Source organism: Schistocerca piceifrons, chromosome 6, assembly GCF_021461385.2.
Source record: "Schistocerca piceifrons isolate TAMUIC-IGC-003096 chromosome 6, iqSchPice1.1, whole genome shotgun sequence".
In the NCBI taxonomy this organism is placed as follows: Eukaryota; Metazoa; Arthropoda; class Insecta; order Orthoptera; family Acrididae; genus Schistocerca; species Schistocerca piceifrons.
The window spans coordinates 239,535,347-240,688,779 of NC_060143.1; the positions used below are offsets into that span (position 1 = coordinate 239,535,347).

Sequence of the window (1,153,433 nt, forward strand, 5' to 3'; positions counted from 1 at the left end):
TTTGCTTTTGTTGATGTTCATCTTATATCCTCCTTTCAAGACACTGTCCATTCCATTCAACTGCTCTTCCAAGTCCTTTGCTGTCTCTGACAGAATTACAATGTCATCAGCGAACCTCAAAGTTTTTATTTCTTCTCCATGGATTTTAATACCTACTCCGAATTTTTCTTTTGTTTCCTTTACTGCTTGCTCAATATACAGATTGAACAACATCGGGGAGAGGCTACAACCCTGTCTTACTCCCTTCCCAACCACTGCTTCCCTTTCATGTCCCTCGACTCTTATAACTGCCATCTGGTTTCTGTACAAATTGTAAATAGCCTTTCGCTCCCTGTATTTTACCCCTGCCACCTTTAGAATTTGAAAGAGAGTATTCCAGTCAACATTGTCAAAAGCTTTCTCTAAGTCTACAAATGCTAGAAACGTAAGTTTGCCTTTCCTTAATCTTTCTTCTAAGATAAGTCGTAAGGTCAGTATTGCCTCACGTGTTCCAGTGTTTCTACGGAATCCAAACTGAGCCAAACAAATAAAAAAAATTAATTAAATTGGCGTATGTGACAGGACGCATTGTTATATGTACTATATTGTCTTCCTTTTGTTACATGTTTATTGCAAACGACATACGGGATACGAGACCGGAATACATTGAAGTAAGACTAATTACTGGAATTTATGTCGACGCTTGAAATTACGCTGCAGTCGCGGATACAAGGTAAGGCAACGCGTCTTTATATCAGCAATCTTGTCCAAGCGCTTTGTATCATCATAACTTGCTTGGTAGATCTATCGCAATTTTCCATTACCGTAGCAGTGATTTTAAGCTACATCGCGGTTTCCAAAATTATTTTCGTTATTCATACAGTGCAACAATAGAGTTTTTATCAGTTCACAATATAGCCGACTTAAGTTCTGTGAGGCGTAACATGGCGTGCAGCCATTAGTATTCAAAATTCCACCATTACTTTCAACAATTAATTTTCTTGTTCAGACATTGACGCACAGCGAGCTTAATTTTTAAATTTATTCTGATTACACATACGAGTTTAAATTTTTATTGTGTCATACATTACGTGTGGCATGGTAGTGACCAAAAATCAATTAGCAAATATGAAAAACCAGAGACTGCAAACGCAGACGCAATCCGACTCTGACATGCCATTAAATAATGAAAGTTACGTTACGGTTGACTCGAATACTAACGAGCGACATATTATTGACTATTCTAGTGACGTAAATTTAGAAAATAGACCGTCCACCAGTAATATGCCTAAGTTTAGTTCCGAGCCAGTTTTGGTGTCTTACATCATGTCTAAGGACGTGGCGGGGGCGGAACAGTTGCATATCACTAGTATTGCCAGTATGTTCGATGCTGTTATAAACAGATGAACGAACAAAAACACATGACGACTGAAAAAAAAAATCAGTAGACACAATATAAACTGGACATTGCGCACATACCGACCAACAGATGACGTCTATAAGCGCCGCTTTGAAAACAGCTCATGACGAGATAAAAACACGACATGATAAAATTAAATGAGATTTACCCGCACGTGAAAAGTCAAACGACACTTTGTGTAGACGTGTTGAGGAGATAAAAAACAGACTGTCTGGACAAGTGTCCGACCTCAACGCGAAATTTTCAGAGCTTTCATTACAACAAGAAAACACAAATAAAGATGTGACAGATATCCAAGCACAATTAAACAATCTCAGTAAAACATGCGAGTTTGTAGTTACGCGGATTAAATCGCATCCGGCAGTGCACGATGGTATAAAAACGCGTATTGCCGATGTCGAAAACAAGGTTGACACAATTGACAAACATTTTTCTGATACAGTAAGACTACGCGCTGACAACCATTTCTCATGCATCAATAGAGAATTTCACAGTTGGATAGAGCAAAAAGACAAATATTTTGACTAGTTCTTACAAGAAAAGTTGCCTGCTGTTGTCCACGACACTGTCGCGGAATTTACAAATAACAACAAACACGTAATCAGTCAAGCAGCACAATCTGCCCCTGCGCAATCGAAACAGTTTGACAATTACGTACAACCAGTGTGCACTGACGGTAATAGCAACCGAAACACACAGTTTGGCAAGTGAGCATATATCATTTAGCTTTACCTAAACACAGATAAATACATGGAAACATATTACATATAGGTTTTTTACATAGGTAAAAATACATACAAACATATTACATATTGGCTCTACATAAACATATAGACATATTCCTCTTGTCTTTCGACAAGTATGATTGGTCACATAGAAATATTTTTCATATAGATTTACATAAGTTTACAATATTTACAGTATTTACAATAATTGCAAGTTTAGATCTATGTTTTGCTTCTGCAAATGATGTCGCCTGAAATAGAGGAGGATTACACACGACACCACACACCAACAATAAGACCAATGCACAACTACAAATAACCAAATAACAAAAGCGATGAACTAACATCAAACACAAAAATACTCGCGACACGAGTGTAAGTGTGCAGTCTAAGCATGGCCTTAGCTACTCGTAACTGTGTGTTCAATGGTGAGATCCGTATCCAATCAGTTTCAAGGTGAAAGTATAAGGGTGTACAATGATAAAGTATTCACGTCAATCAGTCGTTAGTAGTCGAAGACTGATGGTGCAGATAGTCGATCTCACAGGCTGAAAATATATTTTCTTCACACCTGTATAAAATTGAATATAGAATTAGCTTTAATATTTTAAGGGACTGCTGTAAGTATTCGGCGAAGACGAATCTCTTCTTTCTCCTTCTGTTGTTGACAAGAATAGCTGAAATAAAACTTTTATACTACGTAGCTTCTCTGTAGAAGTACTGTGAGGTACGTGTATTTGATAGTCGTGTGTAACTTAAGTATGATCCATAGATGTGTTTACTGTTGAGCATGTTATACTCTAAGATCACGGCGAGCATATAATCCAATAATTCTGTTTGTTTTAGGATGCTGCAACAGATATGCAACAGGATGTGGAATGCTGACAGTAACATACGGACAGTCGTACAGCAGGCGTCACTTCGCGTTGCGCCACTGAAGAGCAGACGACTTATGGTGCGTACACAAAAGCACTAACTTTGCAGCTTTGAATTCCTGCTTCCTCTTGACAGTGCGCGCATAAGTTTTGTTCCTAATGTTAGCTTCCGCAGACAGCTTCTTGCTGAAAAGAAAGTTTTGGTAACGGCGTTGTACAATCGTTGTCTTCTTTGCGATCGAACATGAGCTCATTAGGAGTGTATGGAGTTTCATAAACATTGAGGATGTTGTGTACCTCTTCAAATAAAGACAAATATGTTATTTAATTGGTATGTTTGGTAGAAATGTTAGGTCTCATATATCTGTTAATCTCACAGAACACACGTGCAGTGGGATTACACTGGGGACTATATCCTGAGATAAAAATACTCTTATTACTATTGTCCTTGAGAAATTTACGCCACTTGTACCCAGTATAGTATGCAGCATTGTCGTATAAAATAGCTTTTGGCTTTCCCACGTGAGGAATGTAGTCACATAAGAAACGACGAATGATGCCAGTGACAGCAGCAGATCTTATAGCATACAGTTTAACATGCTTGGAGAATAAATCGTAAAATGCAAGAATAAATTTCAAACCACCACTGCTTGTGGGATGTAGACAACTTATGTCAGAACGTACAGTTTCTAGAGATTTACTGGGTAGAACAGAATGCAAATCAGTCTTTGTAGACAAGTTCAGCGATCTAGATTTTTGACAGATCGCACATGTTTTGAGTATACTGTGGATCTTACGTCTCATATTGCTAAAGTAACAATAGGTGCTAAGCTTTGCTAGGCACTTCTTGGTAGCATAATAACCCCAAACAAAATGTGTGTGCCAAATTAGGTTGCGTTCAGTATCCTTAGGAATACAAACACACCAAGTAATGGCTTCAGGATGACGGCGATTAAATAACGCATCATTATGTATCAAATATCGGTTGGACAGAGGATGGTCCGGTTGATTTGTGAATCAAACTCTTACCTTATTGCTGTGAGGGTCAGATTTGTGCAACATTGACATACTTCTACATAAGTCGGTGTAATACTGGTGGAGGTGGAGGAGATTAGTGTTTAACGTCCCGTCGACAACGAGGTCATTAGAGACGGAGCGCAAGCTCGGGTGAGGGAAGGATGGGGAAGGAAGTCGGCTGCGCCCTTTGAAAGGAACGATCCCGGCATTTGCCTGAAGCGATTTAGGGAAATCACGGAAAACCTAAATCAGGATGGCCGGAGACGGGATTGAACCGTCGTCCTCCCGAATGCGAGTCCAGTGTGCTAACCACTGCGCCACCTCACTCGGTGTGTAATACTGGTGATATAGCTTACACTGCGTAAGAAGAATTCGGTAATCATTCACATTCTGCAGGTCAGAGTTACACTCATTCAAGCTTTGAGGTAGACGAGACAGAGCGTCGGCAATGATGTTGTATTTACCCTTAATATATACAATTTCAAAGGAACAGTTTTTCAAAGATAGAGCCCAACGTGATAATCTGGGATGTACTAGCTTACAAGTTAACAGAAATATGAGAACTTAGCGGTCAGTATAAATTTTATTGTGCTTACCAAACAAATAATAATTGAATTTCTTAAAGGCCCACACTATAGACAGTGCTTAAAGTTCTGTGGTAGAGTATGTGCGTTCACATTCACTAAATGTGTGGCTCGTAAAATTAATAATTTTCACATGTTCTTGTTCTCCATTCTTTACAACTTGAAACAAACAACAGCCTAAACCATATGATGGACCGTCACATGTCATACAAAATTCTAAATTAATATCAGGGTGATGCAAAATATTTGCGCTAGCCAAAGCATGCTTAATACTATCAAAGTCTTTCTGACACTGGTCAGACCATATCCATATCTGATTCTTTTTGAGTAAGTCCCGTAGATGCTTGCTGTTTAAAAGTTGGTGTGGTAAAAATCGTCGAAAGAAAAAACGGATTCTAAGGAATGATTTCTATTGCTTTCTAGTCGGTGGACTAGGAAAATTCCTGATTGCATCTAACTTACTTTTGTCAGGTCGTATACCTTGAGCATTAATAATATGTCTAAGATACTTAATTTCACTGCAAGCAAATTTTGACTTTTTGAGATTAGCGGTAACTCCAGCTTGTGCGAATTTGTGTAGAATATTTTGCAAAGTATCAATGTGTTCGGACCAGGTCTTACGAGCTATGACCAGGTTATCAGTGCAGTGAGTAATTGATTCAACCAAGTACAGTATCCAATGTGGTGATAAACACGCCTGAACTGACGTTCAGACCGAAGGGAAGGCCACAAAATTGATAGGTTCGCTCCCCGAATATAAATGAAGAATACTTTCTAGAATATGGCGTGATTGGGACTTGCCAGAACGAATCAGTCAGATCTGTCATAGAAAAATACTTAGAATCTAAAAATTTCTGCAGCTGATCCTCTAAATTCTCAGGTTTCGTACGAACAGGTAAAATAATCTCATTAATTGCACGAGCATCCAAAACAACTCTGATATTCCAGTTGGGTTTCTTTACAACAAGTAAAGGGCTGCAGTAAGGTGACGTGGAAGGTTACATGTCTCCATATGGAAAAGTTATGAGACTTCCATAACCTGAAACTGTTTGTGGACGTTTACTATACGTCGCTGAACTTGTGACTACGAGGAAACTGGTCTGTAAAACCGCACAATTGAAAAAGACTATTCAAGGTACTTTGCTATGTATGCAGGCGTGATGAAGTATTTATGTTTGAAATTTGTTTTTTACAAACTGTTAATGTAGAATCGTGTTACGAATTGTCTGCGTGAAGACTTGACGATGGACATTCGTTTTACGTCACAACTACTTGCGTACGAATATTTGTATATCGCTTGACAAACTGTGCACGTGAAAAACTGTCATATCTAAGTGCACCAGCACTTTTGTATGCATCGCAAATTGACATTTATTGCGCAGCATCTCTGTTTCTCTGGAAATCTGAATAGCAAGAACTGGATCCTTACTGCACCTACGGCCGCATTGTTCCAAAACGATGAAGACCACTTGACGGGCGGAGGAATTTTGGACGCGTCCTCAGTGAGCAGTATGTTCTCGGAAATGACGGACACTCTCAACTGTTCTAAACAAGGATCGACACTAGCATCGTGGCGTCCGAGGTCCTGCTTCCATGCCTTCACAAACTTATGCTGTGGAATGGAAATCCACCAGTCTTCCATCAGGCGATGTACGACCTAGGACAAAAACAGTGACATCTAAATAAACAGTGGAACCAGTGCAAAAATATAAACTGTGCTACAAGTCTTCACTTAAAACTTCCGGGCTGATAGGCCGCGGTCGAAGTATAAAACTGTATCCTGACGTTTTGTCTCCGACTGCGGGAGACATCCTCGGAGGTAAAGCGGCCTATCAGCCAGGAAGTTTTAAATGAAGACAATACCGGCCTTGAAAGCTTACATTGTATGTGCTACAAGTGATCGCGCACACGCATCTGTATTAGAACTGCGAACTATGACATTTAACTGCCATAACCAATGCTCACCTTTACAAAGTTATCGTGTTTTTTCGGTCCATACAAGTTTGAACGACGATACGTCGTAAAAAAGACTTTATATCTGAAACAAAAAGACATTTAAAGCACAAGATTGTGCGAAAGAGACTATCAGTAATAAGGATCTGTAATTTCAGGTTAACGGGTGTTGCAACTTTAGGAATTTGTAACTGTTTTAAATGTTAATCCACATTTGTGAAATCCATGATGATAAATGTTGTCTCTGCTACGTACTGTGCACATGAACACACGGACCGAGTATGAAATATGTGTCATGTGATGAACTCGCTTCGCGACGGCCGAGCTAGGCGCAATGCCAACAAACACTTTTACGGTTTTACACTTGAAAACATTGAAAATCTGTTTTGTATAAATATAACGTAATGATATGTATGTTGTACATGATATGCATCTGAATTTGTAGACTTTATATATGCAATGTGCTTTAGAGTGAGTTGCTCGCCTGCAGGTGTGTCCTTTCGCCTCGCAACTCATGGGGCAGTTTAAAGGCACATTTGCATGCTGAGCTTTCCTTAGCCGAAAACGTAATTATAAGCAATGAAATAAATAATTTGAGCCATAGATATAGTCCACGGCTGTATAAATATTGTACGCAGCTGCTGGAAACATTTCAAGGCTTTTGATCGTCATATTACTGGCGAAAGAGGAAGAGTCACCTTTTGTTTTCTAGATCTTGTCCAGAACGGACGTATTTAGACTTATCGCCATTAATACTATATTATTTAATTATTTTATTCACGAATTGCAACCAAACGACACTCGTATTCACATAATGTAAGTGCACTTTTACACTGTCTTTTTATTTCAGAATATATTTATTACTAACCTATGTATGTTTTATTTTGTGTCTTTAGTTATTCTAAGATGGTTGGGTGACTTGGCATGGCCAGAGGTTCCGTACTTTTGAACAAAAAGTCGTCCAGCTCGAACCACCGTCGTCTTCTTGTGCTCGCCTTCTTGTGCTGTTTTTTCACAAAGTCCGATATTAGAAAAATCACATAGAGAAGAAAACGGTTAAAAATACATGTACAGACCTTTAACGAAAATGCCATGCACTAGCGCCGAGAGTTTTATAAATTTACTTGAATTGAATTACTTTAATTCATTGTATAGTCGCGAAAAATTTACGTATGAGCTAAACAAATAAAAAAATTAATTAAGACCTTTGTCTGTGAAACAAAAGTTTTCCTTGCATTTTCTCAGGAAACACATATTAAAACATGCTCATACAAAAACTACCACTCACAATACACTGATTGGCAGTTCCAATTCTTACCCTTTCTTTGAAGCTAATTACAGATTGACTACTTCTTGCAAAGCCTTGATTTATTGTAACTTTTTTTTAGCAAAACCTACTTCTTTTAATCGTGTGAATTGAATTTTAACTATGCCCTAATCCTACTTTAATGATAACAGAAACTTGCGCCAGTGCATCATCTGCAGCAATTTCCCCGAGTCTGACGGAGTAGTGCTAAAGAAAAGTTACACAGCATTTTCTCCTGCTCAGTACCTGTATTACTGCAAGTATCACTATCTTTATAGGCCGCTTGACGCGCTGGTATACATTCCTCAAAGGAATCATCCTTGTTGGCACTATCATTAGCCTTACAAAAAATTTCTTGTTTCGCTTTTCTTCCGCCCTCCCCCATTTTGAGTAGGTGTAACCATAACAGATGGTATCCAATCTGCATCTTTAGAAATAAACGCGTCTGTACTACTCCACCAACCACAAAGTAACGCAGTTAACATCACCAATAGCTTCTCGTGTATCCCTTGCAGTATCTACAACAAAATTACCATATGCAGGGCACTCTGCACGTCAAAAAAATCACTGACAAATTTACTTCGCCTTACATTTGGCTAAGCTCTATTGTCTCTAAATAAAACTATTATCGCCCATTGTAGTAAGTGCAGCCGGCCGTGGTGGCCGTGCGGTTCTAGGCGCTGCAGTCCGGAACCGCCGGACTGCTACGGTCGCAGGTTCGAATCCTGCCTCGGGCATGGATGTGTGTGATGTCCTTAGGTTAGTTAGTTTTAAGGAGTTCTAAGTTCTAGGGGACTGATGACCTAAGATGTTAAGTCCCATAGTGCTCAGAGCCATTTGAACCATTTGTAGTAAGTGCTACTGCACCTAAATCATTATCACCCATGTTGCTACTCTCACACTCATTTACTTCAGTACATCACACATTCACTTCGTGTGGCACACCATCTAATTCAGAATTTGTATTATTAGAAGATATTGGTGCTAACAATTTTACATTATTTCCTTGACTTCTACAACAATAGCGCTCTACACATCAATTAAACTCACACTATTAACGTATTTCCCGTTATTTCTCCTTCCACGCAGATGGTAGTTTTGTTTTACATCTCAAGTCCCGAGTAAAGCCTAATATTCTTCACCACTGGAGAAACATACTGGGCATTTTGAACCCACCAGTTGTCCCATTCCTGCTCCTTCTTCCTCGCCTCTTCTGGAATAATTGTACTGCACCAATCTTAGTTCCTCCTCTTCTCAGTCAGTACTTTTAGTGCTATGGCTGCCTTGTCTGCTTCCGCAGCTTTTATTTGGTTGGATATCTTTGCACTGATTTCTTGCAGCATAGATACTTAGGCTGCTACAATTTGCAACGTTTTGTCTGAGGTAGGCCTATATGGTATCGAAAACGCTCTAGGAATCACACAAATACTATAAGCATCAATACTATAAGCATCAATACTATAAGCATATCACTAACGTAACGCCTCATCATAACACAATCTTCCACCTGAATGTTACTCGTGACATACATATTTAAACACAATGAGCCATAGCCTTTCCAAATCAATAGATTGCCTGCTTCAAACGATACAAACTAACTCACATATTCTGCGATTCCCAGAACACAGTCTGAGCTCACTTTCCTCACAAGCACACACGATTACAATTGAACAATTGAACACTTGACGATAGCCCCGTTCAGCTGCAATTATCCCTGAAGTGAAAACAAAACGACAACAACAAAATTATTCGCCATATTGTACATTGACGAAACTGCAATCATGTAGTAGTCATGCTGTCTCCTCCAGTGATGGTGGCAAGCGAGGTTCCTCTCCCACCTAAATTCAGGGGTGGCTCATCCTTCTGACACAACTTATAAAGGCCAGAGTGGCAAGCCTCTGTGGTGAGTGATTGAACCGAGTCGTCAGAGGTCAGGAGGTTAGCAACTCACCGCCCTGCTTGAATTGGCAGCGAAGCGCTAAGTGGATGACTGATGGTCGACCACCGTATCGTCATGGAAACATCATTCATTTATTTCTCAGCTGTTTACAACAGTCGATACTCGAGAAAGCCAACCCTCCCAGGACATAATCTGGAGGCCGCTGTCAAAAGCGTCTTGTGGCTGATGGGGTAATGACGCAGCTACTCAGCAAGAAAGCTGATGGCAGCCCACAATGCAGAGTAGAGGGAAATTGGTTGCACGGATCAGGGCGTGCTGAGGCGTACAGACCCAAGACGAGGATGGTGGCTGAGTAACTGCTTGATCCTGAACTCGAACCGTATACCACCAGGGCAGCAGCTGAGGAAGGCCCACCATTGGACTCAGCAAGAACTACGGTGCTGCAGCAACCAGCGGCACTACAGAGCTGCAGCTACCAGCGGCAGAGTCCGGAAGTGGTGACAGGTAGACTCGCAGACAGACATAGCTGCGCTCTCGGAGCTGGTGGTTGGGAGACTGAAATACTTCTGTACAGACATAAGGAGTGCTTGTATGTGGTTGACCCATTTTTGTTTCGCTAAAGCATCGGTGTCTATTACGTAAGTCACAGTAGAGCCATGGCTTCGACATGAAGCAGTCAGGACACTCATATCCAGTGGCTCTGCCTTTCTCATGCTTCAACCTAATACACCTGTGGTTCTCTGTTTGGCCATAATGTGTTGTAACAGCACAGATGCCTCGAAGACTATACTTGCCTTATCAGCAGGTGGGCTCTGATGTAATTTCGCCTTGCCAACACCAACTTACCTGTTTCCATGGCCCCTTGTGTTAGCCATGGGTGGTGTCTCAATTTTATCCAGCCGTGCCAACAGTGCAGAAGAATCCTATCCTGTAATTAATTACTCGGTGAGATATGTGTACTGCTTGCGGTCTTGCGGTAGCGTTCTTGCTTCCGTGGAAGTGGCCCGGGGTTCGATTCCCGGTGGGGTCAGGGATTTTTCCTGCCTCTAGATGACTGGGTGTTGTGTCGTTTTCATCATCATCATTTATCCCCACTGTGGTCGGCGGAAGGTGATGGCAAACCACCTCCACTAGGACATTGACTAGTACGTCGGTGCGGGTCTCTCGCATCGTCCCCTATGCTCCTCGGAGTATGGGACCTCATCATCATCATAATATGTGTACTGAACTGATTTTGAGATTGGATATAGATGTAGTACATGAAGCCATAGTAGCTCGCTTCTGGTTGCTGAGAACAGAGAAATGTGGTGAGACCTTGAGCTAAGAAATTTAATGTTGTGTGCCTGGGAGACTTGTACTTTGTTAGCAGGCAATAATTTGAGTACAAGAGTTAAGAGACGTTTATTTTTCCGCAGGCCATCATGTAATCAGTGGTTCCACGTAGACTTTTCCCTTCATAACGAGAAAAATGTTAACATTTTTCTCACAATGATTGTCACCTGATGGCTGTCTTCGGTCGTGGTGATAAACCAGTGCAATGGTTTCCATTGGTGATTTCCGTAACGGAAAAAATGTGTTGCTATTAGCTCAATTTTTGCTGTCAAAATCGCTAAACACGTGAAACAGCATTTGCTAAAAGAAGCAACCCTACTTATCTGACGCTTCTGCTGAGGTGCCGTTTATCAATTATTGAAAGTGTTGCAGCAGTACAGCACTATTGATTATCCTGTTCACACAAGAAGCATTGACATGACATAAGCGAAATCTGTCCAGAGGCGCTGAACCTATCACGGAATGAATACATCGTCAGAAATCAAATTTTTGCATCCATGGATTTGAACCTGTATCTGCTGCTTACTGCCAGCAGTCGCCTTAACCATTTTCTTCTATTTTTCAGATCCTTAGGCCTCTAGACTTCACAAGTAGCTTTTTCATTCTCTCTTCAGCGATTGGCCTCGTTGAATCGGCTCACCCACCATTCAATTTTTTTCTACCAATTCTTTCTTAAAACTTTCTTCGACGTTTCGGCTAACAACTATACTGTACAAACGAGCGGTTTGTTAAACTGAGTAACTTAAAATGTATTTATCTTTGAGGAGCCCTCCTAGCCGACTCATTTTACTATTCATTAAACCACGATTTTGATTTAGAAATGTAAAGCATGCACTTTAGCTCCATGAGTTGTCGTCTCGATCTGGTCTTGTCATAATACACGGTTTACGAAACAAGGCTCTTGAAGTCTTCTTATAGAAAAAAAAGATGAGGAAACGTACTGCTAAAAGAAAACTTTTCCGATGATAAATTTAAAGTAGCTTTATTTCACAAATTAGTTAAAGTCTTTCTTTATCCCTTTTTTATATGTAGCATGTGAAACGATCTTGTTGAGTTCAGTTTTCATCAACTGCACAAAATTTAACAAGGAACACTTATTATTGGTCATTGTAGAATAGAACTGTTCTTCCGATAACTTCCTCGCTCGTCATGTAGAATCAAGCACATTAGGTGACAGTTTTACTTGAATCTCCGAAATCTTTATTTTTATGTAGCTTTTCTCCTATGGGTACGGTATCGTTAATCATATCATCATGTTGCTCTTACGAGAGACTGTTGGCGACAACCAACAGACCAATGAAAGTGATACAAAAAAAATGGTAAAACAGCGATACTCACTTCTTCACTATACAAAAACGAGTTGCAAGAAGAAGTAAAAAAGAAATAAGAGCGGGAAAAAAAATTTGAAAAGAACACTTTTCAAACCTAGTAGGCCTACATACATTAGTAGACCAAAACATCTACATCTACATCTACATGGATACTCTGCGAATCACATTTAAGTGCCTGGCAGAGGGTTCATCGAACCCCCTTCACAGTTCTCTATTATTCCAATCTCGTATAGAGCGCGGAAAGAATGAGCACCTACATCTTTCCGTACGAACTCTGATTTCCTTTATTTTACTGTGGTGATCGTTCCCCCCCCCCCCCCCCCCAATGTAGGTCGGTGTCAACATAATATTTTCGCATTCGGAGGAGAAAGCTGGTGATTGGAATTTCGTGAGAAGATTCCGTCGCAACGAAAAACGCCTTTCTTTTAATGATTTCCAGCCCAAATCCTGTATCATTTCTGTGAAACTCTGTCCCATATTTCGCGATAATACAAAACGTGCTGCCATTCTTTGAACTTTTATGATGTACTCCGTCAGTCCTATCTGGTAAGGATCCCACACCACGCTGCAGTATTGTAAATGAGGACGGACAAGCGTAGTGTAGGCAGTCACCTTAGTAGGTCTGTTACATTTTCTAAGTGTCCTGCCAATACAACGCAGTCTTTGGTTAGCCTTCCCAGCAACATTTTCTATGTGTTCCTTCCAATTTAAGTTGTTCGTAATTGTAATACCCAGGTATTTAGTTGAATTTACAGCTTTTAGATTAGACTGATTTGTCGTGTAACCGAAGTTTAACGAGGTCATTTTATCACTCATGTGGATGACCTTCCACTTTCCGTACCATTCAGATACTTTTTCTAAATCGTTTTGCAGTTCGTTTTGATCTTCTGATGACTTTATTAATCTATAAACGACAGCGTCATCTACAAGCAACCGAACTGCTACTCAAATGGTCTCCCAAATCATTTATATAGTAAGGAACAGCAAAGGGCCTATAACACGACCTTGAGTAACGCCAGAAATCACTTCTGTTTTACTCGATGACTTTCCGTCAACTACTACGAACTGTGACCTCTCTGACAGGAAATCACAAATCCACTCACATAACTGAGACGATATTCCATAGGCACGCAATTTCACTACGAGCCGCTTGTGTGGTATAGTGTCAAACCCTTTCGGAAATTCACAAATACTGAATCGATCTGAAATCCCTTGTCAATAGCACTCAACGCTTCATGTGAATAAAGAGCTAGTTGTGTTTCACAGGAACGATGTTTTCTAAACCCGTTTTGACTGTGTGTCACTAGACCGTTTACTCCGAGGTAATTCATGATGTTCAACTACAATATATGTTCTAAAACACTGCTGCATATCGACGTTAACGATACGGGCCTGTAATTTAGTGGATTACTACTACAGCCTTTCTTGAATATTGGTGTCATCTGTGCAACTTTCCAGTCATTGGGTACGAATCTTTCGTCAAGCGAACGGTTGTATATGATTTTTAAGTGTGGAGTTAATACATCAGCATACTCCGAAAGGGACCTAATTGGTATACAGTCTGGACCAGAAGACTTTTATTAAGTGACATAAGTTGCTTCACTACTCCGAGGATATTTACTTCTACGTCACTCACGTTGGCAGCTGTTCTCGATTCGAATTCTGCAATATTTACTTCGTCTTCTTTTGTGAAGGCATTTCGGAAGGATGTGTTTAGTAACTCTGCTTTGGCAGCACTGTCTTCGATAGTAGCCGGCCGGAGTGGCCGAGCGGTTCTGGGCGCTACGGTCGCAGGTTCGAATCCTGCCTCGGGCATGGATGTGTGTGTGATGTCCTTAAGTTGGTTAGGTTTAAGTAGTTCTAAGTTCTAGGGGACTGATGACCTTAGAAGTTAAGTCCCATAGTGCTCAGAGCCATTTGAACCATTTTTTCTTCGATAGCATCTCCATTGCTATCGCGCAATGAAGGCACTGATTGTTTCTTGCCGCTAACATACTTCACATACGACCAGACTCTCTTTGGATTTTCTGCCAGGTTTCGAGACAAAGTTTCGTTGTGGAAACGGTTATAAGCATCTCGCATTGAAGCCCACGCTAAATTTCGAGCTTCTGTAAAAGATGGACAGTCTTAGGGATTTTGCGTCCGTTTAAATTTGGCATGTTTGTTTCGTTGTTTCTGCAACAGTGTTCTAACGGGTTTTGTGTACCAAGGAGGATCAGCTCCGTCGTTTGTTAATTTATTTGGTATAAATCTGTCAATTTCTGCCGATACAATTTCTTTCAATCTAAGCCACATATGGTCTCCCCTTATAATATTAATTTGGAGATTACCGTATAGAGTAAAATTGGCCTAATATCACTGATTTTCAAGTATTTTAGGTCGAAATATTTAGTAAAGGAACTTGTGGGAGTCTAAACTATTACATTTATTGACAATTTCGAAGTCTGCATTGAGTTAAAAGGTTTTCAATAAAAGCTTTACAGTAGTATACGTTGTTTTGTATTGATTTAAATGGGTACTCAATTTTACCAAATCAAGGAGGTAAAATCGGGTTTTTCCACCTGCTGAACAAAAAAATTGTATAAAATTGTTTGTTAATTTTAAATCAAAAACATAATAATATGTTGATAACAAATAAGTCAGAAACCTAAAAAAATATGGTTTGTTGATCTATTGCTAATAGATATGTTTTTATAACAATTTTAAGTTATGGTACCCGGTTTTGTCCGACTCTCCCATACACCTCATGGCTAGGACTAACACGCTCCACGGCACAGGCGATTTAGACAAAGATCTTTAAGATCGTATCTATTCGCTTGTTGCCGTGGGAAGCGACGCGACTCTTGACAAAAACATCTTCTGCCTCCGCAAATACTTGAAAAAACTAGTAATTGGCGGTTTATTTATTTATTTATTTATTTTTCAGAGACGCAGGTTTCTTAGCTCTTGCGCTAGTTCGACATGAGTTTGTGCTGTCGTGTAGGAGGGGAGATTTAGCGCCTCTAAAGCCATGTGACTGGCTCAAGACGGAGAGAAGGCGTTGTCGTTAGCGCATTTTGTGGAAAAACGGAATTTTTTTTATTGGGAGAGGTGCGAGGCACTCGGGTTCTGGATTTTGGTCTGAAAGGATCTTTTGGTCGAAGCTCTGTTATGTGTGGTTGGTGCTTGGGATCTGTCCTAAGACCGACTTCACTTGCAAGTAATTAGACTGGAGAGCCTGCGGTTCTTACTGTACCGACAGTGTGACTTCAAACGTCTCGGGCTACTCGTTTGGAGAGGGCACACTTACTGATTTTTGGTTTACCAGTCTTGACGTTTGGTATCCTTGTGCGCTCTGTCGTACGAGTGAGCCAGATTGGTCCTTGGTACTACCAGTGAACGGGTGTGTCACACAATGAAATCTACTGCGATTTCAGGGCTCTGGTAGAGAGTAAATTGCGATCCGTCTGCGTGATCGCTACACATTGAGATTTTGCATTTCTTTCGTGGCCGCGATCGAACCACAGGTGCCGCCTTACGCCTCGCCTCCATCGCACACATATCGCCAGCTGCAAGTTACGTAGCTGTACGAGGCAAACTGGGTAACGTACTGTTGCTCCGGCCTTGTCAGGGCGTACAGATCTCAATCGCCACTGGCTCTCAGCTGCACCTTTATAGACAACTGCAGATCATCAATCAAAGTCTGCTCACCGTCAGGTCAGTTCATATTGCATTATCCACATTTTTAGGGTCAGACTATTTGACTCACGTCTGCCACCCAGGATCACTGTCCATTGTTCTCTTAACACAACTGTTGATTGTTTACTATATTTAGTGAATAACTATAATTTATGTCTGTTTTTACTTAAAAAATAAATGTTGATAGTAAATTTTACTACATTCTCAATCATTTTATATAGTCAGCACCACTGATTAACAAACTTCCTGGCAGGTTAAAACTGTGTGCCGGACCGAGACTCGAACTCAGGACTTTTGCCTTTCGCGGGCAAGTGCTGTACCATCTGAGCTTCCCAAACACGAATCGCGCCCCATCCTCACAGCTCTACTTCCGCCAGTATCTCGTCTCCTACCTTCCAAACTTTACAGAAGTTTTCCTGCGAACCTTGCAGGACTAGCGCTCCTGACAGAAAGGATATAGCGGAGTCCTGGTAGGTTCGCAGGAGAACTTCTGTAAAGTTTGGAAGGTAGGAGACGAGATACTGGCGGAAGTAAAGCTGTGAGGAACGGGCGTGAGTGGTGCGTGGGTAACCCAGTTTGTAGAGCACTTGCCCACGAAAGGCAAAGGTCCAGAGTTGGAGTCTCGGTCCGCCACGCAGTTTTAATCTGCCGGGAAGTTTCAAATCAGCGCACACTCCGCTGCAGAGTGAAAATCTCATTCTGGAAACCACTGGTTAACTTTCATTGAGGAGTCCCATGAAACGGCAACTTTCAAATCTACAGTTTTGCAGAGTCTTCGATACTTCGTCTGAGGGTATTAACGGCAAAACTCCATCCACGAAGTTAGTAAACACACTCCTTGAACGTATTTGTTATCTCGTCGCCAAAAGTTTTGAAGAAAAGAGTTAAAATGCGAGAGGGAGACAGTCTATGGCTGCCGTATCATTTATCTGGGATTGTTTTATTGTCTGCTAAACAAGTTATACTTTCCAAGCATGTGAGTGTCTTCATTATTAAATTTCTTAATTATTCAGCTTTTGAATACGACCCGCCTTGTTGTCCACACGCCTAGACATGCTGGGATTCTGGCCGGTCCCGGGTCGAATGCACCAGTTGGTTAACGACGAAGATTGATGTGGTGATCAGGATGACTGTGGTTTCTAGGCCGTTTCTCTCATCCGATTAGGTGAATAGCCTCGTTCTGCTTCCATTATGCAATTTCCAAACAAGGGGTGAGGCACAGGAAGGGCACCCTGCCAGAAACTGTCACAAACACTGCGAAATACAAGTTAACATGCCGACCCCTTGAAGATACGGAATAAGGGCAAGAAGAAGAAGATTTATGTTTTGCATGTAGTTGTTACAGAGAGATGAAAAGATTAGCAAAATATAGGAAAACATGAAGGACGCTAGCGCACCAGTGGGAAGACAGGTGACACAAAAGTAGAGTAGCTGTTCATATCTGAACATCTCTCTTCGTTCTTTAAAAATTTCAGATATTGTGCGTTAAACAAGCGAAACGTCACAGAAGATTGTCTCAAGAGTACAAGGACAAGTTAGGTAACTGAACGTTGAGATCTGAAAATGCTCAGAAACCTTTTCCCATATATTCTGTGTTCAAAACTCTACTCTCCAAAAGCCCTCCATGAAATTCTAAAAAGTTCTCGAGAAAATCGGATATGAAGTTTTCCGACTGTGTGTAATACTTTAATGTTAGTCGATTTTAAACCAGGCGCTGTGGCTACGTGGTATTAGGGTCGTTGCAAATTTTGGCGATATACATCTGAGTAAATTAGCTTACCACGCCTATTTTCATTCTCTGCTTTCGTATGGCATCATATTCTGTGGTAACTCATCATTGAGTAAAAGAGTGTTCATTGCAAAAAAGCGTGTAATCAGAATAATTGCTGGACCTCATCCAAGATCATCCTGCAGACACTTATTTAAAGAGCTATAAATCTTCCCTGTAGCCTCACAATATATATATATTACTTATGAAATTTGTTATTAACAATCCGAACGAATTCAAAAGTAATAGCAGTGTCCATGACTACAACACTAGGAGAAAGGATGATCTTCACTACTCAAGGTTAAATCTAACTTTGGCTCAGAAGGGGGTAAATTATGCTGCCACAAAACTCTTTGGTCACTTACCTAATAGCATCAAAAGTCTGACAGATAGCCATATAGCATTTAAAAGGAAATTAAAAGAATTTCTTAATGGCAACTCCTTCTACTCATTAGATGTATTTTTGGATATAGTAAGTGGGTAATTTCCCAACCTCCACAAAAAAAAAAAAAAAAAAAAATTAGTGTCATGTAATATTTCGTCTAATGTAATATCTTGTATAGACACCTTTTATTAACCTGACACGTTCCACATCACTACGAAGTGTCGTATTCATGATCTATGGAACAAGTACTAATCTAATCTAATCTAAAACGGTCGCCAGCCGGCAGAAGACCTAGGTTCGACTCATAGCTGACACAAATTATTAAACTAAGCTGCATGTCCAGATTGAAAAAATTATTTGTAATGCTATTTTAATTTAAACGATCTTTGTTAATAATCTTTTATCAAGCAGTGGTAATTAAAAATTTATATATGCAATTAAAACTGAATTTTTATTTGTGATACAGAATTCGAAATAAGAAGATATGCTTTTCTTACTACAATGACAATAAAATTTATTACTCAGCATATAGGTGATGAATCGTATATGTAAATGACATAGATATTCAAACATAATTGAAAAATAAAGGAAAAGGTAATAATGAACGGCCGGCCGTGGTGGCCGAGCGGTTCTAGGCGCTCAGTCCGGAACCGCGCGACTGCTACGGTCGCAGTTTCGAATCCTGCCTCGGGCATGGATGTATGTGATGTCCTTAGGTTAGTTAGGTTTAACTAGTTCTAAGTTCTTTGGGACTGATGTCCACAGATGTTAAGTCTCATAGTTCTCAGAGCCATTTTTAATAATGTACGCAACAAGACTCGAATCATCTATTTCCAGTCCCGAGCACTTCTGGTTTCTTCGTCTTTACCTATTTTATGCTTCACTGAAATGCTCGTGGAACATACACCTTTGTCTAAAAACAGTGACTGGTTCAAAAATGGTTCAAATGGCTCTGAGCATTATGGGACTTAACATCGGAGGTCATCAGTCCCCTAGAACATAGAACTACTTAAAGCTAACTAACCTAAGGACATCACACAGCCGGCCGGAGTGTCCGTGCGGTTCAAGGCGCTACAGTCTGCAGCCGAGCGACCGCTACGGTCGCAGGTTCGAATCCTGCCTCGGGCATGGATGTGTGTGATGCCCTTAGGTTAGTTAGGTTTAATTAGTTCTAAGTTCTAGGCGACTGAGGACCTCAGAAGTTAAGTCGCGTAGTGCTCAGAGCCATATGAACCTTTGACATCACACACATTCATGCCCGAGGCAGGATTCGAACCTGCGACCGTAGCGATCGCGCGGTTCCAGACTGAAGGGCCTAGATCCGCTCGGCCACTCTGGCCGGCCGTGTTTGTTTGTTTTTTTTTTTTTCATCTAAATGAAACAGTGACTGGGAATCGAAATCAGGGCAAGGCAGACAAATATTCAACACAAAGCCACAATGCCAGGCAAAATTGTTCTCACGTCAGGGTATCAAAGGCTGTCGATTTTCTAGAGAATTTTTGCGAGTTGCATCGAACTGCTTTCGCTGATTGACATTTCAGTTCTGAACTTCACGGACCATGAATACATAATAAAGTACCAGGGTCAATTCTAGTGTCCGATTCCACTCTTCGGCTTTGAGCAATGACATCATACATATGTCAGAGACGCTACACAGAGGCAATCTTTGAAAGAAGCTGATGATATTCGTAAACAAACTAATGTAACATATGATAAAATTACAAACACATTTCACGTGATTAGTTACTTAGTGACAAATTATACCGGCAACAATTAAAGGTAAAAAAATAAATAAGTACAGAAAAGAAACAAGTGTACATGTCTGACACAAATTATTAATGTAAATTATGCGACTAAGAAAAGCACGGAGTACCTTTAAATGCAGTAGAGTATAGTGCATGGTGAAGTAATAATATTATGAATCAGGGTTAACCTTTAATGCCAACTGTTCAATCTAATGGGACGAGTACACAAGTAACTAAAATTGACGAAAAGTAGCATCTAACAAATACTGAAATCGGTAACTGGAACTGACCTACATAGGTTAATTCTACTTACGGATTCCAACCATTTCACGGTTCGTTATTTAGATCGTTTTAAAACAAGTTTGTGCACTAAAGTGTTACAGGATTTCTGCATATGGTATTACTCTCTTAACTGTTATGAAAAGGAAAAAAAATTGGAAGCTTGTAAGTAGGCTGTTTAGGTTTTCTTATTGGTAACACCACGTAGCGCTCCCTATGAAAATCACTGGCTGTGCTGTGTGCAGTCTGTGGCTAGTTTGAATTGTTGTCTGCCATTGTAGTGTTGGGTAGCTGGATGTTAACAGCGCGTAGCGTTGCGCAGTTGGAGGTGAGCCGCCAGCAGTGGTGGATGTGGGGAAGTGAGATGGCGGATTTTTGAGACCAGATGATCTGGACCTGTGCCCATCAGTAACAGTACATTTGTGGAAATGGATGTCATGAACTGCTATATATATTAGGACTTTTGAACACTTTGAAGGTAAATACATTGTTTGTTCTCTATCAAAATCTTTCATTTGCTAACTATGCCTGTCAGTAGTTAGTGCCTTCAGTAGTTTGAATCTTTTATTTAGCTGGCAGTAGTGGCGCTCGCTGTATTGCAGTAGTTCGAGTAACGAAGATTTTTTGTGAGGTAAGTGATTTGTGAAACGTATAGGTTAATGTTAGTCAGAGCCATTCTTTTGTAGGGATTTTTGAAAGTCAGATTGCGTTGCGCCAAAAATATTGTGTGTCAGTTTAAGGACAGTCATGTATAATTTTTCTAAGGGGACGTTTCATATGTCGACCCTTAGCCGAGGATACCTCACTGAAATCTTCTGATTTTTTCTTGTAATTTGTGTAATTGGTGTAGCTTTTGTTTATTGCTAGCGCGTAATTGTAGAGATAATCTCCTTTGTAGTTGCAGTCTTTCTCTGTTGTACAGTAAAACAGTTGTGGCATGCATGTAGATTTGCACCAAGTATTTCGCAGCTGCGCTTGCAATTAACTAGATATTATTTTCAGTGCTATATTAATGTGTTCTCTTATTTTTGCTCTTCAAATTGTGCTTTTCTGTGTTATCGTGTGAAATATTGTGACAATAATGGCGTGTGAAAAACGTAACACTAGGTTCCAAAGTAAACTGAGAAATAATAGTGACGACGAGCATAGCTTATCAGCACCACTGTGTAATGAATTAACAGATATTCGGAGTAGTAATTTCGTAACTGTGCATAGGGAAAGGGAGCGGTCGGCAAATAATGGTGAAGACAGTGAAACAAGTAGTGAACAGGGAAGCATTATCGATCGATCGGTCGGCCACAGCTCGCCTCAGGAATCCAAATTGACAGAACACTATATTGCAAGTACTGTAGACTCAGGATTTGGGTCCTCACCGTATTCTCAAATGAGTCAAGACACATTCTCTGCTTGTCAAAATGCGAATGTTGCCGGTGAAAATGCACTGCCAAAAAGCATAGAGAAACAGAATCCAGACACGAATACATTATTATTGCAATTAATGCAACAAATGGAACAAAATCAGAGAAAAACACAGCAAAAGCTTCAAAAGTTAGACACAATGGAACAAAATCAGAGACAAACACAGCAAAAGCTTCAAAAATTAGACACAATGGAACAAAATCTTCGGAAGTTAGACACCACGCTTGAACAAACACGTGAAGATTTAACTACTGAGTTACATAAAATCGAATCGAAATGTCAAAAAGTCTGTAATGACGTAAAAACACAAATTTGTGAGCATTTTCAACCTATTTTTTCGCGGCGTGAAAATGCATTACGGAATTTCGAAGCAGCCATAAAACAACTGCAAACTACTGTTCATGAAAATCATGAGACCTTGCAAGCTAAAATTGACTCAGTTGCACCTACCGATTCCGTTACGCAACTTGCAAAAACTCAGGAAAACTTAAAGGACACAGTAGATACTCTGAAAATTGGTTCAGAAAGACATATGGAGGAAATTAGTTCATTATCAGAGAAAGTAGTTGAACTTTCGGATCAGCTAAATAATTTATCTATGAAGGTAGATGATAATCTGAATGACACAAAACCGGTAGTCTTTAATGACACAGAAGAGTGCGAACAAATTAGGAAACTCAAACAAAATCAGAATCAAATTAATACGCAACACCAAAGAGAAATCCGGGAAGTACAAGATCAGCTGACGCAGGTAATACAAGAATTACGTATTTGAGGGGACACTCGTGCTCCAATACGGGAAGAGGGACATAGAAATACGGAACAGCCACAAAATAATAACACAGGGCACTTCGCAAATTATGAAAGAAATTGGCAAGGTACACCGAATTTTGAGATGGAACCGCCGAAACGACGTAACAATAACCGACATGCGACTCGCCAACATGATGATTTTGACTATAAGCTGTTTATTACTACACGTAAATTCAAAACATTTAAGAATTCCGGCAACGACATTCATCCACAAGCGTGGCTCCATCAATTCTCTCATTGTTTTCCTCCCAACTGGTCATTAGAGCAGAATTTATGTGTGGCTATTTAGAGAATGAACCAGCAATAAGAATGCAATCGGTCATTCACGATTGCCACAGTGAAGGAGAATTTTATCATGCCTTCCTCTCAGCATATTGGTCTCAAGCTACACAAGACCGAGTAAAACATAGCATCATAATGATGAAACATTTCGAACAATCTGAATTTTTCAGTCTTGTGAAATATTTTGAAGACATGTTGCACAAGAATCAGTACCTGTCAAACCCATACAGCCCCTCAGAACTCATCCTCATTTGCTTAATGAAATTGCCTGAACATTTAAGAAATATTATTTTGGCAGGACGTTGCAAAGAGGACATTGAAGCTTTTCAGGGACTGTTACAAGAATTGGAAATTGACACTGACAATCAGGGAATGCGAAAACAGGAGCACAACAATTACATGTCACATCCGTCGCAATTCCGCGATGAAAGAAATAATAACTGGACACGACAAGGCTATTCTCACAACACAAATCGTGACGAAAACAGACACCACCTGTATGACAACCGTTGGCAGAGTAGTAATAATTACAGGGAAAGATCACCTCTCCGTGGTAGTGACTATCACAGAGACAATCAGAGAAACAGACAATATGGGAACCAAAATAATTATTATCAAGGGAGACAGTAGAACTTTAGACGCAACGGTCCAGCGCGCAGTTACGATTCAGGGAGAAATTTTCCACCACGTGACTGACAAGAAAGAAACTATGGAATCTACCGACATGACGACAGACGATATAATCATAACGACAGACCTGAATTTCATCAGAACTGGTGGGATTCAAACAGGGAGGGCCCTCTCGACAAGGTGAATTTGTAGAAGTTAGGTCTAATCCCAATAACGACGCTCGCCAACAAAGAAACAGACAATGACTCACACCGCAGGCAGTCACGTGCGCTGGCTGGCTCAGAGGAAAATAACATAGACGCTAACGTTGAGAAAAATTCCAGTATTCCTTACCGATGCATACCTCATGATAATTGCGTTGAAGTTGAAACTCTGCGTACTAGGAAGAGTAAAGGTTTACACCACATTTCACATGTAAAACCGTTTATTGAAAGATATCTACTTTTTAACTTTGTCTTTGCCATAAAACTTTTCACTTCACATTTCTAGTATGCTTTGTCAGACTTAAGTAACTGCTACCATGCAACAATGTTTGAAGTTAAATATCCAGTCAAGAACCAAGAGAACTTATTTAAACACAAATTACGAACGCATTGTTATAGTGAACAGACGACACAGTGTTGTTATTTGTACATTCTTGCTTGTTAGTTGCACGATTACGTAACGACTATCAGGCTTACATACTTAGAACATATACTACTAATGAGATTTTAATGCAACGTTTTGGTACTTGAAAACATACTGTTTATTGGAAGTACATTTGGTGAGATTAAATATGACTTAGCATTTGGTTTCTTTGATAGCTACACGATTATATCACGACACTACTAATATGTGGCACAATTTACATTGTTACTTTTGCGGTGTATCTGTTTTATATCTGCACAGTTTTTCTGTATTATTCTGGAAAGTAAAACATGTTTTAGTAGTAACTTTAGTGGTATAGCTACAACGGGACAGCCTTTTTCGTAGCACAACAATACATTACATTATAGTACTTTCTTGATCACGGTAAGGTACATAATAACTATGATATCTATACGCAAAGCGTTTCACTTTCGTTTATGATGAGGTAAGTACACTGACTTCAGCAGAACTTTGCTTACAGAGGACGATAACTACGACACTTCCACAGGATTATCTTACAGCAAGACGCACATTTAGCGCCACAGGACACACATTTGAGTGATTAATTTTGTACTTAAACCATTTATTTTTCAAGATTTTTGAATTACAAAGAAAGTTTTCCGTGATACATGTCATTCCATTGCTGTAATCTGTAACACCTGAGGGCATAATTACATTAATCCTCAGGGGGTACACGCTTACTTTGTGTACCATGTGTGTGGCAAACACAAGGAGCCCTAGCTAATATGGTATTTGCTTATACAACTTTACACATCGGTACCATATTCCTCTAAAACAGAATTACACAGCTATCTGATTATTTGACAGAGGAACAAACATCTTTTTACTACATCAGTGACACATGTTTACACAATTACACAGTTTGATAACTTCACACTTATGAAACTGTATTTTGTCTGTACTTTGTGAACTGTTCATATTTTTTCGGAACCATTGTGATACTATGAGAGTTCTGAATGATGTATTTCGTATGGGATCATGATTTTAAAGTACGTTTGAGGTAAATGACACTATTGAAATGAGCAGAGGATTTTATTTTAGGTTTTGAAATTATTGGAGGAAGCTACGACGATTTTGAGAATTGATTGAGATGTTATGATATTATTACGACGACGATGTGTATTATGCTGTTGAGGTATGTTTATGATAAATAAGCTGATGCTATATGAGGAATTTGAAAATGCTATGTATTTATTATGATGAAATATTGAAGAAGTGTCGATGAATATATATATGTGTAATAAGGAACAATGAGTAGTGGTTAGGGACTCTGACTTGTGAAAAAGGATGTTGGAAACCATGAATCGTACTTGAAGAGTTATGAAATGTGTCTAAATGCGTGAATGTATCACAATGCCAATGAATATTTTTTGGACACTGTTATATTTGTAGGATTTTGTTGCTACAGAATTGCAATGCAAATTCTCGACCTGTGAAAACTTTTTATATGAGACTGTCACTACTATCGTAAATATTTCAGTAAGAAAGTTAAGTGACCTTCACGTAATGCGTCGTGGATGGCGAGCTGTGCCACTTGCCTGGAGGAAAAGCCATTAGGCGAAAAGAAAAAAAAGAGACCATTAACTTTGTTATTGACATTCCTTTCTAGAAAGCATCGCAAATACGAAACGCTCATTACTTGGAAAGATACTTACATCTGCACACCTGATTATGACAAGCATCTTTCTACGAGAGTTGAGAGAATTTCCACTAACTTATGAAATGCCACATGACTATTGAATGATATTTTTATGTTTTACTTTGTACATAGTTACTTATTTCATTTGATATCTTGTTTCCAGCTATGTTGCAACATTGGTTTTATAAAATACAATTAAATGCATTTGCTAATGTGAACACTTTCTGTCAACAAATCTAATTTTATGATCCACATTCTTCGAAAATGGAGCACTTGGAAAGGAAAGAACAATAAGAAGGGATTAATAACAGTTACTGCATACATAATTTTCTTTTCAACTACTTGGTAATTTTTTTTGTTAGAATAACTTCTTGTGGTGCACCACTTCAATGACATAGATATTAAGATGTGAATAGACATTTCCCTTATCTGCATTGTTGTCTTTAGTGTACTATTTTTTCTGCTTGAGCTTTGTCATGTTTAGATATAAGTTATTGCATTTGCTGCTGCTGCTGTTTGCCAGGCATAGCGCTACTGAATTTCACTTTGTGTTACTCTGTTAAGCCAGTTTTACTACTGATTTATTTTTCTTCTTGCTGCACATTGCCTTATATTAGTTGTAGTATTGCAATTGCTTTGCTAATTTATATATACGGCAGCTTGCTTTGCCAATTTCCATTTTTTTGTCATTGCTGTTTGTGTTAATTGTTTTGTGCTGCTGCATTGCGTCGTCCCTTAGTTTAGGATCTGAGCTCAGTAGATTTAAGTTACCTTAAGATTGGGTAAGCTATATAAGAGAACGAGTTGTGATGAATTGGAAGAAATGCATTGAGAAGCTATAAGAAAATGGTTTGGCCAAAAAAGTAGTGTATGGTGGAGAAAAACTATTTTTGAAAGAGGATGTAAACAGAATACAGAAAGTATGCTTGGATAGGATTTTTTTGGTGGAAACAAATGTTGAACTAAGAGGAAAGATCTATGGAATGAAGTTTTGGGTTGGACTGCAGTACCAAATGTCATACTGAAAACAAACCCTGTCATGTACTTCTGTGTTATTATGATATGTGAATTTGTGTTTTTCCTTTCTTTACGTGTTTAGCTAATTAGATTTATGTTGTAGAATTTCTCTAGTACTCTGTTACATTCACTATGATGAGGAATACTGGTATCCTCAAATATAATTTGCAGTAATAATATGTTATTTTCTTTGTAAAGATGTGTATAGACGTTATTAATTCTGTTCTGTTTCAATGGACATGTGTGAAATTAATGTTTCAAAAACTATTCTCATTATTTTACATATTTACTTATGTCATAATTCCTGTAACACTGATGTATATGTTTATTTCTATTGTTTTGTAAAGCCTGTATTACTACAAATGTTATCTGTACTATTATGTTCCTTAATTATGTATTTTGTACCTTTGTTATTGTATTCTTACGTTACAAAATTGTAATTGACACCAGTTCATCGAATTATTAACTTGTAAGTTACATTTCACTGCACACGTTTTTGTTGGTCATAGTATATGGACAATATGTGAGAAGTAGGGACTGATAGTGTTTGCACGTGTGTTAATAATACAGTAAGGGACTGGTTAACAGCATTGCTGGTTCAAAGGACATTGCAAAAAAAATTTTTTTGAGTGCAAAAGTGGTGGTTCATGGATTTGCTGTATTGTCCGCAAAACTCTTCGATGGTGATTGTGCACCTGCACAGTGGCAACAAATGGCTGCTGGTCATCTCTACAAGGACTGTGGTGGGTCTGCATCTTTCATGGCCCACCAATACCATTGTTTCTGCAAGTACTACAGTGGGTCTGCATCTTTCATGGCCCACTAATACCATTACTTCTACAAGGACTACAGTGGGTTTGCATCTTTGATGGCCCACCAATAACATTATTTCTACAAGGACTGTAGTGGGTCTTCATCTCTGGTGGCCCACAATACCATACTCTCTACCAAGACTATAGTGTGTCTGCTCTGTGATGACCTACCTACTAATATTCTTCAAAACATCGAATGACTCTGCTGTGGGTTTGCTCTGTTGTGGATCATTACCTCTCTGCATGTCAAGGGTCAGCACTGTCTTTCCTTTGGAAGGACAACACTACTTTTTCAAGACTGCATGGAAATCCAGTACTTATGCGTGCATTTTCTTTTACTGCGCAGACTTTGAGAAAAAAAAGAGACACGGCAATTTCACTGTGATAAATGATCAGGACTGTCTTTATGGACTGTGAGGAAATTTTAGCTTTTGACCAACACTGTATCAACAACTGTGTGCATTTGTTTTCTTTGTTATTGTAATTGTGAAATTTTTTTAACAAATATGTATTGGCCAGTGCCCAAAACAATTTGTAAAATTTTTTGTGCGGAGCATGGGGGTAAGTAGGCTGTTTAGGTTTTCTTATTGGTAACACCACGTGGCGCTCTGTATGAAAATCACTGGCTGTGCTGTGTGCAGTCTGTGGCTAGTTTGAATTGTTGTCTGCCATTGTACTGTTGGGCAGCTGGATGTTAACAGCGCGTAGCGTTGCGCAGTTGGAGGTGAGCCGCCAGCAGTGGTGGATGTGGGGAAGTGAGATGGTAGGTTTTTGAGAGCAGATGATTTGGACGTGTGCCCATCAGAAACAGTACATTTGTAAGAATGGATGTGACGAACTGCTATATATATTAGGACTTTTGAACACTTTGAAGGTAAAAACATTGTTTGTTCTCTATCAAAATCTTTCATTTGCTAACAATGCCTATCAGTAGTTAGTGCCTTCAGTAGTTTGAATCTTTTATTTAGCTGGCAGTAGTGGCGCTCGCTGTATTGCAGTAGTTCGAGTAACGAAGATTTTTTGTGAGGTAAGTGATTTGTGAAGCGTATAGCTTAATGTTAGTCAGGGCCATTCTTTTGTAGGGATTTTTGAAAGTCAGATTGCGTTGCGCCAAAAATATTGTGTGTCAGTTTAAGCACAGTCATGTATAATTTTTCTAAGGGGACGTTTCAAGCTGTAGTTTGTAGTTTTACGTAGTAGTTCTGAGGTCAATAAGAATTCTAGAAATCCTACAAAAATATAGACCACAAATTTACTGAAAATATGTCCAAAATTATGAACCATTGAGAAGTTGGAACTGGTAACTAGAACTGACCTCCTATACAGGTCAATTCTAGTTACCGATTCTAGCCATTCAATGATTCATTAATTACATCGTTTTTTCAGCATGTGTGTGCACTAAATTTAGGCTAATCTGATTTCTGCATTTATGATTGCTCTCTTAACTACGGCAAAAAATTTTTAAGTTGGAATTGGTAGGTTCTAGTTAATGATTCCAATTTTTGTTATACGCCGCCATAGTTTTAGAGAGCAATTACAAATGTAAAAATGGTATTACGTGTCAATGCACGCAACTGCAAAAATAATTTACATATCATGGAGCTGTTGGAATCTGTAACTGAAATTTGCGTACATAGGTTAATTCTAGTTATCGATTCCTATATTCTGCGTTTTCTGGAGATGTTCGTTTGTCATGTACTGGCTTTTCTTTTAGAATTTAGTGTGTCGGTTTCTGCACATTTATGCTACTTTTTCGTATTTGTTGTCATTCATTTCATTTTCCCGTTTCTCTGATACATTTTATTTTCCGCCCACTCAAAACCCCCAAGTTTTTGCCCTTCTCCTGTTAGATTCAATAATTAATACGAAGTTAACGCTATTTTATAGCTGTGTGACTTCACCATGAGATTCACTGCTACGCAATTTAAAGGTTCTCAGTGCTTTTCTAGCCGCATAAATTACAAGTGTATTTCTTACCAAACACGATTTTTTAAAATTCTTGTTCTTAATTATTTTCGTTATCTTTAGTTGGTTTCGTGAGGCAATACTGACCCTACGACTTATCTTAGAAAGTAGATTAAGGAAAGGCAAACCTACGTTTCTAGCATTTGTAAACTTTTGACAATGTTGACTGAAATACTCTCCTTCAAAATCTGAAGGTGGCATGAGTAAAATACAGGGAGCGAAAGGCTATTTACAATTTGTACAGAAACCAGATGGCAGTTATAAGCGTCAAAGGGCATGAAAGGGAAGCAGTGGTTGAGAAGGGAGTGAGACAGGGTTGTAGCCTCTCCCCGATGTTATTCAATCAGTATATTGAGCAAGCAGTGAAGGAAACAAAAGAAAAATTCGGAGTAGGTATTAAATTCCATGGAGAAGAAATAATAACTTTGAGGTTCGCCGATGACCTTGTAATTCTGTCGGAGACAGCAAAGGCCTTGGAAAAGCAGTTGAACGGAATGGACAATTGCTTGAAAGGACGATATAAGATTAACATCAACAAAAGCAAAACGAGGATAATGGAATGTAGTCGAATTAAGTCAGGTGATGCAGAGGGAATTAGATTAGGAAATGAGACACTTAAAGTAGTAAAGTAGTTTTGCTATTTGGGGAACAAAATAACTGATGATGGTCGAAGTAGAGAGGATATAAAATGTAGACAGGCAATGGCAAGGAAAGCGTTTCTGAAGAAGAGAAATTTGTTAACATCGAGTATAGATTTAAGTGTCAGGAAGTCGTTTCTGAACGTATTTGTGTGGAGTGTAGCCAAGTATGGAAGTGAAACATGGACGATAAATAGTTTGGACAACAAGAGAATAGAAACTTTCGAAATGTGGTGATACAGAAGAATGCTGAAGATTAGATGGGTAGACCACATATATAATGAGGAGGTATTGAACACAATTGGGGAGGTGAGGAGTTTGTGGCACAACTAGACTAAAAGAAGGGATCGGTTGGTAGGACATGTTCTGAGGCATCAAGGGATCATCAATTTAGTATTGGAGGGCAGCGTGGAGGGTAAAAATGGTAGAGGGAGACCAAGAGATGAATACACTAATCAGATTCAGAAGGATATAGGTTGCAGTAGGTATCGGGAGACGAAGAAGTTTGCACAGGATAGAGTATCATGGAGAGCTGCATCAAACCAGCCTCAGGACTGAAGACCACAACAACAACAAACAGTTCGTTCCGATATAACTCATGACTAAGTAAATAAGTGCGTAAACGTGATTGTAACTTTATCGTATACTACATTCGTTTGTTTATGAATATGCTCCGTTGCTTTCATAGATTGCCTATAACTAGCGTCTTAGCCTTACGTATGTGGTCGTTGCTCAAAGCCGGTGAGTGGAATCGGACAGTACAATTTATGCTAATCCTATAATCCAATTTCGGTGTGGTGTTCTTGTGAGTGAGTCATTAAACTTGATGCTCTGTTACATAGTGTAATGAGCGAAACATTTGGCGTGGTGTGAATACGGGGTGACCCTCCATGACTGACGCGGCGGACCCGGCGTGTGGTACGAGCAGCAGCGCCATTATGGCGTGTATTCCGCTCACGGCGGCAGTAACTCACCCTCCGCCGAGCGCCCTTACCGATTCCAGCCCCCCCCCCGGCTGCACTACCGCTAACCCATTCTGCCCTGAACGGCGCATTCATCAAACGCGAGCCATTACCCTGTCTCAGACCGCAGATGCGGGCTGTTCTAATTAAAAGTACTCTTTCACTCCGAGTCAAATTGACGTTTTTAACGACACTTGGCTTTCTTTTTAACTGGCAAGAGTTCGCTAAGTATCTTTGACTAGCGGTTATCAATTGCTAACGACCAAAGACTTGTTCCCAAACTGGAATTTTTCCGTGAGGAGTGCCGAAACTGCACATACACTACTGGCCATTAAAATTGCTACACCACGAAGATGACGTGCTACAGACGCGAAATTTAACCGACAGGAAGAAGATGCTGTGATATGCAAATGATTAGCTTTTCAGAGCATTCACACAAGGTTGGTGGCGGTGGTGACACCTACAACGTGCTGACATGAGGAAAGATTCCAAACGATTTCTCACACACACAAACAGTAGCTGACCGGCGTTGCCTGGTGGAACGTAGTTGTGATGCCTCATGTAAGGAGGAGAAATGTGTACCATCACGTTTCCGAATTTGATAAAGGTCTGACTGTAGCCTATCGCGATTGTGGTTTATCGTATCGCGACATTGCTGCTCGCGTTGGTCGAGATCCAATGACTGTTAGCAGAATGTGAAATCGGTGGGTTCAGGAGGAACGGAACGCCGTGCTGCATCCCAACGGCCTCGTATCACTAGCAGTCGAGATGATAGGCATCTTATCCGCATGGCTGTAATGGATCGTGCAGCCACGTCTCGATCCCTGAGTCATCAGATGTGGACGTTTGCAAGACAACAACCATCTGCACGAACAGTTCGACGTCGTTAGCAGCAGCATGGACTATCAGCCCGGAGGCCATGGCTGCGGTTACCCTTGAAGCTGCATCTCAGACAGGAGCTCTTACGGTGGTGTACTCAATAACGAACATGGGTGCACGATTGGCAAAACGTCATTTCTTCGGATGAATCCAGGTTCTGTTTACAGCATCATGATGGTCGCATCCGTGTTTGGCGACATCGCGCTGAACGCACATTGGAAGCGTGTATTCGTCATCGCCATACTGGCGTATCACCCGGCGTGATGGTATGGGGTGCCATTGGGGTTACACATCTCGGTCACCTCTTGTTCGCATTGACGGCACTTTGAACAGTGGACGTTACATTTCCGATGTGTTACGACGCGTGTCTCTACCCTTCATTCGATCCCTGCGAAACTCTACGTTTCAGTAGGATAACGCACGACCGCATGTTGCAGGTCCTGTACGGGCATTTCTGGATACAGAAAATGTTCGACTGCTGCCCTGGCCAGCACATTCTCCAGATCTCTCACCAATTGGAAACGTCTGGACAGTGTTGGCCGAGCAACTGGCTCGTCACAATACGCCAGCCACTATTCTTGATTAACTGTGGTATCGTGTTGAAGCTGCATGGGCAGCTGTACCTGTACACGCCATCCAAACTCTGTTTGATTCAATACCCAGGCACACCACACACACCCATGCCCGAGGCAGGATTCGAACCTGCGACCCTAGCGGTCGCGCGTTTCCAGACTGTAACGCCTAGAACCGCTCGGCCACCACGACCGGCTGGATTCACTGTCATCGACCATCCTCCATGCAGTCCCGCCTTAGCCGCATCTGATTTCATCTGTTTCCAAAACGTAAGGACACCGAAGACTTCAATTTGGCACTGTTGAAGTGGTGTAAGCAGAGACGAAACTGTGCCTCTGGCAACGAACTCATACATTCTACCGTGACAGTATCAACAAAGCGTTTCTCATTGGGGGGAATACGATTTTCACTAGTGTCACTAAGCTGAGACGTAAATACCTAGACATATAGAATAAAGATGTAGGATGTTAATAACGTTTGTTTTATTTTAAAATCTTTGAGAGTTTTCACCAAAAAATTCGGAGGCATTACTTTCAGCTCGTCCTTGTTTTTCCTCTCTGTATGTGAAGTCTAATCACAGGAACTACTGGAGGAACTTTCATACAATTTTGTCTGCCAGATAAACTGATTCACGAGGATGGTTTGCTTACATAATTTGTCATCGCCATGTCAGGCAAGTCGTCCAGCAGTGGACACTTAGTGCTAGCTGTGAAAAGCTGGGACGGATCACTAACATCTCATATTTCACTTTGAAAACGCTTATTTCCTCATTAAAAATACTAACATAGATTTATAGATTGTAAAATTGTCAGTATAGGCACTTTTATAAGCAATTCTTACTAAATTCCTCTCTGTCACCTGTTGATGTTTGAAGTTACGTCGTTTTTCTTGGAATGTATTCTAAAACATTATTGTTATTTTAAGGTGAAAATTAAGCAGAAAACCTTCCCTGTACTTTTAGAGGCAGCATTAAGCAGGGTGGCGGGTCATTATCATCACGTCTTCTCAGTTAGAAACAAGGAAATCAATCAAGTATTCTCATACATGTTTTTGATCAAATGTGACAACGGAAATTTCTCACACGAACAGAGGTTGGACAATCTACCTCTGGAGCCATGATGACATCAGGACTATGCCTACGTAGTATAGCATTGGTGTTTCGAGACGCTACTGTAAGCATTTTTGTTTTTAACAAAGCCTTTGGTACTACTGACTGAAATTTTACTTGTGAAACTTAAACGGCCTACAATTTCTCTCCAAGTGCAGTACAATAGTTTCACTCGTACCTAATGTGCGATAGTTCTCTCATTGTCTGTCGATGACACGCCACAGCCCTAGCCAATTGTCAGTACCTCATTTGTGCTGAAGACTTCCTGTTGTAATCAACTACAAAACCAACCAAATTAAGGGCAACTTTCGAGAATGTCAATACTGATCCATGTCTATTACGAAAATGGGGATATGGGCATAGAATATTGCGTTAAAGTCCAATTCATCGAAAACTCAAGTTAGTCTGGCTTGTAACCGTAGGCCCATTAATTAGACACTGTGTGAGCCCCTATCATCCTTATTCCTAAAAGGAACAAGTATTAATTCATCTACGTGAGTAAAGAGATTTGGAGTAATAACGGATGAGAACTTAATGCTGTCTCAGCAGATAGATACAATTTGCTAGAAGATATCACCTAAGTTCAGGGTAAACCGACTGAGGTAACTGAACGATCCGAGCAATAGACGTAATTCCCATTTCCTTTAATCCACTGAAGGATGAAAGCAATGGTACACTTACTTCCTTTGAAACAAGGTTTTGCTCAAAGTGGCAGCATAATGTCAGTTTGCAGACACAGATACAACACAACATAATGTTTTTATTGTGGTCTTCAGTACGAAGACAGACGTAATGAATCTCTTAATTCTAGTCTGTCCTGTGCAAGCCTCTTCGTCTCAGTATAACTACTGCACTCTACATCCACTTTAATCTACTAACTGTGGTCAAGCTTTTTTCTATCTTCTTCTACAATAAATAATATCACACACACACACTCAACACACACACACACACACACACACACACACACACACACACACACACAAAACACCCAAACTTATTGCTAACTCAACACAGCACACAACGATAGCGAAATACATTACTTGCCATTAAAATTGCTAAACCACGAAGATGACGTGCTACAGACGCGAAATTTAACCGTCAGGAGGAAGATGCTGTAATATGCAAATGATTAGCTCTTCAGAGCATTCACACAACGTTGGCGCCGGTGGCGACACCTACAACGTGCTGACATGAGGAAAGTTTCCAACAGATTTCTCATACACAAACAGCAGTTGACCGGCGTTGCCTGATGAAACGTCGTGTGATGCCTCGTGTAATGAGGAGATATGCGTACCATCAGGTTTCCGTCTTTGATAAAGGTCGTATTGTAGCCTATCGCGATTGCGGTTTATCGTATCGCGACACTGCTGCTCGCGTTGGTCGAGATCCAATGACTGTTAGCAGAATATGGAATCGGTGGGTTCAGGAGGGTAATACGAAACGCCGTGCTGGGTCCCAACGGCGTCGTAACACTAGCAATCGAGATGACAGGCATCTTATCCGAATGGCTGTAACGGATCGTGCAGCCACGTCTCGATCCCTGAGTCAACAGAAGGGGACGTTCGCAAGACAACAACCATCTGCACGAACAGTTCGACGTTTGCAGCAGCATGGACTATCAGCTCGGAGACCATGGCTACTTTTACCCTTGACGCTGCATCACATACAGAAGCGCTTGCGATGGTGTACTCAACGACGAACCTGGGTGCACGGATGGCAAAACGTCATTTCTTCGGATGAATCCAGGTTCTGTTTACAGCATCATGATGGTCGCATCCGTGTTTGGTGACATCGCGGTGAACGCACATTGGAAGCGTGTATTCGTCATCGCCATACTGGCGTATCACCCTGCGTGATGGTGTGGAGTGCCATTAGTTACACGTCTCGGTCACGTCTTATTCGCATTGACGTCTCTTTGAACAGTGGACGTTACATTTCAGATGTGTTACGACCTGCGGCTCTACCCTTCATTCGATCCCTGCGAAACCCTACATTTCAGCAGGATAATGCACGACCGCATGTTGCAGGTCCAGTACGGGCCTTTCTGGATACAGAAAATGTTCGACTGCTGCCCTGGCCAGTACATTCTCCAAATCTCTCACCAATTGGAAACGTCTGGTCAATGATGGCCGAGCAACTGGCTCGTCACAATACACCAGTCACTACTCTTGATGAACTATGGTATCGTGTTGAAGCTGCTTGGGCAGTTGTACCTGTACAAGCGATCCAAGCTCTGTTTGACTCAATCCCCTGGCGTATCAAGGCCGTTATTACGGCCAAAGGTGGTTGTTCTGGGTAGTGATATCTCAGGATCTATGCACCCAAATTGTGTGAAAATTTAATGACATGTCAGTTCTAGTATAGTATATTTGTCCAATGAATACCCTTTTCTTATCTGCATTTCCCCTTGGTGTAGCAATTTTAATGGACAGTAGTGTATATGAGGGCGTGATGGGAGGTAATGTGTCAAACTTGTGATTTTTTCCTTGATATCAGTTGAGGTATTACATATTCTGCATATTGCATGGTCAAATTTCCCGTTTTGCTGACGAAAGGAAAAAAAACCACTGTGGTAAGTTGGTATAGGGGCAAACTGCTGAGGTCATCGGTCCCTAGGCTTATACCCTACTTAATCTAACTTAAACTGACTTATGCTAAGGACAACACAGACACCCGTGCTCGAGGGAGGCCTCGAAGGTTCGATCGGGTGGGGGTGGGGGGTGGCGTCGGAAGAGGGGCGGGGGGGGAGCCGCGCGTACAGTTTCAGAGCGCCCCAGTCCGCGCGGCACTGACTAAAGTTGCTTCCCTTCTACCACTAGGGGGCTCCGAATTGTAGCGTGTAACGGTGTGGTATGTAATGCAACTATGTCGGTAGGTGAGAAAGATCGTGCTGTAATAAAGTTATAACGGCAGAAAACGTGAAGTCTATAGATGACTGAAAACGTGTATGGTGATGCTTACATCGACATCAGTGATGTGCGGCGTTGGAATGTTCGTACTCGTAATAAGCGAGACAGTGGTGCTAACCTCATCATGTGTGTCACATCTCAGAGTGGACGACTGAGTACAGCAGCCGACGAGACTCACCGGAATCGGCATCATAAACTCATCAGAGAAAATCTTCAGACAACACAGACACAGCTCTCAGGTAAGTGTGCACATCACGAGAGATGCTACAGGCCATTAGTGTCAAAGGCTGATGTACGAAAAACTGTGTACACAGTGGGTGCCTCGAATGCTCTCTACTGACAAGGAACAGAGGACAGTGGAGATCCGTCAACTATTACTTTTGAGATCTGAGCGCGAGGTTGATGAGATCCTTAAAAATACTGTCACAGGTGATGAAAGAAGGGTTCATCATCTGGTCGCAGAAAAGGAAGGACAACATAGTGGAGCTAAGCCACAAACGATCGCCGATACCAAAAACGTTCAAGACCATACCATCAGTAGGCAAAATCATGCTCATAGTGTTCTTGCATGATTGAGGTGTAGAGCATCTTGAATTCATGTCTAAAGGCACCACCGTGAACTGTGCAAGCTACTGCGAGACCCTCAGGAAACTGAGAGCACCAATTCAAAAAGTTCGTCCACTTATGCAGCACTCTCTCTTTCAGCATGGCAGTTTCAAATCATACGTGAGGGCTGCAACATTCTGCGATAACCCGGCGTCTTGGGTTCACTGTCATCGACTATCCTCCATGCAGACGCATCTTAGTTGCATCTGATTTTCATCTGTTTACAAAACGGAAGGACACCGAAGACTTCAATTTGACGTTGTTGAAAAGGTTTAAGCAGAGACGAGGCTGTGGCTCTGTCAACAAAGGCATACATTCTCCAGTGACAGTATCAACAAAGCATTCTCGTTGGATGGAATACAATCTTCACTAGTGTCACTAAGTTGAGAAGTAAATACCCAGACATATAGAATAAAGACGTAGGATGTTAATAACGTTTGTTTTATTTAAAAATCTTTGAGAGTTTTCACCAAAAAAATTCGGAGACATTACTTTCAGCTCGTCCTCGTTTTTCCTCTCTGCATAAGAAGTCTAATCACAGGAACTACTACAGGAATTGTGATACAATTTTGTCTGACAGATAAACTCATTCACTAGGATGGTTTGCTCACATAATTTGTCATCGCCATGGCAGGCAAGTCGTCCAGTAGTGGATACATAGTGCTAGCTGTGAAAAGCCGGGACGGGTCACTTACAACTCATATTTCACTATGAAAATGCTCATTTCGTCATTAAAAGAACTAACATAGGTTGAGGGGTTGTAAAGTTGTCAGTATTGGCAGTTGTATAAACAATCGTTACTCCGTTCCCCCCTCTCTCTCTCTCTCTCTCTCTCTCTCTCTCTCTCTCTGCTGTTGATGTTTGAAGCTACGTCTTTCCTCTAGGAATATATTCTAAAACATTACTGTTATTTTAAGATGAAAACTAAACAGAAAATCTTCCCTGTACTCTTACAGGCAGAGTTAAGCAGTGTGACGGGTCATTATTATCACGTCCTCTCATTGAGAAGCAAGGAAATCACTAAAGTATTCTCATTCATCTTTCTGATCAAATGTGACGATGGAAATTTCTTACACCAACAGACGTTGGACAATCTACCTCTGGAGTGATGGTGGCCTCAGGCACTGTGCCCACGTAGTATAGCATGGGGGTTCGAGAAGCTATTGTAAGCTATTTTGATTTTAACAAAGCCTTTGGCACTACTGACTGATATTTCACTTGTGAAACTTAAAGGGCCTTACATTTCTCTCCAAGTGCAGTACAATGGTTTCACTCGTACCTAATGTGCGATAGTCTTCTCATAGTCTGTCGATGACACGCCACAGCTCTAGCCAATGAAAATCACTGACTGTGCTGTGTGCAGTCTGTGGCTGGTTTGCATTGTTGGAATTTGCTATTGTAGTGTTGGGCAGTTGGCTGTTAACAGCGCGTAGCGTTGCGCAGTTGGAGGTGAGACGCCAGCAGAAGTTGATGTGGGGAGAGAGATGGAGTTTTGAGAGCGGATGATCTGGACGTGTGTCCATCAGAGAGAGTAAATTTGTAATACTGGATATCATGAACTGATATATATGACTTTTGAACATTATTAAGCTAAATACATTGTTTGTTCTGCATCAAAATCTTTCATTTGCTAAGTATGCCTATCAGTAGTTAGTGCCTTCAGTAGTTAGAATCTTTTATTTAGCTGGCAGTATTGGCGCTCGCTGTATTGCAGTAGTTCGAGTAACGAAGATTTTTGTGAGGTAAGTGATTCATGAAAGGTATAGGTTATTGTTAGTCAGGGCCATTCTTTTGTAGGGATTTTTGAAAGTCAGATTGCGTTGCGCTAAAAATATTGTGTGTCAGTTTAGTGATGATCAGAATAAGTAAAGTGAGAAATGTCTGAGTACGTTCAGTTTTGCTCAGCTGTTTGAAAATCAAATAACCTAAGGGGTTTACCAGCACAGTAATTCATAAATTTTCCAAGGGAACGTTTCGCTAGCCAATTGTCAGTACCACATTTGTGCTGAAGACTTCCTGTTATAGTCAACAACAAAAGCAACCAAATTCAGGGCAACTTTCGAGAATGTTAATATTGATCCATGTCTATTGCGAAAATCGGGATACAGGCATAGAATATAGCGTTAAAGTTCAATACATCGAAAACACAAGTGAGTCTGGTTTGTGATTATAGGCCAATCAACTAGACACTGTGTGAGCCCCTATCATCCTTATTCCTAAAAGGGACAAGTGAGTAAAGAGATTTGGAGTAATAACGGATGAAAAATTAATGTGACCTCAGCAGATAGATACAATTTGCAAGAAGATATCACAATCCTTCATGACCTACAAACATAAAACGTTAACCACTTTCGACTCGAGAAAGAAATTTTTGCTAACACTTGAACCTCCAATCGTTGACGAAAGCGATGTTATCCCGTAACGCTTTTCTCGGAAAATTTCAAAGCACTTGTAGCTGTCAATGAACGCCCATGAACGATATACCTGCGACCTTCGACGTTTTGGTCACATTTCACTATCTTAGGTTTAGCTACCCTGACTACATGGACACAAGGGCAGGTATTTCCTCATTCCCTCTTCTACCAACTTATCGACTTATACAGACTCTCGTATCTCTCCTAGAGTACACAGTCTTGTCTGAACAACACAATAAATGCACCCGTTACCATCAGAGAAAAGTTCTTTTTGTCACACTCCATCATGCAGCTGTTTTTCTTCTAAATCGTTTCCAGTAACAGGAGCCCGACTCTGAAATGATCTTCCACAGCATGTCAGAAAACAGATTAACATATCCAGCTTCATAAAAGAGATAATAATCTATCAACAGAAACAATAATAATGCCTGTCTTTGTACTATACACATCCTTTATTCCATTAAAAGTTAGTATACTCCCCATCAGGCGGTCCTTATTTTCCAAAGCCCGTTCTTTACTGGTGCAATCTGTAAAATTGCCAAATAGTGTTTCTTGTCTAGTGCTGGACTTGTAGGTGGTACATGCTCATTATCAGTGGAATCATATGTATTGCAATGGAACTGAAGCATACCTAATCAGATGACTAGATAACAATTGTTAGGTTTTGTGGGTACGGTGTGACCCCTAGTGCAGATGTGGAAAGTATCAGGCAAGCAGGAGCACACCGACAAAAGATTTGAAGAGCCAGAATAACTATTGTACATAGGCCACTGGCTTGCTACCCAGAGAAAGGAGTAGATGCCACGCAAAACTGTTGACTTACCTAATACCTGTCCATGTGCGTCTAAACAACATGACAGTAAGCCCAAAACGAACACAGTTCTGCATTTAAATTCTGTATGTCAGATTTAAATAAAATAAGATGCTTCTCAAATTTAAGAAAAATAGGCGAAAAGAGTCAGTCAAAAACAAATCATCATAAATTTTTTTTCCAACGCCACACATATTATAAATTGAATTAAAAGCAAAAGTAACATGGAAGAGGTACTGGTCTGTGGACATCTGGCGCAAACATTGGTTGTGTGAGCTACTCAGGAGACAACTCACAAGATACTTCTTCTCTAGCATACACAGTGGGCAGATGAAGGCTATGTTTGACTCCAATATTTTACATCATTGGTAAAATGTTTTGTAATGATTACCTTGATCCATTGTTTTTGCTTTCCCAAATTAAGGAACAATTAGTGATTTAGTTTTAGGGTATATAATACTAAATTAAGTTAGGGATAGTGTTTCCGCAATGCAATAGCATTAATAAAAAAAATTGTATTGACGTAGCTTTGTTCATTCTGAATTGATAGTCCAGTGTCCATCTCAGCATTTTATTAGTTAGTTGTTTGGTTTGTACGGTAAAGGGACTAAACTGCATGTTCATCTGTCGTTTTATTATTTCCAGCCACTGTTTCACATGCTGTATGTGGTGTGGCAGGTGCATCTGTTATGCAACTGGTACAGAGGTGAAGGTGCAAGTGGTGTTCAGATGTGTTCGAGCAGTATAAACCAGTCCACATTCCGCTGACCTCTGTGGGTCAAAGAATGCACAACTGCAAGCACAGTACAACCAAGGCTGCTGAAATTAGACTGTAACATATGGCGACCGAGCCAGGACATCTACACAATAATAGAAACGAACCGTAGTTAGATGCAGCACTCAGTGCATTGAGCAGAGTAGATAACACGACATCAATAGGCCTAAATCGATTGTACTGGCAGTTGTCTTTCAGTGGCAGAAACAATAATAATAGGGAAGACTCATCTGCGAGCCATATAAGCTACCTTAGCTAGTGATTTTCTGTGTGCTATTATCAAATGTATTTCGTATTTAGTGTGTTTTTATTTAGTGAGGTTACTTTGGAGGGGTATTTATTGATGTACATATTGCAATTCTCGCTTCTCAAGAGTGATATTTGAGTTGTATGTTGCAGTTCTGTGTAAATTTGTTTTCTTTGTGCACAAATAATGTCGAAGTATTTTGGACGTGCAGTTTTTTGTGTATGTATTACGTAGTAGAGATGTAAAAGTGCATTTTAGCTGTGAAATCATTCAAATAAAACTGAAACGGAGAACAAACTAACATTCACTTGTGAGACTTCCTGGCAGATTAAAATCGTGTGCCAGACCGAGACTCGAAATCGGGACCTTTGCCTTTAACAAACAAGTGCTCTACCATTATGTTACCCTAGCACGCCTCACGCATCGACCTCACAGCTTTATTTCTGCCAGTACCTCGTCTCCTACCTTCCCAACTTCACAGAAGCTCTCCTGCGAAACTTGCAGCGCACACTCCGCTGCAGGGTGAATATTTGATTCTGGATTCACTTGTGGGGTTTAAAATCTGCTGCTTATCTGTAATTTGAAACGCAGTCGCAATGAAGAACTGCAGGAGTGACACCTCTCTATACAGAGAACTTATTCTCCAAAAGAGGAATTTTGATGTTTGCGTAGGAAAATAGTCTATTATAGGCGACGTGGGGAAGGTATAACACAAACTGGCAACAGGAATAAAAGTATTACTTGAAAAAATTAACATTGATTACAAATTTACGTGTTAGGATGTCTCTTATAAAGGTACTGGTTGGGTGTGTAGCTTTGTATGCATGTGAAAAGTAACGATGGACAGTTTGGATATAATGAGGAGGACCGAATCTAATTGGGAGGAAAAAAATTATGGGATGATTTTAATATCCAATGGTGATACTGATACTCCGTGTAGCCCGAGTATCTATAATAAGGGGTAAACGTCAGAGACACTCGGGCTCCAGACAGCAGCTCGAGGCGGAGCAGCCGAAGTCTTTAGCTACGTGACATTTAACAGTCTTAGGCATGGAGAATCGTCCTATTGTGCAAGAAGCACATCTTAACCCCTCCACGTTTGCGACTGCAATGCGAGAAGAAATGTTGACCTCGTTGCAACATTTTATGTTATCTCGCACTATTAGTAATGGACTAGCAGCAGCTGTATTACGGAATAACCGTCCCATGCGCCACCAAAACTCAAACGACGGCTTTTGGATTAGTGCCGTGATGGGGAGCATGGACGGCTGATTAAAGGCGTGGACTTGTGATCAACGATGAATCTCAGTTCTGCAGTACCCAAGACGGTAATCGTCGGCAAGTATGGCAGCAACCTCCGAAGAAGTTGCATTCTTCTAATGTTTTCGAGTAGCACAACGATGTTACTACTGGCGCTGTCGTGTGGGGAGCCAACGGGTATGCCTTACGTCACGAATGGTAGTGAGAGAGGGAATGTGACAATATAATGGCATGTAATGATCTTCGTATGTCCTTATGCATTACCTGCTGTTTGCCAGTATCGACTTGTCACGTTTCAACAGGACAGTGCTACCAAGGCAACAGGATCACCAGGTCTGTACCTGAGTATGACACCTTTTCAAAACGTCAGTTATTTTGTCAGGCAAGAAACTGTACCTTATGTCATTTTATTCATGAATTTTGGAACTGTTTATATTTATTTTACGATTATTCAGATCTCTTGACAATTTTCTAACGCTTCGGATGCAAAATATAATAACTGTTTCGTAAATTAAGTAGGAAAATAATTGAAGAAAATTTCTGATTTTTTGCCCACGATGAAGTTAAGTGAGGAATGGTTTTCTTTCCTCTAGGGGCGCTAGTGTCTCTCCAGTTGTCAGGTGACAATTCTGCGTCGGTCTGAGATTATGCGTAATGAGCATCTTCCGCGTACCTTCTGGTCCTCTTATGAACTCTGACGATGCAGGAACGTGGTGGCAGGGAAAGCGAGCCCTAATACTTGGCCATGGTAACTTTATCCGCCTCAAAATCTGTTTCAGACCGCTTTAAGACGTTACGACCAGAAGATATCGCGAAGTGGAAAAAAATACAATGCAGCAAATGTTATTGTCACAGGTCCTGTAGTAAGTGAAAGTAATGAAAACGACAAATGCCATGTGTATGGTGTCCTATTTGGACCGTCCTCTGCTGGACAGCATTTCCGTGCCAGCAGATAATTACGAACCGGCGTGCACAGCATCCTATTGCCGCAGCTAAGCCTACCGAATCTGAGAATCCGTCGCTATTGACGGATCTGGTGTTGACAGAAATGTAATTTCCACGTTTCATTTTCGCGTGGAGATATTTTCCCGATGCCCTTCGAGTGTGACCGCGCTAGTTGCGCCCGTGTGTCGACACGGATTTAGAACTGTGGGCGGCCTGTCCCAGGCGGGAGTTATTTGCTTTGCAAATTGCTCATGCGACGCAGCATAAACAAAATTATATTACTGCCCTGGAGAGGATTTCTCTATAAACTCTGTTACATCAACGTAATTGAATTAATTATTCAAATACGTCTGACGAATACAACTGTGCCTCTGGCGAGTTCAAACGCGGAAAATTTTGGCTGGGCACAAAGACCTAATTACTGTGTGCTCCTTGCAGTTTGCTACTCTAAAAGTGTTCACAGTTGAAACGACTCTCTTTTTATTGCAGACAACTAAGCTAAAAAAGGATTATGACATACGTTTTGACGAGTGTGCAGTACGTCCATTGCTCCAGGGGTGTATTAAAATACCAGCCATTGCATACATAATGCAAGTTTTGCTTGTGAAACAGATCATACCATTCTTTGGATAGAAACTAATTTTTATAAATCAAACGAGACGTTATCGCTTAATATAGCCTGCTCATAAAAAGGTAGGAAGTTATTTATGTCTATATCATAGGTCAGAAATGAACAGTTTCTATTTGAATAACGAGAAATTCCAGACTACATTGAAGATTAAAACCGTTAACAGGACGGGTTCCAGTTTCGAGTCCTGGTAAGATGTTGTTGTTGTGGTCTTTAGTCCAGATACTGGTTTGATGCAGCTCTTCATTCTACTCTATCCTGTGCAAGCTTCTTCATCGCCCAGTACCTACTGCAACGTACATCCTTCTGACTCTCTTGGTCTCCCTCTACCATTTTTACCCTCTACGCTGCCCTCCAATATTAAATTGGTGATCCCTTGATGCCTCAGAACATGTCCTACCAACCGGTCATTTCTTCTAGTCAAGTTGTGCCACAAATTTCTCTTCTCCCCAATTCTATTCAATACCTCCTCATTATATATGTGGTCTACCCATCTAATCTTCACCATCCTTCTGTACCACCACATTTCGAAAGCTTCTATTCTCTTTTTGTATAAACTATTTATCGTCCACATTTCACTTCCATACATGGCTACAATCCATACAAATACTTTCAGAAACGATTTCCTTACACTTAAATCTATACTCGATGTTAACAAATTTCTCTTCTTCAGAAACGCTTTCCTTGCCATTGCCAGTCTACATTTTATATCCTCTCTACTTCGACCATCATCAGTTATTTTGCTTCCCAAATAGCAAAACTCATTTACTACTTTAAGCTTCTCATTTCCTAATCTAATTCCCGCAGCATCACCCGATTTAATTCGACTACACTGGTAAGATACACAGTTTTAATATCCCAGGAAGTTTCAAATCGGCCCACACCCTTCAGAGTAAAAATTCATTCTGGAATTAGAAATTCCTTCTTATAAATGGTACAATTTCTTAATGGAACGAAATGGAAAGCACACTGAAAATGAAAAAATATTTTACTTACAACAGTTACCTACACCTTCCGCCTACTACTCTACATTGTCACCACTCCAACTTAGATATTAGTCGTAGCGTTGCATCAATTTTTCTGCCCTGGTCTGCAGTGCGTTGTCTGCGCCAAAATGTTGTCGTCATAGCCAGCAATTCATGTGAACAGATACGAAACTCACACTTCCCATCGAAAACGCTGCTAGAGCGCGTCCATAGCCCCTGTAGTGTGCGGCTGGGAACTGTTGTGAAAGGAAATGCATGACATTACGTTTGTTGAGATGCATGATACAGGTGAAATGTCTCAGAGGGCACTCATGCTTTTCGGGAGACACTATTTTCTAGGCGTCTTTCCTTGCCGACTATGCGCTCAGACCTGCGAAGAACGAGATGACACGATTGATAGCCATACTAGAGAATCTGCCCAACACATCTGTGCAAAGCTTCACAGGTTCTTTTGCTGTGATTTTGACGGATTGAATCTTAATAAACGAAGAGCTCTTGTACTATTGCGAGTGTGCTTAGCTTCATCTGTTGTGTCTGTCCACACTAGGAGCAAATGAGGCACTCTAGTTTTTCTCAACTTACCTTCCAAATTAGTTTCAACACCCCATGGCGTAAAAAAACTAATGTCTTATTTCCACACACTGCTGGTCCCAGCAGGAAGGACAACGAATTACGAACTTAGCTTACTCTTTGAGTACGACCCTTGAAAGGTACATTGTTAAATTAGTAAGTAATTTGAGGGTACTTGTAAATTAAACTCTACCCGAACAGGACTTCCAAGACCCAATGGTACCGACCGACCACTGTCACTCTCAGCCGATATGCGTTAATGGATGCAGATATGGCGTGTCATGTGGTCAGCACACCTCTCCTTTGTTTGTTGCCAATTCTCATTCAATTAGCTTCTCAGTTGTTGCAAGTATTACACAGAATGCCACAAAATACAACTATCAATAAAGGTAAATCCTCCAGATCAGAAATATGGCAGATAAAATGCAATCAGTGTTCTGTACAATATGTAGGTCAGACACAAATGAGATTGCATTTAATGAATAAAATTAAGTTTACTACAGACAGGTCTTAATTACAACTTAAGAAATCCACTTAGCAACACACATTTTAGGGACATAACGGTAGCCTCAAAGAATACATTAAATGCTGCCAAAGTTGGCAATAACACAAAAATTGCAATAGCACACAAGGAAAAGTGTATATTAGGACGAGAACTCAACAGCAAAAAATGCAGTGATTTAAATCCAACAAGGACAGTAAAACACTCAAAACCATAAACAAGACATTAACGGAACATTAGGCAATAGCAACGAAAGCAGGAAAGGGCAATATATTCATGATTGTACATGAACAGACTTACATTGAGAAAACATTAGAACTACGTAAGAAAAATAATATTGAAGCCATAAAGAAGGCATTACCAGACAAATTTCAAACTGAGATCAAGACGTTCTTAAAGAAAACTGACTTCTTACTTACTGACAAGGAGAAATACAGATGCATATCCATGAACGAAGAGTCCGCAGCTCGTGGTCGTGCGGTAGCGTTCTCGCTTCCAACGCCCGGGTTCCCGGGTTCGATTCCCGGCGGAGTCAGGGATTTTCTCTGCCTCGTGATGACTGGGTGTTGTGTGACGTCCTTAGGTTAGTTAGGTTTAAGTAGTTCTAAGTTCTAGGGGACTGATGACCACAGATGTTACGTCCCATAGTGCTCAGAGCCATTTGAACCATGAACGAAGATGTACCATAACTGAAGTCACAGTTAAAGATTCACTAGGAGGATTGCCCTGTTAACTCTAGAAATAGCCCAGGCTATAAGCTGACACATTAACTAAGTGAGATTCTGAAGGATAACTACATTTTTGAAACAAACTGCTGTGTCGAAAACAGTATACCTTAGCACATTAGCTACGAAACATTCCTGTTCCTGATGAATGCCAGTTGATATCAATCATCAATTTATGAACAAACATCCACATAGTTGAAGCAGCAGAAGTTATTAAATACAGTCTCATAAAACACAAAAGACTGTCACTGCTTGAAATAGTTGAATTCACTGATTTCCTTGAACTTCATTACAACTATTTCACTTTTAACAGTAAAGTATATAAACAACCGAATGGATTAGTAATGGGTTCCAGCATATTGGGAAACATAGCTGACACATTAATTAACCAACTTGAGCAAAAATTGCAATATAAGAACAACTGCTGTATACAAGACATTAAGTTTTACAGAAATTATGTTTATGACATATTCATAATAACAGAGAGGGAAAGCGTACAAAATGTTGAGGCAATAACTGAGGCATTCAACATAAAGCAGAAGAACGTCCAGTTCACTTGTGAATCTGAAAGCCAGAACTCAATAAACTTTCTGGACCTCACCATCACTAGAAAAATCATTCAACATGTGCTTAGAATTTATAGAGAAACCTCAGCTACAGATGTAAATATCCGTGCTTCTTCATGCCACCTTGACACACAGAAAGTGGCAGCCTATAGGTCCGTGTTGCACAGCAAAAAAATGCCATTAAGTAAGAAAACTCTCCAAAGTGAAACTCATGTTATCAGACAGACAGCAGTCGCAGATGGTTTCAAACCGACTCTTATAGATAAAATATCTATAAAAGTTAAGAACGGAATCGACAGAAACATAAATATGAACAAGAAACCGATAGACACCCGTACGCCATCCCTACGTTCGTACCATTCCACAAAAAGATGTTAATGAATTGAGACAATACAATATGAGAGTTCTTTTCTCTGCAAACAGTAAATTAGGTAATAGACCTCCACACAATACAAAAACCAATAAATATAAATTCCCCAACTCAGGTGTACACAAGATAAAATGTAATCAGCGCTCTGCACAATATGTGGGTCAGACCTGAAGAAAAATTTGAACTAGATTCAAAGAACACATCAATACATTTAGATACAACACATCCTATAAATTTGCCATAGCTACAGTAATGCAGGTCACAGGACGTTCCTCTGATAACGTAGAGGACAATCTAACAATACTTCACAAAATGAACAAAGACCATAAACTCAATTTTTATGAAAAGCTGGAAATTTTCATTCACAACAGAAAACATGGACACAGCACACAAAGTGGAAAAGTTGAGACAATAGTAATGAGCTTCTTTAACAGCTGTGCAGGTGTACTAGATGATGTGTTATAACTCTTTCTACCTTCTGCTTCCTTAGTCAGTTATAAGATAACATTCCATTGGAACTACTGATATCCTTGGGAGAGCCAGCCCTTACAAAATTCTACCATCTGGTGAGTAAGATGTATGAGACACGCGAAATACCTTCAGACTCCAAGAAGAATATAATAATTCCAATTCCAAATAAAGCATGTGTTGATAGGTGAGAAAACTGCCAAACTATCAGTTTAATAAGTCATGGCTGCAAAATACTGACACGAATTCTTTACAGACGAATGGAAAAACTGGTGGAAACTGACCTTCGAGAAGATCGGTTTGGATTCTGTAGAAATGTTGGAACACGTGAGGCAAAACTGACCCTATTACTTATCTTAGAAGATAGATTAAGGAAAGGCATACCTACGATTCTAGCACTGGTTGACTTAGAAACATTTTTGTCGGTGTTGACTGGAATAACCTCTTTTAAATTATGAAGGTGGCAGGGGTCAAATAGAGGGAGCAACATGCTGTTTATAATTTGTGCGGAAACGAGATGGCAGTTACGAGAGTCGAGGGGCATGAAAGGGAAACAATGGTTGGGAAAGGAGCGAGACAGGGTTGTAGCCTATCACCAAAGTTATTCCATTTATATACTAAGCAGGCAGAAAACGAAACAAAAGAAAAATGTTTAGTAGAAACTAAAATCAGTCGAGAAGAAATAAAATATTTGATTTTTGCCGATAAGACTGTAATTCTGTCAGAAACAGCTAAGGACCTGGAAGAGCATTTGAATGTAATGGACAATGCCTTCAAAAGAGGACATAAGATGAATATCAACCAAAGTAAAACGGGGATAATGGAATGTAGTCTAATTAAATCAGTTGATGCTGAGGGAATTAGATTAGGAAATACGACACTCAAAGTGGTAGATAAGTTTTGCTATTTAGGGAGAAAAATAACTGATGATTGGAGAAGTAGAGAGGATGTAAAATATAGACTGCAGTGGCAAGAAAAGTGTTTCTGAAGAAGAGAAAGTTGTTAACATTGACTACAGATTTAAGTGCCGGGAACCATTTTCTAAAAATAATTGTACTGTGTGTAACCATGTATGGATGTCAAACATGGACGATATACAGTTTAGACAAGAAGAAAATAGAAGCTTTCGAAATGTGGTGGTATGGAAGAATGCTGAAGATTAGATGGGTAGATCACATAAGTAATGAGGAGGAACTGAACAGAATAGGGGAGAAGATGAATTTCAGGCACAACTTGACCAGAAGTAGGGTCCGGTTTTTAGGAAATGTTCTGAGGCATCAAGGGATCACCAGGTTAGTACTAGAGGGCAGTGTCATCATCATCATCATCATCATCATTTAAGACTGATTATGCCTTTCAGCGTTCAGTCTGGAGCATAGCCCCCCTTATAAAATTCGTCCATGATCCCCTATTCAGTGCTAACATTTGTGCCTCTTCTGATGTTAAACCTATTACTTCAAAATCATTCTTAACCGAATCCAGGTACCTTCTCCTTGGTCTGCCCCGACTCCTCCTACCCTCTACTGCTGAACCCATGAGTCTCTTGGGTAACCTTGCTTCTCCCATGCGTGTAACATGACCCCACCATCTAAGCCTGTTCGCCCTGACTGCTATATCTACAGAGTTCATTCCCAGTTTTTCTTTGATTTCCTCATTGTGGACACCCTCCTGCCATTGTTCCCATCTACTAGTACCTGCAATCATCCTAGCTACTTTCATATCCGTAACCTCAACCTTACTGATAAGGTAACCTGAATCCACCCAGCTTTCGCTCCCATACAACAAAGTTGGTCGAAAGATTGAACGGTGCACAGATAGCTTAGTCTTGGTACTGACTTCCTTCTTGCAGAAGAGAGCAGATCGTAGCTGACCGCTCACTGCATTAGCCTTGCTACACCTCGCTTCCAGTTCTTTCACTATGTTGCCATCCTGTGAGAATACGCATCCTAAGTACTTGAAACTGTCCACCTGTTCTAACTTTGTTCCTCCTATTTGGCACTCAATCCGTTTATATTTCTTTCCCACTGACATTACTTTCGTTTTGGAGATGCTAATCTTCATACCATAGTCCTTACATTTCTGATCTAGCTCTGAAATATTACTCTGCAAACTTTCAATCGAATCTGCCATCACAACTAAGTCATCCGCATATGCAAGACTGTTTATTTTGTGTTCACATATCTTAATCTCACCCAGCCAGTCTATTGTTTTCAACATATGATCCATAAATAATATGAACAACAGTGGAGACAGGTTGCAGCCTTGTCTTACCCCTGAAACTACTCTGAACCATGAACTCAGTTTACCGTCAACTCTAACTGCTGCCTGACTATCCTTGTAAAGACCTTTAATTGCTTGCAAAAGTTTGCCTCCTATTCCATAATCTCGTAGAACAGACAATAACTTCCTCCTAGGAACCCGGTCATATGCCTTTTCTAGATCTATAAAGCATAGATACAATTCCCTGTTCCACTCATAACACTTCTCCATTATTTGTCGTAAGCTAAAGATCTGGTCCTGACAACCTCTAAGAGGCTTAAACCCACACTGATTTTCGTCCAATTGCTCCTCAACTAATACTCGCACTTTCCTTTCAACAATACCTGAGAAGATTTTACCCACAACGCTGATTAAAGAGATACCTCTGTAGTTGTTACAATCTTTTCTGTTTCCATGTTTAAAGATTGGTGTGATTACTGCTTTTGTCCAGTATGATGGAACCATTCCCGACTCCCACGCCATTTCAATTATCCTGTGTAGCCATTTAAGACCTGACATTCCACTGTACTTGATGAGTTCCGACTTAATTTCATCCACCCCAGCTGCTTTATTGCACTGCAATCTATTGACCATTTTCTCCACTTCCTCAAACGTGATCCTATTTCCATCATCATTCCTATCCCATTCTACCTCGAAATCTGAAACATTACTGATCGTATTTTCACCTACATTGAGCAACTCTTCAAAATATTCCCTCCATCTGCCCAAGGCATCCACAGGATTCACCAGCAGTTTTCCTGACCTGTCCAAAATACTTGTCATTTCCTTCTTACCTCCCTTTCGAAGACTGCTAATTACACTCCAGAATGGTTTACCAGCAGCTTGACCCAATGTCTCCAACCTGTTTCCAAAGTCTTCCCAAGATTTCTTCTTGGATGCTGCAATTATCTGTTTGGCTTTGTTTCTTTCTTCAACATAACTTTCTCTGTCTACCTGAGTTCTAGTATGTAGCCATTTTTTATACGCCTTCTTTTTCCTTTTACAGGCTGCCTTGACTGTGTCATTCCACCAAGCTGTTTGCTTTCTCCTACTTTTACACACTACTGTTCCAAGACATTCTTTAGCCACTTCTAGTACTGTGTCCCTGTACCTTGTCCATTCCTTTTCCAATGACTGTAATTGACTACATTCAACTAACTGGTACCTTTCTGAGATCGCTGCTATGTACTTGTGCCTGATTTCCTTATCCTGAAGTTTCTCCACTCTTATCCTCTTACATATGGACCTGACCTCCTGCACTTTCGGCCTCGCAATCCCAATTTCACTGCAGATTAAATAATGATCAGTGTCATCAAAGAATCCCCTGAATACACGTGTGTCCCTCACAGCCTTCCTGAATTCCTGATCTGTTATTATATAGTCAATGACAGATCTGGTTCCCCTGCTTTCCCAAGTATACCGGTGAATGTTCTTATGTTTAAAAAAGGAGTTTGTGATTACTAAGCCCATACTGGCACAGAAATCCAAGAGTTGCTGCCCGTTCCTGTTGGCCTCCATATCCTCTCCAAATTTACCCATAACCTTTTCGTACCCTTCTGTTCGATTTCCAATCCTGGCATTAAAATCACCCATGAGCAGAACGCTGTCCTTGTCCTTTACTCTAACAACTACATCACTGAGTGCCTCATAAAAACTATCCATCTTATCTTGATCAGTCCCTTCACAATGCGAATATACTGACACAATCCTAATTTTCTTGCTAGACACTGTCAAATCTATCCACATCAGTCGTTCGTTTACATACCTTATTGCAACTACGCTGGGTTCCATTTCTTTCCTGATGTAAAGCCTTACACCCCATTGTGCTATTCCTGCTTTGACTCCTGACAAGTAGACCTTGTATTCTCCCACTTCTTCTTCTTTCTCACCCCTTACCCGAATGTCACTAACAGCTAAAACGTCCAGCCCCATCTTACTTGCAGCCTCTGCCAGCTCTACCTTCTTCCAAGAGTAGCCCCCATTGATATTAAAGCTCCCATCCCATTACCATTTGTTTGCCAAGTCGTATCTTAGGAGTCCCTGGTTTGTCAGTTAGAGGTGGGACTCCGTCACCTCCAAAGGTCCGAGGCCTTTTGCTCTGATTGTTGCCAGCATCATATTTAAAGTACCAGGGAAGCAGGTTGCTAGCCTTACTTGCCCCGAGTCCCATTGGGTTTTACCCCTAACGGCTGAGGGACTAACCGGTGGATTTGGTAGTCTTTGCCGTATGAGCACAAAGGTGACCACGACTCAGAATATGTCCGAGATGCCCAGCCTTATTCCAAAGTAACTGGTATCCCGACTGCCGGGACCACTTACTTGGCCACTCATACGTTGTCCGTGGTTCATTAACTAGGACATGACTAAAGGAACCCACACCATGAACCACCAGAGGGCAGTGTGGATGGTAAAAATCGTAGAGGGAGATTCAGAAGAACGTAGGGTGCGGTAATTAGTTGGAGATGAAATATATATATTTAAAAAGGGAAATGTATAGGTTAAAGTTAGATATAGTGGGAATTAGTGAAATTCGGTGGCAGGAGGAACAAGACTTTTGGTCAGGCGAAAACAGGGTTATAAATACAAAATCAAATAGGGGTAATGCAGGAGTAGGTTTAATAATGAATAAAAATAGGAATGCGGGTAAGCTGCTACAAACAGCATAGTGAACGCATTGTTGTGGCCAAGATAAACGCGAAGCCCGTGCCTACTACAGTAGTACAATTTTATATGCCAACTAGCTCCGCAGATAACAAAGAGATTGATGAAATGTATGATGAGATAAAAGAAATTATCCAGGTAGTGAAAGGAGACGAAAATCAAATAGTCATGGGTGACTGGAATTCGAGAGTAGGAAAAGGGAGAGAAGGAAACATAGTAGGTGAATATGGGTTGAGGGTATGAAATGAAAGAGGGAGCCGTCTGGCAGAATTTTGCACAGAGCACAACTTAATCATAGCTAACACTTGGTTCAAGAAAAACAAAAGAAGCTTGTATACATGAAAGAATCCTGGAGATACTAGAAGGTATCAGATAGATTATATAATGGTAAGACAGAGATTCAGGAACCAGGTTTTAAATTGTAAAACATTTCCAGGGGCAAATGTGGACTCTGACCACAATCTGTTGGTTATGAACTGTAGATTAAAACTGAAGAAACAGCAAAAAGGTGGGAATTTAAGGAGATGGGACCTGTATAAACTAACTAAACCAGAGGTTGTACGGAGTCTCAGCGACAGCATAAGGGAACAATTGACAGGAATGGGGGAAAGAAATACAGTAGAAGAAAAATGGGTCTCTCTGAGGGATGAAGTAGTGAAGGCAGCAGAGGATCAAGTAGGTAAAAAGACGAGGGCTAGTGGAAATCCTTGGGTAACAGAATAAATACTGAATTTAATTGATGAATGGAGAAAATATAAAAATGTAGTAAGTGATGTAGGCAGAAAGGAACACAAACGTCACAAAATTGAGATCGACAGGAAGTGCCAAATGGCTAAGCAGGGATGGCTAGAGGACAAAAGTAAGGATGTAGAGGATTATCTCACTAGGGGTAAGATAGATACTGCCTACAGGAAAATTAAAGAGATCTTTGGAGAAACGAAGCATATCAAGAGCTCAGATGGAATCCCAGTTGTAAGCAAAGAAGGGAAATCAGAAAGGTGGAAGGAGTATATAGAGGGTCTATACAGGGGCGATGTACTTGAGGACAATATTATGGAAATGGAAGAGGATGTAGATGAAGATGAAATGGGAGACACGATACTGCGTCAAGAGTTTGAAAGAGCACTGAAAGACCTGAGTCGAAACAAGGCCTCGGGAATAGACAACATTCCATTAGAACTACTGACGGCCTTGGGAGAGCCAGTCCTGACAAAACTCTACCCTCTGGTGAGCAATATGTATGAGACAGGCGAACTTCCCTCAGACTTCGAGAAGAAAATAATAATTCCAATCCCAAAGAAAGCAGGTGTTGACAGATGTGAAAATTACCGAACTATTTGTTTAATAAGTCACAGCTGCAAAATACTAACGCGAATTCTTTACAGACGAATGGAAAAACTGGTAGAAGCCGACCTCGGGGAAGATCAGTTTGGATTCCGTAGAAATGTTGGAACACGGGAAGCAATACTGACCTTACGACTTATCTTAGAAGAAAGAGTAAGGAAAGGCAAACCTACGTTTCTAGCATTTGTAGACTTAGAGAAAGCTTTTGACAATGTTGACTGGAATACTCTCTTTCAAATTCTGAAGGTGGCATGGGTAAAATACAGGGAGCGAAAGGCTATTTACCATTTGTAGAGAAACCGGATGGCAGTTATAAGAGTGGAGGGGCATGAAAGGGAAGCAGTGGTTGAGAAGGGAGTGAGACAGGGTTGTAGCCTCTCCCCGATGTTATTCAATTTGAATATTGAGCAAGCAGTGAAGAAAACAAAAGAAAAATTCGGAGTAGGTATTAAAATCCATGGAGAAGAAATAAAAACTTTGAAGTTCGCCGATGACACTGTAGTTCTGTCAGAGACAGCAAAGGACTTGCAAGAGCAGTTGAACGGAATGGACAGTGTCTTGAAAGGACGATATAAGATGAACATCAGCAAAGCAAAACGAGGCTAATGGAATGTAGTCGAATGAAGTCGGGTGATGCTGAGGGAATTGGATTAGGAAATGAGATACTTAAAGTAGTAAAGGAGTTTTGCTATTTGGGGAGCCAAATAAATGATGATGATCGAAGTAGAGAGGATATAGAATACAGACTGGCAATGGCAAGGAAAGCGTTTCTGAAGAAGAGAAATTTGTGAACACCGAGTATAGATTTAAGTGTCAGGAAGTCATTTCTGAAAGTATTTGTATGTAGTGTAGCCATGTATGGAAGTGAAACATGGGCGATAAATAGTTTAGAGAAGAAGAGAATAGAACTTTCGAAATGTGGTGCTACAGAAGATTGCCAAATATTAGATGGGTGGATCACATAACTACTGAGGAGGTATTGAATAGAATTGGGGAGAAGAGGAGTTTGTGGCACAACTTGAAAAGAAGATGGGATCGATTGGTAGGACATATTCTGAGGCATCAAGGGATCCCAAATTTAGCATTGGAGGGCAACGTGGAGGGTAAAAATCGTAGAGGGAGACCAAGAGATGAATACACTATGCATGGATGGAGTAGCATAGAGGGCTGCATCAAACTAGTTTATGTTACTGTAATATTTTTGCAGTGTAACGTTTTTAACAACATGTTGTAAGGAAAGAATTCATTTTACAAGTGCGTATGTGTCTTTGATCCACAATGTAAAGTATCTGTCATCTCTGAGGCATCGTAATCTGTCTTTAAATCGCTACACTCTTTGCTGTGTTTATATTAGTGGTTCGTGTGTACGTGTGAAAAGGGAAGTCGAAATTGTTTATTCATGATGATCTGTAGGGTTCTGTACTCTAGAACAGATTGTAAGTAACTTCATCACTATTTCAAACATATGAATTTTGTGACATACGACGAAAGCAAGTGCTTGTTATACTCTTTGTACCAAAATGAAACCAAAACGAACAACTATCTGCATCGAGCTGGTTAACATGTAACAACGTATCGCAGTATTCCACCTGAAGGTTTGAATAGAAACTCTCGAAACGCGTCGTGGGAGAAAATAATAAGTGACTGATACAGATAATTTGTTTTACTTGAACTTCTAGGACAATTTTCTACCTGATGCCACGTGAAAAGTCTGTATGTCACCACGGCCTAGCGAACAACACGTCTGCCCTCTTGGGCGCCAGTCGTGTACGTGAGTGTTGAAGTGCTATATGGCAGGGCTGGCCATGTCGTGTCAAACTTCACGTGGGTCGAGTGTGTGGGCCACGTGCGGATCATCAGATCTTGGTGTGTCATGGGTTTACTCATTCCTTCCCAGTTACATTCTGCACCGTGACATTTCATTTAATCAGGACACACAGTAATTAAAGACAATCACTGCAGGTAGCCATTAATTTAAAGCAATATTGAAAGTTAAAAATTAGTGCCGGATCGGAATTCAAATCCCTTTCTCCTGCTTACTACATAGATGGGCTAATCACTGTGTCACGCAGACACAGAGATCATTGCAACTGTACAGACTACCGTGGTAAAGACCCAAATGTTCATATTATCCGCACACTAGTAGAGAGAATAAGGTGGCAGGAGGAGTTTCCATATACACTCCTGGAAATTGAAATAAGAACACCGTGAATTCATTGTCCCAGGAAGGGGAAACTTTATTGACACATTCCTGGGATCAGATATATCACATGATTACACTGACAGAACCACAGACACATAGACACAGGCAACAGAGCATGCACAATGTCGGCACTAGTACAGTGTATATCCACCTTTCGCAGCAATGCAGGCTGCTATTCTCCCATGGAGACGATCGTAGAGATGCTGGATGTAGTCCTGTGGAACGGCTTGCCATGTCATTTCCACCTGGCATCTCAGTTGGACCAGCGTTCGTGCTGGACGTGCAGACCGCGTGAGACGACGCTTCATCCAGTCCCAAACATGCTCAATGGGGGACAGATCCGGAGATCTTGCTGGCCAGGGTAGCTGACTTACACCTTCTAGAGCACGTTGGGTGGCACGGGATACATGCGGACGTGCATTGTCCTGTTGGAACAGCAAGTTCCCTTGCCGGTCTAGGAATGGTAGAACGATGGGTTCGATGACGGTTTGGATGTACCGTGCACTATTCAGTGTCCCCTCGACGATCACCAGTGGTGTACGGCCAGTGTAGGAGATCGCTGCCCACACCATGATGCCGGGTGTTGGCCCTGTGTGCCTCGGTCGTATGCAGTCCTGATTGTGGCGCTCACCTGCACGGCGCCAAACACGCATACGACCATCATTGGCACCAAGGCAGAAGCGACTCTCATCGCTGAAGACGACACGTCTCCATTCGTCCCTCCATTCACGCCCCACGTGTTGAGCAATTCGGCGGTACGTCCACCCGGCCTCCCGCATGTTCACTATACGCCCTCGCTCAAAGTCCGTCAACTGCACATACGGTTCACGTCCACGCTGTCGCGGCATGCTACCAGTGTTAAAGACTGCGATGGAGCTCCGTATGCCACGGCAAACTGGCTGACACTGACGGCAGCGGTGCACAAATGCTGCGCAGCTAGCGCCATTCGACGGCCAACACCGTGGTTCCTGGTGTGTCCGCTGTGCCGTGCGTGTGATCATTGCTTGTACAGCCCTCTCGCAGTGTCCGGAGCAAGTATGGTGGGTCTGACACACCGGTGTCAATGTGTTCTTTTTTCCATTTCCAGGAGTGTATGTCAAAAGTTATCACTGTGTAGAAAGCTTAGATAGAAAAAGTTTTGTCTAGAGCAACATAAAGAAGCATGTACCTGTCAACTTAAACTGAAGGAGGGCTCTTTTATAATTGCAACAGTATATAGGCCCCCTTCAGGAAACTTTCATTTATTCCTGGAAAATTTTGATGCATTGTTGTGCTATCTGTCAGATAGGGGAAAGCAAATTATTATTTGTGGGGACTTCAATGTTGATTCACTGAAAGAGTGTAATAGGAAGAATGACCTGGAAGTCTTGCTTAGTTCTTTCAATTTGACATCTGTCATTAATTTTCCTACTCAGGTAGTAAAGGACAGCAGCACATTGATAGACAACACTTTTATAGACCAAGATAGGTTTAAAAACATAAATTCTTGTTCTGTTGAGAATGGGCTTTCTGATCATGATGCTCAGCTATCAAAGGCTTTTGATTGTGCAAATCATGGAATACTTCTAGATAAGCTCAAGTACTGTGGTATGAATGGGACTGTGCTCAAATGGTTTAAATCATGCATAACTGGCAGAGTGCAGAAAGTTGAAGTAAACAGTTCACATAATATGCAAAAAACTGGTGATTGCTCAAACTGGGGAACAATCAAGAATGGGGTGCCCCAAGGTTCAGTCTTGGGTCCTCTGCTGTTCTTAGTATATATTAATGACTTGCCATTCTATATTCACGAAGATGCAAAGCTGGTACTTTTTGCCGATGATACAAGTATAGCTATCACACCCAACAGACAAGAATTAACTGGTGAAATTGTAAATGATATTTTTCAGAAAATCATTAAGTGGTTCTCTGCAAATGGGCTCTCATTAAACTTTGACAAAGCACAGTATTTACAGTTCCACACAGTAAATGGAATTACCCCATTAATAAATATAGACTTTGATCAGAAATCGGTAGCTAAGGTACAATATTCAAAATTTCTAGATGTATGCATTAATGAGGGGTTGAACTGGAAAAAAACACACTGAGGATCTGCTAAAACGTTTGAGTTCAGCTACTTATGCTATTAGGGTCATTGCAAATTTTGGCGATATACTTCTAAGCAAATTAGCTTACCATGCCTATTTTCATTCTCTGCTTTCGTATGGCATCATATTCTGCGGTAACTCATCAATAAGTAAAAGAGTGTTCATTGCACAAGAGCGTGTAATCAGAATAATTGCTGGAGCTCATTCAAGATCATCCTGCAGACGCTTATTTAAAGAGATAGAGATTTTCACTGTAGCCTCACAATATATGTATATATATATATATATATTCCCCTATGAAATTTGTTATTAACAGTCCGAACGAATTCAAAAGTAATAGCGGTGTACATGGCTACAACACTAGGAGAAAGGATGATCTTCACTACTCAAGGTTAAATCTAACTTTGGATCAGAAGGGGGTAAATTATGCTGCCACGAAAGTCTTTGGTCACTTACCTAATAGCATCAAAAGTCTGACAGATAGCCATATAGCATTTAAAAGGAAATTAAAGGAATTTTTAATGGCAACTCCTTCTACTCATTAGATGAATTTTTGGGTAGAGGAAGTGGGTAATGCCCCAACCCCCACAAAAAAAGAGAATAAAATAAAATAAAAATTATAAATATTGAGTGTCATGTAATACTTTGCCTAGTGTGGTATCTTGTATAGACACCTTTTATTAACCTGACACGTTCCACATCATTACGAAGTGTCGTATTCATGATCTATGGAACAAGTACTAATCTAATCTAATCTAAACTACTGGTGTAGCGCTCCCTGCCCGTTACTCATTACTTCGCTGATTCCCACAAGAGTTTGAGCTTGGTGTCTATTTGCACCATAGGGATCATTGGCCATCCCCGAATGTCCGAAAGAACGGGTACCGCATATGTAATTACAGAGAGGACGGCCAACGATCCCTTCTCTGGAGATACACACAAAGCTCTAACTTTAAAAGGAACGCGGCAAGTAATGAGGATAATCGGCAAGGTGCACTGTATCAGTAGTGTGATGATAAGTCGAGAATTTGAACCTGGCGGGAGGCGTGCTAGCGTGGTCTTTGCAGTTGCGATGACCACTGTGTCTGAATGGCTCAGAGATCAGCACGTCTGGCGAGAAGGAGAAGACTTTGGTTCGAATAATTTCCGGCATACATTTTCAACTTTCTCCACTGATTTAAACAGCTAATATCTTTTATTCCTCTGTTTCATGTATAATGGCTGCAGGATCCAAATGGCGTCTGTTCTTTCGGGCATACGAAGAGACGGATACCGCACATTTGCTATCAAACGATACCACACTACCGTGCAGAAACAATTTAAAGATTTACTTGGCAACGAAAGAGGAAAACTTACAATGAACGACAGAGGTAATTCATTGTCCAGTACTCCAACCAGCACTATGTGCTAGATTTGCAGGCATACATCACCTGAAGAAATTGATGGTTAGAACAGTAAAATTTCTCGAGTAGCACAGATTATTCCATTGCTATTTGCAACAGTTTTCGATGAAACTGAACGAAGAGTATGAAAACTTTATATTTTATTGCAAAGCACGTTGGTTCAGCTACGAGGCTTGCCTAGAACGATTTTTCTATTTAAAACTCACTATTGTTGAATTTACAATGAAAAAAGTCATGTGGAAACGAAAATTAGAAAATCCAGAATTGATTGGAGAGCAGGCATTGTAGGAAGACTTTATTGCATACTGCCACAGTAAAACATTGCAAGGTGAGAAACAGATTCTTTCTCTATTGACGACGATATATTTAAAAAGTAAATCGCGTTATAGAGTGGAAGTACTCTGAGAAATACAGTTCAGTTCCATACACTCACTGCTATTACAGGAAGACTTCATTGTGGCCTTGAGATAATTCCAAGAAGAGTTTCCTAAACGCTTTGAGGGCACTGTTATTATTACATCTGTTTTAGAGACTGTCTGCTGTTTCAGCTGAAAGCGTCCCTGTGCATGTTCAGATGTAACATACTAGCCTGCTAAGTAATTTCCATTTTAATGACAATTCCTTTTACATTACAACCAGTCAGAACATCTTATGTGGTTTCGTCAGATAGTGTTTTCATGTCACCATTTTGAGGTTGCATAACTGCTGCAATATTTCGATCGATATATTTCTCTGAAAGAACTTTCTTCGATTATGAAAGTAAATAAGGTGCGATTAGATGCCAAACTTACTGAGAAGACCTGTGAAATTTTACGTTGTCTGTATACTGACACGTAATGGTTCAAATGTCTCTGAGCACTATGGGACTTAACATCTGAAGTCATCAGTCCCCTAGAAATTAGAACTACTTAAACCTAACTAACCTAAGGACATCACACACATCCATGCCCGAGGCAGGATTCGAACCTGCGACCGTAGCAGTCTCACGGTTCCGGACTGTAGCGCCCAGAGCCGCAGACACTTTATACCAGACTGTAATTACGTTGTGTCTTCAGTATGCCGAAGCAAATTATGCCAAAAAATTTGTTTTTTGTGATCTATGGTCATGATAAATGTGAGATGTAAAAAGTTATACGCAGTGAAGAGCGACAGCACTGCCATTTAAATTCGACGCGTTCGCAGTTTCCCCCTCTCTCCGCTCCAGGTGCTCAGACAGTGTGATGTGGCGGTGGGAGGAACGTGCAGCAAGACTGACCGCTATGGCACTTGTGCCAGGGCACGGCCTGCTAACCTGATTGTTGGCCGTTCCTGCTCTATGGAACTCTATAATGCATCGCTTCTATATTTACAATCACAACTGTGGTATCCTCACCAATGTAAGTAGCAATAACACGAAAACTGCAACTGTGTAATACACTTGATGAAAACTTGATGTTTGTTGCACATCATCTTTGTACATGGCAGTAGATGGTGTAAAGCCTATGACAAATCAGAATGTGTGTCAGGGGTCTTGAATGATTCAAGTGCTTCATTCCCAGTCTCTGATTTTATATTTGTCAAAAAACAATAGGTGTGCGTCGCTGTTTGGGCATCATTTCATAGTTTCTGCCATTTGTGGAGAATGTGATTTTGAATTTACTGTTTGCTTGTGGCCTGTATTCCTATTAATTCATCAGTTCATGACATTGTTCTTTCTTCAGTCAATAAATACTCGGTTATTTCGTATCAGAAGACCGATAGGATCTTCAACCCCTAAACTGATATAGCATTGAAAGCTCCTGTCAACCGAAGAAGTGTTCCACATTGCTCCCTGTTAACTACCTACACTGATACGTGGCCAAAGCACTCACACACTGTTCAATGATCGTAGTTAACATAGCGTTAGGATACGTTCATATTCCATTCTTGAAGTTTTCTAGGCGTACTGGATATTCTATGAGGTTTTGGGATTACAGCCATATCATGTTGACTTTTTGCCACAATATCTCGGCTGTAAACCGTTCACTCATCTTCAGGTGAGTGCCCGCCACTGAAGACTGCTAGTTTGCGGTGTCGGATTTATAGTTAAAGTTGGCGAGTAGACGCATGCGCATTGTCGCGCGACACAAGAGTGTCCTCTACCGAAATCCGCACGCCGTCGAGTTACTGTACCATCTGTAGCGCGCAGGCCCATACGTAAAGGTGAAACTACATGTACGCCCTCTGTCGGAACGCGTGCTTGCGGCTCTAAAAACAAACGCATTCGACGCCAGACGTGCCTTTATGAAAAAAAACATGTTTTCCCTCAAATGAAATTAAAGAGATCACCGGGTCCCAAACCCTGTACAATTGAAAAGCGCCGTCACCCCAAAACGATCGCGCCGGACCAAGATTTTTGCTGTAGAACAATCCGTATAGTGTTGTGTGCTAATACAGTGCTCACGCACTCAGTTTTTCGATTGTTTTTCGAAGTGTTCTTACCGAAGCATACGTCTTAAGCCAGTTATCGCGTTTTCTTGTGCTCGTGGACTTGTGCGCCGAAGTGCCTACGAAATTGTTATGTTTTTCACGGACGCGTTCGCAGATGTGTGAGGACGAATACAGGCTTGTAGGTTCCCGATCTGATGCCGACATGGCCCGAGCCCGAACGCTGAGAAGGATGTAACATGGGTGGCAATGTGGCAATATACAATAGTTACTGAATGACAACAACAGACAAAGCCTAAAGACGATGTCCACATCAGACACCAAAGTGAAATACCGTAAGTAGAAACGTGCACAGCAGAGACATCAACTACGGAAAGTACTGGAGGAAATACGGAGTATTCAATGAGAAATATTTGAAGTCACCAATTCAGACTCTTGAAGTTTCAACTTCGTCAGATACCTCTGGCACCAATGTAGTCACACGTCGCCAAGGCACCAAGAAGACAGCAGCTCAACTTCTGGGATTATAAGATAATGAGGGTTTCCAAACTGTGCGAAATAAGGAGACGATCCGACGGGAGGCAGTGCAAATCTTGAAGCAAACCACCCAGCAACAATTGGAAATTAACAACAGCTGTGGTACTTTGACAGAAGATCCACCGCAGGAGCCTGCAACTGCCGAAATACCACCCCTACTGACGGCCAATCACGTAAAACTGTACAGGGAGCTGAAGGTACTAATCACTGGAAGCTTAAGAGCAGCTCATACAGGAAAAATAATGAAATTTTACGTCGATACATTTGAGGACTCTCCCTCGGGCATGGATGTGTGTGATGTCCTTAGGTTAGTTAGGTTTAATTAGTTCTAAGTTCTAGGCGACTGATGACCTCTGAAGTTAAGTCGCATAGTGCTCAGAGACATTTGAGGACTATCAGATGTTTTCTTTCTTCCGGAACAGAAATTACCGTTCCATACGTATCAAAGTATCAAACAAATGGATCTACAGGTGGTAGTTAAGAATTTAACACAATCACAGAAAAAGCAGTTCAACAAGACTTGCAAGAACAGGGTATCACTATTAGCGACGTGTACCACTTCAGACGCAAGAAGCAGGGTGAACTCCGCACACTACAGGTATAGGCTGTGACACTATCGCAAGGAGAAATGTCCGATACCATTTAGTGAGTACCCTACGTACTTTCAACAAAAGTGCGAATGGAAGAGTGTCGATCACGAAATGAACCTCCACAGTGTAAACGCTGTGAACGCTAAAACTAGACCACCAGTTACTGCTGACTACTTCCAAAATGTGTTAAATGTGGAGACAAGCACGCAAGCACCGTCTGAAACCAACCACCAGACACCACTCCTATATTTGCTGGCTGCAAGGGCCAACATATTGCTTCTTGGTAAGGAAGTAGCACGTTGCAAAAAGATCTGAAAGATTTCCGAAAACCTGTGTTTAATATTGAATAAACATACAGCGAATTTCAACCCTCAGGTGCCAACGTCAAACTGGTGATAGGCGACAAGACAAGGTCCGGAGCTCAACTAACCCCCACTACATGAATGATTTGAGATAAAGAATGAGATGCAGCACTTAACTAAGTTACTACCATCTTAAAATTTCCAAGCAGTCAGCATTTTCTACACAAACTGATCCTCGCTGGAAACGAATGATGGCAGCAAAAGAGAAGCTGTGAAAGATACTATTAGAAACTCTTGAGCAATTCGAAGGGTCAGACTTACATCATGGACACACGAGTACAGTACCTTCGAATTTGTATATGGAACGCTATAAGTGTTCACCACAAAAATAATGAATTGCAGGACTTCATTGCTCGATTTAAAATTGACATCGTCCTTCGTCAGAGACCAACCTCCGACCGACTGAAGCTTAAAACTTCAAAATATCGTGGGATGTCGTAGACAACAACGACGAGATGGCGGCACAGCTATTTACCTCCGCCGCACAGTAACACATCACGAAGTAGACATACCGCAATCGCAAGAGCCAGAGGCAACAGTAGTTACCATTTGGACTGACAGAGGACAAATCACTGTAGTTGCAACATACCTTTGCCCAGCAGCCCAAGTAATCGAACAGGGCTTAAGGAACCTCATTTCGTCACAATGACGTTCATTGGAGGTGTCTGGAATGCCAAGCACCTCACTTGTCACTGAAGAGTAACCAACCCGAGGGCCTTGAAACTTCGTTACCCAGAACAGGAATGAGACCCGATGATTTGGGACCGACTCGAACCAACTCATACTCCACCTCCTAGACACCAACACCCAGATGAATTACACACCGTTATCACCAAAGAAATCAGAATCGACCCTCAACTTGTCACGACCCTGTTCTGACGACACTTCCGAAGACGAACCACTCACACAATCACAGTCCCAAAAACTACATGAGGAAAATAATTGGGCATAATTTAAAAGGTACCTTAGTAACAACATCGACCCCAAGTTGGAAGTCCAGGTACCGACTCAAATCGAATATGCGGTAGACTATATAATATCAAAAATACGTGAGGCGCATAAATTGTCCTCTATGATGTATGCTGAGGAACTTCCGACTAACGAACCACTGTTACCACTCATAAAAGAACTGCGAACACAGAAGAACCGCTGCTAGAAACTGTGGCAACAAACCAGAAACCCAGCCTATTGCCGACAGATGCACGGGCTCGAACAGCAACTAAGGCGAAGATTACTGGAATGGCGTATGGAAAGGTGGGATGATGAGATCTTCACCCTCCTACTCCAGACGAAAGATAAATGGAAACTAGTTAAAACCAATATAACAGACCCAACTTAAGTAAAAACAATCCAAACCCCACAGGGACCAGTCACAGAGTCACTCACCAAAGCGGAAACATTCGCAACAACTTTCGAACAGCAGACAATGTTACTGAGGGAACTAGTAAACCTCGCCCAGAGAGAGTACGAATACACCACAATCAGTTTGTGACCTGGATTACGACGACCGACGCAGATCGCAACCAAGACTCACTACATCAAGTGCAGTAAGAACGGTAATCAAGAAACTATAGGTGAGTAAGGCGTCACGCATTGACAAAATAAGCAACCTCCACGTGAAGAACTAGGAAATAAAACTGTTCGTAGTGTTAAACAGAATTTACAACGTTTGCCTCCTGAACAAACATTTTTCCGCATCCTGAAAAATCGCTAAAATAGTGAATATCACAACAATAAACACATATTACAGACCTATTAGCCTCCTCAGTGGAATTACAAAACTTTCGAAAGGTTTATCTACTCCTTCATCCCTGAACCTCTAGTGGCTGATGATACAATTCGGGCAGAACAATACGGCTTACAACGGAAACTGCGGCGGAGCTGCAGTTATTACAACTAGCAGAACATGTTACAAAGGACCTAAACATAACCAGTGCCACCGCTGTTGTTTTCCCCGTATTAGAAAAAGCATGGGACAAGATTTAGAGAGAACTACTAATACGGATACTGGAAGAAAAAACGCCAATATTAACTCGTTACATCAGGCTCCTTGTTAATTACATGATAGGAGAAAATGACAGTAACTGTTCAACGACAATCATTCAACGCCCGTCCAGCAAGAGTGGGTTTGTACCAAAGATCGATTCTCTCACACCTAATATTCAATATTTACGTCAAAATTATGCCAACTGTTGCTGGAGTGCAAATAGCGCAGTTTATTGGTGACACGGCCTATTTTATCAGCAGAAGACACTTCCAGGACAATATCAGAAGACTGCAAGAACAGCCCGACGCTACAGCCACATGGTACCATATTAACGAAGTACAGTCAAACTTGGATCAGGCGAATTGCCATTTACTTCAGGGAGAAAACGTCCACAGGTTCCGGTTACACTGCGACTCAGTGGACAACACATTCCATGGAGTATGCAAGCTAACATCCCAAACATGTTTGGGTTCACATGCGGTTCTTCTTCGTCGAAATGTCTTCGCTCAAACTCGTCTAGGGGTTTAACCACACGTGTCGAATTACACGCCCTAAATTAGACACTTATGACCCTTTGGTTAAATTGTCTGGCTGATTGCAAGTTTGCTAAATACAAAGTTAATCTAACATATAAAACAGTAGTAATAATATTGAGAACTAAATTAACGACCCATAAATGATGCAGGCCACTCAGTAGCGACTTTGTTAGAATAACGTTTATTCAGAAAGCAAACTAATAGCGAAAGTGGTCGTATTTAGAGTTACGGTTAAACTAGAGTGCGTATCCATTTGACACAGTTCGATCATTCACAATCTCATCGCGAAATACAAGTTACCTACACGAAAAGTTAGAGATCACACCAGGCGCGTGGCTGCTCACTGCTCAGAGACTAAGTACCGCGATACCAAACAAAGCGATATTTTCTAAGTTGTTTCACTTCCTACCTCCATATAGACCGACTGTCCGCTTTCGCGTCTCAGTCCGAACTGTACCCTTTCGTGTCTCCAGCCGAACTGTCGCTTTCGTGTCTGCGCCAGCACTGTCCTATGTCCGTCCCCGGCCGCGTTTCCCGCACGCCGAATATCCTCGGTCAACTGACTAAGGCAGTTCCCTTTCCTGAAGCCGTCCATCTGCCTAGCTACAGCTTATTCCACATTATGTTACATTTTAACATATTTGAGTAATCAAAGCTTGGCCACTTTCACGTTCTAAATAAAGTAACAATAATATCCATTACCTAATAAACGTTGAATTCTTTTACATAAAACTAATACGATTTCCTTCTTAACGTTGAATGTCACGGCAAGTAGCCTACACCAATGTGCTTTCTGATAAATAAATAAAGAACAAAAGTAACTGTTATGCACTAAACTTTACAACATATATTCTATTACCTAATGATTCAATAAGGTGTCTTGCTGTCATCATTCAATGTGTTTTGTATGGAGGAAATCATGATCTGATGCTTAACTGAAAATACTGATAGTTTAAGTTTACTATATCTTTTAAACAAATAAAGTTACAGAGTTGATTTTTATAATGTTTGTCATTTTAACGATACGCTTCGATATGAAATGTTGATCATTAAGATTGACCAAAGCGTTCAGATTTTAGCATTCGGGTCTTTGTTAAGAAACTTATTAATTTCACTTTAACAGTAAATCCTAAACTATTACAGATATGATCAATATTCAAGTTTTATGGGGACCACCGTGCAAATTTATGGAGGATGGCAGATTAAAAATACTGTGGCTTCATTCCCTGCATTACTACAGAATTAAATAGTTTCCATAAATATTTACCTTTATAGACGATCTTAGGACGGCCTTATTTAACACTGCTACATCTCCTCGGCCACAAACAGCTTCTACTGGGTTTCCCTATGATGTAGGTTCTCGTCTGCGCACACTACAGCGCTTAGGCCTCAACAGACAATAGACACCTGTGAATTTCCCCATCTCGTGGTGAATCTGCGCCCTTTGTGGCACACAGTCCTCGACGACAGGGTTCGTTTCGCAATTCCTGTAGGCTGACTCGGCCATATATTGAAATGAGAGCGCAATGCTCGTCAACTCACAAGTACTAAGGCGACTTACTAAGCAGTTACCATGGACAAACAATTCTTCCTCCACAAACATACAGAAGATGTCAGAAACAAAGCCATTGGACTGGCTTAGAAACTTTTCCACTGTTTTAAAAGCTCAGACCTGAGCACCAAAAATACTGCATGCAGCACTGTTTGGGGTATGGCTAGCCAAACACAGATAAATCCCTCCAATTAGTATAAAATATGATACTTCGATGGATACTTGGTGCCAGCCGTTACACCAGAGTAATTGATCTGTATAAAGAATTCCGTATGGACACAATAAATGAAGCAATGAGGAAGAGCTCGACGAAATTACATAATACAGTAGACAATTTGATAAGTTCTGTGGATCATATACGAACGTTTGGTACTTTCATGGCATCATTATAAAGTACCACAATCATCAGTACAATAAAAATATGAACTGCTACATTAAGTGCAGGTATCTTACGGACCAACAAAAAGGCCTGATAAGTTAATCCCGGAAGATTAACGAATATATTGAACACACATCTCTACTTGACTAGAGATCGTCGTTAAAGATGCGACTTCATTCTACGGGGCCATCTGTGTAAGCTTTGTCACACTGGAAAGCAATTTTATAAATTCCGGCCTTCCGCAGTCCCAGATCACCCTTTACCGAATCGACAAGAGCACCAGTCTTCGCTGCTGACCGAAAGATTACTTTACCTTGATGTTTCTTTATGATCCTGCTTGCTTTAGCCGAAAGGTTGCCGAAATACAGACGAAACGGCCTGGACTTGACAACTCCTCATCTTCTTCATGTTGTGGGAGGTCACCTTTCTTCCTCCTTATCGCTGTGCTAATCTGATATGTAGAGTAACTATTATCTTTGAACATCGACTGTGGCTGTTCTGGCTCCTTGGGTAGTCTTTGAAGAGTGATATCATCTCGACACTTGCAGAAAGAGGTGGGCTTATGGTAGACGGAATGTCCTAATGAAGCATACACTTTCCTAGTAACCAAGATGTCCAGACGTCCAAAAACGGTAAGCAACCGTCCTTCATTATTTCCATCGTAAACTGCATGTTCTTATGGCTTGAATGCAGATGTTGCAAGAAATGTGACAGTTCTTCTACACAAACTACCAGCGTCCTTATAAAGTTGGTGCACTGGGCACATGCCGTTTACGACGGGGACAGCCTTACAAAGGAGCTAGAATATGAAAGGTGCGCTGAACATGAGCGAACACTCACCTTTCGCAGCCTTAGCGGAGCATCGTACTGCCATGGGATATTGTATGGATTATTCTACCAGAAAAATCTTGACCCCAGAGAGATCCTTTTGGGATTCAGTAATTAAAGAACCTGTGGAAATGCGTCTAGAATAAGATCTTATAAATCATGACAGCAGTTTTCAACTGGACAGGGTTTGGGATCAAGCGATCTCTTTAATTTATTCCGAGGAAAAAACATTTCTTCATAATGTCACATCTGGCGAAGTCTTGCGTTTGGTTTTAGCACCGCAAGCACACGTTCCGACGTTGCCCGCTACTGGTTAAACAGTATTTGCAGAGCGCGCTGTTTTTGATAGAGGACGCTCCTGTGTTGGTCGCCAATACGCATGCATCTCCACGCCAATTTTTGGTATAAAGCCTGCGCCATGAACCAGCAGCCTCCTCCACTGCCTTAATTGTAGCCATCCTGCCCTGCATTACCCTCTTCTCCACGACAACCGCCCCTTCCCTGATAACCTCAACAAGGCTAACAATTTTGCTTCGCATCTCTCCGAGATCTTCTCAGTTTCTGACGATCCCCATTTTGATTACTCCCTCTTCACCACCATCCTTAAACACACTGATACCTCTGTCCCACCACGCACTCCTCGTTTTCAGTACTTGGATCAGTTACCCTCCTCAGATATAAACACTACCATCATGGAATGCAACATCAAACTAGTCCTCTGCTCGAAACGCAACACCGCCCCTGGTCACGACGATGTGACCTACCACTATCTTAAGGAATCTCCCACCCTCGCTCTTCTTTCCTGGCTGTCATTGCTAGGCTTTACAAAGTCCTCCTCTCCACCGGCTTTCACCATGACCTGTGGAAGACTTCCCACGTCCTGATGTTCCCTAAACCCAACAAACCCACTTCTGACATCTCTTCCTATCGCCCCATCTGCATCACCTCCATGTTCAGTAAGGTCTTCGAGTCCATCGTCTCCCATCATATTCATCACCACCTTAACCAGCACCCCCTCCTTCCTCTTACCAGTGTGGCTTTCAGCCCCCCTTCTCAGCTGACGACCATCTCCTTAATCTTACCAATCTTCTTTCCGTCCAACTTAACTCCAGTCGCTTCACTATCTTTGTTTCCCTCGACCTCCAGAACGCCTACGACCGTGTCTGTCATCCCAGGCTCCTCTTTAAGCTCCAGACCTATACTCTACCCATCAATTTCGTCCATCCTGTTGCTTCTTTCATCTTCTGTCGTCCTTCCTATGTCACTATCCACAATACCAGTTCCTGTACTTTCTATCCCACCTTCAGCATGCTCCAAGGCTTTGTCCTTTCTCCTCTCCTATATCTCCTGTATACTGCAGAGAGGCCCAAACCTCCCCCTCCTGTTCACCTCCTCCAATTTGCTAATGACACAGCCTTTCTGGCCCTTTATCTTACCCTTTAATGGTACCCATGTACCCTTCAAACCCACCTTGACCAGTTCACTACCTGGTGCAACCAGTAGCTCCTTTGCATCAACCCTTCCAAGATCCAGAATCCAAGCAATCGTCATGGGTCATACCATTCGCTCCCTCCAGCTCCTCGGTTTTTACCTCACCATTTATGGTTGTCCTATGTGCCTTACTCCTACCCTGAAATACCTTGGCCTCGCCTTCGACCGGCACCTTACCTGGACTCCCCATCTCCTTACAGTCCAACACAACGCCCACAATACACTCTGTCCAGCCAGACATGGGGATTGCATCCTCCCACCATCCTTCACACCTACAAATCATTGATACAGCCCATACTTTATTATGCCAGCACCACTAGGATTTCTGCACCAGATTCTATAAAGCCCTCAGAATCCTAGAACACCATGCATTCCACAACACCTCCCATATCCACCTTCAGTCTCCCACACAAGTCTTCTATGACCTCATCCCCTTCCCACAGCTTCTGTTCCTCAAACACGTCTGCACCCCATACTTCACCCATTGTCTCGATCCCCCACGATATCTTCTATCCTCTCTACCTTCAGCCCATTGCTGCGTCTTTACCATTGTGTCCCGCCCTCCTCAGGGCGCCCTCTTCCATCCTCCTCCCTTCCCCTGAGCGGTCTTCCTCCCTCCTACACCCCCTTCTTTCCCATGCTCCCTTCTCTGGACCCTTCTGATTTGCTTTCCTCTCCATCTCTGGCCCCACCTGTCTACTGCCTCTTGGTGCTCCCCCTGACCCCCCTTTTTTCTTTTCCTCCCACCCCCTCCAGCCCCACTCCCACTCTGCACTTTCCCCTCTTTATCCCTCCTCTCAGGCCCCTTCTCCCTCAGAAACTCCATCCCCATAGGTTTTATTCTTTGTGTGCACTCCACACTTCCAGTGGTTTTTTATGTGTCTCTAGTTCTCTGTGTTTTTACTGTGGCCAACTTTTAACTTGTGTGTGTGACTCCAGTGTCTTTTAAGAGCTCCACATCTTGTTTACTGTGTTCTTTAAACTTCGTGTCGACTTATTTTTTCAACTGTCCCACATTGAACGTCCCCATGTCCATATACATATTTTAACCCCCATTGTCACCATTTATTATGTTTTTATGTCCCCCATTTTTCCGCCTTTTTATATATAGTTTCTTTTTTTTATTTCAATGTAATTTCACGCTACTGAAGAGCGGCAGATTGTGCCACTACCAGCCCTCTGCTGTCCTTATGGGCAGGAGAATGAAATCAAAATACGGAAAAAAAAGAAAACTAGCAGTCTCCAGTGGCGGACACTCACCTGAAGATGCTGAACGGTTGCCAGCCGAAACATTGTTGCAAGAAGTCAAGTCATGATCCGGTAGCAATTCTGAAACCTCATAGAATACATTCTCATTATTTGCATTTACAGCTTATAAGCGTCACTAGCGGGACTAATAATTTTGTTCATCGAATTCCTGCCTCTCTTGTTAATTTCTTCAACATGTGCACCATCATTTTGTCGTTTGTCCAAGGAGATGCCTAAGAATTGGGTGACAGACCTCCCCTTCTTGGACCCACCTCTTAATTTCATGATCCTATCTTTTAACAGATTGACATATAACGACATGTACGTGGTCTTTTCCGTCGCAACAGACAATTTGATTCCTTGGTGCTACTGCTGTAGTTGTTAAAGTACTATGTTCTGTCCATTTTCCAAGTTGCATCTGGAGCTCTCTTCACAAGGATCATCAGGTGTTCAGCATATGCCACTACGCCTAATACCTCTCAATTGTGGTGTAGCTTTCCTAATGCTATAGCTTTCCTAATACCACGTTGAGAACTTGACCCCAGAAAATGGGGCCACTTACAAATCCCTGTGGCCACCCTTTTGAAACTTCCTTTATTATGGTCTCTCCTGATCACTACAGGGTTACTTTTCTGTTTTCACAGTACTTCTTAAAGCAGTTGTGTAACGCTTGTCTGTAGTCCAAGCTCCTTGGGCGGCCAAAAAGTGCTCGCCACTATAAATGATCGAACGACCCAGCGATGCCCACCATTACGAATACGACATATTTATGCTGATCGTTTTTCATAAGTCTTATCACCTCATTTCCGACTCCTGAAACCATACTGTTGCGATTTCGTCCCATGACGAAATCTCTTTTCCTCCAGTCTAGCGCATAGCAGCTTCTCCAGAACCTTCCTTAAGGTATCGTGAAGACAAATCGGGCTATAGGACTTTAAGAGATCCTTGTCCTCACCCTCTTTAGAGATAACCATATTTGCTTCTTTCCATGCATCTGGTATTATTCTCTGCAATAAACCCGCGTTGTAGAGTCAGCATAAATGTAAAGTACAGGGTGAACATTAATAAAACTGGCAAACTGCAGGGACTGACTGCTGACTCGAAATGGTCTTGTGAACATGTGTCCAGAAATGGGCGGTGTTTGTGCATCGTCACGGAACACTTCACAGAGCTGGATCTCGTCTACGTCACAACAGATGTTGAAAGCGGCTTTCATGGGATTGCAGGTGATATGGATAGTAGCGATTGTAATGCAGGATAGACACAATCGTAATTACACCATGTTGGTAGGCCACCTGCCTGGAGCCTCTACATGGTTATTCTCAATATCCTGTCGAACCCGGTCCTTCAAATCTGGTGTACTCACAGTCCACTGCCTCCCTACATCCACTGCCTCCCTACACGTTAATCTGTCTGAGGGAACCCCCGATCAGAAAAACGTCCAGAAAGTGCTTCAAATATTGTGCGATGTGCTTGGTGTCTGCAAGGTTACTTGTTTTGGTATAGCCGTGCTGACCATCGACCGTTTCTATCCGTTTGACCGAACACAAGCACCATCTCGACTTGTTTGCGACTTGAATACCTGACTAATAAGCTGCTTACAGTATTCTGCATCAATCACACAGCCTGAAACACACTTAGAACACACGCCACGTGGTCACAGGAAATGTCATTCGTTAGCGCCATCAACTGTGGTAACGATTAATTTCCTGACACATGTTCATGGGACATTTTTCCCTCCATTTTCAGTCAACTATCCGTGCCGGCAGCTTGTCGGTTTTTTAATGTTCATTCTGTATGAAGAAGTCAATATAAAGCAGTAACAACTACACTATTTGGCCCGCCCGGTTGGTCTTGCGGTCTAACGCACAGCTTTCCTGGCGGGAAGGAGTGCCTGGTCCCCGGCACGAATCCGCCAGGCGGATTTGTGTCGAGGTCCGGTGAACCGGCCAGTCTGTGGATGGTTTTTAGGCGGTTTTCCATCTGCCTCGGCGAATGGGGGCTGGTTCCACTTCTTCCGCCTCAGTTACAATATGTCGGCGATTGCTGCGCAAACAAGTTCTACACGCACGCGTACACCACCCTTACTCCACCACGCAAACATGGGGGTTACACTCGTTTGGTGTGAGACGTTCCCTGGGGAGGGGGGGGGGGGGGGTCCACCGGGGGCCAAACCGCACAATAACCCTGGGTTTGGTGTGGGGCGGCGGAGTGGTGAAGTGGACTGCGGTAGTCGTCGTGGGGTTGTGGACTACTGCGGCTGTTGCGGGAACGGAGCCTCTCCGTCGTTTCTAGGTCCCCGGTTAACATACAATACATACAATACTACACCATTTGCGCTCAGTATGTGGCTTCCAAAAGTTTCATGACAGGACTCATCCAATGGCATCGACGCTAGAGACGCCTAACTTCATTCCACCTCGGTAGCCACAAAAGGGCTCCCGCAAGATGGGGCTGCAGTGGTTATGAGAGACGTTCTGAAATCTGAGGTAGTAACAAGTGGTCCGAAGCAGCAGCGGCTGTAGCCGTCGCCGCCGGCCCCAACTGGCAGCCAGATAATTGCAGCCCGGCGTTGCCGCTGTCGGCCAGACGCGCGTCCGCCAAGTTCCGCCTGTGATTACTCGCCTTCCTGATCTGATGGCACCGTTTCGCCACCTGCGGCTTCACGCCGGACGGCCCCGCCCTTGTTCCTGAGGCCGGCAGCCGCTACCAACTTCTGCGCAGCTGGGTTCAGCCTCGTAGCCACGTGTCGCGTTCACAGACCCAAAGTGTTGCTTACAACTGCTGCCGAAGCTCAGGAGTTGAAGAATCCGGTTTGTTTATTTACGCTGGCTGGCCGAAAGTCCTGGAAAGTCTGGATGTGATGACGGTCGCTGACTGCTGAATTCAATATGGAGGATTTGTCTCCTTGTAGAAATAGTTTCGTGCGGCGCCACATTGAAATCGGTGGCGATCTGACTCGAAGCCTGTAGTATACCAGATTAGATTAGATTTAGATTATATTAGATTAGTTATTCATTCTATAGATCCGTAATGAGGAGATCCTCGTGGGTGTGGAACATGTCATTTTTTAAAGCTGAAATAACAATACTAATCGTATGAATATATGCAATACGTCATTTGTTTCTATTACAAAATTCGTCAATGGAGTAGAAGGAGTTGGCCGCTAGTAAGTCTTTCAGGCTCCTTTTAAACTGATCTTTATTTGTAATTAAATTTTTTATGTTTGCTGACAAATTATTGAAGATGAGTGTTCCTGAGTAGTGGACCCCATTTTGAACTAAAGTAAGTCCTTTTAAGTCCTTGTGCAGATCATTTTTGTTCCTGGTATTGTATGTATGAACTTAGCTGTTTGTTGGAAAAAGAGATATATTATTTGGGACGAATTTCATTAAGGAGTAAATATACTGAGGGGCAGTAGTTAGTAGACCCAGTTCTTTGAAGCGGTTTCTACAGGACGTCCGTGAATTTACTCCACAAATAATATGTATTACACCCTTTTGGACTCTGAAAACTTTTGTCTGACTTGAAGAGTTACCCCAAAATATTATACCATATGACATTATGGAATGAAAGTAGGCAAAGTATGCAAGCTTTTTCATTTTTATGTTGCCTATGTATGCTAGCACTCGAATTGCAAATACAGGTTTGTTAAGGTGTTTCTGAAGTTCTGTGGTATGCTCCTTCCAACTAAATTTACTATCAAGTTGTAATCCCAGGAATTTAAGACTGTCAACCTCTTCTATCTGCTCTTCTTCATACTTTATGCATATGCTGTGTGGAAACCTCTCACAGGTTCCGAATTGCATATAGCGAGTCTTTTCGAAGTTCAATGTCAGTAAGTTGGATTTAAACCATTTATTAATATTCATGACAATATCATTAGCAGATCATTCTAGAACTACACTCGACATACTATTTATTGCAATACTTGTGTCATCTGCAAACAAAACGAACTATGCTTCTGGCAGTGTACCTGATGAGAGATCATTGATGTACACAAGAAAAAGCAATGGCCCTAGGATGGATCCTTCTGGGTCACCACATGTAATTTCTTCCCATTCTGATGATGACTGATGACTTAATTCACTAGTCCCTTGCACTGAAACCCTTTGTTTCCTGTTAGCGAGGTATGACTTGAACAATTTTGCAGCACTGCCCATGACACCATAGAATTCTAATTTATTTAAAAGGATGTTGTGGTTCACACAATCAAATGCCTTTGACAAATCACAGAAAGTACCTGCTGCTTTTAATTATGTATCTTAATACAACAATGTGCCAAAAGTCATAGGATACCAATATGCACATGTACAGATGGTGGCATTATCGCTTACACAAGACGTAAAAGGGCAGTGTCTTGGTGGAGATGTCATTTTTGCTCAGGTGGTTCGTGTGGAACTGTTCCGGACGTGATTATGGCCGCAAGAGGGAAGTTAACTGATTTTGTACTCGCAATGGTAGTGGATAAGACACGTGGGACATACCATTTCACAAATCGTTAGGGAACTCAATATTTCGAGATCCCCAGCGTCAAGACTTTACCGAGAGTATCAAATTTCACGCATTACCTCTCACCACGGACAACCCAGTGGCCGACGGCCTGGACTTAACGACTGAGAGCAGCGGTGTTTTCGTAGAGATGCCAGTGCTAACAGGCAAGTAACACTGAAATAACGGCAGAAATAAATGTGAGACGTACAAAGAACGTATCCATTAAGATATTGTGGCGAGATTTGGCGTTAATGAGCTACGACAGAAGTCGACCGACGCTAACACCACGACATCGCCTTCAGCGACTCTCCAGGGATCTTTATCATATCGCTTAGGCCATAGACGACTGAAAAACGTGGCTTGGTCATATGAGTCCCGATGTAAGTTAGTAAGACCTGATGGTAGCCTTCGAGTGGTGTGCAGATACCACGAAGCTATAGACCCATGCCGTCAAGAAGGCATTGTGGAAGCTGATGGTGGCTTCATAATGGTGTGAGCTGTGTTTACGTGGATCATGACTAGAAATAGTTACGTTCGGCTACTTTGAGACCATTTGCAGCCATTCATGGACCTCGTATCACCAAACAGTGTTATCGTGTCACCGGACCACAGTTGTAAGCGGCTGGTTTGAAGAATATTCTGGACAGTTCGAGAGAATTATTAGGATACCCAAAGGGACGTAACCGAGAGATCAGTTCGTGTACAAAATCCTGCACCGGCAACACCTTCGCAGTTACGGACGGATATAAAGGCAGAGTGGCTTAACATTTCTTCAGTGGTCTTCCGACGACTTATTGAGTCCATATCACATCGAGTTGCTGCAAAGGAGATCCTACACGATATTAGAAGGCGTTCCATACATTGTAGTTTCTCTGTATCCGGAGGGTGATGTTTCTGCAACTGTCGGAGCATTCAGCAACACCTCGGTAGAGGCAATGTGTGTAGTGTTATGCGTCGTTCCAAAAGCCAGAACCATCAATTACCGAGCTCTATCGTAGTGGCTAAAGAAGGAAAGAACCGATACGCTCGTAGACTATACAGTAGAAAAGATCGAGCAGAAATGACAACAACATTCCTGGTGGATGGACGTCTGGCAACGAGAGTGGGGCCAAAGTGGTAAAGGTTGTAGGCTGTATACCAGTGAGCGGTTACAAATGAAACAGCAGACACGCTACATGGTTCACTTCCTAAATGGGCACAGCCCGTATCCAGCGCAATTACAGTGCGTTTCGCTTGATGACAGCAACGATTGCCACTGTTGGGAATACTGTTCTCCAGAACATTTAGCTATGTGTTGTGAGTAATTGAGCCACTTACATAGAAATATACTAGTAGTTGCCACAGAGACACTGCTGGAAACACTCAGACGAGTGGGAACTATTAAACAAACACACAGATAATGTCTCCAGAATTGAACACACGATCTACAAAGAAATGAGACACCGAATTAGGCGACAGCAACACGAATGGGTTAGCCAGATGAAGAATCCAGCACTACCGGATCCCTCTGACATTAACGCAAACGACGAGATAAATAACAACAACATGTACATTACACATAAACGACAATGAATCATGAGATAGTAATACACAGACAAATTAGAATACAAACCTAAGAGTCTACTAAGTAGGATAGTTAGTGGGTGGCTATTGAACCAGGCACCACATAAAACATGTAAGTGATTACATTAACATAGAAAAACTGTAACACCAGTAACCTAGCTACATGGTGTAACGGATATCAAAGCAAATGTGGTGCCTTAATACGGACATCAACAAAAGTTTTGCATTACTCCGGTTTCCAGAACTCATGAAGGCAGACGTTGACTGTGGATATTGATTCAGAGACACAGTACCTTTGACTGTTCAGAGATGTCACTAAACTCGACCAAAGATGTAAACAACGATGCATGAGCAATGCCTATTAGACGGAGGGGGATCCGACAGCTGACCAGTTGCAGTCATTCCACCAGGAAGGAGGTACACGGCTCGTGTTGACTTTAGTTCAACCATGCCTAGACGGTCAATACCGCGGTTCGATCGCGTCCGCATTCTTACTTTCTGCCAGGAAGGGCTCTCAATAAGGGAAGTGTCCAGGCGTCTCGGAGTGAACCAAAGCGATGTTGTTCGGACATGGAGGAGATACAGAGAGACAGGAACTGTCGATGACATGCCCCGCTCAGTCGCTCAGACAGCCCAAGGTCTACTACTGCAGTGGATGACCGCTGCCTACGGATTATGGCTCGGAGGAACCCTGTCAGGAACGCCACCATGTTGAATAATGCTTTTCGTGCAGCCACAGGACGTCGTCTTACAACTCAAACTGTGCACAATAGGCTGCACGATGCGCAACTTCACTCCCGACGTCCAAGGCGAGGTCCATCTTTGCAATCATGACACCACTAAGAAAGGTGCAGATGGTCCCAACAACATGCCGAACTGGCCGCTCAAGATTGGCATCACGTTCTCTTCACTGATAAGCGACGCATATGCCTTCAACCGTACAATCGTCGGAGATGTGCTTGGAGGCAACACGGTCATGCTGAACGCGTTCGGCACACTGTCCAGCGAGTGCAGCAAGGTGGAGGTTCCCTGCTGTTTTGGGTTGGCATTATGTGGGACCGATCTAAGCCGCTGATGCTCACGGAAGGCACCGTAACGACTGTACGATACGTGAATGCCATCCTCCGACATATAGTGCAACCAAAACGGCAGCATATAGGTGAGGCACTCGCCTTCATTGACGAGGATTCGCGCTCCCATCATGCACATCACGTGAATGAGTTCTTCAGGATAACGACATCGCTCGACTATAGTGGTCAGCATGTTTCCAGACGTGAATCCTATCGAACATGCCTGGGATGGATTGAAAAGGGCTGTTTATGGACGACGTAACCAACCAACCACTGTGAGGGATCTACGCCGAATCGCCTAAGAGGAGTGGGACAATCTGGACCAACAATGCCTTGATGAACTTGTGGATTGTATGCCATCACGAATACAGGCATGCATCAATGCAAGAGGACGTGCTACTGGGCATTAGAGGTACGGGTGTGTACAGAAATCTGGACCACCACCTCTGAAGGTATAGCTGTATGGTGGTACAATAAGCAATGTGTGGTTTTCATGAGCAATAGGAAGGGCGGACATGGTGCTTTTGTTGATCTCTATTTCAATTTTCTGTACAGGTTCCGGAACTCTCGGAACCGAGGTGATGCAAAACGTTTTTTGATGTGTGTGTGTTCACACTTTAGTGTGTTGGATGTTGTTTTTTCTTTGTGTCGAATATTCTTCTCACAAACATCTTACATAATTTATTGCTTCATGTTTACTGCACGGTCGTAACTGCACCACTATGTGGGCATTCAATATACTCTGTTTTGCGGCCTCGTATACGCCCTTCAACATCTGATGTGAAGCCCAGGGGAAAATAAGCATTAATGACATGCTCCTTCACAAACAATTGGAGGTACTAACCGACCCATAAACATACTATTCCTAATAAGTGTAACTGTAAGTGTGTAAATGACGTAAATACTGAAGTAATATTTTTCAGGAAACTGCCACCAGTAGAAGAATCTGCACTTTTACCTATTACAGCCTGTATGAGAACGAGACCAAAAATAACACTCAACATACACAATAAATGATACTAAGAGAGGAAATAGTATACCACAAAAAGGGTAGAGTAGTAACCTGTCAATATATTAAGTAGGATATATCACAGGCCGATTATTGTTCTAGGCGCCACACTATAAATGTAATTAGTGTAAATCAACATAGAAGATCTATAACACAAGTAATGTAGATAATCAACACACAAACAGTGTAAAAACACTACCAAAACATAGATGTAACAGTTATGCGAGATATGAAGCGACTCGTGACATCTGAGAAGTGAATTAACTCATGTAATAAAGTAATAGTGGGACGGCCAGCCCAGAGACGTCGTGCTTGAGGACACATTGTCAGACCAGCAATGGTGAGGAGAGAACTATCTGAAACACTAACCTTTCCTATCATCATTTTCTTCTCTTCTTAAAAATTTAAATTTTATAATTTTCCTTTTCGCAATTTAGTGTATTATAAATTCAAGAAATAATCATACCTGTATCTCATCCAGAGAGGACAAAAGATCTACACACAGCCACACCTTCACGTGGTGTTGTATGGGCAGTGGTGTCTACAGCCTCAGCTATGTAGTCCAATTTCGTCGCTCGCCGGGGCTCGTGGGTACTAAGTAGACTGAGTGGAGCACAACCGCCGCACAAGATGTATGACTTGCCAGGCCCTAGTTGTCTACACGCAGCTGTTTTTAACAAAAAAGAAAAAGAAAGAAAATAGAAAGAAAAAATGCAGCGTCGACTATTTAACACAAAAAATTCTGCTCTAGTGTCTGGTAAAATGTTTATTAAGTCCACCACTGGTTTCGGCCTTGATATTAGGCCAATTCCAAGTGTAAATAGAACTGCCATTGTTAACGAATAATGCTTGTGCACTTACGAGACAAAAGTAGTGGTATAGCTTCTACTATCTTGCAACAACTCGAGGCCACACAAGTTCAACAAGTCGTTGGTAGTCCCCTGCAGAGTTATTGAGACATGCTACCTCTGTAGCAGCCCGTAACTTCAAAAGAGCTGCCGGTGCGAGATTTTGAGCTCGAACTAACCTCTCGTTTACGTTCCATAAATGTTCGATGGTATTCATGTCGGGCTATGTGGGAGGCCAAATCATTCGCTTGAGCTGTCCAAAATGTTCTCCAAACCAGTAGCGAACAATTGTGACCCGGTGACATGGTGGATTGTCACCCATAAAAATTCCTTCGTTATTTAGGAACGTGATGTCCAAAAGTGGCTAGAAGCCAAGTAGCCGAACATAGCCATTTTCAGTTAATGATCGGTTCAGTTGAACCGAAGTAAACACAACCCACACCGTTAACGAGCCGATACCAGCTTGCATCGTGTCTTGTTGACAACTTGTGACCATGGTTTCGTGGCGTCTGCGCTACACTTGAACCCTACCATCAGCTGTTACCAATTGAAATCTGGACCCATCTGACCAAGCCACTGTTTTGCAGTAGTCGGGTCCAACCTATATGGTCACGAACTCAGTAGAGGCGCTGCAGGCGATGTCCTGCCGTAGCCCATGAACGTCAAATTCCGCCTCACTGCTCTAAAGGATACGGTTTTCGTAAGCCCTACATTGATTTTTGCAGCTATTTCACACAGTGTTGTTTGTCAATCAGCACTGACAACTCTACCCAAACGCCGCTGCTCTCGGTCGTTAAGTTCAGACCGTCGGCCAGTACGTTGTTCGAGGTGAGAGGTAATGTGTGAAATTAGATATTATCGGCTCATTATTGACACCGTGGCTCTCGGAATATTAAATAGTCTGACGATTTCTGAAATGGAGTGTCCCATTCGTATAGCTCCAACTATCATTTCGCCTTCAAAGTCAGTTAACTCCCGTCGTGCGGCTATAATCATGTTGGACACACGAATTACCTGAGTACACACGACAGCTTCGCCAACGCACTGCTCTTTTATGCCTTGTGTATACAACACTACCGCCGTCTGTATATGTGCACATCGCTATCCCGAGACTTTGCCAACTCAGTGTAAGACTGGTATATAAATATGTCATATCACAGGACACGAAAAACACAGCTCAGATATGTACAGTATAAGTACAGAGAAATATAGTACGTGAAGTGAATTTTATCCATAGTGGATGCTGTTGAATTCCGTTTCTGTCTCTTTATAGGGTGTAGTCACAGTAGAAGATTATTTATTCGTCAGACGACCGGCTTCGGGCTTGTGCCCATCCTCAGGTGTTTATACATTCATGTACATGCTTATATTGCTGGAGACCACTGTATAAATACAAAGAAAACTATATTCTGATGACTAAACAGATACACGTGAAACAATTGTAAGTGGCAAGGCAGCATTTGTCGAAAATATATGTGTACTTACATAAAGGTGAGGCATCATTATTACAATTACGCTCTGGTGACTGTCACCACAGCGTAATTATAGTAATGATGATTCCTGTTGTCTGAATATTTTCGTGACTTGCGGCATTTCCACTTACAATTGTTCCTCTTATATCTTGTAAGTATGCTGTTTAGGTTTTTATATTGGTACGCCACGTAGCGCTCTGTATGAAAATCACTGGCTGTGCTGTGTGCAGTCTGTGGCTGGGTGGCATTGTTGTAATATTCGCTATTGTAGTGTTGGGCTGTTGGCTGTTAACAGCGCGTAGCGTTGCGCAGTTGGAGGTGAGCCGCCAGCAGTGGTGGATGTGGGGAGAGAGAAGGCGGAATTTTGAGAGCGGATGATCTGGACGTGTGTCCATCAGAGACAGTAAATTTGTAAGACTGGATGTCATGAACTGCTATATATATTATGATTTTGGAACACTGTTAAGGTAAATACATTGTTTGTTTTCTATCCAAATGTTTCATTTGCTAACTATGCCTATCAGTAGTTAGTGCCTTCAGTAGTTTGAATCTTTTATTTAGCTGGCAGTAGTGGCGCTCGCTGTATTGCAGTATTCCGAGTAAAGAAGTTTTTTGTGAGGTAAGTGATTTGTGAAAGGTATAGGTTAATGTTAGCCAGGGCCATTCTTTTGTAGGGATTTTTGAAAGTCAGATTGCGTTGCGCCAAAAATATTGTGTGTCAGTTTAAGGACAGTCATGTATAATTTTTCTAAGGGGACGTTTCATATGTCGACCCTTAGCCGAGGATACCTCACTGAAATCTTCTGATTTTTTCTTGTAATTTGTGTAATTGGTGTAGCTTTTGTTTATTGCTAGCGCGTAATTGTAGAGATAATCTCCTTTGTAGTTGTAGTCTTTCTCTGTTGCACAGTAAAACAGTTGTGGCATGCATGTAGATTTGCACCAAGTATTTCGCAGCTGCGCTTGCAATTAACTAGATATTATTTTCAGTGCTATATTAATGTGTTCTCTTATTTTTGCTCTTCAAATTGTGCTTTTCTGTGTTATCGTGTGAAATATTGTGACAATAATGGCGTGTGAAAAACGTAACACTAGGTTCCAAAGTAAACTGAGAAATAATAGTGACGACGAGCATAGCTTATCAGCACCACTGTGTAATGAATTAACAGATATTCGGAGTAGTAATTTCGTAACTGTGCATAGGGAAAGGGAGCGGTCGGCAAATAATGGTGAAGACAGTGAAACAAGTAGTGAACAGGGAAGCATTATCGATCGATCGGTCGGCCACAGTCAGATTGCGTTGCGCTATAAATATTGTGTGTCAGTTTAAGCACAGTCATTTGTAATTTTTCTAAGGGGATGTTACAATCTGTTTAGTCAGCAGCAAATAATTTTCTTTGTATTTATACAGTGGTCTCCAGCAATATAAACATGTACATGAATGTATAAACACCTGAGGGTGGGCACAAGCCCGAAACCGGTGGTATGACGAATAGATAATCTTTTATTGTGACTGGTAGATGATTTTTTCTACACCCTATAAACATATTACATCTTGCAAAATGGTGTAAGGACGTAACGTCAAGAAAAGTAACATTGAGTTGATCTGCCGTCCTTCCAAATGTGAGTCCACAGCCTCACATCGATCGTTCTTATGAACAATATACAATAGCCTGTGATAAGTTCACAGTTTCTACCGTTTGCAGTGAACGTCCATTTTCGCCTTCTACGAAGCACCCGTAGACTCTCGAGAAATCAACCTCTCGACCGTCGCTAGAATACACACATCTTGGGCGAGGTGCGGCCCTCGAAACAAATGACACAACCTACTGCTCCGCAGATGTAATCAGAAACAATATGGAATCAGTTTAAATAAAGACTGACACTCACGCTTTGACCAGCGACGGAGTTCAACTTTACAATCCGATAGTCAATAACTTAAAGCTCTCTTGCAGCCTGACTACTTTCATCTAAGATTCCTATATCCAACCAGTCAATTGGAAAGATTCACCTTCAACTGACTATTCGCAACTTCTGCTGATAATTACCCTATGAACGATATGGGAACACAGGTCATTAGCAACAATGTTACTCAAGCAACATCACTCTCATATCTACACAGAAAACCGTGAAATGTTGTTCATATCACGTAATAAATAATCCAGTCGCTCTCTCGTTGTCTTACGGCAGTCTGACCATATTGTCAGGGTTAATTTGCCATAAGACAACGACTTTATCGTTTGTTACGTTATATGGAAATTTTAGAGATGTTAAGAATCAATGAAAAAATTTTAACCTCCCAGACTAACATGTCACAGCATATTGTCGCTATGCCTCATCTGTCGCATCGTAGTTTTACAAACTGTTACCTTGATTTTGTGTTTTGAAAGTTTTATCATAAGTAGAACATTATTCCACAAAACTGCTAGATTTAGATTAGTACGCTCACAGCGTACTATAGCTCACGACCTTTGACTAGGAGTATGTACATCGTGCACGATCACAAGCTTTAACAGATGGTAATTTTTCACTCTTTATCTTGAGCTGTATTTAAATACATATTCACCTCTTATAGTCCTGTCCTTATATAAATAGCGTTTTGTATTTTATTTTACACACTCACGCTTGTCTCTGAAAAACTGTTACACACTAAATACGCTTTCTGCCGTTTTGCGTCTTCCTGTCATTTTGCATCTGTCTTTGTAATTTTTGATTTATCTTATGCCTGGCATACCAGTTCACTGATTTTAGTGTTTATATATACATTTCTGGATACTAATTATTTTACGTTATTTTAATAAACAACTAGACGTTCACTTATTTTAATTACATTTTTATAAATTGACGCCATCTTGGGGTAGTAATTTACGCCCGTCTCCTTGCACCGGAGTGATATTTCTCAGGTAATAGATTGGGTGATGTAACAGACATAATAGAATATTATTTTTCATTTAAAATTACGTTGTAGTCAATTGTGTCAGTACTTCCATATTAAAAAAATATTTAATTTTCATAAAAGCCCTATAGTACTGCCGTTTGGCAGTCTTCTTAACCTAGTACTTCCATGGGTACAGTGACTCACTTTTCACTCAAATGTCATGAATTTATGTTCACCAGGTATACTTTCTATACATATTTGACAAATACAGTTTCGTTTTACTTAAGAATGTGTTATGGATATTTTGGTGAGTTCTAACTTTCTAAGTCTCTTTACAACATGCATTTTATATATTTTATCAATGTTTTTTCACTGAGTGCTTGCTGCTTCCGCTTTTACGATGTACGTTTTACGTTATTGTACCAATGTTTTTTATTGTTACCCTTTCATGCTTTTCTCTTGTAGAGTGTTTGAGAATGGTGTATGCTCTAAACACGTAAGGCAGTATAAAAATAATAAGTACAGCGATTAAGACTAATACCAGTTACTGAATATATTAACAAACAAACCAAGTTCATCAGTTTAATGTTCCAATACAGTAATCAGATACATAGCAATAATTATTTATAAAACGGAATAAAAGATTGCAATTCATGCAATAGTTTTAATTTTGGCTTTGAATAAAACTTTTTGTAACTCAATAAATTTTGTTTCTTGTTCTCCTAGACCCAGAACAGAGTACGAAATGTCTCCATTTATTGCAAAACAATTACAAGTTTAACACTGCTCTTTCTATTCACCTCTCTCTGCAGGGCGAACAGAAATGTTTCGTTGGGCGTCGTACTTTCAGTCGGCGTACTGTCAACATTCAAGGTGCATCTGCTACCAGTGAGACCGCTACTTACTATAGGTTTAGGGAACACTTGATTTTACAATATGCAGCACTCACTTGGGACGAGCTAATTGTAATTTCCGATTTCTTAGCTATGAACCCTATTTCCCTTCACGTTTATTTTGCATTTTAATGTAAACTAGAGCTTAAATTTTATGAACGGATTTGAGTCCTGTTCCCACATGGACCAGGCAATCCACTTATCAATCGGCGTTCGTGGCCATACTATACGCTAAACCCCCTCTCCATCAAGCCATTTTGGCTCGTGAAAATCATTATATCAAATCTTTCTCTCCACGTGAGCTTTTTGGATTCGTTCTGGACTTCATTTAATGGGATATTATGGTACTGATTATTGGCCTTTAGTGTGCACTTGTCAGTCTTGTAAAAGATATTTTCTTGAACAGATCGAATTTCTAACACTCTGCTTCCATTCTCTGTTTGACTGTGTCAATCTCTAAACATGTTTTGCACATCACATTCTGCAGGGCTGCTGGTATCTTTCTACATTATGTGATTTTCAGCAATTAAAGGTAAGCCGTCGAACAGGAAAACTGGTCTTGACAGAAGCAGCACAGTCTCTACAGCTTCTTTCTTACTAATTAGTCAACTATTACACTTTTATTTGTGTCCAGAAAAAATTTTCTACCTGCAGCGTAAGAAGTGCTCATAAATGTAGCAAATTAAAAAAAATCTGTGGCAGAAAATCATTCTTGCGGGTATGTTTGATAGACTGTGTTCCATTGTACTTCATGTTGCGAATGTTAATTGTTGTCAGTTTCTTAAATAAATGGACCTGCCAGGAAAACCGCTTCAAGCACATTCCAAATATGGAAATACTAGACAACAGTTAGATTTTAACATCAGCATTACGTATTCCAATCAAAGAACTCAGTTTACAATGCTCCAACATGTCTGTGATTTTGACCCTCAAGCTTAGGAAATCCCTTTATACTATCCCTACTGCGAGTCACAAAATTCATTCCTGGCGGTGTTAGCGAGTATGATGAACATATTAAGAGTGTTGCAGATAAAGTAAATGTCTCAGTTAATGCAAAATACATAAAAGAACTTGGAAAATGCATATAATATTTTAAGAGCATGTCCACGCATGTCTACGCCTTGCTAATGGTACTTACCTGCATTTTCATAGCTTGAGGGTATGGTTGCAGTCTCGTGCTCCACTACAGCGACTGCACTGCTACAGAACCTGTCACCTCATGTGGTGGTTGCAGCGTCTGTGACGTACTCCGTGTCTTTCAGAATTTCGTCAGTAAGGCGTCAAAGACTCTGAGATCAGTTATCTGAGAGGTCACAAATTGCTACCATTACATCTATACAGTATAACCAGTGAAAGTAATCCACTGTCAGTTTAGGTATATGTCTTCCATGGCATCATTGCTCTTGTCTCATGCTTTTTTGATTTGATACTGACACCTTACTCATAAACACCGTGGGATTCTCCAACACCAACTGTAATAACAAAGAGAGATGAAGGTAGGATCTTAGAAATGTATCATCATCATCAACATCATCATCATCATCATCATCATTTAAGACTGATTATGCCTTTCAGTGTTCAGTCTGGAGCATAGTCCCCCTTATAAAATTCCTCCATGATCCCCTATTCAGTGCTAACATTGGTGCCTCTTCTGATGTAAGCCTATTACTACAAAATCATTCTTTACCGATTCCAGGTACCTTCTCCTTGGTCTACCACGACTCCTCCTACCCTCTACTGCTGAACCCATGAGTCTCTTGGGTAACCTTGCTTCTCCCATGCGTGTAACATGACCCCACCATCCAAGCCTGTTCGCCCTGACTGCTACATCTATAGAGTTCATTCCCAGTTTTTCTTTGATTTTCTCATTGTGGACACCCTCCTGCCATTGTTCCCATCTACTAGTACCTGCAATTATCCTAACTACTTTCATATCCGTAACCTCAACCTTATTCATAAGGTAACCTGAATCCACTCAGCTTTCGCTCCCATACAACAAAGTTGGTCGAAAGATTGAACGGTGCACAGATAACTTAGTCTTGGTACTGACTTCCTACATGCAGAAGAGAGTAGATCGTAGCTGAGCGTCCACTGCATTAGCTTTGCTACACCTTGCTTCCAGTTCTTTCACTATGTTGCCATCCTGTGAGAATATGCATCCTAAGTATTTGAAACCGTCCACCTGTTGTAACTTTGTTCCTCCTACTTTGCACTCAATCCATTTATATCTCTTTCCCACAGACATTACTTTCGTTTTGGTGATGCTATTCTTCATACCATAGTCCTTACATTTCTGATCTAGCTCTGAAATATTATTTAGAAATGTAAAAATAAGTGTAACCTACGAAGAGAGAATGAAAGTGTAAAAAATTACAGACCATAGTTAAATATATGTTTTAAAATACAAGATTGCCGTTAAGTCTTTGTACAATTATCAATATTTATTTTACAAGACATTTAGAGCCTATAGATTTGTGGTTTGTGACAAATGAAAGAATAAACCATTAATAGTTGTTACAATGTCAATAAACATAAACCTGGGCGCCCTTTGTTAGTGAAAGAATGTCTTTGATAATCGATTTCACGTCAAACGTTTGACAACATTCCTTGTGTAACACCACCAACAGCATCTGTTATCCTTCTTAGTGCATATAGAAAAGGTACCTGTGAAGATCTTGTATTTACGTAGCCCCAGAAAATTATACCTGAAGGCGTTATGTTTGGTGATCTTGCATGTCAGGCAGTGGGACCAGCAAACCCACTCCACCTGTCACGGAATGTTTCATTACGAAAATTTCTGACATGCAATCTCCGACGCGATGATGCACCATCTTGCTGGAAAATCACTTCAGATTACAAGTCTCAGAGTTGTGGCTCTGCAAACTTTTCTAACATATCCACATAGATGTAAGCCGTGACTTATTTTGCAACGAAAAAGGAAGGGCCAGTGACTTTGCTGTACAGGGAATAGCAGCACGCATTCATTTTATTGTAATCCCTATCGTGACCTAAGGTCACAAGTACACTTTCAGAACTCTATATCCACACATGGCGCTTCTTAACTTCACATGGTATGTGGAAGGTAGCCTCATCCTAAAAACAAATCCGCTGAAGATACTCATTGCTGATGTCGATCCGTGTCAGTAACTCAGTCGCGAAAGCTGCCCAACGCGTCTTGTATCTGGTTCTTAAATGTGTGCATTTGCAGTGTGATGTGCAGAATTCTTCGCACTGTGGTCGTAGGTATCCCTAAATAATGGGACCCGTTCGAGTAGATTTGGAAGGGTTTGGTGAGGATACCTGCTGCACAGCTCTGACGCTTTATTCACCTACCGAAGACTGCCCTGTTTGCAAAAATATCAAGATGTAACACCGTCCCGAACGAGAAGCAATAAAAGCATTGTAGCTATTGACACGATATGCATCAGTTTATATCAGTTCAAATGGCTCTGAGCACTATGGGACTCAACTGCTGAGGTCATAAGTCCCCTAGAACTTAGAACTACTTAAACCTAACTAACCTAAGGACAACACACACATCCATGCCCGAGGCAGGATTCGAACCTGCGACCGTAGCGGTCGCGCGGTTCCAGACTGTAGCGCCAGAACCGCTCGGCCACCAGCGGCCGGCTTATATCAGTATTCAATGTAATTCAAAATACAGAAACAGAAATAGAAATTTGATAATACATTCCCTTCAAATAGTGTAATGTCGTGCATTCCCACGTACCAGGTTCTGCATACAGAACGAAAAATGTAGCCCATATTTGTTTGTATTATAGTCATCTTACCACCACACTGCAGTAACTTACATTAAAATAGGGCAACTTAAATTTGAAATAAAAGGACGCTTGAGATGATAACGTATTCAAAGGAAGATTTACGTACGTATACGAGCTCAGAAACAAAATCATTTTGTCAAAGATAATAGAAAAACGTCACTTTTGAGATACACATGCAAAATTGATCAACGATGTTATTGTTGTATAATGTGCTCAAACTGATTGTTCTAATTTTAGGGACATTGTATGGATTAGGGCACGTATTCGACAAATGAAAGCTTGTAACCTTTTTCTGTAGCTGCTATGGCAAGTATTCTGTACTTCTTAATTGTTTGTTTGTGAGACAATGCTTTCGAAGCAGATGTATTAAGATGCTGCCTTATCTTTTGTTACTGTTGTCACTGCTTATACCAGGAGGCTGCGAAGATAATACCCAAACGAGTGAAAGTAAATATCTTACAACGGCATAAAGTGTTTGTTTCTAATGAAACTACCGTCTGGCAGTGAAAACGACTTTATGTCAGATGTGTAATTGACGAAAGGACGCGAGAACACAAAAGAGTAAAGATAATCTGTTGTAGCCTAGTCCTGTGATACCGTGTGTTTTCGATGTCAACATGTAATCGGTCTTGTAACCTCTTGGCAGATTATGTTTCAAATTCGTCATCAAGTTAATACCACGACACCTAGACAAGCCACTGTACGCAGTGCTGTCGTTTGAGTGGTATTCTTTAGCAAACAAGCAGTCACGAGCACAATGAACTGCTTACCGGTAACTTCAGACAAAAGGCCCCGGATGACGTACGCAGCTGCCTTGAGTATCGACTGGTACCTGTCACCAAGCGCTCACTTGTCTCCTCACGTCATCTGGTGCGGCTGATCTCAAGATTTTCGTGTGGATCGAAACTGCTACCGTAATAAGAAATAAGTAATTCATTTGGATCTTTACTGTTTCTTGGTAAAATATTAAGTAAATGGTTCATCGATTACGTTAAACATGTAATGGTATGTCATAAAATATTCAGTCTGATACCACTTCTAATTGATAAATTGTAATAAATAATGTTTATTAACACTATATGATATTTCATGTAATCGGAACTTGTACTTTCTGCGTTTCATGCGGAGCGCACGAACGACATGGGAGCAGTAATTTGTACGCTTGCGACGACGAAAGCAGAACTAGCTCTTTCTTGGATATCTACGGTAGCCAACGGCCGTGTGAAGGACGAAACTGATGTCACATATTAATTATTATCTACTGGCACGAACATATAGCTGTCAAAAGAAGTAGTTCCTATTAGCCACGGGTGGTGTAAGGTTTTTGGTATAGAGCAGTGTGGTTCATCTGTAGAGGAGACCTCATATAGGACTCCAGTGCGACGTATTTTTGAGTACTCCTCGAGTGTTTGGGATCCTCAACAGTTCGGATTAAAGGAAAACATCGAAGCAATTCAGAAGAGGGCTGCTAGATTTCATACCGGTGGGTTCGGATAACACGTAAGTGTTCCGAAAATGCTTTTTTTTTTCGAGGAACCGTATTGAGAAATATCGTCAATCAAACAAACTGGTCACGCTAGCAAACTCGTGACTATTGAGAAAATGTAGAGAACCGACATTTGGTACTGACTCCAGAACGATCCGGCTGCCGCCAAGGTCCATTTCGCGTAAGGACCAAGAAAATAAGGTACGAGAAATTCGGGCTCATACGGAAGCATAAAGACAGACTATTTTCCCTCGCTCTGTCTGCAAGCGGAACACGAAGCGAAGCGACTAGTAGTAATGCAGGGGGCCTTTCTCGGCGCAACGTACGGTTAACTGTAGAGTATGTACGTACATGTAAATGAAGATGTGCTGTGTAAGCTTAATGTATGAATGGTAGTGGTAGTATTAATCTTCGCTATCCTAATAGTTAAAGTTTGTTGTGGTTACAGTTTCTTTTAAATGTATGAGGAAAATCACTTCCTTCATCGAACTTTTTAGGGTACATATACGGTGAAAAAATCCCAACTTCTGCAGATACCGATGCGGAACCTTGATCTTCATTGCAGTCTTTAAATTTTATTGTATATTTACGCATCTTTAACGCTGTCGGCAATGATTAAGCAATTCAGACAACAGGAAAGAATGGAGAATGTTGTACCTGAAGAATAGTGTACCCAGGAACACATAATGTTTCCTGTTGGTGTTTTAAGCTAGTGACTGATCGTTAAACCACGCGAAAAAAAGCGCACTAGAAACCACAAGAAGCGGTTTCCGTCATTTTCGACTGCTTTTGTTGTTGTGAGATATGTGGCTGTCTTTGGTGCAGTGTTTGTATTTATTGCGAGTTGTAAAAATTTAAGGGCTGTATAATATATATCGAAGCTGTCTTATTTCTTCAGTTACACTTTTATGGTGAGAAGAGGTCACATTGTTTTTAAAAGTAGTTACACAACTCGTTGACTGTGAAGCCAAACGGTCGTGTACTATCTTGTAACTTGCCTTAAAACTAAAGGGTTCTTTTTCGTTTTTTTAATATAGCAGAGTACTTAACGTCATCTGCTTTGTGATCACCAATCCTGTTACGTTTGGCAATGTACTCATTTCTGCTACTTCTTATTACTTTCGTCTTACTTCCATTTCTTCTCAGTGCATGTTCCGTAGTTATTACACTGTTCATTCCATTCTTCTACTTCTTCTTCACTGTCACTGTGGATAGCAATTTCATCATCGGATATTATAATTCATATCCTTTCACCTAGAATTCTATTACACTCTTTAATCTTTCTATTATTTACGTCTTTTCTTCTTCGATCTATGGATTGAGCAGTAGAGGCGAAAGACCACGTCCAGGCCTGACACCCTTATTAATCGAAGCACTTAGTGCTAGGTAGCCCACTCTTACTATTCCCTCTTGGCTCTTCTACATACTGTACGTTACACGTCTTAACCTACAGCTTACAACTATTTTTCTCAGAATTTCGAACATCTCGCTCCATTTGACGTGGTCGAACGTTTCTTCCAGGTCGACAAATTCTATGAATGAGTCTTGATGTTTCTTTAGCCTTGCTTCCATTATCAACCGCGACGTCAGAATTGCCTTTCTGGTGCCTTTACCTTTCCTAAAGCTAGACTGATGGTCATCTAACATATCCTCAATTTTCTTTTCCATTCTTGTGTATATTATCCTCGTCAGCAACCGGAATGTATGAGCTGTTAAGCTGATTGTGCGGTACTTCTCGCCCTTGTCGGTTATTAGTTGCCTGCAGCTTATGTTTCAAAATATATTTAACTTGTAATTCGTTTACGATAATGCGTCATAATAGTTTTGTTTCATTTACTGGTTATTGGTGTGTAGTAGCTTGATGGTGTGACACATAGACTGTTAAATACAGTACTGTCTAGATTATCTGAATTGCAACAATTTAAAATTGACACTACGCAAGAACGCAGAGGTGACCATGTTGTACCTTGGAACAGGTTTTCACCATAGCAAAAATCTGTCTTTTACAGGGTCAGTACAGTCATTTCACAAAAATTCTGCAGCACGCGTAAAATGGAACTCTTCATTTCATAGTGGAAAAAGAAAATATATTAAACTTCTATTACGGGGGTAAAGAGCCTGAGAAGCGTTCCAACGAACTGGGCTCTCTCTTTCAGTATGAAATTCCTTGTATAAAAGCAGTGCAGTTAAAGAGAATACTCTTAAATTAGAGATGACGCAAAACATAACCCTGAGTCCAAGTGCATTTCTCCATGTAATAACGCGCTATATATCCCACTAACGTCGTCCCATTCGTGTACGACTAGTTTGATGCTAAGCCGTAAGTCAACAGGAAAAAAATCATTTAACTCAGACTGACAGTAATGTAAACAGTAACGAGCATATGAGTCAACAATCTGTAAACAGTATGCTGACGATGATTTCGTTTTGGCAGTAAGGAACATCATTTTCGCTGGCGTAGCTGTGAACTGAAGGAGCACGTAATCTGACAACCATATGTCGCCAATTCTTCGATTTTCTTAAGATTGTTCTATATTTTACTTCTGATATTTAACAAAGACACTGGTTGCTCGCATTAATTAAGGCACCCTGAGGCGGCTTGTGAAACATGGAGCTGGTCCACATCTGGATGCAAAGCACGTACCGGGTTAACGACTTTTGCTCTTGCATCGCTTTCAGCAAAGTAAATATTGCAGGTCGTTTACCACAGCCTGTAAACAAGTGGCCCAGAATCATGACAAAGAAACATTTAAAACAAAACAAACGCACACAGAGCAGGAGGCACAAGAATAGTATACAAAGCGGAATACGCAACATTTCTGATCTTCTTAATTAATACTGATGCGTCGGCTGGTGTGGTACTAAACCACAGGATGTTATTATAAAAGTAAAATCATGGCTGGGTGGTTGCTCAGTTTGTGCCGACTTATTAAAATCTCAGGAAAGAGATATCAGCGAGAGAACTGAAGGACAAAAGGAGGAATGAAATATATTCCTCCCTTTTACTTCCTTGTCACAGCCACCTACTCGATGTCAAGAACTGGACATAGGCCTCTTCTGGACACTTCAGTTGTACGCATCCGCTTGGTTCCCATGTGTTACCCAATGTCTCTGACCCACACTTCATCAGGTTGTCGCCTCAGTATTTTCCTATCTTTTGGAATCCAGCAAGTCGGTTAACCATTTCTCAAGCACTAGGCTACGTACACGTTCTGCCTATCACTGTTTCATCTTCATTACGTTCGCAATTACATCTTCCAGTGGTGTCTGTTCTCTGATCTATTTTTATGCCTCGTCTCTCTTCTAACATGGGAGAGTTTAGTAACTGAGCGCACTAGGATTGGAAACTCTGTGAAAATATGACGGTTTCCAACTACTGTGGCACTCTTCTGATTCCCGTAAGTAACGAACAGGAACAAGAAAGCACCATTAGAGCTGTGAACTGAGTGGGTGTGAGGCAAATAAGACAGACAAGTTTCTTGTTATTTGCAGCGGGAAATAAGACGGCAAGGATACAGTTATTGGAGATGTCGAATAGTCCACAGGTTCTGATGATGTCGATGAAGTTGATAAAAATAACCATTATGATGTCGAATTTAAATGACTACCAACAGGCAGTTGCATCTGCTGCGACCACGATGTTGTTGTTGTTGTGGTCTTCAGTCCTGAGACTGATTTGATGCAGATCTCAATGCTACTCTATCCTGTGCAAGCTGCTTCATCTCCCAGTACCTACTGCAACCTACATCCATCTGAATCTGCCTGGTGTATTCATCTCTTGGTCTCCCTCTAAGATTTTTACCCTCCACGCTGCCCTCCAATACTGAATTGGTGATCAATTGATGCCTCAGAACATGTCCTACCAACCGATCCCTTCTTCTAATCAAGTTGTGCCACAAACGTCTCTACTCCCCAATCCTCTTCAACACCTCCTCATTAGTTATGTGATCTACCCATCTAATCTTCAGCATTCTTCTGTAGCACCACATTTCGAAAGCTTCTATTCTCTTCTTGTCTAAACTATTTATCGTCCACGTTTCACTTCCATACATGGCTACACTACATACAAATACTTTCAGAAACGACTTCCTGACACTAACACATTTCTCTTCTTCAGAAACGCTTTCCTTCCCATTGCCAGTCTACATTTTATATTCTCTCCACTTCGACCATCATCAGTTATTTTGCTCCCCAAATAGCCAAACTCCTTTACTACTTTAAGTGTCTCATTTCCTAATGTAATACCCTCAGCATCACCCGACTTAATTCGATTACATTCCATTATCCTCGTTTTGCTTTTGTTGATGTTCATCTTATATTCTCCTTTTAAGATACTGTCCATTCTGTTCAACTGCTCTTCGAAGTCCTCTGCTGTCTCTGACAGAATCACAATGTCATCGGCGACCCTCAAAGTTTTTATTTCTTCTCCATGGATTTTAATACCTCCTCCGAATTTTTCTATTGTTTCCTTCACTGCTTGCTCAATATACAGATTGAATAATATCGGGGAGAGGCTACAACCCTGTCTCACTGCCTTCCCCACCACTGCTTCCCTTTCATGCCCCTCAACTCTTATAACTGCCATTTGGTTTCTATACAAAATTGTAAATAGCCATTCGCGCCCTATATTTTACTCCTGTCACCTTCAGAATTTGAAAGAGTGTACTCCAGTCAACATTGTCAAAAGCTTTCTCTAAGTCTACAAATGCTAGAAACGTTGGTTTGCCTTTCTTTAATGTAGCTTCTAAGATAAGTCGTAGGGCCAGTATTGCCCCACGTGGTCCAATATTTCTACGGAATCCAAACTGATCTTCCTCTAGGTCGGCTTCTACTAGTTTTTCCATCCGTCTGTAAAGAATTCGCGTTAGTATTTTGCAGCTGTGACTTATTAAACTGGTAGTTCGGTAATTTTCACATCTGTCAACACCTGCTTTCTTTGGGATTGGAATTATTATATTCTTCTTGAAGTCTGAGGGTATTTTGCCTGTCTCATACATCTTGCTCACCAGATGGTAGAGTTTTGTGAGGACTGGCTCTCCCAAGGCCGTCAGTAGTTCTAATGGAATGTTGTCTACTCCCGGGGCCTTGTTTCGACGCAGGTCTTTCAGTGATCTGTCAAACTCTTCACGCAGTATCATATCTCCCATTTCATCTTCATCTACATCCTCTTCGATTTCCATAAAATTGTCCTCACGTACATCGCCCTTGTATAGACCCTCTATATACTCCTTCCACCTTTCTGCTTTCCATTCTTTGCTTAGAACTGGGTTTCCATCTGAGCTCTTAATATTCATACAGGTGGTTCTCTTTTCTCCAAAGGTCTCTTTAATTTTCCTGTAGGCAGTATGTATCTTACCCCTAGTGAGATAAGCCTCCACATCCTTACATTTATCCTCTAGCCATCCCTGCTTAGCCATTTTGCACTTCTTGTCGATCTCATTTTTGAGACATTTGTATTCCTTTTTGCCTGCTTCATTTGCTGCATTTTTATACTTTCTCCTTGCATCAATTAAATTCAATATTTCTTCTGTTACCCAAGGACTTCTACTAGCCCTCGTCTTTTTACCTACTAGATCCTCTGCTGCCTTCACTACTTCATCGCTCAAAGCTACCCATTCTTCTTCTACTGTATTTCTTTCCCCCATTCCTGTCATTTGTTCCCTTTCGCTCTCCCTGAAACTCTGTACAACCTCTGGTTTAGTCAGTTTATCCAGATCCCATCTCCTTAAATTCCCACGTTTCTGCAGTTTCTTCAGTTTTACTCTACCGTTCATAACCAATATATTGTGGTCAGATTCCACATCTGCCCCTGGAAATGTCTTACAATTTAAAACGTGGTTCCTAAATCTCTGTCTTACCATTATATAATCCATCTGAAACCTGGCAGTGAGGACGAATATCTGGGGTACAGCTGTGCTGGATGCTCCGGTTGGACTCATGTTGCAGGTACCATGTTTGTGGTGACTGCTCAATCAAGGAATGAACTTTGTAATAATTGATGAAACGTGAAAACAGAAGTGGTTACACTTTCCTTCTCACTGCTTGGATACATTTCTGTGTCTAATTTTGTCACAGAAATTATCAGGTAAGTTAATTGGCGATTATTTTCGCTCTTGTGTATTTAACATATGCTTCCGTTATTTATCACGTTGTCTCAACCACCGTGGAGGATTACCCCATGGGATGGGAAATCGTGTTCCATCACATCTTACTTATATTTACAGTTCTGCTTCATTGTACTGTTTCCTACATTAAGATTGACTTAGTACAGCAAAAGTAGAGAAACTACAGCAATCTTCTGCGCATTGATTTTAGACTACTTATTACGAATTTGTCAAAATCATAACTTCCCTTGTGTAGACACTCTTCCCCCACTTTTCCTTAATTTTCAGATTGTATCTCTTCATTCCTAGGTGAGCAACCCTCAGTTTTTGATTTGCTTTTTTATCAACCGTCTATGTCTGATGCAAAAGAAAGAACAGTTTACACATAATGGTTCAGATTTTTCGTTTAGAGACACATCGAAAGTTTTGTTTTAAAAACTCTGTATGGTTTAGCAACAGACCTTCACATAGCTTTAACTCTTCTGTTGATGCTTTTTTCCGACACAAGAAGACGTTGTTTTCGACTACGCTGTGGACTCAGCAACGCATTATATGGATTAACTGGTAAGTTGTACGATTTCCTCTTCGATATGTTCCTCATAAGTTATTTTCATCTCATTGTAATTGATTTTCGACTCTCCTTTTCAAACTGAGCTGTCAAGTTCTTCTATTCACCGTTGAAATTTTTCGGCCCTAGAGACAAACAAAGAAATGTCATTCACAAAACAGAAGAAGCATCAGATAGAATTTTGTGAACAGGTATTCCTTCCGGATTTTCCAGTTAAACTTCCTCTGTGACCGTAAACATAATTTTGGTGACACTCAATCTCCTTGCCTCCTCCTTGAATACTAATTTCTCACTTTGTTGATGAAGTTTATGGGAAGTGTAACTCTGAAGTGAAGTAGGTAGCCATAAAACTGTCTGAAAAGCCTGTAAGGCTTTTGCAGGGGAGATTGTTCAAATGATTCAAATGGCTCTGAGCACTATGCGACTTAACTTCTGAGGTCATCAGTCGCCTAGAACTTAGAACTAATTAAACCTAACTAACCTAAGGACATCACACACATCCATGCCCGAGGCAGGATTCGAACCTGCTACCGTAACGGTCGCTCAGTTCCAAACTGCAGCGCCTAGAACCGCACGGCCACTCCGGCCGGCGGGGAGGTTGTGCTCAGAGATGATTCTAAAGATAGAAAGTTGATACGTTGCGCTGTTTCCGAGTTACTTAGCATTTTAGTTAACCAATCAGGTCATTGCACGTGCAAATTGAAGCACCTGCACGTGCGAAAATGCGGTAATGCACAGACATCTGTGAATCTGTGAGTTATCATTTAGTGAAATACTCATTATCAGTTAAAATGTGTCGTTTTCGGAAGTGATAAATTTAAGCTAGGTGTGAAAAAGATACGTTTGTTTGGTTTATGGAAGCCAAACGAGGAACGCTTTTGGTGACACAGCCTCCGGGACGCTGCTTGATTTTGCGCGTGACTACCTGATTGGCTATCTTTAATAATAAATAACTCGGAAATGGCGCAAAGTATTGAATTTCTTTTTTAACAGTTCGTTCTCAGCACAATCTCCCATGTTACAGTCTTGAAATCTTTTCAGACTGTTTCTGACCACCCTGTATAGCCTCCAGAAAAGTAGCTTACGTTGGATCAGTACTTCGTGCTCAAAGGTTGTTAACAACTTCTCCTTTAGTGGTCATAATATATCACTACTACATTTTTTATTCTTGTTTTTATATACATAAAACCCAAATTTTTAATCACTATCAGACAAGTACGATGCCGTAACTGCGAAATAGAATACATCGAAATATATGTAAGCCAACGGCCTTGCCGCAGTGGTAACATCGGTTCCCGTCAGATCGCCGAAGTTAAGCACTCTCGGGCTGGGCTACCACTTCGACGGGTGACCATCCGGTCTGCCGTGCACTGTTGGCAAGCGGGGTGCACTCAGCCCTTGTGAGGCAAACTGAGGAGCTACTTGATTGAGAAGTAGCGGCTCCGGTCTCGGAAACTGCCATACGGCCGGGAGAGCGGTGTGCTGACCACATGCCCGTCCATATCCGCATCCAGTGACACCTGTGGGCTGAGGATGACACGGCGGTCGGTCGGTACCGTTGCGCCTTCATGGCCTCTTTGGGAGGGAGGAGAAATATATGTAAAGTGCAATATCTATAAATTATCTTTGTGTCCCGGGGGAATCCTGGTCATCTTACTTGATCTCAATATTTCGGAAGTAGAACACTTGGGGTCCCGTGTGTAGAAGTTACGACTGACAGGAAAATGGGAGGCTCCAGTTTAATGCTCTGGAGGAAACAAGGTTACGTAAGGTGCCTGGTATAAATCGATTACGCAATATGTATTTCTCGTGCGTTGCAGGACTAGTGCCGCTTTTTCACATTGTTTCTTACAATACAAGGCACTGATACTACTATATGTTGACTCTCGGGAGCTCCGAGAAAGCTTGTGATGCACAATTAAGATAAATTCAAAATAAGTACGTACGATCTAGCTACAACTATCCTGACAAACCAGAATAAGATTAGGGTACAGCGTTCTCTCGATGTCACTATCAGTCGGGGAGTAGCCTCAGTTAGGTGAATTTTAGGACAGTACTCAGATTTGTCCTGTTTGGTTAAGGAATCATCGCTGTGTTCTCCGCGGTTGGTCAAAATAAGTCCTGTAAAATATAAAACTTTGTTACTAACTAATACTTCTAGCATTATATCGCTTCGTGTTAGAAGGAGCAAAAATAAGTGGTCATTAGTCATTAGCAACTGTAAAAAAAGTAACTGGTAAAATCTCAGCTAATGAAATGCCATGTAATCGAATAAATGAAGTGCAGATTATGTTTCACTCTTGAGGAGTGTACACACAGGAGTGATATTTCTTATTCACATACCCTAGCGTTCGTGAAGACTGATTTCTTTATTACCAGGCATCATAGAGTGTTTTGTTAGAAGTCGCTCACGCCTAAGAAGAGGTACTGAGAACATATTATCTCATTCTCGTTTGGTCTTGCTTTGTCGTTGGCTCGTGCGAACAGCCAACAACCTAAGACGACGTATACATTGTTTCATTAATAATTGTTATTCCTGTTGAATTGTTTTGTAATATTGGTTATGTCATGAGCTGAAACCAGGATAAGCTGTTTTAGCTACTCTATTGTAGATTGGTTATTATCTCATTCCATATGTTAACGAATTCCGGGTATCATTACCGAGGTAAGCTGCAATATATATAATTAGAGGAAGGCCTGTGTCTAAGAGGATTCTCGTCGTGATAATTTAGCGAAGTGTATGTGAGAGGATTTATATGTCGCACAACTCTTCTCGGAAAGAAACAATCTCGGAAATTAACCGGTCAAACTCACAGTGTCGTACATCGCCTTCCTTGTAGGGTCTGTGACTGGAGATAGATGAACTTCTCAGTGGGACACTCGGGGCTACTAAGCGTACGGAGGGAAAAACTCGCCGCTGTTGTTTCTATTTTCTCTACCTGCTCCATTAACAACACCTAATAAGGGCCCCACATCGAAGAGGTATCCTGAAGACTGCGTCGAACAAGTATTTTCTAAGGATCTCCGTTACGAGTGCATAATTACGAACATACTCTTTGCAGTCTCAAGGTATAAAGACTAAACCACAATGAGCCGAAGGTTATCTACATCTTGGAACAGAAACCAGGCTGCCATTATAAAAATCGAAGGTCGCGAAAAGGAAGCAACAGTTGAAAAATGAGTGAGACAAGGTTATAGTTTACCGCTTACGTTACTAAATCCGTACGATTAGCAAGAAGTGGGGGAAACGAAGGAGGATTTTGGAAATTGGTTTGAAGTTTAGGGAGAAAAAATAAAAATCTTTGGTAGTTGTCGACGATACTGCAATTATGTCAGAGACAGCAAAGGACAGTGAAGATCAGATGTACAGAATGGATATTGTCTTGTAAATACGTTATAAGATGAATGTTAACAAATGCAGAACTAGGATAACGGAATGCAGTCGAACGAAACCAGGTGATACTGAGGGAATTAGATTACGAAATCAGATACTAAACGCAATATATGAGTTTTGCTATTTAGAATAATCGAAGTAGAGATGACATAAAATGCAGACACGCAATAGCAAGGTGAATATCTCTAAAAAAAGAGGAATTTGTTAACATCGAGTGTAAATTTGAGTGCTGGGAAGTCTTTTCTGAAAGTATTTCTCTGGAGTGTAACCTTGTACGGAAATTAATCGTGAATGATAAATATTTCAGACAAGAAGGTAATGCAAGGGGCCCTCAAATGAATATGAGGCAGATGGCAAAATATAAGTAAACGATTTATTATTTGCAATTTCTCATTGTCAGAGACTGCAAGGAGCTATCTGCAGTTCCTGTGAAAAATCTTTTAATAGCAAATATCACATTCAGTATTATATAGCAACGAGTTTGTAGAAGCTCAGAAGATGACAGTCTTAAGGTTTGATCCCAGTCTCATGTAATAAACAGTACTAAATGTGATCTGGGCTATTAAATCCTTCTGTAATGCTTACTACTTCAAAAGTAATAGCCGTAACCGTAACAACATATATCATATTGTGAGACAAGACGAAAAATATCTCCAGGGGAAAATGTTTCCCGTGGCCCACGGCACAACAGGTGTGCTCAGACCTGATCGCCCAGTCGTTAGCAAGGCTGTTTCGACTACCGTGCAGACGTGTTGCGGGAAAGCCATTACACATTTTCCACACAGTCCCTATACCTGTCAATGTGATTTCCATGTTTTTGGAGCTCTCATGAAAGACATTCGTGGCTGTATATTTTCTTCGGACGAAGAGATACATTCCTCGGTACAACCATAGTTCCGTAAGCAACCGCTAACATGAAGCTGTGCATCATCTTGTCTCGCAATGTAGTGAATGTGGTAGCAGTCATGGCGATTAATTTTTAAATAATGAACAGCTTACTTATGTTTTCCACCTGTCTCGTTTACATTTGACTTCTCCTTGTAGAGGCTCTGGAAGTGTCGCCCTAGATAAATAGAGAGAATGCTAATGAAAAAGGTATTGATTCAAGGAAAAAAGAAACTAGTAGTACGAAGTTAAAGGGTGACTCAGTAGATACTTAACATCCCGAGGCGTCAAGGAATACTTAATTTGCGATTTTAGTTAAGTGTTTGGGGGAACAACTGCAGAAAGATACCTAGGCTTGAATAAAATGAGAGGAGTCTAAATACAGTAGTTTGCAATAATGGAGCAGACATGACAATATTTGTACACGACAGACTAGATTGAGAAGTTGCATCAAACCTGTCTTCGGGCCGAATACCACAACACAAACCGGAAAAGAGAACAAGGAATACAAGTTGATTAAACATAGCTCATCTACCTTCGTTTTATTGTTGACATTAGATTACATCAACATCTGGCATGCCTTGCTTTCAATTACGCCTCTACCCATCAAGATTTAAGTTTTCAGTGGTTCCCCGCAACAGGTTAAGCTAAATGGCTCCTGTAAAAAGGACACGGCCTCAGAAAGCCGGAGCTCGTACCCAGTCATTAAATGATCGAGCTGTCGGAGAGACGTTATGCATAAGCTACTTTCATTCGGAAGTCAAGAAATACGACCGCAAATGGTGGCCCGACATTCTGCCACCTGGATCTCATTGAAGAACAGAGCTTCAGAGGATCTCTGTTGGTACAATCCAATCAGATACCTACAAAGGCGGTTCTCTTCAGAAAGGTCATAATACCTGACCGTAAACCATGTTTCATAATTCTGTAAAGGATTAACGTCGGCAGTGTCCGACTGCAGTTATTTACGTCTGTCCGACGACCTTTCCTTTCCTATTCTCAGTCAGTCTGAATGCTCGCTATAGAAGCGATTTACTGCTGCTACAAGGGAACTTCTTTCGCAGAATCTGTATTGAATCACAAAATAATCCTGTCAGATAAAACACCTCTCCTCTTCCAACAAATTTTTGTTTCCTATTCAGCGATTACTTTTCTGAAAACGCATTAACAGTTACGCCAATTACTTTGGAAATAATAAACAGTTTATTTTATCCATCTGTCTCATTTTCATTTGACTACCCCTTATAAATAAGGTGAAACCTTTATAAAAGATCTTAATTTCATATTAATACGAGTAGAACGCTTTTTACGTAACTTTCGTCATGCCTTGTTTGTTAACAAGTATTTGACGTCGTTTAAAGGAGGATGTTTGTAAAACTGGTTAAAATTGTTGAATTTCCTTTCCACCAGATAGTTCTGTAGCACGTTAGAAATATTATCTCCGATTTTCAGAGTTTCATTCGTCCTACAAGTAATGTAAAAGCCACCTTGTTTCAGCCAGTGGACAGTGCCGCGCTCCAATTTTTACACGACTATGTCCTTGTTTGCGATACTTTATAATTTCCTGCCATCAGAAAAGACGTATGAAACGCTGTGAGCCCATTTACGATGCACTTGATGATGATTTTGTAAAGAAATGCACTCATGGTGGAACACAAAACTCAAACGACCGTCTTAATAATATAATTTAAAATAGACGCCCCAAGACAACCTTTAATTCAGCTACTGTTATTAAAGTTTCCTCATATGATGTTTGTCTGCAGTTCAATGATGGTAACACTGGAAGAATCAGGACCATTATGAGACTAGGATTTAATGCAGGTTGCTTAACTAAAAACCCACTGAAGAAGATTGACGATGTGCGTATTACTAGCTCTGAGATGTAAGTGAAGGATATTGCTAAAAGGACACGCCAGAAGGATCAGACTATAAGAAAAGAGGTGCATGAAGACAAACAGACCAAGTGTATGGTTACGGCCAACATTAAGGTACTTATTTCTGGCATAAATGCTAAGAAAACCTTTTTTCTGCATATCCTGCAACATTGATTTTTCAGTGTATTAGGAAAATTTTCTGCTGAACCATTGGAGACAAGAAAGTGAAATTTGCTACAGATTTTGTACATGCTATAAAACAAGTTCTTGCGGTACAAAATTTTTGCATTACTGTCAAAGTATTGGAATTAACGTGAAATAAAAATTGCTGTGCATCAAGCACAATTTTTTTTAAAAAATGTAACAAGACTTCTAAAATGGTATTAAAAAATTGGTGCACAGATCTGTTTATCTAATTACTAAGAGCAACCTACCACATTTTGGAGTTGCTAAGTGAAGTAACCTTTGAGAAAAGGGAGCTGCATGCAATGGACATTTAGACCTGGATATCTTGCAAGACCCGATTGTTCACAAAGCCAAATAAAGGGGAGACAGTGAGCTAAGCAATACATAAAACTTACAGTAATTGAGTGGTGTCGTGTAGTCACGTAGTCCGAGGAGTCGCTGAGTTGCCTCTTTACAGAAGAGTCGCAAAATGCGCCAAAGAGGCGTTTAAGCTGCAGTGTATGGAGTGTGGTGTTCACATCAGAGGTTGTTCTGCGATGTTTTGGGGACGTTTTTCGTGCCATTGCTTGGAACCACTCATTAGCGCTGCCTTGAACGTTAACCTGGCAATTTATTTCAACACTCTCTTTGACCACGTGTTGGTCCTTTCTTCCACATCTTCATGGTGAGTGTGCTGTGGCCTCTTCCGTCTTCCACGAAGGCAATAAACAATATTATTCCCATAGAAAGTGTCTGGTACTATACGGAAGAGAGCATGGAACTTAGCAGTCTACATCTCCTAATTCTGGTAGCTCTGTGAGATATAATCAGCAATGAATAACTTCAGATGGATAGGCCTTACCTTAAGAAACTTGAGGACTCTCTTCCTCGTCAAATTGATGCCACTGTCAAGGATATCGGCTGCAAACCATGGATGAAGGGCAACAGGCTCACTCCATATTCCTAGATTTCCGGGAATCGTTTGACATGGTGTCTTCTGCAGATTGTCAATGAAGAACCGAGCTACAGAATAAGTTCCCAGATCTGTGACTGGCTCGGTGACTTGATGTAAAGGAACCCAGTACGTTGTATCCTCTGCGAGTGTTCATCAGATACAAGGCCATTGTCAGGACTGCCCCGGGAAGGTGTAACAGGACTGTTCTCATTCTCTCTATAGCGGGTGATTATTGTTAATGTGTTACGGAGATTTTTATGCGTTGTAATCACCGTATGGCAGCGGAACTTGTTAGATATGCTAATGCGTTAATGTGGAACCGATTTACGCTGGAAAACAAACTAGTTCCCGTTATTGCCGTCGGGTGCTAATTTCTCGCTGTAAACTGTTTGTATGACGATATGACATCCACGCCGTTATTGAGAAGCCATAACGTCAGTGAACAGTATGGCTATTGAGAAGAGAGACCGTGCGCTGTTTGTGAAACTGGTTTATGTAAACAGCAGCAGCGACAGTGCTCCATTAGGTGGGGCTTGAGGAAAGGCCGGATATGATTAAATGGTTTATAGGAGATGAGAATGAAATTCAAAAACATTGGTGAGCTTCTTGAGGCACATGGAGGAGTAAGACATCCTATCTGGGTGATAGCTACTGGCAAGGTTGCTGTTGCTGTAACTGACCATGCAGCACATGGCATGTGTGATGCTGGTGCTCGTGCATTGTCACGAGAACGGTCAATAATATGGAGAGTTCTGTGGTCTATTTGACACTGGTACCCACACAAGATCCAGACGGTGCAGCAACTGAAGCCTCATGATACGTAGCCACGTTTTGAATTTGTTCTTTCTCTTTACGGCACGGATAAAAGTTGGTGATATGTGGCCGGGCAATATTCTGTGGAGTGACGAGGGGCATTCTGTATAACAGGTTGCAGCGAATACACAGAGCCGCCGAGATTTGGGTGCTGTTGAATCTCATGTTGTGCACGAAGAGCCATTGCTCTCGCCATATGTGACTGTGTGGTGTGGGTTCACAGGCACTTTTCTTCGCAGTCCGTTCGTCTTTGAAAGGAATACACCCAGATGACCTGTCAGGTGACCCGTGACTACTGCATGTTATCGATGTACCTCCTGCTTTGGAATGGCACAATTGTGACGAAACCACTCTTTTTGTGCAGGACTGTGCGACACATCATGTCACCCGCCCAGTGGAAGTTCTGCCTAATGTGACCATCTACGAACTTGTTGGCACCAGAGGTGCAAGGCCTGCAACACCGCTTGACCTGAATCCATGTGACCAGAGACACGTTTGGTCTCTACCTCATCTGAAGTACAATATACGGGAACACGTCGCTCAGATTTCACCAGAACTGCTGCGAGCCACTGTTGATGACTTCGGTTTAGGGATGCAGCATCATCTAGACGTTCTGGCGTTCACCGAGTCAATTGTGTAAGCGGCACTTAACAATAAAATCAACATTGTCCCTTTTTCACTTGTTTGCCTTTTCCTGCCCGCGTTCGTTCCGAATCCATAACATGTTGTCTTTGTGGTCTTCAGTCCGGAGACTGGCTTGATGCAGCTCTCCATGCTACTTTATCCTGTGCAAGCTTCTTCATCTCCCTGTACCTACTGCAACCTACATCCTACTGATTCTGCTTAGTGTATTAATCTCTTGGTCTCCCTCTATGATTTTTACGCTCTACGCTGCCCTCCAATACTAAATTGGTGATCTCTTGATGCCTCAGAACATGTCCTACCAACCGATCCCTTCTTCTAGTCAAGGTGTCCCACAAAATTCTCTTCTCTCCAATTCTATTCAGTACGTCCTCATTAGTTATGTGATCGACCCATCTAATCTTCAGCATTCTTCTGTAGTACCTCATTTCGAAAGCTTCTATTCTCTTCTCGTCCAGACTATTTATCGTCCACGTTTCACTTCCATACATGGCCACACTCGATACAAATACTTTCAGAAACGACTTACTGACACTTAAATCTATACTCGATGTTAACAAATTTATCTTCTTCAGAAACGGTTTCCTTGCCATTGCCAGTCTACATTTTATATACTCTCTACTTCGACCATAATCAGTTATTTTGCTCCCCAAAAAGCAAAACTCATTTAGTACTTTAAGCGTCTCATTTACTATTCTAATACCCTCAGCATTACCCGATTTATTTTGACCACATTCCATTATCCTCGTTTTGCTTTTGTTGATGTTCTATCCATCTTTCATGACACTGTCCATACCGTTCAGCTGCCCTTCCAGGTCCTTTGCTGTCTCTGACAGAATTACAATGTCATCGGCGAACCTCAAAGTTTTTATTTCTTCTCCATGGATTTTAATACCTACTCCGAATTTTTCTTTTCTTTCCTTTACCCCTTGCTCAATATACAGATTGAATAACATCGGGGATAGGATACAACCTGTCTCACTCCCTTCTCAACCACTGCTTCCCTTTCATTACGCTCGACTCTTATGACTGCCATCTGGTTTCTGTACAAATTGTAAATAGCCTTTCGCTCCCTGTATTTTACCCCTGCCACCTTCAGAATTTGAAAGAGAGTATTCCAGTCAACATTGTCAAAAGCTTTCTCTAAGTCTACAAATGCTAGAAACGTAGGTTTGCCTTTCCTTAATCTATTTTCTAAGATAAGTCGTAGGGTCAGTATTGCCTCATGTGTTCCAACATTTCTATAGAATCCAAACTGATCTTTCCCGAGGTCGACTTCTACTAGTTTTTTCATTCGTCTGTAAAGAATTCGTGGTAGTATACTGCAGCCGTGACTGCAAACATTTCTATAGTCCCTCTTGCATTCAGAGTGCCAGAAATACACCTAATGTCCAAAATTGGAAATCTATTTCTATTCTGAAGTAAATCGGTTCCGCAGTAGCGCACAGAATATGTGCGAAGTACCGCTACGATACGGTAATTACAGCGCACTGGACGTCTGTGAGTAACTGCACTTTAATGGTTCAAATGGCTATGAGCACTATGGGACTTAACTTCTCAGGTCATCAGTCCCCTAGAACTTACAACTACTTAAACCTAACCAACCTAAGGACATTACACACATCAATGCCCGAGGCAGGATTCGAAGCTGCGACAGTATCAGTCGCACGGTTCCGGACTGAAGCGCCTAGAACCGCTCGGCCACCGCGGTCAGCGCACTTTAATGATTACCACCCAGTACATAAATGACCTGACGGACAAGGTGAGCAATCAGCGGCTGTTTGCAGATGACTCTGTGTTATACGGGAAAGTATTGTCGTCGAGTGACTGTAGGACAGTAGAAGGTAACAAAGAAAATTTCCAATTGATCTGATGACTGGCAGCTTGTCCTAAATTTAGAGAAACATAAGTTAATTTAGATGAGTAGGAAAAGCAAACCAGTAACGTTTGTCTACAGAATTGGTAGTGTGAGTCTGGCAAACAGTCACGTCGATTAAACATCTAGGCTTACCGTTGCAAGGTGATATGAAATGGAACGAACACATAGGATTGGTAGTATGGATGACGCATGGTAGACTTCGGTTTGTTGGGAGAATTTTAGGAAAAATGCGGTTCATCTCTAGAGAAGATTGCGTGTACAACACTAGTGCTGCCCATTTTTGAGTACTGCTCTAGTGTTTTGGACACCCACCAGTCGGATAGAACGTCGAATCAGTTTGGAACTGGGCTGCTAGATTTGTTACCGTTACGTTCGATCAACACGTATTACGGCAATGCTTGGGGAACTCAAATATGAATCCCTGGAGGGAAGATGATGATCTTTCCGCGGAACGCTATAGCGAAAATTTAGAGAACCGTCATTTAAAGCTGACCAAAGAACTATTCTACTGCTACCAGCGTACTTTTCGTGTAAGGACTACGAAGATAAGAGCAATTAGGGCCCCTACGGAGTCATACAGACAGTTATTCTTCCGTCGTTCTACTTGCGGGTAGAATGGGAAAGTTACCCTCTGTCAAGCACCATAGATGATTGGTGGTGTATATATGTAGATCTTGATGTATATGTTACAAGGAATACGTGTAATTTGACATGGGGGTAAATTATTGTTTATCCTACGTGCTTGTCTTTGCTCTCGTGGCAAATTTCTCACACTGCTGTTAAGGATTAAAAGTCACAAGACTTTTAAATGCCGATAGCAGTTACCCAATATTGTGTCAGTACAATGCTTCTATACAAACGTTCAGTGTTGATAAATCATATGTTTCGACTTATACAATTATGAGATTGACTTAGACAGTGCATAAACCTTGTTTTTGTTTACCCGTCAAGATATAGAAAAAAACATTTTTGACCACTGAAATAATCCCATTTTATTTCTTTATTGGGATATTGGGGCACTTCCGGTCCATTGAAATTCAAAGATGTGTTTAAGCGACATTCATTAGCGTTTGAAAAGGGGAGAAAGATACAACCATACGGTGCTTTACATCCATTTCTGCCCGAGGATTATAGTGAGCGCCTCAAATTTGAGTTCACTTCACGATTATCTTTCTAAATCATTAATTAGGTTTATGTTTCTGGCAACTGCTTTCCAACAGATACTAAAAGATTTTAAACGAAATACATGCATTTCTTAATAAAACTGAGTTGAATCACTATTTCAAATGCTAAAAAATACTTACGGACACAATTTACTATGCCTAATACATGCACTCACCCCTCTGGGCACTATGACTTTATGCAAACACATTATGTTTGATTTCCTGCACTAACTAGCAACCGGAATGCTTCTAATTACTAGAAAATTGCATTTTTACATCTGTTAAATATATAAAATTGTATATAATTGTAAGCACATGGAGCTGTAAAAAAGTAACTAGTACATTAATTTGTGGTATCCTTCGTTGGATAAGGTTTTAGCATTATCTGGTATTATATGAAACATACATCGTCTACGTCCATGTAACGATTAGAAGAAAGGTTGGGATGCATAACTCGATTTCTATGGTACAAGATAACGCATTAATTTAGACAGTAGCATTGTAATATTTACAAATAATATAATATGTACAAGTGTATACAGAAGTGACTCCATAAAAAAGCAACATACAATAAAGGTACATGAAGTACAAGTTACTTACAGGACCCATCTGGTTCACAGTTTTATCATATCTGACTGTGAAATTAACAAAAAATATAGCATCGTTCGGACAGATAAGGAAGTTCATAGTTTACCAAAATAACGAGAAACGACAAGTGACCAGCAAGTCCATGACTGAACTAAGACAATACCGCATTACTATTTCTGCAAGAAAGTTTTATTACAAATGACGTCTGTAGTTTCGAGTTCAATACATTAATTGATGTAAAGTCTCACAGATGAGACCTTTCTCTCGTGATGATGTGATTAATTGTAGACTATCGTCGTGTCGAACGTATCTGTTGTTTTTGTAGATTGCATACGATCTTCACAAAAGTGTTGTCTGCCCTTTCAGAGACACAACTGTCTCTCAGGCTGTTGTTGCGTAGTTGTTTATCTAAAACCACGGACTGCAGTAGGATAGTACAATGACTGTGTCGTCTACAAAAAAGCCGATAGTAACAGTCGGTTGTAGGTGCACAGTAATGGCGGGAGAGGGGAGGGGAGGAACGGTTCGGGATTGAGGAGGATCGAGACTCGATTGCGTTTCACGGAGGATGCCGTCCGTCGTGCAGCAGAACGCGCACACGCACACCTGTGAGTTCAAACAGTCAACCCGAGCTCGGCTCGGTAAACATTACGCAGTGTTTACGGCCGCTGGGCGCCGCCGGGAGACCGCGACGCGCATGCGCGGGTGCTACCTGCGGGCGGCAGCACTGGCCGCTCGCGACACGGCGGCGGTGGCGGGCAGGGGGGCGTCGCAGCGGACGGCCCACAGAAAGGTGGCGGCGGCGGCGGCGGCGGCGGCCAGCAGCGTGTGTGCGAGGCCCAGGGAGCGCGGCCCGGCGGCGGCGCCGCTGGAGCCTGGGGCTGCAACAGGGCGCGGGCAGACACTGCTGTCAGTCGTGCTGAGCTGATACCCACCAAACTGAGAAAGTCACCACGTTCGCAGAATGTCAGGTTTTGTGTAATTACACTACTGGCCATTAAAATTGCTACACCACGAATATGATGTGCTACAGACGCGAAATTTAACAGGCAGGAAGAAGATGCTGTGATATGAAAATGATCAGCTTTTCAGAGCATTCACACAAGGTTGGCGCCGGTGGTGACACCTACAACGTGCTGACATGAGGAAAGTTTCCAAACGATTTCTCGTACACAAACTGCAGTTGACCGGCGTTGCCTGGTCGAACGTTGTTGTGATGCCTCGTGTAAGGAGGAGAAATGCGTACCATCACGTTTCTGACTTTGATAAAGGTCGGATCGTACCCTATCGCGATTGCGGTTTATCGTATCGCGACATTGCTGCTCGCGTTGGTCGAGATACAATGACTGTTAGCAGAAAATGGAAACGGTGGGTTCAGGAGGGTAATGCGGAACGCCGTACTGGATCCCGACGGCTTCGTATCACTAGCAGTCGAGATGACAGGCATCTCATCCGCATGGCTGTAACGGATCGTGCAGCCACTTCTCGATCCCTGAGTCAACAGATGGGGACGTTTGCAAGGCAACAACCATCTGCACGAACAGTTCGACGATGTTTGCAGCAGCATGGACTACCAGCTCGGAGTCCATGACTGCGGTTACCCCTGACGCTGCATCACCAACACGAGTGCCTGCGATGGTGTATTCAACGAGGAACCTGGGTTCACGAATGGCAAAACGTCATTTTTTCGGATGAATCAAGGTTCTCTTTACAGCATCATGATGGTCGCATCCGTGTTTGGCGACATCGCGGTGAACGCACATTGGAAGCGTGTATTCGTCATCGCCATACTGGCGTATCACCCGGCTTGATGGTATGGGGTGCCACTGGTTACACGTCTCAGTCACCCCTTGTTCGCATTGACGGCACTTTGAACAGTGGACGTTACATTTCAGATGTGTTACGAGCCGTGGCTCTACCCTTCAATCGATCCCTGCGAAACCGTACATTTTAGCAGGATCATGCACGACCGCACGTTGCAGGTCCTGTACGGGCCTTTCCGGATACAGAAAATGATCGACTACTGTCCGGGCCAGCACCAATTGAAAACGTCTGGTCACCGGTGGCCGAGCAACTGGCTCGTTAAAATTCGCCAGTCACTACTCTTGATGAACTGTGGTATCGTGTTGAAGCTGCATATGCAGCTGTACGTGTACACGCTATCCAAGCTCTCTTTGACTCAAAGCCCAGGCGTATCAAGGCCGTTATTACGGCCAGAGGTGGTTGTTCTGGGTACTGATTTCTCAGGCTCTGTGCACCCAAATTGCGTGAAAATGTAATCACATGTCAGTTCTAGTATAATATATTTGTCCAATGAATACCCGCTTATCATCTGCATTTATTCTTGGTGTAGCAATTTTAATGGCCAGTAGTGTAATAGAACACGTAAATCTACGCTCATTAGATAATTTTAGAAAATCAAAAAGATTTACTTCGCAATTCATCAAATGTAGACATAGGTGGTGGGGTGGGAAATTAAAAGTAGTGTTCCACAAGGTTCAATGTTCAGACCTCTACTGTTACACGTACTGAGTAGAATGGCAAGTACTACGTCAGGGTTTTTCTAAACGTTTGTAAATCTGCAGAGGTAGTAATCTCGTAGAAAAGAATAATGAAGTTACTACCCAGCGAACTGCGAATATCACACCATCACAACACTTCGTTACAAAATCTGAGGTTTGATGGAATTAAAAGTGCAGCGTATTACTTAGCAGTATGGCTCAGGACTTAACAAAACGAAGAAAGAAGGTTGTACTTCATAATTACTCATGTGTCGCAGGGGATATCTTTTATGGCTGAAAAGAATCATTAGTGCGGTTTCACTACGTTCAGTGTTGGATCTTCTGTTGTTTCTCAGGCGTGACTGCAATGGAGCAGAAAAAATAGACTTTGAGATTAGCCGATGACTACATAATTCTCTCAGAGGCAGCAAAGGACTTGAAAGAAGAATGGAATGGACAGTGTCTTCAAAAGTGATCACGAGTCGAGCACATTCAGAAGTAACACATAGGTAATGGAATGCAGATGAATTAATTCAAGCTTAAGGAATTAGATTGGGAAATGAGACACTGAAATCAGTATATAACTTTAGCTACTTGGGCAGCAACGTAACTGATGATGGCCAAATTACGAGTAGAAACGATATGAAATCCAGACCAATAACACTAAGAAAACCATTTCTGCAAAACAAGATTTTGCTAAAATCTCGTATGGATTCAAATGTTAGGAAGTCTTTTCTTCAGGTATTTGTTTGGAGGGTAGTCTCGTACGAAAGTGAGACGTGGACGATGAACAGTTCATACAGGAAGAGAACATAACCTTTCGCAAGGTACTGCTACAGAAGAAAGTTGAAGATTAGATGAGTACATCAAAGAACTGTTGTGGAAATACTGAATCAAAATAGGGAGCAAAAGAATATAAGGACCAATTTGGGTAAAAGAAGGGTTTTGTTGACAGAACACACCCCGAGGCATCAAGGTATAATCAAACTGGCAATAGTGGTAAGCGTGGGAATTATAAATTGTAATGGGAGATCTATGCATGAATGCAAAAAGCAGCTTCAAATGGATTTACGTTGTAGTAGTTCTGCAAAGATGAAGAGGCTTGCACAGGGTAGACTTGCGTGGAGAGCTCCATTGATTCAGACGTCAGACTGAAGACCGTGAAAGCAACATTAACAACTGCAAGAACACTTGCGAGTGACAACAAATTAATACATCTTGCGTATCTAGGGAAACTTCGAAACATTTGAAAATCTGCAGACATAAGAATCTCGGGATATGGGGAGGATAAACAAGCTAGTCAACCTGCTTCGCAAGTTACACGAGTTTCATGCAAAAAATTAAGATGTAGATAACCTATGGTGCAACTAAGTCCGTGTCCTACGTAAGCGTCAGAAGCGACCGACAGCGAGCGACGTCTGGATACGCGATGCTCCAGCGACAGGCAGCAAGGCAGCAGCATCGCGCGAAAAGATGCCCTGCATGCGAATGACCATCTAGCGCTGAAAGATGGCTACTTAGAGCTGGCCAGCTGTTTCTATAAAGCGGCGCCCCTAAACTGTTGAATACCGTGGCTGGACAGTAAGGCTGCAAGATTACCTTCACTTAGGGAAATAAAGCGAAAAGTAATGCTGTGCATGAAGTTTACAAAGTGACGAATCTTCAAGGAGAATTTCGTAATTTATGTCATCAGTATGAAGATCACCAGAGAAATTCGTCGAATATAGGTGAATGAGCAGAGTAGTACTCGCCTATCTCGTCAATAAATTAAACACGAATGTTCTTTTTTTTTACATGATCAAGGATTCTTAACAACCTATGAATACGGAAGAATGACTGTGCCGGCACGGTAGCTCAGCGTGTTCGGCTAGAGGACTGCTTGACCTCTGTAATGAAAAACTGAGCAAAGCAATCAACGATCAACTTGGACGGATGTCTCGTGATGTCCAGCCAGACCAAACATAACGAACAATACCCAACAAAATGAAAAAGAAAAGAAAAGTATTTAGTTTCGAACCCAGCTACATTTTAACTGACTCAGCTACAATTCTGTATACTAAGTTTCATCTACACTATATACATTACATCGCTAAGTACATTTTAAGGCCTTGCCAAAGTACTTGATATTTAAGTGTATACACACTTATCCCAGTATATCACACACATTAAATGCCTAGTAAATTACAATGAACAAGCATGAAATCTTACAGAAATTTGACGCTGCGAACGTAAATCATGAGCAGTCAGTATTAAGGCCAAGCGTTTCAGTTAATCTAAACACTCTGCGAAAGTAAAGCATACAAAATTTTTGAAAGGAAAGTCAAACATTTTGTGAAATGGAAACGTTTGATGCACTTCATTTTCTGTTCATGATTTTGAGCATCATTCAAAGGCACGTAGAGCGTTTCTCTGGTCTGTTCATTTCTTTTACACAAATCATTTCATAAAATATTCGACCGACTTCTTTCATTTTTTATTTTCAAGTTTTATTCAGAAAGCATGATCTTACTGACTCCCCGTTTGCCTTCCTAAAGTCTTCTGTTCTCGAAAATCCTAACTTCGGCACTTGATTCGAAGGAAGCCTTTTTGACATTTAAATATCACCCCAATATATTTTTTATGTGCAAAATTACTAGGCCTTGAACAGATGAACTTTTTGCAAATCGATTTGCACAGTTTACTAACAGCTGTTCGTGATATTTTTCTATTTTTCCTCAACTAATTAATTAAGTTTTCCTTAATTACTCTGATTACTTTCAAGCAGTTAAATATTTTCATGCAAAACTAGACCTCACGCTGGTCACTTTGATACCAGTTTACTTGTTTTTCTCTGTTTGTTTGGCTACGAAAAAAATTCAAATGGCTCTAAGCACTATGGGACTTAACATCTGAGGTCATCAGGCCCTATTGACTTAGAACTACTTAAACGTAACTAACCAAAGGATAGCACACACATTCATGCCCGAGGCAGGATTCGAAATTGCGACCGTAGCAGCAGCGCGGTTCCGGACTGAAGCGCCCAGAACCGCTGGGCCACTGCGGCCTGCAGGATATGAAAATTCGGACAAATCCTCATGTCGTAATTTATAGCGAGTCTTACAGAAACATATCGAGTACTAGTCATACGATGAAATAGTCCTTTCTGCGTGCTGGCATTTCCCAAAAAAAAAAAAAAAAAAAAAGTCGATTCGATACCTTGAACCGTTTATGAGATACGACGGTTTTTGCTAGCACTTGATTCCCGAAGTGCAGGAAAGGATTCCGACGCGCTGCGAGTGACCCGTCCACGGATATAACAACCAATATCTTCAAGAATGAAAAGAGATATCATTCCGGTCTCAACTTTAAATAAAATTTATATATATTGGTTGCATTTCATGCCCAATAATGTATGGCCTTAAATGAACTATACGGAATGTCTACGCAATGTGATTTTACCTCTGCAAAACCTTAAAAATTGCATGCAGCCATGTACTCAGTTTCGTGCACCACAGTTACAATGACGAAATGAAAATAGATTCAGATCTTTATCGAGCAAATATATCAAACGGTATGATGGGGAAGAATCAACTTTTTTCACCAAATGCTGTTGTTTTGGTCTTCAGTCCAGAGATTGGTCTGCTGCAGCTTTCCATGCTACTCTGTCCTGTGCAAGCCTCTTTGTCTCAGAATAACTACTACAACCTATATCCTTCTGAATCTGCTTAGTGTATTCATCTCTTGGTCTCTCTCTACGATTTTTAAACTCCACGTTTCCCTCCAGTATTAAGTTAGTGATACCTTGATGCCTCAGAACGTGTCCTACCAACCGATCCGTTCCTCTAATAAAGTTGTACCACAAATTCCTCTCCCTCCAGTTCTATTCAGTACCTCCTCATTAGTTTCGTAATCTACCCACCTAATCTTCAGCATTCTTCTGTAGCACATCATTTCGAAAGCTTCTATTCTCTTCAAAACTGTTTATCGTTTATGTTTCAACCCATACATGGCTCCATAAAAATACTATCAGAAAAGAAATCCTGACATTTAAATCTATACTCGATGTGCAGAATTTTCTCTTCGTCAGAAACGCTTTCCTTGCCAGAGCCAGTCTACATTTTATATCATCTGTACTTCGACCATCATCACTTATTTTGCTTCCAAAAAGGAATACTCATTTGCTACTTTCAGTGTCTCATTTGCCGGCCGAAGTGGCCGTGCGGTTCTAGGCGCAGCAGTCTGGAACCGCGGGACCACTACGGTCGCAGGTTCGAATCCTGCCTCGGGCATGGATGTGTGTGATGTCCTTAGGTTAGTTAGGTTTAAGTAGTTCTAAGTCCTAGGGGACTAATGACCTCAGAAGTTGAGTCCCATAGTGCTCAGAGCCATTTGAACCATTTGAATTTTGTCTCATTTCCTAATCTAATTCCCTCAGCATCGCCTGATTTATTTCGGCTTTTTTCCAATATCTTCGTTTTGCTTTTGTTGATGTTCATCTTATACCCTCCTATCAACACACTGTCCATTCCGTTCAGCTGCTCTTCCAGGTCCTTTTTCTGTCTCTGACAGAATTAAAACGTCATCGGCAAATCTCAAAATTTATATTTCTTCTCCATGGACTTTAATTCCTCCTCCAAATTTTTCTTTTGTTTCCTTTACTGCTAGCTCTACATATGGATTGAATAACATCGGGCATAGGCTACAACCCCGTCTCGTTCCCTTAAGAACCACCGCTTCTCTTTCGTGGTCCTCGACTTCTATAACTGATATCTCGTTTCTGTACAAATTGTGAAAAGCCTTTCGCACGTTGTATTTGACCCCTGCCACCTTCAGAATTTGAAAGACAGTGTTGCAGTCAACACTGTCATGAGCTGCTTCTATGCCTACAAATGCTAGAAATGTAGGTTTGCCTTTCCTTATTCTATCTTCTGAGATAAGCCGTCTTGTCAGTATTCCTTCGCTTGTTCCAACATTTCTACGAAATCCAAGCAGATCTTCCCCAAGGTCGGCTTCTACCAGCTTTTCCGTTCGTCTGTAAAGAATTCGTGTTAGTATTTTGCAGCCGTGACTTATTAAACTGATAGTTCAATAATTTTCACACCTGTCTACACCTTGGTTCTTTGGGATCGGAGTTATTATATTTTTCTTGAAGACTGAAGGTAGTTCCCCTGTGTCATACATCTTACTCACCAGATCTAAGGGTTTTCTCATGGCTGTCTCTCCCAAAGCTGTTAGCAGTTCTAATGGAATGTTGTTTACTCCCGAGCCTGGTTTCGACTTAGATCTTTCAGTATTGTGTCAAATTTGGCAGGCAGTATCAAATCATTTATTTCATCTTCTTCCTCGCCCACTTTCATTTCCATAATGTTGTCCTCAGGCACTTCGCCCTTGTAAAGACCCTCTGTATACTCCTTCCACATTTCCGCTTTCTCTTCTTCGTTTAGGAGTGGTTTTCCGTCTGAGCTCTTGGTATTCATACAGGTGGTTCTCTTTTATCCAAAGGTCTCTCTAATTTTCTGTTGGCAGTTTGTACCTTACCTTTAGTGATACATGCTTCTACATCTTACGATATGTCCTCTAGCCATCCCTGCTTAGCCATTTTGCACTTCCTGTCGATATCATTTTTGAGACGTTTGTATTCCTTTTGCCTGCTTCACTTATTGCATTTTTATATTTTCTCCTTTCATCAATGAAATTCAATATCTCTTCTGATACCCAAGAATTTCTACTAACCCTCATCTTTTTACCTACTTGGTCCTCTCCTCCCTTCACTGTTTCATCTCTCAAAGCTACCCATTCTTCTTCTAGTCTATTTCATTCGCCTGTTCTTGTCAAGCATTCCCTAATGCTCTGTCTGAATTCTCCATAACCTCTGGTTCTTTCAGTTTATCCATGCCCCATCTCCTTAGATCCCTATCTTTTAGTAGCTTTTTCAGTTTTAAACTATAATTCATAACCATTCAATTTTGGTCGAGTTCACATCAGCCCCTGAAAATCTTACAATTTAAAACCTGGTTCCTAAATCTCTGTCTTACCATTATATAATCTATCTGAAATCTTCCAATGTCTCCAGGCCTCTTCCACGTATAGAACTTTCTTTCATGATTCTTAAAGCAAGTATTAGCCATGATAAACTTATACTCTGTGCCAAATTCTACCAGGCGGCTTCCTCTTTCATTCTTTACCCCCAGTCCATATTGACCTAATACGTTTTCTTCCCTTCCCTTTCCTCCAGTACAATTCCAGTCCCCCATGACTATTAAATCTTCGTCTCCTTTAATTATCTGAATAATTTCTTTCATCACATCATACATTTCTACAATCTCTTCATCATCATCTTAGGTGTACTATGTGATCAAAAGTATCCGGACACATGGCTCAAAAAGACGTGTAAGTTCGTGGCGCCCTCCATCGGTAATGCTGGAATTCAGTATGGTGTTGGCCCACCCTCAGTCTTGATGACAGCTTCCACTGTCGCAGTCATACGTTCAGTCAGGTGCTGGAAGGTTTCGTGCGGAATGGCAGCCCATCAGCCCATTCTTCATGGCGTGCTCCACTGAGGAGAGGTATCGATGTCGGTCCGTGAGGACTGGCACGAAATCGGCGTTCCAAAACATCGCAAAGATGTTCTTTAGATTTCAGGTCAGGACACTGTGCAGGCCAGTCCATTACAGTGAAGTTATTGGCGTGTAGCCACTACGCCACAGGCCGTGAATTATGAACAGGTTCAAATGGTTCAAATGGCTCTGAGCACTATGGGACTTAACATCTGAGGTCATCAGTCCCATAGAAGTTAGAACTATTTAAACCTAACTAACTTAAGGACATCACACACATCCATACCCGAGGCAGTATTCGAACCTGCGATCGTAGTGGTCGCGCGGTTCCAGTCTGAAGCGCCTAGACCCGCTCGGTCACTCTGGCCGGCTATGAACAAGTGCTCGATCGTGTTGAAAGATGCAATCGCCATCCCCTAATTGCTCTTCAACAGTGGGAAGCAAGAAGGTGCTTCAAACATCAATGTAGGCCTGTGCGGTGATAGCGCCACTCAAAACAATAAGGGGTGCAAGCCCCCTCCATGAAAAATACGACCACACCATAACACCACCACCTGCCATTGGATCGCCATATTGTGTACCGTGATTCGTCACTCCACAAAACGCTTTTCCACTGTTAAATCGTCCAATGTTTAAGCTCCTTACACCAAGCGAGGTATCGTTTGGCATTTGCTGCGTGACGTGTGGCTTACGAGCAGCCACTCGATCATGAAATCCAAGTCTTCTCACCTCCCACCTAACTGTCATAGTACTTGCAGTGGACCCTGATGCAGTTTGGAATTCCTGTGTGACAGTCTGGATAGACACCTGCCTATTACACATTACGACCCTCTTCAACTGTCGGCGGTCTCTGTCAGTCAACAGATGAGGTCGGCCTCTACGCTTTTGTGCGGTACGTGTGGCTTCGCGATTCGCCTTCACTGTCACATCGGAAACAGTGGACCTGGGGATGTTTAGGAGTGTGGAAATCTCGCCTACAGACGTATGAGACAGTTAACACCCAATCACTTGACCACGCTAGAAGCCCGCGAGTTCCGCGGCGCGCCCCATTTTGCTCTGTCATTGTGTCTTTTAATACTGAGCTCGCTGATATGGAGAACCTGGCAGTAGGCGGCAGCACAATGCATCTAATATGAGAAACGCATATAGTGTAGTTACCATATAAACGTGTACTACTGAGGTAGCAGTGGGTCTCGTGTCTCTGTTGGCAGCAATACGGCGTTTACTATGCTGTTTTTTAGTAGCTTCTCTGCGTACCTATTTTTTTATTCATTTTTAAACCTGCTCCTGCATTACCGTATTTGATTTAGTTTTTGTTGTATTCACATGACTAGAAGTCTTGTTCCTCATGACACCGAACTTCACTAATTCCCACTATATCTAACTTTAACTTATCCATTTCCGTCATTAAATTTTCTATCCTACTGCCCGATTAAGGGATCTGGAGTTCCACGCTCCTATCCATAGAATGCCAGTTTTGTTTCTCCTGATAACAACGTCCTTCTGAGTAGTCCCCGGCCGGGGGGACTAATTTTACCTCCGAAATATTTTACCCAAGAGGACGCCATCATCATTTAACCATACGGTAAAGCAGCATGCCCTCGGGAAAATTTACCGCTGTAGTTTACCCTTGCTTCCAGCCGTTCGCAGTACCAGCACAGCAAGGCCGTTTTGGTTGATGTTACAAGGCAAGATCAGTCAGTCATTAAGATTGTTGCCCATGCAACTACTGAAAAAGCTGCTATCCCTCTTCGGGAACCACACGTTTGTCTGGCCTCTCAACAGATACCTCTCCGTTGTGGTTGCACATACTGTACGGCTATCTGTATAGCTGAGGCACGCAAGACTTCCCACCAACGGCAAGTCCCATGGCTCATGCAGGGTTCACGGAATAGTTTTCTTAAAATTGGATGATAAATGTTTCAAAGCTGCGCCCGCTCCACTGCTTTGCCGAGAAAACAGGTGGCTGTCGCTCTCACTGTCGTGCGCTCTGCAGCGACAAGATTCTAACTCGTTTAAATTCAAACGTCGTTAATTTTAGCAGACAAGAGGCAGCGCCACGGAATTCGCCCACGTAGGACACTTCCGTAACCATACCTGCGGTGGTGTTCCTTCGTCTGAATTTGTCGCGCGCTGTCGGTCTCTTCTGTCGCTTACGTAGGACGCGGCCTAACAGATGTCTAATGTTACATTTAACATAAAGGAACAGAGAAAGTTTGTTTTGTTACTAATAACATTCTACGAAGTACATATTCCTCGCGCTTCAGTTAAACCCGAAAATGTGTACAAAGTGATGATCAATATTAAGGGGTATGACACGAACATGTGCTCTACAACGCTTACTTTAAAAGTTATGATCACTTGTTCATTAGAAGAGCTATATTTAACGGTGCCGATAATGAACAAGTACTCATAGCTCTCAACGTATGCTTTAAGACCCATGTTTACTTGACTACTTTGTTTCGAATGATCATTCTAAACACAGGAAGTCGCGTTTAAAATACACTTTAGAACCAAAGCAACAGGTAAAAGTGCTCAATATCGTGTAGCGGCGAACACGCAGAAGTGCCCCAACACAACATGCCATGGACTCGACTAATGTCTGAAGTAGTGCTGGAGGAAAATGACGCCATGAATCCTGCAGCGCTGTCCATAAATCCGTATGAGTACGAAGGGGTGGAAATCTCCTCTGAATAGCATGTTGCAAGGCATCTCAGATATGCTCAATAATGTTCATGTCTGGGGAGTTTTGTGGCCAGCGGAAGTGTTTAAAGTAAGAAGTGTGTTGTTGCTGCAGCCTCTCTGTAGCAATTCTGGGCGTGCGGGGTGTCGAATTGTCTTACTGGAATTTCCAAAGTCCGTCGGAATGCACAATGGACATGAATGGAAGCAGGTGATCAGAGAGGATGCTTACGTACGTGTCACCTGTCAGAGTCGTGTGTAGACTTGTCAGGGGCTCCATTCTTTCCAACAGCGAATGCCGCACACCAGTATAGAGACGTCACCAGTTTGAACATTCAGCGTCCATGGATTCATGAGGTTGTCTCCATACGCATACACGTCCATCCTCTCGATACAATTTGAAACGAGGCTCGTCCAGCTAGGCAACATGTTTCCAGTCATCAACAGTCCAATGCCGGTGTTGACGGGCCCAGGCGAGGCGTAAAACTTTCTGTCGTGCAACCATCAAGGGTACACAAATGGATCTTCGGCTCTGAAAGCCCATATCGATGATGTTTCGTTGAATGGTTCACAATCTGACACTTGTTGATGGCCAAGCATTGAAGTCTGCAGCAATTAGCGGAAGGATTGCTTTTCTATCACGCTGAACGATTCTCTTCAGTCGTCGTTCGTCCCGTTCTTGCAGGATACTTTTTCAGGCAGCAGTGATGTCAGAGATTTCATGTCTTGTTGGATTCCTAATATTCACCGTACAATCGTGAAATGGTCGTACGGGAAAATCCCTACTTCATCGCTACCTCGGAGATGCTGTGTCCCATTGTTATTGCGCCGACTGTAGCACCACGTTCAAACTCACTTAAATCTTGATAACCTGCCATTACAGCAGCAGTAAGCGATCTAACAACTGTGCCAGACGCTTGTTGTCTTATACAGGCGTTGCCGACCGCAGCGCTGTATTCTACCTGTTTAGATATCACGGTAATTGAATACGTATGCCTATACCAGTTTCTTTGGCGCTTCAGTGTACATGAAAGACTTCAGTATGTAGTTGGCCTTGCCAAGTTGTAAGAGACTTGGTGCAGCGCCCTGCTAGAACATAGAGCGTAGTCCAAACAACAATGAAAACGCGAATAGACCTACAGAAATGCATTAAAAAATGTAAACAAGTAAGAAATAACGTTGTACATTACTTGCGCCGTGAAGACATGTACAACGGTTTGTTTAGCGGCCAAGACTTTTTATCTCTTCAAGGCTAGTAAACATGGCTTCTAACATGCATACCGAAAGAGCTGTGAGCACATGTCTGATGGGAGAGATATGTCTCATAGAAGCGAAGATGCTCAAGGGTTCAGATAAGAACCACGCACAAAAATTCTTTTTATGTTTATGGAAGATACAAGGAAACACATTTTGTATGTGAAAAAAACGTTACAGGGACCCGTTCCCCGGTAGGGGTCCAAGAAGGGGTTTGACACTAATTATGTTCACAGAGAGAGTTCAAGCTCCCGGCTGATGTATATTATTTCAGAGAGTTAGAAGAGATAAAAGACGCTTTTGCTGTGTGATATACACGACGGGTCGACTGCCACCTCGCCAGGGCTACCTCAGCGGTTTGACGCTGGGCTCTACAGGTAACAACGTTCACAGCTATTTTGTTGCTTCTGTGTACATAAATGTTGCCCCGATCAGGCTCCTATGGATTTCCTTCTGTGGTGGGAGAGGAAGCCTGCGGTGTGCGAACAACGCTAGACACTCCACAAGAGCTGGCTGCCCGCTCAGCGGAAGCCGCAGACGTTTTTCGTGAAGTAACTGATTGTTCTGAGCGTGTTAGATAATCATTAATGCGGAGACACCAGTTGCGCATCAATATGGACTAATGTCATTTTCCATTTTCAGCAATACCTCTCAGTTATTAGTTTGAACACCGTCTCTGAATATCAGTAGCGTCAAACCCATCAGGGTTCCATAGCGGAGTACGGTGATCATGTGACCTCTCAGTTAATAGTTTGAACACAGTCTCTGAATATCAGTAGCGTCAAATCCATGAGGATTCTATAGCGGAGTATGGTGCTCATGTGACTCTTTTTGGCACATTAAACAAGTGTTTTCATTTTTTAAAATTTTGTATATGTAGTTCTTTACAGAGAATCAGAAGGTGGCGAGCCCATCGTCCTGGGTGGATTTTACCCCCAGGGATCTCCGGTACTTCCCTGAACTGGGAGCTGGTGCCGTCCTGGAGGGACCAGAACGAGAAAAATTTCTCTGCTCCTGCTTGGGATTGAACACGCCACCTGCTGGGCCGGAGTCTCCCTTGGACGTTCTAGAACTACACTAGATGTAATTCTTATAATTGAGTTGTGCATTCTGAAATTACTGAATTGTAATATCTCTTTATATTCGATGAATTATTCTGATACAACTCTACCCTTCAATGACGTTTATTAATTATTTATCTTCATACTCGCTGAATCCATGCGCAAAGTAGTTTCATTCAATAGCTGTGCCATGAGCGCATAATTATTCTTTGTAGTACTCTCTCTGGTGGTTGTTAGAAAAAAGCTTCCGAGATGGTCTTCGTGCCGATTAGCCTGAGCATTGTTTGAAGAAATGTAATCTGAATATTGCGATTTATGACAAAAGATAACTGATACGAAATTGTACAATTAAAAAGGAAATATATATATATTGCTCCTTCATACAAAAGGTGTGTAACAATTTACATTATCTGACATTTGAGAATATTCATCGATATATTGCGTAGTTGTTAATCACAAGGGAACTTCCGAAAGACTGGATACGAACCTGCATTTAGTAATCCAAGAGCTCCAATACTTCTTCGGAAGGTTAAACTTCATCAAAGCCAAATATCCGCTTGATCTGAGGTTTCCCGACTGATTATACAACGCTCCCAGAAATATGAGGCATTCTATTTGTACAGATTAGCAGACTGCCGCAAAGCACGAGCCTGCAGAGAAGAAGAATCATCGCCTGATTTCATTCTAACAAGTAAAATTTCTGAATCATTTTGAGTGACTGAGTTATGACTGTGTTTCCTATTATGAATGATTGATTGCTCGAGCGAATTGAGAACTACAGTACCTAGATGTTAAGTTTCTCAGACAATGATTCTGTAACTAATTAATGATAATCAAATGAAACTATATGGTTCCAGAGACCTTTTCACGTCTCAAACATGTTTAATATATGTATTCAGAGTGAAGTGACGAATGAAAATTGGTACCACGGCCGGGATTCGAACGCGCAGTGGCTTTGCACAACTGCACGAACTATCCTAGCATGCCTTCCTACTGAGTCCAAATTCCGATTCACACTCACCCCACCTAGTATTTTCCCTAAACTCGAACAGCATTGCAGAAGCTTTCAAAGTCTGTTGGAACAGCACCTCAGTATAGAACAAAACTGGGGATGCTTCCTGAAACCCAAGCGTAAGTGCTTTATTCACCTACTAGATAGACGACGCGTGAGTCGGAATTTCGATGGAGAAGGGTGGTATGCCAGTAGGATTGTCCGTGCAGTTGTGTAAAACCACTGCGCCACGGTGGCGTAGTGATTAGCGCACATCTCCCTAGAGAGCCGGAAGCCGCGTTCGAGTCCCAGCCTTCGTATATGTTTATGTTTGTAACGTCAGTCTGCATATATACCTCAATTGATGAAAACGATATCGTGAGAGGGTAGCTCAATAAGCATGTTTCCCTATTTTATTTCTCTGCAAAATATACTGTGCCTGTGTTATGTGAGGGCTGACGAGTGCGACTGTAATGTGTTAACAACGTATAAGCTAGTTTCTCCTTGGAGATTATATGGGTTAATTAATGATTATTATGTTACAATCCTCTTGTTGTGGTTGACCGTTTATATCAAGACTTCGTTCATTGTTAAATGCAATGGTGTAGTACTAACTGTTGGAGAGGTAGCAAAATTTAATTATTTCCTTTATCACACTGCCCAAACATAAACACATTATTATTCAAACTGTGTGCCACTACTATTAAACATAGAGATAAATCCTTCTCTACGCAACCGCCTTTGGCTCACACAGCCTACACCTTCCACGGCTTCTCAACAACTGCCTCTACTTGCGACTCTCTGCGCCACTGGGCATTGTCGCCCTCCAAAGAACAACCACTGGCAGATACTACACACCAGTACCCTCACAAACGCTCTCACCGGCTTACGAAGCATACCTTAGTATCTCGCTAATATGCTGCCATTTACCATGAAGTTTTCCCTACAGTTTGTGAGCTGCCCTCTGTCATTCATTTTTCTGCAGCAAAACAACTGATCGCTGTCGATATCAGTCGGGAATTAACCGCTGCCTGTGGGGAAGGCCGTATGAGCAGTCAAACAGGGTTGAAACCTGAGTCCATCATTCGATCCCCGAGACGAAGTGCCAAAGCATGATGTGGAAGTCCCTCAAAAGGCAAGGGTAACGAATGCGGCAGGGAAAGTTATGGTAACCATCTTTCTGGGCTGTTGGAGGCGGGAGGGATGGTTGTTACACGTTCATGCCTGCCTTGCAACACCACAATGAACACAGAGAGGTAATGTCTTGAGGAATTTGTGTGCTGCCATCAAAGGGAGACGTCCTGGACTTTTTCCCGCAGACAATGTTTGGCCTCATACAGCTCGAATCATCCAGATCCAGCTCGGAAGGTTCAACTGGGAAGCGCTCCCGAATCCTCCATCGACACCAGACCTTGCCCCAAATGTTTTTCACCTGTGCCCACTACTCAAAGGTCCCCTTGGAGGTAACACTTCAGCATCGATTCTGAAGTCACATCAACAGCGAACAGCTGGCTGCGAACACACGTTCGTACCGGGTAAAATACTGGTTTTGGAAAAACTTGTGTTACGTTACGAAAAATGTTTGGTAAAACATTGCGAGTAGAAAAGTAACAGAAGCAATATACGTACAATATCAATAAAATTATTTCAAAATTATAATCTGTGTGTACATTTTTTTCGGTAAAATGATGAAAATTACTTATTGGAAGGCTCCCACAGGTACACACTCATACTTTGTTTATTCATACATGTATTTCAGCGTATAATGCACATAAGAACACACGGTAACTCTGCCCACCTCAAATAGCTGGTATTTACTTACAAAGCTATTCTCACATTGGTTGCATAACTTAAATGCCGATTTTGGCTTCCTTTTTAAAAGCAAACTTTCTAAGAATGTTTATGTTTGATGTAATGTTAAGGACGCGCGCAAGCGCGCCACCTAGAGGAAAGTTACCTAGTCGACTGGCTGCGCGAACGTTGTGTGTTTTGTAAGCAAACTTGTAAGCCTGATTGGAACGAGTTACTGCGTAATCTACAGACTGTGCTACGTGGTTTCGTAACATGTACGTGTGGCCTTATAGCAGCACTGCTTTTGAAAGAGTGTAGCGGTGGGAACATACATGAAAAGATGCAGCAAATCCACAATTTTGGAGATACGTCAATGAAATTTTGTACCGTACTTGACACGAAATTAACACATTTACTGTTAAGTTCTTCGGATTATACATATTTAACTTCTTTGTTGTTGTTGTGGTCTTCAGTCCTGAGACTGGTTTGATGCAGCTCTCCATGCTACTCTATCCTGTGCAAGCTTCTTCATCTCCGCAGTACTTACCGCAACCTACATCCTTGTGAATCTGCTTAGTGCGTTCATCTCTTGGTCTCCCTCTAAGATTTTTACCCTCCACGCTGCCCTCCAATACTAAATTAGTGATCCCTTGATGCCTCATAACATGTCCTACCAACCGATCCCTTCTTCCAGTCAAGTTGAGCCACAAACTCCTCTTCTCCCCAATTCTGTTCAATACCTCTTCATTATTTATGTGATCTACCGATCTAATTTTGAGCATTCCTTTGTAGCACCACATTTCGAAAGCTTCTACTCTCTTCTTGTCCAAACTATTTATCGTCCATGTTTCACTTCCATACATGGCCACACTCCATACAAATACTTTCACAAACGACTTCCTGACCGGGCGAGGTGGCGCAGTGGTTAGACACTGGACTCGCATTCGGGAGGACGACGGTTCAATCCCGCGCCCGGCCATCCTGATTTCGGTTTTCCGTGATTTCCCTACGATTTCCTGACACTTAAATCTATACTCAATGTTAACAAATTTCCCTTCCTCAGAAACGCTTTCCTTGCCATTGCCCGTCTACATTTTATATCCTGTCTACTTCGACCATCATCAATTATTTTGCACCCCAAATAGCAAAATTCTTTTACTACTTTAAGTGTCTCATTTTCTAATCTAATTCCCTCAGCATCACCCAACTTAAATCGACTACATTCCATTATCCTCGTTTTGCTTTTGTTAATGTTCATCTTATATCCTCCTTTCTTTATAAGATTTAAATTTTCATTTTCAAAAAGTATTATATGGATCTTTTTGTCAACAATTATTCACGACATTTCAAGAAAATTTTCTCTGTTTAATCAGCTTGCATACAGTAAGCTTCTCTCCTGAGTTTTTTTTAATATGTCAAATAGAAGAATTTTAATGACTTTTGGTTGTAAGCCGGTAAGTATAATGTAAAATTAATGCAAAAGTGCAAGCCCTTTTCCGGACATCTCAGTTTACACTCGGTATTTCAATATTACTCTTGCTCCAACATTTATTGGGTATATAGAAATAAGTGCACAAATTTTCGTTATTCTAGCCTTCATAGATACTGAGAAAAATGTACATAAACTTTAAAAAAGACTATTTTCAGGAATCGCAGTTTAGAGTTCAACCCAACTTTATTCTTCTTATGTTACTTCTTCAGGGGGCCCCTGATTGGTACTCAGGGTCCTCATTACCTTCATGGCTTCCATTCTAGTCTCTTGTTTGCTACCTTATTTCCTCTACCAGTACTTCAGCTGACTTTTCAGCTGCAGAGACGCAATGTGGATCTATTTTTCACAAGGTGTCTTGAGCGAAATTTCCTGTCTTGAAACCCATTCTCTAATATGTCCATCCTCCCTATGTCCCAACATTAAATACAAGAACTGCGTCATAAATTGCAATTCTGACAGCTGTAACAGATGAATTTCTGGTTTTAGAGCATTGTTTCAAAATGGTTCAAATGGCTCTAAGCACTATGGGACTTAACAGCTGAGGTCATCAGTCACCTAAACTTATAACTACTTAAACCTAACTAACCTAAGGACATAACACACACCCATGCCCGAGGCAGGATTCGAACCTGCGACCGTAGCAGCAGCGCGGCTCCGGACTGGAGCGCCTAGAACCGCACGACCATCGTGGCCGGCAGCATCGTTTCCATGTGAGCGAATATAGAGGTACATTTGGATTATGTGTTTTGCCATAAACACACTTTTTTAAGAAGCTAAAGTAATCTTGACAACATGCAGGATGTAATTTGAAAGCCACTCATTGTGAATACAATTCAGGTAATCGTTGTCTACTGAGCTAGTATTGAAGTGTTGCTTCAAAAAGTGGGAGTGACAGGGAAGTCGCGTCAATTATTTTTCAGGCAGTTCGGATGCGATTTCACCTTTGAACCTTTGGGAACATACTGTCCATGAGTTCAACTAATAAATAAAAGTAAATTCAAAAATTAACATTTTCGGTGAATTTCATGAACGTCCCACCTTAAGGTTTCCCCCAAATCGTGGCTCTCAGTAGCTGAATAGTTGCATTGTTTGCTCGTAGGTACCCACAAAGTTCCCCACAGATTTCACGTTCGCTGATTTCAGTGTATTAAAGTAAGTTCTGCAGTAAATCTCGTAATATCCAGGATAGGTCTGCTGGATAGGACCATACCCTGACTAACATAATGTTCTTTTTCTTATAGATTCACTGATGATACACCGGAAGACCGAATAGCACCAATAAAAGTAGTGTTTCCTCTGCAACCATGGCTGTTTTTATTTTGAAATTAGGAATATAAATAACCAGTATAAATTAACATCACTTTAAATCCCTTATAGCAGCAACCATGAACACTGCTGATGTAACTGAACTAAAAAAACACTCCGTCATCAGGCCACATGTGGCCCACCGGGACCATCCGACCGCCGTTCCATCCTCACTGAGGATGTGGATAGGAGGGGCATGTGGTCAGCACACCGCTCTCCCGGTCGTTATGATGGTTTTCTTTGACCGGAGCCGCTACTATTCGGTCATATAGCTCCTCAATTGGCATCACGAGGCTGAGTGCACCCCGAAAAATGGCAACAGCGCATGGCGTCCAGGATGGTCACTCATCCAAGTGCCGGCCTCGCCCGACAGCGCTTAACTTCGGTGATCTGACGAGAACCAGTGTATCCACTGCGACAAGGCCGTTGCCAACTGAACTAAGGAGCTTTATTATTTCTAGTATGAGAATTATATAGTTCAGCTCGTGATCTATCTGCAGCCAAACCAATTAAGATATTTTCTTGTTAGTGTAGACCATTTTTATAGATCGTAGGACTCTGCAAAGAATTTTAGAAACTAGTTTACTGATAAAATTTGTGAAACGAAATGTGTTTTTCTTTGTGAGGCATTATCAACACTAATTTAACTATTGGAATTTTAATCTGTCATTAATACTATTCAGTCAAAATAATATTTCAGAAAGTGAGAATCAAAAAGAGAAACAGTCACATACTGCAGATAGTCGTCTTCGAATTTAAAAACACATAGGTTAAAGAGAACATTTATTCGTTACATACATAAAAGCAAGAAATATGTTCTCTCTGCTGCCTTTCTTATGAAGTACCAGTCCAGTCTTACAATTGTGCAGGTACTGAAGACTGGGATATATAGTTCTTTGTGATAGTTAAGTAGGACACCCCCTCATACGTTACAGCCACGGCCAAGCTTTCTGCCTGCCTCTGCCTACATCTCCCTCTCCGTCACATCATCGTCCTCTTATTTGCACCTCAAAGTGGGAGCACAGACGAAGAGGGGCATGCACTTGGTCCCTGGGGGCAGGGCGCTTTGGGTGTGGCGGCTGGGCCCAGCGCCCGCACCTGCTCGGACGCCTTTGAGGATCGACTTCAGAAGGGAGTCCTGGCAGGGTCGCCAATTACCTTGCTACAGGCCAGGTACGAGCGACCAATTTTGTACTGTGGGCGCACGGCTCCCTCAGTGTGCAGAACACATCACACACGGGTTCCCAAGCCCTTGTGATGGCTACCAGGAACGTTACTGCTCCTTAAAGTAGCACCACGTTAAAAGCTGACTCTTCATACATAAACTCCTCGCAGCTATCAGTAGTGTATTGGGTGAAGTACGAGCTTAATACGAGAAAGTCACAGTAACTACAAACTGAGCCAAATTTACCGTTATGAATCAACAGTCACCGTTAAAAGGCTGTTGAAAACTCATGGTTGTAAACAACCACATAAATCGATTTATTACACATCCATTTATGCCTTGCCACAGATTTACTGTACGCTATACCTGAAGATGGGTTACTACTGAAAATGCATGTATAAATGATCCCCTCCTCAAAATAATGTAACCATTAAAAGAGACATTATACTTCTCTCGACAGATTTCGTAATGTTCATCTTCACTACACAAGCACCTAACTATTTACAGGATTTTCTTCAGAAAATAACATTATGGAAGAGCCAACATGCGTCTGCCAAAATGCTTAAGTAACAGACGACTTCTATCACTGATGTAATTGAAAGATTCACATTCATACCAATATAAAAAAAAATCCAATCTGAAGCTGCTGAGTATGAAACACTGTTAGAACTCGAAATGAATCGAACAACCAACACAACTTCTACATAATGCGCCTTCTATAACCTACGATTCTGTCAATACTTCTTCTTGTACATCAGATTCTCTGGCGTAAGCATCACTTTAATATAACTTCTGATCTGTTAGATACACAGGCTGCAGCATGCTGCAAAAACCTTCTGAAATTGCATATGCATATGCATATGCACTACTGGAAGCAACCTCTTCGTAGTTTATATATGACGAAGGGTGATAATGATTTAAGAAGCTGAAATGTTTCTCCTGCCAAAAAACTAAGAATGTCAAAATTAAGCGAAAAAACTATTTACTCAAAGGAGTAATGAACAGAGTCTTCATGATTTCTTCCATTAATTTTATCATTCCTTACTTCCGCCCTTATCTCTTAGTAATTCTCAGCATTTCACTTAATGTCTTTTTTCTGTTGTCGACAGAGATCTTTTGGCTGTCTGACTAGCTTCTTTCTTCTGATTCCATCGCATCCACTGAAAATATAACATTATACATCCACATTACTTATCCAAATGTTATTATTATTATTACTGCATACTGTTGTTACTATCAATCTAATTACGGACGTTTCTTCTATCAAGAGTTTGCTATTTGATTATTATATTTCCGTCTTATTGCCGGTTTTATCATTTACTAGTGACGGACCTTGAATTTGAACGGGTAGCACTAAGCGTCTACCTCCGGAAGATTTGTTTATAATACGTAGTGATACAAAACATCCTTTCTTGGCTCTGAGCACTATGCGACTTAACTTCTGAGGTCATCAGTCGCCTAGAACTTAGAACTAATTAAACCTAACTAACCTATGGACATCACACACATCCATGCCCAAGGCAGGATTCGAACCTGCGACCGTAGCGGTCGTTCGGTTCCAGACTGTAGCGCCTAGAACCGCACTGCCACTTCGGCCGGCCCATCCTTTCTTGTGAATCAGTCTATCTATTAGTCAAACCCGTATCCAAGACCATACAGTACTGACTGATATTAATCTTCACATGCAGAAAAACGCGACATAATACTTTTAGTCAAAACCGTATCTACGTCTCGACAATACTGACTGAGATCAGCCTTCATACACAGAAAAACAAAATACTTTATTTTATAATATGTATAGGTATCCACGCACCTTCGTCATGAATCAACGTATTTATCAGTGAAGACCGTATCAAAATTCCTACAGTAGTTGCTAAGATTAATCTCCACATACAGACAAAGGTGGTAAGGGTCTTTCACTTATAACGTGTTTAGATGTTCAGAATTATGACGTATTGTTTACGGTATAAGTGCATTGTTGTGCCTCCAGCCAAACTGATATTTCATACTTACAAAAATAATTTTCACGAAGTATATAAATATTTTCGTAACGCGACATGACTAACCGCATGTAGTTACTAGGTAACCTGAACCTCAAAGTACTTGGAAACTCGAGAATGTATCTTTTATCCACCGCCTGGTAAAACCTTGGATGTTACATTTATAAGCATGTTCCAAGATAACCAAATCTGTGCAAGATACCTAATAAGGCGCAAGAGATGGTGTGTTGATAATCCTCATAATTACCGTAAATTCGAAAAATGTGATCTATTCACTAGTGAAAATATAGTTGCCCACGTCGCAATAAATACCTATATAGACTACTAGTTTCCACAGCTTCAATTGAATTCTACAGGTATCAGCCGTTGTGTCAGTCCATATAGTGCAGTGTCATCTAGTCAAAAAATATTTCGTGTAGTGTGCATCAACGAGATGCTTCCAGATACAAGTATGTTCATTACTAGATAACAGTACACTACACGGAGTGGAACAATCGTTGCTGTATGTCAATAATCTGAAAATGGCAATTTAAACTGCCGGAACTAGTTGTCTATATATGTATTTCCTGCGATATGGCCGGCCGGAGTGACTGAGCGGTTCTAGGCGCTTCAGTTTGGAACCTCGTGACTGCTACGGTCGCAGGATCGAATCCTGCCTCGGACATGGATGTATGTGATGTCTCTACGTTAGGTTTAAGTAGTTCTAAGTTCTAGGGGACTGATGACCTCAGATGTTAAGTCCCATAGTGCTTAGAGCCATTTGAACCAACCAGCGATATGGGCAAATAAAATATCTCTAGCAAGAAGATTACATAGTTCAGTTCAGAGATGACTCTCCCGCTGACAGTGTCACGTAACCATAATATAAATGCATTAATAAATAATATGTGTTTCTCTTATTTGTGCTTATGACTATTTCAGTGTTTTTCCTGTTCCAAAACGTTTTCCGTTCTGTAAATTCCTCCGACGGTTCTGATAATGAAAAGAGAACCTCTAGCGGTTTGTTCGGAAAAAATATGTTGACAGGGGCTTGTGAAATGCATCTCACTTCTTTCATGACTTCAAGAAAACTGGGACAATCATCCAGTAGGCTTCTCTCAGGTGTACTTCAAAAACTGCAGTTGGAAATACTCTCACAAATATTCCCAATTCCGATGGCCTCTGTCCTATTACTAGCTCCGTCGATATTTGGCTGAAAATTCCCTGACTACGATCATTAATTGTTCGAACAACCTGCTCTACTTAGATAAAAATGGCTCTGAGCACTATGGGACTTAAACCTAACCAACCTAAGGACATCACACACATCCGTGCCCGAAGCAGGATTTGAACCTGCGACTGTAGCAGTCACGCGGTTCCGGACTGAAGCTACCGCGGCCAGCTCTACTTAGAGAGATGTAAAAAGTATTTCCGTTTCGTATTCTCTTCGCTCTATTCCCACACTACGGATATTTGGATTTAAAGAACCACCATTCTGTTCTGACAAGGATTTCAAATAGCCTGTTCACACCTTTGAGTTGAGAACTGAAAATAAAACTGAAATATGGGAAAAGAGCTTCTGCACTACCCCAACGGTATGTTAGAGAATCTCTGTTGTTAACGAGCTACAATTTATTATATCAGATGATCTGCGAGGATCTTCTCTGAACCTGTTGATTTACTTAGGAAAACAACGAAGAAAGCAAACTGCAAAGAAAAGCTGGAAGCCTATTAGAGGATTGATGGTTGGTGCAGAGACAGAACGTTGACAACATAAACATATATGAAGTACCGTGCATAAATGAGCTGAAATGCCGAGTGTTATTTATTTACACGACTGAAGTTTAGTCACTTGAAACAGTAGCAAGTATTAAACGCCGAAATAGAGAGATCGCATTAAATTTGCTTTATAAAAAGTAACTAATGGAAGTCGCCAGACATCATATTTGTTTAGAAGTGTGACAGTCTATATGTGATGGAGCCTGTGACCATTCGAGTCAATGCACAGGTTGCCACATATCGGATTAATACATATAAACCCACTCGATGATGCAGGTTTGAGCCTATGAAAAGCATTATGGATACAAATAAACAGTGGCTATAATAGTAATCTTGTCGTATAGTTCTAAGGAAGAGCAACTCTTTCTTCTTGGCTTTATATCGTTAGGACAAGAGCGTCACGGTGATTGTTAACTAACAATGGAGCGAGTAACAGAGCAAGATGGCGGCTCAGGTAGTAAGCATAATTTATGCGTTATGCAGATCTTGGTTCCACTTGCGTCCATCTATAAAAGGTAAAGATTTTACTATTTTGCATTTCTTGTTTTTACTGAGTTTAACGAAGGCGATGTTGGCCTGATATATTTGACGATGACCTTTGGCTACACTGACTAAAGGATTCTTCTAAGAAATACCAAATTAAGGAATTTGCTCTTTAAAAAGGTTATCTGTTTATACATGCTTATAGGTTATCAAGTCTGCACAACGCGATCCCGATTCTTAAATAGATGTATTTGTTCTCTGTTTTGTATGTGGATAACCTAAAGATGCCTAAATAAGGCGAAATGCGTCGTTGAAAAATATAAAACTAAAATTGCAACCAAGACAGTTTCTAACCAATACTAAATTCTTACAGTGAAAGTTTTTATGAAATACAGTAATCTTTCTTGGAGACATTTACGTTGCAATAAATGTAACTGGCTACAACTTAGTGAATCCATAAGAGATTCAGGGTCCCCATGTTTTACTTATGTCCTGCATATTGCAAATACTTATATCTTCTACACTTGAAAAGATTTGGTACTGCTACTTGTTAGCATAACAGTTTGATGAGCATTAAACTATTACTCTACTGCAGCGGTCCATTTTAACACGGGTAATGTATCACGAAGCAAATACCGTCCGCACTAGTGGTATGTTACGTGATACCACGTACTTACACGTTGGTGACTATTACAGCGCCATCTATCACAAAGCGAAAAAAGTGGTCCAACTAAAACACTCATATTTTTTTACGTACTACACGAATATGAAATAAAAATGGGGGTTACTATTTAAAGAAAAACGCAGATGATATCAGTTTGACCTATGACAGCGCCATCTAGAGGGCCAACCATAGCGCCATCTGGTTTCCCCCTTCAAGCTAGAGGAGTTTTGTTCTTTGTAGTTTTTTCGTTTGATGCTTATTTCGTGAGATATTTGGCCCGGTCACTATCAATGGACCATATTGTATAGCCCAATTCTATCCCATTACTACAGACAGACGGCCAAGTTCCTATCACAGGAGCAACACTATCGAGGATTTACTCACGTGGTAATAAGCAGTATCGTTATATAGTGACTATACACCGCGGCATTTCGCCCCATCCTTACAGTGGTACCGACAGTGGAGATGCTGGTGACATCTGGCAGTGTCCGGAGGAAGACTAGGAGAGGTTCACGTAGCCAGCCCCACTAATTTCAGCAGGAAGCGACCCTTTGACTTCCTGATTGCCTCCGCCGAGGATTGTCCGCTGTTTGGAGCCGAGACATGTGGAGTGGTCTCCCAGGGCTTACTTGCCCTTCGCTGTACACCACGCGTCCTAATAAAGGCCCGCCCTGCGACCTCGTTGCTCTGTCGGCTGCTTCTGTTGGCCGCGAATTGTGGTCCGCGTAATTGCATGCTGGTCTGGCACCGAGAACGCGGCAGAAAACATGGGACCCACGCGGCTGCCCCAGCTGCAGGCGCTGCCACACAGGAGGCGCGCCGCAGGGTTAATTCGAAAACTCGGCTGCGTGTTGATTTGATACTCTGCTGGCCGCAACATTCTCGTGCTTTGCAGTGGAACACTTCTATTCTGCTAGAGAAAACTAACTGAGGTCAGCGTATCAGTAGTTATTTCTGGAACCAATTCGGCGCTGTTTCTGCAGTCTCAAATCCACACTATTCTACAAGGTACATATCTAATGAGTACAGCAATCTGCATCCATTAATGCCGACTTACTGTATTCAAGCCTTTGATACCTCTAATACTTCATAAACACACTGTACAAAAATTTAGAAATTTAGTCACCCCCTGGAGATAATGCGTTAATGCCGTGTAACCTGACCTATAACCTTTTATCCTGTAGTGCTACCAAATTGCTGGTATGCTGACTCCTGCGGTTCACCCGCTGCGGTCTAGTTCCTCCACAAGTTGTAAATAACCTTCGAACCTGTATTTTATGCTTGTTAACTACTAAATTTCAAAGAGCTTGTAACACCTATTTTCAAACTATTTTGTAGTTGTATAGTTGTTGTAAGACGTATATATTTCTATTGTCTATTGTCAAATCACAATTTATTTTATTAATAGCATTAAGTAGGAATAATTAATATTTGCCATGTTGGAAATAACTGTGGTAGCATGGAATGTTTGCACCAAAGTATTGTTGACAAGAGAGACCGCAAATTGACATAATTTTAAAAAGGGCGGGAGAGACCACGTAAGGATGCATTTTAAGAAAAGAGCGGGAAAGACCGAGCATTGATACATTTTGTAATGATAGCAGGGATTGTCTGCATCAGAAAGCGTTGTTGGCAGGAGGAACCGCACTTTAACGTTCGTAGGAAGTCAGTAGTAAGCGAGATGTGAAGCGAGTCGGTAGCAGGTCTGAAGCGAGAGGTTGAAAGGAGCGGTGTGCCTGCCAGCCACTAGCTATGATTTACAAGAGATTATAAACGGATGTACAGAGACATCAGCTAACTATTGTAATAAGAGGAACTAATATTATTTAATTAATTTTTTGAGAAACTCAAGACTACTGAAGGTATGTTTGCGCAATTCTAGTTGTAAGATTATTGTAAAAAGTACGTCCCATTTGAACGTTTGTAAAATCATTTCATCCAGAATATAATAAATTTTTGCCAGCCATATTGCATTACTGATTATAATCCATCCCAAAAACCATCAACGTAAAACTTTGCAAAATTTTATTGTTGTCAAGAAAGAGTTTAACTATGAATGACGTAACTTCAGTCAAATTGATTAAAGAGTAACGTCAGCTTTGCTATTAAAGAATGACGTCAGCTTTGGTAACAAATACAGGCACTTATTATGACAGCCCACCAGCAACTAATAGAGTATAGTAAAACAGAGTAAGTATATTCATGTCGCAGTTCGATGTAGCAGTCAGATGGCGATCCAGTAACAGTAAAAAAGGTAAGGAACAGTTCTGGGTTATTGCAGGTAACGACTGAGGACCACGACGACGACACATTCTATGTTGATTGAGAAAGAGAATTAATTTCAAAGGGAAGATTTCATTTGTTATTATTAAGCAAGAGATAGAAATCCTAAGTGAAGGTTTCATAGGTTATTGTAGGAGGGAAGGTTGCGTAACAAAAGAGATATAGAGGAGACGGGAAGGTTTCATTGTTTCTAAGTCAATTGGTAGTGATGCTTATGTAGAGTGTTATATCTATCATGGAAATTCTTTGACTGCGTATACATACTTCAGTTTCTTTTTGAACGGTGTTATTTAAACTGTGATCGTGGATTTAAATAACTACTGGAATGATCGTTATATAATGTACTGTAAATGACTTGGTGTATAATTAGGGAACATAGGCTTGAACATAAAAGATGTGGGGAAGCGGCGCGGCTACGGAAGTAGCTTGGCGGAGTGGAAAATGTATGGTTGCTGCGCAACTGGCAACTCGTCGTTTCTGATGGGTTAAGAGTCTCGGTTGATCAGTGGTGTGGTTAATATTTCGCTAGCAGTAGCGTATCATTGTGGCTCATATTCTTGGAGTTTTAAGGCCAGAGGAGCTTAGGAGTAGTATACTTGGGCCTCAGATACTGCATTTAGTGTCATTTTCATGGGATGGTTTTTGGCCCTGTAAAATTATAATTTCGACGCCAAGAATATCTTAGCGAAATCCATAAGGGGGGCACTAATAGTCATGTATGTACCTCTTCTTTAGACTAATATTAGTGTCCAATGAGAAGTTCAGGCAGGCAGGTGCTAAAGAGGTCCAAAACTCACAAGATTCTGACAACAGTAAAGTAAATAATAATGTTACTATATGTAACGAAAAAATTGGTGGATTATAGAGAAAAGTACAATCTCACAAAAGTAAAGTAAAAAATAATGTTACAATTATTCACCAAAATATTCCAGGGTTGAAGAATAAAGCAGATAAGCTTCTGGTCTGTTTAGATGACATTGAATCTGATAATGTAATAGATATACTGTGCCTGCCTGAGCATCACATTGCGTCTGATATGGAAAAGGATAATATCAGTGGTTATAAACAATCTGCACATATCAGTAGACAGTATAAGGTGAGAGGAGGAGATGCCATATATGTCAAAAGTTATCACTGTGTAAAAAGCTTAGATACAAAAACGTTTTGTCTAGAGCGACATATAGAAGCATGTGCCTGTCAACTTATACTGAAGGAGGGCTCTTTTATAACTATAACTTTCATTTATTCCTGGAAAACTTGGATGCCTTGTTGTGCTATCTGTCAGACAGGGGAAAGCAAATTATTATTCGTGGGAACTTCAGTGTTGATTCACTGAAAGAGTGTAATAGGAAGAATGACCTGGAAGTCTTGCTCGGTTCTTTCAATTTGACATCAGTCATTGATTTTCCTACTCGCGTAGTAGAGGACAGCAGCACATTCATAGATAATACTTTCATAAACCAAGATAAGTTTAAAAACATAAATTCTTGTTCTGTTGAGAAAGGCCTATCTGATCATGGTGCTCAGCTAGTTACAGTATATAACATAGCTCCATTCAGTAATTCAAAACTACCCTCCAAAGTTGTGCATTCAATTAATGACTCAAGAATTAGAAATTTCAGGGAAAATATTCAGCAGTGACACTGGGATGAGGTGTACAAGGAACCCAACGATAACTTAAAATATAACTTATTTCATGATACACTTGTAAGAGAATATGGAAACTGCTTCCCCAAGAAAGCTGTTAAATCTAATTATATGAAACCATGCAAAAAACATTGGCTTACTAAAGGAATAAAAATATCTTGTAACCACAAAAGGGAACTGTATCTAACAACAAGAAAGGGTTATGACCCAGAAACAGCCAAATATTATAAAATCTACTGTGCTACATTAAGAAAAGTTATTAAAAAGTCCAGAAGCATGTGCATCATGCCTCAGATTAATACCTCTGATAACAAAATCAAAACAATTTGGAATATTATCACAAGGGTGACAGGGCAACCAAGAGTACAGGATGACGGCATTACCATCAGAGCGAATGGAAACTTGACAAACAACAAGCCAGAAGTCGAAAACGTTTTGAATAATCATTTCTTAAATGTTGTAGAGAAAATTGGATCTAAATGTTCATTAGAAGAAGCAAGGCAGTTAATGGAAGAGGCTGTACCCACACAATTTGATACAACTGAAATTCAACCCACCTCTCCTTCTGAAATTAGGAACATAATAAACTCTCTCAAGAATAAAAGCTCACATGGAATTGATGGGATTTCCAGCAGGATAATAAAAGCTTGTTCCCAAGAGATAAGTGGGATTCTTAGCCACATGAGTAATAGCTCTCTGAAGCAGGGTATTTTCCCAGATAGACAGAAGTATGCCATTGTTAAACCAGTGCATAAAAAAGGGGATACGGCTGATGTCAACAATTACCGCCAGATCTCTCTTCTAACTGCCTTATCCAAAATTCTTGAAAAAGTAATGTATTGTAGAGTAGCTTCACACCTTTGTAAAAATAAAGTTCTAACAAAATGTCAGTTTGGTTTCCAGTAGAGTTTATCAACGGAAAATGCTATATATACTTTCACTAATGAAATATTAAATGCTCAGAGTAACCGAAAGTCACCCGTTGAGATTTTTTGTGATCTCTCAAAGGATTTTGATTGTGTAAATCATGGAATACTTAGAGGTAAGCTTAAGTATTGTGGTATAAATGGGACAGCGCTCAAATGGTTTAAATCATACATAACTGGCAGAGTGCAGAAAGTTGAAGTAGGCAGTTCACATAATATGCAAAGAACTGGTGATCTCTCAAACTGGGGAACAATCAAGGATAGGGGGGCGCAAGGTTCGGTATTTGGTCGTCTGCTGTTCTTAATATATATTAACGACTTGACACTCCATATTCACGAAGATGCAAAGCTGGTACTTTTTGCCGATGATACAAGTATAGCTATTACACCCAACAGACAAGAATTAACTAATGAAATTGTAAACGATTTTTCAGAAAATCATTAAATGGTCCTCTGCAAATGAGCTCTCATTGAACTTTGACTAATCACAGTGTATACAGTTCCACACAGTAAATGGAATGTCACCATTAATAAATATAGAGTTCGGTCAGAAATCGGTAGCTAAGGTATAATATTCAAAACTTCTAGGCGTATGCATTGATGAGAAGTTGAACTGGAAAAAACGCACTGAAGGTCTGCTGAAACGTTTGAGTTCAGCTACATCGCTATTAGGGTCATTGCAAATTTTGGCGATATACATCTCAGTAAATTAGCTTACCATGCCCATTTTCATTCTCTGCTTTCGTATGGCATCATATTCTGGGATAACTCGTCATTGTGTAAAAGAGTGTTCATTGCAGAAAAGCGTGTAACAAGAATAATTGGTGGAGCTCTCGCAAGATCGTCCTGCAGACACTTATTTAAGGAGTTAGCGATATTCACTGTAGCCTTACAATATATATATATATATATTCACTTATGAAATTTGTTATTAACAGTCCGAACGAATTCAAAATTAATGGCAGGGTACATGGCTACAATACTAGGAGAAAGGATGATCTTCACTACTCTAGGTTAAATCTAACTTTGGCTGAGAAGGGGGTAAATTATGCGCACATAAAAGTCTTTCGTCACTTAGCTTATAGCATCAAAATTCTGACAGATAGCCATATAGCAATAAAAAAGGAAATTAAAAGAGTTTCTGAATGGCAAATCCTTCTACTCATTAAATGAATTTTTGGATATAGTAAGTGGGTAATTTCCCCACCCGCACAAAAAAATTTAAAATATTAAGTGTGATGCAATATTTTGTGTAATGTAATATCTTGGAAACACTTTTTATTAACCTGGCACGTTCCACATCATTTCGAAGTGTCGTATTCATGGTCTAAGCAACAAGTAATAATCTAATCCAATCTAATCAGTAACAGGGCGAGGCCAACAGCACTGCCATGACTGCATCGCCGCAATGTTAATAGCTACTGAAAATTACGCCACTAGTGCCACCATCCTTCCAGTAATTGTTTATATTTGGTACTCTGTAAATGGACCAGGTATTTGTGAAATTTGGTTGATTTTAACAATAATGGTGGTGTTGCTAAGACCTATAGCTCACACCCATGATTACCCAAATCACAAACTTGGACCTGAATACTACCCTAGCGATTTTGATTCAGTGTGTCGTAATTTATTATGGAAAAGCTTATTCAGTAGGTGTGAAAATAGTTGTGACTGCTTCCTAATGTGTGGAGTTATAGTTTTTAAAGCTGAGTTTTATAGTTCGAGAAATACTCCACTTCCAGTACATTTTTAAATCTATCTGCAGTCATTTTATTAAATAATTTGTCTTAGTTGAAAATCTGTCAAGAAGTAGTGAAGTAGCTAGTTAAAAGAACAATAGTATTGATGTGAAGTGAAAAAATTACCTGTTGAATTCAATGCACTTTGATCAGAAGTACAAACTTCCATCAGTGATCATTTCATGAGAAAGTGTTTGAACTTGAAGTTAATGTTCTGTGGTCATTTTCACAGCCAACTATATTTTGAGGAGATTAAAAGACAGCTTATCAAATCACATTTGTTAATTAAAAAGTTGTAGTTGTTTTGCTTTACTTCATTAATAATTAGTGATGAGAATACTTACCATTTCTCATACATACCTTTGTAGTTTTGTTAATGAGTATGGTTCTTCAAATCATGAAAGTTTAAGGGCGCCCATTTCCTAGGCTAGTTCGTTAATGAAGCAAAGCAAAGCCTCCTTCACAGCCAGCAGGATAGATTTTCATTCTGTTTATTTGTTTCAAAGGGAACTTAAGACAGTAATATTGATTTTGTTAGCTATTCTGCTGGAAGCTGGTTAATGCAAAGGCATGATCATTAATAGACCACCTGATTTAAGCCATAATCGTTTCGTGCTCTTCCCTGTTTAGTATTGCTATTAGTTTCATGTGTGATTAGTTCTATTAACTGCTGCATCTAACTCACGTGTTAGTGAGAGGCATATGTTACTGTTTGCTATCTCATTGGCCATTTGTTTGTCTGATCTATCTGCAGAGAGAGAGAGAGAGAGAGAGAGAGAGAGAGAGAGAGAGTGTGTGTGTGTGTGTGTGTGTGTGTGTGTGTGTATCAAGGAAGATTAGGTTAGCCTTAGCACTGCCTTCTGCTTTGTTATATTGCTTGACACAAGAATGCTTAATTAGGCTGGCGATCGATATTAATTACAGCTTGCTTTACGCTGTCAGAACGTCTGTTCCTGACCCACTTGTTTACTGTTGTTTATGCTCTGCTGGAGTGTTTCGGAAATGAATCCCAGTCTGACTGTTCTGTTTCTATTAGATTATCTCACAGGCAAAACTTCCTAAAACTTTCTCGCAGAGGTTTAACGTTTGCATCGATTGTCATTTAACGTGGTCGGTGCTACTGTTACAGGCTTAATCCAGTAAACATTCTCAAAAGTTTTTTCTAAATCCACAACTGCCATAAATGTAGGTTTGCCTGTCTTCGTCCTATCTTTTAGGATTAGCAGTTGGGTCAGTATTGCATTGTCTACTCCTACATTTCTGTAGAGCCCAAACTGTGACTCCTCAAGGTCGACTTCCATCATACTCTCCATTCGTCAGTAAATAATTTGTATTAGTTTCCTTCAACCATGTTTTACTGAACTCAGCGTTTGGTAATACTACTGTGTGTCCGCTGCTGTTATTTTTTGGAAATGGAATTAGCACATTATTCTCAAAGTCTGTGGGTACTTTACCTCTGTCATACAGTGGAGCCCTCTTATCAAGGATGTGCTTTCCCATTGAGACTTACGATTCTGAAGGGATGTCGTCTACTCCAGGTGCCAAACTTCAGAGTAAGTCTTTCAGTGGATTGTCAAATTATTGTCGCAGTATCATGTCTCCCACATCATGTCCATCCATTTTCTCTTCTCTTTCTAAAATGTTGTCATAAAGTTCGTTCCCACGCTAACTGTTCTGTATTTTTTTTCCCATCTCTGAACCATCCCATCGCCATTTCGCAATGACATAATTACCTGTATTCTTAATATTATCTTTTCTTCAAAGTTCACTCAAATTTTTCCTTAGGCGTCATTTGTCTAATTCCTCTGGTGATGCCTGTGTTGGAATTTTGCACTTTCTGTCAATCTCATTTTTTATACGTCTGTATTTGCTTATTCCTTATTCATTTCGTGCATTTTTCTAATAGACCCTTCCTTCAACTGAATTCGATACTTCGTGTGTTTTTTGAGAACTTTTATTGGATTTTGTCTTGTGGCGTATTTGCTGCCTTCACTATTTCATCTCTCAAAGCTACCCATTCTTCTTCTATTGTCACACTCAATCGCCACCTAACGATCCCTCTGAGTTTCTCGACAACCTCTGGTTCACTTAAGATGCGACATAAAGTCGCGCAGGAGGCCCGAGGTAATGATGCAAAATTGGAAGCACATATTATGACAACGCTAAAGGCGACTCTAGAGATGAACTGACCTCGTTGTTCAAAAATTTCATACTGTTGCGTGTCGGTCGCTCCGTACCTTCAGAATGTCTGCCAAACAAAATACAAACTCATAAATAAAAGCGTAAATTACAGAAGTCATTGAGAGTACATATACAGAAGCTATTACAAACAGTATTAAAAAAATAATCATACCAAACCTTAATACAAAGTTGTGAGTAGCTAGAGGGTATATATAAACTTGTACGTGTGGTATATGGATTATAATTTTAGCAGAAATCGGTCATAAGCATGGCTTAAATAATTATTTAACTCAGACAAATACCGCATACGGATTTTTACAGATTTTTAGAGATTTCCTTTCTTTCAAGCTGAGGCGTCGTTTTGTATACGTTACTAGTGAGATGCTGAGAGAAACAGAAAGTTTTCCGTTCATAATACGTTAAATATACGAGAGATGTTTCATTCTGACTTTCGCAGAACTATTCATGAAATACTTTTTAATAGAACAGGAAATGAGGTGGCACGTTCTGGGTTGGATGTTTCTGAGTGATGAATTTGTGCTATGTTTGTGTTTGGCGCCATATAACGGCTGTTTAGTTCTATGTAAATTGTTATAGCATACATAGTATCATATTTTATGGTAATCACATGATCAACATTGGAAAAACGTGGTCCAGCTCTCCTACGTTCACCATCTTACTAACGAAGAAACTTTTCTTCATCTCTGCCCACCACTCCAGTAACGAAAACAAAACGACGCCCCAGGAGGAAATAAAGGAAAGCTGTAATAAGCCATATGAAGACGGTTTTATAAAAATTCGAAACCGGTAACTTATTGAGGTAAACAATTCTTTTTAGAATCATATCCGTGACTGACTGCTACTTAAATTATAAACCTTCTAAATACAGCCACGTCTCTCAACATGTTAACTTTTGACAATAGAGCGTTGTACATGAGCGGTAGGTGTTGGTTTCATGTCTGTCGTGGCTACGATATTGCTTTCAGTATTCCGTTGATAGTAAATTATCCATATTCCCATTTTCATATTCACCGACGGACCTACTCCTACAGTGCCCCTATTTCCTTTTGTGTTGATTAATTCTTTACTCACCTGACCTGAAGTCCACTTCTTCCTGCCACTGCACATCACTTATTCGCACTCTGTCTAACTCCAAGCAATGCATTTGTCTTTTTAAATTCTCTAACATACCTACTTGTTCAATTGATATGAAATTCGATGCTCCAACCCGCAGAATGCAAGTTCTGTTTTTTTCTGATCACAGGAACCTCCGAAATAGTTCTCGCCGGATATTCAAATATAATGACCATTTACCTCTGGATTATTTTACTCAAGAGCAATAACTCACACAGAAGAGCTGCATGCCCTCACAAAATATAAAAGTTGTGGTTTCCCCTTGTTGTCAGCTGTTCGCAGAGCCACAATGGGAAGGACACGTTGGCTGATGTTATAAAGGCCACATCAGTCAGTCATCCAGAGCAGTGGTTCTCGAACTGCAGCCCGCGGACCACATGCGGCCTGAATCAAGCGTTCGTGCGGTCCGCAGTTCTCAGCCTATTTAATAATCAGAAATGTGCTTGTAGCATCAAACAGCTGTTAATAGAACACTTGCCTGAGGAAGGCAAAGGTCAAAAGTTCGAGTCTCTGTCCGCCACACATTTTAATCTGCCAAAAAGTACGTTAGCGCCAAGAAAAAATCAATGCCTTCTCTACGCGATAGCAATGGAGGTACTATCGTAGACAGGGCTGCCAAGGCAGATTTACTAAACACAGCCTTCAGAAATGCCTTCACAAAAGAAGACGAAGTAAATATTCCAGAATTCGAATCGAGAACAGCTGCCAACATGAGTAACGTAGAAGTAAATACCCTCGGAGTAGTGAAGCAACTTAAACCACTTAATAAAAGCAAGTCTTCAGGTCCAGACTGTACACCAATTAGGTTCCTTTCGGAGTATGCTGATGCATAAGCCCGATACTTAACAATGGTATACAACCGTTCGCTCGACGACAGATCTTTACCCAAAGACTGGAAAGTTGCACAGGTCACACCAATATTCAAGAATGGTAGTAAGAGTATTCCACTAAATTACAAGCCCATGACGTTAACGTCGATATGCAGTAGCATTTTGGAACATATATTGCGTTCGAACATTATGAATTACCTCGAAGAAAACGGTCTATTGACACACAGTCAACATGGGTTTAGAAAACATCGTTCCTGTGAAACACACCTAGCTCTTTAGTCACATGGTGTGTTGAGTGCTATTGACAAGGGATTTCAGATCGATTCCGTATTTCTGGATTTCCGGAAGGCTTTTGACACTACCACACAAGCGGCTCGTAGTGAAATTGCGTGCTTATAAAATATCGGCTCAGTTATGTGACTGGATTTGTGATTTCCTGTCAGAGAGGTCACAGTTCGTAGTAACTGACGGAAAGTCATCGAGTAAAACAGAAATGATTTCTGGCGTTCCCCAAGGTAGTGTTACAGGCCCTTTGCTGTTCTTTATCTATATTCACGATTTTAACACATAATCTGAGCAGCCGTATTCGGTTGTTTGCAGATAACGCTGTCGTTTATCGACTAATAAAGTCATCAGATGACCAAAACAAACTGCAAAACGATTTAGAAAAAATATCGGAATGGTGCGAAAAATGGCAGTTGACCCTAAATAACGAAAAGTGTGAGTTCATCCACATGTGTGCTAAAAGGAACTTGTTAAACTTCGGTTACACGATAAATGAGTCTAATCTAAAAGCCGTAAATTCAACTAAATACCTAGGTATTACAATTACGAACAACTTAAATTGGAAGGAACACATAGAAAATGTTATGGGGAAGCCTAACCACAGACTGCGTTTTATTGGCAGGACAATTCGAAAATTTAACAGACCTATTAAGGAGACTGCCTACTTTAGGCTTGTCCGTCCCCTTTTACAATACTGCTGCACGTTGTGGGATCCTTGCCAGGTGGGACTGACGGAGTACATCGAAAAAGTTCAAAGAAAGGCAGAACGTTTTGTAGTATCGTGAAATATGGGAGAGAGTGTACAGAAATGATCCAGGATTTGGGCTGCACATCATTAAAAGAAAGGCGACAGAATCTTGTCACGAAATTCCAATCACCCACTTTCTCCTCGGAATGCGAAAATATTTTGTTGACATTGACCTAAATAGGGAGGAACGATCACCAAGATAAAATAAGGGAAATCAGAGCTCGTACGGAAAGATATAGGTGTTCATTCTTCCCGCGCGCTATACGAGATTGGAATAATAGAGAATTGTGAAGGTGGTTCGATGAACCCTCTGCCAGGCACTTAAATGTGAGTTGCAGAGTATCCATGTAGATGCAGATGTATAAGTTTCATATCAGCGCACTCCGATGCAGAGCGAATATCTCAATCTGGTTACGTTAAGAGCTTCTTAAGAGTGTATATTTCTCGCTCACTACTTGATATTGGAGAATTCGGCGGTGAACTAAGTAGGGTTGCCCACAGTCGAACTGAAGTAGCAAGGACTGATGAATACATATTGTACACGTGGTCATTTTGAAATGTGGTGAGCAAAATGATATCAAACTGTAACACAACGCAATACTTTGAAGGAAAGTGACATTGTAAACGTTAAGTAAACATTTGAGCTAGAGCCTCATATTACAATTCCTTTTATTATTAATACAACACTCTTATTTATGTAGGATACCAATTATCAGTAAAATCGGTAGAAGATGTGATAAAGTGGGCAGGACAGAAAAAGTGGCCATTGTGTATTTTCTACCATGAACAGTATCTTCTAATGCAGGGAGAAGTGGACTTTCTGTAAGCCTTGAGAAAAATTCATATAGCTGCCTGCCGAGAAGTGGTCACATGCATCGCTATTGTAGTCAGCAAGACTGAGAAGTGAAGACTGCTCCGTTATTTTTTAATGAAATTATTTTGTTTCAGTCATTTGATGTAAGACAAGTCATTTATGTTACTTGTGTTACCACATTTTACTTTTTAAAAATGTAAATTTCTGAACAACATTTTGGGTTTACAAATGTAGTTACTTTCTGTTTATTTCCGTTTGATAACTTCCTCGGTGTACCACCAATACTGGCATGACGTCCAGCCACGAAGAGCGGCCACACTACTGGTCGGGAAAAGTGGCCGAAGTGTTCACTCAGATAATAGATGGTTACTTCAAAAAGTCAAGCGTAATGCAAGAGATAAAACACTCATAAACACTTTCATGTACAAAGATATCACCCGCCATTCTATCCCTTTGTCACGATTTTGAACTGATTAAACGACATTATTTAAAACCGTCTCTATTGTGTTATATCTGGCATAAAACAGATGTCTGATTGAGATTGGTCTGCTGCAGTCGATTGTTATTCTTTCACATCCTAGGGCGTGAAAATCCACAGAAAACGTGCCAGGAAATCAGAAAAACAGAGACGGGGTCCTGCCGCGATCCCACAGGCCACAGAAACCCATACTGCACGCCCAAATTGCTGTCTTTGTAAACCTTGAGGAAAATGCACATATCTCCTATGTATACTTTTATTTTTCACTTGAAAGTACATGGCATATATAAAAGAATTTCGCGGTTTTAACGCTTTATAATATTAATTATATTAAACTTACAGTTATAATTGGTATGTAAAATGAAAGAGAAACTTAGTTTTACCAAGTAATGTTCAATGTGAGCACCATTTGTCCCGGCACACATCAAGTCTATAGCTGAGTTCTTCTCAAACGTTGATAAGTGTGTCTTCAGTGATTGTAGCAACAGCTGCTTCAATCCGGTTTCTTAATTCAGGGAGGTTTGCTGGTAGCGGAGGCACGTACACACGATCCGTGATGAAGCCCCAGAGGAAAACATCGCATGGCGTTAGGTCGGGTGAACGTAACGGCCATGCAAAGCAAGCCCTGTGACTGCGACCTTTGCGGCCTATCCAGCGCTTGGGTACAGTGAAGTTCAACCAATCGCGTGCTTCGCTATGCCAGTGAGATGGCGCACCATCTTGCTGGTGCCAAACACAACTGTTTGATTTGCTCTTTCATTTGACATATCATTTACAAATGTAAGTTTAATGTAATAAATATTATAAAGCGTTAAAACCCCGACATTCATTTACAAACACCCCGTATTTGGTGGTGTACCTCATAACAATTACATTCAAAATGTTTTAAAGGTACACTACTGGCCATTTAAATTCCTACACCAAGAGGAAATGCAGATGATAAACGGGTATTCATTGGAAAAATATATTATACTAGAACTGACATGTGATTACATTTTCACGCTATTTGGCTGCATAGATCCTGAGAAATCAGTACCCAGAACAACCACCTCTGGCTGTAACAACGGCCTTGATTCGCCTGGGCATTGAGTCAAACAGAGCATGGATGGCGTGCACAGGTACAGAAGCCCATGGAGTTTCAACACGATACCGCAGTTCATCAAGAGTAGTGACTGGCGTATTGTGACAAACCAGTTGATCGGCCACCATTGACTAGATGTTTTCAATTATGAGAGATCTGGAGAATATGCTGGCAACGGCAGCAGTCGAACATTTTCTATATCCAGAAAGGCCCGTGAAGGACCTGCAACATGTAGTCGTGCTTTATCCTGCTGAAATGTAGGGTTTCGCTGGGATCGAATGAAGGGTAGAGCCACGGGTCGTAACACATCTGAAATGTAACTTCCACTGTTTAATGTGAACAAGAGGTGACCGAGACGTGTAACCAATAGCACCCCGTACCATCAGGCCGGGTGATACGCCAGTATGGCCATGACGAACACACACACACTTCCAATATGCGTTCACCGCGTTGTCGATAGATACGGATGCGACCGTCATGATGCTGTAAACAGAACCTGGATTCATCCGAAAAAATTACGTTTTGCCATTCGTGCATCCAGGTTCGTAGTTGAGTACAAACAACATCGCAGGCGCTCCTGTCTGTGATGCAGTGTCAAGGGTCATCGCAGCCGTGGTACCCGAGCTGATAGTCGATGCTGCTGCAAACGTCGTCGAACTGTTCGTGCAGATGGTTGTTGTCTTGCAAACGTCCCCATCTGTTGACTCAGGGATCGAGACGTGGCTGCACGATCCGTTACAGCCATGCGGATAAGGTGCCTGTCATCTCGACTGCTAGTGATACGAGGCCGTTGGGATCCAGCACGGCGTTCCGTATTACCCTCCTGAATCCACCGATTCAATATTCTGCTGTCATTGGATCTCGACCAACGCGAGCAGCAATGCCGCGATACGATAAACCGCAATCGCGATAGGCTACAATCCGACCTCTATCAAAGTCGGAAACATGGATGGTACGCATTTCTCCTCCTTTCACCAGGTATCACAACAACGTTTCACCAGGCAACACCGGTCAACTGCTGTTTGTGTATGAGAAATCGGTTGGAAACTTTCCTCATCTCAGCACGTTGTAAGTGTCGGGACGGGCGCCAACCTTGTGTGAATGCTCTGAAAATTGCATATCACAGCATCATCTTCCTGTCGGTTAAATTTCGCGTCTGTAGCACGTCAATTTTAATGGCCAGTAGTGAACCATTCTACAATAACCGTGGTTTGGTGAAAACTGATTTTGATTTGAGTGCCACTGTACTTTACACCCCCCCCCTCCCCCCCCCCCCCCCCACACACACACAGCCCCCTTCCTTCCTTATGCGGCCTGGTGTGTCACCCTACCACATCAAAATTGGTTCTTAAGCAAAGATGTTTGACGGCCGCTAAGCCGGAGTCTTCTCCCCGTATCTACTGAAGAGGCTGCTGCTATTCCAGCAGGAGCCATATGTTAATCCGGACTCTCTGAGTATCACAGCGTTGTGGTTGCACCTGTGGAACGGCTGTCTGTATCGTAGAAGCATGCTAGCTACCCTACCGGGTCAAGGTCCGTGATTCGTAGAGGTTACTTCTGGGTACGATAGTGAGCCGTGTATCGACTCGTGCTACACCTTGTGTTTAGACTGCATTGGTTTTCCTTTTCTTCCCCTGACATGTTTGTTTGATACGTTGTCTGTCATTAAGTGGCTGCTCGGTTGTCTTTTCCCTCTGCTATCGATATCTGCGTTTTTGATTCCGGGAAACTGCTATGGAGAAAGTGAGATCTTTGACCGGTTGTAACCTCGTGAGGTGGCACGGAAGTAGGGGCGTCACGCGCAGAGAGAGTGTGGTGCACACGGGAGGGCAGTGTGGCTCTCCAGCGCGAAGCAGGCGTGGTCGGTTGTACCGAGTCGCTACGTGATGTATGTCGGTTGTGTGTAACGAGCGGGTCGAGTTGACGGAAGAACTCCCCGCGTGTTGGTTGTATACAGAATCGCCCCACGAGTAGTTGCTGTTCATTTCGCCTTGGGGGGACGTTAACAAGCTTTTTTAAATCATCCGTATGGAGTTTAAAAGGGGACACCTAACATGAAGGAGCGGTCACTACCCGTCAACGTTGCAGAGAAGACGTGAACTCCGGTGACAGAGCGTGTTGTCGCGTGACCGTAGCGTGTTGGGTACGCTGGCGACGCGTGCGCGGTCAGATGTGTGGATCCTTGCCATCGGAGGTCGTGTACTGCCTTTTCGAGCATAATTGCAAGTTAAGTTCGTGGAAGGTTTAATCATTAAGTAATAATTTTGTGTAACCAGCGTCTCTTCTCCCTTGTGGCCTCCGGCGACCGGGTTTCCTGTCCCTGGCACAGGTGTAATTGAAGACAGTGATCTTTCCTCCTCCTCTCGTTACTGTCCGATGGGAGGTGTAGTTTTGGCAGTTTAATTGTTTCGCTATTCTGTCGTGGGTTATGAGTAAATTCATGCTTCTTGTTGGTTGATCATGTGGTCGCTCACTCAGGACTGGGTGGTGTAATGTTTCCTTGCACGAGGTTAGCTCTAATTCTGTCAGCAAGTTAAGCCATCTTATAACAAGTTTTCGCTGGCTAAAAGTCGGTGCAGTGACCACCCTGGGAGTGGCAATTGTGTTTACCGTCTTCCCCTCCGCCCCAAAAGCAATGATAAGGCGTCTATGGTTGTGGGGTAAGGACAACAACACCAATGATCGGAGCAGAAGGACCACAAAGGGAACTTGCTCGGTCCCGGTGGGCGTGCCGGCGTTGGCAATATCATTGCAAATTTATCACCGGCCCAGGTGCCGGGCGGTGCGTGGTGGTTGGGCCCTGTCCCGGCGCCGTCGGCCACCTTTTATCGCTCGGCCACGCCGTCGGCCCGGGGCACGCGCCCCCCCGCGATATTTATGTGTTTCTTCCCTGACAGCCGCCGCCAGCGCCGCTGCGCCTTTTCCCTTCTGCCGTGCGCTCGGGGAAGCGCTGAATTTAAAATTTCGGCAGACCGAATGGGCGTCCGCATAAAACAGTGACTGTAATAAATTCAGGAAAGGCCACTCTTGCCCCTCCCTCCCCCCCCCCCCCCCCCCCGCCCACGCGCCCCTCGGTAAGCCAGCAGCGGGCTGCGCGACCGTCTCCCTCCAGGGCGCGTGCGCAGTTGCGTTTAGATGCCGCGTCGCGCCGTCGGAAAATTTATCTCCGTTCGTATCGTTTGTCATCAAAGGGATTAAATCGCTGCCCCACTGCGGGCAATAAATACCGAAATTCCGCGGTTTTTACTCGAGGTGCTATTTGGGGTCTTTCGTAGAGAACTGGCTTAGTTCGCCAAGTTACAATAGTATCATTCTCTATTGCCGTTTGTTCTTGTTTTGGAGATAGCTGCCTACGGAAAAAAATTGATCCATAAGTCTTCAGAATGAGATTTACACTCTGCAGCAGAGTGTGCTCTCATATGAAACTTCCTGGCAGATTAAAACTGTGTGCCGGGCCGAGACTCGAAGTCGGAACCTTTGCCTTTCGCGGGCAAGTGCTCTAACTGTTGTGACTTGGCAAGACAGCCAAGCCACTATGAGGTAGCCGAAACGCACGCGTTTAAGCTCACGCAGGCTGGTGTGAGGTCTGGAACAGTTAAAGGAGTTGAGTCTAGTAAAAAAAGTACGTAGCTTCTGGAATACTTAACTTTATTCCATAATTGGTGAACATCGGTCTGACGGTGCATGCATCACAAGATAAATAGCAATTGATAATGGCGCCTTGCTAGGTCGTAGCAAATGACGTAGCTGAAGGATATGCTAACTATCGTCTCGGCAAATAAGAGCGTAATTTGTCAGTGAACCATCGCTAACAAAGTCGGCTGTACAACTTGGGCGAGTGCTAGGAAGTCTCTCTAGACCTGCCGTGTGGCGGCGCTCGGTCTGCAATCACTGATAGTGGCGAGACGCGGGTCCGACGTATACTAACGGACCGCGGCCGATTTAAAGGATACCACCTAGCAAGTGTGGTGTCTGGCGGTGACACCACACTACCATCTGAGGTACACAAGCACGACTCACGCCCCGTCCTCACAGCTTTACTTCTGCCAGTACCTCGTCTCCCACCTTTCGAACATTACAGAAGCTCTCCTGCGAACTTGCAGAACCAGCACTCCTGAAAGAAAGTCTGTGAGGACGGGGCGTCAGTTGTGCTTGGGTAGCTCATATGGTAGAGCACTTGCTCGCGAAAGGCAAAGGTCCCGAGTTCGAGTCTCGGTCCGGCACACAGTATTAATCTGCCAGGAAGTTTCGTAAGACACATATTCAACACGTTTAAAAAATAAGTATTGAGTACAAGATGCCGAGTGGCCTTTCGGGCACGGTAGAATCGGTGACTGCGTCAAACAATTGAGAGATATGTATGGCGGTAATATACTAAAGGTGTAACAGTCCCAACAGCAACAAATAACCTTCGCGATATGGCGTTGGGCTGCAAACCGCTCTCCTGGCCACTGTCGGCTTTTCTGATCTAGTAGCCATCAATTCTCACTCAATCAGCTGCCGATCTCAGGGATGAGTTCACAACATCGTGGTCCACCCACCAAGGAAAAACCCACATAGCAGCCAGACACAATGACCACTGAGACACGGAGGCAGATAAACAGCAATGGTGGTGATGCAAATGAGTGATAAAAATTTTACTGCGTTCGAAGGAAACTATGCTCTCTTTATGGCGCAGACAAAATAATAGTGAGAGCGAAGGGGCACAGATTAACGAGTCTTTCTGGAACATAATCGCATTAGAATAGCCGGAAAAGGGAATCTCCTCTGCAGCACATCAGAAGCTCAAGAGGGAAAGACTGGAAGCGTTTCTGTGCAGGCAGGCGTGGAAGTCAATCACACGCCCTCGCTCTCAGCCTCGTAACTTGTAACCAGTAGGATAGTAGGCCATGCAGCATCTTGTAGCCTGCTTTATCGTGAACTTACACTCTGTCGATGTGTCATCTACAGACGTACCCTAAGTAAAACGTAAAGTAAGACCAACGTTAATGCATCATAATAACCACATATTTAAAAATTCATATGTGATAACGGAATTCACGTGCAGGTATAAAATGTTCCGTTTACTGTCAGACAAATAAATCAGATTGTGCACAGCGTTATTTTCCATTAGGAATTATTAAAATGAAGACTTTCATGTGCCTAGACTAATACATTATAAATACTTTCATTTGTATTACCACAGTGACGAACATTTGAGGGATGATTATGTTTTACCGTCCAGTCGACAACTGCTAAATATTCATGATAATTGGATATACATCGTCATCTCCAACCCCCACCCCCCTCTCTCGGTGTAAATTATCTCCTCCCACCCTCCATCTCTCGGCCGTCCACAGCTCGTGTTCTAGTGGCTATCGTTGCTGCCTCTGGATCACGGGGTCCCGGGATCGATTCCCGACCGGGTTGGGGATTTTCTATGCCCGGGGACTGGGTGTATGTGTTGTCCTTATCATTTCGTCATCATCATGCGTGACAATGACCAGATTGGAGTATGTAAAACTTGGACTGTGTAAAACTGGGGCGCAGATGACCACGCAGTTGAGCGCCCCACAAACCAATCATAATCATCACCTCTCTGCCCATCTTCTCCTCCCACCCTCCATCGCTCTGCCCATCTCCTTCTTCCGTCGGAGGTTCGAGTCCTGCCTCGTGCTTCGGTGTGTGTGTTGTCCATAGCGTATGTTAGTTTGTTAGATTAAGTAGTGTGTAGGCTAAGGGACCGATGACCTAAGTAGTTTGGTCACATAAGACCTTACCACTCACTCCGTCTTCAGGCCACGAGGGGCTTACCGGGACCATCCGCCCACCGTGTCATCCTCAGTGGAGGATGAGGATAGGAGGGGCGTGGGGTCAGCACACCGCTCTCCCGGTCGTTATGGTGGTATTCTTGACCGAAGCCGCTTCTATTCGGTCGAGTAGCTCCTCAAATGGCATCACGAGGCTGAGTGCACCCCGAAAAAGGGCAACAGCCCATGGAGGCCTGGATGGTCACCCATCCAAGTGCCGACCACGCCCGACAGTCCATAACTTCGGAGATCTCACGGGAACCAGTGTATCCACTGCGGCAAGGCCGTTGACATAAGACCTTACCACAGATTTCCAAATTTATCACTCTCCACATCTCCAACTCCTGTTCTCTCCTCTATCTGTCCATTTCCTCCTTGCCTCTGTCTATCCGCTATTTTCCCCCCCTTCCCCCCCTCCACCGTTCTCAGTCAGTATCCTCTTTCCGCATCTCACTGAGCTTGAGCCATGTTTATCGTTACAACCAACGAAAACTTCATTGAGAATACAAGTCGCTTGTATGCTTTTGAGATATATATAATATCGCATATAAACTACTGGCCATTAAAATTGCTACATCATGAAAAAATGCAGATGATAGACGGGAATTCATTGGACAAATATATTATACTAGAACTGACATGTGATTACATTTTGAAGCAATTTGCGTGTATAGATCCTGAGAATTCAGTACCCAGAAAAACCGCCTCTGACTGTAATAACGGCCTTGATACGCCTGGGCATTGAGTGAAACAGAGCTTGGATGGCGTGTACAGGTACAGCTGCCCATGCAGCTTCTACCTGATACCACAGTTCATAAAGAGTAGTGACAGGCGTATTGTGACGAGCCAGTTGCTCGGCCACCATTGCTCAGACGTTTTCAATTGGTGAGAGTTCTGGAGAATGTTCTGGCCAGCGGAGCAGTCGAACATTTTCTGTATCCAGAAAGGCCCGTACAGGACCTGCAACATGCGGTCGTGCATTATCCTGCTGAAATGTAGGGTTTCGCAGGGATCGAATGAAGGGTAGAGCCACGGCTCGTAACAAATCTGAAATGTAACGTCCACTGTTCAAAGTGCCGTCAACGCGAACAAGAGGTGACCGAGACGTGTAACCAATGGCACCCCATACCATCACGCTGGGTGATACGCCAGTATGGCGATGACGAAGACACGCTTCCAATGTGCGTTCACAGCGATGTCGCCAAACACGGATGCGACCATCATGATGCTGTAGGCAGAACCTGGATTCATCCGAAAAAATGGTTTGGCCATTCGTGCACCCAGGTTCGTCGTTGAGTTCACCATGCAGGCCCTCCTGTCTCTGATGCAGCGTCAAGGGTAACTGCAGCCATGGTCTCCGAGTTGATAGTCCATGCTGCTGCAAATGTACGAGATTGTTGTCTTGAAAACGTCCCCATCTGTTTACTAAGGGATAAGACGTGGCTGCACGATCCGCTACAGCCATGTGGATAAGATGCCTGTCATCTCGACTGCTAGCGATACGAGGACGTTGGGATCCAGCACGGCGTTCCGTATTACCCTCCTGAATTCACCGATTCCATATTCTGCTAACAGTCATTGGATCTCGACCAACACGAGCAGCAATGTCGCGATACGATAAACAGCAATCTCGATAGGCTACAATCCGACCTTTATCAAAGTCGAAAACGTGATGGTACACATTTCTCCTCCTTACACGAAGCATCACAACAACGTTTCACAAGGCAACGCCGGTCAACTGCTGTTTGTGTATGAGAAATTGGTTGGAAACTTTCCTCATGTCAGCACATTTTAGGTGTCGCCACCGGCGCCAACCTTGTGTGAATGCTCTGAAAAGCTAATCATTTGCATATCACGGCATGATGTTCCTGTCGGTTAAATTTCGTGTCTATAGCACATCATCGTCGTGGTGTAGCAATTTTAATGGCCAGTAGTGTAGGAGATATGGTGATCGGTTCCATCACTGCCGACAGATCAACGTTCATCTAGTTTCAGAACGTTATTTTCAGTTTAAAGCTGAATTTGTAGTATAGTATTTCTTTACGTCAAAAAGCAGTTAACGGCATATTGATCAGTTACAATTATATGTTTGCATTTATAGGTTTTATTATTGAATACCGTATCTATTCCATCCGCAAAGTGACAGTTTCCTGTCTGTGAGATTAGCAAATTAGTGCCTTTTGGGTATGATACGGTTTTTCCAAGTAAAATAAAAGTAGCTGCGTTGAACTCAGTTGTACTACTACCCTCTGAACAACGTTTTCTAGAAATGATGATAGGAACTCAGTTGCTATTCCTTTTGTTCCCAATCATCCTACCTTCATTAAATGATATTACGGTGCACGTATCAAAATTCTGGTAGAGATATAAGAATGTGTTTGTGTTGCAGGCGTCATTGCTTGGTGTATAACGTCAACACTATAGCAGTCGCGCTCTGACTGACTCTCTGCTTGTCTAATTTATACAGCCAACTGTGCTTTTCTGAGTAGATTGCGTAACATAATTCATTTGTCTATGTTCCATAAACACTGCTATTACTTATGAGAATGATTACTGAAGAGATACAGCAACATAATTATTAATAACGTCATAGTTACCTTTCCTTGAATAAGGTGCACCTCTCGCTTGTCTTAGATACTCTCTAAAAGTTAACTGAACTGAAAGATATGTTTACTCTGCTTAAGAAGTTTGTATGTCATGTTTACTCGTCCCAGTATAAAAACATTACTCTCTCTGTTAACGTTTTCTTTTTCTGTTTAGTACTCTCTTCCCAGTAACATTGTAACATGGCTATCACATATCACTAGCGATTTTGTTTCAGCTCCATTTGGATCACGCCATAATTAATTGTGTGAGCGTGATAGTGTTGGGAGTCAAAACTATTTCATTCCTCGCCAGGAGACAGTGGATCTTTAGGGCTAGAAGTCCCATAAGGTTGATAGGACTTTAATGGTGTCTAAAAACCAGAGAACCAGCACCTCTTCATTGGCAGACAACGGCAATGGTTCTGTATTCCAAAATGATTATTGTGTACACTACCTTACGGTTCCAGACTGCAGCGACTTTAACCGCACGGCCACTTCGGCCGGCTCCAATTGAGGGTATTTGTCATAGTAATCCCAAAATATTTAGTTGAATTTACAGGCTTCAGATTTGTATGATTTATCGTATAACTTGTCATTATTTCGAGTCAGCTGCCACTTTTCGCCCCATAGAGATATCTTCTTTACAACACGAGGCATGTAACTTTAAACATCGTCCTGTACTTGCTGCGAATTTTTTTTACAATTTGTGTCCGACTTTTGGACTTGTTTTGAAACCCCTTTGCACAAACGCCATTTACAAAGTTCATTTGTTCATGGGATTTGTGGTGTCACCGCCAGACACCACACTTGCTAGGTGGTAGCCTTTAAATCGGTCGCGGTCCATTAGTATACGCCGGACCCACGTGTCGCCACTGTCAGTGATTGCAGACCGAGCGCCACCACACGGCAGGTCTACAGAGACTTCCTAGCACTCGCCCCAGTTGTACAGCCGACTTTGCTAGCGATGCTACACTGACAACTACGCTCTCATTTGCCGAGACGATAGTTAGCATAGCCTTCAGCTACGTCATTTGCTACGACCTAGCAAGGCGCCATAGCATTTGATATTTATCTTGAAGCATATACAGTCCAGAGAGATGTTATACAATTATGGATTAAAGTTAAGTATTACAGTAACTGCGTCCGTTTTTCTAAGTTCTCATTTCCTTGTAATGTTCCAGACCTCACGTCAATCTACGTGAGCTTAAAAGCGTGCATTTCGGCCTCCTCTAGCAACACGGTGTTGGCTCTTCTGCCAACACTTGAGGATTAATTTAATTAGCTATCCCACTTCTTTGTTTATAATCGCAACTATTTATTGTCAGCATTACGCATTCAATCATTTCTTGACTGTTTTCAAGCAAGTAGTATACTAACGTAAATTTTATGACAGATTATATAAATAAATAACACATTACAGAGAAACGTTCTCAACTATTATGAGGACCTCCTGCACAAAATACAAAGAACGTTCTACAAGAAAAGATTTCAGTTTGGACCTGAATATTTGGGGTTTATAAGATATTATTTCCAGTTTTGCTGGAAGCCTATTGAAAATAAAGTATGCTAAATAGTGATTCCTTTCTGCACAATATCCAAGGAAGTGTTATACAAGCATACATCGTTCTCCTTCCTAGTGTTCACTGAATAAATGTAGCAGTTTATTTTGAACGAGGCAGTACTGTGAACAACAAACCCCATTGTGGAATATATGTACAGGGATGGCAGAACAGGAATTCAGAGGCGTTGGAATAACAGCCTGCACGAAGTCCGCGAACTACCACTGCAGATAGGTCTGACGTCCACATCTTGGGTTAAGAATGTGCTAGGTGAGTGAGCAGATCTTCCTCGGATTATGCCACACCAAATAACAGCGTGAAATTAAGGAAACGAGCGTCCTTATTTTAGTATTACTAACAATGAAGGTAATTCCTACATCAGATGGCAGCATTCACTTCGTATAAAGGATCTTGAAGCTGATACTGCCAAGATCGTCTTCCATCTACTCTCAGTCCTGAGAATTTTCAACGGTCACGTCACTGAGTGTTTGAACACCTTCAGACAACAGAACATCGCTTTTACAAGAGTTCCGTGTCGGATACATACGCGCTGCGTGTTGTTACAGTAATGTATTAATCTCTTCCCTGTAAGTCATGTAATAATGTTAGTGACTATTGCCTGAGCTAAATCATTTCTATTACGTTCCACGTCTTCCACAGTAACGGCTGTTATCTCTAGAAAGATAAATACGAGGGTGAGTCAAATGAAAACCTTAAATTTGTAATAACAAATTGAAATTTTGCGCCATTAACCTGTAAGTTGGTAAGCGTGCTACAAACAGCGTGCAGAATGACCTGTAGGAGGCAGCACAGTGCATATGCATACATACCGTCACAGTATCAGTATAAAGATGGCCGCCCCACTTGTTACTTGGACCAGGGAAGAACAGCTTTCTGTTATTCGGTTTTTGCGTCGTGAAGGTGTGAAACTTATTGAAATTCATTGACAAATGAAGGTTCAGTACGGTGATGCATGTTTGTCACAGCAGCAAGTCTACGAATGGAGTAGGAAGTTCGCAAATGTGACTTCAGTGGAAGATGCTCGTCGGCCAGGTCAGGCACAACGAGTTGTGACTCCACGGAACATTGCCGCAGTTGAAGCCATAGTGAAGGAAAACCGCCGAGTGACACTGATTGACATTGCAGCATGAGCCGGCCGGAGTGGCCGTGCGTTCTAGGCGCTACAGTCTGGAGCCGAGCGACCGCTACGGTCGCAGGTTCAAATCCTGCCTCGGGCATGAATGTGTGTGATGTCCTTAGGTTAGGTAGGTTTAATTATTTCTAAGTTCTAGGCGACTGATGACCTCAGCAGTTATGTCGCATAGTGCTCAGAGCCATTTGAACCATTGCAGCATGTTTACAAATTAGTCAAAGGGTCAGCACACCACACTGTGCATGATGTGCTCCAGTTTCACAAAGTGTCTGCAGGATGGGTGTCACGGCAGCTGACTCCTGAAATGAGAGAACGACGTGATGATGCTTGTGAAGAACTTCTTCGGCGCTTTGAACGAGAAGGTGACGGCTTCCTTGCAAGAATCGTTACTGGGGACGAAACCTGGGTTCACTTCCACCAACGGAAACGAAGAGAGCGAGCGATGAATGAAGCCATTCCTCATCACCAAAACCAAAGAAGTTTCGAACAGAACCATCAGCAGGGAAGGTTATGCTTACTCTCTTTTGGGACAAAAAAGGCCTCATTTTGGAGCATTACATGCCTAGAGGAACCACCGTCACCAGTGCATCTTACACATATCCCTAAAAAATCATCTGCGGCCTGTAATCAAATCAAAGCGACGTGGATCGCTGTCAGCGGGCATTTTATTTTTTATTTATCGTGTCAGAAGCAAACTAAAAACAATATTAGATACATTACTACATACATACATACATTATGGTTTATAAATTAAACTAGTCAAGAATGAAATAAATGATTAGACACAGGTTGTGTTGTCAAACATAAGGTAATTTTAATCTATACAGTGGATGCCCAAAAATTTGCAACGTCCAGTGCACTTTGTGTAGCGTTTACGAGGTCCTCCATGGTGCACACAGTTGGAGGTAATGTGCATTGTAGTAGATGTGTTGATGTCTGCACGGCAGCTCCGCAGTCCAGGTGGACTCTCTCCAGTGTGACTGCGAAGCTGCCGTGCAGACATCAACACATCTACTACAATGCACATTACCTCCAACTGTGTGCACCATGGAGGACCTCGTAAACGCTACACAAAGTGCACTGGACGTTGCAAATTTTTGGGCATCCACTGTATAGATTAAAATTACCTTATGTTTGACAAAACAATCTGTGTCTAATCATTTATTTCATTCTTGACTAGTTTAATTTATAAACTATAATGTATTTATGTAGTAATGTATCTAATATTGTTTTTAGTTTGCTTCTGACACGACAAGTAAAAAAAACCTGCTGACAGCGATCCACTTCAGCAGGTGTGCTTTTGCAACATGAAAATGCAGGGCCCCACACTGCACCTACAACAGTTGCAACAATCAGAGACCTGAATTTTGAGTGTCTTCCTCATCCACCATACTCACCATACCTTACCCCAAGTGATTTCCGTATGTTTGGACCACTCAAAGACGCAATGGGAAGGAAGAAGTTCCGTTCTGATAAAGAGGTACGCCACGCGGTGCGTGAGTGGTTGCGCGGACTACCAAAAGAATTTTTTTCTAAAGGAATTTATGCACTTAGTAAGCGCTGGAGGACTTGCATTGAGCGTGAGGGAGATTATGTTGAAAAGTGATACAGCTTTGTACCACTTCAGCACAATAAATAATATTTTAAAAAATATTTAAGGTTTTCATTTGACTCACCCTCACCTAACACTGCCAATGCGTCACACACAAAAGAATATTTAACATATACTGCCGATATTCTTATCCTGAAGCCAAACTGAGAGTCTGGCAGCAAATTGTATGTACTGAGAAGGTCAGTTAGTCTAATATACGGCTATATAGCTTACTCAGATGAATCGAATGACTAGTCGATATTCGAAGTACCGAGCAATCGTCACCGGCTAATTCTGCTGTTAGGGCTTCTCTATTCACACCCCAGTACACCCGTCCTCATTTTATACCGGCGGGTCCCCTACTCGTGACATCTAGTGCTCAGTTCAGCCTTACATGTAACGTCATGTGATGTATTTGCCTCGGAACACCAGCTTTCAAGAGTGCTACGTATTTACCGATACCAAAAACTTTTCGTTTAGCTTGCTGACTGCTGACAAGAAGTCATTGCTAAATATATTGCATAACTCTGATGGACCACTCCCAGTTTCATTTTCTCTCAAGGAAACTGCAATAATAAAATGGTTCAAACGGCTCTGAGCACTATGGGACTCAACTTCTGAGGTCATTAGTCCCCCTAGAACTTAGAACTAGTTAAACCTAACTAACCTAAGGACATCACACACATCCACGCCCGAGGCAGGATTCGAACCTGCGACCGTAGCGGTCTCGCGATTCCAGACTGCAGCGCCTAGAACCGCACGGCCACTTCGGCCGGCAAACTGCAATAATATAACGCTCAAACTAAAACTTTTCCATCTTGAGTTAGCTCGTAGAGATTAGCTTTAATTTCCGTGAAAAAGCCTAGCGTGATTATTAGTAGCTCTAACGCAGACTGATGACCGCCGTTCTTAGGATAAATTGCACATCACAAGTTTAAATTCAGGGCTATAAAATGCGTTATATGCCGCAGTTCAGTCGCTTGTCACTTAAAATAAGCTCTCGACAGAGCATCTTGGGTTTCCGTGAGACATTACGGCGGCCGCTTCCCACGCTGTTCCACTTTACACCTGAAGTAACATCACTTGTGAAGTGATTCCTCATGTCTAGGTGTCGTCTATAATCGAACGGTAGCCAGCAGCCAATGTATCAATGAGACATCGACTAACCTATAATTTTAATCGGACTGCAGTTTAACACTGCAACTGCATGCGCATAAATGCTGATAATGACTTTGTAATTGTATCAGAGACAGAAAAGGACCTGTGAGAGCAGTTGAACGGAATGGACACGGTCTTCAAAGGAGGGTACAAGATGAACATCCGCAAAATGAGAATAATGGAATGTAGTCGAATGAAATCAGTGATGAGGGAACTAGATTAGGAAATGAGACACTTAAAGTAGTAAAAGAGTCTTTCTATTCAAGATTCAAGGAGCAAAGTAACTGATGATGGTCGAAGTAGGGGGGGGGGGGGGGGGGGTAAAATGTATACTAAGTATATGGAAAGGAAAAAAATTTCTGAAGAAGAGAAATTCGTTAACATCGAGTATAGATTTAAGTGTCACGAAGTCTTTTCTGTAAGTATTTGTATGGAGTGCAGCCATTTATGGAATTGAAACATGGACAACAAACAGTGTAAACAAAAAGAAAATAGAAGCTTTCGAATGTGTTACAGAAGAATACTGAGGCTTGGATTGGTATATCACGTAACTAATGAGGAGGTACTGTGTAGAATTTAGGAGAAGAGGAATATGTGGCACGACTTGACTAGCAGAAGGGATCGGTTCGTAGGACACGTTCTGAGGCATCAATGGATAATGAATTTAGTATTGGAGGGAAGCTTAGTGAGTAAAAATCATACAGGGAGTCCAAGAGATGAATACACTAAGCAGATTCAGAAGGTTGTAGTAGTTATTCGGAGATGAGGAGGCTTGCACAGGATAGAATACCATGGAAAGCTGCCTCAAACCAGTCTCTGGACTGAAGACTACAAGAACAACAACAACAACAATGGCATTATTTTCGGAAGACTGCATGTGATGTGAATACATATTATGTATTTGTAAATTATTCATGATCATGTCGTTGATAATTGCTGACTCTTACGTACCTAGGAGCTGTATTCATCCTGAAGGCCGAGGGCATGCCCTGAACCTCTGTCTGCTCATCCGCTCTGTTTGACACGGTTGGTAGGATGAGGGTGACTCTCCGTGCTGGAAGTTTTCGGCCTCCATAGCTGATGATTTTCATTCACAATGTAAGCAGGGGCTTTGATCAAACTCGGGACACAGAATCTCTGGATTGGCAGTCAGAGATACTACCCTTTATACTGTGACAATAAGGACACCAACCCGATCCTCAGCAACTCCTGTAGGTGATGAGAACTCATGTTGAAATAGTGTTGAAAAGAATGGATTCATCGACTTCGCTGAAGCACAGAAAGTATTTCGTACAACGGTGGTGTTCATGCAGACCACTAATAGAGTATACTCCAAGCAAAAAAACGGATGCATCGCATGGATTAAATGACATTTTTCTGAAAGTCACGGACACAGTCCTGATTACCAATTTCATTAGGAATCTACATGTTGTTTTCGTTGGTGATACCTCGATGCCTCACAACATGTCCTGCCAACCCATCCCTTCTTCTAGTCAAGTTGTGCCACAAATTCCTCTTCTCCCCAATTCTAATCAATACCTCATCATTAGTTATGTGATATACGCATCAAATCTTCAGCATTCTTGTGTAGCACCACATTTAGAAAGCCTCTATTCGCTTGTTGACCAAACTATTTATCGTCTATGTTTCACTTCCATACATGGCTGTACTCCATGCAATTACTTACAGAAACGACTTCCTGACACTTAAATCTATACTCGATGTTAACAAAGTTCTCTTCTTCAGAAACGCTTTCCTTGAAATTGCCAGTCTACATTTTATATCCTCTCTACTTCGATCATCATCAGTTATTTTGCTCCCCGAATAGCAAAACTCCTTTACTACTTTAGGCGTCTCATTTTGATTCTAATTCCCTCAGCATCACCCGAATTAATTCGACTAAATTACATTACCCTCATTAGCTTTTGTTGATGTTCATCTTATATCCTCCTTTCAAGACACTGTCCATTCCGTTCAACTGCTTTTCGAAGTCCTTTGCTGTCTCTGACAGAATTACAATGTCATCGGCGAACCTCAAAGTTTTTATTTCTTATCCATGGATTTTAATTCCTAGTCCGAATTTTTTTTTTTTTTTTGTTTCCTTTGCTGCTTGCTCAATATACAGATTGAATATCATCGGGGATAGGTTACAACCCTGTCTCACTCCCTTCCCAACCACTGCTTCCCTTTCATGTCACTCGACTTTTATAACTGCAATCTGGTTTCTGTACAAATTGTAAATAGCCTTTCTTTCCCTGTACTTTACCCCTGCCACCTTCAGAATTTGTAAGAGAGTATTCCAGTCAACATTGTAAAAGATTTCTCTAAGTCTACAAATGCTAGAAATGTAGGTTTGCCTTTCCTTGATCTATTTTCTAAGATAAGTCGTAGGGTCAGAATTGCCTCACGTGTTCCAACATTTCTACGGAATCCAAACTGATCTTCCCCGAGGTCGGCTGCTACCAGTTTTTCCATTCGTCTGTAAAGAATTCGCATTAGTGTTTTGCCGCCGTGACTTATTAAACTGATAGTTCTGTAATTTTCACATCCGTCAACACTTGCTTTCTTTGGGATTGGAATTATTATATTCTTCTTGAAGTCTGAGGGTATTTCGCCTGTTTCATACATCTTGCCCACCAGATGGTAGAGTTTTGTCAGGACTGGCTCTCCCAAGGTTGTCAGTAGTTCTAATGGAATGTTGTCTACTCCCGGGGGCTTGTTTCGAGTCAGGTCTTTCAGTGCTCTGTCAAACTCTTCACGCAGTATCGTATCTCCTATTTCATCTTCATCTACATCCTCTTCCATTTCCATAATATTGTCCTCACGTACATTGTCCTTGTATAGACCCTCTATATACTAATTCCACCTTTCTGGTATCCCTTCTTTGCTTAGAACTGGGTTTTCATATGAGCTCTTAATATTCATACAAGTGGTTTTCTTTTCTCCAAAGGTCTCTTAAATTTTCCTGTAGGCAGTATCTATCTTACCCCTAGTAAGATAAGCCTCTACATCCTTACATTTGTCCTCTCGCCATCCCTGCTTAGCCATTTTGCACTTCCTATCGATCTCATTTTTGAGACGTTTGTATTCCTTTTTGCCTGCTTCATTTACTGTATTTTTATATTTTCTCCTTTCATCAATGAAATTAAATATCTCTTCTATTACCCAAGGATTTCTACTAGCCCTCGTCTTTTTACTTATTGAATTTTTATATTTTCTCCTTTCATCAATGAAATTAAATATCTCTTCTATTACCCAAGGATTTCTACTAGCCCTCGTCTTTTTACTTACTGAATTTTTATATTTTCTCCTTTCATCAATGAAATTAAATATCTCTTCTGTTACCCAAGGATTTCTGCTAGCCCTTGTCTTTTTACCTACTTGCTGCCTTCACTACTTCCTTCCTCAAAGCTACCCATTCTTCTTCTTCTGTATTTCTTTCCCCCATGCCTGTCAATTGTTCCCTTATGCTCTCCCTGAAACTCTGTACAACCTTCAGTCCGGAACCACGCGGCTGCTACGGTCACAGGCTGGAATCGTGCCTCGGGCGTGGATGTGTGTGATGTCCTTAGATTTAAGTAGTTCTATGTCTAGGGGACTGATGACGTCCGCTGTTAAGTCCCATTGTGCCTAGAGCCATTTGAACCATTTTTCTGTACAACCTCTGGTTTAGTCAGTTTATCCTGGTCCCATCTCCTTAAATTCCCACCCTTTTGCAGTTTTTCAGTTTTAATGTACAGTTCATAACCAAAAGATTGTGGTCAGAGGAATCTACATAAACAACCATATTTATACTCTGAAAACCATTTCAAACAATGTCGAAAGATTTTTCAGCACCATTATGTTTTTCTTCTTTTCCTTTCCAGGAAGCGAATGGTGCTCGGAAAAATACTCTCTGCCAGACTCTACGGGAGCTCGAATTTCTGTGATTTTATCGTCATGGCCGTATCCAGCGATGTGCCTGTGAGAAAGTAATATAACGCCAGCCTTTTCTTGGAAAGTAAAAGAAAATGTTTCAGTGATATTCAACGCCTCTCTTTGTAGCATCGGCCACGGGAATTTCAGGAGAATTGTGTGACGCTGGCGCGCTTTGCAAACGGGGCCGTGATGAAATACGTCAATCCCCTTCATCTCTGGTATTGATGCTAGGTAAGGTTTCCAAACTTAATAGCAGTACCAGAGAATACTTCGAACGAGTGTACACCATGGTACTTTCGTATTCCTGAAGAAAGACATTCGTGACCGTGGATTTGCTTTGGACGAAGAGATGCAAAACTGGGTACAATCATGTTTCAGCAGGCAACGGCAAACCTTTTACGGTGAGGGCATTAACCGTCTTATCTCACACTAGAATAAGTGTATTAACAGCTAGGGCAGATATTTTTGCAATAGTAACAGTTCACTTTTTTCCATATGTCTGGTTGTAATCTGAGTGCCCCTTTTACTTCTCATTAAATTTCTTCTTACGAATCTGTCTGGCACCTGATTTTCCTGTACGTATAGTTGTTACTATTTCCAATTATTTATCTCTCACAGCGTAAGGCATAAAAGTGTACGGTATGTGACTGGAATTGCGATTTCCTGTCAGAGAGGTCAGAGCTCGTAGTAATTGACGGAATGTCATCGAGTAAAACAGAAGTGATTTCAGGCGTTCCCCAAGGTAGTGTTATAGGCCCTTTGCTGTTCCTTACCTATATAAACGATTTGGGAGACAATATGAGCAGCCGTCTTCGGTTGTTTGCGGATGACGCTGTCGTTTATCGACTAATAAAGTCATCAGAAGATGAAAACAAACTGCATAACGATTTATAAAAGTAATCTGAATGGTGCGAAAAGTGGCAGTTGACCTTAAATAACGAACAGTGTGGTGTCATCCACATGAGTGCTAAAAGGAATTCGTCAAACTTTGGTTACACGATAAATCTGTCTAATCTAAAAGCCGTAAATTCAACTAAATATCTAGGTATTACTATTACGAAAAATACAATTTGGAAGGAACACACAGAAAATGTTGTGAGGAAGGCCAACGAAAGACTGCGTTTTATTGGCAGGACACTTAGAAAATGTAACAGACCTACTAAGCAGACTGCGTACACTACGCCTGTCCGTCTTCTTTTAGAATACTGATGCGCGGTGTACGATCCTTACCATGTAGGACTGACGCAGCACATCGAAAAAGTTCAAAGAAAGGCAGCACGTTTTGTATTATCATTAAAAGAAAGGCGTCTTTCGTTGCGACGGAATCTTCTCACGAAATTCCAATCACCAACTTTCTCATTCGAATGCGAAAATATTTTGTTGACACCGACCTACACCGGGCGGAACGATCAGCACGATAAAATAGGGGAAATCAGAGCTCGTACGGAAATATATAGGTGTTCATTCTTTTCGCACACTATACGAGATTGGAATAATAGAGAATTGTGAAGGTGGTTCCATAGACCCTCTGCCAGGCACTTAAATGTGATTTGCCGAGTATCCATGTAGATGTAGATGTAGAATGCAGCACGCTGCATTTATTTATGTCGAAGACGATCTTCCAGTACTAGCACTTGGCGTCGATCCTATGAAGATCTTCTTGCATTTAGTTAGTTTTATGAAGTTGCAGCTTTCATATATACGACAGCACCATCCGTGAAGTCTCGTGAAGCTATCATAGAGGTGTTCCACATCGCGAATGTCAAAGTCACTGTAGCACTCCCCTTGGGACAATCCCGAAATTACATTTAAATTTACGATTTCGGTCCAGTAAGAACGACTTGTTGATTCCACCTACTGTGTAGTCCTGAATGCTTTTACAGTGTTGGTGCTACGTTATTCCGTAAGATCTTATTCTGCTCACAAGACAACAATCTAAAACTGAATCCTACTCCCTCCAGAAGCAAATGGCGTCAACCTGGCGCCTGTAGCTACGGCTGTCTCTATCTCATGGAAGCAAAGAGCGAACTGAGTTTCGAAAGATCGCTGTTTGTGGAATGTATGTTGATCCCTGTAGAACAGCTACCTATTCTTGAAATTGGTCACAAGCCGTGAGCATAAATTTCTGTAATGCTACAGCAGAAATCGTATATAAAATTATCAGGTCAAGTGCAACTCGTTAATAGATATTCTTGAGAACGGATGTGAGCTGTGGGGCTTCGTTGATCCGCAGACGTACAGGAAATTGCTGCTAGAACGCTTTTGTTTGTTGATAGAAGTAAACATGGTCCGTAGTAGACTGTAACACGATGTTTAATTAATCGGGCGATTGGCTAATTTCGACTAGGAGTCACTGTCGAGCACATCCGTAACATATTTATTTGATGTCATATTCAAAACACTCTTAATTAAAAGTAAAAAGTAGTCATATTTCGTCATTTTACGAAAGGAGCCACACTACAGAGACAGCTCCTTAGTTCGTATTTCATGTGTTTTTCAAATCACTCGTAATTACAAAAGGTGTCACTGTAGTGATGATCCTTTCGTAAAATGACGGAATATGGCTACTTTTTACTTGTAATTAAGTGATTTGAAAATGACTTGAAATGCATGTGCTTGACAATAACGCTCAATCAAAATTAGCTAATCGAGCGATAAATAAACATCACATTACAGCCTACTGCGAACCATGTTCGCGATTATTGCTTAATGCTCTGGAGACGGTGAATCACCAGAAAATACAAAAATTTAACTCCTCTGTGTGAAACATGCAACATGCAGAAGGAATGGTCGAAAGCACTCCAAAATCGGAGAATGTGTCGGTGATGAGCACATGTAATGTCACGTCCTTAGAGTTTCTCGTGTTGATTACAAGTACCTTCAATGTAACCTAGATTAGGCGCCAGTTACAGCATTCTACAGTCCAGTGGTTCCCAACGAAATTTTATGGGGGGCGGTGATTAAAAACACAAAGGTTTAGATTACGGTTCAGACACGAAACTTAATTGCTCCAAAAATATCAGTTTCACTACCTCATTAAACTAATAAGTTTGAGATAGTTTGCCAGTTCAAGAAGTATAAAAAATTACATTAACGCATGACGGAGCGTGGTGGAGGTCACAGCGAGTAGATTAACAACAGACATTATTGGAACTACGCGTGCAGTATGTGACAACTAACTGCGTTGGCTACTTGCCTGTAGTGTTGCGGCAGTTTATCATTTACTCCACCGAGTTATCTGCTCGGTAATTGTTCTTCTTTCGTCTATCGGTTGTTAACTCACCAATCAAATCGATGGACATGAAATGAGTGCCTCCGACTTCACTAACTTCCCAACGTATTTCGGATGAGACGAAAGAGAGAAACAAGGTGAGTGAAGATTTTCCTATTCAAGCGCTAAGTGTTGGGTAAGAGATTCCTAATCAACAGCACTGCATTTTGTTTACTATTGGACAGAAATAGTTGAGTCGATAAGGTATAAGTAGGTGTGTAAGATTTTTTATCTGTAGTTGTGTAGCCACTGAACAGTAATCCTAAAAAGATCACTATAAATAACGTACACAGCTACAATATAAAAATTATTTCACTGTAAGGACAAACATGGATTCACCACATGCCTGAAACTGATCTTTTCGCTGTAAAATAAACGCTGGAGACCAAGGTGTATGATTTCAGACATTGGCATAATAGTGATTACAGGGTTGCGAATCAAGAAAATGGAGGGCGAGAAAAATCCTTATAGAAGTCTATGAGACGTATTTTGTTATAGTATTCCCATTAACATAAAAAGAGAAACTACTCACTATCACGACAGTGTGGTGAACGGCTTCAATTGTGATGAAGGCTACAACAGATTTATCATCTGGTCATGCTTCGGAAGAAACGCTCACATTGCGCTAAACACCACTGTCTGTTCCCCCCCCCCCCCCCCCCCCCCCCATTTTTCACAACTCTTACGTACGCCAAACTGCCACCTGAAAACGCCTGATCTAGGCAAGCATAATAAAGGTGGCAGCAATCGCAGTACGCAGTGACACAATGTTCAAACGCATTGTCACAATTGTTTGTGGAAGACATTTTCGCCCTGCCACGCAAAGAATCTGGATTTGAGGAAAGCATAAATCTGAAAATTGAGTCATATTCTGCATCGCTAAAAAAATTCTTTGTGTAAAAGAACAAAAGATCCATTACTCGGTGAAGTAGATTTCCTTCGGAAAATGATTTACTTTTTGCATAAAAAATTATAAACGACAGATTTTGGATTCGTGTGTTTCTCCGCTATGTAGTCAACAAACTAATGCTGTGAAACCATTCGTTTTGATTCTTTAGCGTCTTATTCTCATACCGTAATCTGATGATGAAGTATCTATGTTTTCATTATTGGTCATATTTATTACGATTTTTTCGAAGTTAAGTAGCTCAGTTGTTTTTCTGTTCGAAGAATGCGCAGTGTATTATGAGTGCAAAGTGCGACTGCTGATCTGAGGAAGGCAGAAATTGGAAATCTGAAAATGTCTTTTTTTCCACAGGCGTCCCCCAACCATCTCTACAAGGCTTTCGAATACTTCTGTATCCGCCCGCAAGTAATATGTGAATCCCATCCCATCCACTATATTTTAGAAGATTGTACCCATATGTGTCAAGTACTTTTAGAGCCTCATGAATCCACTCAGGTTTATAAACAATGCTGTTACCTTTCGGTTGCTGCATTTTAGGTCATACATTTGTGCAAATGAAAGTAGCTCACATATCGAAATGATTTTTTATGTTGATAATAGACCAATGGCCATTCCTCGTCACTGGAGATTCGTTCACCAGTCTTATGTATAGTTTCAAAATTTACTATAAAAATAATCAGAATACATTTAGGCGCGTCCACAAAGAGCGCTCTGGGTTGAACATTTTCTGCATGTTGCAACAAAATCTTCTCGGTTTTCAAGCCGCATCAATTCGAATAAAGTTTTCAATGTATCAATGACCATTTCATCCATCGTCGTCAGGAGTAAAGGGGTGGTCTGACAGCGGCACAATTTGCGGCCCATCAGCCAAGAGATTACATAGAATACCACAGGGGAATATTACATGTATAAATATGGGGATAAAAGGTGAAATGTCCACATGAGAATGTGGGTGCAATTGGAGTCAAAAATACAAAAAAGGGGTAGCACGTTTACGTAAATGCCACATAGTTCGAATGGCACTCCATGAAGACATAGCACAGAGATACAGGCGTCATGAATAGCACAATTAAAAACGGCGTTACAGTATAGGACTATTACACTGAATATACACTACACTGATGTTATATATATGGCGACCACCAGAACACGACGAAGTAACTGCAGTAAAAACTTTAAGCCCCTGCCAAGAGAAGGGAGGCCAGAGAGGAAGGAGAGAGGATTTAGAGATTGCGGATGACAGAGGACAGAGGATAGGGTACAAGGGGGGGGGGGGGGGAGGAATCACACCAAGAGGCAAGAGATGGGGAGGGAGTGCAAGGACTGGGTGGGCCACGATTAGTGCGTCTCAGATGTAGACCCACCAGCGCCTGCAGAAAGAGATGCTTCGGTGGAGTCCGCATACCCATCCAGTCACGAGGATTGTTACTCTACACGAGGAGACCAACATGATTCCTCTGAAGATGTCCAGTCGAGAGATGGCAAGGCGTCGCCACAACGAAGTGGACACCCTACGTGACATGGTCCATGGATTGAAACACATCGGCACCACGACTCCCCAGCGCTGGCATAGCCACCCTCTTCCTCTTACCATCCTTGATGACTCAGATTCGGGCCATGGATAATGATAGCCCTGGTATGGCTACATGCACACTATTGGCTATTAAAATTGCTACACCAAGAAGAAATACAGATGATAAACGGGTATTCAATGGACAAATATATTTTACTAGAACTGACATGTGATTACATTATCCGCAGTTTGGGTGCATAGATCCTGAGAAATCAGTAGCCAGAATAACCATCTCTGACCGTAATAACGGCCTTGATACCCCTTGGCATTGAGTCAAACAGAGCTCGGATGGCGTGTACAGGAAACAGCTACCCATGCAGCTTCATCACGATACCACAGTTCATCAAGGAGTAGTGACTGGAGTATTGTGACGAGCCAGTTGCTCGGCTACCACTGACCAGACGTTTCCAATTCGTGCGAGATCTGGAGAATGTGCTGGCCAGGCCAGCAGACCAACATATTCTGTATCCAGAAAGGCCCGTGCAGGACCTGAAACATGCGGTCGTGCGTGATCCTGCTGAAATGTTGGGTTTCGCAGGGATCGAATGAAGGGTAGAGCCACGGGTCGTAAAACATCTGAATTGTAACGTCCACTGTTCAAAGTGCCGTCAATGCGAACAAGAGGTGACCGAGACGTGTAACCAATGGCACCCCATACCATCACGCCGGGTGGTGCGCCAGTATGGCGATGACGAATACACGCTTCCAATGTGCGTTCACCGCGATGCCGCCACAGACGGATGCGACCATCATGATGTTATAACTGAGCCTGGATTCATGTGAAAAATTTACGTTTTGCCATTCGTGCACCCAGGTTCGTCGTTGAGTACACCATCGAAGAAGCTCCTGTCTGTGATGCAGCGTCAAGGGTAACCGCAGCCATGGTCTCCGAGCTGGTAGTCCACGCTACTAAAAACGTCGTAGAACTGTTCGTGCAGATGGTCGTTGTCTTGCAAACGTCCCCATCTGTTGACTCAGGGATCGAAACGTGGCTGCACGATCCGTTACAGCCATGCAGATAAGATGCCTGCCATCTCGACTGCTAGTGATACGAGACCGTTGGGTTCCTGCATGGCGTTCTGTATTACCCTCCTGATCCCACGGATTTCATATTCTGCTAACAGTCATTGAATCTCGACCAACGCGAGCAGCAATGTCGCGATACGATATAACGCAATCGCGATAGGCTGCAATCCGACATTTATAAAAGTCGGAAAAGTGATGGTACGTATTTCTCCTCCTTACACGAAGCATCAGAACAACGTTTCACCAGGCAACGCCGGTCAACTGCTGCTGGTGTCAAAGAAAACGGTTGTAAACTTCCCTCATGTAAGCACGTTGTAGGTGTCGCCACCGGCGCCAACCTTGTGTGAATACTGTGAAAAGCTAATCATTTGCATATCACAGCATCTTTTTCCTGTCGGTTAAATTTCGAGTCTGTAGCAGGTCATCTTCGTGGATTTGCACATTGTAGGCGTCGCCACCGGCGCCAACCTTGTGTGAATACTCTGAAAAGCTAATCATTTGCATATCACAGCATCTTTTTCCTGTCGGTTAAATTTCGAGTCTGTAGCAGGTCATCTTCGTGGATAGCAATTTTAATGGCCAGTATTTTTTAATACGGACACTCATTTTATGCAATCATTGTGTGACCACCTCGTTACTTCCTTAGTTGTACCACATTTTATCAGCCACCTTGAATTCACACCGTTGGAGGATGGTATGTGACATCAAGTCCGAATGCACACCTTCAACGTGAAGTACAATGATGTCACTGAGATGCCATCATTCTATGACAGAAAACAGAAAATCATTACTCTGCCACCAAGACAGCTATACTCCATACGTCGATGGAAGAGCCCTAAAAGCTGGCGCGGCAACACTCGGCTCCCTCAGAACCTAATAATGCCACGTCATTGACTGCAGCTTTCCTGTAGGGGCGGCACTCTGCTGACTGATGTGTTTTTTCACATGCGCTACCAGTGTTTGTCATCTTACACAAACACACACATAAATATTTTCTTTAATGATGTTGCAGCCATTTGAGGAAATAAGATCGAGTAATTTTTTTGCACTGCAGTTAGATGAATCGACTGACATTGCGTATTGTTCCTAGGTGCTTGTCTATGTTCGATACATAAAAGACGGTGACCTGAAAGAAGAATACTTGTACTCGGAATCATTGGACACTAATACAAGCGGCGAGGATGTTTTCCGATCAGTAAAGAATTTTGGTGCAGATAATAAGTTGCAGTGGTCGAAATTGATGGGTATATGTACAGACGAAGCACCCTCCATGTTGGATGCCCACTCTTGGTTCCACAGATTGGTGAAAGAAGTTGCAGTTGCCAGTTTTCTTCTGAGCGTGAAGCGTTACCAACGCAGGACTGGAGTTCAAGCCATTTCGATGTTCCGAGAATTGAAAGTAATGCTCGATGCTAACAGTGAAAAGTGCTCATTCACAAATGAGAGAAGTCACCACTTATGATCAGTAACTAATTCTGTCAGTAACTGTTTTCCTGAACTGGGCAATCGACAAGCAAATTCCGGGGTTTTATGTCCGTCTTCAGTGCACGAAAGAATATTTTCAGATAGTGAAATTGAAGCCAAAGCATTACTTCATGGACTACGTTAAGAACACAAGCAGAAACTAGGAGTATATTTCTCCAAAACAGAGCTGGCAACATTTTGGAGAAAGCTGGGTGACAAGTACGCATTATTATAAGAAAAAGCATCAACAATGCTGATTCCATGCGGCACAACTTACAGGTGAGAAAATTGATTTGTCACTATTGTGGCAGTGGAAACAAAAGCAAGGAATCGACTGAACTCGGATCACGATTTACGATGTGCACCACACAATATCGAAGCCAATATAAAAGAAATATTGTTAAAAATAAGCCCTGCCAAACATCTTATCGACGTTCATTATTTCTTGATTTAGTACAACGCTTTAAAAAGATGTGAGTTTTATTTCTTGAATGTTAATAAAATGTCCTGTGTTCTCCTGTAATTTTAAAAATTGTAGTGATCAAACTTTTCTTTCAAATAATAATGAATTAAGGGTGAATGACCCTTTTTGCAAGCATACAGCTATTCTGTTTTAGTACCCAGACATGTTCCACCACAACTGCAGCAGCCTCAGTGGGTTGTTTCTTTTATTTTGTCTTGCAGTTTACGCTGTGTGAGCGCTGTGTCTGCCAGTGGAAATCGTCCGGAAGTGTAGATTTGTAAACTACATCATCTTTGCCGGATTTGGATTGCCCTGAGCTGTAGCTGGATTGTATTTTGTACCGTTTTTCATTTCTTTATGTTTTTGGAGTGACTTTTCCCCTGCTCGTTCGTGACTGCGTCTTTTTTTGTCCACTCTCAAATTTAGTTACACACTAAACTCTATTGAGGATATAGGTTTCTATACGATTTCGTTCAGTGCTAATTTTCTCAAAGAGGTTGGGAACCACTATCCAACACCCTGCCTCTCCTCTCACCTCTTCGTCACCGTTCAGCAACCAGCAGCACCATCAATGCCGGGTCTTTGCTGCTAGGATTAGAAACGACTGCCTCCTTTGATGTGTCGCATTGATTTTAATATAATTTTCTATGCATATCTGTCTTTCTTTTACGTTACTCTGTCCACATCATCATCCTATCTTCTTTTCCTCCACTCCTCTTTGCTTTCCAGTCATGTAGTGATTTCCCTAAAACGCTTTAGGCAAATGCCGGCATGGTTCCTGTGAAAGGGCACGGCCGATTTCCTTCCCCATCATTCCCTAATCCGAGCTTTTGACGTTACACACCAATCTCCTTCTCCCTCCTCCTCTTGCCGTGTCTACCACCTCTTCAACTTCTCAGCATTCCCATCACTATTTCTATTGCTTCTTCCTCATCTCGTTCGCTCCTTCGTTTTCGTCATTCATTTCAGTCCCCTTATCTAATCACTCTCCTCATCACACTTCGTCTCTGCTTCTCGCTCATTAATCCCTCTATCTCCCTTTGGTATTTTACACTCCCCCAGCTTTTCGTTCCTCTCCTCCCCCTACTCTCTCTCTCTCTCTCTCTCTCTCTCTCTCTCTCTCTCTCTCTCTCTGATACACATCACTCCCCTCAGCACACTTTGTCTCTGCTTCTCCCTCATTAATCCCTCTATCTCCCTTTGGTATTTTACACTCCCCCTGCTTTTCGTTCCTCTCCTCCCCCTACTCTCTCTCTCTCTCTCTCTCTCTCTCTCTATCTCTCTCTCTCTCTCTCTCTCATACACATCACTCTCCTCAGTGCACTTCGTCTATGCTTCTCCCTCATTAATCCCTCTATCTCCCTTGGTATTTCACACTCCTCTTGCTTTCCGTTCCTCTCCTTCCCCTACTCTCTCTCTCTCTCTCTAGCATATACATCACGCGCGCCACTCGCCCTCACCCTACTAGGGATGCTGGCTGGAGACGCACCTTGCACCATGTCCGCGCGCGACACGCTGGGCGGCCGCGTGGCTCTGCTCTCGAGCACGGGCGCCTTCTGCAGGCGGTCGCTCTCGACGCTCTCCTCATTGGTGCGCCAGTAGACGGTCGCCACCGTCGCCAGGCACTTGAGCTTCATGTCGCCGCGCCGGAAGTGCCGCGGCCTCACTTTGAACTCCAGACCCAGCACCGACGTCTCCAGGCCCGTGTCTTCACCGTCCAGAACAGAGTTGTCGCTCGACACCAGAATGTACGGCCCTCGTAGCAGCGTCGAGTTCGCCTGCGGATGAAAAGACAATTTCATCAATGCGTGATGGCAGTCATCTATCAGTATTAATGATGGTACTTCGCGGCAGAATAAAACTGTGCGCCAGACTGGGACTCGAAGCTGATATTTGTTTTTAGTGGATAATGCTCTTCCGGCTGAGCTATGCAAGCATTACTCAGGACCATAACCTCTGTCCTACTTTCCAAATTTCACAGGTGGTCTGTTTGACACACTCATGCATCAGCACACTGGCAAGGAATGTGACCACCGAAAAAAAGACTTACCCTTAGCCTACAGTTGTTTCCAGAGAGACAAGGCTGCCCCCTGTTCCTCACACTTTTCAGTGGTTATATTGACCGAGCCCTTCATGAATGGTTGATTTTATTGAATGGCCCCTTAACATATTGTGATTTTAATTTTATGAAGATGCTATATGCTGATGATCAGATTTAGGTGAATCCAAAGAAGTGGTTGAAATTGAAGTAAATAAATTGAGTCAAATTACCGCCATATAAGGAACGAGAATTTCGATAAATAAAGCAAAAGTGATGACGTGTAAAGGATTGAAACCGATACGAACCATAACAAGGGAGAAATTTTAAAATCGGTTGATGTAGAGTTAAAATTAGGCACGTTCATACATTTCTGTAAAACTAAAACATACACTAAAACATAACGTACGGAAGGAAACACTAATTAATCTCTACAAAATAATATCGTGGTCTTCACTATTGTATGGTAGCGAATTTTGGACCCTAACATCTGATCAATTATTACGAATCGAATCATCAATGTTCCTCCGGTTTTAGTCATAGTTGGGCCGCTAAAGAAAAACTGATATTAGACTAGAACTAAATGTTGTACCCTTTACAAATATAACATACAAGAACCGACTGATGTGGAAAGACGATGCCTAGCATATGTCTCATGATAACTAAAGCTACAATGCAATATCACCCAACAGACAAGAGGAACAATCGGCAAGAGGAATGTTGGACGTCCCTTAAAGAGATGGCGTGAACAATACTGAGCAGGAACAGGCCAAAAGGCTTAATCCTTCAAGACGATGACAATGATGACGGTGGTGGTGCTAGTTGTGGTGGTCATGGTGATGATGAATCTTTCATTCAGCAGCGGTCACTGCGCTGTTCTGAAATTTCGCGACAGATTATCGTTCAGACCGAGATTCAAACCGGAGTTTTGTGTCCGTTGAAGCGTGAATAATCAATTTTCGAAACAACCTCGAAATGTCCTCCCAGCATAACTGCGCGAAATGTTCTCTATTTTGAAGTTGAGTCAGTTCCGAATTAGGCTTGTGTCCCTCACGCCTACTAAAGTCATCGCACCCCTGCTGGGCTGCTTTAACTGACATTTCTGTGCATGCGATAGTTACCGACTGAAGCTATTGAGTGCATCGTAAGGTTTGTCTTTAGTCCAGATGGAAGAACCATTGCTTGCAAGGGCAGGGTTCCAAGTTCGAACCGCAATGTTAATTTTCCCAAAAATTTCAAAACTGTTCACATTTTGCTTCAAAGTGAAAGATCGAACCCAGTGTGAATAACAATGAGTGCAAGACGACACAAACGCTGCTGTCGGCTTAGAAGGGAGTTGAAACATTTGAATATGATTGAACCTAGTGTGAGAACGTCTGAAATCCCGCAAGACTTTCAAATGAGCGAGGTGGTGTAGTAATTCAGAAAGTGAAACTATGGATAGGGTAACCGAGATACGATCCCACGCCCTCTGCCATCTTCCTGCATCTTCCTCACTCATTCCTCTAATACACCGTCTCTCACATTCGTCCATCTCTTCGTCCCTTTCCTTCCTGTACCCCTTCACTCCCACACTTATATAGGCAACCTGATTTCTTTACACAATTTTCGTAGACCACTACCGGTCGATATAACTAGATTCTTTCACAGTACCCTTCCACAGCTTGGCCTTACGGAACTTAGCTGGTGCATAGTTCCCACAGAAACGTCTACTGAATGGTTGTTGGTTGGTTGGTTGTTTTGGGGAAGGAGACCAGACAGCGAGGTCATCGGTCTCAACGGATTAGGGAAGGACGGGGAAGGAAGTCGGCCGTGCCCTTTGAACGGAACCATCCCGGAATTTGCCTGGAGCGATTTAGGGAAATCACGGAAAACCTAAATCAGGATGGCCGTACGCGGGATTGAACCGTCGTCCTTCCGAATGCGAGTCTACTGAATGGTGCCCTGGCCTCGTACACCGATAGCGACGTACGAGGATAGCACCCTAAGGGAGTACACAAGTTTTCTGACTTCTGATTCGGAATCACTGAAGAGGGTATGACTACAGCTCCTCCTCACGATGTTAGGTAGCACACGAAATTGACAAATATCGTTATATGATTACCATATTGAAAGCAACTGTCACTCCATAGATGCAAGTTCATTCCTTCAACCTGAGATACCTAATACGTGTTTCTGCCATACCTGCCTTATTGTATCTGTCGTTCCACTCTAAATGCTGTTTCTAAAAATCATTATCTGAACAAAAAACCATTCCAACGTGCAGCTCAGTGATGGGATGGCGAGGCGCGGGTGACTCGAGTGCACCGAGAATTCCTCGAGCCTCTAGTTCTCAAGCAATTCTCGAGAAGCTCACGAGAAACGGCTCGGCGGCGTGTGCCGCTGCGCGCCAGTTGGCTGCGAGAACATACGCCGCGCCGCTGTTGTTTTAGAAATTGAATGCCGCCGCTAGACAAACACGCTCGCTGCTCGCTGTGCTCCTAACTAGTATGTCTCAGGTTTCATTCGAGTAAAGTTGTTATTCAAATCAATATAGACATTCGAAAACGAACATCATGGTGCTGGAAATACTTTACGGAGGATGGAGATAACGTTACTTGCAACATTTGTAGTAAAAATTTCCGTAATGTATCAAAAAATACAACGGACATGATTACACATCTTAAACTGCACAATTTATCGAGGAATAAAACAGCGACGTCCGTGGATACAGATGCTCATTCTTCCAATATTGCGAGGCAGACAAAATATCCAGGTATGTATGGTACAAAAGGTGAATTCCGTGCAAAAGTTCGGACGTGTCCAAATCGTTCCGCCACGCTTAAGAAAATTTTTATTTTTTAATCGTACTCCGTTTCTCTTGATAGAGGGAAGTAAACGACAACAACAGCTAGATGAAGCACTAGTGGCCATAATAACAGACGATTTTCAACCGCTTTCAATCGTCGAGGACACTGGTTTTCGACGTTTTGTTTCAATGTTGGACCCACAATACTCGATACAAAATCGAAAAAAGTGGCACCTCATGACAGGATGATTACCATAAACAGAAAGGGGCTGTAAACTTGGCCGATATCTGGACCTCACTCAATAGTGAGGCATATATTGCTGTAACTGGTCATTTCATTAAGGGGCTCCGGAAAGGCTCAAAATCATGAAAAGTTCAATTTTTACTTTTTTGCGTTTTCTGAATCTGCAGACTATTACCTTTTAATAGATATATAATTTATTCAATTCCGAAGACTACAACTATTTTTAAATTTTTTTTGAAATGTGTTCTACATGGGCGTGACCCACTGTGGCGCTGTTAAACTGCTGTCAAATGGTGTTATTATTAACGTCCGTGTTCATCAGGTACATTTTAGTGATGTGAGACAAAGTATGTGTTGTGGCTAACCTGTGATGGTTCAATATATATCGCTGGTGTGATTGTCGATTGTTTCATGTTTATTTACTCTGTCGTTATCTCGAAAATATTCGTAATTAATTCTGTTTCTTGAGTCTCTGTTTTGTTGAAGTATAATAATGAGAAAAAGTAAAGTTATTATAAATCCTCTGAAGGCTTTTAAGAAAAGGAGAAATGTTGGAAAGACAAAGGTATGTGTTATTACTGTAAACAATAAAGACGATAACCAAGTGAGTGAACCTAACCTCTCAAGTACACCTGCCCATAGCAGTCAAAGTGGGAAAGAAAATACTTCACAGAAGAAGCATGGTTCAATGAGTGAAAACTATGAATGTTTTATGGGCGAATCGGATGTGAATGAAATATTTGATATGTCGGTTCTCAAAGGAATTTTTTCAAACTGTGTAAGATGTATTCATTGTAGTGAAGTTGGTCTGGAACTCTCCATAATAAAGCACGTAGGACTTGCTAGTGAAATACAACTGAAATGTGATAAGTGTTCATATATGACCACCTTTTGGAACAGTGTTGCAGTAACTGCAACTGAAGAAAATGGTAGCAAAATCTACGAACACAACAACGAGCGATGCTTGCTTTAGACAAGGAACGCCTTCGGGCTGCAGACAGGGCTGTAAAGAGTCTAGAAATACAAGCAAGAGTAAACAGGAGGAGGAACAAGAGGAAGCTGGAGGAGGAGTTTGCAGAGGATGAAGATAATCCATCCTATGGACCTGGAATGCACTAAAAAGTTAATCCAATCTTTGTCGCTCGATTCCTAAACTTTTATTTTGTCATACTAATTACATGTTTTCTAAGGATCTTCCAAACATATTTGTTTCAAACTTTCAGTAAATGTTACACAGTACCTTCTGCATAATTTAACACAGCCTTTTTCCAAAAAACTGTATATTTTTGAATATATAAATAAAAAATTGCAAAAAAATGTTCTGAATTTTCATTACAATTGAAAAAAAATCATCTTTAATAACTGAACTAAAATTTTGTAAAATCCCTGTGTTAAGTTGTAGCCCATATTCCAATAAATAATCTGTAAAAAGTTCAACTTCCTACCCCAAATACTTTGTGAGGAAAGATGTTATTTATAAGCGTTATTTTAACATTGCAAGTATAGGGCGTTCCGGAGCCCCTTAACACTAATTGGTGCCTTAAAGCTTTAGCTCTCGAGACATTCCGTTTCCCGGGAAAGCTTACAGCGCTAAATATTAGTGAGGCGTAAGATAACGTGATTTCAAAATGGAACATTGAAAACAAAATTGTAAGCATCACAACTGACAATGCCAGTAACATGACGGCAGCCGTACAACTTATTCACAGTAGCAACATAGATATGCAACATGTGCCTTTTTTAGCACACACCATCAATTTAGGTGTGAAAAGTTCTGTGAACAGCAACAGTGAGCTCTGCATAACACGGAAAAAGGCCAGAAAAACTGTTAGCTATTTTAAAACAAGTTGCAATGCTAATGAAAAACTCCATGAGATCCCGGATCTAATGAAAAAACCTGTTCATAAATTGAATCGGGAAACCAACACCCGATGGAACAGTACGTTTTATATGCTACAATGTCCAGTGGAGCAAAAGGAATGCATTGCAACCTGTTTATCATCTTTGTATTCAGGTGTAGAGAGCCTCACAGCTGACGTGTGGAGAATTTTGAGCGAATGTTATGTGTACTGGAGCCTTGAAGTGGTAAAAAGTGGAATCTCAACTGAAAACTATACCTCTCTTTCGGAAGCTATTCCAATAATCAGACAGCTAATCCTAACCGTATGCAATGGGAAGTGGGCTGCCACGACAGCGCAAGAGCTACAGCAACATCTGCACGACTCACTAATAGCCCGGCTAGGATTAATAGAAACAAAGTACATGCCGTTGCCACAGTTCTCGACCGAAGATTCAAAACGTTACCATTTACGAATCACATTCATTCAAAACATGCCGTTGCAAGCCTAAGTGCAGAGTGCACAAACGTGGTTGAGACCGTACGATCTACTCATTCGGCTGCTAACGACACTATAGCATAGACCTGGAGATACAACGATATTTAGAAGAACCGTACCTACAACGATCGGATAATCCTTTACATTACTGGAAAAAAAATGGAATCCGTTACCCAGGTCTAGCTGTCGTGGCAAAAAAATATCTTGCAATACCTGCAACTTCTGTTCCTAGTGAAAGACAACTTTCGAAAACAGGACTACTTATAAACAAACAAAGAAGCAGACTAAAAGGCCAATTGGTTAATAAAATCATATTTCTAAACAAAAATCGACGGCAGTGCAGCAATTGGATGTAAAAATGCCTTCTGCTGAACAACTTTTGTTTCCTTTCTTTCTTCAGTAAGTAAACGCATGTACGCAATTTCTTGTCTTTTACGTTTAAGCATGCATGCATACATGCCGAATGTATAAGGTAGTTTATTTTGTAAGATTAAAGCTTCTGTTTCATGCGAATTCTGTGCTTTGCTTTAAACAACAATTCTATGATTTTTGTCTTATGAGACATAAACTAATACTTTAGTGCACATTAATAACGGTAGCACAGTTGATATCAATCATATAATTTCAAAGTTTTCCGTGCACGTACGTACGACGAGTACTTAGTACGACCGCTGCGGCTCAGTGCTTCGTGTACTGAAAGTTTGCGCAATTTCTCAGAGAGCGCAGCACTGTCAACTTCTCGAACGTACCCGAGACATTCTCGAGAAATTGCCTTCGCGTCGCGCGTTTCTCGAGCGCGATCATAGCCCATCCCTAGTGCACTTGTGTGAGATGTGAGAGAATCACCAGACATTCTACTTTTAAAACAAGTGACCCAATGGCCTCTGTTTCGGTTCTTCGGCCGACGTTTGTTTTATGATGTTTCTGACGTTTCGTCAGCACCAGTGGCAGCCATTGTGAAACCTTCACCCTCCATTATTGGTGGTGGTCTGGAATCGAGCTCGCGTTCGCAGATTATACGTATCAGGTGCGTCAACGTTCGATGCTTTCCCGTGGCCATTTCTGCTGTGGTTCCCTAGTAACCTGCAACTGTCGTTCGACGCCGCACGACAATCCAGGACCGGTTCACCTTGAGGCTTTGCTCTTTCTTTGTCATTTTAATGGATTTCTATAGCTTTTCTGAACAAGCGGGTGTGGCAGCTCTTCTTCGCAGTGAGCACTTCCGTGTCGGCGAATCTCACTCTGTGGTGAGGCCCACACAGCGGGTGCTGCAGCACGGCCGGTATCTCCACGTGCCCAAACATGCAGTGTCGCTTTTGTTCGGTGATCCTGGTACTGACTGATTGTCCAGTAAATCCAACAGTGGCCTCTCCACGTCTGCTTCATGTGCGGTATATTCCCGACATTGCTCAGTGTCTCTGTTATATCCTTTGTCGATCTGGGACACTCATCGACTTCCTTCGTCGGTTTATAGTCTTTGCGCCATGTGGAATATACGGCAATTTCTATCCGTCACTCTGGGAATGCCTGTCAGGAAGCCCATACCCAACATTTCTTCTCCCGATGTGACCCTTCGCCGAGTTCTTATGTAACTGGTGGAGCACCCATTGTTCCTCAGAACACTTTCCAGATGTTGGATCTTCCGTCCTCAGTTGCTTCGGCTCACTTATTCCTCTTGCGTGAGTTGTGAGCGTATTAATCGTGCCTTTTTTTTTTTTTTTTGGCTGGTGAATTAACACTACGTGAAGATGTCGGTCAGTGTGCGTCGGTTTTCAATATGGGCTGTGTCGTACGTTTTCAAAATCACTCGTAACCAGCACGTCTAGGAAAGGTAGCAGTTGGTCCTTTCCTGACCCCATAATAACTTTTATGTTGGCGTCTTAGGAAGTCACCCAGCTATCTCCCACGGTGCAGGTAACCACAACGAACGTCGGCATCTACATCTACATCTACATGATTACTCCGCAATACACATTTAAGTGCTTGGCAGAGCGTTCATCGAACCACAATCATACTATCTCTCTACCATTCCACTCCCGAACAGCGCGTGGGGAAAACGAACACCTAAACCTTTCTGTTCGAGCTCTGATTTCTCTTATTTAATTTTGATGATCATTCCTAACTATGTAGGTTGGGCTCAACAAAATATTTTCTCATTCGGAAGAGAAAGTTGGTGACTGAAATTTCGTAAATAGATCTCACCGCGACGAAAAACATCTTTGCTTTAATGACTTCCATCCCAATTCGCGTATCATATCTGCCACACTCTCTCACCTCTTACGTGATAATACAAAACGAGCTGCCCCATTTGCACCCTTTCGATGTCCTCCGTCAATCCCACCTGGTAAGGATCCCACACCGCGCAGCAATATTCTAACAGAGGACGAACGAGCGTAGTGTAAGCTGTCTCTTTAGTGGACTTGTTGCATCTTCTAAGTGTCCTGCCGATGAAACGCAACCTTTGGCTCGCCTTCCCCACAATATTATCTATGTGGTATTTCCAACTGAAGTTGTTCGTAATTTTTACACCCAGGTACTTAGTTGAATTGACAGCCTTGAGAATTGTACTATTTATCGAGTAATCGGATTCCAACGGATTTCTTTTGGAACTCATGTGGATCACCTCACACTTTTCGTTATTTAGCCTCAACTGCCACCTGCCACACCATATAGCAATCATTTCTAAATTGCTTTGCAACTGATACTGGTCTTCGGATGACCTTTCTAGGCGGTAAATTACAGCATAATCTGCGAACAACCTAAGAGAACTGCTCAGATTGTCACCCAGGTCATTTATATAGATCAGGAGCAGCAGAGGTCCCAGGACGCTTCCCTGGGGAACACCTGATATCACTTCAGTTTTACTCGATGATTTGCCGTATATTACTACGAACTGCGACCTTCCTAACAGGAAATCACGAATCCAGTCGCACAACTGAGACGATACCCCATAGGCCCGCAGCTTGATTAGAAGTCGCTTGTGAGGAACGGTGTCAAAAGCTTTCCCGAAATCTAGGTTCATGTAATCTGCGGCCGCGAGTTCGACTTCAGTCCGCCACTGAAGCTTTGACAATGCCAGACATTCTTAGTGACGAAATATCAGAAAAAGTTGTCGAATAAACGTCGCTCAAAGTTCGCGAAACAAAAGCGTAGAAGCGATTTGTCAACAAGTGGCCACGAAAGTCTCAACAGTTTTGTACTATTTGTAAAAGATGGCACAACCGGGCAAACGGTTCTGATAAAAGTGTAATATTGTCTTAGTTCTAAACTAACAAGAGTTACACTTTGTACACTTCATTCAGCATTAGAGTAATTATTCCGCCACGGGCAGGACAACCAAGGGTAATCAAGTGCTGCAACAATTCTAGCACTTGTTTAACTAACTACGCACTCACGATGTACGACCAGAGCAGATTAGCAGCAGGTAGCTGAGATGTCAGATAATACGCAGGAGTAAACACCCAGGCCGTAATGAACGGTGTACACGGAGGGCTCTGAACGAGAACGCTGCTGTAGGAGCCCGCTTCATGTCAATCCGCTAACGATTAGGGGGAGAGTTAATCTAAGTTTTAATGGCCTTCCTAAGTGGCAGCCGGCCCCGTCCCGGCCGGTGAGCGGGCGTTAACCTCTGGCAGTGTGTGTGAACTCGCTGACCCTTCGCCACTAGCTCCTCCCCCTCTTTCGAGTGGGCGCGCAGCTTCTGCACTACCGTATACTCCAGGCAACTGTCTTTCAAAAGTCTTAAGATACTCAGTGAGTACCAAGTGTCTCTAGTTTTGGCGTGAAAGTCCTAGTTACGCATTTGCTACAGAACATCACCATTCAAGACAACATTACTTGCTGAAAAGATACTCCACGTCCTGACCAAACGTTCGTGGAGACTGTCATCAGTTTCCTCAATCACTAATTAATAATTAATTTAAAACTGAAAAATCAATACAGTTTTAAATATGCCTGGTTCTGAACAATCGTATATAATCTTGAAACACAGGAATTGTACAGGCAACAGGTTGCAAATAACTGTTTGGTACAATGACCTAGGTTTCGACACCTACTACGGGTGTATTCATCAGAATGAAATTCTGAGAAACCGTGAAATTATGTTGTGAGAAAGCAATGGTCCGAATTTAGAGTAGCTATGCTCAAGTCAAAAACAAAATAAAACAAGTTCCAGTCTTGTCACGTATGCCTAGCTAGGCACAACATTGTAGACAAGGCTGGAACATGTTTTATTTGAATTTTGACTGCACAGCTGATCCAAATTCTGATCACTGCTTTCTCACAATGTAATTTTACGATTTTTCAGAATTTCATTCTGATAAAGACACCCATTATAGGAGGTGAAGCCTAGGTCTATGTACAAAACAGATACTTGCAACTAATTCGCTGTATAATTCCTATGTTTGAAAATCTAATAATTAAATGTAATGATCTGTAAAATACGGCCAGGAGCGTGATGCTGCTTTGGAAAGACAATTGGACTCGTCAGTTTCTTGAAATTTAAAATAAAAAAGTGTAATAGCAGACTTTCTTTATAGGGTGCGTAGTTGTACACAGGACGCGTGATTCACGAAGAAGCTTTATCCATGAGTAATTATCTCATTTAGGTAACAATGGTAACACTCCTTGCAGATTAAAACTAGACTAAACCTTGTGAGCACGACCGACCCTTTTTTGACACACTTAATCAGGCAACAGTCTCCACCCGCCCTCGCAGCCTACATCTACATCTACATGGATACTCTGCAAATCACACTGAAGTGCCTGGCAGAGGGTTGATCGAACCACCTTCACCTTTCTCTACTGTTCCAATCTCGTACAGCACGCGGAAAGAACGAACACCTGTATCTTGTCGTACGAGCTCTGATTTCCCTTATTTTATTTTGATGATCGTTTCTCCCTATGTAGGTTGGTGTCAACAAAATATTTTCGCATTCGCAGGAGAAAGTTGGTGATTGGAATTTTTTGAGAAGATTCCGTCGCAACGAAAAACGCCTTTCCTTTAATGATATCCAGTCCAAATCATGTATCATTTTTGTGACACTCTCTCACATATTTCGCGATAATACAAAACGTGCTGCCTTTCATTGAATTTTTTCGATGTACTCTGTCAGTCCTATCTGCCAAGGATCCCACACCGCGCAACATTATTCTAAAAGAAGACGGACAATCGTAGTGTAGGCAGTCTCATTAGTAGATCTGTTACATTTTAGAAGTGTCCTGCCAATAAAATGCAGTCTTTGGTTAACCTTCGCCACAACATCTTCTATGTGTTCTTCCCAATTTAAGTTGTTCGTAATTGTAATACCTACGTATTTAGTTGAACTTACGGCTTTCAGATTAGACTGATTTATCGTGTAACCAAAGTTCACTTAATACTAACAGGACCTCGCCCCTATCCACCAGGCTTCAAACGGCCTTTTCCGCATACCATGCTAGTCCGATTTTTCACGTCGTGCATTGCATGCAAAGCTTGCAAGAAGACTGTCTGTTTAAGTGTCAGCTACAGTGCTCGTCTCCAACGTAGGCACTTCGTGATCATAGTGTACCTACTAAACGACGTCGTCAAGCGCGATGCACTCTGATTTGTCCGATTAACAACTTTGTTCTTCGTCTACTCCGCTTACTTGGTTTGCGATTCAGTATGGTGGACTTAATCTTTAATGGAACGCAGAGGCATTGTAACAGCAAGATCGAAGCATCTGTAATTTTTATTTCTATATATTTGATTATTCATTTCTTTTTTTTACACTGTGCTTATTGTGTGCTGAGGACGATAGTATTGTAGTGTTGTTTTGGTCTTCAGTCCTGAGACTGGTTTGATGCAGCCCTCCATGCTACTCTATCCTGTGCAAGCTTCTTCATCTCCCAGTACCTACTGCAGCCTACATCCTTCTGAATCTGGTTAGTGTATTCATCTCTTGGTCTCATTCTACGGGTTTTACCCTCCGCGCTGCCCTCCAATACTAAATTGGTGTATCCTTGATGCCTCAGAATAGGTCCTACCAAACGATCCCTTCTTCTAGTCAAGTTGTGCCACAAATTTCTCTTCTCTCCAATTCTATTCAGTACCACCTCATTAGTTATGAGATCTACCCATCTAATCTTCAGCATTCTTCTGTAGCACCACATTTCGAAAGCTTCTAGTCTCTTCTTGTCTAAACTATTTATCGTTCACGTTTCACTTCCATACATGGCTACAATCCATACAAATACTTTAAGAAACGACTTCCTGACACTTAAATCTTTACTCAATGTTAACAAATTTCTCTTCTTCAGAAGCGCTGTCCTTGCCATTGCCAGTCGACATTTTATATGCTCTCTACTTCGATCATCATCAGTTATTTTGCTCCCCAAATAGCAAAACTCATCTACTACTTTAAGTGTCTCATTTGCTAATCTAATTCCCTCAGCATCACCTGACTTAATTCGACTACATTCCATTATCCTCGTTTTGCTTTTGTTGATGTTCATCTTATATCCTCCTTTCAAGACACTGTCCATTCCGTTCAGCTGCTCTTCCAGGTCCTTTGCTGTCTCTGACAGAATCACAATGTCATCGGCGAACCTGAAAATTTTAATTTATTCTCCATGGATTTTAATTCCTACTCCAAATTTTTTCTTTTGTTTCCTTTACTGCTTGCTCAGTATACAGATTGAATAACATCTTGGATAGGCTACAACCCTGGCTCACTCCCTTCCCAACCGCTGCTTCCCTTTCATGCCCCACGACTCTTGTAACTGCCATCTGGTTTCTGTACAAACTGTAAATAGCCTTTCGCTCCCTGTATTTTACCCCTGCCACCTTCAGAATTTGCAACAGAGTATTCCAGTCAACATTGTCAAAAACTTTCTCTAAGTCATACATAGTATTGTAGTATAGTTTTATAAAACTAGTATTTCACAAAACCATATGAACAAATATATTTTGCTCGACTTCAATGGAAATAGTGGTCTTAAAGTACCTGCAGTTACTTTTGCATCACGTATATTGGCGTTTTGGACAATAGTTACTGTTATGTCCTAGCCAGTAATGCCAACCGAGCCCGCTGCCAAAAGGTTGGCAGCATCAAAGTCCGGACGCCGTCCGTATAATCAGCGCCAGCGATACAGGAAATCGCCGCAAGTCTGCGCGCGCCACCGCTGGCTTCTGGCTTCTTAAGCGCTGGAGTCGCGAGCGCTAGGACAGTTCTGTATTCGCCGCTCAGTTGTATACTCGCCACCGAATTGTGTACTTGCTAGTCAGTTGTGTGTTCATCGCAGCAGAGTTGTTGTTTGTCGTCAGCCGACGCAGACCTAGCCGCTCCGACTCGAACTAGACAGATTTCTGTAGACACCGAGTTCCCTACTGTGTTTCTGTATCTTCATGAATAAAGATAAGTACCGACTTATTTAATCCGAGTGTTTGGGGTTTCATCTTTCTGTTTACTGTTCCAGCGGACCGGTCGGCCGCTATTAAAAGTGTGGCGGTGACTTCGTAAGCCATTTCTACAGCCAAGTGTTTGTCGCTACGAACACCGCCACAAAAGTTACGGTGCTGAAGGTTCTACAACAGCCGCAAATAAAAACAGAATCGAGAGGTAGGAAATATTCTCGGTCCTATTAAGGCAATCCGATGCAGCAAAACTCCTGGTAGTGGCAGTCAAGTTCTCATACGCAGTCACGCGCAGAGTCCCTCGTAAATAAATTTCATTCATAGGCGATCCGAAACAATAATGATGTCTCAGGTATTACCAGAATTAATTTCATGTTTTTCTTAACAATTTTCTAGCGGTGAGTTTGTACGATGTCCAACAGAACGCAAAGGCATCAGCGACTACCTTTTCTTTTACACAAACGAAACAGATTCAAACCTCTTACGGGATTCTATTTTTATCTTGGAATACTTTTATTTTATTCACGATAAAACATGTATCACATTTGAGAATGTCCACATTTTTTCAGTCCAGATGTGTTAGTGTTTCTATGTTATTTCGCAGTTCGAAGTAAATAAAAATATTTTTGTTGGAAATTTATCGTAACGGTTTTTTTTTTTTTTTAAGTAACGGCTGCCAAAATTTTCTTTGGAAAGTACGCCATCACATTCTAGACTAAAATCACTGATTACGGCATCCACGCCTAATTACGTATGCTACAAGATTATTCTCATTCAGATTCTTATTGCTTCCAAATACAACCTTTGTTTTGATAGTGTGCCAAGTATCTCAGATGTTTTTCTGTCTTGATAGTTTAGTTCACTTCAGTTTTAAAATGAAATCTTCTGAAAAATTCAGTTTGCAACATGACTCATGAAACAGAAACACTGAGCTGTGTTTTCAGCTGCTCTTTTCCAAAAGAAAACAAGTCAGCACCTATTCATCTGCTCAAATGTGTGTGAGTTCTTAAGGGACCAAGCTGCAGACGCCATCGGTCCCTAGACACACTACATTAACTTAAATTAGCCTATGCTAAGAACAGCACACACACCCATGCCCGGCGCGAGGATATTCATCTGTCTTCCCTTCGCAGAAACCAGTGATATCGGAATATCTAAGCCTGAGGAAGAATCAGGAGCTTGAGTGAAATTTTATCAGGTTGTTAACGAAAATTGAAAACGGTGTGGCTAGGCCTTCATCAAAAATTCATTTGAAAAAATATAATTCCTCAGCAAAAATAATTGCAACTACTACTAAAAAATTATCTCCAAAATTGCTCAAATCTGCTTTTAACATAAGTTTACTCTTAAGTTATAATATCTAAATTAAATTTTAATTTGATTCAGTTTCAAAATATTCGCATTTTGCACATCTGGCTATGATTTATTATTTTTATTTTATTAGGTTAGAGTGCGGGAGGTATCCATCTGCAGACATAATGCCCACGACCTGGTCATGATGAAAAGTTCATTCAGATGCAGACGTCTGAAGAAAGAGATAGTAAAACAGATATGGGCAGTAGACAACTGAAGGACTGGTAACGTATTGTGCACAGTGCACAGACAACCTAGCTAAAAATTTCGGACATGACGGAGCATAAGAAGACTGAGGTGAAATTAAATTTGCTATATATGTAACGCATCAGAAAAGGCAGTTGAGAAAACGAAACCCAACAACAAGAGGAAATGAATTACACCAGATGACATTCAGCTTATCGGAAAGAGAACGCTACGTGAAAACGCAACTGATGAACAAGGAAAAGCTGAATACAACAGTCTAAGGGATTTAGTTAATAGAGAAACAGAGATAGAAAAAAGTCTTCCTTGAGGAAGTGTGCGGGGAAATGGAGTGCAGTATGTGAAATGAAACAACTAATTATAGCTCGCAGAACAGCAAATAAAAAAAAAAGTTTTAACAAGCGCAAAACAACACTCTCGGGTACAGCAGAAAACGAAGAAAAATGCTGTATGGTGAAGACGTAATGAAGAGATAGAAAGATTACATGGAGGAATTATATGACGAAGGATGTAACAGACGGATGTAATAGGAAAAAGTCGAAACAGATCAAGATGACAAAGGAAACAACATTCTACAGGAAGGATTTGAGAAAGTTCTCAAATAGCTGAGGGATAACAAAGTCACGAGTATTGTTGACGTTCCTTCAGAACTAACCAAGAATCTAGGTAACAGCATGAATATGACGCTGCTATAACTGGCTATGCCCACTTACAACGCGGGAAAGACTCTAAGCGACTTCCAGAAAAATCATCACGGTTTCTATACCGAAGAAGATGGCAGCTACAAAATGTGGTCAGTACCGAATCTTAAGCACAATATTACATACGTCAAAAATTGTCCTAAGGATAATTCTGAGGAAAACTGAAGAAAAGGTGAAGGATATGGTGCGTGAAGATCCGTTTGGACTGGGGAGGCAATTAGGAATCAGAGAGGCGATTCTGGCACTGGGGCTTCTTAGTGAAAAGCAAATCCAAGAAATAAATCGACTTATATATCTTTCGTAGACCTAGAAAAGGCACTTGGTAATATTAACAGGCAAGAGATATACAGAGTGATGAAGAAAACGGGTCTAAAATACAAAGAAATGCATGCGACGCTAGGCCTCTGTAAGAAAGAAATTGCTTCTTATATTCCATGCTTACCTATAAACCAAGTTCGCAAAACTACTGAGGTGAGGATTGAAATTGATGGGGAGAAGATTGACATGCTGCGTTAAGATGATGATATTTCTATGGTCATGAAAAAGGGTCTCGAGGAGGTCGCGAGCACAATGGAAAGGATTTTCTGGAGTCAGTACTGCATGAGAATAAAAATCGAAAATCTAATATATGCAGTATTCAAAAAGAGTATGAACATTGAAGAATATGAATTGGTAGAGAGGAGCTAGAAGTGATACGGAAATGTAGCTATTTGGGAAGCGTGGTCACAAGGGATGGTAGACGCTGAAAAAAAACTGCGGGCATAATAGATGAGGCGAAATTGCATTTAATATGGAAAATAACTTACCCACCTGCAGGAACATCACTCTGTGAATGAGGAAATGGACCATGAAAGCATTTGTTTGGATCGTGGTCCTGCATGTGCTTGGAACTAGGACAGTAGGAAAACAAGAGGATAGATGCTGTAACACTGGAGATTTTACGCTACAGAAATATGATGACCAGCAGGAGAGACAGAGCCACCAATGAAGAGATGCTGAGAAGGGTACAGGAAACCAATCTTTATGGAGGCAGGTCCAAACAACACGAGACAGACTTGTAGTCTGTCACATTTGAAGACACAACAACATCGTTATAACAATAGCAGAAGGAGCTGTTGAGGAAAGAGTTGCTGGGGACGACCAAGGATGTCATTCACGCAACACATTATATATATGAGAGAGAGAGAGAGAGAGAGAGAGAGAGAGAGAGAGAAAGAGAATTTTATTTAGTTATTTATTCATAGTAATGCATACATCTCAGAAATTTATTCTTTGACCAGCGATATACTTTTGCACAGCTTTTCCGTGACGTAAGTCCTTCAAACAGCCACAAACAGTGTAATACGCAAATGCCGTTAACAGCGCCACATTGTGAGACTTCGCAGCCAGGCTCATGCCTGTGGCCCTTTGTTCTGGCTGCTTAACTATTTTTCCGTTGTTCACTTTTTCACTAATGTGCTCCGTTTTGCAATCATGATGTCTAGCGATTTTTGTGAAGGTAAACACTCAAAAATGGCTTTAAGACGAAACTATTACAGCTATGAATCGGTCTTACTGTTTATTCAACTTTAGTGGAAAAATCTCTCTTTCATCCAATAGATTTATTACTATGTTACCCACTATAAAGAAGAGGTTTCCAATACCTCGTCACACCGGAAAATATTTGCTCCAAGTAAAAATAGTTTACTCTTCAGATACCATTGCCAAACGCTTAGGAGATTGATAAACTACTTAGATTCACTTGTTTTGTAAATAAAGCCGCCTTTCCCTGCTTCCACTTAAGTGCAGCATGAAAAAGTGGTTTTATTTAGCAAACAAGTATTTCTATGCTTGCTGCGGAAGATGGCCACGCAAACAAACTTGTCACTTAGATTCATTTTGCTGCCGTACGGACAACTGGTGCATCGCAAACTGCGATTGATATGGTCCGGCAACTGCAAACGCATTCCAAAGCTCCAGTACGCGGGACAATATGATTCATGCGGGCAAAGCGTCTGAACTGCACAGGTGCACCATGAAATTATGGCGATATACGGGCCAAATGGAATGTCGCTTCTAGCCATAGTGAAATGGTGCCAAAATTAGACCAACGCCGCACCGACGTAGGTGATACAGATCCACCATACGTTCCATATCTTACACAATGCGATTTCCATCTTCAGGGAAAGCTGAAAGAGTAAGGGAGAGGTTTCCAACGATGAGAAAGTTCACGCATCGGTTCTCGAAATGCCCCGTTGCATAGGAGCAGAGTTCTACCGTCGAGGAACTGACAGATTGTTAGAGCGTTCGGACCATTATATAGAGAGACATGGTGACCATGCTGATAATTAGTGTTATATATGTGAGTCACTTGGTAGTGGAAAAATGTTTCTTTGCCTTATCATAATAATACGTTACTTACTTACTTCACTCTATAATACGTAAGGACTTCAGAAACTAGGTTACGCATGACGCCACTCGTAAAGTGTTGGATTACTCGTAGAGTTAAAATTTAAAAATTTCAGATATGTACAGGTCACTGTTTCTTAATCTGTCTTCTGTGGTAGTGTACTTTAGCAGCCTTGATCTAACTTTCTTGTAGTTTCTAAAACTGCATCAGTTTCTTCATTCGTAATTTGTTTCTAAGGTACGTCCGTAATATCCCACATATTTTCCAATTTTGATATTTTCTTGTTTATCACTTTGTCATACACGTACGTGATATAACATAACATAAAATTCAAATGAGTGACCAGTTCGACTACAGTATTGTTCATGCTATCTTTATTCTTATGGGGCCCCTTCCTACAAAAACCAATGTTTAGTTTTATTTATGAAACATATTGCAGTCTTTTGCTAATAAATCCATATAACGCACATTCCTTTTCAAGTCAGTCCCTTACTTTGTTAAGAATGCGACATCGTCTGTATATAAAACAATTGAAGGTTTCCTATTTGTTCTAACATCAGCATGAAACTTTCATTTACATTCACGCTGTTACTATGAAGTAATATTAATCATTAATTCGTTGTTGACTATGATACAGTCCAACAATCTTGGGTCCATTCGAGAAATTCGTTGGGAAATTTGCCATTCTCTCAAATGTTAGTGTATTTCGTAACTATGAGCACAGACATCATGTTCAATATTGAAATGGCTGAAGTTTTTGCACTAATCGTATGAATTAAAGTTTTTGATGTTCAATAGATTTGTAAAATAAACATATTTAATGGATATACAGAGTGTTACAAAAAGGTACGGCCAAACTTTCAGGAAACATTCCTCACACACAAAGAAAGAAAATATGTTATGTGGACATGTGTCCGGAAACGCTTACTTTCCATGTTAGAGCTCATTTTATTACTTCTCTTCAAATCACATTAATCATGGAATGGAAACACACAGCAACAGAACGTACCAGCGTGACTTCAAACACTTTGTTACAGGAAATGTTCAAAATGTCCTCCGTTAGCGAGGATACATGCATCCACTCTCCGTCGCATGGAATCCCCGATGCGCTGATGCAGCCCTGGAGAATGGCGTATTGTATCACAGCCGTCCACAATGCGAGCACGAACAGTCTCTACATTTGGTACTGGGGTTGCGTAGACAAGAGCTTTCAAATGCCCCCATAAATGAAAGTCAAGAGGAATGAGGTCAGGAGAGCGTAGAGGCCATGGAATTGGTCCGCCTCTACCACTCCATCGGTCACCGAATCTGTTGATGAAAAGCGTACGAACACTTCGACTGAAATGTGCAGGAGCTCCATCGTGCATGAACCACATGTTGTGTCTTACTTCTAAAGGCACAATTTCTAGCAACATAGGTAGAGTATCCCCTATAAAATTATGATAACGTTCTCCATTGAGCGTAGGTGGAAGAACTAAAATGAGCTCTAACATGGAAATTAAGCGTTTCCGGACACATCTCCACATAACATCTTTTCTTTATTTGTGTGTGAGGCATGTTTCCTGAAAGTTTCGCCGTACCTTTTTGTAACACCCTGTATAATTTAAAAAGTATATATGTCAAGACTTTTGGGTATACAATCTTATATTTACGAGTTAGAACGGACTTTCGTTGAAATTTTTAAACGATCAAAACTATTCATACTTCGCAAATGATATTTTTATGAACTCTTAAGAACTGCTTGATGATTTAAACGTAAAGGAAGATACAAAGAAAAGATGTATGGCACGTAAATTCTATATGACGTTCAGCAGGTGGACGAAGAATATTGTCAAGATATGAATAAGTAACTGCAAGACCTAGATAAGGATGCTGCAAAGCTGTCCTATGAATTAGAATCAGTCAAGCTCCGTGTGCATGAAACACTTATTTACGCCTTTTTAACGAAATATGTTGTGTACAGTCAGAGCTTTCTGGAGGCGAAAGTTACAAATGAAACCGAAAACCTAGCACAGCTTTCGAAAAAAAGTCGTATTTATTTCAGAATACCACAAACGTAAGCGATAAATTTATGTATTGAGCGAAAAAATAAGGGAAATGAATATCTCTTTGTCAAATTTTTACTAATTGCTTGCAGGCTATCCTGAAGCCTGTTAAATCAAGAAGGCACTGAAACTGAGGATGATGCAGGATCCTCATTATCAGGTTTTTAGTGTATACGTATCTGTTGTATTTATTCACGCTTGTTTTATGACAAGTGTCGGCTGGAACATTACACAAGCCTTTATTTTAAACAATCTTTATCATATTATTGTAGGCGATTATTCAGCCAATAATGAACTTTGTAAGAATAAGAGATATTATATCAGGGCTATCGAAATGAAAGAATTTATCTGTCCATTGGTAAATATCGAGAACCCACGAACATATTTCAGGCTTTCTTGCAGAACAATGGGTGTATATATTTTCCTATTATTGCTTTTATGACAAAATGCTGTTGCATTGTCTTTGAACGTCTGTTTAGATTGATAATTTTCTTTTCCCAGTTTGGGGAAAATGAGAAATAGTCGACCGATACCTACCCTGTTATAAGCTCTGTTAATTTAAACAAAAATACTGGCATGTATGTTTTTAGAGATGGTCTGAAAACTACAGTAAATGGCGCTGAAACACAGGGCAGAAACATCGCCCAGCAGAAAACATAAAAACCGAAACGCTGGGAGAAGCTTAATTATCGGGCTTCGCCCTATTCGCTTACTCTTTTTTTCCGCTTTTCCTTGAGTTTCAGAGAGACCTGGTTCTCTGATAACAACACGCAAAATATCCTCGTCCTATGCGCGCTTATCCAAGTTTCCAGCGAGCCGTCGGCTTAAACAGCGTCCTCTTTCCCCGAAATTGCCAGCGAGTAAAACTCGTTACCACCTAGTAGCGACAGAAATGTAATACAGTACTACAAAAAGAGATATCAAAATATGCATCTAAATACGGCCGTATAACAGCTCTTGGGTGCACATTGTTACAGCAAACAGAAACTTGGGTAATACATGAACAAACCCTAATATGCATTTACTACCGCCGAAATTATAGTTATTACTTCAGTCGTACGTCGTAATAAACAGCCTGACAAGAAACTTAAACCATCATTAAGGGAACGAGAAAATGAAATAAGGCTTATAGGCTGAGAGGGTATATGGTATTATCCCAGTCATCTAAAAATCAAGTGAAGTATACGAAGAAGTGGCAGTATGTGCCCTACCTATAGTATGACGGTATGCCCCCTGCGTCCTGCATGCATGCACTGACTCTGTTTGGAGGGATGTCATACAGCTTTTGTATTCTCTCCTGACGCTAGTTGACCCACGAATATTGAAACAAGTCTTTGATATCCTGGTACTGAGATGGCACTGACAGCAGGGCTGGTCCATCACATACTCTGTCGAGGACATATCTGGGCATCCCACGATACTTTCGCACGGGAAGATAACACAACAGGCCCCAGGATCTACCGTCCGAGTTCTATCGATCAACACCAACCGTGAACCGAGTAGCAGCTGTAGCCCGACGTTACACCCAATGGCCCCTCATACCATGACGTGAGAGTTAACACCGCTGTTCTTCTTCAAGATATTGAGAGAATGGCTTCTCTCCCCGTGTCGCGCCATACTAATCGTTGATGGTCATCCGTGGCTGTTCTGATCCGCCATTCATCGCTTAACACACTGCGAATACATAAATTCTGGCACTATGCATGTCAGTGCTGAAATACACATTTACTGTTATTCAAGAACAACACCATGATATAGGGATTCTCCCGTTTGTTTATATGTTACAGACATGGGTGAACATTTTACAGGAAATCATATCTTTCATAGTGATGCTGAGATTAAAAACTTGATTCCAAAACCAGTATCGAAATATGCCAGTCTCAGTTCGCAATACTGGTAACGTAGGAAGCGACTTTGTTTCATGGGGCAATGTGGGTAGGAATAAGAAAAAATTCTACCGCTCTGTCCATGTGTGCAGCTCGGGCGCCATTACGTTCCAGGAACGTTATTAGGCAAGTCGTACACAAGCGACAGAAAGATTTCTTCCAAATATATTTAATCTATACAGTAATCACCCAGAAGGAATAACAATCCACCATCCAATATTAAGCCTGTTTAAAATAAGGTCTGCTGTTAAAATACAAGATACAAACATGTCCGCTACTATTTGTATAGTATCCACCAGTCTGGTCGACAGAACAATTAGCGACATCCGTTATAGTTTCGAGCAACTGCTAACACAAAAGAAATCTTGGGGCTATACGAATCAGTCTTCGTGGGTCTTTCTGAATCGCAACATAGTATGCATTATTACTTCTTTACTAAAATATGTATGTAGCTTAATCACTCAACCTCGATTAGAGAATTTATTTCTAGCAAAATTTTCGACGTCGCCTGGAGACGTGAAATTAATGTAGGAGAAGCTGTGGAGGCACCTGAATGCACGAAAATTTTTCCCTTCAATGCAAACAAAGTACCATCACACAAATTCCTCCCTTCGTCGCGTTCCTGAACCATGGACCCGCTCTGTTACCACAGAAACAGAAAAAAATCCAGGCCCTGCAACTGCTTCTAGTCCTCCAAGAAATTCGGAAAGTCAGAACTAAGCAACATTGTCACAATTTTCTTCTGTTTTGTCAGTCCTACCGAAAACTACCCGTACCACACGTTGGATATTCAAGATAAACCTTCCAGTCCATCAGCAACTGAAGCTGAGTCGCAGGGATGAGACATACCTTGTGGTTTCTGCAGCATCAAATAACACGGCCCTAGACCTATGAAGAACGTGGAATAGATCAATGTTGATAAGCGCAAGGTGTTTTTTCACAAAATATGTAAGGGGGCTGCTAGTCGCAACCAATTCCGCTGAGGGAAATACATGTAATAACTACTAGCACACACTGTGTAGAATTTATAACTGTTTACTTTTTCACTATTTTCGTTCAGATAGTCCCACAAATGTTAAACTTTTCTGTTGCTTCAATGTTTTAAATTTTGCTGTTTGTAATGAAAAAGAATACATCTTGAACCAATGTGCCTTTATCATGAAAATCTTACAACTATAATTTTTTCATTTATTGTGGTAAAGTCTTATGGGACCTAACCACTTAGGTCATCGGTCCCTAAGCTTAAGCGCTACTTAATCTAACTTAACTAACTTACGCTATGGACAACACACACACCCATGCCCGATGGAGGGCTCGAACCTCTGACAAGGGGAGCTGCACGGACTGTGACAAGGAGCCTCAGACCGCTCGACTACACCGCGCGGCTCTATTCAGTCTTACAATTTAAAATGTGTAATAAAATATTTACTATCCCTTTGCGACCCAAAGTGATTCATTTAGCATACCTTACCCTAAACGAGGAACATAAGATACAACACTCCCATTGACAAGTTTTAAATAAGTAAAGTGCAATATGAATGCCGTCAAAAATAACAATAGAAACACGAAACCAGTAATTCCATACACAGTTATTAATATGAATAATTTATTTATTGCAATCACTGTACGCTACGCACTGCCCTTTTAAGCATGTATTACACTGTGTGACAAAAAACGTGAAGCATTATCCTCGCGGGATTAGCCGAGCGGTCTCAGGAGCTGCAGTCATGGACTGTGTGGCTGGTCCCGGTGGAGGTTCGAGTCCTCGCTCGGGCATGAGGGTGTGTGTTTTTCCTTAGGATAATTTAGGTGAAGTAGTGTGTAAGCTTAGGGACTGATGACCTTAGCGGTTAAGTCCCATAAGATTTCACACACATTTGAAATTTTTTTTGTGAAGGATTACGAAGGCATGGTTGGATGACAATGTAAGTAACAACATACACGTACACACCATCGCTGGCTGCATAAATGATTAGAGTTGTAATTCTCGGGTCAAGCGGAACAGCCACCAGAGTGCATTAGTGTCATTGGTATTCAGTGTTGTTTCCACTTCCAGTTGCGAATATAAGGGATGCGAAAATCATCGGAGGTTGAGTGATCACTGTGGAGGGCAAAGAGAAGCCACCTATTCGTGTGAGACAGCTTTATAGACACCCGACAATTTGAAAGAGGCCTGATTAAGAGTCAATTTGGCTAGCTTATTGAGTCGTGCAATATCCACAAATATGGGGCATTCGGATGTGACAGTGGACTGTATGGGAACATGAGAGCAGGCGGACATCCTCGTCACCAACACTCCAACCGATTATCACCAAATGGGAGGCTCGCCATATTCTGCACCAATCACATCGTGCCCATTCACGCCTGCACGTACCATTCGAGAATGTCAGTGGACTCTTTGCAACATTTTCTGTTACCTTGCACCATTATTCGGTGATTAGTAGCAGCTGGAGTAGGGAATTACCATCCTATGCGTAGGCTGCCATTACCACCAAAACACAAACGGTTGCGTTTGAAGTCCTGCTGGCCGGCCGGAGTAACCGAGCGGTTCTATACGCTTCAGTCTGGAGCCGCGCGACCGCTACGGTCGCAGGTTCGAATCCTGCCTCGAGCATGGATGTGTGTGATGTCCTTAGGTTAGTTAGGTTTAAGTAGTTCTAAGTTCTAGGGGACTGATGACCTTAGCAGTTAAGTCCCATAGTGCTCAGAGCCATTTGAACCATTTGAAGTGGTACTATGACCGAGGTGCTTAGGTTCGGTTAAAACGTCGCATTGTGTTCAACGATGAAACGTGTTTTAGCATCGTCGGAAAGTAAGACGCCGACTTGGTGAGTGGTCCGGTTCAGTGTTTTGGAGAGGGACAGCGGTGGTAATCCCGGAGTCATGGTGAGGGGAGCCATCAGATTTGACTTCGCATCGCGACTGATAGTGACTGCTAGAACTTTTACGGTGGTGACATTTATCAACAAGACAATGCTCGACCACTCATGGCACGTGTCTACATCTACATCTACATCTACATCTACATCCATACTCCGCCAGCCACCTGACGGTGTGTGGCGGAGGGATGTGTCTCTACGAACTTCGTGCGTGTTGCTGCTGTACCCCCATGGCCATCAAGATTCCTAGATGTGTCCCGGATAGAACACATGGGGGACCCGCTCGGATGTCAGAACAGTCCCAGCGCCAGAGTCCAGATGTGGGCCAGGAGAGGATACAAAAGCTTGTGAAACCTTTCTCAACCGAATCAGTGCATACATCCAGGCCAGACTGATAAGTGGTTTCGTTCCAGTAAGATCTTTGTAAATTTTATTGGATTTTATTATCACTGAAATAACATCACGTACCCTTGAAAATCTACCCCTTGTTTGTTAACCTGATTAATTTTCATGTAAGAAGTATCTTCCTTTTATATAAGCGGACCCAGTACTCCATGGTTCCCATTTCTACCGATATGTATCTAATTCTTTCAATTAGGCCCGATAAATTGAGATATGGGTAATCAAACCCGCTAGAAAAGATAGTATTCTAATTTAAAAATGAAGTAACGGATAATGTAACATCGGTGAATGGCCATGGAACAATACGTCCACATTAGGGACGGTAAAACTTCCTTTTTCTGATACTATGAATTCAGTTAGTCGCATGAAGTGCATAATGTATACAATGGACATGCCTGGATTTAAAATTCATAGAACATAGTCATTATCTCAGTGGTATGGATGTGGGATACTAAATAACGCTAAGAGAGAATTTCAGTTATCATTCTTATTTATTTAGATAATATTTAAGAAAACTATTACTCTCTGTGACAAAACATTTAAGAAAATTATTAATCTCTGTGACAAGACATATAAAGAAATTATTACTCTCTGTGACAAAACATTTAAGGAAACTATTACTCCTTGTGAAAAAACATACATGAAATCTATTATATTTAAGAAAACTACCACTCTCAGTGACAAAACCTACATGAAGCACTCACTATATCTTGCATCTCGTTATACCGAAAACACAGACAACACCTCGTCGCCAGTTACATCTACTAATGATTAAAATGGGTAAAAATTAATGTTACTGAATGGTGGTGTCTTAACACCCTTTACTTGTTGTCACACCTATTTAGCGCGCCGAGTAGGGAAGGATATTACCTTTCACTCTCTCAAACATTACTTGTGTTACTACAAATGCAGTACCATGCGCATAAGTTCATGTTGAAACCGCGTATTATGTAACCGCAATGCAACGTGAGCAAACCAGCCCAGGCTTCTTGACTCCACATTATTCATGCTATAATTAACGAAAGGCAAATCCAATGACTACCCTTATGAATGCTGGCAACTCGTAGCTAAGTTCTACAACAAAGAAACGAGTAAAATAAGCCGTCGAATCATGAAAAATTTATATTGCTTATTTCCAGAACGAAACTATGCAACAAATGAAATATTAATGAACCTATCCGCTATTGGCTTAAGAACAAGAACCGTTGGTTCATGCCCTCAGTCACCACGCACCCAAGTCCGCTAGTTGAAACACATTAATCTGAAAAATTTCTACAAATAAAATATCGCTGAACGTTTCCCGGTATTAATTCACACCCGAAAATGTTTCATAATCAATGTTACCCCTAAAAACCTACAATATGAATAACTTTTCTCACCATTCATGACGAGCGCCACACCCCTGCGTCTGTCTCGTTCAATCGGCGGCCCCAGAGTGTCCTAACATGGTGCGTTCCAGGACCAACCGCCAACCGTTCAAAAAAAGAAAAAAACTGGTGGTGGGGGTAGGACCTCAGTGAGAACCAACCTCACAAACTCTGCCCTGCTCATCCACACTATCTTTGGAATCACGAACTCTCTGCCGAATCTACTCACGTTGTTATGTTGGTGCTTGAATACCCTACTGCTACCACCTTTGACTAACTCAGATCATTATACATCCCATGCATAGTTAAGTTTATCCATCCACATTCATCATGGGATCGAAGGATGAGAGAGGAGGTGTGACACCAACAGAAGAAAAAATATACACGGTAGCATTCTTGAATCCAGAGGTTAATCAGCTAGACGAAATATTGAAAGGACGCTCTCGGGGTAAAATGAATTATCAAACATGTCGAAATTAATCAGTCAGCTATATGAAGCGTATACCTGTGACGTTTCACCCTCTCAAACTGAGAAGTTTCATTTTTCTGTCAGGCAATGTTGGTGAATGTGAATAACGAAACACGACAATGAAGTCGACGAACAGGGCAACATTTTTCAGCCAGCCAACTTTGATGCCCTTTGGCAGCCGCGAAACGGTAGGGAAGGCGGAGAGGCGCTGTATGTCGCTCTCCGCCGCAACCCTCCTGGGTGCCTTCCGCGACTGCCAAATGCACCTGACGCTCTACTTGATGTTGTTGTTGTCTTCAGTCCGGAGACTGACTTCATGCATCTCTCCATGCTACTCTATCCTGTCCAAGCTGCTTCATCTCCCAGTACCTACTGCAACCTACATCCTTCTGAATCTGCGTAGTTTATTCATCTCTTCGTCTCTCTATACGATTTTTACCCTCCACGCTGCCCTCCAATACTAAATTGGAGATCTCTTGATGCCTCAGAACATGTCCTACCAACCGATCCCTTCTCCTAGTGAAGTTGTGCCACAAACTCCTCTTCTCCCCAGTTGTATTCAGTACCTCCCCATTAGTCATGTGATCTACCCATTTGATGTTCAGCATTCTTCTGTAGCACCACATTTCGAAAGCTTCTATTCTCTTCTTGTCCAAACTATTTATCGTCCGTGTTTCACTTCCATACATGGCTACACTCCATACAAATACTTTCAGAACTGACTTCTGACCCATAAACCTGAGCTCGATGTTAACAAATTCCTCTTCTTAAGAAAGGTTTTCTTTGCCATTGCCAGTCTACATTTTACATCCTCTCTACTTCCACCATCAACAGTTATTTTGCTCCCAAAATAGCAAAACTCATTTACTACTTTAAGCACCTCATTTCGTAATCTAATTCCCTCAGCATCACCTGATGTAATTCCACTACATTCCATTATCCTCGTTTTGCTTATGTTGATGTTCATCGTATATCCTCCTTTCAAGACACTGTCCAATTCGTTCAACTGCTCTTCCAAGTCCTTTGCTGTCTCTGAAAGAATTGCAATGCCATCGGCGAACCTCAAAGTTTTTATTTCTTCTCCATGGATTTTAATACCTACTCCGAATTTTTCTTTTGTTTCCTTTACTGCTTGCTCAATATACAGATTGAATAACATCGGGGAGAGGCTACAACCCTGTCTCACTCCCTTCCAAACCGCTGTTTCGCTTTCATGTCATTCGACTCTTATAACTGCCATCTGGTTTCTGTACAAATTGTAAATAGCCTTTCGCTCCCTGTATTTTACCCCTGACACCTCCACTTTCCCCAACTCACTGTGAAAATCGCATGCGAGATGAGTGTGAGGACGACTCACCTGCTCCCCGTTGATGAACCAGGCGAGCTGCGCCGCCGGCTTGGACCTGCCCGAGGTGCAGTTGACCCTGACGGTGTCGCCCACCTGGTAGCGGGGTCGGCCGCCCGTGATCCGAGGACCTTCGTCCGGCAGGGCTGAAACACAGGAGGCAACGCTGTCTTGTAGTTTCCGCACATGATGGAACATAAGCTCACCGTGTGCCAGATATTGGTGGCTCCCTTAAAAAAACGTTACACTGATGAGCCGAAACAGTAACGACCACTGCCCATCGCGAAACGTAATGCTTTCTGGTGGTGTTTCGGGTACATGACGCAGTAAGGAAGAATGTAAGTTGAGGAGAGACGAATGGGTAGTCACTATGGGGAAGAAACTGGCCGAAAATACGGTAACCACATTTATGGATGGTTTTGACAAAGTGGACATTGAAACTTCCTGGCAGATTAAAACTGTGTGCCGGACCGAGACTCGAACTCGGGTCCCGAGTTCGAGTCTCGGTCCTGCACACAGTTTTAATGTGCCAGAAAGTTTCGTATCAGCGCACACTCCGCTGCAGAGTGAAAATCTCATTCTGGAAACATCCCCCAGGCTGTGGCTAAGCCATGTCTCCGCAATATCCTTTCTTTCAGGAGTGCTAGTTCTGCAAGTTTCGCAGGAGAGCTTCTGTAAAGTTTGGAAGGTAGGAGACGAGGTACTGGCAGAAGTGAAGCTGTGAGGACGGGACGTGAGTCGTGCTTGGATAGCTCAATTGGTAGAGCACTTTCCCGCGAAAGGTAAAGCTCCCGAGTTCGAGTCTCAGTCCGGCACACACTTTTGATCTACCAGGAAGTTTCATATCAGCGCACACTCCGCTGCAGAGTGAAAATCTCATTCTGGAAACATCCCCAAGGCTGTGGGTAAGCCATGTCTCCGCAATGTCCTTTCTTTCAGGAGTGCTAGATATGCAAGGTTCGCAGGAGAGCTTCTGTAAAGTTTGGAAGGTAGGAGACGAGGTACTGGCAGAAGTAAAGCTGTGAGAACGGGACGTGAATCGTGCTTGGGTTGCTCAGAGCAGTTGCCCGCGAAAGGCAAGGTCCCGAGTTCGAGTCTTGGTCCGACACACAGTTTTAATCTGCCAGGAAGTTTCATAACAGTACACACTCCGCTGCAGGGTGAAAATCTCATTCTGAAAGTGGACATTGTTATGGTCCTGCAGCTGGAAACGAGAATCTCTGAAACGGCGAAGCTGATCGTCTGTTTGCGTACTGCTGTCGTGAACACCTAATGAAAGCAGTTGATGGATGGTGAAATAACGAGTAAGCCGTATGGTATTGGACTACCAAGTCTCATCACAAAACGTGGAGATCGGAGGATAGCTCGCTGTGTAATCCACGATAGGCAGCGATCTGTGGTAGATCTGACGACAGTGTACAATTCTGGTGCAGACACAAGTGTCTCGGAGCACACCGTCCAAAGGCCATTTTGAAGATGGAGGTCCATATCGCATGACCTCCTGCTTGATCCTGTGGTGACTCAACTACATCTTCAGTTACGATTGCAGTGGTCACAGCATTACTGATTTTTCACCGTGGGTCAAGAGAAACGATTCTCCTATCGAATTAATCACATGTCCTCTTACACCACGTCAATGGCTGGTTTCTTACATGCTGTCATCCAGGCGAATGTGGCACGAAACATGCACTGCGCCATAGATGCATGTCACTGGGTGCAGGATATTGCTATGAGGTACACTCAATTGGGCTTCCATGGAATCTGTGGTGAGAATCGAAGGTATCGGACATCAATGAACATTATTATTGCGGACCACCTGCGTCACTACATGCTTGAAGTCTCTCCCTAGGGCGATGACATCTTCCAACAGCATAACTGTCCTTGTTGAAAGGTCAGAATCGTTTCACAGTGGATTGAGGGGCATTGCAGCGAACTCAGATATACGTCTTTGCTAGGCAAGTGCCTGATCTGTCCCCACTGGAACACACATCGTGCGCCAGCTGCGTGCCTTTCAAACACCATCCCGTAACTTGACGGAATTGTTTGGGCTGTGCCTTGACATCTGGTGCCACATACGTCTAGAATCCTTCCCAGGACTTGTAGAATTCATGCCAAGCAAAATATCCGTCGTACTGTGTTTAGAAAGAGAAATATCAAGCTATTAAACAGGTGGTCATAATATTTTGGCTCTTCGGCGCATATACGCCATAGAAATGGTGCCACATAGTCAGCTGACCCTCCAGGTTGTATATGCCGGAATACATGCCCATGACCATAAGATGAATGAACTCGCTCCTCTCCTCAGAGGGGCCAATATGGACTGACCGACCGCCGTGTTGTCCTCAGGCAACAGCGTCATTTGGACGTGATATGGTGGAATATTGGGTTATCACTTCCTTATCAAAGTCTTTTTCCGTTCTGTAGACCTTAGAGCATCGCCTTCTCATTCAGGTGGATCCTCAAACTGCGTCACGAGGCTGAGTGCACCCCATTACATTCCTTCCAATGAGGAACAATCCCTGGTAGTATAGAAAAACGAACCCGGGGCCTTCACACGGCAGTCAGTCTTTGACTACTCATCTACGAACACAGACATAACATGAAGATAACCAGTTTTTCGGCATCTCAAAGCGGACTGTCCTACACGTTTCTAAGGACTGACTTACCACACGCACCTATGCAACACAGTAGTCGTAAAAGGATACCAACTGCCGTGGAGCAGAGACGTGTCCCTCTCCCGTCATTAACAATCAGTGTCAAACCTGCCCGTTAGGGACTGCTGCTGTCAGTGAACACAGGTCCACGTGAATCAGTTTTCGGGAGAACATTGTCAAGCGAACTGCATGGAAGTGATACTTGGCGTCAGGTACCTTGAAAGAGAGCACTGTTCGAAGTGGAATATAAGACTGCACGACTTCTGTGGGCCAAAATACACAGAAACTAAAGAGAAGCTGACTGGAGGCGTATACTGGTCTGACTTGTTGGGTTTCCCTGTCCTTTCAAATTATGCACGGCGTTTAACCCATAGTGTGTTGAGAGCGTAGTTCAGGCTGGAGGTGGGTCGAGTGACTTTCACATCACGACTTTGGGGCACTCATGCAAATTATCCTAAACATGAACCATTTAGAAATGACCATCCTGGTTATGACGGAGACCAAGCGACATCCTTTCTACTACAACATCATGAAGAGTATGCTGTGGACACGCTTCTTCCATGATAAATACAGCTATGTCATCATTATCCTCAAGGAAAGTGACTTCAATGTATGTCGGAACTCCCGTCGTACATCGGTACTGACAGTTGCACATAAAATTCCTGCAAGAATTCTTTTAAATCGGGTTAAGCTTATTCCAGAGAGCATTTTGCCTGAATCTCAGTGTGGTTTCCGAACCTCCAGAAGCACAACAGGTATGAATTTTGTGCCAGAGAACTCCAGGAAAATTCTAGAGGGCAACAGAAGCCTCTATATTTAATCAGCTACAACCAGGAAAAAGTCATTGATTCACTAATCTGCCATATGGAAGGAACTAAAACACTTTGAATGTCGAAAACACTATGTGGAACTCAAGTTTTAGTTGTCTATCCTTTTGACAGGAGGTCTTTGGGACAGCGGCTGTTAACTGTTATGAGAAAATCAAGCGCTTGTAGCCGTCCTTATGATTTTATTTATTTTGTTGCAACCAGTTTCGGCGCTTCATTGTACCATCCTCAGGCTGTAGTTCATGCGGAGGGGGTTGACAAGATCTCTATACACACCGCATCAGTGGCCTGCTTAACGGGTTACACAGACTATCTGAAAATTTTGGTGTCAGCACTCTAACCATCGTCAGTTGGCAGTTGATGGTTAGAGTGCTGACACCATAGTTTTCAGATAGTCTGCGTAACCGGTTATGCTGGCCACTGATGCGATATATATGGCTGTCGTGTGAACCCCTTCCGCATCAACTACAGCCTGTAGATGGCGCATTGAAGCACCGAAACTGGTTGCAACAAAATAAAATCATAAGGACGGCTAGAGGCGTTTCTTTTTCTCACTATATGGCACTGGTTCGAGCTCTGCATGATGGCATGTCTGGGCTGATTCTTCACAGTGACTCTGCATCAGATTCGTTTCCAATCACTCAAGGTTTAAAACAAATCTGTGTGTTCGCTCAAACACTCTCGCTACTGTACCTGGCTGCCATGCTGTATGAATCATCTGCAAAGAACGAAGTAATGGAGGTTAAATTTCATTTTGGTGGAGCTCCTTTCAATCTGAGAACACTTAATTCGTATGGAAATTTCGATTTGACGGAGGTCTTTTCCATTTGGGAAGACTTTGTTCACAAAGACGTACCGAGGTTACCAGTGCGACAGAGCTACAGGGCGCAAATGACACTGCATCACCTGGTTTAACACTGGCAGAGCTACAAGAGTCAGTCAACTGCTTTAAAACCGCTTGTGACCAAGGAAGAAACGAAGGTACTCGCAGAACCTGCTCCAGGATTAACTCTCCCTGAGTTCAATATCTCCACCCCTGACACAGCACTGGAGCAGGTTGAGCACTTTTCATATCTTGGAAGCATCTTTGTCTAAACGGTGTAGTTGATAAAAGACTTGAGGGTGTCCATACAGTATATGGACGGTTAACGCACAGAGTCTTCATGAATAAAGAACTAAAACTGCATACGAAACTCATGGCGTACAGAGGTGTTGTCATCTCTGCATTCCAGTAACGATGTGAAACTTTGATACCCTATCACCGTGATATCAAAAAACTTGTGTGCTTGCACTAACAAAAAATGAGATATATCTTCAACAGTAAGTGGGAGGACGATGTGACTAGCATTGCGTTCTAGAGAAACCAGATATAATCAGCACTGAGGTAACCATCATCGCTCATCAACTGAGATGGTAAGGCCTTGTTACTCGCATGACTGATACAAGGCTTCCCCGTCAAGTTTTTTACGGTGAAATCTGCTCTGGCAGTAGATCTGATGGTGCCCCTCTCGAACGCTCTAAGCAAAAGCTAAAACACGTCATGAAGACGTCTGGCATAAACATACAAACGTGGGAAGAACGTACTGTTGGCCGGTTACTGTGAAGGAACACTACATTCGCGGCTGTCAGCTAGTATGAAGGAGGACGCATCAGACACGAAGAGTCGAGGCGACCATCAAGAAAGCTCCGTCAGTCACAACCCCACCCTCCTCCAACATCTGAGGTCATCAGTCCCCTAGACTTAGAACTACTTAAACCTAACTAACCTAAGGACATCAAACACATCCATGCCCGAGGCAGGATTCGAACCTGCGACCGTAGCAGCAGCGCGGTTCTGGACTGAAGTGGCTAGAACCGCTCGGCCACAGCGGCCGGCAAGAAACTCTGCATACTCGGCATCTACGTAAATCTAACAAAATGTTAAAAATTGAAGAGGAGGGTTATACTTGCCTGTTATCTAAAGAACATGGAAAGGCTATACAATATGAAGTATGTTCCAATTTACTGTTTTGTAGTACAAATGCACAGCACTTTAGAGACATGTCTTGATGGTAAGATTGTCACATTTGGAAAAGTTTTCTTGTGAAGTATGAGCTAGTGCTACGAAGCCCGAGAATATGGCCTGTAGCCGTCTGTAAACATTCAGATTAGTAAATGGCCACTTAAATGGTCGAAATCGGTAATCGATGTAGCCTCGAAACTTTCTGGCAGATTAAAACTGTGTGCCGGACGGAGATTCGAACTCTGGACCTTTGCCTTTCACGCGCAACTACTCTACCAACTGAGCTACCAAAGCACGACTCACGTCGTCCTCACAGTTTTACTTCTGCCAGTATCTCGTCTCCTACCTTCCAAAATTTACAGAAGCTCTCCAGCGAACCTTGCAGAACTAGCATTCCTGAAAGAAAGGATATTGCGGAGACATGGCTTAGCCACAGCCTAGGGTATAATTCCAGAATGAGATTTTCACTCTGCAGCGGAGTGTGCGCTGATAAGAAACTTCCAGGCGGATTAAAACTGTGTGCCGGACCGAGACTCGAACTCGGAACTTTTGCCTTTCGCGGGCAAGTGCTCTACCAACTGAGATACCCAACCAAGACTCACGTCGTCGTCACAGTTTTACTTCTGCCAGTACCTCGTCTCCTACCTTCCAAACTTTACAGAAGCTCTCCTGCGAACCTTGCAGAACTAGCACTACTGAAAGAAATGATATTACTACAACACTGAAAAAGTTATGTAATTATGATTCAAAATTCATTACATAGGAGGACCAAAGTTCTTGACCCTATTACACATGTGTCCGGTGGGCGTGTACAAAACATTACCATTGACGATTTTTACTAATTTAACTGAGATCCTATGATAAACTGCTACATGAAAACGCGATGAGATTCCAAAACCATCAGGGTATTAAAAAGAACTGTATGATACGACTGTTCTCATGAAGATGATGATTCTCCGTTATTTTCATATACCAGTCATGACTGCTCCTGCGCAACGGAAACTTGCTTGTGGATAGGAAATATGTCACTGACAGAAATATTAACTACTGGCCATTAAAGCTGCTACACCAAGAAGAAATGCAGATGATAAACGGGTATTCATTGGAGAAATATATTATACTACAACTGACATGTGATTACATTTTCACGCAATTTGGGTGCATAGATCCTAAGAAATCAGTACGCAGAACAACCACCTCTGGCCGTAATAACGGCCTTGATACGCCTGGGCATTGAGTCAAACAAAGCTTGGATGGCTTGTACAAGTACAGCTGCGCATGCAGCTTCAACACGATACCACAGTTCATCAAGAGTAGTGACTGGCGTATTGTGACGAGCCAGTTGCTCGGCCACCATTGAACAGACGTTTTCAATTGGTGAGAGATCTGGAGAATGTGCTGGCCAGGGCAGCAGTCTAACATTTTCTGTATCCAGAACGGCCCGTATAGGACCTGCAACATGCGGTCGTGCATTATCCTGCTGAAACGTAGGGTTTCGCACATCTGAAATGTAACGTCCACTATTCAAAGTGCCATCAATGCGAACAAGAGGTGATGGAGACGTGTAACCAATGGCACCACATACCATGACGCCGGGTGATACGCCAGTATGGCGATGACGAATACACGCTTCCAATCTACGTTCACTTCGATGTCGTCAAACACGGATGCGACCATCATTATGCTGTAAACAGAACCTGGATTCATGCCAAAAAGTGAGGTTTCGCCATTCGTGCACCCAGGTTCGTCGTTGAGTACACCATCGCAAGTGCTCCTGTCTGTGATGGAGCTTCAAGGGTAACAGCAGCCACGGTCTCGGAGCTGATAGTCCATGCTGCTGCAAGTCTCGTCGAACTGTTCGTGCAGATGGTTGTTGTCTTGCAAACGTGTCCATCATTTGTCTCAGGTATCGAGACATGGCTGCACGATCCGTTACAGCCATGCGGATAAGATGCCTGTTATCTCGACTGATAGAGACACGAGGCCGTTGGGATCCAGCACGGGTTTCCGTATTACCCTCCTGAACCCATCGATTCCATACTCTGCTAACAGTCATTGGATCTCGAGCAACGCGAGCAGCAATGTCGCGATACGATAAACCGCAATTGCGATAGCCTACAATCCGACGTTTGTCGAAGTCGGAAACGTGGCGGTACGTATTTCGCCTCCTTACACGAGGCATCAGAACAACGTGTCACGAGGCAAGGCCGGACAACTGCTGTTTGTATATGAGAAATTGGTTGGAAACTTTCCTCATGTCAGCACGTTGTAGGTGTCGCCAAAGGCGCCAACCTTGTGTGAATTCTCTGAAAGGCTAATCATTTGCATATCACAGCATCTTCTTCCTGTTGGATAAATTTCGCGTCTGTAGCACGTCATCTTCTTGGTGTAGCAATTTTAATGGCCAATAGTGTAATTTTTTCTGTAATTGTTGGAAAATACAGTAATGTTTGGCGCAACCACAAGGAGTAGATTTTTCCAGCAATGGTTCAAAGTTACAATCCTTACTACATATAATTTTAATTGGTAGCGACAAATCATTCTGAAATTACCTTGATTGCGTCAATTACTACTTCTGTGTTATAATTTAGTTGTTAGGTACAGAATGCCAGTGTAACCAGCAGTGACGGATTTGTTTACGTGCGTATGGTGTGCTTACGACGACGATATCCTGTAAATAGCATTTTCGTGTGATACCGAGCTACTGATCAGCAATATTCCGTCGAGCAGGTGGCGGCAAAAGGAATTCCATCCAGCACGTGCCACTGCGTGTTTCGGGGAGCAACTACCGCAGTCGTAAATCATTTCACTCTCCTGCGGGTCACGGAAGTGTCACTGACACGTGGAGTGATTAATGAGTCCTCGAGATCGAAACGAGAGGATTTAGAAGCATTACGGATTCCTCGGAGGTCTCTATTTACCTTCAATTACACAAACTCCAATTCCTGTTTGACTCGCTCTCTGCTTCCAGCAGAAGCAGCAGTAACCGGTGGGGCTGTTAGGCAATCGGTATGAAACAGGCAATTGCTCGGCTCTCCCCTGGATATCCGATTATACCATCTGTCTGATCAGAACTGTTAAATTCGTCGAAACACGGAGCTCAGGTTCAATAGAGCAAAGCAAACACTCTAAAGTGGTCAGTTTCGACAATTTGCTGACGACCTAAATCAGCCAACAAGAACAAAATAATCTTTGTAACTTGAACACTCTTTTGTTGGTCCACGGTTGCGTAGAACAATATGGGGTCTTGGGTCCTCCTCGACACGAAAAACACTTTGTTTATTACTTCCCCAAAGTAGTTCCAGCGAAAATTTCGCCAACATCAGTGATTTCTTTTTTATTCCGAAATATTCAAAGTTAGCATAGTTACAGAACACTACAACAACAATATTACATGTATAACGTTTGGTGCCAGATATTGTATTTTGTGAATAGCTTTATAATACCTTTTTACATTTGAGTTACTGCATGTTTCTTAAACTCGCCACTTTCTGGCATATTTCCTGTGTTCATTGCCACTTTTGGATTACAATACGTCATCTGCAACGGTGTGAGCGGCTGTTATTGAGGAGAATATATGGAACTATGAACTTACATACGTCAGCGTTATACTGTTGGGAACTGCGTTAGTGTTTTGGATAGAATTTTGGTAGGCAGTAGGTTATAACGTAACCTGTCATATGCTCACTTTCGTCGATCGTCTTGCAGTTCCATTACAACACAGAAAAGCGTAACTTAACACCTTGGCAGTAATTCAGAACGTTACGCCACTTTGCTGCGTGTGTCGCGAGAGGTATCATGTATCGCGAGAATGTTTCAAAGCTTTAGCGAGATTATTGCGGGGTGGCTATTTCGATTTATTATGCATAATGCGAAAATCGAGTGTGTGCCGTCACTCTTCAGAGCTCTCATGTGCTCTGTTTAGCTCTTTGAAAAGTTTGTGCACGTTTATCTCATGTACTGCGATTAACAGGAGTTGCATATGAGACGGTATATTCCTACATTTCTGAATTTTTGTGAAGTTCTTTATTCTGATCTCAGTTTTGGTTGTACTATCTTGTTTATTCCGAGGGTTATTACGATACCTTGTTTCTTCAATATATTTCCAATTAAATGTACTCTTTTACTACTGTATGTTGGTGCGTACGCCGTCAGCTGTGGCCGAGCTGTTCTGGGCGCTTCAGTACGGCACCGAGCTGCTGCTACGGTCGCAGGTTCGAATCCTGCCGGGGCATGAATGTGTGTGATGTCTTTAGGTTAGTTAGGTTTAAGTAGTTGTAAGTCTAGGGGACTGATGACCTCAGATGTTAAATCCCATAGTTTTTAGAGCCATTTTTGTGTGTACATTTGTTTCATTTTTCTGATTGGTGTGGTATGCTGTGTTATCAGTTTGTTTTACGTCTGTGGTTTCAGACGCTTCAGTTGTCCACTTGAGTAGGTGGAGACTGTCATTATCTTTCATTTTATCCTGTTGTTCAGCTTGTTTATGGTGTCCGCTTAGTACTGATTTTCAGTAGCAGTTGTTTCGATTACATTTAGTTCGTGTGTGTACTTCTGAGGTTTAAAAGGTGTTCTATTTCTGCTGCGGAACATGGGTGTAAAAGTGGCAAACTTATGATCTGTCGGGTGTCTGGATGAAGAACGAATAACATTGCTTGATGTGGGTTTTCTGTAGACGGTGAGTTATTGATACTGAGTAAAATGAGAGACTTAGCTTCACATTTGATAGGATGACAAAGCTACTGGTCCAGAAAACATTACAAAATCTGTGCTCTTAGATACTTGTACTTACGAAGATACTTTACGGCTCAGAGGAACGAGAGGGTAAGGCTACCTAAAAGAGGGCATAAGCAATGATTTTGCTGGAATACATATTTTTAAAGGTATTTCAACCGAGCATTTACTCAGACCATGCTCCGACATCCGTAAGTTCGCATATGACGTGGTGTATTAATTTAAACTTTTGGCTGGTTTTCGTTGGCAGCCAGAGGACGCGAACAATAAAAACTGAATGTAAAGTACGTTAGTAATATAAACATCAGCAAAATCCGATGTAACGTAATTCCTAACTTAAGTAAAAGCTTAGGCACGTTTTTCATACACAAAAATAAAAAAAATAAAAAAGGAGCTGTTGGTACACAGCTGTGGTGAAACGTATTCGGATATTAAAGGGAAACCACAATTGGTAAATCTAAGTAAAATAACAAATTACAGTGTGCTACAAAAGAATATAATTATTGCAAAGTATTATGTTGTCAGAACTTCCGATCGCTGCGCCACGGCTTGGAGGAAAGAATACATTGTCTAATTTATATTCGTTGCCGCCAGATGTCGTTTGCCTCCCGTTTCCTTGTTTACCATCACTTGTTGCATAGTGACTATTCCGCAGCAAAAATCTTTTTGTGCTCTCGAGTTTGCGAAGTATAATTCGGCGATTAAAGCGCAAAGACGTTTTAGGTTGAGTTACCAAACCCATACTCCGAAAGGATGAAACACACGCAGAAGGTAGCGAAGTTTTATAGTCATGGGAGGTGTATGAAAAGAAAAGAGTACTAGTCGCCCTTGTGTTTCTGGCGAAAATGTGACGCATTCCGACTGTTTTCCAACGTAGTCCTACAAAATTAACTCGTCGAGCCAGCTGGGATTTACAACTGCCTACAACAAGAATTTGGCGTGTTTTGAGACGTCTGTCGGTTATGAAGGCGTACAAGTTACAGCTGTTACAAGCTCTACGTCATGACGACAAATGCAGACGTGTGGCGTTTTCAGACCAGCTTCAGAAAGCTGTTGACAAAAATAAGAATTTCAAACAACGCATCATGTTCAGTGAAGAAGCGACTTCCCACCTTAGTAGGAAAGTAAACGAACACAATGTTCGTATTTGGGGCTACAGAACACATCTACACAGACTGAACATGTAAGAGCTGCACGAAAAAAGTGTGTTTTGTGCGATACCCCATACATCTGTTCAAGACCCATTCTTCTTTGATGGAATCAGGGTTCACAGTCAGCAGTGTCTTGCTATGTTACAAAAATGGTTCGTTCCGGGTACACCCCCTCACTGCCGTCAGTATCTCTACCGAACCGTTTGATTGGTCATCAGACGGCAGGTAACTTAGCACTTTTGAACTGGCCTCCACGGTTACTGGATTTGCCGCCCTATGACTTCTCCCTGTGAGGTATCATTGAAGTCAATGTTTATGCACCAACACTATCACAGAACCAAGACGAGTTGAAGTACTGCCTTTACGTAAGTGACGATGAACATGCTTAACCGTGTATTGGAGGAATTCGAGTATCGATTTGACATTGTTCGTCTCGCTGGTGGAAGACCTACTCAGCATCTGTATTCTAAAACTGAGAGGTTCGTAAATATGTGTATCAAGTTTCATAGTTTGTCTTACAATACAAATCAATATATGCTTTTGAAAGACGTATATTCTTTTAAGAAACCCTGTTTGTGTACAGTAATATCGCACGCTAATGTTCGCGTGGGTATTTCGCCTGCACAACAGCTGCCATTTTAGCACGTTTGTCATTTGGAACAGAACAGGCTTTCTCACTTGTATTTTACATACCGAAATGAACCTATATAGTTCTCAAGTTTCTATTTTTGCAGTTTGTTAACCATAGATTATAAAGGACAGTCAAATGAAAATCGAACACCCACCAAGATACGGATCGGCGCGACAGGTGGCCCCACTGACATTACGTTTCGACGCTGTTAGGGGACGGCAGTTGTTTGGTTATGACTTTCATTGCTGGCGAATTGGGCTAATGTGCTCGTCCATCTGTTATACAATCACAGCTAGCGCCTATGGTTTGACTACCCTTCATACAGTCGTGTAGCAGATGCAACCTGCATTCCTCGCCCGCTCGCTACACAGACTTAGGCGATAGCTTAGAGACAAGTTCCTGGAGCTGTGGAACTACAACTGTACGAAAGCTACGCTTCAGCAGTTTGGTTGGGAAACACTGTAACGTACTTTGCACAGCCCGAATTTTTCACTGAATGATTTTCCCATTTTTAACGACCTGAAGGAAGACATGCTGTAACACGCCGGGAGCTACAAATTGGGGTGAAGGACCCTTAAACTGTTTTCTCTGGTTCTGACCGTGGGCACTATCCACACCACGTACCTGATACTCCCGCGGCGGTCGTATTGTTGTGTTCGACGCTGCTGCTGGCTTGCCTGAAATTATGTATCGAAATATGCAAGCGAGTCTAGGGAGCCACTCAACGTTAAAACACAACACTGTTCTACGTCTGGTATGAACAACTATATTCTGAGACGATAAAAGAAAATCGCAGGTTTCACTGTTTATATTCTAATTAATGTTTATTCCAATTAATGGATGATTAACAGTCCACAATATCATTCAGACGAGCGTACGCGTTCAAAAATGGCTCTGAGCACTATGGGACTCAACTGCTGTGGTCATCAGTCCCCTAGAATTTAGAACTACTTAAACCTAACTAACCTAAGGACATCACACACATCCATGCCCGAGGCAGGATTCGAACCTGCGACCGTAGCAGTCGCACGGTTTCGGACTGCGCGCCTAGAACCGCGAGACCACCGCGGCCGGCGAGCGTACGCGTAACCAAACATGGCGCGGATGATTGTTGATGATGCGAAAGCCGAATAATCGAACGAAAGTCGCTCGCCACGCATACACAGATTTCTTTGTTACCAGTCCTCCTTGACACTAGTAATGATATAACACTGATTATAGAGTTAATTATTCAGTTCTCAGTTCTCACTTGTACGAGCGTGCGCGTAAACGTCGTGACGCGGCTGATTGTTGATGATGCGGAAACTCGATGACCGAACGCACTTTCTCACGCTCGCTACAAGACACTGGCACATGGTTGCACTCCTTTTGTGGTAACTAATTTTTACTGATTACATTAGTTCATTCTGGGAGACCGAACACGGCGTGATGATTGATACTGTACGGTAAGACACGCAACGACAGGATACACAAATACGTTATCGGCGGCACTGCTCATTTTTTAACTACTTCTTGACGCACTTTCGTCTGAATCATTTGCATATTTTATCACTTTACTGTAATAGCACTTGTAGCAACACTTCAACTTCCTTACTAACAATGCCTCTCACATGCAGAGCTACACACTACACAACATAACAGTTCAGTGTCCCGTGCTTAGCTCTGCAAAACACACTGCTCGCAAAGATGCTCCGCAACCAAGCCAGCAATACGACAGTACGCTTACAGTGCGTGCTCGTCCGTTTCCTGCGAACGAGGGAGTGCAAGGGCTAGTGCGGTTGTAAATCTGTCAACGGCCCATCGCGTTCTACGAACCTGGAATTGATCGTCTCGTGTTCCAGTGGGATAAATGACTTAACGCATCTGGTGATTTAATTTGAATGGACCATTTCATGGTATCTTTGTCGTGGGTGTTAGGTTTTCATATGATTGTCCCTTATGTATTCCCATAACTAATTCTGTTATTCTGTTACATTCTTCTGATGTAAACACCGATTTGTTGATAATCTGTTAACAACTGTGTGCTAGGTTAACATATTACCTTCTGTAAATGTTGCGACAACATGGTACTTGTGTTGGTCTTTACAAATTGTGGTTTGTGCGCGTGCACATACTAAAGATTTGGGTGGCGGGGGTGCATGTAATTTGTGTGTACTTATATTTAGTTGTTTCAGCGTGGTTATGACCCTATGCAAAATGTATCTGTTAACACTGTGTCACTGTTTAAGAGAATATTCACCTTTTCCTCTATTGTTGCATGTTTTCTGGACTACAGCTTTTAAATTTCCAATATGATAGTGTAAGCCGTCGCGGTCTCCTGACCCTCATTGCTTACATGTTCCGCCCTCACAATCATGTTCGCACATCAAGACGCTTCATTCGAACCCAAACTCGATAAGATAAAGTCAATGTTGTATGAATTCATGTAAACGATATGCAATTGACAAGTGAGCGCACCGTGGTTGAAATAGTCGAGGCTAGCATGCACACATACATTCCAGACATGACGGTCACAAAAGCTTTTACTTCGGGAGAGAGGCCGCACAACGGGACGCCAGCTCCTTCAGAGGACGACCTAGCCCATCTCGGCTGGTGACCGCCAGTAGCGGACAGCGTGGGCCCGAGTGGAAAGGGGGGAACAACCCAGTGTTCGGCTTACAAGCAAATTCCGCTACATTGTGTGGGGGCGGCCAGCCTACACATTCTTTACACATAACACGCAGCTTCAGAGATTTTCACAGGGAGACAGCAAACGCCAAACGCCAAGGCTACAAGTTTCCGGATTGGTCGCCTTAAACGAAACGTCATTCTCCCGTTTTAGAAGAGCAATGCTGATTGACAGACGATATTTCTGACGGCTTGAGCTGAAGGAATAATGGAATAGACTGAAAGACATACCCCTTCACGTCTCGCGTAGAGAGGCGCCGTTCCATTGTCGCTCTTGGAGCGAGAACACGTAACGAAAGCATGCGCGCTCGTACGTGTACTCGAAAGAGCGGGGAACAAGTCTCTCCTCAGTACTTCACTGGGAGAGCACCTCTGTCGAGAGCGAAGCAAAGGGCGAGTCTGTATTGAGTCCTTGTGATTAAGCGTTGTTCACTGTGTTGGCCGACACACTTATTGTTCAGTGTGAATGGACAGAGTTATTGTTAAATGCATGCGAGCGAGTTTTAAGTGGCATCACAGTGGACTGGTTATCTGACCAGTGTACCATGCCAATAGTTAGACTAGGGGCGAATAGGAATCCTTGACGTCATCAAGGCATAGGGAGAGTTTGATTGGCGAAGGTCAATCCAGATAGAACGGGAGTTATCTTATTTGTTAGCAGCGAGCAGCACAGACAGCAGTCATCGCAGCTTACAGTATTGTGCACTACAGCTATTGCGAGCCCCATATTTCCTACACAACAGAACACTTCACTGCATTTCACACACGACTGCCTCGACGGTACCTAACAACATTCTAAAGGATAATTATTCAAGTTGAGTAGGCGCGCCTCTCAGCCATTCTGCCAAGGCAACAAGCATCTTAAACTTTGTATAGAAATTTCATTAGCAAATCCTATCCTTGAAAGGTATCTTCACATTCCGAAAAGAACCAGGATATAACTTGTTCAATTCATAACTAAAAGTGTCATTGTAATTTCTCAGAATTTTTGCAAGATAAATAATAGCTTTCGTTAGTTTCATGTTTTTCTTACACTAACTAGCACTACTCCAGTACCCAAGTATCCCACTAGTTACGGAAGAAATTTTGTGAATTTTTGTGTCATTTTCTTACAGCGGAAGACTCCAAAAGATATTTATTGCTGAAAGTTTTTCAGGCATTTCTCTTTAGAACGTTAGGAGCGTCTGTCTGACTTCTGTAGCAGTGTGGGGGTGGAAATTGCATCTTGCAGGAGCCACAGGGTAAAGGGTACATCTCAGATTAATCCGTTGCGCAGAATAACAGAATAATTCATAGTCGCCGCTCGAACCAACTTCGAGTTTTGTCGTGGTGTTGTATCAATTTTTCAATATCCTTGTCATAGAAAGCAGCCGCCTGTGATTTCGGCCAGTTATCAGCACTAGTCAGCAGATCGTTGTCTGTGGTAAAATATTGTCTTCATAGCTAGCGGTTCTTGTGAGCAGAGATGAGGCTCAGGGTGACCCAATTAAGGTTTGTATTGTGGGTAATGAAACACGTCTCTTCGCAAACGCTGCAGGAGGGTCTACACTGCCCCTGCAGTGTGCGGCCGAGAATTGGTACGAAGAAGGAACTGCTCGATACTTGAGTTATGTGGGCTGCATGACACAGGCAAAATATGTAACCAGGTTCTCATACTTGGAGGGAGTGCTATTCCTTACGCATCTTTATGTGCTCTCTGTTCACTCATAACTAAAATGAGCGATTAAAAACGATCGACGGACACTGCCCAACACATCTGTGCAAAGCTACGCATCTTTATGTGCTCACTGTTCACTCAAAACTAAAATGAGCGATTAAAAACGATCGACGGACACTGCCCAACACATCTGTGCAAAGCTTTACCGGATTTTCCCAGTGTTTTCATTTCGCGACCGATCGAAACTTACTTTCTGGATAACCCTCGTATATGCCGAATAAGTTGGTTAACGACGGAATATAACAACCGTAGTTTAAAAAGAAAATTCAAACAACGATGAGAAACAGAGACTGTGCGTTTCAAAAAAGAACGCCGAGAGACAAAGCAAGTTGGAATTCGTGTCTCTATGAAAATATCGATAAGTGAAGCATACAACTCCTACGGTCAGACGTTAGTGAAAGATCTTGCCTAGAATCCTAGAAAATTCTGCTCCCATTTAAAATTGCAGGTCGAACACTACTAGTCGTCATCCGTAGACTGGTCTGATATAGCAATAAAAGCCAAAATAAAGCTGAAGTTTTTAATTTCGCGTTTCTAATATCATTCAGGCAAGAGGATCATACAGAAAGTACCCTTCGCATTGATACCACAGTTAGCTTACAATTATTGCGAAAAAGCAGGTGTGAAAAACTGCCGGTGATTGTTGTACATAAGAAGAGCAAAACAGCGGACACGCAAAGCAATAACGTCGGTTTGCTGCAGAACTGTTTACCATATCTTGGTTCTAATATAAGAAATTTCTTTCGGAGAGAAAATCTTCTATCCACAAATCAACAGGGGTCTAAAAAGCATCGCTCATACGATATTCAGTTTTCTTTTTTCTAGCAAAATATCTTACGAAATATGGATTGTGGGCAACAGGCGGTACCCATGTTCCTAGATTTCCGGAAAGCGTTTGACATAGTACCTAAGAGCAGACTGATAGTGAAGGTACAAGCAGACGGAATCGGTTCTCAGATATGTGAGTGTATCGAGGAAGTCTTAAATAAGATGTCTCAAAAACGTACAGAATTGCCAAGAAGCTCAAGATATGGTACAGGTTTCGCACTGTTTAAGATTATGATAAAACCATAAATTGACCTTCGAGTTGGACAAATCTGCTGCGGCTGAGGATACGATTTCTACAAAACCTTTGGGAACACATATTAAATAATTTAAACGAGGGAACTTTATTCAGGAGCAACTATTCGTGTGCTGCGGTTATCATATGGTGCTTAGCAAAATGTCGATATCCAAAACCGGAGCCGAAGCAACTGTGGTGCACCATATGGATGACAGGGCTAAACGATGGCCGCGGAGATGAGCACGGCGGAAAAGATATGCAACTGATACAATGTAGGCTTTCACGGCCGGAGTTGTCCTCAGTTGAAACTTCCGGGCTGAGAGGCCGTGGTCGATGTATAAAATTTCCCCCTAACTTTTCGTCTCCATCTGCGGGAGACATCTTCTGAGGTAGTAGCCAGCAGTAGCCGGACGACCTCAGAAGATGTCTCCCGCAGATGGAGACGAAACGTTAGGTGGAAATTTTGTACATCGACCATGGCCTCTCAGCCCGGAAGTTTCAACTGAAGATATGCAACTGTTGAGCAACTGACCTCCCGGATGAACCGAGTTGCTACCAACAGCGTCTCCTCAAATACTTTCAGCTAACGTTGCTGCGTATGGGCGTCCGCAGCAGGCACCTGGTATATACGCCCACGCTGACTGCTGTTCATCGGTGATGGAGGCTGGAATGTGCACTCCAGTATCGCAACTGGACGTCCTTGAGTGGCGACAGGTGGACTTTACGGATAAAACACGTTTTACGCTCCATCGGTGAGAAACGTCTGGAAGCAAATACCCTGCAACACAGGAAGGTTCCAGGCTGGACAAGGGAGCATTATTACATTACCAAATATGTAGCAACCAGTCGCAAAATCATGTTTTTTTATTCACTTTTGCGAATCGATTTCAACTGATTAACAGCCATCATCGGAGCTACAAATACAAGAATAAAAATGATTAATAACAGTGACCAAATGAACAAATGTACATAAAGCAACGTAAACCAATTAAATGTATATACACGCATTAAACCATTTGAAATGAACATACAAATTTTCCTTTCAACCAATATGTGCACTGAGTAGTAATACTGTCTTAAGTATAAGTCAAACATAAGGTGATACATCGAGAATTAACTATGGTAACAAGAAGCCATAAATGGCCGCTGCAAAGCAAACCCGTCCTCTATGCGAATAGATACAGCTAAAAAGCACCAGCAAACATATGGTGCTTTTTTTTGGGTGGTGGTGCTGAAGTCTGATCAACTTCGTTGATTTTTACTTCTGTAGGGAATCGAAAGGGTAAAAATTTTCTCTTTATTTATTTATTCTTCTTTCAGCTTCAGTTTGGGCACACAGAAGGGTCCTTTAACTCGCTGCTTTTGGTGTGTGTTTGAAAACATGTGTGTAGAAGTGCTAAAGGACTTTATGTCCTTAAATTGTGGAGAATTACGTAGGGATATCATTTACGGAGGCTCAAATGCTATCGCCTTCGGTACTTTATATTTATGGTTGCGTAAGGGTTCTACCGTACCTACTGTGGTGAGGTGTGATGTACAGTCACGTATCATGTCCAATTTCCGAAATAAGGTTCGTGCCTTCTCCTTGACCTTGTCTGAGAGGTGAGATTCGCTTAAGGCTCGATGAATATCATGAGTCCGGATCCACCATTGGGCTCCAGTGATCCATCGTAGGCATCTGCTTTGTACAACCTGTAACTTCGTGTAGATAATGGCACACGTAGTACCCCAAGAGGTCGATCCATACAAAATAGATGGTTCGACTGTGGCATGGTACAGCTGGAGTTTCGTGTGTTGGCTGAGGTATGAGCTCTTCAGAAATGGGAGGAGAGCTCCCAGCATTTTGAGGCCAGACGTCTTCTTCTCCATAATGTGATGACTATACAACAGTTTGGCGTCCAGATGCACTTCAATATATAAATGAAACAGCAGTGGAGATATGACCGATCCTTGTGGAAGTCCTTCAAGGACAGACCGTGTTGTTGAATTCTTGTCATCAATGCGAACATATAATCTGCGATCCTGAAGAAAATTGTCGAGAAGTTTTCAATAGCAGTCTGGTAGGGGAGTGGTACGTCGGAGCTTGACGATCTAGTTGCATCGCCATACTTTATCGTAAGCCTTCTCTATATCGAGAAAGACTCCAGTGGTATGTTTTTTCTTGTTGAAATTGTCTTAGATAGATTCCGTGATGCGCAGTAGTTGTAACTCAGCCGATAGCTTCGCCTGGAAGCCAAACTGCTCCGTTCTGATGATGCTGTGTGCCACAAGGATGTCCAGCATGCGTTTCAGTAGGACACGTTCCAGTACCTTTCCCAGCGCCGGCAGTAAACTTATGGGTCTGTAGCTGTCAGGGTGTGAGAGATCCTTGCCCGGTTTTGGTATTGGCACTATTCTGGCAATCTTCCATGTCTCTGGGAAGTATCCAGTCCTGAGGCAGCTGTTCACTATCCGGGTGAGAAGCACAATAGGCTTTCTCGGTAGGTGTTTCAGTTCCGTATTGCAGATTCTATCTGTTCCAGGTGAGATGTGTTTGCTATACTTGATAATCCTCCGAATTTCCTCCGGCGTTGTCAGCCGGGGCATAGTGTTAGTCGGGGCGTCCCGAATAGCTTCCCATTCCGCCGCTGTGTCCTCTTCTGTACGGTGGAGTGCATCATCTCCAACCTCCGTGGGGGGCGTAGTCATCTGTTGTTGGTATGTATCCGCATACAGCTCCGCTTGCGCCAGTTAGTCGTACAAGAGGCAATGGGGTCCTCGAATTGCCCTTTTGGGGGGCTGTTAGTGTCTGAGACTTTTAACTATTCGCCATTCATCTTTGGTGCGTAATAGAAAGTTGTCCATTCGGAGTTCCCACGTGTGTTGCTTCCAGTCCTGAACCTTCCGCCGGAGTTCTCGGTTTAGTCTGTGAGTCTCCCGTCTATCATCCGGATGGCGGTAACGTACCCATCGTTTCCGAAATCGATTGCGCCTTGTCTTAAGTTCCTGCAGTGGTGGTGGAATCTCGTCATAATTGACTTCTGGTTGCAGGTGCTCCGTGAGTGCTCGTTGTTTCGCACTGTTAATCTTCTTCGTGAGTACTGCGACTGCCACATCAATCGCTTCTCTGGTAGTAACATCCTGGGTTGGTCGCACATTGTTGTTGAGGTGCGTTTGGAACTGTTCAAATGTGTGTGAAATTTTATGGGACTTCACTGCTAAGGTCATCAGTCCCTAAGCGTACACACTACTTAACCTACATTATTCTAAGGACAAACACACACACCCATGCCCGAGGGAGGACTCGAAACTCCGCCGGGACCAGCCGCACAGTCCATGAGCGCAGCGCCTTTAGACCGCTCGGCTAATCCCGCGCGGCACGTTTGGAACTGCTGCCAGTCGTAAGTTCTTGTCGTCGGCAGTGGAAGTTGCAAAGTAGCCCTCTCTATGAGTCCTAACACCGGTCTGTGGTACGACGAAAGATCATCCAGCGTCCGCAGATGGAGATTCGGGTTGATGTTCTTGATTATGGCGATGTCTAGAACATCAGGGTCTTGTGTCTGGACGTAAGGTATCCTCGTCGGTTCCCGTGGTCCATGGACGGAAACATGTAAATTCTCAGCCAGTGCAAACAACATATGTCCTTTTGGGTTAGTCTTACGGAAATTCCAGGCAACATGTTTACTATTAAGATCCCCTCCAAGGAGGATCTTTTCGTAACCCTCTGTAACGGCGTAAAGATCTTCTGGGTGGAGAGGCTTCTTTGGGCTAAGGTAAGCCGCAATACAGGTAATGTTTCAGAGCGTCGTGTGGATTGTTACTGCCGTGGCCTCTGAAGTCTGGAGTTGGGGTAAACGTTCTTGGTGGTGACGAATGCATTTTTTGATCAGAACTGCGGTCCCTCCACCTCGTTGGTCCCGTCTGTGCGTCCGGTAGATGTGCATGTTCGTCAAGCGGAGGTCGGTTGGCTCGCGGAGATGTGTTTCACAGACAAATGCTACGTCTATCTTGTGGCGATGTAAGAAGTCCGTGAATTCTATTTTCTTCAGTTTCAGGCCATTGGCATTCCAAATCCAGAAGTGAAGATTCCTCGTGTGATGCCGTCTATCCATTTAGGGTGTTTGAAAAGCTGTCAGTACGCTTTCTACAAGCGAGAGGATACACGTCAGCTTCTGCTGGAGGGCGGTGAGTAGTTGATGAATATCTGTTAACGCTGGTGTAAAGGTGGTCGACCAGGCAGTTAATGTCTCCGCTGGTGTTGGCGTCGGTAGATGGGCATGTATTGCTTCGGAGTAAGAGCGCGGTTGTCTTGTCTGTCGTAGAGTCACTCTGGGTGCCGGTTGTGGTCGAGAGGCGATTATTTCCACAGGGAGAGGTGCCGCATGTTGTTGGGTGGCCGGAATCGCTGCCATGGCCGAGTTCTTAACAATTATAGGCCGTTGTGGCGTCGACTTCTTTGGTGTCCTTCTAGTATATTTCCGTAGGAGTTCTTGAAATTTGGGGCAGCCACGGAAGGTAGCTGGATGTTCTTGCTCACAATTGGCGCACTTTGGGGGCGCCGTCCTAGGATGGGTACAATTCGATGATTTATGTGATCCACCGCAGCGGACGCAGCGTGCTGGCATGCTGCAGTAGTTCGCTGTATGCTCGAAACGTTGGCAATGTCGGCACTGGACTGGTCCTTCTTTACTATTATAGGTTTCTATTATCACTCGTGTGTAGAGCAAGTATTTGACATCATATATCTTGTCACTGTCTTTTCCGGATGGGAGGGTGACTCGGTACACAGGTTGCGCTATCAATTGTTTCGTCTTCTCGTCGCGTTCCTTAAATTGGTAGACTTGTAGCACTTTGAAGCCTTTTTCCTTGAGGGCATAGTAAAGTTGTTCTTGGGTAACCTCCGCCGGAAGGCGTTTGACAACTACTTTCAGTTCCCTGTCGTCTGGTGCTTGATGCGTAAAATAGGAGAAGCTGTGGTTCGTGAAGAATTTTATTGCACGTCTTTGGTCTTCGAAGGACTCAAAGTGGTATTTGATGCGGTCCTTTTGGTATATAGCTTTAAGGTTGCCCTCTAGAAGTTCGTTGAGCGTTTCATTGAGGTGAACGTAATCGTTTGTGTAATAAATAGTGACTAGGGGCACTTTGCGAAGCACATTCTTGCCTCTGTCCACGGCTTCTGCGGCATTAGAAGTTTGTGCCTGTGGCTTGTTGGTAGTTGATGGAGGCTCAGCTTGACGTGTCAGTGGGGCGAACCGATTCGTTGTGGGGATGGTCTCCGTTCGTCTCTTAGCCGGGTTGGCTAAGTCCTTGGCTAATGCGTTGCTTCTGCGCCGTTCGTTGTGTACGAGCGTAAAGTCCCCCACTGCGTGTGGGGAGTCGTTGTCGTTTTCTGCTGGAAAGGCCGCTGCCATCTCCGCGTCGTCGACCGTTTGGTGGGAGTGCTGTGATTCGACATCTGAGTCCATAGATGGAGATGCCAGACAGGTGTCGTTACCCTGCTCTTGCGTTTCCCGTGAATAGCGGATAAGGCGTTGTGTGTCCTTCAGCGTTTCTTTGTCCTCCTCCCGACATATATCGAGTCTTCTGGCGTAGTCCTGGCAGTCGTCTTCATTGCTGCGTCCGTCGTGATGTGATGTATGGCCGACGTCCGAATACGGTTTCGTCGTGTGGTGTGTAGTCTTCTGCGGTCGAATAGCGCCTGTCGATCGTCTTTCTTGACGTTCTATCCTGTCATGAACCGGTGCCGTAGCCTGGGGTCGTCAACCTGGGATTAGTCCTGTGTGGAGCGTCCGGGGGGCCAGGGCCAGGGCCAGGGCCAGGGCCAGGGCCAGGGCCACGGCCAGGGCCAGGGCCAGGGCCAGGGCCAGGGCCAGGGCCAGGGCCAGGGCCAGGGCCAGGGCCAGGGCCAGGGCCAAGGCCAGGGCCAGGGCCAGGGCCAGGGCCAGGGCCAGGGCCAGGGCCAGGGCCAAGGCCAGGGCCAGGGCCAGGGCCAGGGCCAGGGCCAGGGCCAGGGCCAGGGCCACGGCCAGGGCCAGGGCCAGGGCCAGGGCCAGGGCCAGGGCCAGGGCCAAGGCCAGGGCCAGGGCCAGGGCCACGGCCAGGGCCAGGGCCACGGCCAGGGCCAGGGCCAGGGCCAGGGCCAGGGCCAGGGCCAGGGCCAGGGCCAAGGCCAGGGCCAGGGCCAGGGCCAGGGCCAGGGCCAGGGCTAGGGCCAGGGCCAGGGCCAGGGCCAGGGCCAGGGCCAGGGCCAGGGCCAGGGCCAAGGCCAGGGCCAGGGCCAGGGCCAGGGCCAGGGCCAGGGCCAGGGCCAGGGCCAGGGCCAAGGCCAGGGCCAGGGCCAGGGCCACGGCCAGGGCCAGGGCCAGGGCCAGGGCCAGGGCCAGGGCCAGGGCCACGGCCAGGGCCAGGGCCAGGGCCAGGGCCAGGGCCAAGGCCAGGGCCAGGGCCAGGGCCAGGGCCAGGGCCAGGGCCAGGGCCAGGGCCAGGGCCAGGGCCAGGGCCAGGGCCAGGGCCAGGGCCAGGGCCAGGGCCAAGGCCAGGGCCAGGGCCAGGGCCAGGGCCAGGGCCAGGGCTAGGGCCAGGGCCACGGCCAGGGCCAGGGCCAGGGCCAGGGCCAGGGCCAGGGCCAGGGCCAAGGCCAGGGCCAGGGCCAGGGCCACGGCCAGGGCCAGGGCAAGGGCCAGGGCCAGGGCCAGGGCCAGGGCCACGGCCAGGGCCAGGGCCAGGGCCAGGGCCAGGGCCAGGGCCAGGGCCAGGGCCAGGGCCAGGGCCAAGGCCAGGGCCAGGGCCAGGGCCACGGCCAGGGCCAGGGCCACGGCCACGGCCAGGGCCAGGGCCAGGGCCACGGCCACGGCCAGGGCCAGGGCCAGGGCCAGGGCCAGGGCCAGGGCCAGGGCCAGGGCCAGGGCCAGGGCGAGGGCCAGGGCCACGGCCAGGGCCAGGGCCAGGGCCAGGGCCAGGGCCAGGGCCAGGGCCAGGGCCACGGCCACGGCCATGGCCACGGCCAGGGCCAGGGCCACGGCCACGGCCACGGCCAGGGCCAGGGCCAGGGCCGACCGGCCGGGGCGGGCTGGCAGAAGCTTAGTATGCCGCTCTTCAGCCTACAGACTTTGTTAGAAAGATGAAGAGAATAAATAATAAAAACAGGCGATAAAATCGGAGACTTAAAGAGTAACATAGCGAAAAGAAATCGTGGAACTTAAAACACTGAACAGAGGGATGATGACGCTAAGAAAATACATACAAAGCAGACAGGTAATACAATAGACAGACAATTAAAAAAAACACGGCGACAGTCTGGTTTCTGTTCGCAAGACATAAAATTCACACCCAGCGACAGCATGGTTTCTGTTTGCAACACAAGAAAGACGAACAACACTGAACAGTCACTGGAACACTGCACTAAAAAGTTGGCAAATGTGACATGCCACAGCCGAGAGCAGGTGGGGGGAAACTGGACAGATGATGGGAAGCCGGGGGAAGGGGGGGAGCCGGGAAAGGAGCTGATGGAGGGTGAGGACCCATAAGAGGGGTGAGGGGCGCTGGGCAGACGCTACAGGGAGTGGGGTAGGCAGAGGAGGGGAATACAAAAGGACTTGGGGGTGGGGGGAGAAGGGAGGTAGGGAGAGGTTTAGTGGAGAGAAAACAGGACGGAAGGAGGGAAGAGGGAGCCCAGGGAAAGGACAGAGGGAAGGAGGGGGAGTGAGGATCAGAGCTGATAGGAGGGATAAATGGAGGGAGAGAGGGCATCATTCGGGAGGGGGAGTTGATGGAAGCCACCTTGGGAAAGGAGATGTAGGGTGTAGAGATGGTGGGTAGGGGGGACACAACGGTGAAGGCGTGGCAGGGGGCGGGGATGGGAGAGGAGAGGAGCAACCAGGGGGTGAGGAGGTTCAAGATGGCGGGAGTTGTAGAGGATGCGGATATGTTTGAGGAATAGGAGCAGATGGGGGAAAGGAATGAGATCATAGAGGATCCGCGTGGGGGACGGGAGGCGTATACGGAAGGCGAGGCGGAGTGCATGACGCTTAAGGATCTGGAGGGACTTATAGAATTTGGTGGGGGGGGGGTAAATATCCAGGCAGGACTGGCGTAACAGAGGATGGGACGGATTAAGGATTTGTAGGTGTGGAGGATGGTAGAGGGGTGCAACCCCCATGTCCAGCCATAGAGGAGTTTGAGGAGATGAGGGATCCAGGTGAGATGACGGTCAATGGTGAGGCGAAGGTAGGTGAGGGTGGGGGTGATATGGTGCAGATTTACGTCTCATGATATACGGACACACTGTAAGAGCCCCTATGAGTTCTCAGTTCATCCTATCGAGCCATCGTCAATTTTCGCATGTATGAAGTGTGCTAGCATTTTATTTTTGCATTTCGCCTTGTTTCGTTAATACTTTTGTTTTGTTCATGTCCGTAATTTTCTTATCTCAACTTAGTTTACATTACATATGCATTCAGCAATGTGGCACCATCTGCCGGAGAAAAAGTCCGATCTTCCTGAATGTCATCAACTGTAAGCTAGATGGATGCGAGCACCGTTTTACGTTTTGGAATTATAATTAACTTTTGCTCTTGGATAAAAATATGATAGATAATTTACAACAATTAAATTTTTTAAAAATTCTTTCGATGTTGTGCTTCTCAGCTATGTTTGCTCCTTTCTACTGATTTCTAGATTCGCTTTTAGGCGTATGTAACTGTACTACGTGACTAACAAAATCTTTGTCGATACATCCATTTCATGTGAATATTTTAGTATTATATCATTATGTTTTACCTCACTTTGTATGTCATACCTCTTTCTTCTTCTTCTTCTTCTTCTTCTTCCTCTCATTTTTATTTTAGCTGTATCTTTTCGCATAGAGGGCGGGACTGCTTTGCAGCGCGCCCTTATGGTTTCTCGTTATCATAGTCAATTCTTGATGTATCACTTTATGTTTGAACTCTGCTTAAGACAGTATTAATAATCAGGGCACATATTGGTTGAAAGGTAAATTTGTATGTTCATTTCAAATGGTTTAATGCGTCTATATGCATTTAATTGGTTTCCGTTGCTTCATGAACATTTATTCATTTGTTCACAGTTATTAATTACTTTTATTCTTGAATTTGTGGCACCGATGATGGATGTTAATCAATTGAAATCTATTTGCAGAAGTGAATAAATAAAACATGATTTTGCGACTGGTTTCTACATATTTGGTAATTTAATGGTTTACGCTCGCTGCACGACTTGGGAACCACATGGAGCCCGCCATTCATAAGGGAGCATTATGTTATGGTGAGTATTTTCGTGACACTCCCTGGGTTGATTGTCATTCTGGAAGGCACAATGGATCAAAGGAAGTATGTATCTGTGTTCCAGTACGATGTCAACACCTACATGCGGTTCGGTTTCCGTTGGCACGATGGCATCTATCAGCAGGATAATGCAATGTGTCACAAAGCTCTCAGCGTACGTACATTGTTGGAAAAGCACCAGGATGCATTTACAGCACTTCCTTTGCAACTAAACTCCCCGGACTTAAACCCAATGTAGAATCTATGGGATGGTGTCATCGATCCTCAACCGACAGTTCTAGCGCAGTTTGCCACAGCTCTGGAGTCGGCATGGCTCCACCATCCCTTTCAGTCCCTTCTAGAATCTCATTCAGTCTCTACCTGCACGTCTCGTAGCAGTCCGCGGTACGAGATCTACATCTACACTTATACGCCGCAAGCCACCCAACGGTGTGTGGCGGAGGGCACTTTACGTGCCACTGGCATTATCTCCCTTTCCTGTTCCAGTCGCGTATGGTTGGCGGGAAGAACGACTGCCGGAAAGCCTCCGTGCGGGCTCTAATCTCTCTAATTTTACATTCGTGATCTCCTCGGGAGGTGTAAGTAGGGGGAAGCAATATATTCGAGACCTCATCTAGAAACGCACCCTCTCGAAACCTGGCGAGCAAGCTACACCGCGATGCAAAGTGCCTCTCTTGCAGAGTCTGCCACTTGAGTTTGCAAAACATCTCCGTAACGCTATCACGCTTACCAAATAACCGTGCACGAAACGCGCCGCTCTTCTTTGGATCTTCTCTATCTCCTCTGTCAACGCGATCTGGTATGGATCCCACAGTGACGAGCAATACTCAAGTATATGTCGAACGAGTGATTTGTAAGCCACCTCCTTTGCTGATGGACTACGTTTTCTAAGGACTTTCGCAATGAATCTCAACCTGGCACCCGCCTTACCAACAACTAATTTCATATGATCATTCCACTTCAGATCGTTCCGCACGCCTACTCCCAGATATTTTACAGAAGTAACTGCTACCAGTGTTTGTTCCGCTATCGTATAATCATACAATAAATGGTCTTCTTTCCATGTATTCGCAATTCATTACATTTGTCTATGTTAAGAGTCAGTTGCCACTCCCTGCACCAAGTGCCTATGCGCTGCAGATTTTCCTGCATTTCGCTGCAGTTTTCTAATGCTGCAGCTTCTCTGTATACTACAGCATCATCCTCGAAAAGCCGCATGGAAGTTCCGACACTACTAGGTCATTTATATATATTGTGAAAAGCAATAGTCGCATAACACTCCCCTGTGGCACGCCAGAGGTTACTTTAACGTCCGTAGACGTCTCTCCACTGAGAACAACATGCTGTGTTCTGTTTGCTAAAAACTCTTCAACCCAGCCACACAGCTCATCTGATATTCCGTAGGCTCTTACTTTGTTTAACAGGCGACAGTGCGGAACTGTATCGAACGCCTTCCGGAAGTCAAGGAAAATCTCATCTACCTGGGAGCCTGTATCTAATATTTTCTGGGTCTCATGAACAAATAAAGCGAGTTGGGTGTCACACGATCCCTGTTTTCGGAATCCATGTTGATTCCTACAGAGTAGATTCTGGATTTCCAGCAACGACATGTTACGCGAGCAAAAAACATGTTCAAAAATTATAGGACATATCGTTGTGAGAGATATGGGCCTATAGTTTTGCGCATCTGCTCGACGACCAGCCGGCCGCTGTGGCCGAGCGGTTCTAGGCGCTTCAGTCCGGAACCGTGCTGCTGCTTCGGTCGCAGGTTCGAATCCTGCCTCGGGCATGGATGTGTGAGATGTCGTTAGGTTAGTTAGGTTTAAGTAGTTGTAAGTTCTAGGGGAGTGATGACCTCAGATGTTAAGTCCCATAGTGCTTAGAGCCATTTGAACCATTTTTTTGCTCGACGACCCTTCTTGAAAACTGGGACTACCTGTGCTCTTTTCCAATGATTTGGAACCCTCCGTTCCTCTGGAGACTTGCGGTACACGGATGTTAGAAAGGGGGCAAGTTCTTTCGCGTACTCTGTGAAGAATCGAATTGGTATCCCGTCAGGTCCAGTGGACTTTCCTCTGTTGAGTGATTTCGGTTCCTTTTCTATTCGTTGGACACTTATTTCGATGTCAGCCATTTTTTTGTTCGTGCGAGGACGTGGTTATTCAGGCTTTCAACAAATGAGCACTTTAACGTGACTGGACGTGTACTGGCATCGGCGCACTGTGCCGCTACGTCCATCGGTCGCCACGTAACTTTATCGTACCTTCAGCTGCACCGAGCCACCTGCTGGTGCACCTGCTCGCTCCATCAGCGGACGGGACGGAGTGCAGCGTCCTCGGTGTCGGCGTCGCGGCGGCCTATCGACCCGGCGCCGGCGCCCTGGCCGCCCGACGCTCTCTGGCGTTCGCCGGACCGGAACGAGAAGAGTGCTGCTGCGTAATCAGCCGGCGGCGATCCCCGCTAATACGGCCGCCACGCCGCGCCGCGCCACGCCACGCACGTCAGCCGCCAGCCGGCAGCAGCAGCAGCAGCAGCAGCAGCAGAGCGCACAAAAGGCCCGCGTCACTCCGCCGCCTGTTGTCTGGCGAGACAGTCGCAGCCGCATCGCCGGACCACGCGTCGGGCCGCGGCGGCAGTGACCACAGCTGGGCTTCCCGCTCGTCCACGTCTCTACTGTTCTACTGCAGCGTACCGGCTCTTGGAGCCATGACCAGTTTCACGTCATCCAAAGCATCTTACGTATTGCAGCATGCTATGTCTCAAATAATAATGGTCTCTCTTAGGCACCAAGGAATTTGTAGGTTTGCATGCGGCACTGGAGTTCCAACAGGACTGGATTTTAGGTCACTTGGAACCTGTGGACGATGTCACAACCCGTTTGGCTGCAGATATACATTTCTGGCTATTAAAATTGCTACACAACGAAGATGACGTGCTACAGGCTCGAAATTCAGCCGACAGGAAGAAGATGCTGTGATATGCAATTGATTAACTTTTCAGAGCATTCACACAAGGTTGGCGCCGGTGGCGACACCTACAACCTGCTGACGTGAGGATAGTTTCCAACCGATTTCTCATACTCAAACAGCAGTTGACGGCGTTGCCTGGTGAAACGTGTAAGGAAGAGAAATGCGTACCATCCCGTTTCCGACTTTGATAAAGGTCGGATTGTAGCCTATCGCGATTGCGGTTTATCGTATCACGACATTGCTGCTCGCTTTGTTCGATATCCAATGACTGTTAGTAGAATATGGAATCATTGGGTTCAGGAGGGTAATACGGAACGTCGTGCTGGATCCCAACGGCCTCGTATCACTAGCAGTCGAGATGACAGGCATCTTATCCGCATGACTGTAACGGATGGTGCTACGACGTCTCGATCCCTGAGTCAACAGATGCGGACGTTTGATAGCCAAGAACCATCTGCACGAACAGTTCGACGACGTTTGCAGCACCATGCACTATCAGCTCGGACACCATGGCTGCGGTTACCCTTGACGCTGCATCACAGACAGGAGCGCCTGCGATGGTGTACTCAACGGCGAACCTGGGTGCACGAATGGCAAAACGTCATTTTTTCGGATGAATCTAGGTTCTGTTTACAGCATCATGATGGTCGCACCCGTGTTTGGCGATATCGCGGTGAACGCACATTGGGAGCGTGTATTCGCCATCGCCATACTGGCGTATCACCTGGCGTGATGGTATGGGGTGCTATTGGTTACACGTCTCGGTCACCTCTTGTTCGCATTGACGGCACTCTGAACAGTGGACGTTACATTTCAGATGTGATACGATCCGTGGGTCTACCCTTCATTCGATCCCTGCGAAACCTTATATTTCAGCAGGATAATGCACGTCCGCATGTTGCGGATCCTGTACGGACCTTTCTGGATACAGAAAATGTTCGACTGCTGCCCTGGCCAGAACATTCTCCAGATCTCTCACCAATTGAAAACGTCTGGTCGATGGTGGCCGAGCAACTGGCTCATCACAATACGCCAGTCACTACTCTTGATGAACTGTGGTATCGTGTTGAAGCTGCATGGGCAGCTATACCTGTACACGCCATCCAAGCTCTGTTTGACTCAATGCTCTGGCGTATCAAGGCCGTTATTACGGCCCGAGGTGGTTGTTCGGAGTACTGATTTCTCAGGATCTATGCACCCAAATTGCATGAAAATGTAATCACATGTCTGTTCTAGTATAATATATTTGTCCAATGGACAGCCGTTTATCATCTGCATTTCTTCTTGGTGTAGCATTTTTAATGGGCAGTAGTGTACATCAAGCGCTCCGAGATGAACTACAATATTTTTCTTCTTCCAACAATCTAGGTTTGGCCTGTTTCGGCCTTTCCACCTCTTCCTCGGCCTTCCCACACCCCTTCATCCAATAGGACTGTATTCGATATTCCATTAGAGGTGACATACGTAATATATCCTCTTTCCAATCTTGTCTTCGTTGGACTACCTTCTCAGTTAATGGCTGTAGTCCCCCTCCCCCCCTCCCCCCGCCTCACTGGTTCCTATTATTTATCTTTATTTAGTATTTGAATTTTCTTGTTAAGCCTTTCACAGAGTCAAGGAACATTATTTCTGATATTCTTACTGTGGCACGCGCAAGCCGACGGAAAAAATAGCAATACCAAACAGAGTAATACAATTTCGGAATACAATCGTCTAGGTAATGTATTTAAGTGACTAGCGCTGCGAGATCTCAGGTGAATATAAAAACTAAATGAGCCATTGTGAGTGTGAATTGCTGGTACGTTAATAACCGGTGTAACCGGCTAAATGTTGAATGCAACTGTGTGTACATTGTGTTATTGTACAGGTGCCAATGTTAGTTTTGTGTAATGGAATTCCATGCCTGTTCCACTTGTTCGGTCAATACAGGGACTGTCACTTGTGGTTGTGAGTGACGCTGGAGTTTTCGTCTGATGGAAATGGAAACGCTGTGTGGCTAGGGCCTCCCGTCGGGTAGACTGTTCGCCTGTTGCAAGTGTTTCGAGTTGACACCACTTAGGTGACTTGCGTGGGGATGAAATGATGATGGTTAGGACAAGACCCAGTCCCTCAGAGGAGAAAATCTCCGACCCAGCTGGGAATCGAGCCCGGGGCGTTAGGTATGACATTTCCGGAAGGCTTTTGACACTGTACCACACAAGCGGCTTGTTGTGAAATTGCGTGCTTATGGAATATCGTCTCAGTTATGTGACTGGATTTGCGATTTCCTGTCGGAGAGGTCGGAGTTCGTAGTAATTGACGGAAAGTCATCGAGTAAAACAGAAGTGATTTCTGGCGTTCCCCAAGGTAGTGTTACAGGCCCTTTGCTGTTCCTAATTTATATAAACGATTTGGGAGACATTCTGAGCAGCCGTCTTCGGTTGTTTGCAGATGACGCTGTCGTTTATCGACTAATTAAGTCGTCAGAAGATCAAAACAAACTGCAAAATGATTTAGAAAAAATATCTGAATGGTGCGGAAAGTGGCAGTTGACCCTAAATAGCGAAAAGTGTGAGGTCATCCACATGAGTGCTAAAAGGAACTCGTTAAACTTCGGTTACACGATAAATCAGTCTAATATAAAAGCCGTAAATTCAACTAAATACCTAGGTATTACAATTACGAACAACTTAAACTGGAAGTAACACACAGAAAATGTTGTGGGGAAGGCTAACCGAAGGCTGCGTTTTATTGGCAAGACACTTACAAAATGGAACAGACAACTAAGGAGACTGCCTTACACTATGCTTGTCCGTCCTCTTTTAGAATACTGGTGCTCGGTGTGGGATCCTTATCAGACAGAAGTAACGGAGTACATCGAAAAAGTTCAAAGAAAGGCAGCACGTTTTGTATTATCGCGAAATATGGGAGAGAGTGTCACAGAAATGATACAAAATTTGGGCTGGAAATCATTAAAAGAAAGGCGTTTTTCGTTGCGACGGAATCTTCTCACGAAATTCCAATCAGCAACTTTCTCCTCCGAATGCGAAAATATTTTGTTGACACCGACGTACATAGGGAGGAACGATCACCACGATAAAATAAGGGAAATCAGAAGTCGTACGGAAAGATATAGGTTTTCATTCTTTCGACGCGCTATACGAGATTGGAATAATAGAGAACTGTGAACGTGGTTCGATGAGCACTCTGCCGCGCACTTGAATGTGGTTTGCAGAGTATCCACGTAGATATGGATGTAGATCCCGTCGCGCTGGCCACTCAGCAACCAGGGTCGGACGTCGCCTGATGGTGGCCTATATGTGCTCGATCGGAGGCAGATCCGGTGATCGAGAAGACCAAAGCAACATGTCGACACTGTATGGAGCATGTTGCGTTACCAAAGCACTGTGCGGGCGAGTATTTCCCTTTTACAAACACCTCTTGGGATGCTGTTCAGAAATTGCTCTTGCTGTCTTATACAATCGCACACCTGACCATAACTCCAGGTGAAGGTTGAGTGTGTCTAGCTTGTAGACATAATGTTTGCAGGCCTTCAACTGGCCTCCTTGTAACCAACACACCGCCATAACTGGCACTGAGTGATAACCAGCTTTCATCAGAAAACACAACACCCCTCCACTCCGCTCTCCAGTGAACTCTCGCTTGACACTACTGAAATCACAAATGACGGTGGTCTGGGCTCAGTAGACTTCATCCTGAAAGGCATCTGGCTCGGAGCTGCCCTTGAACCAATTTGCAGCAGTTTGTTGTGTCACCGTGGTGCCAACTGCTGCTCAGATTGCGGCTGCAGCTACCAGCAAATCATGTACAGTGCGCAAATTCCTGCCACGTCTTTATGCAGTATCGCATAAAGAACATCCAGCCCGATTACACGACCTATGAGATGTTAACAATGTCGTCTTTGTCGCCTTAAAGGTGTTCTGGACTAACATCAGCGAACCATTTCGAAAGTAAGTAACGCTTCCAACCGCTACAGCGTGTATTTAAAAGAAACCTGATCCTCATCCTTATAATGGCACTACTGGCGCCACACTTACGCGATTGGCGCGTAATCTCAATAGAGATCATCTTTCATATGTAGAAACATGTCTACCAACTTTCGTGTATGTCCCAAGGCGCCTTCTTCGTGATGGAATCTTTTTTCCTGTGAATGTATGTTCCTAGGTATTAATTTTCTTACACAAGTATTTCTTTGCATCAAAAGTTATCCTTTACTTTACATACTGGAAATGAGACTCCTGTTTTGCAATTATTTTACCAATGTTTGTTTATCGTTGTTCTTGCGGGCTATTTTCCTAAAAACGTCCATCCTAATGTTGTTGTTAACATCGTCAGGCTATAATTTAAGATTGCATTCTTTAACCTACACATCACTGTTTTGAATTTGTATAACTGCAATACGTTTTAGTAATTATTATACGAAATCTTGTCTAGTTAATAACTATTACACTGCACAACGTAACACAAATAAAGGACCTCTTTTTCGAAACCCCGTACGCATAAATTTGAAATTTGATGCCTACAACCCTCCACTATGTAGGTGACAACGACATCACCCTTGGGCTCGACGATGCTTTAAACCACTAGCTGTCGACACGTGCGAGAAAAAGGCCTCAGCTCAGAAGTCCATGTGCGCTGTAAGGTTGGTTAATGACGTCATATTGGCACCAAATATCACCACACTTCCTCCCTACGAAGCCGTGAACGTGTCACACGTTGGGAAGGTTGTCACATTCCCTTTTACCCACATTTCGCCCTTTTTGTAACGCGTCTGCTATGGAGATCAGAACGGTGACACCTAGCATTGAAATCACGAGACTTTGTTACGGGTGGCCGAGGAAAAGATATCAGACACACCGAGGTTCAGAAACGACGCGAAAAGGCCTCAAGGGGTGGCGTACAGGGTGTCAATCGAAGCACCGCTTCCCTCAGAGCGTACATTGCCCACATTTTGAAGTCTAAAATGACCGTTCTCAGTGCAGTGAGGAGCATGACGATGTTTGACACTGTTGGCATCCCATTGTTGGAACCAGTAGGTACTGTTCAAAACCATTCGACGACATCTGAAAGTGATTCGAAGCAGAAAATGGTGATTACCCCATTCCAACCCTCCTGCGTGGCGTAATCACAGATGGGCGTCACATTGGCACATGCGTGAATACATGGTAAAGGGTCCTTCAAAGACCTCCCAGTTGAACAATACCTTCCAAGGTACACACCCCCATTTACTGTAAAGCTTAAAAATGTGCCTTCACAGAGACAATCTGCGCAGTAGCCCTGAAGGCTAACCACTTGGCACCTTCCGTCGTTTTCGACCGTGAAATGAGCCGGAATCAATGCCCCAAGGAAGTGGGCTGGTTTCATTGATACTCTTTATGACACCCCCTGAGATCTTCTCGTGTCGATTCTGAGCGGCGGTGTCTGAAATCTTTTCCTCAGGTACCAATAAGGAAACCTCGTGATTTCAACACTGGTCGTCACCGTTCTAACCTCAATCTTAGAGGCGCCACAAAAAGAGGTGAAATACTGGTTAGAGAGGGTATGATGACCTCACTATGTGACACGTTAATTGACATCATTATCCCATCTTTACAGCTCGTATGACCTTGTGAGCTGTAACCTTTTTTCGCATGTGTCAAGATCTATCTGTTTGATGCACCATCAAGTGTAAGGTCTCATGGTGCCATGCTTTTGTACCTTTGCAGAGGAAAGTTGTATGCACATTGGAACTAAATATTAAATTTTTATGTCGCAATATAAGTCAATTACCGGTTTTCGAAAAAGTTGGCTCTGATGGCTCTGAGCACTATGGGACTTAACATCTGTGGTCATCAGTCCCCTAGAACTTAGAACTACTTAAACCTAACTAACCTAAGGACATCACACACATCCATGCCCGAGGCAGGCTTCGAACCTGCGACCGTAGCAGTCCCGCGGTTCCGGACTGAGCGCCTAGAACCGCTAGACCACCGCGGCCGGCTCGAAAAAGTCTTTCCTTACTTGTTTTCCGCTTTGTATCTTGTAGCCTAGTGGTCATCCAAGTCGCAAGCAACCAGACAGATACGGAGTGTCGACTGCCGCATCTACAGTCCGCAGGCAGCACTACCATATGAGTTACTTACAAAGAGCCCAAAAAGCATATGAACAGCCCAGGTAATTTTAAGCCAACCTTAATGGTTTCGCCACAATATCAGGTGGCCCTAGCAGTGGTGCTGCCGTCGTACTGGTACAAAACACAGCGGTGCGATCATGGGCACCTCTTCCCATCCACGAGATCACAAACTAAAGTGCGCGTCATTTATGACGGCGGCCGAGTTTAGGTTCGTTCTGCGCATCTGACCTCACAAAACACAGTCAGCCAATGAACAGACAACAACGTTGCCAAAGCTGGATTGCAGTGCAGAGCACGGACGAGTGCCTTCAGTTTTAGAAACCTTCAGTCATAAATAAAGTAACTGAGCAAAAGCAGTGTCTTGATAGCAGACTTTCTTTTATAGAAAGTTTGGAAAAAGCATTCTTTATACCAATTGCTTCATATTCTATTAATTAATTGAACCAAACAAGCAATAAGCCTCCAAATTCAGACGATAGCAAGGAAAGGTGTTTGTATCATTCTCACAAACCACTTTTTCGCAATAAAGAACAACGGTGATTGTTTATTTCCTATTGTACTTCGACGAAACGTGAATAATTCATAGTCATACCAACAGTGTTTGTCGGTATTTTGCGTGATATGTTGGGAGATATATTGAATGACGAGCTGCGTTAGCGTAATGGTTAAAGTGTAGGGCTGCTAAGCCAAAGGTTCTGTGTTCAAGCCTTGTTCAGTAATATATATTTTCTTTATTTAAAAAGAATATCGAAGTATCTTACTTCATGAATTTTATTCGTTTGAATGTAATTTTGTGAAATTTCTAGTGACAACTAAAATCGACTATACGGATAGTATATGTTATGGACTTTTACCTCTGCAAACTCTTCAAAATTTCGTGCAATGGTTTACTACATATAATGCTGCACAATAACTGCGTTGAACTTCGGAACAAAATTAAGTCATTTATGGGGGGGAAGGTATCAGTCAAGAAGATGTGGAAAAATCAAATTTTTGGGCCAAATATTTTTTGTGAAATCGAATGATAAAGTGTGTCAAAGCAGTCGAAACAGCATGTGTCTGCACAGGCGAGCAGTGCAGTGATGACAAAATCGCGCACATCGCGGAATGCGGGGAGCACGTCTCTGTAGCAGCGGCCGTGGTGGCTTTACTTCATAAACTGCGCGTTCTCCCCTGAACTTAAGTTTGCGAACTATACTATGGCGCTGCTTCTCTTGGCGCGTACAACTGGCAACGCAGCAATCAGCCGCGTCTGGGCGGGCATGCGTGAACTGCCAAGATAAATGAATTGAACTATAGCTGTATGTACGCCTTTATTCTTCCGCCAGGCGGGTATTTCTGGCCCCAACCGACCGCTGCTCGGCAGTGTACTTATCATGTGCTCAGCATGTAGATCAGTGAGGTGGTCGAGGAACGATAACTGCTGCGTGGAAGTCGTCAGAGCATCATAATATGCCTCCTCTATTATACATTACTCGACTTCACATTCGAACCATCTTTCAGCTCGCCACCGACCGTACAGGTCTGTGTCCTCACAGGACGTCATCTACAATGATCCAGCGCTCCATCCTCATCAGACACCATCGACAATCGTTCAGAGTTCTTGCCTCTACCATCTGGCGGTCCAGGACCGCCTCCAAATTGGACGTATCTCTGACCATCTATCACTTCTGTGTCTCTGGACTCAACTCCAACCTTCAACGATTCCCATCTCCCTGTACACATCTCCAACCTGGAGACTAGCATCTCACTGGATTTATCTCTGACATTTGAGTACTGCTATCCCGCTGGACACACCTCTTGCCATCCAGGACTTCCATTTCCCGGACACAGCTCTGGCTGTCCAGGACTCCCATCCTGCTTGGCACATCTCTAACCATCCAAGGCTGCTGTCTTGGTGGACACTTCTCTTATCATCCAAGACTGCCATCTTGCTGTTCGAATCTCTGGCCATCCTGGACTGCTGCCTTATTGGATTCACTTCTGACTGTCCTAGACTGTTGTCGCACTGGACGCATTTCTGACCATCCAGGACTGCCATCCCACTGGATTCATCTCTTACCATCTATAACTGCCATATCGCTGGACGCATTTCACACTGCACAGGACTTCCATCCCACTTGACGCATCTCTCATCATCCAGGACTGCCAACTTGTTGAATACATCTCTGGCTCCCCAGGACTTATGTCTCACTGAACGGATCTGTAGCATCCAGGACTTCTGACTTGCTGGATGCATCTGTGACCATCAAGTACTGCGATTTTTCTGGACATATTTCTTACTGTCCAGGCCTGCAGACTCATTGGAAACATTTCTGATGTTCCAGTATTGCTATCTCACTGGATGAAACTCCCATCATCCACGACTGCTGCCTTCTTGGACACATCTTAGCCGGTCTAGGACTACCATCTCGCTGCACACACTCTGACCACCCTGGACAGCTATCCCAAAGGATTTACCTAGTCATCTGCCATCTTGTCAGACCCATCTGTGACTCCCTAGGACTACCATCCCATAGGGCGCATCTGTGGCCATCTAGGACATCCGACTTGTTGGATGCATCTCTTACCATCCAGTACTGCCATTTTGCTGAATATATCTCTGAGCATCTAGGACTACCATCAAACTGGACACATCTCTTACCACCTAGGACTGCTATTTCCTAGACACATCTCTGACCATCCAGGATTGCTGTCCTGTTTGGCACATCACTCATCATCCAAGACTGCTGACTCACTGGACACATCCCTGAAATTCCAGTACTGTCATCCCACTCTACGCCACTGCCATCTTTCTGGACACATCTCTGGCCATCCTGGACTTCGATCCCACAGGGTTCACCTGTAACTGTCAAGACCATCTCATTATACTGAGCATCTCTGACTATCCATATCTGCTGTCTTGCTGGACACTTCTCTGATTGCACAGGACTTCCATCCCACGGGAAGTATCTCTGATCATCCAGATCTGCCACCTCACTGGACTTGTCATTGACCATCCAGGAATGCCTTCTTGCTGGATGTATCTCTGACCATACAGGACTGCCTTCTTGCTGGAAACAGCTGACTGTCCAGGACTACCATTTCACTGGACACAACTTCTCTGAAATTCCAGGACTGTCATCTCACTGGACACCTCTCTGGCTGTTGTTGGACGCTTCTCTTGCCATCCAGGACTGCCATCATCAGACGCTTCTCCAACTGCCCAGGACTACCAACTCATTAGTCACATCTCCAACTGTCCAGGACTGCTGTCTCACTGAGAGCATCTCCGACCATCCTGGATGGCTATTGCACTGGACTGCTGTCTAGATGAACACATCCCTGAATATACAAGCTACCATCTCGGTGTACACATCTCTGAACTACCAACTCACATCGCTATTGAAGAAGGGCTACCACCACGCTGGACGCCATTTCCGATCGTCCAGGACGTTCGCTTCGCTGGAATTCGACTGCTTTTCGTGCTCAATCTTTCTTCCTCTTGTCTCAAAATTAACAAATAGCGATCCTGTACGATTTTCAAGGAAATCTCATAGTATTCTTTCTCAAAAGTAGTGCCAAATTCAGGTAACGATGATGGAAGTCGATAATCATCACTCGCAGTTCTCCCATAAGTAGACACTTAGAACTTAATACCACTAATGTATGATGAAACGTGACAATTCATCTTTGTGCTCACAGAACCAGTCCTGCTGCATGATGTGAGCTTTCTGAACAGGATTCCAATCGTCTTATAACACAGCACCACCTTTGGGGAACAAACATTGTATCATGGGGTGGACTTGATCAGCCAAAATCGTCACACAGTCCTTGTAAGAAATACTGCCTTCAACAGTAACCACGAGGACCATACCACTATATGGCAGCCCATATCCTCAGCAAATCCCTCCATGTTTCACTTTTGTGATTAAACTGGACCAGAATTTGGTAAGTGTGAAACAAGACTCATCCCGTCAAATAATTTTCTTGCATTGCACCACAGGTTTTATGGCATCGGCATCACGTTTTTCTGTTATGGGCATTTCCATCATTTGTGAGTGGTTTTCGAAATCCAGCTCGCCCTGCAATTCCAAGCTTATGAAGCTCCCTTCGAGTCGTTTTGGCGCTGACAGGGATCACAAGAACGATTCAGTTTTTCAGTGACTTTTGGAGCTGTCGTGCTCATTGATTTCGTCACAATTCTCTTCAGCAACCATCTATTACGATCACTCAACACACACCACAGTCTGCATTTTGATTTATCAGATGATGTTTTTTCACTTTCTTTGTATGTAGTGCGTCTTGAAACTTTGGCTCCCTTGGGTATGGAAGCACCCATCGTACGATCACCAACAATTTGCCCACGATTGAATTTACTTACCTCCGACATAATGGCCTGAGAACTACACAGAACTCCCTTCTGACCACGACTGGCACTTGAAACGTACTGATGACGTGGCACACAGGTGTCGTCCGTGGTCAAATACAACAGCGCAATCTGCAGGCTTTACTACCAACTGCATTTGAGTTCAAGGATGGATTCCTCGCTGTGTGTCCAAAATTTTTGTCCATTTCATGTACTCCGCAGTGTATTGTACCTTGTAAGAAAGGTAACGAGGAATTCACGGCAGTTCCTACCGAGAGAGATTTAATTCGTTTTCAACGTATTTCCACAAAGAAATGACAAAAGTAAATGGCACAATATCAGGAAGTGGGATGGAAGATAAATATGAAAGCATCATGCATTACTTAGAGAAATCAAACTCGTGATTGATCAGGAGACGCCATATACCTCGTGCACAGCATCAGAGGAAACTGGAGATTGTGATGTCACGATAGTAAGCAGAATTATTTACACATTTCACGTGTAGCAGTTAACTGAATTAACCAGTAAGATCAGTTCGCTGTCCAGTGAACATAAACGTTGATTCTTGTCACAACAGTTGACAGGGCAGAGACATGAGATCATGTAATATTTCAATCACTAATCAGTAAATGATTGTTTTATTTCAGTTTGCAACAGCTGTCACAGTAGAAAAACGCACAGATGACACCTTATCCACGCTATAACTTAGATAGTAATTTTTTTAAGTTTGTAATTGGTTATTGTGGTTTATGGGTCTATGCTGCCGTGAATGAGCTTATGACCAATGAAACGTTGACCAGAAGTCACTCTGCTTAACTTCTATTTTTGTTTTCAAGGAAGCAACGCAGCCGTAGTAAATGCGATTTCCACGTTGTCGATCTCGAACATGTTCGCTATTATGATGCCAACGTTTTTGCTGACGCTTCTCCAAATAAATATTGCGAAATATTGTGCCGTTCGTGGCCTCGCGCTTCCGTGCGATAGTATCACTTCTTTTCAGCCAAAATTATCTGGTGGAAGATGTAACGCCTCACATATCGCTGCGATGGGACAGACTACTTGGAATGAAGACACGAGGTCAGTACAACTTGCAGAACCCAGCATTCTCCTCGAATGGGTTAAGATCTAACTTCCACATGGACTGTCGTCTCAGTACATATGAGGTCACAATGGACAAAATGGTAACATTTGTGGTATTTCTTAGCATGTAGAGACACTTTGAAACGTGGGACAAATTGCATTTCCTAGTCGTCACTGACGGCGTTTGAACGGCTGAAGAGAAACAAAGTTCAAATACAGCAAGGGCGTCGTAAGCATACAAAATCAGTGAGTGACTACCGAAAGAGAAAAGCCATATTGGTATGGCTCTGTAGGAACAGCACTGCTAACAACCGAGTAGCTTTTCATTTCTGGAGCATTTCGTTTAATCTTTAACCTCCTTCAGTCTTAAAGTCGTATGTTATAAGTGAAGACGATGACTTAGAGCTCATCCGTAACTCGATGTGTAACCTCGAGGAAGATAAAAGTGCCAAATGAAGATAGTATCCACTGCTTTTCTCAACACTCTTCCATAGTAACATGCAGAGAAATGCGTTACTATTGCTACGCTGTGAACAGTAGTAACGTTTTTAAGTAATACTCGTGGATGTTGTCTGATTAAACAGCTGGCTGTGTACAGCAAGACACTGTAAATAACAATTTAAACTGTGGCAAAAGTCACTTCGCGTAATGATATGTCAAATAAGGCAAATGAAACGGTATTAGCATGAATGCATGGACGTAATTGTTGCTGACTTCTTTTGCTTGTCTATTTTCATGCATAAAACTGAATACAAGACAGTTAAAGCAGAAATAAGCTTGTGAGGTCTATCACACGTTGTACTGCAATATGCAATATGACATGCGATTTTAAACCCATATTGACTGTTAATCTACAGTGTCTGTTTTAAAAATATCAAATGGTGTACAAACACCATTGCCGATCACAGTGTTTGTTGAGTACTCAAACTATTTAATTAACAGCATGTCTATAGGTTAGGCCTCAATAGCAGGTTATAGTGGCAATACAACAAGCATTTAACATAAACAGATATTAAATTTTCTTTGCGTAGTATCGGTATGTGCTGAGGTCATATTGTGAAGAAAGAGAAGGATAAACGAGTAAGAATGGATGTCACTTTGTACATTGATCTTCTGTCCGTACGAAACATTTTTGAATAATCTCTCACTTTAATCTTGTTGTGTGTCAATCTTCTTATGATGTGTTGCAGTGTGTCTGTTTCTATCGCTCTTTGGAACTAGTTAGCCACTGTTCACAAATTTCTAAATGTATTAGTCGCACACAGTATTATTGCATCTGGGAATGAAAGTGCCTCGGTCAGCTTATCGTCAGATTTTATCGTGATATTTCATGAGGATATGCTGAACCACTTTGACAGTATATGCACATCTTGAAATCATTCAGAGTGCGATGCGTGTTCTCTGCCATCGGTGTACTTGCTTCCTGTAACGTCACCGTGTGTTTCTATAATGGCGACGAGAGGCCAAGTAAAATAATAATGTGGTTTCGTACTTACTTGAAACACAATCTCATAAACAAATCAACAGTGCAGAAACCGAGATGGCTGTTAAAACAAAGCTTTTTTTTCGATTTGACTATCGATACGCCGATTCTGGTGTAGTCAGTCACAATGTCTTCCGAAAACTTGCTGTCGCAACACTGATGGTTTTTGGCGAAATATGAGAAAATGAGCGACTGTGACAATTTTATAATAAAAATGTATTTTAAAAACTTAGTACCCAACGTTCGCAATGTATGTACTTATTCAGTCTTCCATTAGTCCATGTCCTCCTCCCCTGTATCTCTATCCATTTCCTCCCCCGTTTCTCTGTCCACCTACTCCTTTCTCTTTCCCTGCACGTCTCCACTTCTCTTTCCCTGTACATCTCCTCCCCTCTCACTGTCCACCTACCACTTTCCGTTCTACATCTACATCTACATCCATACTCCGCAAGCCGTCTGACGGTGTGTGGCGGAAGGCTCCGTGTGTCCTTTTCCCAACCTTCTGTTTGTCAATTTCCTCCTCCTCCCTATCTCCGTTGGTCTTCTTCTCTCCCTTCGCTGTCTATACATCTCTTCCCCTTCCTCCCATTTCTCAATATGCTATCACGCTCACCCCAATAGGAAGCTGGTGATTCTCACTCGCATAGTAATTTTCCAGATCATTACTTACATGTGTACCAAATATGAATGAAACCGTTACTGAGATTTAGGATGAGATTTTTACCTGAGTACTTGCCTACGTACGCTCAAGTCAAATATACATACCTCAAAAAAGTTTTGCATCACCCCGGTTTCCAGAACTCCTGAAGTTAAACTTTGAGGGTGGATATTGTATCACAGACACAGTCCATTTTGACTGTTCACAGATGTCGCTAAACCCACCCAAAAATGTAAACAACCATGCATGAGCAATACCCATTAGACGGAGGGGATCCGACAGCCGATCACCTCCGATCATTTCAGCAGGAGGGAGGTACATGGCTCGTGTTGACTGTAGTTCAAGCATGCCTAGAAGGTCAATACCGCGGTTCGATCTGGTCCGCATTGTTACTTTGTGCCAGGAAGGACTCTCAACAAGGGAAGTGTCCAGTCGTCTCGGAGTGAACGATAGCGATGTTGTTCGAACAAGGGAGATACAAAAAGACAGGAACTGTCGATGACATGCCTCGCTCAGGCCGCCCAATTGCTACTACAGCAGTGGATGACCGCTACCTATGGATTATGGCACGGAGGAACCCTGACAGCAACGCCACCATGTTGAATAATGCTTTTCGTGCAGCTACAGGACGTCGTGTTACGACTCAAACTGTGTTCAATAGGCTGCATGACGAGCAACTTCACTCCCGATGGCCATGGCGAGAACCATCTTTGCAATCACGATACCATGCAGCGCGTACAGATGGGCCCAACAACATGCCGAATAGACCGCTCAGGATTGGCATCACGTTTCCTTCACCGACGAGTGTAGCATATGCCTTCAACCAGACAATCGGAGAAGACATGTTTGGAGGCAACCCGGTCAGGCTGAACGCCTTAGACACGCTGTTCAGTGAGTTAGCAAGGTGGAGGTTCCCTGCGGCTTAGGGGTGGCATGATGTGGAGCCGACGTGCGCCGCTGATGGTCATGGAAGGCGCCGTAACGGCTGTACGATATGTGAATGCCATCCTCTGACCGGTAGAGCAACCATATCGGCAGCATATTGGCGAGGCATTCGTCATGGACGACAATTCGCGATCCCATCGTGCACATCTTGAGAATGAATTCCTTCAGGATAAGGATATCGCTCGACTAGAGTAGCCAGCATGTTCTCCGGACATGAACCCTTTCGAACATGCCTGGGATAGATTGAAACGGGCTGTTTATGGACGAACGTGACCGACAAACTACTGTGAGGGATGTACGCCGAATCACTGTTGAGGAGTGGGACAATCTGGACCTACAGTGCCTTGACGAACTTGTGGATAGTATGCCAAGACGAATACAAGCATGCTCAAATCAAGACACCGTGCTACTGGGTATTAGAGGTACCGGTGTGTACAGCAATCTGGACCATCACCTCTGAAGGTCTCGTTGTATGGTGGCACAATATGCTATGTGTGGTCTTCATGAGCAATAAAAACGGTGGAAATGAAGTTTATGTTGATCTCTATTCCAGTTTTCTGTACAGGTTCTGGAACTCTCGGAACCGCTGTGATGCAAAACTTTTTTTGATGTGTGTATTTCTGATATGTTTAACATATTTTCCACGTATTTCTACGCATATTTCACCGTATCTCTAGCGAATTTCGCCATGTAATTTTATTTTCACTCAGCTTAATGCTATCGACGTCGCATTTTCTGAACTAAGTGCTTACAGTCATACAATGTTGCAGATACATCCAGTGGTATATGTGGCTACTGTCTGCGAAATGTGTTATGAATTGTGTTGGTCATCAAGAAGCAATAAAGTAAAATGCCATCCATGATGCGGCAGCTTTTCAAGCATGTCACTGCTGATGATAAGTAAATTTGTATATACATTCATTTTAATAATACACAATATGTTTGGATTTCAAAGATATGACTTGGACTTGGACTCATATCTACTCTTAACGTTTTGTATTTTCTGTGTTAAGAGTGTTGAATGCGTCCAGAGAATTTACGTCGAGGACTGGTCTGCTGGGCAGCCTGGATGTGATATTTCGACGGTTTCCGACATCTGACTATGTGGACAAGTTTCCGGTACTCATGTTCCGCCTCATTTACACCGTTAGTATACCTTCAGACGACTTTGCACATTTCCATATGTGATAGCACTAAACGTAGATGGATGAGGTACGCGAATATCCGTTCCGGTGGGGAGAGAAGGGCGGTAGGGGAGGAGAGCAACAGGAAGGACATCCGGCTATCCTCTGCCACTAACACTGCCAGATTCATAAATTAAGCAGCTGACCCAGTGAATACACAGGATAAAGATCATGAAAATGAAGAAACAAGTAGTAGTTAAACAGTGTATGTAACAGTGTTGCCGCCGGCCGGTGTGGCCGAGCGGATCTAGGCGCTCCATTCTGGAACCGTGCGACCGCTACGGTTGCAGTTTCGAATCCTGTCTCGGGCATGGATGTGTGTGATGTCCTTAGGTTAGTTAGGTTTAAGTAGTTCTCAGTTCTAGGGGGCTGATGACCTCAGATGTTAAGTCCCATAGTGCTCACAGCCATTTGAACCATCTGAACATGGCTGTCGGTAGCCATGAAGAGACGTAAAAAAACAAGTGGTTGTACAAGACCGTTTGGACTTTCTTAAGCGCAGAAACGCGACTGAGGGTGTGCCATTGCTCCTTCCACTTGAGCCGTCTGCGGAACTGCGGGGATGTGATTGTTTCAAGTTTTAGTTTGTGAGTAGACAGTGTTAAACGCCACAGCTAAGGGTGAGGGCTAAGTCGGTCGTACATCCTAACGAAAGAAAGAGCATGAAGCATTGCAACCTGTCTATGGCCGGGGGAGGAGAGATTTCAGTGCATGTATGTACTAGCCCGGACTGTAGCAAACACTCGAACGTGTCGGCTGTTAACGGAGAATGTGCTTATCCATAGTAAATACCTATTTCGCTTACGATCATGTAAGCATTATATTACTGAATTTGGCACAAAAACATAAACAAAACACAGTCTGATTGCCAAAATATTGCAGCGACCATTTTATCTCTTGTAGTATCGTTTTATCTCTTGGTACGCCAAGAAAATTCGAAATGGGAATAGCTGGATGAGACACTCATTGTTCAGTAAGGTAGAGCTGTTGTCAGAACCAAGCGGTAGCGTTGCAAAGTGTGATGCTGACAAACATCACAGATATATCTTACGCATGTGTTCATCACCACCTCAGATCTTTAATTCAATGGCAAGTTCGACTCGTGGAAAGAAATTCGGACCGAACGTAAATACTACGAGTCGCACTCGTGAGCAAAAAGTCTCTCAAAACTTTCTTCTTATGTTTTGGATATCGATCTATTCAATACCTAGTTAATACATACAATAATACACGATCAGAGACAGGAAACATATCTTGATTACTGAGTAAGTACAGCACAGGTAATGTTAAAATTTACCAATTCCGGACTACGTAAAGCGAGGAAAAATTTAACCCTAGGGGAAAAGAAAGAAAGAAAGAGAGAGAGAGAGAGAGAGAGAGAGAGAGAGAGCAAGGATTTACAATGTTTGCATGGGACACAAAGTACGAAGCGGAACGACTTGTGACACAGTGCTTTCGATATTATCATGCCATGCAAGACAACTAATTTTTTTTTTTAGAGTTGAATATGTTTTCCCACTATAAATTCATTCAATGGGGCCATTTCTCCTTGTAATTACATTTTTCGCTGACAATATCTATTTTTTGGCTTCGTGTTATTGCGTTCCATGTCCGCCCCTAGTATCTGAGTGGTCAGCGCTACGGAATGCGATACCTAAGGGCCCGGGTTCGATTTCCGGCTGGGTCGGAGTTTTTCTCCGCTCAGGGACTGGGTGTTGTGTTGTCCTTTTCATCATCATTTCATCCCCATCGATACGTAAGTTGCCGAAGTGGCGTCAACTCGAAAGACTTGCACCAGGCGAAATGTCTACCCGACGGGAGGCCCTAGCCACACGGCATATCCATTTCCACTAGGTTCCATTTGACGAAGCCACATCTGAAGATGCCAAGAAGATTATAATTTCTATTAAAGCGTTATTTTTGTTTAAGAATTGCTATTTCTATTTTGAAGTTGTGAGGAACTAGAATTAAACTAGTATTAACGTCCATAACAGCAGTATCATGTGAAGCAAATAAGCATGTAGCTACATGACAGGTACCCGCGTATCGGGTTGTATTGTGATCACACTGACCCGGTTCGCACGCGTCGTCATCGACAACCTTTTGGGTATGGATTTCGTCAAACTAAATGACGTAGCAGGGAAGTAACGATGGGACTGGTGAAGACAAAGGCAACAGATAATTAGCCAGCAATACATATCAAGTGTTTAATAGTTAGTTCAATTGTTTACTAAGCTGTATCTTATATCTGTTGCGATGACGATCAACACGTGACAAAAATTTACGGTCTTGCACCTTATAACGATTGTAACTAGTTCATCCAACAAGCGTTGCATTTAAGACGACCAGTGAGCACGTACACACGTAGTCATCTGCCTGTGTTTGTTGCAGTAAATCCCTACACCGAATATACCCAAATTTGAATTCAACGCTGTGAAAGCGGTCGGCTATCCGTTCGCCGACTCCCTTCATAAAGGAGCAAGCGCTCCGGTCTCATGTTTTCTTGCCAAGTAGAGGAAGCCTACCAGTCAGGCAGTACTGCCTGTGTGCGGCTGCCATCTTTGGACAGTCGCGCACTGAACGTCACGCAAAGTTCAAGAACTTTGGACAGCGGCAGCTAATCACGGGTAACCAGTGAAAATAACGTTTCGCCAAAACGTGGTCACACATGCCGCTCTTGGAACTGTTTTTGTTTGATGCGGACGTTTCGGTCATAGTTTTCGGACGGACGATTCCGATTTGCGGTTTTAACACACTATTTCAAATACAGGGATAAAATTAATAAAACTGGCAAACTGCAGGGACTGATTTCAGACTGGTAATAGAGGAAAAAAATTCCTATGAAGATATATCTGGAAGTCTATCGTTAACTCGGTAGATATCACCGTCGAATGAAAATTCCTCTGACCACGTGCCTTGTGCTGCTTGTGCGTTGCGGGCTATGTTATTGAAGCAGGGTACTATAAGCCGTGGAATGATCCGGTATTCATGTCGGGAACAAGTCGTGATGGTGTTTATTTACAAACAAGCACATGGTAACGGTCGAGAGCTCCACAGCTATACCGTAAAATGTACCCTCACCGACACCAGCCACATCACACAACACTTAAAGCCCTCTTTGGACGTTTGTGTGACCATGATCATTTCAGACAGTCGAGTGTCCATCAAAGCGGTGGCCTGGGCATACGCCAGATGTGGAGTACAACAGTCTATAGGATACTGAGGAGTACGCTGGTACAAACTCCAGGCAAGTGGGCCGCCAACATGATGTAAGCCAAAGAATGATTACGTATATCCTGCACGACAACCGTTGCTATCCCTTTCACCTGAAACGAGTGCAGGGATTATCAGCGGCGGATTTCCCTCTACGGGAAGGGCTCTGTCGATGTTTTTTGCACCAGACCATCACAATTACGGGATTTCTGTTATCTATCCTCTTCACCGACGAAGCAATCTTTACCAGAACTGGCGTCATCAATCTGCATAATCTGCATCTGTGCGCAGCCGACAATCCTCGGGGAATGGCTGAGGCATTTCCATCAGCGCCGGTTCAGCATCACTGAGTGGGCAGGGATGCTAAGTGACGGCCCGGTTATCATTCCGCAACGCCTCGACGGAGGAACGTACCCGGACTTCCTTCGGAATACTCTGCCTGCTGCTTGAGAATGTGGCTTTGGTAATATAAGAGGTTATGTGGTTTCTGCGTGACGGAGCACTACCCCACAGCCACATTACAGTCCGCAATCACCTCAACATCTCCGGACAATGGATAGCACGCGGAGGGCTTTAGCATGGCCTGCTAGATCACCGTACGTAAACCTCCAGAATTTTTACCTCTGAGGGCATCTGAAAAGTGTTTCATGTGCTGAACCAGTTCCCGATGTGCAGACTCTTTAACAGCGTCTTCACGACGACTTTGACGCTACTCCGAGAGGGGCCGGAACTTGCGAAAGAGTGCGGCAATCCGTAATGTGACGTGTGAACCCGTGAACTGCTTCTCATGGAGGCCACTTTGAACATCTGTTGTGACATGGATTCGATACTGCTGTGTACTGTGTTTCGCCACGATTTGTTGTCATTGCGCTCACACTTGTTGAAAAGACCTCTTCTCCTCGGTTTCCAGTCAGGAATACGACCCAGCAATTTGTCGGTTTTATTAATAACATATGTTTTTGGTTGGGGTTCGCCTTTAGCAAAACACAATTTTTTTTTGTCCCAGACATGTTTCACTGCAGTTGCAGCTCGTCAGCGTTTTTTATATTATTATTATGGCTGTTAAACGTAAGGAATGTTCTTTACTGTTTAAATACATATAAATATTAGTTTCTAAATTGTAACTACAGATTTTTGATGAACACATAAAATTGTGCATTCATGCCTTCTTACTACATGGTGTGGTTTTCCTACTGTATTACGTTTTTACAGTCTGCTTTTCTTTACAGTTTGTCGTCTGCTACTATGTACAACTTAATGTAGGCAAAATATTGAGTCAAAAATTACGATATCTAAACTGTTACTATGCATGAGATTAATAATTTATGTGAAAGTGTGTGTGTGTGTGTGTCTATTTACATCGTGTTTCACTTACAGTTTCTTTTTTCGTCATCTTCTTCATTGTCATGTTCTGTGTATTGAGTTGTCACTGCCACTGTTTACCAGCTGTAATAACAAGATGGCGGACAGTGCAACAGTTGAAGGTGTGAAAACAAGATTGCGGACAGTGGAACAGTTGAAGTTCGTGAAAAGAGAGAGAGAGAGAGAGAGAGAGAGAGAGAGAGACGAAGAGAGAGAGAGAGAGAGTAGGTTTGAGGATTTATCATTATTATTGTAATTATATATATTTATTTATTTTTAATTTTATGTGTGTGTATGTACTTACGTGTCTGTGTGTACGGGTGGGGAGGGGGGGGGGGGAGTTCTATAGGTTGGTATTATCCAGTAATCCTTTGAGGGAAGAGAACAGACGTTTTATTAATGTTCAGTCTCTATTTAAGCGAGGTCGCAGATAGCGTTACTCTTGAGTCATTTTATAGAGAGCAAATAACCTTATCAAATTGTGACAAAAACAAGCTTTTCTTTTCGGTAAGTTCGTAATTATGTGGCCAGTTAGTTGGCGAAATACATTCGCGAGCGTCCCATCTGTGGAAACTGTTGGCAATTAAATTCTCTCTCTCTCTCTCCTTCTCTTTCTCTATCCCAACTAAAAGCAGGAGGAACGATTTCATTGTATCCTTTCCTGTTCAGGCTACATACAGACAATGCTGCTCATTATTTTGTGGTATTTAAAACAAGGTGTAATCCCACAGTCACCCACGTGGGGATATCTGTCTTGTGTAAATTTTTTCGGAACAGTAGAATATCTACTAGCGCAATTTGCTTTCATCTTTTAGCTGCATATAAAAGGTTCCTTTGTATGATCTTGCAACAACGTGGCTTTATATGCCTGCACCAGTGCTGACTGTCCATACGGTTCCTGATTCCCTTTTTATTGTTTCGCTTCGCTAAGAAATGCACTTGCTTTGCGTTGTCGAACACTCTTATGCTGCCTTCTAGCATTTCCAGCTATCGGGTAAGTCGACGAGATGTAGTCGGGACTAGCTACGCCGTCAGATCATCCTCTTCAACATAAATTTCGTCATTAGTTGTTAGGGTTGAAAGTGTAGTTAATTTAATAGTAGGCGGACGCCAGTCACGTTATCTGACACGTGTTTCGTCTACAAGATGAAGCTTACTACACTTTGATGCACTAATGCTAACACATTACTGGTCAAAACTTGTCAATCCGTTTCTTCGAGAAACATAGAAGTGAAATTCTTGTTGCGGTTGCGAAAGCACTACCGCTGTTATTAGAATTTAAGAGTCAGATTGAGTTATCAGGGAACCTGCCCGAAAATTGGCCCAAATCAGCGTAAAAGTTACTTCAGCATTTTGAAAGAACGTTTTTTAACATTCTTCTAGACGGATGGAGGCTTTGAACTACGAATCATATTATTGTTTTTTAAATGGCTTCTTGTTCGATTCTGGCTGTAACTTTTTATTCTGCTATTCGGCATTTGTGTCATTTTCACGCATAAGATGTCATAATGTATTATGGTATATTGTGTCCTATGCACCCGAGATTTATTTCCTGTGGGACTGTGTTACTCTTTGCGCTAATATAGTAATTAGTAGTTATTAATTACTGGAGTGAATTTATTATTGGTTTGCAGGTTGAAGTTAGTCAACGTGGGGTAGATATTTAGCATTGTAAGCTGTTGGGCAATCAGAATCACATTTACATTTCGGATACAGCAGAAATTACGAATAAAAATCCAATAAAACAAAGAAAATGAAAAATTAAGGTTTCATGCACACGTTTCCCAACCACTCGATTGCCTCGGAGCAAGCGTGGTAAAGTTCTGCAACATTCGAGTGGCAGCTGGCAAGAAAAGTTTCCGTGTGATATATGCACCTGCCTATGACAGCTCGTTGAGTCAGATCTTGGAGTGCCTCATCCCTGGTCGTCGAGAGCGGCTGCAGTTCCTAGTGCCCCATACACGATAGGACTGAGTTTACCCCTTATGGCATGAGAAACGTTGAAACCTGAAAGTATGACACTCAAGTTTCCTAATCGCAACAAGCCTTCCAGAAATGAAGATGATCATCACGATTTTCAGGAAACCTTGTGGATGAATGCACTTGTTAAGAAGCTCATTACTGTTCTCCTGATTTGTTATTTGCATTTATATCTCACTGTCGGGTCTTGATGAATTCTATAATGTGGGGAACAGATTCGTTCTTCTGTATTTTTTGTCCATGTCTAAGCAATAGCTTATCTTCTTAGGTGAGGTGTATGTACTCAACGGATTAATAAAGCTAGGCAATAGTCATTTCCGTCGACCTCAGAATGTTTGCGACAGCTTTCTATGAAATTTCAGTTAACCTTCGCATGGATTATTTTGGCTTTTTATTTCTCCATATGATTTACAAATATCGTTTCAGTGCTTAAGTGATCTACCACAAGTGACTTCCAACATTATAATCTGTGAACGTTGCCTGAGGAACGGGGTTTGCATATTTAATGCTCAGATGAAATGCTGTGGCTTTTCTTGATTGGGATTGGTTTGAGCTTCAACATTCTGAAACGCATTACCCACACACACTGGCCATATGTCATGACATTTTCTCCGTCTGAGAGAGTGGCCGATGAATAGATAACTGTTATCGCCGAATATAAATTTCTTGGCAACTACTAAGACTTGAGCTGCTTAGAAGATGCAAGTTTGCAATATAGATGGAAGAGGACAGAAAAATTTATCCATGGTACGGAAATAAGGCAACGTGCAATCGTTTACCCTCGGATTCTGTGACCCACTGTTGCTTCCAGTAAATGTTTCCGAGTACGGTACGTGACGGACGAATTCCTTTCCTGTGTCTACTATTTCGACGTTTTTCTTCTTCTTCTTCTTCATCATCATCTTCATGATGAACTAAGTGAATACATCACGGTGTGAGATTCAGTTAGTGGTTGGAGTACTATAAATAAATTTATATAGTTGAACGCCTTGAGATATGCATCACAAACACCAGGAATTTGAAATGAAGAAAAGTGGATAACTGTAAACATAACAAAGCTCTCTCCGAATCTCAAAAGTGTGAAATTTCTGACAAGAGCTATAGGGAACCAGAATTCCTTATAGGAAAACGTCTATTTGAGATAATGTTTGCGAAAAGTGCTACATATGACAAATATTTTTTACTGCTTAAAAGAGAAGGAAAGTAATCTGAAATGTTGTAGAATGGAAACAAGAAAAAACTAAACATAACAACTAAATAGCTAAAGAACGAGGATAGAACAATAAATTGTTAACACGAACTAGCCGTTTTTTTACTGAATGCTTTCACACCCACTTGAAAATATATCGGAAAATGTTCAACAAAAGATAAAATTATAGCTGATGGTTTAGAGCCAAAGCCATGGTAGAACTGTATGTATGTATGTTGCCACGTCTGAAGATGAATAGAACTAGCTCATTATGGGTAACATTGTAGTAAACATAAAACAAATATAAATGTGACAAGTGGAAACACACATTATCATTAGAATTATGTTGTTAGCCTCCACAGACCACAAAGTTAAGAAAAAAATTAAACAGAAGCAGAGTGATAGCAGGCACAAAGTAGCAGTCGCTGTAATGAAAGAAAACAGATAGCATTCAATCTTTATTAATTAACATGTTAAATGAGTTCTTCAGCTCACTTAACTTCTCACAGAGTCTAATGCAAAAGTTGTATGTCCACTGAAAAAAGGAAATGTAAATGGCATCCATCCAAGGCGTTTGAAACTGTTGACCACAAAATTCCGAAATGTAGCCATCAAGGAGGTTAACAACTGGAGAGTAGGCAATAAACTGTATCTTAGCGTACGGACAAAAAACTCTGATTTTTTTCAGTTTGAGGAAAGAAAAGTTACTATCACACAAAATGTAAGCAGTAAATCCACAAGTGTACAACGAACATAAAAGTCTTAGTGATGAATTTTTATTATCGACTGAAGTGCTCTTAACACGTAATGATATTAGAAAACAAAGTGTCACCAGCATACTATGCCTTAGATTCCCATTATCAGTGTTTAACACGAAAAGTAGCTCATAGTCACTTACAGTTTCAAAGTATATTCCATGGCTAACTATAGTGTCATTTTTGGGGCTCGATTGCACAACATATGGGCCCAAGACGTAAAAAGGGGTATAGTAATGATAGTTAAGTAGTGTAATCATGTTTATTGCTAAAGTTTCTTTGCAGAGCTGGAAATTCTATGTGCAGAGTGTATTTCTATCAATCGATTTTCCATGTCTAGTATAACATTAGTAACTGTATCACTAACAGATCTTTCCATGATCATGAAACAAAATTCCTCTTTAACTTACATGCACAGAAAAGCATTCAAAAGCAGAATTATCCACCCGGTAATAAAACATTGCAATAAACCCACCAAGAAATTGAAAGAATAAGCAAAAATCACCGGATTCTAAAAGGCTGCTGAGGCATACCGCTTATGTAGTACAAGCTGTACAGTGAGGGGCACAAAGTAGCATTATTAAAAGAACTCTTCGCAACGTAGTTCTGTAGTACGTTGGATGTTACTGAAAAATTTTATAATTACTATCTGCAATGCAAATGCTACCTCCTTTCATCTCCCTGTGGTCATCATCTCTTTTATTAGGGAGGGTTCCTACATCAATTGCCTAGACTGACAAATGAATGCGCACAGTTAATGTAATACAGAGGCAGGGCTATTATCATGATACTAATGTCTGCTGAAAAAAACGTGCGTGTAGTGTCTGCAGTGAGTGCAATTTGTGCAGTGACGCGTGATGAATTGCGAATAAATAGTGAAACATATGTTTTGAAATTTACTAAGTTTTGGTTGTTTCCTATTGTCATATTAAGCTAAAAAATAACAAGATAATTGAAAAATGATCCGCAAATGAGTAGACAACTAGGCGTTTTATTATGAAATACCATAGTCTTGTGTGAGTCTACCAACAGCGTTGCTAAAACTAAAGCATTCATAATACACTGTGTGAGTTACTGTAAAATAAAATAATGGTATGGCATTATTGGTCGGCAGACCCCGTGTGCCACTGTTGGATCGCCTGGTGCACGTATTTCTAATTGACACCACTTCGGCAGCTTGCGCGTCTTCGAAGATGGGATAAAATGATTGGGACAACACAAACACCTACTTCCTGAGAAAAGAAAATTTCTGACACAGCTGAGAATCCTCATTTAACAATATAATCGATATTACATCGTCGGGTAAAGGACATCGTCGGGAAAGGAAATACAGCGATCTCTGTTGTTTTCTAAAGATTTTTAATAGTTTTAATTGCAACAAAAATTAATCAGTTCTTTCATATAATTACTATATTGTTCAAAAGTTTAGATTTTGTGTTTTATGTCATTAAGTTTCTAAAAACCATGTGCGGACGACATTCTTTCACGAGGTATTCGCTAACTTTAACCGCGTTTTAAAAATGGAACGCACTGGAAACAGCACGAGCATGGCATCGTGGTTCGACGGGTAGGTCCTGGTAAATTATGCAACGGTATTGTGGATAGCACTCTCGCGGAAATTCGAAGCGTTTGCGATGTAGCGGTACGATCCGAATCGCGACGGCCTCAGGGGCACGCAGCTGTAAATGGCTACTGACTCTAGATTTAGAGTTGTCAGGACTGTGAGCTGCAGGTGAACGTATATAGCATTCGACAGGTATAGAACATGTTAATGCTTTGGAACTGTTCATTTATTCCATACACAACTGCATAATACCACGGACGACCATCAACGTTTCCAAGCGTTAGAAGTCGCCTTAAGACTGGATGATTTATTCATTCACTCATTCATTCTTCGCATTTCGTAGATTTCACCACGAACGTGAACCTTCAGGGAAGAGGAACGAGTCAATGTATACACTGAAAAAAGGAAAACAACTCCCAGAAACCACTTGTGTGCAGTGTTTTAATAATAAATTGCTGCTACGTTGCTCAATACTGTTTGTGTTTATGCCAGTTAAAGGAAACATCTACATTTAAATGGATACTCTGCAAATCACACCTAAGTGCCTGGCAGAGGGTTTATCGAACCACCTTCAAAATAATTCTCTATTACTCCAACGTAAAGCAGCGTGGGAGAAAAAAACGAACATTTATATCTTTCCTTGCAAGCACTCATTTCCCTAATGTTATTATGATGATCAATTCTTCAAGTGTAGGATAGCGACAAAAAAATACACAAATCAAAAAACGTTTTGCATCACCGCGGTTGCAGTGTTCCAGAACCTATACAGAAAATTGGAAGAGAGATCAACATAAACATGATTTCCTCCCTTTTTTTTGCTCATGAAAACCACACATTTCATGTTGTACCACCGTACAACGAGACCTTCAGAGGTGGTGGTCTAGACTGCTGTACGCAACGGTACCTCTAAAGCCCAGTTGCACGCCCTCTTGCATTGGTGCACGCCTGTATCCGTCGTGGCATACTATCGACAAGTTCATCAAGGCACTGTTGGTCCAGATTGTCCCACTCCTCAACGACGATTCGGCGTAGATCCCTGAGAGTGGTTGGTGGGTCACTTCGTCCATAAACAGTCCTTTCCAGTCCATCCCAGGCATGTTCGATACGGTTCATGTCTGGAGAACATGCTGGCCACTCTAATCGACCGATGTCGTTATCCTGAAGGAAGTCATTCACAAGATGTGCACGATGGGGGCGCGAATTGTTGTCCATGAAGATGAATGCCTCGCCAATATGCTGAAGAGATGGTTGCACTATCGGTCGGAGGATGGCATTCACTTATCGTACAGCCGTTACGGCGCCTTCCATGACCATCAGGGGCGTAGGTCGCCCCACATAATGCTACCGCAAAGCAACAGGGAACCTCCACCTTGCTACATTTGCTGGACAGTGTTTCTAAGGCGTTCAGCCTGACCGGGTTGCCTCTAAGCACGTCTGCGACGATTGTCTTGTTGAAGGCATTGGCAACACGCACCGGTGAAGAGAATGTGATGCCAATCCTGAGCGGTCTATTGTACATGTTTTTGGGCCCAACCGTACCACGCTGCGCAGGCCGAAGTGGCCGAGCGGTTCTCGACGCTACAGTCTGGAACTGCGCGACCGTTACGGTCGCAGGTTCGAATCATGCCTCGGGTATGGATGTGCGTGATGTCCTTAGGTTAGTTGGGTTTAAGTAGTTCTAAGTTCTATGGGACTGGTGACGTCAACAATTAAGTCCCATAGTGCTCAGAGCCATTTGAACCATGTTTTGTACCGCACTGCATGGTGTCGTGGTTGCAATGATGGGCCTCGCCATGGGCGTCGGGGATGAAATTACGCATCATGCAGCCTATTGCAGACATTGTGAGTCCTAACACGACGTCCCGTGGCTGCACGAAAAGCACTATTCAACATGGTGGCGTTGCTGTCAGGGTTCGTCCGAGCCATAATCCGTAGGTAGCGGTCATCCACTGCAGTAGTAGCAACTGGGCGGCCTGAGCGAGGCATCTCATAGACAGTTCCTGTTTCTCTGTATCTGCTCCATGTCGGAACAACATCGCTATGGTTCACTCCGAGACGACTGAACACTTCCCTTGCTGAGAGCCCTTCCTGGCACAAAGTAGCAATGCGGACAAGATCGAACACGGTATTGACCTTCTACGCATCGTTGAATTACGGCAACACGACCCATGTACCTTATTATTGGTGGAATGACTGGAACTGATTGGCTGTCGGACCCCTTCCGTCTAACAGGCACTGTTTGTAATATCTCTTTATATTCTATGAATTATTCTGATACAATTCTACCCTTGAATGACGTTTACTAATTTTCTGTCTTCATACCCGCAGAATCCATGCGCAAAGTAGTTTTTATACAATAGCTATGCCATGAGCGCATAATTATTCTTTGTAGTACTCTCTCTGGTGGTTGTTAGAAAAAAAAATGCTTCCGAAACTGCTTAGTCCCGATTAGCCTGAGCTTTGTTTGAAGAACTGTTATCTGATTATTGAGATTTATGACGGAAGATAACTGATACGAAATTGTACGATTAAAAGGAATATATATATATATATATATATATATATATATATATATATATATATATATATTGCTCCTTCATACTAAAGGTGTGTATTTGACATTTGAGAATTAATGACATTCATCGATATATTGCGTAGTTGTTAATCAGAAGGAAACTTCCGAAAGACTGGATACGAACCTGCATTTAATAATCCAAGAGCTCCATTACTTCTTCGGAAGGTTAAACTTCATCAAAGCCAAATATCCGCTTGATCTGAGGTTTCCCGACTGATTATACAACGCTCCCAAAATTACGAGGCCTTTTATTTGTACAGATTAGCAGACTGCCGCAAAGCACGAGCCTGCAGAGAAGAAGAATCATCGCCTGATTTCATTCTAACAAGCAAAATTTCAGAATCATTTTGAGAGACTGAGCTATGACTGTGTTTCCTATGATGAACGATTGATTGCTCGAACGAATTGAGAACTACATAGATAGGAGGAAAAATTGCATGCTAATGCAGGGTTGTTTATCTTTTGGCGTGTTTAGTGACATCTGTGAACAGTCAAATCGACCGTTTCTGTGAGGCAATATCCACTGTCAACGTCTGTCTTCAGGAGTTCTATTTTATCATTCAGAGGAGAAATCTAGTGACTGAAATTTCTTGACAAGATTCGGCCGTAACGAAAAACGCCTTTGTTTTAATCATGTCCACCACAAATCCTGTGTCACGTCAGTAACAGTCACTCCCCTATTTCTCGATAATACAAAACATGCTGCCCTTCCTCAAACTTTCTCCATGTACTTCCTTAATTCTATCTGCGAAGAACCGCACTCCCTGCACCAATACTCCAAAAGAGCCAAGTGTAGGCGGTCTTTGTAGCAGATCTGTTACATGTTTTAAGTGTCTTGCCAACCGCGCGACCGCTACGGTCGCAGGTTCGAATCCTGCCTCGGGTATGATGTGCGTGATGTCCTTACGTCAGTTAGGTTTAAGTAGTTCTAAGTTCTAGGGGACTGATGACCTCAGAAATTAAGTCCCATAGTGCTCAGAGCCATTTTTTTGTCCTGCCAATAAAACGCAGTCTTGGTTTTGCCTTCCTCACAAAATTTTGATTGTGTTCCTTCCAATTGAAGCTGTTTGTAATTGTAATTCCTGTGCATTTAGTTGAATTTACGGCCTTTAGTTTTGACTGATTCATCGTGTAACCGAAGTTTAGCGGATTCCTTTTACCACTCAAATGAATGACACACTTTTCTGGCCAAATTCCAGTTCTCGCACCGTACAGATGTCTTTTCTAAATCGTTTTGCAATTTGTTTTGATCTTCTGATCACTAGTCGATAAACAACAGATTAATCTCCAAACACCCTGAGACGCTCTAAAGCGTATATATAGATAAGGAAGAGCAGAGGGCCTATAGCACTATTTTGGGGAACGCCAGAAACCATTTCAGTTTTACTCGATGACTTTCAGTCAATTACTGCGAGCTGTGTCCTCTCTGACGGGAAATCACGAATCCAGCCACAAAACTGAGACTATATTCCATAAGCACGCAGTTTCACTACAAGCCACTTGTGTGGTACAATGTCAAAAGCCTTTCGGAAATCCAGAAATACGGAATCAATTTGAAATCCCTTGTCAGTATTACTTAGCACTTAGAGTAAGTAAAGACCTAGTTGTGTTTCACAAGAATGAGTTTTCTAAATACTTCTCTTCGAGGTAATTCATAATCTTCTACTACAATGTATGTTCCGCAATTCTGCTGCAAATCGGCGTTAATGATATAGACCTGTAATTTAGTAGACTTTTCTGTCTTTGGGTACGGATCGTTCGTCGAGCGAGGGTTTGTATATGATCGTTAAGGATCGACCAATCGTTTCAGTATAATATGAAAGGAAATTAATTGGTATAGAACCTAGACCAGAAGACTTGCTTTTACTAAGTGATTTAAGTTACTTCACTACTCTGCGGATGTCTACTCATGTTACTCATGGTGGAAGCGGTTCTTAATTCGAATTCTGGAGTATTTACTTCGCCTTCTTTGAAGGAAGGATTTTGGAAGGCTATGTGTAATAACTCTGCCTCAGAAGGTCTGCCATCGATACTGTTACCATTGCTATCACGCAGAGAAGGCTTTCATTGTATTTTGCCGCTAGCATACTTTACGTACGACCAGAATCTCTTTGGATTTCCTGCTAGGTTTCGAGACAAAGATTCGTTCTGAAAACTATTATAAGCTTCTTGCTAAATTTAGAGCTTCTGTAAACGAACGCCAATCTTGGACATTTTGCGTTCGTTTTAAATTTGGCACCTTTTTTTCGTGTTTCTGCAACAGAGTTCGGACCAGTTTTGTGTACCAAGGATTAACCGATACGTCGTTTCTTAATTTATCTGGTATAAATCTCTCAGTTGTTATCGGTACTACAGGGTGTCCCTAAAGTCCCTTTCCAAATTCAAAATTTTATTACAACGGCAGTTGGTGAAATATTTTAACAAAATTTCTTTTATTGCAATCACTGTTTACTAAAGTTTTTATATGTACTAAATTTTTTGTTGCATATACTCTGTTGATGAAAGGAGCTGATTCTCTATAAATGGCGACTGCTCAAGAGAAGGAGCAATGTGTGTCCTGATTTATTGAGACAAAATCGGATGTTCAGAACGAAGTATGGAAGAGATCCACCCTCTCGCCCTTCAGTCTGTGCAGGGACAGTGTTAGATAAAGGGAGGAGCGGGAGACCAAGAACATCCGAGGAAACATCGACCGCATTTTAAACGTCTTCACTTGTTCACCTACGAAGTCCATCCGCACTGCTGCCAGACAGTTGCTACTAACACGTTCAACTGTACATAACGTCCTCCACAAGAACTTACGATTGTACGCTTACAAAGTTCAACTGTTACAGACACTTGAGCCAAATGACAGGCCAAAACGAACAGAGTTTGCAATCAACATGCTGGAACACCTTTCGGAGAACGAAGCATTCCTCACGCGTGTTTGTTTCAGTGACGAGGCAACTTTTCATGGTTCTGGGACATTAAACAGACACAATGTGAGAATCTGGGGATCTGAACACCCTCATGTGACTACGGAGCTTCATCGGAGAGTCCAAAAGTGAGTATGTGGTGTGGAAACATGTGCAACCGAATAATTGGTCCATTTTTCTTCAACCAGTCAACAATTACTGCAGATGTTTACCTCGACCTACTGATCGAATATGTAGCACCACAAATGACTTGTAACCAACTATCATCTTCCAGCAAGATGGTGCACCATCACATTGGGGACTGTGCATGGGGGCTTAGTTAAAAATATTAATAAATAAATGCAATAATTTTAGTATTCTCGTAACCGGTTGGCTCTGACTAGTATTAGCACGCAATCTGACTGCATAAAATAAAAATAAGGACTGACAATGAATTTCCATTAAAACAATTGATTAATTAAGTCCCCTGCAACTATAAAAGCTACGGAACAACAAAGCACAAGTGTAACTGTTCTGTGTGTGGTAGTGTGGTTCAACGTACATGTATCTGGCTTGGTTCTTTCTCAATACGACAAAATATTTTAAACTCCATTTACAATGAACTAATTGAAAAACCAGAAATACTATAATTGCACGTAGAAACAAGAACTACAAGTCTTATAAATGAACACGACCCAGATGCCTTGTTGAATGTACCTGTGAGCAAGAGTCATTGTCATTAAGGAAAACTGTAATACCTTTTTACCTCATTATATATTGACGAAAATTTTCCATTACACCAGCATCATAAATCAGAAGCCCATCTCCTTTCTCAAATACACTCTGACAATTGCAACTTCTTCCATCTATACATTACACCAACCGAACAGCATCTACTGTCTCGCCCAACAGAACAACAACTCTGCACTACTACTGCACCAGTGGAGGCGGCGGAATAATAATAATCTTTGGCGCAATCTCTGGCGCTGTGACTCAGTGTAGCCACCTTTCAACTGCATGTTCGGCAGTTCCTCAATGAAACATTTCCAGGCATATGGATTGGGAGGGATAAGCCAATTCCTTGGCCACCGCGTTCGCCAGATGTCATACCTTCGGCATTTTTATGGGGGTATGTGAAAGATATCGTGTATCAAACACAGATACCGGACATTAATGACTTGAAAGAAAGGGTTCGTAATGCCATTGTCACCATTGATGACGCTATGCTACAGCGAACTAGGCAAGAAGTCGAGTAACGTCTTGACGTGCTTCGTGCAACTAAAGGCGCCCATATAGAGGTATACTAAACACTGTCAAAAAAACTTTTATAAAAACTAATTACAATAAAAGAAACGTTGTTAAAATATTTCAACAACTGGGTTGTAATAAAATTTTGAAGTGGTAAAGGGACTTTATGGACACAATGTATTTCTTTGAATTCAAGCCACATCTGGTCCCCACTTACTGGTACATTGTTAATTTGGAAGAAGTTAAGATTGTTTCTCAGTAAGGTGTCAAGTGAATTTTTATCTCATTTTTTGAGTCGGTGCGTTTTTCTTATCTTTTTGGGGGATTTGGTAGCTACGGTACTGAGTCTCGCTACGGCAACCCTGTGTTCGCTAATCCCTGCATCTGTTTTGATGCTCCTTACACGATTTAATACGTGTCGTACTCATCGGATCTTGTGGGACTCTCGCATTCAAAAGGCTGCATTTTGATAGTCTTATATTCTGACAGAATGTAACTTCTGCAGTGTTACTTGAAAATGGCCCTAACGCCGAAAATGCAATCGTAATAATAAATATATCATACAGTCAACGGCGACTATGGTGTCTTTTAAGAAATATTATATAACTGTGAATTCCAACCATGAGAGGTTAATCAGATGTTTTATGTGTAGCTCGGGATTGAAACATGTACTTTCGTCAACATATCGAAGGTTTAAGTCACCACCAATTGTAATTGAATGAGCCGGGTACTTGTTTGAAATTAGCCTCGAATTTTCTTTGAACCTTCCAGCAATTGCATCATCTGAGTTGGGAGGTCGGTAAAAGGGTATTATTATTTTATTTCGGTTTCCAAGAATGACCTCTACCCATAGTAAGTCACGCGAACTATCTACTACAGTTTCGATACAAGATAAACTACTTCTGACTGCAACAAGCACATCACCGCCAACTGTTTTTGGCCTATTCTTTCTGAACACCGTTAGGTCCCTCTAAAAAATTTCGGCTGAAATCTCCAACTTTAACCAGCTTTCAAAGTCTATAACTATTTGAGAATCACTGATTTCTATTAGCGCTCGACTCGGGACCTTTGCCTTTCGCGGGCAAGTGCTCTACCATCTGAGCTACCGAAGCACGACTCATGCCCGGTACTCACAGCTTTACTTCCGCCAGTATCTCGCCTCCTACCTTCCAAACTTTACAGAAGTTCTCCTGCGAACCTTGCAGGAGGCGAGATACTGACAGAAGTAAAGCTGTGAGTACCGGGCGTGAGTCGTGCTTCGGTAGCTCAGATGGTAGAGCACTTGCCCGCGAGAGGCAAAGGTCCCGAGTTCGAGTCTCGGTCGGGCACACAGTTTTAATCTGCCAGGAAGTTTCATATCAGCGCACACTCCGCTGCAGAGTGAAAATCTCATTCTGGAAACATCCCCCAGGCTGTGGCTAACCCATGTCTCCGCTATATCCTGTCATTCAGGAGTGCGAGTTCTGCAAGGTTCGCAGGAGAACTGCTGTAAAGTTTGGAAGGTAGGAGGCGAGATACTGGCAGAAGTAAAACTGTGAGTACCGGGCGTGATTCGTGCTTCGGTAGCTCAGATGGTAGAGCACTTGCCCGCGAAAGGCAAAGGTCCCGAGTTCGAGTCTCGGTCGGGCACACAGTTACAATCTGCCAGGAAATTTCATATCGAAATTGACACCCTTAATATGCTTGCTAAAACAAGGTTCGTATTGATCTAATATCGTGGTGTGAAATGCAGGGATATTAGAGAAACGATAGTGAAATTGGTTCTTCTTGGCTTCGAACTTACTCTCTCTCTCTCTCTCTCTCTCTCTCTCTCTCTCTCTCTCTTTCGACTCCGGTATTTTAGTGCGTCATCTTACTGTATTCTATGACTACTTTACCATTGTACACTACTGGCCATTAAAATTGCTACACCAAGAAGGAATGGAGATGATAAACGGGTATTCATTGGACAAATATATTATACTAGAACCGACATCTGATTACATTTTCACGCAATTTGAGCGCACAGATTCTGAGAAATCTGTACCCAGAACAACCATCTCCGGCCGTAATAACGGCGTTAATATGCCTGGGCATTGAGTCAAACAGAGCTTGGATGGTGTGTACAGGTACAGCTGCCCACGCAGCTTCAACACGACACCACAGTTCATGAAGAGTAGCGACTGGCGTATTGCGACGAGCCAGTTGCTCGGCCACCATTGATCAGACGTTTTCAATTCGTGAGAGAGCTGGAGAATGTGCTGGCCAGGGCAGCAGTCGAACATTTTCTGTATCCAGAAAGGCCCGTACAGGACCTGCAACATGCGGTCGTGCATTATCCTGCTGAAATGTAGGGTTTCGCAGGGATCGGACGAAGGGTAGAGCCTCCGATCGTAACACATCTGAAATGTAACGTCCACTGTCCAGAGTGCCGTCAGTGAGAACAAGAGGTGACCGAGACGTGTAACCAATGGCACCCCATACCATCACGCCGGGTGACACGCCAGCATGGCGATCACAAATACACGCTTATAATGTGCGTTCACCGCGATGTTGGCAAACACGGATGCGACCATTATGGTGTCGTAAACAGAACCTGGATTCATGCGAAAAAATGATGTTTTGCCATTCGTGCACACAGGTTCGTCGTTGAGTACACCATCGCAGGCGCTCCTGTCATCTTCGTGGTGTAGCAATTTTAAGAGTCAGTAGTGTATATCTCAGCGCTTTCCAGTCATGTTTTAGCCTGCTCTCAGTCACAAGAGTAATTTGAGCCCGAGAACTTTCCTGGAGGGCAGTAAATTCTGGAACATTAGTACGAATACTTCGACAGTTTGCTGATGAAGTGGTGACAGTCGAAGTGTCTTTATTCTGAACGCCTTTTGACTTGCCTTGCTTTCTTTGCAGCCTCAACGCTATCTGCCTAAGGGGCTGCATAACGCGCATAACATTGGAGCTCCCATTAACTAGTGAACCTCTCCCCCTGTGCCTCCTCGTACCCTGCTGATGGAGCGGCCACCTGTCCAATATTGGCCTTCCGCGTTCAGCGACGCGAACGCGTTACCAACGCCACGTACCCTGCTGTGAGGGCGGATCCGCAGTGTCCCGTGCTCTAAGAGTTGTCTCGGAAGCACGGCCCGTGGACAAAACAAGCCGCGACAAGCTCCCCGCCACTGCTAGACCGTTGGGTAGCAGCCTGAAGGTAACCGTCCGTAGCCGAAAGCGCATTCAGCTGTTCGCGAACTGCGGTCAGCTCCTCCTCCAGCCGCACACATCATTCAATCATCCTAACCATCCTAGCAAGACAAACTGAAGGAGTAAACTATAGAAGCAGACAGATTCCTAGATTTGCAACTTGCTACAGTCCGGATGTGTCACCTATGGACGATAATGCGTTAATGAATTATCTAGCTGGCTCTTCAGTGAGCAACTACTGCGCAACAGACTGAATGAATTTACACTCACAAAAATGAGAGATTAACCAACTCAAATAGGATAACAAACACGAAATTTAAGAAATATACTACGAGGAAAACACAGAGAAAGATAAAAACTTAACTTGCGTCTCTGTTGTTGTATATAAGTCTGTGAAGGTACTGGTGTGTAGCATCAGTAAGTGGTTGTTCTTTGGAGGGCGACAATGCCCAGTGGCGCAAAGAGTCGCAAGTAGAGGCAGTTGTTGAGAAGCCATGGAAGGTGTAGGCTGTATGAGCCAAAGGCGGTTGCGTAGAGAAGGATTTATCTCTGTGTTTAATAGTAGTGGCACACAGTTTGAATAATAATGTGTTTATGTTTGTACAGTGTGATAAAGGTAATAAATTAAATTTTACCAGTTCTTAATGCGTCTCCATCAGTTAGTACCACACCATTTCATTTAACAATGAACGAAGTCTCGATATACACGGTCAACTACAACAAGAGGACTGTAACATAATAATCATTAAATAACCCATATAATCTCCAAGGGGACGCGAGCTTATCTTTGGCGACGCGTGTGTCCGACGTCGATTCCTTCGCAATCTTCGGATCGTCGGAGCAGACGGCACAAGAAACGGTGAGTGAAGCAGCTAACTGCGACCCCGGCGCTTTGTTTCTAATTGTTTTCCACGTTGCACAGGAGAGGTTACGAAAGGACCTCTGAACTATGTTAGAGACTGTGTTATTTATAATATGATCTTTTAAATTAAGTGTTGGAACTAATTATTAACGAACAGTGATTATTCTGACAATGTTAACATTGCGGACACAACGCAAAACAACAGTGAAGTTATTAATGAGGAGGGACAAGTTAATGCTGTTTTCAATGTAGTCTGTATCCAGAAAGGCCCGTACAGAACCTGCAACATGATGTCGTGCATTATCCTGTTGAAACGTAGGGTTTCGCAGGGATCGAACGAAGAGCAGAGCCTCGGGTCGTAACTCATCCGAAATGTAACGTCCACTGTTCAAAGTGCCGTCAGTGCGAACAAGAGGTGACCGAGACGTGTAACCAATGGCACCCCATACCATCACGCCGTGTGATACGCCAGTATGGCGATGACGAATACACGCTTTCAATGTGCGTACACAGCGATGTCGCCAAGCACGGATGCCACCATCATGATGCTGTAAACAGTACCTGGATTCATCCGAAAAAATGATGTTTTGCCATTCGTGCTCTCAGGTTCGTCGTTGAGTACACCATCGCAGGCGCCCTTGTCTGTGATGCAGCGTCAGGGAAACCGCAGCCATTGTCTCCGAGCTGATAGTCCATGCTGCTGCAAACGTCACCGAACTGTTTGTGCAGATGGTTGTTGCCTTGCAAACGTCCCCATCTGTTGACTCAGGGATCGTGACGTGGCTGCACGATCCGTTACAGCCATACGGATATGATGCCTGTCATCTCGACTGCTAGTGATACGACTCCGTTGGGATCCAGCACGGCGTTCCGTATTACCCTCCGGACTCACCGATTCCATATTCTGCTAACAGTCATTGGATGTCGACCAACACGAGCAGCAATGTCGCGATACGATAAACCGAAATCGCGATAGGCTACAATCAGACCTTTATCAAAGTCGGAAACGTGATGGTACGCATTTCTCCTCCTTACAGGAGGTATGACAACGAAGTTTCACCAGGCATCGCCGGTCAACTACTGTTTGTGTATGAGAAATCGGTTGGAAACTTTCCTCGTGTCAGAACGTTGTAGGTTTCGCCACCGTCGTAAAAAACTTGTGTGAATGCTCTGAAAAGCTAATGATTTGAATATCACAGAATCTTCTTCCTGTCGGTTAAATTTCTTGTCTGTAGCATGTCATCTTCGTGATGTGGCAATTTTTATTGCCAGTAGTGTATTTAAGTGACATCCAATAACCAGTGAGTATTCGAAGACAGTGAGCTCTCCGGACGGATCCCTTCTGCTGTCCCTTCTGCTATTACTGTATCACTACTGACAGCACAGTTCTTCATGCATTCTTTCGTATTGGCGCTTCCGCCTCTGGTGACATCCAGTGGTCAATTTCGCACTGTATAGCAGGGTGCGAATACTTTTAAAGAGATAGCGTATATCACCATTGATATCATTGTCTATGCTTGTTAGGACCAGCTAAACGTTTCTGTGTGAAAGAACGTTGGATTTCAATGAATATCGAAATTGACACCCGTAATATGCTTGCTAGGACAAGGTTCGTATAGATCTAAACACTTGGTGCGAAATGCAGAAATATTAAACGATAGTGAAATTGGCTCTTCTTGGCTTCGAACTTACTCTCTCTCTCTCTCTGTCTTAGGAGTCTTTTATTTTAGTGTGTCATCTTACAGTTTTCTATGGCTACTTTACCATTGTATGATGGCACACCCGCAAGAGTGTTAGAAAGCTGACCCTATAGGAGTTGTGCCATGTAAAAATAAATCCCGGACAAGCTGTTCCGGAATGAAAGACATTCGCACAACGCCGGTCTGGCGGAAGAATGTGGGAGACGCAACGGGAGCGACGCCCGCCCGTCCCGTGATGAACCTCAGGAAGGGACCCCGGGGCACTCCGGCATTCTCCGCATTCCGCTGCAGCCTCTTCGCAGCTCACTCGGCCAGCAGGCAGAGAGCGGCGTGGGGGTCGCAGATGCTCGCTCGCTTGCTCAGCAGCCCTCTAGAGGGCGGACTCTGCCGGCAGAGTTGGGAGATGTTCTGCCGAGGGGCCAGGCAACATTCTCGGCTGGAGGTGGCTTCTCGTTTGCTGGCAGCCACCACTCTGCGGTCACTGGCCTCTCGACATATGAGTCCCTGACCTACTTTTCCGTGCACTTCTTCACTGTAGCTTTTGCTGTAGTCGCCCCATCGCGATGTTACTAGACGGGACCATTGTGCCGAAAGACCGACAGTCATTTGCTTCTCTGTAATCTCTGTTGTTATTCACAGAATATGTAGTGACGAACGTTTCTACATAATCTAATCAAGGGTATCCGGACTTCTCTGTCTAATGCGGAGTTGGCTACTACCTGTCACCAAAAGCGACCCGCTAAAATAAAACGAACCGGAAAGGAGGTGGGGGCGATAGATCGTCGTATCAGTAGATTAGCAGTAACAGCTCAGTGACTTTAGACGTCACCTGAGTAACAAATCCATCGGTGACGTTTCAGCCATTCTAAAGCTGCTCAAGATGGCTGTGGTCGTTAACTGTGAAATGGAAATAAGAAAGAAAAAGTACAACTAAGACAAGATCAGGGAGACCTCAAGTACTGACGCACGGGGACCGTAGCTTGTTGCTGAGGTAGGTTGTAATGAAGCGGACGAAAAGAGCGGAAGGGATCCTCGTGAGTTCCAGAGTGACACCATTAGTCCAGCCCTCATGACGACAGTGCAGAGGGCGTAAGACCTGTGGCGTGCAGTGGTTGGATATCTGCTCATTAGCGATATATTTCTACACTCAGTGCTAAGCGATACTCCAAGTGGTCTAAAGAGTGACGCCACTAGATATGGATGACAGGAAACAAGTGATGTAGAGTGAGAAATCACGCTATACTCTCTGACACTGACTGTTTCGATGTGGTGAATGCCTGGAGAAATCTACCTTCCGTGATGTGTAGTATCAACGGTGAAATACAGAGGAGGTGCTGATAGGATAAGGGAGTATTTGTCGTGGTTAGGGTGTGGAACCCTTACCACTCCTAAGAAAACACTAAGTGAAAAAATTTAGTAGCATCTTGTATATGTGAGCATTTCGGAGAAGATGTTACAAGAATGACAGCTCCTTGCAGAAGGTTTAGATGAGAACGCAATCCTTGCTGGAGCGAACCAAGACAGTGATGAAGCCATTGTTATCGACGAGCCTTCCATTTCTGTGTCTACCGAAAATACTTCCTTTTCTGACATCCGTTGCGTCTGCTTAATAGAAACTAGCGGTGCTCATACACGTCAATTGTGTGGCTGAAACGTTCATGCCATTTGTGGACATTGTCCAAAAGACTACGACGGTGACGAGGTAAGGGGTTGTTGGGTTAGGAAATGTGCAGTGTGTGCTTCAGTATTGAGAAAGCTATCCAAAGTAAAACAGAATCGAAATTCAAGCTTGAGATTAAAGCAAAACAAATTGAAAAGGGGATTCTGACAAAAAAATTCCTCCTGCACCTTGGTGCCACTGCGAGAGTTCTGATTCCCGATTTCAACAAAGAACAGGGAGACTCGCGCAATTTGGTGGCAGTTGTTATGAAGGCGACGGAAGATGCCTTTTACCGACTTGGATATGCAGAAGGATTCTTTAAGCAGCTATACGCAAGATCAGAATTCACTGTAAGTTAAGTGCAATTAAAAAGCCTTCCCTCCTGCAACAAGTACGTCTTGCCTGTTCTGTTTCGTGTTTTACCAGTAACAGTATTCTTTTCGCATTCTTCTTTGAGGCGTGAAATACATGTGCAAGATCAAATTGCCAAAATGTAAGGTATTTTTTTGAGAAGAAGAAAGTGAGTACTTACTGTATCAAGTACCTTAATCACAGTTCTACTTTCATTGTTTCCCTATAAGGATAACCTGTGCTTTATTTCGTAGTCTTGTTCTTTTAATTTCAAAAGTCTATTAAGCAATAAAGGCTTCTCAGCTTGTGCCCTTTAACATAGCGTAAATTGTACTAATCATTCTGTATAATGTCTAGGAACAGTGTAGACACCCTAGGAAAAGTATATATCATTTTCACAAAAACTTATGTTCTATAGTTTGCCTAAAACCATCAGACATTCTATACGTCACCAAGGTATTCTACAGAACACAGGGATTTCACGCAATGCCGGTAACATGCGTAAGATAACTACATAGACTCTCGGTGTCATGTGCTCGTTTGCACAAACTATCGAGTGCAATTCTTGTGTTCCCATAAAAGCTATTGACACACACCCTACTTAGTAAAATATTCCCAATAATTAGCAGTATTCGTTAGGATCTCTGTGTGTTAATCCAAGATTTTACCCTTATTTGTAAGGTTGCTTTCAGTAACAGCACATTATTGTAGATGTAGGTACTTGAGATGCCGCCTTAATCTTTACACCAGAAGCGTTTCGGTCTTATTTTACAAAAGATCTTCTTTGCCGAGTCTGGAAATATCGATAGATATATCAATATATTTTGGTTGTTATAGATCGAAAAGAGTATTTCTATACAAAGTTGAGGTGCAATGTACCGACAGTGTTTCAACCTCTAGTTCACGTATTCCGAAAACCACTGCGTTTTCCTTCGTTATAAGCCGAGGTTGAGGTCGAAACGAACTTCATTGTACATACACACTTGGCAGATCTTTGACATTTTTGAAAGCACTTTCTTTTACGCAGCATTGGCGTTTTTTGCACGTCACCTCACTTTAGAAACGGAACATTAGTTACGTGTATTCGCACACAGCCCAGTGTCGCAGTGTTCACGTTTCCTAATTTGTTTTTCGAGTAAGTTCTGAGCATTGCCAACCTGTGAAATATTTTCGAAATAACAATATATAGTTCGTGTGTGTGTTTGTTTGTGTGTGTGGGGGGGGGGGGGGGCGGGGGAGGGGCGGGTCGTGCGAAGTAGGGCGAGCGGGAGAGAGAGGAAGAGAGAAACAGAGAGAGGGACAGACATTCGAGAGTGGGGGAGGGCAGTAAAGATTTAAAGCAACACACCTTCTCGGGGTTTCACTTCTGCAATGTTTAGAAATGCAGGCAGATAGTACTATCACAAGATATCTGATATTAAACTTGTGTATTAATTTTGACATTTTATTCCAAAAAAATGTTTGTTTTCATATACTTTGTGCGTAGCATTTGATTTGAACGCTTTATGAAAGTGTTGACGAACTTAAACGAACTGTATTACAGGCACTGGGTTCAATTTCTCTAACCTTTTAAATGCCAATCAGAATTGAGAAAGTATTGTTTAGAGACATCTTAGAATTCCAAAATCGAAAAGAACGTCCTAGAGCTTGTTTAACTTCTACATTGATAACTGCTATTAATATGTTACATTCTTGTCCCTCGATTCACTGTAGAACGTGGGGCAGCAGGTTGTTTTGACAATGGCAATGATGCTCACTTAGATTGTCCACAGACTACTCGGTGGCAAGTCCGATAACTGAGGCTAGATCGAGATTTAGTTTAGTGGCTATTAGTTTTATCCTTAGAGAAAAGAGTATTGAGTAAGTGTTGTGTCATCCGACAATTCCAATGGCGCTATCACTCTCTCACATGGGCGGAGCAACAAACAAAATCGACAGTTAGGCTCGTATGGGTGGTCTTGAAGAAAAAAACTGAAAGCACTGACCCGAAATCTGTAGATGTTTAAATCATCAATGAATTATTTTTACTGCGTACCTCAAGAGGCATTCCAGGAACACCTGGAGATCTCCTGAAGAAAATTTTATACATTTTATGAAACCATTATGTTGCAAGTTTCGATCTAATAACTGAAAGATGTTTTCGTCCGTTCATCAGCTACACCGAATGTAAATTGTGCGAACGCATAACATCAGTAGATTTTCACAAAAAGTTAGACATTCAGATTTCGCAAAAGAAATCAAGAATATACAATTCAAAGTGGCTTTGATCAAATGTGAAGTTAATAATTGGTCACAACATGACATGGTGCAGATCACTGCGAACAAATCAGTGCATGTTAATCACGACATGTGTTACGAATTTTGAGTTGAAGATGGTATTGTTAATCAGATCCTTAATGAAGATCTAACTGTCAAGAACACAAGGAGGAAGATACCAACATTGTTTACCATGCTAGTTGAATCAGGCAACTAAATCGAGTATCTATTCGATGTTGTGACTGAAATTTTCATTACAATGCTAGAGATTCTGAAAGATGTAAAAAGTTCCGTCAAAATTTGGATAGAGGTTGACAAAGTAATTCCCGTTGATACACTGAAATTTCGCTTCTGTGTGAAACATTGGGATAATGTCTGGCGAAATCTTTATCCTCTTTTCATTCTGCAACAATTTGGGATTACAATCAGCGCAAAGAAACAAAAAATGCTAAAAATTCTGCACTCTACAACAAGGCTTTCCCACATCCAGACAGATATACTTCTGATAGGGGGAAGGTTTACATAAACGTGTAAAATGAAAAGTGAACACTCTTCTGAAACTAAATCTGGGTTAATCTAATTACGACGACTGCAATCCGCCACCGTGTAAAGCAGAACGGAACAGCATCTGTTGAAAACAAAATATACTGCGCAAATATGGCGCAATGCTCAAACAAAAAAATCTAACAAATCTAAACCCAACAGATTTCGTACGGTATGACAACGAGAGCCGTTACGATTTTTCGTGGTTCTCTGGTACCCAAAATACCAGAAATGCTAGAAGTTATTTTCGAAAGAAAATCAGCATTCACAAAAAATACAGCTGAAACGAATTTTAGTGTAAGATTTTTCGGAGGCAATGAGTGATTTTCATTTATTGTAATTGTTTTCCAGAAAATGGCATTAAAATTCTAGGTAGTGATATTGAGAGTGAATTTGATTGTCACGATAATGATGATGAGTCCGACAATGGATAAAAAGTTTTACATTTCATCACGCCGAATAAACAGTATTTTTTAATCTTCATCCCAGTCTCCCATGGTGAAATTTATTTAAAATCCTTAAACAACACTACGACTGTTTCTAGTAAGCTAACTACACTACTGGCCATTAAAACTGCTACAACATGAAGATGATGTGCTACAGACGCGAAATTTGACCAACAGGAAGAAGATGCTGTGATATGGACATGATTAGCTTTTCAGAGCATTCACACAAGATTGGCGCCAGTGGTGACACCTACAACGTGCTGACATGAGGAAAGTTTCCAACCGATTTCTCATACACAAACAGCAGTTGACCGGCGTTGCCTGGTGATACGTTGTTGTGATGTCTCGTGTAAGGAGGAGAAATGCGTACCATCTCGTTTCCGACTTTGATAAAGGTCTGATTGTAGCCTGTCGCGATTGCGGTTTATCGCACAACGACATTGCTGCTCGCGTTGGTCGAGATCCAATGACTGTTAGCAGAATCTGGAATCAGTGGGTTCATGAGGCTAATACGAAACGCCGTGCTGGATCCCAACGGCCTTGTATCACCAGCAGTCGAGATGACAGGCATCTTATCCGCATGGCTGTAACGGATCGTGCAGCCACGTCTCGATCCCTGAGTCAACAGATGGGGGCGATAGCAAGACAACAACCATCTGCACGAACAGTTCGACGACGTTTGCAGCAGCATGGACTATCAGCTCGGAGACCATGGCTGCGGTTACCCTTGACACTGCATCACAGACAGGAGCGCCAGCGATGATGTACTCATCTACATCTGCATCTACATCCATACTCCGCAAGCCACGTGACGGTGTGTGGCGGAGGGTACTTTGAGTATCTCTATCGGTTCTCCCTTCTATTCCAGTCGCGTATTGTTTGTGGAAAGAAAGATTGTCGGTATGCCCCTGTGTGAGCTCTAATCTCTCTGATTTTATCCTCATGGTCTCATCGCGAGATATACGTAGGAGGGAGTAATATACTGCTTAACAAAAGCCCGTACCGAGTTACTGATCGTCTCTCCTGCAAAGTCTTCCACTGGAGTTTATCTATCGTCACCGTAACGCTTTCGCAATTGCTAAATGATCCGGTAACGAAGCGCGCTGCTCTCCGTTGGATCTTCTGTATCTCTTCTATCAACCCTATTTGGTACGGATCCCACACTGGTGAGCAATATTCAAGCAGTTGGCGAACAAGTGTACTGTGCCCTACTTCAATTGTTTTCGGATTGCATTTCCTTAGGATTCTACCAATTAATCTCAGTCTGGCATCTGCTTTACCGAAGATCAACTCTATATGATCATTCCATTCTAAATCACTTCTAATGCCTACTCCCAGATAATTTATGGAATTATCTGCTTCCAGTTGCTGACCTGCTATATTGTATCTAAGTGATAAAGGATCTTTGTTTCTATATATTCGCAGCACATTAAACTTGTCTACATTGCGATTCAATTGCCATTCGCTGCACCATGCGTCAATTCGTTGCAGTTACTCCTGCATTTCAGTACAATTTTCCATTGTTAGAGCCTCTCGATATACCACAGCAGCATCCGCAAAAAGCCTCAGTGAACTTCCGATATTATCCACACGGTCATTTATGTATATTGTGAATAACAACGGTCCTACGACACTCCCCTGCGACACACCTGATATCACTCTTACTTCGGAAGACTTCTCCCCACTGAGAATGACGTGCTGCGTTCTGTTATGTAGGAACTCTTCAATTGGTCTGATAGTCCATATGCTCTTACTTCGCTCATTAAACGACTGTGGGACACTGTATCAAATGCCTTGCGGAAGTCAAGAACACAGCATCTACCTGGGAACCCGTGTCTATGGCCCTCTGAGTCTCGTGGACGAATAGCGCAAGCTGGGGTTTACACGATCGTCTTTTTCGAAACCCATGCTGATTCCTACAGAGTAGATTTCTAGTCTCCAGAATAGTCATTACATTCGAACTCAACGACGAACCTGGGTGCACGAATGGCAAAACGTCATTTTTTCGGATGAATCCATGTTCCTTTTACAGCATCATGATGGTCGCATCCGTGTTTGACGACATCGCGGTGAACGCACATTGGAAGCGTCTATTCGTCATCGCCATAGTGGGGTATCACCCGGCATGATGGTATGAGGTGCCATTGGTCACACGTCTCGGTCACATCTTGTTCGCATTGACGGCACTTTGAACAGTGGACGTTACATTTCAGATGTGTTACGACCCGTGGCTCTACCCTTCATCCGATACCTGCGAAACCCTACATTTCAGCAGGATAATGCACGACTGCATGTTGCAGGTCCTGTATGGGCCTTTCTGGATACTGAAAATGTTCGACTGCTGCCCTGGCCAGCACATTCCCTAGATCTCTCATCAATTGAAAACGTCTGGTCAATGGTGGCCGAGCAACTGGCTCGTCACAATACGCCAGTCACTACTCTTGATGAACTGTGGTATCGTGTTGAAGCTGCATCGGCAGCTGTACCTGTACACGCCATCGAAGCTCTGTTTAACACAATGCCCTGGCGTATCAAGGCCGTTATTACGGCCAGAGGTGGTTGTTCTGGGTACTGATTTCTCAGGATCTATTCACCCAAATTGCGTGAAAATGTAATCACATGTCGGTTCTAGTATAATATATCTGTCCAATGAATACCCGTTTATCATCTGCATTTCTTCTTGGTGTAGCAATTTTGATGGTCAGTAGTGTATTAATCATCTCAGAATTTGGGTATTTATAGTCATCCATTGGCTTGCATGAGCCTTAATACGATTTTCTTAATGATTTTTTAGTATAGAAAAGTTGTGTAATTAGAAAGCTGCTGCACTGAATTTGCAGGTTTTTTCTGCGTTTGGCCAACTTATTTTATTATACCCAATTGTTTTCAGACGTATAGCTTTCCTACTTGTCGGTAAAATTCTTTAATGTTTCCAAAACGTTTATAAAATGGAAGGTGCTCAGATTTTATTCTGAAAAAATATTTTTTCGCGTTAATTGACACAAATCTACTAGTAAATCATTTTTTTAGACTGTTTGCTCTGATTCTTTTTTCTCTCATTAAAGAAAGGACACATTGCTATGATAGAGTTCGGTAATACTTGTGGACTTTTTTGAAAATGCGGTCGCATAACATGTGGCCGCAAAATTTCTGGGACTAGTATTTCTTCGCTTAGGATAATCGCATCCATCGTTTTTATATGGTTTTGGCCGTATTGCTGTAAGCCAAGAATTTTCGTCATGGGCTCTCTCGTACTATTAGATCAAACGTTGGGTCATCACTGGTGTCGAGGCGTGGTGAGAATGGCAGATATGAAAAAGTGTGAAAGTTAAGGTCAGTGACTGATGAGGCTGTTGCGTGGACTGTATTAGGTCGACCATTGTCATGGTGGAAAATAACACCTACAGTCAGAAGCCCGCGTGTACTCGATCGGAATATAAAGCACTGGCGATGGTAAACGTGTAGTGTTCCAAGATAAAAGCTACGCCCATCAGATAAAAGAGTCAGCATAACCTGCACGTGGTTCATACTGTGCTTTGTTGATGGATACTGACACCATTTCTAGCTTGTTCTCTTGGTTTCGGGTTGGCTGTTGTGGACCGAAATGTAGTCTCGTGCAATGATTATCTTTTTCAATGAAGTCATCACCTTCTTGTTGCATACTCCGGCTACCATCGCCGGACACATCCCATCTCATAACACTAGGGTTGCCGGCCACGCCTGAACAGTCCGATGGCTGCTCAACATAGATCGTCTTCAAAATGGTTCAAATGGCTCTGAGTACTATGGGACTTAACATTTGAGGTCATCAGTCCCCTAGAACTTAGAACTACTTAAACATAACTAACCTAAGGACATCACACACATCCATGCCCGAGACATGATTCGAACCTGCGACCGTAGCGGTCGCGCGGTTCCAGACTGAAGCGCCTAGAACCGTTTGGCCACACCGACCGGCACTTCGTAATTATATCACACCGATAGACTAGGAAAACGTACACTTAAGGATTTCTGAGGACGGGCCACACCTATGAGGCAGTTGTAAGGATGCTATTGTAACGTGTGTCATTAATGTAATACTATGAAGTACTAGAGTACGAATGAGACGACTGTCTGCAATATTCCATTTAATCCCAAGGTAGCATCTCCCCAATGGGCTAAGATACAATACCTAAGCTCTTCCCTGCGACTACACTTTATCTGCGATCAATGAACTATTGCTTTTAGTTCTCATCAAAAAATAGTAACCTGTATTGTTGAACGAGTATATTTCCAATCTATAGTGACAAAGACCTTCAAATACGTATGTAATTTAGGTAAATTAATTATTAAACCATTTCCGGAGAATAAGATTCAATGTAGCTTAGATCAGTAGTGTAAATTTAAAACCACGTAAACAAGACATCAAGGCCAACCATAGCTTGGCGACCGTGGGCTGAAGCAAATGGTAGCAAACAATAAAGAATTATATTTGTCGTACTTATAGAAATTAGCATGAACTCCGAGACATTGTAGAAAGACTGTCAAAACTAGAGTAAATATCGCTACAGCGTTAATAAACTTAAGTTCTACCTTGTACACAATTTCACCAATGACATTAAAAAGTCAAGAAAGAATATTTCTCACAGCAATAAAGTGGAAGCTTCAGCGAAATTTCTCTGGCAGACACATTCCGTATATATACGTCCAAACTGAAGCTTTAAGCCCGCCAATGTACTTTTTGTGGATAGCTAAAATGGTGAGAAAATAACCTTGAATTGCCAATCGTGATATTCTGATTTAATATGTCAGTAGTTTTCAACGTCTAAACCTTTGCTACGCTTAGTAAAGAGAGATCATGAAATAAACATTCTAAATACGTGTAACTATAGACAGAAGCGATTTACGGCACGACGTCACCAAAGTAAAGGATAAGTTGACAGAACACATCCTGAGGCATCAAGGTAGAGTAAGTTGGCTAATGGAGCGAAGCGTATGATGTGAAAATTACAGAGGGATACTGGTCCTTGAATACTGTGACCAGGGTGAAGTGGATGTCGGCTTTAGTAGTTGTGCAGAGAGTACGGAACCAGAACGGGTTAAAATAGCATGTAGAGCTGCATCGAACCATTTTTAGAACTGAAGACTACAAAAGTAAAATAACTGCCCTCCTTTCTCGACGCCTCGTAAAGGGGCACTGTGCGTTCGTCCTAAATTTTTGTAATGCAAGTAACAGACTTTTGACACAGATGACAGCTGTCTCGTTTCTTAATATGTAGTTTCTTTGAAGCTTTATGTAAATCATGACCACATGCCTAGGCAAGGATCTGAGCTTTAATTTTGTGTAAAAATACCACAACCAATTCTAAAGAAGTAAAGAAGGGAATAATAATTTGTTTCTTTGAAAGTACTGAGCTCGTAGTGATTCAGATGGAAATATATTTTTGCAGACAATAGTAAATTCACTTTCGTTCCACAGGATAGTGAGGGAGGGAGATAACGTTCTGAAGAAATAGACTGCCATATATCTACCAGCATGTCAAACGCAGGAAACCAGAATAGGTCTGCACACAGTTTGTGCGATGTGCAGGAGAGGCGGATATTCGACCAGTCGTGCACTGCTGTACATGTCTTAGCTAGGGACACAGTACCGGAGCGAGCCGCTATGTGGTTATTGCGGCGAGGGGCACACACGGGACCACTGTCAGTCAACAGGCCAACCACGATACGTATACACTGTGGTATCCGAATACGCCGTGTGTGAAACATGGCATAAGCCAGGTGAACAATTCCCTTGATTTGTCATCTCTATGACGGACTCACTAACGAAGAATAACATGTTTACAGGCCGGTTGCATAAGCAATGAATAACCAAAAATTACAAAATTATGTTTTTCAGACCAGACTTCCAAGAGAGACCGGTCACGTTACACAAACTCCGACCTACAGGTTGTAGCGTCGCAAGTTGTTCCGAGCGAACATTTGTTTCAGGATGGCTTGCTACATGCAACTTCGGGGGCTGACATCTAGAGGCCTAACCGAGAGACACCCGAGAATCTGTCACTGCCTGCCGTCGGATAGGTATTCAAGGTCTCTTACTGGACGCGTACATTCACCACCTATAATAACCTAAATAAATGATATTAAGTATTATTCAATCATTTTCAAAATAGGTACACTACCTTTTGTTATTCAGGAAAAGATTGTATAAAAATTTCAACATTGTAGCTATCATAGTTTCGGAGGTAAAAAAATTGCTAAAAAGTAAAAAACCGACACTTAGGGAACTAAATTCAGTTAGGAAATATGATAGTTTATCTTTTGTTGTAATTGTAAAACATAAATCGAACTCTCAGTGTACAGAAAAAATTTCATATTAAAACTTTAATTATTTTTCGTTTTCGTAATATAAGAAATCTAAGTTATTATTTGTGTCTAATATGGCTGTGGGAGTGAATGTGAGTAAATGAGAGTGTGTATGTGGGACATTCGTTTAATTTCAGTGTTGCATTATATACTGTCTTAAGTAACCTGCAAGTGTTACACAAGCCTGTCGTGGGAAAATGATCCATGGGGATTTACCCACTTTGCTGATGACATATGTCTAGGTGTGACTGCTATTGTAACAGAGCAGCCAGAAAGTCAGCTGGAGTAAAATCTGTATCTAAGAATATTTCCAAAATTATTGTCTTTTCGTTTTCGTTTATTAAACACTACTTTTGTATTTGCATGTTGGAATGACGAAAATGCATCTGTGTATAAGGATTGGTGCAGGCCAGTTTTGGCGCGAGTATGATCTTGAGCGAGCATTCTGATTGGTAGCGAGTATGGTCAGCCAATCAGAATTGAGACAGTTCCCGCTCGTTACCTGATAGTTATACTGGGAGAGAGGCTGGAAGAATGGAGTCGTTCACTAGCTTTGAATGCGGACGGTCATGTTACTAGAGCCAGTCAAAATAATGTGTAAGATAAAGAATTACTTAGTGTTGGAGTTATTGGTGAGCTAAGTCGATAGCAGTTGTTATTGAGGACTCCTTGGCAAAATTTTAGAGGTTTTGACTAAATCTGTTGGACAGATATTCTCGTGTGAAAATTTGACCTTCATAGTATCCGAGTGGCACGTTTCAGTATTCAAACATTGAGCATTTTTGGCCAGCAGTTTATTTTTTAGAAATCCACAAGAAGGACCGAATGTAATAACTGAAATTAGTGATGAAATTAATGACTGTGAAAACGATGTTTAACTCGGGTGGGGTTTGGACAGATTTCTGGCTGCTGTGGTTGTGAAATGTGTGTATGAGTAGTGAACTGGAAAAAATAGCCAATAGTTTAAATGTGGACTGAATAGTACCTTTTTTTGGCTATAAAGGACAAAATGAACATTTTTGGCGTGGAAATTTCTGAGATTACTTTCCAGAAGCTAATCCATTTTCTTACCACCTGATAATATTTTTAGTAGTGTATTTCTACAGAAATTTCTTTCATAAGTAGAGCTGCGCGGCCTCAGTAATTGTAGATATTAGGTGGTGTTTTTCATCAACGCTGCTTTCACATCATCTTGTAAGTATCTACTCTTGTCGTGCAAAGAGACACTGAGCAGACGCTGTTCTGAGATAGGTGGACTTTAAATCTGAGCAGTAGGACGATGAAGAAACCCAAACCCGCCACGCCGGAAGGTGTGTAACAAAATCGGAATTAGAAAGAATTCCTTTTCATAACAGAAATCCTTATACATTGTTAGGTGACGGTGACGTAATAGCATAACACCATGTGTGATGCTATAAATTTAACGAAAAATTGGCAATGTATTTTTAGAAGTCGTGGAAAATAGTACTTTATTGTTTTAAATATTAGTAGGGTAGCTCATACGAGGCACGATAATTTTCAGGAGTAAAAGAAATATGATGTCGACCAGCACCGGAATGGAGCTTCAGGAAAATATGAGACGTTATATCTTGCCCACATAGGTGGGTTTTAACACGCATGAACCTACCTTAGGTTAAAGGTGGTGAATATCAGAAATCTGATGAAGCTGGAAGACACCATAAAATATGAGTGAACTTAATCATGTTATCACCTGATCGAATTAAGATCGTGAAGAATTAATTACAGTTTGAAATGGTGACCTTATTAATACTTTAAAGTCCTAACAAATACTGAAATCAGGGAAAGTATTGGCTCCGTTGACACTCGACGTATACACACCGGACTTCATAGTGCTTATGACAGGGGCATTCATACAATACAAAAGCTACGTATGTTTAATGAAAGTAAACCATTGGAGAATTGCATCAAAAATATAAAAGTAGCAGTCAATGCACTAAGCAGATTTATCTATCTAAATAGTCTTAAAAAATCAACAAACAATTACGTTGCCGAAGTCTAATGACGACAATTAAGAGAAAAGTGACTAAAATACTCACTCCATAATATCAGTCGAAAGTTGGTGCCAGAATATAAAAGAAATTCCAAAAAGATTGAAAAGGAGCTCAATATTCTTCGGAAGGTGCCCATATTGAGACGAAGAATGTACTGTGGAACATTGATCATGATGTACATAACACCCATCCGACCTTATTTTAAGAGCATGCTGCGGATTTGTGTCAAAAACCCTATTCCCAGAAACCAATAAATTTCAAGTTGTACGCTAAAAATACGAATCATAACAACGAAGTCGAAGCCTATCAACGTGCTTCTAGCATAACGTTTGGAATCGCCATTGTCTATTTAAGTTCAGGTTCCTGTTAGGAAAGCTTCTTATCAATTGTACTGAGTTGACTATCATTTCCCTTACTAAGTCACTTTAAAGAAAAAGTAATTACAGAGTATTGTTTACTCTCATGGTAGTAAATACATTCTGGCAATAAACAGTTTCTCTTTGTTCAATAAATGATAATCACATTTCCTCTTAGCTTTTTCTGTACAAATGCAGCAAGTCATATACATGAAGCACGTTTAAAATCATTCAACGGGCTTACCTGATGTATATTATCTTATTACCAGGGAAGTTTATGAAGCGGATTTGCTGCGCAGGTCGAAAATGATTGAGGCGAAATATTATTAAGCTTTTTTGGCGGTATTAAATACAATTGAAAGAACTCATACAATGATCAACGAGGCGCTCATGTGTGAATAAGTAAGTTTTAACAGTATTCCAAGGATATATTGAAATTAAAAACGCATGTATAGCTCCGTCACCGTAATTAATGTGTGGTAATACAAGGCTCAATTTATGGACAATACGTGTCAGCTTGAAATATACGGTGATCCCCTACAACGGCGGTATTTGCTGCGCATTATATATGAGCTTGGAGACAGGCAAACAACAAAGAAAGTATTACATACTGACGGCACAAAATTTGCCAAAGCCGCTGGAGAAGGCTTATACGGTTGCAACAAAATGTCACTTTTGACTCTACAAGATTCCATTATAAGCCATAATAGAAACAGTACAAAAGGTGGCAGACTTATGTGCCTTCAAATAAGCAGAAAAACCATCAAGTAATGATGTTGATAATGTTGAACGCCCGAAAAACTTTTTTCCTGCCAGAAAAGACGTAAACTGAAATAATCATCATCAGTCATTAGACACCCACCTCAGGACACCGGCCTCCTATAGACTTTTCCATACATCAAGTTCTTCAACTGTACTCTTCCACTCTGGTTCTTTATTTGTATCTAGTGGCATCTTATCCTACACTTCCTCTCCATTTTTCTATGAGGCTTGTGAGAGTACTGGTGTGTAGTATCTGTAAGAGGTTGTTCTTTGGAGGGCGACAATGCCCAGTGGTGCAGAGAGTCGCAAGTAGAAGCAGTTGTTGAGAGGCTGTGGAAGGTGTAGGCAGAATGAGCCAAAGGCGGTCGCGTAGCGAAGGATTTATCTCTATGTTTAATAGTAGTGGCACACAGTTTGAATAATAATGTGTTTATGTTTGTGCAGTGTGGTAAAGGAAATAAATTAAATTTTACCAGTTCTTAATGCATCTCCATCAGTTAGTACCACACCAATGCATTTAACAAAGTCTCGATATACACGGTCAACTAAAACAACAGGAACGTAACATGATAATCATTAAATAACCCATATAATCTCCAAGGAGACGGGAGCATATATTTGGGGACCAAAACAAAACTAGAGCTAGGTTACCCTTTGGCGAATTTCGCCTACTTCGGTACACAGTTCAGTACATTGCGTCTGTACGCCTTGAACTAACTTAACAATTGTTTCTTTGTTGCCCTTACATGTACTCTTAATTTTAAAAATTTCATCGTTTTGAGCCTTAACTGTTTCTTGAATTTTGTTAACTAACGTGCTCGATTGTTTACCTTGTTCATTAACTTTTCTGTTAAGATCTTGCATTTTATTTTCAAGATCTTCATGTTTAGTATCACATTCCTTTTGGAGCTCCTTATGTTTCTGATTAAGTGAATTAGTGAGCTCAGTTCCCAAGTTAACCATTGCATTTGATAAATTCCTTATTTCCTCATTGGCGTTCCTACTTTCCTGTTTGATTTCTCTCAACATGTGCACTATCAAATCGTTAGTGCTACCACTCGTTCCCGGTTGTTGACTACTCACTGGTGTTGAACTAGGCGCCGTTGAATCGGAACTAACTACAACACTATCTTCCATTACGTCAAGTGTGGTATTCTCAAGTCCAAACTCGCATTCTACATTGACTACAGCATTAACTTGTCCCTCCTCATTAATAACTTCACTGTTGTTTTGCGTTGTGTCAGCCATGTTAACAATGTTCACAAAGATCACTGTTCGTTAATAATTAGTTCCAACACTTAATTTAAAAGATCACATTATAAATATTGCAGTCTCTAACACAGTTCAGAGGTCCTTTCCTAATTTCTCCTGTGCAACGTGGAAAACAATTTGAAACGAAACGCCGTGATCGCAATTAGCTGCTTCACTCACCGTTTGTTGTGCCGTCTTCTCCGACGATCCCAAGATTGCGAAGGAATCGACGTCCGACACAAGCGTCGCCAAATATAAGCTCTCGTCTCCTTGGAGATTTTATGGGTTATTTAATGATTATTATGTTACATTCCTCTTGTTTTAGTTGACCGTGTATATCGAGACTTCGTTCATTGAAAAATGCAATGGTGTGCTACTAACTGATGGAGACGCATTAAGAACTGGTAAAATTTAATTTATTTCCTTTATCACACTGCCGAAACATAAACACACTATTATTCAAACTGTGTGCCACTACTATTAAACATAGAGATAAATCAAAAAATGGTTCAAATGGCTCTGAGCACAATGGGACTTAACTTCTAAGGTCATCAGTCCCCTAGAACTTAGAACTACTTAAACCTAACTAACCTAAGGACTTCACACACATCCATGCCCGAGGCAGGATTCGATCCTGCGACCGTAGCGGTCGCACGGTTCCAGTCTATAGCGCCTAGAACCGCTTTTTTTTCAGTTTTTTTTATTACAGAGGGCAGCTAGCCCTCTGACCGAACACGCTTTTTTTCACTTTTTCCCATCTTTTTTTTACTTTTTCTCTATCCACTTTTTTATCCGTCCTTTTTTCCGGCAATCCAATTTTTATTAATCACTTTTATATTCTTTTTATTTTTTTATTTTTTTAGTTTTTTTGTATTTTTAGGATGGTCAGGGCGTGGTACACGCCGCACTAGCAGTGGGGTCTGTTCACGGCACTGCCAGTGCGTCGAGCCCCAAACCCCTCCCACCCCTTTTTCATGTTCCCTGTTGGGTCATAGCACTAAGTGTGCAGAAATCTTAACACAATATTCCCATTATCCGATGTAAGAAAGACAAAGAAACCTCTTCTCTGAGTAGAAACTGAACACTGATTAAAAAAAAAAAAACTTAACAATTCTTCTCGAATCACACAAATACTTTGGAAGTCGAACACGAGTAATTTTGAACAAAACGTTTTGAAAAAAAATGTTCCGGAAGCAAGGTAATAGTAATTAATAATAAGAAACCAAGTGATTTTTAATTTTCTTCTGTTCGTTCTCGTTCAAGGTATTGCAGTGGTTCCACATATTTAGCCAACACCCATTCTTTCAAAAATGATCTTCAGCATGTTGCCGTAGTGCTTCTTGTGGTTGCTATACGTGCTGACTTTTACATATTCACACTTCATGTAAACGCGGAATTCTATCTCGTTGTCCGACCCAAGTGTGTGGATGACATAACTAACATATTTTCCCAGTAACCAGCAAATGGCGTTGGTTTTTAATTTCGGAAAGTATGTCATGTCTGGTCTCAGGAGGAGCGATGGCGTTATATATTCCGTAGAGGATCTGGTGAGAAAGGCGATTTGTTGCCTGATCCAATTCCAGTTATGCACATTGCCACCACAGGTGAATCTGTGGCTGAGTGTATCCACCAGATTACATTTTCCACAAAGGTGTGGCTGGTTTAAACTGATCCCATATAGTCTCTCATTGGTGCTGATAACATTATTAACTGTTTTGTACCATGCGGAAATAGCGTCTGTAGATAGCCCGGCATAGTTGATGTTCCGCCATACAGCTTTCCAGTCACAATTTGGGAACTTCGTTTCAATTTCGTTTCTACCCTCATTTAACTTCCTTTCAAGTATGATGTCGCGCGCTGTGATACGTGTGTTGCTTCTGATTTCGTCACTAAGATAACTTGCTTCGAGGAAGAAGTTCCTCACATACTGCAGACGGGCATTAATCCTTCGCACATCAATCGGTGCTTGCAGGCTATGGGGTGTCACAGCCTCAAAGAGCTTTGCGATTATACATTGTGGAAGTTCTCTGAGTATATGGAAAGTCCGTTTGAGGAGCAGAGCAGACGCTTTATTGCGAATATCCACCAAACCGAGGCCCCCGTTTCTGACATCCAGTATAACGGTAGTCGCACCAAACCTGAAGATGTCTCCTCGCCATAAATAATTGGTAACAGTGGACATGATCCCTTTCACTACTAGTTTAGGGATTGGAAATACCTGCGCAGTGAAATACGCTTTAGACAAAACGCAGGAGTTGATGAATCTGACTTTTTGCACCAGGTCTATAGTTCGATGGATGTTCTCCATTACAGCATGAACTTTCCTCCTAGTTTCCGTCGAGTTAAAAGCAGCCATCCTCATCGGACATGTCATTAAGGTTATTTCCAAAGATTTATGTTTGTTGTCTTGTTTTGCCCATGCCAGTCGAAGGTGATCTAGGCCCCGTAGACCCAATATTTGACTTTTGTTTTCATTTGCTGTCGCTCCCGACGCTAGACAATAACTTTTGATATCTCTTTCCAGTGTAACTGTCTCCTCCTTATTCCTTATTACAACGCCCATGTCATCTGCATAAGCTCGTATGACAGTTTTCTCACCACTCAATGTTATGCCTGTTAATCTTGCGTGGACAGTGAGGACGGGCTCTAAAGATACGGAAAATAAAAACATAGATAAGGGACTGCCCTGTGGAACCCCTCGCCTTATCTGTATGGGTTTAGATGTTTGGCAATTGATTGCTATTTTCGCATTTATACCTGTTGCAATATTCCTTAGCATGTTCACAATCTGGGGGTGGAAAGCCATTCTTGACAGCGTCGCAAAGAGGTATCTATGACTAACGCGGTCAAAACCTTTGTTGAAATCTATAAAGATTAACGCACATTTTATACTTGTCACTGAGGTAATTGCAATGACGTCTCTGTATGCAGATAGACTTTCGAATATCGTTCTGGTCGGAGAACAAGATTTATGATGACTCAATATTTTGTTGGAAAAGGCAGAGAGTCTTTTGTTGATAATACGCGAAATTATTTTGTAATCAGAATTTAGTAGCGAAAGAGGCCGAAAATTGTTTAAGTTGGTTTTGCCTTTACTCTTAGGAATCAGTACTATTCTACTTTCCTTAAACTCTGCAGGGACCGGTTTTCCGTTCAGGACCTCATTTGCCATGGAAGTGATCTTGTCCCCAATTATAGACCGGTAGCGGGCATAAAACTCCACAGGGAGGCCATCAAGTCCCGGAGATTTTTTGAGAGGTGAGTTACGCACTGCCTCATGCACTTCATCTTTAGTAATAGGTGACAGGATGTCAGCGTTGTCTGTTCCCGACAATTGTGGACCTAAAGTAGTGAGAAAGTCCTCGAGAGCTGCATCTTCCACTGTGGTAGGGGCATAAAAGGTTTCACAGTACCTGTGGACTTCGTCCAGTATTTGTTTCTGGCATATGAGCCTCGTACCAGTATGCGTCTGGACTTCATCAATTAAAGTTAGACGTCTGTTTTTAGCATGCCTCACCAAGTGATACAGAGAAGCTGTTTCATCTGCTACGACTGATGTGGCTTTCGATTTAATTTTGAGGCCCTCCATCTGTTGCCGTTTAATGCTTAATAACTTGGCTTTTATTTTCTTGATATCATTCAGACGAATTACGTCATCATGGGCCTGTTGATATAAGTCTCTTAAAACTTTAGAATAAAACTCCATTGTATTCCTCAACTCCCTGTGCCTCGCTGCACTATACTGCATGACAACTTTCCGCAGCCTTGGTTTAGCCCTCCTAGTCCACCAGTCAATGACTGTTGGGTGCTTGTCTACTGTGGGGAGGCACATAGTCCACGGTACTTTTATTTCCTGTTCCAGTTCTTCGTCAGTAAAAAGAGAGATATTTAAATTCCATTGCCCTCTGAATCGACGGGTTGGCTGTACACTTAAATTAAAGCAAGTTAAAAGTGTACTGTGATCGCTAAACTACACGGGAATAGTTTCAACGTTTAATAAATAATTTTGCAAATTTGGTGACACGTAAGTTCTATCTAGTCTGCTGCGGGAGTGGCTGGTTATATACGTGAACCCGACTGACGTCGGGTGCTGAAGTTCCCACACATCCTTAAGGTGTAGGTCACTTACTCGACCACACCGGCCGGCAGAGATAAATCCTTCGCTACGTAACCGACTTTGGCTCAAGCAGCCTACACCTTCCACAGCCTCTCAACAACTGCCTCTGCTTGCGACTCTCTGCGCCACTGGGCATTGTCGCCCTCCAAAGAACAACCACTTACAGATACTACACATTTACTGCCCTCCAGGAAAGTTCTCGGGCTCTAATTACTCTTGGGACTGAGAGCTGGCTACAACATGAGTGGATCCTCACAGGCTGATATACGACAACAGAGACGCAAGTTAACTGTTTATCTTTCTCTGTGTTTTCATCGTAATATATTTCTTAAGTTTCGTGTTTGTTATTATATTTGAGTTGGTTAATCTCGTATTTTTGTGAGTGTAAATTCATTCAGTCTGTAGCGCAGTAGATGCTCACTGAAAAGCCAGCTACATAACTCACTAACGCATTAGCGTCCATAGGTGACACATCAGGAGGGTAGCAAGTGGCATATCTAGGATTCTGTCTGCTTCTATAGTTTACTTCTTAAGTTTATCTTGCTAGGATGGTTAGGATGAGTCTATGCTGTGTGCGGTTGGAGGAGGAGCTGACCGCAGTTCGCGAACAGCTGAATGCGCTTTCGGCTACGGACAGTTACCTTCAGGCTGCTGCCCAACGGTCTAGCGGTGGCGGAGAGCCTGGCACGTCTCGTGGGACGCCAAGGTGTGGCTTGTTTTGCCCACGGGCCCTGCTTCCGGTACACATCGTAGTGCACACGACACTGCCGATCCGCCCTCACAGCAGGGTACATGGCCGTGGTAACGCGTTCGCGACACTCAAGGCGGAAATCCAACGATGGACAGGTGGCCGCTCCTTCAGCAGGGTCCGAGCAGGCACACGGGGGTAGGGGTTCACTAGTTAATGGGAGCTCCAATGTTATGCGCGTTATGCAGCCCCTTAGGCAGATAGCGTTCAGGCTGCAAAGAAAGCAAGGCAAGCAAATGGCGTTCAGAATAAAGACAATTCCACTGTTGCAATTCCATCAGTAAACTGTCGAAGTATTCGCACAAATGTTCCAGAATTTACTGCCCTCCAGGAAAGTTCTCGGGCTCAAATTACTCTTGCGACTGAGAGCAGGCTAAAACATGAGCGGAAAACGCTAAGATACACACTACTGACCTTTAAAATTGCTACACCACGAAGATGACGTGCTACAGACGCGAAATTTAACGGACAGGAAGAAGATGCTGTGATAAGCAAATGATAAGCTTTTCAGAGCATTCACACAAGGTTGGCGCCAGTGGCGACACCTACTACGTGCTGACATGAAGGAAAGTTTCCAACCGATTTCTCGAACACAAGCAGCAGTTGACAGGCGTTGCCCGGTAAAATGTTGTTGTGATGCCTCGTGTAAGGAGGAGAAATGCGTACCATCACGTTTCCGACTTTGATAAAGGTCGGACTGTAGACTATCACGATTGCGGTTTATCGTATCACGACATCGTTGCTCGCGTTGGTCGAGATCCAATGACTGTTAGCAGAATATGGAATCGGTGGGTTCAAGAGGTTAATACGGAACGCCGTGCTGGGTCCCAACGGCCTCGTATCACTAGCAGTCGAGGTGACAGGCATCTTATCCGCATGACTGTAACGGATCGTGCAGCCACGTCTCGATCCCTGAGTCAACACATGGGGACGTTTGCAGGACGACAACGATCTGCACGAACAGTTCGACGACGTTTGCAGCAGCATGGACTATCAGCTCGGAGACCATGGCTGCGGTTTCCCATGACCCGGCATCACAGACAGGAGCGGCTGCGATGGTGTACTCAACGACGAACCTGAGTGCAGGAATGGCAAAACGTCATTTTTTCGCATGAATCCAGGTTCTGTTTACAACATCACAATGGTCGCATCCGTGTTTGGCGACATCGGGGTGAACGCACATTATAAGCGTGTATTCTTCATCGCCATGCTGGCGTGTCACCCGGCGTGATGGTATGGGGTGCTATTGGTTACACGTCTCGGTCACCTCTTGTTCGCATTGACGGCACTTTGAACAGTGGTCGTTACATTTCAGATGTATTACGATCGGTGGCTCTACCCTTCGTTCGATCCCTACGAAACCCTACATTTCAGCAGGATAATGTACGACCGCATGTTGCAGGTCCTGTACGGGCCTTTCTGGATACAGAAAATGTTCGACTGCTGTCCTGGCCAGCTCATTCTCCAATTGAAAATGTCTGGTCAATGGTGGCCCAGCAACTGGCTCGTCACAATACGCCATTCACTACTCTTGATGAACTGTGGAATCGTGTTGAAGCTGCATGGGCAGCTGTACTTGTACACGCCTTCCAAGCTGTGTTTGACTCAATGGCCAGGCGTATCAAGGCCGTTATTACGGCCAGAGGTGGTTGTTCTGGGTACTTATTTCTCAGGATCTATGCCCCCAAATTGCGTGAAAATGTAATCACATATCAGTTCTAGTATAACATATTTGTCCAATGAATACCTGTTTATCATCTACATTTCTTCTTGGTGTAGCAATTTTAATGGCCAGTGGTGTAAATATCTCTAACTTCGGTTTGCTGGAGATTGTTTGAACATATTCTCAGTTCTATGATAATAAACGTTCTTGAGACTGAGAATTTTATGTCCACGAAACTCAGCTTGCCCTTTTCTCATATGATACTCTGCGAACTATGGATGAAAAGGGCAACAGGCAGACTCCATATTTCTAGACTTCCGGAAAGCATTTAACACCGTGCTCCTTTGCAGGTTGCTAACTATGCTACGAGCATACGGAATACGGTCACAAATCGGTCAGTGGCTCGAAGACTTCTTAAGTATTAGAACGCCGTATGTTGTCTTCGACGGCGAGTGTTCATCAGAGACAAGGGTATTGTCAGGAGTGCCCCAGAGAACTGTGATAGGACCGCTGTTGTTCTCCATATACATTAATGATTTGGGTTACTGCGTGGACAGCAATCTTCCAATGTTTGCTGATTACGTCGTGGTGTACAATAAGCTGTCGAACTTAAGTGACTAGAAAGATAAAAGGTGATATGGAGAAATTTCCTTAACGCTTGGAATCGAGCATAGAAGTTTCATGAACCACATAGCATCGATTTGTGTGGCCTTATGTGTACAGTCATCGAGAGATCGCATGATAAAACTGGAAATCGACAATGAAGCCCCCAGAAAATTTTCTGTCACGCTTTAGAGAGTGAAATTTACCTTGGGTACCATAAAAACACGTGCAGTAGTATTTGTAACTTTTTCGTATATTAATAGTAAGAGCTGTAAATCTGTATGTGGTTGCATAGAGTCCGTTTTCAGTACGAAAAATTAAATGTATGTTGGTCCTCAAACATCGGTTACTTGTTTAACAGAAACCATCAGTGTTACGGCTCATGTCGACGCTCTACGGAGGCATTAATTTAACCTTGTCAATAAAGGGCTGGTTTCAGTATTTTAGCCACAAATTCAAGTAGTTATATACAGATATGTGGTTAACCTTATATGTCACTAACCGTGACATCAAGTAGTATTTGTAACTTTTTCGTATATTAATAGTAAGAGCTGTAAATCTGTATGTGGTTGCATAGAGTCCGTTTTCAGTACGAAAAATTAAATGTATGTTGGTCCTCAAACATCGGTTACTTGTTTAACAGAAACCATCAGTGTTACGGCTCATGTCGACGCTCTACGGAGGCATTAATTTAACCTTGTCAATAAAGGGCTGGTTTCAGTATTTTAGCCACAAATTCAAGTAGTTATATACAGATATGTGGTTAACCTTATATGTCACTAACCGTGACATCAATACATTCAACTTTACGTTACACTGTAATTAGTAGTAAAAGTTGTTGTTGTTGTGGTCTTCAGTCCTGAGACTGGTTTGATGCAGCTCTCCATGCTACTCTATCCTGTGCAAGCCTCTTCATCTCCCAGTACCTACGGCAACCTACATCCTTCTGAATTTGCTTAGTGTATTCATCTCTTGGTCTCCCTCTACGATTTTTACCCTCCACGCTGACCTCCAATACTAAATTGGAGTATTTCTGAAAGTATTTGTATGGAGTGTAGCCATTTATGGAAGTGAAACATGGACGATAAATAGTTTGGACAAGAAGAGAATAGAAGCTTTCGAAATGTGGTGCTACCGAAGAATGCTGAAGATTAGATGGGTAGATCACATAACTAATGAGGAAGTATTGAATAGGATTGTGGAGAAGGGAAGTTTGTGGCACAACTTGACCAGAAGAAGAGATCGGTTGGTAGGACATGTTCTAAGGCATCAAGTAGTAAAAGTAATGTCATAGAAATCTAGAGCAATGCGCGTGGACGCGGTATGCAGTGATCGCAGTGAAGACACGATGAAGTGACGCAATTCTCATACCCTAGCACCGATGTTAAAGAAGACAATGGAGAACGTCGACTGTAGATTCGAAAACGGCATATGTCGAGGAGAAGTCCGTCAGCAGGACGGAATTTTCATACATGAGATTGGGCTAGAGTGTTTTGAAAGTAATGACGCAGCGGTTTAATTTTTCAGAATACAATTTTATAGGTTTCTCCTAGTTTTGTGGAATTTCGTGGGATTATCACAATTATTTTAGTGTTCACCTTTATTGTGGAACCACAACAGACGTATATTCCATTACAAATTCTTTCATAAAAATAATTCATGCCTATAGCTGCTACCAGGTATGTGATATAAGGAATCTCAAAAACAAACCGGCAAAAATAATTATTCGACAGCAAAGCCGAATATTTGGTACGGTGAGTTTATATTGCTACATTGTTTCTGTATCACATGTTACGATAATATTTGCACGGTGTGGCTCGGTGACTAAGAGCATGACTGTCAAAGTACAAATCTGAAAGTCCGGGGCCTAATACAGAATTAGCCACAAACTCTCTTCGTTAGCATATTGAATAGTCGTTTGGAGTCCGCCTTAAACTATGGATGCATCTATGACTGGCAGGCGAAGTCAATTCTAAAGTCGGTTGAAGACAAGGACATACCACTTGCTGTAGTATCATGTACAGTAAGGTTGTTTTCCATTGTCAAGATTGAAGAAAATTTCCTCTTATATCTCATTTACTATTACTTACCTCATAGTAAACCCCTCCATCCCAGATTCTTTAAGGAATCGACCCTGCAGACATGAAATAGCAACAGATGAGTTAATATGTTAAATGTTTTCCTTTAAGCAAGTAAGCGAGAATAGGTTTAGGAAAGACTCGAAATCATATCTAAAGCTTTTGGAAATCACTAAGTGCTCTCATTATCATACCCTGGATGAGTACAGGGCAAGTAACTTACGCTCTGCTTTAAGCAGTGGTAGCTCTTGACGCGTCTCAATGTACCAGAATGAAATATTCACTCTGAAGCGGCGTGTACGCTGATTTGAAACGTCCTGGCAGGTTAAAACTGTATGCCGGACCGAGACTCAAACTCGGGACCACCGCCTTGAGCGGGCAAGCGCTCTACCAACTGAGCTACCCAAGCATGACTAACGACTCGTCCTCACAGCTTTAATTCCGCCAGTACCTCGTCTGCTACCTTCTAAACTTCACAGAAGCTTCTGTGAAGTTTCGAAGGAAGGAGACGACGTACTGTCGGAATTAAAGCTATGAGGACAGCCGTGGGTCGTACTTAGATAGCTGAATCTGTAAAACAGTTGACGGCGGAAGGCGAAGGTCCCGAGTTCGAGTCTCTGTCCGGTACGCAGTTTTAATCTGCCAGGCGGGTTCTTATGTGTCATACAATTACATAATTTTGTAGGTGCATTCAGTGATATATGTGGACGCTGTCTGCAAAATTTGTTGCGAACAGAGTTGGCAGTACAGAAGTAATAGGTGAGATCGTCATTCGTGAAACGAAAGTTTCACTGCATGATCAACGAAAATACAAGAAGTGATGCAGTTTTTCCTTCCTTTTGTTATTTTGTGAGCGGATTCGACGATGAAAAGGCCGAAACGGGTTGAAATTACGTGTAAAGTTTGTTTTAAGTCACGAAGTGCTCTCGTTCCCAGTTACTGGATGAATATAGTCCGATTAATTTGCACGTTGTTACCTACAGTGCGTCATGAGACAAACACAATTTCTAATTGTAATACTTGTACTACTGAGTTAACACTTTAACATAAGATTATACATCCTGATGAGTAAGTTAAGACAGCATTTCAAGTTTTTTAATTCGCTTAATAAATATATGAAGTGCTGGAAATCAGACTTGTTGCCCCTGAAATCCATTGGATAGGCAACCTGCAAATGTATGTTAGCCCCCATGTAATCGTTCAGTAATTCTGATGTCAGTCCTTTACTACAGTTTCAATAGAAGACCGTCATACGATATAACATTTTTATTTGTGTGGCGATCACTCAAGATACGCCATGTGATCATAGGTTTCAAAAGGAATGGCACCCTCAAGGAAATTGGATGAATACTTCCGGTTAAATTTTGGTACTGGACTAGGAGTGACCATCATGCTGCTGTCTTCTGCTTAACTTCGTTGTTTCATGTACAAATAAGGAAATACGCTGAAAAGGAAGAAACGCTTTTTTTCACTGCTACGATACCGATGTAAAAGGAGCAGTTAGGAAATTCATGTATATTCTGTCGAACAACGGAACCGCTACGGTCGCAGGTTCGAATCCTGCCTCGGGCATGGATGTGTATGATGTCCTTAGGTTAATTAAGTTTAAGTAGTTCTAAGTTCTAGGGGACTGATGACCTAAGATGTTAAGTCCCATAGTGCTCAGAGCCATTTGAACCATTTTTTCTCGAACCACAATTTAGAATTTGTAAATAAATTGCAGTTGTTTCAAAGAAAATGCCTTTTTTGCATATTCCACATCGAAATTTTTATTTTCATTAATGCACCCAGATACGTTTCTCCTTTTTTACAAGGCATCTTCAGTGGGTGTCAGGTAACTTCTAATACACTGCATCTAAGCAAATTACTTTTTCTCATCTGGCAACCAGGTGGACATCTTACAGTTCACTTCCAGTTCACTGTTTACTTTACACATCACTGTAACTGCCATCTTGTACAGTGATGTGTAACGTAAACAGTGAACTGTAAGTGAACTGTAAGATGTCTACCTGGTTGCCAGATGAGAAAAAGTAGTTTGCTCAGATGCAGTGAATTAGAAGTTACCTGACACCCACTGAAGATGCCTTGTAAAGGCGAAACGCAGCTGGGTGCATATATGAAAATAAAAATTTCGATGTGCAGCATGCATAAAAGGCATTTTCTTTGAAACAACTGCAATTTATATACAGCTGCTGCGAAAATGGCAACTACAAGAAACGTGGTTTGTTAATGTTGTGGTCTTCAGTCCTGAGACTGGTTTGATGCAGCTCTCCATGCTACTCTACCCTGTGCAAGCTCCTTCATCTCCCAGTACCTACTGCAACCTACATCCTTCTGAATCTGCTTAGTGTATTCATCTCTTGGTTTCCCTCTACGATTTTTACCCTCCACGGTGCCCTCCAATGCTCAATTTGTGATCCCCTGTTGCCTCAAAACATGTCCTACCAACCGATCCCTTCTTCTAGTCAAGTTGTGCCACAAACTTCTCTTTTCCCCAATTCTATTCAATACCTCCTCATTAGTTAGGTGATCTACCCACCTTATCTTTAGCATTCTTCTGTAGCACCACATTTCGAAAGCTTCTATTCTTTTCTTGTCCAAACTAGTTATCGTCCATGTTTCACTTCCATACATGACTACACTCCATACAAATACTTTCAAAAACCACTTCCTGACGCTTAAATCTATACTCGATGTTAACAAATTTCCCTTCTTCAGAAACGCTTTCCTTCCCACTGCCAGTCTACATTTTATATCCTCTCTACTTCGACCATCATCAGTTATTTTGCTCCCCAAATAGCAAAAGTCCTCTACTACTTTAAGTGTCTCATTTCCTAATCTAATTCCCTCAGCATCACCTGATTTAATTTGACTACATTCCATTATCCTCGTTTTGCTTTTGTTGATGTTCATCTTATATCCTCCTTTCAAGACACTGTCCATTCCGTTCAACTGCTCTTCCGAGTCCTTTGCTGTCTCTGACAGAATTACAATGTCATCGGCGAACCTCAAAGTTTTTACTTCTTCTCCATGAATTTTAATACCTACTCCGAATTTTTTTTTTGTTTCCTTTACTGCTTGCTCAATATACATATTGAATAACATCAGGGAGAGGCTACAACCCTGCCTCACACCTTTCCCAACCACTGCTTCCCTTTCATGCCCCTCGACTCTTATAACTGCCATCTGGTTTCTGTACAAATTGTAAATAGCCTTTCGCTCCCTGTATTTTACCCCTACCACCTTCAGAATTTGAAAGAGAGTATTCCAGTTAAAATTGTCAAAAGCTTTCTCTAAGTCTACAAATGCTAGAAACGTAGGTTTGCCTTTTCTTAATCTTTCTTCTAATATAAGTCTTAAGGTTAGTATTGCCTCACGTGTTCCACCATTTCTACGGAATCCAAACTGATCTTCCCCGAGGTCCGCTTCTACCAGTTTTTCCATTCGTCTGTAAAGAATTCGCGTTAGTATTTTGCAGCTGTGACTTATTAAACTGATAGTTCGGTAATTTTCGCATCTGTCAACTCCTGCTTTCTTTGGGATTGGAATTATTATATTCTTCTTGAAGTCTGAGGGTATTTCGCCTGTCTCGTACATCTTCCTCACCAGATGGTAGAGTTCTGTCATGAATGGCTCTCCCAAGGCCATCAGTAGTTCTAATGGAATGTTGTCTACTCCCGGGGCCTTGTTTCGACTCAGGTCTTTCAGTGCTCTGTCAAACTCTTCACGCAGTATCTTATCTCCCATTTCGTCTTCATCTACATCCTCTTCCATTTCCATAATATTGTCCTCAAGTACATCGCCCTTGTATAAACCCTCTATATACTCCTTCCACCTTTCTGCCATCCCTTCTTTGCTTAGAACTGGGTTGCCATCTGAGCTCTTGATATTCATACAAGTGGTTCCCTGTTCTCCAAAGGTCTCTTTAATTTTCCTGTAGGCAGTATCTATCTTACCCCTAGTGAGACAAGCCTCTACGTCCTTACATTTGTCCTCTAGCCATCCCTGCTTAGCCATTTTGCACTTCCTGTCGATATCATTTTTGAGACGTTTGCATTACTTTTTGCCTGCCTCATTTACTGCATTTTTATATTTTCTCCTTTCGTCAATTAAATTCAATATTTCTTCTGTTACCCAAGGATTTCTATTAGCCCTCGTCTTTTTACCTACTTGATCGTCTGCTGCCTTCACAACTTCATCCCTCAGAGCTGCCCATTCTTCTTCTACTGTATTTCTTTCCCCCATTCCTGTCAATTGTTCCCTTATGCTCTCCCTCAAACTCTCTACAACCTCTGGTTCTTTCAGTTTATCCAGGTCCCATCTCCCTAAATTCCCACCTTTTTGCAGTTTCTTCAGTTTCAATCTGCAGTTCATAACCAATAGATTGAGGTCACAATCCACATCTGCCCCTGGAAATGTCTTACAGTTTAAAACCTGGTTCCTAAATCTCTGTCTTACCATTATATAATGTATCTGATACCTTTTAGTATCTCCAGGATTCTTCCAGGTATACTACCTTCTTTTATGATTCTTGAACCAAGTGTTAGCTATGATTAACTTATGCTCTGTGTAAAATTCTACAAGTCGGCTTCCTCTTTCGTTTCTTCCCCCCAATCCATATTCACCTACTATGTTTCCTTCTCTCCCTTTTCCTACTGACGAATTCCAGTCACCCATGACTATTAAATTTTCGTCTCCCTTCACTACCTGAATAATTTCTTTTATCTCATCATACATTTCATCTATTTCTTCATCATCTGCAGAGCTAGTTGGCATATAAACTTGTACTACTGTAGTAGGCATGGGATTTGTGTCTATCTTGGCCACAATAATGCGTTCACTATGCTGTTTGTAGTAGCTAACCCGCACTCCTATTTTTTTTATTCATTATTAAACCTACTCCTTCATTACCCCTATTTGATTTTGTATTTATAACCCTGTAATCACCTGACCAAAAGTCTTGTTCCTCCTGCCACCGAACTTCACTAATTCCCACTATATCTAACTTTAACCTATCCATTTCCCTTTCTAAATTTTCTAACCTACCTGCCCGATTAAGGGATCTGACATTCCACGCTCCGATCCGTAGAACGCCAGTTTTCTTTCTGCTGATAACGACGTCCTCTTGAGAAGTCCCCGCCAGGAGATCCGAATGGGGGACTATTTTACCTCCGGAATATTTTACCCAAGAGGACGCCATCATCATTTAATCATACAGAAAAGCTGCATGCCCTCGGGAAAAATTACGGCAGTAGTTTCCCCTTGCTTTCAGCCGTTCGCAGTACCAGAACAGCAAGGCCGTTTTGGTTATTGTTACAAGGCCAGATCAGTCAATCATCCAGACTGTTGCCCTTGCAACTACTGAAAAGGCTGCTGCCCCTCTTCAGGAACCACACGTTTGTCTGGCCTCTCAACAGATACCCCTCCGTTGTGGTTGCACCTACGGTACGGCCATCTGTATCGCTGAGGCACGCAAGCCTCCCCACCAACGGCAAGGTCCATGGTTCATGAGGAAGGAAACGTGTTTTAGAATTTGTAATTAGCTTTACTTAATTACATCAAATTAGAGGCTCAGCAGAATACATAGAACTACTTAAGTCTCCTGTTCACAAAAATCCTGTGATTTATCAGAAACAATTTACCGGATTTCGGACAGTGAACGCCGCCCAATCTCTTTCTTCTATATCGACGATACTGGCAAGTGATATTACTGTTGTCCCATTTGATACAACAAAGTCGATGCCTGTACGTTTGTAATTACTATTACCCTTGAAAGACAGGGTATGTGGCTTAGTTTACAGGTTTTATCTTTGAATTTATCTGAATGGGAAGAAAATTACACTACGAGCATATATACAGATACAAACACACACACACACACACACACACACACACACACACACAAAACACGCGCGCTGACGAGCAATTCTAACGTAAAATCATTTCTCCTGGACAACTCCTCCTATTCCGTGGACTTATTTTTTATTGTAGTTACACGAGTGTAACTAAAAGGATAATACACTCCTGGAAATTGAAATAAGAACACCGTGAATTCATTGTCCCAGGAAGGGGAAACTTTATTGACACATTCCTGGGGTCAGATACATCACATGATCACACTGACAGAACCACAGGCACATAGACACAGGCAACAAAACATGCACAATGTCGGCACTAGTACAGTGTATATCCACCTTTCGCAGCAATGCAGGCTGCTATTCTCCCATGGAGACGATCGTAGAGATGCTGGATGTAGTCCTGTGGAACGGCTTGCCATGCCATTTCCACCTGGCGCCTCAGTTGGACCAGCGATCGTGCTGGACGTGCAGACCGCGTGAGACGACGCTTCATCCAGTCCCAAACATGCTCAATGGGGGACAGATCCGGAGATCTTGCTGGCCAGGGTAGTTGACTTACACCTTCTAGAGCACGTTGGGTGGCACGGGATACATGCGGACGTGCATTGTCCTGTTGGAACAGCAAGTTCCCTTGCCGGTCTAGGAATGGTAGAACGATGGGTTCGATGACGGTTTGGATGTACCGTGCACTATTCAGTGTCCCCTCGACGATCACCAGTGGTGTACGGCCAGTGTAGGAGATCGCTCCCCACACCATGATGCCGGGTGTTGGCCCTGTGTGCCTCGGTCGTATGCAGTCCTGATTGTGGCGCTCACCTGCACGGCGCCAAACACGCATACGACCATCATTGGCACCAAGGCAGAAGCGACTCTCATCGCTGAAGACGACACGTCTCCATTCGTCCCTCCATTCACGCCTGTCGCGACACCACTGGAAGCAGGCTGCACGATGTTGGGGCGTGAGCGCAAGACGGCCTAACGGTGTGCGGGACCGTAGCCCAGCTTCATGGAGACGGTTGCGAATGGTCCTCGCCGATACCCCAGGAGCAACAGTGTCCCTAATTTGCTGGGAAGTGGCGGTGCGGTCCCCTACGGCACTGCGTAGGCTCCTACGGTCTTGGCGTGCATCCGTGCGTCGCTGCGGTCCGGTCCCATGTCGACGGGCACGTGCACCTTCCGCCGACCACTGGCGACAACATCGATGTACTGTGGAGACCTCACGTCCCACGTGTTGAGCAATTCGGCGGTACGTCCACCCGGCCTCCCGCATGCCCACTATACGCCCTCGCTCAAAGTCCGTCAACTGCACATACGGTTCACGTCCACGCTGTCGCGGCATGCTACCAGTGTTAAAGACTGCGATGGAGCTCCGTATGCCACGGCAAACTGGCTGACACTGACGGCGGCGGTGCACAAATGCTGCGCAGCTAGCGCCATTCGACGGCCAACACCGCGGTTCCTGGTGTGTCCGCTGTGCCGTGCGTGTGATCGTTGCTTGTACAGCCCTCTCGCAGTGTCTGGAGCAAGTATGTTGGGTCTGACACACCGGTGTCAATGTGTTCTTTTTTCCATTTCCAGGAGTGTATGTTCATCAATGTTAAAATTAATCACGTGTACATATCCTGTAAACTGACGCGTTCCATACCATTTCGATAGAAGAATCGTTCTAATCATCTGTCAAACATATAACTACTTATAACACACGCTATGCGTCTTCATATGCTCGACCTTCGGACTTGTCCATGTATTAGCCTTGAGCTGTATGCATCTCATCGTTTTTGGACGTTATGTAGTGTCATAGATCGCAAATCATGCCTCATTCTGGAAAAATTTTCGCGTTACAATTCCAAGTCTCATTGTGATAAGCCAGGACTGGTAATACGAAATGGCCCTAAATTTTGCTTTTCAAGCACATCAACTTAGTGTTGAAGACCCAATTTAGTTCAGCAAAACCACTTAACCCTATTTTAACTCTATTGTTTCACTATTCCTCTGTCGGTTCAGGTGTTATATCCGGTTGCCCTAAATATAGAAACGCATCCACTGTTCTGTGATTCTACTGTTAAAGGTGCATTTTTGTATATTGGTTTATTATTATTTTAATGTTATTCTAGTTGAGTATCAGGTCTATATTAAAACATGCTGTATTAACTTCCCCGGCCGGAGTGGCCGAGCGGTTCTAGGCGCTACAGTCTAGAGCGGCGCGACCGGTACGGTCGCAGGTTCGAATCCTGCGTCGGGCATGGATGTGTGTGTTGTCCTTAGGTTAGTTACGTTTAAGTAGTTCTAATTTCTAGGGGACTCATGACCTTCAGCAGTTAAGTCCCATAGTGCTCAGAGCCAATTGTATTAACTTCTTGCTGTTGTTGCTGCAGATTATGCTTCCCGGACATCAGAAAATAAATACCTAAGCGCCAGTGAAAATTGTGTATTTGCAGGGAAGAGGTTGCCCAGAAAATTATTACCACCTACACACTGGACATTTTTGATTTTGTCATCAGCAAGTGCTCTGCCAGAGAAGCTGGTCCAGCTGCAAGCAATGGGCACGTAGTGCTCAGAATGTCGTAAATGCACAAAGTGGGTTCTGTCATCTTTTTCCTTCATAGAGGCAACGCTGGTAACTGGTCCGCCTGCCTCGCGTGTTATCGCATTACCGGCTCCCCCTTTCGCGTCCATATCGCATGCAATTGTCCACCATTTCAGAGGCGGTGCGCCGCAGGACTCTACGATTAGGCGGCCCCAAAGAGAAGCCCCGAGGGACGCACTTGGAGACCCACTATACGGATCTCTGGCTCGTTATTGCGCCGTTTCTGTAGACGGAATCCAGGAGCTCGAGGGCAAGAAATAAAGATCTGTTCCCCGTGCGGGCTCGGTCCGATCCCTTTCATTTTTCCGCAGAATCGCCCCCCCCCCCTTACTTCCCCTCCCCCTCCCCCCCGATCCCTCTGACACGGGCGCAGCACACAAGCACACACGATTCGGAGACAGAGAGAAAGCGCCGGCAGACGGAGCTGGGCCATTGTAGCGCATGTGCAGGGCGAAGAAAAATGGATATCGGGAAATTCCCCGCCTTGCACGTGGCCGGGTGGAGAGGGCATTCAGCGTCCGATATTACCGCCCTCTAATCTCGTTCTGGCTCGCCTGTCCTTTGTAGTGTTCGTTCTGATTTCTTTCTCACCCCAGGGAACGGGCAAATCTCCAGGTTTATTCGCCGTCTCTGGCTGAAAGTTGGTTGCATTACGCAAAACACTTTAAAGTATTCACTCGTTATTCTCACAGAAATTGCAGAAAACAGTCCTATTTTGCACAGACATATCTTATAATTAATCTACCCTCTATAATATAAAAGAAGGACATTAGTTTGAGATCCGCAGATATGAGAGAGGATAGGCATTTGGCCATAAGAATCTGCCCTTTGTTTAAGTCACGTCAGTGTACTTCCCCATTTGAGGCCCGTATTGTTGCCATAGTGATCCACCATTCATCTCTACTTCACTTATATACTCGGAGATGCTGAGTCGCGATGGGCACAATAAAAAGATTCACACAATCATAGCTTTCGGCCATTAAGGGCTTAGTCAGCAGTAGACACACATACACAGGTGTTGTTTCAGGTCTCTGAGACTGCAGACGTGTGTACAAGTTGCGCTTGCGTAAGTGTGTGTGTGCGTATGTGTATGTGTGTCTACTGCTGACAAAGGTCTTAATGGCCGAAAGCTTTGATTGTGTGAATCTTTTTATTGTGCCTCTCGCGACTCAGCATCTCCGCTATATGGTGAGTAGCAACTATCCTTCTCTCGTATTGTTACATTCCATCCTGGATTTTCCATTGTTTGATACACTTTTATACTCGTACTTTCTTACCGCGTCACATGCCCCCGAAACCACCAGACTGGATTCAACCTCACGGCGGCAGTTATCATGGTGAAACATGCTAGCAGATTGAAACTGTGTGCCTCAGCGAGGCTCGAACCTGGGACCTTTCCCTATCGTGGAAATGTGCTCTACAGACTGAACTATCCAAGAATGTTTCACGACCTGTCCTCACAGGTTTACTGCCGCCAGTAGCTTATCTCCTACATTCCAAACTTCTGCACGTGGGCTTGATGTTTTTGCCCAATGGGTTCAAATATGGCTCTGAGCACTATGGGACTTAACATCTGAGGTCATCAGTCCCCTAGAACTTAGAACTACTTAAATCTAACTAACCTAAGGACATCACACACATCCATGCCCGAGGCAATCGCGCGGTCCCGGACTGAAGATCGTAGAACCGCTCGGTCACAGCGGCCGGCTGCCCACTGGGGCACAGTCATTATTTGACAAGATTTTCAGCCCAACAAGACTCAGTTGGTATTCGAAATCGTCATTTCCGCGACAATTTTTATACAGTTGAGCGTTACTCTGGATTAATCCCCAACAACACCACGAAAATGTATTTGTAAAATCGAATATGACAGTTACAGTTTGTTGTTATTCACACGTTATTGTTAACTTAAACCACGTGAGCCGCTCACAATCAGAGACCTACGTCTTTAATAACTCCCATCACAATATTTTCATCCATATTGCTAATTAATATGCATATTCTTGTCACGTCTACCATTAACCTTCTGTCTCACTTTCATTTCCACCAATGCTCTAAACTCTGGGTACTCCATCCAACTCCTCCGGCTCATTCACTGTCTGAGAACATATGCGCGCCTGAAACATGAACCTCACATTGTCTGCATTACAGTTCCCAACGACTGGCTGACAGGCGAAAACATAACTTGGTCTTGTCGAATATCGCACCTTTACAACTGGAGTCAAGTTCCGAAGGAGTGGGCTTCTAATCCCTGTCCAACAACCCACATCTTGGCTTCTGCAGTTTCTCTAAGTCGCGTAAAGCGTATGCCGGGATGATTCCTTAGGAAAGGACATGACCGATTTCCTTTTCAATCCTCCACTAACGACCCCTTCGATGAGCGAAACCTTAACCCTAATCTAACTTTTTCCTCCCTTGCGTCCACATTCCTTGACCAGCAGCTAGTTGGATATGTCTTGGTTATGGCTGACCGGCTACTTGTTGTTCGTCCTGCGTCTCCAGTGAACCCTGTTACACTTAGTGGACGAACACAGTCTACGTCAACGGAGGTGCTGCACGTATCAAAGAAGTTGCTTCGATTCTAAGCGATAGTTTTTAAAGGTTCTTTTCTTACATCACTACATCAGCTTTACTTCGGACACAGTATGGTATTGCACAGTGGGCTAAGAGTGCTCTAATGTAAACCTCCAGATGTTTCATTCGTTGTGTCTTACTAAATTGTTCGCTTGTAGAGCTCCTAAAGGTAAATTTACCCAGCTGGCTATAGGGTAACCTATCATCTGACGTGAATTCTGAACCATGATGCAATCCGGCATTTTTAACATTAGCAAGTCATTGCCCGAGATGAAAGAAGCGATAAGTGAGATAAAATATTCCAGCGTCTCCTTGATATCGAACTATCACACTATTGTATTACGTAGCACACCTCAAAAATGGGCACCTACACGTTGGCTGTTTATACAGATAGTATATCCACTCGGGGAACCGAGGATACAGACAATTTTTGCCTGTTGGCGACACTGATATTGGCGACATATAGGTTTGAAATCGGGTAACAAATAAGAAACGAAATACATTTTCGTGTGATAGAATTAAAAATTAACAGTATCGCAATTTTCCCTTTACTTGTACTGTGAAATCTATTTTCCTGTCAAATGTCATGATTATACTGGTTTTTTGGTTTGTAACCCAGCGGAGGGTGTCTGACCAATTTACCATCATTCTGTGTCGGTCTTGACTGCATATCTATGGACCTGCGTTAGTGTGTGGAGAATTGTTGGTTTGCACTTTACAGGTCAGGGGCGCACTACACAAAGAAAGCAGCTACTGAGATAGCAGAGTACGCGTGGAATTCACTTTTTTTTTTTTTTTTTTTTAAAAAGGCTAGGTGGTAATTTGACGTCCTCCGACGAACGCTCTCCAGTCGATACACAGAGAGCGAAATCAGACCGCTTACAAAGTAAAGACAATTCAACGCTCATAATAACCTTTAGCGACGCCATAGAAAGGCGAATGTTCAGTACAGTCGACAAAAGTATGTTGTCTATTAAGGGCGAAACTGAACCTTATTGTAAAGTTATCGGGATCCAAGTAATAGGCGTAGGTGAAGTCATGTTAATTATCGGACATTTTAGCGACCACCCGATTCCGCTGTGATAGTTGTAGAATCATTCAAATAAAGTCTACACTCAGAAGGGCGGAAATATCCAGATCATGCAATATTGGTTGGAGGTGACTTAAACCTACTGGGTATAGTCTGGGACATCTATGGATCCATTACAGGTGGTAAGGACAGACACACTTCTCACGTAATTTTAACACCTTTACCGAAACTGTATAGAGATAGTCCGACAGCCCACATGCAATGGAAATATTTTAGACCTTGTGGCTATAAACAGGTCTGACCTTATCGACAGTGGCAGAATGGAGATAGAGATTAGTGATCTCGATATCATCATAGCCACAATGATTATTTAAGTTAATAAATCTATGGATCCATTACAGGTGGTAAGGACAGACACCCTTCTCACGTAATTTGAACACGTTTACCGAAACTGTATTGAGATAGTCCGACAGCCCACATGCAATGGAAATATTTTAGACCTTGTGGCTATAAACAGGTCTGACCTTATCGACAGTGGCAGAATGGAGACAGAGATTAGTGATCTCGATATCATCATAGCCACAATGATTATTTAAGTTAATAAATCTATAATTGTTTTTCTATAAAGAGCAGATAAGCAGTTTTCAGCATCCCAATGCACATCACTTAGTTCCAGAATGACGAATGTAGAGGAATCAGTTGATACTGCACATCACGCTCTGCAGAAGTATGTACCGAGTAAGTGGATTAATGACGGAAAACACCCATCGTGATTTTGTAACAAAATTCGGAAAATTCTGAGGAAGCAAAGACTCTTCAGCTCTCAGTTCAAAATGGAAAGCAAAGATGACGTCAAGCGAAAGTTAATAGAAATTAAGACGCCTGTAAAAAGTCGATGTGTGAGGTTGCAACTTCCATCGTTGTACTTAAGCAAAAACGTTTTGCCGAGTACCATGGTCCTACGTAAAACCGCAAAGCTGGTCGAAGGTTTCTATCAAGTCACTGGCTGAGCAGTAAGGCGTGGTAACAAAAGACAGCAAACCGAAAGCAGAAGCTTCAAATTAAGCATTTATGGAACCATTAACGCAAGAGGATCGTTTGACCGGCGCACAGACTCCGCTTGGGGCTAGTGACATTCTAACATTCTGCGTGGTGTCTGTTCTATATCGTGTCTCCCGGGACCTGTTGCTGGTAAGGAGACGCCAGACCACACATAACATGTAGAGTTCAGAAGAGTTCAGTGAGACTAGTGATGATATAACCAAATACTTAATGATTTCAGCGTCAGCTCCACTGCACTCCCTGTAAAAGAATCTTAATACTAACTAAATTTAGTGGAAGGGGTTCAAGGCTTTCCTATTTTTAGTTAGCTTGTAAAATAACGTCGAAAAAGCAGTTAAGTTTACCACTGGAAATTTTATTCTACTCACAAAACATTGTTTATAAATTGCACTATTGATAAAAGGAAATATTTTAATACAGGATGATAAAAACCAACTGCGTTCAACAAAAATGTGAACGAATATTCCCTGAGTGGGTTTACAAGTTCTACAATGGATCGAAGGATGACCTATGCCATATTACATTTATAATCTAGGTTTAAATTAATTTTAACAAAAGAGAAAACTATCAAAATGGTCTATAGTGACCCTCAATTATCTTTAATTACTTATCTAACTTCTCGTAAATTACAGTGGCTGATGTGGCTTCTCAATAACTATATAACAGAAAAATCATCGCGTTTCAGATTTTTACTTCAAGTGGCAAATGTGAACACCATGAGCTTTAATTGACGATCTACACTAGTATTACGCAAAAAGGGGGTGTAACAGATGAGACTTCTGCAGTTCTGAGTGAAGCTTTATGAGCTGTTATGCGGTATCGCGTGCCTTCATTACCTTGTCGGTGTTCGTCAGGAGGTGGCAGCCAGCACAGCTCCGCTCACCTCGCCATCTCCGAAGCAACTCTCTCCTCACTTCTCCTTACTACAATTTAGCAAAGTTGGTTTAAAAAAAAAAATCTGGCTGTGTTTTCATCTGACCAATCACGGTCTCAATGTTAACCTTAAGCTCCGCCTACAAAAATTCTGTCTATCCAATGAGAAACGTTATACTTTTCATGGTGGGGCAATGTTTTTAAAGTTTGCAACGTAAGAGAGACGCGAAAAAGTCTCACGCTAAAACTTGCAGCTGGTGTGGTCCTTTCAGTGTTATCGTAAGATCTATACTGTTTTTCTGGAGGACTCTATCTTTTAACATGGGCTGGGTGGTGGTCCTGACGTAACAGAGACGCGAAAAAGTCTCACGCTAAAACTTGCGCCTGGGGTGGCCCTTTTTGTGTTACCGTAAGATCTATGCTGTTCTTCTGGAGGGCTGACGTAAGAGAGATGCGGAAAAGTCTCACGCTAAAACTTGCGCCTGGGGTGGTCCTAGCGGTTAGCTGTGCGACGTGGGTGTCCGTCCCCTGTCATAGGGCCTTCAGCTTAACACGGTTCTGCTCTCGGCTTCTGTTCTCGTTTCTCCCCTCGGAACTGCGTCTGTCTCATGGTGGGAAGGTATGACATGCATTTAGGCATTCTTGTGTTAGTCTCACTCGTTACTCGTATTACTTTGGTTAATTTGATGTCACGATTTATTCGGAGCTATGTGACATACTATTGGATTTGCTTATCATGTCAGGGTTTTCATGGAAGGTGTTGGATTTGCCTGACACCTTACATCATAGTAGAGAAACGACTAAAAGACCTGAAAGCAAATCAGTGTTCATATCTCGATGGATTCCTACTTAGGTTACAAAGAGAATACCCTACGGCATTGGTCCATTGTTTAGCTTGATTTTAGCGTAAATCTAGTGCCCAGCGCCAAGTCCTCAGCGCAGGAATGGCTTCCGTATGTAGGCAGGGTAAAAGAACGGGCCCGAAAATAACAAACTCCCTTAAAATCGGTTTTCTACAGAAGGAAGTGAGACAGGGTTGTAGCCTCTCCCCGACGTTATTCAATCTGTATATTGAGCAAGCAGTAAAGGCAACAAAAGAAAAATTCGGAGTAGGTATTAAAATCCATGGAGAAGAAATAAAAACTTTGAGGTTCACCGATGACATTGTAATTCTGTCAGAGACAGGACTTGGAAGAGCAGCTGAAATGAATGGACAGTGTCTTGAAAGGAGGATATAAGATGAAAATCAACAAAAGCAAAACGAAGATAATGAAATGTAGTCGAATGAAGTCTGGTGATGCTGAGGGAATTAGATTAGGAATTGAGACAAGAACTGAACAGATGCTTTCGAAATGTGGTGCTACAGAAGAATGCTGAAGATTAGATGGGTAGATCACATAACTAACGAGGAGGTATTGAATAGAATAGAGGAGAAGAGGAGTTTGTGGCACAACTTGACTACAAGAAGGGACCGGTTAGTAGGACATGTTCTGAGGCATCAAGGGTTCACCAGTTTAGTATTAGAGGGCAGTGTGGAGGGTAAAAACGGTAGAGGGAGACCAAGAGATGAATACATTAAGCAGGTTTAGAAGGATGTAGGTTGCGGTTCGTACTGGGAGATGAAGAAGCTTGCAAGGATAGCCTAGCATGGAGAGGTGCATCAAACCAGTCTCTGGACTAAAGACCACAACAACAACAGAATTATTGAACATATTTTCCGTTAGAATATAATAAATATCCTTGAGACCGAAAAGCTTACGTTCATAGATCAGCACAGATTTAAAAAGGATCATCCATGCGAAACTCAGCTTTCCCTTTTCTCACATGATATTCTGCGCACATGGATGACGAGAAACAGACAGATTCTACACTTCTACATTCCCGAAAAGTGCATGGCACGGTGTCCTGCTGCAGATGGGCTAACGAAGGTTCGAGCACACAGGTTAGGTCCCCTGGTACGTGAGTGTCGAAAACTTCTTATGTAATAAAACCCAGTGCGTTGTCCTCATTACAGACAAGGGTAGCACCAGGACTGCCCCATGGAAGAGTGATTGGACCGTTCTTATCCTCCATACTGGATGTCCAAGGAGCAATGGTCAATATTCAGGGGTATTAGAGAATCTGCCTTTGAATCAAAAATTTTTGGCAAACACGGGCTCCAAAATGCATGCCTTAAGAGCTATGAGCACTTCTTTATCATCGATACTGCGAAACAAACCTCATCTTCTCCAACATCCTTGCTTTCCTTAATTTGGACGGAGAAGGTATGAGCGGAAACATTTTCTAGTGAACAATGGGCTCTGATATGGATACCTTGTTCAGTAGAGGAAATTTGTTTCAAAGCAGTGAATATGAACAAGCGCTCATTGTTCTTAAGGTATGCATCTTAGAGCCCATGTTCACTCGATTTCTGGATCTAATGATTGCTCCTGTCGTATCACTGAATATTGAACATACCTCCTGTGGTATCCTGTAAACGTAAATGAACTGACGTGCAGGGGGAGCAGCAATCTGCGGCTGTTAGCTGATGACGCTGTGTCGTACAGGAAGGTGTCGTCCTGGAAGTGACTATAGGAGGATATAAGATCATTTCTCAAATTTCTAGTTGGTTGGACGAATGGAAAGCTTGCCCTAAATGTAGAAAAATTTAAATAAATAGATCTGAATGAAATAGAATCCTGCTCGAATACCGTATTAGTAGGTTGTGCTGCAGGACACAGTTATATCGTTAAATATCTAGGCACAACATTGCAAAGAGGCGCGAAATTGAACAAGCACATAAAGATAGAGTAGGGAAAGTGAATGTTTGACTTCGGTTTTAGAGATGCGTAGCTCATCTACAAAGGAGACCATATATGGAACACTTTAGCGACACATTCTTGAGTACTGATCGGGGTTTTGGGAATCCCTACCAGGTGGGATTATAGGTAAATATCGATGCAATTCAGAAGCGTTCTGATATATTTGTTGCCAGTAGGTTCGCTCAACGTGCGAGTGATACAGAGATAGTTTATGAACACCCTGGAAGCTAGACGACGTTCATTTCGCGAAGCACTATTTGGAGTAACAGAATCTCAGGGTGACTGCGGAACGATTCTACTGCAGCCATCGTACAATTAGCACGATGACCACTAAGATAAGATAAGATAAGAGAAATAAGGTTTCGTATGGAGAAATATGGACAGTCGTTTCACCCTCTCTCTTTTTGCGAGTGTAACAAGGAACGAAGTGATCAGTAGTGGTACAAATTACCCTTCGTCATGCACCAAACGGTGGAACGCGGAGCGTGTATGTAGAAGTAGATGTAGACCGTTATTCAATTACGTTGCGACTACGTACTTCAGAAACAGGTGAAATTCTCTCATTCGCATATCATTGTCAGTCAACTGCTTGAAGAGGAAAGAGGTATTAAACATTCTACCAACTCTGTTTTCGCAGCGTAAAGACTGTTCCACAAAATTTCGGGCGTGCAGCCGCACAGCATAAATTCAGTTTCTTCTTCTAATATTTCAGCTGAATACCGTCCAGGAATCTTCAGAGTGAGCCGAGCTGAATGACGCTCCAGCACTTGCTCGGTCTTTTTAAACTAGAGGACCGAACCACTGCGGATGCGGCCGAGCGTCTTGTGTATCTTTGACCTCATCCGCAGTGGTTCGGTCCTCGAGTTTAAAAGGACGGAGCAAGTGCTGGAGCGTCATTCGCCTCGGCTCACTCTGAAGATGCCTGGTCGGTATTCCGCCGAAATATTAGAAGAAGAAACTAAATTTATGCTATATAGCTGCACGCCCGAAATTTTATGAACATTTTACCAACTCGTTTGTTTCGGAACCGTATTTACGATCTACATATCTGAGCCTGTCTCATACGTGGAATCCTTCACCAACCTCGATTAATGCATGTCTAACGATGGTTTTATAGTTCACACTGGTGCGTTCTGTAGCCCTGTGTTTGATGAATGTTTATGGTTTACAAGTTTTCACCTTACATTATTAAAGCTCTAGGCTTTTCACTGAGATATTGTACGAAAAGAGGGTGCTGCAACAAATGTAGCGTACTTTGATGTTTCTCTCACTAATGCACGTCATGTCCTCATTATGTTGGTAAAATCATTAAATTCGATCTGCCTGACTATCCTGGTGATTATAAAATATTTCGTGAGCAATGTTTAATAACAGTCATTATGCCTCTTTGAGCTAATGTTAAGAATGAATTCGTCAATGCTTTCGAGCTCAATGGCAGTGAAGTGCTTACTTCCCAAAATGTATCTTCTCAGAGACGGCATGAGCGTCTTCTTCTCCCACACTTGCACTTATAAACATAATTGAGAAGATTTTAACATAAATGTTTCTTAATTGAAACTTCCTGGCAGATTAAAACTGTGTGCCTGACCGAGGCCTTTGCCTTTCGCGGGCAAGTGCTCTACCATCTGAGCTACCGAAGCACGACTCACGTTTGGTACTCACAGCTTTACTTCTGCCAGTATCTCGTCTCCTACGTTCCAAACTTTACAGAAGCTCTCCTGCGAAACTTGCAGAACTAGCACTCCTGAAAGAAAGGATTTCGCAGGAGAGCTTCTGTAAAGTTTGGAAGGTAGGAGACGAGATACTGGCAGAAATAAAGCTGTGAGTACCGGACGAGTCGTGCTTCGGTAGCTCAGATGGTAGAGCACTTGTCCGCGAAAGGCAAAGGTCCCGAGTTCGAGTCTCGGTCTGGCACACAGTTTTAATCTGCCAGGAAGTTTCATATCAGCGCACACTCCGCTGCAGAGTGAAAATTTCATTCTGTTTCTTAATTGCTTAGTTTTCTTCTACTGTCGAAATTTATTATTCATACCTATGGCGTAAAACTTCAAACTGTAAGTGAATTGAGATGTGCCCATTACGCATCTGATTCGTCGACTGGACATCTCTTTCTCCATAGTGAAATTCCTTATGATCTTCTTATGAATATGGTATAGAAGTGATTCAGAAGTTTCATAATGGTGCCGGCACGGTAGCTCGGCGTGTTCGATCAGAGGGCTGCTCGTCATCTGTAATAAAAAAAAAAGAGTAAAGGAATCAGCGGTGAACTTGATCGGATGTCTTGTGACGTCCGCCCAGTCCAAAACCAACGAACAATACCGAAAAAAACGGAAAAGAAAAAAGAAGAGGTATGGTTTCCATCTAATGAAATGTTTAAGTAGGCCGATTCCTTCAGATTAGTTGGCAATCAGATGTACAGATGTTTGCAGTTTATTTCAGTCCTGATTAATTAACTGGACTTGATACAGTTTTAGCCATAATTTGAGGTAATTGATGATCATTGATCAATGATGATGAGTGGTCAATAATGGCCAATAATCAGTGATCAATTGGCATTATGCATCAGGCATTAATTATTAAGTGTTATGCATTAGGTGTTAGGCATTAGGCGTTAGCCTTTCTACATTATTCATTAGGAAGTAGATGTCAGCCATTAGGTGCTAGTCATTATGCATTAGTGATTAGGCAATAGGCTTCGATTATTAGGAATTTTCCATTAGGTTTTAGACATTAGGCGTTGGGCATGTGGCATCAATCTTAGGCAATAATTACTAGCAATTAAGCATTAGGTGTTAGGCATTAGCCATTAGCCATAATGTGTAAGTTATTAACATCTAGGGATTAGACATGTTTGATGCCTCATTGTGCTCGTGAAATGTGTAAAATTATAGATAGTTCCACCTTACTGTAGCACCTTAATGTAGCAGTATTTAATTTGAAGCCTCATTGTGCTTCCAGTGTGTGAGAAATCTTACATACAATGTATTTTAATTTTGCTTGAATGTTCATAAAGATCTTGAGTATATTATGCAAGCTGAGTTAATTTGAACCCCTTCAGATCCTCTGGCTACAATTATTACGTTAACTTTTACTGTGTCTTAGCTGCAACAGAACTATGTTTCCCCAATGGCATCCTGAGGTACCCATTTGTAAATGTTCAACCTTTTCAGCATGCTGAAGTACTGCCTACTATTCAGCATCACTAAGAAAATATCAGCAAGTCAATGTAGCAGTGCGCTGTAGCTCGTGACTTCCACAATATCTGGGTGTAGGTGGTTGGCTACATTCCACTGAAAAATCGAATATTATTATTGTTATTTTGCGCAGTAATTATTGAATGATGATTCTACTATTTATTACAATAGAGAATATTTCGTAATTAGTTATGTTGATCCATAAAAAGAAGCTAAGTTTGCGAAGCATATTTTGAAAATGGGTATATATTTTTGTATAAATTTCGCATCTAAAATTATTTTAAAAGATCATCAATAGCATCACAACATAAATAAGAATTTTCCTTTCTCAAGAAAAAAAGGCAGGTCTGAAAGGGTTAATAAGTAATACAGACAAGTTACATGCTGAAATATTTAATGTTTTGAGCTTAATTGTGCTCGCAAAGTATAAGAAATCTCACAATAAGTGATGAATAATATTATTTATTTTCGACATATCGTCTCTAATAATTTCACTGGACACGTCAAATCTCCCACTGTTACCGTCTTTAATCGTCTCAACGTGAGAGTGAGTTCATTAACAGACCATGTCGATCTGCAGTTTAAGTGATATATAGTAATAAAAGACCTTATTTCTTCCTAAAATCGAACTCCTTATTTCAGTCAAGTAAATAAGCAACCAACTTCACTTTAGAATGGTAGTAGCGTAAACATCACTCGCAAACACAAGGATTTCTTGAATGACCAGGGCATACACAGTGACGCAATGGATTTCTTGAATGAACAATGATGCTACTCCTCAATGTACTCAAAAGGTTTTGTATGTAGCAGAAACGGTAGATTTCCGTGTTTGCAACGGCTAGCTTGCTTCTCACATTTATAATGTTTCAATATGAGCCATGGAATGACTTGAAAATTTAGTTCATCCGTCTTCTTTTTCTACTCTCACCTATAGCCATCCACTCATACTCTGAGTACCGAATCTTAAACACATTAACGAAGGAATTTACTTCATTCTTTAAAATATTTCCATGTGACTGAATTCTGTAGGAAATGAAAAGTTTAGTACATGCGAATATTGACGATTACTAGAACATGGTTCACATTATTATTTTCTGGGTACAAACCTGCTATAATTGACTATTTGAAGCAATAATCAGCTTTCCTCGAATCAATATTTAAAATAATAGGTGAGTACCACCATTTTGTGATGGAAAATTTTAGCAATCTATCATAATTTGAATTTACTGCAAATATCGTAACTTAAGGTGGATGCTATCTTTTTCTGATGGAAAAGTGTAGCCATCTGCCGTTATTTTATTTCATTGTAAACAATATAAATTATAGATTGAAACTTGAGTTGAGTATCACTTTTTACTGACGCGAAAATTTGGTGGTCCATCGTAATCTGATTTAATTGCGAAGATATAAATTCCTAAAAATATAATTTGAATATTACAAGAACGTAAATACATTAAAATGCGTTAAAACTATAATTTGTAATTAACATTCTATGAAAAAAACCATTTATTCGTGATAAATTTCGTATGTGGGGTATTCTTTCTGCATTGAGTTCTCTTTCTTGCTCCTCCATCGTCTGTTTTCACATAATGCTACAGAGTAATTTTCAGCAGCGATGCATTTTATCACGTTAGGTGAGATGAGTGAAGATATTTCTATTTGCATTGCGCTTTATCTCTGTTGCAAAAGATGGGCACTGCCGCTCGGTAATACGTTACTGTATGCATGCTTGTGACGAAAGAGTTTGAGAGATTGGAGTACTTATACTTTGACGTGAAAATTTATGAGAGATGACACGTAATAACGACACAAATGTGCACAAACACACGCGCGTGGTGAGATTTAATGATAAAAATTAAATGACGAGGCAGTAAAGACGGTAATTTGGATGACTTTTATTGGAAATTTGTTACACGTCCTTGAAAATCTGGGAAGCATGTTCTACTGATCACATATTTGCTTAAGTTGTATCTAGTATATTTGATGTATGGATTATATATATATATATATATATATATATATATATATATATATATATATATATATAATATATATATGTGTGTGTGTGTGTGTGTGTGTGTGTGTGTGTGTGTGTGTGTGTGTGTGTGGGTGGGTGTGTGTGGGTGTGAATTAGAAAGAGAGAGACATTATTGCCTTGCATGAGGGGGATCAGAAGTGTGCACAGTATTCTGATGCATAAAATACAGAGAGAAATGATTACTTTGGTTGAGAGAGATGTTTAAGGAGTATAATATCTGATATTGAAATGCAGATAGTTTTCATGTTTGTAAGGAACACAGAACATGACACACACAGACATCATTTCATGTATGTACTTGAGGTAGTATGTGCTCGTCATGTGGAATATCTTTGACATATAAGGAAATAATGAATATCTTTGACTTTCAAGTTGCCATTACGTAACTTTTTACTGCATATCTAGTGCCTCTTTTAAAGAACGTCATTGAAATACTATGCTCTGATGGGTTGGGAAAACAGGAGGGAGAACCGCACAATTTGTCTGTCTCCGTCATTTCTTGCATATTTTCTTATACTGCATTATGACTGCTGGAGATAAGAAAGAGGTAGAAGGAGCGTGACTTGGTGTGTACGTCAGAAATGTAATTTGAGACCATTTTTAAGTAATACGCTCTGAAAGGGAGAGAGAGAACGCGTTATAAAGGTCACATTTGGTCCCTGTTTTCATGTAAGGAGGGGAGAATTTTCTATTAACACAACTGCGCTATTTCTGCCATTTTGTGTTTTTAATACCACACTTTGATTAACTGGAGACGAGAAGTGCAGCACTGTATGATTGGCTGGAGATGGAGAAAGGGGCGTTTTCTCTCGTTTATTACTTTTCCATTAATAGACTACATTGCTTCCGCCATTTTAGATTTTTTAATAACACATTATGAATGGCTGGGAATGTGAAGTACTGCATTGTATGATTGATTGGAGGTAGTGGGAGGAAGACACCGTTTTTAATTTTCCATAAATTCTGTTGGCTATGTCCGGCATCTTGGATTCTTTAACACTGTATTATGATTGGCTACAGACAAGGAGTTGCAGTTGAGGGAAAGGATCGTGGAATCACACTGATAAGGACGATGTCACTGATAACAGTGATGACGTCACTGGTGTGGATGACGACGATGTTTGTAGTATGTCAGTGACCTATGTGGCATGACATTACAAATGTAAATAAACTGTGTGTCCTCGGAGTCTTTTGTGGCGGCATGACTGGATAACATATTCTCGATTTTCAAGCCGCGTCAGTTCCAGTAGAATTCTCGAGCTTTCGACAGCTAGCTCCACCTTCGTCGTTAGGAGTGAAATCACTGACAGCCGGGACTGGCACTATTTACTGCAGTCAGTAGTTCTACATTTGATAATGGCGGAGCTAGTCGTCGATAGCTTGAGAATTTTACTGGGATTGAAGCGGCCTGAAAACCGAGAAGATGTTATCCAATAAACAAACTGTTCCAGAACCCCCAAACCTATACTGCTACTTGGTGGTTTGTGTTTAGGGGAGCAGTATTATGTTGATACTTTGTATACACCATTTTAAATATTTCCTGTGATATATTTTCGTGCTTACGTGTGATGACACTATTTCACTTGTTGGTGTAGTAGCCTTTCATTAGACTGTGTTACCTCTGAGACAAGTAAATTCGGTTACACCTAAAAGTAAAGGTGTATTGTTTTTCGTAGTTGTGAATCATAGTTCGCCACACACCGTCAAAAGTAGATGAAATGAATCTGAGCGAATGTGATGTATGTCAAATAAAATTGTAGGACCCACTTGTGGGAACAAGCATAAAGAATGTTAGGACGTATAGTTGGGTACAGGGTGAAAAGTATCTAAATCGACAAACTCTGGGAGGTAGTGGGGACTTCAAAACAAATATTTTTCCCGAATGTCATTTTTCCCTATGAGGATTATTTAAACCGGTCGAGGCCCTATTACGCTCTTCAGTTGTTAAAGGCCGTATTACGCTCCTCAGTTGAAGGCAACTGCTGTCCACCAGTGTGGTAGTACATTGTCTCTGTTTACTAATGCAGCGATACACCTGGAGTGAGTACACTGATATGGTTGGTGCGTACTACCTAGCGCACTACAACGGGCGAGCTGCACAGCGGGTTTATCAGCAACAATATCCTAATCGTCGTATCCCGCATCATACGAGCTTTGCTGCTGTGTTCCAATGTCTTCGTGAGACCGGGTCATTTAGCAGATTACCTGGACAGAGAAGCCGTCGCACGGTAAGAACGCTGAGGTTTGAGGAAGCTGTCTTGCAGCATGTGGAGCGGGATCCTTCAATCAGCACTCGTGCAATTGTACGTCACATGGGGACGAATCAAACGAATGTAAGAACAGTCCTTCGAGAGCAATTGTTACGTCCATTTCACTTACAGCGTGTCCACAACCTGGAACCAGTTGATTATCCACCCAGAGCACAGTTTTCGCAGTGGTACCTGGAACAGTGTGAAATGCACCCTACATTTCCATCCTCTGTGTTGTTTACCGATGAAGCAACGTTCGGGCGTGATGGAGTCTTCAACACACACAATTCACATGTCTAGAGTGAGGATAACCCACATGCCACAGTTACTAGCGCTCATCAAGTGTGGTTCTTCGTTAATGTGTGCGTCGGTGTTGTTGGGGACTGTCTAATTGGGCCGTATCTGCTACCTAGGCCATTAAATGGCAAGCACTATTACAATTTTCTCGCCAGAGCATTGCCAGAATTCCTGGAAGACGTCCCGCTCCCTACAAGACAACGCATGTGGTTCCAACATGACGGGGCGCCGGCCCATTTCAGTCGTCGTGTGCGTCGATTCCTTGAGCGACGGTTCCCAGAAACGTGGATTGGCAGAGGTGGTCCTGTACCATGGCCTGCTCGATCCCCAGATATCTCTCCTCTGAACTTTTTTGTGTGGGGAGAGATGCGCAAACTTGTTTACGCAACTCCTGTTGCATCAGAAGAGGATCTGGTTGCCCGGATAGTAGCAGCGGCAGGAACAATTCAGGATACTCCTGGGGTTTTTGCCCGTGCCAGACAGAACATGATCCGACAGTGTAACCTTTGTTTACGTGTCAATGGAGGCATTTTTGAAAATCTACTGTAACTGAAATTCGGTTGTGTTAATGTGTTGTCTCTTGATCATAAAAAATGGAAAAGTGTTTGTTGGTTTAATTAATGTGCCGCCACAGAAATCTTCCTCTACCGGTTCAAATACTCCTCATTGGAAAAAATGACATTAGGGAAAAATATTTGTTTTGATGTCCCCTACAGCCTCCCAGAGTTTGTCGATTTAAATACTTTTCACCCTGTATAGTGTTGGGAGTATTCTCGACACAATGATATTGATGTCTTGCATCGAACTCCAAGCCGTTGAAGCTCTCTGGAAACTGGAAAATGTACATTTTACATATACAGCTACAGAATTGCTGCACCAAAACTCTTTCTGTTGCAATGAGCTACTCCTGCGACGCTCAGCAAAAAGTCTTCATGCAGAGAGAAGCAAGAGTCAGCCTTAAGTCGAGACACCGTTTTACAAGAAAGTGTATTTGGAACAAAGAACCCTTCCCTGCAAGCTGTCGAAGCATAAGAAGCATCTGAAGTGTAATGCTGGGAAATATTAAAGCTCCAGCTGGGCTCCTGTGGAAGACGACCCAACTAGCCATCGGCACTCGATGGCGACACCCGCCCGCTGCATTACGCCTGCTGTAGCCAGTAGTCTCTCCCAGGTTGGGATGGTGCTGATGAAGAAGTACTGGCCAAAACTCTCTCATAAATATTCCTTCCTTATGTGTTCTCAGATGCTCACTGCCGTCCTCTGTACAAGACCATTTTGTTGTCTGTACGTGATGCCAAACACCATCGTCTTCATCAGCTGTTAACTTTGAAGCGAAGACTACTACAAAGCAAGAAGACATATCCAATCACATATCTGTCCAGAAGATGCACAGCCGCCTGAGCTGGTGGCTGTACACAGACAAGTTGGCACCTTCACACCACAGAGTGACCGGCCAAGTTACTGTCTTCTACTGGTGACCATCTGCCTGGTGGGCTGCACGTTCAATCCTAGGATGGGGGCTGCCCGGCCACTCTGTTGGTATACACCAGCTCCTGCAGGCTTTCGTTGTTACTACCCTGTCAGGCATACACCTTCGACTTTGGCTATGCTGGTTACTACAGCATCAACAGCATCCTCGCTGGTGTGGTTCACAGTGACCCAGGCGTAGTCAGGCTGTGAAAAGCTGAGCCTGACACACATTGGCAACAATTTCACTCACGCCAACGCCCATCGCTGCTAACACGTGCTGTGTCAGCCAGCAGTTGCTGACGTTGCCACCTGGCATGCAGACAGCCACCTGCATCATCGAATGGCTATAATTTTCATCCTGTTGCAGTCATGTCTCTGTATAAAATCGTATAAATCAATTTTGTAAACAGGTATGGTTCAAATGGCTCTGAGCACTATGGGACTTAACTTCTGAGGTCATCAGTCCCGTAGAACTTAGAACTAGTTGAACCTAACTAACCTAAGGACATCACACACATCCATGCCCGAGGCAGGATTCGAACCTGCGACCGTAGCGGTCGCGCGGTTCCAGACTGAAGCGCCTAGAACCGCTCGGCCACTTCGGCCGGCTGACATATCAAAATCCTCCAGACAGACGGGGTTTGTCAGTCTAGGCTGAGTGCATAGAACAACTAACGTCGCAGCACCGTGTGACTTTGAGTGAAGTAACGTTTTCTAGTTTACAGCACCCTCATGCTAGCGAGAAACTCACATGCCGCAAGTTTAACCAGGCCTAGCAAACTGTGCTTGGGCAGAGCGAGACAGAATAAGCTGACAGGACAAGTATGTGACAAATCTACTCGTTCCCCCCTGTAGGACTACGTCAGAAGTGTATCTCATAGGGTATAAATAATCGAGGTTACAGGCTCAAAGCATTCAGTTGTGCCGCCATTCTGTCTCCGTCTTGCATGAGGTACACAAGTGTTGGTGATGTTGGTCTGCTGGCTGCTTGCCCGCTGATTAACTCGCCATTTTCTGGCCGGAGGCTCGCCACACTCGCGTTGTGGCAGCTGCGGGTCCTGAGAGACTTCACCATTGCGTGGAGCTGGTGTCAGGTCATCCACTGCCCTCTGAGGGACTTTGGCTGGCGGACTGCTATATGTCTGTGATTTAGCTGGGGCGTGAGGGAGGGAGTGGGGGGAGGAGGCGATGATGCATGCCTGCTAGCCAGCTAGGCATCATTAGCCACCGTCCTGATTTATTAATGGGGAGTGAGCAGGGCGCAGATGGTCGGCATCGGGACTTCTAGTGTTGGCTATCACACCCACGTGCACAACATGGGGGCAACAGGTATGCGCGGGTGTGCCTAGCCAGAGAGAGTGGACGGGATGTGCTCGTCCTTCACTAAGTGGCGAACCACGCAGCGCCGCAGCAGCAGTCGCCAGCGACCCAGGATATCGGACGTCACCAGCGTGATAGATTCATCAGCGAATTCTGCAGTCGGCTGCATTTGCACGCAAATAGTACGGCCCAGGGACTGGTCGGAATGCTGTGTAAGGCTGCTTGAATAAACACTTGTCAATACTACTACTGTTTAACTGCACTCACCGGCGTGGATCTGCCCTGTCCCTCACGAATTCTCTCGCCCTTCCTGAAGAATAGCAACCAGAAATAGGCCGTGTCAGTATGATATGAATATTCCGATACAAACACACCATCACCGAAGCAGAATCATGTCTGTATAGGAATACCTAAAAGATACCACCACCCTGAGCAGATGTCGCGTGACGTGTGAAATCCTTTGATACTAGTGGGATGCTGGACAATAATGCGAAGACTCCAAAGTGCGCCGGATCGCGAATGTAATATGAAGGCATTTCATTAAACGTAAAGTTCAATTTCGATAAAACTTTGGTTGACAGTAAAGATACACGTTTGAAAGCGCATAAATACCGTCTCTGTGTGTAGTAATTTCAATATTTGTGTGTATCTAGAGACTGATCGTTAACTTCTGAACTTCATTATTGACTTGCAGATTAAAGGAATACAAAACTATAAATTCTAATTGGAGGGAGCCCAATACTTGGAACTGTTGTCACTCGGATTCGAACATGCGACATGGGACGCAATACCAAGGGGTGGAGTGGGAGGGGTCCTGGCACTCAATTACATCTCTATACGAACTTATCAAACGTTAACACCATCTCTTGGGAAATTATAAATGCATGATGACCAGATGACACTAGGTTTATTGGGATAGAAACTCGCACAGGTATCTAATATCGTAATAAATGTCTGCTTTGGGGCTGGAATAAAGCCGCTAAGTAGAATAAATGAAACAGTTTGGAAAATGCAATAAAATATTGCTATTATGGCATTCAGTACTAAGAATAGTTTAATACAGAGCTTCAAACTGGTCTACTCTGTGCAAGCGTCTTCATCACCGCACAATAATTGCAATTTACAGCCGTTTTAATATGTTTGTTATAGTGAAACCTTCGTTTCCCGCTACAAAACCGGTATACAAAAACTGCATAAGGTGACGTCAGGAGTTTCGTAGCAGATGCATATAACTAAAAAGTAGTTCTACTTTGATGTGGACTAAGCGGCCGAAAGTCACGGAAAGCGTTATCCCCCGCGTACGATGCCTGAATATTGTGGTTGGATGCGGCGTCTAGTGCAAATGCTTAGGTATTATATTTGAGCTGTCTAGTACAGACTGCTGTGTCATGAACTTGGCAACATTTAGCAAATTAGTCGACTTCGAACGTGGAATGGTAGTCGGTGCTAGACGCTTGAGTCACAAGATATCAAAGATTACATCACAGTTCGGATATCAGAGGTCAACAGTGGCTTGGGAAATCTTCACTATCGCTGAGACGATTTTTCCGGACCGCATGGGATGACCACTAGCGTTTGACGTATGGCTGCGTCTGCAAAACCATATGCATGGCTGGATGGTCTACCATGAGTCAGACCGCCGTCAGTTTAAGTATGGAGCGTCAAAAACCATTCTACAACGAAACTTCCTGGCGGATTACAACTGTGTACTGGATCGAGACTCGAAATCGGGACCTCTGCCTTCCGTGTGCAAGTGCACTATCAGCCGAGCTACCGAAGCGTGACTCATGATCCGTCCTCAACAGTTTTACTTCCGCCAGTTTCTCGTTTGCTCGAACCGAAACTTACAGAAGTTCTCCTACAAAACTTGCAAGGCTAGCACTCCTGGAAGAAAGGATACTGCAGAGACACAGCTTAGCCACAGCCTACTACAGTTCCACAATGGAATCATCGCTCTACAGCGGAGTGTGCGCTGATGTGAAACTTTCTGGCAGAGAAAAGGTGTGTGTAGAAAGGTAACAAGATAGAAAACCGGGTGTGCTCCCTGCCGCCGTTGGATAAGCAGCTGCAGCAGCAAGTCATATACTCTTAGCTCACTTATTTGTTACATAGTTTAATTCTCAATTTCTTTGCGTGTTTTGGGTACTTGCATTGTTTAATTCATAAATTTCCGACGTATTTGAGAGTTGTAGCATCGCGCTTTAGTTCCTGAATAGTGTAAATTCACGTCGTCTCATTCTGCCGCCGAGCAGTGTGACAGCAGTGCGCAAGTAGCAGCATTACTGCATTTACTAGGCAATCTTGTATTTTAGTAACCGTTTAAATTTTGTGTCGAATTGTTTGTGCTCTCTGTAGATTAGATCATACGTTCTTTGCACAACAGTATTTAGCATGGATAGGGACTGCGACTGCTGTGTTTGGGTGCAGGCTGATTTGGCATCCATTCGCTCCCCAGCTTCAGGCAGTGTTGGCTTTGGTCACACAGCTTGAGGCTGTTGCCAATGGGCATCACTGTGGGAGTCCGAATGGGGGTTTTTCGGGGACGGCCAGCTCGTCCCACGCATCCCCCGATCGGACTACGGCTGTGGCTGCCCGGGATACTGCCCACATTGAGGCTGACCCCTCACCCGTGGTAGAGTGGGAGGTCGTCTCGAGGTGTGGCAGGGGGCGAAAGACATTCCGGAGGGTTGAACGGGAGGCCTCTCCAGTTTGTCTGACGAACCGGTTTCAGGCTCTGTCTCCGGCTGATAGTGATCTTCGGCCGGACATGGCTGCTTCTCCTGTTCCAGAGGTTGCCCCTCAGTCTGCAAGAACCGGGCGGTCGCAGAGGGTGGGCTTACTGGTAGTTGGGAGCTGCTACGTCAGGAGCATAATGGGGTCCCTTAGGGATATGGGGGAAGAAAACCAATGTGCACTCCGTGTGCATACCGGGGGGACTCATTCCAGATGTGGAAAGGGTCCTTCTGGACATCATGAAGGGTACAGGGTGCACCCATCTGCAGGTGGTCGCTCATGTCGGCACCAATGATGTGTGTCGCTATGGATCGTAGGAAACCCTCTCTGGCTTACGGCGGCTATCTGATTTGGTGAAGACTGCCAGTCTCGCTAACGGGATGAAAGCAGAGTTCACCATCTGCAGCATCGTCGACAGGACTGACTGCGGACCTGTGGTACAGAGCCGAGTGGAGTGTTTGAATCAGAGGCTGAGAGACTGAGACGGTTCTACGACCGTGTGGGCTGCAGATTCTTCGACTTGCGCCATAGGGTGGTGGGTTTTCGGGTTCCGCTGGATAAGTCAGGAGTCAACTACTCACAGCAGGCGGCTACTCGGGTAGCAGGGGTTGTGTGGCGTGGACAGGGCGGTTCTTTAGGTTAGATGGTCTCGGGCAAGTACAGAAAGGGCAACAGCCTCAAAGGGGGCGGGGCAAAGTCAGGACATTTGGGGACCAAGCAGCAATCGGTATTGTAATTCTAAACTGTCGAAGCTGTGTTGGTAAAGTACTGAACTTCAAACGCTGGTAGAAAGCACCGAAGCTGAAAGCGTTATAAGTATGGAAAGCTGGCTGAAGCCACAGATAAATTCTGCCGAAATTTTTACAAAGGCACAGATGGTGTTTAGAAAGAATAGATTGCATACAACCGGTGGTGGCGTGTTTGTTGCTGTTAGTAGTAGTTTATCCTGTAGTGCAGTAGAAGTGGATAGTTGCTGTGAATTATTATGGGCGGAGGTTACACTCAACAACCGAGCTAGGTTAATAATTGGCTCCTTTTACCGACCTCCCGACTCAGCAGCATTAGTGGCAGAATAACTGAGAGAAAATCTGGAATACATTTCACATAAATTTTCTCACCATATTATAGTCTTAGGTGGGGATTTACCAGGTATAGACTGGGACACTCAGACGTTTAGGACGAGTGGTAGGACAGAGCATCGAGTGACATTATACTGAGTTCACTATCCGAAAATTACCTCGAGCAATTAGACAGAGAACCAACTAGTGGAGATAACATCTTGGACCTACTGATAACAAACAGACCGGAACTTTCCGACTCTGTGAGCACAGAACAGGGAATCAGTGATCATAAGGCCGTTGCAGCATCCCTGAATATGGAAATTAATAGGAACATAAAAAAGGGAGGAAGGTTTATCTGTTTAGCAAGAGTAATAGAAGGCAGATTTCAGAATACCTAACAGATCAAAACGAAAATTTCTGTTCCGACACTTACAATGTTGAGTGTTTATGGAAAAAGTTCAAGGCAACCGTAAAGTGCGTTTAAGACAGGTACATGCCGAGTAAAACTGTGAGGGACGGGAAAAACCCACCGTGGTTCAACAACAAAGTTAGGAAACTACTGCGAAAGCAAAGAGAGCTTCACTACAAGTTTAAACGCAGCCAAAACCTCTCAGACAAACAGAAGCCAAACGATGTCAAAGTTAGCGTAAGGAGGGCTACGCCTGAGGCGTTCAGTGAATTCGAAAGTAAGATTCTATGTACTGACTTGACAGAAAATCCTAGGAGGTTCTGGTCTTACGTTAAATCAGTAAGTGGATCGAAACAGCATATCCAGACACTCTGGGATGATGATGGCACTGAAACAGAGGATGACACGCGTAAAGATGAAATACTAAACACCTTTTTCCAAAGCTGTTTCACAGAGGAAGACCGCACTGCAGTTCCGTCTCTAAATCCTCGCACAAACGAAAAAATGGCTGACATCGAAATAAGTGTCCAAGGAATAGAAAAGCAACTGAGATCACTCAACGCAGGAAAGTCCACTGGAGCTGACGTGATACCAATTCGATTCTACACAGAGTACGCGAAAGAACTTGCCCCCTTCTAACAGGCGTGTACCACAAGTCTCTAGAGGAAAGGAAGGTTCCAAATGATTGGAAAAGAGCACAGGTAGTCCCAGTCTTCAAGAATAGTCGTCGAGCAGATCCGCAAAACTATAGGCCTATATCTCTGACATCGATCTGTTGTAGGATTTTAGAACATGTTTTTTTGCTCTCGTATCATGTCATTTCGGGAATGATTCCGGAAACAGCGATCGTGTGAGACCCAACTCGCTTTATTTGTTCATGAGACCCAGAAAATATTGAATACAGGCTCCCAGGTAGATGCCATTTTCCTTGACTTCCGGAAGGCGTTCGATACAGTTTCGCACTGTCACCTGATAAACAAAGTAAGAGTCTATGGAACATCAGACCAGCTGTGTGGCTGGATTGAAGAGTTTTTAGCAAACAGAACACAGCATGTTGTTCTCAATAGAGAGACGTCTACAGACGTTAAAGTAACCTCTGGCGTTCCACAGGGGAGTGTTGTGGGACAATTGCTTTTCACAATATATATAAATGACCTAGTAGATAGGGTCGGAAGTTCCATGCGGCTTTTCGCGGATGATGCTGCAGTATACAGCGAAGTTGCAGCATTAGAAAATTGCAGCGAAATGCAGGAAGATCTGCAGCGGATAGGCAATTGGTGCAAGGAGTGGCAACTGACCCTTAACATAGACAAGTGTAATTTATTGACAATACATAGAAAGAAGGATCCTTTACTGTATGATTATACGACAGCGGAACAAAAACTGGTAGCAGTTGCTTCTGTAAAATATCTGGGAGTAGGCGTACGGAACGATTTGAAGTGGAATGATCATATAAAATTAATTGTTGGTAACGCGGATGTCAGGTTAAGATTCATTGGGAGAGTCCTTAGAAAATGTGGTCCATCAAAACAGGAGGTGGCTTACAATACACTATTTCGACCTATACTTGAGTATGGCTCATCAGTGTGGGATCCGTACCAGGTCGGGTTGACAGAGGAGATAGTGAAGATCAAAGGAAGAGCGGCGCGTTTCGTCACAGGGTCATTTGGTAAGCGTGATGGCGTTACGGAGATGTTTAGCAAACTCAAGCGGCAGTCTCTGCAAGAGAGGCGCTCTGCATCGCGGTGTAGCTTGCTGTCCAGGTTTCGAGAGGGTGCGTATCTGGATGAGGTATCGAATATATTGCTTCCCGCTACTTATATCTTCCGAGGAGATCACGTATGTAAGATTAGAGAGATTTGAGCGCTCACGGAGGCTTTCCGGCAGCCGTTCTTCCCGCGAACCATACGCGACTGGAACAGGAAAGTTAGGTAATGACAGTGGCACGTAAAGTGCCCTCCGCCACACACCTTTGTGTGACTTGCGGAGTATAAATGTAGATGTAGATGCAGATGTAGTGGAGGAAGTAAAGCTGTGAGGACGGGTCGTCTGTCGTGCTTGGGAAGCTCAGGTGGTGGCGCCCTTGGTTGTGAAAGACAAAAGCCCCGAGTCCGAATATCGCTTCGGCACACAGTTTTAATGCGACAGGAAGTTTCATATCAGCGTAAAATTCCACCGCAGAGTGAAAATTACATTTTTCAAACACCCCTCAGGCTGTGGCTAAGACATGTCTCCGCAATATCCGTTCTTCCAGGTGTGCTAGTCCAGCAAGTTTCGCAGAAAAACTTATGTGAAGTTTGTAAGTTAGGAAGGATCGTGACTCGTGTTTGGTTAGCACAGTTGGAAGAGCACTTGTCCACGAAAGGGAAAAGTCCTGATTTCGAGTTTCGGTCTGGCACTCAGTTTAGATCTGCCAGGAAGTTTCACGTGAGCGCACATTCCGTTGCAGAGTGAAAATCTTATTCATTTACGTATACAAATACGCCACATGGGGTTCTGCACCTGAGGAAGTAATGGTATCTCAAGGACTTCCTATGACTGCATGAGGCGTCGCGGCTAGGGCGCGATCGCCAATTTGTTTATTAAAGCTTTCTTGTATGAATGTATGTGGGTTCCAGTGTGAGCAGTCGGAATCTTATACGATCTGCAACGGGCGAGCTGCGTCCTGCAGACGTGAGTCATGACCATATGGCGTGACTGCAGCGTGTGAAAGCAGCGGAGGGGCGCTTACAGAGTAGTTACATTCTCTGAAACTATAAAAATTAATAACTGATCTAGAAACAGCCTGAGGAACTTCATATTAGGTATTCTGTTGTGTAAAGGAACAATCTGTCAAAATCTGAAGTCAATTAGGAAGTTGCAAGTGTTCCAGCTTTGTATCGTGGGAACGAATCCATCAGTGGTTCCCCTAGTAGCGGATGACGGATGTCCAAGCACGTTTGGATATGTAAGAGACAGCCAGAACGTTCGCCACTATATAGTTAAATTCCAGACATAAAGTACAGTTTGAAGTTTATTTCATTTTATTTATTTAACAAGAGAGTTTTGAGTTGCTTATTTTAATGACGTCAGTGAGCTGAGAGCAGTGGTTGGTTCTTGCTAGATTTTAGCGCGAGCCGCGCCCTGGAAGTCAGTTCTGATTGGCCGCAATTCTGTACAGCCAATAAGAAGTGAGACGGTTTGCCACCTAACGCATGAGATAGAGGTGCTTGTAGAGGCAGAGAGAGGAGAAGGAAGTGGTGGACTAGCTTTCGAAGGAGCCGGTTATGCTGAAAGTGTCCGAACGCATTATGTGTAAAATGAAGTGATGTGACTTCCGCGTTTCGGTACAGTGTACAGTGATAAAGGTAGCTGGTGTTTACCAATAACTATTTGTGAAATTTTAAGAGTCGAGAGATATTTTGTTCTGGAGAAAATCGTGTGTGTAAACTTTGAACTAAAAGCTTGGCGGTGCTTAGTACTTTTTTTTTTTTACTGAGTATTTATGGCGAGCAAAAACTGTATTTAAAGACAACCACTGAATACCGAGTGCAAAAGTAAATAGCAGTTTATTGACTGTGTTACTCTCGTAAATGATTTCAAAATTGGATAGGAAAAGTTCTGACTGTTTGAGTGTGACGAGGACTGTGAACAGGAACTTTAATGATTTGCACACATGTGGGCTGAAGATCTTGCTTAATAGCAATTAAAAAAATCCTAATGCAAATTTAAAAGGACCTTTAAACTTAGAAATTTGAACAGCAACCCATTTCCGATTTGTTCTTTAGAGTTCACAAGACCATTTTCAACTTTTTGTACTTATAGCGATCGACGTGTAGTTATGAAATCTCAGTTTCTTCAATACTGCTTTCCTGTGATCTCTTAATAGCTGCAGTCAGGAGTTACGTGTGTAGATCTGCAGCAGTATGGAGGTAGGTGGACAATTTATGTAGCAGAACCGCCGTCGATGTCCGAAAGAGCGTGTTACGTCGTATGTAGTCGATTCATTACACTGTAACAACGTATTCAGATGTCACTTCTCATTACGCTAGAGGCGCTCTGAGACAGTGATAGCTCTTTAAAAAGAACATAATTTTTAAAATTATATTGTGTGATATATCTACATCTATATCTACATCATTACTCTGCAATTCACATTTCAGTGCTTGGCAGAGGGTTCATCGAACCACAATCATACTATCTCTCTACCATTCCACTCCCGAACAGCGCGCGAGAAAAACGAACACCTAAACGTTTCTGTTCGAGCTCTGATTTCTCGTATTTTATTTTGATGATTATTCCTACCTATAGAGGTTGGGCTCAACAAAATATTTTCGCATTCGGAAGAGAAAGTTGGTGAGTGAAATTTCGTAAATAGATCTCGCCGCGACGAAAAACGTCTTTGCTTTAATGACTTCCATCCCAACTCGCGTATCATATCTGCCACCCTCTCTCCCCTATTACGTGATAATACAAAACGAGCTGCCCTTTTTTGCACCCTTTCGATGTACTCCATCAATCCCACCTGGTAAGGATCCCACACCGCGCAGCAATATTCTAACAGAGGACGAACGATTGTAGTGTAAGCTGTCTCTTTAGTGGACTTGTTGCATCTTCTAGGTGTTCTGCCAATGAAACGCAACCTTTGGCTCGCCTTCCCCACAATATTATCTATGTGGTCTTTTCAACTGAAGTTGTTCGTAATTTTAACACCCAGATACTTAGTTGAATTGACAGCCTCCAGAATTGTACTATTTATCGAGTAATCGAATTCCAACGGATTTCTTTTGGAACTCACGTGGATCACCTCACACTTTTCGTTATTTAGCGTCAACTGCCACCTGCCACACCATACAGCAATCTTTTCTAAATCGCTTTGCAACTGATACTGGTCTTCGGATAACCTTACTAGACGGTAAATCACAGCATCATCTGCGAACAACCTAAGAGAAGTGCTCAGATTGTCACCCAGGTCATTTTTATAGGTCAGAAACAGCAGAGGTCAAAGGACGCTTCCCTGGGGAACACCTGATATCACTTCAGTTTTACTCGATGATTTGTCGTCTATTACTACGAACTGCGACCTTTCTGAGAGGAAATCACGAATCCAGTCGCACAACTGAGACGATACATAGGGCTGCAGCTTGATTAGAAGTCGCTTGTGAGGAACGGTGTCAAAAGCTTTCCGGAAATCTAGAAATACGGAATCAACTTGAGATCCGCTGTCGATAGCGACCAACATAACTTAGTTTACGTTTTTTTTTCCCCACATTGCATTATCTGTGACACTTAGGAATAGCGTTTGTTGTTTTTCGTAGGAAATCCTAGAGGCGCCTTACTGGAAGAGCCAGTCCTTACAGCGAGGCGGTGCGCTGTCACGCCGCTGCCAACTCACCGACTACGATCATGTCGCCGTGCTCGGAGACGGTCTGGAAGGAGGGCGCCTCCCCGGAGACCTCGCAGCGGTAGCGGCCGGAGCTGCTCAGCGTCACGTCCTTCAGCTCCACCTGGCTCGCCGTCGAGTTGTTCATCTGCGAACAGGAAGCAGCCGAGCACGCTGTAGCCAGAGTCCAAACACTGTGGCAACTGCGGCTCTGCTCTCGCTCGGAGCTTCAGATAAGCGCCTCGTGCTATGAATTACACTACTAGACACTAAAATTGCTAAACCACGAAGATGACGTGCTAGAGACGCGAAATTTAACCGACAGGAAGAAGATGCTGTGATATGCAAATGATTAGCTTTTCAGAGCATTCACACGAAGTTGGCGCCGGTGGCGGCACCTACAGCGTGCTGGCGTCAGGAAAGTTTCCAACCGATTTCTCATACACAAACAGCAGTTGACCGGCGTTGCCTGGTGAAACGTTGTTGTGATGCCTCGTGTAAGGAGGAGAAATGCGTACCATCACGTTCCGGCTTTGATAAAGGTCGGATTGTAGCCTATCGCGACTGCGGTTTATCGTATCGCGACATTGCTGCTCGCGTTGGTCGAGATCCAATGATTGTTATCAGATTATCGAATCCGTGGGTTCAGGAGGGTAATACGGAACGCCATACTGGATGCCAACTGCCTCGTATCACTAGCAGTCGAGATGACAGGCATCTTATCCGCATGGCTGTAAAGGATCTTGCAGCCACGTCTCGATCCCTGAGTCAACAGATGGGGACGTTTGCAAGGCAACAACGATCTGCACGAACAGTTCGACGACGTTTGCAGGAGCATGGACTATCAGCTCGCAAACCACGGCTGCGGTTACCCTTGACGCTGCATCACAGACAGGAGCGCCTGCGATGGTGTACTCAACGTCGCACCTGGGTGCACGAATGGCGAAAAAGTCATTTTTTCGGATGAATCCAGGTTCTGTTTACATCATGATGGTCGCATCCGTTTTTGGCGGCATCGCGGTGAACGCACATTGGAAGTGTGTATTCGTCATCGCCATACTGGCGTATCACCCGCCGTGATGGTATGGGGTGCCATTGGTTACACGTCTCGGTCACCTCTTGTTCGCAATGACGGCACTTTGAACAGTGGACGTTACATTTCAGATGTGTTAGGACCCGTGTCTCTACCCTTCATTCGATCCCTGCGAAACCCTACATTTCAGCAGGATAATGCCCGACCGCATGTTGCAGATCCTGTACGGGCCTTTCTGGATACAGAAAATGTTCGACCGCTGCCCTGGCCAGCACATTATCCACATCTCTCACCAACTGAAAACGTCTGGTCAATGGTGGCCGAGCAACCGGTTCGTCACAATAAGCCAGTCACTACTCTTGATGAACTGTGGTATAATGTGGATGCTGCATGTGCAGTTGTATCTGTACACGCCACCAAGCTCTGTTTGACTCAATGCCCAGGTGGTTGTTGTGGATACTGATTTCTCAGGATCTATGCACCCAAATTGCGGCAAAATGTAATTACATGTCAGTTCTAGTATAATATATTTGTCCAACGAATATCAATTTATCATCTGCATTTCTTTTTGGTGTAGCAGTTTTAATGGGCAGTAGTGTACCTATCCGACATCTACACATGCTGTCCGATATCGTGTGCAGGAGGGCACGTATTTCGGCAACAACATTTTGCCCCTTTTCCCTGCGCAGGTGGTCCACTGGAAGACGTACAGCCGGTAAACCTTTACGTAATCCCGAGCGTATGCTACGTACGTACTGTGTACCACTATGTATTACTGTTTAGAAGGGGCGTTCGGTAATTAACACAACATTTTTCTCTGAAAGCGAATTGGTTTTATTTAGGATTCTGCTATACCATATTATTCCCCGCTCTTTTGGCCACCACATCCTATTTTGTAACATGATACACGTTCAATGTTAGTGCCTTAAGCCTCTTTACTGAGACGCGTGTACATCTTCATGATACCATTCTACTGGTCGATGTCGGAGCCAACTAACAGCTTTCCCATTATCCACGTACAGCTTCCCACGGAGTTCATACCTCATTGGGTCGAGCAGATGGAAGTTTGAAGGTGAGTGTTTCGGGCAGTACGACAGTGAGGTTTTGTGAACTCCTCTTGGGCACGCAGAGTCGTGTGAGGCCTTGCTTTGTCATGGAGAAGGAGAAGTTCTTTCGCATCACCTAGAATGAGAGTGTCCGCACGTTCCATCATTGCAGGAGTCACAGCTGTGTGCGGTCGGTATACACGCTAGAGATCGGACAGTTCTGCGAGTCCTTGTTGCCATGATAACACACGCTTCACCCAAAGGTTCGCCGTGTTCTTTTTTTTCAGTGTTAGGATTCCGCAGACTTTTGCAAGTGCCTATGAATATCTGCGATGCTCAGCTTCTTCCGCCAAAAGAATGTCAGTGACAGCTCACTGTGGCAAACCCACCTCCGTTACGGGCGCTGTTTTGAAGGGTACTTTTAGCGCAGCCACCCATAGGAATTTTTTGAAACTATAGGGGCTGAACAACGGCCTTGCCGCAATGGTAACAGCGGTTCCCGTCAGATCACCGAAGTTATGCGCTGTCGGGCTGGGCTAGCCGAGCGCTGTTGGCAAGCGGGGTGCACTCAGCTCAAATGGCTCTGAGCACTATGGGACTTAACATCTGTGGTCATCAGTCCCCTAGAACTTAGAACTACTTAAACCTAACTAACCTAAGGACATCACACACATCCATGCCCGAGGCAGGATTCGAACCTGCGACCGTAGCAGTCGTGCGGTACCGGACTGAGCACCTACAACCGCTAGACCACCGCGGCCGGCTGCACTCAGCCCTTGTGAGGCAAACTCAGGAGCCACTTGATTGAGAAGTAGCGACTGCGGTCTTGGATGCTAACATACGGCCGGGAGAGCGGTGTGTTGACCACATACCCCTCCATATCCGCATCCAGTGACGCCTATATGCTGACGATGATATGACGGCCGGTCGGTACCGTTGCGCCTACATTCCTGTTCGGGAGGAGTTGAGTTTAGTTTATAGGGGCTGAGGAGTGAATATTACACCATGTCGCACAACGAATTCCACATTTTTGCAACAGAAATTGGCCGTGGAAATAAATGTGTTGCATTACTTGTCTAGTATTCTCGTACAACGAGGCGGTGTCTGTGCCTTTCTCCACTTCATACTCAAAGACGCGGAAACAATCAAACAGACTGAGGTGGTGTTTTGCACGGACATATGTAACAAGTCTCTGTCAAATACAGGCACGTTGCGGTTCTAAAGTCTTTCACAATTTCAAACTGACGGAGAAACACTAGGTGGTCATAAACCGTGTGGAAACCTGTAAGGGAGTTGCAGGTTAGGTTGTGCAGTGAAATAATTGTTAAGAGAAAAATATGTTGCGCTGCTTCTCAGTTAATTAGCATTGAAGGTAGCCAATCCAGACTTTTGCCCGCGCTAGTTCAACCATCCCGCCAGAGACCGTGTCGCCAAACGTGTGCGTTTGGTTTCTTAAAACCGATCAAGAGAGCGATACAGTAACTGGACAAGGGTCTGTAACGAGGCTCGAATCCAAGTCAAAGGTTCAGCAGTCCCGTGTGCTATCACCTACACTGTACTGGTGGGCAACTTTTATTTGCGAGCGGAACGGCCTGACTGGCTAACCTAAATGCTGATTTACTCAGAAAGGGCCTAATGTATCAAATTTCTTGTTAACAATTATTTCTCAGCACAAACAACCCCGCGACACCCTTACAAATGTTCCACAGCGTTTCTGACCAATCTCTATATGACTTCACTGCAGAAGGGTCGACCAATGATGTCATACCTAAGGCAAAGATGCTACATAGAGGCAATCTTTGAAAACAACTAATCATATTCGCAAACAAAAGAATGTACCATATGATAAAATTTAAAACACAGTTCACGTGATTAATTACTTAGCCACAGATTATACCGACAAGAATTGCAGGTAACGAAAATAAATAAGAACAGAAAAAGAGAAGTATACATGTCTGACATAAATTGTTATCGAGATTTATGCCAGTAAGAAAAGCACAGAGAACCTTTAAATCCAGTACAGAATGGCGAACGGTGAAATCATAATATTATGAATCAGCGTCAACTTTTAATAATAATTGTTAAATTTAACGGTACTAGTACGCAACGGAAACTTGTAAAAAGTAGGATCTAACAAATACTGGAACTGGTACCTGGAACTGACCTATACAGGTTAATTCTACTTACCGATTACAACCATTTCACAGCTGCTTATTTAGATCGTTTTAACAAGTGTGTGCACTAAAGTGTTACAGGATTTCTACGTATGGTATTACTGTCTTCATTACCATGAAAAAGAGAATAATTTGGAAGCTGTACCTACAAAATTTATTACTTTTTCGTAGTAGTTCTGAAATCAATAAGAAATTTAGTAACGCTACAGTAACATAGTCCACAGATTTACTGCGAAAATCTCCTAAATCATGAACCATCGACAAATTGGAATCGGTAACTAGAATAGACCTATATAGGTCAAGAATGAGATTTTCACTCTGCAGTGGAGTGTGCGCTGCACATAGTTTTAATCTGCCAGGAAGTTTTATATTGGTCAATTCTAACTAGACCTATATAGGTCAATTCTAGTTACCGATTCCAACTTTTCGATGGTTCATTAATTAGATCGATTTTTCAGCACGTGTATGCTCCAAAATGTCCAAAACTTTATCGTTTTTTAGCACGTGTGTGCACTAAAATGTAGACTAATATGACTCCTGCATTTGTAGTTGCTCTCTGAACTACTGCAAGAAAGGTACTGATATTGGAATCGGTAACTAGAATTGACTTATATAGAAAATCAGTTCTAGTTACCGATTCCAATTTTTGTTGTATACCGCAGTAGTTTTAGAGAGCAATTTCAAATGTAGAAATGGTATTACGTTTCAGTGCATACAGCTGTAAAAATAATTTACATATGAATCGTGGGGCGGTTGGTAACTGTAAATGGAATTTATCTACATAGGTCAATTCTAGTTACCGATCCAATATTCTTTACCTTTCGTAGATATTCGTTTCTCATGAACTATCTTTTCTTTTAGAATTAAGTGTGTCAGTTTCTCCCCGTTTTATGCTAATGTTTCGTATTTGTTGTCATTCATTTAATTTTCTCATTTATCTGATACATTTTAGTTTATCCCCCCCCCCCCCAAAACCCCCACCCTCCTGTGCTCCTCCCATTAAATTCAAAAATTCAAATGGCTCTGAGCACCATGGGACTTAACATCTATGGTCATCAGTCCCCTAGAACTTAGAACTACTTAAACCTAACTAACCTAAGGACGTCACACAACACCCAGTCATCACGAGGCAGAGAAAATCCCTGACCCCGCCGGGATTCGAACTCGGGAACCCGGGCGCGGGAAGCGAGAACGCTACCACACGACCACGAGCTGCGCACAATTCAAAAATTAATACAAAATTAACGCTATTTTATAACAGTATGATTTCACCATGCGCTTTACTGTAATGCAGTTTAAAAGTTCTCTCTGTCTTTCTAGTCGCATACATTACGAGAACGCTTCTTACCAGACATGAAAATTTGTTTATAAATCTTGTTCTTCATTATTTTCGTTGTCTTCAGTTCGTTTCGATATAATTCATGAATAAGCAAATAACTGCGTGAATGCAAGTTTATCGTATGCTACATTCGTTTGTTTACGAGTATGATCCGTTGCTTTCATAGATTGCCTACACGTAGCGTCTTTGTCTTAGGTATGATGTCATTGCTATAAGCCGACGAGTGGAATCGGACACTAGAATTCATCCAAAAATTTCTACATTATCGCAGATTTAGCAGCTGAAGGACTCACATTTATGGGAAACTGTTTACCTTCTTTCTTCATTCGACGAGGTCCTTCCATCATCCACATGGTGATCCCGAACTACATCGACAAAACTTCCTAATTTAGTTAGCGGTATATTCTGTAGATATGATTAATTTAGTCTGTTAACTCAGCTACTTTCGTATCTGAGGAAACGCCTCGACAACAATGAAAAAGAATATAAACGCAATCATCAAAACATGCAATCCAAAACAAGCAGTAATTCAATACTCAAACAGGGAGTCCTTTATAAATGCTCTGACAATATATCCCCTGTCAGTTTCATTTCTTTGTGCAGTAGTGGTGATATTTCAGCAGCAAGACTTAATATGTAGGAGTAAGTTAAGAAAGTATCTGTTTTGTCTTCTTTTCTAACTGCAGATTTGTGAGGAAACATTCGAAGATATGAAACATGACTCTTAAAACATGGTGTCGCGGCGATACAATTTAATGAGTGGTTAAGCGCTTTCTGCCGAGTGATCACATCCACTGGGTGCTGCAGCTGTTAAGTACACTTAAAGGTCAGTATCTGCGCAGCAACTACTTTACAGTAAAGAAGAGGAATATTAATGCGACCGCAGTGCATTGTGCCAAAGCCGTCTCACAAGTCAAAAATCTGGGAAAAGAATTGAACCACCTACGGAAAGACTTCTGCAAAAATAGCCACAAGCACTTCAATACTTCCCTTTCTATTTCTAGTTAGGAGCGTATATCAACCTCGATGAATTACGTAACCATGCTGCTGTTTTACCTTTTTGTGGTTCAGTGATGAGAGTTGTCTTCGGGCCCCTAACGTAAATACTACAGCTCACAAGGCGTGTGGGAGTCGATGTAAGAACACACAGTCGGGCAACGACGGGGATAATACGAGTAACGCTCACGCTAGCATTATCTCGAGAAGCAAACCGTCATAGAAGATAACGACAATGTACTTAATTACGTGGAATCACAGCTGTTAAGAGGACGTACGTTTCTAGCGTAGCGTCTTAAGATAAGCAGTTGAAATTAAAAACTCGAAAAAAATTCTCAGTAAGAACAACGTACTGTAACTCGGTAGAACGCGGAATCCGACCATAGCGAGACTGAAGAAGGCACAGCGAATGCGGGACGTAAATATTGTATTGCATCATTAGGCGATGAATTAAGCACCAGCGACGTCACAGCAGATAACATGCGTAAGTAAGCACGACGCCGCTGAGGACAAGGCAGTTATCACGGTAAGAGAATGGCTGTTGCGTGCTCGAGCGAAATCTCTTGGAAATTTACACACCTTACACAATAAAACAGTATCAGCTTTTTTCTTGGCATTGGGTAATTGTATTGTATTGTACAGTATTTATGTTACACTGGTAACCTAGTTTATAACGAAATCCTCAAACCATCATACCGCCGCTTTCACCTGCTGCTTCAGTACAGTGAAAAGTAGTTGCACCTCTAAACACAATTCCGTAGAAAGAGACACACTACATAATACATAGCACTATTTAAAAATAAATGAAAGAAAAGAGTGAAAAATAAAGGTCACTAAATTCAAATTATCGACATTTTAATATGCAAACCTGGGTGATACAGTGCAATAAATAAAAAATAGAGATTATGTAAAGAAAACAAGATGAATGGCTTACATGGCAAGAAAATCACATTGTCGCGAGCAGTTAATACTTTTCTGAACACAGCAAAGTTGAGAAGTGCCAGACATCTGCTAATAATTGAGGAATAAGTCTGGAAAGGCTATAACTTGGAACGCCGTACGGCTTGCAAGTGAAAAATACATAGTGGACAACATATAAAATATGAGACAGTATGCATCTCAAAAGCTACTACTATTTTATTCTTCTTCTGCGTGTATTGCTCCTTTGGCTTTTCCAGAATCTGTCTCTTTCTTGACCTTTTCTGACTTTTACAGCCTATAGAGTTATAACTTCTGACTCTGTAACGCCGTCTTGCGTGGTTCATTCTATCGAGACGTTCACACTATTTTTTTCTGTTGTATAGAGTTTTGTTTCTTACGTTAAACATGTTAAGTTCCTTCCTAATGTCACTGTTTCTTAATCCATCGACTCTTTCACAGTTGTAAGTAATCTAATTTCAGTTCCCTTGGTCTTACTATGTTGTTGTTTGCAAATGATCCACGCCTCATTTCCGTCGAGTAGTGTGAGGACGACCATCAATTTTACTTTTTGTGCCTATTTTCTAAAGTAACTTTTTAATATTCCACATGTGTATTTAAATTTTTCGTTTTGTTTGTCAACGCATTAGTCATATTTGTATGAGGTATTACATTCCACGTAATTAAAACGATTGACATGCTCTAGTATAGCAATGTTCATTACTATTTTTGTTCTTGTGGATCCCTTCCTACAAATGCCATTGTTTAGTTTCCTTTGAGGATACAATCATATTACAGTTTTGGCTATTTTGCACAGAATGTTAATTCCTTTTTGCAGCTCATTCTCTTTCTCCTTTAAAACTGTAACATCGTCTGTGTATAGAACATAATTCAGAGTGGCCTCCCAGCACATTGCGGTAACTGCATGTAACTCAGCTGTCCATTCACAAATTCAAGATGCTGCCAGTTCTTCATTTATATGTAAACATGTATAACTTTTATATTTCAGTAGAACTGAGATGAAATAATAAATATGGAAGAATCGATTCGTCAGATATCAGTATTAGATGACTTGCTAATATAACAAATTAAAGGGAAACAACTGTGATAATGTGGTATTCACCTACTAAGGAATTATGATGCTACTAGCATGAGATGGGCAGTAGTTCAATTAGTCACCAACAGAAAGTTTGAGAAATATCGACTTACACATTATGTACCACAGCACATCACTGGACGTTCGCTACCAAATTATGTGTACTCCCCAAAGTGACAGCTACATCATTAAAATTTTAGGTACCGAAGAAGTGTATTGATGCTGAATCGAAACACAGCGATGGCCTTCATGCTATTCATCAATTATTCACAAATACGTTTCTCCTGGAGTGATACCACCATATTGTGGTCTGCACATTCACATGGCACGTCAATTATTGAACATTTCTGTGCCTGCGAAGGTCGGCAGCTCGTTTGTGGCGCTCGGCCAATATCCAATACACGTTAACGTTGCACTCTCGTTGAGGACTTTTGGGACAATATTCGTCGCAGACACTCGGAAGCGAAATACGGCCGATGTTGCTTCTTCAGGGCTTAGCTTATTTCTTATAGTTTATGTATTAAAAGCGCGTTATCAGCTATGTTGCACAAAATATACGTACTTTATACGATAAAAAAAGTAATACTAAGAACCATTAATAATACTAGGAACCAGGAAGCAATATATTCATGTAAGATACCTGGCACTTGCGGATCAGTTTGCTGTACTATTTCAAAATGTAGCCCTCACATAATGGAAGTAAATATTTTGGAAAATGTATACAGTATGATTAACAATCACTGTCGAAAGCCCTAAATTTTTTATGACATCAAATGTACCGACAGTTATCTAAGAGGAGTAAGTAAAGAAAGTGTATCAGAAAAAATTAACTTTGATTAAAGATTAATCAACATGAAAAGAGCATATGATATAGCTATGAATATTTTCACATAGAAGCATGGATCACGAAATGCACAAATAACGCATTGCAACAAAGTAGTAAAATCAGAAAGCCTTCATCCAAATATCTAGTACTGAATTGTAAGTTGTGAATTAGCCTAAATAGAGGGAGTAGATAAAACCATTACGAGAAAGTCTTTGGTCCAGCAAAAAGTGTGCTAGCTAGTTTATTAAGGCTTAATGACAAAATTTATCAAATCTTTGAAAAAATGACAGCAGCAATAAGTAAAGAAGACGGACATTTACACAAATTAGAGGGAACTGCTAACAAATCAGGGCTTAAACTGTCTTTGGCAAATGGAATTAACAACCTGGTTGCAAGAAGTTAAAAATTATTCAGAAGGACGTAACATTGATGATGAAAAAGTGACTCAACTAAGTGACTTCAGAAGGAATAATTGCAAAATAGAACATGTAAGAGGACATGCGTGAAACGCTATCATGAGGCTGGATAAATACAAATCGTGACGAGATAAAGGAATATTGTAGAAAAAGAAATCAGCTTAAAGAAAACAAAGGCAACGTTATTACTAACGTTGTAATTTACGCATCTAAATACGTAAGAACGTACAACAGTATCACACATAGTAATTTCCTTTCCCTTACAGAAAGACGTACGGAAATATTTTTAATTTTCGGAAATACTGCATCCGTCTATCTAGATATTGGACCCTATTTTCTTTTTATCGAACTTATGCATGGAATTCTGTCTGATTCTAGAACAGTGGTCGTCAAACTTTTTCGCTCAAGAACCAATACGACTATGGGGCGGGGCACCTCCGGCCGCATCTGTATTATTTTTAATATTATTATGTTATTTCGTTCCTTTCTCAGACGTTATGTCTGGTTAAAAATGGAAAGTGACGCGCACCTTGATAAAGCGTCACTTCCTTTTAACTGTACGGTATATGTTACATTTCATTTAGGAACTTTATTATTATTATTATTATTATTATTATTATTATTAATAGTAGTAGTAGTAGTAGTATTTTGGTCCTCCCCCTATGAACCATGGACCTTGCCGTTGGTGGGGAGGCTTGCGTGCCTCAGCGATACAGATAGCCGTACCGTAGGTGCAACACAAACGGAGGTGTATCTGTTGAGAGGCCAGACAAACGTGTGGTTCCTGAAGAGGGGCAGCAGCCTTTTCAGTAGTTGCAGGGACAACAGTCTGGATCATTGACTCATCTGGCCTTGTAACATTTACCAAAATGGCCTTGCTGTGCTGGTACTGAGAACAGCTGAAAGCAAGAGGAAACAACAGAAGTAATTTTCGAGGGCATGCAACCTAACTATATGGTTAAATGATGATGGTATCCTCTTGGGTAAAATATTCGGAAGGTAAAATAGTCCTCCATTCGGATCTCCGAGAGGGGACTACTCAAGAGGACGTCGTTATCAGGAGCAAAAAAAACTGGCGTTCTACGGATCGACGCGTGGAATGTCAGAGCCCCTAATAGGGCATGTAGGGTAGAAAATTTAAAAAGGGAAATGTATAAGTTAAAGTTTGATATAGTGGGAATTAGTGAAGTTCGGTGGCACGAGGAACAAGACTTTTGGTCAGGTGAATACAGGGCTACAAATACAAAATCAAATAGGGGTAATGCAGGCGTAGGTTTAATAATGAATAAAAAAGGGAGTGCGGGTAAGCTACTACAAGCAGCATAGTGAACGAATTATTGTGGCCAAGATAGACACGAACTCCACGCCTACTACAGTAGTACAAGTTTATATGCCAACTAGCTCTGCAGATGATGAAGAAATCGATGAAATGTATGATGAGATAAAAGAAATTATTCAGGTAGTGAAGGGAGACGAAAATTTAATAAACATGGATGACTGGAATCCCGAGAGTAGGAATAGGGAGAGAAGGAGACATAGTAGGTGAATATGGATTGGGGGTAAGCAATGAATGAAGAAGCCGTCTGGTAGAATTTTGCACAGAGCATAACTTAATCATAGCTAACACTTGGTTCAGGAATCATAAAAGAAGGGTGTATGCATGGAAGAAGCCTGGAGATACTGACACGTTTCAGATAGATTATATAATGGTAAGACAGAGATTTAGGAACCAGGTTTTAAATTGTAAGACATTTCCAGGGGCAGATACGGACTCTGACCACAATCTACTGGTTATGAACTGTAGATTAAAACTGAAGAAACTAGCAAAAAGGTGGGAATTTAAGGAGATGGGACTAGGATAAACTGACTAAACCAGAGATTGTACAGAGTATCAGGGAGAGCATAAGGGAACAATTGACAGGAATGGGAGAAAGAAATACAGTAGAAGAAGAATGGGTAGCTCTGAGGGATGAAGTAGTGAAGGCAGGAGACGATCAAGTAGGTAAAAAGACGAGGGCCAGTGGAAATCCTTGGGTAACAGAAGAAATATTGAATTTAACTGATGAAAGGAGAAAATATAAAAATGAAGCAGGGGAAAAGGAATACAAACGTCTCAAAAATGAGATCGACAGGAAGTGCAAAATGGCTAATCAGGGATGGCTAGAGGACAAATGTAAGGATGTAGAGGCTTATTTCATTGGGGGTATGATAGGTACTACCTACAAGAAAATTAGAGAGCTTTTGAGAAAATAGAACTACTTGTATGAATATCAAGAGCTCAGATGGAAACCCAGTTCTAAGCAAAGAAGGTAAAGCAGAAAGGTGGAAGTAGTATATAGGGGGTCTATACAAGGGCAATGTACTTGAGAACAATATTATGGAAATGGAAGAGAATGTAGATGAAGATGAAATGGGAGATACGATACTGCGTGAAGAGTTTGACAGAGCACTGAAAGACTTGAGCTGAAACAAGGCCCTGGGAGTAGAAAACATTCCATTAGAACTACTGACGGCCTTGGGAGAGCCAGTCCTGACAAAACTCTACCATCTGGTGAGCAAGATGTATGAGACAGGCGAAATACTATCAGACTTCAAGAAGAATATAATAATTCCAATCCCAAAGAAAGCAGGTGTTGACTGATGTGACAATTACCGAACTATCAGTTTAATAAGTCACAGCTGCAATATACTAACACGAATTCTGTACAGACGAATGGAGAAACTGGTAGATGCCGACCTCGGGGAAGATCAGTTTGGATTCCGTAGAAATGCTGGAACACGTGAGGCCGTACTGACCTTACGACTTATCTTAGAAGATAGATTAAGGAAAGGCAAACCTAAGTTTCTTGCATTTGTAGACTTAGAAAACAAAACAAAACGAGGATAATGGAATGTAGTCGAATGAAGTCGGGTGATGCTGAGGGAATTAGATTAGGAAATGGGACACTTAAATTAGAAAAGGAGTTTTGGTATTTGGGGAGCAAAATAACTGATGATGGTCGAAGTAGAGGATATCAAGTGTAGACTAGCAATGGCAAGGAAAGCGTTTCTGAAGAAGAGAAATTTGTTAACATCGAGTATAGATTTAAGTGTCAGAAAGTCGTTTCTGAAAGTATTTGTATGGAGCGTATCCACGCATGGAAGTGAAAATCGTAGAGGGAGGCCAAGAGATGAATACACTGAGCAGATTCAGAAGGATTTTTGCTGCAGTAGGTACTGGGAGATGAAGAAGCTTGCACAGGATAGAGTTGCATGGAAAGCTGCATCAAACCACTCTTAGGACTGAAGACCTCAAGAACAACAACAACAGATGAAAATAAATCATCTTTTGTCATCTTTTATCCGTTATCACTGTCTCTCTTGTCTTCGATGCGAGTAGTCTGATCTTGGCGAGTACAGTTGAATGTAAACGTTATTGTAGTTGTAATCAGATAATATATTAGTTTCATGCTATTATTCACATTTAATTGTAAGAGGTGAGCCCTATCTCATCTCTGCTTTCTTTGAATACCAGTAAATCAAGTTATTTTCAGCGCAGAAATTGCAGCCACAGCCGCCATTACGCAGCAATTTTAATTTATGAAATTAGCGGAAGCAAATTATTCGCTCGCTTCAATTATAATACACATTTTTCCACAGCCGCCAGCCGCTGCAACGGAAGACATAGCTTTAAGATTTTTATTTTCAATTTAACAGCCGAGATGCAGAACCACGACTCAGACTACAATGCATTACGAAAGAAAATGGTAAGCAATTATTGTCTCCCACGTGTGTGGGCAAACGCAAATAATAATCGGAGATCTCTTGTTTGAGCAGAAACGTTTAGCCGAGGCAATAACGTATTAAAGTTTATTTCATTTTCAGCTTATATGTAACGTGTTACAAAATCAGTGTGTCTTACAACTATTAACGTGATTAATGATTTTGCTAAGGATTAACATTCATTGAACAACCCGTCTTACGAAAAACAATTTAATTCGAATCAAAGAAAAAATCGAAATTAAACTAATAACCAAATTAGATGTTAACTTTGAGAAAAGTCCACTACGTAATAACGACATTCATATAAAAATAAAGAGAAAAATATTTTTACTATCACAAATCACGCGAGAGAAGGTTTCTCAGAACTAAAAAAGTTCCACGTGCACACTACACGTACTCCGATATCCTAGTAGCTGCTTTCTGCGTGTAGGGTACGCCTGATGTGTTAAGGAGAACCCTACAGTTCTCCTATGGCGAAGTTCAAAAAGCTGGATCGGATATTTTGTAACTATCTACAACGATGGTCGTGAAACAGCGGCCTGCGGGCTGCATGCCTCCCGAATGAAGCATTCGTGCCACCTGCAGTTCTTAAACGTATCTTATAGCAGTAAAATGCACGAATAGTAAGATTCGCGAGCGATGGCGCTTCGTGCGGGTAGAGGTACCACGGACACTGAACTATTGCGGTTTCCAGTAGAGAGATGCTTCACGCAAACATATGTGCTTTGTGCTTGAAGAAAGTGTGTATATTGTCAATTATGTCCCCCGCATGATCATCTAGAATTCGTCGATTCCCACCTCCATCAGCGATGGAAACTCGCTTCTTGTGAAATAAAAATTCACTAAATAACTCTGTACGACAAAGCTGAATGCACGCATTAGATACGCCATTCGCAGGAGAGAGCTCAGAACACTAATGGAAGTCCATTGGCTATCGGAGAATGCTTGACATATGTGCTGAAAACAAGGCGAAACTCGACGGCCATTGTTCGTGGCTCCAGCTAAAGCAACTAGCAGCCGATACCTCGTCTTACCAGGACTATTTCGCTGGATGCAGCCCCGCAAAAGAGAAGGATAGCAATCGGTGGCTCATCACGTGAATATTCAACATTTTCATGTTTCCTTTTCTTGGAGAACGCTGAACTGATTGCGCCTTTTGCAGCTCTACGTGCAGAAAAATGGGAAGATGGAGTACCAGATGTATTTTACGACCTCCTATGAAGATAAAGGAGGTACTACGCCCTGTTAAGGACAGTCTTGGCCTCAGAATTACGGCGATTTACAGCATCCCATGTGGGTGCGCAAGCAGTTACGTCGGTCAGTCCATCCGCATCGTTTCCGACCGCTGTGCACAACATCTATGGCATATTAAAAATGCGGAACTGGGGAAATTTGCGGTTGCTGTGCACAGGCTCACAAACAGACATAAATTACTGTTTGAAGAAAGAGAAGTTTTGTCGCAGGCTTTCACAGACTGGGATTCTTATAATTAAAAAGGCTGTAGAAATAAGAATGTGTGAGAAAACCTTCAACCGTGATGGTGGATATAATCTTTGTGGGGCGAGTAAGCGAGCTCCCGATGCAGAGAAGAGCCAACGATATTCGTCGTAATGTTAACGCTACGGCGTGAGCGGTTGCGCCACCACGGCAAACGTTGACTCCGTCTGTGACAGCATGACGTAGCTCCCGACCAATCAGAAGCCGTTTTTGGGCTATATAAGAACACCACTGCAACAATTTTGACAGCTAGTTGCTCCTTATGAAGATGATGGCGGAAATCGTCGAAAGCTCGACGTTTTAACCTGAATCGACGTAGCAAGAAGGCCGACAATAATTTATATAACAGTACTGTCGCGGAAACTTCATTCTTATATAACTGCAATCGTATGACATGTTCATACTACATTTAGATGTAAATTAGCTTAGTGTTAATAATCAATCAAGCATTCGTCCACTCAGAAAATACAACACTTCGTCAGGCAACTACAGTGTCACAGTTATGGGGTTGGCGAACGTAAGCGCCGTAGCGACAACAGCACTCAGAAACCAGACGACGTGCAGTATTTCTAATGATGTCGACTTTTAATGATCAGTACTCGGGGGGTCAGCTGCCAACTTACCGCAAGTTCTCTGTAGCTAGTCTATTTACGGCTCATTACGTACTAATCTATGTAAGCTACCAAAATACTGTTGTTGTTGTTTCTGTGCTCTTCAGACCTGAGACTGGTTTGATGCAGCTCTCCATGCTGCCCTATCCTGTGCACGTTTCTTCATCTCCCAGTACTTACTGCAACCTACATCCTTCTTAATCTGCTTAGTGTATTCATCCCTTAGTCTCCCTCTACGATTTTTACCCTCCACTCTGCCCTCCAATGCTAAATATATGATCCCTTGATGCCTCAGAATATGTCCTACAAACCGGTCCCTTCTTCTCGTCAAGTTGTGCCACAAACTCCTCTTCTCCCCAATTCTATTCAGTACCTCCTCATTAGTTATGTGATGTACCCATCTAATCTTCAGCATTCTTCTGTAGCACCACATTTCGAAAGCTTTTATTCTCTTCTTGTCTAAACTGTTTATCGTCCACGTTTCACTTCCATGCATGACTACACTCCATACAAATACTTTCAGAAACGACTTTCTGACACTTAAATCTATGCTCGATGGTAACAAATTTCTCTTCTTCAGAAACGCTTTCCTTGCCATTGCCAGTCTACATTTTATATCTTCTCTACTTCGATCATCATCAGTTATTTTTCTCTCCAAATAGCAAAACTCCTTTACTACTTTAAGTGTCTCATTTCCTAATCTAATTCCCTCAGCATCACCCGACTTAATTCGACTACTTTCCATTATCCTCGTTTTGCTTTTGTTGATGTTCATCTTATATCCTCCTTTCAAGACACTATACATTCCGTTAAACTACTCTTCCAAGTCCGTTGCTGTCTCTGACAGAATTACAATGTCATCGGCGAATCTCAAAGTTTTTATCTCTTCTCCATGGATTTTAATACCTACTCCGAATTTTTCTTTTGTTTCCTTCACTGCTTGCTCAATATACATATCGAATAACATCGGGGATAGGCTACAACCCTGTCTCACTCCCTTCCCAACCACTGCTTCCCTCTCGTGCCCCTCGACTCTTATAGCTGCCATCTGCTTTCTGTACAAATTGTAAATAGCCTTTCGCTCCCTGTATTTTACCCCTGCCACCTTCAGAATTTGAAAACGAGTATTCCAGTCAACATTGTCAAAAGCAATCTCTAAGTCTACAAATGCTAGAAACGTAAGTTTGCCTTCCCTTAATCTAGTTTCTAAGATAAGTCGTTGGGTCACTATTACCTCACGTGTTCCAATATTTCTACGGAATCCAAACTGATCTACCCCGAGGTGGGCTCCTACCATTTTTCCGTTAGTCTGTATAGAATTCGCGTTAGTATCTTGCATCCGTGACTTATTAAACAGATTGTTCGGTAATTTTAACATCTGTCAGTACCTGCTTTCTTAGGGATTGGAATTATTATATTCTTCTTGAAGTCTGAGGGTATTTTGCCTGTCTCATAAATCTTGCTCACCAGATGGTAGAGTTTTGTCAGGACTGGCTCTCCCAAGGCCGTCAGTAGTTATAATGGAATGTTGTCTACTCCCGGAGCCTTGTTTCGACTCAGGTGTTTCAGTACTCTGTCAGACTCTTCACGCAGTATCGTAGCTTCCATTTCATCATCATCTACATTCTCTTCCATTTCCATAATATTGTCCTCAAGTACATTGCCCTTGTATAGACCCTCTATATACTCCTTCCACCTTTCTGCATTCCCTTCTTTGCTTAGAACTGGGTTTCGATCTGAGCTCTTGATATTCATACAAGTGGTTCTCCTTTCTCCAAAGGCCTCTTTTAATTTTCCTGTAGGCAGTATCTATCTTACCCCTAATGAAATAAGCCTCAACATCCTTACATTTGTCCTCTAGCCATCCCTGATTAGCCATTTTGTACTTCCTGTCAATCTCATTTTTGAGACGTTTGTATTCTTTTTTGCCTGCTTCTTTTACTGCATTTTTATATTTTTTCCTTTCATCAATTAAATTCAATAGTTCTTCTGTTACCCACGGATTTCTACTAGCCCTGGTCTTTTTACCTACTTGATCCTCTACTGCCTTCACTACTTCATCCCTCAGAGCTACCCATTCTTCTTCTACTGTATTTCTTTCTCGCATTCCTGTCAATTGTTCCCTTATGCTCTCCCTGAAACTCTGTACAACCTCTGATTTAGCCAGTTTATCCAGGTCCCATCTCTTTAAATTCCCACCTTTTTGCAGCTTCATTTTAATCTACAGTTCATAAGCAGTAGATTGTGGTCAGAGTCCGCATCTGCCCCTGGAAATGTGTTACAATTTAAAACCTGGTTCCTAAATCTCTGTCTTACCATTATCTAACCTATCTGAAACGTGTCAGTATCTCCAGGCTTCTTCCATGTATACACCCTTCTTTTATGATTCTTGAACCAAGTGTTAGCCATGATTAAGTTGTGCTCTGTGCAAAATTCTATCAGGCGCCTTCCTCTTTTATTTCTTAGCCCCAATCCATATTCACCTACTACGTTTCCTTCTCTCCCTTTTCCTACTACCGAATTCCAGTCACGCATGACTATTAAATTTTCGTCTCCCTTCACTATCTGAATAATTTTTTTTATTTCATCATACGTTTCTTCAATTCCTTCGTCATCTGCAGAGCTAGTTGGCATATAAACTAGTACTACTGTAGTAGGCGTGGGGTTCGTGTCTATCTTGACCACAATAATGCGTTCACTATGCTGTTTTTAGTAGCTTACCCTTACTCCTATTTCATTTATTCATTGTTAAACCAACTCCTGCCTTACCCCTATTTTATTTTGTATTTATAACCGTGTATTCGCCTGACCAAGAGTCTTGTTCCTCCTGCCAGCAATCTTCACTAATTCCCACTATATCTAATTGTAGCCTATCCATTTCCCTTTTTAAATTTTCTAGTCTAACTGCCCGATTAAGGGATCTGACATTCCACGCTCCGATCCGTAGAACGCCAGTTTCCTTTCTCCTGATACGACGTCCTCCTGAGTAGTCTCCACCAGGAGACCCGAGTGGGAGACTATTTTACCTCCGGAATATTTTACCCAATAGGACTCTACCATCATTTAACCATACAGTATAGCTGCATGCCCTCGGGAAAAAATACGGCTGTTGTTTCCCCTTGCTTTCAGCCGTTTGCAGTTCCAGCACAGCAAGGCCGTTTTGGTTAGTGTTACAAGGCCAGATCAGTTAATCATGCAGACTGTTGCCCCTGCAACTACTGAAAAGGCTGCTGCCCCTCTTCAGGAACCATACGTGTGTCTGGCCTCTCAACAGATACCCCTCCGTTTGTGTTGCACCTACGGTACGGCTATCTGTAGCGCTGAGGCGCGCAAGCCTCCCCACCAACGGCAAGGTACATTGTTCTTTGGGGGGGGGGGGGGTGAATTTTATGTGATAATAATTTTATATGATAATAATAATAATAATACAGATGAGAGAAAATTGCAAATCGCCTGAGCGGTCAATGTTCCAATATTAAATGTTTTTTTCAAATGCCACTTCCAAGTTTTTGTAATATTCAACTGGGGATGGTACACCTCCCTTAGGATCAAAGGCGATTTGCTGCATAAATTAGCCATAATATCATCGGAGAAAGTCGTCGCACATTTTAGTCGCACTGCAGGAGCATGCAAGGAAAGGTATCAGAATTAGTATCGCTTACTGAGGTCTAAAATGCACAGATAGTATTAGGTGCATAACAATGGTTAAAACGAGACGTTCGTGAGAACGAAATCGTAATTTACGATTGCAATGTAAGGATAGGTTAGTCGCCAATGGTGGCGTTGTGTTTATTGGAGTAAGGAATTCGATAAAAATCTAGTGAGGTTATCATGGATTCCGATTATGAATTAGTCTCTGTGAAGTTAAGTACCAAATACCGGTCAGAAATGGTAATCGGATGCGTTTATAGACCGCCTGGATCAGGAGCCCTAGTGGTAGAGTCCTTCAGACAGAACTTGCAGAATATTGTTAATAATTTTCATGATCATGCTATTATAATAGGAAGTGACCTCAACTTGCCAGGTGTAGTTTGGGAGTGTCCTGTTGTCAAAACTAGTGCCAGAGACAGGGATTCGTGTGGCATTGTTCTGAATGTCTTGTCCGAAAACTACTTAGGGTAGATAGCGAGAGAACAAACTGGTGATGGTGACGATTTAGATGTAATGGCAACAGACAGACCTGAATTCCTGAACTCATCAAATCAGCTAACGCAGAGAAAGGTATCAGTAATCGTAAGGCTGTGATACCATCTATGACAACGGGTCTAACAAAGAATTTTAAGAAAGGTTGGAAGGTATCTGAGCAGTCAGCATCAAATAGTCGGTGGTGGGGACGAAGATGTGGAAAATGAATGAAAAAAGATGCAAAGGAATTTTGTATTATGTCCTAGACAAATACGTTCCGAGTAAGGCCGAAATACTGAATAGTCTTCCGAAATTGTTTCACCGCGGAAGATTGTAACAGCGTCGTACGAACGTCGAAGTGGCAGACATTGAGACAACTGGTGGCGGAATAGAAAACCAACTACATACAATCACTTGGAAGTGGAAAGGCGTCAGAACAAGATGAGATACCCGTACGATTTCACAAAGATTGTGCAAAAGAACTTCTTCTATCAGTAATTTATCGTAGATCGCTAGAGTAAGGCAAGGTACCTAGCGACTGGAAGACAGCGCAGGTCGCTCCCGTTTTTAAGAAGGGCTGTAGGACAGATGCAGAAAAGTATAGTCCTGTATCGTTGATGTCATTCAGTTACAAAATTATGGAACGTGTTTTGTACAGAAGAATTATGACCTTCTTGGAGAAGGAAATTCCCGTCTATAAATATCAACATGGATTCCGCCTACAGAGATAATGCGAAACTCAGGTCGACCTGTTCCTCCATGAGATCCACAGCGCCGTAGACAATGGCACTCAGACTGATGTCGTGTTCTTTGACTTGAGGGAGGCATCTGACACATTGCGCGTACATAGGAAATGAAAACCACTATTGTATAGGTACACTACTAACTGCAAACCGATGGAAATAGTATCTAGCGTAGAAAATCTAGGAGTAACTATTCAGAGCCTCCTGAAAGGGGAAAAGTGGATGCCAGGCTCAGATTCATATGAAGAATCTGAGGAAAATGTAACTCATTCACGAAGGATGTGGTTTATAAGGCGCTTGTTCGCCCGATTCTTGAGTATTGTTCATCTGTCTAGGATCCATATCAAATAGAACTGATAAGCAGAGAAGATCCAGAGAAGAGCGGCACGGTTCGTCATGGGATCGTTTAGTCGGCACCTGAGCGTTACGGAGATGCTCAACAAACTCCATTGACAGACGTTACAAGAGAGGCGTTGCGCATCAGGGAAAAATTTACTACTGAAATATCGAGAGGGCACTTTCCGGGATCCCTCGGGCATGGGTGAGTGTGTTGTCCTTAGCGTTCAAATGGCTCTGAACACTACGGGACTCAACTTCTGAGATCATTAGTCCCCTATAACTTAGAACTAGTTAAACCTAACTAACCTAAGGACATCACACACATCTATGCCCGAGGCAGGATTCGAACCTGCGACCGTAGCGGTGTCGCGGTTCCAGACTGCAGCGCCTACAACCGCACGGAAACTTCGGCCGCCTGTCCTTAGCGTAAGTTAGATTAAGTAGTGTGTAAGCCTAGGGAGTCCACAGCTCGTGGTCTCGCAGTACTGTTCTCGCTTCCCGAGCACGGAGTCCCGGGTTCGATTCCTGAAAGAGATTTTCACCTGCCTCGAGATGAATGGGTGTTGTTGTGTCGTTTTCATCATCATCATTCATCCCCATGACGGTCGGAGGAAGGCAATGGCACACCACATCCACTAAGACCTTCAACTTACCATAAATTTCCAAATTTACTTTCTGGGAAGAGTCGGACAGCATATTACTTCGTCTCATGTGGGTATCGTGTGACGACCATGAAGACAGAATTCGAGAAATTAGAGCCAATACAGAGGCATACCGACAGTCATTCTTCCCACAGGACTGAAGGCTCAATTAATGGTGCAAAAAGTGCACTTAGCTTTCGGAGTATGATGTAGACGTAGACGAACGTATTAGGAGAAAATAAATGGATACCATCAGAAATATTTGATTATGGCCCTAGGCATTTGTGCTTAATCCGTCAAACCGATTACTTCTCGTGAGGAGTTATTGAAATTCAGCATACTGTAAAATTTCATGGAACCACGCTTTGACTTTAGAGAGGGAAAAAGTAAGACACCAGTACCAAATCTTACTGCACATGAAACAAATCGACAAATTTTCCTACGTCGTCATTTAGCCTACCAGTGTATAATTTCTGACTTTGTAAGGTAGTCTGCAGCCTTCATTCTGTCAATACATTCACTCCCTGTTCTTCTATTGTCTTCGGTTACGTACCTGTCTCCAAATGTCTATGAGGCTAGGAGATGATTGGATTTGATTGCCAAGACGTTTCATGTTAGGTGATTCACTGAGTTATCGTGTGCAGCCTATGAGAGTGATCACTGTTTCACGCTTCAGGCGAGAGTTCTACAAGATATTAAGAACATGGTACTTGTCTGCACTCTGCAGTTAGCTGTCCACCGACAGATACAAAAGAGGGAATTCCAGTCGAGCTTTTAATTGGTAATTAGCGATACTGGAAAAATATCACCGATAGTTACAGTTTGTCACCCATAGTCTAACAATCCGCGTTTATGAATCCATTGTTCTGTTTTAGATCGTAGAAATAGCCCACACTCCTGCAAGACAAGTTGCAGGAATGCTTGCTGATATCAATACTAACAGCCATGGGATGTAACCGTAACCGTAACAGAACTGCAAGTATTCCTCACAGAATATTCCTTTAAGGACTCGCTGTTAGTAGAATTTGTAATAATATTTTGTTTCTCAGGCAGACGAACGACTCTTCGATGATCACGCACAAGATAAGTTGCCTGAAATTCTTGAAGTAGAACATAATCCTTATTGGTCTTTACTGAAGCGCAGTTATGCCATCTGTCTCTAGATCCCAAAATGGTTACAGTTGATGATCGTTGTACATGTGAGCCTGAAGTGCAAAGCTAACAACAGCTAAATTCGTACAGATGGCATACTTGCTTCCACTGAGAATCCACCTGAATATGTTGAGAAACATAACTCCTCTAATATCGAAGTTGACAAGGCTACTTCAGCTGGTCTACCACTAATGAGTAACTGCGCACTAAGAGACTTGATATATTTTTTGGACTTGTCGGATCTTGATCGAATTTTTGGGAGCAGTTCCAGCAATTGGCTGATAAAAAATCACACGATACGCGCTATTCATAAACATATTTTTGTGTGGCTCCTTAGAATGGGAGCCTAAGTATTAGGCTGTGGGTGTCGCTGCGATCTCTGACGTATGTGAAGAAACCAGGAGAATCCTCACTACATAATGCGGCAATGAAAATAGAATTGTAATATCTCACATGGATTATTAGAAATTTATTAAATCTAAACACGTTCAGCATCCTGCAACACTACATTCTATACTTATCGACCGCACCCATAGCATCCAAACTGTGATCGCACTCGGCGAAGACGTACATCTACATCTACTTCAACATCCATACTCCGCAAGCCACATGATGGTGTGTGGCGGAGGGTACCTTGAGTACCTCTATCGGTTCTCCCTTCTATTCGAGTCTCGTATTGTTCGAGGAAAGAAAGATTGTCGGTATGCCTTTGTGTGGACTCTAATCTCTCTGATTTTATCCACATTGTCTCTTCATTAGATATACGTAGGAGGGAGCAATATACTGCTTGACTCCTTGGTGAAGGTAGGTTCTCGAAACTTCAACAAAAGCCCGTACCGAGCTACTGAGCGTGTCTCTCTTCCAGAGTCTTCCACTGGAGTTTATCTATCATCTCCGTAACGCTTTCGCGATTACTAAATGATTCTGTAACGAAGCGCGCTGCTCTCTATTTCTTCTATCAACCCTATCTGGCACCGGTGAACAGTATTCAAGCAGTGGGCGAACAAGTGTACTGTAACCTACTTCATTTGTTTTCGGACTGCATTTCCTTAGGATTCTTCCAATGAATCTCAGACTGGCATCTGCTTTACCGACGATTAATTTCACATGGTCATTCCATTTAAAATCACTCCTAATGCCTACTCACAGATAATTTATGGAATTAACTGCTTCCAGTTGCTGACCTGCTGTACTGTAGCTAAATGATAAAGGATCTTTCTATGTATTCGCAGCACATTACACTTGTCTACATTGAGATCCAATTTCCATTCCCTGCACCATCGTCAATTCGTTGCAGATCCTCCTGCATTTCAGTACAATTTTCTATTGCTACAACCTCTCGATATACTACAGCATCATCCGCAAAAAGCCTCAGTGAACTTCCGATGTTATCCACAAGGTCATTTATATATATTGTGAATAGCAACGGTCCTACGACACTCAGCTGCGGCACACCTGACATCACTCTTACTTCGGAAGACGTCTCTCCATTGGGAATGACATGCTGCGTCCTGTTATCTAGGAACTCGTCAATCTAATCACACAGTTGGTCTGACAGTTCATATGCTAATACTTTGTTCATTAAACGACCGTGGGGACCTGTATCAGGCGCCTTGCGGAAGTCAAGAAACACGGCATTTACCTGGGAACCCGTGTCTATGGCCCTCTGAGTCTCGTGGACGAGTAGACCGAGCTGGGTTTCACACGATCGTCGATTTCGAAACCCATGCTGATCCCTACCTAGTCGATTTCTAGTATCCAGAAAAGTCATTATACTCGAACATAATACGTGTTCCAAAATTCTACAACTGATCGACGTTAGAGATACAGGTCTATCGTTTCGCACATCAGTTCGACGTCCCTTCTTGAAAACGGGGATAACCTGTGCCCCTTTCCAAACTTTTGGAAGCCTACGATCTTCTAGAGACATACGGTACACCGCTGCAAGAAGGGGGACAAGTTCCTTCTCGTACTCTGTGTAAAATCGAACTGGCATCCCATCAGGTTCAGCTGCCTTTCCTCTTTTGAACGATTTTAATTGTTTTTCTATCCCTCTGTCATCTATTTCGATATCTACCATTTTGTCATCTGTGCGACAATATAGAGAAGGTACTACAGTGCTAACGTAAATGCTTTATTCGTGTACTAGGACCCAAAATTTTCAGTACTTTTCTTGATGATATCTGCCGACGCTGCCTTATTCATGTCAAGCAAAATGGTCTTTCTGAATGGGACATAATACACTTAATATAATTTATAGGAACGAAAATAGACGCTGTGTTTGCTTCGCAAAAGATCAGCTCTGAAAATGAAACGTTAATTTACGCTCTCACGGCTGCAGCCCTTCATGTCCACTCAAATCGGAAACGAAAATTACCAAACAATAAAAATTAATATCAATTTGTGTCCTTTGCAAGAACGTGGCCACTGTGCCCAAGAATGTTAGCGAACGAAATATTTTTTTTGTGCCCAATCAGAGTACATAAAATCTCAAATTGCGGAAAAAAGGGTATGAAACTTCGTGATGACTGTAAAAAAACCGCGTCAAAAGTCGACAGGCGTCGAAGGTACGACATGTAGACCTCAGCAGAACAAAACGTAGCTTCTGTCGGTGAAATAGGCGGAGCTACGACAAGCGTCACATACTTGTACACAGCACAGGTGCGTATCGTAGGACCAACAGGACTAAATAAACTTACTCAATGTTTAGTAGACAACGGAAAACAAAATCATTAATTGAAGATCATAAAGTGTCCGCCTTCGACCAACGTGTTCTTCAAAAAAATGTCTCTGAGCACTATGGGACTTAACATCTAAGGTCATCAGCCCTTAGAACTTAGAACTACTTAAGCCTAAGTAACCTAAGGGCATCACACACATCCATGCCCGAGACAGGATTCGAACCAGCGACCGTAACAGTCGCGCGGTTCCAGACTGTGGCGTCTAGAACCGCTAGGTCACCCCGGCCGGCTGTTGCACGTTCCACTCTCGTGTAGGAAATTGAGACGTGTGAAGGAATTACGGAAGTGTATAATTTGATAAACAACAAACAGGTGCCAGCACAACTCATAAACAATTTACAGGCCGCGAGTAATATCTGACAATCCGTTAAAGCGCGAACCAACTACTACAGTAGGACTTCTTTTTTTTTGTTTTAGTTATCAGTCTCCGGACTGGACTGATGCGGCCTTCCACGAATTCCTCACCTGTGCCAACCTCTTCATCTCAGAGTAGCATTAGGAAACTATGTCCTCGATTATTTGCTGAATGTGCATTAGATCAGATATACTTCGCGTTCCAATTCATCCATGATGAGGAGATCCTCTGGGATGTGGAAAATGCCAGAAAACAAGAATACACAATGAATGTTTATAAAATAATAACACAGATCCTAAATGCAACTGCCCTTGTAGATGTGGAATCGGTAAAAAAAAAAGAAATGAAAAAAAAAGTTGAAGCATGTTGACATTTAGAAGGGTATAAAACTTATCACCATTCATTAAATGTTCAGTACACTAAAGTGCATATCATAATTCTTAGCCACTCATCATCAATTAACAAAAATAAAAATGAATATTGTACAGCATTCACATAAAATGATCGATTGACTACACAAAATTTGTACAGAAATCAGATTGTACGCAATATTCACATTATGTGACATTACTAATAATATACATGAGTCAGTCGATTCAGCTAAGAAATAGAACCGAGTAGAAGGTGGTGGCCACAAATAAATCCTTTAGATTCTTCTCAAATTGAACTTTATTTAATTTTTTATATATTCGAATAATTCTTCTGGAGGGTACAATAAAACACCTTTGGTTTTGCTTCTTTGTACTTAAATTTCGTTGCTCCCTGACTTCCTTCATCGTTTGAGCGTGTCCATTTTATTCCTGGATCCACTTTCCTCCTTTGCAGACCTCTTTCTTTCCTGAAATCCCGCTTTTTGTGTTGCTTCTCTAAAAAGTTACCTGTTATCTACTATGTCCATTCTAATTCCTGTGTTTTTCATATCTTTGTCAATTTAGATAAACCGTGTGATTTTGGATTTATAGATGCTGAGTAAATTGAAGATCTGCTTCGCTAGTCTGTTATTATCCATTTCATATGTTGTTGCTGTTGTGGTCTTCATCCTGAGACTGGTTTGATGCAGCTCTCCATGCCACTCAATCCTGTGCAAGCTTCTTCATCTCACAGTACCTACTGCAACCTACATCCTTCTGAAACTCTATAGTGTAGTCACCTCTTAGTCTCCCTCTACGATTTTTACTCTCCGCACTGCCCTATAATACTAAATTGGTGATCCCTTGATGCCTCAGAACATGTCCTACCAACCGATCCCTTCTTCTATTCACGTTGTCCCACAAACTCCTCTTCTCCCCAATCCTATTCAATACCACCTCATTAGTTACGTGACCCACCCATGTAATCTTCAGCATTCTTCTGTAGCACCACATTTCGAAAGCTTCTATTCTCTTCTTGTGCAAACTATTTATTGTCCATGTTTCACATCCGTACATGGCTGCACTCCAAACAAATACTTTCAGAAACGACTTCCTGACACTTAAATCTATACCCGATGCCATTGCCAGTCTACATTTTATATCCTCTCTACTTCGACCATCAACAGTTATTTTGCTCCCCAAATAGCAAAACTCCTTTACTACTTTAGGCGTCTCATTTTCTATTCTAATTCCCTCAGCATCACCCGACTTAATTCGACTACATTCCATTATCCTCGTTTTGCTTTTGTTGATGTTCATCTTATATCCTCCTTTCAAGACACTATCCACTCCGTTCAACTGCTCTTCCAAGTCCTTTGTTGTCTCTGACCGATTTACAATGTCATCGGCGAACCTCAGAGTTTTTATTTCTTCTCCATGGATTTTAATACCTACTCAGAAATTTCTTTTGTTTCCTTCACTGCTTGCTCAATAACATCGGGGAGAGGCTACAAACCTGTCTCACTCCATTCCCAACCACTGCTTCCCTTTCATGCCCCTCGACTCTTATAAATGCCATCTGGTTTCTGTACAAATTGTAAAAAGCCTTTCGCCCCCTGTATTTTACCCTTGCCACCTTCAGAATTTGAAAGAGAGTATTCCAGTCAACCATGTCATAAGCTTTCTCTAAGTCGACAAATGCTAGAAACGTAGGTTTGCCTTTCCTTAATCTAGTTTCTAAGATAAGTCATAGGGTCAGTATTGCCTCACGTGTTCCAATATTTCTACGGAATCCCAACTGATCTTCCCTAGGTCGGCTTCTACTAGTTTTTCCATTCGTCTGTCAAGAATTCGCGTTAGTATTTTGCAGCTGTGACTTATTAATCTGGTAGTTCGGTAATTTTCACACCTGTGAACACCTGCTTTCTTTGGGACTGGAATTATTATATTCTTCTTGAAGTCTGAGGGAATTTCGCCTGTCTCATACATTTTGCTCACCAGATAGTAGAGTTTTGTCAGGACTGGCTCTCCCAAGGTTGTCTGTATTTCTAATGGATTGTTGTCTACTCTAGGGGCCTTGTTTCGACTCAGACATTTCAGTGCTCTGTCGAACTCTTCACGCAGTATCATATCTCCCATTTCATCTTCATCTACATCCTCTTCCATTTCCATAATATTGTCCTCAGGTACATCGCCCTTGTATAGGCCCTCTGTATACTCCTTCCACCTTTCTGCTTTCCGTTCTTTGCTTAGAACTGGGTTTCCATCTGAGCTCTTGATATTCATACAAGTGGTTCTCTTTTCTCCGAAGGTCTCTTTAATTTTTCTGTAGGTAATATCTATCTCACCCCTAGTGAGATAAGACTGTACATCCTTACATTTGTCCTCTAACCATCCCTGCTGAGCCAGTTTGCACTTCCTGTCGATCTCATTTTTGAGACGTTTGTATTCCTTTTTGCCTGCTTCATATACTGCCTTTTTATATTTTCTCCTTTCATCAGTAAAATTAAATATTTCTTCTGTTACCCAAGGATACCTACTAGCCCTCGTCTTTCTACTTGATCCTCTGCTGCCTTCACTACTTCATCCCTAAAAGCTACCCATTCTTCTTATACTGTATTTGTTTCCCTCATTCCTGTCAGTTGTTCCCTTATTCTCTCCCTGAAACTCTGTACAACCTCTGGTTCTTTCAGTTTATCCAAGTCCCATCTCCTTAAATTCCCACCTATTTGCAGTTTCTTCAATTTTAATCTACAGTTCATAACCAATAGATTGTGGGCAGAGTCCACATCTGCTCCTGGAAATGTCTTACAATTTAAAACCTGGTTCCTAAATCTCTGTCTTACCATTACATAATCTGTCTGAAACCTGTCAGTATTTCCGGGCTTCTTCCATGTATACAACCTTCTTTTATGAACCAAGTGTTAGTTATGATTAAGTTATGCTCTGTGCAAAATTCTACCAGGCGGCTTCCTCTTTCATTTCTTCCCCACAATCCGTATTCACCTACTAGGTTCCATTTCTCCCCTTTCCTACTACCGAATTCCAGTCACCCATGAGTATTAAATTTTCGTCTCACTTCACTATCTGAATAGTTTCATTCATCTCATCATACATTTCTTCAATTTCTTGGTCTTCTGCAGAGCTAGTTGGCATATAAACTTGTACTACTGTAGTAGGCGTGGGCTTCGTGTCTATCTTGGCCACAATAAGGTGTTCACTATGCTGTTTGTAGTAGCTTATCCGCACTTTTTTTTTTTTATTCATTATTAATCCTACTCCTGCATTACCCCTATTTGATTTTGTATTGATAGTCCTGTATTCACCTGACCAAAAGTCTTGTTCCTCCTGCCACCAACTTCGCGAATTCCCATTATATCTAACTTTAATCTATCCATTTCCCTTTTTAAATTTTCTAACCTACCTGGCCGATTAAGGGATCTGACATTCGACGCTCCGATCCGTAGAACTCCAGTTTTCTTTCACCTGATAACGACGTCCTCCTGAGTAGTCCCCGCCCGGAGATCCGTATGGGGGACTATTTTACCTCCAGAATTTTTTACCCAAGAGGACGCCATCATCATTTAACCATACAGTAAAGCTGCACGCCCTCGGGATAAATTACGGCTGTAGTTTCCCATTGCTTTCAGCTATTCGCAGTACCAGCACAGCAAGGCCGTTTTGGTTAGTATTCCAAGGCCAGATCAGTCAGTCATCCAGACTGTTGCCCCTAGAACTACTGAAAAGGATGCTGCCCCTCTTCTGGAACCACACGTTTGTCTGGCCTCTCAGCAGATACCCCTCCGTTGTGGTTGATCGGTTATCCGTATCGCTGAGGCACGCAAGCCTCCCGACCATCGGCAAGATCCATGGTTCGTGGGGGGGAGGCCATTTCATATATGTGGCCATGAACTAGTCTTCTTTCGCTCGTGAGATCAATTACTTCTTCTATTTTCAAGTAGCGCTCTCTGTCTGATCTTAATTTGTATTCAACTTTAGTATTACTTCTAGGTCCCAATATTTTCCTTACAATTCTTCTTTCTTTCCAAATCTTGTTAGTTTAAGTATTTATGCTGCACACAGTGTTTCAGGCCTTGCTACTATTTGATAGTGTCTTAGTATTGTACTCCAGGACTATGTTTTATTTTGTTAGATATGGTTTTTGTCATTTGGAATGCTCTTTCTATTTTATGCACTCTATTTTCATTTGTGTTGCTTGCTATTCATTCTCCTACGTATTTAAAATACATTGGTTAACTTTTGTGCTGTTATGAATTTTAAGATTTGGGGGGGCGTCACTGATATTTGTCATGAAACGTCTTTTCTCAAATGAAATTTTTGGGTCAATTTCGTTTGCTTGTTCTTTAGTTCTGTGGTTTCTTTCTTGGCACCATCCAGTGAGTCAGTAACTAAAGTCACATTATCTACAAATCTTGACAACCTATAGTGTTTTTTCCTATTCTGCCACTATCTTCACCAATGCACAGTTAAAAAATAGGGGTGATTTTATTTCAAAGGTTTTGAAAGTTCACCCACAAATTTAACTTTTGATGTTGCGTTTGTTAAATTTACTTTAATTGTTTCTGTTGTTTTATTGTAGAGATCGAATTCCTTTAAAATGTTGATCAGTGCGTTTCTGTCTATTGGGACACATGCAAAACCTACGAAAGTTATCAGGTATTTAAGGTTTCTGATTTTATTCTTTTTTATTATGTTTTTTAGATTTAGTATTTACTCCACACGAGATCTTCCGTTCCTAAATCCGGTTTGATACTCTCCCAGTTGTGGGTCAAGTATTCCTTCAGCTCCCTTTAAAAGTGCCATGGATAAGATTTTATAAGTCACTGGTAAGAGGGACATTCCTCTGTAATTGTTGGGATAAGTTTCCTTTCCTATTTTATGTAGTGGATATATTAATTCCGATGACATTCTAATGGCAAGCTGTTTGTTGTACAAATTTCATTAATGACTACTATTAAACATAGAATAATGTTATCACTAGTGCTTTTCCACAGTTCAGCAACTATATTTTCTTCTCCTGCTGCTTTGTTATTTTTAGATTGTTTTATGATTTCTTTGGTTACCTCTGTTGTTGATGACTGAGTCTCGTTGTATTTGGATTGCGTTATGAAAATGAAATTGTTTTTTTGATGGATCGCTGTCGCGCAATTCTTTGAAGTAGTCCACAATAATTCTGCATATTTCTGTGTTATTAAATGCAATCGTTTTAGTTTTTGGACGTATAAATTTTAAACTTGGTGGCGTATACCTCCTTAAGCTATTTTTGAATGATTTATAATGTTCCTTGTGTTGTTCTGTCTTGAGTGATGTTACCGGATCTTTTATATTTGTATTATGATTTTACGAGACCTTTAATATTGATTAAAATTTTATGGCTGCTGGCATGTTACTGAAAATCTGAATTGATGAACAGTGGACACATTCTGGACTAAATTGAGTGATTTTAAATCCTTGTGAAACTTATTCTTATATCTATTATTGATTCCATGTTCGAAAACAAGATATATTTTTAATGACAAATTTCATTAAGGAATAAATATATAGGGAAGCAGTACCTAGTAATCACAGTTCCTTAACCAGCCTTCCGCAGGACGTTCTTGAGATTACACTACAAATAACTCGTATTGCATGTTTTTGGACTAGGAAAACTTTGGCTTGGCTTGATGACGTATCCCAGAACATAATTCCTCTTCAGTTTTTACCCTCTACAGCTCCCTCTTATACCGCTGAAGTTATTCCCCGATTTCTAACACGTGTTCTATCTTCCTGTCCCTTCTTTTTGTCAGTGTTCTACATATATTCTTCCTCGCCGATCCTGCAGAGATCCTCCTCATTCCTTACTTTATCAGTCCACATAATTTTCAACATTCTTCTGTAGCACCACATCTCAAACGCTTCGATTCTGTTTTGTTCGGTTTTTCCACACACTATTTTTCATTCCATACAATGCTGTGTTCCAAACGTAGATTCTCGGAAATTTCTTCCACAATTTAAGGCCTATAATACTAGTAGACTTCTCTTGTTCAGGAATGTGCAGTTGCCAGTGCTAGTCTCCTTTTGATGTCCTCCTTGATCCATACCGCACTGTTTATTTTACTGCCTAGGTAGCAGAATTCCTTAATTTCATCTACTTCGTGGTCACCAATCCTGATGCTAATATTCTCACTGTTCTCATTTCCGCTTCTCCTAATTACTTTAGTCTTTCAACTTACTGTCAAGCCGCATTATGTAGTCCTTAGGACTGTTCATTCCACTGAGCAGATCCAGTAATTCTTCTTCTCTTTCACTGAGGATAGTGATGTCATCAGCAAACCGTATCAGTGATATGCCTTCACCTTGAATTTTCATTCCACTCTTGAAACTTCCTTTTTTTGTCATTGGCCCTCCAATGTACAGTTAAAACAATAGTTGCGAAAGACAACATAACTGTCTCACATCCTTTTTAATGAAGAACTTCGTTCATAATATTCCACTGTTATTGCTCTAGCTTGGGTCTTGCACATATTGTGTAGTATCTATCTTTCCCTTTGGGTTGCCCATAAGCCTCTCAAAATTTCAAACATTCTGCTCCATTTGTCATTACAGAACGCTTTCTTCAGGTCGACATATCCTACGAAGGTGTCTTGATTTTCTCTAGTCTTCCTCCCACAGTCACGGACAACGTCCGACCTGCCTCTCTGGTACCTTTACCTCTCTTAAAGCTAAACTGAACGTCATTTGAGAGATCGAAAGTTTTCTATTCCGTTCAGTCTTTCTTTTCAGAAACTTGGATGCATCAATTGTTAACCTGATTGTGCGATAATTCTCGCAATTGTCAGCTCTTGCAAACTTCGAAATAGTGTGGATGATGTTTTCCGAAAGTCAGATAGTATATCGCCAGACTCATAGTCTACACACCAACGTGAATGGTCGTGTAGTTCCCACTTCCTCCAATGATTTTAGATATTTTGGTGGATATTTATTTATCCCTTGTGCCTCATTTGACGGTAAGTCTCCTGAAACTAATTTAATTTCTGATTCTAATACTGAGTGCCCTATCTGTTCTATATCGATTCCTGTTTCTTTTCCTACTACGTTTTTCTTCCCCCTCATAGAGGCATTCAACGTACTCTTTACACCTGTCCGCTCACGTCTCTGCATTTAACAGTGGAATTTCCGTTCCATTCTTATCGCCACCAAAGGTTGTTTTGACCTTTCTGAATGTCGAGTCAGCCCTGCTCACAACCACTGTTTTTCGATTTCTTCGCATTTTTGTTGTAGCCATCTCACCTTATCGTCCTTGGACTTCCTGTTTATTTCCTTCCTAAGTGACGTGTATTTCAGCATTCGTAAATTTCCCTGAACAGTTTTGTACTTCCTTCTTCCACCGATTAACTGAAGTATTTATTTTCTTACCCAACGCTTTTTCGTCGATACCTTCATTGTACCTATGTTTTTCTACCCTGTTTCTGTGATTGCCCTTTTTAGAGATGTCCATTCCTCTTTAACTGAACTGCCTACTGAGCTATTCCTTATCGAGGCGTTAGAGAGCTTCATGCGTATCCCTTCATTCTTCAGTACTTTCTTATCCCACTTCTTTGAGTATTGATTCTTCCTGACTAGTGTTATAAACTTCAGTCTACTCTTCGTTGCTAATAAATTGTTTTACCTAAGTCTATATCTGCTCCTGGTTGCGCCTTATAATCGGCTACTTTATTTCGGAATCTATGCCCGACCGTGATGTAATCTAACTGAATTCATCCCGCATCTCCCGGCATCTTCCAAGTGTACCTCCTTTTCTTTTGATTCTTAACCAAAGTATTCGCTATGAGTAGCTGAAAATTATTGCAGAACACAGTCAGTCTTTCTCCTCTCTCATTTCTAGTACCAATTCCATATTCTCCTGTAATCATTTCTTCAATTTCTTCCCTTACAACTGCATTCTAGTCCCCCATCTCTCTTTAGGTGCTGAATTACCTGTTTAATATCCTCATACACTTTATTTATCTCTTCTCCTTTCGTTAGAGACGTCGCCATGTATACATGAATTATCGTTGTCGGTGTTGGTTTTCTGTCGATTCTGATGGGAACAACCGTATCACTGAAGTGTTCACAGTAACTCACTCTCTGTCCTACCCTCCTATTCATAACGGATCCGACTCCCGTTCTACCATTTTCTGCGGCTTTTTATATTACCCTTTACTCATCTAACCTCGAAATCCTTCTCTTCCATCCATTTCACTTCACTGACCACCACAATATTTTGATTGTGCCATAGCATTTCCCTCTTCAGATCTTTCAACTTCCCTGTCATTTTCACACTTCTGACGTACCACTCCCCGACTCATAGAACGTTATCCTTTTGTTGGTCAGTCATTTTTCTTCACACATTATGTGTCTTTAATTCAGTGGTTTTCGACTGCCGCCTCCCCACCAACCTGTTGATCATTACTGAGTCTTCTGTCTTTAGGGGACGGTTTGCCACCCCACGGAAAAACAGTGCCCTGAACCTCTGTCGGCACTTCAGCCCTCTTTGACAAGGCCGATGTCTTCGGCCGCCATTACTGTCGATTTTTCTTCAAAATGTATACTGTGATGGGCATCGAACTCGGGTCCTAGGACGTTTTGATTACCAATCAAAGACCCTACGCCCCGACCACAACATCAGTAAGACCACAAGTATGAAATGAACTGGGTTTACAAATGGTAGGGTGAAGTGTATGGCTTGATAATCCACTTGCTTGCTGTCTTCGTCGGAAAATTTCGTTGTCTGGTGTGATAAATCACTGCAGTGAGCCCTTGGTGCTATTTTCGCGTAAACTGCGCTCAAAAGTCTCTGTATCACAGCCGGAATCGTTGAAATATCCCTACACCCTCATGGTGTCGGCAGTAATTTTTAAAATTTTGTTTCATGACTGGCAATAGTAGGCAGCGGTTTGCTGTCTAACATAACTCTTCATTTACAAATCTCAGATCATATGTAAAAAAAAGTGTTCATAGTTGTCATAACCAGTCATAGATACAAATGTCTTTATCACATCAGTTTATAATACGGCAGGTACATAATTTCTTGTAGGTTTGTTGGACAATCCACGCAGATACACTGACACGACAGGTAACTTCTTATTTCTCCACATGATATCTTCAGGTCTCTCATGACCATGACCTTTAGTGACATAAAATTGACAGGAATGCATCACAAACTATATGTAGAATCGGCACAAGATAAATTGGAGCGAGCAACGAGACTGAGATGGAAATGAGACGATTCTGAAGGGAATAGTGAACGACGACAAGTTGTTGCGTACTGTCGATCTGATCTGATGAGTTGGCGTTGTACTCAGTTATGAAAGAAGCAGATGCGATTTAGCTGCATTGACAGTCAAATGAAAACTTTCGGGCAGTAGACAGGTTTCATAGATCCTCAAACGACAGAGGGGACAATCGACAGTCATAATTTTTCCAGAACTGTTCCAATGATTAAACGAGGAAGGGTAAGTAGCACCACATTTCAACGGTCAAACTGTATGGTCTCCCGACTGAGCAGTTCTTGCTCACACCAGTAACAAACCTGTCTTTGGCAATGGACTGTTTCACAGGTAGTGTATATATTTCCCTCCTGTTGACTTCAGATCTAGTGGGTGTTAGAGCTGCAGTGTTGCAGTGCTTTATATAGATTATTCTGAGGAAGCCGTTTCATTAGACACTTTATACTCAGTATTCGCAATAGTCGTTAGGGCCGTTGAGAATTAACCCGCTACCCAGCCACGAACCCCGATCTGCAGTGAACTTGTGGGCGGGCATAACCATTGACTGGTCAGGAGATGCTTGTTAACTTGTCGGATCAGAGGCACAATACATGCCAGACTACAAAACTGTCGAACCCCAGTCTCCTCCTCTACCACCAAAGATGATTTGTTAATGAGAACAATGCAGAGTGGGACATTGGTTGGGAGCACTTGTTACTCAAGGGTAAGTTAGTTCAGTGGTAGGAGAAAAGAAATATACATCTACATCATACTCCGCAAGCTACCTAATGGTGGGTGGCGGAGGGTAATTTCGGTACCACTACACGATCTCCCTAATCCTGTTCCACTCGCGAATGGTGCGTGGGAAGAATGATTGTCGGTAAGCCTCTGTATTGGCTCTTATTTCTCGAATTTCCTCCTCGTGGTCAATACGCGAGATGTATGTGGGGGAATCTCCGACTCCTGAAAAGTGCTGTCCCGAAATTTGAATAGTAAATCTCTCCGTGATGCACAATGCCTCTTTTGTAATGTCTACCAGTGGAGTTTGCTTAGCAGCCTCATAACGCTCTCTTGCCAACTAAACGATCCCGTGACGAAACGGGACGCTCTTAGTTTGATCTTCTCTATCTCCTCTATCATTCCTACCTAATAGGGATCCCAAATAGATGAACAATACTCAAGAATCGGGCGAACGAGCACCTTATAAGCCACTTCTTTCGTGGATGAGTTACATTTACTTAAGATTATTCTGATGACGGTTCAAATAGCTCTGAGGTCATCAGTCCCCTAGAACTTAAAACTGCTTATCCCTAATTAACCTAAAGACATCACACACATCCATGCACGAGGCAAGATTCGAACCCGCGACCGTAGCGGTTGCACCGTTCCAGACTGTAGCGCCTAGAACCGCACGGCCACTCCGGCCGGCTGCCCGAGGCAGCATTCGAACCTGCGACCGTAGCGGACGTGCGGTTCCAGACTGAAGCGCCTAGAACCGCTTGGCCACAACTGCCGGCTTCATCCGATGAATCCGAGTCTGGTGTCTGCTTTCTCCAGTATCTGTTTTATACGCTCACGGCGCACGATCTGCAATAGGACAGTGCCTAGTAAAGCGTTGTGCTGTTCAGACCAACTTGCGAATAGAGGACACACTATTTATCTACCTGTTTCCCACTTAACAGCAATATAATGCACTAGATTTCTTAGAGAAATAATTCTATGTTTCCTTATAATATCACACTTCATCTTCGTGCATGCAAGAGGCTCCAACATGATGGAACTCCAGCTCACCTATCACAACTTCCTCGTGAGCGGCTGCAAAAGACGTTCCCCGAAGAGTAAATAAAAGAATGTGATCTTGTGTTGTCAAGTTGCAGAATGAGATCTTGTGTTGTCAAACTGTTTCACGTGATAGCACTTATTTTGTAGGCCTGTGTTTTCGAGGCGCCTGTCTGGAGTGAAGCTGCTTCTCGGTACTTGTGACGTGGTTTGAACAACATTTTGAAACAAGTGTTGTGAATGTAATATCCTGATCATGTCATGCTGATAAAAAAAATTAAACGTCTGTCTACTCTAGTTGGCATTTTCTCATCGTCAGCCTTCATACGATCATCATGTCAACAACAAGAATTAAACAATCTCTGCCTTCTTCTGCCCTTAAATAAGCACCTGAACAAAGTGTAGTCACCTCCAGAAGACATCACCCAAAACGTGTAATGACGCGTTTAGCCTTGTAATGCCCTCAGTTCAGCGAGGAAGAGGTGCGTCTTATCGACCTGAAACCATTCCTTGATAACTGTATTTTGTAGAACTGGGAAGTTCTGGAGATGTTGAATGCTAAATTTTACCGACTGTTGCAAATAGCCCCGCATACTATTTATGGGATTAAGACTGTGTGAACTAGAGCGGCAGTTTAGGTGCAATACGTCGCCTTGGTATTGGTCATAGCATGAACATATGCGTGCAGCTGAGTGTGCAGGCTTCTTGCATCTCGAAAAACGAGAATATCCTCAGAGTAGGAACCGGTAGGGCATAATTAAAGTGCAGCTACCGGGTGATCAAAAAGTCAGTATAAATTTGAAAACTGAATAAACCACGCAATAATGTAGACAGAGAGGTACAAATTGACACGCATGCTTGGAATGACATGGGGTTTTATTAGAACTGAAAACATACTCTAACATTCTGCGTGGTGTCTGTTTGTTATAAGTCGTGTCTCCCTACTACTTTCGCGCAACGACGCTCTGAGCGTGTTTTTTAGGGAATTGACTAGTTTGATCCTTGGACCTGTTGCTGGTAAGGAGACGCCAGACCACACATGACATGTAGAGTTCAGAAGAGTTCAGTGAGACTAGCGATGATATAATCAAATACTTAATGATTTCAGCGTCAGCTCCACTGCACTCCCTGTAAAAGAATCTTAATACTAACTAAATTTAGTGGAAGGGGTTCAAGGCTTTCCTATTTTTTGTTAGCTGGTAAAATAACGTCCAAAAATCAGTTACGCTTACCATTGGAAATTTTATTCTATTCACAAAACATTGTTTATTAATTGCACTATTGATAAAAGGAAATATTTTAATACAGGATGATAAAAACCAACTGCGTTCAGCAAAAATGTGAAAGAATATTCCCTGAATGGGTTTCTAAGTTCTACAATGCGTCGAAGGATGACCTATGCCATATCATATCTATAATCTAGGTTTGAATTAAGTTTCATAAAAGAGAAAACCATCAAAAATGGTCTACAGTGACCCTCAATTATCTTTAATTACTTATTTAACTTGTCGTAAATTACAGTGGCTGATGTGGCTTCTCAATAATTCTATAACAGAAAAATCATCGCGTTTCAGATTTTAACTTACGTAGCAAATGTGAATACCATGAGCTTCAATTGACGATCGACACTAGTATTACGTAAAAAGGGGATGTAACAGATGAGACTTCTGCGGTTCTGAGTGAAGCTTTATGCGCTGTTACGCGGCATCGCGTGCGTTCATTACCTTGTCGGTGTTAGGCAGCGTCAGGGCGGCGCAGCTCCATACAGCTCGCCGTCTCGGAAGCAACTCTTACTTCTCCTTACTACAATTTACCGAAGTTGGTTTAGGAAAAGCTATCTGGCCGTGTTTTCAACTGACCAATCAGGGTCTAAATGTTAACCTTAAGCGCTGCCTACAAAAACTCTGTCTATCCAATGAGAAATGTTATACTTTTCGTGGTGGGGAAATGTTTTTAATGTTTGCAACGTAACAGAGACGGGTATATTCTCACGCTAAAACTTGCAGCTGGTGTGGCTCTTTTAGTGTTATCGTAAGATCTATACTGTTCTTCTTTTAACATGACTGGGGGTGGCCTTGGCGGTCGGCTGGTGACGTGGGTGTCCGTCCCTTATCGTAGGGCCTCCTAGCCTACACGACTCTGCTCTCGGCTTCTGTTCTCGTTTCTCCCCTCGGAACTGCGTCTGTTTCACGGTGGGAAAGTATGACATGCATTTAGGCATTCTTCTGTTAGTCTGTGGTATTTCATTTGCTCACTCGTTGATCGTATTACTTTGGTTAATTTAATGTCAGGATTCATTCGGAGCTATGTGACCTACTGCCGGATTTGCTATCATGTCAGGATTTTCATGGAAGGTGCTGGATTAGCATGACACCTTACAATACAAACGTTCAAAAAATGTCCGACAGATGGCGCTTCATCTGATCAGAATAGCAATAATCGGATGTTGTCTTTCAGCATCACTAGAGATGTCGATCGATCACGATACACTTGCGACTTCAGATAACCCCAAAGCCAGTAATCGCACGGACGGAGGTCTGCGGACCTGGGAGGTCAAGCATGATGAAAGTGGCGGCTGAGCACACGATCATCACCAAACGACGCGCGCAAGAGATCTTACACGCGTCTAGCAATATGGTTTTTTTGTTGTTCTAATAAAACCCCATGTCATTCCAAGCATGTGTGTCAATTTTTACCTCTCCATCTACATTATTCCGTGGTTTATTAAGTTTTCAAATTTGTACTGACTTTTTGATCGTCCGGTACTTACAGAGTACCGTTGTGGGCAGTAATAATCCTATGGCAGCGAAACTTTGTAGATAAGCTAATGCGTTAATGCCAAACCCATTTACACTGGAAAAAAATACTTCATGTTTTGACCACGAAGATCAAATTGTGTAAGCGGCGGTTAATAATAAAATCAAACCATGCCTTTCTCACTTGATTGACCTTTCTGCCCACGTCGCATTCGTAAGGTATTAAATCTGGAAACAATTCCATATGACTTTCTTGCATTTACAGCACCGGATCTGTATCTGGAGGCCAAAATTGAACTAATTTCCGCAATAATACTTTACAATATCTATCAAATTTCACTGTCATACGATAATAACAGCCCACGCTCGAGCTTTGAGGGCTGCTGCACTTTAATTAAAGCCACCCGATACCAAGAAGATATAGACGAAAACAGGCGACACTCGGTCATCGAGAATGTTGAAATCTTGTTTCATGTTCGGTGTGGACTGGAGGAGTGGTTCCTGCCGTGGTACGAAGAACACGAAACGCGTCAGTGTGCTATCGATACTCTCAACACCAAACCATTTGAAAAAGAAGCAAAATCGCGATTCCTCGGACCACAACAGAAGCGCCCACCTACTGTCCCTATTCGGTGTTAATTTACCCAGTGAAGCCGTGCAACTGTATGTGGCACAGTTACCAGTGCCCTTTCGCGACCTACCTGTCTCCAAATATCCGCTGTGAATAGATCTTTTCACAGTGTTCGCTCGGAAATACACTGAGATGAACGCGCATTAATTGACAGAAATATTGTAAAGTTTGAAACTCATGGAACCTGCAGGACACTCGTCTTCTTGTGGACACGTTGGACACACTAACAAAACAGTCAATTCCACTCACATCGTGGGCATTATTGGACCGAAACATGATAGCTTACTTCTGCCGTTATACCAGTTCTCCACCTCGAACTACGTTACTGCACTGGTTACGTGCGAGGGCTGTTGATAAGGAATCCAACGTTAGCCTTTATTGTTGAAACCAACAATAGTTTTGGGAGGCGCGCACCCTTTGTGTTTGCAGGCATACTTAGTGTGCATGCCTGAGATTTACGCAACTGCGGAAACTACCAGAAGCTGGGTGGCCGTTAACAAGTGAACCAATGTAAATGGTAGTCTTCAGATTTTGTGCTGTAGCCAAAATGACAGAAAAAGTAGAACAACTTTATTTTGTTTAAAGCCTGGCGATTCTCAAACTGAAACGATCCTCAAGATTCGACAGGTTTTTGAGGGTAAAGCAAAGGGTACTGTGCAGGTGAAGGGGTGATACAGCTGCTTCAAAGATGGCCGCTCTTTAGTGACGAGTTGAAGCACATTCGGGTAGGCCCTCAACATCCGTGAATGAGGTTTTTGTCGGGGTGGCCGAGCGGTTCTAGGCGCTACAATCTGGAACCGCGCGACCGCTACTGTCGCAGGTTCGAATCCTGCCTTGGGCATGGATGTGTGTGATGTCCTTAGGTTAGTTAGGTTTAAGTAGTTCTAAGTTCTAAGGGACTGATGACCTCAGATGTTGAGTTCATAGTGCTCAGAGCCATTTGAACCATCAAAGCAACTTCGTTCAGAGATCGCACAGGCTATGCTGGATACTGCGAACAGTGACCCCGGTTTTCTTAACTCAGCGATCACAGGTGATGAGTCCTGGGTTTATGGGTACTGTCAGAAAAAAAGCTACAGTCATCACAGTCCCCGAGACCCAAAAAAGCGAGACAGGTCCGAAGCAATTTGAAAATTATACTGAACGTCTTTTCTTAGTCCATTGGTGTTGTCCGGCACCAGTACGCCCCAGAAGACGTTAATGTCAATAAGGAGTACTACCACGATGTTCTGCGTCGCCTTCGTGAAGGATGCACGCGCAGATGGCCGTACCTATGGGCAGCAGGCGGTTGGCGCCTTCACCACGACAATGGACCTGCTCATCGTCCCCATCTAATACAGAGCTTTTTGGCTAAACATAACACAGCTGTGGATTGCCCTCCTCCTTGTTCCCCAGACTTAGAACCGAGTGACTTCTGTCTTTTCCCTAAACTGAAAAAAAACTCTGAAAGATACCAAATTTCAGAACAGGGAAGACATTACGCAGAACTCGACGGAGCAGCTCAGCATCGTGCCAAAACAGGCTCTCCAGCGATGCGCGCAACAGTAGAAGGAACGTAGGGAGAGGCGTCTAGGAGTTTAAGTGGACTACTTTGATAGTGTCAAACAATCGTATATGATCTAAAAATGGGAAAGAGTGTCTGTTGCAAGTTTCTTATTCATAATGACGCATTTTGCACTGTCAGTGAAACTTCAGATTATCTTGAACAGTGGAGACCGCATTAGCCACAATAAATCAGTCGCTGTTCAAGGTAAGATGCACTAATTGCGTGAAACGGTTCATTGTTAATAAAACCCTTGCGAAAGAGACGGTTTTCTGTTTTTTTAGAACATTGAACCACTGTTGCCGCACCTGGCGAAAATTGAGTGGAGAAACGTGTTCATTGTATACGAATGAAGCTGATTATATATATATAAGGCCGGATACTTTTTGTAGAACCATCACACAGCCGGCTGGCCTGTACACGACTTACGTCAGTTCTACAGAGCGACAGGTCTACTGTTTCAAGCATGTGGCTACCTCCTTTCTGGTGAACGTGTTTTGCTTTGTGTACATGCTTCTTGGCCTACTGATCTCACTCCTTCCTGGTTGTGGCTTATACTCATGCAATAACTCTGCTGATCTGCGTTCTGTATTTTTGTTATATTTTCGTTATACTCGCTCCCATACCTCAGTGTCTCTCCTTTCATATTAAATACGACTGATTCTCTCCTGATACATTTATCTCTCTTACGATGAAGCAGCCAGTTACTACTGTCAAAGATATCAGCTCTGCGCTTTTTATTTGTTTCACCGGTCACTTAGCAAAGTGCCCAACATTCAAAGCCAGAACAACGTCTGACCAACTACGTATTTCACAAATTCTCGGCCGGCCGGAGTGGCCGAGCAGTTCTAGGCGCTACAGTCTGGAACCACGCGACCGCTACGGTCGCAGGTTCGAATCATGCCTCAGGCATGGATGTGTGTGTTGTCCTTAGGTTAGTTAGGTTTAATTAGTTCTAAGTTCTAGGGGACTGATGACCTTAGCAGTTAAGTCACATAGTGCTCAGAGCCATTTGAACCATTTGAACAAATCCTCGTTTTTCCATTTAACTTTCAGCTCAGCGATTTACGGACCAGAATTTCCAATCTCAAACTGATACCTATACCCTTATCCACAAAGTATGGTGCCTTCGCCAAGGAATCACCCAGTACGGACTTTGTTTTGAGTCAAAGCTATACAAGTGAAAGTGGATGCTAAACCCATTATCTTGAGGTAAGAAACTAATGAACGGAAACTAAGAGAGAGTTTCTTATTCACGTAAATATCTAACACTTCATAGCGAAAACTTAAGCTCATGTGACGACCATTAAATGTGACAACCATTAAGTTGACGGGTGCTTTCACTGAGTCCTTTCCTACTCGATTCAGCACAATTCCCTCATTTTCCCCACTGTGAAGCATTCCTTGTCGAGAACCTTGGCCACCTGTTTCTAGGCGTGAACTACTCTGTTTCCAAAATTTTGTTCTAATTAGGATGATCCCTTTTGCTAAATTTATCTCTGCACGTTCATTCAACATTGTTGCGACTTTATCCTGATTTATCGTGTACTAAATGCGTGTTTGCATGTTCTCACAACTAGTAGTGCTCCATCGCGGATAAACATACGTGTGTGGTACACATGGGCAACTGAATGTTGCTTTGCAAGGCAGCGCCTCCAGAATCGACGAGTCTAAAAGTGGCCTGTTACAAAATACAAGTTTTCACAAATACGAGTCTCACAAGCACTCCTAATGTAAATCCAGGTATCGCCTGTATATTATATTCTGCCAATCACTATCTAACTTACTCCTTGAATGCAGATTACCAGATAATATGCAGCAGGAGTAGGAAAATAAAGTATGTTTCTTATATTCACCTCGGTTCGTCCGCCATGTGTTAACTTACTTCCAAGGTAAGTGAACCCCTTCACTTCGTCTAGTATTAAATTCACTTCTGCTACTCCTCGGCTTATCTTAGAAGCTAGATTAAGGAAAGCCAAACCTACGTTTCTAGCATTTGTAGACTTAGAGAAAGCTTTTGACAATGTTGACTGGAATACTGTCTTTCAAGTTCTGAAGGTGGCAGCGGTAAAATATAGGGAGCGAAAGGCTATTTACAATCTGTATAGAAACCAAATGGCAGTTATAAGAGTTGAGGGGCATGAAAGGGAAGCCGTGGTTGCGAAGGGAGACAGGGTTGTAGCCTCTCCCCGATGTTATTCAATCTGTATATTGAGCAAGCAGTGAAGGAAACAAAAGAAAAATTCGGAGTAGATATTAAAATCCATGGAGAAGAAATAAAAACTTTGAGGTTCGCCGATGACATTGTAATTCTGTCAGAGACAGCAAAAGACTTAGAAGAGCAGTTGAACGGAATGGACGGTGTCTTGAAAGGAGGATATAAGATAAACATCAACAAAAGCAAAACGAGGATAATGGAATGTAGTCGAATTAAGTCGAGTGATGCTGAGGGCATTAGATTAGGAAATGAGACACCTAAAGTAGTAAAGGAGTTTTGCTATTTGGGGAGCAAAACAACTGAAGATGGTCAGAGTAGAGAGGATATAAAATGTAGACTGGCAATGGGAAGGAAAGTGTTTCTGAAGAAGAGAAATTTGTTAACATCGAGCATTGATTTAAGTGTCAGGAAGTCGTTTCTGAAAGCGTTTGTATGGAGTGTAGCCATGTATGGAAGTGAAACATGGACGATAAATACTTTAGACAAGAAGAGAATAGAGGCTTTCGAAATGTGGTGCTACAGAAGAATGCTGAAGATTAGATGGGTAGATCACATAACTAATGAGAAGGTGTTGAATAGGAATGGGGAGAAGAGGAGTTTGTGGCACAACTTGACTAGAAGAAGGGATCGGTTGGTAGGACATGTTCTGAGGCATCAAGGGATCATAAATTTAGTATTGGAGGGCAGCGTGGAGGGTAAAAATCGTAGAGGGAGACCAAGAGATGAATACACCAAGCAGGTTCAGAAGGATGTAGGTTGCAGTAGGTACTGGGAGATGAAGAAACTTGCACAGGATAGAGTAGCATGGAGAGCTGCATCGAACCAGTCTCAGGACTGAAGACAACAACAACAACAACAACAACTCCTCATTACTTTCGCCTTTCCTTGGCTTACTATCACAAGGCAAGTACTAGGTTGGATAAAAATTAGTGGCAACACTGCCATAATATAAACGAAGTGCATCCAATGACATGCACACTGTCTGTAGCTAATATCAGAAGCTCATTTGAAGCAGTGCAGTGAGCGGCGATAGCTGTGTTTGAGTCACCTGCGGTGTGTTCTGTCTGAAAGTCCGAGAGTTCAGTTCAAGCACCCTAACAGTCAGTTTAGGAAACAGAATCAACGTGCATCGATCAAGACTGAATCGGCACGTGGTCGGAGCGCACAACAATGTTTTCAGGGACGGCGTGACCAGTTTGGAGATGCGGCACTGCCATATCGTACGGTAGCGAGACTGGTGATAGTGTTCCGGGAAGGCAGGAAGATCGCCCCTCCGCCCCCCCCCCCCCCTTCCATGGACAACATGACAATTGGTATCCTCGCCTCCTTGCCATAAGGTGAACCCCGTGCAGGAGTTCCTGTGTATGTTGGGGTGGGAGATACTGTAAAATCCATCGTATTCACCTAATATGAGTCCGTGGAATTACGACTTATTCGCCAAATTAGGGAAACTGACAGGAGACGACATCATCCCTGCCATAGGGCGGTCCTTGCGAGGCATCGCCGAAGATTAACGCCCCGACGGCTTACGGTACCTTTCATCTACATGGGGGAATGTGGCTGAGAAGCGGAGCGATTATATATGAGCATGTGATACGGTCAGCGTCTGGCAATAAAATCTTCTATGAATAAGTGTTGCCATTACTTTTTATCCAATTCATGAATTTACCCATTGGGTAAACAATTTCATCTTAATATGTAAAATTTCACCGCCGGAAATGTCACAGTCAGTAAAATGTTCCGGGCTATTATACCGTGATCGAATGGATTTCACCTTTAAAAAATGGTTGCTTCAAATTGCTCTGAGCACTATGCGACTTAAGTTCTGACGCCATCAGTCGCCTAGAACTTAGAACTCATTAAACTTAACTAACCTAAGGACATCACACACATCCATGCCCGAGGCAGGATTCGAACCTGCGACCGTAGCGATCGCTCAGCTCCAGATTGCAGCACCTAGAGCCGCACGGCCACTCCGGCCGGCTCACCTTACAACCTGACGTTTCGTCCCCATCTGCGGATGACATTTTCAAGGGGACCGTAGCTTTGCTGAATGTCCGTTTCACACCTTGGCTCGCTACTCCCTACAGCAAAATTCCACTTCCGCGAGCTTCCGCGCAGTGGCGTGACGTCACATGTCTTGAATACGCCAGCGCCGTTGGGCGTTGTCGACTGCCGTCTTCCGCTGTTGTTATCATCCCGTGGTGGCAGACTGGTACACATCTTCGTCAGCACCGGAATCCAAATGCTATTCAATTTCACGCCTTCCTTCTTCCTACTGGAATTCCTGTGATGTTTTACAACCCTATGGCCTCTGCATAGCTTTTCATAGTATCCGATCGTGACTGTCAGTACTTGCGTCCTATCAAAATGAATGTGGTAGTCTCCTGGTTGTAAAGCATTTTCCGCAACAGCTCATCTGGCAGGCTACCCTCTTCTGTAATTGCCCTTTTGCTCTTCGAGTCGTTTTCCGACTGTTTTTGTAGTATCCAAGTACACGTCCCCACAACCACACGAAATCCCCTAAATTCCATCTGGAAAAAGCAGGCCGTCGAGGACAACATACTGGGTTCTGTTACTTACGAATTCTTCCAGCCACGCACATATCTGGGTATGTAGTAGCGATGAACATTCTTCGTTTCATCGTTCTGAGGTTGTCAGCGATAAAAATTTTCGTAACGGTTTGAAATTACATGTAAAATTTGTTGCAAATCAGTAAGCGGTCTCATTCTCATTGATGAAGGAAGTATTTGTATTTTCGCGTCGTGGGGCACACTGATGCTCGATACAGACCACTTTCATAGGTAGGTAGTTCTTAGTCCACAACGATTTTTTTCAGATAGTAGGTGCTATGTGTACCAAGTGTCGTTGAAATCAGTCCAGTGGTTTAGGAGACGTGGAACACACACACAAACGTACATACATCCGTTTTAGTAACATGTATTAACACAGGGTGAGTCACCTAACATTACCAATGGAAACACTTCCCAAACCACAACAAACACTGAGACACAGAGGGGCTGTTGTAATTGGTTAATACAAACCACTGAGAAATGCACGGAAGTCTGATTTTCAACACATACTTACGTTTTTTTTTAAATAGAAACTTGTTATTATTTTTGGTACAACTGAAAATAGAAACAAATACTTAATCAATGCCGTTGTTACATTGTAAAATGTTAAGTAGATCCAGAGTAATTTCTAACGTAAGGTTGACGCTTGAAACCTCTGACGTTCAGAGGTAACAAACAAGATCTATAGGGTATGTTCACGAAGACTCCGCCATACACCGTCAGGTGGCTTGCGGAGTATTGATGTAGATGTAGAAAACTACTACAGTGTTTACGAGTTTGGCTGTCTTCGTGTCTGCATGTAGCGCATGCTGAATTACTGTGGTGCTCAGAATAACTGTAGTACACTGTGTTACAGGACGTCTGCAGTAGCGTACTGTACACAAGTAAGAACAGAAGTACGCACAGTAGGAACGTGAGAAGGTCGCAAGTACAACAGTGTGTACAGTGTTGTGATAACTGTGAAAATGATTTATTCTAACTCTGAAAAGACAGAGATGATACTCATTTATGGCGAGTGTAGACAAAACGCAGCTGCAGCCTGCAGGTTGTATGCAGAAAGGTACCAGGACAGAGATCATCCAAACCTTTACAAACAATTGTATGCAATAGGTATGGTCCTAACACGCAAACCGGTCCAGAACAAACCCATCACAGGAGAAGCAGGTGCAGTTGGTGTGTTAGCTGCTGTTGCCGTGAACCCACACATGAGTTCAAGTGACATCGCTATAGGCAGTGCAATGAGTCAAAGTAGTGTAATGCACATAATTTATCGTCACAAATATCACCCGTATCATCTTTCGCTGCACCGGCAGTTACATAGAGATGAGTTCAATAATCGAGTGAATTTCTGTCAATGGGCATTAACGGAGAATGTATTGCAGTTCTACCTGTTTACCGATGAAGCAGGTTTCACAAACCACGGTGCAGTGAATGTACGAATCGCGCATTCCTGGCCCCTGGACAATCTTCGCTGGTTTCGACAAGTAAAGTGGTAGCGACCGTGGAATGTAAATGTATGGTGCGGAGTAACTGGCGACCATCTCATTGGTCCTCACTTCATTGAAGGCACCCAAACAGCTGCAAAATACATCGAGTTTCTACTAAATGATCTGCCAAAATTGCTAGAAAATGTCCCGATGGAAATGCGTAGACGTATGTGGTATCAACATGCACATTCAGCAATGAACCCTAGGCTGACCCTTGGCAGAATGTTCGACGGGCGTTTCATAGGACGTGGCGGACGCATAAATTGGCCATTCTGTTCTCCTGATCTTGCACTTTTAGACTTCTTTCTGTGGGGCACGTTAAAGGAGAACCTGTACCGTGGTGTGCCTACAACCCCAGAGGATATGAAACATCGTATTGAGGCAGAGTATGGCTACATTACACCAGATATACTGCGTCGCGTAAGACATGCATTACATGGTAGATTGCAAATGTGTACAGAAAACGATGGGCAAAACTTTCAACATTTATTGGCCTGAAATGTCAGAACATACTCTTTTACATTCTGTAGTTGAAAACAAAAAAACAAATTAGTAAGTTTAACTAAATTATCATGTTAATGTACATTTTCTTCTAGCGAATCAGTGCCGTGCAGTATTCTCCAGAGAAAAAGACAAATAAAAATGTTAGCATGTGGACGTAACATGTTGTTCAAGTTTCTTCTGTACCTACGTTACATCGCTGATCTCTTTGTATCCCTAATTAATTCGGTTCTCTCCGATACACACGATTGAACTGCTGAGGAGTTACTCAAGCGTCAACTTTACGTTAAAATTTATTCTAGATGTAATTAACATTTTACAGTGTAAGAAAAGGCATTGATTAAGTATTTTTTCTATTTTAATTTGTACAAAAATAATGACAGGTTTCTATTCAAGAAAAACATAAGTATGTTTTGAAAATCATACTTACGTGCATTTCTCAATGGTTTGTATTAACGAATTACACCAGCCCCTCTCCTTTACAGTGTAAGAAAAGGCATTGATTAAGTATTTTTTCTATTTTAATTTGTACAAAAATAATGACAGGTTTCTATTCAAGAAAAACATAAGTATGTTTTGAAAATCATACTTACGTGCATTTCTCAATGGTTTGTATTAACGAATTACACCAGCCCCTCTCCTCACTTTCGGTCTGCGGAATTGGTTATTCCGTGTTTGTTGTGGTTGCTGAGGAGTTTCCATTGGTAATGTTAGATGATTCACCCTGTATATAAGGTGTTCGGAAATTCCAATTACAAACTTTTAGGACTTGTAGACTGGAGTGAGTACATAATAATCTGAATAGGAACCCACGTCCGGAAACGTACGATTTCCGTTCTACGACGGTTTCAGTTCACATGTGTAACGCTTGGACGTCTGCTGAGGGAAAGACAAAGGTCTCAGGGTAGTTTGTCCTGGTATGCAACAGGATAGACAGAAGACGTGTAATCCTACGGACTGCTACCTGTGGGGGCGTATTCAAATTATAATATACGTGACTCCTGTAGACACAGAGGAAGATTTGCTAGCATGCATTCTGGCTACTGCACTGGAAATTGGAGAACCAGCAGATGGAATGGAGAGTGTGTAACAAGACATATTTCTTAGGTACATTGTCTGGAACAGCGTTGGTGGTCGCAACATCAAGCCTCAGTACTGTTTTCTAAGTACAGTACGCTGGGTTCTTTTTGTTTTGGAATAGTGTAAACACGTGATGTTGAAGTGTTAATACAAACGAATGTGTTTGAGTGATAAATGGAAATTTCGTTATGGCTGTTTTCGAATTTTTATCTATTAACCGTGCTGAGTCTCCCCTAATTCAATTTCTCAAGTTGAAGTGGATGATATAAACATGTGCATTGAAACCGTCGTGGAACGGAAATGGTACGTTTCCGGACTCGGTTTCGTATTCAAAATTCTATTTACTCACTCCCATCTACAAGTCGTAGAAGACTAGAACGGGAAATTCCGAACACACTATATACAAAGTTTCCTCGTCAATCGTTGTATCTATTACTGAAAACCGTATCAAAATCCCTAGAGTTGCTGAAGAGATCAGCCTTCTAACAGAGACAGGAGAAGGTGGTCGAGGACATAAATTTATAATATGAAGTGATAGGCCCTTTTTTTGTTAAATAAAAGCCTAAAGATATACTTAAGACAATGTAATGTGCTGTCGGTTTGTACATACTTCTGTTGAGATATAATGTAGGTATCGATTTAATTTTATGTTCTGACAGCCATACGAAATGTACTGCACCTTCCGTTGGAATGCACTAGATATGGGCACCGACCGAGACCTAGAATTCTCCTACTCTTTGTTTGACACTACTGGCCATTAAAATTGCTACACCACGAAGATGACGTGCTACAGACGCGAAATTTATCCTACAGGAAGAAGATGCTGTGATATGTAAGTGATTAGCTTTTCAGAGCATTCACACAAGGTAGGCGCCGGTGGCGACACCTACAAAGTGCTGACATGAGGAAAGTTTCCAGCCGATTTCTCATACACAAATGGCAGTTGACCGGCGTTGCCTGGTGAAACGTTGTTGTGATGCCTCGTGTAAGGAGGAGAAATGCGTACCATCATGTTTCCGACTTTGATAAAGGTCGGATTCTAGCCTATCGCGATTGCGGTTTATCGTATCGCGACATTGCTGCTCGCGTTGGTCGAGATCCAATGACTGTTAGCAGAGTATGGAATCGGTGGGTTGAGGAGGGTAATACGGAACGCCGTGCTGGATCCCACTGCCCTTGTATCACTAGAAGTCTAGATGACAGGCATCTTATCTGCACGGCTGTAACGGATCGTGCAGGCACGGTTCAAATGGCTCTGAGAACTATGGGACTTAAAATCTTAGGTCATCAGTACCCTAGAACTTAGAACTACTTAAACCTAACTAACCTAAGGACATCACACACATCCATGCCCGAGGCAGGATTCGAACCTGCGACCGTAGCAGTCCCGCGGTTCCGGACTGCAGCGCCTAGAACCGGACGGCCACCGCGGCCGGCTCGTGCAGGCACGTCTCGATCCCTGGGTCAACAGATGGGGACGTTTGAAAGACAAAAACCATCTGCACGCACAGTTCGACGACGTTGGCAGCAGCATGGACTATCAGCTCGCAAACCACGGCTGCGGTTACCGTTGACGCTGCATCACAGACAGGTGTACTCAACGACGAACCTGGGTGCACGAATGGCAAAATGTCATTTTCTCGGATGAATCCAGGTTCCGTTTACAGCATCATGATGGTCGCATCCGTGTTTGGCGACATCGCGGTGAAGGCACATTGGAAGCGTGTATTCGTCATCGCCATACTGGCGTATCACCCGGCGTGATGGTATGGGGTGCCATTGGTTACACGTCTCGGTCACCTCTTGTTCGCAATGACGGCACTTTGAACAGTGGACGTTACATTTCAGATGTGTTAGGACCCGTGTCTCTACCCTTCATTCGATCCCTGCGAAACCCTACATTTCAGCAGGATAACGCACGATCGCATGTTGCAGATCCTGTACGGCCTTTCTGTATACAGAAAATGTTCGACTGCTGCCCTGGCCAGCACATTCTCCAGATCTCTCACCAATTGTCTGGTCAATGTTGGCCGAGCAACTGGCTCGTCACAATACGCCAGTCACTACTCTTGATGAACTGTTGTATCGTGTTGGAGCTGCATGGGCAGCTGTACCTGTACACGCCACCCAAGCTCCGTTTGACTCAATGCCCAGGCGCATCAAGGCTGTTATTACGGCCAGAGATGGTTGTTCTGGGTACTGATTTCTCAGGATCTATGCACCCAAATTGCGTGAAAATGTAATCACATGTCAGTTCTAGTATAATATATTTGTCCAATGAATACCCGTTTATCATCTGCATTTCTTGTTGGTGTAGCAATTTTAATGGCCAGTAGTGTACTTAAAACAATATAATGTGCAGTCGGTGTGCACATACTTCTGTTGACATATTATCTAGGTATCGATTTAATTTCATGTTCTGATATCCATACTCAATGTACCGCAACTTCCGTTGGAATGCACTAGATGTGGGCAGAGAGCGAGAGTTAGAATTCTCCCACTCAGTGTTTTCGGTATGTGCGTAGGCTGTCACGGAAAAAGCACTTGCGATTGAAAGTGGTGGTCGTGACACAGATTATCTAGATGCCGGCTGCAGATGTAAACGAGGTGGGCGAAAACCGGCGACCAGGGCACTAGACCTGAAACGTTACTTAGGTTCGGACGAAGCGTTGTGCCGAGCGTCTCGACTGGAGTCTCGAGGCGGAGTGTTGTTGTTTTCCGGCCGGCGTACTCCGGTGCTCATGACGGCGAGGCCATCTGATAGTATAATGCCTCACGGGGAGGCGGCGGACTCCTCTCCGCGGTAAATCCGCCTCTCGGAGAGGACGGAGGAAGGGAGGCGGCGGAAAGAAGCGCGACGGAGGTCCGGGCGAATCAATGAGACCCGCCGTGGCAGCCGCAGTCCGCATAACAAGAAGCTTTGTCTCCGGGAAGGCAGAGAAGCTGACGCGGCGGACAGCAGGACATGGCTGCGCCGGCGGAGGCCCGGGGAAGCAGCCGCGGAAGACAGACAGACAGACGCCCTGGAAGCAGGCACTGGAGGCTAAGCCCCGCTGCTGCTGCAGCTTTCTGGAGGGCCGGAAGCGTACCTCACCCGTCTTCATTACGTCGGCGAAATAAAGATGTCACACGAAATGTCTGAACTAACCGACAGCTACACACATCGAGTGTGCTATGCACCGTGAACGCAAGCCTTCTGCGGTACGGCGGGTGATATCTTGCGAACCGTGGATGAAGGGTATCAGACGGATGCCTTGACTTCCGGAAAGCGTTTGACTCGCTGCCCCACTGCAGACTCCTAACTAAGGCACGAGCATATGGGCTTGGTTCCCAAGTATGTGAGTGGCTCGAAGACTTCTTAAGTAATAGAACCCATTACGTTGTCAATGGTGAGTGTTCAGCCGAGGTGAAGGTATTATGTGGGGTGCCCCAGGGAAGTGTGGTAGGTCCGCTGTTGTTTTCTATCTACATAAATCATCTTTTGGGTAGGGTGGATAGCAATGTGCGGCTGTTTGCTGATGATGCTGTGGTGTACGGGAATGTGTCATCGTTGAGTGACTGTAGGAAGATACAAGATGACTTGGACAGGATTTGTGATTGGTGTAAAAAATGGCAGTTAACTCTAAATATAGATAAATGTAAATTAGTGCATATGAATAGGAAAAAGAATCCTGTAATGTTTGAATACTCCAGCGCTTGACACAGTCACGTCGATTAAATATTTGGGTGTAACATTGCAGAGCGATATGAAGTGGGACAAGCATGTAATGACAGTTGTGGAGAAAGCGGATAGTCGACTTCGGTTCATTGGTAGAATTTTGGGAAGATGTGGTTCATCTGTAAAGGAGACCGCTTATAAAACACTAATACGACCTATTGTTGTGTACTTCTCGAGCGTTTGGGATCCCTATCAGGTCAGATTGAGGGAGGACATAGAAGCAATTCAGAGGCGGGCTGCTAGATTTGTTACTGGTAGGTTTGATCATCACGCGAGTGTTACGCAAATGCTTCAGGAGCACGGGTGAGAGTCTCTAGAGGAAAGAAGGCGTTCTTTTCGTGAATCGCTTCTGAGGAAATTTAGGGAACCAGCACTTGAGGCTGACTGCTAAACAATTTTACTGCCGCCAGCCCGCTAGAGTGCGCTGTGCTCGGCAGACGACGGGCTGCCAACCGTATGTTGGCGCGTCGTTGTAGCAGTATCTGTGACAATGATACTACATGATCATAGTGTCATACACCGTAAGTGCTATAGCTACACTGTGTTTAATCAAGTTTCTGCCATGAAAACAATTAAAAAATGTCTTTGACCTGACGCCACGGACGCAAGCAGTACAATATTGCCCTAGGAAGACAAACACTGTATATATTTCTTGTCCTAATGCCTGATGCCTCTGGAAATGACCTTGGATTCTTTTCTTGAAGTGAGAGACTGAATTAAGACTTTCAGATTTATTAAAAATTACGTTTACATAGAGGAAATTTGAACTGTATATCAAATAACTTTGTTAGATGTTACTTGTAACACGCCTTGGGGTACAAATGGGTGAGGTACTGTTAAACTTGTTGTCGCTTCTGCTTTCTAGAAACCGTGCGCCCTGTCCACACCACGTACCTGATAATTCCACGGCGGTCGTATTGTCCTGCTCCACACTGCTGTTGGTCTGCCTGAAATTATCTATCGAAATATGCAAGCGGGTTTAGGGGAGCCACTCAACGTTGAAACACAACACTGTTCGACGTCTGGTATGGACAACTATATTCTGAGACAATTAAAGAGAATCGCAGGTTTTACTGGTTACATTCTAATTCGTAAGTGTTTATCCCAATTAATGTATGATTACCAGTCCACAATATTATTCGGAGGAGCGAACGCGTAACCGACACGACGAGGGTGGTTGTTGATGATGCGTAATCCGATCGATCTCACGAAAGTTCTTACGCTCGTCACGCATACACAGATATTTGGTACCAGTCCTTTACAACAGTAATGAATTTTAACACTTTTCATAAAGTTAAATTTACAGTTCACATTTCTCAGTTGTACGAGCATGCGCGTAACCGTCGCGGCGCGGCTGTTAGTTGATAATGCGGAACGCGATGATCGAACGCACGTTCTCACGGTCGCTACAAGACACTGGCACTTAAATGCTCTCTTGTGTGGTAAATAGTATTACTGATTCACATTAGTTCATTCTGGGACACCGAACACGGCGCGGATGATTGATACTGTACGGTACGACACGCAACGAGAGGATACAAAAATACGTTATCAGCAGCACTGCTCATTTTTAATTTCTTCTTGACCAAATTTCCTCTGAGTCATTTCCATATTTCATCACTTTACTGTAATAGCACCTGTAGCAACACTTCAACTTCCATACTAACAATGCCTCTCACATGCAGAGATACCCACAACACAACATAACAGATCCGTGTCCCGCGCTCGACTCTATAGACGCGGCTGCCCGCAAAGCTACTCCTCAAACAACCCAGCGATATGACAGTACGCTTACACACTGTCCTGACAAAATGAAGACAGTAACTTGGCAGAGAAAGTAATCTGCACGGGGGGTGTCTCTATGATATTATAAGCCTGTGCATGAATCAATCGTGTTTCAACAGAGATAAGCGTTTCAGGGACCAAAGAACAAGAGAGAAAGTCGCTGTTACTCATTCAAAGAGATTCACTGTGTTCATAAACATATAATTACGTTAACCGATTTGCACGGGACATGAGCAGAGCGAAAGAGAAATTAATGTTAGTGACAATTATTCAAGCAAGAGAGTAAACAAGCTGGTCAACCTAAAACTGGGCGGTATAAAGAATTTAGTTTACGATACATGTGACAAAGATTTCAGCAATTCGGAAAGAGTTTGGTGCACAGAACTGAGACGACTAACAAGTTCTGATGGTGATTTAACTACCAGCATGCCATCAGACAGTTGCATTGCATCTCACCACCATTGTCTCGTGGTCCCGCTGCTCAGAGTGTCCCCATCTGCCAGTAGCATTTCCAACGCGACCAGGCAGCGGCTCATACCTCCTCCAACAGCTTACTGTTCACTCCTCTACACCCCCGAGAGGACGCACTTCTTTGGCGCATATTCCGGCCAGTCACAGATCTAGCTTCTGGGTGCCACATATCAATTGAATCGGCTCACCTCGAAAGCGCACTCTCTCGATCCCTTGTTCGCCTGTTTTAACTGACAGGTTTTCTGACAAGACCTCGAAGGTTCTACGGTGAACCTCCAGCAACAAATGGGAACAGTCGCTCACTAATCCAGTGGGAAAGATCGTTCCACCTACGCGCTCCACGTCATGCACGCCAACGCAGAGAGGGCTGGGGTCTTCTACCCACATTTCTCTATCTGTTCTTCGAGCTCCTGTCCCGTCCCCCTTCTTTGCTATTGTTCTGTGAATTCCAACGGTTCAGCCCTCCGTATCGAAGCTAGGAGAGAGCAAAAATTTCGGCTTAGCCCATAGCCAAACTAATAGAGTGGATTTCATGGAAGACAGGGAGTGTTCATGAAATGCAGATCGTAAAGCATCAGTTAGGATTACGAGGGGCATTTGAAAAGTCTGTGCAAAAATAACGACTACTTATGTGTTGGGGTAAACCATTTTTGGGGTAAGCCATTTTTATTTTGCGACACATTCTCCATTTAGACATATACGCTTCGTCCAGTTCTGTTCTAATTTGTTGATCCCTTCCGAATAATAGGAATTGTCCACGTCTGCAAAATAGCTGCCGGCCGGTGCGGTTCGAGGCGCTACAGTCGGGAACCGCGCGACGGCTACGGTCGCAGGTTCGAATTCCGCCTCGGGAATGGATGTGTGTGATGTCCTTTGGTTAGTTAGGTTTAAGTAGTTCTAAGTTCTAGGGGACCGATCATCTCAGATGTTAAGTCCCGTAGTGCTCAGAGCCATGTGAACCATTTTTGCAGAATAGCTATTAGTTGCTGCAATCATCTCGTTCAAATAAAATCTTCGGCCCGCCAGCCATTTCTTCAAATTGGGGAACAAATAGTAGTCCGAGGGAGCCAAGCCTGGAACATAGGGGGGATGTGAAACGAGTTGGAATACTATTTCCATTAATATTGTGACCACAACTGCTGAGGTGTGTGTTGGTGCATTGTCGTGATGGTAAAGGACTTTTTTGCGGTCCAATCACCGGCGTTTTTCTAGCAGCTCGGTTTTCATACGGTCCAAAAACGATGAATAACATGCATCTGTAATAGTTTTAACCTTTTCCAGATCTTGCGAACCCCAAAAAGACAGCCGCCATATCTTTTCCGGCCGAAGGAATCGTCTTCACCTTTCTGGTGCAGATTCTCCCTTGGTAACCCATTGTTTAGATTGTTGTTTGGTCTCAGGAGTGTATTAATGTATCCATGTTTCATCCGCAGTGACGAAACGACGCTTAAATTATTGCGGATTCTTCCTGAACAGCTGCAAAACATCCTTGCAACACTTCTCACGATTCCGTTTATGGTCAAGCGTGAGCAATCACGGAACCCATCTTGCGGATAGCTTTCTCACGTCCAAATGTTTATGCAAAATATTATCTACCCGTTCATTCGAGATGCCCACAGCACTAGCAATCTCACACACCTTAACTCATGTGTCATCCATCACCATATCATGGATTTTATCAATGATTTCTGGATTCGTAACCTCCATAGGGCGTCCAGAACGTTCAGCATCACTTGTTCCCATATGGCCACTCCGAAAATTTTGAAACCACTAATAAACTGTTCTAATCGAAGGTGCAGAGTCACTGTAATGTTTATCAAGCTTCTCTTTAGTCTCCTGAGGCGTTTTGCCTGCCATAAAGTAATGTTTAATCACTACACGAATTTCTTTTTCGTCCATTTTTTGACAATCACTCGACTTCCTTGATTCACACGAATGCCAAACACAAATAAATATACCAATATGACTGAAACTTGGTTTGCGTTCTTTCCAAAAATGCTACTAACTAAACATGACCTCGATACGTGCCGGTGGTCCCATCTCTCGGACTTTGCACGGACTTTTCAAACGCCCCTGGTAAGTAAAATACTTACCCCACAGATCACTTCCTATAGGCATTGGTCCTTGTAGTATATGATAAAGAGGGCATATAAAATGAAAAAATACCGTTTCTAATCGAAACGATATACACTAATGAAAGACGCACTGAAACATATGTCTTTCGCTTGCTTCCTAGGAACTAGATGTTCTCCGTACCGCTTACGGAAACCATACTGCGATTATACCAAAGGACGTGAAGCCATCAGTAAAGGAAACGAAAGAAAAAGTTGGAATGTGACTTAAAGCTACTGGAGAAGAAATGGAAAATTTGAGATTTGCTGACGACAGTGTAATTCTATCTCTTGAATGATCAGCTGGATGGAATAAACAGTCCCTTAACGGAGATTATAATATGTTATTAATAGACATTAAGTCGTGGGTTGTCCGTGACTGTAGGTTCTAGGATAGGCATATATTTTATTAATTATATTCCGTCTGCAGTCACAATATTTTACGAGTATTATCTAGTTATTGTCGAATACTTTTCGGAACTACAGTTCCATTTACAAACGCTGTATAGATGAAATGGACATTAAATGTGCCTCAGTTTTTTAGCTAACAGCAATAGAACGACACAGCTGTTAGATTTAACGAGAAAACTATAATACAACCATCAACAAAAGTAAAACAAGAGTGAAGTAACGTAGTTGAATTAAATTAGGTGACACCGAGGGAATTAGATTGGGAAACGAGGCACCAAACGTATTGCATCAGTCCTCTTATTTGGGCAGAAAAGTGAATGATCATAACCGAAACAGAGAGGATATAAAATGTCTACAGGCAATGGCAAAAAATTCGTTTGTTAAGAACATAATTTTATATGTAAACTGAAGGAGGAGAGGGAGAAAGGAAGAGAAAGAGAAGGAACTAATGGTCCAAGCTGCATAGGGACTTTATATAGAAGCAGTGGCGACGAATGAAAATACGTGATCGCCTGGAACTCGAACCTGAGATCTCCTCCTTGCTAGGGAGTTGCGTTAACCATTCCACCACCCGGGCGCGGTGTTCATCGCAAATGTGCGGCGTTCCTCGACCCACACTCCCATCTAGCGGCACCTATCTGCAGAACCCATTCATGTTCTCCACGCTCGCTAGGAGGTCGAACGTAAATGTGTACCCGCACTGAAGGCTGTGGATTTATTGCCCATCGAATGTAATGAATTTTATGAATGTGTGGTGTCTCTTCTTTCGGCTGTTTAAATGTTAATGTTGGTTTTCTGTAGCCGTTACTCTGGAGTGTAGCCTTGTGCAGAAGACAATGTGGATGACAAACAGTTCGGATGAGAAGGGAGTAGAAGATTTTAAAATGTAATGCTGCAATAAGGAATGCTGAAAATTAGATGTGGTATTGAATAACCAATTAAAATGTACTGAATAGTAAGTAAAGTCCCACGATTCTTGACAGAGAGTAGGGAAACGATGCGGGAGACACGCACCGCCGTACTATGCAAGGTCCTAGTGGAGGTGGTTTACCGTTGCCGTCCTCCGATGATGATGATGAAGACGACACAACAACACCCAGTCATCTCAGGGCAGGTGAAAATCCCTAACCCCGGCGGGAATCGAACCCGGGACCCTGTGCTTGGGAAGCTAGAACGCTACCGCGAGACCACGAGCTTGCGGACGTACCGAATAGAAGTCGGGAAATAGAAATTTGTGGAAAATCTTATCTAAATGAAGGGCTCAGTTGGTAAGACACATCCAGAGACATCAAGGAATTTTTAATTCGGCAGTGAAAGTTTGTGGAGTGTGAACATACGTGTGAATATGACTTTGGCTCAGAATCTAGGTTTGGAGAGTTCAGCCGCCTGGTGCAAGCCTTTTCATTTGACACAATTTCGATGACTGCACACCGATGATGATAAAATCTTGCTGAAGGCAGCACACACACCGACACCCAGCCCAGAACGGAAGAAGTCTCCCACGCGGCCGGCAATCGATCCCTTGACCCCTTGATCGAGATTCAGAAATGCTGAGCACATGACCACCTGACTGTATGTGGAGTGAAAACTGTAGACGGAGACCAAGCCTCGAATACGGTAGGCAGGTTCAAATAGACGGAGGCTGAACTAGGTCTGCATAGATGAAGGGGCTTTCACAGTTTTGCGTAACTAGGAATTCTGCATCAAACCAGTCTAATGACTTCAACAACAAACAAACAGTTAGTTACTACCTGACCACATTATTGTTGTACCTGTCTTACCAAAGCCCTTGTCGGAAATACTTGGTGACGGCCCAGTAAGCAAGTACAATGGAAAATGCATCGCACTTTGAATGATTTGAAGATTGTTGTGCACATACTATCAAGTGTTCCAGCGTGTCCTCGTGAAAGACCACGATAAAAATTCTTTGTAAGCTGATCGAAGCGCCCTCACTTCCAGGTGCTATAATATTGCGGTCGAGTAATACCTATACAGACTGCAACCTGATAATAAGGTCATATCATGGTAGCAGACGTGGAATCGAGAAAATGTTTAAAATAATGGTAGAATGATGTGTATCCATTAAGTGTGTTGTAATTTCATTTGCACGCTTTGTGGTTCTTTAGTGGATACGGGAGCAAGGAAAAGACGCCATTCGGGGACATAGAATTCAGATATTTATTTATTCTCCAAGCTATATAAAGTTTGCATAACATTTCGAATGATAGTGGCACAAGGGTGGTTAATTTTGCTGTTTCAAAAGACATATTTGTTGGAAGCACATATTTCAAAAGGAAGGATATTCATAAAACAACTTGGGTCTCTCCGGATGGACACACCCGAAATCAAATTGATCATGTTCTTGTAGATCGGAGATGGCACGCTAGTGTAGAAAATGTTAGGACTTTCAGGGGAGCAGACTGCGATTCTGATCATTTTCTTGTAGTTGCCAAAGTTCACCAACGTCTATCTACAGCAACATCAAGGTGTCACAGTGCAGAACTTGTTAGGTTCGACACTGACAAGCTAAATGATGAAAACTTTAGAAGAAGGTACATGATAGAAATAGGTTTGATGCTCTCAGGACACACGAAGATCAAGACGAGGATGTAAATAAACAGTGGATCACTGTGAGGAATAATAAAAGAGGCAGTGAAGGTCACAATAGGTATAATTAAGAAGCAGTGAATACATGGTGTGTCGTGGGCGATCACTCTGTTTTTTAAAATAATTTAAAAGCCACGATCGCTTAATTCGTTTATTAGATGACCGGTTTCAGCACTCTGAAGGTGCCATCATCAGATCTGTGAAGGTATAACATAACAGGTTTAAGGGAGGGCTTACATGAGTTAACCATATACATTACAATTATTACAGAGCCACGTACCTGAAACGTGGATTAACACTTATAAAATCATATGGACATCATGTCATATGAGGCAGACCATCTGATAAAATCGTTGTCACAACCAATGAAAAATATTAAAAACTGGTCTCATGGTCGTTCTTTGCATAAAATATAAATCTGAAGTCACGAGATGAAACTACCACTGCTCGCCCAACACCGGTCGGCATCATCACTGCCCTATTCCGCGCAGGCTTACCTGCTGCGATTCTAGCGTTCACAACCGGCCACCAGATAGCGCTGTGCAAGCAGCACACACGCAGTCCCACAGTATAACCACTCACTACTCCTAAAACACAACTTTACTCTAACTGCTTGTCACATACCCATGCAAAACCCACGTTTGCGCATACATTTCCTGAACATACTATAATCACTATAAAGTACGCCAATTACAAAGTAAATGCATCTGAGGCACAGACATTATCCATTAGCGCCTTACAAAACTGCATAATATAATTTACCTTTATTCATATAAGGACGTCAGGAATATGCACACAGAAAGCTATTCATAACACTACTTAGGTACAATGTGACGAGCGATTAAAACCTGTATGCTGGGTTTTACCTGACTAGGCACTATGGTCTTAGGTATTGTGAGCGCTAAAAAAGAACATATTCACTTGATATAAAGTCTCTCACCATCTAAACATTCATTATGAGCAAGGAGGAAACCGTGGTTTGATGAGGAATGCAAGAAATTGGTAGAGGAAAGGATTTCTCCGATTAGACTGGGATAGAATAGGAGACAGAAAATGAGAGGAGCTCTTGAACATGAGAAGGGAAGTTGGTCATAGGCTACAGGCAAAGAAGAGGGATTATTTGAACAATCAAATTTTAAAAAAATGGAAACAAACAGCAAAACAAAAAACATTAGGGAACTTTACCTAGACATAAATGGGTATAGGAAGGTGTTCAAGGCTAGGACAAATGCACTTCGAGGGGTGCCGGGGGAATATTGACAGACCCCAGTGCTATATTAAGTAAATGGAGGGCGTATTTTGAGCATCTATTAAATGTACATCAGGAAGCAGCAACTCAGCAGGCGCACGAAAAACATACAGCAGAACCCCAGATACCTGAGCCAACGTTAAAGGAAGTAAGAGATGCAATCAACAAATCGAAAAACCATAAAGCACCAGGATCAGATTGCATAACTGCAGAATTAGTTAAAAATGGGGCACAGAAATTGGTGGAAGTAGTTCACAAAGTGACAACTGAAGTATGGAACTCAGAGATGATACCTGAAGAGTGGCAGGAGTTGATTCTGATCCCAATTTTTAAGAAGGGCGACAAAATGGGTTGTAGTAATTATAGAGAGATATCGCTATTACCAGTAGGTTCCAAAGTTTTCTTGAATATCCTGCTAAACAGGCTTACACCATATGCAGATAAAATTGTGGGGGATTACCAAGCTGGCTTTCGGAGGAACAGATCAACTCTAGACCAAATATTCACCCTGCGTCAAATTTTGGAAAAGAAATGGGAATACAATAACCAGTTTATAATCTTTTCATAGATTTTACAAAGACATATGATTCAGTAATGCAATCAAAATTGTACAGAATTCTTTTGGAACTTGGAATTCCAAAGAAGTATGTTAGACTTATAGAAGCGAGTTTGAAAAACACAAAAGGTAGAGTACGCGTGGGGAAATTGGAGATAGAAGAATTTGTAATAAAGAACGGACTTAATTTAATCCTAGAATATATTGTACGAATGGCAGCAGGAAATTCAGATGGTGTGGAGTTAAATGGAAATATTAAGATACTAGGGTATGCAGATGATCTAAACATCATTAACGATAGGAAAGAATCTGTAAAAGCAAATGCTAATGCGTTAATCAAGGCTAGTGAAGATGTAGGTCTAAGGATAAGTGAAGAAAAAACTAAATACCTGGTTACTACTAGAATGCCAACAGCAGTAGATCAGGAAATGTTAAGAGTGCGAGACATGCAGTTTGAAAAAGTGAACACATTTATATATCTAGGCGTGGACATCACTTCGAGAAATGAGATTGAATCCGAATTACTTTCATCACGGATATTGTCTAGGAATTTAAAGATTACAATATACAAAAATATTATTCCACCAGTTATGCTGTATGGGTGTGAGACTTGGTCTCTCACTGTGCAAAATAAAAAGTCGTTTCGAGTATTAGAAAACAAAATTTTGGAGAAAATTTTCGGAGCAAAAAGGGATGACACTAGCTGAGAGTGGCGAAAACTGCATAACGAAGAGGTTCACGAGCTCTATTCAAGCCCTCACATAATCAGTATTATTAAATCACGTAGGCTGCGATGGGCAGGTCACATTGCTCGAATGGATGAGGGCAGGGCAGCGCGCAGAGTACTGGTAGGGCACCTAGAGGGAAAACGTTCTGTGTGGAGACGGAGGCGTAGATGGGAGGGCAATGTGAAGGCTGATTTGAGGAGCCTAGGTATTGAAGGTGAATGGAAGGAAATAGCCCATGTCAGGGACAGATGGCGAAAATACGTTGCTGCGGTAATGGACTCTCGAGTCCGGTATGACCAGTGAGTGTGTTATATAAAATAGTAAAGGTAATACTTAACTTTGTTTGTTGTATTTTCAGCGTCAGTTACTAACAGTAGATTTGAATGTTGAAATATGTACAGATACAAAGGCTTACAATTCAGTCAGTGTTCGGTACAGTCAGTATTCCGTAGATGACGAACCCTGAGCGCTAAGAAAGTCTCAAGTTTTATGAATTGACAACACACAAAATGGGGTCTGTTCATTGAAGTTTAAACTTAAGTAGGCCAGCCGCTGGAGCTCCGGAGAGGTGATGCTTGTCCGCAGCTCGTGGTCTTGCGGTAGCGTTCTCGTTTCTCGCGCACATGTTCCCAGGTTCGATTCCCGAGCGATTTAGGGATTTACTCTGTCTCGAGATGACTGGATGTTGTGTGCCCTTCATCATCACTGATTCGCAAGTCGCCGAAGTGGCGTCAACAGTGCCATACAATCATTTTCATTTTTGAACCTTACAGCACAGCATCTTGATACTTTTACTGAATGCTGTTTCTACAGTACAGGTTATTAAAGAAATTAATATCACTGCAGTATTTTTAACGTAGTTGATTTAACAGTCGTGGTTAATCCAGTAGACATCACAGGAAATTCTATGCGACGTAAATGCCTTTGGATAGAAATTGGTAATTTGTCAATCTTCGGCACCGTAGCTACTTTAATTATTACTTGCAACTCGACGATTAGCTGTGTGGGTTAAAGCGCTCCTACCAGGACGCAGTTGTACTAGCTCCGATCTAAATCCACCTGGCAGATTGACAGCGAGGATTGGTGTGCCGGACACACAACATTTGGTTTTCAGGCGGTTTCCCACACCCCAGTAGGTGAATACCTGACAGGTTCCCACGTCCTGCCTCGGTTACACGATTCGCAAACACTTAGAAATCTTCAAGTGATTTTAACACGAATAACACTACATGCTGGTAGTTGGAGTACACATATTCTGCCCCTGTGTTAACGGGGCGGTAACTTAGAAGGGTATCCGATCAGCCCTTAAACTAACCATGCCACATCCGTTCATAACCTTGCCGACCCTGCGTCGAATCAAGACAAACTCATGAGAAAAATTTGATTAGCAAACTCCCTGTTTAGCACTTTATGTATTATCTTGGATGCACATACTTCCAATCGAGCGTAGGTGATCGGCCGTAGCTCCGCAACAGTGTATTTCTAATATGCGGTTTTCTGAAAAATTCTCGTCCATTCGACGTGACCTTACTATCAGGCTATTTTTCACCAAAAAGTGTAAACCAAAAATACCGTAATGGTATTTGTGGTTTATAAAGAGATTGAATTCAGGATGAACTTTGCAGTTCAGGACCGCAATACTAAAAGTCGAAGTTAAAACCCATGCAGATTATGAGCCAATGTCTGTTTATTTACACTCATGCTCATAAATTAAGGATAATGCTGATACATTGTGAAACAACTCTCTGGTGGGCGGTTTGCGGATTTAAATCACCTCGGGGTATGACCATGCGATGCATTTGACCTACGGTCGTCGCCCGGTGGCGCTGGCAGCAGTCCACATACGCAGAGGTGTGTTGGTGCATGTCAGAGTACGGTGCAGCGAGTAAGTGTGCAGACGTTTTCAGACGTGCTAATGGTGACTGTGTGTTGAGAATGGCTCAAAGAACACATATTGATGCCGTTATGAGGGGTAGAATACTAGGGCGACTGGAGGCTCGTCAAACACAGCAGGTCGTAGCACAGGCACTCCGTGTGCCACAAAGTGTGATCTCACGATTAGGGCAACGATTCCAGCAGACAGTAAACGTGTGCAGGCGCTACAGTACGGGACATCCACAGTGTACAAAACCACAAGAAACCGATATCTCATCATCAGTGCCCGCAGACGGCCAAGGAGTACTGCAGGTAGCCTTGCTCGGGACATAACCGCAGCGACTGGAACAGTTGTCTCCAGTCACACAGTCTACAGACGACTGAACAGACTTGGTTTATTCGCCCGGAGACCTGCAAGGTGCATTCTACTGCCCCTGGACACAGGAGAGCCCGTGAAGCCTGGTGTCAAGAACAAAGTACATGGTCATTGGAACAGTGATCCCAGGTTATGTTCACGGACGAGTCCACGTATAGTCTGAACAGTGATTCTCGCCGGGTTTTAATCTGACGTGAACCAGAAACCAGATACCAACCCGTTAATGTCCTTGAAAGGGGCCTTTATGGTGGTCGTGGTTTCATGGTGTGGGGTGGGGTTATGATTGATGCTCGTACACCCCTGCATGTCTTTGACAGAGGAAGTGTAACAGGTCAGGTGTATCGGGACGTCATTTTGCACCAGTATGTCCGCCTTTTCAGGGTTACAATGGGTCTCACCTTCCTCCTGATGGATGATAACGCACGGCCCCACCGAGCTGTCTTCGTGGAGGAGTACCTTGAAACAGAAGATGTCAGGGGAATGGAGTGCCCTGCCTGTTCTCCAGATCTAAACCCCATCGCGGACGTCTGGGATGCTCTCGGTCGACGTATCTCTGCACGTCTTCAAACTCCTACGACATTTCAGGAGCTCCGACAGGCACTGGTACAAGAATGGGAGGCTATACCCGAGCAGCTGCTCGACCACCTGATCCAGAGTATGCCAACCTGTTGTGGAGCCTGTGTACGTGTGCATGGTGATCATATCCTACAGTGATGTCGGGGTGCATGCGCAGGAAATAGTGGCGTTTCGTAGCACATGTGTTTCGGGACGGTTTTCTCAACTTATTACCAATACCGTGGACTTGCAGATCTGTGTCGTGTGTGTACCCTATGTGTCTATACTATTAGCGCCAGTTTTGTGTAGTGGTACGTTGTGTGGCACCACATTCTGCAATTATCCTTGATTTATGAGCATGAGGGTATTTATTTATGTATTTGCCTCGTCTGAAAAGATTTTTGCTTTCAGACATGCTCTCACATCCTTACTAACACTGACATATATGTAGAATGTGAGCAGTGAAATTAATAATTATAACACTAAAAATAGCTAATAGCGCATTTAGAAATTTTTTCGTTATGTTTCTCCGATTATAAGTAACTGATTCCAACAAAAATATAAGGCAGCAGTAAAAGTAGTAAAATATGGACAAGAAATTCGCTGGTGTAGGGAACAGTAAGAAACAGCGTGGTAAGCATAGCAGAAGAGACAGGAGAATGAAAACGGAAATAGTGGTGAGGTCAGCGTATATACTGCTGACAACATGACAAACGTACTGGTTCATTGTTGGACAGAAGAAACGCAGCTGGGATCTCCCGAGTCGGTGACTTCGCCAGAGACAAGAGGTAAAGGTTTATCCTCTTCTTGTAATGCAGAGTAGTTAAACAAAACTCGGGTTATAGGAAGTGGCTGAAGTGGAGAAGGAGACAGATAGAGATTTAGTGGTATGCATAAGTGCAGCCAATGGTGCTGGAAGTATCAGCTTTGAATTGTAGTTACTGAATGAGTGTAGTTGTTTGATGGGCGGGAAGAGGTATTTATGACACTGGTGACTAAGAAACCACCGAGGAAAACAGTGTGTGTAAAAATCACGACGTCTATTTGGTCGTATCCAACCTAGCTGAGTATAACAAAGACTGAAGTGAACAAATAAACGAATGTTCTGCGCGTAGTTTAAGCACAGCATTCATGCGTGGGTCGATAGAGTCGTCAAGAGTATTACTACCTATACAGGGTCCGCTCCCGGTAGCTGAGTCATCAGCGAAACAGAATGTCAATCCTAAGGGCACGGGTTCGATTCCCGGCTGAGTAGTAGATTTTCTCCGCTCAGGGAATGGGTGTTGTGTTATCGTAATCATCATCATTTAATCCCCATACACGCGTAAGTCGCCGAAGTGGCATCAAATGGAAAGACTTGCACCCGGCGAACTGTCTATCCGACGGGAGGCCCTAGTCACACGACACTGACATTTTATATCTCTACAAGACTCAACTACTGTACATCGCTGCTGCTCAGATTCGGTAGGACTAATGAGGGGACTAGTTTATAATGGAGTTTTGTACTCTAGTGTAAAAGTCTATAGTGCGCTGCCGCCAGATAATACGCATGACACTGAAAAATAGCCATGTTCACAAACGATTCAAAAACGATTTATCAACATGGAAAATAGTACCTAATTTGGCACTCCTTCTACAACTTGTCAAAGTTTTATGACACGTGGATGTAAATTTCATGTAAATCTAATGTTTATATTAAGCATATCATAACTTATCGAGTATACTGAAAGCTGGTAATAGTCTGGACACATTTATATAAATGGATTGTATGCAGCAAGGCGTAAAACTACCAGCTGAGTAATGTGAGAGATGGAGCAGTGGCTTCTTAGTTTTTCGAAGCAGATATTTTTCTTTTAATATTCATATACATATATAATCGGGAATCACTTCCTACAATTATCACAAAGCATACGTTAGTATTAGTTATAATATATTGTTGGCATACATTATGGAAGTAGACTGGAACTTGCGGGGTAGGCGGTGAGGGGGCGTGGGTTTTTTTTAGGGGGGGGGCGGATAGGGGTCCAAGCGGGCGTCGGCCTTTGTCTTGTCTGTGGTGAGAGGTAATGCCTCGGTACAATCTCGAACCTGTGGATCTCGGAAACACTCAACTCCCTTGTCATTTGCGAAAAGGAATGCCCGTGCCTCTAGGTCCGACTAATATCCCCCGTCCAAGGTCTGTTAATACCCGTCGTGCGGCCATAATCACTTTGGAAACCTTTTTACATGAATCACCTGATAACAATAGCTAGGTATACGTTATACTACAACCATCTGTATATTTCCATGTCATTATCCTATAACTTCTGTCACCACCGTGTGAAAATAAATAAAATTGTTAATGCTAGGTCGTTTTTCCTGAATTACAGCTTGAATCTGAAGTAGAACTGGGAAAAAACGGTCAGAGAGAAACATAGCAGCTGCTTCTGGGAAATTATCGCTAATCAAGAAAGTGTTTTTGGAGATGCTGAGGACAACGGGAGCCACACAGGTAGTGAATTTCAACATCGTGTTCATTAAATCATTCTCAGATATTTACAGATGTGTGAACAGGAGCATTATCAGCTCGTTCAATAAGAAACATTTGCAGCACTGGGCAAGAGTGGTCGGTCAGAACACTGACATAAAACCGCCCTGTGAATAGGAAGTTTACTTGAACAGTGATACTCCGACTGCTGTACCTACAACGTTCAGGATAACCGTTGACTTCGACGGTTTTCAGACCACGTCTTTCGGAAAATGTGGCTAATAAATTATTCGTCTGCTCACACTACCAGTACGTCAACTCGCAGTACAAATCTGCCTTTTGTTAACAACTGACATTGCCGGTAGGTCAAAGGTGCTACGTCGATATTACTGGTGCTAAGTAATAAAGACTACGAACAAGACTGACAATTTTGTACGTGCTCCAAGAGCGTGAAGAAGAGCGTGAACTGTTTATAGTGTAACGTTAAAGAAAGTCATTAAATGTTTTAAGAAAATGTTTCACGGTCTCCTAGTAATCTTCCTTAGGGTAAAACATTTCGATGATGCTATCGGAAAAGGTAGTAGCTGTACGGGATGATAGTACATGGTTTAAACAAATATCTCATGCGTAAAAGGGTGAATGGTTCAAATGGCTCTGAGCACTATGGGACTGAACTTCTGAGGTCATCAGTCCCCTAGAACTTAGAACTACTTAAACCTAACTAACCTAAGGACATCACACACATCCATGCCCGAGGCAGGATTCGAACCTGCGACCGTAGCGGTCGCGCGGTTCCAGACTGAAGCGCCTAGAACCGCACGGCCACTCCGACCGGCTAAAAGGTTGAAATGTGTTCTATCTTCTAAATCTAACTGTCACTTACAGCGTTTTAAAATAGTCGTACATGAAAGAGAAGTACCAATATACTGCTTCACTATGTGATAAAAAGTATCCGGACACTTGCTGAAAATGACTTACAAGTTCGTGGGACCCTCCGTCGGTAATGCTTGAATTCAATTGGCCCACCCTTAGCCTTGATGACAGCTTCCACTCTCGCAGGCATACGTTCAATCAGGTGCTGGTAGGTTTCTTGGGGAATGGCAGCTCATTCTTCACAGAGTGCTCCACTGAGGAGAGGGATAGACGACGGTCGTTGAGACCAAGCACGAAGTCGGCGTTCCAAAAGATCGCAAAGGTGTTCTACATTGTTCAGTTCAGGACTCTGTGCAGGCCAGTCCATTACAGGTATGTTATTGTCGGGTAACCACTCCGCTACAGGCCGTGCATTCTGAACAGGTGCTCGACCGTACTGAAAGATACAATCGCCATCCCCGAATTGCTCTTCAACAATGGGAAAGAAGAAGGTGCTTAAGACATCAATGTAGGCCTCTGCTGTAATAGTGCCGCGCAAAACAACAAGGGGTGCAAGTCCCCTCCATGAAGAACACGACCACACCCTAACACCACCGCCTCCAAATTTTACTGTTGCCACTACACACACTGGCAAATGACGTTCACCGGGCATTCGCCATACCCACACTCTGCCATCGGATCGCCATATTGTGTACCGTATTTCGTCACTCCACACAACGTTTTTCCACTGTTCTGTCGTCCAATGTTTACGTTCCTTACACCAAGCGAAGCGTCGTTTGGCATTTAGTGGCGTGGTGTGGTTTTATGTGCAGCCGCTCAACTATGAAATCCAAGTTTTCTCACCTCCCGCCTAACTCTCATAGTACTTGCAGTCGATCCTGATGCAGATTGTAATTCCTGTGTGATGGTCTGGATAGATGTCTGCCTATTACACATCACGACAATCGTCAACAGTCGGTGGTCTCTGTCAGTCAACACACGAGGTCGGCCTGTACGCTTTTGTGCTGTGCGTGTCCCTTCACGTCTCCACTTCACTATCACATCGGAAACAGTGGACCTAAAGATGTTTAGGAGGGTGGAAATTTCATGTACAGACGTATGACACAAGTGACACCCAGTCACCTGACCAAGTTCGAAGTCTGTGAGTTCCGCGAAGCCCCCATTCCGCTCTCTCACGACGTCTATTGACTACTGAGGCCGTTGGCCGGCTCTGTGCACTATGGGACTTAACTTCTAAGGTCATCAATCTTCTAGAATTTAGAACTACTTCAACCTTACTAACCTAAGAACATGACAAAAATCCATGCCCGAGGGAGGATTCGAACCTGCGACCGTAGCGGTCCTGCGGCTCCAGACCATAGCGCCTAGAACCAGTCGGCCACCTCGGCCGGCTGAGGCCGTTGATTTGGAGTACCTTGCAGTAGGTGGCAGCACGATTCACCTAATATGGAAAACGTGTTTCTGGGGCTGTCCGGATACTTTTGATCACATAGTGTAACTATATAGGTCCATACTACTTAAAATAAGAATAGCGGATTGGATAATTTTCAAGAAGCTTCGCCTATCGGAAGGGTGAGTTCCGAACGACATGTGTCGAACAATGAAATTCATCGAACGCGCCAGCTGTCGTTGCGGGAGATATGCAAAGTGTTTAGTGCGTTGCCAAGTGTAATCGTCTAATACTTAGCGTTGTGAATAGGAATGAGTGAAGGAGTAGTAGTCTCGAGTACCAGTACTCTTACCTAGCGAAACTTAATTCGTGGACTGTGTAGTACGCAATATTGTTTGCATTTCTCTTGGAAATATGGATTGCTAACAGATGACGATTTCAGGGATTGTCTGAAATGTCACGGAGAAAGGAACGAACTATACCTCTTCTAGTACCTGTAATTTCACAATTTACCATTGGGAAAACGTGGTATAAGTCAGCCTTCAGAGACTCCACCAATATTCCTCAGAGAGACATCTAGAATGTATCTGGGTTACAGGAAACAAGGATTGTTTCCGGCGGCCTATACAAGCGTGGAATAGCCCACGAATAAGATGTGGCTGACGAGTAAATTAAGTGACGTTACTAGTTTCCTTTGTAATGAATGTTAATTTAGAACACGTTCGACTTTCTTCGTCGCTCCAGCCTACACAATAAACTGTATCCATATTTGCGCGGTCGATACATAGAGTGAGTCACGAAAGAGATAACACACTTATAATTTCGTGAACAGTTACAATACCGATAAGCGGTTTTCGGCAAATGTGGGAGTATTGGTGAAAATTCTTGTGGCTACCAATGGTGAGCCATCGGCATAGGCTAATACTCCCGCCCTGATGCAGAAGAAGGGACATTATTGGCTAAGAGTTCAGCTGATGCAGAAGGATGGACGTTATTGGCTAAGAGTTTAGCCAATAACGTCTCTTCTTCTGTATCAGCGCGGTAATATTAGCCTATTACGATGGCCCACCAATGGTAGCCAAAAGAATTTTAACCAATACTCCCATTTCTCCAGCACTAACGCGTGAAAACTTTCATTTATATGAGAATGCAACACTGGTCGCTGACAGTGTTCTAGCAATAGTGGGCACCGGAAGATCCTGAAGAAGATTCCAGCAGAGGGATCGAAACGTCGATTATTTTAGAGGAAATATGTCGCGGTATAACACCCCAGAAGATTTTAACTATACGTATGTTTTTGTTTGGTTAATGTTTTTAGCACTAGTATCGAAGGACATATTGAAGAAAGTAGGTTTTTTTAATGGATCCGTGTACTTTTTATAATTGCATTCGATAGCTCTTGAGTAGACAATTACAGTGATAATACGTTTATTAATGTTGTCACTAAAACCTGTCGTAAGAAGATTGGAGAAATGGCCTAGAATTCGAGAGCACGGCGGCCGGAATCGGAATTAGCGGTGCAAACACACCAAGCAGAGCTGTCGTGCTACGCTGTGTCAGAATGTCAACACATTTGCCTGTTTACTTGGCTGCATTGCAGGTCGCTCATTTCTGCTTCAGCATCCGTTGCGCTCAGACATGTATACCACTGGGGAGAAGTTGGGAATGCTAGGCCTTCTTTTATACGGTAGATGTAAAAGAAATGCCGTAAAAATATTGCAGCAGTATAGGGCCGCGCCAGGCAGTTGCACGAATTATAAAGACGCTAGTGCGGACAGGCTGCTTGAACGTCAAAAAGAGAACAAGAAAAAAGACAGAGAACACGTAGAAGCTGTTTTGGCTACGACGTTAATGAATCCACACAGTGGTACGAGACATATGGCCAAGGAATTTGGAATCAGCCAGACGAGCGTCATTTTCATCCCGCGTCGACAGGATCTCTCTCTGTATCACCTGTCACTACATTGGGCATTCGACGACCGTGATTTCGAACGTAGCACAGAAATTTGTCGGTTTGCCCTTCAGCAACTGAGGAATGACCCTACGTTTTGCCAGCGTGTGCTCTTTACCGGCGCAGCAACGTTTACTAACCACGCTAATGTAAATTTGCATAACATGCGCTACGGGGCAGCCGAAAATCCACACTGGCTACGTCCTGTGCAACATCAACGGTCGTGGAACGTAAACGCATAGTGCAGCGTCATAGGAAATTACATTGTGGGACCTTACTTCATCTCAGGCGTTCCACATGGACCTTCGTACGCACACTTTCTGACGAACATCCTGCTGGTTCTTCAAGAAGAGCTAATAGTGGATTTTCGACAGTGTATTTGACTGCAACACGACGGCTATCCACCTCAGTCGTCCCGTGTTGCAACGCAAATACTGAATGAGAACTGCGCTGGACATTGGACAGGACGAAATTTTGTTATCAAATGTCCTGCGAGGTCCCCCAATTTGATTATTCTTCATTTCTTTTCTTGGGGACCACACAAAAATGCACTCTATAACAAAGATCCAACTGCGCAGGCGATATGTCGTCCAATCGCCAATACATGCTTTACTATATTATCCACTGTAATTACACCTGCTCATCGTTCTTTTGAACGGCGGTTGTAAACGTGCCTTTCAGTCCATGGTCAACGGTCTGAACACATGCTTAAACAAAGGATACAGTTACTGATTTGGAATATAATATTTATGTTATGTGATTTGGGAGGTTACCAAATCATTGTTAATAAATTTTAGTCCTTATAATTGTGTACAAAATTGCATTGTTATGTCAAGTAAGTCAATAGCGTGTATTGCACATATCTGGTAACACTGTCATTACGCGCTCTCGTTCAGCATCAAACGACGTTGCGTTAAGATGAATATTGATACAGGTGGTCACCAAAGTATTTTAATAAAATGTTTATTTAAACGAATGTATCACATATGATATAATTTAGAGCAGTATAAATGGAAACAGTTGTCCGACAGCATGTATTTTACCTCTAAGAAGCACACAACCACGCACAGGGAAACATTTAGATTTTAATACAGCAGTTGCTTTTGCAGCATATAAGACCTCTTTATTTTTAAAAAATGAACAGTTGATTTCTCAGTTTTAGCTCATGTAAGTCTGGTAGGATACACAAATTCGAAATAGTTCTCCTAGGCCCCGTGTAATACCTTAAGTCTTATTTCCATATACAACCTAGTAGTTGAACTTGCGTGTAAGTCGTAAGTTGATTCAAGGAGAAATAAAGCGTTATTTTGCTAGCGCAGGCCTACCTTACGGTATACTGCTACGTAACTTCTTGAATTATTATGTCAGATTTTGAGCGTCAACATTAACAAACGCTATGTCCGCCCCAGGTAGCCGGATGGTCAGCATGTCGGATTGTCAATCCTCTGGGCCTGGGTTCGATACCCGGATGGGTCGGGGAATTTTCTCCGCCCAGGGACTGGGTGTTGTGCTGTCATCATCCTATCGTCCTCATCGACTGCAGGTCGCCGAAGTGGCGTCAAATTGAAATACCGGCACCCGGCGAACGGTCTGCCCGACGGGGGGCCCTAGCCATTCGATTAAATAAATAAAACCAACGCTATATCACTTTAATGGTCTTTCCAAAAGGTATCGAAAGCAGTGATAACAAGTATACGGCTCCACTTAGAAAAAACATACTGACTTCAATATCTCGGTTCATACCAGCGCTACGAAGATTAAGGAAACAAAGAAATATGTGCCGTTTGACGCTCTAACATCTGCCGAAAACCACGTTTTCATACGTGCAACCGTTCACGAAATGAAAGGAGTGTTACGTCTTACGTTACTCACCTTGTACATCGTTCGGAGCCAGCGCGCTTGATAGGCAACACTTCTTGGAAATTACAAGCCGTTTGCCTCCATTTTTGTAAACTATAGCCTGTATCTGATTTAGAATCAACAAACAACGGTAAGAGAGAAACATAGCAACTCCTCCTGAAAATTAACGCTAATCGAGAAATATTCTGGGAAATGCTAGGGTCTAACGGGGCCACACGGGTAGTGAAGTTCAGCACAGCGTTCATGGAGTCACTCCTTGAGAATGGAAGATGTATCAATGGGAGAATTGTCAGGTCGTTGTAGAAGCACTGAGTACTGTGGCCGGTCAGAATACTGATATAAAGCCTCCCTGTGAGCTGTCCGTATAGGACAAAAGTGGACCAAGACGGTGTGCGACGCAGAACACGACAATGTCGCCAAAGCTTCGCCGTGCTTCACAGTCAGACGCAGGTAATCAACATGGTAGGCACCTCCATGCGTTCATCGGACGTAAGCATCCCCACTGATCAAGAATAAAGACGTGATAGTTCGTATGACCAAAACGACTAAATGACATTCCCCTACGCTGATGGGTCCTGCTCACACTCCTGCGACATCAGTTTCAAGATTTAATGTCTTTGCTTTGTGTAGTGAATGGTAATCAAATATGAATGTTTGCCGCATGCACTACATACGATGTACTTTTTGACGATGCAGCTGCCTAAGGATGTATGTTCATCTCAGATATTACTAGGAATGATATTTTCTTGCACTTTCTTGCCATATCCCGCTTCCAATTCCAACACCTTCCGTCTCTACCCGTCACCTGCAACTTCCGGCCTCTGTTATGTCTGTGCACAAGATATTTCCATGTGTTTGTTGCATGCTGTTATTTAAATCTAAAGGTATTTCTACCAACAACTAATCAGGATTATTATCTCCGTCACTCAGGAATAATCACCTTTATGAATGAGTGCGCAGTCGTAACGAAGTTTTAAATGCAATAGATTTCTAATCTACTTCTATATACGACGGTTGTCTAGATAGTAAGTTCCGATCATTCGCTAAATGGAAACCACAGCGAAAATCAGAAGCATTTTATTTGCAAGAGTTAGCTACACTTTCGAGACACTTTACATAGTCGCCGCTCCGATTCAGACATTTGTCGAAGCGTTATACCAAATTTCCAACACCATTTTCATAGATACAGCCGCGTGTGCTTTCCGATAATTCTCTACGCTGGTCTATAGCGCGTAGCTTGTATCCAAGTGTTGTCTTCGTATCCAGCGTTTCATATGAACAGAGATGATACTCAGGACGAGCCAATTAGGGCTGTGTTGTGGGTGATGGAACACTTCCCATCGAAAAGGCTGCAGGAGCGTCTTCACTGCCCCTGCAGAGTGCGGTTGAGAATTGCCATGGAGAAGGAAGTGCGTGGCAGTTGTGTTAGGTGGGCTGCAATCAGTAAGGCGAAGCCTCTCATCGGGCCCTCCTATTTGGCGGGAGACATCGTTGCTCTAGGCACCTTTATTCGCTCACAGTGCGTTCATAACTGAAAAGAGCGTCTTGATGCGATCGACGGTCATACTAGAGACACTACCCAACACGTCTCTGCAAAGCTTCATCAGGTTTTCACTGTGGTGTTCATTTCGCGACCAATTGAAACTTACTTTCTGGACAACCTTCGTATATACTCCGCAAGCAGTAGTGAAATACTATGGATCTCCTGACCTTTTCACTGCCGTACTGAAATAGCGAAAGATGATTGTCCATGTGCCTTTTTTGCGCCCTCCATTCTCTCTCATTTTGTTTTCATGTTCTCTATGCAACATATGCGACGGCCGAAGCAGAACTGTCGAACGATTCTTCTTCAAATAGTGGTTTCCTAAACTTATTCAACAGTTTTTCGCGAGAGTTACGTCTTCTTTCCACCAATGACTTCCATTTATGTTCCCCAAGCATTTGTTTTAGTCTTCCGTAGAGCTAAAGCGATCTGTTACGATCCTAGCATATCGTCTCAGAATTCGTCCCATGTGTATTGTCATGAATACTTGATAAGGAATCCAAACACTGGAATAATCAGCATAATTGGTGCCACCAGTGTCGTATACGCTATTTCCTTTACAAATGCAAAGCATTTTCCTAGAACTGTTGCAACAATTCTTAATCATCCATTTGCCTAATGCTTCTTTTACCTGAACGTCCCATTTCGTACCGTTCCCCACTACTACAACTATGTACTTATAAGACGCGACTTGCTTAAGAAGTTCGGCAGCAGTTTTCTAATTACAGAAACTATAGAGATCTGCATTTTATTGCAGCAAAGTGACAGTTTTGCTCAAGACGTTCTGTATTTCTTCACGATCCCCCAACGAAGTTGTTTTCATTTGGAGAAGAGTACCGTCAGCGAATTACAGTACTGCTGATCCATATACCATTGAGAGCGCCCAGTCCTTATCACTGCTGCTAAAAATATGATGCATGTACAAAACTGCCAGCTACGTAGCACACTACAGTACCAGGGGATGTGAGTACACAGCAAATTTCCTTTGATTACTTTTGTTACACAGGTCTTCATATCATTGTGTGCTACATTTAAATGCAAAAAGTAGCTATATGTCAAATGATACATTATATTTCGGGTCCGATGCATGAATCCTTAGGTGCTCTGGCTTTTGCAATATAGCGTGTGATTTTTAGCAGCAGGTGTTAAAAGAAGTTGTATTATGCAGAACAGTGTAAAATTACATTACGATCATTCGGTGAAGTGACAGCTAAATTGTTATTCAAGTCAGTGTGTAGAATCAAAGAGACTTACGTAATACCATAGAAATTTCGGAAAATATCATATTTTGGAAGATGACAGTAAGAGCTAATAAATACGAGAAGTTTCTTACAGTCAGTTTCTCAGATCACTAGTCCAAGTTGCTGGCGACAAGAATACAAAAATCATTAAGAAAGTGAACTGAGAACATCTTTGCCACTGAGTTTAGCTTTGGAATAGACAGGGCCACTAGAGAGGCAGTTCTGACGTTATGTTTGCTAATGTAAACAATAAATTTAAAAGATCAATACATTTTACAGAATTTCTTGAATGACTTTAACAGTGTAAAGTAGAGAAAAATGGTTTAAATTTTCGGAAAAATAGATACATGCAACTGAGAATGTCGAATAACATGCAACATGTAAGCTTGAAGAATATGAATGTCAAACTAACGGAGAGTTACTAGGATTTACAACAGCCTAACCCAAGCTCTTAGTATTTTCCCTTTACTTTTCAAGCTGTATAGTCGAAGAGGCAATTGAGGAAAAGAAATAAATGTTCAGAAATAGGATTAAAAATAATGGTGTGAAAGAGCATCAACGCCAAGATTCGCTGATCACTCTGCTATTCTCCGTGAAAGTAGAGTAGAGAGCTACGAAATGGGGTCGAATACGAGTTGAGAGTAAACTATAGAAAGATGAACACATTGAGAAGTATTGGAAATGAGATTAGTGACATTTTTAAGAAAATCGTATGGTCTGCGTAGTTTTGTATGACATGAGTTAGGAACTTCGAAAAAACCAGAAAGAAACAGAATCAAATTGTTTCAAAAGTAGTGTTATAGAAATATGCTGAAATATACGTGTACCTACCAAAGGGGGGATGGGTTCTGCGTCTTATCAACGAAGAAATTACTATATGAAAAATATCCCTTAAATGCATGTTATTTTATTTCAAGACGGAAAATTTACCACGTTTATTTGATAGTGCCTACATTACGAGAAAAAATGCTGAAAAAATGTTTAATTAAATTAACAAAGCATTATTGTTGTCCATCGCTACAAACACAAAAACAGACCTAATTTCAAATCTATCGTAAAGACACTCGAATTAACTGTCTACACCAAATCTACATACGTTTTCAAAATGAAAAAGTAATTTTAAAACCCACAAATCAGTGCAGAAAACCCAAAAAATCATCTCTACTTTCCGCCAAAACACACGCGTGGCAGTACATCCACATAGCTAATTGTCGAACTGGTTCAGTTCATCCTGCCATTTACGATCGCTATGAAGAACTACTAGCAGCTTAGCAGCTGCAGTAGAGTGTATACACTTAACTACATAACGAATTTGTTACAGACTGTTGCTCAGTATAGGATACATCGAAGAAATGAAGTCTGTAGCTGATCAGCTACATTATGCTTTAAAGTGATATAAATCACATCACACTGTTTACCACTAAAACTGTAATGTCGGGAGGCGCAGCAAATAACAAAATTTTACTTACTGTATCGAATGTAGGAAGCAGATTACATTATCAGCTTCCTTGGCAATTAAAGGGTATTACATGGTGTCAGTATTGGTAAACAGTGTCGGGGCGTTTGGCAGCAACAACGATTATAACCCGACATGGGATCGAGTCGAACAGAGTTTGGATCACACTTACTGGTATGTCATTCCATGCTGCTTAAACTATGTACTACAGTTCATCAAACGTAGATAATGGTGATTAGCGGGGTTCCAGTCTCCCAGCAACTCAAGATCAGATTTTTTCAGTGAGTGAGGGAGCTACCGAACGATCTGGGCAGGGCTACAGTCGAACGTCCTGTGTATCGACGTAAACCAGAATGGCATGGGAAAAAAACGTGTATACGTTGCTCTGTTACACGACGTCACTGAGACCTCGAAGATAGAGTGCAGCCGCTGGCCTCAGCTCGTAACAAACGTAACGCCAGCTGTCCAGCATACAGGATATGCGAACCCGAGGTAATCTTGTTCCGTACATCATGGCACCTCATAATAACACGTCGGGTGTTTTTTCTGAATGACGATGACAAGTACAACCAGGCAACGTTTGTCCACCTCGAAACCTCCAGATACTGATGCTATGTGTAGAAATGGGACCCGTCTGAAAAGACGAAAAGCTGCCACTTCTGTCTCCAGTGGCGTCGTTGGACGAACCAATACCGGCGAGCGTAGCTGCTGCCACAACAATGGTCATTGTACACAAAGTCCGTGGTCCTGCTGACGTCACCACGTTATCTTTCTGGATACATGTCTTGCAGCAGGTAATCCTGTTTCCTGACATATCTGACGTGATTGTACGATCTTGCACGACCGAGAGAATAATGTGCTTTTTGTCTAGTGGGATAGTCGCGCTGGGCTGGTAGAATCCTTAACTGAAGCCCTAACTGGGTTGAGTATGGCCCTCCTGAATTGGTCAATTTCATATTAGTATGACAGTCGGATATCGACCAACGCAAGCAACAATTGTCTTAACGTGTTAGTCCACCACGATCCTGCCCCTCTCGATTTCTGGTAGGTGATTCTCTACATCTACATCTACATTTATACTCCGCAAGCCACCCAACGGTGTGTGGCGGAGGGCACTTTACGTGCCACTGTCATTACCTCCCTTTCCTGTTCCAGTCGCGTATGATTCGGGGGAAGAACGGTTGCCGGACAGCCTCCGTGCGCGCTCGAATGTCTCTAATTTTATATTCGTGATCTTCTCGGGAGGTATAAGTAGGGGGTAGCAATATATTCGATACCTCATCGAGAAACGCACCCTCTCGAAACTCGGACAGCAAGCTACACCGCGATGCAGAGCGCCTCTCTTGCAGAGTCTGCCACTTGAGTTTGCTAAACATCTCCGTAACGCTATCACGCTTACCAAATAACCCTGTCACGAAACGCGCCGCACTTCTTTGGATCTTCTCTATCTCCTCTGTCAACCCGGCCTGGTACGGATCCCACACTGATGAGCAATGCTCAAGTATAGGTCGAACAAGTTTTGTAAGCCACCTCCTGTGTTGAAGGACTACATTTTCGAAGGACTCTCCCAATGAATGTCAATCTGGCACCCGCCTTACCAACAATTAATTTTATATGATCATTCCACTTCAAGTCGTTCCGTACGCATACTCCCAGATATTTTACAGAAGTAACTGCTACCAGTGTTTGTTACGCTATCATATAACCGTACAATAAAGTATCCTTCTTTCTATGTATTCGCAGTACATTACATTTGTCTATGTTAAGGGTCCGTTGCTACTCCCTGCACCAAGTGCCTATCCGCTGCAGATCTTCCTGCATTTCGCTGCAATTTTCTAATGCTGCAACTTCCCTGTATACTACAGCATCATCCGCGAAAAGCCGCATGGAACTTCCGACACTATCTACTAGGTCATTTATATATATTGTGAAAAGCAGTGGTCCCATAACACTCGCCTGTGGCACGCCAGAGGTTACTTTAACGTCCGTAGACGTCTCTCCATTGAGAACAACATGCTGTGTTCTGTTTGCTAAAAACTCTTCAATCCAGCCACACAGCTGGTCTGATACTCCGTAGACTCTTACTTTGTTTATCAAGCGACAGTGCGGAAATGTATCGAACGCCTTCCGGAAGTCAAGGAAAAAGGCATCTATCTGGGAGCCTGTATCTAATATTTTCTGGGTCTCATGAACAAATAAAGGGAGTTGGGTCTCACACGATCGCTGTTTCCAAAATCCATGTTGATTCCTACAGAGTAGATTCTGGGTTTCCAGGAATGACTTGATACGCGAGCAAGAGGCAGAACACGATCTCTTCAGAAACAAACAACAGTCAAAATGAGGTTTTCGAATGATAAATCCGCTGCGAAGTCTTTCCCTTGTGGCAGAATGTAGATGGCATACCTCCTATCTACTGAAGTGTCGCCAGTATTTTTCGGCACTACTAACTGAAACAGCAGCACTGCCGCCGCTGTCGGAAGAGGGCTCGGACGTGAGTGAGGACCGAAACACTGTTGCATCGGGTGCAGCACAACCAGCAGCCGTTTTCAATGCTGAGGGCCAGGGTTAAGGCCGGCGCCTGTTGGACAAGGAGAACAGAGAAGGGGACGGGCACTTTTGGAGAACACATTTCTTCCTTGTGTTGTTTTGCGAGCGGTAACAGTTGTGTTTATGTGGCCGCCGTCTGTGAAAGCTATTTTTGTTCAAAATGGTTCAAATGGCTCTGAGCGCTATGGGACTTAACATCTCAGGTCATCAGTCCCATAGAACTTAGAACTACTTAAGCCTAACTAACCCAAGGACATCACACACATCCATGCCCGAGGCAGGATTCCAACCTGCGACCGCAGCGGTCGCGCGGTTCCAGACTGAAGCGCCTAGAACCGCCCGGACACCAGCGGCCGGCGCTGGTTTTGTTACTTGTTGTCTTTATTTTTGGAATAACGATAGCAGTTGATGTTGCGTTCTCTAAGATTGAGAAATGAATCATTCGTTGTGACAGCTGGCCGAGGAGTTCAAGACTGATGAAAACAACTTTTATTGCTTTCCCTAACAGCGGAAAAAGATGTTCATCACAACTTTAACTTGGAATTATATGATTTACAATGAGGTAATAGATAATCCTTTTTCACGTACAGTGCAGTTAGTACTGTGCCTGCACGTTGTTCATAAGTTACACTTTCTCTTTTTCAGTGTTGCTGAAAGGGAAATTTGTTTTCTTATGATCTGTTACTTGAAATTTAAAGATTAAAAACAGTCTTCATCGCAACTTTTATTTTTATTGGAGTGACCGGTTTCGATTCTTTTTAAGAACTATCTTCAGACTCTGAAAAAATCAAATTACTAGATACAGGGATCGTTATAATAGTAAGTATATATGACAAAATGTAGAACTAATAAATAAATATACCCAGAACGGTGAGTGGACACCGTGGTGCAAGTTGCGCCGATCCTCGACGCTGGAATAAGTGTTAATCGGACACGGGGAGAACGGTTATTAAATAGGCTTGATCACACCCAACGTCCTGAGTGTGACATGACTGCTAGCCAATCAGAAAGGTAAGCACAAGAAGTAGATTAAAAAGTGCATTATAGTTAAATTACATCGTAACATCATTATAAATGAGTGTTAGTCATAAAATATAAACTATAACGGTTACTTGGTTTAAGATCAGCTAAAATTATGCTAAACGGCGTCCTATTCCAATGTGGCAGTCTACAGTGCTGTCAGACATTACAATCGGCGAGGACCAACGGCCTCTGTCGATATGACATGTTTGAGATAACTAGAAGTGAATATAGCTATATTATATCGTAACATCACATAAGTCCCATTATTTGTCATGAGTTATAAACTGTAAAGGTTAAAGACTTAAGTTCAGCTAAAAGTACGCTACCCTCTAATGTTAATTCTGTAAAAGATGCAACAGAGGTTGCTTTATCGATAGCGAGACGGTGCTAGCGGAGCTACATCTAGAGTTGCCGTAGAGACGGCGTCCTATTCCGACGCGTCAGTCCACAGAGCTGTGAAAGATCGCTATAGATGAAGACCAACGTTCTCTGTCGATATAACATGTTGGAAATAACTTTATGTAATGGTGGTTTTAACAGTCATTACAATGAGTGCGTGAGGAGGCAGTCTTCACATTAGTGCATAGTCAAAGACATACACTCCTGGAAATGGAAAAAAGAACACATTGACACCGGTGTGTCAGACCCACCATACTTGCTCCGGACACTGCGAGAGGGCTGTACAAGCAATGATCACACGCACGGCACAGCGGACACACCAGGAACCGCGGTGTTGGCCGTCGAATGGCGCTAGCTGCGCAGCATTTGTGCACCGCCGCCGTCAGTGTCAGCCAGTTTGCCGTGGCATACGGAGCTCCATCGCAGTCTTTAACACTGGTAGCATGCCGCGACAGCGTGGACGTGAACCGTATGTGCAGTTGACGGACTTTGAGCGAGGGCGTATAGTGGGCATGCGGGAGGCCGGGTGGACGTACCACCGAATTGCTCAACACGTGGGGCGTGAGGTCTCCACAGTACATCGATGTTGTCGCCAGTGGTCGGCGGAAGGTGCACGTGCCCGTCGACCTGGGACCGGACCGCAGCGACGCACGGATGCACGCCAAGACCGTAGGATCCTACGCAGTGCCGTAGGGGACCGCACCGCCACTTCCCAGCAAATTAGGGACACTGTTACTCCTGGGGTATCGGCGAGGACCATTCGCAACCGTCTCCATGAAACTGGGCTACGGTCCCGCACACCGTTAGGCCGTCTTCCGCTCACGCCCCAACATCGTGCAGCCCGCCTCCAGTGGTGTCGCGACAGGCGTGAATGGAGGGACGAATGGAGACGTGTCGTCTTCGGCGATGAGAGTCGCTTCTGCCTTGGTGCCAATGATGGTCGTATGCGTGTTTGGCGCCGTGCAGGTGAGCGCCACAATCAGGACTGCATACGACCGAGGCACACAGGGCCAACACCCGGCATCATGGTGTGGGGAGCGATCTCCTACACTGGCCGTACACCACTGGTAATCGTCGAGGGGACACTGAATAGTGCACGGTACATCCAAACCGTCATCGAACCCATCGTTCTACCATTCCTAGACCGGCAAGGGAACTTGCTGTTCCAACAGGACAATGCACGTCCGCATGTATCCCGTGCCACCCAACGTGCTCTAGAAGGTGTAAGTCAACTACCCTGGCCAGCAAGATCTCCGGATCTGTCCCCCATTGAGCATGTTTGGGACTGGATGAAGCGTCGTCTCACGCGGTCTGCACGTCCAGCACGAACTCTGGTCCAACTGAGGCGCCAGGTGGAAATGGCATGGCAAGCCGTTCCACAGGACTACATCCAGCATCTCTACGATCGTCTCCATGGGAGAATAGCAGCCTGCATTGCTGCGAGAGGTGGATATACACTGTACTAGTGCCGACATTGTGCATGCTCTGTTGCCTGTGTCTATGTGCCTGTGGTTCTGTCAGTGTGATCATGTGATGTATCTGACCCCAGGAATGTGTCAATAAAGTTTCCCCTTCCTGGGACAATGAATTCACGGTGTTCTTATTTCAATTTCCAGGAGTGTAGATAGTATAGAGTAGTATGAACTTACTATATGCAGGTTCTATTCTATCTAGTATTGATTAGGAAGAAGTTAAAAAGTAGAATCATGATGCTATTAAGTAGAATAGTGGCAATATTCATGTACACCAAGGGAAATAATCCCGTAATGACAGATAGTTGACACTAATATGTGATATAAACTTACATTACGTATAGCATTTAGAGGATAGAACCTCTATAACCAGGAAACCATTAGCAATATAGGAAAATGGGGTATTATTTGCTAGAATTGACATACCGTAAATCCAAGTATTATCATGAATGTAATGAGGCTACAGCAACGATTATATCAAAATATAAAATATGAAATATGTGAAAAGTATAAAAACAAAATTATGTCCTTTAGCATAAAAGCGCTAATGATAAAATCAAGAGTCAACTTGATTTATAAAAAGATCAATGACATAACGTATTTGAAAACGAGAGAACAGTATTACTTATAAGTAAGTCTTTAAAAAGATCAAACAAAAATTTTTCTCTAAAGTCGAGCTGCTCGTTGAGTGAGGCTAGAGGCTTGTTTTTTAAATGTTTATCAGTTTCTATTTCTTCCAACGAATTTAATAAAAAATTTCTTTGATCTTTTTGAACACTTATTATAAGTACATAATTCCAGAACTATAAAGCAAAAAGTTATGAAAAACGAGGAGAACGTCATCCCATTTGCATGTCGTCACGAGATCTCTTCTGTTTATTTCTGCAGAGGCTACAACGAATCGCCTAGTCTCCGCTTCGCGCTACATCTCAAACAGCGATTTCAGAAGAAAGTGATGAAAATTAACGGAATTGAACCTTATGGACGCGTGAAGCCAGACCCTCTCAGCGGGCTGCACTTACCTTTAACACTTGTTTCACTGTAATATGCAAAGTTTTCAAAAAAGATGGGAACGGGTAAGGAAAGAATACGTTTCACAGGGCAGACAAAAGCCCAGAAAGAGACAGGGATTAAACTGATTTTAACTTTAGAATATTAGATAATTTGGTTCGCAGAAACCTAATTTTATTTCATGTGCAGTCAATCAAGAATGCAGCTTTTTGAGTGACTACTTCAACAGTTATTCCTTCTAAACTATTTGGTTGAGAAACACGTAATTTTGTAAATTTATTGAAATTACGAGTATTGAAATTACGTACTAGTGAACACGGCAATGCTTCGCTAAATACGTATGTGAATGGCATATGAATGTTCAGTAGAGTATCGTGTAAAAGTTCGAAGTAAATCTGTGAAGATCTTTTTGAGATTCATGGTAACTACGTTTCCCCTTTATATATTACATATATATTCGTATACATATAGCCTTTGTCAGTCCAAACGTTCATTACAGTTTTGTGAAAAAACTGGAATTAAATCGCTCAAGAACTTGATGTCCATGACGTACCGATACGCTTTCAGAGTTCCCTCAAAATTACTTTCTGGATGTATTTCAGACTTTGTCTTCCTCTACAGTTTTTACCCTCCACGACTCCCCCTAGTACCATGGAAGTCATTCCGTAATATCTGAACTGAAATCTTACCATCCTGTCCCTTTTTCTTGTCGGTGTTTTCCACATATTCCATTCCTTGTCGATTTTCAAAGAACCTCCTCATTCTTTACTTTATCAGTCCACCCAATTTTCAACATTCGTCTGTAGCACCTCATTTCAAATGCTTCGATTCTATGCTGTTGCGGTTTTCCCACATTCATGTGTCACTATCGGACAATGGTGTGCTCCAAAGGTACATTCTCAGAAATTTCTTCCTCAGGCTAAAGCCTTCTCTCGGCAAGGAATGCCATTGTTGCCAGTGCTAGTCTGCCTTTGATGGTCTCTTGGGTAAACCGTCATAGGTTATTTTGTTGCCTAGGTATCTGAATTTCGTAATTTCATCTACTTCGTGATTATCAATTCTTATGTTCAATTTCTCGCTGTTCTCATTTATGCTGCATCTCCTTACTTTCGTCTTCCTTTAATTTACTCTCATTCCATATTCTGTAATCATTAGAACGTTCATTCATTCAACAGATTTTGTGATTCCTCTTCATTTTCATTGAGGATTGTAACGTCATCAGCGAATCCTATCACTTATATCCTTTCATCTTGAATTTTAATTACGCTCTTGAATCCTTCTTTTATTTCCGTGATTGCTTCCTCGACGTATCGATTGCACTGTAGGGGTGAAAGACTACATGCTTGTCTTACACCCTTTTTAATCCGAGAAATTCGTTCTACATCTACCACCCCACAGCTCGCTGTTAGGTTTTGTACATATTTTACATTAGCCGTCTTTCGCAATAACTTATCCCTACTTTTCCTCAATGCGTCAATTTACATTCTCGAACGCTCTTTTCAGGTCAACAAATACTATGACGGTGTCTTGATTTTTCCTCAGTCTTGCGATGTCTTTACCTTTCCTACAAACCAACCTCAATGTCATCTAACACATACTCAATTTTCTATTCCATTCTTCTGTATATTATTTTCGTCAGCATGTGTGATACATGAGCACTTATGCTGAATGTATGATAATTCCCGCTGTTGTCGGCTTTTGAAATCTTCGCAAATGTGTGGGTAATGTTTTTCCGAAGGTCGGATATCATGTCGCCAGACTCATATTCTCTATACACCAATGTAAATAGTCGTTTCATTGCCACTTTCCGGAATAATTTTACAAATTACGATGGAGTGTTACCCACCTTTTTACCTTATTCGATCATAAGTCTTGGAAAGCTACTTTAAATTCCGATTCTAATACTGGATCACCTATCTCTTCTGTATCAACTCCTGTTTCTTTTCCTATGACGTTATCAGACAGGTCTTCCCACACACAGAGGCCTTCAATGTACTCTTCCAACCTGTCCAATTCTCTCCTTTGCATTAAAAGTGGAATTTCGATTGCACTCTTAATGTTACCGCCCTTGCTTTTAATTTCAGCAAAGTTTATTTCTTCACATTTTTCGTTCAGGAATTTTGCCTTTGCTATTTACTTCATTCCTAAGTGACTCGCGTTTCTGTATTCCTGAATTTCCCTGAACATTTTTGTACTTCGCTCCTTCACCGATCAACTGAAGTATTTCTTGTGTTATCTTTTTTGTAACTATGTTTTTCTCTCCAGATTATGTGATCGCACTTTTTTAAAATGTCGTTTCCTCTTGAAGAGAACTGCCTGCTGAGCTGTTCCTTATCGCAGTGTCTACAGCGTCTCTCTTTCCTTGGTACTTCCTTATCCCACTTCTTTGTGCTCTGACTCTTCCTAACTAATCCTTTAAAATTCATCCTACTCTTCATCATCGCTAAATTGTGATCTTAATCTGTATCTGCTGCAAGGTAGCTTACAGTAAAGAATTTCATTTCGGAATCTGTGCCTGACCATGATGAAATTTAACTGAACCCTTTCGTATCCCACGGGCTTTTTCAGGAATACCTCTTCCTCTTGTGATTCATGATTAGAGCATTCGCTATTAATATCTGAAATTTACTGCAGAACTCAGTCTTTCTCCTCTCTCATTCCTAATACCAGCCCATAGTCTCCCGTAATTCTTTCTTGAACTCCTTCACCTACAACTGCATTCCAGTCCCCCATGATGATTACATTTTCATCCCCATTTGCGTGCGAATTCTACTCCTCTTTTTCTGCTGTTGCTGATGTTACCCTACACTCATCCAACCAGAAATCTTTGTCTCCTTTCACTGACGCTCTCTACAGATTTTCAAGTTCCCTATCAAGTTCAAAGCTGTGGCATTCCATTCCCAGACTCGTAGAATATTATGCTTTCGTTGGTTATTCAATCTTTTTTCTCATCGTCACCTCCCCCTTGCAGGCCCCTCCTGGAGATCCGAATGGAGGACTAGCCTGGAATCTTTTGTCAATGGAGAGATCATCATAATTTTTTTTTTCACTTACAAGACACATGTCCCGTGGATGCACATTATGATATGATTGATGATACCTGCTTACTCACCAATTTCTGAAGAGTAACTGAAAGGAGTTACAAGTGGTTTGGCGATGGCTGGCAGCAAATTTGCGATACTTATACACGAAACCGAGATGATTAACTCGCTACGACTTGTCGACAAGGCCAAGATACTGTATAATTACAGTCACTGTGGTTGGGAGGCTGGTCCTACAAGAGACTCCGGGAATTTAAATACCTGGGAGCGCTTTTGACGGAGAAGTCACGATCAACGCCAGGATTCAGGCTGTAATCGTCCTACAGCCTAAAACAACTATTTCAGTCCAAATGGTTCTCGAGACGGTTCCATATGCGGCTATGCAAAACATTGATCCAGCCCGAGGTGCTATATGGCTGTGAGACGTGGAGTACCATGAAGTAGGACTTCCATACATTTCTCGTAGTCGAGAGAGAAGTACTGTGTGAAAGGAGTATACTGGGGCACACTTGTATGTGGCACCAGAATAAGATAAGAATATTAATAAATTAAAATGAAACTAATGTAGTATAAACGATGAATGTCTCTGACTGGCTCGATAATGTGGATCCCTGACAGTGCGCGAACGCAGAACCAAAGATACTGTATTGCTATTGTTGGAGTAAAAGAGCGCTTGCCGAGCGGGATTAGCCTAGCGGTTTAAGGCGCTGCAGTACGGCTGGTCCCGGCGGAGGTTCGAGTCCTCCCTCGGCCATGGGTATGTGTGTCCTTAGGATAATTTAGGTTAAGTAGTGTGTAAGCTTAGGGACTGATGACCTTAGCAGTTAAGTCCCATAAGATTTCGCACACATTTGAACAAGAAGACGATGGAGTAGGCAATTTTCGTAGTGTGCTGTGTGGAGCCACCAAGATTTAGATTAATGTAGGTATGTAAATATTGTTGAACATGGAAGCAGAAGCCTTCGTGCAAATAAGGTAACGATGTTAAATAATTATGATTTCTGTTTCTACCAGCGCGTTAGTACAGATAAGTTGGCTAATAATTTATAATTGCAGAGTAACCACAGAATGTGCGTAAACGATTTTGAGAAAGAGGCTAGGTAAATATGTCATCTTTGAAGTGCTTTTAAGATTTGTTAACAGAGCTATGTGTAATTTGATGATATTCATTTATGTTGGAGTAATGAAGTTAGAAAATACTTGCTGTTTAAATCTCATTGTTTGTGAATCAGTTGTGAGTAATGTATCTTCAGTTGTCAGATGTTATTGAAAAGTGAAACTTAACTTGCATTATAATTTTGCTAAGAAAGTGAGTGTTAGTAATTGATCATAATCAGTACCTCCTCCCTGTCCAGGTCATATTTTTTAGAGAAGTTCGATGTTCGTAAATGTTCTCGTTTATCAGCCAAATAAATTTCATGTGCATTTCAAGTATTATGGCCAGCGTTGCACACTTTTGAGCTTGTAGATAGAATAATTATATTTTTTTATGACAGATCAGAAAGTATCGCGTAACTCCGTTGCTGCTTAAGAGGTAAGACAGTTTAATTTATTTGTTATGTGCACAGGGACCACCGGCCGCAGTGACCGAGTACGTCTAGGCACTTCAGTCCGGAACCGCGCTGCTGCTACGGTCCAGGTTCGATTCCTGCCTCGGGCATGGATGTGTGTTATGTCCTTAAGTTAGTTAGGTTTAAGTAGTTCTACGCCTAAGGGACTGATGACCTCAGATGTTCAGTCCCATAGCGCATAGAGTCATCTGCACAGGTACCCAAGATATCAGGTTTGAACGGGACCAGATGATTCACTGCCTGTTGTTGTTGATTTGGTCTTCAGTGCAGAGACTGGTTTGATGCACCTCTCCATGCTACTCTAACCTGTGCAAGCTTCTTCATCTCCTAGTACCTACTGCAACCTACATCCTTCCGAATCTGATTAGTGTATTCATCTCTTGGTCTCCCTCTACGGTTTTTACTCTCCGCACTGCCCTATAATACTAAATTGGTGATCCCTTGATGTCTTAGAACATGTCCTACCAACCGATCCCTTCTTCTAGTCAATTTGTGCCACAAATTTCTCTTCTCCCCAATTCTATTCAATACCTCCTCATTAGTTATGTGATCTACCAATCTAATCTTCAGCATTCTTCTGTAGCACCACATTTCGATAGCTTCTCTTTTTGTCTAAATGATTTATCGTCCACGCTTCACTTCCATAGGTGGCTACACTCCATACAAATACTTTCAGAAACGACTTCCTGACACTTAAATCTATACACGATGTTAACAAATTTCTCTTCTTCAGAAACGCTTTCCTTGCCATTTTAAGTCTACATTTTATATCCTCTCTACTTCGACCATCATCAGTTATTTTGCTCCCCAAATAGCAAAACTCCTTTACTGCTTTAAGTGTTTCATTTTCTAATCTAATTCCCTCAGCATCACCTGACTTAATTCGACTACATTCCATTATCCTCGTTTTGATTTTGTTGATGTTCATCTTATATCCTCCTTTCAAGACACTGTCCATTCCGTTCAGCTGCTCTTTCAAGTCCTTTGTTGTCTCTCACAGAATTACAATGTCATCGGCGAACCTCAAATTTATAAATTCTTCAGTGCCTAAGGGGCTGAATATATTTTGCAGTAACCGAAGTTCTATATTTGTATCGGGAGTTCCATTGCCCAATCGATTCGTGTAAAGTTTTGCTAACAATAAGACAGAGTAAGCACATCACTTGCACTTACAATACGCAACACGACCAATCGAGTTCTGTTTCCATTCCACAGATCAGACATTCATCCAATGTAAACGTTATCATTAATAAAAGAACGTTACATGTGGAAGATCTTTGGTCGGTGTTAGATGCAAACAAGGTTGAATGGAGTGTCAGACACAACCATAAGCTAAATGAACTGTGTCCCCTGGTGTGGCCGAATGGTTCTAGGCGCTACAGTCTGGAACCACGCGACCGCTACGGTCGCTGTTTCGAATCCTGCCTCGGGCATGGATGTGTGTGATGTCCTTAGGTTAGTTAGGTTTAAGTAGTTCTACATGCTATGGGACTGATGACCTCAGATGTTAAGTCCCATAGTGCTCAGAGCCATTTTGAACCATAAATGAACTGTAACAAGTTGCCAATATAGCAGGTCTCATCAGAATCCAGGGACTGGAGTGGCAGGACACTTGCGCCGTGTGAAAGAAAACACGTTCAAAATGGTTCAAATGGCTGTGAGCACTATGGGACTTAACATCTGAGGTCACCAGTCCCCTAGAACTTAGAACTACTTAAACCTACCTAACCTAAGGACATCACACACATTCATGCCTGAGGCAGGATTCGAACCTGCGACAAGACGACAGGTGACCACCAAAGCTCCTGCTGGTAGGGGGTGTCAAGGAAGACTAAGGAAGTGGTGGCGTCCGTGAAGATCTGCAACACCTAGATGTGGCTGGACAGCGGATGGCAGCGATCGATGGAGAGAAGACGATAGAGGAGGAAACTTGTAGTCTCGTGCAGTCCGTTGGGCCTGATGGCGTAAAGTAAAAAAAAAGTTAAAAAAATAAAAAAATGGCGGAATACGGTTTCCAAGTAACAATAAGGAGCGATTAGAAGCATTTTGGAGTCAGCAGATGATGACAGTGTTGCGAAAAAAACCTCTTTCAGCCTTTAAGACATATCCTCGAGGTTCCATGTGGCAAAGTAAGCCCCTGCAGCTTCTGCTTGCCCGCCATAGCATCGCGGCAAGGGCTGAGAGGGTGTCCGGCCACCGGACGGCAGCCACCTCGTCCCCTCCGGCAGGCCAGGCCTGCTGCCATCCTTACGGGAGCCCAGTTTTCAATTTCCGGGTCCCGGGCCGGCCGCTGGCTGTCCTCTCCGGCACGGCTGGCCACGTTCGTTTCCGCCCCCGGCAGCGCCGGCCGCCGAGCACGCCTTTACGGCTTCGGCCCCCGAGCGTACGCGACGCGCGGCGCGAATTACCTGGCTCCACTTTCTCCGCCCAACGAGATCGCAAACCTCCACCCCCACCCAGATGGCCCGCCGAGTCCCCGGAATCCTATCAGCGCCCTCCAGAGCCGTTCCACCAGAAGGCACCCTCCTCTCCAGCAGGAAGCCCAACTGTTCGCCTTCCACACCGGGCACTGGTGTCGCTCGGAGGACGACGAGAACTTTCCGATCGCTGCCCCTACACTGTTGCCTGGTGTCTTCTCCCTCGTGTGAGCCCACAGAAAACTGGTGACAGATTTCCGAAAATTTACAGGCAGGCTGTTTGAATACACGTGTAGCTACGAGGGTCACTCCAAAAGAAATGCACACTATTTTTGTAAAAATACAGTTTTCATTCTGCATGTGTGAAAGTTTTACAGTGTGTAGATCCATCCTTCTCGTTTGTTTTCAAACTTAAGTCAACCTGTTCCCGTGACTGGCGTCGTCACAGCATGTCTTCAAGATGACTGCTACACTTGACGATCGTCAGAAGCAACGTGCTGTCATAGAATTCCTGTGATGAGAAAACGAGGCAGTGTGAAACATCCACAAGAGGTTGAAAAAGGTGTATGGAGATGCTGCTGTCGATCGCAGTACAGGTAGTCGGTGGGCAAGCAGGTTACGTGATGAAAGCGGGCACGGCAGTATTGAGGATTGTCCTCGCAGCGGCAAGCTTCGTACTGCACACACTCCAGATAATGTGCAGAGAGTTAACGAATTGGTGACTTCTGACAGACGCATCACAGTGAACGAATTGTCACGCTACGTTGGGATAGGGGAAGGAAGTGTTTGCAGAATACAAAGTGTTGGCGTTAAAAAGGTTTTTGCCAGGTGGGTTCCCAGGATGTTGAGAGTGGCTCACAAAGAAACATGAAAAACGGTATGCAGCGAACTTTTGGAACAGTATGAGAATGGTGGACATGAATTTCTTGTAAGAATTGTGACAGGTGATGAAACATGGCTCCATCATTTTTACCAGAGACGAAGTGGCAATCAATGGAGTGGCATCATGGAAATTCACCCAAGAAAAAAGAAATTCAAAACCACACCTTCTGTTGGAAAAGTTACGGCTACGGTGTTTTTCGATTCCGAAGGACTCTTGCTTGTGGACATCATGCTAAGTGGAACCACCATAAATTCTGATGCATATGTGACGACACTGAAGAAACTTCAACCTCGACTGAGTCGTGTTCGAACACATCGGCAAAAGCAGGATGTTTTGCTGTTGTACGACAATGCACGGCCACATGTCAGTCAAAAAACCATGAAGCGATCACAAAACTCGGATGGACAACACTGAAACACCCGCCTTACAGTCCTGATCCGGCTCCATGTGACTATCATCTCTTTGGGAAACTGAAAGACTCTCTTCGTGGAGCAAAGTTTGAAGATGATGACTCTCTTGTGCACGCTGCCAAACAGTGGCTCCAGCAGGTTGGTCCAGAATTTTACCGTGCGGGTATACAGGTTCCAAGATGGCGTAAGGCAGTTGAGAGGGATTGAAATTATGTGGAGAAATGAAAATATTGTTCCTAAAGTATGTATCCACACACTGTAAAACTTTCAAACATGTAGAATAAAAGATGGATTTAAAACAAAATATTGTGAATTTCTTTTGGAGTGACCCTAGTATATTCACTAGGCAAAGAAGGAAACTTCAGCGCCTGATTCATATCTTAGACCGAAAAAGCAATTACTTTTCGAGGTAGTCAGATTTTAAATCAACATATTTCGACCAACTGTCTTACATTCAGCAGATCCCACCCAAAAGACCGATTCTAAGGACGGAAATAATAAGAAATATCGGATATTTTTCAGATTATCCGATATTTCTTATTATTTCCGTCATCATTCTTCTGACTGTTTGGGTATAGATTGTCTCGATATTCTCTTCTGTGCCAATATCTTCACCTTGGTAGGGGACTGATGACCATTGATGTTAAGTCCCATAGTGCTCAGAGCCATTCACCTTGGTGTAACACTTACACCCAACCTATTAGTTATGCTTAGTCAAAATTATGTCTTCCCCTAAATTTTAGCCATCAATGGCGAGATCTAGTATCAGTTATTCAACGTTAACATAACACATGCCCTACAATCTACTCCCTTCTTCTGTTTACAGCTTTCGATATATTGTTTCCTTCTCCGTTATTGCAGAGAACTTTCCTATTATTATCTTGTCGTCCCAATTAATTTTCGGTTTCCTTCTGCCCATCTATATCTAAATCTACAAAGATACTCAGCAAGCTACCGTACAGTGCGTGGCGGAGGGCACTCTGTACGACTACTAGTCATTTCCTTTCCTGTTACATTCGCAGATAGAGCGACGGAAAAACGAATCTTTGCATGCCTCCGTATGAGCCCTAATTTCTATCTTAGCTTCGTGGTCTTTAAGTGAAATGTATTTTGGCGACAGTAGAATAGTTCGGCATTCAGATTTAGATGCCTGTTCTCTAAACTTCCTCAATAGCATTTCTCAGAAAGAACATCGCCTTCTCTCCAGAGTTTCCCATTTGCGTTCCCGAAGCATTTCCGTAACACTTACGTGTTGCTCGAACCTACCGTAACAAATTTAACATCCCGCCTCTGAACTGCTTCGAGATCTTCCTTCAATCCGACCTGGCAGGATCCAAACACTAGAGCAGTATTCAAGAATAGATCGTACTAGCGTCCTATACGTGGTCTCCTTTACAAGTGAACCACTCTGTCCCAAAATTCTCCCAATAAACCGGAGTCGGCCATTTGCCTGTCCTATCACAGTTCTCACATGCTCGTTCAATTTCATATTGCTTTGCAACGTTACGCCCAGATACTTAAGCGACTTGACTTTGTCAAGCAGGACTCTCGTAATACTGTATCCGAACATTACACAATTTCTTTGATACTCATATGCAATAACTCACATTTTTCCACATTTATGGATGACTGCCATTCGTAACACCAACTGGGAATTTTGTCTAAGTCATCTTGCATCTTCCTACAGTCCCTCAATTTCAACACTTTACTGTACACCAGAGAATCATCAGCAGGCAACGGCAGATTGATACCCATACTGTCCGCCAAGTCATTTATGTACACAACTGGCCATTAAAATTGCTACACCACGAAGATGGCGTGCTACAGACGCGAAATTTACCGACAGGAAGAAGATGCTGTGATACGCAAATGCTTTTCAGAGCATTCACACAAGGTTGGCGCCGGTGGCGACACCTACAACGTGCTGACATGATGAAAGTTTCCAACCGATTTCTCATACACAAACAGCAGATGACCGGCGTTGCCTGGTGAAACGTAGTTCTGATGCCTCTTGTAAGGAGGAGAAATGCGTACCACCACGTTTCCGCGTTGTTCGAGATCCAATGACTGTTAGCGGAATATGGAATCGGTGGGTTCAGGAGGGTAATACGGAACGCCGTGATGGATCCCAACTGCCTCGTATCAATAGCAGTCGAGACGACAGGCATCTTATCCGCATCGCTGTAACAGATCGTGCAGCCACGTCTCGATCCCTGAATCAACAGATGCGAACGTTTGCAAGATAACAACCATCTGCACGAACAGTTCGACGACGTTTGTAGCAGCATGGACTATCAGCTCGGAGACCACGGCTGTGGTTACCCTTGACGCTGCATCACAGACAGGAGCGCCTGCAACGTTGTACTCAACGACGAACCTGGGTGCACGAATGGCAAAGCGTCATTTTTCCGGATGAATCGAGGTTCTGTTTAGAGCATCATGATGGTCGCATCCGTGTTTGGCGACATCGCGGTGCACGCACATTGGAAGCGTGTATTCGTCATCGCCGTACTGGCGTATCACGCGGCGTGATGGTATGGGATGCTATTCGTTACACGTCTCGGTCACCTCTTGTTCGCTTTGACGGCACTGCTGACACTGGACGTTTTACATTTCAGATGTGTTACGGCCCGTGGCTCTACCCTTCATTGTCTGGAACCATGCGACCGCTACCGTCGCCGGTTCGAATCCTGCCTCGGGCATGGATGTGTGTGATGTCCTTAGGTTAGTTAGGTTTACGTAGTTCTAAGTTCTAGGGGACTGATGACCTCAGCAGTTAAGTCCCATAGTGATCAGAGCCATTTGAACCATTTTTTCTACCCTTCATTCGATCCCTGCGAAACACTACATTTCAGCAGGATAATGCACGACCGCATGTTGCAGGTCCTGTACGGGCCTTTCTGGATACAGAAAATGTTCGACTGCTGCCCTGGCCACCACATTCTCCAGATCTCTCACCAACTAAAAACGTGTGGTCAACGGTGGCCGAGCAACTGGCTCGTCACAATACGCCAGTCACTACTCTTGATGAACTGTGGTATCGTGTTGAAGCTGCATGGGCAGCTGTACCTGTACACGCTATCCAAGCTCTGTTTGACTCAATGCCCAGTCGTATTACTGCCAGAGGTGGTTGTTCTGGGTACTGATTTCTCAGGATCTATGCACCCAAATTGCGTGAAAATGTAATCACATGTCAGTTGTAGTATAATACATTTGTCCAATGAATACCATTTTATCATCTGCATTTCTTCTTGGTGTAGCAATTTTAATGGCCAGTAGTGTATATGGAGAGCAACAATGGTCCTATTACTATTCCCAGTGGCATTCCTGACAATGGCCCCACTCTGATAAACACATGCCGTTGAGGACAACATATTGGGTTCCATTACTTAAGAAGTCTTCGAGCCACTCACATATCTAAGAGCTTATTCAATATGCTCGTAACTTCGTTAACAGCCTGCAATGGGGCACCATGTCAAATGATTTCTGAAAATCAAATGTGGAATCTGCCTGTTGCCCATCATCCATTGTTCGCCGTACATCTTGTGAGAAAACGGCAAGGTCGGTTTCGCACAAGCGATGCTTTCTAAAACCGTGGACATAAATTTCTCAGTCTTAAGAAACATTGTTATATTCGACTGCGAATATGTTCAAGCATTCTGCAGCAAACCTAAGTTAGGGGTACTGGTCTGCAATTTTGAGGGTCCGTACTTCTACCCCTCTCTTATACCGGAATCACCTGCGCTTTTTGCGACTTTGTGTTGGACGAGAGATTCACAATAAATGCAGGCAAGGTAAGGGGTTAATGCCGTAGAGTACTCTGTAAAGTAGAAGTGGTATTCCATTCAGCAATGGTGATGTATTTATTTTCAAATATTTCAGTTATTTCTCTACGTCAGGCATGCTTATGACTATATAGTTCATACGGGACTGAGTCCGATGGACAAATGACGGCATGTTTGCACATTTCTCCTTTGTGAACTATTTCTTGAACGTGAAATTCACATTTCAGATGTTTAGATTCTCTTGTTTTTCGATGAAAACCTAATTCACATACAAAATCTCACTCCAATGTTCAAAGGGATTAATTTCTGAAAATGAGGCCTATCTTTCACAATAACAGTTTGTATTTGCGACTAATGCTCTCCTTGGCTGTGTCGTTTGGTTCTGATGATGTCCTTCATTTTTCCGTCACAACGGTTTTTCTTTGAAGAAAGCAGTATCACTTATCCTCGTTTGCTAATTACTCACCGATTTTGATGTTATGCTTGGAGCTAATCTCAGCTCTGTTTCTTCTCCATACGTCCTGTAGCGTAGCATGGAGATGCGTCTACGCCCCTTTCCGCCTTTTTCTTTCTTAATCAATGAATAACTGATTTAATGAGCTAATTTGATATCGATTTGCCGGCCGGAGTGGCCGTGCGGTTCTAGGCGCTACAGTCTGGAGCCGAGCGCCCGCTACGGTCGCACGTTCGAATCCTGCATTGGGCATGGATGTGTGTGATGTCCTTAGGTTAGTTAGGTTTAATTAGTTCTAAGTTCTAGGCGACTGGTGTAGCATAGTGCTCAGAGCCATTTGAAGCATTTGATATAGATTTACGAGGGTGTGCTCGGGACTAACGTCTCCGATATTTTCTGCGAGAACTCTTAGATCTTTCGAAGTAGAACAAACATTATTAACATTCTACATCTTTATTCTTCATTTCTACGTGTTTATTTCACAACGTGTTACCCTGGTTTCCAAGACATTTCTCCAGGTGGGTGAAGGGGTTTGTTGGTGTCAATGCAGAAAGTTTGGCTTCGTCTACGTAGTCACAGCCTTATCTCTGTTCGTACCGCTTCATCACTATGAAAGTGAAGTACCTGAATGTGTTTTGGAAACGGATGAAGATCGGATAGGGCCAAGTCGGTACTGAATGAACGACGACCCGTGACAGTGAACCCAAAGCGCTGGATTGTGGCAGGTGTTGCAGCGCTCGTGTATGTTTTGGCATTCTCATGCTGAAAGGGAGGGTGCTCCACGCGTGGACGAAGGTTTGTGGCGTTAGAAACTGTATTACAGCAGTTTCTCACTCACCTGGATCGTTACATTACACTCCGCTTTGTTACACGATGCAATTTGGAGCCGTTTGGAGGCAGAGGACTGCAATTTTGTAGGCATGAAAATAAATACAGTATGTGGAATGTTAATAACGTTTATTTTATTTCTCGTAATAAATATGGGGGCATTACTTACCAGCATGTAGTTGTATTCAAGATCAAAAAAGATAATCTGGTAGGAAACACGTATTTCCGTTCCATGCAATTAATTTCGTGACGTAATTATAATGCTCTGAGTACTCATCAGAGGAGAGAGTGTGCTCGAAATCATTAACAGCTAACAAGGCCGCCTTAACAACGTATTTTCGGCGGAGTTTACGCGGACTTTGCAAACGTAAGTATTGACGGTGTTTTTCTTCAACGCTGCTTTTAAGATCGACTGGACAGTGTCTAAGGATGCAGAGAAACGGACTGGTGATCAGACACCGTACTGAGCTAGGTGGAACTTTTGTAGTGCACAGTACGAGAGACAGTGAACAAACATTTACGTTACGCCACAATTTTAAGCCGCCTCGCCGCAAACAGCTGTAACGTAATCCCTTGGTGTCGCGGATGGCGACGTAGCTCCGCAACTTACTTCACGTCTCTCGTAAGTTTCCAATGCACTAACAGGTACTGTTTGCGTTTTCCTGACAGTAGGTAAAATTCTGACGGCCGCAGGTTTGCGATAAACAACGTTAAGTGTTCTACTATTTTATGGGACATTGCAAGTTGCAAAGTAGCTTATAAGACCCTTAGTGACAGAGCTGACATCTGGCTGTTTCTGCTTCGGTGCCATGTACAGCTGTAACTGGGGAAGTACTTCTTTTTCGTATTCTTTTAGGAAGCCATCACTCACCGAAGTAAATGGTTTCCTGTCAAAGGTTAGTAGGGCGTTCAATAATTAAAGCAACAATTTTTTCCAGCCCTTCAGTGAAAAGTACGAAGGTAAGCGCATTTAAGTGGAGGTCCGTTAGCATGCTACCTGGCTACCACCAAAACGGGATGGTTAAATGTCTCACTTACCCGGCCTAACGCACAGGACGAAGCATTCCGTCTTTCTTCGGTTCATTATCAATCAACATTCTGCGCTAAACAGATAGTTCATCCCATGCAGCACGTCCCGTCTAAGGTGTTCCGTAGTTTCGCACTATATAACAAAATCTTCCTCTTATCGCTGATAATCTTTCACTGAAAATTTTAATTTCGTTTCTGGATTTTCCTTTTATTTCCTTCATCGCTTCCTCGATATGCAAGTCAATCAATAGAGGAGAAAGCCTGCAATCATGCCTTACACCTGTCTTCATCTGAGCACTTTCTTCTTGGTCGTCCAGTCTCATTGTTTCCTCTTGCTTTTTTGCATATTGCATATTATCTGCCTTTTGTGAGATACGCCTCAGGGGAAGACTAATAGTATAGTGAAACACCCATTTACGGTTTCCACTGTTTCTTCTTTAATTTCAAAGAATTTTCTGGCCTCAAATTTCTTGAGATATGTGAATATACAGTCGTCAGAGGACGCTTAATCGAATCAATAGTGTGGGTAATCCGTCTATTGCTATTGATTTCTTTGCTTATATTTACCTAGAGGAGACTCATAGTTTTTAGTCTTGCAACTATCGGTTTCTACCGTAATCTACAGTCGTATACAGATCTATAAATGAGGAAAGTACATCTGATCACAACTGACAAAAGAACAATTATAGAATAAAAGGAAAGGATGATGCGTTTGATTACAAATTTCGCAGCATAAGTTGCATGTGTTGTGTTATTGCCTAAAGTAACGCCTACAGGAGATAACATGTGGTAATACAATAGGAAAGTAATTTACAAACGACGTTTCTGTCGATAAAACAATAAGATCGTTAATTACTCAATGCGTATAATTTCTTTTTACGAAAATGTTACATGAATTGAGAGAAACAGTGAACCACACACACGAGCTCATTAGGTTTTATCGTACTTTCCGATTAACTGAAATAGAAGTACGGATAAATATGTGTCCCCGTCACTTGAAGTGAGGAACGATGAAGGAATGAGCGTGATAAAACTGATATTGTGAAATCAGATGATAAAAGGAAGGTCAACAGAAAGAGACAAACCTTCCTGCTTTTGTATTCTTCATTATGGTAGCAATCGTTTCCTGCGAGTAAAGAACACGACAAAAATGTAAAATCAAGAGTGTCATTTTCGAACTAATGAGTATTTCCTTTGTATTACTGAAGATTCCAATGCCCACAGTAGCTATGCTGTCATATTTCGTACGTCCTATACGGTTCGGTCAATTTGTTTGGATTTCTCTGGGTCCCAAATGCACAATAAAAGTTGTGCCGACCGTACGTTTATTTACCTCACAACTCTTTAATCTGACAGCTACATTTCTTGTCAAACTTTTAAAATATTTAACAGCAAAATTATTGAAGTACGAGGTCAGTAATAAATTTTATTCGTTATCCTTTTAAAGAGGTTAATTTTGGTGTTCGTTTATTGACCATATTCCACTATGCAATTGGACAAAGCAGGAAGAGCACTTAGGGTAATTTAAAACAAACGGGGAATATCTGTGTGGTAGTGTCAAAATATAGCCTTTTGCATCTAAAACCAATGTCAGAAACTTTTCTCTCATCTTCTTAGTCACTATGCCAGCTGTAAGCACAAAGAGACGTGCCTATCGTAATGATCTTCCTCTGGTGCTTCGTAAGACGAGAAACGTTAAGTTGATAGCGGTAGTGAGGTTGATGTTGCATGTGTTCCAGGTGTTCTATGACCTAGCAACTCACTGGTCCAAGAAAATTTTACACCATATCACGCAGGACGAGAATTTCTTTAGTTACCCAGTCTGGTGATAACATTAGAGTTTATATATGAACAGAAATGTAAGGGGGAAACATCACCATTTGAAATAAAAGTGTTCTTAGAGGAAGAAAAGGCCTACCTATCATCTTTGAGTATAATTGTATTTCAGAAAATATTGTAGTGATCTGGAATTTGAAGATAAAAATCACAAGACTGAACCAAAAATGTTGAGGAGATTACCAAATGGAATGAAGCTAAACTGCCTAGCACCTGCAAAGAGTTTGCAATACTTGGAGAAAATTTGACAGAAGCAAATGCTGAAATAAATCTTGGGGAAAGAATACACAACAGAACGAGTGTCAGAATGGCAGCTGAAAAAAGTTAATGACAAATAAAGTGCGTGCCGAAATACACAGAAACGTAGGTAGGTGAAACAGAGCTCGTTAATAAATCTGAAATCCTTAGAGAAACCATATAGCAGAACGGACTAGAAAAACTTGGGATGGACGTAAGAGTTAAGAAAATGAAGAGAGCATTTTGTTTAGCTAAAAATATCTACGACAATAAATGCGCATCCAGACAGACGAAAGTGGAACACTGTACTACAGTGGTTCGAGGCGAATGTTTACATGCGTGAAAATGCTTGACGATGAACTAAAAGCTGCACAGAACAGAGATACATGAAAGACCGATTTTTGAATAATAGAGGGCGCGAAAATATTACAGCGCCTGTGAAAATGATTATAATAACGAGATCAACAAAAGTATTCTGGAAACATCAGAAGTAGCGTCAAAGCGAAGGTTAATCTTCTTTGGGTGCCTCTACCGAATGAATGAGAATAGCCTAACATAAGAAAGTGATCCCAGTAACAACAAAAGAACTAGAAAAAGAATGAAAGAAACACTAATAAAACAAAAAGGTTTTTAACGATAAAATACTAAATTTAGAAGGCCTCTAACGAAGAATAAATACGGGATCAGGAACAACATAGACAGAAGAAAGAAAAGGACAACATCAGGAGGAGGAGGTGCAGGAAGGGTGAAAAACTGTTTCAAATACGAGTGATCAACGATAAAACTTTATATTAATTGTATCTTGTAGAATTCACGATTTTTCTAGAGAGAAAACTGTCTCTGCTCCATAATAATCGCAATTAACAAGATTCCGTCCATCTCCTAAGCACTGATTTCTATAAATTACGATATACTTTCGATGCTGCGAATAAACATAAGAGAGCTGAAAAATCATGTATACGGTCAGTACAACGGTAATGCAAATCGGTGGCGGTGCGCTCTGCCGGTGTGACCTGTACGCACCAGAGTCGTAGGAGGCTGATGGGAGAGGCAGCTCAGTCTAGAAGGGCAGAGGCGCCATTTACCACGTAAGTTATGGAGAGTGGCTGTCATTATATCGTAGGCGAATGTAACGGACACAGGTGTGCCAAGCACCGCTCAGCACATGAAGGAGTGTTTACTGTGGGAAAGCAAATATGTACAATGATCTCTGGATCAGTGTACAGCAGCACTCTTCGTACATGAATCGTGGTTTAGATTTCTGAGTGAGGTATTCAGAAGTAAACTGTCACTGCACCTCAAACTGAAAGTCTGTACCCAGTGTATACTTTCAGTACTAACCTGCAAAGGAGATACACGAGGTTGTGTGTGCGAACACTCCAAAAACAGAAGAGCTCCCAACGAGCAAAGGAAAGCTGCACGTTGTGAATAACAAATAGGGACAAAATTTCAAATAAGTGAATAAAAGAAACCAGTTGAGTGTGTGACAGTAAATATTCGAACTGAAATTGAGATGGGCTGACTCCAGGAAGTAATGGCATAAGAATTTAGGAGAGTCTGTTTGGTTCGCAATGAAAAGAAACCCGACGACGATGTCACGGAAGTTGGATGGAGAACATAAGGAAATAAGCAGGGCAGACTTGGATGCGAGAAGCTGAGGACAGTAATGTATGGAGAAGTTTGGAAGCCACCTGTATCCAACAGTGTATGATTAGAAGTTGTCAATAGTGATCGTGATTGTAAAAAGCAGCGTTGTAATGATGGGCAGCAGATATACGTTGAGAGCCATAGAGTTTCAATATTTGCCACGTGGAACATAGAAGAACTTACAAAATGCAGATCAGAGGAATATTATATATTACGAAGCATGCATGTGTCAATAAATCTTGCGTTAATGGAACCACTATTGGTCATCTTCGACATCAAATCATTCTCCAATTCTCGAGAATAACTCCAGTTTCATGTGAGAGTACCTCGTGTGAAACTTACCGGAACAAAATTCTGTGGAGATATATGACATTGAGATAAAAGGAAAATTATACGCTGAGTATATAAACGAAAGTGTCGCTGGAAAAGTACTTTGTCTTTCAAAAACATTTCTGGCTGTGGAATGTAATACGAAGACACTAATAAGGGCTGTGCCCAAGCAAGAATAGCCAAGAATCAATAAAAATTATTTTAAAACCAAGAGCCACACCTTTTGTTCCACTTCTGTAGTTCATTTATATGTAAAACCCTGCATTTGTATATAATCTGTGTTTTGAAATTGACGGTTCTAAATACTAGAAGAGTACAAGCCACTGAAGAAACGGTGCATGCAACAGACACTTGGACCAGCAGATTACAGTTCACAAATGAGGTCTTATTTTGTTAAAAGGTGAACATTTACATAACTTATGCAGAACTTACAGATTATATTTCCCACGATGTTGCTGGGTTCTCGTATTTTCTTCTCCCATTACTCACCGAAGGGCAAATGTGCAGTTTCAATTAAGTGATAAAACACAGCATTATGGTAAAGCTGGAGATAGCAGTTGCTGTGGTTCTAAAGACTGCACTACTAAAGTGAAGACAGACCTAAAATGGTGCAGCATGTCGAAATATTACTCCCGTCAGGTAAACGTACTCTTCTACATAAACTGCGTTTTAATCACTTCACCGAAATTCCAGATTTTCACTGTTATTACAGATGATTACGATGAATTATTATTCCAAGTAATATTAGCTAAGTACACTGTATTGTCCACCTTTCTAGAAGTGTGTTGTAAATGTCATTGATCGAAAATGAAAAGAGCATTTTGTTTAGCTAAAAATATCTACGACAATAAATGCGCATCCAGACAGACGAAAGTGGAACACTGTACTACAGTGGTTCGAGGCGAATGTTTACATGCGTGGAAATGCTTGGCGATGAACTAAAAGCTGCACAGAACAGAGATACATGAAAGACCGATTTTTGAATAATAGAGGGCGCGAAAATATTACAGCGCCTGTGAAATAAGTATTGCCTGAAAAACAAAGTGCAGCACACAGAAGACATGGTCGGATATCATTGTAACATCGACGACGAGCAAAAATGTGCACCGGACTCGGTTTCTAAACCGGAATCTCTAGCTGATTTTCTTTTTTTATACTTTTATTTTTCTTATTTTTGTTGATGCTACCCTTTTTATTTTAATTATAAAAAATTGTGGGGAGTAGAGTGGTCAGTTCTGAGCTGGTGGAGATAGTGTGGGCAGAGGTCGAAACCCGAGGCCAGGTCACGATGCCTTCCCGTTCCCATCCCTGAATCACTCCCCTGTACTTTTCTTTTTTTTTTACCGGCAACAGGATAAGCAAACAAAATATCTTTATTTGTACAAGCATAAATACAACAGAAATGCCATCCTTCCGGCGGAATGAACACGAGACACTACACTCGAACAACGAGAGCAGAAGTCATTATTAACAATTTGTCGGTAAAAATAATAACAGTAATACTGAAGTAGGTTAAGAGGTGTGAGGCAATAGACAAAAAGGGATGAAGGTGCGGCCCGGCACGTGGAGCGTGAAGGCACAGTGGACAGGGGTCAGCATGCGAGGCCTGGACGCTGTGTCCCCGACACCACTACCGGGAAAAAGCGCCAGAAGGGATGGTAGAAGCCAAAGAGAGGGACAGTAGAGTTGGGGGAATGATCAGCGTGCTCTGGTACAGCGCATAAAAGAATGGAGGCGCGTGTCCATGCGCCTACTCCACTGTGAGTTACGATATGGAAAGGTTCGCGGAGAGTCTCAGATGTCAGCAAGGGAGGGGGGCGGAGGGAGGGGGGGAGAGTGTCGTCCGCGTGTGGCACCATCCACCTGAGAGGGGTTGACGTAAATATCAAAATATCACGTGTAAGTAATTGACATAAAGGCGTGGTAGCGCGATCGGTGCTCGACTTCACTGTGCTTCACTGTGGGCGGTTTGTAAGAACTTCCAGAAGTCCAGGCGTGATTTGTCGCCATCATTTTACATGTAGGTGATCGTCCACCCCTTGACCAATACAATAGCATGAATTTTGGTGACGGGGAAATAAGTATTGTCAGGATGGATAAAAGTTCATGGGTCAATCGAATCCGGCGGAACGCAGAGGTAACAGGCAACGAACTGTCGACCAAGTTTCCAGACGTCACTGTTGGCAGCTCAAGTCAGTTGGTGGACATCGTCATCCATGAGGTGGAAAATTGAACAAAGTTGAGAATCCGTTAGTGCGATGGCGTGAAGACATTGATTCGTGGTGAATTTTCCACATGCGACGTGGTACAAAGTTGCCCGGACGTTGGAAGGAACGAAAAGCTGGTGGATATGAAACCGTGGGCCACCGAGTCGATAGGTGTCTGAGTTCGATGTTGTTGCTGGATGTGTAACGAAGCAGTGGGGTGTAAAAATCTTTAAGTCGAGGAGAACACGTGTCTGGTAAGTGTGTGTGAGCATAACTGAAATCGACGATGAAATCAAAAATGTGCGTCAGATGGTGCTTGAAGTGTCCGACTAATACTGGTGGCGTTATGGTAGCGGGCATAAGAATTTCCAGCAAGCTGCGCGTAACGTTCCACTGCTTCTGCGTGGTGGACATGAATAAGGACGCCGGTCGGAGTCGCACATTGACAGCGGGAGAACTTGTTCGATGTGGACCATTCTGGACGCCACATGTTGATTGAGGTATTGGACACTTTGTAAAGAATGGAGTCGGCGGAGGAGATTTTGTCGCACCGCCGTGATAATTTGGAGTACACTCCGAAAATTGATGGCAGCGGAGCGGCTCACGGTGGAGATGAAAATGATATCAGGGTATCGTAGTTTCCGTTCCCATAGGAGAGGTGCTAAGTCGTTTTGTGAGAGGCCGCGTCCAATGGACCAATGAACATAGCCGTGGATTCAGCCACATTCATGTTACTGCCCGCTGCAGCTGATATCAAAACAAGCACCCTTTGTCCCTTTGTGTTTTATTCCGTGAGCGGACCAAGAGGAGGACGTCGTCCGCATACGCACGACACCGAAACCTGTGCTGTCGCAAAGTTAGATCAGAAAGGTGGCTCGTCACACTCCCGATGAGTGGCTCCAGATTTATGGCATAGAGTATCGTCGAAAGTGGGCAACCTTGCCTTATGGAACGCCGGATGTCACTGGTCCCTCCACACGGCCATGGACGTGAATCAGCGATTCGGCGGTGCCGTAAAGGCGCCGGATAACATCGATAAAGGCGGGTGGAAAACCCATTCGGCTCATTACGGAGAACAGAAAACGATGCCGCTCCTTGTCGAATGCGCTGTCAAAGTCAATGGCAACCACCGCGGCACGGAGTCTGCACTCCGCTCCCAGTGCAATTAAATCATGACGTTCTCCTGTGGCCGTTTGTATGTTAATTGAACCTCCCGGAGATGTCCGTTCCGGGGATAGAGCTCCAGGCGGGATTTGCGGCATCGCGTCGCCAGGAGTCGTGTAAATATTTTATAGTCAGCGTTAAGCAGAGTCAGGGGACGGTAATGTGATGTCGTCACTCCCGGTGTCGGTTTGTGGATCAGTATAATAATTCCCGTGACAAGCGACGGCGGTACGGCGTTCCCCATCGTCATCAGTTCATGAAACATCGTCGTCCACCGTGACGCCCTTAGCGCGAGGAAAGCGCGATAAAATTCTATCGGCAGTCCGTCGACAGCAGGTGACTTACTCAGAGCACTTTTGTTGATTGCACCGTGGACTTCGTCGCGAATAACTGGCTCCATCACCTCGTCCGCTTCGTCGCTGGCGAGGGTGCGAGTTACGTGTGGTAACACAAACTCCTCAGCGTGGTTGATGGTAGTCTCCTCCTGGTATCTTGTGCGATACGGGCTTATAAAGGCATTGACGATTTCGGCCTGGCAAATAACTTGCTGGGCGCGACGGGTGCAGATCTCGGTGATGAGTCGTTGTCGTCGGTGTTTCCTATGGGAGGTGATAAGATGCATGGTGGGATGTTCTTGTTCCGCCGAATCTTGACGTCGGGTCCGCACCATCGCCCCCTGCAGTCTACGGCGTGTCAACATTACAATTTGTGCCTTAATCCAGCTGTGTTGACTCTGTGTTTCGGGGGTGGGCGGCTAGGGTCCAGGCCGCGGAGGACGATGTAGAAATAGTCGGTAGTGTGCCGGCGCCACGCAGCTACTTCCTTGCCATACCGAATCAAGGTACGTCGAATGGCAGGTTTGGCACATTCCAGCCACCAAGTTAAGGTTGTGCAGTATTTAGGTAAGTGACGCTCACAGGTGGCCCCTGTCTCTCCGTAACAAGTTGAAGACATTCGGGATCATGAGGAAGGGAGGTATTTAGCTTCCACGGTGCACGACTGCGCCAGACCACTTGTTGCCGGAGGAGAATATTTCATATGTAGGCACAGTGGTCCTAAAAAAGCCAAGGGTCAAAGTTCTGCACCTTGGGCTACAGGTGTAAGTTCACGAGAGACGTTTATCCTAACAAGGCGGCTCACAGAGTGACTCGTCTGGTAAGTATGTCCAGGTGCGTCGCCGTGCCGATCTTCCCAAGTGACGTGGAGCAACAGATCCCGGACGACGAGGTGCAGTTCTTGACAGGTGTTGTAGTATTTGATCCTTAGAGTGCAGGACACAATTGACATCACCCCCAATCAATTAATGGTCACAGCGTCAAAGAAACAAAGCGGTGACTGGCTCTGAATAGAAGTGTGCCCTGTCGCGTCTGCGGGTGGAGCCTGACGGAGCGAAAATGTTGACAATACGCGTCCCCATGACGGTGACGGCTATACCTCTGGCGGATGTAAGGTGTCTGATATGAGCCACTGGAATGCCTTTTCTGGCGTAGATGGCTACGCCACATCCAAGGTGGTCACCAGGAGAAGGATAAGTGTTACGAGGCGAGTTTTTTAAGTAAGTAGCGTTTTGAAATTAAAGAAAGACGTGCTGAGATATCTCAATAATTTTATTTTTACATGAAGGACTGGACCTTAATTCACTTTTCTACATAATTGACGTCAATATTGAGATACTTGTCATAACGTTGTACCAGTTTTTGAATGCCCGCCTGACTTGTTAACCACTGCATCACCACTGTTTTGACTTCGTCATCGTCTTGAAGACGCTGACCGCCCAGGTGTTCCTTCAAGTGCAGGAGCAGATAGTAGTCACTGGGCGTAAGTTCGGGGCTGTACTGCGGATAATCTAGAGTTTCCCATCGAAAAGACGTGATGAGATCTTTGGTCTGATTCGTGACGGGCATTGTCCTGCAGCAAAACGATGCCCTTGCTCAACTTCCATGGACTGTTGGTTTGATTCTGGTGTGACGTAGGCCACCCATGTTTGATCGCCCGTAAGAATTTAGCTTAAAGAATCATCACCGTCGTGGTGGTACCGCTCAAGGAAACTCACTGTACTGTCTAAACGTTTGGTTTTATGCACATACGTTAACATTTTCGGTACCAAACGTGCGCACACTTTTCGGTAATTCAAGTGCTCGGTCGCAATGCCATACAAAACACTACGAGAAACATTAGGAAAGTCATCCCGCAAGGAGTAAATCGTAAAGCGTTTATTTTCTCTCATCTTATTGTCCACTTGCTGCACCAAATTTTCATTAACGACCGAAGGAAGCCCACTCTGTTGTTCATCATGCACATTTGTGCGGCCATCTTTAAATGCTCTCATTCACTTTCTCATCATTCCATCACTCATAATGTTTTCTCCGTAAACTGCACAGATCTGACGATGAATATCGATCGCTTATAGGCTTTTAGCACTAAGAAATCTTATAACAGCCCGTACTTCACAGTCGGCGGGACTCACGAGCATCGGGGGCACCTTAAACACTCAGTACACAAGGTAAACAAGGAAGAATCAGACTGTAATGGCGTCAGTGCGTAGATTAAGGTACAGGCTTTCATGTAAAAATGAAATTATTGAAACATCTTAGCATGTCTTTTTTTAATTTCAAAACGGTACTTACTTGAAAAACACGCCTCGTATATCCCGCGACGTCTGTAAGTGTGGCCAAGTGTACTTCCTGTAGTACTGCGATGTCGACGTCCGATGCCCATATCATCTCTCGCAGCAGTTTACGGGGGAGCTAATGGTGTTGATGTTGATCGTCACTACCCAGTAGGTTTGTAGTCGTACCCCGCCGTGGAGAGTGAAGTGGGGCGAGCCAACGGCGAGTCATGCCGTATGCCACCTGACGACGTTGTCGGCGGCGTAACTAGACTTCCGTCTGGGGTAACTCAGTTCCCGGCGTGTGTTTCCGGCCTTCGTTGACGTCGTCACTCCACAACGTTCAAGGCGCTGTCATTGTGATATTCTAACGTTCCACTTCGTTCGGAGTAGCGGAGGACGTCTCGGCGGCAGTCGCAACGGTGGAGTCCAGTGGTTGAGGAGCTCCTGGGCGAGCCAGCAGAGTAGGCACCGGCACAGCCACAGCCAGCGTCATGTTGCCGTCATTCGTGTATTCGTGCAATTTCTCTGAGGCCTCGGCGAGCCGAACAGCCTCTGGAGCCCCAGAAGGATGTGATCTGTCTCGTTAAGAGATGGTACGGCGCCTCCCTTGTGCCTTTTAGGTGACCGTTGTGCCCGTGTTCGTCCCTCTGTGTCGGAAGACAGGAAGGAGTGGTGGCGGTCTGGGAGGAAGGCCATCGCGGGAACGATAAGTGAACTGGCGTCCATACCATCGGTCGGGTGTGTAGAGGTGGCGGAATGGCGTCAGATTCTGAGCGTGACTCGTCGACCACGGTGGTATTCGTAGCAGAAGGAGGGTCACCGGTACATGGTCCAACGGACGGCGGCCAGTGGGAGGAGAAGAGAGCGCCGATGCCCAGGTGATCGGCAAAACAGTCGTCAGAGTCGTCTGGCAGTTGGGTCATTCGTCGCTAAATACACTCAGATTTGAGGTGGTTTTCTTTCAAGCACCTGGAACAGGTCCTGGGTTGGCCGTCGTATGTGACGACCGCGTGGCAACCGCTGATTTGCAGGGGGTACGTTTGGAATTGCGCCCAGCGTACGACAGTGTGGTCATGTTCAGTGCCATAGAGGCGGAAAGTCACGATAACTTCTTCCGCCAAGAGCTCAAACGGGAATTCGAAGACTCGTGTGGTGCGCATTCCCAAGACTGCCGCACCGACATTTCCGTCCCCGTGGCAAAAGCGTAGCCCGTGTTTGAAGTCACGAAGTGTTCATCCGCACACCGCGTCTTTGACGAATTTGGCTTATAACGTATTGCTTAATAAGGACAAATGGATGCCCAAGATGTCGGAAGTAGGGATCTTAGCGACGTCGTGTAGGAAGCATTCCACTTCCAAGGCCTTTGGTATGCGTACCATCAAGTTTCCGACTTTGATAAACATCGGATTGTAGGCTATCGCGATTTTGGTTTATCGTATCGCGACATTGCTGCTCGCGTTGGTCGAGATCCAATTACTGTTTGCAGAATATGGAGAATATGGAATAGGTGGGTTCAGGAGGGTAATACGGAACGCCGTGCTGGATCCCAACGGCCTCGTATCACTAGCAGTCGAGATGACAGCCATCTTATCCGCATGGCTGTAACGGATCGTGCAGCGACGTCCCGTTCCCTGAGTCAGCACATGGGGACGTTTGCAAGACAACAACCATCTGCACGAACAGTTCGACGACGTTTGCAGCAGCATGGACTATCAGCTCCGGTTAGCCTTGACGCTATATCACATACAGGAGCGCCTGCGATGGTGTACTCAACGACGAACCTGGGTGCACGAATGGCAGAACGTCATTTTTTCGGATGAATCCAGGTGCTGTTTACAGCATCATGATGGTCGCATCCATGTTTGGCGACATAGCGGTGAACGCACATTGGAAGCGTGTATTCGTCATCGCCATACTGGCGTATCACCCGGCGTGATGGTATGGTGTGCCATCGGTTACACGTCTCGGTCACCTATTGTTTGCATTGACGGAACTTTGAACAGTGGAAGTTACATTTAAGATGTGTTACGACCCGTGGCTCTACCCTTCATTCGATCCCTGCGAAACCCTACGATTCAGCACGATAATGCACGACCGCATGTTGGAGGTCCGGTACGGGCCTTTCTGGATACAGAAAATGTTCGACTGCTGCCCTGGTCAGCACATTCTCCAGATCTCTCCCCAATTGAAAACGTCTGGTCAATGGTGGCGGAGCAACTGGCTCGCCACAATACGCCAGTCACTACTCTTGATGAACTGTGGTATCGTGTTGAAGCTGCATGGGCAGCTGTACATGTACACGCCATGCAAGCTCTGTTTGGCTCAATGCCCAGGCGTATCAAGGCCGTTATTACGGCCAGAGGTGACTGTTATGGGTACTGATTTCTCAGGATCTATTTACCTAATCTGCGTGAAAATGTAATCACATGTCAGTTCTAGTATAATATATTTGTCCAATGAATACCTGTTTATCATCTGCATTTCTTCTTGGTGTAGCAATTTTAATGGCCAGTAGTGTATTTGTGCATCCTCACTGAAGAAGTGGATTCATGGCCCAGATGGGCGTATCAGTTATATGAATGCGTGATGTTTCTTCCCTCGGACATGTGCAAAAGAACAGACGCTACGCATTAATATAATTGCTTGATGTGCGGGGCATTCGGATGTGGCAGTGCTTGATATTGGTTCAAATGGTTCACATGGATCTGAACACTATGGGACTTAACATCTGAGGTCATCAGTCCCGTGGACCTTAGAACTACTTAAACCTGACTAACCTAAGGACATCACACACATCCATGCCAGAGGCAGGATTCGAACCTGCGATCGTAGTGGTCGCGCGGTTCCAAACTGAAGCGTCTAGAACCGCTCGGCCACAACGGCCGACGCTCGGTACTGGACTGCGTGCAATCATAAGGGCAGGAATGCTCGTCTTTATGGTTCCGGTCGAGCGCGTGTGACTAACAGGAGGGAGGGTCTTCTTATCCTGGCCAAAGCACATCGAAACCTCTCCACATCCGCGCCTGCCGTCCCAGAACAAATAATAGCTTCCCGATATATTCTGTGTCATCCGCGTCATTGGTCGGAGACTAATGGTAGTCGGACTAGGGAATTGGCGTCCGATGCGTAGGCTACACTTAACACCACAACAAAAACGGCTGCAATTAATGCATTGCAGGGCCCGCAGCGCAATATATGTCACAGCATGACACTTTGTACAACGAATAATTCTGTTATCTGGTAAAAGGTTTATTGATTCTGTACAAAGAGAATACATACCCCAAACAACAATCAACAAACCCGAAAATAAGACTCAATCGATAAAATCAACCAAAAGAGATAACCAGATACGTACTTACCATCTGCATGGAATTTAGAGTAAAATAAATGACACATTAAAATATACCGCGGTTAAATTAACATTAAGAACAACAAACAATTTGCTTGCTGGTGTGGCTGAGCGGTTCTAGGCGCTTCAGTCTGGAACCGCGCGACTGCTACGGTCGCAGGTTTGAATCCTGCCTCGGGCATGGATGTGTGTGATGTCCTTAGGTTAGTTAGATTTAAGTAGCTCTACGTTCTAGGGGACTTATGACCTCAGATGTTGAGTCCCATAGTGCGCAGAGCCATTTGAACCATTTGAACAAACAATTTCAACACAAAAATCCTTTCAGGAAAACCCACCTTACGAAATTACCCATATCCAGGAGTGTATAAAATCACTTACGATATCCGTGAAAAAATTTACGTAGGACAAACAGGGAGAAATTTCACCATTAGATATAGAGAACAGACAAGACATATTAACAGCAACCAATCTCACTTCTTCCTACTCGTAAAAACGCAGAATCATACAGCAGAAAACATAGAAACTGCGCTCCAAATATTACACAAGCTTCCGAAAAGGATCACTATGATTTTTTAGAAGAATTTAAAATGTACATGCACACGAACACTAACTCTAAGAAATTATTGTCCTTCTAAAACGGTAAAGCATATAGCATCAAAACCTCAGGATTACATATTTAACGACTACAGACGACAATATAATCATGACTTATGATAAATACGAGTACAAACAAACTTCAGACACACAGCACATGTCCAATAGCTGTCAAACTTTATGTCAGATATCAAAATTAAGTTAAGTAAATAACGTTTCAAATCAGATAAACACAGCAGAGAACGACAACACAAAGGTGCAGTACGTACGTACGTCAAGAAATCCTAGATGTAATAAAATAGTCAAACATCTCTTACTTAAACTACTACCAAATAGATGATATCTATACTGTTCGTATTAATTGGACGTTGTGGTACAAAATAACACTAACGCCGAAATAAGCCTAAGATATAGAATCAATCAACGTTTCAGCATCTAATTTGAACTGTTCCTTATATAAAATGTCACAGAAGCGGCTGCATTTGCCGTAGTGTCGTTACTGGGAAGTATGGAGTTCTGATAAATGGCGTCACATTGTGTTAACAATGGATAGCGGTTCTGCACTACCCCGTATGTTCATAGTCGACGAGCACAGCGCGGACCCGAGGAGAATCCCGGGCCTTCCAATTATTTTGAGGGGCACGGATGTGTTGCTTCTGTCATCAAGGTGCGAGGAGCCATCGGGTATGACTCCAGGTCACGTCATTGACATCCTTCGTCCACGTGTTACCTCTCATGCGACAGTATAGTGGTGCCCTTTTTCAACAGATCAATGAACGTCCACAAGTGGTAGGTATTTCTACGAATTGTCTGTGTCGTATCGAGACACACCATTGGTCAGCATCATCCCCAGCTCGGTCCCTGATAGAACTTACGTGGGATCAGATTGGGCGTCAACACCGTGCCAGTGCCAATACCCACAATATCGAGGACCATTTACATCAGATGTGGGCCAGCTAGATTCAGGGCAGGATAAAACGGATTTCAACACCCTTCCCAACCGAATTATTGCATACTTCCAAGCCAGAGAGGGTGCTAAGTCATACTGATAAGTCGGCCGAAACTGCCAAGTTCACCGTAAATTTGATTTGGTGTTGATTTGCTGAAAATAACATAACGACCTGTGAAGTGTCATTTTGTTTCCTTCTCCTGCGTACTTCACTTTTTTGTCACGCCCTATCTTGTTATTTAAAAGGGATCATCAGAAAAGACGCTAAACTGGACCGTGTGCTATTTTTACAATTTCGCGCAGATTATATGTGACTTCGGCAATAAACGTTAAGGTAAATAATCGAGTTCGCGTTTCGGCACATGTTATTAGTCTGATAGCTAGTTTCAAATCTGAGCTCACTCCGTTGTAGAGCTGATGCTTTATCATGCCTGCATACCTCAGGCCGTGGCTAAATGACATTTCTTGACACGAGTGCGGAATAAGAGTATTGCTCTGAAGTTTGAAAATTACAATACAAGGGCAAAACCTTACGTAAAATAGCAGTTCAACCGATTCTTGATAAGTGTTCGCCAGTCTTGGACACCTATGGAGTAGGGCTTCGTAATTTGTCAAGCGTTCGTTTAGCCAGCATGAGGGTGTCACAGAGGTGTTCAAAGAATTGGAATGGGAGGCGTTGCAATAAAGACATTGTGCGCAAAGGATAGTATTACAGAACTCCTAGAGTCCCCATTTCATAAAGAGTGAAGCAACTGTGCCGTGATGCAGATGGCACAACTGGAGGTCCCCGCTTGGTGCTAAAGTCACATGCACTTCAGTTGTTCCGTGCGAGAGGGCACCCATAACATAGACTGTTGGCCGCAGCTAGCGCCTTGGACGCCGATGAGCGGCTGGTGGAAGTGCATTGGGAAAGCGAGACGAACAAGGCGCCTGGGGCAGCGAAGTGAGAAGGCCGAGCCAGCGCTGGGGAGGACGATTCGCTGCCAGTGGTGGGTCGTGCGGGGGAGTGATGAAAGGGGCAGCAGGGTGGCGGGCGAACACAACGAACGCGCAACCAGCTGGACGCATGGATGCTGTTATTTTATTTCCTGTTAACTGCAGCAGTCACTTGCTGTTGTAGTATTCAAGTAGCGCGTATGCCATTGTACTTTGTTGAGCGGTGCTTAAGACGTAGCCTAACTTGTCCTTCTGCTGATACCGCTATTTAAGTTGACAACTATGTGGTCTGATGATTTTACATATTGGTATTTTTATTCCGCGTTGCTGAGATGATAATTTCGGTTTTTGAACTCCGCCTTATGCAAAACAGTATGTATTTCTTTCCCTATGTACCCAGATAGTTTTCTGTGAGTCTCGATTTAGTTCACTGAGAATATCATTCGAATTTCATGATTTTTTTCTATTTTCGGCCTAAAAATTATAAAATTTGCTTTTTTAAATCTTTCTTCGATTATTCGCCTGAAATTACATTAATTGTGAAAGTGGATTTGTATAGGTCGTCATGTTTTTGTGCGTGTACAAATCCCCTCTTGGTTCAAATGGCTCTGAGCACTATGGGACTTAACTTCTGAGGTCATCAGTCCCCTAGAACTTAGAACTACTTAATCCTAACTAATCTAAGGACATCACACACATCCATGCCCGAGGCAGGATTGGAACCTGCGACCGTAGCGGTCGCGTGGTTCCAGACTGAAGCGCCTAGAACCGCTCGACAACTCCGGCCGGCAAAATCCCCTCTCACTATTAATGCAGTTTCACATGAGCAATCGAAACAAAATTAAAAAGGCACATCTAAAAGTTCTTAGGCTTGACCAGGAAGATCAACCATGAACTACGTATAATGTTTTTAGAGAAATAAATTGAGGCCGCAGAAGATGACACGTAGGTGTCGAAACATGTTTGGGTAAATATAGAAAGACGTATATTGTATTCTGAAGGGCGTGGAGTTAAAAAAAACTGAAATTTGATTCGCAAACACAGAAGGAACATCAACAGGAGCTTCCATCATCAGTATAATTACTTCATCATATTAGCTGAGAAAATCCATGCTACACCAATGGTATCTTTTACTAGTAGGGTCTGTGGGCAAATTAAATTCCATAATGACACTTTCAAAGTTGTAAATTATAAGTGCTTCGAACAGTATTGCTTCTTTGGATTTTGTAAATTTGTTGTTTTTCATTGTCATTTCCTTTTTGTTATTGTATTTATGGAGTTCACCTACATTCTGTGTGTAAGATTATTTAACCCGAAGTGGTTGGGAGGCTGTGAACTACGCATGCAAACGAACTGAATATGGCAAATTCCTGCAATTAATTGCTAGATAAAATGTCAACCTGTTCTCATTTGTCGCTTCGGTTTGCGTATAAACAGATTTGTAACTTTAGTTGTGCATAGGACGTCGTGAGGTGCTGTTGAAACAAGTATGAGATTGCTGGGGTTTGTTAAATTCGAACACACCACTATCGAACTGTAAGACGAAAAATTCAAGGCACCCATTTGACTGCATATTTGTGAGTATTTTGCGTAAGATTTGTATTTGATTTATTTGATTGTATAGTTAAGAGCAAATATTATTACAGTTGGATCATTATAGGCCTGAATGGGACCAAGTGCGAGTATTCATTGATAACTTACTGGATGAGGACCAATTGATTCTAATGGTGGAGATAAGTAAGCTGCTGTTATTGTCAGTGATCACAAAACGCCAAAGTAAGAAGGAGATGAAGTCAGTGGTAGTTATGATCTGGGAAAAAAACCACTAAATGGAGAAAAGAATTGTGCCAGTAAGGAGAAATTAGATGGTCAATCATGAAAATGCTTTTAGCATAGTGAGTGCCTTGTAGTACTGTCTATGTATATAAGGTATTTTGGTAATTGTAAGCCGCGCAGGATTAGCTGAGCGGTCTAGGGCGCTGCAGTCATGGCTTGTGCGGCTGGTCCCGGCGGAGGTTCGAGTCCTCCTACGGGCACGGGTGTGTGTGTTTGCCCGTAGGATAATTTAGGTTAAGTATAGTGTAAGCTTGGGGACAGATGACGTCAGCAGTTAAGTCCCACAAGATTTCACACACATTTGAACATTTTTGGTAATTGTAACCTCTGTTATTTCAGTACAATAGCTTGGGACAGCAATCATTAATTTCAATATTGTATGATTCAATATCTGTAACTGGCTTGTGACTACTAATTAATGAATAAAATTCCGTTTTATTGTTGTCACTACTTATCAATAACATTAGTCCATAGTAATACTTTACGGCTGATTAAATCAATAAATTCGAAGTTAAAGTATTCAATACATGTAAGAAACTACATAAGATGTAGTACATCTACATCTATATCTACATTTATACACCGCAATCCACCCAACGGTGTGTGGCAGAGGGCACTTTACGTGCCACTGTCATTGCCTCCCTTTCCTGTTCCACTCGCGTCTGGTTCGCGGGAAGAACGACTGCCGGAAAGCCTCCATGCGCGCTCGAATCTCTCTAATTTTACATTCGTGATCTCCTCGGGCGGTATAAGTAGGGGGAAGCAATATATTCGATACCTCATCCAGAAACGCACCCTCTCAAAACCTGGACAGTAAGCTACACCGCGATGCAGAGCACCCCTCTTCCAGAGTCTGCCACTTGTGTTTGCTAAACATCTTCGTAACGCTATCACGCTTACCAAATAACCCTATGACGAAACACGCCGCTCTTCTTTGGATCTTCTCTATCTCCTCCGTCAACCCGATCTGGTACGGATCCCACACTGATGAGCAATACTCAAGTATAGGTCGAACGAGTGTTTTGTAAGCCACCTCCTTTGTTGGTGGACTACATATTCTAAGGACTCTCTCAATGAATCTCAACCTGGCGCCCGGCTTACCAACAATTAATTTTATATGATCATTCCACTTCAAATCGTTCCGTTCGCATATTCCCAAATATTTTACAGAAGTAACTGCTACCAGTGTTTGTTCCGCTATCATATAATCATACAATAAAGGATCCTTCTTTCTATGTATTCGCAATAGACTACATTTGTCTATGTTAAGGGTCAGTTGCCGCAACCTGCACCAAGTGCCTGTCCGCTGCAGATCTTCCTGTATTTCCCTGCAATTATCTAATGCTGCAACTTCTCTGTATACTACAGCATCTTCCGCGAAAAGGCGCATGGAACTTCCGACGCTATCTACTGGGTCATTCATATTACACGTTGGGTAAGAATTCCAGGCCACACCGCTGCCGGGTTAAAGGGTTATTTGAGTTGTTGTTTACAGGTATAGTATTAGCAAGAGTTAAATTATAATGAAATTATGTTCTCACAATTCCGAGTCTTTCCAATCTACAGTTCCGACGCCGCTGCATACCTACCAAATCACACTGTTTCCTCCAACATACACTTCACCCAATCATCACAACTATAAAATTCTAAAAATTCGAGCCCACATAGAGCGTTACCGACAGTATATGTCCACGTTAACAACCAGCGGCTGGAGTAGGCAGTGGGGGGGGGGGGGGGGAGAATGATACCTGTGCACCGTGTACTGTACCCTCCGCCACACATTGTATCCATCAGAACACAGAAATAGATATAGAACCCGAATGGGTCACGAGCTGTCTTTGGCAAAGACAGTCGATAAGCACATTATCCCCAGTTCTAGCCTCGGCGCTGCAAATAGGTTCAAAGGAGTAGGAACTCTGAGCAGATTTAGTACTCACGTCGACAACGACTCCAGGCAGCTGGAAGATCTGGGCCGGCGGCGTGTCCCTGGGCACGAAGCGGTAGAACTCGCGGCCGTCCTTGTACCACTTGACCGAGTAGAGCGACTCGCCCTCCAGGTCGTAGTGGCACTCGAGGCGCGCGTTCTGGTGCAGCACCGTGTGCATCGGGATCCTCACCTCCACCAGCCGCAGGCTCCAGCCCCCTGCAACAAAAACCACTCACTCACTGACGACCAGGCTTCACAGTTACTGACAGACACACACATACGCGGTGTATAACTAAACTACTGGCCATTAAAATTGCTACACCCAGAAGAAATGCAGATGATAAACAGGTATTCATTGGACAAATATATTATACTAGAACTGACATGTGATTACATTTTCACGCTATTTGGGTGCATAGATCCTGAGAAATCAGTTCCCAGAACAACCACCTCTGGCCATAATAACGGCCTTGATACGCCTGGGCATTGAGTCAAACAGAGCTTGCATGGCGTGTACAGGTACAGCTGCCCATGCAACTTCAACACGATACCACAGTTCATCAAGAGTAGTGACTGGCGTATTGTGACGAGCCAGTTGCTCGGCCACCATTGACCAGACGTTTTCAGTTGGTGAGAGATCTGGAGAATGTGCTGGCCAGGGCAGCAGTCGAACAATTCCTGTATCCAGAAGGCCCGTACAGAACCTGCAACATGCGGTGGTGCATTATCCTGCTGAAATGTAGGGTTTCGCAAGGATCGATTGAAGGGTAGAGCCACGGGTCGTAACACATCTGAAGTGTAACGTCCACTCTTCAAAGTGCCGTCAATGAAACAAAAGGTGACCGAGACGTGTAACCGATGGCACACCATACCATCACGCCGAGTGATACGTTAGTTTGGCGATGACTAATAAATGCTTCCAATGTGCGTTCACCCCGATGTCGCCAAACTCGAAAGCGACCGTCATGATGCTCTAAACAGAACCTAGATTCATTCGAAGAAATTACGTTTTGCCATTCGTGCACCCTGGTTCGTCGTTGAGTACACCATCGCAGGCGCTCATGTCTGTGATGCAGCATCAAGGGTAACCGCAGCCATGGTCTCCGAGCTGATAGTCCATGCTACTGCAAACGTCGTCGAACTGTTCGTGCAGATTGTCGTTGTCTTGCAAACGTCCCAATCTGCTGACTCAGGCATCGAGACGTGGCTGCACGATCCGTTACAGCCATGCGGATAAAATGCCTATCATCTCGACTGCTAGTGATACGAGGCCGTCGGGATGCAGCACGGCGTTCCGTATTACCCTCCTGAACCCACCGATTCCATATTCTGCTAACAGTCATTGGATCTAGACCAACGCGACCAGCAATGTCGCGATACGATGAACCGCAATCGCGATAGGCTACGATCCGACCTTTATCAAAGTCGCGTTTCTCCTCCTCACACGAGGCATCACAACGACGTTTCACCATGCAGCGCTGGTCAACTGCGGTTTGTGTATGAGAAATCGGTTGGAAGCTTTCCTCATGTCAGCACGTTGTAGGTGTCGCCACCGGCACCAACCTTGTGTGAATGCTCTGAAAAGCTAATCAGTTGCATATCACAGCATCTTCTCCCTGTTGGTTAAATTTCGTGTCTGTAGCACGTCATCTTCGTGGTGTAGCAATTTTAATGGCCAGTAGTGTATTAATACCGGAAAGTCATACGGAAGAAGGTATAAGTTAACAGAAGTACGAGGTCCGTTCAGCAGTAAACGCAACATGTTTACCCCGGCTAATTTCGCTTTAGAAAATGCTGAATTTATTGTGGACATAGTAGAATATTTCCACTTCAGTCCCTATAGTTGTATGAAGTTTCGATAGGTGGCGGCGCTGTATGTAGCGTTCTACCTGACACCTCAGCAGAGAGGTGTCGTAGGGTTCCTTTTGGCGGAAAAGCAGTGCATCGCAAACATTCCGAGGCACTTTCAGAATGTATTCATAGACCTGTCAGTGAACAAAAGCACTGTGAGCCGTTGGGCGTGGCGTATGTCATTAGCGCAGCAAGGTAGCGGAAACCTGTTCGGTCTCCCGCATGGCATCCGGCCACAAACGGCTGTGACTCCTGAAATATTGGAAGGTGCGGACGCTCTCATTCGAGCTGATCGACGGATAAAAACCAAACATCTCGCTGCAAAACTGAACGTCTCTATTGGGAGTGGTCACAAAAGTTCTCTGGACTCTGCTTCCTCATCTACTCTAAAGCGCGGAACCCTCATCCTCCGACTTCCATCTGTTCGGCAAAATGAACGATGAGCCCAGTGGGAAGAAGTACGTGGATGATTGGGGTAGGGTTATTGACGCAGAAAGTCGTTGGCTTCCACGTCGACTACTAGCGTGCTACCATATGGGCATGTAGTCTCTCCCACTAAGGGGACATCAAGCTGTCGCATTGAACGGAGATTGTGTGAAAATGTAGGGTTTCGTCGCCAGAAGAGTGGAGAATAATCTAGCATGTGGGATTTCTGAATGAAACTAACTTACTCTTAGAAAAAATATTAGTGTTACTTATTCAATGAACCTCGTAAAAATGTCTCAGTAAACAAGGGTCGATAAAGCAAATGTTAGCAACTGCGAAAGAGTGAAAGCGAGCCTGCTGACCGAAACATTATGACCACTGTCCAAAACGACAATGAATGATATGTGGTGCCGTTGCAGACACGTGACGCGAAAAGGAAAATATACAAGGGCGGCAGTGACGAATAGGGAATCTTCTAGCGACAAAATAGGTCGCGAATGGGGAAATACACTGACACAAGAGACTTGAGAAAGAGTAAATTATTTGTGCCTCGTGCTTGGGAACAAGAGTCTCAGAAATCGCGAAGCCGTTTGCTGTTCACATTCTGTTGTGGTAAACATCTATGGAAAGTGGATGAAGAACGGTGAAACCACGAGTAGGCGACAGGGTGTTGGACGTCCACTCCACATCATAGGAACGTAGATGTCGGAGACTTTTCCGCTCTGTGGCACGTGGGTACCGTGCTGGAGCAGGTGCAATTGGTTTGGAGTACACCTTTCAACGCACATTGTTGAATTTGACGGTCCGCAGCAGATGACCTCTACGTGTTTTCACATTGAGAGCGATAACACCAATTATGATTAAAATTGCCAAGGGTTCATAGATATTGGTCGGTGAATAAATGCAAACGTGTCACCAGGTGGAATGAATCATGTTTTTTGTTCCAGTATATCATTAGCAGTATTCAGATAAGCTGTCATCCAAGCGCAGCTCGAAAAATGCACAACGCCATGGATGAAGGCCAGTGGATGCAGTATTGTGCTGTGGGGGAGATTTAGTTGGACTTCCATGGGATGAGTGGAAGCAATCGAGGTCACCAAGAGAGCTGTGGACTATATAAACACAACTGTGGACCACCAGATCTCGTCGACAGAATGATCCAGCAAGGTAACTGTCCGTATCACCAGCTCAGGTCATGCTGTAAGTACGAAAGAGAAAGCACATTTATCTCTTGCACACAGAATTTGCTTCACACAAATTCGATGGAAAATATTGAAGTCAATATAGGCCGCCAACTGCGCAAATACAAACCAGGTACCGTTATTTGCGATAACTGTGCGTAGACATTTGGTGCTACATATCAGTGGAAAAATATCAACTAACTGTCACAATCGCTGCTGTATTGCATTCCAAAGCTGGACCAACACACTACTAAGGAGCTCATAACGTGAATGAAGTTTTCGTTCTGTAACGGAGTGTGCACTAATATGAAACTTATTGGTATACTAAAACTGTGTGCCAGACAAAGACCATAAGTCTGGACCCTTTCCTTTCGCCGGAGAGTGATCTGCCAACTGAGCTATCCAAGCACGACTCATAACCCGTCCTTACAGCTTTGCTTTTACCAGTACTACGTCTCCTACCTTCCAAACTTCATAGCAGCTCTCCTGCGAATGTAAGTAAATGTGAAATTCTCGATTAAGTATTTATCTAATTGAGCACAAATTTCACACAGGGTCTGTGCAGTTCAATACTTCTTTAGCACGTTGAATATTAGACTTTAACTGTACGCTTGTATATATTATAGGAGTAGGTCCTCCAGTAGCCACCCTCGTGTAAACATACTACACTAGCCTCTGCAGACACTTATGAATTATTTCAAACATTCCTGGATTATCATATTCATTATGTGATCAAAAGTATCAGGACATCTGACTGAAAATGACTTACAAGTTCGTGGCACCCTCCATCGGTAATGCTGGAATTCAATATGGTGTTGGCCCACCCTTAGCCTTGATGACAACTTCCACTCTCGCAGGCATATGTTCAATCTGGTGCCAGAGGGTTTCTTGCGGAATGGCAGTCCATTCTTCATCGAGTGCTTCACTGAGAAGAGGGGGGGGGGGGGGCCTGGAATGAAGTCGGGTATCGAAAACATTCATAAGGTGTTCTATAGGATTCAGGTCAGGACTCTGTGCAGGCCAGTCCATTACACGGATGTTATAGTCTGGTAACCATTCCGACACAGGCTGTGCATTATGAAAAGGTGCTCGATCGCGTTGAAAGATGCAGTCGCTGTCCCCGTATTGCTCTTCAACATTGGGAAGGAAGAAGGTGCTTAAGAAATCAATGTGGGCCTGTGCAGTGATAGTGCCACGCAAAACAACGAGGGGTGTAAGCCCCGTCCATGAAGAACACGACCACACCATAACACTACCACCTACGAATTTTACTATTGGCACTACATACGCTGACAGATGACGTTCACCGGGCATTCGCCATGCAAACACTCTCTGCTATCTGATCGCCACAATGTGTACCATGAGTTGTCACTCCAAGCAACGTTTTTCCACAGTTCTGTCAGCCAATGTTTACGCTCCTTACACCAAGCGAAGCATCGTTTGGCATGTAGCGGCGTGGTGTGGCTTATGAGCAGCCGCTCGATCATGAAACCTAAGTTTTCCCACCTCCCGCCTAACTGTCCCAGTACCTGCAGTGGATCGTGATGCAGTTTGGAATTCCTGTGTGATGGTCTGGATAGATGTCTGCCTATTACACATTGACCCTTTTTAACTGTCGGTGGTCTCTGTCAGTCAACAGACGAGGTCGGCCTGTATGCTTCTGTGCTGTACGTGTCCCTTCAGGTTTCCACTTGACTATCAGATCAGAAACAGTGGGACATAGGGATGTTTAGGAGTGTAGAAATCTCGCGTACAGACGTATGGCACAAGTGACACCCAATCACCTGACCACGTTCAAAGCCCGTGAGTTCCGCGGAGCACCCCATTGTGCTCTCTCCCTGTGTCTAATGACTACTGAGGCCCCTGATATGGAGTGCCTGGCAGCACATGGCAGCACAATTTACCTAATATGAGCCGACCGCTGTGGCCGAGCGGTTCTAGGCGCTTCAATCCGGAACCGCGCTGCTGCTACGGCCGCAGGTTCGAATCCTGCCTCGGATACGGCTGTGTGTGATGTCCTTAGGTTGGTTAGGTTTAAGAAGTTCTAAGTCTAGGTGACTGATGACCTCAGATGTTGAGTCCCATAGTGTTTAGAGCCATTTTGAATCTAATATGAAAAAAATATGTTTTTGTGGTTGTCCGGATACTTTTGATCACACAGTGTAAATGTTGATAAAAATGTAAAATCTGCTGCTCCAGTTCTTCAACCTCATGAATATCACTGTTTTACACTTCATTTTTGAGTTGACACCAGACATAAAAACCATATTTTTAAAGTCAATTGATCTAGGTGGCCAGGGTACATGCCCTTCTCAATTCATCGGTTTTAGACCATATTGGCGCGCTGCATATCTCTCATCATGAGAAAAATATGTCGGTGCACTATCGCGTATCTACTACAATTCTCAACCACGGACAGTGAGAGAAGTTAGAGCCTAAGTGGATGGGGAATTAATTGAGGAGCTTACATTTCAAATAGATTTATACTTCTGAAATTTTCCCGGCGTATTTCTTCTTCTAATAATTTCCGGGTATGCAGCCGGATCCCGTCGACATTCTGCCACGATATTTCGGCCCAGAGACGTCCGGCCATCATCAGGTGAGTACACAACTACTGAAGAGCCCAGGTGCAGTCGCGGTATTTTGCCGAATCTCGCGCATGCGAAATGTACTGGCATCCTACAGCGCATGCGACAGGTGTTGACATGCGCAGCTTAGCCGAGTTGTACGTGCTGCCCTCGGTGGTGAAAATAAAGGTTCATCTAGTCATTGAGTATCGAATGACACTGTCGATTCCGCTGTGATTGTATAAGTTTAATAACAGTTTAATAATATATGAAAATTGTTAGTATTAACTAGTTTTTGTAAAGCCGTAAAGACAGAAACAAAGCCCCAAAAATCGAACTCAAAATTCGACTTACCACCATATCGCTAAATGTAAGGTTATTTCGTTTGAGTTAGCTATAATCTCCCATAAATTTAATGTAGTATCGACTGATGTTATCCATTATTGATTTCAGTTAACTATTGAGAGGCTACACGGCACGCAGTCTCCGTACTTCAAACTCGCAGACCTTTGACAAAATCGTAATTACGGTTTCCATTTTGCTTTTTGTATTGTACTGAAAATCTAGAATAAATTCCATAGTATGATGAATGATAATCCACAAAAATCAATTGTACGTCTTCTCATCGCCTCAAAAAAATTCCACATTTGCCCATTTTTTCTCATTTGAATAAGAACCCGGCTTTAAAAAGAAACGGATAAAGTTGCCCAGAATCCAAAACATCACCAGTCGACGGTAGGTGATTGTTGAGGTGTTCCAAAGAAAGACGCCACTGGACAATCGATGGCTGGAAACGAGTGATCTGGAGTGATGAATCACGCCATACCACGTGGCAATCCGATGGAAGGGTTTCGATTTGGTGAATGCCTGCAGAAGATTACCTGCCATCATGTGTAGTGGGAACAGTGAAGTGAGCGGAGGGGGGTTGTGGTAGGGTGGTGTTTTCCGTAGTCAGGGTGTGGTCCCCTTAGTGTGCCTAAGAAAACGCTAAATGAAAGGAAATGAATACATTTTACAGCATTGTGTTCTGTGTAGAGGATCAGTTCGGAGAAGTTGACTGTACCAGAATGTCACTGCACCCTGACGTGAAACAGTATCTGCGAGCAAAGGTTTGCGGAAAAGAAAAATGGAACAGTCGACCGAATGTCCTGACCTACATCAATTGCTGCATCGACTACGCTCCAGCCCCAGCGTCCAACGTCACCACCTTATCTGGCTTCGGCTCTTGAGTAAGAGTGGGCTGTCATTCCACCACAGGTATTGAGACACCTCACTGAAAATGTACCCAGCAGAGTTGAAGTAGCCCGAGAAGGGTGGGCGCGCACCATGTCAGTATCCACTAATGTGTGCCTGTATACTTTTGATCAGATAGAGTATGTCATGGGCACAGATTCTTCATCATACAGTTCGCTAATGAGATAGCAGTGACAGCCCGTAAGGAAGTGGAAATGAGTTGCGTGCTCTATAAAGTGGAACATGTGCTAGGTGGTCGATATGCTACGCTAACAAAAAATAAACAACAAACCAAGTGATGACGCAGCAGGTACACCAGTTGACTACGTGCTTACTTTGGACACGGCACCCTTGATATGATACATGAATTTTGCCATATCGGAAAAACAGTGGATAAAAAAAGAAGATACAAGAAAAAAACCACGAGCAAGAGAATTTGAAACAAGCCTAAGTGCTTTCTACGAAAAGAAACAGCCGCTATTTTCCTAAAACATATACCTTCATACCAGAAAAAAGACAATGAAAAATTACGTTTCGATAATTACTCAGAGTGTGAATAAGAAATACAGAAATAACACAGTCGCCAGTGAAGGAGAATCAGTAACGAATGGTAGATTTAGACAACCAAAAAATGCATTTAAATTCAAAACAGTTGTTCATTTATTAATTTTTTGAAAACGTTACCAATGTGACTATTGTAACAAAGATTGCTTTAGCACAGAATAAATAATGCAATGAAACAATAGAGTGGTTAGTAATGATTAATACCCCAGTTTATTTTTAATTATCAATCAGACTATGAGCTGTATCGAAAAATAAGAACTTACCTTTAATACTGATGTGGAAATGGTTAAAATTTGTACATGAGAACTGCTATAGTTACAAGATTTATAGTACATTCAGTTGAATGTCAGATGCAGTTGATCGACACGAAATCCTGAATCACTTTGCTCCATCATTCAACAAGATATTCGTGAAATGGAACCAAAATCACCAGCCCGAGACCGTGTTTTTAAATGCCGTATAGATTGTTGCAAAATGCTACGAGCAAACTTACAGGCTATGTTCCTTGATGATTGCAAGAAGGCTCTTTAAGTGTTTGTATGTTTGCACCGCTATGTAGCGCTCTGCATTAATATCTCCGAAAGCGCTGTGCGCACTCTGTATGAGACTCTGTGGCTGGTCGGGCTAGCAGTTGGAGGTGAACAGCCAGCAGCGATGGAAGTTGGGAGTGAACAGCCAGCAGTGATGGAAGTTGGGAGTGAGTAGTCAGCATTGATGGAGATTAGAGGTTTGAAGTGTGGACGATCTGGACGTGTCCGACTTGGAGATTGAATATTATTCATGATTATATAATTTTTTGAACTGGATGTCACGGACGATTATATATTTTTTGAACTGGATGTCACATTATTAAGGTAAAAGTACATTGTTTGCTTTGCAACAAAATCTTTCCTTTGCTAATCTTATGCCTATCAGTAGTTAGAGCCTTCTTTTATTTAGCTGGCAGTATTGGTGCTTATGGCATTGCTGTAGTTCGGGTAATGAAGATTTTTGTGAGGTAAGTGACTTATGTAATGTATAGGTTATTGTTAGGATTTCTTCTGTTCTCTTCAGAGCCATTCTTTTATATTAATTATTTGAAGTCAGGTTATCAATTTTAAAGCAGTCAGATCGCGCTATCCTTGAATATTGTGGGTAATTAATGAATAGTAGAAGTTACAGTACTGTTTGTCAGGGCAGATTCTGTAGATCAGATATGAAACGATAAAGAGTAGTAAAGAGACAGTACAGTCAGTTTCATTCAGCAATATAAGCAGAAAATTTAATTAAGAAGTTTCACCTTCTCAGTTATTGCAATTTAAGTAAAACACAATTTTAAATAAAGCAGTTTCAAGATAGAAGAAAACTCTCTGTTTCCCTGTAAAAACTCATTCCCTACAGCTTTTCATAGTTCGTTAGTTATGGAAAACATTCAGAAACGAATTGATACTGGCCTCAACCCTCCCTCGCGCTGATGTAACTCTGCAGCACAGGGTATTGTTTCTGCAATGTGTAAACGATCTTCGTACGTTCCAGAGGTTCGACTGACAAGAGCTTTGAAATACCCCGACAAGTAAAAATCTACTGGGTTTAAGGCCATAGAACGTGGAAGTCAGAACACACGTCTCCACCACCCCGTATATCCTATGATCATGTCATTCGGAAGCTGACTGGAATTAACTCTGAAATGAAGAGGTGCTCCATTGTGCTTTGTCGTACCGAAACAGGCACAGCTTCGAGAATGCAGCTACAATACTGTTTAAGAACGTTTTTCTATTGAGCCTAATTGGGACAACAGCAGGCTTTAATAGACATTGATAACGGTGGCGGAAAACCCTAGGAGAAAATATCTATCGACAACTAGCTTCAACAGTGCCGTGTGGCTTCACGTTAGCTCGTATTTGGTCACATTGAAACGACGCCTAATACTTGAAGAGCACATTTGCCTTGAAAAAGGGTAGAATATATATTGCTGGAAAAAGAAATTAGTAAATCCTTTCAGAGGTTTCCAATTCATTAAAGATTTATTGGTGCAACAGTGCAAATGGAGTACATGAAATTATTACATTTGCAGATCAATAACGCAAGCGGTTCTGAGGTACCAGGTGTCGACCAGTGCTGATGCACTCTTATTAATAAGTGGTGTAGCCTCCACGGGAGGCATGCAGGTACTGACTCTGGCTTCCAGTCGATCGTACAGATGGTGAATACTGCCCTAGGATACGTTACTCGACGTCTGCTTGACCTGTTCGCGTAGTTCTGTCAGAGTTTGTTGGCTGACAACTGGCACAAGTCACTTCTCGTCCCCTCATATCATACACGTGCTCGATTGTAGACAAGTCCGCAGATGACCCTGGACAGGGGAGTTGCTGCACGTCTTGCAGACCACGTTGAGTTTCACGGGCAGTGTGTGGGCGAGCATTGTCCTGTTGGCACAAAACATCACCTTCCTGATGCAAGAACGGCAAAAGAACGGGTGTAACAACATTCTGCACGTACCAGACGCTGTTTATCGTCACCCCCAGAAACACCAAAGGCGAACCAGAGTTGTAGCTGAAACTTCCTGGCACATTAAAACCGTGTGCCGGACCGAGTTTGAGTCTCGGTCCAGCACACAGTTTTAATCTGCCAGGAAGTATCATATCAGCGCACACTCCGCTACAGAGTGATAATCTCATTCTGGGAACATCCCCCAGGCTGTGACTAAGCCATGTCTCTGCAATATCCTTTCTTTCAGGTGTGCCAGTTCTGCAAGGTTCGCAGGAGAGCTTCTTTAAAGTTTGGAAGGTAGGAGACGAGGTACTGGCAGAAGTAAAGCTGTGAGGACGGGGCGTGAGTCGTGCATGGGTAGCTCAGTTGGTAGAGCACTTGCCCGCGAAAGGCAAAGGTCCCGAGTTCGAGTCTCGGTCCGACACACAGTTTTAATCTGCCAGGAAGTTTCATATCAGCGCACACTCCGCTGCAGAGTGAAAATCTCATTCTGGAAGAGATGTAGCTTATTGTAGCCCGGACCATCAGGCTTGGGGTTTGGCCGGTGTAGCTTGGATGAATGCACTCTACGAGACAGCGCCAATCAGGTCTATGTCGTACTCGCAAACGACCATAGCATTCGTGCTGGAAGAATCTGCTTTCGTCGTTGAAGACCTCGGCGCGCCATTCCATCTTCCAAATGATCCTCTGACGGCATCAGTCGAACCGTGAAGGTCGATGCTGTGGCGTGAGTGGCAGGTGTACTGGAGATGTGTGCGTCTGTAATCCCACTGCTAATAACCGATGCGCAACAGTTCAAGATGATACGTCTGCGCTCACACACCCTCCTATCTGTGCTGTGGTAGCTGTACGATCTGCCACTGCCGCTCTTACAGTACGACGATCTTGTGCTGCGTGGACGTGTAGAACCTGGTCTGCGGTTGTGGGAATGTTCACGGGATCATTGATCATCGTTGCACAACTGACAAAGCACGCCCAACTTGTGCGGATATTTTCCGAAAGCATCATCCCGCCACTCGAAAGGCCGAATTTCAGACTCGCTCAATTTTATGTAGAAAACAAGGCTGCGTCTTCGTGACACGGTTTCCTGCTTGTTTCGTACGTTTGCACCACACCAAGCCTTATGACGATGAAATGGATATGAGTGTTTGGCGTCATTGGCCGGGAGGCCCCTTGTGGGGTACGTTCGGCCGCTTTGATGCAGGTCTTATTACATTCGACGCCAAATTGGGCGACCTGCGCGCCGGATGGGGATGAAATGATGATGAAGACAACACAACACCTAGTCCCTGAGCGGAGAAAATCCCCGACCCAGCCGGGAATCGAACCCGGTCCCGTACGATGGCAAACCGTCACGCTGACCACTCAGCTATCGGGGCAGACCTTCTGACTGTGAGCAATCCCTATTAAAGTGCAGACACGAATGGCACTCTTGTAGCTACGCCGTTACACTACTGTTGGTGGACGACGCTGAAACCATCTACTGCCCTCTACGTAGCATATGCCATTATCGGATCAAAATCGATGTGTCATTCCAGGCATACTAATTTTTTTCCAGCAGCGTGCTTGAATCATGCAGGACAACAGACTTGGGGTAGTGCCTCATGCGCTGTTAATGATATGGATGTAGACAGCAGGTTATCATGTAACACCCACCAGACTGTAACTTGGTAAACATGACATGTTGCAGCTAATTGCCTTACGCTGACAATAAGGTCGTCATAGACTGCCTGAAGATTTGCTCCTTATAAGTGTATATCCTCGTCGTTCTAGGCTTCAACGTCTAGGTGATGTTAAGCTGTATTAAATGTCTTCTTCGGCTCATTGTCCGCCCCGATAGCTGAGTGGTCAGCGTGATGGACTGCCGTCCTACGGGCCATGCTCGATTCCAGGCTGGGTCGGAGATTTTCTCCGCTCAGGGACTGCGTGTTGTGTTGTCTTCATAATCATTTCATCACCATCCGGCGCGCAGGTCGCCCAATGCGGCGTCGAATGTAATAAACCCTGCACCAAGGCGGCCGAACCTGCCCCGCAAGGGGCCTCCCGGCCAATGATGCCAAAAGCTCATTTCCATTTCGGCTCATTAATGACAAAAATTCTTGGTGGCTTGACCATTACTTTACACTTATCCATGAGTGAAATAGGCATTCGCCTCACCTGAATTTGTGTACAGTTCCACTGAACTTTCAGCTCAGCCAGTGATTAACATTAGTAAACAGTTATGTCCTTACCAATTACGTAACTATCACATAAAGAACTGAAGCAACACATAAGACAGTCACGTGATTCGCATTTCGACAATACCAAAAGGGCAACGAATATAGTGGTAAACCTAAGAATAACTACCAAATGAAGAGCGGTTTTCTTTTCTTTTTTTTTTTTTTTTTTTTGGTAAGAAGATTTACAGATTACGAAAGAATGCAGTGGTTCATAGAAACGAATGCAAAAATTCTGTACCAAAGTTTAAACTAAGGAAAAGTATGGTAGAAGTATTTTTTTCTACGACTGACCGGAATGGAAAAAGGAAGAAAAGGAAGAAATACTTTCGTTTGCTTTGATGACAAAAATTGTTAGCTCCTAACTATACTACTCACCAATTACTTTAACTAGCTTTACTACCGTCCCAGAGTTGATGGCTACTCGACCTACTTGTAAGTGCTTGTCTTAAACAGTGTATTTTTGAAACGTCTCGCCCACGACAGTAGCACTTCTTCCTCGCGGACGGCAACTGCAGGCCCTTCTCTCCCTTCGTTACAACACTCCAGGGCGCCCTGTCTGTGCGTCTTTGCAGACCTTTCGCATCCCTTGTACCTGGTGCAGGGAGCGGAGTGGCCGCGTATGTAGCGGCTCGATTCCAAAGACCGGCGGTCATTAAAGCGCAGAGAACGGACGTAACTGATGCGCCCGCCGTGTAGAGCCGAGGAATGTAATTAGAAACGCCGGTCGTTTGTTGAGTTAAAAAGGCTAAATTAGAGAGAAGAGCTTTTATTTTTTTCCCCGTAAAAATCTGCTGCGCCGCGGAGATAACAGCTTGGGAGCTCCGGACCTTAACGAGACACTTATATCGTGGCGCGAAATATTAACACGGCCAAAATGCAGCGAGATACGATTGTGACGGATGTATTGCGGTGTGTGTTCGGGTCAAAGCTAGTACTAAAACCATGATGAATAGCTTGCGATTAGATTGCAGCCCTATAATGAATGCGAACCATTGAAAGTACGTCCGCCCCCGGTAGCTGAGTGGTACTGCTTGTCCGCCCCAGTACTGGTATCGACCATTCCAACCCCCTTTTATTACATCCAACGATTTTTACTGCAGTTCAGTTATGTCTACCGGTCCTTACCGCTTGCACGTTTGTACCTCACGAAAACAGTCTCCGAATTGTTACAACAGTGCCGTCCGCCCAACCCCATCGAACGTAAGTATCCACAGTACAGGCGATCCATGCGCGTTTTCTCGAATCAGACGTTCAATCAGCGTGGTACAACACCGTGAATGGCAAACAAGATAACCGAGATCGTCTGCACCGCATCCATCTCGTCGATTCATCCCTCTGCCCCCACTGTGGAGTGGATGACACGGATGTCCACTGGTTCCACTGTGGCACAGCGTTCGACATCTGGACACTTGCGCGGCGAATGTTGGCGTTTCTTACTCGACAGACACCAGCTCAGATCGACGTCCACATGCTTTTGTACCCCGATAAGACTTTCTATCCCTCCGCCAAAACTCACTCTGTGAATTGGATCTGTGGCCACACGATCTGCTATCTTTTTACTTTCTGGCAACAAGTCTACGCTAGGATATTGGACTTATCTCAGCGAACGAAACTGCGTCCTGATATGCAAACCACGCTATAAGCAATATTTTTCCAATTTCTTACGGAGCACCTTCGATGACCCACCTCGTAGCTGGAACGTCCAAGCCGTGAGAAGCTGAAAACTCAATTAACCGAACCTAACTGAAAAGATCTGCTACCCAGAACCCACGCCTACGCAATGAGAAGACACGTTTGGACGAGCCGGCCTGCTGTAGGCGGAGACACTTCAGGCGCTCCTGTAAGAACTGGTCTTTAGCTACAAGTCGCACGACGACTTTATATATATATTATTCCTCATAATTTGTTCTTAACGAAAAATAGAAATTTGATTTTGGCTTTGAGAAACGTTTTTTGTTCCAAAAGATTGCTTCTTCGCCATGAAGACAAAGCAGACTAATTGTTGTTTACTGGAAGGAGAAACCAGTATAATTGGAGTATTTGTTTTCCTTTGAATCTAGAGAAAACAAAGTGGTAATCGTCGTGCATTATAAACTTACAGTCGCCTCTTCGCGTCCAACTGTATAATAATTATTTTTTTACCACCTTTCGGCCCTCGTCTTAAACTAAGGGAAAAAAAAGTGGTCAGCGCGACAGACTGTCAATCATAAGGGCCCGGGTGCGATTCCCGACTGGGTCGGAGATTTTCTCCGCTCAGGGACTGGGTGTTGTGTTGTCCTAATCATCATCATTTCATCCCCATCGACGCGCAAGTCGCCAAAGTGGTGTCAAATTGAAAGACTTGCACCAGGCGAGCGGTCTACCCGACTGGAGGCCCTCGTCACACACCTATTATATTATACTTAAAGTACAAACGCAATACCAGTCGAATCACCCGCCATATTATCGAACCATCATTAGATATTCATAACTACTAATCCTGGTACACAGCAATAATCAACACAAATCATCTGCAGTGCTTAACACTATGCTACGACGTTCATGGTCGGGAGGCGGATACGGATAACCCCAACCCACCCAGTTATCAAGCGAAAGCATTCAGCACTTCTGCTATGAGCCATATACATCATCGGAGGACGTACATATTAAACTTCCTGGCAGAATGAAACTGTATGCTCGTTTGTCATTCGATCGGTGAACCCTGTCTTTCACGACTACGCTCTTACCAACTAAAGTTTTAAGACCGACTCAGAAAGCGCTCCTGCAGTTTTACTTCAACCGAAACCTTTCTCCTACTTTTCAAACTTCACAGACGTTTTCTGCTCAGAAACTCCACATAATACTCAGTTTTGACCTTCCAACGTTTCACAATATGTCTATCTACTCGACGTTTCTGTATCCCTATGGGTTAATTTCTTCACCTGTGTAAGGATACGCATAGCATATACCAGCGATGTATGGTTGTAACTCCAATAAAGGCCGAAGGTTAATTATCTTTTTTTGGATTAATGTTAATGCAATTCCTTATTCCTTGCGCGGTATGTTGACGTATTTCACTAGATCTCAAACGCAGGATTGTTACACCCAAAACTTGACTCGCAGATGGCCAAGTAAAATTTTAATTAAGGGTGAAACCTTCCCCTAGAGAACAAGATGGCGAAATATGAGTAGCTGTAGTTATAAATTAACGTGACTGATGTCATGGGATAGCGAATGCACATACACACATGGGAATAATATCGCGTACACAAGGTATAATAAGGCCGTGCATAGACAAAGCTATCATTTGTACTCAGGCGATTCATATAAAATGGTGTCCATCCTGTTTATGGCCATACAACGCGTATTAGCAGACTTAGAAAGCGATATGGTAGTTGGAGCTAGACGCATGGGACACATCGTTTCGGATATAGTTAGGGAATTCAGTACTCTGAAATCCACAGAGTCAACGTGTGCCGAGAATAACAAATATCAGGCATTATCTCGCATTACGGACAGTGCAGTGGGCAGACGGCTTCCACTTAACGACCGAGAACAGCGGCGTTTCAGTGCTAGCAGACAAGCAGCACTGCGTGAAATAACCATGGAAATCAATATTGGACATACGACTAAAGCATCCGATAGGAGAGAGCAGCAAAATTTGGCGTTAATGAGCTATGGCAACAGACGACAATATCTGCAGCAGCTCTCCTGGGCTCGGGACCTTATCGGTTGAACTCGACTGGGAACCTGTGGCCAGATCAGATGATTCCCGATTTCAGTTGGTATGAGCTGATGGCAGGTTTCGAGTGTGGCCCACGAAGCGATGGACCCAAGTGGTCAACAAGGCACTGTGCAAGGTAGTGATGGCTCGATAATCGTGTAGACTGTATTTACGCACATTGAATGGGCTGCGTCCTATGGTCCAACTGACCCAATCATTGACTGCAAATAGTTATGTTTGGCTACTTTCAGTTGGTAAGAGCTGATAGCAGGGTTCGAGTGTGGCCCACGAAGCCATGGACCCAAGTGGTCAACAAGGCACTGTGCAAGGTAGTGATGGCTCGATAGTCGTATAGGCTGTATTTAAATTGAATGGACTGGGTCCTCTGGTCCAACTGACCCAATCATTAACTGCAAATGGTTATGTTTGGCTACTTTCAGTTTGTAAGAGCTGATGGCAGGGTTCAAGTGTGGCCCACGAAGCCATGGACCCAAGTTGCCAACAAGGCACTGTGCAAGGTAGTGATGGCTCGATAATCTTGTAGACTGTATTAACATTGAATTGGCTGGGTCCTAAGGTCCAACTGACCCAATCATTGACTGCAAATGGTTATGTTTGGCTACTTGGAGATCATTTGCAGCCATTCATGGACTTCCCAAATAGCGACGGAATTTTTATAGATTACAATGCGCCATGTCACCGGACTAGAATCGTTCGCGTTTGGTTTGAAGAACATTCTGGAAAATTCTAATGAATAATTTTGTCACCTAGATTTCCCGACGCGAGTCCCACGGAACATGTATGGGACATAACAGAGAGACCAGTTGGTGCACAAAAACCTGCACTGGTAACACATACACAATTATGGACGGCTATAGAGGCAGCGTGGCTCATTGCTTCTGCAGGAGACTTTCAATGACTTATTGAGTCCACGCCACGTCGAGTTGCTGTACCGCGACGGGCAAGACGTCCGACGCGTTATTAGGAGATATGCCGTGATTTTTATCGCCTCAGTATAGAAGCATGGCGTCGTTTATGGCAAGGTGGATGATTTTAAGTGGTTTAAGGCAATTTTCCTTTTTATTCAAGTGGTTAGTCTTCCGACTGCTGAGAGTGTTCCGGAGATATCTTTCTTCACATATTTTTCTCAGTTATTACTGCATTCGGGAGGACGACGGTTCAATTCCGTCTCCGGCCATCCTGAATTAGGTTATCCGTGATTTCCCTAAATCGCTTCAGGCAAATGCCGGGATGGTTACTTTGAAAGGGCACGGCCGATTTCCTTCCCCATCCTTCCCTCACCCGAGCTTGCGCTCCGTCTCTTATGACCCCGCTGTCGACGGGACGTTAAACACTAATCTCCTCCTCCTCAATTATTACTCATTTCCTTATATATTTGGCCACATACTTTTTAACGTTTAAAATTATTTTCGTTTTTTTTCTCTGGGATTCCGAAGGTATACGTTTAATTTTCAAACAGTTCGGTGCTCCAGATGTTCATCGTTCGTCCGAAATGTTCCAAGACTCTTTTTATACCTGGCGTACACGCCACGTCAGCGCAGTAACTATGGTGGCAGAACAGTAAACAACGTAAGTGGATTCGACCAAACAGCTGTGAGCAGACAGTGCTAGCAGCGGACGTGTCAACGTTGTGTCACAAATCGCAGTGAAGCTACGTCTCTAAACCAAGTGCTCAATACATTCTACAGGATATTTTGGAGAAGAGAAATTCGTGCGCAAAATAAGTCGCAACACTTTGACTCCCGGACAAACACAACGTCGCGTGGACGCCTGTTGTGGCTTGCTAGAAATGCAAAATGTGGACTTTTTTTCTGCAAAATATCATTGGCGGTGACAGGACTTACTGTTCTCAATTACAATCCTGCCGTAAAACGACATGTCAGGAAATTAACATGAAGGCTCAATACATTAACAATCAGACGGCATTAATGCCAATGTGACGCGCGAGTTCAGTAAAACCCCAAAGAAGGATTTTGTGACAGTTTCATAAAGCTGTATGAACTCTGTGCTCTAGTAGGGAAAGACTATGCAGAACCTCTGAAACATTAACACCACCTTCTTAATTTTTCCGTACTTTTTGTTGATCCAGAAGCGAATTCTTTTGAGACCAACGGGTCACGCTATCAAAAATTTCATTCTGAATTCATGATTAACATTGAGTACTATACTCATGCTCATAAATTAAGGATAATTGCAGAATGTGGTGCCACACAACGTGGCACCACACAAAACTAGCGCTAATAGCATAGGTACATAGGGAACACAAACGACACAGATCTGTAAGTCCACGATGTTGATGATAAGTCGAAAAAACCATCCCGAAACACATGTGCTACAAAATGCCACTGTTTCCTGGGCATGTACCCCGCCATCAGTATGGGATATGATCACCATGCACACGTACACAGGCCGCACAGCGGGTTGGCATACTCTGGATCAGGTGGTCGAGCAGCTGCTGAAGTGTCCTGGGTTTGAAGACGTGCAGCGATACGTCAACTGAGAGCATCCTAGACATACTCGTTGGGGTTAGGTCTGGAGAACAGGCAGGCCACTCCATTCGCCTGATATCTTCTGTTTCAAGGTACACCTCCACGATGACGGCTCGGTGGGGCAGTGCGTTTTCATCCATCAGGACGAAGGTGGGACCAAATGCACCCCTTTAAAGGTGTACATACTGGTGAAAACTGACGTCCCGATACACCTGACCTGTTACAGTTCCTCTGTCAAAGACATGCAGGGGTGTACGTGCACCACTCATAATCCCACCCCACACCATCAAACCACGACGTCCATACAGGTCCCTTTCAAGGACATCAAGGGGTTGGTATCTGGTTCCTCCTTCACGCCAGATGAAAACCTGGCGAGACTCACTGTTCAGGCTATACGTGGACTCGTCCGTGAACATAACAGGGACCACTTTTCCAATGACCATGTACTGTGTTCTTTACACCAGGCTTTATGGGCTCTCCTGTGACCAGGGGTCAGTGGAATGCACCTTGCAGGTCTCCGGATGAACAAACCATGTCAGTTCAGTCATCTGTAGACTGTGAGTCTGGAGACAACTGTTCCACTGGCTGTGGTAAGGTCCCGAACAAGGCTACCTTCTGTACTCCGTGGCCGTCTGCGGGCAGAGATGGTGACATATCGGTCTTCTTGTGGTGTTTTACACTGTGGACGTCCCGTACTGTAGCGCCTGGACACGTTTCCTGTCTGCTTTAATCGTTGCCATATTCTTGAGATCACACTTTGTGACACACAGAGGGCCCGTGCTACGACATGCTGCGTTTGACCAGCCTCTAGTCACCCTAGTATTCTACCCCTCATAACGTCATCAATATGTGTTCTTTGAGCCATTTTCAGCACAAAGTCACCATTAGCACGTCTGAAAACGTCTGCACACTTACTCGCTGCACCGTACTCCGACATGCACCAACACACCTCTGCGTATGTGGACTGTTGCCAGCGCCACCGTGCGACGACCGCAGGTCAAATGCACCGCATGGTCATACCCCGAGATGATTTAAACCCACAAACGCCAACCAGAGCGTTGTTTCACCATGTATCAGCATTACCCTTAATTTGTCAGCGAGACTGTAGTAGAACTCGTGCAATGAAGAAACGCTTTTCACCTGTGCCATTCTACTTCCATATCTTATTTGCGAACTTTGTAATCTTGTTCGTAGATAGGAGAATTACCTCTTCTTCCACCGCGCCGTTTTCCCCAATTTTTAACTTAAGGAAAATGTTATTCTCACTTTTACCTTCGCCTTCGCCTGCTTTACGTCATAAATGACTTCCCAAGCAATAACGTAACATAGGCTACCAAAATAGCGCTGTTGCTGTGTGTACTGCTGAAATTACAGCGGATAACTGCATTTGAGAGTTTACTGACGCTCTCCTTAGCTTTGTCACCTTTTCTATTAGTGTTGCTTATATCCTTCTCTGACGACGGTCGGATAAAGTGACGGATATTCAACCTGCGTCCTCGCCAGTAGATGTCTCACGTAATGAAACCCCGTATTTCCGAAGGCTACGTAGAATTCGCGAGAACTTCTTTTCCACAAGTTCCTCTCTTTCCTCTTCGATCGGGCGTTTTTCGATACTTAATTAGGAGAGCTAATTTCGAAGACTGTTACACAAGTCATTAGCAGGGGATTAGTGCCGCCATTTGCACTGTTGGCAGGACTCTTGGTGTGCGAGGGGGATTTCAGCGTTGGCGCTGAAAAGAAGCGCCAGGCGGACCTTACTAATGAAGTGGTTATTAAAACGGTGTAGCCATTCTTTAGCCTAGCGATAAAGGCGGCGGACGTTTCTTGAGATTTCGTCTCTCCTCCCTGTTCAGCTGCGTCTTCTGAGGAACATGGGTACGTCTTCCTGCAAAAGGAACCCGGACACTCTACCTGCCTTCAGTTAGATTTTTTGTAAGATAAAGAATCCGGGATTAGTAGGAAGCGCTAGCGCTTTGAGTGTGTTCTGGAAGCCACGGAGTGCATGCTGCCTAGACTGCTTCCTTAAACGAACGAGAACTGAAAGCCCGAAAATTGGATCAATGAAAACGCAATGGCTGCTGCAGTTTGATTTTTGTGAACTAGGTTGCGACTTGAAACATCATAGCAGAAATTAAGACACACAGGTATACCTTAAGGTTCAATTGAAGACGAAAATTCAATATTCCATATGATCTTTCTTCGTCTCACACCTGTTCTAATGCCAAAAGAAGATTCTGAGCCAAAGGGAAAATTCAATGCCTCCAGGAATAGCTAAAATCTTGATTTTATTGATCATAAAACTCTCTAAGGTGCCACCCTACTTTGTGAACTGGAATTTTGATATTTATGCAAGGAGAAGATCATTATTTATGCCCTGAAATATACACCTGAACTGAAGATACAGCAAGGGAAAATCATTTAAATTGTGATGCCTTACTGAACATTAAACATGATATGTGAGTCGCGAGCTCATAAATAGATTCTACATCCTCCGAATACGCCCATTACTCTCGGCTGCTTATAATTAAAAAATGTTTAAATGGCTCTTCGCACTATGGGACTTAACGTCTGTGGTTGTCAGTCCCCTAGAACTTAAAACTATTTAAACCTAACTAACCTAAGGACATCACACACATCCATGCCCGAGGGAGGATTCGAACCTGCGACGGTAGCGTCACGCGGTTCCAGACTGAAGCGCCTAGAACTGCTCGGCCACACCAGCCGGCTGCTTATAATTGTTTGACAATCAGCAAAACTTTGTTATCTGAGCAGTATTAAAGAGTAAAAGTTTTTCCGTTGCATGAAGATCTTGGAGAAAATCTGCGTCAGCGTCTAAATTATCTTACGAGCTACGAAAGAAAAGTTTAGAGGAAATATGCTAATGGAATGTGTTCCTTATATCCGCGATTCTACGGATTGTATGGGTTTCATAAAGAATTCCAATGAGAAAGCCGTGCCACAAGGCAATTTTGTGTCTCAGGATAAGGCGGAACACATCAACGAATTTTTTTAAAAATAAAAGGCCATTTGACTGTATTTTCTTGTATTTCCCGCGTACGATCTAGACCTCGACTTTCACGCCATTATCGAGTAAAATGATCTCAGACCATTAACGTATTTTGCTGTGTACTGTGCAGGATGACATACCATTACACGGCATTTTCGAATACAATGTTCTTACGCTATTAACATAATTTATCTGTGTACTGTATAGGTTGGCAAATAAACAGCGCAACCAATTTGCTTTTGATGACGTAAATGGTAAAAAATTAACGTCTTGTAAGAATGCAACACTTTAACGTACAAGCACACCGCATCTGGCAATGTGAGCACAAAGCAGGTGAACCAAGACGAGTCTAAGACTGGTCTAAGATAATTGTTCTCGATAATGGCATCAAAGTCAAAATCTGGATTGCACAGAGGAAATCTACAGAAATATACAATCAAACAGCGATGTTTTGTTTCAAAAAATAATGTGTCACTGTGGCTCAGCACCATCGAAAAAATTAATGAATGATTGCAGACAAATGAAACTAACTGATTCATGACTAATGAAAGGAACAGTAACATTTTCTAGCGATCCAGGAAATATCTATTTTATTATAAACCCAGCCACAGATCACAAATGTTTCACATTCAGGTAATTAGTTTCAGTCAACGCTGACCATCTTCACACGTGCATAGATACATTAAACTAAGATACGTCATATGTAGCATATTGCATCCACTCAGGTCTGAGAATGGTCAATGTTCACTGAAATTGATAACCAAAATGTGAAACAATTGCAATCCTTGATTGGATTTATAATAAAATAAACTGACCGAAGCTACAACTGAAAAAGGGAATCCAGTGCACATTTCAGGCTAGGTTTCCGTGTTCATTCGTTGAAATCAACCAATATTAAATGCTCTTTTCACAGTGCCTCAAAAATCACACGACAAAAAGAATATTCCGCTAGGAGTAAACACATCATTTACAATTAAAGACGGTACATGTACGTCACTTGATGTTTAGGATATCTGTCACTGAATTGTATTCCTAACCACAAGTGCTATATACCAAGTGCTAGGTCGTACAAATACCAGGGTTTAACACCAGAAATCCCAAAGTTGATAATCCTGTACGGCTCTTTCCCAAATGAAGCTGGACACCATGCGCGCTGCAAACGCATCTCACTATATTGGATAGACGTGTCCTGCTCGAAAGGTTCCATTTTATGCAATAGACAGAGATCTGAATAATTACATGATACGTGCAGTTGCAACGATATGGCGTGCTGCAAAGGACGATCTGGATTAGCGTGAGACCCTCTGAACCAAGACCAGCCAAACATAAGGTTGCTTGGTTGGTCTATTTGGGAAACGGAACAGCGAGTTCATCGGTCCCATTGGATTAGGGAAGGATAGGGAAGGAAATCGGCCGTGGTCTTTCAAAGGACCCATCCCGGCAATTGCCTGAAGCGATTTAGGGAAATCACGGAAAAACCCAAATCAGGATGGCCGGACGCGGGTTTGAACTGTCGAAATCCCAATTGCGAGTCCAGTGTGTTAACCTCGTTCGTTCGAACATAAGAGCTGATTTTGAGAGTGCCGAGAGGCGTAGCAGCAACAGGCGAAAACTACCGCTTCGCGTCCCGACTGCCTGACAAATGCTCAAATATTAACGTCTCAGAAGAGATCACTCATTTTAGCAGAGATGCATTACTTCCTCTTTCTGCAGTCGACAAGCTGATCGACAGCCCGAACAACCAAGTGATCAACGCAATGCATCTTGCATATTAAGGCGTTTCCACCAGGGAATAAAGTTTTACAATAAGCTGAATAAACGTTCCGTTGGGCATTAGTATAGTACACATCGTTATAAGGCATAATGAAAATGAAAGCTCCGAAATTAACTGCAATAAGTTACTATATTTAACATTTTACGGGATAGGATTGCTTCGGCTTAATTCCCAGTATCAAATTCCCTGAGAAAATAACATTGGTAGGACAATCTGTACGTAAATCATGGCTGTTTTATGTTTACGTTTGCATTGGTATTTACTTGTAGTTGGAATTTACTACATCTGTAGTAATTTTTTTCAACAACCGTGGTAAATACAATATTTTTTGTTGTTACAAAAGGTAAAAAACACCTTTTCGGCAGACATCTTGTTACTTCAATATTTTGAAAGTTCTTTACTAGGATGGCTATTGGCTAACAAAATATGTACATCTTACCAGAAAAGATGTTGTTCTTATTTTCCTTTGAATTTTATCTATGGTCTATGTACGTTTCGTTTTCCATAAGACTATCCCTTTTCGTATTCTTCTTCTTTAAATAAAAATTACGAAAAGGTATATTTGTAGTTAAAACATGTCCAGACCTCAGACAAAATTCAAAGGAAAATAAAAGCAACAAAATATAACATTTTCTCTAGTTAGGTTTGTAGATACATACTACCATACTAAAGAAGTGCCAAAATACTGAACTGACAAAATATCTGTCAAAAACTTATTTTTTACAATTTTTAACGACTAAAAATTTTATAATGACCACAGCGTGACGAAAAAAGTTACTACACCTGCAATATGGTCGCCACTTAAAACGAGAAGTACCACTGCAGATGTAAACATAAAATAGGCATGATTTATTTACTGATAATTTAACCAATGTCATTTTCTCAGGTCACTTGATTGTGGCAATTACGCCGAGACAGGTCTGTCCTGTATAGTGTTACATGTACTACCTTATTGCAGGTAGTTTTGGAGCTTTTATTTTCATTAAGTAGTAGAGGTATTAACAAAACAAACGCATTTAATAAGGTTTTACAAAGTGTCAGTTTAAAAATATGTCTTATATAGTGAACTGTTACTTAGGTAATACACATTAGGAGTTTCGTAAACCATGTGACACCAGTAATTAATGACAAAATTACTTGTGACTTCACAACTGGCTTGCACAGAACACCGTCCTTGCCTCTTCTCTCGAAAATCGTACACAAAAGCTATGAAACGAGTAAACTGTCATTCTCGTTCTCGCCTCAGTATCTTACTGATTGTGAAGGGATATTAACAAATTTTTCAAGAAAGTAAGTGGGAAGTTGCAGTTCACAAAATGGATACCAAACATAATTGTCACTGTCACACTGATAGGCCTAGCGCGAGCGGGCACTTGTGCTCTGTGTGTGTGTGTGTGTGTGTGTGTGTGTGTGTGAGTGTTTGTGTGTGTGTTTGTGTGTCTATCTGTGTCTGTGTGTGTGTATGTGTATGTATCTGTATGTGTGGGATTGTCTGTAGTGTATGAAATGACTAATGTAGAGAAATGAATTAACAGCGTAGTACTAGCTTTTTACATTATGATCGTACTAATCCTATCAGGATTAGACCATTAGCCGCATCCGATCTCAGTTTCTCTGCCATATCTTCATAGGTCGACAAACATCTTGTCTCCTAGAGGATTATATCTAAGCGTAAGCTTCGGAATTGTTCTCCATTCTGAAACTGTGTTTTTCCCCATTTCTCTTGTTTTAGGAAAGCCTGTATTTCAAAGAGAATACATTTGATTGCCGTCTCTAGCTTCATTGCATTTTATGTCTTTTAGGGCTTATCCTTTAACGGGTCTGAAGATCCGCACTTCAAACGATTGTATTTTGTTTAGGTAATTTATTTGATTCACCCACGGATCCCTTCCACACAACACTTTGTGCGTCAATATGACATGCAGGTAATGTCATACTATTGATATTGTCTTTTCTTGTGATACGGTTTCAGTTTATAATCTAATGTCCCCTCAGTTACGTACGCACAATTTTATTGTTTTCAATGTAAAGGATCACTTTCTCGGCGAGTTTTGCAACAAACAGTTCACGTTATTCAGCAATTTATGGTTTTCTAAAAACATATCCTCTTCGCTACCTAAAACAGATCGTGTGGTACACTCTACACATTGAATACCTTCATCAAGGCACTGTTGGTCCAGATTATCCCACTCCTGAATCACCAAATGTTTTCCAGTTCGTTATTTATTTGCTCCACGCATCATAATCGAAATCTCGCTACGATGTGGAAGATGTCATTAAGTTTACAGCTGTAATACCCTTGTTTGGTGAAAAATTTAATAGCATGCTGACCATTTACGTGACTTTTTAACTACACTTTATGCTTTCTGTATTTCTGTTTTTTACTTTTACAGAATTCTGTTTACGAAAATTGCAAGAATTTAAAAACGATTCCAGTGTACGTCAAAAACTGGTAGCCCTGCAAATCTCTATACATTCTTGTGCTGTTGATATCAGATTCAGAACGCAGTACTCTGACATCGATAGTCTTTTACTTCCGTTACTTAACGTTTTATGTTACGTTCCTTTTAAATAGTGTATACACCTAACAGGTGTAGGATTCGTTATGAATAGGAAGGTAGGGCACAGGGTGTGTGTTACTGTGAACAGTTTAGTGACCGGGTTGTTCTAATCAGAATCGACAGCAGACCAACACCGACAACGATAGTTCAGGTATACATGCCGACGCCGCAATCTGAAGATGAACAGATAGAAAAAGTGTATGAGGATATTGAAAGGGTAATGCAGTATGTAAAGGGGGACGAAAATCTAATAGTCATGGGCGACTGGAATGCAGTTGTAGGGGAAGGAGTAGAAGAAAATGTTACAGGAGAATATGCGCTTGGGACGAGGAATGAAAGAGGAGAAAGACTAATTGAGTACTGTAACAAGTTTCAGCTAGTAATAGCGAATACCCTGTTCAAGAATCACAAGAGGAGGAGGTATACTTGGAAAAGGCCGGGAGATACGTGAAGATTTCAATTAGATTACATCATGGTCAGACAGAGATTCCGAAATCAGATACTGGACTGTAAGGCGTACCCAGGAGCAGATATAGACTCAGATCACAATATAGTAGTGATGAAGAGTAGGCTGAAGTTCAAGACATTAGTCAGGAAGAATCAATACGCAAAGAAGTGGGATACGGAAGTACTAAGGAATGACGAGATACGTTTGAAGTTCTCTAACGCTATGGATACAGCAATAAGGAACAGCGCAGTAGTCAATACAGTTGAAGAGGAATGGACATCTCTAAAAAGGGCCATCACAGAAGTTGGGAAGGAAAACATAGGTACAAAGAAGGTAGCTGCGAAGAAACCATGGGTAACAGAGGAAATACTTCAGTTGATTGATGAAAGGAGGGAGTACAAACATGTTCCGGGAAAATCAGGAATACAGAAATACAAGTCGCTGAGGAATGAAATAAATAGGAAGTGCAGGGAAGCTAAGACGAAATGGCTGCAGGAAAAATGTGAAGACATCGAAAAAGATATGATTGTCGGAAGGACAGACTCAGCATACAGGAAAGTCAAAACAACCTTTGGTGACATTAAAAGCAACGGTGGTAACATTAAGAGTGCAACGGGAATTACACTGTTAAATGCAGAGGAGAGAACAGATAGGTGGAAAGAATACATTGAAAGCCTCTATGAGGGTGAAGATTTGTCTGATGTGATAGAAGAAGAAACAGGAGTCAATTTAGAAGAGATAGGGGATCCAGTATCAGAATCGGAATTTAAAAGAGCTTTGGAGGACTTACGGTCAAATAAGGCAGAAGGGATAGATAACATTCCATCAAAATTTCTAAAATCATTGGGGGAAGTGGCAACAAAACGACTGTTCACGTTGGTGTGTAGAATATATGAGTCTGGCGACATACCATCTGACTTTCGGAAAAGCATCATCCACACAATTCCGAAGACGGCAAGAGCTGACAAGTGCGAGAATTATCGCACAATCAGTTTAACAGCTCATGCATCGAAGTTGCTTACAAGAATAATATATGAGCTGCTCGGGGGAACACAATGTTAAGCGCCATCGCCGTGGATTTTGCGGTAGATGGCTAATGACACCATCTGTGAGATGCACAATGCAGTAAACTTACTAGTAGTTCCAAATTCACTCAACAGATGTCAGGGAGGAGCTTAATCGTAAGCGGCACTGTCCGTCTGTTGCGGAAACATAATGGTAAGTGACAGAGAGAATGGCGGCAAGTAAAAACATATCCGAGATTATGGCAACAGTGAACATGGCAGAAGACGTGGAATATACTTCTAATGATACTAATATCTTCGAGAGGGATCCAGAATACATTCCTAACGATTCAGATGACTCAGAGGTATGTTATTTTGTAAATATATTGTCTTTAGTACGTTTCACGGACATAATGGTAAGTGCATGTACATAACATTATGCTCCTGAAGTACAATTAAAAATTACGTTCGCCGGCAAGTACAAGATGTGAACAGGCCAGATCAGTGGTGTGAGATCATCTAGAAGTCGGCTAAGAAGACTCCATTGCTTGTATATAATATGAAAAGAGAGGATTTCTATCGAATACGACACTCTAAAGAAGTGTTTGTCTTCAGAAAGAAGACAGTTGATGGTCGAGATGTCGACCTAAGGAAAGTACGTAGGGTGAATGAGACCTCCGAATATCCATCATCTTTATTCATCAGCGAGACAATTTGTCATGACATTTGGCATGAAATAAACTTCAGGAAACGTGGAAGGCAAGGACCAGTTCCTATGCTTCGACTTAAATACAATGGGCCAAGGCTTATTGAAAAGCAGAAAGTTGCTGACGTCCTGTCGCTCCTAAATTACATACATCCTGTCCACAATGGATTTTTCCTGTCACTAAAGCCAACAGTTTTAGATGAAAAAGACATCAGCAATGAGAGTGATGAACGACTTGGCAGTTTCAGTAAAGTGTTGAAGACTTACTGTAAAATATAATATGTAATGTTCTATCACTATGTGTTGTTAATGGTATATGGTAATGCAATAATTTTTGTTTATTTCATTTGTTTTAGTCAGTTCTGAGTTTCATATATGTCTGTATAGTAGAAGATAGATGTTAGAATCACTACAGAATAAAATGACTGTTAAAAAAATATTATTCAGATTTGCAGATCAATTGAAACTTTAGATGCGCTGTATCTCGAAACTGTGATTTTGGCGCTTACCATTTTGTTCCCCCGAGCAGCTCATATACAAGAATGGAAAAGAAAATTGAGAATGCGCTAGGTGACGATCAGTTTGGCTTTAGGAAAAATAAAGGGACGAGAGAGGCAATTCTGACGTTACGGCTAATAATGGAAGCAAGGCTAAAGAAAAATCAAGACACTTTCTTAGGATTTGTCGACCTGGAAAAAGCGTTCGACAATATAAAATGGTGCAAGCTGTTCGAGGATGTACGTCTGGAGTACAGCATTGTATGGTAGTGAAACATGGACTGTGGGAAAAACGGATCAGAAGAGAATCAAAGCATTTGAGATGTGGTGCTACAGACGAATGTTGAAAATTAGGTGGACTGATAAGGTAAGGAATGAGGAGGTTCTATGCAGAATCGGAGAGGAAAGGAATATGAGGAAAACACTGATAAGGAGAAAAGACAGGATGACATCTGCTAAGACATGAGGGAATGACTTCCATGGTACTAGAGGGAGTTGTAGAGGGCAAAAACTGTAGAGGAAGACAGAGATTGGAATACGTCAAGCAAATAATTAAGGACGTAGGTTGCAAGTGCTACTCTGATATGAAGAGGTTAGCACAGGAAAGGAATTCGTGGCGGGCCACATCAAACCAGTCAGTAGACTGATGAAAAAAAATAAAAAAATAAAAAAAATACGCACGTAAAAATCACCTAGTGGTATGTGGAGAAACGCCTAAAAACCACATCCAGGGTGGTCGGCACACCAGTCCTTTCAGTTAATCTGCCGGGCGGATTCGATCCGGGGCCAGCGAGTCTACTTTTTTTTTTTGTTTTACATAAAAGCTAATGCAAATACACGTGCCTTTTCATCAAATTACCCTTCAATTGGAATGTGTGCGAAATAATGCGACGAATGTTGAAAAAATATAAATAAAAAAAGTGATCGAGATTCTGCCCAGCGATCCACCGATTTCCGAGGTTTTCTTTCTTTCTTTTTTTAGTTTGTGCTGAACCGGAACACGAACCCTATCTTTTTGCTTATCTGCTTATCGCAAGCGGTCGTCTTCCTATTTTTTTGTGTGTTCGAACTCCAAAGCACTTATTTAAGGCAATCAATTAAAAATAAAGAAAGTCATTTCGACAAAAACAAAAGCGTTAAATCAGGAAACGTATATAATAGAATATGGCGTTAATTTTTACGTGCCCACCCATTTTTTCCTACATCGTATAACATTTAAATCCAAACAAGAGTGTCAACAAAAAGGGGGGGATTTCAACTCATCCAATTCCTTGTCGATGAAAAACAAGATAAAGCATATCAGAAAAAAGCTGTCTATAACGTGGCATCCTGAGCCACGTCCAATGGGCTGTAACCATATACTGGGAAATGGCACAGTCATATCCACTCACCATCACGTAGTGGATATAATGTTCAACAAGCCACATGATGGCATTGTTCTTCGATCGGGGAAATAAGGATGAATCAGGACGCACTAGAATCTCCCCTGAGATGGCCGCTTCCAACGTCCTGAGAAGAAAAGCCAGTTGTCGGCGAAGCCATTTCCAATGGCCTTGACCGCATGAGATCAACCGACAGTATCTGTTTCATGGCAAGGATTGCAGCGATCCGTCACACTGAGGCCAATACGAAAAAATCGCACGTCGTTAGGCACAGTATCATGAACAACTTGGTACCACGAGGACGCCACTTCCAAAGGGAAAATCGGGAGGCTTAGGTTAGACCAAACAATCCTCCAATGCGTTTCTGGTGACAGGGCTTCCACAGAGGGAAACTATAAGGAACTGGCCAGCGGCTTAACAGAATTTTTAGGGAGAGATTCTCGTGGGAAAGGATATTTACTCCTAAATAACTGAATTCAAGAAAAAATTCCATAACGTGCCTTAGATTATAACTAATCCTACCAATATCTACTGGAGGTGTTAAACTCGCCGGTCGGATACAGTCATGAAGGCGAGCTGCAAGTGACAGGGGGGGGGGGGGGCAAATGAGTAGCTACAGATCGCAATAAGGGTTCCAGAAACAGAACGCAGAGCGACATAGATAATGAACTCCCCTGAAGGACGCCCTGACACACCTCGATGGGGGAAGTAAGACGGCCATTTACGTCAATGGACGCCCGAATACCAGTAATTAGAGAAGTAAACAACCGTCGCGCAGCATCGTTAAAACCAACAGTCGTGAATACTCGCGTAAGAAATCCATGACTAACGCGGTCGAACACTTGGTGAAAATCAATGAAAAGCAAAGCGCTTGTCACGGTAATGGTGGAAGCAATCTAAATTAGATCATGACATTCAGCAACGGGAGTCAGGAGAGTACGACCCGGAAGACAACTTTGATGGCTCGCGATGATGGTAGCCAACAACACCGAGTCTGCTATTAATGGCTCTCGCCACTATTTTATAAACATAGTTGAAAAGGGCCATCGGACGGACCTGATCCACACGCATACGTCCCTGCTTTTTGGGGATCAGGATAATTTTAGGAACCTTAAAAAAATGGTTCAAATTGCTCTGAGCACTATGGGACTTAACATCTGAGGTCATCAGTCGCCTAGAACTTAGAACTACTTAAATCTAACTAACCTAAGGACATCACATACATCCATACCCGAGGCAGGATTCGAACCTGCGACTCTCAAGGGAGCATCACGAGCATTATCGTAAAGATCGCGAAGGACAGCATAATAAAACTCCATAGTTCGTCTTATTTAAACCGCTTTCTCAGCGCTAAAATGCTTGAGTGCATTTCGAATCCGAGGTTTAACAAAGGTAACCCACCTTTCTAGAATTCAGGGACAACGCGACTGAGACTGGATTGTCCGCCGCCATACGTCTGCTATGATGCCTTCCAGAGACGAGTCCGTGGGTTGTAGGGTGTTTAGCGTCCATAAAGGGCGCGAAAGATGGACCCGCTGTGGGATGTGGTTAAAAGTCATTGAAACAGCACAGTGATCAGTGAATCTGGCAGGAATTACATCAATCAATAGAAGCTGACTACAGGTGGGGGCAGATAAATAAAAGAGGTCCAATCGGCTACTTGATGCAAAGATGCCACCATATCATTAAGTTCACGACAATATATATAAGTGGGGGTTTGATCTACCCGACGTAAGACGCAGTTAAAATCGCCCTCCAACAAAACCTTACGTGAGTTCCGTCGGAGTACATAAACAACTTCTTCCTTATAAAAGTGCGTGCGGTCGGATGAACGACCGGATCCAGACAGAGCGTAAAGAAAAATTAAGGTGAGGTCATAAAAACGACAGTCTATACTGCGACCATCATCTAGTGTTTCGACGTCCGTCAGCGGGATTCCATCTCGATAAAGCAAAGCCATACCGGTAGAATTTTCAGGCGCGGCATTGAAAAACATAGAGTATCCAGGAAAAAAAACACGTTAAATAATACCTCTTGTAAACACATAGTATCAGCTTGGGAATCGTAAATAGACTGGCGTAACGCAGCAAGACGTAATTGGGAACATATCCTATTAACATTGAGGGTGAGAAATGCATATGCCTGAATCCGTTAGCACATGTAAGGTCAATGAAACGACACTAAGGAAAATGCACTCATCACGCCCTTCTCTCCTCAACGTCCGGAGGCGGTGGAGAGAAGGTATTATTCTAATCCTCCCCACCGGAAGCCGAGGAATACCCGTTTTTATTTTTTCGACGCGCCGCTGCACGTGCAGGTTGAAAACGCTGTTTCACACCACTCCGTGAAAACATACCCTCTTGATGTGGAAAGGTTGGGGCACGTCAAGCTCTTATTTGATAAAGGAGCCATCTTCACTGCACTCATCGGAAATCAGGGAGCACAACTCAGAACGACTTACAGCACCATCAGGTACAGAAGAGATAGGTAATGCAGTGCCGGTGTTGGATTGCATCACCTGGTCATCAGGATGAGAATCCTGTTATCCCACCGTCTCAGCGTGGAGGAGGGGTGGTATTTCATTGGAACACTGTAAGGACCGGACAGCTGGCAACGTCTCTGCGATAACATCTGAACTCACGGGAAACGTCGCTTCTACAGGTGAAGTGGGGGACGCAGAAACAACACACATTTCAACATCAACCGAAGAAGCTATATCATCTCTAGTAATACTGGAATCACAATTAACGTCAGAAAACAACTCACTGACGCCAGAAGGCGCATCCTCTGTCAACGTCGTATCAGAAGAACGAGACTGGAGAGGAGCGTTCTCGAAATCTGTACCGTCCTCAGTCCGCCAGCGTTTGACTTGCGCCGTCGTCTCGTCATGGACAGAAGCCGCACCGGAGCGCGCCGGTAACGGTGGAAATTTGGGAAGCGTAGGGGGTAGTGTTGCCCCACCATCGCTTAAAGCTGGAGATTGACTCTCAGTAGACTGCGAAGACATTATGTCTTCCTATATTAAAGGAAAACGTTTTTGATAAGACGACGTCAGAACAGTAGTACGGCGCGGACAATCGGATCTGAGATGACCGATTTCGTTACAGAGAAAACAGATTCCTTCTTGCGCCTTCATACGTAACATGGATCCGGTAACCACAAACAGTTAAGTGGGAAGGAATACTCTTTTTAACGCATATGTCCACAGCGCGGATACCATTACAACACTGGAAGCGACGTTGTGCTGACCAGCGTTCTCATCGGATATGTCGTATTACTCCAAACGGAAGTAACGCTGTTTTAAGAAATGAATCGACCACTTCCAGAGGAAGGTTATAAATTCTAACCGGAGTACACTCGAGTACCGTATTTTCAAGGAGAATTTGACTAACGGAACCATCTCGATGTGTAAGTAACACTTTAGGACCAACCCGAGAGAGAAGCCGTTCTACTTGAACGGGATCATAAAACTTTACAAAGAACGCAGACAAATCAGAACCAAAGTAAGCAGTATCTAACTGATCAAGTGTATCACCAATAACATCAGCCAACCAATCGTGAATTTCTAAAGAGCCGGGCTGAACACGACGCGTACTCTTGTCAAAATTAAAACGAACAGTAGCTCGACGAGGATCAGACGTAGGAGACTCGACAGACACCATGGCACGGGCAGAAAACACAGCCGCAAAGAGAAAAACGACAACAAACACCGCTACGCAACTACGACGTGACTCCGGCCGATACACCAACAAGACTGACAAGGGGAGGTCGCCAATTGTGAAATTCAGATTCGATTCATACTGCGCATAATAAAAGCTCATGGCCAGAGGTATAATGTGGCAAAGCACCAAGATGCACTTCTCAGCCGTTGTCGAGAAAATCGACAGTTAAAAGAAACCGTTGCGGTGAAATACTCTCTACGATTGCTAATTTTCTACAACGTCGTGGTGCAGCGGTAAGCGGTCGGATTCGTAATCCGAAGGTCGCCGGATCGATTCTCGCGCCATGCTGCTTTTTTTTTAGTATTTGTTTTTGTAATTCAAATATATATATATATATATAATTCCCGGCAATCAGTTGCAACAATTATGCATATAATAAGTTGTTGAAAGTCGTTTGTCGTGGAAAAACTGGCGACTTCGAACATCATTATGTTTTCCGCAAACAAAGTCGTATTTCACAAATGTTATTAATTATCTTCATAATGTTAACCACGTATAGTTAACGGAAGACGTAGAAACGATATTGCGAAACGAATACGTATAGCGTAAGTCAAACTTTCGAATTAGAATAGAGACCCCACGAACACAAACTTGCTGTGGCACGTATGAAATATAAACTCCGTTACTCGCTCGTTACACTTGAAGGACAGATGTTGAATGGGCCGAAACGAGCCGCCGCATAACAGCGTAGTTGCCTGCTAACTTCGAAAGAAGGTAGATGCGGTCCCTAGCGCAACTTATAACATCGTCGAAAATCAGTGCGGACGGGAGAGCTTTGGTACACCCTGTTAAACAAACGGAAAAATGGAGGCGGTACAATTGGAGAGCGATCCGCCTTCACCAACATGCATAAGCAATTCATTAATAGTTTTTATATATATATATATATATATATATATATATATATATATATATATATATATGAATTACAAAAAACTAATAATAAAAAAAATTGCATGGCGCGAGATTCGAACTGGCGACCTTCGAATTACGAACCCTAGCGCTTACCGCTGCGCCACGGCGCTGTAGAAAATTACAAATCGTAGAGAGTATTTCACCGCAACGGTTTCTTTTAACTGTCGATTTTCTCGACAACGGTTGAGAAGTGCATCTTGGCGCTTTGCCACATTACACCTCTGGCCATGAGCTTTTATTATGCGCAGTATGAATCGAATCTGAATTTCACAATTGGCGGCCTCCCCTTGTGAGTAGCTTCGACACAACCGGCGCTGCGGCACGGGCGCAAGTTACCTACGACCTGCTCGCTCGACGCGCAAGGAGACAATACTCGAGTTCATGAAGCAGCGCATCAGCGCTCTCGGCTAACCTGGTGGGTTCTTTACTACAAAGACTGGTATCCCTAATAAAGTTGTCGAGTTAGGCGCTAAAGAGTTACTTTCAGTTCAAACCAATACAAATAAAATTATTCGATGATTGAGAACAGTCTGCTTCAAATACTGACTTTTTCACATTCATTATTCGTAGAAGTGAGTGGTCATTCGTTGGCTCCACTTACAGTCAATCTCTTAATATATTTAAAAGTATTGTAACTACTTTTCAGTTACTGAACTTTCTTAGTTACGCTTCAGAGGTGTAATAGGTTTTACACCTGGATTAGGTCACATATACACATCAAAAAATGTTCTGCATCACCCCGCTTCCCAGAAGTCCTGTGGATATTGTATAACAGATTCAGTCCCTCTGCCTGTTCAGAGATGTCCCTAAACCCTCCGAAAGATGTAAACAACCATGCCTGAGCAGCGCCTTTAAATGAAGCGGGTCCGGCAGCCGATCAGTGCCAATCATTCCACCAGGAATGAGGTACACAGCTCGTGTTGTCTGTAGTTCAACCATGCCTAGCGGTCAGTACCAAGGTTTGATCGCTTCAGCGTTGTTACTATGTGCCAGAAAGGGCTCCCAACAACGGAAGTGCTCAGGCATCTCGGAGTGAACCAAAGCAATGTTGTCCGAACTGGGATGGGGTACAGAGAGCCAGGAACTGCCAGCGGAAGGCAAAGGTCCCAAATTCGAGTCTCGGTTCGGCGCACAGTTTTAATCTGCCAGGAAGTTTCATATCAGCGCACACTCCGCCGCTGAGTGAAAATCTCATTCTACTACAGCAGTGGATGACCAATACCTACGGACAATTGCTCGCAGAAACCCTGACGGCAACGTCACCATGTTGAATATTGCTTTTCGTGCAACCACAGGACGTCGTGTTACGACTCAAACTATGCGCAGTAGTTTGCATAATGCGAAACTTCACTCCCGACGTCCATGGCGAGGTCCACCTTTGCAACTACCACACCATGCAGCTAGGTGCAGATGGTCCCAACAACATCCCGAATGGACAGCTCAGGATTGCCATCACGTTCTCTTCACCGATGAGTGTCGCATATGCCTTCAACCAGACAATCGTCGGAGTCGTGTTTAGAGGTAACCCGGTCGGGCTGAACGCCTTAGACGCACTGTCCAGCGAGTGCAGGAAGGTGGAGGTTCCCTGCTCTTTTGGGGTGGCATTATATGGGGCTGACTTACGCCGCTTGTGGTCGTGGAAGGCGCCGTAACGGCAGTACGATGCGTGAATGCCATCCTCCGACCGATAGTGCAACCATTTCGGCAGCATATTGGCGAGGAGGAATTCGTCTTCTTGGACGACAATTCGCGCCCCCATCGTGCACATCTCGTGAAGGACTTCCTTCAGGATAACGACATCGCTCAACTAGAGTGGCCAGCATGTTCTGCAGACATGAACCCTATCGAACATGCCTGGGATATATGAAAAGGGTTGTTTATGGAAGACGCGACCCACCAACCACTCTAGAGGATCTACGCTGAATCGCCGTTCGGGAGTGGGACAATATGGACCAACAGTGCCTTGATGAAGTTGTGTATAAATGCCACGACGAATACAGGCATCATCAATGCAAAGGGACGTGCTACTGGGTATTAGAGGTACCAATTTTCTATACAGGTTCCAGAACTCTCGGAACCGAGGTGATGCAAAACTTTTTTGATGTGTGTATTAAAGAATTGAGGAAGGAAATGTTGTGTTGTGTTGTGTTGTGTGTGTGTGTGTGTGTGTGTGTGTATGTGTGTATGTGTGTGTGTGTGTGTGTGTGCGTGTGTGTGTGTGTGTGTGTGTGTGTGTGTGTGTGTGTGTGTGTGTGTGTGTGGTGTAGGCGGGTATGTACGTATCTACTGAAGTAGATAATCCTCTCGAAGAAAATTTGACTGATGCTACGGTGGGTGTCAAACAGAGGGGAAAGAAACCGTCGTCTGTGATCCAGTGAAGCATGCTTATTTTTTCTTTGTTTCCAGTCAGCAACCTTAAGTCGACAACCATATAGGACCATACGGTACAATTTATTGACGCATCTGTCCTTCATTTGGTATAGTCATCACGCGGATACATGGCAAGACACGTTCGGCCACATCTGAATGATATCTCCGTTTTTTTATGTCGTCAGGTGATGAGGTGTTTCATCTTTCTTTATTTTAAACTAATCTTTTCATTTCTACACAATTATGACTTCTAACACCCTATGTAATCGGCTCCACATATTCTAGCCGTTTGACTGTAGTATTTTCTTCCAGCGCTAAGTTAAGTACTTCTGGATGCGATGGAATATTTCCCTCTAATCTGTTACTTCCTTCGTCAAGCGTCTTCTATTGACTTCTTTCATTATCTATATTTTTAGTGCTTACACGTTTTTTACTTCACGTATACACTTAAATTTTTGACCTTCTATGGCACCGCATTTCGAAAAAAAAGGAATGAAAGAAAATAAGATTTGACGTACTGTCGACATGGAGGTCATTAACAATGGCACATAAGCTGGGAATATTTCTAGGATGGAAAAGGAAATCGGCTGTGTCCTTTTAAAGAAATCACCTCCACGTTTACCGGGACCGACTGAGGGGAATCACAGAAAAGCTAAATCTGCATGGCCGCCAGCAGGACTCTTCTAATGAAGAAAGCTTTATTTGCCTGTGACATTCTCCTTATCACATCTTCTTTGCTTCGGAAAATATTAATTCCTACATATAAGTGTTTAACATTTTTCATTAATCATTCCTTAATTTCTTATAATGAAGCAGCAGATTCGATATAATGCCGCAGCAAGTTAGAAGCATTATATTTTTGTTGTGGTTTCATGCGGCTCGCCCAACACGCGCGGATGTTAATGTCAACGGTTCAAAAATTTCCCTCTCGAGGCAATGGGTTTAAACCCACATGAAGTTGATACCGTACAACTTTAGATTATTGACTTACGTTTTTAAATTACTAAGAGCATGGTTTTCGTTAATGTTACAAAACTATTAAAACACGGTCCAGTCAGATTAATGTGACCACCACCTATGTTAGATGTCATCACGCAGTAACGACTCACAAACGGCAGGTGACAGCATTAGCAGTGAGTGTCATATAAAGCTTGATGTGGGACGCGGAAAATGGTAAAGTCGATGTCGTAATGAGGGAAAGGAGTGCTTTATTTGACGTCCTTAAAGGACATGATCATTGTTTTTCGGGCAAAGGATGGAAGCATTTCCGAAATGGCTAACGCAAAATGGCGCTATGAAAGCCCGACGCCGAGGTAACTCTGGTGCAACACGGGCTAAAGAAGAAAACACTGCACGACACTGAGGGGATCTATACAGGTTAATAGATGAACTAAGAGGCTACCAACAGTGTCTTCTCAACGACCATTTGCAACGTAGCAAATTATTACGGGATAACATTTATTGCAGTAAGATACGCAGACGTGGAGCTGGTGGCTGAAAGGCGGCTGCAGAATTCTGTCTTAGCGATGAATCATAGCACAGCTGTCGCTACGAGCCGGTGTGAGAACGGGCTACAGTGTCATCTACTACGAACATATATTCATGCCCCCTACGAATCTAAATAAACTAGAGAAAACATTGTTGTTGTTGTTGTTGTTGTGGTCTTCAGTCCTGAGACTGGTTTGCTGCACCTCTCCATGCTACTCTATCCTGTGCAAGCTTCTTCATCTGCCAGTACCTACTGCAGCCTACATCCTTCTGAATCTGCTTAATGTATTCATCTCTTGGGCTCCCTCTACGATTTTTACCCTCCACGCTGCCCTCCAATACTAAATAGGTGATCCCTCGATGTCCCAGAACATGTCCTACCAATCGATCCCTTCTTCTAGTCAAGTTGTGCCACAAGCTCCTCTTCTCCCCAGTTCTATTCAATACTTCCTCATTAGTTATGTGATCTACCCATCTAATCTTCAGCATTCTTCTGTAGCACCACATTTCGAAAGCTTCTATTCTCTTCTTGTCTAAACTATTTATCGTCCACATTTCACTTCCATACATGGCTACACTCCATACAAATACTTTCTGAAACGACTTCCTGACACTTAAATCCACACTCGATGTTAACAAATTTTTCTTCTTCAGAAACACTTTCCTTGCCATTGCCAGTCTACATTTTATATCCTCTCTACTTCGACCATCATCAGTTATTTTGCTCCCCAAATAGCACCACTCCTTTACTATTTTAAGTGTCTCATTTCCTAATCTAATTCCCTCAGCATCACCCGACTTAATTTGACTACATTCCATAACCCTTGTTTTGCTTTTGTTGATGTTCATCTTATACCCTCCTTTCAAGACACTGTCTATTCCGTTCAACTGCTCCTCGAAGAGCGCCGGCCGGGGTGGCCGAGCGGTTCTAGGCACTACAGTCTGGAACAGCACGACCGCTACGGTCGCAGGTTCGAATCCTGCCTCGGGCATGGATGTGTGTGATGTCCTTAGGTTAGTTAGGTATAAGTAGTTCTAAGTCTAGGGGACTGATAACCTTAGAAGTTAAGTCCCATACTGCTCAGAGCCATTTTTTCCTTCGAAGTGCTTTGCTGTCTCTGACAGAATTACAATGTCATCGGCGAACCTCAAAGTTTTTATTTCTCCTCCATGGATTTTAATTCCTACTCCGAACTTTTCTTTTATTTCCTTTATTGCTTGCTCAATATACAGATTGAATAAAATCAGGGATAGGCTGCAACCCTGTCTCGCTCCCTTCCCAGCCACTGCTTCCCTTTCATACCCCTCGACTCTTATAACTGCCATCTGCTTTCTGTACAAATTGTAAATAGCTTTTCGCTCCCTGTATTTTACCCCTGCCACCTTCAGAATTTGAAAGAGAGTATTCCAATGAACATTGTCAAAATTTTTCTCCAAGTCTACAAATGCTATGAACGTAGGTTTGCCTTTCCTTAATCTATTTTCTAAGATAAGTCGTAGGGTATAGCCTCACGTGTTCCAACATTTCTACGGAATCCAAACTGATCTTCCCCGAGGTCCGCTTCTACCAGTTTTTCCATTCGTCTGTAAAGAATTCGCGTTAGAATTTTGGAGCTGTGACTTATTAAACTGATAGTTCGGTAATTTTCACATCTGTCGACACCTGCTATCTTTGGAATTGAAATTATTATATTCTTCTTGAAGTCTGGGGGTATTTCGCCTGTCTCATACATCTTGCTCACCAGATGGTAGAGTTTTGTCAGGACTGGCTCTCCCAAGGCTGTCAGTAGTTCTAATGGAATGTTGTCTACCCCGGGGGCCTTGTTTCGACTCGGGTCTTTCAGTGTTCAGTCAAACTCTTCACGCAGTATCGTATCTCCCATTTCATCTTCATCTACATCCTCTTCCATTTTCATAATATTGTCCTCAAGCACATCGCCCTTGTATAGGCCCTCTGTATACTCTTTCCACCTTTCTGCTTTCCCTTCTTTGCTTAGAACTGGGATTCCATCAAAGCTCTTGATACTCATGCAAGTGGTTCTCCTTTCTCCAAAGGTCTCTTGAATTTTCCTATACGCAGTATCTATCTTACCCCTAGTGAGATATGCTTCTACATCCTTACAGTTGTCCTCTAGCCATCCCTGCTTAGGCATTTTGCACTTCCTGTCGATCTCATTTTTGAGACGTTTGTAGCCGGCCGGTGTGGCCGTGCGGTTCTAGGCGCTTCAGTCTGGAACCGCGTGACTGCTACGGTCGCAGGTTCGAATCCTGCCTCGGGCATGGATGTGTGTGATGTCCTTAGGTTAGTTAGGTTTAAGTAGTTCTTAGTTCTAGGGGACTGATTACAAGAGCTGTTAAGTCCCATAGTGCTCAGAGCCATTTGAACCATTTTTTGAGACGTTTGTATTCCTTTTTGCCTGCTTCGTTTACTGCATTTTTATATTTTCTCCTTTCATCAATTAAATTCAATATTTCTTCTGTTACCCAAGGGGTTCTACTAGGCCTCGTCTTTTTACCAATTTGATCCTCTGCTGCCTTTACTATTTCATCCCTCAAAGTTACCCATTCTTCTTCTACTGTATTTCTTTCCCCCATTCCTGTCAATTGTTCCCTTATGCTCTTCCTGAAACTCTGTGCAACCTCTGGTTCTTTCAGTTTATCCAGGTCCCATCTCCTTAAATTCCCACCTTTTTGCAGTTTCTTCAGTTTTAATCTACAGTTCATAACCAATTGATTGTGGTCAGAGTCCACATCTGTCCCTGGAAATGTCTTACAATTTAAAACCTGGTTCCTAAATCTCTGTCTTACCATTATATAATCTATCTGATACCTTTTAGTATCTCCAGGGTTCTTCCATGTATACAACCTTCTTTCATGATTCTTAAACCAAGTGTTAGCTATGATTAAGTTATGCTCTGCGCAAAATTCTACCAGACGGCTTCCTCTTTTATTTCTTAGCCCCAATCCATGTTCACCTACTATGTTTCCTTCTCTCCCTTTCCCTATGCTTGAATTCCAGTCACCCATGACTATTAAATTTTCATCTCCCTTCACTATTTGAATAATTTACTTTATCTCCTCATACATTTCATCAATTTCTTCGTCATCTGCAGAGCTAGTAGGCATATAAACTTGTACTACTGTAGTAAGCGTGGGCTTCGTGTCTATCTTGGCCACAATAATGCGTTCACTATGCTGTTTGTAGTAACTTACCCGTACTCCTATTTTTTTATTCATTATTAAACCTACTCCTGCATTACCCCTATTTGATTTTGTATTTATAATCCTGTATTCACCTGACCAAAAGTCTTGTTCCTCCTGCCACCGAACTTCACTAATTCCCACTATATCTAACTTTAACCTATCCATTTCCCTTTTTAAATTTTCTAACCTACTTGCCCGATTAAGGGATCTGACATTCCACGCTCCGATCCGTAGAATGCCAGTTTTCTTTCTCCTGATAACAACGTCCTCCTGAGTAGTCTCCGCCCGGAGATCCGAATGGGGGACTATTTTACCTCCGGAATATTTTACCCAAGAGGACGCCATCATCATTTAATCATACAGTAAAGCTGCATGCCCTCGGGAAAAATTACAGCTGCAGTTTCCCCTTGCTTTCAGCCGTTCGCAGTACCAGCACAGCAAGGCCTTTTTGGTTAGTGTTACAAGGCCAGGTGAGTCAATCATCCAGACTGTTGCCCCTGTAGGTACTGAAAAGGCTGCTGCCCCTCTTCAGGAACCACACGTTTGTCTGGCCTCTCAATAGATACCCCTCCGTTGTGGTTGCACCTACGGTACGGCTATCTGTATCGTTGAGGCACGCAAGCCTCCCCACCAACGCCAAGGTTCGTAGTTCATGTTACTCAGTAGAAGATCTCATGAAAATTTCATCTTTTTATCTGTTATAGTTTCGGAGACTGAAAAAACTTTGTTAGGAATAGTAAAAATTGGTCTTTTGTTATCATTTGAAATTATTACCAAAATTTTCAGGATAAAAAAACAATTTAATGGGATTTTTTTTGTTTTCAAAAACTTTAATGACTTTGCATTTCGTAGTATAAAATTCATGAAAAATTAATATTTAGTTATTATGTTATTGTGTGAATAAATGGGAATAAATGAGTGTGTATGTGGGACATACGTTAAAATTCAATGTTGTTTTCTGTAAAACTTGTCGAAATTGGACCGTGGGGAAGATGTATTGTACCCACGTTGCTGATGACGTATGTTGAGGTGTGCTTGTTTTTGTAAAAGAGCAGCCAGAATATCGGTTGGAATTGTAACAGGTTTCTAAGTTAATTTCCAGATTATTTTTCATTTCGAACTTTTTTATTAAATATTATATTAACATTTGCATTTTGGAATGACGTAAATAACTTTCTGAAGAGTGATTGGCCTAGGCAAGTTTTGCCGCGAGAATGACCCAGAAATATCTTTCTGATGTGTTTGAGTCTATTGGTTAAGAGTTATGAGCGTGTGAGATTTCTGCCTTTATCGAAAATTCCGCATGGCATATTCCGAATTTCATTATGGAATATTTGGCGAGCATTTCTTCTATAAAAGCCCACTGATAAGACAGAGTGTGAAACTCACTTAAAATAGTGGATCAGTGACTGGGAGATTGCGTATTCAATTGGGTTGGACTGATACAGAATCTGGCTTCTTTTGCGTGTGAAACCTGTAGTTGTGACTGTGAATTGTGACTGATAGAATTGTATATCACTAAATAAAGACTTGGTAGCCATTTCCCTCTGTTTCCTAAGCAATGAACATACTGGTCTTTGAATTTCGGACGCTTATTTCAGTCAAAAATACACCATATTACCGCCCGAAATCTTGATATATATGAACTTGCAGGAACTGTTTTTCACTACTAGAGTTACGCGGAATCAGCAGGATAGATATTAGGAGGTATTTTTCTTCCACGCTGTTTTTTTGCTGCCTAGTAAGTGCCTACGATTGCAGAGTGAAGGGACGTCGAGCAGAAGCAGTACTGAGGTAGGTGGACGTTATAATATGAGCCGTAGGAGGGACGAACCGACCCCGCCGCGCCGCACGTTCAGCGAAGGTTGCTGCGTATGAGACTCAGCGGCAGCGCTTGGTTCATAGAGGGCATTCCCTGATTGATCTCGTAATTATGGAAAGCATAATAGGCCAACACAAATACGCATCTGTCCTTGGAGACCATGTCCAGAACTACATGCAGTTTGGTTTTCCTTGGCATGATGTCAATTGCCAGCAGGATAATACACCGTGTCACACAGGTTCACAGTGGACGTGCGTTCTTCGCAGGGCACCAGGAGAATTTTACCGTAATCTCCTGGCCACCATACTCCCCGGCTTTAAACCCAATCGAGAATCTGCAGGACCGCCTCGATCGGTCATTTCGCTCCACGGATCATCTTCTGAGAAACTTAGCGCAGCTGGCCACGGCGCTGTAGTCAGCATGGGTTCACAGCCCTGTCGGTACTTTACAGAACTTCACTGGCTCTCCACCTGCACATATTATAGCAGTCTGTACTTCAGAATGTGATCACTGAGGCTTGTGACAGGTGGTCACATTAATATGACTGGACAGTGTATATTCTAACTTGTGCAAAAAGGAGAAAGCCGAAGATAAAAAAACGAACCACTCCACATTCATAAAAACTGAAGGACCTGCACTGGAAAAGTATAGCTACCAGACTGAACGCTATTCCTTTTGTGGTGATGTACGTATAGATAAAGGGGTCTGATGAGCGAAGGTGATGGGGTAAGAAGAGGAAACGGATAGGGAGAGTCTCAGAGGGAAGATGGAGACCAGATGTGGGAAGAACAGAAAGAAAAAGAGTTTGTACTGATACGATCGATAAATATGGGAGCGGATTTTTTTCTGGGAGGAGAGAGGCGGTTGAAGTTTCGCAGGGAGAAAATATGGAGTTTGCACCAGTACACAGTTGGTGGAATATGATGCCGCAGCGTTCCGGAATTGGAAATTACAAGGGAAATAATGCAATTGTTGGAGACGAGTTTGATGATATTGCAGTATGTACGGAGGTGTTGAATGTGAGTGGGCAGAGGCAGGAATTTGATCAAATGGGGATAACTGTGTGAAAGTAAACGGATATGGAAAGCTAGGTAGAGTGTTTGGTATTCAACGATTCAGAGGGAGTGATCTCCATGCAACATTGGCATAACAGAGAATCGGTCGGATCGGTGTTTTGTGTGTATGGAGAGTTGTGAAAGGGTGGATCCCAATACTTGGCCAGTTAGTACTTTTAGTGCATTGTGGGCCACAATATTTGTGACCAGCTTCGAGGGATTGTAGAGGGTGTCCTGAGGAACAAACCGTGAACGGGAACCCTTTTCTGGAAACGTCATGTGACGACAGAGAGCGGCGCGGGATTAACCAAGCGATCTAAGGCGCTGCAGTCATGGACTGGTCCCGGCGGAGGTTCGAGTCCTCCCTCGGGATTGGGGGTGTGTGTTTGTCCTTAGGATAATTTAGGTTAAGTAGTGTGTAAGCTTAGGGACTTGTGACCTTAGCAGTTAAGTCCCATAAGATTTCACACACATTTGAACATTTTTGAGGACAGAGAGCCAAAGTTATATTCGCTGGCGCCCCTTCGACAGGAAACATGACTTTGTACGCCGACGGAATGTAGGCGGAACGACTCGCAATGTTGTTCGTTATTTAATTATCGCTACTGATTGCCATGATCGACAGAGGAGAAGATGGAGCTAGCTGTTGCATAGAATGGCCTTGTCCCCTATGATTTGCGACGCTCTGTTGTCTTGGTGGATGACAGTTCTGGTCACAGGTTTCCACCTGCAGTTTATTTTTTTTCTCTTGTACACTGAAAAACATAGGAGATATCAGTGGGTTCCAGTTGAACATAAACTGTGAATGACAATCCGTGTCCAAAGCTGTCGTCCACAGAGGCAACAGATCGGATACAGGACTTTTATACATAGCAGTTAGCTCCATATTATCCACTGGCGGTCCTGGAAATCAGTCGCGATCACTGAATAATAAACATTTCGAGGCTTTCCGCCTACGCTCCGTCAGGGAACAGAGCCACATTTTCTGTCACAGGGGTGGCCTACTGGCAGGCGCCTGTGCCTACAACTTCGATGACCTGTAGCGTCACTGGATGACGTTGCTGGACACGAGTTCTTATACTCGTTTCGTTCCACAAGACACACTCTACAGCTCCAGCAGTCCGCCGCAACATTTCTGGGACACCCAGCAGAATCTTAGATAGGTACAGTTTTCATGTTGGTGGCTGGTCAAGTTTTAGTCCAAGGTATTTTAATGTGTTGGTTAGCGGTAAGTCTTGAATGATTCGGCATAAATCAAGGAGAACAAAACTATGGGTAATTTGTCATATAGACATTGCATGTTGAGCCATGGAAAAAATTGCTGTTTTGAAGAGCGCGCTGCAGTGCGTAGTATGAAGCAGTCGCCCTCCGTTTCTGGCGGTGGCGCCGCTGTGGCAATCGCAGCTCTGGTGTCTCCCTCTGCTGGGAAATGGGAAAGGTTGCCCGTTCACGTGTATTTAAGGGGCGCTATGAGCTCACCAGCCAGTGAGTCGGGGTCAGTCTGTGGGTCAGTCTCTCTTCCCCAGCTTGCTAGTCTGTCTCTCGTCTGCATTTGTTAGGCACTTAGTGTCTGTCTGTCATTCGGTGTGCTAGTATGTATGTCGTCCGGATCAACCTTTAAAGCCGGCAATATGAGAGTCTTTCCACTCCGCAAGTAAGAGAACTCAGCGAGTGGTCACCCTGTCGGGGCTTAGTTCCTGCATCTGAGTCTGCGCGTTAGGCCACCAGTCTGCTCGAGTTTGATCAGGCAATGGTCACTGGCGGTTGGATCGATCGGTTGGTCGGTCGCGCACTGAGACACAAGATGACTTGTCCGTCTTGAGCATCAGCTCATGTGAGGTTGCCGCGAGAGTCCAGTGGGCCCTGCCGTATAGCGAGGGGTAGTGGCTTCGCGGTCGACACGAGAGCAACAGGAACCAAACCAAGACATCGGTGTGGCCGGTGAGAGCTCCGACACCGTGAGACAGGAGATCGGCGCGCCTTCCTGCGTCCGTTGAAGCGGCTGGCTGCGGACGGTTCGGGAAAGCGATTTGGGGGTCCTGCGCCAGGTCTTCTCGAGAAGTCGCAGTTTATTAGAAGTTAAGTGAATGGTGATACGTTGTGTGATTTACTCTTGTTAAATTCTAGTTATTTTCTTGGTCAATCTCTCGTCCCCAGCTTGCTCGTCTGTCTCTCGTCCGCATTTATTAGGCAGTTAATGTCTGTCTGTCGTTCGGAGCTGCCTCTGTCATGTTTGTCGGATTTGGTGTGTTAACGAATTTATTGCTTGGCGTGTAACGGCCTAATACCTGCCGGCCGGAGAAGCCAAGCGGTTCTAGGCGCTTCAGTCCGGAACTGCGCGACTGCTACGGTCGCAGGTTCGAATCCTGCGTGATGTCCTTAGGTTAGTTAGGTTTAAGTACTTCTAAGTTCTAGGGGACTAATGACCTCAGATGTTAAGTCTCATAGTGCTCAGAGCCATTTTTGTGCCTAATGACTGAAATATGTTTTGATCATCTTGAGAGGCGGTATCTGTGTACTGTAGAGCATCTTAACTTGATTGGCCAACCTTTTACAATTTTATATAAGATTCCATTTCATGGGCTTTTATTTAAATAACCATTTTAGTATATAAAGTTGCCACCCTTTCACAGTAAGACTTTTCTTAGAAGTTAAAATCAAGTTGCACCGTCGGTGGCAAATTTAATATTTTAATTGTTAGTGTTTTGTTCCATTTCCATCCCTCCTGCATAGTTTGTGTGCTTGTGTAAATTGTTAAAACTCTTATTTCAAATTAATCTGGTGTGCTCCAGATTTGCGCCAGTGTAGTCTTTCAGCGGCTGTTGCGAGCGGTCGTAACTACAGCCATGTCAAAGGGGAGTGGTAAGGTTCTCTGCTCAAAAGCTCATACACTCAAAATTTGTTTCTTTCTGTCTCTGAATAAACTGTGACTTGATATTTAGAGGGTGCTTTCTGATTATAATTTTAAATCTGTTTCTTAAAAAAAGGCTTTTAGGTACTATTAATGTGAATAAAATTCCCATTTGTTAAAAGGAATTTGATTATGATTTCATCAGTTACTCCCTGGCAGCTACTTCCATGCTTACATAGTGTGATTAACAGTGTAAATGTTCTTGATGAATCGCTAGTAAGTAAAATAAATTTCTAAGAATATTCTTTGAAAATAAACCACGGTTCACATGTGTTTTGGAAGGGTAAAGTTTACTTTAGATATCACTATCTTGACGTCAAATTGCGACTAAAGAATTTATTGTATAATGACACTCAATTATTTATTTTTTAACGAATCACGTACGTGATTAATTCCTTAAAATGCGTACAAACAATGCTATTCCTAGCACTGTCACTTGACTTCACTGAAGCTACTAGGTAGCGTGTATCAACATAAGGAAAACCACATTTCATTCATGTTAATGCCATCTATCCCTCCTACAGTAGCTATCGAACAGCACGAGTAGCTGTAGCTCCGTTGGACTATTTGATATCATTCTTCCGCCATACACGCGGAAAGATTCCATCGAAATAAAGCAGGCTTCAGCTTCCATCGATAGAAAGTAGTCCTCACTTTAGCAACAAAAGCCATTGGGGGGGGGGGCGGAGTATCGGCTCTGCGCCGCGCCAAGTGCAGGCGAGTGGCGGGGTGGCGCGCAGCTGCCGGCGAAGACGGTAACGGCCGGCGGCCAACGGCGTCGCCAAGTGGCGCGCGACGTCACACTCTAGCGAGGGCAGGGGGCCCTCGCCGATAATGCGGCGAGCCACTGCCTCAGATGGCGGCCTTATCTGACCCAGGTGGCGACGAATTATGCAAAGTGGCCATCGGGCGGCCCGGCCGGACAAATTGGATAAACCGCGGAGGGCCGGTTTTCGCCTCCTAGGCTGCCTTTACGGTTCGATTTTATGCGCGCACAGCCTCTGCGGTAATGGTTACACCCGAATAACTCAGGCGCACAATCCAATCAGGTGGCCGATGGCCAGCCGTATTGATTCGGCCGGCGCGTTTTTGCCGGAAACCCACGCCGCCGAATTTACGTTGGCGCTGGAGGCAGTCCGGAGCGCGCACGTCGGCCCCGAAATTAATTTCTGGAATTTGGCGGTCGGTTTCACATCAGCCGCAATTGTTTCCTTTTCGAATACCCGTGAAATCCGCGTGCAAAATGTGGCTATTACTGCGTATCTACACGACCTCACTGACTTCATGACCTGCGAGAGTGATTTATCAAGTTTCGTGTGTGGCAGCCGGTGGATGAAGAGCGTCGGATAATTTCGGCAATCCTATTATCGATATCTAAAATGAAGCTTCAGTTTGGACAGGTACGCGTTTATGTAAAATCGAACACAGACACACACACGCACGCATACACACACACACACGCACACACACACACACACACACACACACACACACACACACACACACACAGAAGATAGAGCAGAGAGAGAGGGAGAGAGAGACAGAGAGAGAGAGAGAGAAGGTATTCTATTGTCGAAGAAGCTATACAGAGTATTACGCGGATATTGGCTCAAATTATGGGCGATTGCTTCAGGGATTAAGAGCAGAAGAAAAGCTCATAGGAAAATATGGTGAAACACGGTTCTGTTTCAATATAATATTGGTCTGAGGACCGTTAACATGGTAGTGACATGAATTCCGAAAATACAGTGAATAAAATGAATACCTGTAAGTGCCAGTTCAAGAATTTATTGTTGAAAGGGAAAGCTTAGAATATGTATTACCTATTCCGGCTACTGCTTTGCCGCAGTGGCTACACCGGTTCCCGTGAGATCACCAAAATTAAGCGCTGTCGCTCGTGGTCGGCACTTGGATGGGTGACCATCCGGGCCGCCATGCGCTGTTGCCATTTTTCGGGGTGCACTCAGCCTCGTGATGCCAATTGAGGAGCTACTCGACCGAATAGTGGCGGCTTCGGTCAACAATTCCATCATAACGACCGGGAGAGCGGTGTGCTGACCCACACCCCTCCTATCCGCATCCTCCTTGAGGATGACACGGCGGTCGGACGCTCCCGATGGTCCACTTGCGGCCTATTGACGGAGTGGTACGATTACCTATACCAGGTTATGGCAGTGAGACGTACACTTGAAATGAGAAAAAAAGCGGCTTACGGGGAAATATCAGGGAGATGCATATTGGGAATTGCTAGCCGAACGCGGGAAAAGAAATAAATAAATCAGGGACTGGAAATACAATTATCATCGCGATGAAAGAAGAATCAACCGTCCATTATTTGTGCTAATATTCACGTGATACTCGTATAGTTTCTTCACCAACAGAGTAGCTTCTCTCCATTTCTCTCTCTCTCTTCTCTCTCTCTCTCTCTCTCTCTCGCTCTCTCTCTACCTGTGTGTGTGTCTGTGTGTGCGTTTGGGCAAGTGTGTGTGTGTGTGTGTGTTGAAAGAAAATTGTGTAGGAAATAGTGAAACAAAATATCCTTGTCTTAATCTACGAAAGAAGGAAATACAAAATTGTTCTATAAAAGAGAAGAATTCTTCAATATACCAGGGACATTCAACTGCTGGTACACTACTGGGCATTAAAATTGCTGCACCACGAAGATGTGCTACAGACGCGAAATTTAACCGACAGGAAGAAGATGCTGTGATATGCAAATAATTAGCTTTTCAGAGCATTCACACAAGGTTGGCGCCGGTGGCGACACCTACAACGTGCTGACATGAGGAACATTACCAACCGATTACCCATACACAAACAGCAGTTGACCGGCGTTGCCTGGTGAAACGTTGTTGTGATGCCTCGCGTAAGGAGGAGAAATGCGTACCATCACGTTTCCGACTTTGATAAAGGTCGGATTGTAGCCTATCGCGATTGCGGTTTATCGTATCGCGACACTGCTGCTAGCGTTGGTCGAGATCCAATGACTGTTAGCGGAATATGGACGCGGTGGGTTCAGGAGGGTAATACGGAACGCCGAGATGGATCCCAACGGCCTCGTATCACTAGCCGCCGAGATGACAGGTATCTTATCTGAATGGCTGTAACGGATCGTGCAGCCACGTCTCGATCCCTGAGTCAACAGATGAGGACGTTTGCAAAACAACAACCATCCGCGCGAACAGTTCGACGACGTATCCAACATTATGGACTATCAGCTCGGAGACCACGGCTGCAGTTACCCTTGACCCTGCATCACAGACAGGAGCGCCTGAAATGGTGTACTCAACGACGGTCCTGTGTGAACGAATGCCAAACCGTCATTTTTTCGGGTGAATCCAGGTTCCGTTTACAGCATCATGACGGTCGCATTCGTACTTGGTGACATCGCGGAGAACGCACATCGGAAGCATGTATTCGTCATCGCCATAATGGCGTATCACCCGGCGTGATGGTATGGGGTGCTATTGGTTACACGTCTCGGTCACCTTTTGTTAGCACTGACGGCACTTTGAACAGTGGAAGTTACATTTCAGATGCTTTACGACCCGTGGCTCTACCCTTCATTCGATCCCTGCAAAACCCTACAGTTCAGCAGGATAATTCACGACCGCATTTTGCAGGTCCTGTACGGGCCTTTCTGGATACAGAAAATGTTCGACTGCTGGCCTGGCCAGCACATTCTCCGGATCTCTCACCAATTGAAACCGTCTATTCAATGGTGGCCAGTCTACTCTTGATAAACTGTGGTATCGTGTTGAAGCTGCATGGGCAACTGTACCTGTACACGCCATCCAAGCTCTGTTTGACTCAATGCCCAGGCGTATGAAGGCCGTTATTACGGCCAGAGGTGGTTGTTCTGGGTACTGATTTATCAGGATCTATGCACCCAAATTACGTGAAAGTTCTAGTATAATATATTTGTCCAATGAATACTCATTTAGCATCTGCATTTCTCCTTGGTGTAGCAATTTTAATGTCCAGTAGCGTACAAAATTTTTTTCTGAAAGCAGGAGCCGGCCGGATTGGCCGAGCGGTTCTAGGCGCTACAGTCTGGAACCGCACGACCGCTACGGTCGCAAGTACGGATCCTGGCTCCCGCATGGGTGTGTGTGATGTCCTTAGGTTAGTTAGGATTAAGTAGTTCTAAGTTCTAGGGGACTGATGACCTCAGAAGTTAAGTCCCATAGTGCTCAGAGCCAATTGAATCATTTTTGAAAGAAGGTTGTTTTTTTTATTATTCCAATACACCACATTATTCCCCACTATTTTTTCTACAAAATCTTATTTTTCAACATAACCTCCCTCCAATGCGACGGCCTTACCTCATTGGAAGTGCCTCCATGTCGGCATGGTACCACTCTACCGATCGACGTCAGAGTCAACATCTTGCTTCATCAATAAGCTCCCCATCTTCGCGCACAGTGCGTCCATCACTGGACCAAACAAATTACTGTCCAAAGATTCGAGAGCGTGGCTGTAGGGTGGATGAGGAAGAATTGTCCAAGAACTTTAGTGATCTCCTCCAGATGCGCAGACTTGTGTGAGGCGTCGCGTTCTCATGTATTTTTGTTGCTGCGAACACGATGAGTCGTTTCGTCAATTCCCTGTGGGCGGAACAGTACACTTCAGAGTTGATACTTGCGCCATGAGGGAAAACGTCAAGCAGAATAACCTCTACAGGGTCCCAGAAGACCGTCGCCACGACTTTACTGGCTGAGGGTTCGCCTTTGAACTTTTTCATCGGTGTAGAGGTAGCGTGGCGCCGCTCCGGGGAGGCCGTTCTGTTTCCGGTCAGAAATTATGGACCCATGATTCATCGCCTATAACGATTGTCGAAAAGAAGTTGTCATGTTCAGCTTCGTAACATGCAAGCAGTTCTGCACACATGGTCCTTCATTGCTATTTATGGTCTTCCGTTAGGCGGCGAGGAATCCAGCACACACACAACTTTCAGTGCCGCAGATGGCGGACGAGTGTGTGAGTACTACCAACAGAGACATCCAGTTGTGCTGCGGGGCGTTTCACTGTGATCCGATCACCTCGAATATGAGTGTTCGCACAACATCGCAGGAGTCACAACTGTATGCGGCCGGCCGACATGCGCGATGTCGGGCAGGTCTGAGTGACCTTGTTGCGATCATGGCAGACGCCTCGCCTGACGACTCACCGTGCTTTTGTGCACTGCCAGCTTTCCGTAGACATTCCGCAAGCGCATATGAATATCTATGACACTCTGGCCTTCCGTCAAAATAAACTTAAGTTACAGCTCTGTGCTAGGAACGTACCTCCGTTACAGACACCATTTTGAAGCCCCTGTATAGAGCCGCAACCAATCGGAGCTTCATGAAAAGTTAGATGCTGAAGCGAGAATATTTTACAATGTCCAGTAACTAAGTCCAAATTTTTCTAGCGAAACTGGCAGACAAAAAATAAAATGTGCTGCAGAAATCAAATCAATAGGTAGTGTATGCAAGCCAAAACAATATTCCAAAAGAAATTTTGAAAAATCGAAAGCAAAATGATCGTTCAGAGAATAGAAAAGTCGAAACAATTTTCAGTGAAATTAAAAGGAAAGGGGTTTACATTATGTCAGAAGTATTATACTGCTAAAGAAAGAGGACAGTGCGGTTATCTATGGCGCTGCATTCATGGACTGCGCCGCTGATCCCGGTGGAGGTTCGAGTCCTCCCTCGGGCATGGGTGTGTGTTTTTGTCCTTAGGATATTTTAGGTAAAGTAGTGTGTAAGCTTTGGTACTGATGACCTTAGCAGTTAAGTCCCATAAGATTTCACACACATTTGAACATTTTTTGAACAGAGCGGTTATATGGAAAGAGTTGGCTGGCCGGTGTGGCCGAGCAGTTCTAGGCGCTTCAGTCTGGAACCGCGCGACCGCTACGGTCGCAGGTTCGATTCCTGCCTCGGGCATGGCTGTGTGTGATGTCCTTAGTTTAATTATGTTTAAGTAGTTCTAAGTTCTAGGGGACTGATGACCTCAGATGTTAAGTCCCATAGTGCTGAGAGCAATTTATTTGAAAGAATTGATTGAGGACTTCTACGAGTGGGACTAACTACCTTTTGTCGTGGTACAAGACGAAATGAATGCCGACAGAAAGACAAAGGGGATGCAAAATTTTGAAGTGAGAGTATGAACGATCAGCGGAAAATTAATGAACGAACCACTGTTGCACCAAGAGTTAACCAAACGATTTATCAGTTATATAGGTATACCCTGAGGGACTAGAGAGATACCGTTGGAGTTACGGAACCAAACGAGGTAGCGTAGTGGTTAGCACACTGGACTCGCATTCGGGAGGGTGACGGTTCAAACCCGGTTTCCGGCCACCCACATTTAGGTTTTCCGTGCATTTCCTAATTTCCTTCAGGCAAATGCCGGGATGTATCCTTTGAAAGGAGACGGCCGATTTCCTTCCCCATTCTTGACACAATCCGAGCTTCAATGACCTCGAATGACCTCAATGTCGACTATCTATCTTCCGTCGGAGCTCCGAACGAATATTATCTACACAACTGTGTAGATCGTAGGGTAAGAAGTGTACAAGAACAATCGCACGAACAGTTTAACAACTCACGCATGTAAGTTGTTGACAAGTCTATTATACAGACCAATGGATAAGAAAATGGAAAACGTTTTAGATGACGATAGGTTTGGCATTCGGAAACGTAAAGCCATCAGACAGGCAGTTCTGAGGCTCTCTATACGGTGGCAAGACTTAAAAAAAGACAAGACATCTTGACATTGTTTTCTGATTCACAAAAATCGTTGGAGAATATAAAATGGGAGCAGGATGCTTGAAATTCTCAAAAATATTGATCAAACTTTTAGAGAAAAACAGGAAATATAAAGGACGTAGAAAAACCAATAAATTGTATTCTGAATGGAAAACCGTGTAAGAAGAACACAAACTGAAAGAGGAATGAAGCCGGGATGAGGTCTTTCGCCCTCACTGTTCAATCTTAAATCGAAGATGCACGACGAAAATAATAGGGATGTTCGATATTGGGATTAAAATTCATGGTGTGGGGTATCAAAGGTAAGATTAGTTGATGGTACTGCTATACTCAGTGAAAGTGAGCGATAGTTAAAAGCCTTGTTCGGTGGAATGAACAGTCTGTTGAACACAGATTACGAGCTGAGAATAAACCGAAGAATTATTAAAGTAACGAAGAGTAGCAGAGATGAAATTACTGAATATTTTAAATTAAATTTGGGGACCACACTGTAGACGAGAATAAGGAATTATGCTATGTCTAAAGGAAACCAAATCATGGCAGGGAAAGCAAGGAGGATATGATGAACAGTGAAAAACAGATAAATGTTGAATATGTTTGTAACAAAACCTTTAGTGATATTAGACGTAGAACTTAATTTGAGGAAAATATTTCGAAGAATGTTCTTGTATTTCTGAAGCACGCTACTCAACGTACTGAAAAATGTTGGTTATGATTGCACGGAGAAAAGGGTAGTCATAAAATGGAGGAAAATGTAAGAGATTGTTGGTAGCAAATAAATACCTCTCTTAATCGATGAAAGACACAAAATGCAATAAAGAAAGGGAAGCACTAAGGCAGTATATTTCATTTACAAATCATATCAGTCGGAAATGCATGGGACCGAATTCCGAAAAAAAAGCATGAGATGCAACCGAAACCTAATAATCGCCGGAAAGATAGATTCAGCATAGAAAAAAATTCAGAACGTTTTCGGAGATTTTAAAAATAAAGATGTCGATATTCAACAGGACAAAGGCAATCCACTATCAAACATAAGGGTACGATTGGCGGGTGGAAATAGGATCCGTAGCGTCGGGGAATCAGTAGGGAAAGAAAAGGTCTTCTTTGAGAAACTAGAATGGGTTGTGCCGAGCCTCATGGGGACAACTGATGGATTTCTGATAAACAGATTTAGAGAGCCAACACTACTGGCGGTTTACCCACCAGGCAACACTGCACCGTGGTGACAGATGTTGAGAAAGGCGTCGCGTGATGCACGAGGCATGACGCAAGGCCAAGATTCTGATCTAGGATCGTTATCACAGCTACAGCTAAACTCCGCCACGAAGGTCAGTCTCAACAGCCACAGCGTAGCAGTCTGCAAAGTGTTATTTTAGATATTGCAATGTTGCCACCATTACATCGCTGCCATGCTGAGGTAAGGGCAGACGTAATATGCAGGATGAAAAGGACAGAAAATGAAGGGTATTCAGATTGATAACGTTGTACTTACGTGTATGTAACACTTCTTTGGGTATGTAGGCTTTGTCAGTGATTATCTCTTCCTTCGAAGTCTCTCGTTTACAGTAGAGTTCTGCAACTCATCGTTGCGCAAATGTTAATAACCCAATGTGCCACAATGGCTGTTCGAAGGACGTTAAGTGAAGTACATTGAGTTCTCCTGGTATATGTCAGGGCATAGTTTGAACTATATTTAAAGAATTAGAAAAATATCCGTTTTATAATGGTAACATCCACAAAATATTAATAAAATGTATTCGCTTCACAAGCAGCGTCATTACCAATAAGATAGTCGAGCTTTCTGGGATAGTACGGTGTTCTGCTTATATAGATGTAATGGCACCTTCTGGAACCTTCTAGAGAGGATCTGAGTGGCGAGTGCTTGGAGGGCAAGTTGGGCAGCTCCTAGCGGCATCGTACCGCCCTGAGACCGATTGACGTCACATGGAGCGAGACGACGCCCACGAGAAAGACAGGCCGCGACGCGTACGCCATGAAGGTAGTCCTGAACTCGCTCGCTCACTCAGCTCAGCAGACAGAATGCGTTTCTAAACCTGTGAACTCGTAGCTGGGCGTGTAAGTACTAACGAGAATTGCATCTTCCATTGGAATCTGCTATTATGAAGTCTTACTGATTAACAGTACTACAGCAAAATTTAATTTAAGATCAATACTCGATATAAATGGTATAAAGGCTTGTTTATAGCAATTAGTCTCTTCTGCTTAACAGTACTCATTACATGCGGGAAGTGGTGCATTATGCAACTGATTATCATTTTAGCATGATTTTATTTTATTGTACGTTAGTACAGCCGTAACAAATTAATAGACTTCACTTCATTATGGGACAAATAACAGTAAGGTTCCATAGTAGTGGATTCCAGTAGAAGATTCAGTTTTCGTTTGTACGGACACGGCTAGGTACGAGTTAACAGGTGTCGAAACGTAGTTTGTCTGCTGATTTGAGCGAGCGAGCGAGCGCAGGACTACCTTCGTGACGTACGCGCCGCGTCCTGTCCTTCTCGTACGCCTCTGAACGAGCGGCCGGTGCCGCGTTTGAAAGCACCGCTCCCGCGTCCCTACAAGCGTCAAGCGTACGTATTTGTGGTTTCGTTCAATGTCCAATGCCCCCCCCCCCCCTCCCATGCCCCAACAAATGAGTATCCCTCGTCGCTGTAAAACTGCTTCTTTGATAAGAGAATCCCTGCTTGATGGTGTCTGAGCCAAAACTCTCGTTGTTTATTTTGTTTTTTTTTCCAAACCGTATTTTATGCCCTTTTGGAAATGTTCAGCCACGACCGATATCTCATGGTTCCTTTGTTAGATGTGTCGTAAATGCTCTGCACAATGTACGGCAACAGTGCAAACAGACCGATGTAAATGCTACAACATTCACATAAGGCACCATAGACGCCAGGAACTGGAATACCTTTGTCGTCTTTAATGGGACGTAACGTATCTCTTATCTTAGAAATGGGGGCCGGAACACTGTTCTGAGGCCATGTATCTTTAGAATGCGCTCTGCACAATATGGTATAAATGCAGCTAGCTTGGCCGCTTGCTCCGATTCACAAGGCGTGTTTCGTTGGTAGCACTTGAAAGCTTTAGCAGTTTCTCCCTTGCTATAATAGTTTCCTCTGAACGCGGGCTTCAAATGCAGACTCTAGATAGTCGTCATCAGACATAATCTTTCCCCTGTGTAGTAACTTGTTCAGTACATCTTTATTGTGTACAGGGTGGTGAAAACTGTTGGCTTTTAAGTACCGATAGATGTGCATAGATTGCTGAGTTGGAGTGGGGTCCCGGGTTCGATTCCCGGCGGGGTCAGGGATTTTCTCTGCCTCGTGATGACTGGGTGTTGTGTGATGTCCTTAGGTTAGTTAGGTTTAAGTAGTTCTAAGTTCTAGGGGACTGATGACCATAGATGTTAAGTCCCATAGTGCTGAGAGCAATTTATTTGAAAGAATTGATTGAGGACTTCTACGAGTGGGACTAACCATTTTTTTTTTTTTTTTTGGAGTGGGGTGGTAAGATTCCGTTCTTGGCTGTTTTAGCTGAACGGAAGGCAGGAGGCCAGCTTGGTCATTCAATGTGCAGGAAATCTGCGCATACTGACAGCTACTTAAATACCAAATGTTTTCACCACCCTGTACACACGAAAGCGATACTGTACGGTGCGGTAAGATAGGATAAGTTAGTGCGTAGGGGAAAAATTATTTCTGACGATAACCGATAACCACTGGAGCCTGAATTTCAGCAACTGAAGAGCGTGTTCAGAGAAAATGGTGACAGTAAATCTACATCTACATGATTACTCTGCAATTCACATTTAAGTGCTTGGCAGAGCGCTCATCGAACCACAATCATACTATATCTCTACCATTCCACTCCCGAACAGCGCGCGGGAAAACGAACACCTAAACGTTTCTGTTCGAGCTCTGATTTCTCTTATTTTATTTGGGTAAGCATTCCTATCTATGTAGGTTGGGCTCAAAAAAATATTTTCGCATTCGGATGAGAAAGTTGGTGACTGAAATTTCGTAAATAGATCTCGCCGCGACGAAAAACGTCTTCGCTTTAATGACTTCCATCCCAACTCGCTTATCATATCTGCCACACTCTCTCCCCTATTACGTGATAATACAAAACGAGCTGCCCTTTTTTGCACCCTTTCGATATCCTCCGTCAATCCCACCTGGTAAGGATCCCACACCGTCCAGCAATATTCTAACAGAGGACGAACGAGTGTAGTGTAAGCTGTCTCTTTAGTGGACTTGTTGCATCTTCTAAGTGTCCTGCCAATGAAACGCAACCCTTAGCCCGCCTTCCCCACAGTATTATCTCTGTGGTCTATCCAACTGAAGTTGTTCGTAATTTTAACACAAAGGTACTCAGTTGAATTGACAGCCTTGAGAATTGTACTATTTATCGAGTAATCGAATTCCAACGGATTTCTTTTGGCACTCATGCGGATCACTTCACACTTTTCGTTATTTAGCGTCAACTGCCACCTGCCACACCATACAGCAATCTTTTCCAAATCGCTTTGCAACTGATACTGGTCTTCGGATGACCTTACTAGACGGTAAATTACAGCATCATCTGCGAACAGCCTAAGAGAACTGCTCAGATTGTCACCCAGGTCATTTATATAGATCAGGAACAGCAGAGGTCCCAGGACGCTTCCCTGGGCAACACCTGATATCACTTCAGTTTTACTTGATGATTTGCCGTCTATTACTACGAACCGCGACCTTCCTGACAGGAAAACACGAATCCAGTCGCACAACTGAGACGATACCCCCATAGGCCCACAGCTTGATTAGAAGTCGCTTGTGAGGAACGGTGTCAAAAGCTTTCCGGAAATCTAGAAATACGGAATCAACTTAACCCCCTGTCGATAGCGGCCATTACTTCGTGCGAATAAAGAGCTAGCTGCGTTGCACAAGAACGAGTTTTCTGTAACCATGCTGATTTCGTATCAATAGATCGTTCACTTCGAGGTGATTCATAATGTTTGAATACAGTATATGCTCCAAAACCCTACTGCAAACCGACGTCAGTGATATAGGTCTGTAGTTCGATGGATTACTGCTACTCCCCTTCTTAAACACTGGTGCGACCTGCGCAATTTTCCAATCTGTAGGTACAGATCTATCGGTGAGCGAGCGGTTGTATATGATTGCTAAGTAGGGAGCTATTGTATCAGCGTAATCTGAAAGGAACCTAATCGGTATACAATCTGGACCTAAAGACTTGCACGTATCAAGCGATTTGAGTTGCTTCGCAACCCCTAAGGTATCTACTTCTAAGAAACTCATGCTAGCAGCTGTTCGTGTTTCAAATTCTGGAATATTCCATTCGTCTTCCCTGGTGAAGGAATTTCGGAAAACTGCGTTCAATAACGCCGCTTTAGAGGCACAGTCGTCGGTAACAGTACCATCGCCCGCATCTCGTGGTCGTGCGGTAGCGTTCTCGCTTCCCACGCCCGGGTTCCCGGGTTCGATTCCCGGCGGGGTCAGGGATTTTCTCTGCCTCGTGATGGCTGGGTGTTGTGTGCTGTCCTTAGGTTAGTTAGGTTTAAGTAGTTCTAAGTTCTAGGGGGCTGATGACCATAGATGTTAAGTCCCATAGTGCTCAGAGCCATTTGAACCATTTGAACAGTACCATCGGCACTGCGCAACGAAGGTATTGGCTGCGTCTTGCCACTTGTGTACTTTACATACGACCAGAAGTTCTTCGGATTTTCTACCAAATTTCGAGACAATGTTTCGTTGTGGATCCTATTAAAGGCATCTCACATTGAAGCCCGTGCCAAATTTCGCGCGTCTGTAAATTTTAGCCAATCTGCGGAATTTAGCGTTCTCCTGAACTTCGCATGTTTTTTCCGTTGCCTCTGCATCAGCGTTGGGACCTGTTTTGTGTATCATGGGAGATCAGTTCCATCTCTTACCAATTTATGAGTTATGAATCTCTCAATTGCTGTTGCTACTATACCTTTGAATTTGAGCCACATCTCGTCTACATTTGCATAGTCAGTTCGGAATGAATGGAGATTGTCTCTTAAGAAGGCTTCTAGTGACACTTTATCTGCTTTTTTAAATAAAATTATTTTGCGTTTGTTTCTGGTGGATTTGGAAGAAACGGTATTGAGCCTAGCTACAACGGCCTTGTGATCACTAATCCCTGTATCAGTCATGATGCTCTCTATTAGCTCTGGATTGTCTGTGGGTAAGAGGTCAAGTGTGTTTTCGCAACCATTTGCAATTCGCGTAGGCTCGTGGACTAACTGCTCGAAATAATTTTCGGAGAAAACATTTAGGACAATCTCGGAAGATGTTTTCTGCCTACCACCGGTTTTGAACAAGTATTTTTGCTAACATATCGAGGGAAGGTTGAAGTCCCCACCAACTATAACCATATGAGTGGGGTATTTATTTGTTACGAGACTCAAATTTTCTCTGAACTGTTCAGCAACTATATCATCGGAGTCTGGGGGTCAGCAGAAGGAGCCAATTATTAACTTAGTTCGGCTGTTAAGTATAACCTCCACCCATACCAATTCGCACCGAGTATCTACTTCGACATCACTACAAGATAAACCACTACTGACAGACACAAACACTTCACCACCATTTCTGCCTAATCTATCATTCCTGAACACCGTCTGAGACTCCGTAAAAATTTCTGCAGAACTTATTTCAGGCTTTAGCCAGCTTTCTGTACCTATAACGAGGTCAGATTCTGTGCTTTCTATTAGCGCTTGAAGCTCAGGGACTTTCCCAGCACAACTGCAGCAATTTACAACTACAATCCCGACTATTCCTTGATCCAAGCACGTCCTGTATTTGCAATGCACCCTTTGAGATTGCAGCCCACCCCGTACTTTCCCGAAGCCTTCTAACCTAAAAAACCGCCCAGTCCACGCCACACAGCCTCCGCTACCCGTGTAGCCGCCAGCTGAGTGTAGTGAACTCCTGACCTGTTCAGCGGAACCCGAAACCCCACCACCCTATTGCGCAAGTCAAGGAATCTGCAACCAACACGGTCGCAAAACCGTCTGAACCTCTGATTCAGACCCTCAACCCGACTCTGCACCAGAGGTCCGCAGTCGGTTCTGTCAACTATTCTGCAGATGGTGAGCTCTGCCTTCATCTCGTAAGCAAGACCGGCAGCCTTCACCAAATCAGATAGCCGCTGGAATCCAGAGAGAATTTCCTCAGACCCAAAGCGACACATGTCATTAGTGCCGACATGTGCCACCACCTGCAGCTGGCTGCACCCTGTGCTCTTCATGGCATCCGGAAGGACCCTTTCCACATCAGGAATGACTCCACCCGGAATGCATACGGAGTGCACACTGGATTTCTTTCCCTCCTTAGCCGCTATATCCCTTAGGGGCCCCATTACGCGCCTAACATTGGAGCTCCCAACTACCAATAAGCCCACCCTCTGGGATTGCCCGGACCTTGAAGGCTGAGAATCATCCTCTGAAACAGGGCACGCAGGTGCATCTGGCTCAGCCAGAGACAGTACCTGAAACCTGTTTGTCAGACGCACCGGGGAGGCTTTCTGACCAGCCTCCGGGGACGTCTTTCGCTGCCTGCCACTCCTTGACACGACCTCCCAATCAACCACAGCCGAGGGCTCAGCCCCACTGCGGGCAGCAACCAGGGCAACCACAGCGGCAGACCGATCTGGGGACAGACGAGACGAAGTTGACATCCCCGTGATACTCATGTCCGGCTCCCCACAGTGGCGCCCATTGGCAACAGCCTCAAGCTGCGCGACCGTAGTCAGCGCCGCCAGCAGCTGTGAGCGAAGGGTTGCCAACTCAGCCCTCATCCGAACTCAGCAATCACAGTCCCTGTCCATTCTAATCGATGTTGAACAACAGTTACTGAAACACGAGTCTGTGCCTATAGATAACGCAAGGGAAACATGCAAAGAATGTATGAACTAACCTGTACAAATGCCTAACGACTGTGCTACAATCTGCGCTACAAACAGGTACTACAGCGCGGTGCTACAACTCTCAAATACTACAATACGCCCGAAATTTATGAATTAAACAATGCAAGTACCCAACAACACGCAAAGAAGTTAAGAATTAAACTATGTAGCAGATAAGTGAGCTAAGAGTATACGACTTGCTGCTGGCAGCTGCTTATCCAACGGTGGAAGGGAGAAATTGCTAAAGCTTTCAATGCCGCACACGAAAGACGCGACGCTTTGTGAATCGGTGGAAGGGGCCAAAGCAGTTGCAATCCTATACTATAGGGCAACTACTAGCAAGATAGGACGCTTGATGATGAAACATGGACTGAGACCAGTGTTCCGGTCGGCCTCTAAGATAAGAGATATTTTACGCCCCAATAAAGATAACAAGGGCCTTTGAGTTCCTGGCATGTGCGGTGTTGACTGTGAAAGTGGTAGCATTTACATAGGTCAAACTATTCGCACTGCTGCCGAGCGTCATTCAGAACACTCACGACTGCCAAGCTAGTAAGTACAAGTGCTGTTTTACAAAAATATCGGAAAATTTCTGTATTCTTTTAAAAGAAATGTATTTATTCGCCTACACGAATGTTATTCCATTCAGAACAGTCCCCATTAGACATTACAGACTTACGCTAGACGTTTTTATAGTCCCCGAAATACTTATGGAACACGATCTTCGGGACAGTTCTTAGCTTTCTCAACGGTGCGTTTCTACACAGCCAATCTCGTCAGACATGGCATTAGTAAATCTGGTTGACAATTTTGCACAATAGAATAAATATTAACGTTCTTAACCTGAATAATAACGAGCGCAATACTATCTGAAGCGACGCCACGTGCTTACCGATGTAAAAGACGAAGAAAGCTTTTTCATTTAGTGACATTTAACGTTGAACCAAAATTCCTAACATGTCCAAAACTATGTAATAACACAATACCAACTGACAGAAAAGCGTAATCATACTCAGTCTAGTCTCTGATATACCAAGACTCGTAAACAACCCTTAAAGCCACCAAAATCGTAACATTTCATTTCAAGTAACAAAAAAATTACACAAGTTCAAAATCGAAAACCAACTGCCTTTTCTTAAGTTCATACCTCATTAGAAAGTTTTGACGACGGAAAATCCGGTAAATCTTCCACTTTCACTCAAACATGGTACATTGAGAATTATTCCACATAAGTACGAATTATATGACGTCGTAAGTAAGTTATTCAACACACAACTGATTAACACATTTGTCGTATTCAGAACTCCACATATAATGTTCAATTGTGAAATTAAGTAATAAGACGAAAAGCACCTCAGCTTTGAGGAAAATGTAATAGAATATCGTTGTTAACTAGGTCACGTAATGCATAATACGTTAGTCAAATTACACCATGTGATCAAAAGTATCCGGACACCCTCCAAGAACATACGTTTTTCATATTAGGTGCATTGTGCTACCACCTACTGCCAGGTACTCCAGCCGGACGCTGTGGCTGAGCGGTTCTAGGCGCTTCAGTCCGGAACCGCACTGCTGCTACGATCGCACGTTCGAATCCTACCTCGGGCATGGATGTGTGTGATCTCCTTAGGTTAGTTAAGTTTAAGTAGTTCTAAGTCTAGAGGACTGATGACCTCAGATGTTAGATAAATTAGTGCTTAGAGCCATTTGAACAATTTTACCATGTACTCCATATCAGTGACCTCAGTAATCATTAGACACCGTGAGACAGATCGGCGGAACGCACGGACTCTCTGAAGGCTGAATTATCCCACGCTTTCCCAGTCGCGAATCGTGGGTACTACAAGAGGTATAGTTCGTTTCATTCTCCGTGACATTTCATACCATATCCGAAATCGTCATCTGTTAGCAATCTATATTTCCAAGAGAAATGCGAACAAGACTGCGTACTACACAGTCCACGAATTAAGTTTCGGTAGGTAAGAGTATTGGCACTCTAGACTACTACTGCTTCATTAATTCTTATTCACAACGATAAGCATTACACGACTACATTTGGGAACGCGGCAAACACTTTGCGTATCTCCCGCCATGACAGCCGTGCTTTCGATAAATTTCGTTGTTCGATATATGTCGTTCGGAGCCCGCCCATTCGACAAGCGACGCTCCTTGAAAATTATCCTGTCCGCTATTCTTCTTTTAAGTAGTATGTACCCAATAATCGACGCTTCTTGAAAATTATCTTATCCGCTAATCTTCTTTTAAGTAGTATGGACCTATATAATTACACTATGTGATCAAAAGTATCCGGAAACCCCCAAAAATATACGTTTTCCACATTAGGTGGACCTGATGGGATACCAGTTCAATTTTACACAGAGTACGCGAAGGAACTTGCCCCCCTTCTTGCAGCGGTGTACCGTAGATCTCTAGAAGAGCGTAGCGTTCCAAAGGATTGGAAAAGGGCACAGGTCATCCCCGTTTTCAAGAAGGGACGTCGAACAGATGTGCAGAACTATAGACCTATATCTCTAACGTCGATCAGTTGTAGAATTTTGGAACACGTATTGTGCTCGAGTATAATGACTTTTCTGGAGACTAGATATCTACTCTGTAGGAATCAGCATGGGTTTCGAAAAAGACGGTCATGTGAAACCCAGCTCGCGCTATTCGTCCACGAGACTCAGAGGGCCATAGACACGGGTTCACAGGTAGATGCCGTGTTTCTTGACTTCCGCAAGGCGTTCGATACAGTTCCCCACAGTCGTTTAATGAACAAAGTAAGAGCATATGGACTATCAGACCAATTGTGTGATTGGATTGAGGAGTTCCTAGATAACAGGACGCAGAATGTCATTCTCAAGGGAGAGAAGTCTTCCGAAGTAAGAGTGATTTCAGGTGTGCCGCATCTGAGTGTCGTAGGACCGTTGCTATTCACAATATACATAAATGACCTTGTGGATGACATCGGAAGTTCACTGAGGCTTTTTGCAGATGATGCTGTGGTGTATCGAGAGGTTGTAACAATGGAAAATTGTACTGAAATGCAGGAGGATCTGCAGCGAATTGACGCATGGTGCAGGGAATGGCAATTGAATCTCAATGTAGACAAGTGTAATGTGCTGCGAATACATAGAAAGATAGATCCCTTATCATTTAGCTACAAAATAGCAGGTCAGCAACAGGAAGCAGTTAATTCCATAAATTATCTGGGAGTACGCATTAGGAGTGATTTAAAATGGAATGATCATATAAAGTAGATCGTCGGTAAAACAGATGCCAGACTGAGATTCATTGGAAGAATCCTAAGAAAATGCAATCCGAAAACAAAGGAAGTAGGTTACAGTACGCTTGTTCGTCCACTGCTTGAATACTGGTCAGCAGTGTGGGATCCGTACCAGATGGGGTTGATAGAAGAGATAGAGAAGATCCAACGGAGAGCAGCGCGCTTCGTTATAGGATCATTTAGCAATCGCGAAAGCGTTAGGGCGATGATAGATAAACTCCAGTGGAAGACTCTGCAAAAGAGACGCTCAGTAGCTCGGTACGGGCTTTTGTTAAAGTTTCGAGAACATACCTTCACCGAATAGTCAAGCAGTATATTGCTCCCTCCTACGTATATCTCGCGAAGAGACCATGAGGATAAAATCAGAGAGATTAGAGCCCACACAGAGGCATACCGACAATCCTTCTTTCCACGAACAATACGAGACTGGAATAGAAGGGAGATCCGATAGAGGTACTCAAGGTACCCTCCGCCACACACCGTCAGGTGGCTTGCGGAGTATGGATGTAGATGTAGATGTAGGTGCATTGTTCTGCCACGTACTGCCAGGTACTCCATATCAGCGACCTCAGTAGTCATTAGACGTCGTGAGAGAGCAGATATCGAACGTGGTCAGGTGATTCGATGTCACTTGTCTCATACGTCTGTACGCGAGATTTCCACAGTACTAAAAATCCCTAGGCCCACTGTTTCCGATGTGATAGTGAAGTGGAAACGTGAAATGACACGTACAGCACAAAAGCGTACTGGCCAACATCGTCTGTTGACTGACAGAGACCGCCGACAGAGGAAGAGGATCGTAATTTGTAATAGTCGGACATATATCCAGACCATCATACAGGAATTCCAAACTGCATCACGATCCACTGCAGGTACTAGGACAGTTAGGCGGGAGGTGAGAAAACTTGGATTTCATGGTCTTGCTGCTCATAAATCACATAGCACGCCGGTAAATGCCAAACGGCTCCTCGCTTGGTGTATGGAACGTAAACATTGGACGACTGAACAGTGGAAAAACGTTGTGTGGAGTCATGAATCACGGTACACAATGTGGCGATCCACGGCCTGTGGCGGAGTGGTTCCACGACAGTAAAATCCCTGTAATGGACTAGCCTGCACAGAGTCCTGACCTGAATCCTATAGAGCACTTCTGGGATGTTTTGGAAAGCCGACATTGCGCCAGGCCTCACCGACCGACATAGGTACCTCTCCTGAGCGCAGCACTCCGTGAAGAATGGGCTGCCATTCCCCAAGAAACCTTCCAGCACCTAATTCAACGTACACCTGCGGGAGTGGAAGGTATCATCAAGGAAAGGGTGGGCCAACACCACACTGAATTCGAGCATTGCCGATGGAGGTCGCTACGAACTTCTAAGTCATTTTTAGCCAGGTGTACGGATGCTTTTGATCACCTAGTGTAGATATATTACTTACAAAAGTAATGCACCGGTACTATAACATGTGGTTTACCTACAGAACACATCAACATGTATATACCAAATCTTATGTATGTTTCAAGCTTTACGTAACACTTGTAGCCGAAACTAATACCGTAAACATCCAGTTGACTCTGGATATGTAGTAAAGACCTCAAGCATTTCTAAAGCGAGGGGCGCTTGAAAGGTGAATGTACTTCAGATCAGACGTATGTGTGATTGGCTATGTAAAACAACATTGCACAATACTAACTGAAGTTCAGCAATGTATGAGATGGGTAATTACCAACCTACGAAGTAATAAAGCTACTTCATACCTGCTAGAAAGAGAAGAAATTTGGTATTTAAATTATATAACAGAAACAATTACCACAAAGGGAGTGCGTGGAATTAATGAACCTGGGAGAAGCGTGAAGGAGACAACACTATAAAAGCTAAGTACTAACCTTACTTTTCTCTATGCAACCACGTAGCGCTGCTGCGACATCAGGACTTTGTCGTGTAACTTCCATGCCTAATGACGGTACATACGATATCCAGACAAGAACACTGAGTGCAACTTAAAAGTGTGACCAGGGACGCTGGAGCCTGTTGTAAGAAATTGTGGTACTTGAGCCGTGGTAAAAATTACTGTTTTGAAGAGCGCGCCGCAGCACGTAGTGTGAAGCAGTCGCCTTCCGTTTCTGGCGGTGGCGCCGCTGTGGCGATCGCAACTTTGGTGTCTCTCTCTGGTGAGAAAGAGGAAAGGTTGCCTGTTCATGTGCATTTAAAGGGCGCTATGAGCTCGCCAGTCGACCAGTCTGGGTCAGTCTCTCGTCCCCAGCTTGCTAGTCTGTCTCTCGTCCGCATTTGTTAAGCAGTTAGTGTCTGTCTGTCGTTCGGAGTGCTAGTATATCCGTCGTTCGGATCAACCTTTAAAGCCGGCAAAATGAGAGTCTTTCCACTCCGCCAGTAAGAGAACTCAGCGAGTGGTCGCGCGGTCGGGGCTTAGTTCCTGCATCTGAGTCTGCGCGTTAGGCCGCCAATCTGCTCGAGTTTGCTGAGGCAATGGTCATTGGCGCTTGGATCGATCGGTTGGTCAGTCGCGCACTGTGACACAAGATGACTTGTCCGTTTTGAGCGTCGGCTCATGTGAAGTCGCCACGTGAGTATAGTGGGCCGCGGCGTATAGCGAGGGCTAGTGACTTCACCGTCGACACGAGAGCAACAGGAGTCAACCCACATCAGTCTGGCCGGTGCGAGCTGCGACGCCGTGAGATGGGAGATTGGCGCGCTTTCCTGCGTCCGTTGAAGCGATTGGTTCAAATGGCTCAGAGCACTATGGGACTTAACTGCTGTGGTCATCAGTCCCCTAGAACTTAGAGCTACTTAAACCTAACTAACCTAAGGACATCACACACATCCATGCCCGAGGCAGGATTCGAACCTACGACCGTAGCTGAAGCGGTTGGCAGCGGACGGTTCGGGAGAGCGATTTGGGTGTGCTGCGCCAGGTCTTCTCGAGAAATCGCACTTTATTAGAAGCTAAGTGATTGGTGATATGTTGTTTGATTTACTCTTGTTAAATTCTACATGTTTTCTTGGTGAGGTCACCAGCCGTTTTGCTTTGGGGTCGTCCCACCATTCTTCTCCGTTTGCGCACCCTCGGGAAGGTGGTTGTTTATAAATTGGGTGCCCCGTTTTTCCCTTGTGGAGTAGGGGCGGGTTAAAGCAACCTGCGGTTCGGGTTGCTCGGTAATCTCCATATCAGTCTACCGTATGTTAGTAGCTGCCTCTGTCAAGTTTGTCGGATTTGGTGTGTTAACGAATTTATTGCTTGGAGTGTAACGGCCTAATACCTGAAATATGTTTTGATCTTTGGAAACTTTGATATTATTGCCTATGATCTTGAGAGGCGGTATCTGTGTAATGTAGAGCATCTTAACTATTGTTTGGCCAACCTTGCAGAATTTTATATAAGATTGCATTTCATGGGCTTTCATTTAAATGATCGTTTTAGTATATAAAGTTGCCACCCTTTCACCGTAAGACTTTTCTTAGAAGTTAAAATCAAGTTGCACCTTCGGTGGCAAGGTTAATATTTTAATAGTTAGTGTTTTGTACCATTTCCATCCCTCCTGCATAGTTTGTGTGCATGTGTAAATTGTTAAAACTCTTAGTTTAAAGTTATCTGGTGCGTCGCAGATTTGCACCAGTGTAGTCTTTCAAAGGCTGTTGTGAGTGGTCGTAACTACGGCTGTGTCAAAAGGGAGCGGCAAGGTTCTCTGCTTGAAAGCTTATACAGTCAAAACTTGTTTCTTTCTGCCTCTGAATAAATTGTAACTTTGATATTTAGAGGATGCTTTCTGATTATAATTTTAAATCTGTTTCTTTTAAACAAATGCTTTTAGGCACTATTAAAGTAAATAAAATTCCCATTTGTTAAAAGGAATTTGGTTATGATTTCATCAGTTACTCCCTGGCAACTACTTCCATGCTTACATAATGTGATTAAATGTGTTAATGATCTTGATGAATCGCTAGTAAATAAAGAAAATTCTTAAGAATATTCTTTGAAAATAAATCACGGTTCAGTACTCTATACCGTTTAGTGGAACCACAGAGGGAGCACGGAGCCTTTGTTTCGACGTCATACCTGTAATCTTGCATTCCGTCACCTTTTACTTGGCTTTGTGTCAACACCGTGTACATTGCTACTGTACTGAACAACAGACGGGTGCAGCAGTAACAGGCGCTGTTGTGGAAATGCACAGTGCCGCAGGCAGACCTCGGTTGTACGTTATCTTGCTGGAAAGCGCTCACCTGTTAAGGGACAGACTGACGGCTGGCTTCTGGCCAGAGAGGCGCTGGGCCTGCCCCGGCAGAGCGAGAGGGAGGGCGGCCAAAGGAGAGCGAAGGGGCAGGTAAAGGAAAGGGGATGGGCTGGCAAAGGAAGGGGGAGGCGCTGGCGGTGACAGGACGTCCCGAGGCATAACGCAGCCGCAGCCGCAGTGGGCCCAGCGGCTGTCACACACTCTGCAAATTAACGCACAGCAGCTCCGCGGTGAGGCAGGGGCAAGCCGCTCGGGGCTGTGAGCGGCCTCGTGCTTAAATACCGGCCGCTCAGCGGTGTACAGCGCATCGCGAAGTCGTAACGTTTTTGTGTTTGCGTTTTCTTCAGAGCCCTCTTAATTTCTTTTATCTTTATTTACTTGTACGATGCCACGAAATGTACGGTTAATATATCATTCGGCAATAATACTACCACAAGTAATGAACAAATACACTACTGGCCATTGCTACACCAAGATCAAATGCAGATGATAAACGGGTATTCATTGGACTAATATATTATACTAGAACTGACAAGTGATTACATTTTCACGCAATTAGGGTGCATACATCCTGAGAAATCAATACCCAGAACCACCACCTACGGCCGTAATAACGGCCTTGATACGCCTGGGCATTGAGTCAAAAAGATCTTGGATGGCGTGTACGGGTACAGCTGCCCATCCAGCTTCAACACGATGCCGCAGTTCATCGACAGTAGTGACTGACGTATTGTGACGAGCCAGTTGCTCGGCCACCATTGACAAGACGTTTTCAATTGGTGAGAGATCTGACGAATGTGCTGGCCAGGGCAGCAGTCGAACATTTTCTGTATCCAGGAAGGCCCGTACAGGACCTGCAACATGCGTTCGTGCATTATCCTGCTGAAATGTAGGGCTTCGGAGGTATCGAATGAAGGGTAGAGTCACGGGTCGCAACACATCTGAAATGTATAATTGTTCAAAAGGGGACGTTTCATATGTCGACCCTTAGCCGAGGATACCTCACTGGAATCTTCTGATTTTTTCTTGTAGTTTGTGTAATTAGTGTAGATTTTGTTTATTGCTAGTGCGTAATTATAGAGAGAATTTCCTTTGTAGTTGTAGTTTTTCATTGTTGTACAGTAAAACAGTTGTGGCATGCATGTAGATTTGCAGCAAGTTTTTCGCAGCTGCGCTTGCAATTAACTAAATATTATTTTCAGTGCTATGTTAATGTGTTCTCTTATTTTTGCTCTTCAAATTGTGCTTTTCTGTGTTGTCGTGTGAAATATTGTGACAATAATGGCGTGTGAAAAACGTAATATTGGGCTCCAAAGTAAACTGAGAAATGACAGTGAAGACGAAAGCAGTGTGATAGCGCCGCAGAGTAATGAATTAACAGACATTCAAAGTAGTAATTTGGTAACTGTGCATAGGGAAATGGAGCGGGCGGCAAACAATGGCGTGGACAGTGAAACAATTAGTGAAGAGGGACGCATTATCGATCGATCGGTCGGCAACAGCTTGCCTCAGGAATCGGGAATGACAGGACACAATTTTGCAAATACTATAGACTCAGGTTTTGGGTTCTCACCGTTTTCTCAAATGAGTCAAGACACATTTTCTGCTTGTCAAAATGTGAATGTTGCCGATGCAACTTCACTGCCGAAAAGCACTGAGGAACATGTTTCAGACACCAGTGCATTGTTATTACAATTAATGCAACAAATGGGACAAAAGCTTGAAAAGTTAGACACAATGGAACAACACCAGAGACAAACACAGCAACAGTTAGACACAGTGGAACAAAATCTCAAAAAGTTAGACACAGTGGAACAAAATCTCAAAAAGTTACACACTACACTTGAACAAACACGTGAAGATTTAACCACTGAGTTACATAACATCGAATCGAAATGTCAAAAGGTCTGTAATGACGTAAAAACACAAATTTGTGAGCATTTCCAACCTATTTTTTCGCGTCATGAAAGTGTATTACAGAATCACGAAGCAGCCATAAAAGAACTGCAAACTATTGTTCATGAAAATCATGAGACCTTGCAAGCTAAATTTGACCCAGTTGCATCTACCGATTCGGTTACGCAACTTGCAAGAACTCAGGAAAACTTAAAGGACACAGTAGATACCCTGAAAATTGGTTCAGAAAGACACATGGAGGAAATAAGTACACTATCGGAGAAAGTAGCCGAACTTTCGGATCAGGTCACTAACTTATCTACAAAGGTAGATGATGATCTGAATGACACAAGACCCGTAGCCTTCACTGACACAGAAGAGTATGAACAAATAAGAAAATTCAAACAAAATCAAAATCAAATCAATACACAGTACAAAAGAGAAATCCGGGAAGTACAAGATCAGTTGACGCAGGTAATACAAGAATTACGTATTTCAGAGGACACTCGCGCTCCAATACGGGAAGAGGGACATAGAAATACGGAACAAACACAAAATAATAACACAGGACACTTCGGAAATTATGAAAGAAATTGGCAAGGCGCATTGGATTTTGAGATGGAACCACCGAAACGACGTAACAATGACCGATATGCGACTCGCCGACATGATGACTTTGACTATAAGCTGTTCATTACTACACGTAAATTCAAAACATTTAAGAATTCTGGCAACGACATTCATCCACAAGCATGGCTCCATCAATTCTCTCATTGTTTTCCTCCCAACTGGTCGTTAGAGCACAGATTAGAATTTATGTGTGGCTACTTAGACAATGAACCGGCTGTAAGAATGCGATCGGTCATTCACGATTGCCACAGTGAAGGAGAATTTTACCATGCCTTCCTCTCAGCATATTGGTCTCAAGCCACACAAGACTGAGTAAAACATGGCATCATAATGATGAAACATTTCGAACAATCTGAATTTTCCAGTCTTGTGAAATATTTTGAAGACATGTTGCATAAGAATCAGTATCTTTCAAACCCATACAGCCCCTCAGAACTCATCCGCATTTGCTTAATCAAACTGCCTGAACATTTACGACATATTATTTTGGCAGGACGTTGCAAAGACGACATTGAAGCATTTCAGGGACTCTTACAAGAATTAGAAATTGACACTGACAATCGCGGAATGCGGAAACAGGAACACAACAATTACAGGTCACATCCGTCACAATTCCTCGATAATAACTGGACGCGACAAGGCTATTCTCACAACACAAATCGTGACCAAAACAGACACCACCCGTATGACAACCGTTGGCAGAGTAGTAATAATTACAGGGAAAGATCACCTCTCCGCGGTAATGACTATCACAGAGACAATCAGAGAAACAGACAATATGGGAACCAAAACAATTATTATTACGGGAGACAGAATAACTTGAGACGCAACGGTCCAGCGCGCAGTTACGATTCAGGGAGAAATTCTCCACCACTTAACCGACAAGAAAGAAACTACAGGAACTACCGACATGACGACAGACGATGTGATCGTAACGACAGACATGAATTGCATCAGAACTGGCGGGATTCAAACAGAGCAGGGCCCTCTCGTCACGGTGAATTTGTAGAAGTTAGGTCTCCAAACCCCAATAACGACGCGCGCCAACAAAGAGACAATAGGCAATGACTCACACCGCTGGCAGCCACAAAACATACTTATGAAACTGACGACGCAGCTGCCGTAGCTAGTAATTACGTAAAAATGGAAGACATTAGGGACATCTTACTCCAGGAACACGACATAAAACATAACAACATTGCATATCCTGTGATTCACATTACAGTAAATGATGTAAAATTTACGGCAGTTGGAGGTGAGCCGCCAGCAGTGGTGGATATGGGGAGAGAGATGGCGGAGTTTTGAAATTTGTCATGAACTGCTATATTTATATATGATGATATCAAGGTAAATACATTGTTTGTTCTCTATTAATATCTTTGATTTGCTAACTATCCCTAACAGTAGTTAGTGCCTTCCATAGTTTGAATCTTTTATTTAGCTGGCAGTAGTGGCGTCGCTGTATTGCAGTAGCTTGAGCAGCGAAGATTTTTGTGAGGTAAGTGATTTGTAAAAGGTATAGTTTAATGTTAGTCAGGGCCATTCTTTTGTAGGGAATTTTAAAAGTCAGATTGCGTTGCGCTAACAAAATATTGTGTGTCAGTTTAAGCACAGTTATGTATAATTGTTCAAAGGGGACGTTACAAATGTAACGTCCACTGTTCAAAGTGCTGTCAATTCGATCAAGAGGTGACCGAGACTTGTAACCAATAGCACCCCATACCATCACGCCGGGTGATACGCCGGTATGGCGATGACGAATACACGCTTCCAATATGCGTTCATCGCAATGTCGACAAACACGGATGCGACCATCATGATGCTGTAAACAGAACCTGGATTCATCCGAAAAAATGACGTTTTGCCATTCGTGCACCCAGGTTCGTCGCTGAGTACACCATCGCAGGCGGTCCCGTCCGTGATGCAGCGTCAAGGGTAACCGCAGCCTTGGTCTCCGAGCTGATGTACCATGCTGCTGCAAACGTTGTCGAACTGTTCGTGCAAATGGTTGCTGTCTTGCAAACGTCCCCATCTGTTGACCCTAAGGACCGAGACGTGGCTGCACGATCCGTTACAGCCATGTGGATAAGATGCTTGTCATCTCGACTGCTAGTGATACGAGGCCGTTGGGATCCAGCACAGCGTTCCGTATTACCCTCCTGAACCCACCGGTTCCACATTCTGCTAACAGTCATTGGATCTCGACCAACGCGAGCAGCAGTGTCGCGATACGATAAACCGCACTCGCGATAGGCTACAATCCGACCTTTATCAAAGTCGGAAACGTGATGGTACGCATTTCTCCTCCTTACGCGAGGCATCACAACAACGTTTCACCAGGCAACGCCGGTCAACTGCTGTTTGTGTATGAGAAATCGGTTGGAAACTTTCCTCATGTCAGCACGTTGTAGGTGTCGCCACCGGCGCCATCCTTGTGTTAATGCTCTGAAAAGCTGATCATTTCCATATCACAGCACCTTCTTTCTTTCTGTTAAATTTCGCTTCTGTAGCACGTCATCTTCGTGGTGTAGCAATTTTAATAGCCAGTAGTGTAGTTGAAACAAGCTGAAAAATAATTGTCTGAAGAACAGTTCGGCTTCAGAAGTGACAAAGCGACAAGCGATGCATCAGAGTGTTACGAACAAGCGAGAAAAGACACCTAGAGTTGGAAAAACCCTTTTTAATGAGTTTTGTGCATTAAACTATAATAATAATAAATCTGTAAAACCAGCTTTTCTGTACATTGACAATAATTGTCAAAACCTGATGATTGTGGGTGGTGTAGGGATTGTAACACAATAAAATATGGCTCTTTATAGAATCTTTGTATGTTTGCCTATACGTCTGTTTGAACACACTAATCTCCAAAACTGATAGACTAATTTTCATGGGTTTTTCACAGATAATTTAAACTTAGCTTGGTGCAACACACAGCTTTTATGAAAAATATGTAAAAATCAGCCAACCGGTTTCACAGGTTTTCTATATACCTTGACCAGGTTTCGTCACCTCTAAGGGTGACTTCATCAGAAGGTAAGGTAATTACACGAAGAACATATCGTCAAAGATGTGCAGTGATTTAAGAGCTTAGTTGCTCAAGTCATACATTAAAATATAAAACATAATGTTCTTCAAAAGCTCAAACATTAAAACATAAGTAACACCGGTGTGGTGTGAGGAGTCTCCTTTTGAAGAACAGTATGTTTTATACTTTAATGTATGAGTTGAGCAAATCTAGATTTTGTCTAGCAACTAGCCATTCTCAATGCACTATCCTGTTTTGGTCGATGCATGTAATGCCTGTTGGTCTGGCTTTGTACACAGTTCGTAGAATACTGTATTTCATCAAAATCGTACTGTAAAAAATCGTAATTAAAAAGTTTTAGGAGTCTGGTCAGCTCAGTGGTTTGGTGGACTACCTCAGTTACACGATCGTCACGGCGTGGTGTACTTAAGAACCAATACATGTAAATGGCGCTATTATTTTAGCAGTACATCAAAGAACGATCGGATAGAGCTGTTAGATTTTTTCTTCAGTGACAGAAGTATTTTCGGAAGTTTACGTCAATGGCAGCATTAAGCGCCTCAGTCTTATATTTACGATTACAAACTAACTTTAAACTTAATTGGCTAGGATATACAGATTTACCCATTGGCTTTGTGCTTTAAAAACGTGGAAATTGCTTTGATTGCTTCGTAGGTTTTATTTCTGTTTGACTTCTTTGCTAGAGAAACACGAGTTCATTGAGTTTACTTGGTGAGTTGGGCGCCTATTTATCACATTTTGATTTCGTTTTGTTTACGAATAAAATGCCTAGAATAAAGTCGATTCTTTCTTAGTGCTCGACAATGGTAAAAAGTCTGCGGACTACGCGGCCACAAGACCCCAATGAAGGCCTTGAGGTGAGACTTGCTCATCAAGCTTTAAATCGCTGTTTGGAAACTACTTCCAAATGCGAGGCATGACATAACTCGACCACGATCGTCATGCATTATCTCAGCCCCCACTGTATATTATAAACAAGTCGACCGGCCACAGATACTTTGTGCTACCCATGCAAAACGGAGGCAGACCGCTAGTCTCTAACATGTTCGGAAGAAGCTCGCAATGCTAGGAAAGGAGGGAGACAAATAAGCAACTTATACATAACATAAAAGTAAGAGCAGGAGATGAGATGGCAAGCGGAATTAAAATTTGGAAAGGGTTTAGACAAGTCTGTTGTCTGTTACCCTGTTTAATCTCTAAATAGATGCTTTAGTTACAAACTACTTCCAACAAAAGAGTGGCGAGACAACACGGGGAATGATGATCAAATGTATAAGATAGGTGATGCCATGGTATTGCTAAGTGAAAATCACCAGGTAATTAACGGTTTGTTGAAAGAACTGAACACCAGTTGTGAGGAAAATGGAATCACTACAATCCCGAAGAGGCCTAAGGCAATTATTTTCACAACACAAGCAGGATAAATGTGACATTTTCTGAAAAATTTGTGAAAAAAGTAGATACCTCTAGATGAGGTATAATGTATGAGGTATGAAGAGGAATAATGTCTGTGTTACATTAATAGAAAAAGTCACTAGGGGTCAGATGAAGTGTGTTATAAAGAGTGGTCCTACATAGTGCCGAAGCACAATAAAGAATGACTTCGAAGGAATGGTGTTTCTGAAAACGGCCAGAGGAAGAAAAAGATTCTGGGTAACTGAGGACATAAGGATAAGTCATACACAGCTAGTGGAAGTGTGGCGGAAAACCGGGAGCGCTGATGAATGAAGAAGTAGCACTTATACATCTTCCTAATGGGAATAACATACCGTCATCGACGCATGCCTGTACGTCGTTTGCAGATAATTTATAAACAAATTCTGGAAACAATTAAGAGGACGATTCAATCGATATTCAACGTCAAATTTTCTTTTTTATAGGAAAAACATTAGGAGATCGCCTGTGGCAGAACAACAAGCCACCAGCTGCCTGCAAGTGTGAAAGCAAATAGCTGCTTTATTTTGGCAATACACGAGAGACAGATACGAGGAAACATATGCTTCACACGTTCTACATCGTTCTCCAAGTCGCTCTCCCAGCGAAACATTGAGAAAGTGTGGTGTTTCCAAATTTACGACCCTCTCGCTCTTCTTTGAGTACGGAAACATTTCATTACTTTGCGAACAGTATGATTCATTTAGTCAGATCAGCTCCATGAAGCCCGTATAACGTGATCATTTTAGGTACGCATTTGGGTTTGTCTTACTCAGACTGGTCACCTTTTAGATTCCTTTCAGCATTGTACGAATATCGTTTTAATTTTCATATACAGCAGAAGTCATTATGTATACCTACGCAAAAATACTGCACTTCAAATGAGTTAAATATGTATAACTGGGTCCTCTCTGACTAATCGCTCATCCATTGCGATAGTGACACTAACTCCTTGACCTCACTCCCACGCTGCACGTGTGCATCGAAGATCAACCCTATTACCACTCATTATTACATAAATACACATCGGACGCCCGTCCCCCTACCAAAAAAGAAAAATAATTCGTGTATCTATGACAAGGTACCGAACTACCGTTGTCCTTGTTTCACTGCCTGTTGTAAACTGTATTTCACCTCTACCCACTCTGCGAAATACTACTCAATAATTCTGGAAACGACCTTGTCGAACATTATCTCCCAGATATCCCTCACCTAGAAGTCTTAAACTACCTGCTTCACCAAACAAGAATACTTCAATACTACGATCAGTGCTGTAACTAAAGTTTGCTTTGAATTCCGACGTAATATAAAGCTGTTGTCAAGGCAAATGTTGATTAGAAAATTGAATTAGTTTACCAGCTTTGATTCTATTCGAGGAGACATGCTGTTGCTTTTGTCCGACTTTTGAATGGACTTACTCAGTCTGTTAGCGGGACCTACAGTGTGGGCTTCTAATCATGGTGCAATCATTTGAGAAGTAACACATGTCCAGTCGCCCTATCCCTTCTTCTGCGCCGGCCGGGGTGGCCGAGCGGTTCTAGGCGCTTCAGTCAAACTGCGCGACCGCTACGGTCGCAGGTTCGAATCCTGCCTCGGTCATGGATGTGTGTGATATCCTTAGGTTAGTTTAAGTAGTTCTAAGTTCTAGGGGACTGATGACCTCAGATGTTGAGTCCCATAGTGCTCAGAGCCATTTTTGAACCTTCTTCTGCTCAATAGTTGGCAAATGTTCCTTTACTCGCCGATTTTGTGGTGAATCTTCTAATTTCTTAAGAGTCAACTTAAATTTAACGATCATTTCTTAACTCCACATCTCAAACGCTTCAATTCTTTTTCAGTTTTTACGCACTCCATGATTTACTTCCTTGAAATTTATGTTGACATAAATTATAAGATACTTCTTTCCCTAATTCAGGATTATAACGTTTGGAAACAGTGGACACTTTTTGACGTGGATTGTATCCTTCTCTGTGCTAGTTTTTCCGAATATCCACCTTACTTTATCCATTATGCGTTATTTTGCTTACATGGTAGCGGAGTTCCATGTCTGCCACGTGTTCCCATATTTGGATGTGGAGTTTGGCGATAATCTTATTTCCGTAACTCCCTAGTGCTTTCATCTTTCCTTGATTTACAGTCAGTACATATTCTGAGCTCAGCAGACTGTTCGTACGGTACAACAGATCCGGTAATTCTATCTCACTTTTTCAAAGGATAGCGATGCGGTCAGCGGCTTATACAGATGATATCCAGACGTTCAGAATTTAATTCCACTTCAAAACCTTTATTTTATTTCCTTCTTTGCTTCTGTGATAAGAAGGATGACCAGTAAAGGAGAAAAACTGCGTCCCTACATTACGCACTTTTTAATTATAAGTATTCCTCTCTCGCTGCCAGACTGCTATTATTTGCTGTTGATCCTTCTATATACCGCAAATGTGGGCAACGTATGACTGTTTTAGAACTTTTTGTAACATTACCTTATAAAAACATGCACTTTGACATTCAATATCTACGTGTATGGAATTTTTATTATTCAACCTTGATGTGCTATGAAGTATTCACAATATGAAATATTAACTGCCAAAATGTAGCCACCTAGCTCTGGACACTGTTGTGATATGACGTCTAAGAAACGGAAGGTAAAGTTAAATTCATCTTTCGAAAAGATGGGCTCACCTAGCCTCTCTTTACGACACACAGCTGTAACTTTGTTACAAATCTGCTCGACGTTATGAGCTTTGTACCTTCAACATGCAGACAATCAATTCTCACAAAATTTGCCAATTTGTTGACATTTATTTTTCTACCTTACTTGAAATGAACATGATTATTGGCATATCATCACTGAAACAGAATAAGAATGGAAACGAGCTAAAGTGAATTAAGCTAGATAAAAAATAGGTCACAACACTTGCGTTTAACGCAATATCATCTAAGCAGGGTAATTAGCTCAAACAGTTAGACAGTTGCTTATATGTGCGGTGACATGAGAACAAAACTAAGTCATGGCACATTTAATGCAATAATCTAACAACTGTATGTTATATGAAGGGTATATTTCAATAGTGGTACAAGTCCACTTTTGTTCATCCAGAGAGTCCTAAAGTTAAATGAGCGCTGAAAAATCTGCAGTTGAGATACCAGAAATATTCAAGCACGTAGCTTCTTGCTAGAGATGAACCATTCTTTCTGTTTGTTTGGACCATTAATGTCAGAAGCACTATAGAAAGAAAAGTGGAGGTAATGGACGTGTACCACTATTGAAATAAGCCCTTCATATAAAGTACAGTCATTAAATTCTGAGACTGTGCGCAAAGCCGTGATGTGGTGCACCAGAGTACATAAATGCCATCATGATGTGGTATCTTTTCAGTTAGTCTCTCGTCCTAGCTAGAGATAACTGAGTGCATTCTTTGCAAGCATAACTACGATTGTTGCTGTGATGGTGATTCTACCGAACGGGTCGGAACTGAAGTATATCGCTGCTGGAACAACGATCCTGCCGGAAATTAGGCAAAACCTCTACGGAAACGCATCAATTGATGCACAAAATGTACGATGAGGACTCACTGAGTCAAGGTGTAGTGTTTTGCTAGCAACGAATATTTTCGCATGGGAGAGAATTTGGAGGATGATGTGCATACTGGTCGGCCATAGACGGTTCTAACGGAACGCGAGATTAAGGAGTACACGCGCATCCAGACGGTAGGAGATCTCGCAATAGCACCAAGGGTCAGTCATCGTAAGTGCTTCAGAATTGTGACAGATGAAGTAAACCAGGCGCGTGTTACACAGCTTGGTGTACGCCCGTGTACAATGCATCTTTTGAGACATCCATATTTTTCTGGTTGCGTAACGTCCAGGCGTCAACCTTAAATCTTACTGACTGCAGTATACTTAGAAATGAAGATAACGCAAAATAAAACTTTGTCCTTTTTACTAAACCATTCACACATGGTCTAACCTTATTCATACTGTTTCATACAGTTTCAATTGCCACACTTGTTTCTGCAGGTGTTTTGAGCTGTCAAAACCTTAGCGCTATAATCGACGGAAAAGGCTTTTCTTGTTTTCCAGTGGCTGAAAAACATTTTTGTAAATATTTTATCTTATACAATATTATCTGCAAATGTAGTTTTTTATATCAACTTACGTTCAGGTAAGTCAGTTATTAAAATGTATGGGCAGAAGCAGAAAGATTTCAAGAAAACTGCAGGTACTTTTTCCACTTACAGAGAAAATGGCTTTGTGCCTACAAGTATAATGCATGACCATGTAGTTTCCATCAGTAATGGCAGCGCTATGCAAGAACGAACAGCACTAGAACTGTATATTGAATGTTGGCTTGATTTACAGTATTTAAGAATAAAAAGCTATACTGCGCTGATATCACAAAGTAATACCAAAGTCACGAAGTTTCCCCTTTTTACGGTAATGGAAAGACGTTTCCCCATAGCTTTGATTTTTATTTATTTATTTATTTTTTCTTTTTGAGTCTCCAGTCTGCTGACTGGTTTGATGCGGCCCGCCACAAATTCCTCTCCTGTGCCAACATTTTCTTCCCACTGCAGCACTTGCAACCTACGTCCTATACTATTTGCTGGATGTATTCCAATCTCTGTTTTCCTCTGCAGTTTTTGCTTTGTACAGCACCCTCTGGTACCATGAAAGTAATTCACTGATGTCTTAACACATATCCTATCATGCTGTCCCTTCTCCTTTCGTCGCCGATTCTGCGCAGAACCTCCTCATTCCTCACCATATCCGTCCATCTAATTTTCAACATTCGTCTATAGCATCACATCTAAACTGCTTCGATTATCTACTGTTCTAGTTTTGCCACAGTCCATCTTTCACTACCACACAATAATCTGCTCCAAACGTACATTATCAGAAATTTCTTCCTCAGATTAAAGCCTATGTTTGATACCAGTAGACTTCTCTTGGCCATGAATGCAATTTTTGCCAGTGTTGGGCTCATTTTGGTGTCCTCCTTGCTCCGTCCGTGATTGCTTATTTTGCTTCCTAGGTAGCAGAATTCCTTAACGTCATCTACTTCGTGACCAACGGTCCTTATGTTAAGTGTCTCTCTCTTCTCATTTATGCTATTTTGCATTACATTCGGCTTTCTTCGATTTTCTCTCCATTCATATTCTCTACTCATTAGACTGTTCATTCAGCACATCATGTAATTCTACTTCTCTCTCACTCAGGATAACAATATCATTAGCGAATCATATCATTTCTATCCTTTCACCTTGACTTTTAATTCTACTCATGGACCTTCTTTGACGTACAGCGGTGAATGACTACATCTCCGCCTTACAGCCTTTTATTCCGAGTACTTCGTTCTTGATCGTCCGTCATTATTATTCCCTCTTGGCTCTTGTACACATTATATATTACCCTATAGCTTTCCCTTATCTTTTTTAGAATTTCGAATATCTTGCACCATTTTACGCTGTCGAACGCTTTTCCCAGGTGACATACCCTCTGAACGTGTCTTGCTTCCATTACCAGCCGCAACGTCAAAAGTGCCTCTCTGGTGACTTTCCCTTTCCTAGTGCCAAACTGTTCATCATCTGACACCCCCTCAATTTTCTTTTCCCTTCTTCTATATGTTATTCTTCTCAGAAACTTGGATGAATTAGCTGTTAAGCTAATTGTGCGATAACTCTCGCGCGTCTTGTAGTCTTCGGAATTGTGTGGATGATATTTTTCCGAAAGTCAGATGATGTCTCGCCAGACTCATACATTCTACACACAAATGTGAATAGTACTTCCCCTAATGATTTTATAAATTTTGATGGAATTTTTTTGAACCCTTCTGCCTTATCTGATCTTAAATCCCCCACAGCTCTCTTAAACTCTGATTCTAATCCTGGATCCCCTGTCTCATTTGCATCGTCTCCTGTTTCTTCTCCTATCACATCAGACAAATCTTGCCCTCATACAGGCCTCCAGTGTACTGTTTCCGTCTGTCCGCTTTCTCTTCTGCATTTTACCGTGGAATTCCCGTTGCATTCTTGATGTTACGATCCTTGCTTTTAATTTCACCGAAGACTGTTTTGACTTTCCTATACACTGAGTCAGTTTACCAACAATCATTTATTTCCGATTTCTTCATATATTCATGCAACTATTTCGTCTTAGGTCCGTGCAATTCCTATTTAAATCATTCCTCATCGATTTCTGTATTCCTTAATTTCCCTAAACATTTTTGTACTTTCCTCTTTCATCGATCAACTTAATTATTTATTCTGTTAGCCATGACTTCTTCGCAGTTAACTTCTTTGTACCTACGTTTTTATTTCCAACTGCTGTGACTGCCCTTTTTAGTGATCTCCATTCCTCTTCAGCAGTACTGTCTGCTGGGTTATCTACAGCCTTAGAGAACTTGAAGCGTACCTCGTCATACCTTAGGACTTCCATATCCCACTGCTTTGCTTATTGATTCTTCCTGACTTGTATCTGAAACTTCAGTCTACTCTGCATCCCTGCCACATTTTGATCTGAGTCAATATCTGCTCCTGGGTACGCCTTAAAATCCCGTATCTGATTTCGGAATCTCTGTCTGACCATGATGTAATCTAACTGAAATCTTCCCGTATCCCCCCCGTCTTTTCCAAGTATAGCTTCGCCTCTTGTGATTCTTGAACAGAGTATTCGCTATTACTAGCTGAAATTTATTACAGAACTCAATTACTCTTTCTCCTCTCTCATTCCTTGCCCCAAGTCCTTATTCTCCTGTAACCTTTTTTCCTGTTCCTTCAACTGCAACTGCATTCCAGTCACAGTAACACACTATCTGCCCTTCTTTCCTATTCATAACGAATTCCTACTCCCATCTCACCATTTTCCGTTCCTATAGTTCTTGGTCTATACTCATCTGACGAGATTCCTCGTCTTCTTTCCATTTCGCTTCGCTGACCCATACTATATCTAGATTGAGCCTTTGCATTTCCCTTTTCAGATTTTCCGGCTTCCCTACCACGTGCAAGTTTCTGACATTCCACGCCCCGACTCCCAGGACGTTACCCTTTCGATGGTTATTCTTGCTTTTTCTCATGGTCACCGCCCCTTTGGCAGTCCCTTGACGCAGATCTGAATGGGGGCTATTTCTGAATCTTTTGCCAATGGACAGATGATTGTGACACTTTTTCAATAACAGGCCACATCTTCTGAGGATACGAGTTATGTTTCTTTAATGCAGTGGTTTCCATTGCATTCTACGTCCTCATGCCGTTGATTGTTGCTGATTCTTCCGCCTTTAGGGGCAGTTTTCCACTCGAAGGACAATAGAGTGGCCTGAACTTCTGTCAGCTCCTCCGCCCCCTTTGATCAGTCCGTTGGCAGATTAAGTGTGACTTCTTACGCCGGAAGTCTTCGGCCACAAATGCTGATTGTTAATTAAAATTTAAGTGGCAATGGATTTAGAACCTGGTATCGAGAACGTTCCTGATTGCTATTCAAAGACGCTACCACTAGACCAGGCGTCTGTGGATAATTGGTCGTCTTAATCCCCTTTTCTTTGGGTTCGGAACAGCTTACCCAAACGCTTTTTCTAAGTCAAAAAACGTATGAAAGTATTTTGATTGATGGAAATCCTTTGTTTCATCTTTAAGCATGGCGTTAGCTGTAAGAAAATCTTCGCAGAAAGGCGTTTTTATTGACGGGAAAATGTTGCACATGCTTTAAATTCTTAGATTTTCCCCGTAATCTTAGTTTCGTCATAGGTTTTCAAGAAGCTTTGTTATTTTGTGCCGTTGTGGCAACGAGTTGCATTTATCGCTAATGGTGCAGTTATCTCCTGGAGATTCAGTTTCGCTACCTTTTGGGAAGTATAGATTTAAGTGTCAGGAAATCGTTTCCGAAAGTATTTGTATGGAGTGTAGCCATGTATGGAAGTGAAACATGGACGTTGGACAAGAAGAGAATAGAAGCTCTCGAAATGTGTGCAACAGAAGAATGCTGAAGATTATATGGGTGGATCACATAACTAATGAGGAGGTACTGAATAGAACTGGGGAAAAGAGGAATTTGTAGCACGACTAGAAGAAGGGATCGGTTGGTAGAACATGTTCTGAGGCATCAAGGGATAACCAATTTAGTATTGGAGGGCAGCGTGGAGGGTAAAAGTCGTAGAGGGAGACCAAGAGATGAATACACTAAGCAGATTCAAAAGGATATAGGTTGTAGTAGGTACTGGCAGATGAAGAAGCTTGCACAGGATAGAGTAGCATGGAGAGCTGCATCAAACCAGTCTCAGGACTGAAGACCACAACAACAACAACAACCTTTTTCGTCCCTTGCTAAGACCCGATTATGTGTCTTGCTCTGCAGCTACGGCCGTGCAATTGCCTACAAGCCAGGCTCAATGCAATCCATGCTCGTGTTAACAGCACTCTGAAGCTTCACTTTATGCCAGCGGAAATACTACTTGATAATCTAGACTATTGACTCGCTTTAACCTATCCGCAATATACAGCCATCTCAAATTCTTGTATGCCAATATACGAAGCAATACTGCAGATAGTTGAAAAGCGTTTTGTATAGACTTAATAACTGTAGATACATGAAAATTCTGTTTTTACTGTATGAAGCATTTAAAACGATGGCATTTGTGAGTATTCATACGTTATCAAGTATTGGCTGCACTTCCCCTTTCTTGATTAAGACCATCTGAAGACAATATAAAATAATACAGTACATTCATTATCCACTTTAATAATGGTTTTACATTAGCTTTCAATGATTTCACTGCAATTTATTCTGCTTACTCGTTTTCTGAATTTGTTCTTGCGGAAAAATTTGAAATTTTGTTGCATAATTTCAAAAGTACTTCAATTATTTATTATATCTGTTCTTAAATAATTTCTATCATGTGCTTCTTTATTTCTTTTCTATACGCTTCCCTTTTTTTTTTTTTTTTTTTTTTTTTACTCTTGCAAATATGATTCTATTCGTTTTGTGAAGGTACTTTCGTCCATGCTCAGTAGATGCTCAAACAACCTAATTCGTCTTCTCTCATGCTATCGGAACTGGTTCCACGTCCTTAACCCTTGCAGACCTATTCAGTGGTTCTGTAAACACCACATTCAATTGTTGAACTGCTTACGACTTGGGAATAAGCGGTGAAACTGAGTTCACTATGACTACCCTTGGTAATAAGAGAGTTGTACGTTAACGATAAGACGTATACTGGTTGGCCAAAGTAAAGTTGGTTCAGAAAAGATTTCATGCTTAAATAAGGGAGCCCAGCTTAAATCATCCTTACTTGGGATGTATTATGCAATTCTGGTTGCCTATCTTTGCCTTTATCTGAGGTTTGTGAATTAATTTTGTGCACCAGTTTCATTTTGCCTAGTTTATATGCGTTACAGTCTTTCTTGCTGTCGTCGGGTTCGAAATATGGTTCGAAAATGGTACACTGGAACAGGATACCTTCACGACTAGTCAGTTACACTGTTACAAAAATTCCTATGTTCTTGTAATGACAAAGCTTTATTCAAAAGAAAACAAAAATTTTTCGATCGTTATTAATGAAATACGTTGTTAACATATTTTATTAGAGATTACAAAGTAGTAAGCAACAAGCATAAGTGACATGTATAGTACTCACACTCTCCATTTTGAAATAGACATGTCGCAGTTGGTGAAACGTATTACATTTATGTGGTAGAATCCCATTACCATCGCTACGATGTCCGGTTGTAAGTCGTCATATTCTTCTTGTTTGTATTTCAAATTCTGCTGTAGTGACGCCTCCCAGGAACGCCAATGGAGCTGCATAAACAATATTGTTTATAAAGATAAGTCCTTTTGTCGTAAAAAGGGTAGGGTTTAACGCACCGCCAATGATGGTGCCCTTAGAAACGTAGTTCGAGCTTGGATTTGATAATCAGGAACATGTCTTTTTCCTAAGGAAAACCATCTATGCATCTGCAAATCTGAAGAGCTGGACTGATCTTTGTCTTGTGTGATTTGCAATACAGTATAATGATCATTTTAATTTACGTAGGAAAATGATTAACTAAGTTATCCGTAAAAGTAACTCCTTGTAGATTTTGCCACATAAACAGTTGTTATTTCGGAGACAACTGCCTTCATTTTATTAATCCGATAATGCTCACGATATCGTGATCATCTGCGTAGTCGTTTAGGAAGGTGGAAGATTACACACAATTATTGAGGACATTAGTGTGATCACTTACTTTCTGTAACAACGCTAGTTTTAGATAATGATTTTATAAGAATCTTACCACACAAAATACTAGTCACTGCCTCAAAGAGTTCATTAGTCCCGTCGGGGCGCTGTATTTGGTGTAGAACTGGTACCAAGACACACACTTTAGATAGATAACAGGATACCTGTGGTTATGTGTTAATCTTTCTTTTAGATCTTCATCTTTATGACGAATTTGCTGTGGTACTATCATTTTCCAAGATGACAACCACTGTGTTCTCATGGCTGCCCTCGTACATTCCTGGTGTGACAAACACTCAAGGTCATCAGACATGTGATTCGTAGTGAACATCATCTGTGCTGCTTGACAGTCCTAAGGGATCTAATCAACAATGATTTGCTTTCACTGGATACCGCATACGTGGCTATATGTACTGTCCGTCTCCTTACAAGGAAATGAAGGCTTTATAAAAATGGCTCAAATGGCTCTGAGCACTACGGGACTTAACTTCCGAGGTCATCAGTCCCCTAGAATGTAGAACTACTTAAACCTAACTAACCTAACCTAGAATGTAGAACTACTTAAACCTAACTAACCTAAGGACATCACACACATCAATGCCCGAGGCAGAATTCGAACCTGCGACCGTTGCAGTCGCGCGGTTCCAGACTGTCGCGCCTAGAACCACTCGGCCACCCCGGCCGGCGAAGGCTTTATAAAGACGATGGGCAGTGTTAAGGGGCTCTCACATGCTCAGTACTTATTTTGTAATAATATTGTGTCAGTATATCGAGAGAAAGTGCGAGGTCAAAAATGGCACAACATTAGTGAGCAATATTTTTACTCAGCACGCGTCGCTGCCCCCGCAGTGAATATGCCAGCGTTCGAGTATATGGAACCCCGATGTATTGCGACTGAGTTGCTTGCCTTGCAAAACTCAACCATGAATCATGCAGAACAGACAAAATAGGTCTGAAGAATTTCCAGTTTACCACGAGCTCATTCACTGGAGCATAGATTCCTAAACCACAACAACAACTAATTACAAATTCAAGGAGTCAAATGTGTAGCTCATCGTGTACATCTTCTTGTTTTCCCTGTATCTCTCTACTGTAACATTGTTGCAAACGAAATGAAAACATTATTTACTGACGACTGATTGGAAGCCAACGTGATCGAATGTCTGCAGTGCGACGTACGTTCCAAGAAAAGAATTACATGTATGATCACTGTACAGCTTACCCCTTCTTTGTTTGTCAACTCCGTACAATACAACAAGTAAAATAAACATTTCTGCTTTCTGTCGTGACTCCATAATCTTCGTTTCCTGTGATACTGTGTACAACAGGGCATCTGGCGTTTCCTAAACAGTCAGGAATTTCATTTCGCAAAATACCTCATGGTGCTTTAATATGAATCCGCCAGCAAACTCACAGATCTTTTGTCATTTACTTTCTTCAGTTCTTTGTTGAAATGTGTTCGGAGTGAATTGAATTCCTCCTGGTCTCGTCAGGAACTGCCGTTTATTGTGGAATACCGTCCTTGCATGATGAAGATATTGCCCGGCACATTGAGAGAGCGTCAATATTTTGAAGATCTCCTTCAGTATACTGCGCAATCCGCCAATCCTGCTCGTAGTGGTCCATATTATTGCACATCACTCAGTATTGTACAATAAATATTGAGCGTTTGAGAGTCTCCTTTCATGACAATAGCGAGGTGCTTCCAGAGGTGACCAATGCTCTCTCTTGCAAGCATACGTTCCCTGTGAAAAATCGACATTGTAGCATTGAATTACACATCTCCTGATATCAATGCCATACTCCTGAAAACCAAACAAAGAAGAATCACCGTCAAGTTACGCTCTAAATTGAATCATTGTTGCGGAAGAAACTAGTGCAAACACTACGTTCGGGAAATTTTTATTTAGCGTTTCCACTGTTCATATATTGTTTCTATAAGAAGTTGTTCACCTAACAGAATGTAGGTATAATACTCAAGTCCGACTGATGTACTTAGACTATCGTTCGAAGCACAACGTTATATGAGAAGAACTAATTATTTCAGATCTTCCTTAAAGAAAAGTCGCAAATTCCGCTTATGCATGGTATTCTTGTCTCTATGAAAGTTTGATACACATATGGCAGATTATCAGCTGTAAAAAATAAAGTACTTTAATATGAAATCAAGCGAATTGAAATTAATTATTATGATGTGCTATCGCTTTTCTCGCGAGTACTTATTCTATTAAGAATCTATATGGGGCTAGAAAAAATGATTTTATACTTTTCAGTTAGATTTAAAATCATGGTATGTTAAAATTACATTTTTATTTTAATAATTATTCTATACCTTTTAGTTTTGTGGTATGAAAGTTTTACACCCATTTCAAACATTCTGATAAGATTGAAACATAGACATAAGGTTAATCTTAGGTTTATTTCATTTTCTCTTCACCTCAGTCAACCAGTATATTGCGAAGAGACGGACAGTGTAAAAACTAAACATTCGAACTTCGAACTTACACGGAGGTTTACCAGCAATTGTTCCTTTTGTGAACCATTCATGACTGGAACCGGCAAAGGGGAGAAATGACAATGGTACGCAGATTATCCTCTGGCACACACTGGAGAAGAAAGTGGGTTAATACTGAACTGTCGTCCACTTAAGTTGTATGTTTAAAATTTCAAGTTATAACACTACCGTCTGCTACTGCTGTATCATAACCTTAAAGTTGGAGGCAGGTTGTGAAATAAAACTGTCTTGTTAAAGCAGTTATGGTATAACGAAACAGAGCAGTGTTACCCTCTGAGAGGAATTTTGTTACGTCGACCGTGTTGTACCTAACGGAGGTGGCTTATCGAAAGTGAAAGTCAGAATTGCGTAAATTTTTAAACAGTAACAAACTATAATTTACCTATTTATACTGTTCAACGGAAAAAGAAAACGGTCGCTAGCCTAATTAGGCAAGAGAATGATTAACATTCTTGTTCAAGAAAATAGTTATTAGTAACTTTAACGGATAAACACAACCTATACTTTGTCACACGCGAGTGCAATGAACTCTGACACATACATATGTTTACGGTAAGATTGAAGCTAACAACTAGAGCAGCACAAACTATTTGCAAAATTATAACGGATACCGAAACCCACTATTACTTTCAGAGCTTGTTCAAACTGAACGGTCTTTATAATATTACTATTAACATTCACTGCAGGATCATAAATTGGACATAGGTTAAGTCTCTCTCAGTTAAATACTTTACTATTGAAAACGAAAGTTAATTGGAATCCACTAACAGGTTGCTTCTCACTATCATGTGAATAAAGAAATTGTGGTTTTCATAATTAGTGGTCTTCCCGTTACTTTTTACCTAGCAGTAGCACAATAGACATACTGTGGATCCTGTTCTACTATTAATATGCACTTCCAATACTCAAGAAAGACAAAACACTTAGCAATCATAAACATACAATTTTCTACTATTGCAGTTTTCCACTTTTACTACAGCGAAACACAATGTTGACAAATTTGCAAGAACTGACTCACCTTTTAAAATTTACTACAGGTAGCACTATGATCATTAACTATGCAAAACTTTATAAGCCTCAATCTTAAGACCTTTAATTCACAAAATAAACAGCAAATTGTCTTTATCACCAAAATCTTCTACTTTCAAGTAAATGATTAAATAGGTGACTTCGAAACTCCACAAAACTATAAATTAGACTATTTCCATCACTGGGAGGCTTTCACAAAACTTCATTTACTACCTCCCGCAATTTCATGAAAATCCACAGTAAACCTGAATACTCTCTTATTTCCAAAGATCAAACCACATCATTTAATGTTTTGAGGCTTTCATTTTTTCCACAAACTAGGACACTCCGTAATCATAGTTCAAATGGAGAGGAACCTGGGAGGTGTTGTAATAGGGAAAAAATCAAGGTAGTTACATGAATTCAATTATAAGTGCACACTAAAACATCCAATAAGCTGATCCTTCACTGTACATTATTATAGCATTATAGCATTCCGATACACTGATTGCGCAATGTGGTGGCAACTGCATGTTGGTAGGTGGATTTACGGGCAGAATTGCTGGACTCTGTCCCTTCTTGGTGGCGATGATGGATACCAATTCCAGAATCGTTCCAGCTATTTAGCCATCCATCCGAGGCATTGGAAAGTGACAGAAAAAGCCTCTCTCGGAACCAGCACAATATACAACATTAACATGGCAGTGCACAGTTTGATAGCTCGTCCCCGACTGACTCTTGTTCCACCTTTTCTACCTATGCCAACCACAATTTGCGCGCGCTACACAGTTCCGTTCCCGAGGGGAACTACAACACCTTTTGCATACTAAATAACTAAGAACCCTAAGTGAGGATCAGCAATTTACATAACAGCAAACAAAAATTTTAAATAAAACAGAACATTTGCACATACTGACATTTCTACAAAAAATTATTCACACAGAAATTACAATTGTGTACAGTAAGTTTTGTTCCCTCGAAGTGGGACAAAGAATTTAAATGACAGATATACTACATTATACTACATTGCATAGAATCAAGCCACGACATCAAAGTTTTAAAGGAAGAAAAGAGTATACAGTTTTGTGTTATCTATTCAATCAAACACATTTACAGAAGCTCAACGATGTAACATTAAACCAAAGCAAAAGGCAAAATAAATCCATACAGCATTAGATCCATGGTGTTACAAAGTCTCCAGCAATTTGGGAACGACAGTTGTAAACAAAGTACCCTCTGCCACACAACAGACGAGGAAGTAAGTTAACACGGTATTATCATCTAGTTCTGAGCTATGCTTAAAATTTCTGATCCCTGGTTCATTGGAAAGTTAGTTTAAGACAAATTGGAAAATTTGTACCGAACAGGCAAGCAGATAGTAAAGTGCTATTCAGCTCCTCTTGCGTCCTCTTTCTGGACAGCCATGTCTGTCGAATTGTATACCACCGGGAACACATTCCAATACTACGTGCAAAACACACAAGTCTTTCAGGAGAGCCGAGATGTCATGCGTTACCAAACACTATCACTCCTACCTCCACCTGTACCAAACAGACAGCGAAGAAAGAGAGTTAATATTACGTTGTCATTCAGTTCTGGTGTATGTTTAAAATTTCTAGACTCCAGCTCATAGGGAAGGTAGTTTGTATCCAGTTGCAATATTTTTAACCGAACAGACAGACGGACGAGCAAGCGACCTAATACAGAAAGTTACAATACTTCTGTAAATGGCTCTAAGCACTATGGGACTTAACATCTGAGGTCATCAGTCCCCTAGACTTAGAACTACTTAAACCTAACTAACATAAGGACATCACACACATCCGTGCCCGAGGCAGGATTCGTACCTGCGACCGTAGCAGCAGCGCGGTTCCGGACTGAAGCGCCTAGAACCGCTCGGCCACAGCGGCCGGCAAAATACTTCTGTACATAAGAAAATTTGACACATTGTCCACTATAAGTAACTTAGCGTAAACGGCACCTCTAAGTATTCACACGTTTGGATACATTTGGATTGGCCTTTCTTAGCTGCCTCACCGTTTATGTGTAGATGTAGAAATGTAAATGTCATGTAACAGTGACGGCTAAGATATTCCCCAGGATTGATTCAGCTGCCTGTCAGAGAGGGTGTTCTTCCTCTGCACACACTGGTCCCCTTCCTTCCAGATATGAGAATTGGTAATAAGTGTATTTGAAGAGTGTAATGGATGTTTGTGTTAGATGATGATAATGATGATGATGAAAGATAGGAGAGAGAGAAAACCTGTGGCGGCACATAGGCTATTCTTCTCGAAAAGCACCAGCGAGACTGCAGAGTTTAACGTCCCCATCTGATGGACGGATCAGCATCATTTACACGGGTTTCGAATTCAGTCCTGGACATCGCTGCAAAGACTGGTGATCAGGGACATTACACCACGGCCTTTTGTTGATAAAACACAGGCAGCAAAAAGTTCATCCACCAGCAGGATTTGAACTGGCTTAATTCCGAATGGAGCTCCACCACAAAGATTTGCATTGGCGACCTAGCCGTAGAGGTGGGTGATGCAGCTGTAGGTTTAGAATAACGTTCCCGTAGTTAATTAAACTGGACCCGCTTCGTTCAATTTCAGGCTTGTACAGCGGCGGAACAGCTGCGCTTGAAGTAGAGCAGATTTTCAAGCGCACTTGTGTGTGTGTGTTTTGTGCTCTGATTATCGGCGGCATGTGGCGCGCCTTTCCCACAGTACACACAGCTGCGCAGCGCGGACACGCGGACAGCAGGAATGCCCGGCCCGGACGGGGCCGGTGTGTACGGCCTTACGCAGTCCCGCCCATCGAGACCCACCCCTTACCCGACGTCAACGTCGCGTTCACCGGAGAGAACCGGCGCGCCTAATGGCTCCGGCTGACCGACTGCGGTGGCCGCAGAGGCAGCGGACTTAATTGAATTGTAGTCCGGCCGGAATGGGCATTGCGAATCGCGCGCGGACGCAGTAATCAGCGCTGATCCGGCCCGGGACAGAGGTGCACCGGCCGATGTCAGCGCCGCCGCAGTCTGGGTTTAGGGGTGTGTGGCTGCGCGCGGCTTTCTGGCTCTGGCCGACACAATACGCGCCGCAGCGCCGGCTGAGCGTGTTCTCTCGTTTAATGCTGGCAGCCGCTGCCGCAGGCGTGTGCTTCCACAGCGCATTGCCGCTCTCCACTGTTGACATGGCTCGGGGGACGAATGCGACACCGCAGGTAGGGAGAGAACATTGCACGGACCACTCAGCACCGTAAGCTAACAAATACCGGGTGATCAAAAAGTCTGTATGCTTCAGCAGAAAATGAGCGCTCCTCACGTGTCCACTGCACTACAAAATGGTTCAAATGGCTCTGAGCACTATGGGACCTAACATCTGAGGTCATCAGTCCTCCAGGACTGAAAAATACTTAAACCTCACTAACCTAAGGATATCACAGACATCCATGCCTGAGGCAGGATTCGAACCTGCGACCGTAACAGCGCGTGGTTCCGGACTGAAGCGCCTACTGATATGGGATTGTAAATAAATTCATTCAGTTATCTAGCTGTCTTTATTCACAAAATATACACCATAATCGAAATTCATTCAGGAACTTTATTTGCTTTATTGATGGTATGAGAAATGTACCGGGTGATCAAAAAGTGAGGATAAATTTGAAAACTGAATAAACCACGGAATAATGTAGATAGAGGGGTAAAAATTGACACACACGCTTGGAATGACATGGGGTTTTATTAGAACCACCCCATATTGCTAGACGCGTGAAATATCTCTTGCGCGCTTCGTTTGGTGGTGATCGTGTGCTCAGCCGCCACTTTCGTCACGCTTGGCCTGCCAGGTCCGCAGACCTCAGTCGGTGCGACTATTGCCTTTGGGGTTACCTGAAGTCGCAAGTGTATCGTGATCGACCGACATCTCTAGGGATGCTGAAAGGCAACATCCGACGCCAATGCCTCACCGTAACTCCGGACATGTTTTATAGTGCTGTTCACAACATTATTACTCGACTACACCTATTGTTGAGGTTGATGGTTTACACATTGCGTATTACCTGTAAAGAACATCATCTTTGCTTAGACTTACTTTGTTATGCTAATTATTGCTATTCTGATCAGATGAAGCGCCATCTGTCGGACCTTTTCTGAACTGTTGTATTTTTTTGATTCTAATAAAACCCTAAGTCATTCCAAGCACGTGTGTCAATTTGTACCTCTCAATCTACATTATTCCGTGATTTATTCAGTTTACAAATTTATACTGACTTTTTGATCACCAGGTACATTTCTCATACCATCAATAAAGCAAATAAAGTTCCTGAATGAATTTCGATTATGGTGTATATTTTGCGAATTAAAACAGCTAGATAGCTGAATGAATTTATTTACAATCCCATACCAGCTGTTGGTCGAATAGATGGAAGATCGGGCTTGGTTTATAGTGAAAGATGTGAGGTTTATTTTCAATTGTGGTTCAGTTACGATAGCGCAGTGCCGGTCGCTGTGGCCAAGCGGTACTAGGCGATTCAGTCCGGAACTGCACGACTGTTACGGTCGCAGGTTAGAATCCTGCCTCGGGCATGGATTTGTATGATGTCCTTAGGTTAGTTAACTTTAAGTACACTACTGGCCATTAAAAGTTCTACACCAAGAAGAAATGCAGATGATAAACGGGTATTCACTGAACAAATATATTATACTAGAACTGACACGTGATTACATTCTCACGCAATTTGGGTGCATATATCCTGAGGAATCAGTACCCAGAACAACCACCTCTGGCCGTAATAACGGCCTTGATACGTCTGGGAATTGAGGCAACCAGAGCTTGGATGGCGTGTACAGGTAGAGCTGCCCACGCAGCTTCAACACGATACCACAGTTCATCAAGAGTAGTGACTGGCGTATTGTGATGAGACAGTTGCTCGGCCACCATTGACTAGACGTTTTCAATTGGTGAGAGATCTGGAGAATGTGCTGGCCAGGGCAGCGGTCGAACATTTTCTGCATCCGGAAAGGCCCATACAGGACCTGCAACATGCGGTCGTGCACTATCCTGCTGAAACGTATGGTTTCGCAGGGATCGATTGAAGGGTAGAGCCACGGGTCGTAACGCATCTGAGATGTAACGCCCACTGTTCAAAGTGCCGACAATGCAAACAAGAGGTGACCGAGACGTGTAACCAATGGCACCCCATACTCTCACGCCGGGTGATACGTCAGTATGGCGATGACGAATTCACGCTTCCAAAGTTCGTTCACCGCGATGTCGCCAAACACGGATGCGACCATCATGATGCTGTAAACAGAACCTGGATTCATCCGAGAAAATGACGTTTTGCCATTCGTGCACCCAGGTTCGTCGTTGAGTACACCATCGCAGGCGCTCCTGTCTGTGATGCAGCGTCATTGGTAACCGCAGCCATGGTCTCTGAGCTCATTGTCCATGCTGCTGCAAACGTCATCGAACTGTTCGTGCAGATGGTTGTTGTCTTGCAAACGTCCCCATCTGTTGACTCAGGGATCTAGACGTGGCTGCACGATCCGTTACAGCAATGCGGATAAGATGCCTCTCATCTCGAACGCTAGTGATACGAGGCCGTTGGGATCCAGCACGGAGTTCCGTATTTCTCTCCTGAACCCACCGATTCCATATTCTGCTAACAGTCATAGGATCTCGACCAGCGCGAGCAGCAATGTCGCGATACGACAATCCGCAATCGCGATAGGCTACAATACGACCTTTATCAAAGTCGGAACGTGGTGGTACGCATTTTTTCCTCCTTACTCGATGCTTCACATCAACGTTTCACCAGGCAGCGCCGGTCAACTGTTGTTTGTGTATGAGGAATCGGTTGGAAACTTTCCTCATGTCAACAGGTTGTAGGTGTCGTCACCGGCGTCACCCTCGTGTGAATGCTCTGAAAAGCTAATCATTTGCATATCACAACATCTTCTTCCTGTCGGTGAAATTTCACGTCTGTATCACGTCATCATCGTGGTGTAGCAATTTTAAATGCCAGTAGTGTAGATAGCTGAATGTATTCATTTACAATCCCATATCAGGTGTTGGTCGAATAGATGGTACAGCGGGCTTAGTTTACAGTGAAAGACGTGAGGTTTATACACTCCTGGAAATGGAAAAAAGAACACATTGACACCGGTGTGTCAGACCCACCATACTTGCTCCGGACACTGCGAGAGGGCTGTACAAGCGATGATCACACGCACGGCACAGCGGACACACCAGGAACCGCGGTGTTGGCCGTCGAATGGCGCTAGCTGCGCAGCATTTGTGCACCGCCGCCGTCAGTGTCAGCCAGTTTGCCGTGGCAGACGGAGCTCCATCGCAGTCTTTAACACTGGTAGCAAGCCGCGACAGCGTGGACGTGAACCGTATGTGCAGTTGACGGACTTTAAGCGAGGGCGTATAGTGGGCATGCGGGAGGCCGGGTGGACGTACCGCCGAATAGCTCAACACGTGGGGCGTGAGGTCTCCACAGTACATCGATGTTATCACCAGTGGTCGGCGGAAGGTGCACGTGCCCGTCGACCTGGGACCGGACCGCAGCGACGCACGGATGCACGCCAAGACCGTAGGATCCTACGAGTGCCGTAGGGGACCGCACCGCCACTTCCCAGCAAATTAGGGACACTGTTGCTCCTGGGGTATCGGCGAGGACCATTCGCAACCGTCTCCATGAAGCTGGGCTACGGTCCCGCACACCGTTAGGCCGTCTTCCGCTCACGCCCCAACATCGTGCAGCCCGCCTCCAGTGGTGTCGCGACAGGCGTGAATGGAGGGACGAATGGAGACGTGTCGTCTTCAGCGATGAGAGTCGCTTCTGCCTTGGTGCCAATGATGGTCGTATGCGTGTTTGGCGCCGTGCAGGTGAGCGCCACAATCAGGACTGCATACGACCGAGGCACACAGGGCCAACACCCGGCATCATGGTGTGGGGAGCGATCTCCTACACTGGCCGTACACCACTGGTGATCGTCCAGGGGACACTGAATAGTGCACGGTACATCCAAACCGTCATCGAACCCATCGTTCCACCATTCCTAGACCGGCAAGGGAACTTGCTGTTCCAACAGGACAATGCACGTCCGCATGTATCCCGTGCCACCCAACGTGCTCTAGAAGGTGTAAGTCAACTACCCTGGCCAGCAAGATCTCCGGATCTGTCCCCCATTGAGCATGTTTGGGACTGGATGAAGCGTCGTCTCACGCGGTCTGCACGTCCAGCACGAACGCTGGTCCAACTGAGGCGCCAGGTGGAAATGGCATGGCAAGCCGTTCCACAGGACTACATCCAGCATCTCTACGATCGTCTCCATGGGAGAATAGCAGCCTGCATTGCTGCGAAAGGTGGATATACACTGTACTAGTGCCGACATTGTGCATGCTCTGTTGCCTGTGTCTATGTGCCTGTGGTTCTGTCAGTGTGATCATGTGATGTATCTGACCCCAGGAATGTGTCAATAAAGTTTCCCCTTCCTGGGACAATGAATTCACGGTGTTCTTATTTCAATTTCCAGGAGTGTATTCAATTGTCGTTCACTTGCAATAGGGCAGTGCACACGTGAGGAGCGCTATTTTTCTACTGAAGCGTATTTTTTGAATCTCCACTCGATCATTGCTGTCAAGCGTGCTTCTTGTTTTCGATTTGCAGACCACCAGTCGGACGTGTTTCTATACGCCAATCAATTTTAAATTGGGCAAATGCATTCAGAACAACGGGGCGTGTGTCTTCTGTATGAAGAGGACCTGCTCTTATTATTGAAAGATAGTCTCTGCGCCGGATTCTTCATAATGAAATGAATTTTTACCCGTATACAGTATGCGTGGTCCAGCAATTGTCAGTACGAAATTATGTATCACGAAGGACATCTTGTGCAGACATGCTTGTAACCATATCCTGTGAAGCAAATGTGTTCTTTTCTGATGAGGCACACTTTCACCTCAGTTGGTGTGTGAACAAACAGAATATGCGGTACTGCAGTGACACGAACCCTAAAAAAATTTACCAGAGCCTCCTGCACTCAGACCGCGTCACTGTGTGTTGCGCCATATCACGGGCAGGCATCATTGACCCACACTTTTTCCTGGAAAATCATAGTGCTGTTACTGTGAATTTGGACCTTTACTTAAATATGCTGCAAGAGACTTCGAGGCTGCCTCTGAGAAATTGCACTTACAGGATACCTCGTTTCAACAAGAAGGTGCCACTGTACAGATGATACAGTTGCTGAAAATGTTCAAAGAAAACTTGAGCTTGATTTCAAACACATACCCGACTCATACGATTATAGTTGGTGGTGATTTAATTTACCCTCGATATATTGGCGAAAATACATGTTTAATTCCGGAAGGAGGCATAAAACATCATCCGAAATTGTGCTAAACGCATTCTCTGAAAATTATTTCGAGCAGTTAGTTAATGAGCCCACGCGAATAGTAAACGGCTATGAAAGCATACTTGACCTCTTAGCAGCAAATAATCCTGAATTAACAACGAGCATCAAAACGGATACAGGGATTGATGAACACAGGTTTGTCGTAGCGAGACTGAATATTGTAACCCCCAAATCCTCCAAAAATAAACGAAAACTTTACTATTCCAAAAAAAGTAGACAAAAATTCACTTGACACCTTCCTGAGAGACAATCTCCACTCCTTCCAAATTAATGATATAAGTGTAGACAAGATGTGACGAATTCAGAGAAATAGTATCGGCAGCAATTGAGAGATTTATACCAAACAAATTAACAAACGACGGAGCTGATTCTCATTGGTACACAAAACGGGTTAGAACACTGTTGCAGAAACAACGAAACAAACATGCCAAATTTAAAAAGACGCAAATTCCCCAAGATTAGCGATCTTTTACAGAAGCTCGAAATTTATCGTGGACTTCAATGCGAGATGCTTATAACAGTTTCCACGACGAAACTTTGTCTCGAAACCTGGCTGAAAATCCCAAGACATTCCGGTCGTATGTGAAGTATGTTAGTGGCAAGAAACAATTAATGTCTTCTCTGCGCAACAGCAATGGAGATGCTATTGAAGACATTGCTGCAAAAGCAGAGTTACCAAACGCAGCCGTCCGAAATGCCCTCACAAAAGAAGACGAAGTAAATATTCCAGAATTCCAATCAAGTACAGCTGCCAACATGAGTAACGTAGAAGTAAGTATCCTCGGAGTAATGAAGCAGCTTAAATCACTTAATAAAAGCAAGTCTTCTGGTTCAGACTTTATACCATTTAGGTTCCTTTCAGAGAATGCCAATGCCTTATCTCCACACTTGACAATCACATAGAGCCGTTCGCTCGACGAAAGATCCGTACCCAAAGACTGGAAAGTTGCACAGGTCACACCAATATTCAAAAAATTAACGTCGATATGCAATAGGATTCTGGAACATATATTGTGTTCCAACATTATGAATTACCTCTAAGAAAACGGTCTATTGACACACAGGCAACATGGGTATAGAAAACATTCTTGTGAAACACAACTAGCTCTTTACTCGCATGAAGTGTTGACTGCTACCGGCAAGGGATTTCATATTGATTCCGTATCTCTACATTTCCAGAAGATTTTGACATCGTACTTCACAAGCAGCTCAGAAACAAATTGCGTGCATTTGGTATATCGTTGCCGGCCGTGGTGGCCGAGCAGTTCTAGGCGCTACAGTGTGGAACCGTGCGACCGCTACGGTTGCAAGTCCGAATCCTGCCTCGTGGACGTGACTGATGCCCTTAGGTTAGTTAGGTTTAAGTAGTTCTAAGTTCCAGGGGACTGATGACCTCAGAAGTTTAGTCCCATAGTGCTCAGAGCCATTTGAACCATTTGGAATATCGTCCCAATTATGCTACTGGTTTCGTGATTTCCTATCAGACAGGTCACAGTTCGTAGTAATGGACGGAAAGTCATTGAATCAAATGGAAGTGCTTTCTGTTGTTCTCCAAAGTAGTGTGATCCGTATTTCTATATCTCCAGAAGGCTTTTGACACCGTACCTTACAAGCGGCTTGTAATAAAACAGCATGCTTATGAAATATCGTTTCATTTCTGTGACTGAATTTGTGAATTCCTATCAGAGAGTTCACAGTTCGTAGTAAGACGGAAGATCATTGAGTAATATGGCAGACAGTGCCACTGAAATGATACAGGATTTGGGATGGACATCATTAAAAGAAAGGCGTTTTTCGTCGCGACGGAATCTTCTCACGAAATTCCGATCACCAACTTTCTCCTCCGAATGCGAATATATTTTGTTGATTCCGACCTACATAGAGAGAAACGATCACCACGATAAAATAAGGGAAATAAGAGCTCGTACGGAAAGGTATAGGTGTTCGTTCTTTCCGCTCGCTATACGAGATTGGAATGATAGAGAATTGTGAAGGTGGTTCGATGAACCCTCTGCCAGGCACTTAAATGTGATTTGTAGAGTAACTTGTAGATGTAGATGTTGATGTAGATGTACACACAGCGGACATTACTACGAATTTTTTGAGGGAAATGCTTCCTGGACGGCTGAACTCTTAAATGGGGAATCTCAACTAGACCGCACTATTACTGGACTTAGTCCTATGAGATTTTTTTCTTTGGGGTTACCTGAAGTCAAAGGCGTATTGCAACCGTCCAAACACCCTGGAAGACTTACAGAACAATATTGAGGCTGAAATTGCAAGAATACCAGAAGACATGCTTGAAAGAGTGCATGAGGATTTCAGAAAACGACGGCAGCAGTGTGTGGATTGCGAAGGTAGACATTTTCCAGATACACTGTTTAAACCATGCAATTAGAAAGTTCCATTATTAACAATATGAGAAAAATAAAAATGTTGGTTTCTTAGTGTTCATTACTTTTTATTTCATTTCCCAATCAGCAATTTACCGCGCTCGACCCCAATAATAATTGAAAACTTTTAAAAAGATCTAAAAGCTTTACTCACAGTAAATTAGAGCTTGTTAAGAAAATTCAGTATCAGTTTCTGTCAAACTTGCCGTAATGCCAGAATCACTTGGGGTGGTAAACAATTAGTGCCGTATCAAAGTTAGCTTAGTTAAGACCCACTCCTAATTCTATGGACTTAGTTCAGAGACTTAGCAATGTCAGGCTAAATAGTACGGCTGTGCTTGTTAGTTTTGACGTGGTATTATTATACACCAAGGTACCTTTAAAGGGCTCTTTATCTCTTATCGGTCAACATTTTCATAAGAACATTACGGAATTATTTGAACATGTGCTTTTATCATCTTATATTCAGTTTAATGGTGAATTTTAGGAGCAGATTGATGACGTTGCTATTGTAAGCTTCCTGACCCCACTGGTAGCTAATTTATTCATGGAGGACTTGGAGGACAAGGCGCTTGACTCAGCAAGTTTTAAACCAACGGTCTTCTGAAGGTACATGGACGACACATTTAAGTTATGCCCGCGCGGAGTGGGTGAATCACATCGATTTCTTGAGCATTTGAATTCTATCCATGCTAGTATGAAATTAACTATTGAAATAGAAGAAGACGGCTGTCTCCCATTTTTGCATGTTGTCGTTCGCAGTAAAGATGATGGCACATTAGGACGTGCCGTATATCGAAAACCAACACACTCAAATCTATATCTACATGCCAGTGGCTCCATAACCCTTCACAGACCATAGTTGTCCTTAAGACCTTAGTGCATAGGGCTCAATGTATATTCGACAGAGATAATTTGCAAGAACAGCTCATATACCTCGCTTTTTTAAGGAAATAGGTTTTCTCCGCAACACATCCGTAGAGCATTCGATGTAAAACTTAGATCGCAGGCATGTGATGGGGAAGAAGATAGTAATTCCTTCAGATCAAATGAGTTCTTGCCCTGTGCAGGTGCTCTTTTCTCGAAGATAGGCCGTATTCTTGCGAAACACTGTGTTAAGGTGATCTTCCGGTCAACCACGAAGATTGCAGCTTTACTCGACTCTGTAAAGGATGATTTACTGCTTTGTAAAGCGCGTGTGTACCAGACTCTTTGCGGTAATTGTGAGAAGTCATATACAGGTCAAACACCTCGCACCGATCTTGAGAGCTGTGTGGAGCATTAAAGACACACACGCTTATCACAGCCAGACAAGTCAGCTGTGGCCGATCATTGTACTGATACAGGACATTCCATGAATTACAGTGATGTGAAGATTTTAACATCCACCTCTTCCTTTTGGGATTCTGTCTTCAAGGAAGCTATAGAGATTAGATTAGCTAGTAATTTAATAAATAGAGATAATGGTTTTAATTTGGACAAAGCATGGAATCCGGCTCTTGGGGTAATTAAACAGCAGAGCAGTCGTCATGGTGTCACCGCCGCTGATCACAGATCGATAAGCGAATCGAATGTCTGTACGCCTTCGCCACAGGCGGAGCATGTGTAAGAGTATTCCTTTGCCGCTGACCAGCGTCTGTGACTCGAATGCGCAGTACCGCCTTGGTGGAGCATATAAGGCCGTGCTTGGCATCGTGTCGTCAGTCTTGTGACTCACTCTGTGGATGGCCGCACGATACGCGGTCGAAATTATAGGGGAGGAAGTTTTTTTGCGCGGCTGCATTACCGAAATTTAATGGACTATTCGTTACGCCGCGAGAAGTTGAAAATGCACATGATCTAACACAAGTATAAATCCGCAAGGATACTAACTGTATGGTGACAGACTCTTGCCGCCTTACATGTACGGGAAATATTACGCTGATTGTAGATGGTGGAGTCTGCCGTAGAGAGATGTGAGTTCACCACCAACTTCACGAATTTTGCCGTCAATTGTGGGTACTCTGACTATTTTATGCCATTCGGTTTCTATGAAAGGCGCACGACCTACACGTTTAATGTTCGTACAAGTTACATGACAGGTTTTGAGCTTTGGTGGTGATTAGGGGTAGACAAGAAGTATTAGATCATCTTTTGAGAGGCCTAAGAAATAATCTATAGAGGGTGTATCAAAAATGATGGCGCACACTTACACGGCTGAAAGTACACAATAATAGAAGCACAAATGTCAATTAAACATGGGCTCTAAAACGCATACTTTAAGAGCTACGACAAATTCTTGATTTTCAATATTGTGAAACAAATCTCTCCTACTGAAAGCTCTTTGCTTTCCATGTTTTGGGAAGTGGTAGTATGGACCAAAACCAGAAAAAAATGTCCATTAAACATATGCTCTAAAATGCATAGCTTAAAAGTTAAGAGCACTTGTTCATTCGAAGAGCTGTGCAGGTGCTCATAGCTGTTAAGATATGCATTTTAGAGCATATGTTTACTCAACATTTTCTTTTTGTTTTGGTCCATACTACCACTTCCCCAAATTTAGAAAGGAAAGAGCTTCCAGTAAAAGCAATTTGTTTCACAATATTGAAAATCAAGAATACCTAATAGCTCTTAAAGTATGCGTTTTACAGCTCATGTTTACTTGACATTCATGCTTCTGTTATCATGTTCTTTCAACCGTGTAAGTTTTGCGTTATCCTTTTTGATACACTCTGTATATTTTATTTTTTGAAATGATAATTAATTGAAACCCTCAGCTGCCGACAGGTGTTGTTGATATACCTCGATGGGTTCACCTGAAAATGTGAGCCTCGACCGGGACTCGAATCCGGGATCTCCTGCTTACATGATAGACGCCCTATCCATCTTTTTTTTTTTAACTGTTCGTTGAATTTGTTCGTGCCGGACGTCCGATGACACCAGTTCAGATTGTTCGTTGATCCGTTCAAGCAGTGTTTTATTACAGAGGGTAGCTAAACGCTCTGACCGAACACGCTGAGCTACCGCGCCGGCTATCTGAGGCACCGAGGGCACAGACGAAAAGCGCGACTGCAGGGACTTATCCCTTGCACGCTTCCTGTGAGACCCACATTCCCAACTGTCCACAATCTACGTACATAATGTTCTTAATAGATACTTTGCCCGTCTACTCATTACTCGCGCACACTAAGGTGTCGATTTCTGTAAGAGTTCGGGCAACCTGTGCGCATTCGCACAGACGAAGGTCAATGGCTGGGTGGCCTTTAACTATGTACATGAAGATAGTAACTGTTCTCGAAAGAACAGGTACCATTGATGACGGGAAGCGTCCAAGGGATAAGTCCCTGCAGTCGCGCTATTCATCTGTATCTTCGGTGGCTCGGCAGTGAAGGATTTTGCGATGTCGCTGTTCAGGACTGCTCTTCTGTCCACGTAATTTACCCTGGAAGGAACACACGTCCGGATTTACTGACTAGTTTGGGTCTGGGAAATGATGATGAGGAACCTCAGGCTGCAGAAGAAGAAAATGTGCATCCTGAACCGTCACCAGTTGAACGTGAGAGTGGAGGTGCTAAATGCATATCATTCCTCATTCTTTGAATGCTGTAATTTATGACTGCAATTATCTGTCACCTTATTTATGACATTTCATTGTAAGCTAGCGATTTTGTTACTGTATTTGTGGAATAAAAAATAAAAAAGATGGATAGAGCGTCTGCCATGTAAGCAGGAGATCCCGGGTTCGAGTCCCTGTCGGGGCACACATTTCCAGCTGCCCCCATCGAGGTATATCAACAACACCTGTTGGCAGCTCAGGGTTTAAATTAATTATCATTTATTCTAGAGAAGCTGCACGGTTATCAGTGGTACCTGTTCTTTCGAGAACAGTTACTGTCTTCCTTTACATACACACACACACACACACACACACACACACAGACACACACACACACACACACACACATATATATATATATATATATATATATATATATATATATATATATATAGTTATTTATTTATTTATTTTCAACCTCTTTCGTTGCCATTACATGTATAAGAGCCGGCCGGGGTGGCCCAGCGGTTCTAGGCGCTACAGTCTGGAACCGCGTGACCGCTACGGTCGCAGGTTCGAACCCTGCCGCGGGCATGGATGTAGGTGATGTCCTTAGGTTAGTTAGGTTTAAGTAGTTCTAAGTTCAAGGCGACTGATGAGCTCAGAAGTTAAATCCCATAGTGCTCAGAGCAATTAGAACCATTTTTGAACATGTATAAGAGTTTGAATGCACACCATGGTGTGTATGTTTTATAACGAGAGAGTGCTCGTGTTTCCGCTACTAAAGAATCTTCTTAGGTTTATTGCAGAAGGGTCTTCATTGAAGCTAATGTGGTCCTCAATGAAAGGATTTTATTGATCTTATGTTTGGGGTTTTATAAAAGACCCCAGTTAACCACTTCCGGCTCTGTAGATTCATTGCAATAAACTTCATTTTTGCATGTGTTTCTTCGTTAGTGTTAAATGAGTTAATGTTATGGCGTTTGAGGTCTGCTACATACGCGCCGGCACCTCCTCTGTGCTTGACTGGACTGTCTAGCTAGCTGTGCATGCGTGTCAGTATAAAATGCTGTCATAATCTGCTTAGTAACAGGTACGGTGTTACTGTAAAAGTTTAACATAGTAAGTCAAGTATTAATGCTAGGAACTGTCTGTATGTACTCAGGCAGCATAACTGCAGGGCCTACAAATTATCCAGGCTCTATGCAACCGTCTTCAAACGTTTGATTACTATACAAATGAGTTAATGTGTTACGTATTTGGCGTTAATAATGTTGACTCTTTAAGACTGAATCCGCGAAACACTAATCATCTTGGTTTTACTAGTTTCAGGATATTGACCCAGAGACTAATGAAATAGTCAAAATAAAAATGTGGGGTTGTTCGCAACGTATGTTAAGAAAGCGTTTGAATTATGCTTCAAGTTCGTTGTCAGATGCTAAGTGGTATCATTATGAAACACTAGATGAGCTCAGCCTGTGTAGTGCGACTTCCAATAAACTTTACACACAGTTTCAAACATTTTCGAAATATTTTCTTGCTGGTGTTCTCCAAAAAATAATAAAAGATGAAGAATTTATTGCTTAATAGATTTTACCAGTACGTGAAGTAAAACTTCAGCGTTAGGTATGACGTTTTATTCGATTCTCTCTCCTTTACTCAAACTTTTTGTGACTCATTTTTCAGCCAATATCCACTTATTCCACTGAACTTACCTTTACAATAGTATCATCGTACAACACACTGTTGAGGAGGCCCTCTGGAAGTTACAACACCCAGAACTCACCAAAGACATCCACAGGATCTTGGAAGATATCTGGAAGACCATGAAAATTCCTGACGGCTGAAAACCTGCCCTGATACGCCCACTACACAAAAAAGGTGACAAGACTGACCCGAACAACTATAGAGGAATATCCCTACTTCCTGTCACATACAAGATCCTCTGAGGTAAGAAGACTTGATATACCGATATGCACATGTGGACTACAGACGGTGGTAGTATGGCGTACACAAGGTATAAAAGGGCAGTGCGTTGGTGACGTTGTCATATGTATTCAGGTGATTATTACGAAAGGTTTCCCGTGTGATTATGACCTTACGACGGGAGTTAAGAGACTTTAAACGCAAAATGGTAGCTGAAGCTAGATGCATGGGACATTGCATTTCGGAAATGGGTATGGAATTGAATCTCTGGAATCCACAGTGTAAAGACTGTGCCGGGAACATCATCTTTCAGGCATTACGCTTCACCACAGACAACACAGTTGCCGACAGCCTTCACGTAATGACTAAAAGCAGCGGTGTTTGCGTAGAGTTGTTAGTGCTAATAGACAAGCAACATTTCGTGAAATCACCGCAGAAAAGTGGGACTCACGACGTACGTATCCGTTAGGACAGTGCAGCGAAATATGGCGTTAGTAAGGCAGCAGACGACTGACGCGAGTGCCTTTGCTAACAGCACGACATTGCCTTCAGCGCCTCTGCGGGGCTCGTGACCATAGCGCTTGGACCCTAGACTCTTGGAAAATATTGGAGTGTTTAAATGAGTCCCGATTATACTTGGTAATAGCTGATGTTAGGTTTCGAGTATGAAGCAGACCAGTGGAAACCATGGACCAAATTTGTCAAGAAGACACTGTCGAGCTGGTAGTTGCTCCGTAATGGTGTGTGGATTGTTTACATCGAATGGACGGTGTCCTCTGGACAGACTGAACCGGTCATTGAAGGTAAATGATTATGTTGTCTACTTGGGGACCATTTGCAGCCACTCATGGACTTCATGATCCCAAGCAACGATGTCATGTCAGCGAGCTACAATCGCTCGCGATTGGGTTGAAGAACATTCTGGACAGTTCGAGTGAATCATTTAGCGACCCAGATCGCCCAACATGAATTCCATCCAGTGTTCACGGGAAATGTTGAAAGGTCAGTTCGTGCACAAAATCCTGCACCGGCAACACTTCCGCAATTATGGACGGCTACAGAGTCAGCATAGGTCAGTATTGCTGGAGAGGACTTCCTAGGACTTCAATCGATGCCACCGGCGGTGCTAGATGACATAGTCTGGAACCGGGCGACCGGTACGGTCGCAGTTTCGAATCCTGCCTCGGGCATGGATGTGTGTGATGTCCTTAGGTTAGTTAGGTTTAAGTAGTTCTAAGTCTAGGGAACTGATGACCTCAGCAGTTAAGTCCCATAGCGTTCAGAGCCATTTGAACCATTTTTGAATCGATGCCGCGTCGAGTTGCTGCACCTAGCCGGTAAAAGGAGGTCCGAAAGATATACGGAGGTGTCCCGCGACTTTTGTCACCTGAGTGTATAGCGACGCAACATTTTGAAGCGAGAAACAGTCGGTTTTAATAAAACTGTGAGCGAACTACACAGGCTGACCTCGTCCAGTGTTTCATAAAGACAACACCTAGCATCTGACAACGAACTTTAAGCATAATCCAAACGCTTTCTTGACTTTTCGTTGCACACAACCCCACATTTTATTTTTGACTATTTCATTAGTCTCTCGGTGAATAATAAGAAACCAATAATACCAAGATAATTACTATTTCGCAGATTCAGTCTTAAAGAGTCAACTTTATTAATGTCAAATATTTAACACATTAACTCATTTGTAAAGTAATCAAACGTTTAAAGATGTTATACACAGGGAAGTTATATTCTTTAAAGGATCAGGCGTGGGAGGTTACTAGTGAGTAAGAGAAAAAACTTAATAATTCTGTAATTGGATTAGAAGTAAGCACATTAGAATGTATGCACGTAGATAATTCTTGTATGCACTGTACGTAATATGCTCCTGATAATTTATTTTTTATCTTTCTATTTTTATAATCAGATTGCCAGCTCACTTAGACCCAGACTCGAACTCGGGACCTTTCCCTTTCGTGGGCAAGTGCTTATAATGGTTCTTTATTTACGTGACCATTACGGCACTCCAACCCAAGTTCTCGATACCAGTAATATCGTACTACTTTTGTGCGAAGCAACAAACATATTTTTGTGACAATATTCACATTTGGTTTTATTATTGCATAAGTACTCCGATGTATTGATATATTATAGTGATATAGTTCTTGTGTGTATTCATTACTGTGAGACTGTCATAATCTTTGACTTACTTGTATCCATTTTGGCGCGAATGCGCACAGAGCAATCTTTGTTTCACTTTTCAGAAGTTATGTTATTATTTCGCTTTGTAAAAGAACAGTCAAGTCTTGTGTTTGGTTGAAGTGGAAATTAAATATATGAAGATTGATAGAAAACATTTTTCTTGATGATGTGACAATTAAAAAGAAATATACGTGAATTTACAAGGAGTTTAATAAAAATAAGGATCGTGAACACCAAGCCAAAAATTATTTCAACCATACCATTGTTCTGATCTGGGATTGTTTGATCATTAAGAATTTCCTGAAAAACGCATTTGTTAGGTTTTCAAATATTGCTAAAATATAGATCTGGACCTTCTAGCAGTCAAAGTGGAATCACCCTAGAATCAACAAGATGTGCCATAACAACATCGACGAAATTTACGTGGGAATTCATTCAAGATAAGTGCCAAAATTAATGACTTTTCTACAGCGACTTCATTATTTCCATTCTGACGGTACCATCCACAGTCAATAACTTTGTTGTTGCCCGACAAAGCGAACATATGCTGCGTGAGCAACATTATTAATTTGATTTCTAACCTACTTTGCAAATGGTGGTATTTTTAGATGCTCTACCATCTTAGCTACCCAATCACGACTCACGCCCCGTATTCACAGGTTCACTTTCGCCAGTAACTCGTCTCCTACTTTCCAAACTTCACAGAAGCTCTCCTGCGAACCTTGCAGGACCAGCATTCCTGGAAGAAAGGATACTGCGGAGACATGGCTTAGCCACAGCCTGGGGATGTTTCCTTTCTTCCAGGTGTGCTAGTTCTGCAAGGTTCGCAGGAGAGCTTCTGTGAAGTTTGGAAAGTAGGAGACGAGGTACTGGCGGAAATAAAGCTGTGAGGAAGGGGCGTGAGTCGTGCTTGGGTAGCTCAGATGGTAGGGTACTTGCCCGCGAAAGGCAAAGGTCCTGAGTTCGAGTCTCGTTCCGGTACACAGTTTTAATCTTCCACGAAGTTTCAACTTAGCTGATGTTAGCAATAGTGACGCCAGCCACTCGCGTTCCGATAACATTAAATTAGTTTCACTGCTTCTTACATTGACCTTGAAACGTCCCCTTGGAAAAATTATTGAATTACTACGGTGGTAAATCCCTTACGTTATTTGATTTTCAAACAGCTGAGCAAAACTGAACGCACCCAGACATTTCGCTCTTTACCTATTCTGATCAACACTAAACTGACACACATTATTTTTTAGCGCAACGCAATCTGACTTTCAATAATCCCTACAAAAGAATGGCCCTGACTAACATTAACCTATACCTTTCACAAATCACTTACCTCAGAAAAATCTTCGTTACTCTAACTACTGCAATACAGCGAGCGCCACTTCTGCCAGCTGAATAAAAGATTCTAACTACTGAAGGCACTAACTACTGATAGGCATAGTTAGCAAATGAAAGATTTTGATAGAGAACAACAATGTATTTACCTTAATAGTATTCAAAAGTCATATATAGCAGTTCATGTCATCCATTCTTACACATGTAACATAACATCTCTTGTGTGTTGAGCAGAGTAAAAGCAGTGATCACATGCGTAGAAAATTTGCAAGGTTTGAAGCAGTGAGAACTTCTGACACATCGTTCAGACTCATTTACACATGAATATCTTAAAGAAAGCTGTACGTTGCATTTTTCTAGTTTGCAAGCATAAAATGTTCGTTATGAAGCATTGCTAACTTCAGGTGGAACGGACTCTGCAGGCTGAGATAGACACAGGTTATAGAGGATGCAGCAGACGGTAGATACGCATAGATAACGTGTCAAGAAAAAATAGATATGAAGAAAGGACAACACCAAACAAAGCACTCCATCTTCAGGCCACAAGTGGCCCATCGGGACCATCCGACCGCCGTGTCATCCTCAGTTGGGGATGCGGATAGGAGCGGCGAGGGGGCAGCACACCGCTCTCCCGGTCGTTATGATGGTATTCTTTGACCGGAGCCACTACTATTCGGTCGAGTAACTCCTCAATTGCCATCACGAGGCTGAGTGCACCCCGAAAAATGGCAACAGTGCATGGCGGCTGGATGGTCACCCATCCAAGTGCCTACCACGCCCTACAGCGCTTACCTTCGGTGATCTCACAGGAACCTGTGTATTCACTGCGGCAAGGCCGTTGCCACACCACCAAACAAGGTAGACGAAAAATAAGTTAAAGAAGTAGAATCCTAAATCTGAAGTAATTATCATTTGAGAACCAGTTTACAATTTAAGACTCGATTTCGAAGTACAAATGATTATCATTAAAAGAGGACTGTTGCACAGCCTCCACTGATCTTCTTAAAGCCAAAAAGAGAAAATGAATATTGATGGAGCATCTGTATGCTCGCACTCCAATAAAGGTAACTGATTTCCGTCAATTACAAAATGACTACAAGTTGTCTTTAGAGATAAATCTGACAGTTAGACACCTCCAGTAGACAGTGACACGTGTGATCAGTTCCCTGTATCACACGTACTCTCGTTTATCGCAGTCGCATTTTCCTCGTTTCAGAAACAAAATTTTCCTTTCCTTTCGAATCACTGCCGTCGATTGCATTACATGCGGTCATTGATCTAAAGAGTGGAAACCAATATCACGGCCGGATTAGCTAGTAATTAGCTCCATCGAAGCATATAAATGACCTCTATTTATAGGTCAGGCATTGCATGGTTTTCGTTGCGGACAAAGTGAATGAAATTTTCCGCAGTAAAGCAATAATAAACAAACTGTAGTGCGAGTTCAGGTAATCACTCACTAGTGTTTGCCGTGTTAATAACGCAGTACTGAACTTTTAGAAACCAGCATCCTGTATTGGTGTCATATTAGTGTAAATTTTATTAAGCGATTGCTGTAGGAAATGCAGCGTTAGATTAAGTTATAAACCACCACGAATGGCTGACACGCAATTTTAGATCACAACCCGTTATACTATTTGTGATAAGCATAATTTATCTGTTTTTGACGTGATGAATGGTAAAATTTGTATTTGCTCTGTCTCTCATTCTGAACGTGGAAAACAGGAAAAGAGAAAATATTCTTGAAGGAGAAATATTATTGTCATGACTTTAGGAAGGAACGTGAGTAGTTTAAAAGGTTTTCAACATTGCTGTTGCTGTTTATTTATTTTGCTTCCAACGGATATCTTCCGACAGTATTTTTATGTAAGAGATAATAATAGTGGGTGATTCCGTGATGATGTTACAAACTTTCAGAGACGATGCAGAAGGCTCCATTAATTGCAGGTAAGGGACCCTGGTCCGGGAACGACCGAGTCGAAAGCTGTAAGCGAAAATCGTTCTGACAATTCAGAGAATGAAATACATGTGCCGGTACTGTCGTTGGTAGGACTGTAGGGCAGGCAGCTTTCAGAGGTGATAGTACGGGCCATCACAAGAAAAGAAAGTCCAGTGAACATGGCCTCCTGAATGCTTACCAAAAAGAGCTATGATCACTTGTTCATTACATACTGTGAAACACGTATCTTCTACTGAACAAATTCCCATGGCTCTTAAGGCAAGTATTCCAGATCCCATGTTTACTGGACAATTTTTTAAAGTGTATTCGCAATTGCGAATAAGGACAGCCTTCAGGTATAGAATGGAATTACGACAATGAAAATTTATGCCTCTCTGGGACACGGACCCAGACTTCCCGGTTTTATGCATGCATGTCCAAAGGAAATTTCAATCGTAATCGTAGTAACACAGGCACTGCGATATCATAATTTTGTTCTTGTTTTGGTCCATGCTGTCGCCTGTGAAAGTCGCCTAGCCTACAGTCTTAAGAACAGCACTACTCATAGACGGATTCCACTCTCAGAGGTTACAGATCGGTTTTCGCCTTTAACTTTTGCCTCGGTGTCGTTTCCGCACAGGGATTCCATAACTCAGATTGGTACATTTACTCTCTTCCATCACCCGTGTAAAGTAATAAACATTTAGATTAAAGATGTATGATCTGAAGACAAACTTTAATCGTGCGAGACCCCTGCAGCACCAGTTTTAAAATCAGTTTCAATGTATGTCAGAAAGTGGTCCAGCGCAGGTCAGTCATTGATTCCAGTTCTATCGTCTTCAGTGCGAAGGATGTTGTGATTTAGCTCTCCACGCTAGAGTGTCCCGAGCAAGGCTCCTCATCTCTGCGTGACTTTTACATCCTACATCCATTTGTACCTGCCTGCCGTCGGCAAGCATTGAAATTTTTACCCTGTTTCCGACCTCCGCCCGTTACGAAACAGACTATTTTTTCAGACCCCGAATTGTGTCACGTCAACCGTTTCTCTGCCTATGGTCAAGCTGTACCGGAAATTCTTTTCTCCTCTGCGATTCAGTACCTCATCATTGATCACCCGATCCACTCTCACCTTTGTGAATCTTTTTTAACAATGAAATGAATACCTCTAGCTGCATACAGTCGTTGATATAAGTCAACGGGGTCAGCTGAAAATATGTGCCGCGACCGGAACTCGAACCCGTGTTCTCCTGCTTAGATGGCAGACGCCCTATCCATCTGAGCCACCGAGGACACAGATGAGAGTGCGACCGCAGGTACTTATCTCTGGCACGTCTCCCGTGAGACCCAAAATCCCAACTTATTGTCCCGCACTATATTCATACTGCTCCTGCCCATTATACTCATTACTCGTGGTTTGTTGTCGATTCCCGTAACAGTTCGGGCACTGTTTATGCATCCGCACAGAAGAAGATGGTCAAATAGCTGGTGAGCCATATATAACTCCTGGAAATGGAAAAAAGAACACATTGACACCGGTGTGTCAGACCCACCATACTTGCTCCGGACACTGCGAGAGGGCTGTACAAGCAATGATCACACGCACGGCACAGCGGACACACCAGGAACCGCGGTGTTGGCCGTCGAATGGCGCTAGCTGCGCAGCATTTGTGCACCGCCGCCGTCAGTGTCAGCCAGTTTGCCGTGGCATACGGAGCTCCATCGCAGTCTTTAACACTGGTAGCATGCCGCGACAGCGTGGACGTGAACCGTATGTGCAGTTGACGGACTTTGAGCGAGGGCGTATAGTGGGCATGCGGGAGGCCGGGTGGACGTACCGCCGAATTGCTCAACACGTGGGGCGTGAGGTCTCCACAGTACATCGATGTTGTCGCCAGTGGTCGGCGGAAGGTGCACGTGCCCGTCGACCTGGGACCGGACCGCAGCGACGCACGGATGCACGCCAAGACCGTAGGATCCTACGCAGTGCCGTAGGGGACCGCACCGCCACTTCCCAGCAAATTAGGGACACTGTTGCTCCTGGGGTATCGGCGAGGACCATTCGCAACCGTCTCCATGAAGCTGGGCTACGGTCCCGCACACCGTTAGGCCGTCTTCCGCTCACGCCCCAACGCCGTGCAGCCCGCCTCCAGTGGTGTCGCGACAGGCGTGAATGGAGGGACGAATGGAGACGTGTCGTCTTCAGCGATGAGAGTCGCTTCTGCCTTGGTGCCAATGATGGTCGTATGCCGTGTTTGGCGCCGTGCAGGTGAGCGCCACAATCAGGACTGCATACGACCGAGGCACACAGGGCCAACACCCGGCATCATGGTGTGGGGAGCGATCTCCTACACTGGCCGTACACCACTGGTGATCGTCGAGGGGACACTGAATAGTGCACGGTACATCCAAACCGTCATCGAACCCATCGCTCTACCATTCCTAGACCGGCAAGGGAACTTGCTGTTCCAACAGGACAATGCACGTCCGCATGTATCCCGTGCCACCCAACGTGCTCTAGAAGGTGTAAGTCAACTACCCTCGCCAGCAAGATCTCCGGATCTGTCCCCCATTGAGCATGTTTGGGACTGGATGAAGGGTCGTCTCACGCGGTCTGCACGTCCAGCACGAACGCTGGTCCAACTGAGGCGCCAGGTGGAAATGGCACGGCAAGCCGTTCCACAGGACTACATCCAGCATCTCTACGATCGTCTCCATGGGAGAATAGCAGCCTGCATTGCTGCGAAAGGTGGATATACACTGTACTAGTGCCGACATTGTGCATGCTCTGTTGCCTGTGTCTATGTGCCTGTGGTTCTGTCAGTGTGGTCATGTGATGTATCTGACCCCAGGAATGTGTCAATAAAGTTTCCCCTTCCTGGGACAATGAATTCACGGTGTTCTTATTTCAATTTCCAGGAGTATATATATATAATCTTTTTAACACCACATTCATCACATTTACCGTCTCTTGCCGGATGAATGCTTACTTTCACGTAGTTCAGCGATACACCACTTGAGACATTAGTTTCAGCTTCATGTACTTCATTTTACGACACTTAAATACTCTCCTTGTGGAATGATGCGGCACCGTGCTTCATACTGGAGGGGACGATGCTAATGACGATTATTATTCGTCTACATCTACATGACTATTCCGCAATTCACATTTAAGTGCTTGGCAAAGGGTTCATCGAACCACAATCATACTATCTCTCTACCATTCCACTCCCGAACAGCGCGCGAGAAAAACGAACACCTAAACCTTTCTGTTCGAGCTCTGATTTCTCTTATTTTATTTTGATGATCGTTCCTACCTATGTAGGTTGGGCTCAGCAAAATATTTTCGCATTCGGAAGAGAAAGTTGGTGACTGAAATTTCGTAAATAGATCTCGGCGCTACGAAAAACGTCTTTGCTTTAATGACTTCTATCCCAACACTCTCTCCCTTTCACGTGATGATACAAAACGAGCTGCCCTTTTTTGCACCCTTTCGATGTCCTCCGTCAATCCCACCTGGTAAGGATCCCACACCGCGCAGCAATATTCTAACAGAGGACGAACGAGTGTAGTGTAAGCTGTCTCTTTAGTGGACTTGTTGCATCTTCTAAGTGTCCTGCCAATGAAACGCAACCTTTGGCTCGCCTTCCCCACAATATTATCTATGTGGTCTTTCCAACTGAAGTTGTTCGTAATTTTAACACCCAGGTACTTAGTTGAATTGACAGCCTTGAGAATTGTACTATTTATCGAGGAATCGAATTCCAACGGATTTCTTTTGGAACTCATGTGGATCACCTCACGCTTTTAGTATTTAGCGTCAACTGCCACCTGCCACACCATACAGCAATCTTTTCTAAATCGCTTTGTAACTGATACTGGTCTTCGGATGACCTTACTAGACGGTAAATTACAGCATCATCTGCGAACAACCTAAGAGAACTGCTCAGATTGTCACCCAGGTCAGTTATATAGATCAGGAACAGCAGAGCTCCAAAACACAGGGTGTTACAAACTATTCGACCTATTTCGCAAGACTATATCTTCTATATGAATGAAGTTGGAAACTTCAGATGAGTTGTAACTTAGGCATCGAGACTGAAAGCTTACTTTGATGCCAGTATTGATTTGCCGTTTGATATAATTGCCAGCATAACAGACTGCCTCATTGGTTCATTAACACCTCACCCCAGCCACTCCCCGGTTCATATATTTGCCGTCGAGAGAATCCCCGGCGCTGTTAGCTCGCTAGTCCTTTACCCACTGTGCGTTGCGTCCGGGTGGCGTTATCACGACAACGAAAGGCCTTTTTACGTTCTTCGTTTCAACAGGTGCAACTCAGTTACAGCTGGGCAGCGTGCTGTTCTTCGAGAGTGAGACACTGAATCTCTTAAATCAATAAACGTGCATTAATGGCAGCAGCAGTTTCATGACGGTGGTTGTTTATGTAAACATAAATCCACACATCAGCCAACGAGTGGTCGTCCAAGACATAGACTGCATTCAATAGAGTGTCACGCGTTGCTCACGAAAGTCTATCCGTCGTACCAGCCGAATGTTGGTCATTGCTCAAGCGTCTGTGCTCGTATGGCTGTTCTATGTTGACGTTTGTCTATGAAGACAAACAAATTTAATTGCTGCAAGTCTTCATCATAATGATAAGGACGTGTAGAGTTCTGAGATTTCATTCAGTGCATGGGGATGAAAGATAACGAATTCCATTCACGTTTAGTGTCCAGTGATCAGTGGTCAGTCTACGTATTATTTAAGTGGGCAAGTAAACTACAAAAAGAACATAATTTCGGCGATATGCAATCATATACCATGATCCAGCTCGATAAGTGCTCTCCAAAGCTTCATGGGTATAGTACCGTTTCAACCGAAAATTTCTTCTTTGGACACGACTGTGCGCCACTGCCCTGCCACCGGCATGTAAGACCCATTACAAACAAAGAGCTGCCTCAACGATGAATTGATATTTAGCTACCGGACTCCTCCCTCATCTCACCCAATTTGTGGGAATTTTCCCTTCCCAACAACTTTGTCTCAACAACGACGTTGCCTAACAACACCAGTGAATGCAGTATTTACATACATGCTCGCTAAAGTATCGGCCGAATGTCATCAACACCTGGATGTTGTTCGTGCTTCCGATGGAAATTACATTGAACATTTAGGGAAGCCAAATGAAAATTTTAATCCTAAACGGAACTGTCAGAAATAATCCATGGCTCGTAGAAAACGTACTCTGATAAAATACACTACTGGCCATTAAAATTGCTACACCACGAACAGGAAGAAGATACTGTGATATGCAAATGATTAGCTTTTCAGAGCATTCACACAAGGTGGCGACACCTACAACGTGCTGACACGAGGAAAGTTTCCAACCGATTTCTCGTACAGAAACAGCAGTTGACCGGCGTCGCCTGGTGAAACGTTGTTGTGATGCCTCGTATAAGGAAGAGAAACGCGTACCATCACGTTTCCGACTTTGAGAAAGGTCGGATTGTAGCCTATCGCGATTGTGGTTTATCGTATCGCGACATTGCTGCTCGTGATCGAGATCCAATGACTGATAGCAGAATATGGAATCGGTGGGTTCAGGAGGATAATACAGAACGCCGTGCTGGATCCCAACAACCTCGTATCAGTAGCAGTCGAGATGACAGGCATCTTATCCGCATGAGTGTAACGGATCGTGCAGCAACGTCTCGATCCCTGAGTCAACAGATGGGGACGTCTGCAAGACAACAGCCACCTCCACGAACACATCGACGACGTTTGCAGCAGCACGGACTATCAGCTCGGAGACCATGGCTGCGGTTATCCTTGACGCTGCATCACGGACAGGAGTGCCTGCGATGGTGTACTCAACGACGAACCTGGGTGCACGAATGGCAAAACGTCATTTTTTCGGATGAATCCGGGTTCTGTTTACAGCATCGTGATGGTCGCATGCGTGTTTGGCGACATCGCGGTGAACGCACATCGGAAGCGTGTATTCGTCATCGCCATACTGGCGTATCACCCGGCGTGATAGTATGGGGTGCCATTGGTTACACGTCTCGGTCACCTCTTGTTCACATTGACGGCACTTTGAACAGTGGACGTTATATTTTATATGTGTCACGACCCGTGGCTCTACCCTTCATTCGATCCCTGCGAAACCCTACATTTCAGCAGGATAATGCACAACCGCATGTTGCAGGTCCTGTAAGAGCCTTTCTGGATACAGAAAACGTTCGACTGCTGTCCTGGTCAGCACATTTTCCAGATCTCTCATCAACTGAAAACGTCTGGTCAATGGTGGCGGAGCAACTGGCTCGTCACAATACGCCAGTCACTACTCTTGATGAACTGTGGTATCGTGTTGAAGCTGCACGGGCAGCTGTACCTGTACACGCCGTCCAAGCTCTGGTTGCCTCAATTCCCAGGTGTATCAAGGCCGTTATTACGGCCATAGGTGAAGCTGCACGGGCAGCTGTACCTGTACACGCCGTCCAAGCTCTGGTTGCCTCAATTCCCAGGTGTATCAAGGCCGTTATTACGGCCATAGGTGGTTGTTCTGTGTACTGATTTCTCAGGATGTATGCAACCAAATTGCGTGAAAATGCAATCACATGTCAGTTCTAGTATATTTGTCCAACGAATACCCGTTTATTATCTGCATTTCTTCTTGGTGTAGGAATTTTAATGGCCAGTAGTGTAGTCTGAGCGGTGACAGGCGGCCTTCTCACATGATCACATTATATGACCCATCGGGCCTGAAACTTCTGAAACTAAGCACCCTGAAGCAATCGTCGGAAGAGTCCAGGGCGGAGGAGGGAGCTTTATGGCCTCGGGAATGTTTTCATGGAATTGGCCACGTAACCTCGTCATTATGGAAGTCACAATGGATCAACACAAGTATGCATCTATGCTTTAGGACCACATGCACTCCTATAAATAGCTTGTTTTCCCCGACACAAAGGCACCTACCAGCAGGACAGTGCAAAGTGTCTCACAGATTGCTTGGCACGTGCATGGTTCGAACAATACGACGATGAGTTTACCGTACTCCCCTGGCCACCAAACTCAGCGTATTTAAATCCAGTCGAGGATCTGTGTGACCACCTTGATCGGGCTGTTCGCGCAACGTATCCTAAATCAAGAGACCTAGCGTCGCTGGACACAGTTATGGAGTCGTCATGGCAGCACGTTCTGGAGCCTCCTTCAGTCTCTTTCTGTACATCTCGCAGCGGTCGGCACTGCAAAAGGTACTTTTTCAGGTTTTTCACATATGGTCATATGACATTACCTTAAGATTCTACTTTTATTGATGTAGAAGGTACAGTTTTGTAAAACTGTATGAATCTTTCTGAAACACGAATGTTTTTCTGGAAGGACGTGATTAACGCACATGTTATAAGGAGGAACGTGAGTAAATTATAGGAAATCCTTGCTCTATTTGCAGCTCACTCTCTCCGGCCTTTCCTGTGGCACACAGTACGCCGCTGCTTGTCAGCGCCTGGTGAACCAGCAGCGACAAATAATGCAGTGAGCCACCAGCATGCGGCGAGCGGTGCCCGAAAAGGCTCGACACGACACCACACTGCGCTGAGACCACTTCTGCGAAGCGTCAGACCGAACCTCTCCCCAACCACCACCCTTCTCCGCTCAACACAACGCCCTTTTCACTGATCTATTTCCGAGCACACTATTCCGAATCCAGTCTACTCCAAAGGGCACCACGCAGCGTAGCGCAGATACAAGGAGCTGATTAAACTCCGTAAATAACACACACCATCCGCTGCAATAAGAATGTACCGACACCATACCCATCTATTATTTACATCCACGTCTACATGGCGTGGCAGAGGGTTTATCGAAGCATCTTTCTACTAGTTCTTTATTATTCCACTCTCGAACAGCGCGCGGAAAATAAGAACACCTATATCGTTCCGCGAGAGCCCTGATTTTCCTTATTTTATTAGGATGGTCTTTTCTCCCTATGTAGGTCGGAGTCAACAAATTATTTTCACATTGGAAGCAGACAGTTGGTGATTGAAATTTCGTGTGACGATCATGCAGCAACGAAAACCGCCTTTGTTCTACTAATTTCCACCCCAAATCTTGTATCACGCCCGTCACACTCTCTATCCTTTTTTTTTTTTTTTTTTTTTTTTTTTTTTTTTTTTTTTTTTTTTTTTTTTTTTTTTTTCATCAGTCTACTGACCGGTTTAATGCGGCCCGCCACGAATTCCTTTCCTGTGCGAATCTCTTCAGAGTAGCACTTGCAACCTACGTCCTCAATTATTTGCTTGACGTATTCCAATCTCTGTCTTCCTCTACAGTTTTTGCCCTCTACATTGCCCTCTACAGCTCCCTCTAGTACCATGGAAGTCATTCCCTCATGTCTTAGCAGATGTCCTATCATCCTGTCCCTTCTCCTTATCAGTGTTTTTCCACATATTCCTTTCCTCTCCGATTCTGCGTAGAACCTCCTCATTCCTTACCTTATCAGTCCACCTATTTTCAACATTCGTCTATAGCACCACATCTCAAATGCTTCGGTTCTCTTATATTCCGGTTTTCCCACAGTCCATGTTTCACTATAATACAATGCTGTACTCCAGACGTACATCCTCAGAAATTTCTTCCACAAATTAAGGCCGGTATTTGATATTAGTAGACTTCTCTTGACGAGAAATGCCTTTTTTTGCCATAGCGAGTCTGCTTTTGATGTCCTCCTTGCTCCGTCCGTCATTGGTTCTTTTACTGCCTAGGTAGCAGAATTCCTTAACTTCATTGACTTCGTGACCATCAATACTGATGTTAAGTTCCTCGCTGTTCTCATTTCTACTACTTCTCATTACCTTCGTCTTTCTCCGATTTACTCTCAAACCATACTATGTACTCATTAGACTGTTCATTCCGTTCAGCAGATCATTTAATTCTTCTTCACTTTCTCTCAGGATAGCAATGTCATCAGCGAATCGTGCCATTGATATCCTTTCACCTTGTATTTTAGTTCCACTCCTGAACCTTCCTTTTATTTCCATCATTGCTTCCTCGATGTACAGATTGAAGAGTAGGGGCGAAAGGCTACAGCCTTGTCTTACGCCCTTCTCAATACGAGCACTTCGCTCTTGATCGTCCACTCTTATTATTCCCTCTTGGTTGTAGTACATATTGTATATGACCCGTCTCTCCCTATAGCTTACCCCTACTTTTTTCAGAATCTCGAACAGCTTGCACCATTTTATATTGTCGAACGCTTTTTCCAGGTCGACAAATCCTATGAAAGTGTCTTGATTTTTCTTTAGCCTTGCTTCCATTGTTAGCCGTAATGTCAGAATTGCCTCTCTCGTCCCTTTACTTTTCCTAAAGCCAAACTGATCGTCACCTATCGCATTCTCTATTTTCTTTTCCATTCTTCTGTATATTATTCTTGTAAGCAGCTTCGATGCATGAGCTGCTAAGCTGATTGTGCGATAATTCTCGCACTTGTCAGCTCTTGCCGTCTTCGGAATTGTGTGGATGATGCTTTTCCGATAGTCAGATGGTATGTCGCCAGACTCATATATTCTACACACCAACGTGAATAGTCGTTTTGTTGGCACTTCCCCCAATGATTTTAGAAATTCTGATGGAATGTTATCTATCCCTTCTGCCTGATTTGACCGTAAGTCCTCCAAAGCTCTTTTAAATTCCGATTCTAATACTGGATCCCCTATCTCTTCTAAATCGACTCCTGTTTCTTCTTCTATCACATCAGACAAATCTTCAACCTCATAGAGGCTTTCAATGTATTCTTTCCACCTATCTGCTCTCTCCTCTGCATTTAACAGTGGAATTCCCGTTGCACTCTTAATGTTACCACCGTTCCTTTTAATATTACCAAAGGTTGTTTTTCCTATATGCTGAGTCTGTCCTTCCAACAATCATATCTTTTTCGATGTCTTCACATTTTTCCTGCAGCCATTTCGTCTTAGCTTCCCTGCACTTCCTACTTATTTCATTCCTCAGCGACTTGAATTTCTGTATTCCTGATTTTCCCGGAACATGTTTGTACTTCCTCCTTTCATCAATCAACTGAAGTATTTCCTCTGTTACCCATGGTTTCTTCGCAGCTACCTTCTTTGTACCTATGTTTTCCTTCCCAACTTCCGTGATGGCCCTTTTTAGAGATGTCCATTCCTCTTCAACTGTACTGCCTACTGCGCTATTCCTTATTGCTGTATCTATAGCGTTAGAGAACTTCAAACGTATCTCGTCATTCCTTAGTACTTCCGTATCCCACTTCTTTGCGTATTGATTCTTCCTGACTAATGTCTTGAACTTCAGCCTACTCTTCATCACTACTATATTGTGATCTGAGTCTATATCTGCTCCTGGGTACGCCTTACAATCCAGTATCTGATTTCGGAATCTCTGTCTGACCATGATGCAATCTAATTGAAATCTTCCCGTATCTCCCGGCCTTTTCCAAGTAAACCTCCTCCTCTTGTGATTCTTGAACAGGGTATTCGCTATTACTAGCTGAAACTTGTTACAGAACTCAATTAGTCTTTCTCCTCTTTCATTCCTTGTCCCAAGCCCATATTCTCCTGTAACCCTTTCTTCTACTCCTTCCCCTACAACTGCATTCCAGTCGCCCATGACTATTAGATTTTCGTCCCCCTTTACATACTGCATTACCCTTTCAATATCCTCATACACTTTCTTTATCTGTTCATCTTCAGCTTGCAACGTCGGCATGTATACCTGAACTATCGTTGTCGGTGTTGGTCTGCTGTCGACTCTGATTAGGACAACCCGGTCACTGAACTGTTCACAGTAACACACCCTCTGCCCTACCTTCCTATTCGTAACGAATCCTACACCTGTTATACAATTTTCTGCTGCTGTTGATATTACCCGATACTCATCTGACCAGAAATCCTTGTCTTCCTTCCACTTCACTTCACTGACCCCTACTATATCTAGATTGAGCCTTTGCATTTCCCTTTTCAGATTTTCTAGTTTCCCTACCACGTTCAAGCTTCTGACATTCCACCCCCCGACTCGTAGAACGTTATCCTTTCGTTGATTATTCAATCTTTTTCTCATGGTAACCTCCCCCCTGGCAGTCCCCTCCCGGAGATCCGAAAGGGGGACTATTCCGGAATCTTTTGCCAATGGAGAGATCATCATGACACTTCTTCAATTACAGGCCATATGTCCTGTGGATACACGTTACGTGTCTTTAATGCAGTGGTTTCCACTGCCTTCCGCATCCTCATGTCGTTGATCATTGCTGATTCTTCCGCCTTTAGGGGCAATTTCCCACCCCTAGGACAAGAGAGTGCCCCGAACCTCTATCCGCTCCTCCGCCCTCTTTGACAAGGCCGTTGGCAGAATGAGGCTGACTTCTCATGCCGGAAGTCTTCGGCCGCCATTGCTGATTATTTATCAAAATTTAGGCAGTCGCGGGGATCAAACCCGGGATCTAAGACGTTCTGGTTACGAATCAAAGGCGCTACCCCTAGACCACGCTGCCCCTATCCTATTTCTCGATAATACAACACCTGCTGCCCCTTCTCTGAACTTAATTCCGTTAATCCTATACGGTGAGGATCGCACATCGCGCAGCAGTGCCCTAAAAGAGGAAGGACAAGAGTATAGTAGGCTGTCTCTTTAGTAGATCTGTTGCATCTTATAAATGTTCTGCCAATAAAACACAGTCGTTGGTTCACCATCCCCAGAACATTTTCTATGTATTCTTTCCAATTTAAGTTGTTCGTAACTGTAATTGTTGAATTTACAATCCTTTACATTTGATTGTTTTATTGTGTAACTGAAGTTCAACGGATCTTCATCACTCACGTGGATTACCTCACACTTTCCATTATGTATAGTCAATTGTCAATTTTCGCACCATACAGGCATTTTATCAATGGTTCAAATGGCTCTGAGCACTATGGGACTTAACTGCTGAGGTCATCAGTCCCCTAGAACTTAGAACTACTTAAACCTAACTAACCTAAGGACATCACACACATCCATGCCCGTGGCAGGATTCGAACCTGCGACCGTAGCGGTCGTGCGGTTCCAGTCTGTAGCGCCTAGAACCGCTCGGCCACTCCGGCAGGCGGCATTTTATCAAAATCATTTCGCAATTGATTTTGATCTTCTGATGACATTACCAGGCGGTAAGCGACAGCATCATCTTTTTTCAACCTAAAACCGCTGCTCAGATTGCCTCCTAAATCGTTTATACAGATAAGGAGTAGCAGAGGGCGTATCACACTACCTTGCGGAACACCAGAAACTACTTATGTTGCACTTGATGACTTTTCCTTTGTTATAACGAACTGTGACCTACATGATTTGAAATTACGAGACCAGTTGCATAACTGGGGCGATATTCCATAAGCACGCCATTTGATTTCGAGCCACTTTTGAGATACTGTGTCAAAAGCCCTCTGGAAATCTAGAAAGAAGGAATCAGGTTGAAATCCACTGTCAGTAGCACTCAACACTTCGTGTGAGTAAAGAGCTAGTTGTGTTTCACAAGGACGTTGTCTTCTAGGTCCGTATTGACTACGTCTCATTAGATCATTTACTTCGAGGTAATTCATAATGTTCGAACGTATTGTATGTTCCAGAATCCTGCTGCATATCGACGCTAATGAAATGAATCTGTAATTTAGGAGATTACTCCTATTGCTTTCTTGAATGTTAGCTTGACTTATGCAAATTTCTAGTCTTTGGGTACCGATCTTTTCGTTGAGCGAGCGGTTGTACACGGTAGTTACATATGGAGCTATTGCATCAGCATACTATGAAGGGAACCTAACGGGGATACAATCTGGACAGGGAGACTTGCTTTGATTAAGTGATTTCAGTTCATCGACTACCTCGTGGAAACGTACTCCTAAGTTACTCTTGTTGGTATTTGTTCTTGATTAGAATTCTGGAGTATTAACTTCGTCTTCTTTGGTGAATGGATTACCGAAGGCTTTGTTAGTAACTCTGTTTTGACAGCATTGTCATCCATAGTATTTACATCTCTACCACGCAGAAGTACAAGCTGATAGATGTACTTCAGATGTGCATTCTGTAGACTTTCAGTGAAACTGGAATGAGGTACATGAATGAAAATTGAGCTTCTAATTATCAATCGCCACTTTAAATCGCAACTACAGTTCCTTTCTTTCTTATCGTTCCTGTTTCAGCAATTCGAGAGGACAACGTTCTAGACTGTACACCCTGTAGTCCTTATAACTGAATTTTACTGCATTTTTCATGTTTCACTCATGTGGCACCACCTCATATAGTCTTTTATTGTCTTTGGTACAATAATGAATCTGTCTCCTGTTATGCACACAAGTCGCCGGTTGTGACTTCACTCGTGACCTCGGCATTACCATACGTGGGTATACGTTCGATGCGCCCGCTTCAGCCTCGCGATCGCTGGATCCCAAGCCATGCTGAGGTAAGGGTCACCGTCTCTATTAAAGATGTTGTCAATAATTTTCGTTTCGGTGGTTTCTTTAATTACATGGTACAAGAAATAGTTAGTGGGAGCCGTGACAGAAGTTTCGTCCAACTTGATACGATGACAGTTTTTGGAGTAGCTTAGGCTATAAAGGCCAACGGCTATGGTGCAGTGGTAACACCGGTTCCCGTCAGATCAGAGAAGTTACCCGCTGTTGGGCTTAGCTAGTATTTGTACTGGTGACCGTCTGGTCTGCCGAGCGCTGCTGGAAAGCGGGAAGCACTCAGCCCTTGTGAGGCAAACTGAGGACCAAATTGACAGAAGTCGCGGGTCACATCACGAAAACTCACAACGGTCCATACCAGCATCCAATGATGCACATAGCCTGAGGATTACACAGCGGTAGGTCAATACCATTGGTCCTACCGATGCGTGTTCCGACGGAGTTTACTTATTTTTATATGAAGATAAAGCCACTCGTGCACCTTCCTGCTTTGTTCTACAGTGCACCTTATTTGTCCGACGTAAGAATGGCCTATCTGCAAGGTATCTTGAAGTTTCCACGTGTTCTAAAAACCTCCGCATCTTTACTTGGCCTCAGTAATTACCGAAGTTTTGACGGAGTCCTGCCTATCGTTTTCATTTTGTGTCTTTCCCAGAAATCGGCTTATCTGGTCTAAAACGGGGTCACAGAACAGAAAAATATCAAGTTTCTTTCATTTTCCTACATGGTAGTTTTACTGCGACTCGCTTGAGATCACTCCACTTACTTGGTGATCGTTGTAATCCTTCCTCCTCGAGACCTTGCGGACGAAATACGAGTAATGTGCGAATCGAGCCGTGTTCTCACGATCTGATAAAATCTCTGTAATGGCTCATGCTAACGACTTCTGAGACTGTATAACTAACGAAGCCATAGAAATAAAAACAGTCACGACGACCTTCAGAAAGCTCGGTGTTAGTTTCAAGGAGCGCAAGGTCGAAGCGGGGTCTTCGAAAGCGGAGTCCATACATGTGACGTTAAGGCGGCAGATAGATTATACAATGGTCATTGCATAAGTCATGGCAACAATAGCATATCTTGCGAACATGTGGCATCACGGTAATAGTAGTAAATAACCAACAGACAAAGATGGATAGGTACCAGCGCATGAAACTTTCTGTGTGACCTTGGCCATGCGACAGGATGGACACAAGCAGAATGGAACGGCGGGCATACATGAAAATTACCTTTCCTGCTCGCAGAAATGCTATTCACTGTCATATGGATTTACGAGCAGCTGTGTCTGATAGGGCATTGTCCTAGTGAACAGTTGCACTTTCGGCGGAGGCCGTCCGATGTTGAGGCGCAGCAACGACAGACTCGCCGCGAAGTGGATAGTCCACGTCTGCTCGTGTTGACCTATCCGTGGATGTTATTAAACAGTGTTTAACAGGGGACCGACGCTGGACTGCACAGGACATCAACCTGGAGTGATTTGAGTGGGAAGGAAATGACATTCTCAGCCGTATTTTATGAAACCTGAGCACGAGCATAGAAAACAGCACTGAAGACCCTCTCAGGAGAGCGGTGTTATCCAAGTTCACCACGACGACATAAAGTGCGAAGGAATGCATCACTCACAAACGCCATACTCATTCCGACGTTCCACACTAAAGTGTCAACGTGTTTGGGACTGCAACACAGTCAGTGCCCAATACTACCACAACTTTCTGCTGTACCATCTGCGACGCACACTTCGGCGCAAACGTCCGGCCCTGGTGGATAATACAGTTATACCCCGCGATAATGCTACAGCCCACACTGCAGGCTTCATCAAGAATTGTATACAGCGGTGGGGGCGGGAAATCTTCCCCCGCCCACCCTACTTACCAGACTTCAGTCCATACGACTTCTACTTCATTCCACAACTGAAGAAACTACAGTGTGGAAGGCGCTTTGCAAACAGGGCATATATCCTCACTGCATTTCGGCGACAGGTGGCACACATTTCTGACAATGCCAACAGCATTCAAAGCCTTCCCAAACGTTGACATCGCTGTGTGGATTCACTGTCTAACTATTTTGAAGGACAGTAGTTTATTTTGATTCATTATGTTCCATTTTTACACGTACACAGTGAAGATACACAGTGCATCATTTGAACATTAGTCATGACCTCCTGTATTGGAACCCTGTTTTATGGGGCATTCAGGTGCACATTGATTCATCGGTTCAATTTACATCGTGGAACTCACATGCTATGGCATTATGGCAAGATGTACTATGGTTGCCATGACTTATGGAATGAGCCTCGTATAAGAGTGTATCAGCAGCCCATCAGCATATATTCCACTTGACAATGCTCAAAAAGTTCATTCTCAAAGCTCGCGTCATTTTAACAATTTGACGCGGCTGAGAAACACAGAAAATTTTATTGAATCCCACTGATGACAACTGTCTCTTCACTTACTAATTTCTTCTTCCTATCTGGGCGTCACTCACACCCGCCCTAACAGCTTCACCCCTGTCAGTAGCCAACTCCGAAAAGAAAGATTTCTATAAATCTGCTACTTGTCTTCAACGTACTGAAACATTTTTATTCTCAGTAGTCGCCTTCTTTTGTAATAACTTGTAAGAGGGTGAAAATAGAAAGAAAATGAAAATGTACAGCGATGAGCCAAAGCATTATGACCACCTCCTTCACAACTTGTTTGCCGGCCTTCGGAACGAAATATATCGCTGTTCCTGTGTAACAGGGATCCGACGGTTTGTTGGTAGGTTTGTGGAGGTCTTTGGCGTTGGATGTATACGCACAGGTAATGTAATTCGCTTGCATGACATGCCGCTGATTTGCGTCCGCGGTGATGGCACCCGATAGCGAACCTGATGGGATCCATAGGATTTAAATCAGGCGAATTTGGTCGCCGAGACATCAACGTGAGTTCGCTGTAACGCTCCTCAAACCACTGTTGCGCGATTCTGGCTCCGATAAACTGACAATTATACTGCTGAAACATGACATCAAATTGGTTCAAACGGCCCTGAGCTCTAAGGGACTTAACATCTCAGGTCATCAGTCCCCTAGAACTTAGAACTACTTAAACATAACTAGCCTAAGGACATCACAAACATCCATGCCCGAGGCAGGATTCGAATCTGCGATCGTAGCGGTCGCGCGGTTCCAGACTGAAGCGCCTAGAACCACTCGGCAACCAGAGGCCAGCAACATGACATCGCCGCCGGGGAAAACGTCAAGCATGAAGGGATGCAGGTGTTTTGCAGCTGTCATCGTGTCTTCTGTTACTACCACAGTTCGCATGCTATCGCAGCAGAACGTCTTCCACAGCATAATACTGCTCCCAGAAGCCTGCGTCCGTGGCGCGCTGCACGGCTTTCACCTCGATGACGGTATATGGAGATGACCATCGGCCTAGTGTAATGAAAACGTGGTTCACCCAAAGAGCTGACGCATTTTCATTACTCGACGGTAGATTCCCGATGGTCCCGTGCCCACTGCATTGTAATTGATGATGTCGTTGAATCGACGTGTGAAGACGTACAGGTGGTCTGCTGCGGAGATCCATGATAAACTATGTACGATGAGCGCTGTGTTCCGAAACACTTGTGTGTGCACCAAAATTGTACGCTTTAGGCAAAGATGTCACAGATCACCACCTATACTTTATAGAAGAGACAACCCTCCGAATATCACGTTCTGTGGAGAATCGTGGACGTCCAACCATTTAGCGCCTAGTGGTAGTTTCACTGTCCACCTACCCTTCTGTAGATGGTCACGACAGTAGCACGTGAAGCATGCGACTAACTTCGCCGATTTTGAGATTCTCAGGCTGCCGTTTTTGAGATACTCATTTTCAGGCTCTGCGTAATAGTAATCTGCCCTTTGTCAAAGTCGCTTATCTCAATGCACTTCCCCATTTACAGCCCATATCTTCGGTAGAGCGGCCCCCCTTCCGTATCTTCTCTGCTTACATACTGTTGTTACCATGTCAAGTGCCTGAAACGCTATCAGACCGTGTACAACGACTCGGTGGACAGTGGTTATAATGTTTTGGCTTATCAAAGTGTGTGTGTGTGTGTGTGTGTTCAAATATGTTTTTGGATTCCTAGGGGACCAAACTGCTAAGGTCGTCAGTCCCTTGACTTACACACCACTAAAATTAACTTATGCTAAGCAGAACACACACATCCATGCCCGAGGGAGGACTGAAACCTCCGACGGGAAGGCCGCGCAATCTGTTCCATGGCGCCTCAAACCGCGCGGCCACTCCTCTCGGCTGTTTTGGCCTACAAGTGTAAACAACATGTCATTACACAAACCAAATAATAGTGAATATGATACTTTGTTAAACACTGAATCATCAACCGCACATTTCTATTTCCCCTTTTTGAACACGTATAAACGTAGTAGACCATTTACCCAAGTTTGTTATTCCACGTCCAGATTAATGTTGATTGCTGTGACTCGTGGTTTTTTATAACTATATGCTAACTCACTGTCAGCAGATATCTTTGGACATATAGATGGAAAAACATGAATATGATTTACGCACAGCAATAAAAGTTGAGAAACGGAAAACGTGTTTGACTTTAAATGCATTAACAAGATATTGGTGGCTTTCTGGGAGGCAACCTTCCATGTTGTTGTGTGGATAGATATCCTTAACAATGTTCCTGCCCTTAGCAACAGCTCCGGAAAAGAGAATATGTCTATGGAAAAACTTTTTTTCCAAAGCTTTGACTTAGAGACACTTTTGTCTGTCTCTATGTACTACGAAATATATTAACGCAACAAATTATTTCTCTCTAATTGAAGCCATGAAGTATGTAACCACTGGCATCGCGCTATTTAGTAATGTATGTTAAGGAACGTTTGACTGTTTGCCAATTTTCGTTATTTTATCGCAAACTCTTTCTAATTTATCGTTGATAACGATCTTTGAAAACCACTTTAAAACTTAAATGCAATGCATGTTTTCCTATTTAAATGTAACCTGGTCGTGGCAAGTCAGCATGTCATGATGAAACACGCTCTGTAATTCAAGACCGAAACCTTCATATTAACGTTGTTTGCATAAGAAATAATATTATTTGCTCAATCTTCCGTAGGTAAAGTCAAAAAGTAATTATAGTCAGGTATCGTTCGGCTCTGAGATTACTTTGATGAACTGTGGTAGCTAAAGAAATTTCATCACACGAATTTATTTCGTCAGTGGAAAGACAATGCATGTCGTACAAGAACACTTGGACCGTATAATCACAGGAATATTCAGTATCTTATTGGTGAAGCCCGAGCAATACTTTGGTATATGTTATTGATGAACTCTACCGTAGGGCTGTATAATTAAATAATACTACATTTCTGGGCTATGCCCGCAACACATTAAAACTACAATGAAGCGCCAATGGCTGGCAGTATGGCCGAGCGATTCTAGGCGCTTCAGTCTGGAACCGCGCGACCGCTACGGTCGCAGGTTCGAATCCTGCCCCGGGCATGGATGTCTGTGATGTCCTTAGGCTAGTTATGTTTAAGTAGTTCTAAGTTGTAGGGGACTGATGACCTCAGATGTTAGGTCCCACAGTGCTCAGAGCCATTTGAACCATTTGAAGCACCAAAGAATCTGGTATAGGCATTTATATTCAAATACAGAAATACGTAAACAGGCAGGATACGACGCTTGCGGTCTGCAACGCCTTTTTAAGACAGCAAGCGTCTGGAGCAGTTGTTGGCTTGGTGAGTTTTAACGTGGTGTCATAGTCGGCGCACGAACGATGGGACACAACATCTCCGAGGTACCGATGAAGTGGGGATCCTCCCGTACGACCATTTCACGAGTGTATCGTGAATATCAGGAACCCGGTAAAACATGAAATCTCCGACATCGCTGCGGCAGGAAACTGATCCTGCAAGATCGGTACCACGACGGCTAAAGAGGATCATTCGTGACAGAAATGCAGCCCTTCCGAAAATTGCTGCAGATTTCAGTGCTGGACAATCATCAAGTGTCAACGTGCGAACCATTCAACGAAATATCATCGATATGGGCTTTCTGAGACAAAGGCCCACTCGTGTATCTTGATGACTGCACGTCACAAAGCTTTACGCCTCGCCTGGGCCTGTCAGCATCGACATTGGACTGTTGATGACTGGAAACATGCCTCGCCTGGGCCTGTCAGCACCGACATTGGACCGTTGATGACTGGAAACATGTTGCCTGGTCGGACGAGTCTCGTTTCAAATTGTATCGAGCGGATGGCCGTGTACGGGTGTGGTGAAAACCTCATGAATGCATTGACCCTGCATGTGAACAGTGGCCTGTTCAAGACGGTTGAGGCTGTTTAATGGCGTGGTGTATGTGCAGTTGGAGTGATACATGTAGATACGACTCTGACAGGTGACACGCACGTAAGCACCCTGTCTGATCATCTGTATCCATTCACGTCCATTGTGCATTCCGATGGACTTGGACGATTACAGCAGGACAATACGACGCCCCACACGACCAGAATTGCTACAGAGTGGCTCCATGAACACTCTTCTGAGTTTAAACACTTCCGCTGTCCACCCCACTCGCAAGACATGAATGTTATTGAGCATGTCTGGGATGTCTTGCAACGTAGTGATCAGAAGTGATCTCCAACCCCTCGTCCTCTTATGCATTTCTGGTCGGCCCTGTAGGATTCATGGTGTTAGTTCCCTCCAGAACTACTTCAGTCGACTCCATGACACGTCATATTGCGGCACTTCTGCCTTCTCGCGGGGCCCTACACGATATCAGGCAGACGTACCAGTTCCTTTGGCTCTTCAGTGTATATACACTGTAAAGTTGTTCGGTACAACACATTTCTTATACCAAGGACTTGCTAAAATGGTAGAATGTTTATGTTTTTCCTTTGGGACTTCAATGACTGCAGTGATTATTAGATTTAGTTCACATTGTGGAGTGTAGTCAAACACTTGCTCCAATGCAATGCCTTTTAACAACTCTCCAGAATTAATGACTTGGGAAATGTGAAAATTATTATAGAGCCACACGTTTCATTCTACTTCAGAAAATTGCAGTGTCTTTTGCTTTAAATTTCTAATTACCAATATTCACGTAGCTGTTAGGTGGATAGCCATGACATGCAAATCGTCTCTCATCGCAAAGGCATAGGTATCGTAGCGGGTTGTTCTCACAGTAGCCAATATTTTGAGTCCGGTTAAATCTTCCACGCTCAATTCAGTGTCACTCTCGGCTTGCTGCACTGCTTGCCATTAACTTCTATACACTCAAATTACGTTACAGGCAGAGTCTCCTACTGAGGGAAGCGGTTCATTGATTAAGACAAATAACTCGCACTCTGGCCCATAACGGCTCTTATCCGGATTCGGCGATTCAGATTTGCGGACCATTCGGTTTCCCTTTAATCGAATAAAGCAAATTCGCTGATGGTTTCCTTAAAAAGGACACAGCCGATTTCTTTTCTCATCAAGAGCCAGCCTACATCTACATCCGTATTTTGCATACCAATGTGAAATGCGTGGCACTTAGCATTCATCATACTACACATGGTGTGGTCTCCGTATTCCAGTCGCGTATAGTTGGATGGAAGAATGACGCTCCAACACCTCTGTGCACAACGTCATTAGTCTAATGTTGCCGATGGAAGCGATATGAGGTTGAATAATATTACTAGATTCTTCTCCTAACACTCTGTTTCTATCTTCAACTTTTGAAGTTCTGTCTCCCTCAGTTGCCTGTAATATTACGTTTTGTGGACTGGCAAGACAGCCAATCCACTAGGACGGGAAGCCGATAGGCACGCGTTTAAGCTCACGCAGGCTGGCGTGAGGTCTGGAAAATATAAGAAATTGAGACTAGCAAAAAAGGTACGTAGCTTCTGGAATACTTAACTTTAATCCATAATTGGTGAACATCGGTCTGACGGTACAAGCATCACAAGATAAATAGCAAATGATAATGACGTAGCTGAAGGCTATGCTAACTGTAGTCTCGGCAAATGAGAGCGTAATTTGTCAGTGAACCATCGCTAGCAAAGCCGGCTGTACAACTGGGGCGAATGCTAGGAAGTCTCTCTACACCTGGCGTGTGGCGGCGCTCGGTCTGCAATCACTGATAGTGGCGACACGCGGGTCCGACGTATACTACCGGACCGGGGCCGATTTAAAGGCTACCACCTAGCAAGTGTGGTGTCTGGCGGTGACACCACATTACGGTATATTGATAATTTTTACTTTTTGGTACGTCTGACTACAACTGAAGGAAACACAGTTTTGGCACGAAAATTGTGTTTCATTCAGTTGTAGTCAGACCATCCAAAAAGTAAAAATTATCAATATACTGCAGACTCCGTTTGTAAACTTTGTAGGTAGGCTTCCACGGGATAATCGAGGTTTGATAATTCTGGTGCTTCAACACTTCCGATCTTTTCGCCAATTATAAATTTTATCAAGGTATGACTTTGTCATATACACTCTGAGGAAAAAAAGAAAGAACCAACTCACCACGAAGGAATTATCTGAATGGGACGGAAATAATTAAATGTGACATAGATGTACAGACAAAGAAATCATTACAATTTTGGAAAAATTAGATGATTTATTCAAGAGAAACAGCTTCACAAGTCAATAACGTCCTTAGGCAAGCAATTATTTGGTCTGGCATTCATTGATAGAGTTGTTGGGTGTCCTCCTGAGGGATATCGTGCCAAATTCTGTCCAATTGGGGCGTTACATCCCGAGCAGCTTGTAGGGCCCTACTCATAATTCTCCAGATGTTTTCAACTGGGGAGAGATCCAACGTCCTTGATGGCCCAAGAATAGTTTCGCAAGAACGAAGACAAGCAGTAGAAACTTTGCAGAGTGCGAGCGGGCATTATCTTGCTGAAATGTAAGCCCCGAATGGCTTGCCATGAAGGGGAACAAAACGAGGAAGACAATATCGTCGACGCACCGATGTGCTGTGAGGGTGCCGGGAAGGACAACCAAAGCGGTCAAGCTATGATATGAAACTGCTTCCAGAGCATCACTCCTCGTCATCGGGCAGATTGGCAGGCGACAGTCAGGTTGCTATCCCATCACCGCTCTCCAGCGCGTCTCTACACGCGTCTGCGGCCTGGAATATCATTAACTGAAGTAGACCTGCCTTCAGCGATGAGTACATCTTCGAACTAAGCTCCAATGGCCAGCGAAAACGTGACTTCAGATGCCCTGGACAGCGGTGGGATGCCAACCTGACATGCAAGGGGTGTGAACAATGTCACATGTCGGATAAAAACTGTGGAGGACACAGAAATGTCGCGTACCGATGTGAGATAGCGTTGTCAGCAACTTATAGGGTTAGAGAGGGACGTCAGAGCTTATCTCCAATTACGCGGCTGGACATATCCTGTAATATCCAGTTTCGTGGCGCATTTGATTGTTACACTGATCCGATACTGGACTGCATGAACATGTGAAAGCAGGCTTACTAGTCGTCAAGATTCCGGTCTACCATGTCTAACAACCACAATGGACGATCGCTGTATTGGTCACCAAGCACGTCGATGGCGATCCGAGAATAAGTAATGGTCTCCCTGTAACACTGGTGCCATCCAGCACCATTAATCGGAGACTACCAGCATCTGTACTAGGGAATTTACGTTCCTAGCGTAGGTTACCGATAACACCACAACAGAAACGACTTTATTTAAAACTGAGCCGTGACCAGAAGCGTGGACTGCTGTTTAATGGTGACGAACAGCGTTCTGCGCTGACCCTCGAGACCAACGTCGGCGTGGCGGTGCTGGGAGAGGTCCCATTCTTCTAATGTTTTGGACAGCCACAAAACTGCTATTTCTGGAGCCATGGTATGGGGAGCCATCCTTTATGGCTTCAGATCACGGCTACAAGCGGCTGAGGTAGCTCTAACGTCACAACGGTTCATCAAGGACAGCCTGCGTCCTTGTGTGTTACATATCATGCGTCACTATCGTGGTACCATTGTTCAGCAGGGCAATTCTCGTCCACACATGGAACGTCTGTACGAGATGTCAGCGTGATGTCAAGGTACTCGCGTGACCAACCAGATCCCCAGATAGATAATGCGTGGTACCAGCTCAGATGCCAACTTCGTTGCAGTGGCAGTATCCAGGATGCCAATGAGCAGGCAGAACAGCTGTGTGCCAGTTTGTCTCTGGAGGGGAGACAATGTTTTTGTGACACCGTCAGAATCCAATCAGTGCGTGCATCCAGTACAACGTCATACTGATAAGTGAGGTCATACGTCTTTGTTAATCTGACTACCTGTAAGTTTCGTTTTTCTCTCGCCTTCTGGGTGCTTCACCTTTCTTTGTCAGACATTGTACACTGATCATTCGATAAACATCATAAAACGTCTGTCATGTATCAAAATAAATAGTAGATATTGTCAAAAATAATATGTTTTTGATAACTCTCCTTCCTTGGGTGAATTTCAAATTACATACTGGTAGAATTTGTAACTGAAAATTAGAATTAAGCTTAAATCTAGTGACTGATATATTCATTCCTATCAAATTGAAGCCAATGTGATATTTAGTAAGCTGCCCTTCAGGATAAGTGTGCGTTCTGAAGCGTCGCTTCCGGCACGGGAGGTGCGTCCCTCTGTATCGAATCCGTCGAACGAGGCTCGGTAGCCAGGTGTGGTTTTGGGGCAGTTTCCCACATCCCATTCCGTAAATACCGGACTGGTATCCAAGTCCCGCCTCAGTTACACGATTCGCAAACATTAGAACACATCCGCTCACCACATACACAACACTACTTCCATACACTTTATGTTTACGTATTCCTTCCTGGGAGGTTAAGGGATGGCTACAATAAATGCATCGGCCCACCATTAAACTAACAACGCCATATACGTTAATAACTATCCCAACCCTGCTGCAATGACGGCTAAAGCCACAAGAAAAGAAGAATATGTGCGTTTTAGTATGCTGTAAATGACCAGCATTTCGCCATACTGACAAAAAAATTATGCCCATATAGCTTGTAAGCTAAATGTCCAACGTATTTCAACAAAACTCATGCAGATAGTCTATGGAAATTGCAACCAACCAGGAAACAAACTGTTGTTATAATGGCCGGCCGGAGTGGCCTTGCGGTTCTAGGCGCTACACTCTGGAACCGAGCTACCGTTACGGTCACAGGTTCGAATCCTGCCTCGGGCATAGATGTGTGTGATGTCCTTAGGTTAGTTAGGTTTAATTAGTTCTAAGTTCTAGGCGACTGATGACCTCAGAAGTTAAGTCGCATAGTGCTCAGAGCCATGTGAACCATTTTGTTGTTACAGTGAAGAAGAGTGCTGCAATATACTTGGTAATTGTATGCAATTCTGTTGAACGTGAATATACGTATATGACAAAGACCAATTAATAGCCACGAAGATCTCTAGATGACCTAAAGACCCCCAACAAAAGGAATAGAGTTGTGAGCTGCATCATCATTTTCCGTATTGTTTCACAGATCAAGTACATTGTGAGACAGATTATCAGAGATCAGATACACACAAGAAATTTTTTCAATATATACGTATGAAATACTCTATCTCTGTACGCCAAGTTGTTATGCTATAGATCAAAGGTGTGGTTCATGAAACAATTATACGCAAAAGACCTAAGAGCATTTAAACTAAATATTTACAGATCTCTGTGATTGGTAAGAGGGTCAAAAGAAACTCATTCAGTTAAATTAACGGAATAGCAGAGAAATCATTGTTTAAAACATATAGAGAGGTACGCAGGTAAGAGGCCAGCACAGCAAAGAAAATAATGAAAAGGAAATTGAATTTCACAGAAAGGATGGGCCAACTACGTGCAAGCTCCATAAACATTGTATTGGATGACTTTGTTCGATTGACGGATCGAAATAAAAAGCAAAAATTAGAACCTATCTCAGGTTCGATTCCAGATAACCACCTAAGATTTTTCAGGTCGTAGCAATGTGCAAAGTATCCCTCTCAGATTCATTATTTCAAATAGGAAACTGTTTCTACCAACTTACACACACTCTCTCGGAACGACGTCAAATCCACGATAGGAGTTTCACAACTATTTTTCTGGTTGTAATGGTAACATTTGGGCAACAACGTACTGTGATAGTAATTTTAGTAAATATACTGAGTTTTATCACCAGTACAGATTTAACCTAATTGTCGGACTGTTATAGGAGAGGATTCTGAAAGTGTTACGGCTGATTACACCCATTGAGATGAAAACGAACTATTTTCAGAAATATTTTAATGCCCCACTCTAAACTGAACACATACCGTGTTTATAAGCAGTTTTCAGAAAATGTTCATCCCCTTACCAGACGTAAAGTCATACAAGTAGATATTCTTTTGAAGTTTTCAGGAAATGCACTAGATAATGGAGTTTCATGGAATTATGAGCACTTAGACTGTTATAACGTCATCTGCATCATCGCTATCCACACAGACTGTCTCTCAAGCGAAAAGCCAGTTCGGAGGAAAGGAGCGTAGTTCATAAACCCATTCAACAATAGTCGGCATTTGAATTCTCTTGGGATTGGATTGGATTGGATTGTTTGGAGGAAGAGACCAAACAGCGAGGTTATCGGTCTCATCGGAATAGAGAAGGAAGGGGAAGGAACTCGGCCGTGCTCTTTCAAAGGAACCATCCCAACATTTGCCTGGAGCGATTTAGGGAAATCACGGAAAACCTAAATCAGGATGGCCGGACGTGGGATCGAACCGTCGTCCTCCCGAATGCGAGTCCAGTGTGCTACCACTGCGCCACCTCGCTCGGTAATTCTCTTGGGATCAAGAAATACTACAAGTAGTCCACAAGACTAAAGCTAGGTTATGAAGGTCGCCATGCCTGCCACCGCATCCAAAGCTATAATCACAACCACTACAAACACCGCCGCCACCACTACAGCTACAATCAGAAATCATCAGCCACAATCTCATCACCATAGCTATCATCATCTTCAGCAACAACACCGTCATCATCAGACCAAAATCACTATCAGCACATCGCCACCAACTTCACATTGTCACAATAACCACCATTTACGTTATTATAATTACCAGTATCATAATCACCCCAAACACATAACCCTCATCGTCATCATTATCCGGTTATGGCACTATCAAAACCATCACATCTAAATATCATCTCCATTATATGCCGTATCATCACATCATCATCACCATCATCATCACCATCACCATCCCCGTCATCAATATCATCAACAATGAAATTATCAAATGGGAGGTAGGACCGCCAGTCCATGTACACGATTCCACAACAATTAAACTAAATGAAATCCTGCGACTGACAATTCACAAGTTGTGTTTCCAACAGTCACTTTCTAAGCGTATCAGCAAATACAGTATTTAGTGGTTCAGTTGGCGAAGCAACAAAATAAAATTAAACTGTCATTCTACGAAATTTTAAGCGGAATTCCTTACTGAAATTAATACAGTTACAAGAATTCAGAAAACAGTAGCTCCTGTTTTGATGGAATCACAAACAGATTTCAGGAAAGTTTGTTCCAGTTTAATAAGTAATGTCCTTAATAATATATGACACAGGGGATTTTTCCAGATGGGTTAAAATATGCAATTACTAAACCATTTCATAAAAACCGTGACAAGACAGGCTTAAAAGTTTACTGTCTAGCCTTATTATTTTTAAAAAATATTCGAAAATATGGCACATTCAAGAACAGTCCCAAACGTAAGTGGAAACAACTTACTTAGCATATCACAGTTTGGATTCCAGAAAGGCTGCTCGAGTGAGATTGCTATTTATACATTCATTCGCCAAATAGTAAAAGTCTCAAATAACCATACAGCGGCAGCTGTTACCTTTTGTGATCTTTCGAAGGCGTTTGACCATGCGGATCATGCTACTCTCTTAGAAAAAGTCTAGTTTTATGATCCTGACAGCTTTATGCGCAGCTGGTCTGAATCATGCTTGACAAACAGAACACTGAAGGTTGTGCTTATTAATTCAGATCACGGCGGAAAGGTAGAAAATTTTAGTGGCTGGAAAAAAAAACTACAAAGGGAGCCTATGGGGTTCCATTTTGGGGTATCTCCTATTTCTTATGTATGTGAACGGCCTTTCACTTAACATTAAAAAGCAAAATTAGTAATTTTTGCTGAAGATGCTAGTTTTACAATAAATGCCATTAGAGAAAAGGATCAGAATGGTTGGTAAATGATATTTTCCAAATATTCTATGTGGTCTTCTGAAAACGGAGTCTTCCTAAATTTTGGAAGAAAACTCACAAAATTCAGTGCTGCACAGCAAATAAAGTCAGACCAACAACAGATGTCAGACAATAGTTGGTAAAGAAGGTAGAAGGCTCCTAATTTTCAAATTTTTAGGTGTACATATTACTGAGCTTCTCATACAATTAAGTTCGGCTACTTTTGTTATTTGTATAATTGCTAATCTTGGAAACTAACTTATAAAGGATCTGACATATTTTTTCATATTTGCACTCAATAATGCCTTACAGAATAATTTGCTGGGCTGTCTCATCACGTAGAAGGATAGTATTGTTTACATGAAAGCGAGCGGTAATAATAATTGGTGTTCACCCATGTGTCATATAGGTACCTCTTAAAGGAACTAGGCATTTTAACTGCGCCGTCATAATACATGTAACAGGCAATGTAATTCGTCATAACTAATGCAACACAATATGAGAATAATAGTGACATCATACTTACAGCACTAGAGGGAAGAATGAACTTCACCAGTTATTGCTAAAGCTTTCAGTGGCTCATAGTTCAATACGCAGCAACAAAAATTTTTGATCGTCTGCCCAGTAACATAAAATGTCTGTCAGACAGCGAAGCAAGTTGTAAATCTAACTTAAAATCATTTCTCCTGGACAACTCCTATTTTACTGACCAGTTTCTACTTAAAGACTGACAGCCAGTAAAAAAAAATTAAGCGTAGTTGTGCGAGTAGGAGTAAAACTAACAATGCGTGCATTAATGTTAACACTAATCATGTATACGTATCCTGAAAACTGAGTAGTTCCACACAGTTTCGATAAAAGAATAGTTCAAATGATTAATGGAACATTTAGCTAAAAGAGTAAGGAAGTAAGTAACTTACCATACCTAGGGTTCATAAAAAGATGTTTCACCGACACTTTTAAAATCCTTCTGTGTAAATGCCACGAAAGAAAACCAATTGTTGTTAAGCCAACTGCCTACAAAACCTTACTGCTGAGGTCTTCTCTCTTCAAAGACGCCTGTCCTCCACTTCTCATCGAGATGGACGACGAATTCCACCTGGGCGGTAAATACTTAGGTAATGTGAAATTTATCTCAGGAAATCGTCAGGCGCGGCCGACCACGCCCACGGGGAACGATCTCCCGATTGCGTCCACTGGAAGGAAAGGTGCGCCAGAGGTCGCGCTAAATCTAAAAATAAAAGCCGAGTGCACGCCGCCCTGCAGAGCCAATAGGCAGTGGCTTTTTGCACCCGCTAACCGGTTTCGCTCAACTCCCTCCGTCTCTTTTCTTGTCGCATTCTTTCTTCGCTGGCAATGACGCAGTTACTGCGCGTAAAATGGAAGCGAGAAGAAACAGTTAATTCATCATTCGCATTATAAGACAATTTTTGCCACTGTAATGGTGAATTTATATCGTATCACAAGTGCCCTTTTCTAAAGACTTTACTGGGATTCTCCGAGTACATTTTTAGACGTAGATACTTGATTGCTGACTTTTCTATAGCCTAGAGCATTTGAATTAGATGTAACTGCTGTACTGACAAGAGGGGGATCGCGACTCCACTAGAGTCTACACCATGTAATTTTCTTTTCTCTGCTCAAACGCGTGGCAATTTTGCGACAAGAAGCATTTTTCCAGACCACGATTCAGAGATGGAGTTCCTTGTAGCTACAATTTGAGATGTTATTTTACGGTCTACCTACGGATTTGCCTCCTAATTGTTTAGGCATGGATATGACGCCATACTACTATTTTTTAATCAGTTCATCAGATCTTTTAGTTTCTAAAGGTTAATCTTTATTTTTTTAAATTTCTTTACCTTTTTAGTGTAGTATGTTACGACTGTTCTTTTACTTCATATTTTAGATACGCCTCATAATGTTGCTAAGACCCCGAAACCTTGTTATGTATATCGGCTTCAGTCGCGGAAGATTTGGATAAATGAAAGTACAACTGTGCCTGATTTGTTTACCATGATCATATTGAAGAACAGCTACAGATGCTCCACAAATAAATATTAGTAATCACTAAACTTGTGTTTAAATTGGTACTGAAAAGTTAGTTGTTAAATGTATTGTGCAATACCGACAGGGTGCTATTTACAAGCGCATTCTATCAGTATTATTTCTTTATTACGTGAGAGGGCCTAGCCCCATGAACCATGGACCTTGCCGTTGGTGGGGAGGCTTGCGTGCCTCAGCGACACAGATGGCAGTACCGTAGATGCAACCACAACGGAGGGGTATCTGTTGAGAGGCCAGACAAACGTGTGGTTCCTGAAGGGGGGCAGCAGCCTTTTCAGTAGTTGCAGGGGTAACAGTCTGGATGATTGACTGATCTGGCATTGCAACACTAACCAAAACGGCCATGCTGTGCTGGTACTGCAAACGGCTGAAAGCAAGGGGAAACTACAGCCGTAATTTTTCCCGCGGGCATGCAGCTTTACTGTATGGTTCAATGATGATGCCGTCCTCTTGGGTAAAATATTCCGGAGGTAAAATAGTCCCCCATTCGGATCTCCGGGTGGCGACAACTCAAGAGGACGTCGTTATCAGGAGAAAGAAAACTGGCGTTCTACGGAACAGAGCGTGGAATGTCAGGTCCCTTAGTCGGGCAGGTAGGCTAGAAAACTTAATAAGGGAAATGGATAAATTGAAGTTAGATATAGTGGGAATTAGTGAAGTTCGGTGGCAGGAGGAACAAGACTTTTGATAAGGTGAATACAGGGTTATAAATACAAAATCAAATAGGGGTAATGCAGGAGTAGGTTTAATAATGAATAAAAAAATAGGAGTGCGGGTAAGCTACTACAAACAGCATAGTGAACGCATTATTGTGGCCAAGATAGACACGACGCCCACGCCTACTACAGTAGTACAAGTTTATATGCCAACTAGCTCTGCAGATGATGAAGAAATTGATGAAATGTATGATGAGATAAGAGAAATTATTCAGGTAGTGAAGGGAGACGAAAATTTAATAGTCATGGGTGACTGGAATTCGAGAGTAGGAAGAAGGAGAGAAGGAAACATAGTAGGTGAATATGGATTGGGGGAAAGAAATGAAAGAGAAAGCTGTCTGGTAGAATTTTGCACAGAGCATAACTTAATCATAGCTAACACTTGCTTCAAGAATCATAAAAGAAGGTTGTATCCCTGGAAGAATTCTGGAGATACTAGAAGGTATCAGATAGATTATATAATGGTAAGACAGAGATTTAGGAACCAGGTTTTAAATTGTAAGACATTTCCAGGGGCAGATGTGGACTCTGACCACAATCTATTGTTTATGAACTGTAGATTAAAACTGAAGAAACTCCAAAAGGGAGAGAATTTAAGGAGATGGACCTGGAAAAACTGACTAAACCAGAGGTTGTACAGAGTTTCAGGGATAGCGTAAGGGAACAACTGACAGGAATGGGGGAAAGAAATACAGTAGAAGAAGAATGGGTAGCTCTGAGGGATGAAGTAGTGAAGGCAGCAGAGGATCAAGTAGGTAAAAAGACGAGGGCTAGTAGAAATCCGTGGGTAACAGAAGAAATACTGAATTTAATTGATGAAAGGAGGAAATATAAAAATGCAGTAAATGAAGCAGGCAAAAAGGAATACAAACGTCTCAAAAATGAGATCGACAGGAAGTGTAAAATGGCTGAGCAGGGATGGCTAGAGGACAAATATAAGGATGTAGAGGCTTATCTCACTAGGGGTAAGATAGATACAGCCTACAGGAAAATTAAAGAGACCTTTGGAGAAAAGAGAGCCACTTGTATGAATATCAAGAACTCAGATGGAAACCCAGTTCTAAGGAAAGAAGGGAAAGCAGAAAGGTGGAAGGAGTGTATAGAGGGTCTATACAAGGGCGATGTACTTGAGGACAATATTATGGAAATGGAAGAGGGTGTAGATGAAGATGAAATGGGAGATGCGATACTGCGTGAAGAGTTTCACAGAGCACTGAAAGACCTGAGTCGAAATAAGTCCCCTGGAGTAGACAACATTCCATTAGAACTACTGACGGCCTTAGGAGAGCCAGTCCTGACAAAACTCTACCATCTGGTAATCAAGATGTATGGGACATGCGAAATTCCCTCAGACTTCAAGAAGAATATAATAATTCCAATCCCAAAGAAAGCAGGTGTTGACAGATGTGAAAATTACCGAACTATCAGTTTAATAAGTCACGGCTTCAAAATACTAACGCAAATTCTTTACAGACGAATGGAAAAACTGGTAGAAGCCGACCTCGGCGAAGATCAGTTTGGATTCCGCAGAAATGTTGGAACACGTGAGGCAATACTGACCCTACGACTTACCTTAGAAGGTAGATTAAGGAAAGGCAAACCTACATTTCTGGCATTTGTAGACTTAGAGAAAGCTTTTGACAATGTTGAGTGGAATACTCTCTTTCATATTATAAAGGTGACAGGAGTAAAATACATGGAGCGAAAAGCTATTTACAATTTGTACAGAAACAAGATCTCAGTTATAAGAGTCGAGGGCATGAAAGGGAAACAGCGGTCGGGAGGGGAGTGAGACAGGGTTGTAGCCTGTCCCCGATGTTTTTCAATCAGTATATTGAGCAAGAAATGAAGGAAACAAAGTAAAAATTCGGAGTAGGTGTTGAAATCCATGGAGAAGAAATAAAAACTTTAAGGTTCGCCGATGACATTGTAATTCTGTCAGAGACATCAAAAGGACTTCGAAGAGCAGGTGAACGGTAGAGACAGTGTCTTGAAAGGAGGATATAAGATGAACACCAACAAAAGCTAAACGAGGATAATGGAATGTAGTCGAATTAAGTCGGGTGATGCTGAGGGAATTAGATTAGGAAATGAGACACTTAAAGTAGTAAAGGAGTTTTGCTATTTGGGGAGCAAAATTACTGATGATGGTCGAAGTAGAGGGGATATAAAATGTAGACTGGCAATGGCAAGGAAAGCGTTTCTCAAGAAGAGAAATTTGTTAACATCGGGTATAGATTTAAGTGTCAGGAAGTCTTTTCTGAAAGTATTTGTATGGAGTGTAGCCATGTATGGAAGTGAAACAGGGACGATAAATAGTTTGGACAAGAAGAGAATACAAGCTTTCGAAATGTGGTGCTACAGAAGAATGCTGAAAATTTGATGGGCAGATCACATAACTAATGAGGAGGTATTGAATAGAATTGGGGAGAAGAGGAGTTTGTGGTACAACTTGACAGGAAGAAGGGACCGTTTGGTAGGACATGTTCTGAGGGGTCAAGGGACCACAAATTTGGCATTGGAGGGCAGTGTGGAGGGTAAAAATCGTAGAGGGAGACGAAGAGATGAATACACTAAGCAGTTTCAGAAGGAAGTAGGTTGCAGTAGGTACTGGTAGATGAAGAAACTTGAACGGGATAGAGTAGCATGGTGAACTGCATCAGACCAGTCTCAGGACTGGAGACAACAACAACAACATGTGAGAGGGTATTTTGCTTTCTTTCTTTCAGTAAATAAATCATTTTCTGAATTTATAGTTCTCTCTTTTCTTTTCGGTAAGCTCGGGTCCCCCATGCAGTATTATCTAGTGGGCTAATGTTGCACGTTGAGAAGCGCTGTCTCAAGGTAAAGGCTAAATAACACCAACATTTCTTTAAATTAAAATTCAGATTGAAAAAGCATATATCTTTTAAACGCATTCACATAAACCTTGAGTTACATTTTATAGTTAAGTTGAGAATCAACATTGTAATTTATGTTTCAAAAATGATCAATGTACGATCCATCGGACGCACGACAAAAATCTAGATGGTAGTCAAACCTGTGCCACTCTTTTGAAAGCTTACCTAGAGCTATTACGTTTAACGACGTTATTATATGGCTTCGCAGTTCATACAAATTTGCTGGGAAGGGCGGCACACAGACGGAAGCTTTCGAAAGCCGCCAGAACTAAAAACTTACATAGCACGAGATGGTACCTCAGAGGACGATGGCGTATTGGGGAATCCACAGTTAATAAAATAGCCCGGGATATTATGCCATGGTCGATTGTATTTCACACTGTAACACGGCGTTTTGTCCCCATCTGAGAAGGATATTTTCAAGAGAGATCGTAGCTTCTTTGAGTATACAACTCACATCCCGTCTCGCTAAGCGAGCCAAGGTGTGAATCGGACACTCAGTGAAGCTATTGAGTGAGTGGGCGTGTGAATCTTATACTTTAAGATGATCTCATCCGTCTAAAAAGTGTTTTCCGCAGTTGAGGAGGGAACTTTGGATTTTAATGTGAAATTCGGTCAACAACAGCATAATCGCACGGAATATTTTAGTAACTGTAGCATTTCCGGCATGAAAGGTCACATTTTACAATAAGTGAGGGAATGTCCCTTGAGACGGCTCATTGTTAATAAACGCTCTTACAGGTATGTTCCAGTGCGGCTTTGCTCCGTTCAGTTGTAAAACAAAATTTCCTGTATCTTGTTGTAATTGTGGGAAAAGCCAGATCTTAAACATATCCAATTACGTTATTCCTGTACAACTATTTTCAGCAAAAAAGAATCGCCTCTCGCCAATGGGCGTAAAATACAAGAAGATTTGCGGAGTCTCTCTCATACTCGATTGCGGTCTGTGGCTGCTGTATTCCCCATATTCTGACTGTGTGGTGATTCAGTTTTACATTTAAAGGAACGTAGCCCCAACAGCGAACATTAAAAGTGCATTCAAACTGTAATCTTCCATCTCCAAGCCTATAATGAAGTTCGCAAATCGTGTTGTTCACTATCATCACAAAACGCGTGTAGCAATTGAAACATGAATACTGTGAAACACAAACGTCGCCGCTAAACACGCCAGACACACACGTGAGCACTGGCTTACACTGGGCCGGTAAGACGATTAGGTTTCTGAAGACCATGTGCCAAACTCAGCTAAAAGTGCTGTGAGTCTCGCACGAACAAACAGTGAAGTACACCTTTGATAGGGAACAATGTATTCTCATGAGGAATGCTGCAACGGTGTCAAATCTTTAAAATTTTCTTTGTAACTGCTTCACTTGCAGTTAGTTGCAGATGGTAACTAGTCTCGTTCACTCCATGGTTATCTTGAGATTCAAAACTAAAATGAAGGTAGGGTACAAAGAATAGAGATAACACATACTTCAAATAGATCAAAACATTTAGTAAAACACTGATCAGAACCAAAATACATTAATATATCGGTTCCGCAAGGTAGCATATTAGGACCAATACTGTTCCTGATATACATCAAGGACTTTTCCCAATAGTGTTACTCATGGTGAAAAAAATCCTCTTCGCTGATGACAGCAATATTATAGTCGCTGAAAAAACAAGAGAACTCCTTGCCTAGAAAGCAAATGAAACTCTCAAGGAAGTTTATGATTGGTCAATAAGTAATAAAGTGACATTGAACATAAAGAAAACTAATGCCATGAATTTCAGTTTGAAGAGGAAAAATGACAATGTTAAACTAAATGTAGATGGCACCTCTATAGAATATGTAATGAATGCAAAATTTCTAGGAATGAATATCGATTCTCAGTTGAATTGGTGTGAACACACAACGGTACTTGCAAACAGAATGTCATCAGCATGTTATGCCCTTAGAATCCTATCATCAGTGTGTAACATGCAGTGTCTTTTGGTTACATTTTATTCATATGTAGACTCAGTTCTTAGCTACGGAATTCTTTTTTTGGAGAACAAATACACAAAATATGAACACAATTTTCAAACTCCAGAAAAGAGCCATAAGAATAATAACCAAAAATACTAGTGGAGCTCATTCTTAAGATCTGTTCAGAACACTGGGGATTTTAACTGCTCCATGTGAATACATTTACCAGATAGTTGCTCACATCAAAAATAACATTGGTAATTACTGCACAAACAGCTCTGTCCATGACCATGCAACAAGAGAGACTCAACTTACATTTACAAAGAAAAAATAAACATAAAACTCGAAACAGCATTTTCTACCAAGGAATAAAACTGCACAATAAATTACCAAAAGAGATTAAAGAAATTTCCAAAATACACTTATTTTAAAAGGTAACTAAAAAGTACCTCTTGTGCAATACATTTTATACATGGAGGGATTACTAAGCTAAAACAGGGTAGGGGTTTGATAAAAAATTAAATACAAATAAATAATAATAATAACGATTATAAAATATCCAACATTCCACATAACACCTTCCCTTTATGTTTTTTTTCCTTTCTGGAAATCTTACTCCCAAGCTATGCATAGCATAGTACTAACACCTTTTCCTCTTTCTGAGCTCAACATCTCACTCATTATGGAGGGATGATGACTCAGTTTTTCAGGATAGCGAATGGGAAGTCGCGGTACAGAAAATGGCCCAGAGATCACCACTGTGTTTGTGTGTGTGTGTGTGTGTGTGTGTGTGTGTGTGTGTGTAGTGTGTTAAGTGATATGAAACAATGTGTGTATAGTGTGTACAATGACTGATAGTGAGATATGAGTGAACACTGTGGCATTACATTATTTAATAAGTTATTTGTGAACAAAGTTTTGTATACCAGGACTAAATCTAATGATTGTCTGTAACTAGAAGTTGATCTAAGTTTGTAAATATTTTGACATGTCCTATATCCTTGTAAAAAGTGATCTACGGATGAATAAAGCTACTACTACTACTACTATTAACTATTAACGTTTTACTTTATTTCAGTTTTCGAAAATAAGACGATCATTACGTGATTGAAACTTGTTTTAATGTGTTACTAGTTGCTGTTGAGAGTGTTACAATAACTATTTTTAAAAAATTATTATAACAATTAGTGTGTTATCGCCATCTCGCGTCCATATCGGCCAATGAGCGAACGATTGTGACAGAGAACTTACAATTAACACGAATGCAAACGTTTGATTACTACGCGCTGAGTTTTTACGTCGTTTACGCGGAAGATGGTATCATGTAAAGCCATCTGAATCTTGTCGAAAGGTCCTGTATATGTAAGCAAGCAAATTATCTCCCTAGACAAAATAAGAGGGAGATAAATGAATGGTTTGATCCTTTAAGATAAGTATGTTCGTGACTGATCGCGAAATTGTTTTCCCAACACGTATCTTACAGGAATTGTTTCTCTACTTTCGACAAGGACACGTATCTCTATATCGAACTGCGGCCCCATCTCTCGGCAGAGATAACCAGTCAGTTGGGCTGTGGAAACAGAAGCAGCGCCGTGATTGAAAACCGTACGAGCCGGCCCCGTGGAAATGGCTCGGGTAGCCCGTAGCGCCTGGCGGCGTGTTTGCGGAGGCGGCCTCGTACAGACGCGGTTCTTCAGGGTGGGACCTCGATTCGTCTCACATGGAGAGCGAAGGGCAGCTACCCCCATCCACTCCGGCGCTCCCCTACGCAACGAGAGCGCGGCTTCTCACAGGCGACCACGTCAGGCGACGAGATCCTTCCGTGCTGCAATGCCACCGGCTGGGGCACAGGTGGCGATACGCGGATTTGGTGTACACGGCACGTCTCACCTTAATCAACATTTCACTTTATTACTCTGTGGTCCTAGCATTTGTATCCATAATGCGCCAATATTTACTAACGTTAAGTATGGTCGTATAGAGTGTCAAATGAAATTTGCGACCTGAATGAAGGTTTCTCTGAAGGAAGTACACAGCCTGTTATCTTCTCTTTCTTTTAATTTGTAACCCAAACAGACGTTCAACATTTGTTTCATTTAACCTCCCGTTACTAGCGCGAAAATTCGAGACTTCGTCACTCATGCGGATAACAATACCTCCTCATTAGTTATGTGATCTACCCATCTAATCGTCAGCATTCTTCTGTAGCACCACATTTCGAAAGCTTCTATTCTCTTCTTGTCCAAACTATTTATCGTCCACGTTTCACTTCCATACATGGCTACACTCCATACAAATACTTTCAGAAACGCCTTTCTGACGCTTAAATCTATACTGATGTTAACAAATTTCTCTTCTTCAGAAACGCTTTCCTTGCCATTGCCAGTCTGCATTTTATATCCTGTCTATTTCGACCATCATCATTTATTTTGTCCCAGAAATAGCACAACTCATTTAATACTTTAAGCGTCTCATTTTCTAATCTAATACCCTCAGTATCGCCCGATTTAATTCGACTACATTTGTTGATGTTCATCATATACCCTCCTTTCAAGACACTGTCCATTCTGTTCAGCTGCTCTTCCATGTCCGATGCTGTTTCTGACAGAATTACAATGTCATCGGCGAACCTCAAAGTTTTTATTTCTTCTCCATGGATTTTAACACCTACTCCGAATTTTTCTTTTGTTTCCTGCACTGCTTGCTCAATACACAGATTGAATAACGTTGGGGACAGGCTACACCCCTGTCTCACTCCCTTTCCAACCACCGCTTCCCTTTCATGTCCCTCGACTCTGGTTTCTGTAGAAATTGTAAATAGCCTTTCGCTCCATGTATTTTACGCCTCCCATCTTCACAATTTACCCCTGCCACCTTCACAATTTTAAAGGGAGTATTCCAGTCAACATTGTCAAAAGCTTTCTCTCTAAGTCTACAAATGCTAGAAACGTAGGCTCGCCTTTCCTTAATCTATTTTCAAAGATAAGTCGTAGGGTGAGTATTGCCTCACGTGTTCCAACATTTCTACGGAATCAAAACTGATCTCCCCTGAGGTCGGCGTCTACCAGTCTTTCCATTCGTCTGTAAAGAATGACTTTCTTTTTATTAAATCTAGATTTTTTAAAAATCCAAATATAATACATTTAGTATTTGTACACAGTATAATATACTCTAACGTTTGAATCAGTTTGACCATTCGAACAACAATATCTTCAGCTTAATTACTGGCATTACATGGTCCCTCTTGTTGCTTAGCGACGTACGGTTCTAAACTCAAAGTTTTTACAACAAACAAAGGAAACGGTTTTAACCCATACTTAGCTGGTTTGCTAGGAATATATTGCCTGAACGGACAGTTTCCTCTAAATGCCAAAAGCTGTTCGCCAACAGTTAGATATTCACTACGTGAAAAATATTTTTGGCAATTGTTTGTGAGTAGTTCAAGTACCTTTCTGATAGCTATGATAGCAGCCAACTCGTCAATCTGTCTGCGAACACCTCTACCACGGATATTGTCAAACCTCCGACATCTCAACAGAGACCTGAATCGGTTTTCACTTATGCATAAATAACATGATTCAAGTCCGTTTCCCTTTGAATTATCCCACAATTTCGATACACTCTTGCCAGAACATCACATAGATACAACAAATCAATGAAAGCTCTGATCACTATCGCATCTGTTTCTTTAACGTCCCTTTCCCTAGAGAAGTTATCACGAACTTAATTTATATATACATATATATACATATATATATATATATATATATATATATATATATATATATATATGCATGTTGCGATAATGCTTATTATGTTTTCATCCAAGAACAATAAACAGAATTTCTATTTCTGTCTTTTTTATACGAGCTTGATTTTTTGGTCCAGGCAAATGCGTAATAAAATTATAAGATCTTCTTCTAACACTGGTAGGGTATTTATTTTTCCTCCGTTTAGTTATTCCATCTTTCCCTAAAAAATGCATCCTCTTGAGTTACTTCTTCCTGTGCTTCATATTCATCATTTTCTGACACTTCTTGTTCTGTTCCTGAATCATGACCGCTTACATGAACAGAATCCTCAGTCTCTGAGTCATCGCTATCACTGTGAGCATCTTCATCAGTCAGCTCATTGGACCATTCCAACCATACATTAGGATCTCTACTAAACTCTGTTCGAGGTTTTCTGCCTTTGACATTTCTTCCACAATTTAAAAATGAAGAGAATACTAGGTAACATGGTAGGTAACTGCAATCAGTTTCAATGCGTCTAAATTTACGTACATGAAAGATCGATTGAATCTAGGAAAGCAATAAAGTAATACAGACTTACTTTGTTTCAGATTGTGGCAGCAGACCTCACGCGGATGACCAATGTCCTCCAGACTACAATAATGTTCTGTAAACAATGTATCTTTCGTAACTGAAAGCCAACAATGATTGGAGCTAACAGGCGGAGAGTTAACAGATAGTTACTGAAAATGGCGCGAACTCAATCCAGCGCAGTCAGACAAAACTGATCGGGAAAGTCATGTGGATGACGAGTGTCATCCGTAAAACCACGATTGCTTTTTTCACGCCGATTAAAGATGCCTCCCACGAGAAAACAGAAAATTTCAGTTTCAGTGCTAAAAGCAAACTGTATTTTGTCGCAATCATTGATTACCTGAAACTATACCCACAGTAGCTACACGAGCTGCCCGGCTACCAATCGATGAGCAGCGCTGGTTGGCACTTGGCTGCACCTTCCAAACGAATTAGAAGGACAAATAAAGCGAATAGAAAGTTCAATACACTGATCGAATTGATGCAGAAAATTAGAAGTAAATAAGAAATGCACTGAAACCAATTAATTGAATAAAAATAAAAATCAATGTCTTTCAATTAGATTCTGAAGAAAAAATCGGGCGACATTCTAACATACGTCATTCTGCAGGTAGAGTTTATATGTTAACCACTGCGCTATGCCACTAAACAGTGTGAATTTTCGTTTGCTTATGACACTAGTCACCGATTTGCAACGATGAAGTGCACCCTTTAAAATTCCGTTTGACACAATGTCGTGCGAAACTTTCTAATGTAAGCCAACGTACGTGCTAAAAATAACTTATGACAAGTGTGTATTTCCTTAGAATAGTTGTTTGTGTGTGTGTGTGTGTGTGTGTTTGTGTGTGTGTGTGTGTGTGTGTGTGTGTGTGTCTGCCCGGCGACCAATCGATGAGCAGCGCTGGTTGGCACTTGGCTGCACCTTCCAAACGAATTAGAAGGACAATTAAAGCGAATAGAAAGTTCAATACACTGATCGAAATGATGCAGAAAATTAGAAGTAAATAAGAAATGCACTGAAACCAATTAATTGAATAAAAATAAAAATCAATGTCTTTCAATTAGATTCTGAAGAAAAAATCGGGCGACATTCTAACATACGTCATTCTGCAGGTAGAGTTTATATGTTAACCACTGCGCTATGCCACTAAACAGTGTGAATTTTCGTTTGCTTATGACACTAGTCACTGATTTGCAACGATGAAGTGCACCCTTTAAAATTCCGTTTGACACAATGTCGTGCGAAACTTTCTAATGTAAGCCAACGTACGCGCTAAAAATAACTTATGACAAGTGTGTATTTCCTTAGAATAGTTGTTTGTGTGTGTGTGTGTGTGTGTGTGTGTGTGTGTGTGTGCGTGTGTTGTTTTGTGGCGTGATTATCATGTGTGATGAAATCTATATATATATAAAAGAAAGTCGTGTTAGTTACACTATTTATAACTCAAGAACGGCTGGACCGATTTGGCTGAAAATTGGTGGTGAGGTAGCTTAGAACCAGGAGACGGACATAGCATACTTTTGATGCCGTTCAACCGCTATAAAACGTGGTATAACAAAAACGCATCTGGCATGGAATAACAAAACGCAAATGTCAGATAAACGTCACTATAAAACGTGGTATAACAAAAACGCATCTGACATGGAATAGCAAAACGGAAATGACCGCTAAACATCTATGGTTAAGTATCAGTATATATCATTAATTAGAAATGTAAAGAAATAATTTGTATTTTCTTTGAATCATCATTAACAATGCCGCGACCAAGGCGCTCGAATATTTCACGACAAAGCCGTAATGCAAGAAGGATACAAAACATTGCGAATGAAAGGACTGAAGAAGAACAACAAATTGCCCGTGAAGAGCGCCGCGTTAGTATGGCTCGACTTCGTGCTGCTCAATATCAAGAGCAAAGTGAGGCAGCCCGTGAAACGGCTCGACTGGCAATGAGAAATCGTCGAGCGAACAACAGAGATCAACATGTAAATAATTTTTGACGCACAAGAAGAGATTTATCACGTGATGATTTGAATCGAGCAGCGTTTAGATGCGATTGCAGCACTGATTACTGCTTGTATCCTTGCGTTTGCATTGGGCCGATGGACGTAGTTTGCAAGTATTGTGGAGCATTGAAGATTTCCGGAGAAACGCACGGATTGTGCTGCCTTAGTGGGAAAGTGAAATTGCCATCATTGACTCAGCCACCTGAGCCATTACATTCATTGCTTTGTGGCGAAACACCCGAATCACGTCATTTTCTTGCAAACGCCCAAAAATAAATAGTTTCCAAATGACGTCACTTTGGGCAGACAGTATCGACGAACGAGGATTTAATCCGACATTCAAGGTATTTATTTATTTATATATCTACTCACACACAATATAGTAGAAGAATAACTTACTATCTTATTCGTACGTATTCTAAAAAAGTCTTTATAAATCAGTAATATTTTATTTGGAAGATACAAGAGCAGATTCACCATCGAATTGGATCATTCCTACCTCTCGAAGATGCGCAGCATAAGTTTCTACAAATATACTTCATGGGAAACATGGAAGAATAACTTGATCGACGTCAAGAGATCAATGCAGCAACGAAAAGAGCAACTCTTCAAGATTTGCAGCAACTACTTCATGAACATCATGCGTTAGCCAGGCTCTTCAAGAGTGATTTAGAGCGCATGCCAAACGATGACTACAAAGTCGTGATTAAAGCAGATAAACGACCATCTGGAACACAAGAACGCACATTTAACGATCCAACAATAGATGAAGTTGCCATCCTGATTGTTGGTGAACACCAGGAAACACACGATATTGCGCTTACACTTTGTCTCATCGAAAGACGAACTTATCTAGGAAGTATTCCCAAACATCATTACCAACTACAAAAGTAATGAATGGTTGAGTGACCGATCAATTTTAGCGGCTAAGAATAAAGATGTAGATGACATAAACTACATAATTCAGAATGAGATAATTGGTAAAATGCATTCATTCAAGTCTCTTGATTGTGTAACAAATAAAGAAGAAGCCACCAACTATCCAATCGAATTTTTAAACTCCTTGGATGAGCCTAGCTTACCACTGCACAATTTACGCCTAACAGTTGGCTCCGTAGTAATCATGCTTCGAAACATAAACCAACCAAAACTGTGCCACGGTACGCGTTTGGTGGTAAATAAATTGATGAAGAATTTTATTTACGCAACGATACTCAAAGGAAAATTCGAAGGTGAGGAAGCTCTCATTCCGAGGATCCCGATGATCGCAACCGATATGCCGTTTGAGTTTAAAAGACTTCAATTTCCGATCCGTCTTGCATTCGTCATGACCGTTAACAAATCACAAGGCCAATCCTTGAAAGTTTGTGGTTTAAATCTGGAATGTCCATGTTTCTCACATGGTCAATTATATGTGGCATGTTCACGGGCGTGAAGACCATCTGCGTTGTATGTTCTTGCACCTGACAATAAAACAAAAAATTTCGTGTATCACAAGGTACTTAATTGAAGAGTGGAAGCTATGCACTCAAAAACATAAAGAATAAACAATCATTAAAATACTTAATTTTTTATTTGAATTTCCTAATAAAAAATTGAACTTAACATCCTAAATCTCATTATTTATTGGCTTTAAGGCGGAACAGAGTACGCCGGGTCAGCTAGTACAAAGTAAAAGCGCCAGACCCAGTAATCTCCAGCACGTCCGGGAATCGAAACCGGGCCTGCTGCATGATAGGCAGACACATTACCACGCACTTAAGCAGGCGGACGCCGGATAAGGAATTAAAACTGAACTGGCCAATTGTTGTAGCAGCCTGGCAATGGTGAATGATTCCGACGTGACGTTGAAAGCTCTGGTTGGAGGAAACAAGCTGCACCTTATGAAGTATCAAGTAACTTTGGTCGCACTTTAGTGGAGGTGCGTGTCCCCTATGCCCCCTCGATTTCCAACTGTGAACTCGTTGTCCTCAACGAAGCACGTTAGTTTATGGAGAAGAGGATGAGCTGTGTTTGCTGCCCTACTAAATACGAATTCCTGAGCCAATAAATCCCTCCGATTGTTGAGGCATCTTTCTTACGTCCACAAAATGTACACGACTTGCTCCTATGCAGGAGAACTTCCGTGATGTTTCGAAGATAGGAGAGAGGTACCTGAGAAACTGAAGCTGTGAGAGCAGGCCATGAGCTATGCCTGAGTAACTCACCGGTAAGAGCATTGCACAAGAAGGACGAGATACCGTGCCAGAGCTTCGGCCTGGCACGAAGTTTAAACTATCAGACTGATCGCTGACAAGCTGTTCTCTGCAGGTAAGTACCATCGTTGGATGACCATAAGGAAATACAGAAACATTTGGACATATTTCTGCCTGGTATTGGGCCACACGAAGGACGAGATACCGTGCTAAGAGTTTCGGCCGGGCACGTAGTTTGAACTATCAGGCTGATCGCTGACAATGTTCTTTGCAGAAAAGTATCATCGTTGGATGATCATAAGCAAATACATAACATTTGGACATATTTCTTCCTGGTATTGTGATTGGTATTGTTGTGGTCTCGTTTGATGCAGCTCTCCATGCTCCTCTCTCCTGTTCACGCCACTTCATCTCCGAGTAAGTATTGAAACCTACATCCATTTGAACCTGCTTACTGTATTCATCTCTTCCTCTTCCTTTACAATCATTACCTCCTACACTTCCTTCCAATACTAAATTGATGGCCCCTTGATGTCCCTTCTTTTAGCCAAGTTGTGCCACAAATTTCTTTTTCCCCGGTATGCTATTCAGTACCTAGTCCGCTTTCGTAATTCAGTGGTCTGCATGCCTGGCTACTATGCGGAGTACCCGGTTTGCACTGTACCCAGTGCTGTCAGGAATTTTTCCCTGGCGGAAGGACAGGAATGGGCTGCTCTCAATCTCATGATGCCAACTGAGTAGCTGTTTCACTGAGAAGTAGCGACTCTAATATCCAGCAACTCGGTAAAACGGTCTGGAAATCGGTGTGGTGGTCGCATCCAAATTACGACTCTAACGGAGGATGACATTGCGGTCGGGCGGTCTAGAATGCTCCATGTGGGCTAGGACGCAGAACTTGGCTTTCCTGTTCCGTACTTCCTAATTAGTTAGGTGATCAACCCATTCAGCACTCTTGTGTAACGCGATATTTCGAAAGCTTTTGTCCTTTGCTTGTCTGAACTGATTGTCGCCCACGTTTCGCTTCCTAACTAGGGTTTAGTCCTGACATACATCTTCAGAAAATGAAATAAAATATAAGTAAATATAAAAAATGTAGCTATCTTATTATAAATTTAAAGACACTAACATCTCACTGCGTAAGGCGTGTTTTTCTATTGATGGTCCATGCTTTTTAAATATGTTTACATTAACATTTATATCCGTGGACGTGATATGATGTTGTCTATTATGTACAGAACAAAGAAATCCGTTCAGAATAGCGTAGAAGGCAGCAACTTGTCGAGAACAAATAAAATTATTACAACAATTTATCTAAATTTTTATTGGATGTTAATGAGTTTCGGTTTTTCAGGAACGCTTTCCGTGCCATTGTCAGTCTACATTTCGCATCCTCTCTGCTCTGGCCTTCTTCAGTTATTTTACAGCTCAAATAGCGAAACTCATCTATTACTTTTAATGTCTCATTCCCTAACACAATTCTCTCAGCATCGCCTAATTTTATTCGACTATATTCCATTATACTTGTTTTGCTTTTGCTGATGCTGATAAGATATCCTCCTTTCAAGACACTATCCAATCCTTTCAGTTGCTCTTCCATGTCCTTTGCTGTCTCTAAGGGATTTATAATGTTATCGGAAAACTTCGAATGTTTTTATTTATTTCATTTTCATGATCTTTAATTCCCTTTACAATTTTTCTTTGATATACTTTAATGTGTGCTCAATGTAGATAGTGAATAACACCGGTGATAGGCTACAGCTCTGTTTCATTTCCTTCCCGACACTGATTTCCTTACATGCCCTACTCCTTTTTTCACTCTCTATATTTTACCCCTGCCATCTTAGAATTTCACAGAATGTATTCCAGTCAATTGCTCTCTTTACATGTTTTTGAATGTCAGTTAATGTCTCTTCTAAATGAAAGAGTCAATATCCAATCACAATATAGTGGTGAACATTTTGAGGACGACGCATCACAGAAGTGTGTAGGATATTACAAACAAGGGGCACAAATAAGTCGACATGTAAAATCATTATTGGAACAGTTCTGGAAAAGTTCAGTGTGTCGGTATTGGAAAACGCATGCAGGATGTTAGTGCTAACAAGTTTAAACTATTGTTCATTTGGAACTCTTGTCAGCAAGGCCTTAAAGTAGACATCGAAGTAATTCATTGTCACGCTGATAGGTTCGTATCTGGACGGTACAACCCATATGTAAGTGTAACAGAGACACTCGAGGAAATTAGATTTGAAAGAAAAACTCTTTAGTTTCCGTGAAACTATGTTGCGAAAACTTGCTATATTGCAGGAAGACAGTGCCTTCGTTGTGCTGCCATGTCACATAAATCCCGTGGGAGTAATAAGAATAAAGTAAGAGAGACTAGAACAAGTATAGAGACTTACAGCATTTTTCCTATTTCAATAAGCAATGGAACAGGACGGAAAATAACTAAACTGATACGGTGTTCCCTTCGCTATACACTGAACAGTGACGTTAAATGTATGGATGTAGATGTAGAATCCCTATTTGAGCTGTGACTCTGAAATACTACTTGTCTGAGACTGGACGTTAGACCCAGATCTTCCATAGGCTTTTGCTTGTTTGTTGCATGAAGCTGAATATTCACGGCACATAAGGCAAGACAGAAATATCTTCACTTTCGCAGAGTACGCTACGACTCAGTACCCTCTTAATATTCCCGGGACATGGCACCTACGCACGCGAACTACTGAGTTCATCTAAACTTGAGCGGAGCATGAATCTCAGTTGTTCTCGCACGTCCCTTCACACAGTTTGGTCCGTGGCTGGTTCTCGTCGGACTAGGCCGTTTGCATATTCAAGAACGAACATCTCCCAAGTTTGAGGATCGCCAAGGGGGATTACTCGGGAGACGACAGATCTGACATTTAGATGAAGGACTGAAGTTGGCGCGGCTTCCAGAACAGAAGGGAATTGTGTAGCAATTTTGTAAGGTCGAAGATTCTGTTAAAAGTTTCGTCCTCTCACTGGTCACAGATACATGCAGATTTCACGTACCTAGCACTGATGGCCTCAAATCACACATGCAAGTGAGTACTTTCTTAGATAACCGCCATAGATTTAACTTCAAATTCAAGAGAAATTGAATTCTACTTCTGACATGACTACTTGTTATGCCAAATGAAAGAAAGACGAAGTACCATAAATGAGAATACTGAGAAATTTAACATGACTGGTAACCGCGAAGGAGATGAAGTTAAGAAATTCTGCTATCTAGGCAGCAAAATAGCTCATGGCAGAGGGAACAAGGAGGACATAAAAAGCAGACTAGTACTGTCAAAAATGGCGTTCCTGTGTAAGAGAAGTCGACTGGTATCAAACATCTGAGGACAAAATTTCTGAGAATACGCGTTTGAAGCACAGCCTTGCATGATAGTGAAACATGGACTGTGGGAAAATGGGAACAGAAGAGAATCGAGATATTTGAGATGTGGTGCTACAGAAGAACGTTGATAATTAGTAGGGCTGATAAGGTAAGGAATGACGAGTTTCTCCGCAGAATCGGTGAGAAATGGAACATATGGAGAACACTGACAAGAAAAAAGGACATGATGATGGGACGTCTGTTACGACCTCGGGGAATAGCTTTCATGATACTAGATGTATGTTTTTCTTCCAGGACATGGATCGAAATGTAGACAACTTAAATTTTTTTTATGGAGTAGAGAGCCTATTTCTGTTTTCTCCAGTGTGATATAAATGTGATCAATATGTTCTCAGAGTTTTGCTTATTTACGTGAACGGTATGCAGTCACGATACCACAGTTCGTTAGAAATTGCTAATTATCTTACATTAGTTAATAAGATTTTCGTTTTTGTTGTTCGGTAGTTCCAAATCAGTCAGTAATCGAGCCCAGCATGTGACTTGAACACGGCTTTAAGCTGGCCACACAGGAAATTTGATTTTTGAAATTTATCTGCTGCTGATGCGTAGCGTAAAAGTTATGGTAAAAAGGTAGCTGGCAAGAAATGAAATGAAGCTTAGGACTTAGCAGTGATGGATTGGGTAGAAGTATTTTGCTGGGTTTTGGGGAAAAACCTGACTGGATCTTCTACTAAGGGTGGTAGATGGACTTTCCTTCGATTGACATTATTCTCGATTGGATGTACTAAGACTGTGAGCTCTTGTTGCAATCGCGGCAATATGTGGACTGGAGCTGATTGTAGGTGTTGCACACTGCGGAGAAAAGAGGTTGAAACTTCTTTATTTAATGTTTTGCTTAAACTGCTGAGTGAAATTGACTATATTGTCTCTTTGCTTGTCTTTATCATCCCAACACTGACCCACAATATTATAGCTCAACGCAAACTGAGTGCTCAAAAATGATAACCTGACTTCAAATAATGAATACAAAAGAAGGGCCCTGAATAAGAAGAAATCCTGACAACAACCTATACATTACATAAGTCACTTACCTCACAAAAATCTTCATTACCCGAACTACTGCGATTCAGCAAGCGCAAATACAGCCAGATAAATAAAAGATTCTAACTACTGTAGGCTGAAACTATTAATAGGCATAAGATTATCAAAGGAAACATTTTGTTGGAAAGCAAATAACGTATTTTTTACTTTAATAATGTGACTTATGGTCGTCCGTGACATCCAGTTCCAAAAATTATATAACCGTCAATAATTCCATTAACCACATTTTACAATCCATGTCCAACCAATATTAAATTTACATAACGGACACACGTCCAGACCGTCCGCTCGCGCTAACACTGCTTCTAACTTCCATCACTGCTAACTACTCGCATTAATTTCAAACTGCGAGTCCGACCAGCCACAGAGTCTCTTACAGAAGGTACCCAGCGCTGTCAGTGATATTAATGCAGTCTACAGCGCTGCCAATATACAAACACATAAACACGCTACTAACAAGGTATGAGACAACGTGTGAGGTAGTCGGTCTCCATACGGTGAGTGTAAATTTCCTGTATTTATGAAAAGCTGAAGTACGTTCTTTAATCATTCTAGTGATTTCTCTTTCAGAAAGTGACGTAGTGGGGATTTCTCTATGAAACAGTGATGCTAACTGTCAATCGCTGTATCAGTAGTACTCATATTTCCATTTCTACGCATCGGCTCTAACTTCCTTTCGTCTCTTCATCAAGCGTGTTTGCTTCCCATTTTTGCTTTGTCAGTTCTCTCACGATACATAGTGTCAACAGTTCTCCACTACAGTCCCATCCATGCGTGCAGTCATCTGTCTGATTGTCTGCTCTAGAATCAAATGCAAACTGTATCTATTTCTGCTGTAGCTATTACTGTAATTACCGTTGCAACTGCACAGAGTGACAGTGTTCCAGGATGTCGGCTACTGACCCGAAATTGGCGTGTGCACGAAGCTATGGGTTGGGATTTACAGTACCGCCTAGAAGGCAGAGTCAAGAATGCTTACCCAGCAACAGCACTCATTATTATTCCGTACTTTCTGACAGGAGGTCGATGGCTGCGTCAGAACTACTGCAGCGCAGTGCTGTGGAAATTCGTCTGTGGTTGGTCCACATATCCCTTGCCTGGATGCCACGGCTGGCCTGAGTTCCACATTCTTTCCAAACGTTAGATTCCACGTGTAACACAGCACCTGATTTTCCACAGAGCAAGTGAGGTGGAGTGTTGGTAACACTGTTGGCTCCTATTCGGGAGGATGACGGTTCAAGTCGCCGTCCAGTCATCTACATTTAAGTTTCCTGTGATTTCCCTAAATGACATGAGCTCAATGTCGGAATGGTCCTTCTGAGAGGTCACGGTCTCTTTCTTCCCCATCCTCCCCCAATCGGAACGCAAGCTGTGTTTCAAATTAACTCGCCGTCGATGAAACGTTATAACCTAACCTTGATTCTCTCTTGTTGTCTTATTGTTTCTCAGGTGTCAAAATTAATGAACTTATAAACTGTAAAAGAGGTGTACGATTCCTTAAACTGTAAAACTGGTGTACGATTCCTTATGGATAGCAAAGTAGGACAGAAAGTTAGTTACTGTGAACAGTTCACTCATGTTGTCGCTCTCAGCAGAACTGACAGTGAAACAACGTCAGCAACAGACGTTCAGGTATGCATGCCGACGTCACAAGAAGAAAATGAAGGTATAGGAATGTATGTAAGCATATTGAAAAAATAATTCAGGCTGTAAAAGGAGATGAAAATGCGGTAATCATGGGGGACTGGAAGACAGTTGTATGGGAAGGACTAGAAGGAAGAATTACGGTAGAACAAGGGCTTGGTAGCAGAAAGCAGAAAAACTAATAGAAGCCTGCATTCAGTTTCAGCTAGTAATATCGGATACATTATTCAAAACTCAAAAGGACTGGAGATACGGGGAGATTTCAGATACATTTCATCATGGTCAGAGAGAGATACCGAAATCACGTGTTGGGTAGGAAAGTATATCCCGGAGCAGATATAGGCTCAGATCACAATTTAGTAGTGATGAAGTGTAGACTGCAGTTGAAGAGGATCACATGAAAGAGTTAATGTGGAAAGAAGTGAAATACTGAAGTACTGAGGAATGGTGAGATGCATTTGAAGTTCTCTATGGCTGCAGATACCACGATAATGAATAACACAACAGGCAGCTTGGTTGAAGAGAAACGGGCGTTGATAAAAATAGCGATAACAGACGCTGAACAGATTAACAGAGGTACAAGGGTACCTTGGGTAAAAGAAGAAGTACTTCAATTGATTTATGAAATAATAAAGTACAAAAACGTTCATGGAAAGATATGATGTACTAAAATTTCACTTAGTCGCGAAACAATTAGAAACTGCGGGAATATAAGGCGAAATGGCTCGAGGAAAAGTGTGAACAAACAAAAAAAGAAATGGCCATCGGAAGGGCATTCAGCATTCAAGAAAGTCAAAATAGCCTTCGGCAACCACATTAACCGTGCAATTGGTACTTCTCTGTTCAAAAATGGCTCTGAGCACTTTGGGACTTAACATCTGAGGTCATCAGTCCCCTAGAACTTAGAACTACTTGAACCTAACTAACCTAAGGACATCACACACATTCATGCCCGAGGCAGGATTCGAACTTGCGACCGTAGCGGTCGCGCGGTTCCAGACTGAAGCGCCTAGAATCGCTCGGCCACACCGGCCGGCACTTCTCTGTTAAACGCAAACGTGAGAGAGGACATGTGGAAGGAGTACATCGAAGGCCTCGACGGGTGGGGGGATTTATTGTCTGAAGACGACATTTAAAAAGGTATGGAAGACTTAAGGGATACAGCATTCGAAACAGGGTTTCACAGAGTTTTGAAAGACTGTATGAATAAAATTATTTCGGAATGTCTAAGATCATAGAGGCAAGTGGCAACCCAAAGATGATTCAGTTAGAAATTTAGAATCTATGAGGCTGCAGACATGCCATCAAAATTTCGAAAAATATCATCCTTGCAATCCCGAAGAGTAAATAATTGCGGGAACTATTGCACAATCAGCGAAACATCTGAGGCGTCCAAGAATTGTATGGAGATGAATGAAGAATAAAATCCACGATCCGTTAGCTAATAATCAGTTCGGCTTTCAGGAGGCTAATGTTACCAGAGACACAGCTGTAACGCTTTACTTGATAATGGAGGCAATATTGATAAAAATCAAGACACGTTCACATGAACTGTTGACCTAGGAAAAGTTTTTTTTTTTTTTTTTTTTGGGTCACCAGTCTTCTGTCTGCTTTGACGCAGCACGCTACGAATTCCTCTCTTGTGCCAACCTCTTCATCTCAGAGCAGCACTTGCAACTTACGGCCTCTATTATTTGCTGGATGTTTTCCAATCTCTGTCTTCCTCTAAAATTTTAGCCTTCTACAGGTTCCTCTAGTATCATGGAAGTCATTCCCTCATGTCTTCACAGATGACCTATCAACCTGTCGCTTCTTCTTATCAGTGTTTTCCACATATCCATTTCCTCTCCGATTCTGCACAGAACCTCCTCATTCTTTATCTTATCAGTCCACCTAATTTTCAACATTCGTCTGTAGCACCACATCTCAAATGCTTCGATTCTCTTCTGTACCGGTTTTCCCACAGTCCATGTTTCACTACCATACAGTGCTGTATTCCAGACGAACATTCTCAGAAATGTCTTCCTCAAATTAAGGCCGATATTTGATATTAGTAGACTCCTCTTGGCCAGGAATGCCCTTTTTGCAGTTGCTAGTCTGCTTTTGATGTCCTCCTTTCTCTGTCCATCACTCACTATTTTCCTGCCTATGTAGCAGAATTCTTAACGTCCTCTGCTTTGCGACCATTGATCTTGCTATTACGTTTCTCGCTGTCCTCGTTTCCATTACTTCTCATTACCTTCGCCTTTCTTCGATCTACTATCAATCCATACTCTGCACTCATTAGACTGTTCATTCCGTTCAGAACAACATATAATTCTTCTTCACTTTCACTCAGGATAGTAATGTCATCAGAGAATCATGTCATTGATATCCATTCACCTTGAATTTTAATTCCGCTCCTGAACCTTTCTTTTATTTCCATCATTGCTTCCTCGATGTACAGAGTGAACAGTAGGGGCGAAAGACTACATCCTTGTCTTACACCCTTTTTGGTTCGAGCACTTCGTTCTTGGCCGTCCACTCTTATTATTCCCTCTTGGCTCTTGTACATGTTGTACATGGAACATTTTGCACCACTTTACATTGTCGAATGCTTTTTACAGGTCGACATATCCTATGAACGTATCTTGATTTTTCTTTAGTCTTGTTCCATTATTAACTGCAACGTCAGAATTGTCTCTCTTGTGCCTTTACCTTTCCTAAAGTCAAACTGATCGTCATTTAGCGCATCCTCAATTATCTTTTCCTTTCTTCGGTATATTATTCTTGTCAGTAACTTGGATGCATGAGCTGTTAAGCTGATTGTGCGATAATTCTCATACTTGGCAGCTCTTGGCGTATTCGGAATTGTGTGGATGATATTTTCCCGAAAGTCAGATGGTATGGCGCCAGACTCATACATCCTGCACACCAACGTGAATAGTCGTTTTGTTGCCACTTCCCCCAACAATTTTAGAAATTCTGATGGAATGTTATCTATCCCTTGTGCCTTATTTGATCTTAAGCTCTTACTTGATCTTCAGTTCTTTTAAATTCTCATTCTAATACCGGGTCCCCTATCTCATCTAAATCGACTCCTGTGTCTTCTTCTATCACATCAGACAAGTCTTCCCTCCCATAGAGGTTTTCAATGTATTTTCTCCACCTATCTGCTCTCTTTTCTGCATGTACCAGTGGAATTCCTGTTGCAATCTTAATGTTATCACCCTTGCTCTTAATGTCACAGAAGGTTGTTTTGACTTTCCTGTATGCTGAGTCTGTCCTTCCGAAAATCATTTCTTTTTCGAGGACTTCACATTTTTCATGCAGCCGTTTCGTCTTAGCTGCCCTGAACTTCCTATTTATTTCATTTCTCAGCGACTTGTATTTCTGTATTGCTGAGTCTCCCAGAACAATATTGTACTGCCCCCTTTCATCGATCAATTGAAGTATTTCTTCCGTTACCCATGGTTTCTTCGCAGTTATCTTCTTTGTACCTATGTTTTCCTTCCCAGTTTCTTGTTATCGCCCTTTTAAGGGATGTCCATTCCTCCTCAACTGTATTGCCTACTAAGCTATTCCTTATTGCTGTATCTATAGCCTTAGAAAACTTCAAGCGTATCTCGACATTCCTTAGTACTTCCGTGTCCCACTTCTTTGCGTATCGATTCTTCCTGACTGATGTCTTAAACTTCAGCCTACTCCTCGTCACCACTATATTGTGATCTGAGTCTGTATCTGCTCCTGGGTACGCCTTACAGTCCAGTATCCAATTTCGGAATCTGTCTGACCATGATGTAATCTAACTGAAATCTTCTCGTATCACCCGGCCTTTTCCAAGTATACATCCTCTTCTTATGATTCATGAATAGAGTATTTGCTATTACTAGCTGAAGTTTATTACAGAACTCAATCTTTCTCCTCTCTTTTGCCTTGTCCCAAGCCCATATTCTCCTGTAACCTTTTCTTCTCCTTCTTCCCCTACAACTGCATTTCAGTCCCGCATGACAATTACATTTTCATCTCCCTTTGCATACTGTATTACCCTGGCAATATCCTCATACACTTTCTCAATCTCTTCGTCTTCAACTTGCGACGTCGGCATATATACCTGAACTATCGCTGTTGGTGTTGGTTTGCTGTCGATTCTGATAAGAATAATCCTATCAATGAACTGTTCACAGCACCACACTCTCTGCCCAACGTTCCTATTCATAACGAATACAACTCCCTTTATACCATTTTCTGCTGCTGTTGACGTTACCCTATACTCATCTGACCAGAAATCCTTGTCGTCTTTCCACTTCCCTTCACTGAACCCTACTTTATCTGGATTGAGCCTTTGCATTTACCTTTTCAGATTTTCTCGTTTCCCTACCTCGTTCCAGCTTCTGACATTCTACGCTCTGACTCGTAGAATGTTACTATTTCGTTGACTATTCGATATTTTCCTAATGGTAACCTCCCCCTTTGCAGTCCCCTCCTGGAGATCCGAATGCGGGACTATTCCGGAATCTTTCGCCAATGGTGAGATCATCATGACACTTCTTCATTTACAGGCCACATGTCCCGTGGAAACACGTTACGTGTCTTTAATACAGTGGTTTCCATTGGCTTCTGCATCCTCATGCTATTGATCTTTGTTGATTCTTCCGCCTTCAGGGGAAATTTCCCACCCCTAGGACAAGAGAGTGCCGTGAACCTCTGTCCACTCCTCCGCCCTCTTTGACAAGGCCGTTGGCAGAATGAGGGTGACTTCTTACGCAGGCAGTCTTCTTCCGCCAATGCTGATTATTAATCAAAATTAAGCAACGGCGGGATTCGAACCCGGGCCTCAGAATCTTTTGATTATAAATCAAAGATGCTACCCCAAAACCACGGTTGAGATTTGATGAAATGTTGTGGTAAAGGATAAGCAAATGTGTCCGAAAAGTAGCAGTAAGCTATAAGGAAAGGTGGATAATATGTAATACTTACAAGAACCAAGAGGGGGCAATATGACTGGAAGAGCAAGAACACAGTGCTCTGATTACAGTGAAAGGCAGTGATGCAGACTTTCGCATCTGCTGTTCAATCTGTACATCGAAGAAACAATGACGGAAATAAAAGGAAGGTTCAAAATTCAGGGTGAGAAGACATCAATGATTGACATTGCTGTCCAAAGTGAAAATCAAGAAGAATTGCAGGAGATGTTGAAAGGAATATACAGTCTTTGAGCACAGAATACCGTCTGAGAGTAAACCGAGGAAAGGCTAAAGCACTGAAGAACAATAGAAATGGGATTAGCGATGACTGTAACATCGAAACTGGAGACCATGAAGTAGACAAAGTTAAGGAATTCTGCTACGTTCGAAGCAAAATAAGACATGGTGGACGATGTAAGACGAACATAGAAAGCAGACCAGCACTGGCAAAGAGGGTACACTGATCAAAGAAGTCTGTAGGTATCTAAAATAGACCTTAATATGAGGAAGAAATTTTTGTGCATCTACATTTGGACCACAACAATGTAGAGTAGTGAATCATGGACTGTGGGAAAACCGAAAAAGAGGAGAATCGAAGCGTTTGAGATGTGATATACTTGGCTATTCTTGATTGGCGAACTGATAATTTCCCGCAGAATCGTGATGAGAGGAACATGCGGAAAACATTAACGAGATGGGACAGGATTGATAGAGCATGTGTTACGACATGAGAGAATAACGTCAAAAGTACTAGAGGGAGCTGTAGAGAGCAAAAATTGTAGCGGAAGACACAGATTGGATTGTGCTGTGACTGGCAATTCGTAGTTTTTCACAAACACAACTTTTATTGATGTAAGTTCACGAGGTTGATGACAGAACAACAAACGAAAGGTAATCGTAACGATGCCGGTACAAGTCTCCTAATTGAGGCCAACAAAAGTTCACTTCTAATTTTCCACAAAGGCTCATGGTAACACACACATACATACACACTCACACACACACACACACACACACACACACAACCTCGTCCTCTGTGGTGTAATATGGGTTGCCGGCCCTCAGGGGCTACCTTGGCCTCGGTATAACAGATTCCACCCAACAAATAACCGAATATGGATTGTGTAAGTGGTACTCCGATATGTACAGCACACCAGTCTCAAATACATGCCGACTAGTCTACTATAATAGACTACAAAGTGTCAGCAACCTCTCTGCATTACATATCCGCCGAGGCTAATTTATCTGGTATCGCCATATTATGACTCCGATAAATGGTGCGCGATTTTCTATAATTGAAGTGCTTCTATAGCGTTGGACGCTTAAAGTATTAAATTGCCAGTTACCACTTGAATATCAGTGTATGACGATTTCTTCAAGTAATAGGATAGAGCGGAAGTGAAAGAATTTGTTTTGGTCCGATCCCCAGACTGCTCTTCGGTTTTCTGTTCCCTTGTCCGCTTATAGCTTCTGTCTCGGACCTTGTCAATCCAAAAAGTATCGAGACTGGATTAACAGGAAAACAGCGATAAGTTGAGATGGTGGTTGTAATGCTTGTTCTACGTGGTCTCCTCCCACTTGTGTACCACTCATAGGAAGTTCATACAAGCATGTGAAACTGCCAGAAAAGTCCGTTCTCTGGAATGTTTTTCAACCCACGTGTCATACTGACACCTTCTTCCGTCTTGGCGAACCATCAGAGACCCATTCTGTACTTTGTCGTTCTGTGGCACGCTCGCATTAATAACACCAAAAATCGTGAACCGTGATGACTTCCTTTTCCAGAAACGAACTGTCCCTGTTTTTCACTTCACTCAATATGCGGCAGGTGTTCCAGCGTATTTGTTTTTCTTAAGGAATTAAGATATGCGGCAAGAACTTTTTCTCTTCAGCAAACATTCTGGAGAATGTCCTGAAGACATGATTTAGAGAGATTTCCAGTTTGTAGCTCCATTGTGATTTGTGATACAACAACGTTGACACACTAAGGCGGCACGTCTTCTACTTAACAGTGTGTGCCCACATCAGACCGACCGAAGGTTCATATAATCGTTCATATTTGTTAATCCAAGCTGCCAAAGCAACTACTTGCGCTGACGCCGCTTGGACGCCAGAAATGAAACCAATCTCAGAACTTTTAAGACGGATTGTGAGAAAAGCGAAATTGTATTTTGGTTCGGGGTCCATGTTAAATCACAAACACTCCACAAAGGGCTGGATGAGTCAATTCAAAGCACCATTAGTGCGATTTTCAAACTAACCTTCGGACTGAAGTGAGCTTTAAATTTGTTTAAAGTATTGTTTTGATAGAAGTCGCTGCCAGTCATCACTCAATTACTGTGGCCGCTGATAACTGGAAAACGTTACACTTTAACGTCAGACGTAAGGATGCACTGAGAGATGAAATTCATTTCCATGATTAACATCAACTTCTATATTTCACACGAGACAGTGCGATGCATACGGAGTGCACATAAAGTCCGAGTATATAGTTTCTTTATCATTCCTGTTGAGTTGATGGGTAATGCGGGAGAGGGACCATCAGTTCTAAGCAAGGTGGTAATTTCTCTACCTATCGAGATACAGTTATTTAAAGTGATGTCTGTGGTGGAACTGATATATATTTCGATTTCTGAAGAAGATACCAGCGTCAGATTTTTAATAATAAACGGCCTGCGACTTATTGCTGCTTTCGTTTCGCGTAACTCATTCGAAGTTGCTGACAATTTCTGCTACACTGGCACAATTACAAAACAAACCCAGGGCCAAATCATGTAGGTATCTTCTGTCGCCAATTAGCTTGTTAAAGCTACTAGCCTCTTCCTGAAACTATGGTTAGTTCTGCCCGATAACGAAACATATGTTCTGTAATCTTGGCCAAAATTGGGCGTGAAGGACTATGTTAAACATTAGTTACTGGCTCACCGTCGAAACTTCCAATAAAAACATACAAAATTAATGTGTAATCATAAACAAATCCTTGCTAATTTTTATTCATTCATTCTAATTTTACGTTCATATTCATCGCAACATTCATCTTTATGACGTCATTATCCACAAATATTACTAAATCATTCAGAAGTTTAACTAACGTTCATTCTGCAGTGTATTTTAATGATAAGATTTAATAATGCTCCTGACTCTAATTTAGTCCACAATGCTCCCGCTGCTTTCTGAAACAGCCATTGTCTCGCGCAGAGGACGCGTAGAGTACATGCGGGCAGCTAGCTACTTCCATAGCACTGTTTCAAAGCAACTCCGACACCGAGTTGCCTCAAACAAAAAGTAGGAGGAAAATTTCCCAACATGTATTAAATGAATCGTGCAATTTCAGGCAACAAAAATTTAATAATAATTAATTACAGTAGAACACCGATTATCGGAACTCAAATTAGCCGAGCTGTCGATTACACGAGGTTGGAATGTGCGGTTTTTGGTTTCCGATTACTGGAACTTTTTTTGACATTCAGCCATTCCCTGTTGATTATCAGAGGCCTACAGAAGACAGGCAAAATACAATCTACAGAGTCAGTCGCCTTTTTATTGACATTTAGGGATACTACATCGTTATTATTCCGATTCAGTTGTACATAAAGGTACTCAGTACAACTTGGTTTTATTCTAGTATGGCAATAGTCGATGTCAGTATTTATAAAATACCAGCATAATTTTCTTTTTCTACTTCCAGCCTTATTTTCTGGCCAACGTTTAGCCTATATCTTTCCAAAAATTAATCCGTAGAACCTCAGACACAAAGTGGTTTCGCATCAGTGGAAAGCAGAAATAATAAAATACACTGATTATGTATGGCGAGGAGCTATACCGTTCTCACTGAGTATGATCTAGTAGTTCACACTCTTGGAGAAGAAACAAAAAAGCATTTGATAAATTTGCAGAAAAATTTATGTACCGGTACCGTCTTAGTTACAAAGAGGCTTCTGTTCGTGTAGAAGTAAAGAAGCATAATGCTGTTCGCATTTTCCTTGACTTTGCCCTATATTAAGTGGATCATTATAGAAACTGGACTTTTCCAGCGGTAAATGCATCCACCTCACATGGATGAAGTCATACTTACGCCAACAACAGAAGACAAAGGATGAAGCTAATGAAAGTTACCACAGGAATAAAACAAAATTTGGAGTGGCGAAATATTAAATACGGTATTCCACAAGACGTAGTAATGCGCACTGTATTGAACAACATAAATGATTTACAAAGACATTGCAGGGCTCTTCAAAAACTGTGGTGTTTGCTTATGATACAAGTTCGGTGGTAGAAAGAATAAGCACCCTCGCACCGGACACAGCCAGGTCAATAGTGAAACAGGCATACACCTGGTCAATAGTAAACAGTTCGAATACCAATCTTCCAAAAATTAATTTTATGCTATTCCAAGCAAATAAAAACTACTTAAACGTCACAGAAATAGAGGTCAATGGACACACACACACACACACACTCACACACACACACACACACACACACACACACACACACACACACACACACACACTACATGACACTTCTTGGCTGAAATTTCCTTGCAGCCCCATAGATAACATATAGCATACAGAGCAGGCACCAGCACATGGATAAGTTAACAAAATAGCTCAAACCTGTCAGAATTTCAAATAGAAATCTCATTATATGGTCTCGTAGACGGAATTTCACTTTCGCTGTTACTGCACTGTGTCATAAGCTTATGAGTCAATGCACTTAAAGTATAAAAAAAAATCGTATAAGTATAAAAACAAACCAAGGTGTAAGTAATTAGGTAAAATTGGTAACCGAAAGTCTGGTGGAAAACTCGTAAGGGAAGTAATGGTTCTTACACTTACGTGGCAATATATTTATTCGCTAGTTGTAATTGTTGCTAACAATATAGGTGCATTTAGGATGAATTTTTAAAATTTATAACCATAATACTAGCATTATAAATAAGCTGCATAAGTTGCTTGAAGAGTGTGACTCACTGTCTACGATTCCGAACCGAGTTTTATAGTGATACTAAAATCATTCACTGGTGGTCAGCAAACAGCAGCCAGGAAACTGTAAATCTCAAAATATTCAAAATCAAAATAAAAAGTATTAGTTGTTTCTTCTTTAATTTATCACAATATGAATGGTGAGCGTAAATTTCGCTTAACAGAAATGCTCGTAATAAACACATTTATAACTTAGTCAACATTCACTTGGGAGTAGGTAAAAACACGTTGCCGTGTACGTCATTGCGATTGTCAGACGAAAAGTTATCAGCAGACGCCGTAGCAGCTGCTCTGTTTCGGGAAGAATTTAAAAACTTTGCAGAGATAATGGGTTACATAGTTTATCGTTGACTTAGTTTTGATGATACGAGTATAGTTTTTAAAGTGCTGACACACCAAAACTTTAGTGTAACCAACAGCATAAAGACAGATTGACTGTAACAACGAGTGCAAACCACTTACAGTAATAAGTAAAACTACCAACCTAAAAAACCTGGAAATCTGTCCCCTCACGTCTTCATCTGTAGTAAAACAATCATTGGAGCACATAGATGTCTGCAGGTCTCTTCCATGACAGGCTTCACAATGAGTTTTTCCTGGAACGTGAAAATACATTTCATCTGTGAAGTTCTTCTCTTGTTGAGGAACGGTCCAACGGACTCATCGGCAACTCAGATGAAAAGTGGAAAAATAACAGCAAAGGTTTTGCCACCCAACATCACAATGCAGCATGTAGACCAGTGAGGTAGTGGAGTGACGTTATCTTGAACTGCTGCTTCAACAACTTACTGCTAACCATTGTGGCGACGCTTCTTGCAAGTATGTATACATGCGTTCGACATCAAGAAAGATATATAGGGCTACTTGAGAGCAGAAGCTTGAAGTACAGTTCCAGAAAACACACAGAAATCATGGAGGAATAACTTGATGAACTCAGAAGAAGGTGGTGCAACAAAGAACTTGACAGTAACGGGTAATGCTCTTCTAAATCTAGAAAATAGTATTCCCTAATTCGAAAATGTTACTGAGAAGGACGATGAAAGATAATTGTATAAACATTCATAACGGTTATTTAATAATCAAGGATCCTGTCGTATCGAGCCATTCTTTCAGTAACTGGTTGTATTGTATTGTATTGTATGTTAATTGGGGACCTAGAAACCACGGAGAGGCTCCGTCCCCGGCACAGCCTCAGTGGTCCACAACCCCACGATTACTAGCGCAGTCCACTTCGCCCCTCAACCTTACCCCACCGAACCCAGGGTTAATGTGCGGTTCGGCCCTCGGTGGAACCCCCAGACGAGTGTAACCCATACGTTTGCGTGGTAGAGTAATGTTGGTGTACGCGTACGTGGAGAACTCGTTTGCACAGCAATCGCCGACATAGTGTAGCTGAGGCGGAATAAGGGGAACCATCCCGCATTCGCCGAGGCAGATGGAAAACCGCCTAAAAACCATCCACAGACTGACCTATTCACCGGACCTCGACACAAATCCGCCGGGCGGAATCGTGCCGGAGACCAGGCGCTCCTTAGAGCCGGAAAGCCGTGCGTTAGACCGCACGGTCAACCGGGCGGGCTCAGTAACTGGTTATTTCATTAAGGTAGTACGTTAAAAACGTAGACTTATATTCCGCTAGCTCAAGCAGTAGTTCCCCTCTATAATTTTGTCATTGACATACTGCAGTGATAGAGGGTACTGTTTCTACCATGCATCCAGCCACTTTCATATACTAAGAAACGTTAAATAGGAAATATAGTGAGAATGTAGTGTTCGAGAAGTAATTGTTTTACCGGCAGCTTGTCACTGCTTTGGACTTGCTGAAAAATGAAATCATGAATTTACTTCCTACAATACATAACATTTATGATAGATATCTAGCTACAATGAAACAGAGTCCTACAAAACTAGTTAAGAAATATAGACTGTGAGGCCAGACCAAAAAATTGCGTCCTCCAGGAAGGATAGTTAATAACGAAATTCTACTTAATTGTGCGTATATGAAATAGTAGTAAGAACAGATGATTACGTTTGCAGGTGAGCGAGGATATACAGTGCGCAAAATTTAATACACAGAGCACCCACCTCTGTCAGAAACAGTCTAATCCGGTTGGGCATTTAATCCAACTGAGCTTAGAAGACATATACTTCAACTGCTTCAACTGATGTCCAAATGGTTCAGATGGCTTTGAGCACTATGGGACTAAACATCTACGGTCATCAGTCCCCTGTAACGTAGAACTACTTAAACCTAAGTAACCTAAGGACATCACACAACACCCAGTCATCACGAGGCAGAGAAAATCACTGACCCCGCCGGGAATCGAACCCGGGAACCCGGGCGTGGGAAACGAGAACGCTACCGCCCGACCACGAGCTGCGGACCAACTGATGTCCAAATTATCAGCTAAGGCGAACAAGAGGTGATCACAATGTGCAGCCAGTAGCATCCCATTACGCCAGTTGTGTCCGAATAACAATAACGCAGTTTTGGAACGTTCGTTCTGCTCGGAGGCTTCAGATATGGATATTTGCCATCGTGATGCTGAATACCGAACGAAGACTCGTCTGTAAAGAAGACATGGTGTCACCCTTCAGCGTTATTGGGCACACCACTAACGGTGGGGCTGTGTCTAATGTCACGTCACGGGAAAATGGAACAATGATTACCTTATTGACAGTATGTGGTGTTCTGGATGTCGTCACACTGCAGGTGTGGATACTGCTCTTGGATGGAATGCAAACATTCACATTTCCGAGTTCAAGGTACGTGATTTGGCTGAACGATCCTCCGTGGCCGAATTAACAATTTCTTCCGTCTTCTCAGGCGCTAGCCACTTGCGGCGGTCGTTGAGGTCCAGAATCGTGTTAAGTTAGGTCCTCCAGAACCTGTCGATTCCATATGCGCGTGACCAATGCGAGAAGCTTTGTCGGGGACGGTAAACGTCACTGTTGACTGGCTTAGATTCTGCCACTGTCGAATTCCGCCACTTGGTGAGATGTCGTGAGATTTGGCTCGAACCCCCCCCCCCCCCCCCCCCTTACTCAAGGGAGATTTTTCAAAATGCCTGTTTTTAGTGTTAGAACGTTAATAGGGGCTTGACTGTATTGTATTTACTTTAAAAAAAACATAATTTCCTTAATTATTTTTATTTAGTACTAGTTAATACTAGACCTCTGCTTCGCTGCGTTCCATAACTTCGTCATTTCTTCCTGGAAGCACTTTATCGTGTTGTAGACGTGTCATTTCACATATGCAACATAATAATCATGATAACTCATTTGAATAAGGAACGCTATTGACTGAGCCGTCGAGTAGCGGAACACTTACGGGTGTAAACACAGCAGGTTGGGGGAGCTGTCGGAGTGCCGCTGCCACCCGGCTCTTACACCGCAGCGTCCGACGAGTTGCCCGTTTTGTCTGGCTGGTGGCGGCCAAACAATCCAGGGTCTAATACGCTACTCTGTGGCGTTCGCACAGCTGCGATACATCGTATTGTATAGGATTTAGCCATATTGCAGTGGAGAAACACGTCTTACTTAATTTAATCCAGTTTTATCGCAATTTTACACGGTTTTTTGGGAAAAAAATTGCGTGATATTTGGCGAGACCGCTCTCTCCTCTACGTGAGATTATGTAGATTCGGCCTAATGGACGCCCCCTTACACGAGGTGTAAAAACAATGTTTCCACAAACAAACGAACAACATTCGAATGCGATCTCTGACTGAGAAACCGCCGCGTACAAAATTAGATTTTTTTTGTTTTTCGTAATGTGGGGCAACGGTCATAATATAGTCTATTTCTTTAAAGTCAATACTGCCATTAGACTGTTGTTTATCTACAGTGTCACATTTACGCTTACTCAATCATGATTTCGCGCTTCATAGTGCCAGTATCAAGTGTTTTAAGTGTTATAAATTGCCTGGGATGACATACTGTCGTCAAGTCAAGATAGTGTACACAGTAATGAAACAGCAGTAGGCTCTGCCATAAATATCGACTCTTAGACAATGTGTCTAATAGTGTATTTTAATACGACAGTATACGATCCCAGGCGATTTATAACACTTAAAACACGTGATAATGGCACTTTGAAGCCGAAATCATTATTGTGTAAGTGTAAATGTAACACTGTAAATAAACAACAGTCTATTGGCGGTACTGACTTTAAAGAGAATTAGATGGCTTTATTCCTACCTAATATGTCTGACTACCCTGAAATACTAATCATCTGCACATCAAATCAGGTACAGCACCTCATGCCAAAATGAGGTCTGTTGTTTTCCGTCCTAATAGTGTTGTATTTAACGACGACTGTGTGCTCCAATAGGAGTTGCTATATCGTTACGGAAAAATCAAACACAACATCCAGATGCAGTCTTCCAGCCAGTGTAATACAATTCTTCATTGTATCTCTCTTTTTCGTCACACATTGGCAAATACGATACATATTAGTTCAGAACACGGTCCAGTGGGATGATAATTCTAATTTGGCGTTTACTGTAAATTGTGATGGTATAATTAAAATGATCCTACAGTTTCTTTTCTTAAACAGAAATAACACATTAGAATAAGATAAGAATTATTTTCAGGAAATATAATTATTTTCCGACTTGCAGTTTCATTCAAAATTATAACCACATTTGAAATTATTAATGTCATTCTGTAAGTTATTCATAGTAAGAATTGACAACAATTATGAAGAAACCCACAGTGGAAAATGTCGTCAAAGTACGAGTATAAGCGAGATTTATTAATTTTTCAAGTAACCGCTACGTGAATCTAACATTTTCTTCTTTTCTTTGACACTGACCAAAATTGAAGACAATAATTCCAGTCCGTAACGTGGTATGCACGTGGATCTTGGTAGCATCATTTTTAGCTCATTCTTTTCTAACGACAAAACTGAGACGTTTTATAGTTGGGGGATGTTAGACAAGATAACTCTTATAGGGGTACTCACTTTATAATCAGTCATAGATTTACAAAAGTGCTGATGTATTGTGGAGACATATGTCTAGAAGCTTTCTCAAGTTCTAAGTGATGGACTTTATTAAATTTTAGTAAAGTAGTCTCGATCGCAACAGATGTTAATTTTCATTGGCAACCCATTTCGATCTATAATTTAGATCATCTTTAGGCCGTAAACATTGCAGTACACTAGCAACACATATTCAGATCAATTTCAATACAAAAAGATGGTAGACGGACTAAAAATATTGAGAGTAAAAGCTACAATAATAACGACATAAAATGTTGTACTCATGATGCCGGCTCGTCGTTGTTTCTCCTGACTACTGGTGGCTGAATTGCGGCAATTAGTTTCTTCACTATTGTCGTCTATCAAAGCTGAAACACGACGATCGAATTCCAAGCCACCTCCTCGGTATTCCGTCACCTATCGCAGTGTTTGCGATGGGACTCGCTGAAGTGTAACTATCGGTAATGGCAAGTCATTGCTGTGGTAACCAGTATAGCCATGACATATAAATAAATCAGTACAATTGCCCATAAGGTTACTCCACCCAGAAAACCGATCAGTCTGTGATAGCATTTCTTTATTTTAAAAAGATTATGGAAGCATTTACAGTGAATCATTACGTATATAATGTACATGTAACATCTTTGTACCTAATTTTGTTGTAAATTTTAACTACACCATTTAATGTAACATTTCTCACATAACGAGTACAACATTGGTTGTCGATAATGTACGTGACCATATATACAGTGTGATTATAATTAAAGTTCAACTTGCAAACCACTGTAGAGATAACACCATTGGTCAGAATGACGTCAAATTGCAACGGAATATTATCGAAGAATGGGGAAAGCATACGGCAGAAGAAAAATAAATAGTTGCGAAATGTAGCAATAGGTGGCAACGTAAGCGTCATAATTTAATAGTGGTCGACTACAAATGACAATGAATCATACAACAATGCCTAAGGTGTATGTTTGACGTTAAACAAACTGTATTACTCAGTGTGCATGGGCGTACAGGTGTCATACTGATAGTTAGGTAAGCCTATCCACCACGACAAGGTCATATCACAGCGGATGAGAAAAATCGGTTTTTAATTGTCCTGAGACCAATATTCGCATAAAAAGCATCACTCAAATCGGTTTATAATTGTCCTGAGGCCAAAAACCACATAAAAAGCATCAGTCAAAATTAAATCGGATTATTAATTTGCGTGTGACTGGCGTAAAACATGTTCAATACGGTGTCCACCGTTTTCTGCAACAAGATGAAATCGAGAAACAGCATGTATCACACCTGATCGAAGTGTTTCCGGGGTCACTTTCAGAATGTGTTGCCCAATGCGTGCCTTCAATGCAGCTAAGTTTGCAATTGGAACACTGAGCACAACATCCTGCAGATAGCCCCACAGCCACAAGTCACACGGATTAAGATCAGTTGATCGGGACGGTCAGGCTGTAGGGAAATGGCGGCTGATAATTCTAGCATTTCCGAAATGGCGCTTCAGCAACTGCTTACCTGGATTTGCAATGTGCGGAAGTCCACCATCTTGCATAAGAATGATCCCACACACAAATTCACGCTGTTGGAGAGCTGGAATGACGTGGTTGCGCAAAAGACACTCATAGCGCTTTCCAGAGACGGTACAGGTAACAGAACCGGAAGCACCTGTCTCTTCGAAAAAATATGACCCTATGATAAATGATGCTGTAAACCCGCACCACACAGTGACCTTTTCAGGACGAAGTGGCACAGGTTGATTTACATGCGGATTTTCCGTTGCCCATATTCGAGAATTCTGTGTATTGACATATCCTGTCAAATGATCAAAATGTGAGTGAATTCCTAAGGGACCAGACTCCTGAGGTCATCGGTCCCTAGACTTAAAGTAACTTAAACTAACTTATGGTAAGAACAACACACACAGCCACGCCCGTGGGAGGACTCGAACCTCCGGCGGGAGGGGCAGGCCAATCCGTGACATGACGCCTCAAACCACGCGGCAACTCTGTGCGGCACATATCCTGTCAGATGGAAGTGGGCTTCGTCTGTTGACAGCATCTTCCACGGTCAATTACTGTCCACTTCCATGCAGGCAAGAAATTCTAAAGCAAAGGTCTCTCTTTCTGGCGGGTGAACAGGAAGGAACTCGTGCACAAGGGTAATTCTGAACGGACAGCAAAAGAGGATGTTTCGTAGGATTTTACGCACCATGCTCAAGGCTACGTCCAACGTTCGAGCAATTCTCCGTGCACTACACATTTTCGCACCACCATTCATCTCCTCCTGCATTCCTGTGGCCACTGCTTCCACTGACGTCGAATCAATTCATTTCCTCCCTCTACCAGGTTGCCCACCAAAAGAACCCATCTTTTCGAATTTCCGAACTATTTTCTCCAGAACCACGGCAGTTTTAGGACCAACGCCTCTTTTCAAACCCTTCAGTGTCCGGAACTTCTGCAGAGCGACGTTAGAACATTCTTGTAATACAGCTTTCAATCAGAGCGCGATCTTGCATTAAGACAGTTTGGCGAACATTTCAGACGCGAAAGGAGGAAAAGCCGTGTACCCGGCGTATTTATACCAACTTCAGTGAGTCGTGCGCATGACAGGTGTTTTCATTTACAAAGTCTAACACATACAGCGCCATCTATTGATCAATTTTCACACTATTTTTGTCTTCAGCCATACGTCTTCCCACTTCTCCGATAATATTCCGCTGCAATTTGATGTCATTCTGACCGGCGGTATTATTTCTACAGCATTTTGAAAGTTTAATTTTTATCATAATAACCCTGTATTCTCGAGTAATGCTCCGTTATTCTTCAGTTGACGTCCGTGTTCTTACAAATATTGCTCCGTTTAACACCATCAGCCGCCAGGGTGTAACACTTCATTTTTAGTATTTCATCTATCTTCAGTAACTGAATAATAGTATCCTGGACGAGTGACTCGACGTGTATGATGCATATAACCACATAACGTGAAGCGCACATCACGTTTACTCCCGCCACGTGATCCACACCGGTTTAGAGTGTAGTGCGAGGTGTGACAGTGAGCGTGAAGAAGTGCAAAGGGGACGATGGTACTGACAGCGTAGCAGTGGGTGTGTGTTGCGGAAAGTTACGGGGCAACAAAGTCGTGGAAACGGTGTGGTCAGTTATTTGCTGAGACGTTTAGTGGCGCCAAAGTGCCAGCAGAGAGTGCCATGCAACGCCAAGTCCGAAAATGGTGTCACACAGGATCTGTTTTGAAAAAGTCGAAAAACATTCTGAAACGTGGCCGCATACCAGTATGCGTGGCTGCAGTTCACCATAAAATGCCTTAGAGTCTACCAAATCAACTCGACGCCTGCCGCAAGAGACCGGCACATCACGTCGTTCATGCGGACGAATACTTCACCCGGACCTTCAGTCTGGTCACGGCCATAGCTGGCCACCCACGTCACCTGATCTGTCAGTGTGCTATTACTTTGTGTGGGGAACCCTCAAGTCCAAGGTGTATCGCAGCACACCTTACAAATGGTTCAAATGGCTCTGAGCACTATGGGACTTAACATCGGAGGTCATCAGTCCCCTAGAACTTAGAACTACTTAAACCTAACTAACCTAAGGACATCACACACATCCATGTCCGAGGCAGGATTTGAACCTGCGACCGTAGCGGTCGCCACACCTTACAGTCGTAAACAATTGCAGTAGAACATTTCGGATGAGACTTCAACAATTCCAGCCGTCCAGCTTGGATCCGATTTCAGCAACTTGCTGACCAGGGACGAGAATTGCCAAAAGATGAATGGTGGTCACTTTCAATATCTGCTGTTGTGAGGTTACTACTGTATTTCCTTTCCTCGGCTGTGTTTCTTTGTACCCTGGAGCTTTGTTCTCTGGGTCACTTTTTCATTGCTCCACCCAGTATATACCGAAATTATCATCAACCAATTCTATAAAACAAATTTAATTTCTTAACTGATATCCGGTACATTGAGCTCTTCGTCAGATCATACCAATCTCATAACTGTTGACACTCGCAAATAGTGCGGTAGATACAACCATGGGAAGAAAGACACTATATGATCGAAACCGCTAAAGAAATTAAATTTCTTTTATGCAACTGGTTGCTGATTATTTCGATATACATTTTATTCTGTTATTGTAACTTTTATCCCTACGTACGAGGGTGAGTCAAATGAAAACCTTTAATTTGTAATAAGAAATCGAAATTTCGCGCCGTTATACTGTAAGGTGGAAAGAGTGCTACAAACAGCGTGCAGAATGGCCTGTAGGTGGCAGCATAGTGCAGATGAACACATACCGTCGCAGTATCAGTATAAAGATGGCCGTCCCCTTGCGACTTGCACCATGGAAGAACAGCGTTATGTTATTCGGTTTGTGCGTAGTGAAGGTGTGAAAACTACTGAAATTCATCGACGAATGAAGGTTCAGTACGGTGATGCATGTTTATCACAGCAGAAAGTCTACAAATGGAGTAGGAAGTTCGCAAATGGTGTGACTTCAGTAGAAAATGCTCCTCATCCAGGTCAAGCATAACGAGTTGTGACTCCACAGAACATTGCAGCAGTTGAAGCCATAGTGAAGGAAAACCGAGTGACACTGAATGACATTGCAGCATGTTTACAGATTAGTCATGGGTCAGCACACCACATTGAGCACTATGTGCTCCAGTTTCACAAAGTGTCTGCAAGATGGGTACCACCACAGCTGATTCCTGAAATGAGAGAACGATGTGTTGGTACTTGTGAAGAACTTCTTCGGCGCTTTGAACAAGGAGGTGATGGCTTCCTTGCAAGAATCGTTACTGGGGCGAAACCTGGTTTCACTTCCACCAACCGGAAACGAAAAGAGCGAGCAAGGAATGGCGCCATTCCTCATCACCAAAACCAAATAAGTTTCGAACTGAACCATCAGCATGGAAGGTTAGGCTGACTCTCTTTTGGGACGAAAAAGCGTCTTTCTGGAGCATTACATAGCCTAGAGGGACCACTGTCACCAGTGCTTCAGAGATCTCCTAAGAAATCAACTGTGGCCTGCAATCAAATCTAAGCGACGTGGATTGCTGTCAGCAGGTGTCCTTTTGCAACATGACAATTCAAGGCCCCACACTGCCCGTACAACAATCACAGACTTGCATTTTGAATGTCTTCCTCATCCACCATACTCACCACAGCTTGCCCCAAGTCATTTCCATATGTCTGGACGACTCAAAGACACAGTGGGAGGAAAGAAGTTCCGTTCTGATGAAGAGGTATGTCATTCAGTGCATGAGTGGTTGCGCGGACTACCAAAAGGATTTTTTCCTAAAGGAATTTATGCAATTTGTAAGCGCCGGAGGACTTGCATTGAGCGTGGAGGAGATTGTCTTGCCGGCCGCGGTGGTCTAGCGGTTCTAGGCACTACAGTCCGGAACCGCGCGACTGCTACGGTCGCAGGTTCGAATCCTGCCTCGGGCGTGGATGTGTGTGATGTCCTTCGGTTAGTTAGGTTTAAGTAATTCTAAGTTCTAGGGGACTTTTGAGATTATCTTGAAAAGCGATACAGTTTTATACTACTCCTGCACAGTAAATAATATTTAAAAAAATATTTAAGATTTTCATTTGACTCACCCTCGTATTTAACCACGTTGTCATCTGTCTGGATTCCGTAGAAATGTTAGAACACGTGAGGCAATACTGACCCTACGACTTACCTTAGAAAAAAGATTAAGGAAAGGCAAACCTACGTTTCTAGCATTTGTAGAGTTAGAGAAAACTTTTGACAATGTTGACTGGAATACTCTCTTTGAAATTCTGAAGGTGGCATGCGTAAAATACAGTGAGCGAAAGGCAATTTACAATTTGTATAGAAACCAGATGGCAGTTATAAGAGTCGAGGGACATCAAAGGGCAGCAGTGGTTGGGAAGGGAGTGAGACAGGGTTGTAGCCTTTCCCCGATGCTATTCAATCTGTATATTGAGCCAGCAGTAAAGGAAACAAAAGAAAAGTTCGGAGTAGGAATTAAAATCCATGGAGAAGAAATAAAAACTTTGAGGTTCGCCGATGACATTGTAATTCCGTCAGAGACAGCAAAGGACTTGGAAGAGCAGTTGAACGGAATGGACAGTGTCTTGAAAGGAGGATATAAGATGAACATCAATAAAAGGAAAACGAGGATAATGGAATGTAGTCGAATTAAGTCGGGTGATGCTGAGGGAATTAGATTAGGTAATGAGACACTTAAAGTAGTAAAGGAGTTTTGCTATTTGGGGAGCAAAATAACTGATGATGATCGAAGTAGAGAAGATATAAAATGTAGACTGACAACGGCAAGGAAAGCGTTTCTGAAGAAGAGAAATTTGTTAACATCGAGTATAGATTTAAGTGTTAGGAAGTCATTTCCGAAACTATTTGTATTGAGTGTAGCCATGTATGGAAGTGAAACATGGACGATAAACAGTTTGAACAAGAAGAGAATAGAAGCTCTCGAAATGTAGTGCTACAGAAGAAGGCAGAAGATTAGATGGGTAGATCACATAACTGATGAGGAGGTATTGAACAGAATTGGGGAGAAGAGGAGTTTGGGGCACAACTTGACTAGAAGAAGGGGCCGGTTGGTAGGACATGTTCTGAGGCATCAAGGGTTCATCGATTTAGTATTGGAGGGCAGCGTGGAGGGTAAAAATCGTAGAGGGAGACCAAGAGATGAGTACACTAAGCAGATTAAGAAGGATGTAGGCTGCAGTAGGTACTGGAAGAAGCTTGCACAGGGTGGAGTAGCATGGAGAGCTGCATCAAACCAGTCTCAGTACTGAAGACCACAACAACAACAACAATCATATGTTTGTATAGATGTCCCTCTGGATGTGTGATGTTTACGGCCTGAAGATGGTCCAAATTATAGACCGATACAGGTAGCAAACGGGAATAAACATCTGTTGCGATGGAGACTGTTTTACTGAATTTTGATATTTTACACTGATCGCTGTTCGATTTTCACGAAAGAATGCTCTCTAAAATCAGAAAGACTTCTGTTTGAAGTTCGCTCCGGACTGAAACGATGTCGCCAAGATTTTGTTGAAACCCGATTTACGCCCGTAGCGGGGTAAAGGGGAAGGAGGGGCTGTGGCCAGCGAAGAGGCAGCGCGGTGGGACACGTGCGGCTGGAAAGTCGGACGTCAGCCCCTCCCCGGCCGTGGCATATCACAGCGCTGCACGGCATGGCACACCGCACACCACAATAGGCCCTTGAGCCGCGCCGCGCACCAGCGTCGCTTCGCCATTGTGTGGCGCCGCGAGTCGACGGCCGCCGTGTCGGGTTACGCAATCTCTCTCTCTCTCTCTCTCTCTCTCTCTCTCTCTCTCTCTCTCTCCCCGCCCTGGGGTTGCACAGCACACGGCTGGTGGAGATGCGCAGTGGCTGCCCTGTCGATACTCGTCACAGCCTACGTGCTAAGGGAAGGTACGAAATCTGCCGTATTTGTTCGGGCTTCCCATTATGGGAACCTAAGCTCGCAGCGCAATACAATGGCACCCCGTTAAAAGAACACACAGGTCTCTTAGAAGCAAAGTAGGTGGTGAACAACTGGTAGCAGACAGTCACATGTTTCGCCGTCGCTGATGTAAGTAATGGCACCTCAGCGAGGTGTACTGTCCGTGCAAACCGTCCGATCTTAGATGGGAAACACCTTTAAGGCGGGCCGCAAGATGAGACGCAGGCCCGTGAGGTGACGCAGGGGGCTCACGCCAAATTCCTCACGGCAGCGTGAGTCACGGCGACAATCATCGCAAGTTGGATCGCAGTTTCAATACGCAATTCGCTGAGGAAATTTGGCGCTGGCAGAGATGGCGACTACTTCTGCTATGTTAATAGATATAAGTTCAGAATCGGATTCCAATTCTGAGTCTGAGTTCGAAACGGTGTGTTACATCGCTTTGATGAAACAAAAAGTAGGTTCTCACGCCGAAGAAGGCACGAGGAGGACCAAATGGCGTGAGTCAGAAGGGGCAGAGCAGCTGGTGAGAAAAGCCCTTGCTGTCGCCAGGGCTACTGTATACAGGGTGTTACAAAAATGTACGGCCAAACTTTCAGGAAACGTTCCTCACACACAAATAAAGAAAAGATGTTATGTGGACATGTGTCCGGAAACGCTTAATTTCCACGTTGGAGCTCATTTATTTTCGTCAGTATGTACTGTACTTCCTCGATTCACCGCCAGTTGGCCTAATTGAAGGAAGGTAATGTTGCAATTGTGCAATCACGTCATCAACACAGATTTTCTGTGAACGTTTGGACAGGCATTGTTGGTGATGTCTTGACTGAGCCCCATGTTCTTCCACCTATGCTCAATGGAGGATGTTATCATGATTTCATACGGGATACTCTACCTGTGTTGCTAGAACATTTGCCTTTACAAGTACGACACAACATGTGGTTCATGCACGACAGAGCTCCTGCACATTTCAGTCGAAGTGGTCGTACGCTTCTCAACAACAGATTCGGTGACCGATGGATTGGTAGAGGCGGACCAATTCCATGGTCTCCACGCTCTCCTGACCTCAACCCTGTCGACTTTCATTTATGGGGGCATTTGAAAGCTCTTGTCTACGCAACCCCGGTACCAAATGTAGAGACTCTTCATGCTCGTATTGTGGACGGCTGTGATACAATACGCCATTCTCCAGGGCTGCATCAGCGCATCAGGGATTCCATGCGACGGAGGGTGGATGCATGTATCCTCGCTAACGGAGGACATTTTGAACATTTCCTGTAACGAAGTGTTTGAAGTCACGCTGGTACGTTCTGTTGCTGTGTGTTTCCATTCCATGATTAATGTGATTTGAAGAGAAGTAATAAAATGAGCTCTAACATGGAAAGTAAGCGTTTCCGGACACATGTCCACATAACATATTTTCTTTCTTTGTGTGTGAGGAGTGTTTCCTGAAAGTTTGGCCGTACCTTTTTGTAACACCCTGTATATAGCGAGAAGTGGGCAAATTTCATTATTATCAATTAACAGAAACCGTATTTTCGCATAGAGACATTAGCAGAAACAGAATCCTATTAGTCGTCAGGACTGTCCAACAACAAATCAATTTAAACAGTGCTCATAGAACTTTGTGTCGTTCTCCTAATATATCAGAAATGTACTCGGACGACAGTTTCGATTCTATATTGATGTCAAAGACGTGGTTAAATCCATCTACTCCGTTTTCACTGGTAGATATGGAGGGCTACACGCTAGTAAGGAATGATATTGTAAGGAATCTAGGCATCTTTTTTGATAAACATTTAACCAGGACAGAGCACATCACGAAAATTTGCTACAGAGTTTTAACAACGTCAATGTAGAATGTTAACAACGAATTACAATGCAACTTACCATTTCGAATGTTAATTTCCTTGGCCACTTCCTCCCACTTCTCAACTTTCAGCTTCGTTTTCAAGTAATCTTCATGGCTTGTATCATACAGAACTTTGCGAACACGTATGGCTTCAATTAGCTTTTCCTCCATTTCGAACTACCAACAGCCAGAACCTCTGTGAGCCTCGCAGTTAACTGCGTACAGGAGACTGCGGTCCGCAGGGTCACCAAGCGCAGGAACTGCGTCACGTCACGCTGCGCTCTAACGTGCGCAGGACCATTCAGCTATGTGGTTCGCAAAAAACTCACCGTGAGTCACCCTGCGTCACCTCACGGACTTGAGAGTCTCATCTTGCGGCCAGTCTAAGTCGCTCCCCTCAGCCACCGCTCCCAGTGGCAGCTTCGTTTAAGGCAGGGGTCTCCAACCTACGGCCCGCGGGCCTAAACCGGCCCGCGAGGGCCGGCAAACCGGCCCGCGTTAGCTGGCCGGACATCCCCGGTATCCAGCCCGCCAAATATTTGAGGTGGTACCTATGCTGCCAACAATTGAGTCTGGAGGCCTATCGCGACCAATACACCGCGACATTGGCTCCGCTACTCGCTGCAAGACTACATAACTAAACTTATTGTTGCGCCGCTTGAAATAACAATGCGTTGACATACTCTACCTCTGTTACGTATTGCATTAATAGTGTTGCTAACAATGATTTTGAGATATCGTTAACTTTGCAGGACGCTTTCGTGAAATTCGCCAGAATACATTACGCCAGAATTTTTGTCAGGTACGTTCACCAAATTCGCCAGAATAAAATACGCCAGAATTTCGGTCAGGCACGTTCACCAATCAAAATTATGTAATTAAATAAAAATCGTAGTTCGTTTCAGTGCTAGATATTCCCACAACCTTAAATTTTTGTGATTTCATCTTTCCTTTAGCCTTACATTACGGTGATCAATGAGTGCTAGGGTGCTTTATCCCACTAGGTAGATATTGGCCCTTATGACTTCGTGGAGGAGTCAATGTGGCCTGCGGACTAAAAAGTTTCCCCTGGTTTAAGGCATTGCCCGCCATTGCGTGCCACACTTCACACTAGCCGAATGTTGTAAGGTGCTTCCTACGTGAGGAAGACATTTTTACCACTTTTAATAAATTATTGTCTCTTATTGATGTATTCACGATAGTTAGGAAGTGCTGTAGTCCGTAGCCGGCCACGAGTCGGAGAGCATTTCCCACGCTGGCTGGCTAGGTGACGAAGCGACCATATGTCGCGCGTAGTGGGGTGGGGCAACACCGACTCAAAGGAAGGCATCAGCGCTTGTTCGTGACGTCACGTCAGTAAGGCACGGCGAACGCCAGGTCTGTTGCAGGCATACTCATTATGGTGGTGTCTCCCTCGCTGACACAGGAAAATGTGTAACTACTGGCGGTAGTTGACCAACACACATTGTTCTGAGAGATTTCTGCAATCAATTAATTGTGCAATTCATTACACTTCTTAACAAATAGTGTACTCCTTAACTTAAATTTCCACCTGTTTTAAGGACTGACATACGAAAACAACTTCATGGTCCAGCAGCAACAGAATTCGTGCTTCTTTACCTTATTTGTAAATCTGAGGAAGTTACGTATGTACTGGGTTGCATTTTCAAGAAACTGTGAACATATTAGTGCTCTTCTTTAGGTATCTTGGTTGACTATGGCGTGAGGAGCACTGAATGTTAATGAAATATCTTGCGATTGTACACGTTGGGGTAGGGGGTGGGGGACAGAAGAAGAGGCCAAAGAGAGATACTTGTTTTATCAAATAAAATTTTTTTATCTTACAAAGTTTCTCCTTTCAGTTGGAAGAGGGGAATATTTTTTTTTCTAATGTGCATGTTTAAAAAAGTTTAAACTCAGCAGTATTTTCGATGTACGAAGCTACACTCCTGGAAATGGAAAAAAGAACACATTGACACCGGTGTGTCAGACCCACCATACTTGCTCGGGACACTGCGAGAGGGCTGTACAAGCAATGATCACACGCACGGCACAGCGGACACACCAGGAACCGCGGTGTTGGCCGTCGAATGGCGCTAGCTGCGCAGCATTTGTGCACCGCCGCCGTCAGTGTCAGCCAGTTTGCCGTGGCATACGGAGCTCCATCGCAGTCTTTAACACTGGTAGCATGCCGCGACAGCGTGGACGTGAACCGTATGTGCAGTTGACGGACTTTGAGCGAGGGCGTATAGTGGGCATGCGGGAGGCCGGGTGGACGTACCGCCGAATTGCTCAACACGTGGGGCGTGAGGTCTCCACAGTACATCGATGTTGTCGCCAGTGGTCGGCGGAAGGTGCACGTGCCCGTCGACCTGGGACCGGACCGCAGCGACGCACGGATGCACGCCAAGACCGTAGGATCCTACGCAGTGCCGTAGGGGACCGCACCGCCACTTCCCAGCAAATTAGGGACACTGTTGCTCCTGGGGTATCGGCGAGGACCATTCGCGACCGTCTCCATGAAGCTGGGCTACGGTCCCGCACACCGTTAGGCCGTCTTCCGCTCACGCCCCAACATCGTGCAGCCCGCCTCCAGTGGTGTCGCGACAGGCGTGAATGGAGGGACGAATGGAGACGTGTCGTCTTCAGCGATGAGAGTCGCTTCTGCCTTGGTGCCAATGATGGTCGTATGCGTGTTTGGCGCCGTGCAGGTGAGCGCCACAATCAGGACTGCATACGACCGAGGCACACAGGGCCAACACCCGGCATCATCGTGTGGGGAGCGATCTCCTACACTGGCCGTACACCACTGGTGATCGTCGAGGGGACACTGAATAGTGCACGGTACATCCAAACCTTCATCGAACCCATCGTTCTACCATTCCTAGACCGGCAAGGGAACTTGCTGTTCCAACAGGACAATGCACGTCCCCATGTATCCCGTGCCACCCAACGTGCTCTAGAAGGTGTACGTCAACTACCCTGGCCAGCAAGATCTCCGGATCTGTCCCCCATTGAGCATGTTTGGGACTGGATGAAGCGTCGTCTCACGCGGTCTGCACGTCCAGCACGAACGCTGGTCCAACTGAGGCGCCAGGTGGAAATGGCATGGCAAGCCGTTCCACAGGACTACATCCAGCATCTCTACGATCGTCTCCATGGGAGAATAGCAGCCTGCATTGCTGCGAAAGGTGGATATACACTGTACTAGTGCCGACATTGTGCATGCTCTGTTGCCTGTGTCTATGTGCCTGTGGTTCTCTCAGTGTGATCATGTGATGTATCTGACCCCAGGAATGTGTCAATAAGGTTTCCCCTTCCTGGGACAATGAATTCACGGTGTTCTTATTTCAATTTCCAGGAGTGTATTTTGTTTCCTGTTTAGAATTCCTTTCGTTGAAAACGACTGCAATCTAATGACTGGCAACAGTTGAACATTTACACATGTAAATTAGTTCACATTTCCAGTGACGACGTCAAACGAAAATAAATAAATAAATAAAAGAAGCGAGTTAATTTTAAGGGGGTTGGGGTAAGTTTCGATAACAAAATGGATCAAGTAAATATACGAGTAGTTACTTGAATCTAAAATTTCCGAAGCTTGCAATGGGGCAAAGCATCATCTCAAATTGATCTACGTTTGTTTCGACAGGATTCAGTAATACAGAACTATGATCTTCATTTGTAGCTTTACGATAGTAAGAAAATCTTTCATCTAAATAAAACTGCAGAATCCAAAACAATGCCAAAAATTTTGTCCAAAAATGAGAGACTTATAGTGATAAGCACGCCCAGGCGTTTCTACCTTTAACAGACCTGGCGTTCGCCGTGCCTAGCTGACGTGACGTCACCAGCAAGCGCCGAGATCTTCCTTTGAGTCGGTGTTGGTGGGGCTCGGCACTGGCCCTTCGCAACAAGCGTCAGCCTGGGAATATACATGACGGGAAGTACCGCCATCTTGGCGCCAAAGTCACCGATTTTGTTTATTTATATTTAATAATTAAAGTTATTTATGACCATATAAATACTAAGAGGAGCCTCTAGACGTTTAAAACTATTTATCATAATTTTGCCTCATTAAAATTCACATCCACTCATTAACAAATGCATATCTTAGTAAGTACAAACTTGATCGGAAATCCACGAACTGTGACGAAACTAGTAAGAGATACGGACTGCGCGCCAAATTCGACAGTCGGTGTTAAGGGCTATTCCTGTCTCGTTCGATGGTAGACATTCCCTCGGTTACGAGTAGTTTGTGACATGAGTGTTTCATTATTGATCTAATAGGAATAAAAGTGATATTACGGCATTCTGAACGTTAATTTAGATTAAATAGATACCCCAAAGTTAATCGACAGCGATTTCAGATAGTTAGTTTCCACCGACAGAGACATCCAATGCGCCAATGAAGAATCTGCACGGGACGACATTTACGAGAGCTGCACCGCGCACAGGTAAGTGGAACACCGACGACATGACCCACGAAGTCGGATCAAGGAAGGTCCGACTTACACTCGCAAATTCCGGGTGGAAATGCTGACCAGTTATACTGTACGTCACATTTACCACCCTCTACAGATTCGATGCTAAGCTGAGTAATAATAGTATCAGTTTAGAAGCGAGGGGATCTTGCAATGTGTGGCCCATGGCACAGTCTGTCTCGGCTTTGCTCGTTCCTTTCTGGAAGTACTCTGCACTGTGCGACAATTCATTTCGTGTAGTGCCGCATTAGGGCAATGAAAGAACTCACTGGTGATAAATCAACATTTGGCCCATTGATGACTATGCAGATGCGTTAACCATCCACAACTCATTTTTTTCCGTCGCTACGCAAGTACCCCACGGTCAAAGTGCTTCATGTTGACTCGCTTTTTTTTTTTCTTTTCCTTTTCCTTTTTTCTCTTTTATCTCTACTGGCGAGTTAAGGGTACCTAGAGATAAAAACAAAAATCAGGCACGCCACTCGTGACTCTATCAACAAAAGTAAACTGATCCCTCTTCAGGCAATACCATCGTAAGTACACCTTAAAGCCCCTTCCCCCACCGTCACCTAAGGAAACTAAGACAGCTAAAATTGGGCAATCTTTCGAGACACAATCCTGAAGGGCGATAGGAATGAATGATAAGGAATCTAAATAACCATGAAACAAGGATTTTTATAGAATGAAATTTTCACTCTACAGCGGAATGTGTGCTGATATAAAACTTCCTGGCAGATTAAAACTGTGCCGAACCGAGACTCGACCTCTGGACCTTTGCCTTTCGCGGGCAAGTGATCTACCAACAGAGGTACCCAAGCACGACTCACCCCCGTTTGGAAGGTAGGAATTGAAGCTGTGAGGTACTGGCGGAATTGAAGCTGTGAGGAGGGGGCGTGAGTCGTGCTTGGGTGGCTCAGCTGGTATAGCACTTGCCCGCGAAAGGCAAAGGTCCCGAGTTCGAGTCTCGGTCCGGCACACAGTTTTAATCTGCCTGGAAGTTTCATAAGGATTTTTATTTTTTAACTTTTTGTAATTTTTATTTTTCATCTTATTTTCATTTTTATTTTTTGTGTTCATATTATATCTGTTCCTCGGTAATGGGGTAATTGGATGAGTGTACTGTGTTCAATGACAATAAGACTCCCAAAGTCAAGGACAGTGTGTGGACCCTGTTCTCGAAACCAGATGTGAGCATGGAGTGAAGGTCGGGGCAACAGCAGGAAATCTGGGGTAACCGTCGTTGGCAGGTCGCGGAGATAACAAACAGCCCACGATGTGTTGGATGAGGAGGCAAACGTCCCGCTTAGAAGGCATGTAGGACGATGCTCGTCTGTGTCGTCAAGATGACAGACGGAGCAAAGTGACGACGTAGTCAATCCCATATGACAAAGTCGACGATTGGTCAAGAATTTACCGTCGACGACGACGTACCAGAATCCAGACAAGTTCATTGATTGAAGCGGTGCATGGACGCACCCTGGAGTAGTGGTGTAGTCATTAGACACAACTATGGGCCACCCAAGCACGCATTCGCCCTCCCCCCCCCCACCCCCCACATCCCCTGCCCCTCAACCCAAATTGCTATTAACCACATACTACCATATCAATGTCCTGCAGACCATTTTTCCTCCTTTTTGCTCGTCGTACAACGGGAAATACCTCACGAGGTCGGGCGAAGAGTGCTCTGCATTGAATCATCATAAAAGCCTTCACGATGCATATGTATCCATATGAGTGGTGTCTGTACTTTCGGATATTACTGATACAGACTTCATTTAGTATTGCAGTATGTCATTTTTCGCTCGGTACAACTGTCTATCGTTCTGCAGAATCGTGATGTCAACGTTGTTTATCCTTCGCTACTTGTTCTCGGTATGGAGGATGTTCACAGGTCCAGTGGATGTTTGCACAAAAAGAGGCAGGCTAGTCATCTGTCGTCACAAGCCTTTACAAATGAATGGAAATGACAGACTAGAGAGATGAGAATTCTCAATATCGATTATACAGTCGCATAAACGACAGATACTGCAAATTTCCTATGAAATGACATTACAGTACCATGCACAAAACATTTAAGGATGAAGTTGGTAAAGAAAGAGCAGAAAATTACAGTGATCGACAGACGGGGTTCATTGAACAGTATATCAAGAAGCACTTTGCGTTAAATTTGCAGGCATGAAGTACGTGAAGAAATTGGTGATGGGAATTGTACAATTTCTGAAATCACACGCATTATTTCACTTTCAGTTGCCACAGTTTTCATTGGAAATGTGAAAAGAGTATGGAGTATATATTACTGTAAACTACGTTGGTTAAGTCAAGGGCCATGCCTGGAACTATATTCCGATTTAAAACTCGCTGTTGTTCAATTTCTTAAGGAAAAATAGGTGCAGGAACAAAAATTAGAACATTTGGAATGGATTATAGACGTCACATTTTCTGTGGACTTGGCTGCACACCTCCCATATCTACATCCACATCTACATGGATACTCTGCAAATCATACATAAGTGCCTGGCAGAGGGTTCATCGCACCACCGTCACCATAATTCTCTGTTACTCCAATTTCGAACAGCGTGCGGAAAAAGCGAACACCTACATATTTCCGTGCAAGCTTTGCTTTCCCTTATTTTAGTATGATGATTGTTTCGATCTATGTAGGTCGGCGTCAACAAAATATTTTCGCATTTGGAGGAGAAAGATGATGTTTGAAATTTCGTGAGAAGATTCCGTCTCGTCGAAGGACGCCTTTATTGTAATGAAAATGTTCAAATGTGCGTAAAATCTTATGGGACCTAATTGCTAAGGTCATCAGTCCCTAAGCTTACACACTACTTAACCTAAATTATCCTAAGGACAAACACACACACCCATGCCCGAGGGAGGACCCGAACCTCCGCCGGGAGCAGCGTGTTGTAATGATGTCCACCCCAAAACCCGTATCATGTCAGTGACACTCCCTCCTCTGTTCGAGATAATACAAAACGTGCCGCTTTTATTTGAACTTTCTCGATGTACTGCGTTAATCCTATCTGGTAAGGATCTACGACCACGCAGCCATACTCCAAAAAGAGAACAGACATTCGTAGTGTAGGTAATCTCTTTACAATAAAATGCAGCCTTTCGTTTGCCTTCCCCACAACATTTTCTATGTGTTGTTTCCAATTTAAGTTGTTTGTAATTGTAATTCTTAGATATTTAGTTCAAGTTATGGCCTGCAGATTTGACCGATTTTGTAGTGTAACTGAAGTTTAACGGATTTATTGTAGCATCCATATCGATTATCTCACGCTTTTCATTATTTAGGGTCAATTGCGAATTTTCACACCATACAGACATCTTATCTAAATCATTTTACAGTCGATTTTGATCTTCTGTTGACTTTCCCGAACGACACCACAATCTGCAAGCAATGTAAATGGCTGCTCAGATTGCCTCCTAAATCAATTATATGGATAAGGAACAGCAGAGGGCCTATCTCACTACGTTGAAGAACAACAGAATGAACTTTCGTTTGACTCGAAGACTTTCCGTCCATTACTACGAACTGTGACTTGTCTGATAGGAAATCACGAAACCAGTCTCGTAACTGGGACGATATTCCAAATGCACGAAATTTAGTTTTGAGCTGCTTGTTAAGTATGGTGTCAAAAGCCTTCTGGAAATATAGAGATACGGAATAAATTTGAAACCCCTTGTCAATAGCACTCAGCACTTCGTGTGAGTAAAGAGTTAGTTGTGATTCACATGAAAGATGTTTTCTAAATCCGTGTTGACGTTGTGTGTTGACCTTGTGTCAACAGACCGTTCTCTTCGAGGTAATTGATAATGTTCGAACACAATATATGTTCCAAAACCCTGCTGCATATCGACGTTAATGATATGGGCCTGTAATTTAGTGGATTACTCCTACTACCTATCTTGAATACTGGTGTGACCTGGGCAACTTTCCGGTCTTTGGGTGACGGATCTTGCTTCGATGGAGCGGTTGTATATGATTGTTAGGTACGGGGCTAGAGCATCAGCATAGACTGAAAGGAACCTAATAGGTGTACAATCTGGAACGGAAGACTTGCTTTTATTAAGTGATTTAAGTTGCTTCACTAGCCCGAGGTTATGTACTTCGAAGTTGCTCTTGTTGGCGAAAGTTCGTGATTAGAATTCTGGAATACTTACGTCTTCTTTGACGAAGAAATTTCGGGAGGCTTCTTTTAGTAAGTCTGCTTTAGCAGCGCTGGTCATCGACAGTATCCCCATTGCTATCGCGCAGCGAAGACATTGATGGTACCTTGCCGCTAGCATACTTTACATACGACCAGAATCTCTATGGATTTCCTGCCAGGTTTAGAGATATAGTTTCGTTGTGGTAACTATTATAAGCATCTCGAATTAGGGCTTGCGCTAAATTACGAGCTTCTGTAAAAGACTCCACATCTTGGAGATCTCGCGTACTTTTAAATTTAGCGTGGTTTTTTCGTTGATTCTGCAACCGTGTTCTGACTCGTTTTGTGTACCGTGGGGTGTCAGCTGCATCGTTTGTTAATTTATTTAGTATAAATCTCTCAGCTGCTGTCGGTACTATTTCTTTGAATTGAAGCCACATCTGGTCTACACTTACTTGTTAATTTGGAATGAGTGGAGGTTGTCTCACAGGAAGGCGTCAAGTGAACGTTTATCTGCCTTTTTGAGTAGGTATATTTTTCGATTATTTTGGGAGGATTTAGGGGTCACAACATTCAGTCTTCCTACGACAACCCTGTGTTCACTAATCCAAGTATCCGTTTTAATGTTCGTTATTACCTCAGGATTGTTGCTAAGACATTGCAAGGTGAGAAACAACCACTTTCTGTTTTGGTACGGATGAATTTAAAAAGAAAATAGCGTTACGGAGGGATATATTCTGACAAACAAAGAGTGTTTTAACTGTGTATTGTTTTATCTGTGACATGCTAATGTTCCCTGACACTTTTTGTTACAGTTTGACACAGCATCACTATGCGGCTTTCACTGTTGTAACAAGCAAATACTTTTGATAATGTTACAAGGTAAGTTCCAACATTGAAATAGTGTATGCAGACGCTATGTGAAATCGTATATGTTTGAGGGACCTTACCTCGGGAAGTTAGTTTTTGTAACTTTCAGATCCACGATCTTGGCGTACATGATTCTTCAAAAATAATATAGCTTTCAGATCGCCCCTAACGACTGAAAATGTCAAACATACATGAAATTAGTTTTTTTTTGTGATTTACGTTATTGAGGAATGAGAAATATAACACTAAGTCATGTGCAGCGCGACTGCACCGCCATTTAAATGGGGCGATGTCGGAGTTTCTCCCTCTCCCCTCTCCAAGGGCTCAGACAGTGTGGCGTTACGGTTGGGGAAATGTGCAGCGAGGCTCAGCGCAGTGGCGCTCGTGGAAATACACGACTGGAGAGTCGAAATCTTGGCCGTCCCTGGTTTACGCGCACAGTGTATGCTAGTCTGTTGTATAGAAACGAGGCAGGAAGGAGCAGTCCTGTTTGCGAATAACCTCAACCATTCCTTACCTATCCTACGTGTCAAGTAATGATATACCACTCGTAGCCACGTAACGCGGCGTAAGAACATGGATTGTTAAATAGATACTAACAGACAGAGACGGGAGACGGATGTTGCGCCTTGTCAGTGAGAATAGGTTTCAAACCACACCAGCAATGCTGGTTTAATACAGTTTCACTTCGACCACTTAAAGCGTGATAACTGCAAAGGGAACACCATGCAACGGACATTTAAAGTGTGATACCTTGCAAAGGCCATTGCTTTCCGCAGAACATATAGCAGCATGTCTTCGCTGGCCCAGACAACACGGAACCACCAACTCGGCTGGCTTCATATTTCGTGCTCCAATGAGTCGCGATTTTTCTCCTTTTCAAATGACGCAAGGAGCTGAGGGCACTGATGTCGAACTTAGTTGTTAAACGCACGATGCGAGTGTGCACCGTCCGTCTAGAGAGTTTTGCTATTGATATTATTCCTGGTGTAAAAGCGACGTCAGCGTAGTACGTACGTTTACCGCTCGAACTAACATCTGTAAACAATAGACATGCATTCGAACAGTCAACAGTGTTAGGCAGTAAATGTGCGGTCATAGTGTCTGTCAACGTTACTGAGCCGAAAATCGCAATGTTGCAATGAACTTAACAAATCTAAATCAAGTTTCCAAGGTTTACTTCAGAACGAAAGAGAGAAAAGTGTGCGTGAAGTTCGTCTCGCACACCTTGGTGCAAGAACAACAAATACAACACATGGACACATGCTGCGACTTGATTAAAATGAAAAAAGACAGTTTTTTTTCCGGGAAAAAAGTCATCACGGGTGACGAGACTTGGTGTCGTTAATCAAACCTACCACAAAAAGCAAAGTGCAGGATGCATGTCTGATGGTTCGCCAAGGCCGAAGAAGGTGAGAATGTGACGCACGAGTTGGACAACGTCTCGAAGGACTACTGGCAAAACCCCTGAAGACTATTTACAACATATCTACCGGGAAAGCTTGAAGAGTCACTTTCCCGACAGTTTCATAAGGCTACATGAACGTTCCGAGTGTTGAACTCCAGTGGGGCATGTTAGAACAGCCGAAGCATTAAAACCATCATCTTAACTTTTCTTTAGGTTTTATTAATCCATTTTCCACTGACGATGTAGCATGTACTTCCGGCTGGAGATGTATGTGATGTTTCATAGTATTTTTCGTACAATGACTTCGGTCCATTGACTCAGGTTACCATGAACATAAACCGTGACGTTTATCGCAACGTTCTCAGTGACCTCAGTGTCGTTTCGTCTCCTACATCTTCATGGATGGTACGCTGTGGACACTACAGTCTTCCTTGGCGACATCTACTGTGTACGATTCTAGTTCGAGGAACACTGTGACAACCTACCACATCTCGAGTGGCCGATCTGAATTCCTTGGGAAATATCTGAGATTAACTGGAACAGTGGATGGAACGTAGCAAATAACATATCCCCAACTTGGCAGCTCTAGGCGAACTAGTTGTCAGTCACGGGCTCATTTGGATATGGCAGACCTGACGAAACTTGTCTACGCTGCTCCTCCCCTAGTTGAGGCCATTATCAGGCCTAAAGGGGATACCGGTAGAGGCAAAGGTGGATAAATGGGCCCCTGCTGGTATTATGAGCCCCCTACATATTTGGAAGTACAGGCCACGAATTCTAGCGGAAAGCACATGAACTACTAGAACTAGTTGCCAAACTTCACTGTAGAGTGTGCTGACGTAGTAGCTGTCATGGTTTGTGAGTAGTTGTGCTGTGAATTTTTTCGCTGTCATCAAAAGTTTGAAAGGTTAGTGTTTATTTGAATAAAACTCAAATATCTAACATGTTATTACTAAAACTAAGGTAAGGTACGGATTTGGCTTGTTGTTGGGATGCCGTTTTACATTAATTAACGTCGGTTGCGAACCAAACTAACCGTAGGCAAAATCGTTTTTCCCAAGATGTCGAGGGTGGATACATGGGCCCCTTTTTCTGCTGGTATTGTGGGCCCCGTAAAATCAATCAGATTTTATGGGACCATTTACAAATATTGCTACTCTTTACGTTTCAGATGCCTCGAAGACATCTTGTACCACCAAAAAAATCGAAACGGCAATCGTGGGACAAAGCAAATATGTGAAATGCTATTGCAGCTATTAAAGAGAAAAAAATGGGGTTGAAAAAAGCGGTTAAAGTGTACTCTGTCCCTCGTTCTACACTCCAAAGGCTTTCACGAATCGATACCCCGGTCGAAGAAATAGTTAATATAAAACTGGGCCGTCCACCGGTTTTACCACAGGGACTTGAGGACGAACTGGTTAAATATCTTCTCATTATGGAATCCAAATTCTACAGCCTTACCAGAAATGACGTCAGGCGCATGGCCTACCACCTTTGCACAAGAAATAAAATCCCTCATCCATTTGTAAAGGGCGAAGTTTCTGGTCGAACTTGGTTTGACCATTTTATGTCACGGCACAAAAATATTCTGTCTATTTTGAAGCCTTCCGCAACTTCGATTTCACGTGCTAATGGGTTTAATAAACAAGCTGTCGACAATTTCTTCAGTTTACCTGAGGCTGCGTTCACTAACTACAAATATCCTGCGGACAGAGTTTTTAATGTAGACGAGTCAAAAAATGGCTCTGAGCACTATGGGACTTAACTGCTGAGCTCATCAGTCCCCTAGAGCTTAGAGCTACTTAAACCTAACTAACCTAAAGACATCACACACATCCATGCCCGAGGCAGGATTCGAACCTGCGCCTAGAACCGCTCGACCACCCCGGCCGGCAGACGAGTCGGGTCTCAGTGTCGTTCGGAGAAAAATTTCTCGTGTCATCGGCCTGAGGAGAAAAAGGCAAGTTGATACATTATCTGCAGCTTAAAGAGGATCACTTGAAACGTGTAAAAAGATGCTTATGTGTGTGACTATTGTTAATAGACTAGGCATAGGCTGTGAAAATCATCCCACCAGTAGACTAATTAACAATGTTCAGAGTGAATCTTTCTTTCATTATACACAAAAATCAAATAAAACTGTTTTTTCAAATTTTTGTTTCTTTTTATTTCAAATTAACTTGGGGCTCATATTACCAGCACAAATTCTTGACGCAAAAAAATGAAGACTATCAGGAAAAATAAAATTTTGTTTTAAGTATTAAAAAGTTGAACCAAAATATGTCGTAACTATTTGCAGGACATACTAGAGAAATGTTTTATGTTAATTTGAGGTGATTATACTAAAAATAAAAGGTGTTCTATAAAAAAAATGGGAGCCCATTTATCCACCTTTACCTCTATTAGTGCGATGACTCCTGGTGGAGGAAAACTTTTTATTCGGTGAGCTTGTTTACGAGTGTCCTTCGTTGACAAGGTATGCCTGACACATCCGTACTTTTGCTGGGAAGGGTTTCGACGTTATGTTCCTGGTGCGTGCCTACAGAAAATCCGCCTGCAGAGAGTATGCACAAGCTCACAGGGCAAAAAATTGGTCACCCCAGTCCGCACACGCAGCTGACTCATTAAGACTTTACAGGTGGCGCAATTATCGAGCCTTTCTGAACCATGCGCGCACTATCTCTAATTAAGCATAAGGCAGTTGTGATCAAAGAGAAGTCTACGTTTCAAGCGGTCGTTGTAGCTAAAGATGGTTAAATGTAGGGGCGTGACAGAGTGGGAAAAAGGGGCACTCGTGTTTGAGCGTGCCGGTGCGTGTAGTTGTTGCATCTTTTGGGTTTTTCTCGATGGACTATCCGTCTCTTCAAGCAGTGGTATAACATACTGGCCACGAAACACGACGTCAGAATTGTTACTGGAGAAAGATCCTAACTGAGAGGGACCGGAGATGCGTTTCAGGATTTGTGAAACAAAACTACTTCCAAACCGACAAGAACTGCTGCGGGCATTGAATGAAGGTCCGTCCCAACTTATCAGCGACACAGCTATGCGACGGGAACTGCATAGAGCTAACATTTTGGGTCGGTCACCTCGGAAAAGGCAATTTCTCGCACAGGCATATACATACGATAGCAGAAAGTTTATGGGGCTCGAAGGGTATGTTGACAGGTTTTCTAAGCACTGTCCACACTCCACTGCCATGAAAAATCACCGGACTTCAACCCCACAGAAAATCTATGGGACACGTTAAAACAGCGGGTATAGCGGCGCGCAGAATCCCTGGTATTTGGTGGAATTGTGCGAGCAAATCCTCAGCGAATGGCTTAACCTGAATGCGACGTACCCGAAAACGCTTGTCGACTCACTTTCTAAACGAACCCAGGTGGTTATCAAACCCAGGGACGAAATTACAGGCTATCAAGTGATGCTTGTAATAATTTCTCTAGGGACGACAATCTTTTTGTCCTACAAGTTTACATTTGAGATCAAAGTTCGTCTTCACGTTATTGGTCGAAAAACTGTTTTGTAAGTAATTAACAACCAAGCTTTTTGTTTATATAAGCGACCTTTCGGAAACAGCATGTGATCACTACAGGCATTCGACGCGAATAAAGGAGTTGACAACCGTGCGGGAAGGAGAAGTGGGTAATTTTCTCTCAATGACATTTGCCAAGTCGTTTCGGCAGTAAAGCAAGTAGGAAGTTTCGATCCCCTCTCGTTTGGTTCACTACTGGAACTTAAGGTAGTTTTCTGATCGATGTGCTTCGTTTAGACAAAGTACCTCCATAAATTCTTTATACTACGACAATTTTACACCATTACACATTCATAAATTTTGTGTTCCTCTAAGTAGTTGTTTCCTAGTTTCAGAAAATTACGAAAGCTCTGTTAGGATTTGTTTGCATCGAAAATCGTATGCATTGAATTTTTTTCAGGTTTATCTATACATCATGTGGTGTTTAGTATAAATCGGAATGTCAACCTGTATAGCTATTCGTTTTGCTGCCCAGCTGGGGGAGCCGAGTTAAGTTTGTTATATTTACTGATTGCAAATACAACAGTGCCAGTTGTTGATGATGATGTTAAAATCTTCAGTCTGAGACTTTTGTCATATGGATCTCGACAGTAACTTTTCAGCTGTGCATGATCACCCCATGCCATATCTTCAGCCCACTTATTGTGGACAAGCTTTGAATCCCTTTCAGGACAGACTTCTTCACACTTAAAATTATACCCAGTGTTAATTTTATTTATTTATTTTTATTTACACGTCAAGTTCCGTAGGACCAAATTGAGGAGCAAATCTCCAAGATCATGGAACGTGTCAGCACATGAAATTACAACAAAGAAGTAATAACAGATAAAAATAAATGTTCATGAACCTGAAAAAAGTCAGTCCATAAGTTTAAGCAAACGCTATCAGCAATACAATAAGAATCAGCTTAATTTTTCAAGGAACTCCTCGACGGAATAGGAGGAGTGACCCATGAGGAAACTGTTCAGTTTCGATTTGAAAGCGCGTGGATTACTGCTAAGATTTTTGAATTCGAGTGGTAGCTCATTGAAAATGGATGCAGCAGTATACTGCTCACCTTTTTACACAAGAGTGAAGGAAGTCCGATCCAAATGCAGGTTTGATTTCTGCCGAGTATTAACCGAGTGAAAGCTGCTTATTCTTGGGAATTAACTAAAATTGGTAATAAGAAACGACAATAAGGAATATACATATTGAGAGGCCAACGTCAAAATATCCAGACTCGTGAATGGAGGTCGATTCCTCATATCAGGAAAATCTTTCCTTGCTCTGCTATTCCATAATTTGGACTCTCTTCAATTTGGTCGTCATCAGTTAATTTCCTACTGCATTCGTAGGACTCGTCCACTACTTTCAGTGTTTAATTTCCTAATGTAATTGCGCTATTAACTTCTGGCTTCGTTTGACTACATTAAATTCTTTTAATAAAATTCTTCTTGCGGTCTTCCCGCATTGTGAGATGAAAAGACTGAGTGAAGAATCGTGTCACCTCGAGTATGAAAAAGAGAGAGAACTTCCTTTTGCTCTTGGGCAGGTAGCATTTTTCATCTCACAGAGGTCGGCCGCAGGGCAGCGGATATACTCTCACTCACTCATAAAAGTGGCACGCACTGGGATGCCAGCCACTCACCGTCGGCAAACAACCCACGTCAACCAGCGAATGATCAGAGATAACCAGCCAATGTAGACAGCCAGTGGGTGAAGATGCATGAATACGTCTACGCGAAGGAATACTTCGGAAATTAGTGGTGTGCAACATCGGCCAGACAATCTACTTTCTTCGGTATAGAGCCCTGTTTCATTGCGTAGTCTCTCCTCTTTCGTACCTCAAGAGACACCTTCGTTTCTTAATTCTGTTATTTGAATGGCGGGCGCTGTTATCGGACGTTCAACTATCTAAATTACCCCCAGTTAATCAGCAGTACTCGACACCTGTTCATCAGGATATACTTGAGCATCTAACAAAGAGAATTGTATCTAGCAACGTCCCAAGCAGCACACAGCTTATAAAAGAGAATTATAATCCGGGCGATTTCCGTAGGCATTCCTAAACGTACTGAGAATCTCAAAAACACAAAGCCACTTCCTCTCATCGTTTTCTATCTTGGTGAAAGGGGTCCGTTACATTTCGAGCCCAATAAGACTAATGACAGTGGAGTAGAAAGCGATTTCTAGCTGCTAGCATCTTCTTATAACCATCCAGGGGATCTTAATAGGTAGCTCTACTCTTTGTAGCCTTCTACCACACTGCACACTGCTAAGAGTTTATACTGGTTACTGACCTTACTCAGGCATTCATAATGAAATGTTTTACATCCGTTACTCTTATACCGCCGCTCACCGTACGTCTAACACTCGCACTGCACCAACACTAAAAGAATAGATGAAGCCCTAGTTAAATTGTTAATAAATACATTAAGACGCGCAACGGACAAAAAATTTCGGTTTCTGTACGAGCATGCAGTAGCAACCATCGCTCTACGGAATAGTTTCTCATACTAAGAGGCAACACTTCACACAGGTTCTCTTGCTATCGTAGGGGTCTCTCGCGAAATGTACTCTCAAAATTATTTAACACATATAGTAATAGCAGTAAGCGTGGAAACGGTGAGAAGGGATCGGTTGCAACAAATGAATCTTTACTACATCGATCTTCTTTTCATCGAAGGAAATCATTACAATATATTTAAACAGAAGTTCATTAAGTTTCCTTACATAATGAAGCGCATATGTAATTAGCTAACTGATCACGGAGAATCGAGGAATTGATGCTATGGAAGTTGACAAAATGTAATAAGACTGGATCATTACATACAATCAATCACATGAAGGGAGAAGAGGAAGCCTGAGTGCACCAGACCTGACAAAACCCAATTATTTCAATAGAAATCTGACCTAGGTGACTATTATCACACACAAAGGGATTCGTTATCTTCAGGATAATTAGTACGATTGAATTATAGAAGAGGCCATCGTTAGAAAAAGCTACTCCCCGAAACAAAGGACGTCAGTTCTAATAAAATCTGTACAGAACCGTAATGGTGGGTGTAGAGATTCTTTACACTCAGCAAGGTGTGCACTCTCTGAACGAAGGGATCCCTAAACGTAAAACTCACATTCGAAAACACGTGATGGCCAGTCCAGAACAGCGGATAGGTTCAAATTACCGAACGAATGACACGGTATAAGAAACCAACAGACCACAATCAGGCATACGAGTAATAAGGGAAAATCCCTGAAGGCGATTAAATAAGAGAAGAATGAATATAATTTAGACTGCAAGAAAACATTAAGGCGGTGGGCAATCGCTCCTGATGCACGAAATTCCGCTACACCGAATATTCATTCACGATGCGTAACACGGAAAATTAACACTCCACGCAGACACTAGTACTGAGCAATCATATCGAAACTTGAGATACTAAATTGAGCAACAGCTAGCATGCTAACGCAATGCCCAGTAACAGATAGAAGGACTAAAGACAAAACACAGATGCAAGATCACACGTTATGTGGCAATTTTAATTAAATGGAAAACGCAATACCCACTAAGAACATTAAAATGTAGTGGTTCGACATGAAATCGGTGATTCTTTCATCTCCACCGTCTTCCTGGCCCACACAAAGTAATCTAACATGACTGAATCATCTTACATTTGCACACATGGAGAACTGCCGCAAGAGTGCCTCAAAAAGCTAGCTTCCAGTCACCTGTTGGAAGCGGAGCTTTGTTTTTTTTTATGGAATGGGAAGAGCAGTGTTCGGATAGGCAACAGAGTGAATCGAAAATAGCGGGAAAGCTCCGAATTTTCAGTATGATGGGTCAGAAGACATCTAAGTAAAGGAAATAGGTAGATGGGTATTGCTACTCTCTGAAGCAAGACACTTGTTTGATCAACCCAACTTCATTTGTAAACCACCGATCCAGGCACCCAAATGGTACAGATATTTCGTTTGTGGTATGGGACAGCAAAATGGGTTGCTGATGTCAGATGAAATAAAACAGAACCTCTCTATTATATCTTCTTCCCCAAGCTGAACGAGACACAAAAGACAAATATGATTAACGTAAACGCGTTTACAGATAAACCTGATATCAAAAGTGGGGCCACGAAATAGACGAAATGAAATAATTTTGCTACTGTGGAAAGAACATAATGCAAAGCGGACAACGCAAGGAAGACAAAACGGAGATTAGCACAGTCAAAGAGGGAATTCCTGAAAAAATGTCTAGTAATATCGAACATCAGCCGTAATCGGAAGAAGATATTTCCAATAACTGTATGGCAATGAATCATGGACTGTGGAGAAACCGGAAAAGAAGAGAATCGATACTTCTGAGATTTAGTGTAGGAGGATGCTGAAAATTAGGTTGACTTACTAGAAAAACAATGCGGACATTCCTGCAGAATCGGGGAGAAGTATAACATGTGGAAAGCATTCACACTGCTGGACAGCGGTATGGGATATGTGCTACTCATCTGGTATCTCAAGTTTCCATACACAAAAGTAGGAGATGTTACGCTACCGTTGCGCTACTGTTATTTTGTTGTCACTATAAAACTGTAACCAACATGCAACCCCATCAAGAATGTACAATAAAATGAAAAACACGATATGTTATAAATCATAAAACTAATGAAAGTAGCCCAAACTCAAAAATTTACTGTTACAGAAATAAAACGAGATCCACAAAGATTTCCCATAGATGTTAAAACAGAACAAAAAATTTGATTTTGCAGAAAGATTCTTAAAAGACCAAATTCAATTCACCAACACGGAAAGGTGATAATAGGAGTTTCCAAGCCCGGCAAGACTGTATAAAGCGTTATCCAACAAAACACCCCTGCGTTGCTCAAATAATGACGTGTAGTAAAGAATTAGGTATTAAAGAAGGGTGGGCCTTGTGAAACCAGGACAACATGTTAGTGGAAGTACTTAACTGTTGCCGGCCGGAGTGGCCGTGGGATTCTAGGCGCTACAGTCTGGAATCGAGCGACCGTCACGGTCGCACGGTCACAGGTTCGAATGCTGCCTCGGGCATGGATGTGTGTGATGTCCTTAGGTTGGTTAGGTTTAATTAGTTATAAGTTCTAGACGACTGATGACCTCAGAAGTTAAGTAGCATAGTGCTCAGAGCCATTTGAACCATTTGAACTTAACTGTGTACCAATATCTGTTATTAGTAGCTGTGTGGACAGAATGAGCAAGAAATGTAAATGTAATAGAAAGAAGAAGCCAAGTAAACAATCAAAGGAAATCGTTAGCAGATCAACGAACCAATTTCTGAGACATATAGTACACCATCAGGGAATAAAGAACTTGCTTCGAAAGAAGTATTGCAGAGTCAGATTTGTATAGGCTGGTAGCTACTGGTAAAGATTAAGAGATCGGAACACTTTAACAAAATAATGACGGTAGCATGAGAGTCTCCTAAAGAGTAATGGCCGAAGAAAGCGGTATTAATCACTATCCCCAAGCGCTGTCTATGGAGAGAAAGAAAACAAACAAAAAGATGGCGAAAATTATGCGGCATCGTGATAAATTCCAGCTGACGGTTTTTAAACGTCGTCAACAAGTTAGAAAGTGATGGGCGCTCATTAACATAGGGAGACTGGAAGAGATACTATCGGATTACGTTACTTCAGTTTCCATTCAGTTGCTGTAGCTTGGAAAACACCGAGATTAATAGGTATGACGGCATACTGCTGCCTAACAAGCAACACATGGCGAGAATAGCACGTGTTACACCATCACTTCCTTCGGATCGTCTTTTTTTCTTCATTTATTAAAAGAGACAGGCAACAGAATGAAATCTGAATAGCACTCTAGTAGAAAAACTGATGCTGATGGCAATACTAATACATACAAACGTGTAATAAATATTTTGCCAATATTGAGCAACCGAGTTCTTGTGTTTTTCTCAGGGACACACAGGAGTGGAGTAAATACTGGGGGAAATAAAAGAAAACGCAATATATGTTTGTTTTCGTGCCAGCGTATTTTTCAACAAGGAGAAGCAAGCAGGTGTTGCCAAACAAACAAGACAAGAATTCGCATTCTTCCACACAACAATTCAAAGGAACAGGTGACACAGGTACAGGTGACAGGTACTTCTGTAAATATGTAAACAATCTGTCCTCTTCTAATAGGTTTGCTGGCCGGAGAAATAGTTGGCAAACAAAAACACTAACTACTTCATTGTCAGTATCTGGCCGCAACGGAAATCCATTAACATTTTATTCCTGAGCTAATCGATGGTGTGTAAGTTTGTCGAAGGTAACTGGTAATTGATAGTAAGAGAGAGAGAGAGAGAGAGAGAGAGAGAGAGAGACAGACAGACAGAGAGGGAAAGGGAAGCATAGAATTAAGAATCAATGACTAAAACATCATCTCTAGTTGAAAGGAGTTTAATACTGAAGGCTAAAATGTGTTGAAAGAATCTATAATGATAACAGCAGGGATATCGTATCTTTAATCGTATGCGAAGATAAGTACTGCGTTTTTTATGTGATTAATGAACGACGTTGATATCCCATTCCCTGAGGCACTTCGTTAGCTATGTAAATTACTCATGCGATGAGTGTGAATATAATTAAAATCTATATTCACACAGACAACATATATTTTCCATTTCATTCGTTAACTTTTCTCCATAGGGCTGTTTGTGGATGTGCACCATGCGGAAAGTGAATTATAATTATATAAAGTATTGTTGTACCTAACTGTATGTCGTGTATCCACGAAACTTACCTGCACGATACCCCAGGGGCAGATTTATTACTAGGTAACCTCAATCGACGTGTGGTAATGCGGTGTACATTTACATTGTGAGAATCTACTTTAAGGGAATCGAATAGATCAGTGTTTCCAGCTCCCATTGTACATTCTACACAACAACACAGCCCCCCCCCCCCCCCCCCAAGGCTTCCCAGCATGTTGAAATATAACTACACATCGTGGATCGTGGTTAGTTATTCAGGAAGGTGCTGCAAACGAAGTAGGTAAGTGAACAGGAAACTTCTCTGTAACGCGAACAGAATATACAAAACTAAGTTTCCCTGTTGCCGCTAAATTAAAATTACAGTCAGAACATATTATTTGTTTTGACACACTGAAATGGACAATGACTTTTAGTTCGATGGCCATGCAAAATTATGGGGTCGTTCTTTGGGCGATTAAGATACGTATTTTGGAAATTACTGGGGAAGACAAGAAAATAAATGAATCCGTGAACCGGCCGGCAAGCATGGAAATGAAATGTAGATCTGCAGGTCGTGTAGCCTGACTAGTCGATGGTACCTTGTCTAAGGCAGTTCCTTGCCGTATTTCGTGAAATAAAAAACGCGACAGAGGCGATGTCTAATTGAAAGGGAATATATCATACTACGTGGCATGCAATAACTACATTAAGGCGAAGAGGAAACACTGTATTGCATGGAAAAATGTGGATAAGCTCAGCACTGGATGATGATTATTTCTTTTCTTTCTTCTCGAATACGCCAACTAAGGACTAAGGGCCAATTTCAATTCTTATTACGTATTCTCTGCTTTTCTTTGAGTATTCTTTCATCTGTTTACTATGTTTTTCTTCCTGTGTTCTAATCACTTCAGATCACTATTTTTCACTCTCCTGCTTAGGACTCCTTCCACATTCAATACTCTTTCCCCAAACAATTCTCTGATTTTTGTTTCTAATGCTTTTTATACATTTTTTTTACAAATCTTATGTTACTTCTTAACTCCAACTCGTCTTTTTATATCCACATATTTGGCAATGTTTTCGATTAAGCTATTGTCTTGCGACGATATAACTATTCACACAACAACAGTATTATTTTCCTCATTACATCTGATATGTTTTCTATGTTTAGATAAATTTCATGATTAGTATGCAATATCCAAACTTTCTTATCTTTCGTAGGCCTAATATTTTCCTAATGATTCGCCTTCCTAGTATGTCAAATTTGTGTAAGGTACAGTTGAATGCTAGAATTATCTTGCGCAAAGACATTCTGCCTTCACAACGATACTGCAACGCCTTATTTTTGTGTATTTATATGGACAATTTTCGTTGTAATAGTTTCTTTGTTATACCATTTAGCTTTCCCATTTTATGTATCCTATTATTTCTAGCAGCTTACTCCAAGCTATTTTCGTGTCTTATAATTCCAAGATATTTAAATTTTTTAACCTTTTCATTCTGCCCTATAGCTGTTTTAGAAATTTCGGTTTAACTTTAATGTTCGTAAAAAAATTAACTTTCTTCTGTAGAAATTCTTAAGCCAGTCCTACAGGCTATTTCTTCTAAAAGAATAAATTGTGTTGCAGCAGATGACATATTTTATGCAAAGTCATCAGCAAATACGAGCGAGTTTATTTCAGTATTTTTGTTTCCTCTTCCCAAACATATTGATGAATCATATATACACTCTACTTTTTCGTTGCATATTCTCACTGTGTTTTCTAGAACACAGTTAAAAATAATTCGGTAAAGGTCATCACCTTGCCGTAGACCTGTCTTTGCTTCGAAGGGCGGAGATATTTCTACCATAAATTTGATCTTAGATACATTTCTACGACTAATAAACTCATCAGAAGACCAAAACAAACCGCAAAATGATTTACAAAAGATATCTGAATGGTGCGAAAAGTGGCAGTTGACCCTAAATAACGAAAAGTGTAAGGTCATCCACATGAGTGCAGAAGGAACTCAAACTTCGGTTACACGATAAATAAGTATAATCTAATAGCTGTAAATTCAACTAAATACCTAGGTATTACAGTAACGAACAAATAAAATTGGAAGGAACACAGAAAATGCTGTGGGGAAGGCTAACCAACGACTGCGTTTTATTGGCAGGATACTTAGAAAATGTAACAGACATACTGAGGAGACTGCCTACACTACGCTTGTCCGTCCTCTTTTAGAATACTGCTGCACGGTGTGGGATCCTTACCAGATAGGGCTGACGGAGTGCATCGAAAAATTTCAAAGAAAGGCAGCACTCTTTGTATTATCGCGAAATATGAAGAGAGTGTCACAGAAATAATACAGGATTTGGGCTGGACATCATTAACAGACAGGCGTTTTTCGTTGCGACGGAATCTTCTCACGAAATTCCAATCACCAACTTTCTCCTACGAATGCGAAAATATTTTGTTGACACTGACCTACATAGGGAGGAACGATCACCAAGGTAAAATAAGGGAAATCAGAGCTCGTACGGAAAGACACAGGTGTTCATTCTTTCCGCGTGCTATACAAGATTGGAAAATTAGAGAATTGTGAATGTGGTTAGATGAAACCTCTACCACGCACTTAAATGTGATTTGGAGAGTATCCATGTAGATGTAGATGTACGTGGTACGTTTGCTAATTTAGATTTGAGACCAAATTCTTGGATTATTATTATTATTATTATTATTACCATACGACTTATTAATCTGAAGTAAAGGGGACCAACATCGGAATCCTTACTTTCTACACATTCATGGGCGACCTTATCATGTTTAATGATGTGTTGCCACAGTCAGAATGAGAGTTCCACATTCTAGATGAGTATCGCAGTTTTGGCAAACCTACAAATAGTCTCTCCCAAACATCCCATTAGCAATTGGAACCATTTTCGGGGTGCAGAACCTGACATTTAGAAACGAATTCCCTAAGTAGATCTAAATTCTGACTCAAGCAGATCGATGATCTACTTCACACCACTTCTCTTGCATATTTTTGATTATGTTAGACTGGTAAATTGGTACACTGACATATCGTCTCACTGTATTCATGTTGTTCTAAAAATTTCTTTGCCCTCCATTCTTACTTTTCCTTCCACTTTCCTTTCTCTGCATCTCACCCTTCTTTCCTCTGCCACGCATACTTCCTGTCCCTGCCTCTCACTCCCCTTCCTTTCCCTCTCCCCCTTCCCTTTTTTTACAGCATTACCTTCTATCTTCGTGCCTTTCACTCTTCATTCATTCCTTCCTTTCTATTTTCGTGCTCCTTCGTTTGATTCTTCCTTCTTTCTCTGTCTTTGTTCTGACACACCATACAATCAAAATTGTTGATTGGCTCTAGACCTACTACTACGCTACTGGCCATGAAAATTGCTACACCACGAAGATGACGTGCTACAGGCGCGAAATTTAACTGACAGGAAGGAGATGCTGTGACATGCAAATGATTAGCTTTTGACAAGCTTCACACAAGTTTGGCGCAGGTGGCGACATGAGGTGGCATGAGGAAAGTTTCCAACCGATTTCTCATACACAAACAGCAGTTGACCGATGTTGCCTTGTTATAGGTTCTTGTGATGCCTCGTGTAAGGAGGAGAAATGCGTATCATCACGTTTCCGACATTGATAAAGGATGTATTGTAGCCTATGGCGATTACGGTTTATCGAATAGCGACACTGCAGCGCGCATTGGTCGAGATCCAATGACTTAACAGAATATGGAATCTGTGGGTTCAGGAGGGTAATGCGGAACGCCATGCTGGATCCCAACGGCCTCGTATCACTAGCAGTCGAGATGACAGGCATCTTATCCGCATTGCTGTAACGGATCGTGCAGCCACGTCTCGATCTCTGAGTCAACAGATAGGGACGCTTGCAAGACAACAACCATCTGCAGGAACAGTTCGATGACGTTTGCAGCAGCGTGGACTATCAGCTCGGAGACCACGGCTGCTGTTACCCTTGACGTTGTATCACAGACAGGAGCGCCTGCGATGGTGTACTCAACGACGAACCTGGGTGCACGAATGGCTAAACCTCATTTTTTTCGGATGAATCGAGGTTCTGTTTACAGCATCGTGATGGTCGCATTCGTGTTTGGCGACATCGTGGTCAACGCACATTGGAAGCGTGTGTTCGTCATCGCCATACTGGCGTATCACCCGGCGTAATAGTATAGGGTGCCATTGGTTACACATCTCGGTCACCTCTTGTTCGCACTGACTGCACTTTGAACAGAGTACGTTACATTTCAGATGTGTTACGGTCCGTGGCTGTACCCTTCATTCGACCCCTGCGAAACCCTACATTTCAGCAGGATAACGCGCGACCGCATCTTGCAGGTCCTGTACGGGCCTTTCTGGATACAGAAAATGTTTGACTGCTGCCCTAGCCAGCACATTCTCCAGATCTCTCACCAACTGGAAATGTCTGGTCAATGGTGACCGAGCAACTGTCTCGTCACAATACGCCAGTCACTACTGTTGATTAACTGTGGTATCGTGTTGAAGCTGCATGGGCAGCTGTACCTGTGCACGCCATCCAAGCTCTGTTTGACTCAATGCCCAGGCGTATCAAGGACGTTATTACGGCCAGAGGTGGTTGTTCTGGGTACTGATTTCTCAGGATCTGTGCACCCAAATTGCGTGAAAATGTAATCAAATGTCAGTTCTAGTATAATATATTTGTCCAATGAATACCCGTTCATCATCTTCATTTCGTCTTGGTGTAACAATTTTAATGGCCAGTAGTGTAGTTGTGGTTTTAACAAAACAACTGTCTCACTTTGTAATCCCTCAATTAATTTCTAAGAAGCGACAAAATTTCACAGACACAAAGTACAATTAGCACCTTTAAATACAAGTATTTCCTTTACTCTGTGAGGGATGAACGAAACCCTTCGCTCCCTGGGCAGCTGTGCTGGCGGTTCCGTGGCGTGGCCCCGCGCCTTGTACCTGTTTTGACAAAAGTTCGAACAGCAGTCGAGTCTGGCCCGTCCCGTGCCGTCGACGCCTTCGCTTCGGTCACGGTTCATTGTTTATTCATCGAGCTCTTTGCCAGTGGCGCCACGTTCGTCCTAATTGCGAGGACCAAGTCGGCGGGCGCCGACCATCTAAATAGAAATGAAACGAATTTAGCGTTCGAAATTTGCATAACGAAGTAATGCCGCAGGCAAAGGGACCATTTTGTTTCAGCCATGCGACAGCGGCACCCAGTACGCCCGCGCTATGGAATCTTAGTCCACGCGCTCACACACACACACACACACACACACACACACACACACACACACACGAGAGAGAGAGAGAGCACTTACAGTTTAAAATTTCGCGCACCTCCGAAATAATAGAGAGAAATTTGTCAGTAAAACTGTATGCTGAAGAATAGAAAGAAAACTGAACACGTAGTGGATGAAGATCATTTTCGTTTCAGGAAAGGTGTTAGAGGGACAAATCGGACATTGATGTTGCTAACAGAAGCCAGAATGAAGAGAAATTAAGAAACCGTGTACAGTTGGACGTGGAATAAGATGTTCCTAATCCTTGGAAAATTATGGCTAACGCAAGGAGGTAGACGAGTTTATAATAGGAGTATCTACAAAACTCAGGTCGGAGAGAGAATAGTTCAACGTCGAGGAAAGCAAGTAACTGGTAAGAGATATAAGGCGTTGTTACAGCATAGCACCACTCTTGATTTGTATTTGCGTCGTGAAGCAATGAAGGTTGTGAAAGGATATGTTGGGACACGAATCAAAGGGCAAGTCAACCTGATACCATCCTATAACTTCATAAACTACGTAATCGTTCAAGCCAGATTCAAGGGAAATTCTAAGACTTGTTAAAGAAATGGGTGGCGTTTTTAATAGTGTGCCAAACGCCTCTCCACTCATAATTATTTAAATAACCGAACTCCCTCGTATAAAACAGCTTCAAACATCACATTACTTTACATTGATTATGTGTTAAGTTTTTTATGTTAAGCGTTTAAAATCTTTATGCTTGAAGAAACAAAACAATAATTGTGTTACTTTTATTAGTTCGCTTTATTCACCCATAGCTTAATGAAAATATTTAGAAAAAGGTTTGAAAGTATGTTTGAAGTTTGTTGCAAGCCGCCAAGTGCTCTCAGTATCAAACACAGGATGATTATATTTAGCTACTTTCCGCTCTGTTTTAAGAAAAGCAAGTTTTTCACACATCACATTGTTTATGACGTCATATATCCATAACTGCGCACCTTATAACGATATAGTTTTGCAGGTACATTCAATTGTGTAACTCAAAATGGTACTGAAATGTAGTTGTTCGTAACTGAGACAGTGTGGCAGAAGCCGTACTGGTTTCTGTAATACGAACCGTCGACGTGACGTTTCCTGCCATTTTACTGTAAGGAATTGTATCCAAAGGACGTGTTTATGATGTATCAGCACTGAGCCATAGCCGTGAAATAGTGTATTTTCATTGCACACCATGTTCTATTACAAAATCTAGCGATAAAGCTGTATTACAGTATCGTATGCGTTCGGTTCCGTCAGTCACACAGAGAACAATCTTGCACCACATCGGTTCACATTTCGCACGTTGCGAAGATTCAGCATGAGTTATCCTGTGTTTACCGCACATGAATGCTCCAAAATCTTGACTTCCACTTTATTCTCTCATCGATCTCGGCTACGTTTACGTTCGCGTCAGGTATGTACAATGCTAGAGGAAGCCATGACGCGCAACTTAAATCAAGGAACATTGCGCAACGACCACATTATCACACCCTTGTAATGTGTGAAAGGAAACTGGCCCAATTTTTTGAAAGGAACCATTCCGGTTACTGCTGTGACACCATTCGCGCGTTAACACAGGCCGCTTTATTCACACAAAAATCTTGTAATCAACATATGCAGCTGAATGTGTTAATTCCGTCTTCTTAGACTTCTGAAAGGCGTCCGACACCCTACATCGCCGTCTTCTACTGAGCAAGAGACGACCGTAGACAGTTACTGCGCAAATACGAGATTTGCTCGAGGAACAGATGACTAATAACATCCATTATGCTGCATTGGATGGCGAATGTCGTATAGAAATTAAGGCAGCATAGTGTATGCCCCATCCTCTGATCCTATGCATGATCCATTTATCAGATAGGATAAGCAGCACCATAAGAATATTTGGTGATGGTGCTGTTGTTCACAGGAAAAAAATCATCGTTAGACGATCGTTAGTAAATGCAGAGCAGCTCTTTTTAAATGTAGATCAGTATTATGCCTATAGAAAATAGAAAGTACCAGAGAGTATACTACTACACGAAATAAGCTAAACACCTTGAGAAATTCGGATCATATATTTAGAGGTAAAACTAAGAAGCTATATGGAACCATGTAAAATCCTAATTAGAGAAGAAAATAGAAAGAATTGTATATGTTGGAAGGCTTCTGGGAAAGTGCAAAGCACCCGTAAAGAAAATCACATACAAGACGCTAGTCGAATACTACGTTTAAACCACTCTTCCTATAAATTACTCTCAGGCATTTTCTCTGAGAGTAAGATCAGGTGATTTAGCGGACCTGTCGAAGAGCAGTTGGGGTTCCTGACTGTCCATCAAAAGATAAACGAAGGTCAGCAGCTTCTTGGACGCGGTTGTTTTCGCGCTCGAAGTATCCATAGCACTCTCTTGATGGAGATGTAGAGCAACTGGCAATATTTGATTTCCGAGAATGATTAAAAAGCCGTCTTGGTTCATGCTGTCATTGACTTGAATGAGAGGCTCAACTCACCGTAACAATAACACTCCGCTGATTGTACTACATTCCCTACCCACTTAGAACTCAACGAGTTATTGGGCCATTTGTGCCCTAGTCGCCTTGCACACTTTGTACAGTGGTAAACTACAGTTCACCGTACCACACTACACGATTCCAGTCAGTTACGTCCCAGTATTTGGATAGTCTGGCCCACAGACGACGTCCAGCTGCAAATGCAGTTGTGAATGTAGCCTCTTGTGGGATACCAGAACCCGTATGTCCAACACATGCAATACCTTTCACTGTGATATCTTGGAAAATGGTTGCGGTGGACCTGCATGGACTGACAGTAGCGTTTCCGGACGGGTTTAAACATGAACAAGGCGTGACATTCTCGCTCATCTCCCTTCTCATCAGTAAAGTAAGACACTGAAGGAAAGAAATAATGATGTGTAATAATATCTAGATAGATGGAAAATTTTACTACGGTAAGCACCGAGTGAGGTGGCGCAGTGGTTAACACACTGGCTCGCATTCGGGAAGAGACGGTTCAAACCCACGTCCTGCCATCCTGATTTAGGTTTTCCGTGATTTCCATAAATCACATCAGGCAAATGCCGGGATGGTTCTTTGAAAAGGCACGGCCGACTTTCTTCCCCACCTTTCCCTAACCCGATGAGACCGAGGACCTCGCTGTTTGGTCCCCTCCCCCGAATCAACCAACCAACTGCAGTAAGTTTGTTGAAAACAGGATCGCTACGCGAATGGAAAATCACGAGATATTTGTGGTTTAATTCAAACTGCCTATATGAATTCACACGAGCCAGAGATGAGCGCGAACCACCATTACCAAGTAGCAGGGTGATGTTAACAACAAGAATGGAGGTCACCATTGATGTGGATTCAGCCAACGCCGTCGGTAATGTTCGAATGGTGGCGTAGTTATGCTAACTGTGTCCTAAGAAAAAATACTGCGTAGTTTGCAGAATCAGACATCCTTTCGGTACGTACTGTTAGAAGAGTCCAAGGGAGTGTAGAAGGACAGAACAAAACGAGTGCGTGATAAAGATGTAGAATTTTGGAGCACGTATTATGTTCGAGTATAATGACTTTTCTGGAGACTAGAAATCTACTCTGTAGAAATCAGCATGGTTTCGAAAAAGACGGAAGACAGTCGTGTGAAACCCAGCTCGCGCTATTCGTCCACGAGACTCAGAGGGCCATAGACACGGGTTCACAGGTAGATGCCGTGTTTCTTGACTTCCGCAAGGCGTTCGATACAGTTCCCCACAGTCGTTTAAGTAAGAGCATATGGAATATCAGATCAATTGTGTGATTGGATTGAAGAGTTCCTAGATAACTGTACGCAGCATGTCACTTTCAATGGAGAGAAGAAGTGTTCCGAAGTAAGAGTGATTTCAGGTGTGCCGCATCTGAGTGTCATAGGACCGTTGCTATTCACAATATACATAAATGACCTTGTGGATGACATCGGAAGTTCACTGAGGCTTTTTGCAGATGATGCTGTGGTGTATCAAGAGGTTGTAACAATGGAAAACTGTACTGAAATGCAGGAGGATCTGCAGCGAATTGGCGCATGGTGCAGGGAATGGAAATTGAATCTTAATGTAGACAAGTGTAATGTGCTGCGAATACATAGAAAGATAGATCCCTTATCATTTAGCTACAAAATAGCAGGTCAGCAACTGGAAGCAGTTAATTCCGTAAATTATCTGGGAGTGCGCATTAGGAGTGATTTAAAATGGAATGATCGTATAAAGTAGATCGTCGGTAAAACAGATGCCAGACTGAGATTCATTGTAAGAATCCTAAGAAAATGCAATCCGAAAACAAAGGAAGTAGGTTACAGTACGCTTGTTCGTCCACTGCTTGAATACTGCTCAGCACTGTGGGATCCGTACCAGATAGGGTTGATAGAAGAGATAGAGAAGATCCAACGGAGAGCAGCGCGCTTCGTTACAGGATCATTTAGCAATCGCGAAAGCGTTACGGAGATGATAGATAAACTCCAGTGGAAGACTCTGCAAAAGAGACGCTCAGTAGCTCGGTACGGGCTTTTGTTAAAGTTTCGAGAACATGCCTTCACCGAAGAGTCAAGCAGTATATTGCTCCCTCCTACGTATATCTCGTGAAGAGGCCATGAGGATAAAATCAGAGAGATTAGAGGCCACACAGAAGCATACCGACAACCCTTCTTTCCACGAACAATACGAGACTGGAATAGAAGGGAGAACCGACAGAGGTACTCAGGGTACCCTCCGCCACACACCGTCAGGTGGCTTGCGGAGTATGTATGTAGATGTAGAAAGTTACGCACAGTCATCATTAACGTGTAGGTGAAATGCTATGTCATAATTTAGAGCGTGTCTCACATGGAGCAATCGATGTAAGTTATCTGATACTAAAAGCATTGAAGTGGATGGTCTGACGACATGACACCCAGCCTGGGTAATGGTAGGGGTTGAGGCGCCACTGCTATGGAGAACGAGGGGGGGGGGGGGGGAGAGTTGGAGCCTGTATTAAGTCAACAATTTCTCAGCAAGATATGAACTTTTTTCGTTAGCCAAAGTATATTTTCATTTGTCAAAACTTGCGCGGAATCAGACGATTCCACACAGTAAGGAAAGCTTATGACAAGCGCATCGCCAGCACTGCTATTCGTGTCGAAAAGTTGGATCCTTTGACTGTTCCAGTGTTCATCAAATCAGTGTTGTGGTTTTAGCGTCGCTGATAACCATTGGTTGCGACACGGAGATTATTTTACAGTTGAGGTTTTGAGATGATATTGGGTTATTAAGTGACAGAAGTTCCTAAAGTATGCTGGCATTTTGGTAGAAAGTCCAGCATGACAGGTAGCAACAATGTGCCTCAAAGCATAGTAGAGCTGTGATAGGTCAGCCGTTTAAGATCGTGTGGAAGGAACTTTCTCTTGAGTATCAGTATTGTGGTGTCACGAATGGGAAGTTACCACCCCGTGAGCTCCGTGCATTGTGATCAAAGCTTTCGTAACTTCGTGCAACTGCTTTAACAAATGCACGTCTCATAAACTGGAGAACATTAAGCCGTGGCGATATACCACGAGTCCACAAAGTCTCTCCGCAGCGGCGAGCTTTGCGTGTCTCGCCTTGCGGGCCCGTAAGGTCATGTCGCTGTATAAGTTAAGGGCCGGGATTCACTGATACTGGCTGCAGTTATGTTGGCTAATAGGATCCAGCTCTATTATAACTAAAATAAAGATATTAATTAATTATATTGCAAATGCCGTGCGGCTAGGATCTCCCGCCGGGTAGACCGTTCGCCTGGTGCCAGTCTTTCGAGTTGTCGCCACTTCGGCGACTTTCGTGTCGATGGGGATAAAATGATGATGATGAGGACAACAGAACAGCCAGTCCCTGAGCGGAGAAAATCTCCGACCCAGCTAGGAATCGAACCCGGGCCGTTAGGTATAACATTCCGTCGCGCTGACCACTCAGCAACCACGGGCAGAAATTAATTATACTGAATACAATTAGATGTACTGTACTCAACAGAATCACAGTCGCTGTTGGAAATGTTTTCCTCTTTCTTGAAAGCATAGCGCAACTCGTTTACGTTTATTTGCGAACAGCTTTACTAATGTTCCACTTGTAACCGAATGCAGGTGATCAGTTACCACCGTCTTCAGTTCTCTATCGTCTTTGGGTTATTTTGATACACAAATGTTTTAGCCAAACCCCGAAGCAAATAGTCGGGCGGAGACGGATCCGGTGAGGTGGCCAGAGATCTTTCGTAGTTATTCTGTCTCCAAAGATTTCCTCTATAAGTCGTAGGGACTGGTGTGCCGCATGAGCAATAGCGTTGTCCGATCGGAAAAAAATTTATGATTGATCTTGTTTTCATTCAGCAAGGCAATAAATGGATAAATTATCTGGGGACAATAGACATCGGAAGCGAGGGTAGTATCGAAAATGATCGGCCCATTAATTCGCAACCCTCAAACCCATTTGCTCTGCGCGCAATGGCGTTTCTCTTAAGGAGTATGAATTTTCTTATTAACAAACTTGCGAATTTTGGGAATTAATATAGCCAGATAGGTGAAATAAAATCTCATCAGTGAAAAGGGTTCGATCTGAAACATAAACATCATGACGGTTAACAAATCGTTTTGGATGGTCCATACAGTGTAATTTTGCATAGGAATAATTTTACACTGATACATCCTCCGTTCTTTGGTTGCGGCCTTATGTGCTGTCGTAAGAGAGACTTTAGCCTCTTGCGATAATCTCCTCATTGAGAGGGACTTTAACCTCTTGCGATAACCTCCTCATTGATTTTGATGGTCTCCGCAAATTGATGTCCGAAATGTCGTCAAGCTTCCGGTCTGTTAAAACTGAGGGCCTACCAGTTTGTCGTGCATCGTGAACTGAACATGTTGTCCGGAATTTGCAAATAAACTCAAGTACAGTGCCACGATGTGGACACATCGAACCAGGAAAACGCAATCTAAATAGCCACCTTACATTCTCCATAAAGCTACCTCCTGCACAGAAAAACTCTTCCACTAAAAACGCTCTCTCTGCAATGATAGGCATTCTCACTTCACTCGGCTCACACAAGAACTAGACTATAATATGGCTAACACTGCAGGTCCGCAGAACACGTACGGGCGAGACTTGAACGTGTTGCCAACATTACGCGCCCCGCAAGGTGAGACACGTGAGGCTCACCGCTGCGGATAGCCTTTGACGAAGCACGGTATTATGATTCTACCAGATTTGTCTCTTATTCATTTACGAGCGTACAAACATCCCGCAGAGATTTGTTATGGTATCAGAATTATAAAGTGGAGTCCAACGTACTGGCGGCTGCACTGCTTGTAAGATGAGGTGAGTTTATTAGGTAGAGGATGTGCAGTTAGACTTCTGAGATACAGTATAAATAGGTAGATCTGATATTCACTATAGCCAAGCACCCCTAATAGATTTCCGCTTCTTGATACAGGTAGCTTGTTAGAGGTACATTGTTGGTCAGGGTGTGCACATCAAGTATTTTCTCTCTTGTCAGCCGATGTACTTTGTTTCGATGGGAACTAAGATGTCCCAAGTTCCGCTAAGGTAAAATATGAGAGAGCGTAGCGAAGAATATTTCAAGTAGTACACCTTTCCTTGTAGATAGTTTGAACAGTCCGTGTTGATACACCAACAAGTCAGGTAGTTCAGACATGGTAATCTCTTTCTACCATTCTGTATGTCGACCCAGTTTCTTGCGATAATTCCACAAAACGGACTAAACATACACACCACTTTACTGCCAGGAAGTATGTTGGCGTTGCAGGCTCACATGACCACCTGGGACCAGTTCTGGCTGGCCGCTGTGGCCGAGCGGTTCTATGCGCTTCAGTCCGGAACCCCGCTACTGCTACGATCGCAGGTTCGAATGCTGCCTCTGACATGGATGTGTGTGACGTCCTTAGGTTAGTTAGGATTAAGTAGTTCTAAGTCTAGGGGACTGATGACTTCAGATGTTAAGTCCCATAGTGCTCAGAGCCATTTGAACCAGTTCTATGCCATATACAACACTCCCAAGCCATCAGTGCGCTCTTATAACGGCGAGACTGGAAGTTTTTTGAGTGATCTCACCTCGAAAGTTGCATGTTAACCGCTACAGTATTTGCTCATCTGTTCATTTAGTGATGCCGTAACACTGAATACAGTGCGACTTTCATACTTCAAATATATCAATTCACGAAAGAGAACAACTTCCATTTACAGACCACATGAAAATATTTGATAACGTATAATGCAAAAAATCTAAGGTATTTCAGTTGATGTCGGACCTTCACAACTGATAAAATTAATAAAAATCATGGACATATGTTCAGATATTAGCTTTTCTAGAGACGAAGGTTTCGTGCGGAAAATAAATGTAAGTGTAGACGACAATGCAGTGTTTCACGGTAGTTTTAAATAAGCCTATAAATTGCGAAATGGACGTCGCATTCCCATTACAGTTTCCATGCGTTTTATTTTTAAATATGAGTAGCGTCTTCAGAAAATATAGATTAACGATTATGATCTGTATGTACAAGTGATGAATACTGTAATGTTTCGCGGTCAGTTATTTACAGACATATATGTGCTACCAACTGACAGTGGGAAATCACTGTAAGAGTCTAATCATGAACTTCACATAGTTAATACCGATTTCTGTTTAGCATTTCGAACAAACAGACGAAAACCATGATACTTACTGGAAAGAACCTATTAACTTTAACCCGAAGATTGGAAAAATAAAAAGGTGAAGTGTAAATTAGTCTGACTTTTTGGAATACGTCTTACCCACCGTTCCAAAACTGGAAATTTAATACGAAGCTTCAGTTACATTGCATTTCAAAGAGATTTAAAAGAAACATTAAGATTCGATTCTGTTAGGAAACTGTGTAAATCCATTGTTCAAAGTATTCTTGCTAGGCAGAATTAAGGCATACATACTGAAGAGAGAAAAAAATGGTTCAAATGGCTCTGAGCACTATGGGACTTAACATCAGTCCCCTAGAACTTAGAACTACTTAAACTTAGCTAACCTAAGGACATCACACACATCCATGCCCGAGGCAGGATTCGAACCTGCGACCGTAGCAGTCGCGGGGTTCCGGACTGAAGCGCCTAGAACCGCACAGCCACCGCGGCCGGCGAAGAGAGAAAGAAACTGGTGTAGGCATGCGTATTCAAATACAGAGATATGTAAACAGGCAGGATATGGCGCTGCGGTCGGCAACGCCTCTGTAACGCAAGTGGCTCGAGCAGTTGTTACATTGGCTACTGCTGCTACAATGGCAGGTAAGGGAGACCTGTACGTGTTGTTAAAGTCGGCGCACGAGCGATGGGACACAGCATCTCCGAGGTAGTGGGGGATCTTCTCGTACGACCGTTTCAGGAGTGTACCGTTAACATCAGGAATCCTGTAAAACGTCAAATCTCCACCATCGCTGTGTCCGGAAAAGATCCTCCAAGACCGGGACCAACGACAACTGAAGAGAATCGTTCAACGTGACAGAAGCGCAACACTTCCGCAAATTACTACACGTTTCAATGCTGGGCCGTTACATGTGTCAGCGTGAGAACCATTCAATGAAAATCATCTTTATGGGTTTTCGGAGTCGAAGGCCCACTAGTGTACCCTTTATGACTGCAGGACATAGACGTTTACGCCTGGGCCCGTCGACACAGACATTGGACTGTTGATGACTGGTCAGAGGGGTCTCGTTTCAAATTGAATCGAGCGGATAGACGTGTTGGGGTACGGAGACTACCTTATGAATCCATGAACCCTGCATGTCAGCAGGGGATTGTTCAAGCTGGTGGAGGCTCTGTGGTGGTGTAGGGGGTGTGCAGTTGGAATGATATTGGACCCGTGACACGTCTGGATACGACTCTGACTGGTAACAGGCAAGTAAGCATCCTTTCAGATCACCTGCATCCATTCATCTCCATTGTCCATTTCGACGAACTTGGCCAATTCCAGCAGGACTATGCGACATCCCACATGTCCACAATTGCTACAGAGTGGCTCCAGGAACAGTCTTTTGAGTTTAAATACTTACGCTGGTCACAAAACTCCCCAGACATGTACATTATTGAGCATATCTGGAATGCCTTGGAATGCGCTGTTTAGAAGAGATTAGCACCGTGTCCTATCCTTACTGATTATAGAAAGCCAAGCAGGGTTCATGGTGTCAGTTCCCTCCAGAACAACTTCAGACATTAGTGGAGTCCATGCCACGTCGTGTTGCGGCACTTCTGCGCGTTCGCGGGGGCTATACAGCCATTAAATTGGATTTTAGAAGGAAATGGTGTGAATAGGAGCAGAAGAGCAAAATATCACAATACAGTATAAATACAGAACGAGAAGCACAGAGTCTGTCTGAAGTGTTCAAGACATCCGAATAAAACAGATAAATACATCACAAGGAATTGATAACATTCCATATTTATCCAGAAGAGGGCCGTGGGTACCTCAACGGAAAAAATGTGTAGATCAGCGATGCGGATAAGAAGTAAAAGTTGTGGCACGTGACCAAAGCTGATGGAGAGGAGGGCAGTGTTGTTACACATGGATGAAGAAACTATTCCATTTTACATTTTACGCGTGGGTAATATTCTGCAAACAGCGAACTGAACCTTCCTCTGAAACAGGAAAGCTGACTAGCCCCATTCCATCAAGCAGACCACAGTACTGAATCAGCGCTGAAGAAAATTTACATCAGAAATACACAGAGTCTGCAGCGCTGGGCTATATCGCGCATCTGTATGTGTAATAAATGGGAAAACTTGGGAAGTAATAACGGTTGAAAGCGAAACAACTCTAACGGAATGCATCTCAAACTTGAATTTAAGTTATCGTAGTTTTAAATGGAGTTTGGCCCTCGCGCGCAGAAGCGTATCGCCCCGCCAGTTAATAAAGTCCGACATACGTTGGCAGTCCTTAAAGAGCGGGAGCTATTTCATAAGCAGAACTCGGTTGGGTCTACACTTCTACCAGCAAGTTTATGGCGTTAAGGGATCGCCCGTGTTTTTGATACTACAGTCGCAAAAATGGAATTCTGTGCCCATAGACGATATTAAATTCACAAAATAACGATGTAGTTTGCTATCGTGCTAATGTTATGATAGAAAGAGACGCTTTCACAAGCGTTTTTCGTGTGGCGGAAATGTTACTTACGTCCACTGTGAACCTTGAGCATTTATTTGAACTTCATACAAGAAGAAAGTTTGTAATATGCTGACATTACTCTTGAAAAATCTATAACTATGTTTTGAACCACAGCAAATGTGTCGTTGGAAGATGTCGTTAACAGCATATTACTTCATAAAAAGCTTCAGTGACAATATAAACATTTAAATAGAGTCTGCTATTAAAATTTAAACACACGACAGAATTTTGACAGATTAAAGCGCACCAAGCTCCACACAATAACAGCAAGTCACGTAGCCCAGCAAATTGTCCGGAGTAATGACAATATATGCATTAAAGCCCTAATTATATTTAAAAATGAAGGAAAAATATCATGCTGAAAACAGGGATTTTGCAGGTGTCTGACAAGGATGGGTACTACTTCTTCTCGTCTTCACCAGGTTAGCGGAAACGAAGGCGACGTTCAGAAGAAGACAGGAGCGAAGAAAAACAAGAAATCATTCATTAGAAATGAGTATATATATTTACACTACAGTTTTTTGGATGTTATTGCCGTAAACGTATGTTAAACTATACATATTCAGCTGAGTACACCATAATTCAAAAAAAATACGAGAAATAAATCGTCTAAGGTGTATATTTAAATGTAGTGGAACATAAGAAGTTAAGAAATTAATACTGTGAAAGGCACTGAGTATGATTAGTATAGAGAGATAAGGGATAGTGTTAAACCAGCCTCACCAATAATAATTATAAAAATACAAATATCAGACACACATATGTGGGAGCGAACGGGTCTGTTGTAACTGTCCTGCTGAATGACTTTCCAGATTCCAACATTCGAATGTATAAAACATTTAGTGAAGGTATCATTGCAAACCAAAGCTGATTGCGTTCGCTTGCTTCATTACACGAATACCGAGAGCATCGTCAGTGGTTTGCACAATGACCCCACCATCTTGAATGAAATTAGGATTATTTTTGTTAAAGCAAGAAGCTATGCGCGCAGTGCTTGCAATCCAGTTGTCATCTTGGAACACTGGAGTGTCCTGAACACTCTCATCATAAAGACATAGAAAAAAAGGCAACACCTAGTCACCGATAACCCTGAAATAAACATCCTTGCTCATTTTAACGGTTATCTGAATGAGTATGCCCAAGGCATGGTACGAAAGACACCACCAAAACATCATGGAACCACATCCGGCCCGAACTACACCATTCACACATTGAACGCTGAAAGTGTCACCGGGCCGTCAGTCATTCGACACCTCACATCGTTTGATGACAGGCATAACAGCGACTCGTCGGATCAGACTGCACGCATTCAAGTAGCTACGTCCAGTTTCCGTACTGCACTGGCCCAATGAACCAATGAAGACAGTGTTACGTGCCAATGTGAGCTATAGCCTTCTGCGCCGTACCCCACTCAAAATATCCATTCCGCCCAATTTCTTCACAGAGCACAGTGTCACGGACAAGGCGTGACACTCATCTCCAATCCCTACGGGTGAGAACCTTTCTGCGACCACTGCGCTAAGGCCGTATTAGTTGATTGAGACACATTGGAAACCCATGTTCATAAAACAACAAATCGTGCAGCTTCATTCACGTTGAGGTCATTGGTATGTTCCAACACGATAGCTGCTAGCTGCCATCCTCTCAAGTCGATCCAACCTTACCACATTGATTACATATGACCCATTGGCACAGATTTTATAGAAGCGGATGAATGACATGTCCGACAGAACAGACACTATTCATATCTATAATTCCATGAGCGCTACGGCTATTTGATGAAGTTTCAGTGCGAATGCACAACCAACGTCCGAACTCCTACGGGAATCAAAAAATTTGAGGGACGAAAGTAACAGTCATCCAGACAGCGGAGGATCTGAGGTTCAGTCATGTTACGCGTGACGCGGAGGTAGCAAACTAAGCTCTTCCGTGTCAACAGCCAGCACCAGAGGACGACAAGCACGTGAAGCGATGTTTATTATGCAGAGGGGACAGTCAGTTAATCCGATAGGAAGGGGATGTTGTCTTGTGGCACATTGTATGTTGGTGACTTGATACCACGTTGAGCGCACGGTGATAGTCAGAAAGTGGGGTGTATCTTTTTCCGTGCTCATGTCAAAAATGGTTCAAATGGCTCTAAACACTATGGGACTTAACATCTGAGGTCATCAGTCCCCTATAACTTAGAACTACTTAAACCTAACTAACCTAAGAACATCACACACATCCATGCCCGAGGCAGGATTCGAACCTGCGACTGTAGCGGTCGCGCGGTTCTAGACTGAAGCGCCTAGAACCGCTCGGCCACCCATGTCGGCCCGCTCATGTCCAACAGTCGCTTCAGTACTTGGTTTCTACAAAGTTACATGGAACCGACTGCAGAAGGGTGGTGTAAAATTATTTTGCCTTCGGTGGGCACTTTGTGGAAGTTCCAAGATCACACAGCAGTTTCAAGAATGAATGTCAATACATGTGAGAGCTGTGTCACGATGTGCAGCACCGGTACCAGCAGCAAGTGAGAGACTGGCGTGAGAGATTCCAGCAGGTGACCTATGAGGGAGGCTTATTTACTGGTCCACTATTTCAACGTGCTGCTCACGTACAGGGCAGCTTCCCATGCCCAGATGTTAACCAGTCCCAACCCTCCTTCGCAAAGGGGAGTGAGCAGTGTCGTAACATAGTTTAAAAACGTGTTCTGTGGGTAGTAAATAATCAAAGACCGCCTGCGACCTATCACCGCCGGTAGGGTGAAGGCTTGTGCTACGTGATTGAGTTCTGACACTCTGTAGAGGTTCACGTATTCCACACTTTGCCGCTGGTTCAAGCCCTGGGGCAGGTACTGATGCATCATCATTCATACAGTCGTAGTAATCGTTGATAGTCTGCCACTGTCATTCCAAGCACATCCTTCGTAAACATGACTTCCATGTACTGTATAAGTTCAGTAGCTGATGGGAGGTGGGCAAAAGCGGCCAGCCAGAGACCACGCCCAATATACGAAGCCACTAACTTCTTGATGTTCACAAGGCTGTTACCCATAAGACTGCCTGTGGTCTGTCTGTATCACTTGATCCAGTTTCAATCGTGGATCAAACCACCAGTAGCAAGTCATCGCCATTTGCCCATTTGCCCATTTGATGATCTGAGGGTTATTTCTAGCTTGAGCTTGAGACTCATGAGGAGTGGTTTAGGAGAAATTGCATAAAGGAAAAGTAAAGTGAGGCAACTCTTAATGGGTATTGAACCCACTGCCCATCCATTGACCAGGACCTGAGAGATGGCTGCTGCCAAGTGACACCACAGTGTGTCAGTGAGGCCCAGGGATAATCCCATATGGTCTGTCGTCTATTGGAGGAAGTTATGATGCACGCTAGCGAAATCCTGATCAAAGTTGATGGACACAATCGCCCCTCTCAGGCGGCACGCCGAAGTCATCGCTGGTAAAGTCCCTGCAGTCGGGCATTGTAGTGGCACTACCATTTGGGATAGGCAAAGTCAGATTTGGTGCAATATTTCTGAGTGCACAAGTTACAGCCAGACGCAGGCCTGTTTACAATGAGTTATGCTCACCAGCAGTTGCAAAGTAAAGTAGAGGCCACAGGGGCGTAGAACCGCCATATAAAGTACACACAGTAGTTTGTGTGGCACAAGTCACAGGCAGAAGGGGCCCACTGGCCAACCAAAGTGTTATGAGTATGTGACACGGAGCAGCACCTTCATCAAAACAGATGTGCAAAGCCACGTATAAATAGGTGCCAGTTCACTAACAAATCATTCAAGAGTGGCAACTGTTTTGGATGGCTGGGCGTGTCACACCACCAGCTACATGCAGCAGCAGATGGGACACCAGCGTTCCAGTCTATGGCGAGTCGCTGGTTCGACTGCCTGAGGCCAATGCGGGGTCCGCAGCCAAACAGTGGCGGGCCACGCCACAGCTCGCTACTGTGGGCAGTCTTGTTGGCTTCCAACACACGCTGGAGGCATCCCGAGGCGAGGGCCGCAGATTCGGATGCTGGATTGTGGGCTCTTGTTGTCGCCACATTCTTAGCCACGGCAGTGAGGAAGCACGCCGTGGGTCGCCCTGCAGCAGGCGGCGCTGAGGCGGCAGAGGCGAGGGCCGGTGAGTCGACTGCTGGCACATCTGACGTCGATGTAACTCAGCGTTCTTAGAAGGCCAACACGCGGCGGCGTGTTGCACAGGTCACAGAGGCAGCCATTCCGCGCCAAGCCATTTCGCAGACGGCAGAGTGGTGTCCTCAGCATTGTGGGACCTGTCAATGCAGACCAAGGGGAACCCAGCACTGTAGTTGGAAGCAATAAATCACTTGGAATGCTTGGACGAGTCTTAATATGGAGCCTTCTACCTCTTCTCGCTACATCTATTCTGGGGCGAGGATCATTGGCAATGTTGTCTTGATATGGACTGCTAGAAGCCTGGCGAATACCTCCTAGTAAGCATTCAACACTGTTAAGTGGCCAATAGTTATGGACGAATTGCTCTCCCAGGGGTATGTGTACTGGTATAAAAAGACCTTCAACTGAAGTATAAGGCACGGCGCAGTCCAGGGACATGAATTCTCACAACGTTGCAACCAAGCAGTGCATGTCACAGAAGGTCCCGTAAAACTTGACTGGTAATCCATCGGTGCCTGGAGACTTCATAACCACAACCTTGTCCTAAGTCTCCCCCACCCCATCAGTTGAGACTTTCTCCATTAATGCCATCGCTGCTGCTGTGTCGATAGTGAGTGTCACCTGCAGGAACGCTTCCATAGTCTCCTCGTCACCTATGGTTCTTTCCTGTCAAAAATATCGAAAACAATTCTCCACGGCTTTCACTATGGTTGCTTGGATCGTATAGAAGCTACGATTTCGCATAATCAGACGTGTGATTAACTGTAGGCGATGTCAATGCATATCCGCCACAATGGGTGCATGGAATGTAGCTCTGCAGCTGTTCGGTCATGTCGCTAGTGGACTACGCCTAATTGTCGCCTTTTTAACAGTAGTATGTGAGCCTTGATTTGCTGTCGTTCTCGTTGCCTGCCTGCCAATAGAGGTAGAGTGTCGAGGTCCCTGAGAAGTGCACATTAAAAGTACCCTGTCTGCCGGTGCATGAGTGCAGAAATGTCTTGCAGATTGCCGAACTGGCGGAGAGGAGCCACCATGCCAAGTTGAGGAGTATTGGGAGTGACTTCACTCACAGCCAGCTCACGTTCTGGCTCCTTGCTGACGACAGTCTGGGTCCTGGAGGTGAGCTGAAAGCTGTTACTGTACCATACTGGCAGGGGGGGAGGGGGGGAGGGGGTGGAAATGCATCGTGACGGTACAGCAAGTGTGATCAGAAAAAAACAGAGACCAACGTTTGGTGGCCACAATTCCCTGTGTAATACCTCATGACGCATATATAGGTTGTTTCCATAAGAGCGTGCAAAAATTTAACAGGACATAGACAATCCTCCACTGAACAACTTGAGATAGGGAACCTGAGGTCGGAGAAGCCAAGAAGCCACCTTAAGGAGATATGAAAGTAAATTTGTCTACCTCTTTATCTAACATTACTGTTTTCCAGCTTACTTACAACTAACATGCATACACGTTTACACGTAATGTGTTGTTTATTTACATGTACATTCTTTATTGAATGCACGGAAACATGGAGGACGAGCCTGATTACTAGAAAGTCATGATTCAATAGGTTGTTGGAGAACGTAGCCTTGAGTGTTCTTGAGAGGATGTGGAAACAAAATGACAGCGCACCGCCTGACCTTAGTATGGATGTCCGCCACTCTCTCAATGCTGTATTTCCTGGCCATTGAATTGGAAGGGGTGGTCCTACACCTGAGTGGTAACCTGACCTGAATTCCCTTGATTATTTCCTACGGGGATATTTAAAGTGACTTGCGTTGAAGACCCCCAGCGGATGCGAAAATGGAAGTACTTGTCAGAACTGTAGCTGCCTAACATGTGATTCGAAACACACCAGGGATATTTGTCAGGGTGGCCGCCGATGTCATGCTTGCATTGAGGTTGATGGCAGTCAGTTTCAGCATATTCTGTGGAAGATAAATTACAAATGATACGTTCAATGTGTCAATGATATTTGCAGTTAACTGTAACTAATGTAAATAAAAAAGTACACAGTAATGTGATTTTATTATTATTATATTATTAAGCTAGGTTTTCCGGCCTCAGGTTCCCTATCTCAATTTCTTCAGTGGAGCAACCTCTACGTCCTGTTAAATTTTTAACGCTTTTTTGCATACAATCCAGTTAGCTCGCTGAATAACTGGTAAGATGCATGTATTCAGAGCTGCTGCCGTGTACATTTTCCCACATGTCGCTCAAGTGAAGATCGTAAATCACAATGCACGCTTCCAGGCAGGGCTAGCAGTGCAGAATTTATTCTTCTGGAAGAAGGACGCATTCAAAATCTCCAGCAAAGATGCTGCGTTCATACCAGCATTGTCCGTGGAGTAGAACCTGGCCCAGTCATTGTGTTTGGTGGTGACTGGCAGAGCATAAGAATTAATGAATCGGGTGACTGCTTATCCTCATGTGGAGGGGAGATACATGATGTTGGTGGCTTTCGTACCATCGTGCGCTAAAATCGTCACGCTTGTATATGCAGGACCACCAGGCATCACGTACACTGCGTAACGTAAAAGTACCAGAATGCATTCGTTCGCACTTTTTGCAGGAATGAGTGGTCGACTCCTGTGACTCGTATTGTTTCTCTGAAGTTGGAGCTTGGCAGGGGAGCTAATCATGTTGACATCCATCGTGGCCAAGTGGTAAGTCTTGTGTTGCTACGGTTGAGTGAGGTTATCCATAGTGATGGTGGAAAGAAGTGGACTTCCCAAGTGATGTTGCTCTCTGTCAACCGCTGCGCTACTGGCGTTGGTCAAAGCGGATGGTTTGGTGGCACGCAAGAGGGGCCTCAGATCTGGGCCCTGCCTAGTATCGATGTCCATTAACCACGACCTAGGCACGAAAGTCTGCCCATGTTTCATATGGTCGTAGTGGTTCGTAGGAAGGGCCAAGTGGCTTCGCAGCCTGCACTGGAACCTTCCTGCTGACCGCAGGACTTGCAGATGGATGCAACCCACCCTGATATCCATTCTGCACGGGTGAGTCGGTGGTAATTGTGTCAGCCTCATGTTCAGCATCCTGCAGGACCAGTTCTTCCTCCAGCGAGTGGGAGCTTTTGTATTCTAACACGGTCCTGTGGCTACGGTTTCGCAGTTTCGGTGCTCTTTTCGTACATGGCCTTCCGTATCGGACAATGGCTTTGAATCATGCCCCGCCAGCACAAAGGCGTTGGTTGGTATGATAAGTGCATCGACTGCTGTCTTGCTGTTGGCGGTACTTATACTGTTCGATGGCATCGATAATGTGCACAGTTCTGCCACTGGCCAGGCTGACTGATCCTCTGTGCGCTGATCCGCGAAGGGCTGTTCCAGTGCAACCACGTCGGTCTGTTGTGTCTGAGATGTCGCGAGCGCCGCTGTGTAACTTACTGGAGGGGGCCCTCCGGAGTCGATGAATGTATCATGTTCTGTGATTAAAGTTGTGTGATCCAGTGCTGGAGGCACTCGGAACGCAGGTGACCTTCTCTGCTGCATTTTAGACCGGCCACCACGTACAGCTACGGCCCGGCAGCCTCTAATCTGGAGTTAATGATGGTATGTGTCGACCGAGTTCAATGCATACCCGTCTTACTCCACTGAGGATCGGACAAGTCTTAAATTTGGTCCACTTTTCTACCACGTGTTCTTGTACCGTGCCGTAGGGGTGGAGCGCCAATACACCATTTGCCACTAGGTATACAAGGGACATAATCCGAATATGTGTATAATCTGCAGTCCCAGTCTTGCATGGTCGACAGTGACGTTTCCAACATCTCCGTCTGCGTGGGAGAAGCAAAGTTTTTGCTTCATCTCTCCGAAACCTTGTCGGATGTAGGGTCATTTGTAATTTTTACATAGGCCGTATCGTTTACTAGCGAAAAGTGGATGTCGAAGATGTCGGCACGGGCTTGGCTTCATTGGCTCTGAGCACTATGGGACTCAACTTCTGAGGTAATTAGTCCCCTAGAACTTAGAACTAGTTAAACCTAACTAACCTAAGGACATCACAAACATCCATGCCCGAGGCAGGATTCGAACCTGCGACCGTAGCGGTCTTGTGGTTCCAGACTGCAGCGCCTTTAACCGCACGGCCACTTCGGCCGGCTGTCGGCACGGGGGATGTGGAGCTTTAAAATGCGCACGACATTGATTGCTATTGGTCTAACAAAGTCGTTTCGAAAAGCGACTTTCAAAGTCGATTTTCTGTATTGATTCACCACGATCTTGTTGCACTACAGTTTCGCGTTAGTGTCGGGCAGAAGAAGTGAACAACACGTGCGTGCTAGCGCTCCAGGCAGGAACATTCCGCACGTCTGCTCCACTCATCTGCTAAAGCCAGACTGTCGATGATTTCAAGTTTGGCGTTTCTACTAAATATTTTGCGATTGAAATCTAATTATGAACATTTAAAACTGAAATGAACGGATCTATTAAGGGAGGGTAGGACGTCAAACGGGCCGACCTGGAGCAGGGGAGTCACCACAGGACATTTTAATTTCTGCTCTCTATACTTTTACAAATAGATTCAAAAAACTGTCACCATGACCAGGAAGGATTGAGGACTCACACTCATCGCAGTGGAAGTTCAAAAACGTAGCAAAATACGTTTTTTTACATGTGAAATTTCATCATTTTTTCACTTATTACTGGCTGCATTTGTTGCTATAGGTACACTTGTCTTCCAAAGTAAGAGATTCTTCGATGAATTTTTCATAGCATACAAACAGTAGTTACAGGTGTATGAAACTCTACAATTTTCCAAATCTATTAAAAAACTGTGGAAAAAATTGAGATAATTAACTATAAAACTTTAAGTTTTTCTGAACATGAAGTTTAAAATGTAACAGTTCATTCATTTTTTCATAAATTAAATAACTTCTCGAGTTTCATACACCTTAACTATGGTTTGTATGCTGTGCAAAAGTCATCGTAGAATCTCTCTTACGCAGGAAGAAAAGTGTACCTATAGAAAAAAAAGCAGCCAGTAGTAAGTGAAAAAATAATGAAATTTCGCATGTAAAAAAAAAGTGTTTTGTTACGTTTTTTAGCTTTCGCTGCTATGAGTATGAATCCTGAATCCTTCCTGGTCATGCTGTTCAGGTTGTATGAATTTATTTGTAAAAGTGTAGACAGTGGAAATTAAAATGTCCTGTGGTGCCTCTCCTGCACCAAGGCGGCCCGTTTGACGTCCTACCCCCCTAAAGAGAGAGCCTGCACTACGATTGTCCGTCCTCTTCGGGACTACTGCTGTGTGGCATGAGATCCTTATGAGGTAGGTCTGACGGAGAACATCGAAAAAATTCAAAGAAGGACACTTCGTTTACTGTTATAACGAAATATGGGGGAGAGAGTGTCAGGGATGCGATAAGCCAATTGAGGTGGCAATCATTAAAAGAAAGTCTTGCTTCGTTGTGGCGAGACATTTAAGCGAAATTTCAGTCATCAGCTTTTTCCCTCGAATGCCGAAAGTACGTACTTTACTCCCACCTCCAAATGGAGAAATGGCAATCGTAATAAAATGACAGAAATTAGAGTTCTGACGCGAAGATTCATTAGTTCGTTTTTCCCCGTGTTGTCCGAGTGTCGAAGGATAGAGTAGTCCGAAAGCCGTTCAGTGAACCTTATGCTTAAAGCGTAAGTGTGAAATGCCGAGTAGTCGTGTAGATGCAGAACTCCGGATGTTTTCGTCCTCTACGTCTGCCCCGTAATTACCTGTGAAGCCAGAGCGAGGTCAAGGTAGGCGGCCGTGCGGTGACGGGACCCACAGCACGCCACTGGACGGCGTGGCGCCTCGCCGCCGTGTTTACTCGCGGGCGGCGGCACGTGATTGGCGGATATTGGTGGCCGCCTTGCCACGGCCCAGGGGGTTAATTACGCGGCTCGAGTGTGCGCATACCGCGCCACTAATTAGTGTTTAACGCGCGGCCGACACGCCGCTATTCGCGATTCCAAGAGTAGGCGGCGCCTAGCCTGCCGCTCTCCGGTGTTGAAGGCGACCTCCGCTCGCTACCTGCTACCTAGGACTAGCGGCACGCGTCGGTGAGCGCTTCTGTCGTGAGACCCGGAGTTGAAATGATTTATGGAGAAACTCAATGTGCCTGCTCAAAAAGCTGAGGAAGGTACGACATGCAATTTCGTGTCGGCCATATCCTACAGGAAAGATTCATCACAGTAGCGCCGTTAATCGGAGTGTCATTAGTAGCGGAAACTGACACGCTAAAATGCACGATAAATAAAGTAAAATGTTTCCAGTAAACGTATGTCTGCAGTCGAGCCGTTTGCTACGTAACTGCGAATGTGTGGTATCGACCCGCAATCTGTAGCGTCGTAAATTATACCGAAAGAAGTGCCTTACAAACCACATATTCGACCGATTGCTATCAATTGCTCTTTCTTTGAATTAGTCTTTTTACTGAAATAATCATAGAGCTTGACTAGTGACATTATACTAGTTTTGGATACCCATCATATTCTTCACTTATTAGGAAGATAATTGGACTATTACTGCTGCTAAGGAAATCTTATATATATAGCGAGAGAGAGAGAGAGAGAGAGAGAGAGAGAGAGATGAGTATAAACAGTGTAATTATGATATAATTTCTCTTGATTTGTGTTTTTACATGTCAGTTACGGTAGATAGAAGCCCCTCATGTCCAAGTTTAGTTCTGTACTTCATGCAGTAACATTACAGTCTTGGTTTAAGTAGTGACCTTGAGTGTATAAGCTTGGTGCAGATTCTTTCTATGGTTACTGGTGTTTGCATTATTAGTAACTGCTGCTACACACAACTCAGAGTATCCTGTGTCAGTTTGTATCATGTGTGCTATTCAAAACGGAAATATTAACGAAAGTAACTTTAATAACCATTACCCAATTTTATGAAACATATATTTCCAAATTAATGTGCCCACTTGTACCGGCGACCGTTCATTTTTTCCCTTTTTTTATCACTTTCATTAACTCCCAAGGTTAAAGTCTGTTTAGTTTTTCTGTTAATTTAACCATATTCAGAATTGTAGCTCGAAACCTTTACCCATTAGACACACACGCGGTCAAAATTCAAAATCCTCTCACAGCGTAATATTAGCTTGTTTCACGGCAAGTTAGCCTTACACGTGGCTTTTCCCAAGACTGGAATAGCATGTTCGGTTGTTAGGGAAGAGTGACGTATGTAGCAGGCTAGTGTTATACATCGTCTTCCGGAAGGCAAGTCCAGTATGCTAACCACTGCACCACCCTGTTCGGTGTTTCTTGTTGCTGACAGCTTGCATGTTATTCTCGCATTACTGTTGCTGTTTTCAGCTGTTCAGTTGCTTTTCTGCCCTCCACCTTTCAAAAAGTCGCTACGTTTAATCTCAGAGTACCTGCATCAATTTTAATTTATTCCAATTATTTATAGTATTACGTTTCGCTGAAAGTGATTCCTTTAACAACTGACGGAAGTTATGAAGTTACTAACTATACAAGAATAGTAAAAACAGGCAATAAATGTTTGAACGTATGATATCTCAAGTGGCTCTGAGCACTATGCGACTTAACTTCTAAGGTCATCAGTCGCCTAGAACTTAGAACTAATTAAAGCTAACTAACCTAAGGACATCACACACATCCATGCCCGAGGCAGGATTCGAACCTGTAACCGTAGCGGTCGTTCGGTTCCAGACTGCAGCGCCTAGAACCACACGGCCACTCCGGCCGGCTAAGATATCAACTCTGAGGTGGATATGTGGAATGTAAATAATTGGCTTTTAGCTCAGGTTCTTCTGTAGAAGAGTGTATTCGTATGCACCCATTCAAAGTACATAGTAAACATTCTTCACGAAGTGAGTCAGTAGAAGATGCTATCGTCACGTACCATTTTCACTGTTCTTGTTGTTGTTGTTGTTGTTGTGGTTTACACTGCAGAGAAATACTTTCTGTAAAGACATTCTGACACATAAATTTACATTCGATGTTACATTTCTTTTCTTTCAAAAGCTATTTGTAACTATGACCAGGTATTTTGTACGTCTTTTTCTTCAACAATTGTCAGTTGTTAACTGCTCATGCACTGAAACTGTTACGCTACTTTGTGCCTCCTTTCCTAATCTAATTTCGCTACTTAATCTAATTTGTGTAGCCTGCATGACTCTCTTTCTATTTTTTTATGGTCCTCCTATCATGTCTTACCTAAATTTACGTTTATACTTAGCAAGCCGAGTTACCTACATCTACACAATCTTCGTCATACATACTCCGAAAGGTAGAAGGGTACCTTGCGCCAATGCTGCACATTCCCTTTGCTGTTCCACTCGCAAATGGAGCGAGGGCAAAGCAACTGCCTGCGTGTATGCGTACGCTCTCTGATTTATCTTGTCTTCGTAGGCCATACGAGAGACGTATGTTGGTGGCAGGAGCATCGTTCTGTAGTCCGTCGCGAATGCCTTTTCTCTAAACATTCTCAACAGTGATTTCTGAAAACAACGTCTTCATCCCGCAAGGTATTTCCATTTCAGTTCATGGAGCATTTCCTTAAAAGACTTGCTAGGTTCGATATCTTCGTTTAACAGTGCTGTAGAATGGGTCGCACAGGTGTTGTATACGCACACTCCATTACAAATGAGCTACGTTTTCCTAGAATTCTCCTAATAACTTGAAGCTAACTATTCGCCTTTTACGTACTCGTTTAACTTCATGCCACTTCGCAACGTCAGGACAAAATATTCAATCGGCGCGACTGTGTCAGGCAGTGTGAGAAAAGGGACAGATCAATTTCAAATGAGCGATACTTCCTGAATTAATGTTGATTTGTTAATAGATACTTTTTACCTCAAGTAAATGTTTTAGATTCGAATTTATAACGTGCTACGTGCAACAGGCTACTTTTTAAATCCGTGTTGATTTGTTTACAGTTGGTTTTCTGTAGCAACGAAATATGGAACTGAGAATGTGCTGAACAATTCGGAAGCGAATCTACGTTAAGTATATTGATCTCTGATATTACGGGTCCGTTCTTTTACTGTTCTTACAGACAAAACCCTCCTTTGTTATTTTCCAGTAGGCTGGAATCCTGCGCTAGGTGACAGATCCACAATGAATGAAACATCGGAAGCAAGAGGCCAATACTGAAGAACGCTCTCTGTAGAAAAGAGGTTATTATGTGTCACATTATGGGTTATAGGATCAGAGCTGTGCAAGGGAAACCCACTTGCGCCAAAGCCAAGGAAACGCCGCGGAAGTTCAGTTTTGGCCTACTATTTCTGTCATTGGTTTTGATGAGGTTTTTGCTGGCAATTACTTTCTTTTTCAATATGAGCGTATTTGTGTGTGTGTGCGTTTGTGTGTGTGTGTGTGTGTGTGTGTGTGTGGTATAAATGCAGATATTTCTATCGGTGTCTGAGGACAGTATACTGAACAACGTTACATCAGTATTTACGTCATTTGTAGACCGATAAATACAGTTATTACAAATAATATGTTTTTAGGTTGGGTTGTACATATAAATAAGTGTGGCAAGAGCAATCCGTAAATGCTTATTTTCGGCTAAGTAGCAGGTCAGGTTTCGAAGTGTGGACGCATGGACACACAATGGTTAGTCTATACCGACAGGCCTAGTCCACTTAGTGGTGGTTTGACGACCGTGCAAAAAATATCAAGTCTGTGACGTGTTTGTGTGAAGACTATTCAATGCAGAGATAAAAAACAACCGAGAAACTGATGTGTGTACATATTACGATACCTCATATAAAATATCTGCGCCTACACCCATTACAATGGGTACGCACATGAAAACAAGGTACGAGGGTATTTCGGAAAGTAAAGATACACCGTACGCCAGAGGAACAGAAGAGTTTTGGCTAGCAAGTTGGGAACGCTGGTGTTAACCTTGAACCGTTAGCTTTCTCCTCGCGGTCGTTCGGCAGTTGAACGTTGCTTCTGGTTGGAGTAGGTCGCGTTTAAAATGGCTGCACCGATTCCGAATCCCGCCAAATGCAAAGTGTGCCCCGTCATACGTTTTCTTCATGCAAAAGTTCAGCGACCAGCGGATATTCACAAAGAAATGGTTTCTGTTTATGGGAACATTATGAATCGACGAAATGTAACGAAGTGGTGTCGTCATTCCGCTGATGGTAAGACCGATGTTCATGACGAACAAAGAACAGGTCAGCCATCTGTGATCTCTGATGCCCTTCTTCGGAGAACGGAGGAAGCAATTTGGGCGAATAGACGTCTCATATTGAAAGAATTGCATCAGATCATACCGCACGTGTCAATGACAACTCTTTACGATATGTGACTGTCAAGTTAGGGCCGGCCGCGGTGGTCTAGCGGTTCTAGGCGCGCAGTCCGGAACCGCGCGACTGCTACGGTCGCAGGTTCGAATCCTGCTTCGGGCATGGATGTGTGTGATGTCCTTAGGTTAGTTAGGTTTAAGTAGTTCTAAGTTCTAGGGGACTGATGGCCACAGTAGTTAAGTCCCATAGTGCTCAGAGCCATTTGAACCATTTATGTCAAGTTAGGGTACAGGAAATTGTGTGCGCACTGGGTTCCAAAACTGTTAACGGAAGAACACAAAAAGAAAAGGACAGGCTTTGCACTCGACTTCCTCACACGCAATGCTGAAGCAGGTGATGAGTTCCTTGATCACATTGTGACAGGTGACGAGACGTGGGTTTATCACCATACACCTGAATCCAAGCAACAATCAATGCAGTGGCGCCATTCGAATTCACCAAAAGCCAAGAAATGCAAAACGTCGATTTCAGCGAAGAAAATCTTGGCTTCTGTTTTTTGCGACAGACAAGGCATTCTTCTGTTGGAATTTATGCCTCCTGGAACGACAATTAATGCTGCTGCATATTGCCAGTCTTTGAAACGTATTCGAAGGGCAATTCAAAACAAACGCAGGGGAATGCTGCGAAGTGGAGTCCACTTGCTTATGACAACGCTCGGCCTCACACAGCGCTCGTAACCAAAGCACTACTCAAGTAATTCAAATGAGACGTATTGGACCATCCGCCATACAGCCCAGATCTTGCGCCCACCGACTTCCATGTCTTTCATTACCTGAAGTCATATCCTGGTGGAAAATCATTCCACGACAATAAAGAGATCAAAGGTGAAGTTGAAATGTCTTTCCGACAACAGGCGGCAATCTTCTATGACTGTGGGATACAAAAGCTTGTGGACTAACTTAACAAATGTTTGGATAACGGGGGTAATTATGTAGAAAAATAACCAATAATCCAGATAATAAGATGTAAGTGACGTTGTCTAAATAAATGTTCTATTTAAGGATTGCGAGCCACTGTATCTTTACTTTTCGAAATGTCCTCGTATATGCAAAGCGCAGTTAAAATTCCTCCAATGCGCCCGCCATTTTGGACTGTGAACCTAAATCAATGGGGACTGTGTGTATGTGAGAACACAAATGTTTCGAGAGGTCAGCGCGTTAGGCACCGGGTCGCGAAACGGGAACTCGCTGGTCGCCAGAAGCCGCTACGGATCATCGGCCGGCAGGGAAGGCCTACAAGGCGACTCGCCTAAAGTGATTAGCTATTGAGCGGCGCTGATCCGCTGCGCAGCTGGGCTGGTGTGGGGTGGGGTGGGAGCGGGTGGAGGGTGAGGCGTGTCGCGTCGTGTCGCTTCTCACGGGTCGCGAGAGGTCGTGCCCCGGCGCCGGCCGGATGACCTACAAGTCGCCCCCCCAAGGAGCGGCTAATTAGCATTACGACCGGCAGCCTTACACGCTGCCGTCACACCTGCCGGCTGCGAGGGGCGCTCCCGGTGCGGGTAATTGCACGCACTTCTCCGGTGTCCGATACCGTCCAGGACAGGGAGCCCCACACATTTCACGTGTCTCAAAGCGTGGACACACAACGCCGACGATCGACAGCCAACCGCTTCGTTAGCCGAGATTTGCTTACGAAGAGACGTCCCCGACGGTTGGATCCACTTTTTGAAACCACCTGTACGGTGATGTACACTATTAGCGATTAAAATTGCTACACTAAGAAGAAATGCAGATGATAAACGGGTATTCATTATATTATACTAGAACTGTCATGTGATTACATTGTCACGTAATCAGAAATCAGTACCCAGAACAACCAACTCTGGCCGTAATAACAGCCTTGAGACGCCTGGGCATTGAGTCAGACAGAGCTTGGATGGCGTGTAGAGGTACAGCTTCAACGTGATACCACAGTTCATTAAGAGTAGTGACTGGCGTATTGTGAAGAGCCAGTTGCTCGGCCACCATTGCCCACACGTTTTCAGTTGGTGAGAGATCTGGAGAATATGCTGGCCAGGGCAGCAGTCTAACTTTTTCTGTATCCAGAAAGGCCCGTACAGGACCTGCAACGTGCGGTCGTTCATCATCCTGCTGAAATGTAGGGTTTCGTAGGGATCGAATGAAGGGTAGAGCCACGGGTCGTAACACATCTGAAATGCAACGTCCACTGTTCAAAGCGCCGTCAATGCGAACAAGAGATGACCGAGACGTGTAACCAATGGCACCCCACACCACCACGCAGGGTGATACGCCATTACGGCGATGACGAATACACGCTTCCAATGTGCGTTCACCGCGATGTCGCCAAACACGGATGCGACCATCATGATGCTGTAAACAGAACCTGGATTCATCCGAAAAAATGACGTTTTGCTATTCGTGCACCCACGTTCGTCGTCGAGTACACCATCGCAGGCGCTCCTGTCTGCGATGCAGCGTCAAGGGTAACCGCAGCCATGGTTTCCGAGCTGATAGTCCATGCTGCTGCAAACGTCGTCGAACTGTTCGTGCAGATAGTTGTCGTCTTGCAAACGTCCCCATCTGTTGACTCAGGGATCGAGACGTGGCTGCACGTTCCGTTACAGCCATGCGGATAAGATGCCTGTCATCTCGACTGCTAGTGATACGAGGCCTTTGGGAACTAGCACGGCGTTCCGTATTACCATCCTGAACCCACCGACTCCATATTCTGCTAACAGTCATTGGATCTCGACCAACGCGAGCAGCAATGTCGCGACACGATAAACCGCAATCGCGATAGGCTACAATCCGACCTTTATCAAAGTCGGAAACGTGATGGTACGCATTTCTCCTCCTTACACGAGGCATCACAACAACGTTTCACCAGGGAACGCCGGTCAACTGCTGTGTGTGTATGAGAAATCGGTTGGAAACTTTCCTCATGTCATATCACAGAATCTTCTTCCTGTCGGTTGGATTTCGCGTCTGTAGCACGTCATCTTCGTGGTGTAGCAATTTTAATGGCCCGTAATGTAATAAATTTCCTTAAGACGAAGAGCTTCAGTCGACGATAATTTCCATAATGTGCATTGCCACTGAAAGTTAATTTGATCAAAGAAAGCTATAACAAGTCTTTACACAGTTCTTTTAATACGCGAAATTTTCTTGTAGCCATATGTTCCTCCGTTACTGTTGTAAGGCGTGTATGTTTCTATTGTCTATTGTTAAACCACAATTTATGAAAGAAGATCATATTTTATTAATAGGATTAAGTAGGAATAATTAATATTTGTCATTTCGGAAATAATTGTGGTAGCAGTGAATGTCTCCACCAAAGTATTGCTGGCGGGAGAGACCGCACATTGATATAATTTTAAAAAGGGTGGTAGAGACCGCGTATGGATACATTTTAAGAAAAGAGCGGGAAAGAACGCGCATTCATACATTTTGTAATGGTAGCAGGGCTTGTCTGCGCCAGAAAGCATTGTTGGCGGGAGAGAGCGCACTTCAGCGTTCGTAGAAAGTCAGTTGTAAGCGAGATGTGAAGCGAGTCGGTAGCAGGTCTGAAGCGAGAGGTTGAGAGGAGCGGTGTGCCTGCCAACCACCTGGTATGATTTACAGGAGATTATAAACGGATGTACCGGGACATCAGCTAACTATTATCATAAGAGCAACTAATATTATTGAATAATTTTTTTGAGAAACTCAAGACTACTGAAGGTATGTTTGCGCAATGCTAGTTGTATGATTGCTGTAAAAAGTAAGTCCCATTTGAACGTTTGTAAAATCATTTCATTCAGAATATAATTAATTTTTGCAGCAATATAGCGTTACTGATTATAATCCATCCCAAAAATCATCAACGTAAGACTTTGCAAAATGTTATTGTTGTCAAGAAAAACTTTAACTATGAATTATGTAACTTCAGTCAAATTAATTAAAGAACGTCAGTTTTGCTATTAAAGAATAAGGTCAGTTTTGGTAACAAATACAGCCACTTATTATGACAGCCCACCAGCAGCTAACAGAGTATAGTACAACTGAGAAAGTATATTCATGTCGCAGTTCGATGTAGCAGTCAGATGGCGATCCATTAACAGTAAAAAAGGTAAGGAACAGTTTTGGGGCCGGCTGGAGTGGCCGTGCAATTCTAGGCGATACAGTCTGGAACCGAGCGATCGCTACGGTCGCAGGTTCGAATCCTGCCTCGGGCATGGATGTGTGTCATGTCCTTAGGTTAGTTATGTTTAATTAGTTCTAAGTTCTAGGCGACTGATGACCTCAGAAGTTAAGTCGCATAGTGCTCAGAGCCATTTGAACAGTTTTGGGGTATTGCAGGTAACAACTGCGGGCCACCACGACGACCCATTCTATGTTTCGTCGAAATAATCAACAAATCACTTCTAATAAGCAGCGTTTAAATTTGTATGCGAAGCTTGCACTTACTATTATTGAGAAAGAGAATTAGTTTCAAAGGGAAAATTTCATTTGTTATCATTAAGCAAGAGATAGAAATCCTAAGGGAAGCTTTCATAGGTTATTGTAGAAGGGAAGGTTGAGTAACAAAAGAGATATAGAGGACACGGAAAAGTTTCAACATCCCAGAAATCAAGCTGCAGCCATTCACCCTGTTGCGCCCTTGTACGAGAAAAGATTCTGAATTTTACGTAACATTCAGGGGGGGGGGGGGGGGGGTTGCGTGGTGTAACGGACAGGACTCGGCCTTCACGTGTAGAACGTTCTGGGTTCGTATCTTGGTGGGTGCTTTACATGTTCTTATTTTGAAATCTTTATCAAAATTACATTGATCATTAATTTCATTCAGTTAATTCGTACAAATGTAGTTTTCTTTCTATTCCTTTGTCACCTCATTTACTCTTTGTGTGAAGTTTTCGAGACATTCTCAATTTTTCCTTATATCATTCTTTATCAGTTCGAAATTTTCGTGATTGTCAATTCAGCTATATTTAGCTATTACAACATTTAAATATTTAAAATGTTGTTCTATTACTTAGAAGCGAAAGACTAAATAATCTATTTATACTGACTGTGCACTAGGGTCAAAAATGTATTTTTCATTGTAATATGAGCCTTTCGTCGTACATACATTTGAAGCATAGCCTAAGTCACTATTGCAGTTTGGACTGCATAACGCAGATCAAGATTTTAACGAAAGAAAGCGTTATAACTACCACGAAATTAATGCAAAATGAGGAATAGAAATAATGAATGCAGTAACATGGACGAAAAGTTAGGATGATAAAACGAATAACGTTTAATCGAAATTAATACGTAAAATTAATTAAAATCACAAAGATTTCAAGATGAAAAAGAATGATAGGAAGAAAAAGGAGAGCAAATGAACAATTATATATGATGATTGAAACGATGTGACAAAGGAATATAAATTAAAAAATAGGTTTAAACTAATTACTTCAATAAAAATAGCTGTCGAAGAAGAAGAATTTAAAAATACTAACAAATTATATTACCTGATTTGATTCGAATCCAGAAATTTCTGCACATAAAGGCTTTGCCCCATTCATTACACCGCCAATTGGTACGAAACTACTTTTTTAATACTATTAAGCATCATGCAAAATTCTAAATTCTTTTTCACCAGTTACCCGCAAACGTCGGACCGCCAGCAAAATGGCTATAGCGTGTGACACCTAAATCTTAACCTACACCACTGTATGAATGGTTTCAAAATATCAGTCACACCGCTGGCGACCTCTACTTGTTGGTGTGTGCGGGCTGCAAATCGGAGCCAACGAAGAGGTTTGCCTTATTTCGTATTCGGACTAACATTAAAGCGATGGCAGTTGGTTGGCCCTGGGACCCCTCTACTACCCTGGGCGCCGTATCTAGTGTTCGTTGGTTCAGTAGAGATTTGGCGCGTGTCTGGGACGGATGTGTATTTAACTTTTTTGGGAAAGCCCTAAGTTGAGCTTACCGTGTTTCATCGACCGATTTCGTTCTTTAATTAAAAGAGCATCATCACAAATTCTGGAATTTGCAGATTAAAGTACAACAGGTGGCTGTTAAATTAAAGACCGAAACCGGTCAGTCGAACATACTCAGTGGGATTTGTGGCTGCCCAGGAAAAACTCATTTAAGAGTCACGGTTCCCCCTGCACGCAATGCCCGCTCTCGCTAATGGTGTGTATTTATTGTGTTTAAGAATACTGGACTATGGAGCGGAATATGGAGGGAACTTTAGGCTGATGGTGTTTTATCGTGAATAGGGATGTTTCTGGGCCCCTACGAACTGTGATTATAAAAAGATGAAAGGATTAGACGCTTGGAGGGAAATAAGTGAACTGTGAGAAAGAAACATGCACGATGTGAAAAAGAAAATGGAGTCTTTACTAACACCTTTTCGCTGTCAACGACAAACAGAAACGAACAAAACTAGGAGCAGCCATTAATCTTTCTGTCGCACGTACAGCTCCCCTAACAGCGTCGTCATCTTTAGAAATTTTAGGGCTTGCACAGTTTAATAACAATCTGAAATCTGCACCTTTCATTCGGAAAAAGTTATGAAATCATGTTAACAGAATCTTCCGTCGGTTCTTGGTAGAACAACATTATAATAAATGAAAAGCACCAGTTTACTTTTGCTCCACAATATTACTTTTATTGTTAACCGGTTTTCAGCTTACAAGGCCATGGTCAGACATTTACTGAGTATTATCACTAAAGAAGTTACAATGTTTGCAAGCAACATTGGAAGAGAAGTAACACGTCTAGACTGAAGTAGGAACATACGGTAAGTAACATCTTCGACAGTGTGGTGATAATGCAATAAAAAAGTAAAAATTGAACTGTACTTAAATAACAATGGAGCAGACAGGAAAATCTTTAACACAAAATAGGAATAGCATGTCTACATAACAGTTTCTATTAATAAACAAAACTAATAAAATAAAATTAGTACTAGACAAAGCTAATCAGGAGGTATGAAACATGGAGAGTGATACACAAACCAATTAGAAGAAGATACAGTTATCAATGTAACTACAGAATACATAAGGAACTTAAGCAATATCCATAACATAAACATAAATAAATAAATGCAGGAAAATGGAGGCGTTTGAGGGAACCTACAGTAAATGTAATCTTTGAGAGAGAGTTTCAGGGAGAGCATAAGGGAACAATTGACAGGAATGGGGGAAAGAAATACAATAGAAGAAGAATGGGTAGCTTTGAGGGATGAAGTAGTGAATCCAGCAGAGGATCAAGTAGGTAAAAAGACGAGGTCCAGTAGAAATCCTTGGGTAACAGAAGAAATATTGAATTTAATTGATGAAAGGAGATAAGAGAACTACTTGTATGAACATCAAGAGCTCAAATGGAAACCCAGCTCTAAGCAAAGAAGGGAAAGCAGAAAGGTGGAAGGAGTATATAGAAGGTCTATACAAGGGCGATGTACTTGAGGACAATATTATGGAAATGGAAGAGGATGTAGATGAAGATGAAATGGGAGATACGATACTGCGTGAAGAGTTTGACAGAGCACTGAAAGACCTGAGTCGAAACAAGGCCCCCGGAGTAGACAACATTCCATTAGAACTTCTGACGGCCTTGGAAGAGCCAGTCCTCACAAAACTCTACCATCTGGTGAGCAAGATGTATGAAACAGGCTAAATACGCTCAGACTTCAAGAAGAATATAATAATTCCAATCCCAAAGAAAGCAGGTGTTGACAGATGTGAAAATTACCGAACAATCACTTTAATAAGCCACAGCTGCAAAACACTAACACGAATTCTTTACAGACGAATGGAAAATCTAGTATAAGCCGACCTCGGCGAAGATCAGTTTGGATTCCGCAGAAATACTGGAACACGTGAGGCAATACTGACCTTACGACTTATCTTAGAAGAAAGATTAAGGAAAGGGAAACCTACGTTTCTCGCATTTGTAGACTTAGAGAAAGCTTTTGACAATGTTGACTGGAATGCTCTCTTTCAAATTCTAAAGGTGGCAGGGGTAAAATACAGGGAGCGAAAGGCTATTTACAATTTGTACAGAAACCAGATGGCAGTTATAAGAGTCGAGAGACATGAAAGGGAAGCAGTTGTTGGGAAGGGAGTAAGACAGGGTTGTAGCCTCTCCCCGATGTTATTCAATCTGTATATTGAGCAAGCAGTAAAGGAAACAAAAGAAAAATTCGGAGTAGGTATTAAAATCCATGGAGAAGAAATTAAAACTTTGAGGTCCGCCGATGACATTGCAATTCTGTCAGAGACAGCAAAGGACTTGGAAGAGCAGTTGAATGGAATCGATAGCATCTTAAAAGGAGGATATAAGATGAACATCAACGAAAACAAAACGAGGATAATGGAATGTAGTCGAATTAAGTCGGGTGTTGCTGAGGGAATTACATTAGGAAATGAGACACTTAAAGTAGTAAAGGAGTTTTGCTATTTGGGGAACAAAATAACTGATGATGGTCGAAGTAGAGAGGATATAAAATGTAGACTGGCAATGGCAAGGAAAGCGTTTCTGAAGAAGAGGAATTTGTTAACATCGAGTATAGATTTAAGTGTCAGGAAGTCATTTCTGAAAGTATTTGTATGGAGTGTAGCCATGTATGGAAGTGAAACATGGACGATAAATAGTTTGGACAAGAAGAGAATAGAAGCTTTCGAAATGTGGTGCTACAGAAGAATGCTGAAGATTAGATTGGTAGATCACATAACAAGTGAGGAAGTATTGAATAGGATTGGGGAGAAGAGAAGTTTGTGGCACAACTTGACCAGAAGAAGGGATCGGTTGGTAGGACATGTTCTGAGGCATCAAGCGATCACCAATTTAGTATTGGAGGGCAGCGTGGAGGGTAAAAATCGTAGAGGGAGACCAAGGGATGAATACACTAAGCAGATTCAGAATGATGTAGGTTGCAGTAGGTACTGGGAGATGAAGAAGCTTGCACAGGATAGAGTAGCATGGAGAGCATCATCAAACCAGTCTCAGGACTGAAGACCACAACAACAACAACAACAACAACAAAACAGGAGCAACACTGGCAAATTATCAGAGCCAACTGCGATCCCATATGGCCGAATCCCTTGGCCCTAAGTCCTTTGGTTGGTGGCGATGAAAAGCTGAACGCCAATGTATTGACAACCACTGTTCGAGAGAATCCAGTGTATGTCGCTCGCTGGCCTTCGTTGGCCTATTTTGTGCTCGCCTTTACGAGAACCCGAAAGGAACAGTAAGGAGCAAATAACATTGGTAGATCAAGACTAGAACATGTGAAAGAGATTATATATTACGTTGTGCAATAGTCACGTAAAGATAAAAATATTAGTACAAGGTAGGGAATGATAACGACAGCTTATTCGGCAGACTCGTGACTAATACAAATGATTCTAAACACTCTGCATGGTCGCTGCTAAGGCGGTTCGACAATTGGCGTTTACATGTACAATTGTGCGCATTGATGGGGCTCAAACATTTGCACGCTGCGAGTTCTGTACAAGCTTACATCAATGGTAATCGATCAAGGCTCAAGCGGCTAGCACATTCAAGGGCTTGGGTAAAATTTGCATACAGACTCTCAAGTTGCTTGAGCAGAGTTTTAGATCAAGTGTGCTTGTCAAGCTTACAAATAAGAGCATATTCAACTTAAGACATTTCGAAACGCCATTGCTGCACATACGTACGGGGTGCTCGTTGGAGACAGTGGTTAGCCAGACTCTGCCCACTATGAAATTTTGCACACCGTGTCTGCTTGACAGCTTTCTGAATAAAAATAGTCAGAAACAGGCAGCTATTGTTCTCCATGGTAGCTTTATTGCCATTTAAATCGATTAGCAGTGAACGATGTATCTGACATCTCAAAGCACCAGCAGGAAAGAAATATGGCTCTTTGCCCCATTTACAGTTTGTGACTGAATTAAATCCCACAACGTGCGAAATGGCTTGTGACGACACTATCCGGAAAACTTGCAGAAACTGGTACTTCGATATTAAGGCCAAATGGAGGAAATTGATGGAAATGAATTAAATAATACGAATAGGAATGTCATCAACAAAGCTCCAATTACGTGAAATATCAGTGATAACTGGTCAGACGTGTAACGAATAAGGATTGGCAACGAAAATAAATGCCAGATAAACGCCATATTTCTAATGGTGACTGTAGAGTGTATAGAGCGTTCAAATCAAAACTGGCCAGAAACTGCACACCAAACACAATTTACCAGCAGGTTTAATGATTGTTCGGTATAGCTCTGTGCATCTTCCGATTCCTAGCAATGGGTATTCTGTGGGAAAAAAAAAAAAAAAAAAAAAAAAAAAATGCTGATGGTGCGCAGCAATAGAGGTAAAGGAACACATTAAAGGAGTTGTTAACATAAATCGGCGACTCAACAGGGCTATTGCTGCCACCTATTCCTTGGTATAGGCGTTTCTGACTGTAGATTGTGGACTGTAAAGTTTAGATACCTTCCATTTTGTTCAGTAACGATTGGTTTCTTAATATTATTGGCACATGTGTATTTTGTTTTAGCTCTGGCACGTTATTTCACGTCGCAATATGCGTCCCCACTAACTTAAAGATTTGCGTGTCACTCATGGAAATGAGATAAAATTTTTTAATGTATTTTAAGGTTTGTTCATAAGGTTTAAGTCACCGGCTTCTAGTTACGAGTTTTGCTACTGTTCTGTATTGCTTCTGTTCAATATGTTTCTTTAGCACTCATAATGTACTTTTAACGCTTTTCATGTAACTTCCTTGTAATTTTGCAAGTAAATCACAAATACAAATATTGGACGGTCGGGCTAGTTGGTCCCGCGGTGCTCTTCTCGTCAACAGTCGGTAGTACTTCTGCCAATCTAGTTTACCAGTTTGCTCTCTCCTTAGTGTACGCTACTGATTAGTGCTCGGTGATGGGACAACGCGTCCTATGCTAGTCCATCGCGGCGCTCGAGATCACAGCAAACAGTCTTAAGCGGCCTGGTGTTCATTGCATATTGACTTACCAAGGCAGTCGTCCATTGTATTGTCTGGTGTCGCTTTGGCATTGACTTCAGTTTCACTGCACCTAGCCCGACCGCTGTTTTCTGAAATATTATACAGAACTTTTTTTGTTTTGTTATATGCACTTATGCTTGTGAAAACTGTTATTAGCTTAGGTCTGTGGTTCATTTTCAGTATCACACCTGGTTATGGGCATATAACAGCTCTAAATCATTCGCGGTTTAAGCACTGTGGAATGAAAAGAACCTTATAACAGAAGAAGTATTTTCAATCTCTATTTCAAAAAAAATATATTCCAGCCATTCAAATACCGACCATATCTGATTCCAACAAAAGGCCCTCCACCGGCCGAACCGGCAACCCACAAAAAGTTAAGTAAAACAAAAAAGGAAAAACCCTCCACAATCAATAACGTAACAGGACTGATATTCCCATTCGTAGTCGAAAATGTCTGGAAGGACTACTTATATGCTCTCCTAATCAGATGCGTCTGCCGCTTTAGAATGTATTTGCTTTGGTTTGGCTTCTGTTAGTATTGACTGCATACGAACGCAATTGCTTTTGTGCAGTATATGGATAAAGGAACGTCGCAACATTCCAACAGCAGTGGAGAGAGACCTGGTGATGTTTCTTCGGTCCTCCGCAAGAGTAAAATGTTGTTGCGGAAGGAAGTAAATCTCTCCTGCAACGTAAGCTCTTGCATCGGCAAACCCATAGGTGAAATGCACGTCGGCATTTTCCTCGATTGCTATCGAAGTAACACTGTGACGCGTCTGTTAGCAGTCGTCGGCGCGGCGAGTATCGGCCGGAACAAGAACGCCAGGATTTTGGCTCGATGGCCGTGGGCGCTCGCTCAGCCTACGGGCAAAAGAGGGAAACTGCATCAGATGTAAATGGCAGTGCCGTCGCACTGTATAGTACTTGGTTTTGGTTTTATATTCCACATTTTCGAACAACACAAATCAGAAACAAGATTTTCTGTATTATTTCTTTTTGGTGCGCTGAAGGCGTAATATAATTTTTATCTGGTACATGCTGTCAGCGAACGGACAGACGTAGACCATTTCACAGGGTTTCGCCCTCTGGTTGCCACTTAATCGTGACATCTAGTTTCACGTTCGGAAAAAGGTCTTTCACACAAGTATGTCTATCGAAATATTGAAGCATTTTAGCAACCTCATTGTGGAGACTTGGAAACTCTACCTGAGGACAGCAACGAAAGCGTTCTCGACAGTTGCAACGTAAAAAGTATTGTCATTAAAACTGGAATTACCAAACAGGTTAATAAGTTACAGCTGCACATGTACACGCGCGCTTTCAACTGAAACTGCTCGTAAATATTCTCAAAATATTTGTAAAACTATACCTGTAATTTTTTCGAGGTCACATTGAATTCTTCAAACCTTGCGCTTTCTTTACCGATATTATGTTTAGGGACTGTCTTTGTAACAGAGTGTCGCTTCTACAAAGCGATATTGTTTTTAAATGCATCCACATAAAATTAGAAAGAAGGTGCGTTGCACTGTGGACAGTTGGCAGTCAAGTCGACTTAAAATGCGAATTCTGCACTCCATTCTGGATGTTTTATTTTTACTTCCTGCTCTGCTTTCTTTCTTTCGTAAATTCTACAATAGCGAGTTTTAAATCGAAAAAATCGTTCCAGCCGTGCCTGCTGACTCTACCAACGTACTTTGCAGTAACATATGGAGTCTTCATACTGTTGATTCAGTTCCACTAAAAACTGTTGCAACTGAGAATGAAATAACGCCTGTGACTACAGAAATTTTACACTCGTACCATCAATGCCTTCACGTGCATTAGGTCTGATGTACACAACAAACAGATCTGTCTATTAGTTAGTTAGTTAGTTAGTTACGTGTTTCATTGATCAATAGTACGGAAAAACCGTTATGATATGGAACGCGTCAAATGCACAAGAAATGCGCACAGGAAACAAGTTTTTTTAATTATAGTGTTATACCTAAATATTTCTATTATCTATCCCATGCCCCCCATGAACCATGGACCTTGCCGTTGGTGGGGAGGCTTGCGTGCCTCAGCGATACAGATAGCCGTACCGTAGGTGCAACCACAACGGAGGGGTATCTGTTGAGAGGCCAGACAAACGTGTGGTTCCTGAAGAGGGGCAGCAGCCTTTTCAGTAGTTGCAAGGGCAACAGTCTGGATGATTGACTGATCTGGCCTTGTAACAATAACCAAAACGGCCTTGCTGTGCTGGTACTGCGAACGGCTGAAAGCAAGGGGAAACTACAGCCGTAATTTTTCCCGAGGGCATGCAGCTTTACTGTATGATTACATTATGATGGCGTCCTCTTGGGTAAAATATTCCGGAGGTAAAATAGTCCCCCATTCGGATCTCCGGGCGGGGACTACTCAAGAGGATGTCGTTATCAGGAGAAAGAAAACTGGCGTTCTACGGATCGGAGCGTGGAATGTCAGATCCCTTAATCGGGCAGGTAGGTTAGAAAATTTAAAAAGGGAAATGGATAGGTTGAAGTTAGATATAGTGGGAATTAGTGAAGTTCGGTGGCAGGAGGAACAAGACTTCTGGTCAGGTGACTACAGGGTTATAAACACAAAATCAAATAGGGGTAATGCAGGAGTAGGTTTAATAATGAATAGGAAAATAGGAATGCGGGTAAGCTACTACAAACAGCATAGTGAACGCATTATTGTGGCCAAGATAGATACGAAGCCCACACCTACTACAGTAGTACAAGTTTATATGCCAACTAGCTCTGCAGATGACGAAGAAATTGAAGAAATGTATGATGAAATAAAAGAAATTATTCAGATTGTGAAGGGAGACGAAAATTTAATAGTCATGGGTGACTGGAATTCGAGTGTAGGAAAAGGGAGAGAAGGAAACATAGTAGGTGAATATGGATTGGGGAACAGAAATGAAAGAGGAAGCCGCCTGGTAGAATTTTGCACAGAGCACAACATAATCATAACTAACACTTGGTTTAAGAATCATGAACGAAGGTTGTATACATGGAAGAACCCAGGAGATACTAAAAGGTATCAGATAGATTATATAATGGTAAGACAGAGATTTAGGAACCAGGTTTTAAATTGTAAGACATTTCCAGGGGCAGATATGGACTCTGACCACAATCTATTGGTTATGACCTGTAGATTAAAACTGAAGAAACTGCAAAAAGGTGGGAATTTAAGGAGATGGGACCTGGATAAACTGAAAGAACCAGAGATTGTACAGAGATTCAGGGAGAGCATAAGGGAGCAATTGACAGGAATGGGGGAAATAAATACAGTAGAAGAAGAATGGGTAGCTTTGAGGGATGAAGTAGTGAAGGCAGCAGAGGATCAAGTAGGTAAAAAGACGAGGGCTAGTAGAAATCGTTGGGTAACAGAAGAAATATTGAATTAACTGATGAAAGGAGAAAATATAAAAATGCAGTAAGTGAAACAGGCAAAAAGGAATACAAACGTATCAAAAATGAGATCGACAGGAAGTGCAAAATGGCTAAGCAGGAATGGCTAGAGGACAAATGTAAGGATGTAGAGGCCTATCTCACTAGGGGTAAGATAGATACCGCCTACTGGAAAATTAAAGAGACCTTTGGAGATAAGAGAACGACTTGTATGAATATCAAGAGCTCAGATGGAAACCCAGTTCTAAGCAAAGAAGGGAAAGCAGAAAGATGGAAGGAGTATATAGAGGGTCTATACAAGGGCGATGTACTTGAGGACAATATTATGGAAATGGAAGAGGATGTAGATGAAGATGAAATAGGAGATATGATACTGCGTGAAGAGTTTGACAGAGCACTGAAAGACCTGCGTCGAAACAAGGCCCCCGGAGTAGACAATATTCCATTGGAACTACTGACGGCCGTGGGAGAGCCAGTCCTGACAAAATTCTACCATCTGGTGAGCAAGATGTATGAAACAGGCGAAATACCCTCAGACTTCAAGAAGAATATAATAATTCCAATCCCAAAGAAAGCAGGTGTTGACAGATGTGAAAATTACCGAACTATCAGCTTAATAAGTCACAGCTGCAAAATACTAACACGAATTCTTTACAGACGAATGGAAAAACTAGTAGAAGCCAACCTCTGGGAAGATCAGTTTGGATTCCGTAGAAACACTGGAACACGTGAGGCAATACTGACCTTACGACTTATCTTAGAAGAAAGATTAAGGAAAGGCAAACCTACGTTTCTAGCATTTGTAGACTTAGAGAAAGCTTTTGACAATGTTGACTGGAATACTCTCTTTCAAATTCTAAAGGTGGCAGGGGTAAAATACAGGGAGCGAAAGGCTATTTACAATGTGTACAGAAACCAGATGGCAGTTATAAGAGTCGAGGAACATGAAAGGGAAGCAGTGGTTGGGAAGGGAGTAAGACAGGGTTGTAGCCTCTCCCCGATGTTGTTCAATCTGTATATTGAGCAAGCAGTAAAGGAAACAAAAGAAAAATTCGGAGTAGGTATTAAAATTCAGGGAGAAGAAATAAAAACTTTGAGGTTCGCCGATGACATTGTAATTCTGTCAGAGACAGCAAAGGACTTGGAAGAGCAGTTGAATGGAATGGACAGTGTCTTGAAAGGAGGATATAAGATGAACATCAACAAAAGCAAAACAAGGATAATGGAATGTAGTCTAATTAAGTCGGGTGATGCTGAGGGAATTAGATTAGGAAATGAGGCACTTAAAGTAGTAAAGGAGTTTTGCTATTTGGGGAGCAAAATAACTGATGATGGTCGAAGTAGAGAGGATATAAAATGTAGGCTGGCAATGGCAAGGAAAGCGTTTCTGAAGAAGAGAAATTTGTTAACATCCAGTATTGATTTAAGTGTCAGGAAGTCATTTCTGAAAGTATTCGTATGGAGTGTAGCCATGTATGGAAGTGAAACATGGACGATAAATAGTTTGGACAAGAAGAGAATAGAAGCTTTCGAAATGTGGTGCTACAGAAGAATGCTGAAGATTAGATGGGTAGATCACATAACTAATGAGGAAGTATTGAATAGGATTGGGGAGAAGAGAAGTTTGTGGCACAACTTGACCAGAAGAAGGGATTGGTTGGTAGGACATGTTCTGAGGCATCAAGGGATCACCAATTTAGTATTGGAGGGCAGTGTGGAGGGTAAAAATCGTAGAGGGAGACCAAGAGATGAATACACTAAGCAGATTCAGAAGGATGTAGGTTGCAGTAGGTACTGGGAGATGAAAAAGCTTGCACAGGATAGAGTAGCATGGAGAGCGGCATCAAACCAGTCTCAGGACTGAAGACAACAACAACAACAACAACATCTATCCCATTCCTTTAAATGGCACAAAATGCATATATTATATCTCCATATTTATTTACTCATATTCAAGAATTCATCTATGGAGTAGAAGGAGTTGTCAAGAAGGTATGATTTCAATTCGTTTTTGAAACTACTACTGCTGTCTATCAGACATTTTATTTCACCTGGTATTTTATCAAAAAGTTTTATAGCAGCATATTTTACCCCTTTCTGTGCCAAAGATAGGTTAAGTAAAGCATAGTGTAGGTCTTTCTTTTTTCTGGTATTGTAATCATGAATGTCGCTGTTGATTTTAAACTGGTCCATGTTGTTGAGAAAAAATTTCATTACTGAGTAAATGAACTGTTAAGCAGTTGTAAGAATTCCTAACCTTTTAAACAGTTGCCTACAAGATGTGCGACTATGAACCCCACACATTATTCTAACTAGTTTCTATTAATCGTTGCTATTTTTTGCTCTTTCATTCTCAGCTAAATCGTTAAATTCTTTCTGCATGGTATTGCAATTTGGTTTCATTGCAAATATGCAGTACCTGCCGCTTATGTGAATTGAGTCCGCCCCTGCTAGCTGAGAGGTCAACCCGACGAAATGTCATAGCTAACAGCCGGGGTTCGATTCCCGGCTGGGTCGGAGATTTTCTCCGCTCAGGGACTGGGTGTCGTGTTGTCCTTATCATCATCATTTCATCTCCATCGACTCGCCAGTGGCCGAAGTGGCGTCAACTCGAAAGACTTGTACCATGCGAACGGTCTATCCGACGGTAGGCCCCAGCCACACGGCATTTCCATTTCCATGTGAACTGAGAATCCTTATCCCTCTCTTCTGTCTTTCCATTTTAGAGGACTGCAACTACAGGTAGCTAGCACTACCTCTTTTTGTCTAAACAGCCGCTGGACCTGTGAACGTCGTTCGTATCACGAACAAATAGCATAGCTTAAACAACTTTTGACTGCACGATTATATTGAACTCAGAGAGTTATGCAAACCATGGAAGAATCCTAAGGAAACGCAATGCGAAAACAAATGAAGTAGGTTACAGTACGCTTGTTCGCCCACTGCTTGAATACTGCTCAACAGTGTGGGATCCGTACCAGATAGGGTTAATAGAAGAGATAGAGAAGATCCAACGGAGAGCAGCGCGCTTCGTTACAGGATCATTTAGTAATCGCGAAATCGTTACGGAGAAGATAGATAAACTCTAGTGGAAGACTCTGCAGGAGAGACGCTCAGTAGCTCGGTACGGGCTTTTGTTAAAGTTTCGAGAACACGCCTTCACCGAAGAGTCAAGTAGTATATTGCTCTCTCCTACGTATATCTCGCGAAGAGACCATGAGGATAAAATCAGAGAGATTAGAGCCCACACAGAAGCATACCGACAATCCTTCTTTCCAGGAACAATACGAGACTGGAATAGAAGGGAGAACCGATAGAGGTACTCAAGGTACCTTCCGCCACACACCGTCAGGTGGCTTGCGGAGTATGGATGTAGATGTAGATGTAGATGTAGATGAACCAGAAACTGCCACACCGGAAGGCTAAATGAAATGCCGCGACATGCCGATTACTTCCGAGAATCACTTAGCCAAGCCGGGTGGTAGGTTAGGCCTCAGCCCCTCCGCTGTCCTCACACACTGCACGCGTGCAGCTCGACACGCCTGGTTTGGAGCAAACAGCCAGTGCAGTGCTGTTGCAAACACGTCACGCACGCAGCCGGGTTCCTCCGCCAATGACCGCTCTTCCCGTTGGCGGGACAGACATTCACGGGCATGAGACTGTATGTACACTCTGCCACTGCGGGCAACGTATGGCTCATACGTTCAAACACAATTCCACATACACTACAGTGCAGTTTGTGCTTTCTCGTATCTTTCGAACGCCCGCAGATGCGAATCAGTTCATATGTGTGTTATTTGATCCTTCTGTGGATGAATAACATGTCAAGATCGTTGGGTTTGTCGCTTTCTCATTAAGTGGCCAACTGTTTCTTTTGACAACATATCTAGAAGAACAAAATTATCTACGGTCCGTCGTTTGTTGCGCGTAGTGGCATGCGGTCTTGGGAGTATTTTTTTTCACTCACCACTTAAACAAAAGTGTACTCCATGTCCGTCCGAACATTTATTAGGGTATCATGTAAAAATGTGAAGTAAATCGGCCAAGAGCTTTTCGAGATTTTAGATAACAACTTGAAACATCGACCTGTCTTTTCATAGTAGTATAGATTTTAAGCGTGTATTTATACACAATATATATTCAAAAACGTAGCCCATGTCATAAGGTTTATCAGAGTGCCATATAAATATTGGAAGCTAATTTGACAATTACTTTTCGAGATTTTTTGTAACAACGTTAAAGGGCGTCTTGTCTTTATATATTAGTATAGATAAATATTTTACAGGAATAAATTTGATGCAAAGATGATGATATATTGCATTAACAAAAGGAGAGAAATTGTGTTTTCCAGTAGCTGGACTTTAAATAACGCAAATTTAAATCGCAAACGCGGAGAAAACGTCCACATGAGCTCACAGCCCAAGAAAATGTTGAACATTTCAAATGACTGCTCCAAATCAAAGATGCTTTAAAGCTTGACAATTACGTTAGCAAAAAATCGTATTTCCACTCGGTTGAGGTGTAGCGCAACATTACGTGAAGATCTCACCCGCTAACTCAGTGAAAGAGAGAGTTAAATTAATGGAGAACGAGTAGAACCGGAGAAGTATTTTGACATTTACAGGGTAATGCGCTGAAGTAGTGATTGATGTAAGTTATGAAACATAATCCTTTAGTATGAAGGACGTATTGTATTTTTTAGCTAATTTTTGCACAACAATTGTATCTTTATTTACTGGGGGATTTTCTATATTACTAATACTACGGTAAGCTTTTTTGTAATGACGTAATGTAATTCCATATCCTATACGTCAACAGTACTCAGCGGTTTAAAAATATTGCACGAATTCATTAATACCAGAAATTGCCATCATTTTCGAGAGGAAAAATTTTAATTCTACTCTTTTATTTATTTTTAACGTTGGCGTCAGATTACATACGCTAGTTAGTGGACTGCTCTTACCGCGTTATTGCAGAAGAGCACACTGCAGTCAATTATATCGGGCTTCATGGACACGAGTGAATAACGTTACACAGACTGTCAGGTGGCAGTTTCAACGTGATGTTGATCTTGTGATGACAGTCCGGAGGTGCTGTTGATAATCTCGTGAACGAAAATGGCACAGGTCTCATCGAGAAGGAAACAGTCAGTCGTACGGAATCACAGGGATCAGTGTGGATACACAGCGACCGGCTGGAGTTAAGAAAGTCTGCACTGAAGTAAATTCTAATAAAATGATTACAGTGCATCCCCTACAAATACGATTACAGCGCTATGGTGCTGTAATGGCTTGCTGGTATTGCATTCTTGCTTCCACTTTTGAACTGACACCCAGTCAGTGTCAGCGGAATCTACTGTTTGACGTGGATACCAAGACGAAACTTTTTCATGTTTACGAAGCACTTGCAGAAGTGAAAGAAGAAACGCGAGGGACGAAATTGTCAGGACCCTCTGAGGGGTGAACATCGAGTCTTTGTATTTCTTTTGAATGGCTGTGTGAAATTAAGATATGTGAACACAAAATAGGCAGTCTCGCATATGCGGATGACTTAGTTGTGATGGCAGATTCGATTGAAAGTCTGCAAAGTAATATTTCAGGGCTAGATCAGAAATGTAAGGACTATGGTATGAAGATCAGCATCTCCAAAACGAAAGTAATGTCAGTGGGAAAGAGATATAAACGGCTTGAGTGCCAAATAGAAGGAACGAAGTTAGAACAGGTGGACGGTTTCAAGTACTTAGGATGCATATTCTCACAGGATGGCAACATAGTGAAAGAACTGGAAGCGAGGTGTAGCAAAGCAAATGCAGTGAGCGCTCAGCTATGATCTACTCTCTTCTGCAAGAAGGAAGTCAGTACCAAGACTAAGTTATCTGTGCACCATTCAATCTTCCGACCAACTTTGTTGTATGGGAGCGAAAACTGGGTGGATTCAGGTTACCTTATCAATAAGGTTGAGGTTACGGATATGAAAGTAGCTACGATGATTGCAGGTACTAGTAGATGGGAACAATGGCATGAGGGTGTCCACAATGAGGAAATCAAAGAAAAACTGGGAATGAACTCTATAGATGTAGCAGTCAGGACGAACAGGCTTAGTTGGTGGGTTCATGTTGCACGCATGGGAGAAGCAAGGATACCCAAGAGACTCATGGGTTCAGCAGTAGAGGGTAGGAGGAGTCGGAGTAGACCAAGGAGAAGGTACCTGGATTCGGTTAAAAATGATTCAGAAGAGGCACCAATGTTAGAACTGAATAGGGGATCATGGAGGAATTTTATAAGGGGGACTATGCTCCAGACTGAACTCTTAAAGGCATAATCAGTCTTAAATGATGATGATGATGGTGATGATAAACTAAATGCACAGAAATGAAATGAATGGATTGGTGGGGTTGAAAACATTTAAAATTACGAGTGTGCAATGACATGAAACTGATCCATTCTTTTTAGATCACCTGCAATGCGATAAGCGTTTTGTAACAATGAAAATTTGAGACAGAGTGGGATTCGAAGTTTGAATAGCTGCTTGTCGCTAGCGGTAGCCATAGCAATTAGACTATCTGTAAAAGGTAAATCTGTCATGAATGGGAAGGTTGCTTTGAACACCACAGTGCGTTAATAAGCATGGTCCTATGGGAAGTTGGAGGCCCTCCTCTAACCTTTGAACTGACTTACAAATTCAATATAGGAGGATCGACAGTTTGACGTGGACTCCAAAACTGAGTGGAACTCCGCATGTTTCACATTAAAGGAAATTACAACAAGTGAAAAAGTGATAAACAACAGATAAAAACATCAGAAACATCAGGGACTAACTCGAGATCGATCCTAAGGTCTGTGGATCCTTAGTCTGGCGCTTTAACTCTCTTTTGCATATTATTGCTTCACATCTTTCTTCTATACATTCATAGTCCAGTCACATTAATGTAACCACCGACTATTATCGACATCAAGAGTAATAAGCGATCATAGACGGCCGGGGGCAATATATAAAGGGTATGGGGGGGGGGGGGGGGGGACGCGAAAACAGTGCGCTCGTTGTCATAATGCGGAACGGGGTAATTTAATCTGAAGTCCAAAAAGGCAAGATCATTGGCTTTCAGGTCAAGAGTGGAAACATTTCCGAAACGGCTAAGTTTCTAAAGTGTTCGCGTCTGGCTGTAGTTAAATTATACCGTACATGGCGAAACGGCTTTAACCAAAACGGGTGCCATGAAACTGTGGTGCACCGTGGTCGACAGAGGACAGGGGTGAATAATGGCTGAAGAGATGTGTAAGTGAATGGTTCGAAGGGTTTCATTATATGTTTATTATACTTCCCTGGCCACCAAACTCCCCCGGTTTAAACCCAGTCGAGGATTTGTGGGAATACCTCTATCAGTCTTCCCGCGCCATGGATCCTCAACTGAGATACCTAGAGCAGGTAACCACGGCACTGGAATCGGGATGGCTGCAGACCCCTATCGGTACCTCCCAGAACCTCTCTGACTCCCTTCCTGCACAACTCACAGTCTTCCTGCAAGATATGGTTATTCAGCCTTTTGAGAAGTGGTCATATTATTGTGACTAGATGGTGTATATAAATTAAAGGTAGTTTGCGTCTGCATGTTAGGGATAATTTCAGCAATAACAATAGAGGAAGGTTTCTGTACATAACTTAAAATGTTTTTTGGTGCACATTGGCTGAACTAAGATGAATTAAGTTCTCCTGTGGCTGTGAAAACGATGATCAGATATTAAACTGATAACAGATTATTTGGTACAGAGCTAATGTTCAAGATCTATAAAGGAAAAAGCAGGAAAAAAAAAAACACACATAATAGGTAGCTCACGCCAGACTTACGCTCGAGTTGGGCACTCAGCAACTGATATCTCGCGCTGAGCTGATGTTGCAGTCGGGTACCGGAGTAACTCACAGCGCCCTTCACTGCCACTAGATGTCTCTCCAAACGCCAGTGACGTATGGAGTCGATAACATTCGGGTCTCGTGAGAACTTTCCCACACTGCGCTGCTTAGATCGTTGAAGTTATATGAAAGTGATGACAGTGAGGTACTTAACGTTGTTCTCTGAATTTGGTCACAGTTGCGTATAGTGGCCTGTAGACAAAATGACCCCTGTATTAGACAAGTCATCTAGCCATAGATACTAAGCGCCACCCGTGCAAAATGGGGCAGATTGCTAGTACAGAGCGGTTCAAATGAAAGAGGCCCAGATGAAAGAGTTCCAGGGTACATAGAAACATAGCAGGGGAAAGGAAATACAGTACTAACCCGACTACAGCAGACGATTCATCTCCTGGACTTTTGACATCAGGAAACTGCTAAAGGCGGATCGAAGCTGGACTGCTAGAATTGCTGCAGTCTGATCCGAAATGTTCTGCTGCAGTTCTTGAAGACTATGAGGGTTGTTGGGATACGTCTTAGACTTATGGGATGCCTTCACAAAGTAATCACACACTGAGAGGTCAGACAACCTGACTGGCCAGTTAGGGCCGCAACCAGACTGATCTCTGCTAACAGTTGTCAGGCGTGAAGATTGTGTAAATGTGCTACATGGTAGGCCGGCTGTATGGGCAGTTGTTCCATCCTGTTGCAAGTAACTATAGTTCTTTTCCTACTCCGTTAGTTCTGCCACAAATGGTTACAAAATGTAGGCAATGTAGCACGCCAAAGTCAGCATCTGATGAAAGAAGATTGGACCAATAATGCAGCACCCAGACACAGCACACCAAACCCCAACCTTCTGATCATGCAACGGCGTTTCGTGGAAGTTACGCAGATTCTCCTCTGTCCATGTGATTTTATGAGTTGACATTACCATTCCGGTGAAATCGGGCGTCATCAGACGTAAAGAACAGATCCATGCCCAAGCTATTCAATGTGATCTCAGGGAACCGCCACTTACGAAACTAGAGGCGCTGACGAGCATCTGCCGGTCTTAATGCATGAACAACAGACGCTCGGTAGGGACGTATGTGCAGGTCCAGGTGGAGTAATCGTCCGCATGATCAACGTTCTATGGAGGTGTGTTGCGACAGGCACGAGTTGATTCGATAGGACTCTGAAGCATTTTCTGACGAACTGCAGCTGTATTTTCTGTAGTGCGGTAACATCGTCCCCTTCCATACCTCAGCGTACTCTGACACAGCCTACTCCACACTCTGAACTGGTGTGGATCGCGTGCTGGGCGTACACGTGGTGTGAGCGTCTCATCGTGTGGTTAATGCATACATTCACATCCTGTCATACCCACTCATCCGTGCCACTGTTATTTGCCGCACCCTGTGTATTATTAATGCTGTCCAGTCCCTGTAGGATCACCCAAAGCATTCTGCTTCATTAGAGCATTCTTTCTCATCATCCACGATATTCTCACTTTTTTCTTCATGGAGTTTCTTTCTGTCGACTTTGTCCATAATTTCTCTGCGACCTCTTTTTCTGTCCTCACGTTCTGCTTGCTCACATATCTTTGTATATATTTCTGTCTCCAATTCCTATTGGCTACGTCTGTGATTTTTCTAGGCTAAGTCTGTCTTGTGTGATCCATGATGTTGTTGACTGGACCCTTTGTATGAATGTCACAATTCTCTTGGTGAGTCTTTTTGGTGGTAGCCTGCTGATGTGGCTGTAGAATTTAAACTTTCTTTGTCTGACGTCTGGTGCTAGGTTTGACATCTTTGTGGTTCTCTGTGCTCGTTCAGCTTAGGGTCGAGAATTTCTCTCGTGATTTTGTGATACGGCAAAATAAATTGAGTTGCACATTTCTAATATCTAGGTGAAATTCTCGAAACTAGTGAAGAGAGGATGTCACAGAAGACTGGACTACAAAAAACGAAGAGAGCGTATGCGAAGCCACAGGACATCATATATAATAAGAAATTAAAGTTCATTCACAAAAAAATGAGACACTACAACACAGTAAAAGGATGCCTGATGTACTGTATGCAAAAGAGTAGATTTGTGTTACTTTGCCAGAGAACTCCGACCTTCTCTATGATAGTGTAAGTTCAGTTACTCCAGAATCCGAGTTCCTGGTTGCCGTTCGTTGAGGGATGGACTGGTTGCTACCTGGGGTATTGTACCTATGTCCCACAACAGCAGTGTTTGCTTGTAATCTTATTGGTCCAATGTCTCCACTGGGAAATTATAACCAGACATTGTTCGTTTCTGGAGCATCATTTGCAGTAGCACCCTGTCTGTGCACAGACGCTTATTAGGTAGCCACCCAGTGTGGATACCCTCCCACCTGGATATAAAGGGAGTGATGGTAATACGTGCTGGTATTTCTATTGTTAAATCGGCCCCGTATATAGATCAAGATTACACCAGTATTTCCGTCATTTGGAGACTAATAATTATAGTTATTACAAGTCGCATATTTTTGGGTTGGGTAGTACCTATAAGTACATGTGGCAAGGAGAAGAAATTAGTGCTTACTTGCCCATGGGCAACAGCTGAGGTGGTGAAGTATGGATGCGTGGACGCAAAATGGTCAGCTGACACAAGCTGACAGGCATAGTCCACTTAGTGCTGCAGTTACGGCCATGCCGGAAACATCAGGCTGTAAAGTTTGTGACTTGTTTTGGGAAGACTGGCAGAAATATCGGTACTTATCACTTTTACCCGGTCGTGTGTGTGTGTGTGTGTGTGTGTGTGTGTGTGTGTGTGTGTGTGTGTGTCAGGGTGTGGAAAGTGGGGAAACAAAACTGGGAGGATCACAAGCCCTTGAAACTTAGTGTTACTGTAAACACCTGTAGATAATCTGTTTTCGTCGAGTAAGGAATGAAGAGTTTCTGCAACGAGGTAACAACTGAAAAGAGGCTAACAAAGAACACAACAAAACGAAATTATAGATTGGTCGTTGGCGTACCACAGCTTCCGTATTACTACAAACTGCAGCTGAAAAACTGGTGGAAGGAAAAAACTTGCACATAGATGTAATTACAAGTGTACAAGGAAGGAACGTGGTGATGTAGGATGCAGAAGTTTCACTCATACGAAGAGAACAGCTGTAAAGTGGGAGTAATAGAAAACTACAACCAAAACCTAATACATGGCTGAAAAAAAGTAAATGGTCTCGCACCAACTTTTTGAAAGCTATGCCCCTAAAAATGTTTCCTTTGAGCGAATCAATCTCAGAAACAGATCTGCATTGTTAGCTCCACAAAAAAATGTTTTGCCTACACCCTAGTTACCTCCTTGGCTTTCGCCACGTCGTATCGGTTACTTGCCGATATTCGATAGAGCATAGAGAATTATACACAGTGGTAACTTGTATTGCAATTACAACTGTGGTAATCCCCCATTTACATCATATAGGTGTATCTCTATCGTTTCAGTACATTAAGAACCAGTCTGTGTTTCTACAATTACATACAAATTTAGACTTTTTAATATTTTTTTCGTATGTGAAAGATAACTTTGCTGATGCCCTGCATTTTGTAATGCAAAGTCCCCAGGGCTTTGTGCCTTAGCGTGCTTTGAGAATTATACACGTAAATCAGATTCACTGATTATAAGCTGTTCGTCACCGACATATATCGCTCAGTTGCACAAGAGATAGAGATATTGTAATATATTCGTGACAACAAAGAAATATGAAACAGATGTACTTACGTAGGAAATATGCATCATAATGTGCTAACGTCGCCAACACATCTGCCGCCGCTACTGCGGAACAATTATTAATTAACGTAAAGCTGACAACGACTATCATTCTAATCAAGGTCCAGCTTTTCATGAAAACAATATTGTGCGAAAAGCTGCTTCAGATTTCCAGCCGTTATTCAGGCATTTTGACTAATTCTGCCGCATGGGAATGAGACCTGTTCTCGTGTATTGAATGGGGCGCTGGATTGTTAGGACAGGCGAATACACCGCGGGTGAAATGAGCGTTTTATGCAAGCGTTTACATGTTTGCCGGAAACGAGGCCAATATTTATTTTATGTTAACCCGCGCGGCCGCATAAACAGACCCCCGGTTTACCGCTACCCTGCGTATTACGCTGAATGACATGCGAGGGCGCAGCCGTTCCTTCTCTCTCTCTCTCTCTCTCTGTCTCTCTGACTCTCTCTCATTCTGTCGCGCTTTTTGCCTCTGCGTCGTTTGTCTCTTTGAGCGATTAAATTTTACAACGTCAGCAAGGTGGAGATTTGACATTACGTGATTGTACTGTGTACATATACAGTTGTATGGTCATTATTATTAGCCACTTTGTTGAATGATATCAGGGAAATGTACGTAACTGGGAGGCCACTAAAGCAATTAAGTGCCAAAATTACGGTGAGTCCAACGAATGCCAGTTGGAAAGGTTGCGTGTCGCTGCCTCGACGGTATAGCTCTACTGTGCGAATTCGTAATGCGTCACGGTAACTGCCAATTGCGGCTACTGCACATTTACATACTTATACACGAATTTCACGAGTTGCGTCTATTCTGTTTCTGTTGTTACAAGTTCTCTGAGAGGTAGCGACGAATAACAGACAGGCAAGTTTCAGTAATAAAGAGATATTTTACACTTAGTTCTAAATAGGGGGTTAATAGCAGAGAGAAGCAGTTACGGAGAATACAATTACCTTAGAAAATTTGAATGTGTTTGGATATATATGTATCTGATATGAAATAACGTCAGAGCACGTTAACATTCTATCTCTACTACATTAGTCTCGGAAATGCATCAAGGCTGTTTACGGCACTATACCACACTTAATTTCTTATGCACCTGGAACTGGATACTGTGCTAGTGTGAAGCTGATAATGTACTGCGGTTTCTGCTGGTGCAGATACACAACGTTTAATACGTCACTTGCATACATGTGTGAGAGAATACGTGTGCCCTACACGAGCACGGCACGCAGTTCCACGTTGGCAACGGTGGCGAAGAGTTACGCGTCGAAGGAGGTGCGTAAAAATGGCTCTGAGCACTATGGGACTTAACTTCCGAGGTCATCAGTCCCCTAGAACGTAGAACTACTTAAACCTAACCAAACTAAGGACATGACACACATCCATGCCCGAGGCAGGATTCGAACCTGCGGCCGTAGCGGCCGCGCGGTTCCAGACTGTAGCGCCTAGAACCGCGGAGGTGCTTTAAAATCAGATGTAATATAGTGCGATAAACAGTCGCCATGCTTTTCACGCACACATTGCTTGAAACTGTCATTGTGTCTATTTTTAACCAATAAATATGCACGTATTCACTCAATTAATATCGATACTAACAGATCCCACATACATATTTTATTTTATTACTCGTATAATAATATTATACAGCTGACACAGAACTTTGTAAGCCATTACAACCTATAAAAACTTGTAAAAAGCTAAAAATTCGGCCTATTATGTTAATAGAGATAATAAGGTCCGTCGACATTCAACTTGTAGGACTCTGTCTCTAATGAGTGTGATGTTGATCGGATTGTTTCAAGGATGCAGTAGGAAATCGACGATTCTCTTTCAAAGTAACCATCCCGGCATGTGCTGGAGGGATTGAGGGATATCAAAATGCTCGGACGTGGATGTAAAAGTCGTCCTGCCGAATGCGAGGCCCGAAGTACATCAAAACCGCTGTAAGCCTTTGCAAACGTTTCAGTGAATCGTCATTTGCGTCATGTAGCAAAGAGTGTAATGTTATGAGCTACTAATGTGAATATAAAACTTGATAGGAAATTTTATACACGCCTGTCGTTTTCAAGGTTAAAATCATTCTTCGCGCCTGCGATATCAGAAGTGAATGAAGGTAAAATACGTTCGCACATAAATATAACGCACATTTGTTAATAGCTAAGGTAGAGTGAATGCGAAAACACTTTTTGGAGAACGAAAAAAGTATGAGAACCGTTAGCAGTGGTTTTTATTGCGATAAAACATGTAATGAAAGCCATTCTGTTCAGTATACGTAAAGTAACGAAACAAAGTGTATTATATAAATCAGAAAAACTAGGAAAGGTCGATCGCTGACACTAGAGAGTAGGGAGTACAGGAAATATTAACAAATTTCCCTCATTACAATCTGCCTAATATATAACTCAAATCGGCCAAATCGGAAGGTAACGTAACAACTACTTTGATCGCAGTACGAGCGAACGGCAGACCGTTAGTACCGGCGAGAAGTCGGTAAGTAAGTGTGTGTGTGTGTGTGTGTGTGTGTGTGTGGCGGGGGGGGGGGGGGGGGGGGCACGCTACTCATATTGCAAACATAGTTTAATTCTTCAGTAGTGAAACAGTTCTGCCATATTTTTACATAATTTTTTTCCTTAAACCTAACAACTATGTTGCTATGTTGATACCAAAGCAAAGACATGGTGAAACGAGTCCCTGAAATCAGACAAAAATAACTGTCATTGGTGGAAAACTAGAGAGGCAAATTCAAAGAGAAACCTTTCATGTCATTTCATACATTTTATACTACACAGTGTGAACATTAATTAAACCGTCAAACTGCAGGGACGTATTCCTGACTGGAAATACAGGAACGGTCCTGTAATCATGTGCCCCGGAAAGGCATCGTTCCCACGGTAGATGGCGCTGACGAATGATAGTTCCCCTGACGACGTTCCCTCTGTACCTTGTGTGTTGGAGACTGTGAGATTGGCGCAGCGTATTGTGAGCGGAAGGAAGGTCCGATATTCATGTTGAAAACAAGGCGAGATTGTGTTCGTGTAAGGCCAAGCAGATGCAAACAGTCGAGAGGCAGCACGGCTATACCGACACAAGTACCCTCACGGACGCCAAGCACATCAGGTATCATTTCAAGTCCTTTTGGGCCTTAGGGGGATACGGGTCCTTTCAGACACGAACGTGCAGGAAGGAGATCGACCGTGGGAACACTAGTTTTGGAGGACCGAGTTCTACTGGATATTGAGACGAACCCTAGTACAAGCTCCGGGCAAGTGGCCCACCAACATCGTAAAGGCCAAAGTACGATTATGTGTATCGTGCATGACAACCGCTACTATCTCTATCATCTGCAATTCCATGGAGGCAACTTTGAAAATCGATCGTGACGTGGATGTGATGTAGCACTGTACTGTCTGCCGGGACGATTTGTTCTCGTTACACGCACACCGTCCATTTCCGAACATATGTTCATAGGACCTTTTTTCCTCTATTTCCAGCCCGGAGTCCGTCCCTCCAGTGTGTCGGTTTTATTAATGTTCACCCTGTATGTTTGTTACTCAATGCAATGAGTGATTCTAGTCAAGGAAAAAAATAATGAACTCTTATACTCGTCTCAGCCGCGCAAGGAGCTAATGTGTTGACGTAAATAAGTGGCTCTGGCACAGACACAACAGATTGCTGACGCAACTACAGAGCTCTCTGAAGACGATTTATGGGTATCGAAACTAGTCATGTATTAAAAAATGTGAAACTGAGACTGAAAAGTAATCGGTGTGCTGGAATTGTTTTAAGTAAATACGTAGAGTGAAGCACGCCCATGGAGGTAGACTGTTGGTGGGCCCAGCGACTACTGGAAAAGACACGAGAGTTGGTCGTTTGTGAGACAGAAGCAGACAGAAGGTGTGCCAGACGTGGATGCTCGCCACTGACATTGTACGAGATACGGGATGGCATTGTAATTCTGTCAGAGACAGCAAAGGACTTGGAAAAGCAGTTGAACGGAATGGACAGTGTCTTGAAAGGAGGATATAAGATGAACATCAACAAACCCTATGGAATGTATTCGAATTAAGTCGTGTGATGCTGAGGGAATTAGATTAGGAAATGAGGCACTTAAAGTAGTAAAGGAGTGTTGCTATTTGGGGAGCAAAATAACTGATAATGGTCGAAGTAGAGAGGATATAAAATGTAGACTGGCAATGGCAAGGAAAGCGTTTCTGAAGAAGAAAAAATTGTTTACATCGAGTATAGATTTAAGCGTCAGGAAGTCGTTTCTGAAAGTATTTGTATGGAGTGTAGCCATGCATGGAAGTGAAACATGGACGATAAATAGTCTGGACAAGAAGAGAATAGAAGCTTTCGAAATGTGATGCTACAGAAGAATGCTGAAGATTAGATGGGTAGATCACATAACTGATGATGAGGTATTGAATAGATTTGGGGAGAAGAGGAGCTTGTAGCACAACTTGACTAGAAGAAGGGATCGGTTGCTGGGACATGTTCTGAGGCATCAAGGGATCGCCGATTTAGCATTGGAGGGCAGCATGGAGGGTAAAAATCGTAGAGGGACACCAAGAGATGAATACACTAAGCAGATTCAGAAGGATGTAGGCTGCAGTAGGTACTGGGAGATGAAGAAGCTTGCACAGGATAGAGTAGCACGGAGAGCTGCATCAAACCAGTCTCAGAACTGAAGACCACAACAACAACTGGATGGCAGTAACAGCCAGCAGGTATTCTTCGATGCTGTCCAGCGGAGGAGGACGTGGCACCTGGCTCCACTGCGGTTTGGAGACTCCAGTCTGAATTACGGGCTAAATCAGCTCATAACTCTTAGGATGCAAGGATTCAGCGGGCACTAATCTCGAAACTAAAGATGGCTGGCATTTGTTAAATAAGGAAAGGATTGATACCATCTTGGGTGTAACGATGCCTGTAGTATGAAAGACTTGCTGGAAGGATATTTTATTAATTGATCTTAGGCGATGGTTCAGAATTTCATTTACATAAGTTAAAAGTTTGCTGGGAATGCATCATTCATAAAGGTATTTGAACCAGTGATATATGATCTTCGTAAGTCAGCGCAAACCTTTTACCGAAAAATTTATCAGGGAATAATATCACTACACGTGACCTGCCAGGTTTGCTGAGAGTGTTAATGCGCTGCTTCCTGGACACGGGTAGGCTCGCCGGCCCCGGATCGAATGCGCTCGGCGGATTAAAGACGAGGGCCGGCGTGCCAGTCAGCCTAGATGTGGTTTTTAGGCGGTTTTCCACATCCTGCTGGTTGAATACCGGGCTGGTCTCCACGTTCCACCTCAGTTACAAGACTCACAGACATTTGCAACACTTTCGCTATATTTCTTGATTTACAGTAGACACTGACAGATGGGGTACACTAATTCCATCCCTTGGGATATAGGGTGGCAGCAGGAAGGGCATCCGGCCATCCCTTCAAATTAACCACGCCAAATCTGTACTTAACCCTGCCTACCCTGTGCACAATATGGGACAAAGGCAGTAGCCACAGATCATTATATGTAGAAAGTTGCAGGCAACATCTCACCAAAATCAGTGCTATGAAGGCATTACAAGTAAGTACACTTTCCCACAACATGATACTGTGACCAGTATAATTTCAATAAAATAACTGCTTCAGTTTTCCTTTACTTGATTAGCTCTCTCTCCCTGCTGTATCTTAATGCTGGAGCATTAATTACAAACTTCTTTCACAAATATCACATTATTGAAATTAATGAGAAACTTTTATTGTTGGCCACAGCACTGTTTCAGAGCTTAGGTTAATGTGGAGTAGTGTATGAATGTAAAAAGTTTTATTTTGTGGTGCCTCATTCACTATGACCATGTGTGAAGAACAGCAGCAGAGGCTGAAAACACTGAAAATTTAGGCAGTTGCAGCCCAATCTGTGTTGTGAGTGGCTTTTATGACCCCTGCGAGTGGGAAGAGAAAGTGCCTGCTGGCTACATAGAGTCTGCTTTTCATTTGTCAGTCTCTTTCGGTTTGACAATGCACATGTCATAATACTGACAGTGATTCAATACCATAACTGAAACAAAGAACAAAGTCCGAAGTCCAATAGCCGAAAACGTGTTGCAATCTAAATAAAAATGCAATTCTTGTGACCAATGAGAATATGAAAAAGATATCTTTCCGTCGATTTCCAACGTGCATAAGTCAGCAGCCACAGGAACAGCCTATACAGTGCTGTGCGTATCTTCAGAATCCCTGAGAAGCTGGCTAGAATGGTGAAAACTTGAATGGATGGGTCAAAGGTAGTAGTGTGTTTCAGAGGAGTGACGTCAGAAGAGTTCGAGATTGAGAGAAATCTCTGACAACTGGATGCTCTCTCAGGTGTTCTGTTCATTGACATCTTAGGGAAAGTGAGGGAAAAGAAGGGAACGTATTCAATACGAGTGACCTGGAGTACAGATGGGTGGTAATTTCAATTGTCTCGTATATGCAGACGATACAGTACCATTCAAACGATGATCTGGAATAAATGTACCAGAAAATGGACAACCACGCACACAACGTAGCACTCATGGTGAATCAAGATAAAATGGATTTCGTACAATTGGCAAGACGACGAGAGCAGCAAGAGTTTCTTTGGAGAGACGGCATGAGGTCCAGTTCAAATACTTAGATCTTGGTTTACCAGTTACAACAGTACAGGAATGAATATCGAGGAAAGACCAGCAGTGGGAATGAAATGCATGCACTCCCTCAGGGAGACGCTGAGCTCACATTCAATATCAGGGAACATTATGATGAGAAACGTAGGGATATGCTCAGCAGTCACGTACAGTTCAGAAACCTGGAGCATGACTAAACGAGAAAAGGAAAAATCTATTAATATTTGAAAGAGGTGTAATGAGGCAGATATGGTGACCGATATTGGGTAAAGAAGAATTCAGCAGTAAGAAGACCGAGGAAATATACCTCTTGATGAAACAACAGCCCTTCGTATGACAGAAGAAAGAAGGCGAAGAAGTCACTTGAGGAGAAACCAAACATCAGACTCGCCTTAGGACGACCATGGCAGGATTGGATGGACGACCTGGCAGCCCTGGGTATTGAAGGCACCTGGAAGAACCGAGCACTAAACAGATAGGAATGGAGGAGATTTGTTGAGGTAGCGCTGTGGCCTGCAGGACCTGTAATCACTGGATACATATTTATGTGCAGTGCTTTTAGATGGATAGGACATTACATGATTGAGTCACAATGTGACGAATCCATGAGAAAAGTATAATGATCTGAGGAAGTCTGTCACAGAAATAACACTAAACGCTTTATTCAGGTGACTGGGATTATATGAATAGACCACTGAAAGTAACTGTTACCGAATAATTTCTTTAGCTGTGTCTTCAAATGGAGTTTAAACATAAGCAACAGCAAGTACTAGCTCCGGGATTTAAAACAGCACTACGGCAACGACGATGTAGTAGGTGTCCCAGGAGCAGTGACCAATATTCAAGTATGTGACAGGAAAGATCACTCGAAGCAAAAACGTCTAGCAAACAGGGGATCTAAAAGGCATATCATAAGAGTTATGAACACCTCTTCATCTTTGATACTGTGGAACAATTCTCTTCTACTGTAAGGTTTTACTTTTCATATTCTATGAAGAGGTAGTGTAGACCAAAATGAGAAAAACATGGGCTTCTGAAATGTATACCTTAACGGCTATGAGCAAATGTTCATCTTGGCTGCTGTGAAACGCTCTCGCGCTTACCAAACATTGCCGTGGTGGAATCCGGCGCTCATTATTGGACCTCCTCTGTCACTTCTATTAATCCAAGTGGCAAAGGTCCCACAGTATTGAGCAATACTCAAGAATGGTCTTAACAATTGTTTTGTAAGACCCTTCCCTCGTTAATCAATTCTATTTCCTTAATAGTCTTCCAACGAATCTTCACCTGGTATCTGCATCGAGGACGTTGCTACTAGGTTTTTCAGTGGTTCATTACCTATAGCGTAACCTAAAATTAACGGGACTTTTCGACTACTATTGTTCAGTCGGTTACATTTACACTTCTGGTCATTAAAATTCCTAAACCAAGAAGAAATGCAGATCATAAACTGGTATTCATTGGACAAATATATTTCACTAGAGCTGACATGTGATTACATTTTCACGCAATTTGGGTGCATAGATCCTGAGAAATAAGTACCGAGAACAACCACCTCTGGCCGTAATAACGGCCTTGGTACGACTGGGCATTGAGTCAAACAGAATTTGGATGGCGTGTACAGGTACAGCTGCCCATACAGCTTCAACACGATACCACAGTTCATCAAGAGTAGTGACTGGCGTATTGTGACGACCCAGTTACTCGGCCACCATTGACCAGACGTTTTCAATTGGTGAGAGATCTGGAGAATGTGCTGGACAGGCCAGCAGTCGAAAATTTTCTGTATCCAGAAACGCTCGTACAGGACCTGCAACATGCGCCCGTGCATTATCCTGTTGAAATGTAGGGTTTCGCAGGGATCGAATGAGGGGTAGTGCCACGGGTCGTAATACATCTGAACTGTAGCGTCCACTGTTCAAAGTGTCGTCAGTGTGACAAGAGGTGACCGAGACGTGTAACCAATGGCACCCCATAACATCACGCAGGGTGATACGCCAGGATGGCGATGACGAATACACGCTTCCAATGTGCGCTCACCACGATGTCGCCAAACACGGATGCGACATCATGATACCTGGATTCATCAGAAAAAATGACCTTTTGCCATTCGTACACCCAGGCTCGTCGTTGAGTACACCATCGCAGGCGCTCCTGTCTGTGATGCAGCGTCAAGTGTAACCGCAGCCATGGTCTCCGAGCTGATAGTCCATGCTGCTGCAAACGTCGTCGGACTACGCACTATAAAACTTTGATACATGTAGAATAAAAGATGGATTAAAAAAAAGACAGTTGGCATTTCTTTTGGAGTGACCCTCGTACAAGCAAACGTAACACTATCGTATCTAGCAACTACTCAGTTTGTATGGCACAGAGAAGTGTTGGTGCGGAAACTTTGCGCAGAACGATGTCTCGTAAACGACTCGAACTAGAATCCTGCAACGAACACCACTGGCATTCTAATTTGCTCTGTTTTTAGTTTGTTGATGGCAATACGCTTTTTTGCAATTACAATTGCATGTTTTTAATAAAAACTACGCTTTATAAGTATTCTTACAATCTGTGTATTGGCTAATAATACGAGTCCCTGATGACCAATCCATTCTGTGAAAACCGCGCATCAATAGCACTTTCAGTTTCCGTAATATTTGCGGTGCACGTTTTAAGTGATTCACCCTGTATACAACATCTGGTGAAGAAAATAATATCTCAGAACGTTTTGTTAGTATTTGTCGTATTAAAATTATTCTTATTCCTGGGGTAACTGTGAGGTAGAAAAAACTGTATGTGTGAAACGCTGGTCCGATGTAAGAGAGGACCTGAAAGCCCTAATTTCATCAGGTAAAATAAATAAATAAAAATGTAAGAAAATGAAGATTGGAAAATTGACAAGTTGCACCGATACATAAGAAAGGAAGTACGCACCATCTTCGATTAGTAGCATGGTTTTCGAACGTATACAGTGTACGAACATTATGAATTACGTCCAAGAAAACCATTTTTGACACATAGGACGGATTCAGAAAATATCGTTCTTGCTAGACTAAAATAGTTCTTTATTCACGCGAAATAACGAGTGCAATCGACAGCGGATCTCAAACTGCTCCTGTGTTTCTATCTATCCGTAAAGCTTTTGACACCGTTTCTCACAAGCTAACCAAAGTGCATGCCTGTGGAATATCGTCTCAGTTGCGCTACTGTATTCGTAATTTCCTGTCAGAATGTTCACAGTTCGTAGCAACTGACGGAAAGTCGTCGAGTAATACAGAAGTGTTACAGACCACCTGCTGTTTCTAATCTACATAAAAGATTTAGGAGACAATCTCAACAGTCATCTTAGATTGCGAATGGTGCTATTATTTACCGCCTAGTACAATCTTCAGGAGATCAAAACCAACTGCAAAATGATTTGGACAAGAGACCTGTTTACTGCGAAAAGTGACCGTTGACCATAAATAACGAAAAGTTTGAGGTCATCTACATAAGGATTAAAAGGAATCTGTTAAATTTCAGTTACACGATAAATCTCACAAATCTAAAGGCTGTCAGTTCAATACCTTGGGATAAGAACTACGAACAACTTCATTTTGAACGATCAGGCTGATCGTGTTGTGGGAATATTAAACCAAAGATTGCGTTCTATTGAATAAACACTTACAAGAGATAACAAATACGCTAAATAAACTGCTTACATTACACTTGTCCATCCTCTGCTAGAGTACTGCTGTGCGGTACTGGATCTTTTCCAGATAGTTTTGACGGAGGTCGCCGCAAAAGTTAAAAGTAGCGCAGCTGGTTTTGTACTGTCGCGAAACGGGGGAGAGAGTCACGGAGATGAATCGCGAGTTGGGGTAGTAATCATTAAAAGAAAGGGGCTTTTCGTTGCCGGGAGATCTTTTCATAACATGTCAGTCTCCAGCTTTCTCCTCCGAATGCGAAAATATTTTCTGACGCCCACATAGGGAGAAAGGTGAATAAGAGGAATCAGAGCCCGCACGGTAAGATTCAAATGTTCGTTTTTCCCGCGTCGTTTTCTAGAAGGGAACGACAGAGCAACAGTCTGAAGGTGGTTCGATGAGCGCTCTGCTAAGCGTTAAAGTGTGAAATTCAGAGTAGTCGCGTAGTTATATGCGTAGGCCTATTGGTGTGCTTGATCTCGCGCAACCTTCTGGCGTTGTTATCTTTCTGTACAAAAAAGCATCGTCTCAGATTTTATCCACTAAATCATTTATATAGGTTGTACACTGTGATGGGCGTACATAATTCCTTTACTATAACCCCGAAATTATCTTTACATATGCCGAACTTGTCTCTTCAGTAACAATGTGCTGAGTTGTATGTGCTAGGAAGGTCTTTACCTAAATCTCTATCCGATCCAGCATCCGACAATATCGTACTTTTTTTACTAAACGACAATATCGAATGTCTCCTGGAAGACAAGGAAGACGGCACCTACATGCTCCATATTTCATTGGCGAACAGAACAACCTGTGCTCTGCTAGATCTTTGCTTCCTAAGCACATATTAATTGTGATAGAGGAGTTCTTTCCCCAAAACCTTAATACTGGATGAGAATAAAACATGTTCCATAATCCAGTACCTCATCTCATACCTTCCGAAGTTCACAGAAGTTCTGCGTATGTTGCGTGAGTAGCACTCCAGGACTTCACGGAAGTCAGCTACGCTGGTGTTGCAAAACTTAAGGCTGAAACTAACTTTTACATAATGTGTCACTGGCAAGTCACATGGCTCGATGGAACTTGGATCGTGTACATAAAGAAGTGCCACACTACAATGCGGAGGGTAACAAAGAAAAACGCAATGAGACGCAAAGAGGCGATACGTATTTTTAATCAAGTACAATAAGTACACTGAAACACAGTAATATCAGAAATTCAGTCCGCCTTGATGCAAAACACCTTGTTATTCGTTTATTTCTTTATTCTCCGAAACTAATTTCGGCGACAAATATCAGCATCATCAGTGGGGTTTTTAAATCTTATTTATTGTATGTTACAGCATGTTTTAAGCAATTATTGGCGCTGTTTGCGACATATTTTCTGTGTTCTTTTTTTCTGCTGCCGTTTTTTACTTAGCGAACATCATGTTCGTTGGATGTTATATTACGCCACATTCTGGATCAGAAAAGAAAAGCACGAAAGTTTTGTTTTTTTGTGTATAAAAGCAGCCACATGCCTTCCGACGAACATGACATGACGTTCGCTAAGAAAAAAAAGAGCACAGAAAATATGTCGCAAACAACGCCAATAATTGCTAAAACATGCTGTAACATACAATAAATAAGATTTAAAAACCCCACTGATGATGCTGATATTTTTCGCCGAAACTAGTTTGGAAGAACAAAGAAATAAACGAATAACAAGGTGTTTTGCATCAAGGCGGACTCAATTTTTGATATTACTGTTTTCATATGCAAGAACGGGTCAAGTGGAAGAGTTCCAAGATAAAATCAAAGTACACTGAAGTCATCGGGATTTATGATGGCCCCCTGGAAATTACAAAAAGCGGGAAATGGTTCTTAATAGGGTGTGTATTCACCACGGACGGCAATGCTTGCCCTTCGCCGTGCTCCCATGATGGCCACAAGGTTGCTAAGTAGTTCTTACAATAGGCGCTCTCACTTCTCCACCAGCCCGGTTGACAGCTGGTGGATGATCCAGATTGAGATGATGGATGATAACATGTATACATGCTGCAGTACGTCCCGCAGCTGTATTCCACACATGTTCGATGAGCTGTCAGTGGTGTAAACCGATAGGCCAGTCCATTCGCCGAGTATCTTCTCGTTCCAACAGCTCCTCCACCTGCGCTGTTTGGTGCGATCGCGTGTTGTCATCCACGAAATTGAAGTCAGAGCGGAATGTACAGCTTGAAAGGCGCACTTGGAGAAGGAATACAAGGTCACAACGATGTTGATCGGTGGGTGCACCATTCGAAGATTTGGAAGTCAGTAGCCTCCTCTCCCCTCCCCCTCCCCACTCCACAACACTATGCCACCCTACACCATAACTCCTGGATCACCAAAAGGATCATATTCGATTGTGTTTCCTGCTGTATTACGTGTTCCCGCCTCTTGCCATACACCAAGAAGAAATGCAGATGATAAACAGATATTCATTGGACAAATATATTATACTAGAACTGACATGTGATTACATTGTCACGCAATTTGGGTGCATAGATCCTGAGAAATCAGTACCCAGAACAACCACCTCTGACCGTAATAACGGCCTTGATACGCCTGGGCATTGGGTCAAACAGAGCTTGGATGGCGTGTACAGGTACAGCTGCCCATGCAGCTTCAACACGATACCACAGTTCATCAAGAGTAGTGACTGGCGTATTGTGACGAACCAGTTGCTCGGCCACCATTGACCAGACGTTCTCAATTGCTGAGAGATCTGGAGAATGTGCTGTCCAGGCCAGCAGTCGAACATTTTCTGTATCCAGAGGGCCTGTACAGGACGTGCAACATGCGGTCCAGTATTACCCTGCTGAAATGTAGGGTTTCGCAGGGATCTTATGAGGGGTAGAGCCACGGGTCGTAACACATCTGAAATGTAACGTCCACTGTTCAAACTGCCGTCAATGCGAACAAGAGGTGACCGAGACGTGTAACCAATGGCACCCCATACCATCACGCTGGGTGATACGCCAGTATGGCGATGACGAATAGACGCTTCCAATGTGCGTTCACCGCGATATCGCCAAACACGGATGCGACCATGATAATGTTGTTAACAGAACCTGGATTCATCCTAAAAAATGACGTTTTGCCATTCCTGCACCCAGGTTCGTCGATGAGTACACCATCGCAGGCGCTCCTGTCTGTGATGCAGCGTCAAGGGTAACCGCAGTCATGGTTTCCGAGCTGATAGTCCATGCGTTGTCGAACTGTTCGTGCAGGTGGTTGTTGTCTTATAAACGTCCCCTTCTGTTGACTCAGGGATCGAGACGTGTCTGCACGATCCGTTACAGCCATGCCGATAAGATGCCTGTCATCTCGACTGCTACTATACGAGGCCGTTGGGATCCAGCAGGGCGTTCCGTATTACCCTCCTGAACCCACCGATTCCATATTCTACTAATAGTCATTGGATCTCGACCAACGCGAGCAGCAATGTCGCGAAACGATAAACCGCAATCGCGATAGGCTACAATCCGACCTTTATCGAAGTCGGAAACGTGATGGTAGGCATTTCTCCTCCTTACACGAGTCATCACAAGAACGTTTCACCAGGCAACGCCGGTCAACTGCTGTTTGTGTATGAGAAATTGGTTGGAAACTTTCCTCATGTCAGCACGTTGTAGATGTCGCCACCGGTGCCAACCTTGTGTGAATGCTCTGAAAAGCTAATCATTTGCATATCACAGCATCTTATTCCTGTTGGTTAAATTTCGCGTCTGTAGCACGTTATCTTCGTGGTGTAGCAATTTTAATGGCCGATAGTGTACGTCCAACATTGTCGAAAACGTTCATTTTCGTCTTACAAAGATACCGCGCCTACTCGTAATTACAGATTCCGTCCAGATTTATAGTACGTGCTGGGCTTGGCCAGAAATGAAAGTGACAGAAATGACGGCCTAGCGTTTAGAAGTAAATAGCATAATTGGCAATAAATCATTAAATGTAAGGATAGTAGAACAAATCTATTGAAGTTTAAGAATATATGTCGTTACAGTTCGAACTAAAGGTAATCCTTTCCCAACATTTTCAGTCAGTTCAGTTTGGTTATGGTGTTACTGCTAAACTGTGTTCAACCAACCTCTGGTTTGTCCCTTTGTACGTGGTACTGGACGACACAGTATGCAATAGCACTTTTGAAACCAGAGAGTTTACATTCACAGGATAGTCAAGGAAAATTCTCAGATTGTGTACAATTTGCCTTGGCGTAACTCCATAATACCGTATATCCACTTCCTAACGACATTTGTCTTAAATGTTCCGACACAGATCATAATAAATACAATTATCGATTATGATTGCTATATAGACCTTCCCTATCACGCATTTAACAGCCAGAACATTATGACCACATACCTAATAGTCAGTATGTCCACCTTCGGCACGGATAACAGCGGCGACGCGTCGTGGCATGGAAGCAGTAAGACCTTCGTAGGTCGCTGGAGGGAGTTGGTAACACAGCTACACACGCAAGTCGTCTAATTCCCGTTAATTCCGGGGAGGAGGGCAATTAGCTCTGACGCCACGTTCAATCTCATCCAGATGTGACCCATCTGGTTCAGATCTGGAGAGTTAGATACCGCTTGCATTGCCCTCTTCGTTTTTCATGTGTGTATGTGGCTGCATGGGGCCACGCGAACTAGAGCCGTTTGCTCATCGAATGAGTCATTACATTTTTACTGAATGCTGATTACAAAATTTTAAAACCAAAGAAATAAAGAACTAATAGATCAGAAAAAATATGTCAGAGAGCATACAAATAAATAACACATTACAGAAAAAAGTTATCAATTATTGGGAGGAAGTACTTGTCTAAATGGAAATATCCCACAGAAAAACCTCTCAGCTTGGATTTGAATCCTTGTGGTTCACCACTCAGTGTGTACGGCTCTGCTTGTAGTCTATTGAAAATGGTACGTGGGAGGTGTCATCCCAGTGCAAAGCTTTTTCCCGTCTTACGCTCAATGAGTGAATGTTGCTGTGTTTTCTGAATGAGAGTACTGTGAACCGGAGATCAGTCTGCTCGCCCTTTTCTGGACAGATTGTAACGGGCCATTGCGTTCCCCAAACCATTCCATCAGCCTCATGACCTTGTGCCATCGCACATTTCCTGTCGAAAAATGCCATTGCCATCAGTAAACATCATCGTCATGAAGATTCAAATGGCTCTGAGCACTATGGGACTTAACATCGGAGGTCATCAGTCCCCTAGAACTTAGAACTAGTTAAACCTAACTAACCTAAAGACATCATACATATCCATGCCCGAGGCAGGATTCGAACCTGCGACCGTAGCAGTCGCGCGGTTCCGGACTGAAGCGCCTAGAACCGCTCGGCCACCGTGGCCGGCTTGTCATGAAGGGGTATACGTATTATGCAACCAGAGTACGATACTACTTGGCCGTCATGGCGCCTTGCACATCTTCCACTGGACCCTGGATTCCCAAGTGAATTTTGCCCGGAGCGTAATGGAGCCGTCGCCAGCTTGTTCCCCTCCCGCGGTACAGGTAACAAGGAGCTGTTGCTCAAGCAGACAACGGATTCAAGCCCTGACATCGGCATGATGACGTCATTGGGATTCATCAAACCCTGCAACCCACTGCCACAGCGCCAACGTCCAGTGCTGATGGTCACGTGCCCATTTCAGTCGTAGTTGCCGAAGTCGTGGTGTTAACATTGGCACATGCATGGACCATCGGTTGCGAAGACCCATCGTTAGTAGTGTTCGGTGGATTGAGTGTTCAGACACACTTGTGCTCATGCACTGTGCCGAACATTAAAGGCTGATGTTAGTTCCGCCAGTTTGTCGTCTGTCCTGTTTCACCAATCTGTCCAGTCTAAGACATTTGAGATCTATAATGAGGGGTGCCCGCCCAACCGCACAAGCTCTGGACGTGGCTTCACGTTGGTTTCACCACGTGTTGAAGATACTCACCACAACACTTCTAGAACGCCTGACAGGCCTTGCAGTTTGCAAAACGCTCACGCCAAGCTTCCAGGCCATCACAATCTGCCCTCAATCAAACTCAGACAGATGCCACGCCTTCCTCATTCTACACACGGACAGCACGCTCACTGGGTATTGATTATTCGTATACGAAGGTCCACCACGGTAAGTAGCAATAGGGTGTGGTACATGAGAACCTAACGTACAGCACTGAATAGTGGGTTTCAGTGAGTCGATCTCACACTTGGGAATCACGTGACTTAGGACCTAAATTGCAGGTGTGCATAAACAATTTCTATTGTCAATGGGGAATATTACGACTGAAGTCCCTTGAAAAATTCTGCATGTCTGTGAACACCAGCCATGGGAATTTAATGAAAAGTTAATCTCTCCTTGTCATTTAAACCCAACGCACTACCTGCTGTACCGTCCCCTATGGAAATTTATATATTACTGCGCTGATAAACCTCTAACGTTATTTGATTTTCAAACAGCTGAGCAAAACTGAACGTACTGAGACTTTTCTTTCTTTACTTATTCTGATCAACACTAAACTGACACACATTTTTTTTTTCAGCCCAACGCAGTCTGACTTCCAATAATCCCTACAAAAGAATGGCCCTGACTAACAATAACCTATACCTTTCATGAATCACTTACCTCACAAAATCTTCGTGACTCGAACTACTGCAATACAGCGAGTGCCAATACTGTCAGCCAAATAAATGTTTCTAACTACTGAAGGCACTAACTACTGATAGGCATAGTGAGAAAATGAAAGATTTTAATGGAGAACAATGTATTTACCTTAATAGTGTTCAAAAGTCATTATATATATATATATATATATATATATATATATATATATATATATATATATATATATCAGCTCATGACATCCAGTCTTACAAATTTCCTTTTTCTGACGGACACACGTCCAGATAGTATACTCTAAAAACTCTGCCATCTCTCTCCCCACATCCACCACTGCTGGCAGCTCACCTCCAACTGCTCAACGCTACGCGCTGTTCACATCCAACTGCCCAACACTACAATAGCAAATATTCCAACAATGCAAACCAGACACAGACTGCACACAGCACAGTCAGTGATTTTCATACAGAACGCTACGTGGTGTTACCCACATAAAAACCTAAACAGCCTGCTTACACTGCTATACTATTCCAGTAAAGAGAAGCGTTATCCAGCGATCGCAACGTGGTTATCAGGCTGTTGGTTCCCTCGCAGTGACAAAGAAGGCTTTGGCTCCGTAAGTGAAGCAGCCTGTATTGAGGTACCGTAGCTATCAGTAGCATACACTGTAACTTAGTCGTTCAACTTCGTAATTCTTATGAAGACCGCTGCTATGAGCGCCTGGACAGTAAAGATTTGTGTTTTGCATTTTTATGTATAACCTTGCTCCTCAGTGATACGTAAAGGCCTGGATGAGTCGCGGCTAATGGTGGCTGGCTCTGAGCACTATGGGACTTAACATCTATGGTCATCAGTCCCCGCGGCTAATGGTCTACTCATCTCAAACAGAACGAAACGAGATCAAGATCCCCGTACGGTTGGGGCGATCGGTAGCCCCACGCCTGCATATATATACTCGTACACAGAAACGCGCATCCCATAACACTAACGTGGGTTTACGGCTTCAGTGCGAAGAGTCAGAGGTATACAGAGATCGAAATGGTTCAAATGGCTCTGAGCACTATGGGACTTAACATCTGAGGTCATCAGTCCACTAGACTTAGAACTACTTAAACCTAACTAACCTAAGGACATCACAAACATCCATGCCCGAGGCAGGATTCGAACCTGCGACCGTAGCAGTCGCGCGGTTCCGAACTGAAGCGCCTAGAACCGCTCGGCCACAGTGGCCGGCTATACAGAGATCTCTGTGTGGCTATATAAATGCAGGGTGAATTAAAATTAGCTCACCCGATTGCCAAATCTCGATTGCCTGCGTACCAACAGTACTAAAAATATCTAACAAAATTTTGTACCGTGCATATTATCAGTACAGATCACACACCAAAGAAAGAGAATTTCACCACACTGAGGTAGCTTGTAAGACAAGTACCTTCATTCTGTACTGTTTAGCTGTAACACCTAGTCAGTTTGTGATCTTGGGGAAAAACTAAGCCGGCCTTTGTGGCCGAGCGGTTCTAGGCGCTTTAGTCCGGAACCGCGCTGCTGCTGCGGTAGCAGGTTCGAATCCTGCCTCAGGCATGGATGTGTGTGATGCCCTTAGGTTAGTTACGTTTAAGTAGTTCTAAGTCTTGGGACCTGATGACCTCAGATGTTAAGTCCCATAGTGCTCAGAGCCATTTGAACCATTTTTTGGAAAAACTGAATTCTGTGAATGCCTTAATTTTTCTTCAAGAAAGTTTGCTATGCTATGGTATGTAATGGAGGACCTTTACTCTTTTACTATGAAGTAATAGTTATTTAGAAAGAAGATTCATTTGCCCAAGATCATTAGTAATTAGTTCAGTATTGTTGTTATCGACTTTTCCTAGGAGGACGCATGTCATGAATAACTGCAGCGTAGGCAACACAGACGATCGCGCTGAACAAATTGCGCAAGGAAAACATTACCGCTAATTAAAGTGTACGCATAGCGAGCACAGTGGGAAAAATCATTAAGAAAGATAAAAAAGCTAAAAGTAAATAAATAAGGCAAAAATAAAAAATTAAAAACAGTTAGTGCAGCGGGTATGTTTTGCATTACAACACTAGAGTTCGATTTTTTAATTTCCCAATTTTCACCTATACAATAATGATGTAGAATCCACTGCTACTTAAAAGATACGAATCCTACAATTACAGCTTTTTTTTACGTTGAATGTAATAATTATTGCTAAGAAGTGTCAGAAATACTCGTGAAAAGTAAAAATTAGTTGAAATTAATTACCTGTCACAGGACAGAAATATCAACAAAACGTATCAGTGTCGATATTAAACATACATACTACTTTCGGTAAGAATGGCCAATTGACTGATACCTGAAAGACGTAATCAGGCGTTCATGTGACGGTAATAAGCGTTTGTGGTTACTCACATGTGCTGTATATTAGTGGGAACTGTATGACTGCGCGATTAATATCCAAGTTGCTGGTCCTATCCCCCATCAGTACGTCAGAACTTCATAAAAGTGTAAGGGACATGAAAGTGGCAAGCGTGATAGTTGTTACTAGTCGACTGAACTAATATCAGGGAGGTACAGTGAAAACTGGGCTCCAATGAATTTGACGAAGTAGTGCAAAACAATGTGCTTGCTCCATGTGGTATGCATGGTTGAAGGGGGATCCACCTAGGATAAAAGGAACAGGGATGGACAATAAACAGAAGAGTGGAGTCGACGTTGTTGGCTTTTTTACTTTGGGAGAAGGAGTATAAGGGGAGAAAAGGAAGCAATATTGACAATGCTCCGAAAAGAATGGAAGGAGGTAGTGTGAGGAAGACCACAGATTAAATGTTTCGATAACTTTTTGAAGATATAATAAAAAAAAGGATTGCAGTCTCTTTTTCATGTTAAACAGTTTCACGCATTTCGTATAAGACATGCTGTACTTTATAAAGTTAAAATTACACCTACACCCCAAACAGAACTTTCGAACGCGAGGTTTGTAACGCAAAATTCGACCTAATGCAGTAACTGAGTAGCAGAGCTACCTATGCAGAATTTAGTGAGGTTGATAGTCTTACGTGTTATTATAGTGTTGCCAAACTGCCTTTCTGTGACGTCCATTTTCTGCTGGAAACAGGCACGAAACGAAATTTTGTTACGGGTACTTCTGTACTTTTGCGTTGTTGCACTGTGGCGCCAGAGTGTGCCAATTTTGATTTGGCCAAATCAAGGAAATGCCACGCATACAGTTTGTGACACGGAGCTCTCGTAAACGCGAATTTTTACTTCGATCAGACAGTAAATGAAGTCGACCATTTTAAAGATTTACGACTGAGGGTACATGGGAGGCTTTCGTTGGAGTACTGTATTCTCTACCTTGTGCAGAAACTCAACGCTGCCATACTCATCTGAGAATGACTTCCCCTGTCTCTGGCACTAAAACGCGAAGGCTCGTTTTCGCTGATTATTTGCACTGTATTATATTATGTGGTGTTATACTTCAAAGCAACTCCGTGCAGTCGTCTACAATCTTCTCACAATCTCTCCAGAAAAGGCCGAGCAGCCTGATCTCCAGTTCACAGTACTCTCATTCAGAAAACACAGCAACATTCACTCATTGAGCGTAAGACGGGAAAAGCTTAGCACTCTGATGACACCTCCGACGTACCATTTTCAATAGACTACAAGCAGAACCGTACACACTGAGTGGTGAACGCCAATGATTCAAATCCAAGTTGAGAGATTTTGCTGTGGGATACTTCCACTTAGTACAGGACTTCCTCCCAATAGTTGATAACTTTTTTCTGTAATGTGTTATTTATTTGTATGCTCTCTGCATATTTTTTCTGTTGTATTAGTTCTTTATTTTTTAGGTTTTAAAATTTTGTAATCAGCATTCAGTAAAATGTAATGACTCGTTCCATGAGAAAACGGCTCTAGTTCGTGTGGCCCCATGCAACCACACCCACACCCACACACACACACACACACACACACACACACACACACACACACACACACATGAAAAAATGAAGAGGGTCAATGCAAGCGGTATCTAATCTCCTTTGTTGCGGGTCAGTCGAGTACCGTCTCAGCCTTGCGACTGCGATCGTGATTTCCCGACAGACTGACCACTGTTTGTAATAACTGAGGGTGTGTCACCTAGTAAGACAGGTCCTCCAAGGAAGCGTTATGGGCCCTCTGTTGTTCCTAAATTCTGTAAACGACGTGGATGAAAATTTGAGCACTTCTATTAGATTTCTTACAAACGATGCTGTTTATTACCAACTAGTGAAGTCATCAGAAGATCAAAACTGCAGAGTGATTTACAGAAAAATCTGCTTAGTGCCAAGAGCAGCAACTAACCATGCAGAATACATAAGTGAGACTGTCTGCATAAGTAGACCTACAACGTACATCCGTTAAATTTTGGTTACGCGATGAATAGTACAAGTCTGATATTTGTTAATTCAACTAAAAAACTAAAGATTAAAGTTATTAACTATTTGAAAAGGAATCGTCACATGGGAAATGTTACAGGAAAACGGAAACTAAGACTATATTTTATTAGAAGAACAGAAGCTGCATCAGGTCCACTAAAGAGCCTGCCCACACTATGCTAGCCTGCCCTAATCTGGAGTATTCCTGAGCGTTATGGGAGGCAGGCAGGAGTGCTGAGTACACCGGAAAAGTTACAGGAAGTACAACTCGTTTCATGTTGTCTCCAAATGGGGAGAAAGTGTAGAGACTATCACGAATATGATACGCGAGTTGGGGCAGGAATTACTTAAACAAAGGCTATTTCCCTTGCAGCAAGATCTCTTCTCGAAATTTCAACCCCCAACTTTCTCCTCAGCATTCCCAAATACTGTACTGACTCCCAGCTACGTAGAGAGAAATGAGCATCGTAATAATCAGAGCTTGCACGGAAAAATTCAAGCGTTCATTTTTCCCACGTCCTATTCGCGAGTGGCTTTGAAGGTAACAGTAATTGGGCTGCAAGTGGTTCTATGCAGCCTTTGCCGAATGCTTAACTGTGAATTGCAGAGTATTCGTGCATTTTTAGCTTTGGTACAATACTTGGCGCAACCTGATTTCTGAGGGTGTTTGCAACCCCAAATGGTTCAAATGGCTCTGAGCACTATGGGACTCAACTTCTGAGGTCATCAGTCCCCTAGAACTTAGAACTACTTAAACCTAACTAACCTAAGGACAGCACACAACACCCAGTCATCACGTGGCAGAGAAAATCCCTGACCCCATGCCCAAGGCAGGATTCGAACCTGCGACCGTAGTGGTCACGCGGTTCCACACTGAAGCGCCTTTAACCGCACGGCCACACCGGCCGGCTTTTGCAACCCCAGCATGTAGTGACTTCAAATGTTTTCCTCGGTGACAAACTGCGAAACGATTATGATAGTGGTGAAAATTGATTTACAAGCAAGCATTGATAAGCTACGATCCACACACGACATTGTGGGGAACACACTCGATCATGCATCAAAGATAGTTTTCTACCATGCAATTATTCATCAGTTCATAAGACTGAACTTTAAGGAAGTTCGCCGGCCGGTTTGGCCGTGCTGTTCTAGGCGCTTCAGTCTGGAACCGCCTGACCGCTACGGTCGCAGGTTCGAATCCTGCCTCGGGCATGGATGTGTGTGATGTCCTTAGGTTAGTTAGGTTTAAGTAGTTCTAAGTTCTACGGGACTGATGACCACAGATGTTAAGTCCCATAGTGCTCAGAGCCGTTTGAACCGTTTGAAGGGAGTTCAAGCAACGTGATAAGGCGAATTGTGCAAAACACGATTTAAAGAAGCTAGATAGGCCACTTAACGTCGTAAGCACACTACACAATGAGTTTCTTCACCCCAGGAGACATGATCCTCGTACCGTATAATACCACCACAAAGGTCTTGACTTCTTAAAAAAATGCTGCTAAAGTTCCTGGAAGAAATACCACCAGACTTAAGGCAGTCCATTTGGTACTAAAATGACGGATCTCACTCCCATTTTTGACAGATAATTATAGAATTTCTCGACAGAACTTTCTGAGATCGTTGGATCTATCACTTGGGAAACACAAACCATCACAAACGCTAGTCGGGTTTCGAAAATTGAAAAGAGAAGCATACAAGGAAACACTGAGGACTCCCGAAGGTATGAAATACCGTTTAGGAGGGGCCTGTGCTGTGGTGAGTCTAGATGAAGTTCACGGTACAGTGTCGTGTGTTCGTAATTGCCTTATCGCCCGTATTAGTGCTCGATGTCAGCATTTTGAGAACTTGATATGACAGTCACAATAATGAAGTGCTGTTCTCCTGTTACTATTTGATCACGTTACACACATCTTATGTCGCTGAAGTTCTGTGCCAAGGCTCTTTGCAATGTTACACAGTTATATATATACAAAATTGCAATTAAGAATGATGGTGTCGTAATTCGACCGTTACAAACATTAAACATTACTTGTGTATGTGAGACTACTCACGACGCCGTCGGCTGTAACTTACACAAAACCTGCATCTCCATATATAAACCTATTCCTGATATGTATTGTATAGTCCTCTTTGGCTGCACCACCCTGCATATGCCCCCAATTAAACATTTAATTATATAACAGATCAGCTCAGTTCTGACAGCAGAACTTTATTACTGATTTGAAATTCACTGCAGCAGTAATCAATGCGTCAGGTATTGGCTTAACCACAACAACTACAACGGTATCAGCAGACAGCTGAGCATTCCCACGTAGTACTTCTTCTAAGCTGTGCCAAAACCCGAACACTTGAGCGACAGCTTCCGCAAATGTGGTTCAGAAACACAGAGACTCCAAAGACAGGGTCGCCCTAAGGGATTTCAGCATGGAATCGGAATCATGTAGATTTCCGGGGATAAGTTCTGAGTTTCTTTCACGAGCAGTCTTGCCAGTTGCGGCAGCCTTGGGAGATATAAGAACTCGGGAGAGCGTCTGCGACAGCGCAGCCGGGATCGCCGGAAAATCCCTCGGCGGGCGAGATCCGATCCAGGCCACCGGACGAGTTCCCGCGTGTTGCAACTTTCATAAGCCCATAAACTACACTCACTTCGATTTGCACGCTCCTACCGTTGAAACTTAACAGTGCGAGATAATTTAGAGGATATGTCGGCAATTATTCTCGTCACCCACGAGTCTCAATTGAGTAACTTCTCTTTGCACTTAACTCAAAATGTAGAAACACTACAACCAGTAATGCTTACTGAACTTTCCACTTCGCGTTTCAGATTATCTTATATCCATCATCAGGTGAGTTAATTTCAAATGAACAACATATTAAAGATTTTTACGTGCTGCGTTTCTGGGCAATCTGTGGCTCCCTCTGGCAGCATAAGACTAAACAGAAACTGAGGTTGTCCATTTTAGTTACGTGTACTCTGTGAATGCCTGTGTTTGTAGCAATATAACATCTTTCAGTTGTAACTGACTACAATCGCTGTAAGAAATAGTGTATGAACCACTTTCTTAAGTTATTTATATCATTATGCGTTTAGGGCTTTCCACCATCTTAATTTGGGTAATACGTATTTAAATCTTCAGTTATCACTTTATCGACTGTGCAAAATATCAAATCTGTGTAGCTACCATACTTTGCGAGTCGTATAATTACAATATGTTGCTCGTTATATGCTTTTGTTTTCTAATCTGCTTTTTCCTCCAGTTTTCTGCATTTATAAACGTATGTTCCTCGAAACCAGCACAGTGACTAGATTTAAAATGTAATATGTCTTCGTTTTTTCTATATAGGCATTATGGTAATGATCGTAGATATACTACTTCTCATTTGTTCTGTATACCTGAGACACTTTGAAGAATGTAATCGAAACTTTTAAGATCTATAACGTTTTTTTAAACGAAAAATATAGATCAAGTCGGACGGTGATATGGACTAATGACAATGATCCTTGATTTGTATAATCATTTTGTCATTTATAGAGAAAAATCACGGACAGGCCTATCCTCAAATGTTGGCATTTAAATATTCTGGTTAACGTGACGTTTATTAATCTTTGTCGACCATAAATGAAACGATAGTATTGGTTAAAAACACCATCCGTCATAAATAATCCCTTATTACACTACTAGCCATTGAAATGCAGATGATAAACGGGTATTCATTGGACAAGTATGTTATACTAGAACTGACATGGGATTACATTTTCACGCAATTTGGGTGCATAGTTCCTGAGAAATCAGTACCCAGAAAAACCACCTATGACCATAATAACGGCCGTGATACGAATGGGCATTAAGTCAAACAGAGCTTGGATGGCGTGTACAGGTACAGCTGCCCATGCAGCTTCAATACGATACCACAGCTCATCAAGAGCAGTGACTGGCGTACTGTGACGAGCCAGTTGCTCGGCTACCATTAACCAGACGTTTTCAATTGATGAGAGACCTGGAGAATGTGCTGGCCAGGGCAACAGTCGAACATTTTCTATATCCAAAAAGGCCCGTACAGGACCTCCAACATCCTGCTGAAATGTAGGGTTTAGCAGTGATCGAATGAAGGATGGAGCCACGGGTCGCAACACATATGAAATGTAACGTCCACTGTTCAAAGTGCCGTCAATGCGAACAAGAGGTTGAAACGTCCCCTTTGAACAATTTATATATGACTGTGCTTAAACTGACACACAATATTTTGTTAGCGCAACGCAATCTGACTTTCAAAATTCCCTACAAAAGAATGGCCCTGACTAACATTAAACTATACCTTTCACAAATCACTTACCTCACAAAAATCTTCGCTGCTCAAGCTACTGCAATACAGCGAGCGCCACTACTGCCAGCTAAATAAAAGATTCAAACTATGGAAGGCACTAACTACTGATAGGGATAGTTAGCAAATGAAAGATATTAATAGAGAACAAACAATGTATTTACCTTGATATCATCATATATAAATATAGCAGTTCATGACAAATTTCAAAACTCCGCCATCTCTCTCCCCACATCCACCACTGCTGGCGGCTCACCTCCAACTGCGCAACGCTACGCGCTGTTCACATCCAGCTGCCGCTGCCCAACACTACAATGGCGAGTATTACAACAATGCAAAGCAGCCACAGACTGCACACAGCACAGCCAGTGATTTTCATACAGAGGTGGCGTTACCAATAAAAAAACCTAAACAGCCTACTTACATAGCCCCCATGCTCCCCACAAAAAATTTTACAAAATTTTTTTGGGCAGTGGCCAATGATGATTTGATAAAATTTTTCATAATTACAATAACAAAGATATCAAATGCACACACTTATTGATACAATGTTGGTCAGAAGCTAAAAATTTCTCACAGTCCATAAAGACAGTCCAGATTGTTCATCACAGTAAAAATGCAGAGTTTTTCTCTAAGTCTGAGCAGTAAAAGACAATGCACACAGACGTAGTGGATTTCCATGCAGTCTTGAAGAAGTAGTGTTGTCCTTCCAACGGAAAGACAGTGCTGACTCGACATGCAGACAGGTAATGGGCCACAACAGAGCAAACCCACAGCAGAGTCATTCGAAGTTTGGAAGAATATTGTTAGGTAGGTCATCACATTCACCATCGAAGAGTCTTGCGGAGAATATAGCAAGTCCATAAACCACCACTTGTGCACTCACAAAGTTTTTGGAATTGTCCTTAGAACCAGCAATGCTGTTATCCAGTCCCTTGCTGAATTATTAACACACGTGCAAACACTACCAGTCCCTACTTCTCACATATTGTCCATATACTATGACCAACAGAAACGTGTGCAGTGAAATGTAACTTACAAGTTAATAATAAGATGAACTGGTGTCAATTACAATTTTATAACATGAGAATACAATTACAAAGGTACAAAATACATCATTAAAGAACATAACAATACAGATAACATTTGTAGTAAAATGGGCTTTACAAAAGAATAGAAATAGACATATACATCAGTGTTACAGGAATTATGATATAAGTAAATACATAAAGATCACAAGAACTTTTGAAACATCACCTTCACATGTGAGCAACAAACCAGAATAAATAATGTCTAACATCTTTACAAAGTAAATAACATATTATTAATGCCAATTATATTCGAGGATAACAGTATTCCTCATCATAGTGAATGTAGCTTAATATTAAAAGAAAAAAATTCTATGAAACTACACAGAGACAGGAAGAAAACAAATACACAAGGGTACACAAACATATAGTGGGATAACACAAAAGGAAAGGACAGTGTTTGTTGTACTGCAGTATTTTGCAAACAAAACTTTCTTTACTACTTGGAGATCTCCCTTCATTCATCATTATTCCCAAAAAGTCCTATCTATACCTGCTTTCTGTATTCTATTCATATTTCTTTCAATATAATTATTTCTCAGTGTACAATACTCATTTTGGCCCAAATCTTTTTCATATTGTCCATAGTCAGTTTCTTATATAGTCTACCTCCTCTTAAGCTAACTTAAATCTACTGAGCTCAGATGCTAAACTAAGGAACGAGGCAATGCAGCATCACATAAAACAATTAATATAAACAGCAATAAAAAAAAATGGAAAATCGCAAAGCAAGCTACACTAAATCTAAATTACCAAGCAATTCAACATTACAACTAATATGAGGCAATGCGCAGCAAACAAATAAATCTGGCTTAGCAGAGCAACACAAATTAAAGTTCAGTAGCACTATGCCTGGCAAACAGCAGCTTATATCTAAACATGACATAGCTCAAGCAGAAAAAAAATATTACACTAAAAATGGCCATGTCTAATACCTATGTCACATCTTAACACTAGAGTGATGCATCACAATTTATTTTACAAAAGAAATTACCAAGTACTTGAAAAGAAAATTATGAATGCAGTTCCTGTGAAGGTAAATGTCGCTTTGTGCTCCCTCATTTTTTTGAAAAAAATTATTATATACTCGATCTGTAGACAGAAAATATTTATATTAGTACATCTATAAAATTTTATTTTAACCAATGCTGCAGTACAGCTAGAAACTAGATATCAAATGAAATAAGCAACTATGTACAAAGCAAAGCATAAGAACATCGTTCAATAGTCATGTGGCATTTCATAAGTAGTAAAAAAATCTCTCATCTAGAAAGACAGTAGTCATAGTCAGGTGTGTAGACAAACTATTTCTTGTCATTTCATTAGGCATTTCAGTAAATATCAGAAAGTACAATATGTTTCCAAGTAATTAGCGTGTCGGATTTGCGATGCTTTCTCTAAAGGAATGACAATGGCCTCCCTTTTTTTTTCCTTCCTGTGCTCTGAAAGGCACGCGCCAATGGCCCTCTCTCCAGGCGTCCAACACAGCTGGGTGCCCACGACGCATTACGTGCAGGTGGTCACTTAACTTTCTTACGGAAATATTTACGACAGCAGTTTCCGCTACCGTGACCGTCTCACATAAAAATATTTCACAGGTCAAGAATTAGCGTTGCAAATCTGTAGAAAGAAAATCCTATAAATATAAGTGTCCAAATAAAATATTCGTCAGCATTGTGATACAGTCACGCATTTACGCACACTTCATAACTCTTAAAGTACGATTCTTGGTTTCCAACATCCTGTTTCACAAGTCAAGAGTCCCTACCCACTATTCATTACTCCTTACCTTATTACACATATACGTATTCATCGACACTGGTCAATATTTCGTCATTATAAATATGAAGCATAATCAAATAACTCATATAGCCTCAGCCTATTAAACATAAACATACCTCAGCAGCATAATACACATCGTCGTCGTAAAAATAACATCATAACACCTCAGTCAAATCTCAAAATCGTCGTAGCTTCCTCCAATAATTAAAAAAATTCTCTGCTCCTGTCAAAAGTGTCATCTGCCTCAAACGTACTTTAAAAATCATGAATCCATATCAAATACATCATTCAAAGCTCTCATAGTATCACAATGGTTCCGAAAAAATATGAAGAGTTCACACAGTACAGACAAAATACAATTTCGTAAGTGTGAAGTTATCCAACGGTGTAATTACGTAAACATGTGTCACTGACGTAGTAAAAACATGTTTATCTCTCAGTTAAATGATCAGATAGCTGTGTAATTATGTGTTGGAGAAATATGGTACCGATGTGTAAAGTTGTATAAGCAAATACCATATTAGCTAGGGTTCCTTGTGGTTGCCACACACATGGTACACAAAGTAAGCGTGTACCCCCCTGAGGATTAATGTAATTATATCCTCAGGTGTTACAGATTACAGCAATGGAATGAAATGTATCACGGAAAACTTTCTTTGTAATTCAAAACTCTTTAAAAATAAATATTTTAAGTACAAAATTAATCACTGAAATGCGTGTCCTGTAGCGCTAAATGTGTATCTTGTTGTAAGATAATCTCTGTGGAAGTGTCGTAGTTATTTTCCTCCGAAAGCTAAGTTCTGCAGAAGCCAATGTACTTACCTCATGATAAACAAAAGTGAAATGCTTTGCGTAGAGATATCTTAGTTATTACGCTTATTGTTGTGATGATGAAAGTACTGTGCTGTAATGTATTGTTGTGCTATGGAAAAGGCTGTCTCCTTGTAGCTATACCACAAAAGTTACTAATAAAACATGTTTTGCTTTCCAGAAGAATTCAGAAAAACTGTGCAGATATAAAACAAATACACCGCAAAAGCAACAATGTAAATTATGTCACACATTAGTAGTGTCGTAATATAACCGTGTAGCTGTCAAAGAAACCAAATACTAAGTCATCTTTAATCTCACAGAAAGTACTTTAAATCCCAAATGTATTTTCAAGTAAAGCAAAATGTTGCATGAAAATCTCATTAGCAGTGCCAGTATATGTTCTAAGTATGTGAGCCTTATAGTCGTTACGTAATCGTGCAACTAACAAGCAAGAATGTACAAATACAACACTGTGTCATCTGTTCATTATAACAATGCATTCGTAATTTCTGTTTAAAAATGTTCTCTAGGTTCTAGACTGGATATTTAACTTCAAACATTGTTGTATGTTAACAGTTTCTTAAGTCTGACACAGCATACTAGTAATGTAAAGTGAAAAGTTTTATGGCAAAGACAAAGTTAAAAAGCAGATTATCTTTCAATAAACGGTTTTACATGTGAAATGTGGTGTAAACCTTTACTCTTCCTAGTACGCAGAGTTTCAACTTCAACGCAATTATCATGTGGTATACGTCGGATTCTGTAAGGTCCATTGTAAACTAGAAAGAATTTGTGACTCAAGTGTTTCTTCTTATGTGACAATGAATGAGCTTTAATGAGAACTTTCTGACCAATATACAATTTCTTTGCATTTGCTTTACAGTGTAGTTTTCTCCTTTTGTCTGCTGCAGATTTTATATTTTTAAGAGCCAAATCAATTATGTCTTTGTGTCGAAGTTTACGTGTATTCGGGAAAGGTACAAGCTCTCTGATTCTGTTCGGTGGTTCTTCATTCTTCAGTACAAGAGTAGGTGGTAAAGCAGTGGAATCATGAGGCATTTCATTCAGCACGTTTTGAAATAAGTGTAAATATCTGTCCCAATGCTGATGCTTTCTGTGACAATAAAGTCTGCAAAGCTTATTGATTTCTTTCATAATCCGTTCGGAGGGGTTACAATGTGTCGAGTACAATGAAATAAAAACAGGTTTGATTTTATGATTCCGAAGCGTGCGTGACCAAACAGCAGATCTAAATTGCGGTCCGTTATCTGAAATGACTTTAGCAACGTGGCCAACTTCACGTAAGAAATTTTTAACAAAGGCGTTGGATACAGATCGTCCAGTGGCTTTACGTAACGGAGTGAAAGAAACAAATTTTGAAGTTAGTTCAACAGCGACTAGAACGTACGAAAATCCATTGGATGTTCTGACAAGGGGTCCCAAGAGATCAACAGCAGCAAATTCTTTTAATTTAGAAGGAATAATAGGAAACAACGGAGCACGATGTGAGATAGTAGATGGTTTCGCCTTTTGACAAAGTTTACAAATAGACAAGACTCTTCGAATTCTCTTTTCCATATTGTTAAAATAACAAGTCGTTCGAAGAATATGATAACATTTTCGTGGACCAAAATGTGCGTAGCTGAAATGAATGTACCAAATGAGCTTATTAACAAAATCGTCAGGAATGCAAAGTACCCATAGCTTGTCATCAACAGTGCAGCGTTTGAACAGTATGTTGTTTCTAACCAGATAATAATGCCGAATCTGTGTGTGTGTCTTTTCATGCCATTAGCTCTTGATGTCTTTCCAAATCGGATCTTTATCTTGTTCATGAGCAATGTCCTTTAAAGATGTGGTGATGAAGTTTTCAAAGGCGACTTTCTGAATGTAAAGAATACTGAAATTTTTCTCGAGGTTGCCTTCTGTGTTACTTTTCTCAAGCCCAGCCGGTGCGTGTGACAGTGCGTCCGCAACGATGTTCTCCTTGCCGGGAATGTAGACTACTGTGAAGCGGAATTCTGGCAGAAACAATGCCCAACGTTTTAACCTGTCATGATTTAATTTTGAAGACATAAGAAATTGTAATGCACGATGATCACTGTATACTTTTACGTGCTTACCAGAAAGAAAGAAACGGAATTTGTTAAATGCCCAAACGATAGCTAAAGCTTCTAATTCAGTAACGGAATAATTTTTTTCAGATTTTGTTAGCACTCGGCTAGCAAAAGCAATGGTTTTCTGAATGGTAGAGCCATTTTCTATGGCTTCTTGAAATAAATTGGCACCAAGACCGACTTTAGAAGAATCCGTGCTAAGGCAGAAATCTTGTGACAGATCTGGATGAGCTAAGATTGGCGCGTGAAGTAACGCTTCTTTCAAAGAATTGAATTCCAACAATGCTTGTTCGTCCCAGTTCCAAATAGTATTTTTTCCAGTGAGAGAACAAAGTTTTGGTGTAACAAGAATTTGCGTATTCAGAAAACGACGGTAAAAATTTACGAGACCTAGAAAACTGCGGACTTGTCTTTTTGTGGATGGAACTGGAATGGCTCTGATTGCTTCTAACTTTTCAGGATCCGGCTGAATCCCTTCAGAAGAAATAATATGTCCCAAAAACTTCACCTTTGTCCTACCGAATTCAGACTTTTCCAAGTTAACTGTAATTCCAGATTCTGCAAAAATACGTAACAAACTGTTGAGGATGCGATTATGTTGTTCCCATGAAGCTTCTGCTATCAGAATATCGTCCACATATAAGGTGATGTGACGTTTTAAGAACTCAGGTAATATGGAATTTAACCCACGAATGAATGCTGCCAAAGAAATGTTCAAACCAAAAGGAAGTTTCCGAAACTGATAACAAACGCCAAAACAAAGGAAAGCTGTGTATTTTCTACATTCTGGATGAAGTTCGATCTGATAAAAGCTGGATCTGAGATCAATGGAAGACAACACTTTTACACCATTAAAATTTTGAAGAAGTTCTTCCATTGTCTGCGGCCTGTCTGTTTCAGGAATGATGATAGTATTGATTTGTCTCGAATCTAAGACAAGCCTGATCGATCCATTTTTCTTCTCAACAACATGTAATGGATTGTTGTATGAGCTTACTGCAGACTCAATAATGCCCTCATTAAGCATAGATTGTATTTCTGTTCTAACACGGTCCCTATAATGCGCCGGAATTACGTATGGTCTAACACAAAATTTAGTATGCTCACGAACACGAAATTGGTATTGAAATCCCTTGATTGTTCCTGTTTTATGAGTAAAAACTGTGGAATGTGCTTGTAAAATCTCAAAAAGGTCCTGCCTATCAGTGTCATTACAATTCTCAATTGTTTGAATTTTATTCTGAATTAACTTATTAGTGTCAAATGCGCCGTCGATATCATCCCTGTCAGTACTTGCAGAGTGATTGTTAGTGTCTAGTTCCGTAGAAAATTCCGAACTGTTGTCTAACAGAACGTAAAGCCGATTAATTTCCTCATCATGGTTTGAGAGCCAGTCTTCAAATTTCAAAGCTATTGACTTACCTTCTTTCTCTAAACTTATTTCAGCATCGTGAAAGTTTAAGATTGCCTTGTATTCATTCAAAAAGTCTACTCCCAATATAATTTCCGTCGACAATAATGGAACAATGAGAAAGTTCATAGAGAAGCTGTGGCTTTGACAAAAGAATTCTAAATTGGTTTGTTGGCGTACATCTACACTTTTTCCAAAGATTGCACCTTGTAATTTAATCTTACGTAACGGAAGTATGGGGAAATCATTCGATTTGTTGCATTTGCTAAAGGCTGTTTCACTGATTACTGAAATGGGACTGCCAGAGTCAAGTACTGCCGTAAATTTTACGTCATTTACAGTAATGTGAATCACAGGATATGCAATGTTGTTATGTTTTACGTCGTGTTCCTGGAGTAAGATGTCCCTAATGTCTTCCATTTTTACGTAATTACTAGCTACAGCAGCTGCGTCGTTAGTGTCATAAGAACGTTTTGTGGCTGCCAGCGGTGTGAGTCATTGCCTATTGTCTCTTTGTTGGCGCGCGTCGTTATTGGGATTTGGAGACCTAACTTCTACAAATTCACCTCCTCGAGAGGGCCCTGCTCTGTTTGAATCCCGCCAGTTCTGATGCAATTCAGGTCTGTCGTTACGAATATATCGTCTGTCGTCATGTCGGTAGTTCCTGTAGTTTCTTTCTTGTCGATTAAGTGGTGGAGAATTTCTCCCTAAATCGTAACTGCGCGCTGGTCCGTTGCGTCTAAAGTTATTCTGTCTCCCTTGATAGTATTTATTTTGGTTCCCATATTGTCTGTTTCTCTGATTGTCTCTGTGATAGTCACTACCGCGGAGAGGTGATCTTTCCCTGTAATTATTACTACTCTGCCAACGGTTGTCGTACGGGTGGTGTCTGTTTTGGTCACGATTTGCGTTGTAAGAATAGCCTTGTTGTGTCCAGTTATTACTTCTGTCGTCACGGAATTGTGACGGATGTGACCTGTAGTGATTGTTGTGTTCCTGTTTCCGCATTCCGCGATTGTCAGTGTCAATTTCCAATTCTTGTAACAATCCCTGAAAGGCTTCAATGTCGTCTTTGCAACGTCCTGCTAAAATAATGTGTCGTAAATGTTCAGGCAATTTGATTAAGCAAATGCGGATGAGTTCTGAAGGGCTGTATGGGTTTGAAAGATATTGATTCTTATGCAACATGTCTTCAAAATATTTGACAAGACTGGAAAATTCAGATTGTTCGAAATGTTTCATCATTATGATGCTATGTTTTACACGGTCTTGTGTGGCTTGAGACCAATATGCTGAGAGGAAGGCATGGTAAAATTCTCCTTCACTGTGGCAATCGTGAATGACCGATCGCATTCTTACAGCTGGTTCATTCTCTAAGTAGCCACACATAAATTCTAATCTGTGTTCCAACGACCAGTTGGGAGGAAAACAATGAGAGAATTGATGGAGCCATGCTTGTGGATGAATGTCATTGCCAGAATTCTTAAATGTTTTGAATTTACGTGTAGTAATGAACAGCTTATAGTCAAAATCATCATGTCGGCGAGTCGCATATCGGTCATTGTTAGGTCGTGTCGGCCGTTCCATCTCAAAATTCGGTGCACATTGCCAATTTCTTTCATAACTTCCGAAATGCCCTGTGTTATTATTTTGTGGCTTTTCCGTATTTCTAAGTCTCTTCCCGTGTTGGAGGGCGAGTGTCCTCTGAAATACGTAATTCTTGTATTACCTGTGTCAGCTGATCTTGTACTCCCCGGATTTCTCTTTGGTGTTGTGTATTAATTTGATTCTGATTTTGTTTGAATTTCCTAATTTGTTCGTACTCTTCCCTGTCATTAAAGACTACCGGTCTTGCGTCAATCAGATTATCATCTACCTTCGTAGATAAATTAGTGAACTGATCCAAAAGTTCGGCTACTTTCTCCGATAGTGTACTTATTTCCTCAGTGTGTTTTTCTGAACAAAGTTTCAGAGTATCTACCGTGTCCTTAAAATTTTCCTGAGTTTTTGCAAGTTGCCTAACCGAATCGGTAGATGCAACTGAGTCAAATTTAGCTTGCAAGGTCTCATGATTTTCATGAACAATAATTTGCAGTTCTTTTATGGCTGCTTCGTGATTCTGTAATGCATTTTCATGCCGCGAAAAAATAGGTTGAAAATGCTCACAAATTTGAGTTTTTACGTCATTACAGACTTTTTGACATTTCGATTCAATGTTATGTAACTCAGTAGTTAAATCTTCACGTGTTTTTTCAAGTGTGGTGTCTAACTTTTGAAGCTTTTGCTGTGTTTGTCTCTGATTTTGTTCCATTGTGTCTAACTGTTGCTGTGTTTGTCTCTGGTGTTGTTCCATTGTGTCTAACTTCTTGAGATTTTGTTCCACTGTGTCTAACTTTTCAAGCTTTTGTCCCATTTGTTGCATTAATTGTAATAACAATGCACTGGTGTCTGAAACATGTTCCTCAGTGCTTTTCGGCAGTGAAGTTGCACCGGCAACATTCACATTTTGACAAGCGGAAAATGTGTCTTGACTCATTTGAGAAAACGGTGAGAACCCAAAACCTGAGTCTGCAGTATTTGCAATATTGTGTTCTGTCATTCCCGATTCCTGAGGCGAGCTGTTGCCGACCAATCGATCGATAACGCTTCCCTGTTCACTACCTGTTTCACTGTCTACACCATTGTTTGCCGCCCGCTCCATTTCCCTATGCGCAATTACCAAATTACTACTTTGAACATTAGTTAATTCATTACTCTGCGGCGCTAACACACTGCCTTCGTCTTCACTGTCATTTCTCAGTTTACTTTGGAGCCTAGTATTACGTTTTTCACACGCCATAATTGTCACAATATTTCACACGATAACACAGAAAAGCACAATTTGAAGAGCAAAACAAAATAACATAGCAATGGAAATAATGTCTACTTAATTGCCAGCGCAGCTGCGAAATACTTGGTGCAAATCTACATGCATGCCACAACTGTTTTACTGTACAGCAATGAAAAACTACAACTACAAAGGAGATTTTCTCTACAATTACGCGCTAGCAATAAACAATAGCTACACTAATTACACAAACTACAAGAAAAAAATCAGAAGATTCCAGTGAGGTATCCTCGGCTGAGGGTCGACATATGAAACGTCCCCTTTGAACAATTTATATATGACTGTGCTTAAACTGACACACAATATTTTGTTAGCGCAACGCAATCTGACTTTCAAAATTCCCTACAAAAGAATGGCCCTGACTAACATTAAACTATACCTTTCACAAATCACTTACCTCACAAAAATCTTCGCTGCTCAAGCTACTGCAATACAGCGAGCGCCACTACTGCCAGCTAAATAAAAGATTCAAACTATGGAAGGCACTAACTACTGATAGGGATAGTTAGCAAATGAAAGATATTAATAGAGAACAAACAATGTATTTACCTTGATATCATCATACACACCTGGAAATTGAAATAAGAACACCGTGAATTCATTGTCCCAGGAAGGGGAAACTTTATTGACACATTCCTGGGGTCAGATACATCACATGATCACACTGACAGAACCACAGGCACATAGACACAGGCAACAGAGCATGCACAATGTCGGCACTAGTACAGTGTATATCGACCTTTCGCAGCAATGCAGGCTGCTATTCTCCCATGGAGACGATTGTAGAGATGCTGGATGTAGTCCTGTGGAACGGCTTGCCATGCCATTTCCACCTGGCGCCTCAGTTGGACCAGCGTTCGTGCTGGACGTGCAGACCACGTGAGACGACGCTTCATCCAGTCCCAAACATGCTCAATGGGGGACAGATCCGGAGATCTTGCTGGCCAGGGTAGTTGACGTACACCTTCTAGAGCACGTTGGGTGGCACGGGATACATGCGGACGTGCATTGTCCTGTTGGAACAGCAAGTTCCCTTGCCGGTCTAGGAATGGTAGAACGATGGGTTCGATGACGGTTTGGATGTACCGTGCACTATTCAGTGTCCCCTCGACGATCACCAGTGGTGTACGGCCAGTGTAGGAGATCGCTCCCCACACCATGATGCCGGGTGTTGGCCCTGTGTGCCTCGGTCGTATGCAGTCCTGATTGTGGCGCTCACCTGCACGGCGCCAAACACGCATACGACCATCATTGGCACCAAGGCAGAAGCGACTCTCATCGCTGAAGACGACACGTCTCCATTCGTCCCTCCATTCACGCCTGTCGCGACACCACTGGAGGCGGGCTGCACGATGTTGTGGCGTGAGCGGAAGACGGCCTAACGGTGTGCGGGACCGTAGCCCAGCTTCATGGAGACGGTTGCGAATGGTCCTCGCCGATACCCCAGGAGCAACAGTGTCCCTAATTTGCTGGGAAGTGGCGGTGCGGTCCCCTACGGCACTGCGTAGGATCCTACGGTCTTGGCGCGCATCCGTGCGTCGCTGCGGTCCGGTCCCAGGTCGACGGGCACGTGCACCTTCCGCCGATCACTGGCGACAACATCGATGTACTGTGGAGACCTCACGCCCCACGTGTTGAGCAATTCGGCGGTACGTCCACCTGGCCTCCCGCATGCCCACTATACGCCCTCGCTCAAAGTCCGTCAACTGCACATACGGTTCACGTCCACGCTGTCGCGGCATGCTACCAGTGTTAAAGACTGCGAAGGAGCTCCGTATGCCACGGCAAACTGGCTGACACTCAAGGTTGCTATATAGAAGGTTGGGCCAATGTGTTCGGCAGCGATCGGGCGCTTCCGTGTGACGTCACTGTCGAGAAGCGTCAGCAGCGCGAGACGTTCGCATACGGCACTATTGCGCTTAAACTAACATTAATTTACGAAAAGTGAACGGCAATATAATGAATTATGGATTCGATCGAAGCTTATAAATACAGAGACTGAATGTTAATACCTGCTACGACTGTGAAACTCTTATATTGTCTCTCTGGTAATGACAAAAGTAAAACTACAGATTTGTGGCTCCCCCTCAATTTATATTCTATTACTCAATATTTTTTGTTAGATAACAACGATCTGGTATGCTTCAGTCCCTTTTTATATATTTTACAATTTTTAATAGTACTGTAAACGCAACAATTACAACAAGAGCTTTCAGTTTACTAAACACATTTTGTGCATCACAGTCGGCAATAGTTTGTACCATCTTTTTCATGCAGGTATTAAGCAGCAACCGTGCGTCTAGTTAGATGAGACATTACTACACATAATGATACAGAAGCCTGGTTTAATGAACTCACATTCAAAATTTTTAAGAAGAATTTAAATACCTTAATCAGATCTGGAGGGGACTGCAGAAGCTCTCCACCTGTGTGCTGCTTTCTGCTGCTGCTGTTTGGCCCTCTGTGCCTTTGCCGATGTGTTGAAGTGCCTTAACCGGATGAAGGTTCTGGTTTTAGCGTACACTGTGATTACCTCTTGAGGAATAGTAGGAAACTTCCCAATTAAAAGTCTCGTCAGGTTTCTGATCACATTGCCGTCTTTACACAGACTGCTGCCATGAAAATTTAAAAAAAGCACCTCTAACTGCTTAACAACATCAAACCACTCATCTGAAGGGATGATTAAGCCACCACGAGACAGTTTCTCAATCCACCCAGAACTTGCACGGTCTTTCGACACTTCGAGTGTTTTACCACTAGGATGACCAAGTGATTTGTCAATGGAGACACACCTGCAGGCAATATATCCAGCGATGTAGCGGAGACCTTCTAGAGAACACTCTGAATCTTCTATCAAAGGTGGAACAATTAAGTCATCGAGTGTAATGTCCCTCATTTGTTGGTCACCTTCTACCATTGACAACGCTTCTTCAATGCCCGGCACAAGTCCTGCAAACAGGTTAGAAGTCAAATAATTTGTATCAGTTTCCACTGAGACTGGACAAGAACTGCGTAACTGAATGTCAGCGATACTTTTGTTCATAACTAAAATACGCAAACGGCTTTTAAATTCCACTGGTAAGGGATGATCATAGGCTCTGCCAATTGCTCTAATCTGGGAAAATAAGTTTTCAAGGCAGTCTTGGTTGAACCTTGAGGTCAATACATACTTCAAACCGTAGCCATGTTTTAAATCCGAAAAACAACCCAGCAGTGACCGAATCGAGGTGAGTAATCCCTTTTGGAAAGGAAGTAAAGTTTTACGATTTCCCACTCTCATTTTTTCACAGACGGAGTAGAATCTACGAAGAACTTCCTCCTGCGTCTCCTTACACAATCCAAACGCACTTGAAATTGGTCGTTTGCCGACAGGTACCCTCGAATTCATAACATCAAAAGTGTCGTTCACCAATTTGAAGAATTCTGCCGTGTCTTTTTCTTCAGGCAGTACAAAAGAAATTGCTTCTGATACAGTGTTAGAAAAGAGTTGGCAAGCAAGATGAACACGCTGTCGATCTCTTCCACAAACAGTCAAATGATGAGCAGTAAGCTTAGGGCACAGTTTCAGTTCTCCATTATCTTTCGACAATAGCTGCTCGATTACGCCCTTTGTTATCGTTCTTCCGTCACTTAATGAGAAACCATCATCTAAAAAGTGGTTTCTGAGAAGTTTCACCATATGTGGTACATCAGCAAATACCCAAACACGTTTCGTTTCATCATCTGGGTTGGTGAAGCACGTGTTTGTGTAGTCGATGTGTAATTCCTTCCACACTTTCCCATTTTTACCCCCCAAATCAGACACTATACCAACTACGACAAATCCCACTTTCTGCGTCTCTCTGACGATACTGATCAGTAAATCCCGATTCATCGTAGTGTCAAAGTTATAATATACGGGCTGCTTCCAGGTTCCACACAAACCACGTGCCATAACAACCTGTACCTGGCTATGTGGTCCGTATATTGTGTCAGTTTCTTGATCGTAGCATATGCGACTGTCCACATTCATTTCGTCAAAGCTTAACACACACAGCTTCTCTGCTTGACTTAAGTTTGTTGCTTGCTTATTCATTAAGTACAATACATCAGTCAAAATTCCGGGAACACAACGAAAAGAATTGGATATCCATCGTTTTAACGTAGAAAGTCCAGGTAATGGTATTCCCATTACACTTCTTAAATAAATATAAGTTTTTCTGGACAGAGAGCGCAGAAGCAAGGCTTTGCTTATATCTTCCTGGGTCCAATGGGTGCTCTTCTTTGATTTAAGAAGACATTCAATTTGTGCGTTCGTAAACACTGTTTTTAAAACTTGGTGTACTTTAGTTGTCACTTTAGTACTTCGTTGATACTGAAGGCTTTGGCATAGCTTTCTCTGTCTGCTTAATGCATGAGCTAGTAATTTGTTTCTCGTTCTCAGCGTGTTGTTTTCAGCTATCAAACGCTTATTTTCTTCTGTCTGTAGCGATAATTCCTTATGAAGCCTCTTCATTTCATCCTCGATGCGGCCTTTTTCAGTTTCTGTGCTTTGATCCACTTTTTTTTTCTTCGGTGACAGTGAAGCTAGTCTGTTAAGTGCACGTTTACGTGTTTCACGATCTTTCCTTCTGTCATTTCTTTCTTGGACAGAAGACGAAGCAGCAGCAGCAGCTGCAGATGTGGCTTTAATGAGGTGCAAAGAAGGAACTGCAGTCGGCTTTAAGATCTTCTTTGGCGGAAGTTTCATTAATTCAGCTTGGATATCACGTAAATAATCGTCTTCTTTAAAATGTACGCTACAGATAGTAGCATTTTTAATGTTTATACTATCACTTCTTCTACAGAGCTGAACCCACCGAGCACAGGTTTCAGGATCTTTCGGAAACTTATGATAGGAAATACTACTCCCTTTAGTCTTCTGATTATAGTTTTCACACATAGCCACGGCACAATTCGGCATTGTTAAAGTGTTGCAGAAAGAATAAACACGATTCAACACGATAACAAACAGCAACAACACAAAACTTACTTGCTTCAACACGTAAGAAAGCGCGTGAACTGAGCGGAGTTTCTCGACGCTGACGTCATGCGCAGTACGACGAAAAATCTCTGTTCTGCGCACGCACTATGGGCCCCCCCTGGCTGACACTGACGGCGGCGGTGCACAAATGCTGCGCAGCTAGCGCCATTCGACGGCCAACACCGCGGTTCCTGGTGTGTCCGCTGTGCCGTGCGTGTGATCATTGCTTGTACAGCCCTCTCGCAGTGTCCGGAGCAAGTATGGTGGGTCTGACACACCAGTGTCAATGTGTTCTTTTTTCCATTTCCAGGAGTGTATATAAATATAGCAGTTCATGACAAATTTCAAAACTCCGCCATCTCTCTCCCCACATCCACCACTGCTGGCGGCTCACCTCCAACTGCGCAACGCTACGCGCTGTTCACATCCAGCTGCCGCTGCCCAACACTACAATGGCAAGTATTACAACAATGCAAAGCAGCCACAGACTGCACACAGCACAGCCAGTGATTTTCATACAGAGGTGGCGTTACCAATAAAAAAACCTAAACAGCCTACTTACAAGGTGACCGAGACGTGTAACCAATGGCACCCCATACCACCAAGCCGGGTGATACGCCAGTATGGTGATGACGAATACACGCTTCCAATATGCGTTCACTGCGATGTCACCAAACACGGATGCGACCATCACGATGCCGTAAACAGAACCTGGATTCATCCTAAAAAATGACGTTTTGCCATTCGTGCACCCAGGTTCGTCGTTGACTACACCATCGCAGGCGCTCCTGTCTGTGATGCGGCGTCAAGTGTAACCGCAGCCATGGTCTCCAAGCTGATAGTCCATGCGTTGTCGAACTGTTCGTGCAGATGGTTATTGTCTTGCAAACGTCCCCATCTGTTGGCTCAGGGATCGAGACGTGGCTACACGATCCGTTACAGCCATGCGGATAAGATGCCTGTCATCTCGACTGCTAGTGATACGAGGCCGTTGGGATCCAGCACGGCGTTCCGTATTACCCTCCTGAATCCACCGATTCCATATTCTGCTAACAGTCATTGGATCTCGACCAAAGCGAGCAGCAATGTTGCGATACGACTAACCGCAATCGCGATAGACTACAATCCGACCTTTATCAAAGTCGGAAACGTGATGGTACGTATTTCTCCTCCTTACACGAGGCATCACAACAACGGTTCACCAAGCAACTCCGGTCAAATGCTATTTGTGTGTGAGAAATCGGTTGGAAACATTCCCCATGTCAGCACGTTATAGGTGTCGTCACCGGCGCCAACCTTGTGTGAATGCTCTGAAGAGCTAATCATTTGCTTATCACAGCATCTTCTTCCTGTCGGTTAAATTTCTCATCTGTAGCACGTCTTCATGATGGTGTAGCATTTTTAATGGCCAGTAGTGTATTTCTCTGATTTTCATAATACATCACTGCATGGCAAAAGAGTAAGCCGTAGTTTTCATATCCTGTCAGTTCACAGCCTGAACGTAATGTAATCTGCAACTGCTTTGGTTCCAACTGTAAGACCAGCTGTCATTGACTGCTATGCGCACATGAGTGTCACTAGATTTAGAGAACTGTACAGACATAAAAGAACAGAAACTTTCAAAAAAGCTAAAAATTATAAGTACACCCCAGATCTTGGTTACATAAGGAAGGGGATCGGTTATGTTTCTTTTCAAAAGAAACGTAATGGTATTCACCTTATGTCGAGTTAATGAAACCGCAGGAAACCAAAATCTGGCTGGGCGTTACTAGTTCGAGACGCTGACCACTAGAACTCGCTGTCAACTTGCCTTTGTAAGTGGAATATTAGCTTCAGCAGTAGGGCATTTGAAGACTTGAAAGGGTGCGATAGTTCTGGGGAGAGTTAGTGTGATGGACGAGGAAACTGACACTACAATAAAATGAGTCGACATAGTTGGAACAAAGAGTCACGAGTCAGCGTTATGAACCACGACTGAACCGACAGACGAATCAACAGTCACAACTATGGAAAGGAACTACATCACAAGGGGTTATGTTTACTGAACTTTCCACTTCGCGTTTCAGATTATCACATCTCCATCATCAGGCGAGTTGACCTCACATCAAATGAATGAGGCATTAAAGATTTTTCCGTGCCACATTTCTGAGCCATCTATGGATGTCTCTGGCGGCCGGGTTCCCAGGTTCGATTCCCGGCGGGGTCAGGGATTTTCTCTGCCACGTGATGACTGGGTGTTGTGTGCTGTGCTTAGGTTAGTTTGGTTTAAGTAGTTCTAAGTTCTAGGGGACTGATGACCATAGATGTTAAGTCCCATAGTGCTCAGAGCCAGTTTTTTCTCTGGCGGCGTAAGACTAAATAGAAACTGACGTAGTCCATTTTAGTTATGTGTATTCTGTTAATGCATGTGCTTGTAGCAATATAAACGTCTTTCAGTGGTAACAGACTACAATCGCTGTTCAAAAAAAAATAGCGGTCGCGCGGTCCCAGACTGAAGCGCCTAGAACCGAACCGCTCGGCCACAACGGCCGGCTACAATCGCTGAACGAAATAGTGTATGAACCACTTTTTTAATCCGATGTAATGAGCCTTTTCTGAAAATATGTTGTTTCCTCCTTACACGATGACTAATTTTCTCTCGCTTCTTCTAAAACCGTATCTATAAGACAATACAATTTTTTTTCGAAGGTACCTGGCTAGCCTTGGAGAACCGAAGAAAGTAAGAGATGAATAAATATTATCACAGTGGTAGTGTGCAATAAGAATTGTCAAACAAAACAGCCGGTCAGCGTGTAACTGTTGTGTTATGCACGGAACTAGCGCACGGATATGTGGTGTTTAACGATGCACTGCTGACAAAATACGGTAGTGTGAGCTACAGCATGTCATCAAGAAGGCATGTATTCGTGCAGCAACATGTGGTCGTGCATTGTCTTGATCAAAAATGGCTACTCGTGTGATGTGCGGAGTGGGTATGCCCACTGGTCGCAACATCTCATTCACGTAGGTCACACTGGTAACAGTTCCCGGGGCAAGCATCAACTGTGATTTGTGGCTGTATCCAATGGCACCCCCCCCCCCCCACCGCCCCGTAAGGCACTGAGCTGGCGCTGTATGTGTAGTGTGAATGCAGTAATTCTGATGCCGCTCTCCGAGTTTGCGGCGAACCAAAATACGGCCATCATTTCCATACAAACAGTACCTGGATTCATCCGGAAACATGATCTCATGCCATTCTTGTCCCCAGTGACGTCGTTCTATACACCACTGCCGTCTAGCATGTTTCTGTACATTTGTCAATGGTTGGCGGAGAAGTGTACGACGCGAACTTAACCCATGCCGTAATAAACGACGACGGACTGTCACCCCCGATAGTGTACGATGCGTTACATTGTATCGCTGGAGCCCAGAAAAACGGAGATCTGTCCTGCAATGCCATCCGGATGAGGTGTCGATCATCTCGGGAGTGCTGTGGGTGGTGCGACCTGACCCATCTCGTCGTGTTCTACGGCCTTCAGGGAACCGTTCTGCATAGACCCGTTGCACTGCCGAAACACTTCGTCCCACGCGAGCAGATAATTTCCGGATGGATGCATCAAATTCTTTCATGCCAATAAAGCACCCTGTTTCGAACTCACTGAGGTTGACCTTGAACCCGCGGGACGACATGGTTCAAATGCTAATGATTTCTGCAGGTCAGGCCGTTGTGGCCGAGCGGTTCTAGGCGCTCCAGTCCGGAACCGCGCTGCTGCTACGGTCGCAGGTTCGAATCCTGCCTCGTGCATGGAGGTGTGTGCTGTCCTTAGGTTAGTTAGGTTTAAGTAATTCTAAGTTCTAGGGGACTGTTGACCTCAGATGCTAAGTTCCATAGTGCTCAGAGACATTTGAACCATTTCTGCAGAACATGCTAATATACATGTTCTGTGAATACGAACGTCGTACCTCTACTCACTCAAGGTGTTCCAATTTTTCTGAACACGAGTCTAGTTTAAGTAGTGGTACAGTACAGTTAGCTGTGTTTTGCAACCGACAGTCCCTATTTTGGTTCGCCTCAGTTAAGAGAGCAATGAACACGTTCTCGCCGGGGTTCTGACTTACGTTGCTCGTTGGGGGGCTCTTATTCATGCTCTCCGGCATCTGGTGGTGTTTCTTTTCCTATTTTCACCATGGGCGGTTGGTCATATTCAAACGCCCGAGGCTAATAGTTTAATACGTTTGGCTATTATTTTTAAAACAACGAGGGATCACATAAAATGATTTTGCATATACCTAATCACAAATTATGTGATGTCCCATTGTTCAGAAGTCAGTCACGTTGAAGGATCAAACAAAAGTGTATTCTGATATTCCGATTTGTTCATTACACCTGGGTGATAGGTAGCTGGTAGAATAATTGGCAGATAAGAAGCACGTATTGTTGGTAGCGATCTGAAAATTTTGTCAACAAGAGTATTTGGTAGGCAGGATCGAGAGTTGCAAATTTTGTAGTTTTATTTTATTTCCTCAATGACCGGTTTCGACAGAGTCTACCTGTCCCCTTCGGATCTACAGTTTAACAGTAGAAAAACATTACTATGCCAGTCCGCACAACTGACTCAACAGTACACATGTGGGAAAACAATGTAACAACCAGATATCGCAACATTTTAGCTTACCTTCTGGAAACAATATTACTGTGCACGAATGGCATGAGCATAACGAGAGAACACAGTACTTACAAAGCAAAGCAGCAACAGTGTGCCCCGGAGCGGAGGCGAGTTCGTCAATGGAGCCATTATAGCTTCGGAAGCGTTGATGGGCGTTGACACGCTTGGTCTATAGGCGGTGGCAGTGATCCATTGTATCTATTATTAAATATTCTTAGAAACACAAAATTGTACTCGATAGATATGTTAACAGAGGAATGGTTATTATATAATGGGAAAACTTAACTTAGTTCTAAACGAAAAAAATCACAAGCATAACATAAGGCAACATCTGTCGGTTTCACGCTGAATCATCGAAATACTTAGATCGCACTTAACCAAAGTTATAGCTTGTTTACAAATGCAGATAAATTAACTTGTTACAGGTGGCACCACATACATAGTCCCTGCATGTGGATGATTCTGTAAGTGTAATAGCAATGTTTACTTCCTGGTGCACTGTATATCCCGAGATAACAGCTAGACTCTTACCGAAACAGGTCATTGAACAAATAAAATAAATATATTATAATGAGCGACCTTGTCTACCAAACATTGTTATTTATAATTGATGCAGTCGAGCGTGAGGCATCGGTGCTACACTCGGGCCTGAACCTGGTAAGTAACAATGGGCAGCTTGTTCGGGGCCGCTACGGCGTCAGTTATTAAGACAATCTCACTTATCCGTACATTCAGCAGAAAATAGATTTCATTAATTTAAACAATCTTCTGCATATTGACGACCATCTTTCTTTGTTGGTTTACAATAATTTTGTATTTGATATGAATCAATATATTTGGAATACATGAGGCAAAATGTGGCATTTCTTTTAGTATATGAGTGTCTTTATGTCATGGAACCTTTACATAAGATTTTATGCATAAAACCGTCTACAGTGCTCAGTATAAGTCTTTATTTATTGTGATGTTTCTGAATCTGATATCATCAGATATCAAAACCTCTGTACGTACAAAATGAATTTCAGTGTCAGTATTAAAATCTATACCTAACTGGGCCTTCAGCTTCTTATATACTACTACTCGTTGTTTATAGAGAAAGCGTAGGACGGGATCAGAAATTTAAATAGTACTTTCCACTGTAGATACTGGCTATTCTAAATAAAGCTCATATCCACTTTAATAGCTTATGTAATTATCTGTTAAAGCTGCAGCAGTTATATATAGATGATCATCTTTTTGGGGGTGTAAGCTTTTGTTGTTTTTCTCTGTCTTTGCGGATAATTTTTTTAACCCCTTCTGCAAACACCATGTATTTCTTTTTTCTATTCTTTACCCAAACATGTTTCGAAACCTATGTTTTATCTTCAGTGGGACTCGTGATCTTGTTCATGTTGTTGTAATAATGGCCAAAGACTGATTTCTTGCAACTCTCAATGCTAGTCTATCAGGTACAACCCTCTTCATCTCTGCGTACGTACAGCATCCTACATATTATATATTTTTGTTGTTTTTCTATGTGTAATAACATTAACGCTTTTCTCATCTGTTTTCACGTCACACTGCATGACCAAAATAAAGATTTGGAAATGAGCAGCAACAATAACAAAGCATCTCCCAACAACTGTGGCGAGTTATATTTTTCATAATTGCCATTTTTGTGTATGATCTGAAACCTCAACGACAACTGACTCAAGCTGGATCCATACGGCACCTATATCTCTAGTATTTCGATCAAATACTTTATCCCATGATTTTATGCAAATCTGTTAGGTATTAGTGTGGTGTGTAACTTACAAGTCGATGTCTTAACTGTCTCGTTATTTAAGCGAAGGGCGTTGTATCTGTTCTGCTAAACTAATAAATTAATAAACTTGTTACGCAAAGGTAAAATCTAAATAATATGGGTCAGAGATTTATATAGATTATAACATTTCAAGCACATAATTCTCTCTCTTTAAACCTTTCGACATTTCTCTGAAAACCCACGTTTATAGACCTCCACATCAATTGGAAATCCTTTATTGAGTGGCAGAAAATTTACCGCTACGAGATGTCTTTAATAATGGTTCATCTAAATCTGGATATGTGTATACACAATTACGTATTACAATCTGTGACATTCCTGAGACTTACTTTTTTCACTCGTTTACTGAGGGACTGTCCACAGCCTCAAGTAATTCTCAATCATTGGCATTGCCATGAATGGCTGTGGCTGTTCATGTATTGTGTGTGGAATTTCGACGAATCTCCACTTTCACGCAACCTAAACTTTGTATTGAACAGAAGTGTTGTATGCTTTCAGTTTTTTAAAACTGATTGAAATCTCAATAGCTGTAAATAAAATTGATCGTACTTAAGAAACAGAATGCAAAGCGTTGAACTCAGTAATTCAAACAATGATGATAGGAGAGAAAACTTTAGTGACTGGAGTGAAATCACGAAGGGCGTCCAACAGGATTCAATTTTGGGTGAGTTTCTTCTCCTTACGTATGTGACTGTCCTTCCTCTTAACATTCATCAGCAGAACTGATATTTTTGCCGACGATATATTAGTGTTAGAATAATACACATTACATTTACATCGATGATCTCCAAACCACTATGACATGCTTGACAATGGGTACGTTCCATTTTACACGTTATTATGGGATATTACCGTCCCTTTCACATATGAGCGCAGGAAAAACGATTGTTTAATGGCCTCCGTGCGTGCTGTAATCTATCTATTGTTGTTCTCACGCTTCCTGTGAGAGAGATACGTAGGGTGTTGTAGTACATTCTGAGAATCATCACCTAAAGCTACCTCTTGAAGCCTTATAAGTAAGCTTTCTCGGGATAGTTAACGTCTGTCTTCAAGAGCCTGTCAGTTTAGCTTCTTAAGCATCTCTGTGAGACTCTCTCATGGCTCAGAAAAACCTGTGAATATTCGTGCTGCCTTCCTGAGTATACATTCAATACTCCATGTTTGTCCTACTGGATATGAGCCCCACAATGTTGAACAATTTTCTAGCATGGGTCATACGAGTGATTTGTAAGCTATCTTCTTTGTAGGCTATTGCATCTTCGACCGTATTGTACCAAAAACGCGAAGTCTTCCACCTGCTGTACCCATAACTGAGTCTGCGTGATCATTACATTTCACACCCCTACAAAGTATTACGCTCAGGTATGGATCGTTAATATTATAGTCATAAGATACTTTTTCATTTGGTGAAGGGCACAATTTTACATTTCAGAACATTTAAAGCAAGTTGCCGGCCTTTGTAACACCTTGAAAACGTATCAAGACCTGACTGAATATTCATGCAGCTTCTTTGAGAGAGTATTTCACTATCGATAACTGCATCATCTGCAAGAAGTCTGCGATTACTATTTATACTGTCCGCAAGGCCATTAATGTAGAAGATGAGTAGCAAGGTTCTAACATACTTCCTTGGAGCACATCCGAAGATACTTCTGCATTACAGAGAAATCAGCACGAGAAACTGTAAACGATGTTTCTCAAATAATGATCACTGGTAATCTAAAACGGATGCTCTCTAAATTTGGAGAAAACGCACTGTATTCAGTACTGTACAAGAGAGGCATAGCAACAATAGGTGGAGTACATAAACGGGAGTCGGAGAATAGGTTGTTTGCTCCCAATATTTTGGTACACAATCTGTCGAAATCTTGAACTGCCAGAAGTACAGTACCGAGCTGCTCAAACAACTAAATTCAGCTAATATTTATCCTGGTATAATTGCTAGTCATGAAAATAAACGAATTTACCTCTTAGCTCGTTTTCCACATGTCTACTCAATAACGTCTTATGTGCTAATTTCCTGTCGTAACCCATCACTTAGAAAGAAAGTAATGACTGCACAAACATGAACAGTAAAAATTATATGTGTTGTTCACCTGCAATCATTTGGTAGTCACCTCTTACAATAGTTAAGAATTTTAACTGCACCTTCACAATATATTCGGTAGCAGAATTCGTCATAATTAGTCTATTAGAACATGAGAAGAACAGTTGTATCCACATTACGAAAAGAAAAATGACATTTATTACCCATTTTATTTGTTCATGGCTCAGAAAGGAGTTCAATTTGCACCTACAAAAGTCTGAGAGCATTAGCCCAAAATCATCAACTGTATCACGTGCAGCGTAGCAAATTTTGAATCTAATCTGAAATCATTTCTTCTGGGCAACTTCAACCATCACAGTCGAATTTTTATTTAAAAATAAGTATCCTGCACAAAAATTGTTTTAAGTGTAGCTGAATAAGTAGGACTGAAAAATAACTAATATTTTCCTTATCGTTAGCACTATTCGTGTATACATTTCCTGTAGACTGACTCGTTCCACATTTCGCAATAATAGTTGGTCATATGTGCTATGAATCGTGTAATTAAATAGCTCATTAATTTGAAGCTGTAAGAATTATAGGTTCCCTACAGCAAAAAAGACAACCCTCAAGGAAAAGCAATAGCTTATCTCTCATATAGCATTAGGCTATCAGAACATAAATACTTCCATCCTTTCCAGTTACATGGGCAGTTGTACAACCGCTGAAGTACTGCTTTTCCACGTATTGGTCTATCGATTTATCGAATCTCAATGCTTTTACTTAATTTAAACTGAATATTTCAGTTTTCTGCAGACTTTCAAAAGAAATAAGAACGCTTTTAATCTCTGCCGGATACAAGATTTAGTTTAAATCTCAACGTCGCCTAGACGCTGCGTACACAGGATCCCAAGGTACCTGCATTCACTGCTCGCCGTGCTGTTTCCAGCCGGTCGACGAAGTGTTCATACGATCGTCATGTCCCAGAATTTGCCTTTGTCGTTACGTAAGAAAGAATTCTTAAGTCATAATGTTGGCAAAAGTCTCTGGCGACTTCAAATGATGATTCTTGGCAGTGCAATTTGATGATGTTCCTTTGAACGAAGCCGGTCGTGACGTAACAAATCGTTTTTCAACAAGCCTGTGGTGGTTTCTTATTGTTACTAACAACAATCAGTACCTTTACTTCAAATCGATGCTTCATGCTGGGAAGCTTCCTTCGCAAGACGTGTCCGATTTCCCTCCGTATCTGTGTCCAATACGGGCTTACGCTCTTTCTCTAACGACCTCTTCGACGCGACATTAAACACTCGTCTTCCTTTCTTCGTGGTTGTGTTTCTTTCTTTTGTAAAAGTTCGACTGGAAATTCTTGTTTCGATATCTTGTGATAACACTCCTAACTTTGTACAGTCACTACAGATTATTTAACGTACTCAAGATCTTCTTTATCTCTTAAAGCAGTAGGTACCATCGACCTGGTTGATCCTCTGTGCCTTGACTTCTGGAACGCGTCAGATGCAGCTCCGCACTGCCGCCTAACGTAAGAACTTGTGTAATATACGACAAGCGTTGTGACTGGATAGCAGAAAGAATACAGCATGTCATTCTCAATGGAGGGAAATCTTCAGACACAAAAGTAACTTCGGGTACACTCCAAAGGAATGGTACTGGGCCCTCACTTTCCACACTGAAGAGCCAAAGAAACCGCCACTCCTGCCTAACACCGTGTAGGGCGTAGAAGTGTCCCAACACGAGTGACATGGGCTCGACTAATGTCCGAAGTAGTACTGGAGGAAACTGATATCATGAATCGTGTAGGGCTGTCTACAAATCCGTAAGATTACGAGTAAGTGGAGATCTCTCCTGAACAGCACGTTGCAAGGCATCAGAGGTGTGCTCAATAATGTTCATGTCTGAGGAGTTTGGTGGCCAGCGGAAGTGTTCAAACACAGAAGAGTGTTCCTAGAGCCACTCTGTAGCAATTCTGTGCTTGTGAGAGGTCGCATTGTGCTGTTGTAATTGCCAAAGTCCTTCGGAATGCATAATGGACATGAATGGATGCAGGTGATCAGACAGGATGCTTACGTATGTATCACCTGCGAAGAGTCCTGTCTAGACGTATCAGAGATCTCATATCACTCTCAACGCACACCCCCACACCATTACAGAGCCTCCACCAGGTTTAACAATCCCGTGCTGAGATGCATGGTCCATGGATTCACGAGGCTGTCTCCATACCCGTACACGTCCATCCGCTTGGTACAATTTGAAACGAGACTCGTCCGACCAAGTAACATGTTTCCGGCCATCAACAGTCCCATGTCGGTGTTGACGTACCCGGCGAGGCGTAAAGCTTTGTGTCGTGCAATCATCAAGTGTACACGAGCGGGCCTTCGGCTCCGAAAGCCCATATCGATGATGTTTCGTTGAATGATTCGCACGCTGACACTTGGTGATGGGCCAGCTTTGAAATCTGTAGCAATTTGCGGAAGGGTTGCACTTCTGTCACGTTGAACGATTCTCTTCAGTCGTCGTTGGTCCCGTTCTTGCAGTATCTTTTTCCGGCCGCAGCGATGTCGCAGATTTGATGTTTTAGCGGGTTGCTGATAATCTCGGTACAATCGTTAACAGTTGCACGGGAAAATCCCCACTTCATCGCTACCTCGGAGATGATCTACATCTACATCTACATTTATATTCCGCAAGCCACACAACGGTGTGTGACGGAGGGCACTTACCTGCCACTGTCATTACCTCCCTTTCCTGTCCCAGTCGCGTTTGGTTTGCGGGAAGAACGACTGCCGGAAAGCCTCCGTGCGCGCTCGAATCTCTCTAATTTCACATACGTGATCTCCTCGCGAGGTATAAGTAGGGGGAAGCAATATATTCGATACCTCATCCAGGAACGCACCCTCTCGAAACCTGGACAGCAAGCTACACCGCGATGCAGAGCGCCTCTCTTGCAGAGTCTGCCACTTGAGTTTGCTAAACACCTCCGTAACGCTATCACGCTAACCAAATAACTCTGTGACGAAACGCGCCGCTCTTCTTTTGATCTTCTCCATCTCCTCCGTCAACCCGACCTGGTACGGATCCCACACTGATGAGCAATACTCAAGTATAGGTCGAACGAGTGTTTTGTAAGCCACCTCCTTTGTTGATGGACTACATTTTCTAAGGACTCTCCCAATGAACCTCAACCAGGTACCCGCCTTACCAACAACTAATTTTATATGATCATTCCACTTCAAATCGTTCCGTACGCATACTCCCAGATATTTTACGGAAGTAACTACTACCAGTGTTTGTTCCGCTATCATATAATCGTACAATAAAGGATTATTCCTTCTATGTATTCCCAATCATTACATTTGTCTATGTTAAGGGTCAGCTGCCACTCGCTGCACAAAATGCCTATCCCCTGCAGATCTTCCTGCATTTCGGTGCATTTTTCTAATGCTGCAACTTCTCTGTATACTACAGCATCATCCGCGACAATCCGCATGGAACTTCCGACACTATCTACTAGGTCATCTATATATATTGTGAAAAGCAATGATGCCATAACACTCCCCTGTGGCATGCCAGATGTTACTTTAACGTCTGTAGACGTCTCTCCATTGCGTTCCTCAAGAGTCTTGCGATACACGGCTGTTAGAAGGGGGCAAGTTATTTCGCGTACTCTGTGTAGAATCGAATTGGTATCCCGTCAGGTCCAGTGGACTTTCCACTGTTGAGTGATTTCAGTTGCTTTTCTATTTTTGGACACTTATTTCGATGTCAGCCATTTTTTCGTTCGTACGAAGATTTAGAGAAGGAACTGCAGTGCGGTCTTTCTCTGTGAAACACCTTTGGAAAAAGGTGTTTAGTATTTCAGCTTTACGCATGTTATCCTCTGTTTCAATGCCATTATCATCCCATAGTGTCTGGATATGCTGTTTCGATGCACTTACTGATTTAACGTAAGACCAGAATTTCCTAGGATTTTCTGTCAAGTCGGTACTTAGAATTTTACTTTCAAATTCACTGAACGCTTCACGCATAGCCCTCCTTACGCTAAATTTGACATCGCTTACCTTCTGTTTTGGCTGCGTTTCAATTTGCAGTGAAGCTCTCTTGGCTTTCGCAGTAGTTTCCTAATTATGTTGTTGAACCACGGTGGGTTTTCCCGTCCGTCACAGTTTTACTCGGCACGTACCTGTCTGAAACGCATTTTACGATTGCTTTGAACTTTTTCCATAAACACTCAATATTGTCAATGTCGGAACAGAAATTTTCATTTTGATCTGTTAGGTAGTCTGAAATCTGCCTCCTATTATTCTTGCTAAACAGATAAACCTTACTCCCTTTGTTTATATTCCTATTTACTTCCATATTCAGGGATGCTGCAACGGTCTTATGATCACTGATTCCCCGTTCTGCGCTTACAGAGTCGAAAAGTTCGGGTCTGTTATATCCACGAGTCGGTTCTGTGTGTAATTGTACGAGGTAATTTTCGGACAGTGCACTGAGTATAATGTCACTCGATACTCTGTCCCAACCACCTGTCCTAAACATCTGAGTGTCCCAGTCTATATCTGGTAAATTGAAATCTCCACCTAAGACTATAACATTCTGAGGAAATTTATGTGAAATGTATTCCAGATTTTCTCTCTGTTGTTCTGCCACTAATGCTGCTGAGTCGGGAGGTCGGCAAAAGGAGCCAATTATTAACCTAGTTCGGTTGTTCAGTATAACCTCCACCCATAATAATTCACAGGACCTATCCACTTCTATTTCACTACAGGACAAACTACTACTAACAGCGACAAACACGCCACCACCGGTTGCATTCAATCTATCCTTTCTAAACACCGTCTGTGCCTCTGTAAAAATTTCGGCAGAATTTATCTCTGGCTTCAGCCAGCTTTCCGTACCTATAACAATTTCAGCTTCGGTGCTATCCATCAGCGCTTTAAGTTCCGGTACTTTACCAACGCAGCTTCGACAGTTTACAATTACAATACCGATTGCTGCTTGGTCCCCGCATGTCCTGACTTTGCCCCACACCCTTTGAGGCTGTTGCCCTTTCTGTACTTACCCGAGGCCATCTAATCTAAAAAACCGCCCAGTCCACGCCACACAACCCATGCTACCCGTGTAGCCGCCTGCTGCGCGTATTGGACTCCTGACCTATCCAGCGGAACCCTATGGCGCAAGTCGAGGAATCTGCAGCACACACGGTCGCAGAACCGTCTCAGCCTCTGATTGAGACCCTCAACTCGGCTCTGTACCAAAGGTCCGCAGTCAGTCCTGTCGATGATGCTGCAGATGGTGAGCTCTGTTTTCATCAAGCTAGCGAGACTGGCAGTCTTCACCAAATCAGATAGCCGCCGGAAGCCAGAAAGGATTTCCTCCGATCCATAGCGACACACATCACTGGTGCCGACATGAGCGACCACCTGCAGATGGGTGCACCCTGTATCCTTCATGGGATCCGGAAGGACCCTTTCCACATCTGGAATAATTTCCCCCCCCCCCCCCCCCCACTGTATGCACACGGAGTGCACATTGGTTTTCTTCCCCTCCCTTGCAGTCATATCCCTAAGGGCCACCATCACGTTGGAGCTCCCAACTACTAGTAAGCCCACCCTCTGCGCCCGCCCGGATCTTGCAGACTGAGGGGAAACCTCTGGAACAGGACAAGCAGCCATGTCTATCCGATGATCAGTATCAGCCAGAGACAGAGCCTGTAACTGGTTCGTCAGACAAACTGGAGATGCCTTCCGTTTAGCCCTCCGGAATGTCTTTCGACCCATTCCACATCTCGAGACGACTTCCCACTCTACCACGGGTGAGGGGTCAGCCTCAATGTGGGCAGTATCCCGGGAAGCCACAGCCGTAATCCGATCGGGGGATGCGTGGGACGAGCTGGCCGTCAGCGACAAATCTTCGTCCGAACCCCGACAGTGATGCCCATTGGCAACTGCCTCAAGCTGTGAAATGCGTTCCATCGCACGTGACCCAACTATAACACCAAGGTCAAACTCACTTAAATCTTGATAACCTGCCATTGTAGCGGCAGTGACCGATCTAGCAACTGCGCTAGGCACTTGTCTTAATAGGCGTTGCCATCCGCAGCACCGTACTCCGCCTGTTTCATACGTCTGTATTTGCACACGCAAGCCTATACCACTTTCTCTTCAGTGTACAATACATATAAATGCCCTAGTGGATATTATTGTTAGTTAGAGAAGACTTGTGGTGGAGGATTATTCCGTACACATAGAAGTAACAAAGCTAGATAATTTAATGGAAATTCAGGGAGACCTATAGACGTTTGACGCTTGGTAGAAATATTCGCAGTCGACCACTTATTGAGCACAAACAGGCAGAAGGATCCATCACTGCAAGATTACATGACTGCAGTGTGGAAGATCCAGGAGTCTGGAAACTTAGCGACTCTGGAACGACCACATAAAGCCAAGAGCAGGTAAGACATATGTTCTAGACTGAGATTCTTTGGAAGAATACTCAGGAAGCGTAGGTCGCTCACAAAGGAAGTAATTGATTGTGGTTCGTCAGTCTGAGATCAGTACCGGAATGGATTGATAGAATAAATAGAGAAGATGCGAAAAAGAGTAGAACGTTTCCTTGCAGGTTGAATTAATACGCGCGAAAGCGTCGCGGAGATGTTCGGCCAACTCCATTGGCAAGCGCTGCACGATGTGGTTTACTGTTAAAATTGCGAGAGCGCACATTCCTAGAAGAGTCACCCAATATATTACTTCGTCCTCCGTATATCACGAGAAACGATAATGAATCTAAAATGAAAGAGATTTCAGCTTTCGTGGAGGTTTATATCAGTCTTTCCGCGAACCAATGGTGACCGGAGCAGGAGAAAGGGGAAGTGACATAGGCATACGAAGTACCCTCCTCCATACACTGTGAGGTGATTTGCAGAGCCTAGATGTAGATATAATTCTATAATCGTCGTCGACGGAAACTGGTACTAGTTTTAGACTAATAGTTGTTTAACTGTTCGCCATGCAGCGCTACAATGCTATAACAGTAGGTAAGCTATAAAACTTCGTTCTGAATTATCCTGTATTATATTTCACAAAATACTCTACACGCACATGGGTGATTATTTAGATCGTTGTCAGCAAGCCGAGAAAGATATTTCCGATATTTTAAAACGCGTTCAAACACTGAGCTCGGGAAAAAAAACAATTTCGCGTTAGTACACAGCGAAGCCCAATATGCGAATGGAACCAACTGTTAGCCTCTGTTAATTAGGTAAACATAAACACATACGCATTAATCGGAAATTGACCGATACGCTGCGTTATTATTAGCGCATTGCGTCTGATGAAGACAAATTTGGCTTTTGGGTATTCTTGTAAACTGCAAATGTTTATAACAATTGATCACTGATTATTTCGCAGTCATAATAACAAATACATTCTTACCGCTTGGAGGTATGACAGCTGCTTAATGACTTGTTAATTAAAAGGGCTGGAGTCACTGCAGATAGCAAGATTGGCATAGGTTAGGTCCCGTGACGAAAACAAACAGGAAAAAAGGGTGCTGGCAAGTAACCGTTTTTCTTTTTTCATCTTCATTTTTCTTCGACACGATCATGCATGTGTGTTAATGTTGTTAGAGTTGAGAACGTGACGGAAAGCGTTTGCACCATGTGCTTTTAGTCAAAAGATGACAACTGGACGTCCGAAACAAGTAACGGCATTATAAAACGCTCATGTGATTGTGTCGAAAAAATAAATAAAATAAAACGTTTCTATTCTACTACTTATGTTACGCACACGTCTAATAAATGAAGTTGTCCTCAAATGCAGAACTGCTAAGCAGGAATGCTACAGGACAAATGACAGGCATCAGAAACATGCATCACTAGCCGAAACACACATGTCGTCTACAGTAACATGAAAGAGGCCTATTTATATCAACATGAAAGAGGCCTATTTATATCAGAAAAGCAGTTGAATGACTATCAGAACTGAGATGGTAAACCAGTATCAAGAACAAGACAGATAGTTGAAAGGCTCTCTACGGGGGAAAGAAACTAGAGGATTATACTATAGAAAGAGAAGAGAAAATACTTGAAGACGAGATAGAAGACATGATACTGCGAGAAGAATCTGACAGAGCACCGAAAGGTCTAAGTGGAAGCATGGCCCTACGAGTTGACATACCATCAGAATTATTGAGAACCTGGAAAAGTCAGCGATGACAAAATGTGATGAAAATATCAGGTCATCTTCCATTAGGGAAGTTGTTGCACTCAGCGACTGTGATACTATTTATAAATTATAGAGGGCAGCAGTCAGTCGTCCATTTTTTTGGAGGTTTTATTTGGCAAATCCAGATTTCGACTAGTGCCTAGCCATTATCAATGCACTATTTTCTAGTCTTGATACATGTCAGTTCCTTGTCGTTCGGCGTCAGTCACAGTTCTTTGAATACTACTGTTTACAGTATTATAACCACGTGTAGCGATGAGTACAATAACGTATTTTATTTTTTTCAAAGTTTACTGTCATTTCTTGATATTTTTGCCACAAATACACTGTGAAAGAAACCTGCACATTATCTGTCACTGCCAAACAGCTGCCAAACTACTGTATACAGTAGTATTCAAAGAACTGTGACTGACGCCCGAACAACGGGGAACTGACATGTATTGAGACTATAAAATAGTGCATTGATAATGGCTAGGCACTAGCCGAAATCTGGATTAGCCAAATAAAACCTACAAAAAAGGACGACTGATTGTACCGCTCTATAATTTATAAAAAAATCATAAATTCATGAAATGTATTCACAGTTGCGAATACGGACAACCAACAACTGCATAACGGAATGGCGACAATGAACAGGGCATCGAATCTGGATTTCCGCTTATGTTGAGCGGTCGCCTTAATATTAAGGCATCCGAGCACGCTCAACGAGCATATCCAAGTTTCCATATGTCGTCAACCAAGTGTCTAAAACCTGCACTCGTACATTCATTATGTATATTTCCGTACAGGGGAGACATTTTATTGACAGTTGCTTGCCCGGTGTCGGCGAAATGCGATATTGCAGTACCTGTGTTGTTAGGAAGTACGATGCACTGATCCTTCGGACGTGAATTGAAGCCGCGCGTGTTAGGAGCGTGGTCTTGGGCGCCCTGTCACGCTTCGCGCGGCTCCCCCCGTCAGAGGTTCGAGTCCTCCCTCGGGCATGGGTGTGTCTGTTGTCCTTAGCGAAAGTTAGTTTAAGTTAGATTGAGAAGTGTGTAAGCCTATGTACCGTTGACCTCAGCAGTTTGGTCCCATAGGAACTTACCACCACCATGAATACAAGTCTGAAGGAACATCCCATCGTACTTTCGAACAACACAGGCGCTTCAATATCGGATCGTATAGTATGACGAAACTGTTGCGCTTGGTGTGCGAGATATACGACCAGAGGAAGTACCTTAGGACTTCAGGAGGACTGCAATAACTCCAGTTCCACAGAAGGCAGGAGCTGGCATGTCTGAATACTATCGGACGATCAGTTTAATAAGTCATGGTTGCAAAACATTGACACGAATAGTGATTCTTCAAATTCTTCCGGAGTAATTCATAACCAAATACTTCGCCAGTTAGCTATTTCCTCACTGGCACGAATTATTTACGGAAGAGTGGAAAAAACTGGTAGAAGCCGACCTTTGGGGAAATCAATTTGGGTTATATAGAATTGCAGAAATATACTGGACTTACGTCTTACCTTAGAAGACCGGTTAAAGAAAGGCAGACCTTCGTTTTTGATATCTGTAGATTTACAAAAAGCGTCGACAATGATGAGAGGGCGACACTCTTTCAAATTTTCAAGTAGCAAGAATAAATGCACGGAGAGAAAGGTTATTTACAACTTGTACAGCTGGCGGAGTCGAAGTGCCGGAAAACGAAAGTGGTAGTTGAGAACGGTATGAGGCAGGATTGTAGACTACCCCAATTTTATGCAATCTGTGCTTTGAGCGAGTAGTGAAGGAAACAAAAGATAATTGATGAGAGCTGAAGTAGATAGTATAGAAACTTCAGACTTGCAAATATCGTGACAAGTGTTCCTGAAAAGAGGGATCTATTAAAATATAATATAAATTCAAGTGTTAGGAAGTATTTTCTGAGGACATTTGACTGGAGTGTAATCTCGAACGGAAGTGAAACGTAGATGATACGCTGTTCAGAAAAGAGAATAATACAAGCTTTTGAAGTAGGGTGTTACAGAAGAATTCTGAAGATTGGATGAATAAGTATAATAACTAATGGGAAGGTAGCTAATCGAATCAGGAAATCAATAAATTTATGGCACAACCTGACTACAAGAAGGCTGACTGCTCGTATCCTGAGGCATCAAGTAGCAGTCCTGTTTGATAATGTAGGGGAGTGTGCGCTTCGCCTTTTCGACCACCAGTCTCATCTGGACCTACAGAGTATTGGACATCATTTAGTTTAGGAAGCTGCCAATAGATCACAAATAAAATAAAATTTACCTTGACATACGAATAAGTCAGCATAAATGGTCATTTAAATAAGAAGACCAGTATATATTATTCCTAAGGCTGTCTAATACGTTCACTTTGAGACAAAGCGCAAATAATGATATGGCATTCGCTTGGTTACAACTGGTAAATACTCATATTTTAGGAAAGGACAAACCAGAAAGCTGATATTTCCATAAGAGTGAACGAAAACGAATCGAAAGAACAGAAATGGCGTAGAGACACAGGGGAGGGGTAGAGAGACACAGACTTTCTTGCAGATAGATAATAAACTGGAAGGTATGGTCTCCAGCAGGCAGTGCTCCGCAAAGAGTCAGAAATGTATGTAGTTCCACTAGAAAAATAAAACGCAGTTGTGATATTTTGGCAGCTATAGACGTTATAAATTAGCCACATCTTCTGCTATAAACAAGTGGAAATCGCTCGTTCTAAATGTATTTTGGATGGATTGTATTAGATACCTCACTCCACATATAAAGCCTGAAACGCTTGAAATAATCTCAAACTGCGCTGTGCTCAGGACTTTACTACTATTTGGCCCAATAATAAAGATTAGCCAACCCTAGGCTGAATTCCAAATACCTCCAGAAAGGATTTCCTGAAACTTTAATTTATATTAGATGTTAACATACTTCTCCTACACCATCTAGTCACATGTAAACGTACTTAGTTGACTGAAATTAGAACAATGAATGTCTCAGTCGTATTTGAAAGTTACAGTTAGCACCGAGCTACATTTAGAATTAATGGTAGCATAATTCAGAAGAAACAAGATGGAACGCTTTATGTCAGATACAAGTTTCTGTTAGTAACAGGTGATTTAGAATGAGACCACAGTTAACTTAATATTCTTCACTCGATACAGCGTCGAATCGCCAGTCCAGCGAATACGTTATTGATATAAATAAAATTTAAATTTATTCTTAGTCGGTGTTTCGTATAATGTATATAACCAGCGTAGCGATGAGTACAATAAAGTATTTTACTTTTTTCAAAATTTACAAAATTTACTTTCATTTCTTGACATGTTGCCGCAAATACACTGTGAAAGTACCTTTCACATTACCTGCCACAGCCAAACAATATAGTTCGAGGGAACTTGGACCATGTTCTGTTGCAGTACTGCTATGGTGTAGAACATAAGGTAAATGATAACAATACGGAATAACACGAAAAGAAATGACACTTCGGTTCAAAGTCAATAATCGCACTGATGGCAACATGCTTTATGGTGGTCTTCTGGGTATTAAAAAGGTGGGACGTGGTTCTTAATAGGACGTGGGATCATTATGAACCGCAGTGCATGCCTTGTAACGTGCTCCTATGTTGGCAACTAAGGAGTTCTTGTGGTAGGGGGTTCGATTTCTGCACCAATGCAGTTAACAACGGCTGGCTGTCATTGGTGCACGTAGACATGCCGCATTACGTCTTTCCAGCGCATACCACATTCGCTCGATGAGATTTAGGTCAGGGGTACCGGCAATCTAGTCCATTCATCGAATACTCTCGTGTTGCGAGATTCCCTCCACTTGCGTTGTTCGATGCAGTTGGGCGTTGTAATCCATAAAAATAAAGCCAGTGACGAATACACCCCTGAAATGACGCACCTGGGGAAGGAATACAGCGACACAATAAAGTCGACCCGTGAGTGTACCGTGATCACGTACTTGGACGTCAGCACATCCATGCAACATCATACCTTCACACACCGTAACACATGGACAACCAAAACGATCATGTTCGACAATGTTCTTAAGTTCATCACGTACCCCCACATTCCAAGAGGTAGTAGCACTCAATACACCAAGAAACGTCGTCGAACATGATCGTTTTAGTAGACCAGGTGTAACAGTGGGCATAGACATAATGTTGTATGAACATACTGACACCCAGTTCTTTGAACACGGTACACTCTCAGGTCACTGTATTCCTTTTCGGTGAGGCGTATTCGGCCCTGACTTCGTTTTTGAGGATGACAGTGCTCCACCGCTTTGAACAGCGCAGGTCGAGGTGGTCACGGAACGGAATGGTATTCGGCGAATGGACTGTCCTGTTCGTTTCACCGATTTAAATCCCATCGAGAAAATGAAGGATACACTGGGGAGAGTAATGAAGCATGTCCCCATGCACCCATATAACAGTTGTCGACCGCGCTGGTGGAGAAATATAAACTTTTCCTCAAGAATTACCAAATTAAGACCAGCGTAGGAGAACTGCCATCCATGGTTATCACACAGCACCATGTCCCACCTTTTGAAAGGACCAGTGCAACATCATAAATTGAAGTCAATTCGGTATAATTATTGGGCATTATGAGTCTTGAGGTTAATGGCCTTAAAGTTCGTAGCTTGTTTACCATTAAATTACATTCAGTCAGAACACGAGAAATCGAATGCATCTATTTACGAGTCTACCTTACTTCTCATGCTGAATTACTTCCATTGTGACGGAAAACCATCCTAAGAGAATTAGTGAGTTGTTTCCGAGTCAGTCTCAAAGGAAAGAAGAAGCTGTAAATGAAATCAGGGGGGCAGTGCAGAACGAATAAAAACCGTTCAACTTCTGTAATTCATTAAAAGTTAGTGATGGCTAATTAATAAATGGATCTGTTTCAGTAGTGAAAAGGCTATCAAAGAATCAAATTTATTCATTAAGAAAATTCATGTAGAAAATTCAATACAAAGGGTGATATCGTGCACAAAACATATCAAGAATCTGGTGGTGTGGAACGGGGGGGGGGGGGGGGGAGGGTTCGTAGTAAATGTACGTCTCTGTCTGACTGTCAGGCCAGAGTGATAGTTGTTTGCGAAGATTTTCTCTTACGAAAGGCTGGGGTGCATCGGCTTCCTGTGTTTTTCTACTTAATTAAGGATTACCTTTCCACTTCAGATGGTATATCATGGAAATTGCTTCGTCAACTTACGCTCGTATTTCTATCCAATGTGGGCATTAGCTGCTTTGTTATTGTAAAACCTAAATGATTTTCCACACCCACATATCTGTCCTCCCTTGCGTAAGAACAGTCAATGGAAAAATATCCAAGTCCTCATAGAACATTTGAAATGTGACACGAAAACAAAGCATCATAACAAAATAAAGATTAAGAAGATGCAAAAGAACAAAATCCACCATTATACCACGTGTGAAAGCGACGATAATAGGTCAACTCACCATGTTAGTAGACGATGTCGTCAAAACTTTCATGCCGAGAAACCGTGATGTGCCGTGCCGCGAAGTGATGCGACGGTCCGATGATATGCTTGAATGCCGCAATTTGAAATGCATTGTGGAATACTTTGACGCGACGTGACGCAACGTGACTTGACGAGACAGCGAATGTGAAATGCCCCAAGATCACGTAACAATTCCAGCGTAATGTTGACGACATGTGCAGAAAGCAGGGGTCACTCCATAGATGTTCTACTCTACGGTTTTGGCCATGGAGTCTACAAAAATGCCTTGTAAACGATCGTGCATTTAATGAAGAGCAGGAATATCTGTGGATTGGACATAGCGTATGTCGCTTACATCACATCGGAATTGTTACGTGAGTGTAGTATATTACTAACGCACATTTTTTACGGATTGTGCCGAATCTGATATTTCAATATTACACATTTTCCTTGGTTTATAAATTTATTTATTAGTAACGGAAATGGTATATAATTGTTACTGTTCAGTTGCAAATCACAATACGTCAAAATGATGAAAATTTGGATTTCGTAGGTAAGAACCACAGATCACTAATTACGGTTATCATACTAGAAATAAGTGCTTTATCTGCTGAAAAATATCCCGGCACATTACTGTAAAGAGTTTATGCCGTAGTGATAATCTGTGTGGCCGCAAAGCATATGCGAACAAATACTAGATCAGTTAATGCATGAGTTCGTTGCTACTCAATCTCTCTAATGCAGGCGTGTTTAGAGTAGTGTGCCACGTGCCACTCCAGATAAAATTTATATCTGACACCCAGAGTCATTTCTTTCACAGTATTGTACAGATCTCCAAACCACAATGCTTATTTTAAAATATGAGAGGAAACTGTTCTATTAGTAACTATAACGTGCAGAACGATTATGTACGATTAATTTTTAGGTTCCCTAAACATGGACACAAATTTTTTTTAAAAAAGTGTATCATGATAGAATTTCTGGACGCATTCATACTGGGCTACTATGAAGATATTTCAAATACCACCACAGCATAACTTACTCCGGGACTCAGCAATAAGCTAAACTGCATGTCGAAATCTGAAAAATAGCGATGACTTTTCATTCTTTTCCTACCACAAAAGAGAAACATCTCATTTGTGACAGTTGTCACAAAGCAAGCGAAATGCTGTAAGCCAAGTGCATTTCAGATATCGAAAGCAACATGCCAAAGTACCTATGCAATATGTGTGCAGAATCCAAGATATTTTTGAACAGCGTCTCTGTACAAACTGCAGTATGTAATTACATTAAAAAGTTACAGAGCGCTTATGGGGAAAATTTGCGCTGTACCATAGCCACGTGACATGTGACAATGTACAACAATCAGGCGGAGCATTATGCCCACTGCCCACCGGGACGATGCGTGCTACTTGGTGACGTTGCGGGCATATGACGCGGTAAGAAAGGATATAAGCGGATCAGACACGCATGGGGGATCACCCCGGCGAAGATATGGGCATTAAAATAGGGAAATCCATTGAGATGAGCGACACTGGTTGAATGTTCACGTGTTACAATCGTGAGTATGTACTGAAAGACGTAGAAGGACAGTGAAACTACAATTAGGTGCTAATTAGTTGCATGTTCAACCTCTTCGCAGAACGTTGGATTCGGAGGCTTGTCTGGTCTGTAAATTAGGATAGATGGTGATCTCTGGCATCTCGGTCCAAAGAGCACAATGCTGGAGCACGCACAAGTGTTTTGGAGCACGCTGTTTGCCGAACATTGTTGAACATGGAGCTCCGCAGCAGACCGCTCCTACGTGTTCACATGTTGATCCAACGACATTCTCTATTACGATTGCAGTGGACACGGGACCATCGAGATTCGACGGTCGATCAATCGATACGTGACGGCTGTTCGGCTGAATCATATTTTTGCTACTGTAGGTCTATTGTCGTGTCTACAACCGCCGTCATCGAGGTGAACGGCGGCTCGAAACGAGCAGCGCGCCACGGACGCAAGGTGATGGGAGCAGTATTATGCTATGGGAGACATTCTCTTGCGCTGGCATGCGATCTGTGGCAGGTGCCCAAGACACTCTGAGAACTGCGAACCACCTGTATGTCTTCATGCTTTATGTCTTTCCTGAAGGTGATGTCTTGTTTCAGCAGTATAATTGTCCAAGTCTCTGAGTCAGAACCGTGTTACATTGGTTTGAGGAGCAATATAGTGGACTCGCGTTGAAGTCTCGGCGACCAAATTCGCCAAATATAAATTCTATGTTTCCCTTGTAGGTCGCTGTCGGGCTCCATCACTTCAAGTACGCAAATCAGCGGCTCATTATTTACACGAATTACATGAAATATTGTCGGATCCATCATACACAGAATCAGGGATGTTTTTCGTTCCAAACGTGGATAAACAAGCTGTTAATCAGGTGGTCACAATGTTTTGGCTCATTAGTATATTGGCTACAGAAATGACGTTCTTCACATCTGAATGCGCACTCCATTGATGTTCCTCCTGTATGACGATATGTAAGATTTTTGACAATGAATCTATAAAGGTGAAGAATTAAAGATAACGCTAAAATCTGACCTTTCGTTAAGAACGTCGTTTGCATTTACACAAGTAAATTCCAGTTCTTATAAATTTGGTTTTATATTACCTTTATCTGCAGTGTGAAGTAAGTAGCCCTCGTTTCTGTCCTCGTTTTTGTCTCGTTATTGTCAACGTATGTGTATACAGTGTATCTACGACGTATTTTTCTTTCCGTTGCTGACTAGACTGTGCGACTGAAATCAAATTGATATGTTGACAGAACGTGGGTCAACAAAGTGACATGAAAACCGAAACAGTATTGAAAGCACTGAGTGGGAATCAGCTATCTTCTATAAAAAGCGGAGATATCGACTTCATCCGTCGGAAGTAATATGACCGATGTTTCCTGTCACGCAAACAGAACCTTCTTCTGATTCATTATCTAGCAAAGCGTGGCTGAATACCTGGCACGTATAATGGGAAACCTCTGGCCAAACTTTACCAAAAATTACGCTTGATGACGCCTCAACAGTACAACTGAAAAATTAGTATTTCTTAAGGGGAATACAGTATACCTTGTGAGTGTAGCCACTTGCGTTCCTACTAAAGTGGCTGTTCCACTCTAGACTTGAGAGGGTTGAACCTAACAATAAACATACCGGAGCTCTGTTAAACAATGTGTTTGGTGATCCCGGGCGCTCAACGGCTAGGTTGTCAGCGCTGTGTTAAGCAATGCGAACAGTTAACCGCTGTTTACAGTCAGCGAGTGCAACGAACAGTACACTGGTGACCACCAAGCAGGGCAGACGCGTGTCGTCTGCGTTAACTAAAAAAGTTAGGGTTTGCTGATGTACGATGTGCAAATATAGTAACTCTTCAATAGTAGATGTAATACTTTTTTTAGCAATTTCAATATTTCTGATTATATGGAGGTACGGTAAACACGACACAAATATTACAGTTATTCCTTGTATTCTCTAACTCAACTGCCACCACTATTAAAAAAAAAAAGAAGTAATGCTGTAATTCTCCTCTCCCGACGTGAGTGTCACCACTGAAGAGTCAGCACGGAGTTCACACAAACACACCCACACTCACCACAAAGATTCTTCGGCAATAGGAAACTAAAGACGTGCGAGTTCCTGAGCGTTTGTCTCGTTACAGATTTGGCACTCTAATTTGCAGCTGTTTCCACGTCTAAAGGTACTTGTAGCTAGCAAAGTGGCGCAGTGTTACGGCTCTGGATCTGTACTCTGGAGGACGACAATTCAAATCTCTGGCTGAGAATTTAGATTAAGGGTTGCGGTGATCTGTCTAAACTACGTAAGCGAATGTCGGGATGGTTTCTTGGTTAGGGAATGGCCAGTTTCCTCTCCAACCTTTTCTAGTAAGAGTTTTTCTCACTCTCCAATAAAATCGACGCCGATTGGTCGTTAGACCCTAATCTATCATGCTTCCTAATTTACAGATTTGATTTGTAAATTTCTGTGATCTGTTAAGATTATATCATGGTTGCTACAATTGAAGAAATGTGTGAACACTTTTACAAATATATGTAGGATGCATTGGTGTTTTGTGAAGGACAAGCTAGGAAGCCAGATTCTGTGGCCGAGCGGTTCTAAGCGCTTCAGTCCGGTGCCGCGCGACTTATACGGTCGCACGTTCGAATCCTGCCTCGGGCATGGAGGTGTGTGATGTATTTAGGTTAGTTAGGTTTAAGTAGTGCTTTTATAGGGGACTGATGACCTCAGCTGTTAAGTCCCATAGTGCTCAGAGCCATTGAACATTTTTTGACAAGCTAGGCAATTTTTAATACGAAACTAGTTAGTTAATGACATAACTGTGAGTTTGCCCAATATCTTTAAACTGCTTATTTGATTAGTAGAAGTGTTAAAATCAGGGACTGTGAGACAACTACTCGGATACCAAGAATAACAAAACTACAGAGACTAAGCATAAAATTTCGTTCCATTACGACGGGGCTAATAATTTGATTCGAAAGACCAAGGAACGAGGCATAACGTCGTTACTCTTATTCGGTAAATGTTTGGCAGTTGTTTCAACAATAGAGCATATAGCTTGTAACAATACTTGTTTTTTGGCATCGACTTTTATTCATTTGTTCAGCGCTCGCATTTCGCCTTTGTTTTTACGCGTCGATAAGGGAACTTCGTTATTTTAGATATTCGTTTTTATATAAAACTCTCTTTTTACAGTAAAACCTGTTTTAACACACAAATCCATTAGCTGAAAATTTAGGTGCTAACATAACTGTCACGACTAAAAACATCTGTTGTTGTTGTTGTGGTCTTCAGTCCTGAGACTGGTTTGATGCAGCTCTCCATGCTACTCTATCCTGTGCAAGCTTCTTCATCTCCCAGTACCTACTGCAACCTACATCCTTCTGAATCTGCTTAGTGTATTGATCTCTTGGTCTCCCTCTACGATTTTTACCCTCCACGCTGCCCTCCAATGCTAAATTTGTGATCCCTTGATGCCTCAAAACATGTCCTACCAACCGATGCCTTCTTCTAGTCAAGTTGTGCCACAAACTTCTCTTCTCCCCAATCCTATTCAATACCTCATTAGTTACGTGATCTACCCACCTTATCTGCAGCATTCTTCTGTAGCACCACATTTCGAAAGCTTCTATTCTCTTCTTGTCCAAACTGGTTATCGTCCATGTTTCACTTCCATACATGGCTACACTCCATACAAATACATTCAGAAATGACTTCCTCACACTTGAATCTATACTCGATGTTACCAAATTTCTCTTCTTCAGAAACGATTTCCGTGCCATTGCCAGTCTACATTTTATATCCTCTCTACTTCGACCATCATCAGTTATTTTACTCCCTAAATAGCAAAACTCCTTTACTACTTTAAGTGTCTCATTTCCTAATCTAATCCCCTCAGCATCACCCGATTTAATTTGACTACATTCCATTACCCTCGTTTTGCTTTTGTTGATGTTCATCTTATATCCTCCTTTCAAGACACTGTCCATTCCGTTCAACTGCTCTTCCAAGTCCTTTGCTGTCTCTGACAGAATTACAATGTCATCGGCGAACCTCAAAGTTTTTACTTCTTCTCCATGAATTTTAATACCTACTCCGAATTTTTCTTTTGTTTCCTTTACTTCTTGCTCAATATACATCTACATCTATACTCCGCGAGCCACCTTACGGTGTGTGGCTGAGGGTACTTATTGTACCACTATCTGATCCCCCCTTCCCTGTTCCATTCACGAATTGTGCGTGGGAAGAACGACTGCTTGTAAGTCTCCGTATTTGCTCTAATTTCTCGGATCTTTTCGTTGTGATCATTACGCGAGATATATGTGGGCGGTAGTAATATGTTGCCCATCTCTTCCCGGAATGTGCTCTCTCGTAATTTCGATAATAAACCTCTCCGTATTGCGTAACGCCTTTCTTGAAGTGTCCGCCACTGGAGCTTGTTCAGCATCTCCGTAACGCTCTCGCGCTGACTAAATATCCCCATGACGAATCGCGCTGCTTTTCGCTGGATCATGTCTATCTCTTCTATTAATCCAACCTGGTAAGGGTCCCATACTGATGAGCAATACTCAAGAATCGGACGAACAAGCGTTTTGTAAGCTACTTCTTTCGTCGATGAGTCACATTTTCTTAGAATTCTTCCTATGAATCTCAAGCTGGCGCCTGATTTTCCCACTATTTGTTTTATGTGATCATTCCACTTCAGATCGCTCCGGATAGTAGCTCCTAAGCATTTTACGGTCGTTACCGCTTCCAATGATTTACCACCTATGGCATAATCGTACTGGAATGGATTTCTGCCCCTATGTATGCGCATTATATTACATTTATCTACGTTTAGGGAAAGCTGCCAGCTGTCGCACCATGCATTAATCCTCTGCAGGTCTTCCTGGAGTACGTACGAGTCTTCTGATGTTGCTACTTTCTTGTAGACAACCGTGTCATCTGCAAATAGCCTCACGGAGCTACCGATGTTGTCAACTAAGTCATTTATGTATATTGTAAACAATAAAGGTCCTATCACGCTTCCTTGCGGTACTCCCGAAATTACCTCTACATCTGCAGATTTTGAACCGTTAAGAATGACATGTTGTGTTCTTCCTTCTAGGAAATCCTGAATCCAATCACAAACCTGGTCCGATATTCCGTAAGCTCGTATTTTTTTCACTAAACGTAAGTGCGGAACCGTATCAAATGCCTTCCTGAAGTCCAGGAATACGGCATCAATCTGCTCGCCAGTGTCTACGGCACTGTGAATTTCTTGGGCAAATAGGGCGAGCTGAGTTTCACACGATCTCTGTTTGCGGAATCCATGTTGGTTATGATGAAGGAGATTTGTATTATCTAAGAACGTCATAATACGAGAACACAAAACATGTTCCATTATTCTACAACAGATTGACGTAAGCGAAATAGGCCTATAATTATTCGCATCTGATTTATGACCCTTCTTGAAAATGGGAACGACCTGCGCTTTCTTCCAGTCGCTAGGTACTTTACGTTCTTCCAGCGATCTACGATAAATTGCTGATAGAAAGGGGGCAAGTTCTTTAGCATAATCACTGTAGAATCTTAAGGGTATCTCGTCTGGTCCGGATGCTTTTCCGTTACTAAGTGATAGCAATTGTTTTTCAATTCCGATATCGTTTATTTCAATATTTTCCATTTTGGCGTCCGTGCGACGGCTGAAGTCAGGGACCGTGTTACGATTTTCCGCAGTGAAACAGTTTCGGAACACTGAATTCAGTATTTCTGCCTTTCTTCGGTCGTCCTCTGTTTCGGTGCCATCGTGGTCAACGAGTGACTGAATAGGGGATTTAGATCCGCTTACCGATTTTACATATGACCAAAACTTTTTAGGGTTCTTGTTTAGATTGTTTGCCAACGTTTTATGTTCGAATTCGTTGAATGCTTCTCTCATTGCTCTCTTTACGCTCATTTTCGCTTCGTTCAGCTTTTCCTTATCAGCTATGATTCGACTACTCTTAAACCTATGATGAAGCTTTCTTTGTTTCCGTAGTACCTTTCGTACATGATTGTTATACCACGGTGGATCTTTCCCCTCGCTTTGGACCTTAGTCGGTACGAACTTATCTAAGGCGTACTGGACGATGTTTCTGAATTTTTTCCATTTTTGTTCCACATCCTCTTCCTCAGAAATGAACGTTTGATGGTGGTCACTCAGATATTCTGCGATTTGTGCCCTATCGCTCTTGTTAAGCAAATATATTTTCCTTCCTTTCTTGGCATTTCTTATTACACTTGTAGTCATTGATGCAACCACTGACTTATGATCACTGATACCCTCTTCTACATTCACGGAGTCGAAAAGTTCCGGTCTATTTGTTGCTATGAGGTCTAAAACGTTAGCTTCACGAGTTGGTTCTCTAACTATCTGCTCGAAGTAATTCTCGGACAAGGCAGTCAGGATAATGTCACAAGAGTCTCTGTCCCTGGCTCCAGTTCTGATTGTGTGACTATCCCATTCTATACCTGGTAGATTGAAGTCTCCCCCTATTACAATAGTATGATCACGAAACTTCTTCACGACGTTCTGCAGGTTCTCTCTGAGGCGCTCAACTACTACGGTTGCTGATGCAGGTGGTCTATAGAAGCATCCGACTATCATATCTGACCCACCTTTGATACTTAACTTAACCCAGATTATTTCACATTCGCATTCGCTAATAACTTCACTGGATATTATTGAATTCTTTACTGCTATAAATACTCCTCCACCATTGGCGTTTATCCTATCCTTGCGGTATATATTCCATTCTGTGTCTAGGATTTCGTTACTGTTCACTTCCGGTTTTAACCAACTTTCCGTTCCTAATACTATATGCGCACTATTTCCTTCAATAAGAGATACAAATTCAGGAACCTTGCCCTGGATACTCCTGCAGTTTACCAATATTACGTTAACTTTTCCTGTTTTTGGTCTCTGAGGACGGACGTTCTTTATCAACGATGATAATATCCTCTCTGGTAAGCCGTCAGGTATTTTATCGTTTCGCCCAAGGGGGGGGGGGTCCCTCTAACCTAAAAAACCCCCGTGTGCACGCCACACGTACTCTGCTACCCTAGTAGCTGCTTCCGGTGTGTAGTGCACGCCTGACCTGTCTAGGGGGGCCCTACAGTTCTCCACCCAATAACGGAGGTCGATGAATTTGCAACCATTATAGTCGCAGAGTCGTCTGAGCCTCTGGTTTAGACCCTCCACACGGCTCCAAACCAGAGGACCGCGATCGACTCTGGGCACTATGCTGCAGATATTAAGCTCAGCTTGCACTCCACGTGCGATGCTGGTTGTCTTCACCAAATCAGCCAGCCGCCGGAAGGAACCAAGGATGGCCTCAGAACCCAAGCGGCAGGCGTCATTCGTTCCGACATGTGCTACTATCTGCAGCCGGTCACACCCAGTGCGTTCAATAGCTGCCGGAAGGGCCTCCTCCACATTACGGACGAGACCCCCCGGCAAGCACACCGAGTGCACACTGGCATTCTTCCCCGACCTACCCGCTATTTTCCTGAGGGGCTCCACAACCCGCCTAACGTTGGAGCTCCCTATAACTAATAGGCCCGCCCTCTGTGACTGTCGGGACCTTGCCGGAGAATCGGCCACTGGCCCAACAGGCGAGGCATCCTGTGGTGGCTCGGAAACGATGTCATCACCACTAGGAAGCACCCCGTACCTGTTGGAAAGGGGTAAGGCAGCTGCCACGCGGCCAGATCCCACCTTCGCCTTTCGGCCAGGCACGCGCGAACCCACCACTGTCCGCCATTCACCCTGGAGTGATGGCTGACCGGTAAGATGCTCACTGCCGGAAGACGCAGCGACATCAGGGGTTCCATGTGATTCCAAGGCCACCGAAGTAGGCATAGGTCTCACCACAGTTGCCCCAACGCCACTACGAGCCGACGCCTGCGCCTCGAGCTCGATGAGCCTAACAGACAAAGCCTCCACCTGCCCCCGAAGAGTGGCCAATTCTTCTTGCGTCCGCTCACAACAACCACAGTCCCTACACATGACTATGTTTACCCTACTCTATACGGTGACAAATTCCCAAGATAATCTTCTGATGAGCTACTCTGATAATCAAGAAACACTCACTGAAATACGAGACGCGAAAACTACTCTAGGTTTTCCCAGAAAAACTATTTAAAAGCTAAGCGCAGCAAATAAGTACAAAAACGCTTTATACAAACAGTACTCGCTGCTGCTGGTGCTCTCGCTCTGGCTGTCACAAGACAACTGCTGATTCAAGTGACTAGTGGCTAACGGCCGCGAAACAAACAAAAGACGGTTTTAGGGCGCTTTCTGTTCTAAACGATCAAGAAAACACTAAGAAATCTAACACGAAAACTACGTAAAGTTTTATCAAGAACTGTTAGTTACTATGCAGAGCAGATAAACACAAATAGAATCCCTTCCTTAGTGGAAGGTCGTAAACAAAATGCAAAATAAACGCTTTATACAAACAGTACTCGCTGCTGCTGGTGCTCTCGGTCTGGCTGTCACAAGACAACTGCTGATTCAAGTGACTAGTGGCTAACGGCCGCGAAACAAACAAAAGACGGTTTTAGGGCGCTTTCTGTTCTAAACGATCAAGAAAACACTAAGAAATCTAACACGAAAACTACGTAAAGTTTTATCAAGAACTGTTAGTTACTATGCAGAGCAGATAAACACAAATAGAATCCCTTCCTTAGTGGAAGGTCGTAAACAAAATGCAAAATAAACGCTTTATACAAACAGTACTCGCTGCTGCTGGTGCTCTCGCTCTGGCTGTCACAAGACAACTGCTGATTCAAGTGACTAGTGGCTAACGGCCGCGAAACAAAGAAAAGACGGTTTTAGGGCGCTTTCTGTTCTAAACGATCAAGAAAACACTAAGAAATCTAACACGAAAACTACGTAAAGTTTTATCAAGAACTGTTAGTTACTATGCAGAGCAGATAAACACAAATAGAATCCCTTCCTTAGTGGAAGGTCGTAAACAAAATGCAAAATAAACGCTTTATACAAACAGTACTCGCTGCTGCTGGTGCTCTCGCTCTGGCTGTCACAAGACATGAATAATATCGGGGAGAGGCTACAACCCTGTCTCACTCCCTTTCCAACCACTGCTTCCCTTTCATGCCCCTCGACTCTTATAACTGCCACCTGGTTTCTGTACAAATTGTAAATAGCTTTTCGCTCCCTGTATTTTACCCCTGCCACCTTCAGAATTTGAAAGAGAGTATTCCAGTTAACGTTGTCAAAAGCTTTCTCTAAGTCTACAAATGCTAGAAACGTAGGTTTGCCTTTTCTTAATCTTTCTTCTAAGATAAGTCGTAAGGTTAGTATTGCCTCACATGTTCTAACATTTCTACGGAATCCAAACTGATCTTCCCCGAGGTCCGCTTCTACCAGTTTTTCCATTCGTCTATAAAGAATTCGCGTTAGTATTTTGCAGCTGTGACTTATTAAACTGATAGTTCGGTAATTTTCATATCTGTCAACACCTGCTTTCTTTGGTATTGGAATTATTATATTCTTCTTGAAGTCTGTGGGTATTTCGCCTGTCTCATACATCTTGCTCACCAGATGGTAGAGTTTTGTCATGACTGGCTCTCCCAAGGCCATCAGTAGTCCTAATGGAATGTTGTCTACTCCCGGGGCCTTGTTTCGACTCAGGTCTTTCAGTGCTCTGTCAAACTCTTCACGCAGTATCTTATCTCCCATTTTATCTTCATCTACATTCTCTTCCATTTCCATAATATTGTCCTCAAGTACATCGCCCTTATATAAACCCTCTATATACTCCTTCCACCTTTCTGCCTTCCCTTCTTTGCTTAGAACTGGGTTGCCATCTGAGCTCTTGATATTCATGCAAGTGGTTCTCTTCTCTCCAAAGGTCTCTTTAATTTTCCTGTAGGCAGTATCTATCTTACCCCTAGTGAGACAAGCCTCTACATCCTTACATTTGTCCTCTAGCCATCCCTGCTTAGCCATTTTGCACTTTCTGTCGATCTCATTTTTGAGACGTTTGTATTCCCTTTTGCCTGCTTCATTTACTGCATTTTTATATTTTCTCCTTTCATCAATTAAATTCAATATTTCTTCTGTTACCCAAGGATTTCTATTAGCCCCCGTCTTTTTACCTACTTGATCCTCTGCTGCCTTCACTACTTCATCCCTCAGAGCTACCCATTCTTCTTCTACTGTATTTCTTTCCCCCATTCCTGTCAATTGTTCCCTTATGCTCTCCCTGAAACTCTGTACAACCTCTGGTTCTTTCAGTTTATCCAGGTCCAATCTCCTTAAATTCCCACCTTTTTGCAGTTTCTTCAGTTTCAATCTGCAGTTCATAACCAATAGATTGTGGTCAGAATCCACATCTGCCCCTGGAAATGTCTTACAATTTAAAACCTGGTTCCTAAATCTCTGTCTTACCATTATATAATCTATCTGATACCTATTAGTCTCTCCAGGATTCTTCCAGGTATACAACCTTCTTTTATGATTCTTGAACCAAGTGTTAGCTATGATTAAGTTATGCTATGTGCAAAATTCTACAAGGCGGCTTCCTCTTTCATTTCTTCCCCCCAATCCATATTCACCTACTATGTTTCCTTCTCTCCCTTTTCCTACTGACGAATTCCAGTCACCCATGACTATTAAATTTTCGTCTCCCTTCACTACCTGAATAATTTCTTTTATCTCGTCATACATTTCATCAATTTCTTCATCATCTGCAGAAGTAGTTGGCATATAAACTTGTACTACTGTAGTAGGCATGGGCTTTGTGTCTATCTTGGCCACAATAATGCGTTCACTATGCTGTTTGTAGTAGCTAACCCGCACTCCTATTTTTTATTCATTATTAAACCTACTCCTGCATTACCCCTATTTGATTTTGTATTTATAACCCTGTAATCACCTGACCAAAAGTCTTGTTCCTCCTGCCACCGAACTTCACTAATTCCCACTATATCTAACTTTAACCTATCCATTTCCCTTTTTAAATTTTCTAACCGACCTGCCCGATTAAGGGATCTGACATTCCACGCTCTGATCCGTAGAATGCCAGTTTTCTTTCTCCTGATAACGACGTCCTCTTGAGTAGTCCCCACCCGGAGATCCGAATGGGGGACTATTTTACCTCCGGAATATTTTACCCAAGAGGACGCCATCATCATTTAATCATACAGTAAAGCTGCATGTCCTCGGGAAAAATTACGGCTGTAGTTTCCCCTTGCTTTCAGCCGTTCGGAGTACCAGCACAGCAAGGCCGTTTTGGTTAATGTTACAAGGCCAGATCAGTCAATCATCCAGACTGTTGCCCCTGCAACTACTGAAAAGGCTGCTGCCTCTCTTCAGGAACCACATGTTTGTCTGGCCTCTCAACAGATACCCCTCCGTTGTGGTTGCACCTACGGTACGGCCATCTGTATCGCTGAGGCACGCAAGCCTCCCCACCAACGGCAAGGTCCATGGTTCATGGGGGAAACATCTATTACTTAATAAGAGCCATACATCTGTATCGAAGGACACGAGAGGGAGACAGTTGTTTAGAAGGAAGTGAGACAGGGTCAAGAGCCTGTCGCTGATTTGAATCCGTAAATTAACCAGACAGTAATGGTAGCCAAGCTGAAACCTGGAGGGAAATGAATATCAAGTAGCTGAAATAAAAACTTTGGCATATGCTTCTGAGTGGCGCCCGCCTTTATCAAACACAATTTTCTTTTTGTTCCATTTGGGCTGCAGGTGACATACTGTTAACTTTTACATATGTATAGTTAGGTATTACATTACGTGAAAGGCAGATTCTGTTGAGTTTTATGTTTAAAATATTTTGATGTAACTTTGCCGTGCTGTTCCGGAATTTGCTGTAGAGCTTGCTTGGAAATGCCGGGCAGGGCGTCGGAATAGTCATCTTGATGTTGAAGCGTCTTTGTCTGTGTTTGCTTCAACAATACCATATGTTTTTGAGTGGGGTCCGCCTTTAGAAAAACACAATTTTGTGTTATTGTTAAAGCAAACACAGACAAAAGACCTTCCACATCAAGATGAAAAACTTTGGCGTTTGTCAATGACGCTGTAATTCTGTCACAGACGGCAAAGTAACTGGACGATCATTATTTTATCCACTACGGTTTCAGTACATTCTTTTCGCAAACATCACTGAAGAAATAACTGTAGCCGTATTCAAATATTAAATGAATGATTTATATCTTCACTTATATTACCTTACGTTAGTGGATAGTAAGAGATCTTCAGAAGCGGTTCTGAAGAGGGAATGGGAATAATTGAATTCAATCAGAAGATGCTGAGAGAATTATATTAGGATGCGAAACAGTCACAATAGTAGACTAGTTTCACTAGTTGGGCTGCAAAATAAGTGACGAGGGCGGAAGTAAAGAGGACATAACATGCACGCAGGCAATTCCAAGATAAGAGCTCGTGAAACTGAGAAATATGTGAACATCAAGTATAAATTTAAGTAATAATAAATCTTCCAAAAAAAATGGTTCAAATGGCTCTGAGCACTATGGGACTTAACATCTTAGGTCATCAGTCCCCTAGAACGTAGAACTACGTAAACCTAACTAACCTAAGGACATCACACACATCCATGCCCGAGGCAGGATTCGAACCTGCGACCGCAGCAGTCCCGCGGTTCCGGACTGCAGCGCCTAGAACCTCAAGAGCACCATGACCGGCAATAAATCTTTCCTAAAGGTATTTGTCTGAAGTGCAGCCTTGTACGAAAGTGAAACGCGAACGGTATAAAACATTATGAGTACTGCCCACTGCAAGGTTGGATTTCACCTGATGGCGTAGCGTCTACGTGACGTTGTAACAAAAGGATGTAAGCGGAGCAGACACGGAGGAGGGATCACATAAGGGAAGGTCTGGGCTGCAAATGGGGAAATCCATTGATATGAGCGATTTTGACAAAGGGCAGATTATTATTACGCAGAGCATGTAAACGAGTATCTCGGAAACGACGAAGCCTGTCGAATGTTCACGTGCTACTGTCGTGAACACATACGGAAAGAGGTAGAAGGACAGTGAAACAACCACGAGGAGCTAAATAGACGTCCACGACCGTTCACAGAACGTAGGGTTCGGAGGCCTGTCTGCTCTGTAAAGTAGCGTACATGATGATCCGTGTCATCTCTGCTGAAAGAGGACAATACCGGTACACGAGCAACTGTTCCTGAGCACACCGTTTGACGTACATTGTTAAACACGAAACTCCGCAGCAGATCGCACCTACGTGTTCACATGTTGATCCAACGACGACATCCTCAATCACCATTACAGTGGGCAGCGGACCGTCGAAATTCAACCATCGATCAATTGAAAGGTGTCGGCTTTTCGGGTGAATCACATTTTTCCTACAATATGTTTATGGTCGTCAGCATAAACACCGTCATAGAGGTGACGGCGGCTCGAAACGTGTAGCGCGTCACAGACGCAAGTTAGCGGGAGTAACATTTTGCTGTGGGAGACATTCTCCTGCACTGGCATGTGACATGTGATAGGAATCGGAGTCACTCTAACAGCTGCGAACCACCGCATACCTTCATTCTTGATGTCTACCCCCACGCCGATGTCATCTTTCAGCAACATAATTGCCCATGGCTCTGAGCCAAAACAGTGTTACAGTGGTTTGAGGAGCGTTACAGGGAACTCATGTTGGTGTCTTGGTAACCAGATTCGTCTTATGTGCATTCTATGGAACCCATATGGGTCGCTATCGTCACTTTGTACGCGAATTACGTGACCTATGCGTAGACATCTAATGCCATGTACCTCCACCATCCTACCAAAAAATTGTCGTGTCAATGATACACTGAATCAGGGATGTACTTCGTTCCAAATACAGACAAAGAAATACTAAGCAGGTGGTCATACTGTTTTGGCTCTTCAGTGTGGAGTTCAGGCAAGAAGAATACAGAAGCGTTTGAAATATGGTGCTTCAGAAGAATTCTGAAGATTAGTACGACAGATTGAATAAATAATCGGTTGACAGGACGCCTCTTGAGGAATCAAGATGCCACTAATGGAAGTAAGTGCGGAGGCTGAAAATTGTTAAGGGAGACGAATTGTTTAGCACACTAAGCATATTCAAATGGATGCAACTTTTTGCAGTTCTACAGAGATGAAAAGGCCTACTCGAGCAACACTGTCGGGGAGAGCTACGTTAAACTAGTCTTTGAACTGAAGACCATAGTAGCTACAATATGCATTAATATGGAAATTTCTACTTACAATGTTAAAAGGAAACTATAGCTGCATTTTATTTACTAGACATCAGCTCACAGTGTCAATTAATAGTTATCATATGGTAAAAGCATGAAATTTGTTACTATTAAAAAGATATAATATATATTGTATACAAATTGCATCCTCTATTTGTTGACTGCACAAAGCACCCTCAAAATCTCCAAGTTAAAAACTCAGCTCATTCAAGTTTCTTTATGAACGTTGAACGCTAACTCAGTTTTTTCTGGTGTAGGCACCAATAATCTGTTGTAAAATATATCAGCGATTGTGTCATCCTTTTTGTACGTCATTTGTACACCACAAAAACGCACTTATGTTAACTACAGGTCCATCTAAACCGACAAAAAGACTCAATTTACTGTTGCTACACTGAAAGTGATAAAGACTTCTTTTTACGACATTGCAAAGCGATATAGCGCTTCATCAAGGAAAATGGCGCAGTGCATAAGAAATTGGTCTGTTGACTGACAGCTGCGTTGTCAGGGTGTATACGGGGTCAAGGGAAAACAATTCCCGGATTATTCCCGGATTTCTCCCGGATATCCCGTTTAAAAAATATGCTTTTTCCCGGGCGAAAATACACTTTTTCTGTGCTAAGTGACAGTAGGTTTTCCGTAGATTTTCCCTCAGAACTGTAAAACTTATCAATCCTTTGAATGGTTAACGTTTTATACAATCACGTAGAACTTCCCGGAAAAAAAAGAAAAGACGGGGCAGAGAAGTTTTGGAGAGACTTTTGATTAAAAAAAGGAGAGAAGTTTTGGAAAGACCTTTGATTTGCAGCAACATATACGCTGCATATTTTTGTATTACGAAAGTATAAATTCGAATTGCACCAAACACAGCGCGTTTGTTTCCGGAGCGTTGAAACCGAGGTTGCGATGTCCTTTTGTAAGCGAGTCATATCTCAAGCCACGAGATCTCGCCAGCCGATGACAGCAGCTATTCAAAGCATAGGACACCTGTTATAGTCAGCCAATAGCAAGATCACTGGTTACATAGCGCGAACACGCAAGAGGAAAAGTTAACGGTTTACGTTTATGTACACAGTACCGTATATCTACAAGAAAAGCTAAGCTTTCACATATAATTTTGGTCTCTAAGATTAACACGCCACAACAGAAGCTAAGCTTTCACATGTAATATTGATTTTTCTTGCGCGTGTTATACTTTAAGATGCATCACACAAATGTGCCAGTAAATTTAAAATTCTGACGTAAATGTCTCGGCTCGAAATTCTTGCAAGTGGCTGGTCCTCAAACTGTTCAATTTCGAACGCTCTGTGATTTAGATATCCATCCCACTTTCTCACACGTAACAAAATTCATGTTGCGTAAAAAGAAATTTTCTTTGAAAGTAACACTATTCTAACCACCGTTCGCAATACTATCCGGAGACTGTTAGAGATAGGTTCGATTTACCAGTTGCCAGAGAACGCCAGGAAACAGGCATTATTGTGCGTGTGCAACTGTAGTGGTGTAGGAAGACCGCATGTTAGTGTGTATAAAGCACTAACAGAGCTTACATAACACCATAAAAGAAACAGAGCATCAGAGGATACTCCAAAGAGCATCGGAATTTCGTAAACCACACTAAAATGCATAATTCGGCTTGAAGTGCAAATTGGCTTTTTCCAGTTCACAATGAAGTAGGTCCCATCTGATATTAAGCTTTCCTGTGTGGTTTTTGGGATGTAAATTTTCTTGGAGTACCAGTACTCTGTGATCTCATTTTAGGTGCTTTATTATGGCATAATGCCATATATGGCAGAAGATGATAACGTGCACTTGAAATTCAGCGAACAGTTGTAACTAGGCAATACTGTAGAATGAAACACTTCGTTTCAAATAAAATGATTGCCTCAGCGGAAGGATTAATAAAGCCAAATTTCTTTAACAAACTCGCAAAAATGACTTCACTGTTCTGCAAGGCGATTAATGCTTGACTGCTACTAACTTGCAAATAAAATAAAATCAGAAAACAAATTAATAATATATCTTTGCCCTCCGTAATTATGTGAATGTATTTTAATTCACTTGATAGCTCCCGGCCACAAAAATCCGTTTGTTTTCACATGACGTGGGAGCTGTACACGAAGAGAAGCAGCGAAATCACTTGACGTAAACACGGGTCACTTGGAGATAAACCCCCTCCCCACTACAACCCAGACAACTCCGTGCAAGCGTGAATCTGGCAGGTAGGGCGCGGGAGAAAAATTTTTCTCGTTTGCATCTGGCTGCTTACCGATACAGCTAACAGCCAAACTTCAAGTAGCGGGAGAAGGTACTGCTTATACGCGAGTCAAATGCGCTTGCGCAACAGACCGCTGGCAATTGGTCAAACAAGCCTAACGTGAACAGTTGTGACGTCATGCTCATAGCAAGCAGTTTATTGTTACGAAGAATTACAGTCTGCGCCCTACGGCCGTTGAAATATTTTTGCTATTTGCAGACGCTTGTCCGTGCACGGTGTTTTGTTGTTTTAAATTGCTCATTTCCTTTGCCACTAAAGTTTTATTTTTTTCCCTCTCGTTTATGTTTTATTGCTGCAGTATCATTCTCCAGTAGCGGGATACAATAAAATTCTTTGCTGGAGAATCAATTCTGCAGTCAAAATTGCAAAAAATTAATCGAAAGCTAAAACAATGAAAAATTCCCGGAATTCCGAAAAATTCCCGGGTTTTTCCTGGTTTTCTCCCGGATGAAAAAATTCCCGGATTTTTCCCTGATTTCCCGGTTGTCCAGGGTCGTATACACCCTGGTTGTTCAAATCACCGTAGGAACATTCTGATTTTTTGTGAATGTAGACTATCCTGATTTTGGAATTCATTAGTTTCCTTTACTTATCTCTGGCAAATATTAGGCAATTATTCTAAACGGCTACGACCGTTTCCTTCTGAAACATCCCCTTAGGAGAATTTATATTTTACTGTGCTGGAAAACCTCTACGTCATTTGATTTTCAAACAGCTGAGCAAAACTGAACGTACTCAGACATTTCTCTCTTTACTTATTCTGACCAACACTAAACTGACACACAATATTTTTAGCGCAACGTAATCTGACTTTCAATAATCCCTACAAAAGAATGACCCTGACTAACGATAACCTATACCTGTCATGATTCACTTACCTCACAAAAATCTTCGTTATTCGAACTACTGTAATACAGCGAGCGTCAATAATGCCAGCTAAATAAAAGATTCTAACTACTGAAGGCACTAACTACTGCTAGGCATAATTAGCAAATGAAAGATTTTGATGGAGAACAAACAATGTATTTACGTTAATAGTGTTGAAAAGCCATTATATATATATATATATATATATATATATATATATATATATATATATATATATATATATATATATAACCAGCTCATGACATCCAGTCTTATAAATTTACTCTTTCTGATGGACGCACGTCCAGATCATCCGCTCTCAAAAGTCTGCCATCTCTCTCCTCACATCCACTACTGCTGGCGGCACACCAACTGCACAACGCTACGCGCTGTTCACATCCAACTGCCCAACGCTAAAATAACGAATATTCCAACAATGCCAATCAGCCACAGACTGCACACAGCACAGCCAGTGATTTTCATAGAGAGCTCTACGTGGCGTTACCAACATAAAAACCTAAACAGCCTACTTACACTTCTCTATCCTCGTTCACGTGATCTAATGCTCTATCTATTATAACGTTATTATCAATAGGTCTTTAAGCTATGACGTTCCCTTTGTTTGCGGCAGATCCCGCTTTTCCTATTACATACTGTCCACTTGATCGTTTGAAGTTATCCGCAAAATTTTGACGCCTTGCATGGTAATCTGGCATTTTACCTCTATTTTGCTACGTTGAAGGATGTACGGTATACAGAACGCATGCCCAGTCTCTCCCAGCAGAGCAACAATTATTAATTAGTAAGTGACTAATTTTAACTTTTTAACGGAATTCTACGCCCTAGGACGTCACGTACGTCCCCCGAAAGTTCTGCTTAAGCTGAAATGACATGAATTTTTATTGCTTTGATTCAGACGGTTGATCAAGCATAATCTTCCGTTGATATACGGGTCTGAATTCACACTGTCTCAGGTTTCGCCCAATTCTTTACGTAACTCCCATTCAAATTCATGAACTGCCCTTCGGAATCGATCTAGTTTTTTAGGGCTCTCCTTACTTTTGAAATTCGTTGATTTCGTACAGATTGATCCTGTCTCTTCGGCTCTGCAATGCTTAATGGGAAAACCAGAACGTTCCGTAATGATTCTCGCTGCAGGCTGATGACAATGTATTTGTACCTTGAAAATCATCGCAAAATGATTTCTTGCCTAGGGTAACCAACGTGTGTTGTGTCCAACTCTCACTAAATTATCAGAGGTAATACAAATAAGAGGTATGAAATTGAAACAATATTCGAAATTAGTTTTAGCAAAGGCGAATGGATAATTTGTTGCGAGCTTCCGTAAAAATACGATACATCACGGAGACTACAGACGAAACACTTGTGTGACGTATTCTAGAAGGCGAATGGATAATTTGTTGCGAGCTTCCGTAAAAATACGATACATCACGGAGACTACAGACGAAACACTTGTGTGACGTATTCTAGAGTACCGTTCAAATGTTTACGGCTATTTTCATATCATTACAGCAGAGACTGGTCGAATTGAAGACGCGCTGACAGGGTCAAAGAGAAACCGTACTCGAGGAAGACACTTCCGGTGCCCCCATCATACAACGCGAAAGGGGTACATAATTATAAGAGAAATTAGTGCGCCTGCTAGTCGTACAGTTCTTTTTCTCTCGCTCAGTACGCGAATATAACAGGAGAAAAAGCAGACAGAACTTCTGACTGTATCATACAGTGACTTGCGGGTACATATGAGGATGTACAAGATGGAATATGGACTGAGCAGTACAGTAGTCGAAGTCAAAAACGTCGGTTAGATAGCGTTAGCCTACACCAAAGAAACTTAAAGCATTTCTAACTGTTAACAAACTAAAACTCCTGTTTCCTGGAATTTTTATGGTGCAGTATTCGCACACTACGGAGGGTATCACGGAACCACTAGTGGAAATGTTCTGGTCTAGCAACTGATAAACAAATAGTTCAAACGGCAGTGAGCACTATGGGACTTAACATCTGTGATCATCAGTCCCCTAGAACTTAGAACTACTTAAACCTAACTAACCTAAGGACATCACACACATTCATGCCCGAGGCAGGATTTGAACCAGCGACCGTAGCGGTCACGCGGTCCCAGACTGAATCGCCTAGAACCGCACGGCCGCACCTGCCGGCCAACTGATAAACATAAAGACGATATTTGTGTCAGACATCCATGTCTTACATAGTGAGGTATGACATTTTAATGGTCTAAGAAGTTAGCATTGTTTTTGATAACGTCATAAGAGCCGAAATCTAGGTGGTACAGAAGAAAAAAACCGCACTTCACAATCAAATGGCGGTTTATTATTAAAAAAAAATCTTACGTAGATCATTTCTGTCAAGTTTCTATCAAGACCACGCGCCCTGTGTTACCACGGACCGTTATAGCGCAACTGCGGCACGGTCTCTCCGAACGACACTGCCTGAAAAAAAAAAACAAAAAAACACAAAGTACCCGGAAGATATGGTTCGCTGTCAATATATCTTCGTACAAGAACACACCATCTGAGGGTATGTAACTGATTACAGCTCCTGTCCCCTGTGACGGCTAGAATGACCACCAGAGTGCATTAGTGCTGTTAGTGTATATACGGGGGGGGGGGGGGGGGGGGTTGGGGGTAAGGGCACAGAGTTACACTTGTGTGAGACGCGTTATCAGCACCTGACAGAGTTTGGAAGAGGCCTCATTGTGGGTGTCTCCATCTCGCAAGCTGTTTTCGAGACCAGATATGTGGGTCACACTGATGTTACTGTAGCTCCATGTTAGACCCGATGAGAACGTAGTGGCAAGCAAACCCGTCGTCAAAGTTTCGACCAGCACAAGGGGGATGCAACAAGCTCACTGTACTCCCTTCATAACTGCGCCTGCCAGTCGAGAACAAGTCATGCACTCCTTACAATATTCTGTGCTATCCTGCATCATTGTTTGTAGACTAGCAGCAGCCGGGCTAGGGAACTGCCGCCCCATACACATGCTGCAGACTGTGTTTGGAGTCTTGCCGTGACCGAAGACTTGCGTGACATTGTGTTCACGGTGAATCGCGATTCTGTGGTACCCCGAGTGACTATCGTCTGCTAGCATGTCGGCGACCTGGGAGGTCCCATTCTTCCAGAAATTTGAAGAGCCACAGCGGTGTTACCCCCTAGCATCATGGTGTGGTGAGCCGTCGCCTATGACTTCGTAATACGGATGCTATGGGAAGGCAACTATGGTGGCATAAAGGTATGTCAGTGACGTTCTGTGTCCTCATACGTTACTTGTCATGCAATAGTACCACGGTGTCATATTCCGACAGGTCAGTGCTCGTCCGCACATGGCACGTGTCTCTGTGAACAATGTGCTTGATAACGAGGTTCTCCCTGAAATATGCTCACTATTTTTATTTACTTAAATTTGGCATATTTCGTGACAGTACCTTTTCGTGAAATGTTTACAAGATGATATTTGTCTTGGCTTCAGTCGTGTAGTAGAAGTATGATTCCACTATGTAGTTTCTTCGGCTGCAGAAATGACTTGGTTCAATGCGGTTGCCTCATTTTTGCTGCTTCAAATAGCATTTCTTCGAATGTGGTTTCTTCTTAAAGTTTATATAAAAAAAGTAGTAACATAATTCATTTTTTCCTGTTCACTAGCAAATTATTTATAACGGCGACCTGCTCATTGTTCTACCGTCAACACACACCAAGAGTTCACTGCCGACTGACTACAGTCAAAGACGACTCCAGCGTCAGAGACATTTTACACAACACACAAGCTTCCACTAGTAATCAGTCTCTTTGATGTTCTTCGTCACATCTACTAATAGTAATCAATATGCTGTCACTCTCAAAAATATAAGTAAATTAGCATAAAATAAGGCAAATTACAATTTAAAAAATTGTGACAAATATATAAGAAAACATTTCAATTTGGTATCGACAAATCCGGTAGAAAATAACACATCTCCCAGCTTTATCTAAAGTTGGTTTTGAAACTTATACCTTTGCATGCATGTCCTCACATGCATGCCTTCCCCCACAGGGAAGACTTGGCTTCCAAAAATTAGAAAAATTCAGAAATGCTCACTATGGAGACCTTTTTTTTGTAAAAAAGTAAAAATAAATTTTTCTCTCATTCTTTGTTACAACAGTGTTTTTTCATCAGTTTCAATTAACATGTGACTTCAAATTATTAATTTATATATGCAAATATACATACTTGGCTGTACAGGTAGTTTTGTTCTAGCAAGCATATTCCAGTGGTGGACTTTTGTTTTAGATGAGCATAGGCTATTTAAATTTTGAATTTATGATTTCTGCTTATATAGTTTCAAAGAGAGAACATTCCTGAGACCAAATAATTTCTTTGACTTAGGGTATACCAAACGATAAGCATTAGGGAGTGGATTTTCTATGACTTCAAAAGGCCCAATATAGATATCAAAGAATTTTTTAATTTTTGAAGTTAACATTTTTGATTTTTCATGAGATTTGACCAAAACAAGATCCCCAATTTTGAAAGTGCTTAATTTTACAGTATTGTTATGTCTTCTATTCCTCTTTTCCCCTTGTTTCCTTATAGTTTCCTTGACAATATCTTCTCTCTCTTGCATAGTTAAAGGTGTACATTTAGGAAATTCAGTAAGTTCTGAAATAAGATTTGGAGGTCTGATATTAAACATTATCTCATATGGTGAAAATCCTGTGGAACTATATTGTAGGCTATTCATAATATCTTCAAAATTTCGAATGTGCTCAAACCAGGTTGGATGTTTATGGGTACAATAGGTTCTGCAAAGTCTCCCAATTTCCCTCATATATCATACTGCAGGATTGGTGGATGGAGAATAAACAGATATAAGTATATGCTTCAATTCTGATCTTTCAATAAACTTTTACCAAATTTTAGTGGTGAACCGTGAACCGTTATCTGATAATATAGCTTTTCATTTACCCACCTGTGTGAAATAACCTCTTTCAATTTATATTATAATTTCATGGCTAGTGGCTTTCTTCACTGGATATAGTTTAATTAATTTTGAAAATACATCTACCATAACAAATATGTAACAGTGACCACCTTTACTCTTTGGTAACATTCCATATGAGTCCACAGTGATAAGATCTAAAGGTTTTTCCAGAATAATGTTTTGCATCTCTCCACCACATCTTTGATTGCTCACTTTAACTCTCTGACATTTGTCACAGGTTGTCAATTCTTTTCTTACCTTCTTTCCAATATTGTAAAAATAAACGTTTTCTTGTATCTTTTGAATGCATTTCTGTATCCCACAATGACCAAAACTTTCATGTATGTAAATAATCAGCTTGTCAGTATCTGCCTCTGGCCAACACAGTTGCCAAGTATCAGAATCTACATCTGTTCTCTGAAATAAAATCCCCTTATGTAATTTGTAAAATTTAACAAGTTTCTCATACCCCTTCTTACCTAAACATTCTTTGATTAATTTCCAACTTTGATCTAAATTTTGATTTTTCCTAATTTTGTTACACATAGCTCTAATTGTTTTCTCATTTTCCACCCCTTTCAAGTATCTAATTTTAAATTGCTTTGCATCCTGTTGTTCAAAAATCTCCTTTTCTCCTCCAATTGGTAACCTTGAAAGTGAATCAGCTACTACATTCTCAGAAACTTTTATGTGCTTGATTTCAAAGTCAAACTGTTGCAGAAATATTGCCCATCTGGTCAATCTACTGTGGTATAATTTGCGCTCTTGTAAGTAACTCAAAGCTTTGTGATCCGAAAACACTACGGTTTTATGTCCAATAAGGTAAATTCTAAATTTTGTAAAAACCCAATGAATTGCCAAAAGTTCCTTCTCTGTGACTGTTTAATTTTTTTCATGCTTGAGCAACATTCTGCTTGCAAATGCTATGGTACAATGTATCTTAACTCCATTCTCTACTCTTTCTTGAAATAACTCTGCTCCAAGCCCATAATTACTGCTATCAGTGTTCAAACAAAATGGTAAATTAAAATCAGGTCTGTGTAATAAGTGTTGCTTCCTCAACTGTTGCTTAATTTTATCAAACTCTTCCTGACAACTTTTATCCCAAACCCAAACAGTGTTTTTCTTAAGTAACTGACTTAAACATGGTGCATTCAGACTTTGATCACGTATATGTTTTCAGTAATAACCGCATAACCCAAAGAATGACTTTAATTCTTTTTTAGACTTAAGAATAGGAATTTCTGAAATTGCTGTAATTTTTTCTGGATCTGCAAAAATTCCCTTGTCTGTGACAACATGACCCAAAAATTTTAATTCAGAAACTGCAAACTTACATTTCTCTAATTTCAATGTCATCCCCCCTTTTCCTAAGTTGTCCACAAACTAACTCCAAAATCGAAAAATGTTCCTCCCAATTTTGTCCTGTAACGAAAATGTCATCTACATAAATTATCAGTTTAGATGCAGGTTCTTACCCCAGTACATGATCCAAAGCTCTTATAAATTCGGAAACAGAAGAATTCAATCCAAATGGCACAACACAATATTGGTAACTCTTACCATTGTACAAGAAAGCAGTATATTTTCTAGACTTAACCGAAAGTGGTACCTGATGAAAACCTGAAGTTAGATCCAAACTTGACATATATTTTATATCTGTAAATTTATAGAGTAACTCATCAATATTTTCGGGATGGTCTGTCTGTCTGAACAAAATTTTGTTTAAGTGTCTAGAGTCCAAAGCCAATCTTACTCCACCATCTTTTTTCGAAACAACTACTAAAGGATTTTTATATGCAATGATACTCCTTTCTATTATATTACATCCTTCCATATTTTTCAGCTCTTTTTTGACAGCAGGTCTTTTTGATATTGCAATACTGTATCGTTTTATGGAAAATGGTTCATGAGGTTTTACCTGAAGCTCACACTGATAACCCTACCACTGAAAACATCACTGTGTTCCCACAGCAGATTTTCTAACTGTTGTTTTTGCTCCCCAGATAAATTTTGTGTTTCTGAAATTTTCAAGTTTACTAAATTCCCAAATTCAACGTCATCATTATCAAATCTATGAATTTCAATATTCACCAATCTATTTTCTTTTAGTAAATTGATGCTGTCAAAATTTCCATTACTCTAATCACCAAGTGTGTTCACAAAATTTGTCTGAATGTATTCCCTTTCACTAGTTTCTATCAAACGTTTTCTTCCAACCCAATCAAATGCTGTATTTACTTTTACTATCCAATTCATACCCAAAAGAAAATCTTCATTAAATTCCTGAATTACAAATCATCCATGTGCGAACAACTTGCCTTCAATTAAAAATGTCACTAAAGCCTGGCTTTTTACCAATTTACTGGTCTTCCCAGTAGCACCTTTTATCTGTACCCCAACAACTGCCATTTCAACATAATCTTTCCCCACTTTCAATTTCTTGCTTAACCTTTCAGATATTCCTGAGATCTCACTTCCTGTATCAATTAAACATTTACCAATCCATGACCCAATTTGTACTTTTATATAAGGACTGCAAAATTGGTCGCTTTTCTCAGAACCTGTATCCTCATGTAATAAATCACTTTCAATTTCCCCAAACCTATACTTATCAGAATCATATGGTATACCATTATATGTATTAGTTGTCACAGTTATACAATTGGCACAAGATACAAAATTGTCATTAGTACTCTCTATTATCTCAAATAGCCAAGAATTTTCATCCAAATCACATTGTATACTACTGAAGTACTTATCCTTCAGCTTTTCAAAAATAAAATATCTCATCTTTTTCCACCACTCAGGACATATAGTTTCACATACATTAATAAGCATCTTTCTAAAGTTTTTGTCAAAAGAAATAGTTTCACTGTTCAGCCATAGATCCATAAGAAATGTGTGTGTGTGTCATTAGTATCTGTAAATGTTTCACTTAGGCTAGAAGTTATACATGTGTCATCATTATTTGTGTAGTCAGATTCTTTACCAACAACATCAAAATTAACACTTTTACATACACCCTGCTTGCGAGCCTTATTCATTCTGCTAACATCCCTGGGAATTTCTGTAATATTCTCACTATTTAATCCATTTTCAACCATGTGTATACCCAACTCCCTATTGAAACTAATGAAACACCTTTCCTCAACATCATCATCAATACCATTACCATCATTATCAACTTTATCATCAACATCATTATCATTATACATATTCAGGTCATACACATTCAAATTATACCCCAAAATATTATTTCCCCTTTCTAAAGTTACCAGATCCCATTCACCAATATTTTCATTCTCACAGCATGCATTCTCTCTTTCATTCACACATGTCTCCGAACTACTACAAATTACATCATCTGACAGAGTGTTGTTCTTTTCTACCCAAGTGTAAAACTCTGCCAAATTAAATGAATCACAATTACTTTTATCTACTGTATGTTCTTGTGTACTGAAAATTTTATCTTTATGAATATCATCATTATTTTCCTCTTGAAATTTCTTCAATAAGTAACAACTAATAACCTCATGGGATAGTTTACGTTTGGAACTGTCACATTTGGGTTTATGATAGTCACATCCATTGGTCCTTTCATCATGCTCACCATCAGCCTCAACCTTGCGGGCCTTCAAGGGGGCGTCTACTCGTTTTTTATTTCCTGAATTACAACTGGTTCCTGTTTGAACTACTGATTGTGGTTCTGCCAATGTCTCTGATGAACATTTCTGTTCCCATTCCTATGCCAAACATTACCTGGTTGTTGGTAGTTTCTATTGTACTGATCTCTTGCAAAATTTCTGTGATTTTTATCCCTAAAGTGTGCTCTATTTTGTTGAATATTTCCGCGAAAATGTTGTTCTTGTTTTGGATGAAAATTATGGTCCTTTTTTTGAAAATTGTTATATCCCCCTTAATTTTGACTGACACCATGATAATTGTTTTGTTCCCTTTTTTGAAAGTTATCATTTCCCCAATTTTGACCACTACCTTTCTGAGTAAACCCACTGTGTGTTCTTGTTGTTACCCTATCCAAATTTTCAATATAATTGAGAAACTGCTCAACATTACTATCAGGACAATGAACTAAACTCAACTGCATTGCTGATGGCAATCTTCTCTTTAAGGTATCAATTTTCAGCAAGTCATCCAAAGGTTTTGTTAAATGAATAAGTTTTTGAAGTTCACTTTTGCAAAATTGTTTCATGCTCCCATCTGATTCTCTACAGTTTCTCCTTTTCAAAAATTCACTTTTGATTCTAGTTTGTTTAAGATCATCCCAAAAATTGTCCAGAAATTTTGATTCAAATTCTGAAAAGGTCATCCCCACAGTTACAATCTGGTTTGCCCAAGTCAAAGCTTCCACTTCCAAGAATTTTTTCACAAATTTAATTTTCATATCATCTGGTGAGTGAGGTAAAAAACAATCCTTACAATTCTGTATAAAATCAACAGGGTGTAAGGCTCCATCTACCGAAAAGTGCTTCACTGGAATATTAGATACAAGATTGCATGTGTTGACATTGTGATTTTTGCTTTGAAATTCAATGTCAAAACTTTCAATTTTTTCGCTAAGTTCTTTGACAGATTTTTAGTTTTCTAAATCATTATATTCTACTTTTTTTCTAGAGTAACCAAACGATTATCAGTTTTTTGTTCTACATTTTTTACTAAAACTTTTGTGTTCTTATCCAAATTTTTAATTTCCCCTTTTATCTCATTAAAATCAATTAAATTTCTTTCCCTATCTGCCAGTAACTCATTTTTTACAGTATTAATTTCATCGCTCAATTTAGCATCAATTTCATTTACTTTTGCTTCCACAGATTCAATTTTTTCCTCAACATTGTTAACTCTGTTCGAAAGATCACCCACTTGGGCATTGACTGCTTGGAATTGCAACAAAATGTTATCAATTTTTTCATCCCAGTAAGTCTTATTGTCGTCAACTGATTGTTTAATTTCTTTCGTGAAATTTACAAGAAAAATTTTTAAATCAAATTGATCGGTTCCTTCTGTTTCATTTGACCTGTCCTGATTTCTGAAGTCTATTAAATTACTATTTTCTACTTTAGGCACAATACTCTCGAAAATCTCATAAGTCATTGTGAAGAAAAAAAATTATACACAACAATACAAAACAAGATAATAATATTGTTTTAACCAAATACGAGGGTTTCGTGACTTATCTGGAACACTCTTCTACTGTTGCAAATCCACGTTTTCCATCCATGTGATTGTTGACCAAAATTGTCGAAATTACTTCTTCTGTCGAAAATTATATTTTTTTGCCGAAACATTTTTTCTCCAAAACTTTTACTTCCCAATGAACACAAATACTGTAACACACATTCTGAAAAAACTGGTATTAACACACAAAGATTTTCTTCTTCGTAGCACTGTTGAAGATCGCGTGAACACAACATCCCGGCTGAGCCCCCAGTCGAAATATGCTCACTATTTTTATTTACTTAAATTTGGCATATTTCGTGACAGTACCTTTTCCGTGAAATGTTTACAAGATGATATTTGTCTTGGCTTCAGTCGTCTAGTGGAAGTATGATTCCACTATGCAGTTTCGTCGGCTGCAGAAATGACCTGGTTTAATGCGTTTGCCTCATTTTTGGTGCTTCAAATACCATTTCCTCGAATGTGGTTTTTTCTTAAAGTTTATATCTGTTCACTAGCAAATTATTTATAACGGCGACCTGCACATTGTTCTACCATCAACACACACCAAGGGTTCACTGCCGGCTGACTACAGTCAAAGACGACTCCAGTGTCAAAGACATTTTACACAACACACAAGCTTCCACTAGTAATCAGTCTCTTTGATGTTCTTCGTCACATCTACTAATAGTAATCAATATGCTCTCACTCTCAATAATATAAGTAAATTAGCATAAAATAAGGCAAATTACAACTTAAAAAATTCTGACAAAAGTATAAGAAAACATTACAATTTGGTATCGACAAATCCGGTAGAAAATAACACATCTCCCAGATCCATTACATCCCGTGGCAGATCTTCATTCTACAGTACATGTATAAGATTACCTCAGACGTCAATTCCGCCATAGTGCCGATATTCAGGATATCAATCCCGGTTACCATAGTTGTGGTTTAGATTTCTACGAGGGAGGATAAACTAGATTTATGCCACCCTTCCCACCAGAATCAGTGCATGCATCATGACGAGAGGGTGTGCGACGTCACACTGTCAAGTCACCTCACGCTGCCAAGTATTTTATTAATTCGACTCGATATTGTAATCACTGAAACAATGTCACTCACTCTCTCAGGCTGTAACGCTTCGTCTCTTTTTCTCCTCTCCTTCTGGATGCTACACTTTTCTTGTCAGGCTGTGTACTTCTACAATCGCAGCAATTCCTAGGTTTTTTTCTCTCTGTCAACGATAACTGTTTGTTACCAAACGTGAGCAAACGGGCTGGTGGACGAAGTACTCGTAGAACGTGAGGGCGTAGCTATGATGGAATCTTATTTCACATAATGGGACAAACATATTACTGAACCAGTTAAAATTGTGTAAAATCGTTTGGCTAAGTGCATTGATTTAAAATATAACCACAATTTAATCTGCCAAAAATTCTAAACTCTTATGATACCTTCTTATAATTGGCAAATTTTGCGGTGTAGCGAAAGAGTATACTTAGTCGTACATAGTTGATAACATTCTCTGCCTAATGTCTCTTCGATGACTAAAACGGAAGCGCCAATTCGTGCTTTTAACTCACTGACGTTTGCACTCTTCCATACCGGACTTCAAACCGAGGAATGCGAACAGTTTCTTTCCATTTTATTTTTTATTTTTTTTTATTTACGTGTCACGTTCTGTAGGACCAAATTGAGGAGCAAATCTCAAAGGTTATGCAATGCGTCACCACTTCAAATTACAACATAAAAGTAATAACAGATAAAAATAAATGGTTTATGAACCCGAAGAAAGTCAAACCGTAAATTTAAGTAAACGCAATGAACAATACAACAAGAATCAGCTTACTTTTTCAAGGAACTCCTCGACAGAATAGAAGGATTGAGCCATTAGGAAACTCTTCAGTATCGATGTGAAAGCTCGTGGATTACTGATCAGATTTTTGAATTCTAGTGGTAGCTTATTGAAAATGGATGCAGCAGTGTACTGCACACCTTTCTGCACAAGTGTTAAGGAAGTCTGATCCAAATGCAGGTGTGATTTCTGCCGAGTATTAACTTAGTGAAAGCTGCTTATTCTTGGAAATAAGCTAATATTGTTACCAAGAAATGACACTAAGGAATATATATAGTGAGAGGCCAATGTCAAACTACCCAGACTCGTAAACAGGGGTCGACAAGAGGTTCGTGAACTTACACCATGAACTTACACCACTTATTGCCCAAACCGCCCGTTACTGAGCCAAAAATATCCTTTTATAATGGGAAGAGTTACCCCAAAATATAATACCATACGACATAAACGAATGAAAATAAGCAAAGTCGACTAATTTTCGTGTTGAAGGGTCACTCACTTCAGATACCGATCAATAGTAAAAATGGCAGCATTAAGTCTTCGAACATGATCCTGAACGATGGCTTTTCACGACAGTTTACTATCTATCTGAACACCTAGAAATTTGAACGTTTCAGTTTCACTAATCATAGGCCCATTTTGTGAAATTTAAATGTTAGGTTTTACTTAATTATGTGTTAGAAACTGTATAAACTGAGTCTTACTACGATTTGACATTAGTTTATTTCCCTCAAGCCAAGAGCTTAGGTCATGCGCTGCACTATTCGAAACCAAGGCAATGTTGCACATGACATCCTTTACTACCAAGCTAGTGTCATCAGCAAACAGAAATATTTTAGAGTTACCTGTAATATTACAGGGCATATCATTTATAGAAATAAGAAACAGGAGTGGCCCCAACACTGATCCCAGGGCACCCCCCACTTGACTGTACCCCACTCAGACCCCACATCACAGTCATTCTCAACATTGTGAATAATAAAATTATAAACAGCCGACCAGTTGCAATGGATAAAGAATTCTTTAGCTAGGTTTCAACAAATTTAAATTTGTCTTCTTCAGAAGGTGGCAATTTTACATTAGTATTGCCACCTTCTGAAGAAGACAAATTTAAATTTGTTGAAACCTAGGTAAAGAATTCTTTATCCATTGCAACTGGTCGGCTGTTTATAATTTTATTATGTGGAACCGTTGCTGTTGTGCAGCTATGTTTAAAATATTGTGAATAATGATATTTTGCTGTCTGTTGCTAAAGTAAGAGGTGAACCAATTGTGAGCTACTACCCGTATTATGTAATGGTCCAACTTGTGAATCAATATTTTGTGATTAACACGCTCAAACGCCTTAAGTAAGTCAAATAATATGACTAGGGTTCGAAACCTTTTGTTTACCCCATCCAGGACCTCACAGAGAAAAGAGAATATAGCATTTACAGCTGTTAAGCGACTTCTAAAGCCGAACTGTACATTTGACAGGAAATCGTGTGATATAAAATTATCAATTGTCCTTACGTACACAGCCTTTTGAATAACTTTAGCAAACACTGATGGCATAGAAATACGTCTAAAACTGTCTACATTATCCCTTTCCCCTTTTTATAAAGCGGCTTCACTAATGAGTACTGTAATCGTTCAGGAAAAATTACAAATATGGCTAAATACAGGGCTACCATGTGTAGCAGAGTACTTTAATATTTGCTAGGCATTCCATCATAACCATGAGAGTCCTTAGTCTTCAGTGATTTTATAATTGACTGAATCTTCCCCTTGTCTGTACCACAGAGGAGTATTTCAGACATCATCTCGGGAAGGCATTTGCCAAGCTAGATGTATGATTCCCTGTAGAAGCTAGATTTTTATTTAATTCACCAGCAATGCTCAGGAAATGATTGCTAAATGCTGAACATGTATCTGATTTATCAGTAACAGAAATATTTTTACTACGAACTGACTTTATATCGTCGATCTTGTGTTGCTAATCACACACTTCCTTCAGAAGTCCTCTGTATATTTAGACATATTCTCGCAAGGTTTACCTACTCGTACATCTTAGGAACCTCATTTCTGCTATTTTATGTGCGCTTGCGTATTTTTCTTCTTTGCTGAGTACTCAATTTTCACTACCATACTTCCAAAGCATGTAATGCCTGTTTCCAATATAGCTTTCTTCGTAACGTTATTCTTTCCACATACCTGCTAGAACTAAGTTTGTAATCCATATCTTTCTATTCATGTTCCAAATAAGGTATACAAGAGAGCAATGTTACCCTCTGGGCATTCTGCAGCATAACACTGTCAAAATTTCGTTCGTCGCAGTGTCCAACATAAAAATAGCCAAATTACGAAATTTCGTCTTACACATTATAAGAAAATCATTTTAACAGTCGGAGACAACACGGATGTCTTCGACTAAGTTTTGTAAGAGTGTGAACTCCTTTCTCTCTAACAAAATAAGTATCTACTATAACATCTTATCGATTACCATCTTTGATCTAACTTTGATGACAATATATTTTTGTTTAGTCAGATAATATTTTTAAACTCTTCATTCAGCTATTATCTGAGGTTATTTAGGGGCAAGAAAATGTCATCAAATGAAATGTGTATTATGTGACGTTTGACGCAGACTATTACCTTTTCTTAGCATAATTGCTTTCGGAAATAGCTGAATCGAAGCAAATGTGAAAAAAAAAACAGGAGGCTGTTGACCGTCCTGTTTAACTTTGTTCCGCAACCGCATGTAATTTCATCCTCGATGGCAGAATTTGGTATCTGAATCAGTATCACTGTTGATTATATCCACAAACTGTCAAATACAAGCATACGTCATCTACGTTTTGGACATCGCACCAGTCAGTGAGATAAAAGATACCAGCAGCTTCTGCCATAAATATTTAACCCGTAGTAATTTTTGAAACAATCGTTTTTAAATAGTTACGTCACGGCTCATTGAACTAAGCTCGAGAAGGTCGTGTACTGCAAAAGACTGTATTTTAGCACATGTCAACCGTTAAACATCTTCTGATACGTAGACACACATTATGTATTGGATTACAAAATAGCATGAAATGGTACGCAGTCCGAAGAGATACTTTGTAGTGAAGCAACTCTGGCACAGTGTGAAACAGAAAATGATACTGCGACAGAAGCGGCGCTCTTCATTCCACTAAGTAAACTGCGTGATATGAGCTTCATAAAACACTTTTCTGTGAGAATATCCCAACCAGAAGTTCGTAAACATCAACTGTTATCGGAGTCATTTTGCCTGTATGACAGGCTACTTACTACAGTCACTGTTGCTACGAATATAGCACTCCATATATTCCGCAAGGCACTATACGGGGCACAACGAAAGGTCTACGCTTTCCCTTACAATGGTCTCGATTCCTCGTTGCCTCATTGTCCCCGCTGCGAGCATTAGGTGATGAATTTACAGGACTACGAAATACGGATATAGACAATGTGTATATGGATGTCTCTGCCGGTCTACGCAGTGTGTACAGATAGCCGAAGTCGTTGAGGAGACCGTTCGTGATAAGCGGCAAATTCGGCCTCGAGTCCTGACCGGCAAAAATCTTCATATGTTCCGATTGGGTACTAGACCTATACTTAATACAGCTCAGACGAAGAAAGTTGCAGTGAGAGAATTAATTTCGAAATTATTTCGTACAGCTGTGGATCGTAAACATTCTCTTGAACTCGCAGATGCAACGAGGAAAAAACGACTGCCTCTATATTTCCGTTGGGGCCGCAATTTCTCTTATCTTTCTTGCTTTTGTACGGCGTGTTGGTAACGACTGTACGATCTCTCTGCAGTCCGTCGCAGTAGTCGTCACTCTGAACATTCTCAACATTCATAAACATCTCTTTGATTAGGTTCACAGTCAAGTCAAATTTTTTAAAAGACATCACAGTTGCCATTGATTGTATAAATTACTTATTTTTACTATTGTATGTTCGGCCTAAGGCCGTATATCAAGTGGTGTACTGCAAAAGACTGTATTTTAGCGTATATCAATCTTTAAACATCTTTTGACATGTAGACATGTCATCGGCGTGTCTTTAAACATTTTAAAAGAATAGTGGTTTGTCGAAATTAACGTTATGGATGACAAAAGGCTCAGATAGGATGACAAAGTGTGTACAAGTCAGAAGATTTTTAAAGTTTGACAGTTGTTAGAGCTCAGTATTTTACAATGTACCACTTGATAAACGCCTCAAGGCCTATGTTGCAATAGTGGAAATAAATGATGAAAATGAAAGTAAATACTTCTTACAGTCAGCGGCGACTGCGATCTCTTGTAAAAAGTTTCTCAATACTGTTTCGCGAAAAGAACTCCAGGGACTCCTATTTGAGTCTTGTGTATTTCAGTCGCGAGTTGATCGAACTCACCTCTAAAATATCTACTACCACAACTCTACATTGCTTTCACGCCTTCCTTTAATCGGAGCTGGTGAGGATCCAAACACCCAAGCAGTACTCTTGAATGAGTCGTAGAAGGGTTCTGTAAACAGTCTTCTTTATAGATCCACGAAATGTATTCGCAGTTGCGAATATGGACCACCATCAGCTGTGTAATGGAATCACAATGAAAATGCACGCCTGGCGTGAACCTGGGGCGACCATCCATTACGCGTATTTCCGCAGAGGGGAGACATGTCAATTGAAAGTCGCTTGGCTGGTGTCGGCAGATAAATCGGTACTGGAGTGCCTGCGTTGTTCAGAAGTACGATGCAACATTCCTTCGGCTATGCCACTCTCCTTCCGTACAACCGACATTACGTGTTCGTTCCATTTCATGTCGCACGCTAGAAACGTGGCACTAGGGCCAAACCCAACGTCTACATAGACTTAAAGGGATTAACAGAAAGGAATCAATTACGTATCAGTCTGCCAGATCACGTCAAACGTCATGTAGATAATATGGTGAAGTTTAAAACGGAATTAAAGAACATTTTGTTGGGCTCTTCCTTTCAGGCTACTGGAAGGTAGCTGTTAGGTTATTTTATAATTAGAATTAATACAGTAATACAAAAGCATTTATTAATGTTACATTTCGTTGAGCTGCACGCAATGTGCGTTAAATGTTCATCTTTGACTTTTTTCCGCACCCCACAAACCGCTCTCTGTAAGATCGATGGTATATGACTAATGCAGTGTCATAAAGTGGTTACGGGTTTGGCTTTTAGTGATCTTCACATATTTGCGGCTTGGTTACAGACGCGTCAACTACATCGCCTCAACATTAATAACCTACACGGCGAAGAAAATGACATGATACTGCAAACAACCTTATTGTGTTGAAGACAAGCCCCAACGGCCGAAATCTGTATTCATCTGTCTCATATCACAACCGAGATTTTAATAAGAAATCTGCTATATATTCCGGTTATTGCTGTATATCTCGATATTAATTATTTATGACTTTATCATGCATAGCGGCTGCGGTGGAAATTACAGAAAAACTTGCCAATTGTGAGACATTTTAGTAAATGTGGTACTGTCTACTCTTTCGTAGAAAGGGAACTGTATCGAGATGTTTATGAAAGTGTTCAAGGTAAGGTGAGTCAAGTAAGTACCTGAGACCAATATCGTAGCATTCAGAATTACATTTTACCATCACCCAAAATACACGTCCTCTTGATTCAACACTAAATGCTTTCCCCTGGTTTTTAGTGCAGAGTAGCCCCGTAACAAGATAAATGTCAGTTACTATCGCCATATAGCTACGTGTACAAAATATCATATAACAGCCTAGTAAAACACGGTACTGCGCATGTGGATATTTTGATATTTAATAATATAGATGTTTTGATGTGGTATTTCGAACATTTTCCATAATTAGGATACTTCCAAACATATATCAGGTCTTTGCTAAACTGATAGCGATACACAAGATGTGTAAGCATATTCGTGTACGAGACGGAATATCATATTGACAGTGTGATGACGAACGAAAAATCGTCGATTGCTGTCAGAAAATGGAATTCTGTAACTTCCTTGAATGCAAAGTCCCAAAATTAAAAAAAAATAATTATGTTAATAGAATGTTTCAGAACGGAGGGGCCTATTTACAGAGGACGACAAAACACGAGCCGTTTCGCCGAACTAAATCGCCTCTGAAAGGAAGTGATTCCTTACCATAACTGCGAGAAGAAGAATCAAATGCATCAACAGATAGACACAAGCAACAAATTACATTTCTAAAAAATAGCTCTAAGCACTATGGGACATCTGAGATCATCAGTCCCCTAGACTTAAAACTACTTAAACCTAACTAACCTAAGAACATCACACACATCCATGACCGAGGCAGGATTCGAACCTGTGACCGTAACAGCAGCGCGGTTCCGGAATGAAGCGCCTAGAACAGCTCGGCTACAGCGGCTTGCCAATTAAATTTCTAGTTCAATTTCCCGGAGAAATTTAGGCCATTACAGATGAAGCACTGCTCGTATTGGGAACGATGAACTTTAAAGCAGTACAGCTTCACACGACGCATGGGTGGAGAGGCGAAGGAGAGATTAAGAAGTTGCGTAACAGATGTGGGACTTCTTAGCTGTCGTGTCTGTGGTAGATAAGGCGTTGCGTTCACTTGTCCTTCATATCTCTCACAATGAACTAATTCAGAAAAAAATAACTGTAACATTTAGAAATATGGGTAAACAGCTTTCAACATAATAAAAGGCTGCACGGTTTGAAGAGAACAGTAGAAAAAAAATCTTTTTGACTCTCACTCGTAGATATATGAGGTAGTTGCGTGAGAGGCGAAGATTGAGGAGTCTAATGAACAGGAAGGAAATGAAACAGCACTACATGGTGAGTTACCAGGAGCAGAATACACGGAGCATATGTCATTCTGCACTTCTAATAGTGGAAGATCTTGAATACGAGGCAGTCTTCGAGAACAATCTGACATAAAATTGTAGCCTATGTCATATATACTCAATTGTATATCTAGAATTTCGGTGAAGGTACCAAGGAGAAATTTCTAAAATCAGTTTAGGAGCTGGGGGAAGAAATAACAACTTTGGAAGTTTGCTGCACTACCATCACAGACCCGAATGAGTTGGTAGGTCCGTTGAACGAAATGGACAATGTCTTGAAAGAAAGGTTACAACACGAATATTAAAAATGGCAAAACACTTACGGCTACCGAGGGCAAATCTGTGGTGTCGCAGAATATAATCTAATCTCATAAAGGGACAATCAGAACGATATACCGTGTCACTTCGCGAATATCATTCAGACCCTTGTTCTGGGTCTTGGAATTCTAACGTAGCCATCCCTGCACCGATACTCCCTCGCGTAATTTGTGGTTAATAATGTGGGGTCACTTGAAAGGAACTTCACACTTCACTCAGTGAACACTAGAGGAAAAGCAGTCCCCGTCTGGACAACACTTCCGTAACCTATGGACAGGTAGGTGAGTGTTATTCTAAACATTACACTAGACTTCCAGCACAACTGCAAAATTTTAATCATGATCTCTCGTCTTTTAAAACTGAAGTTGCCGCCCTCCCATTGTTACGCTTTGAAGTTTCTCGTGGCAAATTAGTGGCTTGCAGTGTAACTCATTTTTGTTGTATTTGCTGTTGTATTTTTATTTCTTTTCGTAATTTTTATATTCTTAATTTATGATTTTTAAATTTTTCGTGTCAGGTTTCAAAATTAGCATTTTCTGATATGACTGAGAGAAATCTTGCCAAATTATACATCCATAACTCTCACTGTATTTAGAGAATTCTGGCTTCGTGAACAGAAATACTTCAGATTTAAATTTAAATTTGATTTGACCCTAAATCAGGCATCTAGTTACATAGGAAAACACAAACTACATGTAAGACTACATACGGTTTATCCCATTGAAGTTACAAAGTAACAGTATTTCAGACAATAGAACTCAGAATAATACACCTGCATACATTTCCATGAAATCGTCCTACGTAATGTTAACAGCAGTACTCCTTGGAGATATCTGTTATTTCGTGCAGGATTTTCAACATGTGCTCACAACCGATGATAGCTGATTACGTCTTTAATTTACGGAACGAAATAACATACATTTAAACAGTTGAGTTCTTATTGATACCAGCTGCCTAAACCATTGACTCAAAAACATTTTCATTTTAGTTACCACGTTTCCACAGTATTGTTCCGCAGGAATGAAGCCAGTGGTCCAATCCAGTTGCGGATGTCAAAAATAGATAAGCGATCTGCGTCAGTAACCTCTAAACTACGCTATCATCAATTCCAGCGGTTAGATAACATGTAAACAAAAGTAATAATAATTCTCCTTTAAAATTATAGCTCAAAAGTTTCTGAAGCAGATTTTGGTACCAAACACCGACCAGGAACTAACACAAGTAATTCCCAACATGATTTATAATTCGAACTGCAGTAATTAATTAGTTTTTCATAGACGTACGCTGCAGCTGTAATTGCTAGGACTGTCGTTTCCCGCTAATGCCATTCTCTGCTTGAGTGTCAGAAGTACAAAGGCAGAAGTGGTTAATTTCCTCAATCTTGTACAGTGTTCGTATTGATGTAAGATGATGCTGCCAATATCTCATGGTTACACTTTTATTCCGAATCTGACATACAAATGGGAAGGGATTTAGAATTTAACGTAGGATAGATCTCGAGGTCATTATATATAGAGTTAACGGTAGTTTATATAAAAGATTGGGATGGAAAACTACCGTATCCTTCTCAAATGAATCATCCCGTATTTCACCTTAGGAAAGCCGCAGAAAATCTGCATTTTACGTGAATACAGTGCTGTGCCACATAGGGGCACATGAAGCACACGTTTGTGAATCGACTCAAGTTTCCGAAAATGGAGCTTTGTATGAAGATGAAAGTCGAGATACAGTATCCTAACATACTGTCAATTTCAGGGTCATTAGAGCTCAGGCTCATACTCGAAAAGTAAGGAAAACTAATCCGCCGTGTCACTGTGTACGGAACAACAACCAAACCTGTGAAAACTGAAATCGTCATGATCAGACGAGGATTTGAACCACTAACGAGTATGAATCCAGTACCGTCACCATTCTGTAGCGAGGCCTGTCTGAGTGACGTGTATGTGATGTCACCGGTAACTGTACATATACCAGCATTACTCTGGATAAAAAGTGTGCATCACATCACATAAATTAAAATGTTTATGCATTTGACTTATTTCAGATATCCCAGTAGTTTGAAATATATTCCTCAACTTTTTTCAGAAACTTATACGAAATTCCACACTGAAAAATAAGAACTGCGGCACCAACAGGAAAATGTTGAGAACTTTTTAAACTTTTGCGCAGTCCGTAAAATACCACTGGTAGCTCGAAAGCTGGTATCTGTCCAGCACCTCACAGGTGTTTAGTTCCCAAGAACGAAATTTGTGGTGCTAACAACGATGGCAATCTTTATGATACTCGGGTAACCTCATGTAACAGGTGAGCACATCTAGTATAAGAGAAAAAAGAGTTTCATACAACACTTTTTCGCCAATTATAGAGCGTCCTTATAGCTGATGAACTCTAAATAGACATGAAAGAATAATTTTAAACAAAATGTTTGTAAAATATTGAAGTTCATGTGAACTCATATATCCAACTTCGAAAAGCCATCAACTATGCATATTAGGAAATTTCGTGAGTGCTTAGTTGACGAAATATGAATCTTCTTCAGATACAGCTGGGTATTCTTATCGTAAATACTCTGAAAATGAGATACATTTACTGAGTCCGTGTTAAAAACTATAATTAAGTATCACACATTATTTATGAGCAAATGAAACATTGAGTTAGGCTAGAAGCTGTAAATAAATAAATAAAACAAACATTTGCACGGGAAATTGCGCTAGCGCACTTAACGATATTCATTTTTAATATGTATTAATGGATAATTAGATAAAACTAAGTCACAAATAAAAAAAAGAATCTCTTCGTTTGAAATAGTGTTCTTTACCACTTAACGAAAACCAATGTAAGGATTGCCAATGCAGTAATGAAAAACATCGATTTTTATTGTGTAATTACGTTGCCACCGCTATGTTCCGTTGAAGATACGCAACATGGTAAGGGTGTTGTGTAATATATGCGAATGGGTTGCAAACGTTTAATTGTTCAATGGGTATAAAAGTGACACTATTACCGTGTTACACGTAGGTACCAGTTTAAACATTTTGATATTGGTTAAATTTCTACGTAATGGAGAAATAGGCGGTGCTATGTTTCCATAGGACGGTTTACGTTCAAATTTAGTGAGCCAGTCTCGAAAATTGGTCTAACGGAGAAGAGGGGTGACCTCTTTTGTTTGTAGTTTCAACATAAATAAAGACGATGTCAGAAACATTTTTTTCACAGTTTTTCAAGAAGCCAGACATAATAATGTATGCCAGTGTATAAGTTGGCTGATGTACTGGACGGAGAGCTTACCTTGACAGCTAAAGATTGTCGCAATTATCAGCGTAACAAATCGGAGACCACTGTATTCCATGTCTGTCAAAGCAACTGAACGGCTATCTCGTAGCGTAGGGAGTGCTTCTAATGTTAATCACATTTGAGAAAGTATTAGTTGTCTGACATTCCCCGACTCACGAAGAAGACACTTCCGCAAGCCCATACAAGTATTACAAGTAAACTGTATTTGTCCGCGTGTGTATTGCCCAGGCAGGGATAAAGTCTCGAGCGTACACCTGAGGAACAGTCCCACTGAGAGTTTGACCTGTTCGGGAACTCGGGTTACGACTCGTCGTACCGGCAGAGCGAGGGAGTTGCGTTGCGCGGGTGGGCTCCAATCGGCATGTCACGCGTTCGCGCCTAGCAGGTAGGCCGCTGCAGCGTCGCAGCTGCGAGCGTCTGTGCAGAGCGGGGCGCGAAGACACACTGGGGCAGGAGGCGTCGCAGCCACGCTTGGGTTCGCGCGCCTCCGGCTCCCGGCATGCACCACGGTGCGTCGCGCATGCGCCCCGCGGCTGACTGGCCGGTTTTAATAGCGAGGGGGTGACATCCGCTGCCGGCTGTCATAGCCCCGGAGGGAGCTTCTGATGCTGGCCTCTCGTTTCCAGAGGAGGAGCGAAAAACCACAGACAGTCTGAATGAGGAGGGGACGGCGAGTTTCGCAATACTAAACTCAGATTTAAAGTACGATCTGATTTAAAGTAGCTGACATCAGACGTTTAATGTCCAAAGCTGCGACACTGTCGGGAGGTAGCCGCTATAGATAATTATCGCTTTACAGTCACAATTTCCTACAAGTATCACGTAAAAAATCTGAAGTTCAGCAAGTCTATAGACATGTATGATGTCTTTAAACACGTCTACAATCAGTTGTATGAATATAATTAGGGGCTAAGTAACTTTATTAATGTATTAAATTTTGTCATTCGCGAAAGAACTTCTAACTTTATTGTCTTCAATTACCAAACTACACCCAAAGTTGCATGTCACACTGCTTTCGCAAAGCATATGTTTCGAGAAACTTCCGTTTTTAATGAAAATTAACTCGTAAAGTACACTACTGGTCATTAAAATCGCTACACCAAGAAGATATGCAGATGATAAACGGGTATTCATTGGACAAATTTATTATACTAGAACTGACATGTGATTACATTTTCAGGCGATTTGGGTGCATACGCCCGGGCATTGAGCCAAACAGAGCTTGGATGGCGTGTACAGGTACAGCTGACAATGTAGCTTCAACACAATACTACAGTTCATCAACAGTAGTGACTGGCATTTTGTGACGAGCCAGTTGCTCGGCCACCATTGGTCAGACGTTTTCAAGTTGTGGGAGATCTGGAGAATGTGCTGGCCAGGGCAGCAGTCGAACATTTTCTGTATCCGAAAGGCCCGCACAGGACCTGCAACATGTTGTCGTGCATTATCCTGCTGAAATGTAGGGTTTCGCAGGGATCGAATGAAGGGTAGAGCCACCTTTCAAAGTGCCGTCAATGCGAACAAGAGGTGATCGAGACGTGTAACCAATGGCACCCCATACCATCACGCCGGGTGATAAGCCAGTATGGCGATGACAAATACACGCTTCCAATGTGCGTTCACCGCGATGTCGCCAAGCAGGGATGCGACCATCATGATGCTGTAAACAGAACCTGGATTCATCCGAAAAAATGACGTTTTGCTATTCGTGCACCCACGTTCGTCGCTGAGTACACCATCGTAGGCGCTCCGATCGAGACGAGGCTGCACGATCCGTTAGACCCATGCGGATAAGATGCCTGTCATCTCGACTGCTAGTGATACGAGGCCTTTGGGATCCAGCACGGCGTTCCGTATTATCCACCTGAACCCACCGATTTCATATTCTGCTAATAGTCATTGGATCTCGACCAACGCGAGCAGCAACGTCGCGATACGATAAACCGCAATCGCGATAGGCTACAATCCGACCTTTATCAAAGTCGGAAACGTGATGGTACGCATTTCTCCTCCTTACACGAGGCATCACCACAACGTTTCACCAGGCAACTCCGGTCAACTGCTGTTTGTGTACGAGAAATTGGTTGGAAACTTTCCTCATGTCAGCACATTGTAGGTGTCGCCACCGGCGCCAACCTTGTGTGAATGCTCTGAAAAGCTAATCATTTGCATATTACAGCATCTTCTTCCTGTCGGTTAAATTTTGCGTCTGTAGCACGTCATCTTGGTGGTGTAGCAATTTTAATGGCCAGTAGTATAGTTGGGGTCAGCGAAGTGAAATGGAAAGAAGATAAGGATATCTGGTGATACGAACTTAGGGTAGTATCAACAGCAGCAAAAAAATAATGTAATGTGAGTAGGATTCGTTATGAATAGGGAATTAGAACAGATAGTGAGCTACAGGGAACAATTTAGTGGTGGGGCTGTTTTTGTTAGATTCTACAGCAAACATAACAGCAGAAGATGACGAGGTAGAGAAAGTTTATGAGGAAAGTTATCGGGGACTTCAGTATGTAAGGGCAAATGACTGTCTAATGGCCATTACGGATTGGAACGCAATTGGAAGGGAAAGAATAGGAGTAAGTGTTGCAGGAGAATATGCACTTGGCAGTAAGATGAGAGACGAGAAAGGCTAACCTGAGTCCTGCAATAAATTGCAGATGGAAATAGCGAATAATCTGCTTAACAATGATAAGAGGAGGGGATACACGTGAAAAACGTCCGAAGACACATGAAGATTCAAGCTGGATTATAATATTGATCAGACAAATTTCAAAATCACAAACTGGATTGTAAGGCACACCGAGGTACAGATATAGACCCATATTACAATTTAACACTGATGAAGAGCATCCTGATGTTTAAGAGACTCACCCAAAAGAATCATTGTGGATGGAAATGTGATGCTGAAGAACTGTAGAATGATGAGGAGCGTTTCAAGTTAGCTAAAAGAGGTTAACATATGTAAGAAGAGCAATTGGAGATGTTGGACAAACATACATAGGCCCAAGTACGGATACTGCAAAGATACAAAAAATGGTTCAAATGGCTCCGATCACTATGAGACTCAACATCTGAGGTCATCAGTGCCCTAGAACTTAGAACTACTTAAACCTAACTAACCTAAGGACATCAGACACATCCATGCTCGAGGCAGGATTCGAACCTGCAACCGTAGCAGTCGCGCGGTTCCGGACTGAAGCGCCTAGAACCGCTCGGCCTCTGCGATCGGCCGACTTCGAAGAAACAATGGGTAACAGAAGAAAACTTACGAAAGACAGGATTACAGCAACATAAGACAGTTATGAATTAAAAAAGAAAAATAGGAATTCCAGGGGACCCAAGGCGAATGGCTGCAAGGAAGTAGAGAGGAAACCGAAAAAGTAATGACCGTCGCGAAGACTGAGTCAGCACCCAGAAAAGTCGAAACAACCTTCGGTGAAATTATAGGTAAAGGTGGTAATATTAAGAGTGCAATGAAATTTCACTGTTAAATGCAGAGGAGAGAGAGAGTATATTGGAGGCGTCTATGAGTGGGAGTATTGGTCTGATGAATTGACGGAAGATGAAACTGGAGTCATTGTAGAAGACATTGGGGATCCAGTATTAGAGTCGGCGCTCCGAAAGACTACAGATCAGATGAGATCAAATAAGACAGAAAGACAGATAACATTCCACCCGAATTTCTAAAATCACTGTGGAAGTGGCAACCAAACTACTAATCAAGTTGGTGTCTAGAATCTGTGAAGGAGGCAGCCTACCATCGGACTTTCGGAAGAATTTCACTCACACAATTCCGAAGATGCCATGGCAGATAAGCACTGGAACTGTCGCACAGCATCAGCGTAACGGTTCATGCATCCAAGTTGCTGACAAGAATAATGCACAGAAGAATAGAAATGAAAACAGTCCATGTGTTAGATGGTTATTAGTTTGGCTTTAGAAAAGGTAATGGTACAAGAGAGACAATTCTGACGTTACACTTGATAATGGAAGCAAGACTGAAGTAACAATCAAGAATCGCTCATAGTGTTTACAGACCTAGAAAAAGCGTTCAGCAACGGAAATGCTGAAAGATGCTCTAAATTCTGAGGACAACAGGCTTAAGCTGTAGGGAAAGACGGGTAATATAGAATATGTACCAGAACCAGGAGGAAAGAATAACATTCGAGGAGCAAGAAGGAAATGTTCGGATTGAAAATAGGGTGACTTAATGTATTAGTTAATGGTTGCAAATGCGTTTTCTGTTTTGGTTGTTGACTAAACAAGTATCTCTGTTGCGACTTTCATGATATTACCTTACGACCCACTTTCCGTGATACGTACTTTTATGTAATATAATTTGAGTTTCACCTCTGTGTAAGTAGTATAAATGCATCTTTGTCAAGTTGTCCACGATATTCTGACATGTAGTTAGAAGCTATGTAGGGTTTCTTTGTATACTTACTTTTTCTATGGTCATTGCTAACCCACCCCCCGGCCTTTGTTTACTTCATAGATATATTTCGCATCCCATGAACCATAGACCTTGCCGTAGGTGGGGAGGCTTGCTGCCCCAGCCATACGGATAGCCGTACCTCCTAGGTGCAAAAACAACGGAGAGGTATCTGTTGATAGGCCAGACAAACGTGTGGTTCCTGAAGAGGGGCAACAGCCTTTTCAGTAGTTGAGGGGGCAACTGTCTGGATGATTGACTGATCTGGACTTGTAACACTAACCAAAACGACCGTGCTGTGCTGAGACTGCGAACGGCTGAAGCCAAGGGGAAACTACAGCCGTAATTTTTCCCGAGGGCATGCAGCTCTACTGTATGGTCTCTGGACTGAAGACCACAACAACACAGGTTAATCGCAAATTTGCCTCTATATGATCTGTATAGTAGTCAGTGTACGTGCTCACTTTTGGGAGCCTTTTAGTAAAGTTTGATATAAATGTAAGTATTATATTAACTATGAGTATTATATTAACTATATTATATTAACAACAAACAGCATAGTGAACGCATTATTGTGGCCAAGATAGACACGAAGCCCACGCCTACTACAGTAGTACAAGTTTATATGCCAACTATCTCTGCAGATGATGAAGAAATTGAAGAAATGTATGATGAGATAAAAGAAATTATTCAGATATTGAAAGGAGACGAAAATTTAATAGTCATGGGTGACTGGAATTCGAGAGTAGGAAAAGGGAGAGAAGGAAACATAGTAGGTGAATATGGATTGGGGCTAAGAAATGAAAGAGGAGTTTTGCACAGATCATAACTTAATCATAGCTAACACTTGGTTCAAGAATCATGAAAGAAGGTTGTATACATGGAAGAATCCTGGAGATACTAGAAGGTATCAGATAGATTATATGATGATAAGACAGAGATTTAGGAACCAGGTTTTAAATTGTAAGACATTTCCAGGAGCAGATGTGGACTCTGACCACAATGTATTGGTTATGAACTATAGATTAAAACTGAAGAAATTGCAAAAAGGTGGGAGTTTAAGGAGATGGGACCTGGATAAACTGACTAAACCAGAGGTTGTACAGTGTTTCAGGGAGAGCATAAGGGATGAAGTAGTGAAGGCAGCAGAGGATAAAGTAGGTAAAAAGACGAGGGCTAATAGAAATACTTGGGTAACGGAAGAGATATTGAATTTAATTGACGAAAGGAGAAAATATAAAAATGCAGTAAATGAAGCAGGCAAAAAGGAATACAGACGTCTCAAAAATGAGATCGACAGGAAGTGCAAAATGGCTAAGCAGGGATGGCTTGAGGACAAATGTAAGGATGTAGAGGCTTATCTCACTAGGGGTAAGTTGGATACTGCCTACAGGAAAATTAAAGAGACCTTTGGAGAAAAGAGAACCACTTGTATGAATATCAAGAGCTCAGATGGAAACCCCGTTCTAAGCAAAGAAGGGAAAGCAGAAAGGTGGGAGGAGTATATAGAGGATCAATACAAGGTCGATGTACTTGAGGACAATATTATGGAAATGGAAGAGGATGTAGATGAAGATGAAATGGGAGATACAACACTGCGTGAAGAGTTTGACAGAGCACTGAAAGACCTGAGTCGGAACAAGGCCCCGGGAGTAGACAACATTCCATTACAACTACTGATGGCCTTGGGAGAGCCGATCCTGACAAAACTCTACCATCTGGTGATCAAGATGTATGAGACAGGCGAACCTCAGACTTCAAGAAGAATATAATAATTCCAATCCCAAAGAAAGCAGGTGTTGACAGATTTGAAAATTACCGAACTATCAGTTTAATAAGTCACAGCTGCAAAATACTAAGCGAATTCTTTACAGATGAATGGAAAAACTGGTAGAAGCTGACCTCAGGGAAGATCAGTTTGAATTCCGTAGAAATATTGGAACACGTGAGGCAATACTGACTCTACGACTTATCTTAGAAGAAAGATTAAGGAAAGGCAAACCTACGTTTCTAGCATTTGTAGACTTAGAGAAGCTTTTGAAAATGTTGACTGGACTACTCTCTTTCAAATTCTAAAGGTGGCAGGGGTAAAATACAGGGAGCGAAAGGCTATTTACAATTTGTACAGAAACCAGATGGAAGTTATAAGAGTCGAGGGGCATGAAAGGGAAGCAGTTGTTTGGAAGGGCGTGAGACAGGGTTGTAGCCTCTCCCCGATGTTATTCAATCTGTATATTGAGCAAGCAGTAATGAAAACAAAAGAAAAATTCGGAGTTGGTATTAAAATCCGTGGAGAAGAAATAAAAACTTTGAGGTTCGCCGATGACATTGTAATTCTATCAGAGACAGCAAAGGACTTGGAAGAGCAGTTGAACGGAATGGACAGTGTCTTGAAAGGAGGATATAAGATGAACATCAACAAAAGCAAAACGAGGATAATGGAATGTAGTCTAATTAAGTCGGGTGATGCTGAGGGAATTAGGTTAGGTAATGAAACACTTAAAGTAGTAAAGGAGTTATGCTATTTGGGGAGCAAAATAACTGATGATGGTCGAAGTAGAGAAGATATAAAATGTAGACTGGCAATGGCAGGGAAAGTGTTTCTGAAGAAGAGAAATTTGTTAACTTCGAGTATAGATTTAAGTGTCAGGAAGTCATTTCTGAAAGTATTTGTATGGAGTGTAGCCATGTATGGAAGTGAAACATGGACGATAAATAGTTTGGACAAGAAGAGAATAGAAGCTTTCGAAATGTGGTGCTACAGAAGAATGCTGAAGATTTGATAGGTAGATCACATAACTAATGATGAAGTATTGAACAGAATTGGGGAGAAGGGGAGTATGTGGCACAACTTGACAAAAAGAAGGGACCGGTTAGTAGGACATGATCTGAGGCATCAAAGTATCACAAATTTAGCATTGGAGGGCAGCGTGGAGGGTAAAATTCGTTTAGGGAGACCAAGAGATGAATACACTAAGAAGAGTCAGAAGGATGTGTGTTGCAGTAAGTACTGGGAGATGATGAAGCTTGCACAGGATGTGGTAGCATGGAGGGCTGCATCGAACCAATCTCAGGACTGAAGACCACGACAACAACAACATTATATTAACTGATATTTATGTATATGGACTACACAAAGAAGTGACCCAGACGAGTGGATATGACTGGACTTCAATGTATGCAAATAGCCACACCCCTACAGTTACTTTCAACAGGATGGAGTGACTGCCCATACAGCCGACCGGACCATACAGCACATTTGTACAATCTTCAGTCCTGACAGACCTGTTAGCAGAGGTGACCTGGTCTGTCAGTGTGCGATTACTTTGTGTGGTGAGTTATCAGGTCTATGAACTGCAGCAGAACATTTCGGACGAGGCTGTAGCAATTCCAGCTGTCCAGCTTCGGTCCGCAGCTCGTGGTCGTGCGGTAGCGTTCTCGCTTCCCACGCCCGGGTTCCCGGGTTCGATTCCCGGCGGGGTCAGGGATTTTCTCTTCCTCGTGATGACTGGGTGTCGTGTGATGTCCTTAGGTTAGTAAGGTTTACGTAGTTCTAAGTTCTAGGGGACTGATGACCATAGATGTTAAGTCCCATATTGCTCAGAGCCATTTGAACCATTTGTCTAGCTTCGATCCGTACATTTACCCCACAGCCTCTGCTTGACGATTATATTTTGATACGCGTAACGCTTCACAAACAAGTGTGCGATCAAGACATTTCCATATTTCAAGGTTGCCTACCTCTAGCGTGGATGTGTTTCTCCCTCAAGCAATCAAAGTATTTGAGATTTGGTGCAACAGAAGAATGTTGAAAATTATGTGAACTGATAAGAACTGAGGAGCTTCTTGGCAGAATCACCGAATGAAATACTTACAAGAAAAGGGGAAAGGATGATAGGACATCTGTTAAGACTTCAGGGAATACCTTCCTTGGCACTAGAGGGGGCCGCAGAGGGTGAAAAAGAGGACGTAAGTTGCAAGTGCTACTCTGAGACGCAGAGGTAGGTGCAGTAGGGAAATTCGTGGAGGGCTGAATGAAATAAGTCAGAAGACTGAAGACTTCAGAAAACCTCTGATCGTAATTGAATTTGAGAATGAGGATTTAAAGAGTTGTTAATTTCTTATTTTTACGTAATTTTAGCCAGCCCATCAACAGCTTAAATCTGTGAAGGCTTGGATTTTGCACGCCAATACCTTAACTGAGAGGCGACCGATGGCCTTTTCAGAAGGATCATTCCATTGGACTGATGGCAATTGCCGTGTACGACGTGATACATCCCGCAATTTATCTCCTCAGCCAGATGGCATCTACCAACAGGACAATGCAATGTGTCACACAGCTCGCAGTGTATGAGTGTGGTTGGAAGACCTCCAGAATGAGTTTACCTTTCTCCACTAGCCGCTAGATTCCCCCGATTTAAACTCATTCGATAATCAGTGTGACTACTGTACGCGTCAATGATGCTCAGCCCAGAAACGCAGCGCAGGAGGCGACGGTGCTGGAATCGCCATGGCTCCAGATCCCTGTCGGTAATATCCAGAACCTCAGTGACGTCATTCCCGCACGCCTCGCATCGGTTCGCGCTGCAAAAGATGGTTAGGATTTTTACAATATAAAGTGGTAAGTCATTCATTTCATAGATGTCTGACATCAGTTTAAATGTCATAATAGTTCCTACAAATCCTAATGATTGCACTTAAAAGGTCAATCACCCTCCGATGGTATTACTCAAACATCCGTGTACTTCTTTCCACATCTTCTAGCACGTCCTGTTTTCTCATAAAGAATGAGTGTTTGTCGCCTTTGTAGAAGTTTGCGGTGTAATCTCACCATTTGTCAGCCCTTTTTCCTGAATTTAAAACAGGTTGTGCATGTGCGTCTCGCAGATTTATACGAGGGGCGTCCTTTACGTCAATCGACATTTTTTTGTGAAAGTAGGTTTCTTTTATTCAGCATTACAAAAGATCATTTCTTACACGCTCTTGTGACTAAAAAACCCTATTTTTAAACATAATCTCCGTTCAATGCGACGGCGCTACGCCACAGTACTTGAATGTGCCGTTCGCCTGCCTGGTATCACTTTACTGGTGGACGTCCGAGCCGACGTCTTGCTGTATCAGTAACCTCCTTCTCATCCACGTACTGCCTCCAGCAGAAAGCATTCTTACTTGGGCCAAACAGATGGGAGTGGAAGTTGCGAGACCTGGGTTGTAGCAAGCACAGTCCAATACAGGTTTGTTAGTTCCACTTGGGTGCAAAGATTGTCTGAGGTTTAGCGCTGTCATAGTGAGGACGATGGTTCACATTTTGTGGCGACGAAGACGCTGAAGTCGTTTCTTCAGTTTCCTGACGGCAGCACAATACAAAAAAATGGTTCAAATGGCTCTGAGCACTATGGGACTCAACATCTTAGGTCATAAGTCCCCTAGAACTTAGAACTACTTAAACCTAACTAACCTAAGGACATCACACACACCCATGCCCGAGGCAGGATTCGAACCTGCGACCGTAGTAGTCCCGCGGTTCCGGACTGCAGCGCCAGGACCGCTAGACCACCGCGGCCGGCAGCACAATACACTTACTAGTTAATCGTTGCACCGTGAGGGAATACTGAAACGGAATAACCTCTTCAGAGCCTCAGAGGACCACCTCCATGACTTTACCTTCAGAGGGTGCGGCTTTCAAATTTTTTTCGGAGAAGGGGTGGTGTGGAGCCACTCCATGGATTGCTGTTTTGTTTCAGGTTCGGAGTGGTGAACCCATGTTTCACCGCCTGTGGCGATGTTCGGCAAATATTGTCACCATCATTCTCGTACCGCACAAGTATTTGCTCTTAATAGTCTTCGGTTACGCGTCGAGCAACCCAGCGGACACTCACCTTTAAGTACCCCAATCAGTGGACAAGTGTGTCAGCACTAGCAATAGAGACGTCCAGCTGAGCAGCGAGGTGTTTGATTGTGATCTTCGATCACCGCGAAAAACAGTGTACGCACGTTCTAACATTGCAGGAGTAACAGCTGGTCGGCACGCGGGAGTCTGACCGCGGCCACCTTCTTGCTCTGATGACAGACGCCTCGCCCAACAACTCACCGTACTTTTGTTCACCGCCAGGTCTCCGTAGACATTCTACTAGCGCCTCTGAATATCTGCGATGCTCTGGTTTTTCACCAAAAGAAGCTCAGTGACAGCTGCCTGCTTGGAACGCACCTACTTTTCGGACACCATTTTGAAGGCTGGCAGCGGCCTTGCCGCAGTAGATACACCGGTTCCCGTCAGATCACCGAAGTTAAGCGCTGTCGGGCGTGGCCGCCACGCGCTGTTGCCATTTTTCGGGGTGCACTCAGCCTGGTGATGCCAATTTAGGAGCTACTCGACCGAATAGTAGCGGCTCCGGTCAAAGAAAACCATCGTAACGACCGGGAGAGCGGTGTGCTGACCACACGCCCTTCTTATCCGCATCCTCAGCTGAGGATGACACGGCGGTCAAATGGTCCCGATGGGCCACTTGTGGCCTGATGACGGAGTGCATTTTGAACGCTACGTATAGCGCCACCACCTGTCGGTACTACCTGAAACTATACGGTTTCTCCCAGCAAATTCCGTATTTTTGTCAACCGAAACTCGCTGACAAAAAAAAGTGTTGTATTACTTATTGAACGCCCCTTGCAACTTTAATTTTTTGCCAAAGGTAATTTAATTATACTATACATCGACTCCATTATTCCTCTAGTCATATCTTCCTCAATATAAACAAATAATTGGCTCATCCATGCTGACTTGTTAAGTTTACACTTTTAACTTCGTTCCTAAGCTGCCAAAACTGTTCTTTTTCTTCTTCATTCGTAACATATCTATTTTTTCTTCTTTTGTCAACCATCTAGTGCATCTTTGGTTCTACCTTCAAGGATCTTGCAGTTTCCAGTCATATCTTAATTAACAGAATATTACATTGTAAAAGAAGACTTTACCGCTCCTCAGTAGATATATTAGTATTTTGCCAAACATACAGGCAGCATCATAAACGAGTGCAAATACTGTAGATCGACGGACAGAGACATTATATAGAAAGTGATAGCTAACTGAATGCCGACAGATCCTGACAGATGGTGTCCTCCTGAAATGTGGGCTATTTCCCTGTGAGTTCGTTTATGCCTTGCAAAATGCTTGTTTGTCGCACAATATGTTTCACCCGCAGTCGTGAAGACGTAATCTGATAGAGCGAAGTTGATTACTTACTCTGCGTGTAGTGCAGAGTATCAGTGCCACAAATCTGCTCTGTGTGTATTTATTATTTTTATTTTATCCTTCAGAACGAGGGAAACTCCTGGCCTTACAGTGCTTCACCTCTACCGCTTTACTATATTTCTTTACCCAACGTAGCTAACACAAACGTTAAATGTTAAAAAAATAATACGTTTACCGAGAAAGGAGGTATTCGTTTGGCAAAGATCGCTGAAACGTTGAACATTAGAGCATTGTTTTACTTGGTGCTTAGGAAAGTTATCTGCAAGACCAGGTTCACAGGTTTTACAAGCTGGTCCAGGTAACTGATGGATGTAATTGGATCAAGAAGTAAAGTGAAACTCGGTTATAACTTCTGTTGGGAGGTAAGGTGCATAATAGAGTTTCCCTGGCTAGCATTGCGGGGCTTCCTGTATCAGTTTCCCTGGTGAAGTTTGGGTACAACGGAATTGGGCACGCTACAAATGATAAAGCAGTACAGAGTTTAAAGCAGTATCTTGGTGGGAGACAGTGTTGTGTAGGTACGTCTGGAGCATGCCTTCTTGAAATGCGGAATGGAGAGCTAGTGATGTACCATGAAAGCAGACGGGGTTTCTCAAACGTGTGGCCTAAAGAGATATATCTGTCTTCATTCCAACGTCACAGAGGTGTATTAAGGTTCTGTACTCTGGCCTTCGTTTGAACATGGAAATTCAGTTACCCACTTAACTATAGGACGATCTACATGGATACCAAATCACGGTGCAACTTCGCGTTTTACACGTTAACAGATCGTTACCAGAGCTAAAGTAAACCCTCTTTTTGAGTCATTAGTCTTGTGACTGGTATGATGCGGCAAGCCACGATTTCCTATCTTGTGCCAAACTCTTCATCTCAGAGTAGCACTTGCAACCTAAGTCCTCAGGTATTAGCCGGATGTATACCAATCCTGTCTTCCTATACAGATTTTGCCCTATACAGATCCCTCAAGTATCATGGAAGTCATTCCCTGATGTATCAACAGATCACCTATCATCCGGTCCCCCTCTCCTTGTCAGTGTTTCCTCTCCGGTTCTGCACAGAACCTCTTCATTCCTTACCTCACCAGTCCACATAATTTTCAAAATGCTCCTGTAGCACCGCATCTCAAATACCTCGATTCTCTTCTGTTCCAGTTTTCCCAGAGTCTTTGTTTCACTAAATGCTGTGCTCCAGACGTACATTCTCAGAAATTTCTTCCTCAAATCAAGGTCTATGTTTGATGCTGGTAGACTTCTCTTTGCCAGAAATGCCCTTTTTGCCAGGGCTAGTCTGCTATTGATGTCCTCCTTGCTCCATCTGTCATTAGTTATTTTCCCCTCAGGGGCTCAGCATTTGTTTACTGAGTAAGGGCTTGGCGACCCCGGGGTTCCTGAGCTGGGGACTGGTAAGCGCCACCAGTCCCCTATCACCGTAAGCTCTGGTTATACTTCAACGGCGCAACGGTGGAAAGTTGTGAGTTTCGGAGAACGGGGGTCTTCGCCTCACCGCCTGGACTGCGAGGAAGGTACACACCTCCAAAAAAATCCCTCAACCTCAAGGTGAACTACTTGCTGAGGAGGTGAATGGCTGCTGAGGTGAAACAATCTTCAGCGAGCAACCACTGGGGCACCTGCCGCACCCCAGTTGAATCAGGCTTGCTCAAGTATGCAGGACTCTGCCTGGGTCGACGGTTGTTTACATAACGTCTCGTGGGATCCTTATGGAACTGTCTCATGAAACTACTACTCCTGACGGGATGGGTGTACCGTCAGGCAACACTTACACCCACTCCTCAAAGAGAGCTCGGTTGGTCAGTCCTCCCGAAAAGAAGTCTCCGAGTAATAGTAACAGGCATTTGTGTGCCATAACACTTTCATTGTAATCAAGCGAAACGGGGGAAGCTTTGAGATGATATCCCCTTTCTATATTAACAAGGCATTGGAAGGTATTGCTGGGTCTCTGAAAAGTGTCAAACGAATACGTAATGGAACGCTTTTGGTTGAAACTGCTAATTCCATCCAAATATCTAAGCTTCTGGGATGTAAGGCCTTAGGTGACTACCCAATCGAGGCTGAATTGCATAACACCCTTAACTATAGCAAGGGCGTGGTTACCTGCTCCGATATAATGAAGATGGACCTCGCGGAGTTGCGTGAAGATTGAAAGAATGTGGGCATCACGGAGGTGCAGAATTATACGAGTAGAGTCAATGGGAAATTGGAAAAATCGGCAACGTTTATTCTAACGTTTAGTACTCCCGAGTTGCCAGAACATATCCTTGCCGGCTATATCCGCCTTAAGGCTCGCCCGTTTGTTCCTAACGCCATGCGATGCTATAAATGTCAAAGATTTGGCCATACCACTATGGGATGTAACGGGAAGGCTACGTGTGGCAGTTGTGGAGGCTCCGCTCACGAGTCAGGGACTTGTACACTTCCTCCGAAATATTTTAACTGCTCTGGGGATCACCCAGTGTGGAGCAAAAAGTGCGAGGTTTACAACGAGGAAAAGGAAATTGAAGAGTTGAAAGTACAGAGACGCATACCCTACGGTGAATCTAAAAAGGGTTACAAAGCCATGCAACCACCGGTTTTGCAACTTCTTTTGCATCAGCCCTTAGAACACCCACAGCTAAGTGTGATGCCTTCACACAAACTCTGACTACAGATTCAAGTACGAGAACATGCACTTGTCGCTGTACCTTGGGGGAAACGCTCCACTTGCAACTGATATCGCTCGGAAGCCGTCAACAGTAGACTTACCACCTAAGCCACATACCACTCCCCAACTTTAGAAGCCACCTAAGCCATCGCAGCAACCCAGGCAGCCTCCTCCTCCTGCCAGTAAAGAAAAACGTTCTTCCAAAAGTAGTTTTGCCCAAGAAAGCGGTAGGTAAGCCTTCGGATCGACGAGTGCTCTCCTTTTCTGATGGCGACTTTGCTCTTCAAAATATGGACTTCCAATAGGAGCAACTGGAGAACGCGGAACCGGCTAACGTTCCCCCTGACCTCCCTGGTAAATCACCGCCTCCGAGGGAGAAACGAAAGAACCACCATCGCGAACCAATGGCTTCCATACGGACTTCTGCTTGCCGTGGAATTTCAATGGATACCGCTCACATTTGGAAGAATTGCAGCTGCTGGTCCAGGATAAACCTTTCTGCATCTGCGTACAAGAAACGCATCTTAAAGTCACAGACACACCTACATTGTGGGGCTACCACATATACAGGAAAGACGATACTACTGTAGGCACGGCTAAAGGTGGAGTGGCTATTTTTCTTGATGACAGATACCACACCTCTCCTGTCCCTCTTACCACGACCATCCAAGCAATTGTGTGAAAGTTCTCTCACCGTTTACTATCACAGTGTGTTCTTTGTACCAGCCCCCCCCTGACGCTTTGGATGCGGACGCACTCGCAGACCTCTTCCAGGCCCTCCCGCGTCCATTTCTTCTTGCGGGGGACTTCAGTGCCCACAATGTGCTGTGGGGCTAGGCTACTACTTACTCCAGGGGTCGGCTGATCGAGCGACTTGCCCATTCTGAGGTTATCTGCCTTCTGAATGCGGGTCAGATGACTCACTTTTCCACAGCTGCAGGGTCTTTTTGAGCTGTTGATCTTTGCTTTTGTTCCTCAGCTATTGCAGATTCAGTTCAGTGGGAAGTGGCTCCAGATTTACATTCTAGTGACCACTTCTCAGTATGGATTCATCTGCCGCCTAGGACAGTGACCAGCAGAAGACCACGCAGGAGGATGATACAGAGGGAAAATTGGTTACTGTACAGTCAACAGGCTATTTTTGAACTAAAGGATTGTGCACAAGAGGCGGTGGCCCATATCACTCATGAGATCCAAAGGGCTGCCGCAGAGTCCATACCCATGTCTAGTAACCATATCCGACGACGGCCTGTACCTTGGTGGAATGACGACTGTCGATTGGCAATCAGGGCCAGAGAGACAGCTCTTCGGAACTTCAAACGGTGTCCAACTACAGACAACCTTCATGTCTTCAGGTCTGCGAGAGCACATGCAAGGCGAGTGATCAAAGAACGGAAGAGGGCTTCCTGGAGGGAATTCACGACTTCCACTAATCGGTACACTTCCGCTGCGCACGTTTGGGTCTCAATAAGACGGATTTCAGGCAAGGGTAGTCCACATCCCCTTACGGCCTTGTCAAATAATGGGGTCTTGGTGGACACGCCAGAAGAGATGGCTCACGTTTTAGCTGAACACTTCTTTACTGTTACTAAGTCATCCAGACAAGCTCCTGCTGTTCAGGTATTCCGTCCGACTGCACAGGTGAGCAAGCTCAATTTTTTCTCGCGTAATGAAGGTTTACAACCTTTCATTCTTCAAGTGGGAACTGGAATCAGCTTTATCTGCAGGCAGAGACACTGCTCCTGGACATGATGAGACCCATTATACCGTACTTCGTCATCTGTGCCCTGAAGCGAAAGGTCAGCTCCTCTCTTGTTTCAATCAGATTTGTTTGCCATCACTATCAATGGCATTTCCTCTGCAGCCAGGAGCCCTGTCAAATGCTCTTTGTTTGTGGATGACTTTGCAATCTTCTACTCTTCCTCTGGTCTTACGACGACGACGAGGCAGCTACAACTGACCATTAGGAGGCTGGAAACCTGGGCCCACACAACAGGTTTTCGGTCGCCACCTGAAAAGATTGTGTGTGTCAATTTTAATCGTGCTCGTCGGAGCTTTAACCAACCAGAGCTTACAATGGGGGAACGTATTTTGATTTTGCAGGACACAGTGTGCTTTTTGGGTTTATTATTTGACTCGAAATTAACATGGATCCCACACCTGAAAGACCTACGAACAAAGGGCTTTCGTTTGTTGAACATTTTGAAATGTCTTGGTGGAAAAACATGAGATGACAGTTCCCGCCTCCTACAGTTTTATAGGGCATTTGTTCGACACGCTTAGACTATGGCAGCGTGGTCTATAGATCTGCCCGTCCTTCCTACTTCCTGATGTTATATGCTGTCCACCATGCGGGCATCCGGATATCGACTGGAGCCTTTCGGACCAGCCCAGTACAGAGGCTGTGTGCAGACGTTGGTGAACCACCACTCTGGATTCGGCGACGTATCCTTTTCGCTCGACAGGCGCTGAAAACCTCAGCGTCACCCTAGTTATTGGCATTTAGTTCAGTGATTGGCGATCTTTTACAGAAGCTCGAAATTCAGCGCGGACTTCAATGCGAGATGCCTATAACAGTTTCCACAACGAAACTTTGTCTCGAAACCTGGCAGAAAATTCAAAGGGATTCTGGTCGTATGTGAAGTATGCTAGCGGCAAGAAACAATCAATGCCTTCTCTGCACGATAGCAATGGAGATACTATCGAAGACAGCGCTGCCAAAGCAGAGTTATTAAACACAGCCTTCCGAAATGCCTTCACAAAAGATGACGAAGATAATATTCCAGAATTAGAATCGAGAACAGCTGCCAACATGAGTAACGCAGAAGTAAATGTCTTCGGAGTAGTGAAGCAACTTAAATCACTTAGTAAAATCAAGTCGTCTGGTCCGCTTGTATACCAATTAGGTTTCTTTCTGAGTATGCTGATGCATTAGCTCCATGCTTAACAATTATATACAACCGTTCGCTCGACGAAAGATCCGTACCCAATGACTGGAAAGTTGCACAGGTCACACCAATATTCAAGAAAGGTAGTAGGAGTAATCCATTAAATTACCGGCCCATATCGTTAACGTCGAAATGCAGTAGGGTTTTGGAACATATATTGTGCTGGAACATTATGAATTACCTCGATGAGAACGGTCTATTGATACATAGTCAACTTAGGTTTAGAAAACATCGTTCCTGTGAAACACAACTAGCTCTTTATTCACATAAGTGCTATTGACAAGGGATTTCAGATCGATTCCGTATTTCTGGATTTCCGGAAGGCTTTTGACACTGTACCACACAAGCGGCTCGTAGTGAAACTGCGTGCTTATGGAATATCGTCAGTTATGTGACTGGATTTGTGATTTCCTGTCAGAGAGGTCACAGTTCGTAGTAATTGACGGAAAGTCCTCGAGTAAAACAGATTTCTGGCGTTCCCCAAGGTAGTGTTATAGGCCCTTTGCTGTTCCTTATCTATATTAACGATTTTGGAGACAATCTGAGCAGCCGCCTTATGTTGTTTGCAGATGACGCTGTCGTTTATCGACTAATAAAGTCATCAGATGATCAAAACAAACTGCAAAACGATTTATAAAATATATCTGAATGGTGCGAGAAGTGGCAGTTGACCCTAAATAACGAAAAGTGTGCGGTCATCCACATAAGTGCTAAGAGGGACTCGCTAAACTTCGGTTACACGAAAAATCAGTCTAATTTAAAAGCCGTAAATTCAACTAAATACCTAGGTATTACTATAACAAACAATTTAAATTGGAAGTAACACATAGAAAATGTTGTGGGGAATGCTAACCAAAGACAGCGTTCTATTGGCAGAACACTTAGAAAATGTAACACGTCTATTAAGAAGACTGCCTACACTACGCTTGTTCCTCCTCTTTTAGAGTACTGCTGCGCGGTGTGGGATCCTTACCGGATGGAACTGACGGACTACATCGAAAAAGTCCAAAGAGAGGCAGCACGTTTTGTATCATCGCGAAATATGGGAGAGAGTGTCACTGAAATGATACAGGATTTTGGCTGGACATCATTAAAAGAAAGGCGTTTTTCGTTGCGACGAAATCTTCTCACCAAATTCCAATCACCAACTTTCTCCTCCGAATGCGAAAATATTTTGTTGACACCGACCTACATAGGGAGGAACGCTCAACTTGATAAAATAAGTGAAATCAGAGCTTGTACGGAAAGATATAGGTGTTCATTCTTCCCGTGTGCTATACGAGATTATAGAACAGAGAATTGTGAAGGTGGTTCGATGAACCCTCTTCCAGGCACTTAAATGTGATTTGCACAGTATCCATGTAGATGTAGATGTCTGGTGATTCAACTCACCTTCGAACGACTGTTCAGGAACCGGCCCCAAGTGACCCAGCCATTTGGTATACGTGCTACGGACTGCCTCAAGGATATGGATCACTCGGGCATGAAAATACACACCCAGGGATGGAACGCACTGCCGCTTTGGTGTCTTCGGAGGCCCAAAGTGATTTTAAGATTGACGCAGTACCCGAAAAATTGTACTCCAGATATGGTTTTTGCAACTTTGTTTTCGTCTATTTTAAGGATGTACCATAGTTTTATCGTTATTTTATAGATGGATCCAAGCAGGGGAATGCTCTCGGTTGTTCTACGGTTTTCCCTGATAGGGGTTTTAAAGTACGTCTTTCAGAACAATTTACAAATCATGATGCGGAGTTATATGGCATTCTAATGGCACTGGAGAGGGTTCACAGACATCACCATACGAGTCACAGACAACACCATACGAGTTTCCTTGTCTGTTCCAACTCTCTTAGTGCACTGCAAGTGCTTCACCAAATGTATCTGGTAGACCCACTGATTCAGCTCATCCATGACTGCTTACAGCGGCTCCAACACCGTGGCAAGGAGGTGATCACTTGCTGGGTACCTGGCCATGTTGGGATACAGGGTAACGACATAGCTGATAAAGCTGCCAAGGAAGCATGTTGGGATGGTGCTGTCCATGTCCCATCCCGTTGCACGCCATTATCTCATTTTCTGTCAGATGCATCATACGTCAGTGGGAGACTGAATGGTTGCAGGTGTCGGACAACAAACTGCGGTCTCTCAACCCGACCACAAAAGTTTGGCGGACTTCGCGTCAGCCTCGCCGCTGGAGGGGTTTTGCTTATCAAACTGCGCATCGGGCACAGCCCTTCATAGCCCTTCCACACATGGCTTCCTCCTCCGGGGGGAGGATCAACCTTTCTGTGAAGTTTGTGGCGTGGAGCTTTCAGTTCAGCATATTGTGGCTACGTGTGTCTTGTATACTGATATTAGGGCTGCCCTTGGTCTCGCTGGAGATCTGCCTACCGTCCTCGCAGATACCGATGCCAGTAAACTATCAGATCACATCCCTAAACTGGTGGGGGAGGGCGGCAGACTTCAGTACGAAATAAACTGCTCTGCATGTGGGGACAGCCTTCGTCCCCACCCATGAGATTTCATGTTGACTTTTCGTCAGAGCGCTGATCACTGTGATGTCGAGCGCCCCCTCAGCATTAGTTACTTTGCTGCATAGGTAGTAGAATTCCTTACCGTCATCTTCTTCGTGACCATCAACCCTGATATTAAGTTTCCCGCTGTTTTCATTTCTGCTAATAGTCGTTACTTTCGCTTTTCTTCGATTTACTCTCAATCCATATTCTGTACGCATTAGGCAGTTCATTCCGTTCAACAGATCCTGTAATTTGTCTTCACTTTCACTCAGGATAACAATGTCATCAACTAATCGTATCATTAATATTCTTTCACCTTAGTTCCACTCATGAACTGTTCTTTAGTTCCATCATTGCTTCTTCGTTGCACAGATCGAAAAGTAGGGGTGAAAGACTACAACCCAGTCATACACCCTTTTTAATCCAAGCACTTCGTTCTTCGTCGTCCACTCTTATTATTCCTTCTTGTCTCTAGTACATGTTGTATATTACCCGTCTCTCCATGTAACTTACCCCTATTTTTCTCAGTATTTTGAACATCGAGCACCATTTTAAGTTTTCGAAAGCTTTTTGTAGGTCGACAAATCCTTTGAAGGTGTCAAGATTTTTCTTTAGTCTTGCCTCTCTAGTGCCTCTAGCTTTCCCAAAGCCAAACTGATCCTCACCTAACACATTCTTCTGTATATTATTCTTGTCAGCAACTTGGATGAAAGAGCTGTTAAGCTGATTGTACGACAATTCTCGCACTTGTCAGCCCTTACAGTCTTCGGAAGAGTGTAGATGATACTTTTCCGAAAGTTAGATGGTATGTCGCCAGACTCATACATTCTAAAAACCAACGGGAATAGTTGTTTCGTGGCCTCTCCCACAATGATTTTAGAAATTCTCATAGAATATTATCTATCCCTTCTGCCTTACTCGATCTTAGGTCCTTTAAAGATTATTTAAATTCTGATTCTAGTACTGGATATCCTACCACTTCTAAATCGACTCCTGTTTCTTCTTCTTTCACGTGGGACAAATCTCCGACCTCATAGAGGACTTCAAAGTACCCTCTCCACCTATCTGCATTTAACAGTGACATTCCCGTTGTATTCTTAACGTTACCATCCCTGTTTTTAAGACCACCAAAGTTTGTTTTGACTTCCCTATATGCTGAGTCAATCCTTCCGACAATCATCTCTTTTACGATTTCTTCATATTTTTCATGTAGCCATTTCGTCTTCGTTTCCCTTCACTTGCTATTCATTTCATTTCTCTGCGATTTGTATTTCTGTAATACTGAATTTCTCTGAACATTTTTGTACTTCATTCTTTCATCGATGAACTGAATTATCTCTTCTGTTACCCACGGTTTCTTCGATTTTACCTTCTTGGTACGTATGTTTTTTTCTTTCCAACGTCTGTGACTGACCTCTATAGAGATGTCAGTTCTTCTTCAACTGTACTGCCTACTAAGCTATTGTTTATTGCTGTTTCTACAGGCTTGGAGAACTTCAAGAGTACTTCTTCATTCCTTAGTACTTCCGTATACCACTTTGTTGCAAATTTATTCTTCCTGTCTAATCTCTTAATCTTCAGCTTATTGTTCATCACTACTAGATTATTGTGTGAGTCTATATCTGCTCCTGGGTACGCCTTAGAATCCAATATCTGATTTCGAAATCTCCGCCCGACTGTGATGTAATCTACCTGAAATCTTACCATATCGCCCTACCTTTTCCAAGTATATCCCATCCTCTTGTGATTCTTGATCAGAGTATTCACTATTACTCACTGAAATTTATTACAGAACTCATTTAACCTTTCCTCTCTCTCTCATTCCTTGTCCCAAGCCCGCATTCTCTTATAACCTTTTCTTCTACTCCTCCCACTATGACTGCATTCCAGTCCCCCGTTACTGTTAGATTTTCATGTCCCTTATATACTCTATTACCCTTTCAGTATTCTCACATACTTTCTCCATCTCTTCAGCTCCAGCTTGCAACGTTGGCATGTATACCCGGGCAATTGTTGTCGGTGGTGGTTTGTTGTCGACTCTGATCAGAACAACCCTATAACTGAATTGTTCACAGTAACACACTCTCTGCCCTACCTTCCTATTCATAACGAATGCTACTCCCATTATACCATTTTCTGCAGCTGTTGCTATTACTCTATACTCATCTGACCAGATATCCTTGTCTTCGTTCTATTTCACTTCACTGACCCCCACAATATCTCGATTGAGCCTTTGCATTTTCCTTTTCAGATTTTCTAACTTCCTGTCATGTTGAAGCTTCTGACATTCCACGCACCAACTCGTAGAACGTTATCCTCTCGTTGCTTATGCAATCCTTTTCTCATGGGCATCTGCTCCTTGGCAGTCCGCTCTCAGAGTTCCGAATGGGGGACTGTTCCGAAATCTTTTGCCATTGGAGATATTATCACGACACTTTATCAATTACAGGCCACATGTCCTTTCGATACACTTTATGTGCCCATAATGCAGCGGTTTCTGCCGTTGATCACTACTGATTCTTCCGCCTTTGGGGGCAGTTCCCCACTCCAAGGGCAAGAGGCTACCCTAAACCTCTGTCCGCTCCTCCACCCTTTTTGACTAGACCGTTGGTAGAATAAGGGTGACTACTTGTGCCGGAAGTCTTACGCCGCCAATGCTGATTATTAATCAAAATTTAAGCAGTGACGAATTTGGAACGCTGGACTGAGGACGCTTTGATTCTTAATGACAGACGTTACCCTAGACCACGGGTGCGATGGTAAAAGAACCCTAAAAGACAGAAAAAAGTTCGCAGTCCCACTGGACTAACTAACAGGCCACAGGCGTATAACGAAAAAAAAAATTATCTTGAGTGGATATGGCAGGGCATATAAAGTTTGAAGGGAGTGATGTGGAGTGGTACGTTGGTAGACTTGAAGGTAAAAGCCGTATGAGGTTTCGTGTGCTGCAGTATTGCCTTACACTTATGGCGATAGGTACAGTGGGTTACGTTACTTGTCTACAGGCAGTGTCAGTGGGTTAAGAATGTTTCAAATGAAATAAAGCTACAGCAAGGAAAGGAGATATGGAAAGAGTTAGAGAAATTTTAGGAACGTAGTACACCAGTGATCATGCCATCTGTATGGGGTGTTCTTTTTCTCTTGTTTGTTAAGGGGTGTGCTGAGTCATTTACAGCGAGTTTTACCGTGCATCTTATCTGAGGCTGGGTGATCTGAACGAACAGGTCTCTTTGTCAGACCTCCACCAAGGACGATTTTCATTCAGATGAAATGTCAAAAGTCACGAAGTTTCAGCTGATCTCAGTAAGGTTGGTTGTGATCGTCTTGATACAACTATGATTGCTGTGAAAGATAATAATGTAGCTAAGCTTATGCGTATGATATTGCTGATGTTACGACAGCTGTATATGATACTGGTTATAGCAACAGAGCTGCAGTATGTTAGGTAGTATCGACGACTGTGGTGATTTTACGGAACATATAAGATTTGCCTTTGTGATGGGCTAGACGAGAAAGATGGAAATTAAAAGTGGGAATAATATATACATGGTCCAGAAGCGCATGTGGTTATGGGAATATGGATAGAGGGAAGAGATGAGATGAAATTATTTAGTGGGTATAACCTGGTGACAAGATGGTAGCAGGAAAATCCATGTCTCTCAAATGTATATAGAGCTAGAAGAAGAACTGACGAGCGGATGCATATTACTCTAACGATAATTAATGGATTGATAGCTACAGGAAAACCGTTGGTCTTTATGGTCACAAAGAGTAAATGGCTCTGAGCACTATGGGACTTAACATCTGTGGTCATCAGTCCCCTAGAACCTAGAACTACTTAAACCTAACTAACCTAAGGACATCACACACATCCATGACCGAGGCAGGATTCGAACTGCGACCGTAGCAGTCGCGCGGTTCCGGACTGAGCGCCTAGAACTGCATGGCCACCGCGGCCGGCACAAAGAGTAAAGGCGTTTACATAGACGCGGGCAGGAGGGATAAAGGGCGTTGCAGAGGAAGTGGTCCTTCGGAAGACAGGTGACGACGGCAGGTGGAGCGCAACGGATGTGTTGCAATGAAAGCGTTTGTGGCACCACAGTAAACAGGCGATGACCATGGCAGTGGTATAATAGAAGACAAGTGAAGACGGTGACAGTGGTCTCAGAGAAAACAGGCAATGACAGTGATCGTGTCACCCGAAAGCCAAAGTTGGCGGTCGAATTGGCAGCTGTGCCACCCTCACGGATGGCAAGCAATGATGACGTTGGTGCTGCGCAAAAGATAACAGGTAATAACTCCAATGGTGAAGCCCACCACAGACATTTTGCGGAGACAACAGGTGCTGAGGTAGAGAGGCTACAGGCGTTAAGGTTAGCTGCCTGTGGCACAGGTGACATGACCCTGACAGCGACATCACAGACGCCCTGCCGCCAAGCGATAACCGTGGCACTGCCATCAAAGGCCAAATGCGCTGACAGAGGCGGTAGCATCAGAAGCGACAGCCAATGCCGTCGTTGACGACAATAAGAGGTAATAAGTGACGACTACAGCGGTGGAGGGAGAGACAGCATCTGAAGGCATTGGCCCCTGAGAGAGGTTGGCAGACATTTGTGTTATGGGTAATGATGGTGGCCGTGGAATATCAGGTCCTCGCGTTACCTCCGAATGTACTCCCCTTTCTATGCCAGGAATAGTAACAGTATTTAGCTGATTTAAGTTAGAAAATGAGTTTAAAAGTTTCCAACAAATTAATTTACTCAAGTGTATTTCATTTTAAGAAATAACTTTCATTCTAAGCCTTAATGGTTCATAGGGAACAGATGACCTGAGACTTGCCAGGGATGCACAACAGGCAACCATCAAATGCTCCTTAGACTGAAGTAAAGCCTTTTACACTGTCGACTATAACAGTTTACTTGCCAAACTTACCAACCTAAGTTTCTCACCAAGTGCAGTGCAATAGTTTCCCTCATACCTCCAGCAGTGCGTCATGTCCGCCACTATAAAGTCACATTGTAGGCAGGTAACATCAGGCGTCCCCCCATCCCGTCCAACCCCCCCCCCCCCCCCCATTTGCTCACATTTCACCATCATATGCACAGATATGCAGGCTGTGTGCACACAAGTGCAGAGAGTCGCATAACCATCTTCTCTACTGTGTTACCAGTTAACAATGTTTCTCGTATCTGTCATCGACCTTAACGTCCGTGTCTGAACAACAAGGCAGAAACAACAGTTCTCATCTGGAAAAAAATTGTTCTGTCCCACCCCATCGTTCAGCCACTTGCTCGATGTCCTCCTCAGTAGCAGGAACCCGAATCTGGAAGACCCTCCTGCATTTGTATTAGAGAAGTGAATAACCTCTCCAGCTTCAGAAGACAGTTAATGACGTATGTACTAAATCAACAATAAGGATTACCATTGTTCTTGTACGCAGTCGTTACCCTTTTACATCCAACTTTTCAGCCTAATCTTCCTCATTTCTCCGTATCTTTAGCCAACTTTATCTCCTTAAGTTTCCTTTCCCGTGAACTCAATATATCAGAAAACATCTCTTTTGTACACTTATAAATTCTTCTTTTATCTTCCACTATCATTAGTTTTATTATTTTCATTATTTCTGTCATTACTGTTGTCACTATTAGTGACAGAAGTTACAGTAGTACAACTACTCCCAGTATTATCTATATTATTTCATGTTCACTATAATTTACTCACACTGCCACTTCAGACACTCGGAATATTTTGGCAGTAATTGTCTTACTAAAATTGTTATTTCCTTGGTAACTATGACGTAAAAAAGGCACTGTATGCGTGAAACGCTGGTCTGATGTGAGAGAATGCCTGATGGCCCTTATCAGATCAGGTTAAATCAGTAAATAAAAGAAAAACAAAAGCAGCTTTACTGTAAATGAGGACATTCGGTATACACTTCCACCAGCTTCCTAAACTCTCCCACCAGACTAGAATCAAAATTAATTTAGAACTGCTAAAGAACCAATCTATTTTAACTCAATAGATCAACTACTTCACCGAGCGAACTTCCTCAAATAATTAAAAGTCATTTTCTAGACATAATGTGGAATTTGCTCTCAAATACAAGACATGAGCACGTGAACATTTCTACGTATTGAACAATGAACACAACTGATAAAGTTTCTAAGAGGAAAGAATAAGGAATGGCGATCAAGAACGAAAACTTCAGATTAAAGAGGATGTAAGACAGGGATGCAGTCATCCGTCCCCGCTTTTCAGTCTATACATCGAAGATGCAATAAAGGATATTAAAGAAATATTCAGGAATGGGGTTGAAATTCAGGAAGAAAGATATCAGTGGTAAGGCTCAGTGATGACGTTGCTATCTACGCCAAAAGTAGGCAAGAATTAAAGAACTCGTTAGAATGAAAGCAACAATCTAATGAACAAGCACCTTGTGTTGAGAGTAAACAAAAAAAATATGAACGTAATACGGGAATGGATGATGTAAGCTATTGACGATTTTAACACAAAAATGCCGGTTCACGTGGCAGATGAAATGACGGAATTGTGCAACCTTAAAAGCAAAGTAACACATTTCAGACGAAATAAGGAGGAAATTAAAAACAGGCATTAGTTTCCAAATGAAATCCACTAGTTTTAGGAATAGGACTGAGTTTCAGAAAGATATTTTCAGGAATGAGAACGGAAGGGGTTGAGCGCAGAATCGAAGGGAGGAGAATATGTTGAAAACATTCTCAAGAAGAAACAGAAATGTAGACCAAGCACTACGCCATCAGGATAGAATTTCCTTGGTATCTGAGGGAGCAGTAGATGGTAAAAACTGCAGGGGAAGACAAGTATTGGAGTGCATCCAACAAATAATTACTGACACTTGATGCAAGGGCAACTCTGAGATGAAGATGAGAGCACGCGACAGGAACTGCTGGTGTGCCGTAGCAAACCAGTCGGATGACTGGTGGAAAAAATATCATGCCGTCTAAATTCGTGCCTGTGCTTAGCTACCTTGACGCCGTTCCCACCAGTTTCAACAGTTTATTACCAACAGCATGGAGAGAAAAGTTTGTCCACTTTGAGCCCACGATAGTCCACGGCATCCGGAAGTAGAGTTGCAGGCAGAACTACAATGTTACCAGTCTGTTACTACAGCGCCCATGAAAACCATTGTCACATTGCATTCTTCATTGAAAATGGTGGAAAACTGAATAAAATGTCATTTTGAAAAACAGTGCTTTCGCTTTGAAATCAGAATGACCCTATGACTAAACAATACCGAGAAACTGCGATGGGCTGCAGAGGAGATTTGAGATTGGTACCCGTAGCCACAAATGGCTCTGGAGGCAACCCCTTCCATAGTTAACACGAGCTCGTTGACTGCTGAGCCTCACGCCGAAGTTCTTCCGACATACCCGACAGTATATGGAATGTTAGATGGCGTCGAAAGCACTCTCAGTGTCACAACACAAAGCACAGCGTCGTAACACGCGTATAGCCTAGATGCAGTCACTGTTACCTACACCTTCGAGGTACCGTCATACCGTTGCATGCAGCTGCCGACATGTTTTCCTATCCTAAATTTGTTTTCCAAACACGTTCTACAACCCTTCGAAGCCACTTTGTGTGATCCCGGGTTCGATTCCCGGCGGGGTCAGGGATTTTCTCTGCCTCGTGATGACTGGGTGTTTTGTGATGTCCTTAGGTTAGTTAGGTTTAAATAGTTCTAACTTCTAGGGGGCTGATGACCATAGATGTTAAGCCCCATAGTGCTCAGACACATATGAACCACTTTGTGTGAAGTACACTCCTGGAAATTGAAATAAGAACACCGTGAATTCATTGTCCCAGGAAGGGGAAACTTTATTGACACATTCCTGGGGTCAGATACATCACATGATCACACTGACAGAACCACAGGCACATAGACACAGGCAACAGAGCATGCACAATGTCGGCACTAGTACAGTGTATATCCACCTTTCGCAGCAATGCAGGCTGCTATTCTCCCATGGAGACGATCGTAGAGATGCTGGATGTAGTCCTGTGGAACGGCTCGCCATGCCATTTCCACCTGGCGCCTCAGTTGGACCAGCGTTCGTGCTGGACGTGCAGACCGCGTGAGACGACGCTTCATCCAGTCCCAAACATGCTCAATGGGGCACAGATCTGGAGATCTTGCTGGCCAGGGTAGTTGACTTACACCTTCTAGAGCACGTTGGGTGATACGGGATACATGCGGACGTGCATTGTCCTGTTGGAACAGCAAGTTCCCTTGCCGGTCTAGGAATGGTAGAACGATGGGTTCGATGACGGTTTGGATGTACCGTGCACTATTCAGTGTCCCCTCGACGATCACCAGTGGTGTACGGCCAGTGTAGGTGATCGCTCCCCACACCATGATGCCGGGTGTTGGCCCTGTGTGCCTCGGTCGTATGCAGTCCTGATTGTGGCGCTCACCTGCACGGCGCCAAACACGCATACGACCATCATTGGCACCAAGGCAGAAGCGACTCTCATCGCTGAAGATGACACGTCTCCATTCGTCCCTCCATTCACGCCTGTCGCGACACCACTGGAGGCGGGCTGCACGATGTTGGGGCGTGAGCGGAAGACGGCCTAACGGTGTGCGGGACCGTAGCCCAGCTTCATGGAGACGGTTGCGAATGGTCCTCGCCGATACCCCAGGAGCAACAGTGTCCCTAATTTGCTGGGAAGTGGCGGTGCGGTCCCCTACGGCACTGCGTAGGATCCTACGGTCCTGGCGTGCATCCGTGCGTCGCTGCGGTCCGGTCCCAGGTCGACGGGCACGTGCACCTTCCGCCGACCACTGGCGACAACATCGATGTACTGTGGAGACCTCACGCCCCACGTGTTGAGCAATTCGGCGGTACGTCCACCCGGCATCCCGCATGCCCACTATACGCCCTCGCTCAAAGTCCGTCAACTGCACATACGGTTCACGTCCACGCTGCCGCGGCATGCTACCAGTGTTAAAGACTGCGATGGAGCTCCGTATGCCACGGCAAACTGGCTGACACTGACGGCGGCGGTGCACAAATGCTGCGCAGCTAGCGCCATTCGACGGCCAACACCGCGGTTCCTGGTGTGTCCGCTGTGCCGTGCGTGTGATCATTGCTTGTACAGCCCTCTCGCAGTGTCCGGAGCAAGTATGGTGGGTCTGACACCCCGGTGTCAATGTGTTCTTTTTTCCATTTCCAGTAGTGTATTACCAATGTTTAAATTTTATCAGGAATTCGTTCACTTTCAGAAAACTGTTGACTCTGTTTCAAGGAATTCTGTATCATCGGTCTTTAAGGAACGCTGCGTTAATTCAATCTATCCAAATATTCTGAAGAATGTATACGCCACTATTGCAGCGGCCGCTTCATTTCGCCAGGGCAGTGAGAAATTTAGAATTGAAACAGCAGTCAGACAACGATATATTGTATCACAAAACCTATTTATAGTAGACTTAGAGGAAGTTTTCAGAATGTTTAATTGAGTAACGAAGACTTTAAGAGTGTTGATGTGTCGCATCTGAACCACTCTCGTTTTTTACGATGGCGCTCTACGGCCTCTAGTGCACTCAGACATGTTAAACGTAAAAAAAGAAGTTTTATAGAACCCTGAAAATCGAAAATATGACTAAATCCATGTACAATCAATATATCGGAGAGAAATTAACAATCAAGTCTTAGTACCTGTTGATGTGCATATTATATTTCTGGAATTTCAAAAAATCATTTTTATCATCCTTATGTACTGATGATTGTACGATGCACATTTAAATGATTGTAGTTTCTTTTATAATCATTATTACTATTATCACTGTGTACTGTTGACGTACTATATTTATGATGATGCTAACTTCATATGGGTTTATGGTTACATGTAGGATATGGACTGTAGGTCATAATCTTGCCAAGTGAAATAGACGCACAAAAAAGTAAACTGAAGAATAAAAATTGTGTGGCGCTCTCTTGGTAATTTTCAAAGCCAATTTTCTATTTTTCTGGAAAAATTGTCTATCCACATGCATTTAAAGCAGTGACTGACTGCATTTCGAAATGGACTTTAAATGTCAATGTTATTATAAAAATGAAGAAGGATGCATCTTTGGAACTTCTGACAGTAGCAGGAAGCTAATGAAATATGGGGGACAATTAGAATGGGAGGTTGTCATTATATTATTAACGAAAATGTAATGTAGTTGGTCAGACATACAACCAATAAAATGCCTAATAGATGAAAGTAGATGGTTTTATGGATTCCGTGGGAGGTGGTGGGCGACATAATGGCATGTGGATAGATGATATTAAAAAATATGAAGACCATGGCTGCGTTTTGTTGAAGAACGAATGCATGGAAAAATCTAGAAGAGGCCTTTAGCCACCATTGGATTGAGTCAGGCACCAGCAGCCCGCAGGTAAGCAGCGACGACAGGGAAATAACCGATTTTGTGTCATTTTAGGAGTTCCTCACCAGGAGAGAATTATTTAGTTTCATTTATGTGATTCGGTAGTTTATTTTTTCAGTTTCTTCGCGTTTATTTAATATTTAATAGACGTAGTTGTACCTTCTATGTTTGTGTTGGAAACTAAACTGCTTTTGTGACATTTTACAAGTTCCTAAACAGGAGCGAATTGTATTGTTTCATTTGTGAGCTTTGGTAGTTCAGTTTTTGAATCTGTGCGTGTAAATATACACCACTGGCCATTAAAATTGCTGCACTACGAAGATGACGTGCTACAGATGCGAAATTCTACCAACAGGAAGAAGATGCTCTGATCCAATGACTGTTAGCGGAATATGGAATAGGTGAGTTCAGGAGGGTAATACGCAACGCCGTGCTGGATCCCAACGGCCTCGTATCACTAGCAGTCGAGATGATAGGCATCGTATCCCCATGGCTGTAACGGATCGTGGAGCCACGTCTCGATCCCTGAGTCAACAGATGGGGATGTTTGCAAGACAACAACGATCTGCACGAACAGTTCAACGACGTTTGCAGCAGCATGGACTATCAGCTCGGAAACCAAGGCTGCGGTTACCCTTGACCCTGCATCACAGACAGGAGCGCCGGCGATGGTGCACTCAACGAAAAATCTGGGTGCAAAACGTCATTTTTTTCAGATGAATCCAGGTTATGTTTACAGCATCATGATGGTCGCATCCGTGTTTGGCGACATCGCGGTGAAAGCACATTGGACGCGTGTATTCGTCATCGCCATTCTGGCGTATCACCCGGCGTGATGGTATGGGGTGCCATTGGTTACACGTCTCAGTCTCCTCTTGTTCGCATTAACGGCACTTTGAAGAGTGGACGTTACATTTCAGATGTGTTACGACCCGTGGCTCTACACTTCATTCGATCCCTGCGAAACCCTATGTATCAGCAGGGTAATGCAGGACCGCATGTTGCAGGTTCTGTACGGGCCTTTCTGGATACAGAAAATGTTCGACTGCTGCCCTGGCCAGCACATTCTCCAGAACTCTCACCAATTGAAAACGTGTGGTCAATGGTGGCCGAGCAACTGGCTCGTCACAATACGCCAGTCACTACTCTTGACGACCTGTGTTATCGTGTTGAAGCTGCATGGACAGCTGTACCTGTACAGGCCATCAAAGCTCTGTTTGACTCAATGCCCAGGCGTATCAAGGCCGTTATTACGGCCAGAGGTGGTTGTTCTAGGTACTGATTTCTCAGGATCTATGCACCCAAATTTCGTGAAAATGCAATCACATGTCAGTTCTAGTATAATGTATTTGTCCAATGAATACCCGTTTATCGCCTGCATTTACTCTTGGTGTATCAATTTTAATAGCCAGTAGTGTAATTTATTAGACATAGTTTTTGCCCTTTCGTCAGTGTATACAGTACAGTTTCATTGCACAAATCGATAGTCGTTTGTTTGTGCAGTGTTGTTTTCGACGGTCTTTAGTATGGCTAGGGACTGCGATTGCTGTGTAAGGATGCGAGCCGAATTGGTGACACATAGCTCTAAGCTCCAGGCTTTCTTGGCTTCGATTACACAGCCTTAGACTGCAGAGGATGGCCATCACTGTTGTGGACCGGCTCTAGGGACCCAACGGACGTCCAGCAGGACCCACGAGTCCTCCGGTCGGTCCGTAACAGTGGCCAGCCCAGATACTGCTCGGAGTGAGGTTGACCCCCACCCGTGGTCGTGTGAGAGGGTGAGTGGGACTGTGTCGGTTTGAACCGGAAGAGATTTTTTCCGATTTCGAACAGCTGTCAGAAAAGGCAAGGACTGCGAGTCTTCGAGGTGAAAGTAGAGCTCAACATATGCAGCACTGACGACGAGACCGACTGCAAACCTCTGGTACAGATCCGAGTGGAGGGTCTGAATCAGTGGCTCAGACGGTTCGGCGGCCTTTACTTGCGACATGGGGTGGGGGTGTTTCGGTTACTGTTAAATACGTCAGGAGTCCATTACACGCAGGAGGCGGGTATACAGGTAGCAGGGGCTCTGTAGCGTGGTCTGGGCGATTCCTTAGGTTAGAAAGCCTCGGAGAAATACGGAAAGGGCTGCAGTATCAAAGGGTACAGATCTAACACAGAAAGAGCGTAGATTCAGGAACCATCGGTATAACGGTTTAAACTGTCGTCGCTTTGTTTGAAAAGTACCAGAACTCCAAGTGATAATAGAAAGCACTGATGCTCAAGTCTATGTAAGCACTTTAAGGTGGCTACAACCGGAGACAAATTCAACAGAAATTTTTGCGAAATGCGTAATGGTGTTCAGAAAGGATAGGCTAAATACAATAAGCGGTGGCGTGTTTGTTGCTGTTGGAAGTTCAAAAATGTTTCAAATGGCTCTGAGCACTATGGGACTTAACATATGAGGCCATCAGTCCACTAGAACGTAGTACTACTTAAGCCTACCTAACCTAAGGACATCACACACATCCACGCCCGAGGCAGGATTCGCCTAGAACCGCTCGGCCACAAGGGCCGGCGATGTCAGAAGTGGTCCATCTTGTAGCGAAATTGAAGCAGATTGTTCCTGTGAGTTAGTATGGGCTTAAGTCATTTTTGGCAACTGGAGTAAAATATTACTGGATCCTTTTATCGACCTCGTAACTCCGACGATACAATTTCTAAAGGGTTCAAAGAAAACTCGAGTCTAATATCGAACACGCATCCAACTCATACAATCATAGTTGGTGGTGATTTTAATTTACCCTCGATATATTGGCGAAAATACAGCTTTAAATCCTGAGGTACACATGAAACATCATCCGATATTGTGATAACTGCGTTCTCTGAAAATTATTTCGAGCAATTAGTTTATGAACTCACTCGAATAGTAAAAAGTTATGAAAACACGCTTGACCTATTAGCAAAAAATCATTCTAAGCAAATAACGAGATACAGTGATTACTGAACACAGGGTTATCGTAAAGAGATTGAATATCGTAACTCTCAAATCCCCCAAAAAGAAAGAAAACACGTATCTATTCAAAAATCGGGTAAAAATTTTTCTAATGCCTTCCTGAGAGACAACCTCCACTCGTTTCAAATTAACAGTGTCAGTGTAGATCAGATGTGGCTTGAATTAAAACAAAGAGTTTCAACAGTAATTGAGAAATTTATACCAAATATATTAACAAACGATGGAGCTGATATCTCAAGTACACAGAACAGTCAGGACACTGTTGCAGAAATAACAAAAAAAGTACGCCAGATGTAAACGCAAAATCCCCAAGATTGACCTCTTTTGCGGAAGCTCGAAATTTGGCCACGACTTCAATGTGAAATGCTTTGAATAATTTCACAACGAAACTTTGCACAAACTCCAAAGGAATTTTAGTTGTATGTAAAGTATACTAGCGCCAAGATACAGTCAATGCCTTCTCTGCGCATTAGCCATGGGAATATTACCTATGGAGTGCAACCAAACACAGCCTTCCGAAATTAATTCAACAAAGAAGACGAAGTAAGTATTCCACAATGCGAATCAAGAATTCCTGGCAACATGAATAACTTAGAAGTACGTATGCAGGAGTAGTGAAGTAACTTAAATCACTTAATAAAAGCAACACTTCCGGTCCAGACTCTCTATTAATTAGGTTAGTTTCAGAGTATGCTGATGCAGTAGCTCCATACTGAAAAACCATATTAAATGGGATTGGCTCGATGAATGATCTGTACCCAAAACTGGAAAAATGCGCAGGTCACATCAGTATTCAAGAAAGGCAATACGAGTAATCCACTACATTACAAGCTCATATCACGATTTGCAGCAGGATTTTGGAACGTATATTGTGTTCTAACATTATATACCTATAAGAAAATGGTCTATTGACACTCAGTCAAGACGGATTTAGAAAACATCGTTCTTGTGAAACAAAAAAGCTCCTTACTCACATGAAGTGCTGGCTGCTACCGGCAAGGGACTTCATATTGACTCCGTATTTCTAGCTCTCCAGAAGGCTTTTGACACCGTACCTCACAAGCGACATGTAATCAAATTTCGTGGTTATGGAACATCGTCTCAGTAATGTGACTGGATCTGCAATTGCCTGTCAGAGAGGTCACAGTTCGTAGTATCTGACGGAAAGTCGTCGAGTACAACAGGAATGATTTCTGCCATTCCCCAAGGTTGTGTTATAGGCTACTGCTTTCCTTATCTACATAAGCGGTTTATGAGACAATCTGAGCAGCTGTCCTTGATTGTTTGTGGATTACGCTCTCTTTTGTCATCTATTAAAGTCATCGGAAGGTCAAAACAGAATGAAAAATGCTTAAGATAACTGTATCGTGCCTAAATTGGTAATGGAACCTACATAACGAAAAGTGTGCTAAAAGGAATGCGTTAAACTTCGGTTACACGACAAATCTATGAAAGGTCGTAAATTCAGATAAATACCTAGGAACTACAATTACGAACAACTGAAATTGGAAAGAACACAGAGAAAATTTTGGGTGGAAGGCGTAACAAAGACTACGTTTTGTTGGGAGAACACTTAGAACATGCAACAGATCTACTAAAGACACTGCCAACACTACGTTTGTCCGTTCTCTTCACTGCTCCGCAGTGTGGGATCCTTACCAGATAGGGTTAACAGAATGTATCGCGAGAGCTCAAAGCACGGCATTATGTTTCGTATTATCGATAAATAGGGGAGAGATAGTCATGGACATGATACGTAATTTGGGGTGGACGTCATTAATACAAATGCTTATCTCGTTGCAACGGGATCTTCATACTAAAATTCAGTCACCAACTTTCTCGTCTGAATGCAAAAAATTTCGTTGACACCGATCTTCATAGGGAGAAACGATCTTTGTAACAAAAAGAGGGAAACAGAGCTCTCACGGAAACGTACAGGTGATCGTTTTTACCGCGCGCTGTTCAAGAGTGGAATAATACAGAATTACTGTGAAGGTGGTTGATGAGCCCTCTGCCAGGCACTTAAGTGTGATTTGTAGAGTGTCCATGTAGACGTAGATGTAGAGTATCGTGTCGGGCCTCCTGTTGCCGGCGGTAGTGCAGTAACTGGATGTGGCATTGACTCAACAACTCGGTGGAAGTCCCCTGCAGACATTCTGAGCCAAGCTGCCCCTCTCTCTCGTTTACGTCTACATCTACATCTACATCCATTCTCCGCAAGCCACCTGACGGTGTATGGCGGAGGGTACCTTGAGTACCTCTATCGGTTCTCCCTTCTACTCCAGTCTGGTATTGTTCGTGGAAAGAAAGATTGTCGGTATGCCTCTGTGTGGGCTCAAATCTCTCTGATTTCATGCTCATGGTCTCTTCATCAGATATACGTAGGGGGGAGCAATATACTGCTTGACTCCTCGGTGAAGGTATGTTCTCGAAACTTCAACAACAGCCCGTACCGAGCTACTGAGCGTCTCTCTTGCAGAGTCTTCCAATGGAGTTTATCTATCACCTCCGTAACGCTTTCGCGATTACTAAATGATCCTGTAACGAAGCGCGCTGCTCTCCGTTGGATCCTCTCTATCTCCTCTATCAATCCCATCTGGTACGGATCCCACACCAGTGAGCAGTATTCAAGCAGTGGGCGAACACGTGTACTGTAACCAACTTCCTTTTTTTTCGGACTGCATTTCCTTAGGATTCTTCCAATGAATCTCAATGTGGCATCTGCTTTACCGACGATTAATTTTATATGGTCATTCCATTTAAAATCGCTCCTAATACCTACTCCCAGATAATTTATGTAATTAACCTCCTCGAGTTGCTGACCTGTTGTATTGTAGCTAAATGGTAAAGGAGCTTTCTTTCTGTGTATTCGCAGCACGCAGCACTTGACTACATTGAGATTCAATCGCCATTCGTTGCACGATGCGTCAATTCGTTGCAGATCCTCTTGCATTTCAGTACAATTTTCCATTCGTACACACTCTCGATATAGTACAGCATCATCCGCAAAAACGCCTCGGTGAACTTCCGATGTTATCCACACGGTCATTTACATATATATTGTGAATAGCAACGGTCCTACGATACTCCCCTGCGGCATACCTGAAATCATTCTTACTTCGGAAGACTTCTCTCCATTGAGAATGACATGTTATCTAGGAACTCTTCAGTCCAATCACACAATTGGTCTGATAGGCCACATGCTCTCACTTTGTTCATTAAACGACTGTGGGGAAGTATATCAAACGACCTGCGGAAGTCAAGAAACACGGCATCTACCAGGAAACCCGTGTCTATGGCCATCTGAGTCTCGTGGACGAATAGCGCGAGCTGGGTTTCACACGATTGTCCTTTTCGTAACCCATGCTCATTCCTACAGAGTAGATTTCTAGTCTCCAGAAAAGCAATCATTCTCGAACATAATAAGTGTTCCAAAATTTATGTGCCATAAATGTTCGGTGGAATTCATGTCGGCCAATATCGGTGGCCAAATCATTCGTTCGAATTGTCCAGAATGTTCCTCTAACCGATCGCGATCAAATGTGGGCCGACGACATGGTGCATTGTCAACTATAAATATTCCATCTTTGTTTGCGAACATGAATGACTGCAAATGGTGTTTAAGTACCCGAATGTAACTCTTTCCAGTCAGTGATCGGTTCAGTTGGACAAGAAGAAGCAGTCGATTCCATGTAAACTCAGTCCATAATACTCTCGAGCCACCTCCAGCTTGTACTGCGCCCTGTTGACAACTTGGATCCATGGCTTCGTGGGATCTGAGTCACACTCGATCCTTACCGTCAGCTGACATAGGTACTCATCTGACCAGGTCACGGTTTTCCAGTTGTCTAGAGACAAACGATATGCTCAGGGGCGCAGGAGAGGTGCTGCAGGCGATAACGCGCTGTCAGCAAGGTCACTCTCGTTTGTTGTCTGTTGCTATATTCCATTAACGCCAAATTTCGCCTCACTGTCCAAACGGAACCGTTCACCGTACCTCCCTCACTGATTTCTGAGGTTATTTCAAGCAGTGTTGCTTGTCTGTTAGCACTGACAAGTGTACGCAAACACCGCCCCTCTCGGTCTTTAAGTGAAGGCCGTCGGCCACTGCGTTGTCCGCGGTGACAGGTAATGCCTGAAGTCAGGTGTTCCCGGGACACTCTTGACAATGTGTATCTCTGAATACTGAATTCCGTAACGATTTCCGAAACGGAATGTACCATGCGTCTAGCTCCAACAACAGGTCCGCATTCGAAGTCTGTTAATTTTCGTTGTGCGGCCATAATCACATACGAGACCTTTTACGTGAATCTCCTGAGTACAAATGACAGCTCCTCTAATGTATTGCCCTTTTATAACTCGTGTACGCGATACTACTGCCACCTGTATATACGAGGCTAACTCAATTACTATCCGCAAAGTAGTTATAAAATTTTATTCTTATCAAATAGGAAACTTACAAGAACATCGTTTTTCGACATAGTCTCCTTGCGTTTCAACGCACATGGTCCATCATCGTACAGTCTTCCAGGTGCCCTCATAAAAGAAGGTTCTCGGTCGAGCTGCGAGCCAGGAATGCACCGCTTCTTTCACGGCCCCTTAATGCCTGTTTGAGTGGACCAAACAAGTGATAGTCAGAAGAGGCAAGATCGGGACTATATGGAGAATGATTCAGTATTTCAAATTTTAGTTATGGAGTGTTTCAGCAGTGTGGGCAGCAGTAGGAGTGTGGACGGGCATTGTCGTGCAACAACACAACACCTTTTGGCAGCAATCCTCGGCGTTTGCTTAGAATTGCAGGCTTTAGCCTGGCAGTAGACATCTCACTGTAACGTACACTATTTATTGTTGTGCCCCTTTCCCCATAATGTTGCAGTACTGGACCTTGTGCGTCCCAAAAGACTTTAAGCATCAGTTTTCCTGCGCATGGTTGCGTCTTGAACTTTTTCTTGCATAGCGAATTTGGATGTTTCCATTCAATACTCTCTTGTTTACTCTCCGGCTCGTAATGACGGATCCATGTTGCGTCACCAGTAATGATCTTGCCTAAGAAGTTGTCCCCTTCGTTACCATAGTGATCCAAATGTTTTTTGCAGATGTCCGAGCGCCTTTGTTTATGCACCTGTATGAGTTGTTGTGGGACTCATCTTGCACAAACTTTATGAAACCCAAGTCTGTTGTGGTTGGTTTCGTAGGCAGAACCGCGACTAATTTGCAGATGATGTGCCACTTCGTCAATAGTTAATCGTCTGTCTAAGAGAATCATTTCATATGAACGCTAAGTTGTTTCTTTATTTGTGGCGGTAAACAGTCGTCCGGCTCCTTCATCGTGCGTAAGACTTGTGCGGCCATTTCTGAATTTTTCAGTCCATTCTAACACACTCCGTAGTGGCAAAACACTGTTCGCAAACTGTACCGAAAGTCTTCGATGAATTTCGGCCCTTGATACGCCTTCCGACCACAAAAAACGGATCACTGAACGTAGCTCTTCTTTGGTACAAATAGACAGCGGAGCACCCATGATTAACAGCACGGCAGCGATAACGAAACTAACCTAGCAGCTTTAAAATAGCAAAGATATAACAAAAAATAAACAAAGCATGCCTCATCAACGTAAAACGACAGTACTAACAAAATAAACAAAAATATAAATTGTGGATAATAATTGGCTTACCCTCGTATGCATATCGTTCTATCATGACTTTTGCCACTTCATTGCATAACAACCCAACACCCTAAACGGCACTGCTATTACGACTTCTAGTGAGTAATGGTCTCACTCAAAAATTTAATATCAACGCACACAATATTTCCTCCGTCCTATTCATCAAAAAAATGGCTCTGAGCACCATGGGACTCAACTTCTGAGGTCATGAGTCCTGTAGAACTTAGAATTAGTTAAACCTAACTAACCTAAGGACAACACACACATCCATGCCCGAGGCAGGATTCGAACCTGCGACCGTAGCGGTCTCGCGGTTCCAGACTGCAACACCTAGAACCGCACGGCCACTTCGGCCGGCCCTATTCATCAGTGGTTACTTTCTTGAGAGGAGACTACTTCACACAGGGACTGTAGTTGTCTGTGTGTGTGTGTGTGTGATCCCTGTTATGATGATATAGTCCGAAGAGCATTCCTCTACTTTTCAGTAAATTTCGGATGAGGATTTTTGACTAGACGTGTCAGTTAACAATAAACACGTTGGTGAGAACTTGTTGCACTGAACGTTTCTCTATATTAATGATACGCTCTATCACGGTGACATGGGTAACCTTCATTACCCGAAACAATTCTTGATGACAAGCATCACGATTTTGCAGTTCTTGTAGTCTATAGCCCTTATATTATTTTCTGCAACAACAAAGATTAAATTCATCCCTTTAAATTTCGCTTGCTGGATAATATTCTGACAAGCACACTTCCCACGAAATCTTTTCCATTCCGATTAATCACTGCTAAACACATGTTACGACTGACCTCAAGTTACACTGGAGTCGGGTTTGCTGTTTCTTTGTACCTTATGGCACGGAAGAATGTGAGTGTCGTTAGTGCCTGGAGCACATACTGAATCACCGCAAACGTCTTCATTGATGACACCGACGGGAGGCTAGTGGACATCAGAAGGAATGCTTCGATTATCGTCGCTAGAAAAATGAAACTTTACGCCGAAATACGTCTGCTTAGTGCTGCGGTCGTTCTTTCCCATTAATGAAACGCAATAACCAGAAATGGTGTCTGCTGTAAATTAAAATTGCTGGAAATGTTGGGCTAATTTATTAAAATGATTACATCTCTTTTATTGACATTTTACGACACTTTACAAAGCAAGTTATTACCACGGACTCTTAAGGAAACCACTGAGAACTACTTATCCTTCACAGCATATTTACTTTTGTAGCAGCTGTATTTTCCTGTGTTTACCAGGCGATGTCCATCGGTTTGTCATATCAGACTTGACAATCAGAAGGTCAGCCGCAATCAATAGCTGGAAATATCGATCAATAGACGTCCGAAGAACAGCTGCGATGCGAACGTATACGAGATATGACATTCTTCATCTCTTATTTGACATACCATTCTCATATTTTATTCAATCTGTTTCTTCATTTTTTTTTTTTGGAAAAATGCAATGTAATTTGTTCTGTCAGACTAAGGTCTGATACCAATGTTGCTTAACTACTCTTTAACCCTCGCTGAATTAATAAAGGAAGTTTAGGGCTTAATTTCCCGCAGAAGAAGACGATAGCACAGAAGTAAAAGCTCCGAGTTGATAATTACAATGAATAAAATTGTAAGTGACTTATTCAAAAGAAGGATCGAGTGCATATATTTCCCACACACGTTTCCGATATCGGTGACTTACAGTCTCAAAGACAGTAGAGATCTCTCCAAGCAACGTCATGTAAATGCAGGAACACCTCCGGCATTGATATTGATCTCAGTTCGGTGAGGAGGAGTTTCTAGAAACTTCAAAAGGTCTGTTCGTAATCACCACAGTAGACATTCTTTATCTGCCTGGGAGGCATTCGCATTGTACTTGCAGTGTCCCGGCAACCACAGCACAAAAACACCACCTTCACTTTTGAAACTGTTCTCTGCCGTTACGTGCTTCTTAATGATTCCTCTTGATTATGTCACTATTATATAGGGAAAACACAAAACTCTGAAGATTTGCGCTAGGTAAAATCATGGAAACAAAGATTATTTCTGGAACACGCGGGACTCTGTAAAATATAGGTAAGGCTGTTCACATCGGAAGGGTGCAAATCGAAGGTATTTAGAGTAAATAATCTCGAAAGTATACCGCTAAAATGAGACGTGTGAGTCGCGACGAGACAATTTGACGACACAGATGTTTGAGAAAAAAGCCGGGAAAACTAATATGAATTACACATATCTGAATGAACTTATTTCCATTTCCTGCCTCGGCCCTTAGTTGATGTGAATAAAATTTAAAGATATGAACCTGGGGTTTTGCCGGTGACTGAACTCTGGTGCTCTAGGCACTGCGTCTGGAATCGTAATCACTATTTTGCCTCGTTCGGTTCTCCTTTTGACATTTAAATCTTTTTTTTTCCGGGTAATTTCTGAATTATACAGATGGCAGAACACATGTTTTAGGATATGAAGGACACAAAAAGTACAACAAACTATCAGTTTGTGTTTTGTTTCTTGGTTGAGATGATTAATTGTGTCTCTGTTGCAAAATAATAAATATATTCCCTTATAAAGTGAGCAGAAAGTCATCTGATAATTAGATAATACCATAGAAGAGCACATCGAATAGATTAAAATTTTTCTGGCAGCAATAGGTCAGAAATTTATCTTTCTAGTTGGTGCTACGACCAAAAAGCAGTAGCTAACCAACAAAGTGCAACACAGTTCAACAGTCGCAAGTGAAAATCATTTACATTAGTGTTTGAAATTTTATTCAGTCGGCTGCTTACGTAGAATCACGGGACATTTTTTTAGAAACATTTTTGGTTTTTATTCTTTCAATATTCGTAGTGCTGTTAGGTCACCACGACAGGTCTGCTGCTCCTTTGTTTCTGATGCGATTGTATTTGCGGGTACTGTTGGTGAACCTCTAACGCCATCACTCTGTGGATGATCATACATATTCTACGTGTTCTGCTAAGTTTTATTTATAATCTGTCCTGGTACTGTTGGTGAACCTCTAACGCCATCACTCTGTGGATGATCATACATGTTCTACGTGTTTTGCTAAGTTTTATTTATAATCTGTGCTGAATATTACTCTTGTAAATATGTTGTCAAGTTACAAAAAAATGGCTCTGAGCACTATGGGACTTAACATCTGAGGTCATCAGTCCCTTAGAACTTAGAACTACTTAAACCTAACTAACCTAAGGACATCACACACAACCATGCCCGTGGCAGGATTCGAACCTGCGACCGTAGCGGTCGCGCAGTTCCCGACTGAAGAGCCTAGAACCAGTCAAGTTACAAATGCTGTTTGTTATTGAAGGAAGAGAATACGCATGCAGTATTAACATTTTGTATGTAGACGCAAGAAGATCAAGCTGTGCCCTTGTGAGTGAACGTGTGAGTGCTATACTGTCATTCTGCGTGACAGATTAATCTGAGATGTACCCTTTACCCTGTGGCTCCTGCAAGATACAATTTCCACCCTCACACCACTACAGAAGTCAGACAGACGCTCCTAACGTTCTAAAGAGAAATGCCTTAAAAACTTTCTGGAGTCGGCCGCTGTAAGGAAATGACACAAAGATGCACAAACTTTCTTATGTAACTAGTGGGATCCTTGGGTACTAGAGTAGTGCTAATTAGTGTAAGAAAAACATGAAACTAGCGAAAATTATTATTTTTTTACAAAATTTCTAACAAATCACAATGGAACTTTTAGTTATGAACTGAACAAGTTATTTCTGGGTTCTTTCCGCAATGTGAAGTTACTTATTAAGGAGAGGATTTGCTAATGAAATTTCTATACAAAGTTTATGATTGTTTTTAACTTGACAGAATGGCTCAGAGCCACGCCTACTCAAATTGAATAATTATGTGTTAGAATGTTGCTAGGTACGGTCGGGCTGTCGCATGTGAAATGCACTGAAGTGTACTGTTGTGGAGGAAATATGGGGCTCGCAAGAGCTGTAGCACACAATACCGTAAGCTGCGATGACTGCTGTCTGCGCCGCTCGCTGCTGACAAGTAAGATAACTCTCGTTCTGTCTGGATTTACCTTCGTCAGCCAAACTCTCCCTACATCTTGATGAAGTTAAGGACTCCTTTTCCCCCCTAGTCTAACTATTGGCGTGGTACACCGGTCAGACAACCAGTCCACTGCCATGCCACTCAAAAGTTCGCTCGCAGGCCTTTAACTATAACTCTGTCGGTTCACACCGCACAATAAGTGTGACGGCCAACACAGTGAACAATGCTTAATCGCAAGGACTCAATATAGAGTCACACTCCGATTCGCTCTCGACAGAGGTGCTCTCCCAGTGAAGTACTGAGGAGAGACTTGTTCCTCGCTCTTTGGGTACACGTACGATCACACACGGTCTCGTTCCGTGTTCTCACTCCAAGAGCACCAATGTAATGGCCCCTCTCGACGCCAGCTGTGAAGGGGTATATCTTTCGGTCTCTTCCATTACTCCTTCAGATCAAGGCTTCAGGAATATCATCTGCCAATCAGCATTGCTCTTCTAAAACGGGAGAATGACGTTTAGTTTAAGGCGACCAATCCGGAAATTTGTAGGATTGACGTTTGGCGTTTGCTGTCTCCCTCTGAAACTGCATGCTAGATTTGTAAAGAAAGCTTAGGCTGGGGGCTCCCACACAATGTAGAAGAATTTGCTTTTAAGCCGAACATGGGGTTGTTCTCCCTTTCACTCGGGCAAATGCTGTCTGCTCTACGGGCAGTCGCCAGCCGACGTAGATAGGTTGACTCGTCCTCTGAAGGGACCAGGCTCCTGGCATGCGGTTTGCCTCTCCCGAAGTAAAAGCTTTTGTGACCGCTGTGTCTAGAATGTGTGTGTATGCCAGCCTCGAGTATTTCAACCTCGGTGCGCACTTGCGTTTTACCTGTTATTCGCAAATCGTTTGCATGAATTCATACAACAGTGACTTTATCTTATCAAGTTTGGGTTCGAATGATGCGTCTTGATGTGTGGAATATGATTGTGAGGGCGGAATATGTAAGCTGTGAAGGTCAGGAGACCACGATGTCTTACATACCTCCCTCGTTCTGACAAAATTTTCGTCGGGGGTTTGTCAGTGCCGAGGGAAACATTGACAAAATCAGGCAAAAATTGTTCTCTTAGCTTTTCAAATAAACTTTTCTCAGCCATTCTTAACATTTGTTTCTAGTGATATCTTTATAGCTATTGTTTCTAGTTTTTAATTCTACAATTTATGTTTTGTTGTTAGGCAAATATAGACTTTACAAAGGTTGTTATTCTTTGTCATTGCCAGTACGTGTGTCTGCTTTTCTTTTCATTTCCAATTATTGTTTTTACAATATTAATTTTTCTAAACTTGTTAGTGTACAGTTTATCAAGATTTAGTGTGGTTGTATCTTTTCTTTAGTTAAACTTCACGTGAATGTTCGCAAAAGCTTTGTTGTGTGACTTTGTTTTATTTATTTAGGCATTATTTTCCCTTTTTTGTGTCACTGTTTTAAGAGTGAAGCAGTGTTTTTCTTTATTCTATCCTCTTTCAACCTATGATTAACCAAAACCTTTTTTTATATAAAAAAACTAACTTGGCTTTACAGGGATTTTTGAGATTATCTACTTATACTAATTAATTTTCATTACATAATATTTTAAGCTCTCTATCACATTATGGAACTTACATATATGATAAAACAATTACTTTTACAAAAAAGGAAAAATTTTTTTTACAAATATATCATTTTCTTAACTCTACATTTGTATTTTATCAGTGTTTTCGTTTTGTGCTGCGTCAGTTTCTGTGCTCGACGATCCCCACTGTAATACTGGAAGGCGTCGACTCATTTGCATGGGTGTCACAAATCATGAGAGAAGCACTCTAGCATCTGATGTCAGGTCTTACTTGTGGACATTGTCGTCATGGAGTGGTACTTTTAACCGATAATGATGACTGTGGTTTACTGCATAAACAGTGATGTCTTGGTACTCCTTTGCTGTCACACCTTGAACGGTATGGCAGTTCGATGATTGTAGCTGAGTACCAACGATCGCCACCCAATATTGTGCTGTGACGTCTTGGTACTTCACACCTGGTTTCGTATGGCAATTTGATGATGTGGTAGGGAGAATACAGTTCACTTTGCTGTATCTATTTCTAGATAATGTTGGTTGGTTCTACTTAATATTACGTTTGCCGCTCGCTTGTATTTGTTTGACGATTCAAGGTTTATTTTCGGAGAGGTGGTTGCAGTAGTTGCCATGCCTCAAAGTTAATGGAAAGACGTTTGTAGCAATTTGCTTTGTAGGATAGGAGAGAAAGGTATTGTGTTGTCTTCTGCCCTTCTTCATCTTGCATCTTCTGTTCTTCTCTTCTTTCGTGCATTCTTCTGTTCTTCTTGGGCTAGGAATATGTGAATTTTAGTGTAGGAATGGTATAGGATTTGTAGGATCTGACTGCATTTCCAAATGTTACTTGATGAGTTTGTAGATCTTAATAATTTTTTGTACCTTCATTGTTGCCTCGTCGTATTATGATTCTCCCCACGCTCTTCTGTTGTGTAGCAGTGTTGTGACATATGAAATGTCCGTGCTGCACATTGTCCTCCTGAAGTCAAACCTGGTTGCAACCTGCATTTCCAGTGTCGCGTTGGTCTTCATGTTGTTGTTATTGCCCTAAGTGCTTTCTCAACATGTCTGTACCCTCTCCGTCGCTATCTCGAAGTATCTGGTTTTAAGGGAGTTGGTGATTGGTGTTGGTGGCGATGTCCCTTTTTTCGTGTACAGAATTTTTTACAATGTTTTGTTTTATACAAACCACAAGAGATTTTGACTCTATACAATGCAATGTTTATAAAAATGAAGAAAATTGTTATTTATTTCTCATATGATAGTTTAATTAAAGCATATATCTATCATTTTTGTAGCCTACCACTTCTTCATTCTTTTAATAGTTGTGTACCATTTATTGTTTGTGTGCATGTTGTAGTGTACTTGATACTACAAGAGATTGTTAGTGTTTATTGTGTCTCTTTTTTCTTTAATTATTGTGTTATTTGGTTGATTCCAAATATATTTTTTGATTTAGTGGTTAGTACATGATTTGCGATTGCCCCTCTGTCTCTTTCCCTTTCTTCTCTTTTACCATTTCTTTCATTCACATTGTTTTGGGTGGCTCACGTGGTAGATGCCAATACTTTTACCTGTTCTTTTTCATCGTTCAAAGTTTGAATAAAATGTAGTATTACAGCATCCATTGTTACGAAGCCTTATGGTATGCAAATGTGAACCTTTCGCTCATTAATGAAATCTACACCCATTATCATTTCAGCCGTAAGTTTTGGTACGATTATAAAATTGTTTTCAAACTCGTAACCTTGGCAACTGAATGAAAGACGTGTTTCGTATTTCACCTCTGTTGCAGTTTTTCCTAAGGCTCCAAAGACTCTTTTCCTTTTTGTCCTTATACTCGGTAGTCCTTGCTCTCTATTGCACCTTTCAAATAGGTTTTCTGATATAGACATCACTTGACTCCCACTATCTATGATTGCTTGTGTCGTGATTTTACCAATGTTTATCTTTAATATGGGTTGTATAATTGTGGATGTAACGATTTTCTTTTCTTGCATCAAATCCTCTGCTATAGATTTATAGCTTAACCTGTGGATAATTGTACCCTCCATTTGTGTTTACTTTGGTGTTAACTCCGTGAGAAAAACCGTTTGCGACCTATCTACCTCTTTTCGTCTGTTTTCGAGCTCCCGTCTCTCCTTTTCCTTCATTTCCAAACATTCACGAATGTACTCTCTCTCTATCTCCTCATAGTCACCCATGTTGTATACATTATACGTCTTTTGTGTTCGTGGCGTCTGTGTTTTGTCTTTATCTAGGATACGCTGCTCTGTTTTATCGCGTTCATTTACTTGCTTCTCGTCAAATATATTGCTAAGTCCGGTTGACAATTCTTCATCGCTTAATTCTTTAATGCACGCAAGTGGTGGCAGTTCATCCTCGCTTTCAGAATTTTCCAATTCTATGCTGTTTTCCCAGGCTATGTAGCGTAATTCAAGTGTATCTGGTGCTGAGTCTTTATCGGAAATTTTCGTAAGTCCCTGATTGTTTGAATTATGGCTATTTTCTCTAATGGGTATTTTTTCTAATTTTGATCTTGCTACTTCGAAAATATGAATGTCCTTTTTTGATTGTTTTAATGAATGGACGTAATTTGCCTAACCTCTTCCGGATTTTCCCGTCAATCTTTACGTTTTTCAGGATTTGTTGGCCTAATTTCTACTTCTGGTTATCCTTTGCTGTGTTGTTCTTGCCTCTGTGGACCATAATTTCCTCGGTGATTATTCGCGTTCTGTTCTCGCCAGTTGCTGTTTCTAACATCGTGACCTCTTTCAAAGTACCCTTGACCTTTGGCATTTTGATTCCTAAACCCATATCCGCCACTGTATGAGTGTCCATTACCGTTCGTATTTCGGTACCAATTATTCTGGCTATCGTTTCTATGCCAATTGTCTTCATTGTGCTACTGTCTTTGTCTGTTAAATTGCCTGAAATTATTGGTGTTAGAATTACGATTATTATTATTGGAATATTCGTTCCTGGTGCTCTCCTATTGCTGTTCACTTTCCTTTCATTTTGCTTTCACCTCGTCTTCTTTAAACATAAATTTAGGTTCACTTAAAACGTCTTTGAATTCTTCGGTATTTTCACTTTTTCCTACTGTCGCTTGTTGATACATTACCGGTAATTTCATTCTACACAAACGTATCAGCTCTCCGTTACTGTATGGTTTGTCTAGGCATTGATTCTTTTTGTCCATTGTATCAAAGAATTTTATCACGCTTTTCTCTCCTGAGTTTTCATATGGTGTCATCTGAAGTAACTCGTATTTAATTTTGTTTTGCGCCTCCTTATACCAATATCGTTCGAGAAATGCTGTTGTGAACTGTAGGTAAGATGTACAAGTAGCCGCGATCTTTTGCATCATCTCTGCTACTGTCCCTGACATGTGTGCACAAATGAAGTCAACTTAGTGAGCTACGCTTATCGATGAATGTGCATGCATGCAAGCTACCGCCTTCTTCCTTGAAATGTATTTTCTAACAGTAAGGAAGTGGTCTGTATCATATCTACACATAATACCGGTTTGTAGCTGATTCATGGACTCAAATAATCTGCCACTGCTTGTGTCGTCGTGTTTATTCTCTGGTAGTCTCCTGCCTGTCTGCCTATTCTCAATTTCCTGACTCATATCCGCGTCATATCGTATCATTGGTGAACAAAAGTGTTGTTCCTGTGTTTCTACTCTCGTCGTTCGCGGTATAGTACCTGTGTTGCTGTTATGTTGTGTCACTGGATTTACAGGTTCAGTTGCCTGTCTTTCGATCGGCTGAATGTATGTGTTCCGTTGTTCTAGATACTGTGCCTGGTCCTGTGGCATGTCATGTATTACTTTAATCGGGGTATTCTGTTTCGATTTCTGCGCGTGTGTTACGTCTAGCCTTGGTTCTACTTGAACTTTCTTAGACGGCGCGTGTTCGTGTACTGAATTAATGTTTGACGTGTCAGTTGTTTCGCTACAGGTGTAATCGGTCTCGATCTTTTCTTCGATAGTTTGTATCAACTCTGTTCGAAGCTTTTCAAACTGATCTTTGGTTTTAAGTTCTATTTCATTGATCCGCTGATCATAATTTTTCAGTGCAACCTTTGCGACCTTGCTTTGAATTACTTGTTCTTCCGAAATTTGTATTGCTGTTCGAGTGGCTTTTTTCGTAAAACGTTCCACCTTTTTGTCAACGTTTACGATGTGCAATTGGACCTTGTCCACATCAGTGCGTAGTTTCTGCTGACCTTGTGTTAGTACCTGAATTCTTTCTCTAGATTCCTTCGCGTCTTTGTTTATCTGAGTGATCTATCAATTCTGGCGATCCCTTCTTCCATCCCTGGATTTTAACCTGTTGGATGTGTGTCTTAATAGCCTTATTATCCTGTTTCAGTTCCTGATACTGTTTTGTCATCTGTGTATTCTGTTTCGTTATCTGTGTATAAATATCCTGATTCTGTTTCGTCACACTAGCGTTCATTTTTTTGTGACATCTCCATGATCGCGCCCTGTCCTGTAACATTACCTTCAGCTGAACTATGTATTCTCGATCTATCGTTTTCTACTCGTTCAGCTACGTCGTTTACTGGGCTACGCTGTGGCGTTTCTAAATTTGATAACTGCAATAATCCGTGCTGTCTGTGTTGAGGACTAGTTGCGTTTGTCATTGAACCATTACGTGGCGCAAAAAACTCCGCATTCTGCCCTCTCTGTTGTGTATGTCTTGTATTTGCAGGTACAGTTGTGTCTATTATGCAACCTTATCGTGGCGCTCGTAACTCCGCAAAATTCTGTGTCTGTTGGGGCATATTTAGAATGTGTACGATAGGTTCGACGTATTCTAAATGTTTCCCCTCTTCCTCACTGTCTACTTCTCTTCGAACGTTAGCTAACTGCCGGTTCATTGACTGTATTGACGCGTTTTCTGCCCCCTTAACAACGCGTTTCCTGTGCTCGTTTCGCTTCTAATCTTTGCCATTTCCTACGTGGGCTGTCTATTTCCGGCCCAGAATGTGCCTTACCTGGAATTTCATATTCTGGAAATTCGATGTTCTCGTCCCTTCGATTCCCATCTGACTGATCTGTCTCAACGTCGTGACTTCTCGGCTAATGTTCTGTCTGCTCTGCTACAGTCTCCAATCTCCACCAGTGCGCTTGCAAACAGAGAAAAATGTTATTTCCTAATTATAACTTATATGATGCTTCATTACACTGCATCTCTGCGTCAGTCTGCGTCTGTGCCGATCACTTGAAAGTCCTATGCCCAAACAGCTACACAAAAATCGTAAAAAAATGCAAAATTTTCCAACACATTAACACACGCCCTTTTCCCTACAATTCTGCTTTCTTCACTACCTGTATCTATTCAGATCCCAATCTATGCAAATAGCTATATAATCATGAAGGAAAGTTCTTCAAAGTGCTACTGCTGCGACCTGCCGTACCTAACTATCGTGACACTTTCCTATCCTGGTAGCTTACCTGTTTTGCCTATCCTGGAAGGGTCGCCATTTTCTGTGAGCGAACGTGTGGGTGCTATTCTGTCATTCTGCACGTCGGATTAATCTGAGATGTACCCTTTACCCTGTGGCTCCAGCAAAATGCAATTTCCACCCCCACACCACTTCAGAAGTCAGACAGACGCTCCTAACGTTCTAAAGAGAAATGCCTTAAAAACTTTCAAAATTACGTATCTTCTGGAGTCGTCCACTGTAAGGAAATGAGACAAAGATTCACAAAATTTCTTACATAACTAGTGGGATACTTGGGTACTGAAGTAGTGCTAATTAGTGTAAGAAAAACATGAAACTAACGAAAATTATTATTTTTTTGCAAAATTTCTGAGAAATCACAATGGCACTTTTAGTTATGAACTGAACAAGTTATTTCCGGGTTCTTTTCGGAATGTGAAGTTACCTCTTAAGGACAGGATTCGCTACTGAAATTTCTATACAAAGTTTAAGATTGTTATTGACTTGGCAGAATGACTGAGAGCCGCACCTACTCAAATTGAATAATTATCTGTTAGAATGTTGCTAGGTAAGATCGAGGCTGTCATGTGTGAAATGCAGTGAAGTGTACTGTTGTGGAGGAAATATGGGGCTCGCCGGGGCTGTAGTGCATAGTACCATAAGCTGCGTTGACTGCTGTCTACGCCGTTCGTTGCAGACAAATAAGATAACTCTCGTTCTGTCTGGATTGACCCACGCCAATCAAACTCTCCCTACGCCTTGATTTCCCAGTGAAGTACTGAGGAGAGACTTGTTCTTCACTCTTTGAGTACACATACGAGAACGCACGATCCCGTTACGTGTTCTCGCTCCAAGAGCACCAATGGAATGGTCCCTCTCGACGCCAGACGTGAAGGGGTATATCTTTTGGTCTCTTCCATTATTCCTTCAGATCAAGGCGACAGGAATACATCTGCCAATCAACATTGCTCTTCTAAAACGGGAGAATGACGTTTCGTTTAAGGCGACAAATCCACAAATCTTTAGTATTGACATTTGGCATTTGCTGTCTCTCTGTGAAAACCTCTGAAACTGCGTGCTATGTTTGTATAGAATGCGTTGGCTGGGCGCTCCCACACAATGTAGATGAATTTGCTTTTAAGCTGAACATGGGGTCGTTCTCCCTTTCACTTGGGCAAATGCTGTCTGCTCTACGGGCAGTCGCTGGCCGACATAGATAGGTTGACTCGTCCTCTGAAGGGACCGACCTCCTGGCATGCAGTTTGCCTCTCCTGAAGTAAAAGCTTTTGTGACCGTTCTGTCTTGAATGTGTGTGTCTATGCCAGCCTCGAGTATTTCAACCTCAGTGTGCACTTGCGATTTACCTGTTATTTGCATGTTGTTTACATGAATTGATACAACATTGACTTTATCTTATCGAGTTTGGGTTCGAATGAAGCGTCTTGATGTGCAGAATATGATTGTGAGGGCAGAATATGTAAGCATTGAAGGTCAGGAGACCACGACGTCTTACATACCTCCCTCATTCTGACATAATTTTTGTCTGGGGTTTGTCAATGTTGAGGAAAACGTTGACAAAAATGGCTCTGAGCACTATGGGACTTAACCTCTGAGGTCATCAGTCGCCTAGAACTTAGAACTACTTAAACCTAACTAACCTAAGGACATCACACACATCCATGCCCGAGGCAGGATTCGATCTCGCGACCGTAGCGGTCGCACAGCTCCAGACTGTAGCGCCTAGAACCGCTCGGCCACTTCGGCCGGCAAAACATTGACAAACTCAGGCAAAAATTGTTCTTGTGACATTTTATAATTGGAAGTGTAATAGACTGACCAGCGTAGTTAAAATTTTATTTCTTAAGTAACATTGCTGTCGTGCATATTGTCACGTATTTAATTTTCCATATTCATCATCAAAGTAGTTTCCATCCTATCCCTTTGTATAAATCTAGATAATCAGGAAAGTACTGAAAATGAAGTGAACATTAATTTATTAGATTATCTAAACATAATTTTTCCGAGTTTTGGACAATTACGTAATAATGAAATCTTTAGTCATATAATGTCAAAAACAGAGTGATGCAAAATCAGTATTAATTCATTTGCTAAAAATTGAGTAACTGTCATAATAAAAAATTGTTAGTAAAACTTTACATAACTTGGACACTGAATTTCACTGTCAGAGCACAGTTCTAATTTATAGCTTCTGGCATAATTTGTAAATTGTATTACAAAAAAGTATCAGAGTAACAGCTAGGTAAGTGACAATCTTTACCAATAAGCAAACTCAATCTTTCTGCTTGCTACAATTACGACAGTCAGTAATACGGTGAGTAACGCAACAAAAAGTTTCTGCCGAAAACTAGTATACAATCTTACTTTAATTGATCTTAGAAAAATAATACAATTGTTGTATGTACACGGTCATATAGAAAAGCCTAATTAGCCGCAGAGGTAGGAGGGTTATGAACCCTCTGAATGTTTTGAAGGGGTAAACAATTTTTCAACCACTATTACGACTAACAGCTTCAGTAAATGAAGGTAATACTCTGAATAATTCATTTCAGGCTCTTACATAGCACACAGTACATTTTTGGCGATGGTACATTACGATGCCACTTGCTGGTCCAAATCAGGTACGTTATCCTTCAGTCCCATGTAAATGCGCTTCTGACTCTGGCAAACTGCATTTTACTTTTCTCAAATGTATTTTCAAACTTATTTGATGGTTGAAACAACAGAAACTAGTAATAAATGAACACTATATATATTCAGCCAGTTTGTAACACTGACTTACTCTACTACCTAGCCACAAAGCACGTGGAAGCACAGTAGCAGCTAGTCTAGCCTTCAGACAAAGGGAGAGTGTCCAAATAAAATTTAATTAAATATTCTGATGACAAATTCACTGTGTCCTCAGACTAAGAGTGGACTGATACAATAGGTCATGAGCGAAACGTCCCAGTAACTTAAAAGACATTTTAATTAAATGTCGATGAAATCATACCAAATGAATTTTCCCTGGCAATTAGGGACCTCCATAGGCTTGCCTAACCACGTGACTCACAGATGTACTAGACTGAATTGAAGCTTACATGTCGCTAAACTGAAACAAGATTTCCGTTATGTCGTTGCATCCGAAAATTTACAATATAACGTGGGCATTGAACGCTCGTGATGAGATAGTAATTCTCTGACGCCCAATTTAATTGACATACAATTCGCATGATGTGGCGTAATCATGGAAGGCCGAGGTAACTATTAGGTAAATTCAGTCCTTCTTCCCCACACCGAGCGAAGTGTCGCAGTGGTTAGCGTACTGGATTCGCATTCGGAAGGATGACGGTTCAAATTCGGGCCCGGCCATCCTGATTTAGGTTTTCCACGATTTCCCTAAATCGCTGCTGGCAAATGACGAGATGGTTCCTTCGAAAGGACACAGCCGATTTCCTTCTCCATCCTTGACACAATCCGAGCTTGTTCTGTGTCTCTAATGACCTCGATGTCGACGGGACGTTAAACCCAATCGTCCTTAGTTCCTTCTTCACTAGCGTCAGCGGGATACAACTCGCCTGTCATTTTCGTATAAGAGCCGATATTCAAGGTCTCCCAACCTGTGGGCCGCAAGCACTGCCTTCAAGGACCGAGAAAATTTCGTAAGAGGCGCACCTGACGAGTTGGGTCTTCCTGCACTTTTAAGGACGAGAATTGCGGACGGGCTTAGTTGAATCCAGTTCTTTGTTGGAGCAGGCTTATGGCTATCGTTGGCTAGTCAGTTGTCGCCACCATGCACAGGGCGGCATGCTTCTTGTATCGTTAGTTGCCACTGACCTCGCGACTCGCTGCAGTACGGTCAGTAATCAATTTCTCTTCTTTGTGCTGATCGGCCATAATTCCGACGGGAAGCAATAGAGCGTCTGTAATACCGTAGGCGCGAAAACGCATCATGTTTCCGGAATAGCAATCTAAATCACCCCTTCCTTTACCAATCTCCCCAATTCTACACTACTGGCCATTAAAATTGCTCCATGAAAAAAAATTGCAGATGATAAACGGGTATTCATTGGAGAAATATATTATACTAGAACTGACATGTGATTACATTTTCACACAATTTGGGTGCATAGATGCAGAGAAATCAGTACCCAGAACAACCACCTCTGGCCGTAATAACGGCCTTAGTACGACTGGGCATTAAGTCAAACAGAACTTGGACAGCTGCCCACGCAACTTCAACACGATACCACTGTTCATCAAGAGTAGTGGCTGGCGTATTGTGACGAGACAGTTACTCGTTCACCTTAGACCACCCGTTTTCAGTTGGTCAGAGATCTGGAGAATGTGCTGGCCAGGGCAGCAGTCGAACATTTTCTGTATCCACAAAGGCCCGTACAGGACCTGCAACATACGGTCGTGCATTATCCTGCTGATATGTAGGGTTTCCCAGGGATCGAATGACGGGTAGAGCTACAGGTCGTAACACATCTGAATTGTAACGTCCACCGTTCAAAGTGCCGTTAATGCGAACAAGAGGTGACCGAGACGTGTAACCAATGGCACCCCATACCATCACACCGGGTGATACGCCAGTACGGCGATGACGAATACACACTTCGAATGTGCGTTCACCGGAATGTCGCCACAGATGTGACCATCATGATGCCATAAACAGAACCTGGATTCATCCAAAAAATTACGTTTTTCCATTCGTGTACCCAGGTTCGTCGTTGAATACTCCATCGCAGGCGCTCCTGTCTATGATGCAGCGTCAAGGGTAACCGCAGCCGTGGTCTCCGAGCTGATAGTCCATGCTGCTGCAAACGTCGTCGAACTGTTCGTGCAGATTGTTGTTGGCTTGCAAACGTCCCCATCTGTTGACTCAGGGATCGAGACGTGGCTGCACGATCCGTTAGACCCATGCGGATAAGATGCCTGTCATCTCGACTGCTAGTGATACGAGGCCTTTGGGATCCAGCACGGCGTTCCGTATTATCCACCTGAACCCACCGATTTCATATTCTGCTAATAGTCATTGGTTCTCGACCAACGCGAGCAGCAACGTCGCGATACGATAAACCGCAATCGCGATAGGCTACAATCCGACCTTTATCAATGTCAGAATGGTGATGGTACGCATTTCTCTTCCTTAAACGAGGCATCACAACAACGTTTCACCTGAAAACGCCGGTCAACTGCTGTTTGTGTATGAGAAATCGGTTGGAAACTTTCCACATGTCAGCACACTGTAGGTGTCGCCACCGGCGCCAACATTGTGTTAATGCTCCGAAAAGCTAATCATTTGCATATCACAGCATCTTCTTACTGTTGGTTAAATTTTGCGTCTGTAGCACGTCATCTTCGTGGTGTAGCAATTTTAATGGCCGGTAGTGTAATTCAGGAACTTCTCGGTGCACTCTGTCATCATTCAGGGGCCGGCCGAAGTGGCCGTGCGGTTAAAGGCGCTGCAGTCTGGAACCGCAAGACCGCTACGGTCGCAGGTTCGAATCCTGCCTCGGGCATGAATGTTTGTGATGTCCTTAGGTTAGTTAGGTTTAACTAGTTCTAAGTTCTAAGGGACTAATGACCTCAGCAGTTGAGTTCCATAGTGCTCAGAGCCATTTTTCAATCAGGGGTTAGACCATTCATCGCTATGTCCGTTATTTGTTTCCTGTTAAATTGCTCTTGCGTCTTGACCTGCATCACGACGAGTTCCCGCCAGTTTCTTAGCTGAATTTGTGTTCACTAGCGGTTATTCACTTGCTACAGGGTATCTTTCATTTAATATGTTCTTCTGAGACAATATATGCTACATTTTACCAGATCTGTCTGTTTTTCCTTAGTCTCTGGCTTCCCCATATTTTCTGTTTTTACTGTAAATTCGAATACTGAAACCCCAGCTAGAGATGATGGAGCCTGACGCTGTCCGCGATCGAGACAACAGCAAAACGGGAGATTAGATCCAAAATTGCTTGCCCGTTAGGGCAATAAGGCAAACTGACAGCCAATTTAAAGATTGCTATCATACCTTCAAATAATCTCATCATCTTACGCCATCCCAAGAAGCACAAGCCACAAATTATAGAACAATGTAGCCCTTCAAGCATATTGTAGTGGAAAACAAATCTGCACTCTATAAAATATTTTCGTAATTATTGGTGATATACGGCGGGATTTTCAGAAGCCTAACGTCCAGAAATGGGGAGCAACGTAACAAATGCTGGCAGGGGCATGACTGCCACGGTTGCCGGTGCGTGACGGAAGATCTCTGCACGCAGGCTGCTTAAGCGTCGACTTCCATCTCCCCGCTGACTGAGAACATGGAATGGGCGGACGGGCAACCCAGATACGGCGTTACGCTTTACTTCCTGCCGTGCTATTCATTAACATCGCCCGGAGGGCTCTCCGCGTCGCTAAATGATATTCCCGCTCAAGGACGCACTCCGTTTACTTTGCATCTTGCAGGATGTTCTCCTCTCTTCGACGACAGAGGAGCTTCGTTAACCGACAGCAGAATTCTGCTACCAGCCTTCCCCTGCTAATTTCGGTACCAGGCAAGGAAAGCGTTGAAGCAGACGTATGGAATGAAATCTAAAATCTGGAGCTATGTCGGAAGTAGTTTGTTTGTATGTTTTGCACATTATGATTGAAATTATACGCTGAATAAGTTGCTTCCTTTTTGGGTGTGTACAATTTTACAATAACATAGATATAGGGAGATGTTCAACTTTGCATTATGCACGTCACTAAATTACTGTAAATGGCATCAAGCAATGATTAATGTACGTGAAATGTAGGTCAACATTATAAAAATACGATATATCGTATAGTTCACTTGAAAATTGTGAAGGTAGCGAGCTCTATCTTCTTGTCTCGTGGTTTCTACTGAAAATCTCGTGCTTGTACTCTCGTTAACTTCACTGTTACAGAGATCGCCTAAACTATATTTATTTATTTATTTAATTGCTCCTGTGCGCAACAAATAACTTACTTGGTCTTCCTGCTGCCACTGCTTGATCTGGGGCATTCCATTATTTAACAAAAACATAAAAAACCTATTATTCATGCTGAGTGCAATGCATGTCCTGTATGGCGGCTCCTGCTATTGCTGCGGCTGCTTACTACAACTACATATAATTCTAGAGAAAGGGTTTGGTCAAATCTAAACTCGATAAATGATAACCCAAACAAGTTATTCCTTTTTTTCAAAAACTATATTCTGAAAGCGATTCTTTCTCCTTCAAATAGCAAAACGCTAGAAGCTCTTTGAATAATGGCTTCGTATGTAAATCTGCCTCCAGTGGCATTAAAACAGTATTGCAAATTAATCAAACCTTTGAGACAGACTGAAATACTTCTCAATTAAATACACTGTAAAACAATTCCATGACAATTAAAAAGGATATCAATGACAAAAATCAGTACTTAATGTATTCGCCTAACAATGGTTTCCCTTAAGAATTCAACTCCTATCATTATCAAAATTACCGTCTGCTGCTATGCACATACACAAACCCTTTTCTTTCTATTACTAAGCGCGCTGCAAATTATAAAAAAAATATCAACTCAATACCAAATCCTGTGTCGCTGCTGGCGGACACGGCAGTACGGCAGCTCGGCGATGACCCCTCGCCCAACACACATGCGCACCACAGCAGGCGGGCTCCTACACTGGCTTCAAAACTGCCACTAGTTAATCCGTGCGCTGCGAAGCGTGCCAATAATATCTTAGATTCCAGAGCTTGTGTATGTGCACTGTAGCCAACCTTTAAATGCTAAGATAGTATTGCCAACTCTCAATTGTATTGCGTGCTCTTATAATAACGAAGATTTTCTCCTGTGGATTGGTGTTGTCTTCCATCTTTTATTGCTTTCGGTTAATCTTTTCTGCCATCTGTTAATCTTTTCTCTGTATAGAGATACTACACGCTGAGATGTAACTGGCTTGTTCGGAGAGCAACATCATGAAATGCCCAGTATCTGATTCGTATTGGAGTACGCAACACAATTTTCAGGTGAGCTATACGTTACATCGTAATTTTTTTTGTGTTTACCTAAATTTTACATACATTAATTGTTATTTGATACCATCACAGTAATTTAGTGACATGCATAAGGCAAAGTTGAACATCCCAAATCATATGAAAAATTACTAAGTTATACAAACGGAAACATAATGCATGAATATTTTAGTTTAGTCAATTTAATGATTTCAAATTTAAAAAAAGATATTCGTTACTGTTACACAATTTTTGTGCAAAATATGCAAGTTTTTGCTACAGAAATTTCTAAAAAGCACTGCAAAGTAACACAATCAATCATCTAAAATGGAAACATTTGAAATGTCACTACCTTCAAAACGATGAATTAATAGTACTTCAACACAGGAACGTTTGTAAATGGAGGCAATTGTAATATTGAAATATTTTCACTTATAATTTACATGTCTCAAAGGAAACAGTTTAGATATGACATTTCATTATTTTTGGGTATTAAAGATCGATAACCAACACTATGAATCATTTCTTCACTTTCTCGATACAGAACTTGCTGATACATTTAAAACTTTATTAATATTAGATCCTTCATTGTAAATACGAAAATTTACTGGTACCAATAACGTACTAATATCTGATTGCTTTTCTTTTATATAAGGGGCAGCGCCATACCACGTTTCCAGCCGCAGCTATGAATCAATCATGAGACAATTTTTGTTCCAAATATTCTATCTATTTGGCACCCATGTTTTGACACAGATACACATGGGACACAAAAATATGTTTTTCACTCCAGAATTTGTATAACGCCACGAACATCTCGCTGACTCAAGACAAGGTCCTATCATCAACAGTTAAGTACTTAATAAATTCTACCAGCCCCTCCCGTCACAATCTTACGTACGAAAATAATCTGCCCTATTTAATGGCCCTGTTACAACTGTATATTTACCGTTAGGTGAGAGGGTAAGTCAGACCACAACATTCTCTACAGTCTGTTCTACATATCCCAATGTCTGCCTCCTCCAACCTTTTTCTCCTATTCCAGCGTCACTATACCTTGTTGTTGGACGACTAAGCCGATGCTTCTGTCCGTTCCTCTGGCGTGGGTGTTTCATTGGCTTCTTTCCTCACCTAGTACCTTTATATTCCGCTCATTATCAGCCCACATAATTTTTAACATTATTCGAGAGAATCACATTTCAAATACTTCCAGTAAATTTTTTCCCGCATTTTCAAAGGTCTACGTTTCCCTTCTGTACAATGCTGTGCACAATATACACTCCTGGAAATGGAAAAAAGAACACATTGACACCGGTGTGTCAGATCCACCATACTTGCGAGAGGGCTGTACAAGCAATGATCACACGCACGGCACAGCGGACACACCAGGAACCGCGGTGTTGGCCGTCGAATGGCGGTAGCTGCGCAGCATTTGTGCACCGCCGCCGTCAGTGTCAGCCAGTTTGCCGTGGCATACGGAGCTCCATCGCAGTCTTTAACACTGGTAGCATGCCGCGACAGCGTGGACGTGAACCGTATGTGCAGTTGACGGACTTTGAGCGAGGGCGTATAGTGGGCATGCGGGAGGCTGGGTGGACGTACCGCCGAATTGCTCAACACGTGGGGCGTGAGGTCTCCACAGTACATCGATGTTGTCGCCAGTGGTCGGCGGAAGGTGCACGTGCCCGTCGACCTGGGACCGGACCGCAGCGACGCACGGATGCACGCCAAGACCGTAGGATCCTACGCAGTGCCGTAGGGGACCGCACCGCCACTTCCCAGCAAATTAGAGACACTGTTGCTCCTGGGGTATCGGCGAGGACCACTCGCAACCGTCTCCATGAAGCTGGGCTACGGTCCCGCATACCGTTAGGCCGTCTTCCGCTCACGCCCCAACATCGTGCAGCCCGCCTCCAGTGGTCTCGCGACAGGCGTGAATGGAGGGACGAATGGAGACGAGTCGTCTTCAGCGATGAGAGTCGCTTCTGCCTTGGTGCCAATGATGGTCGTATGCGTGTTTGGCGCCGTGCAGGTGAGCGCCACAATCAGGACTGCATACGACCGAGGCACACAGGGCCAACACCCGGCATCATGGTGTGGGGAGCGATCTCCTACACTGGCCGTACACCACTGGTGATCGTCGAGGGGACACTGAATAGTGCACGGTACATCCAAACCGTCATCGAACCCATCGTTCTACCATTCTTAGACCGGCAAGGGAACTTGCTGTTCCAACAGGACAATGCACGTCCGCATGTACCCGTGCCACCCAACGTGCTCTAGAAGGTGTAAGTCAACTACCCTGGCCAGCAAGATCTCCGGATCTGTCCCCCATTGAGCATGTTTGGGACTGGATGAAGCGTCGTCTCACGCGGTCTGCACGTCCAGCACGAACGCTGGTCCAACTGAGGCGCCAGGTAGAAATGGCATGGCAAGCCGTTCCACAGGACTACATCCAGCATCTCTACGATCGTCTCCATGGGAGAATAGCAGCCTGCATTGCTGCGAAAGGTGGATATACACTGTACTAGTGCCGACATTGTGCATGCTCTGTTGCCTGTGTCTATGTGCCTGTGGTTCTGTCAGTGTGATCATGTGATGTATCTGACCCCAGGAATGTGTCAATAAAGTTTCCCCTTCCTGGGACAATGAATTCACGGTGTTCTTATTTCAATTTCCAGGAGTGTACATGTGTATACTTACGCCTTATTTCCGTGTCAGTATCCAATACTAGTAGACCTGCTTATCGAAAAAATTTTTCTTCGCCTGTGACAACCTGCTTCTAAAACTTACCTTCCCTTCACAATATTTTGTAACCTTACTTGCAAAGTAGGATTATTGTTATTTCAGTTCATCCACCATCGAGTACTTCCGAAGTCAGATGCTCAGCTAGTAGCTATTCTCCTTTCTGAAACTCTTCATTACTGTTGTGTTTGCATTCTTTATTGTTAAATCGTATGATGTGCTGAGTGTACTCTCCACCCGTATCAATAAATCTTCTACGTCTTTCTTATATTTGGGCGTAAAGGAATATTATAACGATTCATACCATTTAACACAGTTACAAAGTTTTAGAGTAGAATTATTTTCATCCTTCGGAGTCATGCCTTACTGAACATAAAGGAGTATGCCTTAATGGGAACAGCATTTTCATTTAATGTCTTCGACGTCGTGACACCGTCAGAGTGTCTGTGAACATGAATCTCTTCACGTGCGAAGTCCACAGATCTCTTCTGTAATTCCTCGAATGACGCTTTGCGTAAATCTGTAATTACTTCGAAAGGGATGGTAAAAATATTATGTGCTTCTCTATACAGCGATGGATAGGGGTTCAGAATTTTTTGTAACATGATGAAGCAGTTTATAACTGGCTGCGAGGTCTAGTCGTGAGACATGTAATACACACACTCCAAGCGACCTACAACCAGTTCATGTACGTGGTGTTGAGTGTTCAGGCTTCAGTTCCATACAGACATACGGATAATGTGTAACAATAATGCGTAGCGGTGTACAACCCGACAGCACATAGTACAATTAAAATGACAATGGTCTCTGAGATTTTCGGGTTTTTTAAGTTTTACCCACGCGTTACCAATTATGATCGTAGCCTCATGTTTCAGACCTCCTATTAACCAATATGTTTGCTGTTTGAATTCCGTTACTCTCTCAACTATGTTCAATGTCTGTTTGATAACTTCACAGTCTATCGTTTTCTTCCTGCTGACATGATGTTTGTGGTTTTGTGCGATTGAGGACTCGTTAATAGCTCTGTTACTTATTTTTAGAAGTTGGTGAACACTTTATATGTTTCACGAAAACAACTCAACATCATCCCCCGCAAAGGATTTTGTTTAAAAATAGGATACTGATCTTAACTGATACACAGACACAATTAAAATTATTTTGAAATACAACTATAAAAAACAAGCTCACGAACGTAGAAGAAAATGTCTGATACTTTTAACTGCTCGACATCCGCCTGTAACTATATTTCCAACACTAGTAGCGAGTGTTTGTTTACTAGACATCACACGATTAAAACTAAAATAAAACTGGTAAGTATCAATTTGTAGACGCTAGTTGGAAGTAATGAGGGTGTATGTTCATATGTACAAAACTGTTTATACTTTGAACTTATGAAACCGGTGTTAAAATGCTACGAATCGCTGTTCCTAAAAATGGTTGTTATTCGTGTCTTAAAGGTTGGAATCACGTGCCAAAATCAGGACCTTCAGGCTGGATTGAAACCACACAATACATTATCACCGAGTACCACGGCAAGTCGAATGGGTGTTTAAAAATCAAGTCGTTACAACCAGATTATTCTTTTACTGCAAAAACAGTTTTTTAACTGGTATTACTAAAACACAACGCCAGAAAAACATTATTGTAGGACATAAGAAACATTTTAGTGATTGTGATTTTTTGTGCCAAGAATTGATGGCAAATTCAAGTGGTGATACAATATATTATATATACGATTTTTATGCGATCTTAAATTGCACCTTTATTCCATTTTTCGAAATCACAGGAAATTTGGGCGCAAGGAGAATTACGTAAATTACCAGCATTCGCTGTTAAAGCACATGAATGTACATCTGATACAATTAGTAACTTACTGTGATTATTTAACGACATGACGAATTTTCATATCTTCACTGGCTGTATGGCATTGAGTAAACTACTATAATACGTAAAAACACAATCAACGTTGGATTTAACAACTTCACTGCACTGAATATTGTACATTCAGAACTGGTGTATATCATACAACATTGGTGAGTTATAGAAACAAGTTCGACTGAAATAACAATGTGCGGAAAAAATAACAACTACAAAGTGACTCTTTTATGGCTGCTGCTAGGTTATATATTCCTCCATCGTAAACGACAGACAGACATAAAATACAAGATCTTAACCGGTTTAATATCACTGAGGAGTGCAAACCCATAAACAGAAAAGGTACACGCATAACTCCAGACCTGGCTGCTCGGAACTGCTTGCCATTAAGCTGAAACGTAAGCCAGAGTGCGAATGAAATTTAGGATGCTTCAGGGATGGGAGGGGCAAGGTGCACTTAAAGTCGTAACAATCAGAATACAGACTCAAGTAGTCGACTGTTACGACGACTTGTAATCTCCAGGTAAGTGGAACACGTTGTGTGATTCTTGTTTAACATTAGGCCTAAAGTACTGCCTGTCATTTTGACATTAATTCTCTGTGATTTGTCAAATGAAATCAATGATTTGGTTTTCTGAAAGTGAAGTTGTGCTGTACGCTATAAATACTGCGCCGTATTTTGTCATCTACAGCTTGAGGTACTCTGTTCTGCTACCTTAACTTTCAACAGCTTGAACAAATCTTTAAATATGTTACATCAGTTATTATCGAGTAAATAGTATACAAGTGGAACTGATTTAGAAACTTTCAAGAAATTGTTGAAGCTTGCTACTGAATTTCATTATAGCGAGCAACTAAAATATACCAATCCTGAAACAACAGGAATTGCAATATTCGTTTTACAAGAGGTTAACGAGATTTTTCCTAATTATTCTACAGTTTCATTCCTTTATTTCGTTTTTGATCTCTTCACTTTGAGTTACGTTTTGTCATTTTCTGGAAATAAAGTCAAGATGACACTGTTGTGAGCAGACGAAACTACTGCCGTCCAAACACAACTGAGAGTGCTTTGACTGCTAGGTGATGTTGCACATAGGAATTGTAGCTAATGAAATACTGGTTCACAGTATTACATTCATGAAGAAACGATTTATTGAACTTTGACACACTTCTTTGTCACCAGAGTACAGGATTATTTACAACTGTCATTGAGTAGCAAAGCATCACTTGCTACACTAATTAACAAACGGTTCTCTTGAGGTACTGTCTCAGCATTTACTAAAGTACAGGTTGATCAGAAACTGTAACAATTGTCACTGTCCTGCACGATGATGTTCATCATTGTTGCCGAGGTCACCAACTGGTCTGAGCTCGGCACTGTGTGGACCTCAGTGTGAGGCCGCTGCTATACTGAGAGGGAAGAATGGTCTCCTGGAGTGCCTTCCATTGGTTAGAGCGGATTACAGCGAGCCCCCGCTATCGTCTGTGATATCGATTCGCGTTGTCGACTTTGGTGTGACACTGCTATATGTGGGCGACACCACAGACACGCTACTGCATGACTAAATATAATACATACATTCTCGTAAACTGACTCCACGTCCCCATCCTTCTCTTGCTTCTTCACCACTTTTCTTCCTTTCGTCTCTTGCAACTTATCACAGCAAATTCTCCTTTCGTTTGATGCGAAAATTTCTGGTGCGTCCGGCTTATGTAAAGAGATTTATTTCAGTTTAGAGTGTCCATCTAATTTTCTTTGCAATATTATACCTAAATGACACCATTCACAACGATAGACAAATCGGAACGAGAAATGCTACAACCTTTTAATGTACGTAGCAAAATGTACAGTTACGTATTGCTGTAGCAATGATTCTAGAATTTATTAGGACAATGATAACAGCCTTAGGGGAAAGTGTGAAATTCCAGTCTTGCAAAATAACGGTTTCTGAAACACTAAATCAATTCATATTTTGATGTAACCTGTTTGGTGTGAATGTATTGCATTCAACGCGTTTTCAGTAAATCGATTACTATTCTACACTTAAGAACGACTGGAACCATACTAAAAGGACAAATTTACTGTGGCCGTAACTAGAAACCTTTTTCAGTCAAATGTAAGAACTGTTGGAAGACAGCTGGTACCTAATTTCGTCGATAGAGCAAATGTTCAGACAGTTCGTATTTCAGATCCTTAGGTTTTTCCATTTATAAAGCACACACATAGATGTTTTTCCTCTACAGATCAACCATTTTATTCGTAAGATCCACGCAGTCATCTTTTGTTAACAGTGCCATTACTCTTTTAAAAGCAATCAGTAAGATGAACTCCATTTTAATCCCAGAAAGGCTGGCCGCGATATTTCCTAAAAATTAACCAGGATTCGTAATTTTGGTGTAGGGTAAACATCGTTAAGATTTTAGCTACTGCGTTTCCGATGTGGTTTGTACGTAACCTTTCAAGAAAACAGAATAATTATCGTTTTCTGATCGAGCTGCATATGAGAGTCTTACCTTGTCGCTAGTGTTTGTTCCAGATAGCTGTTCCAAAAAACGCAAGCTCCTGATTTGGTCAATCGTAATTTAGAATGAGGTTAATTGAAATAACAAATCCCAACATGACAGTCGTTCATTGCTGTAATAAACGCGACACGTCATCGAACTTCGTCACAGAAGATTCACGCTCAGCTGTGCAAAGAAAAAAGTATTTTAAGCAAGTTAACAAATCTCGCCAATGGCGGATCGGGAGTGATATCAAACCTCTGCGTATTTCCAACAAGTGATGAAAAATGTTTTGAAACTGATAAGTTAACTAATCAAAATTTAGGAGAGCATACCTGGATAGTTAACATAATGATTACAGTAATAATTGTCGTCAAATATTATTATTAATGCGAAGTCATATCAATAGAAGAAAGAGATATTTACACATGATTAGTCAAAATGCAAAAGAGGAAGGAGGTTAGGAAACATGCCCAAAAGGTTTGAAAGGCTGAGTCTAGTCTGTTTACTGAGGTACAAATTACATCTTTGACATTTCTTTTACAAACGTTTTAAATTATAACATGAGAGTATTTTCAGCAGATGGTCTCACGATTCCCCCTTGAATTGCTACGAAGATGCCAACCTTACGACGACGAGGATTTCAAAGAACTAATTTCACCTTTTAGATCATAGTTTCTGTGTCTCATTTTAATTCACACGGCGATCCATTGATAGATTCCGGGCCAAATATCTCACGAAATAAGCATCAAACGAAAAAACTACAAAGAACGAAACTCGTCTAGCTTGAAGGGGAAAACCAGATGGCGCTATGACTGGCCCGCTAGATGGCGCGGCCATAGGTCCAACGGATATCAACTGCTTTTTTTTTACAATAGGAACCTCCATTTTTTGTGGTTGACCCGCTTGATAGCGCTGCCATAGGTCAAACGGATATCAACTGCGTTTTTTAAATAGGAACCCCCATTTTGTATTACGTATTCGTAAATTACGTAAAGGAATATGAATGTTTTAGTTGGACCACTTTTTTCGCTTTGTGATAAACGGCGCTGTAATAGTCACAAAAGTATAAGTATGTGGTATCACTTAACATTCCGCCAGTGCGGACGGTATTTGCTTCATGATACATTACCCGTGTTAAAATGGACCGTTTACCAATTGCGGAAAAGGTCGATATCGTGTTGATGTATAGCTATTGTGATCAAAATGCCCAACGGGCATGTGCTATGTATGTTGCTCGGTATCCTGGACGACATCATCCAAGTGTTCGGACCGTTCGAAGGATAGTTACGTTATTTAAGGAAACAGGAAGAGTTCAGCCACATGTAAAACGTCAACCACGACCTGCAACAAACGATGATGCCCAAGTAGATGTTTTAGCTGCTGTCGCGGCCAATCCGCACATCAGTAGCAGACAAATTGCGCGAGAATCGGGAATCTCAAAAACGTCGGTGTTGAGAATGCTACATCAACATCGATTGCACCCGTACCATATTCCTATGCACCAGGAACGCCGTGTACAGTTCTGCCACTGGGCACAAGAGAAATTGCGGGACGATGACAGATTTTTTGCACGCGTTCTATTTAGCGACGAAGCGTCATTCACCAACAGCGCTAACACAAACCGGCGTATTATGCTCTATTGGGCAACGGAAAATCCACGATGGCTACGACAAGTGGAACATCAGCGACTTTGGCGGATGTGTTACGGGAGGAAGGATAATTGGCCCTCATTTTATCGATGGCACTCTAGATGGTGCAATGTGTGCTGATTTCCTACGTAATGTTCTACCGATGTTACTACAAAATGTTTCACTGGATGACAGAATGGCGATGTACTTCCAACATGATGGTTGTCCGGCACATAGCTGGCGTTCGATTGGAGCGGTATTGAATAGCATGTTTCATGACAGGTGGATTGGTCGTCGAAGCACCGTACCGTGGCCCGCACGTTCACCGGATCTGACGTCCTCGGATTTCTTTCTGTGGGGAAAGTTGAAGGATATTAGCTATCGTGATCCACCGACAACGCCTGACAACATGCGTCGCCGCATTGTCAGTGCATGTGCGAACATTAGGGAAGGCGATCCACTCGCTGTTGAGAGGAATGTCGTTACACGTATTACCAAATGCATTGAGGTTGACGGACATCATTTAGAGCATTTATTGCATTAATGTGGTATTTACAGGTAATCACGCTGTAACAGCATGCGTTCTCAGAAATGATAAGTTCATAAAGGTACATGTATCACACTGGAACAACCGAAATAAAATGTTCAAACGTACCTACGTTCTGTATTTTAATTTAAGAAACCTACCTGTTAGCAACTGTTCGTCTAAAATTGTGAGCTATGTGTTTGTGACTATTACAGCGCCATCTATCACAAAGCGAAAAAAGTGCTCCAACTAAAACATTCATATTTCTTTACGTACTACACGAGTATGTAATAAAAATGGGGGTTCCTATTTAATAAAAACGCAGTTGGTATCCGTTTGACCTATGGTAGCGCCATCTAGCGGGCCAACCATGGCGCCATCTGGTTTTCTCCTTCAAGCTAGACTAGTTTCGTTCTTTGTAAGTTTTTCGTTTGACGCTTATTTCGTGAGATACTTGGCCCGGTCACGATCAGTGAACCAACCTGTATACATTCCGTTGTATGCGTCTATATTGTGGTTCATGTGATGAGTGTGCGGGTTTTCAATAAAAAATATTTTGTTGTTTTCAACTATGTACCCTCAGACTCAGAGATGAAATATTGTAAGTTTTAGCTGGTTTCGTTGTCTAGGGCTGGGATACGTAGTTGCCTCATTACAAGCCAAACACTGCTGAGTCTACAGTATACAGTATGAATATATACATGAATCGAAGGCTCCTATCACTCGGCAATTGCGAATTTTGAATGTAACATAGAAATTTATAAATAAAAGATAGCAATTAAATAATATGTGTAGGTACTATTTTAACGACATTAAATTATGAATACGAAAGCAGAAGAACTTTTGAGTATGCCGTTTATTTCTGCAAAACACTTATTGGTGTCGATGGTCCAGCAATTAAATAAAATATAAGTTGAATAACAGGGAAACAATAGATTCCTACCTCACGTAAACAGTTATGAGCAACAACATAGCTCGCTAGATATTCGCTTCTAAACGCATACTACGTCTTCACTGCAGAAGCGACGGAAATCTCACAAGTGCACAAGTCGGCACTACGAAATATTTCTATCTCCCGTGATCACGCGTAAACTGCTCAACACTCTCCAAGTATTTCCTACGACAGTCCGTCGCGCCTTCCTGTCCAGCACTCCCCTGTGTCCTCTGCCACCCCATTCTCCTCCCCCACTTCCATACAGTCTCTCCATTGACTTCAGTAGTCGCCTACCGTAGTAACGAGCACTGTGATTGGCTAGAGCACTCCCGCCATGTCTCCAAGCCAGCATACACTCACAAACATATAGAAACACATATGAAATATTCGATTTACATTTAAATAACTTGAAATTAAATTAATATTCCTATGGCTGGACCATAACCCGCTCTAACACACATTATCAAATATATAATCAAATAAACATATATCAAAGGAATAGAAACAACTGTAGGCCAGTGGCCTAATGTCACTGTGCTTTCTATAACACAATAAATATTTGACCAATTTCTTAATTAATAGTATATACTGGATATAAACAAAGACATACACGAGTAGATATATTTATAAGCATGTTGCTACCGTTTTTTCGAGTAACTGTGGAGTACTTATGGCCTGATGCGATCAATAGTAATCAGCCACTTTAACCTCCAATAAATCATATACTATTTCAAGTTACATGCCTGTAATTCATACCAACGTAGGTTTACACTAATAGATTTCTAAAGACACGTCGATTGACAAAATGGGATGAACCCTTTAGATTTTGGAAATTCGTTGCTGGGTGTTCCTTGTATAATTTCAGTCAGATACTAATCTTTAAACTAAAAAGATATTGAATATCTGATTACACCATCACAATCGTCATGGAAATAAAGGTAATATACATGTTTATTTTTGAGGTATCATGATTCCTCTGTCTATTATTAATTTCTACATGAACTGTGAAATGTCTGCCATTATGGTTTCACAAAGTCCGCCACCTTTGGCACTCCCGGCATACAAATCTCCTTCATCAAAACAAGGCACAGTCCTCGACACAGTGTCAACATGGGATTCCCAGCCACACAGTCGGTCTGCGCTGGGGCTACCCCACTTGCTCCAGCTAATGATGGCACCACGCGATTACCGATGAGCCCCGGCTTGCCGAACGGCCCGTGCGGCCTCGCTAACTCCGAATATTTTCAGGGAGCCTCAACTCGCCCGTTACCTCACAAGTGACAGATTTCTTATGGTTCGTACTGGAGACAACACTTTTCGGCTTTTGTCACATGATGCAGCAGAGCGGAAAGGGTGGTGGCGCGTGACGTCAGTCTCGCGTCAACAACCAGAGGGCGGGCAGCAGTCTGGTGTGCGTGCCTCGTTGGTGATTCCGCGTCCACGAGGGAAGTGACGCCCCATACATTTATTTACCAGGTGTCCCACGTCCTCACTTGTAATGGTTCCAGATTCCAGGAGTATGTGAAAAAATTGTACCACTGTATTCATCTTTCTGAAGGGGTTGCACGATTCAGAGCACATAATAAATTGAAATACGTTATTTACATACGTACAGGTAAACCATACCAATTTTTCTTTTCTATTACAGTGGCTGCGAGTTTAATTTTTTATATTATTTACAATAAAATATATTTCTTTTACCTTATGCAGTCAATTTTCAAAATGTGAACCATTCCCATTGTAGAAGTATTACTTGAGCCGATGGAATTTGATTCTCACTATTGTGATGTAATAATCTTTTCTCTGTGAAGAACAGTTAAGGGTGAGTAAACCATATAACTGTCTTTGGATCAAAACTTATCTTCCAAAATGACATATTAGTGTAGTCATTTAAAAGTACAGTAAATTCTGTCGCTTCACTGGCGATCGACAGTGCTCAGTTTGTTCTTACAGCACCGGCACTTTGGCTGGCGCGTGACAGTTGGAAACAAACTAAATCGTTCACATGAAGTTTCTCTTTGGGATTGTGTTGGTGTCTTCTTTGAAAAGTTCGTGGAGGCCAATTCATCGATTCCTTCGGTGTCATGCCCTATTGATTTGAAAAGTTCAAGAATTTCGAGGACAGTGAACACTACTACACTAAGTGGATATGTCTTTTGCTTGTAGGAAGTCCTTCTAACTTTCTACCAAGAACTGGGATTATAATCCTGTACTTCCTTCCTGACAACACACTGTGAGTTAGTCTTCCTTACCTGTTTGCCGGTCACGCTTTCTTTTTACTTAATACATGTATTCACTATATATTTACATGTTGTCCTGTATAGGTTATGGCTTTTAAAAACATAATTTTCTGATTCAGTTCATTTTACCACACTGTTAACTAATTTTTCCAGTCATCTGATTTACGTTTTACATTGACAAAATGTGGGTCAGTTTCCTACACATTGAATTATCTGGAAATATTGTTCTTATTCTTTAAAATAAGATTTCGTATCATGCGCTCATTTTTACAGATACGTCAGAGAAAAACACTTTGACACAAATCTACTTAAGACCTGTAAGTGTTTGAACAAACATGATGATGTATCAAAGCGACAAAGGCAGAATACTAAAGTAGCTTAAATAAAAGAATAAAAGAAAATCGTGGCGTATCAGCAGTATACCATAGATTTATTGCTTAATATTATATCATTGTATCACTTGTGCACACGTGTTTTTCTATTGTAGTAGTGAGATGTACAGTTCAGAGTGTAGCATGTCGGCATAGTAGTTCCACTCACGAAACACCAGTGTGTTGCGCTATTCTGTTTTGTTATTTTGTTTGCTTCTCCAACATGACAGATGATTTTCTCAGTTAGTTATTGTTTATTGCTAAAATACGTGTAAATACGTTACATATAGCATACACAGTATGTTTCATTGCGAAATGCACCTCTGCATTCAGGAAAACAAACATTAAACCTTTATAGTTAAAAAAATTATTCAAGCAATCAAATAGACATAACAAAGGAAACGTAAATAAATTATGATTGTGCCACAGCACATACGTGTTAAGTGAAAATATTTATGTGTAGACAGAAGAATAAATAAAATTTACTTTGGATAAGCTGTAGTATTGCAGATACGTGTCTGTTATGTAAAAGAAGTACCTGTTCTTGATGACATAAATACTAAGAATATTCAGTGCATTTGTTTTGTTTGATGATTCCCATGAAGCATGTTTCTGTAGCTTCCCTTACCTTCGGATATTCTGTTCGCTGATTCTGTACAGGGTGAAATTTGAGATCCTCGTTTGGATACAAGCCCCGAATTTAGTTGTTTCTAGGATCTGACAATAAGCAGCAACCTGGATGTATGCGGCTAACAACGTATGGTCTTCCGTATAGTAACGCCCATGTGGTGTTTCCTCGCTTAATCTGTGATGATTTTCGGTGATTTTTACATCTACATCTACATTTATACTCCGCAAGCCACCCAACGGTGTGTGGCGGAGGGCACTTTACGTGCCACTGTCATTACCTCCCTTTTCTGTTCCAGTCGCGTATGGTTCGCGGGAAGAACGACTGTCTGAAAGTCTCCGTGCGCGCTCGAATCTCTCTAATTTTACATCCGTCATCTCCTCGGGAGGTATAAGTAGGGGGAAGCAATATATTCGATACCTCATCCAGAATCGCACCCTCTCGAAACCTGGCGAGCAAGCTACACCGCGATGCAGATCGCCTCTCTTGCAGAGTCTGCCACTTGAGTTTGCTAAACATCTCCGTAACGCTATCACGGTTACCAAATAACCCTGTGACGAAACGCGCCGCTCTTCTTTGGATCTTCTCTATCTCCTCCGTCAACTCGATCTGGTACGGATCCCACACTGTTGAGCAATACTCAAGTATAGGTCGAACGAGTGTTTTGTAAGCCACCTCCTTTGTTGATGGACTACATTTTCTAAGGACTCTCCCAATGAATCTCAACCTGGCACCCGCCTTACCAACAATTAATTTTATATGATCATTCCACTTCAAATCGTTCCGCACGCATACTCCCAGATATTTTACAGAAGTAACTGCTACCAGTGTTTGTTCCGCTATCATATATTCATACATTAAAGGATCCTTATTTCTATGTATTCGCAATACATTACATTTGTCTATGTTAAGGGTCAGTTGCCACTCCCTGCACCAAGTGCCTGTCCGCTGCAGATCTTCCTACATTTCGCTACAATTTTCTAATGCTGCAACTTCTCTATATACTACAGCATCATCCGCGAAAAGCCGCATGGAACTTCCGACACTATCTACTAGGTCATTTATATATATTGTGAAAACCAATGGTCCCATAACACTCCCATGTGGCACACCAGAGGTTACTTTAACGTCTGTAGACGCCTCTCCATTGATAACAACATGCTCTGTTCTGTTTGCTAAAAACTCTTCAATCCAGCCACACAGCTGGTCTGATATTCCGTAGGCTCTTACTTTGTTTATCAGGCGACAGTGCGGAACTGTATCGAACGCCATCCTGAAGTCAAGGAAAATAGCAGCTACTTGGGAGCCTGTATCTAATATTTTCTGGGTCTCATGAACAAATAAAACGAGTTGGGACCCACACGATCGCTGTTTCCGGAATCCATGTTGATTCCTACAGAGTAGATTCTGTGTTTCCAAAAACGACATGATACTCGAGCAAAAAACATGTTCTAAAATTCTGCAACAGATCGACGTCAGAGATATAGGTCTATAGTTTTGCGCATCTGCTCGACGACCCTTCTTGAAGACTGGGACTACCTGTGCTCTTTTCCAATCATTTGGAACCTTCCGTTCCTCTAGAGACTTGCGGTACACGGCTGTCAGAAGGGGGGCAAGTTCTTTCGCGTACTCTGTGTAGAAACGAATTGGTATCCCGTCGGACTTTCCTCTTTGAGTGATTCCAGTTGCTTTTCTATTCCTTGGACACTTATTTCGATGTCAGCCATTTTTTCGTTTGTGCGAGGATTTAGAGAAGGAACTGCAGTGCGGTCTTCCTCTGTGAAACAGCTTTGGAAAAAGGCGTTTAGTATTTCATCTTTACGCGTGTCATCCTCTGTTTCAATGCCATCATCATCCCGGAGTGTCTGGATATGCTGTTTCGAGCCACTTACTGATTTAACGTAAGACCAGAACTTCCTAGGATTTTCTGTTAAGTCGGTACATAGAATTTTACTTTCGAATTCACTGAACGCTTCACGCATAGCCCTCCTTACGCTGACTTTGACATCTTTTAGGTTCTGTTTGTCTGAGAGGTTTTGGCTGCGTTTAAACTTGGAGTGAAGCTCTTTACTTTCGCAGTAGCTTCCTAACTTTGTTGTTGAACCACGGTGGGTTTTCCCGTCCCTCACAGTTTTACTCGGCACGTACGTGTCTAAAACGCATTTTACAATTGCCTTAAACTTTTTCCATAAACACTCAACAATGTCAGTGTCGGAACAGAAATTTTCGTTTTGATCTGTTAGGTAGTCTGAAATCTGCCTTCTATTACTCTTGCTAAACAGATAAACCTTCCTCCCTTTTTTTATATTCCTATTAACTTCCATATTCAGGGATGCTGCAACGGCCTTATGATCACCGATTCCCTGTTCTGCACTTACAGAGTCGAAAAGTTCGGGTCTGTTTGTTATCAGTAGGTCCAAGATGTTATCTCCACGAGTCGGTTCTCTGTTTAATTGGTCGAGGTAATTTTCGGATACTGCACTCAGTATAATGTCACTCGATGCCCTGTCCCTACCATCCGTCCTAAACATCTGAGTGTCCCAGTCTATATCTGGTAAATTGAAATCTGCACCTAAGACTATAATATGCTGAGAAAATTTATGTGAAATGTATTCCAAATTTTCTCTCAGTTGTTCTGCAACTAATGCTGCTGAGTCGGGAAGTCGGTAAAAGGAGCCAATTATTAACCTAGCTCGGTTGTTGAGTGTAACCTCCACCCATAATATTTCACAGGAACTATCCACTTCTACTACACTACAGGATAAACTACTACTAACAGCGACAAACACGCCACCACCGGTTGCATGCAATCTATCCTTTCTAAACACCGTTTGTGCCTTTGTAAAAATTTCGGCTGAAATTATCACTGGCTTCAGCCAGCTTTCTGTACCTATAACGATTTCAGCTTCGGTGCTTTCTATCAGCGCTTGAAGTTCCGGTACTTCACCAATGCAGCTTCGACAGTTTACAATTACAATACCGATTGCTGCTTGGTCCCCACATGTCCTGACTTTGCCCTGTACCCTTTGAGGCTGTTGCCCTTTCTGCACTTGCCCGAGGCCATCTAACCTAAAAAACCGCCCAGTCCACGCCACACAACCCTTGCTATCCGTGTAGCCACTTGCTGTGTGTAGTGGACTCCTGACCTATCCAGCGGAACCCGAAACCTCACCACCCTATGGCGCAAGTCGAGGAATCTGCAGCCCACACGGTCGCAAAACCGTCTCAGCCTCTTATTCAGACCCTCCACTCGGCTCTGTACCAAAGGTACGCAGTCAGTCCTGTCGACGATGCTGCAGATGATGAGCTCTGCTTTCATCCCGCTAGCGAGACTGGCAGTCTTCACCAAATCAGATAGCCGCCGGAAGCCAGAGAGGATTTCCTCCGATCCATAGCGACACAGATCATTGGTGCCGACATGAGCGACCACCTGCAGATGGGTGCACCCTGTACCCTTCATGGCATCCGAAAGGACCCTTTCCACATCTGGAATGACTCCACCCGGTGTGCACACGGAGTGCACATTGGTTTTCTTCCCCTCTCTTGCTGCCTTATCCCTAAGGGGCCCCATCACGCGCCTGACGTTGGAGCTCCCAAATATCAGTAAGCCCACCCTCTGCGACTGCCCGGATCTTGCAGACTGAGGGGCAATCTCTGGAACAGGACAAGCAGCCGTCTCCGGCCGAACATCAGTATCAGCCGGAGACAGAGCCTGAAACCGGTTCGTCAGACAAACTGGAGAGGCCTTCCGTTCAGCCCTCCGGAATGTCTTTCGCCCCCTGCCACGCCTTGAGATGACCTCCCACTCTACCACAGGTGAGGGATCAGCCTCAATGTGGGCAGTATCCTGGGCAGCCACAGTCGTAGTCCGATCGGGGGATGCGTGGGATGAGCTGGCCGTCACCAACAAACCCCCATCCGGACCCCCACAGTGATGCCCATTGGCAACAGCCTCAAGCTGTGTGACCGAAGCCAACACTGCCTGAAGCTGGGAGCGAAGGGATGCCAACTCAGCCTGCATCCGAACACAGCAGTTGCAGTCCCTATCCATGCTAAAAACTGTTGTACAAATAACGTCTGCACTAATCTACAGAGAGCACAAACAAATCGACGCAAAATTTAAACGGTTATTAAAATACAAGATTGCCTAGTAAATGCAGTAATGCTGCTACTTGCGCACTGCTGACACACTGCTTGGCGGCGGAAGGAGACTACGCGATTTTACACTAATCAGGTACTAAAACGCGATGCTACAACTCTCAAATACTATAATACGCCCGAAATTTATGAATTTGAACAATGCAAGTACCAAAAACACGCAAAGAAAGTAAGAATTAAACTATGTAACAAATGAGTGAGCTAGGAGTATACGACTTTCTGCTGGCAGCTGCTTATCCAACGGCGGCAGGGAGCACACAGGATATTTTTAAGCAGGATTTTATTTCCGATTTCATAATTCTGTACATTTCTTAGATTCTCATGATATTGTTGCTTTCGGAAATAAGCTTCCCGTGTTAGTCCAAATTAAAATAGATCTTTTTTTATCGTAGGTTGCAGATTTCCCATGAAACTTCAGAATGACTTCCCATACGTCATGTATTGGAAGATGATTTAGTACTTGTTTAAATCGTGTTAAATATTGTACCCAATGAGTGTGTTTGCTGTTGGTAGGTCCGCATGAGGCGGTTAAGGTCGGGAAATACTCATTCGCAGGGTTGGCTTGCAGACTGAAACGTAATATCAGGATTATTTTTATATCCTTCTGTGGTAGGTATTGTATCCTGTAAGATAAGATGCATCGTCTGACAGTAACGCTTTAGATTTTCCCATTTTACGTATGTAATGATCAGAGATTTTTTTGATGATTGTTGTTGTTATGGTTGGCTTAGATGAGTGCAATTTAACAAGGTTTTAAAATACATCGTAAAGTGGGTAACATACCACACACCCACAAGTGGCGTCTGATGAGGACCGGTAACGTCAATGGCAACTGCTTCTTGTGCCTTACTTGGTAAAATGGCATCCAATTCATTTTTGGTAGTAGCAATGATTGCTTTCGTTTAATGGCTTTTATACATGTATGCGTAAGTCGATTAATCTTGCGTCGCATGTTCGGGAAATAAAAAACACATTTGTTTTTGTAAACACCTCTTTGTCCCAAAATGCCCCCCCCAAGCATGATGTGTGTAGCAAACGATCGCGTCAGTACTGTCTACAGGTACGCACACTCACCGAACGTCAATGTCTATAGGAGAATAATACATCGCTATACAAAGTGTAGTATTGTTTTAGTGGGGTAGCGTCACTGTGTCGTTACTGTCCTCTTACTTGTACCACTTGGGATCATTTCCTTGTAAGCTCTTCATGACAATGTAATACTGCCTGTAATATCGAACTTGCGTAACTAAGATTCCGCAGTCAGATATCTGCTCTATTGTTTCAGTGTTCTCGGGTAGTCCTTCCGGTAATTGGGATAGTGCGTCAGCTATAATTTTCAGTTTATCTGAGATATGGATTATTTCAAAAGAGCATTCTTGTACAAGTAACATCCAATGTGATAAACCTCCCCGTAAAAGTTTGCTTGACAGAACAAACTTATCCTGGTGGTCAGTGCAAACTTTTATGTTTCTGCAATATGTGAACCATGAACATTGCCGCTGGTGGGGAGGCTTGCGTGCCTCACCGATACAGATAGCCGCACCGTGGGTGCAACCACATCAGAGGGGTATCTGTTGAGGGGTCAGACAAACCTGTGGTTTCTGAAGAGGGGCAGCAGTCTTTCTAGTAGTTGCAGGGGCTCTGGATGGTTGACTGATCTGCCCTTGTAACACCAACCAAAACGGCTTTCTGTGCTGGTACTGCGAACGACTGAAAGAAAGGGGAACAACAAACTTAATTAACTCCGAGCCCATGCAGCTTCACTGTACGGTTAAATGATAATAGGGTCCTCTTGGGTACAACATTCCGGAGGAAAATAGTCCCTCATTCGCATCTCCGAGCGGGAACTACTCAGGAGGATCACGAGAAACGAAACTGGCATTCTTCGAATCGGAGAGTGGAATGTCAGATCCCTTAATCGGGCAGGTAGGTTAGAAAATTTGTAAAGGGAAGTAGGTAGGTTAAAGTTAGTTACAGTGGGAATTAGTGAAGTTCGGTGGCAGGAGGAACAAGATTTTCGGTCAGGTGAATAGAGGATTATAAATACATAACCAAATAACGCTAATGCAGGAGTAGGTTTAATAATGAATAAAATATAGGAACGCGGATAAGCTACTACGAACAGTATATTGAATGCATTATTGTAGCCAAGATAGACACGAAGCCCACGCCTACTACAGTAGTACAAGTTAATATGCCAACTAGCTCCACAGATGATGAAGAAATTGAAAACAAAAATGTATGATGCGACAAAAGAAATTATTCAGATAGTTAAGGGAGACGAAAATTTAATAATCATGGGGGACTGGGATTCGACTATAGGAAAAGGAAGAGAAGGAAAAGTAGAAGGGGTATATAGAATAATAGTAAGAAATGAAAGAAGAAGCCCCGCCTGGTAGAATTTTGCACAGAGAATAATTTAAACATAGCTAACACTTGGTTTAAAAATCACGAAAGAGGGTCATTCAACAGACCTGGAGGCAGCAGAGGTTTTCAAATTTTTTATATAACGATCAGACAGAGATTTTGAAACCACGTTTTAAACTGTAAGACATTTCCAGGGGCAGATCAGGACTCTGCTCTCAATTTATTGGTTATGAACTCTAGATTAAGACTGAAGAAACTGCAAAAAGGCAGGAATTTAAGGATATTGGACCCGGTTAAACTGGAAGAACCAGAGGTTGTAGAGGGTTTCAGAAAGATCATTAGGGATCGGTTGACAAAAACAGAGGAAAAAATACAGTACAAGAAAAATGTGTAGCTTTGAGGGAGGAAACAGAGAAGGCAGCAGAGGATCAGGTAAGTGAAAAGAAAACGGTCAGTAGAAATCCTAGGGTAACAGAAGAGATAGTGAATTTAATTTATGAAAGAAGAACATAAAAAAATACAGTAAATGAAGCACACGAAAAGGAATACAAATGTCTAAAAAATGAGATCTACACGAAGTGCAAAATGGCCAAGCAGGAATGGCTAGAGGATGAGTGAAAGAATGTAGAGCCATAAATCAGTAGGGATAAGATAGATGCTTCCTACAGGAAAGTTAGACATATGGAGAAAAGAGAACCGCCTCAATGAACATTGAGAGCTAGGATGGAAAACCAGTCCGAAGCAAAGAAGGGAAAGCAGAGAGGCGGAAGGAGTATACAGAGGGTCTATATAAGGGCGATGTACTTGAGAGCATTATTATGGAAATGGAAGAGGACGTAGATGAAGACGAAATGGGAGATATGATGCTGTGTGAAGAATTTGGCAGAGCACTGAAATACCTAAGTCGAATCAAGGCCACAGGAATACACAACATTCCATTAGGGCTACTGATAGCCTTGGGAGAGCCAGACCTGACGAAACCTTACGATCTAGTGAGGAAGATGTATGAGACAGGCGAAATACCTTCCGACTTCAAGAAGAATCCAATAATTCCAATGTAAAGAATGCAGGTGTTGACAGGTGTGAAAATTACCGAACTACCAGTTTAATAAGTCATGCTTGCAAAATGCTAACAGGAATTCTTTTTGAGCGAATGGAAAATCTGGTAGAAGCCGCCCTCTGGGAAGATTAGTTCGGATTCTGTAGAAATGTCGGAACACGCGAACCAATACTGACGATACGACTTATCTTAGAAGATATGTTAAGAAATGCCAACCCACATTTCTAGTATTTGTAGACGCAGAAAAACCTTTTGACGATGTTAACTGGAATACTCTGTTTCAAATTCTGAACGTGGCAGGTGTAAAATACAGGGAGCGAAAGGGTATTTAAAATTTGTACAGAAACCAGATGGTAGTTATAAGAGTCGAGGGTCATGAAAGGGAAGCAGTGATTGAGAAGGAAGGGGGACAGGGTAGTAGAGTATCCTCGATATTATTCAATCTATATATTGAGCAAGAACTAAAGAAAACCCATAGAGAAGAAATAAAAACTTGCAGGTTTACCGACGACATTGTAATTCTGTCAGTGACAGCAAAGGGCCTGGAAGAGCAGCTGAATGGAATGGACAGTGTGCTGGTCGGAGTAGCCGAGCGGTTCTAGGCGGTACAGTCTGGAACCGCTTGACCGCTACGGTCGCAGGTTCGAGTCCTGCCTTGGGCATGGATGTGTCTGATGTCCTTAGGTTAGTTTGGTTTACGTTGTTCTAAGTTCTAGGGGACTGATGACCTCAGACGTTATGTCCCATAGTGCCCAGAGCCATGTGAACCATTTTTGAATGGACAGTGTCTTGAAAGGAGGATATAAAATGAACACGAACTAAAGCAAAACGAGGATAATGGAATGCAGTCTAAGTAAATTAGGTGATTCTGACGGGTTTAGATTAGGAAACTAGACACCTAAAGTAGAAAATGAGTTTTGCTACTTGGGGAACAAAATAACTGATGATGGTCAGAGTAGAGAGGATATAAAAAGTAGACTGGCTATGACAAGGAAAGTTCTGAAGATGAGAAATTTGTTAACGTCGAGTATAGATTTAAGTGTCAGGAAGTCTTTCCTGAAAGTATTTGTATGGAGTGTAGCCATGTATGGAAGTGAAACATGGACGATAAACAATGTAGACAAGAAGAGAACAGAAGCTTTCGAAATGTGGTGCTACGGAAGAATGCTAAGTATTAGATGGGTAGATCATCTAACTAATGAGGAGGTACTGAATGGAATTGGGGAGAAGAGAAATTTGTGACACAACTTGACTAGAAGAAGGGATCGGTTGGCAGGACACCAATTTAGTATTAGAGGGAAGCGTGGAAGAGGGAGACCAAGAGATGAATAGACTAAACAGATTCAGAAGGATGTAGGCTGCAGTAGTTATTCGGTTTTTATCGGTTATTATCAAGCCAGTCTCTGGACCTAAGGTGACGACAAGAACAACAACAACGATATGAAACAATTAAATTTCTGATCCTGGCTTCAAGACTTTTAACTAAAAGTCTAAGAACCCGACATTGTCTAGTGTATTGGAGAGGTCGCAGGTGCCGGATAGTGAACGTTCCATTAGATACGGTGAACAGCTGCGAATGCTGAATAAGCAGTACCAGACCAAGGAAAAATAACACCAAATCCATTTGCGCCGGTCTTGTAGCAAGTGGCAAAGTGGTCAGTGTCTGTTCACCAGTGGTGTAGCTGCGGCTGAAATTTATATTCTGGAACCTACCCTTCCAGTCTTAAAACTCTTGAGTTCACTCAGTGAGTCTACTCAACCTCACCTGATTCCAGGTACAATCGTCATGAAGCAGTTTGATAATCACATTATTACCCCAGATGGTCAGTCCAACGTCAGTATTACTGGCGCAACTGGTCCTTCGGATTCTGGGGTGGCCAGGTTAAAATGCAGTGTGATTCAACAGGGAAAGTCGGAGTCCTCTGGACAACTTAAACCCAAAACAAATACATTTTTTGCAACACCTAAAATACAGACAGTTTCGCAACCAGGTAAACTTCATAAATTGGGAGATACATTAAAAGAACAGAAGATTCAAATTTTGGCACTTCATGATACACGAATGACGAAAGAGAACACCATGTATTTCGGTAATTATCGTCTTTTTAAAAATAAAACTAATTAAAGAATAATAAAACACCACATCTGGGAGTGCTTTTGCATTCTCCAAAAATATTTTAAATTCAATAACAGAGGTAAAATCTATTAATAATAGATTGACGAAAATTTTTCTTAAATGGACAAATAAGGCATACGCTTTAATTAATGCCCATATGCCAGTCAGTGAGGATAACGGTAAAAAACCCGAAGAAGTTAATGAAACTTGGGAAACGTTAGAAAGCGTCATCTCGAAAATTCCCTTAAACCATGTTATAATTTTAATTCGTGAGTTTGATGCTCAATTAGGTAAAGAGAAAAAGAAAGATAAGTAACGGTGGGTGGATTGCCTGCTCATAAATGGACAAGCCAACATGGCCGAAGAGTTGTCGAAAGATGCTAAAATTTTGACCTTAAAAACATGTCAACACATTTTAAAAAGAACCCTTCTAAACAAAGAACTTGGTGGGCACGCAATTAATTTATTGGGGAATTTCAATAATGCAGCAATTTCATACCCAAACTACAAAAAAAAGTTCGAGTTATGGCAAGGGCTAAAGTAGGTTCTGACCAGTATTTAATCCAATAAAACCAAAACTTTAACCTCAAAAACTATTCAAAACGAAAACTGTTATCCCAAAGTTTGGCACTGCTAAAATAATCCCAACTCTATCAAACGAACTTGACAAAAAGCAAACCAACAATTGGCAAAGCCTAAAAGAAAGACTTATTACAACAGCACAAAATTTAATTCATTCTGAAAGGATGAAACAAATTTGAAGAGAAAGGAAGGCCAATCAACAAATGTGACATTGGTGGATTGTACCTCGCGTGGTCCTATTTGGGCCAATACGTGAGTAAGAATAATAATAATAAAATATTTCTTAAAAGACCACACGATTGCAAGTGTTTCCAGTTTCGTTGATGAATATGTACCTTCTCATTCTGTTAATGTTCTATTGGCAAAGCTAATTATTCTTACTTATTGTTTCACCGGTTCTTTTACGCTCTAGAATAGACAAGAACCCAAACCTGGCTACACAGAAGTCTTCATCTATATCTCAATGGCATATGCTGTCTGAGTATTTTAGTGCTTCTTTAACTGCATTGAACTCATTCGTACATTCAGGCGTCCAAAATCATAATATGTTTTTTTAAGCAGACTGAGTAGAGGTGAACTATTGATTAACTGGTCAGGAAGGAATCGACTAAGGAATGAACACAATTTGTTTGTGGAAAAGGAAAATTTTGAATTGCACTGATCGTATTTTGATCTGGATGTATACCCCGCAATGTGATAATTCGTTCCAAGAACTTGATCTCTTTTCTAGAGAGTTTAGATATTTGCAAGTTTGCCATTACCCCTGCCTGTGCAATTTCGTCTTAAGTCTATTCCAAAATGTGTGTATGTCTTTCCCAGGTATGCTCAAGATACTCCAGAACTAACGTTTAATCCAAACCGTAAAACACATAATTGGTAGCTTCAACCTGTACAGATAAAAGCAGTGTATTTCCTGCATGCAGGTTGTTAATTTTACTTTCCAATAAAATCTTTTGAATTTATGCTGGTGAGGCATTTGACTCCTAAAAATTTCTACATTTTTTCTTCCAAGCTCTCTGGTGTAATACGCACAGTCATAATGGTATTGTTCATAGCACGCACATTTAGCTCGAGAAGAATGCTTCCATTACGTTTATTCGAAGCAAGACGTGGACTGCTGTATAGTGGCATTGATGTTTCAATTATTTTCCAAGCTAACATGTGTTTACCCCTCGCTGCATATCGTTTAGGCCTGGATACTGTATATGTGTTGTAATAAAAAAACGTCATAGGGCGAACTTCAATATTATAGTATAAGTCTTCATTATCGGTGGTTTCCGTGTGAAAACTTGTATATATTGTAGCAACACATCATATAACTTACCTTGTTGGTCGTTATCAATCTCAGCAGATTGTGTAACTTTATCGCTGATGAGTACTTCCAAGTCTACTACTTCTTCACTTGTTATGAGTGGGTAATCAGTATAATTTCCATCATTGTCTAACAGTTGTATCTTATAACCTTGCAGTATGTACTGCGGTTTAACTTTTACTTCAACTGCCTCGCCGTCATTTGTTGAGTAACATTTTCCTGATGAGAAATCGAAATACACTCCTGGAAATTGAAATAAGAACACCGTGAATTCATTGTCCCAGGAAGGGGAAACTTTATTGACACATTCCTGGGGTCAGATACATCACATGATCACACTGACAGAACCACAGGCACATAGACACAGGCAACAGAGCATGCACAATGTCGGCACTAGTACAGTGTATATCCACCTTTCGCAGCAATGCAGGCTGCTATTCTCCCATGGAGACGATCGTAGAGACGCTGGATGTAGTCCTGTGGAACGGCTTGCCATGCCATTTCCACCTGGCGCCTCAGTAGGACCAGCGTTCGTGCTGGACGTGCAGACCGCGTGAGACGACGCTTCATCCAGTCCCAAACATGCTCAATGGGGGACAGATCCGGAGATCTTGCTGGCCAGGGTAGTTGACTTACACCTTCTAGAGCACGTTGGGTGGCACGGGATACATGCGGACGTGCATTGTCCTGTTGGAACAGCAAGTTCCCTTGCCGGTCTAGGAATGGTAGAACGATGGGTTCGATGACGGTTTGCATGTACCGTGCACTATTCAGTGTCCGCTCGACGATCACCAGTGGTGTACGGCCAGTGTAGGAGATCGCTCCCCACACCATGATGCCGGGTGTTGGCCCTGTGTGCCTCGGTCGTACGCAGTCCTGATTGTGGCGCTCACCTGCACGGCGCCAAACACGCATACGACCATCATTGGCACCAAGGCAGAAGCGACTCTCATCGCTGAAGACGACACGTCTCCATTCGTCCCTCCACTCACGCCTGTCGCGACACCACTGGAGGCGGGCTGCACGATGTTGGGGCGTGAGCGGAAGACGGCCTAACGGTGTGCGGGACCGTAGCCTAGCTTCATGGAGACGGTTGCGAATGGCCCTCGCCGATACCCCAGGAGCAACAGTGTCCCTAATTTGCTGGGAAGTGGCGGTGCGGTCCCCTACGGCACTGCGTAGGATCCTACGGTCTTGGCGTGCATCCGTGCGTCGCTGCGGTCCGGTCCCAGGTCGACGGGCACGTGCACCTTCCGCCGACCACTGGCGACAACATCGATGTACTGTGGAGACCTCACGCCCCACGTGTTGAGCAATTTGGCGGTACGTCCACCCGGCCTCCCGCATGCCCACTGTACGCCCTCGCTCAAAGTCCGTCAACTGCACATACGGTTCACTCCACGCTGTCGCGGCATGTTACCAGTGTTAAAGACTGCGATGGAGCTCCGTATGCCACGGAAAACTGGCTGACACTGACGGCGGCGGTGCACAAATGCTGCGCAGCTAGCGCCATTCGACGGCCAACACCGCGGTTCCTGGTGTGTCCGCTGTGCCGTGCGTGTGATCATTGCTTGTACAGCCCTCTCGCAGTGTCCGGAGCAAGTATGGTGGGTCTGACACACCGGTGTCAATGTGTTCTTTTTTCCATTTCCAGGGGTGTATCTACCCCTACGAGACAACCTGTGACTGAGCGATCAATTACAAGGAGTGGGCGTTCCTTGACTCCATTTCCAAGCTGTAGAGTCACGATAACTCTATTAGACTTAAGGCCAACGGCGGATATGATCCGGCATTTGTGAACAGGGGATTTCAGAACAGGGCCTAGTTCCATCATATTTCTGTACAGATTATATGACACAGCACATACGGCTGCCTCCGTATCTAATATGACAGTAGTGGGCACACCGCCAACAATTTCTTCGGTCGTGGATTGTATTACTTCGGTCTGCAGTTCACGAGATCCAGTATTTTCGCGTTTTACCTCGTCGCGTAAGCCCGTGCCCCCTTCGTATCTTAGAAGCAGTATAGGTTCCGTCTCTTTACTACTCTGCTTATACTGTGCCTTTGTGTTAGTATCACACAACAGGTTGTTACCGTTTTATTGTAATTGTTGTTGTTGTTGTTGTGGTTATCGTCTCACATACAGTCACTGGTCATCATTCGGGAGTGAGATGTGACCATATTTAATTTGACGGGCCACTTCAGTTATATTTAGTTGCGTGTATTGTCTTTGCCAGTCTCCCTGTACTGCATGACCTGTTGTCTGGTTCTATGTATTCTTTTGATTTCTACTGTTGGTGTTATCAAACGTTGGCGAATTCCTTGCATTAGTTGAATCATTATTCGGCGGATACCATAGCTATTGTCAGTTTCACTGATTTTTATTTCTATTTCGGCTATCAGACCGTCGATTTCCGTAATTATGGTTCCGCTTGTATGGCCGTTTCCATGTCAACTATTTCCTCTGTTATTACTGTCATCGCAACCTGGATTAAATCTATTTCTGGTCTTCTTTCTTTGGTGGTTAGATGGTTACGGACCTTAATTTCACGGTGCCGAATTCGCTTGCGGCGGCTGATTCGCCAGCGCCACGTAGTTCACAGAATTCTCGCGGTTCGAGTTGTATTGGTCATACTGCCGCGGCGGCACCGAGTGGGCTGACTGGTCGCTATTATTGTTCCGCGAGCATCTTCCTATCGAATAGAGAACAGACACGAAGTTATTCAGTGTCCGTCTCGGTTACTTGCACCAAGTTTTCGCGTATCTCATACGGCAACTTCGCCATTAAGATGCGCAAAGCGTCTCGCTTCGAAAGTGGTTCATCCCAGTCATGGGTCAAGTTTAGGTATTTGTCAAAATGACGCCGTAGGCTTCCTTGGTGAGGATTAAGGAATTCTGGGTCAAAAATTAGTTTTCTAAGTCTCTCTTGAAGCGCTCCCGACCAAAACTTGTTCAAAAATCCCCGTTAAAATTTCTCATCATCTATGCAGTTATCTGCTGTCTCAGTTGCCCATACGGAAGCTTCACCATGAATGTAACCTACTATGTAGTTGATCTTTTGCCATCGGTCCAGGTTCTAGGTAAAGCAGTCATAAACGATTTCAGGAAAACGATGGCATTTACAGTCTTCTTTTCCGGGGTGAATACTTGGAACTGACGATGTTTACGTAGATTTCCTTCTTATAATACTGTAGATAGATTTGGTACTCTTTACGTGTTACACATCATATCATAGATAGGGTTCTTAATAAAATAATTATTCGCATTCTCATAGCTACGTGAAGTTCGTATCTGATCAGTATTTTATGTCGTTGGGGCAGCCGTACGTGATGTTTACTGTGGCCTCCGTTACTTGCTTTAATTCACAGTCGCTCCGACACATTCCAGTTGCCATTCCGGCAAGTCTTCGTCTACACTTTGCTTAAGATGTTCCACTTCACTTGACTGTTGTAGCTTCACGAATTCACTACTACTACGACTCTCAATCACCGACCGTTGCACTGCACGCGACAGCTCTTCATTGACACTTCGGTCAGTATGGTTGTCTTTCTCATTTATCCATTCTGAAAAGTTACAAGTAAATGTATTCATGTGCTCGTCATATTGTAATTTCAAACAGTGGATATGGTGGGTAGTAAAACGTTCAACTTGTAAAGCTTGAAATCTAACACTGAGGGTGGAATTTTCTGTAGTACGTTTATCTATGGTACTTGACAAAGCCTCGCAAACGTAAGACAAATTGGAGGAATTACTAGTCAGTACCTGTTGTTGTGTCTTTAGATTATCATTTTCTTGTGTTAACTGATTTATATTTTTCGGCATTTCATTACTAAAGGTATCCCTTATAGTTTTACGTACTTCCAGGTCAATTTTCATATCATTTAAAAGCCTTTTAAACATATTTCATTACTAAATTCAGCGGCATCTTGTGTTCGCGTGTTTGTTAAATCGACTGAAAGTCGCTAATATTTGGTTGTGGTTCCATGTGAATATCAGATGAAAGTGCAATATTGCCAGGTTGTATAATGTTTTCTGATACGACAGCATTAGTATTTTCTATCTCCGTATCTGTTAATCTGTTACGTATTCTTCACTTGGAACTATAATGTTCTGATTTACACTAGGTGTATTTGCCTTTTCACCATTTTCAACATAATGTTATGAACTGAGTAATTTCACTTAAAATTTTTCTTTGAAAACATGATGGTAAACAAGCAAGGTAGACGTTAATGTTATAGTTCGTGGGTTCAAATGGCTCTGAGCACTATGGGACTTAACATCTATGGTCATCAGTCCCCTAGAACTTAGAACTACTTAAACCTAACTAACCTAAGGACAGCACACAACACCCAGCCATCACGAGGCAGAGAAAATCCCTGACCCCGCCGGGAATCGAACCCGGGAACCCGGGCGTGGGGAGCGAGAACGCTACCGCACGACCACGAGATGAGGGCTGTAGTTCGTTTACAATACTGGTATCTTCTGTGTTAGCAATTACGACACGCCATAACATCGGCCATCTTAGGCTAGGTAACCTGCATATTGATAGAATGAAGACTTGCACGGTCGGATGACATTCCTGCTGGTAAACTTTTTCAGGTATAAGGTCGTGTCCACGAAACTCTTCCATTTCTAACTTTTCGTCCAGAATTGCCCTGGACATGTTCAGAGGCATTACTCCTCCGTTGACTCCTGCTGACTAATCAGTCTGACGTCTGAGGGCGACAAACATGCTGTAGAAAAAGGGGGCGTGGCAGAAGTTGCACATGATAAGCAGAGATCATCTTCTTCAAAGATACAATTTAATTGTGGATTGTCGTCTTGACAAAGATAAAAAAAATCTGTTTAGCGAGTTTGCAGAATTACTGTCCATGCGTCGCTAAGTTTCATGGACTATTCTTTCCTTTTAAAATTACCCGTACGTTTAAACACTTCATTGGCTTCTCTACATAGCCGTGGATAATAGTTCGTAGTTATAGATAAAATTTTTGTTTCAGATAACTTCACTTCATGACTTCCTGGCTGAAGAGCATGCTCTGCTACAGCCGATCTGTCTGTTATTCGTAGTTGGCAAAGACTTTTCTGTTCCGTTAGCTGTGAATTCATGCTTCTCTTGGATGTTCCAAAGTAACTTCACTAAACGTAAAAGAAATTTTATGTATTCCATCTGCTAATAGAAGAGGGGTGTATCCCTCACAGATCCGAGAGCTTGATCTGCTTTCCGGTTTAATGTTATGTTTCTGTAATATCTTTCCGTTCTGATCTGTTACTTTTTTAATAAAAGAGAGAGGAACTGCATTCTTCCATCGTTGCTTTTCATGCTCTTCCTTTGATCTTCCGTTATTTGGTTGTAGAACTCCCTTAACTTCCTTCAACGAGTAGCCATTTTTCTCGAAAGCCTACTTTAGATGTTTTACGTAATTCAGAGTCCAGCTGTTCCGCCATGCAAATCCCTTTCACTCTATCGGCAACACTTTTAATGACGCATCTCTTTTGTTGTGGGGGCGGTTACAGTTGTTATTTAAGTATCTACTCATGTGAGTTACTTTTCGCAAAACCTTACATTCCAAACGTCCATCGGTGTGTCTCATAATTAAAACATCTAGGAAAGGTATTTTGTTGTCATTTTCTATTTCCGTAGTGAACTGGATTTTTGGATTTAAATTATTAGAAAACCAAAGAATTCGTCCGAAGCCTTTTTCCCATGTGGCCAAACCACATTTGTGTCACCCACAAACTGATACCAGCGAGATGGTTTCTTATTAGCTATTTCTAGAGTTCACTGTTCCAATACTTCCATATAGTGTGTCGGCGTAAGCTGTCGCCAGCCCAGTGGGAGTCTACGTCAGAGTCAGTCTGTACGTAGCGACCAGAGTAGTGTGCATAGCGGGACTTTTACTTCACCAGCAGTGAGGCTAATGTGGACTTAACGGAAGAGCTTGTACTACAACACCTGGACTGTCTTAAATAACTTCTTGTTCTTGTGAATAAAGAACACTGTTAATACATGCGTGCAGTTTGTTTTATAGAAGAGGATACCGGCCACCAAACAACATCCTCTCCTTGCTTCCCATAATAAAAGCCTACAGTGACATCGAGAGGACACAAGTAGAAATTAGCTATACCAGGACCAACTGGGTTACCAATTGCCACACCATCATGTTGTTCATAAGACTCATCATCCCACTGGAACCGACTGGAAGTAAGAGAACATCTGAAAACAGCTGACAGATCTCCGGAAAAATATCCATTATAAATATCATAACTCGGTTGACAGGGATCATATTGGATACCGTCCCTATGTCGAAACTGACAAGGATATCTTCAGAAGCGAGAAATGGTTCTTCACTTTTGTCTATAAAAATGACGCCAGTATTTTATGCATGAGTCAGTTTACCCAATATATGGCTGTAAATGAGTTGCCAGATACCTTGATATTTCTAATGTTTGAGAATAAATAGCAGTAATAAAGGGTCTCAGAGGAAGATCTGTTTTATGAATTTTCGGTAAGCGGCCAAGTCTAGGACACAAAGTTTCAGGTTTCAATAATACTGTTCTTTCTTGTTTCTGAATAGAAGTAGTTGACTTTATCAGATTATTTCTATTCCTCAGTACATCTACATCTATATAGATACTCCAGAAGCCGCCGTACGGTGCATGGCGGAGGGCACCCTGAACCACTACTAGTCATTTCCTTCCCTCTTCCATTCGCAAAGAGCGCGAGGAGGAAACGACTATCTATATGCTTCCGAATGGGCCCTAATTTCTCGAATCTTAATTTCGTAGTCCTTACGCCCAATCTATGTCATCAGCAGTAGAATCGTTCGGCAGCAAGCTTGAAATAAAGGGTTCTCTAAATTTTCTCAACATTGTTTCTCGAAAAGAACGTCACCTTCCCTCTAGCGACTTACATTTGAGTTTCCGAAACATTTGAGTAACACTTATGTGTTGTTCGAACCTACTGGTAGCAAATCTAGTACGCCAGCTGCAGGGTCATCCTTAAGATTTTTCCTTTCCTGACGTTAAAAGAGTCAAAATTTTCTTCGATAATCCTCTTTATTGATAAGAACAGTAATATTCCCCTTGTTAGCAGGATGAATTACTCTTTCTTCATCAGCATTTAACTCTCTAAGAGCCTTTCTTTCATCTTTCGTTTAATTACGTTCCAAAGGTTTCCTTCGGCAAAGTACTCTGGAGGTTTCTGTTCGGATTACTGTTGTAATTTCTGTGGGGGAGATTATGTATACCTGCTCCTATATTAGCAATAATATCTTCAACTGGTACTTTCATAGGTGTTGTAACGAAGTTTTCTTCTTTTGCAAGAACGGAAATCTCGCCTTCAGAAAATACTCTCGTTGACTTGTTAATAAGAGTACCAGGTATCACCTTAATATTTGTACATTCCATATAAGTTTGTAACTTTCATAATTTCATCTTATGTAATCTATTAAGTAATCTGTTTTGTTCCACAGATCTATCTGTACCTTACTAGTAACAAAGAAATGTAGCTGCAGTAACTAACATTCAACAGACCCATCTCTTGTCTTGCATAATGTATCCTTCCTCAGAGTAGTGCTGCTTCTGCATAATTATAAATCCGCTGACCTGGGCCGTCCGGAAAGTCCTCTTCAGCTTTATAGGATTAGGTATGCAAGACAAATCCCTACAATTCAACAAGAAAGTTGAAACATAAATTAAATGTGCTCCGTTCTTACGTAAAAATTCCAGACGTCTGACAGCCCTTCGAGAAATTCTTCTCGTGGAGTCTTCTGATGTAGAATGAAGGCGTTCGCTACCGGATGGTATTGTTGCTGGTAAACCTTTTGGAATATAAGATCGTGGTCCACAAAACTCTTCTGTTCGTAAAGTTTCGTCCAGAACTGGGCTGGACATCTTCAGAGTCTTGATAACTGATGGATCAGACGTCTGATAGCCATATAGATACTGTAGTATAAGGGGCAGAGCCGGAGTTACACGTGAAAAGCACAGATGATCCTCGTCAAAGATAAAATTTAACTCTCGATTGTCATCTTGTCAAAGTTAAAATATAGTACATATGTTGCTCTCAGACATCCCACCTGTCAGTCCGCAAGGCGAAACGGAGGAGGAATGCCTCTGAAAATGTCCAGCCCAGTTCTTGGTGAAAAGATAGGAACAGAAGAGTTTCGGGGACCACGATCTTGTACCCCGACAGGTTTACCAGCAGCAATATCATCCGGTCGTGAAAGCCTTCATTCTGTCCACAAAAGACTCCACAGGCAGAATTTCTCAAAATGAGTCAGGCTTCTGAAATTTTTACGTAGGAAAAGAGTATAGTTAATCTGTACTTTATCTCTCTTGTTGCGTTGTAGAGACTCGTCTTACATACCTCATTTTTTAAAGCTGAAGAGTAATTTCTGGGCAGTACGGGTTCATCGGACATATAATTATACAGAAGCAGCACTACTTCGAGAATGGATACATTATACAAGACGAGAGATGGATTCTTTTGACTTTAAGTTTCTGCAACTACATTTATTTCTTGCTAGGAAGGTATAGATTGATGTATGGAACAAGACAGATTACCCTACGTTAAGATCTGCGGAAGCTATGATAGAAACGACTCCTAGTAAACAAAAGAAAGGGTTCGAAATTTACAAACTTATATAGAAAGTACAAATAACGAAGTGATGCCTGTTACTGTTATTAACAAGTCGGCGAGAATATTATCTCAATACGAGATTTCCGTCATGGCAAACAGAGGAAACAACGCTATAACACCTATGAAAGTAGCAGCTGAGATTATTTTCACGAATGTAGAAGGAGACATACGTTCCATCCCCAAAGAAACTGCAAATGCAATCTGGTGTTGAAACCGCCAGAGTATGGTGCCACAGTAAACATTTGGAACGTAATTTAAGGAAATATGAAAGAAAGACTCATAGAGATTTAAATGCAGGCGAAGGAATAATGATTCTCCCTGTTGACAATGGGAATACTACCGTTCTTTTGAGTAAAGAGTGTTATCGAAGAAAAGTTTTGAAGTCGCGCGGAGTGGCCGCGAGTTCTTAGGCGCTATGTAACGAATTGCGCGGCCCTTCCCGCCAGTGGTTCAAGTCTTCCCTTGGGCATGGGTGTGTATGTTGTCGTTGGTGTAAGTTAGTTTAAGTAATGTTTAAGTCTAGGAACCGCTGACCTCAGCAGTTTGGTCCCTTAGGGTTCACACACATTTGAACATTTTGAAAAGTTTTGAATCTTTTAACGTCAGGACAGTACGAAAAACTTAAGGAAGTTCCTACAGCCGGCGTACTGAGGAAAACAAATAAATTGATAAAGTCATCTACTTCTATGCAAAAAGGAAAAAAAAATGAGCTTTATTGAAGACGAAGCTTTGTGTCCTAGTCTTGAAGACCTTATAACACTAGCCTGTCGTGACACAAACTAATGTTACCCTTTGAGAGGATTTATAATTTTTACCGTGCATGTACGTCTAACGGCTAAGGGCATCGAAGATTAATTTTGAATATGGTGAATTTAACAGAAAAAATAAACAGGCTTTAAACTTTGGGTTTTAATCAAAGTAGTAAATTTCGTATACGAATGAAAAACTGAATGGTCGCCAGATAAATTAGTCACATGAATTTAGAAATATATGTTAAAGAAAATTAAATATTAATTAATGAAGTCACTTTCATTAATAAATTTCCTTTGAATAGCAAACAGGATACAAACGGACACAGGGCACCCTGGGCTGTGTGTAGCAGCAGTCACCAATACTGCACGTACTAGTAATAATAGAAAGCAAAATTTGTACCAAACTCAACTAATAAGAGCTACACTCAGGATTGTTACTTGGATCAGTACTGAAATGTTAATGCAAGAAGTGGAGAATTAAAATTGGCCAGGAGAGGATTCTGACTAAACTGGCATATAAGTACCACAAATAAAAATAAATAATACCATAATTACACTGCTTATACACCTATTTATAAAAACGTATCATGTTTCCTTAGTAGCAATAATATTCCAATTATCTTTCTAATATGAGAAGAATATGCTGGGGAACAATAAACTGATATTGTATCACTAGGCAAACTATATGATTATTTAAGGAGCAAAATTCAATTCAGCTAAATTTAATTCTTAGCTCCACTTGAAATAGTTTATGTTTTTACTTTTCAATGCAAATTATTCAACATTGAGCTCAATTAACTTCAAAAACTCGCTGATGATAGTAATCAAAGCTAAATTAAGTTTCAAATGAATATAACTTATTTGCCTTTTTCATCACCTGTGAAACAGGTATTTTAGATAGTAACATTTACACAGTCTGGTACTGAATTTTTGCAATACGACACTTTGCAGTAAGTTGGGAGTGTATATGAAGACAGTAACTGTTCTTGAAAGAAGAGGTATCGTTGATGACCATGCAGCCTCTCTGGAACAAATTATAATCAATTGAAACCCTCAGCTACTGACAGGTGTTGTTGAAGTACCTCGATGGGGTCAGCTGAAAATTTGTGCCCCAACCGGGACTCGAACCCGGGATCTCCTGCTTAAATCGCAGACGCTCTATCCATCTTTTTTTTTATTTTGTTCGGTATTGTTCGATGCGTTTGGTCTGGGCGGACGTCACAAGATATCCGTTCAAGCTGATCGTTGATTCCTTTACTCAGTTTTTTTATTACAGAGGGCGAGCAGGCCTCTGAGCAAACACGATGAGCTACCGTGCCGGCAATCTACATACGTAATGTTTCTAATAGATATTTGCCCATCCACTTACGGGAATCGTTACCTTAGTGGGCGCGAGTAATGAGTGGATGGGTAAATATCTATTAGAAACGTTACGTATGTAGATTGTGGCCAGTCGGGAATGTGGGTCTCACGAGAGGCTTGCAAGGGATAAGTTCCTGCAAAAAAATGGTTCAAATGGCTCTGAGCACTATGGGACTTAACATCTGTGGTCATCAGTCCCTAGAACTTAGAACTACTGAAACCTAACTAACCTAAGGACATCACACACATCCATGCCCGAGGCAGGATTCGAACCTGCGACCGTAGTAGTCGCGCGGTTCCGGACTGAGCGCCTGAACCGCTAGACCACCGCGGCCGGCTAAGTTCCTGCAGTCGCGCTATTCATCTGTGTCCTTGGTGGCTCAGATGGGCAGAGCGTCTGCCATGTAAGCAGGAGATCGCGGGTTCAGGTCCCGGTCAAGGCACACATTTTCAGCTGTCCCTTCGAGGTATATCAACAACACCTGTCAGCAGCTGAGAGTTTCAAGTTGAGAGTATTTTAGTAAAATTCTAACTAGCTTCAGGTTTAATAATCCTTGCTCATCAGAAAAACATAAATAAACAATAATAGTGGATTTGAAACAGAATACTCGGTTTTATAAACACTTAGGACGGGATCCTGCATAGTTTCATGATCAGGAAAAAAGGTATGATTCTAAACACAGCTTTATAGCACTTGGATTAATATTAAAATCACTCACACAAATTAACTAGTCCCTCCTCTGATACATATATGTGTGCATGAAGTTGGTGGAGCAGTGAGGAAGTAGTGGTGGCAAGTGACGTGGCGGATAACTGTACTCACGGCTCTTGATGTTTGAATGCTCTACACAATTTCTTCTTGGCGACGGATTTTTAATGCGTGAGAGCCACTCCTTATTGCCGAGACTACCATGCAACAGTCAAATCCACATCCGAGGCAAAATTCCTTGCAAAGCGGCTTCCAATTGGCTCCCTTGGCTCCGTCGATGTGTACCGTGGAACGGCTAGCCACTGACTGCGTACCGTTCCCACCAAGTAGCCGCCCAGTTCGACCGCCAAAAACCACCTTTTACATCGCGCCGAGCCGCTTCCGTTGCGGAAGGACTTCCCTACATCTTTTACGTTTTACAATACAAGTGCCCTAAGCATGAACCTGTTTCCAATAACATTGTTTTTCATTTAAATATATACATGTTATAAAATGTCATATTTAAATATCATTTAGCTTTTTCCATATATACATTACAGAAATCTAAATTTCCTGTCACAATTCCATGACCTCCACTAACGAAGAACACACACTTCATAATTACAGTTACATAATATGAACCTAATTCTAATCGATACAAGTGCTACAACCTACACAAAATCCATAAAATTGATCTTTCTCTGTGACCCAGCCCTATTAGTTCTCCCACGTATGAAACAGTAACATATGTGGCAATTCATTTGTAGCCATATATTGGAAAAGCTGACTCGCGTCATTTTATAGAGGTTAATGAAGGGGTAATTCTCGCTGCTGAAGATGTCAGTTTCGATGTTGTGTCTTTATTTATTATGATCCCAGTGAAGGAAGTTGAGATATCTATAACGGATGTTTTTCCTGGAGATCTTTCTGCTCTCTTCAGACGGTGTCTTATTTCCAGTCAGTTGGACGCGGAGAACCTGAACCTTGGCTGTCTTGTTCCCCGGATTTGATGGCTGTAGACTTCTTTTCTGTGGAAAAAGCAGAAATACGCTGTATGCCAGGACATACCAACTACACCCGGTGAAGTGTAAGGAGATATTACTACAGGCTGCTCGAACATCTCTGCTTAAATGCCAGCACGTGTGCTACTACCGGTGGTAATTTTGAATACAAACTGTGATAGACATTTTTGCCTTTACTGGTCAGTATTCACCGAACATGTGTACCACTGAGCTTGTTCTTTAGTGTGTGCTACTGGCCATTGAAATTGCTACACCAAGAAGAAATGCAGATAATAAACGGGTATTCATTGGACAAATATATTATACTAGAACTGAAATGTGAACAATGGAACCCCATACCATCACGCCGGGTGATACGTCAGTATGGCGATGACGAATACACGCTTCCAACATGCGTTCACCGCGATGTCGCCAAACACGGATGCGACCAACATGATGCTGTAAACAGAACCTGGATTCGTCCGAAAAAATGGCGTTTAGCCATTCGTGCACCCAGGTTCGTCGTTGAGTACACCATAGCAGGCGCTCCTGTCTGTGATGCAGCGTCAAGGGTAACCGAGCCATGGTCTCCGAGCTGATAGTCCATGCTGCTGCAAACGTCGTCGCACTGTTCGTGCAGATGTCCCCATCTGTTGACTCAGGGATCGAGACGTGGCTGCACGATCCGTTACAGCCATGCGGATAAGATGCCTGTCATCTCGACTGCTAGTGATACGAGGCCGTTGGGATCCAGCACGGTGTTCCGTATTACCCTCCTGAACACACCGATTCCATATTCTGCTAAGTCATTGGATCTCGACCAACGCGAGCAGCTGTGTCAGGACACGATAAACCGCAATCGCGATGGGCTACAAACCGACCTTTATTAAAGTCGGGAACGTGACGGTAAGCATTTCTCCTCCTTACACGAGGCATCACAACAACGTTTCACCGGGCAACGCCGGTCAACTGCTGTTCGTGTATGAGAAATCGGTTGGAAACTTTCCTCATGTCAGAATGTAGTAGCTGTCGCCACCGGCGTCAACTTTGTGTGAATGCTCTGAAAAGCTAATCATTTGCATATCATAGCATCTTCTTCCTGTCGGTTAAATTTCGCGTCTGTAGCATGTCATCTTCGTGGTGCGGCAATTGTAATGGCCAGTAGTGTATTATACAATCGTCGGCGCGTGAATTTTTCAAAATACAATACCTCGTAAACGAGTCTCACTCGAACCCTGCAAGTAAAACTACTGACATTCTAAGTTACCCTACTATCAGTTCGTTAAAGCCAATAGACATTGTTGCGTGTGAGAAGTGTATGTTCGCACAGAAAAGACACTTTCTAAAAATTATTACGTTCTGTTAACTGGCTAACAATATGAACCTCTGTGAAAGCCGCACATCAATAGCATTTTCAGAATGAGAGTTTCACCCTGCAGCGGAATGTGCGCTGACACGAAACTTTCTGGCAGATTAGAACTGTGTGCTGGACCGACACTCGAATTCCGGACCTTTGCTTTTCGCGGGCAAGTGCTCTACCATCTGAGCTACCCAAGCACGACTGACGCCCCGTCCTTTGCTACTGCCAGTACCTCGTCTCCTACCTTCCAAACTTGCCCGCGAATGGCAAAGCTCCCGAGTTCTCTGTCCGGCAGATAGTTTTAATCTGCCAGGAAGTTTCAATAGCATTTTCCATTTCCGAAATATTTGCGGTGCAAGTTTCGGGTGTTTCACTCCTGAAAGAAGGCCTACATGCTACAGCGGATGTCAAATATCCGCTGGTACTGCTGCCTGTATCGATGATGATAATAAAGATGAATGTCTTATGTTGACCGAAAGGAAAGGAATGTCCCTCCTACTCGTCTGATCGTCGAAAGCTTCACACATCTACATCCAACATCAGTGGATGTTGCTGTTTAAGCTGCATTATAAGCGGTTGTGATACGGTGCACGTGAACAAACACGCAATACCTAATCACTGCGAAGCAGTCGCACCAGGTTAAAGAGCGCTGCAGCAACTATAATAGACTCACGAGAGCACAACGTCTTTCAGATCAGTGTTTGGAACTACGCCTGTGAAGGTTCAAAGACACAGCCTTGTTGCAGCCGCATTGTGTCTAGTCAGGACTGTTCAGAAGTTTGTAGCTGACGGTGATGACACATAATACACTACTGGTCATTAAAATTGCTACACCAAGAAGAAATGCAGATGATAAACGGGTATTCATTGGACAACTATACTAGAACTGACATATGATTACATTTTCACGCAATCTGGGTGAATAGATCTGAGAAATCAGTACCCAGAACAATCACCTCTGGCCGTAATAACGGCCATTATACGCCTGGGCCTTGAGTCAAACAGAGTTTGGATGGCGTGTACAGGTCAGCTGTCCATGCAGCTTCAACACCATACCACAATTCATCAATAGTAGTGACTGGCGTATTGTGACGAGCCAGTTGCTCGGCCGCCATTGACCAGACGTTTTCAGTTAGTGAGAGATCTGGAGAATGTGTTGGCCAGGGCAGCAGTCGAACATTTTTTGTATCCAGAAAGGCCCGTACAGGACCTGCAACATGCGGTCGTGCATTATCCTGCTGAAATGTAGGGTTTCGCAGGGATCGAATGACTGTTAGAGCCACTGGTCGTAACACATATGAAATGTAACGTCCACTGTTCAAAGTGCCGTCAATGCGAACATGAGGTGACCGAGACGTGTAACCAATGGCACCCCATACCATCACGCCGGGTGATACACCAGTATGGCGATGACGACTACACGCTTCCAATGTGCGTTCACCGCGATGTCAACAAACACGGTTGCGATCATCATGATGCTGCATACAGAACCTGGATTCATCCGAAAAAATGACGTTTTGCCATTCGTGCACCCAGGTTTGTCGTTGAGTACACCATCGCAGGCGTTCCTGTCTGTGATGCAGCGTCAAGGGTAACCGTAGCCATGGTCTCGGAGCTGATAGTTCATGCTGCTGCAAACGTCGTCGAACTGTTCCTGCAGATGGTTGTTATCTTGGAAACGTCCCCATCTGTTGACTCAGGGATCGAGACGTGGCTTCACGATACGTTACAGCTATGCGGGTAAGATACCAGTCATCTCCTCTGCTAGTGATACGAGGCCGTTGGGATCCAGCACGGCGTTCCGTATTACCCTCCTGAACCCACCGATTCCATATTCTGCTAACAGTCATTGGATCTCGACCAACGCGACAGCAATTTCTCGATACGATAAACCGCAATCGCGATAGGCTACAATCCGACCTTTATCATTGTCGGAAACGAGATGGTATGCATTTCTCCTCGTTACACGAGGCATAATAACAACATTTCACCAGGCAACGCCGGTCAACTGCTGTTTGTGTATGAGAAATCGGTTGGAAACTTTCCTCATGTCAGCACGTTGTAGGTGTCGCCACCGGCGCGAACCTTGTGTGAATGCTTTGAAAAGCTAATCATTTGCATATCACAGCATCGTCTTCCTGTAGGTTAAATTTCGCGTATGTAGCACGTCATCTTCTTGGTGCAGCAATTTTAATGGCCAGTAGTGTATTATCAATAGTAACAGCGTTGTGTGGTCATAATTCCATGCATATCTGCAAGGTCATCGTGCTAAACATGATCAAGCACGGAATGGAAGAAATTTCAGATCGCTAATGAACTTGTGTAAAAAGTAGTCGGAGCCAATAGAGAAAGTCGGCGATTTTCGTTTTCGGAATTTTAGCCTCGGTTCGTTCACGTTTCAAGAACAACTTGTACGAAGGGAGAACGCAAATTTCCTTACGGGAATGTTATTTTTCGTGTTGTACCAAAATGTGTCTCTGACGGCCATTAGTATTGTTGCAGTCTTCAGTCTGACACCCGCTTCCATGCAACTGTCAACATCTGTTTACTCTGGGAAAGCGTTTTCGCCTCCGCATAACTACTGCAACCTACATTCCTTTGTTACTTTTATTTAATAAAATTGCAGCCAAATAGCCATATACAGTTACTCCGCTTAACATTTTACATTTACATTTTACATTTTTGCATACTCATTTATCGATTTCACTCTTTTACTGCACACTTCTATGTGATATCGTTCACAGGCTTCGTTACACAGTTCACTTACACATGTTGTGGTTGGGTCGTGATAAGCTTCGTTTTTGCAAATTAGATGATGAAAGCTATGAATAGAAAGTCTAGTTGCGACATGTTGCAGCTCGAAGTTTGGTGCTGTCCATGAGCGGTTCGTCATTGCTTCGGTGCCATAGAACTCCGGCCATATTTTTTCTCGTTTGTCATCCATGATCTTCAGTTGCTTTCTGGAAGCCCTGGTGTGTGGCATCATGTATCGAAGTTTGATGTCTTCATTTACACATGTTTCTCTCGCTAGCAGGTACACTAGTCTAGATCTTGCTGTCTTTGAGAGACCTAGTGCTCTTTTTAGATAAGTCGATTTTACCTTGTCTAGTGTTTCTAGATTTTTTTCTGTCCGGTGGTCCCGTATAACCTCTATCCCCTAGGCCAGTATTGGCAAAATTTTTGCCCTGAATAATTTCATGGCTGTTTCTAGACTGAGTAGGTGGACGTTTTTGATGTCCTGTATTGCTATAATTGCTTGGGATGCACGTTCTGTTGTGTTTTGTGAAGCATTTGGCTCTGTCACCCCTAGGTATTTAAAGTCTGCTGAAATTTTTATTTTTTGTCCTCTGATGCTGATTTCCGAATTCTTGGGCGTTTTGCCTTCTTTCCTGAAAATTACCATTTCTGTCTTTGTTATGTTTATGCGTAGTTCGTGTTCACTGCACCATTTGTCTATTTTCTCAATGATTTTCTGCAGCTTCTGTATATCTGTTGAACCTACGGCTATGTCGTCAGCGTATGCATATACACATACATCTTCTTCATTTTCTCCAATTCGGAGTACTTCTTCAGTGGCAAGAATGTACAGCAAAGGGCTCGTTGGGTCACCTTGTAAGATTCTCTTCGATTGCAGTATGAGGTTCGAAAAAGAGAGGTTGTCTGATATTGTGATTAAGTTGTATTCGAGGATTGACTTGATTATTCTTGCCCATATGCTATCTTCTCCCATTGTGTTTTCCAGTTTTCGGACTATGAGATCTCTTTCCAGTAGGTCAAAGGCTTTGGTAAAGTCTATGAACACTGTGTATAACTTTTGTTTCTTTTGTAGCGCTTCTTCGATGTTGTTGAGAAAGAGCCTGACTGCCGTAAGTGTTGATCTTCCAGATCTGAAACCCATTTATCGTTATGGGAGATGACTGTCCACAAAGGCTTTGATTTTTTGTGTAATTATCTTTGAAAACATCTGGAACTGAGTATTTTCCAGGGCTATGCCTCTGTACTTGTTTGGGTCCGTTGGGTCTCCTCTACCCTTGTAGAGAACTTTTATTGTTGTCCCCGTTGTGTCGAAATTCTTCCAAGTTCCATTATTTAACAAACATTGCTTTGTTACTGTATTGAAGAACTGGTCTCCCTCTGCAATCCTACCCCACACACTTCCCTCAACTGTCAAACTGGTGATTTTTTGATGCCACAGGATGTGTCTTCTCAACCAATCCCTTCTTTTAGGTAAGTTGCACTGTAAAGTTATGTTCAACATCTCTTCGTTAGTTATCCAATCCACCCCCCCCCCCCCCACCTCCCCCAATCTTGAGCAGTATTCTGTAGCGTGAATGCTATCCTCCGACCGGTAGTGCAATCATATTGGCAGGATATTGGCGTGGCACTCGTCTTCATAGATGACAATTCCCGCCCCCATAGTGCACATCTTGTGAATGACGTCCTTCAGGATAACGACATCGCCCGATTAGAATGGCCAGCATGTTCTCCAGTCATGAACCCTATAGATCATGCCTGTGAGAGATCGAAAAGGGCTGTTTACGGTCGACGTGACCCACCAACCACTCTGTGAGATCTACCCCGAATCGCCGTTGAGAAGTGGGACAATCTGGACCAATAGTGCCTTAATGAACTTGTGGATAGTGTGCCACGACGAATACAGGCATGCATCAGTGGTACTGGGTATTAGAGGTACCGGTGAGTACAGCAATCTGGACCCCCAGGTCTTGCTGTATGGTGGTACAATAGGCAATGCGTAGTTTTCATGAACGATAAAAACGGCGGAAATGATGTTTATGTTGATCTCTATTCCAGTTTTCTATACAGGTTCCAGAACTCTTGGAAGCGAGGTGATGCAAAACTACTTTTGATGTGTGTACAATCTCACTGGGGAACCTCATAGTTTTCATTCTTTTTTAAAAGCTTTCGTTGGTTACCTTTACTTCTTGTTCAAGGTATAGACTGAATTTATTGCTCAGTGTACAGACTGAATAATATCAGAGATAGGTTACAGCACTGACAGACTCCCATCTCATATATTGCCTCCGTTTTATGACCTTCTACTCTGTTAAATGCAATTTGGTTTCTGTAACCTTTGTACATAACCATTCGCTCTCTGTATTTTATCCAGGCTAGCTTCAGAAAATCAAAGAGTGTTTTCCATTCAAGCTTTCTCTACATCTACAATTCTTATAGCCATAGATTTATCATTGTTCATCCTTACACTCTTCTGACAGTGTGGGGGCGATCTGTAGTATTACGAATACTGAATAAATTTTCAGCTGCCATTGTCGCTAAAATCATTTATTCATATAGATGACCGGTTTTGACAGTTGTCTGTTGCGTACTTCGGATCTGTGTAATGTAAACATAAATTTGTGACAACAGAGAACTGCCGAACCCGGTCATTTACATGAATAAATGATTCTAGTTATCTTCGCAGTTGGAAATTTATTCTTCATTTTATCTTGTAAAATAAGTCGTATTACCTCGCGTGTTCCTACATATCTTTGGAAGCAAAACTGATCTTCCCCTGGGTCGGCTTCTCTTAAACCTTACATTATTCCGTAGATAATTCCTGTCAGTATTTTACAACTATGTCTTACTAGGTTGATGATTCGGTAATATTCACACCTGTTAGCATCCTCTTGTTTTATAACTGGAATTATTACATTCACCTGAAATCTGAGACTATGTTGACCATCTCGCTTTCCTTGAATAGCAGCTGAAACAGTTCTGTGATAATATTTTTCAAGAGGATCTCAATATTTCGGAGGGAATGTCGCTTACCACTGCTGTCTTATTTTAAATAAGTACTTTCAATTATAGTCTCTCCCATTTTCAGCTACTTCCTTTTCCCCTTCATTAAAATTGTTTTCAATCTAATTTGCCTTGTATAAGCTGTCTGTATATTTCTTTTACCTTTCAGTCTGCCCTTCTTTACTGAGGACTGTGATGCAGTGTGAGCTTTTGATAATTTGTATAGCTGGTTCTCTCATCTTAAAGGGTTTTTCATCGTTTTAAGGACCACAAAAATCGTTAAAATTTGTCCGACTCACATTCCTTTCTATGGCATCCAGACAAAGATGACCTTTTTCCCGATCACAGTGATTCAGGTGTAGGACATCGGTTCGTTTGTAAACATAGGGACATGAAAGAAATGTATGAAGTGAGTCCACACCAGTGCACCAACGAAACATGGTTTTGCTTCATGTCTCAACGGGAGAAGAGTGCTTCTCGTCCATATTATAGAATCAGGCACAAATATCTGTGTATCGCTATGTAGCGAAGCATAGGAGAAGTTACAAGAGCAGTTTATAGGAAATACCGTCATACATTTGCAAAGTAGTTTTGTTACACAACACCGTTCGTCCTTAATCTGCTATGAAAATTCGAGATCCATAGCTTCAGACGAGAGTTGCAATACCACCTCCACGGCAGTGGGGGCCACGTATTTCTCGACATGGAAATACGTCTTCGTTAAAGTTCGCGTAAGATGAATTGCTTCAAGAAATCGAATTTTTATTGCCATTGGCAACCAAAGTTTAAAACGAGAATATCCATACCTCAAACAGTATAATAAGTACAAAACGAGTCAGCATATTATTAATCTCTTAATGAGGAGATTAACTGTTGGTATTAGTTGCCGATAATAAAGAGCTCCAGTTTCAAAATATTTTATAAAACAATACTATTATCCTGGGACTTCACGTACGGGTTCATCCGTGTTAATAATTTCACGAAATACACTCCTGGAAATGGAAAAAAGAACACATTGACACCGGTGTGTCAGACCCACCATACTTGCTCCGGACACTGCGAGAGGGCTGTACAAGCAATGATCACTCGCACGGCACAGCAGACACACCAGGAACCGCGGTGTTGGCCGTCGAATGGCGCTAGCTGCGCAGCATTTGTGCACCGCCGCCGTCAGTGTCAGCCAGTTTTCCGTGGCATACGGAGCTCCATCGCAGTCTTTAACACTGGTAGCGTGGACGTGAACCGTATGTGCAGTTGACGGACTTTGAGCGAGGGCGTACAGTGGGCATGCGGGAGGCCGGGTGGACGTACCGCCGAATTGCTCAACACGTGGGGCGTGAGGTCTCCACAGTACATCGATGTTGTCGCCAGTGGTCGGCGGAAGGTGCACGTGCCCGTCGACCTGGGACCGGACCGCAGCGACGCACGGATGCACGCCAAGACCGTAGGATCCTACGCAGTGCCGTAGGGGACCGCACCGCCACTTCCCAGCAAATTAGGGACACTGTTGCTCCTGGGGTATCGGCGAGGACCATTCGCAACCGTCTCCATGAAGCTGGGCTACGGTCCCGCACACCGTTAGGCCGTCTTCCGCTCACGCCCCAACATCGTGCAGCCCGCCTCCAGTGGTGTCGCGACAGGCGTGAATGGAGGGACGAATGGAGACGTGTCGTCTTCAGCGATGAGAGTCGCTTCTGCCTTGGTGCCAATGATGGTCGTATGCGTGTTTGGCGCCGTGCAGGTGAGCGCCACAATCAGGACTGCATACGACCGAGGCACACAGGGCCAACACCCGGCATCATGGTGTGGGGAGCGATCTCCTACACTGGCCGTACACCACTGGTGATCGTCGAGGGGACACTGAATAGTGCACGGTACATCCAAACCGTCATCGAACCCATCGTTCTACCATTCCTAGACCGGCAAGGGAACTTGCTGTTCCAACAGGACAATGCACGTCCGCATGTATCCCGTGCCACCCAACGTGCTCTAGAAGGTGTAAGTCAACTACCCTGGCCAGCAAGATCTCCGGATCTGTCCCCCATTGAGCATGTTTGGGACTGGATGAAGCGTCGTCTCACGCGGTCTGCACGTCCAGCACGAACGCTGGTCCAACTGAGGCGCCAGGTGGAAATGGCATGGCAAGCCGTTCCACAGGACTACATCCAGCATCTCTACGATCGTCTCCATGGGAGAATAGCAGCCTGCATTGCTGCGAAAGGTGGATATACACTGTACTAGTGCCGACATTGTGCATGCTCTGTTGCCTGTGTCTATGTGCCTGTGGTTCTGTCAGTGTGATCATGTGATGTATCTGACCCCAGGAATGTGTCAATAAAGTTTCCCCTTCCTGGGACAATGAATTCACGGTGTTCTTATTTCAATTTCCAGGAGTGTATTTGAAGAATATGTTGAGTATGGTGCTGTAATTATTGTCGGGGAACTACGTAAAGTAATAGCTTTTGGCCACTGAAATCGGCGGTGATTCCTAACGTGACACAGAACTATTACATAGAACGCCCTTTTCACTTTTCAGCAGAGTGTTCTCTGTCACAGAATTACCTGGTATTTTAAAACTGTGTATAGGGTCGACTACCAAAATCGGCACCTCAATTTTCCAGGTCAATCGTCTTACAGACTGAACTATACACACACAACTTATGAGGCCGCTAGACCGATAGTTAGGTAGTAGCGCGCAGTACGCTGCAGATTGAGGGCATCATGTTGCAAACAATTCCGAGGTGAGAGATGTAATCATCCTAATTGTGTAGTTAATTGCATAAACATAATTACATGCAGTTTACACTATTATCTTTGAACAACGGTTGTATGATACATCGCTTTCAACCAAATTATACTCATTTCTTACGAATTATTATCTAGAGGTTTCTTGTCATTTCATGTCCTCAACAAAATACCGAGATACATTTAGTAATTCGGCGTTAATCTGTAATGTGCACTAATTAGTGGTAGTCAGTAATTAAGTCCCAGTCAGTATGCTAACAGAAACCGAAAAAGCATACAGTACGATTCACTGGAATTTACGCTTTAGTGTCAAAGGAACTACGGACATAATGTGAATCGATGTCGACTACTCCAAATACGAAAACAAAGAATAAATCTTTATTTAGAGCTCATATTATTAATAATTATAGCTTATGACCAGTTCGAAAATTTCTATGTTCAATATAAGTTATGAGGAAAATGCTGTGTAGTGCTAGCTCATATTTAGCCAAATAGTATTACTATGGATATAAATCCTGGAAGTTGGGAGTTGTAAGCTATGGCTTAGCCGTTATTCCCGAACGTCGTTCTTTCAGGAATGCTAGTCCCGTAAGGTATGCAGCAGGTACATTGTGAAGTTTGGAAGAGACGCTGGTAGAACTGAAGTTTTGAAGATGAACCGCAAGTCAAGCCTGGGTAGCACACCTTTACCATAGAGCAGCGTGTTCGGATAGGGGCTGGCCAACCTCTTAAATAAAACATGTGACTGATTATCGATTCAGTTCGAAAGAGGTCTTGCGAAATCTGCATAGAACCGCTGACGAAAAGAAATGAATTAACGGATGGAAAGAAGAAGACCAAAGAAAAAGAAGATGTCGGTGGAGCATTTGTCTGTTAAAGCAGGTTACGGGTTCGAGGCGCAGTGAGGAACTCTATTCTTATATCGCTAGAAGTTTCAAAAACTCCACTGCACAGAGAATGATTCATTTTAGTAACTAAATTTAAAGTCTTAAGTCCAAACGCAAAATAAATGTAATGGGAAGAAACCAGAAATACATTAAGACTGAAAAGGGGAAAATGGTGTGTCAAAGTGCATGTGTTTCTGCATGGATGAGATCGAAGATAATGTCAACATGAACAAGGAACTAAACTCACCAGAACAACCTAAAGGTCTGTGTAACAAATTAACTTAAGTAACGATCACAGTGAAGTAAAACGTAATTAATAGAAGACAAGATTACTGAAGAATAGGTATAAAGGTATTAAATATCAAAGGAAATGCAGAATCAAAGTGAAATACGTAAATGTAGAGTATAAAATGTATCTTGCCCCGTGTCCAACAGTACTCGATTGGGATCAAAAGAAAAAAAAGAAGACTACAGTTTACCCATCGGCATCAAGCTCACTAGGGTTGATGCAGCATCTCATAACTGGAGTTGAGGAAAGGATGTGAGAAAAATGTTAGCCAAGTCAATTGCCTTCACCGAGATAAGGAAGTCACGGAAAAAATAAACCTGGGTGATGAGATGGGGACGTAAAACGTAATTAATAGAAGACAAGATTACTGAAGAATAGGTATAAAGGTATTAAATATCAAAGGAAATGCAGAATCAAAGTGAAATACGTAAATGTAGAGTATAAAATATATCTTGCCCTGTGTCCAACAGTACTCGATTGGGATCAAAAGAAAAAGAAGAAGACTACTGTTTACCCATCGGCATCAAGCTCACTAGGGTTGATACAGCATCTCATAACTGGAGTTGAGGAAAGGATGTGAGAAAAATGTTGGCCAAGTCAATTGCCTTCACCGAGGTAAGGAAGTCACGGAAAAAATAAACCTGGGTGATGAGACGGGGATTTGAACCCCCATCTACTCGATTGTTTTTCCTTTATTGATTTTCGATTACCTCCCGCCCCCTCCCCTGCTGTGGCTGGTCGCGACACTGACAAGGGACGCACAGCACTGGACATTCACTGATGACAGCACTATAGGTGACACGGCGGCAGATGGGGGTGGGGGCAGGACCCGGACCTATGAGGGGGAAAAAGGGGGGAGGAATGGAGAAGGAAAATTGGGGAGCCGATGGAGGATGAGGACAGAGGAAAAGGGGGGTAGGGCGGACGCGAGAAGGAGTTGGGAAGGCAGTGGAGGGGAAAGCAAAAGGACTCAGGGGAGAGAAGGGAGTCAAAGAATGGATAGGCGGGGAAGAACAGAATGGAAGGGGTGAGAGGGAGCACAGGAAAGGTACAGAGGGAGGGAGCGGGAAGTGAGGATCAGAGTTGATGGGAAGGATAAATCGAGGGAGAGAGGGCATCATCCGGGGGGGAGGGGGGAGTTGATGGAAGCCACCCTGGGAAAGGAGATGAAGGGCGTAAAGGTGGAGGGTAGGGGGAACACAACGGTGAATCTCTCCAATACGATACAAGGGTTTTGAACACTGAAACCTCGTTCAATTTGGGATAAGAAATAGTGCACCGGGGATATGCAGTGCTTACGAATTTAACTTAAGAGTTTTGGCGTATTTTAATAACATGTACCTGAAGATAAACGTGGGCACTCAATAAGTAACGCATCAGATTTATTTCTCGGCCAGTTTCGGCTGACAAAAAGGGGAATTAGTTAATGAACATCTCTCAACATTCCCGCTTCAGTCCCTAAAATTTCACGGACTTCTGATAGGTTGCGGCGCTATATGTACACATGAAAACGGCGTCTGTAATGGAGTTGTGTTCCAAGCAAAGAGCTATCAGTGACTTTCTTTAGGTGGAGGACCATCTAACAATACCACCACTTGCAAAGTAGGTTAGAAATCAGATTAATAATGTTGCTCACGCAGCGTATGTTCGCTTTATCAGGCAAAAACAAAGTTATTAACTGTGGATGGTATCATCAGAATGTCCGCAGCTCGTGGTCGTGCGGCAGTGTTCTCCCTTCCGCGCCCAGGTTCCCGGGTTCGATTCCCGGCGGGGTCAGGGATTTTCTGTGCCTCATGATGACTGGGTGTTGAGTGATGTCCTTAGGTTAGTTAGGTTTAAGTAGTACTAAGTTCTAGGGGACTGATGACCATAAATGTAAAGTCCCATAGTACTCAGAGCCATTTGCACCATATCATCAGAATGGAAACAATGAGGTCACTGTAAAAAAGTCATTAATTTGGCACTTATCTTGAATGGATTCCCACGTCGAAGTTGTTATGGCTCATCTTGTTGATTCTAGGATGATTCCACTCTGACTGCTAGAAGGTCCAGATCTATGTTTTAGCAATATTTTAAGACCTAACAAATGCGTTTTTCAGGAAATTCTTAATGATCAAACAATCCCAGATCAGAACAATGTCATGGTAGAAATAATTTTTGACTTGGTGTTCACGATCTTCATTTTTAATAAACTTCATGTAAATTCACATATACTTCTCCTTAATTGTCACATCATCAAGAAAACAATTTTTGTATCTATCTTCATATATTTAATTTCCACTTTAACTAAACACAAGACTTGACTGTTCTTTTACAAAGCGAAATAAGAACATAACTTCTGCAAAGTGATACAAAGACTACTCTGTGCGCATTCGCGCCAAAACGGTTACATGTAAGTCAAAGATTATGACAGTCCCACAGAAATGAATAAACACAAGAACCATATCACTGTAATATATCGATACATCGGAGTACCTATACATTAATAAAACCAAATGTGAATATTGTCACAAAAATATGTCCTTTACTTCGCAGAAAAGTATTACGATATTACTGGTATCGAGAACTGGGGCTGGAGTGCCGTAATGGTCACGTATATAAAGAACCATTACAACCAGAGCAGGCAGATATTCATAACTGCTTCCAGAATATCTACGGAGACCTGGCAGTGAACAAAAGCATGTTGAGTCGCTGAGCGAGGTTCCTGTCACCATCGCAAAAAGCTCGCGCAAACCCTTCGATCTCTTGCGTGCCGGCCAGCTGCACTCAGCTGTGACACCTGCAATATTGGAACACGCGGACACTTTCATTCGAGATGATCGACGGAGCACAATCAAATAGCTCAGTGCCCAACTAGACGTCTCTGTTGGTAGTGTTGTCACACACGTTCAGCAGTTGGGGTACTCAAAGGCGAGTGCCCGGTGGTTTTGTCCATCTAACAGAAGACCGTAAAGAGCAACGAGGGCTCATCTGTGCGGAATTGCTTGCTCGTTACGAGGCCTATCGTGACAATTTTTTTGTCTAATATCGACTCAGGTGATGAAACATGGGCTCACCATTTTCAACCAGGAAGAAAACGACAGTCTATGGACTGACGCCACCTTGTAACATAGCTTTTTCTTATCGGCAGAATAAAATTTGTGAAAAATATCTCAACGTAATAAAAACGTATGCTATGCGTTAATGAATGGTTTGCCTCGGGAAATGTACGTTACAGGTGCGCCGGCACGGCCGGCCGGTGTGGCCGAGCAGTTCTAGGCGCTTCAGTCTGGAACCGCGCGACCGCTACGGTCGAAGGTTCGAATCCTTCCTCAGGCATGGATGTGTGTGACGTCCTTAGGTTAGTTAGGTTTAAGTAGTTCTAAGTCTAGGGGAATGATGACCTCAGATGTTAAGTCCCACAGTGCTCAGAGCTATTTGTACCATATTTTAAGCGACGGCACGATACAGTTATAAGTTCAACATCGAGGTACATCACATAATGCTGAATTATTCTATTTAAGCTCGCCTGATTACTTTTTATCATAGTATTGTCATTTCGATACGTCTCAGACCATGGTTGCTATCGTATTTGGCTGGCTCTCAGCACTATGGGACTTAACATCTGTGGTCATCAGTCCTCTGGAACTTAGAACTACTTAAACCTAACTAACCTAAGGGCAACACAAACATCCATGCCCGAGGCAGGATTCGAACCTGCGCCCGTAGCAGTCGCGCGGTTCCGGAGTGCGCGCCTAGAACCGCTAGACCACCGCAGCCGTATCGTATTTCTCATTGTTCGAAAGAATAATTGGATTGTAAGGGTAGTGCATTAATATCCACGTAAAAATAAGGTGCGTGTATCACTTTGGAATCAAGAAAATATTTCCATGTTCAATTTCGTATGTAAGCAACGTTTAAACGAGATAGAGCGATAGCTTTCGGTCGTTCTGCTCGCAAACAGTGAGTGCACAGTTCTGATACGTATTCCTCTGAAATGCAAGAAACTGACATAACAAATTTTTGTGAATAACTAAGGAATTCTACAAATGGTTTGGAAACACCTGTTAAATATGAATTTGATAGCTATTATTCAATAATAATTACGAGTTCCACAGAGCTGTTGCACGTACCTCTACTTGGCTAAGGGAACACAAGAAATAGTGAAGATCAGAGGAGGAAGACCACGCTTCCTAACTTGCGTTTTAAATATATTTTATGCTTTATACGCTCTACACAGTCAGTGTATTAAATCTGCTCTGCTCTGAATGACATTAAATTAATGTTCGAAATTTACGAAGGAAGGTGAAAAACAAGATTCTCCTTATACACTACCGGCCATAGAGTTACTACACCACGAACATGACGTGCTACAGACGCGAAATTTAACGGACAGGTTGAAGATGCTGTGATATGCAAATGATTAGCTTTTCCGAGCATTCACACAAGGTTGGCGCCGGTGGCGACACCTACAACGTGCTGACATGAGGAAAGTTTCCAACCGATTTATCATACACAGACAGCAGTTGACCGGCGTTGCCTGGTGAAACGTTGTTGTGATGCCTCGTGTAAGGAGGAGAAATGCGTACGATCACGTTTCCGACTTTGATAAAGGTGGGATTGTAGCCTATCGCGATTACAGTTTATCGTATCGCGACACTGCTGCTCGCGTTGGTCGAGATCCAACGACTGTTAGCAGAATATGGAATCGGTGGGTTCAGGCGGGTAATACGGAAGGCCTTGCTGGATCCCAACGGCCTCGTATCACTACAGTCCAGAAGACAGGCATCTTACCCGCGTGGCTGCAACGGATCGTGCAACCACCTCTCGATCCCTGAGTCATAAGATGGGGACGTTTGCAAGACAACAACCATCTGCACGAACAGTTCGACGACGTTTGCAGCATCATGGACTATCAGCTCGGAGACCATGGTTACGGTTACCCTTGACGCTGCATCACAGACAGGAGCACCTGCGATGGTGCACTCAACGACGAACCTGTGTGCACGAATGGCAAAACGTCATTTTTTGGGATGAGTCCAGGTTCTGTTATAGCATCATGATGGTCACATCCGTGTTTGGCGACATTGCGGTGAACACACATTGGAAGCGTGTATTCGTCATCGCCATACTGGCGTATCACCCGGCGTGATGGTATGGGGTGCCATTGGTTACACGTTTCGGTCATCTCTTGTTCGCACTGACGGCACTTTGAACAGTGGACGTTACATTTCAGATGTGTTACGACCCGTGGCTCTACCCTTCATTCGGCCCCTGCGAAACCCTACATTTCAGCAGGATAATGCACGACCGCATCTTGCAGGTCCTGTACGGGCCTTTCCAGATACAGAAAATGTTCGACTGCTGCCCTGGCCAGCACATTCTCCAGATCTCTCACCAATTGAAAACGTCAGGTCAATTGTGGCCGAGCAACTGGCTTGTCACAATACGGCAGTCACTACTCTTGATGAACTGTGGTATGGTGTTGAAGCTGCATGGACAGCTGTACCTGTACACGCCATCCAAACTCTGTTTGACTCAAGGCCCAGGCGTGTAATGGCCGTTATTACGGCCAGAGGTGATTGTTGTGGGTACTGATTTCTCAGGATCTATGCACCCAAATTGCGTGAAAATGTAATCACATGTCAGTTATAGAATAATGTATTTGTCCAGTGAATACCCGTTTGTCATCCGCATTTCTTCTTGATGTAGCAATTTTAATGGTCAGTAGTGTAAAATTTGCTTGTAGCACTCCTCCGCAGAAAAAGTTCGAAGCCATACCCTCAAACGGTAAAGTAATGGCGACGATCTTCTGGTAGTCTGCAGGGGTTATCTGTTCGATGTTATGCATTATGGCGCAACGATCAGCTCTGAATTGTATTGTGATACCCTCAGAAAATTGAAGAAGCGACTTCAGTGATATCGTCGCCACAAAAATGCAAAACAACTTCTTCTTCTCCATTACAATGCAAGGCCTCACACAAGTGTGCGCTACCTATAGCAGCTCACAATTTTTCGTTGGACTGTTGTTGCTCATCCACTCTACAGCACGGATCTCGCACCTTCCGACTTCCGTCCTTTTGGGCCAATGTAGGATGCAGTACGGGGATGATGAGGTTATTGACGCAGCAAAAGTTTGGCTCCGACGTCTACCAGTAGAATTGTAGCTGCCACAACGGTGTCGTAATGCCGTCGCATTGGAGGGAAACTACGTTGAGGAATAGGGTCTTATAGCAGAGAGAGTGCGTAACAATATGGTGTACTGGAATCCAAAATAAAGCCACCCTGTTTTCAAATGATAATGTGCTGCGTTACTTACTGAGCGTCCCTTGTATGTAACAAATATTACAGTAACACTGAACATATTAATCCGTAAATATTACGATTGAGGGGTTTTTGATTGTATATATTAACTGTCGTTCATAATAGCATAAAACTTGAATTTAAATGCTTGTCGCTGATACGTGTCTTGCTCTTTAACATAGTTAATCTCCCTTTGCCGGTGTCCTTTTTATGTAAATGTGTGCACAGATGTACATCTACGTAATTACTCTGCTATTCACAATAAATTGCTTGGCAGAGGGTTCAATGAACCACCTTCATGCTGTCTCTCTACCGTTCCACTCTCGAACGGCACGCCGGAAAACGAGCACTTAAATTTTCCGTGTGAGCCCTGATTTCTCTTATTTTATCATGATGGTCATTTCTCCCTGTGTAGGTGGGTGCCAACAGAGTGTTTTCGCAACCGGAGGAGAAAACTGGTGATTGAAATTTCATGAGAAGTTCCCGTCGCAACGAAAAACACCTTTTTTTAATGATTGCCACTCCAATTCACGTATCATGTCTGTGACACTATCTCCCGTATTTCGCGATAATACAAAACGAGCTGCCGTTCTTTGTACTTTTTCGATGTCATCTGTCAGTCCTACCTGATGCGGATCCCACACCGCACAACAGTACTCCAGAACAGGGCGGACAAGTGTAGTGTAAGCAGTCTCTTTGGTAGACCTGTTGCACCTTCTAAGTGTTCTGCCAATGAATCGCAGTTTTTGGTTTGCTCTACCCACAATATTATTTATGTGATCGTTCCAATTTAGGTTATTCGTAATTGGAATCCAAAAGTATTTAGTTGAATTTACAGCCCTCAGATTTATGTGACTTACCGTGTAATCGAAATTTAGCTGATTTCCTTTACTACTCATGTGAATAACATCGCAATTTTCTTTATTCACGGTATATTGCCACTTTTCGCACCATACAGATATCTTATCTAAATCATTTTGCAAGTCGTTTTGATCTTATGACGACTTTACAAGACGGTAAATGACAGCATCATCTGCAAACAATCTAAGACGGCTACTCAGATTGTCTCCTATGTCGTTAATATAGATCGGGAACAATAGAGGGCCTATAACACTTCCTTGAGGAACGCCGGATGTTACTTCTATTTTACTCGATGACTTTCCGTCTATTACTTCGAAGTGTGACGTTTCTGACAGGAAATCACGAATCCAGTCGCACAACTGAGGCGATCCTCCGTAGGCGCGTAGTTTGATTAGAAGACGCTTGTGAGGAACGGTGCGAAAGCCTTCTGGAAATCTAAAAATATGTAATCAATTTCACATCCCCTGTCAAGAGCTAGTTGTGTATCACAAGAACGATATTTTCTGAATCCGTGCTGAATATATGTCAATAAATTCTTTTCTTCGAGGTACTTCATTATGTTCGAATACAGTATATGTTCTAAAACTCTATTGCAAATCGACGTTAGTGATATAGGCCTGTAATTCAGCGGACCCAAACCCAACAAAGAAACAGTCAATCCTGTCTAACTATGGAGCAAGAACCAGCTGGGGACCCAAAGTTTTCATTCTCAAAGTAAAAAGTCTTGCCCTTTACGCAGAAGTCCTAAAATAAAAAGAGGTAAGTGCCCAGCAGTTGCACGTTGCCGGTAATTCCGGCTAGAGTCCCGTTTGAATGTAGTGTCCTTTTGCGCACACCTGGATGTTAAGGCAGCTGCGCTGTTAAGGTGGCAGCCTTGTGGCCTGCACTTCATAAGCTGGCGTCGCTAGCTGGTTCTCAGTACAGCTCGGTGCGGCAGCACCGTACCAAGAGCGGAACGGATCGGGACCACGTTGTCGGAGGTCTGTTGTTTATGCAGCCACCCTTGGCTTCCTTCACAGCGTGTTAGCCCGACCGTGGATTCCGTTAAGATGGTCGCGGGTGGGCTAGCGTGTTGCACAGCAAACAGAAAGGCATCAGCTAAGTTCAGGGCAAACCGACCGAGGTAACTGCTCGATCCTAGCATTACACTTCTTAATCTATCAATAGACGTAATTCCCATTTCCTTTAATCCACCAAAGGATAGAAAGCAGCTGGCCAGGGTAGCCGAGCGGTTCTGGGCGCTACAGTTTGGAACCGCGCGACCACCACGGTCGCAGGTTCGAATCCTGCCTCGGGCATGGATGTGTGTGATGTCCTTAGGTTAGTTAGGTTTAAGTAGTTCTAAGATGTAGGGGACTGACGACCTCAGAAGTTAAGTCCCATAGTGTTCAGAGCCATTTGAACCATTTTTTTATGGAAAGCAAAGGTACACGTACTTCCTTTGAAACATGGTTTCACTCAAACGGGCAGCATAATGTCAGTTTGTAGACACAGATACAACACAACACAACACAATCTTTTTATTGTGGTGTTCAATCCGAAGACAGATGTATTAACTCTAGTCTGTCCTGTGCAAGCCTCTTCGTCGCTGTATAACTACTGCAATCTTCGCCCACTTGAATTTACTTACTGTGGTCATGCTTTTCTCTATCTTCTTCTACAATAAATATTACCATACACAGACACACACACACACACACACACACACTCAGCACACAAACTTATTGCTAACTCAACACAGCACACAACAATAGCGAAATATCTATTTAACTAATAATAAGGTTATAACGTTTCTCTTTCATTTGATTTGACTACCCAGAACAAGTGTAGAACATGTTAAAAACTGAACGAATAGAAAAACGAAGTGAATCACCACACAATCGTAAAGGATAACACTGAAACTATTTATTCCGATAATGAAACTTCCTGGCAGATTAAAACTGTGTGGCGGACCGAAACTCGAACTCGGGACCTTTGCCTTTCACGGGCAAGTGTTCCACCACCTGAGCTACCCAATCATGACTCACGACCCCTACTCACAGCTTCAATTCTGCCAGTACTTCGCCTCCTACCTTCCAAACTTCACAGAAGCTCTTCTGCGAACCTATTACAATTAGCACTCCTGGAAGAAAGGATATTGTGGAGACATTGCTTAGCCACAGCCTGCAGGATGTTTCCAGAATGAGATTTTCACTCTGCGGCGGAGTGCTAATTCTACTAGGTTCGCAGAAGAGCTTCTGTGAAGTTTGGAAGGTAGGAGACGAGGTACTGGCAGAGTTGAAGCTGTAAGGATGGGTACTGAGTCGTGCTTGGGTAGCTCAGTTGGATGCCGGCACGGTAGCTCAGCGTGTTCTGTCAGAGGGCTAGCTGCCCTCTGTAATGAAAAAACTGAGTTACTAGATCAACAACGAGCTGAAACGGGTGTCTTTCGACCTCCGCCCAGAGCAGATACAACGAACGATAACGAACAAAATGAGATTTAAAAAAAAAAAAGAAAAACGTTGGTAGAGCACTTGGCCGCGAAAGTCAAATGTCCCGAGTTTGAGTCTCGGTCCGGCACAAATTTTTAATCTGCCATGAAGTTTCATATCAGCGTACATTCCACAGCAGAGTGAAAATCTCATTCTATTCCCACAACGTTTTCTAACACTGGTAAAGAAGAGTGGCAGAAATAGCGAGCGAGAGATGCAATGAGCCAGTTGTCGGTTATCCCTTCGATTGTCACCTGTGGAGAGTCAAATGAGACGATATGACGACAGTGGATTTGTACATTCAGGCCCTCGGCCGTGGTACTTCAGGAACAACTTACTGGAGGCGTCTAGTTGCCTCTCGTATGAAACAATAGACGTCCGGCATTGGTGACAGTGCAAACAGAGTGGCCGAGTGTGGCATCACTCGAATGATACTGTCAGTGGCGTCTCACGCTACGACCATGATGACAGCGTGGCGGCTGAGCGACGATAGGGAGGACGGCCCTTTGCTCCGTCGGTGGCTGTCAGGTGACTCAGGACAAGCCTCCCTGTCCCATTGTCGAAAACCGGACCTCGTGCTGCTTCCAAAATGTTGTTCTGGGTGTCACAGGTTCGTGATGTAGGCTGTGATATTGAGATGAGAATAACGTGGTACACGAATGGCTGAATACTTACAAGCTCCATACAGTATTCGTTTAGGGCTTAAGGCACGTACTCTAAACACTTCCATGGGGGCAAGCGTGGAAAGGCCTCCGTCCTTCTGATAGCATATTACATCGTCGGCTGTTGTTATACCACGACCAACTGGCTCGGCATCGAAACGCTTGTTGGTAGTATTTTGCTTCGCAATGCTTAACACTCTTGACTACCTGTGGCTGACCGTTGCAGCTTACTTCCTCTCTGTAGTAGTTCTTGACTGAATATGGTATATACGCTACATTGCCCTCCTTTTTATCGAGACCCGCTCCCTTAGTCTGACCAAACAAAATTATCCATTACAATGGAGTTCCTGCCGACCGGTCCTTCTGGCCATATTTTACCTCTTAGGAATTATTCTAACAGCGGGTTTCCTTAACCCTATCATGTAATCTTACAAATTTCTGCAGGGCCACTTGCCCTTCTCCATTACTCAAACAAAACAACGAGGTGGCTGACGATATAGGGGTCATTATGAGGAATAATAAAGAGGTAACCACGTGATTGATAATTACTGTAGAGCATCTGGAGTCGATGAAAACGTATATATATATATATATATATATATGTATATATATATATATGAGGTTTTGATAATATCAACGTCGAGTGGGTAAAATCAGTCCGACAACATAAAACACTTGGAAGCACCCTGACAGCACGTCCCATGAAAATGACGGCTTCAAATTGGAAATTGGCAGCAGATAAAGTGCAAGGAGCCATAACACAAAATTATTTAATTCGATATGTGAAACAAGTTCACAGAATAAAGTATATCAACTCATGCATCCTTGCTGAAGCTTGTTATACTGCCCAGCTGTTTCCAATACCGAGAATGATTGCGAGGACAATAATGTCCGGAATCACAAACTTTTTGTGGAAAGGTTAAATGTTCAGAGTACCTGCTAAAGTAGCCACTTTACATCCTAAAAATGGTGTGGTAGAATTAACTGATATATCGGTTATAGCCCCTGCACCTTTTATCAAATGGCTAGTTAATTTAATAAGAGAATCGCGAGAAAGAATAACCAGCCAACTTTTCTAGATCATTAAACCTCGAAGCCTGCTTCCTCCGATTGACGTGCAGAATATCAGCAGTCGTTTACAGCATGGAAGGGTATTCTATGTTGAGTTCAGTCATGTAAGTGCCGAAATCAGACAGTCACGACACTTTACATGAAGAGCCATAATGCGGCATCAAAAGGAAAATGCCATCTAGTTGACACAATAATTCATTTATACACTTGCAGCGGTCACATGAATAGTTGGAAGTGGATCCGAGGGCAAATGGCTCTGATTACAAGGACATCCCCTGAGAGTACATCGCTGTCATTGTCACACAGGCTTGAAACGCGCTAGTTCCCTGTGACGGCCATTTCATAAACAAAATAAAATAATTTATGACTTTATTGGTAAAAATGTAGGTAATTAATTTTATTCAAAAGATGTTATAAGTTTAAAACAATTACGGAAATGAAAGAAATAAAACCTGCAGGTAGAATTGAACCTGGAGAAGTCATATAACATTCTAGTAAACTACTGACTGATCTGTTTCACCTGTTCGCAGCAGTGCCACTTCTTACCGTATATGAGACGTACGTGTGAGCTACGCTTAAAACTTTGGAGCCCTTTTTCTCGGAATTTTCAGGACAGTGCACTTTAAAGCTTCTATAAGGTATACAACCAACCTGCGAAGTCTTATCCCAAACTGAATTCCCGAGACCAGAAGGCCCCTTTGTTAGTCTTAAAGCCCATCGCATCAAACTACTACAAGGATTCTTTAACCTCACCAACCATTTTAATGCCGCGTGATCTGTTATTACTCTAAACTTTTAGCCGTACAGATAACATTTGAAACATGTGAGTCCATAAATAACGCATAATATATCTTTCTCCGTTGTGGAGCAATTTCTTTTTTCGGAATTTAGCTGCCTTGATGCGTAAGCTACCGGATGGTTTACGCCTTCTATGCCTTGTGACAACACTCAGGCGAGTGCATAGCTCCTCGCGTCACGTGATAAAACAAACACTCTGTCAGAATCCGGACTCGATGTTAAAGCTTCTTTTAGCTTCTCAGAAACATGCTGGAACTCTTCTGACCACAAATTAAGTACCTTTTTTTTTAACAATTATGTCAATGGTCTGGTTATAGACGCAAATCCTTCTACGAACTGGCCGTAATACAGCAGTTTGCGACTCCTAAGAACGATTGCAACTCCTTTACAAATTATGGTGCAGGAAATTGACATATAGCTCTTGGGTCTGTCTTAACCCATCTTTACTTATGATTTGACCTAGGTATGCTACCACTTTCATCACAAAATTACGCTTTCCCATATTCATTGTTAATTTCGCTGCTTTTTTCCTTAGGGATACTTCCCTAATTCATTGCATACGCTGCCCCATATCACACCCACAGACGATAATGTTATCGGGATACACTGTGGTTTTAACCGTCTGAGTAGGCTCCATCCAACAATCTCTGAAACGATGCAGGTGCATTTTTAATCCCAATGGCATTCTTCTGAACTGGTAATGTGTCCACGGTGCCGAAAACGTCATTTTGCATCGATCCTGTGGTGCAACCTCCATATGGTGATAACCACTCTTTAAATCCATTACTGAAAGATTTTAGTATTGCCCTAAATCATCCAAGGCTTCTGCGATGTTTTACAAAGGGCAGGCGTCTTTTATGGTTTTCGCATTTACAGTTACATGTGGCAGCTGGCGTCTTGAATGCCAAAAAACTGTTCGACCAAGATTTGTATCAAAAGAAAGCGAAAATAATGAAGTAACAAACTGCAATAAGTACGACGGAACCTTCCATCGCAACAAAACCTTTATTCCAGAGTTAGATATTCACTCTGCAGCGGAGTGTGCGCTGATATGAAACTTCCTGGCAAATTAAAAGTGTGTGCCGGACCGAGAGTCGAACTCGGGACCTTTGCCTTTCGCGGGCAATTGCTCATCCCCCAGGCTGTGGCTAAGCCACGTCTCCGTAATATCATTTGTTTCAGGAGTGCTGGTTCTGCAAGGTTCGCAGGAGAGCTTCTGTAAAGTTTGGAAGGTAGGAGACGAGATACTGGCAGAAGTAAAGTTGTGAGGGCTGGGCGTGAGTCGTGCTTGGGTGGTAGAGCAATTGCCCGCGAAAGGCAAAGGTTCCGAGTTCGAGTTTCGGTCCGGCACGCAGTTTTAATCTGCCAGGAAGTTTCAAAACCTATATTGTCATATTCCATCCTTTGACTTTTTGGGCATGAGGACTATTCTTGTTATTTCTGTGGTGACAAGTGAGGTAAAACCTCCGTCCTTCTGCTAGTGTATTGCAAAGTCGGCTGTTGCTATAACACACGCAGCTGACTCTGCTTCACAACGTCTGTCGGCCATGTTTTGCTTCGTAATCCATAACACTCTTGCCTGCCTGTGGTTGAGTCTGTTGCAACTTACTTCTACTCTGGTGATTTTTTTCACCGAATATAGTCGATAAGCTACACAGTTACATGTGGCAGCTGGCGTCTTGAACGCCGAAAAACTGTTCGATCAAGATTTGTATCGAAAGAAAGCGAAAATAATGAACCAACAAACTGGAGTAAGTATGTCGGAACCTTCTACGTCAAGCGACAGCTCAATGACGAGAAACAATAGAGTAACACTCTCGTCACTTTGTTTAATATAGAATGCCGCACATTGTATATTATAACTAAGGAATTAGGCGTTGCCTTCGTCTACCAGTTTTACGTTCGTTTGTACATCTGTATCACGTCTGCTTCTGTCATGTAGGAGAAGGGAATAGTGAAACTCATTGCCTGCTTCTTTTCGAAATTCTCCACGGGACCAGGCCAGTTTAACATCCCCAACAAATGAACGGACCACCACTGTCACAGCCTCGACTTTGTCGAGATTTGAAATTTCTTCAGGGACACTGCCGAAACGTCTAAGGAACTTTACATTGTCATCTCGCCAGCCAAATAGTGGCGGCGAAACGTTATTTGACCTCCCGAGATCGAATTCACAAACTTGAAGGCAACATGTACTGCCAAAATGTGTGATAGTGACTTTGGCTACGGAGGTAGATGTGTGTGTGCGTTGAAGGTCTAATAATACTGGTGGCCATTACAATTGCAAAGCCATGAAGGCAACATTTAGCAAATGTCAGACTGGCAAAAAGTATACTACATGTTTGGATAACCAAAAATTTTCATTTGAGCGCAATTCACAAAGGCAGTAGGAATGATGACTTTTACATACCGCACTTAATGAAAGATGTCGCCGTGGGTCTGTCTTTCAGAATATTTTTTGTTCCTAGGAAGATCGTGTAAGAAATAAAGATATGTACCAGCATGCATCGGAATTCGAGAACGGTAGATCGTGGTCTATTGTGACAGCGATTTAAAGTTTCGCGATATAGATGCCCACAGTGGTTGTAAAACCATGCTTGTCTACATCTACATCTATACTCCGCAAGCCACCCAACGGTGTCTGGCGGAGGGCACTTTACGTGCCACTGTCATTACCTCCCTTTCCTGCTCCAGTTGCGTATATAATTCGGGGGAAGAACGACTGCCGGGAAGCCTCCGTGCGCGCTCGAATCCCTCTGATTTTAGATTCGTGATCATGAAGATAAATTTAGAGTGATTCGAGCCCAACTGAAGCTTATCTGCCAATCGTTCTTCCTGCGGGCCATTGGCGAAGCGATAGGAGAGGCGAAGTGAGTAGCACACAAAATACTCTCCGCTGCGCACCGAAATGTGACTTTCGGAGTGTAGATGTAGATGTGCTAGGTTTGGTTGTATCGCTCTTTGCATGCGAGAACTATGCTTGTCCTGTCCTCATCCCTTCTGTGAAGAGTGAGAGGCGTAGCCAACTCATATTGTTCCTTTTTCCAATCCTAAACGGGTAGTTTGGTTAAAATTATCCATCTTCTTCTCCATTGTTTTATAAGCATATTTCTGGAAAACCTGTCCCACAGCTTCATTTTATTTTTGTATTTATTTCTTCACTATTAGTTTCTGGGTCTCATACCAGATGATTTAAAAAGAAAGAACAGATTTGAAGTGTTTATCACAGACAAACTACAAAAGATAGAAACACATGGCGCATGTCACTGGATAGAGGAAAGTGCAGGTATTTGACACACTTGCGCTGTTATTTGTTCGTAGCGACATGGCGAGTACACCACAACAGAAATCAGTTTCTGTGTTCAAATTCGGACGAAGCCAATCCGTTATTTAATTGCGAAGTATATTCCACCTTCGATTCAGCAAGAAGCCGTCTCTGCACGAGCAGGTTTATTACTGGAATACAAAATTCTTGGAGGCTGAAAGTTCCTTAGAGTTTCGGCTGTGTCCCTGAAGAAATTTAAAGCCTCCCCGAAATCGAGGCTGAGACGGGTAGCCTACGCACTGTCGCAACTGCGTACCGACGACCATAGCAGGGGGAACGAATTTTGCGTTTCAGTTCTTCTGTAAATGGCAGAGGACATTTTTTCCGATCGAGTCATCTTCTCGCGCGAATCGACTTTTCACATATCGTGTAAAGTAAACCGCCATAATGTAAGAATATGGAGGCCACACACCCTGGCATCGTCGTCGATTATGAAAAAGACGGACCGAAACTGAATGTATAAGAGCCGTTTCTGTTCACAAAGTTTTTGGACCTTCCATATTTGCTGATGAAACTGTGAGAGGAATCTCATACCTGGATATTGTGCAATATTCGGTAGTCACACTTCGGTAGCCACCGACCCCTCACGTTAGCCGAGAGCGCATTCCGGCTTTCGCTGTCGCCGCGGTCGGACGTGCTAGCTGGTTGCTCCGCGTCGTCGGTGTCCTTGCCAGTGTTTACTGTTTGCCGTTGTGTGTTTCTGTGTTCCGAGTGATTCACGTCGTCCTTTTCGTCAGCAACTTGCCGTTCTTGTACGGGATTCGGGCTTGACCGGATTCCCTACAGCTGCAGCGCCATGTCTACCACCACCCGGAAAAACACCCTGGTTTTTGGCTTTGACAAGGATACCCGCCGAGTTCAACCTACCGCCCTCGAGATTCATGACTGGCTAACCCAGGTAATAGGCATCACTTCTGATTCTGTGCACACCACCCAGCTATATTCTGATCGATATTGCGTGTTTGTCAAGTTTCTCAGTCCAGTAGCAGTTGATCGAATTCTTGAAAAAATCGGCAAACAAGTCCCTTTTGTTCATCGCAACGGCACCACTAGTATGGTTACTGTAACACGTGCCGATACCTCGATTCAGACAGTTCGAGTACTTAACTTGCCCATAGAGATTGATAATGCTAAAATTAAAGATGCACTTTCTAAGTTTGGTGAGGTTAAAGAAATTGTCAACGAAAAGTGGTCGTCTCGCTACAAATTACAGTGTTTCAATGGGATTAGATCTGTGGACATGGAAGTAAAAATGAACATTCCTTCTCACATCACGGTCGATGGTTATAAGGCTCACATTATATATTCTGGTCAAGCCCCCACCTGCCATATCTGCAATGAACTAGGCCATCTTTGCCAGGACCGCCCCCGCCGAGTTTTTGTCTTAAAAAATAATCTCCAGCCACGGCGTAGATTAATACTTAACGAGGTAATGGCAGTAGATGCTTCTGGTTCTTCGGCACACCCTGATGTTGATGCTCCCCAGGCAACTACCTCCGAGACCCCGCCCATAACCGCTGATGCTTTTCCACCACTCGTAGAACGGCAAACTGCTGCGCCAGTTTGTCTTGAAAGTGAATCTCAGCAAAAGAAAAGGCCGCTGGAACATAGTAATGAGCATTCAGATGAGGAAGTATCTCATACGACTCCAGCAGCCCGGAAACCAAAACCATCAATCGCGGAGGATTTAGTACCAGATGATGTTAGGCGGGTCGATTTTGAAGCCAGTGCGGATGGACTTGAGGGGATGCCGAATTGTGAGACGCCAGGTCATGAACAGGAACCTATGATTTTGAGTGCCGCGCCCGAAGGACAACAGCCGCTACAACGCGCACGCAGTGAGGAAGTGTTGTGTCAACAACGCGCTACAGCTGACGCCCGACAACAAGTTCCGGGCGGAAGTAAACAAGCGATAGTGCTTACCACCCGGCCAGCTGCCGGCGGCAGTGCTGCGACAACGGCACCACCGCGTCTCAAAGAATCCACAAAAACTCAAAATGCCCCACGACGAAGGCTCAATCCACAGCCAAATCTCTCCGTTCCTCGCAACAAGGGCAATTCCACTTCGTCGCAAGCGGATGTCGTACCCCGAAATGTTAGTTAGGAAATTGTGAGGGTAGGATTCGGTGATGACAACAGCAAAGAACTCGGCGAAGCCCATCCTCCACAATAGTAATTCCGTTGGTACAAGGTTTGTTCCATGCTGTCGCCTAAGGTTGCAAAGCTTCTTCGTGTTTCTTCTGTCCTTTTATCCGGTTGTGGCTCGCAGCATTCACTGTGTCGTTTTTGCTACAACCGGCCTATGATTCGTAGTGTATCACTTGTTATGGTCTTTATTTAGCTTCTTGATCCAATAATCCTCTCACGGCTGCTCACATTATACCTTTTTTAATTCTGCAGCCGGCACTCTTGAGCTCGATGCGATGGTTTTGTTATACTTTTACATCTCATTATCTCTATGCTACAGGCCTATACAATCACCTCCCTTAATATCAATAGGATTACGTCAGAGTTAAAACTTGCTTTATTAAAACAATTTTTGTTTGACTCTGGTACAGATATTGCTCTTTTACAAGAGGTTGCAACATAGCAAATTAACATTCCCGGCTATGTTGCAATAATCAATTTCGCTCCCGAATTGAGTGCTGGCGCAGCGATTTTAGTCAGGGAAGGAATACCTCTAACCGATGTCGAAACGTTGGACGGGGCATAGGCGTGAATATCATGGGCGTCAGTGTAATCAATCTGTATGCACCATCTGGAAGTGCACGGCGCGCTGACAGATCGAAGTTTTTTAAGGAGGATATCGTTTACTTATTGCGGAGAGACTCTTCAAACTTGATCATTGCAGGCGATTTTAATTGTGTATAGCACCATAAAGATCAATCCCCCAATTTTAATTATTCCCCTGAATTAAACTTTCTTGTCTCCCAAATGAAATTGAGGGACGCGTGGGAAGTTAAGTATCCCACGCTTGTGAAATATACGCACATTTCACATAATTTCAGTAGCAGGATTGATAGAATCTATATGTCAAGTCACATAGTGAGGAATTTGCTACAAGTGGAAATCACTCCCGTCAGCTTCTCTGATCACTGTAGTATGAGTGCCTGCATCAACTTAGGCCGGCAACCAACTCACTGGTTTAGGAATCAGTGGAGCATGAATGTCGGCCTTTTAACAGACTACGAGCTCGAGGCCGAATTAAAGACAGCTTGGAAATTTTGCTTGCGCTCTGTACACAACTTTTGGAGTGGTGGACCCGCAAGGCGAAGCCCAAATTACGGAAAGTAATTATATATTATAGTACAGAGAGATCTCGGGCAGTTCACCGTACAATGGAATTTTACTACATGGTTTTAAGGGACTTGTATGATCAGGCAGATTGCTCAGACAGGCGCTTGTCTGACATCAAGAAAATTAAAGCGACATTATTAAGCTTAAAGAGAAGACAACTGGAGGGTCTTAAAATTAAGTCAAAAGCCAGATCTGTTAGCGAAGACGAAACGGCTGCGTTATATCATCTGATTAAACATCGCAAGAACCGACGACGGATATTCATGGACGAACGTAGATTAGAAAACGGTACTGTCCTCACTGTGCAAAACGAGATAATCAGAGAAATCCACAGGTATTACAGTGCCCTGTATGAGGCAGAAGCAACGCAAGAGGACGATTCGGATGAGTTATTTGCGTTTACAACCTCCACAATTACGCCCGACGACAACGCCAGCTTATTTTCTGATTTTAGTCCAGATTATGTCCTTGAAATAATTCGCGGCTCCCTTAAAAGGAAATCGCCGGGACCTGGTGGCCTTCCGGTCGAATTATATCAACGATATTGGAGTATCATAGGTGATAAGTTGACACAAGCCGTTAACGACGTCCTGCGGGGAAAGTTTGTACCAACAGAACTTAAAGAATGTAAAATCGTGTTGATTCATAAAAATAAGGGATGTAAAAAGATTAACAACTTCCGGCCGATTTCTCTTCTTAATTCAGATTATAAGATCATTGCGAGAGCTTTAAACAAACGAATGATGCCGTTGACCGCAATACATAATTGGGCAACAGCAAATTTGTGCTTATAGGCGATCAATATTTCAGACTACAGCACAATATAGAGTTATCGTCGCTCTGTCTTCTGCCAGCACCATTAATTGCGGCCTCCATTTTGTCGACTTTTATAAAGCATTTGATCGTGTCAGCCGTAAATACCTCTTAGAAACGATGCGGAGGATGGGCTTCCGGCATGACTCCATCGCTGTCGTGCGCAATATGATCACTGGTCTGGCCGCCACGATCTCCGTCAACTGCCAGCTCACAAGACTTATTATCATCGCAATGGGTGTCCCCCAAGGAAGCCCCCTTTCCATGTTGCTCTTTGTCATCTCACTAGAACCATTGCTGCGGCTAGTACAAGAGCACATGACGGGCATGACGATCGCCGGAATAAAACTGCAGTTGGGGCATACGCTGATGATGTCGGCATCGTCGTGAGGAACAGGGAAGATGTGATTCAACTGGAGGCAGACCTCAGAAGCTATTGTTCCGCTTCTGGAGCAAAAATGAATGAAACCAAAAGCAAATTTCTACGTATAAGGGGACTTGACGATGTAGGCCTAGAATGGGCTAACCATGTTACGGAAAACAAATCTCTTGGGACGATACTGACGGTCCCCCCACAAAGGATGATAACGGTGAATTGGCGGGATGTCTCGCTCAAAGTTAAGGGTGCTTTAATAGATAGCGTTTATCGCAGCGTGGACCAAATTCAGAGGGTTAAATTTATAAATACATGTATCCTGTCGCGAGCATATTATGTGGCACAGGTCCTTCCAATCCCCACTGTCATAGCCAAACAGATAATGAGCAAGTTGACCAATTTTCTGTGGCGGGGGGAAATATTTCGAGTTGACGTGAAGACTGTGAGCCTCTACCCTCTACATGGCGGTATGGGTCTGACCGATCTGAACGCCAAAGCAATGGCTTTGTACATTAAACGGATGACATCCTTAATCCAAAACTACTCTGACACCCTTACGGCAAAGTTGTTTGAGGCAGTCGCTCCGAAAAGCTTAGAACCACCGATCAATGTGCAGACGATCGATTACCAGCTCTCCCACATCCGCACATATTATATGGAAAAGAGCTACTTGAGCGAGGTCCTTCTCCAACATCGACCCTTAACTGCCAAGGACATTCTGGAGCACAGGAAACAATATGAGGGCAAGAACAAAATCGAACAAAAGCATACTGGAGTCAATTGGGATGACCTGTGGGCGAACATCAGCAGCAGTGTACTTCCGTCCTTGGTCAGATCGACATGGTACAAAACGGTCAACAACATTATCAGCACAAATGAGCGCCTGCATGCGATTGGGCTAAGCGAGACAGCCCTTTGTTCAGATTTTCACTGTGGATACTGTTCCCCACAGATATACTTGCAGTCACCGCATGCGCAACTGGCAACGGGTTCGTCAAAAAGTCGCCCTTATAACTAGGACTTCTGAAAATAACATAGACACGAACTTACTACACAGACCAGACGTCAAATATATTCCGCCTACTAAAAATTATGCCGTCATGTGGCTATTGGGCCACTATACAAGTCATGTCTTCAATCGGCTGACGGGCGACGATTGTAGCGAATTTCTGCTACACATGGAAACGGAATATATTAAAATTAGACACTACGCGCATCACCGTCGCAAGTACGGTAATATGCTCCATATTGCATTCAATAGAACAGGTATTGGATAGCTGTTCAAGCTCTAAAGCCTTCACCCGTTTCTGTATCATCCGAACGATGTGGCTACAATCCCATATTGATGCTGTCCCAAAAAAAAATATTAAAAAAATAAAAAAAAGAGCGCTAATGCTCTGCTTCGTGGACTCGGGTACGCGCGCCGGCCCCGGATCGAATCCGTCAGGCGGATTAACGACGACGGTTGGTGTGCCGGCCAGCCTGGATGTGGTTTTTAGGTGGTTTTCCACATCCCCCTAGGTGAATACCAGGCTGGTCCCCATGTCCCGTCTCAGTTACACGGCTCGCAGACACCTGAAGACTTTCGCATTATTCCATGGATTACACTAGTCGCAGACAGTTGGGGGTACACTAATTCCGTCCCGGGGGGTACAGGGTAGTGGCAGGAAGGGCATCTGGCCACCCCTTAATCTAACATTGCCAAATCTGATTAACCATGCCGACCCTGCGTCCCTGCGGGAAAAAGGCACAAACGAAAGAAAGAAAGAAAAGAAAGAACAGTTCGGTAGTCACCGTGCCATGAAGCAAATTCGCACCGATTACTCCGTGATTCGACATTGCCCACCACACAGTCACCCGTTGAGGGAGAAAAGACTTCTGAATCGCGAAATCCAGATTCTCAGTCCCCCAAATACACCAATTTTGCTCATTGACGAACCCATGCAGATGATAATGAGGTTAGTCGCTAAACCAAAACATAATGCGCATAGTAATTCCCACGATGCCCCGGGGTGAACCGTGCTGTTTGAACGTCCTAACGCAAACCGTTCAGAAATTACGACGATTTATTTCATAAAGTTCAGTAAGTGTCACACTGTATGTACAATAAACATATCAGCAAAAATTTTAGGTAGCACATCTACAGGGTGATCCATTGATCGTGACTGGGCCAAATATCTCACCAAATAATCGTCAAACGAAGAAACTACAAAGAACGAAACATGTCTAGCTTGAAGGGGGAAACCAGATGGCGCTATGGTTGGCCCGCTAGATGGCGCTGCCATAGGCTCTGAGCGCTATGGGACATAACTGCTGAGGTCATCAGTCACTGCCATAGGTCAAACGGATATCAATTGCGTTTTTTTAAATAGGAATCCCCAATTTTTATTACATATTCGTGTAGTACGTTAAGATATATGAATGTTTTAGTTGGACCACTTTTTTCGCTTTGGGGTAGATGGCGCCGTAATAGTCACAAACTTAAGGCTCACAGTTTTAGGCGAACAGTTGTCAACAGGTAGGTTTCTAAATTAAAATACAGAACGTAGGGACGTTTGAACATTTTATTTCGGTTGTTACAATGTGATACATGTACCTTTGTGAACTTATCATTTCTGAGAACGCATGCTGTTACAGCGTGATTACCTGTAAATACCATATTAATGCAATAAATGGTCAAAATGATGTCCGTCAACCTCAATGCATTTCGCAATACATGTAAAGTCATTCCTCTCAACCGCGAGTAGTTCGCCTTCCGTAATGTTCGCACATGCATTGACAATGCGCTGACGCATGTTGTCAGGCGTTGTCGATGGATAACGATGGAAAATATCCTTCAACTTTCCCCACAGAAAGAAATCCGGGGACGTCAGATCCGGTGAACGTGCGGACCATGGTATCGTGCTTCGATTACCAATCCACCTGTCATGAAATATGCTATTCAATACCGCTTCAACCGCACGCGAGCTATGTGCCGGACATCCATCATGTTGGAAGTAGATCGCCATTCTGTCATGCAGTGAAACATCTTGTATCAATATCGGTAGAACATTAGTAGGAAATCAGCGTACATTTGCACCATTTAGATTGCCATCGATAAAATGGGGGCCAATTATCCTTTCTCCCATAATGCCGCACCATACATTAACCCGCCAAGGTGGCTGATGTTCCACTTGTCGCAGCCATCGTGGATTTTCCGTTGCCCAATAGTGCATAATACGCCGGTTTGCGTTAGCGCTGTTGGTGAATGACGCTTCGTCGCTAAATAGAACGCGTGCCAAAAATCTGTCATCGTCCCGTAATTTCTCTTGTGTCCAAAGGCAGAACGGTACACGACGTTCAAAGTCGTCGCCATGCAATTCCTGGTGCATAGAAATATGGTACGGGTGCAATCGATGTTGATGTAGCAATCTCAACACCGACGTTTTGGAGACTCCAGAGTCTCGCGCAGTTTGTCTGCTACTGATGTGCGGATTAGCCGCGACAACAGTTAAATCACCTACTTGGGCATCATCATTTGTTGCAGGTCGTGGTTGCCGTTTCACATGTGGCTGAACACTTCCCGTTTCCTTAAATAACATAACTATCCGGCGAACGGTCCGGACACATGAATGATGTCGTCCAGGATACCGAGCAGCATAGATAGCACACGCACGTTGGGCGTTTTGATCACAATAGCCATACATCAACACGATATCGACCTTTTCCGCGATTGGTAAACAGTCCATTTTAACACGGGTAATGTATCACGAAGCAAATACCGCCCGCACTGGTGGAATGTTACGTGATACCACGTACTTATACGTTTGCGACTATTACAGCGCCATCTATCACACAGCGAAAAAAGTGGTCCAACTAAAACATTCATATGTCTCTACGTGCTACACGAATATGTAATAAAAAATGGGGGTTCCAATTAAAAAAAAAAAGCAGTTGATATTCGTTAGACCCATGGCAGCGCCATCTAGCGGGCGAACCATACCGCCATCTGATTTCCCCCTTCAAGCTAGACGAGTTTCGTTCTTTGTAGCTTTTTCGTTTGATACTTATCTCGTGAGATATTTGGTCTGGTCGCTATCAATGGACCACCTTTTATATTATAGAGTCACACACCCATGTACCTTTCATGTTTTTAGGATGCTACGATGTTGCGAAATGTTCTGCAATTTCATTTTCATGCTTCTGTTTCACTTCCACATCTTCCAATTTGTTAAAGTGGACAACCGAGCGATGTGGCGCAATGGTTAGCTCAATGGACTCGCATTCGGGAGGACGACGGTTCAAATCCGTCTGCGGCCATCCTGATTTAGGATTTCCGTGATTTCCCTAAATCGTTTCGGGCAAATGCCGGGATGGTTCCTTTGAAAGGGCACGGCCGATTTCCTTTCGCATCCTACCCCAATCCGAGCTTGTGCTCCGTCTCCAATGACCTCGTTTTCGACGGGACGTTAAACACTAATTTCCTCCCCCTCCTCAAAGTGGACAATTCTTTCAGCATTACTTTGCCTCTTGTCAGACAGTTTCGGACGTAGTTGGAGTACCGCAAAAAAAAAGAGTTCATCTATGTCACATGGAGAGTTAGTCAGCCTTGGCGGCATAGTAGGCCATCGCATAAAAACCTTAACCTGGAAGGACGACTGAATGGTGATCAGGGATAAGGTAGATAATAGTTACTAATACGACTAGGCAGTGCTGCGTTACAGAGTTGCGTTTACGTTTGGATGGTTTCCACAAAAATATTGGGAGGCGGCTGGTCTACTGACGGAGCCTTGGCGACGCTGGGTCTCCGCCGCCGCTTCGCACATCTCTCAGTCCCTGCCCAGTCTGAGCCACGGAGCGCGCAGGCGGAAACCCTGCCCCCTCGCTGCCGCTTCCCGCACCGCTCGATAACCCTAATTCGGCTATTCATTTACATTTGAGAGGTCTGCGGGAAACGGTAAGTGGGCGGCATTACTCGACATTAACCTGGCCAGGCCGCGCCGAATGGCTGCCTCTGGAGGCGCCGCCGGCTGGCGCCCGCGTCTCCAGCACCGCGCGCGCCTCTGGAGAACATTCCAGCACCGCGGCGCCTTTGCAGAAGGTTATTCCAGTTATGATGCGGCGCGGAGTTCCACACACACACACACACACACACACACACACACACACACACACACACACGACGGCATGTGCAGCTCGTAAAAGGGCAACACAGTCGCCCATTTACAAAGAGCAATATCGTTTGGGAAAAATCTTCGGGGGAAACCGACATAGCAATGAAACGGAGAAATGCAGAGAAACGGGCAGTGAGAAACATTTCTGACAGATGTGTGCCACGCCACAACCATCATCTTCCCATTTCGTAAAATAACAGTAAACTCTGATTCCTTAAAAAACTATAATAATAAGGTGTTTATAACCTCCCGTCGGGTAGACCGTTCGCCTGGTGCAAGTCTTCGATTTGACGCCACTTCGGTGACTTGCGCGGCGATGGGGATAAAGTGATGATGGTAAAGACAACACAACACCCAGTCCATGAGCGGAGAAAATCTCCGACCCAGCCGGAAATCGAACCCGGGTCCTTAGGATTGACATTCTGTCGCGCTGACCACTTAGCTACCGGGAGCGGACCGTTAAAGAACTGACCTCCCATGTGCAAAATATATTGAAATGCCTCATTATTTTGCAAACTAGATCATGTGTTAAATATTTGAAGTTAATAGTGTAAGAGAGGAAAAAGTTTAGAAGAGTTTTGAAAATGTTTAGCTTTCGATGGAAGTCGCTAAGTATTCTCATTATGAAACAATAGATGAATATAAATTGAGTGATTTGTGCTCCAGTAAAACCATAAGCCAGTTTGTCACGCATTTCAATGTTTATGACATCGTGTGTACTGATCTGTGTAACATAAAGCGATGTCATTTTGCCAATTCGTCCACTGTACCGGGTGGTTGTAAATAAAGTGCAGGCACTCAAAGAGGTTCAGTGTGGGCTGTAAGTATCGCATCGCAGCAAAACTCAGTAAATACTCTAATACGTTAAGGTTGACTGGATTTATGCTGCCAAAACTTTTGGTTCTAATTTTTGCCAACAGGTGAAAATCTGGCTCTGTACACCATCTCGTCGACGTCTCCGGTGCTCATATTCAACAAATTGCCTAAATCATGGCTAATAATAAAATAAACATAATCCCACTGCTTATTCCGACTTCCATACACGGAAACATTTCTATGCGCCTCTCTTGTATTCACAGCACCATATTTAGACCTGCTGACCAAAGCTGAAATTAACTTTTTCCATCTTATATCTATGCTGCATTAACAAAAAGAATGTCTACAAATTTTCCCTGCCATAAGATAATACAGCCCACATTGGACCTCTGTCAGTAGTGCACTTGAGTTATAACCACCAAGTATATATGTATATTGCATGCAGAGTATGTTCAAACGGAGGTAACTGTGCAGAAGTAACAAATTAAAACGCACGCCTGATGCTGGAGTTTTACTGCAGGCTCTTTCAAGCAGAAAATTTTTCGCTCATATAACTGTCTATGTCGTTATATCTTCTGAACCATGTATCGTATTTTGGTGTATTTCGGTACAGTCTGCTACCTGTGTTACGGAGTCGGGAGTAAAGAAATAACAAATTAGAACGTCATGTGTGATGTTGAAGTTGTATTGCATGAACAGCGAAAATGTAGTGAGTGTTAATTTCTTTTCCTTTCATCACTTTGTCGGGAGGTATCAGCGTCTAATGTTTCCTAAAGGTTGGAAATTATTTATAAAGTTTGTTGGAAGTTGCGAAATGCCATAATTGTCAGACATTAGGTGGATATAGTCCTGAAGACAAACACCCAGTTCATCTGGTTCAAATGGCTCTGAGCACTATGGGACTTAACATCTGTGGTCATCAGTCCCCTAGAACTTAGAACTACTTAAACGTAACTAACGTAAGGACATCAAACACATTTATTCCCGAGAGAGGATTCTAACCTGCGACCGTAGCTGTCGAGCGGTTCCCGACTGAAGCGCCTAGAACCGCTTGGCCACAGCGGCCGGCACAAACACCCAGTCTCTGACAGTAATACTTGCCCTTTTGTGTTACACTTTTAACTTTACTGCTCAGTGAATAGATTACGAAGCATTTTACGTTTCATATTCGGTCAATAATTAGGGAAAATACTGAAGTTCAAATTTTTGTTGCCCTGGAAGCCGTTAGTCAACCTGCAACTGATTTCGCTGTCCACGGAAGTCTCTTAGTAGCATACAGATGGTAGTAAGATGAAAACAAGCCACATGCAAGCAAAGTAAGTAAACTAATAGAATCATCTCTGGCCCTCAGCGCCGTCGGCTGGTTAAAATCCCACGAGCTTTCGACTGAGCTCTCCCCGGCCATTGTGAACTGGTACACGACTGCCGCGTCGCCGTTACATGCAAGACTGCTGTGACGTCACTGGTGCTCTATTCCTCGCCAAATACGGTAATATCTTCGTCCCGCGTCCTTCGCGCTCACTGCAACCTCGCGGTGGCCGGGTTCCAGGGTGAGCAGAGATTGCAAACTGTCATTCTTACTGATGGGGTTTTCAGACATTTTTATTTCTATAGCTTCTCAAATGTTCAAATGGCTCTGGTCACTATGGGACTCAACATCTGTGGTCATCAGTCCCCTAGAACTTAGAACTATTTAAACCTAACTAACCTAAGGACATCACACAACACCCAGTCATCACGAGGCAGAGAAAATCCCTGACCCCGCCGGGAATCGAACCCGGGAACACGGGTGCGGGAAGCGAGAACGCTACCGCATGACCACGAGCTGCGGGCTATAGCTTCTCGAGGATTTTGACCACCTGACGTGGCTGAAGGCCCGAAAATAATTCGTATCGCCACAAGACCATGAATTCATACAGAAAGTAATCTGTAAATTCAAATTTTCGATCTGCAGCGGATTGTGCAATGATATGAAGCCTCCTGGCAGATGCAAACTATGTGCCAGACCGAGACTCGAAATCGGGAATTTTGACTTTCTCGGGAAAGTGCTCTATCGGGAAAGGCAAAGTTAGCGAGTGTGGGTCCTGTGCACAACTTTATCTGCCAAAAAATTTCAATAAGTAAGCTGTTCATTATAGTAAAAGTAAGCGGTATAAATTATCATATATTTATCCCACTGTGGAACTAGATGCCCAATGAATTCATGGAAAAAATGTTTTCAGTTGTCTATGGAGCCATGACTACACCGAGGAGTGGACCTAGTAGTCCAAAGTAAATCGACGGCCAAGAATGTTTTTTCCTTTCAGGGCTGCAAAAATATGAAAATCGCTTGGGGACAGACCTGCACTGTATGGAGGACGTATAAGGGATTCCCAGATAAACGTCTATACGTGTAGGCGGGAACTGGGAGGGCCTTACAGGTCCTCCAAACAGAGTCTGTGTCCCCAATGCGATATCCATGATTTTACGGCACTGAGGAAAGACATTCCTGGCCGTTAATTATTTTTTGGTGTTGCAATTTTTCCCGTCAGTGTAATATTGCGTTAATATGCCACTTTGTCAAAGGGAGACGGGCGCTAGTCTTTCTCCCTTCAGTTCCACAATGATGGACCAAATTCAGAGTACTGTCAAATGAGTATCGGGGGGGAATAAAGGCAGTTGGGGCGATTGGCTAATAATCTCTGTCTCCAAGCGCCTTGTCGCAGAAAGGCCATACTCTGTCTGCAGTCAGGACAACAGGCCGGATACGAGTTTGTGCCTCAGACTTTACTTCACTAATAAAGGAAAGCGAGAAGAAAAACAGAGTTATGCATGGCTCGAGCATTTGGAGAATTCATTGTTTGTCTAGCACTTTCCGAATATGGCAATCGGAATAGATTACAAAAGATTTTCGATGTTGCTTTCCTATCCTTTTAACAGGAGGATGGAAGAATTTAGGTAAATTTCTTTACATAACAAAAATTGAGAAATGTGTATTTTACCGCATTAGCTAAACTTCTCTTACTTCTCTAATGTTTCTCTTACTTCCATTCTCTCTATTGCTTCGTCGTTTCTTACTTTTTATTTTCTGGAAATTGTTGGTGATCTTCACCAAAGGTCCATATCTACTGCTCACAGTTTTCTTATGTGTTTTAGATTAGTAGTACAAGTCCCCACTCCATTTATAACTATGCTCTCTGGTGTCGGTTTATATATGATTTTTTCGGTTCTGTTTATTATATTTATGCTAGATAAAGTTGAGTTGAGCACCTCAATGACCTTTCTTCCTCTGCTAATTCTTTCATTTATTTCTGCCTCTGATTTTTCCCTCCTCCTCTGAACTGGATTCCAAGTAAGAGAGAGTGTTGATCTTCTTAATTTTCTTTCCCTCTATGTATAAGTCATCTGGACCATTAGTGAGGTAGTGTGTTTTCTGGTAATTAATCTTCAGTCCCCAGTTTCTGTATTCCATTGCTAGTTGGTTACATATATAATTTGCATCCTTCCCATCTTGTGGTGTTACTACTTGATCATCAGCAAATACACTCCTGGAAATTGAAATAGGAACACCGTGAATTCATTGTCCCAGGAAGGGGAAACTTTATTGACACACTCCTGGGGTCAGATACATCACATGATCACACTGACAGAACCACAGGCACATAGACACAGGCAACAGAGCATGCACAATGTCGGCACTAGTACAGTGTATATCCACCTTTCGCAGCAATGCAGGCTGCTATTCTCCCATGGAGACGATCGTAGAGATGCTGGATGTAGTCCTGTGGAACGGCTTGCCATGCCATTTCCACCTGGCGCCTCAGTTGGACCAGCGTTCGTGCTGGACGTGCAGACCGCGTGAGACGACGTTTCATCCAGTCCCAAACATGCTCAATGGGGGACAGATCCGGAGATCTTGCTGGCCAGGGTAGTTGACTTACACCTTCTAGAGCACGTTGGGTGGCACGGGATACATGCGGACGTGCATTGTCCTGTTGGAACAGCAAGTTCCCTTGCCGGTCTAGGAATGGTAGAACGATGGGTTCGATGACGGTTTGGATGTACCGTGCACTATTCAGTGTCCCCTCGACGATCACCAGTGGTGTACGGCCAGTGTAGGAGATCGCTCCCCACACCATTATGCCGGGTGTTGGCCCTGTGTGCCTCGGTCGTATGCAGTCCTGATTGTGGCGCTCACCTGCACGGCGCCAAACACGCATACGACCATCATTGGCACCAAGGCAGAAGCGACTCTCATCGCTGAAGACGACACGTCTCCATTCGTCCCTCCATTCACGCCTGTCGCGACACCACTGGAGGAGGGCTGCACGATGTTGGGGCGTGAGCGGAAGACGGCCTAACGGCGTGCGGGATCGTAGCCCAGCTTCATGGAGACGGTTGCGAATGGTCCTCGCCGATACCCCAGGAGCAACAGTGTCCCTAATTTGCTGGGAAGTGGCGGTGCGGTCTCCTACGGCACTGCGTAGGATCCTACGGTCTTGGCGTGCATCCGTGCGTCGCTGCGGTCCGGTCCCAGGTCGACGGGCACGTGCTCCTTCCGCCGACCACTGGCGACAACATCGATGTACTGTGGAGACCTCACGCCCCACGTGTTGAGCAATTCGGCGGTACGTCCACCCGGCCTCCCGCATGCCCACTATACGCCCTCGCTCAAAGTCCGTCAACTGCACATACGGTTCACGTCCACGCTGTCGCGGCATGCTACCAGTGTTAAAGACTGCGATGGAGCTCCGTATGCCACGGCAAACTGGCTGACACTGACGGCGGCGGTGCACAAATGCTGCGCAGCTAGCGCCATTCGACGGCCAACACCGCGGTTCCTGGTGTGTCCGCTGTGCCGTGCGTGTGATCATTGCTTGTACAGCCCTCTCGCAGTGTCCGGAGCAAGTATGGTGGGTCTGACACACCGGTGTCAATGTGTTCTTTTTTCCATTTCCAGGAGTGTAGTACGAGATGTCTTAAGACTGATGTCTATATAGATTTTAACTAATGTTGGTGACGTGGGGCAGCCTTGTAACAGACCCTTCGTTGTTCTAAATTTCTGTGAAAGTGTCCTACCAATTTTCACTTCACATATGTTATCTTTATATATTTCTTCTATTAATTTAATTAAAGAATCCTTTATGTTTGCCATATGTAATGTTCTCCAAATAGTTTTCTCGGGACTGTATCATATGCTTTTTCTAAATCTATGAAAATTAATCATATGTGTTTCTTATTTTTGCCTATATTTCTCTAAGATCGGTCGTAATGTGAAAATATGGTCTACACATGAACTACTAGCTTTGAAGCCACATTATTTTTCCTGGATTGCAAATTTATTTCCAGCTCGTTTTTAATTATTTTCCCAAAAATCTCATTGATATGTTTATAACACAAATTCCTCGATAGTTCGGGCAGCTTTTGTGATCCCCTTTCTTAAATAGAGTATTAATATAGCCCAGCTTCATTTCCTTGGCTACTGAACCTCCTTGTAACATTTTATCGAATAACAGTGTTATTAGTTTCACAATTTGGTTCACCAGAGGACAGGTACTCTTCTCTATCCTCATTCAATATTTTCCGGAAATATTCTTCCCAAGTTGTTTTAATCCCTTCAGTTATTATTGACTTTGTACCTTTTTAGTAGACTTTCTGGATAGATTTGTAGATGAGATACTTTCAGATACTGACACAATTGTACTATGGAATACTGAATTTCATACTAGTATCTCTTTCCATATACACCACGTCTCGGATCATCTCTTTTAACTTCTTAAACCACTGTATCCCAGCTTTTTACAGTGATGCCTCAGATTTGTAAGGTGCTACATCGTTTATTTCCATTAATTGTGTATCATGCTCAGATAGTCCACTAGCAACACTGTGTACACATGAACTGTTTCAGTCTGAACACTGTCTATAAAAATATTATCAATCATAGTCCTGCTATCTAGTTCATACAAAACGATGAATTTGCTACTGAAATCAGCCTGAAACAGGCAAATACTGATTCCAGTTCACTTTTCCTCTCAGACTCATTTAGGAAATCTACATCTGATCTTACCACCCTTCCTCCCCCCTCCCCCCCCCCCCCCGGGGTCTTGCCACTCTTAGGTGGGTTCGTGCTTAGCTACTACGGGGCCCAAGCCTTTGCAGCATCTTTTCCTTTCCGTGCTGCATGTCTATCTTCCTGCTATTCTATTTCCGCTGGGTTGAGGAACATGTCTGGGGTGTTTATGGGAATATTTTTCGTCGTCTGTACCTGACAGATGGACAGTCTCTCCACTGTTTTTCGTTTCGTCTTCCTTTCTTCGTTCACCTTCTACTATCCTTCCTCCGCTTCGGCGTTTGAGGCTCGTCTTTTTCTTCTTCCCCCCTGTGCGCTCCTGAACACTGACTCACTTGTCTGACGCGTAACAAGTGATTGGGTAACGCATAATTCCCAGCCCCGGATCGACAGGTAGGGTTCGCACGTACCCCCTGGTGTAAGCCTGGCCCAAGGAGGGATGATAGCCCGAGCTGCTACCATCCGAAATTGCCGATTGGTCCCTCTGACAGGTGTTCAGGGGGTGTGACCTGATGTGTGAACAATCACCTAAGGCTTGTGAGACCCCCTGTGAAGGGGGCCCACAGCTGGAAGGAACGCACCGTCGGAGATGCTGGCAATCATGGGGGATTTTCTCGCAATGAGCCACTCATCTTCACAATCAACGTCTACCAAACGTAAACGGAATAAGTCTAACGATTCAAAGACTCTACGAGCTGCACCATGGTTCACGGCTATCCTGTTCGTGTTGAGGCACACAGAACTCTGAATTCATCGTGTGGTGTTATTTACACTAGGCTGCTTTGACGGTCTGACCGACGCTGAAATCCAAGTGTACCCCTCTGACATTGGGTGATGGAAAAGTAGACGTTTCCTTAGCGCCCGCACGCACTCTTATTCCCACCTTTGATAGAGTGGTACTTCCATCCACGACCATAGCTGGCTATGAATTTATCTCAGTCCAACCATACACTACGAACCCAACACGCTGCTATGAGTGTGATAGCTTCAACCACACAGAAATGTGTTGCTGACAACTGTCCAAATGTGTAACCTGTGGCAGGGATTTGGACGATGGCGAATGTCTGCGTCCTCCTCCCTGCTGTATCAACTGCAATGGCAACCATGCCGCCTCCTCTCAAGATTGTCTCGTGTATCTGGATGAGAAGGCCGTCCAGGAGATGTGGATAAAGGGAAAAGGTCCTTACCCTGTCACCCACATATTATTGGCTAGTCACAAACCCTGCAATCTACCATCTGGCGCTTTTAGTGGTGTTCTTGCTACATCTCTCGCCATGAAGGACATGCGACCTCAGACTCTGCTCTGGGGTTGTGAAATCGCCCAGTGGCATGGTAGCATCGCCATCCCCTCGCCCAGCTGTGCCAGAAGCCATCAAACTCTCGCCTCAAGGAGCGAAGCCACCAACTACACAACTGGCAGGTCAGAAAAAACAGAAGGAATACTCCCATGAAGACTTCCTACATTCTTCCAGCTAGCCAACACCTGAGTCTTTCTCTGCTAATTGGAAACAATCGAAAACTTCAACAAAGGCAAACGGTCTTCTCCATCAATGACTCCAAGATCGTCTTCGAAAGTGTCGCCACATGATACCTTCATCTGGCCAGCCTCTGTGTCGTCGGTGTGCACCACCAACCGTTTTTCTGCGTTCGACGGAGGCAGGCCGACGGAAAAGGAAGCCGTAGCCTCTATGGACCTCATGGAGCAGGATCTTCTTGCCTCTATGGCCTGCAGTAGAGAGTCTTTGCAGGGTGGCACTCAGCAGCCACCGAGGTGACACCATTCCTTTTCTCCTCATCATGACTGAACTCCAATGGGACGTTCGCGGCCTTCGATCCCACAAAGAGGATTTATAGCTTCTTTGAGACTCGCTGCATCTACTTGTACTCTGCCTTCACGAAACGAACTTGCGTCCTCACGACCACTTTGAGCTTTCGAATATCTTCCCGGTCCATTTTGACCTTCCCCCCCATTGTCGGCATTCCATCTCATTGGGGAGTCATGCTGCTCATGTGGGATGACATTCGTAGTCAACCCATCTCCCTGACTACCTGTCTTCAAACTGTTGCAATTCGTCATTTCCTTACTGACGTGACCTTTTCCTTTTGTACGTACCATTTATATCCCTCGATCATTCGATGTCACCAGGGGAGACATCCTCCAGCTTATTGGGCAGCTTCCTCTCCCATTTCAGCTGCTCGATGACTTTAATGCGCATCATCGCCTTTGGATTGTTTCCAGAACTTATCCGAGAGTTGCCCTCTTGGCTGACCTTCTTAATCAACTTAACCTCTTTTGCTTTAACACAGGAGCACCTATATTGCTTTCAGACTCCTCGCACACCTATTCCCATTCGGACCCATTCTTCTGCACTGCCCAGCGTGCCCACCATCTCGAGTGGTCCATTATTTCTGACACCTACTCGAGCGACCATTTCCCGTGTGCTATCGGTTTGCTGACTCCTACTCCACCTGCGTGCACACCAAAATGACAGCTTACTAAGGCCGACTGGCAGCTTTACGGCTCCCTACCGATCTTTGACGAACAAGATTTCGCCAGTCGTGACGACCACGTGGAATATCTTACAAATGTTATCCTTACCACTGCAGAACATTCCATTCCTCGGACTTCCTCTTTACCACGTGTTATTGGTGATAGGAAGGTAGGATCAAGTGCTTTGGCTAGCCCTGGGGCTAGGGAATATTTATTTATCGGACCGCACAGAAGAATCGTCCTAGTTTCACTATCCTACAGTACAAGGTCAAAGTGTGAATACTACAAACTTCCTCCAGCTTGGGCAAGTGGAACATCTGATTGGTTCCTTGTGAATTACATGTAGTCGAAGGTGGATCTTAGGGGTTTCAGCAGGTACCATTATTTCATGGACGGTTCCTTAGAAAATCTAAAAAAAGCGTTTTTTTACCATTTTTTCGTACCAAAACAGAGCCGCGGATTCCAAGATGGCTATGGACAGTAAATGGTTTAAATTTTTACGATATTTTCTTAAGACCACCGTTCGAACTACCTTCAAAATATTCTTGATACACAGGTTCAAATTTACCCTGTTGTTGTTGTTGTGGTCTTCAGGCCTGAGACTGGTTTGATACAGCTCTCCATGCTACTCTATCCGGTGCAAGCTTCTTCATCTCCCAGTACCTACTGCAACCTACATCCTTCTGAATCTGCTTAGTATATTCATTTCTTGGTCTCCCACTACGATTTTTACCCTACACGCTGCCCTCCAATACTAAATTGGTGATCCCTTGATGCCACAGAACATGTCCTATCAACCGAACCCTTCTTCTAGTCAAGTTGTGCCACAAACTTCTCTTCTCCCCAATCCTATTCAATACCTCCTCATTAGTTTTGTGATCTACCCATCTAATCTTCAGCGTTCTTCTGTAGCACCACATTTCGAAAGCTTCTATTCTCTTCTTGTCCAAACTATTTATCGTCCATGTTTCACTTCCATACATGGCTACACTCCATACAAATGCTTTCAGAAATGACTTCCTGACACTTAAATCTATACTCGATGTTAACAAATTTTTCTTCTTCAGAAACGCTTTCCTTGCCATTGCCAGTCTACATTTTATATCCTCTCTATTCGACCATCATCAGTTATTTTGCTCCCCAAATAGCAAAACTCCTTTACTACTTTAAGTGTCGCATTTCATAATCTAATTCCCGCAGCATCACAAGACTTAATTCGACTACTTTCCATTATCCTCGTTTTGCTTTTGTTGATGTTCATTTTATATCCTCCTTTTAAGACACTGTCCATTCCATCTGGTTTCTGTACAAATTGTAAATAGCCTTTCGCTCCCTGTATTTTACCCCTGCCACCTTTAGAATTTGAAAGAGACTATTCCAGTCAACATTGTCAAAAGCTTTCTCTAAGTCTACAGATGCTGGAAACGTAGGTTTGCCTTTCCTTAATCTTTCTTCTAAGATAAGTCGTAAGGTCAGTATTGCCTCACGTGTTCCAGTATTTCTACGGAATCCAAACTGATCTTCCCCGAGGTCGGCTTCTACTAGTTTTTCCATTCGTCTGTAAAGAATTCGTGTTAGTATTTTGCAGCCGTGGCTTATTAAACTGTCAACACCTACTTTCTTTGGGATCGGAATTATTATATTCTTCTTGAAGTCTGGTGGTATTTCGCCTGTTTCATACACCTTGCTCACCAGATGGTAGAGTTTTGTCAGGACTGGCTCTCCCAAGGCTGTCAGTAGTTCGAATGGAATGTTGTCTGCTCCGGGGGCCTTGTTTCGACTCAGGTCTTTCAGTGCTTTGTCAAACTCTTCACACAGTATCGTATCTCCGATTTCATCTTCATCTACATCCTCTTCCATTTCCATAATATTGTCCTCAAGTACATCGCCATTGTATAGACCCTCTATATACTCCTTCCACCTTTCTGCTTTCCCTTCTTTGCTTAGAACTGGGTTTCCATCTGAGCTCTTGATATTCATACAAGTGGCTCTCTTTTCTCCAAAGGTCTCTTTAATTTTCCTGTAGGCAGTATCTATCTTACCCCTAGTGAGATAAGCCTCTACATCCTTACATTTGTCCTCTAGCCATCCCTGCTTAGCCATTTTGCACCTCCTGTCGATCCCATTTTTGAGACGTTTGTATTCCTTTTTGCCTGCTTCATTTACTGCATTTTTATATTTTCTCCTTTCATCAATTAAATTCAATATTTCTTCTGTTACCCAAGGATTTCTACTAGCCCTCGTCTTTTTACGTACTTGATCCTCTGCTGCCTTCACTACTTCATCCCTCAAAGCTACCCATTCTTCTTCTACTCTATTTCTTTTTCCCATTCCTCTCAATTGTTTCCTTTTGCTCTCCCTGAAACTCTGTACAACCTCTGATTCTTTCAGTTTATCCAGGTCCCATCTCCTTAAATTTCCACCTTTTTGCAGTTTTTTCAGTTTTAATCTACAGGTCTTAACCAATAGATTGTGGTCAGAGTCCACATCTGCCCCTGGAAATGTCTTACAATTTAAAACCTGGTTCTTAAATCTTTGTCTTATCATTATATAATCTATCTGATGTCTTTTAGTATCTCCAGGGTTCTTCCATGTATACAACCTTCTTTTATGATTCTTAAACGAAGTGTTAGCTATGATTAAGTTGTGCAATTCTACCAGGCGGCTTCCTCTTTCATTTCTTAGCCCCAATCCATATTCGCTTACTACGTTTCCTTCTCTCCCTTTTCCTACTACCGAATTCCAGTCACCCATTACTATTAAATGTTCGTCGCCCTTCACTATCTGAATAATTTATTTTATTTTATCGTATATTTCTTCAATTTCTTCGTCATCTGCAGAGATAGTTGGCATATGAACTTGTACTACTGTAGTAGGTGTGGGCTTCGTATCTATCTTGGCCACAATAATGTGTTCACTATGCTGTTTGTAGTAGCTTACCCGTATTCCTATTTTCCTATTCATTATTAAACCTACTCCTGCATTACCCCTATTTGATTTTGTGTTTATAAGCCTGTAGTCACCTGACCAGAAGTCTTGTTCCTCCTGCTACCGGACTTCACTAATTCCCTTTATATCTAACTTTAACCTATCCATTTCCCTTTTTAAATTTTCTAACCTACCTGCCCGATTATGGGATCTGACATTCCACGCTCCGATCCGTAGAACGCCAGTTTTCTTTCTCCTGATAACGACATCCTCTTGAGTAGTACCCGCCCAGTGATCCGAATGGGGGACTATTTTACCTCCGGAATATTTTACCCAAGAGGACGCCATTATCATTTAATCATACAGTAATGCTGCATGCCCTAGGGAAAAATTACGGCCGTAGTTTCCCCTTGCTTTCAGCCGTTCCCAGTACCCGCACAGCAAGGCCGTTTTGGTTAGTGTTACAAGGCCAGATCAGTCAATTATCCAGACTTGCCCTTGCAACTACTGAAAAGGCTGCTGCCCCTCTTCAGGAACCACACGTTTGTCGGGCCTCTCAACCGATACCCCTCCGTTGTGGTTGCACCTACGGTACGGCTATCTGTATCGCTGAGGCACGCAAGCCTCCCTACGAACGGCAAGGTCCATGCTTCATAGGGGGAGTGACAGAACAGTGCTAGGAAAAGAGTGAGGAGACAGCGAGAGAGGGATAAAGAAAAGGAGAAAGTAGAAGGGGTTGAGAGCCTGTGATAATGACAGGCAGAGTCTATGACAGTGATAACGAGGAAGAGAGAGATAGTGACACAAGAAGAGACAGCAGCAGCGGGAAGGAAAGAGTGAGATAGTAACAGCAAGAGGGAGACAATGACAGTGAGAGGAGACTGTAGTAGTAGGACAGAACGAAGGAGACTGTGGCTGTGACTTAGCAGACAGTGAATGTCAGAGAGACACAATGGGATAATCACAATGAGTTGGGCTGAGTGAGTGAATGAGAAGGGCAAATGGAAATGGATGAGTATGAGCAACTTACAGCGATGGACTAATGGGTGTGAGCAAGTTACAGTTAGGGATGCTGGTGGGAGCTTGCATGTTGAAAAGAGCGCGAAATCTTTGCGAAGATTTTTATATGTGCCAAGGCAGGTAGAATGAGGCAGCTCGTACCACACTTTGCAGTCATTTTAACAGAAGGTTATCCGCCATCATTGTTCTTTGTCCTACGATTTTTGGACGCTGCGGCTTCCTGTAGCTATCCATTACCATGAAAGTTATTCCCAGGGTTCTTAGTACATTTTCTACCGTATGTTACTGGTCCACACTACTTTCAGCAGCAGTAATACCGCATCTCAGACGCTTCGATTCCCTTGTACCTGGTTACTACATAATCTACAATTCATCCCTTCATAATATTGCGTTCCTGGTTCACATTCTCATATGGACGTTTTTCTAGTTTAGGCCCATGTTTAATGGTAATGAATTTCTGTAAGAGAAGAATTCTGTCGTTTTGAACTACAGAATGTACGTATGGCCACCTGGCCTGCATAAAATTGTTGTCAAATTGACCAGATGTTTTTCACCTACCGTGTGATTACATGCAATCCTATGTAATTTTTATTCTGATGAAGACCGCCTTAGAGCTGTCGAAATCATGGTCAATTTGACAACAATTTTATGCAGCCGAGGTGACTACACGTACATTCTGTAACTACGTTAACGCACAGTTGCTACTCTTCAGCCTATAACAATGTTTGAAATTTCACAATTCTGTCTTTGTCTGTGCCACTCTCCTTATTTCATCCTTTCTTCGCCCGCCAGGCGATATTTCGATTCCGAGTCTCCTGAAGTGCTTTTCTGGTCTACAAAATGGTATTTATATTCTTGAATTCCTTTGTTTTTCTTAAAAGTTTGGCATTTCTTTCGTTCCTTTATCCACAGAAGCACCTCTTCTGTTACAGTTTCTTCGTTGTTCTCTGTAATGATAATTTGTAGATCTATCAATCCTCGCGAGCTGAAGTACCTACTGGTATATTCACTATCACAGTATTTGAAGGCTATGAGACCTTGGAAGGCACATTATCATTCTTCAATAAATCTTTGTATGTTTATTGTTCATTCAGCCTATTCCTATCCTTTGTAAATTACGACATGAGAACGGACGAGCAACCCAACAATGAAACATGACATTCACATAATTCTTATTTCTGTTCATACATGCTGGGTGTCGCTTTTGTTAGTTATACAGTCGCGATAAATGTAGTTTCTGCGAAAAAACTGGTCGCCATCTGTCTTATCTAAGGTCGCTTCGCGTGGATAACGGTCATTGGACAAATTGTTGTGTCTATGCGGAACGCTGTTCACGAGTACAGGAGTGATCTACTATTGCTTTTAACATAGAAATAGCGAACATAAATCGTAGAACACTCCACCGCTCGATTTTATCAAACGTGCTTCTCACTATCAGGTATTTATGGTCCGCGGTCTATCCTCCATTTGTCACGACTCAGCCATAGATTGTACTTTGCTCCAACGTGTAGTAACGATGAAACATCTGCACCATAATCATAGAGGTTTTCGTTAACTTCTTTTTTTTGTTATAGATATCTTACTGGAGTCTTCTAATAGTTTTCCACACGTTCTGGACGTTCTATGTAGAATTCGTGTCCAGTATGAAGATATACACATTGCGCTAATGTGATTACGTATACCATGTGGCAGAGAGTTCGTTGCCTTTGCAGGTTTAAGTGACTGCCTGTTTTGACATTCACGGTTCCAGACTGTAGCGCCTCGAACCGCTCGGCCACTCTGGCCGGCAAAGTCTTTAATGAGTGCTCGCTCATCCCTGTAAGTTGTTATTTACTATTTTTATTAATCTTTCAGTATTCGTGATATTAACCAATTTTGAGGTTACCATAACTTTTGGGTCTCGTGACCCTGAAATAAAGATCGATCTTTCAGAACGTGCATATTGCTGACCACAATCCACTGCCGCATCGCTCTTCACCGTAAGTTACACAGTTTTCACGTAATGCGCGAAAAACCAAACAATGCTCCTAGGTGAGGGCCACGTGGCCGTTTGGCGGCGGAGACCATCCTAACGACCGTTGCAAATTTCGCGTGGGTGCGCCACACGCTTCTGCGAATCGCGCACCATGTAGTGCGCTCACTCTCCACAAAGGAATCCTTGCATACTAGAAATATTCATCTAGTAACGGGGGTATGTACCGTCACACACCACATCTGAGATGTTTCGATTACCTTTCTGTTCAAGTTTCCCCACAGTCCATGTTTCACTACCTTGTGTGCTGTAAATGTACATTCTCTGTAATTTCTTCGTGATATTAATGCCTGTGTTTGATACTAGTAGACTTCTCGTGGCCAGGAATGCCCTTTTTGCCAGGGCTAGTCAGCTTCTTATGTCATCCTTGCTCCGTCCGTCGTGGGTTCTTTTGCGTCCTTAACTTCCTCTACGTCCTGATCGCCGGCTCTGGTGTTACGTTTCTCAGTATTCTCGTTTCTACTACTCATCACCTTCGTCTTTTTCAGATTTACTCTCAGTCCATAGTTTCTACTCATTATACCGTTCATTCCATTCTATAGATCCTGTATTTCTTCAACAACACTGAGCATATCATTGTCATCAGCGAATCTTATCATTGATATCCTTTCACCCTGAATGTTAGTCCCACTTTTGAATCCAACTTTTATTTTCATCATTGCTTCTCTGGTGTATAGAGTGAACAGTACTGGCAAAGAACTACATCCCTCTCTTACTCTCTTTCATCCGAACACTTCGTTCTAGGTCTCCCACTCTTGCTGTTGCATCTACCTTCTTATACATACTGTATAGCAACTGTCTTTCCCTATAGCTTGCCCCTATTTTTCTCAGAACGAGGAATGTCAAAAAAATGGCTCTGAGCACTATGGGACTCAACTGCTGTGGTTATCAGTCCCCTAGAACTTAGAACTACTTAAACCTAAGTAACCTAAGGACATCACATACACCCACGCCCGAGGCAGGATTCGAACCTGCGACCGTAGCAACAGCGCTGATCCGGACCGGAGCGCCTAGAACCGCACGGCCACCGCGGCCGGCTCAGGAATGTCATTGTCCACAAACCCTTGCCTAACAGATGCTGCTTATATGGTGGCTGCTGCGCCCCTCATGACATCAAATGATAAATTTCGCATTTTATAGGGATATCTGGATAGTTTTGATCCGTTAGTGCAGGTGTTCTCTAGCTTTTCCTCTGACGGAACACCTTGAGAATCCTGGTGCCTTGATGGAACACCTTGTTTATTTAGTAGATAAATAAAACCTTAACAAATGAGAAAAACTGGTTCCATTAGGTGATTCTGCAACTTTAAATCATAACTAATGACAAAGAAATTAAAAAGAAATTTAAAAAAATTCCATAGCATCGATAAACAGTGGAAAAAACCGCAATGTTATCAATACTTTTTCGTGAAGTATTTGTTCAATTCCCGCGCAATTCCACTGTTTCGCGGTACAGTGTTTGGGAAACTGTGAGTTAGTGTATATTAGAACCATAAATGTACATTTCATGAATAACCAGTTCAAAAAAGTACTTCGTCGAAGTGAGATGTGATCATAAAGGTGCCAGGGTGAAAAAGACACTGTGCTCACTTTCGGCAAGATGGCGGTTCATATATGTGACTCACATTGCAGTTTTCTGCTGTTACCTTCCCCGGTACGAGCTTATGTTCGCGTCCGATACACCTTCATCGATAGAACATTGTTGTTGTTGTTGTGTCTTCAGTCCAGAGACTGGTTTGATGCTGCTCTCCATGCTACTCTATCCGGTGCAAGCTTTCAGAAACGACTTTTTGATATTTAAATCTATACTCGATGTTAACAATTTTCTCTTCTGCAAGAAACGCTTTCCTTGCCATTGGTAGTCTATATTTTATATCCTCTCTACTTCGATAATCATTAGTTATTTTGTTACCCAAACAGCAAAACTCATTTACTACTTTAAGCGTCTCATTTCCTAATCTAATTCCTGCAGCATCATCCGATTTAATTCGACTATATTCCATTATCCTCGTTTTGCTTTTGTGGATGTTCATCTTATATCCTCCTTTCAAGACACTGTCCATTCCGTTCAGCTGCTGTTCCAGGTCATTCAGGAACATTAGAACTATGATATTTGTTTCTTTGAAGCGACTCCCAGCTAAGCCATACAAAGGTTCTCGTTCCACATCCATCAGCAAGACGAAGCACACACCTTTCTTTCCCAAGCTGTATCAGAATCGTTTGAGAAACCCTCAACGAGTATGGTGATACTTGTGTGCCTCAGTCCCGCTGTTCAGCTATAGATTTATATTTATGTTGATCTCTGTCATACTGGACAGATCTGGTTTCCATCAACCATCGTGAGCTCGCCTTAGACAGAGCACCACCAAGCTACACGGAGTGGTGGCAGTTGCTGTGGAGTAAAGAACCATCAAGATTCCACCTGTGAGGCTCCATGTTGTAGTTTCGTCGTTTCCCACTCAAGTGTTCTCATCACTTGTGAGACGCGCACAACCTGAGTAACAAAAATGTGGAGGAGAATCTTTCAACGTTTCTTTGCCACGAAACTTTTGAGTGCTGGAGAGCCTTGCCGAACTGCAGAACTCTTCATTGTATCTTCACTTTATATTCTCGCAAGTGGTATTGACAAAGATCCCATACTAAGAAAAAATGCTCATGAATCTGTTGCACCAGAATGTGTAGTGGGTAAATTTCCGTTTCTTCGTATTATCCAGACGATGTACATCTGGCACCCAACTAGCATATTCATCGTTTCGTTTATTCACATTCATTTTACTAAGCTTCACTGTGCAGATCAGCTGAAATTCTTTATATGATGCTTCGACCATTAGCAGCTTCTACGTTTATCAATCTGGTTGTAACGTTTGGCGGTTGAATTTAATTTGGATCGCTCCTCCTATACATGATCCCACAGTGTCCACCGTACTGACCTCATTTGTTTTGAGACTGCAGCCCGGGTAGGGGTTGCGGACGAATCTTAACACATCGGAAAAGATCGCTGAATTCTGTTAAGGTGTACTGAACTGCGTCATCACTCGAAGCAATGTGTCCTATCGCAGTTACGGGTGAGGTGTCCATTCTTCATCAGGTACCGTTGCTTCAGATGCATTGCTACTACATGTGTCTCGGAAACTCTGACTTAGGTAGGTTATTATGTGACATTTTCGAAATTTCACAACGTCTGCTAGTTTATTTTATTCACGACGATGACGCTGATTAAAAATAACGAGACCATCATCACACACTGGAGTGCACCCAATGATCAACAATCTATAATACTCACGCAAGATACCCCACATATGTTAGAACAATGCTTTCATTTCCCAATGGGGAATAATCATCTTTCCCGTTAACTATTTGGCGTGCACTGCTCTAAGACTCGTGCCAACAACTATCTCGTTGGCTGCCAGCGCAATCACTTTCTGAGCCTTTGGCAACCCGGTAATGGACGATGTGATTTGGGCTGTTGACCTATTTTTTTTTAATTTTACGAATGCTATAGTCAGTTTGTTTTAATAAATATGACTTAACAAGTTCACACGTTATACCCTAATGCATATACTTATCTGACATCTTGTTTAATTAATAAATAGTCACAATCGCCCACAATATGTTCTTCAGAGGTCAGATACGCGCTACAACGCGTTTGGTTGCTATAAAGTAATGATGGATGCAAGAAATAGAAATGTTACGAATAGTTTCACTGGGCAGAATTACTTTGAAGGATTTCACGTTGCCCACGTACAGGCAGCGTGTTTAAGTTACACGTTATTCTCCATAATATGTGCAAGGGATATTTATTTAGGTAGGTAAACGTAAGAAAACGTTACTCTTGGTGTGTAGTTATGAACATAGTTTATTTAGTTCTTGCTCAGAGGTTACTATAATTTTTAAGCAAAGTTTTTTATCACACAGCTTATATATTTAAATCGGTTGTGTGTATATCAGCGACACAGGGTTCCGCGACGGGCTCGTACGTCTCATACACTCATATCTCACGGACAGGAGATTCAACACCGACGTGCAGGATAAACAGTCGACACGACATGGTATCCAGGCTGGAGTACCCCAAGGAAGCATCCTAGGGCCCATACTGTTTAATCACTACATTAATGACCTCCGACCTACACGCAACTCGACGGCGGCCATCTACGGGGATGACTGCCATCCTCGTGCAAGACTGGAAACCGTCTAACATTAACTCACGACTACAGACTGCACTCAGAGCGGCAGAGCCTTGGTTGGTGAAATGGCGTGTTAGAGTAAACGTCGACATGTTCGAATCCGTTCTGTTCACTAGAAGACCGAAACTACTGCGCAAACATCAACACTGCAACCCAATAACACTATATGCACGCCCAAAACTTTTCCGTGAGATGGTCAAATACCTCGGTGTCTGGATGGACCGGAAACTACTGTGGGGGGACCACATTCAACGCATCACCAACAAAGCAAACGTAAGGCTGACACAACTCTATCCTATGCTTAACAGGCGTAGCACACTGAATAGGAGGGTATCCAGGCCCATGTACACCACACTTATTAGACCTCTGATGACGTATGCTGCTCTCGTCTGGGGATAAGCTGCGCTCACACGTCTGCGCCGTCTGCAGCTCATACAGAACAAAGTACTCAGAATCATAAGCAATGCTCCGCGTCACACACGCAACACGGATCTTCACCGGGAATATCGGCCAGATACCCTGTTGTAGGTATTAAAAAAAACTCTCCAAACGACTGTACAGAAACACGAGACACTCACGTAACCCGTATATTCTTCCTCTGGGGAACTACGACCACAACCATAGATGGAAACATAATAGACCAAAGACACTATTAGCGAGGAACTAAACATCTATGGTCCATAGAACGCTAACACAACACTACTGGCGAGCCCCTGTAACACAGCTACTACTAGCAACCCCAGATGCTAGACCCGCCGAAAAAGAAAACAGGCAATCGCAGGGAAGCCGTACTGTACACAACACGCACACCAGCCACACACGTCCCCTACACTTTCTGTGAGCCGATCTATGGCCGATCGCCCACTAATGTATGACGACCTCGGACTTTACAATGGCGCAGCCGCTGTAGCAGGCGCTACAACGAGCACCCGCAACGACAAAGGTAACGATGCACGATACCTCTCACTAACACAACCACACCTTGCACGCACTGTCGCAGCTAGCAAGCCGCTACTGCCGTTGCTACCCGTCCTACCGTCGCTGAGGTCTTCTTCCCTTGGCGATTGCCTTGGCACTGTTTTCCCTCTGTCCTTACAAATCGCTACCCTTCGATCGCTTTCGTCCAGTTTCTGTCCCCTGATGGACCATATCAATGAGTAATCCTACCCAGGCAGATGGACAACATCACAGCCCGCATCCTGTGACTCCTGATTCGAAAACTAAAATATTATACGCAGGTGACAGTAGAACTTTTGGTTTGGTCATCACGTCGGAGTGGGCGTGGAGAGGCCCCATCCTATATAAAAAAAATATCAGTTTGAATCAAATTTCTGTTAGTTCTAGGTTGGGGGTTGCAAACGTCCAAAGTTTAAGGAGTGGATGCCACAGGCTGTACGTAATTGTCGGTGTTCAGATTTTAGGCAGACCTTCATTTATTCGAACTGCCTTGTATATTATCGCGTGAGCATACATTTTGAGTTCAAACAGAACGTAACTTCAGTCAGCGTATCGAGGAAAGTTGTCGCTCTGTGATATCGGCAACGTTGCATCTCGTTCGCAGATCGATTAGAAGGCGTAGTGACTTGTGCGTCCCGGGAAAGGGGCACTTGTTTGGACATCTCAATGAAGCCATTAGTGCACATAATAATTTTTTGTTAATTTCTTACGTTTAGTAACTTTACTTTCTGTGTTATATTGATAAAGAATCATTTAAAGTGAAGAATCAGTAATTGTTGTTGTTGTCGTGGTCTTCAGTCCTGAGACTGATTTGATGCAGCTCTCCATGATACCCTATCCTGTGGAAGCTTCTTCATCTCCCAGTACTTACTGCAACCTACATCCATCTGAATCTGCTTAGTGTATTCATCTCTTGGTCTCCCTCTATTACGTCAGAATGATGGGTCCAGGAAAATCCATGAATTTTCTAGACGGTTGAGAATATTTTTTAACCTTAGTTACTGGGCTGTAGTTGATGCTGTTGAAACAAAGGAGCTGTCGTGTCATTTACACAGAAACAGACTGCATTTGTCTGTATGGCAGAAAGAATAGATCCTCTTTCATCTTTCTCTGGTTCCTTCTTCTTTGGAAGGGTGCAGTTTTGGGGGACACAATTTTCGCTCACAGTCCCAGTGTCCCTAGAATATTGCTCTCAAAGAGGAACAAACATTTCAAATCAGAACTTGTACAAATGGTGTAAAAAATAGAAGTAAGAGTTACTACACTCCTGGAAACTGAAATAAGAACACCGTGAATTCATTGTCCCAGGAAGGGGAAACTTTATTGACACATTCCTGGGGTCAGATACATCACATGATCACACTGACAGAACCACAGGCACATAGACACAGGCAACAGAGCATGCACAATGTCGGCACTAGTACAGTGTATATCCACCTTTCGCAGCAATGCAGGCTGCTATTCTCCCATGGAGACGATCGTAGAGATGCTGGATGTAGTCCTGTGGAACGGCTTGCCATGCCATTTCCACCTGGCGCCTCAGTTGGACCAGCGTTCGTGCTGGACGTGCAGACCGCGTGAGACGACGCTTCATCCAGTCTCAAACATGCTCAATGGGGGACAGATCCGGAGATCTTGCTGGCCAGGGTAGTTGACTTACACCTTCTAGAGCACGTTGGGTGGCACGGGATACATGCGGACGTGCATTGTCCTGTTGGAACAGCAAGTTCCCTTGCCGGTCTAGGAATGGTAGAACGATGGGTTCGATGACGGTTTGGATGTACCGTGCACTATTCAGTGTCCCCTCGATGATCACCAGTGGTGTACGGCCAGTGTAGGAGATCGTTCCCCACACCACGATGCCGGGTGTTGGCCCTGTGTGCCTCGGTCGTATGCAGTCCTGATTGTGGCGCTCACCTGCACGGCGCCAAACACGCATACGACCATCATTGGCACCAAGGCAGAAGCGACTCTCATCGCTGAAGACGACACGTCTCCATTCGTCCCTCCATTCACGCCTGTCGCGACACCACTGGAGGCCTGCTGCACGATGTTGGGGCGTGAGCGGAAGACGGCCTAACGGTGTGCGGGACCGTAGCCCAGCTTCATGGAGACGGTTGCGAATGGTTCTCGCCGATACCCCAGGAGCAACAGTGTCCCTAATTTGCTGGGAAGTGGCGGTGCGGTCCTCTACGGCACTGCGTAGGATCCTACGGTCTTGGCGTGCATCCGTGCGTCGCTGCGGTCCGGTCCCAGGTCGACGGGCACATGCACCTTCCGCCGACCACTGGCGACAACATCGATGTACTGTGGAGACCTCACGCCCCACGTGTTGAGAAATTCGGCGGTACGTCCACCCGGCCTCCCGCATGCCCACTATACGCCCTCGCTCAAAGTCCGTCAACTGCACATACGGTTCACGTCCACGCTGTCGCGGCATGCTACCAGTGTTAAAGACTGCGATGGAGCTCCGTATGCCACGGCAAACCGGCTGACACTGACGGCGGCGGTGCACAAATGCTGCGCTGCTAGCGCCATTCGACGGCCAACACCGCGGTTCCTGGTGTGTCCGCTGTGCCGTGCGTGTGATCATTGCTTGTACAGCCCTCTCGCAGTGTCCGGAGCAAGTATGGTGGGTCTGACACACCGATGTCAATGTGTTCTTTTTTCCATTTCCAGGAGTGTAAAATGGTCTCATTATTGCTTAGCTTTACTTTTATATAACGCAAAATCTGTAACATGTGTCCCTTCTCATCAAATCATGTTGTATGAGTTTCAGTAAATGACATGTGAATGCTGGTTTATTAAGGAAGTATTTACAGTTTTTGAAATTCAAAGTTAAAATATTTTAGTTGTTTTACTTACTCGATATCTATGGTTTTATGAGAGTCTGATTCTATAAAAAAAATATTTAAATTGTATTGCCGGTGGAACCTTCTAGCAGACTGCCTCTCAGAATTCCTAACACAAGACTGAAAAATCCTTGCCGGCCAGAGTGACCGAGCGGTTCTAGGCGCTACAGTCTGGAACCGCGCAACCGCTACGGTCGCAGGTTCGAATCCGGCCTCGGGCATGGATGTGTGTGATGTCCTTACGTTAGTTAGGTTTAAGTAGTTCTAAGTCTAGGGAACTGATGACCACAGCAGTTGAGTCCCATAGTGCTCAGAGCCATTTCAACCAATACACATCTGAAAACAGTCAATAACCGTATGCACATCGTGTTGTGTGCAGCATTAAGATCTGTACTTTTCTAATTCCATCACTAAAATTTATAGAAACTTAATTTAATCTGATTTGTACACAGTTGGTTTCAATACGTCATTCCTTTCACGCATTATTTTGTAGGTAACAAAATAACGGTCATTGGCTTACTCCGCCTTGCTTACGCCCGGTACGATCGTCGCTTCTAAAGATATATTTTAATTGACAACGTTATACTAGGGTCTTATTTCTAAAAAATTTCACTCCACTCATTTATTTGCTCCGATATTTTGTACATCTTTTTTCTGAATCTACAGTAATTCATCAGAAAAGGTGCTTCTACATATTTCAGTGAGAAAAAAGCAAGTTGATTTTCATATCTTCCGTGCTATCGAAACTGCTGTCGATTCTTCCAAGGAATATGTTGTCGCTGAAATAGTATTAATGCGAAGTACGCATTAAAACTTCAATATGATCAGTGTTTGTTCCATAATAAATGAGAAATCGACTTCATATTGCTCATTACTCCGTTTCTTCGTTTTCGTTGCAACGGTAAACACAAATAAAAATGAAATAGAGCTGCCGTTAGTACGTTAGCTATCTGTAAATCATAAAACAATTATTTGACTTCTGAAATGTCATTACAGACAGTGAAGTTTTGAATGATAACACAGACACACACACACACACACACACACACACACACATATATATATATATATATATATATATATATATATATATATATATATATATATATTGGTGTGTGTAGCAAGTGCATGTAGTCAAATTATATGGAACTGATTTTTATTTCGAAATCTGAGCAACTACTAACACTTTGGTTTAAAACAAACATTTTATGTGCCTTATTGGTGTGTGTGTGTGTGTGCGTACGATCATCCAATTGGCGAACAAGGACAGACGCAAGGCAGTGAGAAATTCCCACCACGTCCATGACGAATAACACTGAGATGCACGATCAAGAAACTGTGGCGTTGGAAGGCGTTTTATCAGTAGTATACACAAGAGGCACCGGGCAAAATGCTCTCGAATTTGCATGTGAAACACCGGGTGGTGGAAAAGTCAACAGGAGATAACGACATACAAAAAGGGAGCAGTAACTTTCGTTCAATAGCACGGTGAAAATTGTGAGACAATTGCGGGATGTAAATAGTGGAGCATTATCTTACTTTGGAATAAGTTACGTTTTTCCTGTTTTGCTTCAGAGAAGAAATTCGTTTTCGAAACATAAAATACGAAGACAGGCTCCGGGCGCAAATGAAGCGGAGCAAGTCACTCCTTTCTTCCGCGAACGCTGTCACGGACTGCTTGCTGAGAAACTTTGGCAAAATTATCGCAAACGGCTGTCACAATGGACTGTGTTCTGTGTACAAGGGGTCTGCGTCATTGTGAAGAAGCCCCCAGGAATGATGGAGAAGTGCAGGCGTACCAGTTGGAGGTGAAAGAACTCTGGTCCAGAAACAACTGAGCCGAAATTTGTTGGCGAAAATGAGAAAATTCCAAATCTGCAGCGGATCTATGGTATGCTCACACTGAAGCTCCAAAGAAATTGATATATACTTGTGCATTCAAATACAAAGATATGTAAACAGGCAGAATACATCACTGCGGTCGGCAACGCCTCTATAGGACAATTAAGTGTCTGGCGCAGTTGTTAGATCGGTTACTGTTGTTACAATGGTAGGATAACAAGATTTAAGTGAGTTTGAATGTGGTGTTATAGTCGCCACACGTGCGATGTGACACAGCATCTCCTACATAGCGATGAAGTGAGAATTTTCCCGTATGACCATTTCACGAGTGTATCGTGAATATCAGGAATCCGGTAACACATCAAGTCTCCGACATCGCTGCGGCCGGAAAAAGATCCTGCAAGAACGGGACCAACGACGAAGAGAATTGTTCAGCGTGACAGAAGTGCAACCCATCCACAAATTGCTGCATATTTCCATGCTGAGCGTGCGAACCATTCACCGAAACATCATCGATTTGGCCTTTCGAAGCCGAAGGCCCACTCGTGAAACCTTGATGACTACACGAGATACCACCATTGCACTGTTGATGACTGGAAACGTGTTGCCTGGTTGGACGAGCCTCGTTTCAAATTGTATGAAGTGGATGGATATGTACGGTTATGGAGACAACCTCATCAATCCATACTCCCAGCATGTCAGCAGGGGACTGTTCAGACTGGTGGAGGCGCTGTAATGGTGATGGGCGAGTGCAGTTGGAGTGATATGGGACCGCTCACACATCTACACTCCTGGAAATGGAAAAAAGAACACATTGACACCGGTGTGTCGGACCCACCATACTTGCTCCGGACACTGCGAGAGGGCTGTACAAGCAATGATCACACGCACGGCACAGCGGACACACCAGGAACCGCGGTGTTGGCCGTCGAATGGCGCTAGCTGCGCAGCATTTGTGCACCGCCGCCGTCAGTGTCAGCCAGTTTGCCGTGGCATACGGAGCTCCATCGCAGTCTTTAACACTGGTAGCATGCCGCGACAGCGTGGACGTGAACCGTATGTGCAGTTGACGGACTTTGAGCGAGGGCGTATAGTGGGCATGCGGGAGGCCGGGTGGACGTACCGCCGAATTGCTCAACACGTGGGGCGTGAGGTCTCCACAGTACATCGATGTTGTCGCCAGTGGTCGGCGGAAGGTGCACGTGCCCGTCGACCTGGGACCGGACCGCAGCGACGCACGGATGCACGCCAAGACCGTAGGATCCTACGCAGTGCCGTAGAGGACCGCACCGCCACTTCCCAGCAAATTAGGGACACTGTTGCTCCTGGGGTATCGGCGAGGACCATTCGCAACCGTCTCCATGAAGCTGGGCTACGGTCCCGCACACCGTTAGGCCGTCTTCCGCTCACGCCCCAACATCGTGCAGCCCGCCTCTAGTGGTGTCGCGACAGGCGTGAATGGAGGGACGAATGGAGACGTGTCGTCTTCAGCGATGAGAGTCGCTTCTGCCTTGGTGCCAATGATGGTCGTATGCGTGTTTGGCGCCGTGCAGGTGAGCGCCACAATCAGGACTGCATACGACCGAGGCACACAGGGCCAACACCCGGCATCGTGGTGTGGGGAGCGATCTCCTACACTGGCCGTACACCACTGATGAGCGTCGAGGGGACACTGAATAGTGCACGGTACATCCAAACCGTCATCGAACCCATCGTTCTACCATTCCTAGACCGGCAAGGGAACTTGCTGTTCCAACAGGACAATGCACGTCCGCATGTATCCCGTGCCACCCAACGTGCTCTAGAAGGTGTAAGTCAACTACCCTGGCCAGCAAGATCTCCGGATCTGTCCCCCATTGAGCATGTTTGAGACTGGATGAAGCGTCGTCTCACGCGGTCTGCACGTCCAGCACGAACGCTGGTCCAACTGAGGCGCCAGGTGGAAATGGCATGGCAAGCCGTTCCACAGGACTACATCCAGCATCTCTACGATCGTCTCCATGGGAGAATAGCAGCCTGCATTGCTGCGAAAGGTGGATATACACTGTACTAGTGCCGACATTGTGCATGCTCTGTTGCCTGTGTCTATGTGCCTGTGGTTCTGTCAGTGTGATCATGTGATGTATCTGACCCCAGGAATGTGTCAATAAAGTTTCCCCTTCCTGGGACAATGAATTCACGGTGTTCTTATTTCAATTTCCAGGAGTGTAGATACGACGTTGACGTAAGCATTCATTCATGTCCATCGTTCAGAAGAACTCTCCACCCCACCGTACTCTCATGGATGTATGGACAGCCGTGCAGGATTCATGGTGTCAGTTCCATCCACCATTAGTATTACGGCAATTCTGCGTGCTCGCGGGAGTCCTACACGATGTTAGGCTGGTGTACCACTAAATGCAGTATTTCTTCAAGTTTATCCCTGCCTAACATGTTGTTTCGCAATGTTTCCGCTAATTGGCACCAGCGAATGAGTTGTTCCAATAGTCATCATGGCTGTCGCATAACGGTGCAGAGGGTGCGCAGTTTTATTTATGGTTTCATGGAGCCAAATCCCCTCCTATAGTTCTGGAACAGTTCAGAATTACATATCGCAGCCGCCAGCTCAAAGACAAACAGTTACGAACAGGTACAATCGTTCTCACAGAAACTGGTCGTGTATCGCATAGGACGCCGAGTCAGGGTCGGCAACCAGTCTCTGGCGCAGCAATTGAACCAAATCCGCACTCTTACATTTGTCGTCCGGGTGTATAAACGAAACGTGTCTGCTTAGAATTGAATATGCATATTTGCAAGCTTTAAGAGAAAATGACAAAGAGAAACGAGCTGTGATTTGAGTAGAAATGGTTGACAAAATTGAGAATGACGAAGATTTTCTGAATAAAATTGTGTTCTATGACGAAGCCACCGTGCATACCTATGGTAAAGAGAATCGGCACAAAGTTCGGATATGGGGTGAACGGAAACCACGTCACGTAATCGAAGATGTGCAGGACTCACATAAGGTAAATGTTTTTAGGGCTGTAAGCTTTTTTTGCCGATTCAACTGTAGCTGACAAATCGTATCTGGACATGCCTGACTATTGTCATCTAATGCCTCAATTACAGAAGGATATGGACACAGAATTTACATTTCAGAAAGGTGACTCGCCATCATATTATTATCGTGAAATTTTCGCGTGTCTCCGTAAGAATGCGCCGACTTGAATTGGACGTGGTGGAACAACATCCTGGACCCCCGGTCACATAATTTAACCTCAGTGAACTCCTGTGTATAGGGTTACATTAAAGACAGAGTGTTTCTACGCTTACGGGAAGCGCCTAAGTGCTGCGACAACAGATAACACAAGCAGCTGTCACCATACATCAAGACTTGCTTCATAGTATTTGGCAGGAAACTGACTACAGTTGGGACATTTGTAGCGTTACAGAAGGTAGCAACATCGAACATGTGTAAATAAAATTTGAAGATATTCTGTATTCAGTTCCGTAAGTTATTTACATTTTTCACCATTAATGGTTATACAAAAAAACATATTTATAAACACCCTGGTTTTCGGTGACCGAGCCGGCTGTTTTCTTCTAGTGCAGAGAAGTTTGCTGTTAAGTGTGCTCGCTGCGTGGACTCCATCCATTGTTGATCACGCGCTGCTATTTATAGCTCAGTTCGATTCCTGATGCCCACTACTTCGTTTGACGCGCTCTAGTTTTTGAGAGCCTACGCTGATACTCCGTTCAACGCAAATTCTGTCACTGTTTCCTATCTTTGGTGGATGTGAGGGCCAGCGAGATTTCAATAAACTGAGTGCCAGATCGCAAGTCCTGTTAAACTGAAACCTCCATCACTGTGTATTATTTATTTATTTATTTAATTAACTTGGCAAGATGAGGGCAACCAAGCCCTCTTTAGCAAGTAACCACGCGTTCTATATATTTTACATTGCAAATATTACAGTAAGCAAGCTGCACTAAATTTAGAAACGTAAAAATTATAATAGTACATAAAAGAAAATCATACAGTTTACATCCATACACCGTAAATAAACAATCATTAGAGATAACAATAAAGTAGGTTTTAAATAATTAATGCTAGCAGCAATCCGTACGGAGAAATGAATAGACGAGTAAGGGAAAGATGAAAATGATAACATACAGATGAAGAATGTGATGGAGGAGGTGGCATGACTCATGGGGAAAAGAAAAGAGAAAGAAGTATAGCTGGGATAAGACCACCAACTTGGCCTTTGCCTCTCGACAGAGACGAAGTTGGACATTATGTTAATTTTGATGACGCGTTATGAGGACGACAGGAGGAATTTCTTCAACTTTTTCGTAAGAGTAGCAGGTCATCAAACTACGTGAAGAGTGCAGGGCAACTTGTTCCAGAGATGAAAAGCAGCGACAGCGGAAGAGTTTACCAGTGCTTTTGTTTTATGAATCGACACAGCTAGGATACCAGACAGGAAAGACTTTGTCTTTATATTATGACTGCACGAAAGATGTTTTATCCCCAAGGCAAGAAGCTGAGATGCTTGTACAGTGTGGAGCTAGTGAAGTAGACTTAGTTTGTGGTAGTCCTGTAACTTGTCTAGCCGCAACTACCCTAACTGGGCGTATGACACACAGACATGGTGATATCGACGAATGTTGCATATGTAGTGCATTTATGGTTAGAGCTGAACGTGTAATGTTTTCAACATTTGTATAAAATTTAATTACATCACATAGTGGAGTTTCGGTGGTCGCACGATTTTTCTCACATCCTGTGGAGATACGTTTCGAAACTTTTTGAAGACATAGAGGCAAGCGTCAATCTTTCGGTGTATAGCGACAGCATTCTCCGTACAATTTAAATATCTCACAACGTTACACACAAGTTCTTCGCTGTTGTCTGATCTGGTACTGGGATGCCGTAAAGTTGGAGACAATTGATTGCGATATTTTCACCTTATTAATTTCTGATGGGATACTAAGATTACTTGCGACTTTTTTGCATTTAGTTTAAGCCCTAGGTTTATCGCTCATGTTATTACTGAAGCAGATCACCACTCATCTGGGAATTCGCAGTGTTCATATCTACAGGTCTGGCACTTAGGCAGAGCTGGAAGTAGTCGGCATGAAATGATATTTGTAGGAAGGTAGACCCGGTTAAAAATCATTGACATACAAGGGAAGCAAAATTGGGCGTAAGACTGACTGTTGTGGCACTACTGAAATAACGTGTTTCGGAGACGATTTCTCATTTCCAAAGACAACATTTCGCTGTCTGTTTTTCAAGTAGCTTTGAAACCTCTTCAGGCCAGTAGCTGAAAAATTTAGCTTTCGTATTTTTCTGAGCAGTATATCACGTTGACAGTACGAAAAGCTCTGCTAAATCTGGTAAAACTAATATACTGAACTCACGATTGTCCATGGCGTATTTCAGGACATCAGTTACTTCGGTTAAAGGAGTTTTTGTGCCATGGTGTTTACGTAAGCCGGATGGATACTTGTGAAATACGTTGAATGCGCACAGGTGTTCAGTAATTTGTTCGTGTACAATATGTTCCAGGACTTGGGACACAGCAGGTAATGTGCTTCAGAAGAAATTCTCATAATTGCTTTTCTTTATTTATTGTTTCCTGTTTCAGGTGGGAAGTGTGGAAAGTTATGTATTTAGGAGAGTATGTTTTATGTCAAGGCTTGGGGACCGACACTCAGTTAACTGATTTCTGGCTGGCCCTCACATACACCAGAATTGGAAAAGGCTGAGAAAATTTGTGTTTCTCGGAATGTCAGTGCTGGCCCAGAAAATAAAAATGGATCAAAATGCTTAGTTCGGGGTCGGCCACAGCGCGCCAAACCTCACTCTAGCCCTACGTGCGAGCCAAGGTACGGCCCGTATTGACTTTGCTCGGTCCTTCTCGGAATTACTCGGTGCAGGGCGACAATTAATTCAGTGTGTAGTGCGGCATTTTTCGGTCAGCATGACTCTCCTGAATTCCGCAGAATCATGTTGTCAGCGCTGTTTATCCTTCGCTGTTTGTTCATTGTGTAAAGGGGATTCACAGGTGCAATGGCGATATGCACAAAAAGATACAGTCAGTGATTTATAGACATAAGCCTTTAAAAATGAATCGGTATCACAGAAGATAATAGTGAGAATTCTCGTCATCTATCATGCAGTCACATATTCGATAGGTATTGCAGATTTGCTATAAAACATTACAACGCTACGAATTTAAAGATTAACATCACAATGAAAGAGCAAAAAAATTATGACGATCGACAGTCAGTATCAATTTCTCTCTACATCAAGAAACACTGTGGCCTAAATTTGGAGGCATGGCACACGTGAAGGAACTGGTGGTACGACTAGTAAATTTTCTGAAGTCGTATGCACTTATAGGGGTCCGGTTCCAGACTCCTACAGCCATCAGGAGAGATACAGTTCCCAACAGTCGTTTAATGAACAAAGTAAGAGCATATGGACTATCAGACCAATTGTGTGATTGGATTGAAGAGTTCCTAGATAACAGAACGCAGCATGTCATTCTCAATAGAGAGAAGTCTTCCAAAGTAAGAGTGATTTTAGGTGTGCCGCAGGGGAGTGTCGTAGAACCGTTGCTTTTCACAATATAAATAAATGACCTTGTGGATGACATCGGAAGTTCACTGAGGCTTTTTGCAGATGATGCTGTGTTGTATCGAGAGGTTGTAACAATGGAAAATTGTACTGAAATGCAGGAGCATCTGCAGCGAATTGACGCATGGTGCAGGGAATGGCAATTGAATCTCGATGTAGACAAGTGTAATGTGCTGCGATACATAGAAACATAGTTCCCTTATCATTTAGCTACAAAATAGCAGGTCAGCAACTGGAAGCAGTTAATTCCGTAAATTATATGGGAGTACGCATTAGGAGTGATTTTAAATGGAATGATCATATAAAGTTGATCGTCGGTAAGACAGATGCCAGACAGATACATTGGAAGAATCCTAAGGAAATGCAATCCGAAAACAAAGGAAGTAGGTTACAGTACGCTTGTTAGCCCACTGCTTGAATACTGCTCAACATTGTGGGATCCGTACCAGATAGGATTGATAGAAGAGATAGAGAAGATCCAACGGAGAGCAGCGCGCTTCATTACAGGATCATTTAGTAATCGCGAAAGCGTTACAGAGGTGATAGATAAACTCCAGTGGAATACTCTGCAGGAGAGACTCTCAGTAGCTCGGTACGGGCTTTTGTTAAAGTTTTGAGAACATACCTTCACCGAAGAGTCAAGCAGTATATTGCTCCCTCCTACGTATATCTCGCGAAGACACCATGAGGATAAAATCAGAGAGATTAGAGCCCACACAGAATCATACCGACAATCCTTCTTTCCACGAACAATACGAGACTGGAATAGAAGGGAGAACCGATAGAGTTACTCAGGCTACCCTCCAACACACACCGTCAGGTGGCTTGCGGAGTATGGATGTAGATGTAGATGGAGAGCGAGGTGAGATACACTGGTGAAATTCTAGTTACACTGAAGATCTACAAGAAAAACAGCATTGACAATAGCACATTCACTAAGCAGTGACACAGGATTGTCTTCCAAAGTACTGTGCCAAAAATGTCGTCAGTGGCAGAAGGCGAGCTTGCACTCGACTTGCAATATAGCCGGCCAAGCGAAGCATGAGGTGACGGCTGCTACGTCATGGGTGGTTGTCGACCGCAGAATCCGACTGGCTCCTACTCTACATATCGATCTCCAAACTGCTTTAGGTGACGTCGAAGATTTGCGCTAAACCGTCTCGTTCCAGGGCCACCTGAAGTACTCGCGGGCTCGCAGAGGTCAGCTCTCAGCCCCTGTTTAGGAAACAGGAGCCAGCAGCATAGGTGTCGTCCTCAGGAACGAGATGAGCAGTAGCGGTGCTCAATCTCTCGAAGGCGGATAACAGACATCGTACAGGTCACGCAGTTCAAGCCTCCAGCAGGTCTGTAGGGTGATGGCGGCCTTCGCGGCCCAGCAGTGTTGGGTCGGAAGTTCCCAGTGCTTCTGGCAGCTGCAGCGCCCTTCCAGCCAGAGTCGTGGCTCAACAGATGATCAAAGACAGCTAGGCATGCTGAGGGTCTACATCCATAGCCGCCCTTCACACTGGACAGCTGGAGCTGACATAAGATTTGAGACTACACATTGGGAAGTCGGCCCTCAGCACTAATCAGTTCGCAGTCAGCCATTTGTTAAGAAGGGTTTGGTATCGATGTTGGTTCTTTCCGTGAAGCCTGTGGTGGTAGGTATGACTATGACATCGTGTTCAAAAAATGGCTCAAATGGCTCTGAGCACTATGGGACTTAACATCTGAGGCCATCAGTCCCCTAGACTTAGAACTACTTAAACCTAACTAACCTAAGGACATCACACATATCCATGCCCGAGGCAGGATTCGAACCTGCGACCGTAGCGGTCTCGCCGTTCCAGACTGTAGCGCCTAGAACCGCTCGGCCACTCCGGCCGGCCTGACATCGTGTGCCTCGTTTTCCCTTGCTGTCAGCACTCCTAGTACGTCAAACTTTTGCAACTTCACCTTTCAGAGGCTCTTTTCTGCTGGCTCGACGCCTGATTACTTATTGTTGCATTGTACAGCCTTCCGTACTAAACTCTGCATTGTCATTAATATGACGCTATCTCTCGGCTTCCATGATGTCATTATGCTTCGCTTGCAACCTTGGACAATCAGTCGTTCCCTCATGCTGTGACAGCTTCGGTGTTTGCCGCAGCTCGCTCAGCAGTTTCCTACTGGATGGCACTCTGCTCGTCACTGACACAGATAATTCGTCTTCTGGCAGCTGCCAAACTAGAACTTGGACAAATATTTAGTGTCCAGCGGGGATACAGTCCTGGAGTGTAACATATTATTGTGCTGTCAGTTGCAACAGTTTTCGATGGAACTGTACGAAGAGGATGGAGACTTTATATGTTGCTGTAAAGCATATTGGTTAACTAAAGGGGCGTGCCTGGATCGATTTTTCATTTGAAAACGCACTATTGTTGCATTCATGAAGGAAAAAGGCAAACACTAACGAAAATTACTTGAGTGGATTGCAGTCCTCCTATTTTCAGTGGCCTTTTCTGCACCCTGTCTTCAGGAAGACAATGCAAGGTGAGAAACAATCCATTTCTGATCTGATGGGGATGCATTTAAACAGAACAAATCGCGTTCTAGAAGTCACGAAAAACACAATTTCCATAATCTCACTCGTGTTAAAGATAATTTGAGAATGGAGCAATTCATTGTGGCCTTAAAAGAATTTCAAGGACAGTTTTCTAAACTTTTAAGGACATTGCCAATATTACATCTGATTCCGTTTTATAAATCGTTCGCAATTCTACTGGGAAGCGCCCTGTGCATGTGTAAATAGAACTGCTGATTTTCCTTGTAATTTTCGTTTTCAAAACAAATCCTTTTGTGTTAAAACTGTCCACGTCTTCAACATTCTTTCCTCAGGTAGAGTTTCCCCGTTTTCATAAAGAGGTTGCAAAATTGCTAAAAAAATTTTATCAACATGTGTGTGTGTGTGTGTATTGTTGATGTTGTTGTTGTGGTCTTCAGTCCAGAGATAGGTATGCTGCAGCTCTCCTTGCTGCTCTATCCTGTGCAAGCTTCTTCATCTCCCAGTACTCACTGCAAACTATATCCTTCTGAATCTTAGTGTATTCATCTCTTGGCCTCCCTCTACGATTTTTATCCTTAACGCTTCCTTCCAATATTAAAGTGGTGATCCCTTGACGCATCAGGACGTGTCCTATCAACCGATCCCTTCTTCTGGTCAAGTTGTGCCTCAGATTCCTCTTCTTCTTAATTCTATTCAGTACCTCATCATCAGTTACGTGATCTACGTATATAATCTTCAGCATACACTGATTATCGTCCACGTTTCACATCTATACATGGCTACACTCCATACAAATACTTTTAGAAAAGACTTCCTGACACCTAAATCTATACTTGATGTTAACAAATTTCTCCTCTTCACAAATGCCTTTCTTGCCATTGCCAGTCTACAATTTATATCCTCTCTACTTCAACCATCATCAGTTATTTTGCTCCCCAATAAGCAGAACTAATCTAATACTTTAAGTGTCTCATTTCCTAATCTAATTCCCTCAGCATCACCTGGTTTAATTATACTACATTTCACTATTCTCGCTTTGATTTTATTGATGTTCATCTTATATCCACCTTTCAAGATACTGTCCATTCCGTTTAACTGCTCTCCCAGGTCCTTTGCTGTCTCTGACAGAATTACAACGTCATCGGCAAACCTCAAAGTTTTTACTTCTTCTCCATGGATTTTAATTCCTGCTCCAAATACTTCTTTTGTTTCCTTTACTGCTTGCTCAATATACCGATTCAATAACATCGGGGATAGGCTACAACCCTGTCTCACTCCCTTCGCAACCACTGCTTCCCTTTCATACCCTCGACTCTTATAACTGCCATCTGGTTTCTATACAAATTGTAAATAACCTGACAGTAACTGTATTCGACCACTACCACCTTCAGAATTTGTGTGTATTCCAGTCAACATTGTCAAAAGCTTTCCCTAAGTCTGCAAGTGCAAGAAACGTATCTTCTAGGATAAGTCGTAGGGTCAGTATTGCTTCACGTGTTCCAACATTTCTACGGAATCCGAAATAATCTTCCCTGAGGTCGGCTTCTACCAGTTTTTCCATTCGTCTGTAAAGAATTCGTGTTAGTATTTTGCAGAAGTGACTTATTAAGCTGATAATTCGGTAATTTTCACACCTATCAACACATGCTTTCTTTGGGATTGAAATTATTATGTTCTTCTTGAAGTCTAAGGGTATTTCACCTGTCTCATACATCTTGCTCACCAGGTGCTACAGTTTCGTCAGGGCTGGCTCTCCAACTTCTACCATTAGCTCTAATGGAATGTTGTCATTAGTATTTAACTATTGTTCAGCTGTGAGCGTTTGACACAAAGCATTGTCAAAGTTTCTACTGTTCCATACCTATCACAAAAAATGTTATTAGAGTATTGTTCACTCATTTGAATAATTTCTTTCTCTTAATACAACTCGGAATTTTACTTCAGGTAAGGAAGGTTCCTACCATGGAAAATGTTCGGGTTGAAACATAACAATCGATATCACAGTGAAAAACTTTAATATGAACACTGACAATTCTAAACACTGGAACGTAAGTACAAACTCATACCATAAACTGCTTAGAACTTACTTTGTGCTGAATCTTCTTAGGTGCTTCGAAGTATAACTTTAGATAGCAATAAACGGTACACGCTCTTCATGACCTTGACTTACAATTTACAACATTGGGCCCACAGTACATTTTGTTGCCAGTTAAGCTCTTGAAGTTTTGTACTGTGCCCACATAATTCCAAATACTGCCTGTCCATACAAAATCTCCTCATTGCAGCATAACGACAAACGTTCCAGCACCATCACAAGCACACACAGCTCTCAGCACACTTTGACTGTAATAAATTTTACATCTGAACCAGAAGCATTCTAGTAACACAAAAGCAATAGCTGCCTCTCCAACAACTATTTCGCTCGCAGGCGCGTCCAAAGACATAAATGAAGCCTTCCAATCGATACTCTTAGAGACAGTTTTACGCCCTTGACTATTCCAGCATATGCACATACAATACTTTAAACATTTATCATTTATTAACCTTAACAAAAATATTCATAGCTTAAAAATCACAGAAAAATATGCACAATCGTAAGCACGCATTAAAGCGAAAAATCAATAATCCACTGTGTTATTTCGTTACAAACCAGCAAATCTTTACTCCCAACTCTTAAAAGAATCTGTCATGCATAAAGAGTCATATCTCCATAAAAGTGTTTCGTACACTGATATAATTATGCAAGCATTTTCAGTGGTATTTATGGATACTGTCAGGAAAATGTGTAAAGAAAGGCGATCGCAGTAAATAAGAAATAGATGGAAATGTGTGGTTTGCTGAAGAGAGAGGCAGTAAGATCATCAAAGAGTCAAAGTTTCGTAGAGGTGTGAAATTATGTGTAAAGTGGACTGAGCGGGTGATCCAGGCGGAGGTTCGAGTCCTCCCTCGGACATGGGTCTGTGTGTTTGTCAGGATAATTTAGGTTAAGTAGTGAGTAACCTTAGGGAGTGATGACCTTAGCAGTTAAGTCCCATAAGATTTCACACACATTTGAATAATTTTTATGTGAAAAGTTTGTTGCAAGTTTCTTATTCTTGAATACTGGATAACATATTCTGAGTAATTTGGGTGTCGTGAGTAATGCTGCCCGAAGAGATACTCGCATACCCAGTTTCCAAGCATAAACTTGCAGTACGTGATCAAAAGTATCCGGGCACCACCAAAAACATACGTTTTTCATATTAGGTACATTGTGCTGCCACCTAGTGCCACATACGCCATATCTGCGACCTCAATAGTGATTAGACATCGTGAGAGAGCAGAATGGGGGCTGCGCGGAACTCACGGACTTCGAACGTGGTCAGGTGACTGGGTGCCACTTGTGTCATACGTCTGTACTCGTGATTTTCATACTTATAAACATCCCTACGTCCACTGTTTCCGATGTGATAGTGAAGTGGAAACGTGATGGGACACGTACAGCACAAAAGCATAGAGGCCGACCTCGTCTGTTGACTGACAGAAACCGCCGACTCTTGAAGAGGATCGTAATGTGTAATAGGCAGACATCTATCCAGACCATAACACAGGAGCTCCAAACTGTGTCAGAATCCACTGCAAGTACTATGACAGTTAGGTAGGAGGTGAGAAAAGTTGGATTTCATGCTCGAGCGGCTGCTCATGAGCCACACATAACTCCGGTAAATACCAAACGACGCCTCGCTTGGTGTAAGCAGCGTAATCACTTGACAACTGAACAGTGGAAAAACGCTGTGTGGAGTGACGAATCACAGTACACAACTTGGCGATCCGATGGCAGGGTGTGGGTATGGCGAATGCTCGGTGAACGTCATCTGCCAGGGTGTGTGGTGCCAACAGTAAAATTCGGAGGCCGTGTTTTAGGGTGTGGTCGTGTTTTTCATGGAGGGTGCTTGCACTCATTATTGTTCTGCGTGCACTATCACAGTACAGGCCTACCTTGATATTTTAAGCTCCTTCTAGCTTCCCATGTTGAAGTATAATTAGGGGATGCAGATTGCATCTTTCAACACGATCGAGTACTTGTTCATAATGCAAGGCTTGTGGCGGAGTGGTTAAACGGCAATAACTTTCCTATAATGGTGTGGCCTGCACAGAGTCCTGACAATCCTATAGAACACCTTTGGGATGTTCTGGAACGCCGAATTCGTGCCAGACCTCGCCGACCGACATTGATACCTCTCCTCATTGCAGCACTCCGCGAAGAGAGGGCTGCCATTCCGGGAGAAACCTTCCAGCATCTGATTGAACGTATGCCTACGAGAGTGGAAGCTGTCATCAAAGCTTAGGGTGGGCCAACACCATACTGAATTCCAGCATTACCGATGAAGGGTGCCACGAAAATTTCTAAGTCATTTTCAGCCAGGTTTCCGAATACTTTTGATCACATAGTGTATCCCCCCCATGAACCATGGACCTTGCCGTTGGTGGGGAGGCTTGCGTGCCTCAGCGATACAGATAGCCGTACCGTAGGTGCAACCACAACGGAGGGGTATCTGTTGAGAGGCCAGACAAACGTGTGGTTCCTGAAGAGGGGCAGCAGCCTTTTCAGTAGTTGCAAGGGCAACAGTCTGGATGATTGACTGATCTGGCCTTGTAACAATAACCAAAACGGCCTTGCTGTGCTGGTACTGCGAACGGCTGAAAGCAAGGGGAAACTACAGCCGTAATTTTTCCCGAGGGCATGCAGCTTTATTGGCATGGAGAGCTGCATCAAACCAGTCTCAGGACTGAAGACCACAGCAACAACAACAACAACAACAGTGTATCTTACTGTGTTAAAACTGTAACTCAAGATTGTGCCTCTGAATGTGTAGAGTTTGGCAGCATTTAAATTTTTAAATTCTGTCAATAAATATATGAAATGTTGAAAATTAATTTTTATTGCTCTGGGAAGTAGTTACAAAAGAAACCACCAACGATGGTACCTAATGAACGTAAGCTTAGACGTCAAGTAATATATATATATATATATATATATATATATATATATATATATATATATATATATATATATTTCCCTATATCTCGCCGACCCCGGATCGAATACGCCCAGCCTGGATGTGGTTTTATAGGCGGTTTTCCACATACCGCTAGGTGAATACTGGGCTGGTACCCACGTTCCGCGTCAGTTACACGCGTCGCAGACATTTGACACACGTTCGGACTATTTCACGATTTACACTAGATGCAGACAGGTGGGGTACACTGATTCCATCCCTGGGGGTATGGGGTGGCGGCAGGAAGGGCATCCGGCCACCCCTAAAACTAACCTTGCCAAATCCATTGTAACCACGCCCACCCTGCGATCGCTGCGGGACTATGGCATAAGCGAAAGAAAGAAAGAAAGAAAGAATATATTCAACTATATACACTTTCAGCAATTTCTTCCAGAACCAGATATTAACCTCTCATACCATTTGAGCTCTTTTTTTTTTTAACAAAACCGTTTTTATTCGCGCAGGCTGCCTCTGATATATTCCATTTTTCGGCCATCCGACGTACACTGATCAACCGGAACATTATGACCACGGCCCGCCGTGACGCGTTGCGGGCACGTGACGCGATAGCAAAAATATTAAAACGGAGCTGACATGGATGGGGAAAGCAAAGATATGGGCTGCAAACGGGGAAATCCATTGCGACAAGCGACTTTAGGGCAGATTTTTATTACGCAGAGCTTCTGAACGAGTACCTCGGAAACGGTGATGCTGTTCGAACATTCACTTCCTACTGTCGTGAGCATCTGTGGAAAGAGGTAGGAAAGTGAAACTACAACTAGTGTATTAAATGGTTGGACGTCCACGACTCTTCACAGCGTTCATCGTACATTGTTGAACATGGAGCTCCGCAGCAGACCACTCCTAACTGTTTATATGTTCACCCAACGACATCGTCATTACGACTGCAGTGGACACATTAGTATCGGTATTCGACCTGCGATCAATGGAAACGTGTCGGTTCTTCGGCCGAATCACATATTTGCAACTCGAGGTCGATGTGCGTCTCCAGAATCGCCGTCACCGATGTGAATGGCGGATCGATACGTGCAGCGCGCCACGGACGAGGTCTGCTGGGGCCAGTATTGTGCCAGGGGAGACGTTCTCCTGAGCTTGCATGGGACCTGTCTTAGTAACCGAAATCACGCTCACAGCTGCGAACCACCTGAATCCGTTCATGCTTGATGTCTTCCCCAACAACCATGCCATCTTGCAGCAGCATAACTGCGAGTGTCTCGGACCCAGAACGGTGCAAAAGTGCTTTGACGAGCATTGTAGTTAACTCACGTTGATGTCTCGGCGGCCTGATTCGCCTGATGTAACTCATATGGAACCCTTCACCGCGTACGCATTTCACCGGCTCGTTACTCGAATTACTCGAATTACATGACCTGTGCATAGACATGTAATGCCACATACCTCCAGAGACCTATCAACAAACTGTCAGATCACTAGTACGCAGAATCAGTGATGTACTTCGTTGCAAAGACAGACAAACAAGTTATTAATCAGGTAGTCATAATGATTTTGGCTGGTCAGTTTAATTGTTCTCGTAGGAGGATTGCTTCCATTTCCCACAGCTGTGTCCCTCCCACATCCAGTGTTAGGCAAGTCTTCCTTCTCCCTTCAATGTTCAAATGTTCAAATGTGTGTGAAATCTTATGGGACTTAACTGCTAAGGTCATCAGTCCCTAAGCTTACACACTACTTAACCTAAATTATCCTAAGGACAAACACACACACCCATGCCCGAGGGAGGACTCGAACCTCCACCGGGACCAGCCGCACAGTCCATGACTGCAGCGCCCCAGACCGCTCGGCTAATCCAGCGCGGCTTCTCCCTTCAAGTACCCTGTCACCTTCAGTTTTGATATTCTGGTAAGCCATATTCTATTTTAAGTCTTTTGTCCATAGCTTATAACAATTTTCACAAGTCTTCCTTTCAATCACCCACAAGGGCTAATTCGACTGTGAACCTGGGTATCTGTTCCCCATCCATTTTTACTTCTCTACAGAAGCTTCTTTTCTGATGCCCTTTATTCGTTACCGACTCATATGTTGAACAACGGTGTAAATAAACTACAGCTCTAGTTTATACCCTCGTTAACCGTGCCTTTCTTAACCCTCCAGTTGAACACTACACATCACACTTAAGGGGTCACTTTTGTGGAATCCCAAACATGTGTTCCATTGTGACACAGAGGTCTGAAATTTGGCCACCATTATTTGTAATGGTACTAAAGCGTTGCTCCCTGCGACCTTATCCACGGCCTCTATGGCCCTTCAGACAGCAATGGGTCGATTCTTGCGAGAAAAAGGCCTGAGCTCAGAAGATCGTTAACGATGGTTAACGATGTCGCATTGGCACCAAATTTCACTACAATTTTGCCCAATGCCACCGTCGGGTTGTTACATGTTAGAGAGGTTGTCACATCCCCTCTTAATCTTAATTCTCCCCCTCATTTGACGCCTCTGTGATAAAGATCAGAACTGCGACATCACACACTGAAATCACACTGTCATGTTATTGGTCGCTAAGGAAAAAATTTCAGACACACCGCCACTCAGAACTGACGTGAAACACCTCAGGAAATGGCATAAATGGGGTCATGGTGCGTTCATTTTTACAAGTTTGGCTGTCCAGAACGACAGTTTCCAATTTCATGTGCAGCAGGACGATCTACTTAGTATCGGTTGAGAGTGCTGACATCCGCTGGACGATTCAAACGTTATCTAAGGAAATTTAGCGCTGCAGTCTCATTGATCGTGTATTTATCTTACCCCTAGTGATATATGCCACTACATCCTTACGTTTTCCATCAAGTCATTCCTGTTTAGTTATTTTGCACTTCCTGTCATCATCTGCAATTACACTGAATTATACGTCTTCTTTATTTCTGTCTAGTGCACAATAATGTTTATTGTTCTGTTTGTGCTCCTGTGCATGACAATGTAATTCATTTGTGGTTCAAATGGCTCTAAGCACTATGGGACTTAGCATCTGAGGACATCAGTCCCCTAGACTTAGAACTACTTAAACCTAACTAACTGAGGACTTCACACACATCGCCCGAGGCAGGATTCGAACCTGCGACCGTAGCAGCTGCGCGGTCCGGAATGAAGTGACTTTAACCGCTGGACCACAGCGGCCGGCTTAATTCATATACCATTACTATAAAAGATGTCACTTTTTATGCTCGTCGAGTGTTTAAGTGCTTGTTTCAACTTATGTTCTTTTCTACTTTATTTTGTAACATAGGTAGAGAACTTTTCAGACTAATTTTGGTCACTTACAAATATCACTTTCCAAATTCTGGCCGAAGAGCCCGAGAGGTAATGTAAGGTGTCTGTATATGCACTGACCAGCCCGATCATTATGATTACTTGCCTGGTAGCCCTGTATGTCTACCTTTGGCACGCATAACAGTGGCAACGCGTCGTGGCACAGGTATAATGAGGCCTTGGTAGGTCGCTGGAGGGAGTTGGCACCACACCTGCACACACAAGTCACCTGATTCCCGTAAATTCTTGGGAGGAAGGCGATGAGCTCTGACGCCATATTCAATCGCATCCCAGACGTGTCCGATCTAGTTCAGAAGTAGCGGGTTGGAGATCATCACATCAATTCAAAATTTTCCATCGAATCACTCCGTCACACTCCGGGCCTTGTGATGTGACGCATTATCTTGCTGAAAACTGCCACTGCCGTCGGGAGACATGATCGTCATGAAGGGATATTCGTGGTCTGCAACCAGTGTATGACCCTCCTTGTCCGTAATGGTGCCGTGCACGAGCTCATTTGGGCCCGTGGATGCATAGTGAATGTTCCCCAGAGCATAATGGAGTCAATTATTCAAAAACAGTGTTAATCGCATTTATTATTATTATACCGCCAACCGGTTTCAACCCGACGTAGGGGTTATCTTCTGGGCGTCTACACCATTGGTCGACTGCTGGTGGTGTCACTCCTGTCTACATAACGGCAGGAAACTCCTGTAGACGGGAGTGACACCACCAGCAGTCGACCAGTGGTGTAAACGCCCAGATGATGACCCCTACGTCGGATTGAAACCGGTTGGTGGTATAAGAATAATAAATGCGATTAAGACTGTTTTTGAATAATTGATTAATCATACTAATCGCTGCTTCATCTCCAGAACCATGTTGTCCAAAAATACAAATGGGGTCACCGCCAGCTTGTCTCCGTCCCGCAGTACAGGTGTCAAGGAGCAGTTCCGCTTGAGGACGACTAACTTGTGTCCTCCCATTGGCATTACGAAGAAGGTATCGGAATTCATCGGACCATGCAACGCTCTGCCTCTGCGCCAACATCCGGCGCCGATGGTCGAGTACTCATTTCAGTCATGGTGTAACGTTGCAACACGTGTGTTTTTTCGGCTGTAGAGACCCTTCGTTAAGAGTGTTCGGTCCACTGCGTGTTCAGACATACTTGTGCTCTGCCGACCAGTAAATTCTGATATCAGTTTCACTACTGTTCGCCGCCTCCCCTGTTTTACCAGTCTGCCCGGCCTACGACGTCCGACAGCTGTAATTATGTGTGGCCGCCCAAGCCCACGACGTGGCTTCATCATGGTTTCGTCACGTGTTTAAGACACTCACCACAGCAGTCATCGAACACCCGACATGTCTTGCTGTTTCCGAAATGCTCGTACCGCGGCTCCAGACCATCACAATCTGTCCTCGGTCAAAATCATATAAACTGCTCACCTTCCGTTCTGTACGCGGCTCCAGACCATCACAATCTGTCCTCGGTCAAAATCATATAAACTGCTCACCTTCCGTCCTGTACATGGACAGGTTGCTCATGCGTGTGGCTGACCACCAGTCAGTCATCGCCAGGTGTGGTTGTTATCGCTTGGATTGGTTTATATCGGTAGTAGGTCGGCGTCCTAATGTTCTGGCTGATCACTGTAATTTTATTGGTAACGTCTTGTCTTTGGATGTCTTAAGACGCCCATGTAATCTTTGTATCGTTCAGCTACTGACGCGCAGAGTCGTGGTAGATGATGCACTGTGGAATGCAACCGCAACTTTTCCTCTGTTATACAGGACGGAAACACTAGAAACCTGTCAAAACCATTCAACAATATTCGAAAGTGATCCGATGCGCCAAAATGTGTTCATTCTTTCTTCAGGCCTCCTGTAGTGATCACGGAGCGCAGGGGACACTGGTAAGCTCGAAAACAGGCAGTAGAGAGTCTGGAGTATAATTGTCTTCCTGATGAGTCCCGCTTCCATTGAGCCCCAATGGCCAGTGTAGACGTTCTTGGAAACACCAAGGACAGCCGGGGGGAGACCAACCTGACTGTAAGCTGGCATACATCCCAAAAACAAAGATGTAACGCGCCAGTTGGGCAGAATATGGCACGATGTCACTCAGGAGGATATCCAACAAGTCTTTCAACCAATGCCAAGCCGAATAACTGTTTCCATATGGGCCATTGGTGGACCAAATCATTATTTACTTGTTCAGATTATGAAGCCCTTTCCGTTGAATAAATCAACCAATTTTTCTGAAATTATTTGTTTGTTAGTACATGCACATCATGTCTACCGATGTCAGTCCCGTTCGGATAATCCTTGGTGGTGAGTCGTTATTTTGTCTTAGAGTGGATTTTAATGAATGATCGTTATTTGTTACTTCTGGTATTTTACTTGTGTTTTAGTATAAAATTGCCCTCTGACGTGTCTAGTTGCAAGTGTTCAAACTAGTCAGCAAAATACAGCAACTAATCAACACCGAAACTATGTGGTGAATACACCAGTGGATGTACGAACTATTCATTTTGTCTCCGCACTTCAGCCTTAACCCTGTAAGGAGAGAGGTCATCTTATTTCACTCAACGTTATCGAAGGCAATCCCTAGATCCATAAATACTAATAATGTATCCTGACTCTTAATCAGTTTTCAATAACCTATTCTACAATATCACTGTGTCTTACTGTCAGTTTTCAGGGTGGCTGTACACTCTAACAACTAGGATCCGGAGATTATTGTATGATAGGCGCCGAGACATTATATTTAATGTATACAGGTTGGCTCGTTACCTATTAGTAATATAGTTGTATTTGTCAGTAGATTGCCGGCCGAAGTGGCCGTGCGGTTAAAGGCGCTGCAGTCTGGAACCGCAAGACCACTACGGTCGCAGGTTCGAATCCTGCCTCGGACATGGATGTTTGTGATGTCCTTAGGTTAGTTAGGTTTAACTAGTTCTAAGTTCTTGGGGACTAATGACCTCAGCAGTTGAGTCCCATAGTGCTCAGAGCCATTTTGTCAGTAGATTGTAAAGACTGTGTACAAATTGTTACCTAAATGCCGTCTCTTTCGCTTTCGGAACATACCAAATTCGTAATTCTCATGCATATATTTTTTAATATCACTCTGGTGAAATGAGGTCAACGAGTAATAACTGTTGGCTGATACTTCTCATAATGAGTTCCTGGAAGTCCGTAGCAGTTTAATTACTGGTTTTCTCTCTCGTACGTTTGAAATTACATTGATATTTATTTCCGCGAAATTCTTTTTCCATCATTGGTTCTAATACTTATAAATTGCCCTTAACGGCAACGTCACGATTCATCCGAACGTACTGTTACACGTGAAATAAATACAGGATTTATCAAATGCTGCAGGAGGCTTTCGTTTGGGGCTATTGTATGTCCTTCGGATAGGTGTGGACAACGTGAGTTTTAACTTTGAAACGCGTTGTAACTGATCGCCATGTAGGAACCAAATTTCCTACCGATTGCAAACGGAGACAAAGCTGAAAGGTGACGTTTTGTCAGAGGAGAGATCAGTGGTCTTGGTTTATTATTTAACGAAGAAATCAATCTAAATCACGTTTTATTTAATTGCTGCTACTGGTTTTGGCAAAATTAGATAAACTTCGTATTTAATAACAGTATAAAAAGGGATAAAAACGTTAGTTACTTTCAATTGTTGAAGTTATTTATAAAATTATATGACAGAGGTAAATTATGGCTAAGTGGGGTTTACCTTAGAGCACATTATTTTGTGAGTGGTTGTCATCGTGGCACGCAGAAGGGGGTGAAGCAGCGGCGGAACCTCTGCTGAGCCGGCAACAGATATCCTGGCATCTTTCGAAGTAAGCAACTAGGACGTTTCCAGCATCCCGTCTATGAAAAGATCAACCTACAAGAAAGAACAGACACCACATATTGACAGGGCGAAACACCTAAACCTTGCACCACAAATATTACAAAAATATGATGTGTTAGTGATGCGCAATTTTCACAGAATCTTCACGTAAATGATAACAGCCAAACAGTTGCAGGATAAAGATTTATCAAAATTCTTGACCACGGTTTCGGTATATATAAATACTCCTTCATCAGAAGTAAAATACACTAAAATCACATCCTGCAGTGGAGATACATAGAACAATTATGCCAAAGGCCTTTGGCATAACTGTTTTATGTATCTCCACTGCAGGCCTTTGGCATAATTGTTTTATGTATCTCCACTGCAGGACGTGATTTTAGTGTAGAGTGTGAAGAATTTCAACAGTTACTGTTTCAGCCAGGTTTGAAATCTTGAAGTCACAGAATCGATTTGTAGTCACAGCTCCTAATTTTAGCCAATAAACAGATTGTAATAATATCTGTGCAAAATAATATTTGTGTAAAATTACACTTTCTTAAATAGAACAATGACAATAGACACTAACAGAGTAAAAGTGGGATAAATTTGAATGTCAGTGGTGGTTGTTCCAGGACTCTAGTGCGAACCGTTTAGGAGATAGTGTCCTAAGCATTCTCCATCGACATAGGTTCCATGCCTATCATATCTCTCTCAATTAAGGGGTGCATGAAAACTGTTATGAGAAACATGCTAACTTATGTACATGGTCATTAGGACATGTGTAAGAGCGCAGTGCCCGATGCGATGTCTGGTAAGAGTCACTTCATCCCGCCTGATCAACCAGCAGAAGAAACGTCACGGCCGCATGGTTGACTTCACCAGCCGCAGTTTATTGTCCGTCACTGCCAACCATTCCTCATCCCACACCTGCGTGAACTTCCTATGTAACGCAGAAACAACAGCCTGCAAGGGAATAGGACAATGTGCTACATTTTGTCCTCTGCAGAGGGGTCCTTGGCAGTCCAGTCGGCCTGTTCATTTCCCCGTATCCCGATATGCCCTGGCATCCAGCGGAACGACACCTGCATTCCCTGGCGATGGAGCATGTATAGTCTGTCATATATCATCTGTGTCAACTCCTCAGCTGGTAAAATATTCTGGAAGGATTGTAAGGCATTAAAAGAGGATATTCAGATGCATCATACATGTTGTTTACTGATGAAGCCACCTTTATGAATCACTGGCCGGTAAACCGCCGAAACTTGCACCGTTGCTCTGTTGACAATCCTCGTTTGCTTTGTTAGGTGGAACGTCAGGGTCCATGCAGTGTAAACGTGTGGTTCAAAATTGGTTCAAATGGCTCTGAGCACTATGGGACTTAACTTCTGAGGTCATCAGTCCCCTAGAACTTAGAACTAGTTAAACCTAACTAACCTAAGGACATCACACACATCCATGCCCGAGGCACGATTTGAACCTGCGACCGTAGCGGTCGCGCAATCCCAGACTGTAGCGCCTAGAACCGCTCGACTACTCCGGCCGGCCTGTGTGATGTGGGATACTGAACCATCAGCTTATAAACCAGTCTTTCATAGACTAAACACTGAACGCGCACAATTATCGTAGTCTCCTAACAGACCATCTTCCCTGAATGCTAGAAGACGTTCCTCTGCAGACTAAGAGGAACCAACATGATGGCTGCACGAAGCACTACAGTATGTCCTCAAAATTATTTCCAAATCGTTGGATTGGATGCAGAGGACCTGTACCTTGGCCGGCCAGTTCCCCGAATTACTGCAGCCTAGGATATCTCTGCCGAAATGCTAGCACGTGTGAAGCAGTTGTTCCATGCCACACTGAAAGCGTGTATTGCCGCTTCCAGTAGTCATTTTGAACACAGCTTGCGATAATCAGTTGTCTCGTATCTGGTCTGAATCCACGTAACTAGTATATGCACTTTTGTTGTTTTTAACTGTGTGTTGGCACAGCTATTGTACAAGGGACGGTATGGGAACTTTTCAAAATACGGTATCTCATACATGACTCGCACCAGAATCCTGCACCAAACATCATTAGCACAATTTACCTCACTTTTAGTTCGTTAATGTCAACAGCTATTGTTCCAAGTAATAAATTGTATGCCTGCGCAGAGAATACACTTTACAAGTATTATTACACTTCGTTTATTGGCTAATATTACAAGCCCCTGACTACCAACCAGTTCTGTGAAAACTGTACATCAATAGCACTTCTTATTTCCACAGTATTTGCGCTGCATGTTTTAGGTAATTCACAGTGTGTAATTAAGGCAAGGACGGCCAATGAGCTCTTCAGTGCAGACGCACACGTGACTAGAACTGTTAGGGGAACCGGCGGAATACCGCCAAAATAATGAGAATAATGGGTAAGGGGCACCACAACATTAATAGTCTGTGGACAAGTTGTGTCTGGCGGGAGGCTTGCCGAGGTAGTCCGTGCAGTAGCGCTGACCATATTGTCCACATGGTGCTGTGGTCAGCGCATCTGGCTAGTAGGAAAGAAATCCGGCTTCGAATCCGGATCCGGCACAAATTCCCAACTATCCCCCTCGATTTAAATCAATTCCTGCTCGCAGCCAATGTCTGTAATGCCTTTGTGTCTTAATGGCAATTACGTCACAAGCTTCCCCTTTTTGTGGTGCGACAGATGTTTAGACCACACTGCTGTTATTGCCGAATGAGCGACTCGTGGTAAATATTTCTTTATACTTGACGTACCTCGTAAGAGTCGTAGGCTCAATTTCCCTAGCGTTTACGGGAGATACATGTCATTTCGTTTTTGCAATACGTAGGTGGAGGCAGCCCAAACAAAAAGTGCTGAACATTTATTTCATTCGACGATCAGTGTCGACGAAAAGCATCGGTTTGTTCCCCGAACAAAATTATTTTTAAAGCGTAATCATACGTTCATGCTGAATAGAAAGATCCCAAATTAGTCTAGCGCAATATCCGTGTCATCGGTATGTATCAACAGGGGCAATGAAACAAAAGGAATAACTACTACTCCAGAAGGCACGGCACCGCACTGTCCAGCAGTGACTCCTGCCGCCAGGGAGAAGTGCTACTCAGTCGCTTTTGGAGTACTGGATATTCAACCTGTTTTATTGTCCCTGTTGATACATATCGGTAAAACAAACATCGCGCTGGATTAATTTGGGAGCTCTGTATCGAATGGGCACACAAAGTTCTGCTCTATAAATTATTTTCTTTATAACGGGATACAAACCGACGCTTTCCGTCAACAGTTGGCTTTAGATGAAAGACGTTGTTGAGCAGTATCTGTATGAAGTGAGTCCAATTACACATCGTTAAAAAAGGAATTGTAATCATCTGTTTGAAAACCAGAGAACATCCGCCTGATTACTCTTAGCAATGACACCCGGTATAATATATTTATTGAATTACTACACATTATGTATTGAAGGATGGAGATACACACAACAGTCAGTCGCAATCTCATTAGTTTTCATTTCTGTTGCATATCTAGATTTCGGCAATAAATAATCTTCTTCAGTGCATTTGAATTACAGTCCATTAAACTAGCGGTAGTACATGCTAACATACGATCTTACTAATGTATAGGCTCAAGGAAATTGACCTGCCTAGATAAGCTGCGCTCCACTGGGTCTGATCGCTGATTCTGACGCTCCGCAGTCAGACGCTGCCTCGGAGAACGACCGTCACACGCAGGCAATACTCTAAGAGTTTTTTTATGCGTCTCCCATCATAATAGTAACGAATGCACGGATCACACTCATTCACAGCGGAATTGATGCCGTTACATGCAGTCGTTAACCGAACGTGAACGTCAGTTGATTCCGCTTCCCGCGACCAATGCGAGGGTTTTTAGGAAAGAAAGGAACGATCGGTCGCCAAGTGGAAACCACAGTGAAAATCAAAACTGTTTTCTTTGCACATTTAGCTACACCTTCCAGGTACTTCTCTACACGTCGGGGCGTTATACCAAATTTCCAGCACCGTCGTCATAGAAGGCAGCCCCCTGTGCTTTCCGATAATTCTGTAGAGTGCGGCTGAGAATTGCCATGGAGAAGGAAGTGCGTGGCAGTTGTGTTAGGTGGGCTGCATTCAGTAAGGCGAAGCCTCTCAGCGGGCCCTCCTAATTGGCGGGAGACATCGTTGTTCTAGGCACCTTTACTCTCTGACAGTGCGCTAACAACTGAAAAGAGCGTCTTGATGAGATCGACGGGCATACTACAGACTCTGCCCAAAACGTCTGTGAAAAGCCTCGTCGGATTTTCACGGTGGTTTCCATTTCGCGACCGATCGTTCCTCACTTTCCGAATAGCTCTCGCACGTAATACGAATGGAGCCGACATCAAGCCACCACCGACACGGGGGGCAACTTTCCACTAATTCTTTGTTGATTTATTTGTGTACATCGTCTGTGGTAACCTTCTTGTACATTCAGTTTGTCCTGAGTCAGTAGCAGCTGCCAATGGGGCCATCTGGCTATCTGTTGCGACCGTCTTGTATGGAAGCTAAGCTGAATTTTTCGACCCAAGGCCTGAATATTCGTGTTGAGCGATCGTTGCTTATCCTCTTGGAGGATGCGGCAGCCGAGCAATGCTTGAGATACATGCGGCCGAATGAGGCTGTAGACGCGGAACCTCAGCCATGTCGTGCACCTGAGCTCTCGGAAAGACCTCTAGCAGATGCAGAGACTTCCATATTGTGCGATTCTGATCTCTTGTACGTGCGTTTCGGAGCTTGACTCAAGACAATGGCGGCGTACTCCAACGCAGGGTGGAGCAGCGGGTTGTTCTGCATGATAACAACCTGCAGCTATAGGGCTGACCAATCAGCTTTGGCTACAACTTGCTGAGATGACTACTTCGTTCATATTGTCTCGGTTGTACGGTGCCACTTTAGACTTCGGTCTAACGTTTATTTATTAGCCCACCTCATCTTCTTCATCCTTCTATAGAGCCATGTCCCACACTCTTCACCGAGCGAGATGGCGCAGTGGCTAGCACACTGGACGCGCATTCGGGAGGACGACGGTTCAATCCCGCGTCCGGCCGTCCTGGTTTAGGTTTTCCGTGATTTTCCTAAATCGCTCTAGGCAAACGCCGGGATGATTTGTAACCTCCCCCTCACTTATCGACCTTAATGACAGTGAAAAATTAAACCGCGTGTACCTAATGGAAATTTGGGAAAAGCAATCGTCACCGAAGTTAATCTGTCACTAAAGAAGGAGGAAAGGGTTACATCTAAATGAAAGGAAAAATGCAAATGAAATTGGTGGAAATTAATTTTGAGAAAAGGGTAAAATTAATATAGAAAGTTAATGTGCGGTCGTCACGTTAATAATTAATTGGCATTAATTAGATACTTGAGATTTAGGGAAAATTACGGTCGCCAGTCCTATGAGCAATTACTATAGTAACTGAAAAAGAAAGGTTATTACACATATAATTTGCACTAGAAGTGTGGCAACTAAAGGTTGACACGGGTAGTGTGAAAACTGAAAGTTTGTCAGAAGTAATAAATTTCGCTACACTCTGACTTAATTTAGCAAAAGAATTAATATAACCGGAAAATTGAAAATTAATTTAGTGACTGAAATTAATAGTGAGCTTTGTTTCTGAAGCACATCGAAAATCAGTGAAATACGGTTAGTCTTGGGCTACCTCAACAATCATTTCAAAAGCTACTTGAATCTACGCAATTTAGAAATAATAGATTTAACTTTGAACTTGAATTAAATGATTCTGAACAATTAACAATAGTAAAATTTAGTACGTACCAAGCTGAGCTGCAGTCACAGGTAAGCTAAAATACGGTAACAAAACTCACACTCTTAATTTGTGCTAGTGTAATCTAAATATTGTAGCCAGCTATGAATATCTTAACTGAACTTTGAAATTAAAGCAGTGAAATGGAATGATATTACTTTAATGCTGGCGTTTGAATTTCAACGACACTCGGGTTAATTCCGGAAAAGGAAGGGACCCTGCTTGGTAATGCAATTGGGACAATGAGCAACAAAGGTTCATGCTATGTTGCTGTAATTTAAAGAGAAAAATTTAACAGTTTGAAAAGCTGAGGTCTGCCATACAGTTCTAAAACTTTACGTGCTACCAGTCTTCCTTGTTGGTTGATTGAAGGTTTGAAGTCGTCGATCGAGGAGGTGGCGATAGTCACTCATTGTCGGCCGTCGCTGTTGCAAAACCTGGATGTTGGCGCGCCTTCTTCTCGACACGGTCTCCAGCCGAAAGGGGCTCTTGATGTGTGCCAGCTAACGCTCCCGTCCGTGACACCACGTCAGAAACTAACATAGCAAGTCGAGCGCTATTACATGCTGCCAAACCCCGAAAGCGCGGCAACTCGCGGGAGCGTCACACAACACACCTGCTCCACCGCTCTGCCCCAGCCAGACTCTCTCTGCCCGCGCTCCACGCGGCCGAGTTCACACTACCAAAGATCCTAAACACTTTGGTTCTCCACACGACCTATCGATGTATTCGTTCGATAGCATAGTTTTCCCTAGGCCAGACCCAGCGTAAAAATACAAATAATATTTACAAAACAAACCAATAATACATCGACATAAATGCATAAATAAATATATATATACAAATAGTAAAACAATTACAATATATAAAGACACAGAAATGTCATATCTTCAGGTAACAAAATAAGGAAAACAAATTATAGTACAATAGATGGAAATAGGAGGATATGCATTTCCGGCGTTACAGGTTCCTTCGAAAGGGCACGGTCGACTTCCTTTCCCGTTCTTCCCTAATCCGATGAGACCGATGACCTCGCTGTCTGGTCTTCTCCCCGAAAGAACCCAACAACCCATACTCTTCGATTTTCGTATTTTTCGGTGTCTTCACTATTCGCTTCTAGTAAATGCTGTGCGTGAAAGGCACATTCTCAGAAATTTCTGCCTAAGCTGAGGCCGATGTTTAATACGAGTAGATCTCTTCTGGCCAAGAATGCCCACGTTTCCTACGGCACTTCTTTGCTTGGTGCATTAAGTGTACCTTTGCTTCCGTGCTAGGAATATTCTTTTACTTCGTCTACTTCGTGATACCTAATTATCATGTTAAACTTGTCGCTAATCTCATCTGTGCTGCTCCTTATTATTTCCCTCTTTCTGCGGTTTACTCACAACCCACATTCTGTGCTCATTAGGTTGTTCATCCCATTCAGTGGTCCCGCAATTCTTTGTCACTTTCACTGAGGACATCAGTGTCAACAGCGAATATCACTGATAGGCCCGATGAAGCTGTCCGTCATGCGGTCGTTGTGGTTTAGATCTGGTGGTCGCTGGCACAGCTGACATCACTGCAGCACTAATTTGATGTGTAAGGAGTGGTATCAGCTTTGTTACACAATGCAGCAGAGCAGTGACTTTAGAACTTAATCTGCAGACATCGCTCTTTGGAGAAGCTGTTGGTACCACGGTTACTGGCGCCAGTTCCAAGGGCTGTGTCAATGACAGTGCTCGAGGACGGTCGAACCCCAGTCGACCATTTCTTCTGCTCTTCATCATAATTTTCGGCTCTATTACGTCTAGTCAGAGGTCTCGCGTACGTTCGTGGCGTGCCGGAAGTAAACTACTGCATTGACGTACGTAGCAGCTGCGTAGAGGCGGCAGCATCTTCAGGCAGCTGCAACACATTCTTCTGCGCGGCCTTAGTGTTGTTTTCATGCCGTAACATGCTTGGACGCTGCTGGGCAGATGCTTCTGCGTTGGCATCGATGCGGCAGCAACGGCGTAAGATACGCCAGGACGTGTCTTGGTCCACGATGGCGAGGTATAGCACGCTTGCATACGGTGCAGCGAAAGTACCTAGCCACATGTCATTCCTAGCAGAAGACTGCAGATGACGACGTCGAACCACGGTGGGTGAGCGCAGTGACGACATGTGTGGTTGTCAGTACTCTTGACACAGTCCTCTGTCACGGGACAACGTGTCTGATGTCCTGTCACCGGTAACACTGCGCCGAGCTTTGTTTAGCTCTTAGATTTTCTATTCTCACCGTGAGACTAAAGAGACTAGTCAAGTGGAAAAGCTTTTCGTTTTCCAAATTGTCAGTGGCAATAATAGAGGTAATCGAAATCTGGCGTATCTTTTATTGCCTTCGGCAATTTGGGCTCTATGACTGTCTTTACACAAAAGTCCACAGTTTTAAGTGGCACAGTGTTCCACTTATTATCAAGCCAGGTAGCAACGCCTAGAACCTTCCAGAGCACGCCTTGGGCAGCTTCTGGAACATTCCGCCCGCTGAAGTACAGAGTGACATAATCTGGAGCAATATAGGGATAACGACAAATAAGGGTTCTCTTGTGTACGTCACAGCATGCGGCTCTAGAGTCTTACGAGTTTCAACGACTGTCTCCAGCGGGAAGCGAGTTATTATTTGAGACTACTGTAATGCTTCGTGGCTGTGCGTTTAAATAGACGCACGCTTTCGATAAAACATGACAAAGTTGAGGATTTTATTGAGTATGTTCGCACTGACATACTGATCTCCCGCCCAGCCCCGGACATAGCCAGTTGTTCACGTTGTGTGTAAAGCGTGGCAACTAATGTGACGTCACATGTTCACTGCGGGGCGCTTATTCCTCGTGGTCCCAGATGCTGTACGACACTCCTGCTTCCTAAACATCGTCAGGCATCGGTCTTTGCTTTCACTCCGTGCCCAAAGCCCATTAAATGACTTTTATCTTAATAATGCTACGCAAATTACATTACCAAAATTACATACAACAAAAAAAGCCTATCTATAGATGCAAAATTAAAACACTATAAAACAGTTACACAACCAGAAATAACTTATGCAGCTGAAACTATCTTCAAAACAACTAATACAGCAGAAATTGACAGAATACTAAAAATAGAAAGAAGAATAATTAGAACATGTATAAATAAACAGTATAAAATAAATGGACATTGGAGAATAGCATCAAATGAAATAGTATATAGGAATATAGAACCTGTCATGAGCATGATCAGGAAGAAACGCATCTCATTCTTTGGACATCTGATGAGAACTCCAGAAAACAGAATTAGTAAAAAAATAATACAAAAACTGTGGAATAGCAAGAGCGACATTAAATGGGTCACAGAAATTAAGGAAGATATAAAAGAACTCCAAATTACAGTAGATGACCTAAAAAACAAGACAAAGAAAACCAGAATACTGCGAAACGCGCAAACCAGACTACAAATGAAAATCAATAAAAGGAGTACAGGAAGAGTGGTCTCAGATGAAGAAAGAAAGAAAATATCTGAAAGAATGAAGAAATATTGGGCAGACATAAGAGCAAAACACCTTTCATATAAGAATATAGTCTAATAATTTTACTACCTAAATAGCATATTAAGTTATTGTTGAGCCAAATTGTATCCCTGTCTAACAACTTGTTTACAACTTTGTATTTTTGACTTGAGTGGTCCAATGAAGGCCATAAAATAAATAATAAAAAAAATACGAATATTTATTTATGTGTTTGGAGAGAGAGAGAGAGAGAGAGAGAGAGAGAGAGAGAGAGAGACTGATTTTTGATTGAGACTTTACTTTAAGTTGTAACTGGTACCTGAATTTTTGTTGTTGCCTCCTTAAATGATAAGCTTCTGCACCAGTTGGTGACGTATTATAATTTGGAGGAAGTTATTGTTATTTAAGATTAAAAATACGACTCTGTTACTTGGCCGTATTGCGGACACCTTTGAGACCACGTTTTCGTAGCTTTTCCTACCTAGGGACCACTGTTGTAAGTAAATAAGATTAAACAGCAATCTTCTTTTCGTCAGAACATAATCAAATTACTGACTTCTCAAGTAATAGAACCCAGTACGTTGTCCTCGATGGTGAGTGTTCAGCGGAGGTGAGGGTATCAACTGGAGTGCCCCAGGGAAGTGTGGTAGGTACGCTGTTCTTTTCTATTTACATAAATGATCTGTTGGATAGGGTGAATAGCAATGTGCGGCTGTTTGCTGATGATGCTGTGGTGTACGGGAAGGTATCGTCGTTGAGTGACTGTAGGAGGGTACAAGATGACTTGGACAGGATTCGTGACTGGGGTAAAAAAATGGCAGCTAACTCTAAATATAGATAAACGTAAATTAATGCAGATGATTAGGAAAAAGAATCCCGTAATGTTTTAATACTCCATTAGCAGTGTAGCGCTAGACACAGTCACGTCGATTAAATATTTTGGCGTAACATTGCAGAGCGATATGAAGTGGGACAAGCATGTAATGGCAGTTTTGGGGAAGGCTGATAGTCGTCTTCGGTTCATTGGAATTTTGGGAAGATGTGGTTCATCTGTAAAGGAGACCGCTTATAAAACACTAATACGATCTATTCTTGAGTACTGCTCGAGCGTTTGGGATCCCTGTCAGGTTTGACTGAGGGAGGACGTAGAACAAATTCGGAGGCGGGCTGCTAGATTTGTTACTGGTAGGTTTGATCATCACGCGAGTGTTACGAAATGCTTCAGGAACTCGGGTGGGAGTCTCTGGAGGAAAGGAGGCGTTCTTTTCGTGAATCGCTACTGAGGAAAGTTAGAGAACCAGCATTTGAGGTTGAATGCAGTACAGTTTTACTGCCGCCAACTTATATTTCGCGGAAAGACCACAAAGATAAGATAAGAGAGATTAGGGCTCGTACAGAGGCATATAGGCAGTCATGTTTCCCTCGTTCTCTTTGGGAGTGGAACAGGGAGAGAAGATGCTAGTTGTGGTACGAGGTCCCCTCCGCCACGCACCGTATGGTGAATTGCGGAGTATGTATGTAGATGTAGATGTAGAATAAAATTAGGCACAAATGAGTTAAGAAAAGGGTAGTGAGGCTCATATAACATTACAAGCCCACCCCCACACCCTAGTAACAGTGTTCCACAATCTCGGGTAAAATTATTTCAGTTTGATCTTGATGACCCCTCTTGTAACAGAATTCCCCTTCTATTCAAGCTATATTCTGTATCCGTTTGTAAGTAATTTTTAGCCATGGCTGACTTATAAAACTCCTTTTGCTGTGCACAACGCGCATCAACAACACGAATTGTTCCGGCTTTCGCCTTCACAGGTTACGCGATGAATACGGGGTACTCTTAGATCTACTTCACCTTTATCTATACTTAACACACCTCAAATCATGTATGTAGACCGAAACACTGTCCTCAAACCATATCAATAGCTCTCACGTCCTCTTTTGTGAACTTAACCTTAACCTTAAATTACTGTCGTGTAACGTCGTATAACTTACGGTTTCAGTTCGGTATCCCTTCCCGTCTCTGAGCAATCTGGATATCTAAGATAAAGGTGGTCTTGAGTATCTTCATGGCAAACATTACTGTTAACAGTGGCTGGATTATTCATTGCCCGATTCCAAGGGTTTGTGGCACTTGTGCTCTTGTAGTAAATATTACGAATGTTTACTAATGGTTTCCTGTTTCTTATTAGTAGGCACATTTATTTTGTCGCTTCCAATTTGTCGTAGTGTGGCACCTCCGTTGAAATATCAAACAGTTAGAAGAGTGTTAGCTGATGTCACACTGCCCTCCATCAGTCCTAATCTCCTCTTAATCTACTGAAATTAGCACAGTATGCAGTTCTGAGTTTGATTTTGATAATAACATACTGGGTGATTTCCTCGATGAATTTGTTCAAGACTAAGACAACGAATAATTTGGTGGAGAAGTAGGTAATGTTATGTGTCTAGATGACGGTGACGTAGAACCAGACATTGAATCAGAAAATAAGAAAAACAAGGAGTCAAAGTAAGAATTCCTGGGTTGCCATGGTAGATCGATCTAGGCCATGCTTAGGCCAAAATAACAGCGTAAAAATCAGAAAATGCTCTACTCATTTTGTGCATAAAATACCGTGGAATTATAATAATTTGTTCAAATATTTTCAAATGTGTGTGAAATCTTATGGGACTTAACTGCTAAGGTCATCAGTCCCTAAGCATACACACTACTTAAGCTAAATTATCCTAAGGACAAACACACACACGCATGACAGAGGGAGGACGCGAACTTCCACCGAGACCAGCCGTAATAATTTGTAACTAGTGCTTAAAAGAAATTCTGACTTCTTTTTCATTTACGTTTTGAGGAGTAAAATTGACATTGTAGGATATAAAACAGGACAATTTGTACTTATTTTGTATGTAGCACACCACTGGAGATTTAATACTTGTAATTAACTAGTGCAGAGGCTATGTATTTAACTTCGTTTCAAGAAAATTTGTAGTAGTAAAATTTACGATGGTTTAGTAACAATGTATATTATAGCCCAATTTTAGTGCTACAGGATTAAATTGGGCATTTCACAAATTACTGTCTACTTTCCCTTTTTGTTTCCAAAGCAATAAATACTGATCAGCACTGTACCTTCCGCAGGGGCTATGGTTCGCTGCCTTATAAGAGACTTACAAATTTCATTGAATAAGGGAGTAGTAGAAGCAATATGGAACTTCGGTGAACTGCCATAAATACTAGTGCACCGAGACCTCCATCAAAATGAGTAGGAGAACAGTTCCGAAAGGACTCAACGTACAATTGGCAGTCTGATTTTCCACGATTTTAAAGCATACTATTACATCTCTGAATTCAGCTTCAGTATGTGTACGGTGAACCCGAATACTGTGGACAAAATGTAAGAGGTTCTGCAGGTATACTTTAGTAGTATTTTGTCTCCGGTGGCTCGTTACGGAGTAACTGCATTCCATTTGATTTCTAACCCCCATTTACCTTCATCTACGTATTGTACTTGAAGCATCTGCATAACGGTGCAGGTGTCGACTGTACATGCTCTGTGTCTTGTTTGGATTCATACTTGTTCCACTGACAACAGTAAAGCACACTTCACTCTTTGCCCTGTAGTTTGCATTCAGGACTGCTTGGTTCGTCTTAGTTTCGTTTCTCCGCAAGTGGTAGTTGTACTCTGACAGTGTTACATGGCGGTACGACTAGGCTTATTGATGAAAAGTCGGCTGATATGTTTCCGCAGCAACGGCAACCACGGCAATACTTGACCGTGTTAGACAGTATATCGTGCATCACTGTAGACTCTGTCCGCCCCTGGTAGCTGAGTGGTGCGCGCGCCGGACTGTCATACCTAACGGCCCGGGTTCGATTCCCGACTGGGTCGGAGTTTTCTCCGCTCAGGGACTGGGTGTTATGTTGTCATTATCATCATCATTTCATCCCCATCGACACGCAAGTCGCCGAAGTGGCGTCAAATCGGAAGACTTGCACCAAACGAACGGTCTACCCGACGGGAAGCGCTACCGACAAGGCATTTGCATTTTTTTCCCCTGTAGACTATGGCATGATCATTGTGGTTGACAATTTGAGTTATACCTGTGAAAGGAACAGTTCTACATTTGTTGCGTCGTATACTGTGTAGAGACATAACAGACTGAACATCGCATAGTAAAGTGTAAGTCCTTGTTCTCGGAATTGTGGCATTATTCTGTGGTTTATATTGTACATTTAGATGATTGAATATTACAGGCACTTTCGTTTCTCAGAAGCTATTTTCACTGAAACAAATGGAATCGTGGTAAGAAATCGAATAAATGAAAAGCGCTCTACGCTGAGGTGACCAGACTCTTGGGATAGCCGTGTGCATACACACGGATGGAGGCAGTTGCGCGTTGACGAGGCATAAAAGGACAGTGCATTGGAGGAGCTGTCGTTTGTAAGCAGGTTATTCAAGTGAAAAGCTTTCCAACATGACTATGGCCGCACAACGGGATTTAACAGAGATGGTAGTTGGAGCTGGACGCCTGGCACTTTCCGTTTCGGAAATGGTTAGGGAATTCAGTATTCCGATATCCACAGTGTCAAGAGTGTACAGAGAACACCAAACTCCAGGAGTTACCTCCCACCGCGGAGAACGCTGTGGCCGACGGCCTACACTCACCGCCCGCGAGCGGCGGTGTCTGCACAGAGTTGTCAGTTCTAACAGACAAACAACACTGTGTGAAATGACCCGAAAAATCAATATGGGACGTACATTGAACGTATACGTTGGGATAGTGCTGCCAAATATAACTTTAATGGGCTTTGGCAGCACACGACCGACATGAGTGCCTTTGCTAACAGCACGACATAGACTGCAGCGCCTCTTCCTGGATTAGTGGTCATATCAGTTGGATCCTAGACGACTGGAAAAAGTTGGCCTGCTCAGATGGGCCCCAAATGCAGTTGGTAAGAGCTGATGGTAGGGTTAGAGTGTGGCGCTGACCCCACTAAGCCTTGGACCCAAGTTGTCAACAAGGCACTGTGCAAACTAATGGTGGTTCCTTAGTGGTTTAAGCTGTGTTTACATGGAATGGAATGGAGTGTGTCCTTCGGTCCAACTGAACCGATTATGCGCTGGAAATGGTTATTTTCGGCTACTTGGAGATCATTTTCAGCCGCTTGTGGAATTCACATTCCCAACCAACGATGTGCCTTGTCACCAGGCCACAACTGTTCACCATTGGTTTGAAGAAAATTCTGGACAGTTCGAGCGAATGATTTGGCTACCGAGATCGACTGACGTGATTCACATCAAACATTTCTAGGACATAATCGGGAGGTCAATTCGTGCACAAAATCCTACAGCGGCAACACTTTCGCAGGTATGGATGGACAGAGATAGATGGAGAATATATAGAGGCCGCACGGCTCAGTATTGCTGCAGGAGAGTTCCATGCCACGTCGAGATGCTTCACTATGCCGGAAAAACGGAGGTTCAACATGATGTTAGGATGTATCTCATGATTTTTGCCACCTCAATGTATCATTATATCTCAAAGCAGGCCGAAATTCTTATACCAAGACACTTAGAAAATACCTCTAGACAAATTCTGAAATATTGCAGTGGGTACCCACTATACATTAAGTGCAATGACGAGTAACAATACTTAGCAACAAGACACTACCCCTTCCTTGTTTCTGTGGTTTACAGACTGGACATGCGGTCGTCGGTACACAACGTAAATCGTCAAACAGCACTTCGTTCACAGATACTTTCCGGGTCACTTGTAGAGGATAGGCGAGACCCTCAAACATGTTCGTGCGATCCAAATATGCAGCGAGATTTACTCAATCTTTACATCTGAACTAAGCGATGGTAAGTAAATCTCTTGTAAGTAGGCTGTTTAGGTTTTTTTATTGGTAACGCCACCTCTGTATAAAAATCACTGGCTGTGCTGTGTGCAGTCTGTGTCTAGTTTGCATTCTTGTCTGCCATTGTAGTGTTGGGCAGCGGCAGCTGGATGTGAACAGCGCGTAGCGTTGCGCAGTTGGAGGTGAGCCGCCAGCAGTGGTGGATGTGGAGAGAGAAATGGCGGAGTTTTGAAATTTGTAAGACTGGATGACATGAACTGCTATATATATTATGACTATTAAGGTAAATACATTGTTTGTTCTCTATTAAAATCTTTCATTTGCTAACTATGCCTGTCAGTAGTTAGTGCCTTCCATAGTTTGAATCTTTTATTTAGCTGGCAGTAGTGGCGCTCGCTATATTGCAATAATTCCAGTAACGAAGATTTTTGTGAGGTAAGTGATTTGTGAAAGGTATAGGTTAATGTTAGTCAGGGCCATTCTTTCGTAGGGAATTTTTGAAAGTCAGATTGCGTTGCGCTAAAAATATTGTGTGTCAGTTTAAACACAGTCATGTATAATTTTTCTAAGGGGACGTTTCGTATGTCGACCCTTAGCCGAGGATACCTCACTGGAATCTTCTGATTTTTTCTTGTAGTTTGTGTAATTAGTGCAGCCTTTGTTTATTGCTAGCGCGTAATTGTAGAGAGAATTTCCATTGTAGGTGTAGTTTTCTATTCTTTAACAGCAAAACAGTTGTGGCAGTCATGTAGATTTGTACTAAGTATTTCGCAGCTGCGCTTGCGATTAACTAGATTTTATTTTCAATGCTATGTTAATGTGTTTTCTTACTTTGCTCTCCAAATTGTGCTTTTCTGTGTTGTCGTCTGAAATATTGTGACAATAATGGCGTGTGAAAACCGTAATACTAGGCTCCAAAGTAAACTGAGAAATGACAGTGAATTAACTAATGTTCATAGTAGTAATTTGATAATTATGCTTAGGGAAATGGAGCGGACTGCAAATAATGGTGTAGGCAGTGAAACAATTAGTGAACAGGGAAGCATTATCGATCGATCGGTCGGCAACAGCTCGCCTCAGGAATCCGAAATGACAGGACACAATATTGCAAACACTCTAGACTCAAGTGTTGGGTCCTCACCTTTTTCTCAAATGAGTTAAGACACATTTTCTGCTTGTCAAAATGTGAATGTTGCCGGTGAAAATGCACTGCCAAAAAGCATAGAGAAACAGATTCCAGACACTAATACATTATAATTGCAATTAATGCAACAAATGGAACAAAATCAGAGACAAACACAGCAAAAGCTTCAAAAGTTAGACACAATGGAACAAAATCAGAGACAAACACAGCAAAAGCTTCAAAAGTTACACACAATGGAACAAAACCTTCGGAAGTTAGAAACCACACTTGAACAAACACGTGAAAATTTAACTACTGAGTTACATAACATTGAATCGAAATGTCAAACAGTCTGTAATGACGTAAAAACACAAATTTTCGAGCATTTCAACCTTTTTTTTGCGGCATGAAAATGCATTACAGAATCACGAAGCAGCTATAAAAGAACTGCAAAGTATTGTTCATGAAAATCATGAGACCTTGCAAGCTAAAACTGACTCAGTTGCATCTACCGATTCGGTTACGCAACTTGCAAAAACTTAGTAAAACTTAAAGGACACAGTAGATACTCTGAAAATTGGTTCAGAAAGACACATGGAGGAAATTAGTACATTATTGGATCAGCTAAATAATTTATCTACGAAGGTAGATGATAATCTGAATGACACAAGACCGGTAGTCCTTAATGACACAGAAGAGTGCGAACAAATTAGGAAATTCAAACAAAATCAGAATCAAATTAATATGCAACACCAAAGAGAAATCCGGGAAGTAACAGATCAGTTGGCACAAGTAATACAAGAATTACATATTTCAGAGGACACTCGCGCTCCAATACGAGAAGTGGAACATAGAAATACGGAACAGCCACTAAATAATAACACAGGGCACTTCGGAAATTATGAAAGAAAGTGGCAAGGTACACCGAATTTTGAGATGGAACCGCCGAAACAACGTAACAATGACCGACATGCGACTCGCCGACATGATGATTTTGACTATAAGCTGTTTATTACTACACGTAAATTCAAAACATTTAAGAATTCCGGTAACGACATTCATCCACAAGCGTGGCTTCATCAATTCTCTCATTGTTTTCCTCCCAACTGGTCATTAGAGCATAGATTAGAATTTATGTGTGGCTATTTAGAGAATGAACCAGCTGTAAGAATGCGATCGGTCATTCACGATTGCCACAGTGAAGGAGAATTTTATCATGCCTTCCTCTCAGCATATTGGTCTCAAGCTACACAAGACCGAGTAAAACACAGCATCATAATGATGAAACATTTCGAGCAATCTGAATTTTCCACTCTTGCGAAATATTTTGAAGACATGTTGCACAAGAATCAGTACCTGTCAAACCCATACAGCCCCTCAGAACTCATCCACATTTGCTTGATCAAATTACCTGAACATTTACGACATATTATTTTGGCAGGACGTTGCAAAGACGACATTGAAGCTTTTCAGGGACTCTTACAAGAATTAGAAACTGACACTGACAATCGCGGGACGCGAAAACAGGAACACAACAATTACAGGTCACATCCGTCACAATTCTGCGATGAAAAAAATAATAACTGGACACGACAAGGCTATTCTTACAACGTAAATCGTGACCAAAACAGATGCCACCCATATGACAACCGTTGGCAGAATAATAGTTACAGAGAAAGATCGCTTTTCCATAGTAATGAATGTGACAGAGACAACCATAGAAACAGACAATATGGGAACCAAAATAATTATTATCAAGGGAGACAGAATAACTTCAGATGCAACGGTCCACCACACAGTTACGATTCCGGGAGAAATTCTCCACCACATGACCGACAAACAAGAAACTACGACAGACCTGAATTCCGTCGAAACTGGCGAGCTTCAAACAGGGCAGGACCTTCTCGTCAAGGTGAATTTGTAGAAGTTAGGTCTCCTAATCCCAGTAACGACGCGCGCCAACAAAGAGACAGACAATGACGCGCACCGCAGGCAGCCACATGCGCCGGCTGGCTCAGCGAAAAATAACATAGACGCTAACCTTGAGAAAAATTGTAGCATTCCTTACCGACGTATACAACATGATAATTGGTTTGAAGTTTAAACTCCGTCCACTACGAAGAGTAAAGGATTGCACCACATTTTACATGTAAAACCATTTATTGAGAGATAATCTGCATTTTAACTTTGTCTTTCCTATAAAATTTTTCACTTCACGTTACTAGTACTCTTTGTCACACTTAGAAACTGTTAACATGTAACTATGTATTAAAGCTAACTATTCAGTCTAGAACCTAGGAAACATATTTAGACAGTAATTACAAATGCATTGTTATTGTGAAGAGACGACCCACTGTTATTGTGTGTGTGCATTCTTGCTTGTTAGTTGCACGATTACGTAACGACTATAAGGCTCACATACTTACAACATTTACCAGTACTGCTAATGAGATTTTAATGCAACATTTTGGTTTACTTGAAAATACATTCTGGATATAAAGTACTTTCTGTGAGATACCAGATGAGACAGTGGTTAGTTTATGTGACAGCTACACGATTTTATCACGACGCTACTAATGAGTGACAATTTACAGTGTTGCTTTTGCGGTGTTTCTGTTTTATATCTGCACAGTTTTTCTGCATTATTCTGGAAAGTAAAACATGTTTTAGTAGTAACTTTTGTGGTATAGCAATAATGAGACAGCCTTTTCCGTAGCACAACAATACGTTACAGCACAGTAATTTCTTCATCACAACAATAAGCGTAATAACTAAGATATCTATACGCAAAGCATTTCACTTTTGTTTATCATGAGGTAAGTACATTGACTTCTGCAGAATTTAGCTTTCAGAGGACGATAACTACGACACTTCCACAGAGATTATCTTACAACAAGACGCACAGTTTAGCGCTACAGTACACGTATTGGAGTGATTAATTTTGTACTTAAAACATTTATTTTTAAAAATATTTGAAGTACAATGATACAAAGTTTTTCTGTGATACATTTCATTCCATTGCTGTAATCTGTAACACCTGTGGGTATAATTACATTAATCCTCAGGGGGGTACACGCTTACTTTGTGTACCATGTGTGTGGCAAGCACAAGGAACCCTAGCTAATGTGGTATTTGCTTATACAACTTTACACATCGGTACCATATTCCTCTAACACATAAATTACACAGCTATCTGATCATTTAACTGAGAGATAAACTTTTTTTACTATGTCAGTGACACAGTTGGGTAACTTCACACTTATGAAATTGTACTTTGTCTGTACTGTGTGAACTCTTCATATTTTTTCGGAACCATTGTGATACTATAAGAGCTTTGAATGATGTATTTGGTATGGGATCATGATTTTTGAAGTGCGTTTGAGGCAGATGACACTTTTGACATGAGCAGAGAATTTTTTTAGGTTTTGAAATTGTTGGAGGAAGCTACGACGATTTTGAGAGTTGACTGAGGTGTTATGATGTTATTATTACGATGACTATGTGTATTATGCTGTTGCGGTATGTTTATGATCAGTAAGCTGATGCTATATGAGTTATTTGATTATGCTACGTATCTGTTATGATGAAATATTGAAGAAGTGGTGACAAATAAGGTAAGGAATAATGAGTAGTGGTTAGGGACTCTGGTTTGTGAAAAAGGTTGTTGGAAACCAAGAATCGTACTTTAAGAGTTATGAAATGTGTGTATATGCATGAATGTATCACAATGCTGGCGAAAATTTTTTGGACGCTGTTATATTTATAGGATTTTGTTTCTACAGATTTGTAACCCAAATTCTTGATCTGTGAAATATTTTTATATGAGACTGTCACTGTGGCGGAAACTGCCGTCGTAAATATTTCAGCAAGAGAGGTAAGTGACCTTGGCGTAATGCGTTTTGGGCGCTCAGCTGAGAGGTAGACGTCTGACAAAAGAAAGCCATTAGGTGCAAAAAAAAAGGAGGCCATTAACCTCGCTATTGACATTCCTTTGTAGAAAGCATCGCAAATACGAGACGCTCGAACTTGAAAACATATGATTACACTGTGGAGCTCTTAATTTATGGTATTTACTAAAATGCCTAATGAAATGATGAGAAACATTTTACATCCATTGTCTTTCTAGTTGAGAGATTGCTCATTTTGTTTAATATCTAGTTTCTAGCGCCACTGCAGCTTTGGTTAAAATAAAATTTTATAGATGTACTAATATAAATATTTTCTGTCTACAGATCGAGTAAATAATAGTTTTTTCAAAAAAATGAGGGAGCACAAAAAGACATTTACCTTCACAGGAACTGCATTCATAATTTTCTTTTCAAGTACTTGGTAACTTTTTTGGTAGAATAACTTCTTGTGGTGCACCACTTTAATTATATAGACATTAAGATGTGAATATACATTTCCCTTATCTGCATTGTTGTCTTTAGTGTACTATTCTTTTTCTTTTGCTTGAGTTCTGTCATGTTTAGATATAAGTTATTTCATTTGCTGCTGCTGTTTGCCAGGCATAGTGTTACTGAATTTGACTTTGTGTTACTCTTCTAAGCCAGTTTACTACTGATTTATTTTTCTTGTTTGCTGCGCATTGCCTTATATGAGTTGTAATATTGCATTTGCTTTGCTAATTTATGCTGCTTGCTTTGCCTTTTCTATTTTTTATCATTGCTGTTTGTGTTAATTGTTTTGTGCTGCTGCATTGACTCGTCCCTTAGTTTAGCATCTGAGCTCAGTAGATTTAAGTTAGCTTAAAATGGGGTAGGCTATATAAGAGAACGAGTTGTGATGAATGGAGAGAAATGCATTGAGAAGCTATAAGAAAATGGTTGGCCAAAAAAGTATTTAAAAGAGGATATGAACAGAAAAGTAGGGTTTAGAGACAAAAGGTTTAGGTAGAATTTTCTTGGAAATAAATGATGAGGTAAGATAATGGAAAATAAATAATGAGGTAAGAAATATGTGAACAAATAAATACAGAAAGCATGCTTGGATAGGATATTTTTGGTGGAAACAAATGTTGAAATAAGACGAAAGATCTATGGAATGAAGTTTTGGGTTGGACTGCAGTACCAAATGTTACCCTGAAAACGAACCCTGTCTTTCCTTTCGTGTTATTCCGCTATGTGTTTATGTACACTTGTGTATTTATCTTTTTCCTGTCTTTATGTGTTTATCTGATGAGAGTTACATTGTAGAATTTTTCTGACAATATGTTATTTACTTTGTAAAGATGTTTAGACATTATTTATTCTGTTTTGTTTTAATGCTCATGCGTGAAGGTGATATTTCCAAACTTATTCTGATCTTTTATGTATTTACTTACGTCATAATTCCTGTAACACTGATGTATATGTTTATTTCTATTCTTTTGTAAAGCCTGTGTTACTACAAATGTTATCTGTAATTTTATGTTTTTAATGATGTTTTTGTATATTTTTCATTGTATTCTCATGTTATAAAATTGTAATTGTCACCAGTTCATCATATTATTAACTTGTAAGTTACATATCACTGCACACATTTCTGTTGGTCATAGTATATGGACAATATGAGAGAAGTAGGGACTTTTAGTGTTTACACGTGTGTTAATAATTCAGCTAGGGACTGGATAACAGCATTGCTGGTTCTAAGGACAATTCCAAAAACTTTGTGAGTGCACAAGTGGTGGTTATGGACTTGCTATATTATCTGCAAGACACTTCAATGGTGATTGTGCACCTGCACAGTCACAACAGATGGCTGCTGGCTATCTCTACAAAGACTACAGTGGGTCTGCATCTTTGATGACCCACCAATACCATTATTTCTACAAGGACTACAGTGAGTCTACACCTTTGCTGACTCACCAGTACCATTATTTCTACAAGGACTACAGTGGGTCTGCATCTTTGATGACCCACCAATACCGTAATCTCTACCAGGACTACAGTGGGTCTGCTCTGTGATGACCTACCTACCAATATTCTTCAAAACTTCGACTGGCTCTGCTGTGGGTTTGCTCTGTTGTGGCCCATTACCTGTGAGCATGTCAAGAGTCAGCACTGTCTTTCCGTTGGAAGGACAACACTACTTCTTCAAGACTGCATGGAAATCCACTACTTCCGTGTGCATTTTCTTTTACTGCTCAGACTTTGAGAAAAACACTGCTATTTTACTGTGATGAACGATTAGGACTGTCTTTATGGACTGTGAGAAAGTTTAGCTTTTGACCAACATTGTATCAATAAGTGTGTGCATTTGATATCTTTGTTATTGTAATTATGAAAAATTTTATCAAATCATTATTGGCCACTGCCCAAAACAATTTGTAAAATTTTTTTGTGGGGAGCATGGGGGCTATGTAAGTAGGCTGTTTAGGTTTTTTTATTGGTAACGCCACCTCTGTATAAAAATCACTGGCTGTGCTGTGTGCAGTCTGTGTCTAGTTTGCATTGTTGTCTGCCATTGTAGTGTTGGGCAGCGGCAGCTGGATGTGAACAGCGCGTAGCGTTGCGCAGTTGGAGGTGAGCCGCCAGCAGTGGTGGATGTGGAGAGAGAAATGGCGGAGTTTTGAAAGTTGTAAGACTGGATGTCATGAACTGCTATATATATTATGACTATTAAGGTAAATACATTGTTTGTTCTCTATTAAAATCTTTCATTTGCTAACTATGCCTATCAGTAGTTAGTGCCTTCCATAGTTTGAATCTTTTATTTAGCTGGCAGTAGTGGCGCTTGCTGTATTGCAGTAGTTCCAGTAACGAAGATTTTTGTGAGGTAAGTGATTTGTGAAAGGTATAGGTTAATGTTAGTCAAGGCCATTCTTTCGTAGGGATTTTTTGAAAGTCAGATTGCGTTGCGCTAAAAGTATTGTGTGTCAGTTTAAGCACAGTCATGTATAATTCTTCAAAAAGGGGACGTTTCACTCTTCGTGCAACGGACTCAGAAAAACGAAATACAAGTTTAGTACTAACGTCACCTTCATCGTTGTGTTAGAAAGTACAACCACTGTTACCAACTTGCAGATTATCAAAGTTTGTTTGAATGTCTGTCCACAACGATTTAACGATGAACGACCACATAAATCTAGCCAAGGGGAAGTAATAAGTCAAATGTGTTGGAAAAACTCCAAGGAAGTGTAATCTGCAAGCGAAAGAAGTCGTTTACAACAAACAAGCTCCACCAAAACTCTTGTGCATATTCGACACTCCAGGACCATTAGAAAATAGGACTAATGAAAGAGAGACAGAGATAGAAAATTGAAAGAGGAGCTGCGCTCTACGCGACGGTTTCATTTCGAATGGGTGAGAGTGTAATGAAAATACTCAAAAATTTGAAATGAGGGACGATAGAACCAAAGCATAGTGCATCTCGTAATTACTTGGACCTACTCACAAAAATTACAAAACGTGTGGAAATTACGAAACGAGTCGTGAAAGATAGTACTTCCTCCAACATCGACCTGGCGTAATGACCACAACGGGTAAATGAGGGATATTTCTAATGAATGTAAGGTAGATGGTAGACTATGTTTAGCATACTGTCGACGACGAGGCCATTAGAGAGGCAGTCCAAGTTCGAATATGGTAATGATGAGATATGAAACCGAGCGTGCCGTTATCAAAGGGAGATCCCGCCATTTGTCACGGAGAAACTAAATCTGTTGGGTGGCTCTGAGCACTATGGGACTTAACGTCTGAGGTCATTAGTCCCCTAGAACTTAGAACTACTTAAACCTAACTAGCCTAAGGACATCACACACATCCATGCCGGAGGCAGGATTCGAACCTGCGACCGCAGAGGTCGCGCGGTTCCAGACTCTAGCGCCTAGAACCGCTCGGCCACTCTGACCGGCAATCTGTTGGGTGGAAAGGGCATACGAGCCGCCGTCGTCCCAGTTACGAATCTAGGAGAATTCCGACATATCGAGCCGTATTCTAACGATCACTCTTCCCATATGTCATACTCAATTTACAGAGGGACAAAGAGAAATGGATCTCTTGCATAATTTACCCTTCATCTCAAGTCGCATGGTTGTTTGTGGAGAAAATGTAAAGATGCAGAGCTTGAGCTGAATGAAGAGGAACCATCCTAAAGGAAACCACATGTTTTAAGTAATGTTGCAGATGGATAAAAGTTTGTCCGGTCCATAAGTGTGTGAAAAACGTAACGTTGATAATTTGTAACAAGTTGTGTTACATGTGTGTGGTGGTGGCTGAGCATTTGGCATATCCCTGAGATGTTACAAGATCACCACACAGTGACTTATAACGGTGAAACTACGTAAAATAAAAAAGCAAAATTGTGCAGCGGTTAACTGACTGACTTTCTGAATTAAACGGGGGTGGTCGAGTTTAACATGGTGTTACAAAAAGGTACGGCCAAACTTTCGGGAAACATTCCTCACACACAAATAAAGGAAAGATGTTATGTGTACATGTGTCCGGAAGCGCTTAATTTCCATGTTAGAGCTCATTTTAGTTTCGTCAGTATGTTCTTCCACTTACGCTCAATGGAGCACGTTATCACGATTTCATACGGGATCCTCTACCTGTGCTGCTAGAATATGTGCCTTTACAAGTGCGACACAACATGTGGGTCATGCACGATGGAGCTCCTGCACATTTCAGTCGAAGTGTTCGTACGCTTCTCAACAACAGATTCGGTGACCGATGGATTGGTAGAGGCGGACCAATTCCATGGCCTCCATGCTCTCCTGACCTCAACGAGCTTGACTTTCATTTATTGGGGCATTTGAAAACTCATGTCTGTGCAACCTTGGCACTAAATGTAAAGACTCTTCGTGCTCGTATTGTGGACGGGTGTGATACAATACGCCATTCTCCAGGGCTGCTTTAGCGCATCAGGGATTCCATGCGACGGAGGGTGGATGCATGTATCCTCGATAACGGAGGACATTTTGAACATTCCCTGTAACAAAGTGTTTGACGTCACGCTGGTACGTTCTGTTGCTGCGTGTTTCTATTCCATGATTAATGTGATTTGAAGAGAACTAATAAAATGAGCTCTAACATGGAAAGTAAGCGTATCTGGACACATGTCCACATAACATATTTTCTTTCTTTGTGTCAGAGGAATGTTTCCTGAAAGTTTGGCCGTACCTTTTTGTAACAACCTGTATTGGTACCACCACCGAAATAGAAATATCGATGATGGTTTCCGTCAAGCCACCATACGAAACTAAAGATCATAATAATAATTCGGTTTATTGCTATATGCCTTTGTATGATTCTGATCACTCAATAAACTATACATATAATTACAAGGAGCAGAAAGATGAAGGACAATATATGAAAGACCTCAGCACGGGTGGGTGGGTTTGATATAAAATGATACGAAAAATGAATCCACGAATATCATCAGTCATTGCTTTATAAGCTAACAACGATACAGGTGGCTGGCTGTGGATTACTTCTGAAAAAAGAACTTTGACTTGAAACAAGTAACTTTGTGGTCCCCTCATCACGATCTACGCTATTGTGGCTTATGCTTACCACTCTGCAGGTGCCCAAGTGCCGAGAATGTCTGTTGTAGTGATGGCTGAGAATTCTAAGTTCATCCCTACTATCCAGCTGTAAGGTGAAGACACCTCCATTGTCTCAAAAATGGTTCAATTGGCTCTGAGCACTATGGGACTTAACATCTGTGGTCATCAGTCCCTAGAACTTAGAACTACTTAAACATAACTAACCTAAGGACATCACACACATCCATGCCCGAGGCAGGATTCGAACCTGCGACCGTAGCGGTCACGCGGTTCCAGGCTGAAGCGCCTAGAACCGCACGGCCACACCGGCCGGCTCCACAGAATCCAGTTGGTTCTTCCAGCACTGGAATGTTGACAGCCATCACAGTACACATTCTACGTCCAGACCCATGAAAAGCTTATAACTGTTGCAACATTATCCCTTCTCCGAATGGAACGGCTGTTGTTAAGAAGTAGTATTCAATTCCTTCTTAGAGAGGGGCAGAAGACAGAGATTCTCTCCTGTCCAATCAAAATGGCTGCATACAAGAATTGACAGCCTGTATTCCCCGCCACCAAAGGAACTACTTCGACCCAATCATGGGTTCCGTTAAAGAATTTAAACATACAGACCTGTGACTTCCTTGAGCCTGCAACAGTTGTCTCCAACGCTGAGTGGGTTGTGGTTTTCTCCTGCCGTCGTAGATTTTATTATTTCTAGAAACATTCTATAAGCTCCTTACTTTCTTAAAGTGTACTACATACTGCGAACTCTCAGCTTGCTTCCCCCACGGTGGCCACCTAGTGGTTTTATCTGCCGGAGAAACAACGCTCTGCTCATGGTTCCTCTCCATTCTTGTATCTAGCTGCTGGCTATCTCAAATTTCAGCAAGATACAACACAGACCCTCCATCAGACAGAATTATATCTGTAGTCATTGGTTTTAGCTTTAACTGTTTGCATACTTCCGTGCAGCATTACAGATTTAAAGAGATTGTGTATGCTCATCTGAATAATGGATGATGACGCAAATATCGAAAAATTTGTCCCATAGCAGAGTAGTGTTGTGCTTGTTTGATGCGAGAATTTCAGCTGACCTCATGTGTAGTTAACAATAAGAGCTAAAAAGCCTTTCCTTCATGTAAATAGGAACGCAAGAGATTAATGTACCATCTGTCTCAACGTCATCGGGAATCGGAAACTAACCTGAGTTGACGATAAAGGAAAACAAAACCAGTCAGAAACTCAAATAAATTCATGGATATAAACAATGACGGATGGATTTGGATTTGAATACGATGCCAGTGTCCTGAACCACTGTACCTACACTCATGATTATAAGTTAAGGATAATTGCAGAATGTGGTGGCACACAATGTGGCACTACACAAAACTGGCTCTAATAGCATAGGCACGTAGGGAATACACACGACACAGACCTGTAAATCCACGGAATTGGTGATAAGTTGAGAAAATCGCCCCGAAACACGTATGCTACAAAACGCCACTGTTTCCTGCGCATGTACCCCATCAGTATGGGATATGATCACCATGCACGCGTACAAAGGCCTCACAACGGGTTGGCATACTCTGGATTAGGTGGTCGAGCCACTGCTGGGGTATAGCCTCCCTTTCTTGCACCAGGGTCTGTCGGAGCTCCTGAAGCGTCCTAGAGGTGTGAAGACGTGCAGCGATACAGACGTGCTCGACGGGGTTTAGGTCTGGAGGACAGGCAGGCCACTTCATTCGCCTATCTTCTGCTTCAAGGTACTCCTCCACGATGGTAGCTCGGTGGGGCCGTGCGTTATCATTTATCAGGAGGAAGGTGGGACCCACTGCACCCCTGAAAAGGCGGACATACTGGTGCAAAATAACGTCCCGATACACCTGACCTGTTACAGCTCCTCTGTCAAAGACGTGCGGGGGAGTACGTGCATCAATCGTAATCCCACCCCACACCATCAAACCACGACCTCCATATAGGTCCCTTTCAAGGACATAAAGGGGTTGGTATCTGGTTTCTGGTTCAAGCCAGATGAAAACCCGGCGAGAATCACTGACTATACCTGGACTCATCCGTGAACATAACCTGAGACCAGGGTTCCAATGACCATATACTGTGTTCTTGACACCAGGCTTTACGGGATCTCCTATGACCAGGGGTCAGTGGAATGCACCTTGCAGGTCTTCGGGCCAACAACCATGTCTGTTCAATCGTCTGTAGACTGTGTGTCTGGAGACAACTGTTCCAGTGATTGTTGTAAATTCCCGATCAAGGCTACCTGCAGTATTTTGTGGGCGTCTGCGGACACTAATGGTGAGATATCTGTCTCCTTGTGGTATTGTACACTGTGGACGTCCCGTACTTTAGCGCCTGTACACGTTTCCTGTCTGCTGGAATCGCTGCCATAATCTTGAGATAACACTTTGTGGCACACGGATGGCCTGTGCTACGACCTGCTGTGTTTGACCAGCCTCCAGTCGCCCTGGTATTCTACCCCCTCAGAACGTCATCAGCATGTGTTCTTTGAGCCATTCTCAACACACAGTCACCATTAGCACGTCTGAAAACGTCTGCACACTTACTCGCTGCACCGTACTCTGACATTCACCAACGCACCTCTGAGTCTGTGGACTGATGCCAGTGCCACCGTGCGACGACCGCAGGTCAAACGCACCGCGTGGGCATACCCCGAGGTGATTTAAACCCGCAAACCGCCCATGAGAGCGTTGTTTCACAATGTAACAACATTTTCCTTAATTTATGAGCATGAGTGTAGTTCTGCATATCTATTTCGCAAGCCACAGTATGCAGTGTAACAAAGTCAATTGCTATCACTCATTTTCTATTTTAATTCACAAATGGAGTGACGGAAATAATGGCTTCTATGCATCTGTACGAGCCCTAATTTTTCTTACTTTGACTTCACGACTCTTTAGTAGATATTTGTATGAGATGGTAAGATTATTCATCGTTCTGTGGTACATTCTTTTTCTCTAAACTTGCTCAAAAGCGTTTTCTGAATAGATTGTCTTCTTCCCCGCCAGGATTTTCATCTATGCTGGTAGAATATTTCCGGAGCGCCTTCAAACTGATCGAACCAACAAGTAAGAGAGCTAGCAGAATGCCTTTGTATATCTTCGATATCCTCTTCTGACCTCATCTTTTGGGGATCCGAAACATTCGGGTGGTAACGATACACTGGGTCGCACAAGTGTTTTCCACGACGTATGCTTTTCCAAATGCGCTGCATGTGTCTACAACTCTCGGAATAAATTGTAGTCAGCTGTTCGCCGTCGCTGCAGCTCATCTTATGTGCTCTTTCCAATTCGTATCGCTCCGAAATGTTACTTGTGGATATTTTATCGACGCTGCTTAGCCAATGAGAACAGAATTTAATAGTGAACTTTACACTATCATATTGCTATTAACTTAACTCAGCCTCATTTAGTGTAAGGTGCCGTTCGTATGAAATGAAAATTCTGCCCATGCTAGCCCATTCTGTTGCTAGCCCATACAGTCCGCTCATGGATGATACTTTATCGTGAGTAAGAGCCTCGTGAGACAAATAGTGTCTTATTGCTGATCACTTCATCTGACAGATCTTTTATTTGCAAAAAATAAAGGAGTGATGCTGTCACACTAACGTGCGCGTCATTTATGATGGCGGCCGAGTTTAGGTTCGTTCTGCGCGTCTGACGTCACAAAACACGGTCAGCCAATGAACAGAGAACGACGTTGCCAGAGCTCGACTGCAGTGCAGAGCACGGACGAGTGTCTTCAGTTTTAGAAACGTTCAGACATAAATAAAGGAATTGAACAAAAGCAAGTCTTGATAGCAGACTTTCTTTTATAGAAAGTTTGGAAAAAGCATTCCTTATACCAATTGCTTCATATTCTATTAATTAATTAAACCAAACAAGCAATAAGCCTCCTAATTAAGGCGATAGCAAGGAAAGGTGTTTGTATCATTCTCCCTAACCGCTTTTTTGCAATAAAGAACAGCGGTAATTGCTTATTTCCTATTGTACTTCGACGAAACGTGAGTAATTCATAATCATACCAACAGTGTTTGTCGGTATTTTGCGTGATATTTTTAAGTCCTCCGGGAGATATAATGAATGACGAGCTGCGTTAGCATCATGGTTACAGTGTATGGCTGCTAAGCGAAAGGATCTGGGTTCAAACCTTGATCAGTGCTCAATATTTTCTTCATTTATAAACAATATCGAAGTGTCTTACTTCATGAATTTTATTCGTTTGAATGTAACTTTTTGAAATTTCTAGTGGCAACTAAAATCGACCATACGGAAAGTATACGCTATGGACTTTTACATCTGCAAACTCTTCAAAATTTGTGCAATGGTTTACTACATCTAATGCTGTACAATAACTGCGTTGAACATTGAAACAATATTAAATCATTTATGGGGGGTAGGTATCAGCGAAGAAGACGTGTAAAAATCAAATTTTTGGGCCAAATAGTTTTTGTGATTGATAAAGTGTGTCAAAGCAGTCGAAACACCATGTGTCTGCACATGGCGAACAGCGCAATGATGACAAAATCGCGCGCATCGCGGAATGTGGGGAGCACGTCTCTGTAGAAGCGAATGGGTTAATGCGGCCGTAGTGGCTTTGCTTCATAAACTGCGCGCTCCCCCCTAAACGTAAGTTTGCGAACTATACTATGGCGCTGCTTCTCTTGGCGCGTACAACCGGCAACGCAGCAATCTTCCGCGTCTGGGCGGGCATGCGCGAACCGCCAAGATAAAAGAATTGAACTATAGCATGGAGAAGTCCTGATGTTACGTTTGTCTCTGTTGAGCACTTACCGTACCACCACTGCACCGACTCGCTTACCCTCTCTGAAAGTGAACGGAAGCACTTGGCAATCGATAAATACGGGCGCGAGCGTGTGTGTGTGTGTGTGTGTGTGTGTGTGTGTGTGTATTTGTTTCTGCGTCATGTACAGACCAAGCTATTAACTGGCCTTGCTACTAATGATGCTGTGCAAATGCGAAAATTGCGTAAATTATCTATACTGTGTTGCTTTAGCGCAAATGAAATAATCTGATTCCGCAATGTTGGGGCATCATCAACCTCTAAAACTTTTTATCAAATTTGCTCTGAAATTAGGCACAGCCGCACACTTTAATGCCGATACTGTTCGCCCACAAAGCGGCGGCATGAACAGCACGTAAATTTCCACTGCTCTGTATTACCATTCATTCGGTTTCCAGCAGAGAATACCATATGTGCGAATTAGAAAGCATCCTACATGGGACTATTATCAGACGAGTTATTCTTATTCTTTCCTTTTTTCTAATTACACGCGTCCAAGCAAGCGAGAAGGGAAAGCTCACACGAAACACTTGAGCGTATGAGAAGATCTGCTATATTTGTATGCAACAGAAAATCAAAAGGTACTCCAAAAATTATTACTTAATTGAATGACGTTTCTTATAATCGGTTTATTTTGATCAAAAGCTGTGGAACTTCAACGTATTCTTTGCTTCTCCTTTGCCCGTATAGTTACCCTTCTCTGTCTTATGTGTCCTTCTGTGTTTGTGTGTACTTTGAAGGATGTATAAACATATTAAACTTCGAGAGATTTCAAATGGAATCTTTATTATGGCGAGGCACTGAGGTCGTGTTGGTATTAATATAAAATGGGAAGTGTTCAACAAATTTCAGAAAAAGTGTTACACGCCTTTACGCTGGGAAAGGGACTGTTCTATGTCTTACAAAACACAGCATCCTAGGCAGTCCTATAGGATGAAATGTGAACAACAAGGCATCTGGTGATGATACAGATACACAGTGATGTCATCAGACATCAGATTCTGGCGCTGTATGTGCTACTCAAGAACTGCATGTACACGACAGTAAAGTACTCGTACAAACCATGTTCACAAGGAAAGTAGTGTTACGAGGTTTAGACAGAAAATGAGATGAGTCGTTCAATGCTAATGAAATAGGTGTGGCGGTTCTGTGAAGGACTTGTCTTAGAGCATGATGGCGGACGAAGTGGGCGTCCATGTTTGGTTATCGATTAACTGATTCGTGCAGTTGAACCCGTAAAGGAGAACCGTAAATTTACAGATCCGATTTTTCTGTGTACTTTCTGCAAATTTGAAGTTTTTCATTTTTCTAAAAAAGTGAATTCTAGAGTACTATGTGCGCATATGGTGCCGAAATCTCTTAGGGAGCAACACCAAAAACAGTACCTGGGCGGTGTACTTGACCTTTGACACGTTACAACCGAGATATTGATGATTTTGGAAGAAAAATAGTACCTGGAGATGAGACTTGCGTCGTTCATGAAACTTTTAAATTAACCGACAGTCAATTGAACAGAGGTAAGTGCATCAAAAGTAAAGGCTAAAGCGAAATAAATCTTGACACCTCGAAAAGTCATGTGCGCAGTCGTTTGGAGCATACAGAGAATTCTATTGATCCATTTTTTGCCCTGTTCAGAAACACCCAATGCAAATACAGTGTGCGACAAATAAAAGTTGCCCGAAGAACAGAGTTTCAGGATGCAACGAAACACAGCAGAGGAAAGCAAATACAGTATTAACCTGACTATAGCAGATGTTGACAGTGACACTACTCATCTGTTGGCACTTCTGGGCCCTGGTCAGCACGTTGCTGAAGGCGGATCGCAGCTGGACGGCTGAAATTGTTGCAGTCTCATCCGAAGACTTCAGCTGCAGTTCTTGAAGACTATGAGGGTCTTTTACGACACACCTTAGATATTACGGCTCCCCACACGAAGTAATCGCAGATTGACAGTTCAGATGGCCTATATGGCCAACTGTGGCCACCAAACTGACATCTGCTAGAAGCCTTGTCAGGCGAGCAGATTGTGGAAATGTGCTCCATGGTTCCACTGGCTGTGTGTGCAGTTGGTCCATCCTGTTGGAAGTAACTGTAGGTATTTTCTTCCTCCGTTAATGCTGCCACAAATGGTTTCAAAATGTTGGCTATGTAACGTGACTAAGTGAGCGTCTAATGAAGGAAGATGGGACCAATAATGCGGCGTGCAGACATTGCACCCCAAACTGCAGCCTTCTGATCATGCAATGGTGTTTCGTGAAAGCTATGTGGATTCCCCGCTGTCCAAAACTTGTTATTCTGTGAGCTGACATTATCACTAGGGTGACTCCCGGCTTCGTCAGACATAAAGAACAGATCCAGGCCGAAGTCATTCATTACCATCTCAGTGAACAGCTACTTACAAAACTGAAGGCACTGACGAGCATCTGCTGGTTTTAATGCATGAACAACAGTGAATGTGCAGGTCCATGTGGTGTACATACGTGACATGTCGGTCTCTTTCCACAGGCGTCGGCTTCATTTAATCGGACTCTAAGGCTTTTTCTGGTAAACTGTAGCCATATTTTCTGGAGTGCGGCCACGTTTCGGAATGTTTGAGTTGTTCGAAACATATCCTGTCTGACGATATTTTCGGGCTAAGCATTGCATGGCACTCTAAGCTGGCACGTTGACATCATTAAAATTCTCAGCAAACAACTGACCACACAGTTTCCACGACTTTGCTGTCATATAACTTTCCACAATGAATACCAGCTGCTCCACTGTGAGTACCATAGTCCCCTTTGCAGTGCTCCATTCATAGTGAGACAGCCTGCACTACGCTCTGAACCGGTGTGGATGAATTGGCGGGCGTACACATGGGTGCGCGTTGCGGGGCGTGTTTATATGTATACATTCACGTCCAACCGTATCTACTCGTCCAGGGCGCTTTTATTTGCCCCAACCTGTTTCACTGTTAGTCGCTTACGAAACTACGTCGCAAAATACAGGATAAGGACTGTAGAAATCTCACAAAGGGTATTTTTGTGATTAATGATTATGGCTGGTCTCACACTACGGGCAAGACAGGATAACTCTTACACGACTTTGTAGGGATCCAGTACGACTATACTGACCACAGTTGCAGCGATTTCAATTTCCTTTTGTTCGTGGAAACATTCTGTGGTGGTCAAAACTTTAATGTCACCACACGATTGTCAACAGAGGCGGAAAAGTTCTATGAGGAAGGCATTCATAAACTTGAACTATGCTACGGCCAGTGCCTGTAAAATGGTGGCCGCTGTCGATTGCTTTCTCCAGTGAGCATGCCATAGCTTCTATCCTGACAAGCCCTACCCCGAACTCAACGTTTTCCCTCGATACACATCGTCACATATAGACCCACGTATTCCATTACGACAATACATCTCAAGAATCACTCAAGTCTAATGATCCCAAATTATTCTACTATTTATTTCTGTGCAATAAAGTGCTTCTATTTTATTATTTATTCCTTATTTTCATTGTTTAACTAAAAAGAAAATTTACTTTTACAACATTATAAAGGTACAAACGTTCTCTTTAGTAATTTTTTATGTTTATATCGAATCATTTTGGCATTTTAAGCTACATTTGTCGTAGGTTGCCTGCGTAGATATATGTGCCAAGTGATTTTATAATAGCATAGGTCATTCTACATTACCAGAAGGGATGCCAGCCGGATGTACACAACTACTGGTACCTATCGCCGAGATCACTCTGTTATAGAATTACAGAACGTGTTTAAATGTCGTGCTTGACGACGCTTTTCGGGAACGGAAAAGTCCTCTGTAAAAATCGAGACGGATTCTACAGGCAGAGGTCTTGCGACACTCAACTCGCTCCGTTGGTCCATTACTAACATAGTATGATAAACAAGGGTGGCCAAGTATGACGGAGTTTCGTGATTTCCTGAAGTATTCAGTAAAGTTCCACAGTGTTGTTTAGTGAACAAAATACAGGCTTACCGAGTATCAGACCAGATTTATGACCGTATTAAAAATAGCGATGCATATAAAACTCAACACTTCGTTCTTAGCAGGGCAATATCAGCAGATTCGAAGGTAAAGTCGGAAATATCCTTAAAGAATGCTGTAAGGCCGTTACTATTTAAAACAAGTACCCCCCTCCAGTCCTCATACTCACCTCCCCCTCCCTCCCTCTGTCCTTTTCCCGGGCTCCCCTTCCCCCCCTTCCATCCTGCTTTTCCCCCACCTACACTCCCTCTGACTCCCTTCTCTCCCCCAAGTCCTTTTGCTTTCCCCTCCACTGCCTCCCCCAATCCTTCGGTTTCTGTCCTGTCCCCTCCGTTTTCTCTGTCTTCTCCCTCCATCGGCTCCCTCTTTTCCTCACCTCCCCCTCATCGGTCTGAGTCCTCCCCCCACCCCCATCCGCCACTGTGTCGCCACTATAGTGCTGTTTTAAGTGGATGTTCAGTGTTGTACATCCACTGTCAGTGTTGCAAACAACCACCATACTGTCGCTAGTTGTGTTTTTCATCTCGTGCGAACAGAAACCAAACTGTCACTGCGTTTTTTTTTAACTGTGCCTGTCAACTTATTGTGTGTCTTCATCCACATCGTCAACGTCGTGTTTTTATATTTTAAATTCCACAGCTTTCCTCCATATTACAGTTTTTTACAATGTCACTATTTTATCACTTGTTTTTATTGTTTATTTATATTCTCATTATGTTTCCCAACTTTTCTGTCGGCTGTCGAAATGCAATAAAGAAAAAAAATACAATAAAACGTGTACATAAACCATCAAATCACCTGGACCCTCATCTCCTGACTATCCAGGAGAAATCCAATATATGCCTCTGCCTCCAGAAACTCCCATCTGGCTTGACATGGGTATGCATCCTTTCACCATCCTTGACACATACCAATCCCTATCATCTGTTATTCCAGCGTTCCCTGGATCTCCACCACCCCCTTTTATAAGACCACCCAAATCCTTGAATGCTGTGTGCTCCGCCTTGCCTTCTGTATCCGCCTTTTGCCCTCCACACGCATCCTGTACGAACTCATTCCCTTTCGCCACCACCTACTTTACCTCCAACATATCCACATCCTTTACACTGTCTGCAGGTTTGATCCCTCCACCCCCTGGTGTCCTCCTTCCTCTCAACCCCCCACCTGTTGCCGTGCGCCTATCGCTGTAACCCACCCACTCTCCAGCTCCACACTCTCCACATCCTTCATCTTGGCAATTTGCTGCACCTCCCCCACCCAGATGATGAAATTCGCCATCACTTATCAACTGTAACCTCGCCTTGTTTCCCCCCCCCTCCCCAGGGCCCCCCTCTCCCCTCCCCTCCTTACCCCAGAACAGTTTTCCTCCTTCAGTGCCCCCCTTCTCCCTCATCTCCCCAAACCTGGCAGATCCTACAAGTCTTTTATTCATCGTCGAGTGTGCTGTGTTCGTTTCTGTGCAGTTCTACAGTGTCGTCAAGTGGGGTGGTTTTTACTCGTGTGCTCGCTTTGTATATAGTTTTGTTGTCCATTTGTCCATGGTTTTTCCGTGCTGCACCACCCATGGCGTGGCTGTTTTAATCGTTCTGCCATACTTGGACTTGTGTCTTTTAATACAGTGCATAGTGGTTGGCTTTTTGTGTAAAATATTTTTTGTTTTTAATCTCCATTTTACAGTAACCCCTCTTTTTTTATACTTTCTCCCATTATGTTCGCCACTTTTTTATGTCTATGTTCACCCATGTTTCTCCTTTTTAATATTTTAAATGTCATCCTGTACACTTGTAACAACTCTTGGCTGAAGAGCAGCGCGTATGCTGCTGCCAGTACGCCCCGGATGGGGAACTGAAACCACAATCAACAAAATAAAAAAGAAATTAAAACTTACATAAATGATCTCGTGGAACAGCGTCGGAAGTTGCATGAGGCCGTTCGTAGACGATACAGTTGCCTGTGGGAAGGCTGAAACGCTATAAAACTGTAGCGAAATACAGGTCAACGTGCTGAGGATGTACCACTGGTGCGGAGACTGACACTTGACCCTGAACGTGAAGGAACATAACGGAATGCGCACAAATAGGTGGCGGGATCCACTAATGTTCGAATACACTAGAAACGACAATTGCCATTAAGTACGTAGGCGTAAACTCCCTGAGTGACTTAAAGCAGGATAAGTACATAAAATAAATTGTAGTAGATGCCGGTTAGATTCATTGGAACAATGAAAGAAGCCGCTGCAAATCTCTTGCAAGACCTTTCTGGGGTATTGCTCAACCGGCAGGACCCTTACAGTGTTGGACTAATAACGGATATAGAGAGAATCCAGCGAGGAGCGGCGCCTTTTGTTACGCGGGAGCGCATTTGAAAGATGCTGAACAAACTCCTGTCGTAATCCCTGACATTTTAAAAATTTTTGCCAACAGTCAGATCAAAATTGGATGCCACACGTCATTTAGGCAAGTAGCCAGGACACAGACACTAGAGAAGGCCGCAAAGCACTTGGAGGACAAAATCAAATAAGACGGAGGAAATATTCCACAGACTCATATAACGTGCAATAACAGAATTAATCTAACATTAAGCAGCCACATCTCCTAAAGACAGAGTCCAACCGGGGAATGCAGCATCATTGGACGTGATGGGAAACTTCTTAGTAGATTAAACCAGACAATACCGAGGTCACATGGGAAATCCGCGTGCAGTCAGATCAATTATGACGGATATAAAGGGGCCGTTATCAGCAGTAAGGAGAATCGCTTATCAGTTGCAGTACGGAGCAGTCAGCTTACGGGGTGGCAACGCGGCTGTAGCAGACAGTTTCTTCAGACACGAGAAGCCGGTGGAAGGCTCTCAAACGCACAACAATTTCGAGATAATTAGTTGTACATTTCATGGAATTGTATTGAGCAGGGAATGCCTGTATCTGTCTCAAGTAGTAGTACTTCAGGATTTCAGTAAATGTCGGGACCAAGTTATAACTGACGTCCCCTCTACTGCAAAGACAAGTGACCATATACTAAAAGAGAAACCAGCCCAGGGGGGCAGTAGTTAGCAGAACGTGTGTGACTCAGGGCACTCGATTCTGATTCGTTTCGATAGATGGCTGTGTAGTAAAAGTTTGTGTATCTCACACCTCACTTGCTCTAAGTCCCTATAATGTCACTTGTGTGAAACAGCTCAATGAAAGTGTTACATCAAAGTCAAAATTTACAATTTTTTGCAGAATCTATCTGCAACACTACTCATTCATAATCGACAATATTGATATTACAAAACTCCCAATCAACAAAGGAGACTCTTTCTCCCTCTCGTCTCCGTTATCAAGGTTGTGAAGGGTTACTCCTACTTCAGAAAGGCACCCTGATTGCGTCACCCAGGTAACATCGTCTCAGGAAAGGTGAAAGGCAACACCTGCGCAGGGAAGCGATACTTCAATATCTGTCGGTAGTACAGAGGTGTTCTGCTTCACAGGAAGTTCCGAGAGAATATGTTCCGGGACATGTCTATTTACATATTACGTCCTCCGACATACCTTTCGCGAAATAGTCACTACAAGGAGCTAACGCACCGGCTTACGAACAGTCGTTGTTTCTATACCCAATTTGCAACTGAAGTAGGGAAAAGGGGATAATGGTAGTGCTACAGGAGGTATCCTGCCCCAGAAATGCTAAGGTGGCTTTTAGAGAATACTGTAGCGAGCCAAAACTTCATGACCACCTGTTGGTACACGTTTACAACGCAATACGGCAACGGTTCAGAGGGTATGTGCCACTGAATGTCTATGTAGGCGTCACGCAATTTCATGTTTAACAGTGAGCTGAACGCTGAACACCAAAACAGTTGTGCCTGGAGAATTCTAATCTATCATCAGATCTGCCGAAGACTGCCGCCTGTCCTACTTTACAGAGCGGAGGAGCCTCGACCTCCACGATCTGTGATGAGGCAAGTTGTCACCTATTCGTGGTATGACCGTCCTTCAACCACTTCCTACAGACAGCCATCATAGAAACTGTTGCGGTACCTCGGCTGTTCAGTTAAAATGTCGACTCAAAATACCTTCGGCCATATTAATTTCCAGGTGTTATTTTATTGGAGCAACGAGTTTCTGCGCTACGTTACGCCATCTCCGGGCCCCTGCTCGAAGTGTGGGAAGAATGCCACCTTTGGTCCATTCAAAATAGGGGTCAGCATTCTGCGACTGGTTTCCGTAGAGTTTTGACACAGCGATCCCCTAGATCATTACTTGTCGAAAATGGCGCAATACGGCTCCGAAACTGGTTGCTCAGATAAAATAACAGCTGAAAATTTAGACGGCAAGTGATGATCGATGGGATCACTTGCCAAGAAGGGCGTTGTGTAGGGGCGACACCGGTTGCTCAAATAAAATAACAACTGGAAATTTAGACGGCAAGTGATGATCGATGGGATCACTTGCCAAGAAGGGCGTTGTGTAGGGGCGACACCGGTTGCTCAAATAAAATAACAACTGGAAATTTAGACAGCTGAAAGTGTTTCGATTCGACATTCCTCTTTCTATAAATGCTCGCGACAGCAGGACGCAGTCAACCAACCAGCTCGGCTTTCTCCGAGATATTCGTTCCCATGCGTTTGTTGACAACCACCTGTATTTTGACAATGTCGAGTAAGTCAGTGGATGTCTCCACTTGCTGCCCGTATCTACATCTACATCTACATCTACATGGTTACCCTGAAATTCACACTTAAGGTCCTGGCAGAGGGTTCATCTAACTATTTTCATACTATTTCTCTACCATTCCGCTCTCGAATGGCGCGTGAGAATAAGGAACACTTAAATCTTTCCGTTTGAGCTCTGATTTCTCTTATTTTATTATGATGATAATTTCTCTCTTCGTAGGTCTGTGTCAATGAAATATTTTCGCATTCTGAAGAGAAAGTTGGTGATTTAAATTTCATAAAGAGATCTCGCTGCACAGAAAACCGCCTTTGTTTCAGTGACTGCCACCCCAACTCGCGAATCATATCAGTGACACTCTCACTCCTATTGCGCGATAGCACGAAACGAGCTGCCCTTCTTTGCTCTCTTTCGATGTCCTCCGTCAATTCTATCTGGTAAGGATTCCACACCGCGCAGTAATATTCCAGCAGAGGACGGACAAGTGTAATGTAGGCTGTCTCTTTAGTGCGTTTGTCGCATCTTCTAAGTGTTCTACATCTACATACATACTCCGCAAGCCACCCGACGGTGCGTGGCGGAGGGTACCTTGAGTACCTCTGTCGGTTCTCCCTTCTAGTCCGGTCTCGTATTGTTCGTGGAGAGAAAGACTGTCGGTATGCCTCTGTGTGGACTCTGATCTCTCTGATTTTATCCTCATGGTCTCTTCGCGAAATATACGTAGGAGGGAGCAATATACTGCTTGACTCCTCGGTTAAGGTATGTTCTCGAAACTTCAACAAAAGTCCCTACCGAGCTACTGAGCGTCTCTCTTGCAGTCTTCCACTGGAGTTCATCTACGAGTATCATCTCCGTAACGCTTTCGCGATTACTAAATAATCCTGTAACGAAGCGCGCTGCTCTCCGTTGTATCCTCTCTATCTCATCTATCAACCCTATCTGGTATGGATCCCACACCGGTGAGCAGTAGTCAATCAGTGAGCGAACAAGTGTACCATAACCTACTTCCTTTGTTTCCGGATTGCATTTCCTTAGGATTCTTCCAATGAATCTACTGGCATCTGCTTTACCGACGATTAATTTTACATGGTAATTCAATTTTAAATCACTCCTAATGCCTACTCCCAGATAATTTATGGAATTAACTGCTTACAGTTGCTGACCTGCTATACTGTAGCTAAATGATAAAGCATCTTCCTTTCTGTGTATTCGCAGCACAATGAATTTGTTTACACTGAGATTCAATTGCCATTCCCTGCACCATGCGTCAATTCGTTGCAGATCCTCCTACATTTCAGTACAATATTCCATTGTTACAACCTCTCGATATACTACAGCATCATTCGCAAAAAGCCTCCGTGAACTTCCGATGTCATCCACAAGGTCATGTATATATGTTGTGAACAGCAACAGTCCCACGACACTCCCCTACGGCACACCTGAAATCACTCTTACTTCGGAAGACTTCTCTTCATTGAGAACGACATGCTGCTTTCTGTTATCTAGGAACTCTTCAATCCAATCACACAACTGGTCTGATAGTCCATATGCTCTCACCTTGTTCTTTAGACGACTGTGGGGAACTGTATCAAACGCCTTGCTGAAGTCAAGAAACACGGCATCTATTTGGGAACCCGTGTCTATGGCCCTCCGAGTCTCGTGGACAGATAGCGCGAGATGGGTTTCACACGATAGTCTTTTTCGAAACCCATGCTTATTCCTACAGAGTAAATTTCCAGTCTCCAGAAAAATCATTATGCTCAAACATAATACGTGTTCCAAAATTCTACAACTGATTGACGTTAGAGGTATAGGTCTATAGTTCTGCACATCTGTTCGATGTCCCTTCTTGAAAACGGGGATGACCTGTGGCCTTTTCCCAGGTTTTGGAAAGCTACGCTCTTCTGGAGAACTACGGTACACCACTGCAAGAAGAGGGGAATGTTCCTTCGCGTACTCTGTGTAAAATCGAACTGATATTCCATCAGGTCGAGCGGCCTTTCCTCTTTTGGTCGATTTTAATTGTTTTTCTATCCCTCTGTCATCTATTTCGATATCTACCATTTTGTCATCTGTGCGACAATCTAGAGAAGGAACTACGGTGGAGTCTTTGTTCTGCCAACAAAGCGCAGTCTTTGTTTCGCCTTCCCCACAATATTATCTATGTGGTCATCCCAATTTAATTTGCTCGTAATATTAATTCCTAGGTATTTAGTCGAATTGACAGCCCTTAGATTTGTGCCATTTATCGTATGCCCAAAATTTATCGGATTTCTTTTAGTACCCATGTGAATGACCTCGCACTTTTCTTTGTTTAGCGCCAATTGCCACTTTTCGCACAATACAGAATTTCTGTCTGGATCATTTTGTAATTGGAATTGATCGTCTGATGATTTTACTAGACGGTGAATTACAGCGTCATCTACAAACAATCTAAGGGGCTGCTCAGATTATCACCTAGATCATTTATATAAATCAGGAACAGCAGAGGTCCTATGACACTACCTTGCCGAACGCCAGATATCACTTCTGTTCTACTCGATGATTTACCGTATATCACTACGAACTGTGAACTCTCTGAGAGGAAATCACTAATCCAGTCACACAACTCAGACGATACTCCATATGCACGCAATTTGATTAATCGTCGCTTGTGAGGAACGGTATCAAAAGCCTTCTGGAAATCTAGGAATATGGAACCGATCTGAGATCCCTTGTCGACAGCACTCATTACTTCATGGGAATAAAGATCTAGCTGTGTTGCAGAGGAACGATATTTTCTGAATCCGTTTTGGTTATGTATCAATAAGTCATTTTCTTCAAGGTGATTCATAATGTTCGAGTACAGTATATGCTCCAAAACCCTACCGCAAATTGAAGTCAGTGATATGGGTATGTAATTTAATGGGTTACTCCTTTTTCCATTTTTGAATTTTGGTGTGACCTGTGCTACTTTCCAGTCTATAGGAACAGACCTTCCGTCAAGTGAGCGGTTGTATATGATTGTTAAGAAAGGCGCTATTGCGTCTGCATACTCTGAGAGGAACCTGATTGGTATACCATCTGGACAGGAAGACTTGCTTTTCTTAAGCGATTTGAGTTTTTTCGCAACACTGAAGATATCTTATTTTATGTCACTCATGCTAACAGCTGTTCTGGTTTCGAATTCTGGAATATTTACTTCGTCTTCTTTCGTGGAGGAATTACGGAAAACTATATTTAGTAACACCGCTTTAGTGGCACCATCATCGGTAACATTTCCATCGCTATCGCTCAGTGACGGTGTGGACTGTTATTTGCCACTGGTGTACCTTACACACGACCAGAATATCTTTGGGTTTTGTACCACATTTTGAGAGAATATTTCATTGTAGAAACTATTAAAAGCATCTTGCATTGACGTCCGCACTAAATTTCGAGCTTTCGTGAACCTTAGCCAGTCTTGGGGATTTGCGTTCTTCTGAATTCGGCATGCTTTTATCTATGCATCTGCAACAGTGTTTTGAAGTGTTTTGCGTACCATGGTGGATCAGTCCTGTCTCTTATTAACTTACGCGGTATGAATCTATCTATTGCTGTCGATACTGTATCTTTGAATTTGAGCCATATCTGGTCTACACTTGCATAATTATCTTGGAAGGAATGGAGACTCTCTCTTAGGAAGGCATCAAGCGAATTTTTATCTGCCGTTTTAAATAGATATATTTTGCGTTTGTTTTTAGTGGTTTTGGTTGATATGGTTTAAGGTCGAGCTACAATGACCTTGTGTTCACTAATCCCTGTATCCGTCATGACCCTCTCTATTAGATCAGGGTTATTTGTGGCTAAGAGGTCAAGGCACATCATTGGACTAATCCCCCATTCGTCTCTAGTCTGATGACAAAGTCTCCTTTCATCATGATGTGCCTACAAAAGCAGCATCCTACATTCGATCTAGCTGCCATTACTTTTTGAATCATTGGTGTGGATGTAAACATGAAACAAGCAGGACGGGTACGTCACAGCATCCAGCACACTTTCGATCACAGAGAGGGAATAAAATACTCGTAACAACAAAAAATAAATAAAGTGATTAGTTGAAAGATAAGTAATAAGTTTTCATCCAGAAATAAGCATTAGAGTTGCCGCAAGAATTTTTGCAGAAAAAACGAATCGTTACAAATTACTAAAAATGCATTGAACTTTCTGAAAACAGGTGTTGAGAAAATAGGAGATGTTGAAATATTTAAATATCTTTGAGAAAAATGAGGAAAACGGTTTTCAAAACACCGCCATATCTAAAATGGGAAGGAGAGACGGTGGAACTAATGATCTTTGCAATAAAAAGTGGCTGTCTAAAAACGCAAAAACTAGATATTCAAATACAGTAGTGAATCGAAAATGTCCAAATGCAAGCGAATGTTTAGCATTAAACTATAAACTATAATTAGAAATACTACAAAGGAGAATCGTTAGGAAAATATTAGGCTCACGAAATCCTATGGAAGGCTGAAATTACGAAGTAATGATGAGATTTATCCAAACTGTGGTGTATAGCCCTATCCGGTCGGCCGCACTTTCAAATACGCCCTCCGCCGGTCACGCCGCCGCATTTTTACAGCCCCCACGAACGATTAACGTCGCCGCCAGTGAGAAGCAAGTATCCCACATCTGGAGCCCCACCTGCGTTTATTTAACTTCGAACATTCACGCACTATGCCGGCCGCGGTGGTCGTGCGGCTCTGGCGCTGCAGTCCGGAACCGCGGGACTGCTACGGTCGCAGGTTCGAATCCTGCCTCGGGCATGGGTGTGTGTGATGTCCTTAGGTTAGTTACGTTTAAGTAGTTCTAAGTTCTAGGGGACTTATGACCTAAGATGTTGAGTCCCATAGTGCTCAGAGCCATTTGAACCATTTGAACCACGCACTGTGCTCTGTTTGTCTGTTTGCCGGTTGAATAACATTCGCCGACTTTCATAGTCGCCAGGGCTCGACATCTTCTGAATAGACATTGTACTGAAAAGTCGGTGATTTATAAATCTCTTATATCTGGATACATTTCTACACTCCAGTCTAATGTTAGCAACTAGCGCTGCAGATACAGTTACAAAGATATGTATTATGTTTAAATGGTTCAAACGGCTCTAAGCACTATGGATGGGACTTAACATCTGAGGTCATCCGTCCCCTAGACTTAGAACTACTTAAACCTAACTAACATAAAGACATCACACACATCCATGCCCGAGGCAGGATTCGAACCTGCGACCGTAGCAGCAGCGTGGTTCCGGACCATTATGTTTACCATTTGATATTAGATGTAGAGTAAATTAATATCTGAAGTCTCTGTCCATGAACAGCATCCGTTCCTCGCTTTTGTGTCCACCAAAGAACCGCACAACGTGCATAGGAAGTCACAACAGAAACATTTAAAATACATCAGAAATAACAATGAAAAGAACACCACTGTTATCTTGATATTTGCATTTAGTGTTAGAAAATATCTTAAAACACTTGTATAATACAAAAGAAGCAGTAAGTTAGACCGTGAAGCAGAGAGGGATTTAGAAAAAAAAACATAAAAACCGGAGAAAGAATTGTCAGAGAAGTGTTTTGGGGAAAAGCAAGAATTATGAAGGATTCCAAGTGAGGAGAGTGGAAAAAAACTTGTCTCAAAACACAGCTACGAAAAACATAGTGAAAAGATGGAAGAGTACTGAAACAGTAGAAAAAAACAAACAAAGAGTAACAAATTGAAATTGGCACTTTGTCTTTTCTTGGTCTATTCGAGAAGGGGAATAAAAGTGTCTGAAGAGTGAAAACTACAGGATGGCGCAGTTAAAAGCAGTCCGCCTGAACTTTGAATGCGAATGCAATAGTTTCACTTCTAAAATAGACAGCTACAACAATGGACAGTTGTATGCAGTAGTCGATATTTAGTATTCTTCTGTCAGAATTTTAGTTATACATTTCTCTTTGTGGTCTGCAAAATGACTTCCTCGATAGAAGAATGAATTGAAACTGAGGAAGCATAAGTGAAAACGGGTGGGATTAAAGAAACTTGTGAAATTTTGGGGGTCAAGTATCCAGAAAGAGGGCTGCCAGCAAAGAGCAATATAGAGTCTGTATAAAAATTGGCGCACCTATGAATCTGTATAAAATGTAAAACAACGAAGAATTCTTTGAGTTCGCACATCAGAAGTTATTGCAGACATTCACTGAAACATTATTCAGAGAAGTCTATAGGTATATTGGCTCAACAGACGCACGTCAGCAGGAGGAGTTGCCAGCGGATAAAGAAAAGTTTTAATTTGAAGCCATTTCGTATGTTGGTTGTGCAGCAATTACGTCAGGATGACCGTCAGAAGTAGATGAGGTACTGGCGTAATTGAAGCTGTGAGGACGGGTCGTGAGTCGCGCTTCGAAGAGCACTCGCCCGCGAAAGGTAAAGGTCACGAGTTCGAGTCTCGGGCCGTCACACAGTTCTACTTTGCCAGGAACATTCAGTCATAAACATGTTGATTGCTGTACGAGGCGTTTTGAATAACATTTGAACAACATCAAAGATGGTTTGTTAGACCCTTTCCATTCCATTATGAGTGATGAAACATGGTTTCATCTTTCCGGTCATGTGAATTTACCGAACACGGAGAACCATAACACTGAGTGTCAGAAACCGCTCCACGATGAAAAATTGGCGTTTGGTGCGGTATAACAGGAACCCCACTACTCGAGGAATATTTCTTTGACGCTTCCCTCAACAGGGTTGCATATATGGAAAGTTCTGATACAGAATGAGATTTTCACTCTGCAGCGGAGTGTGCGCTGATATGAAACTCCCTGGCAGTATAAAACTGTGTGCCGGACCGAGACTCAAACTCGGGACCTTTGCAGGCAAATGTTTTACCATCTGAGCTACCCAAGCACGACTTACGCCCCATCCACACTGCTTTACTTCTGCCAGTACTTCGTCTCCTACCTTCCAAACTTTACAGAAGCTCTCCTGAGGAGACGAGGTACTGGCAGAAGTAAAGCTATGAGGACAGGGCGTGAGTCGTGCTTGGGGAGCTCAGATGGTAGAGCACGCGAAAGTCAAAGGTCGGCCATGAAGTTTCAGTTTTGATACGGTTTGTGCTGAACTCACTGAAAATGAAAAAAGATACTGCTTCTTTCAGCAAGATGGGGCAATATGCCACACGTCTGAAGTATTCCTGGAACGAACTGTCAGCAAACATTTATGGCCACCACGTGCGCCGGACCTAACAACATGTAATTTTTTTTTTCTGTGAAACATTTGAAGAGCATGGTCTATGCAATAAATCCACACACAACACAGGAACTGAAAGCCATCATGAGCCGTCAAGCTACCGCCGTCGATATCCAAAAAATGGTTCAAATGGCTCTGAGCACTATGGGACTTAACATCTATGTTCATCAGTCCCCTAGAAGTTAGAACTACTTAAACCTAACTAACCTAAGGAGATCACACAACACCCCGCCGGGAATCGAACCCGGAAACCCGGGCGTGGGAAGCGAGAACGCTACCGCACGACCACGAGTCGCGGACGTCGATATCCGAACTTTACTCTGGGTATAATTGCATATGGTTAGATTTGCACAGCTGTATGTTGATGTTGCAGTGGGTCACTTTCAACATATTCTATAAATGTGTTTTTCATTGTAAATAAATAAATGGCAAGTCCATTCCAGTTATTCATTTCTGTAATTTCACTGTATTTCCTTTATACACACATAAAAAAAAGTATGCATCACGCCGATTCCCAGAACTCATGATGATAGAATTTTTTTTTTAAATTTTGTGGTAAGATCTTACGGGACCAAACTACGGAGGTCATCGGCCCCTAAGCTTACCCACTACTTAATGTAATTTAAAATAACTTACGCTAAGGACGACACACATACCCCTGCCCGAGGGAGGACTCGAACCTTTGACGGGGGAGCCGCGCGGACCGTGACAAGACGCCTAAGAGAACGCGGGTACCAGACGCCGCTCCTGAAAATAGACGTTGGCTGTGGATATTGTATCATAGACACAGTCCGTCTGACGATTCAGAGATGTCGGTAAACCCGCCCAAAGATATAAACAACCTTGCATGAGCAGCGCCTATTAGACGGAGGGGGTCCGACAGCCGATGAGATCCAGTCATTCCACCAGGAAGGAAGTAAAATGGTTCAAATGGCTCTGAGCACTATGGGACTTAACATCTGAGGTCATCAGTCCCCTAGAAATTAGAACTACTTAAATCTAACTAACCTAAGAACATCACACACATCCATGCCCGAGGTAGGATTGGAACCTGCGACCGTAGCGGTCGCGCGGTTACAGACTGGAGCGCCTAGAATCGCTCGGCCACACCGGACGGCAGGAACGAGGTACATGGCTCTTGTTGTCTGTAGTTCAACCATGCCTAGGCGGTCAATACCGCGGTTCGATAGCGTCCGCATTGTTAACTTGTGCCAGGAAGAGCTCTCAACAAGGGAAGTTTCCAGGCGTCTCGGAGTGAACCAAAGCGATGTTGTTCGGACATGGAGGAGATACAGGGAGACTGGAATTGTCTATGACATGCCTCGATGAAGCCCCCGAAGGGCTACTACTGGAGTGGATGACCGCTACCTACTGATTATGTCTCGGAGGAACCCTGATAGTAACGCTAGCATGTTGAATAATGCTTTCCGTGCAGCCACAGGTGGTCGTGTTACGACTCAAACTCTGCGCACTAGGCTGCATGATTCGCAACTTCACTCCCGACGTCCATGGCGAGGTCCATCTTCGCAACCACGACACCATGCAGCTCTGTACAGATGGGTCCAGCAACATGCCGATTGGACCACTCAGGACTGGCATCACATTCTCTTCACCGATGAGTGTTGCATATGCCTTCAACCAGACAATCGTTGGAGACGTGTTTGGAGCCAAACAAATCAGGCTCAACGCCTTAGACACACTGTCTAGCGAGTCCAGCAAGGTTGATGTTCCCTGCTGTTTTGGGGTGGCATTATGTGTGGCCGACGTACGCCTCTGGTGGTCATGAAAGGAGCCGCAACGGCTGTACGATACGTGAATGCCATCCTCCGACCGATAGTGCAACCATATCGGCAGCATATTGGCTAGACATTCGTCTTCATGGACGACAATTCCCGCCCCCATCGTGCACTTCTTGTGAATGACTCCCTTCAGGAAAACGACGTTGTTCGACTTAAGTGGCCAGCATGTTCTCCGGACATTAACGCTGTCGAACATGCCTGCGACGGATTGAAAAGGACTGTTTATGGATGATGTGACCCACCAACCACTCTGATGGATCTACGCCGAATCGCCGTTGAGGATTGGGACAATGTGGACCACCAGTGCCTTTTGGGTAGCAGTCACGACGAATACAGGCATGCATTAATGCAAGGGGACGTGCTACTGAGTATTAGACTTAGCGGTGTGTACAGCAATGTGGACAACTGCCCCTGAAGGTCTCGCTATATGATGGTACAACATGCAATGTGTGGTATTCATGAGCAATTAAAAGGGCGGAAGAGATGTTTATGTTGATCTGTCTTCCACATTTCTGTACAGGTTCCGGATCTCTCGAGACCGAGGTGATGCAAAACTTTTTTTGATGTGTGTATTTACAGGGATCACTTTTATCTGTGCCGCCCTGTAGTTTGGAATCTAACGGTCCCAATGTTTCAGGTTGTTAGACGTGTTACTTTGTCTCGGAGGTTGTACATTCAAAGATGGCCTCGGGCAAGTACAGAAAGGGCAACAGCCTCAAAGGGTGCGGGGCAAGGTCAGGAATGCGGGGACCAAGCAGCAATCGGTATTTGAATTGTAAACTGTCGAAGGTGCGTTGGTAAAGTACCGCAACTTGGGACACTCAGATGTTTAGGACGGGTGGTAGGGACAGAGCATCGAGTCACATTATACTGAGTGCACTATCCGAAAGCACCGAATCTGACATCGTTATATGTACGGACAGCTGGCTGAAGCCAGAGATAAATTCTGCCGAAATTTTTACAAAGGCACAGGCGGTGTTTAGAAAGGATAGACTGCATGCAACCGGTGATGGCGTGTTTGTCGCTTTTAGTAGTAGTTTATCCTGTAGTGAAATAGAAGTGGATAGTTCTTGTGAATTATTATGGGTGGAGGCTATACTGAACAACCGAGCTGGGTTGATAACTGGCTCTTTTTACCGACATCCCGACTCAGCAGCATTAGTGGCAGAACAACTGAGAGAAAATCTGGAATACATTTCACATAAATTTCCTCAGCATGTTATAGTCTTAGGTGGGGATTTCAATTTACCAGATATAAATTGGGACACTCAGATGTTTAGGACGGGTGGTAGGGACAGAGCATCGAGTGACATTATACTGAGTGCACTATCCGAAAATTACCTCGAGCGATTAAACAGAGAACCGACTCGTGGAGAAAACATTTTGGACCTACTGATAACAAAGAGACCCGAAATTTTCGACTCTGTAAGCGCAGAACAGGGTATCAGTGATCATACGGCCGTTACAGCATCCCTGAATATGGAAGTAAATAGGAATATAAAAAAAGGGAGGAAGGTTTATCTGTTTAACAAGAGTAATAGGAGGCAAAATTCAGACTACCTAACAGATCAAAACGAAAATTTCTATTCCGACACTGACAATGCTGAGGGTTTATGGAAAAAGTCCAAGGCAATCGTAAAATGCGTTTTAGACAGTTACGTGCCGAGTAAAACTGTGAGGGACTGGAGAAACCCACCGTGGTTCAACAACAAAGTTAGGAAACTATTACAAAAGCAAAGAGAGCTTCACTGCAAATTTAAACGCAGCCAAAACCTCTCAGACAAACAGAAGCTAAACGATGTCAAAGTTAGCGTAAGGAGGGTTATGCGTGAAGCATACAGAGAATTCGAAAGTAAAATTCTGTGTACCGACTTGACAGAAAACCCTAGGAAGTTCTGGTCTTACGTTAAATCAGCAAGTGGATTGAAACAGCATATCCTGACACTCCGGCATGATGATGGCATTGAAACAGAGGATGACACGCGTAAAGCTGAAATACTAAACACCTTTTTCCAAAGCTGTTTCACAGAGGAAAACCGCACTGCAGTTCCTTCTCTAAATCCTCGCACAAAAGAAAAAATGGCTGACATCGAAATAAGCGTCCAAGGAATAGAAAAGCAACTGAAATCACTCAACAGAAGAATGTCCACTGGACCTGACGGGATACCAATTCGATTCTACACAGAGTACGCGCAAGAACTTGCTCCCCTTGCAACAGCCGTGTACCGCAAGTCTCAAGAGGAGCGGAAGGTTCCAAACGACTGGGGAAGAGCACAGGTGGTTCCAGTCTTCAAGAAGGGTCGTCGAGCAGATGCAGCATCCCTGAATATGGAAGTAAATAGGACCTCTGACATCGATCAGTTGTAGAATTTTAGAACATGTTTTTTGATCGCGTATCATGTCATTTCTGGAAACCCAGAATCTACTCTGTAGGAATCAACATTGATTCCGGAAACAGCGATCGTGTGAGACCCAACTCGCTTTATTTGTTCATGAGACCCAGAAAATATTAGATACAAGCTCCAACGTAGATGCTATTTTCCTTGACTTCCGGAAGGCGTTCGATACAGTTGCGCGCTGTCGCCTGATAAACAAAATAAGAGCCTACGGAATATCAGACCAGCTGTGTGGCTGGATTGAAGAGTTTTTAGCAAACAGAACAGAGCATGTTGATTTCAATGGAGAGACGTCTACAGACGTTAAAGTAACCACAGGAGAGTGTTATGGGAACATTGCTTTTCACAACATATATAAATGACCTGGTAGATAGTGTCGGAAGTTCCAAGCGGCTTTTCGAGGATGATGGTGTAGTATACAGAGAAGATGCAGCATTAGAAAATTGCAGCGAAATGCAGGAAGATGTGCAGCGGATAGGCACTTGGTGCAGGGAGTGGCAACTGACCCTTACCATAGACAAATGTAATGTACTGTGAAAACATAGAAAGAAGGATCCTTTATTGTATGATTATATGATAGCGGAACAAACACTGATAGCAGTTACTTCTGTAAAATATCTGGAAGTATGCGTACGGAACGATTTGAAGTGCAACCATCATTTAAAACTAATTGTTGGGAAGGCGGGCGCCACGTTGAGATTCATTGGGAGAGCCCTTACAAAATGTAATCCATCAACAAAGGAGGTGGCTTACAAAACACTCGTTCGACCTATACTTGAGTATTGCTCATCAGTGTGGGATCCGTACCAGGTCAGGTTGACAGAGGAGATAGAGAAGATTCAAAGAAGAGCGGCGCGTTTCGTCACAGGGTTATTTGGTAAGCGTGATAGCGTTACGGAGATGTTTAGCAAACTCAAGTGTCAGACTCTGCAAGGGAGGCGCTCCGCATCGCGGTGTAGCTTGCTGTCCATGTTTCGAGAGGGTGCTTTTCTGGTTGAGGTATCGAACATATTGTTTCTCCTTACTTATACCTCCAGAGGAGATCACGAATGTAAGAATGGAGAGATTCGAGGTCGCACTGAGGCTTTCCGGCAGTCGTTCTTCCCGCGAAACATACGCGACTGTAACAGGAAAGGGAGGTAATGACAGTGGCACTAAAGTGCTCTCCGCCAGACACCGTTGGGCGGCTTGCGGAGTATAAATGTAGATGTAGACGTAGACGTCCCGTCACCTGTCTATTCAACAGCCTCCGTGTTTCAGAACTCGGAGGAGGAGCAGCGGCCGTGTAGCAGTGTTGGTCGGAAGGAGCGACGCCCGCTAATCGGCCGTGACGCGTGGGGGTGGAGGGGCAGTGCGTGAGGGCGAGCGTGCTGCGTGCTGCTCGCTGGTAGCGGCTGCGCCCGCCTCAAGCGCTGCTAACGATGCGTGCAGCCCGACAGGTCGCGGCGTGTTTGAGGCCCGCCGCTCCACCACGCTGCCTTCCTGCAGACGCGTTGGCGACGCGGGGGGTCTGCCCGCCTACGCAGACTGAAGACCACGACCACTACTGAGGTTAGAGCTCAGACTTACGCAGCAGCCACTAATAATCGACATACATTGTAGCTCCACAGATAGCAGTCACGTTGTTTTGATCTCGAGTGCGAAGACTGGTGTGACGCAGCTCTCCACACTAAACTATCATGTACAACCATCTCTGAATAAGCACTGCAAACAGAAATCCACATTCACCTGTTTACAGTAGTCGAACCTACACCTATAACTGAGGCGTGTGTCTTCTCTCGACATATGTCGCGCTGTAAAGATTGTTCTGAGTCCTTCCATTCCATCGTTAATTGATTCTTTCATATTTATCGTTACGCTGCGTACGATTCTGTTGACATTCCACTCTGGGGGCGTGTCTGGTCTTATCGATCTTCGAGTCGTTGCTTCCTGTTAGCCTTGTGTAAGGGAATAAGATCTTTGAGGGGATGGCCGGTTGGTTGCCTAGCGGTGACGAGTCAGTCGGTCAGCTTTTAAAATTGGGAATTAGAGAATGTCGTACGATGAGACCGTGGCGTGGCGGTGGAGGGTTGGCTGTTGTTCCGAGAAGCCGCGTGGCTATCCTGGCGGTGCGAGGCGTGTGGGACGATTTGACGAGACAAGGCTGTAAGCTGTTGCTGTGAACACCCGGGGGCCACGGCTATGGTTCCGAGTCAGTACTTGGTGGGAGCGGCAACGGATGTCTTTAAATTGTCCGTCTGGAGGCGGGAATGATGGGCTAGTAACTCGCCTAACCCGAGGAGAGGTATTTCGCCGCCGTGGGTGCAGAGAAGACGAGGGCTCCGGTGACAGAGCGAGTGGCTGCGTGACTGTGCCCAGTTGCGTACGAGGGCGACGCGTACACGGTCGGGTGTGAGCAACCTTTGCATCGGAGTTCGCCTACTGTTTCTCTGATAAAGTGCAAGTTAAGCCGGTTAAAGGTTTAGATGTTAATTGAAGAATTTTGGTTAGTGCAACCAGCGTCTTTTCTGCCTTGTGGCCTCCTGCGTTCGGGTTTCCTGTCCATGTCGCCGGTGTATTTATAGACAATGATCTTTTCCGCTTCTTATTAGTACTGCCTGGGAGGAAGTGTATTTTTGGGCAGGGATTATGGTTCCTGATTCGATTCCTCCTCCTCCTCTGGCCTCGCGTGAGGTGGATGTGATTGCTGAATGTGAGGCGTTGTTGGTCTGTTAGTACGCTTCTAGCCTGAGCATCCTTCGGGAGACATTGTGGCCGCCCTTACATCCGGTCGGTTAATTATTTCTATCCCAGGACATTTTGGTGGCAAGACATGGTATTAAAGTTGTTAGTTATTGTAAAATGTTAAATGGTTGTATTTTACTCTGTTTGTTTTTTGGCCACTGTTTAAAAAGATTAAGTTTACCTTTCATTGCTGGATTTTTAAAATTACGTGGCTTTAAAATTGTTAGTTTTTGTAAAAGGTGAATGACTGTATCTTTACTTTGATTGTTTTAATCTACTTGGCATCCTTTGAAAATGCTAGTTCTGCCTCCTTGTTAGCGAGCCCTTGTAATTTAATATCTTGTTGTGCCAAAGTTTAAAAGAAGTTGGTTCCCTACATGTTCGGTAGCAAAATTGTATGCAAATTGGTTGTTTTTCTTTCATTACTTGCAAAGTTTTAATTTTGTTAGTAAATGCTTTATCAAAGTCTGTTTTAAGTAAAATAGCTTGGCTATTAACGGTAAAGTAAAGTTTTTAATTTCATTACTTGGAAAATTTTGATTTGTTATCAAATGTTTTATCAAAGTCGGTTTTAAGTAAAATGGCTTGGCCGTAACTGTAAAATAAATTGTTTTGAAAAGACACTCGTGCCTACTAGCTTTTTGGATATGTTCGTGGTCAAGTGATAAAGAAATGACTTTTAATGGTTGAAGTAATCAATAAAGAAATTGTAAATTCCAACTCGGTAGTAACCAACTAATTTTGGTCCCGTTTCCCAGCTCGGGGTTTTCCTTGATTAATCGTAACACCCGTCTCAATAGCTTTCACAAAAAAAAGAGAAGGATTTGTTGAAATTGGTCACAAGTTCCTACTAATGCAGGTATCGACGCAAAGTGCAAAATAGTAAACTATGGTGGTTGATGGGTAGATGTATGACGCTGCAGCGCAGTTCATTCGCACAGCAGCCAAGGATGGTAAACGTCGCTACCAAGGCATAAAGTCTTCGCGAAATTCATTCTGTGTACTCAGTTTGGCAGTAGTTATGCCTCACAGACAGGAGCGCGAAAATTATCAGCGGAGTCAGCACTTTAGAGGAGGTGTAGTTGGGCTGAAACAAGCCGGTTGGAGTAATCTGGGAATCGCTCGACCTTTGAATAGGAGCAGTGCCACTATTCGACGATGTTGACAGGAATGGGTAAACCCTGGGTGAACATAGTGTTAAGACGAAGCGGTAGACCTAGAGAGACAGCAGAACGAGACGACAGTAAACGTTAGAGAGGCACTTTGATTCATTACTATCACGAATCAAGATTCTTACACGCCAGGAAGGCATCTGGCCCAGACGGTATCCCCGTAAGATTTTATGTTGACTATCCTACAAACATAGCACCATTCTTATCCATCATCTATCAGAGATCACTGGGACAGCGGAAAGTTCCACGAGACTGGAAGAAGGCCCAGGTCATAGCAATCTATAAAAAGGGTAGAAAATCGGATGCACGTAATTATCGGCCAATTTCACTGACATCGATTTGTTGTAGAATCATGGAACATATTTTGTGTTCAGGCATAACGACCTTTCTAGAGTCTGAGAAGCTCATCTGAAGAAACCAGCAGGGTTTTAGGAAACAGGGGTCATGCGAGACACAGCTGGCCCTCTTTGTGCATGATATACAACAGGCTCTAGATACCGGCTCCCAGGTTGATGCCATATTTCTCGACTTTCGAAAGGCGTTCGACTCAGTTCCGCACTGTCGCTTGCTACAAAAAGTGCGCGCTTATGGTCTATCCGATCACATATGCGGTTGGATAGAAAGTTTTCTAACAGACAGGAAGCAGTATGTCGTCCTGAACGGGGTGACTTCAACAGAAACAAGTGTAACTTCAGGTGTGCCCCAGGGCAGCGTAATAGGTCCTCTGCTTTTTACGATTTGCATAAACGATCTGGTTGATGGTATTGACACCGGCATTAGACTGTTTGCCGATGCCGCTGTAGTCTACAGGGAAGTAGTATCACACGAAAGTTGCGAACAAATCAGTGAGGATTTGCAGATAGTAAATGCGTGGTTTAATGAATGGCAGTTATCTTTCAATATTAGTAAGTGTAACCTACTGCGTATAACAAGGCGAAAATCCCCATTAATGTATGAGTACAAAATAAATGCCCGGTCTTTGGAAGCGGTAACATCCGTCAAGTATCTGGGTGTGACTATTCGAAATGATCTCAAATGGAATGATCAGATTGCACAAGTAGCGGGTAAGGCGAACTCTAAATTGTGGTTTATTGGTAGAATCCTGTAGCGATGCAGTCCTTCAACAAAGGAAATAGTTTACAATACGTTAGTTCGTCCAGTCTTAGAATATTGTTCGTCTGTATGGGACCCTTACCGGTTGGGTCTGATTCAAGAGATTGAGAAGATCCAAATAAGAGCTGCAATATTCGTGACTGGTACATTTAGCCATCGCGAGAGCGTTACAAATCTCATAGAAAGTTTGAAATGGGACACTCTTGCAGATAGACGGCGCGCTAAACAGAAGGGGCTGCTCACTAAATTCCGAAATCCGATCTTCACCGAGGATGAGAGCATATATTATTACCATCAACTATCAGATCGCGCAATGATCACCATTCAAAGATATGGGTAATAAGGGCTGGTACTGAGGCGTACAGACAGTCGTTTTTTTCTCGTGCGATCCGCGAGTTGAAAAAAGGGGGGAAATATGACTTTGGCACGAATTGTGCCCTCTGCCACACACCGTTTGGTGGCTAGTGGAGTATATATGTAGATGTAGAATGCGAAACGCAATTGGAGTGCCTTTAATCACAACGACCTTTAACAGGCGCTGACAGAGAGCTAATGGCGCCCCTTGCGTTGGCTTCCACTGAACTCTGTACATCGACAAGCCCTTTTGCAGTGGTGTTGGGCACATTCGGCCTGGAATCTCACTGACTGGAGTAGAACCGTATTCATTGATGAGTTCCGCTCCGAACTAAGCGTTGACGGGCAGCGGAGGCGTGTCTAGAAACAACCCATATAGCAGAGAGATACCAGCGTGACTGTCGTCTATAATATCGCCCGGTGATCAGAAGTGGAGCTCTGGGGTACCATTTCACGACAGTAACCCATTTGGTTGTCATGCGCGCACCCTTACACCACAGCTATTCGTCGACCGTATTCTGCGCCCAGTTTTGTTGCCCTTCATGGCAAGCCGTCCTGGGCTTACATTTCAGCATAATAATTCCCGCTTGCACACGGCCAGAGTTTCTACTACTTGTATTCGTACCTGTCAAATCTTATCTTGGCCAGAAAGGTCTCCGTATTTCTCCCCAGTTGATAACGTTTGGATCTCTATGGGCATGGCTCTCCTATGAGCTTTAGATTTTAAGGAGCTAACGCGTCAGTTAGGTAGCATATGGGAGGATATCCCTCGAGAGGACATCCCGCAACAACTCTGTCAGTCGATTCCAAGCGGAATAAATGTTTACATAAGGACCAGAACTGAAGCAACGCGTAACTGACTTGTTTAGTTTCTGAAGCACTTTCTCTTGAATAAATCATCCAGTGTTCCTCAAACAGTAATTTTTTTCAGATATTTTAAAATTCCCTTCCACTCTTTTCTGCGGGTATGCGAAAGTTAACCTCAGGAACTACTGAAGAGATATTGTTACGATTTTCACTAAGAACGAAGTGATTGACAAGGAAGGTTTGCGTATGTAGTTTATAGCTATGGTAACGATGAGTGTCCATATATGGATGTTTTTATCTGCTTCATATTTAACTTGCAACTGATATTTAATGACAGTGTTGAGAACTTGGATGTGGTCAGCTATAGAGCAGTAGATATCTGGCCAGAAAAACGGTATACTCCATTCCAACTTCCGAGAGCATCGAAGCGTAACCAAACGTATGCATATACATGTCTCTTCTACCAGTACATATAAAGTTTAGCCCCCTCCGTGATTTCCTGTCAACACGTGAACGGTAATCTGAGAAGCTGCTGTACGGATTTTGATACAGTTTTCGCTGATAGACATAGATGAGTGTGAGTCTGGTGAAAGAAATGGTAGTGAATGTAATAATGAACTGCTTACTCAATCTTCAATTAATCTTCCTTAGTCTTCAAACGAAAACCTAGTACCGGGTGATCAAAAAGTCAGTATAAATTTGAAAGCTGAATAAATCACGGAATAATGTGGATAGAGAGAAGTGACACACATGCTTGGAATGACATGGGGTTTTAATAGAACAAAAAAAAAATAGTTCAAAAAATGTCCGACAGATGGCTCTTCATCTGATCAGAATAGCAATAATTAGCATAACAAAGTAAGACAAAGCAAAGATGATGTTCTTTACAGTGTGGGGCGGCGGATGTATAAGTTTGTAACAATAGTAAATCTATTGCTGGATAAACGCTTGCGTGTTGAATTAGTTCTAGCTTTTTGAATGTTGTTAATGCTGTCTTTTGCCGTTCTCAACACTGGCTCTCTATTTACTCCGTGGCCCCCAGAAAGTGATTTAATAAAACTTGGAGCCAGTAAATAGATATCCTAGTGCCCACTTTACCTGAGAATGTTATTGTAGCTGCAGCTTATAGCTCTGAGGAATTAGGAGATTGTCCGGGATTTCTAATCAAAAACGGTTTTCCAAAATAGTTGAGTATATTCTGAAATTCACTGATAAAAACCACAAGTATCCCTACAACCTAACTAACAGAGCAGTTCAGAGTCTAATGCGCTGATGCAACTATAAATGTCCGAATTAAATATTAAAAAAAAAGAATGCTCGCCATAATTTGATGAAAATATTTCATCAAACGCCACGCAAAATATTTGGTAGAATGTCTGTCCCGCGACGGCACGTGAAAATATGACAATACGCAAACTGAAGCTAGTTAATGAAAATCATTCCAGAATTAACACTTCACATGAAATGTTCTCATGGTTCCGCGTATCTCTAGTAACTTAATACGGCACCCGAGGCTGTTTGTAGCAGATACACTGATACGACGCGACTACCGACACAGATGGCGTGTCATTCAGCGTCTGGAGAGAACTGGGGCCTTCCTTCCTCGCGCAGTGTTCTTATATATAAAGCCGCGGTGCGGACGGCTGAGGGAACGCCTGATTAAATCCGCTCTCCCGACTAGCCGCTGGGCTAGTAACGCACCACTTCAAGTTACATAATAATTTATAGCTTCTTTGGCTGATGGCCGAAGAAGCTCTTAATTTAAACGTGCATTCAGCACGCAGGTAAGTATTGATAATAAAATTTTGACGTGGCTAAGTTAAATACTTTGGGTGAGAGAATTAATCTAATTACACAGCACGCAGCAGATGAGCTCTGAACTGTCCCTTTTGAGATCCGCTATTGCTATAATTTTATAGGTATTAAAAAGAAACTTTACACATCTTCATAATCATAGCGGACCTCCAACCTATTTAAATCTAAACATCCTAGCCTTATTTACTAGCCTACTTAATCTATCTTGCTTCCTTCAGTTTTGAGACGAAAACCAGAAAATCATGAATTTCCACTAAAGTCTTAATTTGTGAAATCCAAAGTACTGTTTTTATTAAATCATTATGAAAGATGAATCTAAATATAAATTTTGAAGTCTCTAGCTCTGTTCTGTTGCGCCAATGATTTTTCCAGAAAAACGTCCAAATCTCGGAAATGGCTGAAGTTATCGAACTGATATTTAACACACATTAATTTAGTATTATTTCTGACATGCTAGAAAAGTTTTAGTTCATTTGCTTGATTTTTAAGGTATTGCGCAACATTTATGACGTCAGAGCTAGTTACAGCAGACTGACTTGCACATAATGGAAACTGATGTGAATTTACTATAGCGTGAGTAGGCTGCTTCCCTACAACAGGAAATGCTCAATATGTCCACTATCATTCGTGAACAATAGCTGTAGTCGAGGAATAATGTTGTGAACAGCACCGTAAAGCATGTCCGCAGTTATGGTGAGGCATTGGCATCGGATGTTGTCTTTCAGCACCCCTAGAGATGTCGGTCGATCACGATACACTTGCGACTTCAGGTAACCACAAAGCCAATAATCGCACGGGCTGAGGTCTGGGGACCTGTGAGGCGGCTGAGCACACGATCGTCACCAAACGACGCGCGCAAGAGATCTTTCACGCGTCTAGCAATATGGGGTGTTTTCTTTGTTCTGATAAAACCCCATGTCATTCCAAGCATGTGTGTCAGTTTTTACCTCTCTATCTACATTATTCCGTGGTTTATTAAGTTTTAAAATTTATACTGACTTTATGATCACCCGGTATTTATGACCGATGCTTAATTCGTCATTCTAAACAAGGATTTGAACGCATGATTAAGCACGAGCGAAAATGTTTGTATAGGTACAATTGCTTATAGTTTGACCGCGATTGGAGTAGTCCTTTCTGTAAATTGTGTGGAATGCATTTAAAAATGGTTTCGAAGCTCTACAAAAAACATAGGGAAAGTTGACCTCTGTAGGTTGCACTAAATGTAGAGAAGCTACTGGAACGACGGTAAAACTAGAGAAACACGCCAATTCAGAAAAACATGCGAACATTATGTTACAGAGACGAAACGTCCCAACTCATGCGGAGGTAAGTAAGCAATATGAAAATGAGTGTTAAATTGCCAAACAATGCCTTCTTTAATTTGAAGTGAGTATTTTCTTAATAGTGAGATATCTCCCACATAACAACATACGAACCTCTGATTAGTAAGTTCCAAAATGCGACATTAATCGTGAATAGTGGGTGAAATATGAAAGTGCAAGGTCCACGTATGATAGCAAAAATACTTATTCAGGATTATTAAATTGCCTTGGTGAGGTTCTAGATAATCAAGACGAAACAGTTGTTCTTGACAACTACTGATCCTTAATGGCAGACGAATTTACAGGTGTTTCTAATCAAAGTGGCGATTGCTAGTTCATTATTTTGCATCGTTTCCATCTTTTCAATGTAAAAAAAGGTTTTTATGTCTGGTTGAGTTGAAGAGCAATACTGCTGAATTTATATTTACTGCAGTTGATAGTAAACTGCGCTAACTAATTGTTTCTATGCTGCACTACACGGCTGCCAGTCATACACTTCACCTTGCAGACAACTTGTACATTCATTGTTAATACAGCAAAAATTTTTACAACCTCATTCACGGTATTACCACGAATAAGTCAAGAAACAACTGCCCCTTTGTCCCATTCAGTCACGTCTCCATGTCGACCCATCTCACTGCGTTAACTACATACAACAGACCGGCACATCTGTGGTATTAAACATCTGAAACAGATCTGCCCGTCTGAGGCCTTCCAGAAACAACGAAAACCTTATTTTCAATGTGATTCTTCAATTTCTCCAGGATTATTTCATGACGAAATAAATCTCGGCTGAACAGCCTGGTATGAGTGAGCATAGGACACAATATTTCGGCAATCGACCACGTTGCCATCATCAGGTGCGCTGATGTACTGACCGGTGGTGAGCCGGAGCCAGGCATATATAGGCAGCGGAAAGACCATCATCAATCTCACTAACAAGGAACTGGATGATGACGCTATTTCGGTTCTCAAGAAAGGATTGAATTTCGCTCCGACTCCTAAAGATGTACCCATTGCTGACATCATTAGCACAGTGAAACAAACAGCTGCTCGACTTCCACCTGAAGCTGCTGAAGAAATTCGTCGTGAAACCTGCAGATCTCTAACCAAAACGAAGCAGATGAACCCGAAAGTTTCCTACAGGGAGAGGGCCGCCATACGGGAGCTAAGAGAAGATCCAGACATAGTAATATTACCTGCAGACAAGGGCAACGCAACAGTGATCCTATCCCGACAGGATTATACTGACAAGATGCGGGGCCTACTTGGTGACAGCGCATACCGCAAGATTGACACCGATCTCACCAAGAGGTTCGAAAGGAAGACTCTGGCGCTTCTCAAGGGTTCCGTTTTCCCTGACGACATTACCAAGAAGCTACGCACCGAGGGATGCTGTTCCCCCTTGACTTTACGGACTGCCGAAGGTGCACAAGGAATCGATTCTGTTACGTCCCATTGTCAGCAATGTGGGTGCCCCAACGTACTTTCTCGCCAAGCACCTCGAACAACTGCTTAGCCCTTACGTTGGGAGATGTACTCACCATATCCGTAACTCCGTGGATTCCCCGGGACGCATCAACAACCTTGCGCTTAAGGAATCTGACGTACTGGTGAGCTTCCACGTGATATCTCTATTCACTAACGAATCCTTGGAACTCATCAGCCAGAAATTTGACGAAGAGACCACCAACCATTTCAGACATGTCCTGACATCAACTTACTTCTTACTTGACGGTGAATACTACGAGCAGACAGAAGGAGTAGCCATGAGGAGTCCTCTCTCACCCGTTGTCGCAAATATGTACATGGAACATTTCGAGGAGGAAGCTCCTGAATCTGCACATCTAACACCCATCTGTTTCTTTAGATATGTGGATGATACCTTCGTGATCTGGCCACATGGAAGAGATAAACTGGCAGACTTCCTCACACATCTCAAATCCAGACACAAGAATATTAAGTTCACCATGGAGATCGAAAAGGATGCGATGCTCCGTTTCCTAGATGTTTTGATTAGAAGACGAGCTGACGGCACTTTGGGCCACAGCGTCTATAGGAAGAAGACGCACACCGATTTGTACCTACATGCGGGTAGCTGACACCACCTGACACAAAAGAATGGCGTGCTCAAAACTCTTGTACACAGAGCTCACGCCATCTCCGACAGGGACAGTCTCCAACAACAATTGGACCATCTGAAGACGATGTTTCGGAGGAACGGTTACGAGGAAGGGCAAATTCTGAAGGCTGTACATCCCACACCTGCAGCACCGGCGGAAACTGAGGATGAACCTCAGGAGGAGGCGGCCTTGGCTATTATTCCGTTTTGTGGGGCCTTATCCGGAAAAATTGGGCGCATTTTACGTAAACACCAAGTGAAAACCATCTTCCGTGCTCCAAGCAAAACCAAGAGCCTTCTTGGTAGTGTCAAAGACAACCTTGGTCTACGTAAATCAGTGGTTTATCAGATACCTTGCCAATGCGGTAGTGTATACATAGGTCAGACCATGTCGGAGCTCCACAGCATGGATCATGACCAAACCAAAGTCCCACAGCATGGATCATGACCAAACCAAAGTCCTGACACAGACTTCCAAATATTGGGACTGTGTCATCAAAGAAGCCATAGAGATCAGAATAAGGGAGCCACAACTAAATCGTGACAGTGGTTACATCCTTTGCAAGGCGTCGGAACCCGCGATCACCCGGATTAAGAAGAAAAAGGATTTTTCCCAGAGTGTACCGACTTCGGGGGAGGAGGGAAGAATAACTAGAGCGGTGCCGGCGAACCCTCCTGAACGAGAAGACCTAGGACGCAGCGCCCAGACGGCGGGAGAACGAACGCTATACCTGGACCGCGCGCGGGGCGCGGACCGCACCGACTCGTAGGAAGCGCCTGAGGGAGGAGCGGGAGGGGGATTGTCCTATATATACAGGGCGCCGGCCCACCGCCGGTCAGTACATCACCGCACCTGATGATGCAAACGTGGTCGATTGCCGAAATATTGTGTCCTATGCACACTCATACCAGCTGTTCACCCGAGATTTATTTCGTCATTATTTTCAATATTCGTACGTTTATTAACCGAATTCAAAGGTTTTAAATTCTGTCATAATCTGCTCATTAAGAGCTGTAACTTTATGCAGAAGACTTAACTCAGTGTTACGGTTAGATAGTGTGTGTATACGTCTTGAGGCAGAATAACTCATATTCGTCCAGTATTTGTGCATGAGAGCACTTAGCGACATCCAAAAACCTTTTTCTCGTTGACAAGTCCCACAAAATGATAAATTGAAAACAGTTTATCGCATACTATGTTTTCGCTGTTCGTACAATAATACATGAATCACTTAATTATCCTGCGACATTATGTAACTTTCCGACACTAAGTTCGGGAGACGTTTTTATATGTGAGTTCTATTATTTAAAAACTCGGGGCTGGTGTCTACTTCGACTCACTGGTTCACTCTCATGCCTGACGTCAGCTGTGGAGGGCCTGGTATTCGGCCTACTCCATCTACAGCTGTCTAAAGTGAACAGCGATCTCTGTCAAAGGGGTAACTAAAATTCCGCCCGGTAAACTTACTTTACGCCCAATAGAAAAGGGTATAGCAATCACTGGCAGACAATATCTATTGAATATCCAGATTCCGGTCACACAGTGGCTAACAGTCTTATAGAGAACCAGTTACAATCAGCCGAAAAACACTCATATACAAAATTGAGAATATTTTCCCATTTCTTTAAAAGACTCTGACTGAAAGGTAGGATGCCATCTGCCTCACTCTATCTTTTTCAGCACGTTTAAAATTTTTCGCAAATATTTTGACATGCGAACACAATATGTGCTCTTTCTAACATCCAACTCACCTCTCACTCATACAAGTTCTCTTAACTGCAACTCGCTCACACGCATTACTCCATAGCTATGACTCTGCCATACTCACCCACTCCCACTTGCCGAATCTCACTCACTCATTCAGCCTAATTAATTGTCATTATCTCCCTGTGCCTGTCACTGCCTCCTGCATCACAGCCACAGTCCCCTTCGTTCTGTCTCCTCTCCCTGTCACTGCCTGCTCTGCCTCTTTCTCTCTGCTAACACCTCCATCCATCCTTCCTTCCTTCCTAAGGCTGTGTGTGACGTCAAGCGCAGTACTAAGGCGAAGCGGACTACACAGTGGTGCAGCAACTGTAATTCGTAGGAAAGCTGGACAAGAGCAGAAATGATTAGCGAACAAGTTAACATAACAAACAAAAGATTTACTTCACTTGTATTTCCCCAAGTTTATAAAGACTGATTAGAAATAATGTAGGAAGGAAAAAGGATCCAGGTGAAACAATAGCAACAAAGATGATGCCCTTTGAACTAAAGCACGAAAGATGTTGTCAGAAACACAACTAGGCGTTGTCTGCGTAGCATCACGCAGCGAAGAGGCTCCTACCGTGAGTAGACAGAGTGCCTGCTACAATGAGTCCTATATCGTTGCAAGAGAGAGCGCTCGTAATTCAGAGCAGCAAGAGGTGTGAGTCAGTGGGCATGTAACATGGGGTCTGCCAGATCCTGCACGAGCGCTGCCGGATTGGGATGCAAACTTGCAATTCCGTTGCCAATTTTGAGACGAAGGTAAGGTGGTAATTTGAAGCCATTTGGACTATTTTTCGAGTGTGACTGTCTCGAGAAACATGTAAAGGTTTTTTAAATTACAGCTACCAGTCACAAACTTTATTGACTATTGTATTACTTATTTATTTAGTGACATGTTTCGAGGGAATAAGTCATCTTCAGGATAAATGGCATTACAAAAACAATTTTACGATAAGGCCATACTGATGTTACATAGTCTTTTCGTAAATGCTATGGTTACCTTTGTTCTTCTGGCGTGGCAGTCTCTTTGTGATGGAATGAGGTGTTTCCATTTCTGTGGCTCTCTTGGGTTTTCTTGGTCTGTGTTCACAAATTTTCGCTAACATAACAGTAACATGGAAACACCATCACAAAAACAAATGTGTAACGAGCGGACAAGATGGCGCTCGAAATACAGCTGGTTTCGATTTGACTATCGATCTGTCGATCCATGTGGAAACAGATGTTTACGTGTCCTATGTACGTCTTGTTCTCGTATTACAGATGTATGTTGACTAAATACATTACAAATTCAGTACCTGTTACAATATTATTGTATTCATCATGATATGAACTACTTATTTTTCATATTTCTAAGCTATAGCTGGGACAAGAGTCAAACGTCTGCCATGTTATGTATCTTTTATTCTCAGAGTACTGTAATGAAATTGGTAAAAGAAATGTAAATTTTCGAAGTCTGTCATTTCATTCAGGATCTTGTTACTCCCCATGTGGCCATGAATGAATATTTTCATTTCTTTCAAGATGACCATTTTGCAGCTCTTTTCTAAATTATGTAGTATTTTGAGGTCGTTGTCTATTGTAACGCTGTGTTATATATTTCGCTATAGCTCATTTATTCGCTTTTCCATGTCTGAAACAGTCAACGTGTTCTTTAAAGTGGGTTTTTAAATTTCTTCCTGTTTGGCCAATGTAATATTTGTTGCAATGACTGCATGTAATTTTACAAATTCCTGATTTGTTGAGCTTATCTGTGCAATGCGAGATGTCACTTATCAGTTTCTTTTATAACTTTTTGTTGGTGGCAAAAGTGACCATGATGTCTATTTTTTTAAACAGCTTAGCTATTTTGTCTGATATGACACCTTTATATGGTAACGTTATGTACTTGGGTTTTTTGGGTGTTGTGGGAGGAAACTGTGTCACATTGTTTGTTGTTATTTTTAGTTGTGTGTTGTGACAGTGTGTCTATTTCATATTCGTGATAACCATTATTATGTGCAATGCATTTGATAGTGTTCATTTCTGATTCATAGTCGGCAGCATTAAGTGGAATTTCTGTGCTCTGTTTAAGAAGGATCTGAATGCAGCCTGTGTATGTGAGTTGCGATGTGTGGAAGATTAATGAATGACTGAGTCTGTGTATGTTGATTTTCTGTATACATTGATATTAAGAGTTTGGTATGTCTTACTTATTGTCATGTCTAGAAAATTAATTTTGTTACCTTTCTCGTGTTCTATGGTGAACTGGATGTTGTTGTGTAAATTATTGAATTTGATTAATAGAGTTTCTGTTTGTAAACAAGGAATGTGTAATCAACATATCTGCACTAGTGTACTATTTTGTGGGTTATTATGTCTTTGTTGTTGAGAAATTTATTTTGAAGGTGGTTAATGAAAATTTCTGCAATGATTCCATGTAGACGACTTCCCATTGCTGGCCTACATCTTGTTTGTACATTCTTCCATTGAATGTGAAATAATTGTGTGAAAGAACAAACTCTAGCAATTCTATTACTTCAACTACCTTAGCTGTGGACATAGTCTGAACTTTTAATAAATTATTTTTGATTATATATATGGCTTCTTTGATGAGGATTCTGTTATATAAGTCTACTATATCAAGGGAGATGAGCTTTGCGTTGTATAGGATATGAAGATCTTTAATACTTTGAATTGCTTGCTAGCCATTTTGAACCGGAAAAGAGATTTTAAATTTATATTGTTTTTCTAAAATTGAATGCAGCTTACTTATAATTTTGTAACCTGGATGATTTATAGCATTGACAATTGGCTTGATAGGGGTTATTAGGTTTCTGGATCTTACGCTGGGCTCTTAACTTGGGGGCTGTTGGTTTCATAATTGTTAATCTCTTCCCACAAATTTTTCACAAGATTAGTCAATTCCACAAACATTCATTTCAACTACAACGAATTCTTTCTGTTAAAGAAAGGTCTTAAACATAACCTAAAACCAGAACTCAATCAGCAGAACATTAAAGATGTCAATTGCTCACTCAAAATGGTAGCAGATGTAGCCAAACCAAACAAAAATGAATAAATAGGACATAAATCTAACAAATTAATAGAGAAATATCTTAACAATCATCGACTAAAAGAAGATAAAGTAGAAAACCAGTTACTTAAGAACATCAACAAGAAGCTCATTGAGGACAATGCACTAGCAGTAAAATCTGACAAAGGAAATACAGTAGTTATCATGGACAAACATGAATATATAAATAAAACACTCAATTTATTTCAGAATAAACATATACAAGAAATGACCCCACTCAGAAATTTAACGGGAACGTAAAGAAGCAGTTATTAACAAGGGGAGAGACACAGAGATTATCAATTATGAACACAACAGCCCCAAAGTTAAGACCCTAGCCTAAGATCCAGAAACCTAATATCCCTATCAGACCAATTTTCAATGTTATAAATCATCCAGGCTACAAAGTTATGAGTAAGCTGCATTCAATTTTACAAAAACAATACAAATTTAAAACCTCTTTGTTAGTGAAAAATGGCTACAAATCAATTCAAAGTATTAAACATCTTAATATCCCATCCGATGCAAACCTCATTTCCCTTGACATAGTAAACTTGTATAGCAGCATCCCCATCAAATAATCTATAGATATAATCAAAAACACTTTATTAAAATGTCAGACTATGTCCATAGCTGAAGTAGTTGACGTTTTATAATTGCTAGAGCTTGTTCTTTCACACAGTTATTTCACATTCAATGGTGAAAAGTACAAACAAGATGTAGGCATAGCAATGGGAAGTCCTATAAGTGGAATTATTGCAGAAATTTTCACTAACCACCTTGAAAATAAACTTCTCAACAACAAAGACACAATAACCCAGAAAATAATACACTACTGCAGATATGTTGATGACACATTCATTGTATACTATGTGTAGCATCATAAGTTGTTCTGAGCGAACGTTTGTTTTAGGATAGCTTGCTGCATGTACCTTGGGGGGCTGACGTCTAGTGGTCTACCCAGGAGACACATGTGCATCTGTCACTGTCTGCCATGGGAAAGCTATTCAAGGTCTCTTACTGAACACATACATTCACCACCTATAAAAACCTAAATAAAAGATATTAAATATTATAAAATCATTTTCGAAACCGGTACACTACCTTTTGTTATTCAAGAGAAGATTGCATAAAAATTTCAAACTTGTAACTATCATAGTTTCGGAGATAAAGAATATTACGGTAAAAACCAAACACCGACACTTAGGGAATTAAATTCAGATAGGGAATATAATAGTTTATCTTTTTTGTATCATTTGAAATCATAAAAAGAACGCTCAGTATGTAGAATAAATTAACTGAGATTTTCATATTAAAACTTTAATTATTTTTCGTTTTCGTAATATAAAAATCAGACAAAATTATTATTTGTGTCTAATATTGTTATGTGAGCCTGTGAGTAAACGAGAGTGTGTATGTGGGGCATTCGTCAAATTTTAATGTTGCATTATATACCGTCTTAAGTAACCTGCAAGAGGTACACAAGCCTGTCATGGGATTTACACACTTTGCTGATGACGCATATCTAGCTGTGATTGCTATTGTATCAAAGCAGCCAGAAAATCAGCTGGACTAAAATCAGTATCTAAGGAGCATTTCCAGAATTATTGTCATTTCTTTTTCGTTTATTAAACATTACTTTAATATTTGCATGTCAGATTGACTTAAATGCATCTGTGTATAAGGATCGGTGCAGGCCAGTTTTGGCGCGTGTGTGATCTTGGCGAGTATTCTGTTTGGTGGTCAGTATGGTCAGCCAATCAGAATTGAGACGGTTCCCGCTTGTTACCTGATAGTTATACTGGGAGTGGGGCTGGTAGTGAGGAGTCACTCACTAGCTTTGGATGTGGACGGTCATGTTACTAGTGCCAGTAAAAATAATGTGTAAGATGAAGAAAAACACAGTGTTTGAGTTATTGGTGAGCTAAGTCAATAGCAGCTGTTGTTGAGGACTGCTTGGCGAAATTTCAAAGGTTTTGACTAAACCTGTCGGACAGATATTCACATGTGAAAATTTGGCCTTCATAGTATCCGTGTGACATGTTTCAGTATTCAACCACTCAACATTTCTGGCCATTAGTTTCTGTTTTGGAAATCCACAAGAAGGACCGAATGTAATAACTCATATTAGTGGTGAAATTAATGACTGTTTAGTTTGGGTCGGGTTTGGACAGATTTCTGGCTGCTGTGTATGTAAATGTGTGTATGAATCATGAACTAGAAGGTAATAGCCAATAGATTAATGTGGACTAAATAGTACCATATGTTTGCTTATCAAGGACAAAAAACATTATTGTGTGGAATTTTCGGACATTATTTTCCAGAAGCCAATCCATTTTCTTACTGCCCAATAAAATTGAATGACAGTTTTCCTACAGAACTTTCTTTCATAACTAGAGTTGCGCGGCCTTTAATTGTAGATATTAGGTGGCGTTTTTTATCAACGCTCCTTTTACAACTTCTTGTAAGTATCTACATTGCCGAGTGAACGACATCGAGCAGACGCCGATCTGAGGTAGGTGGACTTTAAATTTGAACAGTACGATGGACGACGAGTAGCAATCAAACCCAGCCCACCGCAATTGGTGCTTTATCACCCAGGAAAATTAACAGCAGCAGTGTTTAAATGGACTCGTAAAGTATTCACACACGGGTGACAAAGGAACTATTATAGGACAATAGACACGTGTGCTAATGAATTGTAGTTGGTGCGCAGCAGCAAAGAACTCGGGTGCAAAGTTATTAGTGAAGTGTACCATGGAGTGAGAACAATTGATGGTGCGCTGTAGCAGACGATGTGCTGGCGATCGACAGGCGCTGCGCTACTGCAGTAAACAAACCAGACAAACGGGGAGACTGGATCAATGGCAGACACGGTGGCCCTTAAACTGGACTTGAGTTTGCTTAGCCTGCTGTACGGACCCCCGTTTACATCTTGCTGTAGTGGACATGTCTAAAGACAAAAGTTAAGTAGTGTTTTACTTTATTGTGTGTGTGCTGAAAAACTGTCTGAAATGGCTGAAAGTAAGCAGAAAATTGTAGATGAAGAGCAGAAGATACAATTAAATAAGGAAAAGGACGAAAATGAGGCCATGACTTTTAGTTTTCATGTATCGCAATATAATGACAGTGGTTTACCTGAGTCAATGTCGTGTAACTATGGTGTAGATAATGAACTGAGCACAGTGGAAACCTATGCCTAAATATATACCTGTTACTGTTAAAGAAATGAAACAGGAAGCAACTTCAGTGGCTTTTGAACCAAAGGATAGTGTTTCAGATATGTTTGCAAATATTCTCAAACGTATGAAGGAGATGGACTCAGATATAAAAGCTTCAAGAAGTTCTGACATTGATACTAAAATGAATAAACTAGGTTTGGATATAAATGAGTTGTTGAAACGGAATCCAAATTGGAAAATAAAATTTCAAATTTGAGGGATTTGTGGAAAAATGACCTGACTTTGTTTGGCCATAAGATTAAGAGTGATATTAGTCAGGTCAGGCAAGAATGTAATGCTGCTGGTGTAACAGTGGAAAGTGAACTAACTTCCCAGATTAATCACGTTGCTGAGAATAGCGAACATTTCAAAGAATACGTATATTCAGAAGTGGATAAATTTCATGAACACGTACAGAGTGTAGAAAATTAATGAGAGGTTAACCATGCTGCCTTCAGAGAGTAAAAATAAGGAATGGAAAGACAGGTGTACAAAGTCTGGAGCACAAGTGGCTAGTAAATCACTAACCTAGAAACTAACATTAATCTGTTAGGTACCAGTGTGAATGAGCAGTTGTGTGAACATGATAGTAGACTGACAAAAGTTGAACAGAATGGTAACAGCAATAATGTTTGTGTAATGTCTAATGGTGTTGTCGAATCTATGGAAATTGTGTATGTAACGCATCGTCAATTTCTGAAATTTCATCCAAATGAGAACGTGCATCCGAAAGAATTCTGGAGTGACTTTGAAGATGTGTTAGCTAAAGCGTGGAGTGGCAAACAAAAGATTGGATTCATAACTACGAATCTAATGGATGAAGCTAGAATCTGGGGTAATTCAGCTCCAGAAAAATGTGATAAACTAGTACTTTTCAAACAGGCCTTTTTCGAAGAATACTGGGGAAAGAGGAAGCAGATGGAAGTTTTGAACAAATTTTGTTCGAGGGAAAAATATGACACAAAGAAAGATAACATTAAGAGATTTGTACGAAAGTGGCTTACGAATTTGTCATATTTAGATGCTAAGGTAGAAACAGAGTAGATCATTATTGGGATTGAGAACAAGCTGCCGTTATACTGGCGAAATAAAATCATTTCTGCTCCATTATTTGGAAAGAGTTGAGAACCTTTTAAAAGAAGAAGATAGCGCTAGGAAAGAGTATAGGCCAGTGAAAACCGAGCGGATGTCAATATAAAGGTGGTTTCAACGCCGCGGGCGAACAGTTACAGAGGAAGGGGAAGTGCCGGTAGGGGCAGGTTCTTTAACCCGGACTGGTATGCCAACTGGAGTCAGCTGAGAAACAACGACGTAATGGATACGCGACCTCTGTCAGGTGGTAGCTGCGTCAGAGGCAGTAATATCATATGGCAGGAAAACTGCTAGCGGTCTGCGATGAAGCTGACGAAATCATTACAAATTAAACCCACTAGCGACGCCCTTTGTAAAGAAGGCACCTACTAAGCAGTGTTTTGAAAGTAATGTTAACGAAAATGGGAGGGCTAAGGAGAGTGACAATGCTAAAGAATTGTTTCTTTAGAAAAGGAAGTAGCATTTTGTGAGAGTGAAAGTTCAGACAGACATCTGCAGAAACATTTTAAAGAGGAACTTATTTCAGAGAATAAATATGCAAATCCGGAGGTGTGGGCAGATCAGCACCCCAGATCAGGTGAGAGGCTACCTGGAGACTGGAACTAATATTACGGAAACGCACGAGGAAGAGGATGAAAGAGGATCCTGTAAGTGTACAGTTACTTTCGACAGGAGGGGTAGGTTTCGACAGACGAGAGGTGATGCATGATTCACTAGACGAACCTGAAACTCAGTGTCTAAATATAAATCCCAGACAACCTATTACTGAAGTCATTGTATTTAATGATAAAGTTACTCGTTTAATTGACAGTGGTTCTCATACTTGTGCAGTGTCACAGGAATTTGTGAATGTTCTCCTGGAAAGTAAAGCAGTTATGATAATGTCAGTAAGTCGCTTAAACATTAATTTCGCCGCTGGTAGAAGCAAAAAGGTAGTGTAGCAAGGGTGGGGTTCAGCTGGACACAACTTTTTGATTATTAAGGGACTTAGTGTTGAGGTGTTGGTAGGTGCCGACTTTTTACAGAAATACCAAGGATGATTAGATTTTGGAAACACTGAGGCAGTAATAAATGTACGAGGCGAAACTATAGCCATTCCTTTTGTTAGAGAAAAGGGGTGCATTGCCAAAGACTTACCAATACGCTTTTGCAGAACCACAGTAAATAGTGAAGAGAATGATGGAGATGGAGAAGGGAAAGAAGTTTGTCCTGTTGAAATAAAATCATTTAATCATCATGGAAATCAAAAACATACATGATTTAAAGAGATATTTAACGGAGCAGCAAATTAAATAGCAGTAATTAAGAAGCCTCAGAGGGCGTTGTACTCTATGCAATGCTATGGTTTGACGGTGCTCGAGCTATTGACAAATATTATTTCCGTTTCTTTTCGTATTGTCAATCTTCCTCTTCATCATTCAGAACTAATGTCTGTTACCTTTCCCTCTTCCCTATCATTGTAAATAATGTTGGAATAGAGTTTGTGGAGTAGTACGAAGTATACAGGGAGCTAGTGTCCCAGTATAAACTTAAAGAACTAACCAGAGAGAGAGAGAGAGAGAGGAATAAAAAGTATGCATTAAGGTGACTATACAGTAATATGAAGAGTAATACAAAAGTTTTTGTAACCTGTAAAGGCGTTGCAGTGTAAGAAATGTGTTTAAGGCAAGAGAGGGCCTATTCAAGGGAATAAAGTTTAAAATGTGATATGTTTTGGAAGCCACAGATGTCAGCTTAAGATGTCTAATTTTTCTGAAGTTTTATGTAACTGGTAGAAATGTTGTTGTAAAGGTAATGTGTTCAGAGGCAAAAGAGGATTGCCTGCCTGAAAGGTAAAAAGGAGTTTTGTATTTGAGATGACTTGAAAGTCACCGAGAGGTGGACTTAAGTGTATTTAATATTTTCAGTAATGTATGTTTTCTTGAAAATAGTGAATGAAATGTGTTGGAGAGCCACACGAGTTGGCGTGAGTCGTGCTTAATGTTTATCTATAAGGACCTGTTTTGTATGTACTGTATATTTATTGTAATTTGATCATGAGATTATGAAGAGCCACAGTAATTGGCTAGCAGGGTCAGTACTGTTGTATAAGGATTTTTTTTTAAAATTTTCTTGAATATTATGTACGCTAAGTGCAGAGCCACAGAGGTGCCATGAGCCATGTTCAAATTTTTTATATAAGGACTCTTAGCAGTATTTGCCAATAATTTATGAAAGGTGTGTCTAAGGGGTATTTATTGCTGGAGGCACAGAAGCTGGCATAAAGGATTATAAGTCTGTTAACCACAACATGGTAAATTTTGTATATAGGATAAATGTTAGGACTTTGCTCAAGTCAAGGTAAAAAGGAGTTTTGTATTTGAGATGACTTGAAAGTCACCGAGAGGTGGACTTAAGTGTATTTAATATTTTCAGTAATGTATGTTTTCTTGAAAATAGTGAATGAAATGTGTTGGAGAGCCACACGAGTTGGCGTGAGTCGTGCTTAATGTTTATCTATAAGGACCTGTTTTGTATGTACTTTATATTTATTGTAATTTGATCATGAGATTATGAAGAGCCACAGTAATTGGCTAGCAGGGTCAGTACTGTTGTATAAGGATTTTTTTTTTTAATTTTCTTGAATATTGTGTACGCTAAGTGCAGAGCCACAGAGGTGCCATGAGCCATGTTCAAATTTTTTATATAAGGACTCTTAGCAGTATTTGCCAATAATTTATGAAAGGTGTGTCTAAGGGGTATTTATTGCTGGAGGCACAGAAGCTGGCATAAAGGATTATAAGTCTGTTAACCACAACATGGTAAATTTTGTATATAGGATAAATCTTAGGACTTTGCTCAAGTCATAGATAATGGCAAGGAAATTTTTCAGAGTTTTTATAAGGACTTTCTATGGAATAGGTATTCTTTGTATATAGTAGTATGTAAGATGTGCCTCAGAGCTACTGTAGGGGACATAAGTAAATTCAAGTAATGTGATAAAATTGTTTTCTCTTTTTATACGATGTATGTAGGAGGTGTTGCAGGACTGTAAGAGGTGGGCTGAATGATTTTCAGTGCTCAATAATTCTGTATTTATTTACGTAATGTGTAATGACGTTTCTCAGAGCTGCAGATGATTGTGGACATAAATTTGCAGGATATTTTATGACACTGTATTTTGTTCTTCGTGTACAATAATTTATTTGTGTGAAGGCAAGCAGTAAATTATGTTTTCTGAAAGAGAGTTAAGAAAGACTGATATTTTGAGTCTGCACAATTTGTAACAGTAACTTGCTTAATGATTAAAACAGATTTTGGAAAAAGTATTAAGTGGTGCTGCCAATTTTGGATACTGTTGATTTTTTCTAAGAGAAACAGTTAATTAAATTTTTACTGAGCGGATTAGTATTAAATGAAAGATTAGCATTAAGATGTTAAATTGCCATGAAATATGAATTTGTCTGAGAAAGATCGTTTTTGAGTAAAGTGAGAAGAAAAATTTTGAAGACAGTAACATTTTGGGAAAATTTTTCATTAATTCTTTGCTTTTAAATTGAGGGCAGCAATTGCTGACGAAAATATATATGTGTGTTGGGTTAGGATGTAGTTATTAAGCATGGACACTTAGACGTAGCGTACTTTGCAGGTAAGAAAAAACTGTACAGAACCCGATACAAGACTGAGAGAGAACACCAATCTGTGACTGAGAGCTGGATTATGTACCCCAGTGACGAGAACATAATGCTACTCGTATGTAAGTGCTGAACTAAATTTATCAGAACCCCAAAGTTTTGTGAAGAAAGTGTTAAGTAAAAGAGACAACCCCCACATCGAAGAGAAGATTTTGTTAAATTTCAGAGACGACCCCTATATCGAAGTGAATATAATCTGTAAAGGTTCAGGAAAGGACACCCTACACGGTGTCTAAATTGTATTTTAGTAAATTTTTGAATGCTGATAAAGCGACGTAATAAAATTACTATTTTTGCTTAAAGACAATGTGAAAGATTAAGAACTTCTGTTCAGAGAAGACTGTAATTGCAAGAAAAGTTCACTGTAATCATTTTGCTTATTCAGTGATGAGGAAAATATTCAAGACGATAATTTTGTGAGAAAAATGTGATTTTTGTGAAAGACAGAAATTTTTTGTAAATTAATTTGATTGAATCCTATTCAGTCCTAGCTCTCGATAGTCCATGTATATGTATATAGTACTGTCGTGTAGTTTAGATGTTTGGTTAGTTGGGAAAAACAAATTTTGATTAACAGTTTCGCGGTAGTTAAAGATTCATCTTTTGGATGCAGTTAGAACCATGAAATGTAATTAAAAGAAATTTTAGGTTCTTAGGGGGTGTGTAGCGTAACAAGTTGTTCCCAGCGAACATTTCTTTCATGATAGCTTGATGCATGTAACTTCGGGGGCTGACATCTAGCGGCCTACCTGGGAGACACACATGCATCTGTCACCGGCTGCCGTGGGAAAGCTTTTCAGTGTCTCATACTGAACACGTACATTCACCACCTATAAGAACCTAAATAAAAGATATTAAATATTATTCAATCATTTTCGAAATCGGCGCACTACCTTTTGTTATTCAGGAGAAGATTGTATAAAAATTTCAACATTGTAACTATCTTAGCTTCGGAGATAAGGAAAATTACGAAAAAAGGCCAAAAACCGAAACTTAGAGAATTAAATTCAGTTAGGAACTATAATAGTTTATCTTTTAGTGTCATTTGATAACATAAACAGAGCCCACAGTGTGCAGAATTTACTTACTGAGATTTTCACATTAAAACATTATTTATTTTTCGTTTTCGTAATGTAAAAATCAGGCAATTACTATTTGTGTCTAATATTGCTATGTGAGCCTGTGAGTAAATGAGAGTGTGTATGTGAGACTTTCGTTAAATTTTAATGTTGTATTCTATACCGTCTTAAGTAACCTGCAAGAGTTACACTAGCGTGTCGTGGGAAAATGATCCTTGCTGATGGCGTATGTAGGTGTGATTGCTATTGTAATAGAGCAGCCAGAAAGTCAGCTGGAGTGAAATCAGTATCTAAAAATGTTTCCAGAATCATTGTTTTCTCGTTTTCGTTTATTAAACATTACTTAAATACAATAAAATTTATGTAGTTTACTTATACGAAACCAAAATAACACGAAGCTTATGTTACGCGTCATAGCACACCTGAATGGAAAAACTTTTTGCGTGTCCTTCAGTTGTAACATGGGAATCACGAATGATAACGGAGACACTTTACAGAATATTTTTCCGTGCTACTTCACTTGATAAACTACGTTTTAGCATCGCATCGGATTTTACGGGTATACGTAGGGTAATTTTGAAACTCTGTAGCTCATAAACGGATATAGACACTAAGAAAATTTTCAACTTTTCCTGAGATCGGAAACTTAAGAATGCATCGTAAAAACTACAGTTTTTTTCAGTGCATAACAGTCTTGGAATCCGTGGCTGGGTTTTGGTCTGCTGTGATGGCAAAGAAGGAGTAAAAAACAAAACCGAATATTTTTGAGGGTTTTCCGAGGAACCGCTAATGAAGCAACGGTACCTCCATAATTCCCACGAAGCCCACCGTAGACCACATCAAATGCGAAAAGAATCAACCGATTTGTTGCATTTGCCTAAGTATAATGAAATGTGTAACATTCATACGTTGACTCTGTACTGTAGGATAGTGACACTAAGACGACCCTGCTGAGTGTACAAGTGATCCATAGTCCAAGAGATACCCAGAACTATAGATCTTACTTTTTATTACCAATAGGAACTTGAGTAACCAGGACTGGAAAATCCAGGTTTCAAGCGTTGCGTTTTGGAACATTAGGTACATGTGCAGACACTTGCACACTGGTAAGGTAACATGCATGCCTTATTATATGTGCAATCGCATAAGCCTTATTTGTGAGTTAGTTATGAAATACATACCAGTAAGGTTAAGTTAAAATCACTTATACATACGCACAGTTCCAAGTGCACTATTCATTTCAAAGGTTGAATTCACACTGAAATCATTGTTTACAGTTACAACACAGCTGGTTTCATAGTATTTTGGAAAATCAATCTACAGCGCCCACTTCAAACGTGTGACGTGTTGGCAAAATGTATTAAATTTATTTTACGCTTCCAATGTTATTTCATTTTATTTACGTTTTATTCTTTTTATAAAGTTACTTAGATAATCAAATATTGTGGCTGTAACTATAAACAGTGAATAATGATTTATAAAATGGTTCAACTGGCTCTGAGCACTATGGGACTTAACATCTGAGGTCATCAGTAACCTAGAACTTAGAACTACTTAAACCTAACTAACCTAAGGACATCACACACATCCATTCCTAGGCCGGATTCGAGCCCGCGACCGCAGCGGCCACACCGTTCCAGACTGAAGCGCCTAGAACCGCTCGGCCACACCGGCTGGCAATGATTTATAATTATGCATGGTGATAATTGTGTGAACTAGTCAATGACAGCGGTTATTGCGCACACATTAAAGTTTATCAAAGTTTAAAAAATACCTAAAGTCTTGTTTAGAGATCCTAAATTAATAAAATGTTTACTAAAACAGTGTAACATACTAAACACAGTTGAAGACACTAGAACAGACAAGAGTGGTGTTGTAAATTTTCTTACCAGCAGCAGTACGTCAAAAGAACCAGAAATCTTTTTGCCGTGTAGTGTCCTTTCTCCTAAGTTTCATATGAAAATACATTGTAATTTTTGCCGTTTGGTGTTACAACTAGTAAGCTTTCAACTACATCACGTAATAACACGCAAAATAAACTGTATTTCTATCTAAATACTTTGTACTCATATGCGCTCTAGAAGGACTGTAATCGTAAGTACGTGTTTATTGTTGAATCAGTGCGGCTGTTGGGATCGGCATATAGTAGCCTTTTCTCCTTTATTGTATTTCAATGCCCCATCTGTGGCGGGCTGGCAGCAGCACATACGCTCCCCTTCAGCCGAAAGACATTAATTATACAAAGGAATTCCATTTGAAACAACAGAAAGAGAAAATATGGTGTACATAGGCATAAAAAAGGGGGAACAGTACTGAAGAGAACAGACAAATGGGGGCGACTGTAAAATGCAGATAAAAACCGTAAAAAATTACCGCACACAAAACAAAACCACACACTGTATCACAAAAGTATCGACGGACGGCGTTGCGCATAACAATCATTGGCAATAAAACTATGTACAAATACATCACACAGCTAAAATCAAAGCACTGGACGCACAGGAGAACCACAACAAACACAACACTGACGTAGTACATGACGATGAGCAAACTGAGAGGATCCGCCAGGGGCATGCAGACGATGGAGAATGGGAGGGAGGGGAGGAGAGGGGGTGGACGGAAGGAGGAAGCGAGAGGAGGAGAGGGGGACAGAAGGAAGAAGGAAGGGAGGTGAGGAGAAGGGGGAGATAAGTGGGGGGCATGCCAAAGAGGGCCGGGGAGGGAAGGATGTGGGAGGGAAGCAGTTGAGGAGGGAGAGCAGGGACTCAGGGAGTGATGGATAAAAATCTGCTCTGGGAGAAGCAGGGGAGAGGAAAAAGGGGTCCCTGGGGAGGGAGGGAACAAGGCCAGGTTACAGTTGGAAGGATGGGTAGATGTCATAGCAAAGTTCAACAACTGGGAGAGGGAAGTGATGTAAATTGGTTTTGGTGTAGGAGGTGGAGGGTGTGGAGGTGGAGAGAGAGAGGGATACAGTGATATATGTGCAGCAGCAGGCAGAGGGTGGAGGCAGAGCACTTGGTGTTCGAGGATTTGGAGGGCCTTGTAAAAGTGGGTGGGGGCAGAGATCGAGGCAACACTGGCATAACAGAGGATAGGATGGATGAGGGATCTGTAGGTGTGGAGAATGGTGGAAGGATGCAATCCCCATGTCCAGTCAGACAGGGTTTTCATTAAGTGGAGGCAGGAATGGACTTTCTGCTGGATGGTCAGGAGGTGAGGGGTCCACGTGAGGTGACAGCTGAGGGTGTGGCAAAGGTATTTCAGGGTGGGGGTGATGTGGATGGGATGACCATAAATGGTCAGGTACAAATCATAGAGGTGGAAGGAGTGGGTGGTGTAGCCTATGATGACAGCCTGGGTTTTGGAGGGTTGCGACAAAGGAACCACTTGTTACACCAAATGGTGAACTGGTCAAGGTGGGTTTGGAGGGTGCATTGGTACTGTTGAAGGATGGGATAGAGAGCCAGGAAGGTGGTGTCATCAGCATATTGGAGATGGTGGACAGGTGGGGGTGACTTGAGCATATCAGCAGTGTACAGGAGATAGAGAATGGTGCCCTGGGGGATGCCAGCACTGGGATAAAAGATATGGGAGTTGTTGTTGTGGATTGTGATGTAGGAAAGATGGTATCTGAGAAACGAAGTGACGAGACAGACTAAATTGATAGGCAGGGCATAGATTTGTTCAAAGAGGAGACCAGGACGCCAGATGAGGTCACAGGCATTTTGGAGTTCGAGGGAAGCAAAAATTGTTGAGCAATTGGAGTTAAGCTGGATGGAGAGAAGGTGGATGAGGTTAAGGAGTAGGAGTTTGGTGGAGAAGGAAGTTGGGAAGCCACACCAGGTGAGTGGGAGGAGGAGCTGTTTATTCTGGTGCTGCTGGATACGACAGGAGAGGATGGATTCAAAGATCTTACTGAAGATGGCAGTGAGACAGATGGGATGATAGGAAGAGGCAATGGAAGGGGGTTTGTTGGATTTGTGGAATAAGAGGTCACGGTAATTCTTCCACAGGTCAGGGTAGAAGCTGGTAGAGAGGATAACGTTATAGAGATTGGCAAGGACAGTCAGGTTCAAATGGTTCAAATGGCTCTGAGCACTATGGGACTCATTTGCTGAGGTCATTAGTCCCCTAGAACTTAGAACTAGTTAAACCTAACTAACCTAAGGACATCACAAACATCCATGCCCGAGGCAGGATTCGAACCTGCGACCGTAGTGGTCTTGCGGTTCCAGACTGCAGCGCCTTTAACCGCACGGCCACTTCGGCCGGCGACAGTCAGGAAGGAGAGGGGGCTTTCTCTAAGTTGGTGGTAGGTGACACAGTCAGAATCATGGGCCATGTTGCATTTGGACTGGAGGATAAGTTTAATGTCTTGTGCTGTGATTGGAGTGTTGATGTCAGAGGAGGCAACTGCCCAAAGTACTGGAGAAGACCAATGATGGAGAAGACCTTGGAAGGGTGGTCCTCACTGAGGTTGTCGGGAGGGGAGTGGTCATTATGAGGCAAGGGGTAATGGGGTGCAGAATGGGAACCAGTAAGGCAATGGAAGGCGCAACAGTAAATGGAGGAGTTGATAGGAAGGGTGGTGTTGAGTTATGTACTGGTCTGGCGCAAGTCTCGGCGTTTCTTTGCCATAATAGGGTTCCGTATGTGTCACTGTATTTGCCGATGGTGTTGGAGTGTATCCCTGTCACGAGTGCACCGGAAGGAGTGATAGAGGCGGCGGCATTTGCGGAGAAGGAGGACAGCCTGCGGTGGGAGAGTGGGATGGTGGGGGTGGAAGGTTTTAGTTGGGACATGAGCCACCATGGCATCAGTAATTGCCTTCTGAAGGAAGGACGAGGTGTGGATGATGCCATCAGGATGGTGGGCTATGGATTCCTGGTAGGCATCCCACTCGGCAGGATAGTAGTCATGGATGACCTTGCGAGTGGGTGCAGGGAGGGGAGCTGGAGGGGGATGGTGAGCAGACATTGTGATGAGAAGGATGGGGAGGTGGTCACTACCTGTGGGGTCAAGGATGTCGACAGTGATATGCCCAAGGAGGTTGGTGGAAGCAAGAACAACAATATCAGGGTGGGTTTTGGTTATGGGACAGGCGTGTTGGGGAAGGGGAATAAGGTTACCTTCGGTCATGGAGAAGAATTGATGCCACTGCCGAAGGACAGCAGGGGATCAGCTATGGATGTTGATGTCAGTGGCAATCACATAGATGGAGAAGGTGCAGTCGGCAGAGGAAATGGTGATGGAGGGGAAGAAGACTCTGAGTATAAGGTGTTCAGTGACATCATTAAGGAGGGGTTGTGGCTGGATGGGGATATGCTCATGGTGGCCAAAGGCGATTCCACCCTGCACTTGAGGACCCGGAACATCAGTGCAGTGGAGGATATATGGAGAGGTGCAGAGAGGATGGTGGGGCTGGAGAAAGGTTTTGTTCAGGGGGAAGTGTCGACCTACTGGTGGGAGAGCGTGTTCATAAGTAGGTGAAGAGAGGGGAGGGAAGAGGCTTATACTAGGGTGTCAAGGAGGGTGAAGGTGATGTAGGCATGGTTGTGGGAGTAAGTGGCGAAGGTGTTCAGGTAAAAGATGGAGTGGGCAGCGAGGGAAATGTGTTGGAGAGTGAGGGGGCACTGAAAAGGGTGAATGTGTTGGAGGACTATGGCGAGGAACTGGATGATGTCTTCATCTGTGGCTGGTGGATGGAGGGAATTGTTTGGATGGATGGGGGATCAATGTGCCAGACAGGGACAGTAAGCTTGAGGGTGGCAGGAGGGGGTTTAGATTTACACTTGTGAGAGAAGGTTTGATGGAGGTCTTACAGGAACGAGGGATGGCGAGGTTGTGGCAGTTTATGAGAAAGTGGGAGGTCCTGAAGTGGGTACAGGTGAGAGGGTTTTGCAGTTTGGGGTTAGGTGACTGTTGTACATGAGGCAGCACTGGCAGCAGTAGGACTGAGGAAGGGATTTGGGGGATTCAACAGGGGGGTGACAGTGGAAAATCAGGGCACCCTGGGTGAGGAGGTGGTCAGTAGAGGGGGTGTACTCTGAAAAGACCTGCATGAGAAAGGTGGGACTGGAGGCATTGTGGATACATTGGGCAGAGCGGATTTCCAGGTCCAGATGTGAGTTCAGTTCCGCCAACATCTCATCCTCCATGATCGCAGAGCTGAGCTTGGTGCTCACAGCTGTGTAGGTGGGGGGATGACGGGGAGGCTGGGGCTGATGGTGAGAGGAAGAGGAGAGGAAAAGTGTCAGGGATGCATGGGGGCCAAACATAATGTGTGGGAGTTTACGGAGTAGGTCTGGGTGAAGGGAGAGGGACAGGAATTTGATGAGGACTGAGTGCCTGCAAGGAATCAGCTGGGAGATGGGAGCACCAGGTAGATACTTTCTTATGTCCATGGTGAAGATACTAGCATCAAGGATCGGGGGGGGAGGGGTTGAGAGAGGGGAAGCCAACCACCTGAGGGGTGGCAGCAGAGGAGGGAGCGGAGACATGCTTGAGGGTGGGGACAGGAATGGGAACTGTTGAGGTTGTGGAGGCTGCGGAAAGGGTATAAATTTGGGGGTACACAGCAATGGAGGAGATGGGGGAATGGGTGAGTGGGGGGAGGGGAGTCGAGGTATAAGGAGAGAGGCCAGGGGCAGCACTCCAGGAAGTGATAGTGGAAGAGGGAGAGGGGTAGGTGTAGATGACAGTGGAGGTGGGAAGGCTGATAATGGACGGACGGCGACAGACGGACGGCCGGTAGCGGCGATGATGGACGGCGATGGACTGACGGACGGCGACGGACAGACGGACGGTAGGCGGCGGCGACCACCAGGCGGTGTCGGCGATGATGGCGAGCCCCAGACGGTGCCGAACAGGCAGGCCGGCTAGCAGGCTGCGACAACGGCAGACGAACGACAGCGGTTGGTAGGCAGATAGACGAACAGACAGATCGACGTACACAGCAACATCAACAGCAACAGGTGCTTCGAAACCGTAGATTGCACCCTGAGGGTAGCCTAGGCTCTGTAATCTGTTATCTTCGAAGTGCGGGGACCAACCCTCCAGATGCTGTAGTAGCTGAACTTCAATGATTTTTATACGCTTGCTAACATTGGGAAATCCTGATGCTCCGTTGCTCATCAAGTGGGGCCCACGAGATAGCGCCTAATGCCAAGAGAGTTCGATCGAATGTACAGTATACTCCAAAATGTAGTTTTGTGGACAGTGGCATCAGAATGAACTCAGTTGGGACTGCGCGAATCTGTAAGTGCTTATAAGGTTCTAACTTTGATTTATTGGTATGTATTTTATGACTGACTCACATTTGAAGCTTATACAGCTGTACTTATGACAAGGCACGAAATCTGGATACGCAATGAGCATTATTTGCGACTGATTGCCGCGACCTTTACTAAATGTAATAAGGTTGCTGGCAGATCTGCTTCCGCATGATATCACACCAGATTATACACTGAAGCACGTAAGAAACTGGTATAGGCATGTGTATTCAAATACTGAAATACGTAAACAGGTAGAATACGGCACTGCGGTCGGCAACGCCTATATAATACAAGACGTGTGTGGCGCTGTTGTTAGATCGGTTACTGGTGCTACAATGGCAGGTTATCAAGATTTAAGTGAGTTCAAAGTTAGTGTTATTGTCAGCCCCCGAACAATGGGATACAGCATCTCCGAGTTAGCGATGAAGTGGGGATTTTCCCATACGGGCATCTCACGATTGTACTGTATGAGGAATCTGACATTGCAGCAGCCAGAAAAACATCCTGCAAGAACGGGACCAACGACGAGTTACGAAAAGCCTTCAACGTGACAGAACTGCAGCCCTTCCGCAAATTTCAACAATGAGCCACCAACAAGTGACAGCGTGCGAATCATTGAACGGAAAATGATCGATATGGACTTTCGGAGCCGAAGGTCCATTCGTGTACCCCTGATGACATAGCTTTACGCCTTTCCTGGGCCAGTGATCACCTATATTGGATTGTTGATGACTGGAAACATGTTGCCTGGTCGGACGAGTCTCGTTTCAAATTGTATTGAGCCAATGGACGTGTATGTGTATGGAAACAACATCATCAGTCCATCGACCTTGCATGTCAGCAGGGGACTTTTCACTGTGGTGCAGGCTCTGTTATGGTAAGGGACGTGTGCAGTTGTGGTGATATGGGCCCCTGACAGATGACACGTATGTAAGCACCCTGCCTGATCACCTGCATCCATTCATGTCCATAGTGTATTCCGATGGTCTTGAGAAATTCTAGTAGGATAATGTCACATCCCACACGCCCACAATTGCTACAGTGTGGCTCCAGGAACACTTTTCTGAGTTTAAACACTTCCACTGGCCACCAAACTCCCCAGACATGTACATTATTGAGCATATCTGGGATGCCTTGCAATGTGCTGTTCGGAAAAGATGTCCACACCGTCGTTCTGTTAAGGATTTATGAACAGCCCTGTAGGATTCATGGCAACGGCATTGCTGCAATGGATACACCGGTTCCCGTGAGATCACCGAAGTTAAGCGGTGTCGGGCGTCGTCGGCACTTAGATGGGTGACCATCCAGGCCGCCATGCGCTGTTGTCATTTTTCGGGATACACTCAGCCTCATGATGCCAACTAAGAAGCTACTCGACCGAATAGTAGCGGCTTCAGTCAAGAATACCATCATAACCACTGGGAGAGCGGTCTGCTGACCCCACGTCCCTCCTATCCGCATGCTCCTCTGAGGACGACACGGCGGTCGGATGGTCCTGGTAGGCCACTCGTGGCCTGAAGACGGAGTGCCTGTAGGATTCATAGTGTCAGCTCCCTCCAGCACTACTTAATACATTAATCGAGTCCATGTCACATCCTGTTGTGGCACTTTTTTGTGCTCGCGCGGGCCCTACACGATCTTAAGCAGGTGTACCACTTTCCTTTGCTCATCAGTGTGTTATAGTGTTTCTACTTATTTTAAACATAGGATATGTAAGCCAGGACATTTGCGCTTCAGCGCACTCGGACTGGGTGTCCGGGTCCCTGTGTGACGCAGGCTGCAGCCACGCAGGGAGGTGGGTATTGTGTAAGTTGTAACCGTGTTAGGTGGCGCGCTCTGTATGAAATAACGAAGTTACGCGCGCTTCGCGGCCCGCCAGGAGGGCAGCGCCCGCCGCGCCGCGCCGCGGAACTTGAGTAACGAGTTGGTAAAGCCGCGGCAGCCTGGAGCGCCCTGCTGGCCCAAGGCGGGCTGGGGGGACCCTGCCGAGGCACTCCTGTCCAGGGCAGCCGGCCGCCGCTCTGAGCAGCTATTACCGAGTAAACGCGGAAGATAATGCACACCTTCCCCTGCATGCAGTAATTTTAGTGGCTCCGAACTTCCCTCCACATCCCATAAGAGAAACTGGAAAACTTAGCTGAGCTAAAATTCATTTTAGCATCCTAAATTAAAGCATACAGTCTTGTAATCTCTCCCTCTCCCCTCCCCCACGCGGAACTTGTACGACCTAATTCCGTTCCCTCACCTCCTCCTTTTCCTCGAATGGATACAGATCCTGTACACCTCCTGAAAACTCGATCCTCCTCACCCACTCGTCTCCCCCATCCTCTCCCACCCTCGCCCGCTGCCGCGCCTGTATTCCCACGTCCCATCCAGTCTCCATCTCTCCACCCTCCTTACCGACTCCTAAGGTGGCTTCCGCAAGCTCCCTCTCCCTGATGATGCCCTCCTCCCCTCCATCTACCCCTCCTACCAACTTTGATCCTCCCTCCCTCTTCCTGTGTTTTATGAATGAAATTTTCACTCTACAGCGGAGTGTGCGCTGATATGAAACTTCCTGGCAGATTAAAACTGTGTGCCCGACCGAGACTCGAACGCGGGACCTTTGCCTTTCGCGGACAAGTGCTCTACCATCTGAGCTACCGAAGCACGACTCACGCCCGGTACTCACAGCTTTACTTTCATATCAGCGCACACTCCGCTGCAGAGTGAAAATCTCATTCTGGGAACATCCCCCAGGCTGTGGCTAAGCCATGTCTCCGCAGTATCCTTTCTTTCAAGGGTGCTATTTCTGCAAGGTTCGCAGGAGAGCTTCTGTAAAGTTTGGAAGGTAGGAGACGAGGTACTGGCAGAAGTAAAGCTGTGAGTACCGGGCGTGAGTCGTGTTTCGGTAGCTCAGATGGTGGAGCACTTGCCCGCGAAAGGCAATGGTCCCGAGTGCGAGTCTCGGTCGGGCACACAGTTTTAATCTGCCAGGAAGTTTGTTTATGACGTGATATCTCCTGAGCGGTGTGCCATGAAATGATATAATTATATACCGGTAAATCCGACCAGTGGTATATGCGGTTACTGTCTGCAAACTGTATTGCGAGCAGAGTCTGTAGCAACGTTGTAATACACTACTGCCCATAAAAATTGCTACACCAAGAAGAAATGCAGATGATAAACGGGTATTCATTGGACAAATATACACTCCTGGAAATGGAAAAAAGAACACATTGACACCAGTGTGTCAGACCCACCATACTTGCTCCGGACACTGCGAGAGGGCTGTACAAGCAATGATCACACGCACGGCACAGCGGACACACCAGGAACCGCGGTGTTGGCCGTCGAATGGCGCTAGCTGCGCAGCATTTGTGCACCGCCGCCGTCAGTGTCAGCCAGTTTGCCGTGGCATACGGAGCTCCATCGCAGTCTTTAACACTGGTAGCATGCCGCGACAGCGTGGACGTGAACCGTATGTGCAGTTGACGGACTTTGAGCGAGGGCGTATAGTGGGCATGCGGGAGGCCGGGTGGACGTACCGCCGAATTGCTCAACACGTGGGGCGTGAGGTCTCCACAGTACATCGATGTTGTCGCCAGTGGTCGGCGGAAGGTGCACGTGCCCGTCGACCTGGGACCGGACCGCAGCGACGCACGGATGCACGCCAAGACCGTAGGATCCTATGCAGTGCCGTAGGGGACCGCACCGCCACTTCCCAGCAAATTAGGGACACTGTTGCCCCTCGGGTATCGGCGAGGACCATTCGCAACCGTCTCCATGAAGCTGGGCTACGGTCCCGCACACCGTTAGGCCGTCTTCCGCTCACGCCCCAACATCGTGTAGCCCGCCTCCAGTGGTGTCGCGACAGGCGTGAATGGAGGGACGAATGGAGACGTGTCGTCTTCAGCGATGAGAGTCGCTTCTGCCTTGGTGCCAATGATGGTCGTATGCGTGTTTGGCGCCGTGCAGGTGAGCACCACATTCAGGACTGCATACGACCGAGGCACACAGGGCCAACACCCGGCATCATGGTGTGGGGAGCGATCTCCTACACTGGCCGTACACCACTGGTGATCGTCGAGGGGACACTGAATAGTGCACGGTACATCCAAACCGTCATCGAACCCATCGTTCTACCATTCCTAGACCGGCAAGGGAACTTGCTGTTCCAACAGGACAATGCACGTCCGCATGTATCCCGTGCCACCCAACGTGCTCTAGAAGGTGTAAGTCAACTACCCTGGCCAGCAAGATCTCCGGATCTGTCCCCCATTGAGCATGTTTGGGACTGGATGAAGCGTCGTCTCACGCGGTCTGCACGTCCAGTACGAACGCTGGTCCAACTGAGGCGCCAGGTGGAAATAGCATGGCAAGCCGTTCCACAGGACTACATCCAGCATCTCTACGATCGTCTCCATGGGAGAAGAGCAGCCTGCATTGCTGCGAAAGGTGCATATACACTGTTCTAGTGCCGACATTGTGCATGCTCTGTTGCCTGTGTCTATGTGCCTGTGGCTCTGTCAGTGTGATCATGTGATATATCTGACCCCAGGAATGTGTCAATAAAGTTTCCCCTTCCTGGGACAATGAATTCACGGTGTTCTTATTTCAATTTCCAAGAGTGTATTATACTAGAACTGACACGTGATTATATTTCACGCAATTTGGGTGCATAGATCCAGAGAAATATGTACCCAGAACAACCACCTCTGGCCGTAATAACAGCCATGATACGCCTGGGCATTGAGTCAAACACAGCTTGGATGGCGTGTACAGGTACAGCTGCCCATGTGGCTTCAACACGATACCACAGTTCTTAAAGAGCAGTGACTGGCGTATTGTGACGAGCCAGTTGCTCGGCCACCATTGACCAGACGTTTTCAATTGGTGAGACAACTGGAGAATGTGCTGCCAGGGCAGCAATCGAACATTTTTTGTATTCAGAAAGCCCGTACAGGACCTCCAACACGCGGTCGTGCATTATCCTGCTGCAATATAGGCTTTCGCCGGGATCGAATGAAGCGTAGAGCCACGGGTCGTAACACATCTGAAATGTAACGTCCACTGTTCAAAGTGCCGTCAGTGCGAACAAGAGGTGACCAAGACGTGTAACCAATGACACCCCGTACCATCACGCCGGATGATACGCCAGTATGGCGATGACGAATACACTCTTCCAATGTGCGTTCACCGCGATGTCGCCAAACACGGATGCGACTATCACGATGCTGTAATGACGTTTTCCCATTCATGCACCCAGGTTCGTCGTCGAGTACACCATCGGAGGCGCTCCTGTATATGATGCAGCATCATGGGTAACCGCAGCCATGGTCTCCGGGCTGATAGTCCATACTGCTGCAAACGTCATCGAACTGTTCGTGCAGATGGTTGTTGTGTAGCAAACGCCCCGTCTTGTTGACTCAGGGATGGAGACGTGGCTGCACGATCCGTAACAGCCATGCGGATAAGATGCCTGTCATCTCGACCGCTAATGATACGAGGCCGTTGGGATCCAGCACGGCGTTCCGTATTACCCTCCTGAACTCACCGATTCCATATTCTGCTAACAGTCATTGGATCTCGACCAACGCGAGCAGCAATGTCGCGATACGATAAACCGCAGTCGCGATAGGCTACAATCCGACCTTTATCAAAGTCGGATACGTGATGGTACGCATTTCTCCTCCACACACGAGGCTTCACAACAACGTTTCACCAGACGACGCCGGTCAACTGCTGTCTATGTATGAGAAATCAGTTGGAAACTTTCCTCCTGTCAGCACGTTGTAGGTGCCTCCACCGGCGCCAACCATGTGTGAATGCTCTGAAAAGCTAATCATTTGCATATCACAGCATCTTCTTTCTGTCGGTTAAATTTCCCGTCTGTAGCACGTCATCTTCGTGGTGTAGCAACTATAATGGGCAGTAGTGTAATTACTGGATGAATACAATCCGAGTAATTGCGCCATCAGCTACTCTGCCTCAAGGCAGTTTCTAACTACAATACTTGTGTTATTGTATTAAAATGGTAACATTAGACTATACCTTTTAATGAGAAGATTATGACACCATTTCAAGCTTTTTAATTTCGTCAATAATTACACCACAAGTTTAGAAATTGAAGATCAAAGTTTTGTTACCCCTGGAAGACGGGAGATAGGTTGTTTTCAACTGGTTTTGTTTTCCGAGAAAGCGGTTTAGTATTATCGGTGGAAGTTCAGTACAATATAGAAATGAAAATTTTGGAATGCTTTCTATGCTAGAACGTCACTACTTTTTATGCCAAGCGACTGGCTCAGAAGCTCCTCAATCAAATGCTAAGGACTTTGGTATTACGGAGTTAAAGGACTCTGCATGTGTGCTGATAGCCTTCCTGAGAGCCGAAACGTTGAAGACAAATCCCGCCGACTCGGACGCAGATATGTGAAAAGGATCCTAGTGGGTTCCTCATTCCCAGCCCACATGAAGCAACTTGTGGACATTAAATCTCACAGTAAAACTTTCAGGCAGCGTCGTCACAGATGCTTCCACGGCGAAACGTGGTTACGTTTGTGTCAGCGAGTTTCGTTGCTCTCCAGACGCTCCGAGTTCGCCGTGCCTCTGCAAAGAACGCCGATTTCTGTTTGCCTAACGGCAGGCGTCCCCTAACGGCCGTCGCGCAGACCGGGAGGAAGCGGTCTGCTTCCACCGTCCCTGCCCGGAGCACAACTTGGCGGGCGGGCTGCGACAATAGCGGTCCGCGCCTCGCAGCCCGCCTGTTTGCTCCTCGGCTTTGGGCTGCTTCCTCTCTGCCGAACAGCTTATGGCGAACCCGGACACACAGTTGCACGGATTAAGCACCGGTGGGTGTATTCAGATATCTATTAAGTGCTTAGAATATAGTTTACAAATTTGGAGAGATATGGGTAAAAAAAGAAAACCTTTGACAGGAGTGCTATTTTTCAATTACAATATACTGTATGTATCATTAAGGAGATTATTAATTAATACATACTTTGACTCTGACTCCTTCACGTACAGAACACAAAACTGTAGCGAAACAGGATCCCACCTAGTATTACTTCCACCAAAAATGACTGTATTCACCAAAAATTTTAAAAATAAAAACTATCTTCCCACATTCTGTCAAAAATGTTGCTAGGGGAGTTAATCCGACGCATTACTCTCCTATCCATCGTAACATTCCATTCTTGCAGGCAACATTTCCTTAAATAAAAAAATAAGAAATATAAAATAAACAATATAACTGTTATTGTAAGTGACAGTATGGTACACACTCTATAATTTTTTTATAATATGAATATTTATATATGTGTTTGGAGAGAGAGAGAGAGAGAGAGAGAGACTGATTTTTGATAGAGACTTTACTTTAAGTTGTAACTGGTACCTGAATTTTGGTTGCTGCCTCCTTGAATGATAGCTTCTGCACCAGTTGGTGGCGTATTACAATTTGGAGGAAGTTATTGTTCTTTAAGGTTTAAAATACGACTCTGTTAGTTAACTGGCCGTATTGCTGATAGCTTTGAGCCCAAGTTTTCGCAGCTTTTCATACCTAAGGGACCACTGTTGTAAGAAATAAGATCAAACAGCAATCTGCTTTTGGTGAGAAACGGAGATAGCTTAGCACGCAAACTTCCTTCAATCTACACGTCCTGCTACATCAAAATTGGTCAGTGGAGTTCAGCACCATACTATTGTACAAGAACATAATCCAATTACTGTAAGTAAGAAACTATGAGAGGTTGTTACTTATTGAATGAAAACTATAGAGAATGCATCTCTTTTCCTGTATTTTAGTGAACTTTGTATACTTAAAAGTCTGTCTATTGATAGACGGCAACGACAATGAAGTTCACCTCCTTTTCCTAAAACAAGATATTTCTATTCTTCACTTCCAGAAAATTTGTGCACATAAATGTTTGGCAATTCTTAGACATACTTTACTCGGTTTTATCAATAAAATATCATTTTTTATTAAATGTAATAATACGTTCTGAGCGACGGCCTAGAAATACGCCCTCTTTCCACAAGATACATATTAAGAGTTCTCTTTCTTTTTTAATATATCAATTGTCTCTTTTTTAGAGTCCGTACTCAAAGGTCTACAACTACTATATTTGCGCGGATTGCGCGCTAAAGAGTTTGTTGCTGTCCGCTGCGCTTCACTTCACTTCAAGTACTTTTTGAATCAAATTTACATTTACGGTATTTACATACATTACTGAGCTTCTCAGAATGAAATCAGACACAGATTAGTTAAAAACAAGGGGGGCAGTGAGGCTCACATAACAATACAACTCTTAAACAAAAAGTATTACTGGTATTCACCTAAGAGATAAACAAGTTGAATTTCGGATATAGAAGTATGAGCATTTTTCAGGCGTAAACAAACTCTAGTCAGCACTAACTCGTCTAATTTCTCCTTTCCTCGTGGTCTAAACGCTTCACCAATGAAAATGCACAAACTTTTCCCTGATTAGTCGAAGCCAACTGGCTTCACAGCGGGTCCTATATAATACCTGAATTTTACCAACAAATTGAACGAAATGTCAAAAACAGTGAAATAAAATTTGAATGAACCAATAAATTATGCTTTAAGTTATGGTTCACAAACGCTTCAAGTAAACATTTCAATGTAATAAAAAATGAACGAAACATTAAATGAATAACTTCTTGTCAGTAATGTGCAAGACATGTAAATGCATTACAATGAGACGAATTACAGAGTGAAAGTGGTTACAGACAGATTTTATATTGATATAAAAGTTATTGAACGATGAAATTTATGTTAATATCTATAAAACATTTTGTAAATACTGGAAAGTCGTTTAAAATATCTGGGAGAAAAAGTAGGTAGACAATTAAGAATAGCGAGAAGACTTCTACCAAAACCCAGGAAACCATTATACGTTTATTATTGAAAACCGTTTTGTAATGGCTTAGGAGAGGACAACCTCTTCCATTTACCTGTAATAATTGGCGTTTCGTAAACCCATCAATCAAATAGGAACTTAAGCTGAAAAACTATCTAATACCATATATCCATGCTACTATGTTATAGAATATAAACAAGAAAGATTTTATGAATTCTCTGTAACATATCTTAGAAATACAGGTAATCAGTTCGTAAAGATGGAATATGATTACTGTATTTTTTGTTCTTGTTAGGGGAATAAGTACAGGGTGACAATTATTGAACTATATGAATTAAAATCGACATAATGTCTGAACGGTTTGCGCGAATTGCACGATTGGCCACGGGCATTATGAGAATTAGTATGGGCATGCATGGTTTGCTTTGGCGATGAAGCCCACTTTCATTTTGATGGGTTCGTCAATAAGCAAAATTGGTGCGTTGGGGAGACTGAGAATCCGCATTTCGCGATCGAGAAGACTTCACTCCCAACGGATGACTGTGTGGTGTGCAATGTCCAGTCACGGAATAGTCAGTGCGATATTTCTTCTTATCAAGGCGACTATCGAAAGTTACGTGAAGATTTTGGAAGATGAATTCATCCCTATTGTCCAAAGTAAGCGTCATTTCGATAAGATGTGGTTCACGCAAGACGGAGTTCGGCCCCATCGAAGCAGGACAGTGTTTGATGTCCTCGAGGAGCACGTTGGGGACCGCACTGGCATGGGCCTCCATATTCTCGGGATCTGAACACATGCAACTCCTTTTTGTGTGGCTATATTAAAGACAAGGTGTACGGCAATAGCCACAAAACCTTTGCTGACCTGAATACAACCATTCAGGAGGTCATCGACAGCATCGGTGTTCCGAGACTTTAGCGGGTCATACTGAATTTCGCTATTAATCAGCACCACGTCATCGCCAGTGACGGGAGGCATATCGAATATATCATAACCTAAACCCCAATATCTGTAGTGACATATGGGATTGCGCTATTTCTCGGCGTATTCCACTGATGAATTCTTCTCGGGTTATCAGCCGAATGGTGGCGTCGTCTTGTCGCAACGTTTCAATGAGCTTCGTACCCATCATCTTCGCCAGAAGATGTCGCAACGTTCCAATGAGTTTATTCTGGCGAAGATGATTGGTACGAAACTCATTGAAACGTTGCGACAAGACGACGCCACCACTCGGCTAATAACCCGAGAAGAATTCATCGTCTGTGGTGACGTTTACTTGTTGACTAAAGTGTGAGCACGCCGTAGTTTGCAACTAATTTACGCTTTTATCATATACTTCAACGATTGTCAACCTGTATGTAGGAGAGTCTTCGATGCGCCAAATTTGAGTAGTCATCACATGTTCTTAGGCATTAACTGGAATAATGATTACTTTTATTGCTGTCGATTGCGTAAAATGGTTAGTCCTTTTGTATATTGTGATTTAATATGTGACATTTTACAATAATCTTATTAAGAAATACAAAGAAGGGAGAAGCGCTGGACCATCCATACGAAGAAATTGTGGGCATGCTCGATGAATATAAATGAACGCCCTCACCACGAAGCTGGACATTAGAAAAAGCACGGGCAGCCGCCACCTATATATATATATATATATTTAATCGAGTTGAGCCTATATGGGCTGCGTGGTAACAACCAACTTCACTCTAGTGTCCAGGCCGTGCTCTTGTTCCAGCTTTGACTTCCAGCCATTATCTTCTGAGCCCTCCAAGAAGCGCCTGTTTATGATCTTCAGATCATGGTCCTCTCCGTCTTTTGCCCGTTGAGGCCATTTCCAAGCCTTCGTAGTTGTTCACCAATCTTCTAAATTTGTTCCTGTCAGGAATTTCACTCTCTGAGATACCAAACCACCTAAAATATTTTTAACATTATTTGAACCATCTTGGCCTTGTTTTCTTACGTTGGATGAAACTCCATATTCTTTTCGTTAGTCGATCACCATCCATCCTTTGGTTTCTTATAGTTCAAGCACTAGCTAAGAATGGTTTTTAGAGGAAGTCGAGATTTTGATCGGAAGGCAGCTGGATTGCGACTTGACTATGTAATGTCATCTAAATTGTTATACGGAAGTAAGTTTATCGGGGTCAACTGCTACGTCTATAGGCCGCTTCCACCTAAAAGGACATCACAACTGTAGCCTGTCTTGGAAGTCTTTTTATGTATGTTTTCAGGTCCATATGATATGTACTTTACTGGACCATGCTCTAAAAACAATGATATTTGCGTGTTTCACATTATTTCCTAAATTAATTGTTCTCCTTTTTCCAAAAATATGTGTATAACTGGGAGGAAAGGGCGACCTGATCTGGATCGACAATGACCTTGAATTCACTCATTGACCTTGTACTATAATTCCAGAGTTCTACTACGCGTGACGTTACAGACCGCATAACCGTTTCTACCATGTCACAGGCCCCGACACTTTATTTATGATGCCACAAATGAATATTGTGATGAACCATGACCCTCTCCCCAAATCACATTCTAGTTCTTTACAGTGCATTAAAATGAAACAAGTAACCTCATTGCAACCTCACAGTAATACACACACACACACACACACACACACACACACACACACACACACAGGCACACGTTCACAGTGTTTACACCATGAACTTGACAGTAACCGGCGCTAGAGAACGTGCGAAGTTTGATCTTTTTACCATACATATTTTATGGCACAACAGACCACATCACATACCTGAATTATTCTTCGTTGCTTATCAAGTGTCTGAATGATCTTTCCCTTTAGGAAATATGTGCACAAATTCTGTAAAATGAGTGTTATACATACAGTAGGGCAAATAGATACGAAATCCACACTAGTTCTAAGCTGTCATCTTGGACGAGAAATGGGAATATCATTCGAAGATTTGTTTGTTTAGATTCATAAAAAAAATTGTTCAAATGTGTGTGAAATCTTATGGGACTTAACTGCTAAGGTCATCAGTCCCTAAGCTTACACACTATTTAACCTAAATTATCCTAAGGACAAACACACACACCAATGCCCGAGGGAGAACTCGAACCTCCGCCGGGAACAGCCGCATAGTCCACGACTGCAGCGCCCTAGACCGCTCGGCTAATACCGCGCGGCTTAGATTCATTGGGAAACCATCTAACAAGGAAATAATTAATTGTTAATTTGGTTACTCTCAGCTGGTGTTTTTCTTAGTGTATGACAAACAATGGGCACAGTGCTCAATTTGCTTACTTCGAACTCTTTCTGTAAGTATCAATCTAAATTGTGTTCTTTTAATGTAAGTATGTAGAAAGAAAATTTGCAATTCTATTGCGTTAACCAGAGGTTCAATATTAAAGGAGACTTCAGTCTCTCTTTTGTTTCGGCTAAATGAGAAAGGAAGTTTGGTAAGGTGAATAAAAATAGCAATCGTCAAATGTTTTGGCAGGAAAAGAAAGAAGGAAGACTACATAGTACTGTTCTCATCCCAGCAGATTACGGTGCGATTAAAGCTTTTGAAAAATGTAAACAGTATTATATATTGTATACATTTAAAATTTGTTATTTAAATGGCAAGTATTGTGTTGGTGTTCTCTTGGAAAAAATTAAGACAGATGAAACACCTTATTTTAATAAATGAGGAGGCATATTTTTGGTCAAGTAGATGTTGTTCGAAAGCTCTCTGTTATATGTATGGGTTCCTACAAGTTGTAAATTCACAAGTACAGTACTGTTGTCGTAATTTAAGTATTCTATAAGAATTAAAAATACGTATGTCTTGCATATTGGTACTACCGATAGAACCTATAGATTAATTAGCACTTACTAACTATCAAAATTGAATTGATTTACCACAATTTGCTAGAATAACAGAAATTTAAATTAAATAATTACATGTCTATATTGTGTGCATAAATATTAAAGCGCATGTGGCTTGCTTGTTGGTACTGAAGCAAATTATATGCAGGTTACCAGATGAGCTGTGTTCGACCTTTTTTACCACACATTAAATTCATTTAAATACATAAAAATGGTTCTGTGGCTTTGTTCAACACGCAGGGGAACTACTGGAGACCACAGTTACAACTTAAAGTGCTCTTTACGACAAGAATTACCAAAGTAAACAATATAAATCCCAAGTTAAAATTCGCTAAATGCTCGTTAGGCATTAAAGTCAGCTAAGCAGTCTACTGAGTTTATGTTATGATACTAGATTCATGTTGAAAATAAATTTGAAGTATGTGTGTGTGTGTGTGTGTGTGTGTGTGTGTGTGTGTTTGTGTGTGTGTGTGTGTGTGTAGAAAATAACATTGTGGCATGTGATTAAAATATTGTATTTTTGCGATACTGGTGTATTCTTGCAAATATTTCAGACCTGGAAAGAAGACTGTGAAATGACAACCACCATAGAACGAAGGACAATTTAGTTGCGGAAAATATTTAATTCGAGGATCTGTTGTGCCTGTGCATCTACGTATCTGAGTGATCAGAGTAGTTGGAAGCCATGTCGAGGACCTGCGTTCGATTCCAAGTGCAGCCAAGGATTTATCCTTGCTGGTAGGACTGGACTGATGTGCAACGAGCCTTACGATGCCAGCTGATTAGTCACCTGATTGAGAGATAGCAGCTCCAAGGTCTGAACGTCGACAACGGTTAGGAGGGCGGTGTGCCGTCCCCGTGTCCCTACATATCGCATCAGCAGGAGGCCACATGCCACAGGATGACACGGCGGCTGGTCGCCATCACATATCCTTTAAGACCTAATTACCGAGTTCATTTTTTTTTATTTTCGTTTTGTTACACTAGGTATGGTACAAATTGAGCCGTGCACACTCCCAACTATGCGTTTTCGTGAACTTGGCTGCCTATCTGTGTTTGGTTTCCCGCTCTTGTTGTAGTTACACCGTGGTTCTTCTTCCTTCTACGTGTGGCAGCAGCGATGTGTATCGATATTTGCACCGTGTACCAGCTTTGGTTTTGTGCATATAGTTTCCGGCTAGAGGGTCAGCGGACAGTCGGACGGTTGCTGTGGACCAGGGAAGTTATCTCCACGTGGTGCAGTCAGCTGGGTCCGCTGGCGGTTCCTGCACAGTGTTGGAGCGTGTGTGGAGCTGTCCGATCGCTACGAGCTTCGTAGTTCACCGATCCAGGACGTCAAAGTTGAGTGGTGTTTTAAGTACCCAAGCCACGTCCATTCATGTTGTGTGGTTCGTTTCGGTGGTTCGCTGTTGGGGAGGTTTTTCTGTGAACAACACCGAGTGTTTGTATTGCTGAAATTTAGCCGCCATGTGGTGGAATTAACTATATTGGTTGACTACATTTCGAGTGCACCAGCGGAATTTTCTGTCTTGTGGCCGTTAGTGTTCCGGTTACCTGCCCTGGCCAGTAACGTAATTTCAGGCAGTGTTCTTTCCTCACCGGTTGTCGCTGTCCAACACGGTGTGTAGTTTTGACAGCTTAATACATATACATATTTGATTGTGGATAATCACGGCCGTAACATTTTGTGTTTGAATTCTCATGTACCGACTGGTGGCAAGCAAGTTGTTTGTGGGTCGATCCGTGGCTGTCCTTTGTTTGGATTCCGACGGATCAAGTGTAGTTGGGCTCACCACCTGTCTCACCTAAGTGAACGAGGGCAGACCGACCCCCTGAAGGCTTCTGAGTGCTGTTGTCTTTACTGTATTTGTCACAAGTGTTTAATTGTCTGTTTATAATCTATCATAGCCAATGATTACAAAAACATGGTGTTTTATGTAAGTTTGAATTCCGGCAAGTGGATATTTGCTGAAAAGTTGTTGCCGTTGTGTTGTCTTTTCTTTTAGTCTGGTTTCAGCTACTTAAAACTTAAGGCTTATGGTAATTTTTTTTTAATTTTGGAAAATTAATTGTGGGCCTTCAGCCTTGGAACCTTATTCCTAAAATTACCTTTCATGTTTAAACATTGCGGCTTGAAACCTTATTCTTAAAATTACCTTTCAGGCTTAAACATTGGGTCCTACTGCCTTTGAAATGTTATGGTATTTGTTTTAAAATCTTGAAAATTTTACTGTGGGCCTTCAGTCGTTTGTAATGCATCTTGTTTATGTTTGTCTATCCACCCTTGCCTTCAGGCTTTCAATTTTATTTGTAATTGTAACTGCGTGTATTCAGTCACTTCCAATTTACCTTGTCGATTTTTAAGATTTCTTATGTGGAGGCCTTCAGCCCTGAAAGATTTGGAGTTTGAAACTTGTAGTTGTAAAAGTTCAGCTATGTGCCGCTTGGGTTGTAAATGTGTTATGAAATTACAATAAATTACAATTTTAAGGTGAAACTGACCCCAGACTTATTTGGCCCTCTCCACAATCCTAATCACCTGTTCAGCCCAGCGGGTTTAGCGGGCGTTTCACAAATATCGATCTTTCCGGGTTCATGTTTGCTGCTTACCTACAATTTCATGGTACAAACATTATGTGTGTGTGTGCGTGTGAGTGTGTGTGTGTGTGTGTGTGTGTGTGTGTGTGTGACGGAAAAGGGAATAAAGCTACCATAAAAACACACTACTACTACTACTACTACTACTATTACTGGATTAATTAGGAAGAGAGATGATAGATGAGGGTGGCATGGCCTGTGGCACCCAGATCATGTTCAAGACTATTTTCAGTACAGGTCCACTGCAACATTACTGCTATTACCTGTCATAATAATAATTGTGCTTATCCACTCCACAGAAAAATATATTTATCACTAATTTTGAAAGTGGATACTGTCAAGATCAACTCTGAACATCTTGTTTACATGTGTTGTTGATGTTGTTGTTGTCTTCAGTCCAATGACCGGTTTGATGCTGCTTCCCATGCTACTCTATCCTGTGCAAGCCTCTTCATCTCCAAGTAACTACTGCAACCTATATCCTTCTGAATCTACTTACTATATTCATTTTTTGATCTCCCTCTACGATTGTTACCAACCACACTTCCCATCAGAACTAAATTGGTGATCCCTCAAAATGTGTCCTACCAACCGATCCCTTCTTCTAGTCGAGTTGTGCCACAAATTCCTCTTTTCCCCAGTTCTATTCAGTACCTCCTCATTAATTATGTGATCAACCCATCTAATCTTTAGCATTCTTCTGTAGCGCCACATTTCAAAAGCTTCTATTTTCTTCTTGTCTAAAGTGTATATCGTCCATATTTCACTTCCATACATTGCTACACTCCGTACATATACTTTCAGAAAATACTTCCTGACACTTAAACCTACACTCGCTGTTAACAAATCTCTTTTCTTCAGGAACGCTTTTCTCGGCATGGCCAGTCAACATTTTATACCCTCTCTACTTCGACCATAGTCAGTTACTTCGCTGCCCAAATAACAATACTCATCTACTACTTTAAGTGTCTCATTTCCTAATTCGATTTCCTCAGCATCACCTGATGTAATTGGACTACATTCCATTACCTTTGTTTTGCTTTTGTTGATGGTTATGTTATGTACTGCTTTCAAGACACAATCCATTACGTCCAATTGCTCATCCTAGTCCTTTGTTATCTCCGTCAGAATTACAGTGTCATCAGCAAACCTCATAGTTTTTATATCTTCTTCCTGGACATTAATTCCTACTCCAAATATTTTCTTTTGTTTTCTTTGCTTGCTCAATATACAGACTGAATAACATCGGGGATAGACAACAACACTGTTTCGCTCCCCTCTCAACCACTGCTTCCCATTCCTGCCCCTCGACTCTTACAATTACGATGTGGTTTCTCTAGAAGCTGTAAATGCCCTTTCGATCCCTGTATTTTACCGCTGTCACCTACATAATTTGAAAGAGAGTACTGCAGTCAGCATTGTCGAAAGCTTTCACTAAGTCTACAAATGCTATAAACGTTGATTACCTGCAGACTAGCAATGTCACCGTTGTTTTAAACAAACAAGATTATATACAAATGATGCTAGTTTTATTATTTGACTCAGCTTATTGCAGAATCGATGCTGACCCCACGAAAAGTGTTGAGAGAAAGACCAACAGCCTCCTGAAGAAAAATGGTTTGTCGCAGGACACTATCAAGAGTCTAAACACCTACAGTGCTGTTCACTCTAGGTTATACGGACTTCCCAAGGTACATAAGGAAGCGAATGCTTTCCGTCCTATAGTGAGCAATATCGGCGCTGCGACGTATCGTTAGCCAAGCATCCTGCTTCTCTGTCAAGTCCTGAAGTTGTTCGGTGTGAACATCATATCAGGAACTCAGCCGATTTCTTACGTCATTTGGAGGGAATGCGGTTAAATGACTCTGATATTTTAGTAAGTTTTGATGTGCTCTCTTTCTTCACTCGTGTTCCTCTGTCTGATTCGTGCGGTTAATTGAGATTAGATTTTATGTTGAATTAACTAATCTCTTCCGGCATGTGTTGACATCCACCTACCTTTTATTCAACGACCAGTATTACGAGCAGATGGATGGAGTTGCGATGGGTAGTCCTTAGTCTCCTGTGATTGCAAATTTGTTTATTGAAGACTTTGAGGAATGTACATTGGAGTCGGCGCCTTTGCAAGCTGCCTGTTTCTTCAGATATGTTGATGACACATTTGTTGTGTGGCCTCAGAGTAGGAAGAATTTGAATGTCTTTTTAGAACATCTGAACTCGATGCACCGGAACATACGTTTTACGATGGAGTTGCAAGAAGACTATTGCCTTCTCTTTCTTGATGTTTTAGTTAGGAGGAAGGTTGATGGATCATTGTGCCATGCAGTCTATAGGAAACGTACTCACACCGACATGTACGTACAGGCCAATAGTTGTCACCAACCGGCTCAGCGTGAAGGGGTACTTCTTACCTCGGTCCACAGGGCACATGTCATTTCCGACACTCAGACTTTACCAGCTGAGCTGGCCCATCTTGAAGCTACATTTCATCAAAATGGGTATAGTGGAAGACAGATTGCACGTGCGTTGCGCTATCGACCAACTGTACAAAGGGTGACTAATGATAATACTGAGTCGACACCTAAGTATACTGCCTTTTTCCCTTACGCAGGAAGCACTTCCAACAAGATCGGTCGTATTTTACGGAAATACGACGTGAAATGTGTTTTCTGACCTCCATCTAAAATTAGAGTGCTTTTGGGTTCTGTTACGGATGATCTTAGTTAGCGTAAGGCGGGTTGTATATCGCATTCCTTGTATATATATCGGTCAGATTATCAGGGCCGTGGAGGAGCCATGAACTGAGCATAAACGGTACACACGATTACAGCAGCCAAGGGGATCTGCTGTTGCCGAACATTGTTTGGATACTGGTCACCCTATGTTATGTAACACTGCCGAGATATTGGCATGCACGTCCAGCTATTGGGACAGTGTTATTAAGGAGGCTGTTGGGATTAAATTAGTGAGCAACGTTGCAAACAGGGACGGACGTTTTTGCTTAAAGTCTGCTTCGAATCCTGGTTTCTCCCTTGTCAAAAAACAGAGGGACAGAGTCAATGTTACCTCTCTCGCTAGTTCGTAGTGTTTGCCTATCGATACCTCTGAATTTGGTCATCTTTGGTGGCACTGGTGTTCAGTGTGTGTGTGTTATCTTTCCTGAATTTTTACAGGAACCGAGGTTTTAAATTTGTCTGTGCATCGCTTGTCCGTTGCAGTTTGTGCCTTGAAAATGGCGGGCTGTACTCCCGCCGAAATATCGGCGGTCGCTGTAAACATTATCTGCCTGAATTCCCGTAAGTTGTTTGAAGAAAATTGTTTGTCTCACAAGACCAATCAGAAATTCGTAAACTCTCAGTCTGTTTTGCTTACGAATGATTGAACTAAGCCGAACTCGTTCTGACGGCATGGTATCATCCTCAGTACTTCTAGGTTGACGCGAACCACATCACTGGAAGTCATTCGTTAAGTAAGATGATGATACGTGAAGGGACTTGTGTGATCCTAGTGTATCAGTTGTATAACTAATATAAAATGTAAAATGACGGTCTAACTACACTACTGGCCATTAAAATTGCTACAACCGTGAAGATGATGTGCTACAGGCGCGAAATTTAACCAACAGGAAGAAGACGCTGTGATATGCAAATGATTAGCTTTTCAGAGTATTCTCACAAGGTTGGCGCCGGTGGTGACACCTACAACGTGCTGACATGTGGGAAGTTTCCGACCGATTTCTCATACACAAACAGCAGTTTACCGGCGTTACCTGGTGAAACGTTGTTGAGATGCCTCGTGTAAGGAAGAGAAATGCTTACCATAATGTTTCCGACTTTGATAAAGGTCGGATTGTAGCCTATCGCGATTGCGGTTTATCGTATCGTGACATTATGCTCGCGTTGGTCTAGATCCAATGACTGTTAGCGGAATATGGAATCGATGGTTTCAGGAGGATAGTACGGAACGCCGTGCTGGATCCCAACGGCCTCGTATCACTACCAGTCGAGATGACAGGCATCTTATCCGCATGGCTGTAACGGATCGTGCAGCCACGTCTCGATCCCTGAGTCAACAGATGGGGACCTTTGCAAGACAACAAGCATCTGCACGAACAGTTGGACGACATTTCTAGCAGGATGGACTATCAGCTCGGAGGCCATGGTTGCGGTTACCCTTGACTCTGCATCACAGACAGGATCATCTGCGATGGTGTACTCAACGACGAAACTGGGTGCACGAATGGCAAAACGTCATTTTTTCGGATGAATCCAGGTACTGTTTACAGCATTATGATGGTCGTACTCGTGTTTGGCGACATCGCGGTGAGCGCACATTGAAAGCGTGTATTCGTCATCGCCATACTGGCGTATCACCCGGCGTGATGGTATGGGGTGCCATTGGTTACACGGCTCGGTCACCGCTTGTTCGCATTGACGGCACTTTTAACAGTGGACGTTACATTTCAGACGTGTTACGACCCGTGGCTCTACGCCTCAGCCCGCATCTCGTGGTCGTGCGGTAGCGTTCTCGCTTCCCACGCCCGGATTCCCGGGTTCGATTCCCGGCGGGGTCAGGGATTTTCTCTGCCTCGTGATGGCTGGGTGTTGTGTGCTGTCCTTAGGTTAGTTAGGTTTAAGTAGTTCTAAGTTCTAGGGGACTGATGACCATAGATGTTAAGTCCCATAGTGCTCAGAGCCATTTGAACCATTTCTACGCCTCATTCGATCCTTGCGAAACCCTACTTTTCTGCAGGATAATGCACGACCGCATGTTGCAGGTCCTGTACGGGCCTTTCTGGATACAGAAAATGTTCGACTGCTGTCCTGGCCAGCTCATTCTCCAATCGAAAATGTCTGGTCAATGGTGTCCCAGGAACTGGCTCGTCACAATACGCCATTCACTACTCTTGATGAACTGTGGTATCGTGTTGAAGCTGCATGGGCAGCTGTACTTGTACACGCCTTCCAAGCTGTGTTTGACTCAATGCCCAGGCGTATCAAGGCCGTTATTACGGCCAGAAGTGGTTGTTCTGGCTACTGATTTCTCAGGATCTATGCACCCAAATTGTGTGAAAATGTAGTCACATGTGAGTTCTAGTATAATATATTTGTCCAATGAATACCCGTTTATCATCTGCATTTCTTCTTGGTGTAGCAATTTTAATGGCCAGTAGTGTATACTATAATACAAACCCTGAGAGATAAGTGAAGCACTCAGCAGGGGAGGAGGAGACAAAGTATCGGCGTGTGAGAGGCTATATGATGTCATTTCACTGATACAATATGGACCGGAACTTGTAAGGCAGTTGGTAGTAAGATTCCACTTTGTAAAAACGACACTCCTCCTCTAGGCTGGACACGTGTACTGGTTCGGTTAGGAAGGTTGTAATAAAGCCGTTGTATCCTCAGCTGAGGAAAGCTGATTCACAAGTGCTCTAAATGGTCCTTCAAATCCTCGATACTGCCATTGGAATGGAGCTGACGTCCCGCTGGTCCCACACATTATCTATCAGGCACATAAATGGGGACTTTGTTGGCCACTGGAGTGCCTCAATATCACGATGACAGTTCATAGAGACACGTGCCGTATGTGGATTGGCACTGTCCTGTTGAACGATGGCGCTACGATACCGTCACATGGGACGTAGCCAATGAGGACGCCGGATGTCTGGAATATACTGTTGTGGCGTCAGAATTTCCTCAAACACCACCATCCACGACATGAAATCAAATCCTATGGTTCGCCATATCATAACGCCAGAGTAACACAGCTGTGTCTCTCCAAAACATTGAAAGAAAGAGCCTCTCCTCACATCATCAGCAAAGTCTTGAACGATGCTCATCTGGGGTAGTTTCAGAAGTAACGCGATTCATCACTGAGCAAAATATGACGACATGCTTCCCGGTCACGGCGCCGCCGCAAACACAGTCTGCTACTGTGGTGTTGATGCACGGGGAAAAAACGCCGTATTCCGTCTGCTGCTAGTCCCTGACTAATGGTGTTGGTGACGACGTGTGTTACATGATGTGCGTTAAGTATTTCCTGATAGCTGGCGCAGATGTGGAGGTGTTAAGATTTGCTTGTTGCGCAATGTAGAGGTCAGCCCTTGTACTGGACATGCGTGGTCACACACAACTTTTGCGATGAGAACACCTGCCCTCACATTCCCACATAGCGCAACGTAGGATCGGTATCATTTGTGAATAACCCAGATGCCTGTAGATTGCACACTTCGACCAGCTGACCAAATGGAGAAGCGAGATGAGGTCCCTTTCAAACTCTGCCAGGTACTGATGGTGCTGTCTTCCACGAATACACAGCCTATCCACGTCCTCCACAGCGACCATTCGAAATCTGACGCTGTTGAAGCCTCTTACGTACCTTACTGGGCCCGGTAACAAGAATAAACAGAAACAACAGCAGTGCACTTCGTGGCTGTTCTACAGCTCACAGAGAACTACATTTGTGAACCCGGTGATAGCGTGAACGTGTACCAACTCACACGGGGCCCCGTCGAAGTTCTTGTCAAACTTTCTAGTACAGTACTGAGAGGATTTCCCAGCTTGTTGAGGAACATATCTCGTGATTAAATTACGATGTTCTCCACAATGTCGCGTTCAACTAGATAAAATAACATAACATATTACCTACTAGGTGGAAATGAATAACAGTGCAGTAGCATATTACCAAAGGTCTCCCTGTCGTGAACAGTAAGTAGGAAATCACATGGCGTGAGGTCAACGCCGAGGGCAATTGGCCCCTCAACACAAGGCACCTAAAGGATCGGGAAGAGGGAGTGTATGTCAATTAGCAGGAGATTACAGTGAACTATGGTGGTGTTCTTCATTACAAAATGATGTGAAGACAACATTGCGATGATTTCACATGGAGAAGAATAATCGGGAAGCTGGAAGAAGGACAAAGTCTGGCTCTGTGGTCCAGGTATTACGTATTCCTCACAGCACTGTTACACGTTTATGGAAGCTTTTCAACGAAGCACCGGAACAGGTGCCTGAAGATTACAGGCCATTGTCTCCAGCATCGAGTTACTGCAGCATCTTTGAACGTATTCTCAGTTCGAATATAATAAATTTTCTTGAGACCGAGAACCTTACGTCGACGAACCAGCTTGGTTTTAGAATGCGTCCCTCGTGCGAAATTCAGCTTGCCCATTTTTCACACGAGATATTGTGAACTATGGTTGAAGGGCAACAGACAGATCCCATATATTTGGAAAATTTTGACATGGGGCTCATTTCAGATTTTTAAAGAAAGTAAGAGCATATGGAGACACGGGTATCTTCAGGAGTGCCTCAGGGAATATTAAAATAAATGGTCTGCACAGGTTGTGCTGCGATCTGCGGTTGTCTGCTGACGATACTGTGGAGTACAGTAAGGTGTCACTGTTGAGTAACTGTAGGAGAATACAAGATGATTTCTAGTTGGTGCGATGAATGGCAGCTAGGTCAAAATGTAGAAAAATGTAAGTCAATGCGGATGAGTAGAAAAAACAGACCCGTCATGTTCGAATGTAACATTAGTAGTGTCCGGTTTGACACAGTCATGTCGTTTAAAAATCTGACCGCAGCGTTGCAAAGGGATATGAAATGAAATGAGCAAGTATGGACGGTGGCTCGACTTGGGTTTATTGGGAGAACTCTAGGAAAGTACGGTTTATCTGTAAAGGGGACCGCATGTAGAACGCTAGTGCGACATATTCTTGAGTACTGCTCATGTGTTTGGGATCCGTACCAGGTCGGATTAAAGGAAGACATCGAAGCAGTGCAAAGGAGGGCTGCTAGATTTGTTACTGGTGTAAGTAGGCTGTTTAGGTTTTTTTATTGGTAACGCCACCTGTGTATGAAAATCACTGGCTGTGCTGTGTGCAGTCTGTGGCTGCTTTGCATTGTTGTAATACTCGCCATTGTAGTGTTAGGCAGCTGGCTGTGAACAGCGCGTAGCGTTGCGCAGTTGGAGGTGAGCCGCCAGCAGTTGGTGGATGTGGGGAGAGAGATGGCGGAGTTTTGAAATTTGTCATGAACTGCTATATTTATATATGATGATATCAAGGTAAATACATTGTTTGTTCTCTATTAAAATCTTTCATTTGCTAACTATCCCTATCAGTAGTTATTGCCTTCCATAGTTTGAATCTTTTATTTATCTGGCAGTAGTGGCGCTCGCTGTATTGCAGTAGCTTGAGCAGCGAAGATTTTTGTGAGGTAAATGATTTGTGAAAGGTATAGTTTAATGTTAGTCAGGGCCATTCTTTTGTAGGGATTTTTGAAAGTCAGATTGCGTTGCGCTAAAAATATTGTATGTCAGTTTAAGGACAGTCTTGTATAATTGTTCAAAGGGGACGTTTCACTGGTAGGTCCGAACAACACGCAACTGATGCAGAGATGCTTCGGGAATTCCACAGGAAATCACTGGAGGTAAGACGACATTGTTTTCCAGGAACTATTGAGAAAATTCAGCGAACCAGAATTTGAAGTTGACTGTTGAACGATTATGTTGCCTCCAAGACACATAGTACGTAAGTACCACGAAAGTCGGATACGAGAAATTATGGCGCATACGGAGGCATATAGATAGTTTCTTCTCCCTCGTTATATTTGCGAGTGGAACAGGGAAGGAAATGGCTAGTAGTGGTAGGGGCACCCTCCACCACGCGCCGTAAGGTGGATTGCGGAGTATGGATGTAGATGTAGATGTCGATATAGGAGGAGAGAAGATGGCTGACGTCAGTGAGGAACGGCAGCAGATGACCGCTGCAACAAGAAGGGACCGTCGTCAAACAGCTGGTTCAATTGAATGTACTTTTAACAGAACTGCTGGGCACGCTATCACACTGTCCACAGCGCCACAGTGACTGGATGGGGATGGTCTATTTGCTCTACACCCAGTACTCTGTGTTCCCTTGGCGGCACCATTTGCCCTAGTGCCAAAAGCATAGGAATTGAACCAACAAAGAATGAAGCGGCGTGATATTCTCTTAGGAGAGTAAATTCAATCTGAGCAGTCTTCTCGGCGTACCTTCATATGGCGAGAGGTGCGAACAGTTAAAGCGTCCAGGAACATTGCCGAACAAGACCGTTTCAGTGGTTCAGCGGTTGTGGTATGGCTATGAAAATTTTGCATGGGCGTACTGACGTCTTGATCTTTAACGCGGTACACCACCGGCCAACAATACTATGGCACCCTACTCCTCCTACAAAATCCATTTCTGGGGTGCATATGGCCTTGACTTCATTTTTGTGGATGACAATGCGCGACCGCATCGAACGTGGAGGAGCTCTTGGAACGAGACATTATTGGGCGAGTGGACTGGCCTGTCTGTAGCCCATTCTCTGTAAAATGACATTGAGCAGGTGTGGGATGCGTTGCGGAGACGTATACTATGTGATCAAAAGTTTCCGGAGACCTGGTTGAAAATGACTTACAAGTTCGTGGCGCCCTTCAACGGTGATGCTGGAATTCAATATGTGGTGGCCCACAATTATTCTTGATGACAGCTTCCACACTCGCATGCATACGTTGAATCAGGTGCTGGAAGCTTTCTTGAGGAGTAGCAGCCCATTCTTCACGGAGTGCTGCACTGAGGAGAGGTATCGATGACGGTCGGTAAGGCCTGGCACGAAGTTGGCGTTCAAAAACATCACAAAGGTGCTCTATACGATTCAGGTCAGGACTCTGTGCAGGCCAGTCCATCACAGGGATGTTATTGTCATGTAACCACTCTTCCACAGGCCGCGCATTATGAACACCTGCTCGATCGTGTTGAAAGATGCAATCGCCTTCCCCGAATTGCTCTTCAACAGCGGAAAGCAAGAAGCTGCTTAAAACATCAATGCTGCTGTGATAGTACCATGCAAAACAACAAGGAGTGCAAGCCCCCTTCTTGAGAAACACGACTACAGCTTAACACCACCGCCTCCCAATGTTACTGTTGGCGCTACACACACTGGCAGATGACGTTCACCGGGAATTCACCATACCCACACCCTGCCGTCGGATCGCCATGTTGGGTACCGCGACTCGGCACTCCACACATCGTTTTTCCACCGTTCAATCGTCCAACGTTTACGCTCCTTAAATCAAGAGAGGCGTCGTTTGGCATATACCGGCGTGATGTGTGGCTTATGAGCAGCCGCTTGACCATGAAATCCAAGTTTCCTCACCTCCCACGTACTGTCATAGTACTTGCAGTGGATCTTGATGCAGTTTGGAATTCCTGTGTGGTGGAACCCTCTTCGAATGTCGGCGGTCTCTGTCAGTCAACAGACGAGTCAGCCTGTACGCTTTTGTGCTGTACGTGTCCCTTCACGTTCACACTTCACTATCACATCGGAAACAGTGGACCTAGGGATGTTTATGAGTATGGAAATATCACGTACAGACGTATGACGCAAGTGACAGCCAATCACCTGACCGCGTTCGAAGTCCGTGATATACGCGGAGCGCCCCATTCTCCTCTCTCACGATATCTAATAACTACTGAGTTCGCTGAAATGGAGTACCTGCCAGAAGTTGGCAGCACACTACACCTAATACGAAAAACGTATGTTTTTGGGGTGTCCGGATACTTTTGATAACATAGTGTATTACAGCGCATCTACCGGTACCAACGACCATCCAGCAGTTGTTAGCAGCATTGTTAGAGGATTGGAACGTCCCACAAAAACATCTCTTATCCAGCTTTGTGGCGAGTATGGCATCACGTTGCAGAGCGTCCATTGCCTTCCGTGGTGATCACGTATCATAGTGAGAACCATGTCGAGCGTTTTGTAATATCCATGGGAGATCATAAATGAAAGTGATTTCTCCGTAATTATTGTCATTGAATAATAGTGCCATTTCTGTATGTTTCATTGGGTGTTTCTTTCAGTTAGCTTCTATACTGCACTGTAGCATTTCTTTCTATTCATGGTCCAATTTTCATTGAGCTATATTAGTTGGCAATGACAAATCATGAGAAATGAAACCTGGTAGTCAAGGGAAGGCAGGATTCAGTTACAATTGTGGACGGCGCCGTAAGCAATTACTATTCCTTGCCTTTTACAGTTACACACAATTTATTTTAAACCAGTAATTCCAGACTCAACTATAAATAAAAATACCACCCGTTATTAATGAAGGAATAAACAACTGGGTAAATAATAGTGCTTTTCAGTGAGTTACAATTTAGCAAATCACCATTAAATACAGATACAGCAGATAATGTTTTAAAAGCAAACCACTGTGATCTGGGCAGAAGGTCTTACACGCCAGGAATCGCAATAAATTAAGAATTGTTTAAAACTCGCTGCAACTTACAAATTACAGGTATTGAAATATTAAAGGCAGGTCGTCACAAACACAGCAGAAGGCATCGGACGCCAGGAATGGTAGTAAATAAGGTTTTAAGGCTTACTGCTAAAATACAAATACCAATTTAGAATTTTAAAGCAAATGACCACAATCACGGCTGAAGGCCTTACACGCCAGGTACGGCAATATATATAAAATATTTAGAAACCTAGTGTAAAACAGCAGATACAATAGCGAAGTTTAATTTGAAAAAAAACAAGTTATCACCAAATGGGTGATATAAGATGATGGTAAACTTTATAACACAACCCTTAACATCCACTGAACACTACACTGCTAGATTTACTGCAGAAGGCGACCAGATCTATTAACCAGACATATATAACCTTTAATGTAGACATAACAAGGTATTGTAATAAATAATACAATAATAAAACACAAGGATCAGTACATAAGTTCCTTAAAGGGTATTGAGGCAGATTGTACCCGCAGAAGGCGTGGGCTGAAGGAGCGTTACACTGAACTACTGCCCATCAGACCTCGTTTTAGAACACACGTCTTACAAGAACCAAGCGGCCACAGACTGTGCTCCACGAATCGACTCCCTCTGAGATAGGCAGCCAAGAGTTGCATTAACTTCAAAAAATGGTAACTCAGAGTAGGGGCAGCCTAACGAATGACTAATGATAATCTTGCTAAAGCTACCTGACTTGCGATAAACCAAATGCAACGATGGAACAATACACCAAAGCCGGAACCGGTGGTCTGCGCTACGTCCCCAGAATACTGTTTTTAGAGCGCCTGGAACGAGAAAGGAACCACTACTCAAGAGCAGAAGAATCACCAACCGGCCTACTATCAAGAAAGCTGTCAAAACTATACGCCTTACCGGACAGCAACGGCAAGGCAGGGAACGTACACTGCCATTACATACACTAACACCCAGGGTAGGTAACTGGGGCTTTAGCGGCCACCAGGGAAGAAAAATTACCGCTGGTTGAACTTAACAAATTGTAACATGTTGGACATACTCAATAGTAATAAGAAGTCGAGGAAAGCTAATCAGATCCGCCTTCCCCAAGCACTCCACTAGCTGCTCTTCGCCTCGGCGACACTACGGGCAGCAACACGAAGCCAAGTCACTGAAGAATCGCCAGATATTACAGTGATGGAGGTTTCTCTACATGGATTGAAAAGCACTGATCTTAAAGCTTGCTGGATCCAGTTTTCGACGAGGTCGTGCACCCTCGTGACCACAGCCCTTCCATCCGACAGTCCACGCTTGCCGCTAGCGGTCCGGGCGTGTTCTGACACTGCACGGACCTGGCTCCTCCTGAGTCCCCAACCGAACTGGCTCACTCACACGACCCGGAACATCAACGTCGTCGCCCCAAAGATGTGGCAACAGTTACTATATAGCGATAACCGCCGCTGCTGCCACTAGCGGTCAGGACACGCTTGCGAAAGCGAGTGGCGCCAGTCAACACGAGAAGAAGACAAGCAACCGCAACCATGCCAACTAAACGATGCCGTCTGGCCTCCAAGAGAGGTCGGAAACATACAAAGAGCACCAACGCGAGACGCAGCACGGCTCAAGAAAGTTAATTTCGAATTTCGTCCTTAAGATCTGCACACCACTGGAGTTACTAATAGTATATGAAAGTGCTCTGTTTGGCTCGCAGAGAACAGGACAACCCCGTGTATGTTTCAATACAGCTGTCAACTAGAGAGCAAGTAGTTTCTGTTGGAGCTTCATCACTATAGCACCTACTGCCGTGGTTGGCTCATCACACCTCATGACGTCACAAGACTGCTGTTACAGCCTCATTCAACTCAAATTAAAATCTACAGCAATAAAGTAATGACTGCGGGTGCCAGACGTCCTGCAGAAAGTCGGGTCGAAGTGACGGAGACGCGCCGTTGGTGACGAGCTCTGGCCGCGGTCGCGTGCGACTGTCGGGGAAGCCCCTAGCACCGGCAGGTCGGCGGCCACGTCCCCGCAGGGCCGGGCGGCCGCGGGATCAGAGCGGACGTTAATCTCGGCCGCGGCCAGCTGCGGCGGATCGCTCGATATATCAGCGCCGCCTGGCCGCAGGCCCGGGAAGAAAGCCGGCCGTCGCGGCGACGGCCACCGGCCATATATCGTCCGGAGCCGGGCAGGGCCACCGGTCCGGGCCGAGACAAAACAGCTTAGGCCGGCGTCCCTCCTCTCAGATTAATGTACGGCCCGCCGAGGCCCGCGCTGTGCGGGTACCCGCGGGCGCATAAACACCGTTCAGACGACCTATACGCCTACACAAAGAGAAACAGAGTTCTTGCGTGTGCGAAACGACTTAAAAATTACCTAGTTTGACGGAACAGAGGGATTTCCATCGTAAATGAAAGCTAATGGCATCTTACCATGCTGACTACCTATACATTTACAGGGAATTTAGGAAATGTTCCATATTTTAAGACGTCGTAGTATGGCCCAAAACAAGGGAAAAATGCCCAGCTCCAAATTGTACACCTTAAGAATATTTACTATCATAAACAGTCTTGATCACAATTTATTTATTACGGTGACCGGTTTCGACCACTACTGTGATCATCTTCAGACCTACAAGTCGTATATAAAGCTTTAATTAGAGGGCTACATACATTCACGAAAAACATTAAGTTATGAAGCTATAAAACTGCTTTAGAATGTTCACTCTACTGTCCTTCGTTTTCTAAAATTATTAAGACATTTAGGAAATACTTTGTCTTTACTTTGTAATTTTATTTCATCAAATACTATTTTATGACTAACTATCTGTTATTAGAATGTTTACTTTTACGCTTTTAGACCGAATTTGCTAATTCACGTCCTTTTATTTCTGACACTGTGGCTCATAGTATTACAATTTTAAATTCCTTGCATTTTCATTATTTTTATTGTTCATAACATTGGTGCAGCATAAGACACGCAATGCCTTTTTTTTAAATTGTCACATTGAGGCGTAGTGCCGTATAACGATCCTGTCTTGGAGGCGGTTAAGTGGGAGATGTGTCCTCAGAGCTGGACAGTGACATATGGTGACGCGAGACTGGACACTCACGTAGTTATGTATCAGCCGACAGAGGACAGTATTGGATAGGGGGACTGTGATTTTAGTTTCGATTGTGTCCACTACAGTGCACTAAAGTAATAGAATGTTTTTCATAAACTGTTCTAATTTTTTCATAAAGTGTTATTATGTATTTTTCTGTATGTAAAATGCTATAAATGTGTTTTAGCAGTGTGAATGATGCCTGAGTGTGGTTTAAGGTTAATATGAAGATAACTGTTTAACGAGTTATGTAGTAGGATTTAGTGTGGGAACATTTCGAAGAAGTATGGATATGGGCATAGGGGACTTTTGTAAAATAGATTTGTAATGTAAGTTTAAGCTAAAGGGAAAGTTAATTCAAGTATAAATAACAATAGAATATAACATTATGCATAAGCAAAACTTCAGCATATTAGATAATTACGTCAGTAAAAAGTGCAGTCATTAGGTTTACTATTTTGCGATTGACTATTGATGAAAACGCGGACTGACGCGGGAGACTGTTGTTTTGTTATTGGCTGTTGAGTAAACTGACCAATGGTAAAGCAATATTCTTCGCGCGCCTTTCTCTGCTGGTAGAGAAGACTTACAGTATTCTAGAGAGGAGTGGGAGCCTAGCCATGAAACAGTTCGGACGTGAGTAGTAGTAGTTCCGATGGAAACGATAAGTTGCCGGATCTAGCAGTGTTTCATACATCAAAAGTGTTGCAAAGTGACGGCATAATTATTACATTGTGTGTGTAGGAATTTCGGAATTTTTAAGTGAATTTCGTGGCGAGAAAAGACATATATTCCGCGTGGCGTATTGAGCAGGTCGGTGGCTAAAAACTGTGACTGCATTAGGTACCGACAGACTTAATATTTGGCGAGCATTCTCAATCAAAAACAATCAGTATTTTTGTAGCTATTACGTTTTCGGGAAAAGCAACACCATAAACTTGCTAACGTGAATGAAAGGGATTGTGAGTGACTGTGTTAAGACTAGCACGGGCTTGGCAGTGATGCTTGTTCACCTAAGTTTCAGAATATATTAATTGAGGACAAAATTTCCAAATTTTCATTTGTGTGAAAACTTCCTCCCGAAACGTAGGTTAGTGACTTACATTGCAGCCTGGTTCACGTCGAAGTACAGTGGGTTTCACTCGGCTTTCCTACTGATGATCTGCTGAGACAATGTCCACAGGTAGGTGCAGGTACGTCGTAAAGGAACGGAAAGAACTGCGCCGCCGCGGTAAAAAAAAATGGTATCTACATATGAACTTCATCGACAATATTTCATAAATATGCACAACTACTGTGCGCTCTCGATTATTTTTTTAGTATTGATTTATAAGAATTATTAAGTAATCTATGTAAAAGAAAGTCTAAAGTTTCTTCTTACACCAACAAACCGTATCTCTGCAGCGTATACCTTACACGTCAGTTAAAAATTATTGCAGCCTACTCATTGAAAACCGTTTCAACAGCGACATGTTGCTGCTCAATAGTACATCGTATGACGTGACAGTCTTTGCCATTCCACTTTCGCAACAACTTAGTTACAAAGAAGCCTGCTGCTACATCTTTGCACAGGCGATTATCCTGACCATTGCAACCACTAGTTTGCCTATGGACTTTGCAACTTCACTGGAAAGAAGCCTACTGCCACATCTTTGGAACGGCGTCCAACTTCACCATGGCAACCAGTGGTTCCAAATGGTTCACTAACAGGCCTTGAGAGGGCAACCCACGTTCTGTCAAAACGAGGTTCATTTATCCTACATGTTCAAATATTTTTAACGCTTTTTAATTGACAATAGCTGTTAGATAACCTAAGTTTAGTGCGTGTATATTTTCTTTCTTGACAATGTTCTTTTAACTAAAAAATTTTACGTTGTTATTCGACCTATAACCCACTGGTTAGTAAGGACATCATCCCGTCAGAAGTGGGCGGAGCTTCCACTATATACAGTAAGACGTGCACTCGTTTCTCCAGTAGTAATTCTCCAGCAGAAGCAGGTTCTTACTCATTGTTAATTCATCGTTTTATAGCTCTATAATTTTATATATTTTCTTTAATGTATGTAGTCCTCTAATTGAAGCTTTGTATACGACTTGTAGCTCTGAAGATGATCACAGTAATGGTCGAAACCAGTCACCATAATAAATAAATTGTGATCAAGACTGTTTTTGATAGTAAATATTTGTAACACATTGATCACTGTTCACTCCCATAATGTATTCAAAAGTAATTATACCCTAAGAGCAACGAGCACTTCTTTACCTTCGCCACTGTGAAACACGTATCTTGTATTGCAAGCTCTTTGCTATTACTCGCGACATACGAACTGCAGTAAACAAACGAGGACACATTATTCTCGGTATATCGTGGGTTAACGCCTGCTCAGCCAGCAGCACACATTACATCCAAGTTATCCGTTCATCCAGTTACCTCACAGTCGACACACTTGGCACACGCCACCAGACAGTGACCGAAGCGCCAGCAGAGGTTGCTGGTTACATGGACTTCTTTCCTACATCAGCCACCTGACGGGAATGTATCCTGGTGCTGAGGCTATCAAATAGCATTCGTCAACGTCGTACTGACCCAGTGCCTGACATACTATTATGGCACGCCAACACAATCGTCTCTAGTTCACATAGGGGAAATTTGGACAGCAAGTGTTAGAGTTCTTAACTATTAGGCCAGTAGCTGCGTCCTGCCTTCAGTGCCCCTGTGAAAATATCTTTTAGTATAACCTAAGTCTGCGCCGTTACAGGCTTGTCCGACCTTCCTCGACACAAAGTTCGACAGTTGCCTTGGGAGCACATTCTCCAGATCTCCTCCCCACTGAAAACATACAGGTATCGATTGTCGAGAGACTCGCATACCATCACTCGCCGGGCACTGCGACTGATCAACTCTAACGGCACAGAATGTTATAAGCGTACCTCTTCATTCGAGCTCATTTAGACTAGATGCTCAGAGACGTTGCGGCCATATTACTGTTCCGGACTCCTGTATACCCAAAAATCCCCTATAATTCTAATGATAAAGATTCCTTACTATACTGATACGCACAAGAAGCAAAATTCCATTAATTGCTCTGCTTTGCTGTGCTGCAGTTTTTGTGGAGAATGGTACGTATCCTGTAAGCGTAAAGACGTATCTTGTAAGCGTAAAGACGACTGCGATTCATATGTGTAAACAAAACTTTCATCTCTCTTGTTATTTGAGATTGAAGATTAACTCAGCTAGTCATTCACGGCTCACATTATGGATCAGAGTGTTGACTATACCGTAGTATTGTACCGGACAACACGACGCATTGTTAAGGATCTGGAACACACATTAGGCACGAGGGTGGTACAGGCCCTCCATATTTACGCGTCCTGAGGTTTGCGTAAATCGCTAAAGGACAGCGCTAAGATTATTTAATCGCAAATGACATGGTCTACTTCCTACTGCATCGTTCTCTAATCTGTGCTTATGTCACTAACGCGGACGGGAATTAAATATTTGTCATCCTGTTTACTTCATAGTTCCGTGTTAGGATATGCCAATGAGTTGGATATCTATTCTATTAAGGGGGGACGTATGAGGAAATACATGGGAATATTATAAGCTAATGTAACTTTCAATGTTTGAGATATAAGTGAACCAAATTTTTCATTTGTTGTCATTACTTTATAGGCTATAATTTGAATTTTCGATCATCTTGCCAAATAATTAGATCAGGGCGTTGCTACATACTTGTAGTACACAAGCTACCACAGGAGAAACATTTTCTTAAAGATAACTTTATTTGTCACTTTAATGCGGTAGGTTATTTCTACCAATTCGATAAATACAATTTGTGTTCCAATTTTTCCATATAAGCCTTAGAACTCTCACAACAATTTTGTAAATGTATGGGCATGATACAGAGCAGTTTTTATTTCATAAAAATTAGAAAATTTGGACAATAACGTACTTTAAAATATTTTGTACCGCAGGAAGTTATGTTATGTACGTAGAAAGTCGACAGCAAATTTCACCTTTTCATCTGCAAGTACTCAGCAGTAGTAGTTCTAATACACTGAGAAATGAAAGTAGCGAGAAATGCTGAAATGTTGCAAAAATGTTGCCCATAATCAAGCATTGGTTATTTGAGTCTTCAAGTAGCTCTTTTTTTCTATTCTGGTCCTTCTGCCGTGCCCTTTTGGCAATACCCTCCCCTGACGTTTCAAAACTAGCAATATGCACATCATCAGTCTGCTTCAACAAGTCTGCACACAAGCAATCTCAGTAAAATGGAATTGACAGTTACTTCACCCAAAGAAATAGAATCCATCATGAAGTCCTTGAAATCAAAGAATTCTAGTGCTTATGATAACATATCAACAAAGTTAATAAAAGAATGTTCATGTGAGCTTAGTCATATCTTAAATCATTTTTTCTAATCAATCACTTATCTTTGGAACATTTCCGGACTGGCTTAAATACGCTGAAGTTATAACTCTCCACAAGATAGGGGACAAAGAACTGCCGTCCAATTACCGACCGATCTCACATTTCAAAGATTTTTCAAAAATCTTCGAAACGGTTATATTCAATCATCTACTTAACCACTTCAGTGAAAACAACATGCCGTCAAAGTCATAGTTTTGGTTTCTCAAGGGTTCTGATATTGAGAAGGCTATTTACACTTACAGTGAAAATGTCCTTAATTCATTAGACAACAAATTAGAAGCAACCGGCGTATTCTGTGACCTGTCAAACGCTTTTGACTGTGTTTCATTCAAGTAAATTAAAATATTATGGTATCATTGGTAGTGCTGCAAAGTGGTTGCAGCCATATCTTACTAATAGAAAACAAAGGGTGTCATTACGTAACACTTCAGCAGTAGTCAATCAGACCTCACCTGACTGGGAAGAAATTACATGTGGTGTCCCCAAGGTTCCATACTAGGTCCACTACTTTTTCTTGTTTATATTAATAACCTGTCATCTGTTACATTACCAGATGCCAAGTATGTCTTAATTGTAGATGATACAGACATTGCAGTAAATACTAAATCAAATATAAATTTAGAAAGGGCAGCTAATCAAATTTTTACTGACATTAATAAGTGTTTCATAGCCAATTCACTGTCATTAAACTTTGAAAAGACCCATTATATGCAGTCCAGAACTTCCAAGAGTTTTCCTCCTTGTGTGTGTATAAAACAAGATGGCATGGAAATAAGAGATGCTGAGAGTGTAAAATTCTTGGGATTACAACTTGATAATATATTAAGTTGGGAGCGACATACTAACGAACTGGTAGAGCACCTAAACAAGTCTGTGTTTGCAGTGCGAATGATGTCAGACACAGGCGATATAAATATTAAAAAAACTGGCATGTTGTTGTTGTTGTTGACCATTTTGTCATATGGTGTCATATTTTGGGCTAACTCCACAAACGGAGAAAAAAATCTTAGAGTGCAGAAGCGTATAGTAAGAGAAATGTATAGTGTAAATTCAAGAACATCATGTCGAAACCTATTGAAAGAATTGGGCATACTAACCACGGCTTCTCAGTATATTTATTCCTTAATGAAGTTGGTAGTAAATAATGCATCTCTTTTTCCAACTAACTGCTTAGTACATAGTATCAATACCAGGAATAAGAACAATATACATAAAGATTTAAAATCACTTACTCTTGCCTAGAAAGGAGTCCAGTATTCAGCAATGCATATTTTCAGTAAGTTACCAGCAACCATTAAGAGTTTAGTTTCAGACAAGGCACAATTTAAACATAATTTAAAAGAAATTTTGGTGGTCAACTCCTTCTATTCAATCCACGAATTTCTCAACAAGTGCGGTACACCATTTTAATGGAAATTTATTATACTTTAATTTTTGACATTACTTGATTGTAACAGCCAAGTAACTACCTACTGTGTGAATGATGTTGTTGTTGTGGTCTTCAGTCCTGAGACTGGTTTGATGCAGCTCTCCATGCTACCCTATCCTGTGCAAGCTTCTTCATCTTCCAGTACTTACTGCAACCCACATGCTTCTGAATCTGCTTAGTGTATTCATCTCTTGGTCTCCCTCTATGATTTTTACCCTCCACGCTGCTCTCCAATGCTAAATTTGTGATCCCTTGATGCCTCAGAACATGTCCTACTAACCGGTCCCTTCTTTTTGTCAAGTTGTGCCACATACTCCTCTTCTCCTCAATTCTATTCAATACCTCCTAATTAGTGATGTGATCTACCCATCTGATCTACAGCATTCTTCTGTAGCACCACAATTCAAAAGCTTCTATTCTCTTCTTGTCCAAACTATTTATCGTCCATGTTTCACTTCCATACATGGCTACACTCCATACAAACACTTTCAGAAACGACTTCCTGACACTTAAATCTATACTCGATGTTAACAAATTTCTCTTCTTCAGAAACGCTTTCCTTGCCATTGCCAGTCTACATTTTATATCTTTTCTACTTCGACCATCATCAGTTATTTTGCTCCCTAAATAGCAAAACTCATTTACTACTTTAAGTGTCTCATTTCCTAATCTAATTCCCTCAGCATCACCCGACTTAGTTCGACTACATTCCATTATCCTCGTTTTGCTTTTGTTGATGTTCATCTTATATCCTCCTTTCAAGACACTGTCCATTCCGTTCAACTGCTCTTCCAAGTCCTTTGCTGTCTCTGATAGAATTACAATGTCATCGGCGAACCTCAAAGTTTTTATTTCTTCTCCATGGATTTTAATACCTACTCTGAATTGTTCTTTTGCTTCTTTTACTGCTTGCCCAATATACAGCTTGAATAAGATCAGGGAGAGGCTACAACCCAGTCTCACTCCCTTCCCAACCACTGCTTCCCTTTCATGCCCCTCGACTCTTATAACTGCCATCTGGTTTCTGTACAAATTGTAAATAGCCTTTCGCTCCCTGTATTTTACCCCTGCCACCTTTAGAATTTGAAAGAGAGTATTCCAGTCAACATTGTCAAAAGCTTTCTCTAAGTCCACAAGTGCTAGAAACGTAGGTTTGCCTTTCCTTAATCTTTCTTCTAAGATAAGATGTAAGGTCAGTATTGTCTCACGTGTTCCAATATTTCTACGGAATCCAAACTGATCTTCCCCGAGGTCAGCTTCTACCAGTTTTTCCATTCATCTGTAAAGAATTCGCGTTAGTATTTTGCAGCTGTGACTTATTAAACTGATAGTTCGGTAATTTTCACATCTGTCAACACCTGCTTTCTTTGGGATTGTAATTATTATATTCTTCTTGAAGTCTGAGGGTATTTCGCCTGTCTCATACATCTTCCTCACTAGGTGGTAGAGTTTTGCCAAGGCTGGCTCTCCCAAGGCCGTCAGTAGTTCTAATGGAATGTTATCTACTCTTGGGGCCATGTTTCGACACAGGTCTTTCAGTGCTCTGTCAAACTCTTCACGCAGTATCGTATCTCCCATTTCTTCTTCATCTACATCCTCTTCCATTTCCATAATATTGTCCTTAAGTACATCGACCTTGTATAGACCCTCTATATACACCTTCCACCTTTCTGCTTTCCCTTCTTTGCTTGGAACTGGGTTTCCATCTGAGCTCTTGATATTCATACAAGTGGCTCTCTTTTCTCCAAAGGTCTGCCTGTAGGCAGTATCTATCTTACCCCTAGTGAGATAAGCCTCTAGCCATCAGCCGCCCGGCGTGGTCGAGCGGTTGTAGGCGCTTCAGTCTGGAACCACGCGACCGTGACGGTCACAGGTTCGAACCCTGCCTTGGGCAGGTTAGTTAGGTTTAAGTAGTTCTAAGTTCTAGGGGACTGATGACCTCAGATGTTAAGTCCCATAGTGCTCAGAGCCATTTTAACCACCCAGCCATCCCTGCTTAGCCATTTTGCACTTCCTGTCGATCTCAGTTTTGAGACGTCTTTATTCCTGTTTGCCTGCTTCATTTACTGCATTTTTATATTTTCTCCTTTCGTCAATTAAGTTCAATATTTCTTCTGTTATCCAAGGAGTTCTACTAGCCCTCGTCTTTTTACCTACTTGATCCTCTGCTGCCTTCACTACTTCATCCCTCAAAGCTACCCATTCTTCTTCTACTGTACTTCTTTCCCCCATTCCTGTCAATTGTTCCCTTATGCTCTCCCTGAAACTCTGTACAACCTCTGGTTCTTTCAGTTTATCCAGGTCCCATCTTCTTAAATTCCCACCTTTTTGCAGTTTCTTCAGTTTTAAACTACAGTTCATAACCAATAGATTGTGGTCAGAGTCCACATCTGCCCCTGGAAATGTCTTACAATTTAAAACCTGGTTCCTAAATCTGTCTTACCGTTATATAATCTATCTGATAACTTCTAGTATCTCCAGGATTCTTCCATGTACAGGTATACAACCTTATATCATGATTCTTGAACCAAGTGTTTGCTATGATTAAGTTATGCTCTGTGCAAAACTCTACCCGGCGGCTTCCTCTTTCATTTCTTAGCCCCAATCCATATTCACCTACTGTGTTTCCTTCTCTCCCTTTTCCTACTCTCGAATTCCAGTCACCCATGACTATTAAATTTTTGTCTCCCTTCACTACCTGAATAATTTCTTTTATCTCGTCATACGTTTCTTCAATTTCTTCATCATCTCCAAAGCTAGTTGGCATATAAACTTGTACTACTGTAGTAAGCATGGGCTTCGTGTCTATCTTGCCCACAATAATGCGTTCACTATGCTGTTTGTAGTAGTTTAACCGCATTTCCTATTCATTATTAAATCTACTCCTGCATTACCCCTATTTGATTTTGTGTTTATAACCCTGTATTCACCTGACCAAAAGTCTTGTTCCTCCTACCACCGAACTTCACTAATTCCCACTATGTCTAACTTTAACCTATCCATTTCCCTTTCTTAATTTTCTAATCCACCTGCCCAGTTAAGGGATCTGACATTCCACGCTCCGATCCGTAGGACGGCAGTTTTCTTTTTCCTGATAACGACGTCCTCTTGAGTAGTCCCCGCCCGGAGATCCGAATGGGGGACTATTTTACCTCCGGAATATTTTACCCAAGAGGACGCCATCATCATTTATCCATACAGTAAAGCTGCATGCCCGCGGAAAAAATTACGGCCGTAGTTTCCCCTTGCTTTGAGCCGTTCGCAGTACCAGCACAGCAAGACCGTTTTGGTTAATGTTGCAAGGCCAGGTCAGTCAATCATCCAGACTGTTGCCCCTGCAACTACTGAAAAGGCTGCTGCCCCTCTTCAGGAACCACATATTTGTCTGGCCTCTCAACAGATACCCCTCGGTTGTGGTTGCACCTACGGTACGGCTATCTGTATCGCTGAGGCCCGCAAGCCTCCCCACCAACGGCAAGGTCGATGGTTCATGTGGGAGGGTGTGAATGATAGATGTTTAGAAAGCAGATATAAGTCTTAAGTCTGTAAATAGTAAGAGTTTAATTTTAAATCTTGTACATAATTGGACTGTTCTTAACTGAGAATCATTTAAATGAATAATTTACTTTAATTTTTGACAATACTTGGTTGTAATAGCCAAGTAACTAGCTACAATGTGAATGATGGATTTAATGCTAGTAGATGTAAGTATTAAACCTGTAAATATTAGAAGTTTAACTTTAATTCATGTATATAACTTTACTGTTTATTGACTGAGGATCATTAAAATTAATGAAACTGAAGTTTCACTAATTTCATTTTTGTAATGTGTTTATCTGACATGTTCCACACCCATTAGGATCCCCTCTTTTGCGGGTCGATGGAACGAATAATTTATCTAATGTAATCTCGAATCTTCAAAGTTTTTCAGTGAACCAACCTCTATTAGTCTCGTAAGAGTGCTGATTCTTCCACCCCCGAAACCGTTGAACAAGAGACATGTATGACATAAGAAAATTTCAGCGGTACTAGATGAGCAAAACGTCCTTGGTCGTCCACTATAAGTAGGGTTATTAAAGCTTTCGTTCGGGTTTTATGTTCCACTGTAAGTGCATTTCGTTAATAAACCGTACTTAACCGCATCTTTAAGAAACTCACAGTCTTCTATACTCAACAGGTGAATTCTCTGATGGCAGGAGAAGGCAGCGTGCACTGGTAGAAGGAAGATGTCCCTCACATGATTTGCAACATGAATTAAACTCTGAAAATTGGAAACAATATATCTAACATGTTACAGAACTAGGTGATGAAAAAGACCTTCAATATTTTTGACTAATTTTAATTACATTCCCCCTTAATATTTGAAGGTAAAAATCTTATCGCATCATCTTTCTCTTGAAATATCTGCTTGCAAAGTCGACATTTGAACCAATCTGCTGGACTTTTCTGTTGTCCCTGTTAGTTGAGCACTGTGCTTACCAGTTCTGAGTTCTGAAGATTTTCTACGGAGGGTTTCAAACGTCGACGTGTAAAGAAGAAATTTCGGTAGTATCATGACGCGGTCGAACAGCCTAGGAGATCTTACCTTCATTGAAGACGGCCACGAAATGTTACAGACGTATTTAAATGTTCATTCAGGAAATCAATATTTTTTTACTTAACGAACACTGTATGAGGAGAATAACTGTTTAATTTCCTTCAGAAAGAAGTTACCTTTCCGCTTTTTGTAGTATTGAAAGGTAACGGGAAGAAACGCAACTAAAGCTTGTCAGTCGTCTGCTTTTAGGCGAGAGCCTGTGGCTGCGTCAGTAGCTTCCGTCCGCTAATTAAGCGCTCGAAGGCAGCAGAGGGGAAGTGTTTGTACGCCAGCGAGGACGCTGTTTGACGCGGCGGCCGCACCTCGGCGAGGAGACCACAGCCCGACCCCATCTCTGGTGGTAGCGGGACAAGCCAGCCGGAGGGCAGGGCAGCGGCCGGGCCACTGTTTGCCCACAGACCCTTCCTCAGCCCTCCACCCACCGCTACCCGTCCTCCTCCTTGTCTGGCGCTGTCGCTCGGCGGTCGCCTTCATCAGGGCCGCCGCCCCTGATCCCCCGGAACACGCAGCGGGAATAGCAATTACCGGGTCACAGGTCAATGCGGCACAACTGCCCTGCCCTAGATTCAGTCCATCTGGTGGCTCCGTAAGTCCGCCGTGAGTCTCAGCTGGCTTTCGCGTCGGCTGGCGGTTGTGGTATCGGGAACTTGAGTTAACCATGTAACTGAAAGACATTATGTAGGAGATGAGGAGGAGGAGGAGAGACGTTATAATCCAGGCCGGTATCACCTTGCGTAGGGACCGGTGATGCTGTACTCTCTCACGTTCTGATTACACCGATCGATAAGTGTCTTTCATCGTTCCGCATGATACGCCATCTCTATTTCAGCCGAACCTATGGCGCACTACTTTATATAATACTGAATGACGTCGTGCTGTGTAGGACAGTGGATTTCTATCAGCCGGGACGACTGTTGAAATCTCTGTGCGACCACCCAGATTACTATTACGCGTGCTTTGCGCTAACTTCTTAAAGTGAATGCGAGAATGATGAAACGGCACAGCTCACTTTCTTACCCAATTCGACTTCAGTAACGATCCCTAACGACGCGATGCTAAGTACTAGTCTTCCTTTCCGTTGCCATTGTGATACTTTTCTGTCCCCAGAATCGTGAAATATAACAAAATATCCCATTCAGTGGTATCACTGAGAATCACTCGCTCAATTTTTGCGTTTTCCATTTATCAGCTACCTAAAGACATCTAGAATATTTTCCTAACACGAAATTTCAATCCTGAAGAGGCAATGTCTTTGAAGATCTTCGAAAATACTTTGGCAAGCAGTAAATCTCTGCTATATGAGCAGCTGCTGTTATTCAGAGATATGGCTTCACAAAAGGTAAAAGAAAGGCTTTCATCTAGCCCGAGTTACGGCGCTGATAGCGAAATATTGTTTTCTTCATATTACTATAAACACTGTGAAGGCTTAACTCGATATTATTCATTTTTTCCTTGGTAAAACTTTTAGACCTGCGTATACCGTGTGTGATTTGTTCTTATGCAGAAATTGTAATAGAATGTAGCCAAAAAATCTTTGGTTTGGGAGTTCTATCGGTACTAGAAATTAATGTATGATTAGTTTGGTTTATAAGAATTCTCACATTTGATTTGTGCCGTTGATTTCTTATTAAGAACTCTGTAAGTCAGGGTGGCAGTCTTTCACCTGTGCCCTTCAACTAGCCAGTCAAAAGAGCTTATAAGTAATTGACTGACAGCCGTCGACTTCTCTGAAGTTGGACGCAACGTTTAGGCTCCTGAATGGAGCCTAAGATATCGTCGAAAATCTCGAAGTAACTCATTTTCAAATACCTCAAAGATCTCGCAAAGAAGCTAGAAGTAATCATGCTGCTAACGAAATAAATGTTGACTGCGAAAGCATATCATATGAATAAACAGGTCTGCTGAAGTAAAATAATCGTAGTAGAGCCTTTAAGGCAGTTATGAAGTGTCCGTGACCAGGGCATGTCACTCTGAATAGTTGTGTTTCATCTATCAATTTCACGCCCGCCCGCTTAGCCGTGCGGCCTAACGCACGGCTTTCCGGACAGGGGAGGAGCGCCTGGTCCCCGGCACGAATCCGCCCGGCGGACTTGCGTCGAGGTCCGGTGGGCCGGCCAGTCTGTGGTTGGTTTTAGGCGGTTTTCCATCTGCCTCGGCGAATGCGGGATGGTTCCCCTTATTCCGCCTCAGCTACACTATGTCGACGATTGCTGCGCAAACAAGTTCTCTACGTACGCGTACACCACTATATTCTGCCACGCCAACATAGGGGTTACACTCGTCTGGTGTGAGAAGTTCCCTGGGGCGTCATCCGGGAGCCGAACGCCACAATAACCCCGGGTTTGGTGTGGGGCGGCGGAGGTTTGAAGTGGACTGCGGTAGTCGTCGTGGGGTTGTGGACCACTGCAGCTGAGGCGGGGACGGAACCACTCCGTCGTTTCTAGGCCCCCGGTTAACATACAATACAACATAATACAATCAATTTGACAATGGCAAGTGAATGCAAATAAATTCGAAGAAATTGTACTCAAGTTAATGATGGTTCCATCTCAAGACAGCTCATAGTACAAGGTAGAATGCAATTATTCATAAGGAAGCACGTGAAATTCTATGTCAACACGTAATAGAGAATTTTCGCAGACATTGTTCAAGAATCCTACGAAGCTACCAAGGAAAGTTAAATGAATGAGAATGTGATTTACGTAGCTAACCTACGATTCGGATGCAGTATTGAAAAACACATATCTGACCCACGTGAATCGAGACTATCCCACAGCACGAGGCACATTACATCCTACCTTTTGTAATGTCTCGTTCCAGTGAAGTGATACGCTAGGCTGTGTCCCGCTAGGTTTCACCTCACCGTAACTCGTAGCTCGTAACATAAGTGTTCCGGCGTAACATCAAGCGCCGGCTCGTCGGCCTGGAACTATACACCAGAGAAGGCTATGAGACGTCAGCCAATAGAACGCTGACTAGGACAACAGCACGACAGGAGCGGCACCTATACGAAGAGAGTGTAAGCACCGCTTCGGCTAGCCTCGGCCGCTCTAGAAGACCGGCAGTAGAAGACGAGCCATGATCGAAACGATTTAGCCGTGATCTGTGTTAATGGAATATGTGTATATCGACGGATATTGGTTATCCGCATGTCGCCAATTGTTTGCGACACCTCTTTGTAAAAAGACAAAGTTATGCATTGTCAATTCAATTTATTGTATAAACTTCATTAATAAGATTTGTTTGAATTGCATCCTAGGCGCCCTATATTGGACGAGTGGGCAGGACTACACAATAAGTTTGCAAAAAAACAGTCTCATGCCAAATTTTCCCATCACTTTGCTCCATTAAGCAAGTATCAACATGTAATATCTCTTTATATTCGATGAATTATTCTGATACAATTCTACCCTTGAATGACGTTTACTAATTTTCTATCTTCATACTCACAGAATCCATGCGCAAAGTAGTTTCATACAATAGCTATGCCATGAGCGCATAATTATTCTTTGTAGTACTCTCTCTGGGGGTTGTCAGAAAAAAAGCTTCCGAGATTGTCTTCATGCCGATTAGCCTGAGCATTTTTTGAAGAATTGTAATCTGAATATTGAGATTTATCACAAAAGATAACTGATACGAAATTGTACGATTAAAAGGGATATATATATATATATATATATATATATATATATATATATTGCTCCTTCATACAAAAGGTGTGTAACAATTTACATTATTTGACATTTGAGAATTAATGATATTCATCGATATATTGCGTAGTTGTTAATATATATATATATATATATATATATATATATATATATATATATATATTGCTCCTTCATACAAAAGGTGTGTAACAATTTACATTATTTGACATTTGAGAATTAATGATATTCATCGATATATTGCGTAGTTGTTAATCAGAAGGGAACTTCCGAAAGACTGGATACGAACCTGCATTTAATAATCCAAGAGCTCCATTACTTCTTCGGAAGGTTAAACTTCATCAAAGCCAAATATCCGCTTGATGTGATGTTTCTGACTGACTATATAACGCTCCCAAAATACGAGGCATTTTATTTGTACAGACTGGCAGACTGCCGCAAGGCATGAGCCTGCAGAGAAGAAGAATCATCGCCTGATTTCATTCTAACAAGTAAAATTTCTGAATCATTTTGAGTGACTGAGTTATGACTGTGTTTCCTATTATGACTGATTGATTGCTCGAACGAATTGAGAACTACATAACAACATAATTACATAGGTAGGAGGAAAAATTACGAACACAGATCTGCAAACTTAAAGCCATGTATCCAAGCGTCGAACAGCAGACCCTTGCAGGTCTCTCACGTCTTTCCGTCTCCAATTTGAAGGCTGTCGGTGCCTTACCGGTGCGAAACTGCATTGAGCTCTCGTTGGCCGAGACTCTGTCTGCTCGACAAAAACGTGTTCCTGCCCTTCTCTTCAAGACTGGCCAAAGACTGTCCTCAATTCAGACATCGCTTACTGGGCACACAATACGCACAGCATCGCTTACTGTGCACGTAAATACACAAGGTATTTTAACAGAACCACTTTGCTAATATATCCTTTCAAACTTCGATTTGTAATTCTATGTAGCATTTTTCATTCTGTTTGTTTTGTGTGTTGGAATTACAACCCACGAATTTTGGCACTGTTTACTGCATTTCACGTTTTGGAATATTTAATACAATACAGTAAGACGGTTTTAGATAGCCTTGTGATTCATCTAGTCATATACAGTTTCCGTAATTATACTAATTCCACCGGCCTTGGTGGCCGAGCGGTTCTAACCGCTTCACTCTGGAACCGCGCGACCTCTACGGTCGCAGATTCGAATCCTGCCTCGGGCGTGGATGTGTGTGATGTCCTTAGGTTAGTTAGGTTTCAGTAGTTCCAAGTTCTAGGGAACTGATGACCTCAGATGTTAAATCACATAGTGCTCAGAGCCATATGAACCATACTACTTGCATTGTTCAGTATAACAACACAGATACACGGAGTTTAAGATAGGAAAGCCGTCCAGTCAAGATTTAGTTCACAACAAGCAAATATTTTTTAATTTAAAAACGCTACATTTTAATAAGTTATTGGACCAATCAGAAGGTTACGTCAGTTGCAGAAGAATGTTTTGTAGATCTTCCACTGTCACTCTACGGGGGAGATACACTCATTACAAAAATTCTGAACAGAGTAATTACCCAAAACGCGTACTATGTCAACAACTATGCGTACTGTGAACTAAAATAATCTTACGTTCCATTGTCTTTCAGATAGGAGTGTATTCACAATTGAGAGTTTTTGGTGTACTCGTAATCCATTCATTGTAAATATACAGTGGTATGATATGCTGCGAATTGTATTACTTGGATCCCACTGAAGAGCTAATTTGGATACTTCGTAAACCCGAAATTCTCCAAATGCTGTGTCCTTGTCTGTGGCGTCATCAGAGCGCCAACGCAACATCACGGTAACACACCAACACTCAAGCATGCAGCGCATTCATATATCACATTCATTTTAGGTATTATAATGTCCTTTACTAAGGTACGAACTCTATCCTGGCTCGTCAGTCTAGAAAACAAGATCATTGTTTCTGTGTGTTGTACACAGTGGCCCAACAGACCAAAATGTGTGGGTACTACAGTGGTGTGATGTTAGCGTCTACCAGCATGCTGGCAAGTTCGCTGTTGATAATTGCAGTTGGCTTACGTTCACAGAATCATTACTAGAAATCCGTTCAGCCTTCATAAATGAGTAAAATCCCTTTCTTATGTCTGGAGATGTCAGTTATTTAGGCATACACACTTTCAAAGACTTATGAGCACCGTAAAGCGTTTAGATACTAATAAGGTATAGCTTAAAGAAGGATTATATGATTTACTGATAGTCAGCTACTACTCCACTGACGAATTTCTTAGGGGAACGAACTGATGTACTTATTGTTAGCTATAACTTGTCACCAATTTTATGTAATGCCTGATTTTTTCGCGAGCTTCAAATCAATTATGAAATTTGTGTGTGTCTTGTAACAAGTTTTTGAAGATTCTGTTTCAACGTGGATCCATAGATGCTAGGAAATTTTCGAAAGACTGCAACCTTTATTTTTAATTTCGTTATTTTGTTTTATTTCCATGTTGCTGTACAATTATTCCTTTAGGCCACTTTCAAGTACTCTTTTAAAAGTTTTTAACAATCTTAGATCTTCATCACACGATTATTCGTTATTGTTACAAGCAGTGAATAAACGGGATATTAGTTATGCTACATTATTTTAAAACAGTACTAGATTTTCAGAAGACTGTTTTTTGGTTAAGGTTAAAAGCAGTGACTCAACAAAATGTTACTTATATTACATGTAATAACTTACAACATACCTGCTGAAATAGCTCTGGTACTGTCTAACACACTATAACATATATACACTTGAGAGATGTCAGCTACGTTTGGGCTCCTGGTCTTAGTTTTAATACAGTATGTCACTAAAGTGAAAGCGGTTTTACATGACTTTGCTCTTATTTACTGTCAGATTAATTTACAAACATAGAACAAGTGATTACGAATTTCATTCACTGATCAGACAGATCATTATGACCACATGCTCAATGGCTGGTAACTGCGGTAATGTGTCATGGCATGGAAGTAATGAGGCCTTGATAGGACGCAGGAGGGATTTGGCACCAATCTGTAAACACAAGTCACTTAATCCTCGTAAATTCCGTGGAGGGGGCGATGAACTCTGTCGCCACGTTCAATCACATCCCAGATGTGTTCAATAGGGTTCAGATCTGACGAGCTGAGGTCAGCATATGAATTGGAACTCGACACTGTGTTCCTCGAACCATTGCATCACACTTTTGACCTTGTGACATAGCCCACTGTCTTGTTGAAAAATGTCACTGCCGTCGGGAAACAAAATCGTCACGAATGGGTGTACGTTATCTGCAACCAGTGTACGGTACTCTTTGGCAATCATGGTGCCTTGCAAGAACTCGACTGGATCCTTGGATGCACACGTGAATGTTTCCTAGAGCATAATGGGGGCGCTGCCAGCTTGTCTGTGTCTCGCAATTCAGGTGTCAAGGAGTTGTTCCCCTGGAAGAAGGCGGATTCGCGGCCTTCCATCTGCGTGATGGAGAAGACACCTCCATTCATGAGACTATGCAATGCTCTGCCACTGTGTCAGCGTCCAGTGCCGATGATCATGTGTCCATTTCAGTCGTAGTTGGCGGAGTCGTGGTGTTAAATTTGGCACACTCACTGGACGTCGGCTACGGAGGCCCATCGTTAGGAGAGTTCGGTGTGCTGTATGTTCAGACACACTTGTACTCTGCCCAGCAGTAAAGTCTGATGTTAGCTGCTCCACAGTTCGCCGCCAGTGCTGTGTTAACAGTCTCTCCAGCCTACAAAGTTCAACATCTGCAATGAGGAATGGCCGCCCAACCCCATGACGTCTGGACATGGTTTCGTCTTGGTTTCAGGACGTGTTGAAGACACTCACCAAAGCACTTCTCGAACATCCGACAAGTCTTGCAGTTTCTGAAATGCTCGTGCCTCCGGACCATCACAAACTGGCAGCGGTCAAATATTTCGCGCGCCTTCCCCATTCGCCACACGAACATGTGTTTCGCGCAAAAACCTTTGATTTTGCCATCGCCTTGGCGGGGAGTGAAATGCCATCCGAGGTCTAGGCCTGGCAGTGTTTAAGAACCTGGCCACTACCGGGAGTTGTTCACATACCGCCTTCCAAAGTTTAGTATTTATTTTCTTTTTTTCCACAAAGGCGGGTGAAGCTGGTAGATATATAAATATACATTTTATGTAACCTGTTCTTATACGAACCTGTTTCCTTAGCGATTGGCAACTGACTAAACTTTAAATTGCGTAGCATCCGCTGAGTTCCTTCCGCAACTCTTTCTAGTAGTCTTTTATTAACACGTCTGAGCACGTGAACATTCATTTTTAAATATCATTGTTTCTGCTGTAGTTTTTTATGTAAGTGGTTTTGTCATGTTATGTAATTGGATCTTAGCTTGGCACTAGTTTTGAAGTGCCACTAAGTCACCCTTTATTGGTAACTGTTTTCATTATATGTATTTTGAGGGAAATCCTACATTGTAGTTTGAATTTCTGAAGGTTGTCTGTAATTCTGTTTTCTTAATAAGGGAAAATAAATCGAGGGTTATTGGTGCCCGACAACGTTAAGTTTGTAATTTACATTTTAACAAGTGCTTCTTTAACGGATAAATAGAAAATTTATAAGGGTATTTTAGTGAAGAATGTTAAGTGTGGCCATCTTAGTGTAATAACTGGTTTTAAGGAGGTTGATGAAGTGGCTATGTGAAGTAAATTATAACTGCTATGCTTAAGGTTACTATAGCTTTTTCTTAAGGGACTGGTCATCTGGGAACTGTTTACGTTGGGCTTCTAACTGTATTTGCAAAGCTTTATCTAGTGGCTCGTCCACAATTTGTAATTGTCAAATTCCTTAAAAGGCGTAATGTCAATAAACTGTCTTAATTATAAATTGTGACTACCAACCATGATTCCATCCCGCTTCCTCTGTTATGGTATCTAAGACATGGTGGGTAAGTGTGGTACGAAAAGGGATCGACGTACCAGATGCAGATGATCAGACAGGACGCTTACGTACTTGTCACCTGTCATTGTCGTATGCAGACGTATCAGGGATCCCATATCACTCCAACTGCACACGCTTCACACCATTACATAGCCTCCAGCAACTTTAATAGTCCCCTGCTGACATGTCGGGTCCATGGATTCATGAGATTGTTTCCTTACCCGCACAAGTCCATCCGCTCGATAAAATTTGAAACGATACTCGTCCGACCAGGCAACATGTTTCCAGTCATCAACAGTCTAGTGTCACTATTGACGGGCCCAGGCTAGGCGTAAAGTGTCGTGTGTACAGTCATCAAGGGTACATGAGTGGGCCTTCGTCTCCGAAAGCCCATACCGATGATGTTTCGCTGAATGGTTCGCACGCTGACACTTGTTGATGGCCCCGCATTGCAATCTGCAGGAATTTGGAAGAGGATTGTACTTCTGTCACGCGGAACGATTCTCTTCAGTCGTCGTTGGTCCCGATCTTGCACGGTCTTTTCCCAGCCTAAGCGATGTCGGAGATTTGATGTTTTACCGGATTCGTGATCTTCACGGTACACTAGTGAAATGGTCGTACGGGAAAACGCCGACTTCATCGCTAACTTGGAGATACTGTGCTCCATTCCTTAGGAGCGGGCTATAACACCACTTTCAAAGTCACTTACATCTTGATAATTAGCCATTGTAGGAGCAGTAACCGATCTATCAAGTGCGTGAGTCACTTCTTGTCTTATATGGGCGTTGCCGACCGCAGCGCCGTATTCTGGCTGTTTGCATATCTCAGCATTTGAATACGCATAGCTATACCAGTTTTTTTGGCGCTTCAGTGTATTATGATCTTTCTGAATCGCGGTCTTCATTATACAATGCCTCGTAATGCCATCTGGTCGAGGAGATGCATATGAGATTTTGTTCACGAAAAAAAAAGGAATTGCTCTGAAACACTCTGCAACCGCATTCCTAAGGCAGGAATGCGGTTGCAGAGTGTTTCAGAGCAATTAAAGCTACGTGTTCGGCCTTTGACTTGCATTCTTGTAGGGGAGTGCGGGGAAACTCAACACTTGAATTTGAAGCTAGAGGGATGAGAGCGGGCGCGCGTTCCCTTGAGGCACAAGTGAGTTCGGTTAGATTTTCTGTGCTGGTGCTGGAGTGAGAGAATGGTTGTCATTTTATATGGTGCAAAATGTTCAAATGTGTGTGAAATCTTATGGGACTTAACTGCTAAGGTCATCAGTCCCTTAACTTACACACTACTTAACCTAAATTATCCTAAGGACAAACACACACACACACACGCCCATGCCCGAGGGAGGACTCGAACCTCCGCCGGGACTAGCCGCACAGTCCATGACTGCAGCGCCCAGACCGCTAGGCGAATCCCGGGCTGCATTTTATATGGTACCTCTTTATTGTGTAACAACAATTTTGATCATTTTCTCCACATTCGATTCTTTTAATATGTGTATGTCCGATGATAACCTCGGTGTCGAGCACCTTTAAAGCTCCAAACACACACACACACACACACACACACACACACACACACACACACACACACACACACACACTTCTGTACTGACTAAGCTGAGAGAGTTAAACGTTATTGTGTAAAATGCTTATGTGAACCATGAGGTGTTTTCATTTTAAACTGAAACTCTAGCGGTTTCGGTCTTGGATCATCTTCACTGATGGTCCAAGACCGACACCGGTGGAATTTGGGTTTAAAAATAAAAACAGCTCATAGTTCAAATATGCATTTTATACACTACTTAATGGCTGTTGGCAGTCACCTTCCAAAAATGTTTCAATGTTACTGTCGGATCTTTTGATTAGCAGCTGCGTTACATGTCTGCCTAGCGACTGGTCAGGAGGCGAGGCACGCGGGGCGATTTAATCTTATTTCACAGAGAGAAGTCTGAGAAGCCAGCCTGGTTTTTAGAGAGCAGTTGCTCGTATTCGGTGTTAGGAAGTTTTCAGCGAGCAGTTCCGTGCCTTCATTCGAGACAGGAGTCTCTGACCTGCACTGAGCGTTGCTGCGGTGGCCTGCAGAGGCGCACTAGGGTACCAGCCTGTCTCCCTACGCCACCCACAAGCGAAACGAGGGCGCGACTTGAAGCCGTATTGCATTGCCTGCAGCCGAAATCATCAAGCCAGGAGTGATGATAACAGTATGAAATGCAAAAATTTGAGTCAGCAGTCTGTGCTGGGATGGTCAGATTTCAGGTTAGGCAACTTGAGGTTTAGCCTGTTAGTGTTTATCCAGACAAAAGAGGTTAGGTGAGCAGTTACTGATCTTTTGGCCTGTTCTTTTTGTTCTCTCTGAGTCGAGTACTTACTCATCTTAATAGTTAAAGTAAGGGAAGAAATGTATTTGGGATATGAGAGAATTAATTGTATTTGTCTTCTTAACCATAACAAATAAAGGGCTCTAAGTACTATGGGACTTACTAATCCTAACAACCATATCCTTTATTCGACAGAATTCAAGTATATTAGGTTATGTGTTATTCACTACATGCATTGTGTCATTTTTTACGTTAGAGGGTTCAAATTAATTATTCTTTTGAAGTGTGTTTGTCACTTGTGATGACCATGTGTTTCTTCTTTTCTCTTGAATCAATTAATATTGCTGAATGATTGATTTCCATATAGTAGATGACATCACTACGTTCATTATTGTACTAGTGAACCCACCTCCGTAACTTAAAAATGGTTCAAATGACTCTGAGCACTATGGGAAATAACATCTGAGGTCATCAGTCCCCTAGAACCTAGAACTACTTAAACCTAACTAACCTAAAGACAACACACACATCCATGCCCGAGGCAGGATTCGAACCTGCGACCGTAGCGGTCGCGCGGTTCTAGACTGAAGTGCCTAGAACCGCTCGGCCACTCCGGCCACCGACTGTAACCTATTTGTTACTGACTTGTTCATTGTTTGTTAAGTAGGGATTTAGGAGCATTTCTGCATGTGCGACAGTCTTGTAACCATTATGCTCATGGGCCCCTACAGCACATCGTTCAGAGTCTCATGGGACAGTACGCATCTTCATTCATCAGATCTGGCGATACACACACATTGAAATTTTTGCGGGGAGCCTTTTGTTAATATGTAAACGAAAAATTGTATGAGTGTTCTGACCTTTCCACATTAGTGAGACTATTTCACGTAGTACCTGTGTACCGACAATAATCATATAAAATGAAATTTGGCCTCTACAGTGGAGCGAGCGCTGATAGGAAACTTCTTGGCAGATTAAGACTGTGTTCCGAATCGAGACTCGAACCCGGGACATTTGCCTCGCGCGGGAAAGAGCTCTACCATTTTTATCACAAATGCTACACCCTTTTTTTTCTTCAACATCAGTTTTCTTTCAGTTCATGTATTATACAAGTTTTTTTTGTTTAGATCACACAGGACGCCCTCCATGCGTAAAATAATGATGTATAATTAGCATCAACAACAGATAAAATATAAAGGGAACTAAAGAAAATGCCCTCCTGGTAAAACAAACAAAACGGCAACCGTGTCCCGCCAACTTGTGGGTAGACGCACTCTGAATCCCAAGGCAGTCAGGCATGTACCAGCCACGTCTTCGCGAAGAATATTCCATTTTGTCGCTACTATGGACCAAGTCCTGCTATTACACACAATCATACTGAAATCACCTTCTCATATCTGGGACACCCCAGCTGAAGGGGGGGGGGGGAAATCGAAGAAGGCACTACCAAGAAAGTTGGCATAGTACTGACGGTATCGCGGATGGTGGACTAAAAAAATAAAGCGATCTTGCAAGAACGTCCAAAAATCAAGAACACTGTTATCACCTTCACGGAACATATAAGAGATCGAGAGGTCTTTTATCCAGATCACAGCGTTGGACTTCGCAAGTGGGAAAAAGGTTCATCTGGGAACAGAAATGATTTCGGTGTAATGACATGGGCAGCCGTATGTAGAAGAAAGACAAACATCTTCTGAAGCAGCAGCCACACGCCTGCAGAAGATCCACACATCAGTCGATGTTCGTCCGTATCAAGCTTGTGACAACGAGGACACAACGTCGAAGCTATCATTTTTATGACATGTAGACGAAGTTGTTTCATGTATTATCCATTAACGACCAGATAGATACCAACCGCATGAGCGCTCGTGTCGAGAAGGACATGGTACACATTGTGCACAGAACGCCAAACCACGGGCCATGCGATCGTAGGATTTCGGCTTGGTTGGTTCGTTGGTTTAAAAGAGGGGTGGGAGGGACCAAACGGCTAGGTCATCGGTCCCTCGATCCAATTAAAATAATTCCACAAGGGTGGAAGTAAAATAATCGTGACATACAAAACACAGCTGAAAGAAAGAAGAACACCACAAGAATGACAGAAGGGCAATAAACACTAAAATGGACAAAATTCGACAACAGAACCACAGACAGACGCAAGAAATTTGTAGAAGAGATCAAAACAAAGAGCAGGTTACCATGGTAGGCTGACCATTAGAATAAAAAGGAGAAGCCAGCCACTCTGTAACACATTAAAACCTTCACCATAAAAATACTAGGGTTGAGGACACATGCGCTGAAACTTACATCAAATGATAAAAACCACCCTCACGAATAAAACGTAAAACAAAAGCTGCTGTGGAGGCTTTTTCTCCCAATACCAGAGGTAGGGAGCTAGGAAAGATAACGTCTTCCGCAAAGGGGCAAAAAGTTGGCAGTCTAACAAGAGGTGGAAGACCGTCATTTGTGAGCCACAGCGACACCGAGGTGGGTCCTCGTGACGGAGGAGGTAACCACGCATCAGCTACGTATGGCCAATGCGGAGCCAGCAGAGGACAACTGATTCCCTGGGAGAGGACCGCATGGAAGACTTAAACACATTCGTACTCTCCTTAATGACACGCAGTTTGCTGTGCATACTGTTATGCCATTCCGTCTCCCAAACCGATAAACCCTGCGGCGTAAGACAGAACGCAGGTCAGTTTCGGAGATACCCATCTCCAGAAGGTGCTTCCGCGTAGCCTGTTTGGCCAGCCTGTCAGCAAGTTCGTTACCTGGAATTTCGACGTGTCCTGGGATCCACACAAACATCACCGAACGACGGGACCGTTCCAGGACGTAGATGGACTGCAGAAAAGACGCTATTAATGGATGTCAAGGGAAGCACTGGTCGATAGCTTGTAGCCTCCTTAACCCTTAACCGGAATCGATATTTTGACAAACAGGACTGGAATCGCGGGTACAAATGAACGCTTGAATAAAAATTCAACATAATCCCCATAAAAGATATAATTGATATGTAAATATGTAATGATTGTATTAAAATAAGTTTTGTTCAAACATAAATCAACGTTTATTGAGCAAAACTTTTTCATAGTATTATTTTTTAATCATTAAGTCCTACGTCTTATATTTTACAAGAATTTTTAGTACCTTACTTTGGAATGCTAAATGATTAAAAAAAAGGCTTAGATTAAAAAACCTAGATATAGCATGAGGTTTCTCATAACTTCCGCTTAACATAAATAGGGATTCTTTATGACATCACTCAGAAACAAAAATAATGACAACGAAACTTGGAAGTGTCCAAATGTTATCTATATCAGTACCTGAAATAGGAATGGCACCTGGTACACAACACTTTTTTTCTGGATGTCGTTTACAGATGAATTTAAGACTTCTGTCACATTTTTGTGATTGTTTGCTGTCAGTGTTAGGACCACATAAATAACATCTTCCTTGTTTTCGTGAGCTACTTTGATTGCAAGGTGAATTTTCTTGTCGTAGGTAGTTTTGTAGTTCATCAGCTGCCACTAGAAAATTATCAATTCTACTCTTCAAATCTACTGAAAATGAAGAATACTCCATCTTCCTTTCTGTGATAAATGGCCTTATGAAATTCAGTCCAATTTCTTTTATGTAATGATTACGTTTCATACGTTTTTCACTATTTGATGCCTTCCATAATACGAATCCATTTGCACTTGCAATATTCAATATTGCTGAAAAAAAAATGACACATGGCCTTCGCTGATTTCTTCTAGAGACTGAATAATTGGCGCATTTATGATCTAATGTATCAACACCACCTTTTTTTCTGTTGTAAAATTCAATTATCTCAGGTTTTCCACTGTTTTCATTGACGGAATCGTTATGGTGCATTGATGAGATTACCACTACACTTAGATTCTTTTTTGGGACATAAGATGCCAATGTTTTATCCTTCACAAAACCAAATAACGTAGATCCTACTACCCGTCGTTTATTGGCTAAAACTTCTGGTGGTATTTCCCTTTTATTTGTACGCATCGTTCCAACTTAGGTCAACCATTTTCAATCAGTTTTTCAACCAACTCCACAGAAGAGAACCAGTTATCGGCAGTTATATTTCTGCTTGTTCCAAATAAAGGTTTTGCAAGCTGCAGTACATTATGTGTTGGAACTGAGAGTTGGCTTGTTTTATTAGTGATAGCTTTGTCCGTATAGATAAAAGCATTGTATAAATATTGTGTTTTAGCGTCGCAAAGGCAAATAATCTTGATGCCATAGTTAGCAGGCTTCGCTTTCATATAAACCCTGAAAAAACATTTCCCTCTAAAAGGGCAAAGCATTTCATCAACTGTCAAATATTCTGAGCAGCTATAGTTTTTCTGACAGTTCTGAATGAAGTTTCCAAATATTTCTGAGATGAGACCAGCGCGATCATTAGTTCTTCTTTCTTCCCTAGAATTCACATCATCAAATCTCAAAGCAGATAACAGGAACATAAATCGCTTCACCGACATCGTTATTCTGAATATATCTCAGCCAGTTCCATCAGTTGCCCATAAACTTTCTATATCTTCATGGCCAGATTTGAATACACCAGATAATAGCAACAACCCAAAGAATGCTATCATTTCCATAATACTCACATGGTTAGTGTAAGTAGCATTATTTTTATACTTTTCTGAATATTCTGTTATTTTATGATTAGTATGAGTGCAAATAATTGTGATCATTTCATCTGATATCAGCAACTGCCATGATTCAATTGGTGACATGTTCCGTTTTTCACGAACTGTACCGATGAGACCAGGCAGGTAAGTGATGATGTTGTGGCTTCTGACTCTGGACCTAGCTGGTGGATGAGTAGACCACTTGAATCGATTTTTGCCACTAAAATATGCACTACTTGACAGCCAGCTATCTCTCTCTACTGAATCATCAGATGATGAATTACTTGAATCAGAAGAAATTTCTTGTTGTGTATTTTCATTGTCACTTATGTTCTCTTCATCACAAGTTGAAAATCACTTAAAGATTCTGTGTCTGAATAATTTTCGTCTAATAATAGCTCACAGATTTTTTTTCAGTGAGGCCCCACTGCATTGTGGCAATAAAGTGCCTGAAACACCACAAAATAAATCGGTATACAGTGACATCAAGAATCCCGTGTATGGAATCGCGGGACAAATTGGTCCCAGCGATGGCACTTACCTCCACTTCTAGTATATTTCAAGCAGCGAGCTCCCGGCCCCTGGTCCACCTCATAATGTACTGAGATTACACTGGCGCGCGAAACAGAAACTCCGCGCGTTTCCATTGTTATACGGTTTTATTGTTGTCGGTGGGTCCAAAATGACCCACGATTACGGTTAAGGGGTAGGCTGCTCAAGGAGTCAGTACAAGGGAGAAATGACTCGCAAGGGCATGAACGGATGTGCTCAAGAGCACGAGATATGGCCGCCAGCTCTACAGTGAAAACATTGAAGCCCTCTGCCAAGGTGTGCTGTTGAATATGTCCTCCACGAACACACGCAAAGCCTACGTGACCATCAGCCATCGAGCCGTCCCGGTACAGTGAGTGGATCGTCATTACGGTAAAGTTCTGGTTCTGGATGAACGGTGCGACGCCGACACAAATGCGTGACATACGACTTCGCGGTAGTAAACTGGAGGCCGTGGGCTAGAGACCATGACTGCGCCTTGTGAATGGCTCCCTGTAGGCGCCGCTCAGCAACACCGGCACTGGAGGAGAAGTACGAAATGCAGAAGTCTTCCGCATACAGAAAAGGTGAGACCGACGGCACTACAGCTCCTGTTGGACCGGTTGTAGCCAGTAAAAATACAGAGACACTCAATATGGAGCCCTGCAGAACGCCATTGTCCAGAATTTTGGAGAGAACTATGGGAGGCACCGTCACGGAAATTGTGACAAAATAAAACACCTACAACCGTCTTTATGACTTTATTTTGGTGCAACATTATGTGCATATCCAGTATTGCTGGCAAATGATTTGATGTATATAGGGATCATATCAACCCGTACCACATCAACGACAGCCTGAAGATGATGCATAGAAGAGTTGAAACAGGTTGCATCAAAATGAAGTAAAATCATAAGGACGGCAGTAGGCGTTGTCACAATAGTAAACGGCCCTCGTCCCAGAGACCTCCTGCCAAAAGGACGGACGTACAAAATCTGGACACGGAAAGTACGGAGCGACAGGAAGTTATGGATAAAAATCTGGAGCGGGTCCCGGAGACCTCACTTATAAAATGTGGCAAGGATACGACGTCGCCAGGTCGTGTCATATGCTTGGAGTACGTAAAAAAAGGTCGCAACCTGATGTTGGCGTCTGGAAAGGGCTGTATGAATGGCAGACTCGAGGGACACAAGATTATCAGTGGTAGAGCGACCCTGGCAGAAGATGCCCTGACATGGAACCAGTAGATCACGTGACTCCAGGAACCAACCCAACTGCTGGCACACCGTATGTTATAGCAGCTTACAAAGAAAGTTGGTGAGACAGATGGGCCGGTAGCCATCCACGTCAAGCAGGATTTGACTAGGTTTGAGCACCGGAATGATATTGCCCTCCCGCCATTGCGATGGAAAGACACCATCGCACCAGATCCTGTTGGAGAAGACGAGGAGATGTCGCTTGTAGTCAGACGAAAGATGCTTAATCATCTGACTGGGGATCCGATCCGGCCCAGAAGCTGTGTCGGGGCAATGTGCATGGGCGCTCAGGAGCTCACCTCTGTAAATCGGGCGTTCTAGGATTCACTGCGGCGTGTAGTGAACAAGAGGACTTTTCTTTCCATACGCCGTTTGAGGGTGCAGAAGGCTTTGGGGTAGTTCTCCGATACAGATGCTCGAGCATAGTGCTTAGCAAAGTGTTCGACAATCGCGTTTGCTTCGGTAGATAACACGCCATTGGTGTTAATGCCAGGACACCTGTTGGAGTCTGGTATCCAAAAAGACGTCTGGTCTTCGTCCGGACTTAGGAAGGTGACATATGGAACCCAATGGTCGACATATACCTCTCCCAACACTCCTGTTTCCGTCGTTTTAGCTGGCGAACAGGGGCACGAAACCGCTTAAAGGCTAATGGGTGCTCTAGGGAAGGGTGCCGCTTATGTTGCTGTAGAATTCGCCGACGCTCTTTAATTGACTCAGCGACTTCCAGCGACCACGAAGGGACTACTTTTCGTTGGGGGCAACCTAAAGAAAGATGGACCGCGTTTTCTGCCGCAGAAACGATCTTTGTAGTGACCTGTTTAACGACAACATCGATGGCACCTTATAGGGAGATTCAACGATGACAGCAAAGGTGAAGGCTTCCGAGTCCCCCTTGTTTAAATCCCCTATGGGTAGGCGTCTGTGGGCATGACGCCAGGGGAGTGACAGGAAGATGGGGAAGTGGTCACTACCAACACACGTGGCCATGTGCTCTTCAGTGGATAGATGGGAGAAGGCCAGGACTGAAAACCGTGAGATGAATGGCCGAATATGTGCCATGTACCACGCTGAAATGTGTGAGGGCACCTGTATTTAAAAGGCAGAGGTCGAGCCGTGACAGTAAATTTTCGACCACTCTATCTCGGCCAGTAAGCACGGCGCCAACCCACAAACGGTTATGCATGTTAAAATCTCCCAAGAGTAGGACAAGTTGAGGGATTTGTTCAATCAGTGCAGCCAATATGTTCAGGGGTACTGCACCATCTGGAGGAATATATACACTGCAGACAGTTATTTCCTGTGTTGTCCTTATCCTGACAGCCACAGCTTCAAGAGGGGTTTGAAGGGCACAGGTTTACTACATACTGAGTTCAGGACATAGACGTAAACTCCACCTGACACTCTGTTATAGTCGCTACGGTTACTGTAATATCCCTTATAGCTGCAGAGGGGAAGGTTTCGCATTGCCAGGAACCAGGTTTCCTGGAGATCAATGCAGAAAGAAGGTGTAAAGCTTAACAGTTGCCACAGCTCATCCAGGTGATGGAAAAAACAGCCGAAATTCCACTGGAGGATTACGTGATCGTGAGCTTGGGAAGGCATGAAACACTCAGTGAGTCAGTCTATGCCTCAGGTTCACCTGCTGCCACCAGATGTTCGTTCGACATCCATTGTGTCTGAGGGCCCAGAGAGATTTAGGTCCTCAGTGGACGCCAGAATCTCCACCTCATCCTCAGACACAGAGCTTGTAGGTAGCGGTGGCGTGGGTGCAACCCCAGTGCCTTGGTTCTTGGAGGTCTTTTTCTTTTGATGTTTCTCTCGCCGCTCCTTAGATTTGTCTGGCTGGGAGGGCTTTACTGATTCTGTCTCAGGGACTAAGGAGGACTATGATGGTCTACAACCAGCTACCTGTGGTTGCTTCAGCCACTGGTGGGTATCAGCTTTGCCACTGGTAGGAACCTGGGAAGGGAGTCATCCCAGGGATGACTTCCTGGCGAGAGGAGCCAAAGAAGACTTACACTTCTCCAGCTGAGAAGTGAGGACAGATGTCCCCAGTGGTTGCTGGGGTGTTGCTCCTGAAGTAGGTTGTGCAGGAGCAACAGGGAGGGAAGTGCCCCCTACCATCAAGGGGGCATGTGGAGTCTAACAACTCTGAGAGCCAACTGTATGTGGCGGAATGGAAGATGGTAGAACCGCTGACGTCATATGCACGGGATGTAGCCTCTCATATTTCCTCTTAGCCTCAGTGTAGGTCAGTCGGTCCAGGGTCTTGTATTCCATTATTTATGTTTCTTTCTGGAGAATACTGCAGTCTGGCGAGCAAGGCAAATGGCCCTCTCTGCAGTTGACACAGGTGGGACCCAGGGAACAGGCAGTATTGTGATGTGAAGGACGTCACAGTCCCGACAGGTGACGCTAGAAGTACAGCACAAAGACATATGGCCGAACATCCATCACATAAAGCACCGCATCGGGGGAGGGACATATGGCTTCACGTCACAGCGGTAGACCATCACCTTGAATTTCTTGAGTAATGTGGTACCCACGAATGCCAAGACGAGGCACCAGTGGCAACCTGATTATCCCTTGGAACCCGGTGGACGCGTGGGAAAAATGGACACCTCGCCATTCTAAATTGGCGCGTTGCTCATTGTCAGACTGCAAAACTAGGTCCCTTTTAAATATGATATCCTGAACCATATATAAGCTCTTATGGGGCGAGATGGAAACAGAAACATCCCCCAACCTGTCACAGGTGAGTAGTGCCCATGACTCGGCAGAGGATGCTGTTTTAGTCAAGACTGACCCTTATCAAATTTTGGACAAGCGCTTCACCTCCCCAAACATGTCCTCTAAATGCTCAAAAAAAAAAAAAAAGCTGAGGTTTCTTTGACAAGAAAGATTCCCCATCAACTCTCATACATACGAGGCACTGGGGTGAATAAACTTCGCTCCATCCCTAGCGTTCCTCCCATGGTGTGGCAAGGGGCCAGGGAAGGGGGGGGGGAGGAACGATTTCGGGTCGTATTTCTCAGGATTGAAGTTAGACCTTGACTGCTTTGCTTGTGTCTGACCACCAGCAAGAGATGAGATACTGCGCTTCATGGCATTTCATCCGCCCTGATGCCACTCACTCTGACCAGGGGCCCTCCCCATGGGCGCCACCCAGCCATAGCAAAGGCCACCTGGCAGGATGGCCATTGCCAGGAGTCCTGATGCTGCAGGGTGACGGGCATCTACTTCTTGGGATAGATGAGGAATTAACGGCACAGAGATCAGCAGAGCGATCCCTGTCTGGTCAGGGGGCTACAACCAACAGGGTACATGGTGGCCCACCACGACGGACTGGCTACCATGCTGGATATCAGGTGCAAATGAGATAAGAAGTCCATTATCGTCGACAGTGTAGAAAGCGATACTACACAGGGGATGGAGGAAAACGCACCCAGGAGGGTGATGTCGCCCAACAGCTGGAGAATGAGCGGTAGTGCAGATTCATGTTAACGAAGGATGCGAGAGGTCTCAGTGCATGTTGGGTAATTTTCTCGCTCTTAGGGAAAATTTTGAAAAATGGAGGTCAAACCCTACGGAGGACCATAACATAAAGACAGAAACGTGTGAGACTCTTTTTAGAGCCCTGTGACACAGGCAGGAATACCTCGGGCCTATTCTAAACCCCGGACCCACAGGGGGGGGGGGGGGAGTGATATCGGCTTTCCTGAATATGATATCTCATCATTATGCGCCGGCCGGTGTGGCCGTGCGGTTCTAAGTGCTTCAGTTTGGAACTGCGTGATCGCTACGGTCGCAGGTTCGAATCCTGCCTCGGGCATGGATGGGTGTGATGTCCTTAGGTTAGTTAGGTTTAAGTAGTTCTAAGTTCTAGGGGACTGATGACCCCAGAAGTTAAGTCCCATAGTGCTCAGAGCCATTTGAACCATTTGAATCATAATTAGGCGGCAAACATCACACGCAATAGGGTTCCTGGTACAAGGCAAATCGGCATGGATGTAACTGTGTGCGATGAAAAAGGTCCTGACATGTGATAGAGAGGAAGAAATATGGACTACTGCAATGGGCGCTGTAACGTAGCAACCTATTACGAGATGACATTCGTTGCAGTAAGGCAGCAGCCGTTTGGTACGGTGGCTGCAGGACGACTAAGTTTTTTTCGCTTTGCTCACAGCGTAGCTGACGCTGCCTGCCGAGAGAACTGCATAGAGTAACATTCAGTCGCCACGAAAATTCATACCCTCTACGAATCTAAATAATCCATTTAGTTATTATTAGGTTTTGTTACCATTTAGTACAAAGCCTTTTGTTATTAACGGAATGATGCTATCAAAATTTCAGATTTTTATTTATTATTGTTCCGGAGATTACGAAAATCACCTAAAAGTCCTAAAACCGACGCTTATGTTTTAAAACCCAATTAGGAACAATAACAAATTGACTTTCATTACCATCTGAAGCCATTACAAAGTTATCAGTCCATAAAGTCAATTAATTAGAATTTTCTTTTTGAAACTTTAATAATACAAAAATTGCTCAAAATTATAATTTGATTATATTTTGCTTTGTGAGTGCGTGAGAATGATGGAGAGAGTGTATGTGGGATATATGTGAAAACTTAATATGTCATTTTTCACAAAACCTTGGACAAACAGACCATGGGAAAGTTATGGTGCAACCATGATGCAGATGACATATGTCGGCGTGCGCTTGCTTTTGTACAAAAGCAACGAGAATGAAAGTTAGAGGCGGAATAAGTTTATTTCTCAATTTGGAGAATAATTCTTACTTCGCTTATTTTGATTAAACAATATACTAGAAATTGAAGTTTTAATGATGTTAATTAGTATCAGATTATTGATTGGATGATACAAGGTTTGCCTCGAGTATGCTCTGGAAGGAACATCCTGATTGGTCGTTTAGATCAACAGCCAATCAGAATTAAGCAGTTCCGTGCAAATATAGTGGAGTGGGCAGTGAGTAGAATAGTTCGAGATAGTCGCTTGCTAACCGGCCTATGGATAACACCATGTTATATAGCTTCATCAAAATACTCTGGAAAATAAACAAATAGTGTGCTAATTGCGGTTCGAACCCGTCGTGATTGAAGCGACTGGAGTTAAGAACATTTCAAGGAAAGTTTGTGTTTCTAAATTAAATAGTTTGAGAGTTATGAGCGTGTGAACTTTCTGGTCGTAGTAAAAATTCCGTGTGGCAAGTCTCCTGCTCTGTACACAATACTATGGCGAGCACTTTTTACTAAGAAGACCACTGAAACGACAGAATGTTTAACTCGCGAATAGTTGTGGGTCTGCGACTGTTAGAACGTGAAAATTAGTCGGGTCGTACTTGGAAAAATTCTGGCCGCGAGTGAAACTATGTTGTACAGATAGTGAACTTTGAATGATAGAGTATTACCATAGTAAATACGGACTTGACAGCCATTTCATGTGTTTCCATACGAATAACAAGTAGATTCCATCTAATCTTCATCCTCCCAACGCCCGATTTTTAAAAAAATGAGCTATTAGGAACTGACTTTCAACTCGAATTACGCGGCCTCGGTGTCGTAGGTATTAGGCAGTGGTTTCATCAACGCTGCTTTACACTGCCTAGCACGTATCTGCTACTACAGAGTGAAGGGACATCGGAAAGAAGCATTCCGAGGTAGGTGGACATTCAATAAGTGAAAAAGAGAATGCAGACGACCTACCCCGCCCCACCGCAGTTGGTGCATCGGCCGGGAAATGCTAAGTTCAAATGAATGCGAATTTTAAAAGTAGCAGTGTAGCTAACCCGATAAAAGGTAGACCCACCCGTGCATAAATAAGCTTTAATCAGAATGGGCAGCAATTGCGAAGTGGAAGATTTAGCGACTAGAACAAGCGGTGGAGAAGGCGGCTGACGACGTCGGCAGCAGCTGAACATCGCACGACAACGAGCAACAGCAGCCGGGAGTGTGCGGCAGTTGGCAGCAATGGACTGAGTGTGGACCCGGAAAATACATCTGCCGGGGCAGAGTTTGGCGAAAGGATCCGCTGTAACATCTCACTGTGCTGACACCGATCGAGAAAATCTAAGTTGTATTCTACTTCGTTTGGTGTGTGTGTGTGTGTGTGTGTGTGTGTGTGCGTGCAAAGAAACTTGTGAACATGGCGGAAAATAATAACCATGCTATAGAAGACGAGAATGTGGGGGTAAATTTTGATGATGCAGTGGCTGGTGGACTTAGTTGTGATACATCACAAGCAAACGATAGTGGTTTGCTAGATTCAGTGTATGCTAATTATGGGACAGAAAATGAACAGAACACGGTGGAAACCGATGTCAGGTTTACACCGTTTCGTGTTCAAAGGCTAAAAAGGGAATCGAGGGTTGGAAACTCCATACCTATTTCTATTCGGGAGGCAAAACGTGAAGAAGCACATCAGGTTAATGTTAAGTTTATACATGTTACTGTTACAGAGATAAAGCAGGAACCATTGTCGACTGCTTGTGAGCAGAAATAAAGTGTTTCAGAAATATTAGAGAATATTTTGAAAAATATGAAGGGAATGGGTTCCGATATTGACACAAAAATGAATGGGTTGCATTCTGAGGTTAGTCAAGGTTTTACTAACATGTCTGTAGGAATGGAATCCAGAATGGGGGAAAAATTCTAAAGAGATTCATGGAAAAAGATATGATTTTATTTAGCTACAGTATAAAAAGTGAGATTAGTAAAGTAAAACAAGAATTTAATAATGCTGTTGTAACAGTAAAAAATTAATTGACATCTCAGATTAAGCAATCTGCTGATGACAGCTAACAGTTAAAGGAACAAGCAAATACAGATTTATATAAAACCCAGGAACAAGTAAATATTGTGGGAAAACAATGTGAGGATAGTCACACTATAATGGAAAATCAAATCAATGAAGGAAAGGATGTGTGTGCGAAACTGTGTGCAAGTGGTTGCTAAATTTACTAACCTGGAAACTAACATAAATCAGTTTAGTACAGCTGTAGACGAACAACTGCATAACCATGGTGGTAGACTAAAAAGAGCACAACAAAGTGTTAGTAACAACATTGGATATATAATATCTAATGGTGTGGAAGAATCTTCAGAAATTGCATATGTGACACATCGGCAGTTTTTGCGATTCGATACAAGATAAAATGTCTTGCCTAAATTATGGAATGATAAACAAAAAATTGGTTTCATTACATCAATTTTGATGGGGGAAGCTAGAGTTTGAGGAAACTTGACAGTAGATAAATATGACAAGATAGAAGATTTTAAACAGGCATTGTTCGAGAAATATTGGGGTAAACGAAAACAGATGGAAGTTTTAAACAAATTCTGATTTGTACAAAAATGGCTAACAACTTCGTCGTATCGGAGCTCTAAAGTGGAGACAGTACAGATCATTAGGGGATAGAGAATAAGTTGCCTTTGTACTGGCGTAATAAAATTATCTCGGTACCTAGGGGTGATACTGATAAATCTGTTCATTGTCTTGAGAGAGTACAAAATATTTTAAAAGAGGAGGAGAATGGTAGAAGGGATTGTAGGCCTCCTGTTAGGCAAAATGAAAACAGAGCTGAGGTAAATGTAAATAGAGTAGGAGTGCAAAGATCTAGTAATTACAGAGGCAGATACCGAGGGCGAGGGGTCCTGTTGGAAGTAGATATAATAACAGAGACGGAAACACTGAATATAGACAGCAGCAATCCGCTGACAGGGCGGAATGGCGCAGACCGCCAGCCGAAAGGAATATCAGTGGCAATGACCGCATAGGAGAGTGGGGATAACTAATGGCAGTCTGTAATGGTGCTAGTGTTTGCAGACTGCGGCTATGACGTCACGGTAGTCGCTGAGTGCCGTCTGACTGTTAGTGTCACCACCAAAGCACTTTTGATCCTGAGAAATGACTTGAGGGACGACGCGCCATACCAGCGGCAAGAATCCGGATAAAAATCTTGAAGTCACAACTCAGCATGGTGACCGGCCGATAATGTCCAACTCCCCGACCGCCCGGTGGCTTGGGGACCAGGATAAGCAAGCCTTTTACGAATTCGGGTCGGAGGGAAAGGTCAGGATTCATCAGTTCTTCACACATCGCCGCAGTCCAGCATGGGCCCATGCTGTCGTGGAATGTGTGGTAAAACTCCAGCGGAAAACAGTCGGGACTTGGGGCTTTGTTCGCCGCCCCCTTATGAACAGCATCAGCGACGTCATCAGTCGTAATTTTCGCTGTGCGAATCTTCACAGCAGCCCCGTTAAGGGTACCTGTCAGGGAACGGAGGACATCAGTCCTTACCACCATGATCTTGTCTTCTGCTACATAGAACTGCTTGTAGTGATCCACAAAGGCGTTTACGATATCATTCTGGAATATCAATCGGCGACTATCTAGAATGTCAAGGGTGTTGACCAGCTATCTCCGACGCCGCTGCTTTTCTCGGATAACATGATGCATGGACGGGGCTTCTCCTAGTACACAATCGTGGCATCTTGCGCGTACTATTGTACCTTCAAGGCGGTGACGCATAAGTGAAATTATCTTCGCCTTAATCCGTTGAATTTCAAGCCGTCGTTGAACGGAGTGGGCATGGTTTGAGAGTTCGCGGAGAATTGTGAAATAGTATTCCATGGTATGTCGTTGCCACAGCATTTCGTCGCGACCGCAATTCATCATCGAACTACTTAAAGCAGGCTTGGTACAGTCGAGCCACCACCGGAGTGTTGAAGTATACGCTGGAAGGCGTCAAACACTTGTTCCTCTTCGTCTCTATGACCTGTCATCATTCCTGATCCTTGAGATGGGTGAGATTCAGCTTTCACAGGCCTCAA

At 42.7% G+C, this 1,153,433-nt stretch overlaps 1 protein-coding gene and 1 pseudogene across 1 annotated transcript; both read right to left on the bottom strand.

Moving 5' to 3' along the window:
* Nucleotides 1-130,771: 130,771 nt before the first annotated feature.
* Nucleotides 130,772-130,889, bottom strand: LOC124803839 (annotated as a pseudogene).
* Nucleotides 130,890-160,985: 30,096 nt separating this feature from the next.
* LOC124803250 lies at nucleotides 160,986-826,116 on the bottom strand. The gene is made up of 6 exons (XM_047264433.1): nucleotides 825,727-826,116; nucleotides 456,786-456,991; nucleotides 337,096-337,231; nucleotides 206,965-207,098; nucleotides 178,621-178,909; nucleotides 160,986-161,062 (listed from the first exon to the last, which is right to left on the bottom strand). The coding sequence occupies exons 1-6, from the start codon at nucleotides 825,785-825,787 to the stop codon at nucleotides 160,986-160,988; spliced, it is 903 nt and encodes a 300-aa protein (XP_047120389.1). The 5' UTR covers nucleotides 825,788-826,116.
* Nucleotides 826,117-1,153,433: the final 327,317 nt, after the last annotated feature.

Bases quoted from the DNA above. Each gene is read 5' to 3' on its own strand.
- LOC124803250 (XM_047264433.1), bottom strand. From the start codon at position 825,787: ATGGAATACAGTGGTCTCCGATTTGTTACGCTGATAATTGCGACAATC. The intron at 456,992-825,726 runs GTAAGCTCTCCG...TTTTTGTTGCAG, and splicing joins GACAATCTTTAGCTGTCAAG to GGGGCTGGAGCCTGCGGCTG. The intron at 161,063-178,620 runs GTGCGTCTCCAG...GAAAATTCTCAG, and splicing joins GCGCGCGGACATGGTGCAAG to GACTGAGAGTAGATGGAAGA.